Here is a 1,048,656-nt window from a genome sequence, read left to right as displayed (position 1 = left end):
CTCTGTCTTCCTTTGGCCAATTACCTTGTTTTATTTCTTACCTCTGACCACACCCAGGGCCCTCCGAGATCTGCGTGCGCATCTTTTGGCCAAGACGGATTCCAGAGCAGAGCATGACTGGAGGTTAACTGGTCTGGCGCCCCCCACCCTGCTACCTTTCTGACCCAGAGGGGTCTCTCTGCACATGTGTGCTCGGGGTCTCCCCGTCCCTGAGGATGGGAAGGATGTGACCTCTTGGTCTTTTGTCCAAGCAGGGCTCAGCCGATCCTCTGATCCTGTCATCACCATTGTTTAACGAGTTCACAGAGGACAAGGACCAGTTATGTGCCTCGTGCCTGTTGTCATTTCTGTCTTGGTGTATAGACAGGTGGCGGGTTGTAAACGTCTCTCCTGGAGCCCACGTATCTCCTGGCTCAGGAAGTGTAAACAAGTGGCTAGTGGCAAATGTCTGTCCTGGAGCCTGTCTTGACCTCCTGCCTTGACCTTGGCTTGGTGGGTGCCCTGCAGCCCCCATCTCAGCCTGTGCTGTGCCCTCAGCCCTCCCTGTCTGCAGGGGCTCTGTCCTCCTTCCTACAGCCACGTACCCAGGTAACCTCTCCTGCAGGTTTCTTCTGCAGGTTTCCAGAGGTTTTCATCTTGTAAAATTCAAATACAAGCTGTGATCCTGCGCTTTATAATAAGAGATACACATTTATTTATTTATTATTTATTTATTTTTGTGTATTTATTTTTTATTTATTTATACTATACTATATTATTTATAATATACTATATATTATTTATTTATTTATACTATACTATATTTATTTATTTATACTATACTATATTTATTATTTATACTATGCTATATTATTTATTTATAATATACTACAATATACTATATATTATTTATATATTATATTATATTATATTATATTATATTATATTATATTATAAGAAATACATATTTCTTATTATAATAAGAAATACACATTTGGTCTTCACCTCCAGTTCCTGGCACAGAGCTCCCCAAACCCTTGGAATTTCCTGTAAGGAGAGCGGAAAGGAGTCTTTGGTCATGTAAATGAGGTGACACCTCCAAAGCACCTGGGGGTGGCAGCTGGTTGTCAGGGGAACCAATCCCGTGATTAGAGGGTGAGACCTTCCGGTCCCACCTCCCTGATTTCTGGGGAGGGGAGAGAGGCTAGAGGTTGGATCAATTACTTGCGGCCAATGGTTTAACCAATCATGCCAGCAACGAAGCCTCCACTAAAACCCAAAGAGAATGGGGTTCTGAGAGCTTCTGGGTTGGTGGCGGCGTGGCCGTCTGGGGAGAGTGGGGTGCTTGGAGAGGGCGGAGAAGCTCCACACCCCCTCCTCATATCCTGACCTATGCATCTCTACTTCTCTATCATCCGGCTGTTCCCCAGTTATAATCTTTTTTGATAAACTGGTGATGTCGTAAGCAAAATATTTTTTTTCTGGGCTCTGTGAGCTGCTCTAGTGAATCAGTTGAACTTGGGGCACCTCCAATATTGCCTGTGACCTGGAAATTGGCACTCGCCATCTGCCTGTAGGTGGATTGAGTCATGAGCCACTGCAGGTGCGACCCTAAACACCCCCTGAAAGGAGCTCAGGAGTGAGGTTCTCTGTGTTCTGGGGAAACTATCTTCGGATAGTTAGATATTTTCAGAAGATTTTATGAGCCCAATTCTTGCATCTCCTCACATCTAGAAAAGCATGAAAATCCTTCATGGTGACGTCTGCTCCTCGTGACTGGCGGTGACCTTCAGGAGACTAGCAGCGACCTGCTGCAAAATGTGTGCCTGGTTGCATGTGCCTCCCCCTCCACGGAAATCACAGATCTACCGACCTTCCCCTCCCCCTCTACCTCTCTGGAGCAGCTTCTCAGAGCTGTGGAAAAATGCTGCCTCCTGAGCGATTGTCCTCATTTTGCCCCCAATAAAACCTAACTCTCAACTTTTTGGTTATATTGGAGTTCCCGTCATGGCTCAGCAGTTAGCAAACCTGACTCGCATCCTTGAGGATGTGGGTTCGATCCCTGGCCTCACTCAGTGGGTTAAGGATCTGGTGTTGCCGTGAGCTGTGGTGTAGGTCACAGACGGGGCTCAGATCCTAAGTTGCTGTGGCTGTGGTGTAGGCCAGTGGCTATAGCTCCAACTGGACCCCTAGCCTGGGAACCTCCATATGCCGCAGGTGCAGCCCTAAAAAGACAAAATACACAAACAAACAAACAAAAAACCTTTTAGGTTTTATATATATATATATATATATATATCCTAATATATATAAATATATGTATATATACTTTAAGTCGTCAGCCTATCAATCAGAAGCACAGGAGACAAAGTGGATGTATGATTGGTATCTTGGGGTCCAGGGTGAGGGGGATGGGGAGTCTCATAAAACTGAGCCCATGACCTGTGGGTTCTTGTGCTGTCTCCAGACAGATGGTGTCAGACCTGAGTAGAATTGTAGGACACCCAGCTGGTGTCAAAGAATTGCTTGGCAGGAGTTCCCATCATGGCTCAGGGGTAAGGAACCTGACTAGTATCCATGAGGATGTGGATTTGATCATCCCTGGCCTTGTTCAGTGGACTACGGATCCGGCTTTGCTGTGGCTTGCGGCATAGGCTGGCAGCTGCAGCTCTGATGGACCACTAGCCTGAGAACGCCCATATACCATGGATATGCCCCGCCCCCCCAAAAAAAAGAAAGAAAAGAAAAAGAATTACTTGATGGTGTGTGAAAAACGCATTGTACTTGGGTGCAGAATTGTTCCAAGCAGATATGAAGGTAGAGATAGACTCACACTTTTCATCTTACACGTGCCTGCTGCGTGATTCTGGGAGAGTAGAGCTTCTCCCGTGTATCCGGATGGTCTTCTCTGAAAATGGACTCTGAGCTGTGTCCTGGGCCCTGTGGCAGGGCTGGGATTTGAGGGGTGGGGGCTCTTCTGATACAGTGAGTGGCCGAAGCTGGGAGTACCCCCTGGACTTAGCCCCTCTGGCTGGTGCAGCACCTGGGGGCACAGGGTGAGGAGGGGCCTCCCCCCACGTGAGATGGGGGCGGGGTGGGAGCAAGAGAATCTTTTCAGGTCCTCTGGCCCTTGTTGAGCTTTTCCTCTTGACTCTAACAAAACAAAACAAAAAACAAATGCTGTTTCACCTTCATCGCCTATAAAATCTTTTTAGGGCTGCACCCACAACATATGGAGATTCCCAGGCTAGGGGTAGTTGGGTTCATTACTGCTGAGCCATGATGGGGAGGTTATCGCGGAAGGAGAGTGGAGCCCTTGGGAATGGGATTATAAGTGCCCTTATTTATTTTATTTTTAGTTTTGTCTTCTTGTCTTTTCTAGGGAACATACGAGGTTCCCAGGCTAGGGGTCTAATCGGAGCTGTAGCCACCAGCCTACGTCAGAGCCACAGCAACGCCGGACCCTGGACTCACTGAGCGAAGCCAGGGATTGAACCCGCGACCTCATGGTTCGTTAACCACTGCGCCACGATGGGAACTCCTAGTGCCCTTATTTATGAAAGGGACCCCAAAGAGCTCCCTCTGTCCTCCATGTGAGGGTACGATGAGAAGCCGGCAGTCTGCAGCCCAGAAGAGGCCCTTACCCCACTGTCCCTGGAAAGATGTTACTGGAATCCTGGTTCTTGTTCATGGAGCCAAAGAATGAACTTTGGGAACACACAGGCAGAGAGCAAGCAAAAGTCTTGATTACAGGAAAGTAAATAGCTCCCAGCACAGACCCTGGGAGGGGAAGAAGATTCCTCTTCTATAATCTTCTATGGAGGTTTTCTCTCTTAAAGACAGAGGTACCAATGTGGGGTCCTACCATCAGTTCTTTTTCACATTGGCCTTGCCCATTTTATCTATATCAGGCCTTGTCCAATAGAGGTGGATATATCCCAGAAATCTTTTTTTTTTTTTTTTTTGTCTTTTGTCTTTTTAGGTCCACACCCCAAGCTTATGGAGGTTTCCAGGCTAGGGGTCGAATTGGAGCTGCAGCCACTGGCCTATGCCACAGCCACAGCCACAGCCACACCAGATCCAAGCTGTGACCAAGACCTACAGCACACAGCTCATGGCAATGCAGGATCCTTAACCCGCTGAGCGAGGCCGGGGATCGAACCTGCGTCCTCATGGTTCCTAGTCAGATTTGTTTCCACTGAGCCATGATGGGAACTCCAAATCCTGTAAGTCTTATGGTTCTTTCGTTCTTCTCTTCCCTAGACTGGAAGTTGCCGTTCCTCTCATTCCTTTTTCATCAGTTGAGGAGCGGGTTAGAGATTAATGTCCACCTGGACGTAAAACAGACAAACTCCCTATAGTGAACTAGGCCCGTGGGGATGCTAAGTCACGGGCGTTAATCAATGACCATATCAAGGAATATATCAAAGCCCATGTTCCTACCTGAACCACCCGAATTATTACTCTGCCTCACCACCACGCTGGCACCCTGATGCATCCTGATCTTGGACTTCCAGGTCCCAGAACTATTAGAACTGTTAGAAATAAATGTCTGTTGCACTTTATTATGGCAGCTGAACTGACTAAGACACAATCAAAACCAGGCACGAGGTGCCCAGGTGAACGCGTGGGCACTAAACGTCTTCCCTAGGCCCCTTGGTGGGTGAGCAGTCTTGCCTTCTGCTGGGGCAGTGGCTCCTTTTTTTTGCATGCTCATCTCTCACCACGAGGAGCCCAAAGGGACCAGATGGCAGCTGCGGCTTGAAATGTAATGGGACATTTGCTGTCTCCTGGTGATGTCTCCTCTGGAAGCCAAGATTTCACCATGCTGCAGAGCCCAAAGTTGGAGCTGAGTGATGGTGGCTGCCCTGACTCCCAGGCCCCACCCAGCCTGCTCCCAGGGTCCACCTCAGGGCCCTTGAGTTTGCTCCCAGGGACCACCCAGGGTCCCGGAGTGTGGGCACTTGAGTTTGCAACTTGATCTTGACTGTACTTGACTGTAGTTCAGGTCTCCTTTTCCCTGATATAGCCACACCCAGGCACATGGAAGTTCCCAGGCTAGGTGGCAAATCAGAGCTTCCAGCCAGAGCCACAGCCACAGCAATGCTGGATTGGAGGCGAAGCTGCGACCTACGCTGCAGTTTGTGGCAACGCCAGATCCTTAACCCACTGAGCAAGGCCAGGGATCGAACCCAGATTCTGACTGTAGGGTTCTTAACCAGCCAAGCCATAGCTGGAACTCCTAGCTCCACTTTCAAGTTCTCATTCAGAGAAACTCAAACAAGGCTTCCTCTCCAGGACGGCATTTCCAGAAATTCCCACTAGGGGGAGACGTCTCTTGGTCCTGTGTCTGGCACATGCGCATGTCCCTGGGGTCCAGCCAGGGAGAAATCAGAGCCAGGCAGCTTTCTGCTCTCACAGCTCCTTGCTGCCCAGGGGCCCCCCCGAGGCCTTTGGACTCCTGGGGTCTGAGACATGCTATGGGACAAGTTTTTTGCCTTTTTTTTTTTTTTAAGTATAGTCGATTTATAATATTATGCCAATTTCTGCAGTACCGCCAAGTGACTCAGTTATACTTATGTACATTCTTTTTTATATTATTTTCCATCATGGTTTATCCCAGGAGATCTGATATAGAACAGATTCTTAAAAGTGCATGAGAACATCAGCTTCTGAGGATTAATTACGTTATTTACAATGTGTGTGTATATGTATCAATATAAATACATATTTTTTTACTTATTTATTTTTTCAGCTGCCCCATAGCATATGGAATTCCCAGGCCAGGGATCAAATCCGAGCTGGAGTTGCAACCTATGCAGGATCCTTAACCCACTGCGCCCAGCGAGAGATTGAACCGGAGTTCCTGCTGCTGCAGAGACACCATCGATTCTGTTGTGCCAGAGTGGAAACTCCGTATTTATTTACTTGTTAATCCATTCAGTTATTCACTCATTTCTGGCCCCATTCCTCAAAGAACCCAGGTAAGCCTATTACTTGCCCAATAGCTTTGTAAACATGGCAAACACGTGACTCAGAACCAGCTTGAGGCTGAATCGCTCTGGGTCTGAGCTGTCAGAACTGCATAATAAATGACTCCAAAACGCAGTGGTTTAAAATACAGCCATTGGTTTGCTCATGGCTGTGTGACTGGGACAGGGCTTGTCTGTGCCCTGGCCTAGAGGGTCCGAGTGGCCTCTGGATGTCTGGGTTCCCCGCCACGTGAGCTTTCTTCCCAGTAGGGCAGTCAGCCTGCTTCACTCCACGATGGCTGGGTTCCAAGAAGACAAGCTGCCAGTTCCTGTCTTGGCTCAGCAGTAATGAGCCTGACTAGTACGTGTGAAGATGCGGGTTCGATCCCTGGCCTCGCTCAGTGGGTTAAGGATCCAGCATTGCCGTGAACCGTGGTGTAGGTAGCAGATGTCCTTTGGATCCCACATTGCTGTGGCTGTAGCTGTGGCTGTGGCTGTGGCTGGCAGCTGTAGCTCTGATTCGACCCCTAGTCTGGGAACCTCCATATGCTGCGAATGTGGCCACAAAAAGACAAAAACAAAAACAAAAACCGGGAGGTTTGGACACAGAAGGAAGACAGTGTGATGAGACCTGGGGAGAGGGTGGCATCCAGAAGCCAAGGAGAGAGGCCTGGATCACATCCTTTCCTCAAAGCTCCCAAAGGGAACCAAGCCTGCTGCCTGACACCTTGATCTTGGACTTCCAGCCTCCAGAACTCCGAGACAATGCATTTCTGTTGTTTGAACCACCCAGTGTATGGTGCTTTGTTATGACAGCCCTAGGCGGCTAATATGGAGCTCTGTGACCTTGGCCAAGTTCTAGAACTTCTCTGTATCTCACTGGTCTCCTCAGTGTAATAGGGGTAGTAATAATTCTCCGAGGATTATTACCTATAGGGCTTGCTGCTACAACAGACAATTAGCAAGCACCGGGCTTGCATCAGAGATGCAGCAGCAAAGAAGGCAGGTGAGGTTTGCCATCTCACGGAGCTTACCTTTGTTACAGACAGAAAATAGGCAAGGAACTGAAAGAGCTGAGAAGACTTCAATAGCGGTAAGTGCTATGAAGACAATAAAATAGGAGTTCCTGTCATGGCTCAGTGGTTAACGAATCTGACTAGGAACCATGAGGTTGCAGGTTCGATTCCTGGCCTCACTTCAGTATTCAGCATTGCCGTGAGCTGTGGTGTAGGTCACAGACGTGGCTCGGATCCCACGTTGCTGTGGCTGTGGTGTAGACCAGCAGCAAAGCTCAGATTGGACCCCTAGTCTGGAAACCTCCATATGCTGTGGGTGCGGCCCTAAAAAGACAATAAATAGATAAACTGGAGTTTCCGGGTGGCTCAGCTGATTATGTGTCTGGCAGTGTCACTGCTATGGCTCAGGTTGCTGTGTGGCTTGGGTTTAACTCCTGGCTTGGGAACTCCTTTAAAAAACAACAACAACAACAACAACAACAACAAAAAACGAATGGGAGCTCCTGCTGTGGCCCAAAGGGAGAGGGAGGTGTCTCTGCAGCGCTGGGATGCAGGTTTGATCCCTGACCCTCTGCAGTGGGTTAAGGATCCAGTGCTGCTGCAGCTGCTGTGGGGGTCCAGCTGGGACTTGGATCTGATCCTTGGCTCAAGAACTTCTGTATTCTGTAGGGTGGCCAAAGGAAAAAGGAAAAGAAAAGAAAAGGAAAGAGATGAAGGAAGGAAGAAAAGAAATGTGTTAAGTCCCAGGTACTGGTCTAGGTCTAGGGACAGAGCAGCGAACAAGACAGACAGAATTTCCTGTCCCGCGACAAGGGACATTCCAGCCTTGGTAGAGACCACGAGCAAGCTGCGGGCTAAGGCACTAAAGCAGGCAGCCCGTTAGATGCGAGGAGCGCTGCGGGAATATACGGTGGGCTGACGGTGCCCTTCTGAATAGGGTGCAGGTCCCTATTTGGAAATGAGCATTCGAGGCAGCAGAGCAGGCTTTGGGTCCCCAGGATTGCCACGGTGCTCTCTCTCCTCTGGGTCCTTGTGCATTTTGCCACCCCTAAGGGCCAACTGCACCTTCCTTTTGCATCCCAAAGCCTTGGAGCGGATGGCTGAGGGACTTCTGGCGCGCCCCTGAGGTGGCCTGCAGTGGAGCCCAGTGGACGCAGGGTGGCAGTGCTTCCCGCAGATTCGGCTCCTCGCCCAGCTCTGGGAGGGCGGGGTGTGAGTGGTTAATGCAGGTCTGTTTGTCTTTGTCCTTGAAAGGACCGCAACTTTGGATTCCAGAGAGCAGGCTTCTTTGTGGGTTTTGTTTTTTTTTTAAATTTTAGTTTCTATGTCTTTCATTTCTAGAGGTGATATTCAATTGTTTTTCAAATTTGACTTTTTTTTTTTTTTTTTTTTTTTTTGGTCTTTTTAGGGCTGCCCCTGTGGCACATGGAGGTTCCCAGGCTAGGGGTTGAATCGGAGCTGCATCTGCCGGCCTACACCACAGCCACAGCAACGTGGGATCCAAGCCACATCTGCAATCTACACTACAGCTCATGGCAATGCTGGATCCTTAACCCACTGAATGAGGCCAGGGATCGAACCTGCATCCTCATGAATACTAGTCAGATTCATTTCCGCTGAGCCACGATGGGAACTCCTTACGTTTTATGGCTCTTTGTGTCACCACCTTCTGAAGAGGAGGGTGAGGAAAGGGGAGTCAGTGTGTGAGGAGAGTGGGACTCTTCCTGGGGGCTGCGATGACCACAGGTGTAGGGTTTGGGGTGAGATGAGGAATTTGGGGATCAGAGAGGGAAAGGTAGTGACCGAAGTTCACACAGCGGAGTGGTGCTGAAACCGCACCTTCGGATGCCTGCATTGTTTTCTACTGTGTCACTCTGCCTGCTTCCCCAGGCCTGGGACACAGGCTGGGTCGATGTTGGGGGGTGGGAGGTGGAGTGGGATGAGCAGTGGAATGAGCTTCACACGCAGCTCACGAGAAGGTGGACCGTAGGGTTCAATTTGCTTATCTGTAGAATGGGAATAGAAAAATTGGATGTTACCTGTGTGTAGAGATCAAATGGAGGCCAATCTTTGGGATGAGACCTTTATTCTGACCCCTCAGAACATAGGTTGGGAGAACTTTATTATTATTATTATTTTTGTCTTTTGTCTTTTTATGGCCATACCTGTGGCATATGGAAGTTCCCAGCCTAGGGGTCCAATCGGAGCTGCAGCTGCCAGCCTACGCCACGGGCGCAGCAACTCAGGATCTGAGCTGCATCTGCGACCTACCCCACAGCTCATGGCAACGCCAGATCCTTAATCCACAGAGCGAGGCCTGGGATCAAAGCTGCGTCCTCATGGATACTAGTTGGACTTGTTAACCCCTGAGCCATGATGGGAACTCCTAAGTTGGGAGGGCTTCAGAAATGACTCCAGCTTTGGGGAGTCAGGTACAGCTGGTTTCAGAGCCCACCAGACAGGTGTATGATCTTAACCTCTCTAAGCCTCAGTTCCCTCCTCTGTGAGATGGGTCTAGTAATACCATGGATTAAATGACATAATCCAGGTAGAGCCCAGCCCAGTCCTTGACATTATAAATACCCACTAGATGTTAGCAATGTGTTGGGCTGGGGAAGGGAGGGTAGCTAAGATCAGGATGGAGGTGGGGGACGCTCAGGCTAAAAGTTTGAGAACACCTCGTCTTTTCTTTGGGTGGATCAGGGAAGGCTGAGAGTCCAGCCTTTCAACTCAAAGTAGAGATGAAAGCCTCAGCAGCTGCTATTTCTTTTTGCTTTTTTTTTTTTTTTTTTTGCCACACCCTCAGCATGCGGAAGTTCCCAGGCGAGGGCTGGAATCCATGCCTCTGCAGCACCCGAAGCCACAGCAGAGATGACACCTGACCCTTAACCTGTGGACAGGGAACTTCTGCAGCTACTGCTTCTTAAGGACACGTGCAATTTTATTTGTTTCTCACGATTATCTAAGAGGTGGGCTTTGTTGTAAAACCCATTTTACAGCAGGGGTGACTGAGGCTCAGGGAGGTTAGTAACTTGCCTAAGGTCACATATCTGATAAATAGGGGCGCGTGAACTTTTGGGTGTCAAGGCTGTCGGGCTCAGCCATGGGGCTGCAACCTCTCTCAGCTTCTCTAATATCCCGTTACTCTAATCTATGTTCTGGGGATGGAAAAACCTACAGGGACCCCTTCTGGGGTACAGATTTTGACCTCAGCCCTCATGGACAGCCTCTAATACTTCTAAAAAAACAAAAAACAAACAAACAAAAAAAACCCAAAAATAAGAATTGTAGTCTTGCTCCCGGAGAGAACTGACGTAAAAAAAAAAATTACCCTTTAAAAAGTTATTTAGTTTTCCTTTTTATTGTGATAATTTTCACAACCATATGCAGTATGTGCATGTGGGGTCTGGTCAGTTATCCAGCTTCAACGATCATCAGCATTTGCCATCGTGTTTCATTTATCCTCCACTGCCAAAATTCCAAATTTTTTTTTCTCAAGAGGGATTTCTCAAGATGTATCTTGAAAGAGAATCTTGTCCATCCCACAATCCCACCCCCCCACCCCGTGCCCAGCAGTGTTTGTGGCCGTTGCTTTTATGGTGATTTTGAATCTTGCTATAAGCTCTTGGATGCTTAATTCTGATGTTTTCCGGGTGGTGGTGTCTGAGCATTTTTATCAAAATGCTTATTATTTTATTATAGATATTTTCTAATTTTTTCTTTATATTACAATCAGGTCATTATTCGAATTTAATAAAAAAATCATATGTGTAGGTATCCTTGAATTTCCTTTCAGGGGAGTAAGGGGGGGGATTACAAATATTTTTATTATGAAAAAGAAGCTACTGGGTCTGAAAGTTTGTGACCCCTTAGCTTGGAACTTTCTCTTGAAGATGGGCCACTGTCCCTGAGTGCATGGCCACCTGATCTTTGTATCAGACTGGGGAGCTGGCAGCAAGGAAGAAGGGGGGAGGCTGTTGGGAGACCATTGGTGTCTGTCCCCCATGAATCAGGGGTTCCAGGGTCTCAGCAAAGATCCTGGGCCTCAGGTGGCTCAGAAAGAGCAAAGCTTGCAGTTCCCATCATGGCTCAGCAGAAACGAATCTACCTAGTATCCATGAGGACGCAGATTTGACCCCTGGCCTTGCTCAGTGTGTTAAGGATCTGGCGTTGCGGTGAGCTGTGGTGTAGGTCACAGATGTGGCTCGGATCTGGTGTTGCTGTGGCTATGATTCTACTCCTAGCCTGGGAACTTCCATATGCTGCAGGTGCCACCCTAAAAAAAAAGAAAGAAAGAGCAAGGCTTTTGACAGTTGAGTGTGAACAGCAGCTGGGGAGAGGGTGTGCAGGGCAGGGGCGGGAGCTGGCATTCAGGAAGTGCTGTGGTTGGGCGCATGTGTGCCATGTATCTGTATACTAGGCAGATATATATATGTGTGGTATGTATGTGTGTAGGTATACATGGGTATATGTGCATGCACTATGTATACGTGTATGCACGTGTGGTACGTGTACGTGTATGTGGCGTGCCTATGCATGTGCGGCATGGGTATGTATGTGTGGTATGAATATGCACATATGGTATACACGTATATTTCATATGCATATGCATGTGTGGTATGCATATGTACAGGTATATGTGGTATGTAAATATATGTGTCTATGTGGTATATATAGTGTGTGCATGCCGTATGAATATGTATATGTGTATATGTGTGTGGTATGTACCTGTATACATGGCGTGCATATGCATGTAGGGTGTGTATATGTGGCATGTATAGGCATGTGTGGCATACAAACATACATGGATATGTGTATGTGGCATGCAAATGCATGTATGGTGTATATATACATGTGTGGTATGCATACACCTGTGTGGTATACATGTATATGTATATGTGGCATGCACACACATGTGGTATATATGTATATATGGTATGTATATGCATGTGTGGCATATATGTATGTGTTACATGCATATACATGCATGTGTCATGCATATGCATGTGTCATGTGTATGCACGTGTGCTTATGTATATATGGCATGCATATGCATGTGTGATATATATCCATTTGCGGTATACATATACGTGTGTATGCATACCTTCTATATATGTATTTGTGGTATGCATACACATGTGTGTATACATGTATATCTGGTATGCATATGTGGTGTGTATATGCATGGGCAGTATGTAAGTGTGTATATATACGTGATGTATATATATATTTCAATATTCTCTGATTTAGGTTATTGTCTAAGTAGACAGGAAATGTATAATATAATGTTGGTTTAATGCAAAAGTAATTATTTCGAGAATCTCCTCCGGGACAGCGTGTGCAGTGTTCTGTGGTTCCTCAAACGGCCTCTGAAACAGAATAATAAAAACCATGAGGCATAAGCCTAGTGGTGCAAGTGAGGGTGGGGTGGGGGTTTGGTGCCCTATAGGGCAGTTCTTGAAGCCAGTGTTGCCCTGACTTGCCTGAGACTCTGAAAGGGTGGGCCGAGGGGAGGATGTGGGATTTAATTCCAAGGGAGCTATTGAGCAGGAGCGTAAAGGGCATTTGTTAAAAACACACCTTCCCTGGCCATATTCCAAGGCTCTGAGAATCAGAGTCTGGGTGGAGGGTGCTAGAGTGACAAGCCCCTCTCCTCCCGTGCTTCTTATCATCATGCAAGTAAGGGGAGACCGTTCCTCGTAGACCACGTGTGTGGGGTCTTGCATTTGAGTGTGGTTCAGAATCTCCCACAGGGCTTATTAAACCCTCCTCCAGAGTTTCTGACCCAGAGGTTGGGGGAAGGACAATTTGCATTTTTTTTTTCTTTTTTGGCTGCCCCGTGGCATATGGAGTTCCTGGGCCAGGGATCAGATCTCAGCCACAGTTGCGACTTATGACACCACAGCGGCAACACTGGATCCTTAACCCACTGTGCCAGGTGGAGGCAGGGGGAATCCAGCCCACATCCTGGTGTTGCAGAGACACTGCAGATCCCACGGCACCACAGCAGGAGTTCCAAGAATTTGCCTTTATTTATTTATTTTTTTCTGTCTTTTAAGGGCCTCACCTGTAGCATATGGAAGATCCCAGGCTGGGGGTTGAATTGGAGCTGTAGCTGCCAGCTTACACCACAGCCACAACAACAACAGATCCGAGCCATATCTGCTACCTACACCACAGTTTCCAGCAATCCAGATCCTTAACCAAGTAAGCAAGGCCAGGGATTGAACCCTTGTCCTCATGGCTACTAGTCGGGTTCATTACCGTTGAGCCACAGGAAGTGCTGTGGTTGGGCGCATGTGTGCCATGTATCTGTATACTAGGCAGATATATACATGTGTGGTATGTATGTGTGTAGGTATACATGGGTATATGTGCATGCACTATGTATACGTGTATGCACGTGTGGTACGTGTACGTGTATGTGGCGTGCCTATGCATGTGTGGCATGGGTATGTATGTGTGGTATGAATATGCACATGTGGTATTCTTGGTACGCTCCAAGAATTAGCATTTTTTAACAAGTTCCCAGAGATGCTGATGCTGTGGGTCCCTGGACCTCACCTTGAGAAGCGCTGGCTCAGGGCAGCGGTTCTCAGCCCTGGATGCACAGTGCAATTACCAGGGGCTTGAAAAATCCCAATGTCCTGGCCACACAAAGGCCCCAATGTATCAGAATCTCTGGGGGTAGGATCTAGGCATAAAAGCAAAAAACAAAAAGCCCTAACCTTTTCTAGGTGATTACAATGTATAGCCAGGGCTGAAAATCATTATCTGAAAGTCTTACACCTTGAGTTGGTTATCAGTAAAAATGCAGTATCTTCAGTCTCTCTCCTGAATCAGAAACTCTGGGGCTGGGAGCCTGGTGTAAACAAGTGTCCCAGGTACAGGGAAATTTCAGACGTTTCTTGGATCCCACGGTTGCTGCCGACTGCACACTTCAGTGTGCTGGGGGAAACGATGTGGAGAAGACAGTTAATCATAACAGCTACCAGGCGCCGAGCCCCGCTGCACGCTACAACGTCCAGATCCTGCATTTCCTAGTTTCAGGATCACCTTGAAAGAGGTGGATGTTATGAGCCCCACTTGACAGATGGGGAAACTAAGCCTCAGAGAAAGGAAGCGCCCCCTTGAGGCCACTCTGTGGCAGGAGCCGAGATCTGACCCCAGCTTCTCAGGCTATGAAGAATGTCTTCGGAGTTCCCTTGTGGCGAAGGAGGTTCAGGATCCGGCATTGTCACTGCAGCAGCTCAGGGGGGCGATCCTTGGCCCGGGAGCTTCCACCTGCCACAGGCAGGGCCAAAAAAAAAAAAAAAAGTCTGTATCCTTTGTGCCAAGCCGTCTTGCCTTTTGCTTGGAGTCTTCTTTGGGCAGGGGGGAGATGGAAATTGGGAAGATTTGCAGGAGAAGAATAAATTATTTTATATCAATGAAGCAAAATTCATGAGCACCAAGCATCTCCCCCCTTCCCTCTGGAATGGGCTCGTTGGTGTTAAAGGGCCTGCAGGCCTCACTCGGGCAGCTGTGATTCACTTGCTGACTGCTGAGAAGCCCATAAAGCAGTGCTTCAGGTGGCTGCAAGCAATGCTGCTGTTCTGGGCCCCAGGCTGGGAGGAGACGGCCCCAGGCTTGGGGGCGGGTGTGGGGGTCAAGGACTATTGGCAGGCCCCATCATCAGCTCCTCATTTGGGCACTTGGCATTTCCCTGCCTGCCTGTCTGGCCTGGCATCAACCCCAAAAGCTTGGTTAGTGGGGCCTGAGGGCAGGAGTGCATGTAGGAAGTGAAGTGGAGTTTGGGTCTGTATCCACATGAGCTGCTCAGAAGCTGGTCCTTGAGATTTTGGATCAGATAACCTTGCGCTTCAATCCCCACACTGCCTCTTGCCCAAAACAAACAAAAACAAACAAAAAACCAAACCAAAAAAAAAAAACAAACAAAAAACCCACAAAAAAACCCAAACAAACAAAACCCCAGAAAAACAAATCAACCCTGTGATCTAAATCACTTACCATAAAATTTATCATGTTCAAGTACGTAATTCAGTGGGGCTTAGTACGTTCAAGATTTTTTTGTTTTTGTTTTTGCTTTTTGGGGCCACACCCACAGCATCTGGAAGTTCCCAGGCTAAGGGCTGAGTCAGAGCTACAGCTACCGGCCTGCACCACAGTCACGGCAGTGCAGGACCCGAGCTGCATCTGTGACCTCCACCACAGCTCACAGCAATGCCAGTTCCTAAACCCACTGAGCGAGGCCAGGGATAGAACCCACAACCTCATGGTTCCTGGTCTGATTTGTTTCCGCTGCGCCGCAACGGGAACTCCATGTCTTCGTTGTTTTGGGGTGGACACCTAGAGGCGGAATTGCTGGGTCAGATGTCAACTATCTATTTAACTTTTTAAGGAACGGCCAGACTGTTTCCATAGCAACTATGCTGCTCCTTCTGGGGGCAAGTGGCCTCACGTCTCTGAGCCTCAGTCTCCTCCTCTGTCGAATGGGGACCACTAGAGTGGCAGCCTCACTGGGCTGTTGTGATGATGGAATAAAAATAAGGGAGGCCAAGCCTCGCCCAGGATCATCCCTGGCCCCATGCCAAGTGCTGAATAAATGGTAGCTCTTATCAGTATTTACCAACATATTTACTTATTTATGAAAGGAATGCAGCCCCCAAATATTATACAACCCTCACCGGGAAGAGGAATAATAAAAATAGGCTGAAAAAATCGATGAGGCTATAAAGGGTGATGGTTCCTGGAGTCTAAGCATGGGTTTTATTAAAGTTCAGGGCGGTGAGTGTTTCTGCAGTGGGGCTGAGCTGATTCACTCTGAGAGGCTGAGCCCAAGAGAGAGAGCCTGCTTGGGGCTCTCACCAGGCACCTGGTGGTGCTGGTGGGGGTCTGTTAGCACCCTGGGGTGGCGCTTCCCACCCTGGCACCCTCGTTTCTAGTTTGCCATTGAGGTGGGTAACCTGAAGATTGGCTAGATCTGTGGTTGGCTGGCATGGCAGGGAAGCAGGCAATAAAGAGACTGGAAGAAACTCGGACGAATTGTCTACCGTCCTTGGCAATAGTCACGATAGGAAGAGCCACCGTTTGGGGAGCACTGGGTGCAAAGCCCTTGGTTAGAGGCTGGGGTTCTAACCTTGACTGTTGATTGTCAGAATTCTGCGATCTTTTTGGTCAAGGATGTCAATAAATAATGCGTGCTAAATATGTCAATAAATAAAATAAATTTTATTTAAACCAATAAATAATAATGCCTGCTGAATATGTCAATTAATAAAAATGCGTGCTAAATATGTGTGAGGGGCTGGGCTAACATCCTTATGTGTATTATATCATTTAATGTGCATACTAAATCTATAGGTTGGTCGCATATCATTCTTGTTGTACAGGTAAGGAAAGAGAGGCTCAGTCAAGTTAAAAGACAGCCGAGGGCGCTCAGTGAGAGGTGAGGTTAGACTCTGGACAGGGGTCTCCTTGCCTCCGAGACGCTGCCCATAATGGAAGGTAGGTACCTGGCTGTGCCAATGGGCAAAAGGGGGCTGGGTCCTTCTCTTTCTCCTGGTTCCTCATTGCCTCCCATTCAATGTGCTCTGGTCACCTTCTTTCCGTCCTGAGAATGCACCAGCCTCCTCTTCTTTGGGACTTTGTACTTGTTTTTCCCTCTGCCTAGAAGCTGCTCTCGCCAATTCTTTCACTGAATTAACTCCAGTCTATAGCAGAGGCTGCTTGTTGCCTCTCAATAACAATTCCCCCTTTTTAGTAACGACTCTGGGCAATGCCTTAGAGACTACATTTCCCAGCCCCTCTCACAGTATGGTACATTCATGTGACCAAGAACATAGCTCCTTAAATAAGTAGGGGCACATCTCCTTATTTCTCTAATATCCTTGCCCTGACCTGTTGCCTGTGATGTAGCTGTGGTGGCTGGAGCTCTAGCAACCACTTTGGATCATGAGGCGACTTTGAGAATGAAAGCCACACGGCAAGGAATAGGGAACAGAGAAACAGAAGGAGGCTGGGCTCCTGATAACTGGTGGGGCTGTCAAATCAGTGCTGTGCTGATTCTGGCTTCTCATGGATTGAGAGAAAAAGGAAACTGTTTTATTAAAGCTACTAAGTTGGGTCTTTGTCACTAGCAACTACATAAATAAATTCCTAACTAAATAAACTAAATAAGGAGTTCCTGTCAAGGCTCAGCAGGAACAAATTCGACTAGGAACCATGAAGTTGCTGATTCAATCCCTGGCCTTGTTCAGTGGGTTAAGGATCCGGCATTGCCATGAGCTGTGGTGTAGGTGGCAGATTTGGCTTTGATCTGGCGTTGCTATGGCTGTGGTGTAAGCCGGTGGCTACAGCTCCGATTCCACTCTTAGCCTGGGAACCTCCATTTGCTGCGGGTGCGGACCTAAAAAAAAGGAAAAAAAAGAAAAAACTAAATAAATTCCTAACATAATTTCCAGTTTAAATATGACTTTCTCAGCATGGCTTATGTGAAACAAAATCACTCCTTTTGTTCTCTCTCATACACCTGTTACTTTTCCTTCATTGTCCTAATTCCAAGAAAAAGAAATACATGCTGCTTTGTTCCACTTATCTTTTCCGCTGGACCATTGGACACATGGACTGTTCTACTAGGTATAGTTAGATAGGTTGTGCACTGCACAAATCCAGGGGGACCAGGTAAATAATAGACTATGCAAGTGGCACTTTCTGAAATTGTGTAGTAGTGCATGGCAGCCCTCTCTACAAGGTCAGGGGGGAACTTCGACCAAGAGTTTATTCATTGAACTTGTGCACTTGCCAGAACTTTGGAATCATTGTCCGTCTTCAACAAATACTGGTTTCGGGATGAACAAAAATGGTAGATGCCTTGAGCTGGGTACTGAGGGCACAGAGATGGATAAGGCATGGAAATGATGGCAGCAAGGTGTGTTCAGTGCTTTAACCCAGGGAAGAATGAGGGCCTCTGGGGTTCAGAGGGAGGTGGCTCCCCAATGGGGCCAGCTGGAAGCTCTGTGGACAGAGGAGGCACTTCTCTTATTTGGCCTCGGTTTTCTACCTGTAAGATGAGGGCGTTGTTGCAGGAAAGCGGTTTGGTTTAACTTTTAATTTTCTCCTATTTTACTTTACATTTTCATTTGTTTTAAGTAGACAATACAATAGTGCAAAAGGCACAGGAAGAAAAAGAAATTTCCTGTCACTCTTGATGGCCACTGTAACCTGACTTATTTAAGGGGGGAGGGCAGATGAAAAATTTCTGTTTCATTTCATGAAGGTACTTTAAGAAAGGCACAGGCCACAAGGTGGGGATGTAGCTCAGTGGTAGAGCGCATGCTTAGCATGCATGAGGTCCTGGGTTCGATCCCCAGCATCTCCATCCTGTTGTGCCTTTGCTCCAGGGTACCTTTTTCTACTTTGCCATCACAGCACACTCCTGTAGAATCTAGAAAATTGATGACCTTGTTCTGGTTCTGTTTGTTACCCTTATACTTTGTTTTCAAACTTGAAATTGACTTATAATTGACATGTAGCATTATATTAGTTTTAGGTGTAGAACATAATGATTCGATATTTGTATATATTGTGAAATGATCGTAATGAGTCTAGTAAATCTCCAGCACCAAACATAGTGACACTAAATTCTCTTTCCTATTGTGAGAACATTTAAGATCTACTCTCTTAGCAACTTTTGAATATGCAATATGGTATTAACAGCTATAGTTGCCGTCTTGTGTATTACACTTCCGAGACTTTCTTGTTTTATAACAGGAAGTTTGTCACTTTTAACCCCCATCGCCTGTTTTGCCCACCCCCTGGTCCCTACCTCTGGCAACTATTGATCTGCTCTGTATCCATGAGCTTTATTTTTTTTTTAGATTTCACATGTAAATATGAGATCATATGGTATATGTGGTACTTGTCTTTCTCTGACTTATTTCATTTAGTGTGATGTCCCCGTATTCCATTCATGTTGTTGCAAATGGCAAGATTTCCTTCTTTTTTTTTTTTTTAAATGGCTGAACAGCATATACATATATATATATAATCTCACATTTCCTTTATCCATTCATTCATCAATGGTCACTTAGGGTTTTTTCCTATCTTGGCTATTATTATTAATGCTGCAATGAACATGGGGGGCATATATCTTTTCAAGTTACTGTTTTTCATTCTTTTTTTGTTTGTTTTGACTTTTTTTTTTTTCTTTTTAGGGCTGCATCCGCGGCATATGGAGGTTCCCAGGCTAGGGGTCTAATCCGAGCTGTTGCTGCCAGCCTATGCCAGAGCCACAGCAACACCAGATCAGAGCCGTGCCTGCGACCCATACCACAGCCCATGGCATTCTGGGATGCTTAACCCACTGAACGAGGCCAGGGATTGAACCCAAAAACTCATGGTTCCTAGTCAGATTCATTTCTGCTGCACCAAGATAGGAACTCCCTGTTTTTCATTTTTTATGGCTGCATAATATTCCATTGTATATATGTACCACATCTTCTTTACCCATTCATCTGTTGATGACATTTAAGTTGCTTACATGTCTTGGCTCCTGTGAATAGTGCTGCAGTGAACATAGGGGTGCATGTATCTTTTACACAGAAGTTCATTTGGAGAACTAATTACACAGCCAGCTTCTAAAATATACCACAGATTCAGCAACATCTACTCAAATGGTTGAGGGAAATTAAGTTAGGGAGGACAAGATTAGAGAAGCAAATTTAGAAGGTAGAATTAGACTTACTCTGTATTTCTTTGAGCTGTTGGATTAAAACTGCTTTAATATATTGAATAATGACAAATAATATTTATAACAATACAATGAGTACAAATTTAATGGTACCATTACCATTACTGAGTATATGCCCCAGTGGCACACTCAGTATTTCACACCCAGGGTAGATTTTTTTGTGTTTTTTGGCTTTTAGGGCCGCACCCACAGCATATGGAGTTTCCCAGGTTAGGGGTCGAATCTGAGCTACAGCCAGTGGCCTACACCACAGCCACAGTAACACCAGATCCAAGCTGTGTCTGCGACCTACACCACAGTTCACAGGAACACCGGATCCTTAACCCACTGAGTGAGGCCAGGGATCGAACCTGCAACCTCATGGTTCCCAGTCAGATTTGTTTCCGCTGTGCCATGATGGAAACTCCAAGGGTAGATTATTTTTTAGAACCTCCCTCTTTTATACAACAAACTGCTTTTAGTAAGGGTCATTTACTATTCGGTAATAATTATTATTTTCTTGATTCATACTTAGATTTAAAATGTCATTTCAAAGGACGTATACATTTCTATTTTAAACATATTATTCAAATTCTGTAAAATATTTAATATATGAATCAAAATTTGGAACTACCAAAAATTTACACTTTGTAGTTCCTATCTTTTCACTGTTGAAAATTTTATTATTTTTTAATTTTTAATTTTTAATGGCTGCACCTGCAGCATATGGAAGTTCCTGGGCTAGAGATTGAACCCGAGTGGCAGCTGTGACCTATGCCACAAGGCCGGATCCTTTTTAACCCACTGCATCAGGCCAGGGATCGAACCTGCACCTCCACAGCAACTGGAGCTGCTGCAGTCAAATTCTTAACCCACTGTGCCACATCAGGAACTCCACTGTTTTAAATTTTAATCTCAGATAAAAACTCCAAATGGTCAGATAGAATGACAGAAGTGACAAACTCAAGGTCTCTGTGGTATTATTATTTGTTTCCAATATTCTATTCAAACAAGGAATATATAATAGTACAGAAGTTAGAGATATGAATTGCATCCAAAACAAATTGGAACCAATTCAAACTTATGAATTTACAGCTGAAAATGAGGAGATGTTGCTGAATTTTTTTTTTTTTTTTTTGTATATTACGGGCTGGGTGTATAATTAGTTCTCCAAATGAACTTCTGTGTAAAAGATACATGCACCCCTATGTTCACTGCAGCACTATTCACAGGAGCCAAGACATGTAAGCAACCTAAATGCCCATCGACAGGGATGAATGGATAAAGAAGATGTGGTACCTATATACAATGGAATATTATACAACCATAAAAAAGAATGAAATCATGCCATTTGCAGTAATGTGATGGACCTAGAGATTATCATACTAAGTGGAATAAGTCAGAAAGAGAAAGACAAATACCATATGGTATCGCTTACATGTGGAATCTAAAATATGATAAAATGAATTTATTTACAAAGTCAAAACAGACTCACAGACATAAAGAACAAATTTACTGTTACTAAAGGGGAAAGGAGCTTGGGAAGGAATAAATTAGGAGTTTGGGATTAATGGATACTCACTATTTTATATAAAATGGATAAACAACAAAATCCTACTGTAGCATACAGAGAACTACATTCGACATCTTGTAATAAACCATAATGGAAAAGAAAATGAAAAAGAATGTATGTATTATATATGTATATAAAGGAATCATTTTGCTGTATACCAGAAACTAATGCAACATTGTAAGTCAATTATACTCCAATAATAATAAAAAACCCACTAACTTCCGAATAGAACACAATGCTTATTAAAGATGCTCTCTCTCAGGGATCACTCAGGAGATATATAAAACACCAGTAATTTGAATAGGGAACATTTTGTTAAAAAAATTAACTGGAAGAGGGGATTAGCTACAAAGAGACATAAAGAAGCTCTAAGAAATGTGGGGACAGCAGATGCAGGAAGCAGTTACTCTCTCCGGGGCTGAGAGAGAACACTCACGTGTATTAGTTTTCTATTGCTGAATAACAAATGCACATGCGTTTGGGAGTTTAAAACAATACCTAATTAGCTGCTATGGAAAACAGTAGGGTGCTTCTTCCAAAAAGGTAAACACAGAATTACCGTAGGATCCAGCCATTCTCCTTTGGGGTATGTACCCCCAATAATTTAAAATAGGGACTTGAGGAAGAGATATTTGTACAGCATAGCAGCACAATATGCTATTTGATATGCATAGCAGCATTATTCTCAGTAGCCAAAAGCTGAAAGCAGTCCCCGTATCCATTGACAGATAAATGGTTAAACAGCATGTGGTATATCTCTGCAATGGGCTACTCTTCAGCCTTAAAAAGGGAGGGAATTCTGGCACATGATAGAACCTTGAAGGTATGTTGAGTGAGGAGTTCCCGTCATGGCTCAGTGGTTAACGAATCCGACTAGGAACCATGAGGTTGCAGGTTTGATCCCTGGCCTTGCTCAGTGGGTTAAGGATCCTGTGTTGCCATGAGCTGTGGCGTAGGTTGCAGATGCGGCTCGGATCCTGCGTTGTTGTTGTGGTGCAGGCCAGCAGCTACAGCTCCAATTAGACCCCTAGCCTGGGAACCTCATATGCCATGGGAGCTGCCCTAGAAAAGGCAAAAAGACCAAAAAAAAAAAAAAAAAAGTATGTCAAGTGAAATAAGTTGGTCACAGAAGAACATGATTCCACTGATAGGAGGGGCCCAGTGGTTAGATTTGTAGAGACAGAAGGTAGAATGCAGCTCAGATCCTAGGTTGCTGTGGCTCTGGCATAGGCTGGCAGCTATAGCTACGATTGGACCCCTAGCCTGGGAATCTCCACATGCTGCAGGTGTGGCTCTAGAAAAGACCAAAAAAAAAAAAAATTAAAATAATCCAAGCTATTTGTTAGTTCACAGTTGTATAGGTTATCAGTTCTTTGCTCAGGGTATGCCAAGACTGACACCAAGGCATCAGCAGGACTGGGTTTTCTTTTTTGTTGCGTCCATGGCATGCAGAAGTTCCTGGGCCAGAGATTGAACCCGTGCCACAGCAGTGACTTGAGCGACAGCAGTGATGACACTGGATCCTTAACTAGCCGAGGCACCAGGAATGTCCAGGGCTGAGTTTTTATATGGAGGCTCTGGGAAAAAGCCTGCTTCCAAGCTCATTTTGTTGTTGGCAGAGTTCAATTCCTTATGGTTGCTGGACTGAGATCTTTATTTCCTGTTAGCTGTCAGCTGGGGGCCTCCCTTAGCTCCTAGCATATTCCTTGCCACGTGCCCCCATCTATCCTTAAGCCAGCAATGGCATGTCAAATCCTCCTGTGTTTCAAATCTTTTCTCTATCCTTTTTTTTTTTTTTTTTTTTTTTTTTTTTTTTTTTTGTCTTTTAGGATACTGCAGCTGCGGCCACGCTGGATCCTTTAACTCACTTGGCTGGCCCAGGGATCAAACCTGTACCTCCGCAGTGACCTGAGCTGCTGCAGTCAGATTCTTAACCTACTGCACCACTGTGAGAACTCCTAAATGTCCCTTTCCTAAAGTCAACTAGCCATAAAACATTATCTGACCGCAGGATTAGAATTCATCATATTATAAATCCTGAGGATCATCCAGGGCAGGTACGCAAGGAGGAGGCCTTAGAGTTACACCTACTTCATCAGGGAAGGAACAAATTGAAAGATGCTGCCTCTTCAGGACTGAGATTAGACCCTGTGAGAGCGGAAGGGCTGAGGTTCACTGCCTAGTTCACAGAAGTACTGAGAACAGGGCTAGTGAGCACAATCAGCTGGGATGTTCACACACCCATTAGGAAGCCTCTCCTTGGGGCGCTGGTGAGACCCCCTAGAAACCACCTCCTGAAGCCACCTGCTGGCTGTGCAGTCGTTGGAGAAGAAAAGTATCAGAAGCTCCTTCCTTTTGCAGTATCTCTCCAGCGCCCTCTACTGACAGTCAACATTATGTCAGCTTGAAAAGGAGAACTGTTTACAGGGTCCAGCTCCAAACTCTCAACACAGGTGAGAGAAGAATGAATTTGGATCTGAGAGACAAAAAATTGTAACTGGCACAGAGTATAAGCAATAACACATGAAAATTTGACGTTTACATATCTACATATATATGTACGTGTAGTTCTATATTTGTATCTACATCTCTCCTGTAATTGCCACAATTTTTAAAGCTTAAACCAACAAAAGCTTTTTGGGGGGAAGAGTATTTTATGGCTGACATTGTTTGTAACTGCTGGAGCTTGGTGAAATTAAAAAAGGGACTGATTGATTTTTAACTTGTTCTATTGTTTTGAAAGATTGATTTTTAACTCGTTCTATTGTTCTCAAATTCTCTCTCTCTCTTTTAAAAATCTTTTTACAGCCACTCCTGAGGCATATGGAATTTTCCCAGTGAGGGGTCAAATTGGAGCTGCAGCTGCCAGCCTACACCAGAGCCATAGCAATGCCAGATCCAAGCCACGTCCCTGCCAGATCCTTAACCCACTGAGTGAGGCCAGGGATTGAACCTGCATCCTCACGGACAGGTTCTTAACGTGCTGAGCAACAATAGAAACTCCTGTTTTAAGTTCTCTACAGCAACACACCTCATGTTACCTGTGCCCAGGGCGGACGGAAATGACCCTTTCTGACCCTAGCTCCTTCTCTTCCCTTAGAAGGCACCTTGATTATGAATTTTGTGTTTATCATTCTGTTGCTTTTCTTTGGTTTTCCCTAATATGTGTGCAACTATAAGCATTTATGGTTTAGGTGTGCAGATTTCCGACTTTGTATCAGTGGACCCTGGGTCTTTTTCCCTACAACTTGCTCCTCCGTTTCACACTGCAGCACATTCATATCTGATCACTGCTCTGAATTGAATGCTGCGTTGGGGGCCCGTCCCCTCATCATTCCCTGCCCTTGGCTCTCAGAGTCACCCCTGACGTCCTCCTCAGTGGGACGACAACACCTGCTCTTTCCTCTCCATCATCTCCTGCTGTGGGAATATCTCCCCCCGATTTCCTTTTGGGGAAGCACTTCTCACTCATGTCCTGTCCCAAGCAGAGGGCACTGTTGTTTTGAACCTGGAGAGGTAAAGAACTTGGCATGCTTGAAATCAAGGTTCTGTGCCATCCAATATGATTGCTACTAGCCACTTTTACTTTTTAGGGCCGCACCTGTGACATATGGAAGTTCCCAGGCTAGCGGGCGAATCAGAGCTGTAGCCACCAGCCTACACCACAGTCACAGCCCCAGTAGCTCGGGATCCGAGCCCCATCTGTGACCTACACCATAGCTCACAACAACGCCAGATCCTTAACTCACTATTGATTTCGGTCAGAGATCGAACCTACGTCCTCATAGATCCGAGTCAGCTTCATTTCCACTGTGCTGCCGCCACGGGAACTCTGCTATTTAAGTTGAAATGAGTGAACATTACATACACTTAAAGGAAGATAGTATGAGAAAAACAATACGTATGTGTATATATGTATGACTGGGTCACTCTGCTATAGAGCAGAAATTGACACAACGCTGTAAATCAACTATACTCTTAAAAGCGGGCCTCTGATTTGTGCTACCCACGTTTGAAGTGCTCAGGGGCCCCACGAGGCTGGTGCTGATGGAGGACGTTTTCATTGTCACAGAAAGTTCTACTGCATGGGGCTGGCCTAATAGGATAGGGCATGAGCCCAATGTCAGAGGGGGAGCAGGAACTGGACTCCTGACGTCTTCATGAGGAGTTGGGGTTTCAAGTTCCTTTGGACGTCATTGATGGGTTTGCAGCCAAGGCTGCGGTGCCTGATTTGTGTTTTAAAAGGAGCGCTGGCTCTTGTGTAGAGAAGCATCCAGGGGGGCACAGATGGAAAGTGGGGAGCAGGGGGAGGGGAGGGGGTTTCCAGAGTGGTCGGGGCATGTGGTGGTGGTGACTTGCAGTGGGACTGAAATGGACAGAGAGAAGCTGGAAATGACAGAACTTGCTGTTGGTGGTGGTGGGGGGGCAGGTGATGGTTTGGGGGAGTAATGGGGGGGAGTAATGGTTGGGGGGGCTGAGGTGCCTCTAAGGGTGGCCTCACTCACCTTCGGGGAGTGCAATTGATTCGTGGCCTGATCTCACTCCAAACCAGTGGTTATGACCCTGAGTAGAACCCAGGAATCCTTTGCAGGAGCTTTAAAAGACCCAAATCAGTCTCCCCCTCGGGAATCTAATATAACTGGCTTGGAGGGTGGCCTAGACGTCTGCATTATTTTTAAAAGCTCCCCAGGTAATTCTCATGTGCAGCCAAGGTTGAGAACCACTTTTCTATATTTCTTTTCTTTCTTTCTTTTTTTTTTTTTTTTGGTTTTTTTTTTTTTTTTGCTTTTTAGGGCCAAACCCATGGCATATGGAAATTCCCAGGCTAGGGGTCGAATCAGAGCTACAGCTGCTGGCCTACACCACAGCTCATGGCAACGCTGGATCCTTTAACCCATTGATCGAGGCCAGGGATTGAACCTGCATCCTCATGGATACTAGACGGGTTTGTTACTACTGAGCCACAGCAGGAACTCCCGAGAACCCCTTTTCTAAATAAAAGGAACTCTGGAGTCCCCTTACGTGGTGCAGCGGAAGTGAACCCGACTAGTATCCATGAGGACGTGGGTTCGATCCCTGGCCTTGCTCAGTGAGTTAAGGATCCAGGTTGCCGTGAGCTGTGGGGTAGTTCACAGACGTGGCTTGGATCGTTCGTTGCTGTGGCTGTGGTGCACAGCCAGCAGCTACAGCTCCGATTCCACCCCTAGCCTGGGAACCTCCATATGCCACCGGGGTGGCCCTAAAAAGCAAAAACAAACAAACAAATAAATAAAAGGAACTCTGAGGAGTGTGTGCTGCGTTCTAACAGAGAAACTGGAGCAAATGCTGACTGGTTTCATGCTGTATCCCTGGAGCCATCTGCTGTGCACCCTACTTAGAATAGCACTTGATTCCTAAGGCCAGGAGTAAAGTCAAATGGCCACAAAAGGTAAAGATGCCACTCGAGGTCTCAGTGGGTTGAGAGTTCCAGCTTCAGTGGGAGACTGACCTTGGCCATGGCCTTGGCAGCCACGGTCCGAGCAGAGTCACTATCAGCAGAAGTATCTTTCATAGCATCGGGCTATCGACATCAGCAGAAGACATCACGGCAGCTAACAGGAGGGGGAGATGGATAAGCAGTGAGGTCACTGCTTTTGACATCGTCTTGGTCTGCCAGCATTATTGTCTCGGGAGGACCTCTCTCCACCTCCTTCCTCTGCAAGGTGAGTGTCCCCTTTTGGCCACTGGCTGGGCCAGTCACCGAATAGCTCTCTCCTGGATTCAGTGATGGGTCCAGGGGTGCTTACACACCACAGATAGTACCAATCCCGGTCCTTCTAGAAGATTTTATATCCAGATGCTGCATGAGATGGCATCGTTTAGGTTCTTTCTCTATTAGTTATCAACCACTGCATGACATATTGCCCAGGACACAGGTCTTATATAACAAGAATACTCGTCTCTTACAGCGTCTGCAGGTCAGGACAGAGCACCGTGGGCTGGATGGTCCCTGCTCTATGATCTCCCTGTCTTCAGCCGGAAAACGGGAAGGCTGGGGTGAGGGTGGGGGTTCTGGAATCACCCGAAGTCTCACGTCTTTGGCTGTGGACACCGGCTGTCAGCTGAGCCCAACGGGTCACGATTATGTATCTCTAGCCTTAGGGGAGCTGGTTGAGTCACAGACCCCCATCAAATCACCCTCACGTCCCTAAGAAAGCAGCCCTCCCTGGGATGAATTCGCCAGACCACTCCTGCAAGGTGACTCTTACAGGGACGCCAGAGTCGCTGAACATAAAATAGACTACAGGATGTCGTTCAGCCAGAAAAAAAAAAAGTTCAACCCAAAGATAAATGGAAACCAAATTTGTCTGCCTTTCAGCTCCGTCCCAAGGTTGGGGAAAGATCCGGGGAGTGGGGCTGGTTTATGACAACGAACAGGTTGTTAATTACCTTGAATGAGTCCCATGTGATGCTTTTAAGCACACGGATTTTGACCAGGGAGGATGGAGAGGGCCGTTTGGTTTGGGACGGGAGTGAGGGTTTATAGATCCACATCCCTGACTGTTCTGAGCTCATCCTTGTGCTGATGAGGCCAATGTGGTCAGCGGGGCAGAGGGTGTGAGCGTGGTCAGACCCAAAGAGCAACTGGGATTGCTTGCTCCTTTTTCCTTTGCTGTAACCTGGAAGCATTGCAATGGGGTGTAGCAGGGTCCGTGATTTCGTCCCCTGGGTACCTTCTCCCCAAATGCCTCCTTTTCAATAATTTGTTCATGGTGGGGGGCTATATGATTTATCTGCCTAACTGGAACTTGCTGTTAAAGAATTATGATAACAATGGAGTTCCCGTCGTGGCGCAATGAAAACGAATCTGACCAGGAACGAAGAGGTGGTGGGTTTGATCCCTGACCTCACTCAGTGGGTTAAGGATCCGGCATTGCTATGAGCTGTGGTGTAGGTCACAGATTTGGCTCGGATCTGGCATTGCTGTGGCTGTGGTGTAGGCCAGCAGATCTAGCTCCGATCTGACCCCTAGCCTGGGACCCTCCATATGCCGTGGGTGTGGCCCTAAAAAAACAAACAAAAAAAAAGAATTACAATAACAGCTTGCAGCAGTGCTGGATCCTGAACTCACCAAGCGAGGCCAGGGATCAAACCGGCATCCTCACAGTCAGGCTCTTAACCCACTGAGCCACGATGGGAACTCCCCTTTTGATTTTTAATTGGTTCATCACCATATGTAAAAAAGATAATTTACATATATTAACATAGGTCTACACCACCAGCCAGATCAAGATGTAGAAGTTTTTTTCTGGCTGGAACATTTGAAGTTCATCCATCCTGCAGGCCCAGGAATTGCCTGTTGTGTTCACGTCAGCCTCCAAACCATGCTTTGTTCAATTCCTGACACCTGTCAGAAATCACCACAGACATAGTGATTTATTAGTTTACAGTTCTGCAGGTCCGAACTCTGAAATGGGTCTCACTGAGGTAAAGTCAGGGTGTTGGTGGGGCTGAACATCTGGAGGTCTGCAAGGGAATCTGTTTTCCTGCCTTTTACATTTTTCTTTTTTTTTCTTTTGCTTTTGAGGGCCACACCTGCAACATATGGAAGTTCCCAGGCTAGAGGTCGAATCAGAGCTGCAGCTGCCGGCTTCCATGGCAGCCACGGCAATGCCTGGATCCTTAACCCACGGAGCAAGGCCAGGGATTGAACCTGCGTCCTCATGGATGTTGGCCAGATGCGTTTCTGCTGAGCCACAACAGCAACTCCCTGAGACTCTGCATTTTTTTTTTTTTTTTTGTCTTTTTGCTATTTCTTGGGCCGTTCCCGTGGCATATGGAGGTTCCCAGGCTAGGGGTCTAATCAGAGCTGCAGCTACCGGCCCACGCCAGAGCCACAGCAATGCAGGATCCGAGCTGTGTCTGCAACCTACACCACAGCTCACGGCAACGCCGGATCCTTAACCCACTGAGCAAGGGCAGGGACCGAACCCACAACCTCATGGTTCCTAGTCGGATTCGTTAACCACTGCGCCACGACGGGAACTCCTGCATTTTTAATAATGCTGGGTGCTGATGCTCCTGGCCCTGGGCCTCGCTTTGAGTAGCAAAGTTTAGAGAGAAGCTGCAGATAGGGATTATAATATGGGAAAGCTCCTAGTTTAAAAAGCAGCAAAGCTTTGTGCACACTGAATAAGCCTGATGGCCGGATCTACCCTCCTCCAGGCTGCTGCTTTAATCTGTCTGTCTGTCTCTTAACATGTCTTTTGCAGCGTCTCTTAGTGGCCAGGACACTGGGATCTATTGGGAGGTCTGAGGTCCCTGACTTTCAGGGGCTCAGAATTGGGTTGGTCTGGAGACAGGGAGGGACGGGAAGGTGGGCAGGCTGCCAGCCTGTTTTGGGACATGTAATCTGGTAAATGCCTCGGGAACAGTCTTCCCCACATTGCACCCCCCACCCCCGCCCCAGGGCAATCTCACCCTTAATTGGCATAACTGGTTTTCCTGCAGATGAGAAGAGGCTAGACGAGGTCCAGACAGCTTCTCATCACACCCCAGCCTTAGGAACATGCATTTCTCCTCTCCCTTTATCGGATCAAAGTCTTCCATCAAGCTGTCTGGTTCTGTCTTATTCAATTAAATTTTTTAATTCAATTTGACCCATGCATTCATCTTCTTTGAAATCTGAGAGACGACAGCATCCGCTACAAATTGAGAGTAAATGGCCGAATTAGCTTTCAGAGAGGATTCATCAAGACCGTGTCTTCCCAGAGACCAACAGGCTCTTTGGAGGCAGATGGAAGAGGGAGGAAGCTGGCTGGGGGCACAGAGGTGGGGGAGGGGGCTCATCGTCACTCTCTGCCTCGGGATCCTTGGACTGGCAGCTTGTCACATGTCCCCTGGAGCCAGAGGGCCTGGGGTCAAATCCAGTTGGATGATGTCAGGCAAGGGCTTGAAACCCCCGTGCCTCAGTTTCCCCATCTCTAAGATGAGACTGATAATGACGGTATCTACCTCCTGGGGTTGATGGGAAGATTCACTCCATCCTTACAGGGGAAACAAGGAGAGTGGTACCTGACTTATGGTAAGAGATGGATCCATGTCAGGTTGGCTTGTCCTTAATGCAGCATATCCACACGCCGTGTGGTGGGAACACATCCCACACCCATTTAATGTCCTGGGAACTAAACCAGGCAAGCCTGGCCAAAACATCACCCAGCCAACCCACATTCCCCGACCAGATATTTTTTTTTGGGTATTTAACTCAAGGATCAGCCTTCGGTTTCAAGGCTGGAGGATAAGCTGGCTGGTAAGGTAGCCTCTTAATACGCAGAGCCATGCTTACTTTAGGGATGATGAAAGGGATTGGCCAGGTGAATTTCGGATTAAATATGAGTTTTGTTTAATTACAGATTTTTCCATTTTTCAACCGAAGAGCCACGTGATTCTTGCACTTGACTATTTGGCCTGGGTCCAACCTAAAGAGGTAGGCAGCGGGTGTAAAAATAATAATAGCAGAGCATGAGGTTAGGAAGCCTTGGGAGTCAGACCCCGGCTCTGTCACGTCACTCTCGGAGAGAGCAGAGAGAAATGATTCTCTCTTTGTTTTCATTTCTGTCTTTGTAAGTGGGGACGATGATGATAGTAACACCAAGAAAATAAATCCAGATAAAACTCGTCTCATAGAGTTGTTTGAGGATTAGGTGTGTTAATATGGATAAAGTACTTCGAGCAGTGCTGCCTAACTGTGCTTAATATTTTTTTTTTTTTTTTTTTTTTTTTTTTTTTTTGTCATTTTGCCATTTCTTGGGCCACTCCCTCAGCATATGGAGGTTCCCAGGCTAGGGGTCTAATCCGAGCTGTAGCCGCCGGCCTACGCTAGAGCCACAGCAACGCAGGATCCGAGCCATGTCTGCGACCTAGACGACAGCTCAGGGCAACCTCTGAGTCACTGTGCAAGGCCAGGGACTGAACCTGCAACCTCATGGTTCCTAGTTGGATTCGTTAACCACTGAGCCACGACAGGAACTCCTACTTAATAAATTTTTAAAAAATCTTTTTAGGGCTTACCCATGGCACATGGACATTCCCAGGCTAGGGGTCGAATAGAAGCTCTAGCTGCCAGTCTACGCCACAGCCACAGCAACGTGGGATCTGAGCAGTGCCTGTGACCTGCAGAACTCACGGCAACACTGGATCCTTGACTCACTTTGTGAGGCCAGGGCTCAAACCTGAATCCTCTTGAATACTAGTCAGGTTTGTTACTGCTGAGCCACAACAGGAACTCCCAATAAATATCAGTTAAAAGTGGGAGTTCCCATCGTAGCTCAGGGGGAGTGCATCTGACTAGCCCCCATGAGGACACAGGTTCGATCCCTGGCATCATTCAGTGGGTTAAGGATCCAGCGTTGCTGTAAGCTGTGGTGTAGGTCGCAGACCTGGCTCGATCCTACTTTGCTGTGGCTGTGGTGTAGGCCGGTGGCTACAGCTCGGATTGGACCCCTAACCTGGGAACCTCTATATGCCACAGCGTGACCCTAAAAAAAAACAGTTAAAATCATAGCAGTAGTAATAAAATGGTGACTAGTGCCAAACCCCGTGTCATGCATTTGTACCTGTTCTTGCATTGGAAGCTGATAGGCTGGTGCTGATGGTCCCACAGCCAAAGAGCCAACTCTGCTGCCCTTGGGGGCCTTTAGCCCCAGCAGGCATCCTCGGAGAATGTTTGAATGATGCAAACCTTCTAAGGAGAGGGTCTGCCTCTTCAAGTCCTGGTCCTGGTGCACTTCAGTGTATCCAGCACTTGCATCGTGCTAAATCTTTTTTCATCTTTTCCACTGTGACTCTATGAAGTAGGCACATAGGGGCTGTTATTCGTCCCAATTTCACACAGAGAAACTGAGGCACTGGGGCCTGTGTCTGGAGCCCAGTACCAATCCTGGATCTGATGGGTATTACTTTGCTGAATGAAAGATGACGTGAGCTTCTGGGACCAAAGTGTGGTCTCTGCTTCATCCCACATGAGACCCAGCGGGGGAGAGGGGAGGGAGGGAGCCAAGCAGGGTGTCTAGGGGGACATACAGTGGGGAGAGGCCCCACTGGGGCTGGTTGGGGGCTCAAGAGATGCTCCATCTCTCTCCCTGCGAGCGCTGGGGGGCAGGCGTCTGAAGAAATCTAACCAGACAGCCCAGCAGCAATTTGGAGACACCCTGAGGTATCTGATTAAAGTTGATCCCAGATGGAGGACCCCTTGGAGGGGTGGGGAGCAGTGTGTGTGTGGGCGTGTGCGCGTGCCTGCAGGGGTGTGTGTAGTGAGGGCATGAGCAGAGAAAGATCCTGGCGGGTCCCAAATGAGTTTGCTTATGATCTTCACATGACTTTCACTTTGGCCTTGGGAAGAGAGCCCTTGGGAAGTATTTGCAGAATTTATATCCTCACTCTGGGTGTGAGAACATGGAAAGGGAAGAATCTAAGCAGGATTCACATCCGGCCCAGAAATCTTGAGCGACTTTGAGGGTGGTAAGCTTATGGCTGCACTCGTGGCATATGGAAGTTCCCAGGCAAGGGATTGAATCGGGGCTTCAGCCTCGACCTACGCTGCTGTTGTGGCAACACCGGATCCTTTAACCCACTGTGCCCGGCTGGGGAGTCGAACTCGCGCCTTGGCAGTGACTAGAGGCTTTGCAGAGACAACGCCAGATCCTTAACCACTGCACCATAGCAGGAGCTCCAACGGAGGGCTGCTTTAGAGCCTACAGGGGTCTGCAGGGGGCCGCAGCATGGATGAGAGGGGAGAAAAAGAAATGTGGAGATTTGTTTTTTTTTGAGCCGCCTGATTGCCAAGGGGCCGTGTCCCCGGTGGTTTAATTTGAGTGTCCCTAGTCACAGAGGAAACGGAGGCTTGTTCCCTTTTGATAGGGCATTTGGATATTCCAGATGTTGCCATGTAAATGGGACGTGCAGGGAGAGCCCCACCGTGGAAGTGACACCTGAGCACAAGGGTGAAGGACACGAGGGAGAGGGTTCAGGAGGGAGGGAAAGGTGGGGGGTTGGGGTCTGAGCACAGAGGGGCTTTGATCCTACGTGGGCGGAGGGGGTGGGTGCAGGATCTGCATCCGCTACTTCATCCTCTGCAGCACCCTGGATATCACAGGCTAGGTGACCTGCTTGAGGTCGCACTGCTAGCAGGGGACACAACTGGATTTGAACTTAGAGCCGTCGCCGTAGAGCCTTGGCTCTATTTCAGGAAGTGTTGGGGAGACAGCCCTGTCCCCCTCAGAGGGGGTCTGCTCCCACTAAGTGAATGCTCATGAACCCACATCAAGCTGAGGTCTGCGGAGCACAGCGTTGGACGGAATTCTAGGGAGAGTAAGCGCGTGAGCCCGAAGGACTCTTTGTGCCAATAAATTGATTTCTTTATGTCCTCATGTTGCTGGATTACAAGAAATGAGCCCGGCCTGCTGCCGCCCCAGGGAGTCCCTGGGGAGGTTTTTGGAAGCCCCTGTTGCCAAGGCAACCCCGGCCACCTCTGGAAGTGCCTGGTCCTGCAGCACTCCTGTCTGCCTGGGCCCAGCCGGCTGTCTGGACCTCGGCCAGCCTTCCCTGCTGTCCTTTCCTGCAGGAGTGGGAGGGGGAGTGGAGCGGGAGAATCAGGGGTTCCCTGTGATGGGCCTTCATCCAGTGCCTGCTTATGCCTCTACTTAAAACCCGGCAGCAGCTCCCATCTCACCCACAAGACCTGCTCCATCCAGGCTCCCTTTGTCTCCCTGGAGTCATCATTTGTCCCCCTCTTCTCACCCAGTCTCATCTCCCTCCTGGTCCTCAACACTGCAATCCTCCTCCCAACCCAGGGCCTTTGCACTTACTCTTCTCTCTACTCAGAAGGCTCTGTGCCCTGATTTTAACCAGGCTCATGCCATCACCTTCCACTCTTTTTAGGGCTGCACCCACAGCATATGGAGGTTCCCAGGCTAGGGGTCGAATTGGAGCTGTAGCTGCCGGCCTACACCACAGCCACAGCAACATAGGATCTGAGCCATGAGCCACGCCTGCGACCTACACTGCAGCTCACAGCAACGCCAGATCCTTAACCCACCGAGTAAGGCCAGGGATTGAACCTGCGTCCTCATGGATACTAGTCGGGTTTGCTACTGCTGACCCACAACAGGAACTCCACCTTCCACTTCTAACTGAAATGCTGCCTTCTCAGCCGAGACTTGACTGATGATTTAACATTGTCTCCCCATATTTCCAATCCCTATTCCTTACTTTTTTTACCTCCTATATATACTATACCTAATGCAGAGTCTAGTTTGCTTTTGAGGAGGGCAGCCCTGTCTTGCTCTCTGGGGCAGGCAGCCTCTGAGAAGCCCTCCAGTGGTCCCCTCTTAGTATTCACGCCCTTGTGTAATCCCTTCCCACTGAGTAACTTGCTTCCAGCCCCTAGAACACATGGAGAGGGGGTGTGTTCTGTGATGAGGCGGTAGCTTCCTTCTTGGGAGCTGACTTTCTCCCTACCACCTTCTGAGCTGGCATGCCTTGATGAAGCCAGCAGCCATAAGGAGAGGCCCATGTGGCAAGGGACAGAGAGAGCCCTCCAGCCAACACCCAGCAAAGAGCTGAGCCCTCCGTCTCACAACCTTTGAAGGAACTGAACCCTGCCAGTGACCATGTGGGGTTGGAAGCACATCCTTCCCCAGCCGAGCCTTCAGGTGAGACGACCTGGCTGACACCTTGATTACAGCTTGTGAGAGACCCTGAACAGAGGAGCCAAGCTGTGCCTGGACTCCCTGACCCACAGAAACTGTGAAATAAGAAGCGTGTGATGTAGTATGTACACGTAACGGAATACTACTGAGCCATAAGAAGGGTGAAATTGCAACTCAACAACAAAAAAATAAACAACCCAATTGAAAAATGGGCTCCAGGAGTTTCCATCGTGGCACAGGGGAAACGAATCTGACTAGGAACCATGAGGTTGCAGGTTCGATCCCTGGCCTTGCTCAGTGGGTTAAGGATTTGGTGTCGCCATGAGCTATGGTATAGGTCGCAGATGCAGCTTGGATCTGGAATTGCTGTGGCTGTGGTGTAGGCTGGCAGCAAATGCTCCCATTAGACCCCTAGCCTGGGAACTTCCGTATGTCTCAGGTGTGGCCTTAAAAAAGACCCCCCCCCAAAAAAAATGGGCATCAGACCTAAATAGACATTTCTCCAAAGAAGACATATGGATGGCCAACAGGCATATAAAAAATGCTCAATATTACTAATTATTAGAGAATGCAAAACAAAACTGCGTCTTGTGTGAGAGACCTGCCCCTCTACCCTCTCAGGCCTGGGCTCTTGGATGCACCCCTGCCTGGCTGGCTAGCAGCCCCCACAATGAGCAGAAAAGCATCTGGATGCACCGTGCAAGCACTTCGTGGGGCCCGGCTTTCTGAGGGACTCTCTGATCCACCTGGAGAGAGACTTCCAAGACATTGCTTGTTTGGGAAGGGAGAGGATCTGGAGGGGACAGGGACAATGTCACCCTCCTTAGGAAAGCAATGCCCAGACCCCCATCGGAGGGAGAAGCTCAGCTTTTGTTTTCCCAACTTTGGTCCTTGGAAATGTCTCTCTCTGGGTGGCCTCTAGAGGCTGTGGCCACATGGTGGGATTCAAGGGTGGCAGTGGTCCCCTTTGTCTCTGATTCTATTTTTCATTTATTTAAAAATTAAAAAAAATTATATATATATATTATATATATATATATATATATACAGTCTTTTTAGGGCGACCCCTGCAGCATTTGGAAGTTTCCAGGCTAGGGGTCTAATCAGAGCTGTAGCTGCCGGCCTGAACCACAGCCACAGCAACACAAGATCCAAACTGCATCTGTGACCTACACCACAGCTCACCGCAACGCTGGATCCTTACCTGAGTGCGACCAGGGATCAAACCTGTGATCTCACGGTTGCTGGCAGGATTTGTTTCTGTGGCACCACGACGAGAACACCTCTCTTCACTTCTTTTCAGTTTCTACTTCGGAGACCCTATTCCTCCTACCCCCGTGGTGTGGCTGAGATGAGGCTGGAATATTTGGCAGCGATCTTAGGAAAGTTTCAGGAACCCTCGTAAAGACCGGGAGATGTAGAAGAAGCTTGAAAACGGACCTCAGCTTCCTTTATTTCGGAATGATGTTCTCTAGCACTTGATTTGATCCCGCTTCCCTTCCCCCAAGGCGTCAGTCACACCATAATGTTAAGAGTGGGCTTGGGAGCTGGTCTGTCTGGGTTTCAATTTTAGCTGTGTGACCTTGGGCCAGGGGCTTAAAACACCGTTCCTCTGTTTCCTCACCTGTGCACAGCTGAGAGTACTTCCTCCATGGGTTGGGGAGATTGGGTGTGATCAGGCATGCATGGGGGGGGGTAGCACCCACGTTGAGTGCTTGCTTTGTCTCCTGCTCTAGGACACAGGCTTGGAGAGGGTGGGGGTAGGCTGGCCCATGTCCACCAGATGCTGAGTCTGGACCTGAAAGTGTCGAGAAGCAGGAATGCAGGTGAGACGCAGGGACCAAAGGGAGCATCCAAAAGGTGGGGCCTGGGGCAGGAGGCAGGACGGAGCTACGTCGGACGGACAGGGATGGAGTAGGCACAGGTAGTTGTGGAAGTCCCAGTAAAAGATCACAGGGGGGACGTTGGGAGATCACCCTAAGTTAATACTTGCACAAGAAAGCCATCAGCTCGAGGCAGGCTTGCTGGACTAATGGAGGTTTGAGAATTGCCTCAGGTCATTGGGTGGGAGATGGGATGAAGCCTGCATTCAGATTCAGACCTAGGGCAGGAGTTCAAGGACTGCCCTTCTGCTGATTTGAATACACCTTACGGGATACTAAGGAGGAGCTCCTGCTCCAAGAAAGAGGAAGAGGCGCTCTTTTCCCATCCCCACTCCCCTCAGATTATAAAACGGTGGCCCACTGGATCCTCTGGCCAGAGCCTCCTTGCCTGCCCGCTTGCACCTCTCACAAGTGTCCTATCCTAATAAATCTATTTCTTGCCGATCACTTGTCTCTCGCTGAATTCCTTCTGCACAGACGCATGAAGAACCTGAACCTTGGTGAGTCCGGACACCAGGTAAGTGATTCTAGTTTCAAACTGTGGGTTTGAGCCCCCATCTGGGTTTAGGCTAGGTTTGAGTCCTGGCATGTGGATTCGAGTTCCAGTCTGTGTTTAGGGTGGGTTCAAGTCCCATTCTGGGTTCTAGCTAGGTTCAGGCCATCAGTGCTGTCACTTTCAAAACTCCTACTCCACTTCCTAGTCATGCCTGGGATGTCGGCCCCTAGCTCAGAGGGTTATCGCGAGGATAGAAATCCACAGAAAGTGTATAGTGGTCAGAGGTGGCCGATGAAGCGGCATGAGTCCTCCAGGCTTTCAAGTTGAACAGACCCGGTTTGAATCCAGCTTTGTCATTCCCTAGCCATGTGGCCTTTCTGAAGTCCCTTTTCTTTCATCTTTTTTTTTTTTTTTTTTCTTTTTAGGCTGCACCCTTGGCATATGGAAATTCCCAGGCAACGGATGGATCGAAGTCGAATTGCAGCTGTGACCTATACCATGGCTGCAGCAATGCCGGATCCTTAACCCACTGCCCTGGGCTGGGGATTGAACTCATGCCTCCACAGTGACCTGAGCCCCTGCAAAGACAATGCTGGATCCTTAACCCACTGCACCACAGTGGGAACGCCCCCTTTGCATCTCTGTATTTTAGCTTCTCTCTAAGGATAAGCGTATGCACTTTCTGAGTATGATGTAACGTGGAGTGAAATGATACAGCCTGCCCTCAATTTACTTCAGCAACTGGTCACTTCTCTGTTTATCAAAATGCAGCGTCTTGGCTTTATGTCTGTGTCAATAAAACTGCAGTGGGGTCCAAGAATCAGTAATTTTAATAAACAAGTTTGAGAGACACCAAGATAAGTGTGCAAAATACTTGGCTTTCTGTGTCTTTATGATCATTTTGCTAATTACAATGCATGACACACAGCGTTATCATAGTTGCTATTTTCTGCGTTGAACAGGACCTGGCCACGGGGAGGGGGGTTGTCCCTGCAGCTTCCTGTGGACAGGGTCCCTCCCCTGTCCCCCCTCTTATCTTCTCAACCCCTTCCCGTGTCCCTTTTGTGGCAGCCAAATGGTGCGGCTTTCCACGCACACACCATCTATCAGCTCAGGTCAAGCGCTGCTGAAAGGTTCACTCTCAAAGCAAAGTGCTTTCTCTGCTAAACTCATTATTCCTTCCAACAGAGCCAGGAGAGGATAGCATCTTTAAAACCTGCTCAGGCCCAGCCAGCAATGTTTCCCAACACTCTTTGCTTTTTGGAGAGCAAAAGCGTAGTCATTGCCTCCTGGATCAGCCAAGGTCCAATCAGGGAAAAAAATGAAAAAATAAAAAGAAAGAAACTCCATGTTTTTTAAACCAAGGGGATTTATTCACACAGGGGGGTGATAACATGAGAAGGAAGAACCTGGGGAGCCAAGGGAGGGCAATAATGAAATCCAAAGCAGGAAGCCTGGAAGCACAAACGGCGGGAGTGAGGTTGGCACTCAGACCCGCAGGGCTGGGATCTTCTAGAAGAATCTGGAACTGAGGCACATATGTCATGTAGGGGCTGGAACCTCAGAGAAGTCAGAGATGCTGTCCGAGAGGCTGACTGCATCTAGGGTGAAGGAGGGACAAACGTTCTGGCTTTGCTTTCCCTCTCGCTGTCCGATGTCCTGCTAACCCAGCCAGTGGCTAAGGGAGTCAGGAGCCTGGAAATGCAGCCTGCAGGGGGAGGGGTGTTTCTGCCACAAACGGGCCAAAGACCAGCACACCGCTGCTCTGTTGAATGTCCTAGAGTCAGGGTGGGCAAACAGGGAGCCAAATCCAGCCCCAAGCTGATCTTTGTCAATAGAGTTTTATTGGCACACGCCAGGCCCATTCACTTATTTGTTGTCTGGGACCCCGTCATGCTAAGACAGCAGAGTTGAACAGTTGCAATCGAGACCACATAGGTGGCACAGCCTAAAATATTTACTCTCTGGCCCTTTATGGGAGAAGGTTGTCGTCCTCTGCTCCAGGGGAAGGAATTCAGGGGAAAAATGCCTCCCAGCGGAGGGCATCAGCCAGGGTCTGGGGACTTGTGGGGGAGGCAGAGAGAGGGTGAATGGCACCGTGAGAATCCTGGAGAATCTTTAACTCGCTTTGGCACAGAAGCTGTGATTTGAATGAAAGAGGCCTGAGTCTTCCAGCTAGACGGAGAGGTCCATGAGGGTAGGGACTCTGGAAGGCCAAGATTCATAAGTACCGGTCATCGGTCATCCTTGGGAAGCAGGACAAAATGTTCCCATCAGGAACCATCTGGAAACTGCTTCTTTTAACTGCAGCAGACCCTGATTCTCCAAAGATAATTTACGCGCCGGTCAATGCCCGGAAAGTCAGTCTCTTTAAAAGGGGACCATGACTTCGTTTCAGATAGTGGGGGAGGGGTAAAATGAAGGAAAAATGTGGAAAGAGAAAGTTATAAAATTGGAAACGTCGGAGTCCCCATTGTGGCTCAGTGGAAATGAGTCTGACTAGCATCCATGAGGACACAGGTTCGATCCCTGGCCTCGATCAGCAGGTTAAGGATCCGGTGTTTCGGTGAGCTGTGGTGTAGGTCGCAGAGGAGGTTTGGATCCCGCGTTGCTATGACTGTGGTGCAGGCCAGCAACTACAGCTCCAATTCGACCCCTAGCCTGCGAACTTCCATATGCCGCGGATGCGGCCCTAACAAGACCAAAAAAAAAAAAAAAAAAAAAAAAAGTTGGAAAAGCTAAGTTTTATATTAGATTTGATGTGTTTAACATCATTTTGATTTGACAAATACCTCTGCACTCAGTCTTAAGATAAACAAAAAGAATGAGTCACCTTTCCCTGCATCTATTTTTCAACCAAAATGAAATGACAGCCTGCTGGGACATCCTTCGCTTCATGTTTGACTGAAAACATGGTCATACAGAGTTTATATATATATATATATTTTTTTTTTAATTGGCAAAATTTGAGAGCTTCACTTAATTTTTCAAGTCCCTCTCAATCCATTGAAATTCACATCTAAGTTTCAGTGCCCGGAGCAAGTCTCAATTATCTCATCTTAGCTATAGCTTGGTCTGATACATGCTGGGTGCTCAACAGACATTTTAGGATGGAGTCAAATCTAGAGGGAACAGAAGAAGCCAGAATTGGCACTGATTGATTATCTTTTGGAAACTAAGAAGCATGAATGTGTTAGTTTGGTTAAAAGTGACAAAAACCCAACATTTTTTTTTTCTTGTTAGGTTTCTATGCACCTGCGGCATATGGAAGTTCCTGGACGAGGGGTTGAACTGGAGCTATGGTTGCCAGCCTACACCACAGCCCTGGCCACACTGGATCCAAGACGCATCTGTGACCTACACTGCAGCTTGTGGCATTCCCAGATCCTTAACCCACTGAAGGAGGCCAGGGATCGAACCTGCATTCTCACGGACATGATGTTGGATTCTTTTTTTTTTTTTTTTTCTTTTTGTCATTTTGCCTTTTCTAGGGCCACACCCCCGAGGCACATGGAAGTTCCCAAGCTAGAGGTCTAATTGGAGCTGTAGCCACCAGCCTACACCACAGCCACAGCAATGTGGTATCCAAGCTACATCTGCGACCTACACCACAGGTCACTGCATTTCTGGATCTTTAACCCGATGTGCAAGGCCAGGGATCGAACCTGCAACCTCATGGTTCCTAGCCAGATTTGTTAACTACTGAGCCACAACAGGAACTCGCAGAAACCCAACTTGACGTTGCCTAGGGGGTTTTGGCACTTGGAATTCAAGGAATGGCTGAACGACCACAGGAAGGGTTGTGAGGCAGCTGGGCCTGCTGAACCAATCCGAAGCAGGCCTGCTGTTCTATTTCAGCTCCTCTCCAAGTGTTAGCCTCATTCTCTCGTGATGTTCGAGTTTATTCCATGTGGTAGAAAACATGGTGGCCACAGGTGTTGACTTTCAAATCATGGTTGGACCAACAAGAGAGGCCATTTCTTGGCTTCTAATGGACCCAACTTGGGTCCAGTTCACATCCTACCAATCAATTGTAGCCTGAGGTCAAAGATGAACTTGTTCACTCTTGTGGAAATATTATGGATAGAGCTGGGAGAGGAATAATGACCAGAAGACAAGACAGTTTGGGGGGAGACAGAACAATAGACCCCCTCTGCAATGGGCTTATCTGCCATGCTCGGTGCTGATCCTCCTACCCAGACATTGCAGCACAAATAGTTTCCTGGACCCATGTGAGGCTCAGATTTTGGCGCAGTTGATGCCAAATATAGTCTGTGCTGTACTCAGCACTCATGTGCTCATCTTTGAGGCACGTCTCCTCCATGAGGCGGTCTCAATCCCTCTACTCTGGAGAGAGTTGTCCGCTTTCTTCTTTGTGCCTCGACATTTAATTTATACCGATGTGTCTACACATCTCACGTATATATGCGCTCACCTAGCTGTAAGCCCTGTGACCATTTGGGGGGGAGGGTTCTGGGTACCAGGCAATCAGCATGTGCACGGCTTTTAGTAAACACTTAATATATCGCTGGTGATTGATATCCTCATGGCTTCCAGAGAGCTATCGTCACATGAACACAGCACCTGCCATTTCCACGTGTGTGAATTTTGGGACAAGGAGCCAGCGTAACACAGGGGTTAAACACCCAGGCTTTGGAATCAACAATGTGAATTCCAGTTCTGACTACTTAATGGCTGTGTGAACTTGGGCAAGTTTCTTAACCTCTCTGTGCCTCAGAGGTGAAGACGGGGTTTACGATGATCATAATAGTATATCTTCACGTTCTCGGTAAATGGTCGCAGCTATTATGATTGCCCGATGGTTAACCAGGCCTCCTTTTTTCTTTTCTGTGCAAAGGAGATGCTACAGAACAGGCAAACGGAGGCAATAAACCAGGCAAGGAAATTCTTCCTGGGAAAGCATCCCCATAATCCCACAGCTCCCTAGTTGGGGACCTTGAGGTTCTTGAGGGCAGCGGCAGCTGGTCACTATATCAGACAGTGGCTGACTAGGACTTTGCCTTATCCACTTAAATCGTGTTGGTTTACACAGCAGTGGGTCCAGGGCAGGTTGGATGCAGCCAGTTAGGGTGAACAGGTGGCCTAGGCTCGCCCATCAGGCCCTGTAAGTGGCACACCTGAGTTCAACCTTCTCGAGCTGAAACTTCTCTTGTGAATAATTTACTCTGTGTTCCTTTCAAGCCCCTGTTTGTGATTTCGTTGCCTTTAAGATAGGACAGAGGTGTCAGAAAAATCACATCCATTCTATTCATCCGTGATCATGGCACAACATTACCTTTGTTCCCCGCTTTGGGAGCGAAGGTAACCACGGCAGTGAGTGAATGTTCCGGGGAGAGGGGTCCATGCCACCATCCTTTCTCACCTTGTAACCTTGAGTTTTGCCAGGTGCACACACAGGTCCGAGAACAGTTGTCACCTGCCTAGCTTGGTACTTGCCTTCCCTTGTTGCACCTGCTTCTTTAGACTCTTCATTCTGAAAGGGGAAGAGGTTTTGTCAAAGCTAGAACCCCCTTAAGGGAGACGGTTCCAACTAGCCTGATCTGTGAATTAGTAGGCTCACATAAAAATACAAATTCTGGAAGTTCCTGTTGTGGCTCAGTCCCAATGAGCCCAACTAGTATCCATGAGGATGTGGGTTCAATCCCTGGCCTCGCTCAGTGGGTTAAAAGATCTGGTGTTGCCGTGAGCTAAGGTAGCAAATATGGCTCAGATCCTGCGTTGCTATGGCTGTGGTATAGGCGGTAGCCATAGCTCCAATTCCACCCCTAGCCTGGGAACTTCCATATGCTGCAAGTGTGGCCCTACAAAGCCAACACAAAACAAAATACAAATTCTCAGGCTCTGCCAGAGGGTGGTCTGGAGAGTTTGCACATCAAAAGTGATTTTTTCCCCTTTTTTTATGGCTGCACCTGCAGCATATGGAAATTCCCTGGCCAGGGGTCAAATCAGAACTGCAGCTGCAACCTAGGCCACAACCACTGCAACATCAGACCTGAGCCATATTTGTGGCCCACCCTGCAGCTAATAGCAATGCTGCCTCCTTAACCCTCTGAGTGAGGCCGGAGATGGAACCTGCATCCTCACAGAAACAACTAGCTGAGCCACAAATGGGAACTCTCACGAGTCATTCTTACAATGTTTTAGGTCAATGCTCATCAAGACTCATCTGGTTATCTTTTTCATATGCAGATGCTGATTCAACAGGTCTGGAAAAGGACCCAGCATCTGCATTTCTAATGTGCTCCCAGGTGTTGCTCACACTGCTGGTTCATGAGCCACACTTGGGGAACCACAGCTGCTAAACTGTTGGGTCTTTAAGAATACATTAGCTCGGACTTCCCACTGTGGCTCAGCGGAAACAAATCTGACTAGCATCCATGAGGATGCAGGTTCGATCTCTGGCCTCGCTCAGCCAGTTAAGGATCTGCTGTTGCTGTGACCTGTGGTGTAGGTTGCTGACATGGCTCGGATCCCGAGTTGCTGTGGCTGTGGAGTAGGCCGGCAGCTCCAGCTCTGATTTGACCCCTCACCTGGGGATCCTCCATATGCCACAGGTGTGGCCCTAAAAAGACAAAACACACACACACACACACACACACACACACACACACACACACACACAAAGGATTGCATTAGCTTACATAAAAGATTTCAGAAGATGCTGATTTGTATGGGGTATTTATTGCGGGTTAGGTTGTTTCAAATCCCTCTTGAGAAATATTATTTTGCATAAATAAAGATGACATTTTCAGATTTTCTTTTGGGGACCTTCATTGTTTTGGGCAACAGACTTCTAAAGTGGCACATCTCTTGGGGTGCAGAGAGAAAACTTAGACTTCTCGTTCTCTTTATTTTTCATTTCATCTTCCTCCCTCATGGATATTTTGTAATCATCCCACATATCTGTATAATAGGACATAGGTATGTATACTGGGGGCGCATGCTCAAAATTTTTTTTTTTTTTGTCTTTTTGCTATTTCTTTGGGCCGCTCCCGCGGCATATGGAGGTTCCCAGGCTAGGGGTCGAATTGGAGCTGTAGTCACTGGCCTACGCCAGAGCCGCAGCAACGCGGGATCCAAGCCGCGTCTGCAACCTACACCACAGCTCACGGCAACGCCGGATCGTTAACCCACTGAGCAAGGGCAGGGACCGAACCTGCAACCTCATGGTTCCTAGTTGGATTCGTTAACCATTGCGCCACAACGGGAACTCCTCAAAAATGTTTTTAATGGAATATGCAATAAGAAAGTTTATTGGCTTTAATTTTTTATTTTCAATTATTTTTATTTTTTGCTTTTTAGGGCCACACCCATGGCACATGCAAGTTCCCTGTCTAGGGGTCGAATTGGAGCTTCAGCTGTCGGTCTACGCCACAACCACAGCCACGTGAGATCTGAGCCATGTCTGTGACCTGCACCACAGCTCATGCCAATGCTGGATCCTTAACCCACCGAGCGAGGCCAGGGATCGAACCTGTGTCCTTGTGGATACTAGTTGGGCTCATTACTGCTGAGACCACGGCTTTAGTTTCTCATGAAGGGAATGAGTTTTAGGGGGAGAAGTGGTTTCTTAAATGATGAGGTCCTTGTGTCTGAAAGAAGAGAAGGGGCTCAGCTCCCAGATCACAGCAGCAGCGGTCCTCCAAAGAGCATAAAGTCAAAGAGTAGGGCCTTCTCTGGACTTTCATGGGGAGGGGGGGGGTCCTCTCTTTTTCTTGACCCCTCTCTTGTCCCTCCATTTCAGTCCCACCCCTGGAAAAATGCTGGTTCCTTGGTGACCCAAAGACGGAGCTTGGCAGGATGAGCAGAGAGCCCTTCCCTAGAGCAGGGGACAAAGGCATCTGGCAGCACCTGTAATTCCATCTTTCCTAGATTTACTGCAGCCCCTTGTCCCCACCATCCAATTTCCTGTCTTCTCTTCTTCCTAACTGAGTGATGCTGAAAGGTTCAACACACATCAACACGATGAATACACTCAGAAGAGTCAGAGAGAGTTGCGGATTCAGGCCACTGATTTATGTCTCATAAAAGCCAAGGGCAGAGAGTAGAGGATTGGTGCTGCTTAATAACTCAAAGGGAAGGCACGAAGGACTCAGCTTGGTGCATCATCTTTGGTTGCCAGGTTCGCTGTTCCCAAGGACACTGTCTTTCTCTGGGTCTCTAGGGTCCTGGGGGCAAGGTACTAAGTTAATACAGAGACCATTGGCCAGCAGAGCCATAGGAGCTTTTATTAGGCCAAAGACGTGTCTTAAGGGAGTCAAGTAACATCCAGGACCAAGGCTGACGTATGGCCCAGTGGTGCCCAGTATTGCAAAAGGTGACTGCTTTCCAGTACCTGCCTCTTATATGTTAATTGGATAAATAGGAGATTTTGATGCTGCTGCTTCCAGATGCTCCTGGTAGTTAAGTCACCTAGTAACTTGGACCCTTCAGTCCCCATTCATCCATTTGCCATTCAACAAATCATTTTTCAAGGCCAAGCATTACTCTAGCGTCTGTATCTAAGGATAAAGCATTGAGCAAGACTGACAAGGTCCTTGTCCCCTTGGAGCTCACATTCTTGGAGTCAGATGATGAACCCATCATCACATAAATAAAGGAAGTACTTCCTGATTTTGCTACGTATTATGAAGAAACCCAAGTATGACAACAGGCTAGACACTGACTAAAGAAGTGGCCATAGACAAGATGGCCAGGTCATTTTGAGACAATGAAGCCAGCCATGAACTGATCTGGATGACAGCCTCCCAGGCAGAGGGAACTAACTTGGCCTAATCGAAGAACAAAGGGAAAGGCAACATGGACAAAGAGTTGAAAAACAAGCACCGATCAAGGGTTGACCTTAAGATCATTCTTCAGTTGAGTTGAAGATGCTCCTAGATGTCCTGATGAGGGCCACCACTGGACGAAGAATGTGTCTGACCTGAACCATTTGGTGAGACAAGACGGTACCCCAGACAGTACCCAGGTGGCTGGACGATTCCCAACATCGACTGTAATATTCCCTTGGCTCCCGACACAGCTCTGGACAGCACCCAAGCTGTACTAGCCCACAGCACCCCCTAGTGGCTTCTCTGGGATTGTCTGACTTTTTTTTTTTTCCTTACTAGTTTCTTCTTTCTTATGCAAGGGGATTTTGTACAATCTTGCCCTCTTTCTTTGAACCCAGATCTTAGTTTTACTTCAGGAAATTCCTTGGCACACACACAAGTGCTCCTCTAAGCACCACTCTCTCTTTCATTTCCCCCAACTCTTCTACTTGAGGAAAAGCTTTTCCTTTCTTTCCTTTGACTTTCTTTCACATGAAAGCCTCAAAGGGTTATAAACACGCTTGCTAAATGGTAGAGCCTTTTGGATGACCTGACTGTATTAGCGTGGAGGAGAAACTTTAATTAAAAAATTTTTTTCTTTCCTTTTTAGGGCTATACCTGCAGCAGATGGAAGTTCCCAGGCTAGGGTCCAATCAGAACTACAGTTGCTGGTCTACACCACAGTCACAGCTACACAGGATCCCAGCTGCATTTGTGACCTATACCACAGCTCCCGGCAATGCTGGGTCCTTAACCCCCTGAGCAAAGCCCGGGATTGAACCTGCATCCTCATGGGTGCTAGTCAGATTGATTTCTGCTGAGCCATGACGAGAACTCATTTTTTTTTTTTTTCAGTTTTACTGAAAGGTAACTGACAAGTAAAAGGGTATATGTTTAAAATCTGCACTGTGATGAACTGACATGTATACTCTGCGAACTGATCACTACAATCATGTGAATCAACTCATCTATAACCTCACACAGCTACCTTTTTTTTTTGATTTGTTTTGTTTTTTAGGGCCGCACCCACAGCATATGGAGGTTCCCAGGCTAGGGGTTGAATTAGAGCTATAGCCACCAGCCTACGCCACAGCCACAGCAACGCAGGATCCGAGCTGCATCTGTGACCTGCACCACAGCTCACAGCAATGCTGGATCTTTAACCCATTGATTGAGGCCAGGGATGGAACCCATGTCCTCATGGATGCTAGTCGGATTCACTCCTGCTGAGCCCCGACAGAGACTCCAGTTACCGTTGTTGTTGTGGTTGCTGTGAGAATGCTCAAAATCTACTCTCTTAGCGAACTCGCCCAGCACAGTATTACTCACCCGTCACCGTGCTGCCCATGAGTCCCCAGAGCTGACTCATCGCTGAAGCCTTGCACCTTTATTTTATTTTATTTTATTTTATTTTATTTTTAATTTTTAATTTTTTTGTCTTTTCCAGGGCCACACCCGCGGCATATGGACATTCCCAGGCTAAGTGTCGAATCAGAGCTGTAGCTGCCGGCCTACACCAGAGCCACAGCAATGCAGGATCCGAGCTGCATCTGCAACCTACACCAAAGCTCACAGCAACGCCAGATCCTTAACCCACTGAGCGAGGCCAGGGATCGAACCCACAACCTCATGGTTCCTAGTTGGATTCGTTAACCACTGAGCCATGACGGGATCTCCAAGTCTTGCACCTTTAAGCAGCATCTCCTGTGTCTCCCACCCTCCAGCCACTGGCAACCACCCATACTTTGTTTCTGTGCATCTGATGAAAAGCACTAGTGTTTCACTGGCAGCAGCAACATCACACAGAACCACCCTGTGAACCTCAAATGCCATGGAAAAGGCCCAGGGTTGATTTTGGCATCTCTGCAGATTCTCCCTTTGATTTCTCTGTCCTCTTGTGAATTACACTTGCTTCTCATCCTTCTCACTGATGCACCTCCTACTGTGTACAAGGCATCTGCCTCTAACCTCAGACTCTTATTTAATGCGAGACCTCGCCAGAACTGCTTTATACCGTTCTATTTTCTCTTCTTTTTTCTTTTTCAGCTGCCCCTGTGGCACATGGAAGTTCCTGGGCCAGAGATAGAATCCCAGCCTGAGCTGTGACCTACGCCACAGCTGCAGCAACACTGGATCCTTAACCCACTATGCTGGGCTGGGGATTCAACCGGTGCCTCCACAGACAAATTGGATCATTAACCCATGGTGCCACAGGGGGAACTCCTGCTTTATGCCATTTTAGAGACTTCAACTCCCTTGGCGTTAAAGTTTTTTTTTTTTTTTTTTTTTTTTTTTGTCTTTTATCTTTTAAGGGCTGCACCTGCAGCATATGGAAGTTCCCAGGCTAGGGGTTGAATCGGAGCTCCAGCCACCAGCCTATACCACAGCCACAGCCATGTGGGATCTGAGCCATGTCTGTGACCAACACCACCACTCACGGCAACACGGGATCCTTAACCCACTGAATGAGGTCAGGGATTGAACCCACGTCCTCATGGATACGAGTCTGGTGTGTTAACCCCTGAGCCATGATGGGAACTCCTAAACAAGCTATTGAGAGCAACTCTGGGAACTCAATACCACACATTCCTGCAGGGTGTACTTTTTTTTGGGTCCGTGCCTGTAGTATGTGAATGTTCCAGGGTCAGGGATCAAACCTGTGTCACATCAGTAACCACAGCCACAGCAGTGACAACATCAGACCCTTTAACCCACGGAGGCATCGGGGAACTCCAGGATGTATACTTTAATTCAAAAAATATTTATGGCGCACTTACCATGGGCCGGAACTGAGCTGAATGACAATATCAAGTGAGATTTCGTCACTGCCCTCTGGGATTTCACAGTGTGTGAGAGAAACAGATCCGTGTAACACACCACTCAGCAAGAAAATGCACGGGGATGTTACTTTGTGTTCACTGTATCTTTATGTTGGTCCCTTTTGCTGTTATAAGCAGATTGCTGGGCCTCGCATTTCTAACACTCAGGGGTGTTTATATGAATGAAAAAAGAATCCCGTCGTGGCGCAGTGGTTAACGAATCCGACTAGGAACCATGAGGTTGCGGGTTCGGTCCCTGCCCTTGCTCAGTGGGTTAACGATCCGGCGTTGCCGTGAGCTGTGGTGTAGGTTGCAGAAGCGGCTCGGATCCTGCGTTGCTGTGGCTCTGGCGTAGGCCGGTGGCTACAGCTCCGATTCAACCCCTGGCCTGGGAACCTCCATATGCTGCGGGAGCGGCCCAAGAAATAGCAACAACAACAACAACAAAGCAACAACAAAAAAAAGACAAAAGACAAAAAAAAAAAAAAAAAAAAGAATCTGCCTGCAGTCAGTGGTTCTTCCTGCCTTTGGGAAGATGCCTCGACTAGCTGAAGAGGGAAGAGGGGGGGTGGCTTGGAGGGCAAGGCCAGAGGAAGGACGAGATCTGGGAAGGCTGAAGGTGGCAGGTCACTTGAGGGGGTGTGATGGTTGTACGTCAGCTAGAGCTGCCTAGGAGGCCCAGGTAGCTGGTGACACATTATTTCTGGGTGTGTCTGTAAGGGTGTTTCCGAAACAAATTAGCCTTTGACTAGGTAGCTTGGGCTCAGAATGTGGCCTCACCACTGTGGCTGTGTGTCATCTGATCTACTGAGGGCCCGTGTGGAAGGCAGAGATGCAGGAGGGCGGAATTTGCTCTCTGCTTGGGCTGGGGCTGAAACCAAAAACATCTCTGACTTGAACCCAGTCAGAACCCAGATTGGGACCTGGACCCCTATGTTTTGTTTTGGTTTTTTTTTTTTGCTTTTTAGGGCCACACTTGTGGCACATGGAGGTTCCCAGGCTAGGGGTTTAATTGGAGCTACAGCTGCCAGCCTACACCACAGCCACAGCAACGTAGGATCTGAGCCACGTTTGTGACCCACACCACGGCTCACGGCAGTGCTGGATCCTTAACACACTGAGCAAGGCTAGGGATCGAACCTGCAACCTCATGGTTCCTCGTTGGATTCGTTTCTACTGAACCACAAAGGGAACTCTTATGGTTTTTTTAAATTAGAATCACTCACTTGGTGTCTGGACCTAATGAGGTTCAGGTTCTTTGTGTCTCAGTGCAGAAGAAATTCAGCGAGAGACAAAGCGATGGGCAAGAAAAAGATTTATTAAGTAGGACCCTTGGAATTCCCGTCGTGACGCAGTGGTTAACAAATCCGACTAGGAACCATGAGGTTGTGAGTTCTATCCCTGGCCTTGCTCAGTGGGTTAAGGATCCAGCGTTGCCGTGAGCTGTGGTGTAGGTTGCAGACACAGCTCAGATCCCGTGTTGCTGTGGCTGTGGCGGAGGCCGGTGGCTACAGCTCCGATTGGACCCCTAGCCTGGGAGCCTCCATATGCTGCAGGAGCGGCCCTAGAAAAGGCAAAAAAAAAAAAAAAAGATAGGACCCTTGTGAGGGATACAAGCGGGCAGGCAAGGAAGCTCTGCCCCTGGACGAGGTGGGCTACAGATTTCTAATCCAAGGAAAGTGGGGGTTGGGGGGAAGCCCACCTTCTTCCTCCAACTTCAAGAAAATGAGTAGCTCCTCCTTCATATCACATGATGGAGTATCTGACCCTATGAGGTCAAACTAGGACTGTCACGGCACTTGTTCAAATCAGCAGAAGGATGGGGTTCCCATCATGGTGCAGCAGAAATGAATCTGACTAGGAACTGTGAGGTTGAGGGTCCGATCCCCGGCCTTGCTCAGTGGGTTAAGGATCTGGCATTGCCCTGAATTGTGGTGTAGGTCGAAGATGCAGCTTGGATCCTGCATTGCTGTGGCCGTGGTGTAGGCCTGTAGCTGCAGCTCCAATTAAACCCCTAGCCTGGGAAGCTTCATATGCCCTGGGAAAAAAGAAATCATTGGCTTTCAGTTGATTTAGGGCAACTAAAGGAATGGGATAATCTCACAGGCTGAAGATTTGCCTCTGCTTTGGTTTAAAACGCCTTTTTTTTTTTTTAAAATCAAAAACTATTTGATAATATTATAAAATACTCTTCAGCACATTCAACCATTCCTGGGCATTCCTTCTCTCATTGTCCTTCCCATCTCATTCCATCCTCTTTCCATCCTTATCATCCTCAGGGAGAAGCCATAATAGCAAGAATGCACAAAAGAAGAAGACAAAAAAAAAAAAAAAAAAAAAAAAAGACAGTGCTTAGCTTATTTATTTATTTACTTAGTTTTTTCCTGGCTGCACCAGCGGCATATGGACTCTTCTGGGCCTGGGATTGAACCCACACCATAGCAGCAACCTGAGCCACAGGAGTGACAATGCCAGATCCTTTAACTGCTAGTCCACCAGGGAACTCAGTGCTGAACTTTGGGGTTTCCAAAAAGGCTTTTTAAACCTCTGGCACCTGACAATAATTTTGAAAGCCAAGGCTTGCTTTATAAGAGCCAGCTTTTTAATAGGTTCAAAAGCCTAAGTTCTGAAGAGCTTGGGGTGTAAGGTTTATGCCATAATAAAATAATGGGAAAGGGTAGATGAAGGTTTTATTACCCCAGAAGTGATAAAAAAATCTCCCTGGGAAGAGAGAAACTCAGAGAAGCAAGAGAAGTAGATGCTGATAAATACGGAGTCGGTTATTTATTGCCACAGGACCATTCATCCCAAAACGTGTTGGCTTGAAGCAACAGCATTCATCTATTTTGCTCCGTATTCTGCGATTTGGGCGGAGTTTGCTGAAGAAGGCTGCTTGGCTTCGATGGCTTGGAGGGGTGAGGGGTGGGGGTGGTCAGGAGGAACTATTTTCAAGAGGATGCTTTGTTCATACGGCTGGCAGGTTGGTGCTGGCTGTTGGTCGGGAGCTCAGCTGGGGCCATGGCTGTGGATCTGGTTCCTCTCCATAAGCCCCTTTTGGGGGTGCTTAGGCTTTTCATAGCATGGGGTCTGGGTTCCAAGAGCGAAGTGTCGCAAGAGAAGAAGGTGGAAATGCAGAGCGTTTAGACGATCCGACCTTGGAAGTCACATAACGTCTATTCTACCCTGACTCTATTGGCGGGGGCAGCCAAAACGTCCTGTTCAGGTTCAAGGGAAGGGGATGTAGATCCGCCACTCACTGGATGGATTGTCAAGGTCACACTGTAAGGAGAGATGTGGCATGAGAGACGTTGTTGCCTCTGTCTTTGGCAAAGTCAGTTTGCCGTGAGTATTTTGTTTATTTTATTTTTATTCTTTCCCTTTTTAGGGCTGCACCTGCAGCATGTGGACATTCCCAGGCTAGGGGTTGAATTGGAGCTGTAGCTGCCGGCCTACACCACAGCCATGGCAATGTGGGTTCCAAGCCACATCTACAATCTATGCTGCAGCTCCAGGCAATGCGGGAGCCCTATAACCCTCTGAACAAGATCAGGGATTGAACCTGCAGGCTCACGGACCTACGTTGGGTTCTTAACCTGCTCAGCCATGATGGGAACTCTTGCCATGAGTATTTGAGAGAAGGGACCTTGTCTTCTGCCTCTTCCCTCAGTGAATCTCAAGGGGAAAGGTGTTGAACTAACTCCAGGGAGGTTTAGGGGACCTGATGCTCAGTTTCCAGACTCACTCACAGAGAAGCTTGCATGCTGCCTGGCTTGGAGGTGGCTGTGAGTGCTGTCTGAGCAGACTGGCTAGGGGCAGGCTCACTGAGTCCTCAACATCGCCCACATCTCTCAGGGAGCATAGAACACTCTCTGTGCCCAAGGTCATCCAAGGTCAGCATGGTGTTGCAGTGGGAGTGAGAGAGAATGACCATCACTGACTGGATACCAGAAAATATTAAGAGGTCCCTGTGATGGGAGTAAGGAGTAAAGGACGCAGGTTTGATCCCTGGCCCTGCCCAGTGGGTTTAGGATCTGGTGCTGTGATGACCTGTGGTGTAGTTTGCAAATGCGACTCGGATCCCTCGTTTCTGTGGCTGTGGTGTAGGCTGGCAGCTGCAGCTTCGATTTGACCCCTAGCCTGAAAACCTCCATATGCTTTGGGTGCTGCCCTAAAAAGACAAATAATAATAATAATAATAATAATAATAAAAGACCAGACCAGACAAGGTGCTTCTGAGTGGGTGCCTGACCCCCACCAATGCCACGAGGTTATGTAAGCCTCCCAGAAATTAGAAGCCCCTAGAAGGAGACTAGACCATGAAATAACCAATGAAACCTTGAATTTGCTGAGTTCTTCCTGAATCATCCACGTTTATCCTCAAGTGAACAGGATTAGGTTTCCTGCAGTCAGATAGAGTGGGGAGTTGAGAAAATAATACAATTCAGTTATGAGGAAATAAGAAAGATTATATTTTTGATCACCTGGGCTTGTGCCTTTTCAATGTTTATACCCATGGTGGAGAGATATGCATTGGCTACAAAAGGCAGCACAGACCCACACGATTTGAAAGAGGGGGATCGGGGCTTGGTGCAGAGTGAGTCAGAAGGGGGTCCCGACAAGGGATTTTAGGAATACCCAATGTTGAAAAGCGCCTGTCTTTTCCTGAATATTTGTAGAACTGAGGGGTAGGTAGCCTGGGGAGAGAGATGGTTTTAATCCTCCTCTTTCTGAAACGCTAGACGGAGCTGCAAAATTGAACAAAAAATGATGGACACTTTCGCATCGGCCTCCAAGTTGGCCAAGGCTGTATCAGCTCTACAAGCAAACAGTATCTGGCATCCCTAGGCAGGCTTTTCCTCGAGTCTCATTAGGTCCCCAAATGGAACAGCTGCTGCCAAAGCCTTTGCTCCACCAGCCCCGCGAGCGCTCCCCCACCCGCCCGGCTCCCTCAGCTCCGGAGGAATTAATTTCCTCTGCAGCGGGGCTCAGAGGCACCACGGTGATTTCTACTGGCGGCCAAAGGGCTCCAAACAGCCAAGCTAAACATGCTGGGGAGGTAAGCTCTGTTATCCGGGCTGACTGCCAGCATGCCAGGACCCCATTTGTCACAGGCATCTTCCGCGGGGCCCGGTGACTCAGGAGGAGGCAGGACGGAAAGCGCAGCCTGCAAGTGGGAGGGGCAGCAGGGCTTAGAGCTCCTCCCCCCTATTGCCCGCGTTCTGGCCCACCTTGTACCTTCCCCGGTTCACAGCCTTCCCGACAGGTGCTTCTTTGCATCTGGCGGCAGTGTGTCCTGGTGACAGAGGCTCTCACGGTTTAATATGCTTATGGTACCTGGCGATCTTGTTAAAAAGGCAGGGCCTGGGCTCATCTTGGGTGTGGCCTGAAACTGCATTTTGGGGAAGGGTCATTACTTTTTTTATTGTGGTAAAATACACGACATAAAATTTACCTTTTTTAATGTTGATGTTAGGGCTGCACCTACGGCATATGGAGGGTCCCAGGCTCGGGGTCGGATCAGACCTGCAGCTGCCGGCCTACGCCACAGCCACGCCAGATCGAGCCCTATCTGTGTCCTATGCTGCTGCGCATGGCAACACCAAATCCTTAGGTCACTGAGCGTGGCCAGGGATCAAACTCACATCCTCGCAGACACTATGTTGAGTTCTTAACCCGCTGAGCCACAACGGCAACTCCTTTATTTGTGTCCATCCTGTCCTTATCAGAGTTTTTACTAGCGACCTGGTTATACAGGGCTCAGTGGCCTTTGGGGACCAGTGGGGTCTTGTTTGCTGAAGCAGTTTGCCTTTTGCTGACTCATGTCTTTACCTGTTACAGCACAGAACTTCAGTGGGCCTTTCCCCATGTCTCCCCCACCATTTCTGCAATTCCAGGGGTGTCTCACATGACCCTGACTGGTCCTCTCCATTGCCTCGAAGTGTCTTCTGACTGATTTTGGCTATCTGACAGGGCATGAAAGGAGGGGACATTTACTGGGGTGCTGTGCTAGTGCCTCCAAAAATGCCAGTCTTGGTCACAGAGAAATTGCTCACCTTCCCCCAAGAGATAAGTCCTTGAGGTGATGAAATAGCATAGCTTCTGGGTCCATTCTTTTTTGTCGCTGTTGTTTTGCTTTTTAGGGCCACACCTGTGGCGTATGGAGGTTTCCAGGCTAGGGGTCCAATCGGAGCTACAGCTGCCGGCCTACGCCACAGCCACAGCAATGCAGGATCTGAGCCATGTCTGTGACCCACACCATAGCTCACTGCAATGCTGGGTCCCTAACCCACTGAGCAAGGCCAGGGATCGAACCTGTGTCCTCATGGATGCTAGTGGGGTTCCTTAACCACTGAACCACAGTGGGAACTCCTAATTTAACTTTTATAATGACTTGATAAAATACATATCAGTCAAGATAAGGTAGGTTTTGCTACAGTAACAAAACACCCAAATACTTGATGGCTCCCCAAGATCTTTTTTTTTTTCTTTTTCTGGCTAAGACCTTATTTATGACTTCTGCCCTGTGGCTGCTAAAGTTCGGCAGAAGAATCTGCTCCACATTGTCATGGAGGGACGTAGGATGATGGAGGCTCCGGTCTTGGCATGTGGCCACCATGTAGGAAAGAGCTTACAGCAAATGGTGCCTTGGCTCTTAAAGTTTCTACCTCGCGGTGACACGTCTCACTGTGTTCAAATTTTATTGGTCAGAGCAAGTCCCATGCCTGGTGAATCTTGCATTGAACTCAGCTCTGTCTGACTTTAAACCCCCATTTTACTAACTACTGGTTCTTACTGCCTTGCAAAGGGACCTGCGGTTTCCATGGGGAGACACCGTCTCATTTTCAGGCTCTCCGCTTCTTCTCACTCAGAAATTGCAAACTGATGGCCCAAGACTTGGGATTTGATCTCTGGACCTAATTTGGTGTGCACAGTGTCGATGACATTCTTACAGATTAATCAAAGGTATTTAAAATTGAGAGATGTCACACACACACAAACCTCCCTTTACCAAGCTCCTGGGAAACTGAAGATCTGTTCACACAGAGGTCCTATTTTGCACATGGCAACAAGGGGGGGGGGGAGCTGGGTTGGGCCATCACTTTTATTTGTATTTATTTATTTTTTACCTGTGCCTATGGCATGTGGAAGCTCCGGGGCCAGGGATCGAACCTATGCCACACCAGCGACCTGAGCCACAGCAGTGACAATGCCAGATCCTCAGCCCATGGACCAGGGAATTTCGACCATCACTTTCAAATGGTGCTGCATCATTCTTTCTGACTCCCAGCTCAGTTCCCTCATCCGCAATACCCTCCTGGTCCTGGCAGGTATATGAATTTGGACCCATGACCTACCTCTCCCCTACTCAGATTAGAGATTGCCCAGGCAGAAAGCCTGCCATGATAGGAGTTCCCATCGTGGCGCAGTGGAAACGAATCCGACTAGGCACCATGGGGTTGCGGGTTCGATCCCTGGCCTTGCTCAGTGGGTTAAGGATCTGGCATTGCTGTGAGCTGTGGTATGGGTCACAGACGTGGTTTAGATCCTGCATTGCTGTGGCTGTGGGATAGGCTGGCAGCTGTGGCTCCAATTAGACTCCTACCTGGGAACCTCCATATGATGCTGGTGTGGCCCTAAAAAAAAAAAGGAAGAAAGCAAGCCCTCTGGGACCTAATCAACAGAGATGGGTGTTGTAGGGATGGGGGGTGGAGGGGTGAGTTCTTGTCCAGAGAAATGGGCAAATAGACTGCCCATCAATAAAACCATAACACAATAATCCAGAGAGGTCCCAGCCATTAGGACAAGGCAGGTTAGACATGCAGGAGCAAGCTCGGGGACAATCAAATTCAATACATATGAATTTTCTATCCGCAAGTTTTTTGCCACCAGCTCATTAAAGTGGAGTAATAAGTATGGGGCTGAGTACCCACTTAACACACTGCAGCCAGAAGGAGGGCTGATGAGGAACAGGCAAGGGGCTCCCTGGGGGAATCGATACAGGCAATGAGAGGCCATTCATCACAGCTGCTGAGAAGGCCCAGGAAGGCCCCGCTATGCACAGACTGCAGCCCGAGGAGGAGGAGGGGAGGCAGAATCCAGAACATGGAGTGTTTAAGCCAGTGGTCCCTGTGAAGTTAAGGGGCCCCTGGTCATTACCTTGCTCCCTGTTCCTTCCGACCTGAAGCCTTCTTCTTCTCCTTCTTCTTCTTCTTCTTCTTCTTCTTCTTTTTTTTTGGTCTTTTTAGGACCTCACTCCTGGCATAGAGTTGTTCCCAGGGTAGGGCTCTATGCAGTGCTGCAGCTGCCAATCTATGCCACAGCCACAGCCACAGCCACAGCAACATGGGATCTGAGCCACATCTGCGATCGACACCACAGCTCCCGGCAACGTTGGATCCTTAACCCACTGAGCGAGGCCAGGGACCAAACCTGCGTCCTCATGGATGAGAGTCAGATTTGCTTCCGCTGAGCCGCGGTGGGAACTCTGGAAGGCTTTTTCTTTTTATCCCAGCCCAGGTTGTTGCCTACAGGTGTACCACTGCACAGCCATAGGGGGCGCCATTCCCGCCATGTCTATGGGAGGGTATCCCCCAGATGTGTGCTATGGATGGTCTCTACAGGTGCACATGGCAGCCTGGTTCCTGCACGTCCAAGCTGCTCACGCATCCTTCCAAGTAGTGTTCGAATAGCCTGGCCTCCCAGAAGCCTCTCCTAACCCTTCCCCTGAACCGCCTCTACTTTTTTGCTGTCTCAGTTTTGGGGCATTTGCTCCAGAGAGTCCGTCTTTGACCAGCCTCCCTGCCCCTCAACCTAAAAGTGTTTTCTCTCGTTATTCTCTCTCACAGCCTCATGTTCTCTTCCTTTGTGGCATCCATCCCAATTTGTAATTAAATATTTATCTGTGTGATTATTATTTCATGGTCCTTGCTGCAGCTGGGCTGTAACCTGCCTAAGAGCAGGGGACAAAGCCTGGATTTGTCCCCTGCTCTTGTCTCACTCCCAGCACCCAGGAGATGTTCAACATTCAATGACTAAAGGAAAGGGCAGAGTTCCCATTGTGGCTCAGTGGTAATGAGCTGGACTAGAATCCATGAGGATGCAGATCAGATCCGGTGGTGCTGCGGCTGTGGCTGTGGCTGGCAGCTACAGCTCCACTTTGACCCCTAGCCTGGGAACTTCCTTTGTGCGGCCTTAGCAAACAAAGCAACAACAAAAACAACAATAAAAAAGCAAAGTGTGGAGTTCCCGTCGTGGCGCAGTGGTTAACGAATCCGACTAGGAACCATGAGGTTGCGGGTTCGGTCCCTGCCCTTGCTCAGTGGGTTAACAATCCGGCGTTGCCGTAAGCTGTGGTGTAGGTTGCAGACGCGGTTCGGATCCTGCGTTGCTGGTGGCTACAGCTCCAATTAGACCCTTAGCCTGGGAACCTCCATATGCCGTGGAAGCGGCCCAAGAAATAGCAAAAAGACCAAAAAAATAAATAAAAAAAAAAAAAAAAAAAAAAAAGCAAAGTGTGTACATATCACTTTGTTTACTACTCTGCAGGCTAAGAGAGGCCAGGAACCGGCCTTATTCATGCTTGGGCACCCTGAGTTCTTAGCAAAAGCCTAGGATGCATGCAGGGGGTGCTCAGTGACGAGCTCCTTGATGAGTAAGTGACATGAGCTCCCCCGATCAGAGGGACTGCATCTGCTCTGGCCTTTCCCAAAGCAGACGTCTCTTCTGGCACCTTCGCCGTTTGTATCAATCCTCGGTCTCTCTCAGATTTTTGTCTGAGAGGTTGAAATACCAATAGACAAACATGGGTTTAAATCTTCCTTAGGGAGTTCCCATCGTGGCTCAGTGGTTAACGAACACGACTAGGATCCATGAGGACTCGGGTTCCATCCCTGGCCTCAATCAGTGGATTAAGGATCCAGCATTGCTGTGAGCTGTGGTGTAGGTTGCAGATGCGGTTTGGATCCCGTGTGGCTGTGGCTGTGCCCTGCAGCTGTAGCTCCAACTTGACCCCCAGCCTAGGAACCTCCATATGCCACAGACACAGCCCTAAAAAGACAGATAGACAGACGGACAGACAGACAGAAAGAAGGAAAGAAAGAAAGGATCCTGCTTTGCTGTGGCTGTGGCATAGGCTGGCAGCTGTAGCTCTGATTCAACCCCTAACCTGGGAACCTCCGTATGTTGCAGGTGCGGCCCTAAAAAGACAAAAGACAAAAACAAAAAAAAAAAACAAAACAAAAAAACCCAAAACTTCCTTAGATCTATGCCTGCCTCAGGCCTTTACAAACTATGGCGCATGGGTCAACTCCTACCCGTTGGCTGCCAGTAAATAAAATTCTACGGGGACACAGTCAAGCCTGTTTGGGTCCATGTTGCAGCGTTTGTGCTGTGATGGCTGAGCTGAGCAGTTGCCACAGAGGTCATCCAGTCCATGAGCCTAAGATATCCATGGACTGGGACATTACAGAACAACTTTGGCTCATTAGGCTGAACAAATAGTTTAAACTTTTGGGAAACTCAGATTTTGTATTTGTAAAAGGACTTATAATACCCACTTCATAAGGTGTTTGTGAGGGTTCACATATGTGTTTAAAAAGTGCTTGTTTTGTCCCCTCTTTCCTTCATTCCTTCCTTCCTTTCTTCTCCCTCCCTCCCTCCCTCCTTCCTTCCTTCCTTCCTTCCTTCCTTCCTCCCTTCCTTCCTTTTCTTTTTCTTTTTTTAGGGCCCCACGCACAGCCTATGGAAGTTCCCAGGCTAGGGGCTGAATCAGAGCTGTAGCCACTGGCCCCCACCGCAGCCACAGCAATGCGGGATCTGAGCCTCATCTGTAACCTAAACCACAGCTCACGGCAACTCCAGATCCTTAACCCACTGAGCGAGGCCAGGGATCAAACCTGCATCCTCATGGATCCTAGTCAGATTCATTACTGCTGAGCCATGATGGGAACTCCCTCCCTCTTTCTTTTGTAAAGAGAATTCTGGTCCCTCTAGTGAGTCTCAACAGAATCCCTGTGTTTAATCACTTATTCAACAAACATTAATTTCATTTCATTTTATTTTATTTTTTGGCCACACCCATGGCATATGGAAGTTCCCAGGCCAGGGATCAAATCCAAGCTGCAGCTGTGTAGCACAGATCCCTAACCCATTGTGTCATCAGGCTGGGGATTGACCTGCACTGCCACAGAGACAACACCAGATCTTTAACCTGCTGTGCTACAGTGGGAACTCCAGTAAGCGTTTCTTGGGTGCCAACTATGTGCTAAATACTTTGTTAGGTGCTGAGGATTCAGTGGTGAAGGAGACACAGATTCTGGCCTCATGAATCTCATGGTCAATGTGGGGAGACGATAAGCAGTAACCCAACACCATCATATAAGTTCTGAAGAGCAGGAGCCCAGGGAATTGTGGACACAGGGGTGGCTCAGATACCCTCTGCAGGCGGAGAGGGCTTCCTGGAGGAAGTGACATTTTAGCTAGAACCAGAAGGAGAAAGGGTGAGTTAGCCAGGGAACAAGACCTGGGAAGGACCAGTCCCGGAATTATCATGAAGCTTGTACTGCTGTGGAGTGCAGGGTGGCATGGCGAGGCCAGAGTACCTGCACCAGTCCTGCCGGAGATACAGCTGCGACAGGAGAGGGGTGACTCTCGAGGCTGGGCAGGACAGCAGGGGCTGGTCTTGAAGGACTTGAAGGAACCTCTTGCTCCAGGTTCATTCCCAGGAATGTGGGTGCTGAGTTCCGAGGCAGCCCCTGCTGGGTGCAGCTTGGGCTGGTGCTTTGGGGTGATGGGGTTGGAGCTCCCCGGCTCCTGGAGGCGGCAAGAATGGACATGTGTTTTCTTTCTTTCTTTTCTTTTTTTTTTTTTTTTTTTTGTCTTTCTTTTGCCTTTTCTAGGGCCGCTCCTGTGGCACATGGAGGTTCCCAGGCTAGGGGTCTGATCGGAGCTGCAGCCACTGGTCTACACCAGAGCCACAGCAACACAGGATCCGAGCCACGTCTGCGACCTACACCACAGCTCATGGCAATGCCGGATCCTTAACCCACTGAGCCATCCAGGGATCGAACCTGCAGCCTCATGGTTCCTAGTCAGATTTGTTAACCACTGTGCAGTGACAGGAACTCCTGGACATGTGTTTTCAATTAAACTCTCTGTGTCACCAACACAAGGGCCTGCAGGGCTAGCTGAAGATTCCTCATGATGGAAGGCCAGTGACTAAGGGCTGTAAGGGGGACCACACCCCCCAGTCTAAAGTGGATTGGATACCACTTGGATCCAGTTGTGTATTGCCATGAGTAAATCAAGAAAATCTAGAATTTTGAATTTAAATTTTTTTATTCCTCAATGAATGTATTACATTTATAATTGTACAATAATCACCACAATCCACTTTTATAGGATTTCCATCCCACAACCCCAGCACATCCCCCCACCCCCTGAAGTGTCTCCTTTGGAAACCATAAGTTTTTCAAAGTCTGTGAGTAAGTATCTGTTCTGCAAAGAAGTTCATTCTGTCCTTTTTTCAGATTCCACATGTCAGTGAAAGTATTTAATGTTGGTGTCTCATTGTATGACTGACTTCACTTAGCATGATAATTTCTAGGTCCATCCATGGTGCTAAAAAGCCATTGTTCCTTTTAATGGCTGCGTAATATTCCATTGTGTATATTTTTAAAAAATTATAGACAGTTTACAATGTTGTGCCCATTTCTGCTGTACAGCAAAGTGATCCAGTCATACATATATACATTTCTTTTCTTTTTTTTTTTTTTTTGCTTTTTAGGGCCTCACCTGCGGCATATGGAGGTTCCCAGGCTAGGAGTCTAATAGGAGCTGTAGCCGTGGGCCTACGCCACAGCCACAGCAACACTGGATCCAAGCTGCACCTGCGACCTACACCACAGCTCACAGCAATGCTGGATCCTTAACCCACTGAGCCAGGCCAGGGATCGAACCCACAACCTCGTGGTTCTTGGTCGGATTCACTGACCACTGAGCCACAAGGGGAACTCACTTTCCTTTTCTTATATTATCTTCCATCATGGTCAGTCCCAAGAGACTGGATATAGCTCCCTGTGCTGTACAGCGGGACCTCGTTGCTTATCCATAAAATTCTGCATTTTAATATTGATAGCTAACCACTATTGAGTATTTCCTTTCTGCCAGACCCTCTTCTATAAGCTTTCTACAAATGAGCATGTTTAATACTCTCGTATGCCTGTGAGGCATGAGTATTATTACCCCATTTAGCATTTGAGGAAACTGAGATCCAGAGTGTGTAAGTGGCCCAGCTGGAGCTGGGATTTGTGCCCAGTGGCCCTGACTAGATTCTTTGCAAAACCCTAGGTGGGGAGTGGGGATGAGGAGACTAAACAGCTGGCCAAAGAAAGACTCTAGGCTGCTGGCTTTAGACCTCTGATCAAGGGGACAAAAATGAACTTCATAAATGTAAAATGATGATGGATTGAAAAATTTGGCTCAACCCTCTTTCAAACGCTGCCTTATCCTTTCTCGGATCAATATGTACCAGGCATTAGGAAAGGATGCCTGTGATGTGGTTCTCAAGCTTCAGTGGACATGAGACTCCTTCTGGGATGTTTACTTAAAATTACAGACTCCTGGGAGTTCCCGTCGTGGTGCAGTGGTTAACGAATCCAACTAGGAACCATGAGGTTGTGGGTTTGATCCCTGGCCTTGCTCAGTGGGTTAAGGATCTGGCGTTGCTGTGAGCTGTGGTGTAGGTTGCAGACGTGGCTTGGATCCTGCTTTGCTGTGGCTCTGGTGTAGGCCGGTGGCTACAGCTCTGATTAGACCCCTAGCCTGGGAACCTCCATATGCCGTGGGAGCGGCCCTAGAAATGGCAAAAATAAAATAAAATAAAATAACAGACTCCTGGAGTTTCCGTCGTGGCGCAGGGGAAATGAATCTGACTAGGAACTATGAGGTGGTAGGTTCGATCCCTGGCCTCGCTCAGTGGGTTAAGGATCTGGCATTGCCAAGAGCTGTGGTGTAGGTTGCAAATGCTGCTTGGATTCTGTGTTGCTGTGGCTGTGGTGTAGGCTGGTGGCTACAGCTCCGATTTGACTCCTAGCCTGGGAACCTTCATATGCCAAAGTTTTGGCTCTAAAAAGACAAAAAGGAAAAAAAAAAAAAGCAGACTCTTGATTTTGTGCTGTGAGCATTTGATTCAAAGAACAGGGGTAGGGCCCAGGAATGTGCATTTTAACATGCGCTCCAGTTCGATTCAGCTATGAGTGAATCCAGGGCCGCCTTTCAAGAAGCAGTGGAATATAGGGGATCAGGAAAGGTCTGATCCAGCCTCCAAGTGGGTGCTTAAGAGGATGAGAAGCTGCTTCTGTCTGTGAGCATCAAATCAAGAAAAGAACTCCTCATTTGAGATCAGAAATAATGAAATAATGTGGTCACACCACCTCTCAGCCACATGACCCTCCCTGGGAAAGCTACCTAATCTCGTAAACTTGGATTCCTCAGTTTCCTCATCTGTCAAGTGGACACAATAATGTGCCAAGGACCAAACTCATTAGTTTCTTAGCTGTGCAGTATTGAGAAAGTCACAGAACCTCTCTGAGCCCCAATTTTCTCATTCATAAAATGGCCAATAATAATAGTGAAGACATTATGAGATGATGCAACACAATTATTTTCTTACATAATAAATAATAATTTTATAAGAAACACTAATATTTTGTTATATAATAAAATTAAAAAATAATTTACAAAAAGACTTTTGGGGAAATTAACTGGGAAGGGAAGAGAAATTGGCAAGTAAAGGAGCCTGTTGATAAATATTTCTTCTCTGTTCCCTCCTACCTTTCTTGGTCCACTGAATTGCTTCCTCTAGGTGAATTTATTGCTTTGACAGGAGAGGTTCATTCACAGTAGGCATTGAGCTCGGTTGGTTAAGATGTGGAGTTAATGAGATCCCGATTGTGGTTTGGTCCCCCAAGGTGTTGGGGGAGATAGGTGTTTCCATTCGGAACCCCCCTACCCCACCCCTGGTGGGTTTCCTCACTCCAGTCGGCAGCCACTGCCAACCCTGGGAGCTGTCGGATCCGGGCGGATGAAGGCGGGAAGGCAGAGGGAAGTGGTTATCCATCACCTCTAACTACTACTAGCCAACCCCCTTCACAACACAGAGGTCTCAGCAGTAACCATCAGCAGTGACCTTGAATGTGAAGACAGCTCGGTAGGATGACTTCGTGAAATGATGGGTGTGCACTCGGTGTCCTGGAGGGCCAGCCGTCCCGTGGGTCCACGGGTACCTTTGGAAGGAGCCTCAGTTCCTTCCTCAGCCTCTTGGGTGGGGGGGGGACTCCATCCATCTGTGGGGGAGTCTAGGAAGGCATCCTAGCCTTCAGAAAAAAGTGACAGGAAAATTTGTACCTGGAGAAAATGGCAGTGGGAGGAGGGACTCAGGAGTGTGTCATGCTTTCCACGAAGCCTGTCTCGACACCATCCCTACTGTTGGGGTGGGGGAGCAGACTACTTCCTGCTCTGTGCCCCTCAATACTCGAGCCCCTGTCCCGCTTCACTGTGACTCTGCTTATTTATCCATGGCGATTGTTGGTTACACGATATCGGAAACAGCATCGTTGAAAACGATTGAGCATTGCAGATGGGTCTAAAGACCCTTTGGTCCTCCACTCTCACCCCGGGAACCCTTTAAGGCGCTCTGTGTTTTCACTCTTGGGTACATCTTTCTAGAGGAATAATAGTAATAATCATACCCACTGCTTTAGTATTGTTGTTAATAGCAAACACAATATACGAGCCTTATAGTAGCTCATTTAATCCTCACAACAACCCCTTTTAAAAATGAGGACGCTGAGGCCCAAAGGATTTCAGAAATAGTCCCATAACTAGTAAATGGGATAATTGGAAGGTGAATCCGGGAAGTTTGAGTCTAGGGTCTTGCCCTTAACTATTTTGTTGTGCTGTTGTCCTCACATGTGTTTATATATCCATTGAAGATAAATGCCATGTGTGTTCATATGTGTGTAGGGTAGATTTTTTTTTTTTTTTTTTTTTGGTCTTTTGTCCTTTTAGGACTGCACCTGTGGCATATGGAGGTTCCCAGACCAGGGGTCCAGTCGTAGCTGTTGCTGCCGGCCTACACCACAGCCACAGCAACACCAGCTCACGGCAATGCCAGATCCTTAGCTCACTGAGCGAGGCCAGGGATCGAACCCACAACTTCATGGTTCCTAGTTGGATTCGTTTCCGCTGTGCCACTATGGGAACTCCTAGGGTAGATTATTTTTTAAATGTAAGTGGTATCATTTACCCGTCGAAATGTTCTTCTGCTGGTTTTTGTTTTTTTTCTTTCAATTTTAAGCAGCCATATGTCTTGGAATTTTTGCCATGTCAATAGAAATAGATTTACTTCATTATCTTTAATGGCTGTTAAGCACTTCCTGGCCTTCCTGGATTGCAAATACAATTGTGCTTTGGTTTTCTTTTCTTTTTTTTTTTTTTTTTTTTTTTTTGCCATTCCCCTGCTGATGAAGACTTTTAGGTTTTTCCTTTTGCCTTTACTTTAAACTTAATTTTACCTTTATATTTTAATTAAAAATTTACATTTTTTAAAAGACTTAGGATTTATTTTTTTATTTCTTATTTTTTTGCTTTTTAGGGCTGCCCCTCTTCCCAGGCTAGGGGTCATATCAGAGATACAGCCGCCAGCCTACACCACAGCCCAGCAACGTAGGATCCTAGCCGCATCTACGACCTACACCACAGCTCACAGTGACACCAGATCTTTGACCCACAGAAAGAGGTCAGGGATCAAGCCCACACCCTCATGGTTACTAGTCGGATTCTTTTCCACTGCACCGCAACGGGAACTCCAGGATTTACATTTTGACAAAGGGTCTGTGTTCACTGTGCATCCTTTCTGGAGGGACATGTGCCTTGCCTCATGCATAGGCATGTCTGGTCCTGTGCTAGGCCTCGTTCCTTGGGTCCCCAATGCCAGAATTGTGCCTGGCATGTAGTAGGGACTCGGGGGAAGTTTGAATGAATCCATGATTGAGTGATGTTATTAGTTCTCTCTTGCTGCTTCACAACCTCTCACAAAACTTAGTGGCTTAGAAAAACACCCTTATTGTCACAGTTTTGGTGGGTCAGGAATTCAGGCAGAGCTCAGGTCTCTCCTGGGTTGCAATCACGGTGGCACTGGGGGCTGAAGGGTCTCAAGTCACAGCTGGTGAAGGATCTGCTTTCAAACTCATGTGGTCATTGGTAGGATTCAAATCCTCAGGGCTGTTGGAATGAGAGCTTCAGTTCCTCCTGTCTATTGGCAAGTGGGCCTCTCCACCATGGCTGCTTGCCTTATCAAAATGTGCAAGCTGGAGTTCCCGTTGTGGCGCAACGGAAATGAATCTGACTAGGAACCATGAGGTTGAGGGTTCGATCCCTGGCCTTGCTCAGTGGGTTAAGGATCTGGCTTTGCCGTGAACTGTGGCATAGGTCGCATATGCGGCTCCGATCCTGCATTGCTGTGGCTGTGGCGTGGGCCAGCAGCTGTAGCTCCAATTTGACCCCTAGCCTTGGAAGCTCCATATGCTTCGGATGTGGCCCTAAAAAGCAAAAAACAAAAAACAAAACAAACCACCCCCCCCCAAAATGTGCAAATGTAGAGGGTGATAGAGAAGCTTCTAGGAAAACAGGGTCACGATCTTTTGTGATCTCATCACGGAAGTGACTTTCCCATTACCTTTGCTGTGTTCTGTTGACTAGAAGCAAGTCACGAGTCCTAGGCACACTCAAAGGGAGGGGTTCTCATTGTGCGCACATGAGTGTATGAATACCACAAAGTGGAACTTACTCAGGGAGTTTAAGTGATTTTCCTAAGATCACACGGCCAGCAAGAGAAAGGGCCAACATTTAAATCTAGCAATTCTTCTTTTTTTTTTTTTTCATCTTTTGTCTTTTTAGGGCCTCACCTGGGGCATATGGAAATTCCAGGTTAGGGCTCTAATCCGAGCTGTTGCTACTGGCCTACATCACAGCCACAGCAACGCCAGATCCGAGCCCGCATCTGCAACCTATATCACAGCTCATGGCAATGCCAGATCCTTAACCCACTGGGTGAGGCCAGGGATCGAACTGCAACCTCATGGTTCCTAGTCAGATTCGTTTCCACGGCGCCTCGACGGGAACTCCCAGAATCTAGGAATTATTCTATGAGTTTAAGCATTAAAACCGGCCATTCGGTCCTGAGGTTTGCTTGACGGAGTCTCAAATGCAAGGGGCCATGATGGGAGTGTTACAAAGAGGCATCCTGACACCTGGCTATAGAAGGGAACCTTGGCAACAGGAGACCTCAGTTTGAATCCTAACCATTTAACCTTTTCCTCTATGCATCCGGGCGCTGCCTCCACGAATCCTTCTCAAGCCTCCTATTTGAAAATGGGGCTGTTCTGAGGATTAAACAGGATAATGAATGCATGTAACCTGCTGCTCAGAATGCTCAGCAAGTAGTCTGCGCCTCATGGATGCAGCTGCTGTTTTCATGGGAGCTGGCCGGGCAGTAGCCTTGTTTATAAACATGCATTATGTGCTTTGGAAGCTTCTTCAAAACCCAATTATTAATTGTTAATGGGCCGAGTCTAGGGTGCTCCTTCTGCGGTGTCATTTATGATGACTATTTTCTGTTTGTTGATTCTGCACACCCAAACCCACTTGATTAAGAATTGATGAAAAAAAATTGTAATTCGAGCAAATACAGGCTGTTCCACAAGAGGACATCTTGACAGCCGTGAAATTAGTGCATGAGTATGGTTGCCATGGTTAATCATGACTGAATCACTGGCCTCGGTGGGACACTGCCACATGACACAAAGGATATCAAGGGAGTTCGCCCACTGTGCGCTGAGGATGGCGCCCAGAAGCTACACACTGGGTGGTGAGGTTTTAGGCAGATGGTCACCCCTTTGTTCTAGGGGTTCCAGAGCAGTTGAAAAAGTAATAGACCTAGGAGTCAGATAAAATATCAAACTTGCTGCTGGCTGATCTGGACTGAAGAATATGCCTTAGACCTGTGGCTCTATTCAGCCTACTTGATATTCCTCCTCTGGTCTAGGACTTGAAACCCTCTTATAGCGAGAGCTGGGAGTAAAGAAGGAGGTAAGAGAGAGGGAGGTGGGGATGAAAGGGGAAGAAAAGGGAAAGAGGCGGGAGGGGGGAAGAGGAGCGCGAGGGACTGGCAGGAGGAGCGAGAGAAATACTAGATGTCAAAATGTTTCAGCGGACCAATGGAGCGCAGACTCTTGTCAACTAACCAATTAGATCATTGCTCTGCCTCCCAAGGGGGCGGAGTCAGTGAGATGCAGAAGGAAAGGTAAAGACTTCTTCACCCCCTAAAGGTTCAACTCTATTTTATGCATCTGGACCCTGGGTCAAGAAGACTCTTGTTGGCCCCACCTTTCATCAGGGCATGATTATTGTAAATATATCAAATATTTACTGAGTTATTACCGTGTGTCAGGCATTGCACCAAACCCTTTAAGTGAATTAGGTCATTTAATCCTCACAGCAATCCTTAAAGGGAGAATAACATACCCTTCTTTGGAGTTCCCCTCCTGGCTCAGCGGTTAACGAACCCGACTAGCATCCATGAGGATGTGGGTTCGATCTCTGGCATAACTCCGTGGGTTAAGGACCCAGCATTGCTGTGGCTGTGGTGTAGGCCGACAGCTACAGCTCTTCTTCGAGTCCCTAGCCTGGGAAACTTCATACTCCGCGGGTGTGCCCCACCCCCCCCAAAAAAAGAGAGGAGAAAAAATAAGCCCCCTTTTACAAATGAGGGTACTGGGGCTGTGACACTTTGTCAACAAGCCAAAGTCAAGATCAACAAGCTAGTAAATGTTAGTTGAGACTCAAACCCAGATCTATCTGCTCTGAAGCCCTGTGTTTTTGAGATCGCAGCTTTCTAAAAAGGTGACCCACGTGCTTCCTGATTCAGAATCATCAGGGATGTGTGTTGAAAGTGCAGATTTCCAGCCTGCCTGACTCAGGAGGTCTTGAGGACTGGCACGGGGGATGTGCACATTAAGTAAGGACCCTTGGTGATTCTAATGCACACCACCGTTTGACTATGATTGCCCTAGAAGGATGGATTTCCAATTCGGCTTTTGCTAATTTACCTTTGGGACAAGAAAATGGGCATTTGTTTGCAGAGAGGATTTTTTCCTTACTGATTTTTACTAATTTATTGACTCTGGCAGCTTGTTGGGAGCTGGATAAGTTGGGCCTCCCTCCTCTCAGGTATCTAAGCTCCCGCAAAGTTCCAGATGTCACCCCTGGTATATCTTTTCTTACAGCATTCAATATAGAGGGTTTTTTTTTTCTTTTGCCCAGTGGTGACCCCTATACCAAGAGAGATTAAAAGCGGGGCGCTGTCTTCTGAAAAGCTGGCCCCGAACCCCCTTTTGTTTTTCTGGACATGGTTATTTACATACATTAGCATAGTCAAATATATTCAGGTGCATGGCTTTGCATTCATTTGGAATGTGCTTTGGTTCTTCTTAATTCATTATTATCTTATTCATTGGATCTATGCTTAAGTGTGGTCCCTATATTGCAACTTCCTACTCTCCCATTAGACCTAATTTAACTCCGATTTCAATGGTTTTATTTCTTTTCTTTTTTAAAATGATTTTTATTTTTTCCATTATAGTTGGTTTAGAGTGTTCTGTTAATTTTCTACTGTACAGCAAAGTGACCCAGTCACACATACATAGATACATTTTTTTTTTCTCACATTCTCCTCCATCAGGTTCCATCACAAGTGATTAGATATAGTTCCCTGAGCTATACAGCAGGATCACATTGCTTATCCCCTCCAAAGGCAATAGTTTGCATCTATTAACCCCAGATTCCCAGTCTATCCCACTCCCTCCCGCTTGGCAACCACATTCTGTTCTCCAAGTCCATGAGTTTCTTTTCTGTGGAAAGGGTTATTTGTGCCATATGTTAGAGCCCAGATATAAGTGATATCATATGGTATTTATCTTTCTCTTACTGACTGACTTCACTTAGTATGAGAGTCTCTAGTTCCATCCATGTTGCTGCAAATGGCATTATTTTGTTCTTTCTTTTATCCTTCAGGGTCGCATTGGTGGCATATGGAGGCTCCCAGGCTAGGGGTCGAATCGGAGCTGTAGCTGCCGGCCTATGCCACAGCCACAGCAGCTCGGGATCCCAGATGCATCTGTGACCTACACCACAGTTCACAGCAACACCAGATCCTTAACCCACTGAGTGAGGCCAGGGATCAAACCTGTGTCCTTATGGATGCTAGTCAGGTTCATTAACCACTGAGCCATGATGGGAAGTCCTATTTGTTCTTTTCTAATGGATGAGTAGTATTTCTTTATTTTTTAATTAAAAAAATTTTTTCCCCATAGGAGACAGTTGGCTTTGGGAATCTAACTTGATTGCTGGGACAGATGCAGTTTCTTTTACTGGCCAGTGAGAGGCAGTGTAGAGTAGTGGTTACCAGCAAGGGCTCTGGATTCAGTCCAAATGCTGGTTTATCTGGTCACCAGCTATTTAACATTGAGTAAGTCACTTAACAGCCCCAAAGCTTTGTTTCCTCAGCTAAATATGGGGTTAATAAGAGCATCTACCTAATAGTGTTGTTGAGGGGATTAAATGTGTATAAAACATTTGCCTGGCTCATGGTTCAAACCACCTGGCATGTGACCTAGAAAAGTCACATGAGCAAGGCCAGGGATCAAACCCGCGTCCTCATGGATCCTAGTTGGGTTCGTTACCACTGAGCCACAATGGGAACTCCAATGGCTCTCCATGATCGGCAGGCAGTGGGACACCTGGGTCTAGGACAGATCTTTGAGAGGAAGAGGAGTCTTCTTGGGGACATATTAGAGGTCAGGCTGGACCCGGTTCCCAAGCCTTTTACTCTGGAGACAGGCGGCAGGGCAGGAGGACGATGTGCTGTCTGCCCAGTTGCCTCCGGAGAAGCGGCCCTTGTCAGACCCCCTCCTAATAACCTCACTGCCTGAGCGGCCAGGGTGCTGCAAGCTCCCCTCGCCTGAATACACTCCTCAAATTGGATTCCCGGAGCAGGCAACCAAACCATCGGATCATTGTTAGCTCTTGAGGGTAGAGTCAACTCACTTGTGGTGAGGGATCATTAGCGAGGGCGAGGAGCTCAAGCGCTGAGCCCGAGGGAAGTGAGCTCAGGGGGAGCAGACTGAGCTTGCTTCCTCTGCACTTTTGAAAATCAGGGAGCAAACAACATCCACGAATGCCTTAATGGATGAAAAAGAAGAGGCTCTTGGTGGAGACTGCTTGGGATTTTGAATTTGATAAAAATTTTAGGAGATCCCATCGTGGCTCAGTGGAAACGAATCTGACTAGCATCCCTGAGGACGCAGGTTCGATCCCAGCCACACTCAGTGGTTTAAGGATCCGGTTTGCTGTGAGCCGTGGTGTAGGTCGAAGATGTGGCTCTGATCTGGTGTGGCTGTGGCGTAGGCCGGCGGCTACAGCTCCAATTCAACCCCTAGCCTGGGAGCCCCCACATGGTGTGGGCACGGCCCTAATAAGACAAAACAAAAACCAAAAACCATCCCCGCCCCCCCCCAAAAAAACAAAAATGAAAAGCCTTTTATACCTCAGAGCAGGCTAGGCTGTGGGAAGAGGGTCACCATATAAGGTTGTGCAGGTTGGGCACTGAACAACCCATTCACATTATAATTGAAGGGATTGGCAGCCCCCAGGGCTGTGTGGTGTGTTCAGCTGTAATGTTTTCATGCAGCAGGCCTTAAGTAGGTGGCTAGGAGAGGACTAAACCCTCAATTGATTACTTTTAGGGCTGGGAAGGAGAGAAACACTGGCTTTCTGATTCTTGTTTTGTTTTGCTTTTCTTTTTCAGGCCATACTGTGGCATATGGGAATTCCCATGCGTGGGACTTCAAGGCTTCTCCAAGGAAATAAAACTCAAAAAGCCTCCAGTAGAGAGGTCGAGATAAGAACTGCCAGAGCCTTATCATCCCACCTGTCTCACTGTAATGGTTACAATGTCCTAAAGACCTCCCCACCCCAGCAACTTGCCTACTCCTTCCTGCCCGCTACTAGAAAAGGTATGTGGCCCACTCCACAGCCCGCCCCAATAGGGGCAACATATGCCCCCAGCCAGCCAGTAAGTGTATGAGAAGACCCCATCCTTCCCCAACCAATCAGAAGACCCCATCCCTCCCCAACCAATCAGCAAGTGTATGAGAAGACCCCATCCCTCCCCAACCAATCAGCAGGTCCACAGGTATATGGCAAGACCATTCCTTGTAGTCTTTTGTCTTTGGACTATGGAAACGGACATGACCATGAGCCCAGAGTCGGCTCTTTCTGATTATCAGAAAGCCGGCCCACTGTGTTAACAGTGTCTCTTGCCTCCATAAACTTGACTTTTCTTACCTTGATTTAAATCCAGAAAATTCTTTTTCCACCCACGTGCAAAGACCCCAACATTAGGGGTTGAACTGGAGCCAAAGCTGCCAGCTTACACTGGCCACAGCCACCTCAACGTGAGATCCGAGCTGCATCTGCAACCTACACCACAGCTCGTGGCAATACTGGATCCTTAACCCACTGAGCAAGGCCAGGGAGCGAACCCACATCCTTGCTGATACTAGTCGGATTTGTTACTGCTGAGGCATGATGAGAACTCTTGGCCTTCTGATTCTTGAAAGGAAAGAAAACAGAATTTCCTAAGTGTTTGCAAAAGGGGGAGGGTGGAGAATATATTTCTGCTTGGAAATCCTCTTCCTGAACAATTACTAACCTGGCCAACTTTTAAAAAATTAATTTTTACATTTGAATAGGCAACATTTCCATGCAGTTCAAAATTCAAAAAGCCTGAAAAGATTTCCAGTGACAAGCTTCCCTTCTACTTTGTCACCTGGAAGTTACCAAGCCAGGTCTCAGGGTGCCCACGGCGGAGAAAGCCAAACCCTGACAGCAGGTGTTTGCCACAAAGGGAGGGTTTCTTTGCAGGGCACCAGGCAAGGATAACGGGGAAGTGCATGCTCCCCAATCAATACCTTTTAGGCAAGAGGTTTTAAAGACAGTGCTAGGGTTGAAGGTCATAGGGTGTGTGATCAGCTAGTGGATCTTCTCATTGGTTGGTGGTGAGGTTACAGGGTGATGTTTCGAGAATCTCAACCCTTTGGTCCCAACCAATCTGGGGTCAATGGGCTGTGGGGGTGTGTAGTCATTACTCTCCTCCACCTCTCTTTCTTTTTTTTTGGTCTCTTTGTCTTTTAGGGCTGCATCCACGGCATATGTGGGTTCCCAGGTTATGGGTGCCATCGGAGCTGTAGCTGCCAGCCTATGTCACAGCCACACTTCTTTGACCTACACCACAGCTCATGGCAACGCCAGATCCTTAACCCATTGAGCAAGGCCAGGGGTTGAACCTGCACCCTCATGGATGCTAGTCAGGTTCATTAACCGCTGAGCCATGACCGGAACTCCAAGGGGGTCTTAGTTTCTATAGAATAACTCAAAGTATGCATTGGATTGTTATCTGTGGTTCCTTAGGAGCCACTAATGTTGCTGGAACTCTGCTCACTGGTGCCAAAGAGAAACACGGAGGCAGATGTTTGGGGGAAGGAGAAAAAATAGCTTTATTGCTTTGCCAGGCAAAGGAGGGTCACAGCAGGCTCATGCCTCAAAGACTGTGCCCCCCTTAGGAGAGACTGGGAGGTGGTTTTATAGTTTGGGGAGTGAAAAAATAGGACCAACAGATAAAGATCAAAGTGGAGGTCAGCTTGCATTGTTTTCAAAGCTGGGGTTCAGGGGTCTGAGGGTCTTCTTTCTGGAATAAAGAATGTTTCATTTGTTGGGGGGTTTAGCTCTGAAGAACTCAAAGGTATTGTTATGCATATTCCTTGAGGAGGAACCAGGACCCTGACCCAAGGCTGTGCTATTTATTGTTTCTTGACTGCTTCTCTCCATTATCTGCATCCCCGCCCTTCCCTGATTAGCAACTATTTGAATGTGCCCTTTGGAACACAGAGATCATGGAGGCTAAAGTTTATTCCCTAAAAACAAGAAATGGGGGACTCAGAAAGGATTGTGTGCCAGGAGCCCACAGGGCCCTGCTTGGTTTCACCAGGAGGCCTGTGACTCTTGTCCCAGTTGCTAACTGCTTGAACCTGCTCTTCGTTTGGTTTTTTAAATTAAACTGTAGTTGATTTACAATGCTGGGCCAACTTCTGCTGCATGGTAAAATGACCCAGTCATACGTGTATATATATATATATATATATTCCCTTTTTCATATTATCTTCCATCAGGCTCTACCCCAAGAGACAGGATGTAGCTCCCTGTGCTAGAATGGATAATCAGGACCTCATCGCTTATCCATTCTCAATATCATCGTTTGCACCTACTGACCCTAAACTCCCAGTCCAACTTTGAGCTTGCTCTCGGGAGCTCAGGGAAGGCCTTGAGACTAAAGCCTCCCCGCCCCCCATGAACAAGACATTGGGAACACAGAGGGGCTTTTGCACCCAGGAAGGCCCCAAAGAGTCCTGCTTGGTTTCAACCCCTTTCCCTTTGAGGCTCCTCCATCCTGTGGGGAGCAGGGCCAGGACAAGAAAGGAATGAAAGATTTGGATAGAGAGATTAATTATAAAGTAACGGAACTCAATTTTAGGGGCCTGGCTTTCACAGACACTCAATTGCCTTCTCCCGAGGCAGTTGATGGTTAAATTTTATTTTATTTTATGTATTTATTTTTTTAAGGGCTACACCCGCAGCATATGGAGGTTCCCAGGCTAGGGGTCGAGTTGGAGCTGCAGCTGCTGGCAAAGCCAGATCCTCAACCCATTGAGTGAGGCCAGGGATCGAACCTACGTCCTCATGGATGCTAGCTGGGTTCCTTACCACTGAGCCAGGACTGGAACTCCGTTGAGGGTTAATCTTACTTCAAGACTTTGAGGAACTTTCTCAGCCCACTGCTCCCTGTAACCCACCATCATTGCTGATAAGATTTCTCATTCATTCTCCAACCACCCAGCCTCCCTCCCTCCCTCCCTCTGTCCCCCCTCCTCCCTCTCTCTTTTGTCTTTCTGGATCCCAGGGGCCCAGGGTTGAGTTCTTCATCCTCTTTGCCTGGCAAATCATCATCATTTGTCTAGACAAAGCCCCCTTTTGTTTTTTTGGGTTTTTTTTTTTTTTTTTTTTTTTTTTTTTTTTGGTCTTTCTGCCATTTTCTTGGGCCTCTCCCGCGGCATCTGGAGGTTCCCAGGCTAGAGGTCCAATCGGAGCTGTAGATGACAGCCTACACCACAGTCACAGCAATGCGAGATCCGAGCCTTGTCTGCAACCTACACCACAGCTCAAGGCAACACTGGATCCTTAACCCACTGAGCAAGGCCAGGGATCGAACCTGCAATCTCATGGTTCCTAGTCGGATTCGTTAACCACTGCGCCACGACGGGAAACTCCCCTTTTGTTTTATCACTAATGAACTCATTCCCCTTTATTTCGTCTCTCTCCCACTCCCCATAGGCAGTATTTCTAATGGGTCTAGTTTTTATCCTTTTGTTATTTGTGTTCTTGTAAGTGGGGAACCATATATTTTTTCAATATTCAAGTAAACACTGGCTATCCATTCTAGGTTAGGCCTTGTGCTAGGTATTGGGGTGAAATTCCAAGGTATTGGGGTGAAAGAGGAGGGAAGGGGGCAGGGCACAACCTTTAAAAGAACGACATAGCCATTGAGGACATGACCAAAACTGGTTAGAACCAGTTAGGCCCAAGATGGCGAAAGGTTCAACTTCCAGTTCCATTTGAGGCTCACTATGCCCTCATGGTAACACATTAGAGGCTAAGTGACATGCCTACAGGCACCATGACAGTTCCTGGGCCAACTTTGAAAGGACAAAACGTAGGTTGTGGCCCAATTCCTGGAAGTCCCCGCCCCTTCCCTGAAAGAGTTGGAAACCACCTCCTAATCTTTCCCCAAGGGGCGGGGGGGATAGTCTGTAAAGTCTGAGCCTGCTGTGGCCCCCTTTGCCTGGCAAAGCAATAAAATAATTGGAATAGTCCTCCACTCCTGTCTTGCCTCAGTGGTAACCAATCTGACTAGTATCCATGAGGATGCAGGTTCGATCCCTGGCCTCTTTCAGTGGGTGAAGGATCCGGCGTTGCCATGAGCTTTGGTATAGATCCCAGATACGGCTCAGATCTGGCATGGCTCTGGCTGTGGTGTAGGCCAGCGGTGACAGTTCCCATTCAAGCCCTAGCCTGAGCCTCTCCACAGGCCATAGATGTGGCCCTTAAAAAAAAGAAAAAAAAAAAAGGACAAACAGGCAGGTTTGAAAATGTGCTCATCCAGGAAGTGGGGGGAGGCAGAGACCAGAGAGGAACAGTCAAGGGACCATGGTGCCGCTTTGGGGCCGGGGCCTGGTTCTTCGTCAGGCGTGTATATGTAATATTATCTTTGAGCCTTTCTGTAGAACTAAAATGGAAGAACCACTTGATGAAGAAGGGGGACCATCAGCGCCAGTCCTGGGGCCATGAAACGCCAGCTTTGAAAGACAATGTGGGGGGTGGGAGGGGTACACTGAGGGTTTGGGATGGACACGCTATGAAATTTGGTTGTGATGATTATGGTACACCTATAAATGTCATACAATTCATTAAGTAATAAAAACATTTTTAAAAAAAGTTCAAAAAAAAAATAAAAAAGACAGTGCAAGCTTACCTCTACCCTGATCCTTATCTTTGGTCCTATTTAATACTCCTCAAAAAATAAAACCACTGGAGTTCCTGTTGTGGCTCAGTGGTTAACGAATCCAACTAGGAACCATGAGGTTGAGGGTTTGATCCCTGGCCTTGCTCAGTGGGTTAAGGATCCGGCGTTGCTGTGGCTGTGGTGTAGGCCGGTGGCTACAGCTCCGATTCGACCCCTAGCCTGGGAACCTCCATATGCCGCAGGAGCAGCTCAAAAAATGGCAAAAAGACAAAAAAAAAAAAAAAAAAGATAAAACCACCTCCTAACCCCTTCCAAGGGGGTCACAGGCTTTAAGGCATTAGCCTGCAGTGGCCCCATTTTCCTGGCAAAGCAGTAAAGTGATCTTTTCCTCCTTCATCCCAAACTGTGTCTCCTCATTTCTATTCGGCAACAGAGGACTGAGGCTGAGTTTGGGCAAGAGCAGGCGTGTGTTCATTTACACGGCGAAGTTACCGAGTTGAGAGGCATTAGGAACCGCCATGGGCTTTGACTGGTACCTGTAACTTCCAGCCAGATCTTTTTTTTTTTTTTTTTTGTCTTTTTGTCTTTTCTAGGGCCGCACTTGCAGCATATGGAGGTTCCCAGGCTAGGGGTCTAATCCGAGCTGTAGCCGCCGGCCTACGGCAGAGCCATAGCCACATGGGATCCAAGCCTCATCTTCGACCTACACCACAGCTCATGGCAAAGTTGGATCCTTAACCCACTGAGGGAGGCCAGGGATCGAACCCACAACCTCATGTTCCTAGTCAGATTCATTAACCACCAAGCCACGATGGGAACTCCTCTGCCCGATCTTGATTGCCTTCCACTCGCATCGGCCCATCTCTTCTGAATCTTTCCTTCCTTCCTCTAAGAAAAAACAGAAGTAAAGGAAAGAACCCAAAGGCATAAGCATTCAGTCGCTTGGCAGAGAATAAGAAATGGATTGAGAAAGAAGAGCCAGAAAAGCAGAAAATTAGGTGACTCTTATTGCCCCCCAAATCTACCGGCCACTGCTTTCTCCTCATTTCAAACTACACTCATTTCAGACTCTGTACTTGCTAGGCTTTCCTAGTTGGATAGTGTGCTAACATCTCAAATTCAACATATTCTCACCAAAACAGTTTTACTTTTCACTTCCCTGTGTCTATTAATGTGATGAAAAGAGTATTTTCTTTGCTGAAAAATCTGAAGCTCTGACTCTTCGCCCAGGACATCTATGCTTTGGGTTACTCTGTCCGGCAGGTTCAATGGCTCCTTCACAATTGCTTATTCTTGAGGAATAAGCTCAGGAGTTCCTGCTGTGGTGCAGTGTGTTAAAATCTGACTGCAGTTGTTCCGTTCTCAGAGAGAGAGCAGTGGGGGGTGGCTTGGAGAGAGATCTTAATTCTCTGCTCAGGAAGTGAACCTGGGCAGCCTGGGTAAAAACCAGGAATCCTGGCCACGAGACTAGCTAGAGGCTGCGAGCAGAAAAGTCTTGCCTCCTGCTGAAAGTGAGACTGTTTCAAGGAGGCAGAGACCGTGAAAACAGGTATAGAGTTTGCTAGAGTCACAATACAACCAATGGGAGAGCCCACAAAGACGTGGTTTATTTATTTAAGTCAGAAGCAAAGCAGGCATACACACCCCAAAGAGGAGTGTGGGCGCGGGCATCCCCCCTGAGAGAGGAGAGCGCCGGAGAGGTGATTTAAATCACTTTTAAAGCACAGTTCTTCTGGGTCTTTGTTTTCCTCTGGCCACTTATCTGGTTTTATGTCTCACACCTGACTGGACACAGGACCTTCTGCCATATGTGTGTGCATCTTTTGGTAAAGCTGGATTCCAGAGCAAAGGGTGCTGGGATGGTATCAGGACTTATGATGGCCTGATGCTCCCTCCCTTTCTGACCCCTACTGCGCATGTGTAAGTGGGGAGCTGTCCTTGACCCCAGGAGTGATGGAAGCAGTCCTCATCTCTTTCTACGCCCGCAGAGCTCAGCTCTTGCCGTTACCTTTTTGCTTGACGTGTCAAAGAGAAGCAAGCAATTTACTCAGCCTAACAAGTCCCTGCTGTCCTCAGCCCGGGGGCCCATCTTCTCCTACCTCAGTTGGGGTCACTTTGAAGACCTGGATTCCGTCCCCTGGCCCATTACGGTGGGTTAAAGCCTCTGGTGTTGCTGCAGCTGTGGCATAGGGCATCGCTGTGGCTCAGATGCCCTCCCTGGCCCTGAAACTTCCATATGCTGCGAGCACGGCAAAAAAAAAAGCTGTCTCTGATCTCATGGTCCAACATGGGCATCAGAGACTCTCTTCAGTATTCACATCATACCCCGCACACTGTTCTACTGCTACATTTTAAAAAGTTTATAAGTATGAATATACTTTCATAAGTATCTATTTCTTTGCATGAAGGGGTACTTTTTAAACTTTGCATCCCCCATAAAATGCAAATTCAGGTGTTTGTGGAACATCGTTCCCCCAAATCTAACTCTACTTGTATCATATCCTTATGTGTATCTACATCCACATCTGTAGATTGGCTTTGCTCTTTGACCTGGCATTGAAATTCATGCCCAGCTCAAGGATGCAGAGCTGGCCGGTGTGGAACCTGCCTTTTGCGTGGCCTCGAAGCCCTCGTGCATCCTCGGTCCTGCTGATTTCGCCCTCTCTGCCCTTCCTGTGTGACAGCTCCACGTGGACGGGCTGTCTTTTCTCTGTTGGTTTCCTTCCTCTCTGCCCCAATTGTCTCTCTTTTTTTCTAGCTTCCCCTTCCTTTCTCTACTTTCACTGTTGTGGCCATGAAAAGAAGAGGGGCTTAGCCATGATGAATATGTTGATGGAATTACTTAAATCTGTTTGTGCTTTAGGAGTTTCCCCTGTAGTTCAGGGGGTTAAGAATCTGACTAGTATCCCTGAGGATGCAGGTTCAATCTCTAGCCTTGCTCAGTGGGTTAAGGATCCGGCATTGCTGGGAGCTGTGGTGTAGGTGGCAGAGGCAGCTCAGATCTGGCATGGCTGTGGCTGTGGCATTGGCTGGCAGCTGCAATTCCGATTTGACCCCCAGCCTAGGAACTTCCATATGCTGCAGGTGTGGCAGAAGAAGAAGAAGAAGAAGAGGAGGAGGAGGAGGAGGAGGAGGAAGAGGAAGAAGAAGAGGAAGAAGAAGAAGAAGAAGCATAAGCATAAGCAGAAGGAGAAGAAAGTTAAATTGCTTTTAAGTGAGGCGTGGCTCATGATTGAGGTTCCCCCCACTAATGTCTTCAGCAAGGCCAAGTTCTGCTCCCCGGTGGAGATCTTCCACTCCCACATGCTCAACCTCATTTTAGGTGTCTGATTTGGGGCCTGGTGCCGTCTGGAGTTCCACTTGCCACATGGTGGTGTTCTGACCAGGGATCCATGCTTCCTCTTCCAACTCCCTCCCTAGCTCTCCAGCTACTTTTCCCCAAAGTGTGAACAAACCTCTTTCTCTTGGGCAAGCTGATTCACCATTGTGAGCCTCAGTGTACTTATCAGTAAAATGGGCCTAATGGTAGTATTGATCTCATTGGGTGATACTTGAATTCCTTCACGCACGCATGTGTTCATTGGTTTATTGAGCATTTGTCATGTGCCAAGAACTCCTCTAGGCATGGGGGAATACAAATGGGAACACACCCACGCACACACACCCACACACCCACACACCCACACACACCCTACTTGCCCACTTGGAGCTTTTTTCTAGTGTAGGAGTTGGCACGCATTTTCATTAAAGGCCCACCTAGTGAATATTTTCGGCTTTGTAGGTCACAGATGGTCTCTATCGCATTGGTTTTTCTAAAACCCTGTGAAAATGTAAACACCATTCTTAGTTTGTGAGCCATAAAAAGACAGGCCGCAAGCTGGACTTGGCCGACCCCTGTGGTAGTGGATGCAGTGAAATAATAGCTGCAGAGTATTTTAGCAGACCCCATGGCAGTGTAAAGCGCTCAGCACAGCTCCGGGACGGGAGTCTGGACTCTGTACATAGTTAACTGTTTCTCTTGCCAACCTTGACCCCTGAGGCCACTCCCCTGTGCTTTATGCTCCTGCCCTGATCCATGTCCTTTGGCGTCGTGTCCCAGATCCAGACCTGCTGGCTGCTCTGTCTGCCTGCCTTGCAGAAGTGAGCAAGGTCCTCTCAGTAGCTCTCCTCCTCCCCACAAGGTCAGCGGGTGTCTGCAGGCATCCATCCATCCCTTCGGCCCACGGCCACGCCTGGCAGCCCCTGGCAGCCTGGCCGCTGGTCTCCCGCCTGGCCTCGCCAGGACACACTTCCGCCGGCTCCCCAGCATCCCAGAGAAAATGGCCAGAACCAGCTGGGATGACTCACAATGCGGTGGCCTCACGGCTTGGCTCTCTGCAGGCCTGCGGCTTCACTGTGCCAGCCGAGGGGGTGGTGGAAGTGGATGGGCCGTGGCTGAAGATGTCTTCCTCTCACCAGGACTGGGCGAGGCGAGGACATCTCTCGGCGGCCGGAAGCTTTCAGGACACAGAATGAAATGGTCCAAGGCTAAGACAGATTCCCCCACTGGGCAGTTAGCCATCAATTTCCACATCCCGGGCAAGGCAAAGAGTCCACCTCTCACATTGGCAGGAGCCCCTGAGCTCCTGGTCCTACTGGATTGGCATGTCCTGTCCTTGACACCACCCTGCTGTCTTATTAGAGGGCAAACACTGGTCCCAAGAAGACAAGCTCTCCATGGGTGGCTTGGATGATGGAGGCAGCCTCCTAATCAGCTTCCTTGCTTCCCCTCCCCCTCCCTCCTCTCTCTCTCCCACACTGCAACTGGCATGTTCTTTTAAAAATGTAACTGTGGCCATGTTCATTGCAACACTATTCACAATAGCCGAGACATGAAGCAACCTAAATGTCCATCAACAGAAGAATGGGTAAAGAAGATGTGGTATGTATATACAGGGGAATATTACTTAGCCATAAAAAATGACATGCCATTTGTAGCAACATGGATGGACCTAGAAATTAGCATACCAAGTGAAGTAAGTCACAGAAAGACAAATATCTTATGAGATCACTAATATGTGGAAACTAATAAAAGAGGATACAAAAGAACTTGTTCACACAACAGAAACAGACTCAAAGATTTCAAAACCAAGCTTATGGGTACCAAAGGGAAAACACTGGGAAGGGGAGGGATCAATTAGGAGGCTGGGATTAATATATACACACTATTATACATAAAATTGATAAGGAACAAAGACCTATTGACAGCACAGGGAAATCTACTCAATACTCTGTAATCACCTATATGGGAAACGAATCTGCAAAGGACTATGTACGGGTATAGCTGATTTACTTTGCTGCACACCTGAAACTAACACAACATTGCAAGTCAACTATCCTCTAAGACAATTAAAACTTAAGAATCAAAATGCAACTTTGATGTTGAATTTCCTTCCATGGCTCCTCATGATCTTTAGGATAAAGTTTAGAGTCCCCAGCTAGGATAAGGAGCTGTTGTGATCCTGCCATGTCTCTCTCTCCAGCCTCATCTGCCTCACTGCATCCAAATGATGCTGAATTCCAGACACTGGTTCCCAGAAACCCCATGCCTTCACAGCCCCATGCTTTTGTGCATGCTGCTCTCTTTGCTTGGAATTCCCTCTCCCTCCTTGTCAACCGGGAAGAGCTTGTTCTTTTTGAGGCTACTCCACTGTCACTTCTTCGTGGAACCTTCCCTGATCTCCCCAGCTGCATGCTTCCTTTCTTCCTGGAAGCCCCCACTTGCACTAATTTTAATCCTGTCTCCTGAGGGTGCCTAAGAGCCTGGGTTTGAATTCCAGCTCAATCTGTCACTAGCTGTGTGACCTCAAGTAAGTAACTTAACCTCTCTGAGCCTCAGTCTCATTTGTTTAGTTGGGCTTATAGTTGTACCTGCCTCATAAGGTGCCTTTGCTCAGAAGATGGGGTGAGATAATGCATGTAAATGTCATGACACCGAATGGCCTATGGTGGCTGCTCATTAAAATATCCACATGATCATTGGAAGACACTGGGGGCTCTTTGGGGGCAGGGACCACGGTTTATTGCCTCTGGAGCCCAGCACCTAACACAGTGCTTGGCTCACATTTCGTGTTTAGATTAACTGTTGTCTGAATGCTCTTGAATGAGGGCCGTGAAGAAAACCCGTCCAGGTCATATATCATTTGGAGAGAAAAATACTCAAAGCCTCCTTATTATGGAATATTTTATGGTGATTATAAACAATAAGGTCGCCCCATATGTGCTGACATAGAAAAATATTAAGGGAGTTTCCTTCAAGGTGCCACGGAAACGAATCCAACTAAGAACCATGAGGTTGTGGGTTCCATCCCCAGCCTCGCTCAGTGGGTTAAGGATCCAGCGTTGCTGTGGCTGTGGCTGTCATGTAGGCCAGCAGCTGTAACTGCAATTAGACCCCTAGCCTGGGAACCTCCGTATGCCGGGAGTGTGGCCCTAAAAAGCACACACACACAGGAAGAAAAATATTAATGACGTATTCTGTCAAAAAGCAAGTTTATGCCAGCAGGTATAGCATGACACTATTGTATATGAGTGTGTGTCTGTGTATTTAAAAGATATTTACGGGTAGAAAATGATTTGTAGGCTGTGCAAGAAACTATATCTATCCCAGAGTAGGGGAGAGGAAAAAGGACCTTCCTGTTAATTAATTTATTTTAATCTTAACATTTAGCTATCACTGGTGTGCTATACGGTGTAAGTTTAATGTGTATCACTGCTGATTTGATACATTTATACCGTGTGGTTTGCCGCATGTATATACTGCGATCTGAGTACCACGCAGTGTGAGCCGACACCTCCATTGTGTCAGGTAATTATCCTTTCTTTTTCGGTGGTGCGAACAATTAAGACCTCGTCTCTTAGCAACTTTGAAGTTTCCAATACAACGGGCTTGTTGACAGTAATCACTCTGCCATGCATTTAAATTAAATTCCCCAGAACTTATTTCTCCACTAGGTGCAAGTTTGTACCTTTAAACAGCATCTCTCCTGGATGTGTGCCTATAGAGCTTGGTTTACAAAAACAAGCAGCCTGCAGCATTTGGCTGTTGTTTGCCAGCCCCTGATCTTACTGGTAGTGACAATTACCGTATATCCAACCATTGTCTTCTGGGATACTGAGAGGTCTAATGAGAGCTTTTTTTCTGCCTCAGTTTCTTTTTGTTTTTTTTTTGGTCTTTTTTGCCATTTCTTGGGCCGTTCCCGTGGCATATGGAGGTTCCCAGGCTAGGGGTCGAATCGGAGCTGCAGCCACCAGTCCATGCCAGAGCCACAGCAACGAGGGATCCCAGCCATGTCTGCAACCCATACCACTGCTCACGGCAACGCTGGATCCCCAACCCACCGGGCAAGGCCAGGGATCGAACCCGCAGCCCCATGGTTCCCAGTCGGATTTGCTAACCACTGAGCCGCGATGGGAACTCCCTGCCTCAGTTTCTTTATGTTTAAGGGAGTCAGAAGAGCCTTTCTTGAGCTCTGGAGGGTAATGGGGGAGGTCCTAGAGAGAATGTGACTGCCAGTTGACCCTTGAGCTGGACCCGGGCAATGAGAGGCATCCCCCCACTCCTGTCCTTGGAATGTTCACTCCGCCCACCATTCCCACGGTGGGAGCCCTTTTCAAGGATGCAGCCTTGAGAGAGCCAAGTGTTGAGGAGACTATCTGGACCCCATACACGACTAAACCTTGTTAAGACCTCTCTGTAAACTGTGGAAGTTCTGGTGGGCACGTGTGGAGATCCATCATTGTCACTGGCGGCTCAGCGGCACGGGTTTGATCCCTGGCCTGGGAATTTCCACATGCCTCGGGCGTGGTCCCCACCCCCACCCCCAAAATGCAAATCTACGGCCCTTTCCGATGACTTCAAATCCATCACGGCCCCATCTTGACCACAGGACGCATCTAAGCTTCAGATTTCCAAGGTCTGACTTCATGGTTCTTTCTTTCCTCTTGGCTCTTGCATTTGCCATCCTTAAATTTTTTTACTTCTATAATCTCTACTGGTTTGGGATTCCCACCAGCACCAGGTCACTGATTTTTCTCCTCTGCCCATAAAGCTATCCCTGACATGGGATAAATTCTCACTAAATGTTTGTGCAATGAATGAATGAATCATGCTAATGAGAATGGCTATAGTTTATCAGGTACCTACTACATGTGAGTATTGGCTGAATGCTTTAGGTCCATCTTCCCATGCAGACCTGGGAATTTAACCATCGGGGGTCTTATATTTGAGGAAACTGGTTCTCAAAGAGGGTGTCACCAACTTAAGTTGCCCGGCTAGTGATGTCAGCGCTTGAATTGGGGACTGGCTCCTCTTTTTCAAAACCCCCTCTTCCCTCTGCACTGCCCTTACCCCACCCCCAGTCCCTGGGGACCCCTGAAGAAGGGGATTAGCCTGAAAATTCCAGCCTTGCCCCAGCCTTGCCCAGGAAGCTCTGTTACCAGGGAGGGGGCAGCCGCTGGGAGGGGCCTGTAGGGGTCTGGCTGCATCTCGGTTCCCAGTATCCCCCAATTTGCACGCTGCCCGTGCCGCTGCTGTCTGCACGACAGCCTGGCCGTCACGTAGCGCTGGAGCGCAGGTGTTCTGCACCAGACCCTCTTTCAGGAAGAAAATGCAATTAGGGCTGCACAGTTGGCAGACTGCATCTCTATTCCTGCCTCGGGAGAGGAATCACAGGGCAGCGCGTGGGGCTGCGTGTTCCTGTGCACACGACCGTGTGTGTGTGTGTGTGTGTGTGTGTTTGTGTGTGTGTGTGTGTGTGTGTGTGTGTTGGGTTAACCCCAACATGACTCACAGGGCATTGTTGGCGGGGGAGAGGGGAACTCAAGCTCTTTATCCCCACCAGTGACCCTAGCCTCCCCCTTCATTAATAATAGTTACATTTCTTTTCTTTTCTTTTTTTTGTTGCTTTTTAGGGAGGTTCCCAGGCTAGGGATTGAATCAGAGCTGTAGCTGCTGGCCATAGCCTCAGCCAGAGCAACACAGGCTCTGAGACACATCTGAGACCTACACCACAGCTCACAGCAAACTGGATCCTTAACCCACTGAGTGAGGCCGGGGATCGAACCTGAGTCCTCATGGATGCTAGTCAGATTTGTCTCTGCTGAGCCACGATGGGAAGTCCTCACATCGGCAGTTTAAATCTTCCATTCTCCTGCCTCCTGCCATCTGCCATCTTCTCAGTAGATGGTCATGGAAGCCATCAGTCAAAGGGAGAGCTTCTCCTTTCCAACCGAGCATCTTCTCCTTCCCTTTCTTATGGTCCAAGAAGTGTCTCACCTGTGCTCTGGATCCCCCCTCTTGTGTTCTTTGGGTCCTTGGTCCTTCATCCCCAGTCTTTCTAGCATTTTCAGCTTCTCTCCGGTATTGACTCCTTCTCACCCACATTTATTAGAGCATCTCAAAAGTTGTTTCCCATCAAGGTACAATTTATTGGGCAATAAATAAGACTCCAAGGAAATAAGATTATGTGGTGAAATATCTCCTATGTTTTTTGAGCGTGATTACCTTATCTTTCGACAAAGCGTTCAGTCTGCTAGAGGAGGGATTTGGCAACGACAGCCCATGGCCCCAGTGTGGCCTTTGTCAGTATTTTGTAAATAAAGTTTTATTGGCACACAGCCATGCTTCTTCATCTATGTATATCCTCTGTGGCTGCTTTCATGTTGCAGTGGCAGAAGTAATTGTGACGGAAGTGGTACGGTTCTCAAAGTCAAAACTATTTCTCATCTGGCCCTTTGCAGAAAAATTTTGCTGACTCCAATGTTAGAGAAGAACCAATGTGTATTTCAAGATGAATAATTGATATGGGCTGCTTCAAATTTGTCACGTGTTTGGAACCATCTCCTGAATAGAAATAGGGCCACAGGCCACAACAACCATAGCTTGATGGTTTAAGGTCTGGATCATGCACTGGATGTGGAGTTCGACCCATCCAACTCAGATTTTTGCCTGTGTTAGTGACCTGGAGTGTTCCCTATTGGAGAAGTGAGGTTTTGGATGAGCAAAGCAGGGTGCTGGTGACAATATTTCATAACAGCCCAAATTCACCCCACATGGTGTCACAGCATAGGCACCTGGAATGATGTCCACATTAAAACCCAAAGTCTTGGGAGTTCCTGTTGTGGCTCAGCAGGTTCAGAACCTGACTGGTATCCATGAGGATGCAAGTTTGATCCCTGGCCTTTCTCAGTGGGTTAAGGATCTGGTGTTGCCACAAGCTGCGGTGTAGACTGCAGATGCAGCTCAGACCTGGCATTGCCGTGGCTGTGGCATAGGGTGGCAGTTATAGCTGTGATTCGACCCCTCGCCTGGGGACTTCCATATGCCGCAGATGAGGCCCTAAAAAGACAAAAAACATAACAACAAACACAAAAACAACACCACCACCAAAAAAACCCCCCAATGCCTTAATATCTTGAGCATGTCTTTTCAGTATAACACAATTCATTTACTCACGCCCTTTACCTGGAAGAAATACATACACTCTAATCGCAGTTGGGTCATCACCCATTGTGGGTGCTGCAGATAGGCAACAAAGACAAAATAGATGGTTCAGATGGCTTAGTTATCATCAGAGGGGTCTTTTTTTTTTTTTTTTTGTCTTTTGTCTTTTTAGGGCTGCACCTGCAGCATATGGATATTCCCAGGCTAGGAATTGAATTGGAGCTGCAGCCACTGGCCAACACCACAGCCACAGCAACATGGGATCCGAACTGCATCTGTGACCTACATCATAGCTCACAGCAATGCCGTATTCTTAACCCCCTGAGTGAGGCCAGGAATCAAACCTGAGTCCTCAGGGATGCTAGTTGGGTTCGTTCACCCCGAACCATGACGGGAACTCCTAAATAAAATTGGAAACACCAAGTAAACCTGTTTCAGCGTCTTTTGGTATAAAAACAAACACACCCAATACGCCTTCCCAGTCTCACATCCCCTGCAGCAAGCGGCTCCCTCTTCCTCAACCTTCCTTCCTGATAAACTTGTCAGCCAGCTGTTTCTAGTACCTCACCTGCTACTTGCTTCTCAAGCCACTGAGGCCCAGCCTCTGACCCAGGCACTGCTTTGAAACTGCTGATGCCAACGAGGTGTTTTGGTCACCCTCTAGCTTGAGAGCATGTGTTTGGCTAATTGCTTTCTTCTTCCTGAAACTTGGACATCATGCCATCACAATTTTCTGGTTTCCCTCTGAACTACTGATTGCTTCTTTTCATGAATATTTTATTGGTATGAGCTTTCTACCACGGTGTAACAAATTACTGCAAATTTTGTAGTTTCATAATCAGGACATAAAACAACACGCCCTTATGGTCCCAGTTTCTGTGGGTCAGGAGTCCAGGTCCAGCTTACCTGGATCTTCTGCCTGGGTCTGAGAATGCTGTCATCAAGGGGCTGGCTGGACTGTGTTCTCATCTGGAGGCTTTTTTTTTGTCTTTTTAGGGCTGCACCCGCAGCATATGGAGGTTCCCAGGCTAGGGGTCTAATCAGAGCTGTAGCCACCAGCCTACGCCACAGCCACAGCAACACGGGATCGGAGCCACATTAATGGTGACCTACACCACAGCTCATGACAACGCCAGATCCTTAACCCACTGAGCGAGGCTGGGGATCGAACCCACAACCTCATGGTTCCTAGTTGGATTCGTTAGCCACTGAGCCACGAGGGGAACTCCATGGAGGTTTTTTTTTGTTTTGTTTTGTTTTTGTCTTTTTAAGACTGCACCCAGGGCATATGGAGGTTCCTAGGCTAAGGGTTGAGTTGGAGCTGTAGCTGCTGATCTACACCACAGCCACACCAATGCCAGATCCAAGCCTTATCTGGGACCTACACCACAGCTCAGAGCAATGCCAGATCCTTAACCTGCTTAGCAAGGCCAGGGATTGAACTTGCATCCTCATGGATGCTAGTCAGATTTGTTTCCACTGAGCCATGATGGGACCTCCTCATCTGGAGTCTTGACTGGGGAAAAAATTCTGACCCAAGGTCAGTTATGTTGCTGCCTGAATTCATTTCCTTATGACCGTATCACTGAGGGCTGTGCTTCTTGCAGGGTACCAGCGGGGGCAGCTCTTAGATCTTAGAGAACCACCCACAGGTCCCTGCCATGTGGCTCTCCCACAAAGTGGCAGCTTATTTGTCAAAGCCAGCAAGAGCCTGTCTGACTCTAGTCTGCTCAGACAGAGTTTTATATAATGTAACGCAATCATGAAAGTGACCTCCTGTCCCCTTTGCATAAGATATAATACAATTATGAGGGTATCAATGATACTCCATCCCCTTTGCCATATTCTATTGGTTAGAATCAAGCCACAGGTTCTGCCTGAATTCATAGGGAGGGGATTATATAAGGACGTGGCTCATTGAAGATTACTTTAGAGTGTATCTGCCACATTATTACAAAATAGAGTAAATGACCAGAGAGTCATAGGAAATAAGAGAAAGCCAGTCACCTATATAACATCTTGACATTTTGCTTTATTTGTTATCTATTTATTTATTCATTTTAAAGTAAATTTTTTTTTTGTTTTGGTTTTTTTTTTGTCTTTTTAGGGCCACACCTACAGCATAGGGAGGTTCCCAGGCTAGGGGTCCAATTGGAGTTGTAGCCGCCAGCCTGCACCACAGTCACAGCAACGCCAGATCTGAGCCGTGTCTGCGACCTACACCACAGCTCATGGCAACTCCGGATCCTTAACCCACTGAGCAAGGCCAGGGATCAAACCTGCAACCTCATGGTTCCTAGTCAGATTCATTTCCGCTGCACCACAACGGGACCTCCCACGATGGGCTATTTAAACAGGACTTTGCTGCCGTCCTTTGTTAAGGAGCTACAGTCAAGCTTGAAGGTGAGCTGCCCTCCCAGGAAACCTGTCTCATTCATGGGGTCCTGGGAAAAATGGCCCCTCTTAGCCCTTTTTCTTCTGGATTCAAGCACCACCTTCACCCCCTCTGCCCCAAACTATTGTTGCCATGAGACCATCCACTTCAAGACAAAGGGAGGCTGAGCCCTTTCTCCTCCCGTCCCAGGCACATTTCCTTTTTCCCTGTCTGATGGCCTGGGTGACGGATGCTATGATGACATCCTCTGTGGAAAAGACCCTGCCCTTTCCCCTCATGGCTGTGGCCTTTCCCTGGCAGACCTCCCCGAGAGAGCAATGTCAGAACACATCACCATGCCCCAGCAATCAGATACAGCAAGGGGCACACGCATACAGCAGCAGGGAGTCACTTCCTTACAGCTTCTTAGAAATCAGATAGTTACAAGATTAATTTGCAATAATAAGAAGCCCTTGTCTCCAGCTGAGGAATATTTGTTTCCTCTCTCGGAGCCCTGGAGACACACTTGACATCGTGGGGACAGGTCACCTCTATCAACCTCCACCCACCCGCCAGCGGGACTATTTCCATTTTTCTCATCATGGGAACCAAGGGGTAGCAACCCTAATGAGATGGGCAAGTGGCCTTTTTCAGCGGCCACCACATCACCCCGAAGGCTGAAGTTTCACTCCAGACATTGGCAGCGGATGCAAATTATTGGAGAGAAAGAATTAGGGGAAACCTAGAGGCCACATTTAATGGAAAATTGAAATTGAGTATGGAGTGACGGATGGCTCCCTCTCGTTTTCCACATCCTTGATGCTGTATCTTTCTCAGGGACTGGCATTGCATGCGCGCAATGAATGATGCGCTTTCGTTACACTGGAAAAGCAAGACAGCTGGAAAATGACAGAGTGAAACCCTTTCTTCCTGAGAGTGGCCTCATCATGGTCAAGTTTCCAACTTTCCCAGACACGTCCTGGAATGTGCCATGTTCTTTTTGTTCCTATCCCAGGGAGCTGCATAATCATACTACCATTTATTAATAATACAAATGTGTTCCAGACACTTAAAAATCTCATCAGCTATTCCCATGACCCGCTTTTGAAGTCGGGACTATTGTTATTCTTATTTTACCCATCATGCAACAGTAGCTCAGAGACTGGCAGTACCTTGGCCGACGTCACTCAGGTGGAAAGTGGTAGGATCAGGATCCAGGCCAGATTTGCACAATCCCATCCTTCCACACCGGAAACCTTTCTTGGGTGGTGGTGGTGGTGTTTGCGGTGTCACGTAGGTGTCTGGCTCTGGCACCATCTTTATTCACTCCTAAAAGTGCTATTTGACATCCTTATTTTAGAAAGTCAATTAAAAGGAAAATTATTATTATTTTTGTTAGAACCGCACCTGTGGCATATGGAAGTTCCCAGGCTAGGGGTCCAATCGGAGCTGTAGCCGCCGGCCTACACCACAGCCACAGCCGCACAGGATCTGAGCCGCATCTGCAGCCTGCACCACAGTTCACGGCAATGCTGGATCCTTAACCCACTGAGCAAAGCCAGGGATCAAACCCACAACCTCATGGATACTAGTCGGATTCATTTCTGCTACACCACAATGGAAACTCCTAAAATTATTTTTTATTTCGGAGCTTTTAGGTGCCTATGTGCCAGCCGTGAGAGATGCGTAGACCAGAGCCTAGAATCTGAGACCCTGAAGATAGAATTATGCCTTGGGGTACTCAATAGCCTTAATCTGAGGACAACAATGCCCCAGGAGGATCAGGAGGCATTTTTCTTGCCCTTTCTCTAAGAATTTTAACCGTACCTGACTCTCTATCTCCTTGTGGGTTGTGAAATTCCCTGAGTCACATTTGTAAAATTCCCCAGGTCATGAGGAGGTGAGTATTAGGGGGAACCATGTTTTTTTCAAATGGTTCTAAGTTAGCCCATACATTAGGAATTCTTGATCTTACTCTCAGAAGTGTTTGGAACATAATTTCTCTCAACCCTTCTCTTTCATTCCACCCCTAATGGAGAAGGAGGACCTTGATCAATTTGTAGGATTGGAAGAAGGAATACCACATATATAAGAAGCCCCTTGGAGTTCCCGTTGTGGCGTATCAGAAACAAATCCGACTAGTATCCATGAGGATGCAGGTTCGATCCCTGGCTTCGCTCAGTGGGTCTGGGATCTGGCATTGCTGTGAGCTGAGGTGTATGCAGGTCACAGACATGACTTGGGTCCCACATTGCTGTGGCTGTGGCAACTGTGCTGTGACCCAGTGGCAGCTGTAGCTCAGATTCAACCCCTGGCCTGGAAATTCCATATGCCGAGGGTATGGCCCTAAAAAGCAAAAAAAAAAAAAAAAAAAAAAAAAAAAGCAAGCAAGCCCCTTATTTTTTCAGGCCTCCAGAAGGGAAGGATTCTCCTTATCTTCCATGTGGGAGTTTTAATTGGGTTGTGAGCTAGACTTGGCTTCCCGAAGAGGGTTTACAGGTCCATCTCTAATTGTTCTTAGGAATAGGGCCCTACTTGGGGGACAGAAATTCTGCTTGCAACCATCTGGGCAGATGTCTTTTATGCAGGTGCAGACTCTTTCATAGGTGTTTGAGCCGAGAACTAAACTGGTTGCGTAGGAAGTCTGTTGGCCCTGGATTCAACTGAGGTTTTCCAACTCACTCTTATAGTAACAGAGCTAATCATTGATCTCCACTAGTCCATTTCTCCTTCCTTCCTTCCTTTCTTTTCTTTTCTTTCCTTCTTGCTTTCTTTCTTCCTTTCTTCATCTCCTTGGCTTTTAGGGCTGCACCTGTGGCATATGGAGGTTCCCAGGCTAGGGGTCTAATTGCAGCTGCAGCTTCCAGCCTACACCACAGTCACAGCAACATGGGATCCGAGACGCATCTGTGACCTACACCACAGGCAATGCCGGATCCTGAACCCACAGGGCGAGGCCAAGCATCAAACCTGCATCCTCACGGATATTGCTTGAAGTCGTTTCCTCTGAGCCATGACAGGAACTCCCCACTTGTGCATTTCTTGCATCTATTTCTCAGCTGGTCCCACACTCTGAGTGAGAGGAGAGATGGATATGATTTTTCTGCTCCCTTGATCTTCAGCAGTGAGGAGCCCACACACCGTGAAACCTCAACCAATCGTGGGGAGTTTGAAATAGGGAACTGGCCAAATGGCAGGTTACTGGGGAAGCTGTGTTGTAATTTCCCAGTTCTTCTAGTAGACAAGCAGGTTCTCAGTCCTGGCTTGGTATCAGAATCACCTGGAAATGTTTTAGAACATTCTGATGCCTTGGGTCCATTCCCAGAGGTTCTGATTTAATTCATCTGGGGGTGGAGTCTGGACATAGGCTTAAAAAAAAACTCTAGGTGAGTCTAAAGTGGGACATTGGGAATCCCTAAAATAAAGAATCCCTGATGTCTCCTTATTAAATCAGTGTTTCCCAAAGTGTAGCGTTTGTTGCACAAGAGATGTGTGAGTGGGCTTAGATGGCAGTAACACTGAAACACATTGTGAAAAAAATTTTTACTTTTTAATTTGCTGGTAATTCTTCTGATTAGGTTAAAGAAAAGTCTCAATATGGTTGTCGTAAGCCCTTAACACACACACACACACACACACACACACACAACAAAATACTGATGTCAGTTTCTAGTAATTATGTGAGGTAAGAATTATTGACAATCTTTGATCTTTTCCTTTTAATGGTTTTTTATCTATTTATGGCAGGTGATACTGGTTTTCATTTATGATGGTGATATAAAGTTTTCTTTTTAAAAAATCTTCACCTAAGTGAAAAGAACCCTTGTACACTATTGGTGGGAATGTAAATTGGTGCAGCCACTGTTGAAAACAGTATGGAATTTTCTCAAAAAAACAACAACAACAACAACAACAAAAACTGAAAATAGATGCCATATGGCCTGGCAATTCCACTCTTGGGTGTATGTCCAAAAAGTCCCAAAATACTAAGTCGAAGAAACCATTAAAACAGTAATGATACATGCACCCCAATGTCCATAGCAGCATTATTTACAATTGTCAAGATATTTCAGTGTCCATCAAGAGACAAAGGAATAAAGAAGAGGTATATGTAGTGTATACACACGCACACACTCACACAAACACACACACAATGGAATATTACTCAGCCATAAAAAATTCAATTTTGCCATTTGCAACAACATGGATGAACTCGGAGGGTATTATACTAAGTGAAATAAGTCAAATGGAAAAAGCCAAATCACTTATATGTGGAACCTAAAAAAGAACAAAACTAGTGAATATAACAAAAAAGAAGCCACAGAGATATAGAGAATAAACTAATGGTTACAAGTGGGGAGAGAGAAGGGGGCATGGGGTAATATAGGGGCAGGGAATTGAGATAAGGTACAATTATTATGTATAAAATGAGGTATGAGGAAACAACACAACACAGGGAATTATAACCAATACTTTACAATAACTATAAATGGAGTATAACCTTTAAAATTTTTGGATCACTCTATCACATACTTGTATCATGTAATATTGTGTATCAACTATACTTCACTAAAAAAAAAAAAGAATTCATCATTGGCTCAATGCTAGACTCATCTGAAGAATTTTTTAAAATACTGCTATCTGGATTTCATCTTGGGTACTGGGATTTTTCAAAAGCTTCCCAAAGGTGTAAAACCACTGTTGTAAGGTACAGCAGTGCAGTGCTTCCCAAACTTTAATGTGTGTATGAATCCCCTGGGGATCTTATTAAAATTCAGATTCTGGCTCAGCAGGCTGGGTGGGGCTTGTGATTCTACATTTTTTCTACAAATTCCCAGATGATGCCTGTGCAACGCTCCTGTCTGGTGGAGGAGCAAACCACAGTGGGTTTTGTTTCTGTAAGAAATCCTACCTTAAATAGTTTCATAAAGTAAATATTGCTGTCCCAATTCATTTTTTTATGAGAGAGGTGAAAAAATCTGTGTCTTCTTATATAAAATCATTTTAACTTATATTACCTTTCTTGCTCAAATCAAATTCGCGGCCAAAGGACTTCAGCACCTTGGACAGAAAGCAAGGCAAGTGTTTTGAAGGTGTGCCTAGGCTGGAGAATACCAAGAATTAAAATCTGCATATAAAAGCATTTGCAAAACAATGACATTGAAAATATTACTGAGGGTGGTGCAGGAAAGTTTTAAAAAGGCTACGCTTTTTTAAAAAAAATGCCTTATCTGCTAGTAGAGTCTATATTATTTCATTTACAGTTTTGTGAGGCCAATACTCTACTCTGACAGATTTCATTAGATGCATGAATTATATCATGAACTAGAACCATATGATATTATGACCTGATGATTTCTGACTCCTCATTACTGGCATTGGAGGATGACTTTGGCCTAAATAGCAAACTTGGATGGTGAAAAGGGTAATGGGAACAAGCTGCAAATTCAGAAGAGGGTTGAGATGTCAAAGAAAATGTGTTAAAGTGGCCTAATGAAGTGGCTCATAGACCCAGACAGGACTGGGCTTAAAGGACACCAGATAATAACTCATCATGATATTGTACAAGCTTAATTTAGTAACCAGTGAGACTTAGTTTTTTCATCTGAAAAATGGAGGTAACAATACATCTCCTCAAGAGTTATGGTGATGAAATTAAGTGAGAAGATGACATCAATTTCTTACTTAAAATTCTTTTTTTTTTCCTTATTAGGGCCATATCTGAAGCATATGGAAGTTCCCAAGATAGGGTTGTATCCAGAGCTGCAGCGGCAGGCCTATGCCACAGCCACAGCAATGCCAGATCTGAGGCACATCTGTGACCTGTGCCACAGCTTGTGGCAACCTTGGATCCTTAACCCACTGAGCAAAGCCAGGGATCTAACTTGCATCTCATGGATACTAGTGGGATTCTTAACCTGAGTCATAACAGGAGCTCCGTCTTAAAATTCTCCATTGACTTCCCACCAAATTCCTTACCAGGATCCGCAAAGCTCCACATGATTTTGCTCCTGCCTGCCCCTCCCCACCTGTTCCATTCTACTCTCCCCTGGACGGCTATGCTTTAACAATACTTGTCTTCTATTTGTTCCTTGAGCACTCAAGGTTGGCCGCATTTCAAGGTCTCTGTCCTTCTTGTCTCTTAGCCTGGAATATTCTTTGTACGACTGTTCCATTTTAGTTTGGGTTCCAGTTCTGTTACCTTCTGAAAAGGACCTTCCCTGATTAGGCTGCTGTTATTTCTGCCTGACCTGAGTCACCTCCCTCCCTCCTTCCCTCCTTTCTTTATTTCCCTCTTTCTTTCCTTCCTTTCTTTCTTTCTCTTTTCTTTCTTTCTCTCTCTCTAGAGAGCTCTTTTTTGATATCTAAATGAAATAATCTCTAAGATCCTCTCCAGCATCCAATGACAGTAAAATAAGACTCTAACCTTGGCTGGCTATTCTGTAATCGCTTCCTATCTCACTTCACCCTGGGTTTTTCACTGCTTTGTGCCTTAGCACCTGGCCACTATGGACTACGTCACCTGCACTCTCTTCCAGGCTGACTTCTGTTTGAACTTTTCTGGGGGTGGGGGGCGGTGTGTGGCATTAGCATGATATCACAGGGAAGGAAGAAAGGGGTTGGGATATCCTGTCCCTTCCTCCCTGGCATCACATCTCTGGCTGTTGTGTGGCACCTGCTTGCTGGAAGGCCTTTCTCCCCAGCACAGCCTACTCTGAGCTGCAGTAACAATTACTTCCTCCCACCACCCACTGCCCATCGGGCCCAGGGAGGTAATAATAGCCTAGGGAGGCTATTATTTCCGGTTTCTGGGTGCCTCAATAACTCTTTTTGGTTCCTTTAATCTTGCTCAAATTGGAGTTCCCTTCATGGTTCCTCAGTTAATGAACCCGACGAGGATCCATGAGGATGCGGGTTCAATCCCTGGCCTTACTCAGTGGGTTAAGGATCTGGCATTGCCGTGAGCTGTGGTATAGGTCGGATCCCATGTTGCTGTGGCTGTGGGTGGCTACAGCTCCAATTTGACCCCTAGCCTGGGAACCTCCATATGCTGTGGGTGCAGCCCTAAAAAGCAAAAAAAAAAAAAAAAAAAAAAAAAAAAAATCTTGCTCAGATCATTGTTTCATTGCTTTATTGAAATCATCTGAGTGAGATTTGCTTCCCTCTAAGACTCTGATTGATATGCAATCCATTTGGAAATATATTCTGAGAAATTGAGTCTAAGACTTGCTGCAGAAAAACCACACGGGCGCTTACTGGACCTCTCTGTGAAGATTTCTTCTTTGGCTCCATCTGGGTCCCTCGTGCTGCTGTTGAAGTCTCCTGCCCTCTTGTTCTATCTCCAGTGGAGAGAAAGATCATGTTACTGGTAATATCATGGTAATACCAGGTTACAAAGCTCCATGGACATGATAACTCCTCGTGTGGAGTGTTGGCGAGAGAGCCTCTCTCTTCCCTGTAGGCCTGTTTTACTCCTTTTTAATCAGAAATGTTTTCTTTTTCTTTTTATGGCATGACAGTGACACATTCTCTCAACAAACCCAGGAAATTCACAGTGTCTATTTATCCCGTAGACACAAGCTTCTTATCCCCCCTTGTTGTGTCTGGCAAGTGCTCAGAGTAATGGCACACCTTCCATGGAGGCTGAGCCATCACTTTTAGCTGGGAGCACTAATAAAAGGATTCTTATTTAACAGTCCACCCTCCATCAACTGAGGATGTGCTGGCCTTGCCTTCTAGTGTCTGCTTGCCACCTTCTTAGCAAAATCTTGGCTTTCCTGCACTTCCCTCTCACCTTGTAAGTGGCTTTCATTCTCCGAGGTGATGCAAAGACAGACGATGACACTCGTTTGTGGGTGGCTGTCAGAACTGATGGTGGTTTATGTGGGACACGCATACACAGCTAGTCTGAGAGCTGTGGTTGGGATTCCTAACAGAGTCAATTTATAAAAAATTCTACCTCGCAGGGAAAGGTCAAATCAAATGTTTGATTATGATGCTGTTATAATATAGTTCATGCTTGGATGACTTGGGTTTGAAGAGCTGGAAAATTATGCAATACACCCAACTCGAAAAAGGACACAGAAAGAATGTGATCTTTTGAAGGAATGAGTCAGAATCTTGCAGCCGGGATGAGGAGTCAGAGTGGAAAAGATGAAGGGCTAGGTGCCTTGGGTTCTACTCCGGACGAAAGCATGAACCTCTTTGGGTCCGGCAGCCTCACCTGGAAAAGGATGTACAAATGGAGGCTTTTCTTAGCTCTGCTGTTAATATTTACCCCAGGAAGTATGTACTGGAATTACTATGAGTCCGACTTTCTGGAGAGGAAATTTAGAGTCAGAGAGGTTGAAAACTTTGTCCAAGGCCACACAGCTAGAAAACGGCAGAGCCTGCAAAATTATAGCTTACAATAACTCACTCCAAGCCTTGGTTTCCTGACTCTGAGAGTTTCTACTTACCTTGCAGGCAACTGGGGAACGTTAATTTTGACAGCGTTTTCTACAGGAGGACAGTCTGTCAGAGCTCTTCAAGGACTCGTTCAAGGTCACATATCCAGTGAATGCTACAGCCAGGACATGAACCTGTGAATGTCTGACTTTAAGTCTAAGCCATCATGCTAGATTTCTGCTTGTGATTACAGACACCACTCCCTCGAAGATGTGTAGAGAATGTGGTCAGAAGAGAATTTAGATTTTTTTTTTTTTTTTTTTTTTTTTTGCTTTTTAGGGCCGCACACGTGGCATATGGAGGCTCCCAGGTTAGGGGTCCAATTGGAGCTGTCGCCGACAGCCTACATCACAGCCACAGCAACATGAGATCTGAGCCAAGTCTGCAAACTACACCACAGCTGATGGCAACACTGGATCCTTAACCCACTGAGCGAGGCCAGGGAATCAAACCTGCATCCTCATGGATACTAGTCGGTTTCATTAATCACTGAGCCACGACAGGAACACCCTCCCCCCACTTTTTTTTTCCAGTGGTCTTAAGTTCTGAAAAATATCTGGCTAACCAGGTGGAAGGTGGGACTCATGTCTCATCTGGTACCAGCACAAAGTATATGGAAGATGCTTATTTAAAAATATCAATCAGAGGTTTGCCATTGCTGGAGCATACCTGCAACTACAAAACACCAAGTGTGCACCATATTAGAATTTATTATAATACAAACAAGTCCAAACACGATATAATATCTAATTAAGAAAATATGAACATTTACTATTTTTCTATGGTAACATTCTATTCCATTCTTTAAACTGGAATAGCCAACACAAGAGTCTCTTATTCAGTTTAGGCAGGCTCCCCGCCCCCTCCTCCCCTTCCCCCCCGGTTGGACCAGTAGGCACCAACTGTGCAAAGTAACTTTTCCAATTGCAGGATGTTTGCAAAATTAAACTTCATGCCTTCTCATGGTCTGTCTTTTACTGTTAGTCTGTCACCTTCTTCATCTCCTTCCCATGAGACAGTTCAGTCCTCGAGTGGTTCAATAAAAAGACACAGTGTGGAAGTGCGTAGCATCACTGCGTGTCCAGCCAAGGATACAAGTCGTCCAACAAGAGGGATGCTAGTTAACAGCCTGTGAAAGAGGCATCACAAAAACCTGATCTAAGGCAATGGCTTCAGTGCCATCAACAGCAGCCGTTTATACCACAGGCTTCAAAAATCAAGGCTTTATTTCCAAAACTGGCCTGAAAGAAAAGGCTTAAAAGTTTATTTTTTTCTTAAAAAACCATCTTACGTTATCTACAAGTATTACTATAAATAATAATAAATTAAAAGTCCTTAGATTCTCTGAAACAAGTTTGAGGAGATATGTATCCACCGAAGCCCACGGGCACGTGTCCGCATTTTCACCGGAAGACGACACCTCACTGGATTGCCTCTGAGAGGCAGACCTCTTTTAAATATTATGTTATCGAAATATAAACTATCGTCAGAAGGAAAAGAGATTACCACCCTACTTGGTACAACCTCTGTTGTTAAGAGAAGTAATTAACGAGGGAACGAGGAAAACCTTCCAAAAGTACGCCCAGTTTTTGGTTTTTCAAACATCCATAGTTTTTACATACAACCAAACATGTCAAGCAGGGAACACAGAGGTCCACACGCATATCTTCCCTCTTCCATACATTCTCCCAAAAGGCATTGCTTAGCCTTTCTAGATATTGCACTGTGACTCCTTCCTGTGGAGCTCAAACGAGCATTCTTTTTTTTTCAGAGCTATGTGTTTCAAAATAAATAAATAAATAACTATATGTCTCGAGATATATAGATCTATATATATATAGGTCTATGTATCTTGGGTGTAGGTTGCCTTTGGTCAATGTTTATTCACAAGGGAGTGTGGTGGGATCGCCTGCCACACACATTTAATGAACACGTAGGCAAAGAGGGCTGCTTGGCAAAAAAGGAACAGAGAAAGGCCAGTGAAGGGGTGTGAGGAAACCGGTCCACCCTTCCATGTGATGCCCTGGGGAGCGTGTGAGCCCAGAGATATGGATCTGCTGGTCCCTCAACAAATATCAGGAACCTCTTGTCGCGAGAGCAGCCTCCTGCACCTGTGCGAGCCTGGTACTTGCTTATAGCTGTCACACGATACGGTCCCCCAGTGCCAGCCACCTCTGTCTTGTCCTCAGTGGGAGAAGCAGCAAACCTGTTCCAGCGTGGGGGAAGAAGCTTAGCCAAGTTAGGTGTTTTTTAAGGGATAGGATGTGGTCTCGACCACGGCTTCTCCCCGAGAACTTTGCAGAGGTAACTGGCTCTGCCTTTCTCCACTTGCACTGACTTCAGAACGCGTTTTGGGGTAAGACGCGGCTCTCATGCAGTCATTGCAAAGGAGGAGGAATCAGAACCCTCAGGATGAAAGTGACCTTAAGGGGACACTGAATTAGTGTGGGGGGCCTCGGCTGAAGTTTAGGGATTGTATGGCATCAGAGCTTTTTCTACCCTGCTCATTTATTGCAAGTTTCCTTCAAAAGGGTAGACCTTCTTTCAATTCAGGGGCAACAATGCCATAAAAATCCAGTCTGAGGAACCCGTAATTCCAGGGGACTGTCTGCTTTTGGTTGGGTCCCCCTGAATATCATACAATTCCAAAATCACCTTGGAAGACTCGTCAGAACAGGGATACACTTCAGATACTGGGAATCTGGGAGAGTTTTTTTTTTTTTTTTTTAAAGACAAACTGAGGAGTTCCTGTCATGGCTTGGCAATAATGCATCTGAGTAACATCCATGAGAACGCAGGTTTGATCCTTGGTCTTGCTCAGGGGGTTAGGAATCCGGCGTGGCCGTGAGCTGTGGTGTAGGTGGCAGACATGGCTCAGATCTGGCATTGCTGTGGCTGTGGTGTAGGCCGGCAGCCAAAGCTCCGATGAGACCCCTAGCCTGGGAACCTCCATATACCATGTGTGTGGCCCTAAGAAGACACACACACACACACACACACACACACACGACAAACTGAGAAAAACTCCAGCATGGATTTTGCTTTCAAAACACATCCCTGGTACCTAGGAGCCTAAGATAATGAAGTCTGTGTATGCATTAGTGGGGGCACACAGGAGTGGTGACTCCCAGGGAAGCCTCTATTAGTTACATCTTAGAAGTGTTCTTGCCTTGGACAGGCAAGGGCCGAATAAATAAACACATTCCTATTTCATTATTTTGCAAGGGATCTGGGTTAAATAGCATCACTGAAAACTGGCACCCCCCTTTTGAGCCATGTGCATGACAGGGCAGACATGCAGATCGCATGGGCACCTTGCCATCGCCATTTGTGGCCGAATGGCACTGCCAGCTGGACGGTGGGGCAGAGCCGACAATGGCTCCCTTCGCCCCTGGAAAGCTACGGTTCCTGACCCTCAGACGAGAAATCCGGTTTGGAAGTCACTTCAAGGAAAACAATTGGGTGAAGGGTTTCAGCAAGCAAGAAGGCAGGCTGGCAAAGGCTTCTCCAGGAAGCTTGCGTGGCACCACCGCATGATGTGACTCTGAGTAAAGAGATGATACGCAGCTGACACGGGGATATGTTGAAACAATGGCAAGACTGGGCTTATTTTTGTGTGTTTTGTTTTTCTGGGCTCAAGAAATCCTCCTTCCCCACCCCACCCCTGACACCCCAGGCAGGGTCTTTGTTTTGGAGGCGCTAGATAAAATCTATACATAATGGTGAATAGAAAGGCTGCAGACCCCTCACCCCCCACCCCTGAGGTCTGAGGCTCATCCTTCCATTGGTTTGGAGTCTTTCCACAGAAGTTCTGGGCAGGAGTTCGAGCAAGATTCCATCCTTCCCGCCCCGTCCCCACAATGTCACTCTGCAGAGAGGGTGCCAGGGTCCCTTCAAGACCAAAACCTTCAGTGGGACAAAGGGCACCTTGGAAAATCCCCCAACTGGTCAGAATTGTTGGCTGCTGGAAACAGCCTGGGGACCCGAGGGATGACCTCGGCTCTTGGAAGAAGAGTGTGGGTTCAGCAACCGGCTAGTGTGGCTGGTGGGTCACTTAAATGAGCAGTTGCCAGTGACTGTGGATGATGCCGCGGTGAAGTCATAGGCTCTTAAGACACCCCCTCCGATGGCCTCTTCAAATTGGGAAGGAACTTTTACTGTCCCCAGGACTTGGGGGGAGGAAAAAAAAAAAAGGCAGAAACGAAAACAAGATTCATGCTTTTCTTTCCTCTCCTCCACCTTTTCTCATCGACCTGTCTGAGAGTTGCTCAGTCCGTGGAGACAGGAAATCAGGTTGCCGCTCGCCCAGAGAGCCGATCAGCCCCCGGATGGGCCACCACTTCCCCATCAGGAAAGGGATTAGGCAGAGGCACGAGGTGCCCTCCCCACCTCCGGGGTCAAGGGGAGACTTTTATAGGCTTTCCGTTTTTGTCATACTGGTACACCAGCATCTTGATACAGTGTGAGTTGGCCGGCGAGATCCAGGGGCTACTGGTTATGGAAAAGTTATGGTGGGTGTAGAACTGGGCCGGTTGCTTCTGACACTTGATGAAGGCCTTGAGGGTGGCGGCGGCCATGGAGCGGAACCGCTTGCTGATGAAGCAGTAGAGGAAGAAGTTGATGGCCGTGTTGAGGAGGGCCAGCATGTTGGCAACGTCGGACACCACGTGCACCAGCCAGCGGTTCTGGATGGGCGCCCCGTAGAGGTGGTAGAGGATCATGACGATGCGCGGCGCCCAGAGGGTGGCGAAGATGGAGGTGATGCTGAACAGGATGGCAGTGGTCCTCCCGGTGGAGTAGCCGCGGAGGCGAAAATGGCTCTTCCGCCGGAGCTTGTACACAATGACCGAGTTCAAGATGAAGAAGATGCAGCAGGGCACCAGGTACACGGTGAAGCAGTGGACCCAGATGAGGACGTGGTGCACCGAGGTGCTGCTGTAGTCTTCCGTCCAGATGTTGGGCCACCAGTAGTAGGGGATGCTGGTCAGGAAGCAGGTGAGGTACACACTCACGATGACCTTGCGGGTGCGGGCTGGGTAGGACACAGTGTGGTACTTGAGGGGGTGGCACACGGCGATGTACCGGTCGATGGTTAATGGAACAGTGATCCAGATGGACGTGTGGATGGACGAGAATTCCAGCACTTCTATGATCTTGTCCGGCACCCGAGGCATCTGCACGTTCAGGATGAAATCTTCCAGGAGGAAGTCCACGAACACGATGAAAAAGAGGACCAGGATGTCCGCGGCAGCCAGGGCCAAGAGATAGTTGTAGGAGGATTTCTGCCTCCTGGCCACCAGCTGCGAGAGGATGATCACCGTGAGGATATTTGCTGTGGAGACAAGAGACTCCGGTTTAGGTGGGGAGCAAGAGGACTGTACTGGCTCCGAGGGGGCCCTAGGTATAGTGCACTGGGCACGCCCATAGAAATCGAAGGGACTGGGGAGTTCCCAAAGTGGTGCCGTGGAAACGAATCCGACTAGGAACCAGGAGGTCACGGGTTTGATCCCTGGCCTCGCTCAGGGGGTTGAGGATCCCGTGTTGCCGTGAGCTGTGGTGTAGGTCACAGTCGCGGCTCGGATCCCACGTCGTTGTGGCTCTGGCGTAGACCAGCAGCTGTAGCTCCGATTTGACCCCTAGCCTGGGAACCTCCATATGCCGCGGGTGCAACCCTAAAGAGCAAAACAACAACAACAAAAAGTAAAAAAGAAAATAAACTAGGGAGTTCCTTCATGGCTTAGTGGGTTAAGGACCCCATCATGTCTCTGTGAGGATGTGGTTTCAATCCCTGGCCTTGCTCAGTGGGTTGAGGATCCAGGATTGCCAAAAGCTGCAGCATGAGTCACAGATGCGGCTTGGATCCAGTGTTGCTGTGGCTGTGCCGTAGGCCCCAGCTGCAGCTCTGATGTGACCCCTGGCCTGGGAAATTCCACTGCCACAGGTTTGGCCTTAAAAAAACAAAATCAAAACCTATAGCTTTAGAGTAGGTAATCTACCCACATGGAACGTACTTAAAGTTAGCAAAGAAAAGTAAAATTTCATTCCACTCTTGTTCTCCAACCACCCAAGTATCCCTCCTTCACAGCAATCAGAGCTAATACATAATCTGTGCTTACATATGTCTCTAGGACATGCGTGCATGTAGTGTTTGCAAAAAATAGTGGCAATAAATTATTTTTCTTGGGGCCAGGACTGTTTTGAAATGCATCCACGTAATTTCTGATCAGTTTTAAGAACAAACATCTCTCCGAAAAAGATACACCTGGAAAGGCATTCGGGACTCGCTCTTGAATGATATCCCAGGGAAGAACATCTAGAAGTCATTCCACACATTTTTTTCTCATTAGTTTTCACCATCAACCCTGAAATTCAAACACTATTAATCCATGTTCGCCAACAAAGGTCTCTTAGAACTTATGTCGCTTGGCCGAAATGCAGCGGCAGGGCTGGAATCCAGGGCTTGCTCTCTCATGTGTGACTTTTGAAATATTATGCAATTGTTCACACGTGAAAAATGACTTGTAGGTACGCACCCTGGTGTATTCATCACTCAGGTTAAACACAATTTAACATTTTGCCACATTTGCTTTAGTTCTTTTTCAAAAAAGAAGGGACACTATAGATACAGTCAAAGTCACGAGGCTTATGGTATAGAGGGGAGATTTATTTATTCATTTAGTTGTATTGTGAATACAAAAAGGTACAAGAGAGTAAAAACAAAAATAAGTGCAAAATGAATAAGTACAAAAAGATACAAGAGAATTTCAGATAGTGACACTATACAGAATAAAACCAAGGGATGAGACAAATTGATGGGGAGGGGGTTAGATTGGACATTTGGGTTCAATTAAGGATGAGAAGAGGGGCTCTTCCATAAAAAGATCCATGGGAAAAGAATTCCAGGCAAAGAGAATGGCAAGTGCCAAGGCCCAGAGGTAGGAATGAAGTTGGTATTCGTGGAACTAGAAGAAGGCCTCTCATCAGTCTACTATCATCCCCATTTTACAGGTGAGGAAACTGAGGCTTGGAGCTCTAGGGTATCTGCCCAAAGCTGCACACTGAGTAAGTCAAGAGTCTGAAGGTGACTCTAGCTCTGTCTGACTTGATGGTATGTCAAGTTCTGCTTTGTTTTTGGTCACAGGAAAGGGTTTTCAGTCGGAGGAAAGTGATCCCCGTTCCCTAGGTTATCCCCGACTTAGAGAAATGCCATCATTTCTCAGAATCATCTTTCCATTCACTAAGCAATTCCCACACTCCCTTCTAGGTCCCTGCTCTGCCCCTTAGCCTATAAAAGGGTATAAATGAATAAATACTGAGGTCTCCCCAGAAAAAAAATGTTACATACAGTCGTCCCTTCACTATCTTTGCGGTATTGGTTCCCAAATCCACAGATGCTCAAGTCCCTTATAGAAAACTGCAGAGACAGTCAGCAGGCACATGAAAAGATGCTCAACGTCACTGATTATTAGAGAAATGCAAATTGAAATTACAGCGAGGTACCACCTCACACTAGTCAGAGTGGCCATCATTAACAAGTCAACAAATAACAAATGCTGGAGAGGGTGTGGAGAAAAGGGAACCCTCTTACACTGTTAGTGGGAATGTAAATTGGTACAACCACTATGGAAAACAGTACGGAGATTCCTCAGAAAACTACATATAAAACTACCATATAATCCAGCAATCCCATTTCTGGGTATATATCCAGACAAAGATTTCATTGAAAAAGATACATGCACCACTATGGGCATCGCAGCACTATTCACAACAGCCACGACATGGAAATGACCTAAATGCCCATCAATGGATGAATGAATTAGGAAGAGGGAGTACATGTACCCAGTGGAATACCACTCAGCCATAAGAAGGGACAAAATAATGCCATTTGCAGCAACATGGATAGAACTAGAGACTCTCATACTGAGTGAAGTAAGAAAGAAAGAGAAAGACAGACACCATATGATATCACTTATACGTGGAGTCTAAAATATGGCATGAATGCTCCATCAACAAAACAGAAAATATTATGGACATGTAGGACAGACTTGTGTTTGCCAGGGAGGAGGGGGAGGGAGTGGGATGGATTGGGAGTCTGGGGTTAGGAGATGAAAACTCTTGCATTTGGAGTGGATGGGCAGTGGGATCCTGCTGTATGGCCCAGGGAACCATATATCTAATCACTTGTGATGGAACAGGATGGAGGATAATGTGAGAAAAAGAACATGTGTGTATGTATATATATATCACACTTTGGGTTGCTTTAGCTGTACAGCAGAAATTGACAGAACATTGTAAATCAATCATAATAAAAATTAAAAAAAAGAAAACTGTAGCATTCAGATGGCCCTGTATCCATGGATTCTGTATCTGTGGATACAGGGGGATGAGCGTATTTATTCTGCAGAGAATGATACCACCACCATCTCTTGCTCCCTCATCGAACTCTCTTTGGAGGGTGGTGCTAAAATGTCTCCATATCCAGACTCTTTAAAAAGATTCCAGCTCCATCTAATCAGTGCTTGAAGTCAGGCAGGTCATCAACCTCAAATGAAACTGCCAAGTATACCTCTTTGACAGTTCCTTAAGTTTCTGGTAATTGCCTCTCTTGAGAAACTAACCCGCAGCCATTTGCGTTTCCCATCTATTTGGGGGCAGGCAGATTTGCTCCCCAAGGCAACATCGAGAGCCCTTAGGACATCCTTGCGATGAGAGAGATGTGTGAGCCACAGAGACCCAGAGAGGAACGGAACTGTGCCTGCGTATTGATTTTCTGAAAGAGAAATGAGCAGGTAGAATTTTCAACGCTTAACTTTTGACATTTGCTATAATTCCCCATATGGGAAAAAATCCTTTCATTTCCACTGTGGCAGCTTTCCTCCCAAAGAACAGCGATGGTGTTGACAGGGTCTGCGTGTATTTATAAAGAGTGAATGAGTGAAACGAACCCAAGCCATCACTGCCTGAAATTCCATTTCTCAGCTTTTTTCTCCAACGAATGGGCCCAAGAATCTGTTGTTGTGGAAACCTAACCAATCCAAGCAAGTCCCAGTGAACTTTAAGATCAAAATGTCAATGCTTCTAAAAAAGCAAATCCTTTCTGTCAATGGACAGGTGTTAGCTCCTGGGGAATATAAAGCCTATGTTTTGTGATCGCAAAGCTTCTTGGTTACATTCTTGGGAGAATTCATTTCCTCTGCTTTGCAGCTTACTGTGCTCCAACTTGAGAGGATCTGGGGGAGCAGCTGAAAGAACAACACAGGTCAAGCTGTCAGACCCCCCCCCCCCACTGAATGCACTGGGTCAAGGTCTTCCAGAGGTATTTTCTGGGTCCATGAGGACTAAGAGGTCCCTGCAGAGTCCTGGAAAAGGCCCTGACTGGGAGTTCCGAGTTTATTTCTCTTAATTCTGCTACATTTCCCTCTTTTTTTTTTTTTTTTTTTTTGTCTTTGAAAATTACTTTTTCAATTAGGAAAGTAAAATATACTTATAAAAACCTGGAGTTCCCCTTGTGGCGCATTGGATTAAGAACCCAACATAGTGTCTGTGAGGATGTGGGTTCGATCCCTGACTTTGATTTTTGGGTGAAGGATCTGGTGTTGCTGCAAGCTGTGGTGCAGCTCACAGATGCGGCTGAGATCCTGCATTGCTGTGGACGGGGCATAGGTCTGCACCTGCAGTTTCGACTCAGCCCTTAGCCCAGCAACTTCCATCTGCGGCAACTGCAGCCCGAAAAAGAAAGAAAAAAACCCTCCACTATATCAGTGTATAATATTATTATTAGTTCACTTTTATTGAGCATTTATTTATAAGCATCTTACATACAATACCTCATTTAATCTTTACTACCACCCTGAGGCTGGAAAAATTACCTGAGAGCATTAAGACTCAGAGATGTTAAGTAACTTCTTTGAGGTCACACAGCAAGTAAGCTGAGCCAGGACATTAAGCCAGAGTTTTTGTCTTCCTGAGTTTGTACATTTAACTATTATAGTAGACATTGGAAAGTGAAAGTCTGCCCAAAGCCCATTTTCTGGCAATATTGTGGTATCTAGTCTCTCAGATGGCCCCCAATGAGCCACATTTTCTGGCATTCATTTCTTGATGTAGACTCCTCCCCCTGAATTGGAACTGGTCCTGTGACTCACTTTTGAGCAATAGACTATCGTGGGAGTGACACTGCAAGACCAGAGAGTAAGTGAGCCTTTCGAATACTTGTTTTGGGACGCTCCATCTCAGAACCTAGCCAGGAGGAGGTTAAGCCACATGGAAAGGCCATGTGTAGAGACTGTGGTTGAAAGCTCTTGATGAGTCCCTGGCTGTGACTTTGAGAGGGACCCCAAGCAAGAGGCATCGCGTCCAGCCCAGTCAGCCCAAGAACCAGGATAAAAAATCATCAACTGTTGTTTTAAGCCTCTAACTTTTAAGGTGATTTGCTATGCTGTAAGCAGAACTCTGGGGGTGTATATCTGTGGGATACTTATATGCCTGTAATTATAAATACAATTAGTAATAAGGATGATTATCACAAAATGAGATCATACAATGATACTCTTGGTTGTGCAAGCTGGTTTTTTTTTTTTGGTTGGAACTAAATCAATTGGAAAAAGATGGATTTTTTTTCCCCCTTGTCAATAATCATGAAATATTCACCTACGCCTGGACATTATTTATTTTATTACTTTGGCCACTACAGAGCTTCATTAAGCATCTTTGTATACTTCTGTAGAATAAATCCCCAAAAGTAGAAATGCTGGTTTAAAGGGTAACATACATTTTTTCCCCTCATCTTCCCCACCTTCCTTTTCTTGGTAAAGGGAGTTAAGAGAATCTGTAAAAAGGAAGAGAGCTTGAGTTGTAGTTACCAAAGGACTTAGGTTCGATACCAGAAAGAATTTTCTGATGGCAATAGCCATTATGTGAACAAGAGCAGGTCACTGACACCAGAGCTGCGTCCTCTATGTGGGTCTTCAGAAAAGAACAGAGAGAACAGAGAGTTGCATCTGGGCTGATTCAATTCCCGGCATTACCTTCTGCAAAGCCTCCTTCTCTGCATCCAGAATTATGCTCTTGTGAATTTCCAAAAAAGAGGACCATTCACTCCTTCCAGGCGCCACCCCCTGTGTCTTAAATGCGCCCCTCCACCTTCCGGGTGCCTCTCTTTTGCACTGGAAGAATCAGCCCTCGGGTCCCTGGACACTTAAGGATGCTGACATCCAGAGCAATTCTAGTGGTGTTATTTACGCGCCGCTGGGAGATGCCTCAAGGACAGATTTTTAGGAAAAGCAATTTCTAAGCCTTCCAGGCAAGAAGTCAGCACTGCCCTTGTTTTGATCAGCAGGGGAGTAGGGATTGAATTGTGTGATGGGGCGTCGCCTCTTGGGCGCAGTCACCTCCCTTAATGATACCCGCTCCACTCCGGGACCTTGGAGCGGAGGAAGGGGAAATGAAAAGCTGGGGCTGGCTCTGGAGTTCCAGCCTCTGTTCCCTCCCTCCCCACCTCAACTCCCCTGCAGGGGCAGGGAGGGCGCTGGGTCGTCGCATCCAGAAGGGCGCAGAAGGGGAAGGAGGCGTTGCCTCTGTGGCTGCAGCAGCACCCACTATGCGGAGAGGCATGTGTGTAGAGTGGGCGATGGGCTCCTTTGCGCCTTCCCCACGGAGTACAAAATGCATTACTGTGCCCGGAACTGACCGGTGAGTGGTGAGCCTGAACCTGTGAGTCGCTATGGGCCGGGAACACGACCGCCTCGCACACTCTCCCACCTTCAGACCAGGGTCTTTGTCATCCGTGTCTCCATTGCCAGAGGATGTGCGGCAAAAGAGAGGGGCATCCAGAGGTGATTCGGCGCCGCCCCGTCTTGCCCATGCTCCTGGTGGGCACCGGCGGACACCTGCAGTGCCTCAAGGAGCAGATCCATGCAGTGTGCTACCTTATTTATTTATTTATTTATTTATTTTTATTACTCAAATGAATTTATCACATCTGTAGTTGTATAGTGATTACAACAATCTGATTTCACAGGATTTCCATCCCACAGCCCAAGCACATCCCTCCACCCCCCAAACCGTCTCCTCCGGAGACCGTAAGTTTTTCCATGTCTGTGAGTCAGCATCTGTTCTGCAATGAAGTTCAGTCTGTCCTTTTTTCAGATTCCACATGTCAGTGAAAGCATTGGATGTTGGTGTCTCATTGTATGGCTGACTTCACTTAGCGTGATAATTTCTAGGTCCATCCATGTTGTTAAAGATGCGGGTATTTCATTCTTTTTAATGGCTGAGTAATATTCCATTGTATATATGTACCACATCTTCTTGATCCACTGCTCTGTCGATGGACATTTAGGTTGTTTCCATGTCTTGGCTATTGAAAATAGTGCTGCAATGAACATCGGAGTACATGTGTCTTTGCGAGTCGTGGTTTTCTCTGGATAGATGCCCAGGAGTGGGATTGCTGGATCACATGGTAGTTCTAGTTTTAGTTTTCTGAGGAATCTCCATACTTTTTCCCATAGTGGTTGCACCAATTTACAATCCCACCAACAGTGTACCAGGGTTCCTTTTTCTGTGCTACCTTGAAGGCTAGTCCCTGCGGCAGGGATGGCATGTCTGCTGAGACCCCATGCCTGTCAAGCATGGGGAGGGCAGTCCTCCAGGGACCCTGGCACTCAGCTCCTGCCCCTCAGCTGCAATCAGCTGTACCTTAGTGCCTTGGTGCCTTAAGGATGAATTCTGTGCCCCTTGGGATGGGTGTTCCCTGAGTGTCTTTTTCTCCTTATTAAGGAGGCCCACAGGGAAAGGGGCTTTGGGTCCTGCTCCATGTTGCATGGCAACAGCAGGTATTCGCCAGAAATCTCCCAGCCAAGGTTAGACTCCCCTCCAAGAAGCCAACGCGGTGCCCCTCTGCATTTTCCCACACAGACATATCTGCCTATGTGCTGCCTCCTCCAGAGGAAGGAGATCTCAGCTGTCCAGGCCCTAAAGGCTCCTTTGCTGCTTTTGGAATTGCACCCCCACCCCACCACTGCCACCAGGATGCTCTTTTCCTTCCGCAGAGAAGGATCCACAGACTCCTGAGATGAATGTGCCCTGACTTACCTCCTCCATGCCCTCCCCCCGCCCCATGCCCAGGTCTTATGCACCTGCTGACTGACTCAGCCCCCCACCCCCTCGGGGTTCTTGGGGGCCTTTCATACCCCCATCAGCATCAATAAAACCTCCTGTCTCCATGGCAGGGTGATGGGGGAGATATTGATGAGACTTGGTGCTCAATTGTACTGGCCTCTGTGGACGGTGCCTGGAGGTCCTCAGGGGGTTGTGCCCTGGGGGCTCCTGGGAGGGGAGCAAGGAAAGGTTTCCCCAGGGCCGCTGCCCCTCCGTGTCCTTCCAACCCCAGATGCTGCCCGCTGCACTGGCCCGGGCCACCCTTGCTTCCTGTTGTTCCACCTGCTCCAGGGCAGAAGCCAGGGAATGGGTCCAAAGGGTCATTCGGTCATTTTGCTCTTTGCAGGCTAAACCTCACCCCAAAGATCCAGGTATCTGAGAACCTGTCTTCGTTGGAAGAGGTTGTGAAGTGAAGTGATTCATCTCCCTCAGCCTCAATTCCTACATCTGTGAAATTGGCACCCTTCTAAATCGTGCCCTCAGAGGCTGTTGGAAAGAGAGATGAAATAACGTGTGTGTAAAATGCTTGGTGTAGCTCCGGGCACACAGTGAGCACTCCGTAAACGTTAGCGACGGTGACTTTTTACACCTGGCCCCTTCAGTTGAGCCGGCAGTTATTGAGCCAGAGGCCAGATCCTGTGCTAGAAGCAGAGATGAATAGGGAAAGAGTCTGAGCTCTCAAGGAATCCACAGAAGATTCTCCTTTACCTCCATGGATCATTCCAGACCTTGCAATCCTGGCACCTTATTGCCTCTTACCCAACCAATCGTGGAGCTGCAGCTGTGTCCGCACCCCCCCACCCCCCCCACCCCCGTGTTTCTGCTCGATGGAGAAAAAGCATTGGCCATGATCTATGGAACTATACCCTTAAGAGCCATTACTGCATGATGACTCGGGCATCTCTGAACAATTCTCTGAAATCGCCTTTGTTCTTTTTCAATGTTAGTTCTTCTTTTGCTAGCTCTTTGCTTTTCTCTGTAGCTTTACTCTCATGCCCTTTCCTAATATTTTTTGGAGGAGCCCAAGAGGTGCTACCACCTGTGGCACTTGAGTGGGTTCCTTTCCCAACAAGGATCAGTGTTTCCTCCTTCCTTTGACTCTCCCTTTCTAGGATCTCATGCCAAGAGTGTGAGCACAGCCTGAGGCAGGAAAGACACAAATATTCCATCATCAGTTGATTGGTAGGGGCTGCCGGCTACCATGTTGACAATATTCTAAAACCAGGCCTGGATCTTAGCAGTGCTGCACTGGATTGGCGATGCCTGCCAGGGTGGACCCAATGCGGTGGATTTGCCAGGAGGAAGTCTTGGGCGCTGGATCCATGGTGCAGCCTTCTTTTTCCCCAGAAACTTCCCAACGTAGTCGTTTCCACTGTAGACCCGGGTGAGTTGAGACCTAGCAGAGCTGTCCTTGTGGAGGAGTACTCAGCAAGAGCTTAGATGGCTGCCACCCCAGGGCAGTCTGACTCAGGGCCACAGAGAAGTGAGTCAGCATCCAGGCGACTGGCCAATCAGTTGCCCTTCTCTTGATAATAACATTGGTTCTGGCTTTTTGACCAGGGCAGCGTCTTTGGAGAACCATGAAAACTACTGGAGTCTCAAGTTGGCCAGCAGATTTGAAAGTCTCCAAACCATGCTTGTCAGTGCCAAGGTTCATTTTCTTGTGACTGCATATGTTGAACACCTACTATGTGCTGGGTGGCTTTGTAGAGATGAGATGATCTTATGTGATTTTCTGATGAATATTTTTTTTACTTTCAAAGTTAGGCATTTAGTGTAAATGGTATTACAAAAATGTTGCTTTTCCATCTACGGTAGTGATAGCCCATTTCTAATACAACTTTAGTTTATTTATTTATTTATTTTTTTGTCTTTTTGCCTTTTCTAGGGCCGCTTCCACGGCATGTGGAGATTCCCAGGCTAGGGGTCTAATTGGAGCCATAGCCACTGGCCTTCACCAGAGCCACCGCAACGCTGGATCCTAGCCGTGTCCGCAATCTACATCACAGCTCACAGCAACGCAGGATCCTTAACCCACTGAGCAAGGCGGGATCGAACCCGAAACCTCATGGTTCCTAGTCGGATTCGTTAACCACTGATCCACGACGGGAACTCCTAGTTTATTTTTTAAATTTATTTTTGTTATTTGGTCTTTTGAGGGCTGTGCCCATGGCATATGGAGGTTCCCAGGCTAAGAGTCTAATTGGAGCTGTAGCTGATGCCTTATGCCACAGCCACAGCAGTGTGGGATTGGAGCTGCATCTGCAACCTACACCCACTGAGTGAGGCCAGGGATCGAACCCTGTGTCCTCATGGATACTCGTCGGGTTTATTAACCACTGATCCATGACGGGAACTCCTAGTTTATTAAAAAAGTGAGTTGATGTAAAAAAAAAAAATACATAAGGAGATGACAGTGCAAGCAGAATGCAGGTGCTCTGCTCTCCATTTCACAAATGAGCAAAAACTAACCCTCAGAGAGGGTTAGCCACCTGCCCAAGCTGGCACAGCTGGTAAGTGGAAGAAGCATTTTGAAAGCACTTGATGGTGCCATTCTGGGTCAAGTTCCATACCAAGTGATGCATGCAGCTGCGTTTTCTCAGCTCTAGAGGTCTGTCACAGAGACAGATGGGGGCCGAGCTGGAGGTGGCTCCCCAGCCAACACAGAGCCAAAGTTATTCCCGAAAGGACAGGCTGCTTAAAATGAGAGGCATGAGTTTGGGAGTCTGGAGGAGCTGGGTTAGCATCCCAGATTTGCACATTTCTAGCTGGCACCCTTGGGCAAATAAACACAATGAGCTTCGGATTCCTCACCAGTAGGATGGGAGCATGTAGCAAGTGGTCAGTTACTGTGAGTGTGATGACCCGTCCAGGGATGAGGATGAGCCGAACCAGGTGGAGGCCTGATGGGGAGGAAGCAACACCTGCTGAACTAGGCGGGGGCTTCTCCTGATGAATTTCTTTCTTTTTCTTTCTTTCTTTTTTTTTTCGTCTTTTTGTCTTTATAGGACTTCACCCGTGGCATATGGAGGTTCCCAGGCAAGGGGTCAGATCAGAGCTACAGCTGCCTGTCTGGGCCACAGCCACAGCAACGCAAGATCTGAGCTGCATTTGTGACCTACACCACAGCTCACCACAACGCCGGATCCTTAACCCACTGAGTGAGGCCAGGGATTCAACTGGCAACCTCATGGATGCTAGTTGGATTCGTTTCCACTGCGCCACGATGGGAACTCCCTCCTGAGGTATTTCTTGAGGATGGGAGAACTGGCTCTAGGAGAGACCTCATTTCTCGCACTCGGTCACTGCAAGGGCCCTTCGCACTGCTGTGGGTGACATATCAAAGTCATTAAGAGAGTAAATCCTAAGAGTTCTCATCACAAGGGAAACCTTTTTCCCTTTTCGCGTTCTTGTCTTCTTGTATCCATTTGAGATGACGGATGCCCCTAAACTGACTGTGGCAATAGCTTCACAGTATGTGCCAGTCAAACCATCATGCTTTACACCTTAAACTCAGCCAGTGATGCATGTCAGAGACAGCCCAATCAAGCTGTGACAAAAGAAAGCAGCCTTAGCCTTCCCAGTGTTGTTAGGAGACCCCTCTGGGCTAGACTGACCTCTCACGTGGACTCCTGGGTACTCCTGGATAAGCCCCTTCCCTCCTCAGAGCCTCAGTTTCCAGATCTGCAAAGGGAGCCTGTTCATAACAGAGCAACAGTAAAGGTAGTATCACAGCTCCTATCTGGCGAGAAGGTGGCTGGGAACGGAACAGGCACATGAGAGAAGGAAGGGCTTCCAGACACAGGGAACAGCATGTGCAAAGGCAAAGAGACAGCACAGAGAAAGCTCCGCCACCATTCTCTCAGGGTGGCTCACAGTTAGCAAGTGTTTACTACGTATCAGGCCCAAGATGTATTTCTTCTTATACATGAACATATTTCGTATCTATGACATTAAATATGATCTAATATTATAATATCTAAGAGTCAATATCCAGTATGTAATCTTTGATAATAAAGTATTTACTATTTTCACCCCCCATTTTTTTTTTTAATGTCCTCCCCTGTGGCAAATGGAAGTTCCCTGGCCAAGGGGTTGAGTCTGAGCTGCAGCTGCAGCCTACGCCACAGCCACAGCAATGCAGATCTGAGCTTCATCTATGACCTATACTGCAGCTGCAGCAATGCTGGGTCTTTAACCCACTGAACGAGGCCAAGGATTGAACCCACACCTCACAGAGACAACATCAGGTCCTTAACCCACTGAGCCACAGCGAGAACTCCTCATCCCCCCGCCTTTGTTTTAGATGAGAGAGATTGAGGTTCGGAGGGTGAAGAAGTTTACTGAGGTTGAATGCAAAAGTGTCAAATGCCCCTTCCAAGTTCTCTTAGTCACACACACCTGTCAGACGGGGCTGAGCACATGCAACGAGAACTGTTACCTTTACTAGTAAAATTTCCCTTCAGCAAGCACTTACTAGGTGTGGCTCTCTTGCTAGAGGTTTTACTTGTATCAGATTTAATCCTCATCCAAGATTAAGAGATAGGTGCTCTTAATATCCCCATTCCAGAGATGAGAACCCTGAGGCTCGGTGGGTTAAGAGTCGGGCCCAGATCAGACATCCAAGGTGTGCTGGACCGAGGATTCAAAACCAGTGTGTTAGATGCTAGACCCATTCAATGCACCTGCTCATCCAGATGTTCCCATCACTGAGTTGAAGGAACTGACCATTAAGTAGAAATGGGCCAGTTCTTTCTTTCTTTGTTTCCTTTTCTTTTTGAACAGGGTGTATCAGCTGGCATGGATGTGGCGTGAGGTAGCCAAGGGAAGAATTCCTTTCAGAGGAGTCGAAGTTCCTTCAAGAATGCCCACCACTCCCAGCCTGGGAATATGTGACACCTTCGCCTTATGCTGTCTCCCCACATCTGATGGTCCTCCCACCTCTAGTCCTCCCTGGGGTTCGCCCCAGGTGCACGGTTTCTGCCACATGGCCGTGCCCAGACTCGCAGCTGGTGGCTGCCATGTGCATAGGATGCTCATTTGTTTCGCTGTTTTGTGGATCCAGGGCCACGGCTGCTGGGTGTCAAGGGATCAACAGGAAGTCAAAGGTTTCTGGGCTCCTCATCTGGAGTTCACAGGGGTGTCAGAGGCTAATTGTGGCTCTGCTCGGGTTGTCGCTGTTTGATTAAACGTCTTGCGCTGAGCACCATCCATCTGCCTCCCAATGGCTGCCAGGGGTAGGTATTTTTAGCTGTGGGCAAATAGCTTATCAATTGTGCATACAAAATGCAGCCAACCCACAGCCTGCCTCTCTGTTGCCTGTCGTCTTCCAAGCTGACAAGGACAACGGGAGAGTGAAAGGAGGCTGGCACTCACTCATTCCAACAGATGACCTGCCCACTGTGCCCTAGGTGCCATGGTGGACCTTCGGATGCAGCAATGAGCAAGGCTGCAGGTGAAGGGAGTCCACGTGGAGCTTACAATCTATTTTCACCTCGTAGAGTTCTGCACTGCTACCTGTTTCTTCTGCGGCCTTGGATGAGTCACGTCTGTGGGCCTTTCTTCATTCAAAAAGCTGGGCGCAGCGTTCCCAGGCGCCGGGGCATTTTCTCGAGCCCATGGGGAGAAAGTGGCAATGGTTCTGAGGCTTGGAGAGGCTGCATAGCAGTGTGAAGGAGGAGCTGCTGGGATCCAGGAACCGTCCGGGCAAAGGGAACGGGGCCGTGGGCGACACAGTCCAGGACCAGGAATATAAGAGATAAATTAAACAAATAATTCTTCAGCCAGTGACCCAAGCTGTCTTTCTAGCCTGAAGTTTTCTCTTCCCATGGCTGCTTCCTAGGGGCAGCTAGTTGCCTTGCAGCCAAGGCCACGCATAAACCTCAGCAATCTGCTGTTGACTTGGCATCTCCAGCTGCTGTCTAGTATTAGATCTGCATCAAGTGTTTCCAACTTAAAAGAAGGACAAGCAGCGTTCCCATCGTGGCACAGCAGAAACGAATCCGACTAGCCTCCATGAGGACGCAGGTTCGATCCCTGGCCTCGCTCAGTGGGTTAAGGATCTGGCATTGCCAAGAGCTGTGGTGTAGGTCGCAGACGCAGCTCGGATCTGGTGTTGCTGTGTGGCTGTGGTGTAGGCCAGTGGCTACAGCTCCGATTCGACCCCTAGCCTGGGAAGCTTCAGATGCTGCAAGGGAGGCCCTAAAAAGAGAAAAGACAAAAAGGAAAGAAAAGAAAAGAAGGAAAAGCAATACCATGTGGTATGGGGAAAAACAGCAATGCTCACTAGTATATACAGAAGTCCCGGAGCCTGTCGTTATGGTCAGTCGACTCACCCAGGGTTGCATTGCGACAGACACCACCAGCATGGACCACAACCATCACGGCCACCACTTTGATGATCTGGGAGACATTGCAGGGGCTCCCAGTGCCATCCCAGAAAGATAAGGGGCCAAGGAAAAGATTCCAGAGCCAGGCTGCTAACGTTCAAAATATGCCCCTGCCGCTTTCTAGCTGTGTGACCTTGGACAATTTCCTTAACCTTTCTGTGCCAGTTTGCTCATCCACATAAAAGAAAAGGACACAGAACTTCTCACAGGTGTTTTTGAGCAAATGAATTCATACCTGGAAAATGCTGAGCACAGTCCCTGGTCCCATGCAGGCTACCCAATTTTACCGTAATAACTATGAGGTCAGAAATCACAAAGGGCTTTGCTTATTATTCTTCCTATATTGCCAACCTCTTAACAGAGTTTTGGGTGTATAGTAGGTGCTCGAAATACCTATCGAATGAATGAATGAAGGTCTATGTACATGGGTTAATGAGGCATTGTAGACATGCAGAAGGGCTTTGTCCTCATTTTGAATAGACTGGAAGATTACTAAGTATTTACCGCAGAAAATGAGTCAGGTGATATGATCAAGGGTAACTGGAAAGTAATTTCGTGTTCCGGGTGTGGGAGAGATCGTTTCCAGACTATCAGCTTCTCCAGAAGAGGTTTTGTGCCAGCATCTTCCATGTGAATCCACTTTCAGTTCAACATAACTTCAGTGATGCCCAGCTGTGTGCCAAGCCTGGATCAGGCTCTCGGGTACAAGACCCTGGGCTCAGGATGCCAAGATCTTACTAAATAAGTCATTCCAAGGCAGCAAGAGGAATCATTTCAAACTCCCTGTTCCCTTTAAAGGCTCTATGCCAGGGCTTATAAGCTCAAATGGCACCAGGGCCCGGCAGGTGACATTAGTGAGCATGCGAGGGCCTTGGGTGAACGGTACAGCTCATATCCCTTTCTTTCTTTTTTTCTTTTTCTTTTTCGGCTGCCCGTGGCATATGGAGGTCCCAGGCTAAAGATCTGACAGGAGCCGCAGTTGCAACCTACAACGCAGCAATGCTGGATCCCTTTAACCTATTGTGCTGGGCCAAGGATTGAACCTGTGTCCTGGTGCTGCAGAGATACCACCAATCCTGTTGCGTCACAGCTGGAACTCTCTCCTCCCCCTTTCAAGAGGGCAGACACTGTTGACACACATACACAGTGTGGCCCACAGACCATTAGTTTGAGACCTCTGCTCTATAGCAGCATCCAGTGTTTCTGCACAGCCAACCAGGTACCTCCCAAACCATCCGCTCCCTCCTGCATCCCATACACAAGCTCTTCACTTTACGAGCTGTTGCCTGAATATGCATGGCTCTTTCTTAGCTTTGTAGCAATGCATGGGCTATTTCTTCTCCCTGGAATGCCTCCCCTGCCTAGACCCCTTGGATTTTTATTTTTAAAGGCTTCCCTGATCTCAGCGCACGGAGGCAAGCACCTCATTGGACACAGCATTGCACACATTTTCGTAATGATCTCTTTCAAAATCTTTATCACCCATTTGCTGGGAGCCCCTGGAAGACAAGGACTGTATCTTTTCCCCCTGAAGCTTGAAGGCCTATCACAGGGCACTCTGTCAGTGTTAGTGGAATAAAAGAGTGACAGATGGATGGATGGACGGATGGATGGATGGATGGATTCTCTAAGGCATTCTCTGTGGAGCATCGATCTGCCTGCCTGCTGTCAGTCCCGTGGAAATCAATTTTGTATGTGATGACTTGATCTTATTCTCTCTCTCGTTCCTCTTTCTAAACCCAGCCTCTCTGGAATTTTTCCTGTTACCTCCTATGATGGCTGGTGGATCTGAGTTCAAATTCCCCATTTACTTGTCCAGGCATGACCTGAACTCTGTTTCATCATCTGTGCCATGGGGACAATATTATGTCCCCAAAGGGCAGAGTAAGAGGATGGAGTTGCCATTCCCACCGTGGTGCAGTGGGTTAAGAATCCCGCTGCAGGGTTAAGGATCCCTCGTTGCTGTGGCTGCGGTGGAGGCCGGCAGCTGAGCTGTAGCTCTGATTTGATCCCTAGCCTGGAAACCTCCATATGCAGCGGGTGCAGGCTTAAAAAGCAAAACAAAAAAAACAAAAAAAACAAACAAAAAACAAACAAACAAACAAAAAAAAAACCCCCAAAAAACAAAAAGTAATCCTGCTGCAGCCTCTCAGGTTGCCATTGAATTGTGGGTTTGATCCCTGGTCTGGCTCAGTGGATTAAAGGATCTGGTTCACAGGCCTCACTCATTTCTGTCATCTGCCTGCCCCATCCCTGGCTGGTGCTGGAGAGGGAGTTGGAGAAGAGGTAAAGACGTAACAGCTCTTGATTCTTTTTTTTTTTTTTTCTCTTTTTGCCATTTCTTGGGCCGCTCCCGAGGCATGTGGAGGTTCCCAGGCTAGGGGTCGAATCAGAGCAACACGGGATCCGAGCCACGTCTGCAACCCACACCACAGCTCACGGTAACATCGGAGCGTCAACCCACTGAGCAAGGCCAGGGATCGAACCTGCAACTTCATGGTTCTTAGTCGGATTTGTTAACCACTGCGCCACGATGGGAACTCCCTTTTTTGTTTTCTTAGGGCTGCACCTGCTGCATATGGATGTTCCCAGGCCAGGGGTCCTATCGGAGCTACAGCTGCCGGCTTACATCACAGCTACAGCAATGCTAGATCCTTAACCCACAGAGCCAGGCCAGGGATCAAACCTGCATCCTCGTGGATCCTAGTCAAGTGCCTTACCGCTGAGCCATGACGGGAACTCTGAGCACTTGATTCTAATGATTCAAACTGGGTTTGAGTTGAATTTGTCCTGAGGCAATGGAGAGTCATTGAAGGGCTTTCAGTCTGAAAGGGTTTTACTAAATAAGATGTTTGTTATTTCTGTACCAAACCACAGACATCCCTGGAGGTAGATGGGGAGGGCAGATGGTGGAGAAGAGACAGCCCTGTATATCTACCTCGTTGAAACTTTCAAACACGGGGTCCTATATAACACTTGACAGGAGCAGAGGAGATTCGAGGTACCCTCTTCCCTCACAGTGCATCCCCCCGCCTCCCCCTTAGGCTGCTGGGGGAGGTTCCATGGGATCTGGATGTTCCAGAACACTTGAAAATTCCCTGATGCACACCACCTGGCAGCACACGCTCCAAGGCCACGGTCCTGGTGGACGTTCTGTTCTGAGATGGGACCTGCATTTTCCTGGGGGATGGGGGCCTGAAGTGGCAGCACCTGTGCCCGGGGACGTGGATGGCCAGGGAACAGGCCATGCCCAGAAGACAATGTCTAATTACCCACGGGCCTCAGGAAGCAATTTTCTCTGGTTGGAGAAATTGGTTTTTGTGCCTCCAGCCCCTGCACGCAGCCGAAAGACATGTAGGTCAAGGAGGCATAATTATATGGAAATGGATTTATGTTTGGGAACTTCTGAAGCCCCACCTCTGCACACTGGGGAGGCGGCAGAGAGAGAGAGGGCGTCGTTGTCATTCCGGCCCAACTGGGTTCAGCAGGTGAAGGACTGCTTGCTCCCTCGTGATTTTAAAGGGGTCTGTTTCTTTCCTGGCTTTGGGACAAGCACCTGAATGGCACAGAAGAAAAGAAGCGATGCCTTCCTAGGGCGGTGACGAGCATGGGCACTGGGTCCAGATCTGACATGCACTTGCTGTGTGACCTAGAGCACGTGTTCTAACTTCTCTGTGCCTCCATGTGCTCGTCTCTGACATGGAGCTGGTTGTGAGGATTAAGTAAGTTAATGCATTGGAAGTGCTTAGAAAAGTTAGGGCTTGCATAGTAGACACCACTGGAATTTGGTCTTGACTTCCCTCTCTGTGCTCATCTGTCTGTCTTTCTCTTCCTTCCTTCCTTCCTTCCTTCCTTTCTGTTTACTTCTGTCTTTCTTTCTTTTTCTTTCTTTGTTTCTTTCTCTCTTTATTTCTTCCTTCCTTTTTTTTCTTTGTTTCTTTCTGTCTTTTTGTTTCTCTTTCTTTCTTTTTCTTTCTTTCTTTCCTTCCTTCCTTCCTTTCTTTCTTTCCTTCTCTTCCTGTCTTTATTTCTGTCTTTCTTCTTCTTTCTTTCTTTCCTTTCCCCTTCTTTTCCTTTCTCTTTCTTTCCCTTTCTGGCTGCACTCATGTGACACAGAAGTTCCCAAGCCAGGGATCGAACCTGCACTACAGCATTGACCCAAGCCACCGCAGTGACAACACTGGATCCTTAACCCACTGAACTACAAGGGAACTCCTCTATCCCATTTCACTCACCACTCCTGCCTTCCCTCTGGCCCAGCTGAGAGGCACTGCGGCACCCACAGCTCCGCAAACCAGCCTCAGTGTGTCCAGCTCTGGGCCTCTGCCTGTGTGATTCCCTCTTCCTAGCAGCCTCTTCCTCCACTTGGTCTGGGTGACCCTTGTCCTTTACCCATCATGAGCCTATGTCCAGCCCCCCAGATGGGTGTCCCTCATGCTTTCCTGTACCCCTGCCTATGAGGAAATCCTCTGGTTCCCTTTCTTTTCTGAGCAGAATTATCATTTCTAGGAAAGGACAGGCAAAGCATCAGCAGAAAAGCAAATGCTTTTTCCCCCCTTAGAAATAAGAGAGAATGTAAATAATAACAGCAGTGACAATGACGGTAAGCATTTCTATCCCTTTTTTTGCCATGAGGGAAATGATCTTTTTTTTTTTCTTCTGTTTATGGCCACACCCATGGCATATACAGGTTCTAGGGCCAGGGGTCGAATCAGAGCTGCAGCTGCACACTTACGCCACAGCCACAGCGACATGGGATCCAAGCTGCATCTGTGACCTATGGCACATCTTTCAGCAATGCCGGAACTTTCACGCACTGAGCGAGGCCAGGGATCAAACTCACATCCTTACAGACACTATGTTGGGTTCTTAACCCACAAAGCCACAATAGGAACTCCAAGGACGTGGTCTTAATAATAAAAAGAATAACTTCTCTTTAGCAGTCTCTTCTTTGCTAAAAACTGTAATGCATGTTTTACGTTTCAGAGTCCCTGCTGCTCCCCTTACTTTAAAGGTGGGTATTGGAACCTTTCTAGAGACGAAGGAATTTAGAACTGGGTTTGGTGATGTTGCCCGATTTTACACAGCTAGCAAGTCATGCAGTCAGGATTGGAACTCAGAGCTGTCCAAACAATACGTATGAAGGAGTCAGAAAGCCTTCAGACCATCGCTTCCACTGACACCCAAATGCTTTGCAGGGCAGACCCTGTGCTCACTGGCCTGCTGGTCTACCTCTGGCCTGGGCCGTGTCCCTGGGTGTTCTCGGCTCCAGGGTGCCTGAATCTTCCTTACCGCCTCTGGGAAAAAGGCCTTTCCCTACCTTCCCTGGGCTTCCTGAAATGAAGACAGCGCTCCTTGGCTGATCAGGGAAGGGATGGGCATCTTTCTTGGCAGAGGGAACCACAAGCACAAAATCAAGCAAGTGCGAAACGATGTTGTGTCTGCAGAACCGTCAAATGACAGGCTTGGCTGGTGTGTGGACGGCGGGGAAATGAGGTTTGAGAATTCAAGACTCCTGTGCGATAACCTCAGTGAAATTGCTTTGCAAACGCTCAAGGTTGTTGTGGGGACCGAAGCAGACAATGCCCGGGAAGCGCTTTGCAAACTGGAGAAGCGTTGGGCAAATGTTAATTATCACGAGATAGTCCAGAGGCGTCTCAAGGCTATCGCGAGTGTGATAGCAGAAAAGTGAAATATCTGCTAATGTCCCTTGAATCCGCATGCTCAAAAGCATTCATAAATGAAAAGGTCTCATTTCATTGCTCTCATCTCCTTTTTTTTTTTTTCCTCGGGTGAATAGATTGTAATAGATTTGGGAAGCTAATAAGAAGTCAGTCAATTTCCTGGTCATTATCAATGATATGACCAGGTTTTGAGACTTGCAGTAAATTTTGATGCCCATCCATACGACCAGATCCAGGTAATTCTTTATCCAGATATTTCTCAGATGCTCTCTGTCCCTTCTTTCTCCTCGGTTAGCCTGACACCAGGAGCCCTGGGACGGCAGGTCTGTGTCTGCCTGGTTTGGGGGTCATATTCTTTGTCACTAGCCCAGGACCTGACTGATAGTAGGCACTTGATAAATATTTGTTTAGTGCTGCACTGCAGTCTGGATGTCATCATATTACACCTGAGGTCCTGCAGGGGCTTCTTAGGTCCTCCTTGGTCCCTGTCTCTCTGTCCCCAAAGCCATTTGTCTGCCCAAAACCCCAATCCATTTTCCTCAGGCTTATAAAATACTATTGGTAAAATTAATTGAACTAATATTACATACTAATGCTTCTAATAAAGAATTCAGGGGAATTCCCTTTATGGTTCAGCAGTTAACAAACCTGACTAGGATCCATGAGGATGCAGGTTTGATCCCTGGCCTTGATCCGTGGGTTAAGGATCCGGCATTGCCGTGAGCTGTGGTATAGGTCTCAGACATGGCTTGGATCCTGTATTGCTGTGGCTGTGGTGTAGGCTGGCAGCTGCAGCTCTGATTCACCTCCTAACCTGGGAACCTCCATATACCATGGGTGAGGCCCAAAAAAGCAAAAAAAAAAAAAAAAAAAAAAAAAAAAAAAAAAATTGAGGAGTTCCCATCATGGCTCAGCAGTAATGAACCTGACTAGTATCCATGAGGATGGGGGTTCAATCCCTGGCCTCACTCAGTGGGTTCAGGATCCAGTGTTGCCGTGCATTGTGGTGTAGGTCACAGATGTGGCTTGGATCCATCAGTTGTGGCCTAGGCCACAGCAGTGGAGGCCTAGCCTGGGAACTTCCATATGCTGCAGGTGAGGCCCTAAAAGAAGACAAAAAATAAAATAAAATTAAAAAAATTTCAAATCTAGATGCTAAGGCAGGAAACTAAAATAAGCAATGTAATTATTCAAGAAGGCCTAGTCGGGAGTTCCTGCTGTGGCACAGCAAGTTAAGGATATGGCGTTGCCATAGCTGTCACACTGGTTGCAGCTGCAGCTTGGATTCAATCCCTGGCCAGGAACTTCCCTATGCTGCGGGTGCCGCCGAAAAAGAAAAAAGGCTTAGTAATAATTATTATTTGCAGATAATATAATAGTATGCTTAGAGAACTCAAGACAAAATTATTTGAAACATTATTGCAATTAGCAAGTGAGTCTTCAAGAGGACCAAAGCCTGAACATAACAGCCATGGCTGATCAAAAAATGGAATGGGAAGAAGATTCCGTTCATAACATTCTAAGCGTCCATGGGGAGATGAGAAGAATGGCTGCCCTTTTTCTGTTTGTTTTGGTCTTTTTAGGGCCGCACTTGGAGGTTCCCATGCACAGGGTTGAATCAGAACTGTGGCCACCATCCTACACCACAGCCACAGCAACACCAGATCTGAGCCGTTTCTGTGACCTACACCACAGCTCATGGCAGCGCTGGATCCTTCCCCCACTGAGCGAGGCCAGGGATCGAACCTGCGTCCTCATGGAGGCTAGTCAGATTCATTGCTGCTGAGCCACGACGGGAACGCCCCTTTTAACTCTCGGGTGTACTTTGTCTCCTAGCCTGCTTGAGACCCACATCTCCCTACGTATCTCATAGAGCTGATGGAAAGCACCCATGGAAATCTCCATCCACTCTGCACCGACAGATGGGTGCGTAGGCTGTAGCTCCCGGTGTCTTGTGTCTGGGTTGGAAGCCTGTCTTCACTGTGGCACTAACTGCATGACCATGTGCCTCACTTTCCTCATCCATAGAATGGGGGAGTCACAGCATCCCCTTCGGGGGGTGGGGGTGGGATGATTAAATTAGTTAATTTATGCAAAGTGCCTGAAGCAGTGCCCAGCACGTAGCATGCACTCAATGAATGTTCCTTAGAATTATGATAAATGATGACTGCTTTTGTTCCGACCATCAAGCCTTCAGCAGTGTGCTGTCTGAGTTTCAGTCATGGGTATGACCTTGGGAAGGGTGGCGGAGGACGTGGGCAGTACTTGGCCATGGGTTTGGGAGTCTCCCATCATTCTGAGTTTTTTTTGTTTTTGGAATACCAAATTACTACATTAGAGAGTAATGGGTTGAACTATATAAAAGGGACATTTGAAGAAGAAAAAAGTGGCTGGATATTGACCGTTTCACATGATACCAGCTCATAGTTTTCAAGTTACTTGTTTTGCACCCTGGTCAGTGCATGGCTTGAAAGCATGGGGGGAAGTTCACCCCTCTCTCTGGTCCCCAGCCCTTGGCTGTGGTCCTGATGCTGCCGGAGGTGCTCAGGGCATGGGTGATGAAGAAAGAGATGTCTGTTCAGAGGACACAGAGTGTGTCAGGTCCCAGAAAGAGGAAGGGGAGTTCCAGAAACTAGAGGCCAAAGTCTCCCCCCTAGAGCCACCCCATCCCCAGCACTGCCCCCCACCCAAGACGGGGGCCGATGTCTTTCTCTCCATCACGTGATACACGGCTTCCTTCTAGCACAGCACACATCAACCTTCACATTGATGTAATTTACTTTTTTCTCTCTCCAGCTAGACTGTTCTCTCCCCAAGGGCAGAAACCCAGATCTATTTGTGGCACCAGGAGCAAGCACTCAATTCTCAAATGAATGAATAATAGAAAGTCCGAGCAGGGTGCAGAGGCATGGCTCCATTTGGGGGGTGATCTCTGCCTTTTTTTTTTTTTCTTTTTAGGGCCACACTCATGGCATATGAAAATTCCCAGGCTAGGGGTGGAATCTGAGCTGTAGCTGCTGGCCTACGCCACAGCCACAGCCACAGCAACTGGGGATCCAAGCCACGCCTGTGACCTACACCACAGCTGATGGCAACGCCGGATCCTTAACCCACTGAGCAAGGCCAGGGATCAAACCCGCATCCTCATGGATACGAGTTGGATTCGTTTCCATAGCACCACAGTGGGAACTCTTGATTTCTGTCATTAACAGCTTTGTATGTTTAGTGGAACAATGAACCCTGGGTTTGAGGTCCAAGGATGCTGCTTTGCCTTTCAGATCTGCCCACTAGTGATAACTTGGGGAAGCTGCTTGACTCCTCTGAGCTTTAGTATCATAATGGATGAGTCAGTCCTTGGTAAATTTTAATTCACTTTGCATATTGACCAAAACTATTTTAACATTCATGGCTATTATTGATGACTCTTTTAAAGCATGAGGAATAGAGCCTGGCACATACTAGGTGGGCAATACACAGTCACCAGGTGAACTGGGTTTGGAAGCACTTGACTGAGTTGAGCCTACTTCTGGCTGAGAAAGGAAACTTTGGAAGGATCTGGAAGATGACAGATTTTTCTGGGGAGTTGTTTCATCACAATGTGCTGCTTGAAAAAAAAAAAAAGAAGAAGCAACTCAATTTCCATTTTGTAGGTTAGGTGTTGGGTAGAGAAGGAATTCACCTTCTTGTCCTTGCTTAAAAATAATTTCAAGTAATTAAACCATCTGCTTGGGGAAAGGGCAGCAGGGACACAGGGAGAGTCTTCAATCAGGAAGGAAGACAGAGTCCCTCGAAATGTCTGCAAAGACCAGGCGGGCAGGGTGAAGCAAGGCAGAGGTCTGTCGACACAGCGTGTGTCTCTTCTGATGCTCAGAATACCAAAGTCTACAGCAGGCCCAGCAGCAAGCTCAGGCATGACCAGGGGTGCACTGGCTCGTCGCATCTCCGCTTGGATGCTCAGTGGCTGAATTCTCTTGGGCACATCACTGTACCTCTCAGAGCCTCAGTTTCCCCATCTGCCAAGTGATGATAGAAATACCAACCTCACAGCCACTGCTGGGAGGGTTAAATGAGGCAATGTGGAAAAAAGCGTTTGATCTAGTGTTTGGCCCACAGAAAGTGCCCACTAAAGTGTGGTGGTGGTGAGGATGACAAGGATGATGATGACAATGAAGATAATTATGATCAAAGTGGTATATATATATTTCATATACATATGTATATATATGCAATGGAATATTACTCAGCCATAAAAAAGAATGCAATAATGCCATTCGCAGCAACATGGGCACAACTAGAAATTCTCAGACTTAGTGAAGTCAGTCATAAAGAGAAAGACAAATACCATATCATATCACTCATATGGGGAATCTAAAATATGGCACAAATGAACCCATCCACAAAACAGAAACGGACTCACAGACATAGAGGACAGACTTGGGGTTGCCAAGGGGGAGGTAGGAAGGCATGGGATGGACTTGAGTTTGGGGTGAGTAGATGCAAACTATTACCTTGAGAATGGATAAGCAATGAGGTCCTACTGTGCAGCACAGGGAACTATATCTAGTCTCTTAGGAGAGAACAGGATGGAAGATAATATAAGAACGAGAATGTGTACATATATGTATGACTGGGTCACTTGGCTGTACAGCAGAAATTGGCACAGCATTGTAAATCAACTTAACCAAATAAACAACCCCAACTATATCAGGCAAAGGAAGCCAGACCAAGGGGGAAAAAAAAAGAAAGATATTTTCTTCAATCCCTTCAAGGTCAGCATGGAAATTACCCTTATGGGATTTAGAAGGCAGTCATCTGCTTATTCTTGCATGCGTGTCTCCATCCACTCATCCAATACTTACTAAGCCCCTGACCACGTGCCCTGTGCCAATATCAGAGCGTATTGGAGTCAGAGGACGCACACGCGGTGCCTGCCATCCAGGGCACCTAACTCTCGTCTTCTTGATGCTTCCCAGCAGAGATAAGTTTGAGTCCCCAAAGGAATTTAAATACCTTACTCTTACTTCTGTTCCAGAAGCTGTCACCTTGGATTATGATTATTGATCTGCCTTTCTAGCCAAGGAGAGTGTGAGTGCTTGTGCACGAGCATCTTTGTTCCCCCTGCATCATTATCCCCTACAAAACCTCAGTGCATGGAGTTCCCGTCATGGCTCAGTGGTTAACGAATCCAGCTAGGAACCACGAGGTTGCCAGTTCAATCCCTGGCTTCACTCAGTGGTTAAGGATCCGACGTTTCCGTGAGCTGTGGGGTAGGTCGCAGATGTGCTATGGATCTGGCGTTGCTGTGGTGTAGGCCAGCAGCTACATCTCTGACTTGACCCCTAGCCTGGGAACCTCCATATGCTGCAGGTGTGGCCCTAAAAAGACAAAATAAAATAAAATAAAGAAAACAAATAAAACTCAGTGCAAAGTAGGGCCTCCTGTAATGGTGCCTGACCCTTCATGCAGCCTAGAGAGCTCAAGTGGGGATCAGATAGGAAATCCTTGTCCATCTTAAGAAAGGAAATTCTTCTCTTTGTTAAGCACCTGCTCTGCGCCAGGCACTTTAGGTCCATTATCTCATGTATTCTCCACAAGGTAGGTATTTTTTTTTCCCTTCTTTTCTTTTATTTTTCTTTTTCTTTTTTTCTTTTTTTTTCCCTTTTTTTCTTCTTTTTTTCTTTTTCTTTTTCTTCTTCTTCTTTTTTTTTTTTTTGGTTGCTTTTTCAAGGTGGGTATTTTTAGCCTTATTTTGCAGATATGGGAAGAGAGGTTCCGAGACGTTAGTGCCCCATAGTGAGAAAATCCAGAGAATCTCAAATCCGGGTCTTCCCACCTTCCTTTCTTGCAGAAAAGCATTTAGAGTGGTTGGAAAGTGGCTGTGAGGCCAAAAGTGTGATGGTGTAAATGGATGTGTGTGTGAGTGTGTGAATATGTGTGTGTGTTGTGTACATAGTTAAATTTGAGGAAGGGCATTAACACAGAAACCTCAAAATCCGACAGGGGCAAGGCAGCGGACAGACATGAGAGAAGCAGGCCAGGTGTAAGAAAAAACTTTATGTTGGGTGCACAATAGGGAGAGGTGGGGCCTGGCGTGCACTGGATGGCACTGCTCCGTCTAAAGGAGGCCCTGGCTCTCTGGTTCTAGGAACTTGGTGAGAGCTGGGTTTTGCCAGACTCACGAGAAATCTGAATATTTATGAGCTTCCCTCTGAATGTTAATAGGAAAGGTGCTACTTTTTTTGTTGTTGTTGTTGCTTTTTTAGGTCCGTACCCATGGCATATGGAAGTTCCCAGGCTAGGGGTCGAATGGGACCTACAGCTGCCAGTCTACACCACAGCCACAGCAACTCGGGATCCGAGCTGCATCTGCAACCCACACAGCTCACGGCAACACCAGATCCCCGACCCATTGAGCGAGGCCAGGGATCAAACGCACATCCTCATGGATGTGAGTTGGGTTCATTTCCGCTGCGCCCCAAAGGGAACTCCAGAAGGTGTTACTTTTTAAGAAAACCTCAAACAGGCTTCTTCCCCATTCTAAAAGGTCTGAGTTTCCAGGTGCCTGTCAGAGGTTGGGACCCCCGTCCGGGCCTCTCCAAGAAGTGAAAGAGGGGGCTTGAGAAGGATGTTAATCAGAACGCGTCTGACTAGCATTTGGAGGGAAGCTCTTAGTGCTGCAAGTGAGTGATTATGGGGGAAAAAAAAAAGTCCTCTTCTTTCTCAGAGCCAGCCTCTTCCGGCCAGAAGCCTCTTCTGAGAAGATCCAAGAGACGACCAGCCTTTTCCTCCCTCTTCCTCCAGCTCTCTCTGCCCACTGGCGGATGTCCCCTGTGTCATGGAACTTATTACTCTCTGCTCCTTCCTGGACCCTGGTCCTTAGCACTGGATGCAGTGATGGTGGCAATGGCCACAGCTCGCTCCTGCTCATCTGTCAAATGACAGAGCTGAAGGGGACCCTATTCCTCCTTAAGGATCAGGAGTCTTGCAAAGGACAGCTGGGTCATCAGCAGGACTTTCCCACTGCCACCCGAGTGTCCCCACGGCCCCGGCGGCAGGCACAGGTGTCCTCAGGGGCTGAGGACGTATTAGTTCCCTCGCTTTACTCAGAGGCAGAGGAGATGATGGATGGGGCAGGAGGGGGATGCGAGGGCTGTGAACGTGACCCTCGACCGACGCTCCTGCCGTGTGCCCGGCCCTATACCTGGTGCCCAGAGGCCCTTCATGCTGCTGCCGCCCCCTCAGCTTCTGGCTGCTCCCCTCTCCCCACTTTTCCTCAATTCTTCTCCCAGCAGCCAGAGAGGCCTTTGAAGAGCTCAAATTAGGTCATGTCACCTGCTTCAAAGGCTCCCGGGGCTCGCAACACTTCGATTAAATCCCAAGCTCCAACATCATCCCGCCCGTGATGACTTCATCTGCCTTTGCGCAGCCCCGCTCCCGGGGAGGCTTCTACCTGCGCTGGTCCCTCTGCCCGGCACGCCCTTCCTCTCCTGCATCCCCACGCCGCCCCTGCTTATTGTTCCAGTCTCTGCTTGGACATCAGCTTTCTGGAGAGCCCTTTCCTGCCTCTACATCGCTTGACCAAGTTTTCATTTTTTTGGTGGGGGGCCCACACCCACAGCATATGGAGGTTCCTAGGCTAGGGGTTCAATCGGAGCTGTAGCTGCCAGCCTCCACCACAGCCACAGCAACATCAGATCCAAGCCGCATCTGCGACCTGCACCACAGCTCATGGCAACGCCAGATCCTTAACCCACGGATCAGGGCCAGGGATCAAACCTCACGGATGCTAGTCCAGCTCGTTAACCACTGAGCCACGACGGGAACTCCTAAGTTTGATTTAGAAATCTTTGGCGTCTGTTTCTGTTTTGTCAATAAGTTCTTTTGTATCATTTTAATGTTTTTTATTTTTAAATGATTTTTATTTTTTCCATTAGAGCTGTTTTACAGTGTTTTGTCAATTTTCTACTATACAGCAAAGTGACCAGTCACACACACACACACACACACACACACATACCTTCTTTTTCTCACATTATCCTCCATCATGTTCCATCATAAGTGACTAGATATAGTTCCCTGTGCTATACAGCAAGATCTCATGGCTTATCCACTCCAAAGGCAATCGTTTGGACCTCATTTTCTTTCTTTTTTTTTTTGAAGTGAGAATTGCAACGATTTTAATTTTTTTAAATTTCCTAATATGTATATACATAATTTTTTAAAAATTGAAAAAATTAAAAATCTCACTTATTTTGCTTTTTAGGGCCACACGCGTGGCATATGGAGGTTCCCAGGCTAGGGGTCCAATCGCAGCTACAGCTGCCAGCCTATAGCACAGCCACAGCAATGCAGGATCCAAGCCGTGTCTGGGACCTACACCACAGCTCATGTCAATGCCAAATCCTTAACTCACTGAGTGAGGCCAGGGATCGAACCCACAACCTCATGGTTCCTCGCCAGATTCGTTTCCGCTGCGCCATGACGAGAACTCTGACCTGATTTTCTTATCCCCTTGCCACGCATCCTTCTCTAACAGGACGGTGTGGCTGCCCTATGTGCTTGCTCGCTGCTTGTCCCCCTGGTGGAGGGTGTGCCAGTGCGGGGTCGCTTTGCAATCTTCTTTTCTGTCTTCTCGGTGCCTCCAAGGGTGCCCAGCACGCGAAATGGGCTCCACATAGTGTGTGCGGTAAATAAACTTATCGTCACCCCCTTTCCCAGATGGGGAGACTGAGGCTCCAAGACAGGGAAATTATGTGCTCAAGACCTCGCCGCGGGCCAAGCCGTGCTGCTGGGGTTTGACCTTAATTCCTAAACTGGTCTTACTTCCTGGATTCCTCCGGAATTCTGGAAGAGTCCTGGATGTGGAGGGTGGACTCGAGGGGGAACCACCCGCGGGGAAGGCCCTGTGATTCCTTGAAGGAACACCCGGTCCCGTCCTCACAGCAGGGCCCCGCTCGAGTTCCGTCTCCAATCACTGCTCCTTCTACCACCTTCCAGGGAGGCCGTGGCTTTTCTTTCAAGAGGCAGATGATGGTTCTTGTCAGCGGATCTGTGGAGCTGAACCACGGGGCGAAGCCAGGAATGCTAAAAGCGGGGGCTGCAGCCAGAATGGAGTCGCTGGCCATTCTGCACTGTGGCTGTGGAGTGTGTGCACATCTGTGTGGTTGTGTCTGTCTGGATGTGTGTGTGGGACTGTGTATGTGCATCTCTGTATCTGTGTATGTATGTATGTGTGCGTGTGCGTGTGCATGTCTCTGTGTGTGCTTGTGTCCATATGCATGTCTGTGTGTATCTGTGTGTGTGCATGTCTGTGTGTGTGCTTGTGTCCATGTTTGTGTTTCTGCGTGTGTGCATCTCTATGTATCTTTGTGTGTGTGTATGTGTGTGTGCATGTCTGTATGTGTGCTTGTGTCGATATGCATCTTTGTGCATGTGTGTGCACATCTGTGTGTGTGTGTGTGTGTGTGTGTGTGTGTAGTCCCTTAGTTGAAGTGATGTGCTGTTAGTTTGTTTTGCACTTAGTTGAAAAAGGTAAGAAATGTCTGTGGCAGAGAAGCCACACCCTGAGCTCTGTCGATGGCCACACATTCTGGCAAAGGAAGGGGAGAGACGTGGCTGGTGGATCCGTCGGTCTTCACCCTGCAGAGTGTGTTGTCCCAGCTCAGCGTCCACATGCACGGTTTTTCTGAAGCTCTGGTTTCCTGCTCCCCTTGGCTCACATCTCACACCCTGTTCTCACCCAACCCCAGCTGCCTTTGGGTCTCCAGGCTCTGGCGCTCCTGCTCCTTCTGTCCCCGTATGTGGGGACAGGGTCACGGCACAGCCTGCCCCCTTCTCCCGCGTCCTTCCATCCTTCCCTCCCCAGCCCCAGGTTTCAGCTGTCCACGTTGAGGAGGCTTCCTTGGGCTCCCCGTGTGGGAAGCTCCCACAGGAAGTCTTGCCCAGGTGCCTCTCTCTCCTTCGCCATCTTTTCACAGGTGACCATTGACCTTTATTTACATTTTATGCTGGTCTTCCTCATCTGTGTGTGTGATTGTCTGTATGTGTGTGTGATTGTGTGCACGTGTGCACAGAAGCAAGTGGGGGTCTTTTTTGCTGTCTAGCATAGTGCCTGGCACACGAATGGATGGATGGATGGATGGATAAATGGATGGACAGATGGGCAGATGGTTGGACAGATGGATAGAAGGATGGATGGATGGACGGATGGATGGATAGATGGATGGTAAGTGAACTGATGAATGCAGATGCTTTCTAGGTTGAATTGTGCTCTTCGCATTCTCATCTCATGCTTTTTTTTTTTTTTTTTAAGCCATGGGGCAAAATGAAAACATACCTTTGAATGAAAAGCCCTTGCTTCCCCTCCATACAGCTCAGCTGGTGATACCATTGCTCAAGAGAAGCCCACTTGATAGGAAAGCAAAAATCCTGGGTCGTCCAGACAGAAAAGTTCCCTCCCTTTTGATTCCCCTGGGATCCCGGGAAGCCACCCCCTCCCTGCCTTGACCCTACCCTCCTTACGTTTCCCCTGGGGGACAGTGAAGATGGCAAAGTTGGCCCCCCTGCAGTGGCCAAAGCTCACTTGCTTTGGAATCTGGAAAGTCTGGGGTCAAGATCACCCCTAGTTAGCTGCGGAACCTTGGGGGAACTTCCTTGCCCTCTCTGGGCCTCAGAATTTTCATCAAGGGTATTGTATTAGTTCACTGTTCCTCAGAGTTTAGTAATTAGTCCACCGAGGTTGCAATTTTTGCCATATTCTTGTGTCCTCTGTGCTATTTGTTTATCTTTCTACTTTCTAGAGCTGCACCCACAGCATATGGAATTTCCCAGGCTAGGAGTCCTATCGGAGCTGCAGCTGCCGGCCTACACCCCAGCCACAGCAACTTGGGATCCGAGCCGCATCTGTGATCTACAGCACAGCTCACAGCAACGCTGGATCCTTAACCCACTGACTGAGGCCAGGGATCGAACCCGCATCCTCATGGATCCTAGTCGGGCTCATTCCCACGGAGCCATGATGGGAACTCCCACGTCCTCTGTACTCTTATGTACTTAACATCTTGTTATAAAGTGATTAGCCTTTTTTCTTGAACATATACTTTATATGATGATCCGCTTCTCTGGGGTAAGTGTAACGTGAACCCCGTATACACTCTCAATGTTTTCTCGCGGCCACATTGAAAAAAATACGAAGAAACAGGTGACATTCATTTTAGCAATGTATTTTATTTAACCATATTCATCCACAGTGTCATCAATATAAGTTATTGAGATATTTAACCTCTTTTTTTTTTAATGGCCACACCCTTGGAGTATGGGAATTCCCAGGCCAGAGACTGAATTCGAGCCGAAGCTGAGACCTACACCACAGCTGTGGCAACACGGTTCCTTCAACCCACGGAGCCGGGCAAGGGAGTGAATCCGCATTTCCTCAGTAACCTGGGCAATTGCGGTTGGATTCTCAACCCACTGCACCATAGTGGGAATGCCAATTTCACTTGAAAAAAAAATACTAAATGTCCAAAGTCTGATGCGTACTTTGCATTTCCAGCACATCTCTCTATGGATGCTAAATTTTCATTGGAAATCCTTGATCTCTGTTTAGATGTCATAAAATACGGACTGAGAGTAGACTCACATACCTGAGTTGCTCCAAGCATACAATGATTTTCTAATAACTGAACTGAGCATCAGATTTTAATTGTAGATTAATTGCAGTAAAATACAAAACTCAGTTCTGCAGCTGCACTAGTTAAATGTCAACTGCTCACCAGCCGCATGTGGCTGGTGGTGATGATACTGGGCAGCATGAGCGTGGAACAATCCTGAATAACAAACCCACCTCCCTATTGTCAACAGAAGGTAGCCTTAAAAATAGCTTCAGTGACAATACAAAAGTGACATTAACTTCTAGCGAGATACCGTCGCCTGCTTAAGCTTAAGCGTGGGGCCCTAGATCTGCTCTGTGTCTGTTAAAAAAGATTTCAGGAGTTCCCTGGTAGTCTAGTGGTTAGGATTTGGCGCTTTTACTGCTGTGGCGTGGGTTCCATCCCTGGTCTGGGAACTGACATCCCACCTCAAGCCGGTGCACTCTATGGCCAAAGAAAGGGATAGATTTAGCACCCATGAAAAGGTGTTAAAAGACACACGGGTACCCAGCTGAGATGCTCCCTTTGACGAAATCAGAAGGGTGAAGAACCCTGAAAAGGGATTTAATGTTGCAGCCTTGTCCCACCTCAAAATAATCCTACATAAAACAACAACAGACACCCACCCCCATCTAGATAATTACTCTGAGCTTGAAAATTCTGCAGCCCTTATCCCTTACTCTCATCACTTTGCTTCCTCTGAAAAGACCGCTGGCATGGGATCTTGCAAAAAGCGAACTAAGCACGACATGGACCAACTCAGTTCTGGTTCAGATGCAGCCATTCCCAGCTCTGTGACTTTGGGTGAGGTCTCACCACAACCCAGCTGCCATGGAGTGGCGGGCTCTGGCCTTGGCTAGTCAAGGATTGTCTCACTTTGTCCATGACCCTCTGAGGAAGGCACTCTCCTTTCTGCAGAGAGGAACGAGGAGGCTCAGAGAGCTCCAGCCAACCTGCCAGAGCCCCGCCCACAGGAAGCCACTGGATGAGGACCTGAATCCTCAGGTCTGGGGACCACTGAGCCCATGTCCGAATCCACCACTTCGGGTTCTCAGGGCAATTCCTTTGTCCCCAAATGGCAGGTTTGTGTTTCACGACATTTTCAACATGAAACCTGTGCTCTGTCTTGGAGCTTTCTTTCCAGTTTATACCATGTCCCTGGTTTCCTGAGTTGGCATGCTTTTCTGATGCACACACATTTTCTTTGGGTCCCCATCTCTATCTTTTCCTTCTCTTCTCTTTCCTTTCTTTTCTTTTCTTGACCTCCCTGTGGCATTGGGAAGTTCCTGGGCCAGGAATCAGATTGGAGCCACAGTTGTGACCTATGCTGCAGCTTCGGGAACGCATCGTGCCTGGCTGGGGATTGAATCCCTAACCCATTGTGCCTGGGGATCAAATCCTTAACCCACTGTGCCTGGGGATCGAATCCTTAACCCACTGTGCCTGGCTGGGGATGGAATCTGCATCCAGAGATGCTGCTGATCCTGTTGCGCCACAGTGGGAACCTCTCTCTATTATTTCTTGCTCTTTCCTTTAGCTTCTTGCTTTCGTTCTCCATTCACTGTGACTCCCCCCCCCCCCCCCCCCGCCTTGGCATTTCTTGGTGCTTCTTGCCGCTTGTGGATTGGCAGCCAGGGAGGGGGGTTGTGTATCAGGCCTGCAGACACATTTGATTTGGCTCATGAAGGGCTGGCTCACATGGTGTTTTTAAAATTTGTGAATTAGTTGCCAACACTGAACCATGGGGATATTTCACACAGAAAGCTGGATATCTCGATTTGGGGGAACAATCTGGCAACACTGGACCGTTGTCTGGAAAGCACCCCTTTCTACCTCCCCCAGGCCCCCCGCCCCCTTTGGTCTATCGCCCCCACCTCTGGACCCAGCTTGAGCGTCAGTTGTCAGCTCTCATCGCATGTGTGCTGCCATCTTCTTGAAAGAAAGCTGAACGGCAGCACCAAGTATTGCTCTGTCCCATTCTAGCTCGGTGACCTTGGGTAAGTGTCTCAATGTTCTCATCCGAAAAATGGGCGTAAGAGTAATCACCATGCCTCAAACAGTCCCGGTGAGACTTAAATGAGTTTAAATGATGCAAAGTGCTTGAAGAAGCTCTAGCGCATACTAAGTGCTACGTAAGCTCCAGCAATCCTGAAGCGGGAAGGGCAGTGTTTTTGATACACATGTCAATCACCGAGGGAAAACAAGAGAGACCCCAGGAACCGTGTGTTTTCAGAAAAAAACAAACAAACAAACAAACAAAAAAAAAGCCCCAGCAGGGAAGCACAATCCCTTGGAAGTGAAGCAGTTTTTGAAATTGGCTCGGATGTTCATTTATACCATCTGACGGCCCCGTGCAGATAATCCGAATTCAAGACGCCTGCCCTCCCCCACCGCCAGCCCTTCAGGGCTGTGTCCCTCCTAACCCTCTCCCCTTATAAGCATCTCCCACCTACTTCAGATCCAGGCAGAGGTTCAAGGGCAGGATCGGTGTTTACCCCCCCACCCCCCATGTGTGCATGATTCTGGCTGCAGCATGCAGGGCGAAGGCGCTGGTGGGGCTGGTCATTCTCTTTGCTAACATTAGCTTCAGCAGTCCCTGGTCTGGACTGCTGTTCTTTCTGGAGGTTTCACTGCACCACAGGCAACTCTCTTAGGGGGACGAATTCCCTAGGCTTATGGCCGCATTGATTGCTTCATCCAGTGGACCGCTCCTAGTTTGCCAGGATGTGGAGCTTCCTATCCTGTGGGTGCTCTTTGAGTGGAATTATGTGTTTATGGAAAAGACCTGTGTATAAAGCAGGGTGGGGCTCCTGGGGATTGACAAGGCTAGAACACACTGACGTGTTAGACAATCAAAACAATGGGAGCTACTATTTATGGAGCTCCTCCAAGGTGCAAGGAACTATGAGAAGCCTTTGCATGTTTCATTTGGAAATGCCCCATCCACAATGCAGGGCAGAAAAGGTTAATTACATTTATTGAACTCTTATTCAGAGGCAAGGATTACAAAGTTACAGTTCTGGACTCCGGCCCAAGGCCAGCCCAGGCAGCCTCCAGCAGAGCCACTTCGCGGGTCTGTACTTAAGGGCCCATCTAAGGGCCATGTCTCCAACTGGACCACATAAGTAGAGGCCGGCTCTCCTGGGTCTCTGGCAGACCCATGAAGAGTGACTTATCCAAGGTCACACAGTGAGTTATTTATTACCTGAACCAAGCCTGGAATTCCAGACTTCTCAAGCAGTGCCTTTTCTCCCACTGTTTTAACAAGGCTCTCAAGACCAAATGTGCCTTAAGAGGGGCCAGTCAGATGACAGTGGAGAATTAGTTGCACCACATAAGTACTGTCCCAAATGGGGGTGCGTGAGTGCTGCTGAAAGGGGCAGCCATTAAATGATATTATGGTACAAGGATACTATGGAATACTATACAGCTTTGTAAAAGAAGGAAAAAGCTTCATACATACGGTTATGGATGATTAACATATTAAGTGAAAACAGTAAGATGGAAGACTGTGTGTATAATGTACCCATTTTGGAGAGAGGAAAAAAAAAAGAGACTTGATCTCCTCTATCCACTTTTACTTGAGTATGTACTGTGACACCCTGATAAAATAAATAGGACACTAAGATACCAATGTGGCAGTTACTTCTAGCAGTGGTGATGATGGGGCGGATTTGGGAATTGGTGAACAGGGGAATGGAATGAGAGAACCTCTGCAATGTGTGACTTTTTACATTTTTAAGTTTTTGAGTGCTAGGAATGTCAGTACCTATTTAGTGTGCATGCACACACACACACACACACACACACACACACACACACACACGCACATGGCTTGTTCCTTAGTTCCAGCCGACTGTTACTTTCTGGTATATAAGCCTAATGTTGTCAGTTCTAGTTTTTTCAGAGAACTTGGAAATCAAAATTTTTTTCTTTTTCAGCAGCCCCTGTGACATATGGAAGTTGCTGGATCAGGGAATGAATCTGAGCTGCAGGTATGACCTATGCCACAGCTGTGGCAGTGCTGGATCTTTAACCCACTGAGCAGCCCATTTTTTTAAAAAAGATCCCAATTTTCTTTTTGTCTTTTGTCTTTTTAGGGCCACACCTGCGGCATATGGAGGTTCACAGGCTGGAGTCGAATCGGCGCTGTAGCCCCCAGCCTATACCACAACCATAGCAATGCCAGATCTGAACCACATCTGCAACCCACACCACAGCTCACCACAACGCCAGATCACTAACCCACTGAGCAAGGGCAGGGATCAAACCCGCAATCTCACGGTTCCTAGTCGGATTCGTTAACCATTGCTCCATGACGGGAACTCCTGAGATCCCAATTTGTAATTTCAAGTTGTTCACTGCTAAGATGTAGAAAATACAATAGGGTTTTTGCATATTAACATCGAGCAAACATGCCGAACTCACATGTTTTTGTTCTTAGGAGCTTTTTTGGTAGAGTCCTTGTGATTTTCTGTGAAGGTGATTACATTTTCTGTGATTAGAAACGATTTAACTTCTTCCTTCCTGTATCCCTTTTATTTCTTTTTCTTGCCTTATTGCTCTGTTTAGAACATCCAGTATGATCTGAATAAGAGTGGTGAGAGCATTCTTGCCTTATTCCAAATTTTAGGGGGAAAGTATTCCATTTTTTCATCATTAAAGGTGATGCTAGCTGTAGGTTTTTTATAGATGCCATCTATCAGGTTGAAGCAGTTCTCTCTCTGTTCCTCATTTGGTAAGTTTTTATCAAATGGGTGGGCATTGCATTTTGTCAAATACATTTTCTGCCTCTATTGGGATGATTATATAGATTTTCCTTTTTAGTCTGTTAATATGGTGAATCACCTGGTTAATATGGTGCATGATTTTCAAATGCTGAACTAGCCTTGAGTTCCTGGGATAAATCCAGCTTGGGCTTGATGTGTTACCCTTATATTTTGTGGTATGAGATTTCTAATATTTTGGTGAGCATTTGTATGCCTATGTTCATGAGGACAGTTGGTTGGTAGTTTTTTTATAATGCCTTTGTCTGGTTTTGCTATTAGGGTAAAGCTGATATCATAAAAGAAGTTGGGAAGTGTCTCTTGATTTCCCTAATTTTTAAATGATGAAAAAAATTACTTTCGATGGCTCACTATGTGCCAGGTGTTGTGTGAAGTGCTTATGTTATTTAGTCCTTACAGTGACCCTACATATACCCTTATTATCATCATCCCCACTCTATAAATGGGGAAACTGAGACACAGAGGGGTTAAAACCACTTGCCTATCAAATTGCCCCCCCCTTATTTTGGTCTTTTTAGGGTCACAGCCAAGGCACATGGAGGTTCCTGGGCTAGGGGTCACCACAGCTCATGGGCAATACTAGATCCTTAACCCACTGAGCAAGGCCAGGGATCGAACCCATGTCCTCATGGATGCTAGTGGGGTTGGTTAACTGTGGAGTCACGACGGGAACTCCTAAAGCCACTTGCCTAAAGTCACACAGCTTCTAAGTAGCAAAGCCAAGACTCAAACTCCAGAAGCCCAGCTCCAGACTTTGTCGTCTAAATCTGTTTACTGCGTTTTCTCTAAAGACATGTACAGGTGAAAGAGAACACATCTGGAACCATCTTAGCCATTTTTTCCACCTGCGATTAACAACAGTTACCAGCACCTGTCAAAGCACCTACTACCTGCCAGGCTACAGACTCATCAATTCCTTTCATCTTGTACCCACCCTCGGAGGCAGGCATTGTCATCCTCCCGTGGCAGTGGTGGAAACCCTCCCTTCTGCTGGGCGGTCTGTGGTTTCAGGCTTCATCTTCCTCACTTGGTCTCCCTGAACACTTGCGGTGCCTTTTTAGACGGTAAACTTTTCAACAAATATCTTTCAAATCTCAGTTTAATTGTGCACTGCTCCTTCCGTATCAGGTGGGCTCACCCATCCTCCCTCCCCTCCTCCTCCCCCAGGCACTCAGGTTCATCTTTCGCTCCTGCTCTGTCTTCTGCTTGGCACGGTGTTGTCCCAGCTGGCCCAATCAGTGTCCCCAACGCCACCTTGTTGGCTTATTGCGTGTGCTTTGAAAAATCAGAAACGTCTTGCTTATGTAAAAAGGAGGAGGAAAGAGCTGGAGTTTTAGGAACAGCTGGGACACCAATTTTCTCCACTGAGCACACAGCACGGAGGACTGAAGTTAGTTCAAAGAACTTCCCCGTGGTAATGAAGGCACTGGATGCAATGGGAAGAGCAGGTGTTTGCACGCTGGTTGGACTGTGTGACTGCAAATGAGATGCTCCGTTTCTCTGAATCTCCGTTTGCTTCTCTGTGAGATGTGTTCGGGCCCCGCACAGATCCCAGGGCTGTGGCAGGGATTCAGTACAATAGCACAAGCATTTAATAGAGGAAAAGATCCAGTGTGGAGGGGGCACTGAGTGACCGTGTCCTCCTCTGTCCAGGCTCTGTGCTAAACCATATTAACATAGATTATCTTCATATCCTTGAAACCAGTCACCCCAGTTTATGGGTGGGAAAATTGTTAAAAGAGAGCAAGATTCTTTTCTTCCTCCCTCCCTCTTCTTCTTTCCTTTTTTCCTTTTCTTTCTTTCTTCTTCTTCTTCTTTTTTTTTTAATAGCAGCACCTGCAGCATATGGAAGTTCCCAGGCTCAGGGCTGAATTGGAGCTGCAGCTGTGGCCCACGTCACGGCCATGGCAACCATGGATCTGAGCTGCATCTGCAACCCACACTGCTGCTTGCAGCCATGCAGGATCCTTGAGCCACGGAGCGAGGCCAGGGATCGAACCCACACCTCACAGAGATGCTGGGTCCTTCACCTGCTGAGCCACAACAGCACTTTGAGAGTAAGAATTTTTAAGTGGCAGCACTCTGCCTATATGTCACAGTAGAACACCCTGGACCCCACACCTGACCAGTTGTATTAGATTGTCTGGGGCAATTCCTAGAGCCAGGGGATTGGACCAGGTGGCCTTTCCCAAGCTCTTCCTCAGAATCCAGAGGCTAAAGGTGCTAAGAAAAAGCCTGCCTTTCCTCTAGTAACACTCAGCCACTCCCCATCCCTCCTTTCAGGGTCCGACCACTGCAGTGAGAACCCAGAGTTGGGGTGAGTCCACTGCCAGGAAAAGCGATTCAATTAAAGTCTCAGTTTTCAACAATATTATCAAGCTCTGCGGTCTGTCACTTCACACCCAGCATAGCTGTGCTTCCCCGTCCAAGGCAGCAGGGAGAGGGTTTGCTGATTGCTGGGGGCTGTGGGCAGGGCAGGGAATGCTGTAGCCTGCTCCTGTGCTCCCAGGGAGGCACGTGGCCCCGAGGCACTGAGCAGAATGCCCTCTCGGCACAGCCTCTCAGTTCCTTCTCTGGCTGCAGGCAGGGCTGAAGAGCCCCTCCTTCCTCCTTCCACCAAAATGGGCTTCCCGAGAACCACAACGGCACAGCACAGCAGCAATCAATGCGTGGTGGGTCAGGCACTGAGCTGAGCGCTCAACTTTCACCATCATCTCCACCGACATCTTTACCTCTCACCCCAATTCCAGGGCTAGGAACTCAGAGTGCCTGTTTTACAGATGTGGAGACTGAACAAACACCCAGCTCTGCTTCATTCTGGGGTCTGCATTCCTGGTCACTAGGACCTACTTGCCTGCCCTTAGGATGTTAAGAGGATGACTTAAGGATTTCACCTTTGAGCCACCTTGCAAGCCATTAACAAAACTGTTATCAGCGCATCCTCTTCCTGCCAGCCTGTCCTCTCCAGTCATTCTTCTCCAGCATTTCATCCTCCTGCATCCATCTCAAGCTTCATTGATGAGCTTCTTGACCTCAGGGACTGGACTTTATGGGTCTCTCAGTGCCTTTGGCACCTCCTGAGCCCTTGGCACATAGGAGCTGGTCATCACTCTGAATGCATAAGCACATCCATGCCCTCCAAGTTCTAGTCCCAAATCCCACTCTTTTAAGTCTCCAAGCCCTGGGCTCAGCCTTAAGGAGCTCATGCCTGTCGTAGGTGCCAGTCCCGATGGTTCCGGAAGGTCCTTGCTGGAATGGGAACTAAGCTGTAAAGATATGCGGTCCTTTGACACCCACCTTGAGATTTTTGAGTTTCCCTTGTCCTCCGCATTCTCACATCCCTGCTCTGGACCCCCGGACCCTCTCCCTGCCTTTCTGTTTTGGTCCCTCCTTGAAGGGCTTTTAGGAGAAAAGCCTGAGCGAGGGGCTGCTGCAGTCTGCAGAGGGGATGGATGAGTGAAGGCTGGGGTCAGATACCCTCTGATATAAAGGCTGAAGGGAAAAGGGACCCAGGTCAGCCAGCGTCACCACTAACCTGCCTTCTGACAAACACGCCCCAGAGGAGAGCTCTGGAGAGGCTCAGAAGGGCCACCGGGGGGAGGTGGGAACTGGACCGAAATCAATTCCAGCTCGAGGTAATTACAGGACACGTGCCACCGCTCCAGCAGGGCCAATCGGGCTCGCGCCTCTGCCAGGGCAGCTCGAGCGATTAGTTAGTAATAAAAGCCTCGTCACTCACTGGGGGGGAGAGGCTCAGCCTTCGCCAACTTCTGCTTTCTCCTATCTTCCAAATTTGGGAGGGGGGATTTATTGCAACAACCTTATCAGAGGCCATGGCTACCAAGTAGAATGTTTTGGGAAGGAAATTTCAGCAGAGTTCTCACAAATCCAGCTCCCACGTTCTGAGGATCCGAGGATGCTGAAGACGGCCGGGTTGATGATGTTGTGATTCTAGGCTGTGGGTTGCATTGGATTTTTGTTTGTTTGTTTCTGTCCCTCTCTCTCATTGGCTTGCAAGTGATCTTTAGGAATCTTTCTGTCTGAGAGACCTTCATCTATGAGTGGAGCCTTAGGAATCCTCTCCTTCCCTCTCTCTCACGCGACCCCCCCCCTCCCCCGGCAAGCACCTCATCCCCTCCCTCCCCACCCCCAGCAGCTCAGCTCTCTTCAGGAATTCAGTACGAGACTCAGCAACACTTTGGACAGGAGGCTAGGATGTGGGACCCGCCAGACATCTGCAGTAGCCTTGAGCTGCCCAGGATGGGCGGACCGGGAGGCAAAGCCAAGGGGTGAAGCAGGTCTTCAAGGAGACTGTGACCCACCCCCCCACAAACGAGGTAGCGGCCTTGGCAGCCCGCCTTGTGTGTCTCTGCACCTGCCCTGTCCAGGGCATGGTCTCCGAGCCACCCGGACTTCCTAGCCAGCCTGGAGACGCGGTCCTCCCTCAGGATGGCAGCGGGGGCTCATCCCTTTCTCCATCTCTTTCCCCGGAGCAAGAGAGTGCCCAGCATCAGGGTCTCTGCGGGTGATACGCCGAGGGGCAGAGGTGCCCCCAGTCTGGGTGGACGTAGGGAGGGATTGGGGGGGGGGGCACGAAGCCATCTGCCCGGACTTGCAGTCAAGTCACCCAGCCCTCCCTAGACCCCCTCACGGACGCCGATCGCTTCAGACGCGCGCACAGATGCACACCGACACACTCGAATCCCGCGCACTCACACCACTCCCCTCGCACCCTGCCCATCGCCTAACGCGCACACTGGCGAGACGCACACACGCAAGGTCCCCGCCAGGCCACCGCAACTTCCTCCCCCCACCCCCCCCGCCCCGCCCCGAGTCTAGAAACGTCCGCAGTTGCCCTTAAGGCGTAAACTTTTTCAGAGGGGGCGCCAGGGATGACACCGGGAAGGTGGCTAGGCCTGGGGGTCCTGCTCAGGGTCGCCCCGCCCTCAGGGCTCCTGGCTTCCCTCCCTTTCCCCTAAGCCCCTCACCTGGTAAACCGAGGCACAGCAAGAGGCTGTAGTAGACTATGGGCACGAAGCCCAAGCCGCAGGCGGAGCCGGGGGACCAGGACAGCGAGCTGTTGGCTACGAGGTGGGCGTGCGTGTGCTCCATGAGCGCGCCCCTCGCTCCCCTCCTCTTGGCGCCCGGCCTGCCAGCCCCGCTCTCTGGACGCCGGCTCGGTGGCGGCGGCGGCCAAGGCAGCAGCTGGAGCAGCAGAGCCTCTCTCCCCGCAGGACTTGCTTCTATCCTTGGCCGTGGTCTCCTCTGCTCCCTCCGCACCTGCCCGCCTGGCGTCCCGGCTCTGGCGTCCCGGCTCAGCCCTCCCGCAGGGCGCTGGGCGCAGGGACTCGGGAGGGGCTCCCGGCGCCCGCTTGTGCGTCTCCCACCGCGGACCCGCTCGGCTCCCGCCTCGGAGCCGGGGGGCTGGGACGCCGCTCCCCGCAGCCAATCAGCAACGGCCTGGAAGCGCTGGAGGGAGGAGTGGGGATGCTCGGGAGGAGGGGGTCCCAGAGGCTCCTCGCGGATCCAGTTTCTGGAGAGGAGATGGAGTTAGACCTGGAAACCCCAGAGGAAGACGAGGTGGGAACAGGCTACCCCATCTCCACCGCCCCGGGGAGGGGCGTGGTGTGGGTGGGACCTGCTTCTCCCGCAAGGCTCCTTACTCCTCTGGCGTGTCCTCAGTTTGCCTTTCTCGACTTTCCTCCCAGCCACGTCTCTTCCCCAGCTCGCCAGCGAGTCCATCTCCATAGAGAGGGTTCTTCACTCAGGGGCAGGGGGCAGGAAGAGGAGACTGTGTGAGGGGGGCTGCTCTAGGGTTGTCGATTCTCCTGGACCAGAGGAGCTGAGCTTGAAAGGCAGCGCGTGTGTGTCTGAGTGCCTGTGTTGGCTCTGGAGGAGGCCTGAGGTGGACTGTCCCTGAGCTGAGTGTCTTTGAATGGGATGCGGACCGGGGAGCAGGAGCCCTCCACATGGAAGGGATAAGGACGTTGCAGCCACTCAGACACACTCATCCACCCTCGCGGAGACTCGATATCCCGTCACGCGGGCGCACTCACACACTCTCGCAGTGCGAGGGCCTCTCATCCCACCTCTAGATGCGTGAAAACGCAGGGGCGCCCTCATCAATATGCACAGAGACCGCACTCATGGGGCTACCAAATGCACACGAACCCTCGTGGGAGTCATCTGGGGCTTGGCGATCTAGTGTTTGAAGGCCGAGTGAAGGATCAGAGAGGTAAAGCATGTGAGTAGGCGATCTTGCAGAGTTGGGGTGAATGGGCTTCTTTTCAGCGTAGGCAGATGGGGAGTTTCCCATGCAGCTCTTCTGGGGCCAGTGCAGAAGTGGGGAGAGAGAGAAGTCTGTCTGGGGCTCAAGACAGGGCATGGGAGAGAGTTAATGATTTGGTAGAAGTTCCGAGGAGAGGTGAGGCTGAGCAGCTGCTTGTGCAGCAGCATATGAGATACTCAGAAAAGCCTAAGACCCCCTCTTCTCCCCGCCCCCACAGTCTCACTTCCCTGCACTCCCAATATCCATTGTAGGGGAAAGGAACTGGGTGAGTTTTCTCCAGCCTCTTCCAGGATTGAGGACAGTCTTGTCTCTCTTTCCCAGCAAGAGGTCTGAGTGCAGTTCCCATCTTTGGTAGAGGATCCCCAAGGCAGGAACTGGGGATGGGCAAACTTCAGTGCATTCCAGGCTGGGCCATCAGAGGGAGGGAAGGAGGGATGGATCTGCTGGTTGTGGGTAGGTCTGCGGTGAACAGGGAGGGACAGATAATTATTGAGTCACGTCAGGCTAGGTCTGCTATCTCAAGCCAAGTTAGATATTGAATTTTTGCTGTGAATGCTCCATTTTGTGTGTGTGTGTCTTTTTTTGTCTTTCAGGGCCACACCAGCGGCATATGGAGGATCCCAGGCTAGGGGTTCATTCGGAGCTATAGCCTCTGGCCTATGCCACAGCCACAGTAACAGGGGATCTGAGCAGCGTCTGCAACCTACATCACGGCTCACGGCAATGGCAGATCCTTAACCCACTGAGCGAGGCTAGGGATCTAACCCTTGTCCTCATGGATGCTAGTCGGGTTCGTTAACCACTGAGTCACCAAGAAGACTCCTGAATGCTCCATTCAGAAGTGATTACCCCAAACAAATCCCTCGTGTATTGATAAATAAAGGAATACTATCACAGAGGCTCAAGTAATAATTATTCAGGAACCTATAGACTTTCCTGTTGAGGCTCATTGGTAATGAATTCGACTAGTATCCATAACGACTCGAGTTTGGTTCCTGGCCTCACTCAGTGGCTTAAAGATCTGGTGTTGCAGTGAGCTGCAGTGTAGGTTGCAGACTTGGTTTGGATCTGGCATTGCTGTGGCTGTGGCCTAGGCCCGTGGCTACAGCTCTGATTCAACCCCTAGCCTGGGAACTTCCATATGCCACTGGTGTGGCCCTAAAAAGACCCCCCAAAACACAAACAAAACCCCCTCAAAAAAAAAAAAAACCCCACCTATAGATTGGATCTGTCTGCAGGCAACTAAATGGATAGGAGAATCTGGGGCTGGGGACAGGCATGTGTCCCAGTCTATTCAGAGATCTCCTTATGCCTCAGAGCTTTTGCACTGGCTCGTCCCTCTCCCTGGAGTGCTCTTTCTCCAGAAAGCTGTGTTAACCTGCTTCTTTGCCTTCTTCAGGTCTTTACTTATATGTCTCTTTCTTTTTTTCTTTTTACGGTTGCACCTGCAACAGGTGGAAGTTCCCCAGCCAGGGGTGAAACCAGAGCTGTAGCTGAGGCCTACTTCACAGCCACAGCAACACCCGATCCGAGCTGCATCTGCACCTTGCAGCAAGGTCGGGTCCTTGATTCACTGAGAAAGGCCAGGAATCGAACCTACATCCTCACAGAGACAATGTCGTGTCCTTAACCTGCTGAGCCACAGTGGGAACACCATGTGTCTCTTTCTCACTAAAGCTTTCTCTGACAATCCTATTTAAAATTGAAATCTTCACCCAACCACTGTCCAAAAATGCTCAGTTCCTCTGCCTTGCCTGTTTACTTTTATTCTATAAGCTTAGCACCATCAACATACCATATACAATTTATTTAGTTTGTTTCTTGTCTCTTTCCCCTCTTGGGACAGGCAAAGCCTTTAGTCTGTGTGTTTTTTAGTGGTTGCATGTCCAGCTTCTAGACACTGCTTGCATTTTGCAGATTCTCAACAAACATTGAAAGATGGAGGGCCCCAGCACCCCTGACCCAATGTGTGCAGGGCATGGGGAAACGAGTTTATCTTTGCCTTTGTGGATTCAAGTCAGAACATGGGGTGCTGTTGGGGTTGAAGAAGGGCGCAAGCTCAGATTTAGTGTGTAGTTATCATATGTGACTGCTCCTCTAAAAATGATTTTATGATTTGATCTTGGGGCTCTAGTCAGAGACTATAAACCTAGAAACTTGACTGGGCAGAGGAAGTGGGTTGCATGGACAATCTTAATGGACCTTGTTTCTGAGCCTCCATTTCTCCATCTGTAAAATGGGGATGAAGGAACCCGGCATGCCCAGTTCTAGGGATGCTGAGCAGGCAGAGAGGGTGTGGAGCAGTGGGGAGAGTGCAGACTGTGATTCTGGAGCACAGGGGACTGGGCTGGGTTCCTTGCTGCTCTATCTTGATAGCTTGTCTAGTCCAAGTTTCCTGGGAAATGGATGGGTTGGATGAGAAGAACTTTAAGGGCCTAGGTCAGGCTTTGGGTGTTCCTGGTCCTGCGGGAGGGACACAATGAGTCACCAAGAAAAATCTGTTTAAATTTGTTCGAGCGCTGACCCACTTGGCTGGCTCTGTGAGGCAATGGCAGGTGTGAGCCGGCAACTGTGGTTGGTGAAATTTGTTCATCTGTCAAATTTGTTCATTCATTTGTTAATCTGTCAACAGACTTTCACTGGACATTTGATGTGCGTTCTTCAGGACTGGTCACATAATTGCAGGGCCCGAGGCAAAAATGAAAATATGGGGCCCCTTGTTCAAAAATGAAGAATTTCAAGGCAGCCACAGCAGAACGTGAAACCGAATACGGAGCCTTTCTAAATGAGACAGCACAGACCACATGCCCTGAAGCTGGTCCTGCTTAGGGTGAAGAAGTGAGTATTAAGAGTTAATATTTATGGGGGGGGTATGAAACAGCTATATCCTATCTCATTTTTTTAAATTAATGATTCTTATTTTTTCCGTTTTAGTTGGTTTACAGTGTTCTGTCAGTTCCTCCTAAACAGCAAAGTGACCCAGTCTCACACACACACACACACACACACACACACACACACACATTTTTTCTCACATTATCCTCCATCATATTCCATCCTAAGTGACTAGATGTAGTTCCCTGCACTATATGGCAGGATCTCACTGCTCATGCATTCCAAATGCAATAGTTTGTACCTATTAACCCCAGACTCCCAGTCCATCCCATTCCCTCCCCTTCCCCCTCGGCCACCCCAAGTCTGTTCTCCAAGTCTGTGAGTTTCTCTTCTGTAGCAAGGTTCATTTGTGCTGTGTATTAGATCCCAGATATAAGCAATATCATTAACTCACTTTATCCTCATGGTAACACCGGAAGGGAGGTACAACTGTTAGCCCATTGCACCTGTGAGAAAACCAAGACACCGAGAATTTGCCAAGGCCGCCTGGCTGGGATTGGCTCCCAGCGGCCTGGCTTCAGATCCTGTATTGTAACCATGGATGGAGCTCGGGTCAGTGGAAGGACGGGTGTACCACAAAAAACTGTCACACAATGTAATGTGGGCTCCGTGTGACACTTGAGTGGGGACTTTATCTGCCTTGTCCTCTGCTGTATCCTCCGTGCCACGAACAGGGTGAGGGGGATGTCAAGAAAGAAATCTTAAATAAATAAATACATAAAACAGGAATATATAGAGACTATTAGGGGAGGGAGTTGCAGACTCAAATGCCTATAAGCCTGGGCAGGTAATAAACATGAGTGAGGCAGAACTATTGTATATTCTTCACGTCCATAAAGAAAGGCTGTTCCCCATGAAGGAATAATTCTTTAAGAAAAACAGCAGCACAAATATAACGCATTTTTACTTACATTTCCCTCAGTGATGGGAAGACAATAGGGAGAGGTAGGGCCTGTAGCAAACTAGAAGGGTGTATCAGCCACTGTCTAGAGTTCAGGGTGTACAGTTGTTATGAAAAGGCTGTCTCTGCTTTCCTGGATCTAAGAAGTGCAAGAGGTAGGCATGAATCAATCCATCTGATACCATAAACACACACACACACTCACAATTATAAACCTGCATGAGTGCTTTAAAGAAAAAGTAAAGAAATCTGAGAAGACATACCAGTGATATTGGATGTGGTCTGGCAATCAGGGAAGTCTTTTTTGAGGAAGTAATATTTGGACCTGAGATGAGATGTGAGTGATGAATAATAGTTAATTAGGGAAGGGATATGGGGCTGGCAGTGAGGAGAGCATCTCAGGGAGAAAAAAAGAGCAGGTGCAAAGGCCCTGGGGTGGGAGTGAGAAGGACTCTTTGAGGGACCAGAAGCCCAGGGAGACAGTGAGACAGTGAAGCCCAGGGTGTGTGGCGCTGGGTGCAGAGGGCCTTGGGGGCTGTGGTGAGAGATTTGGTCTTTATCCTTGGTTTTAAGCAGGGGTGTGCCATGGTGCGAGTTGCATTTTCAAACATTTGCTTTGTCAGGGAGTTGGAGGAAGAGGAAAGACAAGTTATGAGGCTGTCAGGCTGGACATGCGAGAGATGATGTTGGGTTGAACTTGGTGGTGGTGGCAGAATGGATGATCTCCAGGAAGTTAGGAGCCAGAGCTCATGGGGGAGGTGAGAAAGAAGGGGCGGGGGAGGGGGGCACATGTGGACACAGAGGGAGGGTGCGGAGGGAGAGAGGGAGAGACTGAGAGGAAAAGAGAAAGAGAGACAGGGAGGCAGAGACAAAGATGTGGAGAGAGACACAGAGAGATGGATGAGCAGACCGACCGATAGGGAGAGCAACCCACACGGTGATGATGGGCTGAGATTCTTCCTGGATGAAAGAGGGCTTGGTGAATCCTCAGCCCACTACGCTGACTTGCTCCACTCCCCCGCCTCCCATAAGAGTGTAATTTGTTCTCTGCTTCTGCCTCACTTTTTTTTTTTTTTTTTTGGTTTTTAGGGTCACACCCTCGGTATATGCAGGTTCCCAGGCTGGGAGCTGAATCAGAGCTCTGACTGCCGGCCGACACCACAGCCACAGCAATGCCGGATCCAAACCACATCTGTGACCAATACCACACCTCATGGCCACACTGGATCCTTAATCCAGTGAGCGATGCCAGGGATCAAACCCGCATCCTCATAGATCCTAGTTGGGTTTGTTAATCGCTGAGCCACGAAGGGAACTCTTATTATTTGTTTCATTAAAACCTGGACTAAAAAAATAAAATAAAATAAAAACCAACCCAGACGTTATTTTTTAGAGCAGTTTTAGGTTCACAGCAAAACTGAGTGGAAGGTAGAGAGATTTCCCATGTGACCTTTGCCCTCACACATGTACATTACCAGCAACCCCCACCAGAGTGGTACATTTGTTGCAACTGATGAACAGAATACATTGTTATCACCCAAGTTCAGAGTTCACCTTAACCTCTTGGGGTTGTACATTCTATGGATTTGAACAAATATGTAGGGACATTATCGATCACTGTAGCATCATAAAGTGTATTTTTTATTGCCCTAAAAATTCTCTGTGCTTCACCAATTCATCCCTCCTTTTCCCTAATCCCGTTTTTTTCCCCCCCAATATGCCCAAAACATCTTGCCCATGAACCACAAACAAGCCCTGAACTCTGGTTAATCACACGCATGCCGAAGTTCTCACCTGACATGTACCTCAGCATGAGTGAAGCACATCAAAAAGTGAAATGGATTGGGAGTTCCCATTGCAGCACAGCGGAAATGAATCCGACTAGCCTCCAAGAGGACATGGGTTCCATCCCTGGCTCACTCAGTGGGTCAGGGATCCGGCGTTGCCATGAGCTGTGGTGTAGGTCACAGACATGGCTCGGCTCCTGAATTGCTGTGGCTGCAGCTGGTGGATAGAGCGCTGATTCGACCCCTAGCCTGGGAACTTCCATCTACTGCAGGTGCAGTCCTAAAAAGCAAAAAAAAAAAAAAAAAAAAAAAAAAAGAAATGGATTGATGGCTAGACAGAAGAATGGATGGCTATGTGGCAAAGCAAGGAGTTGTTAATAGTAGAATCTAGGTCACAGGCATATGAGTTTTCACTGTGAAACTCTTTCAATTTTTATGTATGCTTGAAAATTCTTAGAGTAAAATATGGGAAAAAGCATCCTGGGTCATGTTTCTTGCGAGTAATTACAAGCTGTTGTTGAAACCAACACCGGCTGGGGGTGTTGCCGTTCTTCAGACATCCCGCCTTCGGGGCTCTTGCAGAAAGAAGAGCTGTCCTCCCTGCTATGAGGCTGTCACAGGGGTCCCTGGCGTTTCCCCCCGATGCTCCCAGTTCTCCACTGACCTTGGCCAGCTCAGCTAGAGCTCTTAGGAGTTTGTCTGAAGCCTCTTGTCTTCTTTCCAATAAGAACTGTAGCCTCACCTTTCTGAGCTGTGTTGGTTAGACGCCGCAGCCCTGGCTCGTGGTGGCGGGCGTCTTGGCGAGCCGCCGAGGACCATCCAGCGTGGCTTGTAACCGCCTTGCGCTAAGGTCTTTGAGGTGCACGTCGATTCTCATAGAATTTGGATAAAGTCTTCGGTTGCTTGTCATTGACCTGTTGAGTGGTCGGGGGCTGCCGCAGAGCAGGAAGAGACAACTTCCATAACGGCACCCCTCTCTCTCCCCTACAGCCCCGTCTGGGGGACAAAGCCATCATCCAAGCTGCACCTGGACAAGTTTCCTCAAGAAGTGGAGAAAGTTGGCCATGGAGGAGGTGAAGCAAAAACGGCCACGGTCTGAGAAAAACGGAGGTGAGGGTTGGGGAGTGTGTGTGTGTGTGTGTGTGTGTGTATTTGTGCATAGGTATGCACCTGAATGTTTTTGTGTACACATGCACATGCCTGTGTGATGTATCTGTACAACTGTTGTATATATATATTTTTGTCTTTTTAAGGCTGCATTGCAGGTATTTGGACGTTCCCAAGTGAGGGGTCAAATCGGAGCTACAGCCACAGCAATGCAGGATCTGAGCCATGCCTGCAACCTACACCAAAGCTCATGGAAATAAATGCCAGATCCTTAAGCCACTGAGCAAGGCCAGGAATTGAACCTGCATCCTCATGGATACTAGTTGGGTTCATGGCCACTGAGCCATGATGAGAGGTGCCTGTGTATATGTCTTTATACGTGTGCATGTGTGTTTATGTGTGCACGCGCGGATGCATATGTGTATACCCATGTGTGCCTGGGTGCGCATGCTCGTGGTAGGTTGAGGGTGGGTGTAATCGACCCGGTTGTTGAAGCGGGAGGGGAACAGTCTTTTCTGCCCAGTTTGGAGAGACCCATGACAATGCTGAATGGGCTTTAAGGCTCACTTTGCTCCCGTCCTCTCACCGCACAGAAGGGAGTTGGGGGAGAGTGAGCAAAGGGGAGAGGAGGAGGCGGAAGAGGAGAAAAGAGAGAGGAGATGGAGGAAAGAAAACAAAACCCATCTGTCTCCCCAGATTACCTGTTTTCCAGCAGGTGGGGAAACATGTAATGGCAAAAAGGCTTGAAAAAAGGTCCTATCTGAGGATGACACGTGGTGATTATTTGAGCATCTAAGTAATCTCTGGGCTGTGGTTATTTCACACGTAGGGGCTGAACCGAATCATATTTCCCTTCTTAATAGATCCTTGATTTCCTTTCAGAGGGAGCTACCCACCCCTAGATGTGTTCTCAAAAGGAGTGTGAATTCAGGCACCTGCTCTATGGAAGTAGAAGGGGCCAAATCCTTTGAGGGAGGAGAGTTGGGGGTGGGCAGGTCTCCTAAACTTGGTTAATTAGATTCTGTTTTCTGGGCTTAGAATCTTGATTGAATGGCACAAGGGCAGGCGAGACGGATTTCATTCCTCTCATGGGGACAGCCCAGCAGGACTCATCTCTGGGGCCATTCCTGTGACTCACGTTTCCTGCCCACTCCAGGGTCTGCTCCTGGGTTTGCTGTGAGCCCGCTGCTGTCCCCCCATCCCTGTGTTCATGGCAGCAGCATTCACAATCGCCAGAGGCGGCTATAACCTAATGGCCATCAGTGCATAAGTGGAGAAAGAATGTGGTATAGACGTACAATGGGATATCATTCCGCCGCAAACAAGAAGGAATTCTGCCTTATGTGACAACCTGGATGGGTCTGGAGGACATTAGGCTGAGTGAAATAAGCCCGTCGCCGAGAGACAAATACCACATGGTTCCCCTTGCATGGAGCCTCTTTAGAGCAAACTCAGAGAAGCAGAAGTAGAGCTGTGGTTACCCGGGGCTGGAGGCGGGAAGTGGAGGCGGGCGTGGAGTCGTGGAAGATGAACGTATGCTAGAGATTTCACCTATAACATCATGCCTGTAGTGAACGATATTGTATTACACACTTACACAGTGAAAGGGGTAGATCTTGTGTTAAAGGTTCATACTACAATTAAGAAAAAAAAATCCCCCAGGAGTTCTCATGGTGGCACAGTGGAAACCCATCCAACTAGTATCCATGAGGATGTGGGTTCAATCCCTGGCCCTGCTCAGTGGGTTAAGGATCCGATGTTGCTGGGAGCTGTGGTATAGGTTGCAAACACAGCTCGGATCTTGCATTGGAGGGACTGTGGTGTAGGCTGGCAGCTGCAGCTCTGATTCGACCCCTAGCCTGGGAACCTCCAACTGCTGTGGGAGAGAAAAAAAAAAAATCCCCCAAATATTAAAGGTGGTTTAAATAGGGTTCCGGAGATGGGAGGAGTACGTCTCAAAACCAAACCCAAACCCCACAAAACCCCCTCCCCTTCACTGAAGTTAGTCACAGCTCAAGGCCGTGCCCGATCTTTGTTCTCATTACAGGAACATTTCATGGCTGATAGACATTTAGTTCTAACAAAGTGCGTCTATACTTTGCCTTCTCGCGCTTTGAGATGCTGCATGTTTTACGAATGGAAGGTTGCTGGAAACCCTGCACTGAGCTCATCTTTCGTGGCATCATTTTCCCAACCGCATTTCCGCATTTGCTTGCCTCGTGTCTCTATGTCACATTGCGATAGTTCTCGAAATATGTCAAACCTTCTACCTGCAAAATTGTGCCTAGCTGAAGGCTCGGGAGATGAATGACAGTTTTTAGCTAGGGCATTTGTTTATTTATTTTTGGGGGGTTGCCCCTGATGCCTATGGAGGTTCCCAGGCTAGGGGTTGAATGGGAGCTGCAGCTGCCGGCCTACACCACAGCCACAGCCACACGGGATCCAGCTGTGTCTGTGACCTACAACACAGCTCACGGCAGTGCTGGATCGCCGACCCACGGGGCGAGGCCAGGGATCCAACCTGTGCTGTCATGCATACTAGTCGGGTTCATTACCACTGAGCCACAACAGGAACTCCCTATGGTATTATCATTTTTTATTTTCAATTTGTTTTTTAATTTTTAAAGTATTTTGCTTTTTTAAGGCCGCACCCGTGGCATATGGAAGTTCCCAGGCTAGGGGTCGCATGGGAGGTGCAGCTGCCGGCTCACGACACAGCCACAGCCACAGCCACAGCCACATCAACGCGGGTTCTGAGTCGCCTCTGCAACCTACATGACAGCTCATGGCCACCCCGGATCCCCGACCTACTGAGTGAGGCCAGAAATCACACCTGCACCCTCATGGATATTAGTCAGATTTCTTTCCCCTGCACCACAAAGGGAACTCCCTCCCTATTGTATTTTTGAATTAAGGCGTGTACCTTGCTTTTTTTGACATAATGTTATGGACACTTAATAGACTGCCGTATAGTGTAAATGTAACGTGCATTGGGAGGCAAAAACATTCATGTGACTCACTTTCTTGGGATATTTGCTTTATCGCTATGGTCTGGAAGCCAACCTGCATTATCTCCGAGGTTGCCTGCAGAGTCACATAAGCCATTTTATTTTCCTCCTCGTTATTACCATGTGACGTGGCCAGGGCTTCTTTCGCTCGTTTTGCGCGTGAGAAATCTGTGGTTCAGCGAGAGGAGGTCCGTGTGCCGAGGTTCGCCTAGCGCTTCACCGCTATGGGACCCGCAGGGATAGTGCTCTGTGATCCCCCCTTTTGCAGATGGGAGAACTGAGACCCATAGAAGGCAAGGGAGGTGTCTGTGGTCATACACGGCATTAGTGTTGGAACTGGAATGCACATGCAGCTTTTATGACTCAACACGGACGCCATCCTTGGCCTGATTGAGAGTTGGCTTCTAAGAGACAATAACAGTCCTGAGAGTTACCATCATGTCTGGGTGTGGTGTGAATAAAAAGTCACCCAGTGGGAGTTCCCGTCGTGGGGCAGTGGAAACGAATCTGACTAGGAACCATGAGGTTGCGGGTTCGATCCCTGGCCTGGCTCAGCGGGTTAAGGATCCAGCATTGCCGTGAGCTGTGGTGCAGGTCACAGACGCGGCTCAGATCCCGCATTGCTGTGGCTCTAGTGTAGACAGGCAGCTACAGCTCCGATTAGACCCCTAGCCTGGGAATCTCCATATGCCGTGGGTGCAGCCCTAAAAAAAGACAAAAGACAAAATAAATAAATAAATAAAATAAAAGCATTCAATGTCATTTCCCTTTGATTTGTCTACTTTCAGAGGCCAAGAATTCTCACACATCATATAACACTTAGAACATTCCAGGTGCTCAGGTGGTCACTCTAGCAGAAGAGAGAAGGTTTGAATATTCTTTCTAGGCAGCTAATCATGAGAGCCTTCCCTGCATCCTTGAGACTTCCTGCCCCCACCTGCAACCACTGCACTACAACTGCCAAAAAAGCTCAGTTTTCTTTAAGAGCCTTAGAAATAGTCTTAAGAGGGAAGCCTGGGGTATGAAGAGTCGTGAGAGTGAAGGTACTTATCAGAATCTTCCCCACAGGGATAAAACATTGAAATGTACAGAAAGCATGAGTCACCAATGTACAGATAAGGCCAGTTCCGCCTGGCAGCAGTGGGGACATAAGCAGAGCTGCTAGAAGGGCCAGCAGGTGGGCGATCTAATGGCTGGACCAGGCGAGGTGGGGGCAGAGGAATGAGCTGTCCTGCTCGGGGACATTTCAGAATGTCCTGGATACCTGAGCCCCGAAAGCCGTCTTCTCTGGAACAGAGTTGTCAGCTTGGGGACTCTGCATCACTGATCTAAGAGACCGATTTACAGGGTAAGGTCCGGTTTGAATACTGTTCTGCCTTCTCTGCAACAGCTCCCAGGAGGAGAAGCTGCAGGAGACATGGAGAGAGAATTTAGGGCTTTGCCCAGGTTTCCTCAGGTGAGGGCTCCCCATACACCTGGATGCTAATTTCTAAAGCTGGCAGTTTCCTGAGCCTCTTGAAGAGACACATCTGAGATGTTCATTCCCAAGTTCATAACTTTTTTTTTTTTTTTTTTTTTTTTTTATCTTTTTAGGGCCACACCCACGGCCTATAGAGGGTTCCGGGCTAGGGGTTGAATTAGAGCTGCGGCTGCTGGCCTATGGCACAGCCACAGCCATGTGGGATCTGAGACGTGTCTGCAACCTACACCACCGTTCATGGCAACGCCAGATCCTTAACCCACTGGGCAAGGCCAGTGATGGAACCTGCATCCTCATGGATGCTAGTCAGATTCATTACTGCTGAGCCACGACGGGAACTCCCCCCAGGTTCATCACTTCTGATTCCGGAATCAAATGCCATGATCTGTCAACATGCGGTAAGATTTCAACTTAGGAGCCAGGTGGCACTGGGTCGAAGAGGCCTATGTGACCTTGGCTGAGTCACTTCTCCTCTCTGTCCCAGTTTCCTGCATGTAAACCAGAGATAAAAATGGCAACTGCCTCATAGGGTGGCTATTAGGATAAAAGAAATAGCTTAGCATTTCCCGAAATTTAGCCATTTGATTTTTGTCACTTGTGTTACATTTTAACATTGTAGTTCTAAGTTGATTCACCTAGAAATACCTCTGTTTAAAAATTAGACATTTAAAATTAATTTTAAAAGGAGTTTTTGTTACATATAGTCAAACTCATCTCTGTGGCTCTTTAGAGAAGGAAATCACTTAAAGAATCATGGGGGAGGCATTCCCTTGTGGCCCAGTGGGTTAAGGATCTGGCATTGTCACTCTAGTGGCTTGGGTCACTGCTGTGGCCTGGGTTAGATCCCTGGACTGAGAACTTTTGCATGCCACAGGCACAGACGAGCCCCCCTTCACCCCCAGAAAAAGAAATCATGGGGGGAAAATCAACATCATTAGAGTTCTAGCTAGTGGGACTTCTTTTCATGGCTCAGTGGTTAATGAACCGACTAGGATCCATGAGGATGTGGGTTCAATCCCTGGCCTTGCTCGGTGGGTTAAGGATCCAGCATTGCTGTGAGCAGTCAAAGGCTCGGATCCCACATGGCTGTGGCTGTGGTGTAGGCTGGCAGTTGCAGCTCCGATTGGACCCCTAGCCTGGGAACTTCCGTATACTGCAGGTGTGGCTCTAAAAAGCTGAAAACAACCACCAAAAAGGAGATTTATTTTCTCTCCTGAACAGAGGGATCCGGGGCTGTTAGATCAGTGTCTGGTTGGTTGGTATCATCAAGGGCCCAGATGTGTTTGTCTTCTGCTCGGTCACCTCCGATGGTTGAGCTTTCCTCTCCACTGTGTTCTGCTCATGCTTGCACGATGGTGACCGCTATTCTGTGCATATCACACAAAAGAGAGGCTGTTTCTTCCCCTGTGCATCTTGATGTTTTTTTTTCAGTAAAGAAAAGGTTTTTTTTGGGAATTCCCATAGTGGCTCAGTGGTTATCGAATCTGACTAGGAACCATGAGGTGGCGGGTTTGATCCCTGGCCTTGATCAGTGGGTGAAGGATCCGGCGTTACTGTGAGCTGTGGTGTAGGTTACAGACACGGCTCGGATCCCGCGTTGCTGTGGCTGTGGTGTAGGCCGGTGGCTGCAGCTCCGATTTGACCCCTAACGTGGGAACCTCCATATGCCATGAGTGCGGCCCTAGAAAAGACAAAAAAAAAGAAAAGAAAAGCTTTTTTCAGAGCTCCCCTTCTCCCTGAGACTTTTCAGGTCTTCATGCCCAGAGTTGTGTGGCCAATTCACACTGCAGCCAGCCACTAGAATTGCAAAAGAATGAGCGGTAGGGCTTCATAACCCAAAGCGGATAACCCAACCCCACTCCCAACCTGAGTGACGGGGGCAAGTTACTTCTCTAAGTTCCTATCTTTTCACCTGTGGAATGGAGGTACCATCGACGAATTCTCCATGTCATAGTAGATTAAGTAAGGGATGCAACATACCAGACCCCTTAGTGGATAATCAGTCTCCACCTCCTTACCCACGCTCAGTCATGACGGACTATTAAAATGATACCTAATCTTCAAAGGTTGATTTTGAGGACATGACTCATCATTGATGGGCTGTCAGACTCTGACTAAATTGCTTCATTTTAATTTTTCTTGGCGTTCAGTGAGGATAGTGACAACTATGATAGTAATACTGGCTCCGTCTTATTAGGTGCTTGCTAAGTGGCAGGGACCCTAGTAGATAGCTTTACCTGCATTAACGAACTTAAATGTCATGACAACTTGGGCATTGACTCCATGTTACAGATGGGGCTTCAGTAACATGACAAGATCAAATACCTACACCCCAGCTCTTGGCAACGCCGGATCCTTAACCCGCTGAGCGAGGCCAGGGATTGAACCCACATCCTCATGGTTCCTAGTTGGGTTCTTTAACCACTGAGCCAGGAAGGGAACTCCTGAAAGTGCCACACTTTTGGGCTCAAGTGATAGTGCCTCTATTTCCTATGTAGTGGATTTCCGTTCCTGTGTATACAAATGAGCATAACAGGATGTTCCTTGCCCATATCATAGAGTTGAGGGGAGAATCACATAAGATTAGGTGTGAGAAAGCCCACTGAAAACCCTGAATCATGAAAGGAGTACGGATAACAGTTGGTGGTAGACACAAGAAATGCGTCCAGTACCCTCAGGTCACGGTCACCGATGCTGAATTAGCACCTGCTCCATGAAGGAGTCTGAATACTTAGGCTATCCTTCTGTTCCCCCCCCACCAGGCTGAAGATTTATTTGCCTGTTTCCTATACTTGGGGACCTTAGTTCTTCTTCCAAGGTGACTGCTAGACAGTATGATCCATTAATGGGCGCCAAGGAGCCAAGGGGAAAATGGTACAGCGGGTACTGGAAGCCCTGCCATCTCCATCCTCCTCTCCATTCATGTCTTTCTCCTTATCTGCCCCTCATCCCCTAAGATGCCCACTTTGGTAATAGCTTCTGGGAAAATGCCCTCTGTTCTCCCATCTCACTTTCCTCCACTCTACCCTGGGAGCAATTTGGTTCCCCAGGAGGTACTCGGTCACGGCTGGAGATATCTGTGATTGTTACAAATGCGAGAAGGGAGCACGGCTGCGGGCATCTGGTGGGTAGAGAGACAGGGATGCTGCCCAGCATCCTACAGGGCACAGGACAGCCCCCTACAACAAAGACCTACCTGACTCGCAATGTCAATAGGACTGAGGCTGACATTCTGCTCTACTTGATCCGATGCCTTTATGATTCTTAACGAAGATGAACTCAGTGAGAAGAGGACAGGCAAGACTTGTTCTGATTTCATGGTTTTCAAGTGTTTTGCAAGCCACACATTTTGTGTGACCAGCATCCAAGATTCTCTTTTGCTAATAGATGCTACCCCTAGGAGATGGGTCCGAAGGGAAGAAAAGACCCAGGAGTGACCAATCAGGGTCCTTCCTTGGGACTTTCTTTTTCAAATGGGAAGCAGGGGAGAAAAATCCTTTTCAACTCTGGGCACAGGGCTATGAGGATATAACTCAGAGAAAGCCCAGATAGGAGATCATGAAATTGCTATGTCTGCAGAAAGAGGCAGCTGACATGAGATAAGATGACAGCATTGGGGACACCAATTGTGCCTTACCTGGGTGGAATTTGACTAGGGAGTAGTGACGTATGACAGATAGATCTTCTGGGGATTTGGATCTTCTTAGAGGGCAAATGAAAAATGAAGTAGTGAAGTGTTTGGAAATTCTAAATAATACATATGATCAAGAAGATCTTTTTATAAACTACCGAAGTTTTATAACGTTCCAACTATGTTTCTCTTTTGATAATGAGGATGTGTTTTTCTTCAACCAACAAACACAGTTTAGAAAACTCAAGAGGAAAAGGGAAGCCTATTGTATTTGCCCACATTTTTTTTTTTTTCAGTGTGTTCTTTCTCCTTGACGTTCCAGGGTTCCTTTTTGAAAATTATTTTCTTTCTGGAAGTTCCCGTTGTGGCTCGCAGTAATGAGCCTGACTAGTATCCATGAGAATTCGAGTTCGATCCCTGGCCTCGCTCAGTGGGTTAAGGATCTGGCATTGCTGTGAGCTGTGGTGTAGGTTGCAGACGTGGTTTGGATCCGTGTGGCTGTGTCTGTGACTGTGGTGGCAGATCCAGCTCCAGTTTGACCCGTAGCCTGGGAACCTCCATATGCTGCAAGTGTGGCCCTAAAAAGCAAAAAAAAAAAAAAAAAAAAGAAAAAAATTCCTTACTATTTAGAGAGCTTTCTTTAGCCATTCCTTAGGTTCCTGGTGTCAAATTTTCTTAGTTTTCTTTCACCTGAGATTGTGTTGATTTCCTCTTTTCTTCTTCCACACCCATGATGCTATTGGGCCCATTCACTAAGTTTAAAAATTTTGGTTATTGCATGTTTCGGTTTTAAAATTTCATTTAGTTCTTTTTCAAAAGCGGACACTTTCTATTTATTGACTGAGCTTTTCTATCGTTTCATTTGGTCTCAAGTGTGTTTGTCATTGCTCGTTGAAGCAGTTTTAAAGGCCTGCTTTAAATTCCTTGTCATATTGTTTCTGACCTTCCTGGCATCTTGGTGTTGACGTTCATTAATTTCATTTTTTCATTCAATGTGAGATCTTCCTGGTTCTTGGTCTGACATTCTGGTTTCAATTGAAGCCTCTACTTTTTTTCTTTCTTTCTTTTTTTTTTCTTTTTTTTTTTTTTTTTTCTTTTTTTAAGGTTGCACCCACGGCACATGGACGTTCCCAGGCTAGGGGTCCAATCGGAGCTGCAACTGCCACCCTGTGCCACAGCCACAGCCATGTGGGATCCAAGCCATGTCTGCACCTACATCCCGGCTCATGGCAATGCTGGATCCTTAACCATTGAGTGAGGCCAGGGATTGAACCCACATCCACATGGATTCTAGCTGGCTTTGTTACCAATGAGCCATGAAGGTAACTCCTGAAGCCTCTACATTTTTGTATTCTGCTATGAGACTCTGGATCTTACTAAAGCCTTTTGCTTTGGCAGGGTTGCTCTGACATTGCTTTGGAAGAGAAATGAACAGTAGTATTCTGCAACTTTCAGGTGGGAGTAGAAATTGTATTTATGTTTGTTTTACATATAATGTCTAGAAATGTTAGTTGTACTTAGAAGGAGGCATAGAGAAAAGTCTATCTATTTGATCTTGGAAACGAATTTCTTTTATTTGTGAAACATCTGCTAAGTGACAGAAGAAAAGAATAAAGTGTGTACACATCGCAGTCAGACCCAGCTATGTCCGAGTCCTGATTCTGCTACTGTTCTGAGAATCAAACACCATCCATAGAATTTCACTTTCACTTAAATTCTCTCCTTTAAGCTTCACATCAAATCCATGAAGTGGGTCTTATCAACATAATTTTACAGATGGGAAATGATTCACTGAGGCAAAGCAAAGTAATTTCGCCAGCTAATTTGGCTCTCGACTTGCCATCCCACCATGGATGAGGAAGAGATGAAGAAACACACAGAGGGAGTTCCCTTTGTGGCTCAGGGGTTAACGAACCTGACTAGGATCCAGGAGGATGTGGGTTCGATCCCTGGCTTTGCTCAGTGGTTGAAGGATCTGGCATTGCTGTGGCTGTGGTGGAGGCTGGCAGCTGTAGCTCCAATTTGACCCCTAGCCTGGGAACTTCCATATGCCATGGATGCAGCCCTAAAAAGTAAAAAAAAAAAAAAAGAAAGAAATACACAGAGAAAGGACTAATGGGTGGCATGAGAAATTAGAGGGGTGGGCAGCACAGTGGGCTGAAAGTAATGTGGAGCAGACGTCTCATCCATGGAGGGGACTTGGATCTAGTCCCAACTGGGTCACCAGGTTAGTTATCTGATGTCAGATAACTAAAAGGCCTTTCTGGGCCTTTCTTTCTAGCGAATACAGAAGTACAGGGTGGATGATACCTAAGGTGCTTCACTGCTGTGATTTTGTGATGAATCTAAGATCGATTAAGTTCCAAGGACATTCTAGATGCCATCTATAGGAGAATGAAGATCTATTCAACTCCCCAAAATGGACACGGAACATCAGCACAGAACCAGAGTGTAGAACACACGTTGGCAGAGACCTTGATCAAAGGGAGGAAAGACACAATTCTCCATAACGTCATTTTAAATGCCTCAAGGTCATCACGTAATTCAGGATGCAGCTTCCCTTGGACAAGGTGCCCTTTTTTAAAATTATTATTATTAGAAAAGAAACTGGGACTCTTCTCTTTCTTGAGGCTTACCTTCATGCCCCAGGCTGACTTTCCTTACCTCCCACTACTTGGTGTCTTAGCACAAATCTTAACTTATTTGGAAGAGTGCCTTCCAAATACACCGTGAGTCCCTCAAGGGCAGGACCTGTTTTTATTTTTATTTTTATTTTTTGCTTTTTAGAGATGCACCCACAGCATATATACTAGGGGTAGAATCAGAGCTGCAGCTGCTGGCCTACACCACAGTCACAGCAACAAGGGATCCGAGCCACATCTTTGACCTACACCACAGCTCACCACAAGGCTGGATCCCTGACCCACTGAGCGAGGCCAGGGATCGAACCTAGGTCCTCGTGGATACTAGTTGGATGTGTTACTGCTGTGCCACAATGGGAACTCCTTTTTTATGTTTTATTTTTGGCCACACATGCAGTATGTGGAAGTTCTGGGGCCAGGGTTGGAATCTGTGCCATAGTAGTGACAACACCTGATCCTTACCCTATGGAGCCACTAGGGAACTCCAGCAACTGGTTTATAATAAAGTGGTTTATGATAAAAATGCCAGCTGAGGGTGTCTGTGCACTCATGTGCTTCATCTTGTTTTCTCCTCACAAACAACTCAACACAAATAATGAGTTACGTGCTATACCCCGCTCCACCCCAAGAATATGAGAGGAAACTAAGGCACAGAAAATCTCAAGGGCATTCAGCTTGTCAATGACAGAGCCCAGATGTTACCTTGCTTCTCTCAATTTGCAGAGCGCATTTGTCCATCTCCGCATCTACAACAGCTTGCATTTGCTCATCCCAAACTCCCAATCCCTCCCTCCTCTTCCTTCCTAGCCCTTGGCAACCACAAGTCTGTCTTCTATGTCTGTGGAGTCTTTCTGTTCTGTGAAGATAAGTTCTTTTTCATCGTATATTAGATTTCACGCTGCGTCAGGGTAGTATTAGCTGCTGTGAAAAATAAAACCCAGGAGTTCCCATCATGGCGCAGTGGAAACGAATCCGACTAGGAACCATGAGGTTGCGGATTCGATCCCTAGCCTCGCTCCGTGGGTTGAGGATCCGGCGTTGCCGTGAGCTGTGGTGTAGGTTGCAGACGAGGCTTGGATTTGGAGTTGCTGTGGCTCTGGCCGTAGGCCAGCGGCAAAAGCTCTGATTAGACCCCTAGCCTAGGAACCTCCATATGCCTCAGGTGCGGCCCTCCAAAGACAGAAGACAAAATAAATAAATAAAACCCAACATTTCAGTGGCTTTCCCCACTAAGAATATTCTACACTCAAAAAGAACTGTCAAATAGGATCCAGCAATCCCACTCCTGGGCATATATCTGGCCACTACTACAACTCAAAAAAATACATGCACCCTGTGTTGATAGCAGCACTATTCACAATAGCCAAGACATGGAAACAACCTAAAGGTCCATCAACATATGAATAGATTAAGATGTGGTACACAATGGAATACTACTCAGCCGTAAAAAAGAATGAAATAGTGCCATTTGCAGCAACATGGATGCAACTGGAGATTCTCATGCTAAGTGAAATAAGTCAGAAAGAGAGACAACTACTATATGATATCACTTAATGTGGACTCTAAAATAAGGCAGAAATGAACCTATCTACAGATCAGAAACAGACTCACAGGCATGGAGAACAGACTTGTGGTTGCCACGGGGGAAGAGGAAGGAGTGGGATGGACTGGGAGTTTGGGGTTGGTAGAGGCAAACTATGACATTGAGAATGGATAAGTAGGAGTTCCCATCATGGCTCAGGAGAAACGAATCTGACTAGTATCCATGAGGATACGAGTTCAATCCCTGGCCTTGCTCAGTGGGTTAAGGATCTGGTATTGCTGTGAGCTGTGGTGTAGGTCACAGGTATGACTTGGTGCTCGAGTTGCTCTGGCTGTGGTGTAGGCCAGCAGCTACAGCTCAGATTGAACCCCTAGCTGGGGAACCTCCATATGCCATGGGTGCAGCCCTAAAAAAACAAAACAATGGATAAGTGATGGGGCCCTACTGTACAGCAGTGGGAACTATGTCCAGTCTCTTAGGATAGAACATGGCAGAAGACAATAGGAGAAAAAAAAGTGTATATATATTTCTCATGTATATATGACTCAGTCACTTTGCTATACAGCAGAAATTGACACAACATTGTAAATCAACTCTATTTCAATAAAAAATTTTAAAAAATGTTCTACTCTCTAATCAGACAGTCCCATGTGGGTGTTGCTGGAGGGGAGCGGGTAGGTGGGGATGTTTCTACCCCATCTTTCAGGACCCCAGGCTGACGGAGGCTCTTCTGCCTTTAACGTTCCCAGGATTGCTGTGAGCGTCAGCATTCAGCTCACAGATGAGGGAAGAGAGGGGGGTCCTTGCACGGAAGGTGTTTAATGGGCTGGACTGGAAGTGGTCCTGGTCACGCCTCCTCAGAGTTCACTGGGCAGCACTCGGTCACGTGGCCTCACTGCAAACCTGGCTGCCAGACAGGGTTGAGCTCCGAGCTCAGGGGAAGGAGGGAAAGGGCTTGGTGAGGGAATGTTAGTATCTGCCGTGGGCGTCTAAGGGAAAGAGAGAGACTGGGTGGAACCCAGGATTGTGGCAGCGGGACGACGGAGCTCTCTGTAGGAGCAGATGTGTCTCAGCTCAGAGGACCATTGCCACGTGCGAAATGTTGCCAAATCTTTGGCTTTTTCAAGAGGAGCCAAAAAACCTGGTCTTGCCAGTGTAATTTCCCAGTTCTTAAACATTGGCAGTTAATGGAATGAAACTTCAGGCCAAATGCAGCCCAGGGTCTGCCAGTGTTTGGCCTCAGGCTCATGGTGCAGCTGGAGAGACCTAAGCAAGTCATGACGCTTCAGTGTGATGGGAGCTGGCGTTCTGCTCAGTTCTGATGTTTACCGAGCATCTCCTGTGTGCTAGGTTCTCTTCTAGGTGCTAGAGAGAAAAGTGTGAACAAGACAGACGAAGTGACAGACACTGTCCTTGCCTTCGAGGAGCTTACAGTCTACTGGGGAAGGCAGATATTGAACCAATATGACAAATGAGAAAAACAGGTGAATTATACTGTTGGTGGGAATGTAAACTGGTGCAATCACTGTGGAAAACAGGATTGAGATTCCTCAGAAGACTAAAAATAGAATTACCGTTTGATCTAGTAATCCCACTCTTGGGCATCTATCCAGAGAAAATCATAACTAGAAAACATACATGTACTCCAATGTTCACAGCAGTGCTATATACAATAGCCAAGTCATGGAAGCAGCCTAAATGTCCACTGACAGAGGAGTGGATCAAGAAGATGAGGTACATATGCACAATGGAATATTACTCAGCCATTAAAAGGAACGAAATACCGGCATTTGCAGCAACATGGATGGACTTAGAAATTATCATGCTAAGTGAAGTCAGGCAGTGAGACACTAACATCATATGCTATCACTTACATGTGGAATCTAAAAAAAAGGACACAATGAACTTTGCAGAGCAGATACTGACTCACGGACTTTGAAAAACACCTGGTTTCCAAAGGAGACAGGTTTGGGGGTGGGGGATGGGCTGGGGGCTTGGGATGGAAATGCTATAAAATTGGGTTGTGATATTGTTGTAAAACTATAAATGTAATAAAATTCATTGAGTAATTAAAAAAAAACAGGTGCAATGAGTGTGTGTGATAAGGGGAACTCCTCCAGGGGAACCAAGGAGGGCTTCCAAAAGGATGGGAAGTTCAAGGTGAAATGTAAGGTGTGAGAAGTTCTCCAGGTGAAATGTACTGAGGGGAAGTATGACCCAGGTGAGGAAGTGGCATGTGCAAAGGCCCTGAGGTCAGTAAGAGAACAGTGCACTTAAGGAACTCAAGGAATACCATTGAGATTGGAGGTAGAGAGCAGCCCTGATGGCAGCATTTTCAGGGCCCAAGGTAGGTCTACATACATTATACCTGAATATTTTCAATTCTTTTTTTTTTTCCTTTTTTTACAGCTGTACCTGCAGCATATAGAAGTTCCTCGGCTAGGGCTCGAATTAGAGCTGCAGCTGCTGGCCTACACCACAGCCACAGCAATGCCGGATTCGAGCCCTATCTGTGACCTTCCAGCAATGCTGAATCCTTAACCCACTGAGGGAGGCCAAGGATAGAACCTGCATCCTCGTGGATACTATGTTAGGGTCTTAACCCACTGAGCCACAATGGGAACTACCCAAATATTTTCAATCCTTTATTAAATTTAACCAGTAAAATATGCATGATGATGAATATTAAAATCCCAATCAAAATGATTTAAATAAAACTGAAACCAATGCTTTAAGAACTTAAATTCAAACTCATTAAATAATTTTAACGTTAAAAATTCTGGGAGTTCCCGTCGTGGCGCAGTGGTTAACGAATCTGACTAGGAACCATGAGGTTGCGGGTTCGGTCCCTGCCCTTGCTCAGTGGGTTAAGGATCCGGCGTTGTCTTGAGCTGTGGTGTAGGTTGCAAATGCGGCTCGGACCTTGCGTTGCTGTGGCTCTGGCGTAGTCCAGTGACTACAGCTCCAATTCGACCCCTAGCCTGGGAACCTCCATATGCCACAGGAGCGGCCCAAGAAATGGCAAAAAAAAAAAAAAAAAAAAAAAAAAAAAAGACAAAAAAAAAAATTCTGCTAGTTGTATGGAATTCCCTTGGTTGGCATAGCGGTAACAAATCCAACTAGTATCCATGAGGACATGGGTTCGATCCCAGGCCTCACTCAGTGGGTTAAGAATCCAGTGTTGCTGTGGCTGTGGTGTAGGGTGGCATTTGTGGCTCCATTTCGACCCTTAGCTTGGGAACTTCCATGTGCCACAAATGCAACCTTAAAAAAAAAGACCAAAAAAAAAAAAAAAATTCAGCTAGTTGTCAATGTTTTTTTTTTTTTTTTTTTTTTTTTTCGGTCTTTTTAGGGCTGCACCTGTAGCATATGGAGATTCCCAGGCTAGGGGTTGAATTGGAGCTGTAGCTGCTGGCTTACGCCACAGCCATAGCAACACAGGAACCAAGCCGCATCTGCAGCCTACACCACAGCTCATGGCAACGCCAGATCCTTAACCCACTGAGCAAGGCCAGGGATGGCACCTGCATTCTCATGGATGCTAGTCAGATTTGTTTCCGCTGAGCCACGATGGGACCTCCATCTAGTTATCGATGTAAAGATATCATCCTTTATACAGGTCATGAATAGAATCTACAGCTACATCTATAGGTAAACTTGGGAGTAATATAGATCATGCAATATTGCAAAATATTTCTGGGCTGCCATGTCTGACCATCGCAGGTCCTGTGCTAGTCAGTGAGTACCTCTGGACCCGTGAATTGAAAAGAAAGGGAAGCAAGAAAATGGTTGCTTGGCAATCCTGGGAAACAGTGCTTCCTTTTGTTAAGAATGTACTGCATTCGTGTTACAGGAGAGGAAGGATGTGACAAGTTAATTAATTCGTATTTTCTCTTACCTAAGTGTTTTCAGTGCCGAAATCCGTGCCTTCCGAGATAGTGTTTGTTTCCAAAATCAGCAGGGGCAGCAGAGACTATCTTTCTTGGCATTTGAGAGCAGCTGCCTTTTGTTTTAGAGACACGGAGAGCGAAGGGCACAGAGAAGCATTTGCCTGGGGCTTGAATGATGTTAGCCGTGATTGTGGATGTTTAGGGTATAGGTGCCACTGTGCTGGCATTGAATGCCAGATCTCAAGTGGTTTTATTTTATTTTTTTTATTTTTATGTTTTTGGTCTTTTTGTCTTTTAGGGCCGCCCCTGCAGTTCCCAGGCTAGGGGCCCATTTGGAGCTGTAGCTGCCAGCCTACGCCAGAGCCACAGCAATGCGGGTTCTGAGCTGTGTTGGCCACCTACACCACAGCTCATGGCAATGCCAGATCCTTAACCCACTCAGCGAGGCCAGGAATTGAACCTGCGTCCTCATGGATGCTAGTCAGGTTGGTTAACCTCTGAGCAATGACCGGAACTCCCTCAAGGGGTTTTAAGAATTGCCCTCGTGTTCTTTAATAAATTATTTTTATAGGTGGTGGTGGTGGTATGTGGTCTGTCTACACTGTGGGAGCCCAGCGTGAAGACCTCTCTTTTTTCCAGATGCAAGGGTGGTACTTAACTTATAAAGAGGCAGCATTTGCAAGAAGCAGGCAGGGGTCCAATCTTGTAGATCCTCACAGGCCATGTTCAGGGGTTTGGAATTTACCCCAAGTGCAAGGGGAGGTCATTGAAGGGTTTGAAGGGAGAGAATGACATGATCAGATTTGGACTTAGTATTCATTTTAATTTAATTTAATTTTGATTTTATTTTATTAAAAAAATTATTATTATTATTATTATTTTTTTGCTTTTTAGGGCTGCACATGCGGCATATGGAGGGTCCCAGGCTAGGGGTCAAATTGGAGCTCTAGCTACTGGCCTACCCCACAGCCACAGCAACGCCAGATCTGAACTGTGTCTGTGACCTATCCCGTAGCTCACGGCAATTCTGGATTCTTAACCCACTGAGCAAGGCCGGGGATTGAACCTGCATCCTCATGGATCCTAGTCAAGCCATGAAGGGACCTCCCTAATTTAATTTTTCACTGAAGCAGCGTCGATTCACAATGTCGTGAATATTGTCTTAGTTTCAGGTGTACAGCAAAGTGATTCACTCATACATTCATATATATCTATTCTTTCCAGGTTCTTTTCCCTTAAAGATTATCACTACATACTGAGTATAGTTTCCTGTTCTACATAGTAGGTCTTTGTTGGTTATCTACTTTGTATAGATTTGGATTTTTTAAAAATATCACTCTAAAAGTTGAATGGAAGAGACATTCGAATGAGGCAATAGTAGATGTCAATTCTCCCTCAATACAGAATCGAATGACAAATCAGGAGGCTGGAGTTCCCATCGTGGCTCATCAGAAACAAATCTGACTAGGATCCATGAGGATGCAGGTGTGATCCCTGGCCTCGCTCAGTGGGTTAAGGATCCGGCATTGCCATGAACTACTATAGGTCACAGACACAGCTCAGATCTGGCATTGCTGTGTCTGTGGTGGAGGCCGGCAGCTACAGCTCCTATTCAACCTCTCACCTGGGAACCTCCATATGCTGCAGGTGCGGCCCTAAAAAAAAAAAAAAAAAAAAAAAAAAAAAGATGAGGAGGCCATCAGTGCAGTTTCTTGCTTCCCAGATTCTGCATTTCTACAACTCATCAGTTTTGACTGGGGTTCCAGACGTGGGAGGACATGCTGGCACTCATTCTGGACTTGTTTTCAGTTGGGGATTAGGCTTTGCAAAAAGTTTTATGTGCTCAGAGAAAAGCCTTTCTTTAATATTTAAATATTTGGGTCTGAAGGATTCTTCAGCCTTGGAGGTGACAGGGTGTGGAGGTGGGAGGAATTGCCTCAACCTTAAGTTGGATGGTCAATTCCACGAGAGGAGATGGACGTGAAGATGGCAAGATGAGAAGTGGGTGTGTGTAGATGTCAGATGAGTAGCAGCATCTTGGCGGGGGTGGGGATGGAGATGGGGGTGGGGATGGAGGTGGGGGTGGTCCCCAGGCTTCTCCAGTGGGTAGGGGATGTTTCAGGCTCTCTTGGCTGTGTCTTTCTCATGGACAAGGGGTATTTTATTTGGAAGTCGTTGCCTCTGATGGCACTTACATTCCTTCTGGAAATTACTGCAAGCATCAGGGCCCAGAGGAAGAGGATGCCTTGTGATTGAACAGGTCAACATCTTTCTTGAACCCTTGAGGATTCAGCCCTAAACCTTTTATTGTGATAAGGACAATGAGTAGATTCTTGGCTGTGCTTAGCAGTGGGCAAGTTTACATTTCAGAACAACCTTGCATGCTGTCTTTGCCTCCCCATCCAAAGAAGGACCCGGGCTGGCAGATTCTCCTGGGACTTCTCCATTCATCTCCTTTCTCATTTCTTATGTTGTTTTCTTGGTTCTGGACTTTCATTATCCTGTGGGTCACACAGTATAATGGGATTGGGTTCTGCTGTCATCCGGACAGGATCTGAGTCTCAGCTCTCTTTGGGGGGATTGAGGTCACCTCTACAAACCACACTTTACTCATCTGCGGAGGGAGAACAATGACAGAGCCTGTTTGAGGAAGAAATGAGGTCACGTGGTGCAAGCGCCCAGCCGCGGTTAGTGCCCTTTCTTGCTCTGCTCTTCTGAGGACTGGTGATAGGTCAGAGCTGGCACAGGGGCCCAGGCACCAGCAGCGGGCTCGAGCCCTGCTGTAGAGCCTCCCTTCTTGCAGGCAATATCTGCTCCCTCTTGACAGATGCATCTCTTATTTTTTTGAGCCTCAGGGCTCTGTGGAAGAATTCGACTCTTCCCGTCCAGAAGTGGCTGATGTTTTACTGGTCTCCGATCCAAAATCCATCCACCCTTTGCCCAAAGCCTGTGCCCACGTGCTCTGGGAAAGTGAGCTCCATCCCCCAGGTCTGGGGATGAACCACAACGGGCCCAGCTTTGTCACTTACTAGATGGATGACCTTGTGCCAGTTGCTCTCTCTCTCTGGATCTCGGTGCTGAATCTGTAAAGTGGGGAGATAGACAGATGAGAAGATATGTTCCCATGTATTCCTTCCTTGGCACTCCAGGGGGCCCTTGACAAGGTAGCATCCTCATTCTTTAATGGACATAAGACAGCTCTGCCTTAAGTTAAATTTAGAGTGTTTCCATCTGTGGGTTCAGAGGCTGTGCATCCTCTCAAACCATCCCCCTCACCCTGCCATGTGCGCAGGAAGCACCTGGGATCCTGTTAAAATGCAGATTTTGATTCAGCAATTCTGGGATGGGGCCTGAGAGTCCCCTTGTCTAACAGGCTCTCAGATGATGCTGCCATTGCTGGTCCAAGGACCACACTTTGAGATGCCAAGGTCAGTAAGGATTGCAGGTGGAAACGCCACTGATAGAAGAGGGAGGAAGGTGCATGAGACTCAACCTGTCTTCTCCTGGCTTTTTGCTTCGCATTCAGGCCTCTCTGGTTCTCAGCCCCAGTGGATTGGGAGCTTTGTGGAGTTGATGGAAATAGTGTTGGATCCTGAATCTTGGAGGCCTCGTGTCTCAAGGTTGTCCAACCCCAGTGGAGAGACCACAGCAGCCACAGGTGCTGGCCTGATTCTTCGAGTCCAGTCAGTGCATTTCTGAGTGATGGCTCCTTATGAGCAGCCAATTGTTCTCAGAATCTGGGTCTCTGCTCAACTGCTTCAGGCATACCGAACCTTTCAAATATAAGCAGTGTCTATCTGGGTGTGCCTGGGCTCTCAGGGCACTGGGAGGGACTCCCCGATGAAGGGAGTCGCATTAAGAGGCCGCTTCTGATTGGGCCCTGCAAATAGCATCTCTGCCAAAGTGGATGCAAAGGATGTGGCTGGAAATTCAATCTTGTGGTGTTTGGAGAGAGGCGTGTGCTATCTGATGGCCCAGCATGAAGTCACCAGGGGCCGTGATCTCAGACTCGCTGAAAAGTGGCAGTAGGGTTAGGGCTGCTGGGCCTTGAGCTGGCAGGTGCTGTGTCTTCCATCTAACTGTCTGGGGCTCCCCTCTCCACAGGGTCTAACACATGCTTGGCAAAGAGTGGGTTCCAAAGTTTACGTCTGTGCCTTTTGATGGGTCAGCCTCCCTGATGCCCTGTCCAGTTTGGGAAATAATCTCTGCTCTGAACTTGCCTTCCTTCCGGTCAGTTCCTACCCGTGGGCAGGAGAAGGGTTCTAACCCTGGTCTTACCTAAGTACCACGGATTTTGTGGGCATTCTCTCCTTGAATCCTTGACATGCAAGGGACATCTTTCATTTTCCTAATGAGGATACATAACATGCCCCAGGCCACATTTGGGTAAGGGGCAGAGCTGGGCTTTGAATCCAGGGCTGGCTCTCCATGTCCACCCACTGGTCATTCCATTTCCTGATCTTTCATGGCTTTTCTTTCTCTTGTGACCCCCGAGAGCACCTGGGGTAGTAGATTCGAAGACACACTGATGGAAGAAAACACAAGCAAAGGACGTTCAAAACTCACCTGTGTTGGAAGGCTTGCACCCCTTACAGCAAACAGGCTGTGACACAGGCTCTTCTATTGTCCCTTTCACCACAGCTCATGCATTTGTCAACCTTCTCTTCGGTGACGTAGCCCCTAAGTCATGGGGGCGAAGATGTAATATTGAGATTTAAAAACTCTTTGTTACTATTTGGGAGTTTGGGCTAAGTGTCTTTGTATCGCCTCAAACCATTCTTCTCTGGAAAGTAGTACTGTCATTATTCCCAGCATATAGATTATGAAACTTCAGAGAAGTTAAGTTAAACTTCAGAGTCACCCAGCTAGAAGGAGCCAGTGATGGGGTGTATACCCCGTCTGTCTGGACCAAAGGCTGAGTTCTTAGTCATTTTGTTATGTGAACCCTCAGGGTTAGATAAAGAGCAAGTTTTATATCCCTTCTACCTTGAGAAACATCCCCTTAGCCTGGGAACCCCCATATGCCGTGGATGTGGCCCTAAAAAGACCAAAAAAAAAAAAAAAGAAATTCTATTAGAAAGTGTGTAATATAAGGTCTCAGTCTAACAGACTGGATGCTTATTACATGGGGGAGATGACTTCTGTGATAGTTAATTTTCTGTGTCAACTTGACTGAGCCAAGGGGTGCCCGGATATTTGGTTAAACACTTCTGGGTGGGTCTGTGGGGGCCTTTCTGGATGAGATTAGCATTTGAATCAGAAAACTAAGTAACGCAGATTGCCCTCACCAAAGTGGGTGGGCCCTACCCAATCTGCTGAAAGTCTGAATAGAACGGAGATCTGAATAGGCCAGCCTCCACCCTCTCTTCTTGACGGTCTTTGAGCTGAGACACGAGTCTGCTGCCTCCGTTCTCAGACTCCCACTGAAGATGAACCCATCAGCCCTCAGACTTGGACTAGAACTTGCCTGATCGATGCTGCTGGGTCTCCAGCTGGCCAACTGCTTCTCTTCAACTTTTCAGTCTTTACACGCATGTGAGCCAACTCTTTATCCTGAGTATTCTGTCTCTCTACTCATGTCTATCTCCTTTTGGTTCTATTCCTCTGAGAATCAAGACCAGTCCACCTACCACCATGTCTTCAATATCCATTTCACTTCCTGGCATTCCTAGTTGCTATGGCAAACCTTCATCTGCATGTACGTTCAAGGAAACCTTGCAGTTTAGCACCAGTTGTTTCAAAGAACTTGGCCATGGTGTGTGTCTGCAGTTCAGAGTGGGCAAGATGGGGTAAGTGGCTTGGTTCTGAGTGGTTTCTCATCAGTGACAACAGATGTTCACAGAGGGAGTGTTTTCTTTGAATTGGCATTTTGCTAATAACATGAAACACAAATCCGAAGGTAGCAAGAGGAGCTTTCATTTGGACCAGAAGTGCTTTTGCGGGGAGAGATTCTAGGTAACTGGGTGATGGAGCTTTCCACGGTATCTCAAGATTTCGAGCTGAGGTCACTGGCGTTGTCTCCTGCTTCTCCTCAAGCTCTGGGGATTAGTGGAAGGACAACTTCTGAGATTACAAGAGACTTGGATTTTTATTTAATAAAATACCAAGTATAAAGGGGATTTAAAAATCCCTTTCCTCTGATAAATACCTCCTCTCTGCAAGGGTTCTTTTCCTCTTCCTTTGAAGGATGCAGTGCTGCGCTGAAGCCAGTTCTGACTGGCTTATGGGAACACACTGTTAAATATTTGGGAATTTTGGAAGCAGTTGTCAAAGCTGTTGGTAGCTTAAAATTAGCCATGGAGGGATTTCTTACATCAATGGCATCTTCGAATGTAATAAATCAGAGTTGGTTTGGTTTCCTGAGTACCAGTTTACCTCCATAGTGGATACAGCGACTACAGTTGATATTTGTGGGTTTTGCCTGTCCATCATCTGTTCCTTTGAAGCCTCTAGTAACAGATTTCTTTTGGGGGGAGGACTCTCCACTTGTCTCAGGCCAGTGATTTGCGTGGGACTGACCATATTCCCTTGGTCCAAGAGTGAGCATGTGACCTAATTTGGCCAATCAGAGCACTCTGGTCACAAAGACTGGTTCATAAATGGACATGGACTCACTTAAACCCAATCGGATCTGATGATGAAGCTTTGGTGGCACCTTAAGGGAAGGGAATCTTGCTGCCATGAAAGATAGAAGCTGTAGGACCTTAGAGCATAGGAGAGGAAAAAGCCTGGCGTGATCTCAGAAAAACAAGAGTCCGAGAAATGGATAGATGGATTGATGACATGGTTTGAGCTTCTGCAAGCGTTGCATGAAGCCAATATCCCTGAACATTGAAATTGCTGAGCCAATAATTCTGATACCACTCTTTGTTTGGCGTAGACGTGGGTATGCGGGTTTTCTGTTCCATGTAAGCTCTGAATCGTAGTGGAAAAAAATCCCATTTGTTTCAGAATCCTTACAGCTTTCATGCTCTGGATCAAATTCCAAGGGAGCTGGCAAGAAAATCTAATGCACAGTCTGATGAGAGAAAGAAGAAGAGCTTTTGTCTTCAATTCTAGCTTCACTTAATGAAACATGCCCTGGTTTTCAGCCCGCTCCTCCACATTTACACAAATTTTTCTTCAAATACCAGTTTTAGCATTTTCCAGCTGTGCAAACTTGGGCAACTGCCAAACTTCTTTGACCCTCAGTTCCTTCATCTGAAAAACCAATATATTACTATCTAACGCTCATGGTTGGTGAGAAAATTCAATGAGACTGTTTCTAAAAAATCCACCATGTTTATAGAATAAATATTACTACAATTATTGATTAAATAAATGTAGGTGTGGGTGGACTAAGGCCTTATATTTCATGGTTGATAATAAAGCTTCTATAGAAAAATATCTTTCCAGTTCCAAGACCCTAACTTCCTTATGTTTGGACCCCACGTGGAGGCATCCTAGACTGTGCAACTGAGAATTGGAGGTGGAAGGTGACATGGACATTTGAGAGATGGAAGGAATGGGAAGTTCCTCTTGGTCCAGCCATGAAGGTGGATTCTATGCCATTTCATGAACCCCTGTATCCCCGAACTGCTTATCAAATGAACGACCCCTCTTAATTTATCACTGGGAAAGCAAACAAAGAGAAGAGGAACTTTAGTGCTGTCGGGCGTTCACCTTAGAGCCTACGAAGGGGAAATAGATATTAAATAGCATCTTAAAACCTGCCGCTGGAATTTCTCCTAAGGAAACCGCCACTGCTGAGCTCAGCGGTTAGAGACATGCTGTCCACTAGGAATACAAGACGAGCTACTTATGCAATTTTACATTTTCTAGTAACCACGTTAAAAATTAAAAAGAAACAAGTGAAATCATTTAATTTAATGTATCTGAGTTTTAGCATATTAAAATTATTAAAGGGATTTTTTTTTGGCCTTTTTTTGTACTAAGTTTTTGAAATTCAGCGGGTATTTTACATTAATGGCAAATTTCCATTCGGATGAGCCACAATTTCTTTTTTTTTTTTTCTTTTTGGCCATGCCCATGGCATGTGGAAGTTCCCAGGCCAAGAATCGAACCCCTGTCATAGCAGCGACCCAAGCTCAGTATCTGCATGTGGCTACTGGCTACCATGTTGGTTTAGGTATTTGCTAAGCTGTTTTCCAGGAGATAGGGAGGGGGGGGTGTTCAGGGCATCTCAGTGGAGAATGTTCCAGTAAAATGGTAGAAAGATATGTGCTTCTGCAAAGCATTTTGAGATACCTCTCTAGGACCCTCCAAACATCACAGGAAAGTCAAAACCCCCCTCTGTATTGGTGAGAAAGCTGGAGAAGAGCTTGAGTTTCCCATTGGGCATAATGTGGTTAGCCAGAGGAACCTGTGACGTTCCTCCAATGCCTTGGAATTCGCAGAGTCTTTAGAAGGACTTTGGGCAGGAGCAGAATTCATTGGGAAATGATGGCTCAATGCAGCCTTGTTTAGCTCTCCCTGTGTAATGGGACCATGCAAAGAGCAGCATGTATCGAATGATAAGGGAAAAACAAGAGATGCAAGAACGAGGGAGGGTTCCTTGAGTCTGAGATGTTTAGGCTGAGCCTTGGGGAAGAGAAGGATATGGAGGGGAAGACAGGTCTTACCAGAGGAGGGGACATTGTGTGTGAAGGGCCAGAGACCGGAGAGAACTGGGAGTGCCCTTGGAATGCCAAGGGCTTCTCTCTGGTGGGAATGTGAGTAGGAGGGATGGTGGCTGGAGAGGAATTCAGGAGGGCAGAGGGTGGATCCCCAAGGACCAGTGGGTCATGGTAAAGAGTTTGGATTCTATTCCAAGGCTTTGAAATAGAATAAATAGGTTTAAAAGATCACTTCGGCTGTGGGGATGGTCAGAGGGGGTGAGGTGGAAGCAAAGGGGTCAATCAGGAAATGGAAGTCATCCAGTTGGGAAGTGATGGTGGCCCTATCCACTGTGGGAGTAGTAGAGATGGATAAGAAGTTTCTAGAAATAATCTGGAGGAGGAGTGGACACAATATGGTGACTGGTTTGTGAAGGCATGTGCCCAAATGGGCAAGTGTGTAGGGGTATGGATTTGAGGGGCACGAGAGACAGGGAAGGACCCAAGATAATTTCCAATGGCTTGGACAATGGTGTAGAAGATGAAGCTATTTTGCTGGTAGAGCAAATATCCAACCTGGAATGAACTCTGAGAGACACGGACAATGAGGGCATCTTTCCAAATCTCTAAATCAAGACATCCAGCTTTCTGAGGAGGGAAAAGAACAGATGAAATCAAGCTTCTCCTCGAAATTCCAGACGGGCCACTGGCTCGCAGAGTTGGAAAAATTGCATTTCCTCTCTCGGCCTCAATTTTTTTTTTTCCATTTGCAAAATGAAAATAATAACTCTTACTTTTATGAGGATGCTGACAGAATAAAATGCAATGATAGATGTAAATGCCTTTTGAAAGTAAAGCATTCAATTATTATGGTTATGCTTATCGGAAAGGGTTTGGAAAGTCCTCATCACTGTTTTCAAAAATCAAACTGGAGGCCCTGGGCCAGGGGATTATATACATCATTATTCCAAGAGAAATCTGCAGCAGCGACAGTCCCCCTCCCCAGAGTTCTGGAAGCTTAAAACCATTCCAGACATTCAACCCATTCATTCATACATTTGTTTGTTCACTCAGCTGCTCGGCATTTGTTGAGCACCTGCTGTGTGCCAGTTATTGTGTGGGATCCTCGGAGACTTAGCAGAGCACCCTCTGCTTCCAGTTAACAAGACGTGTGAAGGACACGTCCCCAAATAACTCTAATTACATACATGTTTTAAAGTTTATTTGCAGAATATTTTCATACACTATTTAGGGCTTTAAAAAAATCCTCTGCAGTGACCATCCTTAGCCCCATGTTTTTGGCGTAAAGATTACGGTATAGACAGAGGAGCTGCCATGGCCAGAGCTGCCACCCAGGAGTATCAGACCTCAAACCAGGAACTTCCTCACCCCAGTTCCATGCCGATGGCCAGTGGCGTGAAATAATAACACCAGCGAAGATTCTCGGAATGTGTCTCTGTGCAAGGTGCCGTCCTGAGTGGGGGTAATGTTATTTTAGTCCATTCTCTTGGGACCCAAGGAGAATTAATTCTCCTTGAATAGAGGTAGTTTATACTATCTCTGTTTTAGGCAGGCACACAGAAACTATGCACATACACCCAAGTGACTGGGCATTTCCTAGATGCGAAGCCAAGGACTTTACATGTATTAGGCTGTTGAATCTTTGCAACCACCCAAGGGACTTGGCGCTATCATCTCTATACTGTGGATGGGAGCACAGACTCAGAGAGGTTAAGTAACTTGCCCGAGTTCACACAGCGAGAGATACTAATGAAGTGCAGTCAGAGTTCAAAAGCGAACCATTTAACAGTTGGCCTCAAAAGATAGGGGAAAGCTTCCAAACCCACAGATGTGAATATGCCTCCTGTGGATGCTGCTAATAGACACAGTATCTATATCAGGCATGAGACACTGGGCAGGGCTGACCTAGGGTAAATGTTTCAGTTTGGACCCTGATTTTTCCTGACCTTCTGGAAATGGCAACATTCTCTCCTGTCTGAATTCAGCGATCTTGTTGGCTCCCACAGGACCCCAGGGCAGAACTATCCCTCCCTCTTCTCTGGACCAAATGGAACCATCAGTGTCTCATGACACAGAGTCAGTTCTCTGCTGTGAAAAATGAGAAAAGGTGACAAGTTCACTGACCCTCAGTTCCCTTCATGATAAAATGGGCTTAATAATGTTTACTATGGGAGTTCCCACTGTGGCGCAGCAGAAACGAATCCAACTAGGAACCATGAGGTTGCGGGTTCGATCCCTGGCCTCGCTCAGTGGGTTAGGGATCCAGCGTTGCTGTGAGCTGTGGTGTAGGTGGCAGATGTAGCTCCGATTAGACCTTTAGCCTGGGAACCTCCATATGCTGCAGGTGCGGCCCTAAAAAAAAAAAGAAAAAAATTTATTATGAGGAATATATGACATAAGGCATGTGGAGTATTTAACACAGTGCCCGGCACACAGCAAGCTCTCAGAAATGTTGGGTATTATTATGGGCCATACTTCTTGGGTTAAATGAGCTTTTCTTTTTTGTTCTTTTTACTGTTGCACCTGTGGCATGTGGAAGTTCCCGGGGCTAGGGGTTGAATTGGAGCTGCACCTGAGGCCTGTGCCACAGCCATGGCAACACTGTATCGGAGGAGCATCTGCCACCTACACCACAGCTTAAGGCCACTCGGGATCCCTAACCCACTGAGCGAGGTCAAGGATCGAACCTGCATCTTCACAGAGACAATGTTGGGTCCTTAACCTGCTGCACCGCAATGAGAACTCCATCCCAGAAGTTTTTCTTTTATGGCAGGTTTTTTTTTTTTTTTTTGTCTTTTTAGGGCCGCACCCACAACATATGGAAGTTCCCAGGCTAGGGGTCAAATCGGAGCTGTAGCTGCCAGCCTATGCCACAGCCACAGCCACACTAGGTCTAAGCCTCATCTATGACCTACACTGCAGCTCATGGCAACACCGGATCCTTAACCCACTGAGCGAGGCCAGAAATTGAACCTGCATCCTCAGAGATACTAGTCAGGTTCCTTACTGCTGAGCCACAAAGGGAACTCCTATGGCAGTTTTGAAGTTAAAATAACTTATCCACGCAGGTGGAATATCTGACTTTCCAGTTCCTGGAGCAGCCAAGGTCATTTTATTCATTTGGTCCACGTTGTAGTGGGAGCTTGGAGTGGGATTCTCCAGATGCTGCCTGTAAGGCTGGCTGCTGATACAAACCCTAAATCCAGTAGCTTAACTCTCTGAAAGTGTGTTTCTTGCTCAGGTACTGGTTTAACGTAGGTACTCCCAGTCACCCGTGGTGATGCTTCACCAGGTGACAGCTGGGCCCAGGGTCTTGCCATCTTCTGGCTCTTTTCCCCTCCCAGGGCCTTGGACTCTTCTGCATCCACCTAGAGGATGCGGGAGAAAAGAGGAAGAAGCAGCAGTGAGGGGGGGCTTCAAGGGCAAGGCGTGGAAGTGGCTCGTACCATGTCCGTCCACATCCTTTGGGTGGAATCCAGGGGCTATAATGGTACTCTATTTTGACTCCAGGGTTCTAATTCTTGCCACTGGCATTTGGAAAGAAGCCCTTACTTAGGATGCCTTTAAATGCAGGACTATATGCGACATATGACTTCAGTCAAGCCTGGGAGATGTGGTCCAAACATGCACCCAGCCGAGGAAAGGCCTGTGGTGGCCAACCAAGCAGTCTCTGCCCCCCGTGATCCTGTCAAGGGGTCCTCAAATTTGGTCAAGAAGCCCTAGAGGAATTTATCATGACTCACCATAATCTTCTGATGAGTTGGGAAGACTCTCTGGAGAAGAGAGTTTAGGAGTGGCTACAAAGAATAGAATTCACCGTGTTGAAGACCTAGTGTGTGCAGCGTGACTGATAATGTACTTCCGTGATCTTGTTGAATTCTCCTAACAATGACGCGTAGGCAGTTTTATTATCCCCGTGGAGCAAACCCTGGTAAATGTCCAGCTGCTATTTATCGGGAGCCTACTGTGTGCCAGGTACCTTGCTTTATCTGTGTGGTCTTCTTTTAGCCTTGCGAAAGCCTGCCAGGTAGGCATCAATTGGCACCATTTTGTGGTGGGAAAAATCCAGGCCTGGATGTGTAAAGTGACTTGGCCAAGGGCACGCAGCTACGATGTGGCTGACCTGGGGCTAGAATGGTGCTCTCTTTTGACTCCGGGGTTCTAATTCTTGCCACTGGCATTTGGAAAGAAGCCTTTACTTAAGATGCCTTTAAATGCAGGATTGATTGCATCTTGGACCCTGCATCCCCTGCCTGCCCTCCCCTGAAGTGGGGGCAGCTCTGGAGCAAGCAGGGACTTCCAAGGCCCAGGGAGGGGTGGAATGGTTGAGGTTTTTCCCGACAAGGCTTCTGCTCCTGGGTTGAGTTCCTCTCCTAATCTAACCTCTGCTACCTGCCAAGCAGTGACTAAGCCATTGACTCACTTCTTTTATGGCCTGAAGAGTCCGGCTTTGATGACATGAACGGCGCCTGGAAGTCAGCCAGCTGCCAGCATCTGGGCCTGGTATCAGGGGACACCCTTGGGTGTTTGATATGGGGATACCCAGGAATACCCTTTGGGGTGATTTTCCATGCTGTGCACAATCAATGTTTGTTGGTGCCCTTTGCAGGTCATTGCATTGGCAGAATTATTTTTAAATTTTACTTCAAACCTCTGTTTAGTCTCTAAACAGTTACTTTGGGTAACAGAGATTCTCACACACACACATATATATTTTTTTTGCTGTTCTTAGCCTATCCTACTAATTCTAACCATAATGCTAATACCCCAATAACCAATGTTTATTAAGTACAAGGTTTATTAAGTCAGGCTCTTAGGCTGGTCATTATTCTGTTTCATCTGTACAACTCTCTGAGATGTACGAATGTCATACCCATTTTGCAGAAGAGAAGACTGAGTCTCAGAGCGTTTAATATGTTCAAGGCCATAGAGTTGGGTTATAGACCTGTACAAACTGGCTCCAGATCCCTTTCTTTCTTTTCTCCTTCCTTCCTTCCCTCCAGGCCGCACCTGCAGCATATGGAAGTTCCACGGCTGGGGGTTGAATCAGAGCTACAGCTGCTAGCCTACACCGCAGCCACAGCCACACTGCATCTGCAACCTATACAGCAGCTCGTGGCAGTGCTGGATCCTTAACCCACTGAGCGAGGCCAGGGATGGAACCCGCATCCTCATGGATCCTAGTCAGGTTCTTAACCTGCTGAGCCACTCTGGGAACTCCTAGATCCCATTCTTGACCAAAAGGCCTAAACTGAGGGACATGCAGGGGTTTCATGATGTGTTCTTTTATCACCTGCTTCTTGAAAGTAATTCATGAGGAGGCTGAGGGTCAGGGAGCCTATAAGAAGGGCTCGACTTGAATACTAAGAATAGTCACCCAATGTATTAGTTATCTATTGCTGTGTAACAAGTTACCCCCAAACCCGGCAGGTTAAAACAACAAACACTTATCATCTCACAGTTTCTATGCATCAGGAAGCGGAGTTCACTTCGTCGGTGTTTCTGGCTTAGCATCTCTGGTGGTGCCAGGCGCTGTGCTCCCCTGAAAGACTTAAGTCGGGTGGCTCTGCTTCCCTGCTCACTCCTGGGGCTGTTGGCAGCCTCAATTCCCAGCTGGCTCGCTCCTTTTCCATGGGGGCTTCTCTACAGGCTGCTGGAAGACCCTCACACCATGGCACCCGAGGGCCTCCCCCCCAACCCCCCGAGTGAGGGACCCAGGAGAAGAGCAAGTCCAGACCAAGGCCATGGTATCTTTTATAACCTAGAAGTGATTAGGTCACTGTCACTTACCAGCCCTTCTGTCATTATTCTGTCATCGGATGGGTCACGCAGACCAACACGGGTTCAATATCAGAGGGGACTGCAGAAAGGTGTGAATACTGGGAGGTAGGGATCTGGGGGTGCCATCTGGGTGACCACCCAGGAGCTGGACTCCTATCCTGTGCCAGACACGTTGTGCCAGATTCTTTATTAAATGTACTTTCCCTGAAGGTCAGAAGAAAAGGGTTTAACTTCTGAGTCCCTCACTCCGGGTGAGTCATGGATCCCTCTGGCTCTTTTTCCCTCTGAGCCCCATCCAGAAAGATGGTGAAGAGGCTAGAACCATGAGCACTGGTGCTCCCTTGGGCAAAAAAGTCCTGGTCCTACCCCTGATTAGTCCTGTGACCCTGTGTAAGATATCGAACCCTCTGCCAATTTTCCCTTCCTTAAAACAGAGAGAATTTGTAGTTCCCAGGGGGTGTTGCGGGGATTAAATGAGGCAATGATGGAAAAGATTGTGGAGGAAAAACTGCATGCTTGTCACAGAACTTAGCAGAAGTAGGTGTTCCAGAACAAGTTGGAGAAGTTACTTTTTTTTTATGGCCACACCCACAGCATAGGGAAGTTACAGGGTCAGGAATCGAATCCGAAAAACAGCTGTGACCTATGCTGAATCCTTTTTAACCCATTGCACTGGGTTGGAGATTGAACGCACACCTCTGCAGAGACTGGAGCTGCTGCAGTCCGATTCTGAACACAGTGTGCCGTTTTATTTTATTTTTGTTTATTTATTTATGTTTTCTTTTTAGCCCCCTACCTGTGGCACATGGAAATTCCCAGGCTAGGGGTCGAATCAGAGCTCCAGCGGCTGGCCTATGCCACGGCCACAGCCACGCCAGATCTGAGCCACATCTGTGACCTACACCACAGCTCATGGCAACACTGGATCCTTAACCCACTGAGCGAGGCCAGGGATCGAACCTGCGTCCTCATGGATGCTGGTCAGACTCATTACGGCTGAGCCACCATGGGAACTTCCACAGTACCATTTTAAATGAGAGTGTTGAATTCAGGTCTCTCTGGCTACAACCTGAACCTCATGGTCGCCCAGCATTGCTCCATCACTAAAATCATAAATGTGAACCCTTCACACTCAGGTCATACCCTCCTGTCCTTCAAACTTTCCATGCAATTACGCCCACAAAGCTGGCCATAGCCTCTGCCATGTTCTTTGTGCCTATCGGTCCCCACTTGTTTTCCTGTCCTTCCCTGCCAAGTCTGGGAACCACAGGCCATCATTTGAGCTGCTTTCTTAGCAATGTCTTCCACTTCCTCGGTTCACTGTCCCTTTCTTGTGTCACTGGTGCATTCCCCGTCTTTCTGACTACCTGCACTTCTTATGTCTATTCTGGTGAGATCTCCTGGACTAAATCCTAGAATAGTCTACCTTAGCACCCCTGTAATTCCAGGGATCCATTCCCAGTGTAGCCTAGAGTTCCGTTTGTGTTGTCATAGTCGGCTCTCTTCTTTCCAGCTGTCTCAACTTACCTTACACCTCTTTCCCTACCATCCTTTATTTCCTTCTTTAAAACTTTTGTCCTTTCTTTTACCAAGTGCTTATGGAGCATCTAGCATGCGACAGATATATTTACTGGCATTGGAGAATCAGCAGTGAACGAAACAAGAGGGAGGAATGTTTCCTGCTCTCTGCAAGTTTCAGAGGGAAACCACAAGCCATCAGATGGGGACTATTTTTACTTCCTGTTTGAGCAGGAAGTCGTTATACCCACCTTCAGATTTATCATCCCCTTCTCTTCCTCTTCATTATCAGTATCATCATCACAATCTCTTGTATTAACGCTGACTATGTGCCAGGGATGGTTCTAAGCAATTAGCAGACATGAAATCATTTAATACGTTAACTCACCAAATGGATGGTGGGTACTCTACACGTCTCCCGTTTTGCACAACAGGAAATAAAGCCCAGAGAGGTTAAGTAACTTGCACAAGTCACACTGCGTTTAGTATGATGTTCATCTTCTACTCTTACCATGGAAGAGGTGTTATGTTCCCTGCTGAAGGTTAATCTGTCCATATTCGTTGTGGATCAAAGGTTGCCAGATTTAGCAAATACAAATATAGAATGTCTAGTTAAATTTGAATTTCAGATAAACAACGTGTAATTTTTAGCGTAACCATAAGTGCACGCAGTCAGAAAGATGGGGAATTCATCTGTGATACAAGAAAGGGACAGTGAACCGAGGAAGTAGAAGACACTGCTAAGAAAGCAGCTCAAATGATGGCCTGTGGTTCCCAGACTTGGCAGGGACATTCCCAGACTTGGCACTTGACATGAAGACAAGTGGGGACCGCTAGGCACAGAGAACATGGAAGAGGTGATCCCATGTAAGATTTGGGATATACTTAAACTAAAAGTTATGTATTATCTGTTTGAAATTCAAATTTACCTGGTCTATTTTTTTTTCAATCTGGAAACGCTATCTGGATCCCAGGGTCTCTCTTCAGGGACTTCGCTCCGTTAATTACTTGCCATCCTCACCCCCTTGGGAGTGTGTGCTTGCTTTGTTTGGCAAAGTGGGTGATGGTGCTTTGGGGGTGCCATGATGGGACCTCCATCCTGGAGGAAACACCCTAAGGCTGCCCTCTGGGGCAAGGCTCCTGAAGGGGGAAGAGTTTCGAGGCAAAGAGATCCAGTGTGGCAATGATCTGGGCACCTGGTCATCTTAGATTAACAGAATCAAGATTTGCCCACCCAGCAGGACCCCTGGAGCTGGAGGAGAGGGATGCCTGGAGTCTTCCCTGTCAATAAGGTCCACACAAGCTCTCTTACGGCTCCTGGGCAGAAAGCTGTATCTCCAATGAGAATCAGGTCAGCAGGGTGGAGGGAACTCTCTCTAGCTCTTTATTGAATCCAATCATTTACATCTCATTGCACCCAATCAAATTAGCCACTTATTGCATTAAAATGGCCAAAGAGGGATTGTGTCAAGCAGTGCTAATTCAATAGGAAAGAGGGGCTGACTGAGAGCCCTGTGTCATAAGACTGTCACCCGTTTTCAAGAGGTAGAAGTCTGATGTTCTCCTCTGCCCACAGCGGTCATGATGACCTTCCCCGGACAGCGCTGCTGGATGCCAGGCATCCGTGAAGGAAAGGAAAGCGGAAGTCTGAGCCCTGCAAGGGCCCAGGCTGGGAAGGGTGGGACAAAAGGGGAGTGGGGAGCTGGTCCCTTCGGGGACAAGTAATTCCAAGACCTAGGGTTTCCTGGGATTTGGAGTCAGACTCCAGAGCTTCCCAACTTGGTGACATTGGGCAAGTTGCTTGACTTTTCTGCCGCTTTGTCTCCTTGGAGGTTGGAAGATGTTTGTGCCAACCCAGTGAGTGTCTCCCACAAATGGTACTTCAGGGAATTTCATTCCCTTTGCGAGTCCCTTTTCATCCTTTTCATTACATTGAGGAGAAAGGCTCCGTGTGGTGCTGGGTTGCCACAGCTCTTTAATCCTTGCAGCAAGTCTTTGATCCTTTTTTGGGAGCTAGAGGGTTAGGGTCTGGTTGAGGGTCAGAATCATCCACGCTTGCACTTGAATCCTGAGTAGCTGTGTGACCTTGGATAAAGTCGCTTGATCACGCTGTGCATACATTTCCTCATGTGCAAAGCAGGAGTCATCCTACCCACCTCATTCATTTGTTATTCAGTAAATGAGTGCACGAATGTACAAGGCTTAGTACAGAGCGTGGCTCCTAGGACACTGTAAATGCGAGGCCACGTACACATACTTCAAGTGTGTACTTGGGTAAACTTTGGCATATCTATACCTATGAGAACAGACCCATAATCAAGCTAATGAACATACGCATCAACCCCAAACTTGCCTTGTGACCCTTGCGAGCCTTCCATCCCACCCTTCCTGGCTACAGCCCCTCCTGAGGCAAATGCCATGTACCCTCTGCCACTGTAGATATTGTCTGCATTTTCTAAAATTTTATGTAAATGGAATCATACAATATCAACTTTTTTGGGGGGGAATCTGGCTAATTCACAGAGCATAATTATTCTGAAATTCATCCTTTGTGTTGCCTCTATCAACGTTCATTCCTTTTTATTACTGAGTGGTAAGTATTCTATCGTATGGATATACCACAATGCAGCCACTCATCTGCTGATGGGTGTTTGGTTGTTTCTGTTTTTTTTTTTTTTTTTTTTTTTTGTCTTTTTGCCTTTTCTAGGGCCTCTTCTGCAGCATATGGAGGTTCCCAGGCTAGGGGTCTAGTTGGAGCTGTAGCCGCTGGCCTACACCACAGCCACAGCCACAGCAACGCAGGATCTGAGCCGCGTCTTCGACTGATACCACAGCTCATGGCAATGCCAGATCTTGAACCCACTAAGCGAGGCCAGGGATCGAACCTGCAACCTCATGGTTCCTAGTCAGATTCGTTAACCACTGCACCATTATGGGAACTCCTGGTTTGTTTCTGGTTTTGAGCTATTACAAGGGAAGCTACTATGAACAGGTTTTATTTTACCCCATTTCACAAAGGAGGAAACTGAGGAAGGAAGTAGACCCCTTGCTTAAGGCCACAAAGCTAATAAATGTCAGAGCTATACGCAGACTGAGATACTCTAAGTCCAGAGCCCAAGCTTTCCCCTCACCTCTGTATTGAGAGTTTCAACCATAAACAGAAGTAGAGAGAATAGAATCACGCACATCCATGGATCCATCACTCAACTCCAGCAATTTAGCCATGGCCATATTATTTCATCTTTCTCCCTACATTTTAAATCTTTTTGCTGGAAGATTTTAAAGTGAATCTCAGATATCACATTATCTCACTGACGAATATGTCAGCTTGTATCTCTGATGGATGTGAACATTAAAAAAAAAATGTATTGTGGAAATTTCCAACCTAGGCAAAAGTAGAGACAATAATATAATAACTTCCCTCGTACATATCCTCAGCTACGACAGTTATCAATTCCTGGTTTGTCTTGTCGCATCACACCCTCGTCTGTATTCCCCTTTCTCTCCCCTGCCGGTTATTTTGAAGCAAACCTCAGGAATTTTATCATTGCCTCTGTAAATATTTTAGCAGGTATCTATAAAAGATAAGGCTCCTTTAAAAAAAACCATCAGCATAATGTGGTTATCACACCTAAACATTTTGAAATCATTTCCTTTATATCATCAAGTGATATAAAGGAGATGTTCACATCTCTCGGATTGTCTCATATTGTTTTTCTCCTCTCTCCCTCTCTTTCTTCTCTCCCTCTCCCTTTGTCTTTTTTTCTTTTTACTGTCTGAGTCAGCATATCAGCAGGGACCCTGCGTTGGAGTTGGTTGAGATCTCTCTGAAGTCTATTTGAACCTAGGGGTTCTCCCTTTGTCTCTCTTTTTCTCCCTTGCCAGTTATTTGTTAGAGAAACTAGGCCCCCAGGGCCATATTTTATAAATCCTCTAGGCTACTAGCACTCACACAATAAACAATAAACCTTACTGTCTTCACACTTCCCCATTGTCTTGGAGCCCTCTTTGGTCGTTTTCAAATCAACACTTCAAGTCTCCCATGGCCTTTGGGTGAGGATGGTTCTGAGGTCTCTTCTGCCCCAAGACAGCGCCTCTTCCCCATCTGCCAGGCTGGGGCTGTGACAGGGATGGAGTAGGCACGGGTAGTTGGGACCACAGGTAAAGAGGGAAACCTAGGGGACTTTGGGAGACCACTGCACATGAATACCTGCTCAAGAAAGCCATCAGAGCGAGGCAGGCTTGCTAGACTAGTGGAGGCACAAAAGGAAACATTGCCTCAGGTTGTTGGGTGGAGGGTGGGATGAGGCCTGCATTCAGATTCAGACCTAGGGCAGGAGTTCAAGGACCGCCCTTCTGCTGATTTGAATACACACCTTACCGGATACTAAGGAGGAGCTACTGCTCCGAGAAAGAGGAGGAGGAGGCGGTCCTTTCTGACCCCCAGTCCCCTTGGGTGATAAAACTGTAGGTAGCCCACCGGATCCTGGGGCTGAGCTTCCTCTGGCCTGCCCAAGCGCCCCTCTCACAGGTGTCCTATCCTAATAAATCTATTTATTGCTGATCATTTGTCTCTCGCTGAATTCCTTCTGCATGGAGTCTTGAAGAACCCGAACCTCAATGAGTCCAGACACTGGGTGAATGATTTTAATTTAAAATTGTGGATTCAAGTCCCAATCTGGGTTTTGGCTACGTTTGAGACCTGGCCGTGGGTTCAAGTCCCAGTCTGTGCTCTGGCTACGTTCAGGCCGTGAGTGCTGTCAGTTTCAGCTGGGTCCTGCAGAAGCCCCATGCTCTGAGCCACTGATCTGTGCTCCTTTTCCTGGTAAACACAGTGTGATACTTGTCGAATGAATGAAGGAACAGATGAGTGAATGAGTATCTAGAAAGCAACAGATAAGAGAGCAAAGGGTCCTAACCCTCCTGGAGCCTTGAATGAAGGAGTTTTCTTCTCTTCTCCGCTAGATCAACGATTTCCGTGTGTGTGTGTGTGCGCGCGCACGCACGCGGGCATGTGTTTGCAAAGAAGATGGAATCTCACACAGAAACCAGCACAAAAATGATGAAGACTGAGTGGGTAGGAGCCTGAGCCTGGACCCCGTGCTGCCTGGCCTTGCAGCTTATAAGCTGGGTGACCTTGGACCTGTTACCTAACCTCTCTGAGCTGTGGCTCCCTTTTCTATGAGAGGGGATTTATGGAACACCCACTTCTGGGACCTCTTTAAACTTTTCTTTCTTTCTTTTTTTTTTTTTTTTTTTTTTTTTGTCTTTTTAGGGCCGTACCTGCAGCATATGGAGTTTCCCAGGCTAGGGGTCCAATCAGAGCTATAGCTGCCGGTCTACACCACAGCCCCAGCAACACCAGATCCTAAACCCATTGCGTGAGGCTAGGGATCGAACCTGCAACCTCATGGTTCCTAGTCAGATTCGTTAACCACTGAGCCACGATGGGAATTCCCAGAGGCTTGTTTTCTGTGTTTGGTGGGGGGCCCCTGTGGGCAGGCGTGCATTGCACGATCCTGCCCTTTGGCTATGTCTGGTTAAACTTGACCCAGATGGGAACAGACCAAAACACCCGGAAATTTAAAATCCCAGACTCAGTTTCTACTTCCCTTGAGCTGGGAGGCTCTGTGAACTCGGGGGTTGTTGGACAGCCAGCTTGGGACCCGTGTGCCAAGAAAGTCTAAAGGGGGAGGGAGATGTGGGGACTTCTGGCTTTGGGGAGCTGTCATCTCACTCTCCCTGCCCCCCTTGTTTGAGGAGTTTTTCTTTCTGTCAGCTTGGTGGGAGCAAAGTAGCTCCTGCCAGAAGTACCACCCCCACCGCCCCACCCCATCCAAATTCCTGTTTCCTTAACCCCTTGGCTGCTGGTGCAGGGTACTGCTCAGCCAGAGGGGCTCAGCAGGTCTCAGCTGGCGTCTGGAGCCAGAGTTGCCAGGAGGTGGGAGGACATGCTAGAAAGAACTAAGGATCCTTTGAGAAATGACTGAATCCTGGTTGGGGGCAGGAAATGTGCATGATGGATCTGGAAGCGTTTGTCATAGCAGGAAGCTAGGAAGTAGCCCAAGGAGTCTGGCAGAGGACTCAGAGGCCAGACTTGGAACGACTGAACATCAGAAGGAACAGAACGGCAAGGGACGGAGGACATTTCTATTATGTTTTATTTCGTGAATGCAAGATTGTTCCACCAACAATAAGACTCACAGGTGTCCTTTGGAGGATGCTGGTCTCCGAATGCATCATTTGGAAAACTGATAAATAAAGGAAACTGGAGTTTCCGTTGTGGCTCAACAGAAACAAATCTGACTAGCATCCAAGAACACACAGGTTCGATTCCTGGCTTCGCTCAGTGGGTTAAGGATCCCGCACTGCTGTGAGCTGGTTGCAGATACGTTTTGGATTTGGCATGGCTGTGATTGTGGCATAGGCTGAAGGCTACAGCTCTGAAGTGACCCCTGGCCTGGGGACTTCCATATGCCACGGGTTCGGCTCTAAAAAGAGAGAGAGAAAAAAAGGAAACCCTTCTACTTTCTCTTTATAAACTGTCACAGTAACTCTACAATTGAAAGGCAAGTTTGTCTTCAGTATTCCAGCTACTAAACAAAGAAGGAATGATAGAAGTTCACCTATGTGAATGCCTAATGACATGAAGGATTTTGACAATAGTTGTCAATGGCTGCTGGTATCCAACAAAAGAGTCAAACGGTGATGGAGTTCCCTTGTGGCACAGAGGGTTAAGGATCCCGTGTTGTCAGTGCAGTGGCTGGGGTCACTGCTGTGGTGCAGGTTTGATCCTGAGATTGGCCTGGGAACTCCCACCTGCCACAGGTGCAGTCGGAAAGCAACAACAACAAAAAAAACAAGAGGCAAACAGGCATAATGACCACGAGACAGATAACAATAGAGCCTGAATCGGATCAAGCCTCTAGATCTGACTACTAATTTCCAGGACATACAGGAGAAAGAGGAGCATGATGAATTAAACTATGGAGATATGAGATGTGATTAGTAAAATTCAGCCTGCAAAATTTAGGGAAACTCTACTGGACCTGACATCTTTTTTTTTTTTTTTTTTTAATTGCTGTACCCTCAGCATATAGAAACTCCTGGGCGGGGAATCAAATCCGAGCTGCGGCTGAGACCTACACCATACCTGCAGCAATGTCAAATCCTTTAACCTACTGTGCCTGGCTGGGGATTTCATCCTCACCTCTGCAGAGACCCAAGCTGCACAGGTGGAGCCTTAACCCACTGTGGCACAGCAGGAACTCCAACAGGACCTGATGTCTTAAACAAATAAATTGCAAAGAATTGCAAAGGGGAAAAAAAAGAGAAGGGAGAGAGAGAAGCCTTGAAAGAGGCTTGTGAAACATATTAACCATTGGCAAGTATGGGCTTCGTTTCTATCCAGAATTTAACAAATAAATATTGTAAAAATATATATGAGACGATCGGACAAATTGGAAACGGGACTTGACATTTAATGATATTGAGGAACTATTTTAATATTTTAAAGTGTGAAAAAAGTTTTGTGGATACACACACATATTTCTCAAACAGGGGTGAGTTTCCAATACGGGAGGCATTTGACAACGTCTAGAGACCTATTTGGTTGTTGCAACTGGGGCTGCAGAGGGTACTGGCATCTAGTGTGTAGGGACCAGGGATCCCGCTGAACACCTGTGACCCACGGGACAGCCCTCCAGCAAAGGGATGATCTGGTCGAGGAGGCTGACGACTCCAGGGTTGCCAAACTCTCTTCTAGAGATGCATGGGTGACTGTCTCCGATAGTCATGCATGAAATGACAGGATCAAGTTGTTTGCTTCAAGATAGTATTGGGGTGGGGGGTTGAGGATGCAGATGAAACAAGATGGGCCATGGGTTGAGAATTAAGTTGGTGAAGGGAATTCATTCTACTAGTCTCTCTACCTGGGAGTATGTTGATCTATCTATCTCTCACCGTCATCTATCTATTTATCTGTCATCTATCTATTATCTATCTATCATCATCATTTATAATCTATTATCTATCTATCTATCCATCACCATCATCATCTATTTATCATCTGTTATCATTGTCATCTATTATCTGTTATCATCATCTATTTATCTATCATTTATCTGTCTATCGATCCATTATCTATCTATCATCATCATCTATTTATCACCTAGTACCTATCATCATTTATTTATCATCTATAATCCATCACCATCATCTTCTATGTATCATCTGTCATTGTCATCTATCTATTATCTGTTATCATCATCTATTTATCTATCATTTATCTATCATCTATCTATCTAACCTGCATATATATAGACCACATATATATGTGTGTGTGCATAAGTATTTCCACAACAAAGGCTTACACACATGATGCAGGCATAGTGGAGACTGTGTTCTGGCATCCGTGCCCCAGCAGCAGCACGCGGTACCCAGGGCCAGCCGGGGGGAGGGAGGAGGATTTAGGTTGTGAGTGCCCGCTGAGATGTTTGGTTTTCCAGGGCTGCAGCAGTGGTGTCCTTAGCCAGCCTGGGCTGTGGCATGATTTTGGCTACATTGGGCTGTCTAGCCTCTCCCTGTTCTTGCTTGTTTTCTTTTTTTTTTGGTCTTATTTTGGGGGCTTCCTGGAGATTCTGTGACTCTTCTGATATCCTTTCCATAATCTGTTTAAATCACTCAGAGTCAATTTATATGCAGCTAAAATTGATGACGGATGTAAGAAAAGAAAGAAGCAGATGTATTGAGAGGAGCCGATGGGACAGAGGGACAGGGAGCAGAAGAGAGAAATATAGTTACTATTTGAGAGAAAGAGAGAGATGATCTCATGGTTTCTGTCTTTCCGCTCTTAATGCCTAGCCCTCTTGAGACCAAAGTTTTATTCCTGTCCATGGGTTCCATGAGACACTCTTGGCTTTTGGTATTTTTCTTTTTTTTGGGGTAATTTACTGTTCTTTCCATTTAAGCAAATACAAGTGGTCTTCCATCACCTGCAACCCAAAGATCTCAGTGTAGGTTCTTTGATTACATGCTCACCAGACCACTTTTATTGCTCTGTCTGATTTTGCTCACCCTGGAGCATCTGTTCCATAAATATTTGTTTAATGAATAAATGATTACAATTTGGCTCCAGACAAGGAACAAATGTGCTTTTCATACCAGCAGAGGCATTCTGGTCCTCTTGGCACTTCTAATAATCTCTGTAAATGAAGGCACTGCCTCTACGTTCATTCTGGTAGACACGCCTGTCTCGTGTGTGTTTCGGCAGCACCTGTCAATCTTCCTCCAGGATCCCTTCTGCCTGGGGTGTACGAGGAGTGAATGGATCCACCAAGAAAAGGTCAGGCTGAGAGGCAGCCCCCCATCCTCTCCTGCTGATATTGATGGACACAGCCTCTTTGAATTTCACTGATTCGTGAGGCGCACAGGAAGAATTTATAGGCAAGATAGCCTAGGTTTTCAGAGAGCAAACTTTGAGTCAAACAGACGTGGGTTATAACCCTAACTCTGACCCTTGCTGGTGTGTTATCTCAGCCGAGTTGTTTCACCTCCCTGTGCCTCAGTTTCCTCATCTGTAAAATGGACTATTTTAAGGATTAAATGAAAAAATATATATGTGTGTGAATATATATTTGTACACACACATACATACATGTTGGAGGCTCGCCAGATATGCATGTACTCAGGCCACAGTGAATCAAAGAAACTAGATGGTGCTTGAAGAATGACGCTAATCTAGGCTTGCGAAATAGATAAGACTTTCCCAGACCCCTGAGGGAAAGGGAGTGAGACGGGAAAAGTACATCATACAGGAGGCTGCTTGAAAGCAAGCTGCCAAATACTCCAGATGTCGTGGATGGAAAGCCATTGACATTCTTGTTCTCAGGACCGGAACCCTAAGGGAGTTGGAGGAAAAGGCGTAATAGCCTTAAGCATAAAAAATATAATCTTTCTCTGGAGGGTTAATCACTTATAGCATCTATGAACACAAAGGGTCTGTGCCTTGCATATCTGTAGCCTTGATCAGTAGCAGTGTAAAGGACACACGTGATTCTGTACGTACAAGGAAGTAGAAAATAGCAAATAAAAATCATGACTTGACTCAGAGGGTGGCTATTGCCTCTCGACGGCGGGAGCCCCTGATCCCCACTCTCTTTCTTTGTCTCTTCTTTCTTAAATCTGCAGCACCGCTGACTTTGGGACCTGAGTTGACAAGCAGGTCTTGTCACATTCATACGTACAAACAGAAGATAAAGAACACTCTATAGGAGTGCCTGTCGTGGCTCAGTGGTTAACGAACCCAACTAGCATCCATGAGGATGCGGGTTTGATCCCTGGTCTCACTCAGTGGGTTAAGGATGCCGAGTTGCCGTGAGCTGTAGGTCGATAACGTGACTTGGATCCCGCGTTGCTCTGGCTTGTGGTGTAGGCCGGCGGCGACCGCTCCGACTCAAGCCCTAGCCTGGGAACCTCCATATGCCATGGCTGTGGCCCGAAATAGACAAAAGACAAAAAAAAAAAAAAAAAAAGATACTCAATAAATGGTGTTTTTATTATTACTAAACATTTTTATTATCTAGAAAGTTCAACTGGTATAAAGACCATCAACCAAGAGATGATCAAAGCAGAAGATGGTAAAGCATCTGACCCCTTCAAAGCCCCTTGGTTCCCACTACGCCACTTACTCATCAGCTCAGTGATCTCATATTGAGCTGGTTGGGCCACCACCCTAATTAGGCATCCCTGGCAATGCCCGGGGGAGGGAGAGGGTTGTGTGTGGGCTCTGGGGTCTTCCTGACCTTGACGCCACCACCTTCTGCCTCGGTGCACTCTCCCTAATTGCTCTGGGAGCAGTTGACTCCCTGGTCATGAGAAGGTAATTCTGCCTAAGACATTGGGTCATTGGTAAGAATTAGATGCAATAATACGCATAAAATGCCTGGCACATGATAAGAGGTGGGTCAACAAATATTTCACTTCATTCTGTGTGTTTTACTTTCCTTGGCTTGCAGCACTGGTGATGACTCATTTCTACCAAAGAGGTCTTTTGTCTGGTTCCCATTGTTTCCTGTTTTGGGGAAGGGTTCTCACAAATTCTTTCAAGGTTGCCCAATCTGAAGAAATAAAAGGCAGACTCTTTGCTCTGCTATCGCAAAGAACTATTTCAGATCATTTATCTAAGGAGCCAACAAGTGAAAATCCACAGGTCTACAGACCTGCTCACTTTGGCTCACACATTGTTTTAATTTTTTTTTTGGTGTTTTTATTTTTTAATTAATTAATTTTTTTTTTTTTGGTTTTTAGGGGCAAAGTCATGGCATATGGCAGTTCCCAGGCTAAGGGTGAAATCCAAGCTACAGCTGCCAGCCTACACCACAGCCACAGCAATTCGGGATCTGAGCCGCATCTGTGACCTACACCACAGGTCATGGCAATGCCCACTGAGCGAGGCCAGGGATTGAACCCGCATCCTCATGGATCCTAGTCAGGTTCTTTAACCGCTGAGCCACAAAGGGAGCTCCACTTCTCCCTTTTCTAATGCCAAGAGTGAGAACTAGAGATCAGAGTATAGTATGGGTTTGTTGATTCATTCATCCAATGAACATTTATTGAGTATGTCTCATGTGTCACACCTTTGGTAAGTGCTGGGATTTTGGTGGTGAAACAAGGCAGACAAGATCTTTCCCCCCATGTGCTCACATTCCCCACGAGGAAAGAGGATAACTACAAATAAGGAAATATATATTGTATACCTGGTGCTGATAAGGGCTTTGGAGAAAAACTGAGCAGGGGAGGGGAATGAGGGTGCAGAGGCACAGGTGGGGGTCCTAGGACTCTTGCGGGGGCTACTGGAGGATCTTAAGTATATTCAAGTGTAATGATAATAATAACTACAGCAGTGACCTTCTCTGCCAATAGTGGCATGCCCACCACCTATTGTCTGTCTTGTATATTCCTCCGTTTATATTTCATGACGATCCTGAGTGGTAGGCGTGTTATACCCATTTTACAGATGAGGAGCGATGGCTTGGAAAGGCTAAGCAACTCATCAGAAGACACGCCGCGGGAGCTGTTCCTACCCCCCCACCCCGCTTCCCCCGAACCCCTCCTTCTCCCTCGGTGCTGAGTCCGTCATCAAACTGGTGAGCTCTGACTTCTGCGTACAGTGTCAGATGAGAAAGGAAAAGAAAGCAAGAAAAGAGAAAAACGAGTCCCTCTGGAGAAGAAACCGTCAGGAAATGAAGGGACACACTTGAGAGATTATGAATTTAATGTTTATGCCTCTTCCTCTTGTCCCTCAAGTTCTGTTCAGCATCCGACTGTCGAAGCTGACAATTTATGAGAGTCTTGGGCAAGTAACTGCTCGAAACCTCCCTGTGGCTCTAGTCATGGCAGGCAATTCATCCACGAGACTGTGGGGCTTTTAGGGTAAAATACTTTTCTAATATTTTCTTCCCTTCTGTTCAAGCTTTTCCCAAAGGGTGACAAATGCGAGTAGTTTGTCAAGAAAGCCCTGTCTCTGGTCCTGAAAGAGGCTGTCCTTATGCCTCAGGTCACTTTGGAAGAGAAAGGGACATGCCCTGTCCCCTGTCGCCCATCCCCCAGCTTGAACCTGAGTCTCTAGCGTGAGGACCAGCCCACAGTTCCCTCTTTCTCCGGCTCTCTATCCCTCCCTCTCTCTTCTCCTTTGGCCACAGGAGAGAAAAAAGCATCTCTTTTCTTTGTTCTCTGTAAGCCATCAGGGTTAGGTTTTCTGGGAGAAAAAGCCTTAGGTAGAGGTAAAGCATGGTCTGAGAAGCTTCTTTGAAAAAGTATATAATTGCCCAGGGGGATATTGGCAAGGAGGACTTTGGCCAAGATAGGAAGTGGGTACCAGCCTGTAACTGATGCAAGTAAGTGGGCGTGGCTGGAGAGGCGGATGTAAGTAAGGGAGTGGCGGGAGCTGAGTTCAGGAAGGATGCGCTGACCTGAAGGGCAATGGGAGCCTCTGAAGGACATTTAATTTGCCCTAATTAATAATTGCAGAAATGAATGCATTTCAGAGGTCACTCCAGAGGGTAGGCTGGAGGAGGAAGACACAGCGTGGTGGGGAAGAGGAGGCCTGTGCATGTGGAAAGATGGGTATGGCATATGCCAAGCCTCGTTGGCATCGAGTATCCGGCTGGAGCATCTGGTCACCAGGCATCCGGTGCCAGGTCTCACAAGCATGGAGCTGTGATTCAGATGAGATCAACAGATTCCTTCAATGCGGCTTGATCAATAGCTACCCCATGAGATAGCTGCGTAAATTCTGCTTTATTCATACTGCTCTCCTCTTCTCAAGAGTTGTGTAAGTGCGTGCGTGCATGTGTGTGTGTGTGTGTGTATGTGTATGTGTGTTTGAGCAGAGGGTCAACATCCTAGTCACTGAACCAGGGAAGCAACTGTTTTTATTTGTGATGGGCTAGATCTCATCAGCTCACAAAAATCATTTTAGCACAGTCTTTGTCATCAGGCAGGTCTGAACTGAAGTCCGAGTCCTGCCCCTTCTCTGTGTGACCTTGAGCAGACAGCTCATCTCTGTGTGCCTCAGTTTCCTTATCTATAAAATGGGGGTTGTTATGCTGTTTTCTTCCTAGGGTGGTTGTAAGGCTTAGGTAATGCATATTTATACACTTATTTCAGAACACAGAATGAGGCAAGGGCATAATGAGTGTTACCCAGTATTCCTTGCCTTGTTATCTGTAGGCTTACTGCCAAATATAAGTCTTGGTTCAAATCTTGACATACTCCCAAAGTCTTGAGGGTCATTTGTTTTCTACACAGATCTCAGTGAATACAAGAAAGTCCAAGAAATGGAGTTCCCATCGTGGCTCAGGAATTAATGAACTGACTAGCATCCATGAGGGTGCAGGTTCGATCCCTGGCCTCACTCAGTGGGTTAAGGATCCAGCGTTGCCATGAGCTGTGGTGTAGGTCGAAGACACGGCGCAGATCCTGAGTGGCTGTGGCTGTGGCTATGATGTAGGCTGGCCACTGCAGCTCCAGCTCACCCCCTAGCCTGGGAACCTCCATATACTGTGAGTGCAGCCTAAAAAGCCAAAAAAAAAAAAAAAAAAAAAAGTCCAAGAACATGACCAGACCTAAACTGTCCTCAGAGGCCCAGAGCATTTGACTCCCAAGCATGATCCAGGGTGCAGCCCATATGGCACCAGCTCAGGGACCTTCTGGGACTCGGTGTCTCTTGAGCCTTCTCATGGTCAGGAGCCCATGGCTGAATTTCCCAGCAGGAGTCATTAATCATGCCATCCACTGATGCCACAAACTCTGCAACCGATGCTTTGTGCCAGGCGTCTGGGACCAGCAGGGCTCTCTGTTCCATCCTTGGTTCCAACCCACTGGGGGGAAGGAGACGCACACGCCTACCTTTCTATGGAGAAGTCATTGTCGAGGCAGACCTTGGCCGAGCCTCTCGTCTCACTTAACTCAGCAGCTCAGTCCTTGTTTCCTTCCCCCAAATAACAGCAGATGCCAACGGGCTTTGGACACTAGAAGGCATTAGAGATGATATTCAGGGATTTCCTAGCCGTTTCTACCTCTTGCCTCTTGGAACCCAGCTGCCTTGCTCAGACTTCATGGAGAAGACACTTGGGTAAGAACTGAAGCTCTGGTGGATAGTCTTATCAGGTCATCCAGTTGACCCAACCCCCAGCCGGATGAGTAAACCATCTCAGATCGTCCATCCCAGGTGACTTCTGCAGCAACTGTATCCCCAGCCAACACCACCTAGAGCAGAAGAATCCAAATCCAGGCAACCCACAGAGTCAGGAAAGATAACACGATGGTTGTGGATGCAACTCACTGACTCTCAGGTGGTTTATTATGCAGGAACACATAGTCAAAAGAGAAATCAGTACCCGGAAGTAGGGTGTTGCCGTAACATACACGTAAAACATGTGACAGTGGCCTTGGAACCAAACAGCAGGTGGAGACCTGAAGCAGCTTGAGGAGACCGTTCATGGAAGCCAGAAGGGTAGTGTGGAAACTGCTATGGGAGGCAGGGAAAAAATGGGACTCAAATAATGAAGAGCCGGGACAATTAGCAAAATGTTGCCTGCAGTAACGTGGAGATGGAAATGGTGCTTAATGAACTTGTCAATCCGGTTAAGGAAATTTCCAGGTAGAATGCTGAAACTGCCACCTGATTTTTATGAGCCCAGAGCTAATTATCTGTATTACTTGACCTTCAACAACATTAAAAATCCAGTTCCTGGAGTTCTCGGTGTGGCACAGTGGAAATGAATCCAACTAGGAACCATGAGGTTGCAGGTTCGATCCCTGGCCTCACTCAGTGGGTTAAGGATCCAGCACTGCCGTAAGCTGTGGTGTGGGTGGCAGACTGGGTTTGGACCTGGCATTGCTGTGGCTGTGGCTTAGGCCAGAGGCTACAGCTCCGATTAGACCTCTAGCCTGGGAAGCTCCACATGCCATGGGTGTGGCCCTAAAAAGACACACACACAAAAAGTTCAGTTCCTCAGTTGCACTAGATGAATTTCAAGTGATCACAAGTCACATGGAGAGTCCAGAATATTAGAGAGCATTTCCATCATCGCAGAAACTTCTATGGAACTGCCCTCATCAAGTATCAGGAAGGTGGCGTTTCCACTACGGCATAGCAGGATAAGGATCCAGCGTAGCTGTAGTTGGGGCATAGGTCGAAGCTGTGGCTTGGATTGGATCCTGGCCCAGGAACTTTCATATGCCGTGGCTGCAGCCAAAAAAGGAAAAAAAAAGTATTAGTAAGGAGATTTCAGGAAGGAGAGGATATGCCCAGAGCATTAAACCAAGAGACTGCCACTCTAAGTGTGGTCCCAGGACCACAGTAGAAGCTTGTTAGAAATGAAACTTCGGGAGTCCCTGTTATGGCACAGTGGAAATGAATCTGACTAGGAACCATGTGGTTGTGGGTTCGATCCCTGGCCTCGCTCAGTGGGTTAAGGATCCAGCGTTGCCGTGAGCTGTGGTGTGGGTCGAAGACATGGCGTGGATCCTGCGTGGCTGTGGCCGTGGCTGTGGCAGGCATCAGTAGCTCCAATTTGACCCTTAGACTGGGAAACTCCATATGCCTCAGGTGCAGCCCTAAAAAGCAAAAAAAAAAAAAAAAAAAAAAAAAAAAAAAAAAAAAAAAGAAATGAAACGTTGCAGGCCCACCCCCTACCTACTGAATCAGACTCTTGGGGTGGGAGTAGCAGTGGGGAGGGTGTGCAGAAGTCTGTTTTAACAAACCCTGAAGGTGACTCTTATGCAACATTAAACTAAAAAAAGAAAAGAAAGAAAGAGAGCTTAATAAAGGGACTAGTACTATGGGTTGAGGGCAGGGCTAAGAGAAGCAGCAAAGGACAGTGAAGCCTCAGGACCCAGAGGAGGGAAAGCCAAGCAGTATTAATGGACCCAAGGAGTCCTGGAGCCCTGGAAGTGAGTCCAACCCACAGGCAGTTGGGCCCTGAGGGACACAGCTGGTCCAGGGCTGGGGCAAGAGAAAAGAGGTTGGGGGAGAGGCAACAAATACCCTCACCCCTCTCTCTCCTGCCTCTGACCCCACTGGCCCCAAACAACCAAAAGTCAGAGGACAAAGGAGTCTTCTCTGTACCGAACAGTGCAGAGGCAGGTGACGAATGGATCTGGGCAAATGGAATTGAACCAGCACACATAGCTTTAATGTGTTGGTTATATTTCAAAAAATATGCATTTGAGGAGTTCCTGTTGTGGCTCTGTGGTTAAGAACCCAACACAGTGACCACGAGGGTGCTGGTTCAGTCTCTGGCTTCAATCAGTGGGTTAAGGGTTTGGCATGGCCGCAAGCTGTGGCATAGGTCAGAGCTGCAACTCCGAATTTTCATATGCTGCAGGTGCAGCCTTAAAAAAAAGAAAAAAATATATACATCTGAGCTATGAATGCATAACCATAAATAAGATATTATTTATAGCATTTTGGGAGATATTGTGCTATGAGCAAGGAAGTTCCTCCATACCATTTTAAGGAGGGAAATAACTACTGCTAATATTTCCTTCCACTTTATTTTCCCCTCCCTTCCTCTCTCTCCTCTCTCTCCCCATCTTTCTTCCTTCTCGCTACCCATCTTAATGTTACGTAAAATATTATGGTAAATAAAGTGTCTCGTCCTGTCTCTTTCATTTAAAGTTACATTTTGAGAATTTCCTTGTGCCATTAAGGATTCTCTGAAAACATGATTTTTTTTTTCCCCGTGGCTGTGCGAATGGTTTAAAGATGATTGTTATTATAAAGCTGTCTCCAATCCTTCGGGAAGTAGGCGGTGTAGAACGCATAAATTATAAATGGAAAGCAAGTCGCTCTTAATTGTACCCTGACCTCTAAAGTGCCGTAGCTCTTTGAGGATCTGCTTCTCCAAAGCCACAGAGACAGAAGGAATAATGACAATGACCAAAAGGGAGCCACAAGGTGGAAGAGGGGTGACCTGGGGGTTCATGTCCAGGAGTCTGTTCAGTTTCTGCCTGTGCAGCCCTGGGGAAATCTCATCCTGGAAGGAGAGCGCTCGGGCCACGATGTCACTCTGTCACGCTCCTTTCCCTTCCCCCAGGCCACCTCCTACAGGCACCGCCCAGGCTTCGCCACCAGCTCTTTGCCTAAGTTCTCATTTTCCCCTTTTGCATCCTTGCCCCACCCAGGAGTCTGTGATTCCCCTCTCCACTTCCCAGATCATGACAATAATACTTTTCCTGTGTTCACAGCATTTAATGGCTTATAATGCATTCAACGGCATGAGAGCTCCTGATTTCCAAGCAGCTCCTGGAGATGGGCGCTAATGTCTCCGTGTAATCATTTGCTCAAGCTGCAGGATTTGGGGAGCACCCACCCTGGTGGGGACTCGGGGAGAGTGATGTATGGGCAGAGACTTCCTGCTCTCCCCATCTCAGAATCTGGCAGGGGAGCCACCCAGGAGACACGGAATAGGATGAATATTCCCTAAAATGATCATTATCCTCTGAGCACTGGAGGGGGCGTGGGTACCACTTCTTGACCATCTCCACACCTTCACACAATTCCTCTCGTTTCAGCTTCACATCAACCTTCTGACGTCAGGGGTATATACATTTCTATAGGTGTTTATCCATACACACGCTGTAAATATCCATCTATGTCTATATCTATATGATAAATAGTAAGCCAATATATCCATAGACATATGTCTCTATATCTATAAATCCATAGACATATGTCTTTATATAGATATAGAGACATATGTATGATATAGAAAGATATAGATCTATGTATTCTATATGTGTATATATTATATATCATAGATATGTATCAGAGATATATATGATATAGATATCTATATTATATATAGACACAGATATAGATATGATATAGACAGAGATGCCTATGACTATATATATCTGTCTATATGTATATGATATAAATATCTGTAGATATATGTCTGTTGGCTTTATATATATTGTATGGCTATATATATATACACATACACACACATATATATGGTATGTATGGATAAACATATACAGACGTGTACAGTGGTCCCTCTGCATCCACAGGGGATGGGATCCAGGGCCCCTGTGGATACCCAAATCCTTGGATCCTCAATCCCTTACTCTCCATCTGTGGACACAGATGACCAATTGTATACATATATGAATGTAAAATTCACATATAGTGTAAGGATATACATAGGATCCCATATGTGTTGTATAATTGATGCATACGTCATATAAAAATACCTATATCTTTATTTCTATTTCCATATTTATGTACCGATGAGGGTGTGAAAGCGGCATCCCCGGATAATGCGGTGATTTGCTCAAGGTCTTGCAACTCGTAGGTGAACCACGTTGGGACTGGAGTCCAGGTTTCTGACACCCAAGCTGGTGCTGCTTTCACACTCCTGCAGCTGCCTCCGGGCTCACCGCCCCCCAGCCGCTGTCCTCGGGTCCAGAAAATGAGAACATCCTTCCCAGGATTGATGACAGAAGAGCGGCCCTGCTCTCTCACCGGGCACCGGAGCGCACACCCTGTCCCCGCGTTACAAGCATTAATTCGTTAATTGAGAAAAACTCGACCCCGGAGCACCTGGCGGTCCGGGCGGCATTATTGCGACCATCACTCAACACCCAGTTCAGCGCCTGCCTCCTCCCAGATCCCTGCCTGAGATCCAGGCTGGAGGAGGCAGCGCCAGCTGCCCAGTCCGCCAGAACCATCGCTTTCATCTGTGTCTAGTTGCATCCATGTTTAGCTCTATCATCTCGTCCACACTGCGGGCTGAGCGGGGCAGGCCTCGCTGTCATGTCGGCTTGATGGGAACTGCCAGGCGAGTCTCTGCCAAAACCTGTGCGGCGCCGAGGAGGGAATTCTGCTCTTATGAGAACACCGCTCAGAACCTGACCTCCAGACTGGGACTCGGAGAGCAAGCAAGCCCGTGTCTTGAGAGTCTACTACGAATTAGGAAGTGAGAAAGAGCTTTGAACCCAAGTCCAGGTGGTAAAGGATGCTCACATATTCCTCTGAGCACCTTAGACGGTGGATGGCAGAATATATGATATTATCTTATATGAAATACATGCCCTGTATTTTCTTACATATGCTTTTACTTTATAACACACACGTATATACACATATATACATACACATTTTAGGGTGATTAGTTATTCAAGTAACGCTTAATGAGAAAGGACAGTAGACAAACTAGTAAGAGGATTCAGAATTTGAAGACCAGTTGTAGAATCCTACCTCTGCCATTTGTCTCTATATTCAAGACATTCAAGTCGTCTGAGCCTCTGTCTTCCCGTCTGCAAAGTGGGGATTATGATACAAGCTGTTGCTCTTTGGGTATGTGTAATAAGATGCAAAGATTTCAGGGAGTTTCCATTGTGGCTCAGCAGAAATGAACCCGACTAGTATCCATGAGGACGCAGGTTCCATCCCTGGCCTCGCTCAGCAGGTTAAGGATCTGGTGTTGCCATGAGCTGTGGTGTGGATCGCAGACACAGCTCAGATCCCATGTTGCTGAGGCTATGGTATAGGCTGGCAGCTGCAGCTCCAGTTCAACCCCTAGCCTGGGACCTTCCCTATGCCACACCTGTGGCCCTAAAAAGAAAAAAAAAAATGCAAAGGCTTCAGAGTCACTGGATCCTCACTCTCGCCTCTACTGTCCTGCGTGGGGTCAGCATACAGTGCGCCCTTACACATGATGGACAAAAGCCCCTGAGAGGGAGAAGGGCGAGGAGGAGAGCAGAGGGTCACAGAACACTGCACGGAAGGCAACAGCGGTCCCATCTTCCACAGTGGGTGCAGGAAGGCTGGATTTGACCTCTGCCCGTTGGCTGTCCACACGGAGGCGCAGGGGAAAAAAGACAATGAAAAAGCAAGAGGGAATGTCTCTGCCTCCTTTCGCTGAGGCTTGAGTCGAATCCAGCCTAAGCTGAGAAGGGAAGCCCTTCATCCCCCTTGCAGAGGGAGCAGGAGAAAATGCAGAGCAAGCCCTGCAAGGACCGGTCGTGTGGGGTCTGTTACCCAAAGTGGAAGAAAGCAGGTGTTGTGAACGACAGCAAAGCTTGGGCCAGGGGATATCAAAGACTCCCCTGCACCTGGGATTGGGTGACCGGCAGCTAATGGATACAGAAGGACAGGAATTCTTTTTTCCCTGGAGGAAGCGTCTAGAAATGTGAGCAGAGAGGAAGAAACACATCCTCTTGGAAACGCCGTCTAGGTTTGGCCTTCTCTAGCACTGAGTTCAAGGCAGCAGCTGGAGTGGAGGTCTCCTTGGGGGAGAAGTAGAAGATTAAGGAGGCAGTTCTGCTTCGACTTTTGGGAGAATTCCCTCCTAACCATCCCGGGTGTTTTGCTGAAACTCGGGGGATGGGTGGTTCAGCTCTGGCACACCAGGATTCCTTGTCATGGATCATGACAACTCATTCATTGAGTGAAGCCTCCCTGCCTGGCAGTGGGTGAATATTCCCTCTCCGTTCCAATGAGCCCCTCACATTACACCCAGTGACATGGCTTCCTGGTTATCAGACCTTGTCCCAAAGGCAAGCTATGGAACTCCTCTCCAGCCAACTTCCCTTCTCCTGATAGAGAGCAAAGAAGTTAAAGTCTGCCATTCTCCCCTTTCCAATTTTTACTCTGCTTTGTCTTAGTCTAAGTAGTTTCATTCAACTGTGTGAATAGTAGGAGTTCCTGTCGTGGCTCAGTGGAAATGCATCTGACTAGCAACCATGAGGAGGCAGGTCCAATCCCTGGCCTCACTTAGTGGATTAAGGATCCAGCATTGCTATGAGTTGTGGTGTAGGTGGCAGACGCAGCTCAGATCCCTTGGCGACAGCTCAGATTCGACCCCTAGCCTGGGACCCTCCATATGCCATGAATGTGGCCCTAAAAAGACCAAAAAAAAAAAAAATCCTTCCTAAATATGTAAAGCCTCTGAGGTCTGTTTCCCTTTGGGTTTGTTGAGGGCAAGTCCCCCATTTCCTCTGGGTCAAAGGTATCTCGTATTGAACAAATCTCTAAGCCCTACTTGATGCCTCATGTTCTCCAAGGGCCACCAACTTGTCTCTGTTTCCCCATATGCAGCTATATCCCAGGGATTTTGGTAAATTCAAGGAAAGTCAGTTGCCAAGTGGGAAATATCAAAAACTGGCTGTCAGGGCATTGGTTGCTGTGGAATTGGTGTTTGGGATGCTGGTTTGTCTGTATTTGGGTCTGAGCCGCATCTTATTGTTCCTTAACCCTTGGTTTTTCTTCTTTGGAAGGAAGAAGAGAGGGAAAGAAGGAAAAAAAGAGAAAAAAAGGAAGGAATAAGGAGAGAAAGGAGGGAGGGAGGGAAGGAAGGAAGGACTGTAAGCCCTAAGGTAAAACTAACTAATTAATTGACTTACTGGCTAACCAACTAATGCCGCGCTCCACTTTAGAAAGAAAAGGGGAATCCCATTGTGGCTCAGTGGAAATGAATCTGACTGGCATCCATGAGGATGCAGGTTGGATCCCTGGCCTTGCTCAGTGAGTTAAGGATCTGGCATTGTCATGAGCTGTGGTGTGGGTTGCAGATGCAGCTAGGATCTGGCATTGCTGTGGCTGTGGTGTAGGCCAGTGGTTACAGCTCCGACTGGACCCCTAGCCTGGGAACCTCCATATGCCGCAGGTGTGGCCCTAAAAAGACCAAAAAAAAAAAAAAAAAAAAAAAAAAAAAGAAAAGAAAAGAAAAGCAAAGAGTATTATATGAGCACTTCTTATTCCCTGACACATCAGAAAGCTCAGCTCTTGTGCTCAGGGAATCTTCTCTTTCAGTAATTTGTTCCTTCTTCTTTGCTTTGCCTTCCTCCATATCCAACTGCAAGACCGAAATCTGCTTCTAAAAGTGATCCCTGAGGAGTCCTTGTTGTGGTGCAGGGGAAATGAAACTGACTAGTATCCAGGAGGACACGGGTTTGATCCCTGGCCTCCATCAGTGGGTCAGGGATCTGGCGTTGCTGTGAGCGGTGGAGTAGGTCACAGCTGTGGCTCGGATCTGGTGTTGCTGTGGCTGGGGCTGGGGCTGGGGCTGGGGCTGGCAGCTGTAGCTCCGATTGGACCCCTAGCCTGGGTACTTCCACGTGCTGTGGGTGTGGCCCTAAAAAGCAAAAAAAAAAAAAAAAAAAAAGGGATCCCTGAGTTTCGGAGCAAAATTTGTGCCTGGTGCTTATCTGTCGATCCTTGAATTTTCCCTTTACCAAAGTGCCAGAAACAAATGTCTATCAACTGCTTTGCAAGGAAGTAGCCACTGTACAGGTTCCATGGTGATGGTGATGCTGGAGACAATGGCGATGAGATCCAATTATATGAAACAGCTATTGACTGAACTCCGATCACGTGCTGGGCTGTATACCAGCTCCGCAGATGCAGAATTGCATAATAATAACTACAGTTCATTTGCATGGAGTACTTAGCACATGCCCAGCACTGCCCTGCATGGCTTAGCTCACTTGATGTCCCAAGTGCGGAGCCACTCTGAGGGTCACTACGGTACTGGAGGCACAGAGCAGCCCTGTCCCCACCCACGGCCACACAGCTAGCAGGTGGGAGAGCAGCTTTCCCCATGGGCTCTTCTGTCCCTTCCCATCTTCTCCCCACCCCCGCCCCTCCTCCTGTGGTCTAGACAGAGGCAGCAGTTTGGGGTGGACTGTGCTGAGTAGTGAGGGGAGTGGGGAGCCCCTGCAAAGGGGGCCCGTCTGCCTCGTCTCAGAAGCACCACGTCTGAGAAGGCTCTTGAGGCATCACTAAACTGAATTGTGTCTCCCCAGATTCCACTTGCTCAGCCTCCGTCAGTAATTTTACAACCCAAACAGCCGAGCCATGAAGGCGGTGGCTTGTTGCTACTGTAGCACCGTCTGCTTTTCTCCGTTAGGCTTAATGTGTCTTCCTGGGAGACTCAAGAAGGACTGCGAGTTACCTGTTCCCCGGCTCGCTCTCTGGGGGGCAGTGCTGAAAACCGAGCCCTGGAAACTTCCTCTGATGGTCCTTGGGGACACTGACCGTCCCATCCACACGTCATGGCTGGATGCCTTTACCTCCAGGGCTGCCAGGATGTGACCTCTGCTTCCCTGGTCCTGCCAGTCCATCTGGTCCTTCATTACCCCACCTCTCTACATCAATGCTGTGGAGAGCGGCGGGGGGGATACCCCACAGGCACTGCGGCCCCAGGATTCCTGCAGGGCACATTTGCTCATCCTTCTGGACCAATCCTAATCCCTGCTTCTTCATCCAGCCCCATTTCCAGCCTTGACCTGAGCTGACACACTTCATGTACCTCCAGCGTGTGAGGAGACCCATTCATTCTCCTCCCAGACCCTCCAGGCCCCTCCTTGGGTGTCAGGAGGAAAACGTGGCCCTCTCTCCCCCTCCCTCCCTCTCCCACTCTCCCCTTCTCTCCACACCCCCTCATCTCTTTCTCTCTCTCTCCTCCCATCTTCGTTAGAGGCAGCTCCCTCCTTGAGGCTGCTTAGACCAAATGCCTCGGTGCCCTCCTCTCAACTCACGTTCCTTCCACCTGTCCTATTGGTGTCCCCTGCACGTGCCCGTAGAATCTGTCTGCTTCTCCCCTTCCCTGTCATCACCTCCTGGGTCGGGCCAGAATGGCTCCCTGGACTCTCACAACAGCCTTCTTAAGGGTCTCCCTGCTCTCACCTTCACTCCCTAAAGGCAGAGTGAGACTTTTTTTTTGTACTTTGTCTTTTTAGGGCTGCACCTGCAGCATATGGAGGTTCCCAGGCTAGGGGTCCCATTGGAGCTACAGCTGCCGGCCTCCACCACAGCCACAGCATTGCCCGATCCGAGCCACGTCTACAACCTACACCACAGCTCACGGCAACGGAGGATCCTTAACCCACTGAGCGAGGCCAGGGATCAAACCTGCAACCTCATGGTTCCTAGTTGGATTCATTTCCACTGCGCCACGACAGGAACTCCAGAATGAGACTTTTCAAGAAGGTGGCCCACCTATCACCCCTCTGCTCTCTGTCCCCAGGGCTCCTCATCGATGTGAAGGACAACCCCACCTTGATTGACGAGGCTGGGCATCAGCTGCTCCTGAAGCCTTCAGACCGCAGCTCCCCCCCCCCTCCACCTCCCTCTCCCTCCTCCAATGTCAAGGCTTCTGGGAAGGGCCGTGAACTTAAGAAGAACTTTCCAACCTCAGGGCCTGATGCTGTCGCCTTTTCCTGGGATAATCTTCTTCTGCCTGTTCTCAAGGCTTCATTACATTTCTGCTCAAACATGGGCTTATCCAGGAACCCCTTTCTACCTACCACCTCTTCCACCATCTATGTCCCCATATGGCCCTCATAACACCCTGACATACTTACTTATTTAGGTGTTTGTCATTGTCCCTCTACCCCAGGAGAGGTCTGTGATAGGAGGGGCTTTCTTCTCTGCTTTATCCCAGGGCCGAAACCAGCGCTTCACACACGGTAGATCCTCACTAAAGCTGTGGTGAGAATCTTTTGCTTCAAGAGGTAGGATGGCAGAGTGGTCAGGAAGTGAAACTGCAGCAAGTCTTATGGAGGTTTTTTTTTTTTTTTTTTTGGTGTGTATACGTGTCTTTTAGGGCCGTGCCCCTGGCATAGGGAGGTTCCCAGGCTAGGGGCGCAATCGGAGCTACAGCTGCCAGCCTCCACCACAGCCACAGCAACACGGGATCTGAGCTGCTTTTGCGACCTACACCACAGCTCACCGCAAGGCTGAATCCTTACCCCACTGAGTGAGGCCAGGGATCGAACCCGCATCTTCATGGATGCTATTCGGGTTTGTTTCTGCTTTGCCATGACGGGAACTCCTCTTGTGGAGGTTTAACCATAGCTCTGCTGGTTAATAGCTGATGATCTTGGACAAATTATTTAACCCTTTTGTGCAATTTCATCATCTGTAGAAGGGGTATGAGAACACCCCAGAGAGTGGTTGGGAGGATTAAATGAGTTACTGCTTGTGGAACTTTTAGACAGGGTCCAGCACAAGGGTTACTTTTATTATTATTATTATTACTATTCTTATTATTATTTTCTTCTGTGGCCTCCCCACAGCCTACAGACACGCTGCAGATCAGATCTGAGCTGCAACTGTGGTGAAGGCAGGATCCCTCCACCCATGGCACCAGGCTGGGGATCAAACCCGTGTCCTGGTGCTGCAGCAAAGCCATCGATCTCATTGTGCCAAAGCAGGAGTTCCTACTTTTATTACTGTTGAATTCCAGTCTCACTTTGGGCATGTGCATTGGGGAAAATCACTTTAACCCCTCTGGGCTGTGGTTTCCTCTACTCATATAAGCCCCAAGTCCTGGAAATGGCTCGAAACTTCTTGTGTGCTCTACCCCTGCGTCATGTCGCACCCCTCTCACCTCCACACACGGTAGTTCCAGCTACACCAGCCTTCCTGGTTCTAGGCTGCACTGAGAATCTCCCACCTCAGGAACTCTGCACATACAGGTTCCTCTGCCTCTTTCTCTGGCCCCTACTCATCACTGACATCTGGCTTCTGGACCAGGTAGAGTCCGTTGTTATAAGCCCTCCTGTGTGGTCTGAATAATTCATAGGTGGGAATCCCAGTCCCCACTGAGAGGTGGAACTTTGGGAGGTGGTTTGGTCCTGAGGATAGAGCCTTCTCGAAGGGGATTAGTGCCTTTCTAACAGAGAGCGCATAGAGCTTCCTCGTCCCTCTCACTGGGTGCAGGTACAGTGAGAGCTCTATGACCCTAAAGATGGCTCTTTAGGACCCAACCATGAGGGCACCCTGGTCTTGGGTATCCAGTCTCTAGAATGATGCGACATGCATCTCCATCCATAAGCCACCCAGTCTTGGTATTTTATTATCGCAGTTGGAATGGATTAAGGCACCCTCCTTAGGGTTTTGCTCTGCTCCCTCATAACCTTTCTAACGTTGTATCGTGCTGGACAGCACTGATTACCATGTTGCAGACTTAGTTGTTGAGGATTTCTGACTCCCGCGCTGGACCACAAGCCCCCTCAGGGCTGTGCCGTTCTCTGGGTTACCCATCACTTTGTATCCCTTATGCCTGGCACATTCTTGCCATCGAATACAGATGAATAAACCTGGAGTGAATGAGTGTTGAAGGCATGTCAGGCTAGGCTCCATTATTTACAATTCCCAGAGTTCCCTTTGTGGCTCAGCGGTTAACGAACCTGACGAGGATCCGTGAGGATTCAGGTTTGATCCCTGGCCTCGCTCAGTGGGTTAAGGATCCAGCGTTGCTATGAGCTGTGGTCTAGGCTGGCAGGTGTAGCTCTGATTCGACTTCTAACCTGGGAACTTCCATATGCAAATAAATAAATACATAAATAAATAAGTAAATAAATACGTAAAATTCCCCTTCATTGTTAAGTTCTATTTAGGAAGAGTTGGGAAGAAATTCAAGCCATCTTCTCGTTAGGTGGTGGAAGATTGGAGACTGCAGTGAAAACAAGCCACTGGCATCAGTGGTTATTGGAGAGTTTTGCCTTCCTCCTGGGAATCCTGCATCCTTCCTGGGGAGACGTGACTTTCCTTAAGCGGGTCATATTTGAAACCTCTCGGTACCACTTGAAACCCACTGTTGCCTCTCTCCTTGCTCTGGCTCTAATGATCAGATCATCTCTCTCTGCTCAGGCAGCAGTTAATTTAAGGTAGCAATTAAATGGAACCCAGTAGTCCTTTAAATACCATAAATCATTTAAGAGAATAGCTTTTGTCTGACAAACAGAATTTATCTTCAAAGCTGGAAAAATACTCCAAGTGCATATATGTGAGCTTATGTGCTTTTTTTTCCCTTCTGAAAATAAATGGAGAGATTTTATTTTAATCTTTTTTTTTTTTGGTCTTTTTTTTTTTTTTTTAAGGCCGCACCCGAGGCATAGAGGGTCTCAGGCTAGGGGTCTAATCAGAGCTACAGCTGAAGGTCTACACCACAGCCACAGCAATGCCAGATCCACACCTCATCTGCAACCTACACCACACCTCATCTGCAACCTACACCACAATTCACAGCAGTGCCGGATCCTTAACCCACTGATGGAGGCCAGGGATCAAACCCCTATCCTCATGGATACTAGTCAGATTCGTTTCTGCTGTGTCACAGTAGGAACTCCCTAATCTTTCTTTTCTTTTCTTTTCTTTTTTTTTTTTTAATGAAAACTTTCCAACACACTTAACAGTGGAGAGAACCATGCAAGGAACCTCAAGCATCCAAGAGCCAGCCCCAACCGTGATCAGCACGCTGCCTGGCTTGTTTTATCTAAATCCCCAAATTCCTTTATCTGTTTTTCTGGCTGGAGTTTGCCAGAGTAAATCCCAGATATGATATCATTCTACTGCAAACATCAAAGCCCTTTCTTTCTCACTGTGCTGCAGGGCTATCAATCCACCCAGGAGCCCAACAATGTTCTCCAGTAGCATTTGATACCCAGCTCATACTCATTCCTCTGCAGTGGGAGGTTAGGAAGGCCGGGTGGGGTTGACGTAGGACTCTCTGGAGAGAGGAGTGGCCTCTTCCAAAATCACCCTCAGGGATGCAGAGGATTTGGCAAGAGGCCTGTGGTCCAGGGGGTGGAGGCAGATGAGGATGCCTGCCTGGCGAGCCAGATGTGCAAGGTCAACAGTTATTTCAGCAGCAGATGCCCCTGTCAGAGCATCGAGATAGGCTGGGTGTCAATCTATTTAGGTCTGTCTGTCCGCCTGACTCTCTACTTGTCTCTCCATCGTACTGATCTATCCAAACCTCCACGTATGGAGCCAGTGTTACACTCTTACATCTATTGCAGCGATTGCTTGAAGCTGCTCGTTGGTGCCTGTCATGCATCCCATTGCCAGTAATAACGCAAAGCCTATTGGTTTTTGCCCCACCTGCTCACATAGAATCTCAAGCTCCTGCAGTTCTCCCAATCTTCAAACACTCTCAACAATGTAATTCCTTAATCGACTGCCCCTTATTCGTTCTGGAATGTACGCTCCATGAGGGCAGGAATTTTGGTCTATTCTGTTCCCTGCTGTAGCCTAGAACTCTGTCCAAGGTCTGGAGTAGGTGCTCAATTAATGTTGGGGGAATGAATGAGTGAATGAGTGAATAATTTATTATCCCCATTTTCCAGATGAGTTACCGAAGCTCAAGGAGGTTAAAGAATTTGCTTAAGGCCACACATCTGAGAAAGGGAAAAGCTAAGCTCTGAAGATGGATTTGTCCCATCCCTAAGCTTCATGCTCTGAACAGATTTTCATATTGTCTCCAGCACATTCAACATTCCGTGGTGGAAGATATAATCGGGTTGCGTTCTACCATCTCTTCTGGAAGTTCATGTCATCATCAAAACTAAAATCCTCTGAATTTTGAGTCTATCCCATAGAGGATATGATTTAAAACGCTTGGGTTATGGATACCCTCATCTTTTTCCTTCTGATTCATGCACTCGCATGTCTTGGTTAGAAGCAGGAAAGTTGATTTGGGTGTAATGTAAACACAGGAAAAATGCAACAACAAAAACATCTGGAATGTTCTTTTACAAGCAAAAGAATTTTGGGAGTAGGCCCATCTCTTCGCTACAAGTCTTGATCATTTGCTTCTTTTCGCAGATGTTTCTTGAGCATTTACTATATTTCTGGCACTCTCTTGGCTAATTGGAAATGTCCCCACGAACAAGACACAGAGGTTCCTCTCTGTAGTTGCAACATGACCTTCAGCAAAATATTGGGCCACCTTGAGCATGGGTGTGTATGAACTACATATAGTTAGAATCTTCTGTATACTTGACTAATCATTTTAACCAATTATTTAATTATTATTTAACTAATTTTAATAGATTTAATTAATTTAATCACTTAATTATTTAAATAATATTGTTTAAGAACTTGTGCTTATCTATTAAGTTTTTCTAATTTTTTAAAGAAATAGTCTTGCTTTTTAGGGCCACACCCACAGCATACGGAAGCTCTCAGGCTAGGGGTCGAATCAAAGCTGCAGCTGCCAGCCTACACCACAGCCACAGCAATGCGGGATCCAAGCCAATGCTGCGACCTGCACCACAGCTCACGGCAATGCCAGATACTTAACCCACTGAGCGAGGCCAGGGATCGAAGCTGCATCCTCATGATACTAGGTGGGTTCATAACCCTCTAAGCCACAATGGGAACTCCCAGAGATAGTCATCTTAATTTACAGTAACTATACAGAATGTTGAGGAGAATGTGAGATTATCCAATTTTATCTCCTGAGCTCTATGCAATTGTCATTTTCTTGGTAAAAACAAATACAGTTTGGCAACTTGGTTCAGTTTAATCATTTCATTTAACCTTAAACTAAACACTGGACTGTCCTGCTTAATCCTGGAGATCATATATTGGAAATAACACCACAGTCTAGTATTGAAGCTATTAGGGAAGCATGTCCTTCAAACTTGATCGCCGTTGAGGTAGGGTTGCCTTTTGAAGGCTATTGTATGGAAGACATATAACTTTGTAAAGAGTCGGAAAAGAAATGTGAAAAATCACCTTAAAAAGAGCGAATAAGTATTAGGACTATCAAGTTAATGTAATCTGATTGAATGCATTAACCAAAGAAAGTGAAAGTAAAAAAAAAAAGATGGGCAGAAAACTGTGTAGCCATGGAGACAAGAGAAGCAAGAGAAACTCCGGTCATCCTCACTCAGCACTGTCCAGCGAGAAGGAAATTTCACCCAATAGAACTGGAAAATTTCCTCAAGCCCTTACCCAATCAATACCTTTTCCCTTCTAGGTAATAACTTTCTGATATTTTTCACTTTGGAATAATTTAGCCTGTTCTGGAACTTCATGTAAGTGGAACCACCTGGTATAAAAGTTTTGCGTAAGGTTTTTCTCACACTACACATAATGTCTTTGAAGGTATCCATGTTGTTGGGATAGCAATAATTTCTTTATATTGCTTAATAGTATTCCATTGTATTCCAACTGTTATATTTATGATTGACCAGTGGATTTTTTTTTTTTTTGAATTTTCAGAGCCACACCCGTGGCTAATGGGGGTTCCCAGACTAGGGGTTGAATTGGAGCTGTAGCCACTGGCCTGAGCCGTGTCTGTAACCTACACCATAGCTCACAGCAATGCTGGATCCTTAACCCATGGAGTGAGGCTAGGGATCGAACCTGTGACCTCACAGATATGAGTCATATTCGATTCTGCAGAGCCACAACAGGAACACCTGGATTTTTTATTGTAATAAAATACATATAACATAAAATTGACCATTTTAACCACTTTCAAGTGTATAGTTCAGTGCCATTCAGCACACTCACATTGTTATACAACCACTGTTACCAGTCATTTCCAGAACGTTTTTATCATCGCAAATGGCTACTCTGTGCTCTTAAAACAATGATTCCCCAAATCATTCCTCCTCCCAGCCCCTGGGAATCTCTGCTCTAATTTCTGTCTCTATGAATTTGGCTACTCCACGTACCACGTGTAGGTGGAATCAAACATTATGTGTCCTTTTGTGACTGGCTTATTCCATGAATATGATATTCTCAAGGCTCATCCAAGTTGGAGCACGAGTCAGGACTGCCTTCCTTTTAAGTCTGAATTATATCCCATTTTATGTATATGCTACATTTTATTTATCCATTCAATCCATCATAGACACTTGAGTGGTGTCTACCTTTTGGCTGTCTCTAGAATGTCTCTAGAACAATGTCTCTAGAAAAATTGGTGCCCAAATATTTGAGTCCATGCTTCAAGTTCTTTGGGGTATATAACTGGAAATAGAATTGCAAATTATGCATTAACTCTACGTTTGCTTGTGGAGGAACTGCCATATTATTTTCCACAGGGCTTACATGATCGCTAGCTAGGCACAAGTGTTTCAATTTCTTCGCAAACTTGACAACACTTGTAATTTTCAGTTTAAGACATTCATTTGAGTGCTTTTCCACTTCTTTTTGCCTCTAATTTCTTTTAGCAATATTTTGCAGTTTTCAGGGTAGGAGTCTTTCACCTTCTCGGTTTAGTCTGCTAATATATATATTTTTTGATGCGCTTGTCAATGGAATTGCTTTCTGAATTTCCTTTTCAGATTGTTCAGCTGGGTTAAGGACTAATTTTCTTATACCAAATGAGGAGTTAGAAGAAGGAGTTGGTTCTTTGCTCACTCAATGAGTAGGGCTTTGCAGGGGGGAATGCAGCTGTGCAAGGTATAGATTTAACCTTCAGATAACCTTCAGATAGATGTGAATTTCAATGATACTCAACTTCCCTAAACCTACTTAGTCAGAGAGAGGAGTAAGGAGCTAGAATTTTGAAATCTTCAGACTGATCCTTCCAACAACGTGTGAGTTCCTAAGGAAACTGTGTTTGATCTGTGTCTGGCCAATTAAGATCAGCATTTCTGTCAGTGGTTCTCAGCAGGGCGATAATAGCCATTGCTTCTGTCTGCCTAGAGTGCTGGCCATCTGAGAGCCCCTGACCTATTGATGATGACAAATTTTCTGGAGTGGGACTTCCCAGGCACATAAAAACACCAATCTTGGAGTTCCTGCTGTGGGGCAGTGGGTTAAGAATCTGACTGCACTAGCTCGGGTCCCTGTAGAGGAGCAGGCTTGATCCCTTGCCCAGTAGCACAGTGGGTTAAAGGATCTGGAGTTGCCACAGCTGGCGAGGCTTGAATTCAATTCCTGGCCTGGGGAACATTCCTGTGCTGGGTGTGCAGTCATAAAACAGATCAAAACAACCCCCCCCCCCCTCAAACCAAAACAAAAAACCACCAATCCTTAGAGTTCCCATTGTGGCTCAGCAGTAACAAACTGACCATGAGGACATGGGTTCAATCTCTGGCCTTGCCCAGTGGGTTAAAGATTTAGCATTGCTGTGGCTGTGGTCTAGGCCGACAGCTACAGCTCTGATTCGACCCCTAGCCTGGCAACTTCCCTATGCCTTTGGTGTAGCCCTAAAACAACAACCAAAACCCCCCACCAATCCTTAACATTCTATAATTCTGAAAAGCAAGCATATTCTCGTCTCAGTCACCATTTGATTTTTAAAAATATTGCAAGACCAATTTTACATTTAAGGAAGACTTACGGGCTTTCGCTATACTAGGAACTATCTTGTGATCAAAGAGAGAAACTCTTTTCTTTTCTTTTTAGGGCTGCACTCATGACATATGGAGGTTCCCAGGCTAGGGGTCCAATTGGAGCTATAGCTGCCAGCCTACACCACAGTTCACCGCAACACTGATCCTTAACTCACTGAGCGAGGCCAGGGATTGAACCTGCATCTTCATGGATGCTAGTCAGATTCGTTTCCGCTGAGCCGAGACTGGAACTCCAAGAAACTCTCAATATAAAGAAGTATGTGTTTGAGGGCTCCTAACACCACCCCACAAAGGGGTTGTCCAGGAGCCCCTTATCAAAGTAGTAGATAATAATACCAGTAAGTGAGGGTTCCAGCAGATGGCATGAAAAGTCGTGTAGGTGGTACCAGAACTAGGAGACAAAACACGGTGAGAGGGAAGGCATCAGTGCATCTTATCGTGATGCTGGTGAACTTCGGATCCCTCTAACTCCTCCGGCTCAGAGTATCTATCTGATGATCAGATGACCTTTGAATCAGCCTTGGGGACACAGGGACAGGGAGAGAAAAGGCTGCTCACATACAATGAGAGGAATCCAATCTCTGTGATAATGATTTTGCACTGAGAACTATTCAGTTCAGGTTTTGGTTTTCAACATTCATCTTGAGAACCTGGGTAATACGGATGTGCACCTGGAAACAGTCATTGCTGGAGTGTTGGCAAAATCGGGGATGCCCTCAGCAAAACTGAGGCTCATACATGGGACTGCAGCAGAGAATGCAGGGCATCATGGGCTCCCCCCACCCTGTATACGGAGGGGGCTGGACCAGCCGACGTTCACCTCCTTTCCGGCACTGACATTTTATTCTAGGAGGTTTGTTATCTCTCCTTTTGACACCGCCTGAACTATTCGAGACAAGTCCCTGCTTTCAAAATAATGATAAAACTGCCTGTCAGTGGAAATAAGCCTCACACACTATCTCGCTAATAGAAGCCAGAGAATTTCTGAGATACCTCGGCGAGTTCATTAGGCATGCAAGATTAAACTCGAGTTCATCTCGGCTCAAGGCAGACGCACCCTGCCACTGAAAGGCAGGGAAGGGACTTCTTGGCCAGCCGCTCAGCTGGTTCAAGACGAAGGTGTGGAAGCCCTGGACCAACACGCAGGCACCTGCCCATTGGGAGGTAGGGGCTTCTAATGGCCAACACCCTGGGTCACACTGACACTTGGTGGCATCTCCAGGAGGACAGGGCAGGGGCCTTGTACTTTAATAAGAGGAGAAAACATTCATTAATTAAAAAATCCATGTATCCAGCATGGGTTCTTGCCATACATGTATTTGTTTGCTAGGGCTGCCATAGCAAATCGGCACAAATGGAGTGGCTTAAAACAACAGAAGTGTGTCCTCTCACAGTTAGGAAGCCAGAAGCCTGAAATCTCGAGGTGTCCAGAGTCTGAGCCAAACCTTATGCCACGACCTTCTTCCAGCGTGTGGGGGCTGCCGGCCAGCCTTGGTGTTCCATCCCTCCACCATCTGCCTTGATTGTCACATCACTTTCCTGTGGCTCTGGGTGTCCTTTCCTGTCTCTTCTAAGGCCATTCTCTTTGGATTTCGGGCCTCCCTAACCCAGGATGAGCTCCTCTTGATCCTTGTCCTTGGGATGCCTGCAAAGATCCTATTTCCAAATAAGGTCACATTCCAAAATTCTCCTCTCCTCTTCCCCTCCCCTCCTCCCTCCCCTCCCCTCCCATCTTCCCTCCCCCCGCCCTCCTCCCCCCCCCCCCCGTCCTTCCTTCCTTCCCCCCACCCCACATCCTCCTTCCCCCCACCCCACATCCTCCTTCCCCTCCCATCCCCTCCTCCCCCTGCTCCTCTCCCAGTCCTCCTCCCCCCACCCCTCCTCTCTCTTCCCTTTTCCCCTCCCGTCCCCTTCTTGCCCGCTTCCTCCATAAACTTTTTGGGGGACACTATTCAACCTGTTATACCATATCATATTTAATGATCTTATTTAAAAACTTATCTTATTTCTCTTTATGTTATTTAGTTTTTAACAATACTACATGATAAGCAGGGTCAATACCGGTGAAGAAAGGGACGTTCAGAGAGGTTAAGTTATTTGCCCCAAGGTCGCACCGCTGGCATGTCATGAACCAGGATCTGAGTTGAGCAAGTCACCACGTTTATACTGATCTGTGTGTATTGTGCTGTGTACTGTTATGTGCAGTTTATCTGTTCTACGTTTTTATGATGAAAGGCATCCGAATAGCGTCACCCTACACTCTTGCCCAAGCAACCCCTGGTCTGACTTCTATCACCTTCGTGTTGCCTGTCCTGGAACGTTACGTCAATGGAATCCGACAGCACGTAGTCTTCTGTGTCTGGGCTTCTATCATTCAACGCAATGTTTGTGAGATACATCCATGTCATCGTATGCATCCATTGTTATTTCATCTTTATTGATGAATATTATTCTCTTGCAGGAATATACCACGATTTTTGTTTTTGATGCATATTTGCATCATTTCCAAGTTTTAGGTTTTTTTTTTTTTTTTTTGGTCTTTTTAGGGCATATGGAGGTTCCCAGGCTAGGGGTCAAATCAGAGCTGTAGCCCCTGGCCTATGCCACAGCCACAGCAATGCCAGATCCAAGCTGCATCTGCAACCTACATCACAGCTCATGGCAACGCTGGCTGCTTAACCCACTGAGCGAGGCCAGGGACCGAGGCCAGGGACCGAACCTGCACTCTCACGGATCCTAGTCAGGTTCGTTAACCGCTGAGCCAGGATGGGAACTCCCATGTTGTAGTTTTTAATAGAGATGCTATGAACATTCTTATAGAAGTCCTTTTGTGGGCACACGTTTTCATTTTTCTTCCATAGCTAGGACCGAAATTGTTGGCTGTCTGAAATTCAGTTTTGTGTTTGGTGTGTGTTTCACTAACTGCCAAACTGTTTTCCAGAGTGGTTGTTAACATTTTACCGGCAACGTGTGAGCGTTTTTGGTGGTTTTATTGTTCTCACCAGTACTGGGATTGTCAGTTTCAATTCCAGCCTTTCTGGTAGGTATGACGTGGTATCACATTGTGAGTTTAACTTGCATTTCCCAGAAGATGAATGATAAAGCGCATCTTCTCAAATGGTGGATTGGCCATTTGAATATCTCCTTATTTTTATTTTATTTTATTTTTTTCTTTTTAGGGCCGCACCCACGACATATAGAAGCTCCCAGGCTAGGGATCAAATCGGAGCTGCAGCGATTAGCCTACGCCACAGCCACGGCAACGCCAAGATCTGGGCTGCATCTGTGGGCTATGCCACAGCTTATGGCAGGGCCAGATCCTTAACCCACTGATTGAGGCCAGGGTTCTTAACCCACTGCGCCACAGTGGGTACTCTCTTGAATATCTTCTATGTGAAATAGCTGCTTAAGGCTTTTGCCTGTTAAAATTGTTTTATTACGGTTTGTATGGCTTGTTTATAGAACCTGGATGCAAGTTCTTGGTCAGATAAATGTATTGTGAATATTTTCTCCCAGTCTGTGACTTGCCTTTTTATTTTCTTAATGATATCTTTTGAATAATCAACATTTTTAGCTTCAATAAAGTTTAATCTACCATTCAAAAATTTTCGTGGTTAATTTTTTTTCTGTCCTCTCTGAGAAATCTTTGCCTAAACCAAGGTTTCAAATACATTGTCCTATATTTTGTTTTAGAAAATTTTACATTTTTAGCTTTTCAGTTTATTTAGGTCTGTGGCCTGTCTGAAATTAAGTCTTGTGTTTGGTGTGTGGTAAAGTTCGAGGGACCTCTAAATCCATAGTTAAATGATTTATCCATGTATGATATATAATAATAAAGAGAAAAACAGCAATGATGATATCAAACATAGATACTTGAGACACTTGCAGGTGCAAATATCAGAAAATCCAACTCATAATTTGTTAGGGAAAGGAAGATGTATCAGCTCGTATAATTGAAAAAGTTCAGGAGGAGATTTAACAGTTATAATTGATTTTTATAAGTACCAGGACATGAAGAATTGGACAGAAATACATTCAAGTAATTTTAGAAAAGTGATGAACATGCAGGTATGGATGGATCCAGGGGCTTGAATGGCGAGCTCAGCATTTAGTTTCTCTCTCTCTCCTCAACTCAAATCTTTTCTCTTCAGTGTTGCCTGTATTTTCTGACAAGCTCACTCTTGGTGGTGGTAATATGTTTACAAGCAATTCTAGGCTTATGTCTCATCGTATCAGCAACCGCAACTCCTCAATGATTTGGTGGATTACAATTTAGCGATTTTTAAAAATTGAGCTTCTAAAATATCTTGGGGAGTTCCCATCGTGTCTCAGCAGAAACGAATCTGACTAGCATCCATGAGGATGCAGGTTCAATCCCTGGCCTTGTTCAGTGGGTTAAGGATCTGGCATTGCTAAGGGCTGTGGTGTAGGTCGCAGGTGCAGCTTGGAACTAGCATTGCTGTGGCTGTGGTGTAGGCCAGTGGCTATAGCTCTGATTCAACTCCTAGCCTGGGAACCTCCATATGACACAGGTGCCCCCCCCGCCCCCCGAAAAAGTCTTGGTCTGGTATGATGCTGCCTTTCAGCTTGTGGTCAATGCCTCAGCAATGGTGGAAGACCTTTCTGTCCAGGTGCGAGTTTGAATTCTCTCTATCTCCCCAGCACATGTCTTCTTGTCCATTGAAAAGCCCTAAGATTTTGGCAGGTCCCTGTAAAGCAGTGATTCAGAGCTCTGGAGTCAGATATGATGTTTCCACTTTTTTTTTTTTTTTTTTGCTTTTTAGGGCCGGCCGCACCTGCAGCATATGGAAGTTCCCAGGCTAGGGTCTAATCGGAGCTACAGCTGCTGGCCTACACCACAGTCACACCAACACAGGATTCAAGCCGCGTCTTCAACCTACACCACAGCTCACGGCAAAGCCGGATCCTTAATCTACTGAGCAAGGCCAGGGATGGGACCCAAAATTTCCTGGTTTCTCGTCGGTTTCATTTCCACTGAGCCACCATGGGAACTCCCAGTTTCTACTTTTGGATTGTATTAGCTGTGTGACTTTGGGCAAGCTGTTTGACCTCTCTGAGATTCCGTTTCCTCATCTAAAAATAGGGAATAATAACAGCACTGCCTTTTAGGATTGTTGCAGAAGGAAAATGAGATAATGCAGGTAAAACAGGTAGGAAGAGGGTTGGTATGGAAATAAATATCGACTATTTTTAATTGCAGAATTGGACAAAAATGATTTCAAGTCTTTCCACAGTGGGGGGCAGGAAGTGTGGAGATAAACATACAGGCTCAAACTTCAATATTTCAGACTCATCATGATAGATAATTTGGAGTTATCTAAATTGGAGATGTCAAGATAGCTTCACTGAGCCACCCTGCCATCATCTCTTGCGTGTTCTCTCTGGCAAGACACTGCACACAAACACCACTCGCCAAGTGAGAAATGATGCTGCCCCCCCCTCCCCCGGCCCCAATTCAGGGCGCTCAGGTACAAACTGGAAGGAAGACACAACCTGGGGGTGGGGGGTCCTTGTTCCTTAATCCCTACCTTGAAGGCAGCTGATTGGTCAGTGCAAGTTTGGTCAGACCTACCACCCAGGCTCATGCAAGGACGCACCAATAGAAATTCTGGCTGGTGGGGTGGGCTGCTTCCTACTTGCAGATAGAGGAGGGGAGTTGAGTCTGCGGGGCCGGACCTGAAAAAGCAAATACGGAGGGGAAGAGGCAAAGAGGGCGGGCTGTGCATGGTGCCTTGGCAGCGGCTGTTAACACCCAAAACAGGTCACGACTCATCACCTGTGATGAGGAAAACAGGCTCTCGCTCACCCGGGGAGCAAGTCAGGGAACTCAGAAAGGAACCAGCCGTTCTCGACCCAGAATTTTCTTGCAAACGGGTGAAGGAGCAAAGGGGAAACAACGCTCTTTAAAAATAAATAAATAAACACAACCTTTTAATTCAAAGCAGTTTTATGACCTTTGAAAGCCAAACTCACATTAACATAGCGTTGCTAAGTAGAGAGACCTTCCTGCTGGGTCTTCCGTGCTGAATAAACACCATTCATTTGTAATGAGCAGCACCCAGCTGCATGAGGGCAATTAATATGCTAACACGAATTAAAACAGTAGGTCCTTCTTAAGAAGGCAAAACATCAAGGCTTTCGTGGTTTCTTCCTGTTTGCTTTCCGTGAGGCCGACCTAGCGGGAGCTTTTTCCTTGGCTCTTTTGTGATCTTCTGCACAGCCGTGTGCAGAATATCAAGGTTTTGGTGCTGCAGGGACCCTGCCGGGGAAGGCAGTGCCTCCGGCCACCTTCCATTCTGCCCCTGGGGGTGTTTACGTCTCTCTCCCCCAGCGCTTATTGGCTCCTGTAATTGGAAAGTCCAAGAGAAGATTTATCTCACTGCCAATTCTGCTTTGGTTTCAATAACCGTGGGTGAATTATCCTTACCTCTTTGCAGGAAGGGTTCTAAGCCATCTATTATATGGGAAAGCTCGGATTCCCCAAAGTCCTTTAAGGCCCTTGCTGGGAGGTCTTTGAGAAGCCGGCCTCTCCCAGGCAGCAGAGAAGGAGGCCGGCTGGGGTTTAGCTTTGCCATCCTTCCAAAGGGAACCAGCAGGTTTGAGTTTAGTCGCCTCTCGTATCTGTGGGGCAGAGCCGACTAGCCTCAGCCTCACCAGCTACCGATGGCTGCAGGGTATAGGCCATTAATCAGCCCCTTGAAATCCTTACCCAATAGTTCTGGGGGGAACTGTTTCTTTAAAACAAAAAAGGAGCAATTTTCAGAGGTATGAGCTTTGGGCAGAACACATGCTTTGCATATGTGAGGAAGAGCCTATAATCGTATTTTCACCCCTCATTTGCTGGGCCAATCCTTTTTTTTATAGCGGGCAGGGGAACTTCAATTTTGGTCAAAGTATCATGCATTCCGAATTACACTGAAAGCATCCAAATCAATGAGCCGCTATGGCACAGCCATGATGGGGCTGGTGAGGTGGCGGGAGGAATATCATCATTGCAGGAGGACTTTAGCCTCTGCAGTGTGATGTTATCTGTGCAGACTGATTTTTTTTTTTTTTTTTTTTTTTTGTCTTTTTGCCTTTTCTAGGGCCACAGCCGCAGCATATGGAGGTTCCCAGGCTAGGGGTCCAATCAGAGCTGTAGCTGCCGGCCTCGGCTAGAGCCACAGCAATGCAGGATCCGAGACACATCTTTGACCTACACCACAGCTCCCGGCAATGCTGGATCCCCAACCCACTGAGCGAGGCCAGGGATCGAACCTGCAACCTCATGGTTCCTAGTCAGATTCATTAACCACTGAACCACGACAGGAACTCCAGACTGCAGTTTTTTTAATGGCTTCACCCACCGCATATGGAAGTTCCCAGGCCAGGGATTGAATCTGAGTTGCAGCTGCAACCTACGCCACAGCTATGGCAACACCAGATCCTTAACCCACCATGCAGGGCCAGGGATCCAACCTGGGCCTCCACAGCAACCTAAGCTGCCACAGTTGGATTCTTTTTTTTTTTTTTTTTCCTGTCTTTTTAGGGCTGCACCTGTGGCCTATGCAAGTCCCCAGGCTAGGGGTTGAGTCAGAGCCACAGCCACAGCAATACTGGCTCTGAGCTGAATCTTCAACCTACACTGCAGCTTGTGGCAGCACCAGATCCCTAACCCACTGAACAAGGCCAGGGATAGAACCTGCATTCTCATGGACACTATGTCAGGTTCTTAACCCTCTGAGCCACAGCGGGAACTCTGAGATTGCCGCTTTGAGTACCAGTCTTACTTCTAGGAGCTACGTGCCCAAATTTTGCTCCTCTGGCCTCAGTTTCCTGAGGACGACATGCCCTGTGCAAAGGATATGATGACAGTTGTACTTTGCCCGGGGCATGAAAGCTGAATACATAGCTTTGATTATTGTGAGAGGTAACCTGGCACAGCAGAGTAAGCTTTTGGAGTCAAACTGACCTGGATTCAAAGTCCGATTGCCCTTATTAGTAGCATTCTGATCTTCAGCACTTGATTTCACCCCAGTGAGAGTCAGTTTCTTTGTGTGGTCGTTGGGGGTGATACATCCTACTTTATGGGGCTGTGGTTGGGGGATAGTTGAAACTGTACATTTGTAAACATCAAGCTTGGTTCCTGAAACAAAAACGCTTACTAAATCTTGGCTTTCTCTGTACACTGGTTCTGGAGAAATAAAGTAGTGGAGTGAGGGGGCCAGAGACACAAGGCTTGGAATCCCGGCTACATCCCTGGACAGGCTGTGTACTCCGGGGCCAGTTAATTAACCTCTCCTGGCCCCAGTGTCCGCCTCTGTAAAGAGGAGAGTATAATAGCATTTATGACAGGGTTAAATGGGAAAATATGGTTAGTATATGGCACAAATCAAGAACCGCTCACATTCATTGATACAGAGCCCTAACGCTGTAGCAGAGCCTGTCCTACGTAATTCACATGTATTCATTCATTAAATCTGCATAAAAATCTTGGGGCTGCTCTTCAGCCCATTTTACAAATAAGGAACTCAGAGCTCTGGCACGTTATGCTCAAAGTCATCTGGGCATTGGACTGAAATAAAGGCGCTCTGGTTCCAAGTCCCAAATCCTTAACCGTTGGGTTATATGAGTTCGTTCCCATCTTGCCACATTTAAAGATTCACAAATGGGTTTGGAAGGGAATTAACAAACAGGAGCTCTCTGGCTATATTAAATTACTCTATCAGGGATGGAATGGGCATAGCCTTCCTGGTGTGACCAGGGCATCTTTTAAGGGCCAGTGTTGGAGATTGGGCTTGGAGTGGCCAGGACGGGGAAGAGAGGCTTTCTACCTTGCAGAATTCCTAGGTTTGACAGATAGGCAAATGTCAGGGATAACCAGGTTTAAAGAGTAAGTCCCAGTGTTCAGAATAGGGTCAAAGTTGGACCAGTGGAGTCAAGGATTCTGAGTCATGTTGCTGAGACACTCAAAGAGCAGAATCCAGATTCCCTCAGAGGTTCCAGGAAGCAGGAACTACTGGGGAGTCTCTTCCAGGAAACTGCTGGGTGAAGCTATTTCTCTCTATTCTGAGAGAGAGCTCCATTGGCTTGGATCAGATGGGAGGGGCAGCCTGCTTTGATTGGCATTTGCTCTGCAGGAATCAAGAAAAGCTCCCTGTGCTACAGTAACAGTCCTATTAACACAACTCCCGCCCTAAATCCCAGTGTTTTAACAATAAAGGCTTATTTTTTCACTCAGAACATAGTGAAAACTGGGCAGTTCTCCTGGTGGTTCCCTTCTAAGCAGTGATTCGGGGATACTGCTCGCCACCCCTTCCCCCCGCCCCTTAACATGGCTCTGCCCTCTTCAACATGGAGCCTTTATGGTGACCATAAAAGAGGACAAGAGACTGTGGGTGGCCACTTGGGTTTGGGGGATACACCTGGAGGTGGCGTTCATTCCCTTTACCAGCCATTGATAAAACAGAGTCCTATGGTTTCAACCTCACAGCAAAGGAGGCTGGGAAATGTAGTTTCCCTTCATGCCAAGGAAGAGGAAACAGAGAGGGGAAATATCCAGCCACTTCCTGCCACGCCCACCAACAGCGTGTGCCACAGGGGAGCGTTCTTCCTCAAAGAGAAATCATGGCTCTGCTACCCAAAGCATAGGAAGGCTGGGTAGGCAGAAACAAGACAAGGGAATCTAGGAAGGCTTTCTGGTCGAGGTGGTGCTTAAGCTTCCACAATAGGAAGTAGCTTGGTGAAGAGGGAGGGGCAGAAGCAGCAATCCCAGAAGCAGTGAGTAGCATGCAGAAGACCTAAACAAGAGAGAAAACCTTTCCCTTCCCTCAGGGAAACATGCTTGGTTCATCCGTTATACAGAGTGGGGATGAGTTACGGGGAGAAATGACCAGAGGTCCTCTCATGAAAGCCTAAGTAGGTCCTATAAAGAGATAGGGCTTAACTGCAAGAGCAAGAGGGGACTCCAGGAGGAGTCAAGGACGGGGGTCACATGATCAGATGTGCATTTCAGAAAGAAGCCCTTGGGCACCAGGGAGCTGCACAGGGGCAGGGTGGAAAGGAAGCTGACAAGACTCTCACCTTTCCTCCTTGTAACTGCATGATGCTAGGTGAGTGCAGGTGATTTAATGTGGGCTGTGACTCCTCCTTCGAATGCATGACTTCTAGCGAGACTGACATCACAACCCTGGGTGTACAGAAAGGTCTTTGAAGTTTATTTTTAAAATCTTGAAACAGTGGACAGCATTTATGATTTGGGAGTTTTCACATAAAAATCCAGATGTCCAGCTATATTAGTGTGCTTGGGCTGCCAGAACAAAATACCACAGACTGGGTCACTTAAACAATAGAAATTTATTTTCTGGCAGTTCTAGAGGCTGAAAGTCCACAATCAAGATGGCAGCAGGGTTGGTTCCTGATGAGGCCTCTTTCCTTTCTTGCAAGAGGCTACCTTCTTGCTGTGTCCTCACATGACTTTTTCTCAAGTGCATGCGTGTTTCCTAGTGGCTCTTCCTTTTCTTATGGAGACACCAATCCTTTTGGGTTAGGGGCTCACCCTCATGACCTCATGTAACCTTAATTATATCCTCAAAAAGCCCTATCTCCAAATATGGTCGCATTGAAGGTTAGGACTTCGATGTATGAATTTCACCAGAATTTCAGCTGATTTCAGTTACCCATTGAACAAATGCTAATTGAGCACTTATTACATGCCAGGCATGGCTCCAAGTGCTTAGGAGATAGCAGTAAATAAAATAAACTCTGTCTTGGTGGGTGATATAGGTGATAGGTGATGAATGCTACAGGAAAAAATAAAAAGCAGAGCAAGGAAGAAGGTCCTGGAGGGCTGGGGTGAGGGGAGGGCAGATGGCAAGTAGTTAGAGTGGCTCTCATTGAGAGAGTGTAGATTGGAGCAAAGACTTGAAGGCAGTGAGGGGATGAGCCATGGGGATGTCCAGGGCAAGGTGCTTGCTAGACAGCATGTGAAAAGGCCCTGAGATGAGAGTGGGGCTGATGAGAGTGTCTGAGCATCAGCAGGGATGTCAGAGTGGCTGGGGCAGAGCCAGTGGGGTGAGAGTGGTAGGAAATGAAGCTACAGAAATGGTGGGACTAGGGGAGGAGGAGCAGATCGTGAGTGTCTTAAAGCTTTTGTCAGGACTTTAGCTTTTACTCTGAGTGAAATGGGAAGCCTGCTCTCCTAAAAAAATTAGAAGACGAGGCTACATTGGGCCCAATTCCTCCAGGATGACAGGTGGCTGGAGCTCAGTATCAGCTTTCTCCTTAGCATTTCCCCTCCCCTTTGCCACAGTCTCCACTGCTCCCTACTGCCCCCATCCTGGTGTGCCTCACTCGTGTATGTTTTGCATTCGGCCCCTGAAGGCATTTAAGGATACAATTCCTGCTTTGCAGATTAATGCATCTCAGGCAATGGCATTCTTAGGAATTCCTTTGAGTGTAAAGCTTGGTTCTGGTTTGCAAAGAAAACACATGCATCACGGGGGGCCCCTGCTAGTTTGGATTGATGCTGCCTGGATCACAAATTGTTAGAGGCAAATTGTGTCTGGTATGGAAAGATCCATCACGACCCCCAATTGCCTCATACTTCAGAGACTCCTCCCACACTCTGTCTTAGAAGCACTTGGCACTGATGTGGGGCTTAATTAAAAGAACATTACATGCCAGCTTCCCTCCACTGAGGATGGATGGGCTGGGCTAGGCTGGGAAGAGGACATGGGATTCCCCAGTCCCCTCAGCAAGGCTGGTTGAGCTGAAACATTACCTGGGCTAGGGTTGTTTATGGGCAATTGGAAAGCTGCACATCCTAGGATGGAAAGCTTAAAACCTGACCTGCTTTCACATGGAGTAGCTTTGGTGGAGGCAGAGGACCCTGCAGGGCTTTTCAGTGCCATGATCCTAGGCCAGAGCCCTGGTCATTGGAATGAAGCCAACACAGCTAGAGAAGAGATGAACCTGAACTACAGATAATGGTCAGATCCCTGGTCCTCAGCAATGGTGTGAGGTAGGGACTTTTGTCTCCATCCTCAGAGTAATGACATTCAGGTGATGATTTAAATGAGGTAATGGGACATTTTCAAGACTTTAGCCAGTGGTTATCAGCTATGGCTGCTTTTTAGAGTCCCTTTAGGATCTTAAAAAAAAAAAAAAAAATGATGCTCTGGCCCCATCTCAAGCCCATCGAGAGCCTGTGCTGGTACAGTCTGAACATCAGTATTTTTATTTTTTCAATTTTTTCAATTTAATTTTTAAAATGTATTGAAAACATTTAATTGAAGTACAGTTGATTTACAATCTTGTGTTAGTTTCAGGCACAGTGATTCAGTTGTACATACCTACATATATATCTGTTCTTTTTCAGAATTTTTCCTTTTGTAAGTTATTACAAAACATTGAGTATAGTTCCCTGTGTTATATAGCAGGTCCTTGTGGGTTATCTATTTTATACATAGTAATTTATATTTGCTAATTCCAATCTCCTAATTTATCCTTCCTCCCACCCCCCTTTCCCCATTGGTGACCATGAATTTGTTCTCTATGTCTGTATCTTTCTGTTTCAAAAATGTTTGTGTGTGTGTGTATTTTTTATATGTATAAGTGATATCATATGATATTTATCTTTCTCTGTCTAGCTTACTGCACTCAGTATGATAATCTCTAGGAACTCAATATTTTAAAACTCCTAGATGATTCTAAAATCCAACCAGTTTGGAAAACCGGCATTTTGGTTATTTGGGTACCATTTTTGTTGTTTTCGTCCTATCTGATCCCAAACAAAAACAAAATAACATTGGGAGTTCCCATTGTGACGCAGCAGAAACAAATCTGACAAGTATCCATGAGGATGTGGGTTCAATCCCCGGCCTTGCTCAGTGGGTTAAGCATCCAGCGTTGCTGTGGCTGTGGTGTAGGCTGGGGGCTATAGCTCCAATTCGTCCCCTAGCCTGGGAACTTTCATATGCCGAGAAGTGGGGCCCTCAGAAGCAAAAAAACAAAACAATATTCCCAATGCTACTCTCTACCATGGCCTACCGGCGGCTGTGGGCCCAAGGCCCACATCCTTAGAGAGGAAAATTAGCCCGCATCAGAGGCTACCAACCAAAAGGATGTTCTCTTTTGAGAAAATTACAAACAAAGACCCTTGTTACTACCTTGCCCCTACTTATCCCACCGCCAGGGCCCGCCCCCTCCTGTCACCTCCTGTGCACCTGACACCTGAACCCTGAGCTTAGGGAAGACAGAGGGAATGCCTGCGCCCAGAGCCCCCATCTTTCCTTTCCTATTTTCTTTCCCTCCTTCTTCCTTCTTCTTCTTGCTTTTCTTTACCTCTCTGTCCTTTTCTTGTCCTTGGGTTTCATCTTCTGCCTCCATTTTCCGTTCTTCCTCAAACTTCACAGAATCACCTACACCCTCCTCTCCATACCTCTTCTGGGCCCTTCCATCGCCCCTCTGCACACGTTACCGGCCTCCTCACCCCACCCCACCCCACCCTCCCCCACCCCCCCACCCCACCCCCACCCTCCCCCCACCCCCCCACCCCACCTCCTAACACCCTCACTCCCACCTTCCACCCATCTCCCTACCCCATCCGATCCCCCGAGCCGGCTCCCAGAGCACATGGCTGAGCTGCTCTCTCTTCTGCTCTAAAAACCTTGACCTCAGACCTGCTCTTCCCTGGTGCTGAAGCCCCCTCTGCGAACCTCCTCCTCCAGGGCTCTCCCGCAGGCCAGGGACAGGGCGCTCCGAGCCCACGTGGGGCCCTCCGGGCATTTACTCCCGCTGTTTCGTATGCCCGAGGGCCCCTCTCCCGCATCCCTGCCTGTCCAAACAGTGCTGGATCTGGAAAGCCTGCCCCGGCTCCTTTTATGCACAGCCTTGAGCCTAATTCATCTCAAAGCCTGGGTGGCCTTTCTGCTTTCTGTCCTACGTGGAACGGAGCCGGGTGGGGGGTGGGAAGGCTCTGAGCTACGACGTCTGGTTTCTCTTTCTGCCTCTGCCACTTGCTGACGGTGGTCTTGGGCAAGTCGCCTCTGTGAAACGGGGATAATAACGGCACCCCCGCCACAGAGCGGTGGCCCTGACCAAGTGAATTAACGTCCCGTGTGCAGCCCAGTGAGGCTTGCACCGCACCGTCTGTGCACAGGACTGCTCTTTCTGAGCATTCTTCCTGGGCAGGTCCTGATCGGATCCAGCTCTAGGACACCCGTGCTGGTGGGCACCAGGCTGGCACAGACGTACACTCTGGAGTGAGCAACCGGAGGCCGAGGAGGGAGACTCAAACCCAGTGGCAGGGGCCGTGGCTAAGGCCAATGTGACAGCCAGTGCTTCTGTCCCCTGTAGATTTTGCCGGGGCTGCCTGGCTCGGAGCTCCTTTTACAGGTGATGCAGGTGTTGGGGGACATCCGGGCGTTATTTAGACGTTGCAGCTGACTTGCACTGCCTTGCTGCCGACAAATGCTTCCTCGCACACGTCTTTTTTCCGGGAATCCCAGCAATCCAATATTTCTCCGTGATGCCAACTGGATGATGGAGCTGGGAGCTCCTGGGCTTCCCCGCGGCCCGGATGATTCATCCAGGGCCCCAGATCTTTCTTCGTCTACAGCTGGTTAGAGAAGCGATTTCTATCTCTGTGGAGAGTCTGCCTAAGGCGGGAGCCCGCCTACTCCTTCTCCCTTGCTGTTTGGAGATCAATGAATAACCAGGAGGAAGTTGACCCACAGCAGAGGAACTGCAGCCAGCAGGTCTTGGAGCCCAGTGAGAAGAAGAGACTGGTACACACAGGGGTGAGAAGTGGTTGGGAAACCTTTGTGCTAAGGAAGCATCTGTGGACTTCATGGAGGGGGATGGGAGATGGGGTGGGGGATGGGGGATGGAGATGGGGGGTGGTTATTGCAAAACCTCAAGACCCTGGGAAACAAGAGGGGAAGATGAATGCTTTCCCCTTTCTGTGTGGCAGTCTTCATTTAACTTGATTCTTACAACCTAAGTTAGGAAATACTCTCCATATTTAAGTAGGTAGAAATGGAAGCTCAGCAGTTCCTGTCCTGGCTCAGCTGAAACAAATCTGACTAGTATCCATGAGGATGCAGGTTCCATCCCTGGCCTGGCTCAGTGGGTGAAGGGATCTGGCGTTGCCATGAGCTGTGGTGTAGGTCGCAGACATGGCTCGGATCTGGCGTGGCTCTGGCTGTGGCTGTAGCTAGAAGCCACAGCTCCGATTTGACCCCTAGCTTGGGAACGCCATATGCTTCGGGTGTGGCCCTAAAAAGACAAAAAAAAAAAAAAAAGGGAAGCTTAGAGAGGTTATAATTTGCCCAGGGTCACTCGGCTAATAAAGAGCAAAGTTGACATTTTAATTAACTTATTTTTTTCATTTGTTAAAGTTTAAATTGAAGTAGTTGATTTACAAGGTTGTGATAATTTCTTCTGTCCAACAAAGCGATTCAGTTACACACGTATGCACAGCCATTCTTTTTCAGATTCTTCTCCCATATAGACCATCACAGAATATTGGGTTGAGTTCTCTGTGCTGTACAGCAGGTCCCTGCTGGCCAATCATTCCATATACCTCAGTGTGCATATGCCCACCCCAAACCCCCAGTCCATTCCCCCCGACCCCGACCTGTTCCCTTACTCAGCCATAAAAAAGAATGAAATAATGCCCTTTGCAGCAACAGGGATGGCCCTAGGGGTTCTCAAACCAGGGGAAGTTTGTCAGACAGTGAAAGACAAATATCATATGACATCACTTTTATGTGGAATCTAAAAAAAGGATACTGAATGAACTTATTTGCAAAACAGAAACAGGCTCAGAGACTTTGAAAACAAACTTATTATTACCAAAGCAGAGATGACATTGTAATTCTAATCTAATTCTAGCTCTACCATTTCTTGCTGCCAGGGGAGACAAAGAAAAGAAATTGCCACTTTGTGCATCCAGAAAGCTAGGCTATTTAGTGGCTTCCTCCACGGCTACTCTGGGAGGCACCTCAAACACCTAAAAGTTATATTCCTTATGCTTCTTTTAGAAATGACTAGTTTAGGAGTTCCCGTCATGGCTCAGTGGTTAACGAGCCGGACTAGTATCCATGAGGACTCGAGTTCGATCCCTGGCCTTACTCAGTGGATGAAGGATCCAGTGTTGCCGTGAGCTGTGGTGTAGGTTGCAGACGTGGCTCAGATCTGATATTACTGTGGCTGTGGTGTAGGCCTGCAGCTGTGACTCCCTTAGACCCCTAGCCTGGGAATCTCCATATTCCATGGGTGTGGCCCTAAAAAGACAAAGGATAAAAAAAAAAGATTAGGCACCTGAGCACAATGGCCTGTGGGTCAAAAATTATGAGCACATTTTTTTTTTTTTTTTTTTTTTTTTTTTGTCTTTTTGCCATTTTCTTGGGCTGCTCTCTCGGCATATGGAGGTTCTCAGGCTAGGGGTCAAATCAGAGCTGCAGCTGCCAGCCTATGCCAGAGCCACAGCCACACTAGATCCAAGCCATATCTGCGACCTACACCACAGCTCACGGCAACACCGGATCCTTAACCCACTGAGCAAGGCCAGGGATCGAACCCGCAACCTCATGGTTCCTAGTCGGATTTGTTAACCACTGCGCCATGACGGGAATGCCATACATGATTTTTTTTTTTTTAGGGACTTTCCTAGATTGCCCTAATCGCTGATCAATATGCCCCTTTCACATGTATTTTTATTTTAGGAAAAATTGTGATACAATAACCCGGAAGACCACCAGAATCATGCTGTGATCTCATGACCTCAACTTCAGTGACTAAGTAAGAAAGCATATGTGCTCTCAATCCTGATTCTTATCCAGAACCCTGTTTTTCTCCTTTTTACTATAAAACTCCCTGCAATTCTTCCTTTTGGCGGCCATGGTCTTTAAGGCATTAGCCTGCTGTGGCCTCTTTTGCCTGGAAAAGCAATAAGGCTGTTTTTTTCTCCTTCCCCCAAAACTCTTGTCTCCACATTTCTATTGGGCACTGGTGGACAGAGGCCAAGTTTTGGCCACACTACTAGCACTACCTGATCTTTAGTGAGCACTTACTGTATGCACCTTGTGCAGAACATGCATCATTTCATCATTTCATTTCATTTTTTTTTAATAATTTTTTTTAATTTTCCCACTGTACAGCAAGGGGGTCAGGTTATCCTTACATGTATACATTACAATCACATTTTCCCCCCAGCCTTTCTTCTGTTGCAACATGAGTATCTAGACAAAGTTCTCAATGCTATTCAGCAGGATCTCCTTGTAAATCTATTCTAAGTTGTGTCTGATAAGCCCAAGCTCCCGATCTCTCCCACTCCCTCCCCCTCCCATCAGGCAGCCACAAGTCTCTTCTCCAAGTCCATGATTTTCTTTTCTGAGGAGATGTTCATTTGTGCTGGATATTAGATTCCAGTTATAAGTGATATCATATGGTATTTGTCTTTGTCTTTCTGGCTCATTTCACTCAGGATGAGATTCTCTAGTTCCATCCATGTTGCTGCAAATGGCATGATGTCATTCTTTTTTATGGCTGAGTAGTATTCCATTGTGTATATATACCACATCTTCCGAATCCAGTCATCTGTCGATGGACATTTGGGTTGTTTCCATGTCCTGGCTATTGTGAATAGTGCTGCAATGAACATGCGGGTGCACGTGCCTCTTTTAAGTAGAGTTTTGTCCGGATAGATGCCCAAGAGTGGGATTGCGGGGTCATATGGAAGTTCTATGTATAGATTTCTAAGGTATCTCCAAACTGTTCTCCATAGTGGCTGTACCAGTTTACATTCCCACCAACAGTGCAGGAGGGTTCCCTTTCATCATTTCATTTTACCCACACAGCACCCACTGAAACTGACAGCATCATGCCCACTTTGCATTGGAGGAAATTGAAGCTCAAGACGGTGAGGCCACAAGGCCCAGGGCCTCTTTTCATTGTCTCATGCTCTTAAATGCTTCCCCCCCGTGGGTTGGAAGCTTTGGAGGATGTAATTTTATTTCTGCGTGTGATAGCTTGGGAGGCCTCTTTGCACTGGGCCAGGAAGAGCCCTGGAGTGTCCTACAGAGCAGCAGCTTTCACGTCTTGTTCCATGGGGCTCCAGGGGGCCATGAAGTGTCCTACATGGGAGTTCCTGTTGTGGCAAAGTGGAAGCAAATCCTACAAGTATCCATGACGATGCAGGTTTGATCCCTGGCCTCGCTCAGTGGGTCAGGGATCCAGCATTGCTGTGAGCTGTGGGGTAGTTTGCAGATATAGCTCGGATCTGGCGTTGCCGTGGCTGTGGTGTAGGCTGGCAACTGTAGCTCCAATGTGACCTAGTCTGGGAACCTCCATGTGCCCTGGGTACAGCCCTTAAAAAAAAAAAAAATAGTGTCCTTGGTGGCAGGGAGAGGTGACAGGTGCAGCAGAAGACTCAGATCCTGAATCAAAACTGCCAGAGCTGACTTGCCTTCACCTGTTACATAAACTGGGCCTCCGCACCCCATTACATTTGGGGAAAGTGTTCCAGGGCAGCATGGATATAAGCAAGAGTCAAACAGCCTTGGCTCAGAGCCCTGCTCTTCATTCACTGGCTTGAGCAAGTGACCTTGGGCAAAGTCCTCAATCTCTCTGTGTCTCAGGTTCATCAACTGTAAAATGGAGGAGATAATAATAGAACCTGCCTTACAGGCTGCTTTTGAGAATGAAATGTGACAACGCGTGCCACCTGTTCAATCTGGAACCTGGTAAATAGCCATCAATGCTGGTTCCTTCCTCCTCTGGCCTCAGTTTACTTAATCCAAAATGTTGCTTTAGGAAAACACTCATTTTTCCAACAAGTATGGAAAAGATCCTGAATCATTTATTCATTCACTCAATCAGCCATCCAGCCCTACTATGTGCCTCCTACTGTGTTCGAGGGTCAAGTTATGGGGGTGAAGTGGGGGAAGGGTGCAGAATATCCTGTGCTATCTGCCCATACTTTTGTTCATCCATTTATAATCTTGTCCATCCATCCACCCATCCATCCATCTATGCATCCATCCAACCAGTATTCACTAAGCACTTACTATGTGTGAGGCAATGTGAGGTGATATTTCACCATAACTCAGGTTGCTTCTAAGTCTGCCTCCCTATGGGCATGGGCACCACTTAGCCTTAGAGTCTTAATCTTGGCTCTGACACCTTATATGTCCTCCCAGTGTGCTGGGGAACCCCAAACATGCAGTGGGCAGACTGCCAATAGAGAGGGTGAGATGTCAACTCCCCTAGTGGTTGTGGGTGTGGAATATGGAGTGGACCTCCTTGTAGGCAATTTCGTGCTAATTTTTTTTTTTTGTCTTTTCTAGGGCCGCACCCATGGCATATGGAGGTTCCCAGGCTAGGGGTCTCATCAGAGCTGTAGCTGCTGGCCTATGCCAGAGCCATAGCAATATGGGATCTGAGCTGCATCTGCGACCTACACTACAGCTCACAGCAATGCCGGATCCTTAACCCACTGAGCAAGGCCAGGGATCGAACCTGCAACCTCATGGTTCCCAGTTGGATTTGTTAACTGTTGAGCCATGAGGGGAACTCCATTTTCATGCTATTTTTTTTTTTTTTACACTGTGTTGTACTGCATAGCCCCTGATCGTGTTCTAAATGTCCTTCTGGATGGACCTAGAGAGTATCATACTAAGTCAGACAGAGAAAGACAAATAGCATAAGATATCACTTATATGCGGACTCTAATAAAAGTGACACAAAAGAACTTATTTATAAAACAGAAACAAAACTCACAGATGGTGGCTTTGACATTATTAGGAAATTCCCTTGGCTTCTGGTTCCCAGGGCTCTGTATATTCCTAAGAAGATGTATCCAATGGGAAGGCACATGGGTCCTGATGCTTCAGGTGGGTGGCCATGGGAAAGAAGCCCTGCGGCCTGACATATGCACCGAGGCCCATGGACCTTCAGCATCCTGTGCCCTGAAGACATGCTTGAAGACTTGCAAATGCCTGACTGCCTTGGCCTAAGATGTTTGTGTGTGTGTGTGTGAAAGAAGCATGAATGTGTTCCACAGCGCTCAGCTGCAGGAAACCTCACATTTCTTCATTTTTCCAATAAAATCTGGCTCTGAGCCCCCACCCACATGACTGATGAGATGTGCTATTCTATCATCACTGGACTGCCTCCTCCATCCCATGGGGTTTTATCAAATCCTAGAGCTTATTCTGGAGCCAGTGAGGGCTTGGTCCTTAGCTGTCCATTTGGGGAGATGCTCCCCGCAGTGGGCTTGGGTGAGCTGCAGCTTAGATGTAGGAATCTTCTATAGCCTTCACAGTCATGGTTCTTGGCCATCACCCTTGGGATCCAGGAGTCATCTCATCAGAGGGTTGCCTCGTTTAGGGCCCTGCAGGTCTCTGGCACTCAGAGTCTGCCTCCCTCCACCCTCCTGGCCCTAGCTGCTCCCATTCTCCCTAGGGTGACATGAAACCCCTCCAGCCACAACATGCTTTTCCTTTGTTCCTCTGTGACAACTCCAGCTTAATTTGATGGTCAGCCTGACCTACCAACCAAAGGCATGAGTGGGGCTTTCTTCAGAAGGGCTCCTGGAATTCAAAGATGCTCTGGCCACTCCCTTTCCCCCCAAGACTGGCCTAGACCTTCAACTGACATTGTCCCAAAGAAATATAATTTGAGCTATATAGATAACTTAAGAAGTTTCTAGTGGCCACATTAAAGCAGTAAAACAAAATGGATCAAATTTATTTTAATAAAATATTTTACTAAATATTTGCCATGATTGCCAAAATTCCACCGTCTGAACATGTAACTGATATAAACTTATTAATGGGATATTTAATATCTGTTTTTAGCACCACACCACCAAAACACAGTGTGTGTTTATGCTCAACAGCACATCCCAGTTGGAACCATATATTGAGCACACAAGGGCCACTTGTTGCTATTGGATACCTTAGAACAATAAGTATATTCTTAGAATGATCAAGTCAAAACAGAAATGTGGCTGACTGTTCTTTCAGGAAGTGGGGAGGAAGAGAAAATTACTTTTCATCTTTCTTTCCTGGAACAGAGAAACAATAGATAATCTCAATAGATTAGCTTGACACATTGGGTTACGAAGAACAGAAATCACTCGACATAACTTAAGCAAAATGAGAACTTTTGGGGAAGGATACATGAGCACTTCATGGAAGCCAGGAATGAGAAATGCAGCATTTCAGGAACCAAAAAACCAGTGGCGCAAAACGCAGATTCTATTTTGGTCTTTCTTCCTTCGTCTGGGTGGATAACTTTCTCTGCTGCAGGACGTCTCTTGACCTTCTCTCTATAATAAGACTTAACTCTTCTCTCTCAGGATTTGGCTTTCTCCATTTTCCACCTTAGAGAGCAAGTTGACTGGCCCACGCGTGCCCCCAGGCCCAAATTGCAATTGCACAAGTCTAATATTTGTCTATCCCTGCTTATGACTGTCTCCTCATGAATGCCAATTCCAAATTTCTGAGAGGAAGAATTTGACTGGCTTATCTCAGCCAATGGCTTGGAGTCCCTGGTCAGGGTTTTCCCTTATCCAATCAGCTGTGTCCAGAGGGGTGGAGTTACTCACAATGGAAAGGGCTGCCGCATCCTAACCAACAGTTTTCCCTTATCCAATCAGTTGTGTCCAGAGGGGTGGAGTTACTCACAATGGAAAGGGCTGCCGCATCCTAACCAACGGATGAGGAAGCAGTGAAGAGAACAGGCACATGGATTGGTGAATGACCACAAAGCATCTCCGTCAGTGAGGATAAGGAGTTGAAGCACTGAACGTTCAAGACTGCTCATTTTTTGACCTCGTACAAAGCCAGCAGACACACAACAGCCTCCGGACTTTTGTGTTGAATAAAAATGGCAGCTGGGGAGCTCCCGCTGTGAGGTGGTGGGTTAAGGATCCCCGTGTTGCTGCAGTCGAGGTGTAGGTTGCCGCCGCAGCTCAGATTCTATCTCTGGCTGGAAACGTCCGGAAGCCACAGGTGCGGGAAAAGCAAAACAAAATAAGACACACAACAACAACAAAAATCGAGCAGCTTGAATACACCCATGTTCGTAGTGGCATTATTCTAAATGGCCCAAAGGTGGAACCGATCCAAGTGTCTACCAATGGGTGAGTCGATGAACAATTGAAGTAAGTACATACAAGACACTAGTATTCAGTTTTTCAAAGGAAGGAAATTCTCTTTGAAATGAAGGAGGTCAGCCACCTCTTACCACGTGGATGGACCCTGAGGACTTTCTGATATGTGAGCTGAGCTTTCCACGAAAGCACAAATACTGTATGATTCCTCTTATGAGATACCTAGAGTCGTCGATTACAGAGATAGAAAGTCCGTGCCAGGGGCTGGGTGTCGGGAGGGAGACATGGGGAGTTGAGTAAGGGCTCCAGTTTCAGTTTGGGAAGATGGAAAAACTTCTGGAGCTGAGGAGTGGTGACTGTTATACAACAAAATCAGTGTCCTTAATGCCATTTTACCGTACACTTAAAAATGGTACATTTTGGAGTTCCCATTATGGCACAGCAGAAACAAATCCGACTAGGAACCATGAGGTTTCGGGTTTGATCCCTGGCCTCGCTCAGTGAGTTAAGGATCTGGCATTGCCGTGAGCTGTGGTGCAGGCACAGATGTGGCTCAGATCCTCCATTGCTGTGGCTGTGGTGTAGGCCAGTGGCTACAGCTCCGATGGGACCCCTAGCCTGCGAACCTCCTTTTTAAGGTGCAGCCTTAAAAAGCAAAATAAATAAATAAATAAATAAATAAGTTCAAACAATGGTAAAATTTTATGTTGTGTGTGTTTTACCACAATTTTAAAAAACCTGTTGTCTTGACGCCTAGGTTTTTTAAAGAACAGGTCACTGGTTGAGGGAAAAGCCAGTTCTTGTTCCCTGGGATTTTCTCCACTCTTAAAAGAAGGAGTTGTTCCTGGATCACATTTGAGGTAATGAAATCTTCTTTGCGCACATTAAATTATACTCAGTTCTTTTCTTTTCTGGCCCAATTCTGAAGGTTATTTATAAAACACAGGAAGCCCTGGTGATAATATCATATTTTGCACTCTAGGTTTAACTGAAACCCAACCGTGCTCAGAATGGGGACTCCTGGAAGGGAGCGTCTATGACAGCTTATAAAAGAAAATATATTAAGTCATAAATCTTCCCCATCTCTTTGTGCCCCAGGCCCACCTTGCTTGCTTTCTTCTCTTATACAGTCTCTGGGTAAGAGTAGAAAAGAAAAAACAAACAAACAAAAACTGGCAAAGCCAAAGAGCCGAGCCTGAAAAGGGGAAGGAGTTAAAGCAGAAAGGCTGCCAGAGATTGATTTACGAGGGGGTTTTAGGGAGTGAGCTCAGAAGGTGGGGACAGACAATCCAGGGAAAGGATTTCTGAGTTTTGCTATACACGGTGAAGGTCTTTTCTGCTTGGTGTTTTAATCTTTTTTTGGTCTTTTTTTTGTCTTTTGTTAGGGCCGTAGCCATGGCATATGGAGGTTCCAAGGCTAGGGGGCAAATCGGAGCTGTTGCTGCCAGCCTACACCACAGCCACAGCCACGCGGGATCCGTGCTGCATCTGCAACCCACACCACAGCTCACAGCAACGCCAGGTCTTTAACCCGCTGAGCGAGGCCGGGGATCGAACCTGCAACCTCATGGTTCCTAGTCAGATTCGTTTCCGCCGCACCACATCGGGAAGGCCTCCTCTGGGCATGTTTAGCCCACACTGCCGCAAAGCAGTGAGACGTAAGTTGGCTTTCAATGACTCTTTATTTGAATGTCATAGGAGATGAGGGAAGGCCCGAGGTGACAAGGCTGCCTCTGGTCACTGGGACCCAGGAAGCCATCTCCGGGTGTGTCTGGGTCGGTGGGTTTGACCGAGGAGCCAGCCTTTTGCCCATCCTTAGGATCTCACCCTTATCCGCCCCCTCACAAAGCCCAGCATCTTGTGAAAGGCCTTCTGGACTGATCAACCGAAGGACGCACAGACCTCACTCTGTGAGGGAAATACGGCAGCAATTATCGCTGTCACCCTGAAGCTCGGCGAAAGAGCCCAAGCGAGGCAAGATAATGGTGGTGCCAGAAATTCTGTCAAGAATAGCTGTATATCACTTCATTTAGTGCAGGCGGAAGTCAAAATGTTCATAAAAGTCCATTTGATCTGAAAGCAAATAACTTAAGTCATTTAAACTCGGTCTTGTTGGACCGTAAAGCCGCTGGCAATATTTTGTATAAAGGACTCTATAGAAAAATAAATTATATTTATTGAATTGAAGTTCAAGTAATAACCCTGCCACCTGCTCGCTCGCTCTCTCTCCCCCCACCCCCAGCCTTCAATGTTTTCTGAATTTTGATGAATTACAAAAAAATTCTATGGCCACATAATCATGTAAACACAAAGCTATCCAGGTAATAACACAAGCACCTTTCAACTGGAGAAAAATTCTTTCGCCTTTTAGGTTTGAGTATTGTTTATTTTCTCACTGCTCTGATGGCCTTTCTCCAAAATCCTATTCAGAATATTGCCATTTCATTTGGCACAGTGGAAATGAATCTGACTAGTGTCCATGAGGATGCGGGTTCGATCCCTGGCCTCCCATCAGTGACTGGCTGGGGATCCGGCGTTGCTGTGAGATGTAGCTCGGATCCTGACTGGCTGTGGCTGTGGCATAGACTGGTGGCTATAGCTCTGAAGCAACCCTTAGCCTGGGAATGTCCATATGCCATAGGCGTGGCCCTAAAAAAGCAAAAAGCAAAAAAAAAAAAAAAAAAAAGAAAAGAAAAGCTGCTCTGGATGGAAATAATCCTTGAGCCTAGTCCTAATTCCCCCAGAATTTCTCTGTTGACTCCATTGGGCTATATATGTTATTTCTCCGTGGGTCACTCTAGCTATTTGGGGCTGGACAAACTCTGAGCATTGCAGATTGTTTTGCAGTCAGCTTCTTCTGCTGTCCAAGTGCCCCCTTGGTCACTATGACAACCCCCCATGCTCCCCACATTTCCAAATGGCCCCAGACAGGGAGGTGCCACCTGCTGTGGCTTGGGTTTGGTCAAGGAGAACCACTAGGATGAGGAGCTATAACCACAGTGATAGTTAAACACTCTGGGCTTACATTTTGTTTATCATGGCTTTTGCGATAGTTTAAAGATAAATTCGGGGCGGTAAGAAAGTATGTAAAACAAAGAAACAAAGAAATCACAAAACCACCCACTGCATAAAAACATTAAAATTTTCTGAAAGCAAGCATGGGAGTAATCAGACATGCATTCTTTTTGGTGCCGCGGTGGTTATTCTTAGAACTGCTAGAAATGCAAGAAACTCTATAAGCAAGTGTTCTTTAGATGGTTTCTGCTCAATATAACCTGGGGAACTGAAAAAAGAAAACACGATCAGAATGATTAGCTAATTTCAGACTAGCTGCCATGAGAAGGCCACTCTTTTTAGTGAGGGAAAAGAAAACGAAAGGACATTTTACTTCTTTTAGCATTTTTTTATATGCCAGATACCGCAGTAAAGTGTATTGCATAGATTTCCCATTGGATCTTCATTGCAATGTTGATGTAGCTGTTGTTGTTCCCGTTTCACAGATGAGGGAACCAAGGCTCAGGGCAGTTATCACTTGCTCAAGGTCATACAGTTAGTGAGGGATCCAAGACCCCACATCTTTTTGTCATAAAACACTCTCCAGATTAAACCAGGGAAAGCGTCGGTTGAAGCAGCTTTTAAGAGAGCCTATACCAATCTCAAAACTTCCGTCCCTCCCTCGCCCTTCCACGGGTCCCCTTTGATAACCATAGCTTTGTTTTCAAAGGCTGTGAGTCTGTTTCTGTTCTGCAAAGAAGTTCATTTGTATCCTTTTCTTTGATTCCACATATTCTATGATGTTTGTCTTTCACTGTCTAACTAATTTCACTTCGAATGTAATCTCTAGTTGCATCCATGTTGCTGCAAATGGCAGTATTCCATTCTTTTTCAGGGTTGAGTAATATTCCACTACAAGTGTGTACCACAGCTTTATCCTTTCCAATGTCAATGGACATTTAGATGGCTTCTATCTCTTGGCTACTGTAAATAGTGCTGCAGTGGACCTCAGGGTGCATGTATCTTTTCAAATTCTGGTTTTCTCTGGATAGATGCCCAGGAGTGGGATTGCTTGATCATGTTCTGTGATCATCTGTATGTGAAAAGAATTCGAAAGAGAATGGATGTGTGTACATGTATAACTGAACCACTTTGTTGTACAGCAGAAATCGCAACATTGTACATCAACTACACGTCAATAAAACTTTTAAAAATGAAAAAAAAAGGCAGCCTAGTTGGAAGAAAAAGTCAAATGATGATTGAGGAGGCATGTTCAGGGTGTAGTAGGGAGTTGGTGCTGAGCATGGACAGTCAGGTGAGCTGAAAACAAGAGAAAGAGAAGCCAGGAGGGCTGAGTACAGGGCTCAGTGGGAAGGATGGGTGGGAACGAGGCATTTATAAATGAACTTGTGGTTTTGTGTGTGTGCATCTGTCTGTGAGCATCCGTTGCTGCACCTGCCTCTCCTGTGTCCCCTTTGCCTGGATCAGAGGCAAGAATGGAAATGGGGACAAAGAAGTCATACAGTGTGGGTGATCTGGATGATCAACTGTGTCCCCAGTGTGCTCGGTTTAAGGACACACTGTGCTGTGTGCTTCTAAATGGAGACTCCTGCTGTAAGGAGAATTACGCTCAGGCTCTTCTCACAAGCTCACTGAAAGCTTTTGCTTCTTTAGATGCTCCTCTGGTATGAAGCTGGGATGGAGATTTCCTTCCAGCCCTATGAATACACCGTTTGCTCCAGCCAGTTCAGCTCAATTACAGTCAGTTGGCTGCCACAGAAGCTGCTTGCCTAGTTCTGGGCACTGGTCGCTGCTGTTCCATCCTTGGGACAGTCCGTGCCAGGTGTCTCTGCCCTTGCGAGGTTTCAGCTGATGTTGCTTTCCTTTTGTACAGGACCACTGCTTTCGGAATAAGTCCTTTCATTTTTTGTGCTCCAGCCATGCGGATCACATTTCACTTCTCTGATGGAGCCTGGCTCTCTCAGGGCTCCAAGCCATTGCACGTACGGGCCCCTCTGCTTGGAACAGTCTCCCCTTTCTCAGCCTCTGTGCCTGGCTACCTCGTCCTTCAGACCTCAGTAGAGACAGCACTTGCCTCAAGAAGACTTTCTTTCTTTCTTTCTTTTTTTTTTTTTTTAAATCTTTTTAGGGCTGCACCTGCAGCATGTGGAGGTTCCCAGGCTAGGGGTCGATTCGGAGCTGTAGCCACAGCAAGGTGGGATCTGAGCCACGTCTGCAACCTACACCACAGCTCATGGCGACGCTGGATCCTTAACCCACTGAGCAAGGCCAGGAATCGAACCTGCAACCTCATGGTTCCTAGTCGGATTCATTTCCATTGTGCCACAATGGGAACTCCTCAAGAAGAATTTCTGATGCTCACAGGCTGTGCAAAGATCCACACTGACCTTCCCTTCTCATGTTCCCTTCATACACCTCTCCTCCCCAATAAGGGCCCTTACTTATCCTCCCCAAGTAATAATCATAGTTTTCTGGTTACCTTTTAGTCCACTCTGCTAGGTGGTTAGCATTATGACGGCAGAGACTCTACTTCTTTGAGTTGATGTGTGTCTGATTTCCATTTCTGAGATGAAAACTTCGCAAATATCTACATAGTCACTGACAGTATTGGCATGCTGTGTTTAAATGTGAAATTTTGGGAAAGTTCCCCAAATCCCTTAAGAATAAAGATGTGACCATGCTTATATGAGATGAGTGCTGCCCACCTGGTTTAGTGTGGTGAAACTAGAAAGCGCTAAAAAGAACTACCATATGATCCTACAATCCCTCTCCTGGGCATGTATCTGGAGAAAAATCACAATCTGAAAAGATACATGCACCCCAGGGTTGGGTGCAGCCCTATTTACAAGAGCCAAGACTGGAAGCAACCTAAATGTCCTTTGACAGATGAATGGATAAAGAAGCTGTGGTCTATTTATACAATGCAATATTACCCATAAAAAGAGTGAAATAATGCCATTTGCAGCAGCAGGGATGGGCCTAGAGATTATCATATTGTGTGAAGTGAGTCAGAAAGAGAAAGACAAATATCACATGATATTGCTTATATGTGGAATCTAAAAAAATGCAAACGAGCTTATGTACAAAACAGAAATAGAACCGCAGACATAGACAACAAACGTACGGTTACCAAAGGGGGAAGGGGGGGGAGATAAATTAGGAATTTGGAATTAATATATACACACTACTATATATAAAATCGATAACCAACAAGGACTTACTGTGTAGCACAGGGAACTCTACTCAATAGTTGTGGTAACCTATAAGGAAAAATAATCTGAAAAAATATATATGTACATGTGTACCTGAATCCCTTTGCGTGCACTCTGTGTATTTTTTGTGTTAAGAAAGAGGTATATGTGTAACACCACACACTAACACAACATTGTAAAACAACCATATTGCAATTTTAAAAAAAGAAAAAAAAATCAATGAGAAAGCTCTCCTCTTCTGTCTTATTCTTACACTAGTCAATCTACTCTTTTGAATTATAGGAAATTAACTTCTGTTGAGCACGCATTCCTGGCAGGATTAGTCAAGTCATTTGTTATGAATACGTTTTTTCAGTGGTGTCAAACCAGGCCGATCACAGGCATTATCAGAAGAGTTTAAAGAAATCCAGACTCCTGGTCTCTAGCCAGAGAAATTCTGATTCAGTTGGGCTTTAGAATGAATGGGTTATCATCATACTTTTACTAAGCCAGCCTTTCAAGGGGAAGCTTTTTTAAACACTTGTAGAACGTGTATTCTCCTGGTAAGTTACAGGTAAGTTAGATTTAGTAACTGAGTCTACCTTGTCACTGATTTACATTTAAATTATTCTATGAGGAAGCTGGGATGTAGTCAGTCCACTTTCATTTCAACTTCCTTCCAAGATGCTCTTCTTCCTGGAAGGAAAGAAACAACATCTCCCAGAGAGTGTTTCTGAAAAGTAGGCATTCTTGCTTGAGACTCAGAGTCAGAACTGAGTCAGGAGGGGGCCAAGATATGAGGCTCTCATGGCCTGCCGTGCACAGTGGAGAGAGCTCAAATCTACAGCTGCAGATTCCTATGGTAGGCGTGAAGGATCCTTTGGGGCTCAATTCTGCTGTGTGACTTTGGGAGTCCTTCCAAGAGTCTCAGTCTAGAAGCTGTTTCTTCCGTTTTCCCAATGATTCTAAAATCCATCACTGCACAAAGCAATTAACAAAGCCCCAAACCCAAGAGATTTATGCTTTCGCTGCTGAGTGGATTATGTTCTCTGCAACCAAATCCCAGAAAATCACTTCACCATTCTAATGCAGACCTCAGACTTTGCCATTCATGTCTGTGTCATTGACAACCTGGGGGCCTTGGGAAAATGAGCTTCTGCTTGGCGGGGTCTTCTCTCCACCAAGTTCTGGCCACTAAGCACATTGCCCCATGATTCCATAAAGCCTAGAATTTTTTGCTTTCTTTGTGCTTCCCCATCCCTGATAAAAGTCCATCAGTGACCCATTTCTTCCTTTTCTGAAGCTTTTCATCTTTTATCAGTAGTTAACCAAAGGTCTGGTACAGCACAGATCCTTATGAATAATCATTGAATGAGTTAATTCCATAATGAATTCATGAGAGAGTGGGTGGATGAGTGGGGGTGGGAGCAATGCCTTTGAACTTGTGACACAATGCCTGGGACAAGTGAGGGCCCAGTGAATACCTAAAGAATACATGAAGATATGAATAAATGGTTGGGCTGCTCAGTGTATATGGCTTAGTGCATAGGAAGTGCTCACTCAATTTTTATGGAATGAATTAATCGTGTCTTTGATTTTAGCATAGAACCTGGCCTATACCATTATAAATGATAATTGCCTACACCTTCATGGATTCTCTTCCACTATCTCTGCCTCCACTCCCTCCTATTCACCTTGGCTAGTTTCCCATCTCTTGCCTTGGGGTGTTGCTTGGCTCTAAGTGGTCCATCAAGAAGCATGCATCTGCTTTCTTTCAGCCAATTCTGGCTCAGCCCCAAGCAACATTTTCAATTATCCATACTCACATCCCTTATAAAAATGAAGATGTGAATAATAATGAATATGATCTACTAACTACCTGTTATGTCTTAGGCACCTGCTAGGAACCTCCTGTCACCACAAAGCTTCACTGTAGCATAATGCTCTTCAGTTTTCAGATGAGGTAACTGAGGCTCAGAGAAGGTAAGTAGCATGTCTAAAGTCACACAGCTGGTAAGGGGCAGGGCTAGAATTTAAACCCTGGTCTCTTTAATCCCAGAGCCACTCTTTTCTCCACAATCCGCTGATTGCCTAGCTACAAAACAGATGTCAAACAGACATATATTTGCATCTGAATGCACACGCATCTACATTAGGGTCTTTCAACAGCAACTCAGGGACATTCTGGACTGAGTAATGCTTTGTTGCAAAGCTGGCCTGTGCTTTGCAGAGTGTTTAGCCGCATCTCTGTCCTCTATGCACTGGATGCTAGTAGCACCCTTCACTTGATTTTTTTTTTTTTTCTGGACAACTGAAAATGTCTCCAGATGTTGTCAAAGGTCCTCTGGGAGCAAAAATCTGCCCTGATTGAGACAAAGTAACCCATGTAATTGAAGAGGAAGTCATTCAGCATATTTGGGATGTTGCAAGCTGGGAAGGTACTTAGAGATGACAGGGCATTATGCTGGCAAGACCTTGGTTTGATGATGAGATTACCTGGAAATGGGGGGACAACCCATGCCCTGTGGGGTCATGGGAACAACATGCGAATTCTAGACCCCATGTGAATTCCGGAACTAGAAAAAGGAGTATCTGGTTCTACTGGAAGCAGTGGGGTGTATTGGGGAAGGTGATAGACTGGTAGAAGCACACAGCTCCCACTTTGGGCTCAGTGTGAACTCATTACATGCCCTTGGGGCTGGTCACAATCATCTTGTAACCACGAATATTTATTGATGGTTATTGTGTGCCAGACACTGGTCTTCATGCTTCATATGTATTTCCTCATTTAATCCTTATGACAATCCAATAAAATAGTCACTCCATTTTCATGGGTAAGAAAACATGTGACAGGGTCAGGAGTCTCCATTTCTTCTGTGTGTAAAATGAGGGGACGGGCCAGCTGAATTCTTAGGTGTCCCCCAGTCTGATAGTTCTCGGATTCTAGGCAGTCATGGATGTAACATATACTTATTGAGTATAAATATATGCCTGACAGTAGGGTGCATGAATCATCTTCAAAAACTCATGGCTCTAGAATAGGGGAAGAAAGGCAAGCACATTTCAAATTAAATAATTCATTGTAATGGCCACTGTTTACTACATACCTGTTCCATGTCAATCACCATTAGGTGTCTGACCTGCTGTTAAATGCTCACAATAAGCCTGTGGGGCCATTATCACCTTTTCTCAGACGAATAATTGAGGCTCAGAGAGGTGAAAGGACCTGCTCCTGACTTTCAGAGCAGAGTGAAATCAGAGGGTTGAGAAAATGTTCTGTTGGTATGTAGCAGGGGGGGAGCCAATGTCTCATTCCAGGCTCAGATGAGCCACCCGCCCCTTCTGTGTTCCGGGGGAGGAAGAGGAAGAGGTCAGTGCAGACCCCAGACTCTGAAGGCTTGGGTTTTTTTTTGGCTCACAACTATTGGCCGCCTCAAGTGTCTCTTCCTCTCTCCTGAGAAAATCCACAGACGATGACTGGGTGGAAGTCCTAAGGAGTTGGGGGCCCCATGAGTACAACACGAAGCAGTTCTCTCTTCCCACCTTGTTCCTGAGAAGAGCCAAAAGTCTCAGCTGTGACTGGGGACCCCTTTTTCTCAGAACACCAGATGATGCTGTCCCCAGCTGGTACCGAGGGCCCTGCTGTCCCTATAACTGCTCCATGTTGCATCTACAAGCCTGGCACGGTCCTTTCTCCAAGTCTTGTTCATGCTCTTTCCTCAGTATGGCCTTGTCTTTCCAATTCCCCCTCCCCATCTTGAAAACTCCTACTCCTCCTTTGTGACGCTCAATAATCACCTTCTCCCAGAAGCCTTCCATAATTCTCCCGGTTTAAATGGCAGCTTCTTCTGTACTTCCTTAGCTCTTGGTTTATGTCTTTATTTCCCTAATCATTATTCACATTAATGTCCTTTTTAGTCACTCAAAAAGGCAGGGACTTGTGGTTTATTTCTAATCTCTGTATCCCATTGTGCCCCGTGGATAAGATTCATTCATTCATGATGCCCCAAGTATTTTTGAGTACAAAGAAGCAAGCACTCAGCTAGACTTTGGGGGAGATAAGGGGAATTTTCTCTAATAACCTGAAACCCAGAGTCTACTTCCAGAGGAAAATAATCTAACAAAAACTGTGACTGAGTGTTCTAATGGTTACAAAAGAGGTACACACAGGCACAGAATGAAACAATAGAGGGACGTGGACTCTACAGGAAGTCAGACAAGATTTTCCAAAGGGAATGCTCCATTTGGGCTTTGAAATATAAATCTAAGTTGGAGCTTGTCCGGTCGTCCAAGAGGGTGGAGAGGGAAGGCTCATTAATGGAGGGAACAGCTTGAGCAAAGGCCTGGAGGCATGAATGTTGAGGTGATTTCAGGGGACTGCACCTTCAGCATAGATGAAGGGCAGAATTTGTGCAGGGGTGGCAGGGCATGCGGTTGAGAGGCAGCTGTTAAGGAGGTAAGGAGTGAAGGATTCTCTCTGCCTTACTGAAGAGTGAGATGATTCGGATGAGTGATATGGGATGTCTGTCAAGGTCACGGGCCAATAGCTTGCTGCCACCATCTGTAGGCAGCGCCTTGGCAGCCATGTTTGTTCTGGAGGAGCCCACCGCCTTCATTGGCCGCCTGCCCCAAATGGGACCAAGCCCAAATCCTCTCTCCCAAGATGTATAATTAGAGGAGAAAAAGAGTTGAGTCCGTCTCTCCTTGTGGCTTTGAGATGTGAAATCACTAAGTAAGCTCCCTTTTGGGTTCATTAGGGTGGACGTTATGAGTTCAATTGTATCTCCCCAAAATTCATATGTTGAAATCCTTAACCCCTCAAGTCCTAACCTCAGAATGTGACTGTCTTGGGAGATAGAGTCTTTAAAGAGGTACTTAAGGTTAATTGAGGTCGTCTTAGCAGACCCTTATAAGAAGAGGAGATAGGACACAGACACACAGAGGAAAGACCACGTGAGGACGCAGAGAGAAGATGGCCATTTGGCCATTTACAAGCCAAGGAGAGGGGGTCTCCAAAGAAATTGACACCCTATTGACACCATGATCTTGGTTTTCTAGATTCCAGAACTGTAAGAAAATAGATGTCTCTTGTCCGAGCCACCTAGTCTGTGGTGCTTTGTTATGGCAGGCCTAGCAAACTCATACCGTGGGTCTCTAGCTAACTTCTTAACCACCTGGACATCTGGCTTGTGGTCTGCAGGTGGATCCCATCTCTGCTCAGTAATCCCCAAAGGATGGTCCCTCCCATCACCCCACAGTCCACAGTGGGAAGGTTCTGATGGCTGGTGGTGCAGGAGGGGTCGCCTTCCCTCTTTATTCTGGAAACAAACTGGTCTGCTGCTCCCAGATTGGACGCTGATGGAACTTTGAACAGGTCTCTGCTTAAGGATTCAGGTTCTGGTCCTAAGTTCCAAACAACATAGTGTCTGGGGCAGCTGGATCTTGGTCTACCCACCTTGACCACAGGCACTGCTCAGAGACTTTGAAGTCTGTCCCATGGGGAGCCCCTCCCCATCCCAATGCTCTCCTTTCCCTGCCGCCCCTCCCTAGCCTTCCCCCTTTATCCCCTTCCCTACAGAGTACCTGACCTAGAGCCCTCCCTCCCATTTTTGAATCTCACCCCCACTCCACCAAAATCTTCAAGTCTCCAAACCTACCAGTCCCTTGTGATGTCAGAGCCTCAGGCTCTGATGGTCAAGGGCTCTCCTCTCCTGTCCTGGTTACTGATGTCTGCAGAGGGTGGTTCCAGCTCAGGGCCAGCTGGCTCGGCTGCGGGGACTGCTTTTTGCCTGTGGATAGATGAGAGCTGCTCCTCTACTCTGCATTTCTGCAGCTGGTTGTTCCCAAGAGTACTTCAAATGGCACTGATCTCATCACCCCAAGAATTAATTTATTTCCCAAACACACCCCTGCCACATACACATCCTTCTGATCTGCAGGAGAATTGAATAGTCCCCTTATCAACATAACTTTACATTTATTTCTCATAAGCTCATAGCCTGGCCTCATTACACTCTTATTTGCCCCTTTCTTGCCGAGAGTTAAATCATAAATCTACTTAACTTGGCAGTGAATGCTCATCCCAAGTTCCATTCGTGTTGGAGTCTCACGGGTCTTATTTCACTTCACCGTGTGCCTAAGCCTAGAAATGGCGAGGTGGCCAGAGTCCACCTGCTCTGGGCATCTAGGGGCTCAGATCTGAGAAGGGAGAGGATGATGAAGTGGGCATCCAAGAGACACAGGGACGAGTGATGGAGATAGGAATGCGTTCTTAGTTCCTGGTCATATTCTGGTTTCTGTTTCCAGAACCTTCCTGCCTTCAGGTAGCTGTGGCAGAAACGGAATTCATCCTGGATGCACAACTTGCCTTCTACAATAAAGGTGGGATCCCTAGTTTTTGGTACAGTCCATGGCCCCCCAGATTAGAGACAACATTTCTGGAGTTCCCGTTGTGGCACAGTGGAAACAAATCCAACTAGGAACCATGAGGTTGTGGGTTCAATCCCTGGCCTCGCTCAGAGGGTTAAGGATCTGGCGTTGCCATGAGCTGTGGTGTAGGTTGCAGATGCGGCTCAGATCCCTCATTGCTATGGCTGTGGCTGTGCTGTAGGCTGGCAGCTGTAGCTCCAATGGGACCCCTAGCCTGGGAAGATCCACATGTGGCATGTACAGCCCTAAAAAAAAAAAAAAAAAAAAAGACTACATTTCGCAGCTTCCTCTGCAGCATGTATGGCCCTGTGACTATATTCTGGCCAATAAAAGTGAGTGGAATTGATGCATATAACTTCTAAATTGTGCTCTTAAAGCCAAGCACTGCTTCCTTCACGCACGTTCTCCTTCTTTTTGCTGGCTGGTTTGTAGATGCAGCTGTGAGTGTTCCCAGGCCATGCAGTGAGAACACTATCTAGGCGTGACAGAGCCCAAACATAGAAGGAGCCTGGCTCCTCAACAAAATGAGGTCACCTCCCATGGCCTGGCTGCCTTCTAATTGGACTAGTATATGGGAGAAAAATAGCTAGCTTGTTTATGTTCCTGTCATGTTGGGACTCTGTGACAGCCACAAGATCTATGGGCATCCTGATTATTGCACGTGGCTTTTGGGGGCTGGTGGGGGGAATGGGGTCTGGCCGCTACCTGTTTTTTCCTGCAAATTCTTCAATTCCACCTAAAGCAAGAGAGTCCACTATCCTTTCTCAGTCACTCAAAGAAGCAATAAAAGCCAGGGTTGTCACAGCCATCACTGTGGGTAAAGGCCCATGTGACCGGGGAAAAGGGAACTGACCTTTGGAGAGAAACAGAAACAAAAGCTAGAGAGGCCTGACGGCATTTGAGCTCCTGGTTCCAGGGCTGCCTGTATTTTCCGATGCTTTCTCTTGTTTCCTTATGTAGCCCACCTAATGGCTCTTTTGGGACTCAGATCCAAATTCTTTTTTTTTTTTTTTTGTCTTTTTGCCATTTCTTGGCCACTCCTGTGGCCTATGGAGGTTCCCAGGCTATGGGTCTAATTGGCGCTGTAGCTGCCAGCCTACGCCACAGCCACAGCAACGCGGGATCCGAGCCACGTCTGTGACCTACACCACAGCTCACGGCAACTCCAGATCCTCTAACCCACCAAGGGAGCCCAGATATCAAACCTGCATCCTCCAGGACACCAGTTGGGTTCGTTACCGCTGAGCCATGACAGAACTCCAGCAAATCTTTTTTTATAAGTACAGTTCTTACCAGCTGACTCCCTGGGCCCACCCGCGCAGCCTCGGGAGGCTGGATGCGAGAGATGGGAGGCAGGGCTGCTCCACCCAACTCCAATCCTCTCCCATGAAGGGGGGTCCTCTGTGGAAGAGCTGCCGACTGCAGGCTCCAGCGCTGAAAGGCCATCAGAGGGCAGGCATCCGGAGGGCGATTCCCCATTCTAGGCTTTTCCCAAGGAAACAGCCATTTCCCTCTTCTGTGGGAGGCAGATGCATTTCACTTTCAGTTCAGAGATACCCTCTCCCCAAGGCAACCCCAGCTCTGCTTCCAGCAGGAAGACCCCTGGGGGACCGGGCAGGCGCATGGCCCTTAGAGCTGCCTGTAGGTTCTTTGAAGCCGCAGCTGCTCCCCATCTGTGCGGCACCCCATGGGCTTCTGCAGCTGGGCCCTGGGCAAAGCTTTCATTGATGCCAGAAGGACACCTGCAGCTGCATCTGGATTCTTCCTGGCAGCTGAGCCAAAGTCTCAGGTGCTGTGGCGGGGAGAGGGGGTGAGGAATTGCCCAGGGTCACTCCCCTAGTTCCGCATGACCCCCAGGGTGACAGCCAGTGGGCTGTAGTGCATTGGCAAATTCTACCAAAATTCCATCAGTGTTTTCATGGGCACTTAAACCAAGGGGCATGTTTGAAGGACAGTTGATGGGGGAGTCCCTGTGGTAGCTCAGAAGGTTAAGAACCCGATATAGTGTCTTCTAGGATGCGGGTTCGATCCCTGGCCTTACCTAGCGGGTTAAAGGAGGATCCAGGATTGCCACAAGCTGTGGCTTAGGTTGCAGATGCAGCTTGGATCCAGCGTTGCTGTGATGTAGGCTGGTAGCTGCAGCTCTGATTCAACCCCTAGCCTGGGAACATCCAGATGCTGCAGGTGCAGCCCTAAAAAAGAGAAAAAGAACAACAACGAAAGAAAGGTGGATGGTCTCTATTAGGAAAATTGGTAAGCAGAAGAGAAAAGAAGGAATTTTGAGAGGCAGTTAGGAGGGACAGAAGAGTGATGAAGTGGCTGGAGGGAGCGGGTGAAGGCATTGGGGATGTTTAAGAGAGGCTTTCGTTTCGTGGGTTAGGACACCTCCAGATGTTTCTTTGCATCCTGAGGTCTGCAACTTAGCCTGCCTTCCCTAAGCCTCCACCGACTCCTACTCCTTATCAACAGGTTGTGGAGTGGATTGATTGTGAGGGTGTGTTGCTGGGCTGAGCTGGCTTCCCCGGGGATGAACGTGGCACTCTGGATGTTGCCCAACGGAGGCCCTTTCCAACTGGTTATGTGCAATCTCGTCTTGCCACAACTTAGGCTAACCCTACAAATGGGGACTCTTCCAGGATCGATACTGCTCTGTGGCTGTCCTGCAACACAAGAGGGGAACGGTCTGAAGTGTCGACGCCACAGAGGTAGAGCACGGGATCCATGCTGTCATCACGGCTGTAGCCTCAGGGTCTAGAACAGGGCCAGACATACCGTACGTGCTGAATAACGATCCTGCTGTGATCTGTTCCATTGACCTCGCTTGTCTCTTCTCCCACTTTGCTCCCCAGGCTCTCAGTCTTAGCCCCACTTCCCGATTCCAGCTCTTGGAATGGACCCTACTTTATAACGCATTCACACATGCATTCATTCAGGAAAGATCTACTTGACTTCCTGTTCTGTGCCAGGCCTTAGGTTAGTCTCTGGAGATGCGTGGTGAACAAACCGTGGAGTTACATCCCCGTGGTGGAGCCAGCATCAAGCCATCGTTAGAGAAGCAAATCTCAAATGGCAGGTTGTGACAAATGCTATGAGGGGCAAGGAAGAGGGGCTCTAAGATGATGTGAAAGCAGGATTAACCCAGAGTGAGTGAGTCATATTTGATCTGAGCTCTGGAGGCGCTCTGAGCCATTGAAAGAATGCGAGACCCGCAGTGTGGCTGGAGTGGGGGAGAATGGGTGGCAGAGGTGTGTGTATAAGGTTCGACAGGTCAGCAGAAGCCAGACCCTGCAAGAGCGCTGTGAACCGTATTAAATGTTTCCGTCTTTATCCTAAAAGCAATAGGGAGCCACTGAAGAGGTTCAAGCGAGGTAGAGATTTTTGTGTGTGTGTCTTTTTGCCTTTTCTAGGGCCGCTCCCATAGCATACGGCGGTTCCCAGGCTAGGGGTCCCATCGGAGCTGTAGCGGCCGGCATACACCACAGCCATAGCAATGCAGGATCCGAGCCACGTCTGCGACCTACACCACAGCTCACGGCAACACCGGATCTTTAACCCAATGAGCGAGGCCAGGGATCGAACCCGCAGCCTCATGGTTCCGAGTCAGGTGCGTTAACCACTGAGCCATGATGAGAACTCCGATAGAGATCTTTTCCATGGTCAAAGTGGCTTCATGAAAAGATCATTCTGGCTCTAGAGCTCCTTTGAGCTCCCTGCCACCCATTCCCACCCCACAAACCAGTCTGGGGCCAGGCAATTACTTTGTTGGTGGTGAGAGAGCCGCAGCAGCTGACTGAAAGCTCAGCCATGTGTTTATTGACTCTTGGCTAGTGTTCATAATGAACTCTCAGCTTCCCCAGGGGGTCGCGAGTAGATTTGCTGAGAAAAGGAGGAAGGGCAGGGAATGGGCGGGATGGATATGGGGCTCCCTGTTCTGTTCTCACATCTGTCTCCCTCTATTGATGCCCACTGCCAGGATGATGTATTAGAATTCAATAAGCCTCATGCGTCTTTTCCTAGAAAGGGAAGGGTGAGCAGTGGAAGAAGCCAGCCCTAAGCCATCAGGGAAGGGGGAAGCAGTTCAAATGAATCATTTCATTAACAAGCAGGGGGAACCTGTGGTGGGTGTAAGGCCATGACCATGTTATTAATTCCAGTTCTCCGTCCAGAATGTTTCGACCTTGGCAGTTCTGGGGGCAGCAAGACCTGCTTACCCTAAGCGGAATGAGATGGCTGCGGATCACAACCTCCCTGCTCCAGCTTGCCTTTTGCTCTGTCCGCCCAAGATGCTAATTCCAGGAATGGGCGGGACATCCTAGCAAAAGGAGGGGGATGGGAAATGTCTTCTCCATCTACTGCCCAGGAATCGCATGGTAATGTCCTCTGCAAATGCAGGGCTTACCTGGTACTTGTATAACGTGAGACAAGACATTTGGTTCAACCAGAATTGCTCTAAGAGAAAGAGCAACGTTGGGAAAATAGTTTGGTTGGTGTTTGGGGCTTAAGTTGATTCTTGAAAGCACCTGGGTGAATTTCCAGGGCTGTTCTGGGCAGGCGGGGAGCGACAGAGGGGAAGAGGATACGTTTCAGGCAAGGTGAAGATGTCGGTAGGATGGAAAGCCACTTACTCTGTGATGTGATCCTTTCCCATGACTTGCCCAGCAAAATTGCAAGAGTTCTCAAAAGTCACAAAGGGGCTGGGGCCACTAGATTTCTCATGGAGCCTAGAATGGGCTGAGCTGTGCATCCCCAGCGTGGCAGCATGAAACCAGGGGGTTGGGGCGGGCTAACCTTGATCATGTGCTCTCCTCTAGACCAATCACAATGGCCGGGGGAATGTGAGGTTCTGATTGGCTTAGGCCTGGGTTACATGCTTTGTGGCTGGAAAAAGAGCAGCATCCTGCCTGAGCACGTGGCCTGAAAGCAGCAAGAGGGCACTTAACTGGTATAGACATTCTTGTGGTTTGCCTTTTCTGCGACTTTCTGCTTTTGCTCCCTCTCTCTTTCCCCTATTTCTTTTTTTTTTCTTTTTTCTTTTCTTTTTTAGGGCCCCTTCCTGGGCTAAGGGTCTAATTGGAGCTTTTGTTGTTGGTCTAGGCCACAGCAACTCAGGATCCATGCCGTGTCTGCAACCTACACCTCAGCTCACGGCAACACCAGATCATTAACCCACTGAGTGGGGCCAGTGATCGAACCTGTGTCCTCATGGATGCTACTCAGATTGGTTAACCGCTAGCCATGGAGGGGAACTCCTCCCCCCTATTTCTTTATCTGCTGATATCCATGGTACATGGTAACCAAAACTACCAGCCACCCATAACTGGGGGCTACTGTGTCAAGCCCTGTACCTAAGTTATGTAGTAAGATGATGAGAATTATTCTCATTATCTCACTTACATAGATCATGAGACGGAGGCACAGAGAGGGTACATAGCATAGCTGCTTCATGGCAGGGAGGTACAGCAGGATTTTACTGGCAGGTCTGTCTGGCCAGTGACCATGCTGCTTCTCCTCCCCTCTGCTTGGGGAGAGCAACAGATGAAACTGCCGCAGGAGAGTGACCCTGGCTAGATCTGGTTGGTTCCACCCAATATAGAGGATCCTGAGCCCAGATACCTCAGTGGCCCTCTTAGTTGAGTTTGCAGAGCTGCTTCAAACTGGACCTCCAATCTCCAGGCCAGTTCCTTGTGACCGGGGGCAGCTTCTATGACATGAAGCCCAGTGACTTGAGTGGAAGGGACTGCCTGTGACCACTTCTCAGAGGGAAGTGTCTGGGGAGGCAGGTGGTCTTGTGACTCTCTGTTGCCCAAGAATATAAGGACTTGATGCCTTAATGTTCTCAATCCAGTTGATCTGGCAGCCCCATCTTGCAGATGGAAAAACTGAGACCCTAAGAGGAGCTAAGATTAACTGAGGTCTAAGTTCCAAATAGGAAGTTTGGGACAGAAGATCTGTAGACGCTGATTCTAGGACCCTTTTCTGCTACAAGGGATTGGCCTCCACTCCCAAGACAAGGAGGGGGAATTAAAAATGTCTTGGAGACAAGAGGGAGTTGGTTAACGTTCTTCTTTCCTACCTGGGCTCACTCTATCCACCCTCTCAAAGTTTTAAAGAAAAGGCTGTTAAAAAAAAAAAAAGAAATCCAGTCTTATTCTGATGTTTTATTAACAGAGACTGCTGGTGTTTTGACAATTTTAATTAGGGCTGAATTTTACTGTATTCAAACCTCAGGGAGCATCAAGGGAAGGGAGTCGCTGAACAAACCAGAACATCAAATGAATAGATTAATTAAATATCATTATGGGGGCAGCTTGAAGCAGGCAGACCTGCAGCCCTTCCCTTCCGGCCCAGGGTCTGGAAGCAGGGAGGAGATGCCTGTGTATCTCAGGGGCTCAGGAAGAGTAAGTTTCAGTTGGATACCAGCTGCCTTTTTTTTTTTTTAAATTTTCATATTTGTTCTCTTTTACTTGAGCATTAGACAGTGTTTGATATTAAACATGGAACACTCATTTTCTTTCATTTAAACGAAAACCTTAAAAACCCTAATTATTAAATTGGTTCACAATGAGATATATATGCATATATATATATATGTATATATATATGACTGGGTCACTTTGCTGTATAGCAGAAATTGACAGAACATCATAAATCAATTATAATAGAAAAAATCTTAAAAAAATAAATATATTGGTTCACAGGATTTCTCTCTTTTTTTTTTTTTTTTTTTTCTTTTTTAGGGCTGTACCTTTGGCATATGAAATTCCCAGGCTAGGGTTGAATGAGAGCCACAGCTGCAGGCCTACACCACAGCCACAGCAGAGCCAGATCCGAGCCACATTTGCAGCCTATGCCACTGCTTGTGCCAATGCCAGAGCCTTAACCTACTGAGCGAGGCCGGGGATCAAACCCTCATCCTCAGGGACACTGTGTCAGATTCTCCACCTGCTGAGCCACAATGGGAACTCCAGTTCACACAATTTCTTAATGCAATTGCAATTTATCAAATCTACCGGACTTCTTTTATTCATTTATTTATTTATTTATTTATTTATTTATTTATTTTTATTTACAGCAAGGGGGTCAGGTTATCCTTACATGTATACATTACAATTACATTTTTTCCCCCACCCTTTCTTCTGTTGCAATATGAGTATCTAGACAAAGTTCTCAATACTATTCAGCAGGATCTCCTTGTAAATCTATTCTAAGTTGTGTCTGATAAGCTCAAGCTCCTGGTCCCTCTCACTCCCTCCCCCTCCCATCAGGCAGCCACAAGTCTCTTCTCCAAGTCTATGATTTTCTTTTCTGTGGAAAGGTTCATTTGTGCTGGATATTAGATTCCAGTTATAAGTGATATCATATGGTATTTGTCTTTGTCTTTCTGGCTCATTTCACTCAGCATGAGATTCTCTAGTTCCATCCATGTTGCTGCAAATGGCATGATGTCATCCTTTTTTATGGCTGAGTAGTATTCCATTGTGTATATATACCACATCTTCCGAATCCAATCATCTGTCGATGGACATTTGGGTTGTTTCCATGTCCTGGCTATTGTGAATAGTGCTGCAATGAACATGCGGGTGCACGTGCCTCTTTTAAGTAGAGTTTTGTCCGGATAGATGCCCAAGAGTGGGATTGCGGGTTCATATGGAAGTTCTATGTATAGATTTCTAAGGTATCTCCAAACTGTTCTCCATAGTGGCTGTACCAGTTTACATTCCCACCAACAGCACAGGAGGGTTCCCTTTTCTCCACAGCCCCTCCAGCACTTGTTATTTGTGGATTTATTAATGATGGCCATTCTGACTGGTGTGAGGTGGTATCTCATGGTAGTTTTGATTTGCATTTCTCTTATAACCAGTGATGTTGAGCATTTTTTCATGTGTTTGTTGGCCATCTGTATATCTTCTTTGGAGAAATGTCTATTCAGGTCTTTTGCCCATTTTTCCATTGATTGATTGGCTTTTTTGCTGTTGGGTTGTATATTTGTTTATTTTATATTGAGGTATGGTTGACTTACAATGTTGTGTTAATCATACAAATGATACAAATATGAATAATATTAATAAGAAATTGATACAAAAAAACTTACAAAATAGAAACAGATGCAAAGATTTAGAAAGCAAACTAGTTCCCGACATGGCTCAGCAGAAACGAATCTGACTAGCATCCATGAGGATGCTGTTTCAATCCTTGGCTTCGATCAGCGGGTTAAGGATCCGGTGTTGTCATGAGCTGTGGTGTAGGTCCCGGACATGGTGGATCTGATGTTCCCTGGCTGTGGTGTAGGCCGGTGGCGACAGCTCTGATTTGCCCCTAGCCTGGGAACCTCCATATGCTGCGGGTGCGGCCCTAGAAAGACAAAACAGAAAGAAAGAAAGAAAAAAAAAACCCAACTCATGGCTCCCAAAGGGGAAACGTTGGGGGAGGGATAAATTAGGAGGTTGGGATTCACATGTACACGCGACTGTATAAAAACTAGAAACGTAACCCAAAGACCTACCACATAGTACAGAGAAATCAGCTCAGTATTTCGTAGTAACCTATATGGGAAAAGAATCTAACAACGATTCTTTTTCAGCCAAGTGTGACAGTTCCTTTGTTAAAGGCAAAATGCGCAGGTGGCTCTCTGTCCAGATGCTGCTTCCCCAAGACCACCCCCACTCCTCGAGGTGCAGGATGTAGGGCGTCTTTCCCTGTTGAGATTATTTTGTTTAGCATGCACATCCTGCTCACTCCTTGCCCGGTGTGGTTCTCAGGCCTTTATAAAATCAAGTCATGTACTCCTCACAGCAACTCTATCAGGTAGCAATTCTCACTATTATGTTGTCTTTGGAGGGCCACGCCTGTGGCATATGGATGTTCCCAGGCTAGGGGTCGAATCAGAGCTACAGCTGCCAGCCAGCGCCACAGCCACAGCAACGAGGGATACAGCTTCATCTGCGACCTACACCACAGCTCACGGCAACACCGGATCCTTAACCCTCTGAGTGAGGCCAGGGATTGAACCTGCATCCTCATGGATCCTAGTCAGATTCGCTTCCCCTGAGCCACAATGGGAACTCCAAGGTAGGAATGATTATATCCCTAGTTTAGATGAGGAAATGGAAGCAGAGTGAGATCAAGCATTTTCCCAGGTTTTCAGAGCTGTAAAGAGGCAGAGCTGGAGTCCAAGCCCAGGCTTCTATGGCAGAGTCTATGTTCTTAACCGCTCCCCTTCCAGATCCTCTAGGGCCCTGGTATCTGACTTCCTCCTTCGTGGGTCCAGGGCCCTGGGGTCTGTGCTTCGTCTGCATCCTCAGGCTTCCAACTGCAATGGGCCCTTCATCTCATCAGGCCAGCAGTTAGCTTGCAGCAGGACCAGAACCTTAACCCCAGGTTCACTCCTTAACTCCAGGGTCGAGTCAGTCTCTGGCTCCTAACCACTGGGCTTAGAATCCATATTCTGCCACTTTCTACCTGTGTGACTTCGGGCAAGTCACTTAACTTCTCTGTGCCTTAGTTTTTTAACCTATAATATGAGGCTAATGATAATGACAGTACAGAATACATGAATTAATATGTGAAAAACTTTGAGTCAGTATCTGGCCTGTGCAAAGCACTAAAGGTTCACCATTACTGTTATTTTTATAGGATTTATTGTATTCTTCTTCTCTAAAGGCTTCAGATTCTCTCAATTCCTGACCCTGATGTTGTTTCCTAATTTTAGCCCTGATTTGCTCTTGGGACCTCAAGCCTGAGCTTTTCCTCTGACTCTGAACTTTACCTTCTTAACCCCATCTTGATTTTTTTTTTTTTTTTTTTTTGTCTTTCTGTCTTTTTCTGGCCACACCTGCGGCATATGGAGGTTCCCAGGCTAGGGGTCGAATCAGAGCTGTAGCTGCTGGCCTACACCACAGCCACAGCAGCACAGGATCCGAGCCGTGTCTGCAGCCTATGCTGCAGCTTAGGGCAATGCCAGATCCCCAACCCTCTGAGCAAGCAAGGCCCGGGATCGATCCTGCGTCCTCCTGGATGCTAGTTAGATTCGTTAACCACTGAGCCATGACGGGAACTCCCTGACAAACTTTATTAAGAACCACCAGATATGGTGTGACCTGTTACAGGCAGAACAAAACATCAGGTCTGTCCCCACCATGAATATGGTGATAATGACAGTGACTTAAATTCATCGAAATTATTTGCCCAGCCCTTCACATGTGCCTGGCACTGTGCTAAAAGTCTTCCAGCAATTAATTTAATGTTGTTATGACTCAAGCTGTCAGACAAAAACCACTAGCACAATATATTAATAGCAATAAAAAGCCCACTTTTTTTTTTTTTTTTAACAGCGCAAAATGTCAACAAGTGCAAATGAATCCTGTGATAATTTTGTCCGTATGGGAGGAAAGGTTGCTGAAAACAGTCAGGTGAGGACACATGGTATGTGGATGGAACATCTGTACCCGTGATCCAACCAGCCTGTTAATCATCTAGATATTTGCCGCCTGGGCTGTTCGTTGCTTTGGGTTTGTGTTTTTTTCTTTTCTCATCCTTGAAAAGACACCTTTGATTCTCTTGGAAGACAGATCTTCTCGTGCTTGCTACCACTTCCAGGCACGCAGGGAGGGATGCAGAGAGAATGCTTGCAGATGCCTCTGCAAACCAGTTCCCAGAGAGCAGAGGAGGCACTGTGTCTCATCTCCTCCGCCTCCAGGGCGGTGCTCAAAGCCGGCTAATTGAATCCAGGAAGGGGTTACAGAGGCAGGCATCAAGGCGCAACGGCCTGACTCAAACCCCAGATGAATGAAAAGGTGTCCACGTGGACTGAATATTTCATGACCTGAGGGCTGAAGTCAAGGTCTTGGTGGACGAGAAATCAGATGTGTGTGCCTGGGGGGTGGGGGATGGGGGGGATGGGAAAGAGAAGGTTGATAAGGGGGGGAGGGGCAGGAGAGAGGGAGGGAACATCAGCTTTGACCAACATCCAGAAACGCCTCACCTTCATTTCTGGAGGATTGCAGAGGGCGATGGACTTTTTGGACCTCCGTGAGGGCACACAGATTGAGTTCTGGATCCCAGCTTAGTGCTTCCAGGATTCTCACCGTGGAACTGGCAGGAAGCCTGGAAATAGAGGACATGTCTCAGTTCCCAAGTCAGGGGTTTCCAGCATCTTGTCTTCCAGAAACACATTTTTTTTTCCCTTCCATCTCTCTATCAAGGACTGACTTCCCTAAAAAGATAAACTGAGAAGAATGTCAATTCCTTTGGGTCAGCTGGGGAGTCTTTTGCCCCGCCCATCTCTGTCCCTCCTTGGCTCAAGCTTTGGCTACTTTCTTTCCAACGCTGTGTCCTCTGTGTGGGGTTCTGACCACCTCTGGGTCCATCTTTCTTTCGGTGGGTGGGTGCTATGTGTCCTTCTTGGTCTGCCTCGCCATCCCCCCCACCACCTGCCTCTTCTCTCTGTCCACCTGTCTCCCTGCCCCCGCTACTCAGCTCGCACCCTCCTCCCCTACTCAGTCAGCGAGGGTGGCAGGTGCCTTCCTGTTTCAGATCTTCCCTCCGGGTCCTTCTCAGGAAACCCTGGGGCCACAGGAATTGAGAGAATGAGTGAAGCGAGCTCTTGATTCAAGCACGAGTCCAGGCCATGGTCTCAGCCCTGAAAAGGTCTCAGAGGTTCAGAGACTTCCCACTTCAAGCCACCAACTGTGTTCTGGTCCTGACTTCAGTCCTCATCCTTCTGTGGCGCTGGACAAGGTGCTCTAATTTTCAATGAAATCTACAGGAAGTTATGGATTACAGGCCCTGTTCTGCACCCTCTTCCTCTGGACATTGTACGAGACTATGATCAGGGAATAAGAGAAATTGGCGTTCCCATTGTGTCTCAGTGGGTAACGAATCTGACTAGGAACCATGAGGTCGCGGGTTCAATCCCTGGCCTCGCTCAGTGGGTTAAGGATCTGGCGTTGCCGTGAGCTGTGCTGTAGGTCACAGATGCAGCTCAGATCCTGCGTTGCTGTGGCTCTGGCGTAGGCTGGCGGCTACAGCTCCAATTAGACCCCTAGCCTGGGAACCTCCATATGCTGCAGGTGCAGCCCTAGAAAAGCCAAAAAGGCAAAAAAAAAAAAAAAAAAAAAGCATTCTCCATGTGCTCTCCCTCTAAAGCCATCCCCTCTTCTGTCCTTCCTCACTCTGTAATTTGCAATATGACACCTATATTAAGTATTTGTTTTTTTCTCTGTCACGTGCATTGTCTTCGTAAACAGTGAGGAATAAATTGTGGTTCCGGGACTGCACTCTCGAATAAAATGCTCTGTGTCTGTCCCCTCCTCTCTGCCTCAGCTTTGCTCCTCTCCTGCCTCCATCTGCTCCATTCACATTCCAGCATCTTTGCTATTTTCTCTGCCCTCCTCTTCCTTCCTGTGTTCCTTCTCTCTTCTCTTCCCTCCTGCTTCCATTTTTTTTCTCCTTCCTCTCTTTCCTGTTCCACCAAGGATATTCTGTCAGTATCCATAGTCAATTCCAACCAGTAAGCATCTCTAGACCCCCTACCACAGCCAGGCTCTGAGCTGGGGCCCCCTTGAGGATGCAGATCTGTCTGCAAGTGGTTCTTAGTTGATCAGGTTTGGGCAACTTCATACAACTTTCATTTTGTACTTAGCCTAAGCCTGCAGGTGGACTTGTCCTCCTGTGGCCACCTCCAGGAGGAATGGTCAGGATGACTGAGCCACGAAGTGAGAGAGATGCAAGAAGTTTGAATCTCAGTGGACGGGGGGTGCAGGGTAGGGAGTGTATGACTGTCCTGGGCAGGGTGGTGCCACCAAGCGGGCAGCCTCCACTCTTCCCCACGTGGGAAGTGGCCCTTAGCTGTACAGTGGGTCAGGTTTGGCTCTGCTTTCACCCACAGGCCAGTCTCATCACCTCCCCATTGTCGGCCAGGCTTTTTTTCAAGGACTGATATGTTACATAACCCGTCTGGTCTGGATCCTATGATTCCACATTTGGTGACTTCTGAAATAAACCGCAAGACTGAGGGAGGCTCGCGGTTCTAATTATTTTGCCGACTCCTGTTCTGCATGTCAATTTCCCTCCCCACCCCATTCATATTCTATAGATCTGGCTGGCACGGAGGACGCCTGGGGAAATGACATGGTTTTGCACATGAGATTCATTAGAAGTTGGAGGAGAGACTCTTGATAATTTCTTATTTCTGGGTTTGTTCTTTTCTTAATATCAATGAGACGTACTATCTCCATCTTGCTCTAACAGCTTTATCAACACCTCTGTGGCTGCATTTCCATCCAGGTAAGAGAATCAAACTGCATTGGCTGAAATAATAGGAAAATCCACCAGTTGGTCGGTAAGTCCCAAGGGTGGGTCTTGTGGACGCTGCCTCTTCTGGTGGCAGTGTATTTGCCGGACACTCTATAAGATCCAGAGCCCATCACGGTCAACCCTGACACGGTAAGACTTTATAATAGTCTTTCAGCCTCTCTGAGTTCAGAGTCTTTCTGCAGATCCTTCCTTTTGAGGCAGTTGGTGTAGGAACGGAACAGATTCTGGAGTCAGACTTACCTCGGTTTGTGTCTTGCCTCTCTGGGCGTTAGTAACTGTGAATTTCCTCATCAGTCAAAGAATAGCTACAGCATTTACCAACCACGTGTAAATGCTTTACCTATAGCATTGCGTTAATCCTCACAAACACTGTAGCAGATTGATTTTCTTGGTGAAGAAACTGAGTCATACACACATACTCAGGTATGCACTTTCATTCAATAACACATGCTTTAAAATTTTTTAAAAAATATTTTAGGCTATGATATATATCCTGAGTCAGGTCCCTGGAAGGGAAGGGGGCCAGGCAGGGCTGGAGCGAAGGGTTGCACACGTTGAGCCCTGCACAACTCCAGGAAGGACCATTCCCTTCGACGAAGGGTCAACAAACTGTGGCACTTAGGACAAATCCAGTCCAATGCCTGTTTTTGTAAATGAAATTTTATTGGAAAACAGATTCACTTATTATCCATTGACTGGCTGCTCTCACGTTATATTGGCAGAGCTGAGTAGTTGCAACACAAATAGGAATCCCACGAAACCCAAAACTGGGACCATCTGGCTCTTTACAGAAAAGTTTGCTGACCCCCGACCCAGATGACAGTTTGAACTCCCTCGAGTTGTTCAACATGGCAGCCTTGATGCCAGGATTTGAACATGTGTCACATTGAGTTCTGAATGGCTAAGTTTTTCCTACTGTACGGGGTAATTATGAACTCTTACGTGAGAGGAGTCTCTCTGTCAAATATATTTATACACGGATCCAGAGAGTTAGGGACTAGGATGGTGGTTGCAGCACTGCTTCCACAAGGAAAATTTGGAAATCCTTTGAAAATCCATTTACAAGGGATATGGTTAAATAAAAGCAGGTACGTTCATGCAAGGATGGCTGGCACAGACATTAAAATGAATGAGACTGACCCATGTGTAATGAAAGCTGTCCATGGCCATTCGCACAATCATATATCTCCATGATCGTGTAAGTGCTTTATCTATTGTGTTTCGTTGCTCTAATGACACTTATTTCAAGATGTACCATCATTTTATGTGCCACTTAGAAAGAAAGAAGTTGGTTCCCCTATAATGCCTTTCATTTTAAGAGATTTTAAACTTGGAAAAAGTTCATCCTAGAATACATGAAATATGCTTTGATTGCACAATCATGTAAGAATATGTGGGTTTAGGAGTTCCCTTGTGGCACAGCAGGTTGGGGATCTGGGGTTGTCACTGCAGCAGCTTGGATCACTGCTGTGGCAAATGAGGGTTTGATCCTTGGCCCAGGAACTTCCACATGTTGCAGGTGTGGCCAAAAAAAAAAAAAAAATATATATATATATATATGTGTGTGTGTGTGTGGTGTGTGTGTGTGTGTATAAATTTATGAAAATACACTGAAAAAAAGTCTGGATGGTACACATCAAAGCATAGGGTGATTATTTCCAGTAATGTAAGGGGGCTTGAGGGGTCAGGGAGTGAAGGGGGACTTTCACTTTTTAATTTTTATACTCCTGAATTTACCAGGGTGTATTACTTATGTAATTTTAAAAAGTATTTTTAATGGGAAAAATCATTTTAATTAGATAATACCCACAGAGTGACTCATTGTGTACCTGGCACAAGAGTTGAAGGACAGTCAGTATTCTCTGCTCTGCTTTCTGGTCAACCAGCAAGAAATCATTCAATGAAGAGAGATGAAATATTGGGAAATTTCCTGAACATTTTTACACTTAAAATGCTGTTGCTACTTATATTGGTGTGAGCCAAACGGGAAGTCCAGCTGCTGCTACTTATAAAAGTTTTCTGTTTTCAGGTAAATATTTGTTCAATTTTTTAGTCTTCAATTTTCTGTTCTTCCCTAAAGGGAATTCCTCTGTTAACCATAGATGATAACAAATTCTAACAAATACCAACTATGCGAAGAGGTTTTGGGGTTTATGCTTCCTTGAAGAACCTATTGATCCAGGAAAATTAGGAAATATGTGGGTTTTGAGCCACAACCACAGGGAGTACTTTCTTTTTCTTTTTTGTCTTTTTAGGGCCACACTCGCGGAATATGGAGGTTCCCAAGCTAGGTATCCAATTGGAGCTGTAGCCACTGGCCCACACCACAGCCACAGCAACACCAGATCCCAGCCTTGTCTGCGACCTACACCACAGCTCCCGGCAACCCCGGATCCTTAACCCACTGAAAGAGGCCAGGGATCGAACCTGCGTCCTCATAGATACTAGTCAGATTCATTTCTGCTGAGCCACAATGGGAACTCCCAGGAAGTACTTTCTTAATATCATTTCAAAGGGAAAGAAATGTTTACACACATTTTTCCCAATCCATTCTCCGTACTGCTGAAGGAGAACGGGGACAGATCTGCTCAGAATAACAAACAATCCCCAAACCATCTGCAAAGTGGAAAGTTACCTTGATAACTCCCCACATTACAAACAGAATAAGAACATTTATACACATTGTATTTTTGTGTTCTTTTTCCCCCTTTGGAAACACAAAGTAGCGATATGATATGATATAATGGAATTTAAAAAGACTTTTATACATAGAAAGGGGGCATTTGTATGAAAGGAATTGGTGTCATAGTTAAAAGACTAAGGGGGCTACTTAGCCCAGCTACTCTCGCAGGAATCCTGTACTACAGCCACAGTGGTTGTGGCTCAGCTTTTGCATGTAGAACAGATAATAATTCAAAAGAATCTCTGATTAACTGAACAACGGAAGTATAGCGCATAATAACCATGAGAGCAGGAAGCCTTGGCTGTCAGGGAGAAGGGATAGCTAATACGGTCTGTAGGGTCCAGGACAATGTCCTAGAAATGTTGCTTGCTTTATTAGTTGGAATGGTTTTAGCCAAATGTAACAATAATCATGGCTAATTAGGAAAGACAATTATCTTATATAACTTAAAAAAAAAATCCAGAGCAAAGCAATCCCAGTGGATTGCTCTAGTGGCTCAAGGATATAATTAAGGAGCGAGGTTCTTTCCATCATCCCACTCCACCTTGAGTAGTTTGTTAGTTTTTCATACTTGGGCTTATCAACCCATGGTTGCAAGAGGGGTGCAAAGATCAGGGAATCATGGCTTCACATGCTCAAGTCTAAAGAAATGAATCCAAGGAGGGAGACAGAGAGAGAGAGAAAGCCTCTGGCATGTCATTATTCTTTAATCAAGGAGAACCTAGAAGAGGCCTCCTGCAAAACTCCCCTAACATGCAAATGCCTAGAAACAGGTACCTAGTTCCCTAGCTGCAAGGGAAGCTGGAAAATCAGTTTCTTGCTTGTTCAGCCTTTATAGTGGAAGAAGGGTAAGGAGAAAGAGTGTAGAAAATGGTTCCTGAGTGAGCTAATAAGTGTCTGACATAGCTACCAGCCATGCCCACAGCTGTTAATCCCTCCCTTCTTTCTTGATTTGTTCAAGAACGAGATTTAGGAGAGGATAGGTCTTCTCCAATACCAAGGGATGAATCACCATTAGACTAAGAACTCAAGCTCTTCAGGCCAGTTAGGAATGGGACGGTGATGCAGCTCTGGTAATGAGATGTGGGAAGATATCTCCCAGAAGTCTGAGAAGTTTCTAGAAAACTTGACCCCTATCTTAGAAAGGAAGGGCAGAGTTCCCTTTGTGGCTCAGTGGTCAACGAATCTGACTAGGAACCATGAGGTTGTGGGTTGAATCCCTGGCCTTGCTCAGTGGGTTAAGGATCCAACATTGCTGTGAGCTGTGGTGTAGGTCACAGACATGGCTCGGATCCCACGTTGCTGTGGCTGTGGTGTAGGCTGGTGGCAACAGCTCCGATTGGACCCCTAGCATGGGAACCTTCATAGGCTGTGGGTGCAGCCCTGGAAAAAGACCAAAAAAAAAAAAAAAAAGACAGAAAGGAAGGGCTATACGCTCTTCCTTTCTTTCAGAATTTGACACTTTTGTTTGAAGTTCTGATACTTGGAGTTACTGCAGCCCTATTAGATGATGAAAAGATGAGTGTGAAAACAAAACCCTATGCACTGGAAAAAAGAAGACTGGAAAAATGAAAAGGGCACACATCCCTCTGAAGTCTGGAACTTCCTATCACTGGGCTTTTGTTATGGGTGGTTATTATCTTTGGTTTGCTCAAAAAAACAGCTGCTGGGACAAAGGGCTAATGTGCCCCTCATTAGGGCCTCTGATGTCAGAGAACATGTGTGAGAGACGGAGAGAATGAAGCAGGGGAGGAGGAAGGTGCAGTATGAGAAAGCCCTAGCAAGTTGGCTGCCATGAGTCTGATGGTCCTCTAAGAAGCCAGGTAAACTGCATCTTGGGACAGTGCATGGCGAGGGGGGAGAGAGACGATGGTTTATCCACCAGTTCTCACCTCCTGTTGATCAAGGGTTTGCCCAAGGTGTGTTAATTGCCTCAAACTTTTGGGTTTTATGTGCATGGGTACTAGCTCAGGTTCCATGGTGTCCAACAGCTTAACACTAACGGGGAAGGCCTCGGGAGGAGGTGTGTGGTCCAGGTGCCGGGAAGTGCTGAGATACAGTCAGATTGGACCTAATTCTGGTGGCCTCTCAGGGGTGGATAGAAGGAGTCAGGTGATATGGGGTCTAATATAGTCCCTGCCACGCATCATTCAGATCCTCTCTTGACCTCCCCTTTTGAAAACAAGATGCTCTTACTTCTTCCTCGAGAGAAAAATTACGAGTCTGATTAATCACAGAGCCCCCTTTGAAGTGGTATCTGCTAAACTCACTGCAGAGACTCAAGGCAAAGGGGCTTATGAAACTAACTATGGTCCCTGCTGTTGCGGCTTGTTGTGAGCTTATAATTCATATCCATCGTCTTCACCCTTCAATGCCATGCTGGATTACTCTGGGCCCTTGTTACCATGCCCTCATTGAGCTATGGTTCCTGAAACTGCCAATTCTCTACGGTCTCAGGGCATGGAAGCACCAAAATAAGCCCCAGTGAATTCTCCCTGTCCCCACTGTGTAGGGACATACCTAATTCTTCATGTAGTCACAATCCATTAACCTCCCTGGCACTATCACTCCTTTCTGGCCCACTGGCATGAAGAACCCAATGCATGGATAGGATCAAAGCAACACACCAGAGGCATCTAACTGGATAGTAAATACCCTGCTGTTTAAATCATTTTGAGTTAAATTTGCTTTTTCCTGGCAATCGGAAACATCCTCACTAATATATCAGAGGACATGACAGCTAAGGTTGAGATCTGAAAGAAGAGCAGAAATCAAAATAGGCAAAGATTATGGGCAAGTATGTTTCAGGCAGATGGAAAAACATATATAAAAACCTGTAGGAGAAGAAAAATGTGAAGTGTCTGCGGAGTTTAAAATGGTTCAGTATGGCTAGAATCAAAATTACTTAAAATGTTCTTTGTTAAAGTTTCTTATATAACGTAGGCAACTTGCAAAGGAAAGTTCAGTCTCTTTAAAAACCTAACCTTAAGAGGAACTCTGTGCCACTAAAATCATAATGGAGGTTGCCTCGTTTGAGAATTAAATAACATTGGCTCATATCTCTAACTGCATCTCATGCTATTGGATTAGGCTTCCTCCAGATTTTCTTCAATGTTATGCCTTATGTTCATATTGCCAGCTCTAATTTCCACTACTCGGGTGCGTTTGTCTTTTGCCTCCTGTGGCCAGGACCTCGCTTCTCTACATCGGCTCAAATATGCAACAAAGCTACTTTCCCTTGCCTGTCCAGATGGCATTTCAGCCAAGGGACTTGCACAAAGTCAAGGTTCACTAAATATATTTTGGGGCGGTGGGCTGAAGAGGAGGCAGTGAAAAGGGTTACCTTCCAGCACTGTCAATGGCTTAAGAGGACATCCTGATGGTAAAGTCCCTCTCTGAGACCTTCCAGAGTATGAGGGGACTCCCCATGTGCCAATATCATCCTTCCAGTTTCCTGTCCTGCAGCCATGATACCATCCTTCCCCTCTAAGAATCTCCTCATCTCCTCACTACTCATCTTGCCCAGCAGCATCCAAATTCCCCCCGCGTTGTTATACAGAGACATTTGGTTTCCATAGATGTCCTCCTCCTTCCAGACTCTAAGGACCCTCTTTCCGCAACCAAACTTATTCACCCAGGTGGTTTTACTCAACAAATGCAGCCCTCTTCCTGACTCTCAACTCTGAATCGGAGGGTTGTTTCTTCCACACGTCATTTGAAGGAGAGAAGGAAAGCCTGAGAGTGAGAAGGCGTGGCCTAGGAGAAGAGTCTGGGAAGGGATGCTACTCCAATCCCGAGCTGAGCCTTGAAGGCAACGCTGGGGCGAATGAGGGAAAGAGGTGTCAAGAGGGCATTCTCCTTGAGGGAAGATGATGCAGATGAGAATGGCAAACACTAGCCCCCAGGCTCATGCCTCCTTCTGCTGCAGCATCTTTTAACCTTCATCAAATCAGTTGAGCCAGTGGATAAAAGAGGGAACCCCGTGGACCGAATCGGAAAGGCCGCCAATCTAGAGGCCACCAACCGCTGTCTCTAATGAGAACACAGGGGAGAGTTCCTTCAAGCTGGGCATGTGGTTTCTAGGGTGACTATTTTAACTTCCATGCAGCCTTCCTATGGTGTAGAGGCTAAGAGTACAGACCTTGGATCCGGCTGCTTGGATTCAAATATTGGCTCAATCACTTGGTAGCCATGGGATCTTGGGCTGGCCCCTGACCCTCCCCGTGTCTAGGTTTCCTCATCTGTAAGGTTAGGATAAGAATAGCACAGGGTTTCTTGAATTCAATGTCATGTCTATGTCAACTGCTTAGAATAATGCTTGGCACAAACTAGGCCCTGTTTAAATATTAGCCCAGTGCAACTCCTTAATTCGGCTCGACAGTGCTGACAGTATTTCACATATGAGCCATGAAAAGAGCTCTGGTCCTGGCCACTCCTACCACACAAGTTTTAATAACGGGAGATGGATCTGATGTCATCAATCAAGTTAATGGACACAGCTTGCCTAACTCAGACCTCTACTGCATATAATGGGAACCAATTTGGGAACCACAAGCAGGGATATAAGAAGAAAAATCATCTCATATGTTTATAAAAGAACACCCGACTGCTTTATGGAGCTGTTGTCTGCTTGCTGGGGATGTGCTCTTTAAGTTCCTTTGGTTGCTACCAACATCGATGCTCATGGGAGTTTTAATATATACTGATGTCTGGGTCTCACCTCCATGAATTTCAGTGTAATCGGTCTGGGTGTTAGCCTGGACTGTGGGATTTAAAAAAAACTCTCTAGATGATTCTAATTGTGACCCAAATTGAGAACTACTATTTAAATAATATTCCCTAGCAGATCATACCCAAGACAAATCAAATCAGAATCACTGTGGGTGAGGCTTGGTATCAGCATTTTGAAAAGCTCTCCTGGTGATTTAATGTGCAGCCACCACTCCTATGGTTTTGGAACGACCTCTCTGGAAGCTCATTGATTTGGGTCTGATCTCAAGTGCCCCTAATGATGTGCTCAGCAATCATTTCTAGATTGCAATGACAAAAATAATATATCTATCTTAAAAAAAAGAAAATTTTGTTATATTGAAATTTCTGCTAAAAGCCCCCCACCACTTTGGCTTTCCAAGTCGGATGTGTTTATAATGTGATTTTTGATCATGTGAGATTTCCTAAGATTACAAACCTCATGCTGGTAATAGTGTGCTGCTATGCTTTTGATTCCCAGAATTTAACCATTCTTCCAGTAAAATTATCCCCAGAACTCTTTGTAAAACCATTTTTCTGTAAATCTCAGGCTATGTTTTTTGCTTCAGTGGTTGAGCGTAAGGAGGTCCCCAAACAGTGTCAGCCAATCAGCATATCCCATCCCTCCAGGGATAGTGATTGGGCCTAAGAGGAGCACGTGGTCGCTTTCTGGCCAATGAACGTTGAGCTCGGGTTCCGCGCTTGGCAAAGAGAGGCTTCAACTCAATGGGATGTGTAGCTGAAGTGTGAGGTCTGGAGCTGTCTGGGAACAAAGCCCCCCCGCCCCCCGCCCGTAGAACTGCGCATAGAATCATGTTGAACTTGTTCTTCTCTCTTGATAAAGCGCCTGGAAGGAGCAGGCCCAACTACTCTCCAACTTTCTCCTTACCTGAGTCGATGGATTCTCTTTCTGTGAAAGCCAGTTTGAACTGGAGTGTTCACTTAATCGCCATGAAGCATCTTGCTGACATAGCAGAACAGAAGAGAGAATTTAAATAGCGAAAGTTTGGCTTTTCAGAGTACTTTCCTGCCTGCTCCTTCATGGGAGTGCTCTGAAGTGAGTGTAGCCCAGCACAATGCTGTCCATTGTGTGGGAACAGGATGCCAGGGTGCTCTTCTCTCTCTCTCCGTCACCTGGCACCATGCCTCACAGGTGTGACAGGCACTCAGTAAATAACTCTTGAGAGGAAGAGTGGATTCAGAGTTAGTCTCAGCCTCATACAGGACTCCCCTTTATCAAAAATGATCCACCCACCATTCCCTGAATGGACCCGGTGGTTCTGGACTTTTACCCAAGTCATTCCTTCCACCTCGAATGGGTTCCTTGTTTCCTTTGCCTTTTAGATCCTCAAGCACCCTTCAAGAGCCAGAATACAGGCACTTTTTATGAGGCCTGCTTTGGCTCCCACCAATTTGATAGAATGGCTTTCTCACTCTCTAAATTCCCACGGGAAAGATGATAAGATTCCGAAAAACCCAGGCTGGACTCTCCATTGGGTTACTTCCTAGCTGTGAGACCTTGGGCAAGTCATTAGCCTGAGTTTCCTTCGTGCAAATTAGGGATAAAAAAATCTGCTGACTGGCTGCCTATGTGGAAAGCAGATGAAACACATCATGTATACATTTTCTGTGAGTTTTAGCGCAGAGAAGACAGATTCTAAGAGGCATTATTGGTGTTCCTGTTGTGACTCAGTGGAAATGAATCCGACTAGTATCCATGAGAATGTGGGTTCAATCCCAGGTTCGATCCCTGGCCTCACTCAGTGGGTTAAGGACCCAGTGCTGCTGTGAGCTGTGGTGTAGGTCACAGACATGGCTCAGATCCGGCGTTGCTATGGCTGTGAGGTAGGCTGGCAGCTATATCTCAGATTCAGTCCCTCACCTGGGAACTTCCATATGCTGCTTTTTTGCCCTAAAAAAGCACTATTATTCTCCCTGTTTCACATTATTGAGTAAACTGTGCGATTCAGTTATGCATGCCTACGATTAAATAACTCTTCATTCACTTGTTTATTTTCAAGTCATTTTCTGATCCCCTACTATATGCCAGGATCTGTGAGTCCTAAAAATATAGTGGTAAACAAGAGAGGTAAAATCTCCACTCCCATATTCATGAGAGAAAGCGGATCTGATATAAACAGATAATTGCACGCATAATGAGTGTTACAGAGGGGACCTCTAGGGTGTTGCGGGAAGGGAATGGCAAAAGATTGGAACTGGACCGTAAGACTTTCCTGATTTATGACATTTACACTGAGGTGGGAAGAGTATGCGGTCTCTTCCTCCTGTTATGTAAGAGCTAGGATCCATCCTTTTCTGTCCCTGCTGGTCCTGGGGGCAGCCTTTTGTTGCAGATCCCTGCCTTGTGCCGCCCCCCCTCCCCGCCCCCACCCCAGGGACATGTGGGGACCAGGAAAGAAGGACCTCATGCCTCTGGCTGGTCTGTTTCAGGCTCCCCTTATCAGTGCTGCCAGTAATTATATCCGTCCCTTTCACCCGCCTCTCCTCTCTGACCAGACTTCTGATGCTATTTCATTGTTCTCTGAAATTACCTCCATGAGATTTTAAATAAAAATGAGAAATGGTCTCTTATAGCCTCCACACGGGCTTGATGTAATTTTTCCTTCCCTTCTCCCACGCCACAATCAACAAAATTGACACAGTCCCTGCTTGAAGACTAGTCTCTCCCAGAGGCTTCTGATGGAATACGTCTGGGGTGGAGGAATTATAAATGGGCAGCACACAGACTGTTGGCTCACACTGTAGTTTAAAAAAAAAAAATCTGGGAATGTCACCTCAAAATCCATATTTCTGGCTTCTCCTGAAAGGTCAGAAGAATTGGCAGCGCCATTCTCACATCTCCCATACTCAGCAGAAGCTGGGCGGTGGCCATCGCCTTTGGGGCAAACCTCACTGCCCCCAGTTGAGCCCCAACCCAGCCTGCTTCAGTCATTTACCAGACTTGCTTGGTCTTTGAAGGCACTTAAGTTTGCATTGACTTTTAATTTGTACTTAAAGTGGATCTGACACATTGTAAATGCCGAATTAAGCGTAGCTATTATTAATAGTAATCGTGGTAATAATAGTCAAAGCGTACAGCCCTAGGGCTGGATAAAAAAGATATAGGACCTTTCCTGCATAGCAGTTGGGTAGGAATAGTGATCATGGCACCAAATATTCAAAATAATACCACCGCTTCTTCCTAATCAGTGCTCCTACATTAGATAATTTCTTAGTAAATTACATAAAATCTCTACCCGTAATAGAAGCAGAGCGTGTTGCAATGAGGCGATTATTATTATTTACCATCATCACATAATTAGACATAATTTCAATAATTGCCTAAACAGAAACTACACGAATAAATATTCCTTAGGAAAACACAAATTAGTGAGAAGAGAATCCACGCTGGTGGCGAGACCTGCAAGGCGCAGAGAACACTTTCTCTTTTGGTTCAGGTAGAGATGATGTGCATGGAGGAGAATCACCTGGGATACGGACCAGCCGGGCGTTCGAGTCTTCTTGAGAATGGATTCGGAGCAGTGAGTTTTCTCTGGCTCAGTCTCTACCAAGGTGGCTTTGTCCATCAGTGAGGGGGGAATCATAATTTAGCTGAACTTGAATCTGCTTTCTCCTGAACTTGTTTTCATTAACTCAATGAATTTTATTACCTTTATAGTTGTACAATGATCATCATGACCCAATTTTATAGCATTTCCACCCCAAACCCCCAGCCCATCCCCCTACCCCCAACCTGTCTCCTTTGGAAACCAGATGTTTTTCAAAGTCTGTGAGTCAGTATCTGCTCTGCAAAGAAATCGCGTCCTTTTTAAAGATTCCACATGTAAGTGACAGCATATGATGTTTATGTCTCACTGTCTAACTTCACTTAGTGTCTAAGTCTATCCATGTTGCAGCAAATGCCATTATTTTTTCCTTTTAACGGATATGTACCACATCTTCTTTATCCACTCCTGCTCTCGATGGGCATTTAGGTTGTTTTCATGTCTTGGCTATTGTATATAGTGCTGCAGTGAACATTGGAGTACATGTATCTTTTCGAGTCATGGTTTTCTCTGGATAGATGCCCAGGAGTGGGATTGCTGGATCAAATGGTAATTCTACGTTTAGTTTTCTGAGGAATCTCCATCCTGTTTTCCACAGTGATTGCACCAATTTACATTCCCACCAACAGTATAAGAGGGTTCCTTTTTCTCCACACCCTCTCCAGCATTTATTGTTTGTAGGCTTTTGGATGATTGGCCATTCTGGCTGGTTCTTCAGAACTTGTGAGTGTCCTTCTGCTCCAGCTGACTCTTCTTCTCCTCCTTCTTCTCCTCTTCTCTTCTCATTTTCCTCCTTCTTCTTCTCTGCCCTCCCCCCTTATTCAACTGTCCTAGAGCAGCAGCCTTATGCTGTGGGTTCTGTCCTGAGTGCTGTCCTAGGTGCTAATGAGAGCGTGGGGCACCAGACAGGAACAGAGTGCCTGGTTAGAGTTTGCGATGTGGCACCTGTTCTGCCTGGCTCTTGGGAAATGAGCTTCAGTCTGTCATTCTACACATATTCATTGATCACCTACTAGGTGCCAGTAGTCTGCGGTCGTCGAGACAGACATAGCCTTCCTCTCTTGAAGTTCACTAGAGAGAGGAGGAGACTGACAAAATCAACAACCAAAGCAAGGAAATAGCAAGTACTGATAAGTGCTATGATAAAAATAAAACTGTTACAGGTATCTGAGGAGACACAGAGCCTGGCAAATGTTCTGTCCCAGCTTTCTTTCCTATCCAGACATCCTGGGAGTTCCCATCGTGGCTCAGTGGTTAATGAATCTGACTAGGAACCATGAGGTTGCGGGTTCGATCCCTGGCCTTGCTCAGTGGGTTAAGGATCCAGCGTTGCCGTGAGCTGTGGTGCAGGTCGCAGACACGGCTTAGATCCCACGTTGCTGTGGCTGTGGTGTAGGCCAGCGGCTATAGCTCCGATTCGACCCCTAGCCTGGGAACCTCCATATGCTGTGGGTGCAGCCCTAGAAAAAAAAGCCTATCCAGACATTCTGTATGATGGCTCTCCTCGGGGAGCTCCATTCTTCCTCATATGTCTTGGAGTCTGGAGTCAGAAAAACCCGAGATTGACTCCCAGCTCTGCCACTGTTATGTGTTCCTGAGCACTTTGCTTAATGTCTCTGAGCCTTAATTTTCTTATCTGTAAAGTGGGTGTAGGGATAGCCCCTGCCCCTCAGGACCGAAGTGAGAAAAGTGCCTCTACAATGCCTGGCACGTAGTAGGCATTCAGGAAATGTTTAAGTGTGCACGATCTGAATCGTATTGCACCACAAGCCTCCCCTCCTCCTTGGAGGATTCTGGTTGCCTCCCCACCCTCACCCTCCACCCTATACACAGTGCCTTTTCCTTGCTCGGACCAAGTAGAGTGTTGTCGATTTATTTTACCTGCTAATTGTCTGTCTCGCCAAACCCGACTAAGCTCCTCCGTCTCTTTTGCAGCCTGGACTCCCAGGCACAGAACACCATTGGTAGGCACGTGATCATAGTTATTGATTGACAAGGTGCACATACATTGATTTTCTTTGTTCCGATGCCTCATCATTTTCTGTAGACCCGGTGAAGGAGACCCCTGGGTGCCATGGTCTTAGCCTCACATTTAGAACCCCCTCACTTCTTATAACGATGCTGACACTCACATATGTGAGGCTCTTAGGAGAACAGTTGACAAAGACAGAATGCAGCGGATAACTCCCACCTTCCTTGCATGAAGGAGAAATAAAGGCTAATCGCATGGCTCTCTTCAGCTCCATTTGTGTGTGAGGAGCGTTGCACGGGCAGTAATTACAGAAAGGAAAGGAAATGGAATAAGTAGCAAAGGAAGAATTAGTTGTACTCGACCTAATTAAAATCCCATAGAAAGAATTCTTCCCTTATTTGCCAAGGTGATCTCACTTGACCTTGCAGCTATTGTATCAACCACGATACTTTTCATCTCCAGGGGTGTAAGTGGCAGCAAGATCATTTGGGAAAGGCCCAGCTTTCCTCGCCTTTCAGAAATTAAATGGCCTTGATTTCTGAACCCCTTCCTGCCCATGAAATTAAATTGCATTGAACCCTGTCCGTTAACAAGGGGAAGCTAATCAAGCCAGAGGAGGAGCTTGCCGGGGAGCAGGGCCTTTGGGGACCAGGAAAGGAGCCGGGGAGTGAGGGCCTTGGGCCTTTGGTTAGAGTTGACTGAGCCTTTTCACTTTGTTTAAAACACACACACACACTTTGAAGAAACCAAGCCTTTCTTCCCAGGTGGTGTTTTTACCCCAGTCTGTGTCTTTTAATGGTAGAAGGGTATTTTTCTACACTCACCACACTTTAGGAAATTTCCCTTCCCTTGAGCTGCCCAGAGAAGGTGCTGCAGCCAAAATATGACAACCACCACCACGCCAGCCATCATGTGTGTGTTTCTGATCGTGTCAAGCCCTTTGTACACATGATCTTATTTGATGCTTGCAAGTATTCATACGAGCAATATTTCCCCTGTGTTGCAGATAAGAAAACCAAGGCTCAGAGATATAACAAACACATGCCCAAGGCCACACCGTTTAACTGAACGGCAGGGTAGGGGCCAGAATCCAGGCTTGTCAGATTCTGAAACCACGGTGGGTTTTTGGTCCCAACGAGGCTATTGGAGTGTTTTTCTCCGGTGAGATGTCAGAGGCCCTTTAGTCCCATGTGGGGCATGTCGTTGGCCCATATTGCTCTAGTTTGGTGATGGGAATATATTCTGTAACCTGTACTCCATAGCTGCTTATGGCTATTTAAATGGACAGGTGTCTGAGAAATGCCTTAGGTAAGGTCAGAAGAGACCATGTATGTCTCGCCTTCAAGGACAGAGAGTTGCTTGTCCATCCACGTGTAGAGAATGGAGCTACGAGCTGAGGTAGCCAAGGAGACATGGCAGCAGCGTGCAGTCATTATGCGTGTGGGCCCTGGGGTCTAACTGCCTGAGTTTATTCCTGAAGCCACCTTTTTGTAATTATGTATCTTTTTTTTTTTTTTTTTTTTTTTCTTCTTTGTCTTCGTAGGGCTGCCCCTGCCGTAGAGGGAAGTTCCCAGGCTAGGGGTTGAATCTGAGCCACAGCTGCTGGCTGCAGCCGCAGCCACAGCAACGTGGGGTCCAAGCCGAATCTGCAACCTACACCATAGCTCGGATCGTTAACCCACTGAGCGAGGCCAGGGATGGGATACTAGTCGGATTCATTTCCACTGCGCCACAACGGGAACTCCCTGTAGTTGTGCCTCTTTAGGCAAATTATCTAAGGTCTCTGTGGTTGTGCATCTTAATCTTCAGAATAAGGATATCGTGAAGATTAAATGAGACACTTATGTATCTAGCATATAGTGAGGGCCTAGTGTGTATTAACTATTAAGATAAATTTGGTCCCTAGTCATGGAAAACCTGAGTTTCTGGAAGAAGACAGGAGTGATCAGTTCACTGGAAGCTGATCATCACAGGAGAGTTGTTTAGGGATGAATCGGACTTGAGCTGGCAGGAGGAAGAGGAAACTAGGAGCCAGGGAGCAGAAGGGTTCACAGGACTTGCTACATTCTCAGCAGATGTCCCAGGTAGGTTTCCATGGTGAGAAGCCCTTGCTAAGGAAGGCCAGGCCCAAGGGAAGGAGAGCATTCCAGTTAGGAAAATGCCCACATCTGTCCATCCTTCTGTCCGTTCATCTTTCTATCCTCTACTCTTCCATCCATCCATCCATCCATCCTTTCATTCCAGAGTCTGCCATCCTTTCTAGATGTCCATCCATCCCTCAGCCTCGCCTTCCTTTTGCTAGTCCATCTGTTGATCCATCCATCCCTTCTTTCATCCTCTACAGGGCATAAAGGATGAAGAGAACAGCACGTGGCGATGGAGAACCTAGACGCCAATCCTGTGTTATGTGCTGCTTTTATGACCTTGACCAAATCCCTTCACCTCTCCAAGCTCCAACTTCCCCATCTGTTAATTGGGGCTGTCTCCTGAAGGCAAAGGGGGAGTGACTGGAAGATTTTGAACAAGGACTGACGTGATCATATTTGTGTTTTTGCAAGTTGGCTCTGTCTGCTTTGGGGAGAATGGAGCAAAAGAGGCAAGACCAGCAAGTGGGAAGTCCATTGGAAGGCGTTGCAAGTAATCAAAGCCAAAGGGAGTGGGAACATGAACCAAGGAATGATAGCTGTCACTCCTTATGGGCTCAGAAGGCATCAGAAACTGTGCTACATGCATTTCACCTTCTGAACAACCCTAAGAGTTTGATCCTATTTGATTATCTCCACTTTACAGATATGGAGGAGGAGGCTTTGGATGGAGGGTTTGAACACAGATCATTTGACTCTGACTTCTGCTCTGCAGCTCCAGGCTATCCTCCCCCAGCCCCTGCCATTCCCCAAGTGCAAGGGCAGTGAAATCAACAATGAGAAGGAAGGGGCTACTTCCAAGAGACACTGCTGATGCCAAACCAGTAAGATGACTTGACCAACATATTGCAAGAGGCGTGGGTATGCTGATAAGCTGGCTCTCTGGTGTATGGGGGGGGGGGGAATGCTCATTTGTAGCTTTCACCAATTATAAGATGTACAGACTCTCACCGTGGCCAATCGGAAATTGCTAACGTGATGATGTCACTGAATGTAGATTTGGGAGGAGACCCTGGTGGTGACAGAGACGAAGCGTCAAGAAGGCTTTGGGAGTTTTCAGCTTGTAATTGAGTAGAGGTAGGCGTGGTTAACTGTTCCAGGGGGTTCTAATTTTCCTTGGGTTGGACGCAGTTTTCGGAATTCCCTGAAACCTGGGGAAAGGTTTTCCAGAAAATGGCGTCTTGTCACAAAATTCTCCAAGCATTTCAAGGTTTTCATTCTTATACCAACCTCTTTATGCCCCATTAAAAAAAAAAATCCCAGTGGTGCTTAATAAATAGATCAACAACAAGTACATTTTAGCTTTCATATTGGTGGCTTGGCTGGGGTCTGGCTGATCTAGGCTGAACTTGACCTGGTGCCTCTGCTCCAAGTGTCTCTCCTTCTCCACTTGGGACCAGCAGCCTTGTCCAAGCACGGCTGCATGACAGTGGCAGAAACACAAGATGGTAAAGGGAACCAGCCAGGGTTTCTAAAGCCCCAGGTTTGCAGCTGGCAGCCTGTCACTTGCACATCATTTTGTTAACCAAACTTGCGTGTTCATCCCCCATCAAGGGATGAGGGCATATATTCTGTCATTTTAATGGAAAGAACTCAAGAACAACAACAAAAACAACCCAACTGCAAAACAGGCAGAAGACCTAAACAGACATTTCTCCAAAGAAGACATACAGATGGCCACCAGGCACATGAAAAAATGTTTAACATCACTGGTTATTAGAGAAATGCAAATCAAAATTCCAATGAGGTACCACCTCATACCAGTCAGAATGGGCATCATTAACAAGTCTACGAATAGCAAATACTGGAGAGGGTGTGGAGAAAAGGGAACCCCCCTATACTGCTGGTAGGGATGTAAATTGATACAACCACTATGGAGAACAGTATGGAGGTTTCTCAGAATACTGACTGTAGTACTACGATATGTTCCAGCCATCCCAGTCATGGGCATATATCCCAATCAAACTAAAATTCAAAAAGGTACATGCACCTGTATGTTCATAGCAGCACTAGTCACAGTAGCCAAGACATGGAAACAATCTAAATGTCCATCAACAGAGGAATGGATTAAGAAGGTGTGGTATAAATACACAGTGGAATACTACTCAGCCATAAAGAAGAATGAAATAATGCCATTTGCCACAACATGGATACAATGAGAGATTCTCCTACTAAGTAAAGTAAGCCTCAAAGAGAAAGACAAACACCATGTGATGTCACTTATATGTGGAATCTAAAATATGGCACAGGGAGTTCCCGTCGTGGCGCAATGGTTAACGAATCCGACTAGGAACCATGAGGTTGCGGGTTCAGTCCCTGCCCTTGCTCAGTGGGTTAACGATCCGGCGATGCTGTGAGCTGTGGTGTAGGTTGCAGACGCGGCTCGGATCCTGCGTTGCTGTGGCTCTGGCGTAGGCCGGTGGCTACAGCTCTGATTCAACCCCTAGCCTGGGAACCTCCATATGCCGCGGGAGCGGCCCAAGAAATAGCAACAACAACAACAACAAAAAAAGACAAAAAGACAAAAAAATAAAATAAAATAAAATTAAAAAAAATAAAATATGGCACATAGGAGCCTATCTACAGAACAGATAAAGACTCACAAACATAGAGAACAGACTTGTGCTTGCCAAGGGGGAAGAGGAAGGGAATGGGATGGACTGGGAGTTTGGGGTTCATAGATGCAAACTAGTATATTTGTAACAGATAAGCAGTGAGGTCCTACTGCAAAGCACAGGGAACTATATCTAGTCTCTTGGGATAGACCCTGATGGAAGATAAGAAAGGAACTGTATATGCGTGTATGGCTGGGTCACTTTGCTATATGGCAGAAATTGGCAAAACGTTGTAAATCAACTATCCTTCAATAAAAAAATTAAAAGAAAATTTAAAAAAAGAAGTGAAAGTCACACAGCCAAGATCATGGCTACAACAGGGAGGTGCTGGGACCTCGAGGCCGATGATTTGTCTACCGCTGTGGCGTCTCTCCAGGTGAGCCGGGCAGGCTCTACACCTGAGGGTCAGACCTCACATTTTCCTCCCCCCAGGGCATGCCTTTAGCCTCTCCCCACTTCTGTTTTTCCTTAACCTTGGCGAGGAGAAGATGGGGGCCCCTTAGAGGCAGGGGCCTCCTTGGTTTCCTCCTCTGCTGCTGGCAAAACTGCTTTGGGCCCAGAGTTTAGAGACCTGAGCGTTACATCACCCCTCCCTTGCCACTTTGACAAGCCAAGCAACTTTCTCCCCATGCAGGGTTTTGAGCAAGCCCTTCAAAAAGGTGCTGCAGATGCAACTTCTCCTATTGCATCTTAAAATTAGTGCCTTAAAAAAAAAAAAAAAAAAAAAACCAAACCAAACAACCAAAACAAATAGGCCTTATTTATACCACGCACACAACAACAAAAAAAGGGAAGATAATGAGGCATACACACTGCAATCAAGCATATTGGGTTCGTTGAAATCATTCAACTTAATTACTTTCCCTTGTTATTCCTGGGGCTATAATATCAGTATTAAATGCCAGTGGGATCTGCAGTACGTTTGATTTCTCTGGAACAAGGGCTTTGGTAATTTACTGGCTCTCAAAGATTTTTATCAAAGTGAAGAATATGCTGAGAACCTCTCGGTTTTCATGAGGCCTGCTGGAAAATACCTTTGCTGAGAGACTAGGAGGCAGTCTGGCGACCTTTCTCAATACCCGGAGACATTCTCCTCTGAGATCCCTGCCCATCTCCAGGTGGAATTCACCACAAGGGCTAACCACATGGGCACATTTTATTTAATCTTCATAATGTCCCCATTTGGCCAGAAACTGAGGTTCCGAGAGATTAAGTAGTTTGCCTGAGGTCACACAGCTCGTAAGAGGCAGGTCCAGGATATTTGCTAATGGGGAAGGTTCTTGAGCCCAGGATCCATATAATCACTTATTTTGTGATGCTCAAATCTTGGCATTGATTTCTCTTCCAGCTTCTTGGTAAGTCTTATCAAAGACTTCTTGATAAATCTTATAAACCCTCTCAACCTCAAGTGCTAATAAAAACCAAACTGCATGAATGTTTGCCATGTGCCTGTCATTCATCGTACTGAGAATTTTAACTCCTTTGTCGAATTCAGTCCTCCCAACAATCCTATCCATAGCATATGCTCATTGTATCTTGTTATTATTGCCACTATTGCTATTACACACTGATACATCTATGTGTTCAGCTAATGTCAGCATCTGTATCTGTCTGGAGTTCATTCAAAGCAGGAAACAGCAGCCCACTGTAGTTTTACGAAATAAGGCTTTATTTTCTTATGTAGCAACAAATCCTGAGAGGCATCCCTGGGGATTAGGGCAGTTGACAGTGCCATTAGAGACTCCTTCCCTTTCAAAGCTCAGTCATCATTAGAGGTTGGGATTTTTCTTCATGGTTGCAAAATGGTTGCATCACCTCCAGACATTGCATCTATCATTCAGAGAGCAAAAAGGAGAAGGTGAAGAGCTGGAAACAAAAGGCCCCATCCTCTGTGGGACTCCCTTATTATTCATGCAGTGTCACCCTGTCTGAGGTCTTCTCTCAACCTCTCACTGAACAGTCGTATGTCCTGGGGCCACTCCTCGCTCACCGGAGCTCAGGAAAGACATTTTATTTTGGTTGCATGGATGGAGGCCATGAACAATAGCAGGGTTCCCATGGCAGAGGAGCTGAACAGATATGGGCAGAAGAGGGAGAACTAGCTCTGTCTGACATAACATCCTCCAAGGACGAGATCAACAGGCTTTGCTTATTGAAAGAAGGTTAAGGTTTTTCCCCTTGAAATGTTCCTTTTTACTCTCTATTAATTCCTCTAATCCTCATGCAACCTTTTGAGGAAGTTAGTCCACTTTAATTCCCAGGGCTCTCAAAAACATTTTCATCGTCAATTTTTTCTGCCTCAGAAATGAGGAGGTGGGGAGGGGAGACAGGGGGCTGCCTCTGCCACGGACAGACCTGAGCGGGGCACATATCTCCTCAGCAACAGGATGGCAGGCTGAGGGCTGCCATTGGGAACTGGGATGGAAGATGGGTGGAGATTTAATTATGCGATTAGCTAGGCTTGGAGTCAAACCTTTCAACAGGCTCCTAATTAATTGATCAGATGTACCACCTGCTGACTTTCTCACCTCTCAGGGCTCCCAGAATGCATTGTGGGTGCAGAGGGAGCAGTGTCTGCTCACACTTGGGGAGCTGGGCAGTCCCCATGAAGTGGGTGTGCAGACAATGAACACAGGAGCCCCGGGACCCCCTGAGCATGCCTTGTAATGACCAATTACAGGGAGTAGATGAGGGCTGCTAGGAAGAAGGGTCTTAGTTCATCGATTTATATGGGGGGTGGGGAGGGGACATAAACGCAGTGGGAATTTCCAATAGCCATTTCCAGTGCAAATAAATCCTGGATTCCAAGGAGCAAGTCGGATAGGAAACCAACAGCAGTGACAGAGGTCAACGATGATAATGAACCTATGATATGAGGAGTTTTGGTTAAGAAGTTTTCATTATAAAAATTGCATATGCTAACAATAGAGTAAAATTTCTTGAGTGAATACTCTGAATAAGACTTGGTGCTCCATGCTTTAGCCATGCTGTCTCACCTGACGCTGAGAAGCCCTTACGAGAAAGTCACCACCGCATCCTCATGCCAGATGGGGAAAGCGGGGCTCGGAGATGTGAAGGAAGTTGCCCATGTCTCACAGACTGGAGGAGGAAAAGCAAGACTTTGAACCCAGTTGTGTCTTCAGAGCAACCCCTTTAAACACGGGTCATTCTATTCCCAAACTCCTGTCGTGGTAGGAGAATTGGATCATGCTAACAATTACAAAGAAAGTAACCCCCCATAATCCCAATGCTGAGTCTGCACAGGATCCACCAGACTTTTCCTCCCACTGTCGAGCCTCCAGCCCCGATTTCGTTTCCCTTTCATCCATCCCGCTCCCTTTCACTATCACCCGCGCTGTTTAAACCAGGGGTAAATGGCTGACTCATGCGGGGCCAGTCACATCCATCCATCATGAATTTAGAGTCTCTGAGACTCTGCTGGGGAGGACAGGGAGGGTTGCCGAACAGCAAAGGCTCATGGACCATTGGGACCGCCACCAAGGATCTTGTGGAAGGCGATGCAGGAGCAAAAAGCTGATCAGCAGAGAATGCAGCAGGGAAGGATGAGAGGCAGATTGGAAAGAATATTTACTTCCAAGCCAGGGAGAGAGTAGCCAAGATGATAGCTCTATGAGGCCAGCCTGAACCATCTGCCATTGTGTCCTCAAGACAAACCCTCTTTTTTTTTTAATGACAGGTAAAACTATTTATTTACATCTTCACTTTTCCAGTGATACTTCACTGGTAGTTAAGCCCTGATCTCTCTTTTTGGATAGAGTAGTAATATGTTCTGAGAGCTATGGGTCATTCACTAAACTGCCAATTTTTTAGACTTGCCATTCCCATTAAAATGTAAATAATCATTAAAAGGTGTAATTTATCTATCATTGTGATTTTTATTTATTTTCATTTAAAAAAGTTTTTGTCAAGGTTGATTTACAGTATTGTGTTCATTTCTGTGGTACAGTAAAGTGATTCAGTTACACACACACACACACACACACACACACATGCACTCTTTATTTTCTCCAACTTTCTTTGAATTCCGCTTCCTTGAGTGAGTTTCTCTTCCTGGGAGCCAGACTATACAGTGAGGGTTAACATTTTGGAGGGATTCCTTCCAGTTTCCTTCCTCCCTTCTTTCCTGCATTTCCTTCTTTCTAGTCTCATCCTTAACCTCAGATGCAGCGAGCTGAGTTGCCTGTACTTGCAAGATCATCCCTGGTTTATGCAAAGCCCCTCTCATTTTACTCATCGTCCCCACCCTGGGCATTCCCAGGCCCTGTTTCCTCTGCCTTCTCTCACAGGCATGTGCTCTAAAATTTTTGATCGAGGTCTCTTGTGCATGTTTACCTGTAAAATATCCAGAGTTGTTTTCTATGTGCATGTAATGTTAATATATTTAAATGGTGGCCCCTGATAAATCTTCATCGGTTTTCTTTCTTCTTTTGTCGTTAGAACTACATTTAATTAATTACTTTATTTATTTACTTACTTACTTGTCTTTTTAGAGCTGTACCTGCAGCATATGAAAGTTCCCAGGCCACTGGTGGAATCAGAGCTGTAGCCACCAGCCTATGCCACAGCCACAGCCAAGAAGGATCCAGGCCTCAACTGCAACCTACTCCACAGCTCACGGCAATGCTGGATCCTTAACCCACTGAACAAGGCCAGGAATTGAACCCATATCCTCATGGATACTAGTTGGGTTCGTTACTGCTGAGCCACGGCAGGCTCTCCAGCACGACATTTTAAAACCAATTTCCCCGATGCGTCTTCTCAGGGTGGAATCATCCTTCATGTATAATTTTGACAGGGATGGAATAGGATAGTTATACAGGTGGAAGTCCCAATACGGGACAATAGAGAGGGAAACCTAGGAAATTTGGGGAGACCACTGTGGGTTGGTAATTGCTCAAGAAAGCCATCAGAAATGAGCAGTCTTGTTTGACTTGTGGAGATATGAGATATGCCTCCGGTCATTGGGTGGGGGATGGGGGGAGGGCTGCATTCAGGTTCAGACCAAGGGCAGGAGTTTAAGGACCACCCTTCCGCTGATTTGAACTAGTCTGATCTTATAGGTCAAATACTCTCTTACCAGATACCAAGGAGGAGCTCCCGCTCAAAGAAAGAGGAAGAGTAGGTCTTTTCCCACCCCTACTCCCCCTGGAGGATAAAATGGTGGCCCCCCGGATCCTCGGGGCAGAGCCTCCCGGCCTGCCCGCTTGCAGCTCTCGCTAGCGCCCTCTCTTAATCAACATATTTCTTGCCTATCACTTTGTCTCTCTCTGAATTCCTTCTGCACCGAGGCAGAAAGAACCTGAACCTCAGGAAGTCCAGATACTGGGTGAGTGATTCTTTTTTTGGTCTTTTTGCCTTTTCTAGGGCCGCTCCCGCGGCATATGGAGGTTCCCAGGCTAGGGGTCGAATCGGAGCTGTAGCCACCAGCCTACGCCAGAGCCACAGCAAGGCGGGATCCAAGCTGTGTCTGCAACCTACACCACAGCTCATGGCAACGCCAGATCCTTAACCCACGGAGCAAGGCCAGGGATCGAACCCGCCACCCCATGATTGGTTAAGCACTGCGCCACGACGGGAACTCCTGGGTGAGTGATTCTAATTGAAAAACTGTAGGTTCAAGTCCCAATCTGGATTTAGGCTGGGTTTGAGCCCCGGCTGGTGGGTTCAAGTCCCAGTCTGGCTTTAGGCTGGGTTCACGTCATTAATACTGTCAGGTTCAATTTCATATCCACTTTCACTTATTTAGTACTATCTTGAGAGGAGTTTACTTATGACCATGTCAGGTACTTAGCTGTCCACCATGTGCCTGTCTCCTAAGAACTCATACTGGAGAACAGCTTCAAAAACACCCAGCTTCATGAGATCATCTCTCCCTCAAATCATACAAAGAGACATCTCTCAACTTTTCCTTCCAGATTCACTGAGGAAGATGATGGAGCGAATTGACAGAGAGGATTCTGGGTCTGAGACCAACTGAATTCTTTGCTCTGCTGCCTGGAGGAGATTTTAGGAGCTGGATGACTTGGGTCTTACTGAAGCCTCAATTCCAGCCTCCAGGAGTTCAGAGATAATACTGGTGGGTGTACTAATTAGGACTCTTTTGATTGACATAATAGAAATGGAATTCAAGTTAGCTTAAGCTGAAAAAGAGAATGTACTCTCTCATGAACCTCAATAGTCTGTGGCCTTAAAGGTTTGGGGCTTGGCTGAAAATGAACTGGAAAGGAAATCAGGACCAGGCTCTTTCCATTTTTTGGCTCAGCTTTCTCTTCGTTGACTTCGTTCTACAGTCTACAGCCGGTTCCCCAAAGAGAGGCAGAAATGGCCAAGGACAGGTTCAGGTTTACATTCCATCTCCTTAGCAACCCCAGCCCAGGACAATGCCTCTTACCCAGCAAGTCCAGCAAAGGCCCCCAAATGTATTCTCATTGGTTTGGGCTGGATCACGTGCCCATCCTGAAGCAGGGCTTGTGGCAGGGAGTGCCAAAGCCTGGGTCATGTGAGTGGAATCGGCTCCATCGGAGCTTGCAGATGGAGAGGAGAAAGGAACACCAGGATGCCACTGAAAGAAGAAAAGGGAAAAAAAAAAAGAAAGAAAAGGGGACGGATGGTGGGCAGGCAATAAACAATAGGTGTCCATCAGCACGGACCCAGGGCGATGCAACAAGTCCTTCAAGGGCTTATCTAGGGAAGGGGCAGAGGAGGCTCAAGAAGGAGCATGTTGAAGCAGGTGAGCGGGGCGACCTTGAAGTAGCTCAGCTACCTTGCATCACTGAACCTGCGTGGGGAGCCACGCCCATCGTGAAGGTCACAGCAAAGAGGAACCAGAGACTAAAACACAGTCTTTAGATTCAGACAGACCTGGGTTCAAATCTCTCACTGTCTGACTCAGGTGAGTCCCGTTCCCTCCTGAGCCTTCATTTTCCATCTTTGAAAAGTGGAGATTCATATGTAAATGCAAATTGGTGGCATAAGGACAGCACAGTGCCTGACTTGCCATAGACCCTGAACTGTTATTGTTTGCCTTTCAATCACTTACACCACTTATTACAGTGTGTCAAAACTATATATTTCAATCACTTATACCACTTATTACACTGTGTCAAAACTATTTTTTTCCTCATTTTTTTTCACTTATACCACTTATTACAATGTATCAAAACTATATATTTCAATCACTTATACCACTTATTACACTCTGTCAAAACTATTTTTTTCCTCATTTTTTTTTTTTCTTTCTATGGCCACATCTGCGGCATATGGAAGTGCCCGGGCTAGGGGTTGAATTAGAGCTGCAGCTGCTGGTCTATGCCACAGGCACAGGAACCCTGGATCTGAGCTGCATCTGTGACCTATGCCACAGCTTGCTGCAATGCTGGATCCTTAACCCACTGCGCGAGGCCAGGGATGGCACCTGTGTCCTCATGGAGACAATGTATGATCTTTAACCCGCTGAGCCACCACGGGACCGCCCTATATTTGCGTATTTCTTTCTTCATTCTAGTGTGAGTACTTTTTAAAGGCAAGTGCTGTGGCCAGTTCATTCTCTCCTGCCATACTCAGAACATAGCAGGTGTTCATTCAATATTAATGAGAGAACTGAACGCTGTGTATATGGGGTCTGGCTCAGGATTAATTAGATGGGTGGTTAGTGATGGAAATGACCCAGAGAGCACCATTCCTCGAGAAATTCCATTTTAACTTCCATTCTAACCTTGACCAAGGCTTCATACCCTCACTTGAAGCCAAGTCTCAGGCCGCCCCTGAACATAGCTAAATGCCGGGTCGCTGTGGGACTTTAGGTTTACATAGAGAAGAGGCAACTAGTCGTGACATTGGGGATAGTTTGGGCATGAGCAGTAGCATAAGGGGTGTTTTATGGGAGCCCATATAGAGGCGAGGACTCTTTGTAAATTTAGCATGGCAAGTTTGAATAAATGAGGCCACTGGGATGTGTGGGGCTTTATATATCATGCCCTGTATTTATATTCCTGTCAACTCTTCTCACTTAAGCCATGTATTTATTATAGTCCATTTCGCCATCCCTTACAGGATGGGCACTGTATCATGTCAGACAGAAATAAGTGAGGTGGGTGTGGATCTGAAATAACGAAAAGGCCAGAAGGAAAATTTGGAGCCAAAGGCATGGGAGTAGTTTATGATTTGAAAACCATTCTCCGTTTTGCTCCAGCAGGTGGCAAAACGGTGGGCCTGGGTATCTTTCCCTGGGGTCCCTAGGAAAGTGACCCATCCCCTCACCTGTGTCCACCCCCCCCCAGTTTGGGCCTCAGGAAATGAGTGATTGGACAAATCCTCTGACAAGCTGAGAAAAGTTAAGAAGGGTTTCCGTCTCCTAAAATGCATGCCACATTTGACACTCGGCTTGAGAACTTTCCTGAAACCTGATTGGTCTGGCTTGAATCTGGGGTCCTTCCTCCAAACCAGGTAACTGGGGGGATGAAATTGTAACCAGGTGCCACAGATCACTGCCAAGTGATGATGGCAGGGACCAGGAACCAGAGGGATGGCTGAAAGGTTTCCAGGGGGAGTGGGAGGGTCTTTGCTGGGAAGATAATCCTCCAGGCTTCTCGAGGAAAATGTTTTTTTTCCTTTTTAGGGTCGCGCCTGCGGCATGTGGAAGTTCCAGGTTAGAGGTCCCATCGGATCTACAGCTGCCAGCCTACGCCACAGCCACAGCAATGCAGGATCCGAGCCGCATGTGGGACCGCCACCACAGGTCATGGCAACACCGGATCCCCGACCCACTGGGCAAAGTCAGGGATTGAACCTGCATCCTCATGGATACTAGTCAGATTTGCTTCTGCTGCATCATGACGGGAACTCCCCGGAAAGTGTTTCCGACCATGTCTGCCTCCACCTCTCCCTCTGAGCCCTTGAAAACACTTCCTTACCATGGCTTCCCAGGAGTGTCTTAGGTGGGGCATTGGACAAGACTGGCTAGATGCTACCAAAACTCTCATCAGACTTACCATCTAGAAGGCTGCTCCCTCCCCCAACAACGAGCTGCCTTGGAGACTAGTTACACTTAAACAGTCATTTGTCATGGAATGTTCCTTTAGAGCCTCCCCGTACCCCCAACCCCAAACCATGACCCACAGTCCTAAGGCGATTGCCTCCCCCTAACCCTTCAATACTGACTTAGCCCAAGAACAAAGCTGTGTTAAAGATAGATACTACCCCTTTTCCTATGTAACTAACCACCCCCTAAGCAGCAGGGGGCCTGAGTTGTGTCTCTGTGCTCCTGGCCAGTCAGTTGGTCAATAAAAGTTGCTTGAAGTCTCAGAGCTCCAGGCTCCTGCCTCTTCTTTGCTTTTCTGCTCTAACAGTGGGTAGTGACCTGACCCTTACCTACCAATACAGACATGCCCGTCCCCACTTGTCATTTTGCTCTGAGTTCCAGAATTGTTGAACTGCCTCCTTGCAGGTCCCTGGACCTGAAGCTGGCCTCCATGCCTCTGGGCCTTCATCTATGTTGTTCCCCAGCCAAAAATGCCTTTCTTCCTGTTTCCACATAATCCCCCAAATAGCTAATGGATTGCCTGGGTCAGAAAGCTTTCCCTGACTTTCCTTCCCCACCTCAATTCCGTCCACCAAGCTGATCAGCTGTTAGGATTTTCCAAAGCCTCTCTTTTATGTTCATATTTTGTCTGTCTGCCTGTCTTTCTCTTACCCGCCCCTCTTACATGCATGCACACCAAGCATCCATTGAACTGCAATTTCTTGTCTACTCCTCAGGCCCACCTATTAGACTGGGAGCTTCCTGAGGTCAGGGCCTACCTCGGATCTCTGTATCTTCCACACCTAACTCAGCACTCAAGGCATAGGAACTCCATAACTGTTTACGAAATGAAAGAAATCCCTCTAGAACCGAGCCCTTCTCAGAGCACAGGGGAAGGTTTGCCATTAGAATTCAGAGCTGGTCACCTAATGATGCAGGAATTATGGCCCTGTAATATTTAGTGGCAAATTTTCAACAAGAGCTTCTTTGGTTTCTAATTAGGGGAATTATGTTAATGAGCCACCTTGCAAAATCCCTGATAATCATGTTCCAAACTTACCCCACTGGGTCTCATTAGCTGTAAAGGATCACAGAAACACACTGGTAAGGAAGATGATTTCTGGCCTTAATTAGCACGTGCTGCTCATATTGGACCCTGGGGACCTCCTATCAGCTGGACACAAAGAACACACTCAGCAGCCACAGCCACAGGGCTTCTCCAAGGGCTCTGTTGCCTTTTCCGTTGCACAGTTGCTAGGTTTTCCCCCTCTCGTGTCTCCCTGTGTGTTTTGTCCACGGATCGTTTTTGTGGTGCTGGCTGACATGAATGTCAGGTATGGATTCTTTGACTCTGTTTCAACAAATGTTCACTGAATGATCCCAGCATCTGGGGAGCTAGTAATGGGGTCACGTGGAGGCTTTAGCCTTCAAGGTATTGACATATGAATATTAGTCAGAAATCCAAGATGACAGGTAAGGAAGGGCAAGTTCACGTCCTCATTCGCTTGATCCGCCTTTATGTCATGGAGGCGGCATCCATGTCTACTCAGTTTCAGCAGCATGTTCTTACAGCAGCCTGTCTCCTTGACCATAATTGCTTAACTCAAAGTGGCCATTGGACATCCCCAGGAACTGATGTAGAGAGCCGGTCTTGGCGTTCCCATCGTGGCACAGGGGAAATGAATCCGACTAGAAACCATGAGGTTGTGTGTTCGATCCCTGGCTTCGCTCAGTGGGTGAAGGATCCAGTGTTGCTGTGGCTGTGGGGCAGGCCGGTGGCTACAGCTCCGATTTGACCCTTAGCCTGGGAACCTCCATATGCCATGGGTGTGGCTCTAAAAAAAGGAAAGAAAGAAAGAAAAGAGAAAGAAAGAGAGCCCATCTCTTTCCAACTGTGGACACTGTGAGATGTATAATTTAGGAGCTGTCACTCTGAGAAAGAGGTGACAGGCCAAGAGCTGAAAGGCAGATGGAGGGAGAGCCTGTCCTCGATTTCCTTGTTCTGGGGCTCTTTGCGAGGTTTGATTATTATTTTAGGGCTTATGCGAAGCCACAAACTGCCCACGTTTGTTCAAGGCAATGATAAATTTCTCCTACTATCCATTCTCCCCCTCTAATTATTATTATTATTTTTTTTGTCTTTTTACCATTTCTTGGGCCGCTCCCACAGCATAAGGAGGTTCCCAGGCTAGGGGTCTAATTGGAGCTGTAGCTGCCAGCCTACGCCAGAGCCATAGCAACGTGGGATCCGAACCTCGTCTGCGACCTGCACCACAGCTCACGGCAACGCCGGATCCTTAACCGTCTGAACAGGGCCAGGGATCGAACCCGCAACCTCATGGTTACTAGTCAGATTCGTTAACCACTGCGCCACGATGGGAACTCCTCTCCCCCTCTTATTTATTGATTTATTTATTTGGTCTTTTTAGGGCCACACCTGCAGCATATAGAGGTTCCCAGGCTAAGGGTTGAATCTGAGCTATAGCCACTGGCCACTGGCCACGCTGGATCCCAGCTGCGTCTGCGACCTTCCTCTGTAAGACCCTGACTTTGGGCTGTCTGTGGGGCTGCCCCAATTAAAGACTGTGTTTCTACCCATCTCCTTTACCACTGGGAGGCTGATGTAGTGGATGTAAATGGAAAGATCATAACTTCGGGGTTGTACTCCTGAACGAAAGGGATTTTCGACCCATTTTGCTTTTCACTCTGTCTGCTTATAGGAAAGTTGATGTGGCCATAAGCTCGCTCGAATCCAAAAGATGAGAACAGCAGGCAAGGGGATGGTAAAGCAACAGGACCAAAAGCACCTGGATAGGCAACATCATGGAGCTGCCATGTCAGCCCAGGAGGGCTTACACCAGGACTATCACATGTCGGGGAAAGAAATGTTTGTTTTATTGAGGCTCTGGTACTCGGGTACTCTGCTTCTGTGGTACAGCAGCTGAAGTTATATTCTAAATAATACAGTAAGCTTCTGTTGCCTGCAACCCCAAGAGTCCTAAATAATTCCATTATTGATTGAGCATCTGATGCATACTAAGTTCTGAGGAAGAAAGTCATGGGTTTCAGGAGGGCATTTCTCTCTTTTCCCTCCCCTCCAGAAACCTTGGGGAGGGAGGAGACCTGAGCTTCTAATCTTCGTTGGACCTTCCCAGGGTCATTGGAAGTTTGGAGATGAGCTGTGTTTAGAGACTCCTGGCTATTTAGGCAGTCTCCATACTCTCTCCCAGGAGCACTCCCTTTGTGGAGGTCTCATTTGCTTATTAATTTAAGAACGTTTTATTGAGCCTTCTTGTAGAAAGCAGAAACACATAGCATTCATGCTAACCCTCCTGGCTTTCTTACCAGTGGCAGACATCACTAATCAATCATATGCTTCAGAGCCAACCAGACCCAGGACTTTCAGGCATTACTGATCGATCTTAATTGGTTGGGTGTGTGTGGTGAGATTTACTGGCCTTGCCTACCACATGCCAGACCTTGGGTGAAGCCCCTGTGTTAGTTTCCTGTGGCTGCTCTAACAAATTGCCAGACTGGGGGACTTGAAAGAATGGGAATATATTCTCTTACAGTCCTGGAGCTTCTGCCTTTCATACCTCCACATCCTCAGTTGTAAAGTGGAGGTTACGGTACCTTCCTCCCAGGGCCATTTAGGTGTGGAATGGTAAGTGTTTAGTGAATGTTGGCTATTACTGTGGGTGGTGGCTGGTCTCCTGGGGGCACCTCAGGGAAGTTGTTCAGGGAAGCCAGTCTGATAAAGCACCCCCAACTGCCTCTTACCTGACAGATTCAGAGTATGGCTGGGGATGGTTGCTGCAGGCAGATTCCAGTCTTCACTTTTTATTTTATTTTATTTTATTATTTTATTTTATTGTTTTATGGCCACACCTGGGACATATGTAAGTTCCCAGACCAGGGACTGATTCTGAGCTGTGGCTGTGACCTCTGCTGCAGCTATGGCGACATGGGATACTTTAACTCATGGTGCCAGGCCAGGGATTGAACCCACACCTCCCCAGTGAACTGAGCCACTGCAGTCAGATTTTTAACTCGTCGGGCCACAGAAGGAACTCCAGATTCCAGTCTTTTTGTCCCATCTGGAACTTCATTACTAAAGCATTTTGTGGAGCAGTCACCTCTGGGGTTCTGAGACCTCCACCTCCAGTTTCTACAAAGCTCTTTGTTCAAGTTGCAGGAGGGGGCCCCTTGGACACTGTGGGGGCCAGAGTGGGGAGGGCTAGAGGCCACCAGTTGTGGGAGGAGGCATTGGGCCCGGGCTCCATCCCATTCTCTCGCTCTTCTTCCTGCCCCTCCCCATCTCCTCCCTCTCCCCCCTCCCCTCCCCCCTCTCCTCCTTGCCCACCAGGAGGCAGCTGGCTGTGCTGGAGATTGGAGCGTTCTCTCTGCATCTGCCAAGCCAAAGCAGCAGATTGATGATCGCCTGCAAATGTGAAATAGATGGTAAGTGCCTTGCGCATCCATGGTGTCACAGGTGTTGTTTCTCCATGGATGGAGCCGACAGTTCTGCTGGAATGCAGGGGAGGTGAAGGGAGTCTCCCAGTCCATCTGAGCCAGTGAGGACCTCTGGGGGCTTGTGTACCTATTGTCAAGTGTGGTCACTGCAGTGGCTCGGGTCACTGCTGTGGTGTGGGTTTGATCTCTGGCACAGGAACTTCCACAGGCTGCAGGTGAGGCCAAAAAAAAAAAAAAAGTGTCGATATTTCCTTGGTAAATATTGTTATTAGCACTTTAGTGTGTCAGGCACTGTTCGACATGCTGAAGACATACTCAATCATTTAATTCGTATGACAGCCCTAAGAGGTAGCAAATATAGTCTCCAGTTTTCCCGAGGCTGTGGTAACAGATCACCCCATACTTGGTGGCTTAAAACCACAGAAATGTTTTCTCTCACGGAGCCAGAAGCTGAATTCAAGGTGTCAGGTGTCGGCAGGCCCAAGCTCCCTCTTGAGCCTCCAGGTCAGGACCTTCTTTCCTCTTCCAGCTGCTGGCATCCCTTGGCTTATAGCCATGTCGCTCCAGCCTCTGCCTCTGTGATTACATGTCCTTCTCTTCTGTCTGGGTTTGTGTCACACAATAGCTCCCTTATGAGAAGACTTATGATGGCCCTTGGGGTCCACCGGGATAATCCCTCCTGTGAACTGGAGGTTGGCCCTTGCCATCTGCCTCTGCATGGATGGAATCAGGAGCCACGGCAGCTGCCAACCTTCCACACCCCCCTGAAAGGAGCTTGGGTCGAAGATCAGGATGGAGGCCCTCTGCGCTCTGGGAAAAGTGGCAGATCAGATCTGCAGGTAGTTCAACATTTTCAGACAATTTCACGAGCCCAATTCTTACATCGCCTCCGATCTAGAAAAGCACTGAAGTCTTTTGTGGTGACGTCTGCTCCTTGTGGCTGGCAGTGACCTTCGTGAAACTAGCATTAACCTTCTGTAAAATGCGTGCCTGGTTTCACGTACCTCCCCCTTCACCAAAATCACGTAACTACGGACCCCCCCCCGCCCCCCAACCTTCCCCCCCCCACCCCCACCTCTCAGGAGTGGGAATTTTGGAACTCTCTGAAGTGCTGCCTCCCGGGTTATAGTCCTCCTTTTGCCCCAGATAAAACTTAACTCTCAACTTTTAGGGTGCATCTATTTTTTAGGTCAACACTCATCTCCAAGTCCTTAATTTAATCCCATCTGCAAAAACTTTACCCTGTGACGCATCCGTCCAGTTCCAGGGATGAGGACTTGACATTTTTGGGAGCCACTCTTCAGCCCGCTGCACCCCATTTTACAGACCACATAGGGAGTAGGAATTAGAGGAGCCGGGCTCTGAATCTGTCCCCTTAATAATCCCTGTGTTGTGTTGCTTCCACTTGGCTGTACTCACAGGTTGCTTTTTTTTTTTTTTTCTTTTGTCTCTTTAGGCCCCACCCATAGCATATGGAGGTTCCCAGGCTAGGGGTTGAATCAGAGCTGTAGCTGCCGGCCTACACCACAGCCTTAGCAACTCCAGATCCTTAACCCACTGAGCAGGGCCAGGGATCGAACCCACATCCTCATGGATACTAGTCAGATTCGTTACCACTGAGCTATGATAACTCCTCAGAGTTTTGTTTTTTTTTTTAATTTTATTTTTATTAGAGTATAGTTGATTTACAGTGTTGTGTCAATTTCTGCTATATAGTGTAGTGACCTGGTCATATATGTATATATATAATCTTTTTTCATACTACCTTCCATCGTGTTCTATCACAAGAGATTGGATATAGTTCCCTGTGCTTGCAGTAGGACCTCATCGCTTATCCATTCTAAATGTAATGGTTTGCATCTACCAACCCCAAACTCCCCATCCATCCCACTTCCTTCCCTCTCCCCTTGGCAACCACGGGTCTGTTCTCTATGTCCATGAATCAGGCAGGTTGTTTTAAGGGTTGGATGAGACAATGCACCCTTAGCAGTGAGGGTGGAAGGTGGGACGAGTCAAGGAGAGTCAAGGTCAGGATTAAGGTCCAGAGGTGCCTGCTGTGCACTGTTACCTGGTAATGTCGAAACCAGTGCTTTTGAGGCTTTGCGGGAAAATCCCCATGGCCACGTGGAAACCACATCTAAATGATGGCTCCCCAGTGCGGTACCCATGTGAGGGCACCCAGGTGAGTTGGGATGACCCCAATTCGAAGCTCTTTGGTCGTGCCTTTCTCTTTGGCACTGTCAGAACACGTGGATTTTTGCTCATCAAAATGATCCGACCCTGAGAAGTCACAAGACGTAACTTCCCCCTTCTCCTGATGTCTCGCCCCGGCCCCTGCTCTGGCCTCCCAGCCCCTTAGCCTTGGAGAGGAAATGACTTCCACCACAGTGTTAATCCATGTCCGCGAGGCTGATGTCTTGGCACGGGAACTCCTACTGGCCCCCTTCATCTGTTTCGCCCTGTGCTCTGCAGGCTCTGTGACCTGCTGTTCTTAGCAGAAAATGACATCTTTTTGGATGTGATTTTGTGGCCACGTCTAAGATGAGGATGCCCCACCCACCGTGGGCAGTCTTGGGCTCCCTGAGGTCACACACCAACCAAAGGCTTTGGGTCCTTGGCTTCCGGGCCAGATGTCATCCTCACATTAATGCATAACATTTCAGCAGAGGGATTTTCTGTTCCTGCTCACTCCCAAGTGCTGCTCCTGCTCCGGACATGGGGGAGCAGCTGACTCGGGGCCTGGGATGTGGAGCTCAATGGGGCTGGCAGGGGTGCATCTCCGGACCCACTGCAGCTTTTCCGACCTCAGCGCCTCCCACAGAGGCGTCAGTGGGTGGGTGTCAGTGGGTGCCCAAGATGGCTGATGAGAATTGCTGCTCTTGAGAAAGGCCCTGTGAACCCCTGCTACCCAAATACCAAAGAGGAACCCTTAATTGTAGATTATAGGCCAACATGTTTCTGTGCAAATGTGTTTTTCCCCCACTGGCCAACATCCAAGGGGTGTCCCCTCTCCATTGTTTTATAGGGGCTGCATGGCTGCGGGAGCATCTCATTCGCTAAACCCATTGGACACGGTTACCTGTCTTCTTAATAGCAATTGAAGTCAACTCGTAGGTATTGGTGTGAGGCTGCTCTGAGGTCAAGGTGGGTTTCCTCGCCCAGTGCATCATGGGACTCATCACGGGGCACCGGCCATCCTGACAAGCAGGAGAGCAATGGATACGAATGGTTAAAATAGAAAACTCTTTTTTTTTTTTTTTTGTTTAGTTTTTTTTTTTTTTTTTTTTTTCCCCATGTCTTAAAGTTTTGTTGCAGCAGAGTTGATTTACAAGGTTGGGATCGTTTCTGCTGTACAACAAAGGGATTCCATTACACCTGTACACACAGCCATTCTCTTTCAGATTCTTTCCCCACCTAGATGATCCCAGAATATTGGGTAGAGTTCCCTGTGTTTGACAGCAGGTCTCCGTTGGCCAATCGTTCCACACACCTCCGTGCACATAAAACTCACGCAACATGAAGGTTCTGTCAAACTACTGGTCCCACCACCTGCGCTGTTACAAATGTTCCTTAGAGACTCATCATTGGACCAATGAGATCACCAACAAAGAGTCAGTTGGAATATGTCGATGTGGGGATGTGAATGGGCACCAAGAACTTTTTAAATGGTTTTTATGTTTTTCCATTCTAGCGAACCAGCTAGACAGTGTTCTGTCAATTTTCTACTATACAGCAAGGTGACCCAGTCACATATATATCAGGCTCATCATAAGTGACTAGATATGGCTCCCAGTGCCATACAGCAGGATCTCATTCCTTATCCCTTCCAAAGGCAATAATTTGCATTGATGAACCCCACATTCCCAGTCCACCCACCTCCCCGCTCCTGGAAACCACAGCACCAAGAACATGAAACAGCAAACATCAGTGACTAAAAGCCAGGCAAACTTAGGTGCCAGTCCTGACTCTGTCACTTCTTACATACATGACCTTGAGTCATATATCTCATTTATCTCTTTATTCTCCAAATCCGAGTTTGGAGACTAAAGACAGTGGAGACAATGACTGTTTCCTCCCCCCAGGACGGGTGGGAGATTTACGTGCATTTGTGGCTGTGAATTCTTCAGTGCAGTCTTGGCAGAAAGTAAGCTCTGAACAAGGAGCAAGTGCGTATAAAGGAAAGAAGCTGCGTGGTTCCTCCTCCCGTGCACGTCTCACAAGAGCCGAGGGGCAGCCGTGGGTCCTTGGAGCCGCTTCTTCATCCCAGAGCAACCCCTTTAATCCAGGCTGTGTCTTTTGCTGTTGCACTCATGCTTGTTCAAGACACGGCTGGTACAGCCCCTGGTGCGTTGGGTGTGCAAACATATCTTGACCTCAGGGGAGCCCTACTCACTCAACCAATGAGACTCCAACTTCGTAGGGCCCTCTATGAATGGGAATAATAGGCTTAGCTCGTGGGAAAAGGCCCCTGTCTCTTCTTCTCTTCTGCATTTTAGACTCTAGTCTTGTTCCTGCATGATGGTATCAAGGACTCCGAATGGTGGCTGGGACGCTGCAGGACCCTTGCATATCACGGGGAAATGACGTACAATGTAATTTAGTGACAGGTCAAGGGCTTGGGTTCAGAGTCCCTTGGGTTTGCATCTCAGTTCAGCCACCCCCTTTCTGGGTAAACTTCAGTGGGTCATTCTGTTTCCATAAACTCCTCTCTTACAGAGAGAAATGGAATCTCAGAGGAGTAAGCTATTTGTCAAAAGTCACCCAGCTAGCGAGGCAAGAATTTTAATTCAACCCGAGGACTGTGTGACTCTAACACCTAGCATTTTGCTCCTGTATCAGGCAATTCCTCATAGTCTACTAAAACCATTGTTTTTGTTAGTTTTTTTTTTTTTTTTTTTTTTTTTTTTCTTTTTCAGCTTCCCCTGCAGCATATGGGCGTTCCCAGGCCAGGCATCGAGTCCAGCATGGAGCTTCAACCTACAGCTGTGGCAACACCAGATTGCTAGCCCATGCACCATAGTGGGAAGCCTTCAAACCATTGTTTTTCAAGGTAAACTGCATAGTTATTCAATATTGTGAGGCCAACAGATAGGGAGACTGTTGCCAGTGAAAAGAAGGTTTGGGGAGTTCCCGTCGTGGCTCAGTGGTTACAAACTGACTAGGATCCGTGAGGATGTGGGTTCCACCCCTGGCCTCGCTCAATGGATTAAGGATCCGGTGTTGCCCTGAGCTGTGGTGGGGGTCACAGATCTTATGTTGCTGTGGCTGTGGTGTAGGCTGGCAGCCATAGCTCTGATTCAATCCCTAGCCTGGGAACGTCCATATGCTGCAGGTGCAGCCCTAAAAAGCAAAAAAAAAAAAAAAAAGAAAAGAAAAAAGATAGTTTGTTAAAAATAAAACAAAGCCAAACAAACCTTGTAAGGCATTCTTTTGTGGAGCAGTGGTTAAGGATCCAGCATTTTCACTGCAGTGGCTTGTAGCATGGGTTCAATCCCTGGCCTGGGAACTTTCACAGGCTCTGGCTGCAGCTAAAAAAAAAAAAAAAAAGATAGTTTGTTCTCCACTCTTCCTGAGAGGAGGGGGTGTGCCAATCCACGCAGGGCCACAGGAGGAAGCACCAGGGTGGGTCAGGAGGCGGAGGAGCAAGGGGAGAGCATGCACTTCAGACTTTGCTGTGGTTTCTGTGGGAAGGAACAGGTGAAGCTGGGTAGGCAGGCTTCAAATTGGTGAGTTTGAATAATTTCATTGGACTCTGCAGTGTAGGGGCTGTTCCGAGTTGTCTGGGACCTGGCTGTGGGGTGATTAGGACAGGAGAATACGGCAGGGCAGTCGTATAAGAGCTTAGGTTGTTGGGGAGTGGGTTGTTTGCATCTGAGAAAGTCTGCTTGCAGGAGGATAACTTGCATCTCTAAGCATTAGCCAGCTCTGGGAGGGGCAGTCTTTCCCAGGTCACCAAGCCCTCAAAATGTCAAAGCATCATAAAATACAGAAAATAAAAGGACATGATTAATACCACTATCCTTGATGGACTTTTCAAGCCACACAATCATTCTTATAATCGTGGGGTTTCCAGATGAATTGGCAGGATTTATGTATATTTGTAATACCATTGCAACTATGAAATACACGGAGATGGCTTGAACCACCCAATAACCATCCTCCCCCCACCCCTTTGGATTGTTACTGATGTTTTATTTTTATTTGTAAAATATATTTAATTTTTTATTAAAAATTATTTACCGTGATGTGCCAATTTCTACCAAATAACCATCTTCAAAAACAATTGCAGGTGCAGAATATACACAAAAATTCCCACTAGCTTTCTTCTAGAGCAGTAAAAAAAATAATAATAATAATAAGATAAAATTATAATAATATTCCAAGCACAAATGTAACATATCTATTTAGTAAACTTAAGAAATGTCTTAATCTCTGTGGTGTGAATCTGCAAATCTTTATTGAAGGGTATAAGAGATAAATACCCTTCAATAAAGGGTACATGCCAGCTTACCCCAAATTAGAGAAATACTATGTGATTTAACTAAAATATTAACAGAATTTTCATTATTATTTGGCAAAATAATAAATTCATCTAGAAGAATAACTGAAAATATTCAAAGATTTTCTGAAAAAAAAGAGCAATGAAAAGATTTATTCTGATTGAGAAAATGTGTCTGCCTAACACAAATATGTAAATAGTTTATATACTAAAAAATGTATTTCGAATCAGAAGGAAGGGTTAATTGTAAAATGAACTAACTTTATGGGAAAAAAATGAAGTTAGATTCCCTACCTCATACCAAAATAAATTTCACATTATTAAAAAGTTATATAAAAAATAAGCAAATAAACATAAAATTTCTATATAAATATATAGAAATTTTTTTCTATATAGTCTCTTGGAATATATAGTTTTATAGTGAAAGTTTTATTCCCTTGGGAGAGGGAAAGGCCTTTTGAAATTTGAAATCAAAGCCAGAAACTGTCAAGAAAAATATATTGATGGGCTTTATTACACACAATTTATTTCTTAATTTTTTATTTTTCCAAGTAGTTATTTATATATATATTTTAATGATTTTTATTTTTTCCATTATGACTGGTTTACAGTGTTCAATTTTCTACTGTATAGCAAAGTGACCCAGTCACTCACACACACGCACATATATACATAGATTCTTTTTCTCACATTATCCTCCATCATGTTCCATCACAAGTGACTAGATATAGTTCCCTGTGCTATACAGCAGGATCTCATTGCTTATCCACTCCAAATGCAATAGTTTTCATCTATTAACCCCAGACTGCCTGTCCATCCCACTCCCTCCCCCTCCTCCTTGGCAACCACAAGTCTGTTCTCCAAGTCTATCATTTCTTTTCTATACAAAGGTTCATTTGTGCTATATATTAGATTCCAGATAGAAGTGATATCATATGGTATTTGTCTTTCTCTTTCTGACTTACTTCACTTAGTATGAGATTCTCTAGTTCCATCCATGTTGCTGCAAATGGCATTATTTTGTTCTTTTTTATGACTGAGTATATTCCATTATGTATATGTACCATATCTTCTTAATTCATTCATTTGTCTTTGGACATTTAGATTGTTTCCATGTCTTGGCTATTAAGATTAGTGCTGCAATGAACATACAGGTACATGTGTCTTTTTCAAGGAAGTTTTATCTGGATATATGCCCAAGAGTGGGATTGCTCCATCATATGGGACTTCTACATTTAGTTTTCTGAGATGCCTCCGTATTTTCTTCCACAGTGGTTGTACCAATTTACATTCCCACCAACAGTATGACACGCAATTTAAATCTTCGCAGCAAAGCAGAACAAAAGTAAAGGACAAAGGGTACATTAACAAGAGCATTTACAGGGAGTTTCCTGGTGGCCTAGCAGTTAAGGACTTGGTTTTGTCACTGCTGTGCCATGGACTTGATCCCTGGTCGGGAACTTCAGCAGGCTGCCAGTGCTGCAAAACAACCAAACAAAAAAGAAGAGTGCTTATAGCATAAATATCTTTAACATTTAAAATGATAGTGTGGAGTTCCTGCCATGGCTCAGTGGTTAACGACTAGCATCTATGAGGACTAGGGTTCGATCCTTGCCCTCGCTCAGTGGGTTAATGATCCGGTGTTGCTGTGAGCTGTGGTGTAGGTTGCAGACATGGCTTGGATCCCGAGTTGCTGTGGCTGTGTTATAGGCCGGCTACTACAGCTCTGATTGGATCCCTAGCCTGGGAACCTTCATATGCCATGGGTACAGCCCTAAAAAGACAATAAATAAATAAATAAATAAATAAATAAATAAAGTGAGAGTGTACCAAGTTACTCCAATGCAAAATTTTTACATACTTAAATGTGCAAATTCACAAAAGAAAAATATGTTTAAAAAGCATGGATCTTAATATCAATGAAACGTATTAAAAATGAGACAGGTATGTGATAACCATTTTTTTCTGCCATCAGATTGTCAAAAATTTAAAAATGGCTCATGCACATCACTGATAAGTTTGTAAGGAAATAGTCACTGTCATGCATGGCTTGCTTTCTATTTCTTTATTTTTTTCTTTTTTTTGGAAATGTGAATCAAAGTCTTTAAAAGACCCATCCTGAAACAATAGTCCCACATCAAGAAATTTATCTGAGGAGTTCCTGTGGTGACTCAGCAGTTAAGAAACTAGTATCCATGAGGATGCGGGTTCGATCCCTGGTCTTGCTCAGTGGGTTAAGGATCCAACGTTGCTGTGGCTGTGACAGCTACAGCTCCGATTCAGTCCCTAGCCCAGGAACCTCCACATGCCATGAGTGCAGCCCTGAAAGTACACACACACACACACAAAAAGAAAGAGAAATAAATAAAGAAAATTCTATGAAAGAAAGAGTAAGAAAAGAATTCTGATCTGTTTGCAGAGGAATAGACAGACACATCTTTAAATTATTTTTTAAAATAATAATGAACAAGTGGAAACAACCTATGTGTCCAGTGATATGGGACTGATTAATTATCTCTGGTGCTTTTATACGATGGACTATCATGCAGCCTTTAAAAATTATGTGCATTAGACAAACACACACACTCCCACACAAGAAAGATCTCCATGCTAGAATTATCATTAAAAAAAGAAGGCTGTGAAAAAGTTTGCATACTACAATCACATTCTAGTAAGAAATAATATAACCCTTTTTTAGAAGAAGATCTAAAAGCTTAGACGTTAAATTTTTTTTTTTTTTTTTTTTGTCTTTTTGCCTTTTCTAGGGCCACTCCCGCGGCATACGGAGGTTCCCAGGCTAGGGGTCTAATCGGAGCTGTAGCTGCCAGCCTACGACAGAGCCACAGCAACGCCAGATCCGAGCCGAGTCTTCGACCTACACCACAACCTACACCACAGCTCACGGCAATGCCGGATCCTTAACCCGCTGAGCGAGGGCAGAGATCGAACCCGAAACCTCATGGTTCCTAGTCGGATTCGTTAACCACTGCGCCACAACGGGAACTCCCAAATTGTTAAATGATCACTATTTCTGTGTGGTGGCTTAAAAGTGACTTTTATTTTCTTCCATGTCCTTTTATCTATATCTTGAACTTATTGCATGAGACATGCATATTGATAGTCAGCAAAATACTGTAAACCTATTAAAAGGTAATTTCTCAACTGTTTTTCCCTTTAACCCGGGGTCTTTGGATGATTCGTTGCTCAGAGCTTGAAGGATGAAGCTGGCTACAATGAATTTCAGTTTCCTGCTCTCCACACGGGTTGCCATCGACTGAAGGTCAGGAGAGAACTTCCTTGGCAGAGTCTTCCTCGCTCTGACCTTCACCGTTAAATGACATGAGAAGGCCTGTTAAAAGGAGAATGTTTTCCCTCCAAGTTTGCTATAAATATTTAAAGTGGAAAGTATGGGTTATGTCAAATGCAGTTGAGGAAACCAACACAGAAATCCCAGGCTCTGTGCAGAAGCAAGCGTGGGAGGAGAGTGACCGAGGGGCTAGGGGGCTGTCCGAAGGCTCAGCTGACTTGGGGTTCTGTCTACAGATCCATGGTGCTGATGCTGCTGCAGAAACAGCCAGTCTTACTGCACAATCCAAGTCTTATGCTCCCCACTTGGATCTATCCAAGCGTTAAGCTCATAAGGGCAGCTCATGATTTTTTTTTTCTTTAGGGCTGCACCTTCAGCATAGGGAAGTTCCTGGGCTTGGAGTTGAATTGGAGCTGCAGCTGCAGCCTATGCCACAGCCACAGCAACACCAGATTGGAGCTACATACTGTAGCTTGCGGCAATGGGGGCTCCTTAACCCACTAAGCGAGACCAGGGATCGAACCCATCCTTATAGACACTATGTCAGGTTCTTAACCCGATGAGCCACAATGGGAACTCCAATTTATTATGTTTGAAATACAAGCAGAGAAGGAGGATGTCCCCACTGGCATAGGTGGGGCCTCTAAGAGGGTGGTTCCTGGTCCTTCAGGGGCACTTGCTCTCCCAAGCAAGCCAGCCTAGGTGGCCCTCTATCAGGCAGACATATTAGCATCCCCACCAACCTGCTCAGGTATGTTTATAAATTAGACACTCACCCAAATTCCCAGCACAGCCAGGTTTCTGGGCCCCTGGGTGCCATTTTCGGTGGGGAACTAAAGTGCTGCAGTGTTGGAAGCGGAAGCAGAAAAAAATAGTGAGAATACATCACCATCCATCCCTCCATCCATCCATCCTTCCATCCATCCATCCATCCATCATATGTTGGCTCATACATTATGAGCCAGGGTAACTGGGATGCGGTCCCTGCCCTCAGAGAGTTCACGGTCTAGTGATGAAGAGAAACCTGTAATTACAGTACATGATACACAGTAGGTGAAAGAAAGACACACAAAGGGTCATCAACACCCAGAGAAAGGGGAGGCTACAGGTGCTTTGGAAGAGAGCCGTGTCAGACAAGCCTTCCCAGTAGAAAGGATTTTCATCTGATCTTGAAACGTGGATAAAGAAGGACACGTACCAGCTTGATACACTGAAGTTCAGAGCCCGTTTTGAACGTATCAGAAACCCCAGAGGTGTTTGTTGAATGAATGACTGTGCAAACAAAGAATAACAAATGTGTGTAGGGAAAGGGGTGAATGCCATATGGAAGCAGAGGGTCTGAGGCGGGGATGGGGAGAGTTGAGGCTGGAAAGGAAACGTAGGGCAAGTTGGGAAGGGATCTGAGTTGTTTTCCTAATGAACTGGACGTTTCCTTGTTTGATGAGCTTGAGCAGGGAGGCAGGGGATGCAGGGAGATGGGGGCTTCAACCTCTGGAGGTTGGTAAGCCACGGTGACTCACAGCCCAGCTCCTGAGGGTGGGCACAGCTCACTTCCACTCACGTTGTATTGGCTTCTGCAAGCCACGTGGCCTTAGGGGGCAGAGAAGGGGAATCCTGTTTGGTGCCCAGGAGTAGGAGCATCAAAATACTGGTGAAGAGCACCCATGATGGTCCCAGAAGCAGAAGAGTGACTGACTCCCACCCATTACTTTCTACTAATCACAGTGATGTTAAGTAAGTTACTAACTCTTCCTGGGGCTGCTTTTTTCTTTCTTTTCAGGAAACAAAGAAGGCTAGACCTTAAAGAGCTCTAGACTCCTCTCTTCTTCTCGGAAGATAAGGGTGACATGTGACATTACTGGGTACGAGAGGCTCCGGTTCTTTTGCAGAGCATGCGTAGACATTCCAAAGAGCCCAAGAGCAAAGGACAAAACTGAACTTCGGCGTCCATAAAAAATTTACAGAATTTTGCACAGTGCCAAGCAGAAATATAAAAGAGGTCTCTGCACTCCGGGAAATTATTGAAGCCATAAAGATTCCTGCTCTTGCAGATGAGGCAGCTGGGGAGTGGCGCAGAGAAAATCAATAATGTCATACTTCTCGTGCAGATCAAAATACCCAGAGAAATAGCTGCAAAGGAAAAGGGGAACAGCATCTGTCTCGGTCAATCACGGCGCTGGGTAATGCCATAGCCGAACACAGCCTAATAGCCTGGCCTGGAATTTTAAAAGCCAGGGAAACGTTTAATCAAAATTTGCAGGCTTTGTCACTCCGAGAGGATAATTACTCAGCACTTTGGCAGAGGAGAGCCTTGGAGGAAGGATCGGACAGGAGGGCTGTGCATATTTCAAGGAATGCTGGTTTCCTAACTAGAAAGGAGTCTCAGGCAAGGTGGGGCGAGAATAACGCCCTTTTGGAGGACTTGAAAAACTAGGCATCAGAAGGTAATTTGTGTTGTTTACTGTTATATCCTCAGCCTTAGCGTGAGGGTTTCATTCATTCGTCTGACATAATAGGAACAGTCTGAAGAGCTGGAGTATAGCAATGAACTAACAAAGACGGTCTCTGTTCTCCTGGAGCTTACACTGTATTGAGGAAGCCAGATAGCAAACAAGCAAATAAAATTGATCATAAGATAGTGGTGAATGCTATGAAGACCATCAAGTCGAGTCACAGACGGGGGCTGCTCAGGACTTTTCTGAGAGGAGATATTCAAACTGAAGGTGGGAGAATCCATCTAGGAACCATGAGGTTGTGGGTTCGATCCCTGGCCTCGCTCAGTGGGTTAAGGATCCGGCATTGTCGTCAGCTGTGATGTAGGTCGCAGACATGGCTCCGATCCTATGTTGCTGTGGCTGTGGGATAGGCCGGCAGCTGCAACTCCAATCCCACCTCCCACCTCTAGCCTGGGAGCCTCCGTATGCCACAGGTGTGGCCTAAAAAGCCAAAAAAAAAAAAAAAAAAGCATATTTCAGAAGCTTTGAAAACACAAACCCAGACTGCCTTTGGGAAGACTGGGTCCATTCTAACATAGCCAAACACAGCCTAATAGCCTGACCTGGAATAATAGGGGGGATAGATATAAACAGCTGTGTGTCCAGCAGACAGGACCCCAAGGCACATTTGCTATGTGAATAGAGAGAAAGAATCCAATTGGCTGGGAGAGAGGTGGTTCAGGGAAGTGACACAGGAGCCTCAAAAATGCAGAAACCCGAGAGTCTGTCTGCAGAAGCCAAAGGGCATCACTGAAACCAATCTTCATGAAAGGTGGCCAGTGTCAAGGTTAAATAGCAGAGACTTTTGGAGAGTGGGCTGGGAGTGCTCAGCCATGGAGATGTTCATGCAGAAGAAAAGTCCTCCTGGAACTGGAAACATTGGTCATTTGAGTCATTTCAATGAACTGTGTTTGTTTTGTTTTTTCTTTTTTTTTATATAGCTGCACCTGTGGCATATGGAAGTCCCCAGGCTAGGAGACAAATTGGAGCTGCAGCTGTGGCCTATGTCACAGCCACAGCAAAACCAGATCCAAGCTGCACCTATGAACCATGCCACAGCTTGTGGCAAAGCAGGATCCTTAACCCACTGAGGGATGCCAGGGATCGAACCTGCATCCTCAGAGACAATCAGATCCTTAACCTGCTGAGCCACAACAGAAACTCCTGACAGTAATTTTTAATCCCATGTCCTTTTGTTTTTCTGGGACATGCGTAGAAGGAGGGTGATATTTGGGAATGGCCAGACCTGGGTTTGAATCCAGACTTCATTTACTCATAATTTGTCTTTGAGTGGTTTTAAGCATTTCTGAACCTCAGTTTTCACATTTGTTCATTGGACATCCAAATACCTTCCCACGGTATTAGAGACTTGGATGAGACAGATGAGATGAATTAGATGATCCGTTCTCATCAGATGATGAGAACATAAGAGTCCACCAGGGTGTGCCCTTATGTCCCCAAGATGCCTCCTCAAATATTTCTGAGAATCTTCCAAATGGGCAGTGTGTCCATCCCGTCTCCCGCTCATGCCTCAGGCCACAGCCCTTGAGGGTCAACACTCTGGTGGCCACAGCTGTCCTCTGATCAGCCCCATGTACTCTGGCCTTAGCGATGGGACACAGTTCTCATTCATTCATTCAACACAGATTTATTGAGCTCCTACCAAGTGCCAGATCCTGTCCTAGATGATGGACCTTGAAGAGAGAGAACAACAGAACTATAAGCCCTTGGGGGACTTATGGTCCAATAGGGGAGAAAAATACAGATGAGACAATCCCATGAATAAGTAAGTGATGACAAACTATAACTCTGCTAATTCGGGGAATGTAAGAGCAAATAGGAAGAATCAACTAGGTCTGAGAGGGGAGGCTTTGGAGAGTTTGGGAGGGTTCTCTTGAGAAAGGGACATTCTAGAAGAAAGCTCAGAGGAAGCAGGTGTGTACAGGCGGAGGGGTGGAGGCAGGTGTTCCGGGCCGAAAGAAGGTGTGTGCAAAGGCCCTGGGGCAGGAAGGGATGCTGTGAATTTGAGGGTCTGAAGCTCCTCGGTATGGAGCAGGCACTTTGCCTTCATACACCTATTGGAATAGCCGAGATCAGCTGTTAACAAGCTTTTACTGACAATGTGGGGCCAGGTGAGAAGGGAGCAAAAGAGAGAATAATTGTGCCTGAACAGGTCCAGATGCATCCTTAGCTTCCCTTGACTGCCGGGCTCTGTGTGTCTCTCTCAGGCGGCTTCACCATGGCTGGCCCTGTGTCCTCTGCTTGCTTCACCAGACACTCCAGGCATCTCCTATCCCAGAGAAGAGACCACTCTCCAGCCCTCTCAAGTAAGGTCTGCTTTCGTTTGCTGCTCCAGGACTGACCACCCTCCAGGAGGTCTGACGGCAGGAATATCCATTCTCTTCAGGGGGAGCCCCACACCCACCCTTGGGGGTGTGCCCTCCCACTCTTGGGGGTGTGACCTGTCCCTACCACCCAGACAGAATGTTCCCACACCTGATATTTGGGTTCGTTTTTACGAAGTAAAGTTGAAAATGAGGCATGGGCATCCCTGTCCAGGTAAGGCTGTACCTCTCTTATTTTCAGCCTCTTCTTATCATAGGTTCAAAAATCTCGGGGCCCGGTCTTATCTAGGATCACCTGATAAGGCACATCTTACTCTTGGTATCCAGTACCCCCATGTATTATCTTTGCCTAAGGAATTAGACGCTCTGATTTCTCAGTGGGCCTATGCCACCTGGATTAAAGATGGAAATTTCCAGCCTCTCTTGCCGCTGGGAATAGTCCTTGACTAAGTCTGGCTAATGGGCAGTGGGCAGCGCTGCCATCTATTGGTTCATGTCCTTCAAGGGAAAGGGCGTTCTTTTTCTCCATCCCTCTTCCTCGCTGGCTGGAAAGTAGCAATGTGACATCTTGGACAAGGGGAACGAGGCCAACCCCTAAAGATGGCAGAGCAATAAGAACTTGGGACCTCTGACATCCTGGAGCCCCCATGCCAACCCTGGACAGCTTACTCCTCCACTGTTAAATGAGAAATAAAAATTTAATATCTTTTGACCCCTGTAATTGGGGGAGGGGCTCTCTGTTTTCGCAACCACACTCACCATCTACGTTGTATAATTTCTCATTGCGTAAGAAGCATGGCACAAAGTAGGTGCTCACTAAATTGTAGCTAGCACTTATTTTTAGAATTCTCCAGCTGACCGTGGGAATGACATTGCAGGCACCTAAGGCATATTTTTAAGGGCATAACCATTAAAGGAGGTGCCTTAATGGAGACGGAGACATATTAGATTAAGATAGATCTTTACAGATAAATAAATAAATGCCAAAGACATTTACCTCTGGTAAATCCGCACGGCTGCACGAGACGTATTTTATGAGGTAATGAGGATTTAATTGTAAATTTCCGTTCAAGCAAAATGAAAGCAAGGAAGGGGACGGGGGTTGGGAGGGAGGACACTGTGGCGTCTCAGGAGGCTCTTTAACCCCAAGGTGACCAGCATCCCTTGTGCTGCATCTGACGTCATAGCCCAGGGTATACCCTGTTTCCTCCCAATATCAATATCAATATCAATATCAATATCAATATCAATATCAATAGCTTTATTTCTATTTGACCTCTGTTTATCAGCCTGGGAAATGGACCTGCGGAGAGCTAAGGTTTCTCCTATAGGCTCAGTGCCCCTCTGAGATGGAGAGAGGGAGAGAATTAGGGAGGGGCTGGGGATTTTCACTGGTTGCTCAAATAGCCAAGCACCACAAGACAGCACTGACCCTCCTGAATGGTTGAGCCATCAAACCCATACAATATTGCCTCTGTCCTAGAGGCTTTTCTGGGGAGGGGGGGACGGAGCCGAACCCCAGACTTCTGGCAGAACACTTGTACCCCAGCCAAAGCTCCTTAACTTCACCTGGGTTTCACTCTCGGGAGATAAGTGTGTGGATTTGGGATTCAGGAAGACATCAGTAAAAGCATATTCTGGAGTTCCCATCGTGGCTTGGTGGAAACAAATCTAACATTCATGAGGACGCAGGTTCGATCCCTGGCCCCGCTCAGTGGGTTAAGGACCCGGCATTGCCGTGAGCTGTGGTGTAGGTCGCAGATGGGACTCCGATCTGGCATTGCTGTGGCTGTGGCGTAGGCTGGCAGCTACAGCTCCAATTCAACCTCTAGCCTGGGAACCTCCATATGCCACAGGTGTGGCCCTAAAAAGACCAATATATATATATATATATTCTCTGCACCTTCCCTGTTAGGTGCGAGAACTTAGACAAGTAAATTCAGCTTTTTTGAAACCGAGTTTCTTCATTTGTAGCATAGGATTAACACCTTTGTCACAACGCTGTTGGACATGCTTATTTGTCACCCCCCCACCCCCCAGCTTGATTTGGAAGAATTGCCTCAGGAAGAATTGATCAGCTCACTGAAAATAAATATGCAAGCTTGACAGAGGAGATGAAGTTCAACTACACAGCAAAATCTGCCATTGCTTCGCCCTGGGAGGCATCCAGTGGGAACGGTACCGGGATCTGCAGGGGAAACGGCGTTCAGCCTGACTCTCTTGCTAACTCAGTGTTCGACATTAACCGTGTTCTTCCCATCCTCGGGGCCTCCATCTCCTCATCTCTAAAGCCCCTTCCATGACCTCTGCTGGTCCAGAAAAACCTGGACTTCCAGGCTACGACTTGGCCGTGGTTCCAGAGGAAATCAGTAAAAGCCAAGGTGGGACCAGAATTCTGGTCTGAAGCTTTTTCCACCACTTTTACCGACGAATTGAAAAGACCAACTTAGGAGTTCCCTTCGTGGCTCAGTGGTTAACGAACCCGACTAGGATCCATGAGGTTGTGGGTTCGATCCCTGGCCTCGCTCAGTGGGTGAAGGATCCGGCGTTGCTGTGAGCTGTGGTGGAGGTCACAGACACGGTTCAGACCTGGCGTTGCTGTGGCTGCGGCATAGGCTGGTGGCTGCAGCTCCGATTCAACCCCTAGCCTGGGAATTTCCGTATGCTATAAATGCAGCCGTAAAAAGAAAAAAAAAAAAGAAAATACCAACTTAGCACTCACTCCGTGCTGGGTGTGGTGATAGGTGCTATGGGCACAAAGATGAAAAAACAAGGTCCCTGCCCTCAAAGGGCTTATAATTTAGCTGGTGAGACAGAAACATGAACAAGGTCATTGACCGACACCCCAGAAATTCTCTGCCTACTCGTAGTTACTCCACTTGTGAAGACAAGGAAGCCAGAGCAGCTACAACCTCACACCGTGCCTGTTGCAGCTCTGCTCTCTGCACCACAGGGCCTTTGCACATGAGACCTCTTCTGATCTGCTAGCTTGCCTCACCAGTGTTTCCTGGGCGCTGGACCATGTTAAGTGCTTTATTTTATTTAATTTTATTTTTTCATTTTATTTATTTTTTTCTTTTTTGGATGCCCTGTGACATAGGTGTCATATCTGAGCCACAGTTGTGACCTGCACCTGCAACCATGCCAGATCCTTTAACTCACTGTGCTGGGCCGGGGATTGAACCTACGTCCTGGGGCTGCAGCGACACTATGGATCCTGTTGTGCCATAGCAGGAACTCCTTTATTTGAATAATCTCTTTAACAACCAACAAACATCTTTTGAAACATGGACTGTTATTTTGATTCCCATTGCGTAGCAGAAGCCAATGAAGCTCGAGAGAAATTTAACTCAAAACACACACATAGGAAGTGGCAGAACTAAGATTTGAACCCAGGGAGTGTGGATGGCTGGTGCTTTCAGTTGTTCACTATTTGGCAGCTTCTTCCTCTACGTGTCTGCCAGGCTGGGTAACCTGAATGGTCCCTGGTCCCCGAAGCTGAGGGTCTACTGAAGTCATCACTAATGGTGGTGGTATCTATTTCTCTGGCTGACACCCCATCTGTGTAATAAAGCCCTTAGGGCTCTCCCGTTTCAGGCAAGGTCGTACCCAGGCTTGGCTGCGAGTCCCAAAGGGGTTTCACACGAGCTCTGAAACGATTCGTTCCAGGTGTGTTTGCCCCAGGCCCCACTTCAGCACCCCCCTCTCACCAGCTCTTGCTGGAACCACTTTGACAGCATTTGGGGGTGGTGTTGTCCCAGGGCTCCTCCAAGCTGGAAATCCCTAACAATGGCAATATCAAAAAAGCAGCCAGAGTTTAGCCAGCACTCTCTGCACACCCAGACAAGCACCCACTGCTTGAAAACTCACTTATTCCTCACCTCAGACTTAGGGGGTAAATGTTATGAAGACACCCATTTTACAGAGGAGAAAAAACATGGCTCAGATAGGAGAAGCAACTTGCCCAACGTCAGTTAGGAAGAAGCAGAGCCAGGGTTTGAATTCAGGTCACCAGCCCAGAGCCTGCAGCCTGCCCCACCCGGGAGCACTGCATTCCCAGTGTTTTTCCTGAGCAGAGGCCACACTGTGTGCTGTGCTGAAATGGGTCCAAGGGTCCCCTCCACCTGCAAGCGCCCCACTTTGTCCAGCATCTTTCCTGAGCGGGGGCCACACTGCGTGCTGTGCTAAAATGGGTCCGATGCTGCTGTCCAGCTGTAAGCGCCCCACTTTGTCCCCTGGCCTCCTACGCTGTCATGTTGGGGCCGAGTGAGGCTCAGAGACCCTCCTTTGGCGTCTCCCTCCTCAGGGCTCAGTGAGATCCCAACATCCTTTTTGCACGTCAGTCACTGCTGCACGTGGATTGCCCTGGGGCTGCTGACCTCCCAGCCCATCCGACCTGCAAGCGAGCCTGACTTCCCTTTTCCTCAGATAGGACCTCTGTGACATCAAACAACCAACCAACAAAAACTCCTCTGAGATCTACTCCTTTGACTTGGCATTTTCTCCCCACCCTCCCTCTTTGCAGGGAGGCTGGAAACCCATCAGAGAGAATATTTGTTTACCCAAAGCTTGGAGAACCTCCACTTTCAGTCTGTGTGTCTGTTGCTTCTTTTGAATGGGCATTGTTCAATTGGGAATGTCAGAAATTGACTTCGGAAGACAAAATTATATCCTGGGACCAACTCTGAGTTTATGCTACAAAAGATCTCTAAGGAGAGCTGCAGCAAGCTTTTTATTTTCTCTTGGGGATGGGATGGGAACAACCCCAACCGGGTCCAGCCCCTGAGGTCTCCACCCATAGGTCAACCCCCTCATGGGGGGCATCTTTGAAACTGAGGCAGAGCAGAACAAAGTGGGACGTCGGGGGCAAGGCAGGAGATGAAAGACTAAAAGTTTCTGTAAATGCTCCCTGCAGCCTCATCTTCGTGACAATGAAGTTTCAAACCTGAACCAAGGATGTGTTCAGGATGCACCCGGCAGGACCTGAGATCTTGGGGGCTGGAGCCCAGGTTTCAAAGCCTCTGAAGCTGGGAATGGGGCAGGGGGTCCAGGATACTTGGAAGGGCCTGAATCTCACAGGGGCCAGAGATGCTTCTGCATGACTGTTCACCTCTCGCATGTGCCTTTTGATGGTAAAGAACACGTGACTTCTTCCCACATCATCTTGCCACCATCAATTTCATCAAATGCTCCTCTTTCAAACCTCTGCCAAGAAGAGACTTCTTTAGAATCGCTGGGTGAAAAATCAGGCTCTGTTGTTAGTCTGAAAGCTGGCAAATTTCACCATCTCCCTGCAGACAATACATCAAACACAGCTACAAATGGATCCAAACACAAGCGTAATGAATTGGCCACGCGCTTAGGACTTGGAGCCGAGCTTGCGGCTCACACTGAGTTTGACATGCATTTTTCTCTACCATGTTCAGGGCATTTTCTTACAAGCCTCGATAGAAACTTCAAAAGTAAACTGTGTCCTAAGAGATCAAAGTCTTCTGGACTCATGGGCTTATCGTATGGTCCAGCAGTTACACTCCTAATTATCCACCCCAAACATTTGGAAAGCTCTGTCCACGCCAAAACCCGTGCCTGAAAATCATGCCCACATTCTTCCTAATAGCCCAAAACTGGAAACCCTACAAACATCCATCGACTGGCCAATGGATATATAAAATGCAGCACATCCATGCCATAGACTGCGACTCCACAAGAAAAAGGAACAAACTACGGATGCATGCCTGACATGGGCGAACCTAAAAATAATTCTGAAACATTGTGGGAGACGCCAGACGGAAGAGACTACATAATGTATGATTCCATTTATATGAAATTTCTAGAAAAGGCAAAGTGAGAGAGTGGGGAAGTTGATCGAATGGAGGCTTGGGACCGGAGCTTTGAATAGGGACAGGCAGTAAAATGGGCAAGAAGAGTGATAAAAGAATTCTAAAGCTGGATGGTGGGCATGGGTTCCTCCCTGGGGAAAGTTACTAAAATTTACTGAATGGTACACTTGCAAGGGGTGAATTTTATGGGATGCAAATTATACCTCACGCAAGAGACATGGCAAAGTTCCCACTGTGGCTCTGTGGGTTAAGAACCTGATATAGGCGTTCCCGTCGTGGCTCTGTGGTTAACCAACCTGACTAGGATCCATGGGGATGCAGGTTCAATCCCTGGCCTCGCTCAGTGGGTTAAGGATCTGGCATTGCCGTGAGCTGTGGTATAGGTCGCAGACACAGTGCGGATCTGGCGTTGCTGGGGCTGTGGTGTAGGCCAGTGGCCACAGCTCCTATTTGAACTCTAGCCTGGGAGCCTCCATATGCTGCAGGTACGGCCCTAAAAGACAAAACAACAACTCCCCAAAATGCCCCTGGCCCAGTGCTAGGTATGGCAGTCATTTATTCATCCATTCATCCTGCAGGTATTTATCAAACATCTACTATGTGCCAGGCACTGGCGTGGGGACCGGGGGGGGGGAGCATTGATTAAAATCAATCCCTTGTCTCTATGGAACATGTATTTAGTGGGACAGACAAACTAACTGCTAGAAAGCCATGATGCTTGGAATAGAGAAGCTCTAGGAAGGGCTGGAGAAGGTCATCTTAGATGGGGTCCCAGAGGGCCCGGGGACAGCGCTGGGGCAGCAGCCTCAATGACAGGAGGCAGCGGCTCCTTGGGGAAGAGCAGCTCATCGGACCAACCGGCCAGTGTGGCCAGAGAAGGGGGCAGGAGGAAGAGGAAGGCAGGGCCAGGTCACATGGGCCATGTTGGCCACAGTAGGCGTTTGGGGTATATTAGTGATGGGAAACCACTAGGCTAGACACTCAGATCAGGATAAGACCCAGTCTGACCTCTATCTTTTTTTTTTTAAGAGCCGCATCCACGGCACATGGAAGTTCCCAGGCTAGGGGTCGAATCGGAACTGCAGCTGCCAGCCTACACCACAGCCACGGCAACACTGGATCTGAGTTGCAGATGACCCACCCTGCAGCTTGGGTCAAGGCTAGATCCTTAACCCACTGAGAGAGGCCAGGGATTGAACCTGCATCCTCATGGACAGTGTGTCTGAGCCACAGCACGAACTCCCATAGTCTCGAAGGACCCCCTCCAGCTGCTGCAAAGCACAGACTGGAGGGATGGGACAGTACCCAGAGGCCAGTCCCGGTGGGAGAAGATGGTGGCTCAGCAGGTGCTATGGAGGAGCTGAGACGTGCTCAGAAATGAAATCTGTTTTGAAGGTAAGCCTGCGAATAGGGAGCTCAGAAGCTCAGAGGAGCAAATAAGGCAGTGGGGAAAACGGCTGTAAACGGAGACGCCATCGTGACCATTCACTGCGCCTTTACCGCCAAACACACTTGTAATCCTCACTGCAACGACGAGGTAGAGGTTTGATTATCACCATTTGACAGATGGGAAAATTGAGCCCCTTCCCCAAGAGATAGTAAGGAGTAGAGCTAGGATTTGAGCCCAGAGCAACCCAATTCAGGCCTTACCCCCTCCCCTCCGCTTTTTTTCTTTTTAGGGCTGCACCCATGACCTATGGAGGTTCCCAGGCTAGGGGTCGAATAGGAGCTACAGCTGCCGGCCTACACCCCAGCCACAGCAACGTGGGATCCAAGCCAATGCTGCGGCCTGCACCAGAGTTCACAGCAACACCCGATCCTTCACCCACTGAGCGAGGCTAGGGCTCGAACCCGCATCCTCATGGATGAGAGTCGCGTTTGTTACCACTGAGCCACGACGGGAACTCCCTGATGTATATATTCTTTTATAACTTCTGCACTTTGAACCACATAAATGCATTCTAAGTAAAGTTCAATTATTTCATGCAAAGTAGGGCACGTCGTCTCTATGGCGAAGATTATCAGGCTGGTACCTGAAAGGCAGGCAATGAGGAAGCAGAGACGCACAGGACAGCTAAGGAGAGTCCCGTAGGTCTACTAAGCTAACTAGTTGTCTGCAGCACTTGGCGTCATTTCTTTCCTTTTGCCTTTTACGACGGCTATGTTCTCACTGTATTTTATAAGAATCCCACAGGATGGGGCACCCCTGCAAAAGTGAGACTGTTAAGCAGAATATGTGTCTGTGATTCAGGCTGGAACGACCCCCTTGTGTCCACAGGATCTAGCTGACTTCCTTGCCCCGGAGCCCTTCGGGGTCTAGGTTAAGCTCTGCCTTTTCTGTCGAGGCATTTCTTCCCATCTCTTGAACCTCAGCTTCTTCTTCTGTAAAACTGAGATGACAGCAAGACCTCTGTCCCAGGGTTCTTGGGAGAATAAAATGAGTCAAGAGATGTAAAGCATTTTGCACAGTTCACGGAAGAGATTAAGCTTCACCACACACCTCAGCTCTTGTGGGTCATGCAAGTCAAAAAAATTTCCTCTGAATCAAGCAACATTCCAGAGTTCCTGCAGGGGTGCAGCGGGTAAAGGATCTGACTGGGGCTGCTCGGGTCACTGCAGAGGTGTGGGTCCAATCCCTGGTCCCAAGCAGTGGGTGAAGGATCCAGTATTGCTGCTGCTGTGGTGTAGGTCACAGCTGTGGCTCAGATTCCATCCCTGGAGTGGGAACTTCCATATGGTACAGGTGCAGCAAAAAAAAAAAAAAAAAAAAAAGAAAGAAAGAAAGAAAGAAACATTTGAATGCTAACTGCAGGTGGTATGCAGATTTAAGAGATCCTTTATCTTTGAGGATTTTGAAGTGTCCTTAGATATATCCAGTCTTTTGTGATAGAATATGATGGAGAATAACATGAGAAAAAGAAAGCATATATATACATATGATTGGGTCACTTTGCTGTACAGCAGAAATTGACACAGCATTTTTTATATATATATATAGGTCTTTTTAGGGCTGCAGCCTTGGCATATGGAAGCTCCCAGGCTAGGGGTCGAACTGGGAGCCGTAGTCACTGGCCTATACCACAGCCACAGAAACACAGGATCTAAGCCGATTCTGCAACCTACACCAGAGTTCCTGGCAGCACCAGATCCTTAATCCACTGAGCAAGGCCAGGGATGGAACCCGCATCCTTGTGGATCCTAGTCGGCTTTGTTACCACTGAGCCACAATGGAACTCCCTGATACAGCATTAGAAATCAACTATTCTTTAATAAAAAAAAATAAAAAATAAAGTGTTGTTAGAGATCTTCACTGCTCTTTCTTGTTTCTTTTTTCTTTTTTTTGGCCTTTTTGCCTTTTCTAGGGCCGCATCCCTCTGCATATGGAGGTTCCCAGGCTAGGGGTCTAGGGGTCTCATCAGAGCTGTAGCCTCCAGTATGCCAGAGCCACAGCAATGCGGGATCTGAGCCAAATCTGCAACCTACACCACAGCTCTCGGCAACGCTGGATCCTTAACCCACTGAGCGAGGCCAGGGATCGAACCCAAAACCTCATGGTTCCTAGTCGGATTCGTTCACCACTGAGCCATGATGGTAACTCCCCTACTGCTCTTTCTGATCGGCTGCAGAGGAGTCTTAGTTTGTGCTGCTCTGTCTTTAACATCCTTCTAAAATTCACCCATCTCCCTTTATCACAAAGGAAGGGGCATAATAGTTGCTTTTGATTGACCTTTTTATTTGAGGCTGGTATTCCCTGGGTATGGAGAAGATCAGGAAGGTGGGGTCCGAAGGACAGAAGGTAAGAGGGGTTCTTGATCCCAGCAGGTGCTGGAAGGATGGGACGTGGAAATTAGGGACATGGCCCCAGTGGAAAGCATCGATCAGGGTCAGGAATGTTTCCTGGATGGGGCTGGGCTTGATGTCGGGGTGAAACAGATGCAGGAGAAAGCCAGTTCCAGGCAGGGAATCCAAAGCCTTGGTGTTCTGTATCCAGACCTCCTGGAACAGGCTTCCTGCTCTTGACTCCAGGGGTCAATGTTACTCCCTGGGAGAAGCCTTTCCTGACCTCAATATAGCTTTGCTCTCTTTCTCCTCCTCCCTTTTCTTGTTTTTAGGGCCGTACCTGCAGCATATGGAAGTTTCCGGGCTAGGGGTCAAATCCAAGCTGCAGCTGCCGGCCTATACCACAGGTACAGTAACACTGGATCCGAGCCACATCCGCAACCTATGCCACAGCAACTGCAATGCTGGATCCTTAACCCACTGAACAAGGCCAGGGATTGAACCCACATCTTCGTGGAGACTACGTCAGGTTCTTAACCCACTGAGCTGCCATGGGAACTCCTCGCCTCTCCCCCTCCTCACCCACCTTTTTTTTTTTTTACTCAAAATATTTATCACACTTTATAATGACGTATCTATTTGAGTGATAATTGGATTAATGTGGGAGTCTGCCCACCTCTCCCACACACACACACCCCCTCTGATGACACTTAAGCTTTTCTGGGACAGGAACTGTGCCTATTTTTGTGACTGGTACATCCCTGGTGTCCAGTACAGTGCTTGGCAGGGATGTAATCATTTGTCTAATCCATCCATCCATCCATCCATTCACTCATGGTCGTTTTCCATCACCGTTGTCCAAAAGGTGAGGAAAAGAAAACAGGACTCCTGGAACCTGAGACTAGACCCTGAAGCTCCCCAGCACAAGCATAAAATGTTTTTGAGGCTTTTCTTTCATTTTGGAAGTGTTTTCTGTGCTGCGATATATCTGTCGGCTTTAATCTAATAGTCATGTTTTCAGTTATTCGTTGATGAAATAATTTAACTTCTTTTCCCCTAAAACATCTTCTAGTAAATGGACTTTCCAGGAAGACGACCGTCTTCATTCCATGGCTCCCACCACCCACGCTGCCACGGTCTATTTGGAGAAGCATGTCCTTGGAGGCTTTTAAGGTTTTTAGCAGATTTCGTAGCTGTGATGCCAACATACCCAGGGACAAGGCTGAGGTCGCCTCTTGATTCTCTGAGTCTCGTCTCCTGTCCCTCTTTGTTTTCCGAAGCTCACCCATGCCTTTCCCTGCTTTTACCCAATTTTTTCATCTTGCTCCTCTGATGCACACAGCCAGGAAGTGTAGGATCCTAAGACTGGATGCGGTAGCCCAGAGGCCCTCAAACTTGAACACACATCAGAATCTTGAGGCCAAAGGCAGACCTCTGGATCCCACCTCCATAGTGTCTGAGGCAGTGGGTCCCTGTGAGGTGGAGATTTTGCGTTTCTAGCAAGTTCCCAGATGATGCTGCTGGTTCAAGAACTAAATTTGAGGAGTTCTGGCTGTGGCACAGCAGGTTAAGGATCCGGCATTGCTGCAGGACTCTATATGAGAACGATTTATTTTTATTTATTTATTTATTTTATTTATTTATTTATTTTTTTTGTCTTTTTGCTTTTAGGGCTGCACCCGTGGCATATGGAGGTTCCCAGGCTAGGGGCTGAATCAGAGCTGTAGCCCCCGGCCTACACCACAGCCACAGCAACACAGGATCTGAGCCACATCTGTGACCTACACCACAGCTCACGGCAACACCAGATCCTTAACCCACCAAGTGAGGCTAGGGATGGAACCCATGTCCTTATGGATGCTAGTCGGGTTCATTAACCACTGAGTCATGACGGGAACTCTGAGAACCATTTTTGTTGTCATTGTTGTCTCAACCTTGGTTGCATATACAGAGCACTGGGTGTGCAGGCCTCCAGACGGACTGACCCAGAACGTCTAGAGAAGAGGCTGAGTCACTCACATGTTTAAAGGTCCCTGTGGAATTCTAATGCTTTAAAGCCCAGAGAGGTTGAGATTTGCCTAAGGTCACACAGCAAGGTGAGGCAGAGGCAAGACTAGAGCTTGGGACTCCTGACTCTCAGAAGAGTGTCTTCCCAATACATCATCATACACCTGAAATTGCGAGGCTTGTATTCACTTCGCAGATGGAGAAACCGAGGCTGAGAGGCGACGTTCCTTGCCGAAGGCGGCGAAGGTGAAACTGACACGCAAGGCTGCCTGCCTTCAAAGGCTGCCCTCTCTGGGGACAAATAAGAAGGCCTGGGCTTTGAAAGCAGAACCACCTGGAGTTGCTTTCACGAATTGGTGGAACTTGGCGGAACTTGGCAACCAGGCGAACTTGGATGAGAATCAACCTCGCTGTCAGCCTCAGTCCCACCCTGGACCCTGAGATTCTAGAAGCAATTCTACTGAGCTCCTTGACACATCAGAAGTTAAAGGACAGGGAGTTCCCACTGTGGCTCGGCAGACACAAATCGGACTAGGATCCACAAGGACGTGGGTTCGATCCCTGGCTTTGCTCAGTGGGTTAAGGATTAGGCATTGCCGTGAACGGTTGCATAGGTCGCAGACGTGGCTCAGATCTGCTGTTGCTGTGGCTGTGGTGAAGGCCAGGGGCTACAGCTCCGATTCGTCCCCTAGCCTGGGACCCTCCATATGCTGTGGGTGCGGCCCTAAAAAGACAAAAAAATAGAAAAGAGCAGACAGACTACAGAGCAGCACAGAAAGAGTGAGCACGGCCTTGGCACCTGCGGAGGGGGTGGGGTCTTATCATTAAAGGAGTCACTTAAGCGTTTCACACCTCATCTCATGTCATGCCTACAGCCACCCTCCAGGCTAGACGCTCCTACCCCTATTTTCAGAGAAAGACACCTACTGGGCAGTGGCCCAGCTAACAAGAGCCTGAAGCTAGATCAGAACCCAGGATTGGCTGAGGGCAAGACTGTATTGTTAAGAGGCAAAGTAACTGCTGTGTGCAGAAAAAAAAATCTGCTTACTTTCCAAGTAAGAGAAAAGTCATTCCTTAGAGGGGGAAAAAAAAAAAATTCCACAGCAAAACAGCAGAAGGCTGGCATCCCTGGCACTACTGTTGGTAGGCAGAGCTTGCTGCCTTCTCTTCAGTTGCTGCCCAGGCCCCAACCCCCTCCCCCGCCCCTGGGCGGGGTCCCACCCGGGGTCCCACCCACAGCCCCCCCAGATCCTGCTTTCTGGGCTGGGTCCGGATGCTGGACATCTCACTGGTATTTGGCAGCAGGGAGTTTCCTGAAATCTGGTTGCCCGGGCACCTGTGTTCATGCTGTCTTCCCCTCTCCTTTTCTCCTGGAAAGCTGCTCTCTCCTGTCAACTTCTTGCTTTGCTCTGAAACACACGCCCCCACCGCCTTCCCCCTGCGCTCCCAGGAGGCCAGACTTTGAGTGACGCTGGAGGTGCCTGGGAGGGCATCTCTAGACTGGACAGTCCGGGAGGGACCTTTGGTGAAACCCTGGCACCTCTGGACTAGAGAAAGGAGAAGATCATGACTCTGGAAGCAAGATTTCTTGCTCACCTTCCCTCCCACCCCCTTTCCTTTCCTTCTCTCCTGGCTTCCTATCTTCCTGAGCTGAAATCAACAGGCAGCTCGCCCCAATACATCCTCTCGAACTTGGACTCATTCGAAGATTCTCCTTCTGGGATCCCCCCCTCCCCCGCCAGGGCAAGTGGATTGAACTGATCTTCAATCTCTCACCAAGCTCATCGTTGCCTTTTTTGCCCAAACCTCTTCTGTCTCTGTGCCAGCACAGCTCCCAAGCCTGGCCCTTCTTGGACGGGAGTCTCGGCTCCACGGCTACACTTCACTGGGAATTCTGGAGTCAGAGTCCTGAGTTCAAATCTCAGAATAGACCTTGACCTTTGGTGTGACTTGGGACTATACTTAACCTCTCTGCGATTCAGTTTCTTTAACCGAAAAATGGGAAAAGCATGCCCACCAGAGTTGTTGCCATCGAATGGGATGCTAAAATGCCTGGCACTGCTCAAGACTTGCCCCCATGTCACCATGTTACAAAAATCTCTATCCATGAGGCTGATGGGTAGATTCACTCAGGAATGACTGATGATAACTTAAAATACTGACATAATGATCTCCACTTTTATTTTATTTTATTTTATTTTATTTTATTTTATTTTATTTTATTTTACTTTATTTTATTTCATTTCATTTCATTCTTGCTTTTTAGGGCTGCACCCATGCTGCCTATGGAAATTCCCAGGCGAGGGGTCAAATCGGAGCTACAGCTGCTGGCCTATACCATAGTCACAGCGACAGGGGATCCAAGCTGTGTCTGTGACCTACACCATAGCTCACGGCAACACCAGATCCCTGACCCACTGGGCAAGGCCAGGGATCAAACCCACATCCTCATGGATACTAGTCGAATTCATTTCCACTGAGCCACCATGGGAACTCCCAAAGAATTCCACTTTTAAATATCTTTTTAGTTCTATCATCTCACTTAATATTCACAATACTCCCTTGTATTCTTATTCCCCCACATAGTACCTTTCAGACGGGGAAACAGTCTCAGAGAAGTTGTATAACTTGCCAGGATCAAAAAGCCATAAGTGGAGTTCCCATGGTAGCTCAGCGGGTTAAGGACCCAACATAGCCTCTGTGAGATTGTGGGTTTGATCCCTGGCCTCAGTCAGTGGCTAAGGATCCAGTGTTGCTGTAAGCTGCAGTGTGTTACAGATGAGGCTCAGATCCAGTGTTGCCTAGGCTGTGGTGCAGGCCGGCAGCTGTAGCTCCAATTCGACCCCTAGCCTGAGAACTTCCACATGCAGCAGGTGTGGCCCTAAAAAGAAAAAAAAAAAAAAATCAAATGATGCTGAAGGGGTCAGTGTTTCCCTTGAAGTTGAGAGCTCCAGAGCCCCTGGCCCGAGCCTGGTAAGAGGCTAGCAAATTGCCTTGCCCTGGGAAACATGCATTCTTGCAACAATTCAAAGTGGCCCCATCTCAGACCTCCTCGCCTGGCCAGTGGAGAGACCTGTATTGATGCAGGAGTGGATTCCATGGGGGTTCTGCGGTCATATGGAGGGGGACCCCCACCCCAGAAAGCTAACAAGGAGAAAAGTCATTGCTTTTAGAGCTGGAAGGAAAACCTATTCTCTGCTGCCATTTTTCCACAGGATGAAGAGGAGGCCTGGAAAGGAATTTGAACCCAGGCGCAGGTCTCTCTGCACATCTAAGGGGAGGAGGTGACACTTGGCTTCTGTACCCTTGAGCCCTTGAGCCCTGGAGACAGCAGCCAGGAGGTTCCCCCAGCTCTCGGGGAACCCTGTGCTCCTGCCCCACCCATCATCAAAGGAGCAGGTGGAGGCAGAGGGTAGCCCTCCTCTCCCCTCCTTGGCTGGTTTGGGATGTACAGTCCTCGGTTGGGGGCACTGCAAGCATCAGTGTCATCACTCCCGAAGGCTCTGGGGATCGAGGAACGGATCCCCTCCCCTCCCCCGTCACTCACTCCAAGCTCCCCACTTCAGGGGAGAGGGAGGGGGAGGGAGTTGGCAGTGACGGAGCGCTCCAGCCAGCGCCAAGCATCGATCTGGCTCTCAGTGTTGTCATGGCAACAGCTCCTCTACTCCAGCAAGATCAGCTCAGCACCACCTCGCAAGGCGATGAGAGCATCTTCAGCCCCCTTCCTTCCTCTTCCCAGGCCACCCATCCCCCTCCTCAACCCCCTATCTCCCTGTCCCCACGGAGTCCTGGTCCCCTTTCCATCTGCTCTTGACTGCCCTCTCGTCTCCATCAGGCTCCTCCATCCCTCCCCCCTTCTCTCGTCCTCCCCATCAGTCCTCTCTCTGCACTGGGCCCAACCCCCACTGGCCTCCCTGTGGCCCCCAGTCAGCACCCCGGCAGGCCCTGGGGCCGCCTCTCTCCTGGGCACACACGGAGGTTCAGGGATGGGACAGAAATGAAGCTCTGAGCCGCGGAGCTTGAAGCAGCCTCTTCCTCCCAGCAAGCTGTTCTCTCTGCTGCTCCCCAGCCTGCAGTCTCCCTCAGGGCAGCGATCCAGGCCAGTGGCCATTTTGTCTACTAGAGAAAGCCTGGAAAGGAGCTCAGACTAATGGCCAGGTGGCTCTGGGTTCTAGATCCCGCTCAGCCACTGCCTGGCTTTGCCACTCCCAGCAAGTGGGAACTTCTCTGAGACTCAGCCTCCTCAGCCAAAGAAGAAGAGGAAAGCATGGAAACAGCATCCCCCTCAACCAGCTGTTGTGATGGTTAAAATGAGCCCTGGCTGTGTACCAGCTAATGTTCTAGGCACCTCATGACATAACTCAATCCCACGAAGAAGCTGCATTTCTGCATTTGCTGTCCCCGCTCAAAGGTGAGGAGCTAGTGCTTGGAGAGACAATGGGACTCAGCCAAGGTCACCATCATGGCCGGGGTCCCAGAGGCCGACTTTGATCCCACAGAGACCACAGCCAGGCTTCTTGGCATCCAACTCTCTATTTCCCTGTGCCCAATATCGGGAAAGCGGCAAGCAGACTGCCTGGCTCACCTTAGGTGGCAGATAGACATCACACCTTATCCTGACAGTTAATTAATTAAATCATTTATTATGTGCCTAACATATCCCAGGTGTTAGAAATACAATGATAAATGACACACAATCCTTACCCTTGAAAAGTTTAAGAGGCTGGAACAGGGGACAGGCATGCAGATACGCGCAGTGTGGTGCCGGGGTTGGAGCCCAAGCTCTGGAGCCGCCAAGTCTGAGCATAAATACCACCCGCCCAAGATACCAGCAGGTGCCCCAGGCTCATCAGCGCACCTTTCTGCATCCTCATCTCCTCAACTATGTGGTGGAGTTTTCAGTGGAACTTTCCTAGAGTTGTGAGAAGTGAAAAAGAGAAGCTATACGGGACCCAGCCGAATGCCCGGGATAAATTAACTAGCCCATTAAAGAGTTAAGTCAATATTTTTATTGTCAGCTCAGTTACACTGGAATCCAGGGGAGGAAGCGGGACTCTCTGGAGGAGTCCAGAGAGGCTTCCTGAAGGTGGTGAGAATCTGGCTCGATCTTGGAGAATCAGCTATTTGCCAGGCAGTGCGGGGTGGGGGTGGGGGGGAGTCATCTGAGGCAAATGATTCGGCTGGACTGAAGGCCTGAGACAGTCTGGGTGTGTGTGAGGAAAGGAACACGATATGACTAGCAATAGAGGCCTTTATGGAGTATGTGCTGTGTGCCTGGCACTGCTTTGGGTCAGTGGCTGTCCCTCCTGGCTGTGGATTGGAAAAAACTGGCAGAGGCTTGTATCTGATCTGCTTTAATATGAATGCTGGCCCCTTTCCCTGAAGATTTTTATTGAATCAGTCTGGGGAGGCCCAGGCATGAGCATGCTCTAAAAATCTCAGGTTGATGCAGGATTGTAAAACTCCGATCTAGGCGTCTTGGAATATTAACTCATTCCATCTCCATGCCAGCTCCATAAGGCTCGTACCAAGGCTCAGAGACATTAAATAACATTAAAGACCACGGAGCTCAAAGATGTCAAGTTGAATCAAAGCCCATCTGACTCTGGGACTCTCTCTCTCTCTCCATTTTATATTTTATTTTATTTTATTTTATTTTATTTTAGTCTTTTTAGGTCCATACCTGCGGCATATGGAGGTTCCCAGGCTAGGGGTCAAATGGGAGCTGTAGCCGCTGGCTTATGCTACAGCCACAGCAACGCCAGATCCGAGCCATGTTGGTGACCTACACCACAGCTCATGGCAATGCCAGATCCTTAACCCACTGAGTGAGGCCAGGGATCGAACCTGCATCCTCATGGATGAAACTCAGATGTTTCCACCGAGCCACGACGGGAACCCTGGACTCTCTCTCTGAAGCACTAGGCTGGGGCTGGAGAGGAAGGTGTTGGGGACAGCAGAGATGTGAGCATAGGAATTCCCTAGTGGCTCAGGGGGTTAAGGATCTGGCATGGTCACCACTGTGGCTCGGGAGGCTGCACGGGTTCGATCCCTGGCCAGGGAACCTCCACAATGTCCAAAGAAAAATAGAACAAAGCAAAAACAACAATAACAAAGCAAATACAACTGCCTCTTCTGTTGGTGAGAGCCCCTGTACCCCTGAACTTGGAGAGAGTGCCTGTCTCCTTTCTGCACTAGAAGGGATTTCTGCACCTCTGTCCCCCAGAGAAGCCTCCCCAGGCTGCATAAATGACCTGCTTCGTCCCTGTTTCCCATTGGTGACAGTACATTATTACCTCGATGATGGTTTTTTTTTTTTTGCTTTTTAGGGCCTCACTCGTGGCATATGGAGGTTCCCAGGATAGGGGTCAAACTGGAGCTCCAGCTGTTGGCCTACACCACAGTCACAGCTATGCAGGATCCGAGCCAGATCTCCCAACCCACTGCGCGAGGCCAGGGATCAAACCTGCAATCTCATGGTTCCCCGTCGGATTCGTTTCCCCTGCGCCACGGTGGGAACTTCGATGGTTCTCAAACTTTAGCACACAGTAGCATCATCTGGAAGGCTAGTGAAAATACACGTCACTGGGACTCATCCCTGGTTAGGTCTGGGGTCCGGCCTGAGAATGTGCAGTTCATTCAAGTTCCCAGGTAATGCTGATGCTGCTGGTCTAGGGACCACAGTTGGAGAACAGCTGCATCACAGTGATATCTCTAGGACAGCATCTTCTGACCATGCCCATCTTGGTGAGATGCACTGGATCTTCTTATCCCAGTAAAAGTGGCATATGGTATGGAGTCAGGATCCCCGCTTTCAAATCCTGGCTCTATCAGTGACCATATATGTTTGGGATTAAGCAGGCTACACATGATGGAAAATCAGAATAACAATGGCCTATACAAAATAGGGGTCGTTTTTTGTCTCAGGCGATGTTAAACGTAGAGGTTAATGTGGTGGCTTCTGGACGTCATCAACATTCCAGGCTCCTTGGGAGTTCCCACTGTGACCCCATGTAGTCTTCATAAGGATGTGGGTTTGCTCCCTGGCCTTGCTCAGTGGGTTAAGGATCTGTCATGACTGCAAGCTGCAGCGCAGGTTGCCGATGTGGCTTGGATCTGGCATTGCCGAGGCTGTGGCGTAGGCTGGCAGCTGCAGCTCTGATTCGAGCCCTAGCCCTGGAACTTCCATATGATACAGGTATGGCTGTAAAAAGTAAAAATATGAATTTATATTCCAGGCTCTTAACTGTCTGTTCTACTCTCTTTAACTTGTGACTTCTATCATCAAGGTTGCCTCCTGGGCACAAAATAGTCCCCTCAGCGCCGGCCTTCATGCCTGTGTTCCAGAAGATGAAAGAGGAAAAGGCAAAGGATATGCCTGCTTAGTTAGACCCTCTTTTAAGAAAATTTTCTTTTCTTTTTTTTAACTTACTTTTAATTTTTTTAGTGATTTTTATTTTTTTCCATTGTAGTTGTTTCACAGTGTCTTGTCAATGTCTACTGCACATCAAAGTGGACAAAACTTTCCTTGTAAATGATAACATGCACCTGTATGTTCATTGCAGCACTATTCACAATTCGCAATAGCCAAGACATGGAAAGAACCTCATTGTTCATCAACAGATGAATGAATTAAGAACATGTGTCAGGAGTTCCTGTCATGGCTCAGTGGTTAATGAATCTGACTAGGAACCATGAGGTTGCAGGTTCGATCCCTGGCCTCGCTCAGTGGGTTAAGGATCTAGCATTGCTGTGAGCTGTGGTGTAGGTTGCAGACACGGCTTGGATCCTGTGTTGCTGTGGCCCTGGCGTAGGCCAGCGGCTACAGCTCTGATTAGACCCTTAGCCTGGGAATCTCCATATGCCACAGGTGCGGCCCTAGAAAAAGACCAAAAAAAAAAGATGTGTTATATGTATGCAATGGAATACTACTCGGCCATAAAAAAGAACAAAATAACGTCATTTGCAGCAACATAGATGGAACTAGAGACTCTCATACTAAGTGAAATAAGTCAGGAAAAGAAACACAAATACTCTATGATATCACTTATATCTGGAATCTAATATAAGAAGGTTTTCTAATCCAATCTCTTGGGATAGGCCATGACAGAAGATAATATAAGAAAGGGAATGTGTGTGTATATATATATATATATATATATATATATATATGTATGTATGTATGACTGGGTCACTTTGCTGTACAACAGAAATTGGCACGATATTATAAATCAACCATCCTTTAATTTTTTAAAATTCTGTAAAAAAAAAAAAAAGATTTTCTAGAAGCCGTACCTAACAATGTCCGCTTACATCTCATTGGCCAGGACATAGTCACATGACCATCCCTTCTTGAAAAAGAGGCTGGTAAATGGGTATGTATATGGTGAGCTAATCACCACCAACAACAAAATTTGGATTCTCTTTATAAAGATGAAGAAGAGAAAGCTATTGTTCTGGTAAATAGCAGTCCCAACTACATTGACCCTGGGCAAGTGAGTTTCATCTGGGGCTCCAGCTCGGCAAATATAAAAGGAAGTTGATATTTCATTTATCAACTTGATGATTTTTTTTTAATTTAAAATATTACTTTTTTTTTTATCAGTCTCTTTTGTGGATGTCTCTTCATTGCAGTGAAAATTTATGTGCTGTGCTGATGTTTGAAAAAACGTTGCCAGGTCTCTGGTCCCTAGTTCCCGGTCCTTGGCTCTCTGTCTCCAGTCCACAGTCACCAGCCAGGGCCCAGCCCCAGTCTTGGCTCTAATCAGAGAAATGTAAACAAAGACGACCAGGACCAGGCCATGCACCTGGGGGTCCAGCAACACAGTGATCCCTCCCCATGTGTCTGACTTACATGGTTGCCAGTTGTTGGGCCTCAATAATGGTTTTTTAAAAATTTTTATTAAAGTATAGTTGATATACAATGTTGTGCCAATTTCCACTGTACAGCCATAGGTAGGTAGGACCTGGTAGGACCTCATTGTCCATCTAAAGGTAATAGTTTGCATCTACTAACCCCAAACTTCAAATCCATCCCACCCCCTTCACTCCACCCCTTGGCAACCACTGGTCTGTTCTCTATGTCTGTGAGTCTGTTTCTGTTTTGTATATAGGTTCATGTGTGCCATGTTTTAGATTTCATGTATAAGTGATGTCATATGTTATTTGTTTTTCACTTTCTGACTTACTTCACTTAGGATAATCTCTAGTTGCATCTGTGTTGCTACAAATGGCATTATTTCATTCTTGTTTATGGCTGAGTAGTATTCCATTATGTATATGTACCACATCTTCTTAATCCATTCTCCTATTAGTGGACATTTAGGTCGCTTCTGTGTGTTGGCTATTGCAATAGCACTGCTATGAACATGGGGGTGCATGTATCTTTTTGAATTGTAGATTTGTCCAGATATATGCCCAGGAGTGGGATTGCTGGATCATATCATAGTTCTATATTTGGTTTTGTGAGGAACCTTCATGCTGTTTCCCAGAGTGATTGTACTCAATGATTCTTAATGATCAAAGAGACCCCATTCACCTCCACAGTTATCAGAGTTCATGATTCTGAATCTAAACTTACTTATCAGTGATATTCCGGAAAAAAGGAAAGAAGCCTGCTTATTACAGCTTCATGCAGTCCTCCAAGCATCCACAGTTTGATGAAATGTCAGAACATACCCTGTGCCTGTCCACGCATTCACCCATGACATCTAATAAAATTATGTTGGGGTCCCTGCCATCTGCTAAGTACTAAGGATACAGCAGTGAATAAGACAGTGTGATCTCTGCTCTCCTTGCCCTCTTAGAGCTTACAGTTGATCTAAGAAGATAGACGTTAATAAATAGTGCTGAACATGTTTTGCAAAGTACTGATGTAAATGTGGATATACCACACGAGGGCCATAACCAAAATGCGGGGAGGCAGAGAGAATTTCCCCAATAATTTTTTTTGAAGCTGAGACCTCAAAGAGAAGGAGCCAGCTCTGCACCAAAGTCAGAGGAAGTGCATTCCAGACACAGAGAACAGCAAGTTCAGACACAGGCCCCGAGGCAAGAAAGAGCTGGGCTCATTCTAGGAAATGAAAGATGGCCGGGTGTCCAAGCGTCATCAGTGAGGCTGATGCAGAATGAGAATGGAGTGGTCAGCAGATACCACAGCTTGACAGTCCACATAGGCTCTGGGAAAGAAGCAGGATTTCATTCTAAGGTCAGGGGGAAGTCATTGGCGTATTTTTGGCAGAGGTCAGTCAAAAAGGACATGATCAGATCAGCATCTTTATAGCATTCCTTCAGAGGCTGTATGAATAAGAAAATTTAGGGGGGCCAAAGTGAAGGTGAAGAGCCATTTAGGAAGCTATTACATCCATCTGTAAAGGAACCGAATGGGCTTGGATGGGGGTGGTGATGAAAAGCAGTCTCACTGAGTGATCTAGCATGTTCATCCAACCTACTCACTCATCCATCCATTCATCCATCAATCCATCCACCCACCCATGCATCCATCCATCCATCCATCCACCCACTCACTAATCCATCCACCCACCCACCCATCCATCCATCCATCCATCCACCCACTCACTCATCCATCTACCCATCCATCCATCCAACCATCCATCCATTATCCATCCATCCGTCTACCCACCCATCTGCCCACCTATGCATTCAACAAATACAAAGTGTCTTTAAATGCCAGATTCTACACTAAGTGCCCTGGATGAATAAGATGGGTCATTCTCCTAGGAGTTCACAAGTTAGAAGAGAAGAGAGAGACACAGAAACAACACATCACAGTTTGTAACAGGCCATAACAGCAGTGAGTTCCAAGAGGTGGAGGAAGAGAGGTGATGTGTTTGCTGAGTGCTGATGAGCGGTGAAAAGCCACAGTATGATTCACCACTTCCGCCGTTGAGGACGTTTCTGGGCCCTCGTGAGTTAGACACATTTGAGGGCAACAGCAAGACCAGGGCAAGTTGGGGGGATAGACAAAAATCCCAGATGATACTAGGAAGTAGACCCACCCAGAAGGCATGGAGCTGACTCACACATCTATCCTATAGGGCCTTTCTGTGTGTTGGAAGCCTTCTTGTTGACAGCACACTGGTAATTTATTGACTGGACTCCAGTGGCTGTAAGGAGAACGAGACTGGCTGTTTCTGCTCCAGGCACAGAAGAAAACCTTCCAACCAGGGCTCTGGGAGCAGAGAAGCCATGGGGCTGAAAGAAGATGGACTCAGAGTGGCAGCACAGCCCAATGGTTAAATGATCCAGCCTCTACCATCCCACTGTCTGGATTCAAATCCCTCTTCTGTTGCTTGCTAGCCGTGTGACTTGACAAGTTGTTAACGTCCGTGACTTAGTTTCCCATCTCACAGGAGAATACACAAGTACCTTCCTTGTTAGGATCGAGCCACTCTTTCCATGGTTCTTAGAGCTGTGCCAGCCACATGATAAATACTATGCATGTGCTGTTAATACCATCCTCCCTATCTTAGTTCTTCATTTTATTTTATTTTTTGCCTTTTCTAGGGCCGCTCCTGCGGCATATGGAGGTTCCCAGGCTAGGGGTCGAATCGGAGCTGTAGCCACTGGCCTACGTTAGAGCCACAGCAACTTGGGATCCGAGCTGCATCTGCAACCTACACCACAGCTCATGGCAACCCCGGATCCTTAACCCACTGAGCCAGGCCAGGGATCGAACCTGCACCTTCGTGGTTCCTAGTCGGATTCGTTAACCACTGTGCCACAACGGGAACTCTGCTATCTTAGTTCTTCAGTTCAGGGTTCAACCTTGTGCTCTCTGGCTCCCAGGGGCCGAGACCTGGGAACTGGATCCCAGGGGGTAACCACGGAATGTGCTACTAGCAGGTGTTCTGTGTCTGCAGGAAACCGATATCTTTCTTCCATGAAACCAAGGCTCTTTGAAATGGTTGTCCCAGCGACTCTACTTCCTGTTCCTAATTTCTTGTCCTCATGCCCACGACTGCCCATCTGCCCACCCCATGCTCCAGGCAGGAGAAAGTACACCACAGCGGAACAGACTTGGGTTTGGAAGTCAGACCTGTTTCAAACTGTTTGACTCTGCGGAAGTATTTTAACTTCTGTGAGCGTCCATCGGATCCACTTCAAGATGGTAAAGCATCCTGAGCTGGAGAAATCCTAGAATAAGGTCACCGATGCCCCAGTTCAGTGACTGGCCCATAGTTAGTGGAGAGGAGAAACTGGGCACAGAAGCCGTTAGGGTCAGAGAGGCAAATGACGTAATGATTGACAGCGTGGATTCTGGAATATGACCTCCTTGGGTTCAACCCTTCCAATTGTCTCTTCTTTTCAGTTCCACTTGTGTCTGGAAAAGCATGTGCCCTAAGCCGTGCCTCAGGCTGGGACCGTGCCAATGTGTTTCCTTTGCCCACCGCTGCAGAACCTTCAGAGCATCTTGTCAGGCTGGTCTTTTCAGCAGAGGAAGGGCTATGATCCTCCCTTAGATGTGGCAACGGGGGCCCAAAGGGAGTAAGGAACTTGGGCCAAGATGCATTCTGTTACAAAGTCTCCCCAACAAAGAGACCCGCTCTTAAACAATCTCTGCATGGTACGCCCCCATCCCAATCCTCAAATTCTATTCGCAGTGGTACGACTCCAAAATACATTTGGTTGCTTCCTCCAATTAATCCAAAAAAGGATTTACTGGGTTTGGTCATTAAGCATAAAAATGAGCCAGGTTGGCGTGTTGGTGAAAAAGAAACAACAACACGAGACCCACTCTTGGGAGAGGGTAAGGTGGATGGATGCTTGTATATTGGGGTTCAAATCCCTTTGTCTAATTTGTCTTGAATATAGCATACATGCTGCAAAGATAACAGCGTCAGAATCCTGGTTAAACACTTTGCCTTTGTAGGCCTGCATCCTCACTTGCAAAGCAGCTCTTAGGTCGTAGGCAAAATAATTGTAGAATTACAACAGATCTGAAGATGGGCCTTCTTATCTGAGTATCCACATAACAAAGATTTCAACTTTAGTCATTAGACACTGGTCAATAATTTTTGGAGTCAGTTGGGAGTCTTCCCATCACAAGAGATGGAAAGCCTCAGGAGGATGAAAGGGAACTTGTTGGCTTATATGACTGAAAAATCCAGGGGAAAGATGAGCTTCAGATTGGGCTTGATCAGTCTCAACCAGTTACCTCAGGACCCAGTTTCTCGCCGTCCCTTAATTCTGTCTTCTGCAGTTATTGCTTCGTGTTCAGGTTCTCTGAGATGGCACCTTGCAGCTCCAAGCTCCCATCATCATTACTACAAACAGGCCCAACAAAAGGAATGTTGCAACCTCTCCCAACTCCTCAGCTAATGTCTCTTCATGACTGTAAATGGACGTGAGATCTCTGGGGGATTCTAAGGAGGTTCTAAAACTTGATTGTTGTGATGGTAACTCTGTACTAAAACAATCATTAAATTGTATACTCCAAAAGGGTGCCTATTATGGTATGTAAGATATACTTCAATAAAGCTATTATAAAAAAAAAAAAAAGAATGGAGGGGCTCCCTGTGAACCAGGAAGAAGGATGAGAGTTGAATGGTTCAAGGTTTATAACTAGAAATTTCCTTTTTTTATCTGGTCTTTAGGGCTGCACCTGCAGCATATGGAAGTTCCCAGGCTAAGGGTTGAATCGGAGCCGCAGCTGCTGGCCTACGTCACAGCCACAGCAACACAGAATCCGAGCCACATCTGCAACCTACACCACAGCTCAGGGCAATGCTGGGTCCTTGACCCACTGCGTTAGGCCAGGAATCAAACCTGCGGCCTCACGGATACTGGTCAGATTCGTTTCCACTGAGCCACGATGGGAACTCCAGCTCAGCATATTAATGTGACCCCCTAGCAGTTTTTATGTTTTAGTTTGGCTTGGCTGGGGGCGGGGCTGGGGTTGCAGGGGAGCCAATTCACCAGTCTTATTCTGATTTGCATGGTAAAACATTTCCAAATTCAATTGCCAGCTCTGGGCAGCTGTGCTCAGATAGGTCTTAGCTGGAACATACCCCCTGCCTTCTACTGTCTGTTCTCAACTGCATCCCTATCACCTGACTCCTCTCCCCAAAAATGGGCTCTGTGAGTCCGGCCAACTTGAATTTGAACATTGTCCCTGGAAACTACTATCACATCTCATTGAATCTGAGATGCCTTTGATTAGAAAACACACCATTACTTTATGTGTCACCAAGAATAAAAGAATGGTGCCTCCAAACTATGTCATGCCATCAATTATAACACATAGAGACTTTAGACATCATAAACTGTGGTTTTGGGAGTAATTTTCCCCTTTCTAAGAAATGAGGTAAGGAAACTAACACTTACTAAGCACCTACCAGATGCCAGCCCCTGAAGGCCCATGCAATCTTGTTTCATCCTGATAGCAACCCTGTGACATGGGTATTATCAGTACCATCCCTACTTTACAGAATAAGGAATTGAGGCTCAGAAAAGTTTTTGACTTTTTCAAAGTCACGTGACTTATGACTGGCCTTAGAATGCCCACACATGCTGCCTTATCTGGGCTGCCTGGTAGTGAGTTCTCCATCACTAAGGGTAATCAAATACACGATTAAGGGTAATCAAGTACATGACCACAGTGACAAGGTTGGGGAGGAGATCTAAACCACAAACGATTGGCACAGTCATCCCTATACTTGCAAAATACAAGTACGGATCCCTATCTTACAAATGGAGAAATGCCCTTGGAGAAATGCGCTTAGACAGTTGAAGTGACTAACACAAGGTCATAACGCTAGTAAAAAGATGAGCCGGGACTTGAACTCAGGCCTATCTAGCTCCAGGATCTTTCTTTTACTGGGTTCAGAATCTACTGAGAGGAGGGGAGGAGTCGAGGCAGGCAATAAATAAGTGGACCAGTAAATAAGCAAAATTGTTATAAGCATACTTATAAGAGCTGTGAAGTAAACAAACTGGGTACCATGATAGAAGGGAATGGGGTTGGGGCGGGGAGCGGGGGGGGGGAGTGTCTCTTTCAATGGGGTGATGATCAGGAAAGGTCTTCCAGAAGGAAGGGAAAAATGGAACCTTCAAAGCATTCCTGGTTTGAGGATGAAACCTGGGAACGTATGCGATGCACGCAGCATATTTGGCACCGGGGAAGTTCCCCATAATTGGAAGCTATTATTAAGAAAAGGAGACGGCTTCCTCAGAGATCATTGTGGAATCAAAAGGGCATTGCGTGCTTTGTCTTACTTCTAAAATTCAGATGCTTTCTCTCCTGCAACAGGAGCGAGGAAGGAGGAAACTCGGGACCCTGAGGGGCTTGGCGCACAGGGACCTTGGCGGCTCAAGGCTGCACCGCCCGAGGGCGGGGCTCGTTCTGTGCCCGCAACTCCACCTGCGGCGCTGAGACGGCCTTGGGCCGCAGAGTCATCTCCGCCCGTCCTCCGCGCGGTGGCTGTGTGACCTTGGGCGAGTCACGTCTCGCGTCTGGGCATCTGTTTGCTCATCTGTAAAATGAAGGTTTGGGTCTTCAAAATGAAGATCGCTTCTGGCTCTAACTCAAATTCCGACCGCCACCTCCCTCCTACTTTGGAGGTGTTCCCACAGTGCCCTCTATCGGCCGTTTAGTAGAGAGCGGGGACTGCGCAGCCCCGGGGAAGACAGGGGCTCCCGCTGGGGGTTTGGGGAGATGCCACCTGCTCTAAGGGCCCCTCGCTGCTGGGGGGGTTGAGAACACTTGGGGGCACAGATGGATCAGCACAACAGAGTAAGAGTCAGGAAACCTGGCTTTCTGAAATCAAAGAATTTGGGAAAGATAAACTTTTTTTTCTTTTTTTTTGGAAAGACTATTGCAACCATAGCAATTTTAGCTAAGGTTTGTTTGGTGCTGCCTAGTTACCAGGATGGCTAGAAGCTGGGCTTGAAAGAGGCAACATCAGCATTGAAGCCTATAGCATGAACACTTGCCCATCTTGAAAAAAGATGGGAAAAAAAGCTGGAAAGATGGCAGGCCAAGAGAATAGCATGTGCAAAGGCCCTGAGGGGTGGAATTGTAAATCAACATTGTAAATCAACTCTAATTAAAAAATAATTTCAAAAAGAAAGATCTTGAAGGAACCAAGAGAGGAAACATTTCCTCCCAGGCCATCTCTGCCTTTTTTTTTTTTTTTCAATTTTATTTTGCTGGCGTATAGTTACCTTACAATGCTGTATTTGTTTCAGGTGTACAGCAAAGTGAACCATCCGTTCTTTCTTCCCGTATAGCTTATTACAACCTATTGAGTAGACGTCCCTGTGCTCTGCAGTAGGTTCTCATTAATTATCTTCTCTACACAGTAGTGTGTATGTGTTATTTCCATCCCCCCAATTCCTCCCCCACCCCACCACCAATGTTTCCCCTGCGATCATCATAAGATTGGTTTTGAACACTCCACGTTCTGAACTGCTTTCCACCTGGTATTTAGGATCCGAGAGGTGATCTCCTGAGTTCTGAGCCAATCAGAGGGTTCTGAGGCCAAGTTGCCCCCTGGGAATCTGTCTTGAGACAGCCCCAGGCTGGGTAATAGAGGGCTGTGCTGGGGCCAGAAGATGCGACAGCCACAGCCTGTCAGTGACAGAGTCATAGATCATTAAGTGCAGCAGAGGAGGTGTCGTTATCTTAATTTACAGATGGTCTGAAGGAAGTTAATGGGCATTCTGAAACTCACATCAGAGGCAGACAGTCTTGAAATCTGAATTTCTTGATTCCTAGCCCAGGGCACTCTGGGCATCAGTTTCCTTGTGCACACAAGAGGGGAGAGGGATTAGATCCTCCTTTTTTGTCTTTTCTAAGGCCGTACCCACAGCATATGGAGGTTCCCAGGCCAGGGGTCTAATCAGAGCTATAGCCACTGGCTTACGCCAAAGCCACAGCAACACAGGATCCAAGCCTTGTCTGTGACCTACACCACAGCTCAAGGCAATGCTGGATCCTTAACCCACTAAGTGAGGCCAGGGATCGAACCCACAACCTCATGGTTCCTAGTCGGATTCGTTAACCACTGAGCCACGACGGGAACTTCTTGAATCTCCTCTGGGTCTCCCAGTTCCAAAGAGCCTTCTGAACTCCTGCTGATCAGAGAAGGATTTCAAGGATGTTTCAGGAAAAGTGGGTTTATATCATTGAGCTTGGGCCCACCATTATCTAGTGGCTGCCAAAACACACACGCATGTGCGTGAACCCACAAATACACGGGCACACGTGTGTCTGCACACACACACATATGTAGGCACAAATACCCAGGTGCACATCCTGCCACAATTCTGAGGTGGGTAATTAGCTGTCATCGCAGAGCATCGAGGGCCATGCAGGGAGGCAGTGTGGCAGGCACTAAAAAGCACCTATTTCAGGAGTCCCTGCTGTGGCACAGTGGGTTAAAGGATCTGGCAATGCTGCAGCTGTGGCATAGGTCACAGCTGTGGCTCAGATTCGATACCTGGTCTGGGAACTTCCACATGCCACAAGTGTGGCCAGGAAAACAAAACAAAACAGAACAAAACGTATTTTAAATTTAAGCAACCCTGGATTTCCCATTTGTGGCTCAGCAGGTTAAGAACCTGACTAGTATCCATGAAGATGCAGGTTCGATCCCTCGCTCAGTGAGGTAAGGATCCAGCTTTGCCATGAGCTGCAGCGTAGGTCACAAACTCGGCTTGGATCTGGCGTGGCTGTGGCTGTGGTGTAGGCCAGCAGCTGCAGCTCTGATTCGACTCTAGCCTGGGAACTTCCATATGCCACATGTGCAGCCCTAAAAAATAAATAAATACATGAATTTAAGCAAACCTGAGTTCCAGTCTTGGAATCTGTCACTACCTCACTGTGCAACCTTGAGCAAGTTACCAACATAGCTGAATCCGAGCTTCCACCTCTGTAAGATGGGACCTATGGCCTGTGGACTGAGCTATAGCCCTAAATAAATGACAGGCATGGGCTCCCTGTGTGATGATGGGTCCCTTAAGTCTCCCTGTGGCTCATTTCCTGGGGATCTTGCACTAGCCCAGCCCCTCTGCGCCGCAGGGGAAGACAGCTAAGCCCTCTAAGCTCCTTTGAGATCCATTCCTAACACACCACCTCCACTGGAGTGTAATAGCGATGAAGCCTCTGGACTTCCTAAGAAGCAGTTCCTCCCAGGAACCCCTCTTTTAAAGAAGCCACTATCATAGTGGCCTTTTGGGACCTTCATGCAAAGAACAGCCCTCAGGGTGGCCCCGGTGGCTATGCTGGTGCTAGATGAGCCTGCTCGCCTGGCCTCAGTGATGGGACCAGGTGAAGCACTCGGACGCGGGCAGGGAGATGAGCTTCGCCGTGTGTTCTTTGGATGTGGGATACCAGAATGCCAGTCAGTGTCTGTGGTCCCTGAAAGGGAAACTGATATGAAGCTGCAGCATCCGCATTTAATCAAGGATGATGGATGGACAGGAAAAGCTAGTTTCACAGAGAGAGGGGGAAATGAAGGGGCCACACAAAGACAGAGGGTGTGAAGGCTGCATGGTTCCAGGAAGAGCGACGGATGGAAAGATCCACAGACTTTGATTCCTCGGGGTTCACCTATAAGCAGCCAGGCTGTGTCTTCTGCCCTTGGACTTCATGCTCCTGTATCGTTCTAATCAATTCCCCTTTGGCCTGAGTCCTTTGGAGCAGGTTTCTGTTTCTTGCAACCGTAGCATCACGGGAACAGCGTGGCACATTGGCAAGTCCCCTGCTAGCAGATGAACAGGCTCTGCCCTGGGAGCCTGGCCCTGATCCTGTCACTTTCCCTGAGGCCAGCTTGGAGGTGCCTCCTGCACGGCTGTGGAAAGGCAAAGCATTGCCTGCCTCTGGCATTTTGGCGGAGGCTTTGTGAGGGTTCATGAAAGGCTTCCAGAAAGGGACTTCACCCTCCCCCAGCTCTGCCTCTACAACCCCATGGCAGAATTGATGCATGATTTTATACTGGGAGTCCCTGCTTAACTGTCCAGAGCAAGGGTATCAGTATTTATAGCTAGAGGTGTGCTCTGGGGTGACAGCATCTCTGCACCCCAATCGAGCAGTTCCTCCAGCATCCAGATCCCAAGGGTAGGGGTCTGCGTAGTTCTAGCCACGTCAAAGCGAGTCTGTGGTGTGACAGGGCACAAGGGAGCAATGGGGCTCAGTGTCCCCTGGAGCAGCATCTCCAAAAGGGGCCCCTTTGCAACATGTTCCGGTGGCGATTGTTGAGACCATGATGGAAACACATTAGAGGGAGCAGGGCCAGAGCTAGCACTGGTCTGTTCAATTCAACAGCAAATCAGAGAGGGGATACTTGGGGAGACAGGTACCTCGAGGTACCTCTTTTACAAATTCACCTCCCGGCCCTTCGCCGCAATGACAAGGAGAAGCATGGGCTGCACTTGTGGCCACAGAGGCGCCCAGCCCGTCTGCTTTCAAGATCCTGCTAATGAATGAGGAAGGCAGGCCAGGCCAGGCGACAGGGCCCCCACCACGAGAAAAAGAGGAATGCAAAGGCATTGAGAGTATCAAACAAAAGAAAGGTCTTCTTTGGCCCCAAACCCCGCCTGGCCCGGAGTCTGTGAACACCAAGACCGCCTGTGTGATGCGGAGAGAGAACCGGCTGAGCTGTAGGGTGATTGGAAACCATTGCCAGAGCGACGAACAGGAGCTTCAAGGCCCGATGCCAGTGGGGCTCTCAGAACAGCGCAGCCAGGAGAAGAGGCAGGAGGAGCATGGGCCAGGCCACCAGGAACCCTGAAACACAAGGGAGGACCGTCAGGGGCTGGGCTTTGGAACTCAGCAGCCAAAGCAAGGTGACATGGCTGTCTTCCACCTTACAGGGATGACAAAGGCAGAGTCGCCTTAATATCTATTTGGGGTTCCAGCCCGGGGAAGGTGGCAAAGGGTCATGTGACAGGGGCAAAGGTGTCTCAGTACCCAACAGTTCCATTTGCCCCTGGGCACATTGGAAGGCACTTCCCTACCTCCTTTGCAGGAAGGTGGGGCCCTATGACTGAAGCTGGCCAGTGGAATGTGGGTAGAAGTCATATATGCCACTTCTAGGCTTGGGCCTCAAGATGTCCCACATGATTCTTTGTGCTCCCTCGTCTACCCTCTAGGGACCAGAGGCAAAGGATCCAAGAGAGGACTTTCAGGGAACGGTGGAGCTGCCAGAAGTTAGCAGAAGGTAGGAACCTGAGTTCCTGATGACCACAAAGGTACAGAATGCATCCTCCAGTAATTTAGTGGGAAATAAACTCTTGTGTTAAAAGCATAGGTAGTTGGGGGCTGTTTGTCACAGCAGCTAGCATTACATTTTCTGACTAATACTGAAAAGGAAGAAAGACCCAGAGGGTTAAAAGCACTACTTCTGAGGCCTGACAACTTTGCTTAGAATCTCAGCTCTGGGAGTTCCCATGGCAGCCTAGCAGGTTAAGAACCCATCGTAGTCTCCATGAGGATGTGAGTTTGATCCATGTCTTTGCTCAGTGGGTTAAGGATCTGGTATTGCCGCAAGCTGCATTATACGTTGCAGATGAAGCTCAGCTCTGGCATTGCTGTGGCTGTGATATAGGCTGGCAGCTGCAGCTCTGATTCCACTCCTAGCCTGGAAAATTCCATATGCCGCAGGCATGGCCGTGGGGGGCAGAGGGGATGGTTGTGGGACACAGCACACTGTGAAAACCATAGGTGCCCTCTTGTGGTGGTCTGCCACCACATTGGAGTTAGATGGATTCCCTCCATTTCCAGAAGGCTCCAGAATCCACCACCCACTGAGAAATTAGTCAGTTTGGCACAATCTCTGGTAAAGGCAGGCTGTTCCAGGCACTGTGCTAACCTGAAGGGCTGGAAGAAATGAATGTGATTGAGGTCCTGGCTCCCAAGCTGCTTTCAGTCTGAGCCCTAACCTAACCTCCCCTCTCCAGGGAGCACTGCTTTTCTGAGCATTGTCTGAACAATAGCCCTGAGTATAGAGAGGACATCTTGGGCTTATTTGGAAACTTATTTTATTTTATTTATTTATTGCTTTTTTCAGGGCTGCATATGGAAGTTCCCAGGCTAGGGGTTGAATTGGAGCTGTAGCTGCTGGCTACGCCACAGCCACAGCAACTCGGGATCCTTAACCCATTGAGCGGGGCCAGGGATCCAACCCCCATCCTCATGGATCCTAGTCAGGTTCATTAACTGCTGAGCCACAAAGGTAACTCCCTGGAAACTTTTAGACTGTTATCTCGTCGGAGCTTTGACAACGGATAGGATGTTTTCATGTCTTAGTTCACCAATATAGGCCATTTTGGAGTTAGTAAAATCTTTTTTTTTTTTTTCTTTTTCCAACACCCCTGCAGCATACAGAAGTTCCTAGGTCAGGGATCGAATTCAAGCCAGAGCTTCGACCTGCACCATAGCTGCAGCAATGCCAGATCCTTAATTCGCTGCACTAGGCCAGGGATCGAGCCAGTGCTTCCACAGAGATGAGCTGGACCATTAGCCCACTGCACCACAGCGGGAACCCCCTAGGTTAGTGAAATCATAATAGCATTGCTTTCGCTTTGGTCCATGATGTATTTCTTAGATTTGCCTCCCTGTTAAAAGCTGCGTCACCCATTAAAACCCCATTCTGATGTTACCCTTGCTGAAGTTCTCTCCTGACCTTATCCAATACAGCTCATCACTCTTCTATGTTGCCCCTTCTGCACTATCCACTTGCTTGTGATTCATTGCCTGTCTCTTTTTTGCAATTGTTCATTTTTCCCACGGGACGTGTTCCTCTAATGTTTGGACACCTGGCTCCTTTTTCTCATTTAACTCAGACATCACCTCCTCTGAAAAAATAGTTTTGACCATTTATCCATTCTGATATTCATTCTTCCTTCCTATCTTGTTAATACAACCATCAGATGTGGGTTGGGGCACATGGCCACCCAGGATAAAGACTACATTTCCCAAAGTCCTTTGCAGGCAGGTGTGGCCATGTGGCTAAGCACTGGCCAAACAGATATAAGTGGAGGTAAGAGATGTCCGCTTCCAGGAATGTTTAACAGTCATTATCTTCTTCCACGTTCCCTCCATCTGCTGTCTAGATAAAAAGACTGGAGCTCTGACTTCCATCTTGGACCATGAAGATAGTAGGGGGGTGAGCTGGAAGGAGGCTGGATTCTTTTTCTTTTTCCCTTTCGTGAGAACCCAATCCCAACTAATATATGTGCCATGAGTAGTTCCCATCATAAGGTAGCAAAACAATTGCTAAAAATTTCACCAATTAGTGACTCAAGAGAAAGTCCCTGTTGAGGGGGAAATTCTCTGGCCAGTGCAATGATTCAGGCCTTTAAGTACAGGGGGGATGGAATTATTATTGCTTTATAGTAAGGCTCTATAGCAGAAGGGTAAGAAACTGAGGAGTTTTAATTGTTAGGGCCATGGGAGAGACCAGAGGGTCTCTTGTTTTTGTTTTTGTTTTTTTTGGTTTTTGGTTTTTTTTTTTCTTCTCTTTTTACAGCTGTCCTCACAGCATGTTGAAGTTCCCAGGCTAGGGGTTGAATTGGAGCTGCAGTAGCAGGCTTAGTCACAGCCATAGCCACACCAGACTCAAGCCACGCCTGTGACTTAGGCCCCAGCTTGCAGCAATGCCAGATCTTTAACCCACTGAACAAGGCCAGGAATCAAACCCTCATCCTCACTGAGACAATATCAGGCTCTTAACCTGCTGGGTCACAGCGGGAACTCCCAGAGGGTCTCTCTTTGGTAGCTGGCTTATAAGAGGCCCATATCTCTGAAGAGTAGATATGGCTGAGAAGCAAATTTGGGCTCCCTGTCATTCCCAGGCTTACAAGGTGGTTGAAGACCCTGTGAAGGCAGCTCTGCTACAATGTCCAATGTCAGAGCCCTGGTTGGAAAAACTGGGGGACTGAGATGCATGGGGAAGTGGGGAGAAACATCCAGATAGAGGTTTCCAAGGGTTGGGATTCTTCTGATAACCTGAAAAATGCCTTCAGAGCCTACCTCTCTTTATTAGGAGCTAGCCTTTCCCCCTTCCCCATCCATGAAGAGAGGCTGGATCCTCTTTTTTGTTTTGCTTCTTAGGGCCACACCCGCAGCTTAGGGAAGTTCCCAGGCTAGGGGTCCAATCAGAGCTACAGCTGCCGGTCTACACCACAGCCACAGCAATGCCAGATCCAAGCCACATTTGTGACCTCCACCACAGCTCACAGCAATGCCAGATCCTTTCACCCACTGAGCAGGGCCAGGGATCGAACCCACATCCTCATGGATACTAGCCATGTTTGTTATCGCTGAGCCAACATCAGAACTCCCGAGAGGCTGGATTCTGGATAACCTCGTGGTGCTACTCGCCCCGGATTGCCTGCCTTCGGACTTCCTTTATGTGCGAGAGAACTAAACCTCTATTACTTAAGGCATTATTTCCCAGGCTGGTAACCTTCTATCACCTCATTCTCTCCTATTTCTAAATTCCCTTGTTAACTTTTTTGGGTCTCACGCCCAACTGGAACCCAGTCTCCATGGGGGCAGGCTCCTAGCTGTCTTGCTCACCATGATAACTTCAGTACCTAGAATAATGCCTAGCACACAGTAGGTGCTCAGTAAACATTTCCTGTCTAATGGCCAGCTCTCCGGCTACCCTGTGAGGGTCTCTAGAGCCCATCTAGAGTCTGAGTCACTTCGGGGTCTACAGGTGCGGGCACAGGACCTGGCACAAGACCTGGCACAGAGAAGAGGCTACATAAACACGCACTGAATTGGAAAGAAGGAGAGTTGGAGGCAGGGCTGGAGGAAAGGCAGGAGAAAATGACGTACCTGCTGCGCTGGGGGTTCCGCTCATGACGCCAAGAGACTGGGCACCTGGAGGCGAGAAAAGAAGGTGAGGGTTCCGTTGAGAACAGCCCTGTGGCCATAGCTGCTGTCACTGACAGCCCACCTTGTGGAAGCATCTTTAGTTTAGCAGGTACCTTTCTAAACATATTTTCATGCATTTGAAACCTCATCCTCCTGACCGATTCGTGAGCCACGTGTTCTTATCCCTCTTTGACAGATGAGAAGCCCAAAGCTTGGAAGGTCTGTAAGTGGCAACGCTTGGAACCCGGGTTGGTCTGATTGCCGAGCATCAAGTCCCTGACCTCTCCGGCTACTCTGGGACAGCACAGGGGGTCTCAAGCAGAGGGCTCAGTAAAGGGACAGGACAACTCCGGGCAGGGGCTTCTTCAGGAGACAGCCTCAGTTTACTCATCTGGAGAATGGAAGGGATGAAAGCGCCTTCATCCTTAGGCTGTTGAAAGCATGCCATGATAATGCACAGAAACGCACAGAAATGTGTTTGGCACGGTGCCAGTCCCAAAGTATTACTGCTGCTGTTACTGTTATGACTGTTACTAATGATACTGCATCCTAATTCCTCTAGGACAAAAAAAAAATATGCTTTCATTTCTTTAGCATTTTTTTTCTTTTTTTTCTTTCTTTCATTCATTCTTTCTTTCTCTTTTTTTCTGTCCTTTTGTCTTTTTAGGGCCACACTCGCAGCATATGGAGGTTCCCAGGCTAGGAGTCCAATCAAAGCTGTAGCCGCTGATCTACACCACAGCTACAGAAACTCGGGATCCGAGCCACGTCTGCAACCAACCCCACAGCTCACGGCAACGCCAGATCCTTAACCCACTGGGTGAGGCCAGGGATTGAACCTGTGTCCTCATGGATGCTAGTTGGGTTCATTAACCGCTGAGCCATGACAGGAACTCCTTTTTTTTAATGGTGGCACTCGTGGCACCTGAAAGTTTCCAGGCCAGGACTGAATCTGAGCTGCAACCTATGTCACAGCTGGGACCATGGCGGATCCTTTAACCCATAGTGCCAGGCTGGGGATCAAACCCTCATCTGCACAGAGACCTGAGTGGCTGCAGTCAGATTCTTAACCCACTACAGCACAACAGGAACTCCTCTTTGGGTGTCTAGATACTACCATTCCAGTGGGAATAAAAATCATGACAACACTGCTAACCTGTGGGCTGGGTGGGTGAAAATTTGGGGAGCAGTTGGAAAGCTTCCCCTCCATCATGTCCCAGAATATAGGAACTGGATTTTGGGAAACACAGTCATTCTCCAGAAGATGAAGTTGGTTTAGGACTTAGACTTCACCTCAAGGCACTGAGTTATGGGGACCTGGTAGGAGGGGCTCAGGAAAAGGACACACGCCTTGGGATCAGACTGAGCTGGGTTCAGGGCTAAACTCCAGCTACTCAGGAGTCAGTGATCTCGGTCGTGTTATTCAGTCTCTCTGAGCTTCAGCTTCTCACCCAGAAAATAAATGCAGTCAGAAAAGGATTAAGTGATGAGTTGGCACATGTCGAGAGCTTAGCCTGGTTTGTAGCCCCCAGGAAGCCCAGCGTGCATGGCAAATGAGAATGTCATTAGCCAAAGGTCCTCTTGGAAAGACGTGTTCCCCAGCAGTGGGGGCACAGAGGGAGCAGAGAAGACCCTAGGCGGTCAGGCTGGTGACCCCACGCATCTGCGTGAATGATCAGCAGTTGGCATCTGGTGTGGTCACCACTGACCCGGCCACTTACCTCTCCGGGTGATGGGTCCCAGATCTAGAACCCGGGCTGGGTCGATAGCTCCTCCTTCACCGCGGACTTGGCTATTTGAGCAGGACTGTGGGGATGAAGAATTCTCATTGAATCAAAATGGAAAGGCGGGGTTCCTATCCAGACAGCTCCTGCAACCCGTAGCTCTGGCCCAAGAATGGGGTCCCACCCACCATACGGCCCTAACTCTGATGCTGTGGTTTTCTCAGTCTAGAGAATTCTCACTGTCCTGCCAATGAACCTGGGTCTGCATCTCCTCTCTTTGAGTGGTCTCATTTGGGACAAATGATGCCACCTCTCTACTATTATTAAATAGTGTCCTCCTGATTTTGCTGGTGAAAAGGATGTAGGTATGCAATACACAGGCACCTAGTAAGCACAAAACAAAAGCCAACTCTTAGCAGGCAGCGCCAAATCCAGGTTCCCAGCACATGCCCCACAGTCACACCTTGGCCAGGGCATACTCCAGCTCTGATACTTTCTAGCTGTGAGGCGCTTGGGAAGGGGACCTCTCTGAGCCTCAGGTTCCTCATCTGTACAATGGAGTTGATAAAATAATCTACATAGGGAGTTCCCGTCGTGGCTCAGTGGTTAACAAATCCAACTAGGAACCATGAGGTTGCAGGTTTGATCCCTGGCCTTGCTCAGTGGGTGAAGGATCCGGCGTTGCCGTGAGCTGTGGTGTAGGTCGCAGACGCGGCTTGCATCCTGTGTGGCTGTGGCTCCGGCATAGGCTGGCAGCTACAGCTCCGATTCGACCCCTAGCCTGGGAACCTCCATATGCCATGGGAGTGGCCCTAGAAATGGCAAAAAAGCCAACAAATAAAAATAAAAAATAATCTACTTAAAGGGTTTCTGGGAGAATTAAATTAGATAAGGCAGAGAAACGTTTTAGTTCAGTGCTTGACACAGAGTAAGCCCTAAAAAAAGTCAACTATTATTAAAATCATTGAAGATGCGTCTTGTGTCAAGGAAATATAACGGACAGGCTTTTTCATCTGATCTGTTTCCTCAGGACATGATAATTGCTCACATGTGGACTTTTCGAGGCTTAAAGTCCATCCATCCATCCTTCTTTCTTCCCTCTCCTCCTCCAGTTCTCCTTCCCTCCCTTCCATCCATCCAACCATCCATCCATCTCTCCATCTCATCATCCAGCTGGCTTTCCTCCCTGTCTTTCCAATAAATATATATGGAGAGCCTCCTAGGTACCAGGCCCCATGTCAGGGACTGAATAATTCATTCCGAAGAGATACTCACCGGCTGGCACTGTTCTTTAAGGAACTCGCAGAGAGAAACCTCACAATGCAGGAAAACTAGGTCATAATTTCCAGCAAACATGAACATCTGAACCGAGAACCGGCTTTCTGAAGATACTCCATTCTCTTCCACGCGGATAGTGGAATCCCGTTGATTTGGGCAGCTAAGAGGGTGACAGGGGCAGGGATCTGACTTCTAGAAGAGCTCAGGGGCCCCAAGGCCCTAGGCTGCATCTTTAATCTGTACCCAGTCTAAAAACAGCATTGGAAGCATTAAAGAGCATTCCTGCCCAGGTTTTCTCCATTTTAGCAACACAGACTTTTATGCCTCCAGGCTTCTTCTACAATGGTACCTACAAGCCCACAAAGTTTCAGTTTGGGGAGAACATAGGCCATGGAGTGAGACAGACCGATTTCAAACTCCAGCCCAACCCACTTTCTAGCTAAGTGAACAGGAGCAGACTACTTAACTTTACGGAACCCCACTTTTCCTTTCTTTTTTGCTTTTCAGGGACACACTCGAGGCATATGGAGGTTCCCAGGCTAGGGGTCGAAGCAGAGCTACAGCTGCTAGCCACAGCCACAGCCACAGTAATGCAGGATCTGAGCCGTGTCTGCGACCTACACCACAGCACACGGCAACGCTGGATCCTTAACCCACTGAGCGAGGCCAGGGATCAAACCCGCCACCTCATGGTTCCTAGGCGGAATCGTTAACCACTGAGCCACAACGGGAACTCCTGAACCTCATTTTTCTTAACTATAAAGTAGAGAGAGGAATTTGCACTTCCTAGGGTTGATGTGAGCTTATAATAATAATATAATATATATATAATACAATAATAGTAATGGGATAAACCATGTTTTCTGCTTATCACACAGTGCTTGGCACACAGCTAAACTCAGTGATAAATATTAACCAGTGTTATTCCCATGGTTTGAATCGTGATCTAGGGCTATACATTTCCCTTTGTTTTTGCCAGTTAACAACATTCAATAATATTTTGTCTCAGAACCCTTATGCTTTTTTTTATGCTGATAAATCAGTGTTCATATCTATCTAAATAGTCCATCATTACTTAAGCACTCCCTTATTTTTGAACTACGAACATATCATCCAAGGCATAAAAGATACTGAAATGAAAAAGAATTGGCATTTCTTTACCCTGCCCAGCTATTTTGTATGAATGCTTTGGCTCAGATATCAGGTGTGATCTCTCTGGGTTGAAAGATGTATGGCCATCACAAGTCATAGGAAATGATTTTCCAAAGGCAGCAAGCCTGTTCACATGACTGCCAGGCAGGAAGAAGGCAGGCGTTTTCCTCCTCACCCCAAACCTCATTCGGACCCACCGACAACCCCAGATGGTCCGGTACCTGTTTCTGATGATGAAATATCTCACGGGGTCAGCCCTGTCCCCACTGGGCGTGGCATAGCAATTCCTCAGCACCAGGTTGAAGTGGGAGGTGTCTCCTATCTCCAGGATGGCACCCACGTAGAGCATGGACTCCACGGACAGCACGGCTGCAGCCCCTTCGTACGGATACGTGTAGTTTGGGTCTTGGAAAAGGGCCATCCGGACAATGAAGTCTCCCGCCCCGTCCACACTGATGTTCAGGGAGCTGAGAACAGGAAAACCACAGGAGTGGCAACGTCAGGTTTTGACCAGGGAGGACAAAATCAATCAAGCCCCCACTTGTGTCAGGGTATGAAGTCCGAGACACATCTTTTTTTTTTTTTTTTTTTTGTGGGTGCAGATTTTGGTTTTATTCCAATTGACCAGTCGTGTAGAGTAGTATCAGATACAGGTCTTTCAAAACCCTCCACACAAACCCCATCACTGATAATTCAACTGTTTAGCAAAGGCGGGAAGGCGGGAACTCCAGCCTCGTATTCCCGATACCACATGGGCTCTCGGTGCAGCATGCAATCCCCAGCAAGGCCCTCCGGAGACACAGCTTTGATGCCTAAATGAAGCGTTCAAATCACGTATTCACATCAAGCGCTGACTATCTTCTAGGCATTAAACTGGACAAACAGAGGTGTCTGGCTCCAGGATGTCTCCCCATCCTTCCAGCATCCGAGAGCACCCATTTCTCCTTCACTCAAGGAACCCCTCCAACTTCTCACGTGTGGGATCAGGACCAAAACATAACCCCAGTTCTGTGGGTTCACAGTTGTTAGCAGCGAATCCCTTCCCTGCACCCCATAATCTTCAGTGACACGCCAATTTGAACGAGATGGATAAAATGGCTTTCACATTTATTTTTAATGAACCTTGGGCCCCAACCTATGATATCTGAAAACTAGAAAATGAACTAGAAAACGCTGAACTCCTAATTGCGTTCATCTCACTTGCAAATGATTATTGATATAATTCATTCGTTTAATGCCATTCTTCCTTAAGATAAATGAAATTGTCCCACTTTTTTCCCCTCAGCATATTTAATTAACAGTTTTGCGTTGCTGCATTGCTTCCCAGTCATAATCTTTAATATCCGCAGAGGATGCTATGCCTGCCTCGTTCAGGGCCAACTTCCTAATCAATGTAATCAACGCATATTCGCGGGATGAACAAGCGAAGGAATGGAACGGGCTGCTCCTGAAGGAGGTAGGCAGCATCCTACCGACATCAGAAACCGTGTGTCAGCGTTCCCATCGTGGCGCCATGGCTAACGAATCTGACTAGGAACCATGAGGTTGCAGGTTCGATCCCTGGCCTCGCTCCGTGGGTTAAGGATCCGGCGTTGCTGTGAGCTGTGATGTGGGTCACAGATGAAGCTCGGATCCCGAGTTGCTGTGGCTGTGGTGTAGGCTGGTAGCTGTAGCTCCGATTCAACCCCTAGCCTGGGAACCTCCATATGCCGCAGGTACAGCCCTAGAAAAAAAACGAGGAAAAAAAAAAAAAAAAAAAGAACGAAACTGTGTGTGAAGTTGGTCAGGGTCGTGGGTCCAAGGGTCAGGGTGGGCACCGTACCTTACGATGGGCTGCAGGGCAGTCTGGAGGCTGACTTTCATGTCCAGGGGGTACGCGCACTGGAAGCCGATGCTGAGGATGGTGTCTCTGATGATGAAATTGTTGACCAAGGAGAGGGTGTTTTTGTAGATGGCATGGGTTTGGTTTCTCTTTGGCATAAAAACAAGACCACACACATGTTTGCATGGACGCGGGCACAGGTGCACCTGGGACTCAGGTCTATGCGACTCCAGAGTCAATGTTGCCAACCACGCTGACAAGCTGCCCTCTGATCTCAATGGGCCTCCTCCCCCAGGGGCACTGACTCGTTATGGGAAGGGGCTGGGGGATGAGGAACCCAAATCAAAAAGGAGAAGAAGAGGAGTTCCCGTTGTGGCTCCGTGGTTAACGAATCCGACTAGGAACCATGGGGTTTCGGGTTCGATCCCTGGCCTTGCTCAGTGGGTTAAGGATCTGGCGTTGCCCTGAACTGTGGTATACGTTGTGGTGTAGGTTGCAGACGCGGCTCGGGTCCCGCGTTGCTGTGGTTGTGGCGCTGGTCGGCAGCTGTAGCTCCAATTGGACCCCTAGCCTGGGAACCTCCATATGCCGCAGGAGCGGCCCTAGAAAAGGCAAAAAAAAAGGGTGGGGGGAGAAGAATAAATTGTTGGCCCTTGGGGACAGTCAGGAACATGCTTGCTTCTCTTCGAGGCCTTCCCACATCAATCATCCTTAGGTAAAATTGTCTTAGTCACAGAGTTTCCTGAGCTCAGGCATTAGACCTCTTCTAAGCTCTTTCCTGGAACAGCACGAAGTGGTCCCTCACCCCTCGTGGCCCAAAGAGGCTAAGCGACTTGCTTAAGGTCTCACAGCTCCTGAGAGAGGCCCCGCCAGCCCTGCCCCAAACGGGGGCAGCAGTGGGGCAAACAGCTGCTCACCTCCAGGACGTTACCACAGGCACCAGCCTGCGCAGGGCTGACCACGGAGATCCAGTTCCCATCCTGTCTTTGTGTGGCGCTGCTGCAGTTCCAGTTCCGGTCCTGCAGGTAGGCGCTGACCGAGTCCCCGAAACCCAGGCCTCCCAGCAGGCACTTGTCCACCGACACTTTCATCTCCTTAGCCCCACAGTCCAGCTGAGGCTGCAAACTGTTGACATCTGGAAAGTCGAGAGCGAGGTAGGTGGGGTGGACAGGGGTCTGGAAGCAGTGGGCACAGCCCCCGCATGGTGGCAAAGCCCCCGTGCCCACCCCATTGGGAGGCTGGGGACACTGGAAAGGGCCTGGGACCCACGCGGAATTCACACCAGGGCTTGCAGTAGGTGAGGCTGGCAGAGACATCCCTGGTCTGAGATTTCCAAGCATACTGTGTGCAGGCTTGGCGAAGCTTATCATGTCTGGTGCCTGTGGGGGCCCAGAGCAGGCCACCCTAAAATATACCTGACAAGGTATTGACTATTTTATTTGTTTGTTTGTTTTTTGTTTGTTTGTCTTGTCTTTTCTAGGGCTGTACTCATGGCATACGGAGGTTCCCAAGCTAGGGGTCCAATCGGAGCTGTAGCCACTGGTCTACGCCAGAGCCACAGCAATGCAGGATCAAAGCCGCATCTGCAACGTACTCCACAGCTCACAGCAACGCCAGATCCTTAACCCACTGAGCAAGGCCAGGGATTGAACCCACAACCTCACGGTTCCTAGTTGGATTTGTTTCCGCTGCACTACAACGGGAACTCCAATGGGTATTTTTAATTCTTCTCTTACCCCCATTTTACAGATGAGGATAGCAAGGCTCAGAGAGGGAGGGTATTGGTCTTATTCCAGGCCCTGGAGCTACAACCTGGCAAATCCAGACCTGGCACTGGCATCTGCCTCTGTCCCTCATATGTACTCTGCAGTTATTTGTTTTCTTTTTTCAGAAAACTTAAAAAAAATTTTAAATAAAAAAAAAGTTTTTAATGTTTTTTTTTTCCTTTGGCCACACCCATAGCATGTACAATTTCCCTGGCCAGAGACTGAACCAGAGCTGCAGCAGTGATTTTTTGTTTTTTCTTTTTACAGCTGCACCTGCAACATGTAGAAGTTCCCAGGCTAGGGGTAGAATCAGAGCTGCATCCAAGGCCTACAGCACAGCCATGGCAACACCGGATCTAAGCTACATCTGCAAACTACACCTCAGCTTGAGGCAATGCCAGATCCCTAACTCACTAAGTGAGGCCAGGGATCAAACCCGCACCCTCAGAGAGACAACAGCAGGTCTTTAACCTGCTTAGCTACAAGGAGAGCCCCATGAGCCTGCAGATATTTGAAAGCAGTTTCCACCCTTGCAGAGTTCTCATCCTCAGGACCTTTGTCGCTGTTCATCAAACCCTCCATTCCAGAGCTGCTTCCCGAGGCCATGGTCCGGTGGCTGACCTGGAAATGTGTTCCATCCTTGCCAAGCCACTGGCTTCCAGCACTCACATGTCCTGACTCAGTGCCACCGCCACTGACCTGGGTTCACATCTTGTCCTGACCCCCGTTGCCCTGCCAGCACTGCCCTGCCAGCCACTCACCCGAGCTGTTGAGGTCCTTTCTGCAGAAGCAGCTCCAGGTGCCATTGTCAAGGCGGCATTCCTCCTCGGGGCGGCAGGTCTTCTCACACTTGTTCTCCACGATGGCAGTGGTGGGGTCTAGGGCGGGGCACAGAGAAAAAGCATCAGGACCCAGAACAGGGCAGGCCTGAGGCCACCAAGGCCAGCCTGGTCTTTTTACAGGGCTTCCACAGACTGTCTTCTTTTTTTTTTTTTTTTTTTTTTTTTTTTTTGTCTTTTGTCTTTTTGTTGTTGTTGTTGCTATTTCTTGGGCCGCTCCCGCGGCATATGGAGGTTCCCAGGCTAGGGGTTGAATCGGAGCTGTAGCCACCGGCCTACACCAGAGCCACAGCAACGCGTGATCCGAGCCGCGTCTGCAACCTACACCACAGCTCATGGCAACGCCGGATCGTTAACCCACTGAGCAAGGACAGGGACCGAACCCGCAACCTCATGGTTCCTAGTCGGATTCGTTAACCACTGCGCCACGACGGGAACTCCCACAGACTGTCTTCTAATGTCATTCTCTGTCATCCTACAGAAGTCCTGCCAGAAGTTGTGTCATGCTTGGTGGAAGGGTCAAACCTCAAACTCCAATGTCCTGACTCCCAGTCCAGCGAGGTGAGAACCCTAGAGCTGCCAGCTTCTAACTTACTACGCCATGTGGCAGATGCTGTTCCAGTACTTTCCATGCATCCACGCATTCACTTCAGGTGGTGACTGCGGGCTGTGGGAAAGCATTTCGATGGTGGAGCAGGGGTGCCAGGTTCAAATCCAGCTCCACCTCATTCCGACTCTGTGATGTCAGAAGAACGGCTTGACGTCTCTTATGTCCCAAGCCATCATCCAGACCAATCTTATAAAGCATCTGTCTTAAAGCTGGTGAGAGGAGTGAGTTAATGGCTTCAAGTGCTTAGACTAGGAGCAGGAAGGAGAGCATGAGCTGTGATTTTTCCCTCTGTCCATTTTTTTTCAGATCAGAAAACCAAAGCTCAGAGAGTGACACTGCCCAAATGAAATCTAAATGCGTTCTGAATTCTTTTTTTTTTCTTCCTGTCTTTTTGTCTTTTTAGGGGCTCACCCACGGCATATGGAGGTTCCCAGGCTAGGGGTCCAATCGGAGCTAGAGCTGCTGGCTACACCACAGCCACAGCAACGCAGGATCTGAGCTGTGTCTTCGACCCACACCACAGCTCATGGCAAGGCCGGATCCTTAACCCACTGAGCAAGGCCAGGGATCGAACCCACCACCTCATGGTTCCTAGTCGGATTCGTTTCCGCTGCGCCATGATGGGAATCCTGTTCTGAATTCTTAATATTATGCTACCCACATGGAGAGATGGAGCCGGAGAATCCACTTGGGAATCTGAATTTCTGGCTTTCCTTGAACCCCTGGAAGGTCTGGCGACCCTGGGGTAACTCTCTCATTGGACAATAAGGAGGCAGTTGTGCCCAGTCCCAGATCTGCTGCACTGACTCCAGTGGCCCCTGGAGGCATCACTGGGGACCCCCACCCCGCTCACCTGTGCAATATCTCAGATTACACTGGGGGGTGCTTTCCAACCGGTACACGTGGTACCCGCCCTGGCAGGCCTTCGTCAGCACCTCCGTCTTCCAGAAGCAGCAGTTGCCGCTCCAGTGGGCACAGGCGGTTCGGTTGACGATGCCCTCCCCGACGGTGGGGTGGGTGCCATTCAGCCACAGGGGAGCAGCTGTCTGGCATCTGTACACGGGGACACAGTCTACCGGCATCTTCTCTCCTCCAGTGCCCACAAAGCGGTACCAGCCGTGCAAGTCTTTGTCACAGTTCTCGGCTAATTCCGCATTCTCTGTGCTTCGGGAGGGATCGTCCAGGAGGGTGTAATTCTTGCAGGGGTCAAAGCAGTGCTCGGCCTCTGGGGTGCCAGGGGCTCCGCACTCCAAGACCTGCTCGTAAGAATTGGCTTTGGTGGGGTTTTGGGGACCTGGAGAGGAATGGTAGGCTTAGGTTTACTGAGAAACCCCAGAGCCTACAGGATTTTTACTGCCCCCCAACTCCCCAACTTGGATCTCAAAGGGCTAAGGGCCCTAAACCAGGCAAGAGGCGTAGCATCATCCTTTTTTTTTTTTTTTTTTTTTTTTTTTTTCCTTTTTAAGGCCATACCTGCAGCATAGGGAAGTTCCCAGGCTAGGGGCATGCCAGATCCTTAACCCACTGAGCGAAGCCAGGGATTGAACCCTCGTCCCTATGGGTACTAGTCAGGTTCGTTTCCACTGCGCCACAATGGGAACGCTAAGGCGTACCATCCATTAATTAAACACCAGCCTTCATCCTTTTGGGGTCAGAATGAGCCCATTGTGTGTGGTATCTTCTAGGCATTAAGCACAGCAGAGGGAGTTCCCATTGTGGCGCAGCAGAAACGAATCCGACTGGGAACCATGAGGGTGCGGGTTCTATCCCTGGCCTCGCTCAGTGGGTTAAGGATCAGGTGTTGCCGTGAGCTGTGGTGTAGGTTGTAGTGCAGCTCTGATCCCTTGTTGCTACGGCTGTGGTGTAGGCTGGCAGCTAGCTATACCTCTGACTGGACCCCTAGCCTGGGAACCTCCATATGCCACAGGTGCAGCCCTAAAAAGCAAACAAACAAACAAACAAATGAACAAACCATACAGCAGGAACTCTGCCCTGCACAACCCCAGGGGGCCTTATTCACACTGAGCTTGATGGCTGCCCTTGCTCTGGAGCTGTGTAGTGCTCCCTGGTGTGACCAAATAGGGGTCCTATCTGACCAATATTTGTTTTTCTCATTGTAAATGTAATATAGACTTATGGCAAAAACCTCAAGGGTCATTACAATGAATACAGTAGAAATGAACGTTGCTATCACCCCTTCCATTCCCAGGAGTAATTGTAAGCCTGTTGCACAGGTTCCTGACTCTTTCTTTGCATATGTTTAAAATACAGTTTTTTACAAAATAAAAACACGCCTTTAATGGCAGACAGTTTTTCTTTTCACTTGTCTTTTTTACTTAATGTCTTAGACCTTTTTCTGTTATCAGTAGCTGAAGCTTTAACGTAAGATTTCTCCATCTCAGCACTTGGAGCTGGATGATTCCATGCTGGGAGCTGTAGGATGTTTCCCAGCAGCCCTGGTTCCATCCACTAGATGCTGATACTATCTTCCTTTCCAGACCTTCCCGATTGTTCCCTGAGGCGCAGAATCACCCCCCATTGAGAGCCCTTCATCTAATGGGATTGCTGACCTCGTGGTTTTTAACAGGTTCAGGGACTTTGATGTGTGAAGAGGTGGAGAGGTCAGGCAGAAGCAGGGTGGAGGGAGGAGGAAACCACAAGCTGGTCGGTCTGGGTTTAAATCCAGCTCTGCACCTGCGGACTCAGTGACCTTGGCAGGTGGTTTAACTCCCCTGAGAGTCATCTACAAAACAACACCTGCGAACTAAGGGCTCCAAACTTCATGTTCCCACACCTCAGGGCATGACGTATGTCATGCCACTCGTGTGCATATGCCACTCATATGTTCCCCTGTCCTACTGTTTCTTTCATCTGCTTCTGTCAATGACCCTTTTTATAAATTCCTACCATCCCAAGGAATAATACCTGTGATCCCAGATTCTTTTCTAAGTAATAGGAATTTTATTAAATGATAATGATTAATGTGAAAATCCTTGCTTCACATTGAGACGTGCGTTACAGAGAGAATGTTAATGGCCAATAGCATCAGCTCAAAATCTGAATTTTCTTTTTTTTGGGGGGGGGTCTTTTTAGGGCTGCACTCTCGGCGTATGGAGGTTCCCAGGCTAGGGGTTGAATGGAAGCTGTAGCCTCCGGCCTACACCACAGCCACAGCAATGCCAGATCCGAGCGAAGTCTGCAACCTACACCACAGCTCATGGCAATGCCAGATCCTTAACCCCCTGAGCAAGGCCAGGGATCAAACCCGCAACCTAATGGTTCCTAGTCGGATTCGTTTCCACTGAGCCACGACGGGAACTCCCCCCAAATCTGCATTCTTAAAGAATTTTTTAATCTCTATATACTTTTTTCATAGGTATTAAAAACATAACTGGTACATCATACCTATGGGGGATGGTATATCTTGCACTAAGATGCCTTATTTGGGGAGATAAAGCTTTAATAGATTGTTAGGAGATTAAACGAGATAATAGGTGTAAAATGCCAAGCATAGCACTGAGCCTAGCGGTTCCAGTTAATTCTATCCTCTAGCTCTGAGACATTGAATGTATGAGTGCCTGGATCATGAATTAAATATATGCGCCAGGATCACATCACACTTTTTTTTTTAATACATAAGTTATTTAACAGGTGCCCCTGATTGCTAGGGTTCTGTCTGTCCCAATAAAGCGGGGATCTTTAGAGAGACTGTTTGTTTCATTTTTTTAAAAGCTTTATTGAAATGTAGGTGATGGGAGTTCCCGTTGCGGTGCCGTGGTTAACGAATCCAACTAGGAACCATGAGGTTGTGGGTTTGATCCCTGGCCTCCCTCCGTGGGTTAATGATCCGGTGTTGCCGTGAGCTATGGCATGGGTCGCAGACACAGCTCAGATCCCACATAGCTGTGGCTGTGGTGTAGGCTGGTGGCTACAGCTCCTATTAGACCCCTAGCCTAGGACCCTCCATGTGCCATGGGAAGCAGCCCTAGAAAAGGCAAAAAGACAAAAAAAAAAAAAAAAGAAAAAAGAAATATAGGTGATGGACCCAGGGCTGGGACTGGTATTAGCATTCTGATGTATATGGAATGACTGGCCAGTGGGACCTGCTGTATGAACTATTCTACAATAATCCATGTGGGAAAAGATTCTGAAAGAGAATGGATACGTGTCTCTGTGTAACTGAATCACTCTGGTGTACCATCGAGGGACTTTTTAGAAAAGAGATTTTCAAGCTTGCTTGGGAACATGCTTGTGTTAAGGAAAGGAGTCACCGCACTTGTTATTCTTGGCTTATTTCCTGCCCAGGCTGTCTTTTCCCATGGGAGGCCATGTGCTGAGTCCCTTCAGCCCCCTCCACGGGGGACGTGGGCAGAAAACGTTCATCCTCATATTGAGCCTGAGAACCCTTCCTACAAGCCGCTAAGATGCCCAGAGGGATCTCTGGAAGGACCACAGAGAGCTCCCTCCATCTAGTGCTTTCATGTTGCAGGGGAGCGACCTGATTCCGAGGAAGAAGAAACGCTTGCCCAAACAAGAGCCAGCCGCTTGCCAAAACAAGGCACAGAGTGACCAGGTGATCCGTGCTCTCGGATCGCCCCCATATCCGGGCAGGGGAAGTTATGTTGACGGGCTCCCACTCTCCTTGGAGGGGGCGTTTCTGATTTGGCTCTTGGAGAGACTGTGCCTGGGATTCCGGTTGGCTTCTCTCATCTCTTTTCCCTTGACGTCTGGCTTCTGCGCCTTGGCTTTCATCCCGCCCCAGTCTCCTCACTGACCCTGAACCCCCTTCTCCACGTCCGTACTCGCTCGCTCGCTCGCTCGCTCGCTCGCTCCCCAGGTACCCAGGGACATCGGAGATGCCAGGTGAGCCGGGCACTCACCTTGCTGCTCCGCAGATGCCAGGGTCAGAATGCAGGAGGCCAAGGCCAGCCCCAGGACGGGAGCCATGCTTCCCATGAGCTGAGACAAGGCGGGTCACTCAGCAGCCTGCACACTCTCCATGCAGTGGGCGCAAGAGACAGGCCCAGATACAATCAGGGCACCTGAGGTCGTTCCCCTGTGTTCGGGGGTAAGAAGGAAACACATCAGTGCGGGCTGTGACATTACTAAGCCCCTCGCTCACTTAAGGAGGGGAGGTATTATTATCGCTCTCATTTTACAGATGACCAAGCTGAGACTCAAAGTCAATTAAGCCCAGAAATATTTCCTGAGCCCCCTCCTATGCGCGAGCTCTGTGCTGGAAGTGAGATGGCTTTGCGTAGGCCCGTGTTCTCAGAAATGCACCGATGGCTTCCTTCATGAAAGGAAGGGAAAGGAGCTGGTAGAACAGGAGCAGGAGACTTGCCAAGGGCATGAGGGGGACAACAAGAAAGCCAAAGGCAAGCTTAGAGCCAGCCAGCACGGCAGAAGGTCCCAGAAGTTCTCAGGTCGCTTGCTACTCAGGTCAAAGTAGAGGCTCTTGGAGACCGGATGGAGGAAAGAGTTACGGTGCCGTAAATGCCTTCAGACAAAAGTAACAGCTTCCCTACCTTAGTTTGGTGCATCGGGCACTATGTTAAGAGACCCCCAAGTGCCCTCTGTGGATGTCTGTGCTGGGCAGGGCGTGAGACCGTGTCAAACTGAGCCTATGGCCGGCTCCTAGCATGGCAGGGTCTGGTGCATGAGATGTGCTCAATAAAAGTTTAAGGGATGAATGAATAATATTTCAGGAGGGAGAGGGTCGAAACAAAGGGCCATGAAGCGCCTGCCGACACTCAAATAAATAACATTGCCTCTTCTGGGATACGCTTTCCTCAATTGGGATAATCTTTAGATAACTTAGCGCAACCTCTGGAAGATCTGCTTGGCGATAGAGGTCTGTTTCTGGAAGGGCTATCGTGAATATATGCTGAGAGAGCATCCCGGACTGGGGATTCTGAGAGATGAGACCCAAAGGAGATGCTTGTCTTTCTGGTGGGGCATCCAAGGACCCGGGTTTGGGGGGCGGGGTGCAGCTTTAGGCCTGGAGCAGCCAGTGGCTGGGGTCAGGGCCAACCTGGACCTCGAGTGATATCTGGAGCCCTCAGCCAGAGCCAACGTCCAGACTCCCTGCTAGGTTCTGCGTGCTTCCAGAAACAAAGAACCCGAGCAATTCCAGTGGGTCAGGGGATCAGGGGAGGCCCCCAGGATCAGGGGAGAGGCTGCAGAGCTTACCTGGGGGGGTGAGAACAGAGCGTTCCTCCTCCTCCAGCCGTGGGAATGCAAGCCTGCTGTGGACCGTCCTTTTATTCCATTTCCCACTCATGTGACTCTCCACGATTGGTGCAGAGGTGTGGCTGGAGTTAACCTCTCAGGCGTCCCCTGGGCTGCCTGGGTGTAGGTAAGATAAACAATGTATCACAAAGGCTGGTGAAGGAAGGCCCCTTGGCCACGCACACACCTCCCCCCACAATGGCAACCCTCCTAGCTGTCTCTTCTGCATGCAAATGCTTCTCTCTAAACAAGGGCAGCCTGTACTGAACGCTGGTCACACTGGGTGCTTTGCACCCGTTACTTCTCACATGTAATCCTTAGAATAAACGAAAGACGCTGGTACCATATTTATCACCAGAAACCAAGCACGAATCAAAAGGAAGCTTAATACCCAACGGGAAGTGGAGAGAAAGCAAACAGACACTTGTTTGCACAATGGATTGCCAATTGTACCTTGTGTTCCTAGCGAATCACCTCAGAACACTTCTGCTTCTGTCTGGATGCCACTCAGCTTAAAATCGGTCAGAGCAAGGGAATTAGGAAGGGAGAGGGGGCAGGCGTTTCTCATTTGGGGCCCATAGAATCTACCCAACTTCACATGCTCCGTGTTGAGGAGTCTGGGAAGGGCCAGTTTGGGGATGCGTGAATCAGGGACCAGCAAAGGAGAGTCTAGGACCAATAAAATAAGCATCAGAAGAGCCTTTTGAGAGGTTGGCTTCCTAGAGATTGGAAGGTACAGAACTGAGGGGAAGCTGAAGATCTCAGACTTTTACTTGGTGGTGGTAGTGGTGGTGTTTTAGGGGCGCACCCCTGGCATATGGAAGTTCCCAGGCTAGGGGTCTAATCGGAGCTGTAGCCGCCAACCTGTGTCACAGCCAGAGCAACACAGAATCCTAGCCTCATCTGTGACCTACACCACAGCTTACAGCAATGCCACATCTTTAACCCGCTGAGCGAGGCCAGGGATTGAACCCACGTCCCCATGGATACTAGTTGAGTTCGTTAACCTCTGAGCCACAACAGGAACTCCTGAAGATCTCAGACTTTTAAACTCTTGGCTTAGACCTGGCTTTTGTGGCAAGGTAGCTATCAGAGAACTAATAAGTAGTCGAAGATTTAGCGGAATAAATGGCCGCTGCTTTTTCTGTGTTCCTCTGGAGCGCTTCAAGGAGCCAAAGCTATGAGATCCGGGAGCATGGGAGGCCCTGGCATCGGTAACACCTTCCCGCTAACCCTCAACCTGGATCAAGAAAAGGTGGCACAAGCCACCTTCTCTACTCTTAGTGCATTTGGAGAAAAGTCCCCTAAACGTGGAACTTAGAATAGCAACAAATGCCGAATTGGGGAGTTCTTTTAACCCCACAAAGACCTCATGGATCCATTGATTTGGGCCAGGTACTAACCCCAGTCGCCCCAGTGGCCAATCTCAAGCTTCTCCATCCTTTTAAACAGTTCCTGCGACCACCACTACCGACTCTGTCTCCCACTTCCTCCATTCTCAGCAGGTGCCTTGCATCCTCCTTGAAGAAAATGTAAGCCATCCCACTTGACCTCCCTCAATTTTGCGTGTTTCCCCTAGAAACATATGACCATCCACCCCCATCTTCCACTTCCTCCCCAAGTCCTGATAAGGCGATCGTTCCCCTTTGCAAACACAGCTCCTCCATCCCACTCTGACTTCTCCATTCCAGTTGGAGGCTTGTGGCTAAAGCTGCCCTGCCAAGGTCACCTCTTCGGCGAGTCCGCTGGACGTTTTTTCTGGAGCCCCATCACTGGAGCTTTTCCTTGCTTCCTCCAGGTGCTCTGCATTTCCTTGCCTCCCCTGTTACCAGTTGTTTTTTTGATTCTCCTCTACGTGTCTGGACCCTTGTGCTCTGTCACTGTCCTTATCCTGTTCCTCCATCTTTCCTTGAGACCGCTGGTGGGTCCCATTTGTCTTGTCACTCTGCGGACTCTCCCTAGAAGGTATCAAGTTAGCGCATGGTTTCAAGTACCATCCATAGGCTGGTGAGTTTCAAATCTGGTATCTCCCTCCCTGACTGCTCCCTTGAACTTCAGAGCCATCTGAAGGCTGTGATGCTGGAGGCGCCCTGAAACTTGGCAGGTCCAAATCCAAACTCATCAATTCCCCTCTCTCCTTCCTCACTGAATAATCTGTCTTCATCAATGATGCCACAGCTCATCTGGTCACCCAAGCTGGAAATCTGGCTCCCTCCCTTCTCCCTCAGCCTCCCGTTTCCAATAATCACCAGTCTTTCAAATACTCTTGAGCCTTTCCTTTCTTCCTCATCCCTTCTTGGTCAACCTTAATTCAGGTCACTACCCTCTCTTAGGAGGGTGATTTTAACCACTGCCAATTGGAGCTCCCTGCTTTCCTTCTTGTCCCCTTTGATTCTGTTATGTCCCTGCCGCCAGATGCCACAGCATCCCCCTCAGCATTAGGCCCCACCCCCTGCACGCTAGGCTTCCTGGGGTCTGAGCCCAGGTCCCACCTCATCCACAGCTTCTCCCCACCCACGCTCTGCCCCAGCCTATCTGGGGGTCTCTGAACTCCTCCCCTTCCAAACTTTTCTATACGCAATTCCCTCTGCCTGGATCATGCTGTTCTTGGCCTCCTGTTGCTTATCACTCAGGTTCGCCTCTTCTAGGAAGTCTTCCCTGAATTCCACAGGCTTGCTGTGCTGCTCTTCCATGCTCTTCTGCCTCTCTGGGCTGATTGTGGTCACACAAAATTGCCCACTAATGTAATCTGTCTCCCTCTGAAGGCTGTAAGATCTTTGCAGACAGGGATCCTGTCTTTACAGGTCTAATCAGCACATAGTAAGTACATGTGGAATAAACAGATGGACCAAATCAAATAGGTATGCTCCAGTCCCTTTCCTGTATGGGATGTCTCCAACTTATGATGTCCAAGTCTTAGGGAAAGCTTGGTGGAGAGACACACATTCCCGTCTCAGGGCCTTTGCACTTGCTGGCCCACTGCCTGCAATGTCCTTCCTCAGATACCTCCCTAGTTAATTTTCTTACTTCTCTCAGCTTATACTCATCAGAGAGAACTTCCCCAACCGTCCTATATAAAATAACACCCTTGTTTTTCCCCCCAAAGTTCTTATCACCCCCTCGCCGATATATCACATAGCTACTGTTTAAATGTCTCCCCTTGCTCTTTACCAGCAAGGGCTCTGTTCTGATCACTGGAACTTTCCCTATTGCCTAGAAAAGTATTCAGCCTTGAATTCATGCTCAAAATATCTGTCGAATATTGAGTTGAACTATCTTACAGCAAACAAGAAAGGAGAGAAAACTACAGGAAAAGAAAAGGAAGAGAGAGACAAAAGGACACATTCTGATGGGCTTTTTCCTTTGGCCCTTGTTTTTATCTTTATGTTCTGCTGTGCTTGAGTCAAAGTACAGATGTTTGTGCACATGTCTACCCAGGGCCAATGATCAGGGACATCCTTCCACGAAAAGCTCTTATGTAAAGGCAGCAGGCACGGGGATTCGGTGCGTGTCTGCCTGTGATAAGAGGTTCCTTAACTCGAGATACGCTGTTCCCACAGCCCCCTGTTTGCTGATACACACGTGTGGTTTTCCCTGGGATTAGTGAGGCAGGGCCATGGTTTCTTCTGGAAAGCCACAGCTGGGGTCCAAGGAGCAGCTGGCATCAGGGTGGACATTTCCCATTGGCATCAGCTTCCTCTGTCCATGTGATGAAGCAGTCAGAGACCTTAGGGATATCTGGGTACCAGGGGGCCAGCAGAGCCTCCTGGAGACCCACCCCTTGCAAAGTATCCCCGTTCAATGGGGGCAATGATGTGATTTCTGCTTCTGCTACCAAGTCCCTAGAAATAGGTCTACCCCTTCTGCATTGGCAGGGAGAAGGGCAAAGGATGGAGCAATGCCTAGGATGGGCCAGATAAGTCACCTCTAAGGATTTTAAGGCTCCTGAAGACAAGGCTATGTCTGTCTTGTTCTTTTTTTGTTTGTTTGTTTGTTTGTTTGCCATTTCTTGGGCCGCTCCCATGGCATATGGAGGTTCCCAGGCTAGGGGTCGAATCGGAGCTAGAGCTGCTGGCCCACGCCAGAGGCGCAGCAATGCAGGATCCAAGCCGCGTCTGCAACCTACACCACAGCTCACGGCAACGCTGGATCCTTAACCCACTGAGCAAGGCCAGGGATCGAACCTGCAACCTCATGGTTCCTAGTCGGATTCGTTAACCACTGCGCCACGACGGGAATTCCTGTCTGTCTTATTCTTATAGGTCTTAAGATTCTTATAGGTCTTTTCCAGCACCTAGCACAGTGCCTGGCACATACTGGGTGCTCAAATAAATGTTTCTGAAAAACGAAATGAACCCTGTAAGGGTATCCTTATGATCTTCATCATATAGAAGCAGAAGCCCCCTGATACAGCCTCCTTTCCTGCAACACCTGACATGCTTATAATTACTTGTTCATGTTCTTTTTCTCCTGCCAGACCTTAAGTTCCAGGAGGGGCAGGAATTGCTCACTACTGTATCCCCAGCAGCTAGCCCAGTGCCTGGGAGCTGCTCCGAAAATATTTCCTGATGGATTGACTGGATGGATGGATGAAACTCAGAGACATTATGTATTTTATTTAAAATCACAGAACCAGAGCTGAACCCAGTCTCTGACCAGATGGTGAACCCCATGAGGACAAGGACAGAGTCTAGCTTTTCTCCCCATCGGACCCTGAGCACCAAGGACAGTGCCTGCCTAGAGCAGGTGCCCAATAAATACCTGTTGAGTGAACGAAAGACTCCCAGAAAGAGCTTTTTAAAATTATTGTTTTTGGAGTTACCATTGTGGCTCAGTGGTTAATGAATCCAACTAGGAACCATGAGGTTGCGGGTTCGATCCCTGGCCTTGCTCAGTGGGTTAAGGATCCACTAGCATTGCCGTGAGCTGTGGTGTAGGTTGCAGACGCGGCTCAGATCCCGAGTTGCTGTGGCTGTGGCGTAGGCCGGCGGCTACAGCTCCAATTGGACCCCTAGCCCGGGAACCTCCATATGCCGTGGAAGCGGCCCTAGAAAAGGCAAAAAGACTAAATAAATAAATAAAATCATTATTTTTGCAACACGCTTTAATGAGATAGGGGCTTCATGTGCAGACCCATCCAAGTTCCATTTTGAGAGACGGCAGCATTTAAAGGCACAGGATTTTTTTTATATATACAATGAGGATTAAAGGGGAGAAAATAGGAGCAGAGCGACTGAAACGTGCACTCCCCTTCCTGTGGCTAGACGGCATCACCTCGATAGTCAGTGGGAAGTGAGCCGGGAGCCAGAGAGCACAGCATTTCGGGCTGCCGATCACTGCGACATCAGGGTCAAGGTGGCCGACAGAAGCAGAGGCAGCCAGACCTTCAGGAGTCCTGAAAGGAAAGTAATGACAGGGCTGCTGTGAGCACTGAGGTGCCTCTGGGCAAAACTCGCTTAAGATCCCTTCTCTGGATGGACCAGTTAGGAAAGGACACATTCTCTGCACTGATCAGTTGACCAGTTAGAGAAAGGAAGCTTGCTCTTTATCTGCCCTGAAAACCCACTAGAAAAACCTGCCCATCTTGGGTGGAAAAGAGAAAGAGGTGCCCTCCCCGTGGGCCAGTCTGAAAAAGGCAGCCTCTCCTCAGGCACTGGGGCACAGGGTCTGCTCCCACCTCCGCTCCCGCCCCTACCTCCAGCCCCCACCACCACCTCAAAAGGACACTCTTGTGCAGTGACCGATAGACTCGGCCTTGGTGACCTTGTGGGGAGATTCACAAAGGGCAAGCCTCTTGAGGACACCTTGACTCCCCAACCCTGAGCTCAGCGATGCTGGATGAACCAGCTCAGGTCAAACACTAGGCTGACCAAACGATGCCCCTGGATCTAGGTGCCAGGAGCCAAGCAGCGCAACAGTTACATGGATTCACCTTTCATCCAGATGGGCAGACAATCCAGTGGCCATAAAAATCAAGGGCCATGAAAATGCCGCTGGTCCCTGACCTTTGTGGTCAGGGAAACAGAAAAACAGGGGTTTTTGTTTGTCTGCTGTGTTCTTCCTGGCACTAAGCATTGTGCTTGGCACATAGCAGCTCTCAACGTACATTTGTCACCTGTTGAATGAATCCTGAAAAAGGTGTTCGAGACAATCCATGAAGCTTCAGGAAGTGCCCAAGGTGCAGATCTAAAGTGCACGCTGGTCCATTGTGTACAGGTGTGTACCCAGCGCGTGTGTGTCTGTATATGCAGATGTGCATGCATCTTGGTGTGCAAATGTGAATGGATGCGTGTGGCTTCGTGTGTGTGTGTGTGTGTGTGTATGTGTACAGACACGTCTGGGTGATGTACATTCTTGTGCATCTGTCTGCAGGTGCCTGCGTCCATGTGTACGTGTACACTGTGGTCGGACAGCACACATGCAGCCCCAGATTCAAGACTTTCCACAAATGCAATCATCTCTGCAGAGCTCAGGCCCAGCAGGCCAGGCCCTCCAGCACACCCAGGCCCACAGATAAAAGTCCCAGATAAAGGTTGTGCTGCGGGTCCCTGAGCAGGACCTGAACTTACCCAAGCTGCTGGAAGCGGCCCTCGAGACTGCAGCCTGGCCCCCTGGGGGAGGAAACGGAAGGATGGGTACCCAGGGAAGCCTGGGAGAAGCCCCTTCCCTCTGCTCTCCCCGACAGTCAGCTTTTGAACCCCCGATCTGATTATGTCGCTCCCGCTCTGAACCCTTTAGGGGCTGCCAGCTACTTTCAAGAGAAAGGCCCCAAACCTTAGCAATTATACCTGTCAATGCTATTTCAGTTACAGAGAAGAAAAAGGGCTTTCCTATCGTGGCTCAGCAGAAACGAATCTGACTATTATCCATAAGGATGCAGGTTCGATCCCTGGCCTCCATCAGTGGGTTAAGGATCCGGCATTGCCGTGAGCTGTGGTGTAGGTCACAGACATGGCTCAGATCTGGGATTGCTGTGGCTGTGATGTAGGCTGGCGGCTATAGCTCCGTTTCGACCCCTAGCCTGGGAACCTCCACATGCTGCGGGTGCAGCCCTTAAAAAAAAGAAAGAAAGAAAGAAAAGAAAAGAAAAAGAAGAACCCCAAGGCTTCACATGGTCTGTCCCCCCCCATCCTCCACATCAGCTTACCCACACCCACCTCCTCCTTGCAGCCTGCCTGGCCTTCACACGGTTCCTCAAGCAGGCTGGGCTCCCTCCTACCACAGGCCCTTTGCCCATGCTCTACCCTCTGACTAGGATTCCTCCCTCTTCCCTGCTTCTCTGATCCCTCTTAGCGAATTCCATTTCAGTTTCCAGATCTCAGCTCCATTCTGCCCCAATCCTCCAGGTTGGGTCTGGTGCCCCTGCTCTAAGACCTCAAAGTTCCTCAGACATTTTAATTTAATTTAATTTAATTTATTGTTTGCTTTTTAGGGCCGTACCTGCGGCACATGGAAGTTTCCAGGCTAGGCGCTGAATCAAAGCTGCAGCTGTCGGCCTACACCACAGCCACAGTCATGCCAGCTCCTTAACCCACTGAGCGCGGCCAGGGATCGACCCCGCATCCTCATGGGTACTAGTCAGGTTCATCACCCGCTGAGCCACAATGGGCACTCCCTTAGACATTTTTGTGATTGCGCTTATCACAGCTGCAGAGATGACATCGTTGTTGGAATGATTCCTGGCCCATAAGCGGCCCAGGCCAGGCTTGTACCTCTTGTTGCTCATCAGGAGCCCCTCACCGCTGGCACAGGCCTGGCACCCGGCAGGCCTGAGCATGCAGGTGTGCACTGAACGAGTGAATGAGAGCTGGCAAGAGGCGGGCATCCTGGCATCTCCTTGGCCGCGCAGACCCGACTTGCTCCAGGCCTCCCGCACCCCCCTGACATCCCGAGGGCCAGGTCCTGTCACCCCTCCTCCTCTCTAGAGAACCTGCCTGGCCAGGAGCATGGGGGAGAGAGGAGCCCTCTTACCTTTCCGTGTGATGGGACCCAAGTTCAGGACACGGCTTTGGTCTAGGGCGCCCCCACTGCGGAATCTGGTCCCGGAGCAGGTCTGATGGGGAAGGAGTAGGAGAGTTACACCAGGAGGTAGTAGACGTCCCAGGAGGGGACCACAGACAGAGAGGGAAACGTGGGAACGTTGCGAGACCAGTGTCAGAGAATGATCACGCAAGAAAACTCTCCAAGTGGGGAAGCAGGCTGGCCGAACTGTAAAACCTATGACCATGAGATAGGCCTCAGGGCATCAGTGAAAGATAAAATGAGCCCTCTGTTCCAGGGCAGCAAGACAAGGAGCCTTAGGACCCAGGGCAGAAGTTTAAGGACAAGGGGACCTTCCAAAGTAGGAGACCCTTGTTATATGGAAACCTGGGATGATGCAACATAGTGTAGCCTAGGTTACACCCTTTGGCAGATGTGAATAAGCAGCAGAACAGTCCCGATTTGACTTCATAGGGTCAGATACTCTCTTATCACATATGAAAGGGGAGCTCATGATGGAAGCCTGAGGTCTCCTTGAAGATGGAGGAAGAAGAGGGTCTTTGTCCTGCCCCCACTTTCCCTGGATGAGAAACCTGTAGCCCACCTCGTCTGGGGGCAGAGCTTCCTTGCCTGCCCGCTTGTATCCCTTACAAGGGTCCTATCTTAATAAATCTATTTCTTTCTTTTTTTTTTTTTTTTCTTTTTGGTCTTTTTGCCTTTTCAGGGCTGCACCCACGGCGTATGGAGATTCGCAGGCCAGGGGTCGAATTGGAGCTGTAGCCACCGGCCTATGCCAGAGCCACAGCAATGAGGGATCCAAGCCGAGTCTGTGACCTACACCACAGCTCACAGCAACGCAGGATCCTTAACCCACTCAGCAAGGCCAGGGATGGAACCCGAAACCTCATGGTTCTTCGTCAGATTAGTTACCCACTGAGCCACGACGGGAACTCCAATAAATGTATTTCTTGCCCATCACTTTGTCTCTGGATGAATCCCTTCTGTGCTGAGACACAAAGAACCTGAGCCTCGATGAGGCCAGACACCAGGTGAGGGATTCTAATTTAAAAAACCATGGGTTCGGAGTTCCTGTTATGGCACAGTAGAACCGAATCTGACTAGTATCCATGAGGATGCGGGTTTGATCCCTGGCGTCGCTCAGTGGGTTAAGGATCTGGTGTGGCTGTGAGCTGCAGTGTAGGTCTCGGACACAGCTGGGATTCCGAGTTGCTTTAGCTGTGGCGTAAGCCAGTAGCTATAGCTCCAGTTCAACCCCTAGCCTGGGAACTTCCATATGCTGCAAGTGTGGCCCTAAAAAGCCAAAAAAAAAAAAAAAAAAAAAAAAAGTCATGGGTTCAAGTCCCAATCTGGGCTTAGGCTCGGTTCGAGTTACCGGTGTTTCAGTTTCAGGTCTGCAGAGAGCGTGTCTAAGAAATCTCCCCATGAGAGAGACTGAACACAGTCCTGCTACCGGGAGTGGGCTGTGCCTTTCACAGGAGCGAGTCCCTCAGGCTGGGACCCGAGGGTGGCAGAAATCGGGGTGGCTAGGAGATCTGTACCCCTGGGTTCATGGCCCAGCTCCACTACTTGTTAAATCTTGGGAAAATCACTGACGATCTCTGAGCCTCTCTCCCCCTGTAGAAAAGGGGGCAGTTCCAGTGCCTCCCTTAAGGAGCTGCTGGGATTTATCAAAAAGTTAACACATATAAATCACAGGCAGTGCTTGAAATTGACAGTTTCTGCTATCAGAACACACAAGCCCTGCAGATAAGCCAGCCTGCTGCCTGCCCTGCCCCCACGTGACCTCCTCAGAGCCTCGGTCCCCTGCGGGGCCAGGCCAGCCTCATCCTCCAGCTCCAATGTGGGACTAAAAGAGAAACAAAAGAAAGGGAACAGAAACTTTTGTTTTCTTGCAAACTTGTGGCCAAATATCTTTGAAGGTGGCGGGGGGGGGGGGGGGGGGGGGGGGGGGGGGGAAGAGCGGGGTGGTGGGGGAGGGACAAGCTGGTCGAGTAGGGGCGGGAGGAAACTCACAGGCTTGCATTTCTCATTCACGCTGTCACAGAGATAGACTTCACAGTGCAGGTAGACCAGGTCGTAGTTGCCAGCAAAACGGAACATCTGGACGGAAAACCGGCCCTGAGGGGACTCTCCATTCTCCTCCACCTGGATGGTTGGGTCCTGGGAGCGTGGACATCTGGGAAGGTTACGTCATACAACGTGGTTGGTGAAGCGGACGCGCTGGGGCCAGACTTTGCAGGTTCGAATTTCACCCCACCACCTACGAGCTGTGTGACCGTGGGCAATGTACTTCCCCTCTCTGTGCCTCGGTTTCCCTATCTATGTCCCAGGAGTAAGAATTGGCGTCCACATCCTAAGATACGGGCTGTAAGGTTGTGCAGATGACATGCGTTACATTTTCAAAGTGCTTGGTACAAGCATGGGACGTAGAGTAGCTGCCACCGATGTAGGACAATGAGGTAAAAATGCCAGCAGGACAGGGCTGAAACGATCTTCAAGGTAGCACTTCTCGATTTCCCCGGGAATGGCCTTCAGGAAGCATTCCCTACTGTTTATGGGTTGCCTACCAGTGCCTGGGGTTAAGGTGTTAATTCTAAGGATGCAGCTGTCTGAGCCCTGAGGGCCACTGGCCAAACTGGAGCTTGTGGGCACATCTGCGGGCACATACGATGCTCCCGAACACAAGGAGAGAAACTCGGAGCTGCACGTTCAGAGACCCACGTGGGTGCTGAGCTGGATGAGGATACAGGGGCGCTCCAGGCAGGCACATCGGGGGCCCTCTCTGCTATTTCACGCTCTCTGCTTAGAATGGATTTAGACAAAGGGCTGAAGGCTGATGGCACAAAAGAACCGAGAAGGGAACTTCTTGGTCGGGGGTGGGTGTTTGCACTGCTCTGTCTCCCCCATAATTCACAGCTGACTCCAAAAGGGCCAAAGAAAAGCCCTGAGGTCAAGGGAACCCCCCACCCCAGCACGAAAGGCAGAGAGTGTGGCATCCAGCACTGCCCTTGGGAGCTTCACATCCTCAACCCAAGCAGGGCACCCAATTGTCGCTTCTAGCCTGTCTCCTTGTCACATGCCCTGTCACATGCCCTGTCACACACTGGCAGCCCCCAACCCACGCTGCGACAGAACATAGGGCTACAGCCAGCACTTCTTTATGCTGCTGATCCTTTTTTTTTTTTTTTTTTTTTTGCCACATCTGTGGTATGTGGGAGTTCCTGGGCCAGGGATTGAACCCATGCCACAGTAGGGACCCGAGCCACAGTAGTGACAATGCTGGACCCTTAACCCACTAAGCAACCAGGAAACTCCCCATGCTTCTTTTTCAAAACTTTCCAAGCCGTACATGCTCAACCTTTATACTCAGACAATAAAGCTTAAAAAAAGAAAATCCTGCTCCTATAAGAACATGAATATCCAGAAAGAGGAGCTGACGTGTGTCTCCAACTAAGAACAGCAAAACCAGGCTGTGAACCCCAGTCTCCCTGAGGTCCCCAACCACTTCTTCTTGGTTTTATCTAGAAACCACCTGCCTGAATGTTGTCCTGTTTCTCAATATCCATACTGCTCTTTCCTTACTGGTTGTCTTTAAATCTACACCTGTTTTTCCTAAAAGGCATCTATGTTTTTAGACCATCATGACCACAAATAGCAAACCAGTATGAGCGTCCCTCTTAGAAAACAGGACCACACGAATAAATACAAAGTGAAATGGTGCTATTAAATTTTACTCAGACACTGTGGACGGTAAAAGGCCCCACACAGACTTCGGCTCTCCCTCTCCGTGGTGGTGGTGTTGGTGTTGTTGCGGAAGGAAGTTAGCAAAGCAGAGGTGTGTGAATGACAGGTGTGAGTGTCCAATGGCGATTTTCTCCGGGCTGTAACTAGGCAGATTTTACGAGAATGGAAACAGGGGGAGGTCCGTGTCCCACAGGGGTGCTTTCTCCAATTGCACCATTAGAGCCACAAAGGTCCCTCTCCTCTCCCTGCCTCAGTGTTTTCCTAGAGCCCCTTCATCATTAATATGCGATCGATTTCACTTTTGTGGAATTATTGGCCTCCCGGCTCAGAAAAGGAGCTTCAGGAGGGCAGAGACTTTTGTCTCTTCTCTTCATGGCCTTATCCACACTGCCTGGTACCTAGGCAGCTTCCAAAAATACCTGTTCCATGTATGAATGAAAATGTGAACAGCTTTCTGACAGTGCGGATCCTGGTTCTCCAATGAGCCTGAGTCAGGAGCAGCCCATCTGCGTACCCTGTCTTTCTACCGGCCCTTGGCTAACTGGGCCGCCACCCTGCTCCTCCCAATGCAGGGCCAACCTGCTCCGTCCTGGGCCCTGGGTTTTGCATCCTCTTCTGAGTTCTGGACCCCCTCTGCCACCTGGTGAAGCCCATGCAGCCCGCCTCAAAAATAATGTTTCAAATGCATAAAATAAATTGCATTAGATTATAAAAGAAAACCAATTAAATGCAACACAGTCCTCGAAATAGTCAAACATTCGATATAGGTATTATATGTTTGTGTATCTATGATATAAACACTTATATTTACAAGTATATGTTTTGTATTGTTTTTTCACAACTATACCCACGGCATACAGAAGTTCCTTGGCCAGGGGCTGAATCGGAGCTGCAGCTGTGACCTACACGACAGCTGTGGCAACACTGGATACTCTAACCCCCTGCGCCGGGCCGGGAATCGAACCTGTGCCTCCACAGTTACCCAAGCTGCTATAGTCAAGTTCTAAGCCACTGTGCCACAGCGGGAACTCCTACAAGTACATGTAATTGATAATTCATTAAATAATAAGATCTTGTGGAAATTTTTTTTTTTTTTTTTTTTGCTTTTTAGGGCCACACCCGCAGCATACGGAGGTTCCCAGGCTAGGGGTCCAATCGGAGCTGTGGCTGCTGGCCTACACCACAGCCACAGCACCAAAGGATCCGAGCCTCATCTGTGACCTACACCACAGCTCACGGCAAGGCCCGATCCTTCACCCACTGAGCAAGGCCAGGGATCAAACCTGCGTCCTCATGAGTACTAGTCGGATTAAGCACTGAGCCAGGACAGGAACTCCCTGGAAATCCTAATACTGTGATAACTAAAACGTACTGATGTGTATGTGTTTTCACAGGTCCTGCTAATACTTCTACGGTTTGATGCCTCTATGATAATGAATGGTGATGCTAAATTTCAGCCAGAGGTGAATGAACAGACAGACGTACTCTGCACCCCTCCAAGTCCAAAGACCCTCTGACCCCCAGTACCATCCACGGGGCTTACCTGTCCTGGATGATGAAGTACTTCAGGGGGTCTGTGGCACTGCTGCTGGGCGTGGCATAGCAGTTGGTCATCAGCAGCACAAACCGGGACAAGTCGCCCCCATCCAGCATGGTCCCCACGAAGAGAAAGGCCTCGGTGGACAGGGTCACGGAGGAGCCCTGGTAGGGCTGCGTGTAGGTGGGGCTCTGGAATAGCGCCATCCGCACCGTGAACATCCCGGTCCCCCCCACGCTGATGTTTAGGGCACTGCAGGGCGAGAGGGGCTGGTGAGAGAACCAGCACTGACAACAGCCATGGACGGGCCACCCTTTCTGGTCTGCATTCCTGGGCAATCCCCGGGCAGTTTTTTGCATTTTTCTTCCAGCAACAGGACTGGGACCCACCAACCACTGCTTTGCAAACTGCAATGAGCACACAGAGCTCACAGGGGATCTTGCTGAATTGCAGGTTCTGGTTCTGTAGGTTTGAGGTGGGGTTCACAGTTCTGTATTTCTGACAAGCTCCCCAGATGATGCTAAGACCGTATTTTTATAACATGTCCAGCCCTCGCATTCAAGAAGTGCGGCAAACTGGAGTTCCCGCTGTGGCCCAGTGGGGTGGGCGGTGTCTCTGGAACAGTGTGATGCACCGTGGGTTAAGGATCCAGCATTGCTGCAGCAGCGGCTTAGCTCATGAATGTGGCTCGGATCTGATCCCTGACCCAGGGACTCGATGTGCAGCAAGTCAACCCCCAAAAATCAAAAATAAAATTGAAAAAATGTTCAATGTAGCAAACACATTCTCAGGGAATCACCTAGATTCCTTTTTTGACCTCAATCTAGAACAGTTTAAAAAGATGGGTTATGCATCCTACAGGTCTAGGTCAGAGCTCTGGCTCCGACTACAGCAGAAGAGTAGAGGTTTTTTAATGGGTTAATTTAAGTCACCTTTAAAAACCACCACACTGACCGTCTCCACGGGATGGTCCTGCAAAGGACCTCAAAAGACGGATGCCCCAGGAATCGGGGTGCATGAGAAACACTCAGTAAAGTGGAAGTCCACTTTATTTGCTTATTTATTCATTTATTTGTCTTTTTTAGGGCTGCACATGCATCATATGGAAGTGCCCAGGCTACAGGTCACATTGGAGCTGCAGCTGCTGGCCTACGCCACAACCACAGCAATGGGGGATCTAAGCTGCATCTGTGACCTACACCACAGCTCATGGCAACGCTGGATCCTTAACCCACTGAGTGAAGCCAGGGATCAAACCTGCATCCTCACGGATACTAGTCAGGTTCATTACCCCTGAGCCACCACGGGAACTCCAGAAGTCCACTTTAGAGGTGAGAACCGAGTTATTGGTTTAGACTCAGAGTTAGGCTGGGATGAGATAGAAAGCTTTGCACATAGAGGTGTTGCTCCCTGGAACCTGCCAGGCCTGGGATGTGGCCACATTGCTGCAGGGCCCAGCTGGGCCTCGTGATGCTCCAGACGAAGGCAGACAATAAGAAACCACTTTCCTCCCAGTGAGCCACGAACCCTCATCCGTGCCCAGCGCCCTTCCCCAAGTCTGATCGGCCCGGAGAACGTGCGATCATGGGCGAGCTTCAGAGGAAAGGAACATCATAGTAGAGAAGGGGCTCTATGCCTGATGGCCTGGGTTCGAATCCCAGATCTGTCACTTACGAGCCCCTACGACTTTGGACAAGTCACTAAACCTTCTCTGAGCTTGAATTTCCTCATCTGTATAATGGGCATAATACTACTACTTATGCCTCCTAGGCACGCTGAGATTTTAATAAGTTCCACGTAAGACACTTAGCACAAGGTCTGACAAATGGTCAGCTTTCGATAAATGCCTGTTATTAGTACAAGTGTTATTTTTTCCAGTGTCAGCATCACTAGCCTGTGATTCATGCAGAGATTTTTCCAGTTTATTTAGCAACAGGATCCTTTTATGTATTTATTTTTTAATAAAACTTTTTCTGGCACTCAATGGTGGGTGGAAGTTCTCTGCTTGACACGCCCAAATCCCCTCCTTAAAGACCCTTAAACTCCAAGAAGCATCATTTGTAAAGCCCCCTTTATTCAACCTCCCTCTATTTACAGAGAGAAAAAGAAACTGAGGTCCCAAGATGGGATATGATTTGCTTTATCCCCTAGCAGGTCTGAACCGAGACCCTCTCCCTTCCTCCCTCTGGTCCAACCACCTGCCCCACCCCTAAGGCAGAGACCCTCACATTGGTTTCACGTCTCCAGAGCACTTTCATGCTTCTAAGAAAGGCAGTAGTAGACTACTGCTAAACCTATTTCACATATGAGAAGACTGACACCCAGGGTGAGGCTATCTTTTCCCAAAGCCATCTGTGTGATGGAGCTGGGATTTGAATGTGAGCTCCAGATTTCGCCTCCCAGCCACCCCCTCTGCCCAGCTTCTTATGGGTGGCACTTGACAGGGGAGCTGAGGGCCAGGTGGCTAAGGGGGGGTGGGGCGGGGCTGGCTGGGGACGATGGGGACCCCCTCTGGTCGCACCTGACCATGGGCTGCAGGGAGGTCTTCAGGCTGACTTTCATGTCCAGGGGATAGGAGCAGGCAAAGTTGATTTTGATGTTGAGGTCCCGGATGATGATCTCATCTGCCAGGTAGAGAGTGTTGCTGTAGGTGGCATGGGTTTCATTCCTCTGTGTTGGGGTGGGGAGGTGGGGGGGGGGAGGATGGAGAAAGGGGCATAGAATCTGAGTAGGATTCAAAGCCACAGGCGTTTTCCCTAGCGCCCTGTGAGCTGCTCTCCCTGTTTCCATGAGCATGAGTCCTATGCCAGGCACCGCACCCCCAGCCAAATGCTCCTCTTGCATTCTTGCATGAGACCTTCAGTGACCCCTGTCTCTTGATGAGGAGTTGAAAATTCATAGGCGCTGAGTAACTGGCTCAGGGGGCCCATGGTCCAGGGGGCCTAGCAAGCCTGGACTCTCCTCATGCCCTCAGTTTTCCTCTTGCAAACACTGCAAACACTGAAACGACTGGAAGCCATGGACAGAGCCATCGTTAATGGTGGAATTTCAGGCCCCACCTGCAGTCTCTGGAAGTTCCCAGGCTAGGGGTCAAACCAGAGCTGCGGCTGGAGCCTACATTCACAGCCATGGCACCAAGGGATCCAAGCCGCATCTGCGACCTAGGCCACAGCTTGCAGCAACGCCTTAACCCACTTAACTCAGTGGGATCCTTAACCCGCTAAGCAAGGCCAGGGAATGAACCTGCAACCTCATGAACACTAGGTTGGGCCCTTGACCCGCTGAGCCACAACGGTAATTCCTCTTTTGGCTTCTTTCTTTTGCTTTTGGGGAACGAGGCAGATGGGAGGAAGCAGGGCCTGCTCACACAAACGTTTACCTCTGCGTCCTTTTGGAAGAGGCATCTGTAGCTGAGGTCCTGGTTCTCCAAACCCTGGTGATGCCGACCCTGCATCCTGGGCCCACCAGACACGAACACACCTGCTTCTGAACCCGGTGCTAATACCCACTGGCTTAGAGTAGTCCCTGCCCTGCCTGGGCCCTACTCTTCCTTTCTGTCGAATGGGGAACTATCACCTCGAACCACCTTCTTCATTGGAAGCTCCCATTTATTGAGCACTTACTATGAGCCAGCCACAGTCCTCATCACTGCACACACATTGATTTAACCCTCTTCATACTATAAACTAGGTACTGTTATCACTATTTTGCAGCTGAGGAAACTGAGGCACAGTCAAGTTAAATAACTCTCCCGGAAGTTCCCACTGTGGCTCAGTAGTAACTGGTATCCATGAGGACTCGGGTTCGATCCCTGGCCTTGCTTAGTGGGTGAAGAATCCGGCATTGCCTTGAGCTGTGGTGTAGGTCGCAGACGTGGCTCGGATCCCTCGTGACTGTGGCTGTGGTGTAGGCCGGCAGCTATAGCTCCGATGGGACCCCTGGCCTGGGAACCTCCATAGGCCGCACGTGTAGCCCTAAAAAGCAAAGGAAAACAAACAAACAAACAAACTCACCCAAACTCATACAACTAGTAAGAGGTAGAGCTGGCCTTGACCCAGGCAGGGCTCTGACTCTGTCCCCCACTGGCCAGAACGTACCGTCATCACCGTCCCACAGGGGCCGTCCCTGGTCGGGGTCACCACGGATATCCAGTCGCGGTTGCCCCTCTCGGCGAAGCCTGAGCACTGGCTGTCACGCAGGTACATGAAGATCTTCTCGAAGCCCAGGTTCTTCAGCTGGCACTTGCTCAGGGACATCTTGATGTCATTGACCCCACATTCCAGCCTGTGCTCCAGGAGGGAGAAATCTGGAATGGTCAGGAGAGGCAGGAGTGGAGGCCTCGGACCACAGTTCAGGGCCGAGCACACCCCTCAGGACCCAGCTAGTTGGGTTGGCCACCAGTTGGGGGACCTCCAGGTGGCCTGGGTCTTGTCACGCTGTGGGCTCCCCTCTCAGAGTGACAGAGACACAAGATGGGACGGCCGGTGTCACTGGGTGGATCCATGGGACCAGCCTTAAGCCCATGTTACCCGAAGGGTAGGTTGTATACAAAAAACAGCATCATCTTTAGGTTTTTTCGTTCTTTTTTTCAGATCCCCAGCATTAAAGGACACTGAATCCCAGGAAGACAAAACAGAACGACAAGCTAATAAATTAGCTAATGAGTTCATTGCAATTTCTTGCTTACATCAAGGACGTAGCCCTCAATGGTTGCTAATGTGTGTAAGGCTGTACATTTGCTAATCTTTCTTTTTTTCTTTCTTTCTTTTTTTTTTTTTTTTTTTTTGTCTTTTAGGGCCACGCCCACAACATACGAAAGTTCCCAGGCTAGGGGTCGAATGGGAGCTGTAGCTGCTGGACTACGCCACAGCCACAGCAACACAGGATTCAAGCCGCATCTGCCATCAACACCACAGGTCACGGCAACACAGGATCCTTACCCCACTAGCGAGGCCAGGGATTGAACTTGCGTCCTCATGGATGCTAGTCAGATTCATTTCTACTGATCCACAACAGGAACTCCTAATTTTTCTTTTAAAACCCTAGAGCGCAGACCTCTGGCTGAGGATCTGTGGCACCTAACAACATCCAGCTGGATTTTGAAAATTAAAAGTATTACACAGCTCCCGAAATTCAGTAACTTTCTTTGTATTCATTTTTACTTTTACCTCCTATCTAGTGCGCTATTTGCCACAGATAGATGCAGTCATGTTCCAAGTTTACTTAAAAGGAGTCAATCGATTGGGGAAAAAGGTTAATAAAGGAGCTCTCTTGTGGTCCAGGGGTTAAGGACCCGGCATTATCACTGCAGCCACTCGGGATGCTGCTATGGCATGGGTTTGATCCCTGGCACAGGCACTTCCACAAGCTGTGAGTGCAGCAAATAATAATAATAATAATAATAATAATAATAATAATAATTTCAGCATAGGTAGTACTTAAAGCAAAATTGTCAGATTGGTAATTGATGTGAGGAAAATCATGACTAGAATTTGGGGAATAGGCTTGGAGCTGGCTGGAGCCCTGCTCGGGGTCCTCAGCTGTCCAGGGGAGGGTCCAGCCCAAGAAATCAGTCTGGTGGCCACTCCTCTGTTCTCCTGCTGCAGGAAGATGGCTCAGGTAGACTTTGGCCCACAGGTGGCAGCCACCTGCGTGCCCACTGTGGTGTGGGGGCCTCAGAAAGAAGGCTGGGGGTCAGGTGGTTCCCCAAGTTCTGGGAGCTTTTGGGTCAGCTAAGGGGAGACTCTGGGAGCCCGGAGCACCTTGCTGGGTTTAAGGGGTATTACGGGGCCGACGTCTCACTCAAATTGGATACTATGCTTTTCCTGGGTCAGCCCCACAAGCCCCAGGGCCACACACAGGAACAGGATCAGGTCCCTCCCCTGGTCGCTGACACTCCTCAGCCCTCCCCTCCTCTCCACTGGCCTCACCAGTGATGTTGACGTCTTGTTTGCACTGGCAATGCCATTTGCCATTATCCGACTTGCAATCTTCGTCTATACTGCACTCCTCACATGTCCCTTCCACGGAGCTAGGGTCTGCAAGGTCACAGACAGACAGTCACCAAGGATGCACGCCAGTCTTGGGCCTGGGCTGGGGAGGGAGGGAGATACCAGCTCACCTGTGCAGTAGGCCAGATGGCACTCGGGGGGCGCAGTCAGGTTGTAGACGTAGTAGCCATCACAGGCCTTCACCTGGACGGGCGTGTTCCACAGGCAGCAGTGGCCGCTCCAGTGCGCGCAGGCTGTGCGGTCCACGATGCCCTCGTCGCTGGATGGGTGCGTGCCGTTGAGCCACATGGGCGCGGCCGTGTTGCAGCGCAGGACCGGCACGCAGGTGTCGGCCAGGCGCACGCCACCCTGGCCCACGAATCGGTACCAGCCACTCAGGTCGGAGTCGCAGTCATAGCCTGCCCCGTACCCGGCGCTGCGCCAATACTCATCCAGGATGCGGTGCGCCTGGCACGGATCCGCGCACATGAGCGCGTCACCGCTAGGCACGCAGTCCAGGCCCGGCCCACAGGAGCCCGGGGAGCACTCACAGTGCCACCCGTCCCCCCAGTAGCCCGCGGGGCACACGCATGAGTAGTTGCCCTCACCGTTGACGCAGGTGGCCAGGGCGTGGCAGCGGCTGAGCCCGGGCTCCGCGCACTCGTCCACGTCTATGCAGCCGAGCTCTGGGCTCAGGCGGAAGCCGTCAGAGCAGACGCACGTGTAGGAGCCCGGCATGTTCACGCAGCTGCTGTTAGCAGAGCAGTCGTGGGCTCCTGGAAGGGAGCATTCATCCAGGTCCACGCACTCGAGGCCGTCGCCAGTGAAGCCCACGCGGCAGGTGCACGTCGTGGCAGCCCCGTCCTCCACGCAAGTGGCATTGCTGTGACATTCAGAGCAGCTTCCTGCAGACAGAAGAGCCCAGACTTAGAGTGCAAGCCCCTGGGCTAATCATCACCCAGACTCTTCCCCTGTTTCTTAGGGGACCCATTCTTGAAAACTTGGTCCCTAGCCGACAGCCTTCAAAAAAGCAAACCAGGCTCCCCTGATGATGTCTAAACACCCACCTTATTCTTCTGTGTTAAGCTTTGCCTTCAAGCTGTGTCTTCTTTGCATTTAGTCACTTTCCACCTCCAGAGGAATGAATGCAGAGCTCTTGACACTTTGGTAGGATTTGGGTGAGTGACTCTGTCACCCAAATGTCACCCCTTCCCCACCTTGGTACATCTTATGCCCCCTCCCGCTCACCATTTTTTTCTTTTCATCCTATGACTTTTGCTCAGATCTCCTTTCCTGCCTCCTCTCTCTGCCTGGCCCTGGCAGTCGCACTTTGTGGGTTCCTCTGTGACAACAATAGCAGTAACAATAGTGAACTGTCATTTAGTAGGCACTTAATATATTCCAGACACCAAGATAAGGCCCCTTTCATTCATTATCTCATTGAAGTCACTCCAGTGGCCCCTGGGAGATGACTTTTTGTTTCTTTTTCCTTTTTTCTTTTCTTTGTCTTTTTAGGGCCGCACCCGCAGCATATGGAGGTTCCCAGGAGGCTAGGGGTCAAATCGGAGCTGCAGCACCTGCCTACACCACAGCCACAGCAATGCCAGATCCGAGCCGTGCCTGCAGCCTACACCAGAGCTGACAGCAATGCAGGATCCGAGCTGCATCCATGACCTACACCACAGCTCATGGCAACACCAGATCCTTAACCCACTGAGCGAAGCCAGGGATGGAACCTGCGTCCTCATGGATGCTAGTCAGATTCCACTGAGCCACAACGGGAACACCTGTATTTACCCTTATTTTAAAGGTGAGGAAATGGGAGGTTCAGAAAGATTAAGCCACTTGCTGCATTGGCAGCAGAGCCAGGACACAAACTCAGGGGGCAGGACCCCCTACTGTGTGCTCTCAACCCTGACAACACAATAGTCCCTGACTCTCTGTCCCAAAGTACTCCCGCTGGGAGTTGGGGGAGGCGCCCAGCTCCCTTCTCTGAGGAAGAGTTGAAAGCAATGTGCAACCCAGGGGCATGGTCGCTTAAGCATGAAAGGGGAGCTACCTGGGTGTGTTCCTGTCACCTGTGTGGTTGGGCATGTTCATGACCTTCCAGTTAAGTGCCAGGGGCCTTCGCGAAGTTCTAGACTTTCGCCTCTCAATGTGTGACCCAAGGATCACACAGCATCAGCACCATCTGGGAGCTTGTTAGAAGGCGGAGTCTCGGGTCCCACTCCAGCCCTCCTGAATCAGAATCTGCATTTTAGTGAAATTCCCGCATGAGTCCTGTGTATATTAAAGTATAAGAAACGAGCTGAGAATAAAGACTCTGCAAGCCCCAAGCACCATAGGAGAAGACTGGAGTCCTTCTCTTCAAATGGCGACCTTGCTCCTTACACACAACACACACACACACACACACACACAAACACCCACTTACTTGCTTCCGAGGTGTCCTCGGCTGCAGCCATGATGATCCAAGAAGTCACTGCCACTACCATCCACATCGAGGGCAGAGAGAAAAGCCACCTCATCCTTTCTGCTCTTCGCAGCTACAACTGGTCTGGGAAGCCCTCCCCGAAGGCAAGGACAAGCCTCGTGGGGTTTCCTCCCCGTTCCTGATACCAGAAGTCCTATGAACAAAGATGAGTGGAATAAACACACGATCTAACTCCCTTTCACAGGAGGAAGGAGCGCTTGGTTGTGCACTGCACAAGTCCCGGGGATGTCATTTATATGAACCTCAAAAAGTGTGGAGAGATGGGCTTTTCTCCTCTGTGGCCCTATTCTTTTCTCTTTTTTTCCCCTTTCTTTTTGCTTTTTAGGGCCACACCCGAGGCATATGGAAGTTCCCAGGTGAGGGGTCCAATCGGAGCTACACTGCTGACCTACACCACAGCCACAGCAATGTGGGATCCGAGCTGCATCTGTGACCTACACCATAGCTCATGGCAACGCCAGATCCTTAACCCACTGAACAAGGCCAGGGATCGAACCTGCATCCTCATGGATCCTAGTCGGGTTCGTTAACTGCTGAGCCTCACAGAACTCCCTGTGGGCCCATTCTTAACTCCCACCCATATCCCAGCCTCAGCTCCCCCAGCCTCGGTGTGTTTGGAACTGAATCTCCCATTTGCAACAGAAAGCGGCAAGATGGGGCCAGGGCTGGGGGAGCTGTTCTGGACGCTCCACCTTATGGGAGGCAGCCAACTCCTTCCCTGCTGGGAGACTGTCAACCTGCCCAGATGCATTTATTCATCCAGGAAACATTTACTGAGTAGTTAAATATGTGCCAAACAGGGACCTATGCACCAAGGTGACAGACAGGGTCCCTGACTTCGTGCAACTCACATATTGTAAAGAAGTGGCTTGAAACAAGCAACCTGGGAGGTAATGAACCCTCATAATGCATTTCAATGTTCCCAGAGTGCTCGCTCCTTATTTCACCCACCTGGCAAATTAACACTAGGCGGGTAGCACTATTACCCCAATTTTACAGCAGCAACATAGGGTAGCATAGTGGTTGAACGTGTGGGGCCTGAAGCCCTCAACCAGGATTCAAATTCCTATTGTACCAGTCACTACCATTGGTAAACCATCCTGTGCCCTTGGGCAGTGTATTTTTTTTTCTTTTTACAGCCACACCAGCAGCATATGGACATTCCCGGGCTAGGGGTCAAATCAGAGCTAGAGCTGCCATCTGTGCCAAAGTGTTGGATCTGAGTGGCATCTGTGACCTACACCGCAGCTAGTGGCAATGGCAGATCCTTAACCCACTGAACAAGGCCAAGGATCAAACTGCATCCTCAGGGACACTATGTCAGGTTTTTAACACTCAGAGCTGCCTCGGGAGCTCCTGGGCAGCATGTTTCAATTTGCGGAGACTTGGCTTCCTCTCTATGATATGGCGATCACTGTTTGCAGTCATTGAGTGGCTGTGATGCACCAGGTTCTGTTGGAAGACGTCCCCTGTCATCAAAGAAACTGTGTCCCAGAAAAGTGTTTTCTAAGCCTTTGCAACCATGATCTCCTATAAGGAAAATATTTTATGTCATGACCCAATTGCTTGTACACACACACACACACACACACACACACACACACACAGGTGTATGCACATATGCACACACATGCATACATGAAATAAATGTTTCATAAAACAACTTTTTACCATTACTCTGTGCCTGGCTGGCTGACATATTCTATTGTATTCAGTTAAAATAAAATTCTGAATCTAATCCACAAAGGACCTCATGATCCACTAATGGGTTGTCACCTACAGTCGGGCTAACGATCGACTGTGTATTGTTGTCCGGGCATGAATGAAGATGACACGGGCAAAGCAGGCACAGAGCCGATGCTCGTGTTCCCTGCTGTATCCCCAGTGCCTGGTAGGTAGTCGGCACATCGCTAATACTGACTGAATGAGTGAAAAATGTGCAGTCATGGCTACTAGGGAAGCAGATGCTCAAAGAGAGGGAGGTTGACTTCCCAAAGCCCATGAAGACAAGAGTCAGCAGAGGAAAGACTCGATCTAGGTCGGACTCAAGTTTCTGGTCTCTTTCATTTCCTCTCCCCACCTCCCTCAAGCATAGTGGGCATCAGCAGAAGATCAGATGGGAAGAAGGAGCTGGAAAAGTGAGAGCTGTGGATGGCCTTACCTGCAGCCAGAAGGGCAGGATCAATCTGCTCACAAGGGCGTGTCTCTTATATATACTATGCACACCTGCCCCCCAGCTGGCACGCTCTCTTTAGTCATTCTCTGGTTCTGTGTCTTGAGACTGTTTTCATGGGGGTGGAATATTTTCCCCTTTTGGCATAGTGTTTATCGTGTTTTCCTTTTCTGGGCTGTGAGGTGGTGGTTTGCCCTTTTCCCTCATAGGTAGAGACCCCAAATGATTGGCATTGGGGCTCACACTTGTGCCCGCAATTACGAAGCCTCTGTTTTGCACCTTTTGGCATCAAGAGATTCCTTAGTTAGATATTAACTGGGAAAACAGTGCCAGGGGACTGGGCTTTTTTCCTGGTCATTGGAAAGGGACGCGCTGAACCTGGGGACCCGGGCAGAGGCCAGAGTCTGAAGACAGGCTGTGTTCATTGTCTCCACTGAGACGTGTGACCTGGGGGCTCCTTGGGTTCCATGTCTTAGAGAGGACACCCTTCCAAAGCCTATTCCATCTCAGGAGCTCTGCCAGCTCCCCGGACAGGAGCAGGAAAAGAGCTGAGAATGGGTGAAGGTCAGAGCCAGATGGTAACTCGGACATCGGCGGACCACACCCAGTCTATGAACAAAGAAATCCAAATTCCAATAAGGGGGGTGCCTTGGGAGGTGGAGAACTTCATGGTTGAATAGATTGACTTTGGAGTCAGTCTGTCTGATTCCTGATCAGCCATGTATCGTGCACCAGTAGGCTCATTTCTTAACCTTCCCAAGGTCATTTTCATCATCTATAAAATGAGAATACCCAGCTCCTCAAGGGATGGGTTAAAGGAGAGGATGCCAGCAAAGGCAAGTAGCAATGATTCCATCCATGGAAGTCACTGCCAGTGCTGCTTTGCTGATGTACCATCACAGGGGAGAAAATGACAGAGCCTGGCAAGGTTCGACCCCACATCTCCTGATCTCATTCCATGTAGCTGGCAATCCCACGTTGGGAAAAATCAGATGTGTGTGAACTCAGGCCGAGCAGGAAACATGACCTTGAGCCGCTGCCTTTACTGTCTCAGGACGTCCTCCTTCCCTCTGGCTTATGGTGGGGTCCCCAGTGGGGGTGGCCACTCACCGCCTCAGGGGAATTTTGTAAGAGTAAAAGTAGGGGGTCCGAGAGGTGGCACAGTTTTACGAATTTTGATACCTCTTCTCGCACCTCAGAGAGATCTTCAAAAATGAGTTCCTAGGAGTTCCCTTTGTGGCTCAGCGATTAACAAGCCCGACAAGGATCCATGAGGATGCAGGTTTGATCCCTGGCCTCACTCAGTGAGTTAAGGATCCAGCATTGCCATGAGCTGTGGTGTAGGTCGAGGTCTCCAGCTCCGATCCTGTGTTGCTGTGGCTGTGGTGTAGGCCGGCATCGGTAGCTCCGATTCAACCCCTAGTCTGGGAACCTCCATATGCTATGGGTGCAGCCCTAATCCCATCACAAAACTCATCAACCTTGAGTATTAACTTTCACCTTTGTCAAAAGGAAATGTCTCAATCTTATTGACTTTTGCAATTCTGGCATGAAAAGGGAAGTTATCATCTTTCCATTTGTTTATTACTGATTCTTTTCTGAACTGGCTGTTTATATTTTTGGCCTCCCCCCCCCCCCCATGAAAATAGATCTTCTTTCCTCTCTCTTTTCTATAAATTAAGAAGAAAATACAAGTTCTTGGAGTTTCCGTCGTGGCTCAGTGTTAACAAATCCGCTCGTATCCATGAGGACGTGGGTTCAATCCCTGGCCTCACTTAGTGAGTTAAGGATTCTAGTTTCTGTATTTGATGCTTTTATATCTTGGAACTTTGCCGACTGGAGTTCCTGTCCCACCAAGGGCTCATGGATGCCAAGAAAAGCAAGGACTGCCTCCTGACAAACAGCCTTGCTATCTCTGGGAATACCAAATTCCCGAGAGCATGGTGTTTGTATGCAAACCAGCCAATCCAGAGCCCGCCCTCCCCCAACCCCTCCTCTACCAGGCTCACACTCAGGACCACTGCTGCCCTGCCTGAATCACAAGGCCACAGACCAGACAACGAGGGGCCATCCCTAGTCCCAGAGCCTGCTGGAATGATTGAAACTAGCCAAGCCTAAACCTGCCACCCCTGGTCCTTCCCATGGAAAACACAATTATGGCTTCCTTTTCTTTTCTTTTCTTTTCTTTTCTTTTCTTTTCTTTTCTTTTTTCTTTTCTCTTCTCTTCTCTTCTCTTCTTTTCTTTTCTTTTCTTTTCTTTTCTTTCCTTCCCTCCCCTTCCCTTCCTTTCTCTTGGTTTACAGGGGTTTACAGTGTTCTGTCAATTTTCCGCAGTACAGCAAAGAGACCCAGTCGCACATACCTAGATATGTTCTTTTTCTCACATTCTCCATCACAAGGGACTAGACATAGTTCCCAGTGCTATACAGCAGGATCGCATGCTTACACATTCCAAAGGCAAGTCTTCTCCATCTACCAGTCTCTGGACTCCTCTTCCACATCCTCTCTCCTGCTGGGATGGAGGCAATGTGCTTCGAGAAAAGACCTCTCTCTCTCCCTGAATGCTCTGATGCCCTCCCGACTGTGGTTCATCTCGTGCCTTCCCCACCTGTACTGCTTGCCCCGCCGATCTGGGCCTCCGCTTCCTGAGGCCCCAGGTGCACCCAGGCCACCTTCAAGGGGCACACCTCTTCTCTGGCTCGTGGCCAGTCGGGGGCCCTGTTCCATGTGATTTGGTCCTAACAGCCCCCGTGGCCCCCCTCCTTCAACTGGCAGCGACATGGCTTTAAGGCCGAAGCAGGTGAGCCTCGAATCGTGTCCTGAATACTAACACCTGCCCCTATTGAGGGGCAACTGGTTCAGGTGAGTCTCAGAGCCCCAGGCTGTTCTCTGCTTGGTCTGGGAATGGGCAGGCCAGGTTTTGAATGGGGGCGGGGGTGGCGCTGGCTCTGGAGACCTGAAAAAACACAGTGAGCTTTTGGCTTTACAAGACAGATAGACTGTGGAGAGGCCTAGATGGTTTGTATAGACCTCAGTCCCTTAGATATTCTGCCCTTTCTTTTCCTAAGAGAAGGTCTGTTATCCCTTGACTGGAATGAATGTCACAAACCAGCCAGGTGAGTCTGAGTGGCCTAATGTCTCTGTCCTAAGTCCCCAGAACCTGCGAATGTTGCCTTACATGGCCAAAGGGACTTCGCCAGTGTGCTCAAGTTCAGCATCTTGGAACGAGGTTATCTGGGCCGGCCCGAGAGATGCAGGATCAATTAGAGTCAGAGCAAGGAGGAGAAGTAAGGATGGAAACAAAAGGTCAGGGTTCTTTGAGGAAGGAACCGTGGATCCAGGCAGCCCCTGGAAGCTACAAGATGCAGGTCAAGGGATTCTTTCAGAAGGACCAACCCTGATGACCCATTGACTTTAACCAGGTGCAAAAGGGATTCTGCTTTCTCAACTCCAGAGCTGAAAGGGAATAGAGGTGTGTTGTTTGGAGGCAATACATTTGTGGTCGTTTGTCAGAGCAGTAATAAGAAACTAGTAATCAGGAGTTCCCATTGTGGCACAGCAGAAATGAATCCAACTAGGAACCATGAGGTTGCAGGTTCGATCCCTGGCCTCCCTCTGTAGTTTAATGAAACAGTGTTGCTGTGAGCTGTGGGGTAGGTTGCCGATGTGGCTCGGATCTGATGGGGCTGGGGCTGGGGCTAGGGCTGGCAGCTGTAACTCTGATTCAGCCCCTAGCCTGGGAACCTCCTTATGCCACAGGGGCAGCCCTAAAAAAAAAAAGAAAAGAAAAGAAAGAAAAAGAGAACTAATAATCAAATTTGGGTCTGGGGAGATACTCTCAGCACCTCTTCCTTTTGGGATGGCTGTGAAACCACGTATCTCAGAGTGTGCTGCCTGGTACGGAATTTCATTTGCTCCTCTGATACGCATCTACTATGTGCAGGCAGAGTTCTAAGCTTTGGGAATACAGTGAGGGAGGAAACAGATGTGTCCTCTCATGGGGTTTACACACCATGGGGAAAGCAGGCAAAATCCCAGTGCACAGCAAAATCATAAGATGCTTTCAGATACTGGTATCTAGGAAGGTGTCTTGGAGGTGGTGGCATTTGAGCTGAGAGTTGAAGGATGAAAAGAACCCGGCTCTGAAGATTAGCATGGGGAGGGGTGGCATCTGGCGTGCATTGAAGGCAGAAGAAACAGCTGTGAGGAGATAGAGAGCTCGAATTGTTCAAGGAGTAGAGCGTGAGGCTGGAGCCGAGAAAACCAGAGGGAGAGAGGGAGGAGGAGAAGGGAGCTTTAGGGCCGGATCTTTATGGGCCTTGAAGGCACAGTAAGCAGACTGATTTTAGCCTACAAATAGGATGCCATTAGGGGGTTAAAACAAGTTAGAACTGTAAGCCTTTATGGCCTATGGCTTTTTGTTTGTTTTTAATTTTTTTTCTTTTTTATTTTTTTTTGGGGGGGTGGGGGGGCTTCACCTGTGGCATATGAAAGTTCTGAGGCTAGGGATCCAGTCGACCTGCATCTGAGATCTGCACCACAGCTCGCAGCAACACCAGATTCTTAACCCACGGAGCAAGGCCTGGGATTGAACCTGCATCCTCATGGATACTAGTTAGGTTCTCAATCCACTGAGTCACAAGAGGAACTCCTCCTTTCTTTTTTTTTAACTCAAGTAGAGTTGATTTACAATGTTGTGCCTATTTCTGCTGTATAGCAAAGCGACCCATATATACATTCTTTTTCTCATATTATCTTTCATCATGTTCTATCCCAAGAGAACAGTGACTTTAGCAGTTTTAGGGGATGTGGATTTTGTGTATGTGGGGGTCAGGGAGGTGCTCAGTGGCAATAAAGGGACCAACTGGGAGACTTCTTTGGCTAAGACTGGGGGGTGGCAATGGAGGGAAGTGGGAGGAGTCACATGGAAAGAAGTGGGTGGAGTCACGTGGAAAGAAGTGGGTGGAGTCACGTGGTTTGGTGGTGGTACTTTTACGGAAATAAGGACTTGAGGGTTATCCTAGCACAGGGCTGCTTAAGAGTGTGGGTCATTTTTGAGATATTGTCAACCAAAGAAATACATGCAGGACCTAAAAAGTTGAAGGTTAGGTTTCATTCAGTGAAAAAAAACAGAGGATTTAAGCCCAGGAGATAGCATCTCAATTAACCCTGAGAAAACTGTTCTGAGGAGGAGGTGATGGAGCTAGGATAGAGAGCAGTTTTGCCTCAAAGGGAAGGAAGAAAAGTGCGCTGCTGGTAACAGAAAACTAGGTAGCTCAAGTCCGGGGAATTTAGCACCTTTCTACTTACGGGCAGATGCAAAGGTCTGGACTCACTGAAATCATTCCTTTGATAGACACTGAGACTCTCTGAGGCTTATAGCCTATGTTTTCACATCCTGAGTTTCCTCAGGGTGCAATCTTTGGGAGTGGCTGCTGTCTGGTGGCTGCTAAATGGCAGGTATTCTTTGTTTCCTTCCTGAGTTCCCTCAGGGCTTGATGGCTCACCTTTGGAGGTGCCTGCAATCCCTGATGGCTGTGACATCCTTTGTTTACTGACATAGAAGGCAGTATTTATTTCTCAATGTGAAAGACTGGGGACAGATTTGGGGTTGAATCTCTTTCCGTGCTAAAATGAAGTCTTAAAAAAAAAAAAAATCCATCTCTCTCTCTCTCTCTCTTTTTTTTTTTGTCTTTTTAGGGCCACATCGGCAGTATATGGAAGTTCCCAGGCTAGGAGGTGAATCCAAGCTGCAGCAGCATGCCGGCCTACACCACAGCCGTAGCAACGTGGGATCCGAGCTGTGTCTGAGATCTACACCACAGCCCAGGGCAACACCAAATCCTTAACCCACTGAGTGAGGCCAGGGATCAAACCCACATCCTCTTGGATACTAGTCAGATTTTTTTCTGCCGAGCCACGATGGAAACTCCAAAAATCCACCGCTTTTGAAAGTGTTAGCCAAACTCTGAGGATGCCAACCTGGTGGTAGTGGTGGTGTGTGCATAGTAGTTAAATGCAGGGCCTGTAGAGTGAGATTTGTGGGACTTCAAGTTCCTCTCCCAGGGGGTGGAACTCAGAGCCTCTGGCCAAGACAAGAATTACCAGACCCTTATCATCACCCCACCTATTATCTCATTTTAAGCCCCCCCCCTCTTCCCCCCCCCCACTCCCCCGCTTTGAGCAACCTGGCCCAGTCCTTCCTACCCCTACTAGGAAAGATATGTGACCCAATTCTCACACCACCTCTATAGGGGCCTCAACCAACCAGCAAGTGTATTGAAAGACCCTCTTTCCCCAGCCAGTCAGCAGGTCAGCATGTATATCATAAGACGTCTCTTCTCTTCCTGGGCTATAAAAACAGACAGGACCACATGCTCGAGGTCAGCTCTCATCGATCATTCAGAAATAGTCCTTCTGCATTAGCAACATCTCTTATTTCCATAAACTCATCTTTCTTTTCACCTTGCTATGAGTCTGGAAAATTTTTTTTTTTTTTTTTTTTTTTTTTGTCTTTTTGCTATTTCTTTGGGCCGCTCCTGCGGCATATGGAGGTTCCCAGGCTAGGGGTCGAATCGGAGCTGTAGCCACCGGCCTACGCCAGAGCCACAGCAACGCAGGATCCGAGCCGCGTCTGCAACCTACACCACAGCTCACGGCAATGCCGGATTGTTAACCCACTGAGCAAGGGCAGGGACCGAACCCGCAACCTCATGGTTCCTAGTCGGATTCGTTAACCACTGCGCCACGACGGGAACTCCCCGAGTCTGGAAAATTTTTATCCAACCCCTGCCCAGAGATCCCCAACAAGACTGCTTGGCATCCTATCCCAAGGGCTTTTTAGCTGTGTGATCCCTGCCTGGTTGCTTAACCTCTCTGCCTCAGTTTTCTCATCTGTAAAATGGGGAGGGGAAAACCTAGCTCCCAGTGAGGTGGTGAGAACTAAGCCCATGCCCAGAGTGTTCTAAAGATTCACTAACTATTGCTATTGTAGATTCCCTTGCAGCCCCATCTGAGTTCCAGGTCAAACAGTTCTTGTAGGGCTGCACCAACCAGGAAAAAGAGATTAATGAGTAAAACAGGATCAAAAACGTGGATTCAGGGGCTTTTATCATCCAGCCTCCTCTCACCTACTACAATGATATACAGTTTTATAGATCCACCCAGGAAATGATGCCAGGACCTGGGAAATGGACACCTTCTCTCCTGGCTTTAGAGACCCTACAGTTCCTCCTTCACTTTGGGTGACTTCTCCCATCTTGGAGGTCTCTTTGGCTCAGCCACCTTCTCCTCCTCCTCTGCCATTTCTTTCTGCCTAGCTGGTTCTTCCAGCCTGGTCACATTCTCCAGCTCTGGCAACTTCTGTTCCAGTAGCTCTTTCTTTATAAAAGGTACCTCCTTTCCCTCAGTCAAGACCTTCTCTTCTGTTGCTTCGCTTTGCTCAGCAGACAGTAGCTATTCAAGGAAAGAAGAGGAGGGAGGGACAGAGGGAAGAAGGAGGAAACAGAACGAGAGGCAAGAATTATGGGATTATTGTCATCGAAAGAGCCAAGCAGACTTTCTCCCCTCTAAGTTAACAGGTGCAGCTGCCTATGCCCTGCTCTGGGGCTGGGCATGTGACCCAGGCCTGGCTAATGAGATCTGTTCCAAGACATTGGCTGGGACTACTAAAGAGTAGGTACTTTCTTTCCAAGCTGGGGGGGGGGGGTGTTAGCTTAGAGTCATGGAGCCGTCATTGCCCTCTCCAGAGGGAAGTGATTGCTTGGGAATGAAGCCAATGTGGGAGAAAACAGAGATGGACTGTCAGAAAACAACTTTGAGGAGTTCCCGTCATGGCGCAACAAAAGCGAATCTAACTGGAGATGCAGCTTCAATCCCTGGCCTTGCTCAGTGGGTTGAGGATCTGGCATTGCCGTGAGCTGTGGTGTAGGTCACAGACTCGGCTCAGATCCCCCATGGCTATGGCTATGGCGTATGCCAGTGGCTGCAGCTCCAACTTGACCCCTGGCCTGGGAACCTCCATATGCCAGGAATTTGGCCCTAAAAAAAAAAGGACAGGAAAAAAAAAGAAAAGAAAGCAACTTTGAGCTTCAGGATCCACCCACACCTGATAAGTCCACCAGTCTTAGGGGAGGACACCCCATTGCTATTGCAGCCAAAGGGTAGTTTCTGACATGTGCACCTGAAAGGGTCCTAACTAAGGCAGACGTCCTGTTCCAGCATATGGCCTCACTGAGGCATGAACAGAAGTGGGAGAGAAGGGGGCTCCCCTCCACTCTATCAGGAGGACAATGCCAGAGGAGGAGCCCAGCAAGATGTGTGGCGGCCCACTCAGAGACAGTAGACAGGGGATTGGGGGGGGGCAGCCTTAGAGGCCGTGGGGACCTCAGAGCCTTTGTGCTTCTCTGTGTTCCTCAAGTCTGCCTTTCTGGTAGCAAGTGCCCTTGGAACGAAGTCACCCCGACTAGCTCTGTTCTCCACTTTTGCCAACGTGCACAAGATTAGGGAACTCTTGGCACCCTCTGTTCTAGTCTGTTGAGACCTTGATGGTTCTGGGTGGGACGGAACAGGATACTGCTGTCTTACCTCATCTTCATCCTCAATCCTGATGTTGATTTGACTTTCCAGGAAGTCAGAAAAGCCCTTCAGGGTATGTTCGCCCTTATAAGGTACAGCCTTGGAAGAAAATGGAACAGAGTCAACACAGCAGCCCTTCCCTGCAGCAAACTCAGGGACTGCTCCCCAGTAAATGCAGGGCCAGACTCATAACAACCTCAGAACAGTGAGGCTGGTCCTTAACTGCTCTGAGTCCCCTTAACTGCTTTAAGGATAAGAAAACATTCTTCATCCTAGGGCTATGAAACTGTGGTTCAGAGCAAGAAGCCCAGACCCCGGCTTCAGCACACAGCAGTCACGCTGACTGCTTAACCTCCTTCTGACTCATTCTCCTCAACTATGATCTGAAGATAAGAGTGGTCCCTACCACATCATGGTATAAGGATTTAATAAGTGACTCAATGAAAAGCACTGAAGGAGTTCTCATTGTGCTCAGTGGGTTAAGGACCTGGCATTTTCTCTGTGAGGATGTGCTTCCATCCCTGGCCTCGCTCAGTGAGTTACAGATCCCGGGTTGCCACTGGCATAGGTCGCACATGCGGCTTGGACCTGGTGTTGCTGTGGCTGTGCTGTAGGCCACAGCTGCAGCTCAGATTCAACCCCTGGCCCTGGAACTTCCACCTGCTATGGGTGAAGCCATAAAAAGAAAAAAAAAAGCACTTAAAATAGGTCTGTTATTTTTGTTACAAAAGAGAAATAGTTATTTCACAAAGCATCTGGCATGTTCCTTTTTTTTTTTTTCTTTTTTTGTCTTTTTGGGGCCATACCTGCAGCATATGGAAGTTCCCTGGCTAGGGGTTGAGTCAGAGCTGTGGCTGCCGGGCACAGCCACAGCCAGAGCAATGGATTGAAGCCATGTCTGAGACCCACACCACAGTTCACAGCAGCACTGGATCCTTAACCCACTGAGCAGGGCCAGGGATTGAACCCACATGCTCCTGGATACTAGTCAGGTTCCTTACCAATGAGCCACAGTGGGAACTCCTCCCAGCATATTTTTTTTTTTTTTTGTCTTTTGTCCTTTTTTAGGGCCACACCCACGGCATGTGAAGGTCCCCAGGCTAGGAGTCTAATCAGAGCTGCAGCTGCCCGCCTGCACCACAGTCACAGCAACACCAGATCTGAGCTGCATCTGTGACCTACACCACAACTTATGGCAATGCTGGATCCTGAACCCACTGAGCGAGGCCAGGGATTGAACCCGCAACCTCATGGTTCCTACTCGGATTCAATTCCGCTGCACCATAATGGGAACTCCCACCTAGCACATGTTCTCGCTCAGTCATCATTAGCTTCCTTTCCTCTTTCAGTCTTTAGGAAGACCGGGAGACTGTTTCCTGCCCTCTGGCTGTCAAACTCCTTTTCAGATAAACTGGCGATCTGAGACAGGCCCACCCGCACAGCCTCACTGTCCACCTGCATCGTCTGCACTACGAGGATGACATCTCTTTCACGGTGACAAGCTGTCTGCCTCCCTCTTTGTTCACGTTGTACTTCCCACCTATAATCCACACCCCTTCTTCTAATCTGATTTAAATCCCCACCAGGCGTCAAAGTCTCACGTCTGCATGAAGACTTCCCGCCGTATCTGCTCTCCAGAATCTGTCCTCTCCGGTTGCATTTGAAAATGAGCCCGTATCACGACTCCTCCCCGCCCCCCTCCACACACGGCCATACTCTTCTTGGGAGAAAGGACCTCGGCTTGTAATGTGCTGATTGGCATCCTTCCCCACATGCCAACGTGGCATGAAAAGTGTGTGCCATGAACTCTGGCGATGTTCGATGACTCTTGTACCGAAATGTAAAATATTCGATAGGTATCTCTATCACGCATTCTTCTTTCTTCTAATAGCATCCTAACCTCAATGTTCACGTGGCGACTCCCCCCACCTTATTCCATATAATCTGGGTCAGGCTCAGCTCCACTATCAGAGGGAACCCTATGACCTGAGCCTGTCGATCAAAACACCCAGGTCCCCTTGGCCATCACGACTGGGTCATGGAGGAGCAACTGGCCTGAGCTGGACCCAGTGAAACTGAGTCTTGGGACTTTGGTGAACCGCCAATGAAAAACCCTCTCTAACTTGCATGTGGGGCGGGAGCTGAGAATGAAGCTGCTCTGGTGGACGGCAGAGCTGGGGACAGGGAGAAACGCAGTCCACGACAAAAAACGTAACATTTCCAGTTGGGTGAATCCCAAGAGCCCCTCACCTGTTGAGAGTTGGTGGGAAAGAGCCTGAAGAAGGGATACCGGTCCGGTTGCATCAGTTGAACGTCATTTGCGGTGATGTCAATCTTGGCGATGGTGACCGTGGAGTGGTTTTGATACTTAAGGCCCAACTCCTCCAACACTGGGAACAGCGCCCTGCATTTGGGGGACCAGGGCGCATCTGGAAGAGAAGGGCCACCCCTCAAGCTCACTCTACTAAAGTCTCTGAAAGCCAAGCTCCTGTACACACTGTGTTCCACTAACAGTTCTGCTGCCGGGCGACATCGAATCCCTCCCTCTTTTAACAGGGTGTTAGGTTATTTCACATTTCAGCCATAGCTCTTGAGCATTATTAAATGAATCAGAAAAAAAAAGTATGGCCCTAGTCCCCTTTCTTTCAGACACTGATGCTTTTCGTATGATGGGACATTTTCTTCTAGCCTCTATTTTTCATTGAACATAACCTGCCCATTCCCAATGGATGGGCAATGAGGTCCTCCCGTGTAACACGGGGAGCTGTGTCCACTCTCTTGGCACAACATTGTAAATCAACTCTAATTTAATTAAAATAAAGGAAATGATGTACCCCACTATGGAAAGAAAGAAAGAAAAAAAACCATAGCCTTCCATTCCACTTGAAGAAGAAAAATCAAGAAAAATAGTGATTTTTAATAGCTGATTCCTTATGTTCTGCCAGAAAGTAAGTGTGTGTGTTGGGGGGGCGGAGAGGAGGGAGAGAGAGAGATCGCACCACAATTTTCCAACAGAGGTCAAGCTCATAGCTCAAGGTCACCCAGTTAATTAAGCAAAGACAATGAGATTTGCAGACTGGCTGCTTGGACTGGTGACCACTGTGTCACATTGCCTTACTGTCTAGTGGAGGAGAACCACCAAAAAAGTGAACAGTAGGTTGTGATGGGTACAACCACCCCTGGAAAGAGGACGCTGGACTTTTCTTTGGACAGTTTCTTAAGCTCTGAGTATGGCCCAGCCTCCGGGACCTACCAGCTCCAACATGGAAGGGAAGCAACCCTGCCTGCCTGTTGCTCCGTGAATGTTTCTGGCTCTGTGGGGAGAGAGGTTTCAAAGGCGTTCCATCTGGATGATTATTTTACAAACCAAGCGCCTCCTTGACCCTCCGCTCTCTGGCCTGCACCCCTGCAGCTCCCCTGGAGCCCAGGGAGCCCTGGGTTGGAGCCCGAGGGTGCATAACAGCTGCAGCCCCAGGGGACCATCTGCCAGCCCTGCTTCCAAGAAAGTGAGGCTGCTCTTGCCTTTTAGCAGAACCAAATGGGCAGTCTCAGGACCCCCCGGGGTCAGGGGACCTCGGACAGTCCTCCTCAGCCTGTCACTGAGAGGCAGCCGATCCTGGCTGTTCAGCCACACAGACTTTGACCATCCACGTCCGTGACCATTTCAAAGGCCTGCCTGATGTCACCCAGCCTCTGCTTCACCCTGATGGCCCCAGAGCTGGACTTGAATGTCTTCCCTTGCCACCCACGTACTCTGTAACCTGGGGTTAGGTAGTCAAGGTCTCTGGGGCTGGGTTCCCTGATCGGTATCTTGGGGAAATCCACTGGGCCTCTGACGAGGCTTGTTTTGAGGAGGAAATGCAATCAGGTGCATGAAAAGGAAATAGATGGGAATTCCTCCTGTTAAACAAAAGAGTTGTCTGAAGCCACCGTGGAAGGAAGGTCCCTGGCTTTGGCTCTCGCACGCCAATCCGAAGGGCAGAAGTCCCCGGGTGAGCACTGGAAATACTTATAACAACAGGGAAGAGAAGAGCCATAATATCTGTCGTTCATCCAGGGCTTACAAGATGCCAGACCTGGGTCCCAGGCTCTCACGTGCTTGAGGTGGGTCCTCAGCTGAGCGGCACCAACTCAGGAACTCAGGTAGGTAAAATACAGGTCATTGCATAAATGATGTATACTGGTCATGGGTGCAGAAGGGACCACGGGAGGCATTAGGATCAGGCTACCTCTGTTCCAATTCTGTCCCTCCTTATGGTCACTGACGAAGCTCTGGGACTTTAGGACACTTTCTTCACCTCCTTGGGACTCTGTTTACGCATCAGTGAGGGGGGAGCAGTAAAAGGAGCCACTTTTCACAAGGAAGTTTTGAGAATTAAATGAGATAAGGTGGACTTAGGCTGGCACAGGCTGGGGTATCTAGCTTCAGTCAGCATTAGCCATCAGCACTTTTTTTTTTGTCTTTTTAGGGTCTTACCCATAGCATATGGAGGTTCACAGGCTAGGGGTCAAATCGGAGCTGTAGCTGCCAGCCTACACCACAGCTCATAGCAACGCCAGATCCTTAATCGACTGAGCAAGGCCAGGGATCAAACCCGCATCCTCATGGATGCCAGTCAGATTCATGTGCACTGAGCCACGACGGAAACTCCCAATGCTGGATCCTTTCACCCACTGGGCCGGGTGGGGGGATCGAACCCGCATCCTGGCACTGCAGAGATGCCACCGATCCCTTTGCACAAATAGCCTCTTGATCCAGACTCTTTGGATGTCTGAAGACCACCCTTGGCATGGGGCTTTGTTAGATTTTGGAGATGTGGGGGACCAAGAATTCAGGAGCTGCCCTTGAAAAGTGACACTGGTTGGAGTCATGACCCCTTGGCCTGTGCAGAGATACTTACAGAACATCACAAACACGTCCCTTTCCTTGTCAAAGACAATGACATTGAAGTTCTTTCCAACGAGCTGCTTAATGGGCCCCTGGTCCCAATATCTAGGAATTTCTTCGCTGGACTGATGTTTCTAAAAAGCAAATTTGAGAGATCTTAGCTGGTTTCCAGAAAGGCTTGGCAGCTGGGACTCCCCACCCTGACAGGAAACAGTGGAAATTTGTCTCTTGTTCTTATGACAATAGCCATGGGGAGGGGACCAAGACGATGACAAAGATTCTGGGCTAGATGTGAAGCCTGGATTGTCCGTGGAAAACTGGAACCAGAGGCCTGAGGAAGAGCCAGGGCTCCGGGGCTGGGGAGGAATCTAGCATTTCAAAGACATGATTCTTAGGATGCTTAGATGATGGTGGGGTTCACCTCATTAATATCCTTGCCAGTGTGCACCCCTCTTCCCCCCAATATGGCCACCCCATCGCTTCAAGAATCAAACTGGGAGTTCCCGTTGTGACTCAGCAGAAACAAATCTGACTAAGATCCATGAGGACGCAGGTTCGATCTCAGTGGGTTAAGGATCTGGTGTTGCCGTGAGCTGTGGTGTAGGTCGCAGATGCGGCTCAGATCCCGCATTGCTGTGGCTGTGGTGGAGGCCGGCGGCAATAGCTCTGATTGGACCCCTAGCCTGGGAACCTCCATATGCCATGGGTGTAGCCCTAAAAAAAAAAGAGAGAGAGACAAGCTTATCCTCACTCTGTACTTTTTCCCTTCAGCCTCGCTGCTCTTCCGTTCACTCAGAGGGCTCACCTGCTTCCCATTTCCTCATTCCCATGCGCCCCTCTCTAGTTAACTCAGATTTCTCTTCCAGAACGATCTCAAAGGAAGACTTCCCCGACTCTCCCCCAGATTAGGTCCGGCCCTGCTCTCATAAATTCTCACAATACTTGGTACTTTTCTTGCATCGCTGACTTAAGTGTAGTGTTTAGATTTATTTTGCGGGTTCTTTGACTGATGTGTCCCCATCTCAGTGGATAGAATGTCACAACAAACTTTTCTGCCTTTCTCGCTGAGTACCCCTGAGAACCGGCACATCGTGAGATCGCAGGGCATGTCTTAGGAATGAAGGGATGAACCCAGCTCTCGCTTCTCTTTGAAGAAAGTGATGGAAATCCCAGAACATCTCCTTTTTGTCTCTGCACCCTTGCTTTCTGAACATCTCTTGAATCCACACCCTTCTTTTCATCTGCACTGCTGCTACCCTCGGCCAGATACCCTTCATCTCTCATCTAGATCACTGCACTAGCCTCCTCGTGTTCTCTCTGCATCTCCTTCGAAGCTTCTCTACACCTTTGTTTTCCCACAAGCAGCTTCTCCGTTCACCATGCCAAGCTGGCATCCCATGGGCTCTTAGGATAGCAAAGCTTTCAAAGGCTTCCACGTCCTAGCTGTCTGGCTCTGGCCCAGCTCACCAGCCTTGTCTCCCACAACAGTTGCCCACAGCCCCACCCCAACCTCTGGAAAGGACCTGAAGACCCTTTGTGAGGGAGCATAAAAAAGGGCAGGGACTGGGCGTGGGCGGTGGGAAATGGTGAAGATAATGGAGAAGGAGGAACGGGCCAGATCAGGCACGTGGCATCTCCCAGGTCATGCCAAGGATGCTCATCTTGATCCCAAGGGCACCAGAGGACGTACGGGCCCTTGCGAGGAAGACACACCTCCTGAGCTATCACCAGAGGGCAAGAAAGTGGACCGATGGAGCTCCAGGAGGTCTGTAGATGGACCGAAAAGGAAGCCTTCTATGTCCTTGAACGTTGGGTGAGTGGAGTATGCAGCTGAGACTGAAGGTAGGGATGGGGCGTGAGGAGAAATAGACGCTGAGATGAAGATGATAAACACACTAAAAGAAATCCATACGGAAATGTCTGGACTTTTTTTTTTTTTTGCTTTTTTTTAGGGCCATTCCTGTGGCCTATGGAGGTTCCCAGGCCAGGGGTCGAATCGGAGCTGTAGCTGCTGGCCTACACCACAGCCACAGCCACAGCCACATCCATGCGGGATCCAAGCCACATCTGTGACCTACACCACAGCTCATGGCAGTGCGGGATCCCTAACCCACGGAGTGAAGCCAGGGATCGAACCTGCATCCTCATGGTTCCTAGTCGGGTTCGTGAACCACGGAGCCACGAAGGGAACTCCAAAATAATGCCTTTACTTGAAGAATAAATAATGAATGGTGGCATTATTAGGCCAGGCAGGATAGATCAAAAGTGGAATAGATTTGAGGTGGGGAGATGGGGCTACTTCCTCACAAAACCCATGAGGTTGACCTTTATTCTGCCTCCCCATTTGAGGACCAGAAAGCCCGCAGAATTACCAAAACGGGATTATTTTGAGGTTCTGGATAAACCGGGTCCAAGGACGCGCTTACCTTGGCCTTTCTATCCAGAAAGCGCTGGCCAAATTTCTTGAGGTTTTCATAGGTTATTTCCTCGAAAGGCATTTTGTATCTTGCATCAGAGCTCAAGTTCAGGATTTGGACCGATGGTATGTCGACCTCTGTGATCCGGAAGTACTCAAAGACACGTCTGTTTCTGGGCTCGTCCGCATCCACGAGGATGAAAAGGATCTGCCAGAGCAAATGAAAACCTGTGTCTTTCTGGATTGGAGGCATGACAAGCGTAAGGAATCCCTGCCCAAGGGAGAGAAGCTGTCGGGAAGCTGTGGGAGGGCCCTGATGGAGCAGCTCGGAGAGCCAGAACAGGGCTGCTTTCTCATCCGGCAGGTGCAGTCCTGCACCTCACTGCACAGACAGGCATCAGCCATCAGCCTGGTGTCACCAGCCCCAAGCAGGGCCCTGTTCACCTAACTGGAGAACTGCAGCAGGTCCTGAGCTTTCCTCCCAGTTCCTCGGGCAGAACAGTAGCTTCCCTTCTCTGTGACTCACTTTCCTAACCTGCAAAGTGGTGCTTGTAATAGGACCCACCTTATGGGACTGTTGTGAGAATGAAACACTGTAGAGAAAGTCTTGGTTTAGTGCCTGGGAGGTAGAAAATGCTCCTTGCATGTCAACCCACTATTCTTTTAAATTCTTCTTCTTCTTATTTTTAACGGCCACACCTACAGCATATGGAAGTTCCTGGGCCAAGATTTGAAGCAGAGCTGCAGCTAGGGCCTAGGCCACAGCCACAGCCACACTAGATCCGAGCCATATCTGCGACCTACACCACAGCTCACGGCAACACCGGATCCTTAACCCACGGAGCAAGGCCAGGGATCGAACTCGCAACCTCATGGTTCCTAGTCAGATTCGTTAACCACTGCGCCACGATGGGAACTCAATGGTGATCATTTTTAAAAGATCCCTCTGGTTGTAGAGAAGAAGCAAGAGTGGAAGGAGGAGATGAGTTAGAGCCTCCTGCCGCCTCTGGGTTTAGGTCATTCATCTCACAAAATATTAAGAGCCCTCCTATGTGCCGGACACTCTTCTAGGTGCTGGGGTGACTGAAAAACAAAGCAGACACAGTAAAATCAAGCATGTGTTCTTTCAAAAGACCTTTGCTAGAGGTGAGTAAGATAAGAGGTGGAGGTGTGACTGATTGGAATGATAGTCACTCAACTGTTCCTCTTTGGCTGGACATTGGGGCACGATCAATACATGGCATCTGAGAAGCGTGCTCATTGGGGTAAAGGCAATCTACAACCTCATCTCACAATATGTGCCAAGGTAAGCCCCACCTATAGACTAGAGAGTGAACTTTAATCTAGGGAGTTCCCGTTGTGGTGCAGCGGAAACAAATCCGAACAGGAACCATGAGGTTTGCTCCCTGGCCTCCATCAGTGGGTTAAGGATCCAGCGTTCCCAGGAGCTGTGGTGTAGGTCGCAGATGTGGCTCGGATCTAGTGTTGCCGTGGCTTCGGATCCCGTGTTGCCACGGCTGTGGTGTAGGCTGGCAGCAGCAGCTCCATTTTGACCTTTAGCCTGGGAACCTCCATGTGCCGTGGGTGTAGCCCTAAAAAGCAAAAAATAAATAAATAAATAAAATATAAAATAATAATAATAATCTAGAAGAATTGTGGCCAAGTTTATTTTATTATCATTTATTTAACCATTGAGGTTTTTAGGTGTTTTTTCTTTTTCTTTAATGGCTGCACCCACAGCATATGGAGGGTCCCAGGCTGGGTATCGAACCCGAATATCTGCAGCGACCTGAGCTGTGGCATTCGGATTCTTAATCCACTGAGCCGCAGCAGGAACACCTGTATTTTATTTTTCATTTTTAAATAAAAAAAGAAGTTTTTGGCTGTGTCTGTGGCACTTGGAAGTTCCCAGACCAGAGATCTAACCTATGCCCCAGCAGTGACATTGATAAATCCTTAATCCGCTGAACCACCAGGGAACTCTGGCTAAGTCTTGACTATTATAACGTATCAGAAATAGAAGGAAAGCAATCAGATTGTAATCAATTGATTTACATCAACAATCTTTTTTTTGGAGTTCCCATTGTGACGCAGTGGTTAATGAATCCGACTAGGAACCATGAGGTTGCGGGTTCGGTCCCTGCCCTTGCTCAGTGGGTTAAAGATCCGGCGTTGCCATGAGCTGTGGTGTAGGTTGCAGACGCGGCTCGGATCCCACGTTGCTGTGGCTGTGGCGTAGGCCGGAGGCTACAGCTCCGATCTGACCCCTAGCCTGGGAACCTCCATATGCCACGGGAGCGGCCCAAGAAATAGCAAACAGACCAAAAAAAAAAAAAAAAAAAAATCTTTTTGTTTGTTTGGTTGGTTTTTTTTTTTTTTTTTTTTTTTTTTGGTCTTTTTAGGGCTCCACCTGTGGCATATGGAAGCTTCCAGGCTATGGGTCTAATTGGAGCTGTTGCTGCTGGCCTACACCACAGCCACAGCAATGCCAGATCTGTGCCACATCTGCGACCTGCACCACAGCCCAGGGCAACGTCGGATCCTTAACCCACTGAGCGAGGCCAGGGATCAAACCTGCAACCTCATGGTTCCCAGTCAGATTCGTTAAACACTGCACCACAACGGGAACTCCTACCTAACCCACTTCTAATTCTTACTGTAACTCCCCGTTTTACCCATGAGGTGACTGAGAGGTTAAATTCATCTCAGACAAAATCACTTACAAGAGGGAGAGAATTTGAACCCAGATCTCTTGATGCTGAAGCCTAGAACTTCAGCAACTGTCCGTGCTGCTTCACACCCATAGGCTCTCATACTCCCTGACCTCCGGAAGTCTTTCCTCCCGTCACCTCCAGGCCAAATGCCACCCCCATGACCGTCACCCTCTCTTAGCAGAGCGGGGTCCCTCAAAAAAGCAGCCAGACCAATCATGTTCCCAGAGTCGACATAACTGGAAGATGGAACGGAGAAGGATAAGTAGTTTGGTGAGAAAGTAAGAGCTACTGGGCAGGAAAAAGAAGACAAGTTTAAAATCAAATGGTGACTAATAGAGTGTTGACATGCAAGTCAGGTGATTGGTATACAAATGACTATGCAAATCTCCCTGGATTAATTTATAATCAGCAAGACCAGCAGACAGGCATCAGGGTCCATAGGTTGTGGATTCCTAGCAAAAGAGCACCAAAGGAGCTCCTTTGGTGGCTCAGTGGTAACAAAACCGACTAGAAACCATGGGGTTGCAGGTTCGATCCCTGTCCTCGCTCAGTGGGCTAAGGATTTGGTGTTGCCGTGAGCCGTAGGGTAGGCTGCAGATGCGGCTCAGATCCTATGTTGCTGTGGCTGTGGTGTAGGCTGGCAGCTGAAGTTCTGATTCGACCCCTAGCCTGGGAACCTCCATATGCCATGTGTGCAACCCTAAAAAGCAAAAAAAAAAAGAAAAGCAAAAAAAAAGAAAGAAAAGAAAGAAAGAAAAAAGCCCCAAAGAGCAATGGCAACTTCCACAAACCTTGTTTTGGAATTTCTTCGCCGCCAGTTTATAGTGCTGCATTATCATACCCGACGATCTGGAGCTTTTGGAGACAAAGAGCAGCATGTGATTCAGGACTTGCAGTTCGTAAATCAGATCCTTAGTCTGAAATGAAAAGGCAAAGAGGTCATCCCGTGCGCACAGCTGCCCCAGCCACCCTTCTCCCGGGACCCTTTGCTCACTGACCTCGGCGTTGTATTCAATAACAAAATCTGTGAGGTGCTGTTTAATGACTTGGTTGAGGACCTGTTTGTTGGTATTGTCATTGATAAGCTCCTGGCGGTTCACAATTCTTCCCTTGGACAAGAGAAGAAAATCATGGCAAGGCAGTCGCACCCATGATGGAGGCACTAAATAACTATAAATAGCACAATTTTCCCCTTGGGTAGACGGAAAACATCACGATAACAGGTATAATGCATAATCTAGATAGTTAATAAATACGGATGGCTGGGCAGAGTAGCCTGAGGGTGGCACATGGGGAATGTGGAAGCCATGAAAATCTCCAGTCTGCAAAGACAGGGAGTGGAAGTGGCTGAACAGCTCCAGCTGCCTTGCTCCAAAATCCATCAATGTATTGGTGCTGATGCTGAGTAGCTTCTCACACACGGCTCCCAACCAATGACGCTGTCAAGGAGACTAAGGGCCCAGCCCATTTCTGGGAAATGCAGGATCCCTTTTATAGGGACGACTTTGATGAATGTTCTTAGAACTGCACTGACGTCAAAGACTCTTCCAGCCAACCTTCCTTCCTTCCAAAGGGTCAGACCTCCATCATGGTCTGATACATTTCCCCCAGCTCTCTCTCTCTTTTCCTTCAAAAGCATTCCCCCTAATCTTTCGCATGACTCATCCAGCTTGAGGACTGCTTCTCAGAAGGACCTGGATGAACGTAGGGGGTGGTATAATTCTCTGTGGGTGAAGGAGGAAGAAGGGGCTCTCCTTATTTCTCTTCTTATCTCACTGCATTTCCTTCTCTTCATCTCCACCAATCCTCCAAATTTCTTCCCTGGACTCCTGCAAAAGTCTCCTAATGCTCTTCCAATTTCTCCCCCCCGCCCCACTTCCCTTCAATCCATCACACCCGCCCCCCACTTTAGCCAGAGCGGTGTTATTAAAATGAAACTCTTGCTTACATATTTCATAGCCTCTCTTGTCCTCGGGATAAAGCTGAAACATTTTTCTAGTGATAACCACAGTTTATTAAAATTAATTAGACTTACAGAGAGCTCATGTTGTACCAGCCACTGTTCTAAGTATGTTCTATGTATGAACTCCCTGAAACCTCTTAACACTGCATTGAATATTATTATGCCCATTTTACAGTTGAGGCAATTGAGGCACAGAGAAGTGAAGGGACGAGCCCAGAGCTGCTAAGCTAGTAAGAGGGGGAGCTAAGATTCCAACCCACACAAGCCGACTCCAGTGCCCAAACTCTCACCCACGAACACAGACCAGATCTCTCCTAAATGTATTTCCAAGTTTGCTATTTGGTTTTTGAATTTGTGATGGGGTTTATTCTACAGAAATTTAACATTTTTTGTGTGGTCCAAATGTATCAGTATTTCTTTAGATATTTTCTGGGGTTTCTGTCATGCTTTGTAAGGGGTCCTCCCCCTCCCTCCAAGGTTAGAAAGCAACCTTTCCCATGCCTGGCGCTGCAGCTGCAGCCTGCAATAGAGCCACGGAAACGCTGGATCTGAGCTGCATTTGCGACCTATGCTGCAGCTTGTGGCAACGTGGGGAAGGGTGAAGAAGAGTGAGGTGATGCCTAGGTGTTCTGGCTTTGCTTACAGAGGAGTTGGGAGACGGTGGCACCATTTGTGAAGGGAGAAAATCTACTGGAAATGGATTTGGAGGGGAGATTATGATTTCACGCTTGGCCATGTTGAGATCTCTGGTGATGGATATAAAGGTCTGGAGATTAGAGAAATCTGATTCGAGCTGGAGATTTTTAAGTCAAGGGTGTATGGACTGATGGAGGATGGGGGGACGGGGTGGCGGTGTGCCACATGGACCGGAAGAAACCACAGGGCAGAAGACTGAGCCCTCATTAATGACATTTGCCAGTTAAGGAAAGGAAGAGCTCTCAGTGGAAAATGGCTATAAAGGCCAGAGGAAGAATGGGAGACCATGATTTCCCAGAAATTGACTAGTCCAATGCCACTGAGCTGACAAGCGGCAGAACCAGAATTTGTATCCAAAGCCCATGTACATACATGCATAGTTCTTTGTTTTGAACTAGAGATAAGACCAAAGTCTTACCTTTTTGAACACCAGAACACTGTCTAGGGTGACGCGGAAATTCCCAATGGCATTTTTAATCAATATCACTCCGAACGTCAGCTCCGGAAAGTCCTTGATCGTATCATAGAACAACTCTGCGAGGTCTTCCTCCAAATCCTGTTTGGGAGGGATGTTCGAGAAGGTTTCGGTAACCAAAGCCTTTTTTGTTTGTTGACGATCAGGGTGAAAATGCTGACGAATTCATCACCTCACCTTTCCAAGTTCTGGGGTTTTGCTGGGTCCCCTAAATCCAGCTTCGTGGATACTTCATACCTAGGATACTTCTATGGCTATGACTAAGGCCCAAAGAGGCAAAGCCACTGAGATGAATGGAAAGAACTGATACACCTGACCTTTTTCCCAAGTGTTAGAGAGAAGGCTGTTCTGACACAAGTGTTGAGAGTTTTTAACATTTATCCCTTAATTGTTTTCAGAAGAAGCAATGATTCGGCCATGGGTGGTACCAAATATGAACTTGATATCATGATACAGTTGTAGTGTCAGCCTTCGTGCTCTAGCATGAACGAAAACTGAAAGCCACCTCAAAATGTAGGATGGGAGAGACAAAGGACAAATGCTCCCCACGAAACCCCAAAGTTGGGGGTCCCCAGAAGCCCCAAAGCTCTGACTTCTGCTCAGAGAAAGGAAGGGGTCATCAAAGTTATAGGAAATGAGTGAAAATGTGCAAAAAACTCATTCTCCAAAAGCAAAAGCAATTTGTCTTTTTGTCTTTTTCTTTTTAGGGCCACACCCGCAGCATAGGGAGGTTCCCGGGCTAGGGGTCGAATCAGAGCTGTAGCCGCCAGCCTACACCGCAGCCACAGTCACGCCAGATCTGAGCCGCATCTGCGACCTACACCACAGCTCAAGGCAACACCGGATCCTTAACCCACTGAGGGAGCCCTGGGATCAAACCCGAAACCTTGTGGTTCCTCGTCGGATTCGCTGCCACTGCACCACGAACAATGGGAACGCCAGCAATTTGTAAGTTATTATTCAGGGATGATCTAAATGAACCCCCCAAAGATCAGTTTTACTGTCAAAACCAATTCAAGATACATCAGTTTCCTCTCTTCTTTCCCTGTTACTCTCCACATTTGCATTAGCTTCTCCTACCCTTTCAGCTTCCACTTTTTTCATTTTCATCCTGTGGTTCCCCCCGGAAACTGGCTCGTTGGAAAAGGAAGAATGGGCACAGAATTAACCCAGATGGAAGACCTCGTCTCACCCTACCCCCTTCCCAAACAGAGTGGAAAGCCAACTCCCACCTCGTGAACCCGGTACCTGGAAGAAGCCCATGATGACCAGGGGCCTGGAATTCACAAACTCTAGAATGTCTCCGGTGTTATTGAACAAAAATGCCTTCTGGCTGATTTGTCTTCTCAACCAAACAACCAAGGCAGTAGATTCAACCACTCCTGGAGAGAGAGAGGAGAGAGGGTTCAATGGATCCCACAGAAGCTTCCTCTTGAACAGCAGCAGGGCCTGTCTTCCTCGGGTTAAATGGGGGGAAGCGTCTTGTCTTGGACTCCTACCTCCAGGTTGGTTCTTCCACTTCTCCCCACCTGAACCCCAAGGGGTGAACATTAACAACAGCAGCTACGGGACGTCCCGTCGTGGCTCAGCGGAAACGAATCTGGCTAGCATCCATGAGGACACAGGTTCAATCCCTGGTCTTGCTTAACGGGTTAAGGGTTGCCATGCGCGGTGGAGTAGGTCGCAGACACAGCTCAGATCGGGCGTTGCTGTTGCTGTGCCTGTGGTGTAGGCTGGCAGCTGTAGTTCCATTTTGACCCCTAGCCTGGGCACTTCCACGTGCCCGCGGATGCGGCCCTAAAAACAAAAAAAAAAAAACCAAAAAACCAACAGCAGCTAAAATGAGCTCTTACCAAGAGTCAGGCTGTCCTGGGTGTTTTGCCTGTGTTACGTCCCCACAATGACTCTGTGGGTACATTTTATCCTCATGTTGCCAATGAGGAAATTGAGATTTAACTTGCCATTGGCCACCGCAGTAGCCAACCTGGGACTCAAACCCAGGAGGAAGCCTGCCCAGGCTTCTTTTCATATCCACCCTTCAAAGTGACAGGAAGATGAATTTATTTTTCAAAAACATAAATTTGAAAAATGTAAATAAAAAGACCTGCTAGCTCTGTGTCCTTGGGAAAATTCTATGCTCTCCCAGTGGCTCCAATTTCTCAGCAGAGACACAGATAAGGTTATAAAGCCTGACATCCATTTCTCAGCTATCATTCGGGAAGTGCCAAGCAGACAGAAATCTTAGCTCCTAAAACTGGGACATGTCTACCATATCTGGGGAGACATGACGGGGTGCCAGAATGTACTCCAGGCTACAGATGGACTTGTGTGTGCTAGAATCATTAATTGCATATGATGGCAGGTGAAGTAAAATATTATTTTCTGTCCAAACCTGCTGTAGAATAGGATGGATCATTTCAAATGAGTTTATGAGCTAAAGAAATGCTTGTAGTGAGTAGCTTTGGACTTTGTTCCTTCTCTCACCCTTCCTCCCTTCACTCAGTCAATCATTTGATCGATATGTACTGGGTCCCCGTGCTTGGTCCTGGGGATAAATGATGGGCAGAAATAAGACATTGCCACTGCTTTGCAGCTCTCATTCTGTTGAGGAGGACAATTGTCAAAGAATGCAAACAAATGTAGAATCACACCCAAAGGAAGCATCCAAAAGCCAACCTGTAGCAAAGATGTCTAACCTAGACTGTGAAGTCAAGGAGGGCTTCCTGGAGGAAATCACTTATGAGCTGAAAACTGAAGGATGCATAGGAGATGACAGGAAGCAACTGGAGAAGGAAAAGCAGAGGAAACATCCTGTGCAAAGGCCCTGTGGCAGGACAAATTGCTTCCTGGAGCTTGAGGAATGCACTCTGAGTGACTAAATCAACTTCAGTGTCTTTACTGACCTTTTCTAAGAACATCAGGCCTTTAAAAAAACTTATTAAAGGAGTTCCAGGAGTTCCCGTCGTGGTGCAGTGGTTAACGAATTCGACTAGGAACCATGAGGTTGCGGGTTCGGTCCCTGCCCTTGCTCAGTGGGTTAATGATCCGGCGTTGCCATGAGCTGTGGTGTAGGTTGCAGACGCGGCTCGGATCCCGAGTTGCTGTGGCTCTGGTGTAGGCTGGTGGCTGCAGCTCCGATTGGATCCCTAGCCTGGGAACCTCCATATGCCGCGGGAGCGGCCCAAGAAATAGCAACAACAACAACAACAACAAAAAAAAAAAAAAAAAAAAAAAAAAAGGAGTTCCATCATGGCGCAGCAGAAATGAATCTGACTAGGAACCATGAGGTTGCAGGTGCGATCCCTGGCCTCAATCAGTGGGTTAAGGATCTGGCATTGCCATGAGCTGTGATGTAGGTTGCAGACTTGGCTCGGATCTGGCATTACTGGGGCTGTGGTATAGGCTGGAGGCTACAGCTCTGATTCGACCCCTAGCCTGGGAACCTCCATATGCCATGTGTGCGGCCCTAGAAAGACCAAAAAAAAAAAAAAAATTTTTATTATGAAGTATGTTTTTATGAAGAAAGGTACACAAATTATAATGTTTGGTTTGATGGATTTTCACAAAGTGAACACACATGTGTAAAAACCATCCGGATAAACAAAGAGTTTGTTATTGGCTCCCCTCACAAGTCCCCATTATGTCCCATCACAGCCCCTACCCCACCACCATCTAGAGGTAACCACTACCCGAACTTCCAACAGCTCGCGTTAGTCTGCCTGCTCTTGAACTTGATATAAATAGAACATAGCGTGGGAGTTCCCAGTGTGGTGCAGTGGTTAATGAATCTGACTAGGAACCATGAGGTTGCTGGTTCGATCCCTGGCCTTGCTCAGTGGGTTAAGGATCTGGCATTGCTGTGAGCCGTGGTGTAGGTTGCAGATGTGGCTCGGATCCCGCGATGCTGTGGCTCTGGCGTAGACCGGTGACTACAGCTCCGATTAGACCCTTTGCCTGGGTACCTCCATATGCCGAGGGAAGCGGCTCTAGAAAAGGCAAAAAAAAAAAAAAAAGAACATAGCATGTGTTTGCGTTTATTGCATGTATGAGATTCCTTCATGTTGCCCTTGTTGATTCCTTCCCACACCCCTGCATGGCATTCTATTGTGTGAACATTCCACACTTTTGTTTATCCAGTCCCTGCTAACAGGCATTTGGTTTGTTTACCGTTTGGGACCATTAAGCATTAATTCTCGAGCTTGTCTCTGGGGACACATTATATGCACTTTGGTTGGGTCCATGCCCAGGAGAAGAATTGCTGGTCATAGAGATGCAGAGTCCAGCTTTAGCTAATGCAGATGAGGCTATTTAAAAAGCCATGATGCGTCAGGCCTCGAAAAGTCCATGGGAGGGTGCCATGGGGTCTCAAGGGACAGAGAAGGATGGGGGGGAGGCTCCACGCCACCCTCAGACCACGGCCATCTACCCACCGCCGTCACCCCCTCCTAGACTCCAGCCCCAGGTGGAGTTTCTATTTTCCCAGAGGTCCTAGCCATCTTCTAGGAAGAAAGAGGTACATATCCTGAAAACATGTAATTTTGGCATGGCCCCCCAAAATTAGGTTTTAAATGTTCAGAAATTCTGAAAATACCAAAAAAAAAAAAAGTGAAGAAAAACCTTCCTCATGGGTCTGCGGTTCTTCAGAACCATTGCTCTCACCTGCCTCTGGCCACACTCCCGCCGTACATACCCCGTGATCTCCAGCGCGGTGGCTTCAGCATCTGCCAATCCCTCTGCCTGCATTGCCCTTTCAGCTCCGCTCTCACGGGCTCCTCCTCCTGCTTGTTGAATCTTCAGTTTGGTCTTTTCTTCCTCTCGCCTCGATCATTATCTTATGACCAGTTGATCGTCTTCACAGAATCTCTTTCCGAAGGTGTGATAATTTCATCCCTTTCTTAGTAGCTCCCAAGGGGGAAGAGCCTCTACCATCTGGTGATTTTCAAGTTCCCTGAGAAACAGCCTGTACAGGGATATTCTGACCCTCCTTGGTCCCTCTGAAAGCAGGAAATACAGCTCCCACGTGGAGGTACCCTCCCCATCCCCGGAGGGTAGACGGCGTCCTTGTCCCTGGAGTCAGGGATTCGAGGTCAAGAAGCTGTAGAAACAAATTCTGTTACTTCCTCACTAATTTACTGCCCTGAGCCCACACCCCTTTGTCTTGGCAATTCCTGCTTTCTTCCTTCCCTCCTTTCATCTTTTTCTTTCTTTCCTTCCTTTCCTTCCTTCTTTCTCTTCTTTCTTTCATTTGTTCATTCGTTCATTCGTTCATTCTTTCTTTTTTAATGGCTGCACCTGCAGCCTATGGAAAGTTCCCAGGCCAGGGACTGAACCCCACACTTGTGCAGCAACGCAAGCCTCTGCATTCGGATTCATAATCCATTGCCCCACAGTGGGAACTCCTTGTCAGTTCTTCACAAATGTATCGTTTCTTCATCTCACCGGTATCAAGCCTGCCTGCTTGGGTCACTTTTTGAGCCTCCTGTCTTTGGGACTCCCATACCTATGAAGTTAAATTTGTTTTTCTCTGGCCAATGTCTCGTATGCCAATCTAATTGTTAGACCAGCCAAGAACTCCAAAGGGAAGAAAGGACCAGTTTTCCTCGCGACCTCCTATAATGTCTGGCTCGTTGTAGGTATTCAGGCAATAATTTTGAGATGAATGAATGTGAATGACTCATTAGATAAGCCAGTTGGAGGGAACTTGATCTTGGGCTCTTTTCTCTGGGATGGATGAGCTCCGTTTGCCCCTCTGGACCCCATGGGACTGAGGTGGCTCTGAATGTGGCCAAGAGATTGTCTCTGAGTGCCTGCCTGTTAGGACCGGGCACGGTCCCCGCTGGGCAGGTGCCTGTCCTGGTGCTCGGCTCTGAGCCAGAGGACACTGTGACCACCGAGGTGTGAACACCATGTGATGATTGACTAGAGCGGCTGCTCCGCTGCCTATTTCCAGGCACAGGCTGTGACTGCATCATTAATTGAGGCCCTGGCAGCAGCCTGAGTCTCCCGCCCTCTAGGGAGATGGCCAAGGCCAAGTCTTCCACCATCACCCCGTGGAGACTGGAGGAGAACTGGGACTTGACCCAGCAAGGACTAAACCCCGTCTGCCTCCCAAGAAAGGTTTCGTAAAAGTCACGGTGTGGGAGACCAGTAAAGCACTGTTGCCCCCTTAGCTCAGGGAAGCCCTGTCAAGCAGCAGGACCAGCACTATTCGTCCTTTTTAGGGAGTGAGAGACGGAGGCCGACTCAAGTTCTCACAGTTAGTGCTCACCCTAAAACCCAGGCTCCACAACCAGCCTCTTGCTCACTACCTCTTTCCAGATTTTTTTTTTTGGCGGGGGGAGGGTGGATACTGAGAAAGAAGGGGCAGGTCAAATCCAGTAGAAATATGGGCTGGCTCCTCACCCCAACAGGGGCCCTTGCAATCCCATCACATTCAAACTCAAAACTATGCATGAAAAACCCAAGTGCTCTAGGAGTTCCCATCCTGGCTTAGTGATAATGAACCCGACTAATAGCCCTGAGGACTCGGGTTCAATCTCTGACCTCGCTCAGTGGGTTAAGGATCCAGTGTTGCTGTGAGCTGTGGTGTAGGTCGCAGACATGGCTTGGATCCCACGTTGCTGGGGCTGTGGTGGAGGCTGGCGGCTGCAGCTCCCATTCAACCCTTAGTCTGGGAACTTCCATATGCCACGGGTGCGGTCCTAAAAAGAAAAACAAACAAAAAACCCTAAGTGTTCCAGGCGCCGGACTAGGGTCAGGAAAGAGTTTGAAAATAATAATAACCACGTGTGCCAGTTACTTAGAGGAGGGCTCTGTCAACTCTAGCCCATGAGCCCAATCTGACTTGCCAAGTAACTTTATAAATAAAGTTTTATTGAGACACAGCCACGCCCATTTTGTTTGTGTATGGCTTCCCCGCCCCCCACAGACCCCGCCCCAAACAGCAAAGTCTATCAACAGAGATTGGCCTGTGAGACCTAAAACATTGACGCTCTGGTCCTTTAGAGAAAATTGTGGATCCCACCACTAATTAGCTGGGAGCCTCGAGAGGAGTTTGTTCATGTTGCCTCACTTCTCCATCTGTAAAAGGACCTCCTCCTTGGCATTGTGACATCTGAGTGCCTGGAACACAGTAATCACTCCTGATCTGTGCAGACTCATTCCTTCTTCCCAGGGACCCTCCGAGGTAGATTCTTTTACCATCCCCACTTTTCAGATGAGGACATCAGAATTCCACAGGAGGAAGTGAGTGTTCTCAGGTACATAGGAAGGATTTGATGCTGGGGTGGTGGGAGGGGCAGGAAAGGAGTTGAGATCGGTCTCTGCCCTGGTGCTCTCAGTTGAGTAGACAATGACGGACAGATACAATTCTGTGAAATGAGATCTTTACGGGGATAGCTCAGGTGCTGTGGGAGTTTGCAGGCAGGCCAGGCATTCTGACCTGGGCCGTCAGGGGGGACGTCCTGGAGGAGGGGATAGTGAAGCCTCCTGCATGGCAGAGGAGGTTCCAGGTACTGGCTCCCAGCATGAAGGGGGCTGAGGCAGTCCGGAAGTTGCCAGGCTGTCACCTCATTGCCTCTAAGTGGAATCAGACTGCATCTGCCCTTCAGAAGCGGGACAGGGGGGGCATCCCAGAGCCTGAGCCACAAAACAGAGTTCACTGAAGTACCTGGGGCTTCTCGTTTCTTCACAGCCCTCCCGCAAACCGAAATATCACAAAGGGTTCCTCGCTAGGGGTCAATGGGTGGCCACTGAAGGTTGTCATCAGTACTTAGGAAGCAGCAGTCTTTGTCCCTTCTCGCCCTGTTCCTGCCCTCTCCTCCATCTCTTCTCTTTCCCCTGCACCCAACAGCCTCCTACAAACCAGTTTGGAGCCGGCTGCCAAGTCTTTTATGTAACCTGCCCTGAGGCTGACTCTTTTGAATGAATCGTCTTCCTCTGCAAGTCTGGCCTGTGTGTCCTCCTGCCCTCTTGTGGCCATTCTGAGAACTGCAAGGCATCCTCTCCTTCGCCCCGCCCCTTTGGTTCTTGGAACAAATCTCCAACAGGTTTACCGCAAACCCGCTAAACGCAAGGAGATGCAAAAAGACGATCTCGGTTTTCTGAGATTCGATCATTCAACACACCCAATGGGGACATTCTACTAACATGATAGGGGCTGTGCTGGGCACTTCTGTGTGCATCGGTTTAATTTCATCCATCCACCCACCTGTCCATTGAACATACATTGATGCATCCATATATTTAACACCTTTTAAAACGAGGACCCACCATGTACCACAATGAGGCACAAAATTCTTCAAGCTTCTTCAACATCAAGATAGGGCTGGGGACATGGTAGGTTCTTAATAAAAGGGTGAGATACGGGGTTAAGTGAGCTAATGAACTATGGATGAAAACAGACATGAAAGTATTTGGTAGCCGTCCTGTCCCATGTTCATCTTGTTCTAGCATCTCTCAGGCTCCTTTCAGTCCTCCAGTGTTTCCTTGGTCTGGGACCCTGTCAAAATCATTCTCAAGTGCAAGAGTGTGGTGAGAGTGGGGAGATAAGCAAGCTGGGAGCTGATGCTCCAGTCTTGGTTTATAAACCACGCACCCCAGGAGTTCCCGTTGTGGTGCAGCAGAAGTGAATCCGACTAGTAACCATGAGGTTGCAGGTTCGATCGCTGGCCTCGCTCAGTGGGTTAAGGATCCCGGCGTTGCCGTGAGCTGTGGTGTAGGTCCCAGACGCAGCTTGGATCCCACGTTGCTGTAGCTGTGGCGCAGGCCGGCATCTGGAGCACCAGTTAGACCCCTAGCCTGGAAATCTCCATATGCCACAGGTGTGGCCCTAAAAAAATAATAAAAATAAACCGCGCACCTCAATATGCCACCTCCTAGTGCCTGCAGGGCCCACCAGTTGAGATGTGAGCTGTGGTGAAGGCAGCTACATGGGTACCAAAATCATTTTTTTTTCCTTATGGGCAGAGAGCAGGGCCATATCTCCCAGCTGGGCAGAGCCACATAGCGGATCTATGGGCCATGCCAGCCTGGGCCACAGACACCACCGGAGGCCCTCCTCTGCCTCCCAGCACCAATTGCTGGCCAGCTCCAGGGGAACCAGCAGGAAGCTCGTGGTCCCAAGAGAGAACAAAGCCACAGGCTGGAAGGAACCTGGGTCCTTGAAAGACTAGGTGGAGTAGAGTCCCCCCTCCCCTACCCCTTCGGCTGCTAACTGGGCTTGGGGGAAGCAAGAGGTAAACTCGCAATTCCGTTAATAAACTGAAAGGCTGGCTTTTGTGCCTCCATGATTGGCATTACCTTGACCGATATGTAAAAACCTTTATCTTCGAGTTCCCGTCGTGGCTCAGTGGTTAACAAACCAGACTAGTATCCATGAGGATGCAGGTTCGATCCCTGGCCTCGCTCCATGGGTTAAGGATCTGGCGTTGCCGTGAGCTGCGGTGTAGGTCACAGACGCGACTTGAATCCTGCATGCCTGTGGCTGTGGTGTAGGCTGGAAGCTACAGCTCCTATTGGACCCCTAGCCTGGGAACCTCCATATGCTGCAGGTGTGGCCCTAAAAAGACAAAAATAAATAAATAAATAAATAAATAAATAACTGTTACCTTTGCAGCTGATGGGCTCCAATCTGTTCCCCTCGAAAAACAGCTTCAACTCTGGGGCCTCCTTGATGTCAAACTCTTCCTGAAGTTCCTTCTCGATCGTGATGTCCACTTTGCCAAAGCCAATCCCATTCTTGCCTGTGCCCATGATCTCCACGGCTTTGCCCAGCTCGTCGGCCAAGTCCCTGGATTTCTTTGAGGATGGGTTGTCTGAAAAGAGCCGGTAGGAAGACAAAACTCACTAGAGCCTCTGCCTCTGGCTCCCATCTTGCAAGGAGGAGGCTTTGTTTTCCTGCTTAGCTCCCGGGCTTTTCTCATGCCCCACAGTTAGTGGGTAGTTTCTGAAGTGTGACAGTGCAATTAGAGATTCTCATGCTAAGTCAGTCAGAAAGAGAAAGACAAATTCTACATGATATTCCTTCTTTTTTTTTTTTTTTTTTTTTTTTTGGTCTTTTTGTCTTTTCTAGGGCTGTTCCCGTGGCATATGGAGGTTCCCAGGCTAGGGGTCTAATCGGAGCTGCAGCCACTGGCCTACACCAGAGCCACAGCAACGCCAGATCTGAGCCACATCTGTGACCTACACCACAGCTCATGGCAACACCGGATCCTTAACCCACTGAGCGAGGCCAGGGATCGAACCTGCAACCTCATGGTTCCTAGTCAGATTTGTTAACCACTGAGCCATGACGGGAACTCCTACATGATATTCCTTCTATATGAAATTTAAAATATGGTGCAGGAGTTCCTGTTGTGGCTCAGTGGTAAAGAACCCAACCAGTATCCAAGAGGATTCGGGTTCGATCCCTGGCCTTGCTCAGTGGGTTAAGGATCCGGCATTGCTGTGAGCTGTGGTGTAGGTTGAAGACATGGCTCAGATCTGGTGTTGCTGTGGCTGTGGCCTAGGCCAGCAGCTGCAGGTCCGATTTGACACCTAGCCCAGGAATTTCCATAAGACACACACACCTCAGCCCTAAAAACCAAAAAAAAAAAAAAAAAAGCACAAATGAACCTGTCTACACAGCAGAAACAGACTCACAGACATGGAGGATAGAATTTGGTTGCCAAGGGAGAGGGGAAGGGAGTGGGATGGACTGGGAATTTGCATTAGTATAAGCAAACTATTCCATTTATTTATTATTTTTAAATGATTTTATTTTGTCCATTATAGTTGGGTTACAGTGTTCTGTTAATTTTCTACTGTACAGCAAAGAGACCAAGTCACACACACACACACACACACACACACATATAAATAGATACATTCTTTTTTTTTTTTTAATTTTATTTTCCCACTGTACAGCAAGGGGGTCAGGTTATCCTTACATGTATACATTACAATTACATTTTTTCCCCCACCCTTTCTTCTGTTGCAACATGAGTATCTAGACAAAGTTCTCAATGCTATTCAGTAGGATCTCCTTGTAAATCTATTCTAAGTTGTGTCTGATAAGCCCAAGCTCCCGATCCCTCCCACTCCCTCCCCTTCCCATCAGGCAGCCACAAGTCTCTTCTCCAAGTCCATGATTTTCTTTTCTGAGGAGATGTTCATTTGTGCTGGATATTAGATTCCAGTTATAAGTGATATCATATGGTATTTGTCTTTGTCTTTCTGGCTCATTTCACTCAGTATGAGATTCTCTAGCTCCATCCATGTTGCTGCAAATGGCATTATGTCATTCTTTTTTATGGCTGAGTAGTATTCCATTGTGTACATATACCACATCTTCTGAATCCAATCATCTGTCGATGGACATTTGGGTTGTTTCCATGTCTTGGCTATTGTGAATAGTGCTGCAATGAACATGCGGGTGCATGTGTCTCTTTTAAGTAGAGTTTTGTCCGGATATATGCCCAAGAGTGGGATTGCAGGGTCATATGGAAGTTCTATGTATAGATTTCTAAGGTATCTCCAAAGTGTTCTCCATAGTGGCTGTACCACTATGGAGGCGAGGTCTCGGTGCCCAGCCCCCACCCAGGCGTCTCAATTTTTGGTGACTGTGCCCGTAGTTCAGATGGTCCGTTCGGTTCTTGATCGGCTTTTCCGTACTCCAACTTACTGCTACACTCTTCTCTGCATCTGGAGATTCCTCTGGTTCGTTTGATCCTTCCCCCGGTAGGTGACTTTCCAGGGTGCGGGATCCCTTTCTCCTCCGCAGTTCCCTTTCGGGAGCGCCCGTCCCGCTCGGATTCACCTTCTCTCACTCTCCTCTTTTCTCCCGTTCTGCCCCGTAATGTCACGAACTTCTTGTCGTTATTGGAGTTTAGGTTCTTCTGCCAGCGATTGGTTGCTGTTCTGTGCGAGTCATTTATTCTGTAGATGTGCTTTTTCTTGTTGTGTTTGTGGGAGAGGGCGAGCATGTCCCCCTACTCCTCCGCCATCTTGTCCTCTCTCTAAATAGATACCTTCTTTTTCTCACATTATCCTCCATCATGCTCCATCACAAGTGACTAGATATAGTTCCCAGTGCTAAACAGCAGCTTGCAAAGTATTACATTTAGAATAAATATGCAACGAGGTCCCACTGTACAGGGCACTATATCCAATCTCTTGGGTGGATCATGATGGGACATGATATAAGAAAAGGAACGTATGTATATATGCATGACTGGGTCCCCTGGCTGTACAGCAGAAATTTGCGCCGCCGTTTAAATCAACTACACTCTAATTAAAAAAAAATTAAAAAAAAAAAGAAGTGTGACAGGAAGTGAGACCCCTGGTTCAGAAACGGGCCAACGTGGGAGACACACTGGGGTTTGGAGACACAGAACACATTGGGTTTGGGTTCAGAAACCATACAAGGAACGTGAGGTGACAATGTCTCTAAACTCCAGTTTCTTCAAAGGAAAAGTGGGGAATTACTGGCTACCTTGTGAAGTTGTCAGTGTTGAAATATTTCTATAACAATCAGTTCTACCATGCTCATCACTTCCTAGAAATTGACAAGGATAAAGCCATTGAAACTTCCCAGCACTCCAGGGGCTGGGCACTGCATTTATCATCTTACTTTCCTGGAGGAGGAAACTGACACATCTTTAAAATGACGTACTGGCCAAGGCCATCTGGCTGTAGGAGGTAGTGCAGGACCAGACCCACTCATTCTGGCTCCAGAGTGGCTGCTTTATAAGCGCCCCTGGGCTGGGTGCTGCCAATACTTTTTGCAATGCCTAGGAGTTCCCAGTGGTGGTGCAGCAGAAACAAATCCAACTAGTATCCAAGAGGATGCAGGTTCGATCCCTGCCTCACTCAATGGGTTAAGGATCCGGTGTTGCCGTGAGCGGTGGCATAGGTCACAGACGCAGCTCGGATCCCCGTGTTGCTGTGGCTGTGGCATAGGCCGACAGCTGTAGCTCTGATTTGACCCCTAGCCTGGGAATGTCCATATGCCTCAGGTGCGGCCCTACAAAACAAACAAACAAAAAAACAAAAAAACCCCTGCACCATGGTAGGTATACAATTCATTCTTTTTGGAGGGGTGGGGGGCCACGTCTGTGGCAATGTGGAAGTTCCTGGGCCAGGGATCGAACCTGTGCCACAACCGTGACCCAAGCCACGACAGTGGCAACACCGGATCCTTGACCACTGAGCCACCAGGGAACTCCTATAATGCCTTCTTGCTACTACCGTAATGATTGTAAAATTTCTCTGAGAGAGAGGGTGCCATCTGGTGGAGAGTCCTGGAGCTGAAAAGCCAAGCCCTGCAGCAGCATTTGCCCTGTATCTGCAGGTGATGGGCAAGGACTCCCTGGAAGAAGGCCGGGTATGGGGAAAGGGAAGCATAGAGGGAGGTGATGATGCTTCCCGCCCACTCAGCTCATCCCCTGCGGTGGCAGCTTTGAAGAAACCTGACACCACAGATTAAGATGCCCTGGCCTCTTCCACTGCAGGGCGGGGTGGAGCCCTGTTGTGAAAAGTGCCTCAGGGGCTCGTCACCTGACCCCAGCAGCACAGCAGCAGGAGAGGGCTTCCTGGCCTAAATGAAAGGGGCTGAAAGGCAATCAAGGCTGCCTCCCTTCCTCCTGATGAAAGGATGAAAATGCAACCTAACCCTCCTAGAACCTAGGAAGTTAATAAAAAGCTCTAAATGCCCTCGAATTCCAGACCCTGTTCCCTATAGGTAAAAGATCATACTTCTTGCTGTTTTAGGGCTTGCTCTCTGTTCTGTACAAAACTATGTGGAAGGGAAAAATAGGCCCCTGAGTACATGCCTCTAGGCATGAGACTTCTTGAAACTGCTGGAGATAACAGGGAAAAGGGTTCCTAACTGCTTGTTTGGCTTCGGTAAAGATGCTTGCATAAAAGGAGAAGTTAATCGCTAAACCGACCCCAGTAAGATCGGTTGCGCCATAAAATGTTGAAAATCCTGATAAATATATCTTGGTGACAATATGTCTCCCCTGCCCAGGAACAGGCACAAACACGTAGCTCCAGAACAACGTAAAATTAATTGGTCCACGAAGCACGGGCTCTCGAAGTTTTAAAATGACTGGTTTGTGACATTTTGAAATGATTGGTTTGTGAAGCGCGGGCTTTGTTGTGAACCCCATAAAAGCAGTCCCGACTCCGCACTCGGGGCCCGCAGTCCTCTACCCCTATGTGGTGTACGACTGTGGGCTCCAGCGCGCTTGGAATAAAAATCCTCTTGCTGTTTGCATCAAGACCACTTCTCGTGAGTGATTTGGGGTGTCGCCTCTTCCAAGTCCGGATGAGGGGGATTTTCCTTCTACCGGCCTTTCACTGACAGTTGCCCCCCCCCCCCCCCCCCCCCGCTGCTGACCCTGACCCCTCTTTGCCTGGGATCTGCAGTAGGTGGGCGGAGTCAGGGTCCGGGGTCACTGACTCCCTTTCAAGCCGGAACGCTTTTTATCTTTTTCAAACTCTCGTCCATCTGGAGCACTTGGAAAAAGTGCAAATCGCTTCCAGGGCCATGGACAAGTTCCAAGTCCCAACAGAGAGGCCCTTTGTAAAGCAGAACCCAGAAAGCCAGGCCTGGGACAGCTGGCACACGCTCTGCTGCCAGCCAGCACACCTGCTCTGGCGAGGAAACCCAGAAGTGAATGATTGTTTTCATTCAATTCCCAATCCACGGAAGGGAGGTGGGACGTCTCACCTCCCTTGTAGATTGACGCCTCTCCACTGCCTGCTTTGTCATCATCGTCACCTCTGATCGGCCCCTTGTGTCACCACCAGCAGGCCTGTCCCCTGGCTTCCTTGTGGATTCGGCTATGCCTGGCTCCGGGTTGCTGATGGACACAGCATCCAAATCTGAGTTTTCTCTGGGGCAAGAGAAACACTGAAATTCTTGTCCCAACAGTGAAAATTTTGAGGGTCCACCCACAGCCCAGTGCTCTTCCGCATCCAGAAAGAAAATGAGAGAAAGAGGGCGTGACAGATGGAATGCTGGGCTTTGACCGCTGGATGGACGGGACCAACCAGCAATCGTATTGGGATGCACTCATTCATCTGACACATCTTTTTTAGAATCTTCCATGGGCCAGCACCGTTCTAGGTGTTGGGGATTTAGCAATGAGGAACAGTGATAAAAATGACTGCTCTTATTGGAGAAGGCAGAAACTAAAGAAGCAGTCTATATTCTGGGTTAGATGCTAAGTACTGTGGAGGGAAAAAAAAAAAAAAAACAGGTGGAGGTTGAGAGTGTCAGGGGAATTGTTTATGTAGGGAGGTGAAAGGAGCCCTCACTGAGAAAGAACATTTTAATAAAGACTGAAGGAGAGGCAAGTGGGAGACCAGCTGGAGGGGCCACTGTGATAATCCAGGTGAGAGACAGTGTGGGGAGGGGCCGGCAGGGGTGGGGGGAGAGAAGGGGTCAGAGCCTAGAGGGGTCTTGAAGGAGGAGTGGGCTGGGTTTAGTGATGGCCTAGAGGCGGAGTATAAAGGAAAGAAATCAAGGATGACCTTGAGATTTTTTTTTTTTTTTTTTTGAGGGCCGCACCCGCAGCATATGGAGGCTCCCAGGTTGGGGCACCAATCAGAGCTGTAGCCACCGGCCTACATCACAGCCACAGCAACACAGGATCCGAGCCACATCTGCCACCTGCACCACAGCTCACGGATCCTTCACCCACTGAGCAAGACCAGGAATCAAACCCGCGTCCTCATGGATGCTAGTTCACCGCTGAGCCACGACTCGCACTCCATTTTTTTTTTTTTTTTCCCGGACCCTGAGATTTTGACCTGAGCAACCAGAAGGATGCTAGAGATGGTGATGAGCTTGGTAGTGAGGATAACAGGATAACAGCATTGATGGGACCTTACCTATGCCAAGTATTTTGCTAAGGGTTACACTATCTTGGTGAATCCTGAGAACACCCCATGAGACATCTACTGTTACAGGTGGGGAATGTCAGACAAGGACCCAAAAGCAGCGGTCTCACCTCTCTCCATTTCATGGGGCGATTCACAGTATGCACAGGTGCTGACAGTGATAAGGACCTCAGTAGGGGCATCGATCCCTTCTAGCTCCTTAGGGACCAGCCAACACATCCCTCTGACCATTGCAGTGGTCTACGAGACCCTAAAGATTCTGCTCTTTATCTCCCAGATCTTATTTCCCACTGCTCTTCTCTTTAGCACCCAGGTTGAGCTACCCTGCACATTCCTACCACAGGGCCTTTGCACGTGCTGTTCCCTCTGCCTGAAATGCTCTCCTTGGGTGGCTGCTTTATTGCCTTCAGGGCTTCACTCAGCTGTCATCTTCTCAGGAAGCCCTTCCCTGGCCACTCTATACACAACTACAGCCCCGCTGTCACCCACTCCTTGCACTCCCTAGGGTCATGCCCTGTTATTCTCCACAGTACTTTCACCCTTAAGACCCATTACATTTGTTACTTCTTTATCTGTTTATCTTGAATCTCCCCTCTCTGGCATAAAAGTTCCATAAGTCAAGGAAGTCTATCTGTTTAGTTCAGCACTCAGCACCTCGATTATATCTGGCACATAATGAGTATTCAATGAATGAATGAAAGTCCAGTTATCTGCATAGGTTTTTAAGATGGACTGAGTGTTAGATCCGCTCTGAAATCTAGGCCTCATCTCTTACCAGTTGTGTAATTTGCGGGCAAGTTCGAAACCTTTCTGAGACTTAATTGCCTCTGATGTAAGACAGGGACAAGGAAACCCAGCACGGTGCCTGGAATACAAGTCTCAATAAATGGCCTCCACCATATCATCCCTATTTGTCCACCTCCTCCCCACCCTCCTCCCCATCTCCTCCCACCCTCCTCCCCACCCTCCTCCCCACCCTCCTCCCCACCTTCCTCCCCACCTCATCCCCACCCTCCTCCCCATCCTCCTCCCCACCCTCCTCCCCACCCTCCTCTCCATCCTCCTCCCCATCTCCTCCCCATCCTCCTCCCCACCCTCCTCCCCACCCTCCTCCCCATCTCCTCCCACCCTCCTCCCCACCCTCCTCCCCACCCTCCTCCCCACCTTCCTCCCCACCTCATCCCCACCCTCCTCCCCATCCTCCTCCCCACCCTCCTCCCCACCCTCCTCCCCATCCTCCTCCCCATCTCCTCCCCATCCTCCTCCCCACCCTCCTCCCCACCCTCCTCTCCATCCTCCTCCCCATCTCCTCCCCACCTTCCTCCCCACCTCATCCCCACCCTCCTCCCCATCCTCCTCCCCACCCTCCTCCCCACCCTCCTCCCCATCCTCCTCCCCACCCTCCTCCCCATCCTCCTCTCCACCCTCCTCCCCACCCTCCTCCCCATCCTCCTCTCCACCCTCCTCTCCACCCTCCTCCCCATCTCCTCCCCATCCTCCTCTCCACCCTCCTCCCCATCCTCCTCCCCATTCTCCTCCCCATCCTCCTCCCCATCTCATCACCATCTTCTTTCTCTTCACCATCTAACCTTTTCCAGGGCACACTCTTGTCACCTCTGCTTTAGGGATAACTACTAATGAACCTAGAAACCACTCCTAAGTCTCTCCCCACTCAGGGTAACCTCCCCTTGTCTCCTGCCCCATTCATGGAGAATTTTGTAGGCCAAAGGAAAGCTCGTTCATTCATTCAGTATCTCTGCAGGCCTGCCATGTGCCAAGCACAATCCCAGATGTTAGCAATCAAGAGGTGGATACAATTTTGGAGTTTTGGACGTGGCTCAGTAGAAACAAATCTGCCTAGCATCCATGAAGACACAGGTTCGATCCCTGGCCTCACTCAGTGGGTTAAGGACCTGGGGTTGCCGAGAGCTCTGGTGTAGATTGCAGATATGGCCCGGATCCTGCATTGCTGTGGCTGTGGTGTAGGCCGGCATCCACAGCTCTGATTCGACCCCTCGCTTGGGAACTTCCATATGCTGCAGGTGCAGCCCTAAAAAGACTAGAAAAAAAAGTAAAAAGTAAAAAAAATAAAAATAAAAATAAAAAAGATTTGGCCCCTGTTTTCCGTGGAGCTCACAGGTTTAAAAGCCATTTCATGCAGCGACACGGCTGGACCTGGAGATCTTCATACTAAGTGAAGTCAGTCAGACAGAGAAAGACCAATTATCATGTGATGTCACTTACATGTGGAATCTAATTTAAAAATGATACAGGAGTTCCCGTCGTGGCACAGTGGTTAATGAATCCAACTAGGAACCATAAGGTTGCAGGTTTGATCCCTGGCCTTGCTCAGTGGGTTAAGGATCCGGCGTTGCCGTGAGTTGAGGTGTAGGTCGCAGACGTTGCTCGGATCCCACATTGCTGTGGCTGTGGTGTAGGCCGGCGGCTATAGCTCCGATTCGACCCCTAGTCTGGGAACCTCCATATGCTGCAGGTGTGGCCCTGAAAAGATTAAAAAAAAAATTGAAAATTAAATAAAATATGAGGAAAAAATAATAAATAAAAGCAGTTTCAAGACAGTGTGGCTAATGCTGTAAAAAGCAGAGTGCAGAGGGCTGAGTGAGCATGGGGGAGCCTCCGAGCCAGCTTGAGCAGAGGTGGGGTGGACACAGCTTGCTGACAAGGCAACCTGACAACCTTATAAACTTCACAGTCCAGGTGAAGCAGTTCAGGAAGGCGGAGGGAACTGCAGGTGGAAAGGCCTGGAAGCCCGCGCCAGTGTGACCTACCTGGTGACCACAAATCACGCAGGGTCCAGAGGCCAGAGTTCCCGGGAAGTGAGGCAGACCTGGGCTAAACCAAGCAGTGAACCTCGGAACTGTGTTAAGGAATTTGGGGGTCTTAGAGAATCTTTGAGGTTTGTCATCAGGGAGTGACCCAATCAGATGGATATTTTTTTTTTTTTTTGGGGGTTTGCGTTTTAGGGCTGTACTCATAGCATGTGGAAGTTCCCAGGCTAGGGGTTGAAACGGAGCTACAGCCACCGGCCTACACCACAGCCACAGCAACACCAGATCTGAGCTATGTCTGCGACCTACACCACAGCTCATGGCAATGCCAGATCCTTAACCCACCGAGCAAGGCCAGGGATGGAACCCGCAACCTCATGGATCCTAGTCAGGTTCATTAACTGCTAAGCCACGACAGGAACTCCCTGGGGTTTTTGTGTGTGCACGTGGTTTTTTTTTTGTTTTGTTTTGTTTTGTTTTTGGTAGATTGATATTTTAGAAAAAAAATCCTCTGGGTACCTTGCAGAGACAGCCCTGGAGGGGGAGAAAGGAGGCCATCTAGAAGATGCTGCAGTGGTTGGGGTGGGGGGATGGCGAGGCCAGAATTAAGGCAGTGGCAGGAAGAGGGGGAGAACTGGAGATTGCAGAGGGCTGTAGGAGGTGGGTTTCAACAGGACTGGGTGATGTATTAGAGAATAGAAAGCAGTCAAGAATGGTCTTGGAGTTCTGACTTTGACAATGAGTAACCAGCAGTGCTGTCAGTCAAGTGGATGTTCACGGCAGCCCTATTCACAGTAGCCAAGACATGGAGACAACCTAGATGTCCATTGACAGATGAATGGATTAGGATGGTCTGGCGCATATATACAATGGAATATTACCTAGCCGTAAAAAAGAATGAAAAAAATGCCATTTGTAGCAATGTGGATGCAACTAAATATTCTCATACTAAGTGAAGTCAGTCAGAAAGGGAAAGACAAATACCATATCATATCACTTATATGTGGAATCTAAAATATGACACAGATGAACCAATCTACAAAACAGAAACAGACTCACAGATGTAGGAACAGACTTGTGGCTGCCAAGGGGGAGGAAAGAGGGAGTGGGATGGACGGGGAGTTTGGGGTTCGTAGATGCAAATTATTCCATCTAGAATGGATAAGCAATGAGGTCCTACTGTACAGCACAGGGAACTATAGCCAATCTCCTGGGATAGAACATGATGGAAGATAATAAAAAATAGGGATGCGTATATATGTATGACTGGGTCACTTCACTGTACAGCAGAAATTGGTACAACATCGTAAATCAACGATACTTTCATTTTTTAAAAAGGGATGTGAGAGGAAGCAGGTGGTTGGAGCCAATCAAAGATGCTGAGGAAAGAATCAAGAAACAGAAATAAATGTCCCAAGTGTTGACACAAGTCTTGGTGTGGATGAGGGATGCGAGGCACCAGATGGAGGTGCTGTCCAGCAAAGTGAAAATCATGCACAAGCTTGTGCAAACAAACAGCCCAGACTTCCTCTCTCCTGCAAAGTCTGGCTCCATGGGCTTGAAGTAAAATTAAGCAGGCACCCTGACACATTGAAGCAAACCATTAACAGCCTGAGCTGGACAGAGATCAGAGGCTGGGAATTATTTCGATGGAACTTTATGCAACCGGCATGTCCATATGGGATGGAGGCAAAAATGACCCCATGAGATGCTTCCTTCCTGGCGCTGTCAAGGTTAAGGGCACACCCACAAAATGTTTTTGTTCTATGTTGCTGTGAAGTGGCTGCACATACCAGCAGAGGAAGCCCCGGGATCCATGGCAACCGAGCTGCCGACTTGTCCCTTACTCTCCTCGCCCCTGAAGTAGCATCACTCAGAGAGAGAATGGAGCCAGTGAGACCAGAACTGAGGAAGGAACTAGACGGCTTGAGTTTCAGGAGGGGACATAAACACACATGCTACAGCGGTGAGGCAGGGGTGTGACCATGTGGAGGTGGCCGGATAGGGGTGTGGCAAGCTGACAAGTATGTTTTCTCATCAAAAGGGAAAATTGTTACTCAGCTCCATCCAACTGTCACGTTGCAGGAACGAGAGCCAGTGCTTTTGTTTTTTTTTTTCAAGAGCAGATGTAAATTCAGTTGAAGTTGTGAAAGGTCCCCAAATAGGGGTAGGGATAGTGCCACCACCCTGGGTTGTTGTGCGGATTACTCGACTTATATTTACTGGGGTTGTAAGGAGCCCCGTACCCTGGAGGCACTCGCTATGTGCTAGCAGGTCTGCCAATGCCTCAGGAAAACAGAAACCTGTTCTCTCCATCAAAATGCCCACTGATGCAAAGTCTAAAGAGTAAGAGCGGCCAAGCAACAGTCAGAAGAAAAGGTGATGAGCTAAAAATTTTTTCTCTCGAGCATGCCCATAACGGCCATTTTTTATGGCTCTCCAGCTATGTTCCAGCAGCTTAGCATACTATCTTATTTAATCTTCACCATCATCCCCTGTGGTCCTTATGTCTATGCCCATTTCACAGAGGAGAAAACTGAGGTTCAGAATAGTAAGGACAGCTGAGGGTAAAGCCCAGCTTCTTGCCTTCGGTGGGACAGAGGAGCCAGATACAAATCAAGAAGAGGGAGTTCCCACCGTGGCTCAGCAGAAATGAACTTGACTAGCATCCATGAGAAGCCGGTTCGATCCCTGGCCTTGCTCAGTGGGTGAAGAATCCGGCATTGCTGTGAGCTGTGGTGTCGGTCGCAGATGCGGCTTGGATCCCATGTTGCTGTGGCTGTGGGGTAGGCCGGTCGCTATGGCTCAGATTCGACCCCTAGCCTAGGAACTTCATAGGCCGTGGGTGCAGCCCTAAAAAGACAAAACAAACAAACAAACAAATCAAGAGGAAAGTGGCAACATGGTATCTTGCAAATTGCTTAATTTCCCTGGACCTCAGTTTTCTCATCTGGAAATTGAGGATGATGCTCTACCCATCCTAGCTTTTAAATTATTAATAAAATGCCTTCTCATGCACATAGCCATATTTAAAACCCCTCTGGCTGCCAGGAGAACGGAGGCAAGTCTGAGCCCACCCATCCCCCACTGCCCAGGAAAGGGGGACACTCACGGAAGAGCACCATCAGGAAGCGGGTCTCATTCAGCATCTGGGTCAGACCCGCCGGTGTCAGCACCATCAGGTTCTTCTCCACCGGGATGTACAGGGGCTGGGAGGTGTTGATCCTGTCCTCCTTGATGTCCCTCTCTTGTGAGCCCTGGACCGTGGTGACACAAGAGGCCACCAGCAGCAGAAACATCCGGAGCAGCGCCATGGCTAACCTGCAGGGGCAGAAGGAGGAACAAGAACCCTCATCAACACCGGTGGCGGGGCCCATGTCATCACTCCCTCCCCGTCTCCTTCCCCGCCAGGCCCGTCTGTGTGTGGAGACCATGCAAAGCGAGGTAGCAAAGCCGAGGCAAAGCGTTAGGTTCACTTCAGGAACCATAGACACTGCGTGGGGGGAACTCAGGGCAGCAGGGTCCCACTCGGAGCTATCGGAAGCCAAATCGCATGCAGTCCCTCCTGACCATGGGTACCCACCCCACCCCCGGCCCCCTAGACCCTGGCTGAGAATTTTTCAGAGATGAAACCCAGTCCCGACTCCCGGGGTGAGCCTCTGGGTCTCAGAGATGACTGGTGCAATTCTCTATCAGAGCCTCTGCTTGGTGTGCCTTCAGCTCCTGCTTGAATACCTCTTTTGACGGGAGGCTCATTACTTGACAGTGTACCCCATTTGATTTTTTAAGCATGTTTTCAAGTGTAACTATTTCTTTTCAAAGGCATCACCATAATGCACACCTGTAAAAATCTCGGGCAATACAGTAAAAATACGTTGAGTAGAAAATACAACTCTTTCCCATAAACTCATCCCTGAGAAAGTGACTCTTATCAGATTGGAATGAATACTTATCAATGCTAAAAATGCCTGTATGGAGTTCCCGGCGTGGCTCAGTGGTTAACGAATCCGACTAGGAACCATGAGGATGCGGGTTCGTTTCCTGGCCTTGCTCAGTGGGTTAAGGATCCGGCGTTGCCGTGAGCTGTGTTGTGGGTCACAGATGCGGCTTGGCACCCGCGTTGCTGTAGCTGTGGCGTAGGCTGGTGGCTACAGCTCCGATTAGACCCCTAGCCTGGGAAGCTCCATATGCCGCGGGATCGGCTCGAGAAATGGCAAAAAAAAAAAAAAAAAAAAAAAAAAAAAAAAAAAGCCTGTATGCATGTATATTTGAATTACACATTTAAATGGAAATGGAATCCGATATGCATACGGTTTATTGTTCTCATTTCCATAATGATACGAAATATACTCCAAATACCTTCTGATAAGAATACAGATCACACACAATATGATCGCCATGGTTTATAACGTGATTTCCTTCCCTCTTTTTTTTCCTCATTCTTTTCTTTTTGTCTTTTGATTTATCTTTTCTGCAGTTGTTAACTGTCAGAATGGTCAGCAGTTGCCTTTCTGGAAATTCCACTCTCCCTGATAACACACGCTGTTCCTAACACGTTCGAGCATAGGAATGCCATCCCAGATTTTGCAAGTTCTTCTCAAGCATAGAGCTGTTACCCTGTGCAGCATACAGACTCTCCAAGTGTTTGAAATAAGACCACATATACAGCAGGTTTGGATTAAACTTTTAAAGACTTTACTTTCTTCGTTGAAGGCTGTGTTCCTAGCAGCTGGCATTTATGGTGGGAAAATAAACATGAATAAAGGAATGAAGGAATGAATAAACAAACACTTGATATTTACCTGGAAATATGTTTGTCAAACTATCTGAGGACTTTTAATTTATTTGTTTATTTGTTTATTTATTTATTTGTCTTTTTAGGGCCGCACCCATGGCATATGGAGGCTCCCAGGCTTGGCATTGAATTGGAGCTGTAGCCGCTGGCTTATGCCACAGCCACAGCAACACAGGTTCCAAGCCCTGTCTGTGACCTACACCACAGCTCACGGAAACGCCAGATCCTTCACCCACTGAGCAAGGCCAGGGATGGAACCTGCATCCTCCTGGATGCTAGTCAGATTCGTTTCCCCTGAGCCATGACAGGAACTCCCTATCTGAGGACTTTTTTAAAGAATAGACTTCGTGGTGCAGCAGAAACAAATCTGACTAGTATGAGGATGTGGGTTCGATTCCTGGCCTTGCTCGATTGGTTAAGGAGCTGGCGTTGTTGTGGCTGTGGTGTAGGCTGGCAGCTGTGGCCACAATTCAACTCCTAGCCTGGAAACTTCCATATGCAGTAGGTGTGGTCCTAAAAAAGAAGAAGGGGGAAAAAAAAGAATGTAAGAATGATGGGCAGGGAGTTTGGGGTCGGGAGATGCAAACTGTAACATTTGGAGTGGATGGGCAATGGGGTTCCACGACAGCACAGGGAACTCTGTGTGATTTGGTCACTTTGCTGTACAACAGAAATTGAAGAAAGAGTGTAAAAAACCATACTTTAATTTAAAAAAAAAAAGAATGAGAATAAGAATAGCTAATAGTGGCCTTCCCCCACTGCCCCTGTGGGCCCTAAGTGAGTGTTATCATCACCAGTATTCCAAGGAGAGCCCCCATGTCCCAGCCCCTGTCAGCACTCATCCAGCTGGAACAGTGGCCTCCTCTCTTTTTTCTTTCCCTTTTTAGGGCCACACCTGCAGCACAGGGAAGTTCCCAAGCAAGGGATTGAACTGGAGCTGCAGCTGCCTGCCTATGACACAGCCACAGCCAGGGCCACACCACATCTGAGTTGCACTGTGACCTATGCCTCTGTTTGCAGCAACGCTGGATCCTTAACCCACTGTGCAAGGCCAGGGATCGAACCTGCATCCTCACCGACACTATATCAAGTTCTTAACCCACTGAGCCCCACAGGAACTCCAAGTGGCCTCCTTTTCGGATCCCTCTGCTTATTTTCTTTGCTTTTTCCCAACCCGGGCCCCCACGCAGCAGTTAGCAATTTTCTTTTTTTCTTTTTTCTTTTTATTTTTTTGCTTTTTAGGGCTGCACCTGTAGCATATGGAGGTTCCGAGGTTAGGGGTCTAATGGGAACTACAGCTGCCAGCCTACACCACAGCCACAGCAATGGGATCTGAGCTGCATCTGCCACCTACACCACAACTCACGGCAGCACTGGAACCTTAACCCGCTGAGTGAGGCCAGGGATCGAACCAAGTTCTCACAGATACTGGTCAGGTTCATTACCACGGAGCCATGACAGGAACGTCTCTCTTTTTTTTTTTTTTTTTTTTTTTCAAACTCAAGGTTTTTTTTAATTTATTTTTTGGATCAAAAAGCTCTGCTTTCTTACAAAATGCTCTACTTACCTAGCCCATTGCATGGTATTTTTATTAGAAAATTATCAAAAATGCTGTCCAGAATCACAGGAGACTTCATATGACAGAATCTTTGGTTCTTCTCACTTAGCCATGTTATTATTCTGAACTTCATTTGTGTTTCTAAACTTTAAAGTAAGTGCCTTTGTTCATGGCTGTTTCTCCTCCTCCAGTGCCTGGCCCCAGTTTGGAGCCAAGTGAATGTTTTGAATTGATGGATGAACAAATGACCTCATTTAATTCTCACACAAACCCCACAGTCCATTTCAGTGGTTCTCAACCATGATCACATATTACAATCTCCCAGGGGGTTTAAAAAAATTCTGGGAGTTCCCGTCGTGGTGCAGTGGAAACGAACCCAACTAGGAACCATGAAGCTGTAGGTTCGATCCCTGGCCTCGCTCAGTGGGTTAAGGATCCGGCGTTGCTGCGGCTGTGGTGTAGGCCGGTGGCTACAGCTCTGATTGGACCCCTAGCCTGGAACCTCCATATGCTGCGGGTTCGGCCCTAAAAAGACAAAAAAAAAAAATGGAATTCTGATGCTTGAACCCAAACCCACTGAGTCCAGTTTTATTTGCCTTGGGTTTGGGTGAATCTGAGCATCTTTTTTTTTTTTAAGCCCCTTGGGCGAGCCTCATGTATAGTCATTTCTGTTGAAATTCACACTTAAATTTGTATCCCCCTCAGCAGAAGAGAGGCTGCCAGGGTGGGGACCTTCAGCCAGAATGGCCATTTTCACGCAAGCTCATACCTGCCGGAAGCCTGCTTTCTCCCAGGTCCCCTGGTTTCTCTTAGGGCCCCCTGGAACCGAGCCAGAGCCGGGGCAGCAAAGTCTGTGGCCCCTGAGGAGGGAAGTCGTGGCCTGAAGGGCAGGTTCGTGGCTTCCCTACGTGACCAGAGCAGGACCCAAGGGCAGCTGAGAGGTCTAGAGAGATCCAGAGGCAGCAGGTTAGTCCCTCCCTGGACACCCTGAAGCCACAGCAGCTTCAGCAGCAATGTTCTGAGTTCTGGGGTTCTGGAGGGTCAGGGGTGGCCCTGGAGAAGAATAGGCCATTGTTGAGTCAGTGGGGGCCCTGCCCTGCCCTGCTGAGTGGGGGTCGAGGGGTGGAGGGCTAGAGGTCATTGGGGAGGGGGTTGCAGAAACAAAGCACACCAGGGGTAGCTGGTGTAGCATGAAGGTGTCCATATATTGGAATGTGAATCCCGGCTCTGTTGGTGAGCAGCTCTGTGGTCCTGGGAGGGTCGTGCGTTCTGAGGCTCTGTTTCCTCAGCTGTAAAAAGGCACATGACGCCCAAAGGGCCCTACATATTCTAGCAGAGGTGATACCTGTAAAGCAGTGACTTAGTGCCTGGAAGACACTCACTTGCTTCTGGCAATTATTTACCCAACGTACACGTGTACAGCATCATATCACAACCTTAAGTGTGATATATATACCTCAACTTGTTAATCATTTCTCAATAAAGCTGGGGAAAAAAATAAATATATTTAGGAGTACCCTTTGTAGCTCAGTGGTTAACAAACCAGACTAGGATCCGTGAGGATGCAGGTTTAATCCCTGGCCTTGCTCAGTGGGTTAAGGATCCGGCATTGCCGTGAGCTGTGGTGTCGGTCGCAGACACGGCTTGGATCCCACATTGCTGTGGCTGTGGTGTAGGCAGGAGGATACAGCTCCAATTCAACCCCTAGCCTGGGAACCTCCATATGCTGCGAGTGTGGCCCTAGAAAAGGCAAAAAGGCAAAAAGGCAAAAAAAAAAAAAAAAAAAAAAAAAAAAAAAAAAAAGAAAGAAAGTAAATGTTAGTAATAAGTTCACGGGCCAAGATAGGACAAAGCATCATGGAGACTCTTCTACCTAGTTTTTAGCTGTAACAATATCTCCTAATCATTAACTCTTGAGTCAGCCTTTTGGGACTGAGGGGAGGCTGGGGGGTGGGGGGGTGGGGCTAAAGGAAAGGGCTTTTACTTCAAGACACAAAGATTTAGGGTCTGGTACCTGGTTTCAGGTGGCAGGCTGTGTCAGATGGGAGAGGGTTCCGTTTCCAGGCAGGGAGTTTGGGCATTGAAGGTTCCCTGAGCTGAGCCCTCGGAGTTGCCAGGCCCTGAGCTCTGGGGAAGGGGTGTCCTGGCAGAGGAGTTCGCCTGCGGGTGACCTGAGAGCCTGTAAATAATCCGAAATTCGGCAAGCCAATAAATTTTGGTTAGTGGAAACTGATCAGGATGGAGTAGGATAGTTGCTTGGGTGGTTATGGGGGTCCCAATGGGGGGCCATGGAGAGAGGTGGGGGCGGCCGGGGGAGCTTTGGGAGTTCACTGTGGGTCAGTGATTGTCCCGAGGGCCATTAGCAGGAGGCAGGCTTGCTGGACTCTTGGAGGCTCCATATGTGCCTGAGGTCATTGGGTGGGAGATGGGGGAAGCCCTGCTTTCAGGTTCAGACCCAGGGCAGGAGTTTAAGGACCACCCTTCTGCTGATTTGAATAAGCACCATGGCAGTCCGAGTTTGACCTTATAGGGTCAAATACTCTCCTACCAGATACCAAGGAGGAGCCACTGCTCAAAGAAAGAGGAAGAGGCGGTCTTTTCTGACCCCTGCACCCCTTGGATGATAAAACTGCAGCCCTCCTACTCCGAGGGGCAGAGCCTCCTCGCCCACCTGCTTGTATCTCTCACTAGCACCTAATCTTGATAAATCTGTTTCCTGCCTATCACTTTGTCTCTTGCTGAATTCCCACTGCGCTGAGGCCTAAAGTACCCCAGTTAAGTCCAGCCACCCGCCAGGTGAGTGATTCTAATTTAAAAGCTGTGGCTTCGGAGTTCCCATCGTGGCTCAGTGGTTAACAAATCCGACTAGGAACCATGAGGTTGTGGGTTCGATACCTGGCCTCACTTAATGGGTTAAGGATCCAGCGTTGCTTCGAGCTGTGGTGTAGGTTGCAGACGCAGCTTGGATCCCATGTTGCTGTGGCTCTGGTGTAGGCCGGTGGCTACAGCTCCGATTAGACTAGACCCATAGCCTGGGAACCTCCATATGCTGCAGGAGCGGCCCTAGAAATGGCAAAAAGACAAAAAATAAAAATAAATTTAAAAATTAAAAAAAAAAAAAAAAAAAAGCTGTGGCTTCAATGGGAGAGCCCCTCGTGGCTCGGAGGAAACAAATCTGACTAGTATCCATGAGGACACAAGTTCGATGTCTGGCCTTGCGCAGTGGATTAAGGATCTGGTGTTGCTGTGAGCTATGGTGTATGTCACAGATGAGGCTCGGATCTGTCGTTGCTGTGGCTGCGGTGTAGGCTAGCCGCTATAGTTGCAATTCAACCCCTCGCCTGGGAACCTCCATCTGCCGCCAGTGCGGCCCTACAAAGACAAAAAAATAAAATGAAATTTAAAAAATTAAAAAATAAAACCCGTGGGTTCAAGTCCCAATCTGCATTTGGGCTGGGTTTGAGTCCGGGCACCTGAGTTCAAATCCCAATCTGGATTTTGGGTTGGGTTCTCAAGTCCTGAATGTGGGCAGTTTCAAAACTTGCCATGGTAGGAATTTTAACCACAGATCCGGGCAAATGCAAAAAGTCACTCGTGCAGCTTTTGTTCTCAGAGGACCAGTTTACCAGCAGCCGCCCTGCAAACCAGAACTTCAAAGCCACAGCGTGCCTGCTGGGAGCTCTTCTCTAGACTTTGCCTTTGACGCTGAGCTAGACAAGGCGCCAGAGAAGGCTTTGTTCTTTTAAGAAGCTTTATTTAGTTGTCATTTACATACCCCCCAAAATTCTTTTAATTCAAGTGTGAAATTATTTGTGTTACTATTAATTTCTCTTAGGAAGTGTGCACAGTCGTGCAGTAGGACCACAGTTTATTTTCAACAAAGAGATCCCGTGTTAGCGCTGGCTCCGGGCACCTGCCAAGTGACTTCCTGTCTCCGGAAGGACAGTTCACTTATATTATTTTCACTATTATCTCCTCTCTGCTCAAATGTAATAAAAGCTTCTGTTCTCTTTTCCGATTAGAGGGAGACCTGAATTTTTAGGGAAAATAGACTCTAGAGTGGGGACACCCACCGGGCACGGGGGCTGGGGTTCCACCTCCCAGCAGTGAGAAAAGCCTGGAAGCCAAGCTCATTGGCTCAGCGTGTGCTGCCTAGCTGAAGCCACATGTCCTCTGCTGGCTGAGGGCTCTGCTGTCCCTGCATTTGGGGCCAGAGGTCCCGTGGGAGGCTGAATCAGCACATCGCCCTTACCAGCCAGGAGCCCGGATGTCTACAGGCGTTAAGCCGTGAATTCAGCTGAAGCAGAAGCTTTGTGTTTCCTGGGTTCAAGGACGAGGTACTGCCTAATCATATCCTTCAGCGGGAGTTGTCCTCTGCCCCCGGGAGCCCTTGACAAATGAACTTTAAAGGGGACAGGGCCTGAAATGGCCTTTTACACTTGGGAGGCAGGCCTGGGATTCTTATTCTTTGCTGTCAGGGGGCCCCAGGAATCCAGAAGTGAAAGGCAGAGGAAAAGGTCCCGGGCAGAGTTCGGGAAGGTGAGGGGTGGTGGGCCCAGGCAGGTCAGGGAAACTGAGTTCTGTGGCTACAGGGCCCCCCTCCCCCTTCCTGAGCTGGTGGCCCCAACAGAGGCTGGAGTCTAGGCCTTTCTGGGAGGTGAGACCCAGATGTCACTTTTCTCTTTCAAGCCTAGCTTTATCTATAAAATAGAGGAAATATTGCTGAAACGCAGGCTCTGTCCACCAGTGCCAAACAGAAACGTGGAGACAGAGTTTGGGGTGAAGGAGAAAAAAAAAATAGCTTTATTCCTTGGCTGGGCAATGTGGGCCACAGCAGGCTAATGCCCTAAAGACGGCACCCTCCTTTGGGGAAGAATTGCAGGGAGGTTTATTGTCTAAAAGGAGAAAAACAGGGTTTCAGATGAGAATCAGGACTGGAGCAAACTTTGCATTCTTCTTTCTTTGGGGGAAGCTTAGTCATCGAAGCTGGCATCAGATTTCAGTAGGATCCTGGTGGTGGGTTACTGCCTAGAATAACAGCTCTTGCAAAAAGGGCATATGGATCAGAGAGAAGAACAAACTAGGGCAGTTTCTCAAAACCATCATGTGCTAATAAGGTTTAACTTCCAGAAAATTGTTCTCTGGGTGCCTGGGCTTCAGCTCACAGATGATTGTGCTTAGGGTGCAGTCAAAGCAGGGAGAAGCACAGGGACAGGCTCCAGGCTGTTCAGTGTTGAAGTATTCTTTTTTTTTTTTTTTTTTTTTTTTTTTGTCTTTTTAGGGCCACACCCGGGGCATATGGAGTTTCCCAGGCCAGGGGGCCAATCGGAGCTGTAGCTGCCGGTCTAGGCTGGAGACACAGCAATGTAGGACTGAGCCACATCTGCAACCTACAACACAGCTCACAGCAACACCGGATCCTTAACCCACTGAGCAAGGCCAGGGATCGAACCCACAACCTCATGGTTCCTAGTCGGATTTGTTAACCACTGAGCCACGGCGGGATCTCCCGCTTTTCAAACTTTAATGAGCTCGACTTGTCTGGAGTTTCTGTTAAATGCAGATTCTAATTCCATGGGTTTGATTCCTGGCTGCACTCACTGGGTTCAGGATTCTGCACTGCCATGAGCTGTGGTGTAGGTCACAGACACGGCTCAGATGCCTCATGGCTATGGCTGTGGTGTAGGCCTGCAGCTAGAGCTCTGATTCGACCCCTAGCCTGGGAACTTCCATATGCTGCAGGCGCAGCCCTACAAAAACAAAAACAAACAAACAAAAAAAGAATTGTATAAGTAACAATTCACATCATATTTCCATTGGAGAGCAGAATTTGTGTATTACAATTCGCAACCAATTCAAACAGGGTTCGCATCATATTTCTGTTGGAAAGCGCAGCCCATGAGCTTTCTTTAGTGTTGCCAGGCCAGCTCAGGATTTGCCAAAGGTTTTCTGAGGGATTCACTTGGTAGGACTAAGCTTGGAAAGTGGACTCTGCGTTCCTGCCTTCAGATCCACAGAGACCCACAGGCACTGAGCGGTGGAAAGGATGCAGCTGAGGTCCAGGGGGGATAATTGAGCAGCATCACACCGTGGAGCTCAGACTAAAGCCCAAGACTCTTCTACAAGTTGATACGTGCCTCAGTCACCCTCGGGCTGACAACCAGCTTCTCTCCAACTTCCAAGTGGCTCTGAAGCCCAGAACTCACCACAATGCTTTCTCCCTTCTTCAGTGACAGGCAGGAGGCACCATGAGGCTGTGGCTGAGAGGACCAGTCCTCCAGGCACTGAGAAGGGTGCGGGGTACCTGTGGGTCTCAGGGGCAGCCGCCACCTCTCCCTGTCCCTCCGAAGATTGTGGCCACCTGGGAAGCCATCAGCCTGGGGAGGCAGCCCGTGCCCGAGTACTTCAACTTTGCCCATGACGTGCTGGACGTGTGGAGTCAGCTGGAAAAGGTGAAGCTCACTGCATCCCGGGGTCCGTCTTGGGCATCCGCTTCTGCCCTCGGGCATCCTGGTGAGAATCAGGGCTATGAGACATGGGGAGCTTCTGACCTTTGGCAGGTGCTAGAGTGCAAATCGTTAGCATGTAAGTCTTAGGTGAAAAATTATGACCAAGTGTTTGAGCCTTAGACGCCTTTGCCAAATCCTGGGTGTGTCACATTTCCGAGGCCAAACCACAGGGGAGCGAGTCACACCTCTTTGGATCCTATTCTAATCATTCCCATCCAGTGAAGGAGAAAGTTTTTGTATTACTGCTAGTCTGTTTTTACTACTCCCTCACATCACGCTTGTTTCTTAAATAAGGAGAGAGCTTGGCTCAGGCTCAAAGATTTCACAGACCGCAGCAGAAACAGAATTGAATTCACACTATCTTGACTTCTGTCTGTGTCTCTGTGCCTCTGTTTCCTTCTTCATTTTCCCTTCCTTATGTGTCTGTTGTGTACTTTATGTTAACATAGAGCCTAACCTTTACTCTGTAGTTTTGGGTTTTTTTTTCTTTTTAGGGCTGCACCCAAGGCATATGGAGGTTCCCAGGCTAGGGGTCCAATCAGAGTTATAGCTGCCCACCTACACCACAGCCACAGCAATGCCAGATCTGAGCCACATCTGCGACCTACACCACAACTCATGGCAACACCGGATCCTTAACCCACAGAGCGAGGCCAGGGATCGAACCCGCAACCTCATGGTTCCTAGTCGGATGCGTTTCCGCTGCACCATGACAGGAACTCCTACTCTGTATTTTAGGTTAAGCTTTCATTCTATTTCATGTTAAAGATACTACCTTTTTATTTATAGTAGGAAAATATAAACTTTACCTCAAAGAAACGTACTTATGTGAATTTTAAGAAGGTCTTGTTTAAAGAAAAAAAATAAGTAATGCTGTTAATAAATACAGTAACAGGTTATTGTTAATGGCCAGTCCCAAGAAATTGGATATAGTTCCCCGTGCTGTGCAGTGGGACCTCACACTTATTGCTTATCCAATTTAAAGGTAACAGTTTGGGAGTTCCCGTCGTGGCGCAGTGGTTAACAAATCCGACTAGGAACCATGAGGTTGCAGGTTCGGTCCCTGCCCTTGCTCAGTGGGTTAACGATCCGGCGTTGCCGTGACCTGTGGTGTGGTTTGCAGACGCGGCTCGGATCCCGTGTTGCTGTGGCTGTGGTGTAGGCGGGTGGCTACAGCTCCGATTGGACCCCTAGCCTGGGAACCTCCATATGCCACGGGAGCGGCCCAAGAAATAGCAAAAAAAGACAAAAAAAATAAAAAAATTTTTAAAAAAGGTAACAGTTTGCATTCCGTGCATATTGTTTTGATTTTCAAACACTGTGTATACAATAACGATTGTTAAAATCAAATGTAAAAAAAACAAAGACAAGAGCAAGCAAGCGAAAATCCTCAACAAATGGTTTCTATTTCTTTTCTGCCCACACTCTGTCTAGGCTGGGCACCGGCCGCCAAACCCTGCCTTCTGGTGGGTTGATGGCAGGGGGGCAGAGGTCCAGTGGAGCTTTGAGGAGCTGGGGGAGCAGTCCCGGAAGGCGGCTAACGTGCTGGGGGGCATGTGCGGCCTGCAGCCTGGAGACAGAATGATGCTGGTGCTCCCGAGGCTCCCGGAGTGGTGGCTGGTCAGCGTGGCTTGTATGCGGACAGGTCAGTGAGCAGGGCTGAGACTTCCAGGCAGGGCTGATGTGACCTTGCCAGAGCTTTGGCGGTATCTGTGTCCACAAGGTTTGGGAGATGGAGCCACGTGAACCATGGGGAGTTTGTTTACTTCCCCTTTGCCCGACAATCACACACTTGGTTGTACAAGGGGCCAGAGAGCATTGTAACTGATTAAAACAGGCCAGTGTGAGGCAGCAGGGAGTGCTGAGGACTGCAGCAAATGGGAGTTCTCATGCTTCATCCATCAGGCGTGCCTGCTTCTCAACTCCAACCAAATGGTTCCATGTGTGAGTGAGGACTGGAGTTTCCAGAACTTCTGTTTTTTGTAATTTAAAAACTCCAGATTTTTTCTTTTTTTCTTTTTTCTTTTTTAGGGCTGCACCTGCAGCATATGGAATTTCCCAGGCTAGGGATGGAATCAGAGCTAGAACTGCTGGCCTACCCCACAGTCACAGCAATGCGGAATCCAAGCCACCTCTGCAGCCCACACCACAGCTCACGGCAACACTGGATCCTTAATCCACTGAGTGAGGCCAGGGATCAAACCCACGTCCTCATGGATACTAGTCGGATTTGTTTCCACTGTGCCACAATTAGAACTCGAAAAAAAAAAAAAAAACCTCTGAACTCTTTATGGAAAAAAAACCTTCCAGCCTTTTCATGTTGACAACTATATAGATTTTTTTCCCCCAAGTTCTGAATGGAACAGACTAAACATATTTTCTTGTGGTTGTGGTTTGGGAGCTGCCCATGTGTGGAGAATGATGCCGTTATGAATGAGACCCTTCTCACCCATCTAGGTTAGTTTCACTCTTAGACTTGATGGGTTTCACCCTCACAGCATCTCCTAGGGAAGAAAGAGAAGGACAAAATCATCAAAGCAGAAAGATCAGCCCTAAAGTGTTCCTCCCTCTTTCCACTGTCATGAATGCCCAGGGCAGTGGGCTATTGATTTTCTTGGGATGGTTCTTCCAGCAGAAAAGGAGGGGAGGCGGAAGGACATATCCATGGAGCCCCGGGAGCCTCTGCGGGCGCTGTCTGATGCACTTGTGGAGAAGGCTGGAGTTTTTAGACTGATTTTACAATGGCAAGACACCTGCTTTCAGTGGAGTGCTGGCTTCTCTGTCCCCTGGGAACCTTCTACGCTTAGAATGTTGTCCACCCACCTTCCAGTTACGTCTGGAGTAGAGCCTACTTAAAATTTATTTGCATAAATAATGTTTGAAAAAAAGAGGGGTAACCCTCACATCAGAAAATTAACCCTTTCCACATGAACAAGCTGAACCCAACCATTTTGTGAATGGATTGTCCAAAAAGAAAAAAAAAAAAAAAGAGGCAGAAACTGTAATTTTATTTTTACATATTTTTGCAGGATATATAAAAGTGAGCACCATGATGGTATAATCAGTGTGAGAGAAATAAACAGGCCCACAGATTTGGGAACTTGTCCATATTTTGCCATGACGTATGAGATGCACTTAAACGAAAGCTGAGGTCAGGGAGACCCTGTCCTTTTCTTGAGGACCTGCTATGCTCCAAGCACTGTGTTAGGCACTTTGCCTGATCAGAACTTCCCTTTGGAGTATTATTATCCTTATTTTTTACGATGTAATTATGATTTTTTAAAGATATTGTGTCTCTAGTTTGCCCGATTATAAGGATCTCCCATGTCTCTGCTGCCTAAATAAAATAACTCAAAGCCACGTTCCCCGCTGCCACCTCAAGTCGAGCATCCTCCCCATTTTCAAGGATGCTCCAACTGCACGTCCTCCCATCCCCTCGCTCTCTTGATATGAGCCTGTCACTTTCCTTCTGGTCCACGGTGCTGACTCATTCATCTTGCTGACAGCTCCGGCTGTCCACAATCCGCCCGGGCCCCCAGAGCACCACGCACCGCTCCGGGTGGAACAGACTTGTGCTGGAAATAGATAAAACAGAGAGGTGGAGTGAGGAGCCGTACTGTTTACCTCCTAGAGGGCTCGTGCTGGGCTTTGGGTCCTGTAAAGTTGGGGAGGGAGCATGGCAATGAGAACTGTGCTTGGCTCCCACCAGATGTGGGACAGGTCCATTCCTCTGTCTTCTGCCCTCCCTCACCGGCTGTGGCCGGATGCCTGATTGTTCTAGGATTTCTTTCTTCTCCTCTATGAGATGAAGGTGCTAGATTCTATGGAAGGTGGAACGTTGATAGCCTGCCTTCTGAGATACTCAAGTGCTTTTTCAAGTGTCTGGTTAAAATGTGCCCCTACTTTCTGCTTCTTCATCCTTCCCCTTGGAGGGAGATCTACTTAGCTACCCTCAGAGTGGCTTTGGCTGAAGTAACGTGGGGTCTTGGGCCCCCACTCCTAAACCCACCCGCTTCCCCCAGCGACCTGCATGTGACACTAAGTTTCCTGCAGCCTTTTGTTTGAAGGGCATGAGATTCCATTGAACTAAGTCCCCTCTTAGTTGACTTAGTTCAAGGTCAACTCAAGGTCATGGACGCTTAAGTTTACCGTTGCCTGGGTTCTCAGCTCCAGCTCCACACCATATTAGCCGTGTGTTCTTGGGTAAGTTATTAATTTACTTAAGGCATAAAGGCTTAGGTTCTCGTTGTTTTGAATCGGCAAAATGGGTATAATAACAGGGTCTTCTTTCCAGGGTTGTTAGAATGAACTGAAATGGTGCATGTTAGTTCTTTGCGCGTGTTAAGCGCTCTGTGAATATTTTCTGGATTTCAGTGTTAGCATTAATGATGCCTTTTCTGGTGCAGGCATCTCGCCTCTCTCCAGCCCCTCCCTGCTCCTATCTTTGACGGGGATGTCTGGACCTGTTGGCAGAGGTCTTCTCCTGTTGCCCCGTCAGCATCCCCTCTCTGTGTGGTATTAGGGGCTGTCATGATTCCTGGCATCTCTCAGCTGACGGAGAAGGACCTCAAATTCCGACTGCAGGCATCCAGGGCCAAGTCCATTATCACTAGTGACTCCCTGGCTCCACGGGTGGATGCCATTAGCGCTGACTGTCCCTCCCTCCAGACCAAGCTGCTCGTGTCGGACAGCAGTCGGCCAGGCTGGATGAATTTCAGGCAACTCCTCCGGTAAGCTGGGGCTCTCCAGAGGACAGAAGAAAAATGAGGCCAAGGCATTTCCTCTTTTTTTTTTTTTTTTTTTTTTTTTGGTCTTTTTAGGTCCTCTCCTTCAGCATGTGGAGGTTCCCAGGATAGGGGTCGAATTGGGGCTGTAGCCGCCAGCCTACACCACAGCCACAGCAACGCCAGGTCCGAGCCATGTCTGCAAACTTCATCACAGCTCATGGCAATGCCAGATCCTTAACTCATTGAACGAGGCCAGGGATTGAACCTACACCCTTGTGGTAACTAGTCAGATTCTTTTCTACTGAGCCGCAACAGGAACTCTGGCATTTCTGCTTTAAGCAACAAGAATGCTGATTGCACAAGAAAAGAGTGCATCAGAAAGAAGGCTCCCTTTGGAAACCCAACAGACCTGAGACCTGAGGCCTGATCCTTGTGTGTCACTCAGAGCTGAAATTGTCACCAGCTTTTTTGCCTCTGTGATGGTGATAATATTTACAGATCATCAGCCAGGGTAAATGAGATGATCTCCATATATGATGCCTGATTCATTATTAAATACCAGTCTTGTCACAAAATAGATGTTCACTCAGTCTTTGTGGCATGAATGAATATAAGTAAATGCTTACCCAGCACGACACCTGGCATACACCAAGCACTCAACACATGGCAGAGATTATTAAATCAGTAACTGATCACCTACTATGTAGTTAATGCATCAGGATCTCCAAGTGGCCACAAGGAAGGATAAGGATGAGAAAACAGAGACTTGAAAGGATAAAGTGATTTGTTCAAGATGCTGACAAGTAGGGAAGCCAAGGATGGGACAGAGCCAAAGCCATTGGCCTTTGAGCAAAGGTCTGGTGGAAACCGATCTGAGTATTTGAGACTCTGTCTCTATCAGAGGCCAGAACCAGAAAGGGGCCTCACAGGAGCCAGCCCTGTTAAGTCACAGAGGCCTGTCCCCATAGACCAGCTGCGTCAAAGTCACCTGGGCGTGATTTTCCTTTATTTTATTTTTTGACTAATAGCATTTGTTGCTTGTCCCTAGCTTTATTTAAAAGGAATCTTTGGGAGTTTCCATCGTGGCACAGGGGAAACGAATCCGACTAGGAACCATGAGGTTTCAGGTTCGATCCCTGGCCTTGCTCAGTGGGTTAAGGATGCAGCGTTGCTGTGAACTGTGGCGTAGGTTGCAGTTGAGGCTCGGATCTGGCACTGCTGTGGCTGTGGTGCAGGCTGGCCGCTATAGCTCTGATGCGACACCTAGCCTGGGAACCTCCGTATGTTAGGGGTGTGGCTCTAAAAAGACAAAAATAAAAGTTTGAGGACACGATAAATACTTTTTAGATTGTTCTTGCCTATATCAGAATGTAAATTTTCTACCATAAAGTTAAGGGAAATTATTTATTTATTTGCCTACCGATACATTTATTTATTTGGAGGGTAAGGTTTTAAATACAGATTCCAAGACCTCACATCTGACCCTTTTAACCAGGCATCGCTGAGCAAGCGCCCTGGGAATCTGTATATCCAGAGATCTGGCCCAGTAATTTTGATGACCTGCCAGTTTGATATAGATCTGGTGGTTTTCAGTTTTAGCTGTCATTATAATTACCTGAGGAGCTCGAAAATAAAAATACCAATGCCTAGGCCTGTTGTCCAAGATTCTGATTTTCTGATTTCCTTTTCTCCAGGGTAGGGCCCAAGCAGTACTATTTCTTTCCCCTCCCCCCGTTCCTCCTTTTTTTTTTTTTTTTTTTGTCTTTTTAGGGCCTTACCCACGGCATATGGAAGTTCCTAGGCTCGAGGTGGAATCAGAGCTACACCACAGCCACAGCAACGCAGGATCCGAGCTGCATTTGTGACCTACACCACAGCTCACGGCAACACCGGATCCTCAACCCACTGAGCAAGGCCAGGGATTGAACCTGCAACCTCATGGATACTAGTTGGGTTCATTAACTGCTGAACCATGACAGGAACGCCTCCTTTTTATTTTTTGAATTGGCATATAGTCAATTTACAATGGTGGGTTAATTTTTTACTTATGATAAAGTGATTCAGATGTATATATGTATATATGAATATATATATGCGTGTGTGTCTGTGTGAATATATACATACATTTTTAATAGATATATATACACACACACATTGCATACATAATATATATATACCCATTCTTACAGTCTTTTCCATTATGGTTGATATTAGGATATTGAATAGAGTTCTCCCTGCTATACAGTAGGACCTTGATGGTTATCCATTCTGTGTGCCATAGTTGGCATCTGCTGACCCCAAGCTGCCAGTCCATCCCTCCCCCACCTCCCCCCCTTGGCAACCACAAGTCTTTCCTCTGTGTCTATGCATCTAATAGTATTTCATGTAAAACCTTACCAGGTGATCCTAAGATGCAGCCAGAATTGAGAGGCGATGAGTTCAGAGAGTCTCCCGATCACAAACCTTTAGGAATGACCCACATCTCAAAACTCTACATTTGGAGAACTCTTGAGAAAACAGCTCTAAGTTACCCAGGGATTGCGGTGGGGGTGGGCCTGGGCCTAATAGGTGCATGTTCTGCCAGAAACTTCTCGTGCCCTGATGAAAGCCAGGCTCTTTTGAGTGAGTTACATAACCATTTCGAGCCTCAGTTGCCTTATCTGCCAAGGATTATCATGCTAGTACCTACCCTGTGAGGCAACTATGGGGTCAGAGATAACAAGCTGGAGCATTTAGCAGGTGCCTCACATGCGGTATTCATTAATATGTTGTAATAGATATTATTGTATAGATATCTATACGCTATCTATCAATGCTATAGATGGCACAGTTGTAATAGATATTACCGTGACGGTGACTACTTTTACTGCTAGCAGTGTCCGGCTAGTATTTTTATGTTTTACAGGGAGGCATCCTCAGAGCACAGCTGCGCCAGGACCAAAAGCCAAGACCCCCTGGCCATCTACTTCACAAGTGGCACCACTGGGGCGCCCAAGATGGTTGAGCACACCCAGGCCAGCTATGGACTGGGTTTTGTGGCCAGTGGAAGGTACCAGGGGACAGCTTGTCTGGTGGGTGCAAGGAAGAAAAAGCAGGCAGGTGGGCTGGAGGAGTGGGGTGGGGGAGAAGTGACAGGAATTGAGGTAAGGAGCTAACAAGAGACCCAATCCTGTAGGATCTGAATGAGGTGAGAAGCCATTGGAGGGTTTCTAAATGCGATAAAATATGGGTACCATTAAATTTGCTGTTTGCACCCTCTCGAAGTGTACAGTTCAGTGTCATTAAACACATGCACATTGTTGGGCAATCGCCCTGCCATCCATTTGTTTTCATCTCACAAATCTGAAACTCTCTGGTCATTATACAAAAACTCTCTATTTCCTTCTACCCCCAGGCTTTGACAAAGGCATTGTACTTTCTGTCTTTTCACTCTTTCTTTTTTCTTTTTACGGCTGCACCTGCAGCACATGGAAGTTCCCAGGCCAGGGGTCTAACCGGAGCTGCAGCTTCGACCTGCACCACAGCCACAGCAACACAGGACCCAAGCCGTGTCTTCAACCTATGCTGCAGCCTGCGGCAATGCCGGATCCTTAACCCACTGAGCGAGCCCAGGAATCAAACCCTCATCCTCACAGACATTCTGTTGGGTTGTTAATCCACTGAGCCTCTATTTTCTGTCTTGATGGATTTGATTTCTCTAGGAACCTCATAAAAGTGATAAAAGTGGGGTCGTACAGCAGTTGTCCTCTTGTGTCTGGCTTATTTTACTTAACATAATGACTTCAGGGAGTTCCCATCGTGGCGCAGTGGTTAACCAATCCGACTAGGAACCGTGAGGTTGTGGGTTTGATCCCTGGCCTTGCTCAGTGGGTTAAGGATTTGGCATTGCTGTGAGCTGTGGCGTAGGCCGGTGGCTACAGCTCCGATTGGACCCCTAGCCTGGGAACCTCCATATGCCAAGGGTTCAGCCCTAGAAAAGGCAAAAAGACAAAAATAATAATAATAATAATAATGACTTCAAGGTTTGTCCATGTCGTTGCATGTGTGGGAACTTCCTTCCTTTTTAAGGCTGAGTGGTATTGTTTTACATGTATATATGGATATACATAGATGTATAGATATACCAATTTTATTTATCGATTTATTCATTGATGGATGCTTGGGTTGCTCCCACCTTTTGGCTCATGTGAATAATACTGCTATGAACATAGGTGTACATATATCTGTTCAAAACCCTGGTTTTAATTCTTCTGGGTGTATCACCAGAAGTAGAATTGCTAGATAATATTTATGATTCTATGTAACTTTTCGGAGGAACAGTGGAGTATTCCGAGCAGAGGAATGCCATGATCTGATTTGCCTTTTCTTTTTTTTTTTTTTTGCTTTTTAAGGCTGCACCCGCAGCATGTGGAAGTTCCCAGGCTAGGGGTCAAATCGGAGCTACAGCTGCCAGCTTATACCGCAGCCACAGCAAAGTGGAATCTGAGCCACATCTTCGACCTGCACCAGAGCTCACAGCAATACCCGATCCCCCACCCACTGAGCAAGGCCAGGAATCGAACCTGCCTCTCACAGATGCTAGTCAGATTCATTTCCGCTGTGCCACAAGGGGAACTCCCTGATGTGTCTTTTTAAAGGGTAACTCAGAAGACTGGGTTGAGAGTAAACTGGAGGGGACAAGGCTGAAGCAGAAGACTGCTTAAGAGGCCAGTAAGAGGCAAACTTGCAAAAAGAGGCAAGCTTGGAGGTTTGCCTGGGAGAACAGCAGGGAAGGGAGTGACAGGAGGCAAGATTCTGAAAGTGTTTTGAGTTTTAAGATTTGATGAGAGGTGAGAGAGAAAGAGTCAAGGATGATGTAACTTTATGTTGTACTTCCTAAACTATAAGCCCCTCCAAGCAATGAAACGAATGATTTCTATGACCCTAATAATAAGTCCTGAATAAATGCCGAATACATGTTTGAATAAATACAGTGTCCTTACCACGTTGTATTCAGGTTACTTGTTCCCAATTATTTGTGATTATTAGATCACTCCCAGTAGACTGTGGACTCCTTGGGATCTGTCTTTTTAATTCCACGCCCTTAATCTAAAGCATAGGAATATAGAAGATGCTCAATAAATGCCTGAGACAAATGTTGACTTCATGGTTCTTATACAGATTTGAAAAGCATACGTGAGTACACACTGCGGAAAGGCTCCCAATAGGGGGGCACTGATCATGCATAATAACACATTGCTGAGGGGTCTGACTTTCTCCACTTTTTGGCAGGAGGTGGGTGGCCTTGACTGAATCAGACATCTTCTGGAACACGACTGACACTGGCTGGGTGAAGGCAGCCTGGACCCTCTTCTCTGCCTGGCCTAATGGATCTTGCATTTTTGTGCATGAGCTGCCCCGAGTTGATGCCAAGGTTATCCTGAATGTAAGAGACAAAACCACCTCTTATGTATCGGGTATAAATGAGATGAGCGGGATACAGGTTTTGAGTTTGCAGGAGAAAAGGCCTGAATCAGTGACTGTAATGCTTCTTTGGTGCTGATATTAACCAGGAAGTTTCCCAGGCCCTCCTGTAATCTGGTTCATGCCCACCTGCCTACCTAGAATAATTACCTACCCTCTAGAGAGACAGTCACATCATATCTCCAAACCTTTGCACATTCTTTTTTTTTTTTTTTTGGCTTGTGGGGTGCCTCTCTTGCCATTACTTTCTTCCTATGCTCTTGTCAAAACTATCGTTTTGTTTCAAAATCTTGGGGGTCAAATTAGGACCTACTCCTCACCCCTGTGTGCTGCCATCCGTGGTGTATCATGTGGGTATTTTACCCAGCTCTAGAGTCTCCTGCCCACTTTTCTTGGGTTTTCTCATCATGGATGTCTCCAGCGTACACACATCTTTCTTCTGCCCTCTATATCCCAACCACAGTTTCTTAAAAGAGCAAAGGAACCCAATTTCCATGCTGTTTGCCCTGGGGCAAGCCGCATCCCACGGGGGCAGAGCAATAGAACAGGCTGGGCCATTGGGCAGACCTGGCCTCTCATCCTACAGCTTCCATTCTCCAGCTGTGTGTTCTTAGGAAAGTCACCTCATCTCTCTGAGCCTCGTGTCTCAAGTGTATGGAAGAAAAGGATAACATACAGAGCTGTTGTGAGAACTAAATAATGTGAGGCATATGGTCTGGCATGCAGCAGGTTCTTAACACATATTGATTATATTATCAGCATTATCAAACTCACTATCATTATCGTTCATGTAGGGCTTGATCAACTAGTATGCATCTTCTCTCTCCACTGCCCCCAGCCCTGATGTATTTATGAATTATCTATTTCTGGGTAGTAAATTATCCCCAAACATTGCAGTTTCAAACACAAACATTTGGAGTTCCCTAGTGGCCTAGTGGCTAAGGACTCAGTATTGTTACTGCTGTGGCTCGGGTTTGATCCCTGGCTTGGGAACGTCCACATGCCACAGGCACGGCCCAGAAAAATAAGAAATAAAAATGAAACACAGATATTTATTATCTCACAGTTTCTGGTGATCAAGAACCTGGAATCATGGAGTTCCCTTTGTGGTGCAGCAGAAACAAATCCAACTAGTATCCCAAGGATGCAGGTTCGATCCCTGACCTCCCGCAGTGGGTTGGGGATCCGGCATTGCCATGAGCTGTGGTGTAGGTCAAAGATGCAGGTTGGATCCCATGTGGCTGTGGCTGTGGCTGTGGCCAGCAGCTACAGTTCCGATTCGACCACTAGTCTGGCAACCTCCATAGGCTGCAGGTGTGGCCCTAAAAAAAAAGGAATCTGGAATCAGCTGAACAGGTGGTTCTGGATCAGGCTCTCTCATAGGGTTGCAGACAAGATGTCAGATCTGTACCCCCCTGTTAATAGTAGCATTTTTCATTATAGCCAAAAAGGTGGAAGCAACAGAGGTTCCAATGAGTCAGATAAACAAAATGCACATATATACAGTAGATTCTTATTCATCCTTTGAAAAGAAGGAACTTCTGGCACACACTACATTGTCTTGAAACCATTATGTTAAGTGAAATATGCCAGCCACAAAAGGGCAGATAATATATAGATTCCCAGAGTGATCAAATTCCTAGAGATGGAGGGTAGAATGGCCCGGGGCTGAAGGGGAAGGGGAAATGAGAAATTATTATGTCATGGCTAGAGAGTTGTAACTTGGGAAGATTAAAAAAAAACTTCTGGAAATGGATGATGGTGTTAAACACACAACAGCATGAGCTTAGATAATACACCCGGACTCTAGACTTAAAAGCGGTTAAAATGGTAAATTTCACGTTATGCTTATTTTACCACAGTAAGAAGAAGAAAAGATGTCAGCTCCGGTTACAGCTCTCTAGAGGCTTGACTGGGGGTAGAAAACACATTTTAAAACTCCTTCAGGGAGTTCCCATCGTGGCTCCGTGGTTAACGAATCCGACTAGGAACCATGAGGTTGTGGGTTCGATCCCTGGCCTCGCTCAGCGGGTTAAGGATCCGGCGTTGCCGTGAGCTGTGGTGGTAGTAGGTCACAGACACAGCTCAGATCTCGTGTTGTTGTGGCTCTGGCGTAGGCCTGCAGCTATAGCTCTGGGAACGTCCATATGCTGAGGGAGCAGCCCTAGAAAAGGCAAAAAGACCAAAAAAAAAAAAAAAACCATTCGTGTGGTTTTTAGCAAATTTCAATACCTCACTGGCTGTCAGCCAGAGGCTTCAGCTGCTCACTGCGTGCGTGCACCTGTCCGTTGGATGGCTTGAGCATACTCACAATACAGCAGCCTGGCTTTTCCGGAGAGAGTGATCCTGGAGCGGGAGAGACAGTGACAGCACCTAAGATGGAAACCAGAGTCCTCATGTCCCTTCCGTGCGATGCTGTTGGTCACAGATCAAACGTGGTGCATTGGGGGAGGGGACCGGGTTGGAATGCCGTATGTGGGACATCATTTCAGGCCATCTCAGAGGCTGGACACCACACGTAGTTTTCAACTTTTCTCCTCTGGTCCTGGGAATGCTCTCCACCGTGATGACGTCCCACCCTAGTGACTCTAAGACCATCTCCATCCTTTGTTTTTGTTTAGACTCTGTCCAGCTTCCCAATCACCACCTTCTGCTGCATCCCCACTATCTTCCGGCTGCTCGTGCAAGAGGATTTGACCAGGTACAGCGCATCTTCTTCATGCTTTGGGAGCCCAAGTATGTGAATATATAGCACAGGTACCCCCCCCACCCCCCCACACACACATACCCTCTCATTCCAACTCTCTCTCTCTCTCTCTCTCTCTCTCTCTCTCTCTCTCTCTCTCTCTCTCACACACACACACACACACACACACACACTCACAAGCATAGACATCCTTCAAGAAAACTTCTGGGAGTCCCTACAGTGATACAGGGGGTTAATGATCCGGCTTGTCTCTGTGGAGGCACCGGTTCTATCCCCAGCCCACTGGACTAAGGATCTGGCATTGCTGCAGCTGCAGGTCTCAGCTCCAGCTCTGATTTGATCCCTGCCTGGAAACTTCTATAGCTGTGGGTGTGGCCAAAAATGAAAACCAAGAAAAGGGGGAAAAAAGAAAACTTCTGGCCCCCAGGAATTTGCATCCAAGTGGATCTGAATAGATCTAAGAGAGTCTGAAATTTCAGGGCTCACATCCGTACACCCAATGGCAATTCCCTCTGAGATGTGTCTGCTATTCCCATGCGATTAGAAATATGGCTGGATAACTGTTAGCCACTGTGGAATGGATTTGTTCCCAGGGCCTGAGGTCAGTAGGACTAACGAGTCCACCACAGTTGATGCCCCATCCCTCAACCCCTTATGAACACCAGCCAGCCATTCCTGAGAGAGTGCCTGGGCGCCCCCCACAGGAGGCCACAAGATACCATGGATGGTTCCTTTCCTGGGTGAATCCAGAGTGACACCTGCTGGTGGGGCAAGTCTCGTAGCTGGGGTAGGCAGAGAGGAACCTGACACCCTACTCAGCCTGATCCCTGCCTCCCTCTTCTATCCTTTTCCAAATAATGGGAATTGCGCCCCCCACAGCATCTCTAACCCCGTATATCTGACCATGAGGTGCCTAAGAGAGTGAGTTCTCCCACAGTCCTCAAGGTTAATTATACGATACAAGAATTCACCTATCCCTGGATCCATTGTCATGATCTACACAGCATGACTGAGTCATTCAAGCAAAATGTGGTTGAAAGATACTTGGGGAGTTCCCACTGTGGCTCAATGGGTTAAGAACCTGGCATAGTTGCCGTGAGGACGCCAGTTCGATTCCCTGGCCTCACTCAGTGGGTTAAGGATCTGGCGCTGCCATAAGCTACAGCATAGGTCACAGATGCGGCTCACATCTGGCATTGCTGTGGCTGTGACGCAGGCCTGTGGTGGCAGCTCTGATTTGACCCCTGCCCTGGGAACTTCCATATGCCGCAGGTGCAGCTGTGGGAAAAAAAGGAAAAAAAAAAGAAACATGATTGGTAATATGAAGTAATAGTCAAACCAGTTTGATTCAAAGGGGAAAATAATTGCAAATTTATTTGCAATCCCTAATTTTTCATGTTTTGTAAAACGTGGAGGGGTTGTCTTGCAACATGTTTAATGTCTGTCAGAATTTGGGGGTTCTTAGAGGGCTACTCTCAGTTTTTAATCAAGTCATCTTTTGCAACAGGTGGCAATTAGTTTTTTTCCAACATTTTGACAAATTCACCTGGCATTCACTGTTGTTAGGCCCAAACCTGCAAACCTACCATGTGAAGTTCTGAGTTTATTTCAAACTCAGATAGGATTGTTTTCATTTTTTAAATTTTATTTTCTGTCTTTTTATTTTTTGTACCCACAACATATGGAAGTTCCCAGGCGAGGGGGTCAAATTGGAGCTGTAGCTGCTGGTCTACACTACAGCCACAGAAACATCAGATCCGAGCCACATCTGTGCCCTACACCACAGCTCACAGCAATGCCAGATCCTTAACCCACCAAGCGAAGCCAGGGATCAAACCAGTCTCCTCATGGATACCAGTCAGATTTGTTTCCACTGAGCCACAGCGGGAACTCCCAGGATTGTTTTTAAAAGAACTCATCTGTCCACGAGGCACATGCCTGCAAGGCCAGGGCACGTGGAGCTGGGTGGAAAGCCTGGAAGTCTATATTTTAGTGTCTTTAGCAGTGGTGACGTGTGGGGGTGGCAATGGGGACTGACACGGGGGGCCTTGTTTCCTGGCTGAGAAAGGTACCAGTTTCAGAGCTTGAAACACTGTTTGACCGGAGGAGAGGCCCTAAACCCTGACGTGAGGGGGAAGTGGAAGAGCCAGACAGGCCTGGAGCTGCACGAAGGCTACGGCCAGTCGGAAACAGTGAGTGCCACCAGGCCGGGTCCCTGCCCGGGGCCACCTCCACCGGAGCCCACAGCGCATCAGGGCGGACGGCTGGTCTGCAGAACCTCCTGCTTTTCTGCCTGGCTTCTCTGTGACATCCCTGGGTGGGAGGGACGGGGGAGGGGGGGAACAGGGAGGAGGTGATAACAAAACTCCATCAACTCTTCTTCTTGTTGGGTTTCAAGCTCATTTAAAATAATGCCACAATGATACCATAGCCAGCAAACTGTGGCTGAGGGTGTTTGTCTCCATGGGGACATTCCTGTCCATCTCTGGTCAGAGCCCGTGATCTTACAGTTGTCTCTGCAGTCACCTGGGCACGGAGGTGGCAATCAACGGAGTCTTTTGGCTTCACGAGACCTTAAGTTCTTTATGTGTCAGGGCCCAGAGGTGTGTTCAGTAAATGTTTATTGTCTAAGGAAAGAAGAGAAGGAACAGGAGGGAGGAAGGAAAAAAGGAAGGAAGGAGAAACGGGAAAGCAGGAGACAAAGGCAAGTGCCCATCATGGCACAGCAGAAACGAATCCGACTAGCAACCATGAGGTTGCTGGTTCGATCCCTGGCCTTGCTCAGTGGGTTAAGGATCTGGCGTTGCCATGAGCTGTGGTGTAGGTCACAGACGCGGCTCAGATCCCGAATTGCTGTGGCTGTGGCTACCATAGGCTGGCAGCGATAGCTCCAATGTGCCCCTTAGCCTGGGAACCTGCATATGCTTCAGGTGTGACCCTAAAAAGACAAAAAAAGACCAAAAAGAAAAAAAGAAAAGAAGAAAAAAGAAAGAAAGGAGTGAGAAAGTTAGAATACAGAGTGGGTGGAAAGGCATGAACCAGGAAGGAAACTAAGGAGACAGGCCTCCTCCTTCTTGGTTCTGGTTTCTCTCCAGGTTGTAATCTGTGCCAATCCCAAAGGCTCGAAAATCAAGGCAGGATCCATGGGGCAAGCGTCCCCACCTTATGAGGTGCAGGTAAGCAGCTTCTCCCAATGGTTGGTGAGGCTTGGTTGGGAGAGGAGAGTGATTAGCAGCACCAGGCTCGGCTGGCAGGGCAGCCTGGTGGTACAGACATCCAGACACCCCCCTGTCGTCTCTCTGCCAGATCGTAGATGATGAGGGCAATGTCCTGCCTCCGGGAGAAGAGGGGAATATTGCTATCCGCGTCAGACCTGCCCGGCCCTTCTGTTTCTTCCGTTGCTACTTGGTAAGGGGCAGGAAATGGCCATTTTCACAGTAATTGCTGTGTGTCAAGCATTGTGCCGCGTGCTTTAAAATCATCCATTTGTTGAACCTTTGCAATAAGTGCATGGGGTAGGTTGGCAATATTATTGATAAGGTGCTGTTATTGGTAAGGAAGCAAGAAAGATGCAGTGACGTATCTAATGTCAATTACCTAGTACGTGCAGGACATGGGACTTGAATGTGGGCATGTTTAAGAGGGCAACCTTATGACATACGGACAATCCAATCATTTTAATCATGAGAAAATCGAGGTTCGGAGAAGGAAAGGGAGAAAGGCAAAGATCAAATGCAATCTTGTGTCATGGCCTAGTTTTCAGGATTCTTTTTGCCTTGAGTCCTGTGTGGATAAGGAGGGATTGCTGGCAGGACTTGTGTCCTAGGATTCTAGTCCAGGTTTCTGTGATAATCCAGGAATCACCTCTCCCTCATACCCCCCTTGGCTGCTATTTATCTTTAATTTTTAAAAATCAAAGTATAAGAGTTCCCGTCATGGCTCAGCAGAAATGAATCTGACTAGCATCCATGAGGACGTGGGTTCCATCCCTGGCCTAGGTCAGTGGGCTAAGGATCCGGCATTGCCATGAGCTTTGGTGTAGGTCGCAGACGCAGCTTGGATCCCGTGTTGCTGTGGCTGTGGTGTAGGCTGGTGGCTACAGCTCCAATTTGACCCCTAGCCTGGGAACCTCCATATGCTGCAGGTGCTTCCCCAAAAAGGTAAAATAAAATAAAATAAAAAGTATAGTTGATTTGCAATATTGTGTCAATTTCTGCTGTACAGCAAAGTGACCCAGTCATACATATATACATTCTTTCACTCATATTATCTTCCATCATGTTCTGTCCCAAAAGACTGGATATAGTTCCCTGTGCTATAGAGTAGGACCTTACTGCTTATCTATTCTAAATGCAAGAGTTTGCATCTACTAACCCCGAACTCCCAGTCCATCCCACCCCCTCCCTCGTGGCAACCACAAGTCTGTTCTTGACCGTGAGTCTGTTTATGTTCTGTAGATGGGTTCATCCGTTTGGCTGGTATGTATGATGGAATCTCTTTTCTCTAAACTCTTCTCTGTAAAACCCAGCTGAAGTGGTTCTCAATCCTGGATGCACATTAGAAGCATCTTGGACACTTCAAAAATTACCGATACTTCAGTTCCACGTCACTGAGACAGCTTTCTGAGGCTGTGGATCAACTCCCCAGGGAATTCAAATGTGTGGCTGAATTTTATAGGAGCTTCATCTGCTGACTGTGATATTAAGCTGTCAATCAGCTATGATATTGGAGGAGCAGATAAAAATCAGTCCATTTGTTTTTGGAATATTGTATATGTATTTTAGTGGCTTTTCTGTGACTTCAAGAGAAATAATCTTTCATGGTATTTTATTTAAAGTCACAGAAACATGGAATTCCCATGTGGCTCAGCAGGTTAAGAACCTGACATAGTGTCAGTGAAGTTTGATCCCTGGCTTGCTCAGTGGGTCGAGGATCCGGCATTGGATCCATTGCTGCTGTGGCTGTGGCATAGGCTGGCAGCTGCAGCTCCGATTCAACCCCTAGCCTGGGAACTTCCATATGCCACAGGTGTGGCTGCAAAAAGAAAAAAAAATAAAATAAATAAAGTCACAGAAACCTACCTACAAAACAACCACCACAACCCACGTAGTAATTCCATCAAACAGAGATAATGTTAAAATTTAAATGTCTTTCTTTCTAATCATCTTTGTAAGGGAAAGCAAACCCTTGACTTTCCTAAAGAACTTCTTCATTCATAATTCACAGAGTGCTCACTTCATGCCACCATGTGTACAGCACTGAACAGAAAAAACCCTTGTCTTTCTAGAGTTCCATATGGGTCCTCTCTGGGTCGTGACTGTTCCACTGAGAGTCAAGTCACCTGTAAAATTATTTCCTAATAAGAGCCTTTTTTTTCTTCAACTTGTTCGGTCTATCACTGGCACCAAATGTTAGGTTTCTTTCTGTGTCTTTTTTTTTTTTTTTTTAATAGCTGCACCTGCAGCATATGGAAGTTCCTGGGCCGGGGATGGAACCCACACCTGCACAGCAACCTGAGCTGCCACAGTCAGATTCTTAACTCCCTGTGCCACAGTGGGAACTCTTGAGTCATTTTTAACTAAGAAAAAAGTTAAATCTCTTCTTGAGAATCATGGAGCAGATGAAAATTAGTAGAGATGTTTACGCCAGAGTAGCTCTGTGAGTCGGTTAAGCTTATACCCCCTAATCAGTGTGGGTATTTCGAATTCATGTTGACCACTTCCAAAAAAGCTTAGATTGCATGTGTCCATTACATTAATAGGCCTATGTCAATTTTCTATCCAGTGTAAGGCATTTATTTATTTTCCTAAGGAAACAACTTGTCAAATGCATGGATGAACAGTACATCTGCATGGAACAGATGAAAAAGGTGAAGGAACTCTAAATTTCTAACCATGGGAAATTAGTTATATAAATGGTATTATAGCATTGCATATAAAAGCAAAAAACAAAAAAGAAGAAGACCAGAGAAAGAGGGGATAGAAAAGAAAAAGAAAGAGGACTGAAAAAAAGAATCCAAATTTCTAACGTGAAATTGTTTAACTAAATAATATTACAGCCACATGGAGAAATATGATGCAAATATTTAATATTATGGTGTGTTAGACTTTTACTCTGGTGAGATGTTCATGATATATTGTTAAATGGAGTAAAATTGGATTGTGGAAATATATGTATGGCATGTTCTGTATCCACACGAGTGTGTGTGTGCACCCCAGTTAAGCCATGAAATGGTCCGTTACACATGACCAAATTTTTAGCCTTGGCTATCTGAGCAGTAAGACTTACCTTTTGTCATCCTCATGTTGTCTATTTATTATATGAGATATAAAATTGTATAATACAGAAATCATAAATGCTTTTTTTTTTTTTTTTTTTTTGGCTTATTAGGGCTGTACCTGCGGCATATGGTAGGTCCCAGGCTAGGGGTGCAATCGGAGCTGTTGCCGCCGGCCTACACCACAGCCACAGCAACACTGAATCCGAGCCGAATCCGAGACCTACACCACAGCTCATAGCAATGCCAGATCCTTAACCCACTGAGGGAGGCCAGGGATCGAACCCGCAACCTCATGGTTCCTAGTCAGATGCATTTCTGCTGCACCAGAATGGGGAACTCCATAAATACTTTTTTTTTTTTTTTTTTTTTTTTTGATGAAATCTCTGCTGGCCAAAGGGCCTCAGGGATGGATAGCTCCATACCTGATTTCCACCTTTAACACGATACAACTTGCATTATACGCTTGTTAACATTAAGTTATGTCATGGGTCTCTTTTTATGGCACCAAGTGTTTGGGGAAAAATTCACTTTCTTTGGCTGCTTAGAGTTCTGCCAGTTTTGGAGTGAATAGGATTATTTAGCTCATTCTCTTCCAAGGGCCTTGGCTCTGCTGGTGGGGCGGGGGGGGGCTCTGAATCCATCCCCCTGTGCCCAGCCTCACAACAAGCCTCATGACCCTAAGAAAGTTAGCGCCTTACCCAGAAAACGTTATCATAAGTCTCAGTTAAATGTAAAGAAATCTCTCCTTCTTACTCAATTCTCTAGAAATATTTCACCTACTCTTGGCCTTCTGCTCTTTCATATACAATTGAGGATCAGTGTGTCAAGTTCTATGGAAACTGTTGGCATTTTAGCTGGCGTTGCATTGCTTCCTGTATTTGCAGCGAATTAACCTCTTTATGACATTAGCTGTTATCTTTCCAACTGCTTATATCTTCTTTAGTGTTCTGTAGCATTTTACATTTTTCAGTGCATGCTTCTTACAGATCTTGTGTTTAATTTTAGGTGTTGTTAGCTTAGCTTTTTTCTTTATTTTTCAGAACGCATTTTTTAAAATAAAGGTATAATTTGCACACAGTAAAATGCCCCTATGTTAAATGTATGTGTCAATGATTTTTTTTTCTTTTTCTTTTTTTTTCTTTTTTTCTTTTCAGGGCCACACCCACGGCATATGGAAGTTCCTAGGCTAAGGGTTGAATCGGAGCTACAGCTACTAGGCTATGCCACAGCCACAGCAATGCGGGATCCGAGCTGCATCTGCGACCTACATCACAGCTCCACAGCAACGCTGGATCCTTAACCCACTGAGTGAGGCCAGGGATCGAACCCCCGTCCTCATGGATCTTAGTCGGGTTTGTTAACAGATGAGCCACGAAGGGAACTCCCAAATGTATGTGTCCATGACTTTTGACAAATGGAATATTATACACCTGTGTAACCACCACACAGCCAAAATATAGAACATTTTTATCAGCCCCCAAAGTTCCCTTGTACCTTTGCAGTCAACCCTAGGCACCAGTCAATTGCTAAATTGTTTGTTTTCATTGAAGTATAGTTTTGCCTTTTTTTACATATATAAAAAGGGGGCTTTCGTGTAAATGCAATCAAATGTGTGCTTGTGTGGTTTCTTGTACTCAGCATAATGTTTTTGAGATTAGCCTTTGTTGTTTCATGTGCCAGTAATTTCTTTTTCTTGCTTAGTAGCAGCTTTTACTTTAAAGCATTGAGAATCAGAGTTTGATGGTTTACCTCTTTCCTCTATGCTTGCATTTGGCCAGCTGCTCACTTTCTATCTTCAGTGATTGCTGAGCATAAAGCGTATCTGTGTATATTTTTTGTCCTAAAAAAAAACAGAGCCAATAGCCCTGTGCCCATCCCTCTGCATGCAGTCATGCTGCCTAGACCCTTCCTGGCAGCTTCCTTCCAATTAAAAGAGGGAAAACCCACAGCTCACGGCTTCCTGTTCAGTGGGGACTTCCGGTCCACTGGACTTCCTGTTGAGGTGTCCCCAACTTCTGCATGGTCAGATGGCCCTTTACGGCCTCATTTTTCTCTTTCAGGACAATCCTGAGAAGACAGCGGCATCGGAACGGGGGGACTTTTACATCACAGGGGACCGAGCCCACATAGACAAGGATGGCTACTTTTGGTTCATGGGAAGAAATGACGATGTGATCAATTCCTCAAGGTCAAGTTTCTGCTCTTCCCTTCTCCCTTTGAAGCTTCATGGGGGGAGGGGAGGTCACTTGGGAGAGTTGCTTTTTCTCTTCCAGCTACCGGATCGGGCCCGTGGAAGTGGAGAGTGCCCTTGCTGAGCACCCCGCCGTCCTGGAGGCAGCCGTGGTCAGCAGCCCGGACCCCATCCGAGGGGAGGTAACTAGTCCAGCCAAGAGCACTGCCTCCTGGTTCTGTCCTCTCAGCACCCAGCAGAGTAAGCTGGAAGGCCCAGACGCCCCCATATCTGACCCCATCCAAATACCAGAAAGCCTGAAAGGTCACCAGCAAACAGACAACAGCTTCTTTTTGGCTAAGCATTGCCCTCATGTCGTAGACATACAAATGCTCCTTAGTGGGATTCTATGAGATGATAGCAACACTGGTTGCAAGTGGATATGGAACTGGGTCCAGAAGGGGCTGACCTTAGGTGGGAGATCTTGGTGGCAGGTGCAGGCATCCATCCTGCCCAATAAAAGTCCCTTTCCATGTGCAGAAGAGGACAGAATGAGTATACCAAAGGCGGCTGCTGATGGCCCTGGGAGGGCAAGCCAACGTGAGGGCTGATAGAATAAGTCTCCAAAGTGTCCTTGATGTATCAGAAAGATGGGCCACATTAGTAAGGCAGCGTTTCTCAGAAGAAATGCGGATTCCTTCCCATGGGTCCCAGAAGAACAGACGTATTTATGAGAGAAGTAAGCTCATAGCAGACCTATGCACTTTTCAATGGCCGTAAAGCCAACATAACCCTAGAGTATAATGTTGTTACCTAATGAAAATTAGGGTGACATCAAGCTACATTCTCGGAAGCCTCAGGGCAGAGGAGTGATTTACAAAGTCCGGGCCCTGGACTTCTCACAGCTGTAACTTCTGGGGTTCTTGCTTAAAATGCAGATTTCAGGAGTTCCTGTCGTGGCTCAGTGGTTAACGAATCCAACTAGGAACTATGAGCTTACGGGTTCAATCCCTGGCCTCGCTCCGTGGGTTAAGGATCTGATGTTGCTGTGACCTGCAGGTCACAGACTGCAGCTCAGATTCCGTGTTGCTGTGGCTGTGGTGTAGGCTGGCAGCTGTAGCTCTGATTAGACCCCTAGCCTGGAAACCTCCATATGTTGCAGATGCAGCCCTAAAAGGCAAAAAAAAGGTTTAGAATCCAACTGCAGTGGCTTGGGTCACTCCAAAGGTGTCGGTCTGATCCCTTACCCGGCGCAGTGAATTAAAGGATCTGGCATTGCCACGACTGTGACATATGTCACAGCTGTGGCTCAGACTCAAGCCCTGGTCTGGGAACTTTCACTAAAACAAAAAAAGTGCAGATTTCTACAACTCAAGTCAGACTTGCTAAATCAAAATGACTAGGGAGGCAGCCTTAAGGCATCTTTATTTCGACCAGAAGCTCCTAGCCAAGTGATTCTGACACCCACGACAAATGCAAGGCCTCTAATGTAGAGTGGAGGGAGTGGAGTCCTATCTATGGAATGAAGAAATTGCATCGGGAGAAGTATGGCTAGTTCTGCCTGCCACACATCCACCAGGGCTGTGAGCTCAAGGTTAAGCCAAATATTGGGCTCAGAACAGAGCCTGGCACATAGCAAGTGCTGGATAAACGCATGGTAGTTTAAGCAGTAAGAGCAAGCCCGTCCTAAAGAGCAGATCTGTCTGAATGTGAAATGGTAATGAGATGCCCGCCTTTGGGAAATATGCAAGGACAACGAACCACCGCCTAGGAGGATGTAGACAGAGTTGTGTGCTGACCTTCGACGACTTCCGTTCCTATCGGAAACCGTGTTCTGTTGTTCCTGAGTTTGGGACTCTTTCTCCTTCTTGGCAGGAGGCAGCCTGCAAGAAAGATTGTGGGCAGAGGGAGCCAGAGATGCAGAATATCTCTCAGGCTTCCTGGAGCAGCTTTGCAGCCAAATGCTTGCTGCTTGTGGACCCTCCTACAGGCAGGCTCAGAAAGACCCAGTTCTCTTTGCAAGTGGTGTACATTTTCCCTTAATCCTGTCTGTCCAAACCTATTCCTATCTGCCTTCCTGGCCAGGAAAACCTATAAGTCGTGGTCCCCTAAGGAGTCCACGAATCTCCTCTCTCCAAAGTATTTGTATCTTAAGAGAAGCGCCTCGACTCCTCAGTGTCCTTTCAGGGAATTAGTTGGGAACATCATTCCACAAAAGTCATAACTTCCAATAGTTAATCTTGGAAAGGCAGGGACCAGAAAAAAAATTGGCGTTGTCCAACGTGCTGGCTGAGTCCAAGGCACTGATAGACCCTTCGTGCTGGGTTGGTAAATATGAACACTTATTCACAAGTCTAGGTTAAGGAGAAAGGCGTTGTCATGTGGCATCTAAAATATGCCCCAGGGAGTTCCCGTCATGGCTCAGGGGAAGCGAATCTGACCAGCATCCATGAGGACACAGGTTTGATCCCTGGCCTCGCTCCATGGGTTAAGGATCTGGCATTGCCGTGGGCTGTGGGGTAGGTCACAGGTGTGGTTTGGATCCCACTTTGCTGTGGCTGTGGTGGAGGCCGGCAGCTGCAGCTCCGGTTCAACCCCTAGTCTGGGAACCTCCATATGCCGTGGATGTGGCCCTAGAAAGATAATAAATGAATAAATTAATTAATTAATTAAAATATGCCACCAATGAGCCTATCTACAAAACAGAAATAGACCCGGGGACCAGAGAGAACAGATTTGTGGTGGCCAAGGGGGAAGGGGAGGAAGTAGGATGGGCTGGGAGTGTGGGCTTTGTAGATGAACATGACTACACTTAGAATGGATAAGCCATGAAGTCCTACTGTGCAGCACAAGGGAACTATATCCAGTCTCTTGGGATAGAACCTGATGGAAGATATTGCAAGAAAGGCAATGGGATCCTACTGTAGAGCACGGGGAAATGTGTGGGATTGGGTCACTTTGTTGTACAGTAGAACTTGATGAAGCATTGGAAGTCAACTGTCCCTTAATAATAAAGAAAACAATCAGCTGTGCTTTAATTTTTAAAAAAAGGGAATATATATAAATGTATGACTGGGTCCTTATGCAGTAGAAATTGACGCAACACTGTAAATCAACTCTACTCTAATAAAAATCAACTTTAAAAAGAATATATAGTATTCTCTTTTTTTTTTTTTTTTTTTTTTTTTTGTCTTTTTGCTATTTCTTGGGCCGCTCCCGCGGCATATGGAGGTTCCCAGGCTAGGGGTCCAATTGGAGCCGTAGCCACTGGCCTACACCAGAGCCACAGCAACGCCGGATCCAAGCTGTGTCTGTGACCTACACCACAGCTCACAGCAACGCCGGATCCTTAACCCACTGAGCGAGGCCGGGGATCGAACCCACAACCTCATGGTTCCTAGTCGGATTCGTTAACCACTGCGCCACTACAGGAACTATATAGAGTATATATAGAGTATATAGTATTCTTATACGTGTTCTGTTTCTGGTTTTCCTAACAGGTGGTGAAGGCATTCATAGTCCTTTCTCCAGCCTACACCTCGCACGATCCAAAGAAACTAACCTGGGAACTTCAGGAGCATGTGAAAAGGGTGACTGCTCCATACAAGTACCCCAGGAAGGTAAACATCGAGGGGTCCTAGGACTTGAGAAGCTGGGGCATCGAATGGGCAGGTGCTCCTCCTCGGGGTCGGGCACTGATGGGATGAAGGTTCGGATGACCCTGGCTGCTGCTTCAGCCCTTTCTCCCCATGACTTCATGGGGTCTTCCCCACAGCACCCTGGGGTCTCATGCTAACAGCTGACACCATCGAGATTCTGGGGGTGGGGCTGAAACACTTGGAAAGAACACGTGCTCCAGGCTCACTGTTTCATTTTGTTTTGCTTCTTTATAAAGTTTTTTTTTTGCGGGGGGCATGCCCACGGCATCTGGAAGTTTCCAGGCCAGGGATCAAACCCACACCACAGCCGCAACTTGAACTGCTGCAGTCACAACGCTGGGTCCTTAGCCCACCATGCCACAGGACACCTCCTAGGCTCCCCGTTTTGATCTTTGCCACTGGGGGAAAAGCATGACTCAGGAAGGCTTTCCAAGGAAGTGGCGGAGGGTATCAATGCTTTCTGGGAAACAACTTCGAAGAGTTTCTGTTTTGTGGTCGCTAGGTGGCCTTTGTTTCAGAACTGCCAAAGACGGTTTCTGGAAAGATCCAGAGGAGTAAATTGAGAAGTCAAGAGTGGAGAAGATGAGAGGCAACACCAGAAAGGTGCCATCAGCCTCTGAAGCCTCTAAGAGGAACCGGTGGCACCACACATCAGTCTCCAAGGGAAGCCTCAATCCTTCAAGTCTGTCGACACTGGAGGCTTTCAGTTTCCCTGGGGGCATCTCCAGAGTCATTGGTTGGCCCTGGAAGAGAGCAGAAGAGCCTCGTCAACCCAGCGTTCAGTGCCACTGCCCGCTCTTGCAAATATTTGGTGGCTTGACTTCCCCCTCTGTCTGGAGACATCCTCGGGATTTGCCCACTGGTCTCACTTCCTAAGAGCCTTCAGCTGGCCCTCCAAAGGGCAGGTCACCAGAGCACCTGGGCACTTGTGATCTCACTCACTGCCAATGGGAGAGTAATCACTCAACCCTCTTTTCTTCTTTTTTGGCTGTCCCACGATATATGGAGTTCCCAGGCCAGGATCCAAACCAAGCTGCCATTGCGACCTATGCCTCAGCTGCAGCAATGCCAGATCCTTTAACTCACTGTGTAGGGCCTGGGGTCAAACTTGCATCCAGGCTGCAGAAATGTCACTGATCCTATTGTGCCACAGGGGGAACTCCCCACTTGACCCCTTTGATAAAGCTATTTGGTAATTACAACCAGAGCCATTAGAAAATCGGTCAGGAGTTCCCGTCATGGCACAGTGGTTAATGAATCCGACTAGGAACCATGCGGTAGCATTGCGGGTTCGGTCCCTGCCCTTGCTCAGTGGGTTAAGGATCCGGCGTTGCCGTGAGCTGTGGTGTAGATTGCAGACGCGGCTCGGATCCCACGTTGCTGTGGCTGTGGCGTAGGCCAGTGGCTACAGCTCCGATTCGACCCCTAGCCTGGGAACCTCCATATGCCACGGGAGTGGCCCAAAGAAATAGCAAAAAGACAAAAAAAAAAAAAAAAAGAAAGAAAATCGGTTATACAGATGATTGGATTAAGAAGATGTGGTATATATACACAATGGAATACTACTCAGCCATAAAAAAGAATGAAATAATGCCATTTGCAGCAACATGGATGCAACTAGAGACTCTCATACTGAGTGAAGTAAGTCAGAAAGAGAAAGACAAATACCATATGATATCACTTATATCTGGAATCACAAATGAACCTTTCCACAGAAAAGAAAATCATGGACTTGGAGAATAGACTTGTGGTTGCCAAGGGGGAGGGGGAGGGATTGGGAGCTTGGGGTTAATAGATGCAAACTATTGCCTTTGGAATGGATTAGCAATGAGATCCTGCTGTGTAGCCCTGGGAACTATGTCTAGTCACTTATGATGGAGCATGATAATGTGAGAAAATAGATTGTGCACATGTATGTGTAACTGGGTCACCTTGCTGTATAGTAGAAAAAAATTGTATTGGGGAAATAACAATAAAAAATAAAGTCCTTAAATGCCAAAAGAAAAAAAAAATCAGTCATACACTTTAATTCAGAAACTCCATCTTTGGGAATCACTAACAAAAGGATTCAAAAGATAGTTGCTGTAGCCTTGTTTAAAACAGTGAAATAAAAGGAACAAAAATCAATTCCTAAGTAATAGGGCAATGATTAACTAAATTATAGTAGATTAACTCAATATTGCATTATGTGGTCATTAAAAATATGTGTTGGGGAAAACTTGAGCTAAATTAATTTTATATCAGGATAAAAGTAATATATGTACCATGGAGAATCACACCTTTGAACGATAAAGGAAAAAACTCCAACCTGTACAAATGAGGAAATGGTTGAACAAATTATATCAAGCGAATGACTAAAAAATAATATCTTTCAAGAATATTAGGGAGTTCCCATCGTGGCTCAGTGGTTAACAAATCCGGCTAGGAACCATGAGGTTGAGGGTTCGATCCCTGGCCTTGCTCAGTGGGTTAAGGATCTGGCGTTGCTATGAGCTGTGGTGTTGGTTGCAGACTCAGCTCGGATCCCGAGTTGCTGTGGCCGTGGTGTAGGCCGGGGGCTACAGCTCCAATTAGACCCCTAGCTTGGGAACCTCCATATGCCATGGGTGAGGCCCTAGAAAAGGCAAAAAGGCAAAAAGGCAAAAATACAAAAAAAAAAAAAAAAAAAAAAAGAATATTAAGTGATCTAGACAAATCCAAATGAAGTGGTTGGGGAAAATAAAATAATGTCTATTTATGGTATAAACACTTCAAATAAATTACAAAATTATGTTATAAATAATATTTAAATATACAAAAAAAGAGAAAAATTACAGATGGAGAAAAAGACCAGAGGGAGGGAGACACACAAAAATGTTAGTAGTAGTTTTCCTGAATATTGCTAGATTTTTTTCTTTTCATCTCCATTTCTCTATTTTTCTAGTTTTCCCAGTGAGTCTCTTTAACTCTTTTCATGAAAGTTCATTTTAAAGAAATAAATGAACCCCGCATCATGTTTTCTCCACATACCAATGCATCCCCTGCAAATGCTAGTGTGAAATGTCTTACCCAGGAAAGATGCAAGGATCTGAAGCCATGTCTCAAAGCCCAGAAGCTCCCTCTGAGCAGCTGAGACCAGCCATGCGGAGGAGAAGCTGATGGAGACTGGGAGTGACCCTAGTACTCCCTGCTCAGCACTTTCATTCATTCATTATCCAATATTTATTGAGGGCCCACTCAGTCCTGGGCTCCAGGAACCCAAAGCCAATCAGTCCCTGCCTGTGTCTGCTCCGGCTGCCACTGGGAAGCTTTTTCATTTTTAATAGCTGCACCCGCAGCATATGGAAGTTCCCAGGCCAGGGATCAAATTGGAGCCACGGCTGTGACCTATGCTGCTGCTTGTGGCCATGCCAGATCCTTAACCCCCTGAGCGAGGCCAGGGATTGAAACCTCATACTCACAGAGACAACATCGGGTCCTTAATCCACGGAGCCACAATAGGGCTTGGGTGGAAATGATGCCTGGGGCAGCGCCCCCTGTCACTATGGTTACACTGACTTCTCTGAGCCTCAGCTGCCTTGCCTGCAGGGCTGTTGTCTGGACTCTCCTCCCCTCATTCCCCTGGGCTGTGCCAGCCCATTCTGTGGCTATAATCAGAGCTCTCCACTAGGGGGCCTCCCTTCAGACTTTAGTCAGAACAATACAAGGATAATGGGGCGGGGGGACCCAGTCCCTTTCCCCTGAGAACCCCCACACACCTGGTGCCCCAGCTATCTCTCCCATGGTCACCTCAGCCCAATTCAGCGCCAAAGAGAAAAAAAAAGGAAAGCTCTCCGCTGCATGACTCTAGGGAGCCAGGCATCACCACCCCACCAGCACACCCAGATCCAGAGGTCCTTGGTAGTGACTGCAATGACAAATGCTGTCACTTTGCTGGCAATGTATTCCCTGCCAGGCATTGTGTTGGAGGCTCTGCTCAAATCCTCCTCTCGGTCTTGGCTCACTCCCATGTGTTGTGCTTTTTCTGCACTTCCTCGGTCTGCGTTTTTCTTTCTGGCCCTGATTTATTATTCACTCGGGTATTTACTGATTACCTACTCAGCACTAGATGCTTTTCAGAACTTTGAACTAAATCAATGAGCAAAACAGGCAAAGATCCCCGTCTTCATTCACATAGCTTAGATTTTAATGGAAAGGGGCAGATTGAAAAATGTCTAAGTAGGAGTTCCCATCGTGGCTCAGTGGTTAACGAATCCGACTAGCAACCATGAGGTTGCGGGTTCGACCCCTGGCCTCACTCAGTGGGTCGGGGATCCGGCGTTGCCGTGAGCTGTGGTGTAGGTCACAGACGCAGCTTGGATCTGGTGTTGCTGTGGCTGTGGGGTAGGCTGGCAGCTGTAGCTCCAATTCGACCCCTAGCCTGGGAACCTCCACATGCCGAGGGTATGGGCTTAAAAAGACCAAAAAAAAAAAAAAAAAAAAAAAAAAGGAAAAGAAAAATGTCTAAGTAAATTCTATATTATGTTAGAAAGCAATGAGTATTTAGGAAAAATAGTACTGTGTATAGACAGGGAGGGCCAACCAGTTCAGAGGTGAGTTGCCATTTGAAGCAGGTGGTCTAGACGACAAAGAAGGTGACCAAAATCTTTGGCAAATCTTTGAAGGAGGAGAGGGGTTCTCCATAGACATCAGGGGAAAGTAGTCTGAGAAGAAACAGCAATAGCAAAGGTCCTGGGGCAGAACGTGCCTTCAGGGAATAGCAAGGAGGTCCGTGGGGCTGTTTGTATGGGGTAAGTGGCCAGGACATCCAGCTCGAGAGGCCTGGAGGGTGTGAAGCCACATGGGGCTTTGCATAATGTGGTAAACGCCTTGGCAGTCCTTTGGCATGAAATTGGGATTCACTGGAGGGCTGAGGGTGTAACTCAGTCTGACTTCTGACCTCCCGTGAACCATCTCTAAAATGAACTTAATCATTGTCCATGTTATTAGTGGTCTTAACCTTCACCTCTGGGTCCATCCGAGAGCAGCAGGCACTAAATATTTCTGTTGACAAATTGATAAGGACAGGTAGTTACAGAGAGGGTGTGAGCCATGGGTTATCTGGGAGAACTTGGCTCCAGAACTTCTTTCTTTCTTTTTTTTGTTTTTTGTTTTTTGTTTTGTTTTTTTGGCTTTTTAGGAGCAGCACATGTGGCATATGGAAGTTCCCAGGCTAAGGATCGAATCGGAGCTGTAGCCACCGGCCTACACCAGAGCCACAGCAACGCAGGATCCGAGCCACGTCTGCGACCTACACCACAGGTCACGGCAATACCGGGTCTTTAACCCACTGAATGAGGCCAGGAATCGAACCCGCGTCCTCATGGATCCTAACTGGGTTCATTAACCGTTGGGCCACAAAGGGAACTCCCGGCTCCAGAACTTCTAAACAAAGTGAGGCCATGGGTCGTTTTGCCTCCATTTCTGGAAGAACACATGGTTCATAGGTTCCCTTCTATTGATGGGACCCTAATTCCCAGGATCAGGACTCTCATTCTTCAAATCCACTGCATCCAGGTGATGAGCAGGAATGGTTAATGACCTCAGGCCCTCTGTCCATGCTGATGTGTGAATTTAAGTCCAAAGACCACCTCCTCCAAGTCTCTCCCGCTTGATTTAGAGTCTACGTGGAATGACTATGTGGAATGCATTTCGTTTATTTTTAACCATGAAAACTTGTTTGTTTGTTTGTTGTTTGTTTTTTGTCTTTTCTAGGGCCGCACCCACAGCATATGGAGGCTCCCAGGCTAGGAGTTGAATCGGAGCTGCAGCTACCAGCCTACACCACAGCCACAGCAACATGGGATCTGAGCCATGTCTGTGACCTACACCGCAGCTCACGGCAACACCGGATCCTTAACCCACTGAGCAAGGCCAGGGATCGCACCCACGACCTCATGGTTCCTAGTCAGGTTCTTTTCAGCTGCGCCACAATGGGAACTCCCATAAACATTCCTTTTCCCGTACGATCTTCCAAGAAATGGATAAATAATGAGGTCCCACTGTACAGAAGAGAGATTCAACTATTTCTTAAACAGAGCCTTCGCAGAGACAGCAACTCGGGCAACTTCTTCTACGAGATCAAGGTCTCCCCTCTGGATGTTCTCACGCTCTTGTAGGAGGGCTTGTCCAGCCCTTCTCACGGTCTTGGTGCTCTGAAGCCTCTCTGTCTGTAGGTAGTGAGTGTACAGAGCAGCGACAGCAAGAGGGATTTAGGGCAGACACTGGGGAGAACTTCCTGGAAGAGACATTCAGAAACACCCCATTGCGGGGGTATTTAAGAAAGGATCCATACCCTCAGGGCTGGAGAGGCAGGTGGTAGAATTCTGTGAATTTTCCCAGAAAGAGTAAAGAATCCCTCCCAGGGAAGGGCAGCTGCTCTGCATAAACAGGTTTCTTCGAGCATATGATTTCTAGGGTTGGCCCAAGAAAAGCAAATTGCTTTGGATATCCTCTCCAGGTATATCTCCTCTCTTCTCTCCCCGGACCTCGGATGCTGGCGTCTAGGTTCTCTTAGCCCCTCTGGCTCCCCTGCATGTCTCCTCTGGGTCCCTGTCTCTTGTGGTCCTTAGCTATTGCCGGGTAACTGGCATTCTCATCTTGCCCCTGGCCTGAGACATCTGCATTTAGGGACCCGTTGTCCCAGTCTGTCATGGGGCCCTTGTAGCAGATAGGTAGCTGATGGTCAGTCCATTGAAGGAAGAGCCCTGAAAGTGGACACGGGGTACAGAGGAATACGGGAGGAGCTCTGTGGCTTCGGGGGCACTTTCCTTATCTGGGAGGATGGAGCTATTTCCCCTTTGGGTAGGTATTCCTGGAACGTTGTTGGCATCAGTGGCTCAGAGCCCTCTGATCCCCAGCTCTAGTCCTGGGACCCGAGGAGCCTCTAGAAGTCGGCAGCAGCATCGTGAACCATTCTTCTGGAGGTGAGGATTCCAGGCAGAGGCCTGAGACTGATTGTCCCTGTGACCGTGAGCAAGTTGCTGTTCCACACTGAATTTTTACACTATCCACTCAATGATCTGAAAAGGTCTTAGTTTTTCTGACTCTCCAACTCAAACATCAGAACTATCGTGGACTAAAGGAAGTGAACCAATGTATGTAGGTCCATGTGCGCTGCTTTCGCTTCCCGGACGGAGCAAGAACCTGCTCCAGGTCTTACATGTAAATCTCTTTTTCAGGCCCCTAGGTTAGAGGAACAGTTCTGCTGGCCTCAGGGCTGCAGGGCTGTGCAATCCCTAGGCACAGCTAAGAAAAGGACTGATGTTTTTCCAAGTGACACTCCGGGGTGGCCCACGGTTAATGATTAGCGTCCCCTCTTCCAAGGCCACAAAGGTTCCGGGGCTGTCCGCTTAACTAGCAGTGCCCTCTTCCAAGGCCACAGGGATTCTGGAGCTGGCTGCTCAGGACCTCTCCTGAGACCAAGAGATCTCCTGAGACCAAGATCCTCCTGAACAGACTTGGCAGGTGAGCAAGCTGTGACGGATGGACAGATGGGGACATGCCTCAGGAGGGCACTAGCCAACCTTTGGAAGTCAGCGCTAGCTAGGAGAGGGAAAATCTGAGGGGAAAATCAGTCCCGAATCTCTAGGGGTGAAGAAAGTGAGCATCTGCCAGGTCTTTGTGAGGAGGCAGCAGTGGACAAAGGAAAAATGTTAGGGTTAGGGTTAGGGTTAGGGTTGGGGTTAGCACAGCAAAAAGAAGGGACTGGGGTGGCTGAGAAGGGCAGTCAAAATGGGATGCGGGGAGTTCCCGTCATGGCTCAGCGGTTAATGAATCTGACTGGCATCCATGAGGATGCAGGTTTGATCCCTGGCCTCGCTTAGTGGGTTAAGGATCTGGAGTTGCTGTGAGCTGGGGTGTGGGTCAGAGACGTGGCTCAGATCTGGCATTGCTGTGGCTGTGGTGTAGGCCGGCAGCTGTAGCTCCAATTAGACCCCTAGTCTGGGAACCTCCATATGCCACAGGTACAGCCCTAAAAAGCAAAAAAAAAAAAAAAAAAAAAAAAAGTGGGATGGGAGGTGGTGGTCAGGAAAGGCAGCCTCTCAGAGGAGATGAGCCCAGAAAAATAAGAAAGAGTTAGCCATGGAAAGAGAGCAAGACCAATAGGTACAAAGGCAGTAAATCATCTTTCCTAGGAGCTGGTAAGGACATTCTTCATTCCTTGTTCTTTTAGAAAATAGGAGAGGAGACAGGAGTTCATGGAGCAAGGGAAATGAATCCGTCTAGAATCCATGAGGGTATGGGTTCAATCCTAGGCCTCGCCCAGTAGGTCGGGGACCTGGTGTTGCCATGAGCTGTGGTATGGGTCACAGAGTCACAGACAAGGCTCAGATCCCGTGTTGCTGTGGCTGTGGTGTAGGCCAGCAGCTATAGCTCTGATTCGACCCCTAGCTTAGAAACTTCCATGTGCCACAGGTGCTGCCCTAAAAAGCTTGAGCATTCTGATTTCTTCTGCCCATGCAACAGGGGATGGAAATCTGGCCACGTGGCAGGACTCCTGGCTGGATTCCTTGAGGTCAAATCATTAGACTTCAATTCTGCAACCCCCATTCAGGTGTACAGGTTGGAACTCAGAGACCAGGAGTCTCTGATTAGTTTCCAAAGAGCCAATGCAGTTATAATTTCTAAATTGATTCTCTGGGTTAGGTCCTGTGTATGGCACAGTACTCAGGATCTCTCAGGCAGGGATCCATTGAAAGAACTAGATGCTGCGTGTGTTAGTCTGTTTGTTATTAGCAAGCAACCTGGACATCTCGCAGGAACTCATAACAATAGATATTGTCCCCACAGCTCTGGGTATTATCTGTGGCTGGGCTGGCCTCGGCTCCACGCCACCTGTGCTGTCATTCTGGGACCCAGGCTGGAGGTAGGCCCATCTGGGCTAGGCTACCCTCATGACAGAGGGCAGAAATGCAAGATCCACTCACATCTCATTGACCAAAGGATAATGGCAATGTGGGGTGCATATGCATATAATTCTGCTCCAGGGAGGAGACAAGTTATTAGCGACAACCCTTCAGTCTACCACACCACTGTGTTTTTGGGTTTTGTTTCATTGTATTGTGTTTTTGCTTCTTAGGGACTGCACATGCGGCATATGGAGGTTCCCGAGCTAGGGGTCAGATCGGAGCTGCAGCTGCCAGCCTACACCACAGCCATAGCCACAGCCACACCAGATCCAGGTTGCATTTGCAACCTACACCACAGCTCACAGCAACGCCGGATCCTTAACCCACTGAGCGAGGCCGGGATTGAACCCACGTCCTCATGGATATTAGTTGGGTTCGGTACCGCTGAACCACGATGGGAACTCCCACGCCACTGTGTTTTAAGCACAAAAGGATTTATTATATGGGAGTAGATGTTCACGAAACTGTCATAGGTGTAGGGACATAGGATTTAGGGCGAGTGTTGTGTTTTTGAAGCGTGGCAACTGAGATGGATGCCGATTGCCAATTCACTCACAACCCCAGCGAATGAACTTCGGGCAGAACCCTGGAAGGTGGGGACCAATCTCCTTAAGTGACTGTACAGGAAAGACCCACCTCTGGCTTCTCTTGCCTTTGCAGGTTTGAACATGCACTGGCTGTGGAAACTCCAGGGACTCTGCCTCCGATGGGGGACTTGGATGCCCCATCGCATGGTCCACATTCGGACCAGGCATCTGGCACCCCTGCAGTGGGGCCACCAGGAAGTTCCTGCCAAATTTAACTTTGCCAGTGATGTGTTGGATCACTGGGCTGACATGGAGAAGGTAATGGGCTGGAGAAGAGGCACAGAACTGGGAACGCTGGCTGCGTTCTCTAATTCACCCATTCGTCTTATAAATACTTCTTAAGCACTTAAATGTCAAGCATTATGATGAGCTATCAAAGGCGGGATGAGAGCAGGAGAACCTGCTCTTGGCGGAAAGAAGGGCTCAGGGTGGAGCCATCTGGGTTCCCCCCAGGCAGCTGATGCAACAGTTTGCCTGTGCCTGTCCTTTTGTGACCTCCCAGGGTGAACCAGGACCAGTGGGTTGGAGTCACAGAGGAGGGAGTCAAAGACAATCAGCCATCTCTAATCAAACCAGCTCCAACCAAAACTGAGTCAGTCTTTTTGGAATGTCATGTGTCCTTGTCCTTAGGGGTATGCAAGTAGGGAGACTGCTGGACAGGATGGTCCAAAGTACTCCAGGGAGCTCCTGTGTGGCACAGCAGAAACAATCTGACTAGTATCCATGAGGACAAAGGTTCGATCCCTGGCCTCACTCAGTGGGTTAAGGATCCATTGTTGCCGTGAGCTGTGGTGTAGGTCGCAGACACTGCTCGGATCTGACGTCACTGTGGCTGTGGTATAGACTGGTGGCTATAGCTTGGATTCGACCCCTAGCTTGAGAACCTCCGTGTGCCAAGGGTGTGGCCCTAAGCACACACACACACACACACACGCACACGCACACGCACATGCACGCACACACACACACACACAGTATTCCAAGATGAGATATTAGAGAAAAAGTGATGCAGAAGTTTCCTTTCCTTCCCTGGACTGACGGAATTCCACCCTGTTCACTGTTGATTCTGCCATGGCCTCTACCCAAGTTCTGTGCACCTTTTTAGAGGATGGAAAGATTCGGCCTAGCTAGGGTAGCAGAAGAAGTGGATCTGTTAGCATGGGCTTAAAAGAATGGCGCCCAGAGGGTGTCATAATTGTGATGTCATGAGGTCCCAATAGCATGATACAACTTTAGTCCAGAGACTGAAAGTGGCCCATATTTCAGGGCTCTCTTAAAAAAAAAAAAAAAAAAAAAAAGGATCAGTGTTTTAAAATTGAAAGATTTCAAATACAATTTAGATTTCTGGCTTTTCTTTAAACGTTATACCTCCTTGGAGTTCCCTTGTGGTTCAGTAGGTTAAGGACCCAGTCATCATTGCTGTGGCTCTGGTTACAGCTATGGCTCTGGTTGACCCCTGGCTGGGGAGCGTCTGCATGTCTCGGGCGTGACCCAAAACAAGGGCCTCCTTGAAGTAAAGAAGGAGGTCTTTACTACCATGATCCAAAATCCTGACTCCGTAAAACAAGTGAGCAGTTTAACAAATCCGCTCCATAAATATCAAAAACTTCTCCATTGACAAACACCATTGTAAACAAAATTTTAAAACTAATGACAATCAGGTAAGGACACAGACATTCAATTCATATCACAGCAAAGAGCTAATATCCTTAATCAAAAGAGCTCCTAGAAATCAAGCATAAAAAGATGCCACCTTGGAGTTCCCGTCGTGGTGCCCCGGAAACGAATTCGACTAGGAACCATGAGGTTGCGGGTTCAATCCCTGGCCTTGCTCAGTGGGTTAAGGATCCGGCGTTGCCATGAGCTGTGGTATAGGTTGCAGACACAGCTTGGATCCTGCGTTGCTGTGGCTGCGGCGTAGGCTGGCAGCTGTAGCTCCAACTGAACCCCCAGCCTGGGAACCTCCATGTGCCTCAGGTGCGGCCCTAAAAAAGCAAAAAAATAAAAAATAAAAAAGAGATGCAACCAAATGTAAAAGTGGGCAAGTATCTAAACAGACAGTTCACTGAAAAGTGAACTCACATGGCCCTTAAATATAAAAATAAAACGCTCGACTTCACCCACAGTAACAGTAAGGCAAATTAAAATTTTACCGAATTCAACTTTTTACCACCAGTTTAGTTAAATATAAAAGTTTGTCGACATGCTCTGTTGACAAGGCTATGAGGAAATAGACACTTTCACAGGCTACTTGGGCAAAGGGCAAAGTGGTACAACTTATATAGAGAGCGATTTTGAAATATCTGATCCATTTTCTCTTTGACTTTGCTTTCGTGCTCCCAAACTATAATCTGGAGACCCCCGAGGAGACCGGAGTCTCTTTTCAGGGGAACATGTGAAATCAAAACTATTTCAAAACAAAACTAAGACAAATTGGGATGCTTGTGCAACCCGGTGGGATTCAAAGTGGTACAGCAACTGTAGAAAGCAATATGACAGCTTCTCAAAACGTCACGAAAAGAGTTACTGTATAATCTAGCAACTCCACGTTTGTGATAGAGGCAAGATGTTTTGTTTTGTTGTTCTTTTTACAGCCACAACGAGGGCATGGAAGTTCCCAGGCTAGGGTTCGAATAGGAGCCGCAGCTGCAGGTCTATTTCACAGCCATGACAACATGGGATTCCAGCTGCATCTGCGACCTACACAGCTGCTTGCAGCAACACCGGATCCTTAACCCACTGAGTGAGGCCGGGGATTGAACCCGCATCCTCATGGATGCTAGCCGGGTTCATTAACCACTGAGCCACGACGGGAACTCCTGAGGCAAGGTTTTTGAAGAGATATTTACATACCCATGTTCATGGTGATAGCCAAAGTGTAGGAACAACCCAATGTCTATCAATGAATGAATGGATTAAAAAAGTGGCACGTCTAGTCAATCAAATATTATTCAGCTTTTCAAAAGAATGAAATTCTGATGTGTGATATACCACGGATGGACCTCACAGACATCATGTTACGTGAAATAAGCCAGACACAAAAAGACAAATGTTGTGTGATTCCACTTATGTGAGGTGCTTAGAGTGGTCAAATGCATAGAAACAGAAAGTGGGCTGGTCATGACCAGGACCTGCGGAGTCACGGTGTAATGGTTACAGAGATTCAGTTTGGGATGATGAAAAACTTCCAGAGATGGAGGGTGTTTGTCCAACAACATAAATGGACCACCTAATTGTGTGCTTTAAAAATGGCTAAAATGGTCAATTTTATGTCAGGTATATTTTACCACAGTGAACAGAAAACAAAAATAGATCTGTGGAGCTAGATAGATAAATCTAAGATAATATTTGCCTTTTTCATTCTTGTTGCCTCACAAGGATACTGTGGCATTTTCCAGAGACTACAATAGAAAGAAAACATTAAAGAGCTGGCAAACCTGTAAAATGGTGCCACTCTTCTCACTATTTTTTTATTTTTTGAAAGGATACTCACCTCTTTATTAACGTGTATCTCACTTGTGGTAATATATAATGGGTATATATATATTTTTATATTTATATATATTAATTTATATTTATATTTATATTATATATATTAATTTATATTTATATATTAATATATTTTATATATAAAGGGTATATATATATATATTTTTTTTTTCTTTTTAGGGCCACACCCGCGGCATATGGAGGTTCCCAGGCTAGGGGTCCAACTGGAGCTGCAGCTGCCAGTCTACGCCACAGCCACAGCAACGCCAGATCGGTGACTTACACCACAGCTCCCGGCAATGCCAGATCCTTCACCCACTGAGCAAGGTCAGGGATCAAACCTGCCTCCTCATGGATGCCAGTCAGATTTGTTAACCGCTGAGCCATGACGGGAACTCCATGTATTACTATGATATGCTTGATATTCTAAAGCACACGTTCAGCAGTTCTCGGGTGTCTCAGTGGGTTACAGAGCCAGCGGGGTCACTGCTGTGGCACAGGTCCCCTTCCTGCCCCTGGAACGTCCACCTGCTGCGGGTACAGCCAAAAAGAAAAAAAAAAAAAAGAAAATAAAAATGAAAATACACAGGTATAAAAGTTCTCAGTTTAATTTCTAATATTACAAGTATCGAGAGAGAGAATCCACGCAAATACAAACGCTTTAGTGTTGTAATACTTCCTAAGCATGTGTCGGGGTCCTGAGATCAAACAGCTTATTAAGCATTGACATGGTGGTTCCAAGACGGGGAATGGATTCTTTGAGCGTGTGCACCTGCCCATCCTAACACGTAGCCCTTCTCTACCTTCAGGCTGGTAAGCGACACCCTGGCCCAGCCCTGTGGTGGGTGAATGGCAATGGAGATGAAGTCAAGTGGAACTTCCGCCAGTTGAGTGAACTCAGCCAGCAAGCAGCCAATGTCCTCTCAAAGGTGTGCAGCCTGCAGCGTGGGGACCGTGTAGCAGTGGTGCTGTCCCGAGTGCCCGAGTGGTGGCTGGTGGTCCTTGGCTGCATGCGAGCAGGTGGGTAATGGACCCCCGGAGCTGGACACTGTCTCTTTTGTGAAAGAAACTGACGGCCGAGAAATGCAAACATTCCTCTCCAAAGATGCCCTATCCACAGAGCATCAGCCCATGTGGTTTCTCCTCATATAGAGACAGCACCCTGCTTCCATTTATTTAAGCGAACTATGCACAAAGCACTATGCTAGAGGTTGCTAAATATAGAGTAAACAAACCATAGTCTGTGAACTCAGGGGACCCGAGGGACTTTGGAGAAAGACCACTATGAAATTATTATTGCACGCCTAATTATTTAATCACAATGATGATACGTGCCATGAGAATTCTATAAGAAACTATAAAAAATGTGGAGTTCCTGTTGAGGCTCAGTGGGTAATGAACCTGACTAGTATCCATGAGGACATGGGTTCTATCCCTGGCCTTGCTCAGTGGGTTAAGGATCCAGCGTTGCTCTGAGCTGTGATGGAGGCTGGCAGCTGTAGATCTGATTCACTCCCTAGCCTGGGAACCTCAATATGCCGTGGATGTGGCCCTAAAAAGAAAAAAGACACCCACAAAAAGACACTATAAAAAATTTGGCAAACTATGATCAATAGGGCAAATCTATCCCACAGCCTGTTACTGTAAATAAAGTTTTATTGGAACCCAGCCATAGCCTGTTGACATAACATCTGTGATAAGCACTGCAATAGCCGGGACAGAAAGCCTCTGGCTTTCACAAAGCCTAAAATACCATTTACCATTTGTTTGGCCCTTAAGAGAAGACCTTTGCTATTTATTTATTTCATTTTATTTTGTTTTTAGGACCACACCCACAGCACATGGAAGTTCCCAGGCTAGGGGTTGAATCCGAGCTGCAGCTGCCGGCCATAGACGCAGCCACAACCATGCCAGACCCAAGCCGTATCTGTGACCTGCACCCCAGCTCACAGCAACGCCGGATCCTTAACTCACTGAGTGAGGCCAGGGATCAAACCTGTGTCCACATGGATAATAGTTGGGTTCATTACAGCTGAGCCAGGACAGCAAGTCCAAACGTTGCTATTTAAAAAAAAAAAAAGTTTGTTTTGCTGCAGAAGGAGACCCAAACGGACTCATTTGAGGGGGTCATGGGAGCCTCTGTGGAAGTAATATTTTGGCTGATTGCTGGGATTTGGCCAGGAGAGGAGGCAAAGGGGAATGCTCCAAGCAAGGGGAGCAGCACAGGGGGAGGGAAGCTCAAAAATTATGAAAGAACCTGAAACAATGTCGAGGCGCCCAAAATCTGGATACCAAGTAGAAAATGATGGCAAATGGTCCTGGAAAAGGACAAAGGTGGTAAACTGGCAGAACCTTGTGGGCCATGGCAAGGGCCCTGGGTCCTTGAGTAGCATGAATGGCAAGCTACGGATGGATCGCGTGACATGACCATTTTCTGTTTGAAAAAGGTCGGGATGGTGCACAGAGAACGGGATGAAGGAGGACGGGAGGGGGGTGAGGAATTCAAACAGGAGGTGGAGGCGTTCCCATCGTGGCGCTGCAGAAACAAATCCGACTAGGAACCATGAGGTTGCAGGTTCGATTCCTGGCCTCACTCAGTGGGTGAAGGATCCGGTGTTACCGTGAGCCGTGGTGTAGGTTGCAGACATGGCTCAGATCTGGCGTTGCTGTGGCTCTGGCGTAGGCCAGCGGCTACAGCTCCGATCCCGCCCCTAGCCTGGGAACCTCCATATGTCGTGGGTGCTGCCCTAAAAAGACGAGAAAAAAAAAATAGGAGATGGAGGGTCATGGTGGAGATGGAATTAAGTGTGTGGATGTAAGAGTCAATTCACTGACAACCAGATTTTTTGATGAACACAGCATAAGGTCGAGGAAGAAGACCAGAGAGATGGAGAAGTCGCAGACACTCTCGCAACCCCAGGGAAATCGGTGCTCAAATCACTCTCTGGTCCTAGGTTCCCCTGTTGTCCCTGCTCCCCATGGGTCATCAGTGAGGACCCCCACCTCTCTTGCCCCAGTTCCTCCCCACTGCCTATTTCCATCAGGCTTGCCTAGGGAAGAAGGCAACCCTCTCTTCCATTTCTCTCTAAACCCTTTGGCACCTCCAGGCCTTGTCTTCCTGCCCGGGACCATCCAGATGAAAAACAAAGACATTCTCTACAGGCTGCAGGTGTCTAAGGCCAGGGCCATCGTGGCTGGGGACGAAGTGGCCCAGGCAGTGGACACTGTGGCACCTGACTGTCCATCTCTGAAAACGAAGCTACTGGTGTCTGAGAAAAGCCAGGATGGGTGGCTGGACTTCAAGACACTACTACGGTGAGACTCTACACCTCTTAACCTGGGTTTTTATCCAAAGGGCAAACTGAACAGAACCTTATGTGCAGGCTCTTTATTTGGGAAAGCTAAGGAGTGGACTGGGGGGTGGAGGTATAGCAGGAAAGAAATAAGAGTTACTACAGGAGATGGAGTTCCTGCTGAGCTCAGCATCGTGGACTTGCTGTTGTCTCCATGAGTATGTGGGTTTGATCCCTGGCCTTGCTCCGTGGGTTAAAGGTCCAGCATTGCCACGAGCTACAGTATAGGTCACAGATGGGGCTTGGATCCAGGGTTGCCATGGCTGTGGTACAGGCCAGCAGCTGCAGCTCTGATTCGACCCCTAGCCTGGGAACCTCCATATGCCACAAGTTTGTTCATAACATGGAAAAAAAAAAAAGAGTTAATACAAGAGTTTATTGTCTTAATGAAGGAGTCGCTGCATGGGGTGCAAAGGCCCTGCTCCTTGGGAACTTTAAGAAAAGCACACAGAATGCCTCTCAGGATGGACAAGCACTGATCCATCTACCCCTAACCTTCACTGGCAGACAGTTGCCCAAGGGCATTAGCTACCCCACACTCTGGGCTACACGCACATGCACACGAGCAAACACACACACACACACACACACACACACACACAGAGTCCCAGGTCTGGGGCACACAGCGAATCACCTGTGATTCCCACTGGAAGCAACACCAAGTGGACGGGAACTCACCCAGAGCTATTCACTGGCTGGAATCAGAGTCACCTCTGGCCAAGAGCCGATGAGGTTGAACACAGCAGATGGCTGATACACTCCGTTTCTGGGCTTCAGTGAACCTAAGCCAGGCGTCCGAGAGTCTGTCCCATGTCTGGCCAGAAGAACGTGTCTCCCTGTCACATCTGACATCTGCACACTCTTTTGTTTTTTGCAGATCATTTATTTAAAAGTATCTTTTAAAAATGAAAGTATGGTGGATTCACAATGTTGTGCCAGTTTCTGCTGTATAGCAAAGTGCCCCAGACAGATAAACATATATATCACTTTTGTTATACTATCTTCTATCGTGTTCTATTCCAAGAGACTGGGTGTAGCTCCCTGTGCTATACAGTGGGGCCTCATTGCTTATCCACTCTAAATGCTCATAGGTTCCACCTATCCCCCCAACTCTCAGTCCATCCCACTCCCTCCCCGTCCCCTCAGCAGCCACACGTCTGTCCTCTATATCTGAGATCTGTTCCTGGTTTGTAGACAGGCTCATTTGCTGAAATCTCCACACTCGAGACAATACCTTAGGGAGCTCCCAGGGAGGGCATGAGCCTTTTCTTTCCAATGCCACAGTCTTTAAGATAACTGTCAGAGAAGCAGACACCATAAAACCAGCTTTGAGAGACTCAACATCAAGATCCTGGAGGCGGAGTCCTAAAGAGGTGCAGGTGCTTCTAGGAAATAGAGGAGGGTGGACTGGGAAAACTTTAATTGGGTGCCTCCTGCATACCTGGTGTCATGCTCCCAATGACAGATGAGTCTTGCCAAGCCAGTTGCTCATTTCCTTTTTGGGGTTTTTTGGTTTGTTTGTTGTTTTGTATTGGTTTTTTGTCTTTTGTCTTTTTAGGGCCGCACCCACGGCATATGGAGGTCCCCAGGCTAGGGGTTGAATCGGAGTTGCAGCTGCCAGCCTCCGCCTCCGCCACAGCAGCGCGGGATCCGAGCTGCGTCTGCCACCTACACCACAGCTCAAGGCAACGCCGGATCCTTCACCCACGGAGCGAGGTCAGGGATCAAACCTGCAACCTCATGGTTCCTAGTCAGGTTCGTTAACCACTGAGCCACGATGGGAACTCCCATTTCCTTTTTGTTAAAGTTGACTTTCTCAATAACTCTGTGAGATGAGTATTATTGATCCTATCTCACATGGAAAATGAGACTCAGAGAAGTGAACGACATAGTCCAGCATTACAACGTTAACATACCTGAAGGGTTTTACAACCCAAGTCTCATGGACTCAAAATCTCATGCTCTTCCCCACTCATAAGCCTCCCTTCTGCCTGGGTTGGCTGGCTTGTCTCTCCAGGGTGGTGGAAGGTGGGAAGAGATCAGTCACCAGGACATCTGGTGTCCAGGGCAGATCTGAGAAGGTGACCATCTGTGTCTCTGTCAGGGAAGCCTCGACCACTCATTGCTGCATGGAGACTGGAAGCCAGGAATCAGCCGCGATCTACTTCACCAGCGGGACCAGTGGTCTTCCCAAGATGGCAGAACACTCCCACGCAAGCCTGGGGATCAAGGCCAAGATGGATGCTGGGTGAGAAGGGTCCTTTGTCTCAACAGAGAACTACGTGACCAGGCCTCGAGGTTTTTCTGATGTCAAATCCAGTTCTCTTGGGATGGGCTACCATCTGGTGCTTATGAGCATGATGGTTGGGGAGTTCCCGTCATGGCGCAGTGGTTAACACATCTGATGAGGAAGCATAAGGTTGCTGGTTCGATCCCTGGCCTTGCTCCGTGGGTTAAGGATCCGGCATTGCCGTGAGCTGTGGTGTAGGTCACAGACGTGGTTTGGATCCCACGTTGCTGTGCTGTGGTATAGGCCGGCGGCTACAGCTCTGATTAGACCCCTCTTCTGGGAACCTCCCTATGCTGCAGGGGCGGCTCTAGAAAAGACAAAAAAAAAAAAAAAAAAAAAAAAAAAAAAAAGAGAGAGAATGATGGTTGGGAAGGCAGGCAAGAGGAATCATGGTTTAGCAAGCCGGGTACCCAGTGACCTTCAGAGGGACATTTCTGTTGCAGATCACAAGGGACCTCAACACGTTTTCAGTGAGTGAGCTGTGTGTCTCCCAGGTGGAATGCTTAGCACAGGTTTATATGCATTTTTCCCTCAGACCCATCTAGATCTTGTCCTTTGGAGAGCTGGGAATTTTCTTTAATGCTCTCTATATTCCAAGAGGTCAGGTAGCTGCAAATTACTTTTCGAGTTCATCGAAGAGGCCCCTGTAATTGGATGGATTAGATGAACTGAGATCTTGAATTTCTGGATCTCAGATCTCATGAGTCAGACTTTTCTTCTACTCTCCATCAGTCCCATCAGTGCTAAGGTTGTCACACAATGATAACAAGAGAATGTCTGGGTCTTTCTCAGTAGATCCGGCTTGCTATGTTAATGTTATTATCAGAACTAGAAAAATTCTTTTTTCTTTTGTTTTTTGTTTTTTTAGGGCTGCACCTGCAGCATATGGAGATTCCCAGGCTAGGGACTGAATCGGAGCCACAGCTGCCGGCCTCCACCACAGCCACAAGCAATGCACGTTCAGAGCCGCGTCTGCAACCTACACCACAGCTCATGGCAACACCAGATCCTTAACCTACTGAGCGAGGCCAGGGATCGAACCTGCAACCTCATGGTTCCTAGTTGGATTCACTTCTACTGTGCCACAATGGGAACTGCAGAACTAGAAAAATTCTTTAATGCAAAAAAAAAAAACAAAAAAAAAACAAAAAAAACCCCTCAATGTCCCATCTATAAGCCTGTGGCATCAGAAAATTAAATTATTTTATAGAAGTTATTTAAAAGAAGAGCAATAGTAAATGTAGTTTCAAAAGCTGGGACGATAAGTTACTTATGTCAGTAATTCACTAAATTCCCACTCAACCCCCAAATTTAGTTCTTTTAAGCTAAGACCTTAATTTCTCTACTGAGCTGAAAGTAGTCCTTGTCTTTTGGAAGGGGCATATACTATGGTACTTCCCAGCCTCAAGCAAATTCTTCATGGAGTTCCCACTGTGCTGCAGTGGATATTAATTTGACTGGTATCCATGAGGATGAGGGTTCAATCCCTGGCCTCACTCAGTGGGTTAAGAATCCAGCATTACTGTGAGATGTGCTGTAGGTTGCAGATGTGGCTCAGATTCTGCGTTGCTGTGGCTGTGGTGTAGACTCAACCCCTAGCCTGGGAATCTCCATATGCCACGGGTGTGGTCCTGAAAAAGCAAAAAAAAAAATAAAATAAAAAAAAGGAAGTTCTTCATATTTGGCCTAAATCAGTTTTGCTTTAAGACAATCCTAATGCTTTTACTTCTGTTTTGAGGAGAGAAAGGGGACAGGTCTCACCCTGTACAAGAACCTCCGTTTGGATGAGGCAGTTCAGGATCCGACAAGAGAAGAGAACCAAATGCCTCCTTAGCCACACTTGAACTCTGCAAGGCCCCTTGTTGGAATATCCACTTAAGTGTCTCTTGACATCTGGTAAACATGTCCTGGGCAGTCCCCACAGGCGCCAAACTGTCCTCAGTTCTGGAGATAAGATGAGACCCAACGATCTGTTAGGTCATGGGAGGTAGGAGCACACCTTCTGAATAGGCACCCCCTCATGATACAGGGTATGGGGAGAGCAAACTCGCTTTCCGCTGCTTGCTTATACTTCGACACACTCCTACAGACATACTCACACACCTTCAGGCACACACACTCCTGTGCACGCACCTATCTCTACCCCCCACCCCCAACACACCCACTCATGCTCCACCCACCCCAGCATGCACTCACTTATGTGTACATGTGCTTCCGCTGTGTTCTCAGAAAATGGACAGACCTGCAAGCCACTGACATAATATGGACGATATCAGACACAGGTTGGATATTGAACATGCTCTCCTCATTCCTGGAACCTTGGACATCAGGAGCATGCACATTTATTCATCACTTGCCAACATTTGACCCACTGGTCATTCTAAAGGTAAGAGGAGACTCAGGTTGCACCAGGAGGTCAGAGCAAGCTCAAGGTTTGCATACCCCCATTGATGGCAGATTCTTCCAAGTCATCTGCTGTTTACGAATCGTTGCCACATGGATGGCGAGTGTTCAGGAAGGAAGATGGGAGTGGTTCCTGCCTTCGAGGAGCTCATGGTCTGGGGAAGGAGATAGACCCATTCGCACTTAAAAGGAATATACTCAGGAGACAAGCATCATGGGTAATGTGTGCACTCAATGCATAGTTAATGGGCCCTTGCTCTGGTGTCAAGGATCAGAGAGATGGTAGGAAACTGAGTGTGAAGGAGAAGGATTGGAGATGATGCCATCCTTGTGTGTGTGCATAGAGTATAATCATCTTAAGTGTACAGCTTGAAAATAATTTACCTATGCTAGACATTTTATTAGTCACTCATGCAGCTATAACAAAATCCCATAGAATGGGTGGCTTAAACAGCAAACATCTATTTCTTATTGTTCTGGGGCCTGGGAGTCTGAGGTCGGGGTGCCAGCACAGTTAGGTTCCTGGCAAGAACTCTCTTCCTGGCTTACAGATGGCTGACTTCTTGCTATGTCCTCACACAGTAGAGAGAATGAGCTCTGGTTTCTCTTCCTCTGTTTATAAGGGCACTAATCCCATCACAGGGCCCCACCCTCATGATTGCATCAAATCCAATTATCTCCCAAAGGACTTACCTTCAAATACCACAACATAGGAGTTCCCGCTGTGGCTCACATGGTTAAGAACCTGATTAGCATCCATGAGGATGCAGGTTCAGATCCTTGGCCTCACTCACTGGGTTAAGGATCTGGCATTGCTGCAAGCTTCAGCTACAGGTCACAGATGTGTCTCGGATCTCACATCGCTATGGCTGTGGCATAGACTGGCAGCTGCAGCTCCAATTCAGTTCCTATCCTGGGAACTTCCATATGCCACAGGTGCGGCCCTAAAAGAAAGAAAGAAAAAAACACATCACCTGGGAGGTTAGAGCTTCAACATATGGATGGGGGGCAGGGACCACAATATCCAGTCCATGACAGACCCCATGTAACCACCCACAGATCAAGATATAAATCATTTCGGAGTTCCCGTCGTGGCGCAGTGGTTAACAAATCCGACTAGGAACCATGAGGTGGCGGGTTCCGTCCCTGCCCTTGCTCAGTGGGTTAACGATCCAGCGTTGCCATGAGCTGTGGTGTAGGCTGCAGATGCGACTCGGATCCCGCGTTGCTGTGGCTCTGGTGTAGGCCGGTGGCTACAGCTCTGATTCGACCCCTAGCCTGGGAACCTCCATATGCCACGGGAGCGGCCCAAGAAATAGCAACAACAACAACAACAAAAGACAAAAAGACAAAAGACAAAAAAAAAAGATATAAATCATTTCTTTCACTGCAGAAAGTGGCCATACCCCGCTCACATTATGGTCCACACCCCAAAAGTTCATCATTATTAACCTCTATCACCATAATTCATTGTGCCTCTTCTTGAACTTCACCTAAGCAGAGTCGTACAATAGGTAATCTTTTTTTTTCCGGCTTCTTTCATGCAACATATTCTCTGTGAATGCTGCCCATAATGCTGCACACATTAGAAGTTCATTCTTTTCAGCTATGTAGCGTTCCATTCTGTGGATCTTTCATAATTCTTTTCCCATCCTATCGGTGGTGGACGTTAGGGTTATTTGCAGTTTGAGACTATTATCTATGAGGAATTTGGAAGAATAAATGAGAGTTTCCTATGGAACTTGACAGGGCCACCATTAAATAAGATCTACAAACTACATGATCTTAGATCAACAAAGCAATGGGGATGGGCTTATTTCTCTTGCAAAGGTGCTCACCTTTTTGTGATAGACAGTTGGGCAATTGACATCCTAGGGATCCAGATCTCTGCAGCAGTTACTGGCCCACTCAGATTTATGTTTGGCTGGCTTTAGAGGCCCCAGGAGCAAACTGAGCTATGGATGACACACGCAAAGTTCAAAAGGTCAGGCACGGTCTGGATTCATTCATGAGATTCTCTTTGAAGGGTGTTATCATTCTCTGTTTTACACAATTCTAACTCTGTCTTCTTCCTAAAAGGATTTGAAGTGGCTTTTATTAAGTGTTACAAATGGGCAGAGAAATTAAAAAAAAAAACACACACACACACATGAAACAGGTGTAAAATTATAAAGCCTCTTAGGAAAATACAGGCTGGAGATGTGGAGTAAGTGGGTGGGAAGACTCAGGAGAGTAGGGTGAAGTATAGCATAGCAAATAAGCAAAAGCAAAGGTCACCGCATGTTGAGCTTCCCGTAAGGCAAGGTAACAAGGGAAATTGGATCATTTTCGTAGTTTATGTCAGTACATCCAGAACACTCAGAGGAAGCAATTGTGTAATGTGCTAATGGTAGTAATTTTTTCTAGACATTTTGCCTCTTCATAATAAATTCTGCACAAAGCAAAGCATGGGGTGGAGGTGGCGTTGCTAATGGTTAAAAGTATAGGCTGCAAATGTCAGTCCTACTACTTGCTGAGTGTGTGACTTTGGGCAAGTTGCTTAACCCTCTATCAAGTGAAGGTGATATATAATTCTCATTTGAGAATTCAATGAGAGAGCTCAGGGCCTGGCAAGAATTCAGTCCTAGCTACTTTTTAGTAGCACTTCTTCTGAAATGTCTATGGGTGCTTTTAACTTTTGAAAGTACTTTTCCACCTGGATTATGTCCCAGAAATATTTTGGGGAAAATAGGGCTGGAATTAATCTATTACAAAACTCGTCCTAGAAGGTTAAGGGTCTTTACCCTCCACATAGCCAACTGGCAACCGCAGCTGATCACCCCTTGGTGAATGGGGTTTCTGTAACTCTGGAGGTGGTATGTTTGGGGGGTAGGTCATTCAACTGGCAGGAAAAGGCAGCCCGATTTGACAAAAATGTTTCAGATTAATCCTTGGCCTTTTTCCCGTAATGATTAAAAAATGCAGTCATTTCTCTGTCATTTTTGCTTTGAGGGTTTGTGAAGATTGGGTTCCTTTGGTCTGGAATAGACACAGGGTAGCAGCTAAGGTTTAAATCCAGACCTCTCCACAGCCCACATCTGTAGAAGGGGCTCCCATTGTGGCTCAGCGGTTAGTGAACTCTACTAGCACCCATGAGAACGAGGGTTCGATCCCTGGCCTCGCTTGAAGCCACGGTGCTACCATTAGGTGGGGGCATCTGACCTGATGCTTTCTTTGTTCAGGTGCTGTCCAGCTATCCAATCAACAGCATGGTAGGAGCACCCATTGTTTACCGGATGTTGCTACTACAGGATCTTTCCAGGTGATGGAGTTTTGGGGGTTAAGAGCCTCTGGTCTATTGGCCCACCCTCTGCCTCCCTGACCTACACATGTGCTCCTCTCTCGGACCCCCTGAGCATGCATAGCCCCATGAAGCCAACCTCATTATCAACACCCCCCGAATCCAGCTCTAGGCCTGGGCAGAGTTTGGTTCAAGGGGGGCTGAGGGGAACACCTGCCTCTCTTCTCTTTTTCAGTTACAAGTTTCCACATCTAAAGTACTGCTTCACTGGAGGAGAGACCCTCCTTCCAGACACTCTGGAGAACTGGAGGGCCCAGACAGGACTGGACCTCCGAGAATTCTATGGCCAGACAGAAACGGTACCTGCTCTAGGAGACCATGGGCTGGTGGACCTGGTGGGCTCCAAAGGCTCTTTGTTAATAGAAATATGAGGAGTTCCCGTTGTGGCGCAGCAGAAACGAATCCGACTAGGAACCATGAGGTTGCGGGTTCAATCCCTGGCCTTACTCAGTGGGTTAAGGATATGGCATTGCCGTGAGCTGTGGTGTAGGTTGCAGACGTGGCTCGGATCTGGCGTTGCTGTGGCTCTGGCGTAGGCCATCGGCTACAGCTCCGATTAGACCCCTAGCCTGGGAATCTCCATATGCTGTGGGTGTGGCCCTAAAAAGCCCAAAAAAACAAACAAACAAACAAAAAAAAAACGTGTAGAATAATTCACTTCAGGATTCAAGCAGAGCTGTTTCTATTATGGGAGGGAACGTAATCCCATATTATTTTAAAGAACTTTGGGGGTCCATGGTCCCTTATGAAAGAGTGGCTCCCTCTACAGAGACTGCAGTGTAGTTGTTAGTTCCTCTTCCCTGGGAAGTCATCAGTCAGATGCTTTTCAAACACTTTAGTGAACCCTCCAGGATGGGGACGCCAGGAAAGGGCAGAGAGCCAGGGACAAGGGAGCCACTGCACATGAGCCAGGTACAGGATCCCATCTCTTTCTTTAAAAATGTCTTCTCCTGAGGTCTGGTGATCTGTCTTCTGTTTTCCATAGGGACTGACTTGCAGAGTTTCCAAGACAATGAAAGTCAAACCTGGCCACCTGGGAACCGCAATACCCCATTATGATGTGCAGGTTTGTTGGGGGATCAGGGACAGAGGGAGGGAATCTGTCTATACCTATTTCGTCTGTATACATAACATCTCTGTCTATATCTATGTTTCCATCTACCTATCCGTTTATATCATTTTTAGTAATTTGTTATATTATCCATTGAGGAAACATAACAGAAAGTAAGGATATTAAAATAATATTTAAAAAGGAGGGAGGGAGAGAGTTCCCTGGCGCCCTAAGGGTTAAGCTTTTGGTGTTGTCACTGATGTGGCTTGAGTTTGATCCCTAGCCCAGAAACGTCCACGTGCTATAGGCGTGACCAAAAATAAAAAAGGAGGGAGGGAGACAGGAAGGAAGGGGGGAAGGAAAAAATAAAAATGTAAAAGAAATATAATAAAGATAAAAAATAAATAATTTGTATTCTTACCATCCAGAGAAAACCACTTGGAAGAGCTAGCAAATTAATTTGCTGGTTAGTTGTATAAATGTACCCATTTGAAAAACGAGAATAGGAGTGAATCTTAACATATAATTTTATAACTTAATTTGATCATGGAGCAACCTTGGATGACTGTCTTTTCTAGGTCAACTAATACCTGTCACCAGCCTGATTTTTCATGACTCCTTAGTAGTAGGTCATATGGCTCCACCACTCTTTATGCTTTTTGTTAGTTCATAGATGATTTCTAAAATTTTCACTAGTAACATTGACATTGCAATGAATATGCCGTAGCTAAAATTTTGCTCCTTTCCCTTATTATTACTTTGGGCTAAATTCCAAGACATAGAATTTGTGTATGTGGGTCTATGGTGACACATGTAGGTATATGTATCTAAAGTGTACCAATTTATACTCTATTTAATGTTCTGGGTGACTGCCTGCTCCCCCACCTCTGACTGTGATAACTAGTTAGGAAGCCCTTCTTTGGGTATATTATTTTATTCTCACATAGCCCTATGACATAGGCTATTATTATCTTTGATGTACTGATGAAGACACTGAGACGTAGAGCTTAAGTAATTCAAAGTCAGCTAGTAAGATGGCCGAGTCATAATGTGAGCTTTATTCTTGCTTATGGCCAAGTCAGTGGGCCTCAAGGATATGGAGGGGCTATTATATTTTCTGAACTCCTAAAGCTAGAAGACTCTTCCCAAGATCATCTGGTCTAGTCTCAAAAAGCGGCTCCACCAAAATCATCTCAGGCAGGTGGGTTAGAGAGGTTGTCTTAAAATTCTTGGCTTCTCTCGGTTTCTGATTCTTTTGTCACTATTAGAGTAAGACCATCTTCCATTTGATCAACGCATGTTGCCATTCAAGCCATGCCATGCTGTGGATGTCCTTCTTCCCATCTGCTTCTTCCTCCAGGTCATAGATGACAAGGGCAATGTCCTGCCTCCTGGTACAGAAGGAGAGTTGGGCATCAGGGTCAAACCCATCAGGCCTGTAGGCTTCTTCTCTGGCTATGTGGTGAGGACTCCATGTTCATCCCCCTCTGTCTCCTGGTGGGGATAGTGGGCTCTGAGTGGGATGAGGGGGTCCCCCAAGTTATGTGCATCCCAAGAGGCATTGATAAGAAATAGGGACAAGGGTGCCCAGTGTCCAAGAATGGGCACTTTGCCAAGTGAAAAAAACTGGCTGTTCACTCCTGCTTTCCTTAGCTTATCATTAAGATTCCATTGGAAGAGTTTTCTTCTCCAGTACCACCCTGCCCACTCCTACGAGCTGTTTTATGATGGAAAGCTTGCCGTTTATCACATGGCAAGCATTCTCCTAAAGCAGTTCACGTACATTAAACTCATGTGCTCCTTACCACTTCCCTATGAAGAGTCCTTGGAGCCAAATTGCTTGACGTCAAAACCCTGGTCTACTATTTGCTGTGTGATCTTGAATAAGTTACAGATCTCTCCTGCTTCAGCTTCCTCACCTGTACAATGTGTATGATAATATCTCGTAGCATTACCCTGGATATCTAAAGGCATTGATGTTTGGGAAACACTTAGAACCATGGAATATAAGCATGTAAAGTAAAAGACTTCTTGTAGATCCAAGACATCATACCCATTATACAGATGAGGAAAACTGAGTCTCCAGATGATGTCACAGCACAACTGCACTTTTCTAAACATTTCCTGTACATTGTCCCACTCTATTCCTACAAGCCAGTGAGGTAGTGAAGGCGCAGGATTCTTCCCATTCAACAGAAGAGGAGACCGACTCCAAAGAGTTCATGAATTAACTCAAGGCCACAGAGTTCATTAAAGCAGGGGCTTCATAGTGGTCAGGAGAAAAAGTCAGACAAAAAGTCAGACTGGTGGTCAAGAGATTTGACTACTGGCCTCAACTCTGCCCTCTGTAATGGCTCTGTGGCCTTGGACTTGCCTCCTGATCTTTCTAATCCTCAATACCCCCATCTTCCAATGAAGGATCCAGGCTATGGATTCTCTAGGGCATCTTTAACCCAGTGACCAAACATCCAATGTGGACCTCATACCTCTGCACTTGAGCAAGACATAAAGATGCTCTGACAAGGGACAAAGCCTTCTCGCAGCTCAAGAACAAGTGCCTCATCTGAATAGAGGGTTTCAGTCATTATAGAAATACGCACACGGACCGAGGCCCTTGTGGCTTGCTGGTGTATCTCTAGAACTTTCAGATCTAACGGTCTGGACCCAAGAAAAAATGTCTAATAAATCTTGCTGCCCTTGAGTGGTGTCATGGAGTGGAACAGGTTTCATGCTGATCATTGAAACTCAGATGGAATTAGTTGGGGACAAAGTCCTAGAGCACAGGTGAATGAGTGCATCGATATTATCTACCAGACTGGACCCCGGGGAATAGGTGAGCGACCCTGGGTGGAATAAATAAAATAAAGGGGGAGGTTCCAGTTGCACCTGGAGGCTGCAGTTGGTGGATTCAGGGCAGTCTCACCAGGTGTAGTAGTTCAAGTTGTAAAATGAGCAATGTGCACATATGGTCATGGGAGCCCCGGGGCAGAGAATTTAGGCTTTGCAGGTGTGATGACTCTGTCTTTCTGTGTTTACCAGGACAATCTTGAGAAGACAATAGCCAACATTAGAGGGGATTTCTGGTTGACGGGAGACCGGGGAATCAAAGACCAAGATGGGTATTTCCAGTTCTTGGGGCGGGCAGATGATATCATTAACTCCAGTGGGTAAGCTTGGTGTCTGGGCTGGAAAGGGTCATCCAGATCTTTATTCTATCAGGTTCTAGACTTTGGGGCTGAGTTAGAGGCTGAGTGTCTAGTCTTTTCTGAAGGAGAGGTGCTCCTGCAGGTACCGGATTGGGCCCTCAGAAGTGGAGAATGCACTGATGGAGCACCCGGCTGTGGTTGAGACAGCGGTGATAAGCAGCCCGGATCCCATCCGAGGAGAGGTGATGGGGGAGCTGCAGCCTCTGGGTGTGAAGATGGTAGTTAAGGGTATGGACTTGGGGGTTGGACAGTCTGGATCCAAATCATGGTCCTGCTGCTTACTAGCTGTGTGTCCTTGGGCAAGCTACTTAGCCTCTCTGTGCTTCAGTTCATCACATGTAAGATGAAGGGCTGTTGCGAGGATTAAATGTGTTAAGCTTTGTAAAGTGCTTGAAACAAGGCCTGGCAGGTAGCAAGCATCATATAAAATCTATTACTGGGGGGCTGCATGGAATCTATCCTGTTATTTGGCATTTGAACCCTGATCAGAACAGAGGAGGAATTTGAGCTAAGAGATAGAGCCCTTGAGCCATGGAGTTTACAGTGAGAGTAGGGGAAGAAGAAAGCCCCCTATAATACCAGGGTTAAAGAAATAGGCCCAGGAGTTCCCGTAGTGGCTCAGTGGGTTAAGAACCCAATGTAGTGTCTGTGAAGATGTGGATTTTTTTTTTTTTTTTGCCTTTTTGCCTTTTTGCCTTTTCTAGGGCCGCTTTCTGCAGCATAAGGAGGTTCCCAGGCTAGGGGTCTAATCGGAGCTGTAGCCAATGGCCTACGCCACGGCCACAGCAACACAGGATCCGAGCTGCATCTGCAACCTACACCACAGCTCACAGCAATGCCAGATCCTTAACCCACTGAGCAAGGCCAGGGATCGAACCCGCCACCTCATGGTTCCTAGTCGGATTCGTTAACCACTGCGCCACAACAGGAACTCCGTGTGAGGATGTGGATTTGATGCGTGGCTTCACTCAGTGAGTTAAAAATCTGGCGTTGTTGCAAGCTGCGGCATAGGTCACAGATGCCACTAGAATCTAGTGTTGCTGTGGCAGTGGTGCAGGCTGGCAGCTAGAGCGCCAATTCCACCCCTGGTCTAGGAACTTCCATATGCTGCAGGTGTGGCCATAAAAGGAAAAAAGAAAGAAAGAAGGAAGCCCAGATGAATCTAAAGAGCTTGGTGTATGTATAGGAAAAGGTTAAGGTGGAGAGACGTGGGTCAATGGTCAAGTATATTTCTTCAGGGTGAAAATCACTAATATCATAGCTCGGGCAGCTGTGGGACATAACATCCTGGAAATCATAGACTCCACTAGTCAAAGGGGGCCCCACACTCTGGGTGCCAAGCCTTGAGCTAAGCCATGCTGTCCAGGATTTCTTTTTATTTTCCACGAATTAAGCAGGGCAACTGGATCTCTGTTTTCTAGATGGACAAACTAGTTTGGGGAGGTTAAACAAATCATTTAGGTTTATTGTCCCATCTCTCTTCTCTTATTACTAGTTTCTCCTCATCACCCTCAATTAACCCTGGGATATGAAGTGATTCTGATCTCAAATGACAGTCCTACCTGCTCATCTGGAGGTCTAAATGAGGGGATATGGAGGTAGTGGCAGTGGTGAAAGTCTTGACACTGATTTTGCATTATCCCAGGAGGTGATGATGTGTTCTGGTCGTTCTTTCTTGGCCCTCATCCTTACTGCAGGTAGTGAAGGCGTTTGTGGTCCTGGACCCACAGTTTTTGTCCCATGACCTGGACCAGCTCACCAAGGAGCTGCAGCAGCACGTGAAGTTGGTGACAGCTCCATATAAGTACCCAAGGAAGGTAAGGCCTCCGGACTCCTGTGCTCCCCCAACTTAGGGAAGGAGAAATTGTTCTCTTCTTGTATTTCTCTTTTTCGGGCTGAGGATAAAGACCCTAATCTAAAGGGCTACCTGCCTATGACCAAGAAAAGTCCAAAAATGCAATCCAGTAACTGTCTAGATGCCTGAAAATTGGTCTCAGGCTTTAATTCAATCTGTCCTCCCTTGGGGACAAGTTCTAGCCAGTACCTGACCTCTAGTCCCACTCTTGGCACTGAGGTCTCGCTATGTTATTCAGAATTCTCTCTGTTGCAAGTGATAGAAATTCAACTCGAAGTTGATTGCTCACACAATTGGAAAGTCCAGGGTTGGAAGAGCTTTATTGTGGCTGATCCCAGGCTTCAGATGATGTAGTCAGGCATGTCTCTTTCAGCTCTTGACTCTCCTTCTGTATTGGCTTCTTCTCTTGAAATGCTCTCCCATAGAGATGGCCCCCAGCAGTTCCAAACCGGTTTAGCAGCTGAGATAATCTCAGGAGGAAAAAAGAAAACCTGTCCCACTAAAGGTACCAGCAAAAGTCTTCAAGTTGATTCTCATTGGACCAATTTAGGTCAGGTGCTCTTTAAACCAATCCCTGTGACCAGCGGATGGGGCATTCTGATTGGCCAGTTCTGGGTCACGTGTTCAGCCCTGGAGCCAGTACAGGCAAGATCACAGAGCGTGCTGCCCTCCACTTTTGATATGAACTGAGTGAGAGAGGGATGCCTCCTCACAGCGACATGGAACTGCTCTTAACCAGAAAAGACAAATAACTTACAACACACTATACCTGTTTACACTCTGGGAACTCCGAGAACTAGGCATGGAGGTTGACGTGGAAATGGAAGCCCAGTTTTGGGAGCTGGGTACACGATGGGAGCTTGCTCCAGGGAAAGAAAAGGCTATTTTTGTGTTAGGGGTAGAGTAAGAGCAACTATGTTAAGTCTAACACCCCACAGATTCTTATGTGACCTGGATTTTCAGTGACGCTTGGTCAGCATAGGCTAATTGTCAGAGGTGGGTTTTCTGGGAAGCAAACTCTAGGAAGAAGAGTAACATGCAAAGGTTTGTTAGGAAGTGCTTTAGGATCAGTACCTAGGGATGGAAATAGAAATGAGGGAGAGAAAGGGAAGGTGTTCACCCAAAGCAAATAGACTGTCTGTTATTTCTTCAGCAAAAAAAAAATAAGTTTATTTGGGATTAGCAAAGAAATGCAATTCGGGGTCTGCAACCAATGTGAGCTATATGCACTTCTACCTGCAACAAGGAGAGGAGGACTCTTTGGAAGAGGAGAAAAGCAAGCTGAGAGGGCTAAAGGAAACAAAGATCCAGTGGAGGAACTGAGAGCTCAAAGTACAGTATCTTTTCATTGGCTGGGTTGTGATGGTCTCTCAGTTGCTGAGCTCTAGCCGGGCAAGAAGAGGAAGTCTTTTTCATTTCCCGTTAGGCTCTGCTCTGGTCATAAGGCATGAGAGCTCCCTCTTCTGGTCTCCCAACTCTATTTCAATTGAAGTTTCTGTTTTATTTTATTTTATTTTATTTTATTTATTTCATTTTGTCTTTTTGCCTTTTCTAGGGCTACTCCTGCGGCATATGGAGGTTCCCAGGCTAGGGGTCTAATTAGAGCTACAGCTGCCGGCCTATACCACAGCCACAGCAATGCGGGATCCGAGCCGCGTCTGCAACCTACACCACAGCTCATGGCAACGCTGGATCCTTCACCCACTGAGCAAGCCCAGGGATCAAACCTACAACCTCATGGTTCCTAGTCAGATTCGTTAACCACTGAGCCACAATGGGAACTCCCAGAAGTTTCTGTTTATTAAGTCCATGTTTTGTTTTGGTTTTTTTTTGGCCATTCCATGGCATATGGAGTTCCCAGGCCAGGGATCAGATCTAAACCACAGCTGTGATCTATGCCAATCCTTTAACCCATTTTTCTGGGCCAGGGATTGAACCTGCGCTCTGGCGTCACAGCCATACCATTGATGGCACTGCACCACAGCAGGAACTCCTATTAAGTCCATGTTAACAATATGATAAACATCGAGGATCATCTGAAATGTTACATCAAAGGTTTGATGACAATCTTCCACCAAGGCTAGTTCAGATATTCTGGGAAATCTCTCTTACTGGATGTCGTTTGCTTCAGTTCCAAGAAATGTGGATTTTCAGGTCACTAGATGGGCAGATCCAGTCAGGGTTTGGTACTTTTTTAGGTGTGTCATGTGAACCCAAGAGTCTAGTCCCTGCAGTTTGGCAGCACAAGGGTTGGTTAGCAGTACGTGATAATGAGCCTTTCCAGTGAGCTTGAAGAGAATCTTCTTCTGGAAGTATCTTTTTCTTTTTTGAGGGGGTGGGGTTGGGGGTGGTTGTCTTTTTGTCTTTTTAGAGCCACACTGATGGCGTATGGAGGTTCCCAGGCTGGGGGTCGAACTGGAGCTGTAGCCACCGGCCTATGCCACAACCACAGCAATGCCAGACCCAAGCCGAATCTGCGACCTACGCCACAGCTCACAGCAACATCTCGACACTGAGTGAGGCCAGGAATTGAACCCACATCCTCATGGATGCTAGTCGGGTTCGTTAACCACTGAGCCACAACGGGAACTCCAGGAGGTATCTTTTTCAATAGACAAAAATGTCTAGGTTTCAAGGTGTGATGCTTAAGCTCCTCATTTCCTGAGTGCACTCTGTGAAATGACTGCTCCCAAAACATGGTAATTTTTTTTTTTTTTTTTTTTTTTTTTTTGTCTTTTTGCCATTTCTTGGTCCGCTCCCACTGCTCATGGAGGTTCCCAGGCTAGGGATCTAATCAGAGCTGTAGCCGCCAGCCTACGCCAGAGCCACAGCAACGTGGGATCCAAGCCGCGTCTGCGGCCTACACTACAGCTCACAGCAATGCCAGATCCTTAACCCAGTGAGCAAGGGCAGGGATTGAACCCGCAATGTCATGGTTCCTAGTCGGATTCGTTAACCACTGCGCCACGATGGGAACTCCTGGTAATTTTTAGTGGAAGCAATTAGGTCTTTGCAAGATTGGAGGCTCTCTGCATTTATTCATTTATTTATTTATTATTTTTTGGTTTTTATTTATTTTAATTTTTTTAGGGCTGCAGGTGCAGCATATGGAAGTTTCCAGGCTAGGGGTTCCAGATACCTGCTGGCCGACACCACAGCCACAGCAATGCCAGATCTGAGCTGCATCTGTGACCTACACCATAGCATTTGGCAATGCCATTCTTAACCCACTGAGCAGGGCCAGGAATCGAACCTGCAACACCATGGATACTAGTCAGGTTTATTTCGACTGAGTCCCCAATGGGAACTCCTAGAGCATTTCTCCTTTTATTAGTTGTGGGTCCAAAGAGGCAGGAACTGAGTGCCTTTGGGGTCCTGTGACCATCTCAAAGGGTAAGTAGGATCCTGAGTCCCAAAAGGATTTAAGAGTTAGAAGGACCAACAGCAATGCTTTTAGCCAAGGTATTTGGAAGGTCTCTGCAAATTTTGCCAACTGAGTCTTAATAAGGCTGTTTGTGTGTTTGAGTACAGTAGAAGATTGAGGATAGGAGTTCCCGTCATGGCTCAGTGGTTAACCAATCCAACTAGGAACCGTGAGGTTGTGCGTTCGATCCCTGGCCTTGCTCAGTGGGTTAAGGATTTGGCGTTGCCGTGAGCTGTGGTGTAGGTCGCAGATGCGGCTGGGATCTGGCATTGCTGTGGCTGTGGTGTAGGCCGGTGGCTACAGCTCCGATTGGACCCCTAGCCTGGGAACCTCCTTTTGCCAAGGGTTCAGCCCTAGAAAAGGCAAAAAGACAAAAAAAAAAAAAAAAAAAAAATTCCTGAACAAAAGGGCTATTTTAAATTTTATTTCCACTGGAAGTCAGGAAGCCACATGACTTCTAGGACATGTCAAAATCATAAGCTATTCCAAAAGTATATCTACTCTCAGTATAAATATTGGCAGTTTTGTCCTTAAAGTACAGGCTCATATAAGAGCGTGTAATTCAGCCTACTGAGCAGAAATAGCCACAGGTGAAGATGTTAGCTCAACAACATAAAAAGAGCTGTCACAGCATACCTAGCACAATATTTGTTATTGTCTCCTTTTATTTTTATTTTTTGTTTTTGGTCCTTTTGTCTCTTTTTTTTTTTTTTTTTTTTTTTTTTGTCCTTTTGCCATTTCTTGGGCCACTCCCACGGCATATGGAGGGTCCCAGGCTAGAGGTCTAATCTAATCGGAGCTGTAGCCCCCGGCCTACACCACAGCCACAGCACCAGGGGATCCGAGCCGCGTCTACGACCTATACCACAGCTCACAGCAACGCTGGATCCTTAACCCACTGGGCAAGGCCAGGGATTGAGCCCGCAACCTCATGGTTCCTAGTTGGATTTGTTAACCACCACACCACAACAGGAACTCCAGGTCCTTTTGTCTTTTTAAGGCCATACCTGAGGCACATGGGGGTTCCCAAACTAGGAGTCATATCAGAGCTGCAGCTGCTGGCCTACACCACAGCCACAGCAATGTTGGATCTGAGCAGCATCTTCAACCTACGTCACAGTTCATGGCAACATTTATCCTTAACCCACTGCACCAAGCTGAGGATCAAGCCTACATCCTAGCACTCCCAAGACACTTCCAAGCCATTGTGCTGCTGGGGGAACTCTTCAGAGCACTTTTGGAAGATTCTTATTGCACAGAAGGCCTCCGTAGGAGTTTCCCAGGCTGTGTCCTCACTCACCTGGAAGCCTTAGGCGTCCAGACTTTCCTCTCACTGTAGCAGTTCCTCTGCAAAAATCCACCTTCATTGGGGTCATGCATAGCCCTCTCTGGAATTATTTTTCCCAACAGATAGAGTTCGTCTTGGACCTGCCTAAGACTGTCACAGGGAAAATCCAGCGGGCAAAACTTCGAGACAAAGAATGGAAGAGGTCTGAGCAAGCCAGGGCCCAGTGAGACCTGCAGGGGGGGTTCCTTTGGATTCTTATCCTATTTCTCCTTTAATTTCCCTTTGAATCACCTGCTTTCCCTCTGAGGATACGAGACTCTTTATGACACGACATGAGCTGATGTTTGTCTTTCCTTGGTTATTAGTTCAAAATCTTGCCATGTTGGCTGTTGAAAAAAGAAAAAGAGGGGAGGAAAGAGAGAGGGGAAAAGAGAGGGAAACAGAGAGAAAGGAAAGAAAAATGAGAGGAAAAAGAAAAGAACAATAGAAACAAATTAGGAAATGAAAAGGAGGGAGGGAGGAAAGTTGGGAAGAATTAGAGGGAGAAAGATAACTTAAAGGAGGAAGAAGGAAGCAAGCAAGGAAGAAGGAAGGAAAGAAGGGGAAATAAAGAAATGACTCCATAACACAGTAAGAAAAACTGATAAAGAAAAATGATGGAAGGCAGGAAAAATGGGAGAAAAAGTGGAGAGGAGGAAACTGACTCCCCCAAGTAGATAGATTATGACAGACTCATGCAGAAACTTGGATCTTAGGAAGGAGACAAGGCTATGACACCCTATCATCCCCCAGGACAAAAACTTCCCTACCGAGAGGCTTGTGGGTATGGTTGAGACTTTAAATTATCCCCAAGTCACTTCAGACTGAGGGGCAATCATGACCGGAGTCAGTACCTTCTTTGACATTGGTATTAGCGATATTTTTTGGATCTGTCTCCTCAGGAAGTGCAACAGAAACAAAAAAAGCAAATGCGATCATATCAAACTATAAAACTTTTTTTTTTGTTTTGTTTTGTTTTTGCTTTTTAGGGCCACACCCTGGGCATATGGAGGTTCCCAGGCTAAGGGTTGAATCTGAGCTGTAGCCACCAGCCTACAGAGCCACAGCAACGCCAGATGCAAGCCGCATCTGCAACCTTCACCACAGCTCACAGCACCGCCAGATCCTTAACCTGCTGAGCCAGGCCAGGGATCGAACCCGCAACCTCATGGTTCCTAGTCAGGTTCATTTCTGCTGAGCCACAATGGGAACTCCCAAACTATAAAACTTTTGCACAGGGAAGGAAACCACCAACAAAATTAAAAAGGCAACTTACTGAATGGGAGACGATATTTGCAAATGACATAGCCGGTAAAGGTTTAGATCCAAAATACATAAAGAACTCATAGAAATCAATATTAAAAACCCAATTTAAAAATGGCGAGAAGAACTTAATATATATCCTTGTCCATCGATAGATGAGTGGATAAAAAAGATGCGGTATATAGTGGAATGTTAGCCATGAAAACTATGAACTCTTGCCATTTGTGGCAACATGGAAGTATCTGGAGGATATTATGCTAAGTGAAATAAGTCAGACCAAAAACAAATTCCACATGATTTCACTTGTGTGGAATCTAGAAAACAAAATGAATAAACAAAACAAGACAGAAACAAACTCATAGATACAGAGAACAAACTGATCATCTCCAGAGGGGATGAGGGTTTAGGGGGATGAACAAAATAGGTGAAGAGAATTAAGAGATGCAAACTTCCGGATATACAAGAAATAAGTCACAGGGATGAACCGATAAGAAATAGAGCCAAAATATAATCACTTTTCATGGTCATGATATTAACTGGTCTTATTGTTTGATCATTTTATAATGTATACAATTTTTCATGGTCATGATGTTAACTGGTCTTATTGTTTGATCATTTTATAATGTATACAATTATAAATTCACTAACTCACTACATTGTATATCTGAAACTAATATAATACTGTCTGTTCATTACAATGCAATAATAAAATAAAGTACCCACCAGAATGTGACTCTACTGTGATAGACTCCTCTCCCGGAGACCACTAAAATTCACCAGAGTTTTATGTTTGGCCTAAGAGAGAAACACATCTGCTAATCAAATAGCAAAAAATTCTCTTTAAAAATCTGGATTTATTATCATTGATAAATGTAAGTGACACTTTCCACAGATTTTAGATTTAGCAGAGCAAGTCCTCTGACCCTGTCTCTGTTATCTTTATCTTGTGGCAGGAATGGTGTCAATCATTCCCCCTTTCTCAGGGCCCAGCCCTTGATCTCCTGACCTTCTTCAGACTCAGGAATGAGTAATGGTGGGAACCCATACTTTTAGGGAAAATCTTTGACTTACCCAAAGTATAGAATCGGCCTCTCCTCCCTCCACTCCATCTTCTTCTCCATAAGCTTGTATGAAGCAGTCACTATATTCAGCCAGACTGGGTAATAAACCCATAACTACAGACTTACCTCATTTTCTTGTTTCACTTGATAGCTCTTCACTGGTAGCTGTTTTTTGTTTTTTTGTTTGTTTGTTTGTTTGTTTGTTTTTTTAAACAAATTGAGAGGTGTTGGCAATCCTGCATTGTCAGATGATGGTTAGTATTTTTTAGCAATAAAGGACTGTTTTTTCTTTTTACGGCCCCACCTGCAGCGTATGGAAGTTCCCTGGCTAGGGGTTGAATTGGAGCTGGAGCTGAGGCCCAGCCACAGCCATGACACCACTGGATCTCAGTCACCTCTGTGACCTATGCTGCAGCTTGTGGCAACATGGGATCATTTTATTTTATTTATTTTATTTTATTTTATTTGCCTTTTAGGGCTGTACCCTGGGCCCATGGAGGTTCTCAGGCTAGAGGTCGAATTGGAGCTGCAGCTGCCGGCCTACACCACAGCCACAGCAACACAGGATCGGAGCCACATCTTTGACCTACACCACAGCTTACGGCAACGCCAGATCCTTAACCACTGAGCAAGGCCAGGGATCGAACCCACGTCCTCATGGATGCTAGTCAGATTCGTTAACTGCTGAGTCACAACAGGAACTCTGCAACATGGAATCTTTAAACGACTGAGTGAAGTCAGGGATTGAATCCGCATCCTCACAGATGCCACGTCCAGTGCTGCAGGGCAATGGGGAATCCTGGAAGAGGGACGGCTCGGTATAACGCAACATACAAGACTACTTTGCATCTAGAAAGTGGGGGACCAGGAGACATTCTGTTCTGCAGAACCAAAGGGCCTAGGCTTTAGCCCAGATGACTTTTATTAAGGAAGGTGACGAGATTAATGGGCAAGAACAACCATAGGCGATGACGAGGTTATCTTCTTAGTGATATCTAAGGGGGTACTGTTGGGACATAGGGCAGTTGTTTATAACGTGAATATCTTGTCTTTGAAGGAGATCCTGTATTTTAGAACTCTGCATCCACAGATGTTTGCCTTCTGCAGAGTTTAGCTGTTCAGTGGTCTCCAACTTGCTGAGCCACAATGGGAACGCCACAATAATGTGTTTTTGTTTTGTTTTGTTTTGTTTTGTTTTCTGAAACTGAGCAGGGCCCTTGAAGCTTCCAGGCACTTTCTTTTTTTTTTTTTCTCAATGAATTTTATTACATGTATAGTTGTACAATAATCATGACAACCAAATTTTATAGCATTTCCATCCCAAACCCTCAGTGTATCTCCGCACCCCATCTCCTTTGGAAACCATAAGTTTTCAACATCTGTGAGTCAGTATCTGTTCTACAAAGAAGTTCACTGTGTCTTTTTTTTAGATTCTGCACATAAGTGATAGCATTTGTTGTTGGTGTCTCACCATCTAACCAACTTCACTTAGCATGATAATTTCTAGGTCTATCCATGTTGCTGTAAATGCTGGTATTTCGTTCCTTTTAATGGCTGAGTAATATTCCATTGTGTATATGTACTACGTCTTCTTGATCCACTCTTCTGTTGATGGACATTTAGGTTGTTTCCATGTCTTGTCTATTGCAAATTGTGCTGAAATGAACATCAGAGTACATGTGTCTTTGCGAGTCATGGTTTTCTCTGGATAGATGCCCAGGAGTGGGATTGCTGGATCAAATCGTAGTTCTCCTTTTAGTTTTCTGAGGCATCTCCATACTGTTTTCCATAGTGGTTGCACCAATTTACAATCCCACCAACAGTGTCATAGGGTTCCTTTTTCTCCACACCCTCTCCAGCACTTCTTGTTTGTAGACTTTCGGATGCTGGCCATTCTGGCTGGTGTAAGGTGGTACCTCATTGTGGTTTTGATTTGCATTTCTCTAATAATGAGTGACGTTGAACAAATTTTCATGTGGTTTTTGGCCATCTGTATGTCTTCTTTGGAGAATTGTCTGTTTAGATCTTCTGCACATTTTTTGAGGGGTTGTTCGGGTTTTTTTGGTATGGAGCTACAGAAGATATTTATAAATTTTGGAGATTAATGCCTTGACAGTCACTTCATTTGCAAAGATTTTCTCCCATTCTGTGGGTTTTCTTTTCGTTTCATTTAGGGTTTCCTTTGCTGTGCAGAAACTTTTAAGTTTAATGAAGTTCCATTTGTTTGTTTTTATTGTCATTACTCTAAGAGGTGGACAATAACATATTTTTAAATTAAGGTATGTACATTGGTTTTTAAAAGACGTGACTCTTGCGCATTTGATAGACTACAGTATAGTACAAACATAAATTTTATACATACTTGGAAACCAAAAAAAAGAAAAATAGTGTGACTCCCTTTGTTACAGTATTTATCTTATTGCAGTGGTCTGGAACTGAACCTACCGTATTTCCAAGGTATGCCTGTACAAGGAAACCACCAACTCTTATATTTTTCATGATGAGATAAAAACAGACTATTTCATCCTTTCTGTCTTTGTCTAGTAAAAAATCCCAGTAACCTCCCAAACCGAAAAGTAACACCTGCCAAGTCCCTGTGATGCAGCGGTATAAGTTTTTCCTAACTTCCCTGGATAATCACTAGCTGTAGCGAATCCACAGACTAACTAGTCTGTGTACGTGTTGACGGCATAAATTGCCCCCGGATTGCTACAATTCTCTATAGAGAGAAGGAGGAGCTTACCCTGAAAAAGAAGATCGCCTCACTTACATTCCATGTTATTTCAACAGCAGGCTCAAGTTGTAAAATGTCAGAAGGGGTGGTCATTACATCATATGATAAAAAGTTTGGACTTTATCTGGAGACTAATGAACTCAGTCAACCATTTATTTCTAAACATTACCTTGGTAGCTTGAGTGGCTAATGTATTCAACGAGATTTGGATACATGCTTAGAAGAAGAATTCCTTCTTCTTGGAACTTGATAACTTACTGACTAAATAAGGCAGATGGGGTTAAGGGGAAGGAGACACAGAAAGATGACGTCTGAGGGGTTTTTTGTTGTTGTTGTTGTTTTAATTTAATAATTGTAAATATATTTATTACAATTTACAGATTAGTTAACAGTTATATACACAAATATAATTTTACCTATAAAGTCCCAACAAACTGGCTACATTTAAATCACTGGATCTGAACAAGCCAATTCAGAAGTCTTCTAGTCCCCTAACTTCACCTTGTTGTTGTTATTTTGTGGGCTTGTTTTGTTTTGTCTTTTGTCTTTTTAGGGCCACACCAGCGGCAGATGGAGGTTCCCAGTCCAGGGGCCTAATCGGAGCTGTTCCTGCCAGCCTACACCACAGCCACAGCAACACCGGATCCCTAACCCACCGAGCAAGGCCAGGGATCGAACCCGAAACCTCATGGTTCCTAGTCAGATTCGTTTCCACTGCACCATGATGGGAACTCCGATGTGTGAGTTTTTAATTAAGTAAACTGAGGTAGGTGTTTATAAGACTTTCTTAGAGAAATAGGTTTGGAGGTGGGAAAACTGTGTTCAGTTGAGGTCTTGTTAATTTATCTTTGTTATCTATGAAATGCTGATGTTAGTATATATTTACTAATCAGCTAGATATTTAAGTTTGAACTCATGGGAGAAGTAAAGATTTTTAATGTGGTTAGGAAATGCTTGAGGGAGTGAGAGAGAGAATAAATGAATTAAATCAATGGAGTGCATAGGGAATGAGAGGAATCATTGGCTGTGGATGAGACCTTGGAGAAAGTAACACTTGAAGAGATGAAAGAGGAAGAGACTCCTATGATCAACACTGAGAAAGAACACTCAGACAAAGCAGGACAGGACAAAAGACTGTTAGAAGAGAGCAGGGCAAGGGTTGAGTGACATTGCCAAGAATGACCGAGTCAGAACTGAAAAGGATCCATTGTATTTTGGATCCATTTTATTTGGAGCTGAAAAGGAGCTCCATTTGGAACAATGGATTTGGAATCGATTGTATTCAGGATCTCTAATGAATCCTGAAAGGAATCCTCTAGAGAACTTTTTTTTTAAGGTTTCTGTTGCTTTGTTTGTTTGTTTGCTTTTCAGGGCTACACCCATGGCATGTGGAGGTTTCCAGGCTAGGGGTCTCATCAGAGCTACGGCCACCAGCCTACTCCACAGCCACAGCAACTCCAGACCCAAGCGGCATCTGCCACCTACACCACAGCTCACGGCAACGTCGGCTCCTTGACCCACGGAGTGAGGCCAGGGACCGAACCCGCAACCTCATGGTTCCTAGTCGGATTTATTTCCACTGCACCATAATGGGAACTCCTTAAGTTTTGATAGAGTAATAAATTTGCCTAGATGACTGTGGGCTATCAGTAAGGGATGGAAAGAGCTAGAAACAGCTGACATCGTTCATTATTTTTAATAAGCATTCATTGAAAGGAAGAGGAACAACAGCTAAAAAGAATATAGAATCAAGAAGCAGGAGGGGACAGTTCACCAGCCCAAAATGTGTAACTCTGGCATAAGGATTCATTTAGGCTGATATTTTTTTTCTTGACTGCACCCTTGGCAGGCAGAAGTTCATAGACCAGGGATTAAACCTGAATCACGAGAATGACATGAGCCACAGCAGGGATAACAGTTGATCCTTAACCCACTAGGCCATTGGGGAACTCCTCAACTTTAAGAAACAGAAGCCTCAGTAATGTTTCTGGTTACCCCCCCCCCTTAACTACCTAAAATAATTTAGATAAAGGGCCTGTTTTCAGAAAGAGCTTCACTAGAGACGTCTGCAAAGAATGTGGGTGGGGTGTGCTAGGAGAGATGGAGCAGGGCTTAGACATCAGTGTCCAAGCTACATCCCTTTATCTCTGCATAGCTCAGCAAGCATTTATTTACCAAACCTTTGCTTTTCCACCTCGATGTCAATTGCTTTCTTCCTCTTTTCAAGTCCCAAACCACTCACCCCAACATCTTCTTTTCTCTTTTGCTGAAGATGCTATTTTAGGGGAGAGCTTCGGCTCTTTGGGGGAATAACTGTTTTCTCAGGTCGCTTATAGATACCTGTGATTATTTGATTTTCTCCTATTCATCTGTCCCATGTCAAGTTCATTCTTAGACCAGCCGGAAGACTCTAGAAGGGTAGCTGGAAATATTTCCTTCCTTAGGGAAGCAAATTTTGAAGCAGGAAGGGACTCGAGCAGGACAGGAAACCTTGCTTTTCTCTTGTTATAGATGGAATTGTGTCCCCCCAAATTTCATGTTGAAGTCCTCATCCCTAGTGTCTCAGAATGTGGCTGTACTTGGAGATAGAGCCTTTAAAGAAGTAATTAAGGGAGTTCCCATGGTGGCTCAGCAGTAATGAACCCAACTAGTATCCGTGAGGACACAAGTTCGATTCCTGGCCTTGCTCAATGGGTTAAGGATCTGGAGTTGCCATAAGCTGTCGTGTAGGTCACAGACATGGCTCGGATCTTGTGTTGCTGTGGCTGTGGCATAGGCCGACAGCAACAGCTGTGATTCGACTCCTAGCCTGGGAACTTCCAAATGCTGCAGGTGTGGCCCTAAAAAAAAAAAAAAAAAAAAAAAAAAAAAAAAAAAAGAAGAAGAAAAGTAATTAAGTTAAAATGAGGCCATTAGGGTGGGGCTTAATTCAATCTGACTGATGTCCTCATAAGAAGAGGAGATAAGGTTACACAGAGGTACAAGCACAAAGGGACGACCATATGAAGAGGTACCGAGGGCATGGACATCTGCAAACCAAGAGGAAGCCAACCCTGCCAGCACCTTGATCTTGGACTTCTAGCCTCCAGAACTCTGAGGATATAACTTTTTGTTATGGTATTTTGTTACCCCATCCCTATCAGAAAAATGCACCTGCACAAAGACCCTTCCTCCCTACCATCTCTGTCCCATTCTATTCCTTGCTCTTTTCCCCCTTGATTCTGTCAAGTGCAAGAGTGCACTAACCACACGGACAAGAATTATGGTTGCGTTAAGCCAGTCCTTTTCTAGATAGCTTCCATTAAATCATTTAGGAAGTTTCATTTTGTTACTTTCCTATCTTCTACTTTTTGTGGCAGAGTATATTTGTTATTCAGCAAATAGTCACTGTCTATTTCATCTCTGCTGCCTCCTGCTCAAGGGAGGAATATATCGCTTTGCTCCGTGAGGTTGAGCTCTGTCCTTCAGCTTGTTTTGGCCAATGGAATGTTAGCATGCGTGATATAAGCAGAGTTTTTAAATGTGCTTGCATTCTTTGACTTGATTTTTTTGTGCTTCTGCCATCCACTCTGAGACAGGAATACCCTGGAGAGCCACTGTCTCAGACCTGTGAGAAAGAAATAAGTGTGTGATGTTGTAAGCCACTGTGGTGTGGATTTGAGAACCGTTTGTTAGGCAATATCATCAGAGCAATCAATAACTGAAGAACTCTTCATTTTCCTTTTGAAAAAAAAAAAGAGAACAAAACTAGTCTCAAATATTTGAAAGACAACTGTACACCAATGGGATTTGACAACAATGAAAATTTGTGCTGTCATGGTATTCATTTTTAGTTTCTTCCATTCTGGCAAGTAAAGTTTTTTTGTTTGTTTGTTTGTTTGTTTGCTTATTGTCATGGTACAGAGTTTCATTTGGATTAATGTATTATTTTCTAATTTAATTTTTAAGGGAATACTTGTTTTAAAATGTGGAGTAAGTAAGATGAGGTAAGGCAATTGTACGTGGTTGCAGCAGAAAGACGGAGAAAGAAAGAAGAAAGAGAGAAAGAAAAAGAAAAGAAAGAGAGGAAGGATGGAAGGAAGAGAGAAAGAAAGAATGGAAGAAAATAAAGGTGTGGAATGAATGACTGAAGTTTGAGAAATATTAGCATAAGAATGGGACAAGTTGACAGAGGAGAAGTTAAGGCATGAGGCCAAAATGAAAACCAGAAAGGAAAGGCATGTAGTGTCATCTCATCTAAAGTAGTCAAGGATCTATGTGGAAAGAGCTAACTTTTAGAGTTGAAGGTGCGAGCTTGCATTCTATAACTACAGAAGATGCCTTGCCCACTCTAAGCCTCAGTTTCTCATCTGGGAAATGGGAGTGATCCAACATCACCACAAGGGTGCAGGAGAGACTCATGGAGATGATTCCTGTGGAAGCATCACCCAGGGTTCGGGGGGGCGGGAGGGGAACACCTAGGAAGTTTTGAAGGTGTGATTGTATTAGGTGAAATAAGTCGTGAAAGGTAGTTGGCAAAATCTATGTTGACTGGTTTTATCACCTTGGGATTCTAAGCGAAACAGTTTTGTGTCCTAACAAAATGCATGGTCTTTGGAATCCCAAAGACTTGAGCTTAAATCCTGGCCCAGCCACTTATAAGACACTAGCAAGGACAATAACAAAGAGCAATCACAGGAGAGAGATGTCATGATTATCACTCACAACTGATAAGTAAGGAAACTGAGGCCATGAAGATCAAAGAAGTGATACATGGCAGACCTGAAGTTTAAACCCAAATCTCTCTGCTTCCAAGCACAAGCTTTAACCACTAGGCAATGCAGACACTTGGCTATCCTTTAAAGGGGAATATTGAAGATGCAGGACTGGAAAAGGGGAGCGGGTTTACCACAGAGAACTTGTGAAAGTGCTCCGTTGGGCTTTATTCATTTATTCATACCAAATTCATCCCCACAAGCATGGAGATTCCTTGATATCGTTTGTTTTTCTAGCTGATGTCCTTGCCATGGGGGCTTGTGATTGCTCTCTGCCCTGGTCTACATGAGCATCGCCTCCCCCTGGTGAGTCCTTCGATTCCTTCTGAGGTCTCCGCCCTGGCTGTAGCCAGGAACCAAGTTCTGTTGTGCGCACTCTTCTGGTAACTTCTGATCAGAGGGAAGGGAATATGCAAGGTCCCCATCCAAGATCCAGCCCAAGTGTTTCCTAGTCAGTACAGGATGAGATGGGGGGGGTGAATGACAGCTTCTGTGTGTGTGTGTGTGTGTGTGTGTGTGTTTCTGCCACAGAGCTGTAAAGTCTACACTGCTTCAGAGCCCTGAACTTAAAATCTGAAGACCCAATTTCAAATTCTGGCAACGGTGCTTGCTGACCTTGGGCAAGTCTCTTAACTTCTAAGACACTTCATGCGCTTTGCTGCAAAATGAGGATGGGGATATTGAGTGAGAGAGATCAGTGGGAATATACACGTGATACCTAGCACCGTGGCTAGCACACAGGTGATTGCTTTAAAGTCAGGCAGTTCTGAATGCGGTGGGCTGTGGAAGGAGGGTACCCAGAGAAGTAAAAGAACCCAGAAGTCAGGAGTTTCCCTTGTGGCAAAGTGGTTTAAGAATTTGACTCGTATCCATGAGGATGCGAGTTCTATCCCTGGCCTAGTTCAGTGGGTTAAATCCGGCATTGTCCTGAGGCGTGGTGTAGGTTGCAGATGCAGCTTGGATCCCACATTGCTGTGGCTGGAGCATAGGCCAGCAGCATCAGGTCCAATTTAGCCCCTAGCCTGAGAACTTCCACATGCCATGGGTGGCCCTAAAAAGCCAAAAAGAAAGAGAGAGAGAGAGAGGGAGGGAGGGAGGGAAGGAGGGAGGGGGAGAGAGAGAGAGAGAGAGAGAGAGAAAGAAAGAAAGAAAGAAAGAAAGAAGGAAGGAAGGAAGGAAGGAAGGAAGGAAGGAAGGAAGGAAGGAAGGAAAGAAAGAAAGAAAGAAAGAAAGAAAGAAAGAAAGAGAGAAATTTCAAAAGTTTAAAGCCTGAGTGTGCTTTCTGACCACAGTGGAATTATTCATTATTAAGAAGACAATGAGAAGTCCACCTCAACTACCAGGAAACTAACCGATACACTTTTTTTATATCTATGGTCAGAGAAGAATCAAAAGGCAAATAGAAAACATCACATTTTCTAATTTCTTGTGATTTGTGATGGTCATCAAATCACAAGAGACCAAAAGAAGAAAAAGAACAAAGAGAACTATAAAAAAATCACAGTACAACAAAATGGCAATAAGTAGATACCTATCAATTATTAATTTAAAGGTAAGTGGATTTATATTCCAATCAAAAGACACAGAGTAGCTGAATGGATTCAAAAAACAGGGCCTATTCTATCCTGCCTACAAGAGACTCACTTTAACTATAAAGCCACACACAGACTGAAAGTGAGGAGGATGGAAAAAAGTATTTTTTGTGTATATACATATATATATGTGGAAGTGAAAAGTATTATATATATAGAGAGAGAGAGAGAAGTGAAAAAAATCTGGGTAGGCAATACATGTATTAGACAAAATAGACTTTAAAACAAAAAGTGTAACAAGCAATAAAGAAGGACATTTCATAATGATAAAGGGCTCAATCCAACAAGAAGTTATGGCAATTGTTAAATATATATGCACCCAATATAAGAGCACCTAAATAAATAAAGCAAATACAGTTGACACTTGAGCAACACAAGTTTGAACTGTATGGGTTCTCTTGCGGTTCTGTACACCAACAATGAATTACCAGAAAGACAAATTAAGAAAACAATCCCATCTATGATTGCATCAAAAAGAATAAAATACTTAGGAATAAATCTAACCAAGAAGGTAAAATACTTGAACCTTGAACACTATATGACTTTGATGAAAGAAATTGATGACAAAAAATACAAATGGAGGAGTTCCCGTCGTGGCTCAGTGGTTAAAGAATCCGACTAGGAACCATGAGGTTGCGGGTTTGATCCCTGGCCTTGCTCAGTGGGTTAAGGATCCGGCGTTGCTGTGGCTCTGGGGTAGGCTGGCGACTACAGCTCCGATTAGACTAGACCCCTAGTCTGGGAACCTCCATATGCCAGGGGAGCGGCCCAAGAAATGGCAAAATGACACACACACACACAAAAAAAAACACTCTGTTTTACTTGCTTTTGAACTTCAGATACATTCTTCTGTAATATCTGGCTTCTTTTTTCAACGTTATGTTTCTGAGATGTGTCCATATCGTGACATAATGCCAGAGTTAGTTTTCATTGCTGTATAATATTACATTTGATGAGAGTATTACATTTGATGAGCGTATCCCATTTTAGAGACTTTATAGTTTATGTATATGAAATTCAAAATTCCGAGATGAGCAGGTGAAAAGACCCATGAAAATACACACATTTTCATCCCTTCGCATCGCTAACGATAAGAGAGATACCATTTATTCCTTACAATGTTAGTGCTTCTTGCAATTACAAAGGGGCACTTAAAACACTGCTCCTTTAAATGAAAGTATCGCGTTGTTTTTGTTTTTGTTTTTGTTTTTGTTTTTTTTTTTGTCTTTTTGCTATTTCTTTCTTTCTTTCTTTTTTTTTTTTTTTTTTTTTTTTTTTTTTTTTTTTTTTTTTTTGTCTTTTTGTTGTTGTTGTTCTTGTTGTTGTTGCTATTTCTTGGGCCGCTCCCGCGGCACATGGAGGTTCCCAGGCTAGGGGTTGAATCGGGGCTGTAGCCGCCAGCCTACACCAGAGCCACAGCAACGCGGGATCCGAGCCGCGTCTGCAACCTACACCACAGCTCAGGGCAACGCCGGATCGTTAACCCACTGAGCAAGGGCAGGGACCGAACCCGCAACCTTATGGTTCCTAGTCGGATTCATTAACCACTGCGCCACAACGGGAACTCCAAGTATCGCATTTTTAATCAGTTTTATCACTAATGGACATTCGAGTGATGTTCGGTTTGGGGCTCTTGACCCTTAATGCTGCATTGCATTCTTGCCCATGTACCATGATGCATAGACACGCATTTCTGCAGCCCTTCTCAGGGAGAGGAATTTCTGGGTCTCACTGACAGGGCACCTCCTTACTTTCCAAAGTATCGAACCAACTTATGCTTCCAGGGTTCCACATCTTTGGCAATATTTGTTATTGTCGGTTTTTCATTTTTGCCAATCTGATGGGCACGAGTGTGGAGTACCGTCCTCTAAATTATTTGTGCATGTCCCCATGTTTGTGGATTAATTTTTAACTAAGTCTGCTCTTTGAACTTTATGGTCATTTATGTCTCTTTGAGAGACTCTGAAATTGAAATGGCTACTTCAAAAGCAGAGCTAACGTGTTTTAGACGTTAAGCGTTAAAATAGCAAGACGTTTGACAACTTATGAAGATCACTCTGAGACACAGCCTGATCGCATTTACGAACCCTTGATCTGGCTGGATTATGTTTCCATCCATATTTCAAAGTTCACATTACAGCCACTTTTTGCATCCTGAGATAATGACCCATCACAGTAAAAATTCAACCTGGGCTTAACTACTAACTCTATTAAAGATTTTCCATGTTATGCACTTTGGATAAATCTCCAGGTACCCTCAATGAAACACACCCTCTTATCCATCACTCCTGGCTCTGCAGGTCTCAGGAGAGGGTGACAAGTGTTGAAAGGTGAAGCAGATGTCTGCCACCTCCCTCACTCCCAAGAGCTGGCCCAGCTCAGCCCCAGGCCAGCTGGTGGGACTGAGTACCAGTCAATGAGGTACTGACCTCCATTCCTTCTCCCCATCTCCTTCAGGGCACTGATCCTTATTTTGTGGTGGTTTTTGTGTTATTTAACAGGAATTTTCACGGGGCAAATGGATGAGAGGATTTAAATCACACAATATACCCGGCGAAATACTGCAAAGGTTCACAGCAGACTTTTCTGTTCTTTCCAAATTCCTTCTCGCAGGGCTGTTCCCTGTAATCCTTCTCCTCTTTCTGTACCCACAGCCCATCTTCCTCGATGTCCCGAGCAACTCATTTCCAACCTTCGCCTTGCATTTTCCACCCAGAAACACAAAAAGCCCTTCAGTTCCGCTAAGGCCCCTCTCTGCAGAAGGCGGTACGATTCTTTGACCCTCCTAACATAGCCTCAGTCTTGTCTCCCTCAGCCCTGTGATTTATACCATTCTCCCTCTCAGCTCCACAGAATGCTTCCCTCGACTGAGCTCAAAGCACCGTTTCCTCTCCCTTTTCGCATCAACATCTGAACTGAATCCCCATCTCCCCGGTTCAACCCATGAGCTTCACCACCACCATCTACCCCCTGCTGGAAGAGTTAGCATGGTCGGACAGGAAGTGCGTGGCTCCCACTTGGACCTGACCGTCAGTAAAATGCCCAGAAGGCAAGTGAGAAAGTGAAGCAGCAGAAGCATGAATGATCCAGATGCAGGGCCATTATGAGCGCTCAGTACCTCGGGCCTCTGATGGAGCGTCTATGTCCGATCAGAGGCTCTGTTGTCACCTTGCCTTCCCCTCAGTCTCAGGGTTCCCATCCTGGACACTGCTGCACTGGAGGGGAGGCCCTGCTGCCTGAGGGTCAAGAGCAGTAGAGAAAACAGACAGGCCTTCTGCTCTCCCAGGCTTATGTACAGTCAGAAGTGGCAGGTGAATGGTCCCTTCTGGGCCAGTCAGGATGTGCTCATCTACCAAACCCAAAGATGAGCAGAATCTTGCCAAAGGCCCCACTGTGGGTACACCATTGCTCAAAGCCAATGGGAGACCCCAGCATTCTAGGTTCATTTGCTCCAGATAAATTGGCAGCAAGACAATTCCCAGGAGTTCCCATTGTGGCGCAGCAGAAACGAATCGGACTAGGAACCATGAGGTTTTGGGTTCAATTCCCGGCCTCGCTCAGTGGGTTAAGGATCCGGCATTGCTGTGAGCTGTGGTGTAGGTTGCAGCCATGGCTCGGATCCTGCATTGCTGTGGCTGTGGTATAGGCTGGCAGCTGTAGCTCTGGTTAGACCCCTCGCCTGGGAACCTCTGTATGTGGTGGGTGCAGCCCTGAAAAGACAAAAAAGACAAAACAAAGAAAAAAGAAAGAAGAGAAACAAAACCGTTTCTTCAGGATTTAATCAGCTGTAATCAAGGAGACACAGTCACTACCACTCTAATTCATCTGAATGGCTTCTGGACTTAGGAGAATAGAGACTCCTTGAGAATCCTTGTTGCAGCTGATAAGGAAGACTTGGAGTTCCCACTTTGGCCTAACACGAAAGGTGGCACCTCTGGAGCGCTGGAACAAAGGTTTGATCCCTGGCCCAGCACAGGGGGTTAATGTTCCAGCACTGCCACAGCTGTCGGAAATTACAACTGAGGCACGGATCTGAGGAACTCCAATGCTATGGGGCAGCAAAACGCAAAACAAAGCAAAACACTTAAAAAAAAAAAAAAACCGAAATAATGAAGACTCTGGGGACATTAATGATAAATATCTCTCAAAGACTAGACTTTATTTTTTAGACAAGCTTGTATGCTGCGTGTCAAATCTTTGAAGCAGAGTTCTTAGAAATGATCTAAATAAAACACTTCATATGCCTATTGAACACATACACACAGAAGATTGTTATTTTTTTAAACCTCGGTTTCAAATTTCATTCCCAGGCTTCTTTGACTTAAATAGTTGCAAAGAAAGAGTGTCGTATAAGCAAAAACTGAAAACAGCTGCAGTGTCCAGGGGCTTGGGCTTATACAATATTAGAGATCTAGACTTTATCAGATCCATACAGGACATTTTAAAAAGCAGTCATGATATAAAAGAGCAGGTCCCAGTATCCTCTTCAAGTTGCCCCTGGAGGAGGATGATGCTGACGGTACACAGTAAAGGACCTCCCTTTGTCTTCAGGACCAACTTTGGGTGCAGGTAGGGGCACACTTCATTTATATTTTATTTTATTTTATTTTATTTTTGCTTTTTAGGGATGCACCCATGGCACATGGAGGTTCCCAGGCTAAGGATGCTATCGGAGCTAAAGCTGCCAGCCTGTGCCACAGCCACAGCAACTCAGGATCCAAGCCAAGTCTGCAACCTACACCACAGCTCACGGCAACACCAGATCCTTAACCCACTGTGCAGGGCCATAGATCAAACCCATAACCTCATGGTTCCTTCCCAGTCGGATTTGTTTCCGCTGCACCACGATGGGAACTCCCACACTTCCTTTAGGTAGGAAACCCAACCAGGGTCACCTTGCTGGTAAGGATCACAGCTGGGTCTCAAGCCCAAGGCTCCTGGCCCTGGCTTGAGGGGCCACATAGGGCATCCCTGGGTGAGAGGCCGAGCTGGCTGTGGGGATGCTTCCTCAGCTACAACAATGGTCTTGCCATTTCCAGGTACCCCAGCCCTGTTCATTGCTTTCCCTGACTCCAGCTTGAGCTACAGCCAGGCTGACCTTGGCCCCTGCATGGATGTCCCCAGTCCCTCATAGGCTGGGCCTGCCTCACATTCTCTTTTGGGCAGGGTCTGTTCCACCACCTGTGTGTCTAGTGTGTCCTTTTATAACCAGACAGGCCAACTCTGGGGCTCAGTACACAGGCAACTGCATCTAAACAGAAAATTAATGCTATTGTTCGGTTATTCCTGTTTTATTTACTTATTTTTGCTGGTTTTTTATGGTTTCCTTATGGCAAACGACATTGCTTTCCCATAATAAGAGCAATAGAATATTTCCTATTTACAGTAAATGTCCATAGTAATAGGAGTTTCTGTTGGGGCTCAGAAGGTTAAGGGGTTAAAAAACAGACATAGTGTCCTCGAGGTTGTGAGTTAGGGCCCTGGCCTTGCTCAGTAGGCTAAGGATTGTGTGTTGCTGGATTCTGCCGTTTAGGTTGTATGCGTGGTTTAGATCCAGTGATGCTATGGCTGTGGCAGGGGCCTGCAGCTGCAGCTCTAATTGGAACCCTAGCCAGGGAACTTCCATATGCCACAGGTGAGGCCATAAAAAGAAAAAATATATATATATAATAATAATAATAAAAACTATGGGATTGAAAGCAATAATTTTAAGCTGCTGTGTGCCTGAATGAGCTGGGAAACATTTTGTCAGTCATGCAGAAAATAACTTTAGGACGCTAGCTCAGATCTGGCCCAGATAAAACAATCACCACGGAGTTCCTGTCATGGCGCAGAGGAAACGAATCTGACTAGGAACAATGAGGTTACGGGTTCAATCCCTGGCCTCACTCAGTGGGTTAAGGATCTGGCATTGCCATGAACTGTGGTGTAGGCTGGCAGCTGTAGCTCTGATTGGACCCCTAGCCTAGGAACCTCCATATGCTGCAGGTGCAGCCCTAAAAAGCAAAAAAAAAAAAAAAAAAAAAAAAAAAAAAAAAAAAAATCACACAGAGCGTGTTTCTGGTAATAGAATTTTGCTAGAAGTCACTGGTGAAAATCTAGACAGAATTTCCCATGTTTGGAAATCGAGAAGTAACTTTTCCTTTGTACCAGGACTTCTAGGAGGGCAGAGTCAAGCAGGACAGCAGGAGCCCAGAGACACTGGGGATTAGATATATGCCTAGGAGTGGAATGGCTGGGTCATATGGTAGTTCTATATTTAGTTTTCTGAGGCACCTCCATACTGTTTTCCAGAGTGGTTGTACCAATTTACATGCCCACCAAGAGTGAAGCAGGGTTCCAAGGAGAGCAGAAATGCAATGACTACGGTTGTTCCATATGAGGGTTGGTTAGAGTATTTAGAGGGAAAGATGGAGGCAGGGAGGCTGAGATAGAGGCCACTTCTCCTACCCTTCAACAGTGGCAAGGGGGACAGAAAGGAAATGGCATTTTGATATATTCTTTCTAAACATATTTGAAATATTTAATAAGAATTCATCCTTAAAGTAATGTTATATAATTATATTGGTGAATGACAGATAAGAATAATTTATTCAACAAATGTTTATTTAAGTGTTATGGGGAGTTCTCCTATGGTGCAGCAAGTTAAGGATCTGGTGGTGTTGCTGCTGTGGCATGGATTTGATCCCTGGCTCAGGAACTTCCACATGCCATGGGTGAGGCCAAAAAAATATGTGCCAGATGCTTCTCTAAGCCCTGGGTATATGGTGAATAAATCAGATGAGGTCTCTACTTTCGTAGAACTCACATTACAGCGCAGAGATAGACAGTAAACAAGCAAATTAATCAGCAAAGAGCTCAAATAGCATCGAGTATTAGAAAGAAAATAAAACAAGATGAGGGGATGCTACAGCATGGTGTGATCAAGTGACATTCTAAAAAAGTGACATTTTAGTTGAAACTTGATGAACAACAGTCAATTGCAGTTCACCTTTAAACAACATGCGTTTGAACTGTGCATGTCCACTTATACACGGATTTTTTTTTCAATAAACACACTGGAAAAATTTTTGGAGATTTGTGACAATTTGAAAAAACTCAGATAAACCAGGTAGCCTACAAATATTGAAAAAAATTAAGAAAAGGGTATGTCATAAATGCATAAAATATATGTATACACTAGTCTATCTTATCATTCATTGATTAACTCTAAAATATACACATTTCTACCCAAATAAAGCTAAAATTTATCAAATGTACACACAAATACTTAGAGATTTTACATGGCACCATTCACAGTTGAGACAATTTAATCAAGCATATAGATACAGTATTAAATCATCACTGCATAAAATTATGCGTGGTACCTATTTGTACTAGTGTAAATTTTGTAACCACATCCTGTTGCTAATGGTGGAGCTGAAGTGTTGAGTACATACCTAAAATGCTAGCGTGGTGATTCGTGTGATCCTAATCCTCTCTAGTGGAGACGTTTCTCTCTCTAGTGAATTGTGTATTACAGTAAAAAGTGATCTCTTTCAGGTCTTGTGTATTTTTTATTGTGTTTCGTGCAATACCATAAACCTTGAATAGCACCATGGGACCCATATGAAGTGCCGGCAGTGATGCTGGAGTGCTCCCGAGAAGCAGAGAAAAGGCATAACATTATAAGAATTGCTTAGTGTGTACCACAGATTGAGGTTTGCAGCTGCACTTGCATGCCATTTCCAGATAAATGAACCATTGTAAGAAAAGAAAAAGGAAATTCATGAAGTAGTCACTGTAGGTACACCAGTAGGCACAAAAACCTTATAGTTTCTGCAAAATATCCTTTTATCTTGTATTGAAAATGCAGCTTGGAGTCCCCGCTGTGGCTCCGTGGGTTAAGAAGCCGACATTGTTTCTGGGAGGATGCAAGTCTGATCCCTGGCCAGGATCAGTGGGTTAAGCATTACCACAAGCTGCAGTGTAGGTCGCAGAGATGGCTCAGATCCGGGGTGGCCATGACTGTGGCATAGGCTGCGACTGCAGCTCCAATTTGACCCCTGGCCTGGGAACTTCCATATCCCACAGACGTAGCCATAAAAAGAAAAAAAGAAAATGCAGCTTTTATGTGGGTGCAGAATGTGAAAGTATACCTACAGGCTCTAACGTGATTCAAGAAAAAGCAAAGTCATTACATGACAACTTAAAGCAAAGAGAAGGTAAAAGACCTAAAGATAGAGAATTTAATGCCAGCAAAGGGTGGTTTGATAATTTTAGAAAGAGACTAGAAAATGTCAGGATAACAGGAGAAGCTGCTTCTGTCAAGCAGAGACATTCCCAGATGCCATTAAGCAAATCATTGAGGAGAAATATATCTGCCTGAACAGGTTTTTACGCAGACATAAATTCCCTACTCTGGGGGAAAAAAAAAAGCCACAAAGGCCACTTATTAGTAAGGAAGAGAAGCGGAGTACCAGGATTTAAGGCAGGAAGGAATAGCCCAACTCTACTGTTTTATGCAAATGCAGTGGAATTTACCATCAGGACTGCCCTTAGGTATAAAGCTGCTAACTCCAGAACCTTGAAGCTAAAAGTCTTTCCGCTATACACCAAGAAGGCCTGGACAATGAGAACTCTTTTTCTTGACTGGTTTCACTGATGCTTTGCCCCTGAAGTACCTTGCTGGTAAGAGAATGTCTTTTAAAATTTGTTTGATATTCAACAATGCCCCTGGCCCTCCAGAACCCCATGAGTTTAACGCCAAAGGTGTCGAAGTGGCCTACTTGCCCTCAAACACATCATCTTTAATTCAGCCTCTAGATCAGAAGGTCTTAAGGAGCTTTAAGGCTCCTTGCACACGGCAATCTATGGAAAGGATTGCCAACACTATGGGAGAGAAACCTGAACACCTGAACATCTGGAAGAATTACACCATTGAAGATGCCGTCATTGTTACAGAAAAAGCTGTGGACACCATCAAGCCTGCAACAGTAGATTTCTTCTGGAGAAAACTGTATCCAGATGCAACAATAGATTTCCGCTGGAGAACACTATCCAAATGCTGTGCATGCCTTCACAGGATTTATGGCAGAGTCGGTTAAGGAAATCACGAAAAAGTTTGTGAGTATGGCACACACAAAAAAGTAGGTGTGTGGGGGGGACGCTGAAGAATTTCAAGACATCGATCTTGGAAACATTCAAGAGCTAATAGACATTACACCAAAGGAACTAACTTGATGGAGATGAGTGCTTCCAAGCCAGTAGCAGCAAATGAGGAAGATATAGAAAAAGGACTGCTAGAAAACAAATTAATATTAGACAATCTGGAAGAAGGGTTCCCATTAGTCCAGACTGGTTTTGGCTTCTTTCGTGGCATGGACCCGTCTATGATATGGGCACGGAAACCAAAGTAAATGGTGGAAGAGGGATTGCTGTCTATGGACACATTTTTAGAGAAATGACCAAGAAAACAATCAGACAGAGATTACAATGTATTTCTGTAAAGTGACCCTGTGTGTGCCTGCTTCTCCTGTCTCCCCTTCCAACTCTTCCTCTTCTGCCTCTGCCACCCAGGGACGCAAGACCAAACCCTGCACGTCCTCTTCAGCCACTAAACATGAAGAAAATAAGGATAAAGGCCTTTATCATGTCCTCTGAATGAATAGTAAATAACCATCACATCCCACAGTTAATAAACGTATCTGTTTGGCATGTGAGTATCTTCATGTGAAAATCAAAGACCTATATGACATGAACTACATGAGATCTTTTGTGTCATAATTATCAACACCTAAGTATTGAGCAGAGCATGGCATGCAAGACTTAACAGTGAAGTGGCTATCCTACCTTTCCATAAGCATAGAGTGAGTGATATTTCAATACATTTTATTTTATTAATTTAATTAATTAAAATTAATAATGTGCTCATTTTCTTATCATTTTATAAACTCACTTCCAAAGAATCCCATTACCTTTTATTAGGCTCCCCCCTCATAATTAGAGAAACTACATATCAGACTATCACCACAGGAAAATGGGGTGTTTTGAAATAGAACAATGTCTCCAGAGACAGATTGAGGGGTGGGGGGATGCACTGAGGGTTTGGGATGGAAATGCTGTAAAATTTAGTTGTGATGATTGTTGTACACCTATAAATGTATAAAATTCACTAAGAAATTAAAAACATATAATAATGTCTCCAATACTGTATTATGAAAGTGACTGTAATACTTATGCCAAAAAGTTTATAATGATTTATTCATTAATGTATAGTCTAGGCTACATGAAGCAATTGTCTGGTTTACTCTAGGTTACCATCAAACAACCACATTGCTACTGTTTCGTTGCACGAATCATTATACCTATAAATCAGAAATTTCTTTTCCATATAATCTTTTCATTTTTGATGTCTAATGTTAGTAAAATGTATAACATCTACAGTGTTTTGTATCATATGAGACAATATCGACAGACAGACCATTCATCTTGTAAACAGATGTAAACTTAAGAGTATCAATGGATAGAGCATAGCACTATAAATGTATTTCCTCTTTCTTATGCTTTTCTTAATAATTAATCCTTTTCTCTAGCTGACTTTATTATAAGAATACAGTATATATTACATATAATATACAAAGTATGTGTTATAGACATTAACTGACATTATTTACCAATAATGTTTCTTTTTTTTTTCTTTTTTTTTTTGGTGTTAGCGACTTCATCTCTTTATTTTTTTAATAATGATTTTTATTTTTTCCATTATATCTGATTTACAGTGTTCTGTCAATTTTGTGCTGTACAGCAAGGTGACCCAGTCACACCTACATGTATACATTCTTTTTTCTCACACTATCATGCTCCATCACAAGTGACCAGACATAGTTCCCAGTACTATTCAGCAGGATCTCAATGCTTATCCATTCCAAAGGCTATAGTTTGCATCTATTAACCCCAAATTCCCAGTCCCTCCTACTCCCTCCCCCTCCCCCTTGGCAACCACCAGTCTGTTCTCCAAGTCCATGATTTTCTTTTCTGTGGAAAGATTCATTTGTGCCCTATATTAGATTCCAGATATAAGTGAAATCATATGGTATTTGTCTTTCTCTTTCTGACTGACTTCACTTAGTATGAGAGTCTCTAGTTCCATCCACGTTGCTGCAATCAATAATGTTTCTGGTCAATAGTAGGCTATTGTTAATAGTAGGCTATAGTTAAGTCTGGGAGGAGTCAAAAGTTATAAGTGGATTTTCGACAGCACAGCGTTCGCTGCATTGTTCAGGGGGCAACTGTACGTGAAAATTTGAGGTGAGGCATTCTAGGATGAGGGAACAATGAACGCAAAGGTCCTGAAGAAGGGAACAACTTTGGCATGTTCAATGAACAAAAAGGTAGCTGGAGCACAGTGACCAGGAGAGAGAAAAGTGGTAGCAGATGAAACTGGAGAGCTGGGTAAGAGCCAGAATACATAGAGAAATGGTTCTCAACTCTCACTGCTCATTAGAATCACAAGAGGGGCTTTTAAAAAATACGTAGGACCCAGTCCTAGTCGTAGGCACATTAAATCCCTGGGAAACTGAGTTAACGGGTCTGAGGTGAGACCAAAACATAGGTGTTGTGAAAAGCTCTTTGATGGGGGATCTTAATGGGTATCCAAGGTTTAGATTCTCTAATAGTGAGACTTTCAGAGAAACTGGAGTAAGGAGGGTATGTGTGAAAACTTAAGTGCGGACACAGAGACTTCATGAAAATTAAACCCGATAAGCTGAAGAATCCATTCAAAAGAACTGCTCTTTCCGAAACATTCTCCCACAGAGAAATTTGAGCAGTCTTAATTGCCAGATCTCCTGAGAACATTCTAGCATTGCTTGCCAAGAAAACTTAAGCCTAAGAGGCACCAAATAATAAAATGTCAAGACTTTCTACATTTCAACTAGGACATGGCGTATTGAATCTGTAAAATGTGCCAGATATTGTGTGTTCAGCACTTCTTTACAGGACCTCATTTTATTTTCTCAACAGTTTTGTCTTCTCTGTGAAGTAGATCCATTTCAGAGATGGTCATACACATCTCGGAGAGGTCAAATATCTTATATAAAGCCACACATTAATTGGCAGAGCCGAAATTTGAACCCGGGTCTCTCTGATTTCCAAAAGGTCTATGATTGTCATAGTCTACATGTAAGATCTGATTTGCTGAGGTTACACAATGGTTAACCCTGATTTTTTTCTTTCAAAGTACTACTCCTCTGGGAAATTTCTCATGATTTTTTTTTTATGGAAGACCTCCACAAATAGAATAAATCTAAGCACCCTGGTCAAGTGACAACTGTGATAGTCATTACCCAGCTATCCACCTGCCCATTATTGCTAGAATCTGTACTCTAGCGAAGTGATAAGTTTCTGGCCAATAAACGGGAATGAGGGGGAATAAAGGCCATCCTTTTTTGGCTGGAGCATATAATTTCTCCCTCTTCAACACCTGCTAGCAACCCTTCAAATAATGACTCTTCCATCAGCCAGTTCACTAAAGACCCATGATGGACAAATAATAAGAGCAAAAAATAAGCATGTTTTTGTTGTTTTATAGATGACTGAGATCTATGAGACTGTTATATAGCATTGCATAGTTTATCTTTTATCCTGATATGAATTGGATCCTCCCTCCTGTTTTACCCAGGATGATAAATTACTAGTTCTCTTTATGCAAGACACACCCTCCAAAGTGTGTGATTGTGTATTTTATTGGCTGCTAAACCTATGCAAAATTTAAAATTCCAAGTCCTTTCATGGAAAACATTCCTCTAGATATTTTTTCAGTTAAAAAAAAAATCGGGTGTTCAATGCGTCAATGCAGTTGATGCATGAATGAATACATAATAGCCACATTCGGACCACAGATTCTTCCTTGGGAGGAAAATGCACATCTAAGCCAAGTAAGGGCAAAAGGAAAGTCTCCCAAAACAGAGCCTACATATAGTAATGTGACCATGAGAGAACCAATGTATTCAGCAAATATAGAGAACGCTACTGTGTTCCAGGCGTTACCCAAAGTGCTAGAGGTAGAATAGTGAATAGAACAAAGCACTCTCCTGTCAAGGAGCTTATATTACAGTGGAGTGAGGGAAGGTAATGACATGAGTCCGAAAGCATTTCATTGTGCCAGCATAAACTCACTTTATCTCTCATGATATGATCTCAATAAATGAGAAATATAGATAGCCAATGACCTCCCTCTTACCTCGACATTTAGGGTAAGGTATGTGTGAGTCAACATGCATGGTTATCTAACCCACATCATCGGGGGCCCCGAAACGCAGGCCATTAATTTACTTTAAACTCTTAAATACTGGTTTTTTATTTCCCTTCCCAAGGAACAACAGTTCTTTCTTCTGGCTGCACCTGTGGTCCTGCCCACTGGCCTAGAGAAAGAAGTGGAGTCGGTGTTTGACCACAACATCTGGTATCTAGGGTTACTTTCATCCCCTTGGGAACTTCTTAAGACATATGAGTGCTGTTTAAGAGGAGACCCCCTCCCAGTCAGGCGATTATCCACTCAAGCCAGAAGGCTCAGGGGTAGACCCCGAAGTCAGTGGTAACCCCATGCTTGATGAACTGGCATGGTGGCAGAGAAAATACTGCAACTCATGGTCAGCTATTGGCTATTGTGCTATCAGTTCCAAGGGGGACAGAGATAGTGACAGCCCAACCCCTTTTCTTTTATTCCAATAATTATGAGCTGTTGCGTATCTGTACCTTGTGTAATTCCACGCCCCTGCACAGAGTCTGTTATAAAGTGTGTTAACTAGTAAATATTTGAGGAGTAAATGAATCCCAAATAATTATGAGCATCACAAACAATACATGTAGATACAGACACATAATGTTGATTAAGAAAAACAGGGAGGGAGTTCCTGTCGTGGCTCAGTGGAAACAAATCTGACTAGCATCCATGAGGACACAGGTTAGATCCTTGGCCTCGCTCAGTGGGTTAAGGATCCAGCATTGCTGTAAGCCATGGTGTAGCTTGCAGATGCGGCTCGGATCTGGCATGGCTGTGGCTGTGGCATAGGCCAGAGGCTACAGCTCTGATTGGACCCCAAGCCTGGGAACCTCCATATGCCACAGGTGCAGCCCTAAAAGAAAAAAAAAAGGTAAAACAGGGAGATCAATTCAACTTACTGTCTAGCTTCATGGCCCCTTTATGGTATAGTGTACTCTTGACCAAAATGCCACAGTCGCTATTCTAATACTGAGATCAGTCTTTTTTTTTTTTTTTTTTTTGCCAGACTTGTGCCTGTGAAATTTCCCAGGCCAGGAATTGAAATCATGCCACAGCAGTGACCCAAGCCACTGCAGTGACCATGCTGGATCCTTAACCCATTGCACCACAAGGGAACTCCTGAATAGTCCTTCTCATATTAGTAAAGCACAACAGCAAATGATGTTTGATAACTGGTTATTAAAAACCATCTCTCACTAAAAGAATCTAAGAGAAACCCTTTCTTCTTGCAGAAATGGCTGATTTTAGAACCTGGGCAAGGAAATGTATAAGACATACCTGGGACATCTTGTCACCCATGCTCAGCATGCCACAAAGGTCCATGCCAAAACCAGACTGAACTGGCTGGATTCAGTTTGGGCAAAGTACGCTAAAGGTTGCTGCTTTCCTTGCCTTGATTTATCTGTTTCTGTACCAACCCCTGAGAACTGAAGGACACTTGCTCTGATTTATCTCTGTGTTTGTTTCAAAGGTATATGATGCTTGGCAAAGAAGCTTTGCAGCTATACTTTGAGAGTTATGATACAGTATAGGATGTATCATGAACAATGGTCAGGGAGTTCCTGCCATGGCGCAGCAGAAACAAATCTGACTAGGAACCATGAGGTTGCAGGTTTGATCCCGAAACCTTGCCCAGTGGGTTAAGGGTCTGGTGTTGCCGTGAGCTGTGGTGTAGGTCGAAGATGTGGCTCAGATCCTGCATTGCTGTGGCTGTGGCACAGGCGGGCAGCTGTAGCTTTAATTGGACCCCTAGCCTGGGACTCTCCATATGCTTCGGGTGCAGCCCTAAAAAGACCAAAAAAAAAAAAAAAAAAAAAAAGCCCGAAACAATGGTCAGTCACACTGAACTGAACTGGCTCTGACTTGACCACAGGATGAAACCTGGAGGTATCTGAGAGTTACCTTTGCTTCATTACCATGCTAAGATCTCTGCCCAAAGAAGGCCTTGTACTCTGCTGGAGACAGTTTATGCCTTATTCAAAGGAGCATGGAAGACTGCACATGCCCCAGCTGCCCCTGAAAATCTCCACCCCTTTCCCAGGGCCCTTAAAGACCTGTCTGCCTCCTGACTCTTAAAATTCCCTTACTGCCCTCCCTTTAGGGAGAAGTCGTATTTAGAGTATGAGCTCCCCTTCTCCATTCTCTGGCCATTGAATAAAAGTCTATCTGGCTAAAGATGTGGTACGTATACACAATGGAATATTACTCAGCCATTAAAAGGAAAGAAATAATGGCATTTGCAGCAACATGGATAGACCTAGAAATTACCATGATTAAGTGAAGTCAGTCAAGCAGTGAAACACCAGCATCAAATGCTCTCACTTACACGTGGAATCTAAAAAAAGGACACAATGAACTTCTTTGCAGAACAGATACTGACTCACAGACTTTGAAAAACTTATGGTTTCCAAATGAGACAAGCTGGAGAGTGGGGGGATGCACGGGGGGTTTGGGATGGAAATGCTATAAAATTGGGTTGTAATGATCGTTGTACAACTGTAAATGTAATTTAAAAATAAATAATAATAATAAAAAGCCTATCTGGAGTTCCCAACATGGCACGGCGGAAACGAATTCTACCAGTAACTGTGAGGTTGCAGGTTCGATCCCTGGCCTTTCTCAGTGGGTTAAGGATCTGGCGGGCATTTCCATGAGCTGTGGTGTAGGTCACAGACGCGGCTTGGACCTCGAGTTGCTGTGGCTGTGGTGTAGATTGGTAGCTATAGCTCCAATTTGACCAATTGGGAACCTCCTTATGTCAGGAATGCAGCCCTAAAAAGCAAAAAAAAAAAAAAAAAAAAAAAAGAAAGGACTTCATTGGATCGAAACTGTGTGTGTGTGTGTGTGTGTGTGTGCAGATAACTATTTATGAATTCATAATAACACTGTAAAATTTAATTGGAGAAAAAAATTCAGTAACTACTTTTGCAGCTTGCTGAGCTTCAACTGGTTATGCTGAAAACTAATAATAACAAAGAGAAAGAAGCATTCAAATAACAATTGGCCCTAAGCAACGACTTAATCCTTTCAAAGTTCCAGTTTCCTCATTTGTAAAATAATGGTACTAGTAGTTCCTACTTTATTTCTGTAAGGATTATATGAAATAATATCATATGGGATCCCAGGAAATTATAAAGCATGGCATGCATGTTGTAAATAGCTGTCATTACTATGTGGAGAGTTTCCAAGTGAAATGGATCTCTGAGGATTTATAGACCCCTAGCATCTGGATTGGTGTTCTTGTAAGACCCTGAGGAGCAATTCAACATTCTCAGCCTCTGATCCAAGCAGCTTAACTAAAGGGTTAAGTGTAGACTCTATGCTGATAGGATTTGCTGGGTTACAACGGCTGTAGTTCCGCACTCGCCAGGGATGGGTTGTGCTCCCTAAAGACGCAGCTAATGGTCCAAGCTACATGTTCATATACTCCCAGGGGCCTCCTGCATAACAAGCTCCCTGATGTTTGGCATGACTGGAAGAACTCCCACTCCTTCCAAAAGAAGCATTAGAGGGCTGGTGGCAATCTAATGATGGTGACTCACTACCTTGCCTTCCCGGTTTATGGGAGAGACTCCCACAGAACACCTGTATAACCAAGTAAGAAAGCATAGAATACACATCGCTCCTTTCTGGAGGGAGAATTCAGCTCTGACGATCCAGATGAAACATTTAAAGACATCAGAGGTGCTCAAAGAGCCAAATGGGTCCTGAGATCATGGTCAAATAGCTCTGCTCTAATTTTTGGTGTGTTATTTTGTTTTGTTTTGTTCTGTTTTGTTTTTCCTGCCCTAACTTTTGGATAAAAGCACTAAGAAGAGGAAATATCCGAGTTCCCTTCATGGCTCAGCGGAAACACATCTGACTAGTATCCATGAGGACGAAGGTTTGATCCCTGGCTTCGCTTATGGGTTAAGGATCCGGCATTGCCATAAGCCGCAGTGTAGGTCACAGACATGGCTTGGATCTGGCGTTGCTGTGTCTGTAGGATGGTGGCTACAGCTCCAATTTGACCTCTAGCTTCAGAACTTCCATATGCTGTAGGTGCGGCCCTAACCAAAAAAAAAAAAAAAAAAAAAAAAGGGAAATATCTGAGAAATGGTGGAATTCAGGAGCTAGTTAATCTTTTATGAGATGCCTGAGAGAGAAGATCAAGTACTGTCTCACATCTCCTGCTCCTGGCCTTGAGACTGGTATATAACAAGTATTTAGTGAGCGAAGCAGGTATCCAGAACTGTCTGCCCAGCAACCAACTTCCTGGAGTAGCCTGTCTCCTCAACTACCTAATTATCATGAGAGCTTCTATGTTCTTTCTTGACCTCATCCCCACCTTGGCTCCTGTTGCTTGTTTCCATGGTTGGTACTTAACCAAAGCTGTCCTCCAGAATTTTTCAAAGTATAAATACAATAGTCAATCTCTTGAGTAGCATAGGTCTTTAAGATGAGAAACCTAGGAGTTAACAAAAGCCAATTTGGACAAAGCCAGTTTTTTTCAGGGAAAGAAAAACAGAGACAAAAATGGAAAGACTCCTGATGATGTTTAAGCCCCTGGTTTTCCTAAGGCCAAGCTGTACCCTGATCTTCCTACAGTTTGGTTGATCAATACATGCTTGATTCGGTAAAGCCAATAAGCCTTCTTTTCCCCACAAGCTGTATAGGTTTGGTCACTTCCAACTAAACTTGACCTATGGTATTCTTTCCAGTTCAGGTGGGCCAGAAACAGTGTTCAATACCCAAGCAATCTTTCTTTTTTTTGAGGGCTGCACCTATGGCATATGGAAGTTCCCAGGCTAGGGGTTGAAACAGTGCTGCAGCTGCTGGCCATAGGCACAGCCGTGCAGGATCCAAGCAGCATCTATGACCCACATCACAGCTCATGGCAATGCCAGATCCTTAACCCACTGAGCGAGGCCAGGGATCGAACCTGCAACCTCATGGTTCCTAGTCAGATTCGTTAACCACTGTGCCACAACGGAAACTCCTCAGCTCCCCGTTTTTTAAAGAAAAATATTTGTACTCAGTTCCTCAATAACTACAATTACTTGCTGATGAGATGTAGCCACTTCTTGGGCACTTCTACCTTGGCAAACCTTAGAATCATCTTGGAAACAGCCGCCATCGTTTCCTCTTTCACACTGCTTTTCATACCATAGTTTTTAAAAGAGATCTAATCTATTCATGATTTTTAAAACTTTGTATCTTATAGTTTTTGCTTTAGAGAAAAGTTGCAAAGACAGTACAGAGCGTTCCCATACACCCTTCCCCCAGTTTTCCTGGTATCATTAACATCTAACCCCACCCTAGCACACGGACCTTCATATTAACTAAACTCTTCAGTTTATTCTGATCTCACTAGCTTTTTTCTCTGGTCCCTCTTTGGGTTCCAAGATCCTATCCTGGACATCCATATGCCACAGATGTTGACTAGATGTTGACTAAATGATTCTGATTATAGGAATAGAGCAGTAGCTTTTCACGGAGACTCATTTAGTCAACATGTCTCCGTTTCTTTCCGTCTGAAACAGTTTCCCTGACTCCTTATTTCTCTTGACCTTGACAGTTTGAGGAGGGTTTGTTATTGTGTAAAATGTGTCTCAACTCAGGGTTTGTCTGATAGTTGTCCCCATGGGCAGCCTGGGGTCGCAGGTTTGGGAGCGGAAGAGCACAGAGGCAAAGCGCCATCCTCATCACACCATGTGCCTTCCCTGCTGTTGGCATGACTTGTCTCTAGCATGTCAGCCTTGATCACCTGGCTGAGGTGGCCTTTCCCAGCCGCCCCCCCCCACCCCTGACACCTTTCTGTACTGTATTCTTTAAAATCATATCCCTGAGCACAACCCCCACTCAAGGGGAAGGAAGTTAAGCTCCACGTCCCTCAGGGAGCCTGTACCTAAATTATTTGGAATTCTTATGTCCCATTATTTACTTACTGGATCATTTGTTAAGGTCAGTATGGACTCCGAGTTAACTTCTTGATCCTCAGACTGTTTAAAGATGGCCTGGGATGAGAGTTGGAGGTATTCATTGAGATGGTTTCCAGAATGTGTCCTTGGAGTTCCCATTGTGGCTCAGTGGTTAGCAAATCTGACAAGGAACCATGAGGTTGCGGGTTCGATCCCTGGCCTTGCTCAGTGGGGTAAGGATCTGGCGTTGCCGTGAGCTGTGGTGTAGGTTGCAGACAGCAGCTCGGATCCCGCGTTACTGTGGCTGTGGTGTAGGCCGGCAGCTGTAGCTCTGATTCGACCCCTAGCCTGGGAACCTCCATATGCCGCGGGAGCGGCCCAAGAAATGGCAAAAAGACAAAAAATAAATAAATAGATAAAAAATAAAACAAAATGTGTCCTTGAAACACTTACCAGTAATCTTGAAAACAAGTTTTCAACTGTGGAGCCAAGGTTCTTCTAAATCACTGTGTGTGTACATGTGTGCATCCGTGTGTTTGTACGTGTGTGTGTGTGTGTGTGTGTGTGTGTATTCAGAAGCTTGGTTACGAATATGAAGAACCAGACTCTGGATAACTCAGAGCTTAAGATGGGGAAAAGTAGCAGAATATGTAAAAACCTTTATTGTTCCCTGAAAAAGATAAAAGTTAACTAGAGGGTGGGCACTGCCTGTGGCTGACAGAGAAGAGATTTCAGGGAGTGCCTGTCGGCGCTCAGCAGTTAACAAATCTAACTAGAATCCATGAGGAGGCAGGTTCGATCCCTGGCCTTGCTCAGTGGGCTAAGGATTCAGCGCTGCCGTGAGCTGTTGTGTAGGTCAGAAACGTGGCTCAGATCCCACGTTGCTATGGCTGTGGTGTAGGCGGGCAGCTGTAACTCTGATTTGACCCCTAGCCTGGGAACCTCCATATGCCAAAGGTGTGGCCCTAAAAAGCATTAAAAAAAAAAGAGAGGGAGAGAGAAGGGATTTCATGCCCATATGTCCCAGGGGCAGAACACTAAACACACACACACACACACACACACACACACACACACACACTCAACAGTGCATATTAAGTCTGAGGGAGCCACAGCCTGAGAGGTCCCATGCTTTATTTCTGGGGTGACACCCACAAGGCTGTATATCTTCATATAGAAATGTGTCGCGCCCCCCCCCCCAACCATGCTGACACGCAGCCTCCAGAATAAAAAAGAAACGATGGTGTGGAAGAGAGGACCCAAGATGACCTTAGCACCCCAACATGACACAGGAGAGCATCTAAACAGTGGGCACAGCAGAACTGTCCAAGGATCAAAGATCAGTGAGGATTGCACATTTCAGCAGGAAGGCCATGGATAATGTCAATAACCACGGAGGAGACTCTGTTCCCTGATTCCGGGACGACACATTAGCCCTCTGAAATATGTACCATGCTCAGGGAGATGGAAAGGGAAGGTCAGAATGTTGACTGAGGTTAAATTTTGAACTGGCCAAACTGAAATACTAAAGTGATAGCCAGGGGTGGCTAATCAAGCGTTCTGTTCTTAAGCAACATGGGAGTTCAAGAATGAAAGTCAGGTGTTCCCGTCATGGCTCAGTGGGTAGCTCAGTGGGGTTAAGGATCCGGCGTTGCCGTGAGCTGTGGTGTAGGTCGTAGACGTGGCTTGGATCCCGCATTGCTGTGGCTGTGGCGTAGGCTGGAGGCTACAGCTCTGATTGGACCCTTAGCCTGGGAACCTCCACATGCCACAGGTGCAGCCATAAAAAGAGGAAAAAAAAAAAAAGATTCTGCCATGTAGCATGTCAAGAACTTCTTTTTATGATAAGAATGGAGTATCTTGGCAATGGGGTGCTACACTGGGCTCTTCTCAGCTCACCAGAGCCAACGAGGCACGTTCCTCCAGCTCTGTGTTCCCATCCAACGATATCATCCGAGGGGTGAAAAATTAGCCAGAAAATCAGTCATGATGGGAACATGTACTCCATGGAAACTGGCAAATAGAGTTGGCCTCTGAACAAGATGATTTTGAACTGCGTGGATCCACTTTACCTGGATTTCCCGCCCCCCACCCAGTGGTAAATAGCACAGTACAACAGCACCTGCAGTTGGTAGATGCCACAGATGCAGATCTGAGTATGCAGAGGAACAATGGTTAACAAGAGGATCTAGCGATCGCACAGGGATTGTCTACTGTGTTGGCATCCCTTACCCTTACCCCCATGTTGGTCAAGGGTCAGCTGTTCTACAAATTAGGGCACCTTTTTTTTTTTTTTTTAACCAGAAGGCCAATTGTTAAACATTTACCAGCACACAGCACCCCTTGAGCGCTAACATGCCCCCCATCATCACATCCTCTACTTCTTGCTGCAGGATAGCTCTTCAAGTCCTTGATCTGTGTGTATTTGGCTTCTTTCTTGGTTCCACCGTAAAACAAAGTAAGTAACTTTATTCCTGTCTGAGTTGTCACCTAGTCTCAAACCTGTATCAGGTCCAGGCTCATTTAAGAGGATGTCTAAAACTTTGTCTGCTGTTTTCTCCGAGCTTGTTCCTTTTCATTGCATTCCGTTTCATCTTGTGTTTTGTTCATATTGACTGGAAGGAAATTAATAATAAATCATTGTGGCCGCTACTGCTCAAAAGTTCACAACCTGAGTTCCTGTTGCAGTGCAGGGGAGACAAATCCAACTAGTATCCAGGAGGGTGCGGGTTCGATCCCTGGCCTTGTTCAGTGGGTTGGGGATCGGGCATTGCCATGAGCTGTGGTGTAGGCCACAGACTCAGCTCAGAGCCTGTGTTGCTGTGGTGGTGGTGTAGGCTGGCAGCTACAGCTCCAATTTGACCCTTAGCCTAAAAATAAAAGCAGACATGGCTCGGGTCTTGTGTTGCTATGGCTGTGGTATAGGCTGGCAGCTGTAGCTCTGATTTGACCCCTAGCCTTAAAAAAAAAAAAAAAAAAAAAAAAAAAAAAGTTCAAAATCACAGAAGAAAGTCAAAAATCTCTTTGCCTGGTATCTAAGAGCCTCCAAAACTTGTCTTTTCAACATTGTCATCCACTATTTCCCAGCAGAGAGCTTTGCTCTAGAGACGAATGTTTTCACTGTTCCTAACTTGACCTGCTCATTATTCTTTCCTTGTCATTGGGCACCTCGTGGTCCCCTCCTGAGATGCCTAATGGCTCTCCTTTCCACCTACTCAGAATCTTGTCATCCTCCAAAGCTCAATTCAGGAGTCACCTCCTCTAGGAGTTCCTGTGGTAGCTCAGTGATGTTGTCTCTGTGAGGATGTGGGTTCAATCCCTGGCCTCGCTCAGTGGGTTAAGGATCCAGCATTGCCACAAGCTGCAGTGTAGGCTGAAGAGGCAGCTCAGATCTGGTGTTGCCGTGGCTGTGGCCCAGGTCGCAGCTGCAGCTCCAATGTGATCCCTGGCCTGGGAACTTCCATATGTAGGTGTGGCCATAAAAAGAAAGAGAAATTGTTTAAAGATTCACCTTCTCCAAGAAGCTCAGTCTGCAGTGAGCTGTATCTGCCTCCCTGTGGGCAGGGAGATGGAGTGAGCACTAGGAGAGGGGTGCCTCCTCCCAGTGAGCACTGCAGGTGCTGCCTTCCTCTTGTAAGGACCAGGTGCCCACCCATAGGATCTAGGACAACCTCCCCATCTCAAGATCCTTAACTCTCACCTCTGCCACGTCCCTTTTGCCAGGTAAAATATTACAGGTTCTGGGAGTTAGGAGAGGAATAAACTTTGCAGGGAGGCACATATTCTGTCTTTCACAATGGATTTAGCCTTGGACCTTATTTATTAAAGGATCAATGTTCAGGCCTGGCCCAATAAGGGATACTCTCTCTGGGTATCATGTCAGGTACCAGTGAACTATTTTTTTTTTAATTTTTTGGTCCACACCAATGGTATATGGAAACTCCCAGGCCAGGGACTGAACCCGCATCACAGCATCGACCTGAAGTGCTGCAATGACAATGCTAGATCCTTAACTTGCTGCACCACAAGGGAACTCCCACCAAAGAACTCTTAAGACAAGAGGCAGACTACTGTTACCAACAAGCAACAATTAGGCACCAACTCCATGAAACAATTCTTGTGTGTGTGTGTGTATGTGTTTGTTTGTTTTTTTTTTATTCTGGCCGCCCCATGGTGTATGGAGTTCTTGGGCCAAGGATCAGATCTGAGCCTCAGTTTTGACCTATGTTGCAGCTGCAGCAACACCAGATCCTTTAACCCACTGTGCTGGGCAGGGAATTGAATTTGTGTCCCAGTGCTCCAGAGACACCGCGGATCCCGTTGTGCCACTGCGGGAGTTCCATGAAACTCAATTGTCATTGCCTCTATGGACATTCACAAGGGCACAAACAGGCGTAATTTATGTTCAAGCCATCTGCAATTTTGTCTCAAAATAATTTCCAATGAAATACCATTAGGACAGGCACCTAGCAGTGGTTGGCACACAGTTGGTGCTCAATAAAGCCAGAAGTTGGGGGAGTTCCCGTTGTGGTGCAGTGGAAAGGAATTCGACTATGAACCATTGGAGCTGCAGGTTCAATCCCTGGGCTTGCGCAGTGGATTAAGGATCTGGCATTGCCGTGAGCTGGGGTGTAGGTCACAGATGTGGCTCAGATACTCCGTGGCTGTGGCTGTGGCGTAGGCCAGCAGCTATAGATCTGATTGGACCCCTAGCCTGGGAATCTCCATATGCTCCGAGTGTGGCCCTAAAAAGAAAAAAAAAAAAAAAAAAAAAGCCAGTAGTTGGGAAGACTTCTTATAATCTCTAATCAGTGAGTTGAGAGTTCAGATATGATTTCTTTGGTTGTCTTTGGGCAGATCTGCCAGGCCAGATCAAGTTACGCCACAGTAGTTGAGCACGCCAATGGCCCTGGCTACCTGATAATCTTCTCAAGAAGCTCTGACAATGGTCTGCTTGAGTAGCATGGATCTTGATACTGTCAGCTTCATGGATGAGAATAATCCGCTCAAGTCTTGGGGCTTAGCTATTGTCTGGCACTGAACCACAAGAGGAGGTTGCTCCTGCATTTCCTCCCTCTTCCCCAAACTGTGTCTTAGAAGTTGCTGTCCCTTTAACCAGAGGCTGCCCAGAGAAACAAAAACACTCCTCCTCCCCAGGGACTGCATGCCAGAGACTTGGGGTTCTGATGGCATAGGTGCCACCAAGAGAACAGAAGGAAGGGAACAATTTTCTGGCTGATACAGAGCTGAGTCTTTGGGAAGGAACTGAAAACCTTTTTGGATCAATAATACCATTTTCTGGTAAGGAAAAAAAAATGCATGTGGTAACATGAAAGAGATTTTAGTAAACCAGAAGCTGAGAAAGTGTATTTAAATCTATAGGAAGCGGTAAGAGTCACGTGGTTTCACCTTAAATGGATAACTGCAGATCCTGGATAAGAAAGATATCTTTGATGGGTAAATGGTCTGTTCTCTGACTTTGTGAAGGTTGTAGAAATATAGCAAAAAATCTGTGAAAGCATTTCCTCTCATTGGATGTGGGGACAACTAGAACGGACTGGAATCTGAACTGCTTACAAGGGGAATGAATGGCCCTTGGTCAATGGCTCACCTCGCAGTACCTCAGTCATCTTACAGGCAGATAGCCTGCATCCTGGGGCTGTTGAGAGAACGAAAAAAGACATCGCATGGAACTACCTAATGCAGGCCTTAGGGCCCATCAATTGCTATACATGTATATTCTGGGCTGTACCTGCAGCATGTGGAAGTTCCCAGGCCAGGGATTAAAACTCACCCCATAGCAGTGACAATGCCATATTCTTAACCTGCTGTGCCGCAAGGGAACTCAATACATTTTTTTTTTTTTTCCGCTGTTCATTTCCTCTAACAAATTGGAAGTCACTCAGACTTCAGAAATCACCCAGTTGAACCCTCTCCCTTAGATAGATACCTTCTAGAGATATTTTGGTAAAATGTATTTATAGACAGATTTCTATGGAAATATGTCTTGACCCAAAAGAGTCAGTAACCCTCAGATTTGATCCTGGAATCACATTAACTTCCCACAGACTCCCAAGTCAGGAAATGGATCTCTTCAATGCAAAATGGCAGCTATTCAGAGTTTTGTGATCGCCTTAAAAACGTGTCCACACTAAATCTATTCAGAAAATCAAAAGCAAATGAAAGAGACAGAAAGAAGGGAAGATAGTGGCAAAACATTTTTGAAGTGCCGTTGAAAAATCCTGCTCTGTCATATTTTGATTTGTTTCTATTACCTACGATCATGTTTGCTCATGCAAGACTTATTATACGCTGTTTAGGCACATAACATAGGAAATGCTGAAATATATATTCATATCAGTTCTGTTTGCAATATAGTTTTAGATTTTTGGAAATGTTAAGTTGATGATTTATTAAGATATGGAAAATAAGAAGAATTTGGAGGTGTTCCCATTGTGGCTCAGCAGGTTAAGGACCCGACACAGTCTCTGTGAGAATGTGGGCTCAATCTCTGGCCTTGCTCAGCGGCATAGGTTGTAGGTTCAGCTCGGATCCAGTGCTGCTGTGGCTATGGTGTAGGTTGGCAGCTACAGCTCCGATTTGACCCCTAGTCCAGGAACTTCCATATGCTGCAGGTGCAGCCATAAAAAGGGGAAAAAAAGAACAATTTGGAGAAAGTGGAGAGGAAATTTACATTGAAACGATGTATGCTGTTTTCTGGACTATTCTCTCTGGGAAGCAAGATCATTCCAAGTGTCCCATCTCTTGAGAGTCTTTCTGATTCATCAAGAACTTGGGACCAAGAAGGATCAAAATGGAGAAAGTGAAGGCTAGAATGTTTCAGCCTGATGGGGGCTCATTTCAGCCCCAAGAACCTAGAGCACAGTAACAGGGCGTTTAAAAAGGCAGAAATGGGAGTTCCCGTTGTGGCGCAGTGGTTAACAAATCCGACTAGGAACCATGAGGTTGCGGGTTCGGTCCCTGCCCTTGCTCAGTGGGTTAACGATCCAGTGTTGCCGTGAGCTGTGGTGTAGGTTGCAGACGCGGCTCGGATCCAGTGTTGCTGTGGCTCTGGCATAGGCCAGTGGCTGCAGCTCCGATTCAACCCCTAGCCTGGGAACCTCCATATGCCGTGGAAGCGGCCCAAGAAATAGCAAAAAAAAAAAAAAAAAAAAAAAAAGACAAAAAGGCAGAAATGAGCCACCAAGATGTCAGTGGCTCCAATCCAATACTTTCCTAGGTTTTTCGGTATGTCAAGCAGCTAAAGCCTCCTGCCATGAACAGTTCTGAGGTTGGTTGGTTTGTTTTTCGAGGTTTGGTTTTTAATGTGCAGCGTTTATTGAGTACTAGTCATGTACCAGGCCCTGTGCTAAGGCACTTGCTTAAGCTCTACAACTAGCCAATGCACAAGGTACTATCATTACTCTTATTGCTCAAGATGAAATAAGACTTGGACATGTTAAGCAACTTGACAAAGGTTAAGAGAGGCAAGTATGGGAGTTTCCGTCGTGGTGCAGTGGAAACGAATCCGACTAGGAACCATGAGGTTGTGCTTTTGATCCCTGGCCTCGATCAGTGAGTTAAGGATCCAGTATTGCTGTGAACTATGGTGTAGGTTGCAGATGTGGCTCAGATCTGGCATTGTTGTGGCTCTGGCATATGCCAGTGGCTACAGCTCCCATTAGACCCCTAGCCTGGGATCCTCCATATGCTGCAGGTGCAGCCCTAAAAAGACAAAAAAAGAAAAAAAAAGGCAAGTATGGATGCAAGCTTGTATGGGGTGTGCATGTGGGCGGCTGTGTAGATGTTTAGTGAACATGCATGTATACAGGCGTGGGTGTGTGTTTAGGCGGCAGCTGGGTTCTCGCTTTCAGCAGAAGCTTAAATCATGAGCACAGCCTTCGCTTCTTCCCCTCCCCTCATCTCCTTTACTCTGGAGATCTCCACCACACTTTCAAAAATTTGCCAAGGTAAGGCATGACCCCTCTTCTTTCTACCTGGACAAAATAAAGACTTTAATACCAACAATATCACCAGAAATGGCGCTTCCTGGGTTACAGTAAATTTGCATTTGCACCAAGTGAGCCTCTCACTTCTTGAGACACTGAACAGCAAGGAGGGCTTGGCCACAGTAATGAGCAGATGGCACAATCTGCACTCTTTGTTCTGTTGTTTATTTGCTATCACCACGCTGCAGACTCAGGCACCCTTTGCACTGGGTGTTTATGTTTCCACTCCCTGCAAGGCCACCACGTAGGACTAAAGGGCTAAAGGGTGAGGACACTGGTGAGACCATCAATACAAAACTTCCACAGAGAGACTGAATAGCAGAGAGGTTAAGTAGGGAGGCTATGAAGTCAGACCATACAGGTTCCAATCTTGCCTCTGGCACCATGAGATGGATAACTTTCAGCATCTTACTGAGATCTACATGGGCCTCGGATTCCCCACATGTAAACTGGAGATAAATAACACCAGCCTTACAGCTCATCAAGAATGTTTGAATGCTATCAGGATTATAAAGTGCCTGGTTTACAGCAAATGATTAATAAATATTGGCTTCTGTCATTAAAGATAGCTCTATGAGACACCTTAAAACACTATCTGGGGGAGTTCCTGTTGTGGTGCAGCGGAATGAATCCAACTAGTAACCATGAGGTTGTAGGTTGGATCCCTGGCCTTGCTCAGTGGGTCAGGGATCCGGCGTTGCCGTGCGCTGTGGTGTAGGCTGCAGACATGGCTCGGATCCCGTGTTGCTGTGGCTGTGGTGTAGGCCAGCCGCTGTAGCTATGATTTGACCCCTAGCCTGGGACCTCCATATATCGCACGATAGGCCCTTAAAAAGAAAGAAAAAAAAATCCACCTATAATGTCTAGGTAGGTGAGGGAGACCGGGCACATAGCTTTAAAAAAATAATAACACAAGGTGACAACCATTGTATGCGTAGTATAGATGCATGGTATGGAAATTCAAAAGAAGAAATGTCACAGAATTAGGCAAAAAAATTAGAATACAGACGGCAGTCCAGGGAGTTCCCATTGTGGCTCAGTGATAACGAACCCAAGAGTATCCATGAGGACGTGGGTTGGATCCCTGGCTCCACTCAGTGGGTTAAGGATCCAGCATTGCCGTGAGCTATGGTGTAGGTCACAGATGTGGCTGGGATCGGGCATTGCTGTGGCTGTGGGGTAGGCCAGCAGTTGCAGCTCTGTTATGACCCCTGGCCTAGGAACCTCCATATGCCACGGGTGTGGCCATAAAAAGAAAAAAATAATAATAACAGATGGAAGTCCACAAAGGGAAGATTAGCAATGTCACAAAACTAAGTCTGAAAGAGTTGAGAGTAAACTGCAAGTCTCCTGATTCCCACTGTAAGACTGCCTTATGGAACTAGGCTACAGGAGTGCTAATGAAAATAATATTACTAGCCCTTTGAAGGCCTTTTTCACATGCTCAACATTTTACATACATTATCTTATTAAAGCCTCAGAAGAGGAGTTCCCATCGTGGCTCAGTGGTTATCGAACCTGACCAGCATCCATGAGGATGCAGGTTCGATCCCTGGCCTCGATCAGCAGGTTAAGGATCTGGCATTGCCCTGCACTGCGGTGTAGGCTGCAGATGCGGCTCAGATCCTGCGTTGCTGTGGTTGAGGCATAGGCTGGCGGCTACAGTTCTTATTTGACCCCCAGCCTGGGAACCTCCATATGCCTCTGGGGGCAGCCCTAAAAGACAAACAAAGAAAGAAATCCTCAGAGTAATCCTCAGAGAGAGGTACTATATTTTTTCCCATTTTTACATATGAGAACATTGAAGTAGAGGGAAAGTCATGTTTCCAAAGCCTACAGCCACAAAATGGCTGAGCCAGGGCTTAAACCAAAGTTTCAAACCAGTTATCACAAAGGACTAAAGAACAGGGGCAGGGAGAGTAGCCAGAAGCAAGGGGTGGCTGTGTGGGGGAATAACAGGCCAAATCTTCAGGGCGGGAATTCATGCAAAGCGGGTGGGCTGGTTTTACTGGAAGAGGAAATTCAAGGAAAGAAGCTAGCAGGTAGGGTTAGAACAGAGCATGAGGCAGACAGAAGGACATCTTGAAATTAATGCAGGCAGCAAATTTTTTAATTGTCTATCATTTGTTTGGGAAGAAGGTAGGGACAGAAGATGGGAGCCCGACGACCCTACCGTTGTGAGTTGCTGTGTTTTGAAGGCTAACTGGGTGGCAGGCAGACTGAAGAGGTGGTGTATAGGAGCAGAGACACAGACCATCGGCTAACTGCCTCAGCTCTGAAGAAGGAGGGGGTGTTTTCGGGTGTTCCCCAACTTCCTGGGGCCCCCGGCGGCAAGCCCATTTCCCAATCTCCCCCCAGAGCAATGGGAGAGACTAACCCTCCGACCCATCCTTCCCCACAGACTGCAGTACGTCCATAGCCACATAAGTTGCCAAGGCCCTTTGAGCGTCATGAAGATCTTTTCCTGCTACCAGACATTCAGGTTCATCCGACTCACCAAGCCTCCTGGCCGGCGCTTTCACAAAGACTACCAGCTGCAGGTGCCTCTGACTCTTGATGACCTCGAAGCCATAATGCTCTGTGAGCGACCGCTGCCGAAGAGCTTCAACTTCGCTGCGGACGTGCTGGACCAGTGGTCCCAAAAGGAAAAGGTATAACATGATGGGCTTCCCTCGGATGCTTAGTGTCCACCTACCTGTCTCTCTTCCATGTCTTTGTTCTGGGCTCCCCCTTTATTTTTATTTTTTTGTCTTTCTGTCCTTTTTAGGGCCTCACCCACGGCATATGGAGGTTCCCAGGCTAGGGGTCGAATGAGAGCCACAGCCGCTGGCCTACGCCACAGCCACAGCAACGCCTGATCCAAGCTGTCTCTGTGACCTGCACCACAGCTCACGCCAATGCCGGATCCTTAACCTACTGAGCGAGGCCAGGGATCGAATCTGCAACCCCATGGTTCCTCGTTGGATTCGTTTCTGCTGCGCCAGGACGGGAACTCCCTGGGCTCCACTTTTAATGAGATCTTTTCATCCCTCTTGGTTTCCTTTGTTTTCCAGTTGCCCTGCTCACTCCCCGGAGAAGGCCTTGGGTCCCCAGCGACCTATGGCTGGTTTTTCTCTGGAACCTCCTTGCCCCTCGTCATCATGGTTACTCACACCTCTTTACTTTCATTTTCTCCAAGTCCTACACAGCAGCTCTTGGCTCTCTATTCATTTCTTTGGGCTGGTCACAAGCTCACCAACGAGCAGGCATTTGAGCTTTGTTTTTGTTTTTGCTTGTTTGTTGAATAGTCATCATTGAAGTAATTAGGAGAGAAACAGGATGAGAAGAGTAAAGCAATAAGCCTTACCAAGTGTTTAGTGTAGCCCCAGGTCAAAGTCCCTGTTTACTGACCCTTACTCCTGCCAGACACTGAGCTCAATGCTTTACCTATCAGTGCTCCCCAAAATGCACTGCAAGGACCTGTGCTGCCGAAGACATACCAGATATACAAGGTATTGAATAAAGGGAATCAATCCTTCCTATTATTATTATTATTTTTCTTTCTAGAGCCGCACCCATGGCATATGGAGGTTCCCAGGCTAGGGGTTGAATCGGATCCACAGCCACAGCAACGCGGGATCCAAGCCATATCTGCGACCTACACCACAGCTCATGGGCAACGCCAGAGCCTTAACCCACTGAGCGAGGCCAGGGATCGAACCCGCAACCTCACGGTTCCTAGTCGGATTCATTAACTACTGCGCCACCACGGGAACTCCTCAATCCTTCCTATTAGAGGGGAAGGGCTTCCTCCAAATCCATTGTCTTTAACAGCTCTCTTACACTAGCTAAACTGTCTTTCGAACAGAGAGAACAGCTAGAAGTTGAAAATTTCAAGATAACATTCAAGGGCACTATGTTGTTTTCGGTAGAGATTCATTTTTCAGTAACCCTTTTCTAGCAAATGGTACTGATTTCCTCTTTATGGTGGTAATACACACATTTTCCCTCTTAAGCAAATGTGTACAAGTAAAAGTGGGTCAACACAAAGGAAAATACAAAGGACAATAGCACAGGGGTAGACAGATGGGGCAGAACAGTGACACTCAGATGACTCAGGTTGAGAAATATGGACTTTATATTATTTCATCAATTCCCCATCACTTCCCTGGGGGTTACAACTAAGGAGCTTAACCCCACAGAAGTTAAGCTACTTATCCAAGGTCACCAGTTCTCAAGGTAAAGGAACCAGTTCCCGATCTTACAGAGCTTTCATCCATAGGATAGGGATCTGGATCACCGCACAGCAGAATGGAGTTGCCTGGAATGGGAGCGCCCAGCTGCAGAAACAGAGAGAAATCAGAGAGGAGAAGGAGGGAGGGGCAGAGAAAGGCTCTACCGAGGAAGGGAAATGGAAATTGGGCTTTAAGTATTTTCCCATCAGTGAAGGCAAAAGGAGCACTCCAGAAAGGGAAGAAGGGGGGAGTAATTTTTTTTTTTTTTTTTTTTGTCTTTTTGCTTTTGTTAGGGCCGCTCCCACGGCATATGGAGGTTCCCAGGCTAGGGGTCGAATCAGAGCTGCATCCGCTGGCCTACACCAGAGCCACAGCAACTCTGGATCCAAGCTGCGTCTTCAAACTACAGCTCACTGGCAATGCCGGATCCTTAACCCACTGAGCGAGGCCAGGGATCGAACCCACAACCTCATGGTTCCTGGTTGGGATTCGTTAACCACTGCACCACGACAGGAACTCCAGGGGGGAGTAATTTTTACCCATAGGTAATCAGTACCACAAAGAGGTCTTGCAGTATAGATGGCTCGCTTTGTAGGGTCATGTACATTTCATGAATGTAGCGTCATTCATGAAATCAATGAAGTTGCTGCTCTTCCCCCAAAGGACCTCTATCTTGGTTTCTGTTACCTATGAAACCCAGATCTTGGCCTTTTGGGGGAAAAGATAAAAGTCCTCATTGGTCTCACTAAATCCGCTAGGGTTTTTTGATGGCACAGACGCTAACATAAGCAAGAAAGGAATTTATTGGACGGATATGGGAGTGCTCACAAAATTGGGTTGGAAGCTGGAGTCTTAGCAAGGACGGGAAACCAGGGCAGATGCATAAGCGTCGAGAGCTGATAGACGGGTTTTGCTGCGACATTTTCTATCTTTTTGTTCTTCTCGGAAAACTCATTTTCAGAGAGAGAAGGTGTGATTGGCCTGACTTGGGCGATAGGCCCACTCACTGATCAGGGAAGGTGCTGTCTCAACAAGGCTGTGCTCAAGAGGAGAGTGGTGGTTCCCCCCAGAGACAAACTGGGTTGCTCTTCCTGGAATCCACAGTGCAGGTGCTGACAGGACATCACAGAGGATGTCACATCTTACTGATAACCCCTCATCTAAGCCTTCTGCTCTCTTTCCCGTGTCCCCCTGCATGTCCAGACAGGAGAGAGACCAGCCAACCCAGCCCTGTGGTGGGTGAATAGCCAGGGAAACGAGGTGAAATGGAGCTTTAGAGAACTGGGCTCCTTGTCCCGAAAAGCTGCCAATGTGCTCACCAAGTCCTGCGGCCTAGAAAGAGGAGACCGAGTGGCCATGATTCTTCCCCGAATCCCAGAGTGGTGGCTCCTAAATGTGGCTTGTATGAGAACAGGTCAGTGCCAATAGCTAACATGGCTAAAACATGCATGTAGAAACAGAGAGAGAGACTGGAAAATGAGGTTTTTTTCTGAATTGTTAGTTCTGATTGAAGTTAAGCTTACAAAAGACAGAAGAGTAAGACTTGGAATTTGGAGCAAACATGATGCAATAATAGTAACAGCTATGATAAGAGGTAAGTATTATTGGGATACCCATTTTGCAAGCGAGGAAACTGAGATTCTGAGAGGTTAAGAAGCTTGCCCAGAGTCATACAGCTAGAAAGCTATGCCATTGGGACGTAAACACAAAACTCTCTAAAAGCCAATGTGGGTACCAATGCCTCTCTGCAATGCTGGTTATGACTTTATCCAGTGTTTATCCAGATGCTCCAGAACTTTCTTCTCCAAATAGGTTTGGATTCTCCCTGACATGGAAGTACAAAAGAAAGAAAAAGGATTTTGTAACACAAGAACTTGTAAGAATATGACTATAGATTCCAGCTGGAAACCTCTGCCTCTTTCCAGACAAAAAGCTTAATGTATTCAATGATACATTTTCTCCCACTATAGTAATTTATAATGTACCCAGATAAAATTTCTACAGGATTGTTTGCCCCTCTGGGGCGGAAATCAGCAACAAAACAAAACAAACAAACAAAAAACGCATGGCCTATGGGTTGGCCATCTATTTTTGTAAATAAAGTTTTATTGGACCTGAAACTGTACTCCTTCTCAGATGGGACTTAAACTCAGGCAAAATTCAGGTTGGGACTTGAACCCCCCATCCCTGACTTAGGAGGGAACTCAAACTCACTGTCTTTTAATTGAAATCACTAACTTGATGTCAGGACTTACTGAAGCTCAGGTTGTTTTGTCTAAGCACGGAAAGAATTCAGTGAGAGGCGAAGTGGTAGGCAAAGAGTGAGTTTATTAGCACAAGATGATTGCTTGTGAGAGATCCAAGTCAGCAGGCAGAGGAAGGCAGGAGCCCTTGAGAACAAAGGGGGCTGCATTTTTATAATCAAAGAAAAAGTGGGGTGAGGAGAAGTTTACGTTCTTCCTCATCTTTTGAGGAGATGTCAAGGCTTACACCATTAGTTCCTTCTTTGACCCCATATGGTTTAACTGGGACTATCATGGCATTATTTTATCTTATTTTATTGTCTTTTGTCTATTCAGGGCCACACCTGTGGCATACAAAGGTTCCCAGGTGAGGGGTCAAATTGGAGCTGTAGCTGCCAGCCTAAGCTACAGCCACAGCCACAGCCACATGGGATCTGAGCCACATCAGCGAAGCTCACGGCAACACCAGATCCTTAACCCACGGAGCAAGGCCAGGGATCGAACCCTTGTCCTCATGGATACTAGTCGGGTTTGTTAACCACTGAGCCATGACGGGAACCCCCATGGCACTCTTTAAATCATAAGTATATTAGCGAAAGAGCAGTAATATATACTAAAATATGATAGTTCATGCCAGGTTTTGGTCCCCTTTTACCTAGTTTTTTCCACTTTCATCTATATTTCTGTCTTGGCTACATGCAGAAATGCTACTCTGCAAGAACTATTAACTCCCTGACTTCATGTAACAAGATTCAGACCCCATCTCCTGTTGTCTTGTGTTTTAACTATCAGGGTTTGTGGCTTGAGTGTGTCTGGTGCTTACAGGCACCTGGTCTTCCTTCAAGGGAGTGTAACTTGTTGCTAGGATATGCATTCTTCTTCTTTTTTTTTTTTTTTTTGTCTTTTTGCCTTTTCTAGGGCCACTCCCTCGGCATATGGAGGTTCCCAGGCTAGGGGTCAAATCGGAGCTGTAGCCACTGGCCTACACCAGAGCCACAGCAATGCAGGATCCAAGCCACGTCTCCAGCCTACACCACAGCCCACGGCAACACCAGATCCTTAACCCACTGAGCACGGCCAGGGATCGAGCCCCCAACCTCATGGTTCCTAGTGGGATTCATGAACCACTGTGCCACACCGGGAACTACAAGGATACTGTATTCTTTTCTTGAGTGGTCATGAGATTACAACAGTCTCCTCAACTGCCTTTCTGTCTTTAATCCCCTAGTAGAAATTTTTAACCATTTAATTGTCCTGCTCCATCTCTATTAGCATAAGTCTCATTCACTCGTTTACCTATTGTCCATCATTCTTTTTGCTCTACAACAGCAGAATTGCTAGTTGAGACACAGATGTTATGGCTCACAAAGCCTAAACTGTTTCCTATCTGGCTCTGTACTGAGAAAGTTTGCCACCCCTGCTCTAGACCACGACATAAATGTTTATAAGTCAATCAAAAATAAATAAGAATTCCAAAGGATATACTACAATAGAGAACACAAAGATGATTTTTACAATATCATTAATCATGGGAAAAGGTGGAAACGACTACATAGAAACAATTAAAGAACGTAGGTCAGCTGAGAATAAAGTTTAGTGGAGGTGTGTTTATGGCTCATTGAAACTATGATGCCTCAACTTGATGGATTACCATTAAAAGGATCATTATAAGGATTTCATGATGATGTTGAAAAATGCTCTTGCTGCCTGTTTTAAACAGAAGCAGCAACAGTGGGTTAAGGATCCCGAGTTGCCATGAGCTGTGGTGTGGGTTGCAGACACGGCTCGGATCCCCTGTTGCTGTGGCTCTGGCATAGGTCAGTGGCTACAGCTCCGATGAGACCCCTAGCCTGGGAACCTCCATATGCTGCGGGAGTGGCCCTAGAAATGGCAAAAAGACAAAAAAAATTTAAAAATAAATAAATAAACAAACAAACAAACAAAAGCAGCAATATATAAAATTCTTTTTGCATTCACTATAAAAAGGAACTTGCAAATGTGAAACCCATTGTTGACTGGAAGGAGATTAAAAGCTGGTAATTTATCATAAAAATGTATTCAATATTACCTAACATAATTTATACAATTTTGGAAATTTGAGATTAAAAATGAACCCACAATCTGAAAGGTGAAAAACATAAAGTAAATTAAATGTTAAACGAGCAGCCGAAGATTATGTTTTCAAGCTCAGAATTATTCAATCTTCTGAGTGAGGATGTGATGTTAGTGCCACAGTCCATGTGGCAAAATATTTTGATTTTGCTATAAAGCGTACATAGTCTGAAATCAACTAGACGAGAATGTCCTCCTGACCCCCAAGCTACCCACTGAATACATCACATCACAAATCTACCAAGAGCACTAATAATTTCTGAGAATAAGTGGTTTGCAAAATAAATAATCTTATATTTTTATATTGAGTGAATACTATGAGATGTTTTCTTGGTTAACTTCCCTATATCACATCTTTATTAATTTTTTCAAAAGGAGATGACATATAAAAGCTTTTATTTTTATTTTTTATTTGTGTTTTTTTTTTTTTTTTTTTTTTTTTTTTTTTGCCAAGCCCTTGGCATGTGGAAGTTCCTAGGCCAGGTATTGAACCAGAGCCATCGCAGTGACAACACTGGATCCCTAACTGCTAGGCCACTAGGAAATTCTGAAGAGCTTTTAAAGTATATTCAGTAATCTGGGAGTTCCCGCCATGGCTCAGAGGTTAACGAACCCAACTAGTATCCATGAGGTTGCGGGTTCCATCCCTGGCCTCACTCAGTGATTCGGTGTTGCTGTGAGCTGTAGTGTGGGTCGCAGATGTGGTTGGGATCCCGAGTTGCTGTGGCTGCAGTGCAGGCTGGCAGCTACACCTCTGACTGGACTCCTAGCCTGGGAACCTCCATATGCCGTGGGTGCAGCCCTAAAAAGCTATATATACATATATATATATATATATATATATATATATATATATATATATTCAGTCATTTAAGTTTCTTTTCTAGGAATTCAAACTGCACATCTCCCTACATAGCTGACTTCAGGAAACACCAAGAAATAAGTAGTCTGCTATACGGCACTGGTCTTCGGAGTCTGAAAAGTGTATTTTGAATCTTGGTTCTGCCACTTACTTTGCATCCCAGCATTAGATGCTAGTTGCCATCTATATGCTGAGGTTAATTTTAAATGAGAAACCAGGCATATATTACATGCTCAATAAATGGTACAGGCTCTTTATAATGCTTTACATACACTTTCTTCCCACTGAATTCCTTTAGAAAGTGCAAAGCACCTGCCGTCTCTTTTTCATCTAATTCTCCCGTATATGTTTTTCTCATTAGGTATTGACACTCTAAAATCAGGCCCATCTCAGGCCAGTGTTTAGAATGAAGTGAGAAGGTGGGATCAACTAAACATTGCTAAAGTAGTGTAGGTAAATTTTGACGATGCCAGACCACTGGGGAGACCCAGCTTAGGGGTGACTCTGCCTCTTGTCAACTATGACCCAATCTCACATGACATCAGATAGCAACAACTACATGAACGTGCACAGTTGCTTAGAGCAGTGGTCTTTGGGTTTTTATTTTGGTTACACAATCTATCAATAAAAATATCTGGGACACCCCCCCATCTAAGTAGTTATTTCTATTGTTCTATTTTACTAATATTATATGCTTACTATAATATATATGTGTATTAGATATACATGAGATAAAGTCATAAGCAGAATTCTAATGTCTCAATAAAGGTTTTAAAATTCTAATTTATTTTCTCATCACCAGTGGATGATCTTGCCAAACTCACTTTCGAGATCATTGGTTCAGAGGACTAAATGAAATCATGTTCATGAAAATGTGTTACATGCTGCTGTAAAGGGCTATTGCATAAAGATTATGTAATTATGATTCAAATGTTCCACAAAATGGTACATAATAATACCTCACCATCATAATGCCTATGATAGGCCAGACCCTTACTGGTATTTTCCTATTTTACAGAGAAGGAAAGGAAGGCACAGAGAGATCAGGCAACATGTTCAAGGTCACAAAGCTAGTAAGTCGGAAGGGCAGGATTAAACCCAGGGACTGCTGGACTCGGAAGCCAGTGTTCTAAGGACCTCCCAGTGATCAGGGTCCCGAGGGACAACCCGAGGACCAAGGCAGAGGTAGCTGAAGGTTAGATTCTGCAGCTCCTCCCCACCCAGGCACGTTTCCACGGTCTGCGAACAGCCTAATGGACAACAGTTCTGTTCAGCTCAGGGCTCTCTCTCTTTCTCAGGGCTTGTCTTCATGCCGGGAACAACCCAGCTGACAGCAAAAGACCTCCTCTATCGGCTGCGAGCATCCAAGGCCAAGTGCATTGTGGCCAGTGATGAGGTGGTCCCTGCAGTGGAGTCTGCTGCGTCAGAGTGTCCCGACTTGAAGACCAAACTCCTGGTGTCTCCACACAGCCGGAATGGGTGGCTCAGCTTCCAGGAGTTATTTCAGTGAGTATTCCCATCCCCTCTCAACCTGCAATGCCAGCAGTAGCAACAACCACAACTACGTCTCAGGGTCTCCTTCCCTCCAAGGACTCAGTACATTGTGGTTGATATGGGCTCCTTGCCAGTAAGAATTACCTAATAAACTGTTTTTAAGGTCAGAAGGAAGGGAGATAGCTCTGCTTCTGTTTCCCTGCCTCCTGCCATGGCCTGAGATGAGCCTCCTGCCCAGCTTGGTGCTTACTTAAGTCCTGGACCACATCTCCCACTGCCCTGACTCCCTCTGGCCACCCTTTTAGTCCTCAAACATGGCCCACCTCAGGGCCTTTGCACCTGCTGTTTCTTCTGCCTAGAATGCTCTTCCTCAGTCCTTTTCACAGTTGACTATCAGAGTTCAGGTCGAATGTTTTACCCTCGGTGAGGCTGTCCCTATCCAGAGTAGCGCCCCAAGCCACTCTATCACATCATCCTGTTGTTTTCTTCATAGTACTCATTACTATCTGAATATCATATCCATTCATTTGTTCCTTTATTTAATGTCTATTTTTCTCCTCTACAGTAGGGGTTGTCAAACTAGGGCCTATGAGCCGATTCTGTTTGGCATGCATTTTTATAAATAAAGTTTTATGGGAACACATTTGTGTACATATTGTCTATGGCTGCTCTCATCTCACAAGAGCAGAGCTGAGTAGTTGCAGCAGAGACGCTACGACCCACAAAGTCTAAGATAGTTATTATCTGGTACTTTACAGAAAAAATTTGCCAACTCTTGCCCTAAACTGTAAGCTCCAAGAAGGCAGAGGCACTATTTGTCTGATTGATCTCTCTCTATCCCCAGTTCCTACCATTTGGTTGGCGCTTAAGAAATATTTACTGATGAATGAATACACAAAACAGGTTCCTTAACCTCAGTTTTCCTCATATGTAAAATGGGGATAATTATACTGCATAAATCACAAGTGTTTTTTTGAAGATTAAGTAAGCCAATATGTGAGGAAATGCTTCCTAAACTCAAAAAACGGGGGGTGGGGGGGCGAGTAAGATGTTAATTAATGGTTTCCTCCTTCAAAGAGCTATTAAATAGCTTGTGGGGTTTTTTTTTAATTCTTCCAAAGAAGCTTATAGAAAGAAGACATATAAACTGTTGAATCAAGGCAGTTTCCCTTGTTGGAATGAAATTTAATCCTACTAATTAGTGTAAACCAAATCCCATTCGTCAATCCCCAAATTCTCTCCCAGTGCCATGCCAGTGAATCTTGTTCGTGTCTTTTATAAATTGTGTAACTCTGAATAAGTCTGTATCTCTGAAACTCTGTATCTTATCCATAAACTAGGGATACGGATAGTATCCACGCATGAGGTTATAAAAGAATCGAAAATGATGAAGCATGGGAAGTGTCTAGCACAAGACTTGGCACAGAGTAAGAACTCCATTAGTATTATTGTAATTATAATTACTATTATGATTATTCTCAAGTTAATAAAGTCACCGCAGTGACTCCCTAAGGGAGTGGTATTCAGATTGAATATGCACATCCCTCAGTAAAATGTTTTTTTACACATTTCCCTAATACATGTATATTTATTTACTTATTTATAAATTATATACATGTACTTTTGTACATCACATATTTATCAAAAGTAAACATTTTGGCGTTCCCGCTGTGGCAATGCAGGTTCAATCCCTGGCCTGGCACCCTGGGCTAAGGATCTGGAGTTGCCGCTCGGATCTGATCCCTGGCCGGGGAACTCCATATGCCTCAAGGTGGCCAAAAAAGGAAGAAGAAACATCTTAAGGAATGAATTTTAAAATATATTTAATCTGAAGTTCTCCTATTTTCTTCCCCATCCCAGTTGTCTTGCACACCCCCTGAGCAACAGGCACCCCCACTCCAAAGACCCCTGCCTCAGACAACCAGGCAACATCCTGCTTGCTGAGTCAAGTTTAAGGTTTTAAAGGGGCCATGAAGTTCACAAAAGACAGGCATCTGAACTAACCTTAATTTTGAACTGAAATTTACACATTTCAGGGGTATTCTTCAAGATACAGGGAATTCCCACTTCAAATAAACAAGTCTGGAGGGTCATATCTCCAAAAATGCCATGGATTGTTTGTCTAAAAACTAAGGAAAGACAAGCTATCCATTGCCTGCAGTTGGCCCGTCTCTCAGAAAACCACACACTGCAATAATGATGGTTAATTTCACTAGGTTAGAATCAATCTTCCAGAAATTAATTTTATTTATTTATTTATTTTCCTTTTACAGCCACACCTGTGGCATGTGGAAGTTCCCAGGCTAGGGGTCAAATTGGAACTGCGGCGGATGCCTATACCACAGCCACAGCAACACCAGATTTGAGCCACCTCTGCAACCATGCCACAGATCACAGCAATGCCAGATCCTCCACCCACTGAGCAAAGCCAGGAGTCAAACCCATATCCTCACAGAGACTGCATCTGGTTCTGAACCTGCTGAGTCACAATGGGAACTCCCAGGAATTAATTTTAACGCCTTTCACCCTCCTTCTGCCTCCTAAGGCTAGACATCCATGAACATTTCCAGAATATGTATAATAGGATGGAGAAAAAGTCAAAATTAATGACCAGACCGATGTTTCTTTTTTCCTATCTTAATAAAAAGGACCCTTCCCTGTAGGCCTGGAACCCTGAATTCTGGTCTTGAGGGGACTGAAACAACGTTCCAGGTAGAAGAACAGCATGAGTAAAAATATGGAGGCAAGAAACTCCTGAGGTGTGAAGGGGATAGACAACGAGCACTTCTGGGTGGCTAGAGAAGAAAATATCAGCTCAGACTGGAGTCTAAATGAGCAAGCAGAGTCCACATTGTGGCCTCTCATATAAAGATCTGACATGTATGCCAAGTCTTTAACCTCACCCCATAGACAAGGGAAGCCCTTGAAGAGTTTTAAGAAGGGAAGTGTCAAGGTGAGTTTGGCTTTTAATAGACTTCCCTGGCAACTGCATAAAACATAAATTTGAAAAGAACCAGACAGGAATCAAAGAGACCATCCTGAAGTCTCCTCTATGGGAGAGATGATGAGGTTCTAAATCTGGGGTCTGGTGAACGGGATTGAGAGAAGTGTCCCATTAAAGAATACCACACTAAAGAACTTGTGGCAGGACTTGGAGACTGATTGGACATGAAGAATGAAGGAAGGGGAGTTCCCGTCGTGGCTCTGTGGAAACAAAGCAGACTAGCATCCATGAGGACGCAGGTTTGATTCCTGGCCTCACTCAGTGGGTTAAGGATCTGGTGTTGCCGTGAGCTGTGGTGTAGCTCACGGATGCGGCTCAGATCCTGCATTGCTGTGGCTGTGGAGTAGGCCAGCAGCTACAGGTCTGATTTGACCCCTAGCCTGAGAACCTCCATATGCCCTGAGTGCGGCCCCAAAAAGACAAGACAAAAAAAAAAAAAAAAAATGAAGGAGGGAATCTTCTGCTTTATAACCTGGATGACTTGGTGGGGTATGATCAGCTGGAATTGAATGTATTGAGGTTGAAGGGGCTAAGAACATCCAAATGATGTGTGGCAAGGGGTAGATATTTGAGTCTCAGGATCAGGAAGGTAAAGGTATACATTTGGAGTCATCAGAATATAGTCAATTCTGAGAAATCCAAACAGATATATAACTCAGGTATCCCAAGAGAGACAAATCATACAACAGAAACCCTGTTTGAAAATATGCTTGTCACTCACAGATTGTAATGCCTCTTTGTTTAGTAAAAGAAAGAAAAAAAAAAAGAAAGAAAAAAGAAAAGCAAAGCCTTATATCAAAAGGTTTCCATACTGGACTGAGAAGCATTCAAATATGAGTTGGGTGGGGTTTTGTTTTTTGTTTTTTGTTGTTGGTTGGTTAGTTGGTTAGTAATAGAAATATAAAGAAATTCCCCTTTCTCCAACCCAGCTCATGCCAATTTCAATCTATATTTATACTGAAAAAAAAAATCAATAAAATTGAGTGAGCTCTTTTTATTTGGGGAGTCAGAAGGCAAGTTAACCAACAAAAATGACATTAATATTTCATGAAACTATGCTCGTTGACATAGTGTATGTTTATGTAATTAATCCTGTTTTACAGTTTCAACGACAATCTTAATCGTTTCTCATCAAAATGAATTAAAATGTCCTCAACCCTGTTTCCTTCAACCCGGGATATTAAAAATATGACACATGAGTCTCAAAATTCCATTGGTGTGTTATGAGTTATCCAAGAGGGCATAAGTAGCTGAACAAAAGAAATATCAAAGCTAAACTGGTCTGCCATATTTAGCCACATCTTGGGGTTCATATTACAGAAACGCCTCTACAGAGCACAGCTGTGTGGAGACAGGAAGTCAAGAATCAATGGCCATTTTTTTCACTAGTGGGACCTCAGGCTCGCCCAAGATGGCCCAGCACTCTCAAAGCAGTCTTGGAATTGGGTCCACCCACTGTGGAAGGTATGGAGGAAAACTCTGCTTTTGTCAAATTCTTCCCTGAGCTGCCAACATGGGTATCCAATTGCCCAGCTGGCCCCTCTAATGGGAGAGCTATTAGATACCGCCAATGAAATATCTACAAAACAGAACTCTTAATGTCCCTACCCAAACGTAGCTCAGTAAATGACACCATCTAACCAACTTAGAAAATGACCTTGAGTTAATCACCACAGCCACCTGTCTAGCTCCTTCTTTTTGCCAAGTAAATTTATCCACCTAGAGAGGCCTTCCAAGATATTCTAAAACTATCACGTTACCCTATTTTATTTTCGTCATTGCGCTTATCACTATTTGAAATCATGATATTTATGTTACTTATTAATTTTCTATGTGCTTGTTCACTATCTCCCTAAAATAGAGATCTGGTCTACCCTGCTCACTGCAGTAGAACGGTACCTATCATATATTTGCTCAGTCAATATTTGTCACATCAATGGACAAAGTCAGATGCCACACCCAGCCTCCTACTCCACTCTCAGACTAAGTCTTCTAATGAAGTGTGAGAGGTAGAATCCCTCACCTGCGGGGCTTCTTGTGACCCTTCTCTGTATCCATTGAGGTTCTGGGGCAAGGCCATTCCCTAAAGATGCCAATCTGTTTGCTTTCCTGTTTTGTTTTTCCGTTTTGGCTTGGTCTTTTTTTCTTGCTTCTCCATTATCATCTAGGCATTGGTTTGACCTAAAGTCCTCAGATACCATGTGGAACATTAGTGACACGGGGTGGATCAAAGCTTCCCTTGGCAGTCTGTTTTCCCCCTGGCTTATGGGATCCTGTGTCTTTGTGCATCGGATGGCCCAGTTTGACACTGACACCGTCCTAGATGTAAGTGATAATTTCTATTTACAAATATCATTGTCTATCCCTCATCTTCCCCCAAACCCAGAGAAATAACTGCTCAGCACATAGGTAGGGCTTCTCAAGGCTTATGAAAATCACTCTTTTTTAAAGAAGCGAAGTCTCCAGGGACTTGGCGTTTGAATGTCTTTAACAGAATGAAGAAGGTACACCTCCAACACTCTCAGGCATAAAATCCATTCTTGTGCTTCCAATTGTTCAGGATTTGCTAGTATTGCTAAATCTGTGGCCGCTTAAGAGTCAGGTTGTATATAACAGATTAGAAATCTCAAATGTAAATAAATCTTTGGTTTCTGAGTCAGTGAAACAAAGACAATAGCTGATAACCCGAACTCCTGTGTAGAGAAGATGGTGGGTGGTGTAACCTTTCTCCCAGAACAGCTCGTTGCTTCCCCACTTTCTCCCAGAATAGCTCCCCGCACCTGATGCTTCTCACTTGTTAATTCTCAGAACCCAGCTTTCTTCTTGAAACCAGGTAGGCCCAACCTTCTCAGTCAGCAAGGGCTAGATTGAGATATCAGATGACTCTGATTTCTTTAGCCTTTAGAATTCAATTCAGGTCAATTATTTTTCAACCATGAATCGTCAAATTTAACAAAATATATATTATTCAATAAACAACACATTGTTCGTTTGTTAACTGGTTTGACGAGATGGCTTGAGAGTTGTAAAAGAAATGCAGAGTAACGTAAGAACTTAGAATCTCTACATCAGATTTACAAAGTGACATGAGGTTGGTAAGTTAATTCCACATTCACTGACATGTGGAATCTGAAAAAAGGACAGAATGAACTTCTTTGCAGACTTTGAAATCTTATGGTCTCCAAAGGAGACAGTTTGGGGGGTGGGGGGATGCGCTGGGGTTGTGGGATGGAAATCCTATAAAATTGGATTATGATGATCACTGTACACTATAAATGTAATATATTCATTGAGTAATAAAAATATTTGTAAAATAAGAATATTCCTTTTCATAAAGTATTAAATATTTTATATCTAATAGGAATATTTAATAATATATTATTATTACAACATCATATAACATATATAACAATAAAATTCTTATTACTATATTAAATAAACAAGACTATTAAAATGAGAATAAATATTAAAATAAAAATATTCTTTTATGAAATATTAAATTTTAAAATATTTAAATAAGAATATATAGTATCATATTCTATATTAATATAATATTAATTCTATTTAATATATGAAATAAAAATACTAAAATAAGAATATTCTTATTTTACCAAGGTAATGTACTTTAAGTGCTATAGAAACCTTTATGGGTTTACGCTGTTCTTAGCTACATTACTTGTTAAGAAACTTGGCATCTAGGGGGCAGGTACACACAGTAGAAATGCTAGAGATCAAAAATTATTCTTGATCTATAACAATCCAGATAGACTAGATGTCTTGAGAACCTTCTCCCAAATAAATTTCATACAAATTGTCGATACATTAAGTGACGGTGGAACTTCTTCTCAAAGAGGATGTCTAAAACATTAGTATTTCTCTAGATTTGAGATGACTAGATCATTATTTGATTTTAAGGAGCTGGAAGTATAATGAGTCCAGCAAATCTTAAACAATAAATAAAAGAATAATAAAATACATAAAAATCCCTTAATACATTTAATCGATCTGCTCAAAACAATTGCTGTCTTTTATAGAGATGGTGCTGGAAATGTCTGGGTAAGTTAGCTTACATTCAGATTCAGTAGAGTATATGAAATTTCAAGAGTCCACTATGAAAGACAATTTGCGGCCCTGATGTAGAATAAATTAGTGCACACTTTGGGGTTGTTATCAGATTCAGCAATTTGCCTTTTGTTTAATTTGATTGTGCACGTCTGTTATTACGTATACATATTCTTTGCAATAGCTGGACATTTCTAAGAGATATAGTCACGAGTGACAACTGATAAATATTTGCTTACTGAATAATCATGAGATGAGCACAGGTTAATGGAAAAGAATAAGAGGTTGTAGACATCAGCTCCAGTCATGGCCTTTAAGTAACCACTTCTGACATCTGTGTCTTTCTCCATCATTCAGGTGCTTGCCACTTATCCCATCACGACCCTGTGTGGCCCTCCCACCGTCTACCGTATGCTTGTGCAAAAAGACCTTAGGAGGTATTTGGGCAGAAATCTCTGTTTGAACCACAAACAAAAGTTATAATCCAGCATCACAGATCTCCCCTTTTAAGCAAAAGATAGCCCAGAGTTTCTGTCTTGCCACTATTGACATTTTGGACCGAATAATTCTGTGTCATGGAGTCCTGTGCATTGTAGCATGTTAGGCAACATTCTACCTGGCCTCTTCCTACTCTATGCCAGTAGCACCTCCCTCTCCACCAGTGGTGATGATCAAAGATGTCTCCAGACATGTCTAGACTCTCCTGGGTGAGGGGGCGCCTGCAAAGTCACCCTCAGTTTAAGAATCACTGGGAAAGCCTCTAGGGACAACTGAACATTTTTCTAGAAACAACCAGAGCTCTATAATCCCAGAACTCCCATCACCCTCCCCCCTAAAAAAATCCCACAACTACATTTACACTGCCTGGAATTAATGAACTCTTATGGCTTGAAGCTTATATTCAACTTAGCCAAATGACCTGAACATTTGGTGAAGTTGCAAAGTGTATTTATGTAACTGATATGAATTCAATACATAAGAGAGAGAGAAAGAAAGAGAAAAACCAACTTAAGTCATCGCAGTCCCCATCTTCTCCCCCAAACCTGGATGTTTCAAAGCAAAAACAAAACAAAAAAAGGACAGGCTTGCCCATCCCTTGTTCCCCCAAGGTGTGGCCATCTAGGATGGAGACTGCTCTGAGAGATGGAATAAAGCAGATATAATAAAGCATTCTCACCTGAGCCCTGTTGGGCAGCTGAGTAGTAAGAGCAGTGGTTAAAAGCCCAATCTCCAAAGTCAAATAGGCAGGGGTCTGCTCCTTACTAATAGTGGACCTCAGACACTCAAGAGGACCTTGCTAAACCTCCCTTAATTCCATCCATAGGAAATAATTAAGAGCTACTCCATGGGGCTGTGGTAAGAATTCAACAACAGCAGCACTGAACTCTGTCCTTTATTATTTGGGAGGCCTTGGGCAAGTTTTTCAGCCTAACGTCCTCATCTATAAAACAGGGGTTTGAGGGATTAAGAGAGTGCTCTGAAAGCCCCTGTAACATAATAGATATTCAATTAACATTAGCTGCCATATTTCTCGGCTCATTAAGTAAGTGCTTGACATCTTTGTTAGCATTTTCTCCTATCTTTTCCCCCTCTTGAATAACCTGCTAAAACATAAACTCCATTAGGAATCTTTGTTTTAATTCTAACATGCCCCATGTGCCTAGAAGAACAATGTCTGGCAAGATAATAGATGCTCAACAAATATACACTGAATGAACTTTCCTAAGACTTGCCTCTACTAGTTCTTTGCTTATTGCCAATGTCCTAATTATCTGGCAATGAAAGCCACTCATGTTTCTCTCTCCAAAAGACCCCATGCCACTCTCTCTCTAGGTACAAATTTAAGAGCCTGAAGCACTGCCTGACAGGAGGGGAGCCACTCAATCCAGAGGTGCTGGAACAGTGGAGGGCGCAAACTGGGCTGAACTTGTATGAGGGCTACGGACAGACAGAAGTGGTACGTGTTTTTTTTTGTTGGCATTTTTTGTTCTTTTTCTTTTTAGGGCTGCATCCGAGGCATATGGAAGTTCCCAGGCTAGGGGTCGAATCGGAGCTATAGCCACCAGCCTACACCACAGCCACAGCAACGTGGGATACGAGCCATGTCTGTGACCTACACCACAGCTCAGATGCTTAACCCACTGAGCAAGGCCAGGGATAGAACCTGTGTCCTCACGGATGCTAGTCAGATTCATTTCAACTGAGCCACGACGGGAACTCCAGAAATGGTGTTTAATGGGCAAATTTCAAGTTTAGCATATTGGGAGGATTTCAACCCCAGAACTGTCAACTGAGCTCTTGAAGTGCCCCCATCATGCTTGAAATTGTGATGCTGTTTCCCCAAACTTTTTAACTGCCCATTTGGGCTTGACTATTCTTCCTCACACAGGGTAAGTATCAGAGGTATTAGGTGGGGGTTGAAGAGGTTCAGAATTGAGTAACTCATCTTTCCAATGCACTAGGAAGGACCCCAAAGAGTCCCAGTGGGGAGTTAGAAGGTGCACTTAACAGTGCTCTTAGTCAAAAGGAGTGATTTCCAAAGTGTGGTCCTCAAACCAGGAGTATCAGCATGCCCTGACCTGCTCCCCAACCTACTGTATGAGAAACTCTTGAGATGGGGTCCAGCAATCTGTGTTGTAACAATGCTCCGGGTGATTCTGACACATGCTCAAGTTTGAGAACCACTGGTCTCAAATTGTGTATTTTGGAAGATGAGCTTGAATACTGGGAAAAGCAGTCAAAACTGGGTCTTGGGTTTCATTGCCATGATAAAGCTACAGAAAATCGATTTTGACATCGTTATATAAAACATGTCCTCTCAACAGGGATTAATTTGTGCCAGTTACAAAGGACAAGAAATTAAACCAGGCTCAATGGGGATAAGAGCACCACCCCATGATGTTCAGGTGGGTAACATCTAACTGGTCCAATAAAGAAGACCGGATGTTTCCGTTTTTTGGCTCTTCATTACACAACTATTCACAACTCATTTTCATTTTGTGAAAAGAAAATTTTAGGTGCTTAAACTGTTTCTGTCATTCTAGATTATAGATGAAAATGGCGACGTCCTACCACCTGGAAAAGAAGGGGAGATTTCCATCAGACTAACACCTACACGACACTTCTCTTTGTTCTCCAAATACGTGGTATGAGAATGTAGAACATGCTATTCATACTTTAATGGAAAAGGTGGTAAGAGGGAGTCATACAGACGTGGGGCCAAAGTGCATGTCCAGTGCGTTTTGCTACGTAACCTTGGGCAAGTCACAAAATCCAAGCCTCTTTAATCAGCTCTAAAATGGAAAGAATATCAACTCTCTCCTAAGGCTTTTGTAAAGATTAAATTCTACGTGTAAGAAACCAGCTGCAGTGGTTGTCCTCGGAAAGGACAACGGAAGAGGCTTTGGGGGGTGTGGGAGGAAGGTAGATATGTGGGGCCAGAAGAGGAAGAGAGGTTTACCTTTTATTACACTCTTGCATCTTTCATAGTCTATACTAGGAACTACCTTTTAAAATTTTTTACTAATAAAATGTACAATGTACTAGGCACGTCATAGGTGCCATACCTTTTTCTGTTCTGACCAAATACATCTCCAATGTCATCTCTGATTCGTAGGACAATCCAGAGAAAACTGCTGCCACCATAAGAGGGGGTTTTTATGTCACGGGAGACAGAGGAGTGATGGACAGTGACGGTTATTTCCGGTTTGTCGGCAGAGCTGATGATGTCATTATATCCGCTGGGTTTGTACACTGCCACTCTTCAGAAAGTAACAATTTGCCAGGGGAGATCTCCTGCTTGGGTGTAGTGATTAAAGGCTTCTTTGCCTCTTCTAGGTACCGTATTGGGCCATTTGAAGTGGAGAGTGCACTAATTGAGCACCCAGCAGTTGCTGAATCAGCTGTTGTCAGTAGTCCAGATCCAATCAGAGGAGAGGTAGCGTGAATGTCGCAAATTAAAGTAGCAATCTCATATTTTCAAGTACTGTCCATCTGACCACTCTAAAGAGTCAGTCAAGAGTAGTCATGTAATTCTCATTATGAGACACATGTGTGGGCGGAAACATATACTAGACAATTAACTTTTCAAATGAGTTGTGTACCAAAGAGAATGTGTTAGGATTCTTTTGGTAGCAAGTGATACAAACTGACTTAAAAAAAAAAAAAAAGAAAAGAACCATTGACTCACACATCCAAGGGTTCACATAATGTTAGCAAAACTCTCTCTCCATTTCTTGGCTCTGCAGCTCTTTGCATTGGCTCTATTTGGGCAGGTTCTTCCTACTTGAGACAACCAACTCCAGACATACACAGTGTAATAATCCCAGGGGAAGAGACAGCTCCCATTCCAAAAATTTCAAGCAATGTCCAGTATTGCATTTGCCTATCTGAAATCACGTATCTGAGCAACATGGTCCCAGGAATGATATCCCAGGCATGGATCATTATGCCAGTCATCAGAGGTAGGAATTCATGTCAACCCCACCAGAGAGAGGTTAGGGTAATCCTCCGGAGGCAATTCAGCTTACTAAAAAGGGAGGAATAGATACTGCATAAGCAAAGGAACAGATTTTACTGGATGTATGACTCTCATAGAATTCAGACGACACTTTCTCACAGAAACAGTACAAATAAGCGATTGTGACCAGGTTTCCAAACAAGTCCCACAAGCCTAATTCAGACCCAATGAAAGGGAATTCAAGGAATGATGGTAGTAGCCTTAGTTCTAGGAAGAGGCCATACAGTACAAAAGGGAGAAATTTCCTTTCCTCACGAAAGTTTCCTACAGACTCAGTAAGTGGCAAAACTTCAAAAAGTTTGTCTATCAGCATCCTCCCATATGTCTTTCTGTCCCCCAGTGGTGACACTCTGGATCCCAAGCTTACACCTCCTGTACCACCTCCATGTAGGCTGGCGGCTGCAGCTCCAATTAGACCCCTAGCCTGGGAACCTCCATATGCTGCACGTGCGGCCCTAAAAAGACAAAAAACAAAACAAAAAAACAAGATTAGTCTAGTTGAAATGTTAAATACAAGTGTGACAAGAAAATAACACTAAGCCTTTAGCTTTACTGAACCACTGCACTCCTCACACTCTGCAATTTATTTATCTGAAATTAGACCTCCAAGCCTCACTGTATAGTTGCATCCAAGTTTTGTTCATAGGCGATCTCTGGTATTTGCATTCATTACTCAAGCTCCTATTAACAAATAATAAGTACCTTCATTCAGCATTGGTTCCAAACTCTTGATGTGTCTGAAAAACGTTATGTATTGATAAAAATTGATTTTTTTTTTTCCTGCAGGTAGTGAAAGCTTTTGTTGTCTTATCCGCACCCTTTAAGTCATCCAATCCAGAGCAATTAACTCTTGAACTTCAGGATCATGTAAAAAAATCAACCGCACCTTACAAATATCCAAGAAAGGCAAGTATTGTGCCCCAAAGTTAGGTGTTATCAAACAGGGGTCTAAACTGGTAAGTATATAGATTTTACTAGCTTTTGACTTTATAGTAACTCATTATATAAGTAGAGGACACCTGCCTTAACTTGTTTAGCCCTAAGAACATTACTTTAAAATATTTGGTATTAGGATACTACAAATGCATGATGAACCAAAAGCTTTGGTCAGCTCCGCAATACCGAGAAATTACTAAATACGATTCGTCTTGGACTAACTAGTCTTATTCCATGAGGAAAAAAATGGTGGCAAATTGTTTTAAAGGTAGCACCTGACTTATCTATCACAGTACTCTTGGGCCATAACACCCTTATACATTCAAAGCATATGCCTTAGAGTATCAAATGACCAAATTTAAGGCTCAGGAAGAAGGTAGCCAAAGAAACTGTGGAATCTTTCCTGAAACCTTCTTCTTCTTCAAAAGAGGGATTTTAAATTAATTTTATATAAAGACCCAGAGATGGCACTACAATTTCCTTCTAGCCCTGGAATCCCATTAGTTGATAATGACTGATCTCTACCTGAGAATCCCATTTCAGTTGGCATCATTTCAGCCAAGAGGTAGTTAATTTCAACCTAAGCACTAGTTACCTTTTCTCTATTCAATTCACTAAACTAGAGACTAGTTGCTTTTCAGCAATGTTTGAGCAATTTTAAAATATAGTAGTCATATCTTGAAGGAGAAGAACAATGACAGTATTTTACTGTCAAGTCAGGGCATTGAGGAAAATTCTGTATACTCAAAATTACCTCTAAAAAAAAAAAAAAAAAAAAGTCTCCCTCAGAACCTCCAGGACCTAGCTCTTAAAAGGTCGAGCACCAAAATGAACTTAATGTTTCTCCACCTTTAGTTGTGGCCTCTATTTCCCTGGGGCAGTACAGACCTAGGTCTGGTCTGAACTGGAGGACAGCAATAGAACAAAGGGATTATACCTGTGGAAGCATACAGGTGAACTGTGCACCAAAAATTGGTATGGAAGTTCCTGTTGTGGCTTGGTGATAATGAGCCTGACTAGTATCCATGGGGATACAGGTTCAATCCTCACTCAGTGGGTTTCCAATCTGGCATTGCCGTATGTTGCTGTGGCTGTGCAGGCTGGCAGCTGCAGCTCGACCCTTAGCCAGGGAACGTCCATATGCTGCAGGTGCGACCCTAAAAAGAAAAAAAAAAACAAAAAAACAAAAGAACTAGTAAAGACATCATCAACAACAGTTTCATGAAAGCGCTCTTCTGTTTTACTGACAAGACAGTCAAAATGGAATCAAGTGTCTCACAATATGTTTTCCTGTTGATTAGGTGGAATTTGTTCAAGAACTCCCCAAGACAGTCACTGGGAAAATCAAACGCAACATTTTAAGAGACCGTGAATGGGGTCGAGCATAGCCTGAGAAGAAAACTGTGGCATCAAGTAGTTAACAGGGTTGCTTCCTTTCAGTTCTTGCTTCCTGATAATTCAGGGACTATTCTCTTAAAACGCTTAAGACTGTTCCTAGTTAAAAACTCAACTGAGTTTTGTTTTGTACTTAGCCAAAAAATAAATAAGTAAAAATCTAAAGATATTTGGGAAGAAAATTCTTATGGTGAGCAAACCAACAAAGACAATGATTAATGACTTGTATTGTTTAAAGTAGTCGGGATCAAATAATTAGAAATGTACAACGGACAAGGAATTTATTGTGCCTGATTAATTAAAAATAAAGATCAGAATTCTTCTAAGAGAAATGTTCAAGACAGAATTTCTTCTGCTTAACATATTTATATGCTACTAATTCTTTTTTTTTTTTTTTTTTTTTTGTCTTTTTGCTATTTCTTGGGCCGCTCCCGCGGCATATGGAGGTTCCCAGGCTAGGGGTCGAATCAGAGCTGTAGCCACCGGCCTACGCCAGAGCCACAGCAACGCAGGATCCAAGCCGAGTCTGCAACCTACACCACAGGTCACGGCAACGCCGAATAGTTAACCCACTGAGCAAGGGCAGGGACCTAACCCGCAACCTCATGGTTCCTAGTCGGATTCGTTAACCACTGCGCCACGACGGGAACTCCGCTACTAATTCTTTAAGGTAGATTAAAATATTAAAATGTTCAAAAGCCAATAAATGTATTTAATTAAGTATTGCATTACTCCATTTTGAAGCAAACGCACTATAAAATGTCTAACAATTGAATTACTTAAGAGTTTTTAGGGAGTTGCTGTTGCGGTTCAGCAGACATGAACCCGACTAGTAACCATGAAGACACAGGTTCAATCCCTGGCCTCTCTCAGTGGGTTAAGAAGCCGGCATTGTCATGAGCTGCAGTGTAGGTCACATATGTGGCTCAGATCTGGCGTTGATGTGGCTGTGGTATAAGCTCTGATTCGACTGCTAGCCTGGGGACTTCCATATGCCTCAGGTGCAGCCCTAAAAAGGCAAAAAAAAAGTTATTCAAGAGTAATTAGTAAGTCTTTTGTATTTTTACTTTTATATCAGAAGTGCATGACTTCTGATATATAATTTGACATAACATCTTTTATGATATATCTACTTTACAAAGCAATAGATTTACTAAGAGAAAGAAAGAAAAAGTAGAAAACACCAATCTTGGGGAACAAATTTATTTTAATTTTTCTGAAAACATCAGAACTATGAAAAACAAGTTGAATATTTGGCCATAACAAAAGCAACATACAAGTGAAAATAACATTTATAAATCATGTTTAACCTTAGAGAAACATGTTTTAAAATTATCAAATTTAACATTCTTTCCTCCACAGAGCAAAACAAGTTTACTAAACCATAACCCTGAAGTGGAGTTTTTTTAACTGACATAATTTTTTTTTTCCTTTCTTTTTCAGGGCCACACTTGAGACATATGGAAGTTCCTAGGCTAGGGGTCAAATCAAGAGTTTCAGCTTCTGGCCTATACCACAGCCACTGTAAAACAGGGTCCCAGCCGTGTCTGCGACCTACACCACAGCTCACAGCAACACTGGATCTTTAACCTACTGAGCAAGGCCAGGGATCCAACCCACGTCCTCATGGATAACTAGTTGGATTTGTTTCTGCTATGCCACAATGGGAACTCCCAAACTGATATCACTTCTAAAATAAAAATTAAAAGGACAAAAAGCACTCAATTCCCACCTGGAATCTTATCACTTAAAAAATATATCTATAATAATGGTCAAATGTCAGTGAAAATAAGCAGTTGGTAAACCTGAAAACAAATCTTTCAATGAATGAAAGATTCCAACAGAACACAAGACTACTTATATTTGGGGAGGAATAGCTTTTGTCATACTCAGATCAGGTCTTAACAAATAGGAATATAAAAGGGGATTAAAAACAAACTACTAAATCGAAGTCTTTCCATAGAGTAGCAGCTTTCACAAAATAAAAGGAACTCAGTTCCATAGAGCTCTATGTCCTAAAGCATGTGGCCAACTTATTCCCAGAGTCCCAGAGTCTTATACTATCAAAATAAAATTATCTTTGTCTTGGAAAAAGTCTGATGAAGGCACAAAATCCTATCATCCATGTTCCCTCAATGATACTGACAAGGCTCTTATCATCATCCTTCCAAGATGACCTCCACCTGTTAGGAGTTAACATTCTAAATAGCTAAAGATATATAAGGAAGTTCCAGCCTCATCTGCTAATTAGCAAGGCCCTTTCAATTATCTTTGCCCTTCCCAAATCCTTCTAGTCTGACTTAGCAGGAACGCTAGCTAGGAGGATAAAAATATATTTCTATGTTCACTTGCCAATAAACAAATATAGCCATTGGTGCAGGAAGAACCACCACTACTAAAATTTTTAAAACTTAAGAATATATCCAACTCCACAAGCTAATTTCACAACCCCATAGTATTCTCAATCCAGACAGTTTATTTTGAAGCCCTCTTCCAGCTTTTTTCCATTAGTTTCCACAGTGTCTGTCTCTTCCACCTTGTTTAGTAATTTTACCCTGGAGGAACCCTTAAAAAAAACATTGAAGTTAAGGGAACCATCAACATATGTGAGTGTCAACAATAAGCAATTCTGGTTTCAGAGAAATCCACGACTGTCAGACTAGGACTCTCAAGAGTTCTTCCTCTTCTCAAAAACAAAAACCTCAGGCTGAAATTTTGAGAAAGGGTTCCTCACCCAGTCACACACCGGTATTGGGAAAAAAGGGGGTGAAATGCTATCTAATTTGGTTTTGCAGTTCTTCAAGAAGATTTTACATAAGGCTTGAGACACGTTGCTTTCTTCATTCTTAAACCCAGGGGGCTGCAAAAACATTTCAAGAGTGCCTTTCCCAATGTAATTATTACAAAGAGTCAGTTTCTTTTCATCTAAGATTCTTGTCACTTTTAGGGAAAAATATTTTCTCCAGGCCCTTGCAGAAACTGTCCAGCTGTTCATACAATTTAAAATGTCTGCTAAACAGACAAGATTCTATAGCCATTCTTTGTCTTCAAAGCATTCAGGAAAATTTGGCCTAGTATTTTCTTCTAAGTACTCTGGCAATTCACCTTTCAATTCAAATATGCCTGTGGAGAACGCTTCCTTTGATAAGTAACTGGATTTCTGCATGTAGGAGATATATGTGCTCTTTGTTCAGCTTTTGTTGTTGTTGGGTTTTTTTTTTTTTTTTGGTCTTTTCTAGGGCCGCACCTGTGGCATATGGAGGTTCCCAGGCTAGGTGTACAGCAACGTGGGATCCGAGCTGAGTCTGCGACCTACACCTCAACTCATGGCAACGCTGGATCCTTAACCTGATGAGTGAGGTCAGGGATCAAATCTGCAGCCTCATGGTTCCTAGTCAGATTCGTTAACCACTGAGCCACGATGGGAACTCCTGTTGTTGCTTGTTGCTGTTTTGTAACACTCTTACATAAATGGATCTTTAACTATTTTTGTAGCATTATTCACAACTTTCTTCGGTTCATCTCCAGGTTTCTTATATCAACACTTCTCTGTGAAAAAAGCAGTGTGCTGTAATATCAACACCGGAATTTTCTTTTACTAAAATGAGGCAAAACTTGTCATAGAGTCAGTCACTGGTGGGGCACTAGGAGTACAAACGACAGATCACTGGTTTTCAGAAATGAAAACTTATTAAATTTACATTGGCCATTGTTTTTGGAGGCTCCTAAGAGTGGGAAAAGTTTTCTTGAATTTCCTCGTCAAATCTTACAAATGCTTTAACATGACAAATATTCATGAAATTTGCTGATTCATCAACCTAGAGAAGCTGCTGCTTTTATACAAACCTCTTTAGCATCATGTGATTTAAGTCAACACTGAAAGTAGTCTTTTCAATTTTTTATATTGTGTCTTGACCTGACAATTTAATGTTGGTACTATTAGATTCTTACCAACTATGAATTTTTTTTTCCAAAAAAATTCTGCTACTAAGTCATTTGTTTCCTAAACCCTTTGACCAAATGTGATTTTTTTTAAACAAAAGCTTTACTGTTTTGATACTCCAAAGCTATTAAAAATAATCAACACCTTTATCAAATGGCTATAATTTATGGTTACAATTGCTGAAGCAAATGTTAAGCTTCTCAGTTGCATTTCACAATGTACAATGGAATGGGACGGCCTGCATTATGAGTCCATATAAAACTACTGAGAAGAATTTGAGTCCCTTGTTGCACTAGTATACTGTAATAATTCAGAAGATTAATTCTTCATCACTAACTATTAGAAACACCTGCAATTCTAGGCACAGAATGGTACACTTCTCATACTTCGCCTTCAAAAACTGCAACACTGGACCATCTGATTTGTTTGTAGTAAATGTTAGTATTAAAATGGAAACTAAACAAGATAATCACACGACGTACAAAAACTTCACGAAACAATTAACTTCTATGCGACCCATATTTCTGCAATGTTCACAACAAAGTGGGAGAGGACAAGTGAGGTGCACTAGGTAAAAATTCCTTCCTTAGAATGAAAATTTCCCTCTGAGTTTCTATTTCACAGAGCTTATTCACTCCAGCTGGCAGCGCCGAAGGGGAGGGTGAGGAGGGAGAGGGCAACTGCATCCTCCTCCCACCGTCTGCTCTGTGCAGTAGTGTTCACCAATTTAATTTATCCACAGCCCCTCCAAGCTCAACCAAATGCACTGGGCCTACTGCATACTGCCACACAGGGCTCAGAGATCGCTAAAGAAACTATTAACAGGGATCCTCAATTATTATGACTATAGTATTATGCAGCACACAAACTCAAAAATAGTATTTTTAGCCACACTTTCTTTATATGGAACCCCAGTAACATCTCATGGAACCACAGCTGAGAAACTCACCTCCAACACCAAATGATTTTTTTTCCCTTAGGAGAGGTCATTTTTACTTAACTCAGATCCTTCTGTGACTTGACGTGCAAGTTCAGGTTTAGCTTCCCCCTCACTCACCACCTGTGTCTCAGATGTTGGTTCTGTGTGATCCAGCTCCTCACTCTTCTCTGGCACCATCTGTTGGTTATTTTTTCCTTCTGCTGGGTCATTTTGATTTGATTTGTCACCAGACTCCAATTTAGCTTCTTTACCATTTCCTGCTTGTGCTGCCTGCTTCGGGTTAAGCTGTGATGAGTCCTTGGCACTCTTCACCACTTCCTGGAGATTGTATTTTCTGAGCAACGTGTAATCCTTCACAACACTCAGGCAGCAGACAGCTTTAATGATTTCTACTACCACGGTGTACTGTGGATTGGTAAGATCCACTTTATTTTCCGAATTAAGGCTGCCTACTATTCCTACAACAGAAGGAACAGGAAAACAGGCTGAGAAGAATACCAGGAAGCTTGGTGGATACAAAAACAATCCATCATCTCCTCCAATTTAGAACTTGTTAACACAGTATGTACATACTAGTCCACTCTTCTACATGGACTTCAGTTAAATTCTCTGAACTTTCAATAAATAAATACAAATGACATCCTGAGACATTTAATAAGAGCACTTTTTCCCCAAAGAAAATTCAATCTTGACTTTTAGTATCTAACTACCAAAAATCTCATACCCAACATATCAAAAACGGGTTTGATAGGACTGAAGAATATTTTAATATACTTGTTCAGCACTCAAAAACATAAGCCTTAGGAGTTCCCGTCGTGGCACAGTGGAAACGAATCTGACTAGGAACCATGAGGACGCAGGTTCGATCCCTGGCCTCGCTCAGTGGGTTAAGGATCCAGCATTGCTGTGAGCTGTGGTATGGGTCTCAGACGCGGCTCGGATCTGGGGTTGCCATGGCTCTGGTGTAGGCTGGCAGCTGCAGCACCGATTAGACCCCTAACCTAGGAATCTCTATATGCCGTGGGTGCAGCCCTAAAAAGACAAACAAAAATAAGCCTTAAATATTTTTTAAAAAAATCTTGAAAACAAGGATTCACCATGGCACGCCTATGTAAAATCACTAAGAGAAACATACCTGCCAATTCTTTGATAACTTCTTCTCTATTCATATGACTATTATTCCGAGATTTGTATACAATCTGAAATGTTCCTTTGTTTGGAGCTTTAAACCAAGGTTCCAAAAATGTTTCTGCGTATTTTTTCATATCTTCTAAGAAAGCCTTGCATGTGCCTGAGATGGGTAACATTCGTAGAATAACTCGAGTCTTCTTCTTCTTGGTTTTGTACATATCTTGGAGAATATGATGCACTAATTTCTCAGGTTCTAAAATCGAAAAGAAAAAAAAAAAAAAATCAGCAAGAACAAGTAAGTTTAAGAATGTAAGTTCTCAGGAGTTCCCGTCGGGCGCAGTGGTTAATGAATCTGACTAGGAACCATGAGGTTGTGGGTTCGATCCCTGGCCTTGCTCAGCGGGTTAAGGATCCGGGGTTGCTCAGTGGGGTTAAGGATCCGGCGTTGCCGTGAGCTGTGGTGTAGGCTGCAGACGAGGCTCAGATCCCGAGGTGCTGTGGCTGTGGGGTAGGCCGGCAGCTACAGCTCTGATTAGACCCCTAGCCTGGGAACCTCCATATGCCACAGGAGCAGTCCTAGAAAAGGCAAAAAGACAAAAAAAGACAAAAACAAAAACAAAAACAAAAACAAAAAAGTAAGTTCTCAGACGTTTTAAACTCTTCGAATTCTCTAAAATGACAGTTAATTGGCAGTGACACAAATCCACATAAAAGTAGAAAAAAATTATAATGAATCTTTTTTTTTGGTCTTTTGAACTTTTAGGGCCGAACCTGCAGCATATGGAGGTTCCCAGGCTAGGGGTCTAATCAGAGCTGTTGCCACTGGCCTATGCCAGAGCCACAGCAACTCCAGATCCAAGCCATGTCTGCAACCTACACCACAGCTCACGGCAACACCGGATCCTTAACCCACTGAGCAAGGCCAGAGATCGAACCCGCAATTTCATGGTTCCTAGTCAGATTCATTTCTGCTGCACCACAATGGGAACTCCTATAATGAATCTTAAATAAGTTTAACCCACCATTTTTTCCAACTACTATTTCTTTGGTGCCTACTATCTATTACTACTGTAAGTATATTTAACTGTGCTTTTACTGACAACAGTTGTTCATGAAGACACTGGAGTTAACTTATTTGGGAAGTCTAATCATTTAGCTCATAGTAATACCATGCCGTTGTTATCCTAAACAGCAGCAACTATCAAAGTAATCAATATTAAATAGTGCACGCTTTTTTACAAAAACAAAACAAAAACATGCAAGTCACTTAAGCAGACTTAATCAATACATTAGCTAAGTTTGTACAGAAGTCTAGATTTCCGACCTCAGAGGAGCGCCCAGAGCCATGAATTGCACAAGATCATAATGTAGTCCTTAGGGGGAATGCTGACTACATATAAGCCTGTTTGGGGCTGCTCAGTGCTTTCAATATTTTTTATTTTTATTTAAGAAAATTAAATGATTTTTATTTTTTCCATTATAGCTGGTTTACAGTGTTTTGTCAATTTTCTACTGTATGGCAAAGTGACCCAGTCATACATTCATATGCACATTCTTTTTTTCACATTATCCTCCCTGATGCTTCATCATAAGTGACCACAGTTTCTAGTGCTATGCAGCAGGATCTCATGGCTTATTCAGCCCAAAGGCAACAGTTTGCAACTATTTTTTTAAATAAGCAAACCTGGAGTTCCCGTCGTGGCGCAGTGGTTAACGAATCCGACTAGGAACCATGAGGTTGCGGGTTCGATCCCCAGCCTTGCTCAGTGGGTTAACGATCCGGCGTTGCCGTGAGCTGTGGTGTAGGTTGCAGACACAGCTCGGATCCCGCGTTGCTGTGGCTCTGGCGTAGGCTGGTGGCTACAGCTCCAATTCAACCCCTAGCCTGGGAACCTCCATATGCCGCGGGAGCGGCCCAAGAAATAGCAACAACAACAACAACAAAAAAAGACAAAAGACAAAAAAAAAAAAAAAGCAAACCTAAAAACTTTTCCAGGAGTTCCCATTGTGGCACAGCAGAATCAAATCCGACTAGGAACTATGAGGTTATGGGTTCAATCCCTGGCCTCGCTCAGTCGGTTAAGGATCTGGCATTGCTGTGACCTATGGCATAGGTCGCAGACACAGCTTGGATCTGGCATTGCTGTGGCTGTGGCGCAGGCTGGCAGCTGTAACTCCAATTGGACCCCTAGCCTGAGAACCTCCATACGCCGCGGGTACGGCCCTAAAAAAGACGAAAAGACAAAATAAATAAACAAACAAATAAATAAATAAAAACTTTTCCAGGTTTCCAACTTCTTTTGAAAAAAAATCAGTAGATTTGGCTCTCCTAAGACTATATTCCCAAATGGCTGGAGCCATTCCAGATTGGCTGGGGTGAAGTGGCAGCTGCTCCTTTAGGCAGAACATGTACTCTTGTTTTGTCTAAAGTTACAGACAAAGGAAGTGGCAAAGCCAGATTTCCACTCCTAAGCCAAAGCTATTTCCACCACCCCTTTCTACCTCTCTATATGCCTGTGTTAACTGAGTGTAGAGGATGCAACCAAATGATCAACTGAGCCATATCCATGAAGCCATTTGTAGGCAGTGTTCTCTAAGACAGAAGTCCAGATATTATGGGATCAATAATCTTAAGGTGTATTAGTCAGACACACCTATGCCAAGAGTCCTGATGAAGACGACATTATTTGCTCCACTCTCCACTGACTGGAATCTTCTTAACCTCATCTCTGTGGATGCCTTAATGTCACCAACTTCTTTCTTCAAGGCAGCCTCCACATCATCATCGTCTTCTCCCTCACTCCCTGAGGGTTGCTGATCCTTGTCTGAAAACTGTTTGCATAAAACTAATGAGCAGAAATGCCACAACAGCCCGTGTTAAAACTGTCACTACTTCTATGAAACCCAGTGGCAGAGGACTCAATATTGACAAGAAAGCTCTTTATTAAGACATCACTCCTGCCAAAATGTGGAGGAAGAAAGGAGTTCCCTCAGACTGAGGTACATACAATTTGAAAACGCTTTCAAAACCCTGACAGTCTGGGACAGAGTGAAATGTGCTCACCAGATGAATCATTTCAGGGTGGACCTTAATCCCATCAAAAGATACCTTTGTGCCTGACATGACACCACACTTTCGTGAGATTAAACCAAATAGTTATGAAGTTAAAAATCCTTACTCCTGTTCTACTGTGGTATCCAGTACAGAAAAAGTTTGAGACCTTGCTCAAGGTATCAGTACAGACAAGACATACACTTATTGCCCAGTTCTCTGCCCCACTAACATGGTTGCCAATCAGGCACTAATGGTAATTTTACACATTTATGGAGCTTTTGTTGCATACCAGGATGTTATTTTGTGTCCATAAGCAACCTTTTAGCCAATCTTTCAAAGTCCTATCATTATTCTCTTTTTTATCTAGCTCAGCAGAATTAAATGACAAGCCCATCCAACTGAGCTAGTAAATGACAATCCTCTGAATTTTAACCCCCTCCCGTTTAATTCCTTGGGGTGTGCATGTGTGCATGGGTCCAAATCCTACGCCAATAATATTATTTCCAAACTGTGATGGGACAATTAGATTTTAGACGGTACTGTTACAAAAGTTTTTACTTTTTGAAATGTATTTTTATATCTATTTGAGAAGCAACTATTAGACTAGTACTAAAACCACTATTTCAGAGATGTTATTGCTGAAGACTAACACATTAGAACAGTCGCAATGTTTAAACGGTAGTAAGATAGCAGAAACCGTAAGGACGAATGAAGTTTGTGCCCTTGAGAACTTGAACCACCTAGAACCTAACCTACATGAACCTGTGTCCTCGTGAGCAATACTTCACGAGGTTACCGCGAGACGTACACGTTTCTGAAAGGTCTTCAGAAACAAAGTCTGAACCGCAAAAAGCAATCTATAAATTGGAGCCACCATCGTGATTAACGAAGAGGCGGGAAACGCCCAAAGCGCTAGAATTTGAAGCACAGGACCGGGTAGAGGTGGGGAACCGAGGCACCCTGGGGCTCCTAGGGGAACAGAGGCAAACCACGCCCCCTCATCGCTACGGGTGCGGCTAAACTCGCGCATGCGTATACAGGAGCTGGCCTGCCACCCTTTCCTCCTCCCTGAAAGGCCGCTTGGTCCGCCTGCTCTTCCCCGAGCCGGTACCTTTTCTGGCCCGTACATGTCGTCGCCGTATTCGTTGAGCAGACTGTAGGCCTCCTCCACACACTTGCGCTCATTCATGTTGCAGGTGATGAGAATGCCCTGTAGCCCCGGCTCCAACTGCCGGGGCCCGCCGCCTTCGCAGCGCCGAGCCCGCTTGGCCTGCAGGTACTGAGCCTTGCCCTTGCGCTTCCCGCCACCAGGCTGAAGAGGCTGCTGGACGGGGGCCGCCATAGTGCTTGAGAACTGAAGCAGGCGGGCAACGTGCTTCTCCGCGGGCCTGGCGCCCTCACCTCTGCAGGCGCGGGCTGCTTATGTCATGTGTGCGCGACGACCTCTAGAAGTCCTTCCGCCAAGCCTCCTTCCGACTACAGGGTCCTAAAGCCCGCGGCGGAAGGCTGCAGAGTGGTGGCGTGAGGTCCGTCCCCGGCGATGATTGACAGCTAGTCGCTTTCACCTCACCACCGGAAGGAGGTGATTTACTGGAGAAGTGGCCCGTCTCTGGTGACAGCGTATTCCTGCTGTCCAGATTCCAAAACTGGTGGTGGGGCGCTTTCTAGAACCTTGATGCTGGTTCCAGCCGCCTAGAGTCTCTTACCCTCCGTGGCACTTGTTCCTCCCGCCGTCGTTATAATTCTGTCAACTTCCCAAAAGCTTCCAATAAAATCCTTTCTAGCCTAAATTTGCCAGAACTTGTTTCCATATGACTTAGAACTAAGAATAGTGGTTTGTATAAGTGTTTCACACTGCTTTCTCTGTGCTTTTATCCGCAGCCTCAGCAACTATCATGATAATGTGTTATCTTTTTTAAACTGAAAAGATGCCACTTTTGAAGACTGTGTTCAGGAGGAATAAATGCTCCCTACTATTGACTGGGGGTGGGGGGAGCACAACCTAAAAGATGAGAATCATGCTTTATTATGCGGACAACACTCAGGTCTTAAGCCCAGGACACAGCCTATCTGATAACTCTAAGGACTGCTCCAAAGAGGTAAGAGAGGAGTCAGGATATATAGGAGTTTTTGCAACCAAGACCAGATAGTATGAACATCAAAAGATTATTTCTGGTTAAGGGATTTAGTGCTTTTCCATGTATGGGAAATGCAAGAGTCAGGGTTCACTGAAATCATTCCTTTGATATGCACCTCAGCTATCTAGGGCCAGTGTCCTGTGCTTTCTCATCCGGAGTCTCTTGAGGGTACACTGGGGGGGGGGGGAGGAACAGGTGGGAGTTGGTGGCTACAGTGTCTGATGGTTTGATGGCTGGCATTCTGTTTCCATCCTGAGTTTCTTCAGGGCTCACCATCCAGTGGATGCAGTGGCTGATGGCTGCAAAGACCTTTGGTTAACAGCTATGGTGGGCAGCACTCACCCTCAACTACTGCTCCAGTACAAAAGTTGTTGCCAGATTTGAGTTCCCACAAATTCCAATGGAAGTAATCTGCAAAAGGGTCATTGAACTGAAAGTCATCTTTTATTCTAACCCCAGATTGACCATTATATCCAAAAATCTTATTTTTGGCTTTCACCTTTGCTTCCGCCTTTACTTTTCAAAATGTCATTGGTGGAGATTGTGCAGCATCTATTTCTGGAGGTCCTCAGTTGCTTGTGAAAAGAAGTCTCATTACACTGGCCTTGCTGTGGTGTCAGGAGGCACAGAGAGAGCTCGCTGAAATTGTTTAGTTTTTCTTTTCATCCTCAGTGCCTAGCATAGTGCCTAGCCCATAGTAGGTGCTCAAAGTTTTTCAACTGAATTCAGCTCCCAAAATGATCGATAAAGTGATAGCGAAACCGGACTGTGGGGCTCCTGGGTGCAAAAGCCTTTTTGTGTACCCCATTTCTTGTTCTTAGGAAATGAGTCTTACTCAGCTACCATGACCTTCCCTGAGTTCCTATAGGGACATGGTCAGATAGTTACTGATCAGGGAGGGGAGGAACAGTCAGGCAACTGTACAGCCTTGAGGCAGGATCCTGGTTCCCTCTCAAGGAATACACGTAATAATATAGGCATCTTATACACCCAAGAAAAAAGTTAGATCCCTATGCTTCTTTTAGAAATGAATACTTTAAAACTGAACAGCTTAGAGACTTTCCTTGTCCTTCTCCCTGGCTTAACTGCACCCTAAACACAATCACCTGTAAACAGGACTAACCTCTCCAGGAGCTCCATGGACACTTTCCCTCCATGTAAATGCATTACTTCCCCAGCCTCCCCAAAACCTGTGGTGTATGAAAATCATTAACTTCTTTATTTTTTCCTTTTCAGGGGCACACCCACGGCATATGGAAGTTCCCAGGCTAGGGGACCAATCGAAGCTCCAGCTGCCAGCCTACACCGCAGCCACAGCAAGGAAGGATCCAAGCCACGTCTGCAGCTTACGGCTGCAAGATCCACAGCCCACTGACCCACTGAGGCCAGAGACGGAACCTGAATCCTCACAGATCCTGGGTTCCTCACAGATCTGCTGAGTCATGACAGTAAGTCCAGTAACTCATTAATTATAAAAGGAACAGTCTCAGGGGACTGTGTAAATCTCCAAGGTAAACTTGGCCCAGAACTTCTGCTCCTCCCTCCAGAATGGCTCCACCAATCCAGGAAAGGCACTCTGGGCACATCTTACTGCTTCTGACTGTCCCACAACTTTTCCATTCTCTTGCGGCTACTGCCAAGACCAACGTAGATAGAAGAGTTCAAGTTTCAGGGTTACTCTTCTAGAAACAGGTCTGCTATCATCTCCTGCTGTGTTGGAATCTGTCACTTTAGTGAGTATCACTTTATCTGTCTCCTATGCAAAGTTTTCTGGGCTGGCCCACATGTACTTTTGAGCAGAGATAACAAGCAAGCAAACAAACAGACAAAAAGAAATTAAAAGTGCTCTCCTGAAATCCTGGGCAGCCAATGTGTTTCTATCAGAATTTCTCAGTTATTGTTAATAATTCTATCTAGTAAGTGACTAGGACTATGTACATACAAAAAGGCTGTAAACATAGCAGCTGAGTTTCTTTCATTTTGAGCTTTTCGTGCTATTTAATTTTTTAAAAATTATGTGCACAGATTAACTTGTTAAGATGTTTTGGAAAAAAAATTCAGTTGAGTCCAAGTAGACTAAGCTGAGGTTTTCACTCTAGTGTCTACTTAGAAGTAACCTGGGGGCAGCCACTTTTCTCTATTAGGTGGTCAAGCATAGCCCTAAAAATTCTTATGGAAGTTTAAGGCAGGGTCTTGTTAGATTGCGGAGAACAGTAGGGGTTTCATCTTGCTTTGAGGGTATATATGCCAACCCATGGTTATTACTTGGATTACTTGATGGAGAAGGTATTTACGGAGATGTGGGGAGGTGAAAATCCCCTTGGCACTGCTGTTTATATAGATGTAGAGGCTGCATGTCTGATGAGACCTTAAATACTTTCAAAAGCCTGTCTGATCAGCACTGGTACCATCTTTATTAGATGAGTTTTCTATGGCTCAGTACAAAAATCTGGACTCACACTGGGAAAGTTGTCTCAGATCTTTTTTACCTGCAAATAGTATTAGAAACCTGGAAAATGGATTTTATGAAATGCTAAAATCTCTGGAAAAACAGGAAAAGAACTTTGTTGGGGAAAAGATAGTCTTATGGTTTTGATGAGGAGGATGCTGGTATTTGGCAGAACACAATGGTTAGGCTCACTTTAAGCTCCAAATGACTGGTCAATTTTCTTTTCAAAGTTTGTTTGAAGGATTCTGAATGCAGTGGATAAAATAGTTTGAAATTTTCATTTTAAATGCAAAATAAGGAGTACCTGTTGTGGGCACAGCAGAAACGAATCTGACTAGGAACCATGAGGTTGCAGTTCTGATCCCTGGCCTTGCTCAGTGGATTAAGTATCCGGCGTTGCCGTGAGCTGTGGTGTAGTTTGCAGACGAGGCTCAGATCCTGCGTTGCTGTGGCTCTGGCGTAGGCTGGCAGCTACAGCTCCGATTAGACCCCTAGCCTGGGAACCTCCATATGCCGTGGGAGCGGCCCAAGAAATGGCAAAAAGACCAAAAAAAAAAAAAAAAAAAAAAAAAAAGAAACCCTTAAAAGATACATAGAAATAATAACAATGGTTCTCTGAGGGATTAAGGGTGTGGTGAAACCTGAGGCTGGGGGTGGGAGGCAGATTTTTCACTGTGTACCTTTTTTTTCCCCCCTTTGTTTTTAGGGTCACACCCACGGCATGTGGAGGTTCCCAGGCTAGGGGTCTGATTGGAGCTACAGCTGCTGACCTACACAGCCACAGCAACTTGGGATCTGAGCCGAATCTGCCACCTACACCTCAGCTTACAACAATGCCAGATCCTTAACCCACTTAGCAAGTCCAGGGATCGAAACTGCAACCTCATGGTTCCTAGTCAGATTCGTTTTTTCACTGTACCACAACAGGAACTCCTCACTGAGTATCTTTTATGATTTCTGTAAGCATTTGAAGATATTATCCCCCCAAATTAAAAACAAAGTTGCAGGTGTGTCGGGGAGGGGATGCGCCGCGGTTGTGGGATGGAAATCCTATAAAACTGGATTGTGATGATCATTGTACAACTATAAATGTATTAAATTCCTTGAGTAATAATAAAAAAAAAGTTACAACACTAAAAACTTAGTGGTGAGTACTTCCTCATCCAGTTCAAGGAAATGTTTATTCTGTAAAAAGGTACAGAGACGCAGGCTGTACCTTGCCAGCAAATAGTAAAGGGTGGTCCTTTCTCCTCAATCCCCGCTGCCAAACAGAATGACATGTGAAGACTTGGGCTTATTTCTCTTCGACAGAGCAGCCTCCAGCACTTGTCCCTTACCCCTCATCCATCCTGAAGTGCAGTCTGGGATCCCTGGGGGCGGAGGTGAGGAGCCAGCATGGGAGGGTAGTGGGTCTGACCAGGGTCTGGGCTGGGTGGGCCAGGCCAGACAGCCACCACTCTTTGGGGACCTCTGCTCAAGTTGGCTTCTAGAGTCTGACCCTTTTCTCAACTGGCTCTTGCTTTGGACTGAACTATCCCTGGAGCCCATGTCCTGCATCAAACCCAGCTATCTGTAAGGCTGGAGGTGCCTCCCAGGCCAGGCCTCAGATCTATCCTTGACAGGCCACTGTCCACCTCTAGGATGTCTGCCATTAGCCTCGACCCCTTCACCCTTTTTCCTGCCTACCAGCCATGTAGATGGCTCTGCAGCCTCAGAGAGTAAGGTGGGAAGCTGGGAAGAAGGAGGAGTCTTTTCCAGAGCCGAGGCTGAGGCAGGTCTTTCGCTTGCCCACTTCTGTCCACACTCACTGGCCCTCCTCAGGGAGGGGGAAGCTGCCGTGGACTCATCCTGGCTGCCACTGCCATTGTCCTAGCCCCCTGCCCACCTCCTTCCTCTCATCACAGTGAGAAAGGATAACGTGCAAGGAAGGTATTTTTATGGGTCATAAATATATTTTAAAATAAGGAGAAGAAAGAAGGGTTTATTTTCTTAAATGAGCTCTGTCTTGGTAACAGTATGTAAGCATTTGTAGTGTAAAGGTCTTAGGTTCCTTGGAAAAGCCATCAGGTTTCGAAACTTCCAAACGTGGGTGTTGGACTATGAATGTGCCAGTGTGTTCCATGGCACATCTCATGTGTCCCTGGGCCCATGTGCCTCTGTGTGTTGTGTATGGCACACTATGGGACTTGCTGGGATGATTCCTGGAGAATTAAGTGCCCAGTTCTAACAGACATTGGCAGCAGCTGGACTTGGCATTTCCTTGCTCACTGCCAGACATGGCCAACCTCTGCCCATACTCGAAGCACTACAGAATGGTCTGGATGCCTATAGCAAGGCCCTTTGGGAGGCCACTTCCATGCCCCTGGCTCAGCTGGCCACATTGGCCAAAGAGCCAGGGCGCTGGAGTCTGGAAGCTTTGGTTGTTCTTCTTTTTTTTTTTTTTTTTTTTTTTTTTGTCTTTTTGCCTTTTGAGGGCCACTCCTGCAGCATATGGAGGTTCCCAGGCTAGGGGTCTAATTGGAGCTGTAGGCTACACCAGAGCCACAGCAACACGGGATCCAAGCCGAGTCTGCAACCTACACCACAACTCATGGCAACACCGGATCCTTAACCCACTGAGCATGGCCAGGGGCCAAACCCACAACCTCAAGGTTCCGAGTTGGATTTGTTAACCACTGAGCCACGACGGGAACTCAGAATAAGCTTTGGTTGTTCTTGAAGGCACTTCCCACCACCTTGTCTCAGAGGCACAACACTCTGTGTTATCGGCTTGGGAAGTAGGGGCGGGGGTGGAGGGGCTGACATTCATATAAATTAATCTAAACTAGCCACACATGAACAATGCTAGTAGAAGCCACACATGAATAATTCTAGGTAAAGCAGGGGAAGCCCTTCTCAGATATACTATAATTCTGAGTTGTTGAGAAAAAAAAAAAAAAAAAACTGTGTGAAAAAGCTCTACCTTCTGAAAAAGTCATTTATTCATTCAAATGATATTTATTAAGCACTTACTATGGGCCAAATGCTATTATAATTCCCATGAATGTAACAAACAATCTCCATACCTCATTTACATTCAGTGCAAAGATTAGCAAACTAGCCCATGGGCTAAATCCAATCCTCCACTTGCTTTTGTACAACCTGTGAACCAAGAATGGTTTTCACATGTTTAAATATTTGGGAAAAAAATCAAAAGAGGAGTAACAAATGATGACACATGAAAATTACCTGAAATTCAAGTTTTGAGGAGACATAAATAAGGTTTTTTTTAGTAACACAGTTATGCCTATTTACTTATGCATTGTCAATGGCTGCTCTCTGAACCAGAATTGAGTTAATGCAGTTGTAGCAGAGACCAAATGGCCCACAAAGCCTCAATATTTATCATCCGGCCTTTTACAGAAAAAGTTAGCTGATGCCTGTTCTAAGCACCATGATAAGCACTTGGCTGCATTCTCTCATTTAATCTTTGGGACAATTCTCTGAAGGAGGCTCTATTAGTCTCCACATTTGGAAAAAGTGAAACTGGGGCCTGCGAATGGGTATTTCTAACAAGAGTCTGGGTGATGCTGATGTTGCTTGTTTGCATGTCATAATCTCTAGATCAGTAACCCTTTACCTTAGCTGCATATCAGAATCCTTTGAGGAAATTAAAAAAAAAAAAAATGATGCCCAGGCCCCATCCCCAGAGATTCTGATTTAATTTATTCAAGACAGCAGTACATTTATAAAGCTTTCCTTGTGATTCAAATATATAACCAGGGTTGAGAATCATTGCTCCACTGAAATCCTATTGAACTGTAGTAAAGAGAACATTCAAAGACCAACGTTCTAGTTCCCATATTACATTACAGCAACTTGTTTCCCCTCTCTGGTGTCCTGTCTTCTTTGGAGGTGAAAAATGAGGAGGCTTACATCAGATGATTTCAGAGGGCTCATGCTCATGCCTTGTCAGGTCCTCACGCAAATAGTTCAGAGGTCAGAAGTACCCTGGTCTCCAGATGCAATGGGTGTAATATGACACCAAAATGCCAGGTCTGTTTAGAGTAAAATTTATGGCTAGTGTCCACTATTAATTATTGTTTGGAAATTTATCAATACAGAGGTAGCTTCATATAGCTACTCTGCCTTACTTACCATGCAGCTGGAATTCTAATTAAAAATGATGATTTAATGATTGTGAGAGTAGTATTTCATCATAGGAAATTTGGAGATTACAAAAAGTATAGAATTATACCAGGGGTCATAGAAGAAAACCCTATAATCCCTAGAAATGTGTTTTTAGCAGCCTAATTTATGAGACCTCAGCCAAGTAAATGACATTGTGATTAAATGACTTCCCACAGAAGCAAGGAGGGCTGGGTGGCCCACAGGGGCCTCTGGCACAAAAGTCCCAAACGCTGGAGCCCTATTATTATGTCTCTGGTAAATGCAGCTCCAAGTCTGGACCTGAAGAGAGTGTGGGCTCCTATTTGGAGCATGGGAACTGTAGCCTATAAGCTAGAGGAACTTTGGCAGTGTTTTCATGCATAATTGGTACTGAACTACTTCAGTTTCTTCAGCAATGGATAATCCAAGGTGGAAAGTTCTCCTAACATTTCTGCACTGCTTTCAAAATCTGCAGGTGAAAGATACCAGATAAAAAGCTTAGCCCTTTGCTTTCACTGAGAGTAACTGGGTGACCCGGGCCTTTACTTCTTTAGAAATATATATGGGAAGAATAGTACTTACTGGGCTAGCACCAGAGAATTCTGGGTTCAAAGCCAACTAATGCCCCCCCACTGGCCAGTTCTTAGGTTGAAACCTTAACCCCCCAGTGTGATGGTATATGGAGATGGGGCCTTTGGAAGGTAGTAAGGTTTAGATGAGATCATTAGGGCGAGGCTCCTGATGGGATCAGTATCTTTCAGGTAGAGCAAGAGACCAAACTCTCTTTCTCCAATGCTGTGAGGACACAGAGAGAAGGCAAGCTGGGAATAAGGCCCTTACAGGGTAACCGAATCAACTGGCAGTTTGAGCCAGGGCTTCCCAGAACAGTGAGAAACATGTCTACTGTTTAATAAATCACATAATCTGTGGTATTTTGTTAATGGCAGTCAGAGCTGAGACAACCTCTTACTCATCATTTTCTCTATCTGCAAAAAGAGATGATGATAGATATACTTCACAAGGCTTGATGATAAATTTTAAGGAGTTCCTGTTGTGGCTCAGTGGTTAACAAATCTGACTAGTATCCATGAGGATACGGGTTCAGTCCCTGGCCTCACTCAGTGGGTTAAAGATCTGGCATGGCTGAGAGCTGTGGTGTAGGTTGCAGACGTGGCTCAGATCCAGTGTTGCTGTGGCTGTGGTGTAGGCCGACAGCTCCCACTCAACCCCTAGCCTGGGAATGTCCATATGCCAAAGGTGTGGCCCTAACTAGACAAGAGACAAAAGAAAAAAAAAAAAAAGTAACTAAAACACTGAGCACAGTATTGGGAGCATAGTGAGTGCTCAGAAAATGGTACTATTATGATGATGATTAATAATAAATCTCTGCTGTTTGGGGCTATGGCAACCTTCAAGACAGAAACAAACACATGTCCTTTTTGCTTGTCTTAGACTGATTGGTATCCTTGGAAATCCTGAGTGCTAAAACACCCACAAGACTGATATTACCATGCAGATATTACTTTGTGCCAAGTATTTTCAGCGCCTAGCAATTTCTGCTTCTATGAGAGCACTGCATAAAGATTATAGAACAGTGATCCCTCAGAATTTCTCCAACTATGAATCCATGAAACAGAACTTCAAACTGGAGATTCCAGAGTATTTCAACTTTGCTAAAGATGTTCTGGATCAATGGACCAATGTGGAAAAGGTAAGGAGCAAGGGCCACTCAGACTGCAGTTTCTCAACTGAGAGTGATTTTTCCCCCCAGGGGACATTTGGCAACGTCTGGAGACAATTTTGTTGCCATCACTTGGGGGAAGGTATGTGCTAATGGGTAGAGACCAGGGGTGCTGCTAAATATCCTATAATTCACAGGACATCTGGCTCAACATGTCAGGAGTTCCATGGTTGAGAAAGCCTGGGTTATAGAAATATACGATTATAGGTTAATTTAAATAAGTTAAAAAAAAGTAGAGTAAAAAGTGAATCCAAGCGTAAGAAATGGTAGAATATGAGGCATAGAAAGAACATTGAAAGAAATACAAAAGGTTGAAAGAATTCTAACTTTATGGAAAGAAAAATAATCAGGCTAAATGAGAAATTATATGTGCTGGAAGAAATGACATGGCTCCCATCATCTAGAAATGAGGACCCCACAGCTATCCCCAAATACTCCAAGTAGGTCCTAACCAAGGACCTGTGAATTTTCTTCAGAAAAAATATTCCATTAAGTCAGTTGAAATAGCATTTAGCTGGATAAGGAGTTCCCATCGTGGCTCAGCAGACACAAATCTGACCAGTATCCATGAGGACGCAGGTTCAATTCCTGGCCTCGCTCAGTAGGTTAAGGATCTGGCATTTCTGTGAGTTGTGGTGTAGGTCGCTGACGCAGCTCAGATCTGGCATTGCTGTGGCTGTGGCATAGGCCAGCAGCTGTAGCTCTGATTCAACCCCTAGCCTGGGAACCTCCACAGGTCGTAGGTGTGCCCCCCCCCCCAAAAAAAAGGCATTTAGCTGAATAATTACTTTTAAATCTGTGACTTGTCTTTCCTCAGACTGGAAAGAAACCTTCCAATCCAGCCTTCTGGTGGGTAAATGGAAATGGAAAAGAAGTGAGATGGAGTTTTGAAGAACTGGGATCTTTGTCGAGGAAATTTGCAAATATACTTACAGAAGGTTGTGCCCTGCAAAGGGGAGATCGAGTAATTCTAATTCTGCCCAGGATCCCAGAATGGTGGCTTGCAAATGTAGCCTGCCTGCGAACAGGTTAGTAGTATTTTCAATCAGATCATATTTAAACTTGGCTGGATGAGAGATTTTCCAAAACATTTAAGTAGTCACGAGACATTTATTCGGGCAAACTATTTGAGAAACTGTACCCATATGGTCTTATTCTCCAGAACCTTAGAAATGTGTTGGAAACACGCCGTATCTTTTGACCTAAACTCTGAGTAGGGTTTTTCATAATGAAATAGGTTTAAGTGAATGCCAGTCAACAACTAAACACCTTTATACCCACCGCTTTTCTCCTCCTATAGAACCCGTGGTCATCTGAAACTCAGTCACAGATTCAAGGAAGCCATGCTAGGTCTTGTTTCACATCTTCACTCCTCTAGTGGTTAATTACCAGTTCATCAGGCATCAGCTACTCCTCCTTCCTAATCAGTTCCTACATCTTGTAAATTGGACCCTATATCTTGTACATTGGACTTGCTCTGTGCCTCTGGAGTACCTCCTCTTCTCCCATTTCATTATCATTTCCTTTCCTCATATCTTTACGGTCTCCTGAGTGGATTTTCTCAAAAGAATCCCTAATTTTGGTTTTGTGTATGCCCACACATCCCACCTCAACCAATTCCTTCTCAATAGCCAGTGTTCTTTCCAGAACACACATTTCATCCTTTCGTCACTCCTTGATATTACGTAATAACTCCCTGTTGCCTACCAGAGAAAACCTGAACTTCCTTAGGTGTGTCATGGAAGGCTCTGGCTACTTTCTCATTTATATTTCTCATTTCTTCACCCTCATTCTGTGCTCCATCCACGTCAAATGGTTTCCTACAAGGTATGTGATCTTTCTTCATCTCCTTGATTCTGCTCAGAAAGCCTTTAATTCATACCAAGCACCTGGACAGCTCTTACTAAACTTTAGAATCTCAGCTCTAATGTTACCTTCTCAGGTAACCCCAACCTGATGTCCCAGTCTAGGTATTTTCTTTTGGGGGCTCCCCCCCAAAGAAATATGTATATATTTCTATTTTAACCTATACTGTATTATCTGGGTATATTATTTGTTCATAAATCTGTCATTCGCATAAGAATACTGAAAGGCAGGAGTTCCCGTCGTGGCGCAGTGGTTAACGAATCTGACTAGGAACCATGAGGTTGCGGGTTCGGTCCCTGCCCTTGCTCAGTGGGTTAACAATCCGGCGTTGCCGTGAGCTGTGGTGTAGGTTGCAGACTCGGCTCGGATCCCGAGTTGCTGTGGCTCTGGCGTAGGCTGGCGGCTACAGCTCCGATTGGACCCCTAGCCTGGGAACCTCCATATGCTGTGGGAGCGGCCCAAGAAATAGCAAAAAGACCAAAAAAAAAAAAAAAAACCAATACTGAAAGGCAATGATTAAGACATATTCATCTCTATGTCTCCAATTATTGGCATTCCATATATCTCAGAGAAATATTTGTTGAATTAATATCTTTATTATAATAATAATCATTACATTAAATAACTATTCTTACTTTATTTTAATTGAATCATTCATGCATTTGAGGAGAGCTATATGCTCTAATCACATGTGTACAGATAAATTATATACCAGAGTTACATGGTCCACTTTTACACAGTTTTTTAACAAAATGATTGCTTTCACGATTGCTGCTTAAGTTCACTGTCTTAGCAATGAACTATTTGATAGCCAGGATCAGGAATCCATTCATATTAGCTCAATAATGAAGGAGAATTATTGAACATCTGCTGAAGAATCTTATAGGGAAAAAAAGTACAGAAAGAAAAACTGGCTTTTGCAAGAAAACATGCTTTCAGAAAGCAGTTTGTATCTCTATTTTTTTTTTTTTTTTTTTTTTTTGCTCTTAAGTCACTTGACTCTGCCCCTCTCAAGCATCTGCTCCTTTGACCTTTCTTGCTAGGACATGGTTTCTCTTCATTTCGGTTGGTGCACAGCTTTGATTTGCTAGACAAATGTCTCAGGCCCTAACCCTATATGTTGCATCCACTAATCCACTCAGTTTCTTAAATATTTAAAGGCAGAATCTAACTGGCACAGCTTGGTTAGGCCCATCAGAAGTGATCAGAGGCAGCTTCAACTGATAAAGCTTGGTTGCTAGGGCTGTGACCAGAAGGAAGGCATATTCTCTTAGAAGAAAGAATGAAAGGGAGGCAATAAATGGTAAACCTAGTATACTAATTATGCTAGTCTTCACAGCAAAATTAGAAAGAAGCTCATAGTTACTGGGTTTCCTAATAATTTTTCTCTTTTAATAAACCTTAGCTGATGTAAATATTTTCAAGGATTTCAGTTGTTTACGTATTACATGGGGCCATATATATATATGATAAAATGATAAAGGTAAAGGAATGGTTAACACAACATTCTGGATCACAGCTACCTGATAATTTGAGGCAGAGCAGAGAGGGCTTCAAACATATCATTAAATTCTTTTCTTTTTTTTTAAGCCAGATGATAGATAATTCTTAATTTAATATTTTTAAAGGAAATTGTATATATACACTGCATAAACTCTGGGGCATGACTGGTATTTTTGGCAGTTAAAAGAAGCAAAGTGTATGGCTGAACTTTATACACTTTTGAGGAGCCTTAAAATGTTTGGAAATGCGTTACTAAAGGGGAAAGCGTGAGATAAAGTATTAGTGTGTTTTCTCAAAAGGAAAAGTACCTAGTATTGAAGAGAGATACTGTTGAAATACAGCATTTTGAAACCAGAGTTACTGGGAACTTGTCAGAAATATAAGTTCTTCAGCTCCGCCCAAGATTTACTGAATCTAGAACTGGGATGCAGACATACAAAACCTAGAAATCTATTTTTTTAAGCAGCCCTTCAGGTGACTCTTATTCATGTTCAAGTTTGAGAACCACTGAGCTAGAGGAAGTGAGTCTCTATCTACTTGAGGCCTTGTAGAATGACAGGACCTTGGTGAATTGAGCAGATCTAGACGCTGCTCATAACTGGCTTATATCAGTGTGTGGAGAGTAGAACTGTGCATTGTGGGGGAGGGCTCTCATTGCCATATTTATAATACAAGATGTGTGTATAAAGTAATATTACCAATTTATTAATTTGCCTGAAGAGCCCAAACACTCTGACATGAATAGCCTCCTCTCTGCCTGTTAATAGACCCACGTGAGAAGACAAAATTTAGCCAGAAGTTTGTTCAGTGAATAGAATAAGTAACTTTCATAATTCAATTTATTGGCACTGGGATTTGAAAGCCCAGTTCACCCACCCATCTCTTATATATCCACTATCCCTTCAAGCAGCAGGTGTTTACTGGGCACTTGCTATGTTTTAGGAGTTGGGGGCTTAGTGTCCAGTGGGAGAGAGAGTCAGGAGTTAAGTAAACACACAGTGTGGTGTGACAAGTGCTATAAAGGAAACAGTACAGGAGTGTAAGAGGAGTTCCATCTACTGAGAGGTCAGGATACCTAAGCTGAAACCTGAGGGATGAGTCAGCCAGCGGGAGAAGGTGTGGGTGATGGGAAATGGAAAAGACCCTGTGAGGGTCCTGAGGCAAGAAATAACTTTCAGATCAGAGAAAATGAAAACAGTCCAGAGTAAGGTAGGTATTGGCTAGGGGCCACCTCATCCCAGGGACTATAATAAAAATCCCCTGACAGAGTCTTCTCCTTTCGACGGGCTTGGATGAGTACTGTCAGGATTTGCCCTAATAAGTCTCTTTTCTTCTGTGTTCTGGGGCTGCAATATCCCCTTCTGAGGCCAGTTCTATATCAATAGATCATATATCAGGGTATGGTTTAATTGTACTGCTTTTTATGTCTGTGAACACTGATTATGAATATCTCTGTTCTGAACTATTTTATATTGAGTTTATAGTTTAGCTCGTGGAAGGCAAGCTATTTCCCTTATCCCCAAGTTCTCAGAGAGATATGCCCTATAGCCCCCAGTACCAACAGCAAACTCATATCACATTTTAATTTTCAAACTCTTTTGTATGCATTATAGGCTAAATAAATTCCTTTACAGCAGAAATCTCAGTATATAATTATTTAAAATATTAATTTCCAAGGATTTGTTCCTTTAAGTAAAATTCACCACAAAAAACTAGTGTAACATCCCATCTCAGCCCACAGGTCTTGATGAAGTTTCTATAATGCATGTGGTCCCTCTGGAATTAAAATAAACATCCACTTATTTGCTCATTTTATCTTCACAAGAGCCTTCTGATTAGGAAGGGGAAGTCTCATTTTATAAACAGGGAAGATAAAACTTTCAGAGATGGGGGGAAAGGAACATTAAGTTATTTGCCCCAAAACATTCAGAAAGTCAGTGCTAGAGGCCAGTGCACTCTCTAACATTTTCTAGAGTTTTTATAAAATTTCAAAATAAGAATAGTTCTTAAAAATTATCTAGGTGGGGAAAGTGTGATTCCTTTATCTCTCCCCTTCAATCTACAACTAGTAAAACATTCATAATTCAACAAAGGCTCCTCTGCCCAACACACTGAGAGGCCAGAGAGATCCACACATCTGTACATCCGAAGGTGGATGGCCAGGTTGAAGGTGGGTGAAGGTTGGTAACAAGAGGTGGAACCAAGGGAACAATGGAGGTGGTGCCCATAATCCTGGCCCTCTGGCCACAGTGGATGAGCACACAGACCAGAAGAGCCCAGTAACAGCAGGGGAAGTGACACACACAACTCCAGCGTCCCAGCTGTAGCAGTACCTGCAGCCAAAGAGAATCAGGCCACAGTGGTGCCCACCACTCCAGCACCCCTACCCCAAGTCATCAGGACCCACAAACCTGATGTCAACAACCTCCAAGGCGGCTGAGGTGCCTGCCCTCCTGATGCCCCCAGTGGTGACATGAATAACAGCAGCAACACTGGCAATAGCAAGGCACCAAGGGCCCCAAAGGCACAAGCAGCCAGAGGGCCCCAGTGACACATCTGGCAGAGGTGGTGATGGGTAGAAAATGCTGATTCACTTAGTCAGAGGCAGGTCAGGTGAGAGAAACCAGACTTGTGCTATAGTGCCACCTACTGAAAAACAAAAGAAAGGCCTCTAGTCATAAACCTGTTGAATTGTTGGGATCAAAGTAAACACATCTTACCTAATAAGAAAGGTGCTCACTGCTTCAAATGTGTGGGCAGAGGAACAACCCATCAAGCACTGTGAAAAAGCATAATAACATGGCATCACAGAAAAAAAAGGAAGTGACAGTTCTCCAGAAACCAAACTTAAACTCACAGAAGACTGCAACTTGATACAGAATTCAAAGTAGCTGTCCATGAGCTACAAGAAAACTCAGAAAAGACACTTCAGTAGGCTCAGGAATAAAATCAATGAACAGAAGGAATATTTTATCAAAGGGTTGAACCTCTAAAAAAGAAACAAACAGAAATTCTAGAGCTGAAGAGCTTAATAAAGAATGCAATAGAAAACATTGGAAATAAGGCAGACCATATGGAAGAATTAGCAAGCATGAATACATAAATCTAAAAATGATTTAGGTAGAAGAGAGAGAAGTAAGTTTTGTTGTTTTTTTAATGTAGGAATTCTAAGAAAACTATCTGTCTCCACTGGGAAAGGCAACATAAGATAATGGGTATCCCAAAAGGAGAGGAGAGGGAGTAGAGAGTTTAAAGAAATAGTAGCTAGAACTTCCCAAACCTGGGGAAGGAACTGGATGTACAGGTCCAGGAAGCTAAGCAAACACCTAATTACCTCAATGCAAATACACCTTTCCAAGACATATTATATAGAGCTGTCAAGTCAATGATAAATAAATAATTTTTGGGGGGGGGGGCTGCACCCACAGCATGTGAAAGGTCCCAGGCCAGGGATTGAACCTGCGCTACAGCTGCAACCTGAGTCACAGCTGTAGCAATGCTGGATCCTTAACCTGCTGCACTACACAGGAACTTTCAATGATAAAGAAAGAATTTTAAAGGTAGCCAGGGAAAAAGATAGTAACCTAAAAAGGAAACTCCATTAGGCTATCAGCAGATTTCTCGGCAGAAACTCTACAGGCCAAGAGAGAGTGAAATGACATACCTGAAGTATTTATTTGTTTTTATTTTGTTCTTCTTTTGACAGCTGCACCTGTGGCATATGGAAGTTCCTGGGTTCCTGGGTTGAATCAGAGCTGCAGCTGAGGCCTACGCTACAGCCACAGCAACATTCAGTCCAAGTCAAATCTGCAACCTGTGCTATAGCTTGCAGCAACACTGGATCCTTAATGCACTGAGTGAGGCCAGGGATCGAACCCTCATCCTCACAGACACCATGTCATGTTCTTAACCTGCTGAGCCACAACAGGAAGTCCTCACACTCGAGATAGTTAAAGGTAAAAACTGTCAGTTAAGAATACTTTATCCAGGGAGTTCCCGTCATGGCTCAGTGGTTAACGAATCCGACCAGGAACCTTGAGGTTGTGGGTTTGATCTCTGGCCTTGCTCAGTGGGTTAAGGATCCAGCGTTGCCGTGGGCTGTGGTGCAGGTCGAAGATTCGGCTCAGATCTGGCGTTGCTGTGGCTCTGGCATAGGCCGGCAGCAACAGCTCCAATTAAACCCCTAGCCTGGGAACCTCCACATGCCACGGGTGCAGCCCTTAAAGAAAGAATACTTTATCCAGGAAAATTATCCTAAAAGGAGAAAAAAAGGCTTTCCCAGACAAACTAAAGCTGAGAGAGTTTATCACCACTGCACCTGCTTTACAAGAAATGTTGAGGGCTTCTTGAAGATGGCAGAATAAGAGGATGTGGAGCTCACCCACACCCACATTTCAGTGAGAAATGTGGAACAATTCTCACTGAAAACTAATTGGAAACTGGTAGAAGGGCTCCTGTCCCAAGGCAGAGTGAAAACAAAAGCGATCAGGTTGGGATCTGCACTCCTGGGAAGGGACTCAAAGGAAAAAGGAGACTGCTCAGGAGGACACCCACTGCAGGCAGTGAATATGTCAAGCCGCAGACTGGGTGTCTCAGCCCTGGGGAAGAGACAAGCCCCACTGGCTGCTTGGAGAACAACCTGGACAGATAGACAGTGTGGAGAAGCCTGGACTTCACTTGCGAGGAGCACACAGGTGCTGGCTTGCCCCCAGGCAGGGTGGAGAGAGGTCTGCCCTAGAACCTGCCAGATTTCCTGAGACCACCTCTCTGTGCACCCCAGCCTAAGTCAACTGAATGCTCCAGCCCTGCTCACTCCATGCCGCAGCATGGCACTAGATCTAGGGTAACTACAACCAGGGAAAAGACATAATGATGGACTGCATCAGAATGGGGCCATGGACACCTATCCAGGCAGAACACTGGACTTCTGTAAGTACACAGGCCCCAACCGCTTCACCACTCCGTTCCTTTGGGGCAAAGGTCCCAGTGTGGGGAGAAGGAAAACAGCACCAGCTCAAGATGGCAAAAAACAAAACAAAACAAAACAAAAAACAAAAAACAAAAAAACAAAAACCACATGAAAAGATGCTCAACATCACTAATTATTAGAGAAATACAAAACAAAATAGTAATTACATATCACCTCACAACTTCCAAGATGGCTTTCAAAAAAGTCTACAAATAACAAATGTTGGAGAGGATGTAGAAAGAGAGAACCTTTGTATACTGTTGGTGGGAGTGTAGATTGGTGCAGCCACAGTTTGGAGGTTTCTCAAAAACTAAAAATGCAACCACCATATGACCTAGAAATTCCTCTCCTGGGTATATATCTGGAATAAATGAAAACACCAGTTAAAAAAGACACGTGGACGCCAATCTTGATAGCAACACTATTTACAACCCAAGTACCCATCAACAGATAACTGGATGAAGAGGATGTGATACACACATGCATGCACACACACACACACACACAGGATCATTATTCAGCCATTAAAAAGAGAAAAAAATTTGGAGTTTCCATCGTGGCGCAGTAGAAATGAATCCAACTAGGAACCATGAGGTTGTGGGTTTGATCCCTGGCCTTGCTCGGTGGGTTAAGGATCTGGCATTGCTGTGAGCTGTGGTGTAGGTCACAGACTTGGCTCAGATCTGATGTTGCCATGGCTGTGGTGTAGACCGGCAGCTGTAGCTCTAATTTGACCCCTAGCCTGGGAACCTCCACATGCTGTGGGTACGGCCCTGAAAAGCAAAAAAATAAAATAAAATAAAACTCTGCCATTTGCAACAATGTGGATAGACCTAGAGAATATTATGCTTAGTGAAACAAGTCAAAGACAAATACTATATGATATCACTTATATGTGGAGTCTAAAAAATTATGCAAATGAATGTATATGTAAAATAGAAACCGACTCAGAGATACAGAAGTCCAATGCACTATCCATTGTGCAACGGAGCCACCTGCAGACTCAGAGATATAAAAAACTTATGGGAGTTCCCGTTGTGGCGCAGTGGTTAACGAATCCGACTAGAAACCATGAGGTTGCGGGTTCGGTCCCTGCCCTTGCTCAGTGGGTTAATGATCCGGCGTTGCCATGAGCTGTGGTGTAGGTTGCAGACGTGGCTCGGATCCCGCGTTGCTGTGGCACTGGTATAGGCCGGTGGCTACAGCTCCGATTTGACCCCTAGCCTGGGAACCTCCATATGCCCAAAGAAATAGCAAAAAAAAAAAAAAAAAAAAAAGATTAAAAAAAAAAAGATAAAAAACTTACGGTTACCAAAGGGTGGAGGGACAAATTAGGGATATGGGATTAATAGATATAAACTACTGTGTATAAATTAGGTAAGCTACAAGGATATACAGTCATAGGGAATTATAGTTATCTTGTAATAACTTATAAAGGAGTATAATCTGCAAAAATACTGAATCACTATGCTGTACACATGAAATTAATATAATATTGTAAATCAACTATATTCCAATTAAGAAAAAAGGAAAGAAATGTTGAAAGCCTCTTTTACCAAAAACAAAAAGGCAAAAATTACAGGTAGTAAATAGAATCAGAAAATTGCAACTCTATATCAGAACAGGTTGTTAAACAATTATCATGTAAAGGTTAAAAGAGAAAATGTGATAAAAATAATTATAGCTACTTTAATTTGGTAATGGACTCCCAACACAAGAACAGATAATGTGAGACAACAAAAACATAAAAGAGAAAGAGGAAAAGGACAGAAATCATGTAGGCAAATGAAGATGAAATGCTATCAGTAGTAAAAGGATTATTTTATCTGCGAGACATTTTATACAAACCTCACGGCAACTACAAAACATAAATCAGAAGCTAAGACATGAAACATTAAAAAAGAGAAAACTGAGAAAAACATAAAAAATAATCAATCCGAAACACAAGGAAAAAGAAACAATGGAGATATAGAACCAGAAAACAAAATACAAACTGGCAGCACTAAGTCTTTATCAGTAACCACTCTAAATGTAAATGCATTGAATTTATCATTCAAAATAAGAATTGTAGCTGGATGGATTAAAAAACAAGACCCAACTATATACCTACCTCCTCCAGGAAACTCCTCTCAGCTCTAAAGACAAACATAGGCTCAAAGTGAAGGGGTAGATGTTACTCCAGGAGAATGGCAGCCACAGGAAAATGGGTGTAGCAATACTCATATCAGAAAAAAAATAGACTTTAAGCCAAAAAAAAGGGTAATAAAAGATAAAGGTACACATTATGTAATGATAAAGGGGATAATCCTTCAAGAAGATGTAACATTATTGATATATCTACTTTGCTAACACAGGAGCAGCAAAATGTATAAATTATTAACAGACCTAAAGGGAGAAACTGACAGCAACACAATATAGTAGGGGACTTTAACACTCCACTTACATCAATGGACATTTCATTCAGACAGAAAGTCAATAAGAAAACACTAACCTTAAATATACAGAATTATACAGAATATCCCATCCACTGCAGCAGCATATACAGTCTTCTCAATGCACATTGACCATTCTCCAGGCTAGATAACATGCTAGGTCACAAACCAAGTCTCAATAGATTCAAGAAGACTGAAACTGGGTCAAATACCTTTTCTGACTACAGTGGTATGAAACTTAGAAATCAACTACAAGAAATCTGGAAAAATCACAAATATGTGGAGACTAAGAATATTCAACTGAAAAACTATTAGGTAAATGATGAAATCAAAGGATAAATTTTAAAAACACCCACAGACAAATGAAAATAAAAATAATATAGGCCAAAATATATGCAGCAAAAGTGGTACTAAGAGTAAATAAAGTTTATAGCAATACAGGCCTACCTCAAGAAACAAGAAAAATCTCAAATAAATAATTTAACATTACATCTAAAGGAACTAGAAAAAGAAGAACAAAGCAAGCCCAAAGTCAGTATAAGAAGGGAAATTATAAAAACCCAAGCAGACATAAATGGAGACTTAAAAGACAATAGAAAAAAAAAAAATCAATGGAACTAAGGTCTGGTTCTCTGAAAAGATAAATACAGTTAACAAACCTTTAGCTAGACTTGCCAAAAAAAGACAAAGCTCAGATAAATAAAATCAGAAACAAAAGAGGAGAAATTGCAACGGATACAACAGAAATACAAAAGACTATGAGATTACTATGAGTAGCTAAACATCAACAGATTGGATAACCTAAAATAAATGGATAAATTCTTGGAATCATACAACCTTCTAAGACTAAAGCATGAAGAGATAATCTGAATAGACTTATCGCTAGTAAGACGATTAAAACAGTAATCAAAAACCTCCCCCAAAACAAAAGTCCCACAGCAGACAGCTTCACAGGTAAATTCTACCAAATATTTAAAGAAGATTTAATACCTTTAACAATCTTGATTAGAGAAATGGGCAAAATTAGAACCTTGCAGTTCAGATGTCTAGGCCAGGGCTCTCCCTGATGCTCCACAGTGCTTTCTTTAGACCTTTTCTCTATCTGGTTTCAATAGCATATATTGATACCTACGCATTTATGCAAAATAATAACTGTGAAACAGAAATGGGCATTTCATTTCTGGAAGTTTTAAACTTTTTAAAAATATGACACTTAAATATTAGTAGGCATCCTCCTGAGAGAGGCCATCCTTGGCCGCCCTATCTCAAACAGCTCCTCCCCCTCCCCTCACCCAAAGTGGTCATTGCTTATTTTTTAAAAACAGACATTATCATCTGATATTGTATATGCCTAGAATGTAAGATCCATGAGGGCAGGGACCTCTGTCCATTTTGTTCTCTATAGTATCCTTAGCACTTAGGAATGTTTCTAGCATATGGTAGGCTTCAATAAATTTTCAAATGAATAAATATATCTGCTGTATTTCTAATCATCTAGGACATCACTCCAGAACAATACTATAGGATTGTTTTTTATTTAAAGTAAAAGTTTGCTCCCTGGCGAGAAACTGTGTAATGTTTCCCAGAATGATTAATTTGGACAGGAAGTAGTTTTTAACAGGTCAGTCTGATCACTGTTAATAGATCCCTTTAAAGATACTATAAGAATTATGTATTTGCAGAACTTAATTATCTAAGGGTAATGTGTTTAAATAAAGGGTTTCTTCTTGGCCATGAAATACCAACAGTGAGTTTAAGAGTGACTTTATTTATTTACTTATTTGTGTTTTGCCTCTTTAGGGCCTCACCTGTGGCATATGGAGGTTCCCAGTCTAGGGGCTGAACTGGAGCTGAAGCTGCTGACCTACACCACAGCCACAGCAATGCTAGATCGAGCTGCGTCTGCCATCAACACCACAGCTCATGGCAATGCCAGATCCTTAACCCACTGAGCAGGGCCAGGGATTGAACTCACATCCTCATGGATATTAGTTGGGTTCCTTAACCACTGAGCCACAACGGGAACTCCTGAGAGTGACTTTAAATCATGAAAAGTGTTGGCTGTGGTAGACAGCTACTTCCCTAGGAGGAACATCTCTAAGGAATGACCTTGGAGTTAAAGCCTCATAAAATTTGCTGCCTTGCTTTGGTTAGAAAGGGAGGATATTCTGAAGAACCTTATGTTTTGGTCCTGGTTATCTGTTTCCTGAAGGACTCCATTAGAGGGACTTGTCCTTTCCAAAATGGAGAAATAAGCCAGTGTCAACAGTGCATGAATGTATTCAATCTTTCTTGCCTGCTGTGTCACTGGGAAGAGGAAAAACTAATAGAAAGTGAATACCTTCCACCCTTCTCTTGAAGATCTGGAATTTAAGAGTAGTGGAACCTGTGATAGAGATAGAAAAATGATACAGAAATAGATACAGTCTTGAACATGCATTAATCATTTGAGAAAGTAATAGCCAAATTTTATTCAGTGCCGTTCTAAGCTCTGTACACATTTTAATTCATTTAATCCTTAATAATCTTATGAAGAAGGCAGTGTTATTATAATCCCCATTCTGAGACTCTTGGAGGTACAGTGCCCTTTTTCAAGACCAAACTCTAAGAATGTCTGGCTCCAGGACCACTCTCAACCATTACACTATACCTTATAGTGTGATTTACAGCAGGAGAAGCAGAAGCACAGAAAAGACGAATGCCTCAATCCTTCTCTTTGGAAAGAAACCATAAAACATTCATGTCTGTTTTAAGAGGCACTGAACTAAAGTGGTTAAATGTACAGCTCTGAAGTCAGGTTGCAGAGTTCAGTGTGTCTACTGCCACTTGCTACTTCAGTGATCCCGGGCAAGTTATTTATAGGGCGTACTAAATAGGCCACCTGCCATATCAGCATACAAAGGATGTTGCATAAAGCCATCAGCCACCAGCCACTACAGCTGCCCCTAAAGGTGAGCCCTGAGGGAACTCAGGATGAGAAAGAATAGGATATTGGCCCTAGATAATTAAGGTGCATATCTAAGGAAGGATTTCAATGAGCCTGGACTCTTGCATCTTCCCATACATAAAAAATGCTAAATTCATTAACTTGAGATGTCTGGTTTTCTTTTTCTTTGTCTTTTTTAGGTCTGCACCCATGGAATATGGAAGTTCCCAGGCTAGTGGTTGAATCAGAGCTGTAGCTGCCAGCCCATACCACAGCCAAGCAACACCGGACACTTAGCCCACTGAGCGAGGTCAGGAATAGAACCTGCATCCTCATGGATACTAGGTGGGTTCATTACTGCTGAGCCACGACAGAACTCCAATAATTACTTTTCAAAAAAAAACCCTCTTCAAGCTGAATGTTATGAATAGTCTCCAAATAAAAAATAATTATCCAGGATTTAACACCTACCCATGTTAGGTCAAAAAGATCATAGACTTTGAGATCCTTTGAAAGGCAAAAGCAGAATGATGAAAAGGAAGACAAATAGATACCTTGCCTGGAAAACTGACTAACTTACTCTGAGAAATATCAAATTCATATGAGTTATCTACAATACCCTAAATAATATGATGAAAGAAATCATTTCTAAACACTTTCTTTTCTTCTCCTTTAGGGACAGTTTTAATTCCAGGAACCACTCAGCTGACCCAGAAAGACATCCTCTACAGACTACAAACTTCAAAAGCAAATTGCATTGTTACTGATGAAATTTTAGCTCCAGCAGTAGATGCTATTGCTTCCAAATGTGAAAATCTGCATTCCAAGATAATTGTGTCTGAGAAGCCTAGAAAAGGGTGGAAGAACCTCAAGGAGATGATGAAGTGAGTAGCCATAATTTTTGTAGAATAGTTTCCCAAAAAGAAAGGCAACATCAATAAAATGGTCAACCCATGATTGACAGAAAAAGGAAAATTAAAACAACAGACAAAGGGATCAATTGGTGATTATTACTACACTCATAGGGCAGAGCTCTGAGCGAGGAGGAGCTAGGGGTGTTTTTTATAAGTTGGGATCTCAAGGAAGCACACCCTAAGACAGAGATTAGTTCTGTAAGAAGTTGATTAAGGAGTTCTCTTGGGATCAACACCTAGGAATGAAAGGGAAAGATGTGGGATTGGGCCAGGGAAGAAATTTATCTTCCATGTACTTCCAAAAAAGCCCTCAGCCAACCAACTCTGATCTCTGGAGTTTGGATAGTCCCTCAAAGCTCTTCCTAGCTAAAGAAAGAGGTTCTAGACTCTTTCTGTCCATGCTGATTAGTAACTGGGTGGGGGCTGTCCTTAGATGGAGGAATGACCCTGAGCAATGTAGCTGTCTTCAGCCAAGGCATTATCTAAAGAAGGATCCCAAAACCTGGAGGGAGGAGGTCCTGAAATCCTGCTGTAGGACCTAGGAGGTACATTACAGCATCAACCACAGACCTGTTTATCATCTCCCAGGGAAACTGATTACAGCCAATCCTTCCGTGTAGGCTGTGTCATTCCCTTACTGACAGTAACATTTCTATCAAAATATGCACAGCTTAAAAGTTGCGAGTTAAGTTTTATTTGGGGCAAAATGAGCTCTGAAATACTGCTCCAAAGAGGTAAGGGAGAATTTTAGCATATATGTGATTTTGATGAAGGGGGAGGTACATGCAACTAAGCACACATTTCTATATAAGGTTGCTGCTAGTCACAAGGAGCAGGTGTCACTATGAAGACGTTACCATCTAGTGCTTTTCTAGATCTGAGGAGATGCAAGAATTGGGCTCATAAAATCTCCTGAAAATATCAAACAATCTGAAGACCTATTCTTCTTCCAGTTTTCCCAGAGCACAGAGTGCCTCATTCCTAATCTCCACCCTGAGCTCCTTTCAGCGGGTGTTGAGGATCAGAAGCTTCAGTGGCTCATGATTCAATCCATGTAGAGGCAGATGGCAAGTGCCAATCTCCAGTTCTCAGTAAGAACACAATATTAATGGGTGCAATTTTAAAACTGAATCACACTGCTATAGGGTGCTTCCAGGGGTCACTTGGAACTCTTGCCAAGTATTGCTTATATCTTTGTTTTAGGGTGGCAGCAGTCTCCTCTGGAATGAGCTTCCCACCTTTACTCAAGGATTTTAGGAACATGCTTGCAACTATGAATTTTTTCCTACCTCCTCTAAAATAGCTAACATTTATTGAGTTCTTACCAAAGGCTAAATTCTGCTCTAATAAAAATAACTTTTAATTGCAAAACAGCTAAAATTTATATAGTGCTGGTTATATACCAAAAACTGCTCCAAGCACTTCAGATACATTAACTCATTTAAGTATTACAACCTAGGAGATAAGTACTGTAATCATACAGATGAATAAAGTCAAATGCTAGGATCTGGCAAGCTGAGTTTCAAGCTCAGAAAGTTTGGCTTCTGAGCCCACACTCCTAATGGCTATGTTTACTGTTTGAGAGACTGGTACAACAAACCTGACTTAAGTTTCAAGAGCAGCCCATATCTATGATAGAAGCAGTAAGTACACAGCTAGAGATACTTTTTTTTAATTAAAAAAAAACGATAGACTAAGCATTTGGTCTGGCTTTGTTAGGATTTTAAAATAGCTTTTCTATATTTCTCATAGCTGGATATTTCTGATTCACTCATTCTCAGCTCAATATTACCAAATAGAAAAAGATTTTCCCCCTCTGTGGTCGCATCCACAGCATACAGAAATTCCTGGGCAGGGATTGAATCTGAGCCACAGTGGAGGCCTCTGCTGCAGCTGCAGCAACACCAGATCCTTTAACCCACTTTGCCAGACTGGGGATCAAACCTGCGCCTCTGCAGCAATGTTCATCAAGGAGTTCCCGTCGTGGCTTAGCGGTTAACGAACGCGACTAGCATCCATGAGGACTTGGATTCAATCCCTGGCCTCACCCAAGTGGGTTAAGGACCCGGTGTTGGCTGTGAGCTGTGGGGTAGGTTGCAGAAGTGGCTCAGATCCCACGTTGCTGTGGCTCTGGCATGGGCTTGCAGCTATAGCTCCAACTGGAACCCTAGCCTGGGAACCTTCATATGCTGTGGGTGCAGCCCTAAAAAGACAAAAAAATAAAATAAAATAAATGTCCATTGACAGAGGAGTGAATAAAGAAGATGTGGTACATATACACAATGGAATATTACTCAGCCATGAAAAGGAAAGAAATAATGCCATTTGCAGCAAAACGGATAGACCTAGAAATTACCATTGACTAAGTGAAGTTAGTCAGACAGTGAGACACCAGCATCATATGCTATAACATTTATATGTGGAATCTAAAAAAGGATACAATGAATTTCTCTGCAGAACAGATATTGACTCACAGACTTTAAAAAACTTATGGTTTCCCAAGGAGACAGGTTGGGAGTCGGGGGTATGGGCTAGGGGTTTGGGATGGAAATGCTATAAAATTGGGTTGTGATGATCATTGTATAACTATAAATGTAATAAAATTCATTGAGTTATGACGTATAAAAACTTTTAATTAAAAATACAAAAATAAAAGTTAAAATTTTTTTTACAAAGTAAAAAATGGAGAGAGATTGCTTTTACCTTAGAATTCAACTGAAGTCACTGGGGCCTGATCCATGAGATGAGGAGGTCTAGGCAAATCCTTTTCTGTGATAACAGTCTATGATGCTGTGTTTAATGCGCCAAATCACTGTAATTCTTCCTTCACAGACATGCCAGTGACAAACACACCTGCGTGAAGACAAAACACAATGAGATAATGGCCATTTTCTTTACCAGTGGAACAAGCGGACCTCCTAAGATGACTGGACACACTCACAGCAGTTTCGGCTTAGGATTATCTATAAATGGAAGGTACTCTCACAGAATTGCAGCTTGAAGTGTCGATGCTACAAAGGTGTTAATTCCTTTATTGGCCATTTAAATTTGTTTTCATATATACATATATATATACACACACACACACATATACATATATATACACACACATATACATATATATATACATATACATACATACACACACATATATATGTATATATAAAGTCTATTCTTTGTTTACCCAGGTTCTGGCTGGATTTGACCCCTTCTGATGTGATGTGGAATGCCTCAGACACAGGCTGGGCAAAATCTGCATGGAGTAGTGTTTTTGCTCCATGGACCCAAGGAGCATGTGTATTTGTTCATTTTTTGCCACGGTTTGAGCCAACTTCCATCCTGCAAGTAAGGCAGAGCACAAGAGGTCAACATTTAGAAATGCATTATAGCACTATCACTGACAGGATGGGTGAATAACGTAACTTGCAGAAATCAGAGTAGACAACATGATTTAAGGTATTTCACATCCAGAAAATCAATAAGCCCGAAAAGCTATATAAAGGAAAGGTGTGAGTGCATTTACATTGGAATAAACAATGTTTTGGGTTGTGCTGTGTCTACCACAGACATTTAGGCACTTATTAAAAATTTTGATAAGACAACTTTTTCTAAATTGCAGACACTTTCCAAGTTTCCCATCACAGTCTTCTGTTCAGCACCAACTGCATACAGAATGCTTGTACAGAATGATAAGACCAGGTAAGAAAGGTTGGTAAATAGGCTTTTAGTGGAGCTATGTTTTAGGCAGACAGAATAGCCACCCAGGACTAAAGGCTATGAAAGTGGACAGCTCAGATTATAGAAATTTCTATCATAACAAAAACTTCTATTGGACAGTACTAACTAGGAGCTTCTTTGATCTTTTTTTTTTTTTTTTTTTTTTTTTTAGCAACTGTGTGGTATTCCATTGTATAAATACTCCACAGTAAAGTTAGCTAGACAACTGGTAAACTTCATCACAAATTTAACATATTATTATGTGGTACTTTCCCTAGGGATGGCATGGCTTTTCTTCACAACAAATCATGCCCCTCCCCCCAAAATAAAGGGGAGAAAAAGAAAAAAAGTGATGTTTTGGGAGTCATTTTATGATAGAATGGCAAGGGGAGTTAGGAAAAAACTAAAAAATACTTTGTACTGAAATTTCACTAGAAATAATCTTAATTTCTGTTTCTCTCCATTTTCTTCCTAAATTTAATTCATTATCTGTTTTTTGAGAAACTGTAAGTTCAAAAGCTTAAAGCACTGTGTGAGTGCTGGGGAGCCAATCAACCCTGAAGTGACTGAACAATGGAGAAACCTGACAGGTCTGGATATCTACGAAGGATATGGACAGACTGAAACGGTATGTAAACTTTACAGAAAAGACAGGACTGGACTCGATTCAGTCAGATGAATAAAAACAAGAGTGTTATTATATCTTTATGATTGTTTGAGGGATAGGGAGGGAGTGGAGTGGGATCCAGCGTTGTCACTGCTGTGGCTCTGGTCACAATGTGGCGCAGGTTCAGTCGCTGGAGTGGGAACTTTCTCATGCCATAGGTGCGGACAAAAAAAAAAAAAAAAAAAAAAGAAAGAAAGGAAGAAAGATAAGAAATTCTAGAGGAAATGGGTAAAATAATAACAAAAGTGGTTATTATGAAGGAAAGGGAGGGATATGATGGAGCATTTGAGAGAAAAGCTGAAAGAAATTTTTTAATGTGTCTTTTTATAATGCTTCAATTTATGAACCATGAGAAAGTAATGCCTAGTCAAAAATTAACATACCAAAATAAAAACAAAAATGACAGATTTATTAAATAAAAAAATATAACAAGCATCATGTGAATATGAGCAAAAACGTTTTCATAAATATGGCTATTTTAGCAATTATAAATTTATTGGGTGTTATAACTTTGTTATATTTGTTTAGTGCCTATCTCTGTAATTCATGAGAGCAGAGAACTTATTTTGAGCCTGGTTCATAGTAAGTTCTCAGTAAGTATTTGTTGAATGAATGCATGGAGGATGAATGAATAAATTTAAGTTATACGCCATGTTATTTTACTCTTTCTTCTTTTTAACTAGGTACTAATCTGTGGAAATTTTAAGGGAATGAAAATAAAGCCTGGCTCAATGGGAAAGCCTTCTCCTGCTTTTGATGTTAAGGTCTGAACATCCCTTCCAGGAAAATACCTAACAACCCACTCTGTTCACCATCTACCCCACTTCTTACACTCCTAGTTTTGGTGATGATTGTTACTTCCACGACATCTTAATTTCTTTGTAAAGATGGAAATGAGTTAGAATGTTAGCTTATTTCCTTTTTTTCCCCCAAAGCAGTTGTTTGTGTCAAATAGTTCTAAACATTTTATAAATATTAATTTCCAGAAGGATCTATGAGAGACATAGCAATACTAGAACCATTTTACAGATGAAGCCCACAGAGGTTAAAGAACTTACCCAAGGTAACACAGCTAATAGCTACAGTGCTGGGATGCAATCTCAAGCAATCTGGTTCCAATATCCATACTCTTAACTATAACACCACACTGCCCCTTCTGGTTAGGGAGCTCTAAACCTCCTGAAAGGGTTAAGTAGGCCAAAACAGGCTACAGTTTACAAGGGGCAGTAGCATTCTCCCTCTTTTCTTGCAGGCCTATGTGGCCATTTTGACCACCTGGTCCCTAGAGGGCATCCTATTATCAGCACTTTTTATTTAGGATTAGAAGTGTTCTCTGTTCAACTTGGCCAAAGATTAGTATAGAAAAAAGAAACTGACACTAGTATATAAAAGAAAACAATAGCAACAAAACCACAAAATGGATGAGTTTACAGAGACCTCAGAACCAAACTTAACTGAGGGTTAGACCATGTTTCCCAAGCTTATTTGATCATAAAGAATCACTACTCTAATTACTACATATGTTCAGAATCACAAAGAATTTGTCTTTTTGTAACTGGCTTATTATATTTAACATAATGTCCTAGAAGTTCATCCATATTATAACATGTCAGAATTTCTTTCCTTCTTTTTTTTTTTTTTTTTTTGCTTTTCATGGCCAAGGCCACATCCATGGCATATGGAAGTTCCCAGGCTAGGGACTGAATTGGAGCTACAGCTGCCAGCCACAGCCACAGCCACAGCTACACCGGATCCAAGCTGCATCTGCGACCCTGCACCACAGCTCACAGCAATGCCAGATCCTTACCCTACTGAGCAAGGCCAAGGATTGACCCCACATTCTCATGGCTACTAGCCAGGTTTATTACTGCTGAGCCATGACAAGAACTCCTTCCTTCTTTTTTAAGGCTAAATAATACTCCATTTTGTGTGTGAGTGTGTGTTACATACACGCACATATATATACACACATATATGTATAGACCACATTTTGCTTATTCATTCATCTGTTTTGTTTTTATTTTACTTTGTTTTTTGTGGTCTTTTTTTAGGGCCACACCCACGGCATATGGAAGTTCCCAGGCTAGGGGCTGAATCAGAACTACAACTGCTGGCCTACACCACAGCCACAGCAATGCCAGATCTGAGCTGAATCTGTGACCTACACCACAGCTCATGGCAATGCTTAACCCACTGAGCGAGGCCAGGGATCAAACCCACATCCTCATGGATCCTAGTGGGGTTTGTTAACCACTGAGCCACAAAGGGAACTTCTCCTTCATCTGTTGATGAATGCTTGGATTGCTTCCACATTTTTGCTATTGTGAATAATGCTGTGATAAACATGGGTATACAAATTATCTGAGAGAAATTGATTCTCAGAAATTGATTCCACCCAGAGGTGGAATTGCTGGATTACACAGTAATTTTATTTTTAATTTTTTAAAAAATGGCCATATTGTTTTCCACAGTGGTCACATCATTTTACATTTCAACCAAGAGTGCACAGGATTCTAATTTCTCCACATCTTTGCCAAGAATTGTTATTATGGTTTTTTGATAGTAGCCATCCTAATAGATGTGAGATGGTATCTCATGGTAGTTTTGATTTGTATTTCCCACCTTCATTTTTAACTCTTTCCCAAGGGTTCTTATAACTGGGCTACTTGTTACCTAGTTAAGAGCATCTTAAGTGACATTCTGGCATCTGGGGATTACTCTAAGCATCTGGATATCAGATTTTGCAACTTCAAAACACCTCAAATTCATAATTTTAATGTTTAAACATTCTAGGACTCCTTGAACAGTAAGGAATGTGATTCTCCCTAGAGAGAATATTTTACCTATTTTCCCATCTATTAAATAGCAGTCAGTGTTAAGTCATTGAAACTCTTTTTTTCTTTCTTTCTTTTTTTTTTTTTAATGGCCACACTCATGGCATATGGAAGTTCATAGGCCAGGGACTGAATCTAGGCTGCGGCTGTGACTCGAGCTGCCGTATTTGGATTTTTTTTTTTTTTTTTTTGGGGCCGCTCCCGTGGCATAGGGAGGTTTCCAGGCTAGGGGTCAAATCGGAGCTGTAGTCACTGGCCTACGCCAGAGCCACAGCAACGCAGGATCCGAGCCGAGTCTGCAACCTACACCACAGGTCACGGCAACGCCGGATCGTTAACCCACTGAGCAAGGGCAGGGACCGAACCCGCAACCTCATGGTTCCTAGTCGGATTCGTTAACCACTGCGCCACGACGGGAACGCCTGTATTTGGATTCTTAACCCATTCTTAACTCACAGCGCCATAGCAGGAACTATGCTTTTTTAAAAAAGTCATTGGAACTCTTAAGATATCCTTTTTCTATCATTAATTGCTTAATACCTGAAGCCAAATATTTCTTTAGATGACTGGGTGGGAATTTATATTTTTTTTATTTGCAAGAACTTAACAGTAAGTTTTTACATTTAGAATTCCTTTTGCCTTTCAAGTTTCTCAGTGAAGACACAAGCCCTTTTTCTCCTGGAAAGGACCAGATAAATATTATAGTCTTATTTTCCAACAAGCTACATCTCAGGTTTGATGGGTATATATAAAAACACTGTACAGTTTACATATTTGGAAATTCATATTTTACCTGTAAAAGCCAGAGCAAAATCTGGTATATGAGATAAGTAATCAACCTGAGAAATGCTTATTTGGATTTTCAGAAAATGAATTGAATTCCCTGGGATGATTCCACAGAGAACTGTAATAATGAAAAGCATAGGATCTGGAGTGTAATTACTGAGATTTGAATTCCAGCTGTCATGCACTGCATTGCTTAAATTCTCTGCACCTCAGTTTCCTCATATGTAAAATGAGCTTAATAATACTTCTAACCAGAAAATAGTACATATGAAGTAGTTAGAGCATTAGCATTTCTTACTTAGGATGCAGTAAGTGCTTAATAAATGCTAGTTACTATTAGGTACTTCAGAGAACACGAGAGGATAAGAGAACAAGGCTTTGGCTCACCCACCACTGTCCCAGCCAGAGAACATTCCCCTTTTCCTGCTTACTTATATTGGGCTTCTGAAGGAAGATTTTTGTTTGTTTCACAAAGTTTGAAAACCAGTAATGAGGTATTGGAAAAGGAATAGGAAAAGACAATTAAGATGTATGCTAAATGATTACAGCAGGTTGTAAAACAGTTATTATAAACTGATCCTATTTTTTTCTATGTCTATATTGTCCCAAAGGATATTACCAAAATGTGATTATTGCTGGATGGTAGAATTAAAGAAAAATTTTATTCTTCTTTCCCATTCTGCTAGCCTGCATTTTATAATGTATTTTGTGATAAAAATTTAAGGAATTTAAATTTTAAAATGTATCTAGGAATTTATACTTAAAAATTTCAGAAGTCTGCATTCTTAAATGGCAAAAAACAAAACATGCAAAGATTTCAGATATGGCATCAGATAAAAGTTCCCTGAAATTATTCTCTTTCATCCTAGATTTTAGATGTGAATGGCAATGTTCTACCACCTGGGCAAGAAGGAGATATTGGCATTCGAGTTTCACCTAACCGACCATTTGGCCTTTTTACTCATTATATTGTAAGAGACTCATTATATAATGTCTCATTTTCTATTTATTTCTCAAAAGTGTTTGGTAACTACCCATATTTGCCACAAAATACACCCAGGATACGTATCTGGCCTTTTCTTGAGGGAGTCAATCGTTTAGAACAGTGATCCCTCAGACAGGGAACTGAAGAAGCACTCAAATGCTTATTAGAGGAGGGCATGCTGGTACCTCTAGGCTAGATCACTGCTCCAGGCTCATGAAAGTAATAGGAAGGGGGCTGTAGAAAGAAGACAACCCACTCAACATCATTAATCCTCTCTACTATAAATCAGCACCCAATCATTTTCCTGAAATCTGATCAATGGTCTCCCTTCATGGAGGAGGGAGAATAAGGCAGTGAGCTTAAGTAAATTTCTTTCACTCCCAAGCTGCTTACTGCTTGTAAACATATTTTCATCTCTATAGAAATTAGAGCAAACTTTACAATGGTATAATCGAATTTCCAGGTTCTAATTGTCAGTAAATTTTACATAATATAACAACATTCCTTTTTATTCCTGCCAAATTTACAGAATCAATTCTCTCTTTTTTGTGTAAAACAAAACCAAATACAAAAAGACACACACAAAAAAAACCTGTCTGTTCTTTGACTTACTAGATATTGGTACTTTCTTATAACTCTGAGTATCGATTTCTCTTTTTTCCTACCTGTGTTTAGATAATCAATTAGCAAAAGACTTATTTAGCCTACTCCTCTGAGCTCCTGCAATGTTTGTGTTCAATCTAAGAAAATTCTCAGGATGACAGCATGCCTAGTCTTTGTAACTAAGTTTACCTTTCTTATACTGGTTTGGCTCAATACTAGACTTTAATCCCTATTTCACATGCTAGCTCCTCTTCATTCTATGGATTTTCAAAGTCACCAAACTTTTCTTTTTCCTTAAACATTTAAAAATCCAACAGTACAGAAGAGTAACTTCACAATAACATTATTTGTTTTATAGGATAATCCTACAAAAACAGCTTCAACCCTCCGAGGCGATTTCTATATCACTGGGGACCGGGGCTATATGGATGAGGATGGATATTTCTGGTTTGTTGCAAGATCAGATGATATCATATTATCCTCTGGGTAATTTTCTTTTTTATCTATGGATATGTCTGTCTTAACTGATCATATTACGGAGTGAACCTTTTGCTCACCTTTATAAATTCCTGCCATATGTTTTATCTCCCAGTTACCGAATTGGACCATCTGAGGTAGAAAATGCCCTGATTGAACATCCTGCAGTTGAAGAGTCAGCTGTCATCAGCAGCCCAGACCCTGTCAGAGGAGAGGTAAAAGAACTGATTCATCTCTAGAACTTGTTGGCAGTCTAACACATACTTCTAAATAGCAGTTCATTGAAACAGATCTACCCAAATGATTTAATGATGCAAGCTGGATTGAGACTCATTACTAAACATGTAAGTCAGATAGAAATATACTAATGAGAAAGAACTGCTGCAGAATAAGACTGAAAAGATATACATTATAAAGAATTTGAATCCTTTTCGTGGAGTGCTAGGGCAAAGATGATGTGAATGTCAACAACCCAGGCTGACACCAGGATGGGGTGCCAGAGGTCAGCTAGATAGGATCAGGTTGTTACACCAGAAGATCTGGTGTAGCTGAGGAGGACAGGCTGGCACTGGACCTCTGGAGTGGGAGCAAGGACAGAGACGGGAACTAAGTAACCAGAAGGAGACTGGGTCGGTTAGTAAGGAGAAGATTCAGGAAATAAACTATGAATAAGACAGGACTCCTTAAAGCTAACTCCTCCTGAGGCTGGTCACATGGTAGTTTGCGTTTAAAGTTTCCATGCCACTCGTTAGGCCTCCTTTGCCAGGCAGGGCCTCCAGTACTCCAGGTATTGAGAGTAGGGAACAGATTCAGTGATTACTGAAGTTTGTCCCTTTGCTTTGCACTCCACCAGTAGGGTTTCATGAGTCTTAGCTTCCCCTACACCTCTCCCCTAGCATCATTCATCATTTCCTTCTCTGTAAAAAGAGTGTGTGAGGATTAAATAAGTTAACATAGGTATAGGCCTTATAACAACACCTGGAACATACTAAGTCATTAAAAATATTAGGTAGTAGCTACAATATATTTTTTTTTCTTTTTTATGGCTGCATCTGTGGCAAATGGAGGTTCCCAGGCTAGGGGTCTAATTGGAGCTGTAGCTGCTGGCCTGCACCACAGCTCATGGCAACGCCAGATCCTTAACCCGCTGAGCAAGGCCAGGGATCGAACCTGTGTCCTCATGGGTGCTAGTCAGATTCATTTCCACTGAGCCACAATGGGAACTCCAGTTACAGTAGTTTCTTTTGCACAGAATTTCAGAGAAACTTTGAAGTCCATTTATGGATTTTAACTTTAAAAAAAAATCTTGTATTTCTACTACCACTGCAACTAATACCTAATTTTTTTTAATGACTTAGTATGTTCCAGGTATTGTTATAAGCCCTATACCTATGTTAACTTATTTAATCCTCACACATTCTTTATAGAGAAGGAAACTGAGGCAGAGAGGTGGTCCTAACTTGCCCAAGGTTACACGCAAAAAATTTTCCTCTGAACAATTCACTTATAGCAAAGGTATTTTTTAAAATTCATAAAAATGTTGACAATCAACAGAGCAGGCATAAATACAAATACATTTTATGAAATGTAAAAAATGGATAGGATAAAATTACACACACACACACACACACACACACACACACACACGATTGCCCCATGGCACCTATAAGTTAAGACATTTTCAAGGTGTTTTGGTAAAGACAGAAATATAGTTGCTCATAAAGTGTAAAACTGCTCACTGGTAAACAATGATCAAAATGTGAAAATCTGGAGTTCCTGCTGTGGCACAGTGGGTTAAGGATCCGGCTCAGATTCAGGAATTTCCATATGCCATGGATGTGGCCGAAAAAGAAAAATAAAAGTGAAAATTTTATAACTGCAAGTCTTTACTTCTCACTAACTGATTGTCCTGAGAGATTTATTGTTTCCAAAAAATCACTCCTGATCAAGTATTTACTCCCAGACCAAGGTAGACAGGTAATGTTCCCAACTTATCCTCAAGCTGGACACATGAATCTGTGAATTCAAGAACAGTTAAGACTCTTAAGTGCAGAATATTTAATCATAAAAGTTGCAGGTGACTCTCCTGGAACTATGACCACAAAGGAAGCATCAATCCATGGCAAATCTTGGGCTGATAATCTGGATTTGGTGGTGCACACAAATTGATTCACCTAGAGTCCTGCCTCTAGGGTAGGAAGTAAATGACAGTGCAGCAGTGCCCCAGGAGAGAACCTCAATGCACTCTTTTAAGGAGGACTACACATGAGGAATGGCCTGTCTTCTCCATTAAAAGTCCAAAATCTCTGGGCAGGATTTTCTAAAACATTTCAAGGAAGGGTGAACTTTGGGGAACAGGATTTATGAGCATAGTGTTAATTCTTCCAAGTCTTCTGCAAATTCTAGAGCAAAGACCATTACCACTTTTATTCCTCAGGGCCAGGTAAGTGGGTCAGAGCAATAGCAAAGTGGCTGTTGGAACCTTTACAGCCTTGCATCAACAAGTGTCTATAGAATAATAGTGGACAGTCTCAGAGAACCGTTCCTTTCAACAAGGATATGGCAAACCCAGAATACTGTTTATTAGGGCCACACTGGGAGTGGTGACCTATAAGAAGCCAGACTAGATCTGGCTGGGTTGTTATATAAAAGACTGTGCTTAGTACATTACCAAGTTTCCAAAAGAAAACTTTTTTGAAGGAGATAAAAGAGGAAGCAAGAAGCCAAGAGCAGAGATGATCAGAAATAGGTCAGAAAATAGAGTTTAAGATGTATGTAGCGAGATGAGAAGGTTCAAGTATAGATCATAATCAAAGCAGAGGTCCCAGAAGCTCTCTTGTATTAGATACAAAATCCAGGTGTGGAAACCAACTGGCTGGCCTAAGAGTACAGAGCTGGTGGCTCAGCAGGTTAAGACCTGGTGTGTCACTGCTGTGGCATGGATTTCATCCCTCGCTGGGAACATCCACGTGCTGTGGGCACGGCCAAAAAAAAAAAAAAAAAAAAAAAAGAATACTGTACTTAGATTCTCAGGTTAAGAGAAATTAATAAGACACACTAAAACATAAAAATATACAACTTATCTTCCTGGTGCTCAAATATTTATTTTAGGTAGTAAAGGCTTTTATTGTTCTGAACCCTGATTACAAGTCACATGATCAAGAACAACTGAAAAAGGAGATTCAGGAACATGTGAAAAGAACTACAGCACCTTACAAATATCCCAGAAAGGTAGGTAGTTAAGAACAATATTTGCTTAGTATTCTCGAAACTTTCAGCTGTTTATTTTTTCCATTTTAGTGAACATTCTCTTCAAACTTGTTACACCTAATATTCCAAACTGAACTAATGCCATGGATAAGAATCAGAATCTGAGATTAAAACGAAAACACTTACCTAATTTGTTGGGCAAATTAGGCGTACTGTACTTACAGTAAATACTAAATATCAACAAAAATCTCCTTAACAATACTCCTGTCCTTTTTTTTTTGGCTTTTTAGGGCCGTTCCTGTGGCAAATAGAGATTCCCAGGCCAGGGGTCTAATCAGAGCCGTAGCCACTGGCCTACGCCAGAGCCGCAGCAACAAGGGATCCGAGCCGTGTCTGCGACCTATACCACAGCAGCTCACGGCAACGCTGGATCCTTAACCCACTGATCGAGGCCAGGGATCGAACCCGCAGCCTCAAGGTTCCCAGTCGGATTTGTTAACCACTGTGCCACAATGGAAACTTCCGTTACAAAAAATCCACCCAGTGGGTACACTGATTCTTTCACCTAGAGTTCATAATAGAACTGTTATATAATTGACTTTGTGTAAGATGAAACCTTTCTGGGCTAACTATCTTCCCTTGATTTCAACAGATAGAATTTATTCAAGAGCTGCCAAAGACTATCAGTGGGAAGATAAAAAGAAATGAACTGAGGAAGAAGGAATGGAAAAAAATTTAAATTTATTCCATTAATTATCACGGTATCTATAAAATAAGACCTTGTAAAAACCATAGCATTATGAAGAAGTGGTAAAAAATGTGATAGTATGTTTACAAACTAATTGATTTAAAATATCTTGTGGTTATAACATCAGAGGCTGAATTCTGAAATAAAATATTCAGTAAATTCCTCTGCATTAGTGTCAGTAAAAAGAACACCATCAATTGCTTAGGGAAGTTTTAAATGTATAGTATAGACGCAGTTTCTAAACCAAATCTCTGACCTGTCAGATCTCAAATCTTAGTTGAATAATTTTTTTGATATGGTGATATATAAATTAAAACCAATTTTCAAGTGTTGAAATAAACTAAACAAATTATAAACATTTTTGGAGAAATTTAAAATATGAAATCACCATAATGCTTAAAATACAAATAGCTATCTGAAAATAGGCCAGGGATTTTTATTAGTCACACTTTTATTCAAATGATTTAAAAATAGTTTAAAATTCGTTTCAAGGTCTAACTGTAAAGGAAGGATATCACATGTTGTACACCCGAAACTAATATAATATTGTACATAAATTATAATTTCAACAGAAAGAAACAAGGATATCTTATATTAGTAATTTTGCTTACTATGTTTAACCTAATAAATAGTTTACCAAGTATTTCATTTGTGGTTCTTCAAAAAAAGTATGAAAAATGTGGCAAGGGTTAATATATGAAACGTAAATAAAATAGTATAAGACATTAACAGAATATTTATAATTTTTGGAATTCAGGGAGCAATCAGGACTCATACATGAACAGAAGACAAATATTAATGAAATTAGAAGGCTGTGAAAAGAAATTTTTTTCTATTTTCAGTGTGAACGTGTGTGACAGAGTATGTCTGTGTAAGAGAGAGAATGTATTGAATAGCTCCACTGTAGCTTACTGTCTTCACAATTTGTACCCTATACACATTTTTTTCTCTTTGGTGCACTAAAAATCATATTAAAGTGAAAACAGTTTAGATGTTAAAAAAAAAAAAAAAAAGTCAATTCCTCATTGAAGGTCTGAGTCTCAATGAATTTCTAGTAGAAAAATTTAGATTTCTGTCACAAATACGGCTTGTTTCCGGAGAACTAAAAGTGAGTCCCCCTGGGGAGTGAGACAGAACTACGTTATTGGCTCTTTCCTTTTGGAGTGTTTGTTCCCATTTGAAATAACCACATTTTCTTTTTTCTTGATACTTCCCAGTAGGACAACAATAGAAGACTTTTCCATGGTTTGGTCCATTATTAGAAACAACAAGTCTCTTAGATCTTCGGCCACACTTGCATAAAGGAGGTGTTATTTTCCCACTCTTCCAAGGCTCTTGTAGGTTAACTGTAGAAGTTAAGACAGAGGGAAGGATCTTCCCAGAAGAACTCACTGGGGAGCCATCAGATGATGTAGGCTTTTCTTCATGAATAGTGAAGGTCTGTTTTTTAGCTGGTGGGAAAAGTAGAGGACTAGATGGATTCCTTTTAGTACTACCTAGAAGAGGAGGATATTTCCCCAAAGCTAAAGGATGAGACAATTTGGTGTTAACACTGCCGAAGCTACTTGATTTACATTCAGGTAATTTAAAATTAGAAACATCTGAACCTGGATCTTTGGCTTCTTTTACATTATAAATAGTAGTGTGTGGACTCTTATACACAATAGACTTAGAGCTCTCAGATTTTTGAGAAGCTTCTTCTGTGTCTCCAAAGTTTTCATGACTTACTATTTCAGATTCTCCTAAAACCATTACTCTTTCTCCAGAATTAAATGAAGAATCCAAGTTTGAGTCACTAATGGAAGGTATACCATATGTATTCTGCTCAGGCTGAGATGCTGGCAGTAAAGCTACATCCTCCCAATCAGCCAGCATAGGTAAACAGTCAAGAGCAGAACTCATTTCCATATCAGAAACATTATTAACAGACGAAATCGTAGTTGAAACACGTACCAATTCTGAACCAACTGTTGAAGACTTAGAATTGGTATTAAATGCAAGAAGTTGGTTTATTTGCTTCTGCATGGGTGTATTCAAGCTGGAAGACTGTAACTGCCCCACAGAAGTCCAGGAGTTAGCAGTAAAAAGAGATAAACAGCTTTTGACATTATGAAGACCTGCTTTTACATTGTCCTTTAGTTGTAACTGATTTTGCTGTAACTTTACAGGAGAATTCACAGCAGCTGACCTCATCCGAACGTTCTCGTGAGCTTTTATTGTATTTTTAGGCTCCCTACCATATATGCTGGGATCATGAATGCCACTGTTGCAGGCTGATGTTTCTTCAACGTGATCCGTATTCAAATTTCTGGGCAAAATGTTAGGATTCCTCTTAGTGGGAACCTATGATTCCACAAACAAACCCAAGAGCTTTAGAAACTCTGCATGCATTCATAATTTCTTTAGTACCCATTACATGACAAAAAAGAAAAACGTCATTACTGATTGATTTATGAATGACAGCATACATGACACCTTTCAATGAGCCGAAGATTACTTCTGGAGGTTGAAATAACAGAATAAAGAAACAAGATACCACTAACCTTGTTCAAGGACCTTGTAATTTTCATTACGCAACCATCCCTGATCATCTTCCAAGCAAGAAAAGCCGTGTTCCGAGAATCATCTAATCCTGAGGAAACAGATTTTCAAGCACTGAATGTGATGGTACCAATGTAAGGAAATACAAGCAAAGAAAATATACCACCACTTAAGTAGAAATTGGAACATATTATTGGCTTTTATTTTTATCTTTAAATTTAGGGCCACAAGTGCAGCACAAGGAAGTTCCCAGGCTAGGAGTCAAATAGGAGCTGCAGCTGCTGGCCTTCACCACAGCCATAGCAACACCAGATCCCAGCTGTGTCTGTGACCTACACCACAGCTCATGGCAATGCCAGATCCTTAACCCACTGAGCAAAGCCAGGGATCAAACCCACATCCTCATGGATATTAGTTGGGTTTGTTTCCACTGAGCCACAATGAGAACTCCCGGCTTTATGATGAATTTTAATCATGAAAAATGGCTTTGTGGAAAGCTGTGGCAGCCTTACAAATAAAAGACAAGATTTCCCGCATTTACAGAGAAGGTGAAAATTTGTTAGTTAAGGAGTTCCCGTTGTGGCGCAGTGGTCAATGAATCCAACTAGGAACCATGAGGTTGCAGGTTCGATCCCTGCCCTTGCTCAGTGCGTTAGGGATCCAGGGTTGCCGTGAGCTGTGGTGTAGGTTGCAAACTTGGCTTGGATTCCATGTTGCTCTGGCACAGGCCGGTGGCCACAGCTCCAATTAGACCCCTAGCCTGGGAATCTCCATGTGCCTCAGGAGCAGCCCTAGATAAGGCAAAAAGATTAAAAAAAAAAAAAATTTGTTAGTTAAAAAAATATGACCAACATTCTGTAGGGGCCATGTTTTATGAGTAATCTAATAGTCTTGTTCATTTATTTCATTAGTCTACTATTTGGGTATTTATCTTATTTGTATTGTCTCGTATTATTTGGGCATATTATCTCTCATTTGGCTAGTTCTTTTCATTCTTTTTAGCAACTAAAAAGCCACTAGATGGCAGTCTTTATCTTACAATATTTATGAAGGTGATTATTTGAAAATCTTGGCCACAATTTGAATTGCAGACTAGGGTTTTTTGGGCTGAAAGATATTCCTTGTTAATGACATCATCAAAAAGTGAGATTCAGATGAAAGACTGCATAAAAATAAAATGACATATATAATAAAATTATTTTCAAATTATACTAACCAAAATGTTCTCGTCCCAAGAATTCTATTCCCACTTCCTGCAGGGCACCACTTAGTCCTTTGGGTTTTCTCTTATAGAAAATCTAGTTAAATAAAAGACAACATATCTTTAAAAAATGATTATTATTTGAAAGGCTATGAATTAACCATTTACTTTTCATAATTTTTATTCTATTAGATTTGGAATGTGTTCATTTTTTCTGTTGTTTTTATACTCTTAAGAAACGTATTTATGCTAACATTTTAAGACAAAACATTTTATTTATAGAAACCCATATCCATGCTGGGGATAAAGTTTAATCATTTTTCAATAGAAGGAAAGTGAACATGCTCTGATCTTTGACCCTTACCTTGTAAGTTACTCTGAGATCAATCCAAGAATTAAGGAACACGGGTTTTAACAGCTGTTTTCTTTTACACTCATACTCCAGGCAAACCCCCAAGTCCCAGTCTGCATTAAGTATATTAAAATAGAACAAAGTCAATGATGCCAGCAGTTTTTACTTAAGCTATCATCATTTATAAATAAAATGCTGAAAGATATACAACAGAGTAGTAGGAGGACTTAGAATAACATGTAACAGCATATATTACACTATAATAATATACTATACCCTATAATATACATCCCATATGATATATATTCTATACTATACATAGAATATATAAGACTAGTAAGATTTAATTGCCCTGCTAATATCTAACAATTATTCATTTTATATAACTTACTATTAAATTAGGTGACTCAGTTTCAAAATGATTTCTTAAAACTCCAGCAAAGCCCAATAAAAATATTTCAGAAAGAAGAGTAAGGTGTCAAATTACAAAGCCTACAATGGATAAAGTTATCTGCTTTTAACATTCAAGAAAATATTAATGTAATTGAGAAATCAAACATCTCACAGGCACCCTGTTGGGCCGTACCCCAAAGGCCTGCAAGCCCCCTACCTGCCCAGCCTCAAGACCAAAGAGCTTGGAGTCATCGACAGAATCATCAGTGGCTTCATGGATGGGGGATTGTACATGTCCGAAACAAGGTCTTGGAGTGACACCTGACCACGTGTGGCAGATGGCATGCAGGACATGGCAGCAGTCTTCTGATACTTGTTACCAGTTTTACGGGGCGCTAACATCAGGATGGCTCATGGGTTACCTGGGAAACCAGCTGAAGAGCAAGCCCTTCTCGCCCCTTTGATAAGCTATCATGGTACAGGTGTTCTGATCTAAAGATTAGAACAATCACTAGCTGGGGCCAGGGGCAAGTATGCATTAAGAGGGAAGGTTAGTCATGTGAGTAGAATGTAGGTGAAGTAGGGACTGGTTGAGCAGGGATGTACAGAGAGCAAGAGAACAGTTACTTGAGTGGCCTGATCATAGAGACCAGAAACCAAACGTGACTATAAATGCTATGCTATCAATGGTACACTAATGGCTATGCTCTGTAATGGCCAGGTAAAAGATCTACTTTAAATGGCCCATTTTTTTCCCCTTGATATATACATCAGTAAGTGAAAATAAAAAAGCAAAGGATGCAAGTTGAACGAGGTCTTTTTTTCAAAGCTGTATAAAATAGCATGATAAGAGTTCTCACTAAATCATCTTTGCCCAAATTCAGGAGAACAGAGAGGAGCAATCTATCTAGAAAGATTCTTAAAGTTAGGGCTTAAATTTTTAAGGCATTTAAAATGTTTAAAATATGAACAAATTTACTTTTCTTGGTTAACATCTGCTAGGCACTCAGGAGTTTTTTTGTTTTTTGGGGTTTTTTTGTTTTTGTTGCTTTTTTTTTTTTTTTTTTTTTTGTGGTCCAGGAAGTTAACAAGTATAATTCCTACTAGAGAAAAAGAATTACATAGTGGCAATGCCACTCATTTGTGATTGATAAATATAACATTTTTTTACCTGACCAAGTGACAAATGCACATAATTTTACTTCAGAAGCAGAACTATCTGGAATCCTAGTAGCAAAAATAATTTTCTTCTCTTGCTGAATCTTCTGAATCCATTTACAGAACTGAGATAAACAAATCTTCAGAGGGACTCCTTCATCAACTTGAGCCTGCACAGAGTCGCAATATCTAAATTCAACAAGTGAATTTCATAATTACTGAGGACAAAATTAGGCACTGTGGAGGATACACAACAAAGAAGAGGTTCTAACAGGCAAAGAGTTTGTTTAGTGAAAAAATGTCAAACACATGGGAAAGAGATAATATAATGATTAAAATTCTACAAGATGGAGTTCCCGTCGTGGCGCAGTGGTTAACAAATCCGACTAGGAACCATGAGGTTGAGGGTTCGATCCCTGCCCTTGCTCAGTGGGTTAACGATCCGGCGTTGCCGTGAACTGTGGTGTAGGTTGCAGACACGGCTCGGATCCCGCGTTGTTGTGGCTCTGGCGTAGGCCGGTGGCTACAGCTCCGATGAGACCCCTAGCCTGGGAACCTCCATATGCCGTGGGAGCGGCCCCAAAGAGATAGCAACAACAAAAAAAAAAATTTTACAAGATAAGAAAAATTAGGTTGATCTAAAATCACACAGAAATAAATATATCCCAATTGACAGAAAATTGATGTCATTTAATTTCTATAAAATAAAAATTTGATTTTCTTTTATAACACATTCTTTCTAATTTTTAAAGATTCCAATGGACTTCTGGAGGGAACATTATTTCTCCTGAACAGTGAATAAACCTAATTCCAAATGGCATATAGCTTTTATTTTCTTTTTGAAACTGCTTTCTGAATTTTAATATTTGCATCTTGCCTGCTTGTTTTTTGTTGGGGTGGGAGGGATGTGAAGAGAAGTGAAAAAAGAAGGACATACCTGTTTTATGCCTGTTAGTTCCATGCAAAATTCAGAAAGAATCGGATGTTCCTGAGGCTGAACATAGGTGTGGAACTCAGATTCAATCTCTCCAGTTGATGTGTTCAGCAATACAGCTGGAAATTCAACTGTACAAAAGAATTAGCAATTGACGCATATATAATTGTTAAATTAAGGCTGCAATCACTCTAAATTAAACATATATTGCCATCACACAACATTATTGAACAATGACTGTTTTAGTAAAAGCATATCAAAATGACCAAAGCAGTATGATATGATGGTTTCAATAAAGTTATGCCAAGGAATAAATCAAACTGTTAAAGTTATGGGCATATCCACTAAAGTTTATTTTCTCAAACTAACTGTTAACTGTTTTATAGCTATAAAATTTCAAGCAACTTATCTAGTGCTACCTTTGGCTACTGGCAGTTCAGACTTACTTATTTCCTGGCTCCGGTGGCGTTTCCCATCATTCCAACATGTTGACTCAAAATCAATGACAACTAAGTAGTCAAACAATTGCTCTACAAAAGATCAGAGTGTCCTTAATGTTTTATTAGTACTAAAAACACAAGGCTACAGAATATAAAGAAACTAATGACACTACTTACTAGATTTGCTTCTTCCCAGATTTCCATTTGCTGGTGCAATTGACTTTCTCCTAATTAATCCAAGCTGCCTAAAAAGGTAAACAATCCAGGTATGTCCAACAAACTCATTCATACTCTTCTTTTTATAAGCTAACAAACTGATGGTATAACCCACATTATGAATATATTTATGTATTATAATTGAAATTGAATTAGATTTTGAGGGCAAGACTTTGATTTTTTATACTAACTGCCACCCTCTTTTGATTTTAGTAGTCATTCTACCTGCTTGGGCTTCAAAGTGCATATTTGCAGACTTAAGACAATTATTTCTCCTCCCTTTATTTTATTTAATTTGATTTTATATTTTTTCCTTTTTAGGGCCTCACCAGAGGCATATGGAAGTTCCCTGGGCTAGGGGTCCAATCAGAGCTACAGCTGCCAGCCTTTGCCACTGCCAACACGGGACCCAAGCCTCGTCTGTGACCTACACCACAGCTCATGGTAATGCTGGATTCCTGACCCACTGAGCGAGGCCAGTGATAGAACCCACATCCTACTCAATTTGTTTCTGCTGCACCAGAACGTGAACTCCTTGCTCCTCTTATTTTAGAGTCATACTCAAGTGATTGTAAAGATGTATCAAAAAGCTCAATTTATTTCTGTTTTTGCATTTTTCAAGTCCTCACTGTGTATGCAGCTCACTGTGAGAAGACAGGGCAGGTCCAGCCTTCTGGGAGCTTAAAATATCTCGAAAAAAACTAGATATCCATGGCAAACTGCCATAAGGTAATATATGATAAAGGATCCTTAAAGTTGTATGCTAAGTCCACAGAAAGGGATGAACTTGTTACCTGAAAACTGGGTGGGTGTTCAGCCAAAAGACAAAACCAAGGTAAAGAGTGGGAACAGGAAGGATTACTTGCAGCAAGTAAGGGCACTAGGGATCTTTCTCAAAATAGCAAAACTGGGGAAGTTTTAAACTAAGGGTACATGCATATTCATAAAGAGGCTTAGATGGTGGAGAATCTAAGCTTTAGATGATTAAAGTCAAGAGGGTCAGAAAAAATCATCATCCCTTAGGTTCCAGTTGATCTGGTGGTTGAGGGCTTTGGGCTGATCTTTACCACTGAAAAAGAACTAGGAGGCTTTACAACTGACATATTATTTTTGCTATTGCTATTTCTCTTGCCTGATAATAGTCATTTGTTTCTGCATTCTTTTGTTCCCTTAAGATCATCAATTACTGAGACCTGTTTAAGAACAAGCACTGTGGCCAGGTCAAAAATGGCTTCTGTTAGGTCAAGAAAGCCATACCTGGTTCTTTCTCCAGGGAACCTGTACCCTAGCTGCTTACAAGCTTACTAAGGTCTTAAGTGCTGTGAGACAAACTACTTTGCTGAGTAGGCAGAGTTTAACTAGGCAGACAGCTCCTGTTGGAGTTTTTTGAGTGGTGAACAGCTGACATCTATTGATTGGTTACTACAGAGTAGGCGCTGAACACAGGTGGTGAACTCATTTCATCCTCAACAACTGTATAAGGCAGTCACTTTTGCTACCTATATTTAAAGGGTAAGAAAACAAATTCAGCAATTTGCCCAATGTGAACCCAAGATCATCCAACTCTGAAACTATTTCAGATAGCAGTGTAATGCCTATCCACTAATGCACTGCACTGCTTCCATGAAACGGAAAGGTGAACACCATGTCCAAGAAGCAGTAAAAAAGCCTAAATGATCTACATTATGAACTAAACAGATCACTAGTTAGTGGCAGGGAGAACAGTTTGACGGGTGTGGTGGGGCTGCCTATGATCTTGGAACCGGAGGGCCGTTCTTAATCGTTTCCCGAGGCCTAGAACAAGCAAACGCTGACTCAAGGGCACACAGAGAGCCCTGGTCCTTCCACCCTCGTGCAGAGGGTGGCCTGAAGCTCGAGAGGAGGGAACCTTTCGGCCCGGAGCCGGGAAGAGAGCAGGTCGGAGACGCCCGACCTGCAGAGAATGGAGGCTGACACTGCGGACCCTGGCGCGGACGCCAGTGCCGGACCAGGAGCGACACCCCCCGCCCCAGGCCGCGCAGAAGCCCCTCGCATACCTTGCTAGCTTCTTGGTTGCCATTTCCGAAGCTCCCTACTCGCCGCAGCCCAACGGCCGGAAGTCGCTCTGCCCCCCACTTCCGGTCCATTCAAAAGCCCCGCGCGGCTGAGGCGGCGGCTCTGGCTAAAGCTGAGGCGGCGACTGCGGCGGTGTGCGCTCTCCACAGGGCTGCTGTTCAGCGGTTTCGGGGGTCGGGGGGTGGGGAGTGGTTTTTGGTGGGGAAGCCGCTAGGCAGAGCCCCACCCCCCTCTTTTCCAACGGTCAGAGGCGCCGTTCGCGGCGTTGTGGAACCGTTTCGAACGCGGCCTCCGGCGTCCTCAGTAAAACCGTTTGGCTTGGGGGCCGCGGAGTTCGCTGCGCCGCCAAACCGGGAAGACCGTTGGCGCCCTCGCTTTGCGCGGCGGGCGGGGAGTGCTCTGTAAACTGAATTGAGAGGATCTGAGGAAGGTTGGAGGCTGCCGCAGCCCGTGCCGCTCCCCACGCAGGAGCCGCCCGGACTGGCGGGGCGTCGGGGTTTTCTCAGCTCTAACCGATCTTTCTTCACAGCTTCATGGAGCCAGAGAGGGAGAGGACTGGGAGGGCCCCCAAGAGGGGCAAGAAGAGGAGGCGCGTCGCGAACCAGCTGGTCGGGGCGGCTGAGGCGATGAGAGCCCGTTGGGATCTTGAGGAGAGACAGCAGCCCGAGGCCAAGGTGAGCAACGGGGAGCCCGAGGGGGCGGCCCGAGGCGGTTTGGAGCTCCCAGATCCTAATACCATCCCGCTGACGTTGGCAGTTTAAAACGGGTGTCGTGTCTGGCACACGCGAAGAACGCTCATTCAACGAACATTTATTGAAGTCTTTTCTGTTCCAGGAATTGTTCTAGGGTCGGGGGAGATCTCAGTGCACAAAAGCACAAAATTCCCTGCCCTTGTGCAGTTTACGTTCCAGCAGGGGAATAATAAGGCTGATGATCATCCCTGTCATTTATTGAGAGCTAAATATATGTGGTCCATCCCTTCAGTCATCAGATTTCTTTTGTCTATCATGTACTGGTCACTGCCCTAGGCACTTGAAGTACATCAGTGAGTAAATAAATATCTCCACTACCTTGCTGGTGGAGAAAGAAGATAAATAATAGATATGATAAATAAGTTATACAGTATATTAGAAGGGAACTAATGCTGTGAAAACATTTTTAAAAACTTGTGGGAGTTCCCGTCTTGGCTCAGCGGTTAACGAATGGACTAGGATCCATGGGGACACAGGTTCCATCCCTGGCCTTGCTCAGTGGGTTAAAGGATCTGGCATTGTGGTGAGCTGCTGTGTACCTCACAGATGTGGCTGGCAGCTGTGGTTCTGATTTGACCCCTAGCCTGGGAACTTCCATATCCCTCACCTGCAGCCCTAAAACACAAACAAAAAAATTTTTTTAAATTATGGCTGGACTTGTGGCTTATAGAAGTTCCAGAACCAGGGATTAAATCTGAGCCACAGCTGCGGACTAAGCAGCTCTGGGATCCTTTAACCCACTACCACCAGCAGAGGATGGAACCCAGGCCTCCGCAGGGACACAATGCCTCATCTTCCCCTTATTTTAGTGTTTACCTTTTTCCCACAATCTACACTACCTCAATGCAACAAAATCAGGAAATAACATGGATATATCACTACCATCTAATCCTCAGACACCAAGATTCTCCAGTTGTTCCAGAAAAGTCCTTTTTAGCAATAAGATCTAGTCTAGAATCACATGTTACATTTAGTCTACAAGTCTCCTTCAGTCCAAACAATTGTTTGTTCAGTCTTTTCTTTCATATTCATAACCTTACTATTGAAGAATCTTGGACCAGTTATTTTGTAAAATGTCCCTCAAGTTAGGTTTGTCTCTTTTCTTATTTATTATATTGATTTGGCTATATACATCTTAGGAACATCACAGAAGTAATCTGTTCTCTTGTATATTATCAGGTTGTATACAAATTTTTTGTCCCTTTACTGGTGATATTAACCTTGATTACTTGATTAAGGAAGTATGTGCTAAACTTCTCAAAGTTTATTCTTTTTCTCTGTGATTTTGTGGGAGATGCTTCCTCATTAAACTTCCAGTTTATTTTTTTTTTTGCCTCAGCCCACAGCATGTGGAAGTTCCTGTGCCAGGGATTGAACCCATGCCATAGCAGTGACTCAAGCTGCTATAGGGACAACACTGGATCCTTAACCTGCTGTCCCACAAGGGAACTCCTGATTTATTTTTATTAGTATGAGTTTGTAGATACCTATTTTACTCAATGAATTATAATCTATTATGATATTTGCTGCTCAAAATATCCCATATTTGGCCATTAAGCTAGCTTCTGTGTCCCTTTGACATGACCTGATCATTCTTTGAGCATTTCTTTATTTTTCTGGCACAAAAAGATTACCCAGGCTCTTTTATTCTTTTTAGTGGAGAATGACATTTAGAAATTCAAGATCTGGGTGCTAGATACGCTTATTGCTATTGGGATGTCAATACTCCAATACATACATATATTTACATTTGAATATTTTTCTGTATCCATACATATCAAAAAACCATGAATTCATATCAGTATCTCTACTTTAATTCCATGGGGTTCATTATAGTTTTCTCCCTTTGCATATTTATAACTTCCTTATATTGAAGTGAAAACTGATTTGCATTATCTTCAGTGTATTTGATCAGTCCCTCATTGCTGCCATTGCCTGAAACCCTCACGTTCTCCTCACTTTGCTTGGGCTCTTGTCACTTGGAATCTTATACCAGGTCTCCCTCCTGTGTGAATACCTTCATTGCTACTGTGAAAAGTTACCACCCTCATCCTTCTCACATGAACAATTTCACCCTACTTTGGCTCTGAATTATGTTAACCACTATTGTCCCTCAGCATTGATGCCCTTCTTACCCTAACTAAGTTCTAACATCTGATGTCAACCCTCGGTGCTCTCCAGTTCCCACTGCATGGATGCCCTCTACTGCTCAAGCTTTGACACCTCACATTGAGCCACTGTCCTGCATGTGTGTCACGGGTTCCTACCCCTAGTCCTGAGGTGTTTCCCCCATCTCAGGCTCTGACATCCCATGTGTGGCAACCATGATCACTCACCACCATATAGACTCCTTCCTTTGATGCATTATCAGTCTCATACATTTTTGTTTGGCAAATATAAATCGTTAAATTCTTTCAGGAGTTAGCAATATTGTCAGAATGTAAGATAAACATTGTTTTTTTGATTTGGAATTTATTTTGAGAAAATGGGTATATAAGGATACTCATCATATTTTTTATAATTAAAAAAAAAAGCAATATGAGGAGTTCCTTGGTGGCTTAGTGGTTTAAAGATCCGGCATTGTCACTGCTGTGGCTCAGTTGCAACTGTGGCTTGAGGTGGATCCCTGACCTGGGAACTTCACTTGCCACAGTATGGCCAACCTCCCCCCCCCCAAAAAAAAAAACCCCAACAGCAACGTCAACAATAGAAATTTTTTTTCAGATAAATAAGTTTTTACGTAGGTAAATTTAGAGAATGGACTACTAAAAATTGATGTTTGTTATATTTAACAGATATGGAAAGATCTATACCTTTTTTTTTTAGCAAGGGGAATTGGTTACAAAACAATGATATAATCCTTTGGGGTGGAATAATATAGAGATGAAAAGAGTTTGGGTTTTGGAGCTTGCATTCTAGTCTTGTTTCCACCATTTAACGATTCTTTCATTTCTTTATCTGTAAAATGGGGATAATAATAATGCCTACTTAATAAAACTTGTGAGAATTAAATGATATAATAATATAAAGTGCTCAGAACTGAAATGGATAGTAATTGCCTAACCTTAGCTTTAAAAAGTCACAGGGAAAAACAGCAGTAATAATAATATCTGGTGTTTATTAAGTATCTATGGTATGTCAGCCATTGGCCCTCGGTATATTGCAATTGCAGTACCTCATTCATCTTCCCAATAATCTTATGAGGTAGAAATATAATTATTCTGTAAATGAAGAAACCTTAGCCTTAGAAAGGTCAAGGCACTTGTCCCTAATCTCTTAACATCTTAAGGCACTTAAGATGGTGGAGTTTGGTATTTGAACTTGGATAGTATGACTCCAGGAGTCTTGTTCTGCTGCCCTCCAGACCAAAATGAAAGTGCTAATTATCTGAGTTGTACAAGTACAGGTGACTTATTTTCACTTATTTATTGTCTTTTGTCTGTTTCTCTATTCTCTGACCCTTTTTTTTTATAAATAAGCATGAATCACTTTAATAACTAGATCTAAGTACAAAGCCATTTTAAGGAGAGGCTTAAGGTCTGACTCCTTAGCTTAGACCACATGATTTTCTATGATATGGCTCCTACTCCTCTCTCCTCTCATATCTGCTGCTCTGTAACATGCGATCTTAGTTCCAGCCAAACCAAACTACATGTTTTGTTTTGTTTTGATTGTTTTTTGTCTTTTTAGGGCCACACCCAAGGCATATGAAAGTTCACAGGCTATGAGTTGAGTCGGAGCTGCAGCTGCTAGCCTATGCCACAGCCACAGCAACTCCAGATCCGAGCCACCTCTGACATACACCCACTACAGCTCACAGCAATGCCAGATCCTTAACCTACCTAGCGAAGCCAGGGATCAAAGCTGCATCCTCGTGGATACTAGTTGGATTCGTTACTGCTGAGCCACAAGGGGAACTCCCCAAACTACTTGTTTAGGTACAGTGTACCCTCTACCCATCTGACTCATTGTTTTTAAGGTTCAGCCCCAGTATTTTCATCCTAGTGATACTATCTCCAGAACTCCCCCCACACTCATCCACTGCAAGTCATTTAGTCTCTTCGTTCCTATACCTTTATAATAACACTCACCTTATACTGAAATTACTTGTTTCTGCATTTTCCTACCTAGTAGAATGGACCCTTTGAGAGCATGAGTCATGTTTTATTCATCCTATTAGCACATAAGCAAATATCTACAATTAAGGTTCTGTATCAATGTTTATTAAATATCCTATTAATAATATCATCACAAGTTATTGGTCTTAGACCTTCATTTCCAATTAATTAAAAACTCTCCTTATGTTTAGATATATGCTAAAATAATCAGAAACTAAAATATTTTAAAAATTTGCTTTGCTTTGTTTCTGTTCCTTGTAATTCGCTATACACTGAATTATCTTTGCAGAAAGCTCGCTTATCTACCATTTTATTTGCTGAAAACTGTGAAATAACCCATGGCCAGCTATGTGAATTGCTGAAGTATGCAGTTCTAGGCAAATCCAGTGTTCCTAAACCCAGGTATGAGATGAACTTAAATGGTGGGCATAGACCTGGGGTTTCAAACTGGTATCCAGAAGACCATATCTGCCTGGCATTATTTATTTGCCACCCAGAATGTCCTAAATTTTTTTTAACAATAGTTTCTAATAATTTAAATTGAGAATCCCTTTACAAAAATCCATATTTTTACTTCTAAAAACTCCAAGATCTGGAAACTGTCCCTCTGTTCCCACATGGCACAACAATTTGTTGAAATTAAATGATGGCCTCCCCCTTTAGATTTATACGTCAGTGTCCCATCTGGTTAGTCCTCTTCCCTTGTTTATAGTATCTGTCTGGCTGCTACAGATATTTTGGTTTGTAACCCCCAGCAGAGTCCTGATTGATGTTAACATGATCATATAATAAGAATCCCAATCTTTTTTCTTCCTTTTACAAATCAGAGGCAAAGAGAATTTTACTGTTCTGGTTATCTTCAGTGCCATTATCAAGTGTCTAATGAAAATTGCATTTGTGTATGTACCAATATAGAGAGATTTTCAAATGTACACTTCTCTCTGGGGGGAGGTTACTTAGATACCTCAGAAGCCTTCTTATGCATTAACAGATTCTGTCACTTTCTCTAAAACTGACTTTCTTAAAGCCAGTCAGTCATGTGGTTACTGTCTTAAGGAAGGCCTGTAGGGCAGTTTGAGATCTTGAAGATAATGCCTTTATAAACTGAGCTTAGTTAGTTCTGATTTAAAACAAATTTTTAATAGGATTTTGGATTTGAATGCATTGTATATTACTTGGTATTCTACTTGATTTGAATGGAATAATTTTCTCAAGAGATCTTTATTTGAATTCTGTGCAGTAATAACTTTTCTCCATTTCTAGGCAGTAAGTGATAATAAACTCGAATAGTTATTGCTTACTTCCCTTCTGGATGCCTGTAACTGACTTTATAGTATCAGTCTTAACTGTGTTGGTTTGGCTTTTCAACAGCTGGTGCCAGCTTTTTCACCAAAACCACCTGAACAACGTGGTGGTTTTTATACTGCAGGGGATGAGTCAGCTACATTTTTACAGGTTCTATTTGGAATTTGGATTTCTCCGAAAGGCATTCAGACATGTAAGTTAAGCAAACTTTGTATTTGGACCTGAGTCAGGTCATTCTACCCAGAGACTAGTACACATGTCTCAAATCATGCTCCTTGGCAACTTGATTGAACAAGCAATAAACGGTATAGAAAACAAAAATGACTAAGATTGTTACCTTGTGTTGAGAATAGATTTGTCTGAGATTTTTCTATGGTTATCTAGGCAAAACCCTTAATCCCAGATTTCAGTCTATAGTTGCCAGATTATAGTAATATTGCTACATTTTATTTGGGCTATGATGTTTTCAAAGATTGTAAAATTTACATAAAATCTATATCTTGGGTCCTCTCCTGACAACGTCACAAGATTAAGTTTGTGTAAAACAACCTAAAGTTCCCTTGAGTACCTGACGCTGAATAGCAGTCTTCTTTAGAAAAGGCATGTGCTCTCCGCTTTCCCATAGCCTGCTCCATTCTTTATCATACTGTTTCATCCATTTACCCCTGAAAGCATTTGAATTGGTCCTAACTTAATCTCTGTGGGTCTCCATTTTCTTTTTTTCTTACATTTATTGAGCACTACCTATACGTTAGGCCCTATATTAATCATACTGCGTGTATCATCTTTAATTCTCACAGTAGTCCTATTAGGGAGAGATACTTTCTTATTCCCACTTTGTACATAAGGAAACGAAGTAACTCATCCAAGTTATAGCTAGTAAGTGGTCAAGCTAGAATTTAAGCCCAGGTGATCCTGGGGCTTGAATTCTTAAGCCTTTGCTTTGCTGTCATCTACCTGGCCTATTTTCTTCTGAAGTAATAGACTTGAAAGTCCTTTGAAAAAATATAGGGAACTTTGCTTTTCGAAGTTACGCATTTTTGTAATGTATATTTCATTTTTACAATATGTAATCAGAGAAGCAAAGAAAATTTCTGGGGTAGGATAAATGTGGTTTCACCTACCTAGTCACTTTTATACATTAAGGAAACTGTCCTTGTACAATGCAAACAGTTAAGGACCAGACCTTTCATAGCACTGAGCTGGTAATGAGAGTCTAGGTCTTTGGTAGTATTTTAACTGCTTTCAGTTACTTTCGTAAAAGCCTATTATGTATTTTCAGAAATTCCGCTTGCCTCCCCCATCATCTGATTTCCTAGCTGATATCATTGGGCTGCAAAGGAAAAAGAAAATTGGGGATCTGTCCAAAACAATGGAAGGTATGGCTGTGTTCTGGTTTGATGATTCGCTCATTCTGAAAGACACTGTGGATATGCTTACAAGTAGGTTTATCAGTCAAGTTTATTCTTGCAAGCAACAAAACTCAATTCTAAGTAACTTAAACAGAAAAGCTTTTTTAATTTTTTTTTCTTTTTTTTTTTTTTGCTTTTTAGGGCCACACCCACTGCATATGGAGGTTCCCAGGCTAGGGGTTTAATCAGAGCTACAGCTGCCTGCCTACACCATAGCCATAGCAACACCAGATCCAAGCTGCATCTGTGACCTATACCACAGCTCACAGCAACACCGCATCCTCAACCCACTGAGTGAAGCCTGGGATCAAACCTGCAACCTCATGGTTCCTAGTCAGATTTGTTTCTGCTGCGCCACGACGGGAACTCCTAAAAAAAATTTTTAAAGGAAAAAAGTGTTGGTACCAAGCGAGATTAGACAGAAAGAAATTAGCCGGCATTCATGCATCAGAAATCATTTGGTTAGGTAAGATACCTAAGTCTGCCCCCTGGATATCACTGACATTAGACTCTTGAATTGCCATAAATAATTTTAAAATGGTCACTGGGTTTTGTAGCTTTAAGTGTACAGATGGGAAGGAAGATCCTGCCTTTGACTAATATAGGGGACACTCACTAATACTGCTTAGAGTAGGGAATAGGCAGGGGGTTTGGATGTTGGCCAACTAAAATATAAATATCCATGATAGCAGTGTTTTTCAAACTGTGGGTTATGTCCTGTTAACAAGTTATAGCTGACCTTCTGTTTTGGGAGGCAAGGAGTTGAGTGATGAAATAGAATACAACTCACCCAAGTTTATTACACATAACAAGGTAAGTATTGTTGAATAATGCTTTTTATATGTGTTCAGAAATTATTGAATAGTTGCACTGAGGGGACATGAGAAAGTGATGAGGAGTAACCAGTGATTCCTTCCCATCTTCTTCGTGGCTCTGTTTCCTATTATCCTCTGTCTGAAAGGTATCTAACTTCCTACATTTCCATTGTTCTCTTCTCCTTCTAATAGATGTCTGTGTCTGAACTGCAGCTTTGTTTAATTTGACCTCCACTCTGTTTTAAACATCTTTGAGTGAATCCAGTAGTCATGAAATTGAAAACTCATGTAAAGACATTGAGTTGTAAAAGAAAGGAAGTAATGAGGAAAAAGAATTGATATGGCTGAAGAATATATAGATTATTGAGGATGATTGGAAGGTGGAGATGGAATAAGAGGGGAGGTAGTGGTGAGAAATAGGGCTGAAAGGTAGGTTAAAGCTTTGTCCTATAGGCTATAAATGATATGCTAAGGACTTTGGGACATAGCTACTTCTCTGCGCATTTCAGGATTTTGCTTCATTTTCCTAACCTAAGTATCCAAGTCCCCAAGGTATAGTCCATAGCACTTTGTTCTTCTCTCAGTTCAGTCTTTAGTCTTTGAAATAGTCATCTCTTCTTCCCAAATTTACTTATCACTCTTCTATGGATAACTCCTATCTTTATCTGTAGGTTTGATGTCCCAAATTCCAAAGCCTGCCTTTTCAACTGCCTGCTAGAGGTTGCTACCTGGATACTCTGCTGTACCCTTAATCATAATATATCTAAAAGCATTTTTCTCATCCCTAAATAATAACAGGCTCCCATCTTCTAATCCCCTTTTCTGTTGGTACTGTTTTTCTCTGACACCAACTTGAATTTTAGAATTACTTTCTTTTGGCTCCCCATACCCAGTGTGACTGCGTGGCTCTTTCCCTTTGCTCTTATGAATCTCTGTTTAAATGTTACACTATGAGAGAGGCCTTCCCTGATCATAAAATATGACATTAACTCTTTTCCTGCCTCAGCACTCCCTTTCCTCCTTTACTTCCTTTAGTTTTCTCCATAGTTCTTATCTTCACCTGATATATTACGTATTTGCTTATTTATTGTTCATCTTCCCAGCTAGAATTTAAGAGAATTTTATTGATTTTGTTCCTTAGGGAATCTATTGGCTTAGACCAATGCCAGGCCTATAATAAGTACTCAGTAAATATTTTGTTGATTGAACTGAATTTTCTGTCACTATGCTTTATCAGTTTTTCTTGTGTAATGTTTCTTTCCCATACCCTTTTTCCTTTGTCCCTTTCACCATCTTAATCCAGACTCTATCTTGTTTTTTTTTTTGTCAGAATTATTGCAAAGTCATTTTTCATTTCTCAATTTCATTTTCCATATATCTTTGAGGTTAATTTTTTTTTGGCGTGCCATGCATGTGGAAATTCCCAGGCCAGTGATCGAACCCCTGCCACAGCAGTGATTCAAGCTGCTGCAGTGATGCCAGATCCTTAACTTGATGTGCCACAAGAGAACTCCAAGGTTAATCTTTCTTAAAATACTGTTTGGTTATGCCACTTCCCTTCTCAGGAACTTTCTTTTATTCTACCTTATATATGGAATGCTGGACTAAAGTCCAAACTTGAGCCTGGCATTTGTAGTGGTCTACAATTCAATTTTATCTTCCTCTTTCAATTTTGTTCTCCCCCCCAACCCTTTTTTTTTTTTCTTTTCTTTTTTACAGCCACACTTGTGGCATACAGAGGTTCCTGGGCTAGATGCTGAATTGGAGCTGCAGCTGTGGCCTGTTCCACAGCCACTGCAACATCAAATCTGAGCCCCACCTGCCACCTATGCCTCAGCTTGTGGCAATGCTGGATCCTTAACCCACTGAGTGAGGCCAAGGATTGAACCCACATCCTCACAGAGACAACATCAGGTCTTTAACCCGCTGAGCCACAATGGGAACTCCTCAACCTTGTCTCCTACTCTGCTCCTCTACGTAGCCATTTTTCTCCCCAACTGGCATAGTCACTATCCTACCAAGTTGGCTTTGTACATTTCTATCTTACCTGGAATGCCCTCTTTCCTACTTCTGATACTTTGGCGTTTTGGTTGTGAAGACGGTATACTCATTCAGGCCACCTTAAGTGAGAGGGTGTTTGAAGGATGCATGTGGACTAGAAAGCCACCAAGAATCTAAGTGCCTCGGGTGAAGAGCTGTTCTCCATCCCTTTCAATATCATCTTCATTTCTTTTTTTTTTTTTTTTTTTTTTTTTTAATCTCTTCCAACTGGTCTATTCTCTATTTCTTAGTTCAATTCTGAAAGCAAGCAAACCTTATCAGCTTAACTAATTACTCTTGTCCTTTTTGAACATGTCTTGAGAAGGAATATCAAGTCAGTTTATAGATGGGTCCTTTTTTTTTTTTTTGTCTTTTTAGGGCTGCAGGAAGTTCCCAGGCTGGAGATCCAAACTGAGCAGCTGCCAGCCTGTGCCACAGCCACAGCAATGTGGGATCTGAGCTGTGTCTACAGCCTACACCACAGATCACAGCAACACTGGATCCTTAACCTACTGAACAAGGCCAGGGATCGAACCCACATCCTCATGGATACTAGGAGGGATCTTTACCGCTGCGCCACCATGGGAACTCCTAGATGGATCCTTCTTTAGCCAGGTCCCCACGCTTAAGACCACCCCTGCTTAAAAGAACAGATTGGTTCTTGAGTAAGTGGTTAGGGGTAGAGTAGATTTATCTAGAATGGGCTGTTAGGAATGGCAGGTACTGTAATGGACTGGTCTAATATCTGAATTCTGAATTACCCCTTGCTTTAAGACTCAGCTAATCCTTTCCTCTCTTGAATCATCCTTACCATCTTAGCCAGAGTATTTGTCCTTTCCCTTTTATAGCCTTTATTATTATAAACCATTTAAGACTTATTTTCTCTTTGTGTTCCTATAAGTGTATTAGAGTGCCGGCTTCTTAAAAGTTGAGTCTGGGTCTTAATAAATCTTTTGCTCTTCACCATGCTTAAATTATAAAACTTTTGCTCTTCACCATGCTTAAAACTCTATACAACATTAAAAGACATGTCCTCTGAGGTCTTAAATATTCTAACATGTTCATTTTTCCTTATTTCAGGGTCTTTACCTTCTGTGAGCTCAAAAGTCAGCATCAGCCCACAGAATGACCCCATCATTCAAAAGTATGGCTCTAAGAAAGTGGGCTTGACCAGATGCCTTCTTACAAAGGAGGAAATGAAAGCGTACCACTTTCCATTACAAGGTTGATTTAGATTTAATCTGATGTTGGTAACAATGGAAAAATATCTGTCATTTTATTTAAAAATATTACTGTTGAAAGTTCATTTTAATGGGTTGCCTTCCAAATGTCTTATTCCATCTTCTGTTAATTAATGGGAAATATTTTAAGTGCCATGTTTCCTATAGTGTAGTATGTGTATGTACCACAATTGATTTTAGGTAATACATGACAGTGGCCTTAAATAGCATTGAAAGTTCCCAGGCTAGGGGTCGAATCAGAGCTGCAGCTGCCAGACTACACTACAGGCATAGCAACACAGGATCCAAGCCATGTCTGTGACCTATACCACAGCTCATGGCAACGCTGGATCCCCGACCCACTGAACGAGGCCAGGGATTGAACCCACATCCTCATGGATACTAGTGGGCTTCGTTTCTGCTGTGCCACAGTGGGAACTTCCTAATATGTCTTAACACTTTAACACTTCTCTGGTACTTCTAATCTTCCTCCCATCCATCCCTCCCCCACTTTCTTTAATAAATAGGGTGTGTCTAGGCTCAGAGCCTTGGTCAGTTATGTAGTAAAGAGTTTATAAAAATTCTTTTATTTAGTACCTCCTGATCTCATCAGCGATGTTAAAATTCCTTTTTTTAATTTAAAAAAAAAAGCCGTATTGAGATATAATTAACGTATCATACAGTTCACCCATTTAAAGTGTATAATTCAATGGTTTTTAGTGTACTTATGGAGTTTTACAGCCATACCCACAATCATTTTAGGACTCTTTCCTCACCCCCTCCCCAAAAAACCCTTTACTATAATTTCTCCCCAGTGCCCTTTAGCCTTAGGCAACTGCTAATTACTTTCTGTCAGTGGATTTACCTACGGTAGATATAAATGGAATCATACAATATGTGGTCTTTTGTAACTTAGCATGAAATTCTCAAAGTTAGTCCATGTTATAGTATGTATCATTACTTCATTTATTTTCATTGTAATGATGTTCCACATTCAGATATACATTTTACCCATCAGTTGATGACATTTGGCTTGGTTCCACTTTGGGGATGTTATGGATAATGGTACTGTGAACATTTAGATACAAATTTTTGTAAGAACATAACATTTTTATTTTTCTTGAGTATATGCCTAGGCGTTGGATCATGTAATAACTCGTTTTAACCTTTTAAGGAACTGCCAGGCTGGTCTATAAAGCAGTTGTACCATTTTACATTCCCTCTGGCAATGTACAAGTGTTCTAATTTTTGGACATACTTACCAACACTTGCTATGCTCTTTTATTGATTATACCCATCCTAGCAGGTGTGAAGTAGTAGTATGATTTTGGTTTGCATTTCTCTGATGGCTGATGATATTGAACATCTTTTTATGTGCTTATTGGCTATTTGTATATCTTTTCATCTCCTTTGTCCTTTTTTATGCCTGCTCCTGTGGCATATGGAAGTCTTCCAGGCTAGGGGTTGAATCAGCTGCAGCCATAGGCCTACACCACAGCCACAGCAATGCCAAATCTGAGCCACATCTGTGACCTACATCACGGCTTGTGGCAATGCCAGATCCTTAACCCACTGGGTGAGGCCAGATATCAAACCTGCATCCTCATAGACACTACGTCTGAGCCATAACAGGAACTCCTGAGCCATAATAGGAACTCCTCCTTTGTCTATTTTGTAATTGGACTGTCTTTTTTATTAAGGTATTGGAGTTCTTTTTGTATCCCAGATAGACTTTTCCTTTTAAAATAGGTTTATTTAAATGAAAAAGCTATCTGTAAAATGGAGTTGTCAGTTCATATATGATAGAATTGCCACGAGGATTAATTGAGTTGATGTACAAAAGGAGCTTAATGTGGGGACACATAGTGCTTTTTTAAAAGTGAGAAAATTGTGGCTAAATCCAAAGTCACTGGAGAAAAAATCGAGGACAGAAATCCTCTCTTATTTAGTCTTTGTATTTCAAGTGTCTAATGTAGAGAAGGTGCCCCACAAACATGATATTTCAGTTTTCCCTGGATACATCTAGGACTATGTTTACCATTTCTAGTTCTTAAGGCAAGTATTTTATTCCTTTTCCTGCTAGGTTTTCCTGACTGTGAGAACTTTGTTCCTACCAAATGTAATGGTTCTATAACAGACAATAGTCCTCTCTTTGGGCTTGATTGTGAAATGGTAAGTACTGCTTTTGATATTTCAACTGCAGCATTCTAAGCTAGAGTCTGGTTTTCTTCAGTGCTTTCCACTACACAGTTCCACTACACAGTTTAAATAATTGAAAGTAGACCCTTTTGGAGTTCCCGTCTTGGCACAGTGGAAACGAATCTGACTAGGAACCATGAGGTTGCGGGTTCGATCCCGGTTCCATCCCAAGCCTCCCTCAGTGGGTTAAGGATCTGTCGTTGCCATGAGCTGTGGTGTAGGTTGCAGATGCGGCTTGGATCCCATGTTGCTGTGGCTGTGTAGGCCGGCAGCAACAGTTCCAATTCGACCCCTAGCCTGTGAACCTCCATATGCCGTGGGCACGGCCCTAAAAAAAAAAGTAGACCCTTTTACTCAGATTTTAGAAAAATTGAAACTTTGCTCTAGAATGAGGAATAAATGTCAAGTTTTCTAACTAGTTGATATGTTTAACCTAATTTTGGAACATTATTAGCAGTTTATTCCTTCTTTTTTTTTTTTTTTTTTTTTTTTTTTTTTTTTTCCTATGGCTAACCATGGCATATGGAAGTTCCCAGGCCAGGGGTTGAGTTAGCCTACACTGCAGCTGTGGCAATGCTTGATCCTTTTAACCCACTGCAGGGTTAAACTACAGACCAGGGTTCGAACCTGTGCCTCCACAGTGACCAGGGCCACTGCAGTCAGATTCTTTACCCTCTGCACCATGGCAGGAACTCTTTTCCTTCTGTCTTTTGAGCAAGTGTTTTTTTGTTGGTGTTGCCTTAAGGACTTTGCCTCAATTATCATTGGTTTGGCTTAGTTTTACACATTCACATTTGAGATCAGAAGTAAGGATTTCCCTGCTTAAGCTCCTTTGTGTTTTACATTGTTTAATTAGTAAGTTTCCTTTCAAAGGCAGAGTATCATCTCTCACTTAATACTCAGGTAACTGTTTCTTAATTCTTAAAAGAGTAGCTAAGAACTAAGGATTTGGAGTCTTTTGTGCTAAGGTGTGCATGTTGGCCTTACCTATCACCTTGGACAGATTCCCTAATTCTCCCTCTGTGAAGTGGAGAAAATAATAGAGGCTACTTCATAGGATTATTGTGAGGTGGTATATGTAAAATGCTTAGAATTGGATTAGATAATAATAGGGCATGCTAATAAAAATTACTTTTTGGTGGAACCTAGCACTATACTGGGATGTAGTGCACAGTAAATTGTTCAATTATAATTGGTGTTATTATTTCCATCCCTTTTCCTTGAGCCCATACTTCCCAGAGAAATTGTACTGTGTTGATTGCCTTAAGTGTAATGTTCAATAGCCCTGCCTAGCTTTAATTTCATTTACACTGGATTCCCTAGTCAACAAAAGACTGTGCTATTGTTGCAGGGACCCCAGTAGATTAGAGTAGATGGTAGTTGATGTAGTCCTGAATAATGAGATGAAGCAAGAACTTCCACTGTTTAGCCCCCTAACTGCATCCTGGTCTTTCAGTGCCTCACATCCAAGGGGAGAGAACTAGCACGCATCTCACTGGTTGCTGAAGGAGGCTGCTGTGTTATGGATGAACTTGTTAAACCTGATAACAAGATTGTAGACTACCTCACCAGGTATTTTTCATCCTGCCTCCAGCTCTTCACAAGGCTTTCAGACTAGAGTGGAGTGAGACTTAAAAGGAATAGCTTGTAGTTTCTGTTTAGCTAGGTATTATCTCCTTATTATCAAAGCAAAGGTAGGGTACCACAACTGTAAATTTTAATACTGAAATTGCACAATGTTGGTGTATAATACTCTTACCCTTTTTGCTCTCTAATCTTCCCATGACCTTAAGTCACCAGTATACTACCTTCCTTATAGAATCTGCCAGTTGTAATAATTATCTAGCAACTGCCAAACACCTTCGTTCTCTGATAAGACCTTGTCTCGAAAATCTGCAAATCATTATTTGGCAGTCAAATGATCAGGAGAGCTTAATCTGCTTCTTAACTGCAAAAATCAAAAAAAGTAAGGTTTTCCACAATAGATATATGAAGCACAAAAATTTTTGTCTATCTTTCCAAAGATTAGCATGTAATTTTCGAATGTACATATTATAATGATTAGGCAAAGAAAAACAAGTAAAACATTACTGTTTCCTTTGTAGTTGCATCTATCACTTCATGCCACCTTTGGCACAAAGAAACTGTGACAGTGATAAAGACTGTCATATTAGCAGACATGACAGTTAGTGTTCTTAGGGAACAGTCATATATGGCAAAGATGTATGTTATAAGCATGTTTGTCACAGTATTGCAAAAATATGGGAATATGAATGATGTCTGAAAGTAGGGGATTGGTTAGAATGTTCCATCTATCTCATGGAATATTCTAACCGTTTAAAAGAATGTGCCAATAGAGATTTATTGATGTGAAAACTTGATTGTGATGTGTAGTAACTGTTACAATCATGTTATAAAATAGTGTGTGCATTATGATTGCATTTTTATAAAAATAAAAAATACAGAATATATATATCAAAAAGTATGAAAGGATATTTACTAAAATGTAAAAAGTGATCTCTGGGTGGTGGGATTATGGGCAGTAAGTATTCTTTTTGAAGTGACAGAGAGGAAAACTTATCAATATCCTGGCCTGTCCATTTTTCTTTTTTTATTGAAAGTTTCTCAGGAATCACAAAGAAGATTCTTAACCCAGTGACAACAAAGCTCAAAGATGTACAGAGACAGTTAAAAGCATTACTTCCTCCTGATGCTGTGTTAGTGGGTCACTCCTTAGACTTAGATCTCAGAGCACTGAAAGTGAGTATCTGATTTAGGACTTACTTTTTCTAGCACATGTGCCTGTTTCATTTATCTCAGATCTAGCCTTCTATTCTCCAGCCCACTTGTTTTTTGCTTTGGCGTAGGATGCTACTCATTCTAGTCTCTTTCCTCCTCAGATGATACATCCGTATGTTATTGATACATCATTGCTTTATGTCAGAGAGCAGGGCAGAAGATTTAAGCTCAAATTCTTAGCCAAAACTATTTTGGGGTAGGTTTGTTTGCATATTATAATATTGTCCTGATAGATTGCACCTAAGCATATTGCATCTTATTTAATGCATCGTGTAAAGTTCAGTGTCTCTGCTCTCCCTCTTGGTTTGTAAACATTATTATGAGTTCTGGGATCCTAGCTTCAGAAAGAAGTATGACTCAGAAATGAAAAAACTGGGAATACAAAAGGAATTGCATTTATAGCTGAAGGTTGATAGGTAGATACGGGCAAGGGGCAGAAAAATTTACCCCAGATTTAAAACAAAAATTCCTATATTGAATGTCTCCTATTATGTACAAATACAGAATGTATAATAATGTTCATTATAGTATGTTTTAAAATAATCTAGAAAAATGCATATATTCCATAGGGCTGAGTAAATTATGGCTATCTATATCAGTAATATAGATGATAGATAATATAGATAATTATGGTTATATCAGTAATCTATTATCTATATTACTGATATTTACTACATTACTATATTATAATTTTATTACTATATTATAAAAAATTCCAGATAATATATTATCTAATATTACTGATATTTTGTTTTTAAATGTGATCTTTCTATGCTAATAAGGAGACCTCTTAAGATGCTACTGAGAATAAAATAGAAATGCAGAACAATGCTGACATATTAAGCTATTGATATGCTATAGATTAGATTTAGATGTACCTATAGACATAAACATATGTACTTTTTTAAGATTTTAAAAAACAACCAAGAAAAATATTTAATTATATAATATGATACTTATTCAAACAGAAAACTTCTGGGAGGTAACTTTAAAACAATGGCTACATTTAAGAATTGAGACAGGGAGTTGGCTGGGGTATGGACCAAAGACTTTTTATTGGATCGCCCTTGATGATATGCTTTCCATAGACAAAGCCATTCCTCACCATTCTGCATCCTTAGTACCTCTCAGTTCCTGGCACTAAGTAATAAAGGGATCTTGATTGTTGTAACTCAAATCTGATTATTAGAATGCTGAAATTTTATATGTAGCCACTATATTTGGAGTAGTCGAAATAATTTATCATTAAACATGTTCCTGAGGAGTTGCTGTTGTAATTCAGCAGTAACCAACCCAACTAGTATCCATGAGGATGCGGGTTAGATCCCTGGCCTCACTCAGTGGGTTAAGGATCCAGCATTGGCTGTGGCTGTGAGCTGTGGTGAAGATCACAGACACAGCTTGAATCTAGTGTTGCTGTGGCTGTGGTGTACAGCGGCAACTGCAGCTCTGATTCAGCCCCTAGCTTGGGAACGTCCATATGCCTCAGGTGCAGCCCTAAAAAAATAAAATGCTCCCAGGTATGTCAATTTTACCTTGACTTTCCAGGAAGGATATACAGTGTCCAGATAGGCTTGGTCATGATGCCATAGAAGATGCTAGAACAACCCTTGAATTGGCCCGGTATTTCCTCAAGTATGGCCCAAAGAAGGTTAGTATCTTTGCTTTCCTTAAAATTATGGGACTGGAACAGAGAGTCACAGACCAATCTCCTGCTGTCACCTTTCTTTACAAAAATGGGAGTGTAATTCAAGCTGAACATGTGTTTGAAATTAAGACCTGTACCACTAGCATAATGTAGTGGTTAAATATGTATTCTCTGAAGCTGGACTGACCTATTTTTAAATATGAACTCTAATAGGTCTGGCTATATGATCTAGGGTGATTTCTCTGGACAGCTTCAGTTTCTAGATCTGTAAAATGGGAACCCATTTCTCTGGAATATTGATGAGGGTAAATGAGATACTATGTAGTTTAAAGCTCTTAAGTGCAGTGCCATGAATATATTAAGTACCATAATGTGTTAATCATTATAACTGATGCTGATAATTTTAAAAATCTACATAGATGTTTTTGCTCTCTTGGGGTGTGAGTAGCAGATCACCATTTCAACAGCATAATAATTAGAATAGTGCATAAGGAAGTCATTGAAGGGGACATAGTTTCTGATAAACCTTGTTATAACATACTCTAACCTATTTGTCCCATTGCATGCTATTTTCTGTCATAACTCCATTATGAAATAAATTGTAGTCCATGTAGAATAATAAAAAGCTAAGATAGTGTTTCATGTCATGGTGGTAGAAAGACATTGTAAAATATCTTATTGGGCATAAGATAAAATAATAATGGCCACCATTCACTGAAATCTTTCCAAGTGTATTATTCTAAAATGCTTATGTACATTATCCTTATAACAACCCTTTAAGTTACCTCTTATTATCATTTCAATTTTATATATGAGTGTTCTGAAGTTTTGAAAGGTTAGGTAACTTATTAAGGGTCCATAGTTAGAGACGGAACCAGAATTGAAAACAAGGTCTCTCAGATTCTAAATCCTGTCTTTGCTCTACATTAGGAATTAGCAAATCTTTTCTGTAAAGACCAAATAAAGTCCAAATAAATATTTAGACACTACAGACCATTGCAGCTGCTCAACTTGCTGTTTGTAGTGCAAAAGCAGCCATAACAGTATGATGGTGAAAGGACACAGTTGTGTGCCAATAAAACTTTGTTTACAAAAAACAAATATTGAACTGGACTTGTTCCAGTAACTGGAATATGCTAACCATTGCTCTAAACCTCTACATTAGAGGTGCTAAAAACTTGGTCTTAAGACCCTTTTATCCTCAGAGAGCTTTCGTTTATGTGGCTCTTATCTGTCAACATTTGCCGTATTAGAAATTACATATGAGAAAAATTATATTCATTAATTGTTAAAAATATTTTTAAAACCATTACATATTAATACAAAAAATGTATATTGTGGAAAAAAAGCATTTGAAAAATTAATGGGAAGAGCATCATTGTCTTACATATTTTGCAGATCTCTTTGTATAGCTTAATAGAAGGCTAATGACTTTCTCATATCTGCTTTTACATCCAACATGTTGTGTTATGTGGTTAGAGAAGGGAGGACCTTGTGAACAAAAGGATCTCTGGAATCCCTAGGAGTTCTCAAGTACACTTTGAGAACCATTGCATTCTCTTATGCTGCTAGTTGGTTTCCAGGAAAAATTGCGTCTCACTTGGGTAATATCTAAGGAAATCTGAATTAAGCATGGACTTTAGTCAATAATGATGTATCAATATTGGTTCATTAATTGTGTGAAATACACCATACTAATCTATTAATAATAGTTGAAAGTGGGAGTAGAGTATATATGGGAACTCAGCTGTAATTTTTCTGCAAATCTAAAGTGATTCTAAGAAAAAACTTGTATCTCTATACATGAAAACTCCCAAGTGGTCTCCCACTTCATGGAAAAAGAATAAACTGGAATACTTTTCATGATTTTGTATTAATCCAATAAAAATTCTCTTTCATGTTGCCATGAAAGTCATTTATCATATCCAAAAGTTGCATGTTTGCAGAGAAGTAAATTTTAGTGACTGTGGAATGAATTAGGAGCCAAAATTCCATTGCTTTTCACTTAGCCCTACTTGGTCCTTTCCCATATTCATATAATAACATTAGCAGCTGGTAACAGATTGCCATTCTTGGCTAAGCAGCCAGGAACCATCTGGTAATTCTTGAACCCAGCTTGGGACTGTGGTAATAGCAAAGCCACTGTCTGCAGAAACAGAGTACACCACTTGAGTGGGTTTTTCTTGGATTTTTTTGATTTGGATTGTTTGTTTTTTAGCCTCAAATACTTTGCAAGATATTAGATAATTTTTACGGTTTTATTTTCTTTAAGATTGCAGAACTAAATCTGGAAACAGTAGCTAGACACCAGGAACTACAAGCAGCAGGCCATGAGCCAAGAAATACGGCAGAAGTAGTTCAGCAACTAAATGCGGGGTAATATTTTTCAATTCTAAGTAATCGCAAAGACAAATGGAGTACCTGGTTTCTTATTTGACAATAAAACCTGGCAATTTTTTTCCCTCCTTTGAGATTTTTAAGAAATGTTTACCAGTAGTATGACTAACATTCTGCCTCACAAAAACCATGGAGGGAAAAATACCACCTACTGCCCTAAATGACATCTATTCTAATTTTCTGAATCTATTGACCGATCTTAAATTGACTCACTTTACAAAAAAAGTAAGACATTGAAATACATTGAACTAAGTGATTTTAGAGGAGATGAGATGATAGACTGGTATTTTGATTTGAAGAGTCAACTATAGCCTTGATGTTACTGCCCATATTGGGAAACAATCAAAAAACAGACTCAGAAGGAGTTTGTTTTGGGAGTTCCTGTTGTGGCTCAGTGGGGTTACAAACCCGAATAGGTATCCATGAGGATGCGGATTCAATCCCTGGCCTTGCTCAGTGGTACAAGCTGGATCCTGTGTTGCTATGGCCAGATCCTATGTTACTATGGCTGTGGTGTAGGCTGGCAGCTGCAGCTCCAATTTCACCCCTAGCCTGGGAACTTCCATATGCCGTGTGTGTGGCACTAAAAAGAAAAAAGAAAAAAAAAAAGGAGTTTGTTTCCATACCATAGTATCAGATCCTTAGAATCTAAAGCTTTGAGTATATTTCTTGTTTTCCTTTCCTTTTCCTAAATATAGAGCAATGCTGTTCGATATGATTTCCAAAATGGTCCACACAGTTACAGTGCATGTGCCTAGGAACTGAATTTTTGTTTAATTTTAAATAACCACATGATGCTAATGGCTACCATGTTAGACAGTGCACATACAGGGAAATAACTCATGGGATAGGGAAAACTGTTGTTCCTACCTTTACCTGTTCTCCTTCTTTACAGTGTTTTAGAATGCTTGGACTCATTGGGCCAGAAGCTCCTTTTCTTGACCCGGGAGGCAGATGCTAGTGAACTTTCATCTTCTAAAACCTGTCAAACTATTAAGTGCCTTTCAAATAAAGAGGTGAGTGACCCACTATCTCTTTGAAGGTTGCATTCAGAGTAGAGGGTAATGTCACCCTTTGCAACCCATGCAAGTATCAAGCTTTTATTCATCAGCAACCCTGGCTACCAATAGCTGGTCTGGCTTCTGTCCCACATTTTTTTATGGAGCACTTTTAGTCCCAACTATCCCATAGGAGCAGAATTGTCAATTGCCAGTGTCTATTTCAAGAACCCAGCAGGCCTATGGCTTTGGCCTTGCACACCACTTTGCTTCTTTTTTTATTTTTTTAAATTTTTTTTCGTCTTTTGTCTTTTCAGGTCTGCACCCACAGCATATGGAAGTTTCCAGCTAGGGGTTGAGTCAGAGCTGTAGCTGCTGTCCTATGCCACAGCCACAGCAACACGGGATCCGAGCCGCGTCTGCAACCCACACCACAGCTCATGGCAATGCAGGATCCCCAACCCACTGAGTGAGGCCAAGGATTGAACCCACGTCCTCAGGGACACTAGTCAGATTTGTTTCCACTGAGCCATGAAGGGAACGTGCCTTTTTTTTTTTAATCTGATGTGTAGTTGATTTACAGTGTTGTGTTAATTTCTGCTGTACAGCAAAGTGATTCAGTTTTTTATATATATATATATAAAATGCTCTTTTTTGTATTCCTTTCCATTATTGTTTATCTCAAGGTATTGAATATAGGTCCCTGTGGGACCTTGTCTGTCCAGTCTGTATATAATAGTTTGCACACTACTTAGAATTTCTCTTCTCTTTCTGGTTCAAGGAGATGGTGTCTTGATTTTTAGCCTGACTGTATCTTTTTGGTTTTCTCTTTATTTTTACCTATTATTGCTGTATTGTAAAGCAGAAGGAATGCATCAAAGCATGAATTTACATCATCTTGTTCAGAAGATCTATATATTTTTTAATCATTTTATTTGGAAATAATTTCATTTACAGAAAACTTGCATGGATAGTGAAATATCTGTATACCTTCTATCTAGATTTACCTTCTGTTAGTACTCTGTCCCATTTGCTTTCTTTGTGTATGTGCTGGAATGCTCATTCACTCTTACTCTTTCTTGCTCTCTTTCCTTCTGTCTATAACATTTTCTAAAGCATTTGAGAGTAAGCTGCATATATCATAGCACTTTACCCCTAACTATGTCAATGTATTTCCTAAGAATAAAAATATTAACTTACATAACCACAGTAGGCTTCAGTAAATTTGATATTGATACATTCTCTTGTATGTATTCTAGTTTTCCTAGTTGTCCTTAAGCGTTTTCTTTTTCCCCCTTCACAACATTCATACTAAGGTCACATATTACATTTAGTTGTCATATCTTTGTGGTTTTCTTTAATCTAGAACCATTCCTCAGCCTTTTTTGTCTTTCATGACTTGGTAATTTCATTTTGGGTTCATGATTATATTCAGGTTATGCAGACTATACTTAAGTTATGTGTCCTCAGGTTGCCACATCGAGGCATGTGTTGTCCATCTGTCCCTCTACTATGTTTACTTCAAAGACTTTAACAAGATATTGTCTGCTTTCTCCACTGTAGAGTTACTTTCTTTTCCCTTTTTAAAAAGTAATATGTGAGAATTCCCTTTATGGTTCAGTGGCTAATGATCCTGACTAGGATCCATGAGGATGCAGGTTCGATCCCTGGCCTCACTCAGTGACTTGGGGATCTGGCGTTGCAGTGAGCTGTGGTGTAGGTCGCAGATGCAGCTTGGATCCAGTGTTGCTGTGCTGTGATGTAGGCCGGCAGCTGTAGCTCCAATTCGACCCCTAGCCTGGGAACATCCCTTTGCCACAGGTGTGGCCCTAAAAAATAAATAAACAAACAAATAAATAAATAAATAAAATGTGACGAGATACTTTAAGAACAGCGAATATCCTGCCTTTCTTCACAGTCCTACCCCCTTTTATATTTGGCTAAAACTGATGATTCTGGAGTTCCCGTCGTGGCGCAGTGGTTAACAAATCCGACTAGGAACCATGAGGTCGTGGGTTCGGTCCCTGCCCTTGCTCAGTGGGTTAACGATCTGGCGTTGCCGTGAGCTGTGGTGTAGGTTGCAGACGTGGCTCGGATCCCGCGTTGCTGTGGCTCTGGCGTAGGCCGGTGGCTACAGCTCCAATTCAACCCCTAGCCTGGGAACCTCCATATGCCGCGGAAGCGGCCCAAGAGATAGCAACAACAACAACAACAAAAAGACAAAAGACAAAAAAAAAAAAAAAAAAAACTGATGATTCTTACCTGAACCAGTCTTTACTGTGATGATGGTTGTACAATGATGGTTTTCCAACTCTGTATCTCCTCCATGTTTACTCAAGTTGTCACTCAGCAGTCTATAAGTGAGTCCTTTCTTTTTTTTTCTTCCCCCCTCTTTTTTTCCAGAGCCACACCTGCGGCATATGGAGGTTCCCGGACTAGGGGGTCTAATGGAAGCTGTAGCTGCCAGCCTACACCACAGCCACAGCAACGCCAGATCCTTAACCCCCTGAGTGAGGCCAGGGATTGAACCCGAAACCTCACAGTTCCTGGTCAGATTCGTTAACCACTGAGCCACGACGGGAACTCCAAATGAGTCCTTTCTTTACCTTATTTGTTTGTTCATTCCAAGTGGACTCGTGGATTCCTGTTCATCTTAGTGATTTATAATTAATGATTGTACTAAATTGTTTTGGTTTATAAATTTCCCAGATTTCCTAAGTGGTAGCCCCTTCAAACAGGCGCATCTGTCCTTGTGACATGCACCCATGATTTTTCTTTTTGAGTGTTTTCTTCACTTCTGTCACAATAAGATAGTCACGTTCATCTCGGTATTAGAAATCATGGTTTCGGTGCTGCGTGTGCTGGATGTCTTTGCTTCTAGACCTCAAAATAGACAGGGTTAGGAAATATATGCATGTAGATTATATATGTACACACACACACACATATGTATACACAAATGCATACTTAAGAAATCAAGTGTCTCTATCAGTACCACTAATTTCAACTCTTTCAAACAGGATTTTCCTTGCCGTCCCTCATTTCATCTTTGTAACTCCTTTTACCTGTCATGGGAACATTGGCTCTCAACAACATTTACTCTTCTCAAACCCTAAACTGTATCTGAAATAGTTTTATTTTTTTAATTTATTTTTATTTTTTTAGAAACTTTGGAATTTATTACCAGAATGTACAAAACACTGATCCTTTAATTCTGCAATACTGCCTCAGATGCCCAGGTTCAAAACAACACGCCTTTAAGATGTCCATAACACCCATTTAGAATAAATGAATTGTTGCTGTTCAAAATAGAAGCAAGTCTTTATCTTTGATGGTTCAGACCTAATTAAACAGAGATGGCTAAGTTTGGGCCTAAAATAAACATGGTATAGAAAGAGCACAGAACCCTACCAATCAATATAAATCATATTCCATAAGAATAGTCCTGGACTGACCCTCACTGAACAGACTTCCAAATAAGTAAATAAAAAAATATTAAACATTTGTAAATGTGGTGATTAACTCAAAATACAAAAAGTGCAATATCACCAATTATGTGCATTTTCTAGGACTCAGCTTAAAATTCAGACTCATGTTTAATAGTAGTAGTTCAATTAAGTTATGGCATTTGAAAAAGGTTATACTACTGGGGAAAACCACATAAACATGATTTTTGGGAAAAGATATGTTTGGGAAACAATAATAATTTAATATTGCCTTAACATTTCTAAAATCACATGAAAATGATCATCTCCAATTGCCACTTCAGTAAGTTTTTTTTTTTCCTATGTTTTTTTAGGGCCCCACTTGAGACATATGGAGGTTCCTAGCTAGGGGTTGAATCAGAGCTGCAGCTGCTTGCCTACACCACAGCCACAGCAATGCAGGATCTGAGCCACATCTGTGACCTACACCACAGCTCCCGGCAGTGCTGGATCCTTAACCCACTGAGCAAGGCCAGGGATCGAACCTGCATCCTCATGGATACTAGTTAGATTGGTTCGCTGAGCCACGACAGGAACTCCCACGAAATAGTTTTAGAATTGATGTGTTCAGATCACTATAGATTAAGTTTAGAATTTGGTTTGCAGTTCTTCTTCCTACATACCATCCTACCCATGACCGAAAGTGTTGGATATATAAATATTTAAAGTTGCTAGTATTGCTTTTTTTCTTCCCCTTTAGATTAACTCTTATGTTTGTAAAATATAGTTAGGTTCATTTGTTTCAGGTTGATTTATTTTTTGGATCTGTAGAACATGAACATGCTTCCAAAGGCAAAACTGCATAAAAAGTATACTAAAAGAAGTGTCACACCTTCTCATATCTTTCACCCAACCCTCCCCCTCCTACGTAAGTAAATAACATTGTTTTCAGATTTATCCTTTTTTTTTGTTTGCTTTTTTAAGAGAAGTAGATATGTGTATGCTTTTTTATTTCTTCTTTTTCTTACACAGAAGGTAACATACTTATATAAAATCTGTTGCACTTTGCAGCTGGCTTTTTTCCCTTAACAAGATGTCCTGAAAATCACCATACTGATGTATAAGACTCTTCCTCATTCTTTATAATAGCTGCATAGTATTCCAGTCTGTATATACCATAATTTTATTTCTTTTTTTTCCCAATTCTATGTTTCTAGTTATTTTCTTTTTTCAAATATATTGGTTAAGCCTTTCAGAACAATGTTAGCTGATTTTAAACTGTTCGTCATTTTCACTATAGGTATTTAGAGCTCTACATTTCCCTCTTAAGTTCTACTTTAGCTGCATTTTACAACTACTGATAAGTTGTGTTTTCATTTTCATTCAGAATACTTTTTAATTTTCCTTTTGATTTTTTTCTTGGGCTCATGGGTCATTTAGAAATATGTTAGTTTCCAAATACTTAGGGGTTTTCTGAGGATCTTTTACTGATTTCCTATTTAATTTTCTGTTTAATTTCTCTCTTGTCTAAGAACATATCTTGAGTTACTTGAATCCTTTTAAATTAATTGAGAGGTGAAATCTCCAATGGAATTATCTTATTTCTTGGAGTTCTGTTAATTTTTCCTTTATCTATCATGAAGCTTTATACATAAACATTATGAGTTATGTCCTTCCCTTTATTACGCAGTGGCCCATTTACTATTAGGAACAGAATTTCTTTATCCCTGGAAACATTTTCTATTCTGATTTCTGCTTTGTCTGATATTGTATAGCTCCTGATTCCTTTTGTTTATTGTGGCATGGTATATTTTACATTTAATTTATTTGTATCCTTATATTTAAAGTGTGTTTCTTAGAGTCAGAAATTGGGTTTTGCTTCTTATTCCAGTCTGAAAATCTTCACCTTTGAAGTGGAGTATTTAGGCTATTTGCATTTAATATGATTATTGATATTATTGAGTTTGTCTGTCATCTTGCTATTTGTTTTCTATTTGTCCCATCTGTTCTTTTTTTTTTTTTTTTTTTCTATTTCCTTTTTCCTTCTTTTGAATTAATGAGGTGTTTCTTATGATCTCATTTTATATCCTTTGGCAGTTATGTTCTTTAAGTGGTTGCTTTATTCTTTGTTGTGTGTTTTAGTGGCTGCTTGAGGATTTATAACCACAGTTTAAGGGATATTATACCACTTTAATCACTGGCCTTGGTGCTGTTGTTGTTGTCATGTATCTTCTACATGTTCTATAACCTACAGCACTATTATTTTGCTTTGAACAGTCAATTATTTTTTAAGAGATTTTAATTTTTTGAGGAACTCCTATAATGTTCACAATAGCAGTTGTACCATTTTACATTTCTATCAATGGTGTATAAGGGTTCCAGCTTTTCCACATCTCTGGAAACACTTGTTCTTTTCCTTCTCTTTTTCTTTTGCTTTCTTTTTTTTTTTTTAATTTTATTGGAATATAGTTGGTCTACAAAGCTGTTTTAGCCTTCTTTTCTTTTTTAATATTTTTTGTTAGTAGGCATGCTAAAGGGTGTGAGGTGATACCTCACAGTTTTGATTTGCATTTCTCTGATAACTAGTGATGTTGAACATCCTTTTTTTCTTATTGGCCATTATATATAATATTTTAAGAAATGTCTATCCAAGTCCTTTACCTATTTTTGAATTAGGTTTTTGGTTTTTTGTTGTCAGCACTCTAGCAGCTCTTTATCCTGGATCTTAATTCCTTATCATGTATCATTTGCAGAATTTTCTCTCTTTCCATAAGTTGCCTTTTTACTCTTTGATTGTGTCTTTTAATGAACAAAAGATGTTATGTTTGATGTAATCCTATTTGTTTATTTTGTTCTTGTTGCTTGTGCTTTTTATGTTAACCCTAGAAATTATGGCCAAAACCAGTGTTATGAAGCTTTTCCTCTTTTATTTTCTTCTAGTAGTTTTTATAATTTTTTTTTTTTTTTTTGTCTTTTGTTGTTGTTGTTGTTATTGTTGTTGTTGTTGCTATTTCTTGGGCCGCTCTGCGGCATATGGAGGTTCCCAGGCAAGGGGTTGAATCAGTGCTGTAGCCACCAGCCTACGCCAGAGCCACAGCAACGCGGGATCCGAGCCGCGTCTGCCACCTACATCACAGCTCACAGCAACGCCAGATCGTTAACCCACTGAGCAAGGGCAGGGACCGAACCCGCGACCTCATGGTTCCCAGTCGGATTTGTTAACCACTGCGCCACGACGGGAACTCCCAGTTTTTATAATTTTTGATCTTATATTTAGGTCTTCATACCATTTTAAGTTAATTTTTCTATCTAGTGTAAGATAAGGTTCCAACCTCCCTTTTTTGGATATGGATATCCAGCTTCCCAGTATCATATCATTTTTTCTGTTTTTTTTTAGAGCCACACATGCAAGCATATGGAGGTTCCTAGGCTAAGGGTCGAATCAGAGCTGTAGCCACCAGCCTACGCCACAATCACAGCAACGCCAGATTGGAGCCATGTCTGTGACCTATACCACAGCTACAGCAACACTGGATCCTTAACCCACTGAGTGAGGCCAGGGATCAAACCTGCATTCTCATGGATACTAGTTGGATTCGTTTCCACTGAGCCACAATGGGAACTCCTCCCCAGTATCATTTTTTTTTTTTAGAAACCATCCATTTCACATTGCATAGTCTTGCCATCCTTGTCAAAGATGATTTGACTATATACACAAAGTTTTATTACCGAACTCTCTTTTGTTCCATTAATCTATTTATGTCTTTATGGCAGTACCACTCTGTTTTGATTACTATAGCTTTTTATACGTTTTGAAATTAAGAAGTTTGTGTCATTTAACTTCATTATTTTTCAGGATTATTTTGGCTATTCAGCATCGTTTGAATTCCATGTGAATTTTAGGATGGTTTTCTCCTATTTCTGTAAAAAAATGACGTTAGGATTTTAATAGGGCTTGCACTGAATCTATAGATTACTTTGTATTACTATTGATATCAATATTGCATTCCAGTCCATGAATATAGGAATGTTTCCATTTATTTGTGTCCTTTAAAATTTCTTCAGCATTACTTAATAGTTTTAAACATACAACTGTTTTATCTCTTTGGTTTGTTTTATTGCTAAGTATCTTATTTTTTGATGGCCTTATAAATGAGTTTCTTAATTTCCTTTTCTAATTGTTCATTGTTACAATTTTTGTGTGTTTGAATCTTTCAAACTTGTTCAACTCATTGATTAGTTCTAACACTGTTTTTGTGGAATCTTTAGGGTTTTCTACATGTCATATGTGAACAGAGATAACCTTTCCAATTTGGATGGCTTTTATTTCCTTTCCTGCCTAATTTCTCTGGCTAGGACTTGCAATATTATGTTGAATCGAGGTGGCAAGAGTAGGCAACATCATTCCTAATCTTGGAGAAAAGGTTTTTAGTCTTTCACCGTTGAGTATGATGTTAGCTATGGGCTTTTCATATATGGCCTTTATTATGTTGAGGTCATTTCCTTCTAATTCTAGATTGTTGAATGTTTTTTATCACTAAAGAGTATTGAGTCATGTTAAATGCTTTTTCTGTGTCAGTTGAGAGATCATTAGTTTTGTCCTTCATTCTGTTAATGTGCTATATATATATATAGCACATGGAATGCTTTTCATATAGTGAACTATCCATGCATTTCAGGAATAAATCTCCCTTGGTCATAGTGTATAATATTTTTAATGTGCTGTTGAATTCAGTTTACTATAATTTGCTGTTTAAAGTAATCCACTGGGGAGTTCTTGTTGTGGCTCGGTGGTAACAAACCTGACTAGTATCCATGAGGATGCAGGTTCTATCCCTGTCCTTGCTCAGTAGGTTAAGGATCCAGTGTTTCTATGAGCTGTGGTGTAGGTTGCAGTTGAGGCTTGGCTCCCACGTTGCTGTGGCAGTGGTGTAGGCTGGCAGCTACAGCTCCGATTCAACTCCTGGCTAGGGAACTTCATATGCCATAGGTGTAGCCCTAAAAAAAAAAGTAATCCACTGCATTGGAAGGACTTACTATTTCCATTTTGTTGTTTTCTGTATATCTTACAGTTTTTTGTCTCTCCTCTCCTTTCTACTATCTTCTTTTGAGTTTCCTTGATTTTCTTTTTAGTGACATGCTTTGATACCCTTCTCATTTACATTTTTTGTGTTGTATTCTAATAGATTTTTTTGCAATTATCATTTGCAGTTACATAAAAACATCCTAAAGTTATAATGTTCTATTTTAAACTGGTAACATAATTGCATGCAAAAACTCTACTCCACACTTCTCAACTTTTGCACACTGAGTTTGTACATGTACTTTTCAGTTGTCTCATATTCCTTGAGCTGCGTGTCCCTGAGTCCTCTCAGAGTTTGTAATCTCTTGCTCCTCCTGACATCTGCCCATGGAACTGCAGCTCTAATGTGCTGTGGTGATTGCATCTGTTTTCAGTGGTTTCCAAACAAGACTGAAAATCCTGTGAAGTGAGACAGAAACTAGTCCCTCAGGCAGTGCCCAAAACTAGTCATGACATTGGGTGCTGGTCCACTTCTGTTTATGTCCAGAAGGAAGATCCCCAGTGTGGGAAGTTTTCTCCAACTTTTCTCCCTAGTTCAGATAGGGGAGGAACAGATGGGCACACAAAACTCTGCATGTTTTTCTTTCCCTTTTGTTGGAATCTCTTTTTGTTTTTTGTTGTCATCATTGTTGTTGTTAGGCCTGGGTGCTGTAGCTTCTCAACTAGTCTCTAGAGTTCTTGCACATAGGTATTTGAGTCTGTATGGTGTTAACTCAGTGTCTGTGGAAGACTGAGGGCCTAAAGCTTCCTTGTCCTCTGTCAGGAGCTGATGTCATGTTCTCCTTTTTTCTTAAAGTGTTGGGTTTTTTTGAGAAAGATGTACTGGGAAGAATAAGAAATTTATTTATTTTAGAGCCGCACCCATGGCATATGGAAGTTCCCAGGCTAGGGGGTCGAATTGGACATGCAGCTGCCAGCCTACGCCACAGCCACAACTCCAGATCCGAGCCGCATCCTCCACCTACGCCACAGCTCACGGCAACACCGAATCCTTTCCCTCCTGAGCAGGACCAAGGATCGAACCTGTGTCCTCCTGGATACTAGTCATGTTTGTTACCACTGAGCCACATGGGAACTCCAAGAATAAGAATTTATAATGCTCTTGGGAAGGATTGGCATTTGTTTTATCTTTTTTTCTGCATGATCCTTAATTTCCCTCTTGATTTCTTTATTTCTTTACTTTCCCTCACTGCAATGTCTCCAACAGGGAATTGCCTCATCTTTGTTTATCTGATTCTTCCCCAGAGGCACTGCTTCTTTGAGGCTGTCAAGCCTCTTCCTCATAGTCAGGTGCTTGAACTATCAGAGTTGTGACCTGATAGTTGTGGTATTTAGTTGTACTTTCTTTCTAGGGCTGATTTTTTTATGCTTCATCCAAGTCTTTCATGCTCCTTGAAATTTTTTTTTTCCAGAGTTTCTTGTGCCTTCTCTTCTTCCTCTCTCTATTCATAGGCTTGTAGCAGTGTGGGACAGTGAGAGCTCTCTGTTGGAATTTAACTTTTTCTTTTCTTGGAGGTAATTTGAAGGTTGTAGCTGAACCTTTTTTTCTTAGCTAAAAATCCTGGGTCACATGTGATTCTGTTTATTCTCTTTACTAATTATGTAGTTTTTCTACAAGGCTGTGTGGTGTCACCGTTTTCTTCCAGACTTTGACGTCTGTCTCATATTGCTTTTTAGTATGGGTAAAAAGACAACTATTGTTTATATTATTGTGGCTCACCTCTAACAGTCACAGTAGACTGCTAGGTTCCTGCCTCATCCAGGCTGTGCTGTTCTCTGCAGGTTCTTGAGCAGGCTAGAGTGGAAATACCCCTGTTTCCCTTCAGCATCGTGCAGTTCTCTTTTGAACCCTTTTCACCCAACCTCACTGAGGAGATGAACAAAAGGGTAAGTGAATGGGTGCTGCTAGATTATTTAATTAATGACTTATGAACTTATAATATTTCCCATTAAGGAGAGTAATACCTACTTTACTAAGTTTACTGTATATTTCTCTAAATTTTTTCCATATGTACATTACCATTTTAGAAGATACATTTTTATAAAAAGGGAATCAGACTGTATATACTATTTTACAACTTAATATTTTTCATTTAACAATATATCTTATACATCTGCTCATAACACTATATAATCTTATTTCCCTTGTGCTGTGTAGTTTTCCATTTTATGGTATACCTGTTATTTTCAGAATTTGCACTTTGTGAATTTTTCTATTCCAAATAATGATGCAGTGAAATCCTCATATACAGATCTTTGTACACTTGGCAAGTATTTGTGTTGAGAAATTCCCTGAAAGGAGCTGTCCCATGATTTCTTTGTATTTGACTTAATTCTCCTTCTACGTCCACCCCCTCACTGTATTCTGTTCTTTTTCTCGTAGATGCTAATCAAGTGGACAGAGATGTCAACTGTCTATGCTGGGCCATTTAGCAAAAATTGTAACCTGAGAGCTCTGAAGAAGCTGTTTAAGAGTTTTGGTCCAGTCCGGTCGATGACTCTTGTTCTTGAAACCCATCAGGTAATGAGGCAAGAAAACTTAGATTTTGACCTTCTAGATTATAGAAGGAAAATTATAGTGGGATTATAGCAGGAAATTCAGATAACTCCTAGGGCCAATCAGGTAACAGATGTTGGTGATCTGGGCTTGATTGTCACCAGCTGGACTGTGAAACATGGGAGAAGTGTTGACACATGAGAATGTGTGCCCAGTGTTGCTAGGTCTTCTGATTTTTTTGTTTGTTTTGAGAATCAAGAAATCTGCCAGTTTTCATATTGTTGGCTCCCATTTTCTTAAATATCACGTAAGCCAGAGAAAAAATATGTCTGCTGGCTAAATGTAGCCCAAAGGCTTCCTGCTTATGACCTCAGCTTTAAATGGTAAAATGCCCTTTCAAAAAGAGCTGTTGCTTCCATGTGTTGGGAGGTCTCTTTAGGGCTTGAATCCAAAGTAAGCTCATAGCTAACCAGAAGGAGCAGTCTTTTTTTGTTGTTAGTTCTCCAGTCTCTTGGAATAAGTTTTGTTTGTCTGTTATTCACATAAAAACCCTATAAAGAGTTTAATTATTTTTATTCTTTCAGAAATAATACTTGTATATGGTTTAGAGAATTCAGACCATTTAAAAGGGTGTAATGAGGAAGCCTTTATCTTCATAGTCATAGAAGGAAGTTAGTAAAGACTAAAGTTAACTTATCTGAAGCACTAACAATATTATAAACATATTACCTAAAGATAGGAAACCATGAAAAGAATTGGAAATAAAAATTTACAACAGATTAGCTGTAGAACAATGTACAATAACTGGTGACAGTGAACACCTTTAGGGAGAGAGGAACTAGGTGACTGGGAGCAGTGAAGACTTTTACACTGTAACTTTATTGTATCTTTGGAATTTTGACACAGGCAGCTGTTTATCTGGTACATTAAACTATTATGTGTAGTAGCTATTTAACATAACTAATAACTATTGGGTTCAGAACTATTAAAGCAAAGCAAAAATTAGTTTCACAGTGTTCTAAGTGCAGAATCCTAGATGATTAAAATGTCCTTTCCCCAAATCTTTTGTTAATGTCTTTCCTGTACCTAAAAATAGAAATAAAAAGATGGCCCTTAGCATGTAGACTGAGGGATGAGAAGGGTATGTCAAGGGACCGTGACATCTACCTGTAAGTGTTGTCTTTCTTTTTGTAACATATGCATAAAACTTGCTTTTTTTTTTTTTATCATTTTAAAGTATAGTTCAGTGTTGTCCATTCTCTCCAGAACTTTTTCATCATCCCATACTGAAACTCTGTATCCATTAAACAATAACTAGTTTCCTATTCCCCCCCTCACCCCGCCGGCTGTTGTTTTTTCCTGTTTTGTAAGTTTAACTGCCCTATGTATATCTCATAAGTGGAGTCCTAAAATATTTGCCCTTTTATGTCTGGCTTATTTCACTTAGTGTAATGTCTTCAGGGTCATCCATGATATAGTATGTATCAGAACTTAATTTCTTTTCAAGGCTGAATTATATCCCATTGAATGATTATAGCACATTTTGTTTATACATTCATCTGTCAATGTACATTTGGATTGTTTCCACCTTTTAGCCATTCTGAATAATGCTGCTATGAAATGAACATGGATATGCAAATAACTGTTTGAGTCCCTGTTTTCAGTTCTTTTGGGTATATACACAAAAGTGGAATTACTGGATTAAATGATAATCCTATGTTTCATTTTTTTGAGTAATGGCCATGAGTAATGGCCATACTCTTTTCTACAGCAGCTGTACCATTTTACATTCCCACCTGCATTGCCGGGGGTTCCAGTTTATCCATATTCCAGCTGACACTTTGATTTTTTTGTTGTTGTTTTAGTTTGGGAGGAAGGGGGTGTTTTTGGTTTTGTTTTGATAGTAGCCATCTCTAATGATTAGTGATGTTGAGCATTTCTTTGTATGCCTATTGGCCATTTTTATATCTTCTTTGGAAAATTGCCTATTTAATTGGGTTGTTTGATTTTTGTCGTTGAGTTTCAGGAGTTCTCTATATATTTTAGATTTGAATCCTTCATTAGATACGTGACTTGGAGATATTTTCTCCCAGTATTTCTGCAGCCTTTGATGCACTTTTTAATTTTGATAAAGTCCAACTTGCTTATTTTCTTTTGTTGCCTGTGCCTTTGGCATCATATTTAGGAAATCGTTGCCAAATACAATAAAATGAAGCTTTTCTATCAGAGCACTTTAATCTCTATGATGATGATGGTCTGATGTGGCTCAGACCACCACAAAGATTTAGCTACTCAGTGTTAATCAGGTAGAAAAGCATTTGACTTAAAGATGCAAATCCAATGGAAGAACCTAACCTGCCCAAAGCTGTAGAAAAACTGTCTAAAATTAAGCTAACAAGACAAATGGGAATCTCCACCTGTAACTTGCAGTGATAACTTTAGTGATTAATAGTAAATGGTACAAAAAGCAAGCTAGGTAGTAAAGAATTTGTTAGTGGCCCTAGAAAAGGCAAAAAGACAAAAAAAAAAAAAAAAAAAAAGAATTTGTTAGTGCGGAGTTCCGTCGTGGCTCAGCAGTTAACAAACCCGACTTGCATCCTTGAGGTCACAGGGTTCAATCCCTGGCCTCGCTCAGTGGGTTAAGGATCCAGCATTGCTGTGAGCTGTGGTGTGGGTTATAGATGAGGCTTAGATCCCATTTGGCTGTGGCTGTGGCTGTGGCGTAGGCTGGTGGCTGCATCTCTGATGAAACCAGGTCCTGAACCATGGTGGTGCCACTTAAAATTGATGGTCTGCAATCACTGTTTAGCCCAGCACAGCAATGGCATCCATTCTGTGGCTTTGGCCACTGTAGTTTAAGTGGGCCCTGTTCCCAGCCCCTTCTCTTTCAATTTGAGCCTGGAAAGCAAAATTAAGGAAATCTTGGTTTTTCTGCAGCCACATCTCTGTATACAATATGAAGTCCTGGAAGCTGCTCAGCTGGCCATAGAATCTTTGGATGGCATCCTGGTAGAAGGTGCCTGCATCAAGGTAGGGTGGTGGCCAGAGAAAGCATAAAGTAGCACCTTTCACTCAACCCTGTATTTTTAGTGCCTTTATTTACTCAGGCCTTTATTTATAGTGCCCCCTAAGGTTTAACAGCTTGGACAAGCACCCTCAAGAAGCTTAGGCATAAGACTTTCGATTATGGAAAGTCCTCAGCCAAGCCTGGCACTCTTCTCTCGGTGACCTAAGACATGATAGCTTTTGTTTTTGTCACAATCAGCCTGGGCTATGTTGGGGTTTTTCTTGTACTCTTTATCACTACTTAGACCCCAAATGAATTATTCTAGGTGGTTTTTTGTGGTTGCCTGTTCTTTTAGTTTTCAGGGGAATCAAATGATATTTTGAGGTTTCTTATGCAATTAAACAGAATTTCTTTGAGGTTTCTTATGCAATGAAACAGAATTTCATTGGAGTAGAAGGCAGAGATATGATTTCCACTTTAGGTGGTGGGGAAGAGAAGGAAGGGAAGAGTATTATTTACACAAAAATATTTACATTTGGTGTTTATTTATCTATTAATCTTTATTGTAGTCTTTAGGGGCAGTTATATATAGATGAGGAAACTGCAGAATTAAGTTACCTGCTAGTATATAATAACAGGCCTGGGTGTTGAAGTGGTGACTTTTCTACCACTAAAGCTGTCTTTTCCTTGGTTAGGTGCAGAGGCCTGTGACAGAGCTTACCCTTGATTGTGACACCCTTGTGAATGAGTTAGAACATGATTCTGAGAACCGAGGTACTATATACCTGTCTGGAGTGAGGGAAACTTTCAAAGAACACCTGTTGCAGCGGTCCAGCCTCTTCCTGGGCCTGGAAGCTGTGATCCTGCCTAAAGATCTTAAAAGTGGAAAGCAGAAAAAATACTGTTTCTTGAGTAAGTCTCTGCCACTAAATAAAATCTTGGGGAAGGAGACGGGGGATGGTGATGAGGTCAGAGAAAGGAAGTGTTCACCAAAGAAGCCCTCCAGGTTATCATCTCCTGATATTGTCTTTCTCCCTTGGCTCTGGCTGGGCTCCAGTTTGGATGGTGATCAGTTTTTTTTTTTTTTTTTTGGCCCTTAATAACAGAAGGGGTTGTTGTTTTCAGGATTCAAAACTTTTGGCAGGGCCCAGAGAGCCCTCGACATCCTCACAGGCAAGGACTGGAAGCTGAAAGGCAGGCACGCCCTAACCCCCAGGCATCTCCAAGCATGGCTCAGGGGCTTACCTCTGGAATCAAGAAGGCCCCCAGGGCTTCGTGTCATACCTCCCCCCTCGGAGCAGGAGGCCTTGCAGGTGAGTGAGTTGAGTTAATGAGTGTATCCAGGTGTAGAGGGGTACGATAGCTACCTTGGTTTGCTGGTTCTGGGAGTTGGGCTTCTGATGTTTATGGAAATTAGGAGAATCCTGCTCAGGTGACACATATGTCTTCAGTTTGTTTTTTTTTTTTTCTTGCCTTGGCACTAGTTTTAACTTCATTCTCCAGCTTCGTCCAGCCTTGGAGACACCTTTCTTTCTCCAAGAAAGAAATTTTATCCCCTCCAAACTTGCTAAATTCAAGTTTTTTAGTCCTCCAGGTAGCTCTCCAGGAGACTTTGAAGGACTGATGCAGGAAATTGGAGACCTGGACAAGTCTTTAGTGATCTAGGGTTTCCTGAACTGTGTTAAATATACATATTTTTTTGGTGGTCATAGGTAGTCTCCCCCCCCCCCACTTTTATAGTGGTGAACTTGTTTGTCTGACATTTATTAAAATATACAGCCATCACATTGAGCCTGTGATTTCACAGATAGTATTACTTAGATGAAGCTAAGGAAGAAATTGACTCGCTTTAAAGAAAACCATTAGAGGGATACACAACAAAAGGGTGAAAGTGAATGGCTTTAAGTTTGGGAAACTCTGCCCTTGTCTAATCTCCCTAGCAGATGAGAAATAGAAACCAGAACTGATGACTTACTCAGGTTACAAAGATACTTAATGGCAGAGGCCAGACTAGGGTTCTCCTTTGTTTTCGCTAACTTGAGGCCCTGAAAGAAGGGACAGCAGCTCCTCCTAAACTGATTTGGAGGCCTGGGGATGCTGGTGTTGTCAGGGAACCCTGTAGTATATATAGGCTCTGGTTTCAGATTGAGGATCACAGAGCCTTTTCCTAGGTGCCTGAGGAGTAATGTTACAGTCCCTCCAAAGGTGAACAGAGGGTTGGCTGAGTGTCAACACCTGGCTTTGATCCTAGATGTTGAAGGTGGACCATCCAAAGATAGCAGCCTGGCGCTGGGGCCGAAAGATAGGAAAGCTCTACCACAGCTTGTGCCCAGGCACCCTTTGCCTCATCCTGCTGCCAGGAACCAAGAGGTAAGTACCTGAAGGGTTGTTCTTTAATGATTCTGACCTCAGGACTTAAGCTTTTCTTGGAGAAAGGGCTTTTGTTGACATCCAGGCACATAAATGAAGACTAAAATGAATCATTCTTATTTCTTACAGTTCTAAGAGATAGGTATTGTATTCCCCTTTCACGTGTATATGCTCTTCTGTAACTACACTTAGTGGCCCCTCAAGGAGATAGCTCATCCTATTTTAAAGGCAGAGGTCTTAGGTCCTGCAGCCTTTCTGGAATAAGAGGCACTTGAGTAACCACACTTGAGTAAAAATGGTCGAAGTTCTAGGGCAAGGCCCAGACTTAGATGAGACCAGGGCCTACTTTTCTTACATATCAGCAGTGCATTCTTGTCTCCCTGACCTTTCCCCCTTTACTATTTCTGTTAACCTTTAAGAGATAGGTCCCGTTTTGCTGATGCTAAGCCTGAGGAATACTGGAGTAGGACTCTGGGTCCAGTCACAGCTGTATCATCTATCTCCTGACAAGTGGCCAAGCCACTTGCCCAGTGTGAATCTCAATTTCTCTTGGTAAAATGAGGGATTTGGAGTAAATCACTTATTTTCAAGCCCTATAAAACCCTTTCTTTAAAAGGAAAAATTGATGGAGTTCCCTGGTAGCCTAGTGGTTAAGGATCCAGTGTTGTCACTGCTGTAGCTTGGGTTTGATCCCTCGCCTGGGAACTTCCACATGCTGTGGGTGTGCCCCCCCCAAAAAGATGTTAAATCCAAAAGCATAAAGATGAGTAGTTCTGAAATGAATGAGTAGGTAGATGAATTAATGTGTATATTGAGGGAGGAAAGAAGGCAGTGACTTTTTTGAAAAAGACACGGATTGAAAGTCATTGGATTGTATTATTTCTAAAAGTCCCTTAAATTCTGACATTCTAGGATTCTTTCCCAGGCCCAAGGCCCCAGGTGGCAAAGCATGAATGCCTCAAACCTTGAAGCCTGGATCAGAAATTAATTTCCTGTCATAAAATTCTTAGAACATGTATTGGGGTCCCTAGTAAAATGGGCTACTTGCTGGGCAGTTCAAGAGAATTATTATTTCTGAGAAACAGAAATGAGTACTCGGTGTTTACATTGGGGGAAAAAAATCTTCAACTAAAATACTTTAAATAGGCTTATGGGTTAATAGCAAGAAGTTAAAAAGTGACCCAAAATTGCCAAAGTAAGAAAAAAGAAAGTAAATGTTTTGGCTAAGAGCATGGACTCTGAGCGACAAACTTGCCTGCACAAAACTTCTCAAAGCCAGTGTATGGTAGTAGGGGTAAAATAGGGGCATCTTCGTGTACCAGGTAGAATACTTAGTTTGTAGTTCCCCATTGTGTAGGTAAACTAAGCTGAGAGAGAGCTAAAGCTTTTTTCTTCCAAAAGTAGCTGGGATAATCTCGGGGGATGAGAGCTTAGAGGCAGAGTCCTAAGGCACATTTGCCTGTCCGTAGAAATCTCGGGGAAATAGCAAATCCTTTGGTAACAAAACCTTATGTTACACCTTTTTTTTAAAAAAAAGTTGTACTCATTTCTGTAGCTGTGACGATCAAACCCAACAGCTGGAGCTTGTATTTCCCCAGACTATAAGCTTGCTGTGTGACTGAGTTCTCTGGGCCTCTGTGCAGCTGTCCCCATGATGTTAGCAGATATACCTGGGAAAGGGTAGGAGTGCTCTCAGGAAGAAGGAGTAGCAAGGGTCTCCTCATGTTGGGAGCCTAACTCAGTTCTTAATCCTTATACCCCTGGATACTGCTAAAATTAATATTAAAAACGCTAATGATTGCTATAATTCGTCAAATCCTTTAGGTACTGCTAAATGCGTTTATATGCAGTTTTGGTTAAGGTTGTTGAATCTCCTTTTAACAAGAGGAGAAAAAGGCTCAGATTAAGCAGTTTACCTAAGGTCACACAGCTAGTAAGTACACGATTATTATTTGAACTCTGATCGTCTCCAGTTCCAGAACTGCTTTCCAGTGCTCAAAGCTCCAGTCCTCCATACCTAAAAGGCTTGTCAGCTTAAGTTCAGACATCAGGTGGAGACAGATCCTGCTTTTCTTTGCTCATTTCTGCCGACTTTGCCTTGGAGAGCACCTCAGCCCTCTGTAACCCAGTTCCATGAATATTCACTACAGGGTGACAGGGAACTGATATATACTGCTGACTCCTAAATTCTAAGCACTGTGCTAGGTGTTTTTACAACATACATTATTAAATAAGTTAATGTTTCATAAAGTTTTTCAAACAGTGCCATGGTAGGTGCTACAAAAGTATTTTAAGTAAAACCAACAAAATTCTAACAGCAGCTTAAAAGGATTCTGATAACAGACTGCCATTATTGTGTGACTCGAGAAAACTGTGTAATGCCTATGAGCATGTTTCTTTATTTGAAAAGTAAACATAACAATTGTGTCTACATCGGTACTTGGGTTATAGTATGTGAGCTGTTCAGAGGATTAAAGGAGAGCACAGACAAAGTGCTTACTGCTTGACATGCAGTAAGTGCTCCATATATGTTAATTATTGGCTGTTATTTATAGTCTTTACAAAAGTCATGTGAGATAATAATTGAAATATTTAATATTTCTTTATAGTTGAGGAAACTTAGGCTTAGTTTGAGATCATTCACCCTTAGTTGAGATTTACCTCACATCTGTTAAGTGACAGCTGTGATTTGATTCTAGGTATCTGAGACTAGTCAGCATTCTTTGCATTGAACCATTTTCAGCAGGCAGCTTTCCATAAGCTGCCCACCTAGCTGCCCCGTGCCCCTTGGCATATATACATACCCCTAAAAAACCTTTCCCCTCTCCCTGAGTTTATAACCATTCATTCAATTCTATAGACAAAAACTGTCTTCGCTCCTCATCTGTTGCAGCACTCATGGATCACTGTCTGGCCTAGGACTGATGGGAATAAAAGATGAAGAGGAAAGCTCCACCCCAAACATGTGTTTGTGAGTCTGCCTACCACTTACCATGTGCCATGTCTTATCCCTCATGGGCAATGGCAGAGAATGTGGTCGGGCTGCTGGCACTCCAGAGGCTGCCAGACTCCTTTATATAGTAGACAGCTTTTTTGGAAACTTTGTATCAGCTGTACCAGCTAAGGAGTCTAGTGCATTTATGTGGCATGTATAAATTTTCAATAAATGCCTAAAATTCAAACATTCTTCATCTTAAGACAGGGTGAGGGGAGGAAACAGTCTGTATTTTCTTCGTGTCAGTGGGTTGATACACAGGTACTGTAGCAGGTGTTCATTTCATGGTAGCACTGCTATTACATGGTATGTATAGGTAAGGAGACCAGGAGGAGCGAATTCTCTGTGGAGAAAACCCAGCCGTTATGGAGTTTGTCAAAGCTGTGGTATCTATAAAGCAAATATCTATAAGGCAAACTATTTCCTCATTGATGGCTGTTAAAAAATTGAAGGAAAAAGATAAGTTAACTGAAAATCTGGCAGGTCCAACAGAGAGAGGAAAGTTGAAGACTCTTAGCTTTTCACCAACACTGGAAGCCCCCTTTCAATTCAGTTTTTATTATTTATTTATTTATTGGTCTTTTCTAGGGCTGCACCCGTGGCACATGGAGGTGCCCTGGCTAGGGGTCGAATCAGAACTATAGCCGCCGGCCTATGGAACAGCAACATCAGATCCAAGCCGAATCTGTGGCCTACACCACAGCTCACAGCAACGCCAGATCCTTAATCCACTGAGCAAGGCCAAGGATCAAACCCCAAAACCTCATGGTTCCTAGTGGGATTCGTTAACCACTGAGCCACAACAGGAACTCCTCAATTCAGTTTTTAGGAACACTTCCTTCCCTTCAGAGTGAGACTGCAGTGTTACGTTTCACCAATAGGTGCCTCCATCACATCAGAGTTCCCCTTTAGAACTGGAAGTATCATTTTCAGTAAAGCCTTTGCTTTTTATCACCTCTCAAATTGTCAACATTCTAAATTGCAAAGGACATGGGCACAGGTACACACAGTTCCGAAACTGATAGAGATATTAGCTATACTCCAGAAAAGCTGAACTAGTACAGCATGCAGTACGTATCATTACAAAAAACCTCACAGATCGCTCTATACGCTGGGACCCCGCAATTCCACTTCAAGAGAATTATGCTATAGTAATAGGATAGTTTCTCAAAAACATGTATAGAGGGGATATTATGGGGTCATTACAATGTAAATCTAGGTGGTTATTATTTTTAAAATTAATGCGTTCGTGTGTAAATAAAATCTCTAGTGAAAAAGATCTGTAAGAAGCAGCAGAAGACCAGATCCAGACTCCCTGACTCTTAAATCCCAGCTTTCCTACTTTTTAGTTGTGGGAACTTGAATAAGTTATTTAACATCTCTGTGCTTGGTACATAGTAATGGTACATATCTTACTAGGATTGTTATAAAGATGAGATTATGCATTCATAATATATTGTAGGTTGTATAAAGCATGGAGAGTTACAGAATATCTGTATAGTGTGAATCTATTTCTGTAGAAAAAAAATATACCAAGATATGCATGGGCTTGAAACAAAATCTGGAAGTTTATATGCCAAAATATGAACAGTATTTATCACTAGCTAATGGGATTGGCAGATTGAATTTTACCAAATGCTTTTCTGTATTTTTTTAAATCAGCATATATTGCTTTTATAATTAGAAAAAAGCATTCTATTGAAAAGTAACTTGCAAATTTGGATATTTGAGGCAGTGTTTCACTTTTTCTTTTTCTTTTTCCTGCTTTTTTGGGGTCTGCATGTGCAGCATATCAAAATTCCCAGGCTACACGTCAAATCCAGTCTACAACTGCGGCCTACACCTACACCGCAGCTCAGGATACTAGTTGGGCTTGTTACCACTGATCCACAACAGGAATTCCCAGTGTTTAGCCTTTTAAATGTAACTTCTATTAAGATCTGGCCCTATGGGAGGTCCCGTTGTGGCTCAGCGGAAACAAATCTGACTAGTATTCATGAGGATGCAGGTTCAATCCCTAGCCTTGCTCAGTGGGTTTGTAGGTGGCAGATGTGGCTCAGATCTGGCATTGCTCTGGCTGTGGTATAAGCTGGCAGCTATAGCTCCGACTCAGCCCCTAGCCTGGGAACCTCCATGTGCTGTGGGTGGGGCCCTAAAAAGACCAAAAAAAAAAAAAAAAAGGTCTGGCCCTATGAAAGTTGGCAACCAGGAGGCCAAACTGAAGAGCTTGATTTGGAATTGAGATACTACAGTTTTTGAAGTTCCCTTGTAAAGAGCCAAGTTCCCCAGGTATACTGCTGACCTCAGCTGCAAGGTCCTGAGAACACCTTGAAACCAAACGTGTTGCAGGATTTCTTTCCTGCTGCAGCTGAGTTCCAAAGCTGTGGGAGCTTAGCTGCTGTCTACCTCATGAGACTCCAGTCCTGAGAGACAAAATAAATGTCTGCCTAGGTTGGTGCTTCAGCTTTGCTCCTGGGCAAGTCACTTAACCTGAAGTCCATTTACACAGCTCTGTGGGGATATATCTACTTTTAAGGATTATTATGACTATTCAAAAACTCAGTTTTTGGAAAATGACCAAATAGTGATCTGGATATGAATTATTTTCCCTCTCTGAGCCTCAGTTTCCTCATTGTAAAAATGGCAACATTAGTACTTACTAAACAAGGTTGTTTTAAGAATTAAATTAGGGAAAGCCTACATTGTACTGAGGATCATCTTCTAACTGCAGGATAATAGAGCAGATAGAGGGCTCCCTGTGCCAAAAGCACTCCCTTTGCTCCTAGGACTAGTCAGAGCCATTCCTTTTCCTGAATGGGTGGGGCTGGAAGTTTCCCAATGGGCCCCCACTCCAGAACTCTGCAGAGATGGGCCCAGACCATAAGGTCTCTGAGGCCCCAGTCTGCACACACTGTTCTTTCAGCTGATGCTCGGTCTTTTGGAAGCCAAAGCTGCCAACTTGGCCTCTTGCAAAACACACATTCCATTCATAAGTGCGTTTGTGCATTTTTCCTCCCACACCCTTTTAGACAGCCAGTGCAGAGCTGCCAAGGCAGCTGCTGGAGAAGCAGCTTTTCATTTAGGGGAAAAAAGCAACTTGAAAGATTTTCACAGAACTCTTGGTTTAGGCTTTGAACGTACTACTCCCCAACTTCTCTGGCCTCCTCACCCATAGTGGGGTTGGGTTGTTCAGGATACTCAGCCATGTTCAATTTCATTTCCTTTTTTCTTCCCCCCCTTGTAATACCTTCCCTATTATAAAGGAAACCCAGTAATAGAAACCTGAAAAATCCAAAAAAGTTAAAATTACATCTAATGCCACTATTTTACAATCTTTCCATTATTCAAAAGCAGTTTTTAATAGCTGCATAATATTCCAGTGTGTTGATGTGTGTCATAATTTCTAAAACAGTCCTCTGTGGTCAACATTGAAGTTATTCCCAAATGATGCTGCCAGTCATATCCTTGCCACATCTTTGGCAGATAATATTTCTTGAGGAAAAATTCCTAGAAGTGAAATGATTGGTCTAAAGACTATGAACACCGAAGGTTTTATTTTTTGGGGGGGGGATTTTTTAAAAATTTATTTAATTTTTTTTGCTTTTTCATCCACACCTGCTCCATTTAGGAGTTCCCAGGCCAGGGATCAAATCCCAGTCACATCTGTGACCTATGCCACAGCTGTGGTGATACCGGGTCCTTAACCCACTGTGTCAGGCTGGGGATCAAACTGGCAACACCAGAGACAAGTCGGATCATCAGCCCACTGCGTGACAGCAGGAATTCCCACTGAAAGTTTTTTAAATTCCAGGAAAGTTTGTGTTTGCTAGCATCAATTTGTTTCATATCTTTGTCAGTTTGATAGGTTAAAAGTTTCATTATAGGTTTAATTTCTGTTTGTTTGAATCCCCTTTAGGTTGAAAGATTCAATATCCTTTTTTCCAGAAGCTTTTTGGCCAATTTTCTTTAGTGAGTTGTCCATATCTTTTGCCCATGTTTCTGTTCTCTTTTCCATACTTATTTTTTAAGGTATCCTGTCAATTATTGCAAAAACGTTCCTAGTTTTTAAAGGTAGTGCGTTTTAGAAGTTCTTGTTATGATTTTTTTCTATTTGCTTTTATGGGTAGAAAGTCTTGACATAACCAGAGAGCAATTTAATATCCATTTATATATATATATAGTTTTGAATGATTTAATTTTTATACCTTTATTCCTCCTGGGACTTAAATTTTAGCATATGGTAACTCTTCCCGCAAATACTTAGATTTAATCCAATTTATCTTACTTAAAATGCAGTAAAAGAGCCTACATTATTTATTATGTCAGCCCACGTATACAACAGCCTTGTGTCTCTGTCTTCTGTCTTAACGCTAGTACCATATTGTTTTATAGCTCTGTATTGTGATATACTAGCAATTTCAGCACCACCCCAGGTAAATATTGTCGGCCTATGGAGTCCTCAGCAGCATGGATTACAAAATACTATTTAAAAGTTAGATGCTCTGCTGCTGACTGCATTGCTGCCATATTCCACTAGGACTTTCTCGGCACCCCTGAGGTAAGAAGAAAATCAGGATTGGAATGTTACATAGGAAGAATGTTATACCCACAAAAGACCATTACAGCTTTCATAGGTCAGGGCATCCTTGGAAGGAAAGGAAGTGGAAGAGGTTAGGAGGCTAACTCCCTTGCCTTAACTTCCCAGGCAGACTAACACTTTTGGATCTAGGTCAGAATTGAGAGCTAGAGAATGATTTGCAGAGCTAACGGAAGCTATGTGCTTTGGCAACTGATTTGAGAGGAAGGAAGAAGCCAGTACTGAGGTGATTCTACTATACTCTGGGCCCTCAGCACCACCTTCAGTGTACCATTCATGCTTAACGACAACAAGAAGTCCATTCCACACACATACAGTGAAGCTTAGCTGGTATTAGTATGAGTTAGTTGCTTATCCCTCATCTAATCAAAAATTGGATTTTAGCCATACAGCACCATGACACTTCGAATAGCTCCATGCTCTAGATATAAGCACCCAAATCACCCCCACCTCTATTTGTAAGGCCCTGGCTGGGCTCAAAAACTCAGGCCAAAGCAGATACAAGCCCGAGAGTCACCTGGAAAAATAAGTACATGTTTTGGATGAATACTTTTTAAGTGAAAAAGTCTCCCCCTAAATTTCCTTCCATCTTCCATCTGATGCTGACCTTGGTAATAAAAAAATTCCAGTTTTCTGAAGAAAGCTTATAATCTAGAAAGAGGAGGTAGTCATGATTCCTAAGCCCTTTCCAAATGAAAAGAAAAAACACATCTAATGCCACCACTGTACTTAATTTTTTTAAAGAGATACCAACATGAGGCTGGGAATCTTTGAGAAGGCCATTAGGTCCTCCATCAAAGAAGTGACTAAGATGGCTGGTCAACAGCTTTCCCAAATATAAACAGTAACTAGACAGAAAATGGCAATTAAAGGAAGTTATGGGTCATAAGTGGTCTACCACAATCAGACTTTAGAATTTAAGATCCAGTTGGAGTCATCAGGGATCATGTTAATCTAAGCTCCCCCATCCTCCCAATTTAGCAGAGGGAAGTTGAGCCCCCAGGAGGAGCAGTGACTTGTGGAAGGTCCTGCGTGACCATGCCAATTACCCCACCCCCCACCCTCACTTTTCTCTATCACTCTGGATTCCCTGCATTACTTACCTAACAGCCTTATATTTACGTGTTTTAAAGATTATGGATGTTCTTTTAAATCCTAACATTGATAGAAATAACAGCCTCTTGATTTTACAGATGACTAAAAGGAACTCAGAATTTCACTAGTTTGCCAAAGGCCACAGAGCAGTGGCACTTGATGGTTTCACTTTGTCTCCTTTGCCGTAATCACTGCCAACCTAGTAGATATAGGAGCTATTGGTTTAGCACAGTGTTCTAATTCATTTTTTATTCTTCATGGGAATCCACATCAGTTGCTAAGGTGAGACTAGGTAGTGACTCTGTGAGGACTCATTTGCTTTTTACCTAAATGTATGGGCCTCCAAAAGCCATTAAGTTTGGTGACTGGGAGGTCAACATCCATGTCTGTAGTCTAAGGATCTTGTACTATCTGGATTATTTTCCAGAACAGAGAATTTGCAATCCAGTATGTTGGAAGAGGCACCCAGTGGGTAAATCTCACCCCAAAATGAAGTCATTTTTTTGTTTGGGGCTTGGTTTTGGTTTTTGTTTTTTGCAGAATTGTCAATAGTCAAGTAAACAAATTTATTAGGTCCAACAGCAGGTTACCTTCCAAATAAAAAAACATCAAAAAATGTAGACAACGACAAAAATGCATATAACCAGTTAATAAAAATATCCAAGGGGCCATTTGGAGAGTGCAACAGTGCAGAGAATACAAAGTATTGACTTTTGTCAACAAGTTTGTACAACTTCAAGGAGCACACTGGTCACAAACCAAGAGGAATCCACAAACGTGGAGGGTCACTCATCACCTCAACGAGTTAAGGCAGGGTATCTGTAGGACCAATTTCTCCAAGCCCCATTTGCCTATTGCTTCAAATTCCCCCTTGGAAACCTAGAATCATTCATTAGTGCAACAGGTACGAGCAGTTAATCACAGACTTGGGGCTGGGACCAGGAACAGAGGGAAGACTCTTCTCCCAGAATAAATGTTTTTTTGGGGGAAAAAAACAGCAGCTGCTGAGTGGCTTCCTTTGGCAATATCCAAGATTTGTGTCCGGAGGTGGGTGGTGGAAGTGCAGGCTGGCTCAGTTTCCAAGCAGAGGAGAGGGAGGATATCATGCCCCAGCACCTGAGTCAGAAGCAGGATCTGATGGTTACTCAAAGCTATTTGAACCAACCTTGTTTCTGCAACCAGTACTCAATTTTGTCTTTCAGTGAAGGAAAATACCTGTAGATCCTCGCTGTGATGTAACGCCAAATGAGGTTAACCTGGGTGTATGCTATAATTACAGCTTAGCAAAGGAATAAACTCTCGAGGGGGATTGGGTGGGAACCTTTATATAATTGAGAAAACAGACTGTGGGCTAAGGAAGATCAGTGTCACAGGTTCTCAAATGAGTCCCCATTAACACTTTAATAACACTTTAATGGCCTTTTCAGTCCACTTTGTTTAAACAAACTGCTGGAGTCCCCCAAGGAAGAGCTTTGTCGAGCTTTGTCAGTTAAAGATGTCCAGGTCATCATTAACCAAACGTTAAGACACAAGAAAAATGGCAAAGCAGGTGATTACAGCAAGAAAACGTAGCAGCAGCTTCCTTCCAGCCCTTATAATTGTTGTATAATTGGGTCTACCTTTGAGCTTCAGGGCACTGAAGACTGTCTTAAATGTGGCAAACCAAACACAGTACTAAATACAGATTTTCTCTTTTGTTTTTTAAACTTTTATACCAAGTCCTTATCCTAGCGATTTTCCACCACTGTTTTATACAATTTGGCATAATATAGGAAGCCATCACATTAACCCTACAGGCTCCAGCCTGAGGACTGAATTTTGGCATCAGTCCCTAAAGACCAAATAATAGTGTGTGGCTTAATCCTTTCTTCCTTTCCTGGGTGAGTTTGTGCCTTTGTTAGGGAAGTTTAATATTGAAAACACTGTCTTGTACGTTTTCAGTTGGATTTCCTTGTGCCTGTGGCCTTTGTTGAAATTTGGATCTCTACCCAGCTCTAGCTTTTCCTTCTAATCAGAAGGGTAGAAATGGGATCTTGGACCCAGCTCACATATGGGCACATCTGGCAGAACTGCTGAGGCAACTAGTTGAAGCATAGCAAAATGTCATTACAGGAGGTGGGGTTAAGAATGACACATTCAAATTTGGCAGGGATGGGGAAAGAGCAATTCAGTGAAGCAACTTAATCTCATATAGCTTTCTAATCAATTGCTAAAGAAATATCACACACAGTCACTTGCCAAAAACAAGCAATTTCCCAACATACCCAGTTCGTTGTAGTCACTCAGATATCTGCATATTTTCAAAATAGCATCCACATCCTTCCTGTCTCCACACCACGACACCACTCTGGTGTCCTGTTAAAGTGAAGAGTGCACTGGCTTACCTGAGGGGCATGCATTGACCTCCACACAATTACTGCTCATTAAGCAGTAAAGCTACTTCTAGGCAAAGAGGAACAGGGACCTTTCATTTCCCAGAAGTGTAAATGCAAACTTTACATACGTTCTCTACCTTGGATCTCTCTGCAGCAAAACTGCTTTTCCTATTGTCAAGAAAAAAGTCAGGCATTGGCCCAGGCTACTGCAGAAGCTTGAATTCCTTGCATCAAGGACACATACCTGGAAGGAGACTTAAGTCCCTCCCTGACCATTCTCTTTTCTGGCTTCTCATTTGCACATTTTTGTAACATATGTATCATTAAAATACAACCAAAAATAAATTTAAATGGCTCTTTTGTGAGGGGTGGGAAGCTGAATAGTTGAATTAAAAAAATCCACACTTTATAGCATACTTAATGAATGGCATGCCTTCTTGTAGGCTGAGGAAGTCTACCTCTTTTGGGCCCTACTTGCCATACACCTTTTTTTTCTTTTTTTGGGGGGGGTCTTTTTAGGGCTGCGCTCACAGCATATGAAGTTTCTAGGCTAGGGGTCGAATGGGAGCTGTAGCTGCTGCCTACACCACGCCACAGCAATGCAGGATCCGAGCCTCTGACACCTACACCACAAGCTCACAGCATCACTGGGTCCTCTAGCCCATTGCGCAAGGCCAGGGATCAAACCCATGTCCTCATGGATACTAGCTGAGTTCGTTACTGCTGAGCCACAACAGGAACTCCCATACACCCTTCTGATCTGAGACAGAAAATCCTTAGCTGGCTAGGAGCAGCCTACCTTTACCCTTATTCAACCTCTACCCAATCGAGAATCGGAAAAACTGGGTGAGAAGGTGGTCTTGTTAACACCTCAGTCTAGGGACCCCGACTACAGCTGAGCCCACAGAATCTGCTGGGACACCCAGAAACTTTTATACAAGAGTCTTGTGTGTTAGCATCTGGACTGGGGCCCTGTTCAGCTTTCCAGCAGTATTGCTAACCTATTATAGCTGACTTTAAGTGATTTTAAGTTTCCCATCCATCCTGTAGAAGGGGCAACTGTTAGGATTTAAAAAAAAAAAAAGAAAAGAAAAACTTCAAACTTCAAGTATGTACTCTATGTCAGTGCCAATTTTAGAAAAACTGTAGAAACTCCTTAAATCATCTTTGTAAAGATGGGAGCCCAGAGCCATAGGCTACTAATAAAAGAAAATAAGCAATTCCTGCCCAGGCTGAGAAACATGCCTGGAGATGGGGGTCCAAATGTTTAATAAATTCTCATTACCCCAAGAATATAAATATTTTTATAAGTTTTTATTTAAAAGATTCTCTTTTCAGTCTGTTCCAAAGTGTTGGAAGCTGAACTGTACAAGTTCCTCCCACCCACCCCTCCAGTACAGTTTCATGACTTTTTTTTTTTTAAGTGTAAAAATAACAAGAGGACCCTCTACTGAAACAAGGGAGGACCAGTCAGCTCCTGTGTGGCAGTTTGGCCAAAGCTGGCCTTACGGAGCGAGCACTAGGGAACTGAGACTCCCTCTTGTGAGGAAAGGGCTGAGAAATTTCATCTTCAGTGAAAACAGTCCAAATTCAGATTCAAAACCTCCTTTATGATGTTCCCTGGCACTCTTCTTATACTTTTTTATATTGAAGGCAGCTCCCTTTTATAGCCAGTTTTAGCAGGCAAAGAAAAAAAAATAGATACATATATGTGTATATATATATATTTTATATAGGTAAAATATATACATATCTTATATATGTATATATACATATTTGGGGGCAGGGAAAGGAGAGGAGAGTCATGTAAACCTAAACAGTCATCACATACCCCAAATGAGCCTGACAGTAACAAAGAAGATAATAAATAACTTCTGGGGGTTAAGTGACAACATGGGTGCAGCAAGAAGGGAAAGGGCACACATTTAACTATTAAATACATTTCTATATTTGTTTGGCAGAGTTCAGGCCAGCCCCAGGCTTCTGCACTTGCCAGACAAGTAAGCTGATGATACTCAAAAAAATTTAAAAAAAAATTCAAGCAGAGCTCCATACCACAGTTTTCCTTCAAGTCAGTTGGCCGGCAGGCACAGTTTGCCAACCACCAGGAACAGAAACTTTGGCTCCAAGGCAAATGAAAAAAAAAAAAAAAAAAAAAAAGGTATTTCCACTTACAACATGAAAATACAGAAAATTCATCAAAGAAAGAAAACTATCAAAGTCTACTTCCAGCAAAACTGAGGTAGCACTGCTTTCTCTGCATTCGATGCTTAAGTGGTTCTCAGTACAAGGTGTTCTAAAAAAACTGCTCACTTGACTGACAGGTGCAGCATGTTGATGGATAAACTCAACATGAAATGCAATAGGTCAAAGGAGGAATGAGCAAGAAGTGAGGAAAATAAGGATTTCAGATAAATTAGCTTAAAAGGGGGTTGTCCCCAGACTACAAATGCCCTTGGCTGGCCTTGGCTCTCCAAGAGCTTTAAACTGCCTGGGAATTAATGCAATGTGGTTAACAGTTAACACTGCTATTCAATTCTGCATAATGTTTAAAAATAATTATTACAACCTAAATTCAACCATGTAAACAGCACTACACACAGTACAGACCTGCCCTGAAAATCAAGAATATCCAAAACTGAGATCTGGCACTGTGTCATTTTGTAATGATAATTCAACCTAACTGTCCCATTCCCCCCTCCCTGCTCTACACCCTCCCCCGCCCCCCCCCAAAAAAATCTAATTTGTGCAAGAAATGGCAGGCTTATTCTATCTGAAGGCTTAAAAAAAAAAAAAAAGATAAACAACAGTTAGCCAGGTTCAAATATTTTGGGGGAACCCCCCCAAAAAAGAAATAACCAAAATAACCAAAAAGTGAAGAAAGTGCCTAAAACATGATACAGCATTTTAGAGCCCTTTCAGATACAAGGCAGAGAAAGGTGTAAAGTAGAAAATATCCGGATCTTCAGCAAATTCCAGAAAGGTCCAATTCCTCAGTTGGCTGCAGGGCAGCGGGCAGATCCGTGCTGCTGCGCCTGGGACAGAGCCACTAAGTCTGCTCCGCGGGACACAAGCCCTCGGGCCCTGAGCTGAGTGCACCTCTCCCTTCCCCTTCTCTTTTCCTCCGCTCCATCTCCCACTCCACAAAGGTATCGAAGAGACTTGGCCAGGCCTCATCTTCGCTGTAGTTGCTGAGGTCAGGGCCAATCACCTGAGTGAAGTTAAGGAACATGTTCCAAGTGTCCCTGGAGATGCCCTTGATCCCCGAGGGGTTCTCTGTTAGGAAGTTTAGCCACTGGTCCAATACCGGGGGATTGTTCTGGGTAAAGACTAGTTTCCACAGGGCAATGGCTATTTCCCGATGCAGTGACCGCTGCCCTTCTTCAGAGTCCAGGCCGAACTGAAATGTAAACCGGTAGAGATCCTTGAATTTATCCTCTTGTTTGGCTTCTGTTAAGAGGCTAGGGAACCGTGCACAGATCCCATCAATGCTGTCTGCACTTATTGCTTTGCAGCCATCAAAAAACTCCTTCCTGCAAGAGGAAAGAGGGACACAATAATTGTAAATAGTATCACTTACTGAGAGGCAATATAGTATTAAGAGCATAGCTGTGTGGCTGGCTGGCTAGATTTGAATTCCCAACCCCTCACTAACTGTGGTCCTACTTCCTCTCAAATGGTGAGAATACTACCTTATTTCATAGGGTTTGGATTAAACAAGTGAATATGTCAACTGCTCCTAACAGTGACTGGCACATGGTAGGCAGCTGATAATGGTTCATTCACAAGCAGGTCTCCTGCTCTGTGCCCTATTTCCCGCCCTGCAATGGTGATTTAAGTTACAGATTCTCCTCCCAGATGGGGAGTCTCTTCCTGTTTTCCTTTTGATTCTCTAGGGGTTGTTGGGGAATTTTTTTGGTCCCTGCCAAGGGAAATTTCTGGAGCCAAGATTCTGGATGAACCTGGGTAACTCTACCACCAGAGATCAAAGTTCTGTTATTTCTAGGGCTGCACCCACGGCATATGGAGATTCCCAGGCTAGGGGTCCAATCAGAGCTATAGCCACCAGCCTACACCACAGCCACAGCAACTCGGGATCCGAGCCGCGTCTGTGACCTACACCATGGCTCATGGCAACACCAGATCCTTAACCCACTGAGCAAGGCCAGGGATCAAACCCACAACCTCATGGCTCCTAGTTGGGTTCGTTAACCACTGCGCCATGACAGGAACTCCAAAGTTCTGTTATTAAAAGACAAAAATTGGGAGTTCCTGTCATGGCTCAGTGGTGATGATGGCTGACTAGTATCCATGAGGACGCAGGTTTGATCTCTGGCCTGGCTCAGTGGGTTAAGGACCCGGTGTTGCTGTGAGCCGTGGAGCAGGTTGCAGACTCGGCTCAGATCCCGTTTTGCCGTGGCTGTGGGGTGAGCCAGCAGCTGTAGTTCTGATTGGACCCCCAGCCTGGGAACCTCCATATGCTGCAGATGAAGCCCTAAAAAAAAAAAAAAAAAAAAAATTTGTGGGGAGTTCCCTGGTGGCTCAGTGGATTAAGGATCTCATTCTGTCACTGCTGTGGCACGGGTTCCATCCCTGGCCTGGAAACTTGAGCATGCCACAGGTGAGGCCAAAAAAACCCACAAAAATTGTGTATCTTTAATATCTATATAATACTTGCAGTTGACAACACAGTCTCACAGTGATAATCTCAGAGATTTCTGTATTTGCTGAGAAAGAACATCTGAGGTCTGTCGTCAGGTAACCTACCCAGGGGCAAGAAATGATACTGAGAGGTTCTCAAAGTCAATTCTTCTTCCTTTATTAACTCAGTGCTCTGCAAACCAAACCTTAGGGTGGCCCTGCCGTGTCATCTCCCACACACAACCTCTACAGGCATGCATGACAATGTACACAACTACTGCTTGACACTGGGGCCAGCTGGCACATAGGCTGGCTAAGGGTTATGTGTGGAGCCAAAAGGGGCAACTTGCTTCATGAAGAGACTGAGGCATATCCCCAGTGGCACTCACTATATTGGCACTCACAGTGCCTGACACGTGATAAGTGAACAATAAATATCAAGTGAGTGAGGACGTGAGTGAATTTACAAGAAAAGAAAGTCTAGAATAGCAGTGGGCGGGGCGGCACCTTGGCAACGTGGATTACTCCTCATTTAACTTCAGACAAAGATGACTGGTTGCCCAGTTCTCCAGAGGCTGAATAGCTTTAGAGAAATTGGTCAGAAAAAGAAATTAAGACTTACTCAAACCCCTCAGAAGTCAGCCTAGGTCTATCCTAGCTGGACACCACTGCTCAGTAGGCCTCTCTCACCTCCTCTGCTCACCTGCTGACCCTTGGGACTAACCTGGTGAATTTGCACATGGTAGCAGCCTGGAACTTCCAAGCCAAGAGCAGCACTCGAAATTCCGTGGGGTCCACACATAGGTCATTGCAAAAGCGCTCCATGCCTTCCTCCAAAATTGCATCCTCCCGCTCGTCCTTATAGCGCCTGAACAGTTCTTCCAGCCTCTGTAAGGAAGACTCCTCGGCATTTGACTTGGGCTCCCTCCCAGCATCTCCCGAGGACGTTGGCAACTGGCAGGCCTCAGCAGCAGCCTCTGCCTTCTTGGTCCCATTGACGAGGATATCCCCACCTGGCTTGCCACAGGCTGGCAGCTGTTCCTCGCGGTGGCCTGCGCCCCGCCTGCTGTATGACTTGCTGCTGGGGTCACGGTCTCCATTTTTGCTACCCAGAGTTGATGAGGGATTCTTGCACTTGGTGACACACTGGCCCATGATGCTGGTGGCCTGACCTCTAGAGTGGCCCCCTCTGGACTGGATGCCCTCGTTGACACTGGTCCATGTGCCTCAACATGCCATCAGCCAGAGGAGCCAGCCAACCTGGAAAGAAATTAGGGCATGATCAGCACTGGACAGAGAGATGCAGGATGCAGGCTCCTCTCCAGGGCCTGTGCGTTGGGACAGCACTGTTTCAGTGAACCAACCATGAATCAGGGGAGATGCCCCAAGTTCATCACTATCCCCTCTTGCAAGCTTACACTTTCGCCTTGGAAATGCAAAGGCTAGAGCACATATGGAGAAGCATTAAGGAAAATTCCTAAAATTCTTAAGGTAACATAGATCCCAAAGAGATTGATTCACATGCAGGACACATCACGGAAGGCAAAGTGCCCATGCAACACAGCAGGTTAAGGATTCGGCCTTGCTACAGCTGTGGCACAGGTGGCAACTGCAGCATGGGTTTGACCCCTGGCCTCAAAACTTCCACATGCCACAGGTACGGCCAAGAAAAAAAGGAAGACTAAAGTTTTGCCAGAAATACTCCAAAGGAAATTTATCTTGCTAACTTGCCATCACATAAGAAAGTTACTTGGAGCTGTGTTAACTCAGAAGGTGCAAGTAAAATGTCCATCCTCTCGTCTCTAATGTCCAGATTCTCAGATTTTCTTTTGATGTAGGATGAGTGGTGGGGGAAAAAGGGGTGGCCACATCCAAAACAACTGTATGGTGTCATAATGGCCCAAAGATGTAAAGAATTTGCAAATTCAAGGCTATAAAGAGAATCCTAGCCAAATAACAAGGTAAAATGTCTTCTAATTTCTTCAAACTCCTTTCTGGGACCCACCACACATAGATGAAACACCCGTTCTCCACCCAGAGGAGCCGTCCATCAAGGCTGTACTCTACACCAGGGGTCCCAGTCACTGATTTCTTTACGCCCCTCAGCAGGTGCGGTGTGGAAGGAAAGCCAAGTTCGCACTAAACGTCAACGTCCTATAGGGCCCTTAGTCTTCCAAGATGCTGTCTCCATTGTAAAAGAAGGGCTGGGGAGTTCCCATCGTGGTGCAGCAAAAACGAATCTGACTAGTAACCAGGAGGTTTTGAGTTCGATCCCTAGACTCCCTCAGTGGGTTAAGGATCAGGCATTGCCGTGAGCTGTGGTGTAGGTCACAGACGCGGCTCAGATCTGGTGTGGCTGTGGCTGTGGCGTAGGCCAGAACTCTGATTCGACCCCTAGCCTGGGAACTTCCTATGCTGCGGGTGCAGCCCTAAAAAGCAAAAAAAAAAAAAAAAAAAAGGCTGATTTACCCAATTATTTAGAAATAATTGCGAGATGAAAAAGAAAAGTCTGCACTGATACGTAACAAATTCATCACAGTAGTTTAAGGAACTAAAAAGTGTTTTTTAAAGAATTGCTAGAAATTTCTGGGTCAGGGTGAGGTAATTTCTCTGAAGACTATCAACTCTTTCAACTGGTCTGCTAGAAGATCCATCTATAATTTAGTACTTGTAAAATTTTGCCACCTTCTCAATAATTGCAGCCTTGAAATTATAACATTAACAGACATTTAGACCAGGAGCCAGAAGTAAATTTTCTCCCAGGGAAAGCAGACCAAGTCAATGTCAGGCTCATGCCTCCCAAGCTGAAGCTCTCATGGACCCTCAATCCCAAGTCAAAGCTCTAAGGAGACTGGCGCTGGGGCAGAGGGGTGCTTTTAATGGAAGGTTGGAGCTTTAAACTTTACCTGGAGAACGTGAGCTTCCTCCAAAGAGTGCTTGGATCAATTTGGAGGTATCTTCAAAAGGAATTCTAAGGGTAAGTTCTGAGTGTACAAGTTTAAAACAAAGACCAGAACCATTCCTATAGTTACTGCAGTCACATCATATCAGGGTGTGTCCCCTTCTCCACCCTCAACAAGAATAAATGACAGACATGACCATACAGGCCCTTAAAAGACTGGCAGTTTCACTCAGGTTTCAAAAATACACTGAAACCCTTAGAACGGGTTTTGGTGTGAAAATGAGACTTAAGGGTTTTCTTTAGGCTTTTTCATGCTTTTAGAGTAGAGCTAGTAAGCCATAAGCGTAACTTGTTAAAATTTTAAAAGGCAAGGGGTTAATTCCTGGAAGACCAGCATACAAGGAAAGCAACTGTTCAAGCGGAATTATCTCAAAACAAGCAGGACTGTACCATGTGGAGGGTCTGGTTTCCAGATTTGTGTTTCTAAAGACTAAAATGCTGAAAGAAACAAAAGGCCCAAACTTACACAAACCCCACATGCTCACAGACTGGCAACTAATTCCCAGGCACGTTGACTCACCAGGGTTTGCTGCTCAGCTTCTGCTGCTGAGGGGAAGCCCCGGTACCTGGCAGGATAAGAGGATTTCCTGGCTTCTGACTGAGCCCCTATCCCAGGCCACTCACCACTGCCCCCACTGGACAGATGCTTTATGATACCAGCTGCCTCCAAATCCCGGTGCCAAGGCCTTTACATCGTGACGGATGGGCCTCCCAAAGAGGCCCTAATCCTTCCACCCACCAGCCCTCCCATAAGTACATCTGTGCTGACCTAACACAGCAAAACCAGCTGAAACCTGAAGGCTTTTTACATCCTGGCAGATGAAAAAAAAGGAGGGGACAATCAATTTAGATGATGGGCCAGCAAGTGCCAGAAGATTTAGATGCCTTTCTTCTATTCTGGTCCTTTTCTTTGAAATGTCCGATTCCCGCTGAAATAAGTAGTGGTCTCAAGCCAGAAGAAACTATTTTCAGATCAGATGACGAGTATGACTCCCTGATTATTCAGTGGGCTCCCTTTTTTCTTTGGGAAAATAGTTCTGCTCCCAGAGATTTCACCAGGCTCGATCACGGTGCTCAGCCCTGTGTCCCAGGCTGGCAGTACTTCAAGTGTTTCAAAGTCAAAAGTCTCCCCGGACCCACCAGTTGTTGGCTAATAGCTAATAATAAGCAGTTATCAACTACTGAGCACTTGATATCATGTCAGGCACTATTACGCTGACTAAGCATTTTAAGGACAAAACTCATCCATCCTCACACAACTCCATTTAAAGACAGGGGAACTGAGGCACAAAGAAAATCATCCAAGATCACAAGCAGAACCTGGTATGCCTGGCTTGAGGAACCATGAGCTTTTTAACCACTAGACTAGACTGCTGAGCCCACCTGCATCAGATCACCTAGGGAAAGCCCACCTAAGGATGAGTCACCACAGCAACCACAGAGCACCAAGCTTGCAGTCAGCCGCTGGAAAGAACAATCCATGGTCTCAAGAAGGGCATCCTAGTCATTGCACTCCCCTGGGCAAGCCTTATCTCTCTGATGCCCTGAGGCTCAGCCTCACCAGTGCCAAGGACTAGAATCAGTCCAGGGTCAAACCTGTGGTGTTTCAGCCCATCAACATGGTTAAAACTCCAGCTCTCTTACAGTTCAACCCTGCCAGTGATTGTTTGACCCTGATCAAAAACCTGAATTTCCTGAACCTGCAAAATGGTATGTACTTCACAGAGCAGTTCTAAGGAGTCAGTGAGGAAATGCAGACAAAGGGAACCTGGCACACACTGTCCTACACACAGAAGACACTTGACCTGACAGCTGGTTAGCCTGATGAAAGCCCCAGCTTGTCCCACCTGAGCAATGGGCTCCAGGCCTTGGCTTCCCGAGACCCAGACAGCATGCCTGCACTTGCCTGGAGTCGAATACTTGAGTCTTGCTCAGAAGCAGTCTCTTGAACTACAGTACTGACCCTGCTCAAATGCACCAGTGGTCAGAAATACCTAAGGGATCAGCTTCTCCCCAGGATAGGATCCTTAACAGTCAAGCTGGGTAGCTGCTGTGTCCTGTGGATCTTCTGAACTGCTGGTCGCTCCCCGGCCCTAACCTGGGGCAAGCTCCCAGCCAGGTCCAAGCTCCGTTCCCTTTCCACTAAGTCCCAGCTCTGCAGGTCAGCAGAAGACAGGATTTCTAACTTGCTACTCACTTACACTCATTTAACGGCACTGCCTTTCCAGCGGTCTTCCTGCTACCTCTCTGAAGTGGAGCAGCTCAGCACAATCTGGGCACCCCAGGGCCTAATTTCATCACTCACAGAGCACTGCTAGTAATGATACCATTACACTTGTTAGTGCCTTATAACAGCTATAGGTAAACACAGCTCTATGAAGTTAATTACCTCTTTTCATAGGAAAAGAAATGGAGGCACACCGAGGTCAAGAAGCTAGCTAGGAAGGGAGAAACTGGAGCAGAGTCATGAAGAAGATGAGCTCTGGGAGCAGACAAACCCAGACCTAAGTCATGGTAATAGCACTAACTTTGTGACCATCAGCATGTAGCTTTAAAATGGGACTGTTGTGGAAGTTCCCGTCATGGCCCAGCGGACACAAATCCGACTAGGAACCATGAGGTGGCAAGTTCGATCCCTGGTCTTGCTCAGTGGGTTAAGGATCCAGCGTTGCCGTGAGCTGTGGTGTAGGTTGCAGATGCAGCTCGGATCTGGTGTTGCTGTGGCTGCGGTGTAGACTGGCAGCTTTAGCCCTGATTCGACCCCTAGCCTGGGAACTTCCTATGCTGCGGGTGCAGCCCTAAAAAGCAAAAAATAAATAAATAAATAAATAAAATAAATAAAATGGGACCATTGTACCTCATGGACTGGAGGGTAAGGTAAAGAGATAACCCAGGGAAAATGCTTTCTCCAATCCTGGCTCGTATAAAGTATTCAGTAAGCGTTAGCCTTTGTTATGGCTGTTATTAGCACAAAGGTGTTGAAAGAATCACGCCTCCCTTCTTCTAGAACAGTGCTCTTGTCAGGAGCCAGGCCAGGTCTCCTGGGGCAGTTCAGGTAGGCTGACACCGCCAACGTCCATAGCAGCTCTGCTGTTCTGGCAGTAAGTGATTCTGCTCTCCTATTTCAGCTAAAGTGGCATAAATGAGTGAAATGGAGTGAGCGTCAAGGAGGGGCAGGGAGATGGGAAAGGCAAGAAGAAGAATAAAGGGGGCAAAGGCACAAACAGGAAACCTACCTCTAGGCACAGCATTGAGGGTTTACTTGAAAGACGGCAGAAAGTCACTCTGCTCAGTTTATGCTGGACCAAGCTCAGCCTCCAGCTTTCTCCTTCAATCTCAGCTCTAACTGCTTCTGCCTCTCTCTCTCTCCTTCCCTCTCTGCTCATCAGCTTCCCTGCCTCCCTCTTCCCCTGTGCCAGCCCCCGTTGCTGTTCCCGGGAATGGGCTTGGCTGCCTGCCTGGCCCCAGGCCTGGAGCTGGCACTGCTGGGCCCAGGGCAATTCCAGAGGTCGTGGTCCCTCTGGATGCTCTGGCTCCACAGAGAGCCAGAGAAGAGAGATGAGGAGGCCGGCTGCTTCTCTCTCTTAGGCAGTTCCATGAAGTGAAAATCAGGCAAGTCCCTGTCTTCTAGGCCTCACTATCCACTTCTGGCACAGAATCACCTCTTACGAACAGAATGACCATGAAGGGCTAAATCACACAAAGACGCAATGTGAAGCAGACAGGAAAGGAGAGAGGAGGGTGAACGGGTGTTAGGGGGACTGACCAAGAGGAAGTAGTATTTGTGGACCGCGGGGCCATATGCTTCATTGACAGCAGCACCAGCTTCCCACCTCAGCAACGTAGGCTGTCAGAACTCCTACAGATGAGGAAACTGAGGTTTCTTAAACCACTAAGAAGTGAGACTAGGTAATAAAACTAGTCTGTCAGGCTCCAAAATCTGCCCAATGGGAAAGTTTCATGGAGAAGATGGGTCTGGTTCTGGTTCTTCAATGACTGGCAGCAGAGAGTGGAAAGGAAGGACGCAAAGGGCCCATCTGGTTGGTCCAAGCTGACAGAGGATTTTTAAATGTTTATGAATAGCAGTATCTTTTAAATTACAGGTATAGATTGAGGAGACTGACATGAATTGTCACATTTAACCCACTACAATTCCATAAGGAAGATAATAAAATCTTCATTTCACGTAGGGGGAAACCGAACAGAGTTTAAGAGATTTTGGCCAGCCTAGAAAGGAAAAGGGATTCAAACCCAGGCAGGCTGATTCTAAACTCACCTTTCTACATCACTGGCCTCATCACTTACTGTTCTTTGCCATGATGTATATTCTTCCCCTAAGGAGACCATGATGGCCCAAGAAGAAAAGATATATTATCAACACCTAACTATACCCCAGAGCTACTGCGTCATCAGGAACAGAATAAACTCCCAAGAAGCCTTCAGCTCTGGTCTGGGATCTCGAGATGGACTCTGATGACTTCCTTGAAAGGAGCAAAGGATCCAATTCCCTCCCCCTACCCCATTCTGTTCCCATCTAGAGTCTATTCAGAAGCAAGAAGCCACTGACAAATGCTAGTGTTTCTAAATATTTATAGCATTAAAAAACTCATCGTTCCAACTTACATCCAAACAGTTGTACAGCTAGTTAGGTGCATGTTTTTACTTCTTACTATATATGTCAGACACCCAGCTGCCAGAAGCTGAAGTGGCTGTACTTCCTGAGAAGACTCAAAAGACTTTAAAATACAGAGCCTTCTGGAGTTCCTGTCGTGGCTCAGTGGTTAACGAATCCAACTAGGAACCATGAGATTGCGGGTTCGATCCCTGGCCTCACTCAGTGGGTTAAGGATCCGGCGTTGCCGTGGGCTGTGGTGTAGGGCGCAGACCCAGCTCAGATCCAGCATTGCTGTGGCTGTGGGGTAGGCCAGCAGCTGTAGTTCTGATTGGACCCCTAGCCTGGGAACCTCCATATGCTGCGGGTTCGGCCCTAAAAAAGACAACAGCAACAACAACAAAACCAGAGCCTTCTGCCTGCCGTCACTTGGAACTTGGGACTTAACAAGTTCACCTTCGGAGATTAGGTCTTACCTAGAGCTACTTGGAGGGAAAACTCTCCCCTCTGCCAAACCAAATGAAACCCATCTGCTACTACTTTCATGCTTTTTGTCCTAAAATGTACTGCAAGTGGCAACCTAAGATAGCAGTTCTGGTAAGGGAAGTGTAGGAACACATGACTTTCTCATCAGCCAATCTCAAAAGTGCAAAAGCTTTAAAACAGGGATGGAGGAAGAAGAAAGGGAAGAAAGGAAGAGGAAAAAAAATTTAGGAAAATAGACCAATTGGTTATATTTCTGTAAAATTATCTTAGGTCTTAGGATTAAAACCAGTCAGCTTTGCACAAAATGATTTTTCTTTCCTTTTTAAAGGGTCCTTACTGTTCCTTTCCTTATATAATTCAAATATAATGAGAAGAATGTATATGCGGTTGAGGCCTCAAGACTGAAGCCAGTGTGGGCTGGCCAAAACAAATACTACTTGCCAAATACAACCAAGCCAACACACACATATACTATAAAGTTTCCAAATACCAAAGAATCAAGCATTTTTTGGTCTCTAGGTTCCAGAGCTGTTACATTTTTAATCCCACATGAGTCAAAATAACCAAAAAAGAGCTGAATTATTTTACCGACCCACAGCTGGAATATTTCTGCTGTCGCTATAATGGATCTGGAGAGGTCTGACTGTCCACTTACGTGCAAAGTGGGCATCATTAAGTGGCACCAGATTTCTAGGTTGGCTATTCCTTTTTGTTTCTGCACCAGTTTTTTCACTAACTTTGCCTATTTAAAACCTGAAGGGGAGTTCCTGTCACTGATGTGAGCTGTGGTGTAGGTCACAGATGAGGCTTGGATCTGGCATTGCTGTGGCTATGGCATAGGCAGGCAGCTACAGCTCTGATTCGACCCCTAGCCTGGGAACCTCCATATGCTTCAGGTTCAGCCCTAAAAAAGCAAAAAAAAAAAAAAAAAAAAAAAAAAAAAACACCAAAAAACCAAAAAGAGAGGGCTTTCTTGGATTTGTGCTCCCTGGTACCATAATAAAAATGGCCTGCATGCTATACTCTTCATCTCTGGTTTTAGCTTGGAGCTGGTTCTTAGGAAACTCTCATTCGACCACACTGAAGGTAAAAACCAAAGTTCAAGGCACCAATTCCCTGCTTCCAGTTAGCATATGGATACCTGCCACCTCTGGGTTTACCTGGGGTAGATAATTAGTCCTCAAACACCCAATTACCATATCAACTGTTCACTTTTCATTCACCTTCTGAGGAATTCAGGAGTCAGCAACGGACTGAAAAATAGTCCACTGGGGATGAGATTTGGTTTTTGCATCTCAGGTAAAAGAAAAGCAAGAAAGGAAAATGTGAAATGAGTCCAAAGATAAGAAATGAACCCAATATAAAGATGATAAGTGAGTGCATGCAAATGTCCTAGAGGGGCACCTGAATGACCACAGATTATACAGAGGTGGTTTCTAGAGCCGCTGTTCTTCTAAATAACCCTCAGCTTCAATTACATTAATTAATCAATCTCAAATCTAATTCTTAAAAAAAAAATCCAAAGTCATCATGGCCACACCTATCAGTTTTTTTTCCTAGAGGCCCATGATGGAAGCTGACCGCTAAAGCACAGCAGACAGGAAAAGGAAGAGGGACAGAAAAAAGACCTGTATAATTAAAGAATATGTTTTTAACCACTTCAGTAAGCTGCTGCGAGAACTGAGGCCACTAAGGCTTTCTTTCCTACTGCCAAATTCAAAAGTATTACACAGTTATTCTGTACAGTTTAGAAAATATGGAGAAACATAAAGAGAAAAAAGTCTCCTAGCATCCCACCGCCTGCAATTAATATTTTGGTGTACATCCTTTCAGTAGTTCATATGGATGGATAAATACATGCATGCACATACTATGCACATCAAACTTTTAAACAAAATTGGGTCATATTGTACACTCTGTTCTGCAAACTTTTCCATTGAACACTTTCATATAAATCTTCTTTCATCAAATTCCTTTAAAAGAGAAGTGACTCAATGGCAGTACTGGTATCACCACATAACCCATCAATTATTTATAGCCTACTATTCAATCTGTCAAAAATTTGGTGCTGCACAGCAGAGGGGCTGCAGAAAGGTTGAGACTCTCTGTGAAAACATATTTAATAGCCAGATAGGTCTTTTACTGATTTGTCAGTTATTCTCATTATTGGACATTTAGCTTGCTTCCAATAATTCACTATTATAAACAATATTGTGACTGTAAATAGAACATGCAGCTAAAATTCAGCAGATTTATAATAATTTCCTGAGAATAAATTCCTAGAAGTGGACCAAGAGATCAAAGACTATGCAAAAATATATATGTATGTAATCCAAGCGGAATTAAAAAGTAGTATCAACTTATATAATGGGAGTGTATTGGAAGGAGATATTTCTCCAGCATCATCTTGTAACGTATGTCAGCTAATTCAATTTCTTTTTTTGTTTTTTGGCCACCTGTGGCATACAGAAATCCCCAGGTTAGGCACTGAACTCGCTCCACAGCAGTGATCCAAGCCATAACAGTGAAAATGCCCAATCCTTAATCATCAGGGCAATTCCCCAGCTAATTCAATTTCTTAAAACACACAAAACACCCTTACCTAAAGCGCTTTTTAAAGACATTATGTTTTAAGGAAAAATACCAAACTACCAGAGAAGGATGGAAGACAAAAAGAGAGACCAAGTGCTTCACTGTAAAGCACATCAAAAGACTGACAGACCCAACAATTTTGGTTCCAAGAATTTTAAGACTGTGATGTTAAACGATGGAGGGGGGGTGGGTGCGGGCTGGGGAACAGGAAGAGATTAACCACAGGATATATTTTAATGCCATCCGAATTTCCGTGATTTATTCTTTTATTTTTTTTTTTTATTTTTTTTCTTTGTCTTTTTTGTTGTTGTTGTTGTTGCTATTTCTTTGGGCCGCTTCCGCGGCATATGGAGGTTCCCAGGCTAGGGGTTGAATCGGAGCTGTAGCCACCGGCCTACGCCAGAGCCACAGCAATGCGGGATCCGAGCCGCGTCTGCAACCTACACCACAGCTCACGGCAACGCCGGATTGTTAACCCACTGAGCAAGGGCAGGGACCGAACCCGCACCCTCATGGTTCCTAGTCGGATTCGTTAACCACTGCGCCACGACGGGAACTCCTGATTTATTCTTTTAAAAGAAAATCAGCCTTCTCTGATGCCCCATACACACACATGCAAAAGCTAACACACACCCCCATCTTAAGGTCTAATGAAGGGTCTGACCCATGGAACTGAACCTTAGTGAATGACATTCCCAGGGAGCAAGAGGTTTGTTCAAAATGGAACTGGGGTGCTCTTGAAATGGTTAAAATGGTTTACAGGCCAGATTTAGACCACAGATGACTTACATGGCTTTCTAGCTTCAGACTGGACCAAAGGATATTACTGCATGCAGCAGAGACTTGTCTGCTCCCAGGGCATCCCATTTCTTCATCAGGGAGCCACTCAATTTTCACTATAAGAAAGATCCCTCTCCCTCACTTGTGGCCATGTAGTTGGGTGGGGCTCATAATGCACTATGTGACTTAAGCCCACCAAGGTCTCCCATGCCCTTGACTTCAATGAATGGGTCAGGGATATGCGGGTGACCTAAGCCAGACAGAGTGAATTTTAGCACTGAAAGCAAAGGAGGTTGGAGCTGCTCATCTTACCAGAAAGAGCACCAGGGAAAATAATAATGTCTATCAAAGGGTCACTGTGAGGATTAGACTGTCCCTTCTTATCAGATGGGTCTCAGCCCAAATGCACGTAAGACAAAATACATTTTGAAGGCATTATTTGCAGCCAGAATCTGACTATACTTAGTCAGATTTAAGTATATGAATAAACTCTCCTGCATAAGTGTCACGTCAGGTTTTCTGTTACAACTGGGAGTCCCTACCAAGACACAGCCATGTCACTCACATCTCTACTCACAGAGCAAACAAACAGAAGACCTGATACTGTAGTTGGAGACTAACTTACTAGGCCAATATATCAGGGGACCTCCACCCCCTTAGCTGAACACCAGGACCAAGGGTCCCAAACTTAAGCAAACTGTAAAATTCCATTACAACTGGGTGGACCTTGAGGATGCTATTTAAAAGATGGTATGACTAATGAGCAAAAGAACCTCTCCAACTGCAATTCTTACAATCTTAGGCCTCCCTCAAGCAAATACGCCACCGAGCACTTGGAACAGCTTTACTCTATTGTGTGTACTTCTGTCACTTTCATGTTCCCAAGGAGGAACCGCATGCCAGCACTCAGACACCACGTGAAAAGCTGTAAAACAAAAACTCCTGGAAGCCTTTCTCTATGCAATAACATGATCAATCTTCCGAGTGAAATAGGTATTTGATCTAAACCACATCCTACGAAAATGAAAGACCAGATTTGACCAGAACTTTGCTCCTCTCTTAGTTTCAATTACTGTTACTGAAACAATTTCTCTTTGGTTTCAAGTACTGAAGAGCCTATTTAGAAAGTATTTAGGTTTTGAAGATGGCAACAGGAAATGCAAATGCTTGATTGTTTTTATTGGAAATATATTCCCTACAGGTTTAAACTTGAGGCCCCAAGGTTTGGGCCTTTTTTTTTCAACAGTTACTTATGTCACAAATGTACACTCATATGGCATGAGGCCAAAGGGTACATTAACATGTGCAAAGATAAGCAGATAATTAAATTTTAAAAATAGAGCTTTATACCTGGTGGCTGGCATCATGGTATTGCAGGCTTGGCAAAGTAAGACATCTGATGATTCCAGCCCAGTTCTGGCCTCCTTCCTGCCCATACTGACCTGACAAAAACTTCTGACACCTAACAACCACTACAATGCTATCCATTAAGACTCTGCCCTGGTAGGTAGGCTCTGTGTTCAGAAAAACAATGAGAAAATCCTAAAATAAAGCACCAGTGCCATAAGCTCTTTTGGTCATCAATACCTTTGAAAATCTGAAGACAACTTTGGATCCTAGAATAAGTTTTATATATTATACACACATTCATACTCAAATTTTGAATCCCATGACTGGGGACCCATGAAACTACATGTGACTTTTCTACATTACATGAGGATTTTTTTGTGGGTTTTTTTTTTTTTTTTTTTTTTTTTTTTTTACCTGTACTGCAACCACACTCATGCCCTTCACTCAAAACCAACTGTACATACTACAGCACCTACAGCTGCTCCAGGAGTCTTGGGCCTTCTGGGGAGGACAGGACATGCTCTGGATGCAGAATGACTGAGTTTGTACAGCCCAGCTCTACTTACTTCCTGGTTCATACTTAATAACCCTGGGCTTCTATTTTCGCACCTGAAAACTGGGACAAAGGGTTACAGTGAAGAATAAATAGCTCCTTCATATCAGATGGGTCTCAGTTCAAATCAGATGTCAAACCAATCTAAAGTGCCATCTCCTTCTAATCCAGCCCTTCTAATCCAGCACACTATTTTATTTCTTCAGCATACACCACTCTCTGAATTTCTTATTCAGTAACTTATTTATTGTCGGCCCCCGCTACTACAAGGTTAACTGCCACAAGAGCGGAGATGTTATTTTATTCACCACTTTGTCCTGTGCACCTAAGCAAGTTCTGATAAATATCTATTGAATGAATAATAATCATTGATATTTAATTCATAACTGAAAACATGATGAGTATGACCCAATGTCCCTAACACATAGTTAGTTCTCAAAGGATACTAGCTATTTATATCAATTCTACTTATATGACAATGTTACCAAATATTCAACAATAAAGGAAGTTAAACCTCTACTGTAGAGTAAAACTTAATTTCACACTCAAGAGCTGGTTCCCAAGGTCCAACTTCTCCTGGATGCCTCTCATCCCAACACTCCACTAACTTCAAAGAGAAAACAGGACATGTTCTCATTGTTCCAATGATTCCCTATCTCAGCAGTTATCAGATAACGTGATGTAAACACAGGTTCTCAGCCAGCAGTATACAGCTCCATCTCTCCTCATTCTACAGGTTAATTTTCATCTCAAACACAGCAAAAGCCAAAATTTGAAAAAGCAGAAATTGGGAGATACTCATCCTGACATGCCTCTTTTGGACTGGCACCTCAGTCCCCTGGAGAAAAAAATCACATAATAACGAAAATCAGGAGTTCCCATCGTGGCGCAGTGGAAGTGCATCAAACTAGGAACCAGGAGGTTGCAGATTCCATATCTGGCCTCTCTCAGTGGGTTAAGGATCTGGCATTGCTGTGAGCTGAGGTATAGGTTGCAGATGCAGCTCGGATCTGACGTTGCTGTGGCTGTGGTGTAGGCCAGTGGCCACGACTCTGATACGACCCCTAGCCTGGGAACCTCCATATGCCACGAGTGTGGCCCCAAAAAGCCAAAATAATAATAATAATAATAATAATAATAATGGAAATCAGGAGTTCCCATCATGGCTCAGTGGTTAACGAACCTCACTAATATCCATAAGGACAAGGGTTTGATCCCTGGCCTCACTCAGGGGGTTAAGGATCTGGCATTGCCGTGAGCTGTGGTGTAGGTCACAGATGAAGCTCGGATCTTGAGTTGCTATGGCTGTGGTGTAGGCTGACAGCTGCAGCTCTGATTAGACCCCTAGCCTGGAAACCTCCATATGCCGTGGGTGAGGCCCTAAAAAGACTAAAATAAAATAAAATAAATAATGGAGATCACTCCCACCTCTCCTTTGAGCAACGACTGTTTATTCAAGACACAGCCACGGGGAACTCTAGGAAGCTCCAAAGGTTCGCCAAGCACATGAAAACCAGTGGAAAACTTTCTGGTGCTGGTCTGAATGCTTTTCCTCTACCTCAGTAAACAAAGGAATCACAATTAAGGTGTCTAGAGATGCAAGGGCAAAAGGAAGCAGCTTTTTTGTATACTCAGCCAATGAAGTATACAAAATGTGCACATCTCAGAATGTGAAGAACTCAGTCAGATTTATACTTATTATCTTGTTTCAACTGTAGTATTTTAAAAAAAATTCACTTGACAGAAGCACGTTCCTTGTCAAAAAGAATAAGGGATCAAAAAAAAAAAAAAAAAAAAAAGGCTAAGGGATTTGAACCATCCAGGTCCTCCGTATCTTTAGAACCACTGGAGACAATGGACTACATTTCATAGAACAGCAAGAAAAGGCCAAGAACTAAAGTTCTAATCAGTGCCTTCAAAGCCAGACGCTCTTGCCAAGAAAGCAAAGGGCAGGTTCCACCTCCTCTGGCTGGCAGGCCCACACATTCTGCCTAGCCATATGAAACTCTCCGGGCTTGCTCTCCCACCCCCAGGCCCAGTATTTGGGGTAGCAGCATCAGAGACTTTTCTAGGAGAGCGTTTTATAAAAATAGGACTTCCAATTTTAGGTTTAAAACTGAAAAGAAAAATAGCCAGAATTAGAAGTCTGTTTTAACACAATACACTTGAAAATGACAAGTTTAAGCGCTGGTAGTTGGGGACAGAGATCACACCACCACATGACTTCTCCGTGAGTCATAAAAAAATAGTACAGGCTTGTCTAACAGTGGATGTCCACCGGTAAAAGAGTTAAGAAGTCCATGTGTCAGACAATGGAAAACTAAACTGACACTCCTGCATTTGTTTCATGAGTGGCAGGAGGGACACAAATGAATCGCGACAGCAATTTAAAGACAAATGTTAATAAATTTTTTTTGAGGCTCGTCAGAGAGGACTGTTTGAAACCCTGAATACACCTCATTTTTCAGAAGTTAGATCAGTTCAATAGGGGGGGGAAACCTTCTAAACTACGAAAGAAATCACCAAGTGAAATATTTCAGGATTTCTAACACCCATTCTTGATTAACACACCTCTCTGTCAAAAGCAAAAGCTCAGTGGCAGCATCTAACAGCAAGCTGCTACCCCTTCAGTTATGAGCATCAGTCTGGTGGGAACAGATGAGAACAAAAATTAATCTTCAGTCCTAGATGGATACTGTCATAATGGTAAGATAATAAAGACCTCCCCGAAAGGCTTCTTGGGTACCATAAATTAAATAACAAATCCACTTCTGCCAGGCAGCCAGGATTAACTCTATTCACCCAGGGTACTAGTCAGTGTCACCAACAGGCTTATCAAACTGGAAGTTATTATCCACTACTGGTCTGAAAAATACACAGCATGCTGCTCTCTGCACATCAATGTGCCAACATCACTTCTCATTACAAGAGAAGTCACTTAATCTTTTTCAGGGTTGGTTTTTTTTTTTTTTTTTTTTTTTTTTTTGTCTTTTTAGGGCCACACCTGTGGCATATGGAAGTTCCCAGGCTAGGGGTCTATTTGGAGCTGCAGCAGCTAGCTGGCCTACACCACAGCCGCAGCAACACGGGATCCAAGCCTTGTCTGTGACCTACACTGCAGTCAGTGCACAGCAACGCCAGATCCTTAACCCACTGAGCAAAGCGAGGGATTGAACCCATATCCTCATGGATACTAGTCAGGTTCTTAACCCACTAAGTCAAAAACGGAAACTCCAATAGAGTCATCTTTTTGTTTAGTATGCATAAGTGTTTCAGTCACTGCAAAATAAGCGCCTGAACTAGACCAGTGTCTTTCAAATTTTAACTGTAACCTTCAGTGAGAAACACATGTTATATTCTGACCCAATGCACATACACATACACCCGTACAACTCAAAAGTTTCATGAAGCAATATTTACCCTTATTTTGATGACGGACTCTTATTTATGCTATTTCTTTTTTCTACTTTGGTTTTTAATTGTTGGTTACAATCTACTAGTTAGATAAGACTCATAGTAAGAAAAACTCAAGATCAAACTTAAAAGTTCCCTCCAATATCTTTATTGTTCCAGACACAATGCTAGGCATTTTACAGTCATGACAGCAGTTAATCCCCACAACTACCCTATAAGGTTGGTACTCTTTTTTTTTTTTTTTTTTTGTCTTTTTGCCATTTCTTGGGCCGCTCCCGTGGCATATGGAGGTTCCCAGGCTAGGGGTCGAATCGGAGCTGTAGCCACCAGCCTACACCACAGCTAACCCTAACCCTAACCCTACACCACAGCTCACGGCAACGCCGGATCTTTAACCCACTGAGCAAGGGCAGGGATCGAACCCGCAACCTCATGGTTCCTAGTCGGATTCGTTAACCACTACGCCACCACGGGAACTCCCTGTTTTTGTTTTTTTTTTAACTGAGAAATTTTAAAATAGTGTATAAGTTCATTAAAAATATCACTAACAAACCATTATAGGAATTCCCGCTGTGGCACAGTGGGTTAAGAATCCAACTGCGGCAGCACAGGTCACTGCAGAGGCACAATGGGTTAAAGGATCCAGCATTGCTGATGTGGTGTGGGTCACAGCTGCAGCTGGGATTCAGTCCCTGGCCCAGGAACTTCCATGTGCTGTGGGTGTGGCCAAAAAAGATTTTTTTAAAAAAGGAATTTAAAAAATTTACATGTAAACATGAACAACATTTTTGTGAAAAATAACTATTTCCAAAAATTTAATGAGAAGAGTGACACTGTTTTAATTTACATTTTTGCATATGTCTCTAAAGTCTGGCTTAAAAGAAGACAGCTAATTTCCCTTATCTACTTCTCCATTCAGTCTTTTGTGATATAACATGTCATGTAGCCTCTGGAAAATTCATGAGAGAGTATAAAGGATAAATGATGTTAGTATTAAGAAGAGAATCTGGAGTTCCCACTGTGGCTCAGTGGTTAACAAATCCAAATAGGAACCATGAGGTTTCAGGTTCGATCCCTGGCCTCACTCAGTGGGTTAAGGATCCCGTGTTGCCACGAGCTATGGTGTAGGTCACAGATGCAGCTCAGATCCCCCAGTTGCTGTGGCTCTGGTGTAGGCCGGCGGCTACAGCTTCAATTAGACCCCTAGCCTGGGGACCTCCGTATGCCAGGGGTGCAGCCCTAGAAAAGGCAAAAAGACAAAAAAAAAAAAGAAGAGAATCTGATCTTCCAGATCCTATGAAAGAATCTTGGGCCCCTCCTAAAAGAGCCTCTGGGACTGAGGTTGGTACTTGGTACTCTTCATATCTCCATTTTACAGATGAGGAAATTAGCTTAGAAATAAAGCGCCTTACTCAAGTCCCTGTCTGCAGCAGACAGAGAAGCTCACCAAACATTCCATCAGCTCCCCCAGTTTCCCAGCCTCTTCAGTGAGATGGGGAAATGTGTCTATTTCTGGTCAAACAGCTGTAGGCAGAAATGACACAAGGAGCTATAGGCAGATATGATACTTTTCATTTCCAAACCCAAACCCAGAGCGGGCACATCTCAGCCATCTCTTCACCTGCCGTGGTGACCAAGACAGTACAGATGGTACAGCACACGAGAGTAGAACCCACAGCAGCCTGGGTTTCTAAGTGATCGAATGGAGCAGAGCAACCATCGGCCTACAATCCATGTGGGACATGCAAGCAATAAACTTTCATCGGATTATGCCAAACTTTGTAAATTCTAACTCCTGAGTATCTACCCCTGCTCAGGAATTTTACAGCTCAGGCCCCTGCCATCTTTACTGAAGTGCTCTCACAGTTTACCTACTTCTGGGATTGCTCCCTCCAATCTCTCTTCCACACTGCCACTGGAGCGATCTTTTTAACATACACACACACACACACAGAGCTCACATGAGTATGCCATGTCCCTACTCAAAAGAGTATTTAATAGTTCCCCTTCCCTACAAAATAAAATCCCGATCCAGCAAGGCAGATATATGGCTCTTCTGCATCTGGCCTCAATTACCATCACTCTCCCGCTCTCATTCCACACCCCTCAGGCACACGGAAACATCTGCCATTCCCCACGATGTCATGGCCTCTCCTGCTTCTGCAGTTTCCACACACTGTTACTGACCTGGGCTTGGAATGCCTCCTCACTCTCTAGTCTGTGTCTTTCAAGCCCAGTTCAGATTTTATTTCCCACAGGACTCCTCTCCTGACTCCTTCAAGTTGACCTAGAGCCTCTCTGCCTCTTCACACCTTCATTTATAGCACTGACATTTTGGGGCAGATTTTACAACATTTTCTACTGGTTGTTTTATCTGTGTTCTTACCATACCATAAGGTCTTTCAAAACAAAGTCCGTAAAAGGACTCAAATTTATTGGAATGAAAAACTAGCAACATATAAACACTTTTATTTTTCCTGAAACATCATTTATCCAATTCTAGGATTGGCCCTTAAGAAAAATCCGGACTACACATACTTCACTTGGAATTCAATGGTGAGAGAATTAACTTTGGAGGCCAAAAGTTAACAGGATGAGTTTTGAGTTTCAGAAGTTCTCTAAGAATGACACACATTTCACCTGGGAAAGCTGGTTCCTTGCTCATATGTCTAATTCAAAAACTACATAGCCTGGTTCTTCTTAGAAAATAGTTCATATCTGTTTGGAAACTTTGAGTACTGTTAAAAGTACGTCTTTAAAAGTTTTGTTCTGTTAAACTGCTATTGAAATCAAAAGCTCTTTTGCTTAAGCAGCCACAGAATCAAAAGGACTAAATGCTGGAGACATTCAGAACTTGGTGTTTCACTGTGCAAATAGTAAAGCTGCAAATCAGATAAAGGAGGAGCTTAGATCCAACCGCTCAGAGGGAAGGAAAAACAGTTTCCTTCTAAATGTGGAAAAGGCAACTGAAAAGATTTTTAAATGTTGCTTAACTTATTACCTCGTTCAGCTAGGCCACGGAATGGTTGTGAGCTACGAACTTAGAAAAGCAAATGCTCTGATAAATTAAGCAATTCTGGGAGTTCCCACTGTGGCTCAGCAGGTTAAGAACCAGACAGGACGTGGGTTCAATCCCTGGCCTTGCTCAGTGAGTTGGGGATCCAGCGTTACTGTGAGCTACAGCATAGGCACTGCTGTGGCTGTGGCACAGGCCTCAGCTGAAGCTCTGAATCAACCACTAGCCTCATGCTGCAGGTGAAGCCCTAAAAAGAAAAAAAAAGAAAAGAAAATAAGCAATCTCCTACCTTTAAATCTCTGCATAGGGAGATTTAAAGGTAGGAGTTAAAGAAAGTCTTCGAGTACACTTTTTTTTTACTTGAAATTACCATGAAAGTCCAAGTTTCCAACATCCTGAAAGGGCTTTATTTTAGAAGTGAAAAGACTCTAGATGAATTAAAAGGTTACTTACTCTACCCTAAGAAGACCAAAGTGGTGCTGGAAACATGTAAGAATGGCCTAAAAAGGTTTTGAACTCTACCACTATGTTTGCACATCTTTCATTCTAACTCAAAATTATATTTATCGTTTAAAATGTGTGGTCTTGAATGCTTATACTTCTATGGAGATCATATTACCATGCAGATAATTATTTGCATGATTGAGAAAGAAGAGTTTTTTATGTGGCTTTCATCTTTAAAAGCCCAAGTACTCAGCAGCCCACAAGGGGGCTTAACCAAGACTCATTGATCCAATGGCAATTTCCCAAGAAGGGAAAGAATTACACTACCTCCCTCTAGCTTTGCACATGCTAGTCTACAGATCAAGTGTAAATGTCACAACCTCTGCATGTCCCCTTTCAGAATGTCTCCATACGCATCAGCAGGTATCTATAAGTAATGATTAACATCTGCACAAGGGAAAGGGACTCTGTCATAAACTTGACATCTACCCCGCAGAGGGTGGGTCTTGTCTATCTGTGCAAAGGATGAATGCCATGAAACAGATTTCTGTGAGAAAAGAAATTTTCAACCCTGCAAAATACAGCATTGAATACAGGCCTTTTCCCTTTCCCAATATGCTAAATAACACAGGTCACTGGTTCTCTTGGGAGACAAGATGGTATGAATGACAAAACCAGAATTTACTAAGTTTGAGAGCTTGAAGCTTAGAACATCGGATTTCACTTCAACTGGGAAACATCTGGGAGTTTCTCATTATGAAATCATACACAAACTTTACATTAAATAAATGAAGGGAAAAAAAAACTTGGGTCACATCATTGTCACTATTTTGCTCTACTTTAACCTAATCTTGACGAGGTAACACATGGCTCAGAAAGCTAAAAGGCTTAGAATTTAGAAGCATTTTTACACCCAAACAACAATTTAATACATTAAACAATTTATTACAAGGAGCTATGCCAGGTGCATGGCCCTTTATGTTAAGATAACCACAGAACAAAAATCACCTGCAGTACAGAGGCGAACAACCAAATGTAGATAATGAAAGATGTTGGTGTTAAGATACACAGAAAATGTCTAGGGAACACAGGGAATTAAGGCATTTTGGGGGGGAAAAATAAAACTCTCAAGAAACCATAGACTCTATCTGAAATCGGTCTTCACGGCTTGTATTGCACAATCAAGATTTCATTTTTATTCCAAGTTTTGCTTAAAAAGAAAGCACCTCCCCCAAGTTTATTTCTACCACTGCTTGTTTTCCTTCCCAAGACCCCCAGTACGCTGAGTTATGAGCAATATGACAAAAAATGAAATGAAAATTTTTTTGGGGGGTCTTTTTAGGGCCCCACCCGTGGCAAATGGAAGTTCTCAGGCTAGGGGTCGAATGAAAGCTGCAGCTGTGGGCCTATACCACAACCACGGCAATGCCAGATCTGAACCACGTCTGTGACCTACACCATAGCTCTCGGCAACGCCAGATCCTTTAACCCACTGAGCAAGGTCAGGGATCGAACCCACATCCTCAGGGATACTACTTGGATTCTTAATCCACAGAGTCACAATGGAAACTCCTGAAATGAAATTTTTTAAAAAAGCTTGTCTCAGAGTTTATCTTCATTTTAGGGCACAAGTCATATTTTACCTTTAAAGTGGTCACCAGCAAGAAGTAATGTACAAATCATTAAGATGGGGCACAGTCTTGGCCTTCCTGAGCCTAGAACACATGCACAGGGTGTGTTCAAGAGGGGGGGCGGCTTTTTCTCCCTAATAGAACAAATCGCAACCCTAACTCCTACCAAGGGGAGTTCCAACACCAAAGACTGAAAGATCAACCCAGGTTTCGAGGAAACTGCTGAAAGTGAAAGAGGAAGCAATATTTTTTATTTTTAACTGTTTAAAAAAACCTGCACCACTAGCACCTACAATAATTTAAATTCTACACAACCAACTTACGGGCATTTTCACTATGAATAGACAAATATAAATCTGTCAGTTTGCTTAAACTAGGAAAGTTTTTTAAAGCCACTCAAATTTGGACCTGCTCTATTGTGTCTATCACTACAAAGACTTCATGAAGGTGTGGCACGACACTAGAATTACTGTCTTAGAACTTACAAACTCCAAAGTTTACGATCTTACAGATCCATTTACCACTCCAACTACTGTTCCCCTATGGTTCTTCTTAAAAGCTTACAAATAAAATCATCTCCGCTTTAATATCACCAAAAGCAACATTATCCATGAAGTCATAGGTCTAATATGTTCGTTGTTTTAATACACATTAAAATATAGCATAAGCAAAAAGTATTCATCCACCAAAAATCATCGCAGGTACCACCAAGAGTATAAAAACACACGTGCATGCTCATTTCAGCAGCACAAATACTAAGAATGTTAACTAAAGCCACACTTTGGGAAACAGTGATTTAGTCCCAAATCTTTTGTCACAGCTATGGGAAGAGACTCAAAGAGGGCTGTAACTTGGGCTGTAACAAGGACACACAGTGACTGGTGGCAGAGTCTAGACTAGAATCTAGAACTTGGTCCAGTGGTGGTCCCACTAGAGTAGAATCTCCAGATGGGTAAGCGACAGGGAGAGTTAGACCTGGTCTTTGAGGACTTTCCCAACAAGTGTACCACAAGCAGCTGGTAAGCCCTTTGCCAGTGGATCTGGGTTTTTCACTTTCTCCAGGAGGCAACAGGGTAACTGCCAGCTAACTCTTAAAGACTGTCTGAACCAGCTGAAATAAATCTGTTGTTTCCTTCCCAAAGTCTCATGTGGTTTTGCCTAACTCAGTGAACCTCAAGGCATACTGCCAGTGATAAAAATGTCTCCTGGATCAGTTTCCCATTTTTTGAGCCAACAATATCCTAGACACTGAGCCCCAGTACCCGCTGCTAGATTCATGCATGCTCTATATGGTTTCAGGAGGAAGATTTTCCATCTCTGGGTTTTAGGCCAGCTTTGGAAACAGGCTGGAAGTTTCCATTACAGAGTTACTCCTGTATTTCCCAGACACCCGGAGTAGGTTTTATTTTCAAATGATAGATAACTTGTGTCTACTGTGTGCCTAGCAGTGTTTATACACTGTCCCATACTTCCCATATAAGATAAAATGATATGGTTCCTGACCCTTTGGGAGCTGCCAATCCATGTGAGCTTAGCTATAAACGCGTGCAGCTAATAACAACTGTTTTAAATGTTTATCTATATGTCACACAATGTGCCATTTCCTTCAAATGAAATGTCTTAATGAATCCTCACAACTACTGTGATTATCCTTACCTAATACATGAAGAAAACTGAGGCTGAGACGTTAAGTCCAAGGTCAAGGGGCAAGTAGATGGTAAAGTTCAAACTCAAACCCAGACTCTAGGCTTATGCTCTTGACCAGTGCACTATGTACATCTGAATCTTTAAAAGTCACACTGAAAAGAAACATGTGGAGTTCCCATCGTGGCTCAGTGGAAACCAATCTGACTAGGAACCATGAGGTTAAGAGTCTGATCCCTGGCCTTGCTCAGCGGGTTAAGGATCCAGCGTTGCCATGAGCTGTGGTGTAGGTTTCAGACGCGGCTCGGATCTGGTGTTACTGTGGTTGTGGTGTGGGTTGGCACCCACAGCTTCAACTGGACCCCCAGTCTGGGAACCTCCATATGCTGAGGGTGCAGCCCTAGAAAGACAAAAAAAAAAAAAAAAGTGGAGTATTAATTAATATGGTATAATAAAAAATACATTTGGTCTCTGTCCCCAGTTCCTACAAGAGCTCCTAAAACCGTGGGAATTTCCTTACTGAGTGTCCTTTGTTATTCACAAGGAGCACAGTTTGGACCACACCTGAGTTTGTGTTAAGAGGTGACTCAGGCTGGGCCCTTCTGATAGTTTCAAGAGAGAGGCAGGCCACGCCAGAAAGACCAGGCGCACGATCTGACTGCAACTTTCAGTCCCACCTCCAGATCATAGCAGAGGGAAGGGTGGCTGAAGTTTAATCACCAAAGGCCAATGCTTTAACCACTTATGCCTACATATAGGAACCTCAAGTGAAACTGAAACAAGGCTGGTCAGGGGAGCTTCAGGGCTGGTGAACACACTGATGTGCTGGGATGCCTGGGGGAACATAGAAACTCTGCACCTTGCCCTGTGCATCTCTTCCACTTGGCTGGTTCCAAGCTGCATCCTTTCTAATGAAACTATCATCATAAATATTATGTTTTATCAGCTCTGTGAGGCATATGTTCCAGCAAATTATCAAACTTGAGGGAGAGTGGTCATGGGAACCTCTGAATTTGTAGTCGGCCAGGCAGAAGTGTAGGTCGCTTGAGATAGCCAGGTACTTGTGGCTGGGACCTGAAATGGGGCAACCTTGTGAGACTGTCATTAACCTGGGGGTTCTGCACAACTCCAGGCAGTTTGCACCAGAAGTGAATGGCTGGACACTTAGTCCACGTCAGAGAACTGCTGAAGGAATGGCATAACTAACCTCAGGAAAAGAAGTCCATGTTAAAACCAACTTAATAAGCTACCTTCCTGCTTGATCTAATCATTAATCTATAGCTGTTAACAACTCAGAGCAGGGCTTGCCATTTTTAGCATTAGAAGAAAATCTGACCTTATATCAGATCCACCAGTACCTGGTAGAATAAAATTTCTTTTAAAAGACTAAAGAGTTAATTTGACCTGCTAAAGAGACCATGGAATGTTGTAGAAATATGAAGTCAAAATGTGTTTTCTTTAATAATTTTAGTTGTGATCTATTTATTACAGTCCCAGTGACAGAACCATGAATTACTTCATTAGTTTACATGCAATGTCCCCTTGGATAACAGACATTGTTAAATGACAACCACCACCACCTAGAATTAAGTACTTATCTCAAACTCTAATGGACCCAGGAACGTTACATTCCCTCTAGTGTACCAAGTTCTCATTTGTCAAAAACCTAAGTCAAAAGTGAGATCTCAAAAAAGTTGGGCCAGTACTTCATAAGCAGTCAATCATGACCAACTAGACAATCCTGAAGACCACAAGTTCCCTGGGGGCTCAGCAGGTTAAGGATCCAGTGTAGTCACTGGTGTTGCAAGGGTTCGATCCCTGACCGTAGGAACCTCCACATGCCATGAGCACGGCCAAAACAAACAAAAAACAATAGCAATCCAGAAGACCAATCTGGTCAAAGCAGACACTGCGTCCTGGCACTCATCCCTCCCCGTGGGGAACACACTTTCCAGTCAGGGGAGAGACTACTACTGTCAGGGTCCTGGTGAGGGCCACTGGATCACCCAACTCCATGGGTTCTCATCCCTCTCTTTGTGAATGGCATTCCCTGGCATTGGGCAATCTTGTGGGCCTTCTCTTTCCTGATCCACTCTTCTCCCAGCAAGTGCCACTGTTAGCAATTTCCATCCTTTCCCAGCTGGACCACTGATAGGCTTTTTTTTTTTTTTTTCCCAACTTATGTCTTTTTTAAGGGATTTACTTTATTTTATTGCTTTTTAGGGCCACACACGTGGCATATGGAGGTTTCCAGGCTAGGGGTCCAATCGGAGCTACAGGTGCTAGCCTACACCACCGCCACAGCAACACAGGATCCAAGCAGAATCTGCTACCTACACCACAGTTCACGGCAACACCGGATCCACAACCCACTCAGCGAGGCCCAGGATCGAACCCGCATCCTAATGGATACTAGTCAGGTTCATTAACCACTGAGCCACAGCGGGACCTCCTATTTTATTTTATTTTATTTTGTGATAGCTGCAGCAGGTGGAAGTTTCTGGGCTAGAGACTGAACCCACACCACAGCAGCAACCCAGGCCACTGCAGTGACAATGCCAGATCCTCAACTCGTTGTGCCATAAGAGAACTCCTGATGGCCATTTCTCTTCACCTGTACATGCAGCCCATGATATCACCACCACCACCCTGCCCTCCCAAAGGCCTGCTCCCTTACATGCTCTCTCCCACAACTGAACCCTACCTATCTAAAAGCCTCTAGAAAGGTCTTTAGACTTTTCTCTCATAAAATGTTAGTAAAGCCCCAAGCAAAATTCTCCTACCACAGCCATCAGCTGCTCTGAGTAAATGACTAGACAAATGACTAGTTCTTTCAAAGAAAAAGTAATTTCCTGGGAGAAAAGGAACCACAGAAACATTCTTTAAAATGAACCAACATTCGCCACCTATGGCTCCTAACTTTTGAACTGCACTCCCTTAGAAGAAAGAAAACGCCACAACTGGGTTCTGAGGACCTGGAACTTCTCCTATGTCCACAATCCTGCCACTCAGAAGCCAGGCAGCTGGAGTTAAGAGTCCCAGCACCCTTACCGAAGTGGTATTCCTAGTTTTCCCTTCCTGTTCAAAGAGCAGCCACTAGGGAGTCATCAAGTAGACATTAAGTAAATGTTTAATTGAAAACAAATTTGCTTCACAGATTTTTTTTTTTTTAAAGGGGGGAATTGGTGGTTTTCATTATTTCCACGAAGCCATTCTAAAGCTGTACTGTCAGTGGGTATACGTGGATTTTCCCATTCAGATTCCAGGGCATGTCACTGAGAAAAGGAAGTATTTCAGGACAGCATTTTGCATAGGTATGTGGAAGTTCCCAAGCCAAGGCCTGAACTTGTGCCACAGCAGTGACAACACCAGATCCTTAACCCACTGATCTACTAGAGAACTCCGCACAGGCATTCTTCACAGCATGGCCACTGGCTTAAGGTCTTAGAGTGATAAAGCCTCACTGGGAGTACTATCACCATTTTCAGAAATATTCTGAGAACAAAAGGCCAGCTATTTACTAGTACCATTATTCATCAATAACTTCATATACATTTCAAAGCTGGTTTTAAGGATTTTTCTCTTGAAAGAACAGGATGTTGTGACAAAATGTTTGAAGAAAGAGCCAGGAATACAGAAGACCAAACATGAAGGATTCAATTAAACTCAAACTCTACTGAGCACCTACAATGAAATATTTGAGGCAGTGTAAATGAGAAAACAAAATTAGTGCAAAGAAGGTCCTATTCTAGTCGTTGGAGCTACCAGTACCTTGTTCTGTAACTTTAAGAAAGTTTACTGATCTTTTTAGATTTCCATTTACCTACTGCTTTTCAATCTATTTTCAGACTCCAAACATTCTGATTGACTGAAATCTTATAGGGAAACCTAATAACAGAATATTAATATTTAATATTAATACTTTCGCAGAGTGAAGCATGGGGGGTGGGGGATGGAATGGAAGGAAGACGGCAAGATGACGGGTTTTTTTTCTATATCTACCACAGATGTACTCTAGAAATGACCCCTGAGAGAGCTCCACATAGCCCAGTTTGAAAAACTATCATGCTATATATTCTAAGGCTCTTTGAGGGTCTTTTTCCTGCTTCTTCCTAAACTAAAGGAAGAATTAAATACATTCAATATAGTCAACGCTAAGACTTGAGTCTTATTCAGAGTCAAAATTATAGGTCACACACCAACCCACTTTAAGCAAACACTGCAGAATCAAAACCCTTCATCAACCAACGAGAGCTAAAAGCTATCACCAAACCCAGCCATCCTCATTGCTGTGGTGGAAACAATCTAATAAAATAAGGGGGGGCAGTTTTTCTAACATGCCATCTCCTTGACTGACTGGCAAAGATTGAGGCAATGTGTACAAAAGATGCTACTCTCCAAAAATGAGAAGTCCTACACTATGCATGCTGCTACCCAGATCCTTGATCATTCACCGTATCTGGTCTGGATCGCCAGGCCTCAGTGACAGAATTACTTCCAGTCCCTAGGTCCTAAGGCTGAGCTCTCCAGCAGAGCAGGGAGAACAGGAACACAGCTGATGCTTCTCAGCACTACGCAACCTAAGCTTCCATGATGCAATTCAGCCTGAAAACCAAGAACACAGCAGCAGTCAAAGGACACTCCTGAGCAAGGCCAAGCCCTCAGGAAGGCAGAGTCATCGACATGATGCCTATGTTTTCGTGTAATCAGGTTGGAATCAGGGTGCTGGCTGCTGATGGTTTATTTTGCTACAAAGGCTAATCATCACCTCAAGATTCCTTTACTAAGCTTCCCTATTCTGATGTATGGTATTTAAATAGTTTCATTCGCACACTGCTTCAAGAAGAGGATTTGGCACTTCTCCCCCTCCCATTTTCTCCTTTCTATATAGCACAGCTTCAAAAAATTAAGAGTTTGAGCCACTTCCACTAAATCAACATGTTAAATTTTCATTTGTCATCATTCACTAATTAAATGGTCAGGTGTTGTGGCAAGCTCCTTTTCCCCGAAAAAGAAATAGTGCCTTCCATCACCTAGAAAAAGAGATACTAGATTTAAATTGAAAGACACTAACTCAATAAAAACAAACAAACAAAAACACCATGGTCCATGTGCAGAGAGCTTCAGAACACTATTCCAACATTTAGGGAGAAATGAGCCTGGTTCAGTGGTATCAACATCTGTAAATAGACACAAAAAGGCAACTTTAAGTTATCAAGAGCAGGGGGAAATAGGAGTCACCACATAATTTGTAATCACCATTGTTTCACTTTGAGTCAAACAATCTTTACCTTAAAAAAAAAAAAAGCCATCTTCACCTTCAAACAACTGTCAGCCAGTGTACAATTAACTTATTGCAGCAAAGGTATCAAAACAGTAGCAAAATCAGATTAATTTTAAGTCATCTAATGCAATGCAAAACACCCACAGCCCCAAAAGTAAGGAGTATCAAACCAGCCTTGTAGATTCCCCACCTTTAAAAAGAGTTTGTCCCAAAGCTCCAGGAATTTTAGAAACAAATCCACCAGTAGATCAAAAGGTTCAGCTCTGAGAATCTAAATTCATTTAGATTTGTGGATTCTTTCCCCAAACACAATTAGTGGCCAGCATAGGAGTCAATGGCTTCTCCCTATATTCAAGTCCCCTACACATCTGCCCCCATTCAGAAATTAGAAAAGAGGAGTTCCCGTCGTGGCTCAGTGGTTAACAAATCTGACCAGGAACCATGAGGTTGCAGGTTCAATCCCTGGCCTCGCTCAGTGGGTTAAGGATCTGGTGTTGCCAAGAGCTGTGGTGTAGGCTGCAGACGCAGCTCAGATCTGGCGTTGCTGTGGCTGTGGTGCAGGCTGGCGACTACAGTTCCAAATTGACCCCTATTCTGGGAACCTCCATATGCTGCAGGTGTGGCCCTAGAAAAGACAAAAAAAAAAAAAAAAAAGAAAAAGAGCCCACCAGTCTCCAAATTGACTGATGAAATTTCAGCCTACAGGATATTTTCATATTTGAGTTATAATAAACTATTAAAATGAAGATGAACTGTGAACAGCTTAATAATCCATTAGCTACAGCATTTAAAATCCAGAATTAGAATACAAAGTCCAAAATTCTTCAACCTAGGCCAAAACTGTACACACACACACAGTTAATTCTCTGTTCCTTTGAGTTACTCTGAAGTATAAAGGGTGAAGTCTATCATTTGCCTGGTCTTAGCTGTTCACTTGCTTGCTAACTAAAAGACTTCCTATTTGCATTCAAGTTGTAATTCAGTAAATCAGTGCTAGACTCAACTCCATCCCCTTCAGCACCCCCAGGACTGCCCAGAATCTATTCAAATTACTTTTGGGGGGGTGCTTTTTGGGGCCCCACCTGGCCCCAAAAAGGAAGTTCTTTGGCTAAGGGGTAAGTTCTTGGGCTAGGGGACAAAATCAGAGCTGCACCTGCTGGCCTACACCACAGCAATGCCGGATTTCTTAACCCACTGAGTGAGTGAGGGATGCCAGTGATCAAATGAACCAGCATCCTCCTGGATACTAGTCAGGTTAGTAACCTGCTGCACCACAACGGGAACTCCCTATTCAAGTTACTTCTGATAATTAATCTACCCACTAGTGAAGTACTAAAACAGGTGGCAAGAACTCAATTTCTGATTCATTTTTCCCAAACATTAGAAGGTTTTATTTAGCATTTCTAATACTAACTTTACGACAAATAGCCCAAGCAACATCTAAGTCTCGCAACTGCCTGGTTCAAAGGGCCAATTCACTCCATGAACACACTAGTCACTGTTGCCGAGTTCAAAAGAAGAAAACGGCATAGTCTTTCTGTTTTGGCCCACTGTGACATGGCTAAAGAGGGCCAAATCAAGGAGTCCTGACCAGGCCTCTCAAGTGGACAATCTGGTCAAGGTGAGGCCACAAAGCAGCTAACACTGGAAATGAATGGCCCCAACAGAAGGCAAAAGTAGGTTACATCACTTGATTATATGCCAGCCCCAGAGATGCCAACAGAGTGGGACTGTGCCCGCAATGGTCATTTATCTAATGTAATCCATGATGTCAACTTTCAGCACCAACCTACACCTCAGCTGAGTGTTATTTATTAGTCATCAGGCAGACCAGACAAAAGCGGGAAGATTGCAACATAAAATCCGCCTAGAAAAAACAACTTCAAACTTAGATCCTGACGACCACCTCTGAAGACCAACAGGGTCATATTATTACCACTTGCCCAACCTTCAACCCTAAATTCATACACAGCTGGAAGCAAAGGAGGATTTATATACTAAAAACACATCTGGGGTACTCATTATGCAATTTTTAAAAGTTTATAAGACAAAATCCTGTAAAGAAAAGGCATGCTCTCAAACATCTCACTGAATTCTTTCTTCCTTTTTTTTTTTTTTTTTTTGTCTTTGTAGGGCTGCACCCATGGCATACAGAGGTTCCCAGGCTAGAGGTAGAATCAGAGCTGCAGCTGCCGGCCTACACCACAGCCACAGCAATGCCAGATCCAAGCCGCATCAGCAACCTACACCACAGCTCATGGCAAGGCCAGATCCTTAACCCACTGAGCAAGGCCAGCGATGGAACCTGTGTCCTCATGGATGCTAGTCAGATTCATTTCCACTGAGCCATGACAGGAACTTCATCTCACTGATTTTTTAACACATGGCTTGAGATCCATCTGCCAAAAAAGTTCCAGATGACCACTGCCTCCTCCTCTCCCACTCTCAGCAGGGTGACTTTTTTTTTTTTAAATATAATAGGCCAAGTATACCCTCAAAGTAGTATGTGGTAAGACTCTAGGAAAGGCAACAGAATTAAAACGGAGCATCATTTTACAATTCCTTCTCCTTCTTACTCTTATTTTGCCTACCTATTTATGAGCCTATTTCCACCTCTCTGACCTAGAATCTTTTCACTCTCCTCTCTCCCCTAACCCAACTTCCTTCATCTCCTTTCCGCCTACCTCTTTTTTCCTCCCTGAAACTTGCCAAACTCACTCCAGACAGTTTCTGCACTAGCTACTCCTTGAACTTGGAAGGCTCCTCCCCTATCTCTGCATAATGGGCTCCTTTTCATTCGAAGCTCAGCTTAAGCGTCACCTCCTCCGAAAGGTCTCCGACTATATCTCAATCAGACACTTTCTATCACATCACTCTTGTTTCCTTCAGCACTTATCAAAATCTCATTTGCTTATTTATCTGTCCCCACACCACCTCCACTCTAACCTAAGCTCCAGGGCAGCGTGGACCTTACTGCTGTGTTCACCTTCACAGACCCATTGCCTGAAATAATAGCTAGCAATTAGTAGCCAGTCAAGAAAAGTTTGTTGATTGAATGAATTTTGGAGTTTTTAGTCAATGATTCCAATTCAGCTAAAATGAGAAAAGTAGTCATTTTTTTCTTCTGTTACATTTCTGTGAAACATCTAAACATGCCATTACTTGTACAATCAAAGCATTAAATATTCTGTTTTATCAGGCTTGAAAGCCCCGATGAGTAGAATGGAACCCATGTTATGATAATTTGTCTAGCAATAAGCATATAAATTCAGTTGCAGAGGAACAGGATTTATGGACTTTTTCTAATCAAATGATCCCTAAAATTTGGGCACCAACTCTTCAAGTTCTTCAGAAAACACAGCTCCAGATTCAACAAAGAATTTATTTCCAAATTTATAATCCAAAAAAGATTTCCAAAGAAAATATCAACACCAAAATAGGAATCATCACACTTCACTCTGAAATCCCTACAAAAGGCTAAAGTAGCACTACATTTTTTTCCCCCTTAAACCAACAGAATATCAACGGAGATCTTCTTCTTCAATCATTCTTTGCGATTTTCAAATGATTTTTTTACATCCCTTATTGGTTTACGTTCTTCCTTAAAACAAAACTAAACAAGTCACAATGTCTTATTTAACGCCACTTATATACAAACATTCAGCTAAATAAATAAGATGGAAATCAGTACAAGCCAAATGTGTCATCGAAGACTTGTGTGCCAGACACACAAGTGGAGAGAAAGATAAAAGAGCTATTGTCAAATTGTAGAAACAAAAAAGTACATGGGGTTTTCTCTTCTCCAAAGTGCATTATGAAGTGTGGGTGGAGAAAAACACAGAAATCCAGAATTAGCCTAAGATCAAAACATTCTGGAAAGAGTTGACAACATTTAAATTCCTCACATATAAAGTATTCAGAGGAAGAGACCTTGATTCCTGGACTATGATGCCATTCAGGAATCCCTGCAAGGCTTTGGAATTCCAGTATTCTTAGGAGAAAATGCTTATCTTAATCGGGAGCGACCGGGCATTGAGAAGTACTCCCAAAGAGACACAGCTTGTAACTGAAGTATTACAAAGCTTGAAGTTAAGATCTGGGATAGAAGCAGAACACCAAATTCAAAAGAAGGTACCAAGACGAAAGGGAAAAAGAAAAAGAAAAAAAGAAAAAAACACGATTACTACTTAGCCACGGAGAATTAAAGTGGAAAGGAGGGGTATGCATGGGGGAGGATGGGGGTGGGGGAGAATAGAAAAAAACAATACATTTGTCACCCTGTCCCACTTCCTATACAGGATACAGGCAAAGCTTCCAGCCCCATTACCTCAGGCACAGATGGTTATCGTTTACAGCAAAGGTGCATAGGAAGGCCTCCAGGTCTGAGCCCCTTAATTCCAGGGCTGTTAATGATTAAAGAGAAGGATGGGGGTGGGGAGGGAAATGAGGGCGGAGGAGCTGGAGATTCACCCACCACCTTCTGCTTGGGCTCCTACCTCACTGCACTTACCAGGGGCAGAAGACTAGAGTTTGCACTCCCTCCAGGGCAGCTCCGGCCCCCAGAGCCCCAGGCCTTGGGTGGCGGGTGGGGGGTGCCGGCGGTGGAGGGGCAGAGACAGTAGGTAAGTTTTCTGAGCCTGGGGCTGACACGCCACAGGGCCCCCTCACAGCGTCTTCCTCCAGCGGGACCAGTCCAGACAAGGCGCCGATTTCCACTCCTCCCCTTTTACCCCCCTTTCTCGAAGGTACCCAAACCCCCGCCCCTTCATCTCCCAAAGCCTCCCCTTTTCCTCATACACCCCCCAACCCCCAAACTCACAGCTGCTCCAGAGGTTCCTCCAGTCAAACCCTTTCTGGAAACGACGGCGGCCCGGCAGGTCCAAACCACCTACCATCCCCGCTCGCGTCTTCAAGCACCCTACCCCCACCGCCGCCGCCGCCTCTTCTTCCACCACTGCCGCCGCCTCCTCTTCATCTGCGGCCCACCGGCGGCGGCCGCCCCGAAACCCCGCCCCCTCCATCGCCTCCTGCATCATCACTTCCGGTAACCCCGCGGGCCGCCCGCTCCGGGAGGCGGAATAGGAGAGGGGCGGGGAGGGAACGAGGGGCAGGTTGCGTCACGACGTACGCAAAGACGTACGAAGCCGTCGCCAAGTAAGGGCAAAGACCTAGCGACGCGGAGGGAGGGCTAAGAGGAGATGGACTGGCCCATTTTCGGGGGGGGGGCTGGAATCCGGGGGAGAGGAGAGCGGAAGGGGGAAAGGAAAAATAAGAAAAGGTTGAACTTGGCTATAATTGTTGCGAATACGGTGGAGGGTGGTCTAGAGTGTGACGTTTAAGGAAGGCTCTAGCCTACCCCCGACCTGGTACGAATGCTCCCACGGAGGTTCGTCTGGTGGTTTGGTCTGGCCTGGCCTACCGGACCTGCTTAAGCTCTGTCGACCACGGCTCAGCTGGGCTCCCGGCGCCGCCTCCTCCCAGTCTGCCGTAGGCTGCGGCGCTTCTGTGGGTGGGGGAAGGCTGGACTGACGCAGAGTGAGTGTAGAGAATGGAGACGCTGACTCCTGGCGCGGGAGACTGGGGGAAGGGGTTGGCTCCCAAGGGGCAGGGATGGGTGAGGGTGGGGGGTGCGACGTTGCTAGGAGACGAGCCTGTGTGACCCCAGCCTCGCGAGGGCGGCTCGGTGTCCCCGCCGCTGGCGTGGGGAACCTGCCAAGGGAAGTGGCTCCAGGGCCAGGAGGGGAAGCCTGGTTTGGGAATGCTGAAAATGCTGGTTTGGGGACCATCTGGGATGTCTGAAACCTTTGGATTCCCGAATGTCAATGGGAGATTAGTAGGGGCAAATTAGTAGGGCGAGGGAGGAAGGTTGACAGGACACCGATACTTTCTAAGATAATGAGAACTAGCTTCTTAGTGCAAAAGGCGTTGGTCTGTGATTCGAGTCTGGGAGAAAGTTAAAAAGTAAATCAATAAAAAATATCAGCAAGTGAGGAATGCCCCAAAGATAGTAATATCAGATGAAGTGGTAGAAGATGGGGTGAGGGCCACTTTAAATCCATAAAGCTACTCAGAGGAGGCTGAGTTTTGCAGAAATCCGAGAAAAAAAGGAAGGTAGGGAATGAGCTTTCTAGGTGGTGAAAAGAGCCAATGGGCAGGGATCTGAGGAAAGAAGGGAAGAAGGCCAGGTGCTTGGAGTAGGAAGGAATAAAAGCAAGAGCCAGGCAGAGTGGTCTGTGATGGAGAAGTGGCAGGGCTTGATCTAGTCTAGTCTTTTAGCCCACGGTGAGGGTTCGGCTGCTACTACATTACTGGAGGGTTTTAAGAAGGAGTGACCAAATCTGATTTATATTTTTGGCTATTGGATAGAGAAGGGTAGAAGTAGTCAGACCTGTTATGAGGCTGTTGCTGTAGGCCAGGCGAGAGGTGACAGTAGTGTTATGATCACAATGGAAATAGAATTGAATTCAGAATGTATTCTGGCTGTAGAGCTTGCAGGACATACTGCCAAATTGGATATGAAGTGTTTGGGAAAAGGAGGAACCAAGGATGACTCCTAAGAGAAAAAGAGTTTGGAAGGGACTATTTTGAATATTAGTTTTGATTAGTCTGTTAACCACAGGTATAGGTGTGGAGAAGTTAGATATACAAATCAAGGGAAAACTCAGGTAATAAATGTAGCAGTTTATTCCTAGGTCACCTGAGAAGAGGGTGGAGATAAAGACAAAGGCCTCCAAACTCCTTGGGGGCTTTTGACATTTAAAGATGATCCAGAGAAGGAAAAACCGGCAGAGGGGACTCTGGACACTAGCAAGTCTTCAGAGATACAAAGAGCTTCCATAGTATCCTGAAACAATGGGACCCATCCTCTAAGGCCTGGCTCTGGCTCAAATCTCTTCCCTTCTTTCCTCTCCCAGCTGTTACTGCTTTTTTTTTTTTTTTTTTTTTTTTTTTTTTTTTTTTTTTTTTTTTGCTTTTGTTACTGCTTAGCTGATTATCTTCACTATAGCAAACCTGACTTTGCCAGTTAATTGTCTATAGGTCTGACTACCCCATGAGCTATTTCTTCTTTGTGCCCTACTTGCTTAAAGTACAGACCCTTGCCCGTAGGACCCAACATGTAGGAATAATGTATCAACCATGGACTTCAGCAACTTCTGACAAAGGGGCATCTGTTCCTGCTGTTGCTGCCACCTCCACCAGTAGAAACGGTTGCTCTTATGCAATCTAGAAAGGGTATCAGAAGGCCTAGATTTCAGTCTTGGACAGCTACTGACCAGCAGAGTGACATTGAATAAGACCCTTTTCTTTGACTTTAAGGGGTTGGCCTAGATTACATATTACAAACTGGCAAAACAGATACCACCTACAGACATGGTTTGGCCCGCAGATTGGTTTAAATTTCTTGAAATTTTTCTTGCCAAAAAAAAAAAAAAAAAAAAAAATTGGGGGTTCCCATTGTAGCTCACTAGGGGTTAAGGACCCTCACTCTGTGAGGATGCAGGTTTGATCCCTGGCCTGACTCAGTGGGTTAAGGATCCAGGGTTGCCACAGCCGAGGTGTAGGCCTCAGCTGCTGCTGTGATTCAACCCCTGGCCCAGAAACTTCCATATGCTTCAGGTGCAGCTGTAAAAAGAAAAACAAAAACAAATTTCTTGCCAAATTTAAACATTGGACATCAAAATTCAGATTTTTGGCATCATTTAAGAAATGAGACAATCTGGCAACAACTGCCTTAGGGTTCTACACAGCATCAGTCAGCTGGAGCCAATGAGATTCTTCTCCCTTCTGCTACCTGCCTGACCCCTGTGGCCATTTGATTTGCAATACTTGGTCTAGAGCTCTGCTGTCCATATGTAGCCACTGGCTAAATGCAGCTATTTAAGTTTAAATAAAATTAAAAATGCAGTTCCTCAGGAGTTCCTGTTGTGGCTCAGAGGGTTTAAGAATGCAACTAATATCCATGAGGATATGGATTCACTCACTGGACTTGTTCAGTAGATTAAGGATTCAGCATTGCTGCAGGTTGCAGTGTAGGTCGCCGTTGCTGCTGGGATCTGCTGTTGCTGTGGCATAGGCTCCTATTCAAACACTCCTAGCCTGGGACCTTCCATATGCCACAGTGTGGGGGGGGCTACAAAGATAAAAAAGTTTCCTCAGATGCTCTATCTTTCAGGTGCCCAATAGCTGTGTGTGGCCAGTGGCTACCCTATAGGACAATGAAATATAGAATATTTCCATCTATTGGGCAGTGCAAACTGGAGGAACTTGAAGGTACTCTGGATGCTACTGCACACATATAGATGGACAGTCATTGCTCTTACTCTCCAGAAACTTTGTCTGGTGAGGAACTCCCGTGCCTCTGCAGATGAGTAAAGTTGCTCATTCAGTAATGGAGGTACATTGTCATGAAGTCAGTGACCCTGTTCAGAGTGAGGATCATATGTCAGATGGTTGAATAGAGGGTCAGGTGTATCTAATGTTATAACCAAAGCCCTTTTGTCTATTTCCTAGTGCAATTCCTTAGGAAATTATCACAAAGGAGGGGCTTGAATGTTTAAGTGTTTTATGTTCTCCACCTTCCCTAGTTCCTGGGAGGGGTTCAAATCCTGGGTCGTTATGAGTGATGACAGGTTGATCTTTAGCATTGATCTAAAGCACACATACACACACACACCCCCCTCCTACTTCTGATAACTGGTTCTCACCACCCCTGATTGATCCTTACTTTGTCTTTGTCTCTTAAAATATGCTGATCAGGAACAGTTAAAAAAAAAAAAAAAGTTCCTGTCATGGCACAGTGGAAATTAATCCCACTAGGAACTACAATGTTTCAGGTTCAATCCCTGGCCTCGCTCAATGGGTTAAAGATCCGGCGTTGCGGTGAGCTGTGGTGTAGGTCGCAGACGCAGCTCGGACCTGGCGTTGCTGTGGCTGTGGTGTAGGCCAGCAGCTGTAGCTCCAATTAGACCCCGAGCCTGGGAACCTCCATATGCTGCGGGTGCAGCCCTAAAAAGACAAAAGACAAAAAAAAAATTAAAAAAAAAAAAAAGGAAACAGTTGTTTCCATTTCTTTTCTATTTTCTAGTGTGTGTGTGTGTGTGTGTGTGTGTGTGTGTGGCCTCGGCACACAGTGGCTTGATGTGGGATCTCAGTTCCTGGACCAAGGGCTGAATCCAGGCTACAGGGATGAAAGCACCAAGTCCTGACCACTAGATCACCTGGAAACTCCCCCTTCATTTCTTTGGAATTGAGAGACTAAAACTTGGTTTCCATGTAGAGTTTCTATCCCTGAGGGAGCAAATAGCTGTGTATTTCTGGGTTACTCCAAACTGGAGTTCCCCTTACAAGTGTAATCTTGTGTGTGCTCCTAGCTGATGTATTTAAATTGAGTACACATGCCTTCTATGATCTTGTTTGGGATAGTTTAGAAGCCTTTCAGACATGAATATTTTTGGTTTTCCCCTGTGTTCTGAAGATTTCCCATGTTATAGGGCCCAAGCTAATTTCTTTTCCTTTAGCTAAGATAAAAATATGATCTACCCTCTCCTTCCTGACCCCTATCTCTGACACACCACATTGTCACTTTCTGTGTAAAAAGAAACTATTTCAGAGAATAGCTGTGGTATGATTAAGTACGCCACACAAGCATATCCTGAGATTTGAAAAACAATGTGTGGCAGGACACTTCCTCTTTTGGATTCTAGTAACCAAAAACTGAATCCAGGTCAGGAAACCAGTCTATGGGGCGTGTGTGGGGTGGGGAGATGAGGGTGCATAGTTTAGCTTGAAGGTTATTCAGTTTAGGTAATGACAATATTGTATAGGATATGGTATAGGGTTTATGCCAGAAAGTAGGGAAGGTTAACAGATCTAGGAGAAAAGTGCACCAAAAGATAAGAACAGAATAAGAGATAAAGGAAGAAAAATAGGAAGCTTGGTCATGCCCTTAGTGTTGGCACCTGCATTGTATTTCCAGTAAGAAGTATGCACTGTGGTCTGAAGATAAGCGATGCCTCCAGCAGGATTATTTACTCATACTAAAGAACAATAGCCCTTTACTGCACAGGGATTATTAATGATGAGAGGGAAACAGCTTTAGGAAAATCCATTACTACCACAAAGCAATAAATTCACCAACAGGCAACACATTTCTTTTCCCTCCTCTGCAGACAAAGCCTAACGTAGATAAAAGAGGCCTCTGTTTCCTCCTATTCAGGTAACATTGGCCTTTAACTCCCAATGCTAAGTGATTACTATGAACAATCTGTATGACAGCTCTTTGAAGAAGGTTCTGTTGTTGCCCCCTTTTAGGAAACTGAGGTTCAGGAAGATTAATAACTTGCCCGGTGTGATAAAGTCAAGATCCAAACCCAGCTCATGCCAGAACCCACTAATTCATTTTTTTGTATTATAGCTACTGTTCTTTACATATGTGGAAAATCTCTGAATGCCTAAAATCAAGGTAGTCATTCTCTATTCTAATATCCAGGCCAGAAAATCTGTTTGCCTTGACATTATAAGAACACTTCAATTCCCTGGAGGTTTTCCAAATGACAAAAGGATTTTAATTTGGGGAGTTGGTTCTGAACCCTGATGGTTTGAGTGCAATGGACCTCATTCCCCCAAAGGATTGTTTTTAAGGAAAAAATGTATCAGAACCCCATTTTTCTATATGTTTGGTTCTCAGCTTCATGGAAATAGAATATTTCAGTCCTGTGGACAAACCCTAACTGGCTTTAAAAGAACTTAAGAACAACAAAGGTTATATAATAGCTGCCCTAGATAGAAGTGATAAGGCTACCTCTCCAAATAAGACTTGTCTTAGCTTTTTTATCCTGACACCCACGGTGCCACTCTTAAAAACATCATTGTGAAGGTTAATTAGTATTTTTAAATGCTCTGGGGTCTCCAACTGGGAAACCCGGTCCAAATACCATCACATTTATCTCAGGATGAGAATGGAAATTAGTGGTGATGATTCTGTGTGGGTAATTTTTTTTTCTTCTAACAAATGCATTTCAAGCTCCAACTCTGTGCCAGACCTAGGAGTGTAATGAATGAGACAGGGTCCAACCATCTTCTCTCCCTCCCAAAACACACACACTGGAGGAAGAAAAGTAAGTCAAACAGAAAATTGCAATAGAGTTGCATGAACATTATGATAGGAGTATACTCATAGCAGAGACGCTGACCCAGTGTAAGGAAGACACCCCGCCAAAAGTGATGAAAGCCAGAGGATGAAAATCAGCAGTTAAGCAAAGAGTATTTCAGTTGTGTGAGTTGGGGCCTTCATTTGGCAAAAAGAAGAGGCCCCAGGTCTATGGAGTTAGAACAGCAGGATATGGGATAGGTCACCATTGGTGCACAGTAAACCCATAAGACCAATTTCATTGGGTGAGTTTCATAACCATTGCCCACCCCACCCCCCACCCCCACCCCAAAAAATCATAAAGTAGTTGGGGAGAAATCTGACTACACTACATGGGTTATTATTATTATTATTATTATCATTATTTTTTAAGTTTACATGTAGGGGCAGATCTTTTAAGAATGGAAAGAGTCTCCTTCTACCTGGGGTTTGAAAGTCAGTTAATCTTCCTTGCCTTTTCTGTCCCTTGTTTGTACTGCAACACTTTTTTCTTCAGTAGAAGGCAAGGCCTCATGGGACTCCAACATTTGGAATTTTGACATTCCTGAGACCAGAGTCATACTTCTATAAATTTCATCCAAGGAACAGGAATTTTCATCTCTGCCCTTAAACTCCTCAGTGTTCATGCAGTGATGGTCTTTCCACAGGTGAGGAAAACTGAAATGAATGAAGCCCCTAGTCCTAGCAAAACCTCCCATAAGCCTTCTGCAAAACTAGATCTAGCCGTGCCAAGTGCCCGACCCCATTGGGTTTCATTTTCATCCTCAGCTGCAAGTGGAAGGGTGAGTGGGTAGTGCTTTTTTTTTTTTACGTTTTTTTTAGGAAAGCGATCACTGCCCATTTCGAGTCCCCATTACTGACTCCAAAATAAAAACAGGGAAAAGCTTGCAGTCAAGGGACTATCCATCCAGCTTTTTTGGCTTTCAATCCCAGCTCTCCTGTCAGTTGGGTGGCATTAGGCAAGATTCTTCACCATCTACAAGACTGGGAGCATCCTAAAGACTTATGAAACAGTTTGAAATCTAACATGTCTTAAAAGATGTAAAGCAGATTGTGATACTCCAACTTGCTTAAAACCCACCAGTGTCTTCCTTTGACTTTAGACTACAAACCAGACTCCTTTCCAAGGCCCCTACTCTCCCATCTTGTGCCGGATTCTGTCCACCTGTGGCCTCACGTCCCCCATAGGCTCTACTACATTAGCATTAAGATTGGGGAGTTCCCGTCGTGGCGCAGTGGTTAATGAATCCGACTAGGAACCATGAGGTTGCGGGTTCGGTCCCTCTGCTTGCTCAGTGGGTTGACGATCCGGCGTTGCCGTGAGCTGTGGTGTAGGTTACAGACGTGGCTCAGATCCCACGTTGCTGTGGCTCTGGCGTAGGCCGGTGGCTTCAGCTCTGATTAGACCCCTAGCCTGGGAACCTCCAGGTGCCGCGGGAGCGGCCCAAGAAATAGCAAAAAGACAAAAAAAAAAAAAAAAAAAAAAAAAAAAAAAAAAGATTGGTTCCCACTTCATAGCCCTTGTTCTGCTCTTCTTTCTTCCTGCACCACCTTCTCCTGAACTCTTCCCATTAATAGGTTCCTGAATACCATTCAAGACCCAGCTCAAATGTCACTGACTACCCAAGATAACATAACCCCCACCTCTGCTCATTACTCATTACTGTTTCATTCCTTGAGAGCACATATCACCTTCAGAAGTTGTTTTTCTTGTATATCATCTGCCTTTGCCTCTAGCACATAAGTTCTAGGAGGACAAGGACTGTGGTTGCTTGTTTATCACGTATGCCTAGAACTGCAGGTGCCTAGCACATGGGCACTGAATAAATGTTGGATGGATGAATGGATGGATGGATGCTTGGGAGAGAAGGGTAAACTCTGCAGGGTAGTAGCACTGAAATGAGCGCTGGTGTCTCTTCTATGATGTCACCTCCCTTTGGAGTGTCGGGGACAGTGTTGCCACAGGGAACAGAAGAGCAGAGCAGTCCAGCCAAGTGCATAGCTTCGGCTGAAGGGGCTGATGCATCACATCATTACTGAAGACGGACAGTTGCAAGGGAGTAGAGGGAACCGTTATAAAAGGGTTATTGCAATTCCTATCATGCTGCAAAAAGAATGGTCTTTTGCCCTTTGTAGGAAGGGAAGAGAATTTAGTTCCCTTTGTTGCAACTGGTTAAGCTTTTAATCAGCAGACATTCCACTGTAGTTACTGAGACTGAACAGCCTATTTAGTGATTAAAAGTTGGGGCACTGACTCCAGACTATCCAGCTATGAATCCTGGCTCCTCCACTTCTTAGTCCTGTGACCTTGCACAACTTACTTAACCTCTCTTGGCTTCAGGTTCCGCCTTTGTCAACCAGAATAATGTAGTTTCTACCTTATAGAATTATTGTGCTGATACTTAATGGGAGCTAATATATGTATGTGAAGTCCCCAGAAAGCCTAGCACAGAGTAAGTGCAAAATAAATGTAGCTATTACTGGAGTGATTATCATTATTCCTTTAGTGAGCAAAACACAGTCCCTGCCCTCCAGGAATTCAGAGACGCTGGGAAGAAAAAGATACGATGAAACTGCAAAGGAACAGTAGCTGGCTTTGATAAAAGCTGAGGAAAAGGTCCTACAGAAACGCTGGATAGTGAACTGGTATCTACCACTTGGCGGCCAGTAGAAAATGCATCCTAAGTGGAAGGCTCAGCCAGAACAAACACCACAGCAGGATGCCTTAGAGCTGCAGCTCCTAAAATTAGGTTTTTGGGGCTCCACATCACAATATTTACTATTACTTATATTTTAAATCAGCTTTTAAAATCTCTGCTTTAAAATATCACTACAAAATAGAAATCACTTTAAATCACAGGTTTGATGAGCAATTAAAACACATTAAGAGAATCACACTAAGAAAATAAATATTGTGCATCAAAAACCACCTTCCCGGAGTTCCCATCGTGGAATGAATTCAACTAGGAACCATGAGGTTTCGGGTTTAATCCCTGGCCTCTCTCAGTGGGTTAAGGATCTGGCGTTGCCGTGAGCTGTGGTGTAGGTCGCAGATGCAGCTCGGATTCCGAGCTGTGGCTGTGGTATAGCCTGGCAGCTGTAGCTCCGATTAGACCCATAGCCTGGGAACCTCCACATGCCTCAAGTGCAGCCCTAAAAAGCAAAAGCAAAAAAAAAAAACAAAAACAAAACCAAACCCCAAAAACCTACCCAACCAGTCTTTGGGACATTCGCCTTAGGGGAAACTTCTGACTATGACCTGAGGTGAAAATGTACGTGCAACAATTGTCAGCCTTTTTTTTCTTTTTTTTTCTTTTCTTTTTACAGCCACATCTGTGGCATATGGATGTTCCCAGGGCTTAGGGCTCAAATTGGAGCCACAGACACACACTATAGCCAGAGCAACGCCAGATCTGAGCCACATCTGCCACCTACATCAAAGCTTGCATCAACGCCAGATCCTTAACTCACAGAGTGAGGCCAGGGATCGAATCCATGTCCTCACAAACACACGTTGTGTTCTTAACCCGCTGAGCCACTACAGGAACTCCTATCAGCCTTTTGGTTGCGTGGGCTACACGTGGTAGGTGCTTGGCGATGAGTGTTTTCCTGGCATTGTGTGTATATGTGAGATACGATTTGAAGAAAAGAGCCTTGTTTCCTATCCGTATTCCTCCCAGACACACTTTCTATCTCTTACCTCATTCTGAGCTTCCAGGGTTAAGGAAGTGAAGAACAGAATTTGAGGAACTATCCAGTCTCGGAATAAAAGTTACAAAACTTTCACTGTAAAAATTCTCTGAGAACTGACTTCACAGGCAGTTCAGTCGTGGCCCTCTAAACAGTATTCCTGATGTGGCCCGTGGGAGAATCCCAGGAGATCAAGGCTTGCATTGGATCAACGCCTGATACTAGTGAAGGAGAAGGGCTGGCCTTGTATTTAAACCTGAGAGATCCTTTATAGTTTCCAAGGAATAAGTGTTGTTTTCAAGCCATTACATCCATAGGAAAGAAAACTCTTAGAGAAAAAGGCACTTCTTCTAAACAAGTTGCTTCCTAGGAATAAAAATATAAAAGATGTTTAAAAAAAATAGTTCCTGTCGTGGCTCAGCGGAAATGAATCTAGTATCCATGAGGATGTAGGTTCGATCCCTGGTCTCGCTCAGTGGGTTAAGGATCTGGTGTTGCTGTGAGCTGTGGTGTAGGTCAAAGATGCAGCTCGGATCTGACATCACTGTGGCTGTGGTGTAGGCCAGAGGTTACAGCTCTGATTCGACCCTAGCCTGGGAACCTCCATATGCCTCGTGGTGCAGCTCTAAAAAGACAAAAAAAAAAAAAAAAAATTTTTTTTTTTATAAGTGGCTGATTTTGTTTCTAGAATCACAAACTTTGTAACAACCACTTGTTAATAGTGCATAATGGAGAATATAGCTTTAAACTCTAGACATCTTTGGGACTTGAGTTTTCTTGGTCATCTGATGTTGGAGAGGGAGACATCACTCATTTCCCTTTCCGGATTAGTCTTAAAAACACTTAAATGTTGAAGTGTTTTGAAAATGGTCCTATTAAATACCAATTGTTAGTTCTGCTTGTTACCTTAAGTACCGTAATTGCAGGGTTTGTGTATCAGATTATGGTGTATGATGTTATAGTTTGAAGCTATGGTCAGAGAGTAGTAGAAAGAAACAAATAAGTCAGACTTTGGAGAAGGCTGCTGCTATTTGACTATGCCAGACCTTCCTCACTTTCCTCACTAAGTGTCATGCAGTCAAAGAAGTTTCATCTGTTGATGACAGGGAAGTGAAGCAATCATTAATAGAAGTTAGTTGCAGACTCTCTGCCCCTTGCAGGAACTGACTCATGTATTTTCATATGAAACCATGGAGCTTTAGGGAGAGCCAGTAACTCAGAGACCTGTTTCCTTACCAGGAAAAACATCATCAACTCAACTGAGTTTTTATTACAATTAGCCACAAAGCATGATGATCTCTCTTGGTTTGCATGAATTCCTTTTGAGCATTTTTTTTTTCCTGTAAGGTAGAATGGGTGTCAGAATTGGTATGGAATGTGACATTAGTTCTTTTAACTTCTGAATTGGGTGATGTGGTGATTTCAAGCTTTTCGTCAGATGGTTAAGCCTTGGTTCCTCCTCATTGCTGAAGAAAAGTCACCAGGGTCAGGATAAGTAAAAGGGAACATCAGACTCAAAAGAGACATTCTCTCCAAGGTGAATGCCTTGCAGGTACTTAGAATTTCTAGAAAACACAGCTCCTTCCAGCCTCTATCTGCTTTCTTTAGCTTCCCCAATTCTCAAGCGCAGAACCCACCCTAAAGTATACAGTCTCCTTTTATTACCCATTCCGGATTGGAAATGAGTCTTATTCTCAAAGGACAATGAGCAGCCTACTTCCCAATCCTGACGACCTGTGTGAGGAAAGCCTGGACTCATAGTGAGCTGTCCACGTACCTGGCCCTGCTACTCACTCACCAAATCTGTCCTGCTCCTCATCCCAGCCTGCTAGTGTATTAAAGGCAGTTACAGTATTTATTCTCCTAAATCTGACTAATCACAGTCTTCTAGTAGTGGGATGGCTTTTTTCTATCTTCTCTGAATTTCTCTTTTTTTAAATCATTTTAAAATTGAGGTATATTATATTGATTTCAGATATACTCTATAGTGATTCAAAATTATTATAGATTATACTCCTAAAGTTATATAAAGTATTGGCTCTATTCCCTGTTGTTATACAGTATACCTTTACAGCTTATCTATTTTATACATACTAGTTTGTACCTCTTAATCCCTACCTCTACATTGCCATCCCTCCCCCACCCCCAGTAACCACTAGTTCATTCTCTATATGTGTGAGTCTGTTTCTCTTTCGTTATATTCATTCATTTGTTTTATTTTTTATTTATTTTTTTTAATTTTATGGCTACACCCTCAGCATATGGAAGTTCCCCAGCCAGGGACTGAATCCAAGTCATAGCTGTGACATAGGCAACGCCAGCTCCTTTAATCCACTGTGCTAGGTTAGGGATCCAACCTGCATCTCCACAGTGACCCAGGCCACTGCATTTGGATCCTTAACCCACAGTACCACAGCAGGAACTCCTTGTTTTAATTTTTAGATTCCATATGTAAGTGGTAACATATGGTATTTCTGTTTTGCTACCTGATTTATTTCACTAAGCATAATATCCTCCAGGTCCATTCACCCTGTTGCAAATGGCAAAATTTCATTCTTTTCTATGGCTGAGTAGTATTCCATTGTGTATATAGATCACATTTTTTCATTCATCTTCTGATGGACATTTAGGTTGCTTCCATATCTTGGCAACTGTAAATACTGCAAGTATGCATATTGGGTGCATGTATCTTATTGAATTAGTGTTTGTTTGTTTTTTAGTGTTTTTCCTGGGAATGGAATTACTGAATCATATGGTAGTTCTATTTTTTTCTTTTTAGGGCTGCACCTGCAGCACATGGAAGTTCCTGGGCTAGGGGTCAAATCGGAGCTACACCTGCTAGCTTCCACCACAGCCACAACAACACCAGATCTGAGTCACGTCTGTGACCTACACTACAGTTTGCAGCAATGCCAGATCCTTAACCCACTGAGGGAGACCAGGGATTGAACCCGCATCCACATGGATACTTGTTGGGTTCTTAATCTGCTGAGCCACAACGGGAACTCCTGTTTGTTCTATTTTTAGTTTTTGAAGCACATCCATATTGTTTTCCGTAGTGGTTACACCAATTACATTCCCACCAACAGTGTACCACATCCTCACCGACATTTGCTATTTGTGGTCTTTTTGATGATAGCCATTCTGACAGGTGTGAGATGATAACTCATTGTGGTTTTGATTTGCCTTTCTCCAGTGATTAGCAATGTTGAACATCTTTTCATGTGCCTGTTGGCCATCTGTGCATCTTCTTTGGAGAAATGTCTATTCAGGTCTTCTGGCCATTTTTTAATTGGGCTTTTTGATATTGATTTGTATGAGCTGTTTATATAGTTTAGATATTAACCCTTTATTGATCATATCATTTGCAAATATTTTCTCCCATTCAGCAGGTTGTCTTTTCATTCTGTCCATGATTTCCTTTGATATGCAATGGCTTTTAAGTTTAATTAGGTCCCATTTGTTTATTTTCGCTTTTGTTTCCTTTGCCTTAGGAGGCAAATTAAAAAAAAAAAATAGTTGCAATTCATGTCAAAGAGTGTTCTGCCTATGTTTTCTTTCTTATGGTTTCCAGTCTTATATTTAGGTCTTTAATCCAGTTTGAATTTATTTTTGTAAATGATCTATCATACTGTTTTGATAACATAGCTCTGTAGTATATTCTGAAGTCAGGGCATTGTGATACCTCCAGCTCTTTTCTTCTTTCTGAAGATGTTTTGGCTAACTGGAGTCTTTTGTGCTTCCATACAAATTTTTAATGTATTTGTTCTAGTTCTGTGAAAAATGCCTTTGGTGTTTTGATAGGGATTGCATTGAATCTGTAAATTGCCTTGGTAATACAGCCATTTAGCAATCTTAATTCTTCTAATCCAAAACACCGTGTATCTTTCCATCTGTTTGCATCCTTTTCAATTTCTTTCATCAGTATGTTGTAGTTTTCTGAGTACAGGTCTTTTACCTCCTTGGGTAAGTTTATTCCTAGATATTTGATTCATTTTGATGTGATGGTAAATGTGATTCTTTCCTTGATTTCTACTTCTGATTCCTCATTGTTACCAAAGATAAATGCAACAAACTTTCTGAGGACTCCCAGACTCTTCCTGGTGCCAGACTTTTGAGCCGAGGAGCCCAAAGTGGGACTCAAAGCTGTTGCTCTTTGTGGCGAACCTCTGCAATTGTAATTACCCTTCTGCTTGTGGGTCACCCACCTGGGGGCATAGATCTTGACTATAGCATGACTCCTTCCCTCCTACCCGTCTCTTGTGGTTCCTCTTTATATCTTTAGTGGTAGAAGACATTTTCTGCTAGATTCTGGTCTTTCTTATCAATAGTTGCAATTTTTATGTGCCTGTGAGAGGAGGTGAGTTCAGGAACCTCCTGCTCTGCCGTCTTGGCCAACCTCCCTGAATTTCCTTTACATGTAGAAGTAATTAGTAGAGAAACAGGCTGAAGTTTTTGCACTTCAGAGAAGGGAAAAGAAAACACCTAATATCCATCAACAGGAGAACAGACAAGTATGTTGGGATATCTTCTCACAGTGGACAGAATTGCAGCATATGAACTACGTAACAACATGGATGAATCCCACAAATATGGGCCAAAAAAAGCAAGTTGTGGAAGATAATATATATTTGGGATAATGTCTAAAGCCACCTAAGAGAGTGCTGGTATCCCTACCACACCATTCTGGCAATGCTACCAAGCAGATCTGTTGAGAAAGAGCAGTTATTTCTAGACTAATTAAAGAGCTGGATTTTTAAAAATGTATATCTGCCTGAATGCCTACTGTCAGGTTGACTTTTTATGCAAAATCTCCTTCTTTTATTTTGGTGGATTGGAAGATGACAACGGCAACACGACAAGAAGTTCTTGGCCTCTACCGCAGAATTTTCAGGCTTGCGAGGAAATGGCAGGCTGCATCAGGGCAGATGGAAGACACCGTGAAAGAGAAACAGTACATATTAAATGAAGCCAGAACGCTGTTCCAGAAAAACAAAAATGTAAGTAGGCCCCAGTTGAGTACGGCAAGGAGGGGAGCAATTTCTTGTGGTGTTTGTGCATTTCTTTTCCGTCCTACAGTAGAGAGGATGGAGCAGCACAGAGGGACAGAGTGTGGAGCAGGAAGGGCCAGAGCACAGCCTGGCTGGCTTGCCCAGCCTGGGTTTCTCTCCTCACTCGTTTCAGGTCTCAGTCCAGCTGGTAAGTGGCTTAGTGTCCTCAGAAGACCCCATGCACCAGGTGACCTGAGTCAGGCCAATGAGAGTTTTCAGGGTAGGATCAGTTCCTCACACACTGTGCCTGTTGCTGGCCACTCCCACAGGAGGTGTGCAGTGAAGTCTTTTTCAATTCATAAGCTGTTCAGAGCCTCCAAATATAAACCCATTCAGAGCAAAGCGAATAGGATTAAGACCCAAGGTCCCCTTCATAGCTTAGCTGTGAGCTCAGGCCCCTTTGGCTAGCAGAGAGGCTTTGTCCTTAGGGATCGCAGAATTGGGTAAAATAAGTGCCTCCCTTTGTCAATTGAACCCAGACACCGGGGAGCCAAAAACCATTTCTAAGAAGCTTGATTTGACACATCCCAACCAACCATAATACATTAGCTGTCAACTCCTTAGGAAGACCGCCTGCCCCTACGCATGGAAAGAGGCTCTCAGCTCCTGACTTTTCCTGCCTCCTTCTCATTGATCTCGTGGATTCAATACCGCCACTGTTTCCTTCCTGAAACTTCCTGACAGTCTACATTCTTTTTCCTCTCTGGTCCCTGTCTCTGTCTCCTTTTTGGCCCCATCTTCTCCATACACTCTCCCACCAGCTGTAGGGGTTCTCTGGAGGTCAGCCTTCTCCACCAAGGCCTAAAGACCAGATGGCCGCTTTATGGTCCCAGATCCCTTATCTTGGCCTCTCCTCAGCCACCTGCGGGAACTCACCACAAGCATAACGGCCCAAAGTGGAACTCATCTTTCCACAGGAATTCCTCCTCTTCCCAGCTTGCCCATTTCTGTCATATTTCCCGCCACTACTTTGTGACCCTTTGCTCTCATTCTGTCATTCAGCACTTAGTTGAGTGCCTACCATGTCCCTAAGACCAGACGAGACATCAGAGATGTAAATGAGCAAAACTGAGACCGGGCCCCTCAGAAATGTCTCAGAGTTAGATGGAAAGAAATGTAAAATTACAGTTGGAGTAAAATTACAGTCAGAGTAAAAGCCTCCCAGCCCACAATATCCTTCCCTTGTCAGAATGCCTGAAGTTTCTCTGCTTTTAATACTAACCTGCTGGTGAAGCTCCTTTTCATTCTTCCAACCATCCTTCAGCTTCTCCAAACTTTTTCTGCTTTTAGCGTGGGCCATGCATACCACATCAGAGTGTAGGTATCCCCCTGACGTCCTGAACAGTCCATTGAGGAACAGAAATAAAATACCGTAAGTGGAGTTTCTGCTTTGGCGCAGTGGGTTAAGAATGTGAGGAGTCCTCCCTGTGGTGCAGTGGGTTAAGAATCCATGGCTTAGGTTGTAGTTGCAGCTCAGATTCAATCTCTGGCTTGGGAACTTCCATATGCCAAGGGTGTGGCCATAAAAAAATGAAATTAAAAAAAAATAATTTGACTGCAGTGGTTTAGTTTGTTGTGGAGGTGAGGCTTCAATTCTCAGCCCGGCAAAGTGAGTTAAGGATCTGGTGTTGCCAAAGTTGTGGTGTAGGCCACAGCTGCAACTTGAATTCAGTCCCTGGCCCAGGAACTTCTATATGCCATGGCATGTATATGTGTATATAAATATATATGTGTGTGTGTGTGTATGGAAGCACCATATGGCAGATATATATATATATATATGTTTCTATTTATTTTTATTGCTCCTTTTAAAATGTCTATTTTGTAGATATTTATTTCCATTTATTTATTTATTTTGTTTTTTTTTTGTCTTTTTCTAGGGTCGCAATGGCGGCATATGGAGGTTCCCAGGCTAGGGGTCTAATCAGATCTTTAGCCGCCAGCCTATGCCACAGCCACAGCAATGCAGGATCCAAGCCACATCTGCAACCTATACCACAGCTCACAGCAACGCCGGATCCTTAACCCACTGATCGAGGCCAGGGATCGAACTCACAACCTCATGGTTCCTAGTTGGATTTGTTAACCACTGAGCCACGACGGGAACTCCTATTTTGTATATATTTATAATGGAGTTATTAATACACTTAATGAGCTTGTAAATACATATATGGGAGCTTTGGGCTCAGAATTTTTTTTATTGAAAGGAGTAGATGATCAAAAAATTTGTAGACCTCTGATCTATACCTAGGTTCATTAGTTAGTTACGGTCTCTTTTTTTTCTTGTTTGTTTCATTTATTATGTTGGTATGGTCTCCCCAACCAGACTGTAAATTCCTCGAGCACATAGACAGTTTCCTATACTTTTTTAGTCTGTCCCATGGGCCCTGCCTTGTGGTTGTCACTAAGTTAACAACATTTACAAATCCTTTGATTCCACTGATCTTCTCCAGGAATTCTTCCTCAAGTTCTCTGCCCTCACTCAACCCCACCTATTGGCCACCTCCTCTGCATTCCTATATAGCAGTTTGTAGCAGACACTGCCCTTGTTGATTATATACCACTGTGCCTTTTCACGTGTCAGGGTTGTTCTGCTCAGGTAACATCCTTGATAGTTGAAGGCTGGGACCATGGCCTCTGGGTGTCCAGGCTGGTGCTGGGGATATCACAGTAGTATGTGCCCAGTAAACTTTTGCAGGCAAGACCCTCTGGGTTTTCATTTCAGGCAATAATAAATCCTTCATTTGCCTCTGCTTGAATTGGCCCAGCAGGATGTATACGCCAATGACGGTACCTGAATGATTTTGTCGTGGTGGAGGGAGGTACATGGATTTGAATTTTAAAGCATGCACTTGTTTTTATCATGGATAAGAAAGAAAATGGAATATCAGACAGCTTTACAAATGCTGTGCTTAGAGAGTCCATTTAAAGAAAAGCTTAAGGAATTCCTCCATGGCTCGGTTGGGTTAAGGAGCTGGCATTGTCACTGCGGTGGCTTTGATTATAGCTGTGGTGTGGGGGTTCAGTCCTGGCCTGGGAACTCCTGCATGCCACGGGCATGGCCAAATAAATAAATACATAAATAAAAAGGAAAAGTTTAATATTAGTATAGGTAGTGTGTGGATATGGCAAAATCATGCATACAGGGAGCCTCTGAATGATGGAATTTGGAGAACCCTAACCCAGCTTGTTCAGATGGACAGCTGGAGCCCAAAGAGCCCTCAGTCCCGTTAACCTATCTTATTAGGGTCTTCTTTCTCCCTAATCCGTCATGTAGACTTAAGCAGTCTTTTGTAACCTCAGTTACTACACGAGTTTAATAATAATCCAGAGGAATCTCATTAATTGCTCTGAATCCTAATGGGGAAATGAGAACATGGAAATCTATTCCCAAGGTGGACATCAGAGCAATAGCTTCTGAGAAACACAGAGGTCAGATAGAAAGCTGAGCCTCTGCCCCAAGGGACTCAACTGTGGTTCAGTGTGTTGCAGTTCTTGGAAATTTTCTCTGCTCCAAGAGGAAGCATAGGACAGGGGCGCCCTTGGGATTTCCAAGCCACGATGGCCTAGACGTCACTGCGGGTGTCATCTGGGGCTGATGCAATCCCAGCTCTGCTTTGAGGCCCACTTGCAAACTCTTAGCAGAGCCAAACATTGACTCATTTTCCATCCTTGGAATGAAACACTTTCTAGCCTTCTCCTACCTAGCCTTCTGTTTTTCAGAATGAACTTTTCATACCTATGCTTAAAATTGGTACACCAAGATTTGACTGTTTTGGATTTCAAAAGTCAGTTCTTTCCCTCATGACTGAGCAAGACAGTTTATGGTTCAAAATAAAAAGTGGATCACTCACCGGTGTCTTATTCGGGGGGTTTCTAGATAGCACTTGCTAAAACAATTGAGTTACTTAAAAGTTTGATCAACATGGGGCGGGATATGAAGTACTCTCATTCATTGTTGGTGGGGATATAATTTATTGATTGTTGGTGGGAATACAAATTGGTACAACCTCTTAGGGGGTAATTTGAATCTACAGGGAGTATCTGTGAGAATTAAAATTTCATGAACCCTTTGACCCAGCAGTCCTCTCTCTAGGAACTTATGTTTTAAATATATTTGCATGTGAGCCAAACATTTTTTTAGAGGAATCCATTGTTTATAGTGGCAAAAGATTGGAAATAACCTAAGTGTCCATCAGTAGAAGTTTGGTTAAATTATAATATAGCATTATGTTGGAATTTTGTGCAGTTGTTAGAATGGGGCAGCTCTGTATGTGTAAACAGAGAAGGAGCTTCACGTTGTTAGTGAAAATGCAAGGTTCAGAGCTTTCATTTTTATAAGAAAAAATGCTAAGTCTACAGAGGTATACTTATGTGTGTGTAGAATGTCCCTGGAAGGACAAACAAGAAACTTCTGATAATTTTTGTCTCCGAGAAGAGGAACTGAGAGACAGGAGGAAGAGGGACACTTTGTTTTATATTCTATCCTTTTGTGTTATTTGAATTCTTTTTATCATGTGCTTAAATTACCTACCTGAATAATTTTTAAAAGTTTAATCCACAGTACATTTTATATTAAATTGCTTTTGACTTTTCAAGTTATCAATATTTAATTTACTGGCTGATGAACGGAAAAGGTTTAAGACAATGTACACCTATAGATTAGGTAGCACTGGAAAGAGGCTAACAGTCTCACCTGTTTTCCCCCTTTTAATAGCTCACAGACACAGACCTGATTAAACGGTGTATAGATGAATGCACAGCCAGGATTGAAATGGGACTCCACTACCAGATTCCCTATCCAAGGCCAGTAAGTGTGACTCCAGTTAACATGTGGTGTGTACTGAACCCTTGTCAACCTGGTTATTTCTAAGAATGTGTTCCAAGAGGGCTAGTGTTTACGAGAAGTCTAGAGCTCCTGTAATATATATGTTGGAAATAAGCTATCCTTGCCTGGCCACGAACCCATCACAACAAACTAAAAGGTGTGAATGCCTGATTTCTCCTACTTGTACAACTTTCCCATATGTGGAAGGGAAGGCTTTCTCTGCTTTCACCTTATCTAAGGAAATATTTGTATTTCCCTTATTATAAATGACAGGTTTAGGGAGTTCCCAGTTTTCCGTCGTGGTGCAGCAGAAGCAAATTCGACTAGGAGCCATGAGGTTGCAGGTTCGATCCCTGGCCTCGCTCAGTGGGTTACGGATCCAGCATTGCCATGAGTTGTGGTGTAGGTCGCAGATGTGGCTTGGATCCCATGTTGCTGTGACTGTGGCCAACAGCTGTAGCTCCGATTTGACCCCTAGCCTGGGAACTTCCACATGCTGCAAATGTGGATCCCAAAAAAGAAAACAAACAAAAAAAAGTCTGTTGTTAATAAAAGAATAAAATTCAAACATTAAAGGAATGCATAAGGTAGAAAGTGAAAACTGTCAAAACTTTTCTTACCCTGTGGAAGTGACTGCTGTAACTGTTAAGATGGGACCATATGAAATGGCAATATTCTACTCTTAACTTACAAAAACAGCAATTTTATATTATATTGATTCAACCTAATAGTTTGGTAATATATCCTTTTTTTTCTGTACTTGTGTACATATATTTTCTTTGTTTAAGTACATGGGATCCCAGGCATACTGTTTATTGCTGATCTATTTTACTTCCTCTCCTCTGGATATCTCTGCCTTTATCTTTTAAAATGGTTGTATTATAACCATTTTAAATACAACCTATTTAAAATGGTTGTATGATTATCCTATTGTAAGAAGATGCCATAATTTAACCAGTGCCCTCTCAGTAGACATTTATGTTGGTCCCAGTTTTCCACCATCCATAGAAGATCTTTGTGTACGCATTTTTTTCCTCCCCTTCTCCGGACCCTCATCTTACTGTGTGATCTGTGGCTTTTCTTCCATGTAGGAAATATGGCAAAGAAGAGCACAGGCCCTAGAATCAGGGAGATCTAGGTTCAGATCCTGGGCCCACCACTTAATGCACAGTCTTGAGCCTTGAGCCTCTTAACTTTCTAAGCTTCCATATTCGTATCTATAAATATTAGAGTAATAAATCTCTATGAGATTATATTGAAGATGATGTGTGTAAGGACTCTAAGGAAGAATGAGTATCGAGTTAGCATTTAGCAGAGGGCATGGTACTTAGTAAATCTTTAGTGAATATAAGTTGCTGCAATAATTATAATTCTCACTGTTATCATTATTCTTATTCTTCTTATTCAGATTCATCTGCCTCCTATGGGCCTTACCCCACTACGAGGCCGGGGACTTCGAAGCCAGGAGAAACTAAGGAAATTTTCCAAACCAGTATATCTCCAGTCTCACGATGAGGTTTCCTAACCCAGAAGAAAGTTTATTTCTGAGAATGATGAGTCAAGTAGGCCTTGAATGTAAACCAGATAACAGAAGCAAAAATTAAAATATCTTCTTAGAAACCTCCGAGGTATTGTTACTCACCCAATGATATGTGCTCACACATCTCCCTATAGTTTGTCAGGGGCTTGCTGCCAAAGTGGATGACACTAACCCTAGAGGTCATGGACCTTATATCCTCACTGAAGTATCGTTTGGAAACAAGACTAAGGTTTGTGGGCAGAGGGCTGAAGGGTAATACAGTTCTTCATTGAAGTGCTGTTTACCAGACATGCCAGCTAATGTGAAGAAATTAGCCAGTTGCTGGAAGTTCTCATGGCTACTATATGACTATATACCACCCTCAGAATATGTTTAGGTTTCTTTTTCTTCAAGTTATAGATTTGCTTAAAAGTGAGCTTTTTGTGTGTGCTTGGTTGTCTTTTGACATTTCCAATTTCTAGGTAAACTTAAAAAGTTAGGGAGTTCCCTGGTGGCTCAGTGGGTTAAGGATCTGGCATTGTCACTGCTGTTGTTCAGGTCACTTTGGTGGTGTAGGTTTGATGCCTGGTGCAGGAATTTCCACATGCTGTGGGTACAGCCAAAAAAAATGGTTTATCATTGGATCAATCATGCTTTTTCTCAGAAATTTTATGAGACCCATCTCTGGCCCCAACATACACATATATGAAAGTGCATATCTTAGTTAAATGCTTGTGTTTACTTTATCTTAAAGCCCGTGATTTCTTTGGATATACTTAGGATCTGAAAGTGTCAGAGGATCTAAAAGACTCACTGGAAACTCACACTGCATTCATTATGAGGATTTTACCCTAACATAATTAGGAAGTACAAGTGCTAAGCTGGCCTTCAAATTATGTCTAAACAGAAATGAGACAAGATCCAAACACAAAGGACTTATAACCCTGCGTTATGTGGATACAGGTCAGATCCTCTTGGCAGGTTACTCATACATCAGTGTCATTCCCTCTTACCTCCAAGGAGGATGGGGATTACCAATAAAGACAAATCTCTATTGATTTTGGTCTCTCGGTACTATTTTCCAAAATGGCCTTGTGATCCTTAGATGCAGCATTTGATAACCTCCTGTTCATACCTAGATTTAGGATTGCCTTGTCACAAAGATCCTCCAATGCAAAATATATGTATTTACAGAAGAAAAAAAAAAGACTTCCCATCATGGCTCAGTGGTTAATGAACCCGACTAGTATCCATTAGGATGCGGGTTCAATCTTTGGCCTTGCTCAGTGGGCTAAGGATCCATCGTTGCCGTGAGCTGTGGTGTAGGCCGGCAGCTGCAGCTCCGATTAGACCCCTAGCCTGGGAACCTCCATATGCCACAGGTGTGGCCCTAAAAAGACAAAAGCTAAAAAAAGAAAACTATGTATTTTAATTTCAAAGCCTCGTCCTATCAGCAGGAGCACGCTTTTTCATGCTCAGGGTACGTACTGCAGGGCTTGGCAATGACATGAAGAACAAATATAATACTCTGTCAGTAGAAAGAGAGTGTGTGCATATTTAACACAAATGCAACTAACTAAAGGGCTTTGGTGAAGAGAGCATAATTTCAGTGTGCTGGCAGGCCTGTTGGCCATTTAGTGAGCACATACCCCAGCCCAGCTTGAGTTAGGAGACATCAGTCTGCTCTTCCATCAGTTACTCTCCTACCTGATATCACTGTGGAAGCATCTCCCTGCCCAGAGGTGGTTCTCATGTTTAAAGTTAAGTATTCCTAAAACAACATAAGGCCTGTGAACTCAAGCCAGCTACTTTATCTGGCAGTCCAACAACTTAACAGTGACCAATTCTTACACTAGAGGCTGCCTCTGCTGAACTGAGTGAAACATGACTTGTGTGTCTCCATCGTGGTCCCTATCTAAGTAATTCAAGGTGATTCTGAATATGCAATTTTTGTCTTACTCTGTAGGGAGTAGAAAACATCCTTTCTATCCAGATTCCTCCAAGATGGGAGTCCATCTACTTCTAGCTGACCTCTCAGGATCTTCCATGTCCTAGAAATGTTACCTGAAGGTAAATTTTATACACTTCGCCTCCCTTGCAAAAATGCATCTTCTGTTACACAAAAACAGAATTTCCTGCCAAGCCTTCCATATAACCTGCTTGTTTGTAATTACTTTTGTCTTTCGTTTTCTCTCAATCCTATAAAACCTCCATCTTTAGTCTTTTAAAGTATCTCCTATATCCTCTCTTTCAATGAAATTTCCTTCCATTGCTGACAAGGACTGAAAACTATTTACCCGAGAGCCGGATTTTTAAAGAGGAAGGACTAGCTTGGTGACAAGGTTTGTCTGATGTCATCTGCTGAGCTATTTATAGGCAGGGCCTACAGCTTCTCACCAAGCTGATCTCTGGCCATCTCTGCCTCAGGACTCTGGCCTCTAATTCACCAGGATTTCTGAACCTGCTGCTCTTTCCCAGGGGGAAACATTACTATCACAGGGGCCCTAGTAGAAAATGACCTCAAATTTAGGGCATTTTTTATTTTCAAAGTAGAGAAAATTTTTAAAATTACAATGATTTAATCCATTGTATGGAAACATTCTGTCCCTTGACCCCCTGAGGAATGAAGCAGTCAGTCCCTGCCTCCCTCAGGTCTTTGATGCTGAAGCTAGAGTTAGATAACTATAACTCAAATTCGGTGGTCCTTGGAAGTTCCCCTGCGGCACAGCAGGTTAGGGACAACTGTGGCACGATCCGCAACTGCAGCTCAGGGTCAATCCCTGACCCGGGAACAGCCACACGTCCCAGGTATAGCCAAAAAAAAATTCAGTTGTTCTTTTAGCAATACCCTCACTGCCTTATAGCTTTTAATGTGACTTACTTAATAATCCAGTATTCAGGGATTTGGGATTGTGACCATCTTTCCAGCTCACATGAGAGTAACATTCTTATTTGGAATAAACAGTTGACAGAGCAGTTCTGTTAATTTTCATTTTCTTTCTCCTTGGAAAAAGCTGTATTTTTTTTTTTTTTTGGTCTTTTGTCTTCTTAGGGCCACTCCCTCGGCAGATGGAGGTTCCCAGGCTAGGGGTCTCATTGGAGCTGTCACTGCCAGCCTACACCACAGCCACAGCAACGCCAGATCCAAGCCACGTTTGCGACCTACACCACAGCTCACGGCAATGCCGGATCTTTAACCCACTGAGCGAGGCCAGGAATCAAACCCATAACCTCACGGTTCCTAGTCACATTTGTTTCTGCTGTGCCATGACACGAACTCCTGTATTTCTTTAAAAAAAGAAAGAAAGAAAAAAAAAAAAAAAACAGCTTTGAATCTACCTACTTAAGAGCTAACAGAGAGTGGCTCCTCCTCACTGTCTCTTTATTGCAGACCCGGAGAGCTCCCCTTTTGCACTTACTCTCTAGGATCACTTAGATGATTTACCGATCTCAGAATTCAGAGGCTTCAATCAGAATTTGATTGGCTCCAAGTTCCCATGAAGAAACAAGTTTTCTGGAATATGTTTATTTGGTTCTCAGACGCCTCATGCAGGAAAAATCAAAGCTCCCAAGTCAAGATATTTCTTCTAGTGAAGAGGCAGGGAAGCCAGGCCAGACACATGAAGACTCTCAAAAAAGCCATATGTCTTTGCTCATTTATGGACTGACCAATGGAATGCCCTGGAAATAGCCACTTAAAGCCAAAGAGCTACATGAGAGAGTTGTTGAGAATATATGAAGAATTTGATTTTTATCTCCCTCAGGATTATCTTCCAGCTGGCCGTGGGGAGAAACAGCAATTAACTAGAAATTTCTGGGATATGGTTGTTGGAACTATGCATCTCTTCTAAGATTCTACATCCCAACATAGCCACATCCTTGGCAAGGAGACAGCATGAAGCAGGGTAAAAGTACGGATTCTAGTGCCAGAGAGACTCAACAGACTAGGAAAGAAGCAATTAAAGTTCAGTAACAGTTATGGAAAAATAATAGGAAAAAAAAAAAGCCACAAAGGAGCTTTAGCCACATGACTAAAGGTCTCGGTTGGAATCCCACTGCCTGGGTTCAAATCTGGGCTCCACTGTTTTAGTGGCTATGTGATTTGAGGATATTACTTTCTCTATATCGTAGTTTCCACAGCCATAAAAATAAGGATATTAATACTAACCCACTTTATGAGACTGCTCTGAAGTACCTGGCTCATAGCAAAGGCTCCATTAATATAACAGTCAGCATCATCACCATCTCATGTGACTCTCAAGAAGGAAAGCTAGGTTGTCGTCAGGAATGAAATTCCTTTTATTTTCTGTGTTGGGGCAGATGCCATCAGTTATCTAGCTGGCACAGAGAGGCCACTCCTCGGTTTATCCAGTGCTTCTGGGACATGTCTGTTGGGAGTTCAATGGATAGGACATAGTTGGTAGAGTGGCCTGTGGTGGAGAGGGTGCCTCTCCGGGCACTTGTTTTGTAGACTGGACACACATAGATGTTCTGATGCAGGAACATTGCACTTTTTCCAGGTTTCAGCCAAATGATGGGCAGTGGATCATAGAGGATTTTGGGGAGAGACTCCCCCAGCTGCATCGTCTTCCTGTCCCAACAGGCACCTTCTAGGAAGAGTCCTTTTATGTAGGCACCATCTTCTGGGTTATTCTCCATGGACATTTCATGTGAGGTTACCTGGAAGACAGGAAGCTGTGAGTTCTGCTCCCTGCCATCTTCTTAAATGGGGCAACATTAAGAGATTGAAAATGTGCAAGCTGGCTTTAATTGTCTGCCTTTCCCAGGATGCATCTCCCAGGACACTGGGGCTTATCTGATAATATTCCTGCCTGCTACGTGGGCCAGACTGTATTTCCAGTTAGCATGCTGCCCTTATATGTATAAGAGAATAAGGGAATAGAGGGTGGGGGGTAGAATTATGTGCAGCAGAAAATACAAACTCCATTTAAAAAGAATTCAAATTATTATTATTATTTTGCTTTTTAGGGCCGCACCTGCAGCATATGGAAGTTCCTAGGTGAGGGGTTAAATCAGAGCTGCAGCTGCAGCCTAGGCCACAGCTTGTGGCAATACCGGATCCTTAACCCCCTGAGCGAGGCCAGGGATCAGACCCACATCTTCATGGATACCAGTCAGATTCTTAACCCACCGAGCCACATCAAGAACTCCAAAATCACTGGAATTCTAATCTTTTTGCTATTATTAATGGAATGTTTTTCCCATTTCTAAGTATTTATCACTAGAATAGGAAAGGGCTATTTTTTTTTTGTATATTTAACAAGTATCCAGTAATCTTACAAATTCTATTAATTCTGATAGGTGTGGTTTCAGAGTCTCTTAGGATTTCTAGGTATACAATCATTGCAACATCAAAAAAGGATGGTTTTTTTCTCTTGCCAGTGTTTATTCCAGTTATTTTGTTTCCTTATTGTATTAATTTTGGCTTAGCATTGTCTTCAGAGGCCAATCGAGTTAAGTTCATTTATAAACCAAATTAAGACCTAGTCAATCAGTTTGTGATTTCTGGACTAGATGAGCTCAATGGATCTTTCCATTGAATTTAAAACTGCTTTATAACAAGAGTTCATCTTACTCCTTTCTCTCCAGTATGGACTGGGTGATGCTGGACTACTGGCCATTCCTTTGACTGTAAGCAAAGCACTATACAGGACCATTAGCATCCTTTCAAATGAAGAGTCCACCGTGTTGAACAGTGTGGAGGATGCTTCCATTTCTCTTGATATGATGGTGACAGAATTTTCCTCTGGAAAATTCCTTTTTATATAGAGACAAGGCCTTGGGAATCCTCTGATTCTGTCAGGAATAACTTTTAGAGCAACTTTTATTTTATTTTATTTTTAAACTTTTTGCCTTTTCTAGGGCCGCTCCTGCGGCATATGGAGGATCCCAGACTAGGGGTCTAATTGGAGCTGTAGCCGCCGGCCTACACCAGAGCCACAGCAATGCAGGATCCGATCTGCGTCTGCGACCTACACCACAGCTCACGGCAACACCAGGTCCTTAACCCACCGTGAGCGAGGCCAGGGATTGAATCTGCAACCTCATGGTTCCTCGTTGGATTCGTTAACCACTGAGCCACGACAGGAAATCCTAGAGCAACTTTAAATCATGCTAAATACTTCCTTTGTACCATCTTGGAAGCACTTGAGCCTTAACACATCCAAATGTTTGGACTCAAGGAAATGGACAACACTGCTTTCTCTGGTTGGCCCTTCGAGCTTGTCTAACCCAAAAGAACCCCTACCTCAAATTCAAATCCGATGTGGTCAATGGGGATGGTGTATTTCCGAGCATAATTCTGAGAGACACCCGTCAAAAAAGACTGTGTGAAGTAGAATCCGGAGATCCAAAAGACCACAGGGGGCCCGTGGTCAATCCATTCCTGGAGAACCGCAGAAATAAAAATACGAAGTCAACGACACATCAAAGAGAGTTCAAAGGCAGGTAGAAGAAAGCTTTTTCTCATTTTTCTTAAAACAGTCATTCCTCTCAGTGTAGCTTATATTTTCCCACTTTGAAATGAAAGCACAAAGAAATATATTTCTACTCTAAGAAAAGCACAGGTGCAAGATGGTGTCAGGGAGGTAAAAGAGAGTCACTACTACAGCCGCAGAGAATGTGTGTCTTGTCTAAACTGAGCAATAGCCACTCATCTCCAGCAATAGTTGCCATGTGGGACTGCAGGCCCATTGTTTCAGGTCTTCCTTTTTTTGCAGGTCAAACATCTGTATTTTGATGTGTAATGATCCAGTATTTAGAACCTAGCTCAAACATTTAAAAATTACCAAGCAGCCAAACCAGATCTATTTATTAGCTAGATATGGCCCATGAGCCACCAGTTTGTGACATTTATTCCAGTTCCTAGTCCTGCCTCTATAAGCTATAATCTTTTCAAGGATTTTGAAAAGTCCCTCCTGTTCTCAACCCTGGTAAGACTATTTCCAGTAGATGCTCAATCCAGATGCTGTGTGGCTGCCTGCCCTACTCCCTCTGCCTCTAACCTGTCATTTCAGGATGTCTTCTCCACCTAAATGAGAACACCAGGTACCCAGTTAACCCTGACTCCCAGGTACCTGGAAGAAGGCCAGGCGGGCCAGCAGGTCAGTCACATAACCTCCCAGGGGCTTCAGGGATGGGTAGGACTTGGCCATCCACATAGCTGGCACTTTACCCACAAGCACGCTACTGAAGACATCCTCCAGCTCTGAGGACATCAGGACCTGCCCTTTAATAGCACGGCCAAGACTGATGAGGCTTCCACGAACTACTTTGGTCAATCTGCAAGAACAAAGGGATAGACTCAGCCTGGCTCTCCAGTAACCTCATTCTATCTCAAGTTACACTGATTCCAAATCTCCTTTGACTTTTCCTCCCTTTAAAACGTCAGATAATTAGGAGTTCCCATCGTGGCGCAGAGGAAACGAATCCAACTAGGAACCATGAGGTTGCGGGTTTGATCCCTGGCCTTACTCAGTGGGCTAAGGATCTGGCGTTGCTGTGAGCTGTGGGGTAGGTCACAGATGCGGCTCTGATCTGGCATTGCTGTGGCCCTGGCGTAGGCCGTCGGCAACAGCTCCATTTTGACCCCTAGCCTGGGAACCTCCATATGCCACGAGTGCCGCCCTAAAAAGACAAAAAAAAAAAAAAAAAAATCAGATATTAATATACATTCATGATAGAAGAATCGTAAAATGAGAAAAAATTAAGTCATCCATTATCTCACCACCGAAAGATTAATGTCTATCTTTTTAGATTTTTCTATATTTGTAAACAATATTTTTTAATGGGACCATCCTATATATTTTTATTTTATTTTATTTTATTTGTCTTTTTGCTATTTCTTGGGCCGCTCCCACGGCATATGGAGGTTCCCAGGCTAGGGGTCTAATCGGAGCTGTAGCCACAGGCCTACGCCAGAGCCACAGCAACGCAGGATCCGAGCCGCGTCTGCAACCTATACCACAGCTCACAGCAACGCCGGATCGTTAACCCACTGAGCAAGGGCAGGGACCGAACCCTCGACCTCATGGTTCCTAGTCGGATTCGTTAACCACTGCGCCACGACGGGAACTCCCTATATATATTTTTATAATTTGTTTTTCTCTCTTAGCATGCAGGGGACAGCTTTCCAATTCAGTAAGACCTAACTAAATCATCCTTTTTAATGACTGCAAGTTGTTCCATTTTAAACTATTCCCCTATTGTTGAAACGTATTGTTTCTAGATTATTGTCACTGCAAACAACATTATTAAGAACATCCATCTATATCAATCTTTGGGGAAATTTATAATGATTTTCTTACAAAAAGAATTTCTGGGTCAAAGGGAAATGCAGTCTTAAGGCTTCTGATCTATATTGCCAAAGCTGTTCTTTTTACAGACTATGAGAAAAGGCAGCTAAAGGACAGCCTGAGAGATGCCCAGATCACCTGCCTCTGTTATGAGGCCTCAACATACCCAGAGGGAATTCACTTGAGTGCCAAAGAAACTGCTACTAGAGAGACTGTCATGTCCAAAGGTTTATGGAATCCAAGCTAAGGGGACATGAGAATGATCAAATACAAGACAGGGATTCCTGGAGAGTTCCTGTCATGGCAGAGCAGAAACAAATCCGACTAAGAACCATGACGTCGTGGGTTTGATCCTGACCTCACTTAGTGGGTTAATGATCTGGTCAGCAGCTATAGCTCCGATTAGACCTCTAGCCTGGAACTTCCATATGCCAGGGGTATGGCCCTAAAAAAGCAAAAAAAAAAAAAAAGGAATTCCTTGGGAGTTCCTGTCGTGGCGCAGTGGTTAATGAATCCAACTAGGAACCATGAGGTTACGGGTTCGATCCCTGCCCTTGCTCAGTGGGTTAACGATCTGGCGTTGCCGTGAGCTGTGGTGTAGGTTGCAGATGCGGCTCGGATCCTGCATTGCTGTGCCTCTGGCATAGGCTGGTGGCTACAGCTCCGATTCGACCCCTAGCCTGGGAACCTCCACATGCCGCGGGAGCGGCCCAAGAAATGCCAAAAAAAAAAAAAGAAAAAAAAGAATTCCTAGATGTGCAACCACTAAACATTTATATTAAGAGGAATTTAAGGTTCAGACATGTGCTTGACTGAGAAGTCAAGGGCTAAACCATCCTCTGAAGGATTATACTGCAGTCCTCTAACTATTGTACCTAAAGACCTACTTGCAAAAGTTTTCTTTCTATTCTTGCAACTATGAGCTCTGCTAGTTTCAAGGTTTTCAGTACACCAGGAAGGAACATTTGCCCCAGAAGACACAATAATGCTTCCCCTGCATTGGAAGCTGACCTGTTATTTCAGGCTTCTCATTCCACTGGGTAAATAGGGAGGGAAAAAAAAAAAAGGTAGTGGGGAGGATGATGTTGGTGTATTGCCCAACTTTATTAATCCTGAGCATCACTGGAATGTAAGATTGCAGTTACCCTGTTCTCTTATGTTACAATGGCCAGTAGCAAAAGCCAGTGAAAGCCCCTGCAATCACTAAGAGCTCCGATGACCTTAGGGGAGAATGAGTAGTAGAGGAGGAAAGCCTTTTGGCTTGGTGTCTGGGTAAATGAGGACTACATCCCATAATACCAAGGCATCTGACTCAAGATCCTTGACTCACGCCCCATACTTTGCTTAGTTGCTCATGTAGCCAACTGCCTACTTACTCTGGGAGTAACCCTAAGACCGAGGAAGCCAAGAAATTCTTAGACGACTTCTTCCAGTTCCCTAGTCCTTCAGAGTCAGGGCTGTCCCTAACACAGAGCAATGACCAATGAGGCAGAATGGAAACGGAGCAATGACCAATGAGGCAGAATGGAAACAACAGCATTTAGAGAATCTGGAGCAGCGAGAACCTTGACTTAGAGGCAGAAGTGATAAGTTTCCTCATCTAGCCTAGATGATATTTGGGCACACTTTAGTTTGACTATTTGGAAATCAAATCAAGGTGGTCCCACCGGGCTCTGTGCTCTAGCACCTGGAGGAGAAGTGAGCAGGGACCAGACTTGAAGGCCAGAGACCCTTAGTCCTATAGCCATCCTATAAATGCCCCTCTTCCCACTGTGGTAGAGGCAACAGGATGAACTTCTCCCCACTCCTTTCTGTGTTTACTGTGAATTCATATAGTGGCTAAGTGCTTGCCCCTGGAATCAGACAGAGCAGGTTCAAACTCAGTTCTGCGGTAGAATGTGTGACCTTGAGCAAGTTACTTAGCCCTTCTAGGTCTTAGTTTTTTCATCAGTAAAGGGGGATTACCAACTGTGCACATTTTAAAAGACTACTCTGTGGTTCGAATGAAAAAGCATGAGGTTTGAGTTCTTGGAGCCATTTCTGGCACTGAAGGCTCAATAAAAGTGGCTTTACTGATTCCTTTTACAGTTAGCCTGTGCTTGGTTGATTTTAACCCCACTTTACAGATGTCACATGAATGAATGAGAGATAATGAATAGAAGAAAGGCCTATGGGCCAACACAGGCTGGGATGGCTCTCTTTATGGCTCTTCCTATGGGTGAGGCAAACCAACTTCCTCTGCATAGCAACCCTTATCAAATCTCCTTCCATTTACTGCCCGTTAGATCCTACTCCTTAGGCTCTAACTCCCAGGATCCAAGTAAGACCATGCAGCCCACCTGTTGAATCTGATGAGCTCTTGCCTTAGGACCGTGTTCATAGATTCTTCATAGACCACAGGGTACAACTTCATGACCAATTCCAGGTCAAAGTCACTGGGAAGCTTGGAGAGTATGTCCTGGGCCAGCTCCTCAACCACTTCCTTAAAAAGCAAGCAGTAGAGAGGTGAATGAAAAACAAGGCCCATGGGCTGTGGCTTTGTCTAGGTAAACCTGAAGCAGTGACCATTTGTCTTTTTAAACATAGTCTATAAGACCTTCCTGGAAACTCTCCTACAGAAGCCACATCTGCCTTGGGGGGAAAAAGGACACCCATCCCCCCACCAGCCTTCTGGAGGATATCACCTCAGTGAAAAATCTGAACAATGAGAGCCCTTTTCTCACAGGTGGAGCAAGGGCCTGAGGGCCAGGCAGAGAATTCCTGCTCAGCCAGGTAGCCTTGGGGCAGTGCTGAGCCCTGCAGAATTCCTTTGGTCTCCAAGGTCACCCCTGGGAGACATCTCCCGAGGCTCTGACAGCAGGCCCCTTAGGACCAGTTCCTGGGACAGATGGGATTTTTCTCAGTGCTGGTGACATGGACACCTGGGAAAGCAAGAGGCCATTCCTCAGCATTAAGAATAGCCCACAGGAGGAGTTCCGGTTGTAGCGCAGCAGAAACAAATCTGACTAGGAACCATGAGGTTGTGGGTTCCATCCCTGGCCTTGCTCAGTGGGTTAAGGAGCTGGTGTTGCCGTGAGTTGTGGTGTAGGTTGCAGACGCGGCTTGGATTCCGCATTGCTGTGGCTCTGGCGTAGGTCGGCGGCCACAGCTCCAGTTCAACCCCAGCCTGGGAACCTCCATATGCCATGACCCTAAAAAAAAAAAAGAAAAGAATAGCCCACAGCAGTGAATTTAGTCAAGCAGTGAGGGGAACACACCTAGGGGGAGAGGAGGAAGAGGAGGAAGAGGACCCGAGTGTGGGAGAGACAGACAGCTCTGCCATCCTGTGGCTCTGGAGGCTGGAATGTACACTTTCCCTTTTCTTACTGTGAAGGGAATTTCCATTCCTAAGCTGAGAAACCCAAACCAGACTGCTGAATCTTCACACATATTACCACTTAAGGCACTATGAACCAAATCAAGAAATTAAATGCAATTCTTTTACACTAAACACAAAAATAAACTCAAAATGGATTCAAGGCCCAAATACAAGACCAGATCCTATAAAACTCTTAGAGGAAAACAGGCAGAACACTCCAACACAAACTGCAGCAACATCTTTTTTGGATCCACTTCTTAGAGTAATGAAAATAAAAACAAAAATGAATAAATGAGACCTAATTAAGCTTAAAAGCTTTTGCATAGCAACAGAAACCATAAACAAAATGCAAAGACAAATGCACAGGATGGGAGAAAATACTTGCAAATGAAGTGGCTGACAAGGGATTAATCTCCAAAATATACAAACAGCTCTATATTAAAAAAACAAAAAACCCAATCAAAAATGGGCAGAAGATCTAAATACAGATGGCCAAAGAGCACAAGAAAAGATGCTCAAGATTGCTAATTGTGGGCTCTTCTCTTTTTTTTTTTAGGGTCTCACCCGTAGCATACGGAGGTTCCCAGGGTAGGGGTCAAATCGGAGCTACAGCTGCCAGCCTAAGCAATAGCCACAGGTACACCAGATCTGAGCCGCGTTTGTGACCTACACAGCAGCTCATGGCAATGCCAGGATCCTTAACCCACTGAGCAAGGCCAGGTACTGAACCCTCAACCTCATGATTCCCAGTCGGATTTGTTTCTACTGTGCCATAATGGGAACTCCTGATTGGAATTTTTTTAATAAATGTTTTTTAAGCAAAGGAGATTTCGTTTTCAATATTTTGTAAATGGAACACAAATGATGTGTGGCTATAGCGATGAATCATGAAGATTATATAGGAAGAGTTGACATTTTGGAAACACTGGTGCTCTTCCAGTTTAGGATTTACGGACTCTCAGCATTACCAGAGCACCCATGCCCTTCCTCAGAGGTCTGCCAGGTCTCCACTTTTCTGCCTTCTTGGTCATCGCCCACAACCCTGCATGCCCACTGAATGGAAACTTGCCTGGGAAATTGAATTTCAGCCTGGTTACCTGAGGGGACTTGCCACTCCCTCCTGACTGCCTAGGGAGGGTCAGCAGGACCCCTTGAAACAGCTGGTTGGTTTCCTGGTTGTCTTTGGTGATGTCAGCATTCTCGTGGAGGCCAAACACTTCTGGGTGGGCTGTGATAGGGAGGTTCCTGAGATAATCGATATAGGACTGGAAGGGAAAACTTCAGTTGGTATAAGTTCAGGTGGGGTTTGCCCAGACTAGACCCAAGCAGGAATCACACAGCACGCACACATGCGCGCGCGCGCACACACACACACACACACACACACACACACACACACACTGGACTGACATATTCCAAGCTCTTCCTCATACACCTTTCTGGGGAGTGAGCATGAATATGAAGGTAGACAGGCTGAGCAGCTCCACTCCCACCTCTGACTTCCTGACCACTCCCTCAGCAGTCTTAGGAACTGGATACAAAGCTAGATTAGGATCCAGGCAGAACCGGATTTGGAGCCTAGCTCCATCTTAAACTAACTGTGTAACCTTGAGTTAGTCACCTGAAAGCCCAATTTCCTTATCTGTAAGTGGGAAAATACACGAGGTCAAGATGGAATAAGACCTTGGCATGTAACAGGTGTTCAATAAAAGTAAGCCTTTTGCATCCTTTCTTCAGAGTTTTTGTTTTCTTCTTCGCTTTATTATTCTCCCATCCAGTTTTTCTGTCCCTCCCTTTGCCGTCTTCTGAACCTTTGTTTTCAAGCAGCAATTTCCAGCCTGTTCACTACCAAGGCTTCATCTTAACCACCCCTCCCTAGTCTCCCCAGATGGACCCCATGTTTTGAAAGATCTTGCTTACCAAATGCCCAGCATTCATTACACCATAATAATGTCTCTCTAGCAGGCTTTTTGAAAGGTTGGAAATAGCTTATGGACCTGAGTCAGGAAGCCTAAGCTCTCCCTGAACCTTCCCTGGACACATTACTTTCCTAGCCAAAGGGAGACTGCCAAGCCCCTCTGGGGACAGAGGGGCCTGTCCCTCCCCTGCCCCTCACCTGGTAGGAGCCATGAGGAGGGATGTAGTAAGTGTCTCCAGGAGCAAGACGGTAATGGTCCTGATCAATTTCCTTACAGTAGAACGTGGACAGAAGCGATAGCAGGAGCCTCCTGTCTTTGTCATCGGTCACTCTGCCTCCGTAATTACATTCCCCTGCAGACAACCGACAGAGGAGGAGGTTGGGTCCATAATGAAGTTGGTCATTAACCCAAGACAAAGGATTCATCCAGCCAAGGAACTCTGCTGAGACACAGGGCTGCTAAAACCATGCTCAGCTTGGGATGAGACCAGGCCTTTTTTGGCATTATGGTTGCTACAAAAATAATACATGTTCACCATATTAGAATTAGAAAATAGAGAAAAACTGAAAGAAAAGCAATAAAAGTGCCCCTCATTCGAACAAAGGTAACTGTTAACATTTAGGCATCTTCCAGACATTTGTCTGGACGTGTGTGTGTGTGTGTGTGTGTGTGTGTGGGGGGGGGGGGGGGTGTGTGTGTGTGTGTGTGTGTGTGTGTGTGTGTGTGTGTACATAGATGTGAAAACCATTACAGAAATGTGGTTCAGGGCAAGATCTCTGGCACAAGATGGTACTGAGTTCTAATTCCAGCCAATTTCTGGGCTCCAACTTTTGCCACTTATTAGCAGTTTCTCATCTGTCAAGAAATAGAGATAAGTGCATACTCATCTTACATGGTTGTAGTTAATAATACCCATAAAGCATTTAGCACAATGTTTAGCATATAGAAGCATTCGATTAATTATAGAAATTACATAGCCAAGACATGGAAGCAACCTCAATGTTCATACAGAAGAATGGATAAAGAAGATGTGGTACATATATACAATAGAATATTACTCAGCCATAAAAAAGAATGAAATAATACCATTTGCAGCAGCATGGATGGACCTAGAGATTATCATACTGAGTGAAATCAAAGACAAATATCATATGATACCACTTATAGGTGGAATCTAATAAAAAGTGATACAAAAGAACTTATTTATAAAACAGAAACAAACTCACAGATTTCAAAACCAGTCTTATGGTTACCATAGGTGAAACTGTTGAGGGGAGGGAAGAATTGGGAGGGTGGGAATAATATATACACACTACTGTATAAAACAAATGATTAACAAGAACCTACTGTATATCACAGGAAAGTCTACTCAATAGTTTGTAATAATCTACATGGGAAAAAGAATGGATATATGTATATGTATGTGCATATATATGTATAAGGGAAAAAAAGAATGGATAAATTTATATATATGACTGGTTCACTTTGCTATACGCCTTAAACTAATACAACATTGTAAATCAACTATGCTCCAATAAAGTTAAATCAATTAAATTAAAAATATTTTAAATTAGGTTAATTAAAAATATAGTAAAAAATTACACATTATTATAAATACATATATTTTAGAAAATTGAGATTATCCTATATATACTGCTTTGGAGTATGATACTCCTACCCCCACCCCATCATCCACATCATTCTCTGAGACTCCAGTTTCTACACAAAGAATGAGGTACTTCTCTTGAAAGGACATCCAATTTTTTTTTCTTTTTCTTTTTTTTTTTTTTGTCTTTTTGCCATTTCTCGGGCCCTCCCGCAGCATATGGAGGTTCCCAGGCTAGGGGTCTAATTGGAGCTGTAGTCGCCGGCCTACCCCAGAGCCACAGCAATGCGGGACCCGAGCTGCGTCTTCAACCTACACCATAGCTCACAGCAACGCCGGATCCTTAACCCACTGAGTGAGGCCAGGGATCAAACCCGCAACCTCATGGTTCCTAGTTGGATTTGTTAACAACTGCACCACGATGAGAACGCCAAAGGGACATCCAATTTGTCTCACCAACCCACAATGCATTTTCTAGCTGGATCAGATTCCATAGTATGTGGGTTCCCCCTGGTATTTGGTAGTTGGGGACAACACACTAGTCTGCAAGGAAAAGACACATCTCTCTCTCTATCTCTTTCTGTGTGTGTGTGTGTGTTTATGCAAGGGCTCTCCTGAAGTGTGGGCTCATTTCTAATTCTAACTATTCCAGGAAGAGGCAGGTCCACAGACATGAAACAGGAAGTCTGACTCAAGTGGAGGAAGCCTCTGCCTCTCTTGGTCTTGCAGGACCTAAATGTCTAGGAGGAGGATCCAGGTGGCTTGTGAAGGGAAAAGTAAGAGACTGGGGGCAGCTCATACCTCCTGAGTAATTTGAGCCCTGTAGAAGCTGTCTGACCTTGAGCCAGACCACCTTGATTACCGAAGTGCTCCCTCTGTTGACCTCTCAGGCCTTCAGCAAAGTCATGTTTGAACACTACAGCTTGTCCTAACTATATAGCTGTAAAGAGGTTTACGATAACACCAGATCTACAACACTAAAGGGAGAGTGGTTCCCCCTGAAGTCAGTATGGCAGTGCCAGAGGGTGCCAAAGGGAGACCCTAACTGAAGGTAAACCTCGGGTACAGAGTCAGGGTTCAAGGCCCTGCGACCACTTCCTCTTCAGTGAATTTTCCTTCAGGAAACAGCATTTCTTTACTTATGTGTCTTCTCTTTCAGCAAGAACACAAGTTCCTACAGAAGCCAGGGTGGGCTTTATATCCCTTCCAGATTCTCCATCGGCCCTACCCCAGGGTTGAGGCACCAGATTATGAATGTATTTGACTTCATCCCGTTTAATTCGATAACTGCTCTCGGCACATGACCTGTCTCTTTGATTAGTATCAGGGCAGAGTTCTTTCTCTCTGCCGCTTCTTCTTTTTTTTCTTTTTAGGGCCACCCCCATGGCATATGGAGTTTCCCAGGCTAGGGATCTTTGGAGCTGTAGCTGCCAGTCTACGCCACAGCCACAGCAACTCAGGATCCGAGTCACGCCTGCGACCTATACCACAGCTCACAGCAATGCCGGATCCTTAACCCACTGAGTGAGGCCAGGGATCGAACCATAACCTCATGGTTCCTAGTCGGATTCATTTCCGCTGCCCTACAACGGGAACTCCAGGGCAGAGCTCTAATAATTAGCTCTAGCAGGTTCTTTTCTTTCAGGCACACAGGAAGGTTACACCTCCTTGGGCCCCTTGCTATGAGGTGGGGCCAGGGACAAGCTCTTGTGCATTAATTTCTGGCATGAGCCCTTCAGAGCTATCCCTGTGGCAGTGACCACAAGTATATGTTGGTGGAGCCTTTGCTAACTGTGCCCCTGATAGACAACAACGAGCAGAAACTCTTGCCAATTCACACTGGACATATAGTGTGGGCAAGAAATGGACCTTTGGTGTCTTACGCCCTTGAGATTTGGGGATTCCTTGTCATCTCAACCTAGCTAATCTCTCCTGACTGGTACAGTTGGGAAAGTGACTATGCTCAAGTCAGGTGGCACAGTGGGTACAGGTTGGTTTAGGAGTGGCAGGCAGTCCAGTACTAAGACCACATCCCTGGGCAGCTACGCCCTCATTCTGTGCTCTAAAGAGGAGCCCTGGGATGTGCTTCTGTGTGGCCTGGAATAAGAGGAGTATGGTTCACTTCTTTGGAAAAGTTCTTTTGTCAAACTAAACTTGAACTTAGATGTTGTGTGTGTTCGCTTAGGGTTTTGTTTTAGGGGACAGAGTGCTGAGGTAAGGCCTGTGTCACTTTTTACAACTGAATTTATTCATGCTGAAGCAGGATTTCTCAGTCTTGGCATGATGAACATGTTGGACGGGGTCGTCTTTGCTGGGGGAGCTGCCCTGTGCACTGCAGGATGGTTAGCAGCTTCCCTGGCCGCTACACAGTAGTACCTTCATTTAGTTGTGACAACAAAAAATGTCTCCCCACTTTTTCAAGGTGTCTCCTAGGAGGCAAAATCACCCTTGGTTGAGAACCATTGTTCTAAGGCCTTGGTCTTGACAGCTGTAAAACAGTGTCACCAAAATGAAGCTCCTAAGATACGTGTCAAAACTGTTCATGTAGATGAAACACCTACCATATCATTGGGGAAAGGATCCAGGCTTGAGGAGGGAACTTGTCTGTGATCTTGACAATCCCTGGGTTTTTCTATGGAGCTGCATTTTGAACTTTGGCCATGGTAATCTATTCATATAGGCCATCTATATTTTGTCTCCTATCTGTGGGATTCCATGGCGTATTTCTTGAGGGCAGTGGCCAAGTTTTATACATTTACATTCTTCCATATTATGTGCTAGTAGATCTCGAATGGCTAATAAAAGGTTGCAGGTAGATTGCTTTAAGACAAAACAGCAAGTGTCATTTGCACCTTACGATACCTCTGCTGGGAATGCTCTCCTTCCCTCTTCCCACTGCTCTCCTCTGCATTCTTCTTCCACTTGTAAAACTCCTACTTATCCCTCAAAACCATCTTTCATGCCTTCAGAAAGTTTTCCCTAATCATCCCTAACCCATGCCCGGAATTTAATCCTTGTGCTGCCTTTCTACTTTATGAATGTTTCTCTTACTAAACTTATCACTGTATTTTCATTTATTTTGTTGTATTTTTCTCCCTTTGCAGACTGTGCATCACTTAAGGGGAGGGACTGATCTTTATTTTCTCATTTGTTTTTTGTTTTTGTTTGTTTGACAATATTCTGCATGGTGACCAGCATCCGTAAGAGCTCAATGTGTGATGAAAGAATGAGTGAGTAGATGAATGGAGGGGGCAGCAAAGAAGCAGGAAGGTGGAGCACATTCCAGGAGGTTTATGGTTGCCAAAGTCTCCTCCCATACCTGTCAGGTAGGTCAGAGCATCAAATGGGACCTCCTTGTAGTCGTTCAGAAACATTTGGATCTGCCGCATACTAATCCTCAGGTCTGATTCGTTGAATTCATAAGGAATATTCCAACCTGCAGGAGTCAGAGATGAATTAGACGCTTCAGGGCTGAGAGCTCTTAATTTTCACTCGGAGACTGAACTGGTGGAGTTAAGCGTTATTATGGATCAAGAACCTCTTTCAGCCCCATGAATCTCAAGCACCATGTCAACGATTAGCTTTGACTTTTACTGCCAACGTGGGAGCCATTCTGCCTGAGAAAACATCCATTCTAAAATCAATTTCCTTATAGATCTCCCCATTTGTTAAGGAAGATGTTAACATTCGGGGCTTTGTGGAATGAGAATCATTCATCCTGGTTGGAATACTGTGGTAATGCACAGCATGCCAAAAAAAACACTAAAGCAGAGCTGGAGAGCAGTATCTGTGATTGGGCAAGAGAATTAAGTTAGCTTTGAGAAGTCCCTTTCTGGCACTCATGGGAGAACTAGATGGCTGGCCTTAAAGAAACTACTGCTTGTACTTCCAAAGGTTATAATGATAAATACCCAGTGGGGCTGCACACAGGACATAAATGTGTGAACCAGCCTGATGTAAGACAGTAGGGTATTGTGGGACCCATGTTCAACAGAGGCATTTAATTTCCTCCTAAACATTCGCATTCAGGAGTTCCTGCTGTGGCTTGGTGGGTAAATGACCCAACATTGTCTCTGGGACGATGTGGGATTGATACCTGGTCTCACTCGATGGGTTAAGGAGCTGGTGTTGCTGCAAACTGTGGCGTGGATGTAGATCACAGAGGCAGTTCAGATCTGGTGGTGTTGCTGTGGCTGTGGCCTAGGCCTCAGCTGCAGCTCTGATTCAACCCCTGGCCTGGGAACTTCCATATGCAGCATGTGTGGCCATAAAAAAATTTCACGGCGTTCCCATCATGGCACAGCGGAAGTGCATCTGACCAGGAACCATGAGGTTGTGGGTTTGATCCCTGGCCTTGTTCAGTGGGTTAAGGATCTGGCGTTGTTGTGAGCTGTGATGTAGACCACAGACACAGCTCCGATCTGGCGTTGCTGTGACTGTGGTGCAGGCCGGCAGCTGTAGCTCCGATTCGACCCTTAACCTGGGAACCTCCATATGCCTCAAGTGCAGCCCTGAAAAAAAATTTCACATTGAAATGAAAAATATAATAAAATAATAAAAACTTATGTTCTGGCCAACAAAACATAACTGGGCAGTTGGCTGTATGCCGAACTGTTGTTGTACGGAGTTTTGGAGGTCTGGCGTGGGTGGGAGAATGGTGTTGGGAGAGTGTGGGGTGTGAGATGAGGATGTAGAGGGAGTGTCCCTTTGGCTGACTTGCCCCTGAGCCCCTCAGTGGAAGGGACAGGTAGTCTGTGGAGCTAAGGGGACAGGTGTCTGTGGAGCTAAGGTGACAGGTAGAAGGAAAGGAAGAAGGTTTCTGAAAGAATCACGAAGAGGACAATTTGCCTCCTTTTCTAACCCAAAAGAATGGCTAAAATTGCCTTGAGGTGGGTCAATTCAAGAAAAGAATCAGAGGCAGCCCCGTGGGGGAGACAAAAACAATCCAGTCAATCTAGTCTCAAAACCGTGATGATATGGGATCTGTATTTAGCAGGTTGATGATCTGCTCTAAACAGAGTATTGAGTTACTTAACTTAGGCCATGGATAGGGGACATTAATAAAGAAATTTATCTTTTCAAGGACAAGCAGAGACAAAGATCCCAGATGTATGTCTTTCATTGATAAGGCACATGTAAAGAGCATACCCTAAAATGTTATCAATTATCTGGTGACAATTCCCCAGAGAGTGGTCATTGTACACAAGCTAGGCAAATACACATCAAAGGGCAGGGCCTCCCATCTTCTCATTATCACACCACTTCAATAATGAGCATCTGATTCTGGAGCATCACCTCTTAACCTGATATTGACAGGGACCTAGTTATAGGATTGCCAGACTTATTAAAAAAAAAATACAGGGACTCAGTGAAATTTAATTTCAGATAAACACCAAAGCATATTCAGTATGAATATGTCCCAAACATTGCATGAAACATACTCACACCCTATCTTACTGGCAACCTTAATTAAGCACCAACTTGAATGCACCCCCTGTCTGTGATCTCCCCCAAGGCAATCCAGGTGTACGATCATTTCTCACCTAAGGGTCCAAAATTCCTCCTCTCTTGAACGATGGCATGGAAGAAGCAAAGTCCAAACAATAGCTTTTGCCACATCTCTGCTTTTGTACAGCTTTGGAAGAACACAGGGTCGGAGATGGGGTCATTGAGGTAAGAGCGCAGAAGGTTGGCCCGGAGCCCTTTGGGGGGCTCGTTAGTCATTTTAATCCCATTCTGGAGGATGCTGACTGGAAACTTTTCTGATGGATAGCTGGTTAACCAGAGTCTGGAAGAACAACACACCCAATTATTTAGAGCAATGCAATCTGTTATACTGAGAAACAGTACCAAGGAGTTCCCATTGTGGCTCAGCTGGTTAAGGACCCAATGTTGTCTCTGCGAGGATACAGGTTTGATCCCTGGGCTAGCTCAGTGGGTTAAGGGATCTGGTGTTGCCTCAAGCTATGGCGTAGGTCTCAGATGTGGCTTGGATCCAGTGTTGCTGTGGCTGTGGCCCAGGCCTCAGCTGCAGCTCCAATCTGACCCCTAGCCTGGGAATTTCCATATGCTATAGGTGCAGTCATAAAAAGAAAAAAAGAAAAGAAAAACAGTAACAAAATAAAATAACTGCCATTCATTAAACACTACTGGATACTGAGCCCCATGGTAAGAGTTTAATACATATTCCTTAGTTTCTTACTTTAATCCTCACAGTGATCCTATGATTTACTCTCCCCTTTACTAATGAGGAAACAGAGACACAGAGAAGACAAGTGGGTTTTCAAGGACACACCACTTTAAACACCTGAACTGAGACATGAACTTGGGGCTCCCTGACTCCGAAGGCCTTGTCCTAATCACCATACCACATTCCTCCTCTGCTGGACTCTCTGAGCATCTATTATGGTCAAATACTATACATAGCATTCCTGGAATGGCCAAAGCATTGCTTCTCGCTTCCAGCTACAGCCTTGCTGCTAGGAGAGGAAATGGGAGCTGGGGAGGTGTGGGGAGCCAACAGAAGGCCAAGAAGTTATAAAATCAAGACTGCAGGGAAGCAGAGAAATAATGGGCTGTCAGGAGTCCATGGGAAGAAGGGATTTTCATGGGTCGGGGAAGGCAATCTGCAAACTACTGCCAATGATACAAATCCAGCCTCAGACAGTTTTTGTAAATAAAGTATTATTGGAACATGGCCACACCCATTCATTTACATATTATTTATGGATTCTTTCATGCTACAACAGCAGAGATTCAATATCTGCGACTGACAATATGGCCTGCAGAGCCTAAAATGGGAAAAGTTTGCTGATCTCTGTCATAGAGATAAATGGCACTTGAAATGGGTCTTGAGGGGTTCCTGTTGTGGCTCAGTGATAATGAATCTGACTAGTATTCATGAGGATGTGGGTTCGATCCCTCGCCCTGCTCAATGGTTAAGGATCCGGCATTGCCCTGAGCTGTGGTGTAGGTCATAGAAGCAGCTTGGTTCCCACATTGCTGTGGCTGTGGTGTAGGCCAGAACTCTGATTCGACCCCTAGCCTGGGAACTTCCATAGGCCTTGGGTGTGACCCTAAAAAAAAAGAAAGAAAAGAAAGAAAGAAAGAAAGAAGAAAAGAAATGGGTCTGGAGAATATAGAAGATTTCTTTCCTTAAAATATAAAAGTTTACCTATGCCCATAAAAAATGGGAACATATGTAGAAGTATTTAGAAAGGAAAAAAATATATATATATAATCTTACCATCTATAGTTTTCTAGGCTTTTAGTCATTTGTTTTTCTTACTCAAGCTCAAGTTACATTCACACTGTGGCATCATGCTTTGTTTCATTCTTCTGGTTTTTGTTTGGTTTTGTTTGCTTTTTTTGCTAGACATTAGAGAGGTTTCCAACAGGCAGATTTGGGGATGAAAGGTCATTAGAGACATGGGACACAGGCTAAGCTGCATGGAGGAGGAAAAGTTGGGGATGTGGTAAGGCTCGGTGGGCACTCTGCTGTGGTCCAGGCACAGGGCCTAGAGGGGAGGGAAGAGGCCATAAACTGGTGGTCTATGGTCTGACTTCAGCTTACAGCTGGGTGATGTTTAGCTCTTACCACACACACCAACACAAGGCTGTAACATATTTTTAAAGTAGTTGCCAACTTCTAAAAACCTAGGGCTTTAAAATTCTAGATTCCCATTCCCCCCACCCTTTTTTTCTTTTTAGGGCCACACCTGGGGCATATGGAAGTTCCCAGGCTAGGGGTCCAATCAGAACTGGAGTTGACAGCCTACACCATAGCCACAGCAACACCAGATATGAGTTGTGTCTGTGACCTACACTGCAGCTCACAGCAATGCCAGATCCTTTAACCCACTGAGTGAGGACAGGGATTGAATGTGAACACTCACGGATACCAGTTGGCTTCTTAATCTGCTGATCCACAGCTAGAACTCCTTCCATCTACCCTTTAAAATAATCAGAAGGAGTTCTGGCCATGGCTCAGAGGTTAACAAACCTGACTACCAGTCCAGGAGGACAAGGGTTCGATCCCTGGCCCCACTAAGTGGGTTAAGGATCTGGCATTGCCTTGAGCTGTGATGTAGGTTGCAGATGCATCTTGGATCCTGCGTTGCTATGGCTGTGGCACAGGCTGGCAGCTACGGCTCCAATTCGACCCCTAGCCTGGGAACCTCCTATATGCCGCAGGTGTGGCACTAAAAAGATAAAACACACGCACACACAAAAATAAATCAGAAAATCTGGTCACAAGAGGCCTGCCTTCCCTCGCTTCTAGTTCACTGCAGTCCCCACCACTCCCTATTGATGTTCAGCACGGAGACTGCCTGCCTGTGGTGATGGCTATTGTACCTTGGAAAGGGGAATATTTCTTGTGCCTGGTCCTCTTTACTCATTTATATTACATTCCTGGCTGCTGCAGGCACTTGAGTTTGTGACTTTGGGTTAAGATCATGTTACAGGAGACCTTAAATGTAAGCATGAATGATTTTTCCTTCATTTGAGTATGTCATTGATGGTCAGTGAATGAACTCAGCATCCCAAACCAAACAGAAGCGAATGGATTCCCCCTTAAACTCCTACATGAATCTAGTATAAGTCTTGCATGAATACAATCAAATGTGGCCTAATCTAGCTTTGTAAATAAACAACAACTACTTTTCTATTTTTAAGTAGACATGTCTAAAATACAACAACCAGGAAATTTTGTTGCTTAGAGCAGGAGTTGGCAGACTTCTCCTTTTATAAAGGATCAAACAGTAAGTCTTTTAGTCTTTACCTGCACACGATAGAAGTGTTTTAGTCTTTAGTCTTTAATCTCTGTCACAACTACTTGAAACATGAAAGCAGTCATAGACAATAAATGGGTGAGCATGGCTATATTTCAATAAAACTTTATTTATGGACACAAAATTTGCTATATAGATATATATTCATATATATTATTATATATGTATGTATATCACATATATTCATATATATGACATATGTATTTATATCTATCTATCTATATGTTTTTAGGGCCTAATCTGCAACATATGGAGGTTCTCAGGCTAGGGGCTGAATTGGAGCTGCAGCTGCTGGCCTACACCACAGCTCACGGCAATGCTAGATCCTTAACTGCTGAATAAGGCCAGGGACTGAGTCTGCATCCTCATGGATACTAGTTTGTTACTGTGACCCATGATGGGAGCTCCCTAAATATTATATAATTTTTACTTGGGATGAAATATTATTATTCTTTCTATTTTTTTCAAGCATTTAAAAATGTCAAAACCATTCTTAGTGCAAACTGGACAAATATAGGCAGCAGGCTGGATTTGGCTATATGCCATAGTTTGCTGAGAATCACTGAACATTCGAGTTGAAGGGGGCTTTGGGAGTTCTTGTCATGGTGCAGTGGAAACAAATCTGACGAGGAACCATGAGGTTGTGGGTTTGATCCCTGGCCTTGCTCAGTGGGTTGAGGATCCGGCGTCGCTGGGAGCTGTGGTGTAGGTCGCAGATGAGGCTTGGATCTGGCGTTGCTGTGGCTCTGGTGTAGGCCAGCAGCTATAGCTCTGATTAGACCCCTAGCCTGGGAACTTCCATATGCCGCGGGTATGGCCCTAAAAAAGACAAAAGACAAAAATAAATAAATGAGTAAATAAAGTTCACAGAAAACAGGAGTTCCTGTCATGGCACAGTGGGTTAAGAATCCAACTGCAGTGGCTTGGCTCCCTGTGGAGGCGAGGATTCATTCCCCAGCCTGGCACAGTGGTGTTGCCACAGCTGTGGTTCAGATTTAGTCCCTGGCCTGGGAACTTCCATATGCCAGAGGGATGGCCATAAAAATAAGTAAATAAAATAAAAAAAATAAAGCTCATAGAAAACAAATAGCTGTTTCCAGTGTTGATTAAGATTCCATGGATCCCCCATGAGGAAGCGGGTTTGACCCCTGGCCTCCCTCAGTGGATTAAGGCTCCCACATTGCCGTGAGCTGTGGTGTAGGTAGCAGACATGGTTCAGATCCCACATTGCTGTGGCTGTGGTGTAGGCCGGCAGCTGCAGCTCCAACTGGACCCCTAGCCCAGGAACTTCCATATGCCACAGGTGCGGCCCTAAAAAGCAAAAAAAAAAAAAAAAATCCACGGATCCCAAGAAATATAGGATAAAGTACCTAGATTACAGGTGGTATTTTTTTTTCAGACAAATAAGTTTTAAAACTCAGATTTGCTGGCATTTAATCTCCTTCCCAGACACAGCTCTTCCTATTACCTCCCTACAACAAATTCTCACAACACATACCCCAGACTCATGGGATCACGCCTTGGTGTTTCCTTTGCCTTTACAAATGTTGTCCCTTCTGTCTGGAACATCCTTCCTAGAAAACTATTCATCTTTCAAAGTCTAGGCAAGTGTCAGTCCCCCAGGCCTTCCCCAACTTTTCCTTCCCTCTCCTTTCTCGTTCAAAAAAGTACAGCAGGTATTGCACGGCACTAGCATCACTCATCTATGATCTACTTTCTACTAGACCAAGAGCTTCTTAAGGGCAGAGGTGGGTCTTCTTCATCTTTGTATTCCCAGCCATTAGTGTGATGTCTGGAGTTCCAGGGTGCAGCCCAGAGGCAGGCAGTGGTTGGTCAGCATCTCACCTGAATCCCACGTTGGTGCTCTCGGGAACGATCACCTCCTCACAGATCTTCTCTAGCGCAGGCATCCAGCTCGTGGCCAAATGACAGTTCTGCAAGACCACCCAGGTCCCATCTTTGATGGCACTGTGGATCATTTTGGCAGCAATAGGGCCTTGGCCTTGGCCCAGGGAGATGGTCTGTGTTTTGGCACCTCCCATGCCAAGATCATCAGCAAATTTGAGCAGGCCTGAGACCGGGAAGAAAAAAAGGGCTTTTGAGAAGAGAGGCTACTTAAGACCGTATTAGCAGTAACAACACAGAAGGAGGGGTTACATTAAAATTCTGGACTCAGACAGAAACCTTCTGTTAATTGTAAAATTAGCATCTTTTTGAGGAGCTTTAGACTTCTGATAAGATGGTGAATGAAGACACTATTGATTCCTCTTTGCTCTAAACAGAGAAACACTCATTTTTACCAAGAAAATAGGTATTTGGACAGAGAAGTTTCAAGGAGGTCTCTTTCACGTTTCTCTTCCTCAAGGGCAGCCAATGTTACTACCTTTCTGTGAATCTCTTCAGAGATATGTTATGCATTTAATTATACTTCCACGAATTGTAAAACACTACATTGGCTTTCCTCACTTACGTATTTTCCATATCAGTACGTCTATAAAGGCCTGATTCTTTTTCATGGCTACATAGTATTTAACCTTTGCAAAATACTTACCACTCTAGTGTTTGGAGTTTGTCCATAGGAAACATAGTTTTGCACTCATAAGGGGTGGGATGTTAGAACTGAGATCCTCAAATGGCTGCCTCTCATGGATTTTTTGTTTGTTTGTTTGTTTTTGTCTTTTTAGGGCCACATCTGCAGCATATGGAGGTTCCGAGGCTAGGGGTTGAATGGGAGCTGTAGCTGCCAGCCTACACCACAGCCACAGCAACTCAGGATCTGAGCCATGTCTGCAACCTACACCACAGCTCATGGCAACACCAGATCCTTAACCCACTGACAAAGGCCAGGGATTGAACCTGAGTCCTCATGGATGCTAGTCAGACTGGTTTCTGCTGAGCCATGATAGGAACTTCCCCACTCTCATGTTAGAGGGGCCAGAAATCTTGTGTTCCTTCTTTAATGATTTCTAGATGTGTATCTTTGATGGGTTTTTTGGAGACAATATTAATCTGCCAAGGCTGCCATAACAAATAACTGAATATTGGGTGGCTTAAACAATAGGAAAATTATTCTCTCTCAATTCGGGAAGCTAGAAATACAAAATCAATGTGCTTGCCAGGTTGGTTTCCTCTGAGGCCTCTCTCCCTGACCTGTTTGTGGTCACCTTCTCCATGTATCCCCACTTCTCTCTGGCAGTGTGTGTTCTTTTTTGATTTTTTTTTTTTTCCTTTTCTAGGGCCACTCCTGCGGCATATGGAGGTTCCCAGGCTAGGGGTCTAATCAGAGCTGTAGCTGCCGGCCTACGCCAGAGCCACAGCAATGCAGGATCCGAGCCGCGTCTGCAACCTACACCACAACTCACGGCAACGCCAGATCCTTAACCCACTGAGCGAGGCCAGGGATCAAATCGGCAACCTCATCGTTCCTAGTTGGATTCGTTAACCACTGAGCCACAATGGGAACTCCGATTTTTTTGTTTTTTCTTGTTATGGCCATACCTGTGGCACACAGAAGTTCTGGGTTAGGGGTTGAAATGGAGCTGCAGTTGCCAGCCTATGCCACAGCCACAGCAAGACTAGATCAGAACCTCATCGGCGACCTATGTGCTGCAGCCTGGGACAATGCTTGATCCTTAACCCAGTGACTGAGGTCAAGGATCAAACCCGCATCCTCATGGACACTATGTTGGGTTCTGAACCTGCTGAGCCACAACGGGAACTCCAAGTGTGTGTCTGTGTTTTAGTCTTCTTCTCTTACAAGGACATTGGTCATACTGGAGTAGGACCTACCCTAGTGACCTCACCTTAAAACGCTTTAAGACCCTATCTCCAGGAGTTCCCATTGTGGCTGTGGTGTAAGTCGCAAATGCGGCTTGGATCTGGCGTTGCTGTGGCTGTGGCCATAGGCCAGTGGCCACAGCTCCAATTCGACCCCTCGCCTGGGAACCTCTATATACCACAGGGGCAGCCTTAAAAAGACACACACACACACACACACACACACACGCACAGACCCTATCTCCAAATATAGTTACATTCTGAGGTACTAGGAATTAGGTGTTTAATACACAGATTTGGAGGGGGGATACAACTCAGCTCATAACAGAAAATATATGTAATCCCGGGAGTATTAATTCTTTTGACTGTTCTATGTGCTGATTATCCCTTATAGTGATGTATTTCCTCATGAAGTTTATAATATAATATTTTTTATTGTGAGTTTGCAATCTGCAAGCTTGTATTATTTTGGAGAAGTCTGATATACCCTGGGGTTTCAGAGTGCCCTAACAGAAAAATTTTGCAGATGCCAACACTGGTGCCACCCAGGGTTTTGACATTCTGGATCAATTTAATGAGAAATTTGTCAGCTTGAGAATCCCATACCACAGATCTACACCCTTCATCAGCATGTGGCCTAGGCTTGGTGTTTCAATTTCTTTGTTTGCCTTTTCCACCCAGGCTCTGGGAAAATGACAAGCTTCCCCATTAGTTCTTGAGTCAGAAGCACAGCATGAAATTTAGAGTTCTATGGGAGAAAAAAATAGATTGGGAACAAAGCAAAACTTCTAGAAATGGAAAGCACTGTCATTGATGATAAAAATTCAAAGGATTGATTAAAAAGGTAGGTTAAGACTTGGTGCTATGGTGCAATGGGATTGGTGGTATCTTGGGGGAGCTAGGACAAGGATTTGATCCCTGGCCTGGCACAGTGGGTTAAGGATCTAGTATTGCTGCAGCTGTGGCTTTGGCTCGGATCTGATCCCTGGCCCGGGAACTCCATATATGCTGCAGTTAGGCCAAAAATGGAGAAAAGAAAAAAAAAAAAAAAAAAGGCAGGTTAGATACAGCCAAAAAGAGGATCAGTAGAAAGTAAGTTCTGCTAACACTGATGCACTCAGTTGTGATGGGACCCCAGGTCTTCAAATACCATGACCTGATAAAGGAATTGGAGTTCCTGGGAGAAATGTTTGTTCATAAGCCTGAAATATATGGTAGTTCTATACATCAAGGAAGTTATCAAAAACTACTGGGGTTATATGAGAAGGATATGGGTATGAAGGTGCTCTTACAAGGCCAAAGACCGAATAATCTGAGCATCAAAAAGAATGATGACAGCAGTGGAGTAATACTCCACTATGTTTGAAACATCCAATATGTTAAAAATCCATGCATAAATAACGGTACCAAAACAACCCATCTTACTGCTTAAGTAACTCTGGAGATTCCTAGGGCACCAATTTCATTATTCTGAAATCTGGTAAATAAAGACCTTGAACCAAGCAGCTTTTCTGCCTGTACTTTTTGAATTTTATTTAAAGTAAACCAAAGAGTTGATGAAGAAAAATTCTTTTTTTTAATAGAAGAATTCCAGCTAATAAATGTGGAAGGCATGATAGAATTAGAATATCATCATTTTGCAGCCTCCTCATTGGATAATGGATCTGGGTAATTTTCTATGGCTGATTAGGTAAGTAGTTCCCAATATTCACTGCACATTGAAATGACCTGAAAATCTTTATAAAACACAATGCCTGGGTCTCATCTACAAAGATTTTAAGTAGTTGAGGGTGTGGCCTGCACATGGAGATTTTTCTTTTTTTCTTTTTTAAAAATGAAAAAAAATTTTTTTTAAAGAGCCACACCCATGGCATATAGAGGTTCCCAAGCCAGGGGTCAAATCAGAGCTGCAGCCGCTGGCCTACCCCACAGCCACAGCAATGCCAGATCTGGGCCGTGACTGCGACCTATACCACAGCTCACGGCAACGCCGGATCCTTAACCCACTGAGTGAGGCCAGGGATCGAACCTGTGTTCTCATGGATGCTAATCAGATTTGTTTCCACTGAGCCATGATGGGAACTCCGGAGATTGTTCTTAAAGCTCCCCAGGTGATACCAATGTGTGTCCAAGATTGAGAATCACCACATTAGATGAAAGGGGATGGGAAAGTTTACAAAGGAGCTGGTGGAGGAGTAGGGAGGTGGATTACACTGACAATGCCTGAGGAGTTTCCACTGTGGTTCAGCTGGTTAAGAATCCAACATTGTCTCTGTGAGGATGTGGGTTCGATCCCTGGCCTTGCTCAGTGGGGTAAGGATCCGGCATTGCCACAAGTTCAGATGTAGGTCTCAGAGGCAGCTCGGATCTGGTGGTGCCATGGCTGTGATGTAGGCTTCAGCTGCAGCTTCCATTTGACCCCCAGCCTGGGAACTTCCATATGCCCCAGGTACGGCCATAAGAAGAAGAAGAGGAAGAAAAAAACACAAAAAAACAAAAAAACAAAAAAAGACAATGCCTGAACCCACTGATCAAGTTTGGTAAGAAAAGATGACCAGACAGTATGTGGCCCCTGAGAGGATGCACTATGAGAAGTGCATGGTACCAGTTTCCTGGGGAGTTATCCAAGCTGAACTAAATCAAACCTCTAGCATAGAGGACAGGAATAAGCCACATACACTACTAGATGTAGCAGGCCCTTCTCCCAACACATGATCCTTTTATAGACCATATTCTGACCTTCCATCCATTTCTCTTCTTTACTTTTCCTCTAGTTTCTCTTGTATAAAGCTGCCACAGAAAGGACTAGAAAGAGGTCATGAACTGAGCTTTGGCAAAAACACTAATTTGGGTATAGAAACCTGGAAAGAGTACCAGTTCATTTCAGCTCCTTCTTCTGATTTCCTTTGAGAGGCTGGGGTGCTGGCTTTCTATTCAGGTCAGGGTATATGTCAAACTCCTCCGCTTTCACGGGAGAATGCCAAGCTTGTCGTTTGCATTTCTGGTATTCTTTCTTCACTGAGCAACAGAGAAAACTAAAGCTTGGAGATCCTCCAACAGAGCAGAAAACTAATCTATTCCTGTCAACAACGCAAATCCTTATATATATAAATGCATATATAAATGCACCAACACTTCCTGGAAAGATACACAAACCAGTAGTAATGGTTACCTCTGGGAAGACTGGGAAGAAGATGTACCTTTCACTCCACACCAGGGTTTCTCAGCCTCCATACAATTTATATTTTGGGCTAAATAATCCTTTGTTGTATGGGCTGTGCTGGGCATGGCATTTAGCAGCATCCTTGGCGTCTACTTGATGCCAGTATCACTCCTTGGTTGTAACAACAAAAATACTTTCCCACTTTGCTAAATGTCCCTTGAGGGGCAAAATGGCCCTGATGGAGCCAGAGTCCTGTACTTTTTTCAATGTCTGGTTTTTCATTTTTTTTATTACATGCAGTGTGACATTCAAAAAATTTTTAGTATTTTTTAAAAGAAAAAAAGCCTAGTTGAGAGAAGCAATAGTCTGAGAAAATGATCTAAGACAAAGGTAATAAACTAGCAATCACTAAGCTAGATCTAGCCCTGGTTTAACCATCATAAAGGACTTTTTTTGTCTTTTTTTTTTAGGGCACACCTGAGGCATATCAAAGTTCCCAGGCTAGGGGTCGAACTGGAGCCGTAGCTTCTGGCCTATAGCACAGCCACAGCACTGCAGGATCTGAGCTGTGTCTGTGACCTACACCACAACTCATGGGAATGCCAGATCCTTAACCCACTCAGTGGGGCCAGGGATGGAACCTGTGTCCTCATGGATACTAGTCAGGTTCATTACCACTGAGCCACAACGGGAACTCCACTGTCACAAAGTTTTAAAGGAAAAATTTGAGGCACTCCCTGGTGGTGCAGCAGCCTAAGGATTTTGTGTTGTCACTGCTGTGGTTCAGGTTGCAGCTGTGGCATGGGTTTGATCCCTGACCCTGGAACTTATGCATGCTATGGGCATGGCCAAAAAAAGAAAGAGAGAAAGAAGAAAAATTTTTTATGGCTGTACCTGTGGCACATGTAAGTTCCTGGGCTAGGGACTGAATCAGAGCTGCAGCTGCAGGCCTATGCCACAGCCATGGCAATGCCAGATTAGAGCCGCATTGGCCAGGTATGCAGCAATGCTGGATCCTTAACCCACTGAGCGAGGCTAGGGATCCAACCTGCACACTCAAGGACACTATGTCTGGTTCCTAACCTGCCGATGAGATAAACTCCAAGAAATAAAAAATTTGAAATGAATCAGTGAGACTTAAAAATAGGTGATTTTTACATTTCTGGTTTCTCTTGAAAAACAGAGGATCTGGTCATTGGGAGCTCACCCTGTCAGATGTCACGAAGAGAGAGAGCTGAGGAGCAGCTTCCCCTTTCAGGTAGGAACGAAGTCTGAAGTTGCCCTAGCCCTGCCTTAGCCTGTTAACTGCTTGGCCTTCAAAGCCTCCTGAGTTTGAGATTCCTGCCGTAAGGGACATACTCTTGTCATCCTCCATGTCATGGCTTTTTACACTCCTCACGCAACATTCTGCCCTCACCTGCCATGGGGTCTGCGCCTGGAGACAACACGAATATCAACGGTGCACAGCAACTAGAATCACTGTAGGACCCCTGGAGATCAAACGTAGGGGCTTCGATGTAGACATTCCCCATGTTTTCAGCAATGAACCTGCGAATGGCTGGAATCATTTTGTCAGGCCGCAGACATCGGAGGATCACCATCCTCTCCAAGCCTTGAAGCAGCTTCCAAGATCCAGGGAATTTCTCCTCATGGGGCCAGGCTGAGTCATAGATGAACTTCCATTCATGAGCGTTTTGTTCCAAATGTTCCATGAGGCCTTTCAGCTTCGGCAACTCAGATGCACGAACCACTTCGGCCCAGGCCTTCTCAGACAGCCATTCGGGAACGGGGTTGGGATAGGGGTTTTCCAGGGCAACACCTCCTGTTAGAAGAAAATACCAAATGTCCTCATTAATTTGCTTTTTCTCTTTCAGGATGCCTATGGTCAAGAGGAAGGAGAAGAGCAGCTTGTCCTTCTCAAACAGAGAGCGGCAGACGTTGTTGTAGATGCTGAGGGTGAAATGTTCAATGATGTACTCAATCCGTAACTCTAGCTGCTCGCTCTTCCTGCTATGGGCCAGGGAGTGCACATAGAGGTTTATGAACCACGTCAGGGAGTACTGGTACATGGGCTCAATGTGGGCCAGGTCAGAGATGCAGAAGAAGATGGTGGCAGAGTGGACAGCCACTGGCTTGTAGCCCATCCGAGTCTCATCGATCTGTGTTTCTGTCACGGAAGCAATTTCCTGTTTCTCCGAGATTTCTTCAGACAGCAGTTTGGAGGAGGACAAAATTTTGATGGCAGTCTCGTCCTCCAGGATGTTGCCTTCAGACAGCGAAAGGACCTCCAAGATCTTATCTTCAATTTCCTTAAGCTGCTTCTTGTTCTTGGCACTTTCCACAATCAACTTGTTCTTCTTCTCTTCCAGTTCTGGCTTCTCCTTGGCGGCCACAATGCCGAGGAGTTGATCTTGGAGGCCCAAGGGGGTGATCATGAAGTTGAGGAGACAGACTTTCACGGCAACCTCAGGGAGGTAATGTGGGTTCCTCAAACGGGTTGTGATGTACAACTTAAAATCCTTGGAGTATTCGATGATGTTTTCACCGAGCCTCATGTACTCCACCCCTTGCTGTCTGAATGTGGACTTGAGCAAGATGGGTTCAATGAATGCATCCAGCTCTTCCCCAACATTTTCTAGTAAGACGGGGGTGCCAAACTGCAGGGCATGTTCCAGTGTCCTCACATAGTTGGCATCCGAGAACTTGATGACGGACAGCTTGTTTGCCTTCTCCATATTCTTGATCCACTTATTGGCTTGTCCCTGAGGGTCAATCATTAAGGCCCAGCGTCTGGAGTTGGATACAATGATACCATTGTCAATGGAGAAGGAGTCGACGGGCAGCCCGGCAATCTGCCAGGCGCGGATTTTTACAGGATCGCCTAAAGTGTTGCTCAGACTGAAGTCACTGGAGCCGGGGAGAACCTTGTCCTTACACTGAGCCAACCACTGCTTCTGGCACTCAGCCCGATAATCCACGGTAAAGGCCCCCAGGTAAGCCACGGTCCCCGAGGACACCAACACATCCCCTGTAAGATTAGTATAGCGGATCCCTAGCTGCCGGGCAGCTTCTGTCCATCTGTCCTTCTCTCCTCCAAGACCACTGATCAGTTTTTCTGCTCTGACCAACTTTTGGGAGCAGATTTCGATGTTTTCCTCCAGCGTCTTTTTCTTGGTATTCATCTCCTCAAAGTCATCATTCAGGGCCTGGAGGCGGTCCTCCACCAGCTTTAGCTCTGCTCGCTTCTGGTTCAGTTTCTGCATCTGTATGTCCAGCTTCCCCTCCGCCTCCTTCAGCCGCTCCCGTTTGGGAGCCACCACTTTGGCCACTCGATCATACACCTCCATGGCCCTCACCCACTTGCACAGACCCTCGCAGGCAGATGACACGTTTTTAATGACAGCTGGCTGGAAATCTGGATGATCAATAAACCTTTCCCGGATTCGCTTCATGATCACTGGGGGGATGTTGTCTTTGTCATATGTCTTAAGACTCTCCAAGAATTTCAGATCTCCAAGAACCTTTTTGGATAACCCCCAATAGTCTTCTATCATTTTACCTGTTTGGGACAAGAAACAGAGATTACACTATTATTGAGACACTCTGGCTGAAACTTATATCCTTGCAATGGCTACTCCTCATACTTCACATACACACACAAAAAAATCCAAGGTCCTTACAGAGGATTTTTAGGGCAGAGAATACTCCGTATGATACCATAATGATGGGTACATGCCATGACATATTTGTACACTAATGTGTACACTAATGAACACTAATGTAAGAGTGAACACTAATGTAAACTATGGACTTTGGATGGTAATGATGTGTGTCCATGTAGGTTCATCAGTTGTACCAAATGTACCACTCTGGTGGGGATGTGGATAACTAGGGAGACTATGCATGTGTGGGGGCAGGGGGAATATAAGAAAACTCTGTATCTTCATCTCAATTTCGCTGTGAACTTAAAATTGCTCTGAAAAAGTAAAATCTTTTTTTTTTTTTGGTCTTTTTTAGGGCCATACCTGTGGCATATGGAGGTTCCCAGGGTGGGTATTGAATCAGAGTTGTAGCTGCCAGCCCACGCCACAGCCACAGCAACATGGGATCAAGCCACATCTGTGATCTACACCACAGCTCACAGCAATGCCAGAGCCTTAACCCACTGGGCGAGGCCAGGGATTGAATCTGCATCCTCATGGTTACTAGTCAGATTCGTTTCCACTGGGCCATGATGGGAACTTCTGAAAAAGTAAAATCTTTAAAAGCCCAAGCTCCTTGCCACGGTCTGGGAGGCCCACCAACTTTAACCACTTCATCTCTGCCGTGCTCCCTTGGTCCTTGAGTGACAAGGACTTTCATTCAATTCCTGAATGGTCCCAAGCCCTTCACCTAGGCTGTAACTGGCTTCTAGCTGCCTCCTGACTAGACTTCAGGCTCACTTTGAAAGCCACCTCTCTATGGAGCATTTTCTCTCATCACGGCAACTAGAAGTGCATTCCCTTTAAAGCATTTATGGAAATTTGTAATTTCTTTGGTTTAGTTTTAATTATATGCCTCTCCCTCAAAGTTGCAAGCTCCTGGAGAGGAGAATAATGGTGGAGTGGTATGACACTAAGCTCACCTCCCCCCATGAACATACCAAAAATACACCTACAGGTGGAGCAAAAATCACTGAAAACCACCTGGAGAATAGCAGAAAGATTTGTACAACCAAGGCTGTAAAGAAAGATCCACATGGAATTGGGTAAGAAAGGAGGAGAAGCAATCAGGTTGGAACCTGTGTCCCTGGGATACAGAAGAGGAGGGGACAGAGAAGAGGAGGGGGTATCATGGGCTTGGAGATCCTCCCAGGGAGTGAGGGGTTCAAACACATATTGGACACCCCAGTCCTGACACAAGGAAGATGAGTTCCTTTAGCTAGCTTGAAAACCAGTGGGACTTACAGGAGAAACTGAGACTCCACTCATGAAGAGAATGTACATGTTTTCTCACTCCCGGGAATAAGATGGAAGAAGTAGACTGAAACTGCTTGGGGCTCTGGCCAGTTTCCCACCATTGCTCCTGTATGTGCCTGGCTTGTGCCAAGTTCCTGCTCCAGCCCCCTCTAGCTCTGGTGCAGCTTCCTACTTGGGAAAAGGCTACCACTACTGAGGAGAGTGTGCACTTAGGAGGCACAGAGCTGGCCTGGACCTGGCATTGCATCTAAATGGAAAGAGAGCATCTATTGCTGGAGCTTATGGAGTGAGTGGATCAGGAGCATTCTGGAGCTCTGACTGGTGTGCCAGGACCATCCCAGCACACATCAAACCTCTACTGGGTACCTGTTCTGGCTCCCCTTGCTCCAGCATGGCTCCCCTCTGGGGTGAAGGTGCTGTTGTTGGGAGGTGGAGAAACACATTTAGAGAAGACTGAACCAGCTTGGACCCAACATGGAGGGCTTCTACCCCAGCACCTGGGACCTGACCTGCCCCCAGTAGGGTGGTGATGACCACTGAGCATAGAGAAGCTCCATCTGACACCTGGCTCTGGCTCTAGCCCCTCCATATACAGCTCCATTTCCCAATAAGGTAATAGCTGTCAGCACACCCTGAAGATGTGACCCATGATCACTTCAGACCCAGCTCTGCCACCAAAGCCTCTGGGCACACATAGATTGTATAGGGACACTCCCACACAAGGATATCCCTTTGAGGCTGGGATAGCTAACTATTCCATATAATTTCATAGAGATAGAGACAGTTAACAATGAGAAGACAGAGGAATATGCGTGAAGCAAAAGAACAGGGCAAAACCCCTGAAAAAACAACTAATGAAACAGAAATAAACAATTTACCAAATAAAGTGTTCAAAGCATTAGTAATAAGAATGATAACTGAAATTGGGAAAAGAATAAATAAACACAGTGAGAATTTTAACAAGGAACTAGAAAAATATAAAAAAGATCCAGTTAGAGCTAAGAATAAAATAACTTCTATTGTGAAAAGAAAAACACAATAAAAGGACTTAATAGCAGACTAGGTGATACGGAAGGACACATAAGTGATCTGGAAGATATAATAATGGACATCATCCAATCGGAACAGCAGAGAACAAGACAAATGGAAAAAAAGAAAGCAATGTACAAGATCTCTGAAATAACATTAAATATGCCAACATTTGTATTATAGGGGATGCAGAAGGAAAAGAGAGAAAAGTGTCAAAATGCATTGAATGAAATCATGGCTGAAAACATCTCAGACTTGAAGAAGGAAACAGATATATAGGTACAGGAATCATAGAGAAGTTCCAAACAAGATGAACCCAGAAGGTCTCATGCCAAAACATAATTAAAATGGCAAAAATGAAAGATAGAGAATTCTAAAGGCAGCAAGAGAAAAACAAAGTCACATATAAAAGGAACTCCTATAAGGCTATCAGCTGATTTTTCTGCTCAAACTTTTCAGGCCAGAAGACAGTGATATGCTATATTTAAAGTGCTGAAAGAAAAACCCTACAACCTAGGATATTCTACCAGCAAAGATATCATTCCAAATTGAAGGCAAGAGGAAGAACTTCTCAGATAAGCAAAACTTAAAGAGTTCATCAGTACTAGCCAGACCTAAAATAAGAGTTAAAGTGTCTTCTATAAGTGGAAAAGAAAAGTCTATAACAAGAAGAATTTATAGGAAAGGGAAAATGCCTCTAGTAAAGGCAAATATATAGTAAATGCTGTGAATCAACAATTTAAATAACCTAGTATGAAGATTAAAAGACAAAACTTGTAAAATCAATTATAACTACAATAGTTAGTTAAGGTGTAAACATGAAAATGTAAAATATGACATCAAAATACAAAACATGAGGGAGGGAGGAACTATAAATCTTTTAGAATGTGTTCAAACTTAAATTATTCTCAGTTTAAAATAGATATAGTTGTAGGTCAACATATATGACCCCCACCATAACCATAAATCAAAAACCTACAATATATAGAAAGAAACCACAAAATATAGAAAGAAAGGAACATATCATAACAATAAAGAAAATTATCAAACTACAAAGGAAGAGACTAAAAGAAGAAGAAGACTGAGAACTACAAAAACAACCAGAAAAGATGTAACAAAATGGCAATAACATATCTATCGACAATCACTCAATGCTCTAATCAAAATACACAGAATGACTGATTGGGTAAAAGCCAGGACCCATCTATATGCTGCTTATAAAAGACCCACTTTAAAGCTAAAATACATAGACTGAAAGCAACACAATGAAAAAGATACTTCACACAAGTGGAAATGAACAGAAAGTGGGTGGTAGCAATACCCATATCAGACAAAATAGATTTTATTTTGGTCTTTTAGGGTTTTTTTTTTGGCTGTTCCTACACATGCAGAAGTTCCCCAGTCAGAGACTGAACCAAAGCCACAGCAGTAACCCGAGCCACAGCAGTGACAACGTGAAGTCCTTAACTGCTAGGCCAGCCAGAGAAATCCAAAAAAGACTTTAAAACAAGGTCTATAACAATATACAAAGAAGAGCATTATACAATAATAAGGGGATTCATATAAGAAGATATAATATTTGTTAACATACATACACCTAATAAAGGAGCACCTAAATATATGAAGCAAATAGAGTAGATTAAGATGGCAGAGCAGAAGGACTGGAGCTCACCTTCTCTCAGGAAAACAACAAAATTACAACCAACTGCTGAACAACCTTCAACAAAACAGACTGGAAACTATCAAGAAAGATATTGTACTCTAGAAGACAAAGAGGAGGCCACATCAAGACAGTAGGAGGGGCATTTACACTGTATAAGCAATCCCGTACTTGCCAGGTGGGCAGTCCACAGACAGGAAAGTAAGTATATCACAGATACTCACCCACAGAAGTGAGAGTTCCAGCCCTACATCAAGTTCCCATGCCTGGGGATCCGGCATTGGCAGGAGGAGCCCCCAGAGCATTTGGCATTGAGGGCCAGTGGGGCTTGTGTGCAGGAGCTCCATGGGACTGGGGGAAATGTAGACTCCACTCTTGAAGTGTGCACACAGGCTTTCATATGCACTGGGTCCCAGGGCAAAGCAGAGACTCCATAGGAATCTGGGTCAGACCTGCCTGCAGTTCTTGGAGGATCTCCTAGGAAAACGGGGTTATGGTGGCCCATTGTGGGGGAAAGACTTTGGAAGCAAAGGTCTCAGGAATAATCATCAGTGTAAACTCCTCTAGAGGTGGCCATTTTGGAAAAATATGGCCCCACCCATCAGCACTGAGAAGCCCCAGGCCAAACAACAAAGGAGGCAGCACACAGCTGCCTCTAATCACACCCACCAGAGGGATAAGAATCAGCTCCACCTACCAGTGGACAGGCACCAGTCCCTCCCATCAGGAAGCCTGCAGCAAGCCCCCGTACCAAATCCAGCCACAAGGGAGCAGACTCAGAAGCAAGAGAGGCTACAATCCTACTATCTTCAAAAAGACACACCCAAAATCTGTACAAAATGAAAAGGCAGAGAATTATGACTCAGGTAAGGGAACAAGAAAAAAACCCAGAAAAACAGCTAAGTGATCTGGAGATTACCAACCTCCATGAAAAGACATTAGATTAATGATAGTTAAGATGATTCAAGATCTTGGAAAGAGACTGGAGGCAAAGATTGGTAATTACAACAAGCATTGAGCAAGGAAATAGAAGATTTAAAGATTAGGCAAGCAGAGATGCAAAATATAATAACTGAAATAAAAAATTCACTAGAAGAAACCAACATCAGAATACAGGAGGGAGAAGAATGAATAAGTGGGGTGGAGCACAGACTGGTGTAAATCACTGATGCAGAACAGAAAAGAGACAGAAGATTGAAAAGAAATGAAGACAGTCCAAGAGAACTCTGGGACAACATTAAACACACCAACATCTGTATCATAGGGTGCCAGAAGTTGAAGAAAGAGGAAGGGCCAAAGAAAATAGTTGAAGAGATAATAGCCAAAAACTTCGCTAACATGGGAAAGGAATCAGTCACTCAAATCCAGAAAGCACAATGAATACCATACAAGATAAACCCAAGGAGGAACACCCTGGACACATATTATTAATCAAATGGACCAAAATTAAAGGCACAGAGAAAATATTGAAAGCAGGTAGGGAAAAGAAGCAAACAACATACAAGGGAACCCTGATAAGGTGATGGGCAGATTTTTTTCAGCAGAAACTCTGCAGGGCCAGAAGGGAGTGGCATGATATACTTAAAGTGATGAAAGGAAAAAACCTCCAACCAAGATTACTCTACCCAGCAAGGCTATCATTCAGATTTGAAGGATAAATAAAAAGCTTTACAGACAAGCAAAAGCTAAGAGAATTCAGCACCACTAAACCAGCTTTACAACAAATCCTAAAGGAACTTCTCTAGGTGGAAAAGAAAAGGCCAAAACTAGAAACAAAAATATTACAAATGACAAGGCTCACTAATAAAGGCATACATATAGTAAAGGTAGGAAATCATCCACACACAAATATGCTACCAAAACCAGAAATTGTGAGGAGGGTACAAATGCAGGATACTAGTGTGCACTTGCAATTGAGAGACCATCAACTTAAAATAATTTTATATATATATATTCCTATATCAAAACTGCAAACCAAAAATCTAAAATAGATACACACACAAATAAGAAAAAGTAATCCAAACATAATACTAAAGATAATCATCAAATCACAAGAAGAGAACAAGAGAAGGGAAGAAAAAAAGACCAACAAAAACAAATCCAAAACAATTAATAAAATGGCAACAAGAACAACATATCAATTATTACCTTAAATGTAAATGGACTAAATGCCCTAACCAAAAAACATAGCCAAGCTGAATGGATATAAAAACAAGCCCAATATATATGCTGTCTTCAAGAGATCCACTTCAGTTCTTGGGACACATACAAATTCAAAATGAGAGGGTGGAAAAAATATGCTACCCAAATGGAAATCCAAAGAAAGCTGAAGTAGCAATACTCAATTCAGACAAAATAGACCAACCATAATGGAAAAAATAAAAATCATTTAAAAATTTTTAGGGAGTTCCCGTCGTGGCGCAGTGGTTAACGAATCCGACTAGGAACCATGAGGTTGCAGGTTCGGTCCCTGCCCTTGCTCAGTGGGTTGACGATCTGGCATTGCCATGAGCTGTGGTGTAGGTTGCAGACGCGGCTTGGATCCTGCATTGCTGTGGCTCTGGTGTAGGCTGGTGGCTACAGCTCCGATTCGACCCCTAGCTTGGGAACTTCCATATGCCGCAGGAGCGGCCCAAGAAATAGCAAAAAAAGACCAAAAAAAAAATAAATAAATAAATAAATAAAAATTTTAAAAAAAGAAAATAAAAAAAGAATATTCTAAGAGGCAAAGAAGGACATTACATAATGATCAAAGGATCAGTCCAAGAAGAAGATATAACAATTGTAAATATATATGCACCCATCATAGGAGCACCACAGTATAAAAGGCCACTGCTAACAGCCATAAAAGGAGAAATTAACAATAACACAATAATAGTGTGGTATTTTAACACCCCACTGACAGCAATGGACAGGTCATCCAGACAGAAAATCAACAAGGAAGCACAGGCCTTAAATGATGCATTAGACTAGATGGACTTAATAGATATTTATAGAATATTCCACCCAAAATCAGCAGAATACACATTCTTCTCAAGTGCACATGGAAAATTGTCTAGGACAGATAACATTCTGGGCCGCAAATCGAGCCACCATAAATTTAAGAAAGTTGAAATCATCTCAAGCATCTTTTCTGACCACAATGCTATATGACTAGAAATCAATGACAAGAAAAAAAAAAAACCTGCAAAGAACACCAACGTGTGGAGACTAAACATGCTGCTAAACAACCAAAGTATCACTGAAGAAATCAAAGAGGAAATTAAAAAATACCTAGAAGCAAATGACAACAAAGACACCACAATCCAAAATCTCTGGGATTCAGCAAAAACAGTTCTAAGAGGAAAGTTTATAGCAATACAAGCCTACCTCAGGAAACAAGAAAAATCTCAAATAAACAACCTAACTAAAATGATTAGAGAAAGATGAACAGACAAAACCTAAAGTTAGCAGAAGGAAAGAAATCATAAAGATCAGAGCAGAAATAAATGAAATAGAAACAAAGAAAACCATAGAAAAGATCAAGAAACTAAAAGCTGGTTATTTGAAAAAAACATCAACAAAACCGATAAACCACATAGACTCATCAAGAAAAAAACGAGAGAGGACTCAAATCAATAAAATTAGAAATCAGAAAGGAAAAGTTATAATGGACATCACACTAATACAAAGGATCATAAGAGAGTACTACAAGCAACCATATCCAATAAAATGGACAGCCTAGAAGAAATGGACAAATTCTTAGAAAAGTACAATCTTCCAAGACTAAACCAAGATGAAATAGAAAAGATGAACAGACCAATCACAAGTGCTGAAATTTGGAGTTCCTGTCATGGCTCAGTGGTTAACGAACCTGACTAGTAACCATGAGGTTGTGGGTTCGATTCCCAGCCTGGTGTTGCCATGAGCTATGGTGTAGGTCACAGATGTGGCTTGGATCTGGTGTTGCTGTGGCTGTGGTGTAGGCCAGCAGCTGTAGCTCTGATTCAATCCTAGCCTAGGAACCTCCATATGCTGCAGGTGTGGCCCTAAAAAGACAAAAGACCAAAAAAAAAAAAAATACAAGTGCTGAAATTGAAAGTGTGATTAAAAAACTTTCAACAAACAAAAGTCCAGGACCAGATGGCTTCATAGGCAAATTCTATCAAAAATTTAGAGAAGCATTAACACCTATCCATCTGAAATGATTCCAAAAAGTTGCAGAGGAAGGCACACTCCCAAATTCACTCTACGAGGCCATCATCACTTTAATAGCAAAACCAAAGACACCACACACAAAAAAGAAAACTACAGGCCAATATCATTGATGAACAGAGATGCAAAAATCCTCAACAAAATACAAGCAAACTGAATCCAGCAATACATTAACAGGATTGTACACCATGACCAAGTGGGATTTATCCCAGAGATACAAGGATTGTTCAATATCTGCAAATCAATTAGTGTGATATACCACATTAACAAACTGAAGAATAAAAACCGTACGATCATCTCAAAAGATGCAGAAAAAGCTTTTGACAAAATTCAACGCACATTTCTGATAAAAACCCTCCAGAAAGTGGGCATAGTGGGAATCTACCTCAACATGATAAAGGCCATATATGACAAACCCACAGCTAACATAATTCTCAATGGTGAAAAGAAAGAATTCCCACCAAGATCAGGAACAAGACAAGGATGTCTTCTCTCACCCCTACTATTCAACATAGTTTTGGAAGTCCTAGCCATGTCAATCAGAGAAGAAAAAGAAATAAAAGGAATCCAAATTGGAAAGGAAGAACTAAAACTATCACTGTTTGCAGATGATATGATTCTATACCTAGAAAATCCTAAAGACACTACCAGAAAACTATTAGAGCTCATCAATGAATCTGGTAAAGTCACAGGATACAAAATTAACACACAGAAATCGACTGCATTTCTAAATACTAACAATGAAAGATCAGAAAGAGAAATTAGGGAAATGATCCCATTTACCATTGCATCAAAAAGAATAAAACACCTAGGAATAAACCTACCTAAAAAAACAAAAGACCTGTACTCTGAAAACTATAATACACTGATGAAAAGAATCAAAGAAGACACAAATAGATGGAAAAATATATCATGTGCTTGGATTGGAAGAATTAATATTGTCAAAATGGCTATACCACCCAAGGCCATCTACAGATTCAGTGCAATCCCTTTCAAATTACCAATGGCACTTTTCACAGAACTAGAACAGTTTGTTTGGAGGCACAAAAGACACAGAAAAGCCAAAGAAATTCTGAGAAAGAAAAATGGAGCTAGAAGAATCAGGCTCCTTGACTTCATACTGTACTACAAAGCCACAGTCATCAAAACTGTGTGGTACTGACACAAAAAACAGAAATATAGATAAATGGGACAGGATAGAAAGCCCAGAATTAAGCCCTAAAATCAACTAATCTGTGACAAAGGAGGCAAGAAAATAACAATGGAGGAAAGAGAGTCCCTTCAATAAGTGGTCCTGGAAAAACTGGACAGCTATATGTATAAGAATGAAATTAGAACACTTCCTAACACCGTACACAAAAATAAACTCAAAATGGATTAAAGACCTAAATATAAGACTGGATACTATAAAACTTATGGAGGAAAATATAGGCTTAACACTCTCTGACATAAACTATAGCAATATCTTCTCAGATCCACCTCATAGAGTAATGATGATGAAAACAAAAATTAAAAAAATGAGACCTAATTAAACTTAAGTTTTTGCACAGCAAAGGAAAAATTAAACAAAATGAAAAGACAATCCACAGAATATGAGAAAATATTTGCAAATGAAGTGACTGACAAGGGATTAATGTCTGAAATATATAAACACCTCCTGCAGCTTAATAACAAACAACAACAAAAAACAAAAAACCCACAAACAACCCCATTAAAAAAATGGGCAGAAGATCTAAACAGACAGTTCTCCGAAGAAGACATACAGATGGACAAAAAACACATGAAAAGATGTTCAACATCACTGATTATTAGAGAAATGCAAATCAAAACTACAGATGGACAAAAAACACATGAAAAGATGTTCAACATCACTGATTATTAGAGAAATGCAAATCAAAACTACTATGATGTCTCGCCTTACCCCAACCAGAATGGCCATCATCAAAAAGTCTATAAGCAATAAATGTTGGAGAGGGTGTGGAGAAAAGGGAACCCTCTGACACTGTTGGTAGGATGTAAATTGGTGCAACCACTGTGGAAAACAGTATGGAGATTCTTCAAAAACTAAAAACAAAATTACCATTTGATCCAGCAATCCATGACTCGAAAAGATACAGGTACCCCAATGTTCACTGCACCACTATATAAAATAGCCAAGACATGGAAGCAACCTAAATGTCCACTGACAGAGGAATGGATAAAGAAGATGAGATACATATACACAATGGAATATTACTCAGCCATAAAAAGCAATGAAATAATGACATTTGTAGCAACATGGATGGACTTAGAAATTATCATGCCGAGTGAGGTTAGACAGTGAGACACAAACATTACATGCTATCACTTCAATGTGGAATCTAAAAGAAAAATACAATGAACTTATTTGCATAACAGAAATTGAAAACTTATGGTTACCAAAGGAGAAAGGTTGGTGTGGGAAAGAATTGGCTAGGGGTTTCGGATGGAAATGTTCTAAAATTAGGTTGTGATGATGGTTGTACAATTATACATATAATAAAGTTTAAAAAATCAAGTTGGAAGGAAAAATATATGAAGCAAATATTAGCAGACATAGGGGAGAAATTGACAAAAAAACAATAATAGCAGGAGACTTTAATAACACCCTACTCACATCACTAGACAGATCATTCAGACAGAAAACCAGTAAGCAAATAGTGGTCTTAAATAACACATTAGACCCACTGGAATTAATAGATATTTATAGGATATTCCATCCCCAAATAGCAGAATACATATTATCTTCTAGTGCACATGGAATAGTTCTTTAGGATTTGTCACATGCTAGCTCATAAAAAAGTCTCAAGAAATTTAAGAGGGTAGAAATTATATCAAGGATTCTTTTCTGACCACAATGTTATGAAACTAGAGGTCAATTATAGGAAGAAAAAATGGTAAAAACACAGACATGTGCAGACTAAACAACATACTACTAAAAAAACAATGAGTCAATAAAGAAATCAAAGAAGAAAGCAGAAAACATCTTGAGACAAATGAAAAGAGAAACTCAACTTTTTAAAATCTATGGGACGCAGCAAAAGCAGCTTTAAGAGAGCAGTTTATAGTGATACAGGCCTACCTCAAGACACAAGAAAAATTTAAAAAAAAACAATCTAACCTCCCAACTGAAGAAATTAGAAAAATAACTAAGCCCAAAGTCAACAGAAGGAAGGAAATAATAGAGACCAGAGAAAAAATAAATAAAAAAGTTAAAAAAGTAGAAAAGATCAATGAAACTAACAGCTATTTTTCCTTTTTGAAAAGATAAAACAAAAATGATAAGCCTTTATCCAGGCTCACCACACAAAAAAAGACAAAAGTAAAATAGGAAGTTAAGGAAGAAAAATCACAATAGATATCACAGAAATACAAACCATTGTAAAATAATATTATGAACAATTATATGCCAACAAATTGGACAACCTAGAAGAAATAGATAAATTCCTAGAAATATACAACCATTCAAGACTTAATCAGGAATAATAGACAATGTGAATAGACTGATCGCTAGTAGTAAAATTGAATTGGTAATCAATCTAAAAGCTCCCAGCAAACAAGAGTGCAGGACAGGATGGCTTCACAAGGGGAATTCTACCCAATATATAAAGTACAGATAATATGTATCCTTCTCAAACTATTCCAAAAAACTGAAGAGGATGGAGCACTCCTAAGTTCATACCATGAGGTCACCTGATACCAAACCCAGATAAAGATGCTACAAAAAAAGAAATTTACAGGCCAGTAATTCTGATGAATATAGATGTAAAAAATTCTCAACAAAACATTAGCAAACTGGGAGTTCCCACTGTGGCTCAGCAGGTTAAGAACCGATTATACTGTCAGTGAGGATGTAGGTTCAATAATTGGCCTCACTCAGTGGGTTAAGGATCCAGCATAGCTGCAACGTGTGGCATAGGCTGCAGCTGCAGCTCTGATTCAACCCCTAGCCCAGGAAATTCCGTATGCTGCAGGTATGGCTGTGAGAAGAAAAAAAAAAGAAAAAGAAAAGTTAGCAAACTGAATTTAATCATATATAAATGGTCATACACCATGATCAAGTGGGATTTACTCCACGGATGCAAGGATGTTCCAATAGCCACAAATCAATCAATGTGATACACACATCTACCAAAGGAAAGATAAAAAACACATGATCATCTCAGTAGATGCAGAAAAAGCATTTTACAAAGTTCAACATTTATTCATGATAAAAACTGTTATTAAAATTGGTATACAGGGAATGAATATATCTGAACATAATTAAGGACGTTCATAAGACATCCACAGGAGTTCCCGTCATGGCGCAGTGGTTAACGAATCCGACTAGGAACCATGAGGTTGTGGGTGTGGTCCCTGCCCTTGCTCAGTGGGTTAAGGATCCGGCGTTGCCGTGAGCTGTGGTGTAGGTCGCAGACGCGGCTCGGAGCCAGCATTGCTGTGGCTCTGGTGTAGGCTGGTGGCTGCAGCTCCAATTCGACCCCTAGCCTGGGAACCTCCATATGCCGCAGGAGCGGCCCAAGAAATAGCAAAAAGATGAAAAAAAAAAAAAATAAGGCATCCACAGCTAACATCATATTCAATGGTGAAAATCTCAGGAAAAAGTTCAGGTTGCTCACTCTGGTCACTATATTTAACATAGTATTGGAAGTCCTAGCCACAGCAATCGGACAAAGAAAAGAAATAAAAGGCAGCCAAAATGGAAGGAAAGAAGGAATACTGTCGCTATTTGCCGATGACATGATAATATGTTTAAAAACCCTAAAGTCTCCACGAAAAAGTATTAGAACTGATAAATGAATTCAATAATGTTGTAGAATACAAGATTAATATACAGAATTCTGTTGTTTTTCTATATATTAATAATGAAGGAGAAAGCAAGAAAACAATTGCATTTAAATTTCATGAAAAAATAATTTAAAAAATGTAAGAATAAACTTAACCAAGGAGATGAAAGTCTATACTCTGAAAAACTATAAAACGTGGTAAAGGAATTTAAAGACCACACCAAAAAAAAAAAAAAAAAAAAAAAGGAAATATATATCCCATGTTCATGGATTAGAAGAATTAATATATTGTGCTGGAGGGGGTTACCGCTGCCGCTGGGGTCTGGCTTCCTCTCTGGTCTCAGCCCTTTCATCACACAGATGCTCTCCATGACCAGTTTGACAGGACCTGGTGGGTTCTGCATTGATTTCACCAGGGAGATGTCTGCTGGGTTCAGGGTGTCCAGTGCAGCGAGTGCAGCCTCCAGCGCTGGCATCGCCTCTGCCAGGTCCCCTTCACATTCATCCTGCAAGCAGCACGGGGATAGAAAGGTTAAGTGCCTGGCTCCCAGAACACTGGGCTTCATAAAACAAGTTCTGCTCCTGGAGGAAGCAGTAGAAATGATAAGAGGTGCTTCCCTGCCCAGGGTTCCTCCAGGACATGCCCCTCCTGGAGGTCTGCGTGGCAAGGGTGGCTCTGATGACTGACAAGCAGCAGGGAGGCAGGCATGGCATTTTTGAGCTGTGGTTTGGATGCCTTGGACATTTGAGAATTTACCTGGTTTGTGATCTTAAAGAAGTCAAGCTTTTGCTTTTTAACAAATTCCAGAGATATATGCAGTGCATGACATCATACTCATTGATCAAGGATTGGTTTAGAGATGAAGTAAAGAATGAGGTAAAGAACTACTGGAGTTCCTGTTGTGATTCAGTGGTTAATGAACCCGACTAGTATCCATGAGGATGCAGGTTTGACCCCTGGCCTCGCTCAGTGGGTTAAGGATCCGGCATTGCTATGAGCTGTGGTGTAGGCTGCAGATGTGGCTTGGATCCTGTGTTGCTGTGGCTGTGATGTAGGCTGGCAGCTACAGCTCCAATTTGACCCCTAGCCTGGGAACCTCCATATGCTGTGAGGACAGCCCTCAATAGACAACAGACAAAAGACAAAAGACAAAAAAAAAAAAAAAAAAAAAAAGAATGAGGCCTATGGTTGAGTGACAGATGGGAAGGGAGTTGGGTCAAGTTTGGGGAAGAATAAGGCATGAGGGCTGGGAGAAGTTCAGAGACAGGGTGAAGGTCTGGTATGTACTGTAGTTCGGAGATGGGGTAGGGGTAGAGTTGGGAAAGGGTGAAGTTTGGGGACAGGCTGTAGTTTAAGGGTGAGAAATGGGGATAGAGAGTAGAGCTGGGTAGTGACCTCCGGGAAAAGGAGACAGTTTAAATTTTGTATATTTTGTATATTTGTTTTCAAAACAAAACCAATACAATGGAATATTACTCCACCATAAAAAGAAATGAAATACTGGTTCATGCAACAACACAGATAAAGCCTGAGAGCACTATGCTAAGTTAAAGCGCCAGACAGACACAAAATACCGCCTTCTATATGATTCCATTCACATGAAATGTGCATTAAAGGGAAATCCATAGAGGCAGAAAGTAGATTAGTGGTTGCCAGGGGCTGGGGAGAGTGAGGAATGGCTAGTGACTGCTAATGGGTAGAGGTTTCTTTTTGGGTGATGAAAATGTTCTAGAACTAGGTATGGTAATGTTGTAAAACTTTACGAATCTACTAAAAAACTGAATATCACTATTTAAAAAGTGAATACTGGGGGAGGGGGATGGATGGGGAACTTGGGGTTAATAGATGCAGACTATTGCCTTTAGAATGGATAAGCAATGAGGTCCTTCTGTGCAGCACTGGGAACTATGTCTAGTCACTTATGACGGAGCCTGATAATGTGAGAAAAAAGCATGTATATATGTGTGTGTGACTGGGTCACCATGTTGTTCACTAGAAAATTGACAGAACACTGTAAACCAGGTATAATGAAAAAAATAAAAATCAGTATTTAAAAAAATAAAAAAGTGATTATTAATGGTATGTGAATTATATCTCAATTTTTTATTAAAAAGAAGAAATGATTTACAACGTTGTGCCAATTTATATAACTCGATTTTTGTTTTTAAAAGAAAGCTTACCGTTATAAGATTTTAGAACTGGAAGGGACTTTATAGGTTACAGTTGGCCCTCTGTATCTGGATTTGGAACCCCAGATACAGAGGGCTGACCGTAGGGTTGAATATCCATGGATTTTGTTACCTGCCAGGGGTTGGGGAGTCCTGGGCCCAATCCCCTGCAAATACCAAGGAACAGACTATGTAGCACCATATGTAGTACAGTGGAAATCCTTCTCCTTCAACAACAAAGCAAGGTCTCAGGAGGTAAGTTGAGTTAGCCAAGGTCACAAAGCTAGTTAGTCACTGAGCCAAGCTCTAACCTTGGAACCATGGCTCCCTACTCATGACTTTTATGTTAGTTTCCCAGTCCAGGGGATGGTCACACAGCCAGGACTAAAGTGAAACTTCACAAGAGAATGTCAAAAGCAGCATGTATTTATGAATGTAAGTCTATGTTCTACACATTTATTGTGATAAGTAAACAAAACAAAGGAAGTTCTACTTTCTTACATATGTGTGTGTGTACATGTGCTTATGTACAAGCATGTGTATATCATGGAGCCTTTTAGGTTTTTTTTCTATCTTCCCTTTTTAGGGTCGCACCCGCAGCACTTGGAGGTTCCCGGGCTAGGGGTCCAGTAGGAGCTACAGGTACCGGCCTACACCACAGCCATAGTAACACAGGATCCAAGCAACATTTGCAACCTACACCACAACTCACGGCAACGCCAGATCCTTAACCCACTGACCGAGGCCAGGGATTGAACTCGCAACCTCATGGTTCCTAGTTGGATTCATTTCCACTGTGCCAGAACAGGGACTCCTCTTTCAGGTTTTCTACTTTTCCTAGAAACTTACAGCAATGTTTTATTTGGCTTCATTATATTAAAACAACTCCCCTCCCCTGCAAAAAAATGAGCCACACCGCACATCCTCAGTATCAAAGTGGAATGTCCTGCTTCGGATAGTAAGAATAGCTCAGACTCACAGGCAGCCCAGTTTGCCCCTTCCTCAGTCCTAGGGTATGTGCCAGAGTGTAAGGCAAGGGGGAAGCACGGGGGCTGCCCCCTGCTGCTTCTCATGACCAGCTGAAGAAAGGGTTTGGTGGCAGGAGACCACAGGTGTTGGCTCGAGTAAAGCTCTGGATTCTCGGCAGGTTTCAGCCATCCCAGGTGCTCGTGGTGTCCTAGTACTGATAGTTCTGTGTCACTTTCTCATAATGTTCCAGAAGACGAGTGGCCCACATTCACATTATGCTTCTCACTGGCTCTACTTCTTTCCTAATGCATAAGACCTGGGTTCCAGCAAGCCTGTTTGTCAAGTGACTCAGAATGGCTCTAATTGTAACATCATCTTTAAGAGTAATTCTCAACCTGACTCTGCATCCGAGTCACTGAGGAGCATGTAGGGTGCCCTCTTTACCAGGCTCCACACCCAGAGATTCTGCTTCAGGTAGTCTGGGTGGGGTCTGGGCATCTGCAATTTTATTTTATTTTATTTTTTAATTTTTGCTTTTTAGGGCTGCACCCACGGCATACGGAGGTTCCCAGGCTAGGGGTCGAATTGGAGCTACAGCTGCTGGCCTACACCACAGCCACAGCAACTCGGGATCCTTAACCCAATGAGCAAGGCCAGGAATTGAACCCGCAACCTCATGGATACTAGTCAGTGTTGTTAACCGCTGAGCCACGAAGGGAACTTCCTACTTTATTTTATTTTATTTGTTTTATTTTTGTCTTTTTAGGGCCACACCCTCAGCATATGGAGGTTCCTAGGTTTGGGGTTGAACTGGAGCTGTAGCTGCCGGCCTACGCCACAGCCACAGCAATGTCAGATCTTAGCTGCATCTCTGACCTACTCCACAGCTCACGGTAATGCCAGATCCTTAACTCATTGAACAAGGTCAGGGATCGAACCTGCATCCTCTTGGATGCTAGTCAGATTCATTTCTGCTGAGCCAGAACGGGAACTCCAGGCATTTGCAATTTTAAAACTCCAAAGGTGATTCTGACACACAGCTCTGCTGAGAAACTCCAGAAAACACTCCGAAAACACTGGAAACAGGGCAGAAAGGAACAGACATCAAGGTCCAGTAGGGGAATGGTGACTGGATGGCTGAAGTGCCTACTCAATATGGTCATTAAAATGATTATATGACACTTTGGAAAAACATCTGCGATAGGCTATGAAGGAAATTAAAAAGCATGAAGCAAATCACAATTATGCTATGATTGCAAAACAAAACTAGCCAAGTGTACAGGCAGGAACTAGAAAAAAACTTGGAAAATTGGAAATGTGTTAAAGTTGAGCCGTTAAAAATTCTTTCATATATGTTATTACTGCTATATCATTGGTTTCTAAAATAAAAAATATTGTAATTTTTCATTATTTTTTTTTTTTTGTCTTTTTTTTTTTGCTATTTCTTGGGCCGCTCCCGCGGCATATGGAAGTTCCTAGGCTAGGGGTCGAATCGGAGCTGTAGCCACCAGCCTACGCCAGAGCCACAGCAACGCGGGATCCGAGCCGCGTCTGCAATCTACACCACAGCTCATGGCAACGCCAGATCGTTAACCCACTGAGCAAGGGCAGGGACTGAACCTGCAACCTCATGGTTCCTAGTTGGATTCGCTAACCACTGTGCCACGACGGGAACTCCTTTTTTTGTCTTTTTAGGGCTGCGCCTGCAGCATATGTAGGTTCCCAGGCTAGGAGCAGAAGCAAGAGCTGTAGCTGGCGACCTTGGCCACAGCCACAGCAACATGGGATCCAAGCCACGTCTGTGACCTACAGCACAGCTCATGGCAATGCTGTATCCTTAACCCACTGAGCGAGGCCAGGGATCAAATCTGCATCCTCATGGATGCTAGTCAGATTCATTTCCACTGAACCACGAATGGGAAATCCAATAAAAAATACTATAATTAAAAATGACCCCTGTGGCTTAGCAGTGCACAGAGCAGTGGGGCTGTCTGGGCATGTGAAGCACAGTGCTTGCTGATGAAATGTAATCAGCTCTGCTGTACTTCTGGCATCAACTATTATCTTCATGCGGGGGTGGGGGTGGGGTGGGGGGGGGAGAAATGTTCCATTAGCTTAAAAAGAATCGATGATTTAAGCAAACCATTTTTCTTGTGAAGCAAGTATTTGGGGACTGACTCTTTTCCAGTCTCCTAGCATGAACCCCGCCCCACTGCAGAGCCTCTGCACCGCCGCAGGCACCACACTGGGTGCTCTCCCATGTTCTTTTATTTCTAGGGATGAGAAAAAATCAGGAGTCCTAATGTGGAGAAGGACTGCAGCCCTGAGAGGTTCAGGAGGGGTTTCTGGGACTCGCAAAAGCTTCCGGGAAACTTAGAGCAAGCACAGGTTTTTCTCCTCCTGACTCACCTCTAGGATGACACTCCCAGCACTTGGGGATGGGATGGCAGAGTATTAGACCTCACCCTTCACAACCGAAAAACCCAAGATGGTAATTTATTGCCCAGGAACGGGCGTGGCGGGTCATTTCCTTGTAAACCTGATGTTACCTCCCGCCTCCCTCCTGCTTCAGCAAGACATTGTTTCCCCTGACACTGTAGGGCAGAGTCCTGTGCGTGAGGGCACCCACATGGGGCGAGAGACTGGCCTTTATAAAACAGGCAAGTCTGCTTGGTACAGGGTAAAGTACGATGGTTTTGGAGAATAGCTAACATGGGCTACTAAGCTCTGATTGTGGGATGGACACCTGCCATATGCTTTACGTGGTTTTTTTGGTTTGTTTGTTTTTTGTCTTTTAGGGCTGCACCTTCGGCATATGGAGGTTCCAATTGGAGCTGTAACCAATGGCCTACACCACAGCCACAGCAATGCAGGATCCTTAACCCACTGAGCGAGGCCAGGGATTGAACCTGCAACCTCATGGTTCCTAGTCGGATTCGTTTCCACTGCACCACAAAGTGAACTCCTACATGTTTTTTTCCTAAGGTGAGGACACCGAGGTTGGGAAGGGACAGGACAGGGTACATGTTGAGCCCTGATGTGCCTGATCCTAGAATGGAAGAGTTGCAAATTTATATGCCTCTAGGGGCCAGGCCAGTGATATGAATGTGGCAAGTGGGCTGGCTGGGCCTTTGGTGACCTTGAACATATGAGGGGCAGCATCTATTTAAGGTTGCCAATGGAGGTAACCCAGGAATGCAGGTCCAATGTTGCCCTAAAGCTGAACTTTTTTTCTAAGAAAAACGGAAAATTTTGACTTTTTACTTGAAATCTTTTGATTTTTTTTTAAAAGTTGATAACTCTTTCAAATTTTAAAAAATACTGTCTGTGTTACAGTGTGTGAACACTGCCCAGCTGTTAGTTTTTGCAGCTTTTGGAACAATGGTCAAATGCAAGGGCTTGGGAATCAGAGGGCTCTAGATATGATCCTGATCCAGTCACGCTGTTGCTGCGTGACCCTGGACAAGTCATTTAAGTCCTCGTACCATGATTTTCTCAGCTGTAAACTGGGAAGGATACCATTTGCCTTGCAGGGCTGATAGGATGATAAAAGTTAATGTAAATCAGGTAGAGGAGAAGGCAACCTCCCTGAGAGAAGAACGTTTGTCTGATTCACTTCTATTTCCACGGCCCAGAAAAGTGCCAGCACAAAGTAAGTGTTCAATAAATAGTTGTTACATAAGGGAGTTCCAAAGACACCATAATAGTGCTGAGAAGTAGCAGCTTTTATTATCATCGTGTCATAGATGGCAAATCACCTGCTACTCGTGTGCCTGGTGGTCACTGTCCTTTATGGTTTTTTATGGTTCCACCGGCCTCCTGCTCACACCTCTAGGACTTCGAGTAGCAAGTCCCTCTTATCCCAGGGCATTCCCTAAGGGACAACTGATACCGGGGACTAGACCCAAGGGGATCAAGAAAGGTCAGGCCTCAAGGCTTGGTGGAGAATAGCCAGTCTGGAAGGCCCATTCTTTAAACAAAAAGTGCCCCGTGACCTAGAAGTGAGACACGAGCTACTGTTTGTTCAAGCTCTTCTTGCTAGGAGGATCAAAGGAATTTTCTAACCAGGTGGGAACAGAGGGACAAGTATCTTAAGCTAAGTGCCTCGAGCCCTGGATTCCAATCCTACGAACAAGCCGTGCCGCTCTGGAAAGTCCTTTTACCATGGAACCTCGGGGGTGTTGACTTCCAGATGTTGTTGGCTCTCATTAGTAAGTCTAAAGTCAGTGTAATACTTCAACAGACCTGGGTACTTGAAAGCGCTTGGAGAAATATCACATGAATGCACATCATGTGAATGTTAATCAGGTTTTCTTTTAAGATCTGAATACAACCCTTCCCAGGACTGTTCCTCTTTGGTACAAGAATTATCGTCAAATGGGGTCCTCTAGGTTCAACATTCTGTTTTTTAATTTTTTTTTTTTTTAATGGCTGCACCATGGCATTTGGAAGTTCCTGGGCCAGGAACTGAATCCAAGCTGCAGCTGTGACTTATGCTGCAGCTGCAGCAACACCAGACCCTTTAACCCACTGTGCCAGACTGTGGATGGATCTCATACCTCCGAAGCAACCTGAGCTGCTGTGGTCAGATTCCTAACCCACTGCGCTACAGTGGGAACTCCAACATTCCTTTATTTGACAGATATTTATTCCACACCTGGGATATGCCAGCCACATTTGAGGAAGAACATGAGGGAAGTGGAGGGGATGGCCAGAGGGACCAGCCAGTCCAAGGGCCCTGGGGTGGGACCATGCTTTGCGTGTGTTTGGGGAATAGCGAGGAGGTCAGGGTGGCCAGAGCAGTCAATGAGGGGAAAGTGACAAGAGATAAGGTTAGACCATGTTGGAGCTTGTAGGCCTCCACCCTATGTGAGATGGAGAGTAGTTGTAAAACAATAATGCTTCCTGGAGAGGGCCAGGTGTCATTTACTAGCGATGTGATGCTGGGAAAGCAAGCTTTCAAGCCTCACTTTTAACATCTGCACAATGGGTATGACCACGCACATTCTGTGGGACTCTGGTAGGCTCTAGTGGGATAACAGATGAATCCAGAAAATGCTGGGTTCCGAGTTTCCATTGTGGCTCAGCGGAAACGAATCTGACTAGCATCCATATGAGGATGTAGGTTCAATCCCTGGCCTCACTCACTGGGTTAAGGATCCGGGGTTGCCAGGAGCTGTGGTGTAGGTCACAGACGTGGCTCAGATCTGGCATTGCTGTGGCTGTGGTGTAGGCCGGCAGCTGCAGCTCCAAATGGACCCCTAGCCTGGGAACCTCCGTATGTCACATATATGGCCCTAAAAAGCAAAAAGAAAGACAGACAGAAAGAAAAGGCTGGGTTCCTCCCAGTAATGCATACCTTGATTCCTTGAGCAATGGCGGCAGCAGCATTGGCTTCTTTTTCATCTGCCTGCACCAGAAATTTCTTGGCATCAGCTTTTCTCGTCTCCTCCTCAATTTTCACCATCATCTTATCAGTCTCCTCGGAGGTCTGGATAAGTTGGGGTTGGAGGGCAGTCAGTTCTATTTGCATGACTGCCACCTAGCAAGGAGAGAGGGTGGAAGGGGGGCAGGGTCAGTTTGGTCAAAGCCAAAAATGGCACAGCTGGTCAAAGTTGAAACAATTCTCTAACCTATGATAGATACATGCAGAAAATACTATTTTATTTTATTTTTTTTTTCTTTTTAGGGCCATGCCTCTGGCATATGGAGATTTCCAAGTTAGGGGTTGAATTGGAGCTGTAGTCGCCAGCCTACGCCACAGCCACAGCCACAGTAATGCAGGATTCAAGCCATGTCTGCAACCTACACCACAGCTCACAGCAACGCCGGAATCTTAATCCACTGAGCGAGGCCGGGGATTGAACTGGCGTCCTCATGGATGCTAGTCAGATTCGTTTCCACCGAGCCACGACAGGAACTCCTAAAATACTAATGATTTTAATGGTACTGGGTACATATTTGTTGGCTGGAGTTTCTCTCTTTATCTTTCAGTACTTAATTACTGAGTTCATATTATGTGCTGTAGTTAGAACACATACAGTGCCCCTCTGTAGGACCACTAGACATATGACGGTAAACTTATCATTTTAAATACAGATACAGCTTAAAAGATATTCCTCCTGCATCGAGCCTACACTCTCATGTTAGGGGCAAGACAGAACAAAAGTAAGTCAGGGGAAGAAAAAAACACCTTCCTTTTTTTTTTCTTTTTTTCTTTTTTTTTTTTTAAGGTTATGAAGGAAACATACATGGCTGAGCTAGCTGGGAAAGAAGGAACTTCCAAGGCTATTTTTCCCAACAGTCTGATGCTCTCTAAAACATTCTAGCCAAGTAGTTTTCTGGCCACTGTTTGAACACTTCTAATGATGGGGAGCTCACTACCTCTCAGGGGAGTTGGATCGTTTTTAGACAACTAAGCACATTAGATTTTCCTGATAAAGAGCTGGAATTTACCCCTGCATGTAGTATTTCATCCACCGGGTCTGATTCTGCCTTCTAAGGGAGCTCAGATACTTATTTGAAGTTTCATGACTTCGAAATCATTGGTCTCCAGAAAGCCCACAAGTGAGAAGCCTCACAGCATGCTGTCCTGATTAGGAACACAGGCTCTCGAGTCATGCATGTCTAAGTTTTGGTTTGGCTGGACCTCTTGTGCCAGCTACTCATGAGGCTGTGTGACTGTGGGCCAGTTGCCTGGCCTCTCTGGGTCTTTTGTGTATAATGTGATGATAACTGTACTTTCCTCATACACCAGGCACATGCTTGAGGAATGTTAAATGGGCACTGTCATTCCCTTTACTGGTCTAGACTGTCTCAGATCATTTTGCTGTTCCTCAGACCACACAGTTTGCTCAGCCACATCTGAACAGACTCCAATTTTCAATATCTCTCTAAAAGCTAAGGACCCTGAGTTCGACTCAGCCACAGCAGAAGTAGAGCAGCAAGGGCCACCTCTGCCATTCTCTCCCATCCCAGGGCTGCATGCTGGTGGGTCTGCTGTATGCAGTGATGGGCCAATCTACTGCAAACCATTCAGTTGCCTTAGTTCTTTATTGGTGCTGACAATTCATACCTTTTAAAAATGTTTCTTTTAGGATTTTTATTTTTCCATTATAGTTGATTTTGAAAATTCATATCTTATTATGGTTTGGTCAAGTGGTTCAAGCATAAATCAATAACTAATTCACATGCCAGACATTTTGCGAAGGGTTTATAGTTTTGTCAGCTCATTGAATTTTCATAATAGCCCTGTGAAGTGAAGACTATTACTATTAGTTGTTTGGGTTTTTGTTTGTTTGTTTTTACAGAAGAGGAAACTAAGGCCTTAAGAGGTAAAATAACATCTTCAAGGTTCTGTCGCTAAGAAGTGTTAAAGCTGGAATTTGAGCCTAGGGCTGCCTGGTTCCACAAACCCCTGCTCTTAACCCCCTGCCTTATCCTGCCCAGTTCCCCACTGAGAAGTGCATAGCTCCAGGGCTGGGGAGAGGTGAGTGAGACAATAGACTTTGGCACGAAATTTAAGGGGGCTTCAAAAAGCTCTGTATGATAAATAGAGTTCTATTACCATGTTGTAAAAAGTTAAAATTAGTTTTAAAAGACCCACAATGAACCAAACATCAAAATCTTAAATACAGATTCTCGCAGGGCTGGGGGTAGGCTGAGGCAAGGGATCCAAGTTCCTACAAAGGCAGGTCAGATGCTGTCTTTATTTTGTTCTCTCTTAACTTCTGCCCCTGAACAAGTGTTTCACTGCCTCCACTTCATCCTGGATCTCTCTGTTCCTGTTCTGGTTTGGCAGTACTCACCTGTGAAGCTGCAAACTCAAGTTTCTGCAGGCCCGTCAGATAGCGGCTCCTCGTCATATCAACCTCTTGCCTCTTCTTATTCAGGAGCGTCTTGAAGGTTAGGATCAATTCCAGGTAGGAGGTGGGGGTAACATAGTTATGTCTGCGAAGTGTGTGGTAATAATCCATCGACAGATTCTTCACGCTCTCCTGAAAATACTGACACATAGAGATGACCCTGCCAAGGACATAATGGTGGTCAGGCAGGTGCAACTTCTTCCAGAGAGATCCGGCACAGCTTTGGCTCAAAGATAGGAGGAGGTGAGAAAGTCACGGACTATGGTCTGCGGGAATCTCAAATTCTCTGAAGCATGTCAACAGAGCCTCAAGCAGGTTTGGGGAGGTATATATTCTTACTAGAATGAGCTTTTGATTGGGTAATTTCTATCTTTGATCACTTCTGTGAATCATCAGGGCTTAAGCAGGAATTCTTAACTTTTGGCAATCTGGTGAAGCCTCTGGACTTGGCAGAATGTTTTAAAATGCATAAAATAATAAAATGCATAAAATAATAACACACACACATATATGATTACAAAGGAAACTAACTATGTTGAAAGAGTTTTCAAAATATTTTAAAAGCCAAAGTTGTGATATGATACGTGTGCTTTTATTGATGCATTAAATTAGCAGTCAGCAGACTTTTTCTGGTAAGGACCAGATAGTAATATTTTAGGCTTTGTGAGCCACATACTCTCAATAGCAACTCTACCACTGTGGGTTTGCATGGCTGTTTTCTAATAACACTTTACTTACAAAAATAGGCTGTGAACTGGACTTGGTCCATGGATCACAGTTTGCCAACTGCAGCGTTAAACAGTAAGATTGGACGGCAGGTCTAAAACTACCATCATTTTGAAGGAAATGATATATAGAGGGATCTGGGATGACTGAACATGTTACGAAAATAACTGTGATTCCTACTGGTAGCAAAGTCACCAGGTCCTACACAATTCTACCGAGGTTTCTTGACTACATTCGTCAAATGCAAAATATCAGTGAGATGTCAGTGAAAATGAAAATGGAATTTTTCCTCATTCACACTCACTGACCTTTTGAATTCTATTCATGAATCTATGGACCCAGGTGAAGGGTCTTCTGGCCTAGAGAACAAAGGTGAAAATTCTTAAAATGGAATTTAAAGCCATGAACATTCTGACCACTGCTTATTTCTTCACAGTCTTCATTCATTTACCTGCTGTGTACCGGGTACCTGCTAGGCACTACGGATATAGAAATATATACGACAGGTGACATGACCCCTGTCCTCATGTGACACCTAGAGTGGTCAACAGTCTTCTCCCTGCTCTTACTCTAGCCAGAATTCAGTGCTTTTTGTGTATATCTGTGTTTTTATACAAAAAAAGAATAAAGTTTTTTTGTTTTTGTTTTTACACCAAAAACCCCTCACAATAATCAGTTTTCATCCCCTTGGCAGTAATATCCCTGTTGAGAATGGATGCTCTAGGACTACGGAAATAGTGGTATTCTTTTTTTTTTTTTTAAATGTTAGCTATTGTTTTTATTCACTCACCTGACAGTATTTTTTTTTTTCTTTTTTTGCTTTTTAGGGCCACACCCATGGCATATGGAGGTTCCCAGGCTAGGGGTCCAACTGGAGAGGTAGCCACTGGTCTACACCAGAGCCACAGCAACACTGGATCTGAGCCGTGTCTGCAAACTACACCACAGCTCACAGCAATGCCAGATCCTTAATCCGCTGAGCGAGGCCAAGGATCGAACCTGCATCCTCATGGATACCAGTCAGGCTTGTTACCGCTGAGCCACAGTGGGAACTTCTAAAATAGCTGTATTCTTTTATCCAGGTTCTCACAGCCAAGATAACAACTGTGAACCATGCAATGTTATTCCTTTTTGGTAAAGGTGCCTTATTAAATATCTAATTTAATGTGATTTAAAAGTATATGTTCTATCCATAACTTGATACATCTTTTTTTTTTTTTTTTTTTTGTCTTTTTGCCATTTGTTGGGCCGCTCCTGCGGCATATGGAGGTTCCCAGGCTAGGGGTCCAATTGGAGCTGTAGCCACCAGCCTACGCCAGAGCCACAGCAACACGGGATCCGAGCCGCGTCTGCGACCTACACCACAGCTCATGGCAATGCCGGATCGTTAACCCACTGAGCAAGGGCAGGGACCGAACCCACAACCTCATGGTTCCTAGTCAGATTCATTAACCACTGCACCATGACGGGAACTCCGATACATGTTAAAACAGTAAGAATCGAGCCATTATCTAGATTTTCATATGAAATAACTGGGGTACAAAAATGCAGCTAACACTTACTCTATACGAATATTGTCATCGAGCTCCACATCTTCTAGAAATTTGTTCGCCACCAACTCCAGGGCATCTGTGGGCCAAGACTGGAACCAGTCAATTGTGCAGCAATTGATCAATGATGGGAACATCCGCAGACGGTTCCGGAAGGTGTCCCCAATTGGGCTCATAGCTAAAGAAAAGTAGACTCTGTTAGTTCTCTTTCTCCAAGAAGGCTGAAAGGGACAGGCAGGTCTTTCCAAGGATTCTGGTGGGGTAAGGGAGCAGTCATGCTTCCTGCTATCCCTTCAGGGTGTATCTGGGAATAGACACGATGGGTGCCTGGGGAGCACAGGGGAACTGTGGGATATTTTCAGGCACCTTTGTGATGGGGATACAGTTTATTACAACAGCCTTCTGGCTGGTCTCCAATATCGATATTATCTCTTTCCAGGTCTTTGGGATCACCTGGCCAGAGTGGTTTGAGCCCTTGGAGTTCCTGTCGTGGCTCAGCAGTTAACAAACCCAACTAGCATCCATGAAGATGCGGGTTTGATCCCTGGCCTTGCTCAGTGGGTTAAGGATCCAGCATTGCCATGAGCTATGGTGTAGGTTGCAGATGCAGCTCAGATCCTGTGTTGCTGTTGCTGTGGCGTAGGCCAGCAGCTACAACTCTGATTGGACCCCTAGCCTGGGACTCTCCATATGCCACAGATGTGGCCCTAAAAAGACAAAAAAAAAAAAAAAATTCAGAGTGTTTTGATCCCTTCAACCCACTTGCTCTATTTGTCCTGACCCACAGATATAAGGAAGCCATGGATGCCCCATACGCACAGCTACTTATGAAGGTTGCTGTGGGGGCCATCAGCTTGTTTCTGACCTCATCTCCATCCAACCACAAATTCTGGATTCTATGCCCTAAATTTCATTCACTGCTTTATTTAGAGTCAATGTGGTGGGAGAAAGCATGATGTGAGAAAGTCAGTGTGGCTGAAAAAACAGAGAGAAGGGGAAGCTTGGTTTGAGATGGAAGTGGAGAGGATGCTGGGGATGTTGGAGGCCTTATAAAACCATAGTTTAGGAATTTTTGTCTTTACCCTAATAGAAAGCAATTTGTGTTTTAATTTATGTATATGTGTGTGTAAATACACAATGATCATATTTTCAATACATGAAAAAAAAAAAAACCCATCCTGGTTCAGAGGCACAGAAAGGTCAGGAATGGACAAGAGTGGACACTGAGAGAACAGCTAGAAGGCTGCAGAGATGAAGTCTGGGTGAGAAGATATTGGCTTAGCTAATGTGAAGGGAAAGATAGAGATAAGCGGGTAGATATGAGAGATACCAAGAAGGCAAACATTGACAGGACGTGGTAACAAGAGAGAAGTATTAGGCCTGACACCTAAGTTTCTGGATATATTGGAAATGTCATCCACAGAGACGAGAACTTCAGATATTGTTCTGTGAGGCTGGCAGAATAACGTCCTAAAAGGAAGAAGATGGTTCAGAGGAGAATTCAAAGAGTTGAGGAGAGTGGAATAGGTGTAAAATAGTTTAGGAGAGTGGAAGTTTCCATAGTAATTCTAGGCACTGACCCCTGGGCAAGCGAGTGCCTTGGCTGGATCAATCCTGGCACTCAGGACTGGGCTTAGGGCACTCAGGAGACCATGAAACACCCAGAGGTAAAGTTTGAGTTTGCTTCTTCTTACCAAGGACAATGTGAAGGTTCTTTTTCACTCTCTCAATAAAGAAGTTATACATAGAAAGAGGGGTGACTTCGATCTTCTCGCCTTCTGCCCTGGCTGCCGTCTGCATCTTCTCCACAAGGTCAGCCTTCTCGTCGGCAGGGAAGATGTTGGGCACGTCGCCTGTGTTCAGAAGCATGTTGATGTCCTCCACAAAGGACTCGTCCTTGATCTGGTTATCGGAGAAGAGGAACACGGTACTCTTGGTGGCCACCCCAACCTGCAGCATGATCTTCTTCAGGTCCTCCCGCCAGTCGTTGCCCGAGTAGCTCTTAGTGATCTCAATCTGGTAGAGCTCGTATGCGTTCATGAAGGTGGACAGTTTGGTGGCACTCTGCCGCCCGCTGCCCCCAATGCCCACCAGGAGCAAGTGGCCTTTGTCCTGCTTCAAGACCCTGCAGATCCTGGAGATGTGCTCAATGGCAAACTTGAACATGACCAAGGACATGGGGGCCTTGCTGATGTTGTTGAACTCTTCCAGGTAGTACTCCATGACCGCCGTGAGCTGCTTTAAGTCAGTGATCTCATCGTAGATTTTTTGGTCACTTTCTGGCTTGAAGAAATCTCCAAAGAAGAGGCTACGGATATTATCATCGACTATCTTTCCCGTGGGTGATAGGTGGATGAGCACCTGTGAGAAAAGACAAATCTCAGCCAGGCATTCAGCCAGTGGCCCAACCATAACAGCAGTGGGAGGTCTAGAGGGAGGGAACAGGATATGTGTTTGTTTCTTCTGAGCATGTTCTTCAAAGACATGGCTCATCAACAGCTTTTTTTTTTTTTTTAACAAAATATGGTCGTAAAGACTATGATGAAAGAACATTTGAGAAAAGAGTGTGAAAGCAAGGGTCAATCTGTTTGCTAAGCTGTTAAAACATCGATGGTCATGGAATTCTCTGGTGGCACGGCAGGCTAAGGATCCGGCGGTGTCACTGCAGCAGCTTGGGTTGTCACTGTGGTGCGGGTTTGATCCCTGGCCTGGGAATTTCAGCATGCCAAGGGTGTGGCCAAAGAAAAAAAAAAAAGAAAAAAGAAAAGAAAAGAAAAGAAAACATTGGTGGTCAGACTATAAGGTTCCAAGAGGAGGTGGTTAAAAGATGGCATCATTTTTTATGCACTTGCTCTTTCACCAAACAGAGATGCAGGCATGACCTTTGGTCCCCATGCTGGGCCCAGAGTAAAAATGTTTTAAATGCTTCTTCTTCCTGATATTTGAAACTAGCAGGGCTTCTGCACTTGGCCTTTGGAGGCAACATGAAACACTTGCAATTTTTCTATGGAGAATGCTATAGCTTCTTAAAAACTGGATGGTATAAATATACAGGCTTAAAACTTTTTTATATCGAAATGAGAGAAAATATGTACAAATGGGAAACCATGGGCTTTACCAGGGCATCAGTCAAACCATGAAAATTCATGGTTTATCTATTTCTCAAGTCACAAATCAATTGCCTTTGAACATACCTTTTAAGTTAATTATATAAAATAAGATCATATGACAAACCACTTTGAATGGATCCAAACTTACATGCTATAAGGGAAGGGAAGTGAAATTGGGCCAAGTATTACATCACCAAATCAAGTAACTAGTTGGCTCAGTACTGTTTCTTGAGTGTCAAAGAGCAGAACTGTAAGTCTCCACTAGGAAGGGATCCTGAAATCTGAGAGCAACATGATCAAACATCTGGGGCCGTTTCTGAGGCCACATGATCACGGGGTCTGGCTCACCTTTTCCATAGACTGCTTGAAGCAATTGGAGGTGGTTTCCTTCACCATGTTGAAAAAGACCTGTCTGTCCTCGTGATCAATCAGACGGTCATAGAAGACCCGGTAAACCTCATGGATCCAAAGCCGGATAAATTTCTCGATATCCTGAAAATCCAGTCAATTATTTGAATAAGTGGCAGGAGGTGGTTCACGAGGTAGTTCTCAAATAGTTTCTAAATTCCGGGGTTGATGTGAGGATTAAATGAGAGCATTCTTACAAAATGCTTTGCACGGTGCCGAGCGGAGATTAAATGCTTAATAAAAGTTAGCTCTTACTACTGCCACTGTATACTGCGTGTAGCCAACACTATCACCGAACGAACATGATAACAGAAATGACAGCTGCTGACCTGCAGGTGGGTGTGAGGGCAGAGCAACACTCCTTGGATCACCCGTGAGAAGTCCCGCAGGTTAAAGACATAGTGGGATTTGGAAGGAGTTGGCAAGAAGTTCTCCACTGCAGCTTTATAAATGGTCATGGTAGCTTGTACCAGCATCTTTCCATACCTAGGGAGGAAGGAGAAGGCAGACCAGTGAAGGAGGGGCCAGAACTGAGGACCTCAGGCCAAGAACACAGGAACCTCTTACCTCAAGAACATCACATCGAACCCTCTCCCAAAGTGCCAGTCTGTGATTGAACTGAAAATCTTGGTTAAAATGTCATCTTCGAAGGCATTGATGGAAATGATATTCAAATGGCGAGTGAATCGTCCTGGAAAAGATGCACACATGTGAGGGTACACACATACGAACACTTACCTTCCGGGCCTAGCGAGCCTCAGATGCAGAACAAGGTTCTCTCTGCCTCAATGTTCTAGAGCTGTGCTGTCCCTTACAGCAGTCTTTAGCCATATGCACCTATTTCAACTTAATTAATGTTAATTAACATTAAAATGTATCTCCTCTGTCTCACTAGCCACATGTTCAACGACCCAAGAATAATATGTGACAAGTGGCTACTGCTTTGCACAGTCCAGGTACAGAACATCTCAAGGACTGCAGACGTTCTGGTAACAAAGCTAGCCCAGTGCTCAAGACTGAAACGATAAAGACAATATGTGATGATGGTAACACAATCAGACAATTCAGAAATAATTTCTTTTTTTTTTTCTTTTTGCCATTTCTTGGGCTGCTCCCGCGGCATCTGGAGGTTCCCAGGCTAGGGGTCGAATCGGAGCTGCAGCCACCAGCCTACGCCAGAGCCACAGCAACGTGGGAACTGAGCCGCGTCTGCAACCTACACCACAGCTCACAGCAACACCAGATCCTTAACACACTGAGCAAAGTCAGGGATTGAACCCGCAACCTCATGGTTCCTAGTCGTATTCATTAACCCCTGAGCCACGATGCAAACTCCCAGAAATAATTTTATAGAAAGTATCCCTCACCTCCCATATTCCAAATCCATTCTCTGCCCCCTGTCCATATTAACCACTATTAGTTTGTCATTCTTACATATCTGTATCTATCTATCCAATGTTAGATGGCCATATGTTTAGAGCTATAGCTATAGCTATATATCAGGTTTATCACAATGTAATTCACATACCATACAATTCACCCATTTAAAGTACACGACTCAATGATTCTTTTTTTAGTATTTTAACTGTGCAATTATTACAACAATCAGTATTAGAACATTTAAATCACCCCCCAAAGAAATACTGTACCCATTAACATTCACTCCCTGTTTTCTTGCAGCCCTTGGCAACTAACAATCTATTCTTCAGCTCTGTAGATTTGCCTGCATATAGTTTTAAAAAATATTTTATTATATAAACTAAAACACAATACAGAAAACCAGACAAAACAAATGTATAGTTTAGGGAATCATAAAGTTAACACCCTTACATCTATCATACATGTCAAGAAATACAACTTTGCCAGCCCCTCATAGAAGCCCCTCCAAATATCCTATCCCAATTATAGCTCTCTCCTTTGCTCCAAAGCTTACCACTATTCCAACTTTTAAAGTAACTGCATTCTTGCATTTCTTTATGGTTTTTATCACCCTGTGTTCATTCTTAGTTACCAGTGTTTAATCTCGCTAATTCAAAAAATGGTATATCTTTTAAGTCTCTTTTAAATTTTTTAAAAATTTTATGGCCACGCTTGTGGCATATGGAAGTTCCTGGGCCAAGGATTCAGTCTTGGAGCCACAGCTCAGCATCTGGGCAACACTGGATCCTTCAACCCAACGAGCAGGGCTGGGGATTGAACCCATACCTCCTCAGTGGACCTGAGCTGCTACAGTCAGATTCTTTATTTTTATTTTATTTTTTCTTTTCTAGAGCCACACCTGAGGCATATGGAGGTTCCCAGACTAGGGGTTGAATTGGAGCTGTAGCTGCCGGCCTACACCACAGCCACAGCAACACCAGATCCGAGCCATGTCTGCGACCTACAGCACAGCTCATGGCAATGCCAGATCCTTAACCCATTGAACAAGGCCAGGGAATGAACCCGCCACCTCATAGTTCCTAGTCAGATTCATTAACCACTGAGCCATGACGGGAACTCCAGATTCTTTTTTAAAAAGATATTATTTATTAAAGTATAGTTGATTTACAATGTTCTTTCAATTTCTGCTGTACAAAAAAGTGACCCAGCCATATAAATATATATAGTCATATACAAAATATATATATTCTTTTTTTTTTTAGACTGTATCTCACCATGTTGTAACCCAAGAGAGTATACACAGATTGTTAACTCAATGCAGCACGGTGGCCAGTTTAAGTCTCTTTTTAATCTGTAGACTTCTCCCTCCCACCCCTTTCTTCTATCTTTTGTTGACTATCTGGGTTGTTTGATCTGTAGAGTTTCCACAGACAGGATTTTGCTGATGGCATACTCATGGTGCAGTTTATTTGGTCCTCTGTCCTCCGTATTTCGTACCAATTTGCAGCTGTATCCAGAGACTTGGTCAGATTCAGGCTCCATCTCTTTGGCCAGGCCACAGATGATGGCGTGGCCCTTCATCAGAGGCACGTGATAATGTTTCTCTCTTTGTGAGGTCAGTAGCTATGGATTCTCAATGGCTGGTTCCATTAATTCACTGAGGTTTGCAAAATGGCGATGTTCTGATCCTATCATTTCTTTTTCATTTATTAGTTATACGGTTCATTAAAATATTAGGAATATTTTATCTATTATTTGCTTATACACAGGTACACTTCATATAAGACAGTCAAAATAAATGCTTAATTCTTTCCCTTTCTCATTTTTCAAGATAATGTACTGATTTCTTATTATCCTCTGAAGATGACCAGTTACTACTGTTATTACTGATTCTTGGATTTAAATATGTTTTTGATACATTTCAATCCTTTTACATTACATTGTTGAAGCTCAAATTTCCCCATTTTCAATCAGTTAGAGCCTCTTTGTGCAGTCAACTGAATACTTTTGACATGACTCTGTAGCCTTTGAAGCTTTCTCTTTATTGGCTATTATCAAGATATTATAGACATAATTTGTATATTTCCTGCCCCAGACATATAATCAACCAGTTCTTTAAGAAGCCTGGTTTATTTTAGTAGGAAATTGGATTTCAAGACCACAGTCTTGGGAGCTAAGAATTCTTATTGAGTTGGTTAGTTATTACTTTCTAGACCTAGAACACCAATTTACATCATGAGTTAGTATCAATATTTTAAATTTAGGACTCCAGGGCTTTCACTTAACTTCTCCTCTATTACATCTCCATTTCCCCTTTTCCACATTGAGTCCTGGTTCGCAAGGACACGAGGGACAGTAGAAATAGGTAGTTCTATACTCGTTCATATAATCCTACTTTATACATACAACACAATCAGAATAAGAATATACTACCGCCACCAATTACAATAACTGAAGAGTTTAAAACTTCTTGTACGTGCTAGTCTCATCTCCCTCTTCAGTTGTTCTGTACCTACACCATCAGGTCACATAGCCTTTACAGGTTATAATCTCTCCCACACAGTCTTAGTTCAACAAATAACCACATATTTAATACTCACGACCAGTTGTTATATTGATCTCTTCATAGTCATTTTGCTCATGTGAAACTCATTTTCTGGTAGATTTCTGAGAAAAGCCTTATGAAAACAGGTCTCTGGGTTCTTGCATGTTGACAACAGTTTTTTTTTTTTATATATATATACTTGAAGGTCAGCTTTGATGACCATAAAATCCTTGGCTCTCAATTTATGTCCACTAATATTTAAACACGTGATTCCATTTTCTCTAGCATAAAGTATTGCCGTTGAAAATTCTTAAGACGATCTAATTTTACTTCTAAGTCACATGTTCTTTCTGCCTTTTCTTTTTTTCTGTAAAGTCCAGTAATTTTACTACTGTATGTCTTGTTAATGATCTTTTTTTTTTTTTTGATCACACCCAAGCCACAGTTGCTACCTGTACCATAGCTGCAGCAGTGCCAGATCCTTAACCCACTGCTCTGGGCCAGAGATGGAACTTGTGCTGCTGCAGAGACAACGCAGTATCCTTATTTTGCTGCACCACACCAGGGACGCTGGGAGTTCCCTTTATGGCTCAGTGGTTAATGAACCTGATTAGGATCCATGAGGATGTGGGTTCGATCCCTGGGTTCGATCAGTGGGTTAAGGATCCGGAGTTGCCCGTTGCCATGAGCTGTGGTATGGGTTGCAGAAGTGGCTTGGATCCTGCATTGCTGTGGCTGTGGCTCTGATTCAACCCTTAGTCTGGGAACCTCCATATGCCACAGGTGTGGCCATAAAAAGAAAAAAAATCTTAGGTATACAATGTACTCTTTCAATATGTAATTTTCAAAAATACTTTATTTCAGGAGCATTTTATTGGATTTTAGCTTTTTTTTTTATTTTTGTCTTTTTGCCATTTCTTGGGCCACTCCCATGGCATATGGAGGTTCCCAGGCTAGGGGTCTAATCGGAGCTGTAGCTGCCAGCCTACCCCAGAGCCACAGCAACGGGGGATCCTAGCAATGTCTGTGACCTACGCCATAGCTCATGGCAACGCCAGAGCCACAGCAATGCCAGATCCGAGCCGCGTCTGTGACCTACACCATAGGGCAATGCCAGATCCTTAACCCACTGAGCAAGGCCAGGATCAAACTTGCAACCTCATGGTTCCTAGTCGGATTCGTTAACCACTGAGCCATGACGGGAAATCCTTTTTGTCTTTTTTTAGGGCCGCACCCACAGCCTATGGAGGTTCCCAGGCTAGGGGTCTAATCGGAGCTGTAGCCCCCGGACTACACCAGAGCCACAGCAACATGGGATCTGAGCCGCATCTGCGACCTACACCACAGCTCATGGCAATGCCGGATCCTTAACCCACCGAGCAGGGCCAGGGATCGAACCCACAATCTCACGGTTTCTAGTCAGATTCGTTTCCGCCACGCCACGATGGGAACTCCACTGACCATGTTTATTTTAGTGTTACGTTTGGCTCGGTTTTTCTTTTTTAGGCATGTGACGATTATAGTTATTTGACTAGTGGTTTCCTTTATATTTTGATATATCCATCTGTATGTGTGCAGAATAGCTTCATCTTGCTGGTCTCCTTAATTTCAAATGCATTTTCAATGTTCTGCATTTGTTCTCTCCTCTTTTCATCCTTGCTAGTTTAGATATCACATTTGTCAATGGGTGGTTTCCTACTTTTAAATTATCTTTGCCTTTACTTCATTTTTAATATTCTTGTTGCTAATTGTGGCTTTTCTTTTTCTGCTTAGAGGAGTTCCTTTAGTAGTTGATGTAAGCTGGTTTGGAGGTGCTGAATTCTCTTAGCTTTTGCTTGTCTGTAAAGCTTTTGATCTATCAGATCTGAATGAGAGCTTTGCTGAGTAGAGCATTTTGGCTCTAGGTTCCGCCCCTTCATCATCTCAAATATATTTCGCTATTCCATTCTGGTTTGTGCAGTTTCTGCTGAGAGATCAGCTGTTATCCCTATATGTGACCTGTTGCTTCTTCCTTATGACTGTTCATATTTTTTTCTTTGAACTTAATTTTTGTCAGTTTGATTAGTCTGTGTCTTCCTGTATTTCTTCTGGGGTTTATTTCGTATGGAATTCTCTGTGGTTCTTCCACTTGAGTATTTACTTTCCTATACTAGAGAAAATTTCAGTTATAATCTCCTCAGATATTGTCTCTGGACCTTCTTCTCTCTCTTCCCCTTTGGGAACCCCTACTTTTCGAATGTTGTTACATTTAAAGTTGTCCCAGATGTCTCTTAGACTCTCCTCGGGTTTTTTTTTTTTTTTTTTCATTCTTTTTTCTTTATTCTTTTCTGTAGCAGTGATTTCCACCACTCTGTCTTCCACCTCACTTACTTGTTCTTCTACCTCCGTTAACCTCCTCTGGGTTCCTTCTAGGTTATTTTTCATTCCAGCTGTTGCACCATTCATTTTGGTCTTCAAATCCTCTAGCTCTTTGTGAAACATATCTTTTAAGTTCTCCATCTGTCCCCATTCTTTTTCCAAGATCTTAGATCATCTTTACTGTCATCACTCTGAATTCTTTTTCCAGTAAATTGCCTATTTCCTCATCGTTTAGTGGTTTTTGTGTGTTTTCGTCTTGTTCCTTTGTCTGAAAGCTGCTTCTTTGTTGTCTCATAGTGTCCATCTTTTTGTTTATCATCCCCTTGACAGTTGGTATGTAGATGCTGAAGCAGGTGCCCAGTCCTGGAGTTCTCAGGGGCGGTAGAGGTTCATGTGTATCTCTTTGCTGGGGAGGCTCCAGGGACTGCTCTCTGTACATTTAGGAGCAGGTTCCACTGTTCTGCTGGCACTCTCCTTGCTTGGCCACTCTAGGGATCTCTCTTTAAAGCCTCAGGGGCAGGGTGCTTCTCCCTAAGTGTTGCTCACAGGCTCTCTTTGTTATTTGAGTAGGTAAAAGTCCTGCCAACTTCAGTTCCTATTCTCATATTGGTTGTCATGCTTACAGTGAATGCTTGTGGACTACTTTTGGGTTCCACCACTTTAGGGCTGTTAGATAGATGTCTCAGTACTTCTCTCGGCTTTCTCCTGCACAGATGCAGATAACATGTGGGTCTGTAGCCACCAGTGGTTCGTTCCCACCAATTATACCTTGGAATATGCAGGAATATTATGCCAACTAGTTTTGTTGTAAATGTTGTTCATAGGTTTTTGGCTTTGCAATCTGGTTGTTTTGTTTATGGGAATTTGCAAAGAGCCAAAAAAGATTCCGCCATAGTGTTGCAATTTTTCCAACATTCTTTCCATAGTTTTATGTGTATATGCATATATACACACACACGTACACGTGTCTATATATGTATATATGTACATATATACACAACACACACGTATATATACTCTCCACTATAGTTATGTGCTGACATATGTAGCTCTTTGGGTATTTTTTAAATTTTTTTTTTGTCTTTTTGCCATTTCTTGGGCCGCTCCCACGGCATATGGGAGGTTCCCAGGCTAGGGGTCTAATCGGAGCTGTAGCTGCCAGCCTACACCAGAGCCACAGCAACGCGGGATCTGAGCCGCGTCTGCGACCTGCACCACAGCTCATGGCAACGCCGGATCATTAACCCACTTAGCAAGGGCAGGGATCGAACCTGCAACCTCATGATTCCTAGTCGGATTCGTTAACCACTGTGCCACGACGGGAACTCCCTGGGTATTTTTTTTAAATGCCAGAATAATATTTTATACTTTGTTGATATGGAATTACTGATAGCTGTTTGAACCTGAGAAAGTCATTTAATCCTTTGATAATAAAAATATTAATAATACTTAATGTTTGTTATTGCTTATTATAACTTGCCTAAACCTAGATCCATCTCCTACCCAATCATGCTTTCAGCCGTCATACTATATTGCCTTGAGCTTCAGTTTTCCCATCTAAGCCCTGACAACTGGCAGCTGGTCTGGCGATTATTACCTAGGTTGTTGTTTCTCCACTGAATACAATTTCATTAAATATCAACATCAAATGAGATTATTCCCTAAGTATGATGGAACAAGATAGAAAGAAGATTGCTCTGCAATCATGAAAACCTCTTCCTTAGGTAATATGAGTGACTCTACTTCTTTACCAAGTGACAACTTCATTCCTTCTGCCTCCTGCAAAAAAATTTAAGATACCCACTCATCAAATTGTCCCCAGTTTCTGGAAGTACTCAATCCAGAACAGAGCCCTTGGCTCCTTATGCCTTTCCTCACATCACCAAGTACAAAGCCCATTTAATTCCCTCTCACCAGGCACTCTCATGGCTCTCCATGCTGTGCAGACCTCTTGCTGCAACAAATTAATAAACCTCATTTCAAATGACTATAGATGTATAGGGTCTTTGCAAACATCATATTTGTGACATAGCTTGAAAACGGTCAACTGCCGCTCAAATGTTAGTAATTACTATTTACTGGAAAAAGATAACCCTTTATTTTTCTTACAACTACTTTTGTTATTGAAGTAGAATTGATTGATGATGTTGCAGATTTTCCTTTTTTAGGGCCACACCTGTGGCATATGGGCTAGTGGTCAATTGGAGCTGCAGCTGAGGCCTACGCCACAGCCATGACAAACAATAGATCCACGATGGATCCGAGCCATATCTGTGACCTATCAGTGACCTATGCCACACCTTGCAGCAATGCTGGATTCTTAACCCACTGAGCAAGGCCAGGGGTTGAACCTGCATCCTCATGAAGACGGTTAGGAGCTTACTGAGCCATGGTGGGAACTTCTTTCAAATAATTTTTTTTTTTCTTTTTTGGCCACCTCATAGCATACGGAATTTCCAGGCGAGGGATCAGATCTGAGCCACAGTTGTGACCTATGCCAGCTGCGGCAACACCAGGTCCTTTAATTCACTGTGCCAGCGATTGAACCTGCATCCCAGTGCTCCAAAGATACTGCCAATCCCATTGTGCCACAGTGGGCACTTCCAGACTTTCCCTTTGGAATATTCTCTTCCACAGTTTCATTGAAATGTAATTGACATACAATACATAAGTTGAAGGTTTACCACGTGATGATTTGATATGTGTAACTATTGCAAAATGATCTCCACAATAAGGTTAAGTAACACTTCTATCGTTGTATTTAACTAGAGTCATCATGCTGTACTGTTAGATTCCCCCAAACCTATTCACCTTATAATTAGAAATTTGTACTCATTGACCAACATCTCCCTATTTCCCTCCCACCCCTAACCCCTGGCAGCCATCATTCTACTCCTGTTTCTGTGAGTTTGGCTTTTTTTGGATTCCACATATAAGTGATATCATATAGTATTTGTTTTTTCTGTCTGACTTGTTTCACTTAGCATAATATTCTCAAAGTCCAGCCATGTTATCACAAAACATAAGTTTTCATTCTTTTTTTATGGCTGAATAATATTTCATGTGTGTTATCTATATATTTACATCTATGCCGTATTTTATTTATCCGTTCGCCTATCTATGGACACTTTGGTTGTTTCCATGGGATTTGGGTGCTATGAATATGTTGCAATGAACTTGGAAGTTCAGATATTACTTTAAGATGGTGATTTCATTTTCTCAGGTATATACCCAGAAGTGGAATTACTGGATCGTATGGTAGCGCTATTTTTAATTTTTTGAGGAAACTCCCTACTGTTTTTCCACAGTGTCTGCATCACCAACAATACACTTCATGTTATCTCTTCACTTTTTGATAATAGTCAATTTTTCAGGTGTGAAGTGATATCTCATTATGATTTAGGTTTTCATTTCTCTAATAATTAGCAATTTTGAACATCTATTAATGTGCCTGTTAACCATCTTTGTCTTCTTAGAAGAACATTTATTCAAATTCTCTATCTGATTTCAAATCAGATTGTTGTTTTGCTATTGAATTGTATAAGTTCCTTACATATTTTGCATATTAACTTATCAGATAGATGGTGGCAAGTTTTTTCCTCCCATTGAGTGGCTAGGACTTAGAGAAAAGTAATACTAAGCTCCTCTCCCTCTCACTAATGAGAAAGGTACTCAGTTTATAGATGCTAAGTGCCTGAGATCCTGCTATATTCAAACCCAAGGCAAGGTACCCCTAGACTCCATACGTGCAGTGGAAGGTAATGGTTTGTATACCTAAATAAAATCACTCTGTTTATTTTCTTATTTTTCATATGAGAAGAGCAAATGCCACAAGGAAGAGCAGGGTCACAGAATCTTAAATCTGGAAAGGCATTAAGATTCTTAACCAAGGGTGCATCTCAGAATAAACACGTGGTAATTTCAGAAATGGATTGAGTTGCAGCTAAAGCAAAATATACTTCTAAAGTGTTAGATGACAGGGGAAAATCATATTTGTTTATTATAATTAGTTTACCTAGGCCACTTTGGGTCAGGTGCTCTATCTCTGGCAATCTAAAGAATTGTAAGGAACACAACAGGTGAATCCATCATGACCCCTGCTTGAGAACCTCTGATCTAGGCTTCCTCCTAGAACATGCTGGCCACACTGAACTCTCCTCTTCATCTGAGACTCTCTGTTCCTCTAGGGCCTCGCCAAAGACTCCTCAAACTCTCTTTCCATCTTCCCAACCTATTTCACACAATTTCCAACATAAAATATTCATATGCCAGTCTTGGAAGCTAACTCAAGCCTCTCTGGCTACAGCCTAAACATACCTTTCTCCACCTCCATGAGGACAGAGTGCCCTGCGCCAACCCTCCATCCATGAGGGAGGTCTGGCTCTGAGGGGCGGGGACAGAGGAACGGACCCCTTCTTTCACATACCGGTAATGTCATTCCTTCCGCCTCCAGGGGGGCCCATGGCTGTCACAAGCAGCACATCAATGATGTCCAGCTTGTTGGTGTCCTTCTTGTCAAACCAGTAACCATGGTCGATCCACTGCCTCAGGAGCTCGATGGGGGGCTGGGCCCCATACACCTCTTTGGCTGGCATGTTGAGGTCGTCTGGGGAAAGAAGCCATGGCCACAGAGAGTAAGTCTATGGAATCCTCTGCTCTCACAGGTGGGAGCATGGGACAGTCTGTGCCCAGCTGTGGCATCCTCATTCTAGGTAGGGCTCAGCCCGTGGACATTTTCACCATAATGGAAGAGGTTTTCCTGGGTTCTGGGCTCTCCTGCCTCATGAACATCTTTGTGCATTATCACTTTACCAATGAATAGACTGGGATTAACAACCAGGCATTTAATTTTTTCCTATTTCTTCAACCAAATACATACATATACACACACACACACACACACACACACACACACACACACACACACACACATATACACACACACACACATTTTTTCTACATTGTGCTAGACATTTTGTTAATTATTAGGGATATGACGGTGAGGAAGACAGTCATGTTCCGAGTCACCAGGGCATTAGCTGAGGTAATAGCTGAACTCCAGTGGCAGGAAGGCTTCATGTGAGGGTTTCTGTAGAGCAAAATCAAAAGGGCAAGACTAGATTGTGATTTCCTTCAGAGCGGGGATTGATGTTCTCCAAACGCATATTGCTCAGTCCTGGCACATAGAAGGCACTCAATAAACTCTAACGAATACTGATTAAATGCCCAGTTCTGCGTCATGTAACATTTTAGGAGTTTTATACATATTATCTCACCTAATACAAATAATGACTTTATAAGGAAGATGTGTTACTTTTATGTTACCGGTAAGTAACTGAAGGTCACGGAAGTTAAGTCACAATATGCTTAGGGTTAAAAAGTGAGATTTGGACCTAGATCTTTTTGGCTGCAAAGCTTAAACTGTTTTTGGATATATCATAAAAATAGAAAGGGAGAAAAGGTTGGAGGAAATAAGAATGGAAGGAAAAGAAAGGGAAAAGGAAGTAGTATTCTGGCTCTAAGGAGCTATTGTTAGTTTGTGAGGCTATAAATACAGGCAACATTAACTACCAATCCATGGATTTTAAAGATAAGACATGAGATAACCCAGAAGACTAAGTGATTACTATTACTAAATGCTAATTTTATGAGTCAGCAGTAAGACAATAGGAAATATAATGCATTCGGCACCAAGAAACCTGGTTTCGGAATTTTCTAGATGTTCAACCCTGAACAATGAATTTAACCTCCGACACGTCAATTAACTGACCAGGAAAGTGATAATAATGGTTAATAAACTCGCGGGGTTGTGAGGCTCAAATGAAATAAAAGAGGAAGTGCTTTGTAAACAGGTAAAATCCTGGGAAAATTCAATGTGCTTATTTCACAAATATTTATTTAGCAACTGTTAGATTTCTCCATTTACTGATAACACATGTATCTGGCACATAATGGAACAGGAGCTTATCACAAAGCGTGAGTGGCTTCTGGAGATGCAGAGGGCAAAAACCACAGTCCCTTCCTGGACCTAATTACTTCTCGCTACAGAGAAACCCTGCCTGATCCACAGGCTCAGTTTCATTTCAGGAGAAACTGGGATCCTCCTCTGGGCAAAAAGGCCTGGACCATGCCTCGCTTACGGAAAATCTGGCATAGAGTATGCATGGCTAGTAAATACCTGGTAATGAAGGAAGGAAAGAACAGGAAACAAAAATGATAGAGGGAAGAGAGGGAAGAAAGCAGGGAGGGAAGGAAGAAGGGAAGAAAGGATGGAAGGATGAAAGAAGGGGAGGGAAGGAAGACTGAAACATATTAACCAGAAATATTTTATCTCCCAGAGAGAGTAAAAGGATATACAGTGGCCCAACAAAGGGTGATTCTGTTTTGCTATAGCTTAAAGTAGAAGAATCTGGTGTGTCCAGACCCAGGCCAATGCCTTACCTACAAAAACCACTGCTTTCTTTCCTATGGGAGGCCCAAAAAGGCCCTTCCGCCGTCGATCCAGCTTGGACATGATGATATCCTGGGTCTGATTGGCTGAGGTTCTGGCAGAGAAATTGATGAAGTTGGGCATATAGGTATTTTTGGGAAGGTGGAGAAGGAAGTTGTTGGTGATGACTGATTTGCCAGTGCCGGTGGGGCCTACAAACAGGATTGGAATCTCATGGTCCAGGTAGGTTTTTAAGAAGAAAGTCTGCCGGGCCGTCTCCATTGTGGGGATGATGAGTTCTGAGACCTGTGCCACAAAGACAGGGTGAGTCTTGGTACAGGGTTCAGGAGACTGGGTCTTGGCATTCAGGAGACTTGGGTTCTATCCTTCCTAACCATCAGCTCCATTTCTTATTTACCTTTATGGTTTTGTGTTTTTTTACCTGTCCAAATATGACATGCCTTAATTTTTTCATCTGTGAAATTGGGGCTAAAAATGGCACATAGGTCACTGAGCTATTTTGAGGATTAAGTGGTATCCTGCATGTTAAGATGGGCATTATTGTCCTTGTTTAGAGATGAGGAAACTGAGATTCAGAGCTCACTAACACAGCAAGTAAGTGGAAATGCAAGGGTTTCCATCCCAGTCTGTCTGATTCCAAGGTCTATATTCTTAACTACTGAACTGTCATGCTTTGTTTTGTTTTTAGGGGCCCATCCGTGGCATATGGAAGTTCCCAGGCTAGGGGTCAAACTGAAGCTAGAGCGGCTGGCCTACACCACAGCCACAGCAACGCAGGATCCGAGCCGTGTCTGCAACCTACACCACAGCTCATGGCAACGCCAGATCCTTAAGCCATTGAGCGAGGCCAAGGACTGAACCTGCATCCTCATGGAACTTAAGTCAGGTTCGTTAACCTCTGAGCCACAAAAGGAACCCCTGAACTGTCATTTTATAAACACCAGTTATAGGAAGAATGGGTCTATAGGTGCTGCCCTCTGAGACCACTGCTCTGAACCAAGCTGTCTGCCTCACCCAGAAAAGGCCCACCTCCAACACGCCATCTATACTGCTTGTCCAGAAGGCTTAGGTGTGACCCTTGACCCCCATTCCCTTTGCTTGAGCCTCATCTGCTTTTCCTAATACTGGGATTCTTAATTCCTTCTCTTAATCCCTTTTTCAATATGGAAACTGCAATACTCTTCCTGATATTCAGACTCTAACTGGACTTTAAGCACTTGGTCTTGGGGTCCTGGAATCCCTGTTACCTTGAATAGAACATCTTTTTCTTTTTTTAGTCTTTTTAGGGCCGTACCCATGGCATATGGAGGTTCCCAGGCTAGAGGTCGAATCGGAACTACAGCTGCCAGCTTATGCCACAGCCACAGTGACAAGGGATCCGAGCCATGTCTGTGACCTACAGCACAGCTCATGGCAATGCTGATCAGCAACCCACTGGGCGAGGCCGAGGATCGAACCCGCGTCCTCATGGATACTGGTTGGGTTTATTAACTGCTGAGCCATGATGGGAACTCCCTGATAAATAATTTGATCAAAATGAAAAGAGCAGACGGGACAAAGGAATCGAAGTGGTAAGGAAGAGAATTAACAGGTGTTGTTTGGCCCATGTTATCCCTTGTGGTCTTTCCAATAACTCTCTGAGGAAGGTACATATACCTCGGCCTGTGGATGTTCCTAGACCAGGGATTGAACCTGCACCACAGCAGAAACCTGAGTTCCTGCAGTGACACTGCTGGACTCTTAACCTGCTGCACCACAAGAGACCTCTTGAGGCAGGAATATTATTACCTTACTTTTTCAAGTGAAAAAATTGCAACTTGGAGTTCCCGTCGTGGCGCAGTGGTTAACGAATCCGACTAGGAACCATGAGGTTGCGGGTTCGGTCCCTGCCCTTGCTCAGTGGGTTAAGGATTTGGCGTTGCCACGAGCTGTGGTGTAGGTTGCAGACGCGGCTCGGATCACGTGTTGCTGTGGCTCTGGCGTAGGCCGGTGGCTACAGCTCCGATTCAGCCCCTAGCCTGGGAACCTCCATATGCCGCGGGAGCGGCCCAAGAAATAGCAACAACAACAACAAAAGACAAAAAAAAAAAAAAAAAAAAAAAAAAAAAAAATTGCAACTGGAAGATGGCTGGCTAACTTGTCCAAAGCCATATAGCCAGTAAGTGATAGCCAGAACTAGGTGTAAGATGCTTATTTTGCTACCAAGTCTGGGAATTTAAAGCAAGTTGTGTGTCATAGATTTTTATTTTCAAGAGCTTCAACAGTTTGTTGACAAAGGAAAAATTCCCAGTAGAATTAAAATATTTTCTGCATCAGACTCTTATTTGTATGTTAATCTGGCAAGATTTCAAACCCTGGAGTTCAGAGGATGAAGCTCTTTAAGGAGAATTAAAATTTAGGGCTTCAGTGCTGGGGGTTCTTTACAACACAGCCTCCAGGCTGTGTCCTGAACTCAACACACATGCACTCCTGCTTATCACACCCCTTTTAGAAGCAGCTGTGGTCCTGTCTGGTGTCTGACTCAGTTGTCAATATTTCCACTTTCACATGCACCACCTATTACTCTCTCTGGGGCTGGAACAATCTACAGTCACTCTCAGAAAAATACATTATGCCCACTAGATACTGCAAATAGAGGAATGAAAGGGTACATCTGGAAAAATTTTCCACAAGGAAATGAGCAGGGGTTGTGGGTGAATCATCTGCTAACCTATTAATCAGTACCCATTTTACTAAGAATTCTGATTTAAGAAATCTTTATCTGGGAATTGTAAGGAAAAGGCAGTGATCCTTTTCAGCTGAGAGATCTGAGAGGTAGACTGATGACCTGGCATTATGATAGTGATAGTAATCAGAACTGCAATGGCATTGATCTTGCACCCAGCGTGTGCTTCATCTTCATGTAAAACGTCTTCAATCTTTGAAACCATCCTTTAAGTATTTTTTCTGCTATTGTGTAGTAAACTGGGGCACAGACAGCGAAGGCTGAGTAAGGAATCTGGGTCTCTCTGATTCTGAGGTCCATGCTTTTGAAGGCTCAGGCCAGCTCATGTTTGAACCTTTTCCTAAAGTAAGTTCTTAAAAGTGCTGATGTTAACCCCTCCAATGACTCAGTGCCTCTGGATATCAGGTCATTACCAAAGTTCCTTGGCCAATAACTCTCTTTTACCTTTGCATGTGCTGGGATAGTTTCTTCCTCTTTGGTGATATACTCTGTCCACGTGCACCAATGTCCACCCCCTTGTTTGAGGAAGTAAAAATCATAGATGCTTCCTGGACACACAAAAAATAAAACAGGTTATTAGCACATTGGGGGTTTAAATTTCATATCGGAGGTATTGAACCATTTCAGTCATTGGCTTCTGAAATGTACAACTGTCAGCACTGGCACAGTTGTGTAACTGTATAACTGGAACAACACCTCTTAAAGAGTAATGATTTTATTATTTGTAAAAAAAAAAGGTGCTAATTATACAAATAATTTTTAAATAATGTAAACAGGAAGTATTGAAAAGAACAAAAAAGGAAGGAAACGAATCTCTCTCTCTCTCTCTTTTTTATTTCGTCTTTTCTAGGGCTGCACCTGCAGCACATGGCGGTTCCCAGGCTAGGGGTCCAATCGGAGCTGTAGCCTCTGGCCTACACCACAGCCACCGCAATGCTAGATCTGAGCCAAGTCTGCGACCTACACCACAGCTCACGGCAACATTGGATCCTTAACCCACTGAGCGAGGCCAGGGATCGAACTTGCAACCTCATGGTCCCTAATCAGATTCACTAACAACTGAGCCACGATGGGAACTCCAGTTTTTTTTTCTCAAACTCACATCCAGAGATAACTTTTGATGGCAATCCTTCCAGCCCTCTCTAGAGGCACACAAACACACTGAAGATGGAGTACAGGTAGACAAGAGGATTTTATGAGAGTGAGTCATTTGATATTATATATCATACATGATGTAATATAAATAGATATGACTTATATTAATATAAAAATATAAATATATTTTCTACATTATATTTAAATAGTATAATTGTAATATAAATAAGTATAAGAGTAAATACAATGGTAAATAAAAACATTACATTTAATTTTACTTAAATATATTAGAAGAAAAAGACTAAGGTCAAAATGAAGGGTCTGCAGAACTTCAGATAATCACTATTCACCACAAGAGACACTGATTCCTAAAAGACATTTTTTTCAATTGAGGTATAATTGAAAAATAACATTATATTAGTTTCAGGTATACAATATAATGATTTGGCACTTTCATATATAGTGAAATTATCATATTACAAAGAATAATATAAATTTGACATTATATTCTGTATTATAATATTAATATGCTGCATATAATATCAAATGATCCTATATCTACACAATCCATCACCATACACAGTTATAATTCTTTTTCTTGTAATGAAAACTTCTCTTTTTTGCACCCATGGCCTATGAAAGTTCCTAGGCCAGTTATTGCATCTGAGCTGCAGCTGTGACCCATGCCACAGCTGCAGCAATGCCAGATCCTTAACCCCCTGTGCCACAGAGGAAACTCCAAAACTTAATTTTTTTAATTGAAGTATAGTTGATTTACAAAGTTATGTTAGTTTCAAGTGTATAGCAAAGTGAATCAGTTATACACATATACATATATTTTTAGATTCTTTTCCATTATGGTATACAGTATTTATGGTATATAGCATTTTCCATTATGTTATACAGTAGGTCCTTGTTACCTATTTTATATATAGTATAGTATAGTTATCTATTATGTATATAGGTGTATATATATTTACTATATTTATGTATATACATATATATCCATTATGTATGTATATACAATAGATATATATAATAGGTATATGTACACATCTATATGTGTATATATATATGTATCTAGTATATGTGTATATATATGTATACACATACATACATACATATGTTATCTCCAACTCACAATTGATCCCTCTCCCCCTTTCCCTTTGGTAACCATAATTTTTTTTTTTTTAGGGCTGCACCTGCAGTATATGGAAGTTCCTGGGCTGGGAGTTGAATCAGAGCTGCAGCTGCAGGCCTACACCACAGCCACATCAACACCACATCTGAGCCATGTCTGTGACCTATGCTGCAGCCTGTGGCAATGCCAGCTCCTTAACCCACTGAGCAAGGACAGGGATCAAACCTGCATTCTAATAGAGACAACACTGGGTCCTTAACCTGCGGAGCCACAATGGAACTCCATAAATTTGTTTTCTCTGAGTCTATTTCTGGTTTGTAAATAAGTTCACTTGTATCATTTTTTTTAGATTCCATATATAAGAGATATATGATATTTGTCTTTCTGGCTGACTTACTTCATTTAATGTGATAATTTCTATGTTAGTTCATGTTTCTACAAATGGCATTATTTCATTCTTTGCTCTGGCCGAGTAATATTCCACTGTGTGTGTGTGTGTGTATATATATATATATATATATACTATATATATATATACTATTTGTTATGTGTGTATATACATACATACATACACACACACTATGTCTTCTTCTTTTTTTATTTATTTTTTGTCTTTTTGGGCCACACCTGTGGCATATGGAGGTTCCCAGTCTAGGGGTCCAATCAGAGCTGTTACTGCTGGCCTATCCAGCAACACCAGATTCAAGCTGTGTCTGCGACCTACACCACAGCTCATGGAAACGCCAGATCCTTAACCCACTGAGCAAGGCCAGGGATTGAACCTGCAACCTCATGGTTCCTAGTCGCATTTGTTTCCGCTGTGCCACAATGGGAACCCCAACACTATATCTTCTTTATCCATTTGTTGACGGACATTTAGGTTGCTTCCATACTTGGCTGTTGTAAATAGTGCTGCAGTGAACATTGGGGTGCACATGTCTTTTCAAATTAAGGTTATCTCCAGATATATGCCCAAGAGTGGGATTGCTGGATCATATGGTAGTTCTATTTTTAGTTTTTAAAGAAATTTCCACCAGAAAGAGAAATTAAGGAAACAATCCTATTTACCATTGCATCAAAAAGAATAAAATACCTAGGAATAAACCTACCTAGAGACAAAAGTCCTGTATTCTGAAAACTGTAAGATGCTGATGAAAGAAATCAAAGATGACATAGATGGAAAGTCCATGCTGCTATAAATGGCATTCTTTCTTTCCTTTTTATAGTTAATATTCCATTGTATATATGTACCACATCTTCGTTATTCATTCCTCTGTTGACAGACATTGAGGTTGCTTCCAAGTCTTGGCTATTATATATAGTGTGGCAATGAATATTGGGGTGCATGTATCTTTTCAAATTATGGTTTTCTATGGATATATGCCCAAGAGTAGAATTGCTGGATCATAGAGTAACTCTATTTTTAGTTTTTAAAGGAACCTCCATACTGTTTTCCACAGTGGTTGCATCAATTTATATTCCTACCAAAAAGTGTAGGAGAGTTCCCTTTCCTCTGCATCCTTTCCAGAATTTATGATGTGTAGACTTTTAGATGATGGCCATTCTGACTGGTTTGAGGTGATATTTCATCATTTTTTTTTAAATTTTGGATAGGCCTGTGGCGTGTGGAAGTTCATGGGTTAGGGATCAAACCCACGCTGCAGCAGCAACCTCAGCCACTGCAGTGACAGCATTGGATCCTTAACCCACTATACCACAAAAGAATTCCCCTCATTGTAGTTTTGATTTGCATTTCTCTAATAATTAGCAATGTTGAGCCTCTTTTAATGTTTTTTTGCCATATGTATGTCTTCTTTGGAGAAGTGTCTATTTAGATCTGCCCATTTTTTTTTATTTGGTTGTTTGTTTGTTTGTTTTTTTGATATTGAGCTTTATGAGTTGTTTGTGGAGTCTGGAGATTAATCCCTTGCCAGTCACTTTGTTTGCAAAGATTTTCTCCACAATCCTGTGGGTTGTTTTTCTTTTTGTTTATATTTTCCTTTGCTGTACAAAAGCTTTTAAGTTTAATTAGGTCCAATTGTTTCTTTTTGTTTTATTTTCATTATTCTAGGAAGTGTATCCAAAAAGATACCTCTGTGATTTATGTCAAAGAGTGTTCTATGTTTTCCTCTAAGAGTTTTGTAGTATCTATCCTTACATTTAGGTCTTTAATCCATTTTGAGTTAATTTTTGTGGTGTTAGAGAGTGTTCCAATTTCATTCTTTTACATATAGGTGTCCAGTTTTCCCAGCATCATTTATTGGAGATACTATCTTTTATATATTGCATATTCTTGCCTTTTTGTCATAGATTAATTGATCATAAGTGTGTGGGTTTAGTTCATGGCTTTCCATCCTGTTTTATTGATCTATATTTCTGTTTTGTACCAGTACCATACAGTTTTGATGACTGTAGCTTTGTAGTATGGTCTTAAGCCAGGGATCCTAATTCCTGTGATGAAAACTTTCAATATCCACCTTCTTAGCAAGATGCTTCTTAACTGAACAACAATTTTAAGTCATTAGATCTTAAAGTCATTATGCTTTTAAAAATCATTTAATCCAACTTTGTTACTATAGTTTAACTTTTTATTTTGAAAAAAATTTAAAATACGAAAATAAGAACAGTATAATAAACTACCATATACCCATTATCAAGCTTCAATAATTATCAACATTTTGCAATTCTTGCCTCATGCGCTTCCCCAATACCAACCACTACCATTTTCATTTTCCCTTCCCTTCCTCTCCCCCTTCCTCCCTTTTGTCTCCTTTCTTCCTTCTTTCTTTGAAGCATTTTGAAGCAAATCCTGATATCACATTTTATCTGTAAATACATGTGACTCAATGTTAGACCAATTTCATTGATTACGTTATGAACTATGACATAAGTAACTTTCACTCTTTCATCTCCTCTCCTCTGGTTCCTTTTATTGTTTTTTCTCTTTCGTTTCTTTTTTAAAATTGGAGCTGCAGCTGCCAGCCTGTGCCACAGTCACAGCAACGCCAGATCTGAGCCACATCTGCAACCCACACCACACCCATGGCAATGCCAGATCCCCAACCCATTAAGCAAGGCCAGAGCTTGAACCCATGTCCTCATGGATACCAGTTGGGTTCGTCACCACTGAGCCACAACAGGGACTCCCATCCTTTTGTTGTTCTTGATGATATAAGTTTTACTTTGTCAGGGATTACAACACCAACATTTTGTTCTGCAGCGATAATTCTCCCATTCTTTGTCTTAGGTCTCTATTTAACATAGACCATATAAGGGTTCATTACTTGGAATGATTTGTTAGTTTGCTGATTTCATCTTTTCTTTAGAAGATGGGACTTACTGGGGCTCAGTTCTCTCTTGCATATTTGGGAGTGTCTGATGCTTTTGACGAGTGACTTGGCTGAGAGCAGTTTTCTTAGGTCACATTTTCTTTCCCTTAGGATTTTGCAGTCCGTTGTTCCAGTATGTTTTCTTGCATTCTAGGTTACCATGTAGAAGTCTGAGGCCCATCAGATTATTTTCACTTTTATTGATTTTTCTTTATTTAGATGCCTGATGGAATATCTTTTATCCCAGAAATGCAATAATTTAATCAGATTGTTTCTTTTGGTCAATTATTCTGTGTCTGTTTTTCTTAGAACACAACCTACTCTTAAAATTTGCAGAAATAGTTCTTCATCTTAGGAAAAATTTCTGCATTTATATCTCAGTATATATCATCTACACCATTTACTGGGTTATCTACTAAAAGAACCATATTCTTTATAATTGCTTTAAGTATTTGTCTTTTTCTTCTATAGCAGTGTAGCTATCTCAAAACTGTTCTCTAAGATGTCTAGACTTGTATGATTTATTCCTCACTGGTTCTAATTTACTTATTACATCATTAATAGTACTTAGTTTTTAATTCATTTCTTTGGTTTTTCAATCCCTCCTTTCCTCTGGCTCTGTGGTTTTATCACCTCATCTACAAACTTTAAAATGACAGATTTATTAAGATATAATCCACATACAATTTTTTTGGTCTTTTTGTCTTTTTAGAGCCGTACCTGCGGCATATGGAGGTTCCCAGGCTAGGGGTCTAATTGGAGCTGTAGCTGCTGGCCTACACCAGAGCCACAGCAACGCCAGATACAAGCCGTGTCTGCAACCTACATCACAGATCATGGCAACACGAGACCAGGGATTGAACCCAAAATCTCATGGTTCCTAGTTGGGTTTGTTTCCACTATGCCAGAATGGGAACTCCATCCACATACAATTTAATTCACCCATTTCAAGTGTACAATTCAATGGTTTCCTACAAATATTTGTATGTGTAAATATAATAATATTCACAAAATTGCATAGTCATTACCATAATCAATCTTAGAACATTTCATTACATCAAAAAGAAACCTCATGCTTCTTAGCTGTCACCTCAAATCCTTTTCCCATCTCTCACCTCCCTCCTCACCCTCCACTAGGCAACCACTAATGCACTTTCTATCTCTATAGATTTTCTATTCTGGACATTTCATATAAATGAAATCATCCAATAGATGTTCTTTTGTGATTAACTTCTTCAACTCATCGTAATGTTTTTAAGGTTCAACCATGTCGTAGCCTTTATTATTATTTCATTTCTTTTTGTTGTTAAATAGTCTTTCATTGCATGGATATACTATATTTTATTTATTCATTCATCAGTTGGTGGACATTTGGATTGTTTCCACTTTTGGCCATTATGAATCTTGCTGTTATGAATATTTGTGTAGAATGTGTGGACATATGTTTTTGTTTCTCTTGGGCATATATCTAAGAGTGGAATTGCTTGGTCACGTAGTAACTCTATGTTTAACTTTTGAGGAACTGCCAAATGCTATTTTCCAAAGCTGCTGTACCATTTCATATTTCCATTACAATATGTGAAGTTTCTGCTTTTCCCACACTCTCACCAACACTGTTGTTTTCCATCTTTTTTATTATTCTCATTGTAGTTATGAAGTGGTATCTTGTGTTTTTGATTTGCATTTTTCTCAATGGCTAGTAATGTTGAGTTCTTGTTATGTGTTTACTGGCCGTTGGTATAACTTCTTTGGAGAAATGTCTATTCAGTTACTTTGTCCATTTTTATTTTTTATTTTATTTTATTTTTTGGCTGCACCCACAGCTTGTGGAACTTCCTGGGCCAGGGATCAAACCCAAGCCACAGCAGCGACCCAAGCCACTGCAGTGACAAAACCAGATCCTTAACTCACTGCACCACAAGGAAACTTCCCTTTGTTCATTTTTAAATTGTATTATTTGTCTTCATATTATTGAATTATAATACTTCTTTATGTAGTCTAGAAACCAGTTCTGTTATCAGATACATAATTTGCATAACTTTCATTGATTCTGTGAGTGTTTTTTCATATTCTTTTTTTCTTTCTTTTTTTTTTTTAGGACCACACCCACAGCACATGGAAGTTTCCAGGCTAGGGGTCGAATTGGAGCTACAGCTGCCAGCCTACACCAGACACAGCAATGCCAGATCTGAGCCATGCCTATGAACTACACCGTAGCTCACAGCAATGCCAGATCCTTAATCCACTGAGTGAGGCCAGGGGTTGAACTGCATCCTCATGGATACTAGTCAGGTTTGTTACCACTGAGACACAACAGGAACTCCATCTTTTCATACTTTTTTTTTTTAAGGCTGCACCTGCAACATATGGAAGTTCCCAGGCTAGAGGCTGAATCAGAGCTGAAGCTGCTGGCCTACACCACAGCCACAGCAATGCTGGATCCTTAATCACTGAGCGAGGCCAGGGATTGAACTGGCAACCTCATGGTTCCTAGTTGGATTTGTTTTCTCTGAGCCGCGATGGGAACTCCTTTGATCCATTTTAAGTTAATGTTTGACCATGGTGTAAAGTAGAGGTCCAACTTCATTATTTCACATGGATATATTCCATTATCCTAGCACCATGTACTGAAAGGATTATTCTTTCTCATTTAATTATCTTGATATTTTTGTCAAAAATCAAGTCTCTATAAATGTGAGGGGCTTTTTTCTGGACTCTCTGTTATGTCCCATTGATCTACATATCTATTCTTTTGCCAGTAGCACACTGTTCATCTATAAAGTTTTAAAATTAAATTTATATCATTACTAGGTTCTATGAACACAAATATTTTATGAATCTTAGGTCACATTTTTCTTCCAGATTCTCATTCTCTCTGTCTCCCTGATATTCCTGCTCTGATATAATCAGGCAAATTCTCTTGACATTTTCTCCAACATCATCTGGGGTGAGTTTATTTCACCCTCTTTCTTGGCCGCAACTCAAGGACTGGTGTATGGATTCTTTACTGTAGCTTGAGGTTACAGGGGTTGGGTAAAAGGTAGTACTTAGGGAGTTCCCATTGTAGCTCAGAGGAAATAAATATGACTAGCATCCATGAGGTTGCAGGTTCGATCCCTGGCCTCGCTCAGTTAAACATCTGGCATTGCCGTGAGCTGTGGTGTAGGTTGCAGACGCGGCTTGGATTCTGCATTGCTGTGGCTGTGTTGTAGGCTGGCAGCTACAGCTCAGATTAGACCCCTAGCCTGGGAACTTTCATATGTCGTGGTTGTGGCCCTAAAAAAAAAAAAAAAAAAAAAAAAGTAAATAAATAAAAGGAAGTAGTCAGTGCCCTTGCCAGAAAACCTGGGCTCTGCACTTCTTTCTAACGTTTGGCCAATTTTCCTGAACATGCGTTCATACCACTCCCACCCAAGCTACAGATATGTCCCACTCCTGGAAGATTCAGCTTGAGCCCTGCTACTTTCTCCCACTCCTTATAAGGTCCTGCAGAATTATGGGGAGGGGGGTTTATGCTCAAAGGTTTCTTAGACATTTTTTTGCAGCTGCCCAGTCACCAATGTAGTCTGCTTTTTTCCACACTGGTGATCACCACTGAAGACTCAGAATTTTGTCAACTCACCTGTTTTTGTCTCAGCATCACTTTTAGAAGGACAGTGGAGTTGCAGGTTCTGGGTGAGAGATACAACATGTAGGATTGTTGGTTTCTCTCCCTGTCTACTACTTTTCAATGTTTAAAGAATCAGGCTGTAACTGGTTTGTCTGTTGTTGTTGTTGTTACTGGTGGGAATTTTTAGACAAACTGTTGTTGTTATTCATTTCATTACATTAAAGGAAAGCATGTCTGTTATCCTACATCACTGTGCAGCTTTACCTAGAAGTCAATCTGGTACAACGCTTTTAGAAAGCAATCTGATACTATGCGTACAGAGCTACAAAAATGTTCTCTGGTCTAAGTCAGAAATCCCACTCTAGGAATTTATCATGAGGAAATAATTCACAATGAAAATAATCTCTACACATGAGTATGCAGCACCATCTGTGATAGAAAATTTTGGAAACAATTTACATGTCCCATATAAGGAGACCAGATGAAATTATGTCTTATAAGATGAATGGACTATTTTTCAGTCATTAAAATGATAGGTTATTTACAAAACAGAAACAGACTCACAGATACAGAACACAAACTTACAGTTATCAAAGGGGAAAGGGGGATACACCAGGATTTGAGGTTAACAGATACACATATCTAAAACAGATCCAACAACAAGGACCTACTGGATAGCAGAGAACAATATTCAACATCTTGTAATAACCTATAATGGGAAAGAATCTGAAAAAGAAGATATATATATATGTATGTATGTATGTATGTATGTATATTCATTACGTATATGTGTATGTATATCTACCTATCTGAAACCCCCTTGCTGTACACCTGAAGCTACAATAGGAAAAGAAAAAAAAGAACTAGGGGCAATGAAGTAGATGTGCATTCTAAAGAGATGAAATGGAGTTCCCGTCGTGGCGCAGTGGTTAACGAATCCGACTAGGAACCATGAGGTTGCGGGTTCGATCCCTGCCCTTGCTCAGTGGGTCAAGGTTCCGGCGTTGCCGTGAGCTGTGGTGTAGGTTGCAGACGCGGCTCGGATCACGCGTTGCAGTGGCTCTGGCGTAGGCTGGTGTCAACAGCTCCGATTAGACCCCTAGCCTGGGAACCTCCATATGCCGCAGCAGCGGCCCAACAAATGGCAAAAGACAAAAAAAAAAAAAAAAAAAAAAAAGAGATGAAATGACTTAAATTTTAGAATTCCTCTAAAACTAAGAGGAAGATAGTGAGATATATACCCAATTAATACTCAAGTAAAATAGAAAAATTAAAAAATGAAGCTTTGAAGTTCCCGTTGTGGCATGGGTGGACACCATGAGGTTGTGGGTTCGATCCCTGGCCTCTCAGTGGGCTAAGGATCCGGCATTGCTCTGAGCTGTGGTGCAGGTCACAGTCATGGCTCGGATCCCTAGTTTCTGTGGCTGCGGTGTAGGGAGGCAGCTGTAGCTCCGATTGGACCCCTAGCCTGGGAACCTCCATATGCTGCGGGTATGGCTCTAAAAAGCAAAAATAAATAAATAAATAAATAAATACTAAAAAAATGATAGTCAGAAATAGAGAGATGATAGATAGATAGAAAACGCTTTTAAGAAACAATTACAGGAGTTCCCGTCGTGGCGCAGTGGTTAACGAATCCGACTACGAACCATGAGGTTGCGGGTTCGGTCCCTGGCCTTGCTCAGTGGGTTAAGGATCTGGCGTTGCCGTGAGCTGTGGTGTAGGTTGCAGACGTGGCTCGGATCACGCGTTGCTGTGGCTCTGGTGTAGGCTGGTGGCTACAGCTTCAATTCGACCCCTAGCCTGGGAACCTCCATATGCTGTGGGAGCGGCCCAAAGAAATAGCAAAAAGACAAAAAAAAAAAAAAAAAAAAAAAAAAGATCACAGATAAAAATAGAATAAAAAAGGTAATTTACACCATTTTGGCAACTATGTAAAAGGATCAGATGGACAAGGCAGAGAAAAGATTTTTTGAAAACTGAAATACTTGTGATAGGGTGGTATGAACAAAAAATATTTTTGATTACTTTTATTTAATAGAATTGAATTGCTTTCACAATAAAAGAAAAAGAGACACAAAAAGCATGATTCAGAAAAGCATTTATCCCTTTCCCTTGCTGATGTTATTAGCTAGAGCTAATTTGTGGCTTGATACGGGAACATTTAGGTCAAACAGAAAAGGCACAATTAAACAAAAGTGGATTTACTGCCATGTGACTTTGGCCAAGGTTACTATCTGCAAATCTGTAAAAAGGGGCCTGATTTTTACATCAAGCTGAGAGAATCTCTGTGGAAAGTGAATGGACATATGTGTCAGACATTCAGCTGTGGGCACAGAGAGGCACTTGAGAACATTTAACTCTAGGTCTCTTTGGCCCTCATCAGAGCAGTGCTCCCTTCTGTTTGCTCTGTGATTTTCACTCACACTCTAGAAGGGGTGAGGGGTGGAATGGGGAGAAGAGCAGAAATCCAAGGAGACAAATTAATTCCATCATCTCTGGCCACCCGCTACCCCAGCTCTGTTTTCCTCTCCTCCACTTGGGAGAGTAAGGTAAACGTCAACAGAGACGTGAGTTTTCAAAGGACACACAATGGATGGGTGAATAAAGGGAGCTGTAGCATTTTCTGGACAAATAAAATCAATGTAAGATGACGTGAACCCAATCTTGAGAGAATTCCTGAAAGGACGGCTTTCTTTAGTGTACGCTCCCCAACGCAGTTCCTTCAGCACCTGTTTGAGAGATCCTTTCACCCCACGGCTCTGAGATCATGAAAAGCCCAGAAAACAATGTCCCTGGACCTCTCACCATAAGGATCTGAACCCATGTTGAAAGTCTAGAAAGGCATTTTAAGTTTTTTAAGATGGTAATAAGAAAGTATAATCAAAGCCAGATCAAGAGACTATATTCCACATGATTCTATGCATTTGAAATGTCCAAAAAAGGCAAATCTATGGAGAGCAGATGAGTGGTTGCCTGGGGCTGAGGATGGGAATGTTAATTGAAAACGGGCATGAAGGATTTGACTGGGGTGATGAATGGTCTAACAATGTTCCCATGTTCTAAAATTGGATTAGAAGGTTACACAACTAGGTAAATTTACTACAACCCACAGATTTGTTCACTTAAATGAGTGAATTTTATGGTATGTAAGTTACACCTCAAAAAAGAATTCACACTTGGCACTTAAAACTTATCTTTGGATTCAAATGGGTTCTGGCTAGGAGCTTTGTGCTTTCCTACTGAAATACTTATGAAAGCACACAAGAGAGAAGTGGAATAATGTCATTAAACACAGACTGAAAGAATCCAGGCAGAATCTAGATAGTAGATAGGAGATGAGCTACTACTAGATGGTAGATGAACTGGGCTGAGAAATTCTACCTCAAGAGACTATGTGGAGTTCCTGCTGTGGCTCAGCAGATAATGAACCCAACTAGTATCCATGAGGAGGCAGGTTTGATCCCTGGCCTTGCTCAGTGGGTTAAGGAGCTGGTGTTGCCATGAGCTGTGGTGTAGGTTGCAGACAAGGCTCTGATTCCACATTGCTGTGACTCTGGCATAGGCCTGCAGCTGCAGCTCTGATTGGACCCCTAGCCTGGGAACTTCCATATGCCGTGGGTACGGCCCTAAAAAGACAAAAAAGAAAAAAAAAAGATAGAGAGAGAGACACTACATGAGAAGAGCAACAGGCTCACTGGTTATGTGCCAGTGGCCTCTCCAGTGTGCAAGATACAAGTGACACCCCACACAGAAGGTGAGGCAGCTGTTCCTTTGCCCTGGGAAAACTGTTTCATGTTTTTCTCACCCTTGTCTTACCAGGCCATCTTTCTATAGCTGGCAGGGGCAGCAGGGTCCCAGACCACAATGAGTAAGAAGAAGGAAACAGGAGAGGCACCTTAAATTCAGTGAGGTATGGTCTTCCAAAGTAAAGATCCACAGCTGCCTCTGTTGAAAAGTGTCCCTTTTTCTGAATGTTCACAGATGAAACAGATAAAAAGACTGCCTCTGACAGATGGCATTAGTTGATTACATGTGGTCACTGGATCTTGGCCATCCCATTGTTCCTGACTCTAGGGTTTACAGCATCTGGGTTTATTTTTAAGGGGGGGGGTTATGCATATCATTTACCCTGATCACGTCCAAAAGTAGTGAGGATTTTGAAAACCAGCAGGTGGACAAATGTACGATTACAATGGAGACAAACTAAAGCTTAACTTTCCATGGATATGTTCATATTGACCACTTATAAGGTGTCCTTTACTTTTACAAACAGCTTTTTCAGAATCAAGCCTACTTTTGAGTTGTTGCAATAGAAAATATATGAAGAAACTAGTGTGCAGTACTTGCTGGAGATCATGGTTTTTCTTATGCTGAGTAAACTGAACAGGATGTGAAAGGAGGGAGATGAATCCATCACAGAAGACAGGAAATGTTATCAGGCAAAGTTACTTAGAAAACTTGGAAGCTGTGCACATCATTAGCTCTCCAGCTGCAGAAGGGAAGTAAAGATGTCACAAAGTGAACCAAGACTGGGGTCAAGGGCACTTCATATACCAATTTGCTGACACAGAGCATGAACAGATTGATCTTATAGGATGGGGGAAGCAGAAAACAACACATGAAGCCTGTTAAAAAGTATTGCAGTGTAAAGGAATATAATATGGAAATTATACCTGAAGAGTATATTGCTAAACCCTTTTTAATGCAGGACTCATAACCAAATTTTTGGAAACTATTTGGTATTCTAAATAGGGTGTAAAAAGATATGTTCTTTAATGAAATAGGAGCAGAAGGCCATAAAGAGAAAACAGGCTTAGGTGAAAATGTAAAATTAAATAAAAGAGGAAGATGGATGACCTAATAGAGATGAGGATGATGAGGACAGCAATAGTGGCTAATGTTTATTTAACTCTTTCTGTAATCTGAGTTTTATTATAAGTGTTTTTACATGTGTTAACCCATTTAATTCTTATAATAATACCATGAATGCATAATGTTATTGTCCTCATTTTATAACTGAGGAAACTGAGAAGGGTTAAGGAACTTGCTCAAAGTAACGCAATCATAGGATGTTTCCTAAAGACGGCCACTTCTTCAAGGTCAAGAAATGTAACTCACCTACTACATACATAAAAACACAAATAGCAACTTAGACAAAATGAGGTAGCAGAGGAACATGTTCCAGATGAAGAATCAAGATAAAATCCCAGAAGAAGAACTAAGTGAAGGGAAGACAGGCAATCTACCCAAGAATTCAGAGCAATGATTGCAAAGATGATCCAAGACCTCGGGGAAAGAAGGAATGCACAGAGCAAGAAGTAAGAAGTTTTTTCTAACAAAGAGTTAGAAAATATAAAGAACAACCAGAGATACAGAATACTAAAATAAAAATATACTAGAAGGAATCAACTGTAGACTAAATGATACATAGAAGTGGATCAGTGAGCTGAAAGAGTGGTGAAAATCACTGCTGCTGAACAGAAAAGAGAGAAAAGAATGAAAAGAAATGAGAACAGTTTAAGCGATTTCTGGGACAATCTCAAGCACAATAATATTAGAATATTAGCTTAGATGGGGTCCCAGAAGGAGATAAGAGCAAGAAAGGGGCTGAGAACATATTTGAAAACATAATAGCTGAAAACTTCCCTAACTGGGAAAGGAATCAGTCACCCCAAACCAGGAAGAGCAGAAAGTCCTATGCAGGATGAACCCAAAAAAGATCACACTAAGGCACACTATAATAAAAAAGACAAAAAATTAAAGATAAAGAGAGAATATTAAAAGCAGCAAGGGAAAAACAAAAAAAATAACATACAAGGGAACTCCTATAATATGGCTATCAGCTTATTTTTCAGTAGAAACTCTGTAGGCCAAAAGGAGTGGCATGATACATTTAAAGTGATGAAAGGGAAAAGGCTGCAAGCAAGAATACTCTACCCAGAAAGGATTTATTTCAAATTTGATGGAGGGATCAAAAGCTTTACAGAGAAGCAAAAGCTAAAAGAATTCAGTACCACCAAACAAGTTTTATAACAAATGTTAAAGGAACTTCCATAGGTGAAGAAAAGTCCACAACTAGAAATAAGAAAATTATGAAAAGAAAAAGTCACTGGTAAAGGCAAACATATGGTAAAGGTAGGAAATCACCCACATACAAAGTGAGTAGAGGGGTTAAAAGTCAAAAGTGGTAAAACCATCTCTACCCACAATAAGCAGTTAAGAGATACAGAGGGCTTCACAGGTGAATTCTCCCAACTATTCAGAGAAGAGTTAACATCTATCCTTTTCAAATTATTCCAAAAAATTTCAAAGGAACACTTACAAACTTATTCTTTGAGGCCAGCATCACTCTGATACCAAAATCAGACAAATATATCAAAGAAAGGAAAACTAAAGGCCAATATCACTGATGAACATAGATGTAAAAATCCTCAACAAAATATTAGCAAACTGAATCCAGCAATACATTAAAAGGATCATATACCATGATTAAATGGGATTTATCCTAGGGATATAAGGATTTTTCAATATCTGCAAATCAATGTGAAATATCACATTAACAAATTGAAGAATAAAAACCATAGCATCATATCAATAGATGAAGAAAAGCTTTCAACAAAATACAACATCCACTTATAATTTAAAAAAATCTCTCCAGAAAGTTATGACAAATCCACAGCTAACATCTTACTCGATGGTGAAAAGCTGAAAGCATTTCACCAAAGATCAGGAACAAGACAAGGATACCTATTCTTATCACTTTTATTCAACATAGTATTGAAAGTCTTAGCCACAACAATCAGAGAAGAAAAAGAAATAAATGAATCCAAATTGGAAAGGAGATATAAAACTACCACTGTTTGCAGATAACATGATGCTATATGAAGAAAATTCTAAAGACATTACCAAAAAATCTACTACAATTCATTAATGAATTTGGTAAAGTTTCAGGATACAATGTTAATATACAGAAATCAGCTGCACTTCTATATACTAAAAACAAACTCTCAGAAAGAGAAATTAGGAAACAATCCCTGAAGTCTTTTTCTGTCTGACTTACTTTACTAAGTATAATAACTTCCAGGTATATCCATGTTGTTGCAAATGGAAAAATTCCATTCTTTTTTGCAGCAGCGTAGCATTCCATTTCAGTATATACCTCATCTTCTTTATCAATTCACCTGCTGATGGACATTTATGTTGCTTCTATATCTTGGTTATTGTAAATAATGCTGCTATGAATATTAGGTTCATGTATCTTTTTGAATTAGTGTTCCCATTTTCTTTGGCTATATACCCAGGAGTGGAAAAGCTGGGTGATATGGTAGTTCTATTTTTAATTTTGTGAGAAACCTCCACACTGTTTTCCACAGTGGCTGTTCCAATTTACTTTTTCCATGGAACTAGAAAAATAATTCTTAACAGTTTGTATGAAAACCCAAAAGACACTCTAATAGCAAGCCAATCTTCAGAAAGAACAGAGGTAAAGGCATCATGCTCCCTGACTTCAGATTATACTACAAAGTTACAGTCATCAAAGCAGCATAGTATTGGCACAAAAACAGACACATATATCAATGGAACAGAAGAGGAAGCCCAGAAATACACTCAAACACTTATGGTCAATTAATCTATGACAAAGGAGGCAAGAATATACAGTGGCAAAAAAGACAGTCTCTTCAGTAAGTGATGCTAGGAAAACAAAATAGCTGTATGTAAAATAATAAAATCAGAACATTTTCTCACACCATACACAAAAGTAAACTCAAAATGAATTAAAGACCTACATGTAAGATTGGAAATCATAAAACTAGAAGAAAATCTAGGCAGAATACTCTTTGGCATAAACTGTAGCAATAATTTTTTTTAAATTTATCTTCTAAGGCAAAGGAAACAATAGCAAAACTAAACAAATGGACCTAATGGAACTTAAAAGCTTTTGCACGTCAGAGGAAACCATGGACAGAATGAAAAGACAACCTACTGAATGGGAGAAAATATTTGCTAGTGATATGACTAGGGTTACTATCTAAAATATATAAACAGCTCATGTAACTCAATATTAAAAAACCTGATTAATAAATGGGCAAAGGAACTGAATAGACTTTTTTTTTTTTTTTTTTTTTTTTTTTTTTTTTTTGCTTTTTTAGGGCCACATCTGCAGCCCTAGGAGGTTCCCAGGCTAGGGATCTAATCGGAGCTACAGCTGCTGCCCTATGCCACAGCCACAGCAACACCAGATCTGAGCTGTGTCTGCAATCTACACCACAGCTCACGGCAACACTGGATCTTTAACCCACTGAGAAAGGCCAGGGATCAAACACACAATCTCATGGTTCCTAGTCAGATTCATTTCTGCTGTGCCACGACGGGAACTCTGGAATAAACATTTTATTTATTTATTTATTTCTCTTTTTAAAAAATTTTTGTTTTGGAATATATATTTTTTAAAAGAGGAAATACAGATGGCCAGAAGGCATCTGAAAAGGTACTCAACATTGCTCTTCATCAGAGAAATGTAAACCAAAACCACAATAAGGTACTACCTCACATCTGTCAGAATGGCTGTCATCAAAAAGACCACAGATAACAAATGTTGGTGAGGATGTGGAGAAAAGGGGACACTTGAACACTGTTGAGGGCAATATAAATTGGTGCAGCCACTGTGGAAAACATTATAGAGGTTCCTCAAAAAACTAAAATCTATTGTATGACCCAGCAATCCTACTCCTGGGTATATATCTAAAGAAAACAAAAACACTAATTCAAAAAGATACATGCACCAGTATTCATGGCAGCATTATTTAGAATTGCCGAGCAACCTAAGTGCCCATTAGCAGATGAATAGGTAAAGATATGGTATTCCTACACCGTGGAATACTACTCAGCCATGAAAAGAATGACATTTTGCCATTTGCAGCAACATGGATGGACTTAGAGGGCATTATACTAAGTGAAATAAGTCAGAGAAGACAAGTCCTATATGATATCACTTATATGTGAAATCTAAAAAATACAACAAACTAGTAAACATAACAAAAAGGAAGCAGACTTTCAAATGTAGAGAACAAACTACTGGTTACCAGAGAAGAGAGGAATGGGAGAGAGGCAACACAGGGTTAAGAGCTACAAACTTTTGGCTATAAAATAAGCTAGAAGGATATATTGCACAACATGGGGACTATAGCAAATATTTTATAATAAATATAAATGATGTATAACCTTTAAAAATTGTGATTTGCAAATATTGTACACCTATAACATATAATATTATACTTCAACTCTTCTTAAATATAATAAAATATTTAAAAAGAGGAAAGTTAAAATGAGGTATCATTTTCACATTTCTAATTGCCCACGATTTAAAAAAAAAAAAAAAAATGGAAAGAGCGTTGGTGAGAGCACCAGGGAAATTTAGCAATCAAAAGCTTTAAAATTTTATTGACTCAGTAATTCTATTTATAGGAAATTATCCTAAGGACATAATCATGGATTAAGCAAATATGTATATGGAGGTTCCCAAACTAGGGGTTGAATCAGAGCTGTAGCTGCCGGCCTACGCCGCAGCCACAGCAACACCAGATCCGAGCCATGTCTGCGACCTACACCACAGCTCACGGCAACTCCAGATCCTTAACCCACTGAGCGAGGCCGGGGATCAAAACCCCGGTCCTCATGGATACTAGTCAGGTTCCTTACCACTGAGCCACAAAAGGAACTCCAAAATTACATCTTTTTATTATATGATAATTCATGTTTTTTCTTAAATAATGAACTTTACATCCATCAGGACGGCTATTCTAAAAAACAAAAGAAAACAAAACACGAAGCTGTGGAGAAACTGAAATGCTTGTGCACTGCTGGCAGAAGTGTATAATGGTGCAATCTGTATGAAAAACATTATGGCAGTTCCTCAAAAAATTAAACATAGAATTACATATGATTTAGAAATACCGCTTCGGGTCATACACTGAGCCACAAAGGGAACTCCACATTCACCAAGTTTTGACAAACACACATATCTCTGTAACCCCAAATCTGTTTCAATATATACAACAGTTACCATCACCCCGGGGAGCTACCTCACGGCCCCTCACATACTCTTTTATAATAAGAAATGTAAACTTGAGTTCCCGTCGTGGCACAGTGGAAACGAATCTGACTAGGAACCATGAGGTTGCAGGTTTAATCCCTGGCCTTGCTCAGTGGGTTAAGGATTTGGCGTTGCCACGAGCTGTGGTGTAGGTCACAGATGCGGCTCAGAGCCTGTGTTGCTGTGGCTCTGGCGTAGGCTGGCAGCTGTAGCTCCTATTGGGCCCCTAGCCTGGGAACCTCCATATGCAGTGTGTGTGGCCCTAAAGAGGCAAAAAAAGAAATGCAAAACTATTTGAATGTACATGTAGTATGATTCCTTTTTTTTTTTTTTTGCGCTATAGAAATACAGAAAAAACTGGAAGAAAATATGTAAAAAGTGAATATTTCTGGATAGTGGGTCTATTTATTTTCTCCTATTCCTTTCTTTGTCGTTTCTAAATTTTATATAATGTATTACTTGGGTGATTAGAAAAAAAAGTAAAAGTCACTTGAAAGAAAATAAACATCTTTCAACTTTCAATCTTTTAGTAAATGATCTCACAAATATAAGAAAATATGAATACATCATTAAAGTGATCATTTTGAGGATAATGCCTGCAGCAAAATTATACACATTTCAATATAATATTAGATTATAATGACAAAATTAAAGGAAATATTAATACTATAATCACCATATGCTATGACATGTGAAAACACATAGAATGGGACTAGAAAGGGATAAGAAAAGTGAAAGTGGCTATATTTCTCATGCTGTTTCTTGCAGCCTGTTAGAATAATGAGATTATGAGTAATTTGAAAAAGGTTATATTAACTTTTTTCCTAAATTAAAACTTAGAAGTAAAATAACCCATAAGACCCTGACTTCAGGGTCACTCATCTCTACATACAAGGGGCAACTCTGAACAAGTGAATCTGCCAAGCAAGCAACAGAATTTTCCTCAGCTTTTGTAAAGGCCTTACATGGGCCACGGAGTTTGCTTGATTTTGGAACAAATGACCCAAACCATTAATAGTAAGACTAAACAAACCGGTACTAAATTACCTCTTTCTGGAAAGATGTTGTTTTTGGTGAGTTTGACGCTTTTGGGTCTTGGGTTGTTATCATCCATACCCATGATCAGGTTACGGAAAAAGAGATCAAATTTCTTTCTGCTGTCTGTGTTGATGGTGCCGGCCACCGTCCACACCAAAGCAAAGAGGAATAGACCTTGCAGCCAGAGGAAGATCTGTTGGCTTGTCAGGCCTTCAGATAATTCACTTTTCTGCTCTTCTATTTCCCTGATTTCATCTAAAAGCAAGAAAAGGCATCTCAGGAAAAGCTGCAGAGTGCAACAGATATGAATTGGGTAGTTTTGTTTCTGAGGGGCCTGGAGAGGGGATTGTTATTGGCTGCGTGGCCATCTGCTACCAGATCCTTCATACACAAACATTAAAATAAAAAAAGGTTTTCATTATGGTAAGATATGCATTGTAGAAAAATTACCATCTTAACCATTTTAATGTTTAGTGGTATTAAATACATTAATATTATTGTGCAACCATCATCACTATATATATTCAGAACTATTTTTATCTATTTTTTTGTTTTTTTAAGGCCACCCCCACGGCATATCCAAAACTATTTTTTTATCTTGCAAAACTGAAACTCTGTACCCATTAAACATTAATTCATGACTCTTTTCCCCACAGCCTCACAAACGACATTATGCTGTTTGTCCTTACAAATCTGACTCATCTAGATATGTCTGAGGTGAAATCATACAGTCCTTTTCTGACTGACTTAGAGCTCTCAGCATAATGTCCTCAAGGGTTCATCCATGTTGTAGCTGGTATCAGAATTTCTTTCTTTTTTAAGGATGAATATTCTTTTGCTCTATGTATATACTACACTTTCTTTATCCACTCATTGTTTGATGGATACTTGGGCTGCTTCCAGCTTTGGCTACTGTGAATAAAGCTGCTATGAACATGGGGATGCAAATAACTGTTGATGTCCCCACTTTCAATTCCTTTATGTAGATACCCAGAGTTGAAGTGCTAAGTCATATGGTAGCCTATATTTAATTTTGAGGAACTGACAACTATTTTCCATAGCAACCATACCATTTTACATTCCCATCAACGGTGCACCAAGTTTCCAATTTTGCTACATCCTTGTCAGTACTTGTTCTTTCTGGTTGTTGATTCTGTTTTTGTTTGCATAGTATACATCCAATATGTATAAGGTGATATTTCATTGTGGTTTTTATTTATTTGCATTTTCCTAGTAGTGATATTGAGCATCTTTTCATGTGCTCACTAGCCATTAGTCTAACTTCTTTGGAGAAATCTACGTCCTTTGCCTATTGTTTAATTAGGTTATTTATTTTTGCATTGTTAAATTCTAGGAGTTCTCTATTTATTCTGGATAGTCATCCTTTATCATAAAAATGATTTGCAAATATTTTCTCCCACTCTATGGGTTGCCTTTTTATTCTGTTGATAGGGCCTTTTGATGTACAAAAGTTTTTAATTTTCATGAAGTCTATTTTTTTTTCTTTTGTTGACTGTGCCTTTGGTGTCATATCTAAGAAATAATTGCCAAATAGCTTTCTTCAAGAAATTTTCTAAGTTTAGTTCTAATGTTTAGGTCTTTCACCTGTTTTAATTTTTTTTTTTTTTTTTTGGTTTTTGGGGCCACACACACAGCATATAGAAGTTTCCAGGCTAGGGGTCAAATCAGAGCTAGAGCTGCCAGCCTATGCCATAGCCACAGCAACACCAGATCCGAGCCATGTCTGTGACCTACACCACAGCTCAGGGAAATGCCAGATCCCTGAACCACTGATTGAGGGCAGGTATCGAACTCACATCCTGAGGGATACCAGTCAGATTCGCTTCTGCTGTGCCACAACAGGAACTCCTGTTGCTGTTTTTTGTTTTTGTTTTTTTTTTGTCTTTTTAGCGCTATACCTGAGGCATATGGAGGTTCCCAGGCTAGGAGTCTAATCAGAGCTATAGCTGCTGGCCTAAACCACAGCTCATGGCAATGCCGGATCCCACTGGGCGAGGCCAGGGATCGAACCCTCAACCTCATCGTTCCTAGTCGGATTCCTTTCCGCTGTGCCAGGACGGGAAATCCAGAAACTCCTGTTTTGAGTTAATTTTGGTATAGGGTATTCAGTTAGGGTCCCACCTCATTCTTTTGCAAGTGGATATCCAGGTTTCCTGGTACCATTAGTTGAAAACTACTGTCCTTTCTACATTAATAATACATGCAAGAATTTATATCTAGACTTTCTATTCCATTTCATTGGTTTATGTATCTATCTTTATGTGAGTACTGATGTGAACTTAAGCACTGTTGTGATTATTGCAGCTTTGCAGTAAGTTCTGAAATCAGGAAGTGTTCTTTGTTCTCCAATTTTGTTCTTTTTTTTCAAGACTGTTTTGGTATGAAATTCCATACGAATTTCAGGATGGATTTTTATATTTCTGAAAAAATGTAATTGGGATTTTGATAGAAATTGCACTGAGTCTGTAAATCATTTTGGGTAGTATTGACATCTTAACAATATTTAGTCTTCCAATCCATGAACTTGTGATGTCTTTCTATTTTATGTGTTCTTTAATTTCTTTAAGCAATGTTTTATATTTTTCATTGTAGAAGTCTATCATCTTATTTTTTAAATTATTTCCTATGTATTTTCTTCTTTGCAATGCTGTTGTAAGTGGCACAAGTTTCTCAATTTAGATTTTGAATTGTTCATTGTCAGTGTACAGAAATGCAACTGATTTTGTGTGCTGCCACTTTGCTGAATTTGTTCATAACAGAGTTTTTTTGTGTGGGTGGAATACTTAGGATTTACTACATATTAGACCATGTCATCTGCAAACTGAGATAATTTTACCTTTTCCTTTCTTATATTACTTTTTCTTGCCTAATTACTCTGACTAGAACTTTCAGTACCATGTTAAATAGAAGTGGTGAAAGCGAGAGTTCCTGTCATGGCGCAGTGGTTAACGAGTCCGACTAGGAACCATGAGGTTTCGGGTTCGATCCCTGCCCTTGCTTAGAGGGTTAACGATCCAGCGTTGCCGTGAGCTGTGGTGTAGGTAGCAGATGAGGCTCGGATCCTGCATTGCTGTGGCTCTGGCGTAGGCCAGTGGCTTACAGTTCTGATTAGACCCCTAGTCTGGGGATCTCCATATGCTGCAGGAGTGGCCCTAAAAAAGGCACAAAGACAAAAAAAAAAAAAAAAAAAAAAAAAGAAGTGGTGAAAGCAAGCGTTCTTTTCTTGTTTTTGATCTTAGTTGAAAAGCTTTAAGTCTTTCATCATTGATTATAATGTGCACTATGGAGTTTTCATATATGGTTTTTATTAAATTGTGTGGTAGTATCCTTCTATTCCTATTTTGTTGTATGTTGTTTATCATGATTTCATGAATTTTGTCAAATCATTTTTTGTATTAATTGAAATGTGTTTTTTCCTTCATTCTAGTAATTACATTGTATTACATGTATTACACATTGATCGATTTTCATACATTGAGCCATCTTTGCATTACAGAAATAAATCTTGGTTGGCCACAGGGTATAATCCTTTTAATATGCTGTTAAATTTGGTTTTCCAGTATTTTGGGGGGAATTTTTGCATTAATGTTCTTATGAACATATTTTTAATTATCTATGTTATTCTTGGAGTGTCTCTGTCTGGCTTTGGTGTCTGATTTCTACAGAGTTTTTTGTCGTAAATGGGTGTTGAATTTTGTCAAAAGATTTTTCTGCATCTATTGAGATGATCATATGGTTTTTTATTTTTCAGTTTGTTAATGTGGTATATCACACTGATTTGAGGATATTGAAGAATATTTGCTTCCCTGGGATGAATCCCACTTGATCATGGTGCATGACCCTTTTTAATGTGTTGTTGGATTTGTTTTATAGTTTTTTGCTGAGGATTTTTGTATCTATGTTCATCAGTGATATGGGCCTATAATTTTCTTTTTTTGGTCATATCTTTGCCTGGTTTTGGTAACAGGGTGATGCTGGCCTCATAGAATGAGTTAGGAAGTGTTAAGTGTTTTCCTTTAAACGTTTTGGAAAAGTTTGAGAAGAACTGGTATTCGTTCTTGTCTAAATGTTTGGTAGAATTTATCAGTGAAGCCCTCAGGTCCAGGGCTTTTCTGTGTTGGGAGCTTTTTGCTTATGGACAAACCTTAGTCATTGGTCTATTGAGATTCCTTCAGAATGTAGTCTTGGTAGGTTTTGTGTCTTGGTAGGCATTTGTTAATTTCATTTAGGTTATCCAATTTGTTGGCATGAAATTAGTTGTTCATTGAACTTTCTTATAATCCTTTTCATTTCTGTAGAGTGAGTAGTAACGTCCCCATTTTCATTACTCTTTCTCTTTTTTCCTTTTAGGGCCACACATAGGCCATATGGAAGTGCCCAGGCTAGGGGTTGAATCAGAGCTGTAGCTGCTGGCCTATGCCATAGCCATAGCAATGAGCTGCATCTGCGACTATACCACTGTTCATGGCAACGCCAGATGCTTAACCCACTAAGCAAGGCCAGGAATCAAACCTGCATCCTTATGGATATTAATCAGATTCATCACTGCTACATCACAATGGGAACTCCCTTCATTTCTGATTTTAGTAATTTGAAGATAAAGGCATGCCGAAAGGACATAGGAACTAACCTGAAGGAGCTCCCAATGGCCAAAGCCATTTGGACAACAAAACAAATAATTATAGTACTGGATTATAATCCATAGAACAAAATAAATATCCATGAGTCTATATTTTGGTCAATAAATTGATTAAGTAAATAAATGGGGAAAAATAGGTCTTCACTGAAGAATTATAATTAGTAAAAGGAAGTAGAAATAGAAAATTTACTCTAAGAAATGCCAGAGGTAGGCAAGATCTACCAATTGATGTTAAAATCAGGGCATGAAAAGTTTGAGGAGAAATAGCATATGTGCACAGTTTCAAATTATTTTCCCCAATGTATTTATTAATCACAAAAGAAAAAACAGTAACATTACAGTGGAGAAATGTAATTGACATTTTTGACCAGAGCCTTCAGCAGTATTAAGATACATCAATATCATGTACTCACTGATAATGCACTGAGGATACATCATCACTACTGTGGTATTCTTTTTTTGTTGTTGTTGGTTTTTTTAGGGCCACACCTGTGGCATATGGAAGTTCCCTGACTAGGGGTTGAATCAGAGCTGTAGCTGCCGGCCTACACCACAGCCACTGCAATGTGGGATCTGAGCTTCACCTGAGACCTACACCACAGCTCAGGGCAATGCCAGATCCTAAACCCACTAAGCGAGGCCAGGGATCGAAACTGCGTCCTCATGGGTACTAGTCAGGCTTGTTACCGCTCGCTATTGTTCCGCAACAGGAAATTTCACTTCTATGATATTCTTAATAAAAATGCAAATCTCAATTTTGTTTATCTTTTCAAAGAAACAGCTCTTAGTTTAATCTTTTTTTTTTTTTCCAGTCTCTATTTAATTTACTTCTGCTGCAGTCTCGATGATTTCTTTCCTTCTACTAACTCTGGGTTTTGGTTGTTCTTTTTCTAGTTCCTTTAGGTTTAGGCTAGGTTATTTGAGATTATTTTTGTTTCTGAGGTTTGTATCACTATAAACGTCCCTCTTAGAACTACTTTTGCTGCCTCCCATATATTTTGAATTGTGCTTCTGCTTTCATTTGTATTCTGGTATTTTGTGATTTCCTCTTTGATTTCTTAAGTTATACATTGGGTTGTTTTGTTTGTTTGTTTCAGTTATCCATATTGTCTAGCCTCAACATGTTTTTATTTTTAGCAGTTTTTATTTTTATTTTTTTGGAGCTGATTTCTAGTCTCATAGCATTGTGATTGGAAAAGATGCTTGATATGATTTCAATTTTCTTAGATTTATTGAGCTTGAGTTATGGCCCAATGTGTCATCTATCCTGGAGTATGTTTATAAATATCAAAATAACATTTAGATAAAGGAAGTTTCCACTCAACGGTTTCTCATGTTACTTTTTAAAAAATTTACACCTATAATGCCTTCAGAAGAAATGAACTGAGAAAATATGTCCATGTAGCAGAATCCATCTTCAGTTTGAGTTATGTGTGATCTTAAGAAAGAAATGGCATCCAATACAAGTTCTTCAAAGAGACACATCTTTTGTCATTGCCAGTAGAACTCAGTGAAATTTGATTTAACTGAAATAGTTATAGAAAACTTAATAACATTTAAACCAAAGATTCATGTAAACCAGTGGTTCTCTATGTCCTGGAGAAGTTCCCTAGTTTTGGAGACTAATGTGATCAGTTTCTTATGGCATCTTATGTGTTCTGTGAATTCAGATTTTTGTAATGTAAGTTTTCTTAACATGGGAAAATTTCCTATCTTATTCTTTTCAGAATTATTTTTCTTTTTTCTTTTTTTTTTTTGCCTTTTCTAGGGCCGCTCCCACGGCATGTGGAGGTTCCCAGGCTAGGGGTCCAATCAGAGCTGTAGCCTCTGGCCTATGCCAGAGACACAGCAACGCAGGATCCGAGCTGTGTCTGCGACCTACACTACAGCTCACAGCAACGCCGGATCGATCGTTAACCCACTGAGCAAGGCCAGGGATCGAACCTGCAACCTCATAGTTCCTAGTCGGATTCATTAACCACTGCGCCACGACAGGAACTCCAGAATTATTTTTCTGATCATTCACATGTATCATCTAAGTTCCTTTTCCTCCAGGACATCCTTGCTAGGTAAAGAGGAACAGGAATCCTTACTCCCATTGTGTGGATGAGGAATTTAAGACTGAGGAAGAATGGGCTAATTTGCACAGTAACACCCAGGAAGTCAAGGCAAGATCAAGCCAAACTATATGGACTCTTTCCACCAACCTCTACTATCTCAAAAAGCTTGCTTATTCTAGACCAAAAGGCTGGTCTCATTGTAACTCTTGGGGAGAAAGAAGAGATGGTAGCAGAATAAATGGCCAAGGCATATCATAGCCTCATCTGGCTTAAGAATTATAGGGTAGGAGTTCCCTAATAGCCTAATAGTTAAGGATTTGTTGTTGTCACAGCTGTGGCTCAGGTCCCTGTTGTGGTGCAGGTTCAGTCCCTGGCCTGGGAACTTATGCAGGCTTTGGGCTCAGCCACAAAAAAAAAAAAAAAAAAAAAAAAGAGAGAGAGAGAGAGAGAGAAAATTGTTGTAGGGTAGTACTCACCAAGCAGAGAGGAGTACAATCTCATCATTGAGAAGGCAAGGTGGATGGGAGACGTCTGGACCACAAATTTACACTGAAGGCGAATGAATTCCAGACAGGGCTGGACAAGCCACATGAACATGTCGTTGACCTGAGAGGAGAAAGTGCGATCTGGCATTATTAAAAAGTGTGTTTAAGACCAAGAGCTTAGTACACCTCAAGGAGGCTAGATTTGTTGGTAAGACTGCTGATTACTTTTGACTTTAGGTGTATTAAGGAAAGTCCATAGGCACCAAGACCCCTGCCCCAGCTTCCTATTTAATGGGCTATGCGGCCCACTGGCCATGTCCACCCCTCCCATTGCACTGAGCTGAATAGTCAAGAAAAGCTTGGAGCCACTGTGGACTCATGATCTATGGATACACGAAATAGTTTTAGGTCACTGCCACTATATCTGACTTTGTTTCTATTAAAAAAAAAAGTTAGAAATTCTAACAACTGATTTGCAAATTACACATTTATAAGACAGGACTCCTATTGAAAGTGACCCTAGGAAGTTCTGGGCTTATTTTCAGGAATGTGCATATATGTATGTGTGAACATACTTTTTGGTGGGTATGATAGTTCTTGTCTTCTGTCTCTGCTCCCCACCCCACTTACTCTTTAAAAAAAAATTACTTGGGGGGGGGTCTAAGATGGTAGAGAAGCAGGCCATAACGCTCATCTACTCTCACAAATACACTGAAAATACAACTACGTGTGGAACTATTCACACAGAAAATCTGCAAAAAACTGACAAAAGACCTCAAGATTATGATAGAACAAGAAAAACATTACAAAACCATAAGAAAGAAGAACAAGAGAAAAAGAAGTAAAAGGAAATGAGATGGGACCTGTCCTCTCAGGAGGGAGCTGGAAAGAGGCGTAGCTCCTGCACCCCGGGAAGTGCCCCCACCAGTGATGAGACCAGCCACAAACGAAGGAGAAACTAGACAAATGCTCTGAAGCAGTTAAGAAGTAGACAGTTCTCCACAAATGGTCAGTGGTACCAGCAATGGGCAACTGTAGGCAGGTGCCAGCAGGCGAAGGGAGCTAAAACTTTGGCCTTAGAGATCAGACCCAAAGAGGGAGCTGGGCAGGCTACATGGGGAAAAAACTGGCATTGGCCATGAGGAAACAGTGTGGAGGGACTAGAGTATAGAGTGACCACAGTGGAGAGCATCTAAGCGGAGGCAATCCAGGCATCCTTAGAGACTGGATGCCATTGTTTGGGGGTGCTGGAAGGAAGGGGCAGGATCCACCACTTCAGCCTTGTTCCCTAAGTCTGCTTTCTCAAGCTGCAGGACACTGCCTGCCTCAGCTCAGGAACTACTTGGTCATAGTGGCTGCCTAGCAATGACTGGGAAGCAGCCCTGCCCTTAGGGCTACAGACTTCTTGGATCAGGCGGAGTAACCACCTGGGGGAATAACACAGTTTCCTGGTTCCTGCTGGCAGGGGCCCCACTAGTGGAGCCCAATCTGTACCAGAAGAGCTGCCATGGTGGTGGCAGCACTCATTCCCTGAGAGATAAGAGAAAACACAGGTGCTTTGGCTCCACCCGGAGAATCTGCAGGGGCTCTGACCAGCAGGGCATCGCCAGAAAAACTGCTGGGGGCAGCGCCCACTTCCTGCAAAAGCAGTGACCTGCTAGAGCAGGGAAAACACAGGAGTCTCAGTTATGCCCAGAGAGACAGCACCCATTCCTGTGAGAGGGCCACAGGTGCCTGCTCCCTGCCAACCAGGGAAAACACAGGCGCTTTGGCTCTGCCAAGAGACTCTACAGCGGCTTGCATCAGCAAGGCAGTGCCAGAAAAACTGCTGGTGGAAGTGCCCACTTCCTGCAAAAGCAGTGACTTGCTTGAGCAGAGAAAACACAGGCAAACACAGGCATCTCAGCTCCACCCAGAGAATCTGCAAAGGCTCGTACCAGTGCAGCAGTACCCACTTCCATGAGAGGGCTGCCGGTGCCTACTCCCTGTTGATCAGGGAAAACACAGGCACTTTGGCTCTGCCCTGAGAACCTGCAGGAGCTTGAGCCAGCAAAGCAGCACCAGAAAAGCTGCTGGTGACAGTGTCCATTTTCACAAGAAGGCTGCTGGTACCTGCTCTCTGACAGCTGAGGGGTGCCCAATCTTGAAAAAGTATAATATACAGGACCTCTGCTAGTGGCCCTGTGAAGATTCATATCAGTGGCACTCTTTCCACACCAAGAGAGCCAGAGGAGGCCCATTAACCCCCATTCCAATCTGCAGGGCTACAGTGAGCACTCCTACCAGCAGCAAGGCAGGGGGAGGGACCACCAGAAACATACATGCTATAGCTACAGAGAGAGCCTGTGAGCAACAAGGAGGGAGAAGTCCCCCACCCTGGAGGCTTCAGAGAGATATCCCTAGAGTGGCCAAGCAAGGAGAGTGCTGGTAGAACAGCGTAGCCTGCTCCTATATCTACAGAGAACAGTCCCTAGAGTCTATCCAGCAAACAGGTACTCATGAACCACTACCACCACTGAGAACTCCAGGACCGGGGGGCACTTGCTTCAGCATCTACATACCAACTGTCAAGGGGACGACGCTACAAGATGACAAATAAGCAGCTTTCAGACAAAGGAACAAGACAAAAACACACAAAAATCACTAAACGATGAGGAAACAGGCAATTTACGAAAAAGGAATTCAGAGTGATGACTGTAAAGAAGATCTAAGATCTTGGAAAAAGAATGGGGACACAGATCGAGAACTTAAAAGAGATGTTTCACAAAGAGCTAGAGGATTTGAAGCCCAAAATGAAAAGTGCAATAGCTGTAATGAAAAATAATTCAGAAGGAACCCAAAGCAGGTTAACAGAGGCAGAAGAATGAATAAGTGAGGTGGAAGACAGAGTGGTGGAAAGAATAAAGAAAAAAAAGAGTGAAAAAAAAAACTGAGTAGAGTCTAAGTGACATCTGGGACAACATTAAATACACCAACATTCACATTACAGGGGTTCCAGAAGGAGAAGAGAGACAGAAAGAGCCGGAGGAAATACTTAAAGAGATTACAACCAAAAATTTCCCAAATACAGGAAAGGAAATACTCACTCAAGGGGAAGAACCACAGAGAATTTCATACAAAATAAACCCTTGAAGAAATATAGCAAGACACAGACTAATCAAACTGACAAAAATTAAGTTCAAAGAAAAAAAATATTAACAGCCACAAGGGAGAAGCAACAAGTCACGTATAAGGGAATACTCATAGGATAACAGCTCATCTCTCAGCAAAAATTGTTCAAGCCAGAAGGGAGCAGCGAAATATATTTGTGGTGATGAAGAGCAGGCGCCTAGAACCAAGAATACTCTACCCAGCAAAGCTCTCATTCAGGTCTGATGGAGAGATCAAAAGCTTCACAGACAAGCAAAAGCTAAGAGAATTCAGCACCTCCAAACCAGCTTACAACAACTAATAAAGGAACTTCTCTAAGTAGAAAAGGAAAAGCCACAATTAGAAACAAGAATATTAAAAATGAAAATGCTCACTGGTAAAGGCAAAGATAATGTAAAAGTAGGAAATCACCCATTGACAAATATGATATCTAAACTAGCAAGGATGAGAAAAGGAGAGAACAAATGTAGAACATTGAAAATGAAATTAAGGAGACCAGTAAGATGAAACAATTCTACGCACATATAGATGGATATATCAAAATATAAGGGGATTCACTAGTCAAATAATTATAATGGTCACACACATAAAAAAGAAAAACCAAGCCAAATATAACACTAAACATGGTCAGCAAATCACAAGAAAAGACAACAAAAAGAGGAAGGGAATAAAAAAGACCCAAAATAGCAATCCCCACCAATTTTTTTAAGTAAATGACAATAAATCCATACTTATCCATTATTACATTGAATGTCAATGGATTAAATGCTCCAACTAAAAGAAAAAGACCAGCTGAATGGATTCAAAAGCAAGACCCATATATATGCTGTCTAAAGAAGACCCACTTTAGATCTAAGGACATATACAGACTTAAAGTGAGGAAATGGAATAAAATATTACCTGCAAATGGAAATTACAGAAAAGCAGGAATAGCAATTCTCATATTAGACAAAATAGATTTTAAAATAAAGAAGGTCACAAGAGACAAGGAAGGACTTACATAATGATCAAAGATCAATAAAAGAAGAAAAAATAACAATTGTAAATATACATGCACCCAACATAGGAGCTGCACAATATATAAGGCAACTACTAACAGCCATAAAAGGGGAAATGGACAGTAACACAACAGTAGTGGGGGACTTTAACACCCCACTTGCAGCAATGGACAGATCATCCAGACAGAAAGTCAGCAAGGGAACACAGGCCTTAAATGATGCACTGGACCAAACAGACTTAACTGATATCTATAGAACTTTTCACTCCAAAGTAACAGAATACAGTTCTTTTCAAGTGCACATGGAACGTTCTCCTGGGTAGATCACATCCTGGGCCACAGATCAAGCCTCAATAAATTTTTAAAAATTGAAATTATTTCAAGCATTTTCTCCATTCACAATGCTATGACTAGAAATAAACTACAAGAAAAAACAGCAAAAAACACAAACTCTTGGAAGCTAAACAATATGCTACTAAATAACCAAAGGATCACTGAAGAAATCAAAGAGGAAATTAAAAGATACACAGGGACAAATGACAATGAAGATACAATAATCCAAAACCTATGAGACACAGTAAAAGCAGTTCATAGAGGGAAGTTTACGGCAATACAATCTTATCTCAGGAAAGAAGAAAAAAATCCAAATAATCAACCTAACCTTATACCCTAAACATCTAGAGAAGGAAGAACAGACAAAGCCGAAAATTAGTAGAATGAAAGAAATAGTAAACATTAGAGCAGAAATTAATAACAGCAATAAAGAAAACAGTGGAGAGGATCAATGAAACCAAAAGTTGGTTCTTTGAAAAGATCAACAAAATTGATAAACCATTAGCTAGACTTATTAAGAAAAAAGGGGAGAGGATTCAAATCAATAAGATTAGAAATGAAAAAGAAGTTACAACTGATACTCAGAAATACAAAGGATCATGAGAGACTACTATGAACAACCGTATGCCAATAAAATGGACAACCTAGAAGAAATGGAACAGGAAGAAATTGAAAATGTGAATACACCAATCACAAGCACTGAAGTTGAAAACGTGATTTAAAAACTTCCAAACTGGAGTTCCTGTCGTGGCTCAGTGGTTAACAAATCCAACTGGGAACCATAGGGTTGTGGGTTTGATCTCTGGATTTGCTCAGTGGGTTAAGGATCCGGCGTTGCCGTGAGCTGTGGTGTAGGTCGCAGACATGGCTCGGATCCCACGTTGCTGTGGCTCTGGTGTAGGCCGGCAGCTACAGCTCTGATTCGACCCCTAGCCTGGGAACCTTCATATGCCACAGGTGCGGCCCAAAAAAGACAAACAAACAAACAAGCAAAAAACCCCCCAAAACAACAAAACAAAACAAAAAACCTTCCAAAAAACAAAAGTCCAGGACCTGATGCTTCACAGCTGAGTTCTACTAAACATTCAGAGAAGAGTTAACACTTCTTCCAAAACTTTTCAAGAAAATTTCAAAGGAACACTCCCAAGCTCATTCTATGAAAACACCATCACACTGATAGCAAAACCAGACAAAGATTCCACAAAAAAAGAAAATTACAGTCCAATATCAGTGATGAACATAGATGCAAAAATCTTCAACAAAATATTAGCAAACCACATACAAATATACATTAAAAAGATCATATACCATGATCAGGTAGGATTTATCCCAGGGATGCTAGAATTCTTCAATACCCATAAATCTATCAGTGTGATACACCACATCAACAAACTGAAAAATAAAAACCATACGGTCATCTCAATAGATGCAGAAAAAACTTTTGACAAAATCCAACACCCATTCCTGATAAAAAAACCAGCAACAACAAAAAAACACCTCTCCAGAGAGTGGGCATAGAGGGGAACTACCTCAGTATAATAAAAGCCAATTATGACAAACCCACAGCTAACAACATTCTCAACAGTGAAAAAATGAAAGCATTTCTGCTAAGATCAGGAATAAGACAAGGATGTCCTCTTTCACCAATGTTCGTTAACATGGTCTTAGAAGTCCTAGCCATGGCAGTCAGAGAAGAAAAAGAAATAAAAGGAGTCCAAATTGGAAAAGAAGAAGTAAAACTATCACTGTTTGCAGATGACATGATTCTATACCTAGAAAATCCTAAAGACACTACCAGAAAACTATTAGAGCTCATCAATGAATTTGATAAAGTCACAGGATACAAAATTAATACACAGAAATTGACTGCATTTCTATATACTAAAATGAAAGATCAGAAAGAGAAATTTGGGAAACAATCCCATTTACCACTGCATCAAAAAGAATAAAATAACTAGGAATAAACCTATCTAAAGAGACAAAAGACCTATACTCTGAAAACTATAAGACACTGATGAAAGAAATCAAAGACACAAATTGATAAAAAAAAAAATGTACCATTCTCTTGGATTGGAAGAATCAATATAGTCAAAATGACAGTACTACCTAAGGCAATCTACAGATTTAATACACTTCCTCCTATCAAATTACCAATGACATTCTTTACAGAACTAGAACAAAATATTTTAACATTTGTATGGAAACACAGAAGACCTCAAACAGCCAAAGAAAAAATGGAACTGGAGGAGTCAAGCTCCCTGAGATCAGACTCTGCTACAAAGCTACAGTCATTAAGATGGTAGGATATTGGCAGAAAAACAGAAATAGAGATCAATGGAACAGGATAGAAAAGCCCAGAAATAAACCCAAACAACCTATGGTCAATTATTCTATGACAAAGGAGGCAAGAACATACAGGGGAGGAAAGACAGTCTCTTCCGTAAATGGTGCTGGGAAAACTGGACAACTGCATGTAAGAGACTGAAATTAGAACACCATCTAACACCATACACAAAAATAAACTCAAAATGTATTAAAGACCTCAATGCAAGGCCAGACACTATAAGACTCCTAGATGAAAACATAGGCAGAATGTACTTTGACATAAATCATAGCAACATCTTGTTTGATCCATCTCCTAGAAGAAACACAATAAAGACACAAAGAAACCAATGGGATCTAATTAAACTCAAAAGCTTCTGCCCAGAAAGGGAAATCATTAAAAAAACAAAAAGACAACCCACAGAATGGGAGAAAATTTGTGCAAATGACTCAACCGACAAAGGTTTAATCTCTAAAATAAACAAATGACACATACAACTGAACAACAAAACAATACAATGCAATTGAGAAATGGACAAAAGACCTAAATAGGCATTTCACCAAAGAAGACATGATGAGGTTGGAGAGGCAGGCTGGGTGAAACTGGTCTAAGAGATCCAAATAAAAAAGTCAGACTGTGCTAAGGACATTGGGAAATCCCTGAAGGCTGCCTGTGCATGTGTAGACTGGTCTCTAACTGTGTGTGTGGACATGGGTCTGTATAAATTTTTTTTTTTTTTTTTTTTTTTTTTTTGCTTTTTAGGGCTGCACACACGGCATACGGAAGTTCCCAGGCTAGTGGTTGAATTGGAGCTACAGCTGCCGGCCTATGCCACAGCCACAGCAACTCGGGATCCGAGCCACATCTGCGACCTACACCACAGCTTACAGCAATGCCAGACCCTTAACCCACTGAAAGAGGCCAGAGCTCGAACTTGCAACCTCATGGTTCCTAGTCAGATTTGTTTCTGCTGTGCCATGATGGAAACTCCATCTGTATAAATAAATACTCTCTCTATATATGTACATGTATGTAAATGTGACAGGAATGGGGTTGTCCTACACAGTTCCCCAGAGTATTTCCACAGTAGGAAAAGAACCCAACTCAGATCCTTCTTGGTTTCTTTTTTTTTTTTTTTCTTTTCTTTCTTTTCTTTTTTCTTCTTCTTCTTTTTTTTTTTTTTGTTTTTGTTTTTGTTTTGTCTTTTTAGGGACACACCTGTGGCATATGGACATCCTCAGGCTAGGGGTCGAATTGGAGCTGCAGCTGCCGGCCTACACCACAGCTACAGCAACACCAGATCCAAGCCACATCTGCCACCTATACCACAGCTCGTGGCACCGTCGGATCCCTGACCCACCAAGTGAGGCTAGCGATTGAACCTGCATCGTCATGGATATTAGTCAGATTGTTTCCACTGTGCCACAATGGGAACTTCCTTCTTGGTTTCTTCAGTGGGAAACTTTCCTAGGGAACCCTGTTAATGAAAGAAATACCACAGGCACTGGTTTTCCCTTCCTGCTTCCCTAGTTTTCATGTGTATTCACCTCTTTTAGGAAGAGAAGAAGGAAAAGGACCCTCTTAGTAGCTGCATTAAGAGAATTTCTAACTGGTTCTGGCTCCCTGAAGGGAGGTATGGAGTCTCGGTTACAGGGGTGGGAAGTGGCAATGATGAGAGGAACACAGGTCTTTCTAATCTGGTCCATCTCTAAAGCAACTTCCAGAGATATTTCTGATAGCAGACAATGGGGAAAGGGGTGACATTTCAGTCATCATACAAAATGTTTCTCAAGCACCAGAATTCTCCACTGGGGAGCCAAGGAGTAATGGAGAAGGTGGAAGAGAAAGCAGAAATTGACTATACAATCTCATCCCCACCGCATGGAGAAGAAAGTCAGAAAAATGGCAGGCAGCCAGGAAGCAAGACAACTGGAAACAAGGAATTTCCTGCCCCTTCTTGCTTCCTGTAATTATGAACATGAAAATGGTCCTAGAAGGCCTCTGAGATGAGGAGATTCAGGAGAGGGACAGGAAGGAAAGGGATCAGATGGTCTCACCAATTCCTTGTGTTCCTCCGTGAGACTGGAAGGCAGGGTGTCCATGTAAGAATCCTTCAGAGGCTTCCAGCCTAGCTGATGGGGCTCCATGTAGATCATCCCACACCTGTCAAACACAAACAGAGGACCTGTTAGGTCCACATCTGGCTCCCAAACACATAGGGGTGAGGTAAATACAGGCAGTCATGGTAAGGCAAGGGGCTGGAGCTTGGGTCAGGGCACAGACCCTTACCAGTTCCAGGTCAAAGGAAACATACAGATTTTGCCAGGAAAAGGTGGAGACCAGTGGGTCTTGAGAAGCAGAGATCTGGATTCAAATCCCAGCCCCAGATCCTACTCATAAGTGACTTTGGGTGAATTTCTTTACTGTCTCTGAACCTCTGTGTCCTTGTCTATAAATTGAGGAATATAAAAAAATACGCAGTTCATAAGGCTGCTGTTGTTCAATAAAATGCTAATAAAAAGTTTTAGCACCATGCTTAGCACATAGAAAACTCTATTATTATTACCATAACATTAGCGCATTCCAATATACCGACCTGTAACATTTTCCTTAGCAATTTTTCCCATTCTGTTACAGCCAAGCCCTCTCTTCTTTGCTACTAACACTGGCTACCATTTATTGAGCTAAGCCTTAATGGCCTTCATCTCTAAATATCCCTCTTTATGGTCTATGTTTTAGACATGAGAAGACTAGCTGAGAGAGGCTAAGTGACTCAGAAGAGGTCATGCAGCTAGCAAGTGGTACGGCCAGAGGGGGAGCCCAAGTGGGTCTCACTTACCATGGGCTCTTTCTAATTCCTTACATTGCCTTTGGGAATGTGGGTTGATTTTATTTTATGTTTTTTGGAATGCGGGCACAATTGGATTACTTATTATACTTGACACACTTAACATTTAGCCCATGCATGGCTTTTCTGAGCTAACTGTCTTCAAAAATGTAATAAGTGCCTATGAGCTCAAAACCCAGACAAAAGCTATGGTCTTGTCAATAAACTTCATCTAACCATATCCTATCTCTTATATGATCCCCCTGGCTTTCCCCACCTGAAGTTACACAGTATCTTGAATCTCATGCTCAACTGAGATATTATTTTTAATAATTTAAAAGGGGATTACTATGCTTTATCAAATATTGCAGGCTTAATTTTATACATAATATTGTAAAGATTTTTGTCTTTAATTTTACTAAGATTTACCCATATAGTTGGCTTGTCAGTACGGTTCATTTATTTTGAATGACATAAATACTACAAGATGTGATTTTATTACACTTTAAAAAATTATTATAGTTGATTTACAACATTCTGTCAATTTGTGCTGTACAGCAAAGTGACCCAGTCACACACATATACACTCTTCTTCACATTATCTTCCAACATGTTCTATCACAAGTCATTGGATATAACTGTGCTATACAAGATCTCATTGCTTATTCATTCTAAATGTAATAGTTTACATTTATTAAACCCAAACTCTCATTATATCCCACTCCCTCTCCCTCCTCCTTGGAAACCATAAGTCTTCTCTCCATGTCTGTGAGACTGTTTCTGTTCTCTGGGTATGTTCATCTGTGCCATATTTTAGACTCCACATACAAGTGATATTATATGGTGTTTTTCTTGCTCTTTCTGACTGGTATGAGAGTCTCTAGTTCCATTCATGTTGCTGCAAATGGCACTATTTTTGTTCTTTTTTTTATGGCTGAGTAGCAATATTCCATTGTGTGTATGTACATCTTAATCCATTCATCTGTCAATGGACATTTAGGTTGTTTCCATGTCTTGGCTATTGTGAATAGTGCTGCAGTGAACATAGGGGTGCATGTACCTTTTTCACTGAAGGTTTGGTACGGGTATACGCCCAGGAGTGGGATTGCTGGGTCATGTGGTAGTTTTATTTTTAGTTTTCTGACGAACCTCCACAGTCTTTTCCACAGTAGTTGTACCAATTTACATTTGCACCAACAGTGAAGGAGGGTTCCCTTCTTTCCACACCCACTCCAGCATTTGTTATTTGTAGTCTTATTAATGATAGCCATTCTGACCGGTGTAAGATGTTAATTATTACAGTTTCGATTTGCATCTCTCTAATAATTACGGATGTTGAACATTTTTCTCATGTGCCTATTGGCCATCCATATGTTTTCTTTGGAGAAATGTCTATTTACATCTTTGGGTTATGAAATGGGTTATGAAAAACAACCCATTTTTCAATTGGTTTTTTTTTTTTTTTTTTTTTGCTGTTGAGTTGTATCAGTTGTTTGTACATTGTGGAGATTAAGACCTTGTCAGTAGCATCATTTGCAGCTATTTTCTCCCATTCTGTAGGTTGTCCTTTTATTTTTTTGTGGCTTCCTTCATTGTGCAAAAACTTGTAAGTTTGATTAGGTCCCATTGGTTTATTTTTGTTTTTATTTCTGTTGGCTTGGAGACTGACCAAAGAAAACATCTGTATGGATGACGTCAGAGAATGTCTTGCCTATGTTCTCTTCTAGGAGTTTGATAGTGTCTTTTCTTGTGTTTAAGTCTTTAAGCCATTTTGAATTTATTTTTGTGTGTGGTGTTAAGGTGTGTTCTAGTTTCATTGATTTACATGCAGCTGTCCAGTTTTCCCAGCACCATTTGCTGAAGAGACTTTTTCTCATTTTATATTCTTGCCTCCTTGTCAAAGATGAATTGTCAATAGGTGTCTGAGTTTATTTCTGGGCTCTGTACTGTTTCATTTGTCTATGCATCTGTTTTTGTACAAGTACCAAACTGTCTTGGTAACTGTAGCTCTGAATTATTGTCTGAAGTCTGGGAGAGTTATGCCTCCTGCTTGTCTTTTTTTCCCTCAAGATTGCTTTGGCAATTCTGGGTCTTTAGTGGTTCCATATAAATTTTTGGACTGTTTGTTCTAGTTCTGTGAAAAATGTTATGGGTAACTTGATAGGGATCACATTAAGTCTCTAGATTGCTTTGGGTAGTATGGCCATTTTAATGATATTAATTCTTCTGATCCAGGAGCATGGGATATCTTTCCATTTCTTTTAATCCTCTTTAATTTCATTGATTAATGTTTTATAGTTCTCAGCATATAAATCATTCACTTCCTTGGTCAGGATTATTCCTAGGTATTTAATTTGGGGGGCTGTAATTTTAAAAGTTATTGGTTTTTTTATATTCCTTCTGATATTTCATTGTTAGTGTACAGAAATGCAACCAATTTCTCAATTAAGTTAATTTTGTAACTGGCTACTTTGCTGAATTCGTTGATCAGTTCAACTAGGTTTTGTGTGGAGTCCTTAGGATTTTCAATATATAGTCATCATGTTATCTGCATATAATGACAATTTTATGTCTTCTCTTCCAATTTGGATACCTTTTATTTCTTTTGTCTACTTCCAGTGGCTAGAACTTCCAATACTATGTTGAATAAAAGTGGTAAGAGCAGGCATTCTTGTCTTGTTCCAGATTTTAGCAGGAAGGCTTTCAGCTTTTCTCTTTTGAGTATTATATTGGCTGTGGATTTGTTATAAGTGGTTTTTATTATGTTAAGGTATGTTCCCTCTATACGCACTTTGGTAAGAGTTTTTATCACAAGAGGATGTTGGATTTTGTCAAATGCTTTCCCTGCATCTACTGAGATGCTCATGTGGTTTTTTACTTTTGTTAATGTAGTGTATGATGTTGATTGATTCGTATATGTCGAATCATCCTTGTGAACATGGAATCAATTTCACTTGGTCGTGGTGTATGATCTTTTTTATGTCTCATTGGATTTGGTTGGCTAAATTTTTTTTGAGAATTTTTGCATCTATATTAATCAAAGATATTGGCCTATAATTTTCTTTTTTGGTAGTATCTTTGTCCAGTTTTGGTATTAGGATGATGGTGGCTTCACAGAATGTCTTTGGGAGTATTCCTTCTATCTTTTGGAAATTTTACGAAGGATGGGTATAAATTCTTCTTTGTATGTTTGGTAGAATTCGCCTGTGAAGCCACCTAGTCCTAGGCTTTTGTTTGTAGGGAGTGTTTTTATTACATATTCAATTTCATTTTTAGTGATGGGTCTGTTTAAATGATCTGTTTCTTCTTGATTCAGTTTTGGTGGGCTGTATGGCTCTAGAAAGCTGTCCATTTCTTCCAGGTTGTCAAATTTGTTGGCATATAATTGTTCGTAGTATTCTCTTATGGTTTTTTGTATTTCTGCAGCATCTGTTGAGATTTCTCCCCTTTCATTTATTTATTATTATTTTTTTTTTTGGCTTTTTGCCTTTCCTAGGGCCGCTCCCGTGGCATATGGAGGTTCCAGGGTAGGGGTATAATTGGAGCTGTAGCTGCCAGCCTTTACCACAGCCACAGCAAAGTGGGATCTGAGCTGCGTCTGTGACCTACACCACAGCTCACGGCCATGCCAGATCCTTAACCCACTGAGCAAGGCCAGGGATCGAACCTGCAACCTCATGGTTCCTAGTCAGATTCATTAACCACTGTGCCACAACGGGAACTCCATTTTTATTTATTTTATTTATTTGGGTTCTCTTTCCCTTCTTCTTGGTGAGTCTGGCCAGAGGCTTTTCAATTTTGTTTACCCTTTCAAAGAACCAGCTCTTAGTTTGATTGAATTTTTTTCTATTGTATTTTGAATCTCTATTTTTATTGATTTCCTCTCTGATCTTTATGATTTCCTTACTTCTGCTGACTTTAGGGTTTCTTTGTTCTTCTTCTTCTAATTCCTTTAGGTGGTAGGTTAAGTTGTTGATTTGAGAGTTTTCTTCTTTTTTTGAGGAAGGCTTGTATCGCTATAAACTTTCCTCTAAGAACTGCTTTTGCACCATCCTATAGATTTTTGAATGGTTATGCTTTTGTGTTTTCATGTCATTTGTCTCGAGGCTTTTAAAAAATTTTTACTTATTTTTTATTTTTATTTTTTAGGGCCACACATGTGGCATACAGAAATTCCTGGACAAGGGGTAGAATTGGAACTTCTATGCCACAGCTACAGCAATACCAGATCCAAACCATGTTTGAAACAACACCACAGCTCATGGCAACACTAGATCCTTTAACCCACTGAGAGAGGCCAGTGATCGAACCCGCAAGCTCATGGATACAAGTTGTGTTTTTAACCCACTGAGCCATGATGGGAACTCCTTGAGGTATTTTTTAATTTCCCTTTTGATTTCCTTGTTTACCCACTGGTTTTTTAGTAGAATTTTGTTTAGTTCCCATGTAGTCAGTTTTTTCTCATTTTTTTTCCTGTGGTTGATTTCTAGTTTCATGCCATTGTGGTCAGAGAGGTTGCCTGAAATAATTTCTATACTCTTAAATTTGTTAAGGTTTGTTTTGTGCCCCAGTATGTCATCAATCTTTGAGAATGTTCCATCCCCACTTGAAAAGAATGTCTATTCTGGCTTTTTTGGATGTAATGTCCTGAAAATATAAATTGCGTCTAATGGTTCTGTTGTGTCATTTAGGATCTTGCTGCCTTATAATTTTCTTTCTAGAGGATCTGTTCTTTGATATGAGTGAGGTGTTAAGATCTCCTACTATATTGTATTCCCATCAATTTCTCCTTTTATGTCTGTTAGTATTTGTTGTATTTGGGTGCTCCTATATTAGGGGCAAATATACTGATAAGTATAATATCCTCTTCTTGAATTGATCCTTCTATCATTAAAAAGTGTCCTTCTTTGTCTTTCTTTATGGCCTTTTATTTATTTTTTATTTTTCTTGCTTTTAAAGGCCATACCCACTGCATATGGAAGTGCCCAGGCTAGGGGTCAAATTGGAGCTACAGCTGCCAGCCTCCACCACAGCCACAGAAACGCCAGGTCCGAGTTATATCTTCAACCTACACTGCAGTTTGCAGCAATGCCAGATCTTTAACCCACTGAGAGAGACCAGGGATTGAACCCTCATCCTCGTGGATACCAGTCAAATTTGTTTCCAGTGTGCCACAACAGGGATTTCCCTGGCCTTTGTTTTCAAGTCTATTTTGTCTGATATGAGCATTCCAACTCCCACTTTCCTGTCATTTCCAATTGTATGAAATATCTTTCTCATCCTCTCACTTTCAATTTATGTGAGTCTCTTGTAGGCAGCATATTGTAGGCTCTTGTTTTTTTATTCAGTCACTTTGTCTTCTGGCTAGAGCTTTCATTCCATTGATATTTAAGGTAATTGCTGATAAATAGGTATTTACTGTCATTTTAAATCTTGTTTTCCAGTTGATCCTACATTTCTTCTTTGTTTCTTTCTTTTTTTTTTTTTTGGTTGGATGATTTCCTTTTATTTTATGCTTGTGAATGTAATTTTATGCTTGTGAATATAAGTTTTTTTGTGAATGCAATTTTTGGTTTTGATTTGTGCTTGCCCTGTTTTTCAAGTATGTTAAGCCCTCCCTGTATCTGCTTGTTTTAGCCTGACAGTCATATAGGCTCAAACACATTCTAAAAAAAAAGAAAGAAAAAAAATCTAGATTTTTCTTACTTTACTTTCCCACATTTTATGATTTTGATGTCCATTTTTACATGTTCACGTTGTCTTTTTCCTGTTCTTTGTGTTTACTGTTGCTTTTACAAATAGTTTTTTTTTTCTTTTAGATCTGTATACTGGCTTAAGTGATTACTTTCCAATTGTGAATTCCTCCTATATCTTCTTACTTCTTCCCTATTTAGAGGAGACCTTTCAGTATTTCCTTTAGAATGGATTTAGTATTGCTGTATTCTTTTAGTTTTTGTTTGTTGGAGAAATTCTTTATTTCCCCTTCTATTTTAAATGATAATCTTCCTGGGGAGAGGATTCTAGGCAGTACATTTTTTCCCTTTTGGATCTTTGAATATATCCTGCCACTCCCTTCTGGCCTGTAGTGTTTTTGAGGAGAAATCTGTTGATAGCCTTACGGGGGGTTCCCTTATAATTAACTGTTTTTGTCCTGTTGCCTTTAGAATCCTCTAACTTTTGCCATTTTTATTATAATATGTCTTGGTATGGGCCTGGTTGGGATTAACTTGTTTTGGGGCCCTCTGTGCTTCCCATATCTTGATATCTGTTTCCTGTAGATTTGAAAAGTTTTCAGCCATAATTTCTTCAAATATATTTTTAATCTCCTTTTCTTTTTCTTCTCCTTCTGGAATCCCTATTATGTGTAGGTTGGTCCATTTTATATTATCCCATAGATATCTCATATTGCTTTCATGTTGTTTCATTTGGTCTGCTGTCCTGGTTGTGTGATTTCCATTATTCTATCTTCTAAGTCACTTATTCGTTCCTCTGCATTATTCATTCTGCTCTTCAATGCCTTTAACTCAGTTTGCATCCCTGCAAATGAACTTTAACTTTTCTTGACTCTTCCTTATATTTTCTATTTCTTTTCTAAAGTAATCTGCATTACTGTTCATATCCGCTCTTTCCGTATTTTCATTATCTCCTTTTTGACTTTGGTGTCTGTTAGACTGTAGAGGTGTGTTTCATTGTTTGCTCCTTCAGGGAAATTCTCCTTTTCTTTCAACTGGGAGTGGACTCTGAACTTCTTCATTTTGCTTATTTTTCTTATTATATAGTCTTGGAGGGCTATTTATATGCAAGAGTGCTCCTGGGTAGTTTGTGAGGGCTTATTATTATTATTTTGGCTTGAGGGCCACTTTTGGTTTAGATCTTTCCTCAGTGTGTGCAAGCTGTTATCCCCTTGATAGGTGGTGTGCTGGTGTATGGCCTGCACTTACTTCCAGGAAGATGGAGGCAATAAGCATGGCCTGGAGCCACTGCCTAGTGGCTGGGCCCTTGACAGTGGCAAGGACCCACAGGGAGGTGGTGCAGGGTGCTCCTGGTTGCAGAGGTGGCAGTGACTCTCAAGGAGGTTTAGGCATCATCAAGAGCCTTTAGCAGAAGCAACAGCAGAGTGTATGTGTTCCCAGGGGAGTGAGGGCAATGGGTGGTGCTTGGTTGCAGTGCCCTCCTCAGGGGTGATCCCTGAGATGACTGGGGCCACAGGCGGTGCTTCTTTATGAATTCCTAGTGGTGGAAGGCTGCTCCCACCTCTGGATTCTGAGATGGCTCTGGTGGTTTGTCCCCGCTACCTATATATCATCTGCATGAGGCACCTCGCTGCCTGAGAGCCTATGGAAGAGGTGATCTACTGCCTGAGAACCTGTGTGTGTGCAGAGAAAGATAGTCCTATGATGGCTCCAACCCTCTTTCTCTTACCCTTCCTGACAATGGTGCCTTGCCCCTCCTGTGGGCCCAGGCCTCCTCTCCCACCCATCTTGGCTGTGACACTCCACTCCCCAGCCCATGGCATACTGCTCCCTAGTCACTTAGGCTGTCTCCACACAGCCAACCCTAGTTCTCTTTCTGGAACTGACCTCTGAAGCCTGAGTCTCAGTACCCAGCCTCCAAATGTCTCAGGTTGTGGTGTCCAAGGAGATGGTACCAATGGTCTGTGTGGCTCCTTTTCTGCTTTGCCCTCCTCAGTCAGTCCGGCTGTGTTTTTTTCAGAGGCTGATCTCCCCATCATTTAGGTGGCCTCCCAGGGTATGGGTTCCTTTTCTCTTTCACTGTCTCAGGAGTGCTGGTCCCATCCTGATTCATTTTTTTTTTTTCTATCTTCTCTCTCTTTTTTCACTTTTGTTCAACCCAGTTATGTAGAGGGTTTCTTGCCCTTTTTGGCAGTTTAAGGTCTTCTGCCAATGTTCAGTGGATGTTTTATGCCAATCATTTTACATGTAGATAGTTTTTTTTTTTGATGTGTTTGTGGGAGAAGGTGAGAGCCCTGTCTTACTCCTCTGCCATCTTGTTCCCACCCTACTTTTTTTTTTTTTTTTTTTAAGGCAGCACCTGTGCCATATGGAAATTCCCTGGCTAGGGGCAGAATCAGAGCTACAGCTGCAGGCCTAGGCCACAGCAACACCGGATCCAAGCTGCATTTGCAAACTATGCCACAGCTTGTGGCAACATCAGATCCTTAACTCACTGTGTGAGGCCAGGGATTGAAGCCACATCCTCATGGATGCTACGTTGGGTTCTTAATCCACTGAACCACACTGGGAACTCCTATACTTTTTAATTCACTTCTGTTCAAGGGCATTTGGGTTGTTTCTAAGTATTTGTTATTATGAATTACATGCACTATGAAGATTCTGGTACTTGTCTCCTATTGTACATGGGCAAAAGTTTCTTTTCGGTGTGTACTTAGAATTTCTGGATCATGAAGTATATGAAGGTTCAATTTTAGGAGATAATATAAAACTCTTTACAGAATACTTCCCTGATTTTAGACCCCTCTCAGCAAGGTGGATTGAGGACTGCTTTTACGACAAATCTAATTGACAAGCAATGTAGGTATTCTGCTAGAACTTAGTCACATCTGTGGATATTTAAAGCTTTCCCTCCTGTCAGGGTTAGTGAGGTCACACCTTCCCTCTGGGGCCCCATGCCAGCTGACTGACCGGCTCACAGTGGCTGGGGAGGCCTGCTCCAGGTCAGCTGGTTCGAAGATCAGACTCATCTTGGAGCTCATCTGGATAATCTCTCCACTCATCAAACACAGCTGAAAGTACAAAGCAGAGGGGTGAAGGGCAGCAAAGAGGTTAAGGTTCATCTGCACGTGAAAAGCCTCAGTGGAGACAGAGATGCTTTGAATTCATTCAACAGATATTTCTTGCATATCTGTTATGTGTCAGGCCCTATGCTAGTTGCATAGAATAAAACAGACAAAAATCCCTGTCCTCTTGAGGTCTGCATTCTGATAGGAGGAGATAGGTAGTCAGAAAAATATATACAATGATGAAAGTGCTTCAGAAAAAATAAAGTAGAAGAGGAACTGGAGAGAATACTGTGTCTAGTGAGCTATCATATTAAATAGGGAGGTCAGGAGTTCCCGTTGTGGCCCAGTGGTTAACAAATCCGACTAGGAACCATGAGGTTGCGGGTTCAATCCCTGGCCTTGCTCAGTGGGTTATGGATCCGGCATTGCCATGAGCTGTGGTGTAGGTTGCAGACGTGGCTCGGATCCCGCGTTGCTGTGGCTCTGGCGTAGGCCGGTGGCTACAGCTCCGATTTGACCCCTAGCCTGGGAACCTCCATATGCTGTGGGAGCGGCCCTAGAAAAGGCAAAAAGGCAATAAATAAATAAATAAGGTCAGAGAACAACTGAGTTGCAGCCTTGGATGAAGATTCTAGAAATTATTAGATTACAGCAAGTTTTATGGTTCCTTCCTCAGGGTTGCAACTTTATTGCAAACTCCCATCATCTTCTATTTGTACAAGTTTCTCACAAAGACTCCTTTTGGAATCTTGCATAGACTGGTCTGGGGTTAGACTGACAAGAGTATCTACACAAATCCTTTTTGGAATGGAAGGAAAGACCACCAGAAGTTCTAGTGTTGAGCAGGCACATCCCTGTAGAAAGTAGTGCAAACACACATGAAAGTTTCTGAGTATATACACTAAGTCTGTGGTGCTGCTTCTCATTTCCAACACGGATTAAAGTGAGATGTTTAAGTCATGAGATGGCCTGAGGGCTTGGTCTCTTGGGGAAAAGAGAAAACTCTATCGCTCCCTGCTTCTCCTCCTAAGTCGTGGTTTAAAAAGTTCCTTGTATATTACCAGGCCCACATGAAACACATCTGGAAACAGCTGTGATGGGACTGACACAACTAGCAGTGTCATCTCTGGATAACAAGAAAAGGTAAATAGACTCATACCTCTGACCATAGTTTGATTTCGTCTAAAGCTGAGAGGAGCTATCAGGAAATGCACTGATTATGACTCTATATTTCTAATCCAAGACCAACCAATGCATTTGTACAATTAGTGTATATTACATAGTCCATATCATGTAATAAAACAATTCTATTTTTATTATGTTATATAATCAAAATTATGCACAAGCTATAATTAGTGTATGTGTATAATTTGGATAATTAAGCCTTTCATTGTTGAGCATGACTCAGTCTTGTTAAATTTAAATGCAGTATGAAAATACATTTCAATTTGATAATGATGTACATTCAGTACAACTCTTCCTTGAAATGGTGATAAGTATTATTTTATTTTAATTTTAACACACTTTCTACATGCCAGGCATTATTATAAGCTGTTTGAAAAAAATATATGTATATATATTTTGTCTTTTTGTCATTTTTTTTAGGGCACACCCGTGGCATATGGAGCTTCCCAGGCTAGGGGTTGAATCAGAACTACGGCTACCAGCCAATGCCACAGCCACAGCAATGTGGGATCTGAGCCACGTCTACAACCTATACCACAGCTCATGGCAATGCAAGATCCTTAATTCACTGAGTGAGGCCAGAAATCAAACCTGCAACGTCATGGTTCCTAGTCAGATTTGTTTCCGCTGCACCATGATGGGAACTTCTGAAAATATTAACTTACCTAATCTTCCTAACAACATTGTGATGTAGACACTATCACCCTCATTTTACAGATGATCAAACTGAGGCATAGATAGGCCAAATAGTTTGCCTGAGATTACATAGCTGGTAAGTGGGAGGACTGGATGTGAACCTAGGCTTCAGAATCTAAGCTCTTTAGCTACGACACTTACTGTGGCAGAATATATTTTCTAAAGACTACTGCAACAGTATCTCCTATCCCACATGCACTTTTGCAATGTGACCTTGCCTACTTCCATCAAGAAGTGGAATCTGGAGTTCCCGTCGTGGCGCAGTGGTTAACGAATCCGACTAGGAACCATGAGGTTGCGGGTTCGGTCCCTGCCCTTGCTCAGTGGGTTAACGATCCGGCGTCGCCGTGAGCTGTGGTGTAGGTTGCAGACTCGGCTCGGATCCCGCGTTGCTGTGGCTCTGGCGTAGGCCGGTGGCTGCAGCTCCGATTCAACCCCTAGCCCGGGAACCTCCATATGCCGAGGGAGCGGCCCAAGAAATAGCAAAAAGACAAAAAAACCAAACAAACAAAAAAAAAAAAAACAAAAAAAAAGAAGTGGAATCTATTTCTTCACCCCTTTGAACCTGGACAGGGTTGTGACTTCTTTGATCAATAGAATTCAGACAAAGAGATTCTGTGCCAGTTCCAAGCATAGCTCCTAAGTTCCTGAGAATTTTCATTTCCTGCCTCTTGCAAATCGACCACTCTGTAAGATGTGTCACTACTCAGAGAGCAATAAATGAGAAGCCCAAGCTGTGTGGAGAGGCTGAAGGATAAGATGCTGTTTGAGTGAAAAAGAGGCAGAGAGACAGAAACAGAGAGAGAATCACAGAGCGATAGATGGGTCAAGCAGGAATGAGCCCCCAAATACTGAGTGAAGAAGCTACTTTGGATGTGGTTGTGAATGTGTGCCTTAGCGGCCCCGCTGATGTCATGAGGATTAGCTGAGCCCACCTAAACCCTTCCAAAACTTATAATCCGCAGTACTGTGAGCAAAGTTTAGCTGCTAAGTATTAAGTTGGTTTGTTATACAGCAATAGGTAACCAAAACACGTCCCATATGTCAGGTACAGTGTATATACTATCTTATTTAATCATCAACCCCTCTAATATATTAATATGTGACTTGCCATATTAATATAACAGCTCAGTTGTAGAGCTAGTGGTCCAATCTGATGCCAGCACCAAGGCTTTTAACCACTATGCAACCGTGTCTCTAAACACACATAGCTTACCCACTACAAGTACAAACAAAAGTATGATTCATGAATTGCTAACTGTTACTTTCTTGTGGGGCATTGATGCTTAGTGTGATAAATGTATATATTATATAGTTTTTTTTTTTTGTTTTTTTTTTGTCTTTTGTTGTAGTTGCTATTTCTCGGGCCGCTCCCTCGGCATATGGAGGTTCCCAGGCTAGGGGTTGAATCGGAGCTGTAGGCACCGGCCTACACCAGAGCCACAGCAACGCGGGATCCGAGCCGAGTCTGCAACCTACACCACAGCTCACGGCAACGCCGGATCGTTAACCCACTGAGCAAGGGCAGGGACCGAACCCGCAACCTCATGGTTCCTAGTCGGAGTCGTTAACCACTGCGCCACGACGGGAACTCCAATATATCATATAGTTTTGATCAATCGCTCAGTTTAATAAAAAGAGTTTATATCCCATCCATGTAAAAGTGATATCAGACTTAGTAGGTACCTTTTTATTGTCATCCAGAACAGTGTTCATATTTTCAATCCAAACAGCATCCACTGGCCCATCAAATATAATCCATTTGCGATCATCAGATAAAGAAGATGCTTGCTCCCGGAAAGTATTGGCGAGGACACCATCTGTCCATTCGTGGCTCACTTGATCGAAGCACCCATACAGCTGCCCCATGGTGATGGCCTTGGGGTTAATGATCTGGTACTCCACAGCAAATTCCTCCATCTGCTTGGCTGGGCAAGAAGGTCCAACACAAATTACAAAGGTTGTGGTTTGACCAGAACATTAGACAAGAGATAATGCCATCTCAAAGTCCAACCAACTTGTACCAATATGCCATCCATGGATAGTCCTTATAAAAATCTATACTCAGTTCATATAAAAATTGGGATATCTGAATAGGCAATGTCTTAAATTACTAGGCTTTTACAGCCATTAGTTTCCTACCATATTGTCTTCTAAGGCTCATTTCAAAGAGGGCAAATGTGCCAGTCAGATATAAAGAAGTATGCCTGAGCCTAAAATAACTCAGGCAGTAAAGGAGAGCCATGCTATATAATCAGGTCTCTTTATATTCCTGGCTGTCAAGGCTTGAACCTTGGCTTTGAGGAAATAGCAAACAGGTAAAAGATTCTGAGGAGTCCCCACTGTGGCACAGTAGGTTAAAGATCTGGCATTGTCTCTATGGCAGCTTGGATCGCTGCTGAGGCATGGGTTTGATGCCCAATCCAACATACTGTGTTAAGGATCTGGCATTGCTGCAGCTGTGATGTAAGCTGCAGCTGTGTCTCAGATTCAATCTGTGGCCCAGGAATTTCCATAGGCCCTGGGTATGTTCAAAAAAAAAAAAAAGATTTTGAAAAATGATGGTTACTTCTCTTTTCTCTCTCTGAAGGCCTAGCTTATCCCTGAAACCTCCTTTTTAGCTGCTCAATAAGTGTCCCCTGAGAAATGGAGCGCCAGGACCCGACAGGAAAATATAGACTGAAGGATGGCACATTATATATATTTAATAACAGAAAATAACCAGAGTTTTACACAATTTTTCAAAGTAAGGAAAAACTGGAGTGCCTAAGCCGGGAACGAAATAAAAACTGTTTCTTCGTTTTTGTCTGTCGAGGCAAAGAAAACAGTGTGTCCTCCTTTTCTCTCCATTTAGTTTCCTAAACTACATTCAATGCCAACATTTTTACTTAAGTTTGAAATGCTCAAATTAGTTATTAAGGCCAAATCAGTGCCCCAAACAAAACCCTCAAAAATGCAACAGGAATTCAATCATAATCAACAAATGTTATTAGAAAAAAATGTTAAAACGAAGCATATTGGATGGGATTATGTAAACCAGGCATAGCAAGGCACCTGCTTTGCAAAACCATGGGCTTGTGTTTAATAAAAGAAAAAGCCCCCAAACTGTTTCTCTGGCAATAAATGTAGGTTTATTTGTTGAGTAGATACACCATGCTAGGTTATTTACATGCATAATCTCATTTAATTATCACAACATGTCATTTTACAGCTGGGAAAACAGAAGCAAAGAGAGGTTTAGTCATTTGCCCAAGATTTGGGTCTGATTTAAAAAGTCTGAGGTTTGGAGTTCCCATCGTGGCACAGTGGAAATGAATCTGACTAGTATCCATGAAGATGCGGGTTTGATCCCTGGCCTCGCTCAGGGGGTTGGGGATCCAGCATTGCCGTTAGCTATGTTATAGGTTGCAGACGTGGCTTGGATCCTGCGTTGCTATAGCTGTGGTGCAGGCCGGCAGCTGTAGCTCTGATTCGACTCCAAGCCTGAGAAATTCCATATGCCGAAGGTGTGGCCCTGAAAAGAAAAAAAAAAAAAAGTCTGAGGTTTTATCGACTGCATTAAATGGAAGGAAGGGAGGGAGAGAGGGATGAGAAAAAGGGGATGGGAGGGAGGAATAAAAGGGAAAGGGGAGGGAAAGAAAGAGAAAGGAAGATGGGATGGAAAGAAAGAGAAAGGAAAAGAAAAGAAATCATGCAATGATCTGCTTTTAGAACAGTTTTGTTTAGGCCAGTGGCAGAAGTTTCTCTCCCACTGGGAAATCTTTGCAAAAGCCACTATTCAGCCTTTGAGACAATTCCCCCAGTCTTCATGATGAACACAAAATCCCCCGTTAGAAGCTCTCCTCCTCCTCCTCTTTATTTTCTGCCTGCAGACCTCAGTGTGCCATGCTTTATTTTTGGCTCTTACATCTTCATCCAGGGATGGCAAAGCTAATAGACTGGCATCATCTCCATGGAGCCAGTCAATGAGTGGGGAGGCCTTTCCTCCCGGGAAGCCAGGAATGTGAGCTTTACCTTTGTGTAGATCATCCAGAGCTGAAGCCAACACTTTATAAGCACAAGTCTTGCCACCCATGGGGTCTCCGACAATCATATAGCCATGTCTAACCAGCATCATCTCGTAGATCTGGGAGGAGACAGCATGCAAAAAGTTAATCATTGCAAACCTCCCAGAACTGCGAGTTAGAGTTTAATGAGTGAGAGCTCGAAAGCAATTTCCACAGTAACTTCTATCTGTGATAAACTGAAGTTCTTTTGGATGAATAAGCTATATGTATGCATCTCAGATTATTTACGGGATGGAAACTATTATCTCCTTTGCACCTAATCTATGTGCTAAGCATCAAGAAAATTACCTAAGTTGGAGTTCCTGTTGTGGCCCAGTGGAAACAAATCTGACTAGTATCCATGAGGACACAGGTTTGATCCCTGGCCTTGCTCAGTGGGTTAAGGATCAGGCGTTGCCATGAGCTGTGGTGTAGGTCACAGACATGGCTCAGATTTGGTGTTGCTGTGGCTCTGACGCAGGCCGGCGGTAACAGTTCCAATTAGACCCCTAGCCTGTGAACCTCCATATGCCGCAAGCGCAGCCCTAAAAAGACAAAAGACCAAAAAAACAAAAAAACAAAAAAACAGAAAGAAAGAAAATTACCCAAGTTATTTTATTTAATCCATGCAGGCATCAATAGCTATCTTTTGTTCTTTCTTTCTTTTTCTTTTTCTTTTTTTTTTTTTTTTTTTGTCTTTTCAGGGCAGCACCCATGGCATATGGAGGTTCCCAGGCTAGGGGTCCAATCAGAGCTGTAGCTGCCAGCCTTTGCCACAGCCACAGCAATGCCAGATCTGACTGAGCCAGTGTCTGTGACCTATACCACAGCTCATGGCCACGGCAGATCTTTAACCCACTGAGTGAAGCCAGGAATTGAACCTGTGTCCTCATGGGTCCTAGTCAGATTTGTTTCCACTGAGCCATAATGGGAACTCCCTTTAAATGTTCTTATTTGCATTTTTTTCTCTGCCTTTTTTTAAGGGCTACACCCATGGCATATGGAAGTTCCAAGGCTAGGGGTGGAATCAGAGCTACAGCTGTCAGCCTACACCACAGTCACAGCCAACTCAGGATTCAAGCTGCTTCTGGAATCTACACCACAGCTCATGGCAACAGTGGATCCTTAACCCACTGAACAAGGCCAGGGGTGGAACCTGTGTCCTCATGGATGCTAGTCAGATTCGTTTCCACTGAGCCATGACAGGGACTCCATCATTAACTACTTTCTAAGGGTGGGAACAGTGAGTCCAAGACAGGTTGATGAACTTGCTCAAGTTCGTCATGGTGGAAACAGGATTTGACCACAAGGTTCTCTGACTTCAATGCTATTTTACTTTTCATTACACCGTTTCCACTTGCTTTTAAAAAGGAAAAGGGAACAGTAGTCATTTTAGCAAATTGCATTTCTATTGAAAATTTCCTTTCTCAAGGTCTGCATGCTATTTTGACTTGTTTGGAATTCTCAATAGGTGAAAATGTATTTTCTAACCCAGGTCAATGCTGTAAAATATAAATGACCTTCTGTGTAATTTTAGCCCTTACCCTTGAGAATCAACAGCTAAATGAAAGCTCATTTTTTTAAAGTTTTCTAATTTGCTTTGTGACAAATGCTATGGTCATTTATATTAATGTGAAGTGTTTTCTCTCTCCTTCTAGACTATGAGTCAGCAAAAGGGAATACATGAAGCTTTTTATTTTAAAGATTAAGTTCTCATTATTATTTTTTTTTTTTTGTCTTTTGTCTTTTTGTTGTTGTTGTTGTTGTTATTGTTGCTATTTCTTGGGCCGCTCCCGCGGCATATGGAGGTTCCCAGGCTAGGGGTTGAATCGGAGCTGTAGCCACCGGCCTACGCCAGAGCCACAGCAACGCAGGATCCGAGCCGCGTCTGCAACCTACAGCACAGCTCACGGCAACGCGGGATCGTTAACCCACTGAGCAAGGGCAGGGATCGAACCCGCAACCTCATGGTTCCTAGTCGGATTCGTTAACCACTGCGCCACGACGGGAACTCCGAGTTCTCATTATTTTTTACCTTGGACGTGAGTTACACAGAGAGTCTAAATGAGGACAATGGGGGTGGTTCGGGAAGGGACAAAAGTCAGTGAGCAAACATTTGTTAAGCACGTATTATGTGCCATATTCTGTGCTAGGTTCTCTAGACACAGCAGAGGACAAAATAACAAAATCTCTAACCAACAAGTAAGGTTTACATTCAAGTAGACCGGAAAGACATTTCAGATTGAATAAAGATAAGTGGAGCTGACTGTATTAGAAATGAGAAGAAGGAGTTCCCGTTGGGGCTCAGTGGTTATCGAATCCAACTAGGAACCATGAGGTTGCAGGTTCGATCCCTGGCCTTGCTCAGTGGGTTAAGGATCCAGCATTGCCATGAGCTGTGGTGTAGGTCACAGACGTGGCTCAGATCTGGCGTTGCTGTGGCTGTGGTGTAGGCCGGCGGCTACAGCTCCAATTGGACCCCTAGCCTGGGAATCTCCATATGCTGCCAGTGCAGCCCTAAAAAGACAAAAAAAGAAAAAGAAATAAATGAGAAAAAGGCACTTATGATTCAATAGCCTTCTGGCCTCCCCCTTCACACACCTTTAAATGGAGGTATCAATATACAAAAGGGAAGGTAGCTCCATGTGTCATGTTTTTGAAAATTGGGGCTAAGCTATATAAAAGTCCACCTATAGGTTGGCAAATTACTTTGAAATACATAAAGAAGTAATATACATGGGAGTTCCCGTCGTGGCGCAGTGGTTAACGAATCCGACTAGGAACCATGAGGGTGCGGGTTCGGTCCCTGCCCTTGCTCAGTGGGTTAACGATCCCGCGTTGCCGTGAGCTGTGGTGTAGGTTGCAGACGCGGCTCGGATCCCGCGTTGCTGTGGCTCTGGCGTAGGCCGGTGGCTACAGCTCCGATTCAACCCTTGGCCTGGGAACCTCCATATGCCGTGGGAGCGGCCCAAGAAATAGCAACAACAACAACAACAAAAGACAAAAGTCAAAAGACAAAAAAAAAAAAAAAAAAAAAAAAAAAAAAAACCAGCACACTGGATGACACAGTAGGGAAAAAATGTTATACTTAACATAGGCAGTCTAATCTCAGAATCTGGAGACCTGGGTCCTACTTTGACTTTCAATTATAAATAACAGCATGAATTTGGGAAATGATGATGCTTCTAATGTTTGTGAAGATGGTGGGGTAGATAGTGATATAGTAATTGGATACTATACCTAGCACTTCACACACTTGTTATTTCAAAATTACTCTATGGAGAAAGTTTACCATCCATTTCACAGATGAGGAAGCTAGGGCTCAGAATGGTGAACTAACGTGCCTAAAATCTCACAGCTAAAGCTGATGGGGGTAAGGTTTGAAACTAGGTCTAGATGAATCCAAACTGTTTCTCCTCTCTGGATTCTCATGGGTTTTTTTTTTTTTGTTTGTTTGTCTTTTTGTTTTGTTTGGTTTGCCATTTCTTGGGCCGCTCCTGCGGCATATGGAGATTCCCAGGCTAGGGGTCTAATCGGAGCCGTAGCCACCGGCCTACGCCAGAGCCACAGCAACGCGGGATCTGAGCCATGTCTGCAACCCACACCACAGCTCACGGCAATGAGCTTAACCCATTGAGCAAGGCCAGGGATCGAACCTACAACCTCATGGTTCCTAGTCGGATTCGTTAACCACTGAGCCACTACAGGAACTCCTGGATGCCTGTGTTCTTATGGAGCCAGGACCAGATGAATTTAAGGTCCCTTGAGGTCCTGTCCTGTGATTCTGTAGAAAATGTGCATTGGGGGCTTATTTTATTCAATTTACAGTTTTAGGTTAGTTTTACATAGAAAGTGATCCTAGGAAAGGATCCCTGAAATTTGCATGAAGTTCCTCTAAGGGTCTCCAGGGTCAAGACTCTGAAGACATTTCTCTCACCTACTGGTAATAGTACTATGATTTTCCTTGAGGAACCATCACTTGGTGGTTCAGCCCCCTGACTTGGGTGGCTCTGACTCTGTCTCTACTTCTGGCAGAGGTGGGGTGGTTACCTCTTACCTCTGTAATTGGCTCTGGGATGGTCATGTGACCTTATCCGTACCATTCGAAGCTAATCCTGAGATTTTCACCTGGGACCCTTGGAGAGTTGATGCTCTTTTTTCCTCTGGGCTTGAGCATGGGAATCTAAGCCTCAGGCTAGTGGGGGCCCATGGAAGGTGGGATTTTCATGCAGAGACAGGCAGAATCCAGAAATGAAGAGCTGATCCCTGATGATATGATCTAAACACCTGTATCCCACTATGTCTGAGGCCAACATATTTCTGGACTTGTCAAGTTAGGTAAGTGAGTAAGTTCCCTTTTGTTGACTAGGGCAGTTTGCATTGGATTTCTATCACTGGGAACCAAAAAGGCCTTGAGTAATTCTAGGCCCAATACCCCGGAAGGTTCTGTTTCATTCCTAAATTTAAAAAAGAAACTCCAAGGAAGATGATCATAGGAAAAATACTGGATGTGAAATGTCAACTCCTGGAAAAGAAAACCGAAGGCACAACAGATTAAGTGTCTTCATCTTTGCCTCTGTCTCTAATTGGGCACCTCTGAGGGCTGCAGTTCAGTTCCCACCTACCATTGTGCTTCCTGTTGAGTCATTTCCTGACCTCGACAAACAGTAAAACAGACACATTCCCACATGGGTACAGGGAACCAACCTGGATAATTTTTCCTATAAACCAGGGCACTGGCTGGAGTTTCATCTTTTTGATGTTCGCATTCAGCACTTCCATAAAAACTTCATAATCTGGCTTTGGAAGAACAACTCCAGGAAACAAATCTGATATAATTCCCTGTTAACCAAAATTCAAGATGTGAAAAGGATGAATTATCATACATTTCTCTAAAATAAGATCTACAGATAGTAGGAATCCTTGGAAAATTCCAAACCTCACTTTTCCTGTACCAAAAAATCTATCCACAATTATAAGTTCCAACAATATCTGTTAAACATGATTTTCCTTCCCAATCATTTTAAAAGTTGGTAAATATTTAATCAGTCAATGCTATTTTTCAGTCATCATACTAAGAATGAGCAAGACAGTCATGATTTCTATCTTTAAGAGCTTACAGCCTGGGGAGTTCTCATCGTGGCTCAGTGGTTAACGAACCCGACTAGCATCCATCAGGATGTGGGTTCAATCCCTGGCCTCGTTCAGTGGGTTAAGGATCCGGTGTTGCTGTGAACTGTGGTGTAGGTTGCAGACGTGGCTTGGATCCTGTGTAGCTGTAGCTGGGATTCAACCCCTAGCCTGGGAACCCCCATATGCTGCGGGTGCAGTCCTAAAAAGACAGAAAAGATAAAAATGAAAAAAAAGAGCTTACAGCCTGGGAGTTCCTTTGTGGTACAGCACGTTGAGGATTTGGTGTTGTCACTGCAGTGGCTTAGATTGTTGCTGTGGTATGGGTTTGATCCCAGGCCCAGGAACTTCCATGCCATGGGCAGAGCCAAAAAAAAAAAAAAAAAAAAAAAAAAAAGAGCTTACACCCTAGTAAGGAAGAAAGGAAGATAGGAATTAAAATAATTACAAAAGGAAAGTAATTACATTTGATAAAAATAACTACTCACACCCAATAGCAAATATTATCCTATCTTGAAACTATTTTTTATTAAAATCAGGAATGAGGGAGTTCCCGTTGTGGCGCAGTGGTTAACGAATCTGACTAGGAACCATGAGGTTGAGGGTTCGGTCCCTGCCCTTGCTCAATGGGTTAACGATCCGGCGTTGCCGTGAGCTGTGCTGTAGGTTGCAGACGCGGCTCGGATCCTGCGTTGCTGTGGCTCTGGCATAGGCTGGCAGCTACAGTTCCGATTAGACCCCTAGCCTGGGAACCTCCATATGCCGCAGGAGCGGCCCAAGAAATGGCAAAAAGACAAAAAAAAAAAAATTAGGAATGAGGGATATTGCTATTACCATCATTATTCAACATTTGGGGGAGGGTACCCAGTAATAGGGATGCTGATGCTGGCTAGAGAATGGAGAGAGTGTCAAGAGATGTGGAAGAGGATGTAGAGAGGATGCAAAAAAATATATTTTTCTCATCTTCGGAAATAGGGTCTCAGGGCTTAGTCAAGGTCCCAAACCAAAGTCTACCTGAAATAGGGGGACATCTTGAGCCAAGAACTTGGCCAGGTTGACATCAAGCAAGGCCCGGAGCAGCAGGACACTCTCATTCTCCTCCGGATACTTGAGCTTCAGGTTGCCAGCAGCAGTCAGCACAGACTTGACAGCACGCATCCCATAGTCATAGTGATGCTGGGAGGAGAGCTGCTCTGAACACAGGCGGTAGGTTGCAACAATCTTCTGGGCAAGACTGAGAGGGCAAAGACATGGCTGCACACCCTCCAGAGAGGACCACATCCTGCTTAGCAGACATTCCCAACATGCTTGTGCCCTGTCCCTTCGGAAACCAGGTTTGCCCATGAACTTGATGGAGAAGCCCTGTCATTTGAAGGCATCTTCCTCAAGTTACCATCATGCTAAGGAAGCACCGTAACTCTTTTTCAAAGGTAGGATAAAAACCCAGCAAGCACATATATATGTATAACATGTACTATATATGAAGTTATATGTGCATATACCCTTAAGTGTATATATGAATGTATGTATGCAGCACACACATATTTGGGACGATTACATCAAAGTATTAACAATGTTAATCCCTGGAGAGTGGGACTAAGGGTCACTGAAGGGACACTCATTTTTGCACTTCTGTAAATGACAATTTGTTTCAATATCCATGCTTTACTTTTTTAATTTAAGAAAACCAATTCAAAATTTAATATACTCAGCATACACTACATGTATGTTCATGTGCAGTGCCATATCTGATTCTTCCTGGGCACACAGAGGGACCACATCTCCCACCCTCCCATACGGTTAGGGGTGGCCACACCACTGGGTTCCAGCCAGTGACATGTGAATGAAAGGGAAGTATTCAGCACTTGAAGGCTGGTCCATGAAAACCTCCTCCATGAGATCATCTGTGCTCATTTGTTGTAGTTGTGAGATAAAACTAAGTTGAGCAGTTCCCATCACGGCGCAGTGGTTAACCAATCTGACTAGGAACCATGAGGTTGCAGGTTCGATCCCTGGCCTTGCTCAGTGGGTTAAGGATCTGGCGTTGCTGTGAGCCGTGGTGTAGGTTGCAGACGCGGCTCGGATCCTGTGTTGCTGTGGCTGTGGCGTAGGCCGGCGTCTACAGCTCTGATTTGACCCCCAGCCTGGGAACCTCCATATGCCGTGGGAGCGGCCCAAGAAATGGCAAAAAGACAAAAAAAAGAAAAAAAAAGAAAGAAAAAAAAAAGAAAAAAGTAAGTTGGGTCCCTTGGGGAAGAACAACCCTGATCACAAACACCCATTTTGATTTCCAGGGAGAGAAAATTAAACTTTTGTTATGCTAAGCCTTGCAATTTGGAGGTCAGGTTTACCGGAACTAATGTATTAATGATGCACCTCTCCTTGTGGGGCTCCTTTCTAGCAAGACTGATTTACATTAAAAGCAAAGACTTTGTGCTGCTCACCAACATCTAGCACAGGGCTGGGCATAAGCCAGGTAGCTCAGTGAAGATCTGCCCATCGAATAAGTAAATACATTGAACACACAAATCAATGTAACCCAGGTCTCCCATAGAAAAAATAAATTAAACCTCATATGACTGAGGTAGCCTCTTAGCTTAGGAAGGATGGCACTTCCACTGAGAATATCTATGGCCCTTTGCACTAAGAGCAAGGACCTCCAGGCCACAAAGACACTGAGAGTCTTGTAGAGATATCTGCAGTAATAAAAAAATCAATTGATTATGGCCAAGACAGTGTAAAAAGACAAATGTAAAATTTGAAATAGATCAGTAAAAGCTATTTTAATGGGACGAATGAATATTCACAACTCTGAGTGCGTGGAATAAAGACACTGATGCATATGTGTATCTGGGTCTTGAAAAACTGGGTAATACTTGAATGAGAGAAAACCAAGTTGATTAGAGTAAATCAGTGTTATATTGACAACATTGTTAATTCTAAGTTATATTAAAATTTCCTCTTCCGTCTTGAATAAGATTGTTTTTCAGTTTTGCCCTAAGCCATTTAGGAATGTGTGTGAGAGTGAGGGGTAGAGACAAGATGAGTGGTGCTTTCTTTACTAGAAGTCCGGGTGTATATAGAGAGTGGAGGCCCCTTCTTGGGAAGTTGGGCCATTTCCCAGTCAGGGATGAGGTCAGGACCCAAACTAGGCCTTTGGGCTTTCACATCAACTTGTGAATAAAAGCTCATTTCTCAAGTTTTCCCGTTTTTTTTTTTTTCCCCAATGGGCAACTTACCTTGACTACACCCCACAAAACCTGCTCTGCCACTCTTGCTATAGAACCCACTGGAAAGCCAATATAACATACCTTCTTGAGTCCAGAAACCCCATAGAGTAGAGGGAGATTTCTCCAATAAGGGCATAGTCTGGCACCATCATGGCCACTGTCCGAAACAAGGCCTGGAAAAGAAACAGCTATTCAGAAACTAAACATTTACAGAGGGGAGGGGATTTAGATGGCAGAGGAGTAGGGCATGAAGCTCACCTCCTTCCCCACAAGTACGTCAAAAATACATCTACACGTGGAATGATTCACACAGAAAATTTACTGAACCCCTGCAAAAGGCCTCTAGATGCTGATAGAGCAGGAAAAACTCCATATAACCGAGTAGGACAAAAGAAAAAAGGAAGTGGGACAGGACCTGTGCCCCTCCCCCTAGGAGGGAGCTGGGAAAGAAGAAAAGTCCCTGCACCCTAGGAAGCACCCCAGCCAGTGGGGAGATCAGCCAGGACAGAGGAGGAACTTCAGAGTCTCAGAGGAGAACACAGCAATTAGTTTGTAACAGTTAAAGTAGAAACAGTCCTGCACCAATAGGCAGTGCTGTCAGCCTGCACTGCTCAGCCCAAGACAACCATCTGGGGGTATGTGGAGGGGCTGTGAACTGAAACTTGGGCTTTGGAGATCAGACTTGGAGACAACTGGGCTGGCTGTGTGGGAAGAAACTGGGACTGGTGGCACAGAAACAGTCTGAAGGGACCATAGTCTAAGACAGCCATATTTGAAGGTGTTAAGCTATAGAAACCTGGACCCGCTGAGAGGGTGCGGGAAGGAAGGGTCAGGATCCACCATTACAGCCTTGTTCCCCATGCAAGCTCTTAGGTGGCAGAACACTGTCTATACCAGCTCCAGGAGCAGCAGTGACTTCTGCCTGGCAATGGGGTGGTGGGGTGGGAGGTGTCACAGGAGCAGCGGTGGACATTGCCAGCTACAGGGAGCAGTTGTGTGAGCTGCCCGGCAATGAGAGGGGTCAGGAGAGCTGCTGCTGGTCCCTCTGCTCCAGGAGTGGTCCTGTGAATTGCTGCCACCTCCATCACAGACTCCATCCTTAGCAGCCACCTGGCTCCAGGAGAGGCAGCAAGCCACCACTGCTCCCAGCACATGCTCTGGGTGCATGTGAGCCACAACCACCAAGAATTTTAGGAACAGACCCCAGCTTCCACGTCTACACACCTGCTGTCAAGGGAACCACAAACACAGAAAGTTAGAAAATATGAGATGACAAAGAAATATGTTTCAGACAAAGGAATAAGGTAAATATACACAAAAACAGCTAAAGGAAGAGGATACAGGCAATCTACCTGAAAAACAATTCAGAATGACGGTAGGAAAGATGATTCAAGATCCCAGAAAAAGAATGGAGGCACAGACTGAGAAGTTACAAGAAATGTTTACCAGAGAGCTCGAAGATTTAAAGAACAAGCAAAGATGAATAACAATGACTGAAATGAAAAATACACTGGAAGGAATCAACAGCAGGGTAATGGTCTCTGAGAGACCCTTGGGTACTTTCAAAAGTTTCTATACGGAAAAGAACACCCAGTATTTACATCCTCTGATGTTTACCTTGAGGTTATCTGGCAGCTCAGCTCTGCCAGCATACCCAGGGTTCATGGTGATGAAGACAGCACAGGTTGGGTTCAGAGAAAGCTCAGTGCCTTCAAAGATGAACATCTTTAGCTTCCGGATAATGGCCTGCTGAATGCTGAGAATCTGTTGAGCTACCACAGACAGCACTTCTACCTGGGTGAGAATGACTGGCTGGTGAGAGCTCCTGCCTCTGAGAGCCACCCGCCCCACTCTGCCAGAGCCCCCCTTCCTTCAGTGAAGAAAGAACCCAATCTCCTGAGAATACGACCTTCACATTCAAAATTAGGAGCATGATTTCGAGTTTTGATAAAGGAAAAGAAAATTGGTGTGTCTATGCATGTGTACATGTGCATGAATGTGTGTGCGTGTGTACCTTTCCATCCTATTTTATCTCTGTCCCAGCATCCAGCATTGCGCTTAACCCACGGTATGGATTTATTCAGTGTTGATTGGTTCAACGCGCATGTTTACATATCCTAATCTCAGTACCCTACCCAAATAAATCCAACCACCCTCTTTTTTTTATCATTCCGTCAGCATTGGTTATTTTTGGAATGTGGCATTTATGAGGACTTTTTACTTTTATTTGATTCATTTAGTATGCATATATTCATTTATTCATTCAAGCATTCATTCAAATGCTTATGGGTGTCCCCCAGGCTCCAGGCACTGAGGTTACAATGCCGAGTAAAATAGAATTTTTTTACAATGATGATGTATTGTTCATATAATCAGAGGAAGATCTTTAATTATTTGTATGAGTCAAAATAAACCGAAAGCCCGTTTCTTTCCTATGCCTTAGGACTGGAGCACTGAGTTCTTATTTTATTCACTTCAGGACTGGAGCACTGAGTTCTTATTTTATTCACTTGATGACTCTTTTGTACAACTACTACACACGTGGCTCAAGTTCCATCTGTTTCACTTAATTTTATTTCCCTTCGCTAGACTGCAAAAGTCTAGAGGACAGAATGACTTCTTACTCGTCTTTGCATGAAAAACATAAAGAGCATCCCACAAAAAGTAGCTGCTCAACAAATTTTTGAATGAGCAAGTGAGTGAATGAATATGGTAAGGATGCCTGTGTGTATAAATAAGCATTTTGTCTCCTCAGGGGCTTTTTTTGTTTGGTTCATTGAGTACTCACTCTGTGCAAGGGGCCTTCGAGGAGACATAAGCCCCTGTCACTGAGGAGCTGAGAGCCTTCCCTTCAAAAAAAAATCCCTTGCTTGTCCAACCCTTCTGTTCAGTAGCCCAGTAGCAGGGTTACCTCGATCCTGTTGAACTCATCAAAGCAGGCCCATGCTCCAGCCTGGGCCAGCCCTTTGAAGAACTTCCCCATGGCTTTGTAATCCAGACCATCGGAGCAGTTGAAGACCACACACTAGAGAGGGGGAGAATGTGGGCACCATTCAGGGTGGGTTCCCTCCCATCGGAATCACCCTGCACAGTGACACAGGGGTAGGGCTCCTCTCTCCCTGTTACTCTAAACTGTCTTGAACTTCATGCCAACTTTCCCAGACAGGGGTTCAGAGAGGGATGGGAAAAGAGGGTGGGGATGGATAGCATTTCCCTACCTGCTTGGCCAAAGCTTTGGCCAGGTCTTTGGTGGTTTCTGTCTTGCCTGTCCCAGCTGGACCCTCTGGCGCTCCCCCAAGGTTCAGCTTCAAAGCCCCCATCAGTGTCCTGAAGTGAATAAAATAAGAACTCAGTGCTCCAGTCCTAAGGCATAGGAAAGAAACGGGCTTTCGGTTTATTTTGACTCATACAAATAATTAAAGATCTTCCTCTGATTATATGAGCAATACATCATCACTGTAAAAAAATTCTATTTTACTCGGCATTGTAACCTCAGTGCCTGGAGCCTGGGGCACACCCATAAGCATTTGAGTGAATGATTGAACGGATAAATGAATATATGCATACCAAATGAATCGAATAAAAGTAAAAAGTCCTCATAAATGCCACATTCCAAAAATAACCAATGCTGACAGAATGATAAAGAAGAAATCTACTTCTCCCACTAGATTATGAACTCAAGTTCAGGACTCATATTTGATTCAGTTCCATATGGCAGGGGCAAGATAAATGCTAGAAATGAATAATGTTGTTAACTGTGGTTCCATAGTCCCTTGCATGAGCCCCTATCATTGCAGTTAACACACTATCTTGTAATCACCGGAGTATATCTCTCTTCCCTACCTCACTAGGTCGAGGGTTCCTGGAGGTCATACATGGTGCACAAGAAAGTTCACAAAATGGTCATTGAATAATAAGTGGAATTGATGAAGGAATGGAGAACAGAAATCATAGAATATAGAAAACAAGTGATTGAGAACTTGCAAAGAAAAAAAATACTCAAGTACTATCTATATTAAAAAAATTCCACCGTAAGGAATATATAAAATCAAAGAAAAATATAAACATCACAAAAGTTACAAGTTCACAGAGTCCAGATTTCTAAAGTTATGAATTCCAAGGAACGTGGCAAGCACTTTGCTGAGCACAGGACGGCTGTATCTCCATCAGACTGGGTGGCAGAGCTCAGAGGCTCCTGACTGCATCCTTCACCTGGCCCCTCTTCTATCTCTCAGCCATGCGATCTTCAGGCACCTTCTTGATTCCTGCCATTGATTGGAGAACTTCCTACTTTCTACTCTGCCACTTTCAAGCACTGTGCCCATTTTCAAGCACTGTGCCACGTTCCAGGATAGGCATCAATGTTCTAACTGTTGGTCTGAATACATTAATTTCCATTAGGACTCTTAACGGATTCTTTTTTCTGGTCTAAGGCCTACTTTCCAACACCCAGCTGTGATACCAAGGTCACGAAGGGAAAAATTCTAAAATGAGAATCTGAATATAATCAATAAAGGTAACAAACTCAGGACACTCTAAACCTTCTTCCCCAGGCTTTGCTTTGGGGATTCTCTATTCACCCTTCAGGTCCGGGGAGCCCCAGAGTTTACCTGTAGCAGCGGTCAGTGAGGGGCGTAATCACCAGCCTGGGGGAGTTTCCCAGGTACTCATAGCCGTATAAGGCTTCGGTGGTGATCATCTGCACCCATACATCCTTGGCCTCCCAGTAGTAGCGAAGCTGGGAGATCCACTGGAAATCATTCAGGTCACAGACATTGTCCTCCGACAACTTGGCTACCACATCGCGAGCTGTGAGGACACAGACATTGGAAACACACGCTTGCAGAGCCAACAGCATCCTTCCATCTTCACAGATTCCTCCCAAGAGGTCTGAGGATGTGATCAAGGCCACCCCTCACTGTCGCAACAATTTTGGATCAACCGCTCTCCTTGCTCACCCCCAAACTTCAGGCAATGTGTGTATTTATATACTGTATAAACTTATTTTTGTGTGTCTTTTGTCTATTTAGGGCCACACCACCCATGGCATATGGAGGTTCCCAGGCTAGGGGTGGAATCGGAGCTGTAGCTACTGGCCTAGGCCACAGCCACAGCCATGCGGGATCTGAGCCGCGTCTGGGACCTACACCACAGCTCAGAGCAACACCGGTTCCTTCACCCACTGAGGCCAGGGATCAAACCCGCGTCCTCATGGATCCTAATCGGGTTCATTAACCACTGAGCCATGATGGGAACTCCTACTATATAAACTTATAGTATTAGCTTCTATTATCGTTCCCAAACTCTTAGGAGGATGACCCAGAGGGCTTTGTTATATGCAGTTACCACAAATGCTGCTGTCTTATCCCCAGTGTGACCTTTTGGCCCTGTTCCAGGCCTTTAGGATATTCTAGGAGAATACAATCAGCTTGGCCTGACATAGTTAGCAAGGGAAGGGGCCCCATGAATCCATGTTAGAGGCATTCTTTCCACGGGGGAGGTGGGGTCTGAGAAACCAGCTGGGAGATACGTTTCTAGGTTTTCCCTTTCTCTCATAGATTATGAGCCAAATTTAATTTTCTTACAATAATTGGCACTCTGAAGTTGAGTGGATATAAGTTTATGAGAATCATTATTTTTTAGGTAATTTATAGGGCAAAAGCTATTGCAATTTTGGAACTAGTACAGCAGCTTGAGATTAGGATCTCAGAAATATAATTTTGCATAGGGACACCTCTTAAGCCTACCACTTCTCTGTGAGAGAAATCTTTACTACAGTAAAATACAAAACCCTGCAGAGCAGAGTCCTTGAAGTTTATACCAATGGCCCTTTCATTCTTCCTCAGGAATTTAATTCTTCTCCAGTTTCTTGGGGTAACCCACAGAGTAGTGGCAGGAGTACCAAGAGGAGAAATCCAAGAGGAAGGTGAATCTCTACATACTGAGTTGGGGATGCCTTTACTATGAAGTATGTGTGTGTGTGCATGCGTGTAAACCCAGCCACTCTGGGGTGCCCTGGGCAGTAGCCAGGCCTGCACATATTACTCCTACCAGCTGGAGGTGTGGCCAGATGCAGATCACATTCTTCCTTCTCTCCTTCATATTTTATGCTATTCTATCCAAATGAAATCAGATTGAAATGAGCATCAACCTTACAGAGAGTAAAATGCATGAAATGCCACTGGGAAGCTGGGTGTGAGCAAAAGAGACACGGTTTCCAGGCAACCAGTTTGGTCCAGCCCTAGTTTCCTTGGTGATGATGGGATGAGGGTGTGGGAGTGGTTTGTTTTATATAAAGACCCTTGTTCTTCCTCCTCCTCCTTTTTTCCTTCTCTTCCTCTCTCTCTTCCTCTCTACTTTTTTAAAGGAAGGGCTGGAAAGCATTCTCTCTCACCCACTCCTTCTCTGCATCCCAGCCCATTTCCAGTCTCTTGGGTTTAAATCAAACATAGGTTCAAGTAACAAAAGCGCCTTTGCTACTCACTAGCTCTGTGCCTCTCAGCAAGTTATTTGCCTCTATAAACCTTAGGCTCTTCATCTGTGAAAGGCATATAAAAATGAGACAATGTATGTCAAAGCTTGGCCTCAAGTAAGGATTCAAAAATATTAGTTACAGTGAGTACAAGGAAATTGTTCCAAGGGGGGAAATTTCAGAAATGGCTGTGGCCATGACTATCTCAGCAAGAGTGCTGCTGGGATGGGAGGTGTTCTTGGAAATAAGGTTGAGGATGGGAGGGGAAAACATAAGACGGAGAAGCACGGACTCCTCTCCTTACCCCCTCATGCACTCTCTGTTGGAGAAGCCCCTCCCTAATGAGAAAAGCGACCAGAATAATTCCATCCAGAAGGGAGAGCGGCAAGCCTGGCAGCGGGATTACTGGAAACCTCCCTGCTTACCGTGGACATCAATGACCGTGAGGGCCCCGAGGGTGAGTCGAGCCCCACTGCTCAGCTTCCCTCGCACCAGCTGGACAATCTGTGCAATCTGATCATTGCTCTTTTTCAGAAAATCCTGGCAGGAGCACAGGAGGGAACAAATGGTTAAACTGGATTCTCCTCTAGTAATCCCTTTCCTCGAATGACACCATCCGCCACCCCACGGTCCATGCCAAGTTCTGGATGTCATCCCTTAAGCTCCCTGTCCCTCACCCCGAGTCTTTAACCTCCAGAAGAGGTTCAGATGCATTATGCTAACTTAAAGAAATCAAATTTGAAAGGCTAGATACTTATGCTTGTCTGTTTATAATATTGTGGAAAAGACAAAACTATAGGAACAGAAAAGAGAAAGTAGTTGCCAGAGGCTGAGATTAGTGGAAAGGCTGACTACCAAGGGCAAAAGGAAAATTGGGGGTGGGAGGTGGGACTGTTCTGTATCTTGACTCGTTACACAAAATGCACACTAAGAGAATGAATTTTACAGTCTTGAAATTAGGCAGGAAACCAGAATTAACAAAAACACCTGAAGTTTCTTCGGATTAGAGTAGACGAAGGAGATGTGAAAACTAAATTTATGTAAACATGGAATCCTGAACCAGGGCAAAAACATGAACCAGGCTATTGGCTGCATTTAAATGAGTCAATTTCAAAGGTTTATCGATTAGATAACAATATTCTATCAATGTTGATGTCCTGATTTGGATAACTGCACTGTGGTTAAGTAGGATGGTAACACGTGGGAAATCTGGAGGAAGGGTCATTCTTTGTATTATTTTTGCAAAATTATTTGTAAGTCTGGTATTATTTCAAAATGAATTTTAAAAAAAGTGAGACCACCTGAGGCTCATCTCACCTTCCCCCCTTTCTAGTTATGTGATTCTGGGCAAACAATTTTAACCCTCTGCGTCTCAGTCTGCTGATCTGTCAAATCTAGATAATTACAGCTACTCTTTAAGGGGTTTTGGGGATTAAATGAGATGGGGTACATAAAGCACTTGGCACAATGTCTGCTGTGAATAAGCATCAGGTAAACAGTGGTGGTGGCTATTATTATTTTATTATTATTATTATTATTATTTTCCTTTTTTTAAGGGCTGCACCCACAGCATATGGAAGCTCCCAGACTAGGGATCAAATTGGAGCTATAGCTGCCAGCCTAGGTCACCAGCTCACAGCAACACCAATCCTGATAGGTGGGCCAGGGATCAAACCCACATCCTCGTGGATACTAGTTGGATTCGTTTCCGCTGTGCCCCAATGGGAACTCCTTATTGTTCTTAATTATAATAGCCTTAGCACATGGCAAAAAGACTCACAAAAAGCCTTTTCAACACGTTCCTATCACCCTGGGTGTGACTGTAAAGCCCTTAATGATGGGACTGCTCCCTGCATTTCTCCTAACCACACCCACTCTTCAGCGATTCTGGACCAAAGTGCTGTCAGTTGCTGGAACGTCCTGTGCTTTCCATCATCACACATTTGCACATTCTCTCTCAGGAATACTCTTCCTCCTGTTCTTTGCTGGGCTACTCCCTAGTCATGTTTTATGTCTCCCCATAGACACTGCTTTTCTGGGAAATTTTCCCCTCTCTTAATTTTCTCTCTCCTCTCCAGGCTTTCTGGATCCCTGGACTTTCCTAATCATAGTTCTATAAAAGCGCCTTTTTCCCTCCCCCCATTAGACTATAAGTTCATGAGGACAGGGACCGTGACCATCTCATACACCTCTAATTCTCGTTGCTTAGCAGCAAAGTCCCAGTTGCAGATGTCAAACAAATATGTGATAAATGAACAATAGATAGATAGGTGGATGGATGGATGGATGGATGGCAATGCTGTACCAGCACCCCTTGAGGATGTCAAGGCACATTATTCAGTGTGCAGGTACCCCAGGGCCCTGGGTGTGTGATGGGAAGCATTCTCCCTTTTTTATAGGTAGGAAAACCAGGGCACAGAAATGGAGTTACGAAAGTCAGAATATTGTAGTGTTCCTGAGGTTTGAAAATCTTGTACATGAAAGCAGTTTGCAGGTGTAACGTGTAATACATAGGAATTAACAGGAAATCGTAAAATGTGGACCGTGGTCAAATACTAATGTTCTAATTTTAATGTATAGAGCAAAATATAGTACATTAAAATATATTCTGGGAGTTCCCATTGTGGCTCAGCAGTTCACGAACCTGACTAGCATTCTTGAGAACGTGGGTTCAGTCTCTGGCTTTGTTTGGTGGGTTAAGGATCTGGAGTTGCTGAGCTGTGGTATAGGTCAAAGATACAGCTCAAATCTTGCATGGCTGTAGCTGTGGCATGGGCTGGTGGTTACAGCTCTGATTGGATCCCCAGCCTGGGAACCTCTATATGCCATGGGTATAGCCCTAAAAAAAAAAGATACACACACACACACACACACACACACACACACACACACACACACACATATGTATATTCTGGCCCACAGAAATCATCTATAGAGTGAATAAGAGAAATTCCCATAAGATAATCATGGGAAATTATACCATGATTAAAAGGTTGGGAATGGAGTTACCTTTCATTCCGTCAATAAATACTTGTGAGCTACTACTATGTGCTCAGCACTGCAATAACCCCCTGAGATATAACAGTGAGCAAAACAGACATGACCTCTGCCCTGTGGGGTTTAGAGCCTAGGATCTCAGTACTGAATCATTACTGGCATCTCATTTAACCCTCCCATAGTAGTATGTTGCAGTGCCATGATTTCTTGCATTTTATTGACTAGGATACTGAGACTCAGGTTAAGCAACTTGCCCATGGTCACACAGCTCACAAGTGAAGGTTCAAATTCTGGGAATATGAGTTCACTGGGAATATGTGTGTCTGGGTCTGAAGATAAGCAGGCCTTGTACATTCTTGGTCTCAAGGGAAAACTGATGGAAAAGCTGGAGGTGGGTTAGTGTTGGACTGGACATGAAGAGCCTCAAGGGGTAAGTGGAAGAAGAAGAGAGATAAAGAGGGCCAGGTGGCCTCTCGGCCAGGGAAGATGACAAGGGGTCTCTGTTGTAGAAATTCTGTGGGTTGACACTTGGAAGCAAAGGCTGATAAAAGAGAATTCTGCAGCCTAGAATTTCTGTCTAGGAAGAACCGTGAGACTTCTTGAGCTACAGAACTCCAGGAGAGCCCTAATTCCAAATTCTCTGTCCTGCTGTCCCCAAGAGAACCTTGGCTTCTGTGACACCATAGGTTGACTATCTTTGTTATTATTTTAGAAAACACATCTACTCTAATTATATGTCATTCAAATTCTATCCGAGTCTGAATCTGCCCTACCAGCTTCATGATAGGCTCACTTACCGGTAAGGTCTTTTCAACCAGGGCTTGGGAAACCTCCTGGGTCCAAAAGATGGATGAGACACAGATAACCACCTGGCCGGGCCACTGCAAGACCCACTGATTACGAGGGACCTGGGAAAGTGCAGTGGGGCACATCGCAGGTCAGTTCGTCTTGGGTGATTCACGCTGACTTCCTAAAAACCTTCCTAAAAATGCCCCCAACAAAACCAAAATCCATCCCTAAACTCAGAAGCTGCCAGGCTTGACATGTCTGGGATTTCTGATTTATACCTTCCTCCTTGCATTTTACGCAAAACAACAAGATCATCACCAACAATCTCATTAAGTCCTTGCCTTTCATGATTTTTTAGGTTCCCTCCAGGGACTTTACATAGTTATAATAGAGGTGTTGTTCAGAAAGTATTCATAACTACTCTTTTTGACAGCTACATAATTCGCAGTGCAGCCAACAATTTTCTTAGCCATGGCCCCCCAACTTTTTTTTACAGTCTTTTTAAAAAATTCCTTTCCATTAGGGTTTATCCCAGGAGGTGGGATATAGCTCCCTGTGCTATACAGTAGGACCACGCTGTCTATTCATTCGAAATATAACAGTTTGCTTCTACCATCCCCAAACTAACTTAAAAAAAACAAAAACAAAAACAAAAACAAAAAACCATAGATCTGGAAACCATGACTTCAGGGCCAAATATGGCCATGTCCGTTTTTGTAAATAAAGTTGTACCCTTAACATAGCCCATTGTTAAACCTATTATCTATGGCTGCTTTTGCACCACAAAGGCAAAGATAAATAGTTAATTGAGTATTCTTTTCTTTGATGGAGAAAGTCCTAGGAATGGGGATGGGGGCCTCAAAGGGAGAAGCATCTAAAGTAGAGGAGACTAGGAGTTCCCGTCGTGGCACGGTGGAAACAAATACAACTAGGAACCATGAGGTTGTGGGTTCGATCCCTGGCTTTGCTCAGTGGGTTAAGGACCTGGCGTTTCAGTGAGCTGTGGTGTAGGTCGCAGACATGACTCGGATCCTGAGTTGCTGCGGCTGTGGCGTAGGCCGGCGGCTACAGCTCCGATTCGATCCCCAGCCTGGGAACCTCCATACACTGCGGGTGTGGCCCTAGAAAGACAAAATAAATAAATAAATAAATAAAGTAGAGGAGACTAAGGATCTGGTCTGCCAACATTAACCTTGCCAGGAGCTGGCTAAAGAGTAATTTCGACAGGTTCTTTCTCTTAGGCTTTTGTCATACCCAGGCCCCTAAGGCTTTGGAAGCTTAATGAGTTGTGCCCTTCAGGGTATGTCTACTGTTGATGAAAAGCCTGAGGCAGGGGATGCTTAATTGGGAGGAGCTTCAAATAGACCACTGGCCACTGATTTCTTTTACAGAAAAGACTGGCCCATAGCAACCAGAGCATTCTGGTTCACAGGCTACAAAAGTGTCCACTGCTTTATACATTGCCCCACGATTCACAGGGAAAGGAGAAGGAGGCACAGAGGGACCAGGTTCACTCAGCAGGAAAGGGGTAGGTTTTAGGAGAAAACAGAGGGGCTTCCATTTAACCTTCTGCCCAAAGCTTTTGTGAGTGTACCAACACCCTGGCGCGTGTACTCCAGTTTTCATTTACCTGCGCATATGCTTCAATCCCAAGTCTAATTACTTCCCTCATACTGGCCAGCATCATTTGTTCCACCTGCTGGAGCCACTTTTCCACCATGCCCTGCAGGTCAAGACAGACAGAGAGGCACCACACAGTTAGCCAGCCAAACCTAGAGGGAGGGACCATGGGCAGAACACAGCTTTCTCCCTGGATAGGGCTGGAGGGAGGACAAAGGCTTATACCCCTTCATGTCAGTATTCTTTAAGGATTGGTGTTAGACTTACTTACCATATTCCAGAGCGTATGTCTCAAAAAGGGGGCAATAGGGAGTTTCTTTTCTTTCTTTTTTTGGGGGGTCTTTTTAGGGCTGTACCCATGGCATATGGAGGTTCCTAGGCTAGGGGTTCAATTGGAGCTATAGCCTCTGGCCTACGCCACAGCCACAGCAATGCCAGATCTGAGCCACATTTGCGAGCTACATCACAGCTCACGGCAACACCAGATCCTTAACCTACTGAGCGAGGCCAGGGATCAAATCGGCAACCTCATGGTTCCTAGTCGGATTCATTAACCACTGAGCCACGACAGGAACTCCCAGGAGTTTCTAACATGCCTTTCTTTCACATCCTTTTCTGAAAGACAACTTTTCAGGAGGCAAATGATACATTCATGTTTCAGTTCATAAAATGAATCGCTCGTTTCTAATTGAACAGTTTTAACTCTTGCAATTATTCCAAACCTTGCTGTGCACTGAACTCATCTGGAGATCCTGAAAAATTACGGATGCCTGACTCCCACTCCCAGACATTCTCATTTAATTGCTATGGGATGCAAACCAGGGGGGGTTGGATTTCCTTACTGCATTACAGGTAATCTGAATGTGCAGCACATTATTCAGTGTTAAAATTTCAGGTAATTCTGCTGATTTCACGTGCTTGTGAACTAGCCGGTGTCTGGTTTCCAGATGTGATTCCTGGTGGCTGCCACTTACAACGTGCAGGTGGTGAAAATGATCAACAAAACAAGGCCGAGAGTGCTTGTCTACTTTTATTCTAGGGGTTGTACTATTCAGCAGGAGTGGAAGTAGCTAACATTTTACTTATGATATAAAGGCACACACATGAAAAATCTGAGTTAAGTGGCATTAATTCCATTATTGACCTTCACCAGCCCTTGTCCCCACTAGAAGTTGATTAGCTGTCTGACTGACCCGATCCCGTTAAACTGGGCTCTGCTCATGGGGATTTGAACGGCATTAGATATTTGGATCTGATTCCTGCTACTGCCTCCACATCAAATTTAGTTGAAATCCTTCCACAAACTCAGTGTGTCATGTGAACTGCCATATAATCTCCATCTTAGAGATGAGCAAACAGACTCAATCAAAGATTAAACCCTAAAAATCACCCATCATTAAGTTGTGGAATTTAAAATGTGCAACTTCCAGGCAGTCTGGAACCAGAGTCCAAATGCTGAACCAACATGTGGTCTGTCTGTCTTTGTTCTGCTCTGTTATGAAGAAAAGAGCAAAAAAAAAAAAAAAAAAAAAAAAAAAAAAAAAAAAAAAAAAAAAGAAAAAGAAAAAAGAAAAAAAGAGAAAAAGAGTGAGGGGAGTTACTTTGGCTTGAGCTGGGTAGATTTTCTGTTTGAATGGAACGACTTCTTTTTCTGAGCTGATCATGCCCACAATCTCTAGATTGTATGTAAACTCCAGCTTGGCGATTCCTTCAAAGCACTTCTTCAAGTGTGGCTGCACTCGGAGGGGGTCCTTTGTCTCCGACAAGATCTCCAGTAGCTCATCATTGGACAGGAAGAAGAACCTGTTTTGAAGCAAAAGAAGATGTCTGTTGCAATCTCTTCTGACAGCTTCTTTTTCAAACAAGGGGATAATCCCCAACAGGTAGATTACACTCCTGAACACCAGCCACTTCTAAGAGTCTTATCTAAGGCCCATTCCCCTTCACCGTAGCTTATGGCAATGTTGGATCCTTAACCCACTGAGCAAAGCCAGGGATTGAACTCACATCCTCACAGATACTCTGTCAGGTTCTTATCCCAATGAGCCACCATGGAAAGTCCTGATATCACCTCTTTTCACTTCACTTGGGAGTGGGAGAAATTGACATCCTCCTTAGATATTGGTTAGTCCTCCAGCCACCAAGTAGTTATTGAGCTTTTCCTCCCTATTCGGCACTGTAGTGACAGGGTATTAATTTGCATAACAAACTAACCCAAAACTTAGAAACTCAAAATAGCCACTATTTATTTAGCTCTCAATTCTTTGGTTTGGAAAATTGGCCTGAGATCAGCTGGGTGGTTCTGGTATCATTAGGGGCCATTATTCTATCTATTTTACAGTGGAGAACTTGAGGCTCAAATAGATTTGCTGAAAGTCTCAAGATAAATACACAGAAAATCTGGCGACTCCAACTGAGGCCTGTTTAAACTCCAAAGTCCAGGCTCTCAATCATGATTACTATACCCCTTCAACTGGATATGTGACCAAGCTGGTTCCAATGGCATCCATTCAACCTCGCTCTAAATGGTGACCATGAAGACACACCTCATCCCTGAAAGCTGTTTCTTGGGGACTGGGAAACTTAGAAGGAATATGGAATAGGTATGTATTCCATAGGCCAACTGTCAGTATGGAAAATGTAATTTTACCTATATATGGATCAAGAGGGCAACTTCAAATAAGAGAACCATACTGAATACCTGGGGAAAAACAGTCTCTTCTTCTCCAAGTAATCATTCAGCCCCTTCTGGATGTCCTCCAACAGAAGGTTGGCTTCTTGAAGCCTCTCAGCCATCCGTGGTTGGTCTGCTGCCATCAGAACCCTGGTATCCTTCACCTAGGTTCCATAAAAAAGGTGAGAATCGCCATGGGATTCCTAGACTCTGAGAGTGGTTATTGTAATGTGTGTGTGACCACCCAATGGCTAATGACCTTCCTATCCTGCTAATTGCTTCCTAATCTCTTTCCTAATCCCACAAAGCTGATTGCGCATATAACATGAGCCTCTTCCTCTGCCTGACTGGGCTGAGACTGGGCACCTGAAACCAACCAAGCCAATTATATTTTAACTACTGGGATTTTGGAATTCAGACCATGACATTCTATACTGGTCTGGGCTGGTCCCTGGAATGATGGGGCTTTGCTGCTGTGTGAGGATCATGTGTCATCATGGGACCCAGTGGCAGACCAAGCCAGTTTACAGAGAGAGAGTGAAGAAGACACAGAAAGAGCACCATGTGAATTCCTCAGAGATTTCTGGGTTCTAGGTCCATCTTTGTGAGGCCTGGCTGTACTTTCATTCTCCTTTTTTTTTTTTTTTTTCTCTTTTTCTTTCTCAGCCACACCCACGGCATATGGAATTTCTTGGACCAGGGATCGAATCTGAGCCACAGCTTCGACCTATGCCACAGCTGCAGCAACAAGAGATCTTTAACCTACTGCTCCACAGCAGGAACTCTGGCCTGGGCTCTACTTTCTGCCCTCAGGTCTTTTTCTTTGAGCTACCCTAAGAGGGCTTCTGTAAGTAAGCAATGAAAGAATCTTATCGACTATACAGTTGGAGGAAGTAGGATATCATGAAAACTGACGCAACTGGTGGGCAATATAAACTCCCATTAGATAAATTCCCTCAAGATAAATGCTTCTTCTTCTTCTTCTTTTTTTTTTTTAAAGACAAATGCTCTTAAAGTCAGCCCCCACTTAAGCATACTTGACTTCAAAAAGGAAAAAAGATACCATCTCTCAATAGATGTTCCTGGTTGCTTTGTAAACCCAGTGAACTCATCCTTCAAGGCTTGTTTCCAAAGTCACTCACCTCCTTTGGAGGGCTTCCCTGACACTCCCAGGCAACTAAAAACTGTTTTAAAAATTGTTGCACATAATTCTTCTTTTTTGTTTTTTTGCTTTTTAGGGCCACACCTGCAGCATGTGGAGGTTCCTAGGCTGGGGGTTGAATCCTATACCAGAGCCACGGCAGCATGGGATCAGAGCTGTGTCTGCAGCCTACACCACAGCTCACAGCAATGCTGGATCCTTAACCCACTGAGAGAGGCCAGGGACCGAACCAGCAACCTCATGGTTCTCAGTCTGATTAATTAACGACTGAGCCACGATGGGAACTCCTGTTTGCACATAATTCTACTATGACTTTTATTTATCCAAGCCTGTCTCCTCATAAGACAGTGAATTCTATTAAGGAAAAAATCATACATATTCTGGTCATTTTCAAGTATTTTTTGACTCCTAATGCAATTTCTGGGTCATCTTAGGTACTGAATAAACAACTGTTAAATAACTGAGTAAATGAATATAGAGAATTATCTGAATTCTAAAATGATTCTCAATCTATAAAAGTTTTATTTCATTATCCTATAATGAATAAAGTCTTCTACCTCATTGGGAATGAGAACTAAATTATCTAAACTGCTATTAGTTACCTTTACAAAGGTGGGACTTCAAAAGGCCTCTACTTTTTCTATTTCATATTTCCATGTTTGAACTTTTTCTTTTTTTAAATTTTTTATGGCTGTGCCTGCAACAAATGGAAGTTCCCAGGCTAGGGATCAAATTGGAGCTGCAGCTGAGGCCTACGCCAGATCTGAGCCACATCTGCAACCTACACTGCAGCTTGCAGCAAAGGATACTTAACCCACAGAGTCAGACCAGGGATTGAACCCACATCCTCACAGAGACAATGTCAGGTCCTTAACCCACTGAGCCACAATGGGAACTCCCTGTGTTTGAATTTTTAATAACAATAACTTTTGAAATTAGAAAAAATTTATAAAGATATTGAATTTGCAAACGTCTAGTTTACTTATAGGTTTCATGGGACAGGGTGGCATTGCATCCCACATTCCTGATGATGAGATATGCTAGGGAGTAAAAACTCACGGCTTGGGACATGAGTGATTTCCAGTAACTATCAACGATGGCAAACTTCTTGCCCTCTTCTGGCATTTGGGCTATGATGTCCTCTGAACTGAAGATTGGTTCCAGGTACAACCAGGTGGCTTGGCATTTTAACCAAGCATCCAAAATTTCCTGCACACGAACCAACTTTTCTTCCCACTTCTGCAAATTTAGCATGTCATATCTGAATCATTAACATGGCCCGCTGCATCACAGGCCCACCGACTAAACAGATGGATAGATTCATTAATTTATTCACTCATTCACTTGTTCAACAAATACTTATTGAGTGCCCATTATGTTCTGGTCACTCTTCTAGGCACAGTGGATATAGCAATGAAAGAAAAAAACAAGAGTCTTTGCCTTTGTGGAGTTCTGTTCTTAGTGGAATAATAATAATAAAACAACCACAGTAACAGTAATAGTTATAAGGCTTATTCTGTGACAATTGATGGCCTGAGTGCTTTATGTATGCAAAGGCAATTTAATCCAACAGATTTATGAGGGACATATTATTACAAAATTCACTTTATAGATGAGAAACGAATACAGAACAGTTGAAGTAACTTGTTCGAAGTCACACAACTAATAAGAGGCAGAGTCAGAATTTGAACCCAGGGAGTCTGGCTTGAGTCTGTGCCCTTAGCCTATCCCACTTCTACGAACAATGAGCAAAGGAGGCCAAACCTTGCATGGTTTATAGTCCAGATTATTATAGCCCACAAGATAGTTGCCAAATGTATTTCTGTTTGATGCATTCACATCATCTCATTTTCTCATTTAACATTAAGCAGACTGTTACAAAGGCTTACTTGGATAGTTATTACTTTTAGCTTTTTGTTTTTTTCCAATCAAGAGAAAGTGAGTGTGTCTGTTAACTGAACTTAAAACTGAACTTTCCCCTCCTCGAAGAAACCCAGAGTTAATAGGGCATCACAAGGCATTCAAACTTCAGCTCCTCTTACCCGGCATTCTGCTTCTATTGGTTTGATGAATGGAGAGCCACACATGGTCTGGGTCTTTATCACGTGATCATCCAGTAGCAGTTGAATGTCATCAACTGAACACAAGATGCTTGTATCCTGCAAATAAAAACGACCCGCCCTGTCAAAATCGCAAGACCACTCCCCTCAACTTTTCATCATGATCCGCAAAGGCCTCACAGCTCAGCTCTCCACCCCAGTGGGACATAGGAATCCATGTCTTGTGGGGGATGGAATTTCCATTTTCTTCATTGAAAATATCCTTAAAGACACTTTTCTACCTCCTTTGCAGAAATCAAATATGGTCCAACCCTAGACCTGCAACTAGCATCTGTTGCAGGGAGGAAGAGTTCTGTTCCCTTCCATATGTTCCTGACTCTCTATTCATTTCTTTCCTGGCTCTCCCTCAGGTAGAATCAGCTGCTAATCTGGTTAGGCCTCAACCTTGGTTCCCAAACTGTGTGCCCCAGGGCACTGCAGCAAGTTCACAGGAAATAACTGTGGTTATTCAAAAATAAAATCCAAATGTTTTTCTTTCAATTTATATGTTGTTTTTTTTTTTTTCCAGACTGTTGTTAAGCTGATGGGACACAAATACTTTTAAGCTGTTCGAACCTAATTATTTCAAAAAACAAAGCTGTTAAGTATTTCTTTTGAACTAGGGAAGGGAACCATGAAAAAAAGTACTCAGACACCAAGAGCACTGTGAACCAGTTTGGGAACCTCTGACTAAACAATTATGGGGCCATATTTTGCTACTAGTTAAGGTGCCTTAAAGGTCAGCCCCTTTTCCTCCCGGACTTTGCGGCAAGCAAGCTGATAAGTCCCCTCGTGGCAGGTCTGGTCTTCCTCATTTCTGTTTCACTTCCTTCAAGCCTACATCTGTGTGGTTAATCTGGAGCTAGGATATATTCTCTCATCTACCTTATACCAGTAGCTCTGCACTGGGAGGTGTGTCCAGCTATTAATAAAGTAGTAGTTTGACTCCCATCTTGCTGTTGATCCTAGGCTACTTGAGTCAAAAACTGCGGAGGAGTTCCCATCGAGGCGCAGCAGAAATGAATCTGACTAGGAAACATGATGTTGCGGGTTCAACCCCTGGCCCAGGATCCAGCGTTGTCGTGAGCTGTGGTGTAGGTCGAAGGTGTGGCTAGGATATGGCGATGCTGTGGCTGTGGTGTAGGCTGGCAGCTACAGCTCCGGATTCGACCCCTAGCCTGGGAACCTCCATATGCCACAGGTGCAGCCCTAAAAAGACAAAAAGACAAACAAAAGCAAAAACAAAAATCTCCAAGGACTGGTATAACTAGATATAACTGAGCCGTTACCAGGCCCCCCGACTTAATTCCTCATCTCAGTTCACAGCCTCTAGCAGTAATGAATCCAATCAGACTGTGTAATACCAAGTTGCTGGGACCTGCGTGGCCCGGTCTTACTGGGAGAAGCCCTCAGTTCTCCTCCCTCACTATAGGGAGTGAGGCTCGTCTATAGTTGGCTCGTCTATAGTTCTTAGCCAAGTGAAATCAAGGCCTCTTGGAGTTCCCGTCGTGGCGCAGTGGTTAACAAATGCGACTAGGAACCATGAGGTTGCGGGTTCAATCCCTGCCCTTGCTCAGTGGGTTAAGGATCCGGCGTTGCCATGAGCTGTGGTGTAGGTTGCAGACGCGGCTCGGATCCCGAGTTGCTGTGGCTCTGGCGTAGGCTGACGGCTACAGCTCTGATTCGACCCCTAGCCTGGGAACCTCCATATGCCGTGGGAGTGGCCCAAAGAAATAGCAAAAAGCCAAAAAAAAAAAAACAAAAACAAAAACAAACAAACAAAAAAAAACAAGGCCTCTAGACAAAGAGGAAAAGAAGTCACAAAGGGTAACATGCATTCCAGTGGGGAGGGATGTACAGGAGCCTTTGCTTTAGTTTTAGTTCTCAATCCACACTGTGCTTGAGAAAAACCACAAGTGCCTTAAAAATAAAGATGCCCAGGCCAGGAATGGTATTGTGATTTATAATAAGAAATGCATATTTGGTCTTTGCCCCTTTTGCTGGTGCAGCTCCTACAATCCTTGGAATTTCCTAAGGGATGAGAGCAATAAAAAGTGTCTTTTGTTTTGTTAATGAGGTGACTTGTAGACCAAACCTATGGTTGGGGCCAAAGAGCCAATCCTGTGATTAGAGGGTTGGGACTTTCAGTCCCACCATCCTGACCTCCTGGGAGAGGAAGGGGTACAGAGATTGAGTTCAATCACCAATGGCCAATGGGTTAATCAATTATGCCAATGTAACGAAGCCTCTAGAAACACCCCAAAGGAGAGCATTCAGAGAGCTTCTGAGTTGACGAACATGTGGAGATTTGGGGAGAGTGGTGTGCTCAGAGAGAGCATGGAAGCTCCGTACCCCTCCCGCCACACCCTGCTCTGTGCACCTCTTCTCCACCTGGCTGCTCCTGGGTTCTATATCCTTTCCTAATAAACTGGTGACCTAGTAAATAAACTGTTTCTCTGAGTTCTAATAAATTAATTAAACCCAAGGAGGGTTTGTTGTGACCTCCAATCTATAGCTGGTGGGTCAGAAATACAGGTGATCACCTGGGCTTGAGACTGGGATCTGACGTGGGAGGTGAGAGGGTTTGCAGCCTTGTAGGACGGAACTCTTAACCTGTGGATCTGATGCTGTCTCTAGGTAGACAGTGTCAGAATTGAGTTGAGTTGTAGGACACCTAGCTTGTGTCAGAGAATTGCGTGGTGGCGTGGGAATCTCATCCACTCATCCCCGACACACACATGGGATTGAGAAGCACCGCTTTAAGAGCTATTGGTCTACAGGATGTGAGTTTCAGCCTGTGGCCACCATGATGTACTGCTCACCCAAGCAGCAAGCCCTCCCACTCATCATGCATCCTAAGAGCAAGCCAGACCCAGGAGATAGCTGAGCAAATCCTTTAGGCATACGTACCCTCGCATGTACTCTAGGAACTTAAATGTTCTACAATGCCAGTGACAAGAAAGAAGTGTACACTCTTGCTATTCAGAGACCACAGCTTTGATATTATTTGGGAGCTTGTTGGACGTGCAGAAACTCAGAACCTGCACTTTAGAAAGGTCCTCAGGTAATTCCGACACTTAATATAATAACACCGGAGATGTGCTAAGCATTCTCTACTTCAGGTATGCTTTTGAGGGACTTGGGGGGCCCTCCCCAGGAAAGGCTAATTCAGGAGTCTTGTACATCTCCTTCTCAAGAGAAAGCTTGTTGCTCTGAATCAAAAGGCCATTTGAAAGCACATCCCTCTGTGGTGGTGCCCGTGAAGAAGACTAACTGGCAAAGGAAGGCAGATAGGAGACAATAAACTAATGGGACGGCACGGTGACTGCAGACAACAACACTGTATTAAAAACTTCCAAGCTGATTAGGACACTAGACCTTAATTATCCTACCACAAAAAAGGAAAGAGGAGATGATGGGAGGTGATAGAGGTGTTAGCTAGGGGAGTAATCATGTTGCAACATTCAAATGGATTAAATCAACACGTTGTACACCTTAAACATACACAATGTTATATGTTGATTATATCTCAAAAATTTTTTTTGTCTTATTAGGGCAAATATACATATGGAGGTTCCCAGGCTAGGGGTCTAATCAGAGCTGTAGCCACTGGCCTATACCACAAGCACAGCAACACCAGATCTGAGCCATGTCTGTGACCTGTACCACAGCTCACGGCAATGCTAGATCCTTAACCCACTGAGCAAGGCCAGGGACTGAACCTGCATCCTCATGGATCCTAGTCAGATTTATTTCCACTGAGTTAAGATGGGAACTCCTAAATTTAAAAAAAAAAAACGGTGTAAAGGATCCTTCTTGCTTGAGTTGTTGCAATTCTTTTATGGCCACACCTGTGGCATATGGAAGTTCCTGGACTCGGGGTCAAATTAGAGTTGCAGCAGGGGCCTATGCCACAGCTTGTGGCAATGCTGGATGCTGAGCAAGGCCAAGGATCGAACCTGCATCCTCACGGAGACAACGCTGGGTACTTAACCCCCCTGAGCCACAGTGAGAACTCTTTGCTGCAGTCCTGAATGAATCCCTCTGTAATTTACTACATAATAAAAGGGTTGCTCTCCAGGGGCTGGACAGGTGAACTGAGACTTACAGTGTCCCTGTACTTCACAAAGTTGAAGGTCATGCTAGCCCAGTCTAACTTCATTTTCTCCAAGTTTTTCTCCAAAGAGTATTCCTTACTGGCAGCTGCACCAATGGGTTCCAGTCTAAAGAGAGAACACAGAGACAGTAACATTAACAGGAGGAGGCAGCAAAACCACACCAAAGGAGGAGTTTCAGCTCAGTCCCTAGAGAAATTTAAAAACAGCCCTTCCTTTTACTAAAATGTTTACCATCTTACTCTAATATTTACTAGCTATCTCCAGTGACGTTTGGAGCTGTGTTATGGGCTGAATTGCATCCCTCCAAAAACTGTGTGTTGAGGTCCTAACCTCCCTCCCAGACTGGACCTCAGAATGTGAGGTAACCTATTTGGACTCAGGGTCTTTAAAGAGGTAGTTAAATTAAAATGAGGTCATTAAGATGGGTCCTAATCCAATATGACTGGTGCCCTTATAAGAAGAGGAGAGTAAGACACCGACACACACAGGAAGTGGCATCTGCAAGCCAAGGAGAGAGGTCTCAGAAGACATCAATCCTGCCCAAACCTGGATCTTGGACTTCAAGCCTCCAGAACCATGAGAAAATAAATTTCTGTTATTTAAGCCACTTAGTCTATGATATTTGTTATAGGAGCCCTAGACAACGAACACAAGGTGAATAATTCTTTGTTGTGGGGACTGTCCTGTGCTCTGTAGGATGTTTAGCTGCATCCTTGGCTGCTATCCACTAGATGACGGTAGCTGACTCCCCCCAGTCTCCACCCCTGGTCACTGTGGCAACCAAAACTGTCTCCAGAGAACCAATCTACAAAACAGAAACAGGGGAGATCCTGTCATGGCTCAGTGGTTAACGAACCCGACTGGTGTTCATGAGGACACAGGTTCGATCCCTGGCCTCGCTCAGTGGGTTAAGGATCTGGCGTTGCCGTGAGCTGCAGTGTAGGTCTCAGACGCAGCTCGAATCCCGCATTGCTGTGGCTGTGGTGTAGGCTGGCAGCTGCAGTTCTGATTCAGCCCCTAGCCTGAGAACCTCCATATGCCATGGGTGTGGCTCTAAAAAGACAAAAGACAAAAAAAAAAGAAAGAAAGAAAGAAAGAAACAGATTCACAGACATGGAGAACAGACTTGTGGTTGGCAAGGGGGAGGGGAGAGGGAGTGGGATGAACCGGGAGTTTGGGGTTAGTAGATGCAAACTATTATACTTACAATGGGTAGACAATAGAGTCCTACTGTATAGCACAGAGAACTCTATCCAATCTCCTGGAATAGACCATGATGGAAATACAATATGAAAGAGTATAATATATGTATAAAGAATGTATATACGTGTTTGACTGAGTTACTTTGCTGTGTAGCAGAATTGACACAACACTGTAAATCAACTATAACTTTTAAAAAACGTCTTCAGATAATGCCAAGTGTTCCAAGGAGGTCGAAATCCCCAGTTGAGAACCACAATTTTAAGGCCTTTTTCCATTTTCATTACTCCTTATTACTCCCATTTACTTCAGAATTATTATCCTGACTTATTCATATCCTAGAACTTCTGTTAATTTATAAGATCCTTTTACTCTACTCCCTGTCTCTATCTTTTAAAAAAACACTTTCTCCCAGTGTAATGGGTCCATCCCTCTATATGTTACGTAGGAGAGCTGGATCCTAAACCCAGGTATGGCCAAAGAATTGAAAAGCAAAGTCCTTGGAGGAAAGAGGAAGGATTTTTCTTTATGTCTCAGCACATGGCTTCCTTGGCCATCCGATCTTTACTTCCAGATTACAAAACTGAAGCTCAGAGGAAGCAGGTGACATGTCCAAAGCCACACACACAGCTGGGGAGTGCTAGAACCAGGTCTAGATCCCAGATCCTCTGACTCCTAACCTGGTGTTCCCACCTCCTCCACTTTTTGCCTTCTCCCTTCTCTTTATCAGGGGACCAATACAATGGCTCACATGTGGTCAGCCAAATTGGGCAACTCAACAGAGCAGAAAGCCCTCATTTAGCTTCATGCAGGGAGGTAGAAGAGGCATGGATAATGCTAAACAGTGGCTGATCAAGACCTCAGCAGCCTGGTCATCATCCTAAATGTGGCCTTCTTAGGAGACAACTGAAATGAGTAGGTCTAGAGAGAACAATGCAGGCAGGTGCCAACCCAGATGAGTAGGAGACAAACAGACTGGCCTGTGGCCATGACCAAGTCACTTGACAGGCCTTCGGTCTCCATCTGCTCATATCAGGGGTTGCTGGTATAATTAAAGAAGATAAAATGCTTGTAACATGCCTTACGGCTTATAATTATGCAAATCATTACACAGGGGAGGGATTCATGGGATTGGGTGTCCACAAACTATAGCAAGAGTTGACCTTACCCAAATGTGTTAAAGATGCTTGCTAACTATGGGCTGTGATAAAACTGACTTAACTATGGGCTGGTGGGAATATCACACCTGCCTAAGAGGCAGTAGCTGAGAACTAAGGTGTTCAATCATTAAGGGAACATGTCTTATCTCATAATCCTCACAATAACTCCAATCCCCTATTATTATTCCCATTTTACAGATAAGGAGACTGGAGCACACAGAGGTAAACATCTTGGCCAAGGCCTCACCACTTCCGGATTTGTCACAGCTGAGCACGCTGGCATGAAGTATGGCACAGCGGCTGTGTGTTAGCTCAGTCTCTGTCTCTGCAGGTGGGTTTATCTTTTCAGACAGAAAAGGGTGATGGTCAAGGCTCTGAAGTCAGGTAGCCTGGACTCACTTTTGGTGTTTTTAGTTACTACTGTGATTTCTGGAGCGTTCATCTCTCTAATCAATTAATTTCCTCATCTGTAAAATGTGAATAAAATTAGCTAGAATATTAGGGAGCTATGATAGATAAGTTGGTTAATGTACATAAAACGCTGAGAGCAGCATAAGTGTTGTAGAGCTGGTATTTCTTGGGAACATCTTATTGGGCAAAATGAGGTCCTTTAAGAAAATAACATAACCCTGGTGAAAATTCACATGCCTCTAGGCCTGCTCATTAGAGAGGGATAGGGAGAGACTCAGGGTGGACCTTAAGAGGTTAACTCAGCTTATAAAAAGTCCAGATGGGTAAGATAAGGAGGCAAGTGGTAATTTACGTCCTTTCAGGTCTCTCAAGCTGAAGCTGTCACTAGCGGGAATGAGCCAGGGAATAGGGTCAGGCCTTGGGGTGGGGCAACATGAGGTCTCCCCCATGGGTTGGTGGGTCAGGATCATTAAAAAAATTAAAATAAAAAAAATAAAGAGGGATAGTAGTGGTGGTGCTGGAGGGGTCATCACAGCATTCACGGAGCAGACAGAGAGACAGGCCTGGAAGGACCTTAGATTAGACTTGCTCTGTCCCAGTGTGAAGGTGCAAACTTTCCAACTCTAGTTAAGAATCATTATCGCCTAGAACACTGCTGTCCATTTGAAATACACCATGAGCCACATATGTCATCATAAAGTTTCTGGTAGCCACATTTACAAAAGTAAAAGAAATACATTTAATTTAATAACGTATTTTTTAAGTCAATACAAAAATGTCATTTCAACATATAATCGACATTTAAAATAATTAGATATTTTTTTTCCTTAATAAGTCTTTGAAATCCAGCCTATATTTTACACATTCAGCACATCAAACTCAGAATAGCTACATTTCAAGGGCTGAGGAGCCACACATGGCTAGTGGCTCCTGCACTGGACAGTGCTGACCTTGATGGCTTGTTAAAACACAGATTTCAGGGTCCACCTCCAGAATTTCGGATTCAGTAGATTGGGATGGGGCCTGAGAACGCGCATGTCTAACAAGTTCCCAGGTGATGCTGATGCAGCTGGTCTGGGGTCACGAGTCTGAGAGCCACACATGTTGAGTGAGAACCAAACCCAGTTGCCTAACAGGGTCTTTAGTCTTAGCAATACATCTCCCCACCCATCACCCTGAAGGAAGTGTGGAAAAACAAATGGGATCCTGAGAATCTCTGGTCTTAAAAATTGCTGTTCAAATAGTACAGATTCTCAAATTCCAGGGGCATTTGGGGAAGGATAGAAAGAAGTGAAGTGATTTCTCATTTGACTATATTTCATGGAATTTGAGAGCTCAGAGAACCACTCCTGTTTGTTGCTGTTGTTTGTTTAAAGAAGAGGAAACCCAGGCCCAGAAAGGTTAAATGGTTTTGCCCAAAGTCACTGAGACCTGGGCTTGGAACTCAAGTTCAAGGGACTTTTTAAAAAAATTTCTTTTTGAAATAAAATCTCTGACTCAATTTTCGAGTCATAATCTGACATCAACCCTGCAGCTGAAAACGAGAACTTCACTAGCAGCTAGTCAATCAGAATGAGAAAAGCAGCCTGCTACGAGGTCTTTCAGTCATAAATATTGTTGTGGGAACTGACAGATACTTTGACCAAAAAAACTCTCTGAAGGAAGGGAGAAGCCTTACTTTTCAATGAATTTGCCAAATCCAATTTCCAGCATGTTTGAGAGGGAAGTCGTTTCAGTGGGCTTTATTTCATAGCCGACAATCTCACTGATCTGCAAAGAGAAAAACAAGTGTGTATTGTCCAAGGTAGACTTTCTGCAATGACCAAAATGTTGTCCATCTGTGCCTTTTTGTGCAGGAGCCACCAGGCACACTCAGCTACAGAGCCCTGGAAATGTAGCTAGTGTGACTGAGGCACTGATTTTCCAATTTTATTTAATTTTACTTTAAATAGCTGCATGCACCTAGTGGCTACTGAATTGGAGGTTGCAGGTCTGAGGATTTGGGAGGCAGCCTAGGGCCACCTTGCATTGTGTCTAGTTTCCTGGGGGTTATTCTCCCACCAGGACTTGGCATGATGCAAACTCGTGAGCATCTTACAGGCTCACAACCAGATCTTGGTTGTTCTGTTCTCTCAGGGCTGCGTACAGAACAAACCTGGGGCTTGACAAAAGCTACAACAAGGGTTTGCTGAATAAAAGGAGGAGGAAGTTGTGAGTACATGGATCAGGCAGATCCCCACCTTCTGTGAAGAGAGGATGCTGGGAAGGAGGAAGTTCTCCTCCACCAAAATCTTCCTTCTCAATCCAGCTTGTTGGAAATGTTAGCATTCCTTATGCCTCTTCCTTTCACATAAATATTACCTGAACCTTTCCTTTAAGTGAAAATACCCCTGAAAAAGGTCTTTGATGAAGTCTCTGACAGCTTTTGAGCACTATTCTCAGGGACTGAGACATCTGGGCAGTATGAAGGTTTTGTGTGCTCAAGAAGCGGATGCGGGCTGAGGGGAATGAGCTGCTGTAAAAAAAAAACCCTCATCTACTGCCCAGTTTTGTCTCTGTCCAGCTCCATCAGGATGAAAGAATATCAGGGCAGGACGGGACATGAAAGATGAGTCATGTTCTGTCTTATTTAGCGCTGCGTTCTTGCAGCCTGGTATTCAGTAGGCATCAATTAAGTACTTGTGGCGTGAAAAGCATGGATGAACCAGCTAATTCAAATACCTTCCAGGCTGGATTCTGAGGACACCTGGAGGACCATTAAGGTAATGGAAATAATAAAGATACTGAACATTTATTGAGGGCTTACTATGTAGGCAACTGTTTTAAAAGCTTTACGTACTTATTTCATTCTCCCAACATGGTGAGGAAGGTACCAATGTGTCATCATTCCTGTTTTACATAGAAAGAAACTGAGACAAAGAAATTAAGTCTCTGGTCTAAGACCATCTCTCTAATAGACCCTAAGAGCCATTGCAGAATTGGGATTTGGATCCAGTTCTGACTCCAAAGCTTTCATCCATCACATGCTAGTGTTTCCTGCAGGTCTTCTATGTATAACTGTGCAGGTTATACACTGGATAAACCCTAGAAAGTACAATTCACACTGTACTGCACAAAAGTAGCAGTCCCTAGAGCACAATCTGCACAACTGCTCCTGGTAGCCCTAGGCTCGCATTTATTCTCTAGTACCTAAAAATATGGCTTAGAACAACACACTCTCTCTGGGTTTAAATGACACAACTGTGTAAAGCACCTCGCCTAGTACTTGGCCTATGGAAGGACTCAGAGGCCTGTAGTTTTATTTTTTAAATTGCTTTTGTTTGTTATAGAGATTAACAAGGCATCTGATTTTCTACGAGCCTGAAGTTATGCCATCCAGTACATAACCACGAACCCCTTGTCACCATTGAGAATTTGCAGTGTGACTAAATCTACATGGAGTTGTGCTGTAGGCAAAAGCACACCCTATTTCAAAGACTTAGTAGGGAAACTGTAATGGGAGTGATCACATTAACACTTTTATATTGCTTGACTATTGACCTGACAATGTTTTAGAGAAGTTTGGTTAAATAGGTTCATAAAATTCACTTCACCTGTTTACGCTTTTAAAGAACGTGGCTACTAGAAACTTTAAAATTGCACATATGCTCGTGTTATAGTTCCACTGGGCAGCAGTGCCCTAGAGGGCCAGCTCCAGTACTCTTCAGTGCTATGTTACCGTGTTCTATCTTGTTTTAAGCCACAGTATCAGCAAAGTCTCTGTCTCAAACACAGAGACTAGTCTTTCCTGCCTAAGTTCTGGGTAATGGTCAGAAATCCTAACACAACCCCCTCATGACCCCAGAAGATTCATTTTGTAGTCTTGAAAGCTAAAGGTGGTTTAGCCTGCAGAGCCTTCCCCAGAACCAAATCTGTGCCCAAGGGTCTCCGGAGTTTGGCATTAGAACAGAGGATGCTTCCCCAGAGGCTGTCACTAGAGTGACTTGTTGTGTGACCTACAATGCAGGTGGGAATGGGGGCAGCCCTGAGTGTATCTGGTGGCCTTTGCCCTTTCTGAGCTTACCTGTGACACTTCAGCCCACTGAGACTCCCCACTGTAGGTGCTCTTTATTCAGATGCCACCTTCCCTCTTATCTATGGTAACTGACCATACAGTAACTTACCTACAGTAAGTGGATTACAGTGTACTCCACTCTTACCTGTCACTTACTGCCCCCTACTGTCCACTCCTCTCCCTGACCTGATATTTCTCGTCCCCTTTTCATCCATCAGGCCTGAGTGAAAAAGACCTAGATTCCAATTCTCTTCCCCACCACTCATTGGCCACATGACAATTTATTGTCCCTACTTCAATGGGTTGTTGGGAGGATGAAATGAGAGAATCTATATAAAGTATATAACAGTTCCCAGGGCATAGCTGGTATGCAATACACTTTAACTGTCAATGTTATTATGACTTTAATTCCAGGGAATTTTTTTACCCCCCAATTTGTCCATCTAAGTGGCCTATAAATGAAAATTTTTAGTGTCTACGAATGGTTAGGATTCTTTTTGTCTTTTTAGGGCAGCACCCATAGCATATGGAAGATCCCAAGCTAAGGGGCGAATCGGAGCTGCAGCTGTTGGCCTACACCATAGCCACAGCCACAGCCACATGGGATTGGAGCTGCATCTGCAACCTACACCACATGTCACAGCAACACCAGATCCTTAACCCACTGAGAGAGGCCAGGGATCGAACCTGTGTCCTCATGGATACTAGTCAGATTTGTTTCTGCTGAGCCATGGCAGGAACTCCAATGGTTGGGATTCTTAAATTTCCCATGTGTGAGAACAGTGTCATCAAAGGGGAAGCACCAGATGGAGGGGGTGTTTTTCTGAGTCCCCTGGAGCACTGTTTAAATGCCATTGATGAAGGCACTTTCTATAGTGCTATTTTAGGCAGAGACCTAGCATTGCTGCAGGGCACCTGTCTACCTAACTCCCTAACCCTCTGAATGGCTCAAAGTTCCAATCAGGCTAGGTCCACAGGAAGAGGCATGGCATACGTACCAAGTGAGGGCAGCTGCCCCTGTGCAGATCCCTCTCCTGGGGCAGCTCAAGACCAGAAGTCTCCCAGGGGACCTCCTCTGTCTTTCTTTACACCCTCTGCTTAAGTCTTGACTTTCAAGGCTTTCTGGGAACCTGAAAGCAGCTCCAATCTACAGAAAAATCCTGACTCTCTCATGTACCAGATCTCTGTTGTCCTAGGGAGAGAGATGAGAATACCTCTAGCCACTGGGTGCAGGCTCCACTGACTGGAAGGTAATGGGTGTGCTCTCAGACTGAGTCCTTCTAGAGACAATGTCCTCAGTCTTGTGCATGGTTCACAGAGAGGGAATTCCAGGCCCAGGGAGAGAGGAATCTGCCTCTGGAGAGCCAGTTTCATCTCCACCTCCACACAGAGCAACTCCCTGGTAGAGACGACGTTTCAAGGCCCTTGAATGTGATGACTATTTTAGAAACACACTGAGTTCTCTCTTTTTTTCTGCTTACTATTCACACCATATTTATATAACTCTCATACTTGGTTGCTTATAAAAATCCCACCATTTTCAGGGAGAATATTTGTTATTCTCATTTATAGACTCAAAAGGCTGAAAAAGACTGCACAGAGCCTGTCAGACAATACCGCAGACAGCCCAAGCAGGAATCATCTGGCACTGTTAGGAGCCCCCAGGCATAGACGTGACTTTCTCTCCTGTGTGGCCTAGGACAAGGAAGAAATCCAGGCCCCTCCCATTGTAATTCCACATCCTGATCACCTTTTAGGACCCAGGGCAGCCATTTGCTTAGAAAAGCAGATAAGGAAAGCCTTTGTGGCCACTGGCTGGGACAACACTCAACCACCAGCAATGCAGTCCCTGGAGAAAAGGATCGACCTGTTTCTGGGGAGATGCAGGTGGTTATCCCCTTCCCTCAGAGGGCTGTCATCGCCTTACTCCCTCCTTTACTACCCGTTTGGCGTCAAGCAGCTTCTCCTTTCAGAAAGCAGCAGCTTGACCCACCAATGGTCTCAGCTTCTCAAAGGGTTCCCAGGGCCAGGGACGGGTTGGGCTGGCTGGGGGTGGGCAGTGACAGGGACCTGCTGCCAATGCCGGTCTTTCATTCCTGGGTTGCAGGAAATGCTGAGGATAGGGATGTGCTGCTTGAATTTATCAATCTTGATTTTCACATTCTCTGCTAAGCGCCTGGGTGCAGGTACATCGGCTAGGGTCTTGGTCAATTTATACATCGTCCTCCACATATTCCCTACTTCCTCTGCGATTTCCTCAGCATTCAGTAGAAAGAGAGGCCCTGAAACAGAAAAGACGGGAGAGGGAAAGATCAGATCACCAAGCAGTGTTAGTCCTGTGGGCCTTTAATTCCCTGAATTTAGATTTGAGCCTATGGGATGGATGTGGAGCAAGCACCGGCTTTGGAGTTGGGTTTGAAACCTCTACTTAGCCAGTGAAGCCCTGGGCATGGTGACTGAACTGTTCTAAGCCCCAGCAGTCTCACCTGTGACACAGGAGTAATAACAGATGCCTTGGAGAGTGACTGTGAAAATTGTGTGAGATAAATAAAGCAGCTGACATAATGCCTGACATACAATGTACGTGTAGTTAGGGAATCAATTGTTAGGGGCTCTCGTCATGGCTCAGCAGAAACAAATCTGACTCGCATCCATGAGGATGCAGGTTCGATCCCTGGCCTCGCTCAGTGGCTTAAGGATCCAGCATTGCAGGGAGATGTGATGTAGGCTGGTGTAGACACGGCTTGGATCTGGCATTGCTGTGGCTGTGGTGCAGGCCAGCAGCAACATCTCCAATTCGAACCACCGCCTGGGAACTTCCATATGCCACAGGCATGGCCCTAAAAAGACAAAAAGAAAAAAACAAGAAAAAAAAAAGGCAATCGATTGTTAGTATAAGTTGTAGATGCTCTTGTAGAAGCATCAAAGGGTGTGCCACAAATGCTGTGAAATATTAACAACTGGGGAGTGTGTATGAATAGGGACATGGGAGTTAACCGTATAGTTCTGACAGTTGTTATGTAAGTTTGAAAATTTTTAAAAACAGAAAATGACATCTCATTTATGGAAAAAACTTTACCAAAAAATTAATTTTTTTCTCCCCCTTTTCTTTTACAGGGCTCTTATAGCAGTTGGGTTTCACAGTCAGTCTATTTATGCTGCTGCTTCCTCCCCCTTTGATATTTCAAATTAGTATTAATGCTTGCTTTATGATGTTGCTAATTAACTCAAAAATACTGTTCTTTCAGGGTGGCCAAGACTAAATATAGATTCACTCACATAGCTTCATTAATTAATGACATGCTTTATCAAATTAGCATTTTTGTTAAGTAATAACATTAAATTTTTTAGAAAGAAAATAAGCATGACTTATGAAAGTCTGATTTACTATTTGAAAATCAAAATGTAATAAACTATATTAACAGTCAAAAGAAGGAAAATCACATGATAATGTATACTGATGCAGAAAAAGCTTTTGACAAAAATCCAATATTCATTCATGATTAAAAAAAACCCCTCTAAACAAACTAGGAATACAAGAGAGCATCCTCAGTCTGATAAAGGAAGGGCACCTATGAAAAATCTACACTAACACATTTTTGTATTAACGTAAATTAATATGTATAGTTTTTTACATGTTAAGCATACTATAATAAAGTGGATCTAAAAAAATAAAAGCAAGAAATCCCACTATATTTAGTGGTGAAAGATGGAATACTTTCTCCCTAAGATCAAAAACAAGGCGAGGATTTTCAGTCTTATAACTCAATAACGGAAAGATAGCTGGAAAAATCCCCAAACACTTGGAAATTAAACAACATACTTTTAAATGACACATGGATCAAAGAAGAAATATCAAGAGAAATTTAAAAATATGTTGAGGGAGTTCCCCTTGTGGCTCAGTGGCAATGAACCCAACCAGTATCCATGAGGACATGGTTCGATCCCTGGCCTCTATCAGTGGGTTGAGGATCTGATGTTGCCGTAAGTTGTGGCGTAGGTCGCAGACGCAGCTCAGATCTTGCATTGCTGTAGCTCTAGTGTAGGCCGGCAGCTGTAGCTCCGATTTGATCCCTAGCCTGGGAACTTCCATATGCTGTGAATGTGGCCCTAAAATATAAATATATATATATATATTTTGAGCTAAACGAAAATAAAAATTAACATTAAAAGTTGTGGGATATAGGGAAAGAAATATTTAGAGGAAAATTTATAGCACTGAATATATATTAGAAAAAAATGGAGGCCTAAACTCAATAATCTATGCTTCTACTTTAAGAAACTACTAAAATATGAGTAAATTAAAACCAAAGTAAACAGAAGAAAAGAAATAATAAAACCAAAATCTGATTCTTTGAAAAAAATCAATAAAATGGATAAATCTCTAGCTAGGCTAACCAAGTAAAAAGATAAGATACCAATTACATCAGAAATGAAAGAAGAGACATCACTGCACATTTCATGGACATTAAAAAGATAATATACAAATACCATGAAAAACTCTATGACCACAATTTTAATAACCTTGGTGAAAGAGACCAAATCCTTGAAAGACACACTTTGTCAAAATTCACACAAGGTGAGACAGACAAACTGAATATATCTAGTTAAGAAATTGAATCATGGTTAATAATTTTCAAAACAGAAAGCATCAGACTCAGATGTGTTCACTGGTGAATTCTACCAAACATTTAGGAAAGAGAAAATACTAAATTTTCCACAATCTCTTACAGAAGACAGAAGCAGAGGAAATACTTCCTAACTTATTCTATTAGTCCAGCACTACCAAAACCAGACAAAGACATTACAAGAAAAGAAAACTAAAGACCAATATATCTCTTAAACATGGATGCAAGAATTGTCAACAAAATGTTAGTAAATTGAATCTAATAATATATTAAAAAATTACACACCACAATCAATTGGGATTTATTTCAGGTGTGTAAAGTTGTTTCAACATTCAAAAACTGGTTAATATAATTCATTACATCAGCAGGCTAGTGAAGAAAAATCGTATGATCATATCAAAAGAGTCAGAAAATACATCTGAAAAAATGCAATACCCATTCATAATGAAAACTGTCAGCAAATGACAAATAAAGGAGAATTTCCTCAACTGGATAAACATCTACAAATACCTACAGCTGGAATTCCCTCTTGGCCTAATGGGTTAAGGATCAGGTGTTGTCACTGCTGTGGCTCTAGTTATAGCTGTGGTGTGGGTTTGATTCCTGGCCCAGGAAATTCCTCATGCCACAGCTAATGCCCTACTCCACCCCCAAAACCTACAGCTAACAACATACTTAATGGTAAGAAACAAGAGTCTTTCTTGCAAAGTTCAGCAACAAAGCAAGTATGTCCCCTCTTATTACTCCTTTTTCAACACCTTTCTGTGGTAAGTGCTAGTTAGTGCAATAAAACAAGAGTAGAAAAAGACAGTACACAGATTGGGAAAGAAGACACAAAACTTTGCAGATGACATGATCATCTACATAGAAAATCTGAAAGAACCAATAACAAAGAAAACCTTCTAAAACTAATTCACAATTAATGCAAGGTTGTAGGATACATGGTTAATACACAAAAGTTAATTAACTTTTAAAATTAATATTATATATTAATAATATATTAATAAAATTAATATATTATTAATGAATGGTGGAATTTGAAATTAAAAATATATCCATTTACATTAGCACCCCAACACTGAAATACTTAGGCATAAATATAACTATATATATATAGCATCTATATAAGGAAAAACTCTAATGAGAGAAATCAAAGAAGAAAATAAATGGAGAAAAATTTAATGTTCATGGATAGGAAGAGCCAATAGTTCAAGAAGTCAGTTCTTCCCAGCTTAATCTAAAGATTCAACAAAATCTCAATCAAAATCCCAGCAAGTGTTTTTTTAGATATCGACACACTGATATATATGGAGACACAAAAGGTCCAGAATAGCCAATATAATATTGAAGGAGAAGAATAAAGTTGGGGGATTGATATTATCCAACTTCAAGACTTAACATATAGCTATAATAATCAAGTGTTGGTATTGACAGACGAATAGACATATAGGTCAATGAAACAGAATAGAGAGCCCGGATATAAGATCCACAATAGTCAACTGATCTTTCACAAAGGAGCAAAGCCAATACAATGGAGAAATGAAGATTTCCAGCAAAGAGTTTTAGAACAACTGGATATTCACATGTCCCACCCCACCCCCCCAAAGCAGATGTAGACTATACAGCCTTGACAAAAATTAATCAAAGTGGATTATGGACTTATATGTAAAATGCAAAACTATAAAACTTCTAGAGATAATATGGTAGAGAAGTAATACACAAAATATAAAAAGAAGATCTTTAAACCTAAGAAAACTATCATTATTGTATCCTGAAAACTGGCAAGAAAGATGTTCATCACTGTTGTGTTTATAATATTAAAGCACCAGAAATAAGCTAACGGCCCCAAGGGTCTCAGATTTTGTCCTCTGCTCTTACACACTCTCTCCAGGTGATGTCACAGATGACTTTCAATTGTACCCTTACACATCAATTCTTTCCCAATATAAGTCCCACCCCCACTGTAACAAGTCCAGATTGATAATACCCAACTGCAATTAAAATTCCCATTTGGATGTTTGCAGACACCAAACTCAGTGTATTCAAGCGTGTGTTTTTTTCCCCAAGAAATGTGTCATTTCTTTTCTTCATGATGGCATGATCTACCAAAATTCCCTCAGCTAATAATCTGGGATTCACTCTACCTGCTTCCCTCTCCTTCCTTGCTCCCTGCCCCATAAGAGATCAATCATTAAGTCGTGTTGACCCTACCTCCTCAATATCTTTCTAGCCTCCAGAGTCTAAAATAAAAGAAAGAGTTTACAGATATCCATGGCATTCTGGCCTTTCTTGCAGCAGCATAACAGGGAAACTGCCACTTTATTCTCCCACTATCTGCCCCTCCAAGTCACTACCCAATCCACGGCTCTGGATGGTTGCCTATTCTATTCTACCCTGTTAATAGATCTAGTTCTTTGATCCCCACCTTCCATCATTATCACATCAGATAAATTTTACTATGGTTGCCTTAATCCAGAGTATGAGAATATAATAAAAAGTCTATCCAGTATCTGAAGTCTAAACCTTATTTCAGAACTGGCTGGGTTGAATCTGCTACCCCATCCCCATCCTGCCCCAGCAGAGTAAGACGGCGGCATACCATTCATCCATTCCTCCGATTTGATGCTAAACTCGTAGGTCGTCACCCACAGCTGCTCATAAGGCACTTTGTTGGTTATCAAGGTTTGCAGAAGAGGGAAGGTACTCTTGTCCTTTTCCAACAGCTCTTCCTCCTTATTGATCAACTGCAGGGAAAAAAGGGGATGCTATTAATTGGGTGGGTGGTTCTGAACCCTAGAAGCCACCATGGCAAATTACTCAGGGCTTTGAAAACCAAGTTGAGGAAGATTGGTATTCATTTGGAGAGTAAGAGAGGAAAATAAAGCATGAACTCAAGCAAGAAGGTCCCTCTGCTACCTCTGAGAGCCATGGCAGCTGATATCTAGCTGGGTGAAATTTTCCATAATTTGCCACTTGCTCCATCTGTGCCATAACCATATCCCACTGTACCATATCCATATCCCCATTTTCTTAATTTTCACATGTGCTTTAACTGTTTACATAATGTTGCTTTCTTGTACTGAACTATCTCAAAAGTAAGAAATTTAATGATTAAAGAATTTAGTGGTGAACTTCAGAGCAAGTTACTTAGCTTCTCCAAGGCTTAGTTCTCCCATTTTAAATAGAGATAAATGAAGATAGTAATGGTACCCACCCCAAAGCTTTATTATGGATATTAAGTGATATAGCACATACGAAGTCCTCTGCACACTGTGCACATAACAAATACTCAATATATGTGAGAAATTATTCCATTATAATTTCTTCTTTGTGTACTCAACGACTAACAAAAAAGTCGGTAAAATGTAGGTATGTGGAAAAAGGGAGTTGAAAGTACCAATGTAAGAAAGGTATTTTTATTTTTATTTCTTTTTTGTCTTTTTGCCTTTTCTAGGGCTGCTTCCGCGGCATACGGAGGTTCCCAGGCTAGGGGTCGAATCAGAGCTGTAGATGCCGGCCAACACCAGCGCCACAGCAACGTGGGATCCGAGCCGCGTCTGTGACCTACACCACAGCTCATGGCAACACTGGATCCTTGACCCACTGAGCAAGTCAGGGATCAAACCCGCAACCTCATGGTTCCTAGTCGGATTTGTTAACCACTGTGCCACGACAGGAACTCCAAGAAAGGTATTTTTAATACTATACACCTGGCAGGTAATGTTAGGAAAACAGAAAACCAAGGGCCAGAACCAGCGTGGCAGCAGAGAGTCATAAGTCCCCGACCTCAAATTCCACCAGTGCTTGATCTAGATTCTTTGAAAGCTCGTTTAACTTTTCAACATTGTTCTTCATTTCTTCTGCAGTCATCACTTCACGTTTCCTAAAGCCTTCCAGTTCCTTGTTGTAGCCCTCAAGCTTTGCCTCGAATTCGGAGCACCTGCAAGTAAAGACAGCCCAATCACATTTGGACTTTCCATTTTGTGATTTTCAAAACATCAGCACTGATGACTATGTTTAAGTCTGGAGAGAATGTGATCTTCTGAAACAATATATGTAAAACTTATGAATATCTGTTATCATATATAATTTATAATCCCACCTGCTGGAGGTAGCTACTGGGAACCTGTTGGTGATTAAATATCCCCAGATAGTTCCCATATTGGTAAGTATATATTTTAAATATATTTATATTATATTTACACATATATGAATATGCATACATAAATTAATTTATCCGTTAGATATTTATTATTAAGTGTCTAATTCCAAGAACAGCTCTAGGCATTAGGAATATACTTGTGAGGTACACTATTAAGCTCTCTACTCTCATGGAGCTTATATTTTAGTTTGGGGAAACCCAGACAATAAATACACATGGATGGATAAATAAACGGATGGATGGATGGATGGATGGATGGTCAAATCCATACATAGATAAAATGAAATGAGATATTTCTGAGAGTGACAAATGCTTTGAAGAAAATAGAACAGGGCAGAATGCCTAGTGGATGGAAGTGGAGAGCTACATTAGCTCGAGTGAGTGGAAAGACCTTTCCAGAGATTTATCTACTTCATCTATACTGTCGACGAAATAGGTCTCAAATTTACTTTCCCCTTTTCCTGATGAGGGAGAATAACACAGTGTTAAGTGGACAGGTCCTAGAACTGGACAGGCTAGGTTCAAGTCGCTACACTGTGACATAGTAATTGAGGTTAATCAAGTCGCTAAACCTCTGTGTGCCTCAGATAAATAAAACAGGGATGGATAAAGTCTACTTTAGTATTTAATAAACTAACATATACAAAATGCTCACAATTAACTCTGGTAGCTAATAATCACTATAAAAGTATTTAGTCTTCTTCAGAAAGAGACTATCAATGCAGTTTTAATCTCAATTCTTTTCTGTATCCTGAGCACTTAGAAGAGTGTCTAGCATAAAACGATCAACATTCATTGGGTGAATAAGGGGATTTGCCATTGAGAACAGCTATAGTGACATAATATAAAATTGGCCGTTCTATGAAGAATACTTAATTCTGTGATGGCAGTTTTGATGTTCTCTTTTTCTTAAAAGTAATTTAGGAGCTAATTTTCAATGGTTTGATTTGGGTTTTATTTCTAATTGCACAGTGTGGTAAGTAGCCTCTGGTAAAGCTCCCAAAGATTCATGCCTTCTGGTATTTATAGCCTTGTGTAACTGTCTCCTCTTGCGTTTGGGCCAGACTTCATAACTCACTTCTAACAAAGAATATGGCAAAAGTGATAGGATGTTGCTTCCAAGATTAGGTTACAATTTTTCTCTTTCTCTCTCTCTCTTCCTTTCACTGAAGGAAGCCAGCTGTCATGCTGTGAGCTAGTTTATTGAGAGGCCCATACAGTGAGGACTAGAGGGACATTTCTGACCAACAGCCTATGAGGAACCAAATCCTACTGACAATCATGTGAGTGAGCCTGGATGTGGATCCAGCCCCCAGCTGAGCCCTTAGATGAGACTGCAGCCTTGGCTGACATTCCAATTGCAACTTCCTAAGAGACCTGGAGCCAGAGGTATACTGCTAAGCTGCACCTAGATTTCCAAGCTACAGAAACTGTGAGATAATAAATATTTGTTGTTTTAAGGTGCTATTTTTCAGGATGATTTGTCATGCAGAAACAGATAATTAATACACTATTATAACAGAATATGGCCAAAATAGTTTCTGCTTTTTTCAATTTTTTTTTGGGGGGTCCTAACATATGGTCAATTTTTTGAAATGTTCTATGGATGTTTAAGAATAGTTTTTTTCCACTGTAGAATAGAAAGTTTGATACATAGTCAACAAATTAAGGTTCTTAATTATTTACTTCTATTTTCTCCTTATAGTTACATACCATACAAAGTAATTATAAAATATTCCTTGTGCTACACATTATATCCCTGTGCCATATTTTATAACTGACAGTACATACTGTCTCAAATTTTTTATAATCGCCTAGCACACTGCAGTTTCTGAAGTACTTTCATGTCCATCAAATATATACCTATACATGCGTGTCATTAGTAAACAGTAGACACGCAGAAAAGTAGTTTAACTAAATGAGTTCTATTAGTGGGCCCACCTGGAGTCTGTGGGAGAATAATGCAAGAATTTTAAAATGGTGGGTTGGTCAGAATTTTGTCAAGAAAGAGAATTCACTCTGATGTTCAAAGAGACTTCAATGAAGGGACTGCTTACAGATGTGAGATGTGGGTAGGGTATAAACAGCATAGTGAAACGCCCAGAGGTTAGCCTCAGCGAGAAGCCGCTATGCTCCATCCCTAGGGCTGAGGGGACCATGAGGACTGGAACCAGGGTGGAGCAAGAATTGCCATCCAGGAGATGCAGATATTGGCCAGAGCCCCAGTGCCCAGCAGGGAGGGACAGGAGCCCAGCAGTCACTCTCCAACCTGGGAGGGCTCGCCACTGACTCAGCCCTGCCTGGATCCCACAGACAAGGAAGCCAGAGGCTACAGACGGCAGGTGTCAGCCACCCAGGCATGGAGAGGGCAGAGGAAAGTGGAGAAGAAATGGGAGATGGGGTAGGGACAGCAAACAAAGAAAAATTAGCACTAACACCAAAAATGACTGTGGGCTGGGAAAATAAAGTCAAGTTTCTTAGACAGGGAATGGGATCTTTTATTCACAGATGATGAATGAATAAATGAATACTTCTCAGGCCTCCTCACAGGCTTTTGTCAGGATTTACGCCAAATGACAGACAGGAAATTTGAGGCTTAATCCAGGAGAGGGTGAGCCCATGGCTGCAAGTGTCCCCTAGAGCGGCTCAGGGACCAGTCGATGGGGTCAGGCTAGAGTCACCCCTCCAAGAAGAAGAAGCCTGGCCCTCTCCTCTCAGCATAAATTACAATTGTTTCCATTTCCTCCAGGGCAACCCCTCCTTCCTCTTAACTGCAACAGTTCCTGTAAGTGGTTGTATAGTAAAAACGTTCTAGAAGTACACTCACAAGGTGGCAGTTTTGAGGTTAAGAAGCATTTTTCTCCCCAAAGAAGTCACTGTTCAAAGTGCAAAGGAAGCTGACAGCTCCTGAATGCCTGTCATGCGGGGAGTACCACCTAGGCACCACCTCAGACCATCTCATTTCATCCTTGAACATAATTTCCCTCTAATGAAATGAGGTGATTCAAGATTGGTTCTGCTATCCCATTTTCCAGGTGAGGACACTCAGGCTCAAAAATTTGAAGAAACTTGTTCTTATTCATCTAACTTACAAATAATGGTTCTGCTTCCTGGTGAGTCATCAAAAATCAGTTCCATGGGGAAGGCTGTGTTGTAAGGGGGGGGTATAGGAGGACCCTATATTTTCCGCTTAGTTTTGCTGTGAACCTAAAACTATTCTGAAAAAAAACAAAGTCTATTAATGAAAAACATCAGTTCCGGAGTTCCCGTCGTGGCGCAGTGGTTACTGAATCCGACTAGGAACCATGAGGTTGAGGGTTTGATCCCTGGCCTTGCTCAGTGGGTTAAGGATCCGGCATTGCCGTGAGCTGTGGTGTAAGTCGCAGACGTGGCTCGGATCCCGTGTTGCTGTGGCTCTGGTGTAGGCTGGTGGCTACAGCTCCGATTCAACTCCTAGCCTGGGAACCTCCATATGCCGCAGGAGCAGCCCTAGAAAAGGCAAAAAAAGACCAAAAAAAAAAAAAAAAAAAGTCAGTTCCAATCACTGAGCTAAATTCTGGTTTCTGGGGACAGAAGCCACGTAGGTAGAGGGAGGAAAAGTCTGTAGGAAGAAACAAATGCTCTCTCTCTCTCACACACACAAGTTTTATTGTTTCTGTTGTTTTTCTGGGCAATAGACCTAAGTCATATTTTGAAGGTAGTAACTAAGTGGCTTTATCCTTCAGCTCAAACTCCCATTCTGTGTAGAAATCCCTGTTTTTATCTACCCTTTTCCTTTCTCTTGAATATTTGCAGGGATTACGGAACCTAACCTTGGGAAGTGGGAGTGCACCAGTGAGGATGGTAGCTGGTATGAATCTGTAGTCCCCAAACAAAGTGTTACAAACTGGGATCTGTGTGTGTGTGTGTGTGTGTGTGTGTGTGTGTGTGTGTGTGTGTGTGTGTGTGTGTGTGTGTGCGTACACACATACATATGCATGTCTTTACCGGGTACGTGGTACTTGGCCCACTTGACATTGTCTGACTTTTCCAGTATGTCTGTATTTTCTTTGCCACTCCATTAAAGTCTTTATTTAGCACTCAAACACACTCTAGAATAGAGCACAACATATAGTAAAAAAAAAAAATCCATAATAAATACTCAGTGCATAAATGTTTATAGACATCAGCACTGAAGGAGACCAGCTGCAAAACAGGCAATTTCTCAGCCTCCAACCCTGCCTTTATTACCCCTGTCTTGATATCTCACAGATCTGTGGTCTCCAATGTAAGGCTGACAATTCTGCTATTATTACCATGAGGCCATTATTACATACTACTATTTTTGTCTTTTTCCCTCTGCATCACTAAATGCCACTTGCTCCAGGCAGGGACAGATCGCATTGGCCAGGGTAACTACAGTGAAGCAGGCTTAAAGGGAGCAGCCCTCAGTGGGAAGCTAAAGAAAATTCCTTCTCCACCAACTGCCCTGAGCCTTTGCCCATGCATTGCTGGGCGAGGGTGGGTGTAGGGCAGTTGGGTATGGGTTGGAGGTGGCTCTAGACAGAACCAGGAACCTGTAGCATGTTATGAAGCTGGGTATCATTTCCAAAACAATCCCAGGCTTTCCCTGTACCTTTTAATAAGGTCCATCTCCGCCTGATCCCTCTTGTTAAGGAGAAGGTTTCGGCTGTTTTCAAAGATATCTTCAATCTGGTCTGGCCAGAGGAACAGAGTGCTGTTCAGCTTGATATCCTCTTCTGCAAAAGACACACATGGCCTGCTCCAGGACACTGCTCAGCAACAAGTCAGCTCGCAAGGAATTAATTCAGTAGAACAAGAGGTTAACAGAAGTGGGTGTAGGGGTGGCAGTTAATGATGGGTCCTTTACTGATGAATGATGGCCAGTGTTTATGGAGCACTTACCAAGGGCCAGGCTGGAAGGTAGACAGTATTAGCACCCTTGCTTTTACAGGTGGGAAACAAATTTAAGCCAAGCAGTCAAGGACACACTGCTAGGAGGCAGCAGAGCAGATTTCAAGCTCAGGTCTAACCAACTCCACAGCCTATGTTCTAACCACTACATCTCATTGTCTTCCCAAGCTAGGTCTGAGTAGAGTAGAAACCTAGGTCCAAGTTTAGCACTATTCTTTAGACTATTTCACTTCATCCGAGTTTCAGTTTCCCTTTTGGTTCAATGTCAGTAATAAGAGCAATGACAGATGCCCTATCCATCTTACAGCTCTGGTCAGGGAAAATGCCCTGGGTTCCTTCTCTACCCTTGGGAATTTAGGAGGCAGATACCACAGTGAGAGTGTCCAGCATGCGTTCTTATGGCAAGAACACAGCTCACGGATGTGCAGGTGGATGGTTACGGAACCACTTTTCACTCCCAGCTCCTATCTCTCCCTCCCAAAACCATCTCCCAAACATCGTGAACACCAGGTCATTAACATGTATTTTCAGATGGAAAACAGCTCTGAAACTTGGCTTGTAGACAACATCGTAGCTTTTTCTTCAGAACCCGGTCTTTACAAAACTCTAACGTGGCTCAATAAGCCTTGAAGGGGTCCTGGGCATTTCTTTCCTTTTAAGATATTAAGATTCTAGATGAATGACATCTACCTTTTTATAAAAGGACTGCATCTGAAAGTGACTTTTCTGGGAACACTAGGCCGAAGATGCAAAGATGGGCATCTAAGAACTAGTCAAGTACCTAGATATATCTTCTTTTTGTCTAACAATAAGATTCTCTTTGTTTGATTCAAATTTCTGTGGATAAGAGTGACTAACATGTGGACACACTTGAAAAGCAGTTCTCCTGACACTGATATATAGGGGTAGGACTGCTAACTCTCCTTACTCCTAAAAATATAAATAGTCACATACAGTTTGCATGTACATACATGACCCTGGACTTACGGGGCAAGACTGCATAGTCCATCAGGAACTCCAGCCGTTCAACTGCATCTCTAAGTTGCCTCCTAAGTTTGAACACAGTGACGTCGCTGGATTTCTTTAAGAACTCAATGAGGTATACTAGCTCCCCAGTGTTGGCGGGAATTTCACTGACTTTGTCTGCAATGATGCTGTACTGATTACAAATGCTACAGGGAAAGAAACAGCCATCACTGTCATCATCATCATCATCATCTAAAATAACTTGCTTCTAGGACCCACTATACCAAACAGACATAATTTCTATTTGGAGACTAGAACAATGTTTCCCAACGTTTCTCTACTTGAAAATTCTTTTTTTTTTTTTGCTTTTTAGGGTCGCACCTCATGGCATATGGAGGTTCCCAGGCTAGGGGTCAAATTGGAGCTGTAGCTGCCGGCCTATGCCACAGCCACAGGAACGCCAGATCCCCGCCATGTCTGCAACCTACACCACAGCTCACGGCAATGCTGGATCCTTTAACCCACTGTGCCAGGCCAGGGATCAAACCTACACCTCCACAGTGGCCCTGGCTGCTGCAGGCGGATTCTTAACCCACTGTGCCACAGCAGGTATTCCTGCTATTCCCTCTTAATTTATGGAGACCCTTCCATAATCAATCTAATTATATCAAACTGATGAGAAAATAATTAAAATATCTTTGCAGATGATGCTTGGATTTTAGAAATGAATTTTTATACAATTCAGAAACTTTCTGTAGAGAAAACTTACCTATTATGCCACATGCATTCAGAATATTCTCCACTTTTGGAATCAGAACTAGATTATATGTTCTGGTCTCCTGTGTATTTTTAGTTGAGTATTTTACCAGTCAGCTTGGGCTACCATAACAAAATATCACAGACTGAGTGGTTTAAACAACAAAAATTTATTTTCCCACAGTTCTAGAGGCTAGGAAGTCCAAGGTCAAGGTGTTGACCTATTCAGTTCCTAGTGCAGGCTCCCTTTCTGGCTTGCAGACAGCTGCCTGCTCACTGTGTCCTCACAAGGTGGAGAGGGAGAGAGCTCTGTCTCTTGTTCTTGTAAGGACACCAGCCCTGTTGGATCAGGGCCTCATCCTTATGACCTCTTCCAGCCTTTTTAACCTGCTTATAGGCCTGTCTCCAAATACAGTCACATAGGGTACCAGAGCTTTGACGTAGACTGAATGTTTGTGTATCCCCCAAATTCATATGTTGAAACCTAATCCCTAATGTGATGGTATCTGGAGGTGGCCTCTGGGAGATAATTAAGTCATAAGGGCTATGCCCTCATGAACGGGATTAATGCTCTCATAAAAGAGACCCCAAGCGACTGCTCACCGGTTCTTCCATGTGAGGGTAGAGTGAGAAGATGATGGTCTATGAACCAGGAAGCAGGCTCTCAACGAACAGCAAATCTGCCAGAGCCTTTATTTTGGACTTCCCAGCCTCTAGAACTGAGGGAAACACATTTCTACTGTTTATAAGCTGCTGAGCCTAGGGTACTGAGTTAGAGCAGCCTGAATGGACTAAGACTGGCTTTGATATATGAATTTAGTGTGGACACAATTCAGTCTGTAGTAGGATGGTCATAGGATGGCAAGTGCAGCACATGATGCTGTCCTTGCAGAGTCCTCCATGCTCTTCTTCCCCCCAACTGTCTAGGATGTCAACATTTAGAATGACCTTGAGAGCTACATGTTAAAGATGCAATGTCACCATCTGCTTGAGTCTTTGAATGCACACAGCAGATGTCCCTGCCAATCTGGAGCCGTCACAAGCAAGAATAAATGTCTATTCTGTTCAATCATGACACCTTGGGTCTATCTGTTACAGCCTATAGTTTAACCTAATACAGGTAGATCCTCTCAGTGTGATCAACTGCCTGTGATGAGAATCCATTCTCCTTCCTTTTTGTATGAGAATGCAGAGAATAAATACCTTGCATCTAACTTATCAGTTTCTTGGGAGGGCCTAGAAGGGTGGTAAGCAGAGCCACTGTGAGATAATGGAAAAAAAATATATATATATATATTGATCTCTGCCCCCAGTTCCTGGCACAGGGTCCTGGAAATCCTTATACTTTGATGGTTGATAAGAGTATCTTTTGTTCTAGTGAAGTGACTCAGGGTGGGCCCCTAGGTGGCTCCTGGATGAGGAACTGGTCAGAGGAAAGACCAAGCCATGATTAGAAGCTTGGAGCAAATTAATTGAATGCAAGCAGGGGGTCACTGGAACCTCCAATCTATACTTGATTGGTCAGAAGCACAAGGGATGCCTGAAGTGTGGTACTTGAAGTGTGGGGATAGTCTAATAGGACTGGACCCTTCACCTGTGGAAGTTGATGCTATCTTTGGGTAGACAGGGTCCAAATTAAGTTGAATTGCATGACAGCCAGATGGTATCAGGGAATTGCTTGGCATGGGAAAAATTTCCACACACTGAGTAACTAGTAGCGACGAGAATAAAGTATTCTATACAAAAGTAAACAAGACACACAGACAAGAAAGACAGCAGGGAAGAATTGGGCTTTCTCTACTCAAGAAGCAGACTAAGTTTTTTTTTTTTTAATACCCATTAATTATTAGACCCTCTAAAAAGTCCTGAATATGGGCCGACATATCAGGAATCTGACCAACAAAACCCCTTAGCAATATCTAGGGATAAGCTAAGAACAAGAAACACTGCCTTCTACATGTGTTGATAATATCATTTAAAATATCAAGGGCTGGGGTCCTGTAAGCACAGGGCTATTCTCAGTGTGGGGATGGCATATGGGAGACTAATACATTTTGCAGTAATCTATGGCCTCTCTCTACTTTGTTGTCACTGTTTGGACAAGATTTCCCACCCTGAGGAAAACAAGCAGCCAGACCACAGGGATAATTTCTTATATCTCTATGCAAGGCCTTACATTTCTAGGCCATATTTCAGATCATTTTTTAGCAACTTTAGACCAATGTACCTACAGGAGAAATGGACGGCATGCCCACTTTCTCACCAACACGCAAGATACCCCTTGCCTTTATGACCAGAGCATCCTATTTGAGGGTGCACCTAATCATTGGAAACAGGGAGGTACCCCACTCAGCAGTTACAGGACAATGAACTGGCAAGAGCAGGGTTCAGGTTCAGAAGACTCAACTCACCTAATTGGACAAGTTAGTTTTTCTTTCTGGGTCTCATTTTCTCCCCCATTCAGTAAAAACATCTTACATCTGTTTTACTTACTGTATGGTTCAGAACTTAGCCATGAACCTGGGGTTTCCATATCCTTAGAAATCCCTGGGCTTATGATGGAACTCTTTCTTCCATTTATATTAAAACACACGAACAAAATTATACATTTATTTTGATGAGTATGAGTGAACTGATCAGCTAAGGCACCATGTTGCTTTGATTTGACAGGAACAAATGCTTAAGAAAAAAAATGCTACCTCACACCAGTCAGAATGGTCATCATTAATACATCCACAAATAACAAATGCTGGAGAGGGTGTGGAGAAAAGGGAACCCTCCTACACTGTTGGTGGGAATGTAAGTTGGTACGACCACTACGGAAAACAGTATGGAGGTACCTTAGATAACTGTACATAGAACTACCATATGACCCAGCAATCCCACTCTTGGGCATATACCCGGACAAAACTTTCCCTGAAAAAGACACATGCACCCATATGTTCATTGCAGCACTACTCACAATAGCCAAGACATGGAAACAACTTAAATGTGATTGAATGACAGAATGCCCAGACCCAGGTGGTAAGGGTTCACATGAAAGAAATTCTAGGGGTTGGAGTTCCCATTGTGGCTCAGTGGAAGCAAATCTGACTAGCATCCATGAGGACGCAGGTTCGATCCCTGGCCTTGCTCAGTGGGTTAAGGATCTGGCATTGCCGTGAGCTGTGGTGTAGGTCACAGATGTGGCTCGGATCTGGCGTTGCTGTGGCTGTGGCATAGGCCTGCAGCTACATCTCCAATTCCACCCCTAGCCTGGGAACATCCATATGCTGCAGATGCGGCCCCCCAAAATAAAAAAACAAACAAACCCACAAACAAAAGAAATTCTAGGGGCTGCCTGTAAACACCCTATGTCTTTGAATGTGTGCTAGACGGCCAGTGAGAGTGTCTGGACCTCAGACAGCCAGGTCATATCTCTCCGAAGTTGCCTTCAAGGAAGCAAAAGCTGAAGGATCAGAGATTAACTGCCTCAGGATGCGTGCCACCTTCCCACTCCAAGTCCTAGGTGGTTTTCTCCTTATGGTTCACCTCTAGCCTGAACCTGAATTCCCTGCCACCCTCACTCTGGTGCAGAAACAACTTGAACTAGAATTTCAGTCTAGTCATTACTGGAAGGTGCAAGTTCTGTCCACTTTTCCATGCTCGCATTTGTGACAAATGTCATTGCCGTTTCTCTGCATACAATACCTGGTATTGGTGTCCCGGTTTACATCCACTTGGAATTGAATTAGACGGTCCTTAAGATTTTGGGCTCGCTCACAGAGATCGTAATTTAGGGTCATGGTGTCAAGGCAGAACATGGCCAAAGGCACGGTAATGTGCATGGATGCAATTTCAAGTCTCCGCTTTTTTATGCTATTGATCCTCTGTAACAAGGAGTAGATTCAGTATCTTAATTTGCCTTTAGCCTCTATGCATTTGCCCTCAGACTCATTCCCGGCCAACCTAGTCCAATGTTAAGCACAGTATATAAACACACTGACTACTCATTAGATTGTCGGCAGCACAAGTCACCAAGATATGAAATGTCAAGGGGCATCTCCTACCATCACAAAATCCTCAATTTCATGATGTTCCTTCAGGAATGCAGTGACGTTTTGCTCTGCTGTGTTATCCAATAAGTCATCATACTTTTTGTAAACATTTAAGTATCTTCCATATTGAAGAACATAGAAGAAAACATACAAGTATAGGTCACCAATCAGATAAGTCAGAATGGCACATGAAAAGCTGAAATAATAAAAATTAGCCCAAACCATGAAAGAAAAATATACATGGCAAAAGTTACAGTGAACTGGAAATTCAGAACTTTGGCTCCATATTCTAATTTTGCCACTTCCTAGCTACATGAACTTAGATCAGTGTCTTTATTTTATTTTTTAGGGCCACACCTGCGGCCTATGGAAGTTTTCAGTACACCACAGCCACAACAACTCAAGACCTGAGCTGTGTCTGCAACCTACACCACAGCTCATGGCAACGCCGGATCCTTAACCCACTGAGCAAGGCCAGGGATCGAACCTCCTGGTTCCTAGTCAGATTCGTTAACCACTGAGCCACAAGGGGAACTCCAGTGTCTTTAATTTAAAAGTGAAAGTGATCACACCTCATAGGATTGTTGTAAAGTTAAAGTGTAATGATGTATAAAGTAATTAATACTATGCTTAACCTACAGCAAGTAAGCAACAAACATTACTTCCTATCCCTCCTTTCAGTTCTAAAATTCTGTGTCTAAAACTTAAGATGAAAATTTGGAACTAATGAACCTAAAACATTTTGAACAGAAGTTAAGTTTCCCTTTGTCTGTTGTCACATCCTACAAAAATGGCTGGACAAATTTCTCCCAAATTGGTGGATGTTTTGGGATGCTGACTTAGATAAGCTTGAATTAAAATCGAGATGGAAGGGAGGAAGCTGAGTTAACTTTGTAAAACCCAGTGGTATACTTCCAGGAGTTGGACCACACTTCAGAGACTCTGAAACCGAGATACAAGAAGCCCAATGGAAGGGCCAGTCCAGGAAAACAAAGTATTAACTATAAGAATCGACAACATAGAAAACAGAGGTTTTGAAGAGATGACCCCAAGTTAAATTTACAAGGGCAGAGCTTCCAAATCGTAGGCTATGATTTTCAGACTAGATTAGGAGCAGTTCTCAACTAGGGGTGATTTTGCCCACAGGGGACATTTGGCCATGTTTTGGGGACATTTTTGGTTGTCACAACTGGGGAGGGTCCTACTAATAGGTCGAAGGCAGGGATGCTGCTAAACATATTACCATACACGGAACAACTCCTCATAATACAGAATTTTCTGTATTACATCCACAGACCTGCAATTAAGAAGCCCCAGCTTAAGCTAACTATATGTTCTGGTTAGTCTGGAATAGTTCAGGGTTATATATATATTGTTCCATGTTGTATTAGAGGACTTGTTCATCACACTCCCTTCACTCTTGGATGTCTCAGTTTAGAAGCAACATTAAATGATCCCTCTAAGCCAATGACTCCTCAAAACTGCTAGATATTTTACTGTGATGATTAAGGACCATTCAGCTCTCTTGTCCTCAATCCTCTTTTTAAAATCCAAAAAGCTCTGAAAAGAGCAAACTGCTTCAAAATTCATTTGACAGCAAAAGCTGGCCTAAACTGACGTAAGGCTATTTCGGTGAATATTCAATTCATTCTGAATTTTCATTACAGAAATACCAGTATATTTAATTAAGGGATTCTCCCCCCGATCTTGCTGAAGGTGCATCGAAAGACATCATACATGCATTATGTTATTTTTCTAAAATTCAGGAATTTCTAAATGCCAGAACCTGTCTGGAACCATGGTTTTCAGATCATGGAGATGAACTGAATTTGAATTCTGATTCTCCTATTTGCTGTATAACATTGGGAGTGTTAGCTTCCCCATCTTCAAAATGGGGATACATAGTTAATACCTATGTAAGCAAACATTGGCTACTCTTACTATATATTGTTTCCGGGGTGTGGGAAAAAAAATTTTATTTGATAATAGTTAAGAATTCTAAACCAATGCGAAAAATGGCTAAGTTAGAACTAAACCAACTTACTTGGAGGGGCCAACTTGATTTTTCTGAAATACCTTGAAAGTTTGATCCACAAGGTCAGACACCAGTTTTTCATCACTATTAACGCTTCCAAGAATCAGATGATATCCTCTCAACTCTGGGAACAGGATAGATTCCACCTAAAGAGCAGAAACCACTTTTAAACATCACAAGACAGCCACAGGATGCAAGAAGGAAGATGGCAGCAAGATGTCAAATCTCCTTCAATGGACTTTGTTTCCTGGGACACTAGTTGTATTTCTACTGTTTCCTCTCCGATGGTGCTGGTATCACCTCATTGTTTCCTTTCCCTCTATTCATGCGCCTCTTCCTCTTGTAGGATTACTCATCTTTCAAATGCCTGCTCTTTTGCATGTCTCATGTCCTTAGAAGGTCCCTCCTGGGCCCCAGGGATGTTAGGCTTCCCTGCTTACAGCTCACATTCTGAGTTTATAATTAAACGGATGTGTAAGGAGCTGTTCTAGGTTTGTCCTGGGATATAAACGCCCTGAGGGCCTGGGTTGTATCTGTTTTCTTCACTATTATAAAGGGCCTAACAAGAGCTTGGCACATAGTAACTGCTCAATAAATACTGGGTAAGTGAATGAATATTACAGTGATACTCCTTCCCCCCACCAAATACTTTTCCTCTCGAATGGAAAGCTACTAGAGACATGGGCTCTAATTCAAACCCTACTACTAACTGACTATGTGATCTCAGGTAAGCTATTCTCTCTGGATCTTCATTTTCTCACCTGAGAATTCAACTCTCCAACTTTGGGGGTTTTTGTTTGTTTGTCTTTTTAGGGTCGCACCCACATACGGAAGTTCCCAGGCTAGGGTTGTATGGGAGCTGTAGCTGCCGGCCTACGCCACAGCAACAGCAATGCAGGATCCGCAACTGCGACCCACACCACAACTCACAGCAATGCTGGATCCTTAACCCCCTCATCCTCAGGGATACTAGTTGGGTTTGTTAACCACTGAGCCATGACGGGAACTCCTCAACTCTCCAACTTCTTAATGGCACATCTGTGTCCCTGAGAATGTTCTCAGTTGCATGACTCATGCAGGCTGCAGAGCCCTTGCTGGGATCCACTGCCTTTCACTGCTCTCTCTACTAAGGAAGTTCTTACTGATCCATCTCAGGGAAGATTCTTCAGAGTGCTTTACTGAGTTAAATGAGTTATATGGAGCTGATGAGAATGTAGTGATTTACACATGGGTGAAATTTAGTGCAACTGCTATTTGTCCTCCCTCTTTGAACAATCCAAAGGTTTTTAAACTAGTGGAGAAGCAACTTCTTTGATGTAGCCATAATGTAGACAGTGTGTGAAAATAGGATATGAATGAACTGCCTTGGGGCGGCACTAGGGCACCCAGGCCACGTGACTGGTCACAGGTGGGCAAGGCAATTGTCTCTTGGAAAAAGTCTTCAATTGAAAAAAAAGACTTTAGGGAGTTCCTGTCGTGGCTCAGTGGTTAAAGAATCCGACTAGGAACGATGAGGTTGAGGGTTTGATCCCTGGCCTTGTTCAGTGGGTTAAGGATCCAGCATTACTGTGAGCTGTGGTGTAGGTTGCAGACGTGGCTTGGATCCCGTGTTGCTGTGGCTGTGACGTAGGCCGGTGGCTACAGCTCCGATTCAGCCCCTAGCCTAGGAACCTCCATATGCCGTGGGAGTGGCCCAAGAAATGGCAAAAAGACCAAAAAAAAAAAAAAAAAAAAAAAAGACTTTAAATGTGATTGGTTCTCACTATGGAGAATAGTATGGAGATTTCTTAAAAAACTAAAAACAGAGTTACCATAAAATCCAGCAATCCCTCTCCTGGGCATACATCTGAACAAAACTCTAATTTGAAAATATATATGAACCCTAATGTTAATAGTAGCACTATTTACAATAGCCATGACATGGAAGCAACCTAAATATCACTCAACAGATAAATGGATAAGGAAGATGTGATATATGCTGCTACTCAGTCATAAAAAGAATGACAATGCCTTTTGCAACAACATAGATAGAACTAGAGATTATTCTACTGAGAGAAGTTGAATCAGACAAAAAAAAAAAGACAAAGTGATACCATATGATATCACTTATATTTGTGGCATCTAAAATATGATACAAATGGACTTATTTGCAAAATAGAAATAGACTCACAGAGAAAACAAATTTATGGTTACCAAAGAGCAAAGTGGGGGTAGGGATAAATTTGGATTTGGGGTTAAGAGCTACACACTACTATATATAAAATGGATCAAAAACAAGAACCTACTGTATAGCACAGGGAACTATATTCATTATCTTATCCTATATCAGAAAAAAATCTGAAAAAGAATATATATATATGTATACATCTATATATAACTGAATCACTTTACTGTACACCTAAAGTATTGTAAATCAACTATACTTCAATAAATTTTTTTAAAAAAATAATGCACCTTAAAAAAATGTGGCTGGTTCCCCCATGCACTACAGAGCAGTCTGTAAAACAGAGCCAAGAACCACAGTGCTCTTAACAGGTAATTATTTTTACTATCTGCTTATCTCCCTGGCTCTCTGATCCTAGTTGTGTCATCACCTTCAGTACTTTCATCTGTATACTTCTCTGACTTTGGCAATTCCCTGGCACTCTGAGAAAAATTCTCCCATCAGGAGAGAGACTGGCCCAAGCAGCCCCATTCCACAGTAATGTATGTATATAAATACACACACACACACACACACACACACACACACACACTTTTTCCTGACTGTGAAAGTAATGCATTGACATCACTGCTAATGCTGTTTTAAACTCTTTAAATAGCTTTTTCAGTTTTATAATATTCTTCCCTTATCTCACCCAGGTTCCTTTTATTTATGCCTATCATTAAACTCTTTACTTCAGTCAGCATTAGATATCCATGTTTTTCTCAGCTTTTTTTTTTTTTTTGACTAATATTTACTTTGGTTTCCCTTTGTAACTTTCTCACAAATATGCTTTCTTTCTATACCCTGAATCCTATTTTCAAACTCTCATGCTGACATTTTTCCCAACTTTAAGAATTCATCTTTATGGAATTCACATTGTGGCTCAGTGGGTTAAGAACCCAACATAGTATCTATGAGGATGCAGGTTTGATCCCTGGCCTCACTCAGTGGGTTAAGGATCTGGCATTGCCACAAGCTGTGGCATAGGTCACAGATGCAGCTCGGATCCACTGTTCTCATGGCTGTGGTGTAGGCCTGCAGCTGCAGCTCTGATTTGGCTCCTTACTTGGGAATTTCCATATGCCATAGGTGTGGCCATAAGAAAAAAAATTCATCTTTAATCATAAATAAGGCAGGCGAGACTGGTAGGGGATGGGGATACTGCCCACCTATTGCTGTTCTTAGATTTTTTTTCTTTTTCTTTTTTTTAATTTATTTTTTTTGACTGTACAGCATGTGGACCAAGTTACACATACATGTATACAGTTTTTCCTCCCTTTGTCGTGTTGCGATGTAAGTATCTAGACAGTTCTCAGTGCTACACAGCAGGATCTCATTGTGAATCCTTTCCAAGAGCAATAGTTTGCATCTGTTAACCCCAAGCTCCAGATCCCTCCCACTCCCTCCCTCTCCCCCCCGCCAGGCAGCTGCAAGTCTATTCTCCAAGTCCGTGATTTTCTTTCCTGTGGAAAGGTTCATTTGTGCTGTATATTAGATTCCAGATATCAGTGATATCATATGGTATTGGTCTTTGTCTTTCTGACTTATTTCACTCAGTATGAGAGTCTCTAGTTCCATCCATGTTGCTGCAAATGGCGTTATGTCGTTCTTTTTTATGGCTGAGTAGTATTCCATTATGTATATATGCTGTATCTTCCTAATCCAATCATCTGTCAATGGACATTTGGGTTGTTTCCACGTCTTGGCTATTGTGAATAGAACTGCAATGAACATGTGTCTTAAGGAAAGTTTTGTCCGGATATATGCCCAAGAGTGGGACTGCTGGGTCATATAAAGATATCCAACTAGAGAGACTATGCTTTTAAAATGTCACTACCCAGTTCAGAGATCAAGCAGTGTGAGAGGTTCAGGGAGGGAGACAGTGAGTGTTCTGGGCACCACCAGATGGAGAACTCGGAGCCTGAGCTGCTTTGTCTCTTAATCTAACAGAGGCATCAGCATTTACGTGTGCCCAGCTTTCAAACCTGTGCACACTGTGACCCACCACCATGTCATCTTGGCATTACAATCCATTAAATCTACTACCAGCCCCTGCCGGCACTTTGCAGTGGCAGCTACACAAGCCCTGGGCTCTCCCAGCCTCACTGACTACAAACACTGCTGATCAACTGCAGGGAAGGGGAACCTGAGTGGTATGTACTTTATCTGTCCCCATGCCCCATACTTATCCTTCCAAATGACAGGGTCTTCATTTCATTCCCAGGGATACTGATTGCGGGAGAGCTGCCCATGTTTCTTCTCCCTCCATATCCAGGTTTCTTGTTAGCCTGACTTGGTTGGGTTCAAAAGCCCAAATTTAGAGTTCTCTGGTGAAAGCAACTGGAGCATGCGGCTTTACAGGCCTCCTTACAGATTCCACCTCTAATCATGAGCTCTTAGAACACTCTAAGTAAAGGACTACAAAGAGAAGAGTGCTTAAGAGCATCCAAGCACCATATATAAGGCATCATGGGGAGGGAGGGAGAGCAGGGGGAGGAAAAGGGAGAGGGAGGGAGAGCGGGGAGGGGAGAAACACCCCAGCTGCCTTCCCCATGTGGGGCTGGACACTGGCCCCCTTGCCACACCAACCCCTCAGAAGGAAATAGAAGATGGAGTGCAGAAGCATCACACTCGTGTGAGTGATTTGCCCAGTTCTAAAAGTCTGCTAGTAAGTGTCTGGAATCTGATTAGTAATGTCATCCTGGAAAGGAAACTCGGCAAAGGGCTTGGTCCAGAGGAGAAGCTTTAATCTCCCCCCCGGAAGTCTACAGTGAGTTAAACAAATAAACATATGGAACTTCAAGAGCTAAATTAGATACAGTTTTATGAAAGGCTCTGGCAAAATGCATGGCAATTGATCCAGCATGAATTATTAACCCAAGATGGATCTGGTTTCGGACACGTTCGCCCTTCTGAGGTTGGCATCATGTGGGGAACTTTATTTTCTCACAAAGTAACTCTCAGTGCCCTGGTTAAAAGCACAGTTCTGGGATGCATGGACATTTCTTTAAGGCCCAAATCCTCTTTCCAAAGTCAAGAGGGTATATTCAGGATGTATCTTCCAAAGTAAAACCCTTTTTCATATAAACAGCCATTTAAAATTTATATTATTCGATATGCGAGTAAAAATCCAAATGAATAATGAAGTGAATACTATACCTTGGGAATCCCCTTAGCGTTCTGAATAATTTCCAAGAATGAGTTGTGTATTAGTTCCCAGCAGTCATCAAAAGACGGATTAAAGACAATAATGGGCTCACTGACTTCAAGTTTGATCATGATTATCTGAGGTATAAAGAACTCCATCTCTTGGTAGGGCTCCTTGAAATCATTCCCATCCTTTGGGAGACATAAGATAATGGCAACTGTTACAAAACAGAACCTTCTAGAATCAAGGGAGTGACTTTTACGCATTCATAGTACAACATGAGCACAAGAGAAGGAAATGAAAGGTACCACACACTGTTCACGTTTAAAATAAGGGATAGTATAGCTTAGCTCATCTGAGCTCACTCTTTCTCCCTTTTTCAAAGCTTTGATTCGGTATATTTACTTTCCTTGGAAATTTGTTGGTATTTTCAAATCCTTCCTGTCCTTAAAAGCTCAGTTGCACGAAATAATGGCATTGTTAGCAACAAGGATGGACCTAGAAATTATCATGCTAAGTGATGTCGGTCAGACAATGAGACACCAATATCAAATGCTCTCACTTACATGTGGAGCCTGAAAAAAAGGATATAATGAACTTCTTTGCAGAACAGATGCTACTGACTCACAGACTTTGAAAAACTTATGGTTTCCAAAGGCGAGTTTGGGGGGTGGGGAGAGGCGCTGGGGTTGTGGGATGGAAATACTATAAAACTGGATTGTGATGATAATTGTACAACTATAAATATAATAAATTCATTGAGTAATAAAAAAAAAGTTCAGTTCCAAACCCCTTCCTCTGGGAAGCCTCCCTGTTGCCCAGCAAGATACAGTCTTTCTCATGGTATTTTATCTTTCTCTCATGTGAGGATTTACATGCACATTTTATCTTCTCTACTCTAAACTTGAGGGCAGGATCTATGTTTGAACCATCTATGTTCTCTAAAATATCCGAGAGAGCACTCAGTACATAGTAGGTGTTCAATAAAAATGTATTGAATCATACACAGTTATCTGCATATACCTCAAATGGAGTTGCTAACGAGCATAGAGTTTATTTTAGACGCTCAACATGTTAACCTGTCTCCAATAGAAATACTGGTTGTGGAGATATTTCTAATTCCCTCCATAGGCTGGTAACACGAGATATTTCATTAACTGCCATGCCTAACGAAATTGGCATGGGGCAGCTATAAAGTCCTCGTCCAAGTAATTGATCCTAGAGATTTCTGGAATAAACGGATTATTGAGAAATATTGGTTGACTGTGTACTGTTTCAAATATCCATAAATTTATTTTTTTCAGACATATGAAGATTTTATTTTTCTCTTTGTGCAGAATTTTGGAGTAAGACTGATCTCCACATTTGAGTTTCTTCAGTCTAGCCAAGTAGATGATTGCAATGACATATACAGATTAGTCCACTGTAGAATGCTAACACTGAAATCTAAATTCAGCAGCATTGGGTCTATATTTTTTTGAGCAAATGGTCAATTGTTCATTTTTTACTTTATTTGGAAAAATGCTTATTATAACTTAACATTTCTAACCAGACAGTTTTACACTTTATCACTCTCTTTAAGGTGAAATATGCACATGGTATAAAATCCAAAAGGATCTTCTTTGATATCCAGGTTATCTAAATTTAAAGGAATTCTATGATGCTTTGAAACCAGGACTAGTGTTTTTAGTTTTTATTTTAACCTCATTGAAGTAGTTTCATGAAGGAAGTTACTAATTAGGTCAACAAAGCCTTTTGTTTTTAGAGGTACCCTTTCAAAGATCAGAGAACAAAAAGTCAATATTTGCAATGAACACACACAACACTCCCTAAATATCAAGCTGAAGACTGATAAAAAATCCTTTTAACCCCTTCCTTTAATAGAGAGGATGAAAAATTGTCGTTAAGAGGTATGCACTCCATTTTAAAAACTTCTTATTTTTTCTGGTTCTGTAGATTTTTTACCACTAGAGTAATAGGTAATTTCCTCAGGAAAGCTTGCTATATATTTAAATAAATCATTTTTATAAACTAATCATTACTTCATATGTGTACAAATCAAGAATTTTACTTTTTGGCAAGGTTCATAGACTTAGACCTTACAGGATCGAATTTCAAGTCTATCTCCATTGATTCCACTCAAGAGAGCCCCGTGCTGGTCCCCGACGTACCTTGTGTATCATGAAAAAGGACACAAGGTCCTCAAGAGACTTAATGACCAACTCCCTGAGCTGGAGTGACATGAAGGATGCGACAGAAGCAAAATATTCCTCTATGTTACGAGAGGAGTCATAGTCACTCTTGGGAGCGAAATGGACCCAGTGCTCCTTCCGTGAGACAAAAAGCTGGGCACAGGTGGGGATCCATCTGTAAAGACAGCAGGGCATCTACTAAGAATATCTCCCAAGCTCCAAGAAGCCCTCTCAGCCACTCCCTACTCTCCACAACCAGACAGATGGCACCTTTCCCCATGAGCAGCTTTGCAAATTGGTACTTTCGTATCTCTGACTACCTTACCTGCCAACACTTTCTGGAGAAGAAAGTAATAAGATTTGGGTTGAGAGACTATTCTTCCATTAGCAATACCCAAATGGACAGTCCTGCTGAAAGATGAAAGTGTCTAGTTTCTTCGTTATAGTCAGGGATGAGGGGAAAAGGCCATCAAGAATTGGAATATTCTGTCCAACTTCTCTCCCTGGCAGATGCCTGACCTCTGATTGGGACTTTACAGCGGAAGAGAGGAGAAAAGGAGGAAAACTTGGGAGAAGAAACTTCAGCGTGGAAGTAGCTGCTGAGAGCAGAAATTAGAAAACTAAAAGAGGAGTTCCTGTCGTGGCTCAGCGGAAACAAATCTGACTGGTACCCATGAGGACGCAGGTTTCTCATTCAGTGGGTTAAGGATCCAGCATTGCCATGAGCTGTGGTGCAGGTCACAGACGTAGCTCAGATCCCATGTTGCTGTGGCTGTGGTGCAGGCCAGCAGCTGGAGCTCCGATTTGACCCCTAGCCTGAGAACATCCATGTGCCCGGGGTGCATCCCTAAAAAGACAAAAAAAAAAAAAAAAAAGAAAAAAGAAAAAAAACCAAAAGAAGAAATGGAAATAGACATCTCATTGCTCCTCTGGGCCTCCTCTCCCAAATTTTTAATTCCCAATGGGAACCACTGGCCTTTGCATCCTATTATGTCTCATTTCTGACTGCTAGAAAAGTTTTACTCTAACCGTCAGAGAAGTACCATTAATAGGCACAGGTGTAGAGGTAAGAATTATATTCAATAGCTCGTATGTGCCAGCTACTGTATAAAGATTTTTCTCTGACAATAAAACCAGTTGGTAGGTATTATCATCACACATGATGTCATACAAGGGAATTTCTCTGGCTCTGGACATCATCTTTCATGCAGATGTAAAGGAAAAATGAATTAAAACTCTCATTTTTGGGATCTTGCAGGCATTTACCTGGGCCACCTGTATACAAGTCCTTCAGACCCATTGTCCTGTAACCCCATGAGGCCCAAAGAATTTCAGCGGGAGGGAATGGAAGTGGTACCTCAACAAGGAATGGGAATCAGTTTCAAGAGGGCAGAGGATGACTAGGAGTGAGGGTCAAAGAGCAGTGGACATGAGGAGACTCAGAGGCTGTCGGGGATGGGAACAAGGGAGGAAGAGGACAGAGAAAGACATCAGTGAGAGGTCAGCAAAATTTGTGCCAGCCCCAGGCTGGATACCAGTCTTCAGTGCAGAGCGTTTTTGTTTGTTTGTTAAGACTGCACCTGTAGCATCTGGAAGTTCCCAGGCGCTGGAGCTGCAGCTGCTGGCCTGTGCCAGGATCTAAGCCATGACTGCAGCTTACACCACAGCCCATGGCAATGCCAGATCCCCAACCTGCTGAGCGAGGCCAGGGATTGAACCCGCATCCTCATGGATACTAGTCGGGTTCATAACCTGCTGAGCCACAATGGGAACTCCCAGAGCGTCTTAGGTCTTTATGATACTGAAATGCAGCCTCATGCTCAAATCAGATACTGACTTGTTGAGAAGAGTCTGGCGCGCTTCCATGCAGTGTTTCCGGATGACATCTTGATATTCGTGAGGCTGCAGGGGCAATTTTCCTGCCAGTAATTCTGCTGTTCGAACAAACCTGAGGTCTCTAAACCTGCCAAAAGAGAGGGAAAAACTTCCTAAACTGGGCAGATGCTTAATAACAAACTCAGTAGGATGGCTTCAAAGGAAATATGTTTCCACTTTTTTTCAATGAGAGGAGATTTAAACAAATTAAAACTAATTATATCTGAAAAATCTGAGAGTTTGAAGAGGGGGTGGATAGTCCCCAAGAAGTCTTACGAGGAGTAGATAAACTCAGCAGGTGTTACCGAGCCTTCCTACTCAGGGTACGACCTCCAATTAATTCATTTTTTGAGGCCATAAACATGCTTGTAGTTAAAGCAGTATTTTCATTTACTGAACAACTAATGTATGCCAAGCACTGTTCTTAGCACTTTACCCAACAACCCCATGAGAGGAAGTATTGTTATTATTCTCATTTTGCCTATAATTAAACAGGAGTCCAGAGAGATTAACTTCCCCCAAATCACAGTTCATCAAAGACAGAGCAAGAACCAGAACCTAGGTGGTCTATTATCAGAACTCATCCTATAAATTATCACTCTATACATGTCCACCTCATTAGAAAATTACTTTTTCTCCCCCTGTGTCCTGACTAGCACCCCCAATGCCTTAGAAAGCTGAATTTAGTTCAAAAAAGGGAATGTGCTTATTCTTCATCATTGGTGGGTTCCTTCCTAGGTTGACTCCACCTGCAATTCCTTTTTAAAATATAGGTAAAACTAAGAATGTGAAAAACAAGTAAATTATTCAAGTAACAAGGTTCCCCTAAGACAAAACACATTCAAAGCTAGAGACCCTCCCCCCCAAACAAAATATTTGAGCTACTGATTAAGTTCAACCAATCAAAATTACACAGGGAGTTCCCGTCGTGGCGCAGCGGAAATGAGTCCAGCTAGGAACCATGAGGTTGTGGGTTTGATCCCTGGCCTCACTTAGTGGGTTATGGATCTGGCATTTCTGTGAGCTGTGGTGTAGGTAGCAGACATGGCTTGGATCCCACATTACTATGGCTGTGGTGTAGGCCGGCAGCTGTAGCTCTTATTGGACCCCCAGCCTGGGAACCTCCATGTGCCCCAGATGTGGCCCTAAAAAGTAAAAAATAAAAAAAATAAATAAAATTACATAAACATATTTGCCTCTAATTTTTCTTTTATTTTCTTTCTTTTTTTTTTTTTTGTTTTTCTGTCTTTTTTAAGGTTGCACCCACAGCTATGGAGGTTCCCAGGCTAGGGGTCTAATCAGAGCTGTTGCCACCGGCCTACGCCAGAGCCACAGCAACGCAGGATCCTTAACCCACTGAGCGAGGCCAGGGATGGAACCTGTGTCCTCATGGATACTAGTCTGGTTTGTTCACCACTGAGCCATGACGGGAACTCCAGCCCTGCACTTACTTTTCATATACACTTTTGGTCTAGGACTTTTGTCATACTTCGAGGGCAAGGCTACTCCCACATAAGATGCTCTCTTATGTGTGGAAGCAATAATGAGAGGGAAAGAAAGGACAAGAGGCACTTCTTACTCTGCAAACCACAGCTCTTTCAGGCTGAGTATCATAGGGTTCACTGTATGCAGATGCTCCTCATTCCACTTTTTGGCATTCCTGTAGACACTGTGCCAGGGCACAGGGGCCCGGATCACTCTTTGAGGAAACAGGTGGGGGATGCTCTCAATAAAGAGTCTTTTCCTCTCCATTGGGTCCATAAGGATGTAATCAACTGTAACCAATGGGGCAAATGCTTGTTATTAAAGAGGGACCTTGAACACGCTGCACTCTTAGCCTCAACACTTAAAGGGCAAAAGAGCTTCATTTGCACTTGGAAATGCTCCCTTATTTACAAGGTCATTGGTAATTCCCTGGGTATAGCTCAGTTGGGTTGGTTCCACCCTGTTGGTATGTGAGATATTTCAGGGGAAAGAAGAATATAACTTCACAGCCTGGAGCACTTGGAATTTGGACTTGAGTCCTGCTAGGATATCCAGCATCATACATGTCAATGAACTAGTATTTGCTAATACCTCATTCGTCACTAACTGATTTCTCACACCAAAATAGTTACATAAAGAAGAGAAAGACAAATACTATTTCATATGACTTAAATGAGGAATCTAAAATATGGCACAAATGAACCTGTCTACAAAACAGAAACAGGCTCATAGACATAAGCCGCAGGTGCAGCCTTAAAAAAAAGAATCTGACTACAGCAGTTTGGGTAACTGCTGAGCCCTGGGTTCAATCCCCATTCCGGTGCAGTGGGTTAAATGATCTGGCATTGCTGTAGCTGCAGTGTAGGTCGCAGCTCTGGCTCAGATTCAATCCCTGGCTGGGGGGACTTCCATGTCATGGGTGCAGCCCTCCCCAAAAAAAGAAGAAGTGCTATGAATACAGAGGATGGAGTGATCACTGGGGGTTGCAGAGATCAAAATACCTGCAGGAAGAGTCAGGTCTTAAACTAGAGTTAAAAACGTGAGTAGGCCCCTGCTACTTATAGCATCACCTCAGGGTGCACCTGCATCCCCTGGTAGTTCGAAGTGCAGAAGTAGGCCCCTGCTACTTATAGCATCACCTCAGGGTGCACCTGCATCCCCTGGTAGTTCGAAGTGCAGAATCTTAGGCTTTTCCCCAAATCTACTGAGCCAGAATCTGCATTTTTAAAAGATCCTAAAGTATGCAGATGCACATTAAAGTGTGGGAAGTGCTGGTGTGGACATGAGCAATGCGGGGAGCATTTGAATGAAAAGTTAAACCGTGTTTTTGGCGTTTTCAAAGGAACCAGCATGGAGGACTGACAGTGAGAGGAGGGAAGGGGCCCTCCACACAGGAGCTCCTGCCCCATTTATGCCCAGCCTTACCAATGCTTTTCATGAGGCTGCTGTAATAGTCCTTCTCCTTCTCTTTCACAAGGACAAGCATGAGGGGTTCCAGGAGTGGATTTGTCAGCAGTGTGTTAGAAATCAGCTTTGAAATCCGAACCATCACTTCATTCTCCTCAGGGGCAATCATGTCTTTTTGGATTCCATTGGTCAAATAGTAATAGTATCTCTTTCCATAAACAAACCACCAGCAAGAAAATGATCATCATCAGTTGGTGACCTGTGCCCACCTGCCCACACCTGTCAGCCACCAAGGGACCCTGAACATGTAGCACCCGTCTCCACCCTTCATTTGCTTCTGGGCCTGTGACTCTATGCTCATTACATTAAGATCATCGGTGAGTATTTCCCATGCTTCTGGAGGAGTCAACCAGAGCCAGAGAGATTTCAGTGGGGTGGAAGGAAGGACTTGTCAAATGCCATGCAGAGAGGAAGAGGGAAAGGAGCACCAAGGATGGAAGTGGCGGAGTTCCCATCGCGACACAGTGGTTAACGAATCCGACTAGGAACCATGAGGTTTCGGGTTCGATCCCTGGCCTTGCTCAGTGGGTTAAGGATCCGGCGTTGCCGTGAGCTGTGGTGTGGGTCACAGACGCGGCTCGGATCCCGCATTGCTGCGGCTCTGGTGTAGGCCAGTGGCTACAGTTCCGATTAGACCCCTAGCCTGGGAACCTCCATATGCTGCAGGAATGGCTCAAGAAAAGGCAAAAAGACAAAAAAATAAATAAATAATAATAAAAAGGATGAAATGGCATAATTGGTGAGCTTTAAGAAGAGGAATGACAAGCTCCTCAAATGGATTCAAATGATTTGCCCTTCTTAACAGCAAAGAAAGCACTTGATGCTGTGCTTACAGCTGTCTCCGGGGTGGGGGTAGGGAGACCAAGTCTAAGGGAGACTTATGATAGGTCTAATCTAACTGTGAGACTTCTGAGTTTAGAAAAGCAACACAAACACACAAACTGAACAAAAATGCCCAATGTGATCTGGTGATGTTACGAATTTTGTTTCTTTAGGGCTTGCCTCTAAGCTGCTAGATGGCTGAGTAGCTCTAGCAATGAATAATTTCAGATGGATGAGAAGCACACAGTATAGGGAAAGGGCTTGAAATTAGTTTTGACCTTCAGGGCCGATTGCTTGTGGTCAGAAGAGGTTGAGCTTACATCTCTCCAACCTCAAACTTCCAAACTTCCCTCTTTATAAGAACTTTGTGGGGTGAAGAGAGAGCCTCTCGTTAAAATGCAGACTCATGGGCCTTTCCTGGGGAATTTGAGATTTGTTAACCAGCCCCCAGGTGATTCTCACCCTCAGGCAAGTTTGAGAACTGCTGCGTAGCTCCTAAGAGCACAGATACTTTATGATCAGCCAGACCTGGTCTGAGTTCTAGTTTTGCCTCTTACTGACTGTTGTTTAAACCATTTCCAAACGCATTTCCACACCTGGACAATAGGAATAATCATAGTCCTCAGGTCTTGAATGGGGTTAAGCATCTGGAGGGTTTAAAATGGAATTTTGCTAATCGTACAGCCTCAGTCTCTACGCATTTTCATTATTAATCATTTCACTATACACTATAAATTCACAAGCTATTTACTCTAAAGTTTTGTCGTCCTTCCTTTAAGATAGGGATTGCAAACTCAAAAGTCTGTCTGGGACCGAGAACATAAGGTTAATAACTGAAAGTTGGCAGGACATAAAATAATAAGGGATGATAGGGACTGTGACAAACCAGAGAATGTAGTTTTCATCTAAAAGAAGCAGTCATGGTTCAGCTTCAAATATTTTAATTTTTTCATGAGAGGTTAGAAATCCAGCTTATGTGAGATTTCCTTCATTTTCAAAACACATCTGTAGGCCATATTCAGCTTATGATAGGGTTGCCAAATACAGGCTGCATTGGGGTATAATTATACTAAAAAATTATTCACTGTTTATCTGAAATTCAGAGTTAACTGGGTATATTATTATTTGTTTTTTTCTTTTCCAAAATATGGCAATCTTAGCCTAAGGGTCACCATTTTTTAATCTATGTTCTAAGAGGACCCAAAAGGCCACTGATTTCTAAGACTTACTAGAGGAGAGAATTCTCTCTCTCTCTCTCTCTCTCTCTCTCTCTCTCTCTCTCTCTCTCTCTCTCTCTCATTTAGTAGTAATGGGGTCTTGGCTTTGCTCTTTTTCAAACATTCCCCAGGCGACTCTAGTTCAGAATCACTGAGATGCCAAGAGTAACACTTGGCAATTTGAGAGAAAGGAGGTCACAAGAACATACCTCCAAATCTGATTCAGATGGTTTGGTTTCTTTACTTTCTATTTCCATCTCCTGCTGTAACATCACATCCATCTGTTCTTCTGGACTCATTGGTCTGCTTCCTGGGAGGGCTGAAGACGTCACCACCTCTTTCTTCATAGGTGGGGAGGTTGAGGTATTGCATGCCGACCTGGTCCTATAAAGTCAACACAACTCAGTCATGGAACACCTCATAGATCTGTTACCAATGGTTTTGCCTAGTTGGCTAATTTATTTTTATTTAGAGCCTCAAAAAATTGGATTAAGAGGAATGGTGGGAAAAAACACACACACACACACACACAAGTTTTTTGTGCTTTCCAGCCAGGAAGCTGACTGTGACTTTCACGAGACCACAGTCGCCTTTGGTTCAGCTGGTTGTTCCGAAATCCCTGTTTCCACAGGAACACCTTACCCAGTGAGATCGTCTTTATCTTTGGGGGAGAGCTTCATTTTCTTCTTGTTGGGCTCTAGTGAGCTTTTATTTGCTAGGACAGTGGAGAAGAAAGACATTAGTGATGGGCAGTAGCCTTGGGTCATCCTCTGTCCATAGGGATGCGGGTCTCAGAGCAGTCCAGAAGCACCCTAAGGGGAGTGGACTTGGTGTGGTAGGATGAGGCAGGAGATGTGGGCCCTGGTCCCACCTCCATCACAAATTACCTGTATGCCCCTGAAGAAGTGACTGCATCACTCCAAGCCTCAGCTTCCCCAACTATGAAATGGGAATGAGCCTAACTTCTGTTCTCTCATACACTGGGCAATTCACTCCTAGTCCATTATGCTCTATTTTCTAAACATCCGGTGCATTGTTTGTTTAATATTTTTCTTTAAATAGACTCAGACTTTTAAACTGAATACATTATTTTAAAGGAAATATTATAGGACTATCACAAATAGAAAAACCAGTATCACTTGCAATAAATAGAAGGTATTGCAATAAATATAATTTATAATAAATTCAATAAATAATATAAAGTTCTATTACTATTAAACTTTAATTGTATACTTGTTTAGGTTTCTAGCCTAAGGAAATTAATAAGTAATAAAGAAATGTTAAAAACATAGCAATGTGAAATTGACATTTTGAGAGAATCCGAGAGAATTGAAGACTCTTGGTCAAGATGTATTTTCAGTTCATACTCTGATTTCCTTAATCTGTGTCAATGCAACACTAATAGGCAAAATATTCTTTAAAATTAAAAAGACAATGCATTGTCTGAAAAGATGCTCTTCTGTGTGGACTCAAAATAAACATAGTGTGAAATAAAAGTCTTAAACTTGGCTTCTGGTACCAGGAACAGGTAGAAGTAGTTAGATGTTTGATACCTGGAGGAATAATAGAATCCAAAATACATCATAATCGTGGGTACTGCAGCTAGGCTCACAGCATAAAGCTACCCTACCCATGAAGACAGGCTGAAAAGACAGCAACACTGTCATGTAAATAAAGCACATGTATCTTCAACTTAATTGGTGGCCACAGATAGCAAAGAACGGCTGATAGTAACTAGGTCAAGCCTCAGGGACCAGATCTGCAAGATCCTCAAACGTCACCTTAGGATGGGAGTCCTAAGCCACCAATATAAGATCTGGTGCTAATTTGGGGTCCTAAGATGCCAGCTGAAGGCATAAAGAAAAAAGGAAAGATTTAAAAAGGTATGTCAAACGAGTACATTTATATGTGAGAACAAGCAAAACTAATCTATGGTGTCAGAAATCAGAAAGTAGCTACGCTGGGATGGGATGGTATTGGGTAGAGGAAGGAACTGATGGGAAAGGAGCATAAGAGAACTTTCTCTAGTGTTGGAAAAGCCCTATATCTTGGTTGGGTGGTGGACAATATGGTATAAACAGCTGTCAAAACTCATTGGACAATTAAGATCTGCACATTTTATTGTATGTGAATTATACTTCAACCAACAAATGGAGAATGCCTATGGCAAGAAGGTGGAAAGCTCTCAACAGAAGCCTGCAAACTAAAATCCCAGAACACATGAGAAAAACCAACACTAAGAAAGATAGCAAATAAACTCAATCGAGGGACATAGTCGCAAAATGGATATAATACAGCAATAGCAACATTGCTCCAAAATAAATGTGTTAAGATCCTCCAAGTGATACTGAAAGGGCTATGGCCATGAGAACAGAGAAAGAAACTGGCAAAGGCGGCATCCACAAATCGAACCAATTAGAATATCTGAAAATGAAGAGAAATTGTCGTTAAAATAAAAAACATTCATTAGACATGATAAACTCAAGATCGAGAAGAGGTGAAGAGCAAATTAGTGAATCGGAAGATATATTTGAGGAATTCACCCGACACAGCACTGAGAGAATAAAGGAAAATATGTAAATGAGTTTGAGACAGCAGGCAGATTGAGGGTCGCCACATATCTCTAAGAGGAACCACTAAAGGATATACTTAAGCAGATGTATGTGTACCCAGTGGACTAAACTAATACATGTAAAGTACTATGGTAAGCAGCTTCCAAGATGGTCCCCAAAGATTTCCACTTCCTGGACTCATGCTCTTGTGTAATCCTCTTGAGTGTGGGTGGGACCTAGCAACTCACTTCTAACAAACAGAAAATGGCAAAAGTGATAGGATGTCACTTTCAAAATTAAGTTCTAAAAAGACTGGGGTTTCTGTCATGCTGGCTCTTTTCTCTCTCTTGCTCTCTCCCTCCTTTCCTCTAAGGGAAGCCAGAAGTCATGTTTTGAGCTGGCCTACAGATAGGCCCATATGGCAAGGAACTGTCTATGGCCAATAGGCAGCAGAGGATATGAGTGAGCTTGGACGAGGATCCTTCCTCAGTTGCTTTTATTTATTTATTTATTTATTTATTTGCTTATTTATTTGCTTATTTATTTAAGGGCCATACCCACAGCACATGGAAGTTCCCAGGCCAGTGGTCAAATCAGAGCCGCAGCTGCCACAACACCAGATCCGAGCTGCATCTCCAAACTACACTACAGCTCATGGCAATGCTGGATCTTTAACTCACTGAGTAGGGCCAGGGATCAAATCTGTGTCTTCATGGATACTAGTCAAGTTCACTACAGCTGAGCCACAACGAGGACTCCTTCCTCAGTTGCTTTTAGATGACTGTGGCCTTAGCTGACATCTTTTTTTTTAAGTCATGCCCACAGCACGCAGAAGTTCCTGGGCCAGGGATCAAACCTCTGTTACAGCAGTGACGACACCAGATCTTTAATCCACTGAGCCACCAGGGAACTCCCCTGGCTAACGCTTTTTGTTTAGTTATTTTCTATAAATGCCACATCTTCTTTCAAATTTAAATTATTTAAACTATGTTTAAAGTTTAGTTGATTCACAATGTTGTGCCAATTTCTGCTGTATAGCATAGTGATACACATTCTTTTTCTCATAATATATTCCCTCATTTTCTATCCTAAGAGATTGGATAAAGTTCCTTGTGATGCACAGTAGGACCTCATTGCTTATCCATTCTAAATGTAATAGTTTGCATCTACTAATCTCAAACACCCCATCCATCCCACTCCCCCCACCACCACCCCAGCAACCACAAGTCTGTTCTCTGACTGTGAGATACAAGCACCCCTATGTTCATTGCAGCACTATTCACAACAGCCAACACAGTAACAATCCAAATGTCCATCAACAGACAAGTGGATTAAGAAGATGTGGTACCTATACACAATGGAATGCTACTCATTCATGAAAAAAGAACAAAATAATGCCATTTGCAACAACATGGATGCAACTAGAGGTTCTCACACTAAGTCAGAAAGAGAAAGACAAATGCCATACTATATCACTTATACGTGGCCTCTAATATATGGCAAAAATGAACCTAACTGGCTAACATCCTGATTATACATGACTAAGTCTGAGCCAGTTAAGCCATGCCAGATTTCCAACCCACAGAAATTTTAAGATAATAAATGGTGGCGGTTTTAACTTATTAAGTTTTGGGGTAATTTGTTATGTAGCAATCAACAAGAAGTACATACAGCTGTGCTTGCTATAAGGTCAATGTAATGATAGTCATTACAATCCTTCCCATTTCATAGATGAGGAGACTGAGGTTACCCAAAGTTAGCTGCAGCAAAAGGAGCCAGGACTAGAACCCAGGATTCGAAATCTTACTCCAAAGCCGCACTTTGAGGAGGTATAGCACACTACCAGAAATACCTGATGGCAGTCTCTGAGCGATCTTTTCTCTGGGGACACTGATGGTGACTGGCTGGTAGACCTTCTGCAGGTCCTTCAGCTTCAGGTCTCGGGCCATCAAGGAGTAGTTGTTGGCAATAGAGTCACTGGGTCCACAGTGGTGGTGCTGCCCTTTGAAGGGCGCAGCCAAGGTCCATGATGTGCGTTGCATCAAGGGGGGATAAAAGCTGTGTGACATGACTGTCTACAAGTGAAGAAATACAGAGTGAGACATAATGAAGGACATCTCTTGGGGGCCTGGGCTCCCTGGGGCCAGGCTCCTCTCCTACTGAGACTCACGACATCCCACATGCCTTACACTGTGGTTCTACCTCCCACAGGCTGAGTGCAAATACTTTCTGAATGGACACCAGTTGTACTTCTCCGACCACTGTGAGCATGATTTCTGATGGCAAGGACAATAGATGACTTTCAATGCACAGTAAGTTTGCAATCAGGTAATTTACATCTATCATCTTGATTCATGGCCACAGCTGTAAGGTAGAAATAACTCTCATTTTATAATTGAGGATGCAGAGATTCAGAGAGTTTAAATAACACAGCAAGTAAGTGAGAAGGCCAGCCTCAAACTCGCCTTGTGCTACTGCATAGCTCTTTTTCCCACTGTACTGTGGCCTCTTCCAGTGGCAGAAATGACCAAGGCTGCTAATCCCACTCGTCAAGTCAGACTGTTTGCCCCCAACCAGTATGAGCAGAAGAGGAGCAGCCAGGTGAACATACCTGATAGAGTTCAGATGGCTCCTCATTGGCAGAAGCAGGCAGAGGAGGCAATTCTGGCCTCGCCTGGGAGTGGCTCATGTGATGTATTGAGTCACTTTTGGGGATCTATGGGAAACGAACACAAAGCCACTCTTCAGGAATTAGGAAGGATTAGCAAGACTCTGAGGTTGATGAGGAGTAAAGAAGTCCTCAGGAAAGGTTTCAGGCACAAAGCTCTGCCACAAAGCACCCTTCTCACTCCTATCCATTGAGTAGGTTTCTTTTTTCTTCCTTTTGTCTTTTTTAGGGCCGCACTTGTGGCATATGGACGTTCCCAGGCTTGGGATTGAATCGGAGCTATAGCCACCAGCCTACACCACAGCCACAGCAATACCAGATCCGAGCCGCTTCTGCAACCTATACCACAGCTCACAGCAACACCGGATCCTTAACTCACTGAGCGAGGCCAGGGATCAAACTCGTGTCTTCATGAACACTAGTCGGGTTCATTAACTGCCAAGCCACAGTAGGAATTCCCAGGCTTCATTTCTTAATTGTTAATGTCTCTCCTCTAGCATCTCCTCCTTGGCTACCCTTCTATGTGTGAATTCAGATATTTTTCCCTTTGGATAAAGCCCAAATCTGAGGGCTATCCTACCTTGGGTTGTGATGAAAGGAGCTGACTTGAAAAAACTGACTCTTGGAGTTCCTTTGTGGTGCAGTGGGTTAAGGAACCGGTGTTGTCACTGCAGTGGCTCAGATTGCTGCTGTGGTGTGAGTTCAGTCTCTAGCCCATGAACTTCTGCATGCTGTGGGTGCAGTCAAAAAAAAAAAAAAAAAAAAAAAAAAACCTCGAAAAAAAAAAATTGACTCTGGCATGTCACACAGGCAGAATTCCAAATAGAAAACTGCTTATGTAGTGGTATTGTATTTCACATGTGTTTAACACACATAAGTCACGCAGTGCTTCCTACAGGGAAAAAATTTAAGCAGTGTGGGTGTTTGGGTTCACCATTCCTGTCAGTATGTACATGGGAGTGAGCCTCAGGTAGGGCGACCCTGTGGCTTCCACGGCTGTTGTCAATTCCCAGTGCCTCTTCATCTCAGAGCTGAAGGTAATTACAGCGTTGCGCGATGCTGCGTGTGTTTCTGCTCCACACCCAGGCCCTGTATGCAAGACAACTACTTCATCTGGGGTGGTGATGGAAGAAAACTGCTAGGCTGAACTTACTGAAAGGTGATGCTATACAGAACTTTACAGCTGGTTTTAAGGGATTTGCACGTGTGATTCTGGCTGTTATTTTTTCACCTTAGGCAATGACTGTGGCCTGAACTCTTGGGTAAGATGAGACATTATTGGACAGATCTGGTTTATTTGGGTTAGCCAATTATGTCGTGAAGGATAACTGGCAGAAGGTAGTGGCAGGGGTATATGAATCAGATGTTAGCCCTTCCCATACCCCAACCAATCCCTCACAGATGACTCTCAATCTCACAAAATAATAACACTGATGACAGTAACATCTGCCATTATTCCAAATTGTCACACACCAAACACTTATGAGGTTTTTGGGTTGTTTTTTTTTTTTGCTTTTTAGGGCCACACCCATGGCATATGGAGGTTCCCAGTCTAGGGGTCGAATTGGAGCTATAGCTTCTGGTCACAGCCACAGCCACAGCAACACCAGATCCAAGCCACGTCTGTGACCTACACCACGGCTCATGGCAATGCTGGATTCTTAACCCACTGAGCAAGGCCAGGGATCGAACCTGCGTCCTCATGGATACTACTCAGATTCATTTCCGCTGAGCCACAATGGGAACTCCCTTATGAGATTTTTTTACCCCCATTTCTAGCTGTAACTAAAGCTCAGAGATGATAGGTAACATATACTAGCTACGCAAAAGTGCTTTTAAATATACATCACTCTACATGCCAACACGTTGAAAATGGCAAGTATTACACACATGGCAAATTACTTAGGGGGACGTACTGATTTTTAAACTTGAACAAAAACATGCAAACTCTGAAACAAAAATGCACACTGAGCCTGGGATTTTTAAAAACAGAGGAGGTTCACTGATCTAATGGCCTAATTCAGTGGTTTTCAGAACTTGTGATGCATCAGACCCGCTAACAGAACTTTATTAATATAGAGATACTCAGGATCCACCTTAAACAAATGAGTTTGACACCCACTGGCCCTGTTATTTTCAGCTTAGGGAACTTGCTCTGCTGATTGAAATCACTTTGTCTGTCTCTCTGCTCTTGATCTCAGCATCAAGGATCTAAGAACTGCCCATCTCCTCCAAGAGCCTCCTTTCATTACTGAAATTAATATCAGATCTGCACTGATGAGGTGAACAAAATGAAAAAACTCAGCATTAACTTGAAGGGAACTTGGACATCCAAAGTGGGTACTGAAACCACCCAAGGTAGATTTTAGCAGCAGTATTCTCAGGGGTATGAAGCCATTCATGATTTCCTTCAGGATCCCAGATATACAACATATACTGATTGATTAGTTAGGGCTGTCTGCATTTGGTCTTTGCAAGCAAGTAGGTTTTGCGGTCAGTTGAAATCTTTCCCTTGGCCTAGCTTCTTAAATCTGTTTCAAATAAAAGTCTTCATCAAAAGGATAACAAACAAGCACCACAAATTTCGGACATCTTGAGTGAGTTACAACAAGACTAGGAACAAGCAGTTAAGCCAAAAAATCCTTGACCTTTTGCAATCCGGGAGGATGTTGTCCTGGCATTCATGCTTTTGCTTATGTTTGGGGGAAGCCTGGTTTGGGCCCTGACACCAACTGGGAAGTTACTTTTCCTAGCAAAACAGGCAGAATAGAGCCCTAGTGGACATAACTGGCTCTACAACAATTTCGGTCCATGTTGTACAGTGTCCAGCCCCTGTGTGCAGGGCAGAGCATGTGACACAGGTCTGGCCAATTAGAAAACTCTCTCCTCCTAGACACTGTGATTGGTTCAGGAATAGGCATGTGACCAAGCTGGGCTGGTCACAGTTGTTCCTGACACTTTGGGTAGAGCTACTGAGAAAGAGGTACTCTCAACAGCCATCTTTGCCTTGCGTGAAAAAAGTCTTCCTTAGACTAAAGCCAACCTAAAAGAAAGCTGAGCTACCAGAAGGAGAAAGATAGACTCCCAAAGAAATCAGCTGCACCCCAGGATTCAGTTACTTTAGCCCGTGGATTCCCTTTTGGGTTTGTTTTTGTTTTGTTTGTTTTGCTTTCTTAGGGCCAAACCTGTGGCACATGGAGGGTCCCAGGCTAGGGGTCACATTGGAGCTATAGCTGCGAGCCTACAGCAACGTGGAATCCGAGCCACATCTGAGACCACAGCTCATGGCAACGCCAGATCCTTAATCCACTGAGCAAGGCCAGGGATGGAACCCACCACCACATGGTTCCTAGTCAGATTTGTTTCCACTGTACCACAATGGGAACTCCTCCCTTTTGGGTTTGAACCAGATGTAATTATATTTATGTCCCTCTATACTGAGACCTGGTCATCTAGAAGATAGACTGCTGAGTCAAAGAGAAAAGCCATTCTTGGGATAATAAAGAAAGCAAAACCAAATCTTATAAGAAGGGAGGCTAACTGAGCATTTTACAGAACACAGTGGAGAGAAGCAGAATGTCTAAGAATGAATTAAACTTGAGTTAGTTCCTGGGCACAGAATAAGACTTACACTCACAGGGCCATAAAACCTTTTAGCAGAAAATAGCTTAGTTCAAGCAGCAGGCACACATAAGACATATACAAGGTCAGCAGATATAGATATCAATTCCAGAATAGAACAAAGACAGTTTTCTTGAACACACCTGGCAAAGAATCCTCTGTGGTGCCTTCAAGGGGAAAGAGATGAAGATTTTTGTAAGAACTCCCTGACTGCCTAAAATGGTTTGTTAAAAATATTAATGCTTAAATGGTCTCTTCGGTAAATTGCAGAGAGTTTTCATTTCAGGATGTGGGCTCAGTAATTTTCAACAAATCCACCTTAATTTTACAAAGTTTTGATTTAAAATGCTCCTCTGGACACCTCAGTGAATGGAAACTTAGTGGATCCTAGCTTTTCCACCAAGATTCTGGCACCTAGATTGGCTAGAACTGTTATTTTCAGGTGGCTTTATTTCAGAATAAACGTCATGTGATGTTTGCATGTCTTTCACGGAGGCAGTTGCCAAATGCTCACTCAAGGATTTCAACAGCAGAATCACTAGAGTCTCGGCAGAAAAAAAATACACATTGCTGGGCTCCACTCCATACCTTCTGAATCAGAATCTTTGGGAATGAGGCCAAGTCTCTAAATTTTCAAGATACCTCCCAGTATTATTCTCATGTGTGTCCAGTGTTGCGAATGTTGGGTGGAATGAATATATGGTCAAATGGCCTTGGAAAGGAAGAGAAAGGAAAAACAGGTATCTGTTCCTGACACTTTCATCACAGAACTTGAAAATGTCCAAAATCCTAATTCAGCCAAAGCATAATTCAAGGACACAACCAAGTGTGATTAACATGTACACTTGGTCAAGAAGATCTAACAAGGCAGTGGGTCTATGACTTAAACATCCCCTTCCTGCCACTTCCAAATTCCCTACATGCTGAAAATACTACAGGTAAGGGAAAAGTAATACACCTTAAAATTCATACCTACCTTCTGAGATGAGCAATCCATGTCACTCACGTTGTCCATCCTAATTGGACCTATTGAAAAAGGAACAAAGAGCTCTCAGTCTCTTCCTCTCCTACCAGTGGCTCCGAAATTCACACTTCCTTAGAACATCATGGAGATGACACAGATAATGGAACTTTCCAAATGTTCTGAAAGCTCTGTTCACAGGGCTGCCTCTCTGAGGTCACAGACCTCAGCCTTCTGAGGCGTTTACTGGTGGAAGAGCAAAGAAAGGGAAGCTAGAGAATGAAAAGGTAGCTTTGGGGTTTTGCTGGGCTCTTTGCGGTGGATCCTAGCTTTCCTGCCATGGCTGCTCTTCCCTTCCACTGAGTGGTTCCTCTCTTGGAACTTTTCCAGGAACACAGGAGTTCACTGCAGAGGGAAAACTGAAGCAGAGGTACATATTAACAAAGAGAAGAGGGAGGAAGCACCCCACCAAAGTCTCCTTGGAGACTCGAACTCTTCTCTCTCCTCCTCCCTGGGTTATTTTAACACTGGAGGTGCTCGTATCCAGGCTCTGGGGCCAGTCACAAGGCTTTAGCGTCTGTTGCTAGGGAAGGAGGAGCCTCAGCTGTGCTCAGATACAAGACTGGGCTTGTCTCAACTCTGTGTCTTGGTTTCTCCCTTTGCAGGAGGCCTGAGGGCCAGCAGGAAGTATTATTGACAAAAGGGAAGGCAGGAGGGTATTTAGCAATGATCCAGGAACGCAGAGGTGAGTGGCTGTAAGAGGCTGTGACTTTGGAGAGGTCTAAAAGCACCCAGAATGGTGTTTCAATTTTTGGGCCCTAGAGTCAGACAGGTCCTTTCCTTCCCATTAGTTAGTTATGCGGCTAAAGCAAATTGCTTAATCTCTCCAAGGGTCCTTTGTAATGTAAAATGCCAACAGGTGAGAACCTACCCAGAGGTGGGTATGAGGGATTCATGAGATGAAGTCTGTAAAGCAATTTGCATACAGTAGAAGGATGACCAGTTGTCCCAGTTTCCTGGGACTTTCTGTGTTTTAACACTGCAAGTTCTGCAACCAAGGAACTCCCTCAGTCCTGGGCAAACAGTTTGGCCATCCAACACAGTAGACTCTCTATAAGTGTGGCTGATATCATTCTCATAATAAATACAGAAACGCACCAAAGCACATGTAAGGTGGTAACTTTTTTTTTCCTGCCATACCCACACTATGCAGAAGTTCCCGGGTCAAGAATCTAACTTGCACCACAGCAGTGTCCTGAGCTGCTGCAAGGACAATGCTGGATCCTTAACCTGCTGTGCCACAAGGGAACTCCACTTAGTCACCTTCAAAAAAATCTCTCAAAATCAAGTCAGACTTATCAAGCTTTTCTGGGGAGACATGCTTCTATATATATGGTTGTTGTTTTTTTTTTTTATTATTCTATTTTCCTCCAGACTCCATGATGTTGCCATTTTATAAATTATGAAACCCAAACTGAGAAGGATACATCTTTCCCAAGTTGCCAGGACACAGTAAGTTGTGCTGATACAATTTAAACCCTGCCTTTATGACTCCTGAGTCCAGTGTTCATTCCGTAAAGTACCTGCCCAGAACACAGACCCTGCTGAGATCTTACAATGCCTAATACAGAGGACCAAATACTTCCAGGTCTCCTTTTTCTCACTTCTTCCTCCAAGTTAGGCTTTCCATATTTTCAAAATGACCTTGGGCTCTTCGCTCCTTACATTGGCATTCTGTACTATAAGGTATATATACAGTTTCAAAGAGTGCCAGATTAAATGAGCCAGTGACAGGGTTTGAGATTCTTATTTATTTATTTATTTTGCTTTTTAGGGCCACACCTGCAGCATATAAAGGTTCTCAGGCTAGGGGTCAAATCAGAGCTATAGCTGCTGGCCTACACCACAGCCACAGCAATGCAGGATCCGAGCCATGTCTGTGACCTAAACCACAGCTCACGGCAATGCCGAATCCTTAACCCACTGAGCGAGGCCAGGAATCGAACCTGAAACCTCATGGTTATGAGTTCCTTTCCGCTGTGCCATAACGGAACTCCTTGAGACTTTAATTTAGACAAAAATAGGGTTATTACCAGGCCTCCTCTAATAGGGCATGAAATCCCACGTCCCACAAAAAAACCAGCAGCTCTGACCCAACAAAGTAAAGAACTAGAAAGGGCCTGGTATGCTGCTCATGAGCCCCATGACCTTGTAGGTGAGTGGGAGACACGTTTCCATCTGAAATTTCATGTGCTTTAAATCTACCTGTGTTCAAAAACATTAAAGCAAAAATTACAGCTTCCATTTATTGACCTATACTAGCTGCAGGCATTATGCTAAGCACTTAACGAGCACCATCTTTCCAAATCTTCGAAACCCGACGCACAAGATAGATACAATTTCCCCAAATTTTATGACTGTGGAGGCTGAGAAACAGGGAGATTAAGGAGACACTCAGCTAGGTCAGTGGCAAAGTTGGAACTTAACCTGATTATGGAATCTGCTTCGTGACTTTAACCCAAAGTCTACATTTCTAGAAAGAGAGAAAATAAATAAAATATCTGCCAAAGAGAGTGAAAATTCCATTATCTCCACCCCTGCCCCAGGCCATCCCACCTGAATCAGAATTGTCTGCTGACTTAAATCTTCCGTTCAGTAATTTCCAAGCAAGGATGCAGGCTTTAAATCCTGTAACCAGCAGTTCCCCTTGTGGCTTGGCAGTAATGAACCTGACTAGTATCCATGAGGATGCAGGTTCGATCCCTGGCCTCTCTCAGTGAGTTAAGGATCTGGCATTGCCATGAGCTGTGGTGTAGGTCACAGACGCGGTTGGGATCTGGTGTTGCTGTGGCTGTGGCATAGGCCGGCAGCTACAACTCCAATTCAACCCCTGGCCTGGGAACTTCCATATGCCATAAGTGCAACCCTAAAAAGAAAAAAAAAAAATCCTGTAACCAAATTCAAGTACATAACGATTTCCAGATAAAATACAGGATGCCCCATTATATTAGAATTTCAGGTAAACAACAAAGGATTTTTCAGTATAAGTATGTTCCATTCAATATCTGAGACACACACTGAAAAGTTACCTGTTGCTCATCTGAAATTCAAGTTGAACCTGGCAGTCCTGTATTTTTATTTGCTAAATCTGCAATATGGGGACAAGAGGTTAGCTATGTTCCAGATTGTTCCCATTTTTGTGATGTTCATAGCTTAAAGTTTCAATCTGTTACTGGAAATTTTCTCATATTTCTCATTCAGAATCCAATGCTTCTGGAGGATCTTTCCTGAGGCTTGAAATAGTGGCTTAGCCAGGGTAACTAATTGTGGAAAGATGTAGACGAGGCTGCACATGGATTTATTTTATTGACCCATCGAATGGTTAGCAAGGGCCAAGTCCTTGTGCTATGGAGAGATATTAAGATTCCAACCATCAGGAAATATGTAATGTGGTAGAGGAAGCAGCCAAAAACTCAAGAAAGCAAAATCTGGTGGACGCTACAAAAAAGCCACAGGTAGAAGGAATTAGAGGATTCACAGAGGTTCCCCCTAGATGGCACCCTTGAACACAATTTTAAGTGGAGGCCCCAATTCAGCTTTGCAAAGCGACACCCATCAGGGAAGGAGGGTTGCAATGTTTTCTTTTAAAGAAAAACAAAATCAACAAAAAAACAACCAACCCTTTCCTGGGGGGGCATCCATCATACTGCAGTTGAAAAAAGGCATGAAACCAGACATGACTGCCTGAAACATGAGAATTTAGGAAGACATTTCTGCCTATGTCCTCCTATCGTCACCACTAGCTCCCTCTTTCCTGGATGTGGTGGAGGAAGAGAGGACCCTAAGCTTATTATTATTATGACCCCTAAACTTATTTCTCTATCCACCAGCCTAATTATTTCTGGAAATACTACTTGGTAGAAGTAATACATCATTGATGGATGGGCAAAGTCAGTGAAGGAAATCAAAAGGTACAGACTTCCAGTTATAAAATAAGTAAGTCAGGGGGATTAATAGACAGCATGGCAATTATAGGTAATAATACTGTATGGCATATTTGAGAGTTTTTAAGAGAGTAAATCTTAAAAGTTCTCACCACAAGGAAAAAAAACGCTATACATGATGACAGACATTAACTAGGCTTATTGTGATCATTTTGCAATGTACACAAATATCAAATCATTATGTTGCACACCTGATATTTGTTATATGTCAACTATACCACAATAAAAAAATAAAAAATAAAAATAAATAAACTAGGAAAACTTGATATGATGAGGGAGGAAAAACAAATACATTAAATATTTTTAGTCCTTTCTATGTGCCAGATAGGTGCTAAGTTCTTCACAGCCATTATTGTACTCACCAGCCCTAACTACAAACCTGTGATTGCTTTTCTCTTTCCTAAAGAGTTATTTTCCAGGTTGCTATGGACACGAGTCACAGAGGAGAGATGGATGAAAACAGGTCCCTGGATGGAAAGGGCCTGAGTCCTCAAGTCTATCCCCCTCTCCCTTTCACAGACGAAGCTGAGCTCAGAGAGATAATTCCTCTAAGGTTACACAGTAAAAGTCTGACCTGGGACCATAGCCCGGGACTGCTGGACCCCAGTTCATGGTCTTTACCAGTATATCCTATGGCAGTTGTTCTCAGCCTAGACAACTGTGCCCCCCAGGGGACATCTGCTAATGTTTGGGGACATTTTTGGTCATCTGCTAGGAAGGAAAGTACTACTGGCATCTAGTGGGTTGAGGCCGTGGATGCTGCTAAACATCTTACAATACACAGGACAGCCCCCTCAACACAGAATCTTCTTGACCAAAATATCAGCAGTGATGTCCAGCTGAGAAACCCTGCTGTATGGGTTGGATTTCGGGTCAGGGACCATGTGTTCTGGCTCTGATTTGAAACGGAGGATTTGGGATTAGACTTTTTCATGTATAAAATGGAAACACTAATCTAACCCATTTTTAAGGATGTCGCTGGGTCATGACATTTGCATTTGAAAAGTAGCAGTTAAAACCTTCCAGTCAAAGTTGTACTTACGTCACTGTCACTTGTCTGTCTTCAGCTCCAGAGATGCCTCCAAAAGACTTGGTTCATGGTATTTAGGCAGCGGAAGCCCTATGATCCTGAGAAAGCCCATTCTCACGCGCCAGTCCACCTGCCTGAGGTGGAAGGGCAGCTCTTTCAGAGCCTCAGTTTCCTCACGAGCTCCTCACTCAACGCCCGTCCGAGAAGCTCCGAAAGGCTGAGGGACTCCGCGCACTTTGCTGTGGCCACCCGGCGCTATGCTCTGGCCGCCACGCCGCAGCTTGCAGCGCCTCCGCGTGGTCGTTGGGACCTTGGGCCCGGTGAGCCCAGAAGAGCAGAGCTGAGGAGAGGCGCGAGGCGGGGCCGCGGAGCGGAGGGGCGGGGCGAGGAGGCGCGAGGCGGGGCCGCGGAGAGGAGGGGCGGGGCGAGGAGGCGCGAGGCCGGGCCGCGGAGAGGAGGGAGGGGAGGGGAAGGGAGGCGCGAGGCGGGGCCGCGGAGCGGAGGGGAGGGGCGAGGAGGCGCGAGGCCGGGCCGCGGAGGGGGTGGGAGGGCGCGAGCTCCAGCTCCTCGCCCCGCCTCTCGCTTCCTCTTCCCGCTCCTCTTTCCTGCGTTTTGCTTCCTCTTCCCGCTCCGGGCACACACTGCTCCGCCTGCAGAGTATAAGAGGCGCGGCTGACAGGAGCAGGTGAGAGCTGGCTGCTGGGGCGCGGGGAAACTGAGGGCCCTGACTGGCTAGACTTCGCGGGGCGGGACGAACGGCAGAGCGCGGGGGCGGTGGGTTGAGAAGGTAGCTGGCGTCCCAGGACTTAAACCCTTCAGTCTGCGGTTTGGTTATTGTCCCATCCCTCCGAGCCCTCGGGGGACAGACACGCACACACACACGCACGCACACACACGCTTTATCCACACCTGCTACGTTTTGTGAAAGGTTTGTCTTCCCTATCCCAGCCCGGAGACCCTGCCCTTTCTTGGGAAACCTGGTTGGGAAGTCTCCAAACCCCCTCTTTAGAATTAATGAACACAGATGCCCTCCTCCTTATCAGGTTCTTCTCTAACGTGGACCCACCTTTCCCGTCAGTGCTGGTAGGAACTCCAAGTTCCAAAGGTGGATTATTCTCCCCAAATTAATGACTAGGTACTCGACTCCCTCCTGAGCTCCCATTTCCCTGCCTCGGTGCCCTTTCGGGTGCAGACCCCCTTCTCTACCTTCATCATCCCCCTTCCCCCCTCCCTTTGGATCCTAAGAAACTGGGCGCCTGCCCCCTTTCGCGTCTTCGAAGGCGAGGAGATTGGAACCACGTGAGGAGCGGGAGGCCTGGATCCCCTCGAGGCTGCCCCCAGGTTTCCTTCCTCCAGCCCGGGATGCGGAGCCCCCCCCTCCCCCCAGCCGGAACGTTTAGGTTTTCCGTTTGCCCCGGGAGGGGCAGGGATGGAAGAGTTGGGGGCTTTTGTCGTGGAGGGGCGGCGGGCTGTAGAAGCGAGGGTGGGTTAGCTGGTGTTCTGGCTCAGCCCGGAAGGCGCGGAGAAGGCGGGGAACTTGTGTCCTACGCAGTGTTAAGGGGTTAAATCTTCCCTCCGGAGACTTCTCAGTGCCTGCGGAGGCCCATCCGAGGAGTAAGGGACTAGGGGATCTGGGAATTGCTGTGTCTGTGGGATTCTACCCACTCTTGCCCCATTAGACTCCCCAAACCGGTCCGAGTGGACCTTGGGTTCCCAAGGCCCTGGGAGACCATTAAAGGGAGCTGGGCTTGTTTCTGCCTGTTGCAGATTTGAGATTAGAGGAACTGAGTACTGGGGGCATCGCAAATTCAAGTCGGTGCCAACTACAGCTTCTGAGACAATATGGGAAGAGAGGGGTTAGTTCTCCTCTGTTCAGGGGATTCCTTTTTCACAAAAGGGATTATAGCAGAGAATCTCTACCCAGGGTGATTAAAATGTACTTTAATTTGCTTCTAGACCCTGTAGATATTAGGTGCTACCTCTTCCCATCTCACATGATTAGCATGTGGGATGTTCAGTGTGGTAAATAAATGTATCTCTTAATTTTGTTCACTGTGGCAGAATCTTTTAGGCATTTGTGGTATGGGTCAGGAGATCAGTTTTAAGGAAGAAATGGAAAAGATATCTCTATGTCCAGCCCTACAGTTGTTCTGGGAAATAATAAAGTAAGAACAATATATTTGTTTGTATGAAAATAAAAAAGCATTTAAAAGATTAATATCTAACAACACATAGCTTTTATTAAAAATAAATAATTACATGAGATTGGAACAGTCCTGGAAATTCCAGGTTATCAAGTCACAGGGTATAATTGTGGCAGTCTGCCCCTGAGGTTCCTCTCTTGTTATGGAGAAGAGACTTACACACAAGTAAACAGAGAATAATTTATGGCACAGTATAATTGTTAGCCAACCTGTTTAGTGGTGATAGTAAATAAAGAAATTGGCTGTCACTTGTTTGAGAAGGACTTTTTGGCAACAAAACAAAACAGAAAAAACAAGGCAATAAGACTTGAAGGAGTGTATTCAGCTTTCTTACTTTCTTCCATACTCTTTTCAGCATGTTTTGAGGCTAAAAAAGATAAACATAAAGTCTCAGAGATAATACTGTTAACATGTTATATATCCTTCCAGATCTTTATTTTACTATGGGTATATAGAAATAAAATATGTAACAAGATGTAGTATTTTATATTTTTTTCACATCATAAATATATTTTTATTTCACCAAATATCTACGTTCTCATTTTGATGGCTATACAGATCTCCACTGTGTGTATTTATTCACTGTTTATTAGTAGACAGCTTCTTTCTATTGTTTTGCTATTTATTATGTGTTATAAATAGAGATGCACTGCACATCCTTTTGGCGTGTTTTGATATAACTGTTTGATTATTTCTTTCAGATTCCTGGAAAATAGCTTGTTGGATCAAGGTGTGTACACTTTGAAATTGCCAAGTCATCCTCTGTCTTCATGCCCACCATCAGTGTGTGAGATAGACATTCTTGTTGGGTCAGTTGGGTGAAGACCACTAATGGTTTAAGATACTTTTCATTTCCTCCAGTGACAGCAAGAGACAAGGTGACATGAGAGATTTGGCTGTGTCCTGCACTGACGAGCTTACTGGTAGAATTAATTCCTAAAGAGACCGAAGTGGGTTTCCAGATGGCGAAAGAGGAGCCCCCGAGTATTTCCAAAGACTTGCAGGAGCTGCAGAGGAAGCTGTCTTTGCTGATAGACTCTGTCCAGAATAACTCAAAGGTCAGTTTCCAATCAGAGCCTATCATGGAAAATCCCAAAGTAACACTAGCTTAAACACCACAGAAAGTTATTTCTCAAGTAAAAGATATCTGGAGGTAGGTCAGAAAGCTTTCTCACTCAACCACTTTGCCATGTCTGAGTTGTGCACTTCAAACTCATTGTCCAAGATGGTCGCTAGAGCATCAGCCATTGTATCCACATTTCAGGAGGAGAAAGACTCGCAAGCCACCTCCAATTTAAGGAGACTTCCTGGAAGTCACACATGCACAAAACTTCCAGTTACATCTCATAGACCAAAATTTAGTCTCATGATCATCCTTTGTAGCAAATACAATTCATTAGCTGGAAACAGAGGCAACTCTCAGTCTGTGCCATAGATACTACCTTTTTTTTTTTTTAAATTTTGACCTGTTACACTTGAAAATGAGAGGCTAAATTCTACTCTTAGAGTTGAGTCCAGTTTTCTACTAGAAACCCACTGTCCAATAGCAGTGTGACCTTCACCACATTTGTAATTTAAAATTTTCTGGGAATGCCCTTTTTGGCACAGTGGAAACACATCCAACTAGGAACCATAAGGTTGTGAGTTCAATCAGCCTCGCTCAGTGGGTTGAGGATCCGGCGTTGCCTTTAAGCTGTGGTGTAGGTTGCAGATGTGGCTCAGATCTAGCGTTGCTGTGGCTGTGGCATAGGCCAGTGGCAGCTGCAGCTCCGATTAGATCCCTAGCATGGGAACCTCCATATGCCATGGTTGCAGCCCTAAAAAGACAAAAGACAAACAAATAAATAAAATTTTCTAGTAGCCATATTTAAAAAGTAAAAGGAAGCAGGTAAAATTAATTTTAGTAGTGTATTTCATTGAACCTAGTATATTTAAAATACATCCTTTCAACATGTAATCATTAAAAATATTAGTGAAAAAAAGGTTTTGAGATGTTTTACATTCTTTTTTGTACTAAGTATCTGAAATCCAGTGTGTACTTTATACTGACAGCACATTTCCATTTGAACTAGTCACTTTATAAGTGTTCGGTAGGCATTCAAAGGCAATAGGACTGGAGGTAGTATATTATACTTTCTTAAATGTTTATCATTATTGCTTTCTTCTATATGCCTTTAAGCATTTTTTTTTCAGGGAATAAGTAACTGCTCTCAGATAATATTATTAACATTTGTTACATGTCCTTCTAGACTTTTTTTTCTCCTATGCAGTATACCCATAAAATACATATGTATATGTTACAAAGAGAACTGGTTTGTGATCTATTTTTTGTATTGGACAGTGCAGTTCTACTAGGATCTATTTGAGGAACCACGCCTTGGCAGTCTAGAGCACTCTTCTGCATAGTGATCTTTTCTGGAATCATCCCCAAACGCTTCTGGCACTCTGTGTGGATTTAGCAAGTTATTTTTAAGTTGGACAAGTGGCTTTCCAGTCAGCAGGCTGAGACTCTTGTTACTAAAAGTTAGTTTAGTAAGAAATGTCCTCATATATGTGATCAGTTGATCTTCTTTATATGTGTTAGTTGTGTTCTATCAAGTCATCTCAAACACCGAATTATCACCTGTGGAACCATTGTACCTACGAGAAATGCAGGATTAGGTTTTGGCACACTTCTGGTGACAACATTTTCATCAACCTGTCAAACCATAAGCTGTTTTGCATGTCTTTTTTTTTTAAAGGTACCTTTATTCAATATATATTGTTGAACTCCAGGCCAACAGCCGATACTACACAGGCAACTATAACACTCCCTGAATGGAGCTTATCTAATATGTGTATTTTTTTCTATAAGGCACATCACAGTCTTATACTTAGGAGCACTAGCACTAGGTAGTCCATGGGTGCTGTTTTAAGTGGCAAAATCACCAGTTAAAAAAAAAAAAAAACCATAAAAATGCAAAAAGGTGGCATTTAAAAAAAGATGTATTTATTTATTTATTTTTATTTATTTATTTATTTTACATTCTTTTTTTTTCTTGCAATATCATGCTCCATCACAAGTGACCAGACATAGTTCCCAGTGCTATACAGCAGAATCCCATTGCTTATCCATTCCAAAGGCAACAGTTTGCATCTATTAACCCCAAATTCCCAGTCCATCTCACTCCCTCCCCCTCCCTCTTGGCAACCACAAGTCTGTTCTTCATGTCCATGATTTTCTTTTCTGTGGAAAGGTTCAATTGTGCTGTATATTAGATTCCAGATATAAGTGATATCATATGGTGTTTGGTCTTTCTGACTCACTTCACTCAGTATGAGAGTCTCTCGTTCCATCCATGTTGCTGCAAATGGCATTATTTTGTTCTTTTTTGTGGCCGAGTAGTATTCCATTGTGTATTTTTTGCCACATCTTCTTAATCCAATCATCTGTGGATGGACATTTGGGTTGTTTCCATGTCTTGGCTACTGTGAATAGTGCTGCAGTGAACATGCAGGTGCATGTGTCTTTTTTAAGGAGAGTTTTGTCCAGGTATATGCCCAAGAGTGGGATTGCTGGGTCATGTGGTAGTTCTATGTATAGTTTTCTAAGGCACCTCCATACTGTTCTCCATAGTGGTTGTACCAGCTTACATTCCCACCACAGTGCAGGAGGGCTTGCAAAAACCATGAAAAGGACAGTTGATAAAGAGCTGAAGCAAGAAGACAGAGTGTTACCTAGTTGATATGGGTATCAGGTGGTTCGTGTTTTTCAGTGCTGTGTGCAGGTCCATGGAAGCACCTCCAATGTTGATTTTAGGGTTACAAATCAATTCTAATGAGTGGGAAAATTTGCAAATACGGAATCTGAAAATAATAGGGATTGACTATATATTAATTAACCTTGTTGAAACACTTACTATATGCCAAGCACTGTGCTAGACACTGGGCGTGTCTTATTAAATACTCACACCTACCTTTTAAGGTATGCATTTCAAAGCAAATGAACTCTGGCTTTTTGGCATCATTTTTTTCACCTTAGATCCTCAGCCATGGTCATTGGAATAGATTTGGGCTCAATACAGGGCATATTCCAGGGCAGCTGACCCCCAGAATGATGGAACAGACCATCAGTTCTTTAGCCCCGAGGTAGAGTAGTTTCTTTTACATTTTTAAATTGTATCAATTGAATTAATATTAATTGTGTTAGCTGAGTAGGAGTGATATTGGTGGAAAAAGGAAAGGAAATTACCCGTAAATTCATCACTACAAATCCAGTGGTGGTGGTATTATCATTATCAGATCCCTTCAGCACATAATCTTCATGTAATTTTGATTTTTTTTTAAGGGTTGCACCCACAGCATATGGAAGTTGCCAGGATAGTGGTCAAATTGGAGCTGCAGATGCCAGCCTACACCGCAGCCACAGCAATGCCAGATCCAAGCCATATGTGCAACCTACACTGCAGCTCATGGCAATGCCAGATCCTTAACCCACTGAGCGAGGCCATGGATCAAACCCGCATCCTCATGGATGCTGGGTTGCTGCTGAACCACCATGGGAGCTCTGTATATAGTGATTTTCATTGTGGCAGAAGTTTAGTTCTGTATTTTTATTTTGCTTTATATTGTATATTGGTGTTTTTCTACATTGAAGTGAAAGTCTTCTGAACAATTTCTCTTCTTGGTGGTAGAAGCTTCCTTCAGATTGAAATACTGTAATTTACATAGTTACCCCTTGCTTCTAGGATATTTAGATGATCACTTTCCCCCAAATAATGGATAACCTTTCCTCATAGTTGATACGCCCTTGAGTTCCAAATAAGAGTAGATGGCTTCCAGATGGAGCGTCTCTGAAACAACTCCATCATCTTTTCAAGGAAGCCACTGGAATGTCAGGTCTTAACTTTTAGACTGACAGAGTCAGAAACCTGCCCAAAGGAGCTTAAAGAAATAAACAGACTTTTGGGAAATGTAAGGCTATTTTAGAAGCTAAAGGCAGGAAGTAAAGCAGGGCAGAGCCTAAGGAGGGCTTAAGAACCAGGGTCTGGCAGGTCACTGGGGTCAGAGGTAACTCAGTGCCCTCTCGTGAGCCCTGTTGCACCTCATTGTAGCTTTTCCTTGGGTACCAGCTTCCATTGCCTCTCTCTGCAGCTTGCACTCTTCTGTTCCTCTTGCACACTTCTGTTCACGGGGACAGACCTGATGGCCCTTCAACTCCCCATGCCTCCTGTGTTCTCAGCTGAAACCCTCCCTGTCAGGGACCTAGTCTTAGGAGTGCCCGATTCCTAGGAGGAAGAATCTGTTTGACCACATCACCTGGATCCAGGGAGGTGGCACCTGGCCCGGTGCTGTTCATTTCACTGGTATAAACATGGCTTCAGGGGCCCCCCTGCTGTGGAAGGGGGCAGTTTTCAGAGAGGGGGAAAGGGAGATAGAACATGGGCTGGGCAGATGCCCCTCAGTGGTATCTCTTTATGTGGATTACCTGGGACAAAATAGTTTTGCTCTCATGCTGGCCTTTTTTCCTTCTGCAGCAGAGGTTTTGGAATTACCTCCTTGCCACCCCTATTCCAGTTCTGAATCACAAAGACTGTAATCTGGGAGAAACTGTCACATAGCACCTTGGACTTGTCATTACCAGTCATTTTAAATAATCCCCCTCTGTTGTCCACCCATCTGGTGGCAAGGGTCAGTGGACACCAATTATCTTTTGCATTCTAACACCAGGGAATTAGCCTGTCTCTTAAATAGTTCCAGATGGAACATTCATGTCTTTCAATACTGGCCATGTTGTCCCTACTTTGGAACCTCCCATACCTGTGTGCATTTTATCTTTCTATTTTATTTTTTTGTCTTTTTAGGACCGCACCCATGGCATTTGGAGGTTCCCAGGCTAGGGGTTGAATCAGAGCTATAGCTGCTGGCCTACACCACAGCCACAGCAACGTGGGATCCAAGCCGAGTCTGCAGCCTACACCACAGCTCACGGCAATGCTGGGTCCCCAACATACTGAGCAAGGCCAGGGATCTAACATGCATCCTCATGGCTGCTAGTCAGATTCATTTCTGCTGACCCATGACTCCTTTTGTGTATTTTAAAATAAATCATCTCTGACCTTGGGCAAGTTGCCTAGGCTCATTGACTCTCCATCTCATCTTCTCTAAAATAAGCAATACCGAGCTCATAGGTTTGTTGTGAGGATGATCTCAGATGTTGTTTGAGAAGGCCTTAGCACAGAGCCTGGCACATACTGATGCCCGTCTGTCCTAGCCTGGCATTCTTGGCTTCTTCAGCATTGCACTAGGCCTGTAAAATCTAGATTAGATAACCTGTTCGTTTCCAGGCTGGGAGTGGAAAATGTTACTGAGGAATAAGCTATCCCGCTTCCATCCCTTGAGAGCACTTGAAATAGTACTTGGCGCTTGAGTATCTAATGAATGTTCTGTTATTATGAGGCATAACTGCATCATGGCCTCTCCTTCTGAGACAGACTGGGCCAAGCAGGGCCATCCTGCCCAGGAGAAGACAATTGTTGGGCTTAGTTGCATCTTAAATGGGTCTCTCTGCATGTCTGAATGACTGTTTTGGGGATGTAGGCTTAGAAGAGGCAAAGAAAAAATTAGATTTCTTGAGGCCTGAAAAAGAGACCATTCCTGCTTGTCCCTTCCTTGATCCCCATGCCACACTGTCCCCACATCGTGTTGGGTTTTCTTTTCTCATTCCACTGCAGACTTCAGACTGCATCTCCCCATCTTCCGTCTCTGCCATCAGCCTAGTTTTGGCCATCCCTATCTCGTGCTGGTTCCTCTCCAAATCTTCCTCATTGTGTCTTGCACAGGACTGCCAGGTTCATCTTTCAGAATGATCCCGTTGATTGTATCATAGTCCTGCCCAAATGCCGGCAGTTTGCTTCTTGTTTTTTTTTTTCTAGAGAAAGTTTGAGTGACCACTTCCCAATGGAAATATTGTGTGAGCTACATTTCTAATAGCCATATTAAAAAACATAAAAGAAACATGTGAAATTAATTTTAATTATATATATATATATTTATGTTATGTTTTGTTTATTTTTAGGGCTACACCCACAGCATATGGAAGTTCCTAGGCTAGGGGTCAAATCATAGCAGTAGCCACCAGCCTGCACCAAAGCCACAGCAACATGGGATCCACGTCTGGGGCGGGGCCAAGATACTGCACTTCTAGCTCCCAGGTGATGCCAAGTAGCTCAGACTTAACCTGTCTGTGCGTCCGTGGCCTCAGCTGTGAAGGGAGTGGCCAGTTGTACCTGTGTTCCATCAGAGCTCACATATGCCCAGGGCGCCTTCTGAGAGTGTGTGCAAAGCAGTAGAGCAAGGCCCAGGTCCTCCCTCCTTTCACAAGACTTGAGGTTGGGTGGGGCCCTCAAACTTGCCACCTGTCCAGAGCTGCCTTAAATTGTTGCTGGGCTGACTCGTGTCTTGGGAGGATTGTTATTTTTCTTCTTACTTCTGGGCCTTCCAGCTGCACGACCTTGGTAAGCTTCATGACTTTATACGTCCTGTTGTCTGGACAGATCCATCAGTCTGGTTCAGATGTATCATTCAGTCCTGCTCTTCTTGCCTGCAGGTGGTTGCCTTGATGAAGTCTCCGGTGGGTCAGTACCTGGACAAGCATCCTTTTCTGACCCTCACCTTGCTGGTGTTTGTTGCTGTGTCAGCCGTTCCTGTTGGCTTCTTCATACTCCTCGTGGTACTTACCTCCCTGGCTGCTTTTGTGGGAGTCATATTACTGGAAGGTATCCGACTCAGTTACTCCCCGCCTTGGAGAATGACTCACTAGGGATGACAGTGTTTATCAGGCACCTGCCACTCTTTGTTACAGGGTCCTATTCTTGTCAAAAATCACATCGACTAAGGCAGCTTATCAGAGTCGTTAAAACACAGATTTGGGAGTCTGTATTAGAATCCCACCTTCACCAGTGTGATTTTGGACAAGTCATTTACTCTCTCTGAGCCTGAAATTCTTCATATGTAAAATGGAGCTATAATACTACTATCTCAAAGGATTAAAAGGATTGAAACTTAGAGTTCCATAAAGTAGTTAGCACAATCCATGGCATAGAGTAGCTTCTCCATGTGTGCTAACCATTGTCATTAAGCAGAGAAGACATTCAGTCCACAGCTAGTTAGCGAGAGCACCTGTCGCATGCCAGGCAGGGGCCTTGCTATGTACTGAGGTTACCCCTTCTCCGTCTTTCCTCCTCAAGTTCCACTTCCCGTTGTCAACTTCTCCCTGAGTTGCCAAGTTAAAATTACGAGAAACCAAATCTGGTTGGCTCAGTGTACCTTTTCAAATCAAATCACAGTCCACAAAGAGGTGGTTGCCATCTGCTCAGGTGATCACTTCCGGCCCATTCTATGGCTTCCTAGAGCTAAGAGCACCCAGGATCACTTCCCTACCCAGAGGATTGTGGACAAGATAATTTATACTTGAGGAGGAAGTCAGGCATGCATGTCAGCCAGATACAGGGCAGCAGAGTGTTTGTTCAGTAAATAGTAATGGATAGATGGACAAAAGATGAGTGAGTATTGTAACAAAAGGAAATTTAGAAGGAAATAAGGGAATCTTTACATTTTTGGTAGCATCCTGCAGGGCTTTACAGAAGATGGAACTTTGAAGATGGATGACAGCTTTGCCTCAGGGTGAGCAAGGAAGGGCTTTCTAGATAGTCCACTTTTAGAGCAGTGGTTCTGCAATCTGAATGTGCATGAATCTTACTGCTTTTTGAACACGCAGATTTCCATGTATCATCCAGAGGTGGTTATATAGGAGGTATGGAGTGGGGTCCAGAAATCTGAAATTTTTTTTATTATCACTTAATGAATTTTATTACATGTATAGGTGTACAGCAATCATCACAACCAAATTTTATAGCATCTCCATCCCAAACCCTCAGTGCATCCCCCCACGGCCCCCCAACCTGTCTCCTTTGGAAACCATAAGTTTTTCAAAGTCTGTGAGTCAGTATCTGTTCTGCAAAGAAGTTCATTGTACCCTTGTTTTAGATTCTGCATGTAAGTGATGGCATTTGATGTTGGTGTTTCATTGTCTGACTGACTTCACTTAGCATGATAATTTCTAGGTCCATCCATGTTGCTACAAATGCCGTTACAAACGGCTGAGTAATATTCCGTTGTGTATATGTACCATATATTCTTTATCCATTCCTCTGTCGATGGACATTTAGGTTGTTTCCATGTTTTGGCTATTGAAAATAGTGCTGCAGTGAACGTTGGAGTACATGTGTCTCTTCAAGTCATGGTTCAGAAGTCCGAATTTCTAACAAGGTTCCCTGATCCATCTCATTCTGAGACAGGTGGTTGTTGGCCATCCTTTGAAAAAGACTGATCTAGGATTTTGTAAATCTTTATGAAAAGGCAGCACATCTGTTTACATTCTGTACTTTCCTTCCTTTCCAGGGTTCATCCCTGAAGCTGTCCCTGTGGAGTATTAGGCTATTTGACCACTCAGGAGGCAAAGGGAAGGATGTCTGCCATGCAGCATTCTCCGTGGTGTTAGTCCTACATTGGAAAAAGGAATTTTGTTAGGAGGGAGGCAAGGGAAAGTGTGCTGGGCAGACAGAAACCACCACAGTCTGTCACACCCACAATAGTCATTTCGTTGTCACGTCAACACTTAGAAGTAGTTATTATATTTTTTTCATGGATGAGTGAAACTAATGCTCCAGGAGGCCCAAAGTCACACCATAAATGAATTAACTGGGGTCAAACTCAGGCATGTTAGCGCTGAAAAATCCATATTCTTTCCATTATACTTTTTACTGTTTTCCCCCCATAGACCATATATTATGAAAAATGTATTTTCTCTGCACTTATTAAATAGTAATTTATTAATATTCCCATTAAAAATTTAGATGGTGGGTAAAATGACCATTCAGACCTTGGGGTTACTGCGTAGTAGTTGCCAGGCTGGCTTGTAAAGGATGTAATCAAAAGTTATGTTTAGATCTTACTCTGTTTTGCCTGCATAGCCCTTATTCCCTTAGATTGTAGGTAAGAGTAAATGATGATATTTGTTAGGCGGTTTGAAACATTGGACGTGGTTTATCACTGCCCTTACGGCCTTGGCTCACTGCTTCTAGAGGATTCCACTGGGGGCCTCTCCTGAGCTGAGGATGAGGGGGTTTCAAATTCAAACACCTATGGGCAAGACAGGTAATAAAAGTGAGCAAAGTGGTCCAGGAACAATACAGGTGGGAAGGGTGGGGCCTGGAGGAAACTGGAGGGCCAGGCAGTTGTTGCCATGCAGTGATGCTCACCGGAGTATTGGGATTGCCTTCTTTTTAAGCGATGCCACAAGTCTGGATGTTTGTGGGAAATCTCCCCACTTACAACATCTCAGTTAACAGTTGCTTTAAACACAGTGGCACAGGGTCTGGCATTTGCGGTCTGTTTTAGTTGAATGACTTTTTCGACGCGCTCTCCTCTAGGCCTGGTCATCTCTGTGGGCGGCCTCTCACTGCTTTGTGTCCTCTGTGGCTTGGGCTTCGTGTCACTCATCATATCAGGGATAATCACCGTGTCCTACGTGGTGGTCTCCAGCCTTGTCAACTACTGGTTTTCTCCCAGGTAAATGCATGTCAGCGCAACAATTTAATCCTAACCATTTGGCGGGGGGGGATTTTCACAAATAATCCCCTAACCCTACCGAGTGTCTTGAAACAAAATTCTAAGAGGCATATGTTTTCTGTAGTTCCCCAACACATCAGATATCGAATGGGAATTTACAATGGAATTTCCACAGCAAAAACTATTGCTACTGTCATCAACCACACTCGGTAACTCATTTGTTGTCATGGCAACTCTACGAGGTAGTTATTCTTAATTCCTTTTAAAAGATGTCCTTTTTTTTTTTTTTTTTTTTTGTAGGGGTTGGGGATCAACAGGAAAACAATGAACTGTTATCCTACCCAGCAAGCATGTGCCCCAGGTGGTACAGGAGCTGAATCTGCTCTTCTCACAGCCTGTCTTGATCCCCTCCGCCCTTCAGAGTGTGTGTCTCACCACTCTGAGTGTGAACCTCATGGTTGAATGTACTTCATGGCTCCTAAATTCCTCCTGCTTCATCTGGGGCTTCCACTGAAGGGACAGTAATCTATTTAAATGCTGGAGAGAAAACTAGCTGTGTCGAAATACTAGTATATCTGTCTATAATGAAGAGATTATCAGAGGTGATTTTTTTTGGATGCTCAACTTTTGTCCTTTTGTACTTGTTGACTTTAGAATCTAAGTCCCAAGTGGGGTGTGACTTCATTATGCTTCATTTAAGCTCTTGCTGAATTGATGACAGTGGCTAATACCCATCAAGCACTTGCTTTGTGCCAGGGGCTTCTTATGCCCTTTCCAGGCCTCAGCTCATGTACTGTGCACACCCTGGGAGGCAGGTACTAAGCCCATTCTGTGATAAGGAAAAGGAAGCCAAGTTCCAAATCAAGAGAGTGGCAGATAAGGGAGTTATTAAAGGTCAGTTAACTCCAATCCCTCTTAACCAAGATACAAACTGACTCTAAAACAGGGATCAGAAACACTTTCTGTAAAGGTAAATATTTTAGGTTTTGCAGGCGATGTGGTCTCCTTGTCCTCACTCAGCTCTGCTGCTGTTAGCCCGAAAGCAACATAGATGCTAAGCAAACAAACAAGTGTGGCTGGGTTCCAATAAAACTTTATTTACAAAAGCAGGCAGCAGCCTGGATTTGGCCCTAGGGCCATGGTTTGCCAACCCTTGCTTTAAAAGAACCTCTGTCCTGAATTTGGTTTTTCCACAAAATAGCTCTTGAACTTTTTTACCTCAAATGATTATCCTCTTGTTACTCATATGCTGAAAAACAAAATATGAAGTGGGTATAACTTAAAATTGCTCAGGAGTAGCTCTTATAGGATTGCTTCTTTGATACCCTTGGTGTTACAGTCCTTGGAGCTTCTTATAAGTTGTCTTGATCACTGTCCATCTTAAAGGAGAAATATTGGCTGATTTTTTTTTCTTATTCAATATTTTATTATATTCACCATCTGCCTATTCTTGCAGCAGTATATCAGCAATAAATACTGAAGTTTAAATAACTGGCGGAGTCCTCCCTAATATTCTGTATTAGGGTCTTCCTGGTTATTCTTGCATATTTTTATTTTTCTAAATTTTAAAACTGTTTTCCCAAGTTTCAAAAGAATTCTATTAGAATTGTATTGGGCTGTAATCAATTTATAGGTTGCTTTTAGGAAAAACTGTCATCTTTATAATATGTGTCTTTCAGGCCAGTAGTATGACAGCCTTTCTATTTATGTAAGTCTTCTTTCTCCCTGGGCATTGTTTCTTAGTGACCAGAACTAGTTTTTTTTTTCTCAAGAGACTAGGTTTTTTTTTTTTTTTTTTTTTTTTTTTTGTTACTAATCCTGGCTGTGAGAAGCAACTTCAACAAAATAAAATCATTTGATGTTGAGTCACCAGTACTGGCTGATTGAAGCCGATGTTTCTAATCCAGGATCCCTCCCGCCTCTGAATCCTTCTCTACAACTATAGCCCAGGAATCTAAATGCTATAGCAGAATCTAAATACCTGTTTCACAATCAGCAGATGGAAAAAGGTATCCAGGATATGTACTCCATCTCCTATCCTCCCATAGTCCTCCCAACCAAAGCACTTACACCTAATTTTTCACTAGGGCAGGGATCTCAAGCTTTTTATTCACTCAGGACCCATTTTACCTTCTTAAAAATCATTGAGGCTTCTGGAGTTCCCGTTGTGGCTCAGTGGTTAACAAATCCGACTAGGACCCATGAGGTTGCAGGTTCGATCCCTGGCCTTGCTCAGTGGGTTAAGGATCCGTCGTTGCCGTGAGCTGTGGTGTGGGTCACAGACGCAGCTCGGATTCTGCATTGCTGTGGCTCTGGTGTAGGCCAGTGGCTACAGCTCCGATTGAACCCCTAGCCTGGGAACCTCCATATGCCGTGAGAGTGGCCCAAGAAATGACCAAAAAAAAAAATTATTGAGGCTTCCGAAGAGTTTTTGTTTATTGTAGTTTCCATATCAATAATTACTCCATTGGAAGTTATAACCGAAATTTAAAAAAATATTTATTCACTGAAAAGAATAGCATTTCCTATTGATATAAGTAATATGTTTTTATGAAAAGTAACTATTTTTCAATACACAATGAAATGAGTGAGTGGCATTGCTTTACATTGTGCAAATATCTTTAATGCCTGCCTTATTAGAAGTCAGCTGTTTCTTTTGTGCATCTGCATTCATTCCATTGTGATGTGTAACTTTGGCTGAAGTATTTGAAGAAGGCTCAGCCTCACAAGTGTGTGTTTGGAAAAGAGGAAAAGCTTTTTCAAATAATTATTAATGTTCTTTCATAGTACACCAAAAATCACACACACACAAACACACACACACACATACACACACGAGTTCCCGTTGTGGCTCAGCAGGTTAAGAACCTGGCATAGTGTTCGTGAGGTTGCAGGTTCCATCTCTGGCCTTGCTCGGTGGATTAAGGATCCAGCGTGCCACAGGCTATGGCTAAATTGCAGATGCAGCTCAGATTGGTGTTGCCGTGGCTGTGGCATAGGCCAGTAGCTGCAACTCTAATTCGACCCCTAGCCCAGGTATTTCCATCTGCTGCAGGTGCTGCCATTAAAAAATAAATAAATAAATAAGTGGTAGTTTCTTAAAGGTTAACTGAAATGTGAACTTTTTGTACTTTGTAATAGTAAAATTTACTGATCTATATAATACTTTTTACTAGATCTTTTACCCATGATTTTGTAACTTCATAGGCTGGTCATTTGGAGAATACTGGTTTGTTGAGTCATGTAGATTTTCCAAATATACTATGAAAAACTCCTGGGTTTTTTTGTGAGAGAATGAGTGAAAAGGTGTATAGCATGTGACACTATTATGAAAACAGTTATCACTTGAAAACCCTTGCACCAGTGAATTATTTAAAACTCAGGAAACAAGGAGTTCCCATTGTGGCACGGTGGAAATGAATCCAACTAGTACCCATGAGGATGTGGGTTCGATTCCTGGCCTCGTTCAGTGGGTTAAGGATCCGGCATTGCTGTGAGCTGCAGTGTAGGTCTCAGACGCAGCTTGGATCCTGCATTGCTGTGACTGTGGTGTAGGCCAGCAGTTACAGCTCCGATTCATTCAGTCCCTAGCCTGGAAACCTTCATATACCGCGGGTGTGGCCCTGGAAAAAAAAGAAATACATTTGCTTCCTATGTGGGTAAACTAGCCTTTGAGAAGAACAAACCATGCTGCTTTGTTATGGGGTCAGTCCTCCCCGGGACTGCAGTCTCAGGGAGCTGGGGAGCCAGCACAGCCTGTGTCTACTTATAGGGCCACCACATCATTACCTCACTTCACACTCTCTCCTGAAGTTCGGAGGCACTTCGCCTCCTCACATCTCTACCTAAGAAGAGATAAGGTTTCCTCCTGCATTTTTGTTCTCTAATTATCAGGTAGGAATGCTTTGGTGGCAAGTGAAGAAAAACCTAAATAGATAATGAGCTTAAACAAAGAGGGATTTATTTTTATCGTGTAGCAGAAAGCTGGGGATAGCCCAGTGCTGGTACAGCCACTCTGGTGTCATCAACATACCAGGCACTTTCTGCCTTTCTCTGTCACCATCCTTTAGCGCATTGGTTTGTCACCTCATGGCTGCAAGAAAGCTGCTGTGGCTTTGACTACATCAGCTACATTCAAGGCAGGATGAAGGGTGAAAAAAAAATGAGTCTTCCTCACCAAGTGAGTCCGATCTTTTTTTTTTTTTTTTTTTTTTTTTTTTTTGTCTTTTTTGCTATTTCTTGGGCTGCTCCCGTGGCATATGGAGTTTCCCAGGCTAGAGGTCGAATTGGAGCTGTAGCCGCCAGCCTCTGCCAGAGCCACAGCAACGTGGGATCCGAGTCGTGCCTGCAACCTACACCACAGCTCACGGCAACACCGGATTGTTAACCCACTGAGCAAGGGCTGGGACCGAACCCGCAACCTAATGATTCCTAGTCGGATTTGTTAACCACTGCGCCACGATGGGAACTCCAGAGTCCGATCTTTTTTATCAAGTAAAGGAAATCTTTCACAGGACCTCTCCCTTTCTTACCTCAGCTGACTTCCGTGGCTGGGAATGTTGGCACCTGGCCACTCGGACTTGGAAGGGAGGCTGGGAAATGGAGTGTTGAGTTTCCTCAGCCTCTCTAGCATAAACCCACCAGGGGAAGGACTTTAGGAATAGGTGTTGGTCTACCCAGCTCTGTTGAGTCATAATTTCTTTCCCTCATGGGGTATCAGTGTTAGCAAGGCTACTTGAAATTCAGAGAGAAGCCATAGGTCTAGTTAAGTTAATATCAATAGTCTCACTTCCCTCTGAAACCTACCATCACTGGGATGAAATTTCTCTTCTCCTCTGCCTCCATCTTCCTTCTGTTAAAGATGTAAAGAAACAGCCAGCCAGCTAATTAGAATTTGAAGGTATGGGTCTGAATCCCAGCTAGGTCATTTTTTTAGCTGTGTGATCTTGAATAAGCTGTTCAGTGTCTCTGTTCTCAGTTTGCTTTCATTGGTAAAATCAGACTGCTTTTCGCTCTCCCTTTCTTAATGGATTGTCCTGAAGACACAGACAATAATTTGGGAAAACACAGCATCCAAATTAGAGCAGGGAAATGGATCACGAACCCCACCCCTAACTCAGTCATTTCAGCCTCTGTGCCCTCAGTTTCTGTAAAATTAGGGTAGACCCAAATTTGCTGTGGCTGCCAGAAGCAGCCAAAATTAAGCCAACAAAGAATGTTATATATCCAGCCATGTACACTCTCAACATTGTTCTTTCAAGAGGCCTTAGCGCTAACCATGTCCTCTTATTACCAAAACAGACTGTTGACACAACACAACTGCAGTGGCGACTGTCAGCTGCCCAGGAGGTCTGCAGATTTAGATGGCCTCCACCAGGAATGACCAGCTGAATGGAACCAAACTGATTTTCCAAGCAACTCTGGAACGCTGTCGGGTCATCCTTGCTCCTTGGGGTCATGACTCAGAAGGGGCCCAGTAGTCAAGCACTTCCTGGAGGTATCCTCTTGCTTTTTCACTTGTAGGGTCCTGTAGTGGGCAATTTGGGGAGTCTTGTTGCTTTGGTCTCAGTTCCATCAGCTAACAGACTCTCACATGGAGAATCAACAGAGAACTTCAGTGGCTCAGCGGCTCCTCCCAGGTCTCACTTCCTTCTCCCCAAAGATGCAGACCTGACCTTGGCAGAGTCCTGAGCCTCTAGAGGCCAGTGACTTGACCCCAAAGGCTCAAATCTTGTAGCCGAGGGCCCAATTTAGGGCAGCCGCAAAGTGTTTTTCCTTTTTCTTTCTTCTTTTTTTAAAAAATGAGAGCTGCTTACTTCTTCACTCATTTGAAACAAAAGGTGGGGGAAAAAAAATCCCAAACAGAACAAACTCTTTTGCCTTACCAGCTTTTTATCAAAGCCAAATAATATCTGGGAATAATGGCCTCTCAGTCAAAGTTAAAAAGTAAGAGTCTACGCTTTTGGCCAAGAGCATTTTTTTTCTAAGTGCTAAAGATATGGTTTCCACTGTTGAGTATTATTAAGTGCTGTTACTCTTTAAAATATTTGCACTTGATACTTTGGTTTTAAGGAACTTGTCTTGTTAAGCCCTGTCTTCAAAAAGTCCTGTGAACATGCTATAAACAACTAATTTTATATGGGGTTTCTACCTTAGTGGTTTATTTTCTGTAGCAGTTTATTAAATAAATATTTATTTAGATGATTTTTTAAATTTACTGTTTATTTCAGAATACCCCTTCTCTAGATATCAGACCCATTTATTCCTTCACATGTCAATTTCATGGCAGATCCTGGGTCATGAGGTTTTTTTTTAGTTACTAGACACAAACACTCAACTCAAAATGGGGAGTATTTTCAGCGTTGAGAACTTTACACATGGGGAGGGATTTGTTTTACTGAACGAAAAAGCCAAGAGGTAGGTCTTAAGCCCTGCAGCACCCAGGGGCTCAAGTGTCTTTAGCATCTCCTCTCCCTTCCTCTCTCAGCACTGCTTTTCTCAGTGTGAGCTGGTCTTTAGGCAGGCCTCCCCCATGTGGTGGTCCCAGCAGCTCTAATTTTATATCAGCCTTGTAGTCAACACTCTATAATAGGAAAAGAAGCTGTTCTTTTCAATAGTACATTCAGGTTTTCTGGGTTTGGCTCTGACTGGACAGACGTGGGTCATGTGAGTAACCCCGAACCAGTCACAGTGGCCGGGGGGCGGGGGGTGGGGGTGGGGAATGAATATGCTAACAGGTCAGGGCCGGGACCTGTGTGCATTCAGGCGCCAGAGGAGGGGGTGGGTCAGCACCCCCCCACCCGCCGCCCCACTGATTCAGCATGGGGGGGTGCTGGAGTACATAGAGATAGGAGGAGGATTCCAAAGGAATATCACAAGAAAAGTAAATACATGCTGAGCCCACAAAAGCAAGTTCTTGCTACTCAATAAAGGCCTTCATTTGGCACTTGAACTTTTCTGTATCCCACGACAGTCACCCACACCTGTCACTGAAGGTGCCTTCAACTCTATTAGAGAACAAGCACTGCCTCTTCCTGCCGGTACATGGGAGTATTAACATTTACAGTTACTGTGTTTTTTTGTTCTTTTTTTTGTCTCTTTGCCATTTCTTGGGCTGCTCCCATGGCATATGGAGGTTCTCAGGCTAGGGGTTGAATTGGAGCTGTAGCTACTGGCCTACACCAGAGCCACAGCAACGCGGGATCCGAGCCGTGTCTGCAACCTAATGCCACAGCTCACGGCAACGGCGGATGCTTAACCCACTGAGCAAGGCCAGGGATCGAACCTACAACCTCATGGTTCCTAGTCGCATTCGTTCACCACTGAGCCACGATGGGAGCTCCAACCGTTACTGTTTATTCAATGTTTCTCTCTTACATGCAGGTGTCTGCTATTAACTGTTAAAGCTAACTACTGCCCTGCTGTGTTCTGAGGCTTCAGCAGTGAAGAATGAAAAGTCCCCTGGCTTAAAGTTACTTTCTAATGCAGGAGTCACTTAACCTGCCATCTGTTATTGTACATCCGTTATCTGTTGTTGTATAACAGTTGACACAGAACATGTTTTGTTACTGTAAATTTTCAGTGTATTAGGAGTACAGGCTTGGCTTAGCTGAGTCCTCTGCAAGCCGGCAGTGACAGTGCTGCCAGGGCTAGGTTCTCATTTGAGGCTCGCCTGGGGAAGGATCCACATCCAAGCTCACGTGGTCATCGGCAGCATCTGTTTCCTTGCTGGCTTTGGGACTGAGGCCCTTAGCCCCTCTCATAGGACATCTCACAGCCTGGCAGGCTGCTTCTTCAAAACCACCAGAGAAGGGGGTCTCCTAGCAAGCTGGACATTACATTCATGTAACACATAGTCACATATGCATAATCACATGCATACTCTCACTTTCACTACGTTCTGCAGGTTAGAAGCAGTCAGGTCCTACTCACATTCAAGACAGGGGGATTTGTACCACAAGTGGGGTCATCAATTTCTGCCTTAGCATCCACCTACTACAACAAGTAAAATGTAGGTTATGATAAGTGTACGGAGGGGCGTAGAAGGGGCAGGCCGTGTCAGCCACAGCATCTTCACAGAGTCAGAAGTTGCCACCATGCCAAGAGCTGGGGGCAGGTGTTCCTGGAAAAGGACACAGCCTCCCCAAGGCCTGGAAGGAGCTTCATGTGTTTAAGAAAAAGAAATGAGGAGTTCCTGCCATGGCTCAGCAGAAACAAATCTGACTAGCATCCATCAGGACTCAGGTTCGATCCCTGGCCTTACTCAGTGGGCCGAGGATCCGGCATTGCCGTGAGCGGTAGTGTGGTTCACAGATGCGGCTTGGACCTGATATGGCTGTGGTTGCGGTGTAGGCCACAGCTACAGCTCCAATTTTACGCCTAGCCTGGGAACCTCCGTATGCAGCCCTAAAGCAAAAAAAAAAAAAAAAGAGAGAGAGAGAGAAATAAGTGATAGCAGTGTGGCAGGGCTTGGTGAGCAAAGGATAAGTGGAGGAAAGACAGGAGTCCATCATGCCGGTTCTTGTTGGGTAAGAAATTTACAGCAAAGAAAAAAAGGGAAGATGAGGAATCTTCCCTTTATAGTTACACCTTATGTGAAGAGAGGGACATAATTAGATTTTTTTAAATCTTCTCTTTGCGTTAAGAGGGTCATAATTAGAGTTTTAAAGATCATTTGTGGCCAATGGATTGGGAGTCAAAGGGCCAGTTAATAGATCTGCGGAGGTCCAGAGCAGAGGATAGTCCAGGGTGATGCAGACCTGCATTTGGAGAGCCAGCAGCACTTGGTGATGGATTGTATGTGGCCAGGAAGGAAAGGGGGGGAGCAAGGAGGGCCCTTCGATTTTTAATTTGAACCAGGGAGTAGGAAGTGATACTGTTTCCTGAGGTGGGGGCTGGGTGGATATTCAAAATCTTCTTTGCTCATATTCAGTCAAATATGCCTTTTTGACAGCAAGAGAATATGTCAAGGGGATGGTGGCTTAGAGGGGAAGTCTGGGCTGGGGCCACAAGATTTGGGAGTATTTTCAGTGCTGAGAACTTTACACAGCCTTCCTATGGAATGCTCTCTGGAGAGTAGCAAAGAGTTAGTTCACTTTAAAACATTTCTGATCACATAAACATCCTTGCTTCAAACTCTGCATAGTGCAAGGTGCATTCTCAGTGCACTTAACACTTAAAAGTGCTGATTCCTTCCTTTCTTTCTTTCTTTCTTTCTTTTTTTTTTTTTTGTTTGCATTTTAGGGCCACACCCACAGCATATGGGGCAAATGGAAGTTTCTATTCCCAGGCTAGGGGTCAAATTGGAGCTACAGCTGCTGGCTTACACCACAGCTACATCAGTGCTGAATCCAAGCCTCATCTGCAATCTACACCACAGCTCACAGCAACACCAGATCTTTAACCCACTGAGCAAGACCAGGGGTCGAACCCTCATCCTCATGGTTCCTAGCCTGTTTTGTTTCCACTGCGCCACGATGGGAACTCTTTTTTTTTTTTTTTTTCCCCTTCCTTTCATGGAGACTAGGTTGGGTTCTTAACCTGCTGAACCACAATGGAACTTCTTTTCCTTCCTTTCATGGATAAGACCTATCACAAACTGCACCTGCTGGCTTCTCACTTTCCATATCCTCTTAGCCTCTGGATTTTAGAGGTGAAACTAAGGTTCAGAGCTGAAATAATTTACCAGTTCTGTTCATAATTGTGGCATCTAAATCCAGGCTTTGCAGTTCCAGCTCTGTCTGCCACAGTCCCTGGAGCCTGACACACTCCCTGGAGCCATTGCCCATCAAACAAAATAAAATAATGTACAGAACCCAGCATAGTGTCTGCCACAGAATAGGCCCATAAAGAAGAGTTGTCCAAGGGCCCAGTGTACCATCATTTAAAACTGGTACAGGGGCACGTGAAAAGCCTATGTTTAGCCACGCTTGGAGGAAAGGTGGGACTCAGGTTATTCAAAAGATATCACTACCGAGATAGAAGGTTAACCATGGGGAAGAGAGTCAGTAATGCTGAATTAGCTTTGTATGGTAACAGATGGTATCTAGACATATTGTGATGGCCATTTTTGTAATATATATGGACGTTGAAACTTTATATACCTGAAACTAATATAATATTGTGTGTCAGTTATACTTCAGTGAAAACAGGTATTGTTGGGAGTTTCCTTTGTGGCTCAGCGGTTAGCAAACCCAACTAGGATCCATGGGGATACAGGTTTGATCCCTGACCTCTCTCAGTGGATTGAGGATCTGGCGCTGCCGTGAGCCGTGGTGTGGGTTGCAGAAGCGGCTTGGATCTTGCATGGCTGTGGCTGTGGCTGTGGCTTTGGCTGGCAGCTGTAGCTCTGATGTGACCCCTAGCCTGGGAACGGGAACTTCCATATGCTGCAAGTGCAGCCCCGCCCCCCCCCCCCAAAAGCAAAACAAAACAGGTATTATTGGCCTTTTAGGCATGGTTAAATATGTTTCTGATGTGGAAAGGTAATCCCCAGAGCAGCAAAATTGACTTTAAGCCATCAGATTATTACGGTGTCAGGATGACTGTAGGTGTTTGTTTTGGTCACTTGTCAGGTACTATCCTAAGCCCTCCACACGTCAGTACACGTTCTCAGTCAGTCCTCCCTGCCACCCATTTTAGAGATTCGGAGGCTGAAAGCCTGAGAGGTTAAATTGTCTAGGGGCATGAAGAAGCAGCAGCGGGATGCAAGCCCAGTTTGCCCACTCTGGTAACCAGTATGTCTTGAAATGTTAACACCTCCACTGCCTTAAGTCCTGGGCTCTGGACTCCTGCCCTAGGAGAGGTCTGTGGCCGTTCCTGTGACCTCTGCTGCGGTGTTGGCTAACTCCAGGGATCGCTGTGTTCATAAGATGGAAGGCGAACAGTTGGTTTCTTCCAGAGTCGTGCACATAGCTCCCACCTCTGCATGGTTTCTCCCGTCTGCTCCACGAAGATCAGGCGATTCAGCCCAGATGTTGTGACACCCTGGCAAGGTATGGTCTGGCGTGAGTTGTCAGAAGGTTGTGGTGACTAATGGTACTTCACGTATGTTCGGCTCTGCCTCTTGGAGCAGAAGATAAAAGGTGGAGCTAGAGAGAAGGGGTGGAATTTGAGGACATCCCACTTTCTGTTGCCTATGCCACAGCAACCCCAGAACATGTGTGTGTGCAGGTGCACACATAGCGTGAGTGATTAATATGTGTGTGTGGACACACATATATCATGAGTATGAAGCATGTGTGCACACACGCACACACACACACACATGCCCTGAGTGATTGCTAAGGATTGTGACAATTATGAATTATTGAAGTGCTTTCTGTGCCTTCCTGGGGGAAATGTAGGAGGTGGGGATTACATCCAAACCTGCCGTGCCTCTTGGATACGTCATTATAGTGAGTATCATCCACTGCCTACACGGGAAACGTTGAAAATCGATGTTGGAGCATTCCACTCTGCACCTCCCGTTTCCAAACATTTCCACCTTCCACGGTCCAGCTCAAGGCTCATCCCTCAGTGAAGTCACATGTCACTTCTGGACACTGGTTCTACACATGCGGGCCTTGTGGACCAGGCATGGTAAGCAAATGACAGTTTCTCCGGGCGTGATTCCTCAGCCTGTAATGAGAATGCCACCCAACCTGAGTCTCTGGGAGACTGAAGCAGGTGATGTCTAAATTATAAAAAAGGAATCTCTAAATTTATAAAACTACAAAGTACTAGAATGATCACATCCTTGCTCTACTGGATTGTCTCTTGTTTGCTGCTCTTCACTTTTTAGGGCTGCACCTGTGGCATATGGAGGTGCCCAGGCTAGGGATTGAATCGGAGCTATAGTCTTCAGCCTACACCACAGCCCCATCAACACCCGGACCCGAGCCACGTCTATGACCTACACCACAGCTCACAGCAATGTCAGATCCTTAACCCATTGAGCGAGGCCAGGGATGGAACCTGCATCCTCATGGATGCTAATCAATTTGTTTCCGCTGAGCCATGACAGGTACTCCTTTTATGTATGTATGTGTGTATTTTATCTTTTCGCCATTTCTCGGGCCGCTCCCACGGTATATGGAGGTTCCCAGGCTAGGGGTCTAATCAGAGCTGTAGCCGCCGGCCTACGCCAGAGCCACAGCAACATGGGATCTGAGCCTCGTCTGCGACCTACACCACAGCTCACAGCAACGCCAGATCCTTAACCCACTGAGCAAGGCCAGGGATCAAACCCATGACCTCATGGTTCCTAGTCGGATTTATTAACCACTGCGCCACAACGGGAACTCCATGTATGTATGTATTTTTGCTACTCCCTTATATTTGTCCTTCCATCCGCCTTCCCTCCCTGCCCCCTCAGTGCTAGCTAGTGCCCTGAAAATGGAAACAGTGTCCGTGTCTTTCACCTCGGGTAGCCCAGAACCTTATACCTAGAAACCCCTGAACGAGATTTTGCGTCGACTAGACAGACTGAGAGGACTGAATATTAAGCAGTTCTTCATCGGGTGACTCTTCCCACCCCCACCTGGGGACATTTGGGGGTGTCTGAAGGCATTTTGGATTGTCATGGCTCAGGGTGTGTGTACAGGGGATGCTGCTGGGGTTAGTGGGTCAAGGCCATGGATGCTGCTCAACGTTCTACAATGCACAGGATAACCCTTTACGACAGAGAACTCTTAGGCCCAGATGTCAGCACCAAGGTTGAGAAACCCTGATTTCAGCAGATGGGAAGCATGAAGACCATTGGGCCACACAAGAGCTGGGGTGGGGCTGGAGAGGGCCAGGTCTGCCCCAGAGCCCCTGGTTATGCTAGTGGCTTCAGGGAGACAGACCCCTTCACATTCGCGAAGTATTTCAGGTCCTCAAAGAACTTTAACATTCGTTATCATCTTTGACCTTTCCTAAGAGTCCTGAGAGGTCCTTCTCTTTTCATTTCCATGCCCTGCTTGTCAGTGGGCGGCAGAGGAAGCTGGGCACACAGGCAAGTCATTTTCTGAAGGTCTCAGAGCTGGCTGGTGACTGAGCCTTTAACCCACTGTCAGATGGCCTACTCAGGCATTCTTTCTCTGCCCTCTGCTTTCTGCTAAAGTGGAAGTTATGAGGGTGAGACGTCAGGAAGGTAAACTACTTGACATTTGGGAATCAGAGAGCCATCTGGGCTAGAGAGAGCATGGGCCCCTCGGCTGGGGCAGTTGATGTAGACAGGCTTCTCAAAACTCAGGAGGAATATGCTCTACTAGTCCCCATGGCACCATTTAGGTGCTGGAACTTCAAGCCCCATTTGAGTTTCCTAGAGAAAGTGCTTGAGGGAGTTCCCGTCCTGGCTCAGTGGTTAGCAAATCTGGCTAGGAACCAAGAGGTTGCGGGTTCGATCCCTGGCCTCGCTCAGTGGCTCGGGGATCCCGAGTTGCTGTGGCTGTGGCGTAGGCAGGCGGCTACAGCTCCTGTTGGATCCCTAACCTGGGAATCTCCATGTGCTGCGAGTGCAGCCCTAAAAAGGACAAAAAGACAAAAAAAAAAAAAAAAAAAAAAAAAAAAAGAAAGTGTTTGATTTCTGAGTCACTAGAGGGCACTCACATGCAGGTGATCTGAAGGTAGCTCAAATGAGAAGCAACAGCACTGAGACCTGGAAGAAGCTTCAGACTGTGCTTCATAAATGTTATGTGCATGCATACAAGGGCTTACAAGGCAGATTCTGAGCCTGCAGGTCTGGAGAACGACCTGAGTTTCTGCATGGCTCGCCAGCTCCTGGTGAAGCTGTTACTAAACTAGTTTCGTTTGCCCGGCAAGCGCTGAGACGCTGAAGTTTACAGGAGAGAAGGGGTTTGGTCACACAGCAGCCAAGTGAGGAGACCTGGGAACTGCCTCCTCAAAGGCACGTGGCTAGGGATATTTATGCGTGGAGACTAGAGCGTGATTGAAAGTGGGAGGGAAGGTGATGGGAGGCAGGAAAAGGCGAGAGGATCGCTGCTCTGCACAGGCACGTCTCAGTTACATGCTTCTTCATGGGACACATGTTCAGAAAATGGTGGTGGTAGCATGATCTGTGGTGGAATTTTTGACCCTCTGACATCAAAAGGTCACCCATCAGACACTCATGCAAGCCCGCTTGAATTGTTGGTCTCAACAGGTTTGAACTGGGCAAGCCTAGCTTCATGGTCCTGAAAAAGCATTTAAGCCACCGTTACTATAGTGACCCTATATGAGAGGCGTTATCCACAGGTGGCCATTAAAGGAGTGTTGATATCTGTTGTCCAAGCTTTGTGACGTTTGGAGGGTATGAAACTTACAAAACGATTAAAGCACCTCTGGTCCTCTTGGGCCTTGAGGGATCCAGAGCAAAAAACAAAATGTGTTAACAAAAGCTTTTTTTTTTTTTTGGTTTATACACATTTGGCTATTAACTCAAAAGAAAGCTTATACATAACTTGGTGTATTTTTATAAATGTAAATTATGGCCATAAATTTTCTTCTAAAAATAAGGGTTCTTTAAACCGGAATGATCTCAGATGATTTTACCAACAAGAAACAAAATGTCTCCCTTAAAAAATAAGAATACCTGCCATCCCATTAAACATGAAATCCAGATACAAATGTCCTAGGTTTGATTTAGGAAACACAAGGAATTAGTTGGGAATCTAGGCTTTCTATGTTTTACTCTACCATTCTCAGAGAGCATTTTTTTTTTTTTAAGGACTGCACCTGCGGCATATGGAGGTTCCCAGGCTAGGGGTCTAATTGGAGCTACAGCTGCTGGCCACAGCCACAGCAACACGGGATCTGAGCTGCGTCTTCAACCAACATCACAGCTCACGGCAACACTGGATCCTTAACCCAACTGAGTGAGGCCAGGGATCAAACCTGCAACCTCATGGTTCCTGGCTGGATTCGTTTCCGACACGTCATGACAGAAACTCCTCAGAGAGCATCTGTAGATTTGTTTCCTCATGGTCACAAGAAGGCTGGCACAGCTCAAGGAATCCCAACATCATATCACCACATCCAAAGGTAGGGAGAAAAGGGTGTAGCCTTACATAATTTTGTTTGAAATGAGGAAAAAGACAGAAATCTCCTCCCAATTTCTTGGGAATTGAGGCTTCATCTTGATCCTTTAGCCCATCAGGTTTCGTGTACGGGTGTATGCCATGTCATTCTGAACAAAGTCAAGTGTTGACTGAAAAACACACAACCTAAAAGTCGAGAATTGTATTTTCTTCAAGGATATTGCTGAGGACTATAGCCCGGAAAAAGCCTCTTAGATAGTTTTGAGGAACTTTGTTGCAAAGAGGTAAGGGATATAGAGAAGATTTTCTGGGGGGGAAAAAACTCAAACGTAGTCAGACATCAAAATATTATAGCTAATCACACAAAACGCATATCTTTGAGTTAATGCTTTTAGTGCTTTTCTATGTGTAGATAGATGCAAGAATCTGAGCTCTCTGAATTTATTTCTTTAATATGCATCTTAACTGTCTAGGGCCAATATCCTGGGTTTTTTTTTTTTCCATCCCGAATTCCCCTCTGGGCACACCATGGGGGCAGCTGCAGTGGCTGATGGCTTGATGGCAGTTAATATTCTTTGTCCACACAGCCTTTGCCATTGTCTAGCACAGTGATCCTTATCCAGGGGCAAATGTCAGAATCGTCTGAGAAGATTGTATTAGAGTCCTCTTCCTGCTGTAACAAATTAACACAAGTTTAGCAGCTTAAAAATAACAGATTTATTCTCTTACAGTTCTGGAGGTCTCCTATTGTTTCACTGGGCTAAAGGCAGAGGGTTAGTAGGGCTGGCTCCTTCTTAGGCTCTGGGGGAAAAATCTGATTCCTTCACTTTTTCAGCCTCTTGTGTCCTGTATTCCTTGGCTTGTAGCCCCTTCCTCTGTCTTCAGAGTGCATCACTCTAATCTCTGCCTCCAGCATCACCTCACCCTCTCCTCTCTGTAGTTATATCTGATTCTGTCTCCCTCTTATGAGGATACTTGTGATTACATTTAGGCCCGCATGGGTAATCCAGATAATCTCTCCATCAAGATCCCTAAATTCATCATGTGTTCACAGCCCCTTGTGCCATGAGAGGTAACATTCACAGGCTCCTGGGATCAGGACATAGAAATCTGGGGGCCGTGATTCAGCCTCCCACAGAGCCTAAACATGCTTAGACCCAGTCTTTAAAGATTCTAGTTTAGTAGGTGAGGTCAGGACATGTATATTTTACAAAATACATGCACGATCAAGAACCTCTCATCTAGCACAGTGTTTGGTTTTTTTTGTTTTTTGTTTTTTTGTCTTTTTGCCATTTCTTAGGCTGCTCCTGTGGCATATGGAAGTTCCCAGGCTAGGGGTTGAATCGGAGCTGGAGTCACTGGCCTATGCCAGAGCCACAGCAACGCGGGATCCGAGCCGCGTCTGCAACCTTCACCACAGCTCACAGCAACGCTGGATCCTTAACCCACTGAGCAAGGGCAGGGATCGAACCCGCAACCTCATGGTTCCTAGTCGGATTCTTTAACCTCTGTGCCACAACGGGAACTCCTAGCACAGTGTTTTAATCAGCCTTCAGTTGTGGTTTATCATAGTATGAGGTTTTATTTAGACTGTCCAGACACTGTCTTTGGAGCACACGTATCAATACATTAACTATCACATTGAACCCCCACATGATTCCAAAGTAGGTTTTATTCTCATTTTACAGATGTGGAAATAGGCTTGGAGACTCTTCCATCTGCCCAAGGTCACACAGTAAGGAAGACGCAGATTCAGAACCCAAGCCCAGCTCTTATTCCAGAGCCTTAAACATTCCACTAAATGGCTTGAAGCAGAAGCAGGGGGCAGGGAAAAAATGTTCAACATGAAAGGGGGCTTCCTAAGGCACACAAGTACATTCCCAGCTCCCATAAACTGCACCATCAGAACTGTCCAGGAGAATATTAGAATCCCAAATGCTTTCATCCTCCTCCTGGCATCTGAGTTACAATTGCAGCCCATCCCTACCTGAGGAGGGAGATTGCAAAGGCAAGTTTGGATGAAGGAGCAGCTTGGGATTTGAGCTCTCTTTCTGCCCACACAGCTCCTCTCAGCTAATGAGGCTGTCTCCCCCATGTACAGTAGGATGTATTCCTTCAGAAGTTGAGAACACCGCTTTAAACAACCCACTCATTCTACTTGCTCCAGGCTACCATGGCAACAAGTGTTCATTCCAGCAGCTGCTCCACACAGCCAGCTTGGCTTTCCTCTCTCAGGGTTCTGCCTCAGCATTTGTGAACACATAAGAACTGACATGCCATGGGGCCACCTTGAGGCCCAGGTCACCTTGATCCTAAATTGTGACCCTACACAAAGAGACCAACTGAAGAACCACAATCAAGGTACTCAATATTGTGGACAAGCTTTGCTAGGGCTCAAGCTGCTCATCTGTAAGATGTCCATTTCTAGCAAACTGTTTTTCAGGGTCTGTATGTGGGTTGGAAAAGGAATTTCCAGACTCACAGCGGGGTGAGAGGTAAATACATTTATTGAGAGAAGAGATGCTGCTAGCACAGCAGGATGACTTCCTGATGATCAGGGAGAACCAAACCTGAGCATGTGGTCATGACTGTTTTTATAGCCAAGGAAGAGGGGAGAGGTCTTAGGATACACCAGCTGACCTGCTGTTTGGTTGGAGAAAGAGGGGTTTTACAATACACTTGCTGGTTGTTTGTACGCATATAATGCCCCTATAGGGGTGCATACCTCTCCTGGTAGAAGGTAAGATGGAGTAGACCAGGTTGCTCAAGGCGGAAGGGGGCATTAAAATGAGATGGGTGGGGCAATAATGATTTGGTAATTCTTTTCTTGGCCAGAGGCTTTGAGTTTTATATCTTTGGAGAGGCCTTGAAGTCCCACAGTGTTTTTCAAGTTGTGGATAAGGTAAATTATCTTCCTAGTGTTGCTGTAACGAATCAATACAAACAAAATGATTTAAAACGAGTTATTTTAGGAGTTCCAGTCATGGCACAGCAGGAACGAATCTAACTAGGAACCATGAGATTGTGGGCTCAATCCCTGGCCTTCCTCAGTTAGTTAAGGATCTGGCATTGCTGTGAGCTGTGGGGTGGTTTGCAGACTGGGATCTGGCATTGCTGTGGCTGCACTGTAGGCTGACAGCTGTAGCTCTGATTAGATCCCTAGCCTGGGAACCTCCATATGCCGTGGGCCTGGCCATAAAAAAAGCAAGACAAAAACCAAAAAACGACAAAAAAAAAAAAAAGTTATTTTACATCTCTGGAATTCAAAAGTCCAAAATGGGGCAGCAGGACTGTGTTCTGGGGGCTCTAGGAAAGAACCCATTTCCTTGCCATTCCCAGCTGTTACAGGCTGCCCACATTTCCTGGCTTGTGGGCAACGTCATTCTAACTTCTGCTCCCACTGAGACAAATGTCCTGACTCTCCTGTGGGTTTTAAGGGAGGCTTGTGCGTGGGCCCACTTGGATAATCTTCCCATGTCGAGACCCTTAACCACATCTGCAAAGTCCATTTGGGGCCATGAATAGGTAACAATATTCAGTTTCAGATTGGGATGTGGACATGTTGGGGTAGTCATTATTCAGGCTACCACAGAGGGTCAGGAAGCCATTTAATATTTTTAAAAATGCAGTACATGCAATTTTTCTGGTTCTAATATGTAACATTAACGGGATATAGTCACAGAAATTATGAAATCCAAGACTACTTGTTTCAATGGCACATTAATGCCTTATTCTTTTATAAAGCAACATCCAAAGAGCAGCCTTGATGAGAACTTGAAATTTTTTTTGTCTTTTGTCCTTTTAGGGCTGCACCACAGCATATGGAGGTTCCCAAGCTGGGGGTGGGAGAGGGGGGTCTAATCGGAGTTGTTGCTGCCGGCCTATGCCACAGCCATACCACACCAGATCTGAGCCATGTCTGTGACCTACATCACAGCTCACGGCAACACCAGATCCTTAATCCACTGAGCGAAGCCAGGGATTGAACCTGCAACCTCATGGTTCCTAGTCAGATTCGTTTCCGCTGCACCACAATGGGAACACCAAAATTCTGATCTTATTACACCAGGAATATCACACCTTCTCCAGAATATCAGTGCAGTTGTTTCCTTCCCCATACCAGGGTTTAGTTTTACCACACAACTCTTAAAAGGATTTAGAAATCAAATGTGCTGAAGAAAAGGCAGCAGGATTCAATATTCAAGACTTACAGGGAGTTCCCATTGTGGCACAGCAGAAACAAATCAGACTAGAAACCATGAGGTTGCAGGTTCAATCCCTGGTCTCACTAAGTGGGTTAAGGATCGGGTGTTGCCATGAGCTGTGGTGTAGGTCGCAAACATGGCTCAGATATGGCTGCAGCCCCGATTTGACCCCTAGAGTGGGAACCTCCATATGCCACAGGTGCATCCCTAAAAAGCAAAAAAACAAAAACCAAAAAAAAAAAAAGGCAAAAAAACCCTTATGGTTTATCAGAAGATGACCAAGTGTATGTGATATTCAAGGTTTTGAAAAACGCAAGAGTTTCCTCAAAACTCGCAATTGAGGGGTTAAGCCCAAACACTAAAGATTACCATTCTACTCACCACCTCCACCATGTACAGAGATTTCAAAGCTTTACAACTTTTTTTTCATAGCAGAAGTTCTGGTTTAGCCCCATACTTCCTAGCTGAAGGATATGAGTTAATATAGATATTGGATATCTGGAATAGGGTCTGTTGGAGGGACAGTGTGAGGCAGACTAGTCATTTGACATAGGTGACAGCCCAGTTAATGGGGTATCCTCAGGAGGAATTAATAACCAAGCACTACATAGGGGGGAAAGCAGCTCTCCAGGCTCAGCTTAGAGGCTCACGTTCGGCTGTGTAGCTTTAATGAGGCCAAGAATGTTGTAACTGCATTGTAACTGCACTTAAAGGACACTAGAATATTATATTCCTTTCCTTCCTCTAAAGGAGATTGCTGGTCTTTAACTGGACTGAGAGTACATGGAAGAACAACTAAATCCCATTAAGTTCTCAGGGAAAGTTACTCAGTGAACAGAGTAATTGAGTTAGAAATACCTAGGAATAGCAACAACAACAAAAAAGACAAAAAGACAAAAAAAAAAAAAAAAAAAAAAAAAAAAAAAAAGAGTTCCTGTCGTGGTGCAGTGGTTAACGAATCCGACTAGGAACCATGAGGTTGCGGATTCGGTCCCTGCCCTTGCTCAGTGGGTTAACGATCCGGTGTTGCCGTGAGCTGTGGTGTAGGTTGCAGACGCGGCTCGGATCCCGCGTTGCTGTGGCTCTGGCGTAGGCTGGTGGCTACAGCTCCGATTGGACCCCTAGCCTGGGAACCTCCATATGCCGCAGGAGCGGCCCAAGAAATAGCAACAACAACAACAAAAAAAGACAAAAAGACAAAAAAAAAAAAAAAGAAATACCTAGGTATGGAGTTCCTATTGTGGTGCAGCGGAAACAAATCCAGCTAGGAACCATGAGGTTGCGGGTTCGATCCCTGGCCTTGCTCAGTGGGTTAAGGATCTGGCGTTGCCATGAGCTGTGGTGTAGGTTGCAGACACGGCTTGGATCTAGCTTTGCTATGGCTGAGGCGTAGGCCAGCGGCTACAGCTCCATTAGACCCCTAGCCTGGGAACCTCCCTAAGCCTTAGGTTCGGGCCTCAGAAAAAGAAAAAAGAAAAAAAAGAAAGAAATACTTATAGCACTAGATTACAGGGGAAGGGAAAAAAGTAGGTATCTCCAAGGAAGCAGAGAAGGGAAGTTATGCCAATGATTAGGGCTGACTTCTTGCCCCCATCATCATGTATATATAAATGGAGGGGTTAAAAGACCTTCAAGTCACCTTAATGCACCCATAGAGGTGGGCTGTCACTAAGCCTCATTATTGATTGAATTCTCTAGCACTGCTAGTTTGGGGGGTGCAGGTCAGAAAAAGCAGAGTGACAGCAATCAATTAAGTCAAAAATATCCTTATTCGTGTCCACATAGACCAAAGCCTGCCCAGAAGACTGTGGAAAGGTACAGTATTCTCTAAAGAAGAATGATTGCAAGAAACAATCCTTGAACTCCATCTGACATTAATAAGATAGAAGAGGCTTACTTCCACTTTTATTTGAAAATCCAAATTAGTGATTTAACATCATGATTCTTTTTTTGTGCAGGTAGCTGATGAGGCCTAGAGTTGCCACGATGCCTGCTGAAGCAACCATAGCAACCATAGTTTTAAAAGCAACATATCCGTTGGTTCTGGATCCTTTAGAGTTCACAGCATCTGGAAAGGAAGCAGAAAATTCAAGTCTTATCATCTAAGCCAAGTGTAAATTGAAGCTGAAGCTTTACCTATTGAAGCTCCCCAGAGAAGGAAGTGAAATGAAGCTTCAAAAGGACTCATTTGGAAAGCTTGCAACAGGGTGTAGTCTTACCCCTCTAGCCATTCTCTTCCTCTCCCTCCTCCACTCCCAAATCTGTTCCCACTTCCTACTCGCTTTTGCTCATCTCAGACCAAATGGGCTGACACTTGGAAAGGACTTTACAGTCCCAGATTTTTTTTGGGGGGGCAGTGGCAAGGGCCAGACCTGCAGTACATGGAGATGCCCAGGCTTGGGGTTGAATCAGAGCTACAGCTGCTGGCCAACATCACAGCCACATTAACGCAGGATCCGAGCTGTGCCTACAACCTACACCACAGCTCACAGCAGTGCCGGATCCTTAACCCACTGAGCAAGGCCAGGAATCAAACCTGCATCCTCATGGTCACTAGTTGGATTCGTTTCTGCTGCACCACAATGGGAACTCCCCAGATTTTTATTTAACATTCTGACACTATACAAATATGGAAGCTAGGGATTTAAGGGCTTAATTTTCGGCCTAGATCTAGAACTTGAAGTTAAGACTATTTGGGATGAAGATATGGGATGTTTACGGTAATGATCTAGTAAAGACTTGGGTTTGGCCATAGCAAGTACATGTCTTCTGACTTATGAGTCCTGTTTTTAGAAATATACCTTTGACGTTCTTGGAGGGTACACCAAGATTTAAAGGATTTCAATATGGCATTAGTGACAAAACTGGAAGTAACATACATGGAATCCTTCAGTTATGAACAGTGAGAGGACTCTTTACAGATACTATGTGGCTAAAAAAGTAAAAAACACAGTATGGAATAGTAGGTAGACTATATATATGATCCTACTTAAGTTAAAGGTGAATTTTTGGAAGGGTATACAAGAGATTTAATAGAACCTCTCACTGGGAAGAGGCACATTTTCTTATTTATCATGAGCATGTGTTATCTAAGCACAGTTAATCAGACAGAAAATCAAGAACTTGAGTTCAAGAAGTACCCAAGGCTTTAAATCCATACCTCTGAGTGAAGAGCCATCTGACAACAGCAGGATGGGGCCCGGGAGACTCACTATCATTTTCTCTTCCTCAGTGGTCCCTGTAGCTGGAGACAGATAGTTTGACTTCTGGGATAACAAGCAGTGGTCAAGAATGTGCTGATGAAGCACCTAAAGCTGCTCTCCATGGATCCCTGCTCTATACAGCTTGCTCTGTCTCTGCAGGAGACAGCATACACCTTTTACTGTGAAAGCAGGATGAACTATGAAAGAATATCAGAAGACCGAATTCACAGTCTACCTAGATTCAGAAGGTTTTTTTTTTGTTTTTGTTTTTGTTTTTTGTCTTTTTGTCCCTTTAGGGCCGCACTAGCGGCACATGAAGGTTCCCAGGCCAGGGGTCTAATCAGAAGGGCAGCCGCTGGCCTATGCCAGAGCCACAGCAACACCAGAACCGAGCCGCGTCTGCAACCTACACCACAGCTCACGGCAACCCCGGATCCTTAACCCACTGAGCAAGGCCAGGGTCCAACCGGCAACCTCATGGTTCCTAGTTGGATTTGTTTCCACTGCGCCATGACGGCAACTCCCAGAAAGAAATTTAGAGTCAAGTCTCTAAAGATCAGGCTACTGCTCAAGTGCAAAACCAAATTTGTCCATAGGACTGATCAAGAACCTGTCCATCTCAGACCATTGCTCAGGTAATATAGACTGGGTTAAGGTTTCTTAGGCTTTTGGAACTAAGATTGAGGTGGTTTTTTTTGTTTGTCTTTTTAGGGCTTCACTTGCAGCGTGTGGAAGTTCCCAGGCTAAGGATTGAATTGGGAGTTGCAGTTGCTGGCCTACACCACAGCAATGCCAGATCCAAGCCCAGTCTGTCACCTACACCACAAGCTCATGGCAATGCCACTGATCCCTAACCCACCGAGTGAGGCCAGGGATCAAACCCGCATCCCCATGGATCCTAGTTGGCTTCCTTACCACTGAGTCACCACAGGGAACTCCGAGGTGCTTATTCTTAAATTCTGAAAGATGAGGCTGGCTTTAGGTAAACTCACATTAGCAAGGATTTGAAATTTTTACCTCGCCGGCTCCTAGATGGCCCATGGCAAGTCACAGAACACAGAGAGAAGGTGGGAGAGAGTTGATTGCAGATGAAGACACTGCAGTGGAAGTAGACCTGGAGAGGGGAGAAGAGTTGAGTGGAACAGAGATGCTCAGTCACCCTGACCCTGGTGACTTGTTCATCGCTTACCAGTTGAGAGACCCCTTGGGCCCCTGACACAAAGGCAAAGGTCTTCACATCAAACCTCTGATGGTGGTTAGGATAGGTCACGGAGGAGCCCACCGGATGGAAGGTGGTTCTGTGGTTGTCCAGGTTGTATTCACAGCTGGAAGGTACATTTCAGGGAAGAACATCAGCTGTATCCACCCCAGAGTCTAACTCAAGTGTTTGCTCAAATTCAGTCGCACATACACCTTTACCATTTAGGACTATTGCTGTACTTGTACCTTTATTTTAATATACTTTCATTTTGTTTAATATACCTCTAATATGGCTTACCCAACAACATCTATGAGGTTATAGATAGAAGAAACACCACCATGTACCATGTGTTAACACAATTTAAATACTTATTTGCCAGGTAAACTCAAGTTGTGTAGCTCTTCAGATGACGCTGGCTTAATTCTCATTAATCTGAGTACCTATTATGTCCCAGTCAGTAAGTACATTATTGACGACAAAAAATTAGCATGTCTGCCACTTTTTTTTTTTTCCTTTTTTAGGGCCGTACCCACAGTATATGGAGATTCCCAGGCTAGGGGTCCAATCGGAGCTGTAGCCACTGGCCTACACTGCAGCCACAGCAACACGGGATCCGAGCCATGTCTGACCTACACCACAGCTCACAGCAACACCAGATCCTTAACACTGAGCAAGGCCAGGGATTGAACCCACAACCTCATGGTTACTAGTCAGATTCATTTCCTCTGTGCTACAACGGAACTCCCATTTTCTATCATAGGTGCTTGCAGAGGGTGCTGGTTCTAAAGCAGCATGTGAGGTGGTATGTCAATACTGAGGAAGAAGAGAGACCAGAGTAAGGGGACAGAAGGGTCAGGGTTGGTTTCAAGGAGAAGTAGATATTCTTTAATGGAAAAGAAATAAGCTGCATGAAAGTGCTGGCTACACATGGTCCTGGGGCAGGAGTGTGCCTGGAGGTTACGTTCTTAACAGATAACAGGTTCAAAAGAAAGAGAAGGTGCAGTTCTATCCAGGTGCCAGCAGAGCCAAGAGGATAAACACCAACACATAAGTGTGTGGTCAACACTTTCAGAGCATTATGGTGTTTGGATCTAAAGAGTCAGAGGGGAACTCAAATCCTACGAGGGGTTAAATATCACTTTGGGCTATTTAAGCAGCAAGGTTGGGTTTCTTCATGAAGGGAAGTGGCTAGTGTCCCTCATGGAATGATGAGTTTTCAAATGATGCATGTGTAGCTCATAACACGATGCTTGGCACATCATAGGTATTCAATAAATGGATAGAACTAGCAATCAAATGGAAAGAACTAGAAAGCTCTTCTTTTTCTCCATATATTAGGGTATTAAAGCCAGATTTCCTTGGAAAGGATCCTACCCTTTTTAGGTTAAAGGAGTAATAAGAAAGCTTGAGTCACCTTATTAGACGAAAGACTGAGGTGCTAAAAAACAAGAACAACAACAACAACAACAAAATCAGGGCCTTTGATAATAGTGCTCTTCTCAAAGCCAAGAGCATTTTACTCTCTTTATCAGCAGTTTCATTATCAGCTGGGCTACCATACGTGAAGAATACATACCCATCCATGACAACATTCCACTGGGGGAGAGAGGCTGGGTCCTCTGTGGATGTTGCCCAGCAGTCATCCAAGACCAGCTTGATGTTGGGGTCAGTCCTGTTGAGGATTCTCACTTCTAGGTAAATTGGTTGGCGGAGATATTTCACCACAGGGTACTCCTTGTCCCCATAAGGCTGCAGGTAGGCGTTATCTGAAATGGAGCGGAAGCCTCTTCAATACTCAAGTGCTTGATGGTCACCAGCAGGAGCTTAAACATCGCTACTACTCTAGTTTGGTGAAACCAGAAAGTTTAGGAAAGAGTTCCTGGAGAATATTGAAGCCTGTCTCACCTGGGTAGGTTTGCAGAGTCAGGGTAAGTGGACCTGGCTTCACTGAGGCCTCTGGAGAAGGAAGACTTTCAACATTGGTATTTATTAGCATGTTGCTGCTGCTGTAAGAGCACCTCACTGTCATTCTGTAAGAGTGGGTGGGCGGGGGTGTTAAGAATTGTAGGTTAAAAGACTTGAGTTTTAAGCTGGAGCTTAAAAAGTCAAGTAGCAATTGTATCACACCTGAACTCACTATCTCTGGAAACGGCGCTTGGAGGATCTGCCCAGAGAGCATGTATTTCATTTTCATAGATGACTTTGTCATTCTTGAACTTAAAAAAAAAAAAAAAAAAAGGGTTAGAGAAGGTGGTTAGTTATCTCAAAAGGTGAGTCTTAACCCTCTTGCTTTGTGCCAGAACTAACCTTATGTCTTGTTCCACATCCATTCAGGGGTATGCGAAACTGTACCAGCCCCTGAGCTGGAGCTTTAAAGGTTGGCTGGCAGGATGAGTCTCCCACCCTGAGGGTATCCAAGTTGAGAGCTGGTTTTGTTTGGTGGCTGTGGACCTTGACGTCCATAAACCCATCCTGAGTGCATAGCTCCTCTGAAACTAAATAGTGGTGAGAGTTTAGGGGGAAAAAAAAAAGTGTCTGCCACATGACTATTGTCTTCTACTAACCTGAAATGTGATGGAAGTTTGGATTTTCACCAGGAGGCTTCAGAATTTGTCTTAAATCTTTTTTGGGGAAAATACCCTGATAAGCAGCTCAAGTTACAAGGGGAGACCCCAAGGTACCAGGACAACAGTGAGGCTGGTCTATAGGAGCAGAAGGATTTTTCATCTAAATGAAGAAACACCAGATGGGGTAAGAGACCCATGATTAAAACCCTAATGAGGCTGGACATATAATACCTGATGTGTCATTAGGTCCCTTCTTATAAGGGACATAAATCCTGAGTGGTTTGAGGGGAAATTTGAAGCAGCAACTACATTTTCCTATTTGGCTTGACTTGATACAGATCAGAAAATAAGAAGCACAGGGGCAGAGGCAATACTGAAAAGCAAGAAAAACCTACTTCCATGAGGAAGAAAAACCTACTTCCATGAGGAAGAAAAACCTACTTCCATGAGGAAGAAAAACCTACTTCCATGAGGAAGAAAAACCTACTTCCATGAGGAAGAAAAACCTACTTCCATGAGGAAGAAAAACCTACTTCCATGAGGAAGAAAAACCTACTTCCATGAGGAAGAAAAACCTACTTCCATGAGGAAGAAAAACCTACTTCCATGAGGAAGAAAAACCTACTTCCATGAGGAAGAAAAACCTACTTCCATGAGGAAGAAAAACCTACTTCCATGAGGAAGAAAAACCTACTTCCATGAGGAAGAAAAACCTACTTCCATGAGGAAGAAAAACCTACTTCCATGAGGAAGAAAAACCTACTTCCATGAGGAAGAAAAACCTACTTCCATGAGGAATTTTCAGGAGCCTGGGGAAATACTTGTAGTCCCTCTAGTTTTAGGTTTGAAGCAATGTTATTTAGGTGGTAGGCTCAGGCTCCTAACATGACATTTACTCGGGTTAATTAAAAATCTGAACCAGTTCTGAGACCTACTTGTAGATATATTTTGGAAGCACTATCTTCCTTATCAGAGTCCCTATCAAACAGCTTCGGCTGATATTTCCAATCTGACCATCTTTTGTTTCCTTAAAGTAAGCAATACAGACTGAACTTTTATACCTTTTCCCACATGCAAGAGCTGAGGGAGAAAGGCTGTAGGAACCACTTAAGAAAAATAGTCTTTACCTAAAGAGACTGTTGACTCACAGAGACACTCAGGATAAATCACCATGGATACTGCCTCTAGTTGACTGTGAAAAGTCAGCTTGAGTGAAGATAAGTACAACTGATGTGGTAGGCATTTTTCAGAGACCTGAAATGAGAAAGAGTCACTTAATATTCTTTCTGAAACCCAGAGAGCAGTCACAGGGGGGCAGGAAGGAAGTACAATGAAACCTTACAAGGCACCCTCCAGACTTAATGTGGTTTCCCTTTAAAACCAGAATAGGAGACACTATAATTCCTCCAGATCAGGATCCCTCTCTAGGTGGGAATTTATTGCTTTAAACTCATACCCTCAATTACTCAGTACTGTATGCTCTTTGTACTAGGTTGTTAGAGGCTGAATTAACAGATCAAATTCCATGAGTGAAAAAAGGACTCTGCAAATGTTATGTTATTGCAGGAGTTCCTGTCATAACTCAGTGGTAATGAGCCCAATTAATATCCATGAGGATGTAGGTTTGCTCCCTGGCCTTGCTCAGTGGGTTAAGGATCTGGCATTGCTGTGAGCTGTGGTGTAGGATGCAGATGCAGCTCTGATTTGACCCCTAGCCTGGGAACTTCCATATACAGTGAGTGCAGCCCTAATAAAAGAAAAAAAAAAAAGATGATTCTCTGGTGTCCCTGGAAATTGCATCAGTAATGACAGTTGGGGACACTTGTTTGGATCAAGCCATCCTATTTTAATACAGCATTAAGAGGTTCATCATTAGAAACTTGATAGCAGTTTGTACTATTCAATGGATTGAGAAATTAAGAAAACTAGGAAAATTTCTCTTGGCAGTTAAAGAGGCTTGGTGTTTGTGAATTTCAGTTACTTGAGAATTCATTTATACAAGTTTTGTTTTTGTTTTCTTTGTTTGTTTGCACATGATTTTTAGGGCCATACCCATGGCATATATAGAGGTTCCCAGGCTAGGGGTCGAATCAGAGCTGTAGCTGCTGGCCTATACCACAGTCACGGCAAGGTCAGATCCGAGCCATGTCAGATCCACAGCTCACAGCAATGCCATTTATACAAGGTTTTCAAATGAGGCCTTCCACATTTTGAATCTTATACCAGCAATTAGAACTTAGGGACCTGTCAGCAGCTCTATCTGGGTGGCTTAGAAGGCTGTGCTTCAAGTCAGGCTTCCATAATTATCATTACTGGTGACTGATAATAGAACGTACATTTGTTTTGAGAAGAGTTTGGTTGAAATGCAACCTCAGGCCGTTTGTTGTTTCCATTTCAATCCCGTGTTTGTGCAGCTGGCTCACAGCAATATTCCCACTTCCCAAGTTCACGGATTTTAGCTTCCCAGGAAACTCTGGTATGGCAAGAGTCACGTGTGTGGCATTACAGGTCACAGGATCTAGAAGGAATGACCGATCAGATTTGATTAAGCCCCTAGAACAATGTCTCCCACAACTGGAGTTGCCCCTTCTTAGGCTCTTACCTGCCACACAGATGAGTTGTGATGCTAAGATGAGAGACTGCCCATGAGATACATGTTTAAGCTTCAGAGGTACCATGTAGAGATGACTGTTACCTTGCTGAGGGAGGCATTTTCAAAGACATTGGTTTACTGGAGTTATTTGAATGTCTAACCAATGCTGGAAGAATAGTCAGGGCAAACATACCCAACTATTGGGCACTGTCTTAGACAAAATTCCTGAACTCCACTTGAGCTAAGAGTTGATTTACAGATACTCTAGTTTTAAAAATCTCATGCTTGTGTATAACATCTGCCATAGTAATGTTTACTCATGTGACCTGTAGCTGATCATTTCTAAGCAGATAAGAGCTCTTGCTTAATGACTCTTAATGGTATTAGCAGTCAGAGGATGTGTAAGATTCAGCAGTCTGTATATACTCAATATATAACAGGACTGTTGTGGAAATGATTGATATTTGAGCATGCAGGTGCCGAGACCTGATATTTGAGCATGCAGGTGCCAAGACCTGATATTTGAGCATGCAGGTGCCAAGACCTGATATTTGAGCATGCAGGTGCCAAGACCTGATATTTGAGCATGCAGGTGCCAAGACCTGTTTTAAGTGCTTTGGCTCATTAACTCCTATAACATCGTGTCTTGATTGTTGGTCCCAAAGCACCCGTACCTACTGTAAATACATGAGAATGATAAAAACACAACACCTAAATTCACAAAATAATGTAGTACCCTAGCTCTACATTCTGTAGTAAATTTAGATCTAAGGGGAAGAGGGAGCTCAGACTGAAGTAAGGACCAGATCTCTTTTTGTTCACTGTTGCATCTGTAGTACTCAGTACAGTGCTCACTCAGTAGTGTGCTCAGCACTTAAGATACCTGTTGGATGAGTTGTATTCTCAATTTGAGGACATGGCTGAGGTCACGCTTGATCGAGACGTAGTGGCCTCTGCCGGGTGGTGATAAAAAAGATTCACACCTACCGAGTAGCGAGTCACTCCAGTGGCATGGAATGACACTTGGATGTTCATCTTCTGGTTCTCTATCAGGAAATTATATCCTTGGATCATGGCCTCCTGAAAGGTCAGAGTTCGGGCTCTTTCACCGTCACCAACTACAAGGCTCCATCCCATGCGCTGCTTCGAATCCTAAATCAAAAGTTTCATCGAGAGGGCTGGTGCTCACCTTATCTCTGAGACTATTGTCTATGTCATATATTGTCTATTCAATATGTTGTCTCATTAATATTTTAAACAGGATTGAAGTTGTGTCACCTTTAAGATACAACCAAAGGTTACTTGGGCATGTAATTTAAAAATAACTTTTCATACCTCACGTTTCACATTTTCGTCAGCCATCCCGGGAAAAAAGTTAAAGGTAAACTGGAAGAAAAATGCTGAGGTAAGGGCTTTGATTTGGAGAAGGTTTCTAAAGTTCTATTATCTGCCAGTATGTGGAAAACACCCAGAGAAACTGCTGTTCTTACACCACGAGGTCTGGTTGTGGGATGTAGCAGAGGCACAGGACCCATGAATCCTAGCAGTGCCTTTTGGTATCATTTCTTCTTTTGAGTTTTGATGCCAGAACACAATTGGAAGATCTATACTCCCTTCTACTTTTTCAGTTGAGACATCAAGTCTAAGTTGCCACATGAAGTCTAAATATACAGCTTTTTACTATGTCCATAAAAAAATCAGTAATATGTCAAGCTATGCAGTTTCATCATTGTTATAATAAAGAACAAATATCAGAGTTCCTATTGTGGCTCAGCAGAAACGAATCTGATTAGCATCCATGCAGGTTCGATCCCTGGCCTCGCTCAGTGGGTTAAAGATCTGGCATTGCTGTGGCTGTGGTACAGGTTGCAGACACGGCTCAGATCTGGCATTGCTGTGGCTGTGGTGTAGGCCAGCAACTACGGTTCCAATTTAACCCGTAGCCTGGGTTGTGCTGCAGGTGCAGTCCTAAAAAGACATTAAAAGAGAGTACAAATATTCTTGTTCATTAATTGATGTTAACTGTGTTACACCATGAAGTTTATGAGCATGTGGTTGGGCTGTCTTGCTCATTTACTGCATCCTAGCATCTGGTGTAGGGCCTGGCACATAAATCACCAAGTTTGTCAAACAGTTGATCCCAGCTACCAGTTGAATTCAGTTTTTTGTTAGACATGTGTTGAGCACTGTATCTCCCCACCCTCACTTTTTTTTTTTTTTTTTTTTTTTTTTTAAAAAACAGCCACACTTGTGGCGTAGGGACATTCCCAGGCTAGGGGTTGATTCAGAGCCACAGCTGGGAACTACCCACCACAGCAGATCTGAGCAACCTATGCCACAGCTTGCAGCAATGCTGGGTCCTTAACTCACTGAGCAAGGCCAGGCTAATTGAACCTGCATTCTCACAGAGACCATGTCAGGTTCTTAAGCGGCTGAGCCACAGTGAACTCCCCACCTTCTCGATTCTTAAAGCCACCCTGTGAGGCGTTCCTGTCACCTCCTTCAGACTTAGAAATAAAGTCTCAATGTGATTAAGAAATCCATCCAAAGCCACACCGCCAGTCAATAGTGACTAGAGGATTGCAATCCCAATCTTGTTCTGAAGCCTAGCTCTGTCTAGACCATATCTTCCCTGCAGTAGCCTGCTGAGAAGCAGTCAGCCCCATTCACTCACAGACATGAAATCTTTCATGCAGATTGTGGATCCCGAATGCTGATCAGGGCCTTCTGCTCCCATAACAGGACAGCTGATGTGATACATGAGAGCCTCTTGTCTTAAAGCAGCATTGTCATCTATGAGTCTGATGGTCATTTGGTGATGGCCACGCTGTATGAAAACGGCATGGTCAGGATAGAGTGCTAGTACCTCAGTGAGAAAGGCAATTCCAGAATTCCATCTGACCCTACTGATTGGCACAGCCCTTAAAGTTATAGGTACCACAGCTTCAATCCCATACCAGGAGATGGTCTAGCTAGCCTCTTATAGATATGCCAGGCAAGACTCATGCATTGAGCCCTGAAACTCAAGAAACTACTCTCTGCCAGAGTCCTGTTTTTATTTTCATTTTACGTGTACCCTATGTCTGAGTATCAAGGTCATGGTTGGTTTGGGGCCTCTATCAAGAGGTTCGTATACACTTATTGGGCCCCTACTTAGCAGCCATTGTGCTGAGTGCTGAACAGAGTCATCTTTGCTATGTCTTCTGGCCCAGGGAACTCGCAGTCTAAAGCAGGGGTCAGACAACCTTTTCCTGCTAAGTCCTGGTAAATAATTTAGACTTTGTAGGCCACATATGATTGTTTTTTTGCCTTTTAGGGCCCCCACCTGCGGCATATGGAGGTTCCCAGGCCAGGCGTGGAATTGGAGCTACAGCTGCCGGCCTCCACCACAGCCACAGCAAAGGAGGATCTGAGCCACGTCTGTGACCCACACCACAGCTCATGGCAACGCCGGATCCTTAACCCACGGAGCGAGGCCAGGGATCAAACCCGCAACCTCATGGTTCCTAGTGGGATTCGTTTCCACTGCGCCACATGGAAACTCCTGATTTCTAATGTTTTTATAAAACTCTTTAAAAAAAAAAAGTCATTCTTAGCTTGAGGACCACCATAGACACACACCATGGGCAGGGATGTGGGTATCCACAGAGATGATACTCTGCAGACCTCTGCTCCCTCCAGTTGGGAAGGTCCGTTTCAGAAGGGAAAGATATAATTACTGGAGATCTTTCTTGCAGAAGCAGATGGAAGTAGTCTGTTAAATACGTAGATTTCTAGGACACATCCCAGACCTATAAAGTCATCAACTAAATGAATTCTGTACCCCAAGTTCCCAAGTGATTGTTTGCACACTAAAGCTGGAGAACTACTTAGGTTGCTTTTATTGCTCCTAATAACCCTGATTAGGCAGTACTGTTGCTTGACAAGAGAAAAATCCTGTTTTTCAGCTGCTGCTCATCTTCTAGCAGAGATTTTTCCAGCATAGAGGTACCAGCACTCTCATGTGCCAGTACCAAGACAGCCTTCCCTTTTCCATGGGAGTTGCAGGTCAAAATAACTCATGTGTGATCATTTGTTGTATCTAGGGGTTACGCCAAGTCCTTCAATCTGTATTATGTCATTAATCTTTAGATGCAATATGGAAAAATATCATAATCCATTTTCCAATGAGCAAGTAGAGGCTTAGAAAGGTTAGCTAATTTGCCACCTTGCCACCCAAAGTCACACGTAGGGACAGCCAGAAATCGAACTCGAGGCCTCAATTGCAAGGTTTCTTAACCTCAGCATTGGCGTTTTGGGTCTAATATGTCTATTATTGAGGGCTGCTCTGTGCAGTTGAGGTTATTTAGCAATATCCTTGGCTTGTACCCACCAGAGGGCCAATAACTCCCCTCCCCTCCCCTACCAAGAGCAATGATAACCAAACTTGTCTTCAAACATGGCCAGATGTTCTCTGGGATAACAAAAAGAAGGAAAAAAAAAAAAATCACCCCAACTGAGAACCACTGCTCTACTCCAGAGTTAACTCCTAGGTTTCTACTTCCCAAACCATTCCTCAAACACTTACCACTCTTTTGGTACAGGCTTCATATGGGGCCTTCAGGGTGAGGTTTTCTGGGTCCAGAACATAAGTACAGTTCATCATTTCAAGACCAAGAGGGTCTAGAGAAACAAGAGCAGTGTAGAGCCAGGAGATATGCCAAGACGTTATGCATCAGCCACACCAAGTCAACCAAAGCCACATTTAGCCAAGACTGCCAATCTATTTCTAAGGTATTTCAATCACATCATTTTTTCATTTTCCCCAGCTGGATGATATAGCCTATCTATGAGTTTGGGTTGTGATTTGAAGCTAGAGGTTTCCTAGGGGATTCACATTTCCAAGGAAGAAAGACAAGGTCTTTCACTCTTAAAGGCACCATGCACTTCAGGGGGCCTTGGTATCATAGGATTTGGATGCTGATTGCTCCAGAGTTTGTGTTCTGCTCACCAGAAAATGGAGCTGGGCTTGAGCCAAGGGCATTCTACCAAGATTAAGATGAGATAATACACATTACTTACCCACCACAGAGGTGTACTGTATCTTAGTGCCAAGAATTCTTGGAAATTCCACTACCATTCTATTTTCATGGCAAGTGACAATACCTGAAGAACAAAGGAAGCACGTGGGGCATCTTTGAACATTGGCCTTCTATAGAAATACATCAAGGGGCCTCTCCTTTCCAACAGGCATCAGCGAGGAGGCCAGGTGGTAGAGGCAAAAGTTGTCCCCCATCCTTAGGGAGCTTACACATTAGTGGGACAAATATTAACTACAAGTCAAGCTAACAAAAACAATAAGGAATTTATCAATTAAGTGCTTAGGACTTCCCAAAACACTCCAGTGAGAAGCCAGGATTGGGGTTAACAAGGACACATGTGAGAACCAGCCTGAAAATCTTACAGTGAAGCTGATGGAGATGGGGATGGTAGGTCTTTAAATTTTATTTAAAGACTTTTCCATTTGAAGTTTTTGAAATGCTCTGCTTAAGCCCAAGGACACACTTTTAAAAGACTAAACATTCTGCCACAGTGCATCTTCTGGCTCAGTGAAATTTTGAAAAACTCCTCATTATAAGCAGAAAGCTCAGATTTTGTCTGTTGTGTGGATGCTTTTCTTAAGCATGAATGTGCATTGGAAGATGACTGCTCCTAGAGAGGGAGACTTAGTGTTGGGGTCTGCTGTTCTTTGGAGGCTGTAAAGCTTGAGGCAGTGAGGGAATCAAAGGTAGTGCAGGCATTTTTGCAAGCTCTTCTGTTTTGCAAGCCAGAGGTAATTGGTTGCTAACTGGTAAAATTTTAGTGACTTGATCAAGGTAAGAAAAAGAATGAGTGGAAGTTGTTGAACCCATGTTCATGTTCCCTGGCCATCTAGATGCTCTTGCTGCAACCTATTGGAGAGATGGTTAAAGGCATTTCCCTCATCCAAGAGGCCTACCTGGGAAGGCAGTATTCACCAACTGATTGACACCTATGGAGTTCACTGAAGTCACAAGGGGGAAAAATAGAAGAAGTGACCTGTAGGTGTTGGAGAGCATGGGGAAGAGAGTAAAGACAAATGAATTTCAGCAGATAAGGTCATTCTATCCCCTCCCTTCTGCCCCCAGAATTACTCACCTCCAGCTCGCACTGAGCCAGCTTAAGGGTCTCCCACTGTCTCCTCTGTGCCTGCACGCCATAACCAAAGGCACCACCAAATCAACCAGGCAGAGGGGATGTGCTACTCTGTGCTTTTATAGCAGGAAGTTTTCACGCCTACTCTCCACTGGAGACACCTGAACCTTCTCCAGCCCTTCCAGCTGAGAGGGAGGGATGGGGTAGAGAGAGCCTTTCTAGAAGTCCTGAGATAAGCAGCTTTCTGCCCTTCCAGACGCTTCCCTTGGTGTTCCACCAGCTGCTCTGTGGGCCAGCCGTGAAATCAGAGATCCTTGAAATAGGCTCCATGTGAATGAATTGCTGGTTTTTGTTTTTGTTTTTTTCCCCCCCTATAACATTGGGATAAATTTAGGATTTTTTGAACAAAATCTTTACCACTCAAATGTAGAGTGAAAGAGTATGGTGAGTTTTTTTTTTTTTTTTTTTTTTTTTTTGAGGAAAAATTATCTCGTAATTTTTTGCTCTTTCTTTACAAACACCACACACCCTTAAAACAACAGCAGCAAACTGGGATTGAAATATAAATTACATTTGTAACCTACTTTTATGGCTTTATGTATAGTGGACAGTTTCCACATCAAATATAAATAACTCCATTACCATTTTTAAGGTTGCACAGTATTCAATGTCTAGATAAATCAGTGTTTAATTATGCCCTAATGATGGATACTGATATAGCTTCCATTTTTCATCATTATCAACAAAAATCTGATGTACATTTTTATGTCTCTCCCTGGTTAATGCTCAGGATAAATTCCTAGAAGTAGAAATTCTGGATTAAAGGAATAGTGATCTAAAGAAGAATGTCATACTGTGCAGCAATTGGGAATTTTCAGGTGGGGACATTGACGAAATGAAAATTGCCCAAGCTTTAACAACTGGGTGTCAGGGCCAAGGCCAGACTGAGACATCTAGCTGTCTGCAGCCCATGTAGTAATGCTCAAATTCTGTGCAAGTAGGGAGGTGGCATTTTATTGACTTTTTTGTTATTTTATTTTCTAAAGTTTATTGAAGTACAGGTGATGTACAATGTTGAGATAATTTCTGCTGTACCACAAAGCGATTCAGCTACACATATACACACATCCAGGCTTTTTCAGATTTTTTTCCCATATAGCTGAGCATGGAATATTGGGTAGGTCCCCGTTGGCCAATCATTCTGTATACAATAGTGGGTATATTGCCAGTGGGAGAGGTGGGGGATGGATTGGGGGTTTAGGATTGGCATCTGCAATTATTGAATGATGTGTTTTTTTTTTTTAATGTCTTTATTTATGTCTTTGTGATGTAACTGGAGGATTCATCTTCGTTCCATTACATGTGTCTGAAGTACTGCTGGTCAGAGTAGTATTTCCCCCAGCTTCCTCGATCAAACACATGGGGCTCTTATGAATATCACGGATTCCTGGGTCCCACCCAAAAGTGGCTGAATCAGTCTCTCTAGGCGATGGGCCTGGGGTATGGTATATTTAACAAGCCAGGTGAGTCTTATAATCAGGAAAATTTGGGAAATACCTGGAGGGGAGGAGGCAAGAAAATGAGTGATTTCCAGTGGCTAATTTAACTTCTTTATGGGAATCATCTGATTTGATGATGTACCTACCAGTGGGATGGGCGAGAGGGAGCAAAATCCAGGATAAGCAGGATTTTGAGGATAGAGATGGTGAAAGGATTTATTTCTGAACAAGAACATGATAGGAATCATTATTCCTAAGCCTATGTTCCAAAATTTCACCTTTTCAACAAGCGTTACAGTAATTTGTTACCACAATGGATAAGAAGACCATTAGACGGATCGTAAGACCCTTCCATCCCTTAGAGAGAGAGTGGGACATAGAAGCAATCCCCAATGAGAACCATTAAAACGGTGGTCAGAGAGCTGATGGATTGTGTTGCTCCTCCTTCCCAGGCTCCACCCCCAGGCTTGCTTCCCCCAGTGCTGCACCTTTTCTCCGGAGTGTGAGGTCTTGGCCTTGGAAAGGGCAGCTCTGGTCAGAGCCCCAAAACAGGAGTGCAAAGGCCCTGAGGAGGAGGCGTGGCTAGAAAAAGGACCCCTGTGGGAGCTGATGACAGCAGTGAGTAAACCAGAGATTAATTTCACTTGCCTTGTCTGACCCAGCCATTGCTGTGCTTGGTGCGGTCACTAAACAACTAGCTCCGGGCCATAAAGATCAATTCTGCATAAGTGCACAGAGATAGACGCGTGTTCAGTATAGACAGCTTTGAGAATGAGAAAGGCATGGCTCTCTACTGTAAGATAGTGTCTCACATCACTGGTTAGGAAAAACTAAAATACTTGTAAAAATGGTCGATCCTTAATATTTTACTAAAGAAACAATAGTCTTTCTCTTTTTTTTTTTTTTTTTTTTGCGGAGGGAAGTGGCTTTTTAGGGCATACCCATGGTGTATGGAAGTCCCAAGGGGTTGAATTCGAGCTACAGCTGCCGGCCTACACCACAGTCACAGCTACAGCAATGCATCTATAACCTACACCACAGCTCACAGCTACGCCAGATCTTTAACCCACTGAGCGAGGCCAAGAATCGAACCCATGTTCTCCGGGATACTAGTCAGGTTTGCTACTGCTGAGCCACAATGTAAGCTTCAAGAAACAGTAGAATCTCTTTCAAATGTGGGCGTCCACATTTTTTTCAGTGAGACTTTTTAAGTGTGTTTGTAACTGAGACGGGAGGGAAGGGGGCAGGGTACAACCGTTTAAAAAATGACACAGCCATTGAGGATAGAGTACAAACTGGTTGGAACGGATTAGGCCCAGGATGTTGGGAAGATTCAACTTCCAGTGGACCTTGAGCCTTATTATGCACTCGTGGTAACTCATTAGCAGCTAAATGACAGGCCCACAGGTGCCAGGTCTGAGGCCGACCATAAAAGGCCAAAAAGTGAGTCGCATCCCAGTTCCTGGAAATCCCCACACCACCGCTGAAATAGTTGGAATAACCCTCCCACTCATTAGCCTATGAAATTACCACACCCATACAAATTTACATATTTTTAAAGTTTTAAAATATTGTGGGCTGCTCTTAAGCCTTCTGAGATGGACCACATTCTGTCTATGAAACCTGTACCCACATTCCGTCCCTCTCAATAAATCGACTCCTTTTCTATCACTTTGCCTCTGTTGAATTCTTTCTGTGCTGGGACACAAAGAACCGAAACTTCAGTAGGTCTGGAGACCAGGTATGCGATTTCAGTTAAAAGACAGTGGGTTCGCACCCCAGCCCATGGACTCAAGTCCCATCTGAGTTGTGCCCTTTCTTAACTACAAAGTATTCCCTCTCCTAGTATGTGAAGCCCCTAGTCTCTGCTTGACTTCCGTGATCTCTTTGCACTGGCTAATCACCAGGTGTTTTAGGTGCTTGTACGTAACCATAATGCAATGATGGTGCCTCATTTGGGCAGGGGCCTCCTTCCTTTCCGAAATGCAGTTCTTATAAATAAGCAATAGTTCATGATTCTTAAATTCCAATCCTGTGGCCTTATTTTCCACAACAATTATAAAAATACTAATTGAAGATGACCTGTGATCCTCAGGAGATGGTTAGATAAACGCTGGAATACTCTGCAAATACTAAAATAGATGGATTCAACGAGATCTATGAGTGCTGCAATGAAAGACGTCCACAATAGATTGGAGAATTGGAGTTGTATCATTAGTAGGTTTTCACATTTTACTTAAAAAAAAAAAAAGGAGAAACCTGTGTGTTGTCTATACATTTATATCTCTGTATGGGTATATAAATGTGTATTTGCATGTATAAAAGAGGAGCTAGCACGTGACTTAAGGGAGGAGACAGCAGATGTTAAGGCAGTCCGCCCTAATCCAGCTGTGTTGGGCATTTAACTGTCTCTGTTCTGATTTGTTTGTGCTTTGGCTATATTGGTTACAAATATATGTAATGCATCATTCCTGGAACAGCAGTAGGGAAATGGGAGACATACTTTTTTTTTAAACTTCATTCACTTCTGTATTGATTGAATTGGGGATAAATTACCAATTAAAGTAATTCTAAAGTGATAACAGTACATCCAATTTGTATGTAAGTGATCTATAGATGTTATAGAATGAAAAGCCATGAAATCAAACTTCATAATATTAAGGTCTATTGCCCAAGGGGGTGGGTTTGGTTCAGGAGGTTTTCGAAGTCCACCTCCCAATTGTAAAATGAATACATTAAGCCAAAGAGGTGTTGCAACTTGCCCAAGGTCATACAGCAGGTTAGCAGCAGAGGTCCAGGGAAAAACCAGGTCTTCTGATGCCTTCTTCCAAGCTCATTCTAATTCTTATGATTTTTCTCTCTCTCTGCCTCCCTCCATCTCTTCCTCTCTCTCTCTCTCTCTCTCTCTCTCTCTCTGTGAGGGGGTGTTTTAAAACCCCATGCTTCTCTTGCAGTTCCCTGAGCTTTAAAAAGAAAGATGGCCTTAATTAGAATTCAGCAATATTAGGTAAATAAATATAGAATCTTCTATTGGTTATGCTAATACAGCTTACAATAGCTTTTACATACCAAATATGCATTTAACTCCGAAAAATAAAATGGATTATGTTAATGAGAATGTTCTTGAACATCATATGGAAGTTCCTTTTTTTTTTTTTTTTTTTTTTTTTTATTTTCCCACTGTACAGCAAGGGGGTCAGGTTATCCTTACATGTATACATTGCAATTACAGTTTTTCCCCCACCCTTTCTTCTGATGCAACATGAGTATCTAGACATAGTTCTCAATGCTATTCAGCAGGAGGAAGTTCCTTTAACTGTACGATGTAGCTGTGTCATTTTTTTCCCTTCGATCTTTAGATCGAAATTGAATGAGCCTTGTAACGGTAATGGATGCAGAAAGAACTAGCACAAAGACAGAAAAGGCTTCTTCGATCTGTTAGTATAATGATAGGGCAGCTTAAATAAATAAATGACTCAGAAGGCTCAAAAGTTCTAGATAAAAACTCATTTACCTACAAATATTAACACAAGTTACACTATAGCTAGTAGCTAGGGTAAACGTTACCATAGAAATAAACAAAAGGTTTCCTTGGTAATAGAGCATAGTCCTTTTAGTTGATACAACATGTTACAGTGAAATAAGTCAGAAAGACAAAGACAAATACCATATGATATCACTTGTAACTGGAATCTAATATACAGCACAAATGAATGTTTCCACAGAAAATCATAGACTTGGGGAATAGACTTGTGGCTGCCCAGGGGGAGAGGGAGGGAGTGGGAGGGATCGGGAGCTTGGGGTTATGGGAGGCAAACTATTGCTCTTGGAATGGATTTACAATGAGATCCTGCTGTGTAGCATTGAGAACTATGTTTAGATACTTCTATGGCAGCAGAACAAAGGGTAGAAAAAAAATGTATACATGTAAGTGTAACTTGGTCCCCATGCTGTACAGCGGCTGGAGGGGGGAGGGTAGTTACAATTCTTAAAGTGATGCTGTAGATGAGTTACAGAGAATGCAGTCTTCCATACCTCCCTGGATTCCCATCCTCTGCAGTGCGCTTTGCCATTAGCCTGGTTCTCCTTGTTCCTTCTCCCCCTGAATCTGACGGGCCTTGTGATTTGGCCAATAGAATGTGCAGAAGAGAGGGTGTGCCAGTTCCAAGACTGGATCTCTTGAGGCCTGTACACATACGCACGCTCTCGTAGCATTCTGTGTTCACTGTGAAAGCAAACCCAGGCTAGCCTGCCGGATGGTATACAAACACAAGGAGCAGAGACAAGCCATGTAAGCTGAGACCATTCTAGAGCCATCAGTCTGCAGCCGACCTGCCAATTGACTGTGATGAATTAGTGAGCTGAGCCAAGGGCAGCTGAGCACAAAGGAGTTGACCAGTTGACTGTAGACTTGTGAGTGAATTCAATGCTTATTGTGTTAAGCCACTTAATTTTGGGTGGTTGGTGAAGCAACATGATTGTGGCAATAGTTGTCTGTGACTATTATGTAGAATTCCTAGCTCAAAATGAGCCCAGTTTTACATGATGAAACTGCAGATATTCTCCTAGGGAGCATTTATTGAGCAACTATAAAACTGTGAAGTTTCAAAAAGAAGAAACATGCACATTTGTCCAAGGGCAAACAAGACTCTCTTTGAGGGGTTGGCTTTCTGATAGGAGAGGTACAAATGACCACTTACGTAACAAAACCTGAGCATTAATTAGTGAATGCAAATAAACACACAGGAATATATATTTTCTGATTTTTTCCCAGTTTCAATGAAGTATAATTGATAAATGAAATTGTATATATTTAAAGTGTACAACTTGATGTTCTGATATAGATATACATAGTGTGATAAATAATCACCACAATCAAACTAAATAACATACTTACCTTTTTCTCTCTTTTTGTCTTTTTAGGGCCGCACCCACAGCATTTGCAGGTGCCCAGGTTAGGGGTTGAATCGGAGCTGTAGCCTCCGGCCTACCCCACAGCCACAGCAACGCGGGATCTGAGCCACATCTGCGACCCACACCACAGCTCATGGCAATGCTGGATCCTTAACCCATTGAGCAAGGCCAGGGATTGAACCTGAGTCCTCATGGATACTATTTGGGTTCTATAACCACTGAGCCACAACAGGAACTCCAAAATACTTATCTTCGTAGATAGTTCTCTCTCTCTTTTTTTTTTCTTTCTTTGCCACCCTGCAGCATAGCCCTATGAATAATAATTTGAAAAATATTCTCTTCATTTTACTGATGAGGAAATGGAGACTCAGAGAGAAGTAATTTGCTCACGTTAATGGCAGGGTCTAATTTACAACTTAAGGATCTATGTTCTTAGGAGTTCCCGTCCTGGCACAGTGGAAATGAATCCGACTAGGAACCATGAGATTTCGGGTTCGATCCCTGGCCCCGTTCAGTTGGTTAAGGATCTGGCCTTGCCTTAAGCTGTGGTGTAGGTCACAGACGAGGCTCGGGTCTGCCGTTGCTGTGGCTGTGGTGTAGGCCAGCAGCTACAGATCCGATTAGACCCCTAGCCTGGGAACCTCCATATGCCGAGGGTGCGGCCCTGAAAAGCAAAAACAAACAGACAAAACCTGTGTTCTTAACCATGGTTGTACGATTGTACTCTGGTTTTATTTCAACACAATGCTTGACACTAACATTTGCCTGTCTTCCCAGTCCAAGCATCATCTTTGAGAGAGTCAAGTGGTTTTGACGGTATTTGATAATCTGCTAAGGGGTGAGAGAACACATCTCCCTTGTGGTAAATTCTGCCATCTCGAAACAAAACGGTAGCTCACATAGGTTTTTCAGTAATCACTGTTCCTGACGTTTTTGTAGAACTTAAGCTTTCAGTGAGGACTAAGGTCATATGATTATGTTGACTGAGATCTTCAATCCGCAAAGACCAATAATTAATTCGGAAGGGGATGAGCTGTGAGATAAAATTTGTTCGGCTCACAAAGTCAGTTGATTTAAGCATAGAATTTAAATTCATAGTTCCTGCTGAGACTATCTAGTATTCACATTTTAAAGCATGTGATTTTGGAAACCTTTATAAAACTCTCCGCTGTTGCAATGTAATGCCATCTGGGATTCAGCATTTATAAAATGTGCGCTTAAGCGATGCCAAGAGATTCCTTATGCACACCAGATGGTACAATAACAGCTCTGTCTATTTTTCTGGCAGAAAAAAAAATAGGGCTTTGGATGGCTTGAAACTTATGTCAATAAATTAAATCCAATCAATACTTCAGGGACATTATAATTTCAATAATCAACTAACCACCTAAATATTTTCATAAATGTTTTCATTTGGAGAAGAAAACAAAAGGGAAGACAATGGCTCCTTTTATGGCTTCATGTTTGCATTTAACCATGTTTCTAAGGAAAACAGCACCAATGCTCTTCAATGTGGGAAAGAAAGTTTCTCTGTATTTTAAAAGTGATATATGAGATTTTAAATGAGAAGCAGAGCTGTGGAAATCTCCTTTGAATAGGAAAAAAGTCCACATCAAATAGGTTGAACTGTTTTATCACGGTGATAAAGAGGAAAAAAATACACATGTAAGTGATACTTCTGAATAATCCATTTGAAAATGTCTTTACCTCAAACAGATGTATTTCTCATGAGCGCATTCAGCTCATACGGGAGTGTGTTAATGCTGCCTGGTTCTGCCTGCGCCTGATTCCCCAAAGTTTTCTGAGTAAAAACAGGGCTTTTTATTTACTTTCCATTACTCTTTTATTTTCAATAGAATTCATAATAAGACACTCATTAGATGAAGTAATTTTGTGAAAAGCAAATGTTCTGCTTGAATCTTTTCTTTTTCCTTATTACATAAAAATGGGCTTCCCTACCATACAAATGAATTTCCTCTGTAATTAGTCGTGAATAGCTTTGAAGAACAAATTATGTCTGCTTTTGAAAGCCAGACCTCTTGGGGTTCAGGGGGCAATCTCATTAAGAAAAACATGGGTTGCACAAGATGTTGAATTTCTTTCCCAAGTAGCAGTGAATGGTTTTTCAGAACAAAAACGAAGAATTTGTTTTGCACTTGCTGGCATTGGTGTTTCTTTTAGAAGAAACACCACTAATACGTGCCTCTTCTTCCCCCACCCCTCAATTTTAAGGTTATGTTATTAGGGACCCACAAGTTTAGGACTATCATATCTTATTGATGAATTGTTCCTTTCATCATTATGTATTCTCTCTCTTTATCCTGGCCAGTTTTTTGGGCTTAAACTATGTTTTGTCTGATACAAATACAGCTACACACGTGTGTTGTTAGTATTTGCTTGATATAACTTTTCCATTTTTTGCTTTTGGTTTTTCTGCAGTTCTGTATTTTAGATGTACCTACTGTGACGAAGACATGACAGAGTCTTTTTACTGATGAATTCCATCCATTTACTTTTATTTTGATTACAGATCGATGTGGACCCTGTTTTTGGTTTTATACTGTGCTCTTTATTTACACTAGCTTTTTTATGCTTTTCTTCTTTTCTCTAAGGCAGAATTTTAAGTTAATGATTTGGGATCGTTCTTCTTTTCTAACACAAACACTAAAAACTGCACATTTCCCCCCTAAGCTCTGTTTTAACTGCATTCTGAAAATTTTGCTGTTTGTTTTCGTTGTCATTCAGTTCAAAATACATCTCATAAAGGATCTGTAGCCAGAATACGTAAAGAATTCTTATAACTCAATAAGATGACTTGATGACAAATGAACAAAGGATTTAAATGTAAGATATAAGGATGGCTAATAAGCACCTAAAAACATGCTCAACATTGTTAGTCATTAGGGAAATGAAAACTTACCCTACAGTGGTATCACTTCACACCCACTAGGATGACCGTAAATGAAAATACAGATAACAAAGTTTGCAAGGATGTGGAGAAATTCAAACTATCATACTTTGCTGATGGGAATGAAAATACTACATTCTCTTAGGAAACCAGCTTGGTAATCTCTTAAAAAGTTAAATGTAAATTGCCATATAATCCAGCAATTCCACTCCTTGATATGTACCCAAGAGACATGAAAATATATGTCCCACACAAAGACTTGTGTATTCAGAGCATTATTCATAAAAACAAAAAGTGGAAACAAACCAAATGTCCATCAGCTGTTGAACGAATAGAGACATTTTGGTGTATCAGTATCGTCGAATATTATTCAGAAATAAAAAGGAAGGACATAACTGTTACATGCTATAAAATGAATGAACCTCAAAAAGTATGTGACGTTAAAAAAAGGCTAGATACAAAAGACTATATATCATATGATTCCATTCGTATGAAATTCCTACAAATAGCACCTCTGTAGAGACAGAAAGCAAATTAGTGGTTTCCTGGGGCTGGGAGTAGAAATGAGAATTGACTACAAATTAGCATGAGGGATATTTTTGGGGTTACAGATATGTTATAAAATTGGATTGTAGTTGTTACCAGACAACTTGGGTCTGTGTGCCCTCTATGTGGCAAAGCCAATCTACTGACTCCAGGTCGTGAGGAAGGAAAGTGCTGCATTTATTGCAAGGGGCCAAGAAGCAAAGAGTGGGCAGCTTGGGCTCTAAAGACCCAAAGTCTCCAATGGCTTTCAGGGAAGGGTTTTTAAAGACAGTGTAAGGGAGAGGGTCACAGGGTGTGTGATCAGCTCAAAGGCAATTCTCTGATGGGTTGATGGTGAGGGAACAGAATGATACTTTAGGAATCTCAAATATCAGCCTTCTGGTTCCAACTGGCCTGGGGTCTACATGCTGGTAGTTAGCATGCAGCTAACTTTGTCCACCTGGTGAGGGTTTTAGTACCTGCAAAATAGCCCCAGCATATGATTCAGGAGGTTACCTACAGCCCTTGAGAAGGAATTAAAAGTCTTTGAGAAGTTTATGGCTAAATTGCTATGATTTTTTTCTTGCTTGCCTGGTTTTTCTTTGTTTCTGCCTTTTCTTACTTCGCTGATTAACTTTCCTCTTTGGAATACAAGGAAGACCGAGGAGGCCACAGCTTCCTACAAACAAGAGACATGGCAATGAGTGAGTGGCAGGGGTGTCTGTCCTCAGGAAGGCCCCACAGCATCCTGCTTGGTTTCATGGTAATAGTTGTACAAAGCTAAATTTCGTGACTGTCATTGAATGGTACACTTAAAATGGGTGAATTTCCTAGCATGTAAATTATACCTCAATATAGCACTTTAAAAAAATAGACTTCCCCAGTGAACTAGACTAAGTTCTGAATTGTTTTGAAATTATGTTCTACATTTATGCCTGGAAGATCAATATTACATTCAAGATTTGTTAAAAGGACGTTTTTAAACATGTTCCTCAAAACACTCCTGGTGAACACAGCAGTCCTCCAATGTCATGGCCATTCCAGAAAGAAAAGGTCTAAGTTCAGTGCTGTGAACTTTTCTGGCTGCCTTCCGTGTTGGGAGGCTAGACTGAGCTTTGCCCTGGGGCGACACTCTTTCTTGTCATTGATTAACCAGCTTTGTAGGAAGGCTGCTTCACTGACATCCTGCTCTGCCTGGGGTGATATTTGGCCGGAGCTTTGGTGAGCAGAAAAAATGTCCACTCGCTACCACCAAGCTGCTAGTGACAGCTACCTGGAACTTCTGAAAGAGGCTACCAGGAGAGATCTGAATCTTTCTGATGAAGATGGCATGACTCCCACACTCCTGGCAGCCTACCATGGGAACTTGGGAGCCCTAGAAATAATTTGCAGCAGAGGGTAAGTTCAAACCGATGGTTTTGATTGGAAACTGTTTACAGTAGGGTTTTGCAGACAGCAGCAAGAGGCAGGGAATCAGTGAAAATACTTTTCTCTCTTTCTAGTCTGCGGAAATAATTGTCTTTTTTAGAGAAAAGGAGAAAACTTCCCGGAAGTATACTTTTTTTGGTTGTTTTTTACACTGAGCGCTGACACCATGGGGTGGCTGATCCCTTATAAGCCACATACACAGAGGTCCTGAACTCTAAGACACTCTTATTTGTCTTGGGGGGAAGATATGTTAATCTTATGCTTTTAAACACCTTTTCTATGACATGTAAATGCTTAACTCTTTTTTTAAAGATGTCAACTTTGATTGAAACAAACAATGTGTTTCTATTTCTTCATCAATGCCATTAAAATCTCAAACCTTTTTAAAAAATACTCAATCCTCATGCAAGGTCATGATTCTTTGATGAAATTATTGGCTTTATAAGCTGTAAAAGGGACCTTCAGCCCTTCTTAACTTTATTACCTCTCTGGCTATCAGATACTGACATGCAGGCAAATTCCCCCTGTGGAATTCTAAAGCAGGAATTAGCTAGTTCTTGTCTTCTGCTTGTTACTGGAGGGGCTATGCTGTGTTGACAGCTATAACCCAAGAAAGGTAAAGAAAGAACAAAAGGAAATATAAGTAAAAGTGGCAAGTGAATTTATTTCAAGTCCATACATTTCTGTACAGACCCTCTATGGACCAGTCATTTCAATGGCCACTGGGATGCTGCGATTGACAAAAGAAATGTGATTCCTGTCCTTGTGGTGGTCAGATTTAAGAGAGGAAGACAGAAATGTCATGTGTGATATTGTTACAAAGGGGGGAAGAGAGGGCACTAAGCAAATAACACAGCTATCCCAATCTAGGTAGTGAGGGAAGGCTTTCTTGAGCATTAAAGCTGGGATTTGAAAGATGTAAAGGAGGAATTCTTGTTGTGGCTCGGTGGAAATGCATCCGACTAGTATCCATGCAGATGAGGGTTCAATTCCTGGCCTTACTCAGTGGGTTAAGGATCTGGCGTTTCTGTGGCTGTGGTGTAGGCTGGCAGCTGCAGCCCCGAAGCAACCCCTAGCCTGGGAACTTTCATATGCTGCAAGTGCAGCCCTAAAAATAAAAAAAAAAAGAAAGGTGGAAAGTTGTTGGCCGAATGAAGGCGGAAGGAAGAGGATTTCCCCAAGTGCGTGCACAGCTGTCTAGGCACTGAAGAGGTCGGGTGTGGCTGGATGGGGCTCAGAGAGACAAGAGACAAGACTAGGTCAGAAGAGCCTTGTAAACTCTGTGAAGGAGCTGGACTTTATCTTAATGCCATAGGAACCCACTCTCATGGGTGTGTGCAAGGGAGCCACCCAGTAGATTTCTGCTCACCCAGTTGTGTACTAGTCAGAGAAAATGTTCTGTGGGCTGTTGCTTGTAGGGAGGGACGAACTGAACCAGGATAGTGGTGGTGGGAATGCAGAGATGCGGATGGAGGTGAATGGCAATTCAGATATAGATTTCATTGTGATCTACAGGATATGGAGTCAGTAGATAAAGGAAGAGGGGGATCCAGGCACCAGGTTTGGGCTTCAACAGCTTGTGGATTTTGGCACCTTTTATTAAAGCGAGGGGCCCTTTGGGAAGTCAGAAGAGCCAAAGGGGGAGGGGATTCCGGAGTCAAAGACTGAATGAGGAAGGGAGTGGAGGTGATGTTCTCCATTCTTTTTACTGGGTTTGAGTTCTGTTTCCCAGACACCGCCCTCTACCCCGCCACCATCAGTCAACCTCCAGAGTATGACACTGACATAAGATCTCTCTTCTTCTCCCAAATTTTGTCCACCTACTCCAAGTACAATGTCAGTTACTTCCCAAACAGTGAAAGTCCTTGCTCCCTTTGAGGTCCAGTTTAAATGGAAATATCTAGATATTCTCTTTCTCTCTCTCCTTTTTATATACCTGAAACATTTCCTTATATGCATTGTTCTACTGGTCTTTATTTATCACGGAAGTAACATAAGCTGAGCCCAGAAAATTAAACCATATGCATACACAAATTATAAAGAAAAAATGTCTTATAATGCCATGCTGTTAACATTCATTTATATATATATATACACACACACTTACTACATATAAGTATGTATAAATATATATGTGTGTGTGTATATATACATACACATGCAATAGTATACAAAGTAGATATTTTTTGCGGTGTGCTTTTTTTTTCACTCCTCAATACATTATGAACATTTTTCCAAGTCAGTGTATGCTCTTATAATTTAATTTTCAGAGACATTTTAGTATTCTAGCCAATAAATATATTATATAAATATATTAGAGTTCCTGTTGTGACTCAGTGGTTAACAAATCCTACTAGGAACCATGAGATTGTGCGTTTGATCCCTGGCCTCACTCAGTGAGTTAAGAATCCAGCGTTGCTGTGAGCTGTGGTGTAAGTTGCAGACGCAGCTTGGATCTGGTGTTGCTGTGGTTGTGGGGTAGGCTGGCGGCTACAGCTCCAGTACCCCTAGCCTGGAAACCTCCACATGCCACAGGTGAGACCCTAGAAAAGACAAAAAGACAAATATATATATATACAAAATTTTATTTTGCCTTTAAAATGTACTGGAATTTTTTTTTTTTTTAGCTTTGTTTCATTTTCTAAGGTAGTAATGTTTTCTTCCTTTCTGATTCTCAAAGGAACACAGACTTATTGTAATATTTCATGTCATTGGAATATATACTTAATAAGGTAAAAATCACATGAATTCTCACAGTCATTAATATTTGGGTGTATTATTTTCAGATGCCTTTAAGAGCATGCATTTAAATGTACACATGGTTCTTCCTTAAAAAGGAAATCATGTTATACAAACAGTACTGAAAACTGCTTCTAATTATTTAATAAGATATCATGGACTGTTTGCACTTAAAAGAGATCCATGCCATTCTGTTTCATGGTTTCATCATAATTTAATTTGTTGCTTTTTCATGACGTTTAATTTGAATCAAGTCTTTGTATAAGTTGGAATGAACATCCTTGATCAGTTCATCTTTGCACAAGGGTCTGATATTTCCTCAGGATAAATTCCTTAAAGTAGAATTGTTGATTCAAAAGGATGCCATATTTTAAAGACTTTTGGCACATGTTGTGCCAGGAAATTTGAACCACTTGAACCACTTCCTCCAGCATTGTTCATTTCCTCACACGCCTGCCAAAACTGAGTATTATTATTCTTTTTATTCGTTGCCTATCTGATAGGCAAATAGATAGTGGTACATTGTCTCCATTAGCATTTATTTGATTTTCAGTGAGTCTAAATAGGCCTTCTCATGTAAAAAATATTTTTAAAAGATTTTTTTTCTGAGAACAGTGGAAAAAAAATCAACTTCAAAAGAAGAAATTAAATGGACCAGATGCTCAGAGTAATTTAATATAAGTGAATTGCCTATCTCATGACAATAATTGCAATTCAGCTTTAAAAATTATTGCCCAAATGTACTACTAATTACCAAAAAGCAAGGGAAAAATATGATTATTTAAAAATCTTTTTATTGAATATCTCTTTGGGGAAAAAAGGGATAGAAAAAAAAATCAAATCAAAATTTTCTGAATTTAGCCCAAAGAAAAAATACAACATCAATATTTGACTCAGGTTATTAAATGGGGTGTACCAGTTTGTGACTATCTGGACAGGAATATATAGTGATTCTATCAAGAATTGTGGAGTTCCCCTTGTGGCGCAGCAGAAACGAATCTGACTAGGAACCATGAGGTTGCAGGTTCGATCCCTGACCTCATTCAGTTGGTTAAGGATCTGTTATTGCTGTGAGCTGTGGTGTAGGTTGCAGACGTGGCTTGGATCTGGTGTTGCTGTGGCATAGGCCGGCAGCTACAGCTCCGATTAGACTCGTAGCCTGGGAACCTCCGTATGCTGCAGGTGCAGCCCTGAGAGGACCAAAAAAAAAAAAAAAAAAGAAGAAGAAAAGAAAAAGAACTGTGAAGAAGAACACCAGGGACTGAAAGACAAAGAATGAATTTAGAAGGACCCCCAACTCGTCAATAGAAAACACTTTGATTTAAGTTGTACATCAACTTGGAAAGCTGTCAATAAATAGGATTTCTGCAAGTAGAAATAGCTTAAATTCACTAAGGAAACCCATGAATCAGCTTCCTGAGTGTTTCATCTATAAATCTGAAGTTTTGTGTTTGAAATTTTAAGAGAAGAGCGATCTTTGGGATCATCGCAGGTTTTTTTCATGTTCTTCTTTCCATCTTAAAAGGATCATTTAAGATCACCTGGGATGGGAGGGAGGCGTGGATAAATAAGATGCAGTACATATATATATATATACTGGAAAATTGCCCAGCCCCTGAAAAGTACGAAATAAGGCCATTTGCACCAACATGGGTGGCTCTAGAGATTATCATACTAAGTGAAGTTAAGTCAGAGAAAGATAAATATAATATGCTATCACTTATATGCAGAATCTAATTAAAATGCCACAAAAGAACTTATTTTTAAAATTTTTATGGCCACACCCATGGCATATGGAAATTCCCAGTCCAGAGATTGAATCTGAGCTGCAGCTGTGACCTATACCACAGGTGCTGCAATGCTGGACCCTTTAACCCACTGTGACCTGAGCCTCTGCAGTTGGATTCTTAACCCACTGTGCCACAGTGGAAACTCCCAAAAGAACTTATTTTATTTATTTATTTTTTGTCTTTTTGCCTTTTCTTGAGCCTCTCCCGAGGCATATGTAGGTTCCCAGGCTAGGGGTCTAATCAGAGCTGTAGCCACCGGCCTGTGCCAGAACCACAGCAATGCAAGATCCGAGCAGCGTCAGCAACCTACACCACTGCCCTCGGCAACGCCGGATCCTTAACCCACTGAGCGAGGCCAGGGATCAAACCCGCAACCTCGTGGTTCCTAGTCAGATTCGTTAACCACTGCGCCACGATAGGAACTCCAAGATCTTATTTATAAAACAGAAACAAACTCACAGATTTCAAAATCAAACTTATGGTTACCAAAGGGGAAAACTTTGAGGGGAGGGATAAATTAGGGGGTTTATATATTAAACTACTATATATAAAATAGATAACTAAGAAGGACCTACTGTATAGCACAGGGCAATCTACTCGATACTCTGTAATAACCTATATGGGAAAAGAATCTGAAAAAGAATGGATATATGTATATGTATGACTGACACACTTTGCTGAACACCTGAAATTAATACAACATTGTAAGTCGACCATAGTCCAATAAAATTTAAAAAATAAAAATAAACATAAAAGATCCCTTGGGATGGGGAAATGCCACTCCTCTGGGGTCTGAAGCATGTAGATTTAACCCAAATTGAACACCCTCTAACATCCTCATTACAGCTCATTCCTCTCAATAATTTCTTTTTTAACTTATCCAATCTAAATTTGGGCAAATTCAATCAGTATGTTTTTGTTTGTGTTTATAGTAAAGTCTTAGGTGTTTTACAGTCCCTCTTTGATGTCTTTTAAATGTGGTGTTTGGTTAAATAAAAGTGAAACTTCTTCTTTGGGGGAGGGCTGAGATATTGTGCTCCCCTAAGATATATAGCTGTATTAAGGTGGAAAGAGGTTTCCTTTGATCCAAAACAATTAAATCAGATGAACTGACCAGAGCCCTCGTGAAAGTGACTGTGTAACAGAACTGTGTTATTTCATATTTGCTTTGCTTAGATTCAAGTTTCTTTTCTTTCCTCCCTCTTTGAACTTATTTTCCTTGCCACCATCTCTATGCACTCTGGTCACGCTGCAGTCCTGGTTCTCCAAATATGTAATGTCACCTATGTGTGCATCTGCTTATGATGTTTTCTCTGCTCAGAACGAAGTGGCCAAGTGCCAGCGTATGGGCTGGATCTAACCCACAGCAAGTTTTTTTTTTTGGTCTTTTTGTCTTTTTGAAGCCATGTCCATGGCATGTAGAGGTTCCCAGGCTAGGGGTTGAACTGCAGCTGGAGCTGCTGGCCTACACCACAGCCACAGCAATGCAGGATCTGAGCCTCCTCTGCAACCTACACCACAGCTCAAGGCAACACCAGATCCTTAACCCACTGAGTGAGGCCAGGGATTGAACCTGCCACTTCATGGATACTAGTTAGATTCTTAACCTGCTGATCCACAATGGGAACTCCCCACAAATATGTTTTATTTGCACTTCATCATATTTTTCTTTTAAATATAAGCCAATATGTAAAAATCAAAAAGTTTCACATGAAATTCTGGATTTCTGCCTTTGTTTGGAAAAATGGGAACTCTGGGAATATTGTGTTTGCTTTTATTCAAGGTGGACTTAACTATGACTTTGTTGAAAAAACAAGCCTGGCCCTATGCGGTTACTTACATTACCTGCGTGGCTCCTTTAGGTTGATTTTGGGATATCTGCTAGGAGATGTGGATGATACAAAGGACAAAAGACACCGGTTTCGTGCTTCCGCAGTAATACTATCTAGTTGGGGACCAGGGCATCTTTGACACAATAAGAGAGGCTCTAAGTCCTTAAAAGCCGCAAGAGATATTGTAGTGAATTTACTAGGTGGGTGTAGGGGGAAAATATATGCAATAAAAGATTTTGAGTTTAGAGACAAGGGAAAAGGTAACAAGTAAGTTTATTGCATATTCTTTGCTACAACCAATTAAAGGTTTTGAGTTTAGAGACAAGGGAAAAGGTAACAAATAAGTTTATTGCATATTCTTTGCTACAATCAAGCACTTTTCCAAAGCCTTACATATGCTGAGTTAGTCACATGATACATCTATGAGTAGATAATATTTCCCTCAATTTATAGACGAGGACACTGAGTCCTAGAAGAGTTGAACTTGAGGCCTCCTCGCGGGTAAAAGGGAAAAGTGGAAGTATGTTAACAAAGACCACACTGTGTGGGAGAACATTAGACGGGGAGGCAGACTTGATCTGAGGGGTATTGCCTGTGTACTGCTGGGCAAATCCATTAAGTGCTCTGAGTGTTATTTCACCCCCTCTGATAAGTATTCTTTTATTCTTTCTCTAAGAGAAAAGTGGTGATGGTTGGTGATGGTGGGGGCAGCGAATGTCTAAGTGTTTTGTAACTGGAAGGCGTGAAGATGCTTTTGTAACTCCCCTGGAGGAATTACAAGTCTCATTCATCACATGATAGGACACTGGTCGGGGCACCTTAAGGAGAGTGCAGCTCTTCTAGTGAGCCTGCCAATCACCAGAGGATCTTGTTCAACTTCAGATTTGATTCAGAAAGTCTGGGATGGGGTCCAAGACTCTGCGTTTCTAACAAATGTGCAGGTAACAAGGCCTTAACATGTCAGTTGGAAGGGCATTGCCCTTCTCTCCTGTTGCCACCTGTTACTTACCAGGAATGTTAAGAGGTCTTCTCAGGCTTCTCTCCTGCCAATCCATGGGGCCAGCCTGGTGAAAGTTCACTGAAATCCTGATTTGGGGGTCTGTACAAGTATTATCAGAGTTCTCAACGCTGGCTTGGGGTCAGAGCCATAGTTAATAAGTTATTACTTTTTTTTTTTTTTTTTTGGTATCTGTTTATAACTCAAGGCTTGGCAGGAGAAAGGCTGGGGGTGGGGGTTGTAGCCTGAGGCAGGATTCCATTGGGCATTCATTCATTCCACAAATATTTTTTACCTACCATGTACCTGATTGTGTCAATCTTGGGGTCACTGGCCGTAATGCCATCTAATACTGTCTGCAATTCTACCCAAAACCATTGCAGAACTATTCACATATATAATTCTATAATTACACAGAAGTAAACTAAGGAATCCATGGACCCTTGTACGAATATTGGTTGTATTAGACACTATTTGCTTCCTGCCCAACATCCATTCCTCTCTTCTTTTGCTGATTGGGAATCAGTTCTGTTCAGTTCATAAGTTCTCTACATGTGACTCAGAGGAGGCTAGCAGTGGTGCTGGAATTGTAACTGAGCAAGTGGGCTTGTTGTCCCCTGCACCATGGAAAGGCCAAGGCAATGGTCTTCTATGGAGAAAGGAGGCTTTATTGCAGGGCAGCAAACAAGGAAATAAGGGGCACAGCTTTAGCTCCATCGCCCCGTTTGGCTTTTCCAATTTATCTTGGAAGTGGGGAGCAAGAAGAGGAGGGAGCTCAGAAGTGACTGGTGGAAAGTAGCATAAGTTTCAATGTGAGTTTCCAGAGTTTAAGCATTCTCTGTGCAGGCCTGACAGTCCTCCATGCCTCTTCAAGGTGTTGCAAGTGCAGGTTGGGGGTGGAGCGATCTGGTATGTAGCATGTGGTGGATTTTCAGTGACATCCAAAAATACTCAGTCATTCCGGTCCCTCAGGGCACCTGTGTGAGACCCAGGCTCAGTTGGAGGGGTTGTCAGCAAGTTGTTTCCGTATCTGTGGTTTCCCTGATACTCAGCAAAACCAGCTTGTGTTCTCTCTCCATGTTTCCATTTTTGTTTCTCTCTTGGATCTGCCATATAGGCCTTGAGCCTTTAAGCTACAGGAGCTGGTTTCAGAACCACGTCTTACCAGCTCAGAAGAGAAGATGGCTAAATTTTCAGAAAGTTTGAATCATATAAACACACCCATTATTAAAAATAAAATTATATGCACTTGCAATTTAATAAATTACATTAAAAAGATAACACTCAAAATTCACAACTTTCTAATGATTTTACCACATTTTACAGTTGTTATTTTTGCTCCTCAGATTGTGTAAAATCTATTAAATATCTATGAGGCAGGAATAATCATGTGCTATGGCCTATCTCTTCCAAATTCTGTGTCCGGTATTAGTAGCTCGAAATGTGCAATGGTGGGTGTATTCACATCATAGAAATTGGCACATGCTATAAATTGGAGCTTGATTTTTTTTTTTTTAACTAGGTGAGCTAGTTGTTAAACATTTACCAGCACACAATGGGATAATCCTGTCCAGGGGAAAATTCTAACTGATCTAAGATAAACAAGGTAGTTCTATTTTCCTTCCCTCGGGCACATGGCCCAGTTCTGAACAATGAGAAATGAAAGTTGCTCATTTGGGAGATGATATAGAAAGTTTTCTTGCTTCTAAAAAGGAGATACAGGGTAGATATGGGATTTTCTTTTTTTTTCTTTCTGGCCATTGTAATGTCTGGATGTGACATTTCTGGACTTCTTCAGAAGTTGTCTTGCAACAAGGTCAAGTTAGGATTAACATGCATTTTGTTCTTTATTTTTGCTTTTATTTTTTTGGACCTCATGTTCAGAGAAAACAAATTAGCATGTACTTTTAATATTTTCTCTTCTAGAGGGGATCCTGATAGATGTGACATCTGGGGAAATACTCCTTTACATTATGCAGCCTCCAATGGTCATGCTCACTGTGTCTCATTCCTGATCAACTTTGGTGCCAACATCTTTGCCCTGGACAATGATTTACAGTCTCCACTGGATGCTGCTGCCAGCAGAGAGCAGAACGAATGTGTTGCTCTCTTGGATAAGGCCGCCACTGCCCAGAACATCATGAACCCCAAGAAGGTCACCAGGCTGAAGGAGCAGGCTCAGAAGAATGCCAGGAAGCAGATCAAAGAGTGCGAAAGGCTCCAGGAGAAGCACCAAAATAAGATGGCCCGTACCTACAGCAAGGAGGAATCTGGGACGCTTTCTTCTTCCAAGAGCACTTTCTCCAGGTCATCCTTTTCAAATGCTTCTGCATCCAATACATTCGGGTCACTGTCTAAGAGCATTAAAGACACTTTCAAGTTAAAGTACAAGAAGAACAAAGATACAGCAGAGCAGGTAGGGAAGGAGAGCAGAAGTGGGCAGAGGAATGTGATGGAAATGTTTAAAGAGGAAGAGGAGGAGGAGGAAGACAAATTCTCAGGGGACTTCAAAGAGAAACTCCAGTTCTCATTAAAAGGGGACAGCTATGTGCAACATGAATCCATCCTCAACCGTCCAGGTCTAGGAAATGTTGTTTTTCAAAGCAACAGAATCTTGAGCCCTGAAGACATCTCAGATAGCAAGAGGGAGTTTGGGTTTAAAATGCCCAGTGAATTGCTTCAGAGACAAGAAGCATCTGAGGCAGAGGCAGAGGAAGAAGAGGACAACCAGCGTGAGGATGATCTGCCTTGGGATGAGGATGAAGTGGAGTGGGAGGAAGATGTGGTTGACGCTACTCCCCTGGAAGTGTTCTTGCAGTCCCACCACCTGGAAGAATTCCTTCCTATTTTCATGAGAGAGCAGATTGATCTGGAAGCGCTCTTGCTTTGCTCCGATGAGGACCTTCAGAGCATACAAATGCAGCTGGGTCCCAGGAAGAAAGTTCTTAATGCCATAAACAGAAGGAAGCAGGTGCTACAACAGCCTGGGCAGTTGGTTGACACCAGCCTCTGATGGAGTATTGGGTCCCTGGGGTGAGTCTGCAGCAGTGGGGTGATGCTGTAGCTCAATGGAAACATTCTAGGCATTACCCACTAGTCTACCCAGGATTAGACTGCTGGGTTTCTAGGGTTCTCGGAGGAGTCTACCCAAGAAAGAGGTCCAAATTCTACTCTTAGAAATACTCTATACCCGTCCAAATAAACCACCAGTGAGAAATTCAAGGAGACCTGGGAATAAGAAAATGGCATTTCTCTTTGATTATCTTTTTGATCTTTTTGAATATAGAAAGGATTAAATGAATGACAGAAAAGAGGAAAAAAAAAAAACTTTCTTCACTTTCCTAACTCTGGACTTAAAATTGTAATCTCTCATCACACACTTAATTTCTGATCCTTAAAGTCTGGGGATTCTAACTCCAGTTCTGGCCTTAGCTCTGTGGCTTTATCTGTTGGTGGAGACTAAATTTCCTCCATTGGCCTATGGCTTAATGCCCAACTTGAATGTGTTTAACTCTTCAACAGATGTTTACGTGTGTGTATAAGGAATAGAAATAAGTCTATAATACTTCTGACAGGAGGGCAGGTAGAGAGAGAGAAGAATGAAGCAGAATGTATGGTACCTGTTATGGACGGAATTTTGTTCTTCTAAAATTCCCATGTTGAAACCCTAACCCTCAATGTGACTGTATTTGAAGATAAGACCTTTATTACAGAGGTGATGAAGGTTAATGAGATTGTAACGATGGGCTCTAATTCCACATGACTGTACCTTTTAAGAGGTTGAAACAGTGGCCATGTGCATGCACAGAGTATGTGATGTGTAAGCAAGGAGGGAAGCCTCGGGAAAAACCAAACCTTCTATCTCCTTGGATTTCGAGTCTCCAAAACTGTAAGAAAATAAATTTCTATTGTTTAAATCACCCAGTTTGGGAGTTCCGTTATGGCTCAGCAGCAAAAAACCTGACTAGTATCCATGAGGATGCAGGTTCGATCCCTGGCCTCGCTTAGTGGGTTAAGGATCTGGCATTGCCATAAGCTGTGGTGTAGGTCTCAGATCTGGCATTGCTGTGGCTGTGGTGCAGGCTGGCAGCTGCAGTTCCAGTTCAACCCCTAGCCTGGGAACTTCCATATGCTGTGGTCCAGGCCCTAAAAAAAAGCCAAAAAAAAAAAAAAAAAAACAACAACTAACCAATTTGTAGTATTTTGTTACAGCAGCCCTAGCACACTAACAGAGTGCATAAGCAAGAGAGTCGAGGAAGTGAGAAAGAAGGATTCAGAAAAGAAATCTGACCTATTAGATGATTTTTCTGAGGTTAAGTGCCTCCTAAACCTTAAAAAAAAGGAAGAAGAAATCTAGGTTCTTTGTGGAGAAAATTCAATTTGTAAAAGTAAATTTTTCTTTTTTATGCATATTATGCATATATCTTTATTTACTGTTGTCTATCACCATTTCTGTACATTTGAATGCATGTAGGTTCTACAACATAACCCTTAACACGGACACTGCTGCTGGCATTATTTGAATAGTAATCTCAAATTCAAATTGAAACCCTACTTGAATAGCTAAGTAAGCTTCACTGGACTTTTATAGTCAGACTTGCATTAAATGAAATTTACCATTGATTATGTGTATGATATAGAAACAGCTTCAGCATGTCTCCTGATTCATATCTGTTTGGGTTGCTTCAGAAAGCACCACGGAGGGAAATTCCCTGTGTGGCTTAGTGGGTTAAGGATCTGACATTGTCTCTTTGAGGACACAGGTTCAAGCCCTGGCTTTGCTCAGTGGGTTAAGGATCTGGTGTTGCTACATGCTGCTGCACAGGTCACAGATGCGGTTCAGATCTGGAGTTGCTGTGGCTGTGGTGTAGGCCACAGATACAGCTCTAATTGGACCCCTAGCCTGGGAACTTTCGTATGTGGCCATCACAAGGGGGAAAAATACACCACCATGGAGGATACAGATATTTTAATCTGAATGATTGGCACATTCTTCCTTAATGAAGGGGTTGAAAAGGTTGTGAATCATTGAATAAATATGTTACATTAGGAGATGATTATATTTATAAATATCAAATTTCATTGTTCTGGAATAAACTCTAGTTGTACACAAAATAATGTACACGAGAGCCATATTAACATGGAAGTCACTCAAAAAAGTATGTGATGTTTGAGTCTCCCTCTTACTATTTCCTTATTATAGAAGTCAGGATTCTGTCTCTGAGGAACCCCCAGAAACACTGGGTGGCAGGATATAGAAGTATAAGCCACTAGGAGAGGGCCACTGTTTTTTAAAAAAGGACTCTTTCCAGCAGTGCTTTGTACGTCATTGTCAGAGGTAAAAATAACATGGAAAGCCTGATGATCTATTCTAGCAGATGAGAGGCAGCATGCATGGAGTGATGATACAAAGAATTTTGAGCTGGAAACCAGCATTGCTACCTGGAAGATAGAATAGGAAATGAAAAGATACTTTTAAGGAAAGTAAGATAGGCCAGCAGAAATGTTACTGGAATTCAGCATTACAGGACTGAGTTCTGCTTTATGGGATTTGATTATTTCTAGTTGGAATTTTCTATGCTGCCCTATTGGAGGGATGGTAATTTACTCAGAAATATAGGAAGGGGAAGGTATGTTTGCTGAGCAGAACTGGAGGCTCTCACCTGGACCATCCCATTGGACTCTACGTCAATTCTGTGATGAGATGATGAGATATGAACGTGAAGAACGTGTGGGTTTAAAAACCTCACATAAAACTTCCATCAAATTGTTAGATTAAAAAGGAGGGAGAAATCATAATACCCCCCCCCCCCTTTTTTTAATCTTCGTAGGGACACACCCTCGGCATATGGAGGTTCCCAGGCCAGGGGTCCAATCAGTGCTGAAGCCACTGGGCTACGCCACAGCCACAGCAACGCCAGATCCCAGCCGTGTCTGTGACCTACACCACAGCTCAGGGCAATGCTGGATCCTTAATCCACTGAGCAAGGCCAGGGATTGAACCTGTGTCCTCATAGATATTAGTTAGATCCGTTTCTACTAAGCCATGACGGAAACTCCAATAATCCCTTTATGTAATAATACTGAATAATCTAACTCTATGAGGGGTTGTTAGAAGGCTTTTTTTTTTCTTTCCCCAATAGTTGCCTTTAGTTTTTTTGTTTGTTTGTTTTTAAGGTATTCCAGCTTATAGACTCGATAAGTTCATCTATTCTTCTCTAAGTAACCTCTGTCCCATTTAGAGGAAAAATACCATATCCATGATTATCACAAAGACTGGCTTAAAATGCATAAACCAAACAGAATCACTGTGGGTCTCTTTTTTTTTTTTTTTTTTTTTTGTCTTTTGTCTTTTTGTTGTTGTTGTTGCTATTTCTTGGGCTGCTCCCGCGGCATATGGAGGTTCCCAGGCTAGGGGTTGAATCGGAGCTGTAGCCACCGGCCTACGCCAGAGCCACAGCAACGCGGGATCCGAGCCGCGTCCGCAACCTACACCACAGCTCATGGCAACGCCGGATCGTTAACCCACTGAGCAAGGACAGGGACCGAACCCACAACCTCATGGTTCCTAGTCAGATTCGTTAACCACTGCGCCATGACGGGAACTCCACTGTGGGTCTTAAATATCAGAGAGCAAAGGAGGCATATTAAAGGGTTCTATAGCTCCTGGGAACTCTGTGCCCACTGCCCTAGCAGAAAGCAAGTTCTGTCCTCCAGTGTAAGCTCCTTCAGGACAGGAATTTTCCTCTGTCCTATATTCATTGATATACCCTTTGCACCCCCAAGTGCAGATCCATCACTAGCAGGTAGTCAATAAATATTGTTGAACAATTGGAGGTGACGCCTGGGCTGGAGGCAAGATGCAGATTACTCTGGCCTGTTGATTCCTAGGATCGTGACAAACTTCAGTGGTTCCCATGGCAACCGAAGTAGGTGGGCAATGTGAAACTGAAAAGTGACTTTGAAAGGCAAAAACCTTAAACTGTACAAACTACTGTTGATCACATTTCCTGACCCAAATCTAATATATTTGGAGAATTGTCTGTGCTCTTTGGGGTGAAAGACTATTTCTTCTCTGTTAGCAGCCTAGCGTTAATGTAGGCATTCGTATGGAAAGCATGAAAGAAGAAATCTATGAATGAATTAAGGTGCCTTTGAGGAGTTCCCGTCGTGGCTCAGCAGTTAACGAATCTGACTAGCATCCATGAGGAGCAGGCTTGATCCCTGGCCTTGCTCAGTGGATTAAGGATCCGACGTTGCCATGAACTGTGGTGTAGGTCGCAGACGTGGCTCGGATCCCATGTTGCTGGCTGTGGCGTAGGCTGGCATCTACAGCTCTGATTGGACCCCTAGCCTGGGAATGTCCACATGCCATGGGTGCAGCCTTAAAAATCAAACAGGGAAAAAAATGATGCCTTTGAGAATCTTATTATCGCACACCCTTCACTACACATCCCTTACAGCTGTGATCATTCAGATCTCCAGAAAGACTCCATAGTCACTTGAGGGGTGCAGAGCAGATCACAGGGGTATTTTAGTCTAGCACAAAGGCTAGACAGCCTGGCGAACATGATACACTTTTGGCTAAGCTCTCTAGAGCATGAAGAGGACCGGCCAGGAGGAAATGGGGTAAGAAAACAAAGCAAACTTACATGCTTTTCCTTGCTGCTGAATTATAACCAGCCTAAGGGGTGGGGTGGGAGGATGTGAATGGGTCTTTGGCAGGACACAGACAACACAGCCCTGCTCATGATTTTGGGATCTGGGGAAAGCATCTCTGCACCTCGGATTCCGCATTGGCAAGTTGAGGAGGTTGGACTTGATGATGCCCAGTGGCTCAACACTGATTCTGTATCTGTAGATTTTGCCCACCTAATATACAGTCCTCCCCCTTTTTGGTAAGAGATCCCTTTCCTTTTGTCAGCTCATGTAGTCAGATGGGCTGACGGCAACCTTGATTTCATGGGGGGGCACGTAACCCAGGCCTGGGTAGTAGAGGACTCAGATTCTCACGGGTGATGCAGTGCTGTAGGCACAGGCACAAGGGCCTGACCTGGGCAGGGTATTCCATTTCCTTTAGCCACTATGTTGCACATACGGGCATAGGACCTAGATGGTCCAGCAAGTCTTCATTCTGGGACTTTTTTTCTTAAACAGCTGTAGGTACAGCCTATGGAAGTTCCTGGGCCAAGGGTCAAATCGGAGTTGCAGCATCTGGCCTACGGCAGCCACAGCAATACAGATCCGAGCCACATCTGTGACCTATGCTGCAGCTTGTGGCAATGCCAGATCCTTAACCCACTAAACGAGGCCAGGGACTGAACCCACATCCTCACGGAGACTATGTTGGGTTCCGAACCTGCTGAGCCACCAGAGAAACTCCCGTTCTGGGACTTTTAACTGTTCAGGAAGAGAATATCTATGCCTGGGAGGGTTGCTGAATAGGGCAGACTGTGATTCAGGAGCTCCTGGCATCCATCCTGCCACTCTCAGGGGAAAGCTTACTTGATAATGGAGCCGACACTGAAGAAAATAGAGCCAAGGGACAGGGAGAGAGACTGTGGGTCCTGATGACATTCGGAGCCCCTGGATAGAGCTATAGCTGCAAGCAGTTACCTGTGTATTTAATTAGAAGAGCCAATAAATTCCACTCCTCATTCATTCATTCAACTTAAGGTAGTCTGAGTTGTGGTCTCTACCAACTATGACCAGAGGGGGTCTGACTGAGAGAGAAGTTCTGCTGTTCCTTGAAATAACAATTATAAGAAGCCAGAAAAAAAAAAAAAAAAAAAAAAAAGGATCCATAACATGATCCCATTTACATGAAACATCCAAAAAAGGCAAATCCATACAAATAGTGGTTGCCAGGGCCTGAGAAGAAGGGGGGTGGAGCAGGCAGTGACTGCGAAATGGGTCCTGGGTTTCTTTTTGGAAGGATGAAAATATTCTGAAATTAGACAGTGGTGACACGACCCTGTGAATATACTAAAAAACACTGGATTATATACTTTAAATTTTATGATACATAAATTGCAAATCAATGAAACCAAAACAATTTTTTTTTTTGTCTTTTTAGGGTCCCATCTGCGGCATATAGAGAGTCCCAGGCTAGGGGTCCAATCGGAGGTGTAGCTGCCGGCCTAACCCCATAACAACATGGGATCCGAGCTGCATCTGCGACCTACACCACAGCTCATGGCAACACCGGGTCCTTAACCCACCGAGTGAGGCCAGGGATCGAACCTGCATCCTCATGGATACTAGTCAGATTCATTTCCGCTGAGCCATGACGGGAACTCCTAAAATAGAAAAAAAAATTTAACTCTAGCCTTTGGCGCTCCTGCAGGGAGTGAATGGAAGCACTTGATCCCCTCACTGTCCCTGCTGTGCAGGATAGACGTGACCAAAGCAAGAACTGCAGAACTGGAAAAGCTTTATTTCAAGGCAATACAAAAGGCAGTGAAACACAGGGGGAAGGGAATGCTAGTTTAATCTGGTGGAACAGAAAAATGGCCGTTTAGTTTTGCCTTCCAACTACAAACACAAGAGGGGATCTCATTATTTAAGGTAAGACATGATAAGCACAAAACTAGAGATCACTGAGCACTGGGTGCTCTCATTTGACGGAGAGATTATGAGACAACTAGTGTTCATTCCCCTTCAGCTGTAGCATCCACTCAGCACAAAGCTCCTTTGTTTTATTTACCAGATGACCAGGACTCGTACACTAGTTTGGCTGCAACCAAGTCTTCCACCGCCATTCCTGGAATGCACAGAAATTCAGTTCACCTTCTGTCAGAACAACTTTTCCTCTTAACAGCCCACATCCCAGAGCTGGCAATTTCCCTGAGACAGTTGATGCCCGGCAGGGTAATAAGGACTGACACCCAACGTGAATTCAGGCTTGAAGGGTTTGCAAAGGGCAGGGCAGGGCAAGCAATGCCCACCAAACATTTTAAGTGTTCTTCAAAGGTTAGTTCAGGGACTAGAGAGGAAATACTTTAGGTTCTTCGGAGTTCCTGTCGTCGTTCAGTGGTTAACGAAGCTGACTAGCATCCATGAGGATGTGGGTTTGATCCCTGGCCTCACTCAGTGGATTACGGATCCAGCGTTGCCCTGAGCTGTGGTGTAGGTGGCAGACGCTGCTCAGATCCCGCGTTGCAATGGTTGTGGTGTAGGCTGGCAACTACAGTGCCAACTGGACCCCTAGCCTGAGAACCTCCACGTGCTGAGGGTGTGGCCCTAAAAAGACCAAAAAAAAAAAAAAATTTTAGGCTCTGCAGGCCAATTACCTGCAACTACTCAACTCTGTCCCTGTAGTGCAAAAGCAGCCATAGACCACAGTTAAACAAATAAGCCTGACTGTGCTCCAGCACAGCCTTCTTTGTGGACACCATAGTTTGAATTTATCATGTTCATGTGTCACAAAATCATCTTGCTTTTCCCTCAATCATTTGAAAACATACAAACCATTTCATTTGTGGGCTGTATAAAACCAAGTGGTAGGCTGCGTTTGGCCCACAGTCTGTCATTTGTTGAACCCCTGGTCTAGACCAAACCCTGAATCCTCTAGCATCACCCCTCTGCCTTGTAGTTTGGGGCACATACCTTAATCTTGAATACGTATATCCTTTTAAGCAGGGGCCAGATTTTATTAGGTTTTGTAGCTATTACTGAACCCAGTATGGAGCCTGATACATAACAGTGTTTAATAGGCATCTGCTAGAGGACAGGAGGTACCAATAAACAAATTCCCCAAAGGGGGAAAGTCAATAAAAACTGCTCAGATGTGTAGCGTGGGCTTCTGCTCAGAAGTGTGGTGTCTCTTGAAGGGGGCTGGCTGACCTCTGATCTGCTAGGAACAAGAAACATTCAGACACAAGATCAGTGTGATATCTTTGAAACAGGCTTTAGATAAAGCCTTTGCCTGTCTTTTTGAGCATGAGAGATTTAGAAAACTATTTAACAGATGGCAAGACACGGATACTGGCTGGGTGCTGGGTGGTTGAAACATTCTTAAATAACGCTTAAATAACTCTGCCAAGCATTAAAGCTTTGACTGCCTGTGATCATTAAAAAATGTCTAAGGCCTGGAGAGATTGAGGGCTCAGGGCAGCACCAATCTACCAACCAGATTAGGGCAATTCAATATTTTAGGTGCATGAACTAAATATTAGCTCTGGAGTTCCCACTGTGGTGCAGTGGAAACGAATCCCACTAGGAACCATGAGGTTGCAGGTTCAATCCCTGGCCTCGCTCAGTGGATTAAAGATCCAGCATTGCCATGAGCTGCGATGTAGGTCGGAAATGCAGCTCGGATCTGGCATTGCTGTGGCTCTTGCGTAGGCTGGCAGCTTCAGCTCTGATTGGACCCCTAGCCTGGGAACCTCTATATGCTGCGGGTGCGGCTCTAAAAAGACAAAAAAAAAAAAAAAAAAAAAAAAAAAAGTTAAATATTAGCTGTGTTACCATGTGTGTTTGTGTCCGTTTCCTTAAATCTGGTGGCGAGGGAGTGGGGGGCTGAGGGGCAGACCCACCACGGGGAGCCCCTTCTTCACTGGGTTTCTGCTCATGCTAACTCAGGTGGTAAAGGGGCTCCCCTCTGAAGCCCTTCTTCAATCAGCAAGTCGGAAGGTAGGAAAGGAGGGAAAAAAGGGTCTCAGGCTATACTTCCTCGCTGGGCCTCTCTCAGGTTGGGTCTCCCTGCTATTTCTCTTAAGCCCCCTGTTTCTTAACATCTTTTTCTCCCATCCGCCCCCCGCCCCCCGCCCCCAGGCTTTCTTCTTCTGCGTTTCATTTAGATCCAAGTCTAAATGATTTAATGCTGACACCTGCTATGTGCAAATAGGTTGACACACACGTCTTGCTTCATTCTCTCAAAAACACTAGGTAACAGGTGGTAAAGACACTGTGGCTCAGAGAGGTGAGGTCACTTCTCCAAGGACTCATGCCCAGGGAGGGGCAGAGAATCCTACCCGGGACCGCCCTATTCCAGGGTTCACGGTCTTCATCACTAGGCCCAGACATAAATGACTGACCTGAACGAGAGAGTTCGCAATGATTCACCTACGAAAGCTGCAGACTCATTCCTTTTCCCACCAGTGGGTAAACCGACCTCGTGCTCGGGTTCTGTTTGTGCCCTGGGGCTCTTACCCAAAGACTTGAATACTGTCGTCTTCTCGCAGTGGGCTGGCTTCACGCCCTTCACCACTTCTCCCAGCTCCGCAAAGATCTCGGCCTGTCAAACGAACACACGCTAAATGATGTAACGCAGACACCTGCTAGGTGCAAAGGACCCAGGCCATGGAGACAATGTCTGCTCAGGGCCAGCTTCTGAAGCCAAGACAGGGTGTCCCTGAACTGGATGAGGGATCCCTTGATAAAAAGACCTTTTGTAAGTTGGATGATATTAGGAGGATGCTTCCCTCTTTAAATTTTTTTTTTTTTTTAAGCATCTGCCTTTGTGATACCATGGCTGCAGAAGTACAAATTTGTATTTGTATTGGACAGGACACTGTATCAGCGAGCATACAGGCATGTTTTTATCTGAACACTCCTTCTGGCAGCCCCCCTTCTTGCTTCTATGCCCTGATTACAAAAACGAAAACAAAAACAAACAAACAAAAAAAAGGAGGCCAGAAAGTGGCCAACCCTAGTCCTAATTGGGGGAAAGTTTCGAGGCTGCAACAGCCTATCTTCCAATCCTACTGCTTTACAGGACAGCCCAGTCCATCAGGCTGCTTTCCTCAGGCAACGTGGACAGGAAAACATGTCACCACCGGAAGGGCCTGGAAGGGGATTAGAAAGAATTGAGAGATGTTTGGGAGTTATCACCCCACAAAGAAGTGGGGAGGTACTGAGGTCTGGAGTGGGCCAGACGGAGCGGGGAGCTAGGGAGACCCTGGGATCTAGGAGAGGACAGCCTGGCAACAGCCGGGAGACAGCCCAGCAGAAAGGAGGCTCACCCCGGACAAGAGGACATCTCCAGACTCTTTCACGGCGGCCTCCCGGGAGTCCACGTACAGCACAGCCTGTTTCATGAGCTCGTCATCCAGCTCTCTCCAGTCGGGTCTGCTGGCGCCAATGGCTAAGAGACAGCAAGACAGACCCTGAGCCTAGAAACAGCCACAAGGGAAACCAAAGGCACCAAAGAATGAAAGGGGTGTCAGAGGACCCATGGGAACAGATTTGGAAGGCCTCACGTCCTCAGGCCAACTCCCTCCCAGCCAACAAGACTGCGTATTCACTAATAATATCCAATCGGGAGTTCCCTTCATGGCTCAGCGGTTAGCAAAACTGACTAGGATTCATGAGGATGCAGGTTTGATCCCTGGCCTCACTCAGTGGGTTAAGGATCCAGCATTGCCATGAGCTATGGTGTAGGCTGTAGACATGGCTCAGATCCCACACTGCTGTGGCTGTGTTGTAGGCCAGCAGGTGTAGTTCCGATTTGACCTCTACCTAGCCTGGGAACTTCCAAATGCCAAGGGTGCGGCCCTAAAAAGCAAAAAAATAAAAAAAAATTAAAAATCCAATAATAAGAGTATTTGTAAAATAGTTACTATTATAATTAATTATAATTAATAGTAGAATTGATACAATAATTCTTATTGTATTAATGAGAATTAATTAAGGATTAATAATTATTCACTAAGTAAGAATTCACGAATAAGAATAACACCTGGCATTTTTTCCTTTCTGTTTCATATCTTTTCTCTGTACTAAAAAAAGAGGTTGAGGCAACTCAGCATTGATTTACAGCAGCCTACCATCTGTGGGATGTTTCACACATACTATTAATTATCCTCACACGTACATTTGGTGTCCGATTCGCATTTAAGATGTACACGAACTGAGGCTCAGAGCAGTGACTTCCTTACAAAAAGCCCTAAAACAGAGCCATCACTTGGTGCTTTTTCATACCCTACCCTCCTCTATTTTCTGTCCGCTTGCTCTTCAATTATTCCCATTATTCACCTTCAACCACTTCTCTCTCTCTTTTTTTTTTTTTTTACGGCTACACCTACAGCATATGGAAGTTCTCAGGCCAGGGATCAAACTGGAGCTGTAGGTGCCAGCCTATGCCATAGCCATGGCAACACCAGATCTAAGACACATCTGCACCCTGTGCTGCAGCTTGCAGCTACCCTGGATTCTTAACCCACTCAGTGAGGCCATGGATTGAACCTGCATCCTCACAGAGACAGTGTCAGGTTCTTAACCCACTGAGCCACACCAGGAACTCCCAACCATTTCTCTCTTAACTCACGAGAAAAGAGCCCAGTGTCAGGGTCACAGACAAGCCCTAATGAAGAGGAACCTGTCTGCACCCTGGTACCAAGGTTTCACATCCTCTGCAGAGCCCAGAACCACAATGATGAAGCCAAGGAATCAGGTCTCCTGGCACTGGGTCATAGGATAATGCAGAGGCTGCGACCAAATGCCTGCAGGGCCAGGTAGGTAATGAAAATGAGCAGAATGGGTCAGAGGAATGGAATTGGAAATGGCAGAGACCGAGGTGCAGAGAAAAAAAGCAGGTCCTTCTCAGAGGGAGAGTCATTGTTCAACTCCAGCTAACTGTTGGCATGTGAGAATGCAGGGCCACTGTTAGATACTCCCCATTCCCCTCTTTTTAAAGAGAAGCAGGAAATCGATTTGCATGTGTTACTTCTTGAGTTTTCAGAACACTCTATGGTCTGAACAAAACACATCTGCTGGCTGGATCCGGCCTTGCCAGCTCGTCTTTGGAAACCACTATGAAGGCCGACATAACTATAAGGCAGCATTTACATGCCTCCTCTCACTGCCATCCGGCTTCCTCTGCTTATTCCCTCTCCTGCTGTTCTCCCTCACTCTAATTCTCAAAGAGAGTGGTGTAAAAAGGTCCATCTTGAAGGTTGTTTGTGTGAGGACTTCTTAGCACAAAAGCACCAGCTAATGAACCTCTTAAATAAATCATAAGCTGGTGGGAAAAACCCCAGCGTCTCAAGCCACCTCTTCTCATTGCACTTGTTCCCCCCAGTTCTGAGAAGGGCGAGTTCTCAGGGGGTTGCATGAGGCCACGCAGGCTGATGGAGGTGGGCCAGGCAGCAAAGGAAGGGGCCTCATTCTGGCTGGGCTTTGGTCTTGCTTGGGTGGGGCTAGAATGGGTGAGGGTCTGACACTGGCTGGTGGGGCGTGGGAGCAGGATGAGAGATGGGTAGGGGAGGCTGGAATGGGGCCTATCCCTTAGCCAAGCTGCAAGCCAGTGAAATCTGCTGTTGGTGTTTTCCTGTTGACTGCCCTTGTAACATACTTTTCTTAAGTATATTTGATGCTGCTGTGAACACATAAACCAATTTTGTCTTTAGGCTACAGAAAAATACACCAGGCCTTGACTCAAAATCAAGTCAGCCCTTCCTGAAGAGAGATTCAAAGTATGAGAGAGATCTGACATGAGGGTGAGTCTCTGTTGTTGGCCTGGAAGGTGAAGGATCCACATGGCAAGGAATGTGGGCAGCCTCTAGGAGCTGAGAGCAGCCCCAAGGAAACAGGCACACTTATCCTACAACGCAAGGAACTTGCCACAACTGCGTGAGAAGAGGATGCTGAGCTGTAGATGAGGACTGGACCTGGACAATACCTTCAATTCATCCTTGTGTGAGCAGAGGACTCAGCTTACCCATGCCAAGATTCCTGACCCACAGAAACCACGAGATAATAAATATGTGCTATTTTAGGCTGAAAAAAAAAAAGGCTGAAAAAAAAAGTCAGTCTTGCTAAAGATTCAGCTCCATTTCACCAAGAACTGGTTTCTCTTGATTTCTCAAGAGACCAAGTCCTTCCAGAAATGGTCTTACTGTTTGGGGCTGGCTTTAATGCATCGTAAGACCTTCCCAACCTGGACCCACATCATAATACCCACATCATAATCTCAACCTACACAGGTCGAGACCCTCAACTTTCTATGGCCCATTCCTCAATCATGGTAGTTTCATTTCCTTCATAGAACTTTTCTTTAGCTGGAACGATCCAGCTTGTCTGTGTGTGTGTTTGGTTGCTGTCGAACTTCCTCCTTTGCAATATAAGCACCAGGAAAGCAGTGGTCCTGACTGCTGGTTTACTGTGGTATCCCCAGCATCTAGAACAGTGCCTGACACATGGTACAGATTCAGTACACATTTGTGAATGCATGCAGAATCATGATACTTGGCCCTTGCATGCACATCTGCAATGTGTGCAGAGATCTTAGATTTTTCTCTCTCTCTCTTTTTTTTTTTTTGGCTGCACCCACAGCATACAGAAGTTCAAGGCCAAGGATGGAACCTGAGCCAAAGCATTGACAATGCCAAATCCTTAACCACTACGCCACCAAGGAAGTCTTTTTTTTTTTTTTTTTTTTTGATATCTTAGTTTACACTATGTGCTTGTCACTTAAAACATGGAGCACTAAATACCATGTTTCAAGTCTCTAGTCTTCAACTGCTTATTTATCAGAATCTAGTCTTCTTATTGAATGATAATACAGGGGATTATTTAAGATCTTGGGCTCGGAAGGTAGAGTGCCTCAGTTCAAATCCAAGCTCTGCCTCTAAGAACCCCTGACTTTGAGCGAGTTATTTAATCTTTTCATGCCTTGGTTTCCCCACCTGTAAAATGGGGCTCATGGGAACAATAGCTCCTACTTCATAAGGGTCTTGTGAGGAGTCAGTGATGTAGGACTTCCAGAGAATTTAGAACAGCCCCTGCAATAATAAGTACTCAATACAGACTAGATCTTGCTGTAGCCCCAGGTCCATCTGAGGATTCTCAGAGGCCCCAGGAACTCTTATGTTTAGAGTCTCAACTATCCTATCGCACATATTAAAAAAGCCTCCACAGGTCACATTAAATGTCTTTTGTGCTGTAATTAAAAAAATTTTTTTTTGTAATTCGAAGTGTTCTTAAGAGCAAGTGAGGCATTTGGCTTCTGTAATTTAAATCTCATTTAAGAACTGAGGTGTAATTGATCATTCGTCATAACGTGACAGTTTATAAAGGTTTATTTAATTAAATTTATCCGTTTCAGGTTGTGATCTTTGTTTCATATTTTAGAGCGAATATTGTTTTCCAGGCCCTTTAAAAGCTCGGGCACTCTGCCTGAGGGAAACTGCTCTGCAGATGCAGAGACCTGTGGTCCAGCCAAGGGAGAGTTTGGCCACCAAAGGGTCATGGAGCTGCTTTGCTTACCATTGATGTGAGCCCCAGGCTTCACCCATTCGCCAAACAAAATGGGCTCTGTTGCCATGGTGACCGTGATGATCACATCTGCTCCTGCCACAGCCTCCTGGACCGATGGACAGACCTCAACCTCGCCTTGCACCGTGTTCGCAAACTTCTCCGCGTTTTCTTTGGTGCGGTTCCATATCCTCACCTTCATTGGGGTTACAGGAGGGACATTGGTGCTATGATTAGTTGGCTGTTTATGTGTCATCAAGCCCAGGGCTGCAAGGGAAACTAAGGGCTGTAGTTATTTAAATCATTGCCTAAGGTGAATGGACATTTGATCAAGGGTACAACATTAAGCTGGGCAAGATGTTTGAAAATGACTTTTTCTCTAGCCTATTCCCCTTTTAAGAGGGGGGTAGGTGTTTCAGTTCCAGCCTGGGACACAGAGCCTCAGTAGCTTAAGAGCTACTGATACAGATTAATGATTAGCAGAGTAAGTTCTGGAGCTAGACAGGCTTAGAAAGAATCCTTGCTCTGTCACTTAGGATTTCTGAAGTTATTTAACCTCATTCAGCCTAAGTTTTCATGTGTGTAGAATGTGAATGATCTCTGGCAAAGTCAGCATTAAACTCACAGTTTCTGTCTGGGACTCTGGGGTTATAACAGGTGTGAGCATCACAAGGAGGATGTGCAGGGCTGTGCACGGGATAGCCTGACCCTTGAAGGATATGTGGGGAATTAAAGGTTGGAAAGGTTTCAGGAGGGAAGGGAGCAGCAGAGGAAAAGGCCAAGGGCAGTAGCTACAATTAGAATCCTGGAAAGTGCTGGGAGGGAGGGGATGGGTCGCTGACATCACCAGGAGGTGGGGACTTGCTAACTAGCTTAACATATTTTTGATGTCTGGGGTGGGAGTTGTCAGCCTTCAACTGAAGAGCTGAAGAATAAGGAGATAGAATAAGCATAGAAATGCATGTTATGTCTAAGTAAGTGCATTAACTAAAGGTGAAAAACAATACAATATGCCCAGTTCTTAGAGAAAGGTTAACCGTACCACCTTTCCTGTTAGAAAAATATGAAATCCTAGACACAACTTAGGTAAGGGAGGAAGGTGATAGTATTAGACTGTTCAGTGAAAATATAGTCTATACAACTGTGTATATTTAACATGATTGAAGCTATGTTAGGAGGGGTTACTATCCAAACTACTGACACAACATAGTATCAAAAACACCCCAAACAAAAAATGAGGGGAGGATCTAAATAAATATTTTTCTAAAGAAGACATACATCTAGCCAACACACACGTGAACAGATGCTCAGCATCACTGAATCATACATAGGTCAAAGCAAATCAAAACCACAATGAGACAGCATCTCACACCTGTCCGAGTGGCGATGATGAAAAAGACAAAAAGATAACAGGTGTTGGCGAGGATGTGGAGGAAACGGAAACCAATTGCACTGTTGGTGGGAATGAAAACTGGTGTAGCCACTACGGAAAACAGTATGGAGATTCCTCAAAAAATTGAGCATAAAACTACCCTCTGATCCAGAAGTTCCACTTCTGGGTATTTAAAGAAAAAAAACCACTAACTCAAAAAGATATATGTGCTCCCATGTTCGTTACAGCATTATTTATAAAAACCAAGATAAGGAAACAAGCTAAGTGTCCATCTGTGGATGAATGGGTAAAGAAACTGTGCTTTGTATATTATTATTATTCAGCCATAAAAAGAAATGACATACTATTCAGCGACAAAAAGAAAAATCCTATTCAGCCATAAAAAGAAAAATCTTGCTGTCTGAGACATCACGGAATATGGATGAGCCTTCAGGGTATAATGCTAAGTGAAATAAGTCAGACAGAGAAAGACAAATAGTGGGTGAGCTCACGCACATGTGGAATCTAAAAAACAAAACAAATGAACAAGCAAAACAATTCAGAACCTGACTCACAGATACAGAGAACAAAAGAAGGAAACTACCTATATGGGAGAGAGGCTGGGGGATGGGTAAAATAGGTGAGAGAGATTAAGAGGTGCACACTTCCAGTTATAAAATAATTAAGTCTCGGGAATATAATGTACATCATAGGAAATACAGTCAATAATATTGTGATAACTTTGTATGGTGACCCATGGTAACCAGACTTAACGGTGACCATTTCAAAATGTATACAAATATCCAATCACTATGAGGTATGCCTGAAGCCAAAATGATACTGTATCAATTATATTTTAATAAAAGGAGCAGGAAAACCCCACAAAACTATGTTATAAAAAAACGGATGAGAGATGATTGGAAATGTTAACACTTGTCTTTGAAAACAGGTAAAAGGGAACTTTTCTTTTCTTCCTTAGAGCCTTTGAGAACAAAGCGGAGGTATTATTTTTATCATAAAAAAATCCTACTTTACATCTGCCCCACCTCTCTCACACACACACAAAAAATAAAATCAAAGCAGCATCAACTGTATCCAAGGCAGCAGGAAAAGGGAGCCAGTCAGACTGGGGAAAGGTGGACCAATATCTGGCAGCAGAAGGGGCAAGTGGCAGCCTCCTCCTCCCTGGGCCTCATTCCCAGTTCCTGGATCCCTAACCTTGAGTACTTAAGAATCTCAGATTCTCCCAAGAGAAGCAACAGAAAAGGGCCAAAAGGACAAATGAATGGATAAAATGGATATAATACAACCCTTTAAGTAACCGAGGAGGCTCTCTGCATACTTAAGCATACACTGCAAACTTGGCAATGGGAAGATGTGATTCGGGCCTTTCTTCCCATCCTTCACCTCCAGTGGGACTGCTGGACAAGTCACTAAAGAACGGTCCAGGTGGTGGAACTCTCAACCTATTTCAGCAGAGCCCATGTGGTAACGAAGGAGCAAAGCAAAGGTCACAGCCACTGCCTCCCTCCTTCCCCCTCCCCGGACTTACCTCCTTAAAGGAGAACTGCTCTGTGAAGACCTCATAGTGGCTGTAAGCCTGGACCCCAGCTCCAAGGATACACAACACTTCGCTGTTGGGGGGTTTCAAAAACTATTTGAGAGAAATGAGATAGAAAAGGGAGACACTAGGAGCCAAGAAAAGAACCAGTGGTTTGAGGATCACGTGACCTTCAAGACCTCTCAAACCATTCAGAAGATGTCATTTTGTATTTCTGTGTCCATTCTGTGGAGTGGGGAGGGGAAGGGAGCCTTCACTGGTACCTAAGAGGAGCCAATGCTTAACCCTCATGATCTCATTTAGCCCAGATAACTGACCCTGTGAGCTAGATACTCCTGTCATTATCCTCCCCTTACAGATACAAGAATTGAGATCCAGAGAGGTTAAGTAACTTGCTCAGGGCTCTACAGCTATTAAATGGCAGGGGCTCCAAAACCACATCATTCATTCTTCAAAACCCACATTCTTTCTCCTGTGTCTCAGGGGCATGAGGAGCCACGCCTACTATTCAGAGCTGTGAGTTGCTCCTGGGATCCATGAGTCCTTGCAAGCCTGCGTCCTCAGCTATATTTGCTGTGTTCGCTTTCCGTGGATCCTCTCTCAGCCTTTGTCTTCCTTGAAGGAGGAATGTGGAGATGGCATTCGAGGCACCGGCTGAGGGTCTGTCTTTGGGGGTGGGGTTCCACGAACTGCTATCATGTGTCACCTTTCCAGTGAAGTCTTTCTCTCTCCCCTGACAGAATTCACCACTTCACAGCACTTGCTTGCTGACAAATTTCTTTTCTTTCCTTTTTTTTTTTTTTTTTTTTTTTTTTTAAATTTTATGGCCACACCCGCAGCATAAGGAAGTTCCTGAGCCAGGGATTGAATTCAAGCTATAGCTGTGACCTATACTGCAGCTGTAGCAATGCCAGATCCTTTAACCCACTGTGCCTGGCTGGGGCGGGAACCTGCAACTCTGTAGCAATTGAGCTGCTGCAGTCAGAGCAAGGCTTTTTGTGTGTGTCTTCTTAGGGCCACACCCTTGGCATGTGGAAGTTCCCAGGCTAGGGGTGGAATTGGAGGTGCAGCTGCCAGCGCAAATTACAGCATACCACAGCCGCAGCACTGGGGGATCTGAGCCTTGTCTGCGACCTACACCACAGCTCATGGCAAGGCTGGTACTTAACTCACTGAATGAGGCCAGGGATCGAACCCCAGTCCTCATGGATACTAGTCGGGTCCATTAGCACTGAGCCACATCGGGAACTCCTGCAGTCGGATTCTTAACTCACTGTGCAACAGTGGGAATTTTCAGACAAATTTATTTTCTTAAACTGGTATGTAAGCTCCATGGAAATAGGGCCAGTCTCATCTGCACAGAATTGGCACACATCTGCTATTACGTATAAGAAACAGAACAGGGTTTATTGACCTCAGCACTATTGATATTTGGGTGGATAATTCCTTGCTGGCAATGGGGTGGACAGGTGTAGGCAGGTGGGCTGTCTGGTGCTTTATAGGAAGTTTAGCAGCATCCCTGGCCTCTATTCATGAACATCCCCCATTCCCTACCATTTTTGGTTAGGAAAACCAAAAAAATGTCTCCAGACGCTGCTCATCATCTCTGGGGCACTTGGCCAAGTTGTTTTCAGTTAAGAACCACTGGCAGTGAGGAAGGACAGCACTGGCTCCTCAAACATCATGTGCTCTCCAAACTGTCCATCTTAAACAAGACTGTCTTCTGCCTTTTCCTCTTTTTCATTTGATAAAATCTGAGCTCTCTGGGTCTGCTCTGTCAATATTTTCTTCATTGTTGTTGTTGTTGTCTTTTTGCCTTTTCTAGGGCCGCACCTGCGGCATGTGGAGGTTCCCAGGCTAGGGGTCCAACCGCAACAGCCTTGGAACATGGAAGCCTTCGCCACAGCCACAGCAACGTGGAAGCCAAGCCATGCCTGTAACCTACACCACAGCTCACGGCAACGCCGGATCCTTAACCCACTAAGAAAGGCCAGGGATCAAACCCACAACCTCATGGTTCCTAATCAGATTCGTTAACCACTGCGCCACGACAGGAACTCCTGTCAATATTTTCTAATTATTAAAATTCTGGAGTGCAACCTTAAAAATGAAAGTATTCTTAATATTAATCACTAGCAAAAAGGAGGCTCAGAAATATCAGTAGATATGCATCTCTCTTGCAGCTTTAGGAGCAAAGATATATTTTTGTGTGTTTCGCATCATCAAGTGTAGTTTATGGACTCTGATTTGGGAAGGTGTCAAAATGACAATATCCACAAGATTAGTAATCTTACCCTCCTGTCCAATAAGGAGAACTAGGTGATTTTTCTTTAAATATATATTTTTTCTGTTCTCAATGAATATGAACTATTCTTGGAAGTACACAGGGGCTTCAGAAATTGTTGCAGTATGCTGTAAAAGTAACCTTGGAACTCTGAAAGTAAATCTGTAATTCTGCTTGGTTCTCTCACTTGATATTTTGTTGCCCTGCTAGCAATATTATAACTGGTATCTCTTTTCCTAAATGGCATAACATTTATAAGGTTTACCATCAGACCAAGATGAATGGCATTTCATTTCTATTCCCAGCATGCAGATAATTAAAAACATAAGGGGATAGTAGATGCAAACTATCTAGAATGGATAAGCAATATAAAATCCCACTGTATAGCACAGGGCACCACATCCTATATCTTGGGATAGAACATGATGGAAGATAGTACGAGAAAAAAAAATGTATATCAATGGTGTACAGTAGAAAGTGACACAACACTGTAAATCAACTAAATTAAAAAAAAACAATAAATAAAAGTTTAAAAAATATACAAATCTGCTATGTTTCTTTCTTTTTCGTTTTTTGCCTGCCCCATGGCATATGGAGCTCCCAGGTCAGGGATCAGATCTGAGCTACAGTCACGGTCTGTTGGGGGAATGCCAGATCCTTAAGCCACTGTGCTGGGCTGAGGATCAAACCTGTGTCCCGGGGATCCCAAGATGCCACCCATCCAGCCCATTGAACCACAGTGGCCGCAGCGGCAGCTCCTCTGCTAAGTTTCTTAAAGAGTCTGAAAGACTGTTTCATTTGCATTCACTAGAGCTTTGCATGGTCTGACCCCTCCACTTCCCCAGCTCCCCCTCAGGACATGCTCCCCCCTGCACCTCCTGTTTTCTAGCTATACCAGCCCCCTTGCAGTTCCCCAAGCACATGTGCCAATATCAACCACAGGCCTTTGCACAGGTTCTTTGCCTGGAGTACTTTCACCCTCTGCTCCTCATAACCAACTCCTATTATCTCTTCAAATCTCAGCCAAGATACCCTTCCCATAGGAAAAGCCTTCCCAAATCCCACAGACTAGAGCAACACCCACCCCCCTCCGATTTTATGTTCTCATAGCCCTTCGCCCCTTTTATTCAATGTATTTGTTGAGGCTGTAATTTTTACATTAATTGGTGTGATTTTGGGGGGGTCTTTTTAGGGCTGCACCAGCAGTAATATGGAGGTTCCCAGGCTAGGGGTCCAATTGGAGCTCTGTAGCCACCAGTCTACACCACAGCCACAGCAACCTGAGATCTGAGCTGCATCTGCAACCTACACCACAGCTCACAGCAACCCCAGATCCTTAGCCCACTGAGCGAGGCCAGGGATCGAACCCGTGTCCTCATGGATAGTTGTTGGGCTCTTAACCGCAGAGTCACGGCAGGAATTCCTAATTGGTGTGACCTTTGGATTAATATCTGTCTCCTCAGATGTCCTCTGTGCTCCATGATGACAGGTTCTGTATCTGGTTGTGGTCACCACTCTATGCCCCATGCTGAGCAGAGGGCCTGGTCCTTAGTGGGCACGTAAATATTTGTTGAATAAATACATGACAGGGATAAACCTTGATACATACTGTAACCTTGCAAAAGCCTGCCGGGGTCCCCATCTCAGGGGATGTGCACCCCAGATGCAAAGTTACAGCATCTGTCAAACCTGAGAACTTTCTCGGCTGTTCATCCTCTTCCCCAAAGCCCTGACTGAAACAGAAGTGAGGAAAAGAAAACATTCCCCTCTTACAGCACAAACAGTAAAGCAGACCTTTGTTCCTTATTGAAATACCCATCTGAGCCCCTGGGAATAAAGCTGTGGCGTTTCAACCTAAACTTTGAAGCCCTGACTCAATGATTCTCAGCTCTTCTGTGAGTACAGATTTTTATTCACGCAAAAAGCACAATGCAACTGAGAGCTGGGTTTAGAGGAATGAAGGGCCCACACCTGGCTGATCAGCAGACTCAACCAGAGATCATAAAACAAAACAAAACAAAACACAAACCAAAAAACCCCTTCGTTTCTTGGGCCCAACCCTTCGTGATTTCAATTCAGTGGTTTTGAGAGTATGAGTTTTTCAAAAAATTCCCCAGGTGATGCTGCTGCGTAGCCTGGCTTGTCCTGATCCAGGACGAGAAGACCCCTGGCTACCTGGGTTTCGCGACTTCAGGAAACCCTAGTCTCCATGTCCTTCTGCACAAAATGATGCCAGTAATACGTGCTCTGCCTTCCCCACAGAAACCCCAAAATAACCACTTATTTCCAGACAAGGGGCTGGAAATTATTTTGGCAAAGAGCAAAGTCCTTTTTATATTTACTTATTTATTTCTATTTTATGGCTGTGCCTGTGGCATATGGAAGTTCTCGGGCCAGGGACTGAATCTGACCTGCAGCTGCAACCTATGCCGCAGTTCGGCTGGGGATTGGACCCACGCCTCTGCAGGAACCTGAGCCACTTCAGGCAGATTCTTAACCCACTGCACCACAGCGGGACCTCCCAAAGTTTTTTTTTTTTTTTTTTTTTTTTTTAATGTAGGGCAGTATTGTTAGAGTCCCTCTGTCCCTATGTTACGAGGAAACATAACCTCAAAGAGTCCCTTGATTGTTTTCATCTGAGTTGGGTCTGGCTATAACTAAAAAGACAACAAACAACCCCCCCCCCCCAAAAAAAAAAAACAGTTCATCACGGTGTGTACTGTAGTCCATTCCCTTCCTATATAATTTCCAGATTAATCCGCACATTCTTCCCTCCCCAGCATGTGTGAAGAAGATCTTAACAGACTCACAATCTGAACACCTGGTCTTTGCTGCTCCAACCCTCTGTGAGCTGTCACATTTCCTTCATACATGGCTTCATAAATCAGTATTCCCAGACCTGGTACTTTTTCACCTAAAGCGAAGGAGTCCATGGAGTTCCTGTCATGGCTCAGCGGTCTACTGAGCATCCATGAGGATGCAGGGCCGATCCCTGGTCTCAAACAGTGGGTAGGTCGCAGGTGCGCTTGGATCCCACGTTGCTGTGGCTGCGGTGTAGGATGGTGGCTGCAACTCCGATTCGACCCCTAGCCTGGGAATCTCCATATGCTGCGGGAGCGGCCCTAAAAAGTAAGTAAGTAAATAAATAAAGTGAAGGAGTCCACACTCTAACTGTTCCTACAGATACCTCTTCTTCTTAACCCGAAGCTGTAAAGGTCCTGTCTTTCTTGCGGGATGTCCTTATACTCTTATGGAACATCATCAATTCTGTCATTTGCTTTTCCTTCTGCCTAGAGAGCATCTCCCCTCCTCCTGTTTCACTCACTCACTTCCTTTTCAGTCTTTACTCAAATGTCACCTTCTCAGTGAGGACTTTCCTTGAGAATTTAAAATGTTACCTCTTCCCTAATACTCTCGATTCTGCTTTCTTTTCAGCCTTCTAACATCCTATTTGTTTTCTGTTGCTGGTGGTGGTTTTTTTTAAAAATGAAAATCCTAGCCTAGTATTAATCTCAAAAGGAGTTTGTTGTTGGTTTAATTATTATTTTTTTCTTTCTTTTTTTTTTTTTATGGCTGCACCTGTGGGCATTTGGAGGTGCCAGGGTTAGGGGTTGAATCAGCCGCAGCTGCTGGCCTATTCCACAACACTGGCTTCAAGCTGCATCTACGACCTATGCCATGGCTTGCAGCAACGCTGGATCCTTGACCCACTGAGCAAGGCCAGGGGTTGAACCCACATCCTCAGACACTAGGTCAGGTTCTTAACCCGCTGAGTCACCATGGGAACTCCGTATTTTTACATTTTGATTTTATTTATTGTCTGACGTCCCCTGTGTATGCCACTCTCTGTTTTGTTCACTGCCATATCTCTGACATTTAGAACGGTGCCTGATACGTGGGAGGGTCTCAGTCAATAGCTGCTGAATGAACCATGTGTCTGGCTAGGATCTGTTCATCTCCCCCTCTGCTTCTTGTGCAGTACAGGCTCTGGCCTATGGGATAATCACAGTGATTTGCCAGTGTGGTACAGGGGCAAGAAAACCGTCTTGGGAGTCAGAGAGGTCAAGTTTTAAATTACTGCTCTGCCACTTCTCAGCTGTGTGTCCCTGATCAACTCTCATAACCTCTCTGAGCCACATTCCCTACACCTGGCAAAGAGAGATAATTATATGGCAAGGTTGGTGTGAAGATCGGCAATAATACATGTAAGATACCTGGAATCTCGGCCTCATTAAATGCTAGCTAATCATTTCCTAACCATTGTGCTCACCTGAGAGCCCATATCTGACATCTGAAGTTCCAGCTATCTCCAAAGAAAATCAGAATGAGTTTCTCACTTCTCCCTTAGATATTCAAGCTCGAGACACCCAACACTACCCACCAGCTTGGCACGGCCAGGCACTAATCTTACCTTGGTAGCAATGGCAGATACTGCAGCAGTTCTTTTTGCAGTTATAACATTTCCATCCATGACCTAGGAGGAAAGAAGAGACAGTGAGAAAGAGGCACCCTTATCCACTACCTAGAGAGAAGAAACTATAAAAGACTAGCTCTAGGAAGCATCAGAGTGCTCCATAAAGGGCACAGGCTTCATGTTGGACCTGGATCCAATTCATCCACTTCTGAGAAATGCAACTTTGAGTAGACATGCTTAAGCACTGGATTCCTAGCTATATAAAAACAAAGATAATGGCAACCATTTAGAGAGTTTTTGTGAGGATTAGATGCACTGGACTACATGAAACTTCTAGCACATGGCGAGCCCTGAAGAACTGCTCATGTTCTTTATTTGCCCGGGATTCTTCAAACATCAAATTAAGGAGAAACTTGAGGCATAAGAGTAAGTCACTTGACATCTGTGCAAGGGCCCAGAAAGTCTCCCTCAGGGGCTCTCAACTCCTCCTGCACATGTGGGGAGTTCTGTGACTATACAGATGCCCAGACACGACCCCTGGGTTAACTGATTCGGAATCACTAGGGATGCACCCAGACATCCTTGTTTTTGAAAGCTCCCCAGGTGATTCAGAATTCCTCCTGCCTAAGAGAATAACCATAATCCTTGGCACTGTTCTCCTCTGTTTATAGTATTAGCTCAGTTGATCCTCACCAAGGAGTAACAGTATTCTCGTTTTATGGACAAGGAGGTGAACTGCTTGGCTCCTGATCAGATTCAGGAAGAATCACCAGCCTTGTCCTTTAGTTCCAAAGCCTGAGAGGGTCTCAACAGTGGGGAAGCACTGTTGGTAGGTAGTATGGATGCCATTTCTATTGAATGAGCAGAGGTTAGGGAGAGCTGGATTCTCCTTCCAGAGGAGTGATGAACAGCCAGCTTCCCTGGGGGAGCCAGAAAGTCTAAGGAGGGTCTAAGGGTTCAGGGGACATTTGAGTAGAATTAAGGAGTCTGTCCCTGAAAAGGATGCAACTGGCTGGCCTCAGAGCCAGGCTAGAGGGCATAGGGCACTTTCCCTAACCAAGCTGTGTGGCTTCAAGCAAAGTGACTCTAATATGCTGAGCCTCAGGGACCTCAACAGAAAGGCAGGGGGAACAAACCTCCCACAGAGGAATGTGGTCAGAATTGAATGAGATCAATTTCTCCTGCCTGGCACATGCGAGGTGCTCAGTAAGTGGCAGTGAGAAAGGCTGGAGAGCATAGTCCTAGGACAGTACGGGCCCTGGACTTACACGGAGTAGGTCTGAAGTCCACCCATGCCACTTATTAGCTATGTAAGTGAGTACTGACTTTGGGAAAACTGCTCTATGACTTAATTTCCTCATCCACAAAATGGAGGTAATAAAATTACTTACTTCACAGAGTGGCTCTAAGTATTAAGAGAGTTTACATACACATATAAAGTATTTAAAACAGTGGCTGACACACACAGAGTGCTTGGTAAATATGGATGACTACTATTTTTTGATATTATCATTAAATGTTAAAACATGTACCCCTTAGAAAAAACTCTCAGGTAGTAGAAAGCAGCCCTGCTCTGTCACTCGTGTAACTCCATGTAACACAGATTCACTAAATGCATGTTTCCTTGGCTACGGGTTCGTGCAAGCTGGATATCTGGAATAACTGGTATAGGATGAGAACATAATGAAGAGATTATTACTGCTACATTGTCGCACACTTGAAGCAGCAGTGGGCTCTGGCACTGGGTTGTGCGTGCTCAGGCAGTCCTAGAAACAGATACATGGTCACAGAGAAACCTCACTGTCACTGGGGTCCTGTCACTCAGAGAGGGGCAGGTGCCGTCACATTCAAGACACTGCCTGGGAGTTCCCATCCTGGCTCAGTGGATAATGAATCTGACTAGGAACCATGAGGTTGCCGGTTTTGTTTTGTCTTTTTGTCTTTTTAGGGCTGCACCTGCAGCATATGGAAGTTCCCAGCATGGTTCCTAGTCGGATTCATTTCCACTGCATGCCACGACGGGAACTCTGAGGTTGCAGGGTTTGATCCCTGGCCTCGAACAGCAGGTTAAGGATCTGGTGTTGCCGTGAGCTGTGGTGTAGGTCGCAGAGGCGGCTCAGATTCCGCGTTGCTGTGGCTGTGGTGTAGGCTGTCGGCTATAGCTCTGATTAGACTCCTAGCCTGGGAACCTCCATATGCCGCGGGTGCGACCCTAGAAAATACAAAACAAACAAACAAACAAACAAAAAACAACACCCCTGGCCCACGGAGAACTAACTTCTGAGCTGAGCTCCGTGCCCAGGGGCCCCCCTTCTACCCCAGGGCAGGGAGTCACTCACCGCCAGAAGAGAGCCATTGCTCGGCTCAAAGAGAAGCACAGTGGCCTGATGGGAGGGGACAGTGGAGGTGGAGCGGTGGCCCTCATAGAAGGTGACCAACTTGGTGGTCAGCGCATCCTCTGCTGCACTGTAGGCGGGCATGACCCCCAGGAAACTACAAGAAGAGAAGGAGCAGCTTCAACCCCTTCCCATCAATGCTGGGGTGTCTTATCAAGTCCCCATATCCCTGCCTTCCCCTTTCCTCAGTCACTGCCTTACTGGCCTTCTCCCTTCCCTCCCCATCCCTCTGCCTCCGCTCAGGCAGTATGCAGAGTCCGCATCTGCAGGAGAAAAACCACTCCAGTTTTGCCACTTACTAGCTGTGTAACCTTGGGTAAATCACGTCGCCTCTCTGAGTCTCGGTTTTCCCATTAGGAAATGGTTGCATCAATACCTACCTACATATGGAATATGTTGAATGAAACAAGGTAACGCCTACAAAGCCCCCATTTGGCGCAGTGGGGAGCATACATTAAGTGACAGCTGTTATGAGCCGTGATTAGGTAAACTCTCCCTTCCTTTCTCCCGCGGCTTCCTTTCTCATCCCTCCTTTCCAGTTTCTCCCGTCCCAGGTCCCAGCTTTCCTACTCACTCACCCGCTGTGCTTGGCCACCGGCACGACGGTGCGCACCGGCTGCACGACCCCTCCGTCGGGGCCGCTAGAGAAGTTGGCCAGGGCCGCCTCCAGAGGCGGGATGAGGAGGCTGGAGCTGCGGAGGTGGTCCTGCACGTCCGCGGCGCTCAGGAACGCTGGCACCGAGCTCATGTCGACGCCTGCCTTCTAAACTCAGCGCGCTCCCAGCGATCCGCGGCTCCAGGCCTGCTCCTTATATGAGAGCGCCGCGCGCGCGCGCCCGCTGCCGCCTACTGGTCACCGCCCAGCTCCGGGGGCGGAGCCAAGCCGTTTTTCCCCGCCCCCATCCCTGGGTCGAGGGGTGCCAGCTGGGTCCCTTCCAGCCACTGGTTCCCCGAGATTGGAGTTGAGGCAGCGGCGGGTTGAGAGCTAGTATTCTTGGGACCACTTTCTCAATTCCTGTTAAGTAGCCGTAGTCAATTTCCTTGCAAAACACATTAGTTTGGCAGCCCCCTTCCTCCCTGCTTCCCCACCAACTCCACTATTTGCTGCGTCGCGCCTGGGAAAGAGGAGACATCGGAGATGGGGGCAAACAAGAACGGGCTCCCTTATTTCTCAAAGTATTGCCTACTTCTTAGGAGATCTTAGACGAAAGGAGATAAAAGGGTATTTTTCAATTCTGTCCCCATCTGGAGTCTCTTAGGCCAACCTCCCTCCCATTCCTACCCCATCCCACCCCCATATCCCTGGCTGTTATTGCTTAGAGTGTGAGTGCACACTTTTCTCCTGGGCGAGCTAACTCAACCAACCTTCCGCTTTAGAAAAGGGAGACGCTCCTAGGAAAGATATAACCGCCTCAGTCACAAATAGCCAAATGCATAAGACATCTTGTTCGCAGACAAGTTGGGTTCTGCCCTTGAGGTGAGACTCCAGAACTTTACTCCATTAGGCTACACTGGCAGCAGAGGGTGAAAGAGGGGATTTCAGGCCAGGTGAAACCCAGGGGTGGAAGGAGTGTTGTCTAGTCCTTGAGAACAGTGTCTTGCCAGGCGGGGTTGGACTGGAACAGGGGCTGATGTCTAAGGGTACCAAGGCATAAAACTGGGATGCTTCTTGAAGTCGCACTGCTAAGAAGGGTGATTCTGGAAGGGAATCACATGGTTAAAGAGATTAAACACTTAGAAAGAGGGGTCTCATGCCAATGCAGAAAATGAAATAAATGAGCATGAGTGTAGCCTGGGAAACAGGTCAGGAGACCCTAGTCTCAAGTTGTGTTCTCCTGATACTTGCTTTGGGAGCTACATAGCCCATTTCTTAGGAAAAGGTCACATCATAAGAAAAGACAGTGTATGGCTAAGTGTCAAAATATGAACTAACGAAATAATAAATCATATGTAATATACTTAGCACAATAGTTGGCACAGAGTAGCCACATAATAAATGAAAACCTCTTGTATCATCAAAAAAGAGAGACACTGCCGTGAAATAAGTTAATAAAAGCTTATTTTAATTACACGATCTTGTTTCTTCAGTTCACCATCCTTAGAAATGCATGCCGAGGGGTACGGGCATTACAGAAATGTTTATGCCTCATTATTTGTGTTGTTATAATTATTATGCTGTAACACTTATTAGGTCTAAAAAAACAACAGAGATATAAAGAAAACAGCAGTTTGGATCATTATTCTTGAGGGGAAAAAAAAAAGCAAAAACAAATACTCATCAACTAAAAGAGATATGAAATAGGAAAGCCAGATGGCTTTTTTGGCTTCCATCGTGAATTTAAAAATTGAGTCCTGGTCACGCAGAAAGCTTTTGTTATTTGTTTCTAGCAAATCCTGTAGGAAAAGGACTAGTCTGTAAATCACCTCAAATCAACTTCTTTGTAAAGCTTTGTGTAACATCACCCAGGTACTCAGTAAAGTGGTGCTGGGAAAACTGATCTTGATTGAATTAGTTCTTAATTGTTGGGCCCAGAGACCCTGGGAACTAACTGGTCCCAAGAATCCAGAGCCTTGGGACTTCCCGTCATGGCTCAGCAGAAATGAATCCAACTAGGAACCATTAGGTTGTGGGTTCGATCCCTGGCCTCGCTCAGTGGGTTAAAGATCTGGTGTCGCAGATGCAGCTCAGATCCTGCGTTGTTGTGGCTGTGGTGTAGGCCGGCAGCTGCAGCTCCGATTTGACTCCTAGACTCCTAGCCTGGGAACTTCCATATGCTGCAGGTGCAGCCCTAAAAAGCAAAAAAAAAAAAAAAAAAAAAAAAAAGGAAAGAAAGAAAAAAGAAAAAAAAAAGAAGCCAGAGCCTTTCCAAAAATGAAAGTTACGCAATATGCAATTTCTGGTTAGGGTCAGGAGCTGTGCAACCTGGGCAGGTAGAAGGGAATTCTTAGGTAATCACATATGCCAGGAGTCCAACTGTCAGTTCTGTGGAAGCTCTAACAGCTCCTCTGATTTCTTTTATTGTTTACCTAATATACAGTGTTAAAATTTTTACTGCTCTTTTTAACTTCAGTAGAAGCAAAATTAGCCTGCTATTGGAGTTTAATATGCTATTTCAATCATTTTTAAAATTTGCATCACAATAAATGCACGACTATTCAAAAGACAGTAGATCTGTGAGTCACCTCAAATCATCTTCCTTATGACTTTGGATCATATCACTCAAGTCCTCAGTAAAGTTTTAGTTGCCAAACATGATGGTCTGGAAAGACATCATCATAAAAGGGGAAGACAGCCTTTCTCCTCCCCAGCCTGGTGGTAGCAGCAGTGGTTCTGGGGAGGCTGGTGGGAATTCCAGGGGACCAGAACAGATCTGGTGGCCAACTGTAGAGGAATGGTCTAGAATATAGGTTAGAAGCTGGTTTTGCAGTGCGGACTGACAGCACATCAACCATGGTACAACAAACACTGGCCCAAATGCTCCAGAGGGAGAGGGGTTTGCTGGTATCACGCCACTGGGCTGGGACTTTGGGGTTAGCATATTTTTGTATAACATGTCAATAAACACCTTTTTGTGCTTAAATTTCCAAGGAGCTTCCATGGAAATGATCATATATATATATATTTTTGTTGTTGCTCATTAATGGGATGCATTGTATGAGCAGTTATCTTAGCATCTCAATATGTTTCTATAGTTTTTATTGGAGTTCGAATGCTTTTTTTATCAAAATCCCCACCAAATTACTTTCAGGTACAGGCTTAGGAGCTTTGTACTTTGTGATTTCCAAGTCAGGGCTGTGGGGTCAACCAGTTTGAATCTGAATCCTAGTTCTGCCACTGTACATGCTGGATGAACTTGAATAAGAAACTTAACCCTTCTGATCCCGTTTCCTCCACTGTAAAATCAGATAATATTGGTAACATGTAAACTCCCAGTCTTGTGGTGAGGCACAAATGAAATCATTTTGTAAAATGTTTAGCTGGCAGGTGTTTAATACAGATTATTAAGGGAGTTCCCTTCATGGCGCAGCCGAAACGAATCCAACGAGGAACCATGAGGTTGTGAGTTCGATCCCTGGCCTCGCTCAGTGGGTTAAGGATCCAGCGTTGCTGTGAG

At 44.7% G+C, this 1,048,656-nt stretch overlaps 17 protein-coding genes, 3 long non-coding RNA genes and 1 other non-coding gene across 132 annotated transcripts; 10 read left to right on the top strand and 11 right to left on the bottom strand.

Moving 5' to 3' along the window:
- The first annotated feature begins 18,275 nt into the window (after positions 1-18,275).
- On the top strand, positions 18,276-18,347 carry TRNAA-AGC (transfer RNA alanine (anticodon AGC)). The gene has a single exon. It is a non-coding gene; the product is annotated as a tRNA-Ala (tRNA).
- An 80,392-nt stretch (positions 18,348-98,739) lies between these two features.
- Positions 98,740-145,118, bottom strand: GPR139 (G protein-coupled receptor 139). Its single transcript, XM_003124564.5, has 2 exons — positions 144,701-145,118; positions 98,740-103,378 (listed from the first exon to the last, which is right to left on the bottom strand). Exons 1-2 carry the CDS (start codon positions 144,822-144,824, stop codon positions 102,444-102,446), a joined length of 1,059 nt encoding a protein of 352 aa, XP_003124612.1. The 5' UTR covers positions 144,825-145,118; the 3' UTR covers positions 98,740-102,443.
- A 196,284-nt stretch (positions 145,119-341,402) lies between these two features.
- GP2 (glycoprotein 2) lies at positions 341,403-363,948 on the bottom strand. Of its 2 annotated transcripts, XM_005662102.4 has the most exons (11): positions 362,234-363,948; positions 360,922-361,097; positions 356,895-357,335; positions 355,354-355,470; positions 353,744-353,961; positions 352,827-352,975; positions 351,226-351,471; positions 349,850-350,012; positions 348,572-348,656; positions 346,812-346,856; positions 341,403-342,752 (listed from the first exon to the last, which is right to left on the bottom strand). In XM_005662102.4, the coding sequence occupies exons 2-11, from the start codon at positions 360,995-360,997 to the stop codon at positions 342,694-342,696; spliced, it is 1,599 nt and encodes a 532-aa protein (XP_005662159.1). In that variant the 5' UTR covers positions 360,998-361,097; positions 362,234-363,948; the 3' UTR covers positions 341,403-342,693. The 2 variants fall into 2 exon arrangements, with proteins under 2 accessions (XP_005662159.1, XP_003124619.2); XM_003124571.5 differs by lacking the exon at positions 356,895-357,335 and having other exon boundaries at positions 362,234-362,512.
- Positions 363,949-367,358: 3,410 nt separating this feature from the next.
- UMOD (uromodulin) lies at positions 367,359-386,225 on the bottom strand. The gene is made up of 11 exons (XM_021086524.2): positions 386,200-386,225; positions 383,979-384,171; positions 381,676-382,449; positions 381,485-381,592; positions 379,652-379,860; positions 378,076-378,224; positions 375,561-375,806; positions 372,287-372,449; positions 370,244-370,325; positions 368,842-368,883; positions 367,359-367,667 (listed from the first exon to the last, which is right to left on the bottom strand). The coding sequence occupies exons 2-11, from the start codon at positions 384,070-384,072 to the stop codon at positions 367,606-367,608; spliced, it is 1,929 nt and encodes a 642-aa protein (XP_020942183.2). The 5' UTR covers positions 384,073-384,171; positions 386,200-386,225; the 3' UTR covers positions 367,359-367,605.
- On the top strand, positions 372,302-377,531 carry LOC146404507 (uncharacterized). Its single transcript, XR_014840696.1, has 2 exons — positions 372,302-372,512; positions 375,412-377,531. It is a non-coding gene; the product is annotated as an uncharacterized LOC146404507 (long non-coding RNA).
- A 7,079-nt stretch (positions 386,226-393,304) lies between the features above and the next one.
- On the bottom strand, positions 393,305-434,080 carry PDILT (protein disulfide isomerase like, testis expressed). 2 transcript variants are annotated; one of them, XM_085017437.1, is made up of 12 exons: positions 433,740-434,080; positions 429,730-429,938; positions 417,549-417,755; positions 409,189-409,322; positions 407,884-408,021; positions 405,805-405,915; positions 405,598-405,723; positions 402,103-402,300; positions 399,690-399,810; positions 397,039-397,217; positions 394,798-394,887; positions 393,305-393,666 (listed from the first exon to the last, which is right to left on the bottom strand). In XM_085017437.1, exons 2-12 carry the CDS (start codon positions 429,929-429,931, stop codon positions 393,433-393,435), a joined length of 1,740 nt encoding a protein of 579 aa, XP_084873563.1. In that variant the 5' UTR covers positions 429,932-429,938; positions 433,740-434,080; the 3' UTR covers positions 393,305-393,432. The 2 variants fall into 2 exon arrangements, with proteins under 2 accessions (XP_084873563.1, XP_084873564.1); XM_085017438.1 differs by lacking the exons at positions 417,549-417,755; positions 429,730-429,938; positions 433,740-434,080 and adding an exon at positions 412,631-412,983.
- Positions 434,081-437,170: 3,090 nt separating this feature from the next.
- On the top strand, positions 437,171-466,497 carry ACSM5 (acyl-CoA synthetase medium chain family member 5). Of its 7 annotated transcripts, none has more exons than XM_003124563.7 (14): positions 437,171-437,307; positions 439,201-439,422; positions 440,914-441,124; positions 444,002-444,209; positions 447,112-447,255; positions 449,478-449,631; positions 452,291-452,370; positions 454,445-454,568; positions 455,472-455,552; positions 455,683-455,784; positions 460,717-460,844; positions 460,930-461,029; positions 464,327-464,446; positions 464,988-466,497. In XM_003124563.7, the coding sequence occupies exons 2-14, from the start codon at positions 439,219-439,221 to the stop codon at positions 465,069-465,071; spliced, it is 1,740 nt and encodes a 579-aa protein (XP_003124611.3). In that variant the 5' UTR covers positions 437,171-437,307; positions 439,201-439,218; the 3' UTR covers positions 465,072-466,497. The 7 variants fall into 7 exon arrangements, 6 of the variants coding, with proteins under 6 accessions (XP_003124611.3, XP_084873559.1, XP_005662157.1 ...); XM_085017433.1 differs by having other exon boundaries at positions 443,886-444,209; XM_005662100.4 differs by having other exon boundaries at positions 439,201-439,483.
- A 5,367-nt stretch (positions 466,498-471,864) lies between these two features.
- Positions 471,865-501,731, top strand: LOC100510957 (acyl-CoA synthetase medium chain family member 2B). Of its 6 annotated transcripts, none has more exons than XM_003124561.7 (14): positions 471,865-471,970; positions 474,076-474,260; positions 478,301-478,511; positions 480,599-480,806; positions 482,949-483,092; positions 485,364-485,520; positions 488,759-488,838; positions 489,053-489,176; positions 489,863-489,943; positions 491,289-491,390; positions 492,968-493,095; positions 493,217-493,316; positions 494,832-494,951; positions 499,824-501,731. In XM_003124561.7, exons 2-14 carry the CDS (start codon positions 474,084-474,086, stop codon positions 499,926-499,928), a joined length of 1,737 nt encoding a protein of 578 aa, XP_003124609.3. In that variant the 5' UTR covers positions 471,865-471,970; positions 474,076-474,083; the 3' UTR covers positions 499,929-501,731. The 6 variants fall into 6 exon arrangements, with proteins under 6 accessions (XP_003124609.3, XP_084873567.1, XP_084873565.1 ...); XM_085017441.1 differs by having other exon boundaries at positions 480,599-481,072; positions 482,426-483,092; XM_085017439.1 differs by having other exon boundaries at positions 471,865-472,811; positions 473,623-474,260.
- Positions 501,732-532,676: 30,945 nt separating this feature from the next.
- Positions 532,677-563,486, top strand: ACSM4 (acyl-CoA synthetase medium-chain family member 4). The gene is made up of 14 exons (NM_001243022.1): positions 532,677-532,766; positions 540,719-540,968; positions 543,735-543,945; positions 549,047-549,254; positions 553,567-553,710; positions 554,415-554,571; positions 556,666-556,745; positions 558,142-558,265; positions 559,134-559,214; positions 559,353-559,454; positions 559,925-560,052; positions 560,146-560,245; positions 561,614-561,733; positions 563,065-563,486. The coding sequence occupies exons 2-14, from the start codon at positions 540,768-540,770 to the stop codon at positions 563,149-563,151; spliced, it is 1,743 nt and encodes a 580-aa protein (NP_001229951.1). The 5' UTR covers positions 532,677-532,766; positions 540,719-540,767; the 3' UTR covers positions 563,152-563,486.
- THUMPD1 (THUMP domain containing 1) lies at positions 543,940-573,671 on the bottom strand. Of its 3 annotated transcripts, none has more exons than XM_013995606.3 (5): positions 573,339-573,651; positions 571,827-572,004; positions 569,177-569,425; positions 568,159-568,499; positions 543,940-544,356 (listed from the first exon to the last, which is right to left on the bottom strand). In XM_013995606.3, the coding sequence occupies exons 1-5, from the start codon at positions 573,567-573,569 to the stop codon at positions 544,297-544,299; spliced, it is 1,059 nt and encodes a 352-aa protein (XP_013851060.1). In that variant the 5' UTR covers positions 573,570-573,651; the 3' UTR covers positions 543,940-544,296.
- A 33-nt stretch (positions 573,672-573,704) lies between these two features.
- On the top strand, positions 573,705-611,984 carry ACSM3 (acyl-CoA synthetase medium chain family member 3). 7 transcript variants are annotated; one of them, XM_021086514.2, is made up of 15 exons: positions 573,705-573,809; positions 575,602-575,813; positions 582,416-582,674; positions 583,522-583,732; positions 597,077-597,284; positions 600,147-600,290; positions 600,503-600,659; positions 600,934-601,013; positions 601,533-601,659; positions 602,382-602,462; positions 606,188-606,289; positions 607,265-607,392; positions 607,499-607,598; positions 610,495-610,614; positions 611,246-611,984. In XM_021086514.2, exons 3-15 carry the CDS (start codon positions 582,474-582,476, stop codon positions 611,330-611,332), a joined length of 1,746 nt encoding a protein of 581 aa, XP_020942173.1. In that variant the 5' UTR covers positions 573,705-573,809; positions 575,602-575,813; positions 582,416-582,473; the 3' UTR covers positions 611,333-611,984. The 7 variants fall into 7 exon arrangements, with proteins under 7 accessions (XP_020942173.1, XP_003124616.2, XP_084873554.1 ...); XM_003124568.6 differs by lacking the exons at positions 573,705-573,809; positions 575,602-575,813 and adding an exon at positions 575,984-576,098; XM_085017428.1 differs by lacking the exons at positions 573,705-573,809; positions 575,602-575,813 and adding an exon at positions 575,984-576,098 and having other exon boundaries at positions 610,495-610,618; positions 611,250-611,984.
- ERI2 (ERI1 exoribonuclease family member 2) lies at positions 579,774-620,648 on the bottom strand. 50 transcript variants are annotated; one of them, XR_014840668.1, is made up of 14 exons: positions 620,613-620,648; positions 618,538-618,605; positions 618,367-618,450; positions 617,924-618,051; positions 617,000-617,175; positions 615,448-615,548; positions 615,099-615,180; positions 613,885-613,973; positions 607,464-607,584; positions 600,499-600,653; positions 600,018-600,167; positions 595,816-595,860; positions 593,534-593,630; positions 586,144-588,719 (listed from the first exon to the last, which is right to left on the bottom strand). XR_014840668.1 is itself a non-coding variant. In XM_085017421.1 (9 exons), the coding sequence occupies exons 1-9, from the start codon at positions 620,633-620,635 to the stop codon at positions 600,141-600,143; spliced, it is 759 nt and encodes a 252-aa protein (XP_084873547.1). In that variant the 5' UTR covers positions 620,636-620,648; the 3' UTR covers positions 599,712-600,140. The 50 variants fall into 49 exon arrangements, 7 of the variants coding, with proteins under 7 accessions (XP_084873547.1, XP_084873550.1, XP_084873545.1 ...); XR_014840667.1 differs by lacking the exons at positions 586,144-588,719; positions 593,534-593,630; positions 595,816-595,860 and adding exons at positions 579,774-579,955; positions 583,638-583,722; XR_014840643.1 differs by lacking the exons at positions 586,144-588,719; positions 593,534-593,630; positions 595,816-595,860 and adding exons at positions 579,774-581,432; positions 583,638-583,722 and having other exon boundaries at positions 617,000-617,156.
- A 52-nt stretch (positions 620,649-620,700) lies between these two features.
- Positions 620,701-682,003, top strand: REXO5 (RNA exonuclease 5). Of its 17 annotated transcripts, none has more exons than XR_014840632.1 (21): positions 620,701-620,763; positions 621,161-621,305; positions 625,791-625,903; positions 626,873-626,999; positions 628,089-628,185; positions 632,154-632,297; positions 634,377-634,465; positions 635,949-636,064; positions 637,114-637,252; positions 637,393-637,487; positions 638,840-638,942; positions 641,212-641,315; positions 642,232-642,352; positions 646,566-646,687; positions 652,625-652,729; positions 653,226-653,363; positions 656,277-656,369; positions 657,042-657,258; positions 657,472-657,659; positions 658,598-658,716; positions 661,610-661,898. XR_014840632.1 is itself a non-coding variant. In XM_085017416.1 (21 exons), exons 6-21 carry the CDS (start codon positions 631,669-631,671, stop codon positions 661,689-661,691), a joined length of 1,923 nt encoding a protein of 640 aa, XP_084873542.1. In that variant the 5' UTR covers positions 620,701-620,763; positions 621,161-621,305; positions 625,791-625,903; positions 626,873-626,999; positions 628,089-628,185; positions 631,452-631,668; the 3' UTR covers positions 661,692-661,898. The 17 variants fall into 17 exon arrangements, 14 of the variants coding, with proteins under 14 accessions (XP_084873542.1, XP_084873541.1, XP_020942168.2 ...); XM_085017416.1 differs by lacking the exon at positions 646,566-646,687 and adding an exon at positions 631,452-631,738; XM_085017415.1 differs by lacking the exon at positions 646,566-646,687 and adding an exon at positions 631,452-631,738 and having other exon boundaries at positions 620,701-620,765; positions 661,577-661,898.
- Positions 667,956-708,671, bottom strand: DCUN1D3 (defective in cullin neddylation 1 domain containing 3). Of its 5 annotated transcripts, XM_021086516.2 has the most exons (4): positions 708,007-708,164; positions 677,902-677,947; positions 675,144-675,679; positions 671,080-673,311 (listed from the first exon to the last, which is right to left on the bottom strand). In XM_021086516.2, the coding sequence occupies exons 3-4, from the start codon at positions 675,572-675,574 to the stop codon at positions 672,828-672,830; spliced, it is 915 nt and encodes a 304-aa protein (XP_020942175.1). In that variant the 5' UTR covers positions 675,575-675,679; positions 677,902-677,947; positions 708,007-708,164; the 3' UTR covers positions 671,080-672,827. The 5 variants fall into 5 exon arrangements, with proteins under 5 accessions (XP_020942174.1, XP_020942175.1, XP_084873591.1 ...); XM_021086515.2 differs by lacking the exon at positions 677,902-677,947 and having other exon boundaries at positions 667,956-673,311; XM_085017465.1 differs by lacking the exons at positions 677,902-677,947; positions 708,007-708,164 and adding an exon at positions 708,551-708,671.
- LOC146404506 (uncharacterized) lies at positions 691,208-697,035 on the bottom strand. Its single transcript, XR_014840697.1, has 2 exons — positions 692,302-697,035; positions 691,208-691,539 (listed from the first exon to the last, which is right to left on the bottom strand). It is a non-coding gene; the product is annotated as an uncharacterized LOC146404506 (long non-coding RNA).
- On the top strand, positions 707,608-730,482 carry LYRM1 (LYR motif containing 1). 5 transcript variants are annotated; one of them, XM_005662094.4, is made up of 5 exons: positions 708,595-708,722; positions 714,836-714,983; positions 722,868-723,026; positions 727,795-727,887; positions 729,314-730,482. In XM_005662094.4, the coding sequence occupies exons 2-5, from the start codon at positions 714,969-714,971 to the stop codon at positions 729,428-729,430; spliced, it is 384 nt and encodes a 127-aa protein (XP_005662151.1). In that variant the 5' UTR covers positions 708,595-708,722; positions 714,836-714,968; the 3' UTR covers positions 729,431-730,482. The 5 variants fall into 5 exon arrangements, with proteins under 5 accessions (XP_020942177.1, XP_020942178.1, XP_005662151.1 ...); XM_005662093.4 differs by having other exon boundaries at positions 714,833-714,983; XM_021086518.2 differs by lacking the exons at positions 708,595-708,722; positions 714,836-714,983 and adding an exon at positions 707,608-707,809.
- Positions 730,483-733,699: 3,217 nt separating this feature from the next.
- DNAH3 (dynein axonemal heavy chain 3) lies at positions 733,700-949,226 on the bottom strand. 2 transcript variants are annotated; one of them, XM_021086503.2, is made up of 62 exons: positions 948,963-949,226; positions 943,932-943,981; positions 939,278-939,382; positions 938,519-938,741; positions 934,757-934,829; positions 934,324-934,498; positions 932,034-932,223; positions 930,703-930,898; positions 929,086-929,211; positions 927,228-927,423; positions 925,068-925,247; positions 919,712-919,848; positions 917,680-917,785; positions 917,321-917,499; positions 912,896-913,080; positions 911,610-911,733; positions 906,619-906,772; positions 905,432-905,576; positions 900,275-900,486; positions 895,829-895,920; positions 891,370-891,484; positions 887,205-887,321; positions 886,222-886,401; positions 884,028-884,164; positions 882,928-883,129; positions 881,337-881,429; positions 879,715-879,825; positions 876,346-876,460; positions 874,059-874,257; positions 872,667-872,775; positions 872,360-872,473; positions 871,066-871,242; positions 869,530-869,621; positions 867,233-867,452; positions 865,796-865,930; positions 861,057-861,168; positions 858,729-858,970; positions 855,064-855,164; positions 845,631-845,736; positions 836,762-836,891; positions 829,575-829,820; positions 809,701-809,804; positions 806,522-806,816; positions 804,507-804,686; positions 794,365-794,488; positions 794,127-794,283; positions 793,738-793,881; positions 791,974-792,640; positions 790,292-790,457; positions 787,947-788,163; positions 785,498-785,680; positions 777,308-777,506; positions 761,772-763,913; positions 755,260-755,485; positions 750,166-750,410; positions 747,942-748,058; positions 743,214-743,368; positions 742,195-742,362; positions 740,079-740,221; positions 736,522-736,726; positions 735,693-735,830; positions 733,700-734,104 (listed from the first exon to the last, which is right to left on the bottom strand). In XM_021086503.2, exons 2-62 carry the CDS (start codon positions 943,968-943,970, stop codon positions 733,751-733,753), a joined length of 12,219 nt encoding a protein of 4,072 aa, XP_020942162.2. In that variant the 5' UTR covers positions 943,971-943,981; positions 948,963-949,226; the 3' UTR covers positions 733,700-733,750. The 2 variants fall into 2 exon arrangements, with proteins under 2 accessions (XP_020942162.2, XP_084873505.1); XM_085017379.1 differs by lacking the exon at positions 927,228-927,423.
- Positions 949,227-949,569: 343 nt separating this feature from the next.
- Positions 949,570-986,670, top strand: LDAF1 (lipid droplet assembly factor 1). Of its 12 annotated transcripts, XR_002342386.2 has the most exons (8): positions 949,570-949,635; positions 951,856-951,884; positions 952,016-952,212; positions 958,743-958,911; positions 961,627-961,765; positions 967,067-967,262; positions 973,163-973,345; positions 982,928-986,670. It is a non-coding gene; the product is annotated as a lipid droplet assembly factor 1 (long non-coding RNA). The 12 variants fall into 12 exon arrangements; XR_014840694.1 differs by lacking the exon at positions 952,016-952,212; XR_002342385.2 differs by lacking the exon at positions 973,163-973,345.
- ZP2 (zona pellucida glycoprotein 2) lies at positions 982,839-996,780 on the bottom strand. Of its 2 annotated transcripts, none has more exons than XM_085015830.1 (18): positions 996,690-996,775; positions 996,511-996,590; positions 995,595-995,678; positions 995,101-995,195; positions 993,208-993,360; positions 991,869-991,919; positions 991,521-991,613; positions 990,543-990,639; positions 990,277-990,458; positions 989,068-989,194; positions 987,681-987,868; positions 987,501-987,589; positions 987,279-987,403; positions 986,950-987,139; positions 985,362-985,497; positions 985,190-985,286; positions 984,130-984,213; positions 982,839-983,037 (listed from the first exon to the last, which is right to left on the bottom strand). In XM_085015830.1, exons 1-18 carry the CDS (start codon positions 996,749-996,751, stop codon positions 982,892-982,894), a joined length of 2,079 nt encoding a protein of 692 aa, XP_084871956.1. In that variant the 5' UTR covers positions 996,752-996,775; the 3' UTR covers positions 982,839-982,891.
- Positions 996,781-998,683: 1,903 nt separating this feature from the next.
- Positions 998,684-1,032,351, top strand: ANKS4B (ankyrin repeat and sterile alpha motif domain containing 4B). 4 transcript variants are annotated; one of them, XM_085017452.1, is made up of 3 exons: positions 998,684-998,803; positions 1,017,245-1,018,351; positions 1,030,669-1,032,351. In XM_085017452.1, exon 2 carries the CDS (start codon positions 1,017,459-1,017,461, stop codon positions 1,018,329-1,018,331), a length of 873 nt encoding a protein of 290 aa, XP_084873578.1. In that variant the 5' UTR covers positions 998,684-998,803; positions 1,017,245-1,017,458; the 3' UTR covers positions 1,018,332-1,018,351; positions 1,030,669-1,032,351. The 4 variants fall into 4 exon arrangements, with proteins under 4 accessions (XP_084873578.1, XP_084873577.1, XP_084873576.1 ...); XM_085017450.1 differs by lacking the exon at positions 998,684-998,803 and adding an exon at positions 1,007,734-1,007,930; XM_085017451.1 differs by lacking the exon at positions 1,030,669-1,032,351 and having other exon boundaries at positions 1,017,245-1,019,238.
- Positions 1,024,735-1,045,326, bottom strand: CRYM (crystallin mu). 2 transcript variants are annotated; one of them, XM_021086501.2, is made up of 8 exons: positions 1,045,120-1,045,326; positions 1,044,485-1,044,638; positions 1,042,143-1,042,205; positions 1,035,439-1,035,540; positions 1,032,527-1,032,710; positions 1,028,284-1,028,405; positions 1,027,472-1,027,556; positions 1,024,735-1,026,170 (listed from the first exon to the last, which is right to left on the bottom strand). In XM_021086501.2, exons 1-8 carry the CDS (start codon positions 1,045,287-1,045,289, stop codon positions 1,026,127-1,026,129), a joined length of 924 nt encoding a protein of 307 aa, XP_020942160.1. In that variant the 5' UTR covers positions 1,045,290-1,045,326; the 3' UTR covers positions 1,024,735-1,026,126. The 2 variants fall into 2 exon arrangements, with proteins under 2 accessions (XP_020942160.1, XP_003124605.2); XM_003124557.6 differs by having other exon boundaries at positions 1,024,735-1,025,081.
- Between the last annotated feature and the right edge of the window lie 3,330 nt (positions 1,045,327-1,048,656).

This window comes from Sus scrofa, chromosome 3 (assembly GCF_054392235.1).
Source record: "Sus scrofa isolate SSC_HxYL_T2T_F1_AM1 chromosome 3, Sscrofa_HxYL_maternal_Yorkshire_Landrace_v2.0, whole genome shotgun sequence".
Taxonomy (NCBI): Eukaryota; Metazoa; Chordata; class Mammalia; order Artiodactyla; family Suidae; genus Sus; species Sus scrofa.
The sequence above is the reverse complement of the archived record's forward strand: the minus strand, read 5'-3'. Positions and strand labels throughout refer to the sequence as shown.

Bases quoted from the DNA above. Each gene is read 5' to 3' on its own strand.
- GPR139 (XM_003124564.5), bottom strand. From the start codon at position 144,824: ATGGAGCACACGCACGCCCACCTCGTAGCCAACAGCTCGCTGTCCTGG. The intron at 103,379-144,700 runs GTGAGGGGCTTA...TTGTCTCCACAG, and splicing joins GCTGTGCCTCGGTTTACCAG to CAAATATCCTCACGGTGATC.
- GP2 (XM_005662102.4), bottom strand. From the start codon at position 360,997: ATGGGAAGCATGGCTCCCGTCCTGGGGCTGGCCTTGGCCTCCTGCATT. The intron at 352,976-353,743 runs GTGAGCAGCTGT...TTTATGCCAAAG, and splicing joins CCTGTGGTAACGTCCTGGAG to AGAAACCAAACCCATGCCAT. The intron at 346,857-348,571 runs GTAAGTGGCCGG...TCTCGCCTCCAG, and splicing joins GGGACCCATCACCCGGAGAG to GTGCCCAGTCTCTTGGCGTC.
- UMOD (XM_021086524.2), bottom strand. From the start codon at position 384,072: ATGAGGTGGCTTTTCTCTCTGCCCTCGATGTGGATGGTAGTGGCAGTG. The intron at 379,861-381,484 runs GTGAGGCCAGTG...TGACCATTCCAG, and splicing joins ACAAGACGTCAACATCACTG to ATTTCTCCCTCCTGGAGCAC. The intron at 372,450-375,560 runs GTAAGCCCCGTG...TAACCTTCCCAG, and splicing joins TACTTCATCATCCAGGACAG to ATGTCCACGCTCCCAGGACC.
- PDILT (XM_085017437.1), bottom strand. From the start codon at position 429,931: ATGGCGCTGCTCCGGATGTTTCTGCTGCTGGTGGCCTCTTGTGTCACC. The intron at 417,756-429,729 runs GTGAGTGTCCCC...GGCTCTTTTCAG, and splicing joins CTTCCTGATGGTGCTCTTCC to ACAACCCATCCTCAAAGAAA. The intron at 393,667-394,797 runs GTAAGACAGCAG...TTCCTTGAATAG, and splicing joins GGATTGAGGATGAAGATGAG to CTACTGTCTGCTGAGCAAAG.
- ACSM5 (XM_003124563.7), top strand. From the start codon at position 439,219: ATGAGGCTGTGGCTGAGAGGACCAGTCCTCCAGGCACTGAGAAGGGTG. The intron at 439,423-440,913 runs GTGAAGCTCACT...CACTCTGTCTAG, and splicing joins TGTGGAGTCAGCTGGAAAAG to GCTGGGCACCGGCCGCCAAA. The intron at 455,553-455,682 runs GTAAGCAGCTTC...TCTCTCTGCCAG, and splicing joins CCCCACCTTATGAGGTGCAG to ATCGTAGATGATGAGGGCAA.
- LOC100510957 (XM_003124561.7), top strand. From the start codon at position 474,084: ATGCACTGGCTGTGGAAACTCCAGGGACTCTGCCTCCGATGGGGGACT. The intron at 474,261-478,300 runs GTAATGGGCTGG...CTCTACCTTCAG, and splicing joins ACTGGGCTGACATGGAGAAG to GCTGGTAAGCGACACCCTGG. The intron at 488,839-489,052 runs GTGATGGAGTTT...TCTCTTTTTCAG, and splicing joins CTACTACAGGATCTTTCCAG to TTACAAGTTTCCACATCTAA.
- ACSM4 (NM_001243022.1), top strand. From the start codon at position 540,768: ATGAAGATCTTTTCCTGCTACCAGACATTCAGGTTCATCCGACTCACC. The intron at 543,946-549,046 runs GTCAGTGCCAAT...TCTCTTTCTCAG, and splicing joins TGTGGCTTGTATGAGAACAG to GGCTTGTCTTCATGCCGGGA. The intron at 561,734-563,064 runs GCAAGTATTGTG...CCTGTTGATTAG, and splicing joins CTTACAAATATCCAAGAAAG to GTGGAATTTGTTCAAGAACT.
- THUMPD1 (XM_013995606.3), bottom strand. From the start codon at position 573,569: ATGGCGGCCCCCGTCCAGCAGCCTCTTCAGCCTGGTGGCGGGAAGCGC. The intron at 568,500-569,176 runs GTATGTTTCTCT...CTTCTGTTGTAG, and splicing joins AGTTATCAAAGAATTGGCAG to GAATAGTAGGCAGCCTTAAT. The intron at 544,357-568,158 runs GTGAGTGAGGGG...CTTCCATGTCAG, and splicing joins CAACATCTGAGACACAGGTG to GGAGAATCCAAACCTATTTG.
- ACSM3 (XM_021086514.2), top strand. From the start codon at position 582,474: ATGCAGATATTACTTTGTGCCAAGTATTTTCAGCGCCTAGCAATTTCT. The intron at 600,291-600,502 runs GTACTCTCACAG...TTGTTTACCCAG, and splicing joins GGATTATCTATAAATGGAAG to GTTCTGGCTGGATTTGACCC. The intron at 607,393-607,498 runs GTAATTTTCTTT...TTTATCTCCCAG, and splicing joins GATATCATATTATCCTCTGG to TTACCGAATTGGACCATCTG.
- ERI2 (XM_005662099.4), bottom strand. From the start codon at position 620,635: ATGGCAACCAAGAAGCTAGCAAG. The intron at 618,451-618,537 runs GTAAGTAGTGTC...GATCTTTTGTAG, and splicing joins TCTGGGAAGAAGCAAATCTA to AGCAATTGTTTGACTACTTA. The intron at 613,685-613,884 runs GTTAGTGGTATC...GTGGAATCATAG, and splicing joins TTACAAGGTCCTTGAACAAG to GTTCCCACTAAGAGGAATCC.
- REXO5 (XM_085017403.1), top strand. From the start codon at position 621,165: ATGGAGCCAGAGAGGGAGAGGACTGGGAGGGCCCCCAAGAGGGGCAAG. The intron at 637,253-637,392 runs GTGAGTATCTGA...TTTCCTCCTCAG, and splicing joins TAGATCTCAGAGCACTGAAA to ATGATACATCCGTATGTTAT. The intron at 657,259-657,471 runs GTAAGTCTCTGC...TGTTGTTTTCAG, and splicing joins GAAAAAATACTGTTTCTTGA to GATTCAAAACTTTTGGCAGG.
- DCUN1D3 (XM_085017465.1), bottom strand. From the start codon at position 675,574: ATGGGCCAGTGTGTCACCAAGTGCAAGAATCCCTCATCAACTCTGGGT. The intron at 673,312-675,143 runs GTTAGTCCCAAG...TTCCTCTTGCAG, and splicing joins ACCATGTGCAAATTCACCAG to GAAGGAGTTTTTTGATGGCT.
- LYRM1 (XM_005662094.4), top strand. The intron at 723,027-727,794 runs GTAAGTAGGCCC...CCCTTTTAATAG, and splicing joins TGTTCCAGAAAAACAAAAAT to CTCACAGACACAGACCTGAT. The intron at 727,888-729,313 runs GTAAGTGTGACT...CTTCTTATTCAG, and splicing joins AGATTCCCTATCCAAGGCCA to ATTCATCTGCCTCCTATGGG.
- DNAH3 (XM_021086503.2), bottom strand. From the start codon at position 943,970: ATGGACAACGTGAGTGACATGGATTGCTCATCTCAGAAG. The intron at 861,169-865,795 runs GTTGGTTCCCTG...GTCTCCTCCCAG, and splicing joins TTATAGGAAAAATTATCCAG to ATCTACGAGATGATGCTGGT. The intron at 743,369-747,941 runs GTATGGGAGGAG...GGTTGTCTGCAG, and splicing joins TGCTCTGACCTACCTGACAG to GGGAATGTAATTACGGAGGC.
- ZP2 (XM_085015830.1), bottom strand. From the start codon at position 996,751: ATGGCGTGCAGGCACAGAGGAGACAGTGGGAGACCCTTAAGCTGGCTC. The intron at 991,920-993,207 runs GTGAGTGAATGG...TTTTTCTTCCAG, and splicing joins GCATGAAAGATTTCATGTCT to TTTACCTTTAACTTTTTTCC. The intron at 987,404-987,500 runs GTGTGATACAAT...CCACTCTTACAG, and splicing joins TCCAGAGATAGTGAGTTCAG to AATGACAGTGAGGTGCTCTT.
- ANKS4B (XM_085017450.1), top strand. From the start codon at position 1,007,767: ATGTCCACTCGCTACCACCAAGCTGCTAGTGACAGCTACCTGGAACTT. The intron at 1,007,931-1,017,244 runs GTAAGTTCAAAC...TTTCTCTTCTAG, and splicing joins GAAATAATTTGCAGCAGAGG to AGGGGATCCTGATAGATGTG.
- CRYM (XM_003124557.6), bottom strand. From the start codon at position 1,045,289: ATGAGCTCGGTGCCAGCGTTCCTGAGCGCCGCGGACGTGCAGGACCAC. The intron at 1,044,639-1,045,119 runs GTGAGTGAGTAG...CTCTTCTTGTAG, and splicing joins CCGGTGGCCAAGCACAGCGG to TTTCCTGGGGGTCATGCCCG. The intron at 1,025,082-1,027,471 runs GTAAGAGCCCCA...TGTGCATTCCAG, and splicing joins GACAGTATTCAAGTCTTTGG to GAATGGCGGTGGAAGACTTG.